The sequence below is a fragment of the Panthera leo genome, chromosome A2, assembly GCF_018350215.1.
Source record: "Panthera leo isolate Ple1 chromosome A2, P.leo_Ple1_pat1.1, whole genome shotgun sequence".
In the NCBI taxonomy this organism is placed as follows: domain Eukaryota; kingdom Metazoa; phylum Chordata; class Mammalia; order Carnivora; family Felidae; genus Panthera; species Panthera leo.
This window is the reverse complement of record NC_056680.1, coordinates 51997640-52996427: the sequence shown is the minus strand read 5'-3', so window position 1 is coordinate 52996427 and position 998788 is coordinate 51997640. Positions and strand designations below refer to the sequence as shown.

Below are 998788 nucleotides of genomic sequence, written 5' to 3'. Positions count from 1 at the left end.
AATCTGCACCCACTAGCGCGCGCGCGCGCACACACACACACACACACACACACTCTCTCTCTCTCTCCCTCTCTCTCTCTCTCTCTCTCTCTCTCTCTCTCTCCTATGGTGAGACAAAAAATAACTAACTACCCCTTCCTCAATGCTGGGTGAGAAAGACATCCCTTCCATCCCAAGGTGACGCAGACATGACCTAGTGGGAAAGCAAAAGGTCATCTCCTCTACTTTGGGGAAATAAGGTAATAGATCCCTCCACCGGGTCTGCGGGGTGCATTTTTGGTGCCTGCACTTTAGGGATGGCTCACTTAAGAGCTCCTACTTCTCTCCCCCTCCCCATGAACCAGAGAAAAGAAGCTATGTGTAAGGCTGGGGATCCCTTGCCTCCAAGTGGGATATCTAAGGGTCCCCCACAACTTCTGTGTTCACCTGTCAGGCAGGGCTGCAGCCTATGGAGTACCAAGAAGTTTATCTCTTCAAAATTCTTCTATTTGTTTTTTCCAGTTCATTCATTGGCTAGATCTGTCTCCACCTCCGTGAAGACCTCTGATTATCACCTTCCATGTGCTCTCCCTAAATCTTGTATGACCTCTGGACCTTTGTTTTCACCTCTCATGAGATATACTTAATCCCTGTGTTGTATTGGTATTGGATTGGTGTTGTATTGGAACAGGACACCGCAGATATAGTACTTTATATTCAGGCCACTCTGGGTGATGTGCGACCTCAGGCAGATTAGCCTCTGAACCTCTTTTCTCTATCTGATAAAAAAGATAACACTTTAAATTTTTTTTAATTTGAGTATAGTTGACACACAACATTACATTAGCTTCAGGTGTACAAAATAATGATTCAACAAGTTTATATGTTATGCCACGGGGAGATAACACTTTTCAAAATTGTTACATACACAGAATAAATGAGATTGTGTATATATAAAGCACCCAGCACACAGTGGGTCTTCTAGTAGTAGTGGCTAGATTCTTATTTGAGCCAGTTCTCAGTATAATAATGCATAATAATGCAGTGGTCTTCCCATCTACCATGTGCCAGGCAGTGGTAAGAGCTGGATAAACTGATATGAATGGGAAGTGACCCCTGTCTGTGGGAAGTTCATAATCTATATGGGACAGAGGAGAGTATGGGGAGGATAAACACAGGAACAATTAACCACAATAAGATGTGAGAAATGCTATAACACAGTTGGGCAAAGTGGGTTAGGGGCACCAAGGCATGAGGGAAGCATGGCTTCTCAGGGGGCACCTGGGTGGCTCATTTGGTTAAGTGTGGAACTCTGACGCTGGCTCTGATCTCGAGGTTTGTGAGATTGAGCCCCACATTAGGCTCTGCCCTGACAGTGCTGAACTTGCTTGGGATTCTCTCTCTCTTTCTCAAAATAAATAAATAAATAAACTTAAAAAAAAATGGCTTTCCCAGAGGAGGTGACATTGGAAGTGGATCTTGAAGCAGCTGTAAGAGTTTACCAGCAGAGAAATGGGGAAAGCACTCAGAGAAGGTATGGAAGAATGCTAGTTGATGACTCCTCCAAGAACCCTTCCCTCAATCCTCCAAGGCAGACTAAGTGTTCATTACCTATGCTTGGTTTTGTCATAGCCCCTTAAAAATTATAATGAAATATTCTTGTGACTTGTATGTAAGATTTTCAAGGATAGGATTATGTTTTAGCCATCTTGGACCCCAATATGAAGCACAGTGCTTGGCATGCAGTAAGGACTCAGCTGTTTGAAAGTTGAACTGTAATCTTACCCAATTCAGCTCTTATGTCTGTTGGAGAATAAAACTGATATGTCACTGATAACTAAATAAATTCAATTTAGGGTATCGCCCTTCCTGGAAGTATTTTTTAGAGTGTCAGATGAATCTTTTACAAAGGTATGAATCTCTAATGATGGGATTTCATATACAGTATCACTTCGATTTTTCAGATGTGTGGTTATCTTTTTTTTAATGTTTATTTATTTTTGACAGAGAGAGAGAGACAGAGTGCGAGTGAGGAAGGGGCAGAAACAGAAAGGGAGACACAGAATCTTAAGCAGGCTCCAGGCTCCCAGCTGTCAGCACAGAGCCCAACGATGGGGCTTGAACCCATGAACCGCGAGATCAAGACCTGAGCCAAAGTCGACGCTCAACCAACTGAGCCACCCAGGCGCCCCCCCTTTTTAAATTGGGTTATCTTTTTTATATTTCACTAAGCAGTTCCCCTTAACCATTAGGGGTGTAGTATATGTATAATATTTTTAAATCAACCAGTTAAAAAACATGTTGTGAGTACCTAATACATACAGAGTATTATGCTAAGCACTCAAAGGTAAACAAGATTCAAGAATGAATAAAACCCAAGTTATGCCCTTAAAAAGACAGCTCATAAACATGTGAACACATAACCAGCAATAGCAGGGCAGTCTGTGAATGACCAGAAAGTGGAGCAGGCAGTGAGTGTTAAAAGAGCCAGAGGAAGAAGAGATATTTGAGGTGTAAGAGGATTTCACAGAGGAAGTACGGCTCAGGCATTGTGAAATGGGTGGAATTTAGATACCCAGGACAGGGTGGAGACAGCAACCAAGACAGAGAGGACAGGAAAAGCAGAGACAGAGAAGCTGGACTAGGCATGTGGTGAAAATGTATTGATCTACTCCTCAAAGGCAAAGACCCCACCTGTGTTATCACTATAGCCTTTAAGCCTTGGAATAGCACCTGGCATAAAGTATACCCTTAAATATTTGTAAGGAGGCTCTGAGAGGCTGTACTTGTATGTATGTTCATGTTGTTAGTGTCTATCCAGCTTTCTTTTTAGCTGGCAATCACCTCAAGGTGAGGGATTCTGTCTTCTGTCCCACTCAAAATGTTCTATGAAGCCTGATATAACACCTAACACATAATTAGTGTCCCAATCTTGGGTGCGAGACCAGAATGTTCCCAAAGAACTACTTAGGTTGAGATTGCTTCATTGAGACAATGTAGGCCCACAAGACCATTGAAACATATTTATTAAATATTCCATGAATTTATTGTTATTTTCTGGTAGGTTTAAATAAGGATATTATTCTTATGGAAAAACAGACTGTTTTCTTATAATTGGGAATGTGTGGTCATTAATCAGTTGTATATGAGCAGAAGATTTTGATTAGTTGGCACAACTATAAATCACATCTGCTTCAACCAGTATTCTCCATACTCTTCTGAGTCCTTGCCAAGAAGTGTCTGTGCAGCATGCAAAGACACGTGCTTGTAAGTGGGCTTGGGTTTTTAATGAGCTATAATGAAAATCTTTCCCTTATCCTTACCTGTGGATCCAGATTCCAGGGGCAGGAAGAATACAGCACTTTCAGTCTATCATATGTCCTGTCTTTTCTCTGGAATTGAAGGGGAAGCAGGCCTTGAAAATTCTACAAAATATACAATTCTGGCACTATTTAGGCCTTTTCTCCCTATCTCCTTCTGAGACCAAGCAGCCATTCCCAGCTCTAGGCAGAAGGCATTTCTCTCAGAGCAATCAGTGGAAAGGCCTCCCCCACCTTTCTGAATCACTCAATGACCGACTAAGCCAAATGTCAGAATTTCAGAGGTCTCTACTAGTTTTAGAAGCCCAGGACTGTGTAATGCTCTTCCTTGCATAATCTTTATCTTCCCATTGAGTTGTAAACACAGGCACACATCTGGTGACTGCAGATCAAAGAATCCTGCTAAAATCAGGAATGAATTTAAATGCTTTATCGCTTCTCTGATTTCTCTCTTCTCCTGAACAACAATGCAGCAAAGAATGCTCACAGGGAGAAAGGCAGACAGAGCTCAAAAAAAGAGCTTAAAGGAAAAGCTGACACACTAAGCCACCTGACCAAACACTTGTTGTCCAGTGTTCTCTCAAATGAGGGAGTTTGCTAGAACATGCCACCTTTGGTCCTTGCTCACGTCTCAGGATAAGGGACCCCATTCAGACCCCCTGCCCTAAAGAGATGTAGAAAGAATTTGAAATTCAGAAACTATAGGTCCCATCACTACTTGGCTTTGCAATTTTCAACAAGTTGCTCAGTTCTCTGGGCCTCTTGGCTTTGCAATTTTCAACAAGTTGCTCAGTTCTCTGGGCCTCTTACGTAAACAGGGAGGGACAGGTGTGCCTTGGGTCTCTCATGAGATAATATAAGAACACTTTGAAAGTGAAAAGCTTTACCAGAAAAGGCATCAATATTGCTTTCCACACGTATGTTACCTGTCATTTGGAGAACCCAACTGAATTGACTTTGTCACCTTCACTCAGGGGCCTTTCATGACATCAGCCCTGTGGATGCCTTCCTCCTCCACCTGTGGATAGAGAACAGCTGTGTGCCTGACACTGCATTCTCCATAGGTGGCCATGTCAGCTGGGCCAGTGTACTGTAATTAGGAATCACACAAATAGAAGTTTAATTCTTAAATCTACCCCACGGTAACTGTGTAACTTTGAACAAATCACTTTCAGCCTCAGTTTTCTCATCTGTAAAAGAATGGTGTGATTATCATAATGACCTGGAAGGACTACTACCAAGGCTAAATAAGATCAAGTATATGAGTGTACCTTATAAGCTGTAAAGCACTGTGCAAATGTTAGCTATTAATATTCCTGACGCCAGGGGAATCACAGAACTCACCAGCACAACTAAACTACAAAAAAAGGACTCTCCCCACACACACTTATCCTAAAGCCACGCACCCAAGAGATTTCATGAAAAGCATGAGGTGGGTCCTCTGCAGCTACTCCCAGGCTTAATCACACCTGCTAAAATGAATGCAACAATCCCTTCAACTAATGGCTTCTACCTCCCTGGGTGACCTTGAACAATGCACTTCTCCCTCCAGGCTTCCATTTCCTGACCTGGAAAATGAGGGAGAGGGACCTGAGCTGGGTGATCCCCAAGGTCTAGTGTTGTGAGATTCTGTGAGCGGAGCCCCACAGGGGGAAGTAAGCATCTGATGTCACCAGCTGAGCCAGGCAATACAGGGGCTGAGTCTTGGGAGCAAACACTGAGCATGGCTTTAGGAAGAAAGACAGAGAAAGAAAGAGAGAGAAGCAGAGGCACCCAGGAAACTTCTAAGTCCAAGTCTTTCCCTGACCTCAAGGAGTCGGAGATGGTCCCCTTGCCAAGTCTCCATTTCTCTGACAGTATTGGGGACACAATAATGACTACAACTGATTAGATGCTGACCACATGCCAGAAACTGCTCATGTGTTATCTCATTTAATCTCTCTCAGGGGAGGTGTTAAATATCCCGTTTTTGCATTGAAGCAATTAGACTTCAAAGAGGTTATACCAACTAACATGAAATCTTAGAATTAAAAAATTGTGGAGATGGAAGGCAGGTCTGGTTGTTTGCAAGGCCCATAAGATTCCCCATTAGAATACTCTGGCAGGCCCCTTAGAAAGGTGCCATTCATCAGCAGCTTTCCGAATAAGTACATTTCATTGGAAGCCATGGAAGAAATAATGTGCCCTCCTGGGCTCTCAGCTTCCCTGTCATCTCCCTTTGCCCCAAATCCTGCAGATATAGGAGGCTTGGCATCCTGTATAAACATTCCTGCCCTCAGGAACAAGCTGGCTTCAAGCAGAAAGAATCAAGCTGGTGAAACACCCCTTCCCCCATACACCCTACTCCCACTCCCACCCAGCTTGGACCACAACTCCCCACAGAGCAGCTCCGGCCTCTTGTGGGATGCGGGTGTATTGTTTGTTGCTATGGTGATAGAGGAACATTACTGTCATGCACAGAGGAGCAGCACAGAGTCGGTCTCCCCCGCCTGAGAAACTCAGAGGATTCATCAGAGGTTGTTTTCTAGTAGCTTCCTCACACCACTTCATGGATAAGTGAAAGAGCATCCTTTCCACTTAGCATTCAACCCACCCCAGGGATAACACTGAGCTTTCTGTGCTGAGTGGGTGTAGAAGACAACACCCTGTCTCTACTTGGTACAGTTCCTCTTCAAGGAGGCTCCTGCCAGGTAGTAGGAACAGATATTTACAAGATGCCAGTGAATGAGCTGTTGTGTTTATAATCTTTTGAATACTCTTAGATTGTGAACCAATTAGATTTTTAGTGTCAACCCCCTGTGGGTTTATCCTCTGCCTCAGCTGCTTATTAGCAAAGCAATCTCACGCAATTTATTTAATGAGACTCAATTTATTTATCTGTAAAGTGGGGTTAATCACTCTTTGCAGAGTTTCTGAAGAAAATTAAGTGAGATCATATATGAACAGTGCTCAAAACAATTTCTGGCACATATTCATGACAGCAATTATTTTAAAGAGGGAAATATAATGAAACATATGTTCTGAATTGGAGACAAATATTTGAATCCCTCGTTCACCACTTAATAACTTAATAGCTATGTAATATTCTGAAGTCAATTTCATTTTGAGTCTCAGTTTCCTCAGGTGTAAAAGGGCGAGGTCAGGAGAGATTCATAGGCTCAAAGTCTATGATATTCTTAAGTGAAGATTTATTTTGAAGGTATGGTTATAATATCTCTGCTTGGAATCTGAGGATCTGTGTGAAAAAGAAAAGAAAAAGACATCCACTTCTTTATTGGTGAAGTGGCATAAATAATCAATGGCATTCTTTCTTTCTTTCTTTCTTTCTTTCTTTCTTTCTTTCTTTTTTTTTTAAGAGAGAGAGAGAGCGTGGGACAAAGGGGCAGACGGAGGGAGAGAGAGAGAAAAAAAAAATCTTAAGCAGGCTCCACACTCAGCACGGAGCCCTATGTAGTATTCGATCCCACCACCCTGGGATCATGTCCTGAGCTGAAATCAAGAGTCAGATGCTGAACCGAATGAGCTACCTAGGTGCCCCAGCATGACTTCTTAATGTAAGTGTCTACACATTGAGAGTACATTTCTCCCACCCCCACCCTTGACACCGCATTGTATGAGTTCCTGCACAGCTGTCCCTGGGGAAAGGTTCCTTAGTGCCAGGACCAGCTCTGAGCAGATGGCCCCATTTCTTCTCTCGAAAACAGCCAGCTCCAGGGATCTGAGAAAAACAGAGTCATAGTCCAAGGTCGAATGCTTGACTGTTGTTTTAATGAGTGTGATTCAGCCTGAAAGCCCATCAGCACTTTCTCTTCGTCCCCTCCCCTAAGTCCCAGGGTCTGCAGGACTCTGCCAGGGCTGGAGGCCCTCTGGATAGCTGAAGACACCTGTCTGGCTTGCCTGTCCCTTGTTCCTGATCAGGAGTGGGTCAGTTTTCCTATTTCTTGGTTTTTATCTTCCTACACTGCCAGTGTCAAGAGAATGTCTTTTCTCATCTCCAAAATAGCATCTGGTCCATTTGAAGCAGGCTAGCAGTAGGCTTTCTGCCAGCATTCTCATTTCTTGGAGGATGGAAGGCATTCCCCCATCCAATTATCTAAAAGTCCCTCTGCCTGATGATTCAGCCAACCCCTCCATCAGGAGCCAGTCCTGGTTATCCTAAAGTCACCTTGAACAGATCGATAGTAATGATCGGTTCACACATTGCCTTGAATTCTTACAGCTCTACAAGGTAGGATACATACTCTCACTTAAATAAGGAAACAGAGGCTCCAAGAGGGGAAAAGACTTCTCCAAGGTCACACAGCCTGTCACAAAAGAGCTGATATTGAAACTCTATTTCACAATTTTAAGAGAAAGACTTAAACATTTACTTGCCACTTGCTTTTCCTACAAGCCACAGTGAGCACTTTGGAAAGTGCTGGGGACTAGTGAGCATGGCAGCCAAGGGTTCCAAAAAATTACCCCATATGTCATCTCTATTGTGCTTCCAAGCCTTTGCCCAAGCTGTTCCCTCCACTTGAGACACCCTTCCCCATGCTTTGCAGCATGGTGCAATGGGACAACCACAAGCTTTGCAGAAAGTAGAGCTATTTTGGAATCCTGACAGTACCATTTACAGATTTATGATCTCAGCTAATTTATCTAATATCCCTGAGGTTTTCTTCTTCTGTATAGTAGGACTATCTACCTCATAATGTTGTCATGAGGACTCGAGCTAAAAGGGCCTAGCATGGTGCCTGGTAGTTAGCAGGTGCTCATGACTATAACCAATCCTTCCAAATGCAGTTCAGGCACCACTGCCTCTGTGAAGACTTCCCTGACTATGCCTCCCTCCTCCGTGCCCTAACCCATGATCTCACAGTTGGTGGGATCAAACCCTGTGTTGAGCTCCGCACCAACAGCATGGAGCCTGCTTGCTATTCTCTCTCTCTTCTCTCTCTGCCCTTCCCTCCCCTCTCTTTCTCTCTCTCTCTCTCTCTCTCTCTCTCAAAATAAATAAATAAATAAATAAATAAATAAACAAACATTTAAAAATATAGTAAAGTACATAAATAACTCAATTGTAGAACTCAGCAAATGGTATTGTAATTATTGGATCATGTTCTGTTTCCTTCATTAAACAGATCTTTCTGGTGGCAGAGATTTCAACTAAATCATCTCTGAATCCAGAATGCTTCATCCAAGGCCTGGCAGGAGGAAGGAAAGGCAGAAGAAAGATGAAAGAATAAAAGGCAGAACGAAAAGAAAACAAGGCCAAAGACTGCTTATGACACCTGCTCAAAAAACAAAACAAAACAAAACAAAACACCCCTCAGTATCCAGGCAGACAGGAAAAGCACCTGGTCCTTCCCCAGCCTTTATGCAAAAGCCTCCCAATTCGCCCATTGACAGAAGCCAACAACAGGATGAGAATATCAATGACTGAATAGGAAGCTTCAGATGAGCCCCACATGGAGAGTGGAGACAGGCAAGTGGTGAGCGCGAAAGCGCAGCTGCAGAAAGGAAAATTCAGTCTGTGCAGGCGCTGGGGATAGACAGCCGCCAGGGCCTGGCAACAGCACCGGCTGTTGAAAGAGCTCCGCCCACCTCCGGAGACAGCGGCTGCATCCCCCACAACTCCTTGGCCTGGTCTGGCCAGTGATGAAGGCAGCAACCAATCAGTAGGAAGGCGGGAGGCGCTCCCAGGTGAGGGCCTGAGCCCTATAGATAGCACTACAGAGCTGGAGCTTGGAGTCCCAAGCCTTGGCCAAAAATATTAGGAAGGAGGAGATGAAGGTCTTCAGTCTCCCTCCTCCCCAGACAGTGCCCTTACCCGCCACCAAATCATCCGAGGGACTTCTAAAAAATCCCATTCTCATCATATCGTCCTTCCTTCACAAGAGGATAAATGCCACTTGGTAGCCAGGCATTTGTGATTCTCCATGCTGCTTTTTCAGCTCATCTCCTAGCCTTCCTTGAACTGGTCTGCAACCATCTGCAACTGCTTTCTGGGCCCAAAAGAAGGCAAGTTGTCATATGTATGTGCCTTTGCTGATGTTCTTCCCTCTTCTGGTAATGCACTCTGTGCTTTGCTCTGTTGGGTCAGTTTCCCAGAAGCAGACCCTGAAACTAGGATTTGAGTGCAAATAGTTTGTTCAGAGATGATTCCCAGGAAGCCCCAGTGGGGACACGGACAAGTGAGACCAGGAAAGGAAGAAATCAGGGAAAAGCATTATCACTTTGGGTGGCTGGGGCCCAATCCTACTCAGCAACCCTGGTAGATATTGTAAAGCATATCTTGGAGTTATCCCACTCAAGGGGTGAGAAAACTAGGGCAATTATCTGTCAGATCCCATTCAAAACTGGTTGAGTACTGCTCCTGGGAGCATTAGCTCCCCCAGCAGCCTGCCTTCTACAAGAGCCAGGCATATCTCTTCACCAAAGCTAGCATTTAAATAGAGAGTTACAGGTTACTAGTACCACCTGCTACCCTTGTCAAACTAGCTAACTGCTTCTTATCTTTCAAGGCCCGACTCAAAAGCCAATACTGCTAATACCAAATTAATTTCACAACCCCTTCTCTGCATTCCCAGAACATGCTGATCTTAACTCTATAGAATATTTAATCTAGTGCATTATAGTGAGTTTCTACCTATTATCCCCACTTGACTGTGGACTCCTCTAAGGAAAGGAATTGTGACTTTATTCACTTCTGTGTCCAGAGCTCCTAGCACAGAATGGCACATAAATAGTAGGTGCTCATTATATATTAATGCTGATTGAGAATGCTAATGAACATTGACAAATTCCAATGCCAGCTCAATAATCCATTTTTCTGGTAGCATACCTGATTCCCTATTGTCTCTTGCGATTTGAGGAGAAAATCATACTACATCTTTAGAAAGTGTAATACTGAATGCTACATCAATTTCCTCAAGGTGAGCAGTTACAGGACACCAAAGAAAAATCCATCTAAAGAGTCTCATCTTGAAGCAACATAAGCTTTAGTTTCCCATCTTTTGCCCTGGGGTGGACAGACACCTTACAGTGCATGAAAAGGCATTCAATTCATACAGATTTGTAGTTGTTTATAACACATATAACACCATCAACCTGTTTTAGTATCCATGGCACCCACTCTAGAAGAGCTTAAGGTGTATGGACAGGGCATTCCCTGGGCCAGAACCCTCAGAGGGTCTAGGTCTTGCCTGCAAGCTGGCAGCAGGAACTGCCCAAATCAAATCAGATATGATGTTTCTCAAGATACTGTGAGGCAATACTGCCACCATGGAGATCTTAAATTGTTGCCAAAAGAACATCCAGTTAGAGTACATGGAGGAAAGAACAAATACTTATATAGCAATAAAAAGATAAGTTATCCATCAGTAAAGTTAAAAAGATGTATTCAAATTCTATTTGAAAAAAATTAATGTTGGGGTGCCTGGGTGGCTCAGTCGGTTGAGCATCTGGCTTCGGCTCAGGTCATGAGCTCACCGTTCGTGAGTTTGAGCCCCGCATCGGGCTCTGTGCTGACAGCTCAGAGCCTGGAGCCTGCTTCGGATTCTGTGTCCCCCTCTCTCTCCGCCCCACCCCTGCTTGTGCTCTGTCTTTCTCTGTTTCAAAAATGAATAAACATAAAAAAATTAAAAAAAAAAAAAGAAAAAATAATGTTACTAAGGGATACCAAAGAACACTTAAAAAAAGCTATGTCTTTTTCTTGGGTAGGAAGACTCAACGTCATAAAGATGTCATTTCTCCCTAAATTTAATGCAATTCCAGTAGAAAAGATACTGACAGGTTTCTTGGGGGAACTAGACAAACCAACTCTGAAATTCATATAGAAAATAATCAAGCAGAGGGGTGCCTGGCTGGCTCAGTTAGGAGAGCAGGCGACTCTTGATTTCAGAGTTGTTAGTTTGGGCCCCACGTTGGGTATAGAGATTACTTAAAAATAAAATCTTTGAAAAGAAAAGAAACAAGCAGAAGCTAGGTGAATTCTGAAAAGGAAGAGAAGAAAGAGAGTGGCCGGCTCTACTACATATTAAAACATGATATTGAGCTGCAGTGATTTAAACAATCAATAAATAGACAACTCAGAAATAAAGCTAAATATATCCAGAAATCTAGCATAGAATAAATGTGGCATTTCAAAGCAGTGGGGAACAAGATTACTCAATAAACATTGTTGGAATAACTTGAAACTTATCAATTTAAATTGGATCCATATCTCACACATTACATCAAAAATTTTTCAGATGGATCAAAGCCAAAACAATAATAGAGGAAAACACAGGGTATTTTGTTTTATAATCTTGGACTAAGGAATAACCTAAGAATGACATATCCCAGTCATAAAATTTTTAAAAATTGATAAATTAGACTGCCAAACATTTCTCCATGGAAAAAACCTTCATATATTCAAAAGGCAAAAAGACAAACTGGGAAAAATACTGGCAATTCATACCACAGGCATAGAACTGATTCCCTTATAATAAAAGCTTCCACATATCAGTAAGGAAAAAAAAAACAATTCTATAGCAAAATAGGTAATAGACATGAAAGAAAGAAAATACAAATGACCTCTAAACCTCATGCATTTTAAACAACAAAAATTCAGCTGAGTAAATTTCAAGATCAGATTGGCTTTATTCAATGATTCATGAATCAGGCAGCATCCTATTGAGCAATAGAAAGGAGATCTGCTGAACTGTAGAAACGGAAAAGTTTTTAAAGTTTTTATTTAAATTCCATTTAGTTAATATACAGTGTAATATTAGTTTTAGGTGTACAATAGAGGGATTCAACACTTCCATACAACACCTGGTGCTCATCACAACAATGCTCTCCTTAATCCCCATCGCCTATTTAACCCATCCCACCCCACCTCCCCTCTGGTAACCGTCAGTTTGTTCTCCATAGTTAAGAATCTGTTTCTTGGTTTGCGCCCCCTCCTTTTTTTGTCCCTTTGCCCATTTGTTTTGTCTCTTAAATTCCACATATGAGTGAAATCATATGGTATTTATCTTTCTCTGACCGATTTTTTCACTTAACATAATACTCTCTAGCTCCATCCATGTTGTTGCAAAAGGCAAGATTTCATTCTTTTTAAGGCTGAGTAATATTCCAGTGTGTGTGTGTGTGTGTGTGTGTGTGTGTGTGTGTGTGTGTATGGCATATATCACACACACACACGTGTGTGTATATATATATATATATATATATATATATATACATACATATATCACATATTCTTTATCCTTTCATCAATCAATGGGCACTTGGGCTGTTTCCATAATCTGGCTATTATAGACAATGCTGCTATAAAGATTAGGGTGCATGTATCCCTCTGAATTAGTATTTTTTTATTCTTTGGGTAAATACCTAGTAGTAAGATTGCTGGATTGTAGGGAAGGTCCTTTTTTTAACCTTTTGAGGAACTCCCATATTGTTTAAGGAACAAACAATGCTGATGTGGGGTCTAGTACAAGTGACTCCATTTTGGACCTGCTGTCTTCTTTTTAACATGCTTAATAAGATAACTGGGTGATGGGGAAATAACCGTATGGTCTTTTGTATCTCTAAATTTTATACCATTTTCCTGTATATTACCTCGTTTTCAAAAAAATTTCAAGTTAAAAACAAACAAACAAAAAGTTATGTTTTAATAATAATCAGTATGACCCTGAGTACTAGCTGAAGGGGTAACTATCAGCATCAAAGGAGTACATGGAAAAACAACTAAAGTTGGTAACTAAGGGAGTTAAAAGCAGGGTGGGGGAGCTTAGTGAGGTGACCAATTACACAGTCTTTGGTGTTCAAGCTGCAGATCTACTTTCTGTGAGCTGTGTGACTTCAGCAATTGACTTCATTCTATGACCCTCAATTTTCTCATCTGTGAAATGGGAACAATTATAGTAATTACCTCTTGGGGTTTTTCTAAGATTCAGAGAAATGATGCATGAAAAATGCTATGACAGGGGCGCCTGGTGGCTCAGTCGGTTAAGAGTCCAACTCTTGATTTCAGCTCAGGTCATGATCTCATGGTTGTGAGATCAAGCGCTGTGTCAGGTTCCATGCTCAACAGAAAGAGGGCAGAAATAAGAAAGTATTAGCAAAGAACGCATTGTTTCCGGCAAGGTCACCCTCCTGAGGGGAATGAAAGGGGTCATTCCCTTAAAGATTCTTGCCCTCCTTCTCCCTCTGCCTCTTCCCCACTTGTGTGCATGCAGGCATGAGCATGCGCATTTTCTCTTTTTCCCAAAAAAGACAAAGAAAAAAAGAAAAATGCTAGGACATTGTCTGGCATATAGTAAATGCATGAAGGGCACCTTGCATATACCTGGAAGAGAGTGCGTTTGACAGCTTAGTGGCTGTGCAGGATAAGCACAGGGTTCTAGACCTCTGATTTCCCAAGCTTAACACCTGGGGATCTATTCTGCATTTTGCTGTCACAAAGTCATCCCCTTTTATCTCAGAAGATCTATACAAAGCAAATACCTCAAATCCTCTTCTGCTGTTATTCTCTTTCCCAAAGTCTCTGATACCCAGGAATTCCAGATTTCTGTTGATTTGCACAGGGCTCTCTGGCCCTGAATTCTCCTGGAAAATTCCATTAAGGCTCCAAATATACAAATCTATAATTATGGCTCAATTGGGCTCACATTAAGGGTTCAGTGTACATATTTTGCACTGTGCCATGACTGTTCCACCGCTGGACCTTTCAATGAAACCATCCCACCCACACATCACATTCCTGCCAGACCTTAAAAGCAAGCTATAAATGGTAGTTGATACCTTAAGCAATCCTTCAAGGCCAGTCGATTTCCATTGCTATCTGATCTGCCTACCCAAACAATCTCCCTCTTGGGTCCAAACTCCTGGCTCCGTTCCCAGACTTTGATCCTTGCCTCTGGCCCCTTCTGGGTTTTTGTATCTTGTCTCTCCACTGGACTTTGGATCTTAGAGCTCCTGAACAATTTTAGATTTGCATAACCATTATAGTAGTTAAGGACTATATGTTGTTCCTCCACTGAGGGGGACTCAGATAAGGCTGGCCGCTAACAGAATTGGTAAGAAGATACAAGTGTTCTTACTAGGAAGATACAAGTGCATTCCGACTCCCATCACAGAGTTCCTGCCCAGGCTTGATGCTGCTTTTCTCCCCTGGGTACTATTCATAGTGCTTTATTCTCAGTTCACCATCATTGGTACCCTCCAGACACCAGCTGATAAGGTTTAAGAATGAATCTAACTCCCCTTTTATCATGGATTTTCCAAGAAGTTCTGAAAACCTGCAATGCCTCCAAGACCCTGTGGAAAATTTTAATTGCATCTGTATTGCATCCTCTTCCCCAACCTTTTCTTGGGTCCTTTCTCCCAGACTCCATCCACATGGCTGCCATGTTTCACATGATTCACTTTCTTGACTACAGTTGATGGGTTCACCTGATGCAGGCCAACCCCACCCAGAGTCTTTCTCTGGGAGTTTTGTTTTTTTTTTTTTTAACAAATAGATTAAAGAATAATTACTGGTCTTGATGGTAGTGGTAAATGTAGGGCAAAAATGCAAGACCTATTCAAATCCCTTTTTGCCACCTGTGCTAGTTCAGGTCTTCTGAAAAGCAGTTAACCGGGATGGGATTAGACATGGAAGAGATTTCTTTCTTTCTTTCTTTTTTTTTAATTAAAAAAAGTCTTTTAATGTTTATTTATTTTTGAGAGAGAAAGAGACAGAGAGTGAGTGGGGGAGGGGCAGAGAGAGAGGGAGACACAGAATCCAAAGCAGATTCCAGGCTCTCAGCTGTCAGCACAGAGTCCAATGCAGGGCTGGAACTCACAAGCTGTGAGATCATGACCTGAGCTTAAATTGGACGCCTAACTGACTGAGCCACCCAGATGCCCCTTTTAAAATTTTTTTAAAGTTTATTTATTTATTTTGAGAGAGAGCATGAGCTTGAGTTGGGGAGGGATAGAGAGAGAGGGAGAGAAAGAATCCCAATCTCTGCATAATGCAGAGAATGATATGGGGTTCGAACCCCTATGTGGGGTCCTGATATAATCTCACAACAGTGAGATCATGACCTGAGCCAAAATCAAGAATCAGATGCTTAACTAACAACCACCTAGGCACCCCATGGAAGAGATTTCTTAAAGAAACACCTGTGAAGTATAAAAGGGAGGGAGCAGGAGTAGGGCAGGGGGAGGCTCAGACTGCAATGCAGGACTGACGCCTATGAAAGGAGAGAGGGAAGGAAGGAAGATTGGTTAGGAAGAGTCTCAGTTCTAAGCACAGTTCTTAGAAAGCTTGGCCAGGCCTATGGGGAGTTGTCAAGCCAAAATTTCCCATTAGAGACATGGACTAACATTAGCCTGCACCCCCCTCCCCTGCCACCATGCTCATTTATTGGCTGGAAATAGTCTGGGAAAAGCGTGGCCTCAGCAAAATGCTGTTGTGCATCCACAAGAGTGAGCCAGGCTCTTCAGTCAATTCTGCTCTCATGGTAAACTCTCTTGAAGGAGTCTATTACTCCAGTACTCTGAGAAGCAGACACTAAAACAGGATTAAATGCACGCGGATTTTATTGGGTCAATCACAGTAAGAGAAAATGGAAAGGAAGCCAGGAAGGTGGAGAGAATCATTAGACTATAATGCAAGTCTGACTCCAAGTGACAGAGGAAATTAGCTTCCAAGACTACCAACCAGTCCAAGGAAGGTTTGACAAGGCTGTTGGGGAGTCCTCAAGCCAAAATCAATCATCAAGGGGTTCTGGTCTTCCCAGGAGAAGCCTGACACACTCAGTCAGTCACTCCCATGGAGCAACCCAAGGAGATCATAACCTCAGGGCAAATAGAAGCAATGAATTTCAGCAGCTGGGACCTTTGGTCAGTGACCTCTCTCGAGTGTCTCAGGCTCATGCTCCTGATCACCTCAAGGAGATCTGAGTGGTGTATTTACATAGCCTCCAGCACCACCATGCAGAGAGAAAGCTGGTTGGCATTAAGAATGACATCAACACAACTGAGAAAAGGGATATAAAGATAATCCTGGTTCTGAGCCTCTGATGGCACTTCTTCCTGAAATCCAGATTTCGGTTTCTCCTCAGGTCATGATCTCACAGTTTGTGAGTTTGAGCCCCACCTTGGACTCTGCGCTGATAGCATGGGGTTTGCTTGGGATTCTGTCTCCCTCTCTCCCTGCCTCTCTCTCACATGAAAGTAAATAAATAAACATAAAAAAAAAATAATGGCCTAACTTAGAGGAATTAATATTTAATGTTAGAACCTCAGAGACCATCTAATGAGGGAAAGCATATCTTGGAGAAAACAGTCTTCCCAGGGCTCTCAAAGTCATACCAATAGGGAACCACTTATATGCATTAGAATCAGATCCATTTCACTAACTTTATAGATTTGGTCAGTTTCAGTAAAAGGCAGTGTGGTGCATCATCAGAAACCACACTGAACCAGGAATTACCTGAACTTTGCTTTCCTCATATGTAAACCTTAGAAGATGTACCTTATATTCTCTTGCTTAACATTCTAGAACTCAGGGGTAGGTTTTTAAGGGTCATAGCTCTGCAAGCAGTCAAACCTGGATGAGGGTCTGTCGCTTACCATCTGAGAGAATTTGACAAGCCAGTGACCCTCACTAAGCCTTATTTTCTCCATCTATAGAATGGGAATTAAAAGTGCCTACCTCAGTATTATGCTAAGTGAAATAAGTCAGATGGAGAAAGACAAATACTGTATGATTTAACTTATATGTGACATTTTTAAAAACAAAACAAACAGTGCTCACTTCAGCAGCACATATACTAAAAACAAAACAAACAAAACAAAATTCACAGTTACAGAGAGTAGCTGGTGATTGCCAGAGGGGAGGGGAGATTAGAGGAGTGAAGGGGATCAAGAGGTACAAACTTCCAGGTATAAAATAAATAAGTCATGGGAATGTAACATACACCATGATGACTATAGTCAATAACACTGTATTGCAAATTCGAAAGTTGCTAAGAAAGGAAATCTTAAAAATTCTTATCATAGGAAAAAAATTTTGTCACTTTGTATGGTGACAGACACAAACTAGACTTATTGTGGTGATCATTTCTCAGTGTATACAAATGTTCACCATTATGTTGGACACCGCAACTAATAGAATGTTAAATGTCAATTATACTTCAATAAAAATAAAATAAAATAAATGTATGTATCTCAGGGTGCTGTGAGAAACTCAACAAGCTGTGTGGTGCATGGAAGGGCTCAGTAAGTATTAGCTATGACCATCATTGCTTCGTGTTACAGGATGACCAATTCTACCTCAGCCAGCAGCCTGTAACCAGATAGTTGGCTATTCTTTCAATAAAGCTTGGGGATGAGCCTTCCTTTAGTTTTACTGAATTCTCCAACCTAACTTCACAGAGCAATTTATGTCTAAAACAATTACAAGTCTATTGAGAAGAAGGAAAATTATTTCTTTCTTAAACAAATGTAGCTTTAATAATCTAATTTCTCACCCTAGCACTTATGAGTCACTGAAATTAATTGGGTTCAGTATTGAAAGAAGTACATTATCCCCCTTATGTTTTCATCATCAGCTCCCTAGAAACTATTTTTAAAGAGAAATCACTATGTCACACCTGGTCAGCATTATACCATGATTAGTTCTTAAATTAACAAGGAAGAAAAAAATATCATATTTTATTAAGTCTTTGTGGGAATATTGTTGGATTCTAGCAGCTGAATAGTTTGTAGCAATTCAGCATGGATCACGCCCAAGAAACTATTAGACAGAAAAGTATATATTTTATTCATCAAAAGTTAAAGATGTTTATCATATTTTAAAATACCTCCTTACTTACCTGGGCTGCTTACAGCATCATTGATTTCTTTTGTCTCCCCTCTCTTTAATGCACAAGTAAATGCAGGCTCTTTATAAGAAATGTAGATCAGAAAAAAAAAAAAATCCCCAAACGCTTTGCATAACGCCACCTAGTTATGCAAACCAGAAACTTAGAATACATCCTTGATTTTACCACATATCAGAACCTTTGCCTAATCTTGTCAATTCCATCTCCTTCAGAGGAGATGGAACCTCACCATCCCACTGCCAGTAACCTAGGTCAATCCCTCATCCTGTCTGACTTAGATCCTTGCTACTTCAAATGTCATCCTGGACTAGCAGCATTGGCATCAATTGAGAACTTGTTGGAAAGGCAGAATTGCAGCTCCCCCACCAAGACCTACAGAATCGGGATCTGCATTTCACCAATATCCCTGGTAATTCATATACACTTCAGAGTTTGAAAAGCACTGCACTAGACCAGCTCAGGAGTGGAGGGGGATTCTGCATTTCTTTCCTTTCTTTCTTTCTTTCTTTCTTTCTTTCTTTCTTTCTTTTTTTTTTTTTTTTTGTAGGCTCCATGCCCAACGTGGTACTTGAACTCCTGACCCTGAGATCAAGAGTTGCATGCTCTACTAACTGAGCCAGCCAGGCACCCCAGATTCTACATTTCTAACAAGCTCCCAGGTGATGCCTGATGTGGCTCTTCCACAGACACACTCTGAGAGGCTCCTCATTTGTTTCCCTACCCCCAGCCTGGAAGAATTGGAAGAAGTCCAAATCCTAACTACATTTAGCCAACAAAAGCATCTTTCTAACATGTATTTGATAATGCCACTTCCCTGCTTAAAACCCTTCAGTGGTCATTTGTTTTAGCAGCAGTAGTAATGATAGTAGTAGTTGTTGTTGCTGTTGATTTGGATTTGCATAGTTTGGGAGGGGCAATTTGGTTGATACCATTCCTAGTTTGGGAAATCTCTTTCTCTCTAACAGTTGGTAGAAGACAAAAGTGCCTCCTAATGTAGAAGCTGAAAAGTGCAGATACAATCTCTGTCTGAGACTTTCTGGCAACTAGAGGACTGGGAATGTGACCTAGATTTGGCCAAGTTGATGTACCCTTTTGGGATTTTGAATCTGGAGTTGGTGATGAAAAGAAACAAACACAGAGTAGCATCCCCAACACCCAATTTCTAGAGGTGGAAGTGGCAGAGGTATCCAGGGCTGCAGGTGTAGGCTGTGCAACCTGGACTGTCCAATGTCCAGCAGTGAGAGTGGCAGTGTTCCCAACAGTCTGGTTCCAAGGTTGATTTTGCCTGTGATTCTGGCTATATAATTTCCTTCTGTCCTGTCCATTTCCCAATCCTGGATCCCTAGCCTTGCTGGAAATTCAGTGAACTACACCATGTCCTATCCCTACACAACTTCTTTCTTGCTTATACAATCCAGAGTCAGTTTCTGTTGTTTGCAACTAAGACCCCTGATGGTAAGGCTAACCAGTCTTGAAAGTCAAGTCTAAAGTCCTTAAACCAGCCTTCTTTATTTTTCTCTTAATTAAGGTAATGGTATCTGTTGAAACACACTAACTCTCAAATCTCAGTTTAACACAATAGCTTATTTCTTGTGTACATGTACTCCAACATATATGTTCCTGATCGATAGGTGGTTCTTTAAGAACCAAGTTCTTTCTACCTTGAGAATCTGCCATCTTCAGCATGGCTTCAAGATGCTAGTCTGCATCAGGCTGGTAGAGTGGAAAATGTAGCAGTCTTAAGTGGCTCAGTTGGTTAAGCATCCTACTCTTGATCTCAGCTCCAGTCTTATTCTCAGGGTGGTGAGTTCAAGTTCCACATTGGACTCCCTATTGGGCGTGAGGCCTACTTTTATTATTTTTTTTAATGTTTATTTATTTTTGAGAGAGAAAGAGACAGAGCAGGGGAGGGGCAGAGATACGGGGAGACACAGAATCTGAAGCAGGCTCCAAGATCTGAGCTGTTAGCACAGATCCCAACATGGGCGTGAACCCACGAACTGTGAGATCATGACCAAAGCCGAAGTCAAATGCTTAACCAACTGAGCCATCCAGGCACCCCAACCTACTTTTAAAAAAAATGTAGCAATCTTTATCTGTGATTACAATTAGGTATGAGAGCAGGTAGGACAAGACTTTGGGGCTGGTGGCTGGGTGAAGAAGGGTATTAGAAGGTAGGGCAGGATATCTGGAACCACATGGTAGAAATCTGGCTATCTCTGTCAAGGGTTCTTTAAGTCACAACAGATTTCTCCTCTAAACCATTTTAAGCTGGCTAAAAGAAAGAAATTTATTATGAGAATAGAGTAACATGTGATGAACACCTATTGTATTTATTACCCTATTTCCAGCCCCCCTTCCTCTGATGAGTATTTCTTTGGGGAGCCACTTTTCCCCTCTCAGTCTATGTGATTTGAGTCTAAGTGACTCCAGCCCCTGGAACCATATGTGGTCAATTATGCATTCCATCTCCTTGAACATAGTGTTAGCCTCAGAGATGGGCAATGCCAGCCAATGACTCAATGATGAGTCCTTTCTTAGAACTTTTGGGAAAGAGATAGTCTCTGCAAGATGAAAGCCCTGCACTAGTTCTGTGCCTGGGGCTTCTGGTAGCCATCTTTCCACCATGGAAAGAGCTTGCTTGAAGCTGACACTAACACAGAAGAAAGCAGATCAAAGAACAGAGACAGGTTCCAGACAATATTGAACATATTGAATCAAGGTATGCCTGAAGTCAGTGTTATTCTTAGAGCCAATGGATTGATTATTTTCCATTTAAACCAGTAGGAGGCAGATTTCTATCATTTACATCCTAGTCATGACTAACACAGGCAAGAAGTCTAACTGGGGAATCCAGAGAGTCTCTCTCATCTTCTCTTTCTCCACAGCCTCATTCTCCTGTTTCTGTCTTTGTGTCTGCTTCACTCTCTACAGAATTTCTGCCTTTGTGTATACCTAACCATTAATGACTACTCTGTAGCTCCCAAGTTCACATGTCTTCATTTTGAGTGACCAGCAGAGAGTATCAAGCATCTGAAATCCAATTCGCAATTTCTGGGAGAGAGAATCTAAGTGATTCAACCTGGGTCAGGTATCCAATCCTGATCCAATGAGCTGAGGCTCAGGGGCCTTTGGCAATCTACATAACTTTCTTGGACTCAGTTTCTTCATCAGTAAAATGAGGGTAACACCAGAACCTACCTCATACATTTATTGGAGAACTAAATGAGATCACACATGTAAAATTCTAAGCATAGTACCCAGTGTGTAGTAAATACAGAATAAATATAAGCTATGAAAATAGTACTTCATTAGTAATGATGATGCTCCTCTGTCCTTGGTGTCCTTAGACTTGTAATGGTAGCATTTGAGGCATTATCTTCTTGAATCCTCACTATATGCCCCTTGAGATAGGTATTAGTATTTTTCCTTTTCCATAAATGAGAACATAGGCGCTCAAAGGGGTTAAGTAGGTTGGCAGAGTTCTCAGAGCAAGTAGGGGACAGAACCATAATGTGAACCCACATCTGTTGGATTCTGATCCCCAATTCTTTCTATTGGGCCATACCTAATTCTACAGTGTCAGGATTCACCAATCAATCTCACTGGCTAAACGAAATCCATTACTTTTGTGACTGTAGCCATCAGTCTCACTTCTCAAACAACTGGTACAAGCCTCAGGTCACCTGATGGAACAGAGGGTGATTATAGGGGATTTGAGCACAGGAGTTAAATTCTGGAAAGAAAGAAGGGTCTAGATTTTTAGGAGTTGGCCTTTAGGCTTTGGTCTGAGGGAACTATTGATGCTTGGAGGGAAGTCCTGCTAAAAGATAGCTCTCCCCACTCTCATGGACTGGATTGTCCTCCCCAGATTCATATGTTGAAGCTGTAGCTTCCAATGTGATGACGTTTGGAGATGGGGCCTTTGGGAGATGATTAGGTTTAGATGAAGTCATGAAGGTCCCTCATGATGGGATGAGTTCCTTTATAAAAAGAGACACCAGAGCACTTGCTTTCTCTCCCCATCATGTGAGGACACAGTGATGAGGCTGCCATCTGCAAGCCAGGAAGAGGTTCTCACCAGAACCCAATATCACCCTAATATCAGACTTCCAGCCTCCAGAACTGTGAGAAAATAGATTTCTCTTATTTAAGCTACCTATTCTATGATATTTTGTTATGGCAGCCTGAATTAAGACAGATACTAACTTGTGATAGTTAATTTTATATGTAAACTTTACTGGGCCATAGGGTATCCAGATATTTGGTTAAATGTTATTTCTAGGTGTGTCTCTGAGGTTATTTCTAAGATTAACATTTGGATAAGTAGAATGAATAAAGCAGATTGTCCCCCCACCCCAGTATGGGGGAGGCCCCATTCAATCCGTTGAAATTCTGAATAGATTAAATTTTGAGTGAAAAAGAATTCTTTCCCTCTGCCTGACTGTCTTTGAGTGGGACAGTGGTCTTCTCCTGCCTTCATACTTGGACATGGACTGGAATTTACACCATTGACTCTCCAGGGTCTCCAGTAGATCTTGGATTTCCAGGCTCAGGAATGTGAGAAATAAAATTCTGTTATGTAAGCCACCCAGTCTGTGGTATTTTGTTATGGCAAAAGCTAGACATGTAACCAAGTCCAGATAAGTACCCAAGACACATACCTGAGCTATGACACTTACCAAAGTCCAGACCACCTTTGGAAGTTCCTTTTCCCCAGTTTTACTTAAATGTGTGTACAGGGAGGGGTGGGGAGATAAGAGATTTCATAGCAGCATCTCTGAGGACATCCCTCTATCCCATCTCCATCACAGTGGGAAGGAAAGGCATAATCCAGACCCTAAGGAAACAAGTTTTATGGCCTGAAGTCCATGTGGACAATCTACCCCATGGAAGGCTAGGAAAGAACCAATTATGGGGTGGGGGGGGGGGAAAAAAAGAACCAATTACTAGAATGGGATATAGGGCCTCTTCCTCTTCTCTCCATTCATTTGTCACTGTTTTAGTCCAATCCTTCCTCAATGTCTGCCTAGGATTGTTATAATCACCTCTTAATTTGTCTATGCGCCACCTGTCTCTCCTCTCCCATCCATCCTTTACCATGCAGCTGGAAAAATCTTATCTGGTCTTGTCCCTTCATTTCTCTGGGATTAAAAACATGGGCTTTGGAGCCCAACTGCCTGGATTCACATCTCTGCTCTGCTATTTCCAGCTGTGTTGCTTTAGTAAATTACTCAGTTTTATCATCTGTAAAATGGGGTTTGTGTTGTGTTGAATGGTAACCCCCCCCCAAAAAAAAAGATATGTATGTCCACATCCTAATCCCTAGAACCTGTGAACACAATCTTATTTGGAAAAAAAAAAAAAAAAAAGTCTTCATAGATATCGTTAAGTTAAGGATCTTAGGGGATAATCATCCTGGATTACCCAGTGAGCCCTAAATCCAATAACAACTGCCAAAAATCAGTTGGCTATAAAAATAAGGATTTATTTTGAGATTCCCAGTTCTGTTCCATTGATCTTTATGCCTATCCTGTGTAAATCATTTTTTAATTGAGATATAACTTACATACCATAGAATCCACCTTTTCAAAGTAAATAATCCAGGGGTCTTTAGTATATTCATAAAATTATACAATCATCACCACTATCTACAGGCATATCTCAAAGATATTGTGGGTTTGGTTCCACACCAACACATTGAAACAAATATCACAGTAAAGTGAGTCAAATGAATTTGTTGGTTTCCCAGTGCATATAAAAGTTATGTTTACACTATACTATATTCAGTGTGCAATAGCATTATGTCTAAAAAAAATAAAGCACATAACTTTAATTAAAAATACTTTATTGCTAAAAAGTGCTAAGCACTGGGATGCCTGGGTAGCTCAGTTGATTGAGCATCCAACTTCAGCTCAGGTAATGGTCTCCCAGTTTGTGAGTTAGAGCCCTGCATCAGGCTCTGTGCTGACAGCTCAGAGCCTGGAGCCTGCTTCGGATTCTGTGTGTGTCTCTCTCTTTGCTCCTCTCCCACTTGTACTTTGTCTCTCTCTATCTCTCTCTCAAAAATAAACATTAAAAAAAATTTTTTTAAGTGCTAAGCATCATCAGGGCTTTCAGCAAATTGTAGTCTTTTTGCTGGTGGAGTGTCTTGCTTTGATGTTGATGGCTGCTGACTGATCAGGGTGGTAGATGTTGAAGGTTGAGGTGGCTGTAGCAATTTCTTAAAATAAGACAACAATTAAGTTTGTTTCATCAAATGACTCTCCATTTCATAAATGATTTCTCTGTAGCAGGCAATGCTGTTTGATAGCATTTTATATTCAGAGTAGAACTTCTTTCAAACCCTTCCAGTGCTTTATCAACAAACGTGATGTAATATTCTAAGTCCTTTGTTGTCATTTCAAAAAGCTTCACAACATCTTCACCAGGAGTACATTCCATTTCACGAAACCACTTTGCTCATCCATGAGAAGAAATTCCTCATCCATTATTGTTGTATCATGAGATGGCAGAATTCAAGTATAATATTAATGAAAAAGTTTGAACTATTGTGAGAAAAACCAAAATATGACACAAGACATGAAGTAAGCAAATGCTATTGGGAAAATGGCACCAATAGTCTTGCTCTGCACAGTCTTGCCACAAACCTTCAATTTGTAAAAAACCCAATAAGTGTAATAAAGTAAAGTGCAATACAATGAGATACACCTGTAATTCTGGAACATTTTCATCATCTGTAAAACCTTTTTGATCCTTTCTTTCCAGACAGGAGTTTTGGGTAATGGATGGGCTTTAAAGACTTTCTCCAGGGGAACCTGGGAGGCTCAGTTGGTTAAGCATCTGACTCTTGATTTTGGCTCAGGTCATGATCTCAGGCTTGTGAGATCCAGTTCCATGTCTGGCTCTGTTCTGGGCATGGAGACTGCTTAAAATCCACTCTCTTGGGGTGCCAGCATGGCTCAGTTGGTTAAGCATCTTAATGTTTTTTTTTAATGTTTTTAAATTAAATTATTTTTGAGAGAGAGGGAGACAGAATGAGAGTGGGGGAGGGACAGAGAGAGAGGGAGACACAGAATCTGAAGCAGGCTCCAGGCTCGGAGCTGTCAGCACAGAGCCCGACACAGGGCTCGGACCCACGAACTGTGAGATCATGACCTGAGCTGAAGTCAGTTGCTTAACCGACTGAGCCACCCAGGCACCCCAAGCATCCGACTCTTGATCTCAGCTCAGGTCATAATCTCAGTGTTCATGAGATGGAGTCTTACGTTGGGTTCTGCACTTTCAGTACAGAGCCTGCTTGGGATTCTCTTTCTCCTTCTCTCTCTCTGCCCCTCCTGTCTCTCTCTCTCTCTCTCTCTCTCTCTCTCTCAAAAATAAATAAATAAACTTAAAAAAATTCTGTCTCCCCTTCTCCTTCTGCCCCTCCCCTGCTCACATGCAGTCTCTCGAAGAAAAAAAACACTTTCTCCAAAGCCTTGCAAGCTTTCTCTGAGTAGAACATCAGGATGGAGTTAAATCCTGCTCTACAAGAGCAGCTCTGATGGCAACTGGAACACCAATACCCCAGCTCTGTTCACTTCTTGGGTGGGATAACTCTGAAGATGAGAGTTTTACACTCACTTTACCATTTTTTTCCCCAGCAAGATAAGCCCCATTCACCCACAATGATAGCTGGCTTGACAAAACGTGCCCTTTACTGTCTACCTTCCTTTACTGTCTCACTTCCCTGTTCTTCAATCTTTATCTCAGGGTCTGCTTCTGGTCAGATCTAAACTAAGGCAGCCCCCATTCCCAAATCTTTGAAACAGACAACTAATGCCTTCTCAAACGTATGTAAAGTGCTGTGCAAATGAAACTTTCAATTCTTTCTTTCAACGGATTGCTGCCCATAAACCCCTCATATAGAAATTCTGGAACTGCCACCACTTTGCTGGACAGATCTTGGTACCTCTCTTCCCCAACACACACATTTCCTTACCCAGAGCCCATCTTCAGTCTGTAAGCTTCCTCTAAGGCCCAGGGAAGGTCTACTTCAAAGCAGGAAACTTTCTAGTCATTGCTGGCTGGGCTCCATCCGATAGCCCAGAAGCAGATCAGCACTTTTTATTTCTGTTCATTGTCAATGTCAGGTCCTCTTGGCAGGCAGGATCATGCCCCTGTCTGTCAGTGGTGAGGGCTGTCTGAGCCCTCTGAGAAAAATGGATCACAACTTCCCACAGTATAAAGGGAGAGCAAAAGCAGAATTATGAATGTAGGAATTTGGAGCAAAATGACCCCAGGAGCAATGAGATCTGATTGGAGCCATACTAGAAGGAATCCCCACTGCCCAAAACTCTGTTCCCACAGACCACATTACATGTATGAAATCCCACTAATGAGGGAGCATAGGGCAAGCTGATATCCTGCAAACCACCCTCCTCCCAGGTAGGATACATGTATATTCCTCAGGCACTCTAGGCTGCCCAAGAACAAAGGAAAGGACAGAAAATAAATGGCTAAACTGATAAAGTCTCCAACAGTTTACAATTATCTCATTAATAGCCTAATCTTCAGGAACTCCCTACTATCTTAATATTGCTTTGCTAGAGGGAAAAACAATCTTAGCCTGCCAATACCTAGGCCTCCAGTAATCTGTAAATCCTCTTTAGCGTAGGAAAATCCCTTTAAAAAACTTTCTCTTGATTTTACCTCCCCCAACTCCACAGTATATAAGCAGTCACTCTGCACAACCCCTGTGCAGCTCTTTCTGCCCGTGGGTACTGTCCCCATGCATTAATAAGTCACCTTTTTGCACCAAAGACATCTTCAAGAATTCTTTTTTGGCCACCAGCTCCGAATCCCACCATCACCCCAAAACTCCATCCACACCATTAGAGAGTTGTGCCAGATTATGTTTTCCAAAGTCAGTTGCATTAATACATATCTGTCCCACAAGATCTTATAATATGACATTGGCATTCCTCCTTTGAGAAGTGGGGTCCATGTTACCATCCCTTGAAACTGAGTAGACTTTTGGTACCACCTCAATCAGTGAAATGAAGAAGAAACAACACTAGGTCATAAAAGGTAATATGCATTCTATCTTGTCTCTTTTGGGATACTTGCCCTGGGAACCCAGTTATTAAATTGAGAGGACATTCAGACTGCATGGATAGGCCACAAGTAAATGTACCAGCTGCCAACCAACACCACCCACCAGATATGTGAGTACCTGTGTCTTCAGATGATTTCTGCCCTAGACTTTGAGTCTTGCAGCTGAGGACCAACACATCATATGACAGAGTAAAGACTTCTCTCTGCCCTGAGTTCCAGATTCACAGAAATTGTGAGAGATAACAAATGATTATTATTGTATCAAGCCACTAAGTTTTAGGGTTATTTGTTATATAGCAGTAGATTACAAATATAGTTTCCATTGAGAACAACCTCTCTAAGTGCAAACACACTCAGATGGGGAAACATATGAAGCTAGGTATAGTCATTCACACATCAGTATGAATCACTCATACTTGGCACCATTCCCCCATCCCTACTGGAAAAGAGGTAAGATTGAAAATCTTAGGAAATGAGAGTTAGCATCAGGATCTAGGAAACTGAAGAAGCCAAAATAGTTATGGGATATTTTGTAGGAAGAAATCTGGACTTAAAGCCAACAGGACTGGGTTGTAGTCCTAATTATGCCCCTTTCTGACAGAATTTTTTCTTGTGTGTACAATAGGCTCTGCTACTTATTAGCTATGTGACCCTGAGCACAACCTCAGTTACCTTATTTATAAGTCACCCTAAAATGAGCCTGGGTGGCTCAGTCAGTCAAGCGTCCGACTTCAACTCAGGTCATGATCTCAAGAGTCCATGAGTTCAAGCCCTGAGTCGGGCTCTGTGCTGACAGCTTAGAGCCTGGAGCCTGCTTCGGATTCTGTGTCTCCCGCTCTCTCTGCCCCTCCCCCGCTCATGCTCTGTCTCTCTCTCTCTCTGTCAAAAATAAATAAACATTAAAAAATGTTAAAAAAATAAAGCACTCCACAATAATACCTACCTATCTCCCAAGATTGCAACTGACTCTGGAAAACACAATAAGACAATTATTATGAAGGCAAATTGTCCACGTAACTTAAGAAAGCTGCAGGATGTGGTGGATCCAAGTGGGACTCAGCAGATTTGGGTTTTAGTTCAGGCTCCCCCAGTAATTCACTCTGCATCCTTGGCAAAGTCATTCCCTTCTCCATTGTAGCCTCCACAAAGCTCATGCAAATGTAATACTCACCTCAAGACCCAAGCATCCCTGGTGCGAGGTCTTCAGCTATCAGTGCTAGCAGAGGGTTTCAGAGTCTCAAAGTCACCAGTCTAGTTACCAATGAAAGGTCAAGGGGCGCCTGGGTGGCTCGGTCAGTTGAGCGACCAACTTCGGCTCAGGTCATGATCTCTCGGTTTGTGAGTTCGAGCCCTGTGTGGGGCTCTGTGCTAACAGCTCAGAGCATGGAGCCTTCTTCTGATTCTGTGTCTCCCTCTCTCTCTGCCCCTCCCGCCCTCATGTTCTGTCTCTCTCTGTCTCAGAAATAAATAAAAACATTAAAAAAAAAAAAGAAAGAAAGGTCAAGGTCAAAGCAAGGTCAAGTCAGGGTCAAGTTAGCAAGGTACGAAGCCAATTATCAGACGTGTTTAAGGGGGTTCAAGGTAAGTCCCATTGTCTAAATATACCTTTACAGCTATGAGAGACCAGGGATACAGCTCATAACTGGTAATGGGACCATCTATACCGTTCATGTATATTTATTAGATATATTATTTAATATTATAAATATTAATACATCAATATATTATGTATATAACATATATTATAGATATACAATTTAGGAACTTAGACTTTGGAGCCAAAACACCTGAGTTCCATATCCCAATTCTCCTACCAAATAGCTATAGCAATCTTGGGCATTTTAGTTAACCTTTCCATGCCTCAGTTTCCTCATCTGTAAAATGGAGGTGATAATAACAGCACTCTTGGTAGGGTTATTGAGAAGATTCCATGAGCATGGGCAGTAGGAGTTCTTTCACACCTAGGAAGCTATCCTTCAGTGTGGCAATTTTGGCTGATATTCCCCAAGTGAGGAAAATGATGGTTATAGAGACAATTTTAGGAGGCAAATTCACAGGTCCTTTAACTTAAAATCACATGTCCCCACCTTTCAAAAAAAATCACTTTTCAGTGCACTTTTGCACCCTCTTCAAAGCACCCTCTTCAATGCACCCACTTCAATGCACCTTCTGTCTAGACTAAGGGGAAAGTGTCAGTTTGGTGCTATAAAGTCTTTAACACCTCTCTAGTGCTTGCTAATTTTCTAATTTTCCTCTCTAACGATGCAAAGTTCAGGGCCTAGAGCTCAGAGCCTCCCCAGGTTACAGTGTGTAGCTACAATTTAATAACAATTTGCTTTTGTTATGGTTTATTATATTTATTTTTTTATAGTTACTTTCTTTTTTATGGGAGTGATTTATAGTAGTGACTTAAAGTTTTCTTTTAAACTTCACGGGTGCCTGGGTGGCTCAGTCAGTTGAGCGCCTAACTCTTGATTTCAGCTCAGGTCATGATCCCAGGGTCATGGGATCGAGCCCCACATCAGGCTCCATGCTGAGTGTGGAGCCTGCTTGAGATTCTCTCTCTCTCTCCTTCTGCCCCTCCCCCTAATCACACATGTGCATGCACTCTCTCAAAAAATAAAACAATAAAGTTTTCTTTTAAATTTCAAATGTATTTTTTAAAGTAAATCTATTTTTAAATATTAACTATAGTATAGATGGTTCTTGGATGTGGAAAATATCATGAAGGTGATACTGAAATGATTGAAGTTTGGAAAACATGGCATTACTCTGCAAAGGGCAGACATGGCGTCTCCAGGAAACTATATGGATCTACTAACAACTAAAGTACATCCTCTAGCCCCAATCTGTGTCCTCACAGTTTCCTGTTCTGTTTCCCAGGACCTCAGGGAGTCATGCTCTCTCCTATCCTTTCAAATGTTGCCAGGATGTAAATTGGTACAAACTTGGGATAATTTGGCAAGTACATCCTCTATAAATCAGTGATTCCATTTCTAGGAATTTAATAAAATAACCATAGATGTGCTCAAAGATAGATGGTTGGGGATATTTGTGGCCATATTATTTATGATAGGAAAAAAAATGGAAATCATCTAAAGGGCCAACAACAGGGAACCAGCTTAGCAAATTATAGTATCTTTTTTTAATGGACTGATCTAAAAACAGTCATATGACATTCTTGCCAATTGCTCTCAAAGGACTTTAGATATGTTAGCTCATTTAATCCTCACTACAATTCTACAGGGTAGATGTTGTATTTATTAGCCCTGTTTTACAGGTGAGGAAACTGAAGCACAGAGAGATTGTCTTGCCTAAAGTCACACAAGCTAGAAAGTGGCAGAGCTGACAGTTGAACCCAGGCCATCTAGATCCAGGGTCCATGCTCTTGCCCACTATGCTCTACTCTTTTCATTGAAGCTAATGTTATAGATTAGAATATATTAACATGGAAAAGCATTCCCAAGGTATTAGTAAGTAAAAAAGCAGGCAGAGGGGCTTCTGGGTGGCTCAGTCGGTTGAACATCTGGCTCTTGATCTTGGCTCAGGTCATGACCTCACAGTCTGTGAGTTGGAGCCCTGCATCAGGCTCTGCTCTGACAGCCCAGAGCCTGCCTGAGACTCTCTCTCCCTCTTTCTCTGCCCCTTCTCTGCTCTTGTTCACTCTCTCTCTCTCTCTCTCTCTCTCTCAAATAAACATTAAAAAATTATTTTTAAAAAAAGCAGTCAGGAAAAAAAAGATCTGGAAAAACATATCATTCATCAAAAAAGATTATTTCTGGTTGGTGAGATTATACATTTTTGTCGTTTGGGTTTTTTCTTATATGTGTTTTCCAGGTTTTCTGTTTTGAATGCGTATTACCTTTATAACAGAAATGAAATTTACAAAAAGATGACTTTCCACTGATTTCTGCCATTCCTTGCTGTTTCTAAAAACAAGGCAATTGGTCCTTCATGATGACAATAAAACTGATGATGGTGATGATAATAGCCAATAGTTAATGAGCTTGTTGTATGCTAGAGAATTGGTAACCATGATTTCATTAACTCATCCTAGCCAGGACCACTGTGTCTAGGCTGTGCACTGCACAATTCCAGGGAATAGTACTCATATATCATCTGCATGGTGGACTATGGTCTGAATGGTGCTGCTCGGAGTTATACAACATGGCCACCCTGTCAACAACGTTGAGAGGTAGATATTCTGATAATTCCCATTTTGTAGAAGAGGAAATTGAGGCACCAAGAGGCTAATTAACTTCCCCTTGTAACCCATCTCCATGAGGGTAACCAGTATTGAAATTCAGGCAGTCTGACTTCAGGTCTATTCTCTTACTTTCAGTTACAGAGGGGAGATACACAGGGCATGATGACGAAGAAGACAAAGTAAAATCTGGACATCTAGACAAAGATTACAGAAACAACAGAGGCATTATGGCAACTTCAAAAGAGCACTGGACTGTGTGGCAGGACATCCACATTCTAGTCCCTGCTCTGTCCCCATCCACCTATGTGACTTTAAGTAGGTTCCATTTTTCCCCCTGTGGGCTCAGCTTCCCCATCTGTAAAATGAAGGAATTATACAAGATGATCCTTAAGATCTCTTGCAGTTCCCAGAGTCTACAATTACAGATGGCATCCCAATATGGGCCCAGAATCGTGCCCTCCCACTCAGCATGGACCATTCTCCCTCCTGCTCGCTCAAGGCAGTGTCTCTCAAGCTGACCTACTTTGTGTGTGAGGGAGAGAAGGGCAGAGAGGAGGGTTAAGAGTGGGGTGAATAACCAAAGGTTTGCCCTCCTGCGAGGGTCAGGCTCCTCTCTAGCCAGTGCCCCATCTCACCTGCTTCTGAGGCCTCTCCCCCGTGCTCCACAGAATGCAGCAGGCTGAAAATATCTGACAGGGCGGCGGTGCTGTTTTAATGCACTGCTTTTAGTTTTTAATCATGTTAGTGATTCACCAGGGTGTTTTTCTGACTTTCCAAACGTGCTTTGTTAAAGTCATTATTGCAGGATCATCAGGATGTTTATTAAACAAAAAAGCAAAGTGCAAAACAGTGTGTATAGGGTGAGAAAAATAATTTAAATATACATTTGTGGAGAGAGAACAAAAATGAATAACCAGGAGGAAACCTGAGAGGCTGGTAACCACTTGCCTCCCAGGAGGGAAAACAGGTGGGGATGGAGGTGGGGTGCAGGTAGGAGGGAGGCTTCATGCTGTTTGAATGTGCATATATTATTACCTAGGTAATTTTTTGACAGTCAACAAAAGACATTCCTCCTCTATTCTGACTCTGCTTTTTCCAAGATATTCCTGGCTGTATTAGTTTGCTAGGCTGCCATAGCAAAGTACCAGAGACCAGGTGCCTTAAACAACAGAAATTTATTTTCTGACACTTCTAAAGGCCAGAAATCCAAGATTGAGTTGTCTGCAAGATTGGTTTCTTCTGAAGCCCCTCCACTTGGCTTGCAGATGGCCACCTTCTCTGTGTGTCCTCACGTGATCTTTCTTCCTTCCTGGGTCTTTGTATCCTAATCTCTTCTTAAAAGGACACCAGTCATATTGGATGATGGCCCACCCTAATGGTCTGATTTTAGCTTAATTACCTCTTTAAAGATCCTATCTCCAAATACAGTAACATTCTGCTGTACTGGAGAGTTAGGACTGCAATAAATGAATTGTGGAGGAAATAATTCAGCCCATAACACTGCCCTGCACCAGTGAACTCACCCCTTCAGATCAGTGGCCCTCTGAGGAACAGGTTTTTACATTCATTTAGAGTACAGGTTTTTACATTCATATAATTTTAATTGAGCATCTCTTGTGAGGGGAACACTGTTTTGGAGTTGGGGATAATATCAAATTGAGTTAGATTTCCTTCTTTCCTGAAGATAAATAGGGAGACAAGAAAGAATGCTAGATCCTGGCTACCTACCTCTTACTAGCTGAGTTAACCTGGACAAGATTTTTAGCCAACAGTTTTACCACGTGTAAAATGCAGGTCCTAATACATACCTCAAAGGGTTGTTGAGAGGACTGAAGGACAAAGGCATGTAAAGTACCTGGCCTAGAGTAAGTGTTTAGGATGTGGCATTTATAGTTTATCTCCTCTCCCACCTGACCTGTGGGCTCAGGGAACAGGGCCCACAGCTTTTTCATCTTGTGATTCTGGAGTGTAGCAGTGGACAGCTGCGAAGTTTCGCTGAAGCAATAGCCCAGACTGATTTGGGAGTCCATATGACCATACCCAAGAGGGACTTTTAGGAATATCTGAGGGGCCACGTTTACAAGCAGTTTAAAAGAAAAAAAGTAATAATGTTAGTATGACCTTCTTGGGAACCACAGACTGATGTAAAAATGAGTAATTTTGGGGAGTTTTACTGACACTATCAAGAAAGAAGTGCTCTCTTTTCATCAGGGTTGCTAAACTGGAACTTCTAGTGGTTGCTTTGCCACTGAGAGGGGAAAACATACCTGAGATCCTGGTTACATTATTAGAGTACCTGGATCTAGCCTTGCCTAAAGCCATTTGCCCTGAACATCTTGGTTATGTGAACCAATAAGCTTTTCATTCATTCTTTCTTTCTTTCTTTCTTTCTCTTTCTTTCTTTCTTTCTTTCTTTCTTTCTTTCTTTCTTTCTTTCTTTCTTTCTCTGTTCATTTCCCCTCCTCCACGTCCTGGAAACCACCAGTTTATTCTTTATATTTGAGAGTCTGAGTTTGTTTGTTGTTTTTTAGATTCCACATATAGATAAAATCATATGATATTTGTCTTTCTCTGTCTGACTTATTTCATTTATCATAATACCCTCTAGGTTCATCCATGTTGTTGCAAAAGACAAGATCTCATTCTTTTTTATGGCTAAGTAATATTCCATTGTATATATATACACACATCTTCTTTATCATTCTTCAGTCGATGGTCACTTGAGTTGCTTCTAAGTCTCAGCTATTGTAAATAATACTGTAATAAAGATAGGGGTGCATATATCTTTCTGCATTAGAGATTTCATTTTCTTTGGGTAAATATCAAGCAGTGGAATTACTATTTTTTAAATCTACTTTTTATTTTTTGAGGAAGCTCCATGCTGTGTTCCACAGTGGCTGCACCAATTTACATTCCCAATAACAGTGCATGAGGGTTCCTTTTCTCCACATCCTCACCAACACTTGTTATTTCTTGTCTTTTTGATACTAACCATCCATTCTGATTGGTGTGAGGTGACATCTCGTGGTTTTAATTTGCATTTCCCTGATGATGAGTGATGTTGACTATCTTTTCATGTGTCCATTGACCATATGGATGTTTTCTTTGGAAAAATGTTTACTCAGGTTCTCTATTTTTTCATTGGATTATTTGGGAGGTTTTTTTGGTGATGAGTTTTATTAGTTCTTTACATATTTTGTATATTAACCTCTTACTAGATATATCATTTGCAAATATCTCACCCCATTCAGTAGGTTGCCTTTTTGTTTTGTTGATGGTTTCCTTTGCTGTGCAAAAGCTTTTTATTGGGGCACCTGGGTGGCTCAGTCAGTTAAGCATCTGACTTTGGCTCAGGTCGTGATCTCATGGTTCATGAGTTCAAGCAAATACTTTTTAAAAAAATGTTATTTACTTATTTCTGAGAAAGAGAGCGCACAAGGGGGAAGGGGCAGAGAGGGAGAGAGAGAGGGGGAGACACAGAATCTGAAGCAGAATCCAGGCTCCAGGCTCTGAGCTGTCAGCCCAGAGCCCCATGTGGGCCTTGAACTCATGAACCATGAGATCATGACCCAAGCCAAAGTTGGACGCTTAACTGACTGAGCCACCCAAGCACCCCTAAAAAAAAAATTTTTTTTAATTTTTTAATTTTGGCATAGCCCCAATAGTTTATTTTTGCTTCTGTTTCCCTTGCCTGAGGAGACATTTCCATAAATACCTTGCTAAGTCCAATGTCCAAGGGATTACTGCCTGTGTTTTCTTTTAGGAGTTTCATGGTTTCAGTCTCACATTTATGTCTTCAATCCATATTGAGTTAATTTTTGTGTATGGTGTAAAAAAGTGGTCCAGTTTCATTCTTTTGCATATGGCTGTCCAATTTTCCTGGCACCATTTATGGAAAAAACTCTCTTTTCTCCATTGTATATTCTTATCTCCTTTGTTGTAGATGAGTTGGCCATATAGGCGGGGGAAGTTTTCCTTTCTACTTAAGTCAGTTGCAGTTGGGTTTCTGTCACTTACCAAACTGAGGCATTACATGTACAGGATTAGTTCTCAATGACTTCTCTCCTCTTGTAACTCAAATCCTTTGTTCATAGGCTTAGAACTAATCACTACTAAAAATCAGTTCATCAAACAACTTACATGAGGATAGCCCTTTGGAGTTTACAAATTCCTTTCACATATCCAGGTGTGTGTTGTGTGTATGTGTGTGTGTGCGCGCGCGCGTGTGTGTGTGTGTGTGGAGATAGACATTGGGGATGAAATGAGAAATTGAGAAATGTGTGGTAACTACTCCTGCCAGGTGTATCCACATGCTGATTCTGATTCAGCCAGGACACCTAGCTGCAAGGTGGCTGATTTTGGGCTCTGGGCCAGTGGTACACTGGAGCTGGCTTGTACCAACTAATAGGAAGATTTGTTAAATATCTGGGAATTATCTGCAAAATTTCTGCTGGTTGTTAAACTGTTGGTAGCCTGATGTTGGCCATGGTGAGAGTATTTATTCCATGAATATCACCAAACACTACAAATCAAGAGGGGAAATGTTTGGAGGGTCCATTTACTAGCAAACCACAGGCTCTGCCCTTGGTTCAACAGATCCCAAAGTGGCCAGTAAGAATGACTGCTTAACAACAAAGATACCTATATTCCACTTCATAGTACTTTCTCCTCCATAATCTCATCTGGTCCTTCTAGCAATGCTGTAAAGTAGAAATTATTATTCATATCCTACTCATAAGGAATCCAAGAGCTGTCTTTCTTGTGATCAGGTAGCAGAGCTAAGAAGTGAACTTAGTTCTTTGGATTCCATGCCTAAGGTTGTTTCCCTAACACCCCAGTAGGAGGTGAATGAAATATCAAAACAGGGTATAAACAAGTAATTTGGTCACTGGTATGGAAAAGCTGTTACTACAAAAAGAGCCTTTTAACAATGTATTTCTGAACAGAGGTGGCCAATTAGCAAGGCAGTTGCCCAGGAGTTAGCAATAATACTACATATTTGATCTGCTGAGAAAACACAGCATCACTTCTAATAAATTATATACTTCACATTTGTGCAGAAGTTTTTGGTTTACAAAGCCCTTCCAAATATGTTGCCTCAGTAGATCAGATCCTTTAAAATTTGGGCCCCATGTGGCAGACTGATTAACCCACAGCCCACCACCAACACTCTTCTCCCTTAACTGCTTCCACTAAAAAAGTCTGGAAAAACTAAATAATCACTTTTTAAGTCTCCTTTAGAAACCTACAGTCTTGAGATCTAGTTCTGGCTATTGAGACTTATGCAGAAGTCTGCTTTCCTGATGAAAAGAATTGCCTTTGCCTCTTTTTCTTGCCTGAAATAAAGACATGGTATCTGGCTCTGCAACAGCCATATTGGAACCATGAGGTGACAAGACAAAAAGCTAAGCATAGTAGAACAAAAGTATGGGTCCTTGGTGTCATTATTGAGTTGACACCTAGCTGCTCCTTCTGAATCTTTTGTTATGTGAGAAAAATAAACCACTGTTATTCAGGTATTCTGTGTTTTTTTTGCAGGGCAAAATTCCTACTACGACTAGCAATTCTGCTTCTAGAAAATTATCATAAAGATTATCTATAACAGAAAAACTAGAGTCTAACTATCCAACAATAGGTTGGTGAAATAAATGGTGGGGTGGCCATATAATGTATAACATCCAGTTATTGAAAATTGCATTGAAAACAAGGGATTTTTAACCTTGTGTTCTTAAACGGGTACCCTTAAATTATACAGAGACATTTTTGTGTGGATGCATATGTGCATTTTTCCAGGTAAATAATTCTTATCATATTCTCAAAGGTTTCCAAAAACACTTTAAGAATCACTATTACAAATTAATATTTGTAGACATAGAAAGACGCTCATAGTATATTTGAGAAACAGACATTTACAAAATAATTTCTGCAATACTCTTCCAAATGGGAAAAATTACAATTACATTATAAATATAGGTATGTATGGTAGTGAGCTAAAAGCTACAAAATACATCCTTAGGTGTCAAAAAAAAATAGCTTTATTTATTTCTTTAAACTGAACTTGTCTTAGGCTCCTAGCCCACATTCCTGCTGATTGTAGAAAACTTAACCTTGCGATTTATGGCAACTCAGACACTTCCTGATTTCAGGTGGGCAGTTCAAGATCCTCCCCATTTCCTGTTCCTTCCTGTTTCTCCACTTCTTCCATGGTCAGATGCCTTGCCCTGGAGTTCAGAGGAGTGGCATCTGGTCTTGTGCTACCCTCTGCTCTTCCCTGGCCTCTGCAGTTATCTTACCTGGTCCTCGTTATCAAGTTCTGGCGTCTGTTGCTAAGGTCTATAGTTCTCTCCTGGCTGTTGGTTGAAAAGCCTACACACTCCTGGTCTACCTTTTCCCAATTTGTTCTCAGCCTGTTTGGTCCCATCACAGGGGGTCACTGGGGAACTCTTAGATGCTCTCCCTCATCTGAAGGGATGCCTTCGGCCCTGCCATCCCTGCTCAGCAACATTACCCCCTCAAGGTACTAGGTTTGAGATGGAGTGACTTTAATGAACTTACATCCTGGGAAGAGAGGCTCAGGTGCCTTCTGCTTTTTTATTCTCGTGAAACCCATTTAGAATTCCTAATACCCACTTCCAGTCTCAGGTGTGGGCCTGAGTTCTGAGCCCCTCCTCCAAATCCAGGTAATAGGTCAGCTCTGTTTTCATCCCTGCAATGCACCTTTTCTCCTCCAGATAGTCCAACCTATATCTTTTTTTTTTTTTTTTTTGCACCCTCATTCTTCTTCATTCTGGGGTTTATCCTCCAAACATTCATCTGAGGTTCCCAGGTTTGTTCTTTTATACATAAAGTCAGGCTGTTGCAAATCCAGAGGTAAACATTTTTTTTTTATTCCTGCCAAAAAACCCTGACTCTTTTGTATCAAAGGTACTTCCACTTCCAAACTTTTGTCTCTGCTATAGGTTTTTAAGTCCCCTTAGGATTGGCCAAGAATTTGGCTTTTTGTTTTTCTAGAATCCTTATTTTCCCTCATGAGTAATGCCTGGAAAATGATCAAATGCTGGGCACAGACACAAAAGGTACAGGTAGCATGTGTTAGGAGGGAACAACCTCTTAATAATTCAAAATAGTTTTCTGCTACATATACTTTGGAAAAGATCTGAAAATATGCACACTGAGATGTTATTGGTTATGATCTCTGGATGCTAGGAGTGTATTAATGTAACAGTTATGATAGAAGTTACAGAGAATCCAACTAACAGTGGCTTAAAATAACAAGGGTTTATTCTTCTCACAAAAGAAGTCTGGTTGTAGGTGGATGCTAGCATTGGCTCAGCAACACAACATTGTCACGGGGTAGCATCTGTGCGGTTCTCTTGGCCTTTCCCTGTGGTCTCAAGATGGTTGCAACTCACACATTGCATTCCACACTCAAGGAAGAAGGGATGGCACAAACCCCATCTGTTCATCTGAGCTGGAAAAGCAAAGCCTGACACTTTCATCTCATTGGAGGGAACTGGGTTGCATGCTACCTCACGTTCAAGGGAGACAGAAAAAAACGGGGCGGAGGCAGCGGTGGGGGGGGGGGGGGGGAGGGGGATGGGGCGGGGCAGGTTGGCGTCAGGTTAGCCAGCCCATGGTGCCTACCACAAAGGATATTTATGTTGTTTCTAATTCGTGCTTCTTTCTGTCTTCCAATTTTTCCACCATTGACAAATGTGTTTATAATGAGTGCTATATTTAAATACAAATAAATAATACTTAGAAATCAAATACACTGCCTCATTTGTTTCTTAAAAATGTTTATTTATTTTGAGAGAGAGAGAGAGAGAGATCGTGAGCATGAGCAGGAGAGGGGCCGAGAGAGAGGAGAGTGAGGGAGAATCCCAAGCAGGCTCCACACTGTCAGTGCAGAGCCCAACATAGGGCTTCATCCCCTGAATCATGAGATTGTGACCTGAGCTGAAATCAAGAATCAGACACTTAGCCAACTGAACTACCCAGGCACCCCTGCACTGCCTCGTTGATCCTCCCAACTCCTTGTCCTAGATAATCTTACCCTTAAGAGAACATAAAACTCGGAAGTAAAATGACTTTTCCAAGGACGTATAGCAAATTATAACAGTGAACAAAGAATTCAACTACCCAGATTCCAAATACTCTGATTTTTGCTATTAAAGATCAGGAAGTTTAGGGGCACTTGGGTGGTGCAGTCAAACAACTGGCTCTTGATCTCGGCTCAAGTCATGATCTCACGGTTTGTAGGTTCAGACCCGCATTGGGCTCTGTGCTGGTGGTGTGGAGCCTGCTTGGGATTCTGTCTCTCCTTCTTTCTGCCTGTCCCCTACTTGTGTTCGTTCTCTCTCTCTCTCTCTCTCTCTCTCTCTCTCTCAATAAATAAATAAATAAATAAGTAAATAAGATCAGGGAGTTTACACATGAAACTTCACGGTTACACTAACAAAGAGGCAAGTGAAGATTAATTAAGCACAACACAAAAGCCCGATTTCCCACCTTCCAAGCAACATTTAGTGGGGTTCCCATTAAGCCTATACTGACTTCCCATGCCTCTCTACCTGCATCCTGCCTCTCCTTTCCTCTCTGCTCCCTCCTCATATTCTCTGCCCATCCTTCCCAACTGCCATCCCCAGGAAAGTGTCTTCAGCTACATCTGAGTACAATTCCTGATTCCACCCCTTACAACCTATGACACCTTGAGCAAGTTATTCAACTCTCTGGGCCCCAAATTCTTCATTTGTTAAATGAAAATAGTATCACTTATCTCATAGGCTAGTTTAGTAATTTTACGAAACAGCATGAGTGAAAGCTTCTCGTGTGGTATCCGATGCTTAGTACATGCTCAGTTAATCACAGTAATAGTCATTCTTGCCATAATACAGAAGTTCAACAACTTTTGAAATCTCAACTGTGGGTAAGCATGTGCCAAAGTAGAAGGTCATCAACTCTGCTCTTTGTCAACAGAGCAGTTACTTGTATGATGGGCATCCCTCAGGACTTTAAGCAAGTGGATTTAGGAGCAGACTTTGAGAACTCAGTCTGCTAAGTAAAGGAATTTCTTAGTAGCATATAGTTTTGAACACAAATGGTTGAAATCATGGCTTGGACATTTAGAAGCTGTAGGTAGGAGTGCCTGGGTGGCTCAGTTGGTTAAGCGTCTGGCTTCAGCTCAGGTCATGATCACACGGTTCGTGAATTTGAGCCCCGCAAAGGGCTCTGTGCTGACAGCTCAGAGCCTGGAGCCTGCTTCGGATTCTGGGTCTCCCTCTCACTCTGCACTTCCCCTGTTCGTGCTCTATCTCTCTCTGTCTCAAAAAAAAATTAAAAAAAATAAAAATAAATAAGTTAAAAAAAAAGCTGTATGTCAAATTACCTAATGTTTCTGTGCCACAGTTTGCTTGGGATAATATTACTTAATCTTATAGGGTTGTGGTGAGGATTCAGTGGGTTAAAATATATAAAGCACCTAGAAGGGTGCCTGACACTTTGTAGGTGTTACATAACACTTTGCTATTTATATTATTGTCATATTGTATTGAACAGCTACTATGTGTCCAGGGTGGTGAAGCCAGAATTTACACTCAGCACTGATTTCAAATCAGCACTCCTAACCACTAACCTGCCTTTTAGGGAGGAGGGTTCAGATTAATGGCAGGCGTTTTGTTTTGCTGAATGGAGATGTAAGTTTGAACCCAGAGCTGTTTTGCTTGGACAACAGAGAGACTATAAACTGCCAAGAGGAGTGTTTGTTTTCATTGTTAACACTCAACAGCATTCAGCCTCTTCTCTAAATTCCCTTTACCAAATATTTGAGGAATAACATTTTGAAGCAATGCCAAATTATTAGCCTGCCTGAGATAGACATCACTTGTGTTCACCATTATCTGGCCTTGTTTTTCTCTTTCTGAGCACCCAACACAAGTGCACTATTCAGCCCCTTTGCAACTATGCAGGGCTACATGCCTAGTTCCAGACCGCAGGCTATACGCATAGGCCACATATGTCACTTCTAGGCCGAAGCATCTACAAGTAGATGTACATTCTCCTTGCTTTTCTCTCCCCTTGCTATGACAAATGAAGAGGTCTTGTGTTGAGATAAGGGAGCCACAAAACCGAAGTGGCCCGACTCAATGAGTGTTGTCACATGGAGAACACTGCCCTAGGGGGTTGGATGGGGTCTCAGTGAACTTTGACCAACGAAGAAATAAATTTTTCAGAATAGCCCAAAAGTAGAACAACCCAAATGTCCATCAAATGATAAATGGATAAATTAAGTTTGGTATATCCATGCAATCAAATATCATTCAGCCATAAAAAGAAATACCGATACATGCGACAAGGTGAAAAAAATCCGGAAAACATCATGCTAAGTGAAAAAGCCAGACACAGAAGGCCACATATTGTAGGATTCCATTTATATGAAATGTCCAAAAGAGGCAAATCCACAAAGAAAATAGATAAGTGGTTGCCAGGGGCTGGGTTGGTAAAGGGAATAAGGAGAGACTGTTAATGGGTACAGTTTCTTAAGGTGATAAAATGTTCTAAAATTAGATAAGGGGTCATGGTGGCACAACTCTGTAAATAGACTAAAAGCCTTTAATTGTGTGCTTTAAATGGGTGAATTTTATGATATACGAGTTTTATCTCAATATAGTTGTTAAAAAGAAATTTTGTTATGTTCAACCACAGAGATTTCATGGCTAATTTGTTACTACTAAAGCATAATCTGGTTAATTTTAAATAAAACACTGCCCAGGGTACCCACATATCTGTAGTCAGCTTTGGCTGTAGCAAAGTATGAATAAAGTAGTACAGGAACAGAGAGCAGGGGTCAACTAACTCTACCTGGTGGCAAGATTTGAGCTCTGCATTGAATAACAAGTAAAATAGTCCTCTCCTCCCCCAAACTAGATGATGGATAGATGGATAGACAGATAGATGCCTGGTGGGTGGGTGGGTGGATGGATGGATGGTTGGATGGATGAATGGATGGATGTGAGTCACTTATGATAAGATACAGACTCACTGAAAGAAGATATTGAGGAAAAAATATGCAGGCTGTGAGACACATATCATCAAAGGGTCTTAAATTCCTGCCCAATATGTTAGGACTGGATCCAATCAGAGGGGTTTTTAACAGATGGTTGGAGTGGGAATATTTGTATTTTAGATCACTCTGGCTCCAGGGAAGACACTGGATTCATGTCAGTGAAACCCTGGGTCAGAAGTTGAGAGCTTGAGTCTGTCGGTCCCATGAACACGTCTTGCTATTGGGCCTTCACACATGCTGGTACCTCTGCTGGGACACTGTCCCCTTGCCTCCTGGCCTGGTAACTCCTGCTCATCCCTCAAGCCTCAGCATCAAAGCCACTTCCTCCAGGAAGCCTGCCCTGGATCCAGAGTCTAGGGTCCCTTAGACTATGTGGGCCTTCCAGCACTTGTCCCAGTTGTAATCAATTACCATTTGTGGGATTACCTGCAGATGGTTTGTCTCCCTCACTGAACTCTAAGCTCCAATGAGCCATGCTTACCTTGTTCATGGCTGCATCCCCACTGCCTGGCACAGTGTCTGGCCCATCTCTAGTGCTCAATAAATATCGGGTGAATAAACCAGCTGGGCAGGTACATGAACTGGTAGATGAATCTGGAATTCTAACAGCTGGCTTAAAGGTGAACTTTCTTCTTCTTGAAGCAGAAAAAAGCATGAATTAAACGTCCATGAAAGCAGGGAGTGGTGAAGAGATTGGGCTTTGGAGATAGCCTGGCTTAGTTGTGCCTCAGCTGTGCAACTTAGAGTAAGTCACTTTCCTTCTCTGAAATTCAGTTTCTTTCTCTGTAAAATGGAGACAGTATTTGTCTCATTCAATAGAGTGTTCACAAAGCAGCTAGCACTGTGTCACACAATAGTAAACCCTCGATATATGACAATAATAACAAAAATAGAGCTTAATTTTCTCAGTCTTGACAATAGTCCTTTGAGGATTATGATTCAGGGTTTCCCAAACTTGCCTGGTTATATAAGAATCACCTGAAGGGAACATGGTATTCATACAGATTCACTGACTCTCACCCTGGACATTCTGATTCAGGGGGACTGATGAGGTAGGGGTGAGGCCTAATGAATCTATATTCTCATCACACACTCCAGGTGACTCTTCTGATCAGGTAAGTTGGAGAAACACAATGGGTGCGTATAACCCCTATGTTACAGATGAGGAGAACGAGACTTACAGGAGTGCTTCTCCCATGCACTTCAGTGCACAGGAGAATCACCTGGGGATTCTGATTCGGTAGTCTGGGGTAAGGCCTGAGGTCCCCAGGTTTTAGCAACCTTGCAAGTGATGTCAACACAGCTGGTCTGAGGACCACACCAAGTGGAAGAAACTAGGCTGGGGAGTCAGCTTACTGGTCCTCAGAGAGCTGCATATTGGAATTGCTAGAAATGCTCACGCCCAGGGTTCTGCCCCCACAGATTCTGATGCAATTAGTAAGCCTGGGTATTGGAATTGTCTTTTTTTTTTTAACATAAATTCTTTTATGTTTATTTATCATTTTGAGAGAGAGAGAGAGAGAGAGAGAGTGTGTGTGTGTGTGTGTGTGTGCACGTGGGGTGGGGGCAGAGAGAATCCCCAAACAGGCTCCATCCACACTGTCAGCACAGAGCCCGATGCGGGGCTGGAACTCAGGAACTGTAAGATCATGACCTGAGCCAAAATCAAGAGTCAGACGCTTAACCCACTGAGCCACCCAGGAGCCCCAGGCATTGGAATTTTCAGAACCTACCTAGATGATTCTACTGAATAGCAAAGTTTGAGAACCACTGATTTAGGTAAAAATCATAGTTTAAATTCATAGAGCTAATAAGTGGCCAGGGTAGGATGTGATCCCACAGCCAAGCATCTTGTGAAAAGAGTATACAAAATGGCAACTGATACTATTATCACTAATATTATCATTATTTGAGGGGGGTGTGCCCAGAAATAGGGCACAAAGAGGTAGCATAGGCAGGGGCCCCAATCTTGAACTTGCAAGCAAGAAGTGGGCCAGGCCAGTAGCGCAAGCAGGGTGTAGTCTAGGAGAGAGACACCTGCTCTTACTCCACCAGCTGTTGGCAGACAAAAGCAGACAAATGTGGATGTAGCCACTTCCCTCTCCCTCTGGCAACTTTCCAAATGTCACGAGCAGCTGAGGGCTGAACTCACCTCACACCCACACTTACAGTCTTTTGACGATGAAGAGAAAAGCCAGGCCGCCCCAGCCCTGAGATGAGAGAGGCATGATTGGACAACCTTGAGAAAATTGTAGCAGCCCCTAACTCAATTTCTTGCTAATTATCCAGGCGAAATGTCTCCAAGGGACAGACGTCCTTGGCCTGATGAACTAGAATACCAGACCACCAGAGACAGACAAACATTCTAACCACAAAATTCATTTGGAAGACTCAAAGCAGAGAAGGGATGTCAAAGAAAGCCAGCTATAATTTCAGAAGCCATGAGAGGTACCACCTGACACGAATGATAAAAAGAAAAGCTGTCATTTTCCGATGGCTCGCTGTGTGCCAGGCCCCACGCTAAGTATTCTCTGCACGTTATCTCATTTAGTCCTCTCCACCACACTATGAAGTCGGTGCTCTTGGCCCCTCTGAACAAGTAAAGGGATTCAACTTCACAGGCCGGGAGGTCACACAACTAGTAAGTGGCAGTGCTGGGGTTTGAACTTCATCCCAGCTCCTAGCCACTTTATATTTTCCTTCTCCTTCTTCAGAGCTGAGCTTGCTTCATAGATCACTGCCTGCTTTGGCCTTTACACAAAGAAAGACATATTCTTCCTCCAACTAAGCTGTGTAATAATTATCCCTGCTGAGTTGGGGAGACACAAAGTCCAGCTGTTCTCTGTACCCACATCCATCTCTCCAAGAGTTTTTTCTCTAGTGAGGAAAGGGACAGACTTTGAGATGGCTTGAAGGCCCCAAAGAGAGAAACAAATGAATTCAGTACTCAGCTTTGAAGGGCCCCGGCACCAGAGAAAGAGAGATCCTTCAGGAGCCACTAGTCTTTGGTTTTTCATCAGAGCTTTCTGCTGTTTTAATATGCCCTGGGGATCTGGAAAGACAAGCCCTCTATTCTAAAGGCTTCGTGCAGAAACAATTACAGGTGTGGTCATTTAATTTCCTATTTTAGAAAAAGGAAAGAAAAAAAAAAAAAGGCCAGGTGACTTTCCGAACCAGCTGGCAGGTTTTGGTTCTAAAGAACCGGGTTGTTACTCGTTCTTATTTTGTGCTCTCCACCGCAGGGCACGATATGGTCCTATGTCCTCTACCAAGGTGATTCCCAGGGTCCAACATTATCTACCTCCTATCTGATCTCTGAAGCCTGAAAACCCTTTCACTTGAGGACAAAAGGTTTTCTTCCGTAATTAGAGACAAGGCCTTCAGGCAGATAGCCGGGAGAAAAACATGGTGAAGTCTTTCCAACCTGTCCACCAACAAAGACCTAGAATCATCACGAATCCTAAGTCTGCTTTTTAGCAACTCACAACTAAGAATGTTTTAGTAAAAGAAACTAAGCAAAAAGCTGGTAGCAGTCTTCAATTTTAGGCTGTTAGCTAGCTAACAAAATAGTGAGCAAAGACTTTGAATTGCCTTTTTTTTTTTTTTTTTAAAGTTGCAAGCTAATGAGGAAACGTCTTCCCTCAAATTCAGAGCTAGCTAACAAACCAGTGAATAACTGGAATCTTTGGTGGATTTCAAGCTCTTTTGTTGGCTCAGGTGCATCTTGGTTTGGAAACTCTCCAGCTAGCAAGCATGCAAGCAAATAGTTTGGGAGACCATCTTGATTCGTTGGTTTGTTATTGTTGTTGTTGTTGTTGTTTTAGTCATTCTGGCTACAAAACCTAGATACTAAACTTCCCAGTTCCTCCCTAGTTATAAAGCTTCTTCTCACCAGCTTAGGCTGCAAATTGTCATATAATAGGAATAATAATAGCCAATCTTCATAGAATGCTTATAATTCACCAGAGATGGTTTTATGGGTTTTATATATATTAACTCATTTGCTCCTTGGGACAGTTCTATGAGGTAGGTACTATTTTCATTCCAAATTACATGTGAAGAAACTGGGACACAGGCATTAGGTTTTAACTTCTCTAAAGACACAGACAATAAGAAGCCAAGTCAGGATTTGAATCCAATCCATCCGATTCCAGAGCCCACACTCTTAAAAATTTAGTTGTAAATGGGGCGCCTGGGTGGCTCAGTCGGTTGAGCATCCAACTTTGGCACAGGTCATGATCTTGCTGCTCGTGAATTCGAGCCCCGCGTCAGGCTCTGTGCTGACAGCTCAGAGCCTGGAGCCTGCTTCGGATTCTGTGTCTCCCCCTCTGCCCCTCTCATGCTCTCTCTCTCTCTCTCAAAAATAAATAAACATTCAAAAAATTTTAATTGTAAACATTTTATAGAAGGATAACAGAAATTAGGAAAGTGCATGAGTCATAAGTGTACAGCTTCAAGAATTTTCACCAGGTGAATATTGCCTACTACCAAAACCCAGATAAAGAAACAGCCCAGAAGTGCCCTCCAGCTCAGTTTCAGTCCCTAACACCCACCCCAGGGTAACTTCTTTTCCCAGTGCCAACTATCTAACATCCTACCATCTTTGCCCCTTTTTGAACTTTATATAAATCTAGTCGTATAATATGTACCCTTTTGTGTCTAGCCTCATTCATTCCTCATGTTTGAAGAATGTAGTTAATGTAGCTATAATGTAGTTGCCTCTCTATCCCATTCTGTTGGTATATCCTTGGGCCAATGCCACACTGTCTTAATGACTATAAGCTTTATGTTACAACTTCACATCACACTAGTAACATAAAAACTCTAGTAGGTAAGACAACATTGTTCTTCAAGATTGCTTTGGCTATTCTTTTTTTTTTTAACAATTTTTTTTTAATGTTTATTTATTTTTGAGAGAGAGAGAGAGAGAGCACAATCAGGGGAGGGACAGAGAGAGAGGGAGACACAGAATCCAAAGCAGGCTCCAGGCTCTGAGCTGTCAACACAGAGCCCGACACGGGGTTCAAACTCACTGACTGTGAGATCATGATCTGAGCTGAAGTCAGACGCTTAACTGACTGAGCTACCCAGGCACCTCTGCTTTGGCTATTCTTAATTCTTTGCCAAGTTTGTCAATCTTCACCAAAATACCTGTTGGAATTTTTTAAAGTTGAGATTGCACTAAAATTATGAGTAAACGTAGTGAGAATTGTCATGTTTACAATAATGAGTCTTCCTAATGAAATATCCCTCGGGTTTTTTGTTTGTTTGTTTGTTTGCTTAGATCTTCTTTAGTTTCCCTCCATAATGTTTTGGGTTTGTTTTTTGTTTTTGTTTTTAGATCTTATATATCTTTCATTGAATTTATTCCTAGATAGCTGGTGCCTTTTATGCCGTTATAAATCGATTTTTAAAAATTTCATTTTCAATGTGTTGCTAGAAATAAAATTATTTTTGTATATTGATCTTGTATCCAGTGATGTTGCTAAATTCACTTATTAATTTAATCATTTTGTGTAGATTCTTTTGGATTTTTTAATGTACACAATTATAATATCTAAAAATGTGATGTATTTAGTTGCTTCCTTTCCAATAACTATGCTTTCATTCTTTTTTATTAAAAAAATTTTTTTAACGTTTATTTATTTTTGAGAGAGAGATAGAGCATGAGTGGAGGAGGGGGAAAGAGAGAGGGAGACACAGAATCTGAAGCAGGCACCAGGCTCCGAGCTTTCAGCACAGAGCCTGATGCGGGGCTTGAACTCACAAACCGCAAGATCATGACATGAGCTGGAGTCAGATACTTAACCAACTGAGCCACCCAGGTGCCCCTATGCTTTCATTCTTTATGTGTGTTTATCAAGTTAGGAATGCTTTCTGCCCCAAAGAACGGAAAACCTGACCTTTGTGGCATAAACAAATAGGAGGCTGTTTCATTTTGCTTTGTTTTGTATTTTGTTTTGCCTGAGTCAGCTAATGGAGATTCTAATAAATGGCTGCTGCAGCCCCAGCCATCAAAGCCACATTCATGCAGGAAGAAAAAGAAAGGGATCCATGTTTCTACCCTGAACACTTTCCCAGATGTCCCCAGAGCAGATTGCCCCTAAAGGCACAGTGACCAGTATTAGGTCACATGGTCATTTCAACTTCAAGGGAGCCTGGGAAAGAGGGGCCATGCAATTATTATAATTGACTTAGCCCGGATCCATAATCTGGGCCAGACACATTGCCTCTTTGAACAAGATGGCAGTTCAGTTACCAAAGAAGAGGGAATGGTATTGGGTAGACAACTAGTAGTGTCTACTATAAGATAGACTTATCTCTACCATCACAGGCTTCTGCCTGCTCTCTCACACACCCACTGAGGATCTCTGAGTCCCCTCTGGACAACACCATCTTCTGCCACAACTGAAGCCTCCAGGAGGTCAGGCTGCCCTGTGATGTAGCAGACAAGTGGAGTGAACGCTTCTCATCTCTTTTCGTGCTACCCTCTGTTAGAACTGTCGCAGAGTAATGCTGCTCATGCGCAAAACATCATAGACTTTTTAGTAAAACAGAGCAATTACAATCCTCTTCTTTGCAAGGACCTTAACACAAGTGTCTAGATCTGAACCCAGAACCAATTGAGACCCACCACACTCTACTCATGACCCTATCTGAAGAGCGTAATTTACTAGTGACTCAAGCTCATTATGTTAGTTGCCTCCTCTCCTTAGGATGAGCTCTTTCCCAGGAAATACTGGTATGCTAGGGAGTCAGGATTTGCATCTGAATCCGCACTCAGGCTTGAGCTGGGACTTTGGCTACACACATGAGGAAGCTAAAAACTAGGAAACCATTTGGTTTTGCACACTTTTCAAACTGGATGACAAAGCAGTTTTGAATTTTTTTAGCTAGATAGTAAGCTGAAAAAGCTGGAGTTTAGACCCAATCCCAGCACTACTTGGCATATTCAATCTGGTTTTTTTTTTTGACCTTTTTAATGTTTATTTTTATTTTTTTGATAGAGAGAGAGAGAGAGAGAGAGAGAGAAAGAGAGAATGAGTGGGGGAGGGGCAGAGAAAGAGAGACACAGAACCCAAAGCAGGTTCTGCTCTGAGCTGTCAGCAGAGCCTGATGTGGGGCTTGAACTCACAAAACATGAGATCATGACCTGAGCCAAAGTCAGACACCCAACCAACTGAGCTACCCAGACACCCCAGAAAATTTAATCTTAAGCAATTTCTCTCCTCTCCCTGAGCTTCAGTTCCACATCTGAAAACCTAAAGGAATCCGACCAGGGGGACTCTCGTGTTTAGCTCAGCTCAACTCTTTTTGGAGCCCACCCCACGGGAATGTGCTAAAGGAACCTGAGTAACCTAGGAGGCGGCCCTAATATTATCCCCATATTAAAGATGAGGCAAACTGTGAGTCACCACAGTAAGGCAACTATCCCTTGAAGGCACAGCTAGTAAGCGGCAGATCGGTATTGGAACCCAAGTTGGTCCAACTCCATCCTTACCTCTAGACCACTACAACATGCGACCTCTACCAACACTGGTCCCACACTCCCTGAGCATGGAGCCTCTGGAGTCACTGTGCAAAACCTTGCCTGCAGGAAAGACATTCTTGCTTCTGGGTGAGTTGAAACAGCTCCCAGGTGAGGGGGAGGGCTGCCATCCACCTACCCATCCTTCCTTTGCATTGTCTGCCTACATGATTACAATTTTCTGCTAAGCTTTCAGCTTTCATCTGCTTTTCCCTACCATGCACTTTTTATTTTGTGATTTCAATATAAATGATTTCCTGACAGTTGTCATTCCCTAGCTTGCTCAGCCTGCTATAGAAATCAGACTGCCCAAACCCACCGCTAAGTTGAACAGAGGAAACATACATACCCTTAGTTCTAAGGATCCAGAACTGAGGTAGCAGGCAGTCTACCACACTTGCCACCTGTGTCATCCACTTAGTGGTGCATCTTGGGGCCTGCCACACAGGAGGCCTGTAAACATATCCACGTGTGACTGTTCTCTTCCTGTAGTCTCCATTGGAGGCTATAGATACCTGCCAATAACTCCACCTTGGAAACTTTTTGTGAGAACTTAGGTCGTATTTGTTGACCTGCCTCAGTTTTCCCAAAAGCAATCAACCTTTGGGAGGACAATAAGCAGAAAAGGCAAATGGGAGTATTCAGATTACTGCCCATTCTCTGAAGCAAAGGCAGCCAGGGTCTCAAACTTGAACTCACTGACTGCTGCAGTTTCCTAAGGGAGATTCGCAGAAATGTACGCAATACCCACTCCTTACACTGTTGACTCCTGTTCTAATCAGTTCGGTAGTCCACACAGGAGCAGAAAAACCTCCTTTTGGGGCACCTTGGTGACTCAGTTGATTAAGCATCCACCTTCGGCTCAGGTCATGATCTCACGGCTCATGGGTTCAAGCCCACGTCGGGCTCTGTTGCTGATAGCTCAGACCCTGGAGCCTGCTTCGGATTCTGTGTCTTCCTCTGTCTCTGCTCCTCTCCCACTCACTCTCTGTCTCTCTCAAAAATAAATAAACATTAAAAAATTAATTAAAAAAAGGAAAAAACTCCTTTTGCCCCTTTCACCTGAAGCTCTCAGCCACTGCTTCTGAAAGACTCTTTGGTGAAGAACCATTTTTTCCCTTGATATGTCACGGACTAATAATTTTATAAAATGTAATAAAAGTGAATTATCTAGAAAAAAAATAAGAAAAAATACATCCAAAATAAAAGCCTGAATGTTTTATTATTAGATTCAATAGATTCAATAAATTCAATAGATTCAATTAGATTCAATAGATTCAATAAAATTACTCTGTCAAATAGCGATGAAAAATTTTAAAGACTTACTCTCAATTTCTGCTCTTACCTTGTCACAGACCAGTTTCTAGTAGCTTGCAGATGAGCTCTGGTCCATGGACCATGATTGGATAGCACTTTGTCAGATCACAGAGGGCAGATATTGGCACCAGTTCCCTATCCCACAACTGCAGCAGACATTGCTAATTGATCACAACCCTCACTCTTGAACTCAACCCCAGATTCCTTCTCAACACATTCATCTACTCCCCAAACAGATTGGGTGTGCAGAATGAGAACTGTTTGCCATCCCTGTTCTCTTTTTCCAGCCCCATGCTTTCACCCTGGCTCTTCTGACTCTGTGCAGAGCTGCTGTCCTGAGCCGTCTACTCTACCACTATTTCCCACTATTCAGCATAGGTAGGTCTCCCAAGGGGCCAAAGCCTGCCTGTGGGACACGTGGCCCCAGCAGTGGATTCAGCAGAGGGAAGAGAGAGAAGTGCGATCCTGAAATTTCAAGGATAGGAAAAGTCCGGAGAATTCCTCCCCCATCCCCAGCTAGTTTTATTTATGATCACTTTACACCCCCCTAGCAGCATTTATTAATCATGTGCTTTGAATCTTTTACTAGAGATACCATCTGTAGAGCAATGTATCAGATGTTATTTTAGGTGGTTATTTTTGTTATCTCAATCCATCATACAAGATCCCTATGAAACAGCCATTATTATATCCCCTTTTTAAGAGTATGAAACTCAGAGATAGAGAGTGATGAAGTCGTGCAGCTGTGACAGAGCTTAGATTCAAAGGTCTGTCGCATTCTGAGGTCTGTTTTCAGATTTCCTCTATCTTTTCACCTCCATCCAGACCCTGCTTTGGAGCTGGGGAAGACCAGCTTGAGCTCCTTGTAGAGGTGACACTGTGCAGCCCACGATCTTCCCCAGGTGGTACCACAAGGCATTACAGGCAGCACTTCCCCTCCCCACCCCTAGATGACAGTGGAGGGCAGACCAAGGCAAGCTGCCTTTACCTCAAAGATCACATATTGATGTGTATTGAGGAACTACAATGTCCACTGGTATAGTACGTGAGTGTTGTTAAGGCAGTTGATTAGACATTATTCATTTGCTTCTCTGGTTCCTGGAATCTTGACATTTTAAGGTGGGAGGCTACTGAGTGTCCAGCTCCAAAAAAGTGATGGAATGACTCAGTATTTTATCAAAAGCATTGGCTGGAGAATTCACCCATCTGGCCTCAGCAATCTGGCCTCCTAGACAAGTGAGGAAATAAATAAAACAAAATAAGAAAATGGGAATAACAACTGCTACTATTTATTGAGCTCCATATGCTGAGCACTGTGATAAGCATATATATATATATATATATATATATATATATATATTCCTATATATATGTATTCCTGTATATATATACATACATATATATATATATGTATGTATATATATATATATTCCTAAAATCCAAACAACATTCGTTTGCATTCCTTCAGTGAAGGGGAAATTTTTGTACTTTAGTAGAGTGATTTTTCAGAAGATCCTGAAGTCATTTGGTATAGAAACAGATGAATAAGGTGAATGATAGAAGTGAATCATGGCCGTATTTGACCCAAAATGAAGTGATAACTATGGAATAATATGATCAATTTCTTATGTGTCATAGAAACTAGCTCTTAAGACTGCTGCAGAGGGGGCCCTAGAAGATTCTGAACAGCAGCAGCCCTCCAAAAGAATATTTGTGGTCAAGGTGGACCACAAATTTTCCCTTTTAGAAAAAGCAGAATTCTTTTTCCCTTTTAGAAAAAGCAGAATTTATTTGTTGCCCAAATTGTAAAGGCCATTTCCCTTTACTATAGAAAATAGAAAAGAAAGTCATCTGCAATTTCCTGTCATTGTTTTTGTTGTTTCCAATTTCGTTGTTACTAAAATTATGATGCAGTTTTTGTATTAATATATTTTTTGCACATCCCTGATTATCCTTAATATAAATTTCTAGTTGTGGAATTTCTACATGAAAGAGTACATTAGTTTTATTTTTATTTTAAAGTTCGTTTATTTTGAGAGAGAGGGAGAGAGAGCACACACACAAACAGGGGAGGGGCAGAGAGAGAGGAGGGAGGGAATCCCAAGCAGGCTCCGTGCCATCAGCACAGAGCCCGATGGGGGGCTTGAACTCACAAACCTGTGAGATCTTGACCCCAGCTAAAATCCAGAGTTGGACGCTTAACCGACTGAGCCACCAAGGCACCCCAGAGTCTGTATATTTTTAAAACTTTCAAAATTCATTACCAAGTTGGTAATTGAACAATGTTATTTTGACTATTAATATGATGGAACTTTTTATAGGTTTATTTCTTATTTGTATTTGTCCTTTTGTGAGTTGCCTATTCATAAGTTTTGGTTAATTTCACATTGAAATATGTATCTCTTTCTTTTTCTTTTTGTTACACATACTTATGTACTAGGAAAGCCCACCCTTTTGGTGTCCTATAGTTCACTTTTCCTAATTTGTCACTTGCCTTTCAATCTTTAAGATTTTTAAATTACATTTTTCTGATGTTTCAATTTTTTTATTTTTGAGAGGGGGGCGGGGAGGGGCAGAGAGAGAGGAAGACAGAATCCAAAGCAGGCTCCAGCCTCTGAGCTGTCAGCACAGAGCCCGACACAGGCTACATCAGATCTAAATGATATCTGTCTTTGCTTGCATACTCTAAGAGGCTTTTCCTATATGGAGATAAATATTCATTAAGGTGACTGCTTTGCAGGGAACATGTTTTTGGATTTATAAGCACTGGTATATTGTTTTTGAAGTCTCCATGCTTTATAGTCCCACTTTTTAACATATTCATTCAATCTTTTTTTTAAAACCACTATCAGATCAGCACCTTTACTTGCCAGGCTCTGTGATGACTGTTGGGGCTGCTGTGATGAATGTTTTAGGAGCTTGGAAATCACCCTCACCCCACTGTACTCTGGCCAGAGTCAAACTTGACAACCCAGGAAGCAGCAGGAAGAAGAAAATGGGGTGGCTCTCCTTGGCTTCTTCTCCTTGACATCAGTGTGTCTCTTAGATTCAGTGCTTCCTGGAGCTCCAATCTAGGTCTTTTTTTCTCACTCTCATGAGGTGCCTGGAATATCATCTCCAATGACTGTGGGGGTATGAGGACCTCCGTATTACCCTCCCAAGCATCAGAGCTCTATATGCTGTGTTCATCAACACCTGTGGTCCCACAGGGATCTCAGACTCAACATAACCCAAATAGAGCTCATTACCTTACCGATGAACCTCACCTCCCTCGTTCATCTCAGTTGATGGCCCCACTATGTACCCAAGTGTCAAGCAGCAACCTGGGCCACCCCTCATTCCTAGCCTCTCTATCTCCTGTTATCTGATCAATCACCAAATCCTGACAATTCTACCTCCTAACATAGTTCATCTCTGTCCCCTTCTTTCAAACCCACTACCATGACCTTACTCTAAGCTCTCTCATCTCTCACCCAGGTAACTGGCCCAGCCTCCTAACCAAACTCCATGCTTCCCATCTGGTGCCCTCCCAACCTGTCTTTCACATAGCAGCCAGAGTGATCATTCCAAACAGCAACTCTGGCCATGTCATGTCCTCCTCCAGTTGGTTCTCAATGGCCTCAGGGTAAAGTCCATCCCCTTAGCCTCCCCTACCAGACCTCCTTTGATGTGGCCCCTGCAAACCTCTCTAAATTCATCTGTCACGTTCTTTGCCTATCCCTCCCTCCTCATTCCAACTACATAAACTGGTCCCAAATCCCTGAATGTACCAAGCAAAAGAAGGCCTCTAGGGCTTTTCAAATGCTATTTCCTCTGCTTGGAACTTTTTCTTCCCACATCTTCCCCCAGTTAACTTCCACTTTTCCACAGGGCTCAGTTTAGATATTAAGTGAAATCCACCCCCATGTCCAATGACTTGATTAAGTACCCCTCCTCTTGGCTCGCACAGTCTCCCTTCTTACTTATCTTAAATACTGTACCACAACTGCCTGTTTACTTGTTTGTCTTCCTGTCTAGACTGGGGCTGAGCAGCATGGGTTATCCATTGCACAACTCATCAGACACAATGATGTAAGTAGTGACCCCTGAAGTTATGCAGTGTACATCCTATGGAACTGTATCTGGAAGCCCTACATGTGACCTCATGGAGGAGCAGAACTATATGTTGTTTACTCTTGTATGACACATGTGTTCCAAAGATAATTGTTGAATTAATGGATTGATGGATGATGAATGGGTTGATGAAAAGGTGGATGGATATAGAACTTGCTCCTTGGTCTTCGTGTCTCCTGGCCAGTGAAATCCACATCCTCTATTATCCTTGTCATCTCCTATCTGCTCTGCTTTCTTCTAACCAATCCACCACATCACCCTGCTTCTAAGCAAGCAAGTACCTTATTTATGGGAGTTAGTTCTTACATTGCCTAAAATCAAGACTCATTTCTCTTTATTGTTGCCCCAGGTCCTAAGAGTCTCCTGAAGGTTTAATCAGGAATGACTGATCACCTAGGTTTAAGTGGGTTTTTGTGTTTGACATTATGAAAAGTTAACCAGACTCTGTGCTGTGCTTCCTACGGCATAGAAGATTTAAAGAGGAAACAACTTAAATCTTCCTTCCCCACCTCTCCCCGCCCTCCGTCCTTTTTTTTTTTTTTTTTTTTTTTACTGTTTAAGGAGAAATTGCCTTTGGAAAATTACAGAGTTTTTTCCCTGCATCCTTGAAAAGAAAAAAACAAAGAGTTTATGAGAATTATAATCAAGAGACTATACCTAGGAAACATTTAAAGATGCACTATACAGATATGTAAAGTGAATTAAGCCAGACTCAAAACGCCAGATATCATACAATTCCATGCATATGACATTCTTGCAATGGCAAAACTATAAGGTCAGAAAGCAGAGTAGGAGATGCCAGAGGCTGAGAGTTTGGGAAATTTGGGTGGGGGATAGGGCTCTTCTATATCTTGATTATGGTGTAGTTACACAACTATATTTGTGACATTTGTCAACACTTAACAGAACTAAACACTACAAAGGTGAATTTTACTGCATGTAAATTATGCTTTAATCTTTTTAACTGAAGAAAGTTGTACCTTTAACAACAATGTAAATGTGAAGAAAACAGAAGGTAATGTATAGTAAATTCAGTTCTATGAGTCTCTACTTTTTACCTCTGGAAATCCACCAAGAATGTCATTCTAACTCATCCTTTTGATTATCCTCTCTCTACCCCTCCCTTTTTTCCAACTAATACAGACTTGGGTTTGCAGTTTGCATTGCCACTTGCCAGCAGATGAATCCTGGATAAATTGCTCAACCTCACTGAGCCTTGGTTTCTGGGTTTCCTTATTTATCTGTAGACTGGGGATAATCATACCTATCTCTCAGGAAGTTTCAGTGGGTACTAAAAAAAAAAAAAGCCAATGTAAGCAAAAGCAGGTACCATGTCCTGGGAAAACCTGTAGTGTAGGTAGAGTGCTGCTGTATCCATCCATCCATCCACCCACCCACCCATCCTCTACTGATCACTTCCAGAAGAGAAGGGAAGGATCAGTAAACTCACTTTGTTGAGGATCTACTGGTACTGTGGAAAATACTTTCATGTAAAGTTTCTCACTCAGGGGCACCTGGATGGCTCAGTTGGTTAAGTGTCCAACTTCGGCTCAGGTGAGGATCTCAGAGTTTGTGAGTTTGAGCCTGCATCAGACTCTACGCTGTCAGCGCAGAGCCCACTTCAGACAGATCCTCTGTCCCTCTGTCTCTCTGCCCCTCCCCCGCTCACACACAGGTTTTCTGTCTCTCAAAAATGAATAAACTTTGAAAAAAATATTTTTAAATAATAAAAACAGTAACGTTTCTCACTCAGTTCTCCCAATCCCATGAAGAAATTCAGATTCTGAAACATCAGATTTCACATCCAGGAAAAGGAATCAACGGGATGCAATTTTTCTGAGTCTACTCACTCCTTCAGTGGTACATCTGAAGGCCATCTCAGAAGGATTAGGAGTGTCCATGGAAAAGCTAAGAGGAGTCGTTGCCATAGTTACCCCATGCCCCGCACAATGCAGCTGGACAGGGACTGAGCAAAGTCTTGGGGGTGCAGGTAGGCATTACTCCCGCAGGGCCCCTCTGGGTACTGTTGAAAGAGGTCCTCATTCCTCACCAGCAAGAGACAGCAGAGCCCTTAAAACAGAGGCAGGGTAGCCCACAGACACTGATTCATTTCTCAAATTCTTCTGGTTGCGTGCATTCTTCTGGAATGCTTCAGAGAGCATTCACTCTGGTAGAAGCTGGATGGTGAGCAGAGGCTGGCTCAGCTCCTGTCCATGCGGTCCCTTCAGGTCCAAACCCACAAATTCTCTGCCTCTTCATGCCCTCTCTGTCCTTCTCCTCTCCTGGCACAGAAAATCATCCTGTAGTTTTGAGGACAAGAAGCCTTGGTCTGAATCCTCAAATTCTTCTCTCAAATGTGCTGAATATGCCCTGAGTTCTTTTCATTCTCTTGAAAGCCTAGGCTTTGGGAACTCAAAAGCCAGAAGCAGCACTCTTTCCTCTGCCAACGCATCCCTTTCCTAGGATAATTTGTCCCAGAATAATCTAGCTTGGTGGTTAGCATCAACCACATCAGCATTGTTACAAGTACAAATTCTCAGACCTTCTGAGGGGGAAGCTCTGAGAGTAGGGCTTAGCAATGTTTTAACTAGCCCTCCAAGCCATTCTGACACAGGATGTAATTTGAAAACAATTGCTTAGCTGATGGCTGAAGGGTGAGGTAAGGTAGGTTAAGAAAGGGTAGAGGAGTCATATGCTAGGGGTTTACCCAAGGGATACAGGAGTGCTGATGCATAGGGGCACTTGTACCCCAATGTTTATAGCAGCACTTTCAACAATAGCCAAATTATGGAAAGAGCCTAAATGTCCATCAACTGATGGATGGATAAAGAAGTTGTGGTTTATATACACAATGGAATACTATGTGGCAATGAGAAAGAATGAAATATGGCCTTTTGTAGCAATGTGGATGGAACTGGAGAGTGTTATGCTAAGTGAAATAAGTCATACAGAGAAAGACAGATACCATATGTTTTCACTCTTATGGAGATCCTGAGAAACTTAACAGAAGACCATGGTGGGAGGGGAAGGGGAAAAAATGTTACAGAGAGGGAAGGAGGCAAATCATGAGAGACTCTTAAAAACTGAGAATAAACTTAGGGTTGATGGGAGGTGGGAGGGAGTAGAAAGTAGGTGATGGGCATTGAGGAGGGCACCTGTTGGGATGAGCCCTCGGTGTTGTATGGAAACCAATTTGACAATAAATTTCATATTAAAATAATTAATTAATTAATTAAAAAAATAAACTCAAAAGAAAAGGGTCAAGGAGGAATTGAAAATACTAATGGCAACCAAAGAAGTTACTGTATGACATAGTGAAAGGCAGGCCTACGCCAGCCGACTCCATCTTGTTCTGTGTCCTTCACCTTGACCACACCTCCTCCCCTTGAGTAACCCCCCACTCACCTGCCTAACAGGACTCGGACCCTGCCCCAGCCAATCGGCTGAGGCCACAGCCATTACCTCACCAACTGCCCCTAGGCCCCAATAAAACCTTTGTCCTTTTGAAACTCGCTCTCTCTCCCGTATCTCACCATTGTGTCCGTGCAGGTAGGGGATTGAGCTTGAGCTAGCTCGAATAAAGGCTCTTTTGCTTTTACATCGGACTCGGCTCCCTGGTGGTCTTTGGGGATCACGAATTCTGGGCATAACAATAGGTTCTCCTCTTCTAATAATAACTAATAATTGTATTTGTTTTTTTTTTCTTTTTTTGTGTGTTTATTTATTTCTGAGACAGAGAGAGGCAGAGCATGAGTGGGGGAGGGGCAGAGAGTGGGAGACACAGAATCGGAAGCAGGCTCCAGGCTCCGAGCTGTGAGCACAGAGCCCGACGCGGGGCTCGAACTCACAAACCGTGAGATCATGACCTGGGCTGAAGTCGGTCACTCAACTGACTGAGCCACCCAGGCGCCCCTAATAATTGTATTTGTAAGGACAACTGTATTTGACTACTTATGATGTACCATGCACTAAAACAACAGATTTACCTACACTGCTCACAACAACATTGTGATGTAGGCACTATTATAACTTCCATTTGTCAGGTGAGGAAACTGAGTCCTGGAGAGAGGATTAGGAATTTGCCTTTGTTATACAGGAAGTAGTGGGGACAAGATTGGGGTCTTGTGGGTGGGGGTAGGGAAAACAGGTGAAGGTGGTCAAAAGTACAGACTTCCGATTATAAGATAAATAAGTTCTGGGGATGTCATACACAGCATGGTGACTATAGTTACTAATACTGTGTATTATATTTGAAAGTTGCAAAGAGAGTAGATTTTTTTTATATTTATTTTTTTGAGAGAAAGAGACAGAGAGCCCACAAATGGGAGAGAGGGGCGGGGGAGAGAGAGACGAATCTTAAGCAGGCTCCGTGAGCAGCACAGAGTCTGACGCGGGGCTCTATCCCACAACCCTGGGGTCATGACCTGAGCCCAAACCAAGAATCAGAGGCTCAACCAACTGAACCACTAAGGCACCCCAAGAGGGTAGATTTAAAATTTCTCATCACAACAACAAATCTGTAACTGTGTGGTAATGGATGTTAACTAAACTTATTCTGGTAAACACTTCACAACACGTACGTAGAACATATCATTTACGTTGTACACCTAGCACTGCTACAATGTTATATGTCGATTATATCTTAGTAAAAAAAAATTGGGATCTTGTAAATATGACTCAAGAGCTCCATTTTAGCACCAACTTAAAAAAAATTCAAGTTACAGGGGCGCCTGGGTGGCTTAGTTGGTTGAGCATCTGACCCTTGATTTCAGCTCAGGTCATGATCTCTTTGTCGTATCGGGCCCTTCATCAGGCTCTGCGCTGACAGCAGGAGCCTGCTTGGGATTCCCTCTCTCTCCTTCTCTCTCTGCCCCTTCCATGGGTGTGTTTGCTGTCTCTCTAAATAAATAAATAAATAAATAAATAAATAAATAAATAAATATTTGTAAAAGGGTCATCTGAAATAAATAAATAAATAAAATATTAAAAAGTAATCTGTACATTATAGGTACCATATTGGTAAAATAAAACCTATAAAACATTATCTATAAATGCATATATATACTTTACATGAATATATTAGATCTATCAGTAGTTATTTATTCACAAGAGAAAAAACTAGAAGGCTCAGCATCCAAACATTAGCAAGGATTATCTCTCTGGTGGAGATCTAAATGATTGTAATTTTCCTCTATTTGCTGCTCAGTACTCTCATATAATATCCATAAATTACTTTTGTAATCAGAAAAAGAATTATTTTAAAAATCTGAGGCTTTCTGACTCCAACACCAGAATTCTCTCATAGCAAACTGTCAGTGCTTATTTTAAAAAGCCTTTCTTTTTTCCTAGCTTTTACCAATAAGCCAGTCTTGTTTTTCTGTCACATGTATGACTAACCACTTAGCTCATTCCACATCATCCAAGAAGGAATCAAACCTTCCAACAAGGAGCCTCCTGCAAAGCTGCCAGATGATATCTCTGATTCAGATTTTGCCTGCAATCTTGTTGTTCTAAATAAAGACTAGAAACACACTTTGCCTTTCCCTGGATAATAGTTGAGCTCTAGTTAATTATGGAATGCTCCTCTCTACATTTTTGACTATAAGTACATGAGAGGTAATGTTCCCTCCCGGCTTCTTAAAGGATTATGGAAACACACAGACCTAGGTTCAAATTCTAACTATTTCCATTTCTTACCAACCCCATTGGCCTTGGGCAAAATGCTTAACTCCCCTAGGCTTTAGTTCTGTTCTAAAATTAGAGAAAGTGGGCCACCTGGATGGCTCAGTCAGTTAAGCATCTGACCCTTGATCTCAGCTCAGGTCTTGATCTCAGGGACTTGAGTTCAAGTTCCACGTTGGGCTCTGCATTGGGCTCCACCTTGGGCTCTGTGTGGGCCATGAAGTCTACTTAAAAAAAAATTAGAGGCATCTGGTTGGCTCATTCGGTTGAGTGTCCGACTTCGGCTCAGGTCATGATCTCATGGTTTGTGAGTTCGAGCCCCTCGTTGGGCTCTGCGCTGACAGCTTGGAGCCCAGAGCCTGCTTTGGATTCTGTGTCTCCCTCTCTCTCTCTCTGCCCCTCTCCAGCTTGTGTTCTCTCTCTCTCTCAAAAATAAACAAACATTTAAAAATTATTTTAAAAAATTAAAGAAAGTAATGAATGGCATTCAATATTATGAGGAACCAAGAGGAAATAAATGTGAAATTTCCTAAAGTGCCTCACACAGAGTAACCCTCAATCTTAGTTTCCTTCTTTCTGGAAGATTCAGAGTTTGATTCTGCTAATTGCTATTGCAGGGCTGGTTACTTAGCCTTTTTCAGGTTCAGTTTTCTCATCTGTTAATGAGGATAAGACTTCTTTCACCTTCATGCTGAAGCAGTGAACACAGATGTGAGCTGTCCAGATGCCCCTTAAAAGAAGAACTTTTTGTCTCAGCTGACAGCTTCTGAGGGTTTGGCTTCAGGGGGTGTCCTCATCCAAAGATTAATTACAGTGGGGATTGGAGAGTGCGCTCATCTTAGCTCACTGTGTTGTAGTCCTGGTAGGTCTGGCCAAGGCTCTCTTATGCCTGCATTACAGTTTGACTTCTCCCTCTGCTCGGTCTACCTCCTCCCTTTCCCTGCCACAGCCAGTGATCCCTATTAAATATCCTGCGTGCCAAGTCTTATCTCAGCAACCGCTTACAGAGAATCCAAACTGTGACAGTTGGGATCAGAAGGAGTCTCAGAAAACAGGCAATAGATGAGGGGTTTAGACCTAAATCGCTCATCAATGAAGACCCCACCACTAATGGCAGGTGCAGTACAGACAGCCCCCAGCACAAGGTGATAATAGCCCAATTGTTAAAACATTCACCTGTAGTGAATCGGGATGGCATGTACCACTGGCAACCACAAGCTGGTGTGATCTATCAAGTGTTCAGACGTATGGGCACGTAGTAGCTATGAGGACAATGGGATTGGGTGGGGGAGTACTTTCCTAATGCTGTCATAACAAATTACCACAAACGTGGCATTTTCAAACAACAGAAATAGATTCCTTCACAGTTCTGGAGGCCAAATGCCCAAAATTGAAGGGTTAGTAGGGTTGGTTCCTTCTGGAGGCTCTGAGGGAGAATCCGTTGCATGCCTCTCTCCTCATGGCTGCTGGCAACTCATGGGGGCTTTGCAACTCCAAACTCTACCTCCATCTTCACACTGCCTTCTTCCTTCTGTACCAATGTGTCTCAAATATCCCTATCCCTTCTCTTAAAATGAGCTATTAGATGTAGGGCATACCCTAAATCCAGGATGATCTCATCTCAAGATCCTTTACATCTGTAAAGACCCTGTTTCCAAGTAAGGCCACATTCTGAGGTTTGGGGTACACATATCTTTTGGGAGTCACACTTCAACCTACTATAGATGGTTATTGCATAACACCATTGATGCCTTTCATAGAGATCATGAGAAGCTGCTGGATCAGTAGGCAATTGAAATCCACCTGTGAAAGCCAAGGGAACTCCTGATACCTTACAGAGGGGCTCTCATCTCCTCCCCCAGGAGGGCAGGAAGCCAAGCACCAGGCCCAAGACCTAATAGAGGCCCAAGTTCCAGGGAAGATTAACTGCTCAGTCAAGGCAGATATGTCAAGCCAAGGTCAGGGCCCAGGTTTGGAAAACATGGGCCCCTGACAGTCAGGAAGGGAGTATCTGTTCTAGACCTCCTCTAGAAGCCCCAAGCCAGCATAAGTGGTCCACCCCTTCTTAGTAAGAGCACTCCTCTTGCCTCTTACTTGGAAACCATGGAGAGGCCTCTCTATAACAAGACAACAAGTACCTCCACTTAGGATCTGTCCCCACCTCCCATCCAGGCTACCAGGTCTATAGCTAGGTGACATGGTGGGCCAGGTAGGGGAGGAAAAGGGCTACATCTCAAAAGAGCTGTAAGACCTAGCAAGCTTGTATTTCCAAAAGCTAGGGAAACACAGGTAGGATTGGATTCTAAGAATGTTTGATCAAGGGGGCTTATGATCAAGAACATGAGATTGGATTCCAGAGTATTTATTGATTGCCAAGCACTCTCCCCAGATACAGAAATTAACACCCTGGCAGAGAACTCCAGGAGATGATATAAATTCACCCTGTAGATGGTTCCTGAAAGCATGGAAAAAGTGATGGCTCATGCTAAGTGAAGTTCCAATTGCCATGGGTGACCACAGAAGAGAATATTAAAATGCTCAGGGAAATGGATATACTATGACAGACCAAAGCCTTGCCAGAAGATTGTGTTTCATGGGAAGGCCCAGAGGATACATCATTTACCAAGACTTTAAGAATGGGGTGGTGAGGGGGACACTGGTATCACTAATAATTCAGTGATGAATGGCTCTCTTCCATAAGCCGGGACTGGCAGTAGGAAGGAAGGGTAAGAACTAGGCTCATTGATAGCAGCAGAGGTGATAGGACCCCAAAATAGAGGCCAGGTGGTGGCATTTAATCGCCAGAAGCCAGGTGGATGCAATTATCATAGTGAACAGCAGGGTCGGAGTGGCAGCCAAGGGGCCTGACCCACAGAGCTGGTTAATAGTGCACAACATCCTTGGGCAAAATAGATGGGCAGCTTGTACAATCAGAGGAGATCAAGGGGGAATGATCTTAGGCTTAGGACAGTTGTCTCAAGAAAAAGCTTGATCCTTTGCCCAGTTCCAGACCTGAGCCAGTTTTTGGTCCTTGAATTTACTGACTGAATGGGAGTCTGGGTCCTCTGGAGGAAGGACCCTTGTAACACCACGGCCTGTATGCACAGTAATGATTCCCAGTCTTTTCCTAAAGGGATCTGCAGCCATTTACTCTGGTAACTGTTCTCTGGGAAAGGTGAATACACAAATATGTTGAGGACTGTTGAACACAGGGCCTGAGATGACATTGTGAACTGTAGCCCTGAAGCGGCATTCTCCCCGATAGAGTGGGGGCACAGGGGGACAAGAGAATAAATAGAGTCCTGTCTCCAGAAACCAGAACAATGAGTCAGTATGCTTTCAGAAGTCCTTCATGATCCGGTTTCTGCTATCTCTCCAGACTTATCACTTGGCACTCATTCCACATAACTAAGCTACTCGCACTTCCTCAATACTTCACCTTCTATCCTCATATCTCTTTCAATCTCTGTCTCTGTGTCTCATCTCTCTTCTCTCTCTTCCACAACCCCGTTAAATGTCTCCTTCTGTCCTTATCTCTCTGTTCTTTATCTCTTTTTATGTCCCTCATCAATCAGTCTCTCTCTGTCTCTGTCTCTCTGTCTCTCTCAGTCTTTCAGTCTGCCTGTCTCTGTCTCTGTCTGTCTCTCTCTCTCTCTCTCTCTCTCACACACACACACACACACACACACACACCAGGCTCTGTACACACTTATTCACTAGTCTCAAATGCTTCTCTCTCCCCCTGCCTTTCTTCTTGCTAACTTCTCTTTGTGCTTCAAACTCTTTTCAAGGATCACCTCTGAGACTCAGGGAAGCTGACTTCCTTATTCTCTCTGTGCTTGCCTCAACCACAACATAAACTAGACTCTGGAATAATTAGGACTCCCCAAATTCATCTGCATATTCAGTGCAATCCTTATCAAAATCTAAGCTGGTTTCTTGGCAGAAATTGAAGAGTTGATCCTAAAATTCATGTAGACAATCAAGGGATCCGGAATAGACAATGCTATAGTAATCAAGATGGTGGGGTACTAGCCTAAGGATAGACATATAGATCAATGGAATAAAAGTGACTGTCTGGAAATAAATCCTTACCTCTATGGTCATTGATTTGTGACAAGGGTCCTGAAATAATTCAATGAAGAATCTTTTCAACAAATGGTGCTGAAACAACTGGATAGCCACATGCAAAAGAATCGAGTTGAAACCCTACCTCATCATATACAAAAATTAATGCAAAATGGATCAAAGACGTAAATAGAGGAGCTTAAACTGTAAAACTTCTAGAAGAAAAACCTTGGATAAAATTTGAAATCCCTTCCCATCATGGAAATGCAAATCGAAACCAAAGTGAGATACCATTTCACACTTGCTAGGATGGCTGGAATCAAAAAGATATAATAAGTATGGCAATGCCTCAAAAAATTAAATAGAATTACCACATGATTTAGCAACTCTACTTCTGGGTGTATGCTCAAGAGCATTGAAAGCAGGGACTCAAACAGATATTTGCACACCCATGTTCACTGCAGCATTATTCCCAACATCCAAACAATGAGAGGAAGCAACCCAAGTGTCCATTGACAGATGAATGTGGTCCATACATACAGTGGAATATTATTCAGTCTTAAAAAAGGAGATTCTGACACATACTACAACATGGATGAACCTTGGACATTATGCTAAGTGAAATAAGTCAGTTGCAAAAAGGTAAATGCCGTATGATTCCACTTATGTGAAGTACCTAGAGTAGTCCAATTCATAGAGATGGAAAATAAGATTGTGGTTTTCAGGGGTTAGGGGAGGAAGGAATGGAGAGCGAGTGTTTAGTGAGTACAGAGTTTCAGTCTGGAATGATGGAAACATTCTGGAGATGGCTGGTGGTGATGGTTGCACAACAATGTGAATGTACATAATGCCACTGAACTGTGCACTTAAAAATGGTTAAAACGCTAAGTTTTATGTTAGGTATATTTTATCACAATAACAAAAAAGAATGTTTAAAGTTGCCTACACTTACCACTGTGTTTTTAAAAAGATAGCAGGTTGATCATCAAAGGTCAAAACCCTATTAAAGACACGTTACTAAGTTTGGAGGCACTGGGGAGGCCCATGCACCTCCTTGAACATCATGGCTTCGCTCAAAAATAAGGTGGGGCGCCTGGGTGGCTCAGTCGGTTAAGCGTGGGACTTCGGCTCAGGTCATGATTTCTCAGTCCGTGAGTTCGAGCCCCGTGTCGGGCTATGTGCTGACAGCTCAGAGCCCGGAGCCTGTTTCAGATTCTGTGTCTCCCTCTCTCTCTGACCCTCCCCCCCGTTCATGCTCTGTCTCTCTCTGCCTCAAAAATAAAATAAAACATTAAAAAATTTTTTAAAAAGTGTGTAAAAAGCGCCTGGGTGGCTCAGTCGGTTAAGCATCTGACTTCCCTGCTCAGGTCACCATCTCGCAGTTCACTAGTTTGAGCTCTGTGTCGGGCTCTGTGCTGACAGCTCAGAGCCTGGAGTCTGCTTTGGATTCTGTGTCTCCTTCGCTCTCTGCCCCTTCCCTGCTCACACTCTGTTTCTCTCTCTCTCTCTCTCTCTCTCAAAAATAAATAATAAAAACAGTAAAAAAAAATTTTTTTTTTAAATGAGGTGGGTAGGATTAGATCAGTGCTACTATTCTAGCTTAGAGCCTCAGGACCCCTGTGGACTCCAAATGCAATTTAAAAGATCCTCTGGTTACACTCAATATTTCAAAATAAAACCTAATAAAATTATTCTTTTACCTTCCGAAAGCCTGCCCAGAGCAATAAAAAACATCAGGCTTCACAGGTTATTAGTTATAATTTTTATAGAGGAGGGAGGGAAGGATTTAAGCTGCTTATGTAACGGTGCTACTGCTGCAGGGGGAGGGGACTGTCACCATGGAAGCTAACTGGAGAAGTATTTCAGAGCCAGCAAAGGGCACAGCAGTTTGAGCTCGGGCCACACCACCTACAGCTGGAGGAGAAGGGAAGGACATCACACCTGAATGGGCACAGGTACCTATGGCAGAGAGAAACATCATCACAGATGAAGTAGTGCCTTCAGGTCCTATGTCAACTGGAGTCAGGCTCAGCAGCTGGGAGAGAAGAGGAACATGGCACCTGTTACAAGGCAGCTGAAAAGACCAGAGACACTGGTCTCTGACCACAGACACTGACACTCTTGATTCCCTAAATTAGCAATTCTCAAACTGTAGCTTGCCACAGAATCACCTGGAGGGCTTGTTAAACCAAAAGGTGCTAGGTCCTGCCCACCCCCCCCCCACCCCCATATATTGTTACAATAGACACGGGGTGGGGACCAGAGAATTAACATCTAACAAGGCCTTAGAGAATCTGGAAGCTGCTGGTTTGAGGACCACACTTTCAAAACTACTGCCCTACTGTATCCATCAGGATCCCGTATGCTATGCTATAGTACTAAATAACCCCCCAAATCTCAGGAGCTTAACACCATGAAAGTTTAGTTCTTGCTCATGTCTCAGTGCAGTGTGGCTTGGCTAGCCTTCTCCCCTATCATACTATGTCAACTTACCTACAGGGAAGAAAGAGTATGGGAAAGTGCATGAGATGGTTTTAAAGGGCAATGCCTAGGTGAGTTTCACATCACTCCTTCTGCCTCCTTCTGCGATTGGCCAGATCTCAATCATAGGACTCCAACCTCACTGAGAAGTGTAATCTTCCTGGGTGCCCAGAAGGAAGGAACAAGTGTGGTAAACACACAATATTATTTCTGCCAACCGACTGTCTATTCCCATTGTTCCTCCCCGCCTTCTTAGGAGCAGATTATTTTTTAATAGAGATATATTTAACATATAACAGTGTTTATTTTTTTAATGTTTATTTATCTTTGAGAGAGAGAGAGAGAGAGAGAGAGAGAGAGAGCAGGGGAGGGACAGAGAGAGAGGGAGACACAGAATCTGAAGCAGGCTCCAGGCTCTGAACTGTCAGAACAGAGCCCAATGCAGGGCTCAAACTCACAAACTGTGAGATCATGACCTGAACCAAAGCTGGACGCTTAACCAACTGAGCCACCCAGGCGCCCCACATATAACATTGTTTAAATTTAAGGTGTACGCTTGTTGGTTTGATACATTTATGTATTTTAATATGATTGCCACTGTAGTGATAGTTAGCATTTCTATCATGTCACATAATTACCATTTCTTCTTTGTGACTGGAATAATTAATATCTACTTTCTTAGATGTTTGATGATTATAATACAATATTTTTGTCTTTATTCACTGTATTGTGCATGAAATCTCTAGGACTTATTTACTACTAAGTGCAATTTGTACCCTTAAACAACATCTTTCTTATTCTCCTCCCAACCCCAGTAACCACCATTTTACTCTGTTTTTACGAGTTTGGCTTTGTATATTCCACATATAAGTGATACCATACAGTATTTGTCTTCCTCTGTCTGACTTATATCACTTAGTATAATGTCCTCAAGGTCCATCCATGAATGAACGGCTCTTTCTCATGAATGAATAATGTTCCATTATATGTATACACCACATCTTCTTTATCCACTCACCTGTTAACAGGCACTTAAGTTGCTTCCATATTTTGGCTATTGTGAATAATGCTGCAATAAACACAGGAGTGCATATATCTCTTCAATATTCTGTTTTCATTTCCTTTGGATATATACCCAGAAGTGGAGTTGCTGGATCCATACTAGCAGACTTTATTTTATCCAAGGAATTTACCCCTTCTCCAGGAGGGGGGAAAGCTCCCTCAGCTCTAGGAGATTGTCTATTAGACTAAGATAATCCACCTTGCTCATGATTAATTCAGGTACTTAGACTCAAGCCAATGAGTGCATGTCAGTCTTTTGTCAACTGTTATTGGTCCAGGGGGTTAGCATGTGACCCAATCAGGCTAAAAGGAATAAGGAGGACAGAGAGAGACTTGGAATGAGGAAGCATGCTGCTTCAGTTGACACCCACAACCATCTTGAAACCAAGAAGCCAAGCTAAGAAATAGAATCTAAAACAAGATAAGAAAAATGGAGCCAGAGCCCTATACTATACCTGAAGCCTACTTTACCTCTGAAATTTATTTTAAGCCACCTTGAGGCCAGACCTATTGTGTGTAGCACAAATTAGCCAAATGAACACATCTCTCAAAGCATAAGAGTGGGAACAGAAATGTTTTGTTTGCTAATCCTGTGACCTTACTCTTACCCCAAGGGTTCTACAGATGAAGAAATGGGTTACACTTAATAAATGCATTTTGTGTGGTAGAAATTATTTCAAAAGGTAGATCCCACAGAGTATAGCTATAGCAGATTGTAAACTTTAAGGAGGCAGAGACTAGGTCTCTTCTTTTCCCTTTTATAGACTCAGGGTCCAGCCAGTGCTTGGTGCGCACACACACACACACACACACACACACAAGCACACGCACACACACAGACACACACACACACTCATAAAATCTATGTTGAATGAATACATCATGAGAAACTCATAAAAATGGGTCCTTGGTGGTGAGAAGGTTGGAAATTATCTAAGCATTGTAAACACAGAAACAATGTAAGGTTTGAGTTAAATAAGTGTGTGTAAAATGCCTACCACAGGGTCTGGCATCTAGTAAATAAATGGACATTGTCATTTACGTTACTGGAGTTAACTAAGCCATTCCATCTTGAAGGTTCCTTTCAATTCTAACTATGTTATTCCAGGACACATAGTTCAGTGATGAAAGAATATAGATTTTTAAGGGCACCTGGGTGGCTCAGTAGGTTAAGTATCCGACTCTTGATCTCAGCTCAGGTCTTGATCTCAGGGTCGTGAGTTCAAGCCCTGCATTGCTCTCTGTACTAGGTGTGAAGCCTACTTACAAGAAAAGAGAGAGAGAGAGAAAGAGAGAGAGAATATAGACTTTATTCATAATTTTCTAAAACTAGAACAACCCAATCCAAATTCCATCAGCAGGTGAATGGATAAACGAATTGTGATCTAGCTATAAAACAATACCAATTGGCAATAAAAAAGAACAAAATTTTCTCTCTCTCTCTCTCTCTGTTACACACACACACACACACACACACACACACATCATGGATGAATCTCAATAGCATTAATGTTAAATGAAAGAAGCCAGAGACAAAAACCTATATTCTATATGATTCCATCACATGGCATTATATAATATTTTTAAAAAGGCAACACTATAAAGACAGAAATCATATCGGTGGTTGACAAGAGCTGGTGATACAAGTAAGAGATAAACTAGAAAGGATCATGGTGGAGCTTTTTGGAGTAGTGATAAAAATATTTGATACATTAGTTATAGTGGTGTTTACACAACTATGTATTTGTCAAAACTCATTGAACAGTATACTTTTGAAAAGGTGACTTTTATTATAATTGAATTGTACCTCAATAAACTTGACTTTTTAAAAAATGTAGCATGTAGATTGTGTAGATTGTACTCATACAGATTCAGTTTCAAATTCTGGCTTCATCACTTTTAGTGTAAACTTAAAGATATTTCCTTAATCTCTGAGGGCCTGAGTTTCATCATCTAAATAATATCAGAGGGGCTTTTGTTCCAGTTAAGATGGAATTAGCACACTACCCTCTCTCACCCACTGAATGCAGCTATAAAACCTAAAAATGATGCTTGAAGCAAATATTTGAGGTCTCTGAAAAATAAATAATAGCAAATTAGGGAAGAAGACTAGAATTTTGATTCAACTGAAAGACAGTTTGCCCCCCCCCCTTTTTTTTTACTCCATTGTCTCCCAGTGTAGACTCAACACAGCCCCAACCTGGAAGAGGACATTTACAAGGACAGAGAGAAGTCCTCTAGTTATGGCTCTAGGAGCAGGATAAGGGTGTCACCTGAGGGTTTTTCTTTTCTTTCTTTCCCCCTCATCTCCTTTGCACTAGTCTCCAAGCAACTGTGTAGCAATAGCAGTGACAGCAGTAGCAACAGGGACTCACAGGAACCTGAAACTCTGAGAGATGTGGGACACTTCCTTTCTGATCAGAAGAGATGTGGTCCTAGAGAGGTAGGGCACACCTACTTATTTTTCTCTTTCTTGACCCCAGATGTGGGTGTACTAATTGAAAGTGAGCAGCAGAACAGGATAGATAAGTCCCCATCTTTCTGGTCTGTGCCAGAAAATATTTTAAGTGATAAAAGAAAGAAACTACTAAAGAAACATGAATAAATGGAGAGACTGACATACAATATTCATGGATTGGAAGACACAACATAGTAAAGAAGTCAATTCTTCCCATATCTATCTATAGATTTAGCATAATTCCAGTACAAATTCCAGTGGTATTTTTGCAAATATAGACAAGCTGATTCTAAAATACAGGGAAAGGCAAAAGAATTAGAATACAAAATAATTAAAAAAAAACAAGAATAAAATTGAATGAATCACACTACCCAATTTTAAGACATTATAAATCTCCACTAATCAAGACAATGTGGTAATAGAGGAGGAACAGACATATAGATTAATGGAACAGAATGGAGAGTCCAGAAATACACCACATAAACCATAACCAATTGATTTTTCACAAAAGTGCAAAGCAATTCAACAGAGAAAGAACAATCTTTTTAACAATTATTGCTGGGAAATTTATACATACCTACTTAAGAAAATAAACCTTGAGTTAAACTGCACAATTTATAGAGAAATTAATTCAAAATGGATAAGATCTAATTGTATAACCTAAAATTCTAAAACATTGAGAACAAAGTATGGAGAAAAAGATTTTTGGTCTTAGGATTAAGCAGAGTTCTTAGATGTGACACCCAAAATATGGTTTTTAAAAGAAAAAATTATCACCTATTGATAAATCAGACTCAATGAAAAGTAAAACTTTTCAAAAGAATAACAAGATTAGTTACAAAGTAGGAGAAAGTATTTGCAAATAACATATCTGACAAAGAACTTGTAACCAGAACATATAAAGAACTTTCAAAACTCAACAGGAAGAAAACAAACAATTCAACAACAATAACAAAATAAGCAAAAGATTTGACCAGACACCTCACCAAGATGGATATAGAAATGGTGGTGAATACCACACAAAAAGATGTTTTAGGGGTGAGGAAACTGTTCTGTATCTTAATTGTGGTTAAAATCTATAAATGTGTTAAAATTCACAGAGCTATGCATCAACAAAAGGTCAAAAAGCCATGATACTTTTTAAAATAAAAGTAAAAGAAAAAAATAACATCATACTACGAGTACTTTCCCCATTGGGCTTTGGTGTTTCATCCATGGAAATACTAATAAAGAGGTGTGTGGGCATTAGCTGTAGTATTTCTTCTTCAATCATTTCCGTCCATGAGGAGGCCCAGGTGATGCCCAAAGAGTAATATACCAGGCAAAGGGTCACATGCTCAAACCCTGGATATTTGGAGAGTGGCATCCTAAACAAGAAGATCATTCAAAGAATTTTGTCAGTTTGGAGTCTAAACAAAAACATCCTCAGAATAAAAGGCATAGATATTCTTGGGTTTTTACAACCACACATTACACCTGTAGTTCATGCTTCTTCTTAGTTTCTCTCTTAGGTTACGGCATCCTCTTGTGCCTTCAGGCAAAAGAGGTCTTGATTGGTTTGGGACCATGATATGATTCTCTGGCAGCAAAGGAGTGCTTGGCACCAATGTTTCCAAATTGATGCCATGAAATACTAGTTCCAAAAGATGTTGAGAGAGGAGAGGGGGAAGGGAGAGGAGGAGGGAGGGAGAGAAGAGGAAGACATAGTCTGGGAAACTGAAAAGTGCTATGTGCTCTGTTTTTCTTTTAGAGATTCACAATGCATATTGATCTATTAATGCTCTGAGAAATCCCACAGCAAAGAAATCTATTTGCTTCTGTTTAATCCAGTTTCCCAAACTCAGCTGACCATGAATTTTTTTTCAAATAACTCTGAATAATAATAATTCAGTGAAAACCCACTTTGGGACATGCTGCTCTACACCAAATCTAGATTATAGACTTTGGTGGCTAAAGATAGACTTGGTATACAGTGATTAATTCTTTCTCCTCTAACTGGGGTCTTTGCCAACTCAGTTTCTCCCAAAATTTAGGGCCATTTTTACAAAGAGATAAAGTAGACAGTTGCTGACTTGCTTAAATTTCAGGGACAATAGGTAATAATAATTAATAATAATGGCAAACACATACACAATATCCACTACATATCAGGTGTTTTCCTAAGCACTTCATTTATGTTAACCACTTTAGCTGTTATGACAATCCTGTGAGGTAAGCATAATTACTCCCAGTTAGAAGGAGGTGCTATTTGAACTAGGATTAAGAAATGAGGAAGATTTCAGTGAGAGAGTGAATGAGTGAATGAATGAATGAATGAGTGAACAAATCCCTTAGGAAAATGAACAGTTTCTGTTATTTTTATGGTGCAAGAGGAAAAGGATTAGACTTGGATGCTGTATTGACAGGGACTGCTATTAGCTCTGTGCCTTCGGGCAAATCACTTCGTTTTCTACACTTCAGTTTATCCATCTGTAAAATTGGAATAATAACCATTCATTTCCCAGGATTTGTTTTAAGAATTAAATAAAATCATGTCCGGAAAAGTGCTTCATGTGAAATGCTAAATGTCATAAAGATGTTAGGTTTAACGACGCTTCTTAATTCCTCTTGTACATTGTCTCTTAAGAATTCAATGAGATGAGGGGCACCTGGGTGGCTCAGTCGGTTAAGCGTCCGACTTCGGCTCAGGTCATGATCTTGCGGTCCGTGAGTTCAAGCCCCGCGTCAGGCTCTGTGCTGACAGCTCAGAGCCTGGAGCCTGTTTCAGATTCTGTGTCTCCCTCTCTCTCTGACCCTCCCCCGTTCATGCTCTGTCTCTCCCTGTCTCAAAAATAAATAAACGTTAAAAAAAAAAAAAGAATTCAATGAGATATTTGAGAGCTTACTCTGTGGCAGGCATTATTCTATGTACTTTCTGGATACCATTCATCCATTTACTGTCCCAACAATCCTATAATGTAGGTGTTATTACTATGGCCATTCTGTAAATGTGGAAATGAAGGCACAGAATGCTTCTCGGTTGTCTTGCCAACCATCACACCGCTATTAAATCTTAGGGCCAGATTCAAACTCAGGGGGGTATATGAGCATCCCTGATGAGAGACTAAAGATAGTAAATGATGTCCTCAGTCTGAGCCAATTATTCTACATCAAAAATCAGCTGAGAATGGACGGATATGACAAGGTGAACTTCCTTTGATGGGCAGAGATCAAGACCCCTCTTCTTCACTTCCATCACCAGACAAATAATGAACGTATGACTGATCATAAGAAACACAGAGCTTGGATTTTCTCTCCCAAAATATTTTCTGTCCTTTACTTAAACCACTGATTAGATGAAAAACTAAGGTACAAAAATATAGAGATTTCACAAGGCCTTTTAAAAAATGGAATAGGTGAGCCTTGTCCTAGTGAAACCCAACCTGACAAGGTCATTGTTAATGATACAAAACCAACAGCTGGATGATAAATCAGAAAAATGAGGCCCAACATTCAGTCAAATCAAGTGGCATTTATCTGCAGTGTAAAGGGCTCTCTAACATTTGTATTTCATTGGTATGAGAGTTCCAACAGAACCCTAAAGTGATTATATAGAACACCAAGGCTTTTTAAGAGTTTCTAACTTAGCAAGCCATGGTAATTTAAAAGGGAACGGATGAACTGCTAGAAGCGAGGAGCTTTCTGCTGAAGAATACAAATGTGTTCTCTGCTATTGCTTCTGCCTCTTTCTGGGGAAAAGCAAAACGCACACAGGAATGTGATGGAACTTTCCAGCTGGTGGTTTTGCATTATCAGGAAGGAAAGTGTTTGTGAAAATGAAAATTACTGATAATTAGTTGTGAATGCCTGTAAGGGAGAAAAATGGAGAACATTGCAGAATCTTTATTTATATCAAGGGCTGACCTTCATGGGTGGCAGTGTGAATTGGTACAACCTTTCAGAGGGGGTTTTAGCAAGGCGCTGACGCTTTGACCCAGCAATTCCACTTCTAAGAATCTACTTTATAGTAATATTTGCACATATACACAAAGGTCCTTGTATGAGGATGTTCACCGTAGCATTGTTTGCATGTTTGAAAAATGGAAATGAGCTCTGTCAATATGAAAACGTTTAAACAAACGATGGCATATCCATAGTTTAGAAAAATTTGCTGCTAGTAAATGGGATGACATAGATCTATATATTTGACACAGAACGATGTCCCCAGTATGTTAAGTGAAAAGGGCACATTGCAAAATACTATCATATGATTCCATTTAACATGTTTTTAGTGTTGGGGCACCTGGGCAGCTCAGTCGGTTAAGCATCTGACTTCAGCTCAGGTTATGATCTCAAGGTTTGTGAGTTTGGAGCCCCGCATCAGGCCCTGTGCTGACAACTCAGAGCCTGGAGCCTGCTTTGGATTCTGTGTGTGTCTCTCTCTGCCCCTCCCCCGCTCATGCCTGCGCACTCACTCTCTCCCTTAGAAATATAATAAACATTAAAAAAAATTTTTTAATATTTTTAATGTTAACATGTATGTAGAAAAATATCTGGAGGAATATGTACCAGAGATTACCAGTGGCTGTTTCTGAGGGATGGTATACGTGTTTTTGTAATGTTTACATTTTTATTTGCAAAGAGCAGGGAGGGGGGAATACAAAACAAAGTTGAATTATTTCCTGGAGGGAAGAACGAAAGAAACACAGCTGGTGGAGATTTATTCACTGTATTTGGGTGAAAGGTTTTAGTGTAATTCTGCAGTGAGTGTGTTTCAGATTCTGACAATCTGGGCAAGGGTGCTATTTAGTCCGAATGCTATTTAGTCCGGTGCTATTTAGTCCAAAATGGCTGTGCTCGCGCTGGGAGACTGAGACACACTGTGTCTCCCTTCCGCCGCCCTTATTCTGGTCTCTGGGTTGTACCTCTGGCTATTGCTGCTGCTCCTTAAAACCTTAGCTGACAGATTTCCCTTTTCCTTCTCTTGCCTCACAGGTCGGCCATTTTAGAAGGCACTAAAACATGGTGGTAAACAGCTTGGCCTTTGGAGTTCCAGAGCCTTGGGTTCAAATCCCAACTTCTCCACTCTCCTAACCGTGTGACTTTGAGAAATTTGCTTCTCCTGTTAGGCTGTCTGTTTCCTCACGTGAAAAATGAGTTTAGAGAACCTGCCTACTGGGGTCTTTGGAATGATGAAAAGAGATAAGTATAGAAAGCACTGGGAATTTATCTTGATGAGCCCGCAGTAATATTTGGAACTGTTAAATCACCATAATGAACACCTGAAACTAATGTAACACGGAATGTTAACTACACCAGAATTAAAATTTTTAAAAAAGAAAGTGCTTGGGAATGATAAATAAATGAACAAATATTACCTATAATTATTGTCATCATGGCCTATCAATCTCTTTGTAAAACTTCCTTTCATCTATCTTCTGCCTGATAAAATCCTACCCATTCTTCAAGCCCCCACTCAGATGCCATCACTGCAAAATCTCCTCTGGTCTCTCTCCACAGAGCCAGAACTGATCAATGCTCCTATATCAGAGGTCTCGCCAGATGCTGGGTGTCCCAGCTTCATTACTGTATGTTACGAGTTCTGGATTTGCTTGTCCCTCCCCTTTATAGACCCTGAGATCCTACAGAGTTTGAATTCACATAATCACTTTTCAAATTAAATTAATCTCATCCTTGCCTCTATCATCCCAGGCCAGGCATCTTTAGTTCCCAGTGAAACTATGGTAACAACATCCTAATTGCTCTCCCTCCCCCTGCTTACCCCGTTCTAATCTAAACTAACATTCAGCCCTGGATTTTAGCTCCCCTTTTGCCACAGGCTATTGTGATTCTAAGCACATTGCTTTCTCTCTCTAACATGTTAGCTTTCTCATCTGTAATGTGGAGATAGTAACTTCCTGCCATCCGGTAGTAGAGGGGACTCCTTGAAAACTGCATGTGAAAGGCATCAACATTACCTGAGTTCACCTATTACCACTTATGCTTTTTGAAAGGCAATGTATGTCAGGGAAGAAGAAACAAGTATCTAAAAAGTCTATGTCCTGGAAGTTAAAGTACATCCTGAATGGCCCTGTGATTTTTATCAAGTTTCTCTAGTTATACATAAACAGGTGAGCTCTCACCTGGGGTCCTATTTCCTCCAGAAATTGCATTTGATGTGCCCTCTGTGAGCCCAATCCCAGAGGCAAAGGGGCAAAGGCTCTTCATCACCCTTAGAATGAAATACAAACCTCAGAGAACATTGGTGCAGTCCTTACCATGCATGAACACTTTCATACCCATCACTGGATTTGAAAAGAGCTTTAAGGGAGAAAGAAAAAAAAAAAAATCACAGCTAAATCTTAACAGTGATCATCTCTGGATGGTGGAAATGGACATGATTTTAATTTTATGTGTGATTTCCTAAACCTTCAAAATCTTCAATTTTGGAGCTGGGTAGAGACGATGGTAACACAACATTGTGATGTACTGCCACTGAATTGCACATAAAGTGTACACTTTTACGTTAGTTGTGTGAATTTCACCTCATTAAAAATATCCTTCAATACACATGCATGATTTTATAGCCATTTATTGAAATGTGTTTGAGATGAGAACAAACACGGATTCTTAAGGCTCAAAAGCAGTTCAAGTAGCTGACACTCTCCCGCACCCGTCTTTCCAAGTCACTTGCCTAGGCGACTAGCCTGCAGCGCGCTCCTCCGACCACCAGGGGTCTCCGCGGAGCCCTCGCGTCCCCACCCGCGGAAGAGCGTCATCTCTTGCGCCTTTGAAGCGCGTGTGCTGGCGAGAGGCGTGGTCGGGTTTGGCAGCTCCGCAGGCCTGACCGCCGACCACCTGGACCACCCTCCGGCTCTTCTCGGTCCTGGGCTGGGGCTGGCCTGTAGCCCCGAGTCCTCGCCTGTCCCTCCACTTCCCACCCCCGGCTGCAGTCTTCTGCTGCTTCCAACTCCCCACCCTTAACTGCCTGCCCCGGTATCTGCCCCCCCCCCGCCCTCCGCCCTGCTCTGCCCCTCCAAGGGCCGTGTCTCTGAGCCCCGAACCCATGGCGCTTCAGGCGCTGCAGAGCTCGGGGGTGGCCTTCCGCAAGATCCTGTCTCACTTCCCCGAGGAGCTGAGCCTGGCTTTCGCCTACGGCTCCGGGGTGTACCGCCAGGTGGGGCCCAGTTCAGACCAGAAGGTGAGCCTGGCCCCGGGGCAGGCCCCACGTCGGGAATCGGCCTCCTCTCACGAGGTGCCTTTTGCCTTGGATCCCTCCAGAGCCCTAGAGCTGCCTCTACTACGAGCACTCCACATATCAGCTAGCAAAGTGCAAACTGTGGGAAAGTGTTCCTGGTATAATGACATCATGAGCTGAATTTTGGAGGATAAGTAGGAGCCCACTTATCTCCGGTCTAGAACAGGAGATGCAGTTATGGGGAGGGGAAAGCTGATGCAGAGGCAAGATGGAAGGAGGGAAATATTTGCCTGGTGCTGGTTCAGCGTACTCAGCCTTGGCAGAACATTGGAGTTTTCCGAGAAACTTTAAAATGCTGATGCCTGGGTTCCACTTGCGGAGATTCTGATTTACTTGGTGTAGGCTCAGACCTGGGCTTCAGATATTTTAAAAAATACCCTGCTGATTCTGATAACGCAGCCAAATTTGAAAGTCACATGTATCGCTGTGGGAAAAAATACAAAATGAGCCTCTTGACTTCAGGAAGCTGAAGGGCCAGGGCAGACTCAGAGAAGTTATCAGCAAAAGTCAGTGAGTGACCAGTATATTTACCAATGCTCAGAACATTTAACAAGAGTCTATTTAGGACTATGAGTTGTTACTCTTCAAAGTTGGCTGAGCGCAACAGTAGTGAGGGTACGGTGTTCCTTGTGTTGCAGTCCCTCCCCATCCTCCCCCACCCCCCCCCCCCCCACCGCCGTAAATAAAATGGAAAAAAGTTTGCTTTCAAGGTGGAGACAAGATTCAAGACCTTGCAGAGAAGTGGCAGGCAAATATTTTCATTTAAATGGGGCTGTTAATGACTCTCTCCGCTAAGGCTTTAGAGCTTTTGCTGAATTAACATAAAAGGAAATGGAGTCTAAATAGAGATGTTGTCTGGTGAACTGGATTTTTACTTGCGGCAGTTCATGCACAGCCTAACAATTCACTGTCTTCTTTAATAAACTAAGGAAAAAGAAGTGTGCAGATTGTGATAGGGCCCCTCTTGGATTTGGACACCTGGCTGTAATCTGTCCTTAGGTTAAAGTTTGTTCACTTCCTGGTGGAGCCATCTATGCTGTTGCTTGGGTTTCCTTTTTCCCAACTATACTGTATTTAAGTGATATTTTGCTTTAAATTGACAATATGTGAAAAATTATAGATTGTAGGAAATTCTATAGATTATTATAGGCTAGTTATTTTTTCTAACCTGTATTAACATAATTATACATTTTTAAAAAACATGTCCACCCCAAATCTTCAGTTTCACCAGTGGTTTGTGGATTACATTTTGAAAAACTTAGAGCAGGCCTTAGCCTCCTGATTCAACAGCCACTTCTTCATTTTTGCATGAAGATTTTCCTTTGAGTGGACCTGGAATTTCCTCCAAGAACAGGCCCTTTCTTCCCTTTCCCTCACCCTCATTCCCTACAAGATAACAAGTCTTATAGATTCCAACAGGAAGTTTCAGATCAGTCCCTACCCTCAGTGCCTTACTTAGTATCTTTTTCATTTCTCACTGGGAATTTTGCAATTAACCGCCTGTGTGGTTTCCCGGCCTTTAGTCTGTCTACCCTCCAAGGAGCTCTTCTGTAGGAAATTTTTTTAGCCTGGCAACCAGCCTCCGTCTCTGGTCTCATCACCACCCCCTGCTTGTGTTCTATTCCAGCCACATCAAACTCAATGCAGCATCAGGAACATGGCCAGCTCTCATATCTACAAGAATGCTTTCCTTTAACAGGACCCCCTTCCCTTCCCCATCCTTCTAATATTTCCACCAAGCCTGCTTAATTCTTGCACATTCTTCAGGACTCAGATTTATCAGAGTCTTGAAGAATATGATTTTATAGCAAGATTTCTGCTTCCTGTTCTGACCCCACTCTAAGTGAAATTAGTACATTTTGCATTCCTCTGTCAAGTTCATTTAGTGATAATTCATCTCTTCTCCCCAGTAGACTTTTTTTAATCTCTACCCCAAAATCTATCAGAGCTCCTTGTAGGTGCTCAGTGAGTGGTTGGTGAATGGCTAAGAATTAAAATAACTTATTTCCCTTTCTATAATATTTTACAGAGCTTTGCCATACTGTGTTGTTTGATCCGGAAGAAGAGTGGGACACATTTAGATGAAAGGCCAGGTGGCATAAGGTTCAGCACAAAGAATTTGTAACCAGACTGTGTCTGCCACTCACTGGCTTTGTGTCCACAGGCATGGAACTTACTCTGTGCCTTGGTTTCTTTTTCTCTAAAATTAGGATGATAACAGTACCTATCTTGCAAGATTATTTTGAAGATAGAATGAATTATGGTGCATATAATTCAAAGTATTTGGAAGAGTACATGTTGGGCAGGTCAGTACTGCTGTTACTATGTGTATTGATGAAAACAAGCTCAAATTGGTACCAGAGACTTGCTTACATTTTTGCTGACAGCTTCAGGTCTTCTATTTTATTACTCATAATGGCGTAGAATGTTGGAGCTTTCCGCTCTATTTAGGTGCCTTTCTAGGAATCAAAACTAAAATCATTCTCTTTTCTTCATTCCCAGAATGCGATGCTGGACTTTGTTTTCACAGTAGATGACCCTGTTGCATGGCATTCAAAGAACCTGAAAAAAAATTGGAATCATTACTCTTTCCTAAAAGTTTTGGGGCCCAAGATTATCACCACTGTACAGAATAACTATGGTGCTGGAGTCTACTATAATCCATTGATCATGTGTGATGGTAGGGTAAGTGACTTCGGACCTTTGTTGTAACTTGGGTGGTTATTAAATTAAATATTAGAATACTGAATATATATGTTCTTGCAATTAGGAACTGTTCGCATTCCTGCTGGATAAAGGTGGTTGAGAGTAACTGTCTTTAAGTTTTGCCTTTGGCCAGTGGTTCTCAAATTTTAATGAGCATCAGACCCACTAGGGTGCCTCTTGGACACACAGATTGCAGTTCCCCATCTCCAGAGTTTCTGATTCAGTAGGTCTGGGGTAAGGCTTGAGAATTTGTATTTTTCTTTTCTTCTTTTCTTTTTTTAAAAAAATTTTTAATGTTTATTTTTGAGAGAGGGAGTAGGGGAGGGGCAGAGAGAGAGGGAGACAGAGAATCTGAAGCAGGCTCCAGGCTCTGAGCCGTCAGTACAGAGCCCAATGCAGGGCTCCAACTCATGAACCGCAAGATCATGACCTGAGCCAAAGTCGGAGGCTTAACCGACTGAGCCACCCAGGTGTCCCTGTATTTTTTCTATTGAGATATAGTTATATAGCATTGTGTTAGTTTTAGGTGTACAATGTAATAATTTGATATGTGTGTGTATTGCAGGATGATTACCATAATAAATTTAGCTAACATTCATCACCACACAGTTACATTTTTTTTTCTTATGGTAAGAACTTTTAAGATTACTGTCTTAGTAACGAGGATTTGCATTTCAAACAAACTTCCAAATGATGCTGATGCTGCTGGTCTGGGAAACACTTTGAGAACCGCTAGTTTGGTCAGTGGGAGGAATAGGCAGGCCCATTAAGGATGAGCGTGAAGATTAGTCTTATCTATATGGAGGGGCAGATACTCCCAGGAAGAAGTTGGAAGTGAAGAGGGTAATTGGGAGAATGTGGTGCCACATGATAGGAACCTCCTGGTGCCAGCAAGTGGGTAGAATTTGAGGATGCACCCCGTCTCACCCCTATCTGCAGCCCTATCTGTGCAGATAAGATGCACAGATCCCAGCAGAGTGTTGTCTGACAGCAGGAACCCTGCCAAAGGGTCTTTCACATGAAGGGGTCCAGTCTCTAAGAGAGCTCCCAAGACCTGGGCAGGACCGCAGCCTGAGAGGACCAATGGGGGACTATGTCACATCCCTCCCAGAGATTAGCTGGGCTACTGTTGACATACAGGTTCCGCCAGCTATGCCAGTTCTGCTTCATGCTGCTGATTGCTTAGATCAATCCTGCTTTGATATGCCCATAAATCATCCCTGAGGATCTCCTTGAAGTGCAGATTATGACTCACTTGGTCTGGAATGGAGCCTGAGATTCTGCATTTTTTGACAAGCTCCCAAGTGATGCTGATGCTGCTGGTCAATGGATCACACTTTGAAGGGCAGGAGGTTGGAGTATTGACCTGAGAAGGATTTTGAAGACCTGTCTGATCTTGGCGGGTATGGGCACTATGATTGGTGATGTCTGCATAGCCTCTGGGCTAGATGTATACTTTTCTGGTTGAGGTCTAATCCTGCTCCACCTGCATTTTGCAGTTGAAAAGATGAAGGTTCAGAGAGTGAACATGGCTTTCATAAGGTCATGCAACTCGTTAGTGACAGTTAGTGACTTTCAGGTCAGTGGTGTTTCCATTACCTCCCAGCTGTTACATGCCTGCAGCAAGAAGGGCTTTTTCTGCAGTATTGCAGCCAGATTGGAGGGGAGATTGTTGCTCGGTGCAGCTTTTCACGTCTGCTTCAGTCATGCCAAACACATAGCTTTGTTCTTTCTCCATAATTAGTATTATGCTGAGCCTATCTCTAATTAGTGGTTTCAAACAATATTACAAGCTCCAGTAACCAAATGTTGGGGCATAATTATATGCCAAAGAGACTGTACTTTTTAATTGAAATTCTTTAGCTACTTTTTAGATATTCATAGCCTGAGAAGGCTGTTTGGATACTGAAGTTTAGCAAAGTGAGTCTGAAGTTATTCATTGAAGCAAATGGGATTTTGTAACCTGGAACAACTACATTTAGGGTTTGTACAAATTGCTTTTGAAATGAGCTTGGCCATAATTCCATGTGTTTAGCTCTGATAAAGAGGTTTAATTTTTGGAGATGTAGCTTTGTAATTACAAAAGTGTTTGAAATACTCAGTAGCAAAAGGGAAGTTCACTATGTAAAGGAATTTGGTGAAAACTTCTAAAGAAAATGTCTCGTATTCTGTGATGAAATGAATGTTGGAAGCCCAGACTGAAATTCAGGGACCTAGTTTTTACACTGCTACCATGGTTATGCCATTTATTAGGTTTCTTATTTCTCAGATGAGAACCATGAACTATATCTTGGCTTCTCACACTGTCTGTGGTACAGACTCGGTTTTTATTTCCAATCCAGGGAGGACCAATATGTACTAGACAGCACCTAAGAGCCGTTGTGCCTTTAACATCACAAGAGCCTGAGTAAAGATAGTGGTCACTTCACCTCACATCACTGAGGGGACAGATCAGTCTTGGAAACTAATCCTTTGTGACAGATTTTGTGTTTTCACAAGGTAGATTTTAAATGGCTTTGGAAATCTAGGTGCTACTCTGCTCAGAAATTTATTACCTTAGGTTTTGCATTTGCAAAAGCAATAGTATGGTATTTTGCCCTCCTTGATGCCCATTTCTCTTCTTTTCCAGCTTATCAAATATGGGGTCATTAGCACTAGTATTTTGATTGAAGATCTCCTCAACTGGAATAATTTATACATTGCTGGACGACTCCAGAAACCGGTGAGCAAGTGTTTTATTGGCTGCCACAGTTAAGGATGTCTCTCCTCTCTGAACCTAACCCTGCTTTCATCTTTGTGATTGCATTGAGATGGAACTCCAAGAAACAAAAATGCATTTCAGATTCCTTTAAGTCCCTATAGAATTCAGTGCCAAACAATATCCAGATATTACCCACACTACCCCTGCCCGCTCTCTAAAGATAGTCCAGTTGTCTGAATGGATCAGCCTCAGAGTCAGTACCTATAGATGGCAGTACCTTTGGATGGCAGAAGAGGTGCTCAGTGCCTCAATAGAGCCTCTATCAGCATGACCCAGATCACCATTTCGGAATGTAAGTGCCACAGGGCAGTTTTTGTCCACTGACGTATCCCATCAGTGCCTGGGACAATGCCTGGCACACAGTAAGCGTTCAGCAACCATTTGTTGAATAAAGGAATAAACCAGGTAGTCATTCAGAGGGGAGTAGATTCTGATCCCCTTTCTTACTCTCCTCAGGCCAGTGGTGAGATCCTGCAATAAGTCCTTCCCTCATTTGGGATTCTACTAGAGGAGGCTATGGGGGGAAGGCTTCCCCCTGGGCATAGGAAAAAAGTGAAAAGGACTTGAACTTTTGACATGTATTTACATATTACATTTCTTCTTTTTTTGCTGATATATAGCCTATTTTCCATGAAGGAGTCTTTTCATAGTTTAAGAACTGTGTGACATAGTCACAGTTGCTAATGTCACAGCAAGGAATGATTTTTGTGCTGTTAGAGAGTCTCAGGCCCCACAACAGGGTACATGGATTGTTCTCAAATGTTTCCCATAAGAGGGAATACGCTGCTCCCTTTTTTGTCATTTACGGCAAAAATTAAAAGATTTATACAACCTTAGCTCACTTGGTTGTGCCATAAAAATCTCTCTTGATATATATGGGCAGTCACAATTCTCTTGCCTTTCTTCTGGGCTTAGAATTTAATAGTGCAGCTCATTAGAACATCCAGAACCACTTGATCAGGGCAATAGTTACATGGGTAAGTCTATGTATGAAAATTTGTCAAGCTGTTCCCTTTAAACTTGTGCACTTCACTAAAAACATTTAAGTCCAGAAACAATAAGCTTACTGAAATAACTTCATATTTATGTAGATGAATTTCGCATTTCTAAGCTGCATAACTAATAAAGACAATCTAGTAAAGCTGGATAATCAGTAAAATAATTGAACAAATAGATGTAATTGAAAATTTGTATATGTTAATTTTCTTTCCATTTTTTCTTTTTTAATTTACAAAATGTGTAGTCTGATGAGTAATGCAAGTGGAATTAGAAGCCTTGGGTCTTATTCATTCATGCCACTTATTAGCTGTTTATGTGAACTTGGGAAACTTGTTTGATCTTTTTGAACCTCAGGTAATTTATCTAGGATAAATACAGTGCTTGTCCTGCCTGCCTCACGAAGGCAGTGACTAGTAGAAGCAGAACGGAAATGCTAGAAAGAACATGGGTATTTTAGACTCAGATCTAGGGCTTGGATCCCAGCTCTGACACTCCCCAGCTATGTGACCCTGCACCAATGACTTAATTTCCCTGAGCCTTGGGACATCCTCATCTGTGTATGAGGCTGACAGACACCAACCTTAAAAGGGATTTGAGAAATGCCTAAATCTAAAATGCCTAGCACTGGGCGCCTGGGTGGCTCAGTTGGTTAAGTGTCCAGCTTCGGCTCAGGTCATGGTCTTGCAGTTCGTGAGTTTGAGCCCCACTTCGGGCTCTGTGCTGACAGCTCAGAGCCTGGAGCCTGCTTTGGATTCTGTGGCTCCCTCTCTCTCTGCCCCTCCTCCACTTGCACTCTATCTCTCTCTCTTTCAAAAATAAATAAACATTTGTAAAAAAAAAAAAAAAAAAAAAAAAAAGAAAGAAAATGTCTAGCACTTAGTAGATACTCAGGAAATGATCTTTACTTTCTCTGTCCTTGCCTATCTCAGTTATTTTGAGATAAAGTGAGATACTGAATGTGAAAATGTTGTATTATGCTCTGTACTATGATTTGTGCTTACAATATTTCCATTTTTTTTTTAAATAAGCTTTAGAAAATGAAACACCGTGAAATCTCAGAATTTAAGCCCTGGAAATGACCTCAGATTTCATCTAAATGTCACATATCCTGGTAAAATAAAACCAGCAACTCAAGACAAGTAGTAGCTGCTACACCCATCTTGATAAAAATTGCATTTCTCATCTAACTTGAAAAAGAAAATGTTATCAAGAATGATGACTATTCTTCAGGCTTATTAAGTTTCTAACTCAAGAAAACTAGGCTATCTTAAGAATCACTTGAAAATAACACATGGTAAAAAATAAAATCAAAAATTATAAATGGGCAAATTAACTTTCACCCATTAGCAGCTTCCCTATCACCTAGAAATCACTGCTAACCGGAGAATTCGGTGATAACTATCTTTAAACCAATGATTTTTGCCACTAGGTGGCAGCAAATAGTAATGAAACTTGAACAAATCTGATAAAAAGAGGGTTGATAGCATTGTGGACAAAAAAAAAATAATTGAAGATCTTAGAATTGTGAGAATATGAGTGCGAATTCTTTGCTTTTATGTATTTTCAAAGAAGTATTTATGTTAAATGATATTGTCTAAAGCTCTAAAATTGTCTTCCATATTGCAAATAGAATTTCTCAGTTCATGTCTTTAAAAGGAATATACAGAGGGTATGTGGGAATTCACTGTACTTTCCAGTCAGTTTTGCTATAACTCTAAAACTGCTATAAAAAATAAAGTTTATTAATAATAATAAAAAAAGAAATATAGGAACGCCTGGGTGGCTGAGTCAGTTGAATGAATGGCTCTTGATTTCTCCTCAGGTCATGATCCCAGAGTTGTGGGACTGAGCCCAACAACAAGTTCTGTGTTGAGCCTGGAGCCTGCTTAAGATTCTCATCCTCTCTCTCTCTCTCCCCCTCTCCCCCTCTCCCCCTCTCCCCCCCCCTCTGTCCCTCTCCCCCACTTGTGTGCGTTCTCTCTCTAAAAATATATATATAAAAGAAATAAATATAAAAAGATGGACATTTCTGGAAAAAAATTGAGTGTAAATTAAATTTCTATTATACTTTATCATTAACTTACCTTGTAACTGAGGAGATGAACTATTTTTATTTCTAGGGCAGCTTTAAGTTTCTGAGTCATTTCCCAAATCATATTTCTATGAAATATGAAATTTAAAGTATTTAACAGAATCTTGTGGCCAATCCTTTCTTAGGTCAAAAGAACTCTAAAGTAAAATTAAGTCATTCCCCTAATTTATTTAACCTAAGTCTGGGTTTTTGTATATCTATGTTTAGATAATTTGGCTTGAATTTTTAAGACATTCACATTGACATACAATGTCAATATTTTGCTAGTAATATAGCTTTTTTATAACAAATTATTGACCTATAATTCATATATCATACAGTTCATCCATTTAAAGTGTTCAGTTCAGTGGTTTTTAGTATATTCACAGTTTTGCAATTATTACCATATTGTAAATTTATTGATTTGCTTTTTGCAGATAGAAAATTCCCAGTGGTATTAAAGATCCCTGAAAGAGAGTTGGAAAACCTGACTTACTGGTTTGGGCTCTGCCCAGTTGTGAGCAAATGTTTGCGTCCCTAGCCTTTGAAATGCAAAATTTGAGCCATTAATATACTTATTCAGACAACTAAGTTTTTTCTCTGTGGTTGCTAAAGGAATAAAAAAAATAATAACACCACATTGCTGACTCTGGAAAAGCCCGCAGTCCAACAGGCGTATAATAAGGTTTCAACTAGCTCGAATGTTCAGTGTTTCTTCTTAGTCCTCAAGCAGTAACCATTTAGAAAAATTAGTCTTTCTGGTCATTTGGAATGGGAAACTTCTGTGAGAAGTGTCATTTGGTTGAGTGTTTGAACACTAGGTAGGGCTGTGTTCCTTGTGAACTGTAACTTCACTTTTTGCAATTCAAGGACTGTCTCCCTGTGACCGTATTCTAGAGAAAACCACATGTGACTCTCTTTTTTTTCTGTTTTGAAAGGTAGTCACAAATCTCTCCGAGTTGGGCTTTTGAAAGTCCCTTCAAGCATTGCCCCTTCCTCTTCCCAGTAAAGATTTTTCTCCTTGGCAGTAGTGCTAATGCTATCTGTGTGGTTCAGGTCGGGGCATTCCCAGTAAGATACAAACAGCTATTCACAAATCTGAGGACTTTCTTTTTTTCCCAGGCCTCTCTGGCAGCGTCCCAAGAGTTCGCTGGCTTTTCACTCTGAACCACAAATAACAGTGCTGCTGAGACAAGTTCCTAGGTCACCTTACACTGGAGAGCCAGATCAGCACAGTAGCAGAGTCTTCTGAATTGACATTTTTCCTTTGAGTAAGGATGCTTTTATTTTTACTCTCTTAACCTTAAATAGCAAACAGACTGCTTTTCTACAACCTAAGTAGAACAGCTTTCTTAGAGAACAAGTGTATTGCTTTGAATAGGAACGTTTTCCCCAAAGTTACTCTTTGCATCTGTGATTGGTTAGCATCTCAGAATAACCTCTGTTTTTATTTTCTGTAAAAGCCACCAAAAAGAGAGAGGATGAAGAATTATTGAGCAGGACCTGATGAATGAGGATGACAAATAGGGTTTTGGAAGTAAACCTGTGTCACAGGGTTGTAGAAAGAGCTCTGGATAAATCAGGGACCTACGTCCTCTCTTGGGGTGCTTCTCAAGGGGGAGTCTTTTAGCCTCCGGGCCTCAGTCTTCCCATTAGTAAGATAAGGAGGTTCCCCTTCTAGATCCATTCTATATGGAATACAAAGTTCATGAAAGTTATTCAAGGAATAAATATAGGTGTTATTATAGCACCCTAACATAGCTTTTAATCATCTTTTCAAGATAAATTAACCAGCACCAAAAAAAAAAAAAAAAAAAAAGTTAGCCAGAACAGATCCCTAACTAAATGCATGAGAATAATTCAAAATATTTAGAGCAGGATTTGCCAAGTATAAGGGTGTTACCCTGATTTTTGCCATCGACTCATTATGCAACCTTGGGCAAGTCAGGCTACTGGACTGCACCTTCGTTTTACTTTCTGCAGATGATTGCAGTAATGCTAAACTCACCCAAGTGCTGAAAGGCTTAATTAAGGGCTATTAAGTGCTGTAATTACAAGGGAGGAGTTGGTAGTAGTGAATAAAGTGGCTTACCTACCATTTGAGACGTTTGGATGTTATAAATATGCCCTTAGAAAAAAAGTAGGGACAAAAGGTGAAAGACAGAAGTGAGGTTCTTAAGTTTATAAAATAGTTATGTTTCATAATGCTGTTTTTTACAATTAAAAAAAGAAACTCTATTTTGAGACAGACATCCCTCCTTTATCCTTGCCATCCAATAAAACTTCAGAGTTTCTCATAGTGTATGTCTTTTATGTGCCATCTTAATTTTTCTCCGAAATCATCTTCCTTTGACAAATAAAAGGCAACTTAAGCCCTGTTCTCTAGAATGGGGGAAGATTTGGTGACAGCGCCACATTGTGTACGGAAAGCGAATCCATTTCGCTCGTGTGAGAGTCTTTATTAGGGACTTCTAGACCCCTTCCTTGTTAAGAAAATCAGAAGCAGCCTGATGGTTTATGGATCATGCTGGGAGTGTAAATTGGCACAGCCACTCCAAAGAGCAACTTGGCATTTCTGCTTCTAAGAATGTACTTGAGAGCAGTGGTTCTCAAAATGTGGTTCCTGGACCAGCAGCATTAACATTACTGGGGACTTGTTAGAAATGTACATTTTCAGGCCTGACCCAGGCCCACTGAATCAGAAACTCTGGGGGTGGACCTAATAATATGCATTTTCACAAGCTCTCCCAAGAGATTCTGGTGCTTATTAAAGGTGACAACCCCTCGCCCAGAGAAGCTCTTGAATCACGCCGCAAGAAAGACCCAGAAGGAAGCTACGGGTCCATATGCAGTATCTCATGATCTAACCAACAACCTTATCAATTTGGTTCTGTTATTAACCCCATTTTACTGATAAGGGATTATGGCCATAGTCACAGAGCTAGTAAGAGGTGGAGCTGGGTCTTGAACACATTTTCTTTCTCTCCCCCCCCCCCCAATATTCCTTTTATTTATTTATTTATTTATTTATTTATTTATTTATTTATTTATTTTAAAAAAGCTGGCCAACCAATATCATCAGTTCCCATACTTTTTAATGTTTTCACACCTGTGAGTACCCCAAACCTGGGCATCCCTGTCCTAGATACCATCCCCAGCCCCCTGCCATCATAGCCTTGTTGAACACATTTTCTTGACTTTACAGAGCAGTCTTCAAAACAGAGAATCTCAGAACAGACTGGACCAATGTGTAGTTTAATGGACTTGGTGGAAGTCAAAGAGAGCAGCTTCTGGTGGGTGTATTCAGAAGAAAAATCCTTTTTATTGACCAAGTCACTCACTAGTACATGAGATAGTTTGCATTTATCATTTCATTCGATCTTTGAAACAATTCTTTGCTGCGTATTTATCCTCATGTTGTAGATGAGGACTTAAGTTCAGAGAAGTTAAATAATTTGCCCAAATTCATACAGCTAGTAAATCCCTAGACCTGAACCCATACCTATCCCCAAAGCCATCTGCTTCTACTGTAGCTAATTTTCTTTCCTTTTTCCTTAGTGAAGTTCAAAATAAAGGATGAAGTGCTTAGGTTATATATGGATAAGAACAAAGGTGAGTTCTAAATAAAGGAGTTAAATGCCTTTCTCTACCATGAAATTAAGTAAAGAAGACTGAGACTATAAAATTGTAAAATACAAAATTTCCCGAAGGACATTCATTCCTTTTATACTGACTTCTTTTTCAAAACCCATGGAGAGTTTATTCATTTGAGAGAAATTTTTCTTTCTTTTCTTTCTTGTATCTGGTATCTTTGGTTTAGCATCAAATGCAAGCCTCTGGGATTGCTTATTAGAATAGCAATTATTTTGTGTTGGCTGGCCTAATCTTCTAAGATCTTTTGGGCTAAGGGTTTGGGACAGCTCCAGTGCATGTGTAAACCCGTAGCTTGAGCAATACTCTACTCCTGCAATTTTTCTTCTGAATGTTATGCTTTTTTGCAGGTGAAAATCATAGCAATGAATGAGAATGTTGCTCTTAGGTCAGCCCTTGATAAAAATCTGAAGAGTGCTGTGACCACGGCTTTCCTCATGCTACCCGAAAGCTTTTCTGAAGAGGACCTCTTTATAGAGATTGCTGGACTGTCTTATTCAGGTTAGTAGATCTGGTGCTCACGTTTTCTGCAAGGAGATTTGTTGTGCAGACCAACATTCCACTCCTCACGCTACACAGGAGGCATGGCACCCTTCGTCCTGGATCCCATCACTTCCCGTGCACGTTCCTGCAGGAACCCCATGATTTGCCTCCAAGGTCTCTCCTTCCCACATCTGTATATAGATCACTCCAGGGTAATGTTGCTGTTGTTGTTACTGTTCATTTTCATTTTGAAACAATTTCAAACTGACAGAAGAGTTTCAATAATGATATAAAAAACTCCCATATACCCTTTCCCCAGATTTGCCAATTTTAATGTTTCACCACATTTGTGTTGTCATTCTCTTTGTACCAGTGGTTTTCTGACTCTAGTGTGCATCAGAATCCCCTGGAGGGCTTGTAAAAACAGACTCCTGGGCCCACCCACACACAGCTGCTTTGGTAGGTCTGGAGGGTGGAACCTAAGAATTTGTATTTCTGGAAAGTGGATGATGCCATTGCACCTCTATGGATCCCACTCGGAAAACCACTGCTCTCTCTGTATCTGCAAATACTGTATCATGTTTTTTTTTCTGAACTATTTGAGAGTAGGTCATTCATATCCTGTCCCTGTCAGGCCAAATGCTTCAGTATATGTTTCCCAAGAACAAGGATGTTCTCTTACATAACCACAGTACAGTTACCAAATTCAGGAAGTTTATCACCAATACAGTACTTTTATCAAATTGAGGATCCATAGTCCATATGTTATTGCTGGTCACAGTGATGTCCTTTTTAGTGTTTTCTCCCCCCTCAAGTACATGATCCAGTCAGGGATCACATTTATTAAGATGTCCTCTCTCTTTTATCTTTTAATCTGAAACACTTCCTTAGCCTTTTTTTGTCTTTCATGATATTCACATTTTGAAGTCTCAGACCAGTGATGTTTGTGCCCTGATAAGCAGAGTTTTCTCTCTTCTAAGCAATCCATGGGGAGACATTTGAAGATCATGAATATATTCTGCTTCCTGTCAAACTTTCCTTCCTAGATTAAGCATTCAGTGATGATTCTTGCTTGAACCAGTCTTTACTATGATGGTTACAAAGTGGTGACTTTCCAGCTCCACCTCTCCTTGCACATTAAGGAAAAGCTTTCCCTTCTTCCCCATTCAATACTTTCTTTATCAATCTTAACTTCCTTTCCCTTTCTCCTTAAACCAGTTGTGTTCCTCAGATATGTCAAGGGCCCCCTTCAGAGGGGAAGGGGAAAGCTGAGAAAATAAAGCCCCTGGCCCCTAGCCCCTGACCTGGCCACAACCTGAGGGGAGTCCCCCTTCCTGTTTATTGTAGTAAGGATCCATGTAAAACTTCATTTACAAAAGAGTAGTCTGCTACTTTTAAAATAGTTTGAAAACCACTGTCTTAAATAAATGTCTTCTTTCCCAGCTTTTAAGTGTGAGTCAAGGAACTATGCTCAAAACACTGCAAAAGCAGTTTACTCATTTTCTGACTCCCTGTACAGATAAGATTTCATGGAAATCTAATGCTGAAAGAGACCACTAAGGCCTGTTCTTCAGTCTTTTTTTTTCCCTGAAAGGCAGCTTGCAGGACTACAGCTGCAGTTGCAATACTGGGGAGAAAGGAAGTGACAAAACCTCCATCTTGGTTGCTTCCAGCCCCACGTGGCAGCAGCCCTGCCTTTCGGCAGAAAGTGGAGGAGCAAAGGCTGGTGCGGCTAAGTACCAGGATGAATGGGCCTGCACGCCACATGTGGGCAAAGGGGGCCCCCATGCCCCCCTGTGAAGAAAGATGGACCCAGAGCCTTTTTTGAAGGGCTAACTTGGTGGGAGAGGTGCAGAGCTGATTTCTGCTTTGCCCACACCACTGCTGCTCTTCCATTTTCTCCCCATGATCAACATCAGCAGAGTGTTGGCTGGATTCTAGGAGTTCCTATACATTCTGAGCATTGACTAAAGAAGTTTATCAAATGACATAACTGCCTGCACCTATGAGCAGACTTTAAGTTAGCATTCAAGCTGCAATCAGTCTTCAGCTGACTTTTGCTTTGTCTCCTGGAAGGGCCGTGATTTATACCCTTCTCTTCTCCTGTACTGTGAAACAGGTATTGGGTGTTCAGTGAGTACTTGCTGACTCATAACAGTATCATTCTCTGTTTTTGCTTCTTTTATAATAATTATTATACAGCAGTATAGCAGTGCTATACCAGACACAGATAGGTAGGTGGGTAAGTAGATAGATGAGTAGGTAGGTGGGTTGAGGGGAGGTTAGTTCTATAGAAAAGTTGATCATTTATTCCATCATTGAAACCTCACACAACAAGCCTGTTTGTTCAACAGACATTTCCAGTGTGCCTTCCATGTGGCACACACTGCCCCAGGTCCTGGGTATACACTGGTGAGCATGATGTGAGTGAGACTCCTCAAGGAGTTCATGTTCTCTTAGGTAGAGCCAGACAGTAAAGAAGCAGTAAGGTCATTTCAGATAGTGGTAAGTGCAATGAAGAGAAGAAAATAACTCAAGATGAAGGCCACCGTAACGGTGGATAGTCAGGGAGGACCCTCTAAGATAGTGATGTCTGAGCTCATATCTAATAGTGGCATGGAGCTTGCCCTGGGCTCCTAGGAGAAGGGCAGAGAGAGAGAGAGTGAGCGTGCTTCCTATAAGGCAGGTCCTCACCTTGGTGTGCCTGACTCTAACTTTCTCAGCTTCCACTTTTTCCCATTTCTTATCTGGTCTCCTCTTGCTCTCTTATTGTTATATTATTTATTGCTTAACCCAGATTTGGATCTGAGAATTTGACCAAGGATCCCACATTACTCACTTCACGGAGGTTGGCTTCTTTTTACTGCAAAATGTAGAACACAACATTTGGCACATGTTCTCCAGAGGGAACTGAATCCAGCTTGGTGCGGTCCCTAGCTTATATGTGAGACACTCTGCGAAGAGCATTCTATTAGCCGGTGGTTAGAAATGGGAACATACTTTTCCATTAGGACAACATTATATGATGGTTGTTCCTAGGCCAGGACACAGCACAATTAATGGTTACCTACTCTATAATATAATGGAATTAGAGTGGACTAGTCAGGATAGGGAAGGATCTAGGCCCTGCAGGTAGATACCTTTCACAGGTATGAGACCTGCCTCAGGCCATGTGTTGAAAGGCAAGCTTTTCCTCTTGCCTTTCCTAGACTTCTGAGAACCCAGTATCCTTGAACTGATTGGATTCTTTTTTTTTTTTTTAATTTTTTTTTTTTCAACGTTTTTTATTTATTTTTGGGACAGAGAGAGACAGAGCATGAACGGGGGAGGGGCAGAGAGAGAGGGAGACACAGAATCGGAAACAGGCTCCAGGCTCTGAGCCATCAGCCCAGAGCCTGACGCGGGGCTCAAACTCACGGACCGCGAGATCGTGACCTGGCCGAAGTCGGACGCTTAACCGACTGCGCCACCCAGGCGCCCCGAACTGATTGGATTCTAACCTTTCTGCAAACCACCTAAATCTCCCAAGCCCCCGGAATATTGCAAACTTTAAATTATCCACCAATCTCATTTTTATTTACAGCTTTGACATTTATTTTGCACCGTTTCCATGTGAGAGACAATATGTTGTTCCTAACCTGCGTAGGTCAGCATTTCTCCCTGGAAGGGGGTGGGGATGGGGAGACAGGAAACACCATCTCTCCATATTATTGGGCAAGTTCCTGCCCATAGTTACTAGCAGAGACAAGAGCTGTCTGTATTACCAGTAGTAATAATAACCCCTTACAATTTTATATAGTATTTAAGGATCACTTTGCCTTGGGGGTCGGTCTTGACGGCTTTGTTGTAAATGATGGTGAGAAAGGAGTAGGTGGAAGATGAGAGCCTGAAAATTGGGAAGGCGTAAGCTTTCTAATCCTTCACTTATTCTTAGAAGTCAGCATTTAAGTAAACAGAAAAGGAAAACCAAATGAGCTTTAAAGGGTCACCTTGACCTTTCTCATGTAAGTACAAACTATTAAAATGACTAATTTTACATAATGATCCTGGTTTAACATTTATCAAATGAATCAGCGTCCCATACCTCATGAAGAATTAAAGCTATAATTTCTGCTCTAAGGAACTTCACATTAATAAACATGCAGTCATAGTGAGTCAGTGATAGGCTTAAAAACAACACGTGTAAAAAAAGCACAGAGTGTGAAAGAACACAGCTTGTTTAGGGAAGAAGGAATAGATAGATGTGACTGAAGTCCGTGGCTCATGGTAGAAAACAGTAGTCATTATTATGTGCCAGGAACGACTCTCAATATTTTTGATTGAATAACTAGTTTAACCTTCACAATAACCCGTTCCTTTGTGTGCTGATTTATTGCCCAATTTTAAGATTAGAAAACTGAGGCCCAAATCTGTCTAAGGTCATTTGTCTGGTAGGTTAGTGGGTAGTGGAGCTAGAATTTTATTTATTTATTTATTTTTTAAATGTTTATTTATCTTGAGAGAAAGAGTGAGGGAGGGGCAGAGAGAGAGAGAGAGAGAGAGAGAGAGAGAGAATCCCAAGCAGGCTCCACACTGTCAGTGCAGAACCCAACATGGGGCTTGAACTCACAAACCCTGAGATCATGACCTGAGCTGAAATCAAGAGTTAGATGCTTAGTAGGGGCGCCTGGGTGGCTCAGTCAGTTAGGCATCTGTCTTCAATTCAGGTCATAATCTCACAGTTCCTGAGTTCAAGCCCCATGTCCAGCTCTGTGCTGACAGCTCAGAGCCTGGAGCCTGCTTTGGATTCTGTGTCTCCCTCTCTCTCTCTGCCCCTCCCCTGCTTGTGCTCTGTCTCTCTCTCTCTGTCTCTCAAAAATAAACGTTAAAAAAAAGAGATGCTTAACTGACTGATCCACCCAGGCTCCCCTGGAGCTACAATTTTAGCCCACACTCTTCACCATTTAACTTCACTGCCTCCCTGGTATTTTGGAGAAGAGGTTGTGTGCTGGCCAGGCCAGGCAAGGCATTGAATACAAAGGTAAATGAAAGTGGAATTTGATACCCTGTACACAAGCAGGAGCCACAGGTCTCAGGCATTGCAAGATGGTGGGAGATTCATTGCTGTGGAAAGATCATTTTGCCAACACTGTGCAGGAGGCAGAGAGACTAAAACAGGAAAAAGTCTTACTCAACAAATAATGATGAGAGTCTCCTATGCCAAGCACTCTTTAAGCTCTGGGAATGAAGGAAGTAATTAAGGCAAGCATTGTCCCTGCCACTGTGGGGCTTTGATTCTGGTTGAAAAGTCAGTCAGCAAACACGTGGCAGCACTAGAACAGGGGAGGGAGGTGAATGTGTACGTGTTACATTAGTGTAACCAGGGAAGGCCTCCGGGGGAGATGGGGGATGACATCTGAACTGAGCACCACAGATGAGGACCCATGTGGAGGGCCCCTCCCACCATGAGAGCCGTGCAGGCAGACAGCAAGATAGTTAGGACTGTGTTCGCATTTGGCCGACCGTGCATCCCCAGCCTCTGGGACAATGCCATGGTACATAGTGGGCACCCTGCACATCTCTGTTGGGTGGATGGACAGGGTGTGAATGGTGATGAGGGCTCGAACTACAGCAGCACCTCAGAGAAACGTACAAATTCAAATTCGTGTCAAGTCCTTCTTAAATCAAGTATCTTATTTTGTACCTTGCTTTTTTTTTTTTTTTTTTAAATTACTTCACCGAAAGCAGAATTAGTGAAGCGTTTAAGAGCTGGAACTGTAGAGTCAGAGGCATGGGTTCGTATCTCAGCTGCACTCTTAATTTTTTTGTTTTTAGGCAAGTTTCTTAGCACCTTGTGACTCAGTTTCTTCATTTCTAAAGAAGGGTTTTATATGGATTAAATTAAATCATACATGTAAATGTACTTAACACAGTGGTTGGCACACAGTAAATGCTCAGCCATTGTTATCTTAGATACGTGGTGTTTATAGATACTAACACAGCCGCTTGAGGTTGTAGACAAAAGAAAGAGAAAGATGGCAGTCAGCCCTGACTTTGAAGACTAGCTTTGTAGAAGTGCTTGAACCTCTCCGAGCCCATTTTCTTTTTGTAAAACAAAAAGAACTGTTCTATAATAAGGTTTTCAATGAGATAATATATATAAAAGTCCCAACATCACACCTCATTGATAGTTGGTTCTCAGAAAATGATTACTGTTATTATTCATTACTGTTATCGTGTATCATTGCTGGCCGCGTAAGTTTTTCTTAAGTTGAGACACCATTATTTGCTCGTTCAGTGGTAGATGGACACTCAGTTTGGCTCCATTTATCATTTTATTAATGACACTGCTGTGAATCACTTTGGAGAAATTACTTTGTAGGGGAAGGGGGCAGAGAGGGCCATGAACTTCCTTGGATATGTTCTCCAAAATGGAATTATATTGTTAGTTATAAGAATTACAAAACTTGTTACATGTTGCCAAATAGTGCTTGTCAAAATTAGGAGGCGTTAGAGTTCACTTACATCAAGTGGATTATTTGGCCCTTTCCTGTCCTTGAGAAGTAAAAAACACCTTTAAGCACTCTTGTGTAAAAGAGAGAATGGGTTTCTTTCAATGCCAGGTTGTCTGAATTCAGGCTCAGCTACTTCTAGGAATAAGACAAAGCAAGGAAGTTGCCAGTTGAGTGATTCTTGGAGGAAAAAAAAAATTAGTAATGGGTGCCAGCCCTGTAAAGTGTGAGTAAACATCCTCATTTCTGGACCCTGGTAAGAGCCAGTGAAGAAACTTTCTCTGGAGTGAGAGTTATTAAGTTTTATTCTATGAGAGTCACACCATCTGAAACCTTGCAAGCAGTGTCACTGGATAACTTGCATATTGGAGACTGACTATTTCAGTAATTTGGAAGCATATTTCTCTCTGCTTGCCAAGCTTGAGCTTTTGCTGAAGCCTCAGTTGGAACTCTGTGCTTAGTCACTTGGTAATTTCTGAGAAAGCAGTACTCCAGAAGGGATATTAATTGTCAATAATAGCTAATGTTTTTGGATTACTTACTGTGTGTCAGATACTGTTCTAAGTGTTTTACATGTATTAACTCATTTAATCCCTGAATCTTATAAACTAGCTACTATTATTGCTTCCATCTTACATTTGAGGTAGTGAAGCCCAGAGAAGCTAAGTAGCTTGTAAGCTTGGATTTAAACAAAAGTGGTCTGGCTCTAGAACCTTTGCTCTGCTACAAAGGATCTGTGGTGGCGGGTGTGATTCCTGGTTCATACGTGGGACAGTCTTCCCCCAGGCCTCAGGGCCCTGGATGTGGCTCCCCACCTCCCTCCCTCCCCCGCCCCCACACCCACCTTGTCATCTTTTTCTGCTTGTGTTTTTTTCACAGCACTTCCTGTTGTCTGATACACTCGTTATTTTATTCACTTGTTGGTTTGTGTTTGGTCTCTGTTCCACTACTAGAATGTAAAGGGCAGAAATGTTTGTCTTTTTTGGCTCACTCTACCCCATGCTTATAGTGGTACCTGACACATACTAGGTGAATGAACAGATAAATGGCTGTGATACTGGTGCCTTCCTGAACCAGTATCGTAAACCAGATTCCTCCCTGTCCCTTTCTACACTCAGCCATTTTGTGTTCACTCAAGTATGAAAAGAAAGGTGATTCAAATTTGTATCACCAAGTGCATCAGCTGTTTATTCTTATCTCATTCTCTTCTACATTATGAGTTAGTGGGATATGGTGCCTTTTCTAACACCATGGAGATATTTTGGGAGTTGCAATTTGAATGGTGTGTTAGACCGCCTCCTAGACATGCTGTCTTAGTCATCTTAAAATAGGTATTATTTTGTACACATGCAAAAGAATGAAGTTGGACTCCTAACTCATACTATGTAGAAAATTAACTCAAAATGGATCATGGATATAAGAGCTAAATCTATAAAGCTCTTAGAGTGACTTTGGGTTAGGTAGTGGTTTCCTAGATAGATACCAAAAGCACAAACAACAACAGCAAAAAAATAGATAAATGGGAAAATTAGATAAATGGGAGAAGAGATTTACAAATCATGTATCTGATAAGGAACTAGTATAAAGAATTCTTGGAATGCAATAAGAAAACAAGTAACCCAGTATAAAAATGGGCAAAGAATTTGAATAGACATGTTTTCAAAGAAAGTATACAAATAGCAAGCAAGCACATGAAAAGATGCTTGGCATCATTAGTCATTAGAGAAATGCCAGTTAACGCCACAGAAACAGTGCTTCGTACAATGGCTATAATCAAAAAGACAAGAACAAGTGTGGATGAAGATGTGGAGAAGTCGAAACTTGCATGCATTGTTGGTGGGATTATAAAATGGTGAAGCTGCTTTGGAAAAACAGTTTGGCCGTTCCTGAAAATATTAAACATAGAGTTACCATATGGCCCAGCAATTCTACTCTTAAGTATCTACCTAAAAGAAATGAGAACACATATCCACACGAAAACTTGTACACAAATGTTCATAGCAGCATTATTCAAAAAAAAAATCCCAAAAGTAGAAACAACCCAAATGTCCCTCAGCTGAGGAATGGATAAAAAAATGTGATATAGCTATCCAATGGACCATGATTTAGCCATGAACAGGAAATGAGTATTAATACATGGTACAACATGACAAACTTTGAAAACATAACACTAAGTCATAAAAGACCATTTATTGTACAATTCTATTTACATAAAATGTGCAGAATGGGCAAATCTACACATACAGAAAGTAGATTAGTCTTTATCTAGGGCTGGGGTTGGAAGGGTGGAGGGAGACAGAGAGTGGCTGCTAATGGGTACAGGGTTTCTTTTAGGGAGGCCGAAATGTTCTAAAATTCAATGTTATATAACCCTCTAATATATTCTAAAAATACTTAAAAAATTGAATTGTATATTTTACATGTGTGAATTGTATGGTATGTGAATTATATCTCAAAAAACGCTGTTAAAAAAAAGAATATTATTCTGCCATATCAACATCCAATTTGGGCTCCTTTTCTTAAACACTACCACATAAGAAATTCCACTTCCGTAACCCTCACTGAAATGATCTGTTTTCACAGCACTTGCTGCCTCAAGCAGGGCGTATATCTTTATATCTCTGATGTCTGGCACAGCTTCTGGTACTTACTAGCCACCCAAATATTTATTGAACTGAAATAGCGGCTGTGTTGCAGTTAGTTTAAGAGGGAAAAGTTAGCCAGTTATTATCTTCAAGGACTCAGGGCCTCCTCTGCCCTGTATCCTTTCCCCGTCCCAAATACATTATCACAGCAACAGTACTGTCTACTTTCCTATGTATGAAGCGTTCTCTACTGCCTTAACTCATTTAAATCTAAAAAGGACTCTGTGTGGCGCCTGGGTGGCTCATTTGACACTGACACCCAGTGAGTGCCCACCTCTTGATTTCAGCTCAGGTCACGATCCCAGGGTTGTGAGATCAAGCCATGCTAAGCATGGGTCCTGCTTGGGATTCTCTTTCTCTCTCCCCACCACTTGCACATGCTTGCACGTTCTCTCTCTCTCTCTCAAATAAAAAAAATAAAAATAACCTTGTGAGGTCAGTATGATTGTTATAGCCATTTTACAGAGAAGAAACCGACTCGGAAAGGTTAATCTCCAGTCCCTCTGAGACCCTGCCAGACTTGAGAGCCAGGGCCTCACCACTGTATGCTGTAGCCCCTTACATCCCTACCTTGGTAATAAGGCCCCTGACCACTGGAGGCATGCTAGAATCACAAAGCAGGCTGACTACAGATGCTTCACAAGTCTCTGGGTTTTTTTCATTTCAAAGTTGAAGAGAAATTATCCTTTTGGTTACCCATTGTTACTAGACTGGCAGTTCTCTGGCTGGAGCGGTCAAGATTTAAACTTAGCAGTCGAGGTATAAAATAAAAGCAGTCGGTTTTTCTCAGTCCCTGTGTTTTGTTGCAAACGTCTCTGGAGGTAAGAAAACTTGATTCTTATGATCAAAGTGCTGGGTCATGCTGTGCCCACGATTTTATTCATGTTCTGAAGAAGCAGGTCATAAGCCCATTCGCTTGCTCTTCCCTGTGGCTGACCTAGTTGTGCTGCACGGCAGCTGGACAAATTCAGTTCAACAGACATTTACTGATGTGCCTTCCCTGTGCCAGGCAGCGCACAAGGAGCTGGAGATGCAGGGGTGGAGAAGCCCCAGTCCTTGCTCTCAGAGAATCCCTAGTATTTTCCAGGTCTTTCCTTTAATCATGACATGCCATTGTTCTTTTGGCGAGGATTTGCATTAGTCGGCTGTTACATTTTAGTAAAATACAGCCACACTTTCAGAAAGTTACTGTCTAACATACAAGAACACTTTGTGGAATGCACAGAAAGAGAAGAAATGACACAAATGTGTAGAACTCAACAATGATGCAAACTGATGTTTCACTTCAGAGCCAGCCAGGTTGGATTCAGAGTTGGATGATGTCCTATCCCTTCAAAGATCGATAGAATCCATTTATAGGCTCTAAATAAAAGCATAAGGATTTACACAAAGGAAAGTTAACCCAGCTCCTCCCCATTCACATTTGCCAAGTTAGCACGTCAGCATCCCATGCATCTGTTTAAAAATGCTAGAGGGGCGCCTGGGTGGCTCAGTCGGTTAAGCATCTGACTTTGGCTCAGCTCACGATCTTGCGGTCTGTGAGTTTGAGCCCCGCCTACCGCTCTGTGCTGACAGCTCATAGCCTAGAGCCTGCTTCGGATTCTGTGTCTCCATCTCTCTCTGCCCCTCCCCTGCTCGTGCTCTGTCTTTCTTGCTCTCAAAAATAAATAAAATATAAATTTTTTAAAATAAATAAATAAATAATAAAAATGCTAGAAGTAATGTGCCAACATTATAGAAGTGAGGGAAATGGAGGAAAATTGCAAAGTAGTGTAACACTAGTCACCTAAAATATCACTCACCTGATACTGAGAGGTGGCTGGACCTTTGCACCTCAATCTCTTCATCTATAAAATTGGGAATACTTAGTACCTTCTTTAGAAGGCTTTGCCAGGACTAAACAAAGTAACAGTGCAAAGCACACACATACCACAATAAATGTGTACTTATTAGAGCAAAAATAACATTTTTCTGTAATCTTTTTGTCTTGTTTTCCCTGTTGGTTTTTTACCAAGTTTTCTTGTACTTTTGTGTCTTAGTTTCTTGCTTATTATATGATCATTTTCCATCTCACTGTGTGTGACTACTGTAATTTTTTAATGGCCATACACTTCTGTGGTAGGGTGTGGGTGTACCACTGTAATTTATCCGTTCCCCTGCTGTTGGACATTTGGGCTGCTTCCAGTGTTTCGGTATTATAAATGGTGCCTCAGTGAACAGTTGTATGTATGTAGCATATTCACTTACTTACTGGGTCATTTCATCTCCGTCCTTGTTGCCCTGATGCTAAATGGGGTATAGAATACTATCTACCTAAGAGGATAGGGATGTGCGGATTGAACGAGGTAATACAGCAAAGCACTCACAACAGTTCCTGGCCCTACCAGATGCTCAGCGGGCATTACCACCTGACCTCTGTTTGGGTCTGTTTCTTTAGGCTTACTCTCCAGAGGTGGGGTTGTCTCATTCCCTGCTTTCCGAAGGATTTTACCAGTTTATGAAGTCAATAATATTATATGAAAGGACCGATTTCTCTGCACTCTCTCTGGCAGTCATCCCAAGATGTAACTATGTTAACTCTCTTTCCCTTTAAAATAGTGAAAAAAATAAGTTTGTTCATATTTGGGCAGCCTGTTATGACCGGAACACATTTCTGCTCACCGCCCTGAACAGATCTGATATGCCAAGATTGGGTTCCAGAGGCTGTTTCTAAGTCTGTTTTCATGAAGTTTGCAGTCCCCCGCTGCTTTCCATAAAATTGTAGCATAAATTGGTCTTCGGAAGCTTCAAAACCCAGCATATTTTATTCCTTACTGAAGTACATACTATTGGGTGTCTTTATTTTTTCCAAAACAAAGCAAAAGTTTGCTCTAGGAATACCTGTAGTGGCCCATAAGAATTTCAATGATCCCTCCTCTCCTGTCTCCCCAGAGGAAATAAGTTGGCAAGGTTCACCGTATGTTTGGGTTTGCCCAGTTTTTACTTATCCTAGTGTAATTATTCATCATGCCACCTTCACTCTCAGAAGCGACCTGGTTTGGATGATGAATTACACTGTCACCTCTTCCCCAGGAATTTCTCAGCAGCTGGGGTATCTCCCTTGCTACCTCACCATTTACATGGAGGACTTTCTCCCTGTCCAACAAAAGCTTCAGCCACAGTGCTTTCTCCCAGGTGACTGGGAGGTCCTCACATGTGCCCAGCCTGTTTTGAATGCACATTAGCCCAGTAGGCGTTCCCTCAAGTTTTCACATTTTATCATCTCCCTCCCCTCCCCCATCTTGCTGATAATTGTCATAGGCAGGCCAGGGCACTTAAATTTATGTCAAAAGTAGCGTTATCCTTCAGAACTATATATTCTGCAGCTCAATTCATCCTCACATTTACCTCACATGTAGGTAAATGTAACATTCCTCATTCCTCACCAGTTGCAACTTAAAAAATGATACCTGCTTTCAAGAAGTTCGTCTTAAACGTAAACCTCTTCTTACTAGAACTTTTAACACTCACTGCTCTTGCGCTCAAATATAAGGTCCTTTTATATTCATCAAGTATCTCAGAGGCACTCATGCAAACGCAGGAAAAAGGTTCAAGCTGAGTAAGCAGTAGCAAGTAGCAATAGCAAGGACGCATCTAAGGAGACACACAACCCCCAGCTCCATGATTGGTCCCAGGCAGTTTTGTTCACAGGATGAACCATCATAAGTATAGGACCTTCTACATTGGAAAAACAAAAACAGGGAAGCCTGGGTGGCTCAGTCGGTTGAACGTCCGGCTTTGGCTCAGGTCATGATCTCACGGTTCGTGAGTTCAAGTCCCGCGTCGGGCTCTGTGCTGACAGGTCAGAGCCTGGAGCCTGCTTCGGATTCTGTGTCTCCCTCTCTCTCTGCCCCTCCCCCACTCATGCTCTATTTCTGTCTCTCTGTCAAAAATAAACATTAAAAAGTTTTTTTTTTAAAAAACAAAAACAAATCCGCTTCTCAATGATGATTACCTTTTGTGCTTAGGTAACCGTATTTTAACCAGCATAAAGGGCTTTATGATTTGGAGGCTCTCTTTTCCCCTCACAAGCATCCGCATTCCTTGGGTAATGTATTCACGGCTTCAAAGAGGAAAAGCAAATGTTTTGAATGTGGGATGCTGCTATCTTGAGCTAGTGCAGGATGAATTTGGGGCTGTAGTTTATAGATTAGGATGTGGACTCTCAAGGAAAAATTTGTTTTTCCATTTGTTTTAACCAGGCGACTTTCGGATGGTGGTTGGAGAGGATAAGACAAAAGTGTTGAATATTGTGAAGCCCAACATAGCCCACTTTCGTGAGCTCTATGGCAGCATACTGCAGGAGAATCCCCAAGTGGTGTATAAAATCCAGCAAGGCAGACTGGAGGTAAACTGTGTGTGGGAAATAATTTACATTGTTCCTAAGGCAAGAGCTATTTTAAGAGGAAGAAGTAAGGGTTAGAACAGTATGACTAGTGTGATAACATTTGCAATTTAAAAAGTAAGTTTCATATGGAAACATACTCTTCTGTGTATTTGGAATAATGCTAAAAAGTAACACAAGAGACTAGTAATAAGAGGCCACCTTTGGGGAGAGGAACCAGGGCTGACATGGGAGAGGGACCTGTCTTCACCACGTTTATCTTTTTTTGCCATTTGAAATTCTTATTATGCATACTAATTACCAATCAAAAATGAGTGAAAATAAACTCTCAGATTTACCTTCTTTTCGTCCCCAATCCCATTTGTGTCCCCAGATGTAACCTTACTGACAGTTTGGCATATATTCTCCCAGATCTTTTGTGTGCATTTTTGTATTTATTTGTACATATACACATGTATGAAGAAGTTTGGTCTTTGGTTTTGTTTTATATAAATGGACTATTACTTACACATATTATCCTGATGCTTATTTTTCCCCAGTTGTTATGTTTATTATGTCTTGGAACTTCCCTTTTGAAATATCAAATAAAACTTTCTTTCAGAGTATCTTTAAAAATTATATTATTAAGTTTTGAAAATAAGTATTAAAGAACTTTTCCTTTGAGGAAAGTGATTTGGATTTAAGGGTTTTTTTTAAACTATAAAAAACACGGGTTTTTATTTTATGTTTAGCATAAAGAACACTGTATTTTACTTTTTTTTTTTTTTTTTTAAGAGACAGAGAGGGACAGAGCACAAGCAGGGAAGGGGCAGAGAGAGAGGGAGACTCAGAGTCCCAAGCAGGGTTCAGGCTTTGAGCTGTCAGCATAGAGCCCGATGCAGGGCTCAAACCCAAGAAAGTGAGATCATGACGTGAGCCAAAGTCAGAAGCTCAACGACTGAACCACCCAGGCACCCCTGCATTTTACTTTTTTTTAAAAAAAATTTTTAACATTTATTTATTATTGAGAGACAAGGAGAGATAGAGCATGAGCATGGGAGGGCAGACAGAGGAGGAGACACAGAATCCGAAGCAGGCTCCAGGCTCTGAACTGTCAGCACAGAACCCGACTAGAACTCACAAAGCTGAGATGATGACCTGAGTCGGCTGGATGCTTAACCTACTGAGCCACCCAGGCACCGCCCCCCCACCCTGTATTTTACTTTTTTAATGCTCTTCCTCTTCCAAATAAAAGGGACACCTAATAAGGTTTTTTTTTTTTAATTTTTACTTTTGTCAACATAATGCATGCATATGGGTGTTTTGTTTTTTTTTTAAGTCTACTTATTTATTTTGAGAGAGAGGGAGAGAAAGAATCCCAAGCAGACTCTGCACTAGCAGCACAGAGCCTGATGCAGGGCTCAAGCTCATGAACCACGATCATGACCTGAGCCAAAACCAAGAGTGGACACTTAACTGACTGACCCACCCAGGCACCCAACATGCACGTGGTTTAAAAACCAAGTGGTACCTCACAGTTTATAATGAAAAGTAGCCGTTCCCTCCTGTGCACTTTCCTACTCCTCAGTGCTGCTTCCCAGAGGTGAGGGCTACCCTCTCGCTAGAAGGCCCGATGTTTACCTCCATGTCTCTAAACAATATGATTTGACTGTTATTTCTTGCTTTCCCCTCTTTTATGCTGCATTTTTGTCACCCGTCTGTGAAAGAAGAGGATTTTTTTACTCTTATGCCACTCCCATCAACATGCACTCACGCATGTGCGTACGCACCCCCACCCCCCCACACTTCCCTTGCCACCTCACTTCCTCTTGCTTCACATATAGTTATTTCATAATTTTCGGTTAGGTTAATATTCAATATTTATTATGAGAACTTATTTTTCTTCATTGCTGAGGTATACTACTATGAAACTTCCTTTCCTGAACAAATTTGTTTTTCTTGGAGTTAATAATTGTCTCATTTTCTTCATTTGCTTGGTTTTCTGTGTACCTATCACTAATTCATACCCTCTTATAAATCTTTATAGCTTCTCCCCTTATAGACAAACATCAGGCATTTTCCATTTCTTGTTTTTCTTGGGGACATCTCTTCCTAGAGCCCTGCGTACCCTGTCTTTTCTGGACTGGTTGTTTTCTAGGCTTGCTGCACAGCTCTTTTCCTGGAACATCTTTTCATTATCACCCTGGGGATTTTTTCTGCCTCTCTTCTTTGGTAATTTTTTATTTTCTGCATCTTTTATCTTCCTCTTTCATGGTAACACTTTAATTTTGGTGAATTGTACCTTCTAGTACCTCTCTAACATCGGTTGCAAGGAAGGTAAATTTTTTGACTATGTACATCTGAAAATTCTACCCTTGCACTGACTGATGGGGTACATATCACATTCTAGGTTGGAAATAATTTTCCCGTAGACTTTTTAAGTCGTAGCTTCACTTCTTCTAGTTTCTGAGTGTTGTGTTAAAAAGTCCAGCGGCATGGGTGCCTGGGTGGCTAAGTTGGTTAAGTGTCCAGCTCTTGGTTTTAGCTCATGTCGTGATCTCACAGTTCTTGGGATCAAGCCCTGCATCATGTGATTCTCTCTCTCCCTGTCTCTCTGCCCCTCTCCTGTTCATGCACATTTTTTTCTCTCTCTTTCTCTCTCTCTCAAAAATAGATCAATAAACTTAAAAAAAAAGTCCAATGACATTCAGATTGCCTGTCCTTTAGATGTGACCTTTTTAGCTCTTGGACAGTGTTTAGGATCTTTTCCTTTTTTCTAATGTTCTTAAATTTCATGATGGTTTGTCTTTATATATGTGTTTTTCACTATTATTCTGGCATTTCATGAACCTTTTCAGTCTGGAAATTCATGAGCTCCAGTTCTAGGAAATTTTATTATTTCTATAATAATTTTCTTCATACCCATTTTCTTACTTTGTTCTTCCTGGAATTTCTGTTAACTGGTTGTCAGACCGCCTGGTTTGATCTTTTTTGTTTCTCTTTCCTCTTTCCTGTTTCCTTGGGGATTTTGTTCTGCTTTCCAGAAGGATTTTTCAAATTGATCTTGTAGCACTTCTATTGAATTTTTAATTTCCTCTGAATGTTCTTTTTTTCTTATAGCATCCTGTTCTTGTTTTACAAATGCATTAGCTTTCCTCAGCCCTTTAGTAGTCTTTATTATAATTTTTGAAGTTCTATCTTTGTCCCTACATGGTCTCTTTTTCTCTTAGATACCTTTTTCATTTGATTCACCCTTGTCTGCTGTTAGAAGCTTTCCTCAAATGTTTGGATATCCTTTGTGTCCTGTTTTTAAAAAGAGAGGCACTCTCTGAAAATGCAGACTGGAAGTTCTTTGTGATGGACAGGGCTTGTCAGCTATGGGCTTCACTGCAGGATTATGGGGCAAGAGGGACCTGGCTTTTTCTTTAGAGGACCCCACGTATCGGTATCTGTAGGATTTGTCCAAAGGGACATCATCTACTCCCTGGTTCGGGATCAGGAAGGATAACATGCCTACCTGCCAACTTTCAGGAAACTTTTGGGAAACTGAGCAAGGGGAAAGGGCTGGAAATTTTCTTTGACTGTGAATATAAATGTTTCCAAGTTCCTCACTATGGCCTGTGAAAGTCTGCATAATCTTAAATTCTCATTGTTCTCTTCGCCTGGGGAAACTTAAGGGGGTAAGATGAACTACAGTTCCCAGGCTGCATCTGGTCTGAAGCTGTAACTGACACCCACCTGCTCCCTCAGTGACTACCTATTCTAAATTCCCCTCACCCTCATCTGGCATTTGTGCTGGGCTCAACCTGGTGGCCCAGACCTTCATCCCTGAGGGGCCTGAGACCGATTACCGTGCCCATCTCAGGCTATGGTTGCTGCCCTTTCCATCTACCACCAACATTGGGCAAGTGATGCTGAGAGATTGTGCCAGCAGCCCTACCCCTGATGATGAGGATCTGTTACTTCTGCCAGTATGGTGACTCCTTTCAGTGTCTGCTGGCATGGGATCTGAAGGCAGTAGGTGGCAGTCCTAGCTTCAAGTTTAAAGTCCTAAAGTTATGGAGATGGGAAGCGCACATTTCCCAAGTGGGTCACTGGGAATGTTGGTAGGCAAGGCCGTCTGTTACACGCCTTGGTTCCCAGACCTATGTATTCTACCAGTTGAGAACATAGTACTAGATAGCAGGCATTACTTTAGGATGTGCACTGCACCCCGCATGCTCACAGAGTACCGTCTCCAAGCTGCTGCCTCAGCTGTTCTTCATTGTTCGGCCATAGCGTTTTTTACCGGCAGCACTATTGGCATTTTAGGCTGGATGATTCTTTGTGATGTGGGCCCCAAGTTTCCCCTTTTTGAGAACTGCTCTATGAGTCTGGCAGCCTTGGTGCAGTGTTTGGTAGGAAGAGTGGAGCCATGGTCCTGTGCCATTGCTACATCTGTGTACCTCTTGTGCTCTAAAGTGGGTCCCCTAAGTGATGTTACACAGCACAACCATGTTGGGGAAGCAAGTATTCTGTAAGCCCTGGAATGGTGCTGGCTAGGTCCTGCAGGCAGGAAAGGCAAACCCATACTCAATATATGTGTTATTTCCAACCGAGATGAATTGCTGCCCCTTCCCATGTGGAAGGGGTTCAATGTAGTCAGCCTCCACCAAGTGGCTGGTTATTCTCAAGAGATGGTCCTATTTTCAGGATCTCAGTGTTGGCTTCTGTTGCTGTCAGGATAGAGTTTCCAAAGCAGCAGTAGCTAAGTCAGCCTTAGGCCTAGGCAGAGCCTCTATCCCCGTCACCATGGCTACTCCTTCGAGAAGCCAGATGCCAGCACTGGGATGACAAAGGCTGTTGAATCAACTGGCTGAGTTTTTCTTTTGGTTATTGTTGGTTCTTTTGTGAAGGATGCTCATGCTGGACATTAACATACAATACAAAGATCCTAACACCTGTGCCCACCTCCAGTAGGTCCATCCACATGCCTCTTCTGCCCAGTTTTTTGTCTTCAGTCTTCCAATCTTTTTCCTTTTAGGTGCAACCAACCAACGATCCATGCTTTGGTCCCCATGAGTCTTTGTATATTCTTACCTGGGCCCACTTTTCCATGTTGTGTGCATGACCAGGTACACTCCCTGAAGCATACCCATTTGGGAAGATTTTCCCTTAATGTCTTTCAGGGCCATCCCTGAGTGAGGCTGTAATGCATCATTTTTAGTTTGTACATGCCAAGTCAAATCCTCCATGAAGCAAGCTCATCCCTTATCTTCCCCCAAAATCCAATCACAAGGGAACCTCCCTGTAGCCATATGCATGACCCAATGGGAAAGTAGAACGGTATGCACTGGAACAACTGTGCTGTACTCTACGTTGTACAGCTGTACACGGTTGTGCCAATGCACAGTAGATATTATGGGGGCCTAGGCTTCCTGTTTGTGGAGCTCACTACTTCTGGCCTTACTTCTGTCCAATGCTAGTATACCCCTTTCATCTTCAGTGCAATACTGTTGAGCCTGCCTGACCTTAAGACTTGATGGATACAGGAGGTTCCAGCTCGTGATGGGCAGTTCTTGATGCATGGTGACTTGGTGACCCATGGTTAGGAGCTCCATCTCTCCATCTCTCCGTCTTGTATCTAGGAGCTGATTTCAAATGGTGTATGATTCTTCACTGCATATGGCAGGGCCTTGCCCCAGAACCCTAGCAGTCCACATTGTGATCTCCTCGAGGGAGCCTACCACAAGCTTCCTGTGGCTTCTTTTTATACTGAAGATACACTTCGTACTATAGAGTTTACAGGGTTGTGTGGCCCAAGGGGTGGGGCTGCTTGCACTACTGCCTGGATCTTTCGTAGAGCTCTTTTCTGCTCTGAGCCTCACCAACCTGACATCCTTTTATATCACTTGGTAAATGGGTCTGAGCATGACACCCAAGTGTGGAATATGCTGCCTCCAAAATCTGGAGGGCCTACCAGGCATCATGCTTCAATCTTAGCAGTGAGAGGTGCGAGATGCAAGAAACTGATCTTAACTTTGGGGAGGATGTCCCAGCATGCTTCACACCACTCGACGCCTAAATACTGATGTGTTTAAACTACTGATGTGGTAGGGGCGCCTGGGTGGCGCAGTCGGTTAAGCGTCCGACTTCAGCCAGGTCACGATCTCGCGGTCCGTGAGTTTGAGCCCCGCGTCAGGCTCTGGGCTGATGGCTCGGAGCCTGGAGCCTGTTTCCGATTCTGTGTCTCCCTCTCTCTCTGCCCCTCCCCCGTTCATGCTCTGTCTCTCTCTGTCCCAAAAATAAATAAAAAACGTTGAAAAAAAAAAATTTTAAACTACTGATGTGGTAGGCTCCTGAAACTTCTACCCTCTGGAGTATGTCTATCTATCAAGGACTCCAGTGTGCTTACCCCTTGTTGTTTATCAGGTAACAGTAGCAACATACCATTGATGTAGTGAACCAGCATGAGATTATACAGAATGTCCAAATAGTCTGGTTTTCTTGGGCTATCTTATGACAGAGGATGGGAGAGTTAACATAGCCCTGAAGCAAACCATAAGAGATACTGTTGTCTGTCTCATGAATGTGAGCTGCTTCTGATCCAACTGCCCAGTAAGAATGGAAAAGAATGCATTCCCCAGGTCTTGGCCCCATCCAGATACCTGAAGTTCTGCTGACTTGCTCTAGCAGACTTACCACATCTACAGGAGATGTAACAGGGACTTCTACTTGGTTGAGTTGTGGTAGTCTACTATAATCTTCCAGAACCCATTTGGCTTTTGTGAGGGCCAGACTTCATGGAAATATGATGGAAACCAATAGGGTTCTCCAAAGAAACAGAGCCAGTCTGTGTGTGTGTGTGTGTGTGTGTGTGTGGAGAGAGAGAGATTGAGATTTTAAGGAATTAAATTGTGGGGTCTGTCAAGTTTGAAATTTACAGGGAAGAGCCAGCAGGCTGGAGACCCGGGAAGAGTAGTTTTAAGTCTGAGGGCTATCTGGAGGCAGAATTCCTTCTTCCTCAGGAGACTTGAGTCTTTCTTCTTAAGGCCTTTGACTGATTAGATGAGGCCCACCTGCATTCTAGAGTGTAATCTGCTTTACTCAGAGTCTACTGACTTAAATGTTAATTATGTTGGACCAAGCAACTGAGCACTATAGCCTAGCCAAGTGACACAAAATTAAACATCACACCCCTGCATCTTTAGGTTTACAGATGGCATTAATCTCTGCCTTTCCTCCTGAAATGTGTTGGGTTTTTTTAGTTACTCTGTTGGATAAGAGGTAAAAATGGCAGCTTCAGAGGCTTCCACTCACTTCCATATTATGACAACTCCAGAATGCCATCATGGAATATGCTTTTTAGGACCATTCCTGGTACCTGTTGGTAGGATGGGAATTGAGTGGATCTGAAGCAAGCCCTCATCTGATCCTATGGTGGCGCTGTAGAGCTAGATGGCCCTTCCTAGTTATCCTAGCTTGGGGAAGAGAGGCCAGTGGTACCCCTTCATCTTCTCATCTTGGGATCCAATCAGCTCCCTTTGGTTGAGGATAAGTCTGAGAGAGACTGTAAGAGAGGGATCCAGCTGATTTTCCCAGCAGCTAGTGGAATGAGTACCTTGGCTCTTTAGCTCATCTGCTTTTTTAAAATGTCAGTTGTATTGAGATATAATTCACATACCATAAAATTCAGTGGTTTTTAGTATATTTACAGAGCTGTGCAACTGTCACTACAATCTAATTTGACATTTCCATCAGTCCAAAAACATCCTTGTTAGCAGTCCCTAGCTCCCGTTCCCCACAGGCAACCCCTAATCTGTTTTCTGCTTCTATGGATTTGTCTGTTCTGGACACTTCACATAAATGGAAACATACAGTATGTGGTCTTTTCCATATCTGCTTTTAAAATGCAGTTTGAGGGGCGCCTGGGTGGCTCGGTCGGTTAAGCATCCAACTTCGGCTCAGGTCATGATCTCACAGTCCGTGAGTTCAAGCCCCGCATCGGGCTCTGTGCTGACAGCTCAGAGCCTGGAGCCTGTTTCAGATTCTGTGTCTCCCTCTCTCTCTGCCCCTCCCCTGTTCATGCTCTGTTTCTCTCTGTCTCAAAAATAAATAAACATTAAAAAAAATTTAAAAAAAAATAAAATAAAATGCAGTTTGACTCTCACAATTTAGCTGAATGCTTTCACTACCATGTTTTAATGGAGAATCAAAGAGTAAAGATGATTACACAGAATTTAGCAATTTATTTGAACATGTCACCTAATATTTTGTCTCTTACACATGCCTATAAGCAAAAATTCCAGTGCATTCTTTTCCTCAAGAGAAAGCAGTAGCAAATACTTTTTTTTTAATTAAAAAAAATGTTTTTATTTATTTTTGACAGAGAGCAAGAGAGAAAGAGCGCATGTGAGCCAGGGAGGGGCAGAGAGAGAGGGAGACACAGAATCCAAAGGAAGTCTCCAGGCTCTGAGTTGTCAGCACAGAGCCTGATGCGGGATTGAACCATGAGATCATGACCTGGGCCCAAGTCAGATGCTTAACCTACTGAGCCACCCAGATGCCCTGCAAATACTATTTTTTAATTCCTCATATTACTCAAGCCATTTGGCATCTCTGAAATTCCTGAAAGTTTCATAGATAAACCCTTACAGAAATATAAGGTCTTTTTGGCTAATCTCAATTCTTAGCCCCAAAATATGAGTCCATAAATGTTATTTCTAGCAAATCTACAAAAATGTCCGCATTTTTTGTCCTTTGTCTAAGCAAAGCTGAACAGTGGTCAAATCCTGTGAATTTAGAACCATCTTAATGATGAATATGAAATATTCAGGTTAAAAAAAAACCTTTACTTTTACTGGAGCCACAAGATAATAGTATTTTCTTCTTATTTGCATTAATTTTATAGAAAACTAGAAAATCCAGGCATTAATACTCAATAAATACTTGTGGAATGAAAAAAGGTGGTAGAATGAGTGAATTCTAATTGTTAAGATGTTAGTCATATCTGGAAAATCTGAATCTGAATACATTTGTCTAATTTTTTTCTTATTGTTCTCTTAGTCAAAGTTAAAACCTAAACATTTGTTGAAAGAATACAAGACAGATTCTTACCTGGAAAATAATGGATGAGTTGTTGAGGGCAGGGTTACTGGTTCTCACCTGGGCAGGCAGTCAATGTTTACATGATTTTGTAAAAACTTAGTTCCATGAAGCAAAGTATATTAAACTGGAGTTAGGGAAGCAAGGTGTGGCCTCGGCTCTGTGGCTAACTTTTGATTCACAGTAAAGTCTGATGCATAGTTTTGTATGTTTTGTTTCTGTATTTGTCTTTCAACTTGATGTATTTAGAATTCTTGGGAATAGAAACCCCTGGTTTCTATTTCTTACCTAATCCTAGGTAAGAAATAATGACAACTAAGTTTTATTGATGCAGGTATACATTCCTTTATTCAACCAATGTTTTTTGACTACCTCCTGTGTGCTGGGAGATTAAAAGTGAATAAGCTTAGTCCTTGTCATCAATTTATTCCTACAGCTTATGAAACACAGCATGGTAAGTCAAAGGCCCAGAAGGCAGGAGACACGAGGTTAGAGCACCCCTCTCTCCTACTGGCTGTATAATCCTGGGTGTGTCACTCAGCGCCCTGCCCCTCTGTTTAAAATGGAGAGAGAGTTTGAGTGCCTGGATTTGCTGAACCTCAGTGAATGTTAACTGTAGCCTCACTTCCTTTAACTGCTGGATTTAAGACAAATAGAAATTTTAAAACTGAGAGTGAGAAATTGATCCTTGAAAGAGGCTTCTATTCTTTTCTCATGTAAAAATGGACTATGATAGGAAAAGAAGTGGCTTTTTTGAAGGAACATAGGATCTGAACTCTTAGGCATTCAGTTTCAGAAAAGGAGTAAGTCTCCTTAGTATGCCGCCCAGGGTATGGGTTCATGTATGTTTGTGTGACTTGAAAGCCATATGTCCTTGAATCTTTATAGAATTCAAAGAACTTACCATAGATATTATCTTTTTTTTTTTTTCCTTAGATAGATAAAAGCCCAGAAGGACAATTCACTCAGCTAATGACATTGCCCAAAACCTTACAGCAACAAATAAATCATGTTATGGACCCTCCTGGAAAAAACAGAGATGTGGAAGAAACTTTATTACAAGTTGCTCATGATCCAGACTGTGGAGAGGTGGTGCGACGAGGTATGTTTATGAATTTGACGTTGAGGAAGTGCTGGCCGTGGGTAAAAAGCAAACTTTGTGACGGAGACATATTCTTTATTCTTTTTGCTTAATTGAGATCAAGAGACAGATTGTCTCAGGGAAGAAGAAAGCACTAACAATCTGGGGTTTTTCCAAATCTAAATTGTCATTTGTTTGAAGCAGGGTGGCGTAAGTACTTCTGTTTTCAGATTCCTGGGTCCTAAATCACTGTCAAAGGGGGAAACAATGTTTGTTTTGGTTCCAAGAGCATAACTTCTAGAAGTTATTCCAAAGACTCCTCTGTGTTCTTCACGGTGGTCTGAGAAGGAAGGAGACTGGTAACTTTTAGTGCTTTTGTAACATCAGGAATACAGTTTTCATCAGCCAACTCCCCTTCGATGTGTCTCTGTGTGTTCACTAGATTCCCTCTGACGTGGCCCATAATATGTTCCACATATTATCCCCAGAGCCTTCCTCATGTTTACCCAAAAATCTTATCTTCGGAGATCCACTTCCTTTTGGAGGTGTTAAAGATAATGTAGAAAGGCAGTCAGTAAAGAAATAGTTACGATTGAAAACAACTCCCTCCCCCACATACCATGTTTTCCTGTTTTACTGAGTACGTATTTTATGAACTCCTCCAGGATGCGGGCTCCTGCGCTAGATGCTCTTGACCGTGACGGTACTGAGCGTTAACTCCAGTGGGCGGACCCACGTACTCTCTCGGGGACCTGCCCCGGGCTGTCAGAGCATGCATTCAGGTTACCATGTACCTATTCTGAAGATGAGTGAGGAGGCATATTGTTTGTTCTTTCCCACTTTAACATGATTCTGGTCACAGGAGTCCTGTATATGTTTTCAGAATGAAAGCTCTTCTCCTAGGCAGAAACTTTGGGGTTTTTCTTTTAAGTCATTTCAAATCTTGGGGTTGAGAACCAGCAGCCTTAAGCAGATTTAAAGTCATAAAATGACCTTTGAGGGTGACTTAATCCACCCCCTATTAATAAAGGTGAGGAGGACCAGGCCCAGAGGGGACCAGGCATTTGCTTGTGCTCACAAGTTGGTGACATGGCCGGCGGCTCCGGGCTTCTGGCCCTTAATCCTGATACCCTTCCCACTGTCATTCTGTGACACCAGGACAGAGATGGATTTGCTCATTTTACTGGATAACTGGAAAGAACATTTAGTTTTAGGTTTTAAAAGTGTTAAGATGACTAACATCTGGCTTTTTTGGCCTCCTTGTTGGTTTTTTCTCACAGGGCTTTCAGCAATTGTGAGACCTTCTAGTATGAAACAGAGCACCAAAGGCATTTTCACTGCCGGTAAGAACTTTGGAAAATCTATGCTTGATGTGCCTCCTGGATTGAGTGGCCTCAGCACTCCTGATTAAAACATAAAGCTTTATCTGTATCCTGCAAGTACTTCTGAAGTGCTGAATTTTGATGGGCATGAACTAGGACATAGCAATGGCATACAGACAGACAAAATGGAACTGTCATCTGGTCTAGAGAAGTCAAACCATGGGAGGTGATGTTGGAAGCCTTGCTCCCCTCTCAGTTCTCTGAACAACTCCTCATATACAGCTTGTCCCCTGGCTTTTGGATTTCTGAAAGTTACCTGTGCATATTGTTGCAAAAGCGGCAGTACCTTGCCCTTCCCCCCACTGCCTCTCTCCAGAGACCCGTAATGGGTGCTTTGTCTGCCCTGCCCGTTTTCTCTGTAGTGGGTGCATGCTGCTGCCTCCCTCCGTTTCAGTTCCAGGCATCATCTGTTGACTGCTCGCTCTGGCAGGTTAGAATTTGGCTCTCGCACCCACCCTGCCCCACATACTCACCACTCCCATCCCTTGGTCCTAAGGTAGTTGCTTCGACGAAGTCAGTTGCCTGAGTTTACAGCATATGACTCTGCTATTGTGATTCATAGGTGAGCCACATCATACGCTTTGCTTTCCCTGCACCACTGTCTTTTCCCACGTAGATCATCTTCCGTGTCTTGCGAGAGGGATCCCGTCTCCTGACTCTTGTGCCTTTTGTTTTTGCGGTGCCCGCTCTCATTTTGGGGAAGCACGCCATCCAGTCATTTCCTAAGAAAGGATGCAAGGAGGCAACTCTGGAGACCATATACAACTCGAAATATCTTTAGCTTACCCTCACATGGAATTGACACTTAGGCTGGAGAGAGATAGAAATCACTTTTTAAAGAATTTCAATATTATTATTCCAATTGTCTTCCCACTTGAGGATTGCTATCGAGGCCCAACACCATCCTGCTTCTCAGTCCTTCATGTGTGTTCTTTCTGGAAGCCGATTAGGTCTTCTCTTGCCCCAGGGCTCTAACATTTCTCAGGGATATACTTTGATAATGAATCTGTTTTTATCTATTTTACTGGGTACTCATTGCCCTTTCATTTTGGAAACTCAGAAAAAAAGAATATAAGAAAATGTTCTTTTATTGTTGCTTTAAGTTCTCATCTGTTTTCTCTCTTCTCTTTCTGGAACTCCTTTTTTTCAGATATTGGACTCCTTTGGTTTTGAAGAGCCCTTTGGTTTTCTTTCATCTGTGTTTTTGTTTTTATCTCTTTATCTTTTTGCTCTGCTTTCTGGGAGATTTTCTCAACTGTAGTTTCCAACCCTTCTATTGAGGTTTTTGTTTGTGCTATTATATGTTTTAATTTCCAGGAGCTCTTTCTGTTTTGTTTTGTTTTGTTTTGTTTTTTATTCTCTGAATGTACATTTAAAAACATTTTTTTTTAAACATCCTGCTGTTGTCTTATGGGCCTAAGCATTTGAACATAGCTTTGAATATTGCTACACTGCCCTCCAGAATGATTGTATCAATCTATAGTCCTACTAGCAGTAAAGGAGAGTTCTCATTCCCCCCCATTTTCTCCAGTACTTGGTATTGTCAAATGATGGACTTTCCTAGTTCAGTCTTTTGTGATGTGACCATCTACTGAGCCTCTCTCATGTGCTAGCCATGCAGGATACAGAAGTGAACACAACACCATCCTGCCTTCAAGGAGTTCATAAACTAGATGTATAAATTTGCAGTAACAAGGGATAGATGGCACAGAGCTAACCCAGAGAAGCGAGTAATCTTCCAGCCTGATTCTGATCCCTGGGCTGAGATTGCCAGGAAGCTGGTGTGGTCACACCTCTTAACCTCTCACCCCAGCTGCCTGGATACCCAACACAGTGTTTGGCCTCGAGGACACAGTGTTGCCTTTCTGAATCTTTGGGAAGATTCAGCCAAAAATTCAACAAAGATTTAGTAGCACATGTGCCAAATCTACTCAGCTAAAGATTTTGCTACCACTCAGGAGTGTATAGCTTTGCATTTCCAATTAAGATATTTAATCTATGATCCTGCTGGCTTATCCTAGCAAGGTGAAGATGAGGCGTCTTTGTTTGCTTGGGTGGTTCAGCCTATTAATCTGTGATTTGCATGATTGCAGCTTCTTGGGTGGGGCTGAATGCTTTATTTTTTTTTATTTTTTTTTTATTTTGAGCCTCTTATGCTTTAAAGAATTATTAGATTCATGGATTTTTTTTTTTTAGTTGTGATCATGTTTTAAAATGTTTCTTTTAGAAATTAAATTAAAATTTTTACAGATGAAAGGACAGGATGTCTGGGATTTGCTTCAAAATCAAACATGGTGGAGGGAAGTGGGTAAGGGGTAGATAACACCAGATTGGCCATGAGTTGATATATTGTTGAAGCTGGGTGAAGAAATGAGACATACTGTAATATTCTATTATAGTTTGAATTTTTCTCTAATAAAGCATTTTTCTAAATCCATCATCATCTTGAGCATCAACCTGAAATGAATCTTTGGTCCTCTTTCCACTCATTCTTTCCAGTGGCCAGCAGAGGGCAGTGGGTGACACCTAACAGAAGCCACAGCCCGGTGTTTCCTTGTGGCCGTTCCTAGTGCCCAGTGCTGGTTCCCCTGAGTGCTCACTGCCTGCTTCCTTTTCCTTTCTAAAGATGCCTTATCGGATTGTGGAAGCCCAGAGTAACAGAATGTATGCAGCCTGCTCTGAGGGTGCAGAAATTGTGAAAAGTGTTGGGCATCCCTTCAAGGTCTATGGGTTTACTGACCTCACACTCTGGCTTCTCTGGTTTTACGGTGGTTTGGGGCTGTGATGAAGGCAGCCCAGGCCAAGGGCAGGGGTTTATGAGCCCCAGAGACTAGGGTTCATATTCCAACTTAAGTACTGTGCCTTGGGCAAGTTACCTAATTTTTCTGAGTTTTAATTTCATAGGGATAATTAAACCTGCCTCACCAGCTTGTGAAAATTACATCGTAGGATATATAAACGCATCCAGCACTGTGCCTGGTCTTTCCCTTTTTGCTATTATCACCTAAAAGGTTTCGTGACCCCTCCTTAGAATATGCGTCTTTGCACTGTCATATTCAGATGGCACGAGCCCACCCATTAACCAGGTCTCCAGTGGGAGTAAACTACAAACAAAAGGGCCTGAGTGGCTGGTTTACTGTTTGTCTTCCCTCTCTTTTCACATCAAGGTTCTGAACCTCTATGCTTCTGTACATTGTTCTTTAGAAGTCCTTTTGTTGTGGTCATGGCTGTTGTTCTGCTTGCTGCACTAAGACAAAATCCACCAAGTCCTACCTGTGTTCAGTTTTTCAGCTAGCTGGTGCATCATGTGCAGGTGAGAATCCCAGTGTATTTGATGGAGTTTGTATTCGTTATTAGCCATTCTCATGCCTCCCTTCATAGCCTCCCACTGGGGGGGAGGGGTGAAAAGGAAGGTTCAGACTTCCCCCTTAGCTAATGAATACCTTTTATATTGAAATATGCTTAGCTTCAGAGGTACATAGCTAACCAAGGAGCTAAGCTTCGGGTCAGAAGACCTGGACTTGTGTTGCAGTTATTCATTTGTTGCCTCTGTAACCTTGGTATGTTAATTAGCCCTTCTTCCTTGAAATGGAGGGGTTACTAATACCCAGCTCAGTACATGTTCTGAGAGGGTCCAGTATGTACCTAGTAGGTGCTTTATAAACTTGGGTGAGTCTAGATCTAAATTTCACTCTATTCCTAGGAAAGATAGAGGCCAGGCATCTATAACCAGCCCAGAGGATTGCCTTTTCTAACAAACTGTTCGATAGCACGATTGCCTGTTCTCATGTGGTCTTACTACCTCCAAAGCCAAACACTGTTTTCCCCTTTTAGACTAACTCACCAGCAGCTCAGGAGAAGTGAAAGGCCATTTAGTCTCCTGATACTGGCCTGCTCCTCTTTTCATGGTGGCAGCAGATGGCATCACATCTCAGACTGGTCACAGAAGACCAGCTAAGCAACCTCTCATATTCTTTTTTTTTTTTTTTTTTTTTTTTGAGAGAGAGACAGAGCACAAGCAGGGAAGGGGCAGAGAGAGAGGGAGACACAGAACCCGAAGCAGGTTCCAGGCTCCAAGCTGTCAGCACAGAGCCTGATGCAGGGCTCAAACTCGTGAACCACAAGATCATGACCTAGGCCGAAGTCAGACGCTTAACCAAGTGAGCCACCCAGGCGCCCCACAATCTGTCATATGCTGATCAGCAGCAGCCTTCCCGTTAACAACCTGCTTCAGTATTCTGGTATGGGAATAAGAGAGAGATGGTGGAATATAGTGATGAGAAGTAAGCAGAAGCCAGTGAAGGGGGGCCTGAAAAGCCAGGCAGAGGAATTCAGAGTTTATTTTGAGGGCAGAGGGAAGCCACTGAAGGATTGTAGCAAGACCTCGATGGCTACAGAGAATAGAGAAGAGAGGGAAAGGAGATAAAGCTATTGCTCGGGAAACTGATTAGCTCTGGTTGCAGCCAGTCAGTGGAGGAGTTAGGCAGTCTGAACTCAGGTCATTGCAGGCAGAGAGGAGAGATGTACACAATATTGAGAGGGCAAGTTACCTGTTCCAGATGATTGGAGGGACATGGGAAGTGAAGGAGAGAGAGGAGTCAAACAGAACTCCCAGGTTTCTGGCTTGGAAAGCAATGGATGTTGCTGCCATTCCCAGAGGTGGGGGCAGTCAGGGAGGATGATGAGTTTAATTTCTGAAATCTTGCTTTATTTTTCCCCACTTCACTTCCTGGTCAGTCATAATTGACTCTGGAGACAGATACCTATTTACCTCTCTAGCTTCAAAGGATTCAACTGAATTAACAAAACAGGTTTAGTCTTGTTCCTAAAAAGTTTCTGACATACCTGAGGGGTTCCTTACCAGCCCTTTCCTGGAACATGATAGAATGATCATTGATTATCCTCTGCTTCTGATTTCTTATTACTAAAACACTTCTTCCATTTTTTGGTACCTACATATTAAATAAGAAGAACGTATAATAGTTACGGGTTTTTTTTTTCCAGCTTATTATTTAACCCAAGAGTCCTTAAAATAAGTTGTACTTCTGCTTCAAGAGATTTTCTTCGTAGATAATGTCTATGGTTGGAAAATAATTGGAAGACTGTTTGGGGGCTTGCTGATTTTCCCTCATAAATATCTGAAAAGTAGAATTATGGGAACGGAGAGCCCTCTCACAACCTACTCCTGTCTCTGCCTCACATTGCTTCCTGGAGAACCGTGTCTGTCATCAGACCCGTCTTGTTTAAAGTCACATAGGGATTCATGGTCTTACATGTGAGTAACTTTGCTGCAGGTCACATGGAACAAGCTAGAAATCAACAGAAGTAAAACCTTAGGAGCCATATGTTGAAGTAGATTTCTATATGCTTCCAAAACAGGTCTGACTTTAGATACTAATCAAAATCCATAATGACTCACTTTAGGTAGATAAGAATCTGTCTAAAGACACGGTATCTAAAGAGATACTCCATCTTTATCCTTTGGAGAAGGAGCAAAGACAATGACGGTGGTTCTAAATGTCTTCCCCCAAGACACATTCTAAATACAGACTTCCTAAATCACCATCCTTTTCTATAGAAAGAGAGCAGAAACCAAAAGTAGACTTAAGGTAAGCCAAGTAGAATTCTGTGGATTGTAAACTGTAAGAGCAGAAACCATAACTGTTGTCCATACCAGTATTCCCAACAGCTAGCTCGGTGTCTAGTATTATATAGATGCTCAATAAATACTGGCTCAGTGTATTTCAGTGACCGAATAAATCAAAGATTCGAGGCTTTTGGTAGTAGAAAAAAGATCTCCATATGTACAGAAAACGCATATATCAGAAATTTGGTGAATTTTCACAAAGTGAACACTCATGAACCTAGACCCAGATGAAGAAATAGAACAGAACCATCCCCCAGACGATGTGCCAGTCAAGGTCACTGTTCCTCCAGTAGTAACTAGTGTTTGACTTCCAATGCCATGCTTCTGTTGTGCCCATTTTGAACTTTAAGCAAATATGTAGTCTCCTGTGTCTTTCACTCCCCATTAGATCAATGAGATTCAACATGGTGGTGGGAGCAGCAATAGTTCATTTATCCTCATTGCCACGAGCCCACTGTATGATTATACCACAGTTTACCCACTCTATGTTAATGGTTTCTTGGGTTGGTTCCACTCTGGGGCCATTATAGGTAGTGCCACTGTGAATGTTTCTGTACCTGCCTTTTGGTGAGCAAACCTGTGCATTTCTCCTGGGTGCATACTTAGGGGTGGAATTACAAGATCATAAAGTATGTGAATGTTCAACTTTGGTAATACTACCCAATAGTTGTCCAAATTACACTCCCACTAACTGAGCTCCTGGTGCAGCTCCTCCTTACTTGATACTATTTTTTTTTTTCATTTTAGGCACCCTGAGGGGTGAGTAGTGGTATCATATTGGAGTTTTAATTTACATTTTTCTGATGGCTAACGAAGCTGGGCGTTTGTTCCATGTTTATTTGGATATCCTCTTTTGTGAAGTGCCTATTCTAGTTTTTTTGCTCATTTTTCTACTGAATTGTCTATCTTTTCATGTTTTTCATTTTTTTTTAATGTTCATTTTTGAGAGAGACAGAGACAGAGACAGAGAGACAGAGCACGAGCAAGGGGGGGGCAGAGAGAGGAGACCCAGAATCCAAAGCAGGCTCCAGGCTCTGAGCTGTCAGCACAGACCTGGATGTGGGGCTCAAATTCACAAGCCGTGAGATCATGACCTGAGCTGAAGTCGGACGCCCAACTGAGTGAGCCACCCAGGTGCCCCTGAATTGTCTACCTTTTCTTACTGAATTCTCTGTAAAGTCTGGATACAGGTCTTTTGTCTGATATGCATAGTGCGAAAGTCTCCCACGTGGTGGTTGTCACTTCACTATCTTGATGGTGTATTTTTTTTTAATTTTATTTAAATCCAAGTTAATTGTATATAGTGTAGTAATAGTTTCAGTAGAATTTGGTGATTCATCACTTACATATAACATCCAGTGCTCATCCCAACAAGTGCCCTCCTTAATGCTTATCTCCCATTTAGCTCATGCCCCCACCCACCACCCCTCCAGCAGCCCTCAGTTCTCTGTATTGAAGAGTCTCTTATTGTTTGCCTCCCTCTCTGCTTATACCTTACTTTTCCTTCCTTTCTGTTTTATTTCTTAAATTCCACATATGAATGAAATCATATATTTGTCTTTCTCTGACTGACTTATCGCTTAGCATAATACACTGTAGTTCCATCCACATTATTGCAAATGGCAAGATTTCATTCTTTTTGATTGCTGAGTAATATTCCATTGTATATATACAGAACAGCAAAACATGGCTACATGGTGATGCTCATGTACTTTAGGTATTCTTTATCCGTCTTCTTTATCCATTCATCAGTGGATGGACTCTTGGGCTCTTTCCATACTTTGGCTATTATCAATAGTGCTGCTATAAACATTGGAGTACATGTGCCCCTTTCAATCAGCACTCCAGTATCCTTTGGATAAATACCTACTAGTGCAGTTACTGGGTCACAGGGTAACTCTATTTTTAATTTTTTTGATGAGCCTTCATACTGTTTTTCAGAGTGGCTGTACCAGTTTGCATTCCCACCAGCAGTGCAGAAGTATTCCCCTTTCTTCACATGCTCACCAACATCTGTTGCTTCCTGAGTTGTTCATTTTAGCCTTTCTGACAGATGTGGCATGGTATCTCTTTGTGGTTTTAATTTGTATTTCCCTGATGATGAGAGATGCTGAGGATCTTTTCATGTCTGTTAGCTATCTGGATGACTTCTTTGGAAAAGTGTCTATTCATGTCTTTTGCCCATTTCTTCACTGGATTATTTGTTTTTTGGGTGTTAAGATTGATAAGTTCTTTATAGATTTTGGATACTAACCCTTTATCTTATATGTCATTTGCAAATATCTTCTCCCATTCTGTCAATTGCCTTTTAGTTTGTTGATTGTTTCCTTCACTGTGCAGAAACTTTTCATTTTGATGAGGTCCCACTTGTTCCTTTTTGCTTTTATTTCCCTTGCCTCTAGAGTCATGTCTAGTAAGAAGTTGCTGTGGCCAAAGTCAAAGAGGTTGTTGCCTATTTTCTCTTCTAGGATTTTCATTGTTTCTTGTCTTACATTTAGGTCTTCATCCATTTTGGGTTTATTTTTGTGTATGGTGTAAGAAAGTTGTCCATGTTAATTCTTCTGTGTTGCTGTCCGGTTTTCCTAACACCATTTGCTGAAGAAGCTGTCTTTTTTTCCATTTTCTTTCCTGCTTTGTCAAATGTTAGTTGGCCACACATTTATGGGTCCATTTCTGGGTTCTCTATTCTATTCCATTAATCTCTGTGTCTCTTTTTGATTACAACTTTGTAATACAGCTTGAAGTCTGGAATTGTGATGCCTCCAGCTTTGGTTTTCTTTTTTAACATTACTTTGGCTATTTGGGGACTTTTCTGGTTCCATACAAATTTTAGAATCATTTGTTCTAGCTCTGTGAGAATGCTGGTGTTATTTTGATAGGGATTATATTGAATGTGTAGATTGCTTTGAGTAGTATTGACATTTTAATAATATTTGTCCTTCCAATCCATGAGCATGGAATATTTTTCCATTTCTTTGTGTTTTCTTCAATTTCTTCTATAAGCTTTCTATAATTTTAAGTGTATAGATCCTTTACTTGATGGTATCTTTGGATGAAAAGATGCTCTTAATTTTTTTCAGCCCAGTTTATCAATGTCCTTTATGGGAGCAGCTTTTGTGCCCTGTTTAGGAAATGTTGCCCACTCCCAACCTCATGCACTGTTATTCTTCTACCTGAACTGCAGTTAGAATATTAAGGCCGAAAGAATTCTTTGTTCCAATCTGTTGGTTCTTAACCTTCTGCAAATCCTGGCTCCCTGTGAAAATCTGACAAAAACTGCACACTCTGCACAGAAATGCACACGTGCACACAGACAGCAAACTTTCCTACAGTTTCCTCCTCACTTTCCTACAGACTGACGTTGTTAGAGAACCCTGAACTAGTCCAACCAGTCTTTTTGCAGATGGGAAAGTCAAGGTGCAGAGAGAGTGAGTCACAAACTGTAAGTTTGTGGTCCAGCTGCAACTAGATTTCAGGTCTCTTGACTCCTATTCCAGTGCTCTTTCTAACACAGTTCCCTCCTGCAGTCTTTCTGAGACTCACTCTGTCAGAGCCATCAAAGGGAGAGACTGTTTTCAACGAAGAGAGGTTTCTGTGCAGTAGCAGCAAAACATGGCTACATGGTGACGCTCATGTACTTTAGGTATTTACCTTAAATGTTATGCTCCAAGGAGTCTGTACGTAAGGTTTGTGAAGTTGCGCTGGGACTTAACCATGGTTGATGCGTCTTCCTCTAGCTGTGACTCAATGCCCTGGGGTTGCTATGTTGAACCTTACTGTATGCACCACCTGTGTTCTGCTTAGTGTCTTGATTGGCTCCGGCTGGAATATTAAAAAAAAGAACCTTACGTAATAAGTTTCCAGTCTCAATGCTCAACTGGGTGAGGTTCACCAAAGTGGTTGCTCCAGGGAGAAAATTAAAAGAGGCGGAGGCAGAGAAAGGAGCTCTGAGTTTCTTGACTACGCTATGTCAGTTTGCAAATAATCACTAGAAAAGCTGGGCCAGAGTTTATAGAAGTATTCGCTAACAATTTTCCTGATATGCTGCCTTTTTACCCACCACTGCCTGCAGTAGCTTCTTTGAAGGTTCTGAGTGGACTGGGCAGCTTCCAGGTAATACACCCAGGTATTTTCAAGAGACCACTCAAACCCCCATAGTAGGAGTCTCCAGAGTTAATCCTATTACTCATCCACAAAGCTTAAGGTGCACTGTCAGAAGTGTGTGTTTCAGACTTGCAACACACACCACAATTTGTATCTCATGATGAAAAAGACTGTTGGGATCTTTGGGCCACACCCTGAAACACAGACTAAATGATCTCATCCTCAGCACAAAGGAAGTTGAGCCCATAATACCGTCTGCAAATTGGATCCTATTAGATCTGACAGACAAATAGCATCCCATTATTCTATCCCATTTTACTTCTGTCCCATTGGCCCCCAGAGAGCCTCTCCTCCAGTTTCATCAGGTACTTGTGATTAAGTAGGTGGGGAGCTAGAAGGTCACATATCTGGATGAGGTGCATCTGTCACATCATTTCAAAAACGTTTACCGAATACCTGCCATATGCCAGGCACTGTACTAGATGATGGGGATACAGGGACAAATGAGGCATGCTCCCTGTCCTTAAGGAGCTCCCAGTCTAGGCAGAGGGACAGCTCAGTAAACTGACAAGCACCACGCAGTGTGGTAAGTGCTGTACGCATGACCAGCACAGGTGCTGTGGGACCAGGAGGAGCAGCATCTGAATCGGCCTGGGGCGTCCAGGAAGGCACTTCTGCAGAAGGAATCTGAAAGGGGGATGGAGTGAACAGACGGAGAAGGATGGAACTGATACCTGTTCTGGGCAGGCCGGTGGGGTACTCAGTGACACAGTGGCAGGGAACTGGGGGTGGTTGGGATGCAGGCACTGGGAGTCAGAAGGGGGGCTGCGGATGTCCATTTACATGCAGCGTTTTGTCTTTGTTTTCCTTTCTCGTTTTTATTTTTTTATTTAATGTTTTATTTATTTTTGAGACAGGGAGAGACAGAGCATGAACAGGGGAGGGTCAGAGAGAGAGAGGGAGACACAGAATCTGAAACAGGCTCCAGGCTCTGAACTGTCAGCACAGAGCCCGACGCGGGGCTCGTACCCACGGACCGCGAGATCATGACCTGAGCCGAAGTCAGCCACTTAACCGACTGAGCCACCCAGGTGCCCCATCCTTTCTCGTTTTTAAAAGAGCTACTGAAGTCAAAGGCTGACGATAGACTCAATAGGCTCGTAACTCGAAAGATTCACTTATCCCATTAACTCAGGTACCTTTGGCATTCATGTCACTGTGGCAGTAATGCCTAAATCAGAATCTCTCCCCCTTATGTTGACCATGGTGATCCTTAATCATCTTCGGCTCCCAGGGTCTCCTGGGCCCCACCAATCAGCCCATCACTGCTGCCTTCCAAAGACAGGTCTCTGATGAGAATATCATGGAAGCTCTAGCAGAGTATCTGGTCATCAAGCCCCAACTTTCTAACCATCTCTTCTTTTTGTCTTTTAGGCATGAAGAAAACAGTGGTTTATAGTTCACTAAAACTACACAAAATGTGGAAAGGATGGCTGAGGAAAACATCCTGATTTTGCTTGCTTTTATATATGTTATGTGTAGTTGAATAAAGTGATCCTTTTTGACAGAACAGCGTTTGTCACTTTGACGCACTGCTTGAATTTGAAGATACCTTGGTTTGTATAATATTTGATTTTGAAACGTATGTGTTAGACATTTATCCAGGGGAGACCCAAATGCCTTTGAGGACTTACCATGAGAAGAGAAGAATCCTCTTTACATACAAAACCATCTGTGTCCTGCTCACATAGGAGCTTTAGCTGTGGTCTGCGTTTTGGTACGTGAGAGTCAGTGAACGGAGAAATTATGCGTACAGTTGTGGACATGCAGCCCACGGGTGACAAGCAGGGAAGTGTGGCTACCTCTGTCTCTGAAGTCTCCTCTTCACCTGGCTTTTTCCATTGAGAGCTCACAAGTGTCATGTCAACATTTTCCTAGACCTAGGCTTTTTACATTTCTCTTTGTTCTCCTAGAAGGTGTATGACAGTGACTTGTGGGTGAGGAGCCTGTGACCATCACTTGCAGAGCCTTCCCTATCGTAACAGGAATGTTTGAGTAATAGGCAACCCACCGCAGAGGGCTTTGAACAACAAACAATACATTAGCTCAAAGAACTGAAAAGCTAACAGTGTGGTGGGCTTCAGGGTTGGTTTGATCAGCAGGTTGACAGGATCGCTCAGGACTGTTTCTCTCCAACTCTTCTCTCTGCCTTTTGTGGTGTTGGCCTTATGCTGAGGCTGGCTCCCCCTCATAGTTCTGAGACTGCTGGCAACAACTTCAAGGGCTATATGCTTCCCCATTTGCATTTGGGGAGACAGACCGGGTTTCCTTCAAACTTCCTCTTAGAAAAGCAAGAAAACTTTCCAGCAGCTCCCAGCAGGCCTCCGTCTGGTTTCATGGGCCCTAAGTGGGTCACTTGCCCATCTCTGAGCCAGTAAGTACAGAAGCATGGCTGATAAGCTTAGGCCTGAACCACTTGCTCCAACCCAAGAGCCAGCTGTCCCTCAAGCTCATGGGATGTGGGGAAGGTGTGGATGCCAGGACCTTTCCTGATGAGGTGACCCAAATCCTCATTCCTGAAGGAGCTGTGTCCTTATTGGATTGCTCTAGTTAACTCTTGTTAACTTTTACTGTTGAGCATGGCTCCAGGTTTTACGTATTGAACAGTGAGAATTTGATAGCGCTTACTATTCTGCAGAACATTTCTCATGACTCTTATCTTCATAGCAATACTATCAGTAGGCACTATTATCCAACTTATAAATGAGGAAACTGAAGCTCAGGTTAAGTAATTTTCCCAAAGTCACACTGCTAGTTAGATGGGAAAGCCAAGATTTCAAATCCAAACATTTGAATAGTCTGAATCGAGCTCAGTGTTCTTAACCACTGTGCTATTCCACAACTGAGCACACAATAGGTGCTCACTAAAGGGTAGTGTTATTGTTGATATTACTTCCATTTGACTGATACCTGTCTTTTGGAGACTCTTTTATTCACTGCCCTGCAAAACTAACCAGTTAACTAAATAAAGCTTAAATAAAGAAATTTCTTTGATTTCTGTCCAGAATTCTTTAAAACACTGTTCCAAAATTTACAGTCATCTAATGAAAGGCCTGATCCCCAAAAGAGTGCTTCCTCACAAATTGAGAGTCATGGCTTCTAGTGATAACATTTCCCTTTATTACCCAGGTGACCTTGGAAAAAGCTTTGGATTTGGTGACCATAGCCTCATGATCAGATTCCAGGTCAGCTGTACCACAAATCAGCCAGGTGACATTGGGCCCTCTCTGAAGGAGTTGATGCTTGAGTGTTCACACTCCGCTCGAAGGTGAGCAGGCTTTGGGAGACTGGAGAAAACATAGTTGGCTAAGACCATAAATACAACACTATCCAACACTGGTGGGCTGCCTTGGCCCACAATCATATGTCAGAACCCAAGTGACGCCTAGATGAATGTCAGAATGTCCATGTGGTCAGAGATATTCCTTCATACTTTGTCACAGAACTTCTTAGTAATTCTGTAGCTCCCTGGGGGGTTGCTGAGGGGTCTCTATGGCCAGAGTCTTGGATTGCACTACCAGCTCAATCATGAATTCCTTTTAGGTACTATGTGGCCGATGTGTCTTCAAGTCCCATGTCTCCCTCCTGAGCCTTGCCCTTCTGTTGTCCTGGAGCTGGCCGTCACCTTTAACAACCAGATACCACTGCATTAGACTCAGAGAAGATGCTCATTGCTCTAGACACTGTCCTACCAAAAAGTTACTGAGCTAGTCTAACCCACAGAAATGCCCGTTCTCCAAATCCCAACTTGTGGTAAGGAGCAAATGAATTAGTTTTATAGGCACAGGTGGGTATCTGTGAAAGTACTTTTAACAAGTGAAGGATTGAACGGAACAGGGAAAATGACCTGACATTTCTTCAAGGCCGAAACACCAGGTGTGATACATGAACTGCTTCATTTAATCCTTAGGCTACTTCTACAACATAGATATGAGCCCCAGTTTTTTACAACCAAGGAAACCCAGGGTAAAGAAGTTAAATAACAGGCCCACTGGCCCATGGCTCCATAACTAGTACATGGCTAAGTTGGGACTTGAATTCAGGTCTGTCCCACTCAAAAGACTATTCTCCAGTATCACATTCCACTTCAGGTCTTGCCCGTAAGATGTGGATAATCCCTGGATTGTCCAGATTATTTCTATGATTATTATCAGTTATCACTGGCCATGGAGCTAAAGACACCTGGTATGGTTTTTTTTACACCATTTCTGTTTCTTCTGAGATCAAGTGGAACAATAGAAAATTCCTTCCTAGAATGAGCTGCTTCTGGAGAGATGATGCATGATATGTCAGAATTTATGGTGAACTTGGGAGACCATTTATACTCTTTCACTTTACAGGTGGGACAAGTAAGTCCCAGAGAGGCGGTGACTTCCAAGGTCACATATATTTGTCGACAGCCTGTACTAAAACTTGCCTCTCTACGTCCTACTTAATTCCCCTTTCACTTAAGCCTGCTATTCCACCCACCCAGCATGCAGGTAAATTATAACAAGGCCTTGGATTTCAGTAGCTTTTACAAGATAATGAGGAACAAAATCTCTCAGCTCAATATTATTTTCAAAAATTACAGGACACCCGACCTAAATGTAACTTCTAACCCTTAACTTGAGTTTTATTGTCCTCAATCCCTTCTTGTATAACTAACCTACTCTAACAGTTGGGCAACAGATACAGGAAAGTCTTTCCCTGGGATTTCAGGTTAAAATGGGTTATGTGGAAATAGATTGGAGGTTATGGCAAGTGAAAAAGCAGGAAAAAGGCTTAAATCTCTCAGGGAGGAGAATTTAATTCAACTGGTATTAATTCAATATTGCTAAGCAATGTTGGGTTGGAGGGAGAAGGAATGTGCTGAGTTGACCATACTTGTGATCCTGCCCTCAGTAAGCTTACGGTATATCAAGTAGGGAGGACAGAATTTATCCTCATAACACAAGATGAGAAGGGATCATTGCATGAAGACCAGTTCATTCATTCATTAATTGAGTCATTTAACAAATATTGTGTGTCAGGAACTGAAGCACCAATAATGAATAAGACACTGTCCAAATCTAAGGATCTTACAATGCAGTGAAGCAGTCAGGTAAGTAAATTGGGAATTATATTCATCCAATAAATGCTTAACTATAGGGGTAACTATAGGGTGCTATGGAGATACATAAAAGTAACAGCAAATACTTGTTGAGCCCTTAGAATAGTGTCAGGCGCTATTTTAAACACTTGTCATAGATTTATTCATTTAATCCCCATCACAGCCTTATGTAATAGGGGCTCTTCCTATTCCCTAATTTATGCCTGAGGAAACAGAGGCACAGAGGAGTTAGGCCTTGCATGCCATTTCAAAGCTGGTAGATGACAGCCAGGATTCAAAACTGGGCCATCAGTTTGCAGAGTCCTGCCTCTCAATCTCTTTGCTAAACTATCTTTCAATCACTTAGTGTTCATCCAGTCTGAAGAGAAGGACTAAGTGGTGTTCAGCCCGTTGCTTTATGAACAAGTAGGAGTTACCCTGCAGAGAAGGAAAGACTATCCCGGGCACAGGGAAGTGCTCGCTCAAAAGCCCTGAATGGAGACATCACAATGTGTTTAGGGAACTAAAGCTAGCTCAAGATGAATAAAATGCCAGGCAGATACTGTACAAAAGTGAGGCTAGAGAAATAACAGAAGTCAGATCATAAAAGGTCTCCTAAGGCCTCTTAGTGTTATTAATCATTATCCCCGGAGCAGTGGAGAGCCAGTGGGGGACTGGAGAGTGGCCAAACTGGATTTGCATTTTATAAAAATCATTTTGTCTGCAACATGAAGAATGGACTAGAAGGGACAAGACCAATCATCCAAATGAGAGATAATGGCAACCTAGAGCAGACTCATTGAGAAGGGACCAAAAGGGACGAATTCAAGTGATGTTCAGGAAGTGGACTCAGTACAACTTGGTGGTTGAATATGAAGAAGGTGCCAGGGTTCTGGCTGGGACAACTGGGAGAATGGTGTGCTATTTCCCAAACTGGGGATTCAGGAGGAGGGGCAGATTTGGGGTGGCATGAAGACAGTGATAAATTCAGGTCTCGGCATGCAGAGTTTGGAATGTCTGTGGGAGATATTCAGTAGTCAGTTGGCCACACAGGTCAGAAGCTGGAAGTGTAACTAGGAGAGTTGGCAGGTAGTAGATTGTGGGAATGGACGAGATTCCCCTAGGAAGTCTATAGAGTATGAAGAGAAGAGAGCCAAGCTCACAACACCGGGAAACACCAACATGAAAGAGGCAGGGAAAGAAAGCTAAGGGGTAATGGACAGGTCAGAAGAACACCAAAAGAACAAGGTGTCGGGTCATACAGGGGATGGTGAGGAAGGATTAAATTGTATTACTGTTCCCCAGAATAATCTGTTTTCCTTCCCTGCAGTTCCCCACCCTATGGGAGGAGTAATTTTCTTCTCTCCAAGGACATCAGTTTGGCCTTATGACTTTTTTTGGCTAATGAAGTGGGAATGGGAGTGATATGTGTCACTTCTGAGCAAAATTTTAAGAGCCAGTCCAGAGTTTACCATGTCTCATTTTCCCTCTGCCACAGGACTGGCAGTATTCCAGATAGAGGCTACTCCATCGACCTGGGTCCTCATTCAGTTGGGAGTATCAAAAAAGGTTTCATGCATTCAGTTGATTTCTTAATTTTTGGCAAGGGCGCCCAGACATAAATGAGGGAAAAATGATTTTTTTCAACAAACAGTGCTGGGACAAGTGGATATCCACATCAAGAGAATGAAGTTGAACCCTTACCTCCCACCATGTATGAAAATTATCTCAAATGGATCTAAGCCTGAATATAACAGCTAAAACTATAAAACTCTTAGAATAAAAGATGACTAAATCTTCATAACCTTGGATTAGTCCATGGCTTCTTAGACATGACACCAAAAGCACAAGCAACAAAAGAAAAAAAAATAGACAAATGGAATATCATCGAAATTTAAAACTTACGTGCTTCAAAGGACACCATCAAGAAGGTGAAAAGGCAATCCACAGAAAAATGAGAGAAAATATTTGCAAATCATATATTTAACAAGGTACTTGTACCTAGAATATATAGAAACACTTATAATTCAATAATAAAAAGATAAGTTACCATGTTTTAAAATGGGCAGAAGATCTGGATACACATTCCTGCAAAGAAGATACACAAATGGCCAGTAAGCACATGGAAAGATGCTCAACATCAGTCATCAGGAAAATGCAAATTGAATCACAACGAGATACCACTGTATACCCACCAGGGTGGCTATAATCAAAAGATAGAAAATAGCAAGCGTTGATGAAGGTGTGGAGAAATTGCAACCCTCATACATTGCTTGCAGGAATGTGAAATAGCACAGCTGCTGTGGAAAACAGGCTGGCAGTTCTTCAAATGGCTAAACATAGAGTTACCATATGATCCAACAATTCCACTTATAGCTATAGAGCCAAGAGAAATGAAAACATATGCCCACAAAAAACTTGTACAAGAATATGCATAGCACCATTATCCACAATAGCCAAGAAGTGGAAATAACCTAATATCCATCACTGATGAATGAATAAATAAAATATGGCATATCCCACACAATGGAATATTATTCAGCATTTAAAAAGATTGAAGGGGCACTGGGTGGCTCAGTCGGTCATCAGACTTTTGATCTCAGCTCAGGTCATGATCTCAGGGTTCGTGAGGTTGAGCCCCACATCAGGCTCCGAGCTGACAGTGTGAAGCCTGCTTGAGATTCTCTCTCTCTCTCTCTCTCTCTCTCTCTCTCTCTCAAAATAAATAAATAAACATGTAAAAAAAAATAATGAAATACTGACAACATCCTACAACATGGATGAACCTTGAAAACATTATGCTACTATAGAGAGACAGAAATTAATTAATAGTTACCCGTGGCTGGAGATGGGTAATGGGGGGCTTGGGAGTGACAGCTAAGGAATGCAGGGTGCCTTTTTGAAAATGTTTTTGAAAATGCTCTACAAGAGGGGTGCCTGTATGGCTCAGTCAGTTAAGCGTTGACTCGGTTTCAGCTCAGGTCATGATCTCGTGGTTTCATGAGTTCAAGCCCCACATCAGGCTCTGTGCTGGCTGTGCAGAGCCTGCTTGGGATTCTCTCTCTCTCTCCCTCTCTCTCTCTGCCCCTCCTCTACTCATGCTGTCTATGTCTCTCTCAAAATAAATAAACTTAAAAAAAGAAAAAAAAGAAAAACATTTTAGAAAATGTTCTAAAAGTGATTTTGGTGATGGATGGTTGCACAACTGTGAATATACCATAAACCATTGAATTGTACTTAAAATTCAATACATAAATTTGAATATAAGTTTAAATACATAAATAGTAATTTATGTATTTAAAAATACATTTAAATTTATTTATAAATTAAATTAAATTATAAATTAAATACATTTAAATATATTTAAATTTGAATACATAAGTTTAAATACATAAATGGTAAATAGAATGGTATATGAATTATATATAAACCTTCAAAATGAAAGAAGGTTTCATGGAGGAGAAACCCTTTGAGATGGTCTTGAAGGAACGAGAGAAGTTGAGTGGATGGAGAAAGAGCAAGTAAGAACGAGCCTAAAGGCTGGAAAAGTAAGGAGGTGACAAAGAGCAGGTAGTAGGACATTTTTGGTTTTTTTTTTTTTTTTGCTTGAGAATTTAGGGTTTTGTCTGAGGGTCTCCCACCAGAGCTGTGTGTCATCTTTTAAGCCAAGCTAGACTTCAGGACAAGGAGACAAATCAAAGGGTATCACATTCCCTTTGTTCCCTCTCCAATGCTATGCCAAAGATAACCTGGATGTTAGCTACACTGCTTACCGTCCTCTACCAGAAGATAGGATTCCTCAGCCTGTCCCTGGCCCAGGGTTGCTCTCAGAAAGGTTGTTGGGACCTTTGAATTGAGAATCTACAAACCTCACTACATGAGGAAGCATGGCTAACAAGACGGGCTACGGTGACATCCACTCTTACCTCGTTTGTATATTGAGTGGCAGGTGGCAGGTTTCTCCCTATTTTCTTTTTTTACAGAAATTGGAGACCCAAGTATCGTTCCTAAAACCTGGAGCGACTTGTACCAGGGAACTTGCAGTGATTACATATTTTCCTCCTTTGTGCAGATAAATAGCCGATCATCTGACAAGAGGCCCACAGACTTCAGGGTCCTTGTGCAAGTATGACACAGAAAAATGTCAGTCTGTTAATACAGCTGCTGTCCTTATGAAGGGCAACCTAACACGGGGTAGAAGTTTTAGGAGGATTCCTCAGGAAATGGGCTCTGAGAAGGGAATCTACTTGCAGGAGGGGTATGGAAGCATGCTCTCAAGAGTGATACCTGTAAGAAAGTGAGAGCAGAGGCATCTGGGTGGCTCAGTTGGTTAAGTGTCTGACTTTGGCTCAGGTCATGATCTCAGCATTTGCGAGTTCAAGACCCACATCTGGATCTCTGCAGTCAGCACAGAGCCTGCTTCAGATCCTTTGTCCCCCCTCCCCCCCCCCCAGCTCTCTCTCTCTTTCTCTCAAAAATAACAAACAGGGGCACCTGAGTGGCTCAGTCAGTTAAGCGTTCCACTCTTGATCTCGGCTCAGGTCATGATCTCACAGTTCATGTGTTTGAGCCCCACATTGGGCTCTGCATTGACAGTGTGGAGCCTGCTTGGAGTTCTCTTTCCCTCTCTCTCTGCCCCTACCTCACTTGTGCTCTCTCTCTCTCTCTCTCAAAATAAATAAATAAACTTAAAGAATTTTTAATATAAAAATAAATAATAATAACTAAACATTAAAAAAAAAAAAAGTGAGGGCAGCAGGATCAGGCAGAGGGACGAGTTGAGCTGGGATGCAGCTGTAACAGGGGCCTCAGCCGTTCCTTCAGGAAGCTCTGGAGCTGGGTGGCTTTGCAGGGTGGTCCCAAACTGAGACAAGACAGTCAGGACTTCTTACTAATGCAACAACAAGTTATTGGATGTGGGGCCTACCCTGATCAAGGCAACTTCCTTTGGCTGGTGGCAAAGCCCACAGAAAGACCCAACCGTGAACTGTCAGCTGGAGGAATGTTTGCTGTGTTTCTGGAGGGAATCTGAATGGTGCTGAAGTCAAAAGGGCCTTCTGGACCTTTTTCAGCTGATAAAACTTCAGAGCCCCCATAATGTAGAAGAAACATTCAAACATTAAATGTTTATATGTTAACACTCTTTTATTTTTTTAAGCTGGCTCCACACCCAGCGTGGACCCCAATGTGGGGTTTTAACTCACGACCCTGAGATCAAGACCTGAGCTGAAATCAAGAGTCAGATGCTTTGGATGGAACTGGAGGGTATTATGCTAAGTGAAATAAGTCAGTCAGAGAAAGACAGGTATCATATGATTTCACTCATATGTGGAATTTGAGAAACTTAACGTGACCATAGGGGAAGGAAAGGAAAAATAAGATACAAACAGGGAGGGAGGCAAACCATAAGAGAGTCTTAAATACAAAGGACAAACTGAGGGTTGATGAGGGTGGGGGGTTGGGAGGGTGGGGAAAATGGGTGATAGGCATTGAGGAGAGCACTGGTTGGGATGAGCACTGGGTGTTGTATGTAAGTGATGAATCACGGGTATCTACTCCTGAAGCCAAGACTACACCATAGGGTAGCTAACTTGACAATAAATTAAAAAAAAAAAAAAAAGAGTCAGACACTTAATTGACTGAGCCACCCAGGTACCCCATTTGTTAACATTTTTCTTGAGCACTTTTTTCTAGAGGTCTCATAGACCTCCTTTCCAATATGGTGGCCACCAAACACATGTAGCCATAGAGCCTTTGAAATATGACTGGTCCAAATCGAGGAGTGATGTAAGTATAGAGTATACACCACATTTCAAAGCCTTTGTATGACAAAAGGAATGTAAATGTCTCAATAATTTTTTTACGTTGATTGCATATTGAAATAATTATTTTGAAAACATTAGCCAAAATATATATTTTTTTAAATTTTTTTTAAGGTTTATTTATTTTTGAGAGAGGGAGACAGAGTGTGAACGGATGAGGGGCAGAGAGAAAGGGAGACACAGAATCCGAAGCAGGCTCCAGGCTCCAAGCTGTCAGCACAGAGCCTAACACGGGGCTCGAACTCATGAACCGTGAGATCATGACCTGAGCGAAGTCGGACACTTAATTGACTGAGCCACCCACATGCCCCCAAAATATACTTTTAATGCTAATATTAATACCAATTTCACCTGTTCCTTTTTACTTTTTTTTTTAACATGCTACTAAACAGTTGAAAATTAACAGGTGTGCCTCCCATTGTATCTCCACTGGGCAGTGCCCTCATGGATGTTTTCTGACAGTCTATATACTGGTTTCTTTCTGCAGTGGGAAAAAGGCTCTTTCTCTCTTCATTTGATGGCTGGTAAGAACTCTATTCATCTCTTCCAGCCACCCATGCCTTGCCCATAGTAAACTCTCACAAAAGCTGGTTCAGGAAAATGATGAAGCAAGAACATCCCATTTTGTTTCACTTTTGTCTTTCAGATGCTGCTATGCAATTTTATCGGATTTTTAGCTTCCTCACAGATGGGAAAGAAGAAAGACGGGGGTGTGTCAAGGGTGTGTGAAAGACAAGGGAGCTTATTAGGAAGTCATGATGTCCTTCAAAGAAAGCAAGTGGGCAAAGATCCCGCAATAACAATGGTTACTATTTGTACAGAGACTTAACAGCGACAACCATGTCTCTGCATTTTCGCGGGCATTATCTAATTTAATCCTTACGACAGTACTGTGAGATTTGTATTTTCATTACCTTCATCTTACAGGTGAGGGGAACCTGTCTCTCCCAACTCTAGTTTACATTACCTGCCTGACCCTGCGGGATTTGTGTTTTTGACCCCTGTTCCTTGCCCAATTACATGTTCTTTATATTGAAAAACTGTTTGGAACCAAGTGAGTAGGGTTCCAGTCTATGTCTTAGTTCAAAGACCTTGATGGGACTCTTTAATCAAATGCACTTAAATTGTAACTTTAATACTTATTTAGACCTGATTTGATCCCTGCAATAGAAGATTCCATATAAGTTTTTCTCTTGTAAGCACACTCGAGTTGTTTAACACAACCTTATTATGCATCTTTCTTAACTCAGAGTTAATTTTAAGGTTTCCTTTTTGGGAAGACCAGATGCTGCAAATAATTTGTTTTTTTGTTTTTTTGTTTTTTTTTTTTTTGAATTCTGGAGCTATTCCAGAATATGAAGCTAATCGAAGCAGATAACTGTGAATTCACTGGGAGATGACCCATTTCCAACTCTGCAGGTCAGGGAGGGGTTTGAGGTCATCTTTTCACTATTTTCATTAGGAGTACAGTCACAGCTAGCACAAATACCACGATGTCAATGGTTTTATTTAACTAGAACAACAAACATATGTTTTCCAGATATTTTTATTCAAGACCAAAAAAGCAAAAGATCTTTTTTCCAACAAAAGAATGAGAATTTTAGAAATGTTTAACTCACTTATAAATGTAAAATACGTTTGTTTTTAAAATACGTACTAACCAGGCTGTTTTCATCAGGTTGGCATGTGAACCTTAAACTATGTGATTATTTTACACGTGATTACATATGTCCATATGATTATGCAGCTAACACTCTTCTCTGTCTCCTTCCTCTTTATTTGCAAGACAGAAGAGAGTGCCTCCTTACTTTCCAATTCCCAAATATTTCCACACAGTATTAACTTATTAAAAGGAAATATGTAATTTTTCTATGCTTATGGGTATGAAAAGCTTCTTAACTCAGAAAGTCACCACATAGTTGAAAGGGAAAGATGTGGCCTCTCGGGATAGTCAGACCCAGGCTCAAATCCCAACCCTACTGCTTATCAGCTGAGTGGCCCTCCTTTATCCTCCAAGAAGTTGGGCTTCCTTTTCTGGAAAATGAGATAACTACCTTGCAAGGGTTGGCATGAGTCTCAGATTGACCAACAATGGTAGCTTTTTATCTGCTGTAAGATTACAGGCATCTTCCCCAAAGAATCCCAGTGATCACGAAGCAGCAAGGTAGAATGGCTCCAAATCTGAAGGACCATAGGAGAAAAAAGGTAACACTGCCTGAGTACCTCCTGCTCTCCTGCACTTCACCTAAGTACATCAATCTCTCTACAATAACCCTGCCAGGTAGGTGTTCATATTCCCATTTGCACTCTGCCCTTCTCACTATGCTTCTTAGATTTAAGTTCAAGTTTCCATTATGCCAGTTACTCTATGGGCTTGAGGACAACATTTATTCTAATGCTCAGTTTCCTTATCTGTAAAACTGCATTAGTATTAATCCTGACCTCACACAGTAGCACCTCAGCCCCTTTAGGGAGACGCCCAAACCCTTCATAGAGCTACATGAGCTCTGAATAAAAAAGCAAAAGCTCCATTGGTTACCTTTAGGATTGAATGGGACAACATGCATAGTAACACATAGCTCACAAGAGGAGCTCAGTAAATAATCATGACATCTGGATCTGAATTAAGTTACCTCCACTAGCATAGTGGCATGATTTTATTTTAAAACTTCTCTGGGGCACCTGGGTGGCTCAGTTGGTTAAGCGTCTGACTCTTTCAGCTCAGGTCATGATCTCACAGTTTGGGAGTTCAAGCCCCGCATCCGACTCCACACTGACAGCCCAGGACCTGCTTGGGATTCTTTCTCTCTCTCCCTCTATTTCTGCCCCTCCCCTGCTCTCTCTCTCTCTCTCAAAATAAATAAATAAACTTAAAAAAAATTCTCGGGGCACCTGGCTGGCTTAGTCAATAGGGCATGAAACTCTTAATTCTCAGGGTTGTGAGTTCAAGCCCCACTTTGGGTGTAGAGATTACTTAAAAATAAAATCTTTTTAAAAAATAAAGAAATCTCCAGGATGGTGGCAGGGAATATGACAGAAAAGAAGATGGTGAGCAGGATTCTAAAGCCTGCAGGGAATGTAGGGGAGGTCATTTGGAGATAGTAATAAGAAAAGTATTCTGGCTCACCAGTTTGGACCTCAAAGGGCAAGAGGTAAGGTCCAGGGGCAGTCTTGGGAGCCAGGAGATTGCAGGCTCTGCCCTTGGGCCTGTGGTGTGTGGTTGCTTCGTGGAACATGCTCCTGCTTCTGCCCATTGCACAACTAGTCAGCCTGTGCTAGCCTGGCCATCTAGTTACTAGCCACTCTGGAACTCAATTACTGCTTTTGTTGGCAGGATGGGGAGCCTGCCTAGGTCAGCTTGGTTTGATAGGGAACTTTCCAGGTGCACATTTAAAGGGAAAGAATACTTTCTGATTCCCAGGGAAGAAAAGAAAACAACTGCCTGAGCTGGGATGGTGGCAAGAAGTGGCAGGAGAACTCTCCCTTGCTCTGTTTTGTCCAGGAAGTTTTCCTGTGCATACACAGAACATTCACAGAGTCAGAGGACAAGGGTGCTCAAACCTGTTTTAGGTGGCAGAGCACCTGCAAGGCAGCTTCCTTTGCAGAGGATGATGAAACACTGGCATTTCTGTGCCTCGTTATACAAACGATGACTTAGCTCCAAATACATTGGTGGATTTCGCTTGTAGGTCAGGCTAGAAACACCTGCTTAATTAATTGTGCAGACTGTTAGAGAATAAAATCACAGCCATAAGCGTACTGGCTCACAGGAGGAACAAGCTATTGAGCCACTCAGGGTCCAGTTTCCAAGTGTCTCCACGACATTCATTGCCAATATCCACTTGCCAGTAGGTTTGGATATTCTCCTAGTACTTGATAGTAGTCATCAAAGGAAAATGTTGGGAGAAAAAAATTAACAAAGTACTAGTCTTTAGCTTTTTTTTTTTTTTTTTAAGCAAATCGGAAAGAAAAAAAAGATCACACGTAGGGTACTTTGGAGTCAGAAAGACCTGGGTTTAAATCAAGATTATTAGCTGTGTGACAGTGGGCAAGTTACTTAATCTCTTGGAACTCGCTTGCTTCCTCTTCTTTAAGAAGGAGATAATACCTCCTTGGCAGGATTGTTCTCAAGATTAGCATTCGTGTATGTGAAGTCCCTGGCACAGTGCCAGGCCCACAGTAGGAAACTTAATATAGGGCAAGTATTGTTAGTGTTAATGGCATCAGAATGCTTCGTCCAGTTGCTGAAACATCATTGTTCCATCAGTGGGGAAAAACTAAGCTGGAAAAGGCCTAGAGACGATTGAGTTGTTTCCCCCCATGCAACAGATGAGGCAACAGAGACTCACAGAGGAGCCCAACATCACACAGCAAGTGTGCCCTGAGCCAGGCATAGAATCCCAACTCCCAGTGGCCTCTCCGCCATGCTGTACTGTTCTCTTCTGCCAACCCAGAGCCTTTCTAAAATGCCCCACATTGTCCCTGGAGGCCACTGGCTGTGGCATGTATTCTCTTCTGGTGGCCAGCCAAGAGGAGACAATGTGCAGTGACTCACCAGGTGAGCCAGTCCTCAGTCCCTAGTTACTGCTCGTGTTAGAGAAAACACTCCTGACGGCCCACATGTTTGTGTTTCTTGTTATGTGTATTCTTCCTGCTGTGGCTTGGCTGTTTGCAGAATTTGTCAAGGTAGGTGCCTTGTCCCCACACAAGGCCGCAGCTTGGGAAGCTGATATGGTGGCCACTTGGAGCAGGGAAGGGCCCAGGTCCTCAGGCTGGGCTGGGCTGAAGCGTGGGGGAAGCTGGCTGCCAGCCTAGGGGCTCCAGAGAGCAGGTCTGGGCAGAGAGAAAGGGAACGGGAATGGAGGGAGGCGTGTCAGCACTTGTCTGCAAGTCACTGGGGAGAGAGAGAGACAGAGACAGAGAGAGGAGAGAGAGAGAGACACCTGGTACAGGAGGAGCCCGAAGCAACACAAAAGAACCCACGTGCACTTTGGGGACCATACCCAGTTTTCACTACCTTGAAGACCCTCTTTATTATTTCAAAGACTGCTTGATGCCTTAAAAGATTTTGGTCGTTTCTCCCCCTCCCCTCCCCTCCTGCTCTTGTGATCCCATCCTGGACACATGCCACTCCTGTCCTCCACCTTCCTGCTCTGAGGCTCAGCTGGGGTGGCTGGCCCGCCAATCATGTTCATGAATTTCTATTATGTCACCGGCAGCCAATCACAGTGGCTGATTAGTATGTGATAACCAGTGTTACTACCTTGGGTTGACATAATCCTAGCCGAGAGCAAAGAAGCTTGACAATTTTTGTCAGCAGGCAGAACTTTGTAAACGGCTGTTTGAAAGCCTGCATATTTTTATAAGGCCACTCATAAACCTTCTCCGTGTCTCCACCCCATGCTGACTATTGAGTCATCTGCACACCAGGGTGAAAAACGGATATGCAAAGCCTGCAGCAGACACTGAGAGACCAAGAGAGGCACTTGCTCCTAACTTTGCAGCTCCTGGCTCAGTGTGAGTTCTAGGAGGTGCCCTGAACACACTCTTCTTTACTTAAATTAACTGGAATCAAGCCTTCCTGTCTCAGACCAAATGATGCTTTGCCAAGACTTTGTACCTTATTACCCAAGCTTCTCCTTGCCTGGGCTGTGGGTTCCTTGGGAGGACTGTCTCTAGTATAGGCTCTGTATCTCCCTCCTCCCTGACACAGGGCCTGCAGAGAACTCCAGTGACCCAAATGAGTGTCGGGCTTTGGCGCCTGCCTGGCGTACTGCCTGGCCTTGTAAGAAACAATGGCTGGTGGGTGGGAAGCAGAGTTCTATTTTCCAGCCCAGCCCATACTGAGGACCTGACTCTTCTTGAAGTCTGAAGACATCCTCTGGCTCAGTTAAAAAATCATACTTCCTTTGCTCCATTTTGATTTTCACCACTAACGGGAGAACTTCTGGATAGTCCGGAGTCTACTTGCTCTCATTCTTCCCTTCGTCTAATCCATGAGGCAATAAACCACAGCCCCCCAGACACATTTGTTCCTCCTCTTTTTAGCAATAAAGTTGTATTAGGACACAGCTAGGCTTATACATTCGGGTATTGTCTGTGGCTGCTTTCACGCCTCAAGAGCAGAGTTGAGAGGTTGTGACAAAGATCATATTTCGGCAAGGCTATGTGCTACTTGGCCCTTTACAGAGTTTGCAAACCTCTTAATTCATCTCGCTGGCTGTCCCCAGAGGGATCTCTCAAGCTTCAGATGTGATCATGCCATTCTTCTGCTTCAAAACAAAGACAAACATTTTCAAAACTGACAGAGCATAAGCAGAACTTATTGGTGTGGCTCTACACAACCCGCCCGTGCTACGGTCCATCCCTCCTGTGCACCCTTCACCTCTGCTCTTGCTCGCCTCTGACATCACCAGCCATGCCTTTGTCCACGGTGTGCCTGATGCCTAAAATGACCTTCCACTTTCTCCATCTGCCAAACCTCTGAACATCCTTTCTTTTTTAAAATTTTTTTAACATTTATTCATTTCTGAGAGACAGAGTGCAAGCAAGGGAGGGGCAGAGAGAGACAGGGAGACACAGAATCTGAAGCAGGATCCAGGCTCTGAGCTGTCAGCACAGAGCTCAACATGGGGCTCAAACTCACGAACTGTGAGATCATGACCTGAACTGAAATCAGACGCCTAACTGACAGCCACCCAGGCGCCCCCCTCTGAATATCCTTTAACACTAAATTCAAATGTCACCTCCCCGAAGCCCCCTTCCTACATACCAGCAGAATTAATTGCTCCTTCCTCTATGCTCCCACAGCTCTTTGGACAGATGACTGCCATTGTATTGACCAAATGGGATTGCATGATGTGTTTATGTGTTTGTCTCCACCACTAGGCAGTGAGCTACTAGAGATCGGGGACCTTGTCTCATTGCCTTTCTGCCTCTGACAGGAACGAAGATGAATCATCTAGATGTTACAAGTAAGTCAGAAACAGACCTTTATAAAAGTACCAGGAACCTGACTGTAACGACTTATCTAATGCCATCTCTCATGATTGACTCTCTGGTTTTTTCTCATCTCTGTACTTCCTGGTAGCCGGAATATCATAGGTGCTCAGAAAATGTCTTAATGAGTGAGTTTGTAAGAGTATACAATATATATATATATATTTTCCTTCTATTCTAACATCAAAATGCACGAAACATATTGTCACATTCACTTTATCATCAAGTACATTCAGGACTTTTAAAAGTAGTGTACCTCCATCCTGGGCACGTGGGTGGCTCAGTCAGTTAAGCATCTGACTTCGGCTCAGGTCATGAACCCTCACTTGGTGAGCTTGAGCCCCGTGTCGGGCTCTGTGCTGACAGCTCAGAGCCTGGAGCCTGCTTCAGATTCTGTGTCTCCCTCTCTCTCTGCCCCTCTCCCACTTGCACTCTGTCTCTCTCTCTCTCTCTCTCTCTCTCTCTCTCTCAAAAATAAATAAACCTTAAAAACAAACCTTAAAAAAAAGTAGTCTACCTCCATCCAAAGATATGCAAATGGCCAACAAACACATGAAAAGGTGGTCAACCTCATTAGCCGTTAGGACAATGCAAATTAAAACTACAATGAGATACCACTTCCCAGCCACTGGAATGACTATGATAAAAAAGACAGATAATGGCAAGTGTTGATGAGGATGTGGAGTAGTTGGAACCGTGTACATTGCTGGTGGGAATGTGACATGGTATGTAGAATGTTGTAGAAAACAGTTTGACAGTTCCATAAGTTACCAAGTCACACAGCAATTCCACTCCCAAGCATATCCTCCAGAGGAATGAAAACATGCCTCCACACAAAAACATGCACAGCAATATTCATAGCAGCATTATTTATAATACATTTCATAGCAGCACTGCTTAAAATAGCAAAAATGTATACACAATGAAAAGGTCCATTGACTGATGAATGGATAAATAATATGTGGAATATTCCATACCATGAAATATTAGTCAACCTTAAAAACGAATGAAATTCTGATACATATTACAAGATGTATGAACCTTGAAAACATTATGCTAAGAGAAGCCTGCCACAAAATGCCACGTAGTGTATAAACTGCCCTTGTATAGAATGTCCAGAATGAACAAACCCATAGAGACAGAAAGCAGATTAGTGGTGGCCTGGGTTGAGTGCGGATGAGTGTGGGGAGGAGATAAGCAGTAACTGCTAATGGGTAGGGAGTTTCTTTTGGGGGTGATGAAAATGTTATGGAATTAGACAATGGTGATGCTTGTATAGCTCTGTGAATGTACTAACACCATTGAACTGTGCACTTTAAATGGGTTAATTTTATGGTAGTGGATTATATGATATGGGTGTTGTTTTTTTCAAGTACTCTGCATCAAGTGAGAACTAAAATTGGTGAATTCTATCAATTCAACATCCTGGTTGGGAAATTGTACTATAGTTTTGCAAGATGTTAGTTACCACTGGGAGAAACTGGGTAAGAGGTACATGGGATCTCTCTCTCTATTATTTCTTACAAGTGCATGTAAATCTACAATGATCTAAAAGTAAAAAATTAGGGGTGCCTGAGTGGCTCAGTCAGTTAAATGTTGGATTCTTGGTTTCAGCTCGGGTCACGATCTCACGGCTCTGAGATCAAGACCCACATTGGGCTCCACGCTGAGCATGCTTGGGATTCTCCCTCTTTCTCCGCCCTTCCCCCACTCACGCTTTCTCTGTCTCTCAAAATAAACAAATAAATAAACTTAAAAAACAAAACAAAACATATTCTCTACCTCTTTCCTATTTCTCTCCTCTCCAAATAAGAATTTCCTTAATGCTCCTTAAATGATGTTGCTATGGGATGGCATCTTTTACTTGTTAGGAACCACAGGCCTGGCTCACAGACCCTATGAATTTTTCAAAGTGTTGGAGGCAACAAAAATATTAATTAACTCCAAAAAGTGAAAAGAAAACCTAAAACCATTAATGAATGTTTAAATGGCTACCTAATATGATCTTACATAAAATAGTCAGCTGCAACTCAACTCGTTTATTTCTGTATGCCTGTGTGTGTATTATATATCCCTAATATTTAATGTGGGATATGAGAAGGATTCAAAACCAGAGGGGACTTGGTTTTGAATCTTGTCTACCTCTTGTAGCTCTGTGGCTCTGGATAAAATTTTAACTTCTTTGAATCTCACTTTCATTTTCTGTAAAAAGAAAATTGTAGTATCTACTCCATAGAGTTGTTGTGAGGGTTAAAATTACACGAATAACCAATTCATGTAAAGGCTCAGTAGAGTACCTGCCCCAATGTAAGGGCTCAATAAACAGTAGTTATGATGATGATGATGATACCAAGCGTGGCGATGTGTGCGCTGTTGTCTCTGCTGTGTATCTGTAGGTGACTGGGCCTGGTGGTAAGAACCCTAAGCCCAGGAGGTTCTCAGGCCCACTCGATAATGGGTTTGTATTTAACCAGAGCCAGAGAAAAGGCCTCTATTGTCAGTTGTGCTAGAGGATCAATAGGAAGAGGAGAACAAAGGCCTGGTTACATTGGAGGCTCAAACTAATATTATTTTAAATAAAAGCCACAAAAGCTTGTGGGAAAAAACACAGGAGGGGTGAGGCCAGCTAAGGTTTGCACCCTGAGGTCGGCAGGCGGTTGACTGAGTCACAAAGCAGTTCATACAAATCGTGATCTGACACTTTAACTGTATTTTCCTTCCTGAAACTCAGGATATGTATTCTAAAAAAGCTATTTTTTAGAAATGTGTGTGATTTGTGATGTCTTCTATATGAAAAGGTTTGTATATGATTAAATCAAATGTGGCTAGACATCTACTTTTTATTGAAAAGTGTCAGATTATGTGACACGGGCACCTGCCTGGCACACGTGAGCTTTAAGGTTGTGTAAGATTGTGTGACCTTTAGGATAACTGTTTGGAGCATCTCTGCAAACATGCATCAGGGCCTGGCACCTCGCTCAGCACCAAGTTTGCAAAAGAGTCTGTGCCATCTGTACACCCGGTACTGTACCTATAAAATGTAACAAACAACAGCAAAACCCACAGGAAAAAAACAGAGAGGTCTGTAATAATAAAAATCAGTGATTCTCCAAATGTTTTGTCTTAACAATCAAAGATAAGATTAAAACAAGAACGATAATGAAGGTCATCTTCAAGTTTCTGGCGCTTTTGATGTGTTGTTTTAGAAAAACAATGTGACAGTAGAAATAGCGCTGATATTCTAGGCAATACAAAGATTAGAAATGAAAAGATCTGGGGGCACCTGGGTGGCTCAGTTGGTTAAGCGTCTGACTCCTGATTTTGGCTCAGGTCATGATCCCAACGTTGTGGGGATTGAGCCCCGTGTTGGGCTCTGTGCTGAGCGTGGAGCCTGCTTAAGATTCTCTCTCTCTCTCTCTCTCTCTCTCTCTCTCTCTCTCTCTCTCTCTCTCCCTCCCTCTCCCTCTCCCTTTCCCTCTCCCTCTCCCTCTCCCTCTCTCTCTCTCTCCCCCCCTCCCTCCCTTCCTCCCTCTCTCTCTCTTCCTCTGCCCCTTCCCCAAATCATGCCTCCCCCCCTCAAATAAAAGAAAAAAGAAAATAAATGAAAAGATCTGGGGTGTGGTACAGGTTCTGACCCTTACCTATTATGTGACTTGGCTAAAGTCACAAATAACCCAGGATCACAAAATTGTATTATTATTTTGTATTGTGTTGTTTCACATTTTAGGTCACAATTAGAGCAAGAAGTAAAAATTCCAGAACAATGAAGGACACCACGGAATGAACTTAATTTACCATTTTTTTTGTGTTCTGTCTTTTAAGAGCTTTAAGAGCTTCAATTCATAGAAGAGAAATCTGTGTCCACATTGGGAGGCAAATGCTCATCAAATAATAGTGCCTGAAGTGCTAGGTAGGGAAGGGTCATGCAGCAAGGGCTGGGCAAGGTGAAAGGCCAGACTCAGGCAACCGGAAACTGCTAGACAGGGAAGGGGTGCAGCAGGGGCACTGGAAAAGTTGAGAGAATCCCCAGAATTCCCAAACACTATGAAGAAAATCAATGCGGAGGTACCTGGCTGTTTCAGTCAGTGGAGCATACAGCTCTTGGTCTCAGGGTGATGGGTTCGAGCCCCATGTTGGGTGTAGAGATTACTTAAAAATAAAATCTTAAAAAAAAAAAAGGAAAGAAAATCAATGCTAAAACACAGAGCCAAACAAAATCAACAACCAGGAGATGAATCTATTCCGGGTAAAATGGAAATAATAAAGCCACCTGAAGATGACTTTAAGATGATCGTGTCTACAGTCCTCTAAGGGATAGAGGGAGAAACAGCATCTATTATTTGTAAAAGGACAAGACATTAAAAAATAAAAATGGGAAGAAGTGAAAAAGTAGATATGAAAGAGAAGAAAATGCTGAAAATAAAAATAAAACCATTTATAATGAAGTGTTAATAAAAAATAGGGGTGCCTGGGTGGCTCAGCTGGTTGAGCATCTGACTTTTGATTTGGGCTCAAGTTGTGATCCCAGGGTTGTGGGATCAAGCCCCACATTGGGCTCTGCACTGAGTGTGGAGCCTGCTTAAGATTGTCTCCTTCTGCCCCCTCTGCCCTCCCCCCAACTCACATTCTCTCTCTCTCTCTCTCTCTCTCTCTCTCTCTCTCTCTCTCTCTCTCTCTCAAAAAACAAACAAACAAAAAGAATAGAAAAGGCAGCTCCTAAATCAGTGGTAGAATACCAGAGGAAATGCTGAGTTGCTTTAAGGACTATAGGTGCCACCAGGGAGGGAACTCCTTAACATGTTTTGGAATGTTATACTCACTAGCTCTTGGGTTGTCAAATAAGGCAGTAGGTTGGCTTCCTGGCTTTGGGGAGAAAAGTAGGCAATTGCTTGCATTACAGGGAAGAAAACAAGCTTTGTTTGACAAGGAAGTTATTTCCTTAAATTGAAAAGCTTCCTGAGAGGACAGCAACTTACCCATCCAGAATGACTATAATTGCGTGTTCTGGAAATATTATTATTGGATCCGTCATCTTTTTAATTTTTTAATGTTTATTTATTTTTGAGAGAGAGAGAGAGAGACAGAGAATGAGCAGGGGAGGGGCAGAGAAAGAGGGAGACACAGACTCCAAAACATGTTCCAGGCTCTGGGCTGTCAGCACAGAGCCTGATGAGGGGCTCAAACTCATGAACGGTGAGATCATGACCTGAGCTGAAGGCAGACATTTAACCGACTGCAGGCAGCTTGGACTGTGCTATCTCTTGCCCTCCAGATCCTGTTTTTTCCTTCCTGTGCAGATCTTATTCCTACACAACCTTTAAACCTCAGGTATCAATTCTGCGGAGAAGCAGACTGGGTTGGGGCCTTTGTTGTATGCTCCCATAGTTCTCTGTACACTGCCTTTAATAAACTCTAGTAAACTCTAGTTGCTTCTTAAATATCTTTCTTCCCAACTACACTCAGACCCTAACCAACTGGGACTATATAATTTTTTTTTTTTAATGTTTGTTTATTTTGAGAGAGAAAGAGCACACCGTGAACGTGAGCAGGGGAAGGGAAGAAAGAGAGAGAGGGAGAGAGAACCCCAAGCAGGCTCCATGCGGTCAGCACATGGGGTTCGATCTCATGATACCACGAGATCATAACCTGAGCCAAAATCAAGAGCCTGGCGCTTAACTGATTGAGCCACCCAGGCGCCCCAGGACTGTATCATTTTTATTCACTGACATGTCCAGAGAACCTACTCAGTGACTAGACATATGAGACACTCTCAGTGAATACATGTTCTCTGCATGAATGATTTGCACACTACCCTTAAGTGGTGACATACCCAGTGATTGAAGGGAAGTGACACAGAATTGCTTCTAAATCGCAGAATCAGAGCAAAGATTAAACGACCCCGTGATTTACTTCTACGTGACTTTTAGACAGAGAGCTCCTGATGGTCTGAAGAATAGGTTAAAAAGCATTGTCATTTTGCTGCCTGTAGCCGGCAGTTAATCAAACCCCAGTGGGGCCCGATTCCCCTGCGGGGAATAAACAAGGTGACATCATGGTGACACACTCCCGAGGGATTGTGCAAGTTGTCAGCTGTGCAAGTTGCTGGTTGGAAGAGGCTGTCCTTGCTGTCTTGGGCCGCTAATCATCTTTGGAAGGCTTATGATTCCGTGGGTCTCCAGAGATAGGTGACAAACTTGTGACCCTCAGGATCCAGCCTGTCCCTCTGGGGTGGTGCCCTCCACTGCACATGCAGAGACCAGGAGAACAGTGCCTCTGCTCACTGGTTTTCAAACCTGCATACACTCAGGACTTCCCCTCCCTTGAATTTCAATGTAACAGCTTACATCCTTTTAACAAACCTTCTTGTTTGTCAGACTTTCCCACTTTCTCTCTGTCATTTGATCATGGATCTTATATTCATTGAAGAAAGAAGATAGTTTAAAATTGCAGTATTCTGTGACATACTTTATATATACAAACAGACTCAGTTTCCTGATCTGGGCAAGTATTTTAACCTCCTTATGCTTTATTTCTTCTCTGTGAAGTGGAATAGCAATAATGACTTCATAGGATGCATGCCAAGGTTAATTAAATTAATACATATACAGAGCTATAACCATAACCAGCACACAGGTAATCACTAAATGTTTAGCCATTTCTATTACTATTGTTATATTTCATGAAAGGAAATGTGGTCTATTTGAAAGAACATGGGCTCTGACATCCCGAAAATTGGATTTCTATCTTGGATCTATCAGTTACTGGCTGTGTGACTTCAGAGTAGGTATTTAATTTCTTGGAGCCTCGGTTTGGTCACATATAGGATAGTGATTAATACTACCAACCCCCGAAGAGTCTTTGTGAATATGAACCAAGAAACTAGCTGGAAAATGCCCAACGAAGGCCAGGCACAGGGCGGATGCCCAGTAAATGATCGCTCCTGCCTATGACTCCGCATGGAAAATGCATCACTTTCAATACATAATAAATGAGAATTGCATTGACGCTGACCAGTAAGAAGAAGTCAAGGAAGAAGGGAAAGGCAGTGCTGTCAGATACTGCTGGTAGCATCCTACAAATAGTAGCTCTCCAATGACTCTGAAATTAAAACCAACGTCTTTTGAGTATCTCAAGGGCAAGAAAGAGATTTAACATTTACTGAGTACCTCCTTTGTGCCAGGCACTTAAAAAATTTTTTTTAACATTTATTTATTTTTGAGAGACAGCACGAATGGAGGAGGGACAGAGACAGAGACACAGAATCTGAAACAGGCATCAGGTTCCAAGCTGTCAGCACAGAGCCCGATGCGGGGATGGAACCCACAAACCTCAAGATCATGACCTGAGCCAAAGTCGGGTGCTTAACTGAGCCACCCAGGCACCCCTACTTGGTGCCAGGCACTTTATATAAGTCCATTTGAGCCTCAGAAAGACCTGTGAGGAAGGGATTATCACTCTATTTTGCTAATAATAAGACAGAATGGTTGCTAAGGTCTCAGTGAGTAAGCCGTAAAGCTGGAGTTCTAATCCAGGACCATGTGATGCCCAACACGGCCTTCTCCCCTCCCCCCCCCCCATTATAAAATACTCAAACATCTAATGTCCATCATAAGGACAGATAGATAGTAGCCAGGAGATGGACAAGGGAGTGTGTTTTATGCAGGTGGTGAGAACAGTGTGGCATATTAGAGAAGCATGAGCAAGCAAATGCTTTACAGGAATGGAGGCATCCGCCCAGGGAAGGTGAGAGAGGAGGAGTCAGGAGAGGTGTATGGGAGGACGGCAGGTCATGAGGGTCTTTTGCAGCACCAGATCCCTTCACAGTGACAGAAGGGGCACATCATCAAGCAGCCTTACCACGGGCCATTGAGTACACATTGGTGGTAAACACATGGGAAATGATCCTTGTCTTCAAGTTCAAGCTCAACATTCGCACCTGTTTCCTGAGTGCTCAGAGTGCTGAGCGCTGGTTCTCCTCGTCTCAGTTCGTTTTCGCAGCTCCTCCACAGGAATGTGTCCTCTGACATGGGTGCTTGGACCCCTGTGCAATCCCCTCACGGCCCCTGGTCCCTTAGCCCTTTCACATTCCCTCTCCAGGAGCCCACTCTTCCTAGTTTCTGCCTGGAGCCTCAGGATGGAGCAGTGAGTTGCCTTGGAGCCATAGGTCATGTCAGGGAGGTGCCTGCCAGTTCCAGACTTTCCACAAAACCATGAGAACGCCCCTCTCTGCCTATCTTTGATGTCCACATGTTGTTATGCTTACTCCTCTCCTCTCTTTCTCTTCCCTCAATCCCTTTCCCAAGGTTTCCTTTTGTTATCCCAACCGAGGCATCTGCCAAGGCCTGGAAGGACAGTGTGGGGGAGGAAGGCAAAGAAAGTGGATCCCACCACCCCACGAGCAGTCAGACTTCCCCAATTGCATCCGGGGCAGACTCATGTGTTAGCAGGTTCACCCTGGCGGTCAGTGTGAAGAGCACATTTAAGAAGACCGCCGGGAGAGGGACTCATTAGGGGGCTGTTGCAGCCATCTATGAAGAAGAGCTGTGGTCATCCAGTTTAGCACTGCCATCTGGATTAGGCAGGATAGTGAGGGAAAGAGACATGAAAAATATTTTGGAAGTTAAAAAAAAAATTGGTAATTGATCGTCTGGAGGACGGGTGGGAGAGGGAGGGACTCTGAGTGAAACTCAAGTTTCTAGGTTGGGTGTCTGGGTAGCAGCAGTTAGTCATCGCCTGGGCTGGAGAGACAGCACGTGGAGCGGATGGAAGAGGGTGCTGCAGGATGGCTTTGCACAAGTCAGAGGAGCCTGTGGGACAGACAGATGGAGGGTCCAGCCTGCGTTTGATACAAGAGTCCAAGGCCCAGGGTCCCCACCCACCCAGGTAGAATGAGAGCGGGGGTCAACAAAAGAAGCTGGGAGAATAGTAACACACAAGGCTCAGGTAGAGAAAAGGCAGTTCAGAAAACAACCATAGAGACATGCAGGAAATATATGAGGAGAACCTGAGGCTTCCCAGTGTGTTGAGAATAAATCTGAATTCCTTACTGCTGCCCACAGACCCCAGAGAGATCCTGCGCTGTCCACTTAACCTCCTTGTCTTTTGCACTCCCTTCCTTGGATCAGACACTTGACCTTCCTCTTTATTTGGGTGTGTTAAGTACATTCCTGTTTTAGGTCTGCTCCTTCTGACATTCACCACCTTCTAAGGCAGTCTTAAAAGAATTTTTTTTACTAAGGTGTGATTAACATGTAAAAAGCTTTACAGACTTAGTGTGTACAACTCAGTGAGTTTGGGGATAAGTGTACATCTGTGACCATTGCCACCATCAAAGCCATAAATATATTCATCACCTCCCGAAGCTTCCTCTGCTTCCCTTTATTATTTTTGTTTGTGGTAAGAGCACCTAATATAAGATCTATCCTCTTACGTCCAGATGGCTAACAGGCACATGAAAAGATGCTCAATATTACTCATCGTCAGGGAAATACAAATCAAAACCATGATGAGATACCACCTCACACCTGTCAGAATGGTTAAAATTAATGACATGGGGAATAACAGATGTTGGCGAGGATGAAGAGAAAGGGGAACCCTCTTGGACTGTTGGTGGGAATGCAAACTGGTGCAGCCAGTTTGGAAAACAGTGTAGGGGTTCCTCAAAAAGTTAAAAAATAGAACTACCCTATGACCCAGCAATTGGACTATTAGATATTTACCCAAAGGATACAAAAATACAGATTCAAACGGGCACATACACCCTGATGTTTATAGCAGCACTATCAACAATAGTCAAACTATGGAAAGAGCCCAAATGTCTATTAACTGTTGAATGGATAAAGAAGATGTGGTATACATGTACAATGGAATATTATTCAGCCTTCAAAAAGAATGGAACCTTGGCACTTGCAACAATGTGGATGGAACTAGAGTATATTATGCTAAGCGAAATAAGTCAGAGAAAGACAAATATGTGATTTCACTCATATGTGGAATTTAAGAAACAAAACAGATGAACATACAGAAAGGGAAAAAGAGAGAGAGAGGGAAACAAACCATAAAAGAGTTTTAATGATGGAGAACAAAGTCAGAGTATGGAGAGAGGTGGGCAGGGGATGGGTTAAATGGGTGATGGGCATTAAGGAGGGCACCTGTTGTGATGAGCACTGGGTGTTATATGTAAGTGATTAATCATTCAATTCTACTTCTGAAGCCAATATTACACTATATGTTAACTAACTAGAATTTAAATAAATTTTTTTTAAAAAAGAAATAGAATATTAATAGTACCTTTGATGCCACTGTGTGCTTTCATTGGCTGCATGCTCCTCTTTCCCTGTCCAAATGTAAGTGTGCCCTGAAGGCTGTATCATTAGTTTATTTGTTTTTACTTATATACTACAGGTCTGTATATATGCATATTCATACATACATAAAATCCATAAGCTGTATATTATTTACTTTTACTTATTTTTGGCCTATATAAAAATTAAATCATTCAGGGAGCATGTGGGTGGCTCAGTCTGTTAAGCGTCTGACTTCAGCTCAGGTCATGATCTCACAATTTGTGAGTTTGAGCCCTGCATTGGTCTTTTTTGCTGTCACCATGGATCCTGCTTCAGATCCTCTGTCCCCACCCCTTCTGTCCCTCTCCCACTCTCTCTCTCTCAAAAATAAAAAAATCTTGAAAAAAATGAAATGATTCAGTGGGTACTCTTCAAAAAAAAATCTATCCTCTTAGCAAATTTTAAGTACACGCTATAGTACTGTTAGCTATAGGCACTATGCTGTATGGTAGGTCTCCAGAAATTATTGATCTTGCATAAGTGAAAACTTTGTACTCTCTGACCATCACTTCTGCCATTTCGTCCTCTCCCAGACCCTGGCAACCACCACTCCAGTCTCTCCTTGTATTAGTTTGATTCTTTTTGATTCCCTGTATCAATGGACTTATGCAGTATTTGTCTTCCTACATCTAGCTTATTTCACTTATTATAATGTTCTCCAGGTCCATCCACATTGGCACGAATGGCAGGATTTCCTTCTTTTTAAAGACTGAATAACATTCTATCATTTATATATATCACATTTTCTTTATCCATTCACCTGTCGATAGACATTTAGGTTGCCTCCATATCCTGGCTCCTATGAATAATGTAGGGCAGCCATTTTTGACCATCCTAATGCAAATTTTTATTCCTATCACTTCCTCTTGATTTATTTCCTCTATAGCTCAAAGCACTGTCTGAAATCTTTGGAACATTTACTTGTTCATTTGCCTTTCTCCACATCCCCCACTAAAATAGAAGCTCCATAAGGACAATGAGCTTGTCTGCCATGTCTTAACACCTACCTGAGTGTCTGGCACCTAGTACACACTCAATAAATTTCTGCAGAATGAATGAATGGACCAGAAGAGGGTGCTGCCACAGGAGCCCAGGACAGTGGTTCTCAATCAGGACTGTTTGCATCCAAGTCACCCACGAAGCCTTGTAAATATACAGATGCCCGCCCCTTGTGCTAACCTCATACCCAGAGAACTTGAATCCCTGAGCATTGATAAGCATAAAATTCTCCACTTTGATGTACTCCGGTGAAAGCCAGGCTTGCGAACCTTTACAGTGAGGAATTTCAAGAAGGATCAACAGTGGCAAAGTCTACAAGGAGTTTCAGTGAGCAAAGGACTGAACAACATTCAGACTTGATGTGCCTTGGGGTTAAGCCAGTCAGTTCAAAGTGTAGAGGAAGCTGCTCAGGAGGAAATGTGCCGATTGCCTTCTAGGACCTACTTACCTATGCTGTCCTGATTGTCCTTTGGGGGATTCATTCTTCCCTGTTCTTGACCATGTGGTTTGGTGGGTGTGACCCCACTAGAGCAAGGGCTTGCTGGTCACAGTGATGTGCTGCCTCCTGCAGCACTTGACTCAGGGCTCAACATATGACCAGATCACAGCCAAGTATGTCTAAGAAGATGCTTGCTTTTAGGCTTCTGAGTAAAAGTCTGTTCTGGAAACTCCTAGAAGAGACTCTTCCTCTTCCTCTGGATGTTGTGATATAAGAGTATACAACTCGGACCTGCAGTAGCCATTTTACTACTGCCAAATAGAATGTGGAGGCTGCAGATAAAACAGGTCCACAGAGAGAGAGCTGAGGAAGAGTGTAACTGGAGCCTCAGTGACAGGTGGGCTCTCTGGAAACAAGCCCCGTCTGGAGCCAGTTCCCTCTGAACGCTTCAGTTACAAGAGCAAATAAATTCTTCTCATGGGTGAAAAAGAGTCCTGACCAGTACGACTATTATGTCAGCCTGTGCATCTGGTGAGTTCAGAGTGAACTGGCTTTAGTTTGTTTATGTTCAGACTCGGCAATAGATTTTATTGAAGTAGAATGTCAATCCAAGCCACAAGTCTTTAGTCATCATAATGATGTGAGTGATCAGGACATCTGTTACAACTGGTCGATATTTTCAGAGGGTTAGAACATAGGTCTAAAAGGGTTGGAAGCCTACTGTGGACTTGATTCTGGAAAGGAGATCTTTTACAACTGCTTCGATACAGAGACAGCTTTTTAGAAATAGACATTCCCTGAAGTCTTTGTTCACGTGGGCACAAACTGTTGCCAAGATGTTCTAGTATCCAATATGGCCACAGTAGTCTTAAAAGCCAAAGTCAATTTGGGGCCCCTGGGTGGCTTAGTCAGTTAAACATCTGACTTTGGCTCAGGTTACAGTCTCACAGTTCGTGAGTTCAAGCCCCACTTCGGGTGAGCACGAGCTCCACTTTGTGTAAAAACACAAGCCCTGCTTTGGGTGAACCCCCCTTCTCTCTCTGTCTCTGTGTGCCCCCCGCTCACTTGTGCCTCCTCTCTCTCTCAAAAACAAAACAAAACAAAACAGCCGCAACAACAAAAAACCCAAAGTCAATTCTTGCCATCCTCAGAAACCAAACTTAAACAGGCAGATCCAGCAGATCTCAAGTTACTTTGGGTGTGAATGAATACCCTACCTTGCTTCATATCTCAATTCTGTACATCCATTTTGGGTTGTATGTTTATGTGTTTATGCTTTGATTCATAGCACTTCTCATGTTATGGAATTAGTTTGTGTTGAACACAACTGTAAATAGAAAGACATAAATGGCTGAAAGAGAAAAAACTGCCAACAGATCCTGATCAACTGTAGGAACCAATGGACTAGCTAGTCCATTGTCGCTGCGTCTTACCTATGTAGGTTGGAGTTACAGAGAATTCAGGGTCCCTCCTGGGGACCCTAGTCATTGTAAAGCAAAGGAAACAGGTTTGGGTGGTCAGGACTCAAGGTATATGAATATAGGATTCTGGTTTCCAGGTGTGTCGTCAAAAGAGTATGAGGTTCAAGTCCTAGTTCAATTGCTTATTGGCTGTGTGACAAGTAAGTTATTTAGCAAATCTGAGCCTCTTTCCTCAATTCTAAGCATGAGTGAAATGAAATTTGCTTCCTAGGGTGTTAAGGGTCAAATGATAATATATGTGTGAAAGTGCCAAGCAGGACCCACCACCACAAGCGCTCATTGTAATATCAAAATAATTGCCATCAGTTCAAATCTCATGCTTTCCACTGTACCATCCAGATGACTCCTCTGAAAACTCCCACTGAGAGAACTCTCAAAAAAAAAATGTCAATCTCTATTTCTTTTCTTTCTCATTTTACTATTGCAAATAAAAGTACAAAAAACTTAACATTACTATGAGACACTCTAATTACTTTAAGGCTGAAGAGTTGGGATCTAGTGTTTGATATGTAAATACTGTGTCCTACTAACATTTTTAAACTTTATTGAAGTATCATCTACATCTATTTCAAGTGTATGGCTCAAGGACTTTTGACAAATGCATACACCTATGAAACCAGCAATCAAGATACAAACTATTTCCGCCACTCCAGAAAGTTCCCTCATGCCTCTTTGCAGTCATTCCCTCTGGCCTTATCCCTGGTAACCACTGAACTCATTTCTATCACCATATATTAGATTTGTCTTTCTGGAATTTCATGTAGATGAAATCATACAGTATTTAGTCTTTTATATCTTGGGCTTTCTCAGCGTAACGTTTTGAGATTCTTCTATGTTGTTACACGTATTAGTGGTTCATTCTGTTTGTTGCTGAGGAGTATTCCGTTGTATGGCTATATTACAATTTGTTTTATATTTATTTACCTGTTGCTGGACATTTAACTTGCGTATGGTCTTTGACTATTATAATCAAAGCTGTTCTGACATTGTGTACAAGTCTTTGTAACATTTCATTTCTCGGGTATATCTGGCTTTAGTTAGAATTGCAGGATCACATGATAAGTGCATGTTTACATTTTTAGATGTTTATAAAAAGGGTTAAACAGCGTATGAGAACTCTAATTGCTTTATATCTTTGCCAGCGCCTGATAATGTTTCAGCCATTCTAGTGGATATAAAGTGGTTAACTCATCGTAGGTTGTTACTCCTTAGGGGCGCCTGGGTGGCTCAGTCAGTTAAGCGCCCGACTCTTGGTTGTGGCTCAGGTCATGATCTCATGGCTCATGAGTATGAGCCCCAAGTCGGGCTCTGCACCCATAGTGTGGAGCCTGCTTGGGATTCTCTCTCTCCCTCTGCCCCTCCCTGACTCTTACGTGTGTGTGTGTGTGTGTGTGTGTGTGTGTGTGCGCGCGCGCGCGCATGTGTGTCTTTAAAAAAAAAAGACAAACAAAATTTATATCTGAACCATTTTTTAAGTGTAAAGTTTTGTGGCATTAAGTACATTCATACTGTTGTGCACCATCACCACAATCCATCTTCAGAATACTTTTCATCTTGCAAAAATGAAACTCTTTCCCCATTAAACAATAACTCCCATTCCCTGGCAACCATGATTCTACTTTCGGTCTCTAAGAATTTGACTGCTCTAACTACCTCAAGCAGGTGAAATCATATAATATCTGTCTCTTTTTTAATGCTTATTTACTTATTTTGAAGGGGGGGAGGGGCAGAGAGAGAGGGAGAGAGAGAATCCCAAGCAGACTCTGCACTGTCAGTGCAGAGCTCAATGGGGCTGAAGTTGGATGCTTAACTGACTGAGCCACCTGAGCACCCTGGTATCTGTATTTTTGTGCTGGTTTATTTCACTTAGCATAGGGTCCTCAGGTTTCATCCACATAGCATGTGTTAGAATTTCCTTCCTTTTTAAGTCTGATAATATTTCTTTGTATGCATACACCACATTGTGCTTGTCCATTCATCCTCCATGGACACTTAAGTTGCTTCCTTCTATCTTCTGGCTGCTGTGAATATTGCTGCTATAAACATGGGTGTACAAACATCTCTTTAAGACCCTCCTTTCAATTTGGGGGGATATATTACTGAACGTGGGATCTTTGGATCATATGATTGTTCTATCTTTAATTTTTGGAGGATGGGGCACCTGGGTGGCTCAGTCGGTTGAGCGTCCGACTTCAGCCAGGTCATGATCTCGTGGTCTGTGAGTTCGAGCCCTGCATCGGGCTCTGTGCTGGCAGCTCAGAGCCTGGAACCTGCTTTTGATTCTGTGTCTCCCTCTCTCTCTGCCCCTCCCCTGCTTGTGCTCTGTCTCTCTCTCTCTGTCAAAAATAAATAAACATTTAAAAAAAAGTTTTAATTTTTGGAGGAAGCACCATATTATTTTCCACAGGGGCTGTCCCACCTCACATTCTCACCAACAGTGCACAAGGGTTCCAGTTTCTCCACATTCTTTCCAACACTTGTGGTTTTCTGGTTTTCTGGGGGTGTTGTTGCTGTTGTTGTTGTTGTTTGGTAGCAGCCATCCTATTGAGTGTGACGTGGTAGTTCACTGTGGTTTTGATTTGCATCTCCTTAATTATTAGTGATGTTGAACATCTTTTCATGTGTTTATTGGCCATTTATGTATCTTCTTTAGAAAGATACCTATGCAAGTGTCTTGCCCATTTTTAAATTGGATTGTTCTAAACTGTCCTTCTCTTAGTAATGTTACTCCATTTTATAGATAATGAAACTCTAGCTCAGAGTGGTGAAGTGACCATGACAGTACTGGTCACAGGCGTTGTTTTTACGTCATCAAAGATAAAGATAAGCAATCATTTGAATATTGGTTGAGCAAATCCTAAGGGCAGTAGGAGTGTGACAGAGGTTAGGGATGTGGGCATGGTTCTGAGAGGAACAGATAAGTAAACAATGTTAATACAGTATGAGAAGTGCCATAAACGGGGAAGTACATGAAGCCAGTATATTTGGGAAACTGGAAGTGGCATGTGTGGGATAGCTGGGGCACTTGGTGTAAGAAGTGGCTGGCCAGAGAAGAGGCTAGAGAAGGAGGTTGGTTGGAGTTCTTAGTTGCAAACAATAGAATCTACCTAACCTTATTTAAGCAGAAAATAAATTTTTAAAAGAGTATTAGGTAGTTTGCCTCTCCATGAGGGACATAGAGGGGGGCTGGGAGGCCAAGGGACCAGGGAAAAAATGCCCAAACCACCTCACAGGAGTTTCACCAAAGACACCACTGCCACCCCCATTACTGATATAGTCACTGCTGCTCACTGGCTGCAGTGATATGGACACCCAGACCTCTATAATTGCTGCCCTCCAAAAGCTGATTTCCACTTCTCTTATCCTAAAAGTCTCTGGAGTACCTGGGTCCTCACACAGCCCACATGTGAACAAAATCTCATATGTGTCTGATGGATGGAGCCTAAGTACCTCAGATACAACTTGGGAAAAGGAGTCTTTCTGGCTTCTGTCTTCAGTAGTCAGGACTTATAAGGCAGGGAACACTTCAATCTTAGGAAGGGGTTCAAAAAGTAGTGGGCATGTTCACACACGAAGTTGTACAGGAATGTTCATAGGCATCTTTACTTGTGATAACCCCAAACTGGAAATAGCCCAGCTGTCCCTCAGTGGGGGAATGGTTAAACTGGTATTCATCACTCAGTGGTGAAAGGAAGGGAAAGATTGATACACAAAACAACTTAGGTAGCTCTCTGGAGGATTATGCCAAGGGAAAAAAGCCAGTCTCCAAAAGTGGTACACTGTGTTAGTCCATCTCTAGAACATTTTCTTTGTATATTTTTTAATTTTTTAATATGTATTTATTTTTGAGAGAGAGAGAGTGCACATGAACATGAGTGGGAGAGGGGCAGAGAAAGAGGGGGACAGAGGATCTGATCTGAAGCGGGCTCCATGCTGACAGCAGAGAGCCCAATGTGGGGCTCAAACTACAAACCATGAAATCATGACCTGACCTGAAGTCAGACTTTCAACCGACGTGAGTCACTCAGGCACCCCTTTTCTAGAACATTTTAAAATGACAAAATTTTACTCTCTCTCAAAAAACAAAAACAAAACAAAACGGGTACCTGGGTGGCTCAGTCAGTTGAGCGTCTGACTCTTGGTTTGGGCTCAGATTGTGATCCCCAGGGTCATGGGATTGAGCCTCTCCTTGTGGCTCTGTGCTGAGCATGGAGCCTGCTTGGGATCCTCTCTCTTCTCTCTCTGCCCCTCCCTTCTCTCTCTCTCTCTCTCTCTCTCTCTCTCTCTCTCTCTCAAAAATAAAGAAAGAAACTTAAAAAGTAAATAAAATGGCAAAATTTTAGAAATGGGGAATAGATTGGCGGTTGCCGAGGGTCTGGGATAGGGGGAGAGGGCACAGTGTGGGGGAGGTAAGTGTGGGGATAAAAGGATCCTCATGGTCATGGAAATATTCTGTGTCTTGACTGTGGAGGTGGATATGTGGATACCTACACATGATAAAATGGTAAAGAATTAAACACACACAAGTGAGTACAGGCAAAAAGTGGGGAGTGAATCAGAGTGGTGGACTGCATCAATGTCAATTTTCTGGTTACAATGTTGTACTGTATAATTTGCGTTGGAGAAAAACCAGCAAAGGCGCATGAGATCTCTCTGTATTATTTATTACAATCACATAGGAATCCACAGTTATCACCACAGAAATTTTTAAAAGTGAAAAATCAAATAACACTAGGGACTTCAGACTTTAAGAGCTGTGAGGAACTGTTGAAGGATTTGAAGCAGGAGTGACGCATGGCTTCATTTAGCACCCATGCTCTGTCCAATGGCAGGATAATGTTATCCTGCTTTAAGTTGCAACTGTGACATTTAAAAAATTTTTTCTTAACATTTATTTTTTGAGAGACAGAGAGAGCATGAGCCGGGGAGGGGCAGAGAGATAGAGGGAGACACAGAATCCGCTCCAGGCTCTGAGCTGCCAGCACAGAGCCCGATGCGGGGCTCGAACTCACAAGCCGTGAGATCATGACCTGAGCCGAAGTCAGATGCTTAATCAACTGAGCCACCCAGGCGCCCCCAAAACTGTGACATTTTAATTTAAAATAAAATTTAAAAGACTTTTCTTTATTTTTAACCTGATGTGGTTTCCCAGTGTCCAGAAAGGCAACTGTAGGCCCAATATGCAAGCTCTGGTTCCTTCTGCAACAGACATAATAAGGATTTGTTCTTTCCTTCCTTCCTCAAGCATTTATTAAGCATCTGCTATGGGTCAGGCTCTGTGCCAGGCACATAGATTCAGCAATGAGTAAGACGGTCCTGCCTTTGAGACACCATGTTGTTAGACTCAGGGAGAAAAGTGGCTCCAACAAGAAAGGGATTTACAAAAAGAAAGAAAGAAAGAAAGAAAGGAGGGAGGGAAGGAGGAAAGAAAGAAAGAAAGAAAGAAAGAAAGAAAGAAAGAAAGAAAGAAAGAAAGAAAGAAAGGAGGGAGGGAGGGAGGGAAGGAGGGAAGGAGGAAGGAAGGAAAGAAAGAAAGAAAGAAAGAAAGAAAGAAAGAAAGAAAGAAAAGGATTTATTTGAATATCGTGTGAACTGAAGCCAGGGGACAAAGGTCCAGGGACTGTGCAGTGGCCTCACAATGTCACCAACGTCCAGGCTGCTGCTATGTTTTTTTCTCTGTCATCCTTAGCATGCATCTCCCAGCCTCAAGCTTACCCATGGCTGCAAGCTGGGCAATGCAGCCTGGCTGGTATAAGCAGGAAGGGAGAGCAGCAGACTGCCTGTCAGCCCAATCATCAAGCACCCCCAAAGCCCATCAGCCTCTGTTTGCATCTCATTGACTACTCCTATTGGCAAGGGAGCTGGGAAATCCACGCTTTCTTGTTGGGACAAGGGGAAAATGGAAAATGGTAACTAGCCTTCTCAGGAACTAATTAGAGACAATACAGTGTGACAACCACCTGTGTGTGTAATAGAAATGTGACATAAAGGCTGCAGAGCCACACTTCCAGCCTTGAAGCAATCAGGGGAAGCTGCACAGAGGATGAGACTTTTTGAAGAAATGCCCAGTAGGGGGACCGCACTGCATGTACCGAGGCATCAGAGGGCCTGTCACGTTTAAGACGGAAAGTAGGGGCACATGGGTGGTTCAGTCGGTTGGGTGTCCAACTCTTGATTTCGGCTCCGGTCACGATCTCATGGTTTGTGAGATGGAGCCCCGCATTGGGCTCTGCACTGATAGCGTGGAGCCTGCTTGAGATTCTCTCTCTCTCTCTGTCTCTCTGTCTCTCTCGGTCTCTCTGTCTCTCTCTCTCTCAAAATAAATAAATAAACATTTGTTTTTTTTAAAAGACAGAGAGTGAAGTCTGATGGTGCTAGAGCATAAGGTATTTTCAGGAGTGTTAGGAAAAGAGGCTAGGAAAGTAGCCTGGGACCAGAACAGGAAGAGCCGTGAATGTTGTACTAAGGAAGTTTGGACTTGGTCCTATAAAGCAGTAGTTTTTAAACTTTAGCTTGTTTTGAGATCACCCAAGGGGCTTGTTGAAATACCGATTCCTGGGCCACACCACCAGAGTTTCAGCAGGAGTATGTCTGGGGTGCGGCCTGAGAATTTGCATTTACTTTTCTAACAAATCCCTGTTGATCAGGGGACCCAATGAACCACAGGTATAAACAACAGGAAATGGACAGTTTCTAAGTAGGGGAATGATGTGATCAGGTTTTTTGTTTCTTTGTTTTTTGTTTTTTGTTTTTTTAATGATCATCAGTGAAATTAACCTGGAATGAGTAATTTCCTGCAGAGTGTAAATCTCGCAGACACAACAACTCCCTATGAACACGGCCCTAAAAGGTAGGCAGATGTCCCTAGGGGCCTCACACTGCTCAGCACAGGTGCTTTTAAAAGCAAAGGGTAACATGTTGAGAGGATCTGAGCTAGGTCTGTCTCTGGGACCAACTGGTATGAACTGGGGCAAATATTCCAATTTGAATGTCAGGACAACTATAACAATGAGTATCATTTATGATTGTTACACAATCATCTTGTTTAACACAACTGTCCTGAAAGATAGGTATTATTGTTCCGTTTTACAGGTAAGAAAATTAAGGCTCAGATTACAACTCGCTCACAATTCCAAGACTATTAAAGGATTCAGAACCAGAATTTCTTTTCTTTAACTCAAAGCTTATACTCCTTGACTACCTTGCCATGGGATTTCTGAAACTTAGGTTTGCAAATGTATTCTTGGGAATTGATGAGAATTTTGTATGAGAATTTTAAAAATTTAGTATTCTTGAGGTTAACCTTTAAAACATTGATATAAGCAAATATTGGGTTATTTGGAGGATCCTTCTAGCTGATTGAGCCCCTGCATTTGTGGTTACGTTTGCAATGGCATTATGGCCAAGTAGAATAATTTTAATGGTTCCAGCCAAAGAACCAAAGAACATCAGCAGTCTTCATTAGCAAATGGTGCACCCATAAAAAAAAAAAAAAAAAAAAGAGCAAATGACCTCAAGCTATATGAATGAAGTGCTCACAGTGGTTTGAATGGAGAAAAGAGGTAGAATTAAGTCATCAAGTGGCCCATGGTAGTAACAAAATGAGAACACATGAGCCCAGATCAGTCAGTTCCATTTTCACATTACTAACAGCCATTTAGTTTCATAAAACAGCACCATCTGTCATATTAGGTCAATGCTGTTAATTTCAGCATTGGTGATTTTGCGGCATTGCTTGTATTTACCTTGCTAATGTGTTTGTGTTCTCTAGTTGCTTAAGAACTAGCTCCAAGCCTCTAAGGAGTTTATGCTTGGTTTTATGGTGTACATATTTGAGTGACATGAGAGCAAAAATAATGCACATCAACTCTGGGTGTCCAGAATTTTTGTTCTTTATTGGGGTCTGCAAATTATTTAATATTAAGCCAGGGCTCTAGCTTACAGTGAACAGAAATGGTCTCTGGTAATATAAGCAGAAACGGAGTTTACCAAGTGGGGTATCGGGTGGCTGAAAACCAGGTGGGACAGACTCAGAACGTAGTAAAAGCCAAAGAGGGTGGGCAGGTCTTCCTTGAGACAGTGGGGCCAAAAGCACCTCTGACTCTCCCAGCAGTGGATTCACCACTTTGCCTGGGCACTACCATTCCAGGACTCGTGACATTGCCACCCACCAAGATCCCCCATGTTCCCCAGGAACATCCAGTTGGCTGAGCCTAGACCCCGCCCTGGCATCTGCTCACCTCCTGGCTGCCAGGGAGGGGCCACGGGGCACCCTTTGACTTCCGTAGTCCCAGCCAACGTAGATTTCCCCCAAATAGGAGGGACCTCTAGATGCTGGGGAGCCAAAACCTAGTCGATAGCCACAACCCACATTTTCCTATAAAAAAGAGAAAATGGGACCAATTCCAGGGATGTCAGCATTAACTAAGACGACCTCATGAACATCAACTGTAGAGCCCTGCCCACACGTTTGTGGTCACTGCTGAGCACTGTCCAGCGAGTCCCTCCATGATTAAAAGCAGTTCCGAAAGGCCCAGACTCCACCGTGGGTATTTCTGTTTCGTGGTTCTCACCACAGTGGGCAGATTAAAAGGGAGCCACGCAAGGTAACTTAACAAGCCTGAGAAACTTCCCCACGAAAAAAGGTGGTTTTTTTTTTTTCACTTATACCAGCTTCTTCTAACGTTATAAAAACCCGCTGATAAAAGGCTTCTGGCTCAGTTTCTGGAGTATTCAGAAAACAAAGTATTTATCATTGCAGGATTTTAAGGTTCCCATCCTCCTGAGCTAATCACACAACTGGTCGTGCTCTGAGCACCAGGGATGGGACGTGTTTGCTCAGGTCTCTCTGATGGTGCTTGCTAAAAATGCGTCCCCGGTGGGCACACTTAACATGTGGCTGCAATTAACTGTGAAGTAAACCTGCTATAAACTGGAAACACTGAGCATTCTATGCTCCATGTTGTGAAACTGTAACCCTTTCTTATTTTGGTTGCAAATACTCCACTTTGAAAGTGTTTCATTTTGGGGGTTGCACAGGAAGTTATTGCTTGCATGTTGCTTTCCTTGCAAAGATTTCTGCACTAGGAAATAGGTTTGTTTTTCTCCCTCCTTCTCCAGTTACATGAAGGTGTAGGGAAGAAACCAGTTACATGGCCGGCCAACCCCCCACCTCTCTGACCTCATCCTCTACCGCTCTTCTCTGTTCCCACCTACTCCAGCCACACCAGCCTCATGGCTGGTTTTGGAACATGCCAGGTACTTAACTCTTCTGCCTCTGGGCCTTTGCATTTGCTCTGCCCTCACCTGGCACCATCTTCCCCCACACAGACACATAGTTTGCTCCCTCACCTTCCCTCAGGTTTCTGCTCAAGTGCTCCTTTGTATAGAAGTCTCTCTGCTTCTAGTAACTCCAGGGCCTGACTTCCCTGGTACTTTCTCATTTACCCCACCTATCATTCTCTAGGGCAGGTGTACTTCTCTGTTTATGATCTTCTCCTACTAGAATGGCATCTTCATGAGGCACGGACTATTTGCGAACCACCAGTGTCCAGCACACACTAGACACTCAATAAACTACGTGTTGAATGAGTGAATGCACGTAATAGTAACAGCCATCATTTCATGGGTAATAAAATTACAATGATCTCTAAAGAAGGGTGAAGTTGTGCTATTGCAGTTAATGCCTTGAGTGTCAAGTGTAACGAGGGGCCCACACCTGTATGAGGAGGTGTTAGGATCAGAAGCCACTGGGTAAAGGGGAAATGCAACACTTAAATCTTTAGTCTTGACCCTTCCTTTGCAGCCCAGACTCACATACCCAGCTGCCTTTTTCAACATTTCCTTTTGGATGTTTCAAGGCAACTCATACTACATATGTCCAAAATGGGTCTCTTGAGATCTCCTGCCCCTAGTATAAATCTGCTCCTCCCCCAACTTCCCTTGTCAGTTAATAACCACCTTCCACCTTTGCTCAGGCCAAAAGCCAATGAGTCATCCTGGGGGCCTCACTTTCTTTCAACCCCTGTGTGTAACCCACCAGAAAAATTGCCAACTCTACCATGACAGAAATGGCCACTTGAACACCAAGGATCTATGTTCCTTTCCAGTAGTGTGGAACTGTTGACCGGAAGCGGCTGCCCACACGGGGACCACATTTCTTGGCTCCCCATCATTGGGGTGAGGCCATGTGACTGGTTCTCACCATTAGGATTATGTGGGAGTGATCTGTACGTAGGCCCCTGAAGAAGCATGTGTGCCCTCTCTGTGCTCTCTTTCTCCATCTGCTGGACTAAGAAGACCCTGCAAAGGATTCTGAGGTCCTAGGGCTACAGAGTCATAAGACTGAGAGATCCTGGATCCCTGAGTCACAACTTGCAGAACAGCCACTTGTTTTTCTAGAACACCGTTTGGACTTTGTGTAAAAAACCACTCAGCTTTTGGGGTCAAACGTTATAATAGCTGACATTGCCTTAACTGATACATCAACAAAATATATCTCAAATTTGTTCACCTGCCTTCCTCAATCTCGTTTCGTTTTGAAACACCATCCCCTTTCATCTGAAAGATTGTGAAAGTCTCCTAACTCATCTCCTTGTTTCTATCTCCCCGCCAGCTAGAGACTGTGTGTTTGTCCCCCTGCAGATTCACATGCTGAAACCTCATCCCCATGTGATCGTGTTAGGAGGTGGGGCTTCTAGGAAGGTGATGAAGTCATGACAGCAGAGTCCTCATGAATGGGTTTAGTGCGCTTATACAAGACCTCGGAGAACCCCCTTGCCCCTTCTACCATGTGAAGACACAGCAAAAAAACTGCCCACCTAGGAACCAGGAAGCTGGTATTCACCAGACACTGAATATATTGGACACCTTGATCTTGGACTTCCCAGCCTCCAGAACTGTGAGAAATAAAAGTTTGTTGTTTAAGCTCCCTCATCTATGGTATTTTTGTTATACAACCCAAAAGGAATATCCTCCACATAACCATCAGAGAGGTCTTTTTAGAACTCAAACTTGTATTACCCCTTTCCCTAAGCCCCCTCAAATGGCTTCCTTTTGCATTAGAATACAGTCTGAACTCCTTGCTATAGCCTGTCTACTTTTAAGTTAACTTATGTGACTTAAATTATGCTTCCTGGCTAGTTGTCTCTCTTTCTGCCTTCTCCCCAACACCTCCCCATTAGAACATAAGCTCCTTCAGGGCAGGACCTTGTCTGTTTCAATGATAGCCACAGTTTTAATACCTAGAATGGTAAGTGGCAAACCAAAGGTGCTTACACAGAAGGAATGGAGGGAGTGAACAGCTTCCTGTTCTTTGGAAAGCTCCCACTCGGGAAGGGGAAAAAACACCCTTGTCCTTTTTTCCTTCTGTGCAGAAATCGCATCTATTTTGGACCCAAACCCATTTCCCCCACTGCCAATCAGCACTGGAAAGATTATGGTGCCTCTTCATATATGCAATTCAGAAGAATATTAAACTGTAAACATAATATAATGAAGACATAGTTTGCCCAAGATGACTATTTATTTATATATATCAAATTCTTTCAAAAATAGTTTTGTACATTGTGGTGTCCTAAATACAAACACAGTCTGCTTCCTGGGGATTTCAGCACTACATGCAGTAGAAGCACATTAGACTTTGAACTGGAGCCACTTTCATTGTATCTGTGACTGTTCTAAAGTATACAAATACATTACAAAATATACATATATATAAGCAGGGTGCCTGGCTGAATCAGTCAGTAGACCGTACAACTCTTGATCTCGGGGTTGTGAGTTTGAGCCCCATGTTGACTGTCAAAATTACTTAAAAAATAAAAGCTTAAAGAAATATATACATTAAAATAGATAATATATAAATTATACATATAAATATATACAACATATAAATAAATACATATGTGTATATGCCCACCTAAGAATATTTATATTCTTATGTATATATTTATATATACACAAGCTCATAGAAATTCATCAGCTCAAGGAGGCTTGACTTGGATTTTAAAGCTGTCTTACGTAATCAACTCTAGGGTCAAACAGATGAATGAGGAAGTGGAAAAACAGCCACTAAGTAATTTTACTATTTTTAAAAGTACTTAATAATGCTTTAAAACAAATAACCCTGGATCTGTTTTTTTTTTTTTTTTTTTCCAGTTAGGGCTTCTTTTTTTCTCCAGTTTTATGGTGGTATAATTGACACACAGCACTGTCTCCCATAATGACTTGACTTACACACACATATTGTGAAATAATTACCACAATATTTAGTTGACAGCCATCATCTCATATAGATACAAAAAAAAAGAAAGAGAAAAAAATTTTTTCCCCGTTTTTCTTGTGATGAGAACTCTTAGGATTTACTACTGTCTTCACAACTTTTAAGTATATACCATACGACCGTGCTAGCAATGGTCATCAAGTCGTGCATCCCTAGTGCTTATCTTATGACTGGAAGTTTGCATCTTTTGGCCCCCTTACTCTGATCATTCCCCAATTCTGTCTCTGGCTATCACAAATCTGTTCTCTTTTTCTACGAGTTTGGTTTCTGTTTCTTTCTTTCTTTTTTTTATTGTTTTCCTTCCTTCCTTCCTTCCTAGTCCACATATAACTGAGATCACACAGTATTTGCCTATCAGTACTTGTCTTTTTTTTTTTTTTAATTTTTAAAATTTATTTTGAGAGAGGCAGAGACAGTGCAAGTTGGGGAGGGGCAGAGAGAGAGGAAGAGAGAGAATCCCAAGCAGGTTCCACACTGTCAGTGCAGAGCCCGATGCGGGACTCAAACTCACAAAACCATGAGATTGTGACCTGAGTTGAAACCAAGAGTCCGATGCTTAACCGACTGAACCACCCAGGCGCCCCTGTCAGTGCTTGTCTTATCAACACCTTTCTAAGTAGGAATGTATAGGAGAGGAGAGGAAGATGGTGGGACTGAGGTTTGAACTCTGGTTTGGCTGACGCTGGTATCTCAGCAATTATCATGTACCAAGTGTTTTTCCATCCTTTGACAAACAATGTCAAAAATGATGCTAGAACCTCAGTAAATTTCAGTTCCATATTGTAGCCCATAGGGGATGGCACACCAAGAGGAGATATTTCCCTTCAGAGGTGGAGTGTTGGTTTACAAGAGTAGATATAATAGTTTACCTAGAGAATCTTGAAAGGGTCTTTTCTGGGAGAACTTAGTGGTATCATTGAAAGGTTGTTGAATCAGAATCAGGACAGCTGGTTCGAATCCTGGCTCTGCACTACTGAGGCAAATGTTGTGTCCTCTCTGAGGCCCCATTGTTTCATCTGTAGAATGGGGTCACTAACATCTTCCTCACAGGATCAAATTGCACTAAATGGGAATGCTCAGCAACGTGGCTGGCACGTAGTTGTCATCCAGGAATGTTATCTCCTTCCTTCCTTGTTTACTTTCTCCCTGCCTATATATAGCACATGCTTGTAAGAGTTGAATGCAAAGGAAGAATTGGAGGCAAGAGAGACAAGTCAATCTTGGTTGGAAGAACTTCCCTCCTAGGTGGTGGTGTCCTCTGAGTGATTCTACACTCAGAGGAAAACCACACGCTCATTTCTTTTTTTTTTTTTAAGTTTATTTATTTATTTTGAGAGAGAGAGAGAGCACACAAGTTCAAGAGTGGGGGAGAGGCAAAGAGAGAGGCAGAGGGAGAGAGAGAATCCCAAGCAGGCTTTGCACCACCAGTGCATAGCCTGACGCAGGGCGTGAACTCACGGACCGCAAGATCATTCCCTCAGCCGAAATCAACAGTCAGACGCTTAACGGAATGAACCACCCAGGAGCCCCAACACATGCTTATTTCTGGTAAGTTCCCCAACTCTCAGACTCTCTCTGAGAGTTAGCTAGTTACCAGTGGTCAGACTCTCGACAACCTTGAATCCAGCATCTACAACATTCTTTTCTCAGGAAAATGGCTTTTATTTTCTCCTGCCCCAGCCCACTGGTTTGTCTCTAAGAAAGATGGCAAGCATCTATTGCCAAGATGAATTGTTTCTACAGTATTTGAAGGAAAATTCCTTGTGTGAGGATAATTCCAATCTTTGGATCAGTTAGACAGATATCATTCAGAGATCCGAAGTCTGAGCAGTTGTTCTGGCACAAATCTTGTGTTGCTTCAGGGTACTCATTCAGAACCATGCTGTGAAAAGAGCTGACATTCAGAAAAATGCTCACCACTGACTCCTTGACAGGTTTCAAATGGTACCTCCCTGAACCTTGGAACATTGCCCTCACTGAATTCCACAAGCAGTTTGAGGCTCGGGTTACTACACTCAAAATGGTCCCATCACTGGACTCCATCCAGTTGGGTGAAGGGTAAAATTCATGTTGGGTCATGGTGGTGGTGAGGGTCACTTCTGGGCTCGCAGGTGGTTGCAAGAAAAGAAAGAACGGGAATTCACTGAGTGCTTATTTTGCGCCTGGCCCTGTTAGATGCTTTCATATGTATATCTGCCTAGAAATTCTGCAAATGTGTTAACCATTCGTAGCTCTGTTATTTACCACATTCTGATCCTGTGACCATAGCCCCAAAATCTGAGCAGTAGAGGACTTAGCAAGCCAGATCTTGGTTTGAATTCTTACTGCCTTCACTAGAGTGACAGCTCAGTGAGCAATGTTTGTTCACTGCTGTGTCCCCAGTGCCTGCATAGTAGGACCTCAATGCTTATTTGCAAAGTTGGGTTGCTTAGCCTTTTTAAACCTTTTGTTTTCTCAACAATCAAAGTAGGAAAAGTAAAACCTACATCATAGGATTGTTTAATTACACTTTTTATTTTGAGATAATTATAGATTTGCATGTAATTGTAAGAGGTAATACAGAGAGATCGTATGTATCCTTTCCCCAAGTGGTAACATCTTGCAAAACTACAATATAATATCACAACCAGAATATTGACCTTGATACTATTGATCTTGTGGGATTTCCCTTCTAGGATTTTTACGTGAATTAAATGCAATTATATAGGCATAACGCTTAGCACAGAACATGCATATTGTAAACATTTAATCATGGTAGCTAATCTCTTCCTGGGAGACAATATGGTGTAGACCATGCTTCTCAAAGGGTGATGTGAATATGAATCATCTGAGGAGTTTGTTGAAATGCAGATTCTAATTCAGTAGGTCTGGTTGGGGTCTAAGAGTCTGCATTACCAGCAGGCTTCCAGGGGATGTCTGATGTGGAGTGACAAGCCAACCACGTGGACTCCATAATTAGGTTGCCAGGTTCCATTCTAGTTGCACTGTTATTATCTTTAAGGACTTGGACCAAGTTATTTAACATCTCTATGCTTCAGTTTCTTCATTTGCTTAAATATGGGGATATTTACAGCCCTTACCTCAAAAGGCTGTTGTGGGCAGATAATTGTCCTAAAAGCAATTAGAACAGTGTCCAGATCATAGCCAGTGCTCATTAAATGTTAGGTATCATTATTAACTTTATTTATTTATTTGTTTATTTTAATGTTTATTTATTTTTGAGAGAGAGAGAGAGTGTGAGCAGGGAAGGGGCAGAGAGAGAGAGAGAGAGGGAGAAACAGAATCTGAACAATCTGAGCTGTCAGCCAGAGCCCGATGTGGGGCTTGAACTCACGAACCGTGAGATCATGACTTGAGCTGAAGTCGGACACTCAAATGACTGACCCACCCAGGTGGCCCCAGGTATCATTATTACTTTAGATAATTTCTTATTCTGTATTCTTACACTGAAATAAGATCATTTGAGTTTTCCACTGGTTACTTTGGCCTCTGGAAAAGTAGAAATTTACCTGTTCCCACTCTATGAGTAAAGGGAAGTTATGGCTAGAAGGGATTTTTAGAGCTCTTGTAGATCAGAAATGGCAAACATTCCATACACCAGTTCCCATTCCCTGTCCACAGCAGACATCACTAATCAATCTTGACACTCTTCTTTCATTAAACCTCAATTGTGGCTTCAGAGTCCTTCTCAAGAGAGGACTCCAGACAGAGCTGGTGCTCAAGATAACACCTGTTTGCCAAACCTGATCTGATCTAAGCTCTTCATAGATGTGGAGACTTAGACCCATATGTATAAAATGACTTTCACGGGCTCACACTGTCACCTAGAGAACACACACCTTCTGAACAAGAACGCAGGTCTTCTGTCTCCTCGGTGCTCTTCGTGGAACAATTTGGACCGAAGAGAAGAAAAGAACAGGAGAAATTCATGTGAGCACATTGTAAGCAATGGGCCATGGGGTAGTAAAAGACATTCTTCCTCGTTAGGTTAATGCATCGAGAAGAAGAAGAATGAGTCTATCTGCACTATGAGCATTTCAGATTAGCAGCCATTGTTGTTTCCCCAATTCCTCCTTGGAAGTATGACATGGGAGGACAAATTGGAAAATAAATTACTTATTGGTAATTTGGTGTGAAAAAACCCCATGTTTTTATAATACTGAGTAATTGGAGAGCCTTCACAAGTCATAAGGAACACATGGAAAACAAAGACCTTACTCTCATTTAAATGAACTCCTGAGGGTCTTTCAAAGTTGCATTGGTAAGAGACTTGGTGCTGCCTCCCCTCCACCTGCTAGCAGCTCTGTTATATACCCTGTAGTTCCCACTCTCCCTGCCCTATCCTTTCTCCTGCTGGACCATGCCTGACTTCACGGACTTTCATGGACCCTCATGGACAACGCACTTCAACATAGATTAGATTGATGCCATTTTTTTTTAAGTTTATTTATTTATTTAGAGACAGAGAGAGAGAGAGAGAGAGAGAGAGAGAGAGCAGGGTAGAGGCAGAGAGAGACGAAAAGAGAGATCCCAAGCAGGCTCTGCACTGTCAGCACGGAGCTGGATGGGGGGCTCAAACTCATGAACTGTAAGATCATGACCTGAGCTGAAACCAAGAGTTGGACACTTAACCAACTGAGCCACCCAGGCACCCCAGATTGATGCTGTTTCTATGGATTAGTAGAAAGAAGAATCAGATCGTCTCTGAACAATTTGAACTCTGAAGATACAAAGGAATTCCACTACCAGGGAAGCAAAAGCCAAAAGGACCTATACGGAGTCGAAGTGATAAGGAAGTTCCTTGGTGGAGGGGTGAGAAGGAATTAAACACTGGAGGCAGCACAGAGAAACAGAGGAAGACTGACCAATGACACTGTGGCTTGTTGAAGAAGCAGGATAATGGTCCATAGAGGTTCTTCTGGTTCTTGGCACTTTCTTTTCCTTTTAATTCTTTACTGTTTTAATATAATAATTTCAAACACATACAAGAGTAGACAGAATAGTATAACAACACTCTCCCCTGTACCCATCACTTGGCTCCAACCAAGATCAACTCAGGGCCGATTTTGTTTCTCCTCGATCTCCACTCACCCACACCTTTGATTATTTTCATTCTCTTTTTTTAAAAAATAAATTTCTAGGGGACACCTGGCTGGCTCAGTCGGTAGAGCATGAGACTCTTGATCTCGGGGTTGTGAGTTCAAGCCCCATGTTGGGCACAGAGCTTACTTAAAAAAATAGATTTCTGTAGTGTTTATAAAATCCTTGATTTGAAACACATTCTCATTTAGTGGTCAATGTACAACCTATCTTTCTTTTTCAGGTAGCAGCTCAGCAATTTTTGTTTTGTTTTTGTTTTTAGAAATTTGCTCAATTTGTTTTTCCTATAGCTCCTTTTTTTTTATTATGGTACAATACAGATAACAAATTTTACTATTTTAACCATTTTTAAATGTCTGGTGCAGTGGCATTCACATTGTTGTGCAATCATCATTTAAGTAGTTATTTTTCCTAGTGAACCTGTGTACCCACAGCCCAAAGGTAAGGAACCTGACAATAACCTCCATTGAGGCAATGGTTCGCTCCCACCCCTACCATCCAGTCTCTTCCCTAGGTAATTACCATTCTGAATCCTTGGATCATCATCCTCTTACTTCCTTTGTATTAGTTTTATCGCAGGTGTATATATTCCTACAATTATTTTTCATTTTATTTATAACATTACAAATAGGATATTATGCTGCGTACGATCTTTTGGAACTTACTTTTTTTCACATAATATTGTCCAGATTTATCCCTATTGTTACAGGTCGGTGAAAGTCATTTGTTTAGGGTGTTAATATCCCATTATGTGAATATTGTATGTACCTGACATGTTCCAGGTCCAGTCCACCTATATCTTGACGGCACACCCCCTTTTTCTTAGGATATTGAGTGTGTCCTTCTTCTGTACAACTAAAACAGCCAGACTAAAACAACCATGCTTAGATGTTGCCAGAGGGAAGTCACACTAATGCTGATGTAAGGGAAGCAGTGAGATTAATTCGTGGAAAGGTCGAAGACTGGTCACATCCATGAGAAAAGGCCCTCTGTCCCCATGATTTATCTGCAGAGTAAGGTTTGCTCTGAGCAGTGATGGAAATTAAAGAGGCAGCTTTAGGACCTCCACACTGACCCCAAATGGAAATCATTTAGCAGCATACAAATGGCAGGATTGTCATAAAAATCAAATGAGATAATGATATGTGGGAACACTTTGTAAACCCCACAGCCATTTTATAAATGTGCAGTTGCATTATTATTGCTATCATCATTCATTTGCATTCATTCTCTGGGCAAATCATTTTTCTATCCCTGGATGTGAAGGTGGGTGTCTGTTTATAGGGTGCCACAGCAGGACTGGATTTAAGGTAGGAAGAGAGAAGGAGGGAGATGTGAATATTCATCAAATATTTGGCCTAGTCCTTGGTCCCTAGTCCTTGGATGTCCAAGGTAAGCATTATCTCTGTTTTACAGATGAGAAAATTGCACTTGATCACATGCCCAAAGTCCTGCAACTAACAGAGGTACAGTTTGGATTCAAATCCAGGTCTTTCCAAATCCAAAGCCCTCTTTCTGTCTTGCCACGCTTCCTGAAATCTGCCCAAGGAGCCCTCACTCTTTTCTCATGCCCTGCCCTAACTTGGCAGGGTGAAAACCTCCTCTTTATGATCTTTTCAGGTTTTTTCCCCCCTACTCTGAGACTACTGATGTACTAACATGGAGTTGAAGTAAAAGTATCCTTGGGAAGACTGGGAGCCTTCCCAGCTTAAATCTGTGAATTTTAATCTGGGAACTGGGAAACCTGGGGCAGCCATGCTTCTGAGACTGCCTTGTCACTTGGGCTGTCCATTTGCAGTGGTCCTGTGTGGCCTGGAGGAGAGTGTATTTCACAAGGGGACATAAGCCCCAGGCTCTGGTACACCTCTATCTGCTTCAGGTAAAACATTTAATCTGGCAGTAGCAGAACCATTAATACCTGTCCTGCTTTCCAACAGGGACTCAGATCAAATGAGGAAATATGCTGTGAGGTAATAGATGGGAAAACAGTGTGAAAACTGCAGAGCAGCCCGTCTCCCCCATCATTAATGTCAGCTGGTATTTGTTTTTACTGTTATCTTTGCCTCTCAGCAGAGCCTTCTCCCAGAGAAAGCCCTATAGTAGGAGCTCCAAATAACGACTAAGGTTTGAAAACAGCCAGGAGGCGAGCAACATGAAGCCATTTAAAGCAAACCAGAGGAAGTCCAGTCTCTGGCTATTTATTTTATGAAGTTAGCGGCTGGATATGTTAAGCAAATGTTTTCTTAATTGTGGCAGTATGAGAAAACAATGGGGCAAGGGCTGCCGGGGACCGGAGTATTAGGCCTCCACCCCTCCTACCCCCCCACCACCAAATCTCTAGAGAATGACAGGAAAAAATTAAAGACAGGGCTTTTCTTTTCGTGGTCACATGTCTACGCTGCTGCTGTAATAAGAACCTGCACCAATTAGAAATGTTTCACCTCCTCCCCTCTGCCCCTCCCCGGGCGCATTTCAGAACAGCCTGGGTTGTGGACTCCAGGAGTTTGCCAAACACAGCAAACACTGCTGTGTGAGCGGCTGGAGGGGGCTCTTTCCACCCCGACCTCCCTCCCTTCCTCCTCTGCTCCCTCCCTTCCACACTGTTTTCATTTACTAGGACTTCCTCCTCCGGGCGAGGGAGGGGGAGGAAAGACGCTGCCGAGCGCCTGGGGCGTGAGTGTGTGTGCGTGTGTGTGTGTGTGTGTGAAGTGGAGAGTGAGTGGAGGAGTGTAAAATGCTGTAATGGGAGGAAACCGAGCCGCGTCAGAGTGCCCGGGACTGCAGCGGCCGTTCTGATCGCAGTGGCACCTGAGTATACACTTCCCCAAGCAAGTGCGACCTGTACCTGCAGGTACGTGTGGCCGCCGGCCTGTCTGGGCAGTGTGGCTGGGGTGTGTGGGTAACGAGAAAGTGAGGCAGCGGTCCAGGTCCGCGTCCCGGGGACGGGAGTCCCCCGCGTGCGCTGAGGTCTCGCGGGCGAGCCGGGTGTGAGCGCCGACCTCCGGGCGCTGGAGAAGTCGTACACCCTTCCAAAGGCTGCCGCTGGAGGAAGGGGAAGCGTGAGGGTCTGAAACCGAGCACCGCGTAGGTGCTGCGGGTCTGGCTCAAATACTCTGGCACTTGCTGGCTGTGCGTGACGGGGAAGGGGCAGCAGACCCAGTGGGTGTGGAGTAAGGCTAGACCGTGGATGTCGGTGTCACGTGCACTGTGTGCACTGGGTGCGTGGGCCCACTGTGTGCGTGTGGGGAACGTGCCTGGCCCAGAGCAGCAGGCACCTGGGCGCCACGGAAGGTTCGTTGGTGCGTGTACACCGAAGGTGAGTTCCCACTGGCTGGGCCTTTCGGGGGTAGAGATATGCGTGAGATGCCGGGTCCTCGCGCCCTCGGGAACTGGCGCCTCCTCCGGGGGCCCAGCGCCGCTCCAGGCCTGCAGCAGGCGTCCCCTGCCCGAGCGCGTCGGCGCCCGCGGGGTAGGTGCGAGCGGCCGCGGGGCGTGCGGCGGGAGGGGGGAGGGGAAACAAGCCTCTCCCTGGCGCGCGGGGCCCCGCCCCCGCTTCCCAGCCGGCTCACCTGGGCTCGGCCGCCCACCTGCTCGGTAGGAGGGGCGTGTCCGGGGGGCGTGTTCTGGCGGGCCAGGCGGAGCCCGGCGGAGCGGGCCTGAGGGCGGGCGGGCGGGCGGCGCCTCATTCCAGGGATTCCTCGCGCTTCCGCGCTCGCGTCCGCCGCGGAGTCGGCCTGGCGCGCGCCGCCCGCGTGTGCGTGTGGGCGTGCAGCGGGGGAGTCGGTGCGGGAGCGCGGGCGCGAGCGCGCCTGTGCGTCGGCGCGCCCCCGGAGTGCGCCCCGCGCGCTCGGCGGTCCCGCCTCCACGCCCGCCCCCGCCCCCCACGGGGCCCGGCCGGCCCGAGGCGGGCGAGCCCAGAGCCGCCCGGCGGTGAGTGCGGGAGAACCGGGCCCTCGAGGGGCCGGCCTGCGGGGGGACTCCCGGGTGGGCTGACTTGGAGCTGCCCTGAGGGGGTCCTCCGGGAGGGAGGAGGTGGCTGGTTCTCGCGGGGCAACTTGAGGCTCCCGGTGGGGAGCCGAAGCTCCAGGGCTCTCAAAGGGAGGTCCGGCTCCTGGAGGGGTCCCGAGAGGAAGGCGTCCTGGGAATGCGAGGCACGGGGCCGGGAAGGGGGCCCGGAGCCCTGTAGACCCTTGGTCCTGGCCAGCGGCACCGGAGGGCTGGGTGTACGACTGCGGGAAGGGGCTGAGGATGGGCCGCTGGGATGGGTCTCGCTTTTCTCTTCCTATATTCCCTGCCCCTCCTCAAAACAAAACGGCACACTCTTCCAGCACCGAATGCAGGCCTCGCCGAAAAGCAAAGGTCTTTCCTTTTTTTTTTTTTTTTTTTTTCTTAAAGTCTTCTTTGATTCCTGACACTGAGACATTGAAATGTCTTAGGTTAGGATGACAGTGCTTGTTGGCGCTACTTAGTCTATGCATTTTATTGACATATATTCGTCTATTTAAGCTAGATAATTAAAAAAAAATCGGTTTCACTTTGATCATTGGTGTTGTATGTTTTTGCTGGTTGTATTTCCTTCTCGGTGGTTAATAAGAACCAGCAGCCCGGGGGCGGGGAGTGGAGGCTGCTCTTCTAGTTTTTATCAGCAGCTGGTTGCTCTCTCTGAAAGGTGCTGTCTCTCAGTTTGCAGATTTTACAAATCTGTTTCTAAACCCCAGCCTACCTTGACTATTTGTTTCCTCTGAACGTTCAAAGACAAAACTAAAATGATAGTTTTCCTATTAGTATTCAAAGGTTAGTTTTGCATGCCATTTTAACATACCACACTTTAACTCTTTGCTCTACCCCACCACCTTGAGATGTTCATTGTTTTTCCTCCTTGCTGCGCAGCACTGTGAAGGGTAGCGTGTGTAGTTGAAAGAGCTTTAGGGTCAGTGCCTTAAGGCTGTACTGATGACGCGATCTTGGAACAAGTTTATTATCGTCTCTAAATCTTAATGCCTGAACTTTAATGGGTTTAGAGATACTTTAGAAGTTTGTTGTATACTCAAGACACGATTTTGTGTTTGTTTTCTTCTGTGTGTTTCCTCTTACATCTGGCTGAAAATCATCTCCCCCATGGTTGAAATGATGTAAACCTCTCAAATTGTTATTTAATTTTGGCAGAATATTAATCCCAGGCTGATTTCCCCTGCCACTGGTTTTGTCACACTCTGGGCAGCTTGCTTTTTGCTTTCCATTTGGAAGGGGAATGCAAACTAATTTTTATGTTGACCAAAACACAATACAATTAAGATAATTCTGTTATAAATAACCATGGACTACATTCCCAAACTGTGAATGTTGTAGTGAAAACAGCTCTTGCTTGTTTCTGGAGACATGACTTTAAGTCCAGTCTGTGTCACCTACGTCACCTAAGTTTGTGACCAGAAAAAGTTACCTCTACTTAACCTTTGTATTTGATTCTCCTCTGTAAGAGGGTAATAGTATCTGATCCAATACATCACAGAGGTTCAGGAATTACAGGAAATAATATGCCTTGAAAAGTAGTTGGTATTATGTTATTTACAAAAGTCTTTGAGGATTTCAGAGAGCTTCTTAACCACAGTGGTTGCCACTTCCCCCAGCTGATTTAGAACTGTGAGTTTACCTGACTAGTTCACTTACAGACTTGATCATTGTGAAACCAAAACTTTTACTTTCAGATGTTCTGTTTTATGAGTTCTGTAATGGGAAATTCCTTTTAACTGCTTATGGAGTCAGCCTTGTTGCCAGCCTCTGATGGTTGCCAGAACAAATCCAGAGGAAGATTTTACTTTGTGTCTTTTCTAGGTTCCTTCCTGGATAGTTTTGCTGTGCCGCTTCTAGTTTGCCTTATTAAAATGATAAGTAAAAGGGACACCTGGGTGGCTCAGTCGGTTAAGCATCCAACTTCGGCTCAGGTCATGATCTCACAGTTCGGGAGCTCGGCCTGTGTCAGGCTCTGTGCTGACAGCTCAGAGCCTGGAGCCTGCTTTAGGGTTCTGTGTTTCCCTCTTTCTCTGCCCCTCCCCCACTCATGCTCTCTTTCTCTTGAAAATAAACGTGGAAAAAAATTAATAAAATGATTTTGACTCACACATATTACATTAAGAAATACAAATAACATTAAAAAATTATTCTTAATGTTTATTTTTTGAGAGAGAGAGAGTGCGTGTGCACAAGCGGGAGAGGGACAGAGAGGGAGACACCGAATCTGAAGCAGGCTCCAGGCTCTGAGGTGTCAGCACAGAGCCATATGTGGGACTGGAACCCACAAACCACAAGATCATGACCTGAGCGGAAGTCGAAAGCTTAACCCACTGAGCCACCCAGACACCCCACAAATAACATTTTTAATGAATGGAAATGTACACCTTAATTAACTGCTCTTTGAGAGCAGGGACAGCCATGTGGGGACAAGCACTGCACCAGATCTGGGTTCTGCAGTTGGTTCTTTTGTGTGATTCCGAGCTAAGCCACTTAGTCTCTCCATGTCTCTTTTTGCTCTTCTGCAAAAGGCCAGAATCACACCTGCATTCCTGCCTCATAATGACCTCAGATGTTCATTTATGACAGCTCACATAAGACAGTGGCTGCAAAAGCACGTGGAAGAAAGCCTCTGAGTAAGACTGGTGATGAAAACAGCCAGATACACAAGCAGCTGACTTCAGCTCAGGTCATGATCTCACAGCTTGTGTGCTAACAGCTCAGAGCCTGCTTGTGATTCTGTGTCTCCCTCTTTCTCTGCTTCTCCTCCCCACCCCCCCCTTCAAAAATACATAAACATTAAAACAAATAAGTAAAATAGCCATCTTAAAAGTTGTTTTGCACCTTTGAGTATGACTTAATAAAACAATAAGAGTTGTAAATTCAGGAGGTAAAAGTCACATACATTGGGAAATAGTTAATGTGACTAAAATTATGACAGTGTGGCAATCTTAACATGTCAAGTCTGGATTTTGGCGTATGTTAGTTAGATAAGCTGTTGCAGAACCTGGTGAAAGGAAGTTTTTTTTTTGTGTGTTAAGTTTGTGCAAGTTGTGTTAACTGAAGCTCATTTGTGATTGTTTTAGGGATCCCATCTAAAGGTAATGACGTTGATATGTGAGATCCTAATAGACAAGAAAAGGGAATGAATGCTGCCAACAGTCACAGCCATTTAGAATATGTCCATGTTAAAATGACGATAGCAACAACAACTGCTTAGCAGTTGGGATTGCCGGGGTGCCTGGGTGGCTCAGTTGGTTGAGCTGGTTGAGTATCTGGACTCTAGGTTTCAGCTCAGGTCATGAGCCTTGTGTTGGGCTCAGCACTGTCAGTGAGGAGCCTGCTTGGGATTCTCTCTCTTTTCCTCTTTGTCTGCCCCTGCGCACTCTTTCACTCTCTCTCAAAGTAAATAAATAAACTTTGAAAGAAAGAAAGAAAGAAATTGGACCGCCAAATTTTGATAGTATGAATTGCCAAGGTAGGAAAGGCGGAGTGTAAGTAGGAGGTGCTGAAACCAGAAAAATTCTTGCTACCTGGGATGCAGTATGACAGTTCCTTTGCAAAGGAGGAGAATCTTATGGAATATACTCTGTCTCATACCTCAGGTCCAATAACCAGATACAGCCCATCCTCGAATTTGCGAGTTCATCTACTCAGTAAAAGTTATTTGTAACCTCAAATTCGAACTTGCAGCACTGTCTCTGTCATCCATGCACATGCACAGAGTGGTGAAAAATTTGAGTCTCCCCAAGTGTGCATCCTCAGGTGAGGTCAAACAAGGCAAGACTCTGACTTGTTTCAGCTCTCATACTGTACTCTTACTTGTGGTCTCTTTTGTGCCCCATGTTTCTCATTTGGAGGCTTTCTGTTGGTGTTTTTGCTGCTTCTAATGGCCCCCAAGCATAGTGCTGAAGTGCTGTCCAGGGTTCCCAAGAGCCAGAAGGCTATGATGTGCCTTCAGGAAAAATGTGTGGAAAATGTGTGCATTAGATAAGCTTCCTTCAGGCATGAATTGTAGTGCTGTTGGCCATGAACTCAATGTTTATGAATCGATAATAGATCTCAAATAAGATGTCTTTAAACAGAAACACTCGTGAAACAAGATATGTATTGATCAATTGACAGAAATGTAACCAGCGGCTTGAAGGAACCTAACTGTGTACTTCCCCTAGGAGCAGTGGTTCATATTCACGAGTTCAGTGTTACTGGACACCTTAGCGAGTGTGACTAGTGTGAATAATGAGAAAGCATGTTTACTGATGCTGGTAACTAGAGTGCTTCCTAACGACAGAATGTGTCATGGGTTAGAAGGCTCTATCTAGGCTTTAATAGGCTGAGTTGAGATTTTGGACCAGTGTATATAGTTAGACCTGGGTGTTATGGAAAATTTGCCATTTTGGACTTTGATGCAAATTCACGTTTCTCATTCTTGGGTGTCCTCTCGTTCTGAGAGGACAGGCACCTGAGGGCTTGTGAATAGGAAATTCTAAGTATCCAAATAAGAGAAACGGCAAGAACAAGCATATCCAGAGTAAACTAAAAATGATGATGCGTTTCCCTTATTTCATATGCAGTGCTATAGAAGGCTGAGGACTTGGGAATGAAGAGACAGATTCACAAGAGCCTAAACATGAGAAAGAAAAGGATAGTTCTGTTTTATTTGACAGCAGTGTCGAAAAATGGTGGGAATTGGTCATCTAAACGAAATGTCCACACTTGAATTTTCTTATCTTTTCCTTAGACAACAGTGGTGTTAATATGGGCCCACCATACAGTTTCTAGGGGACCCTTGAGAGAGATGCGTGAACTTCAGCCAGCAGTGAGAATTTTACCCCAGCATCAGGCAGCCTCGCATAAAAGGAAATATGCTGTAACCTAAGTTTAGTTTTGCAGCATCAGGCTTACGTAGCTGGCCCTCAGCGGGCACATGGTCAGCTTTCATACTGCCTGTGCATGGCTGACATTGATACCAAACTGTAGAACAGGAACTGAGGATCTAGTTACTGCACAGTAGCAGTGTTTGTTAGCTTGTGTTGCTGGGTCATCAGGATGACTGAATAGCACATCCCTAACACACCACACCCCTGGGGGAGGGCTAGATAAGGAGGTCCATAGAGTCAAGACTTGGGTCATTTTAGTATTGGAAGACCAGAGGTGGTTGAGTCGAGCGTTCATTTGGGAGTTTCCCTCCAGAGTGGTACCTTTTATTCCACCTAAGCTGGCTGGGATTTTGTTCCCCTAGGAAACGATCAGAGGTGGTGATGAGCAGTAGGCAGGGCCGAATTGATGGCGCGCACCTGGGATTACTTAATTCCAACATCTCACAAATCCTACTTTGGAGGATGAGAGATGGACGGCTGCCCAACCTACAGACTGTCTCCTTTCACAGGAGGGGCATGATGTCATTCATTATGGGAAGGGTACAGAACTGTCCCAACTTAGCAAGTTTTATAGCTTTCTAGGACACTGGAAGGACTGCCACCAGCTGACTCTTATTCTGGGGGTTATGCTTGAGGTCGGCAAGCACCTGAAAGCAGCCTAACTAGGGATTTTATGCACGTATATTTTCAATTCTTTGGAAGTGGGCATAGAGCATGTAAGTATATTCAGATTTAATACATTTGGCCTTCAGATACATTTTCAGGAGAGGGTATGTGTAGAAGTGAGTTGTATGTAAGCAGAGGGCGGCCACGTCCTGACATTGTACTTGGTATGGAGTATGGATCGAGTATTCATGCCAGGGATATGCCTCGGTAAGGAACGCTGACCTAGCACAGGATCCATCTGTTTATGCTCTTTAAGTAGTATGACTTTTGAAAGAGTATTTTGAATAAGGGCTGGCCTCTATTTAGTAATGTGGTGTACCATTTAAAGTGGTGAGAAACACAAACAATTAGGTGAACATTTGAAAATACCATTCACTGATCCCTAACCGTTATCCATCGTAACTCAGACAACAGGTTTTCTTGAACGTGACTGAGTAGAAGCCATCCTTCCTAATACTGAGCCTGTTCTTGGAGCCTGAAGGTTTGAGGGCCTATGTTTACAGGCCGTGTTGCATTGGCCCCAGGAACCTACGGCTGCAGCTATTGACAGTGTTGCTTTGTTCTACTTTCAGAACATCTTCTGCGAGCATTTTCTCACCTGGCTTGGTTACTATTCGCGTGACTCCGTGCTCAGCTCTGTTCAAAGAAAGTATAATATGGCAGCGTTTTCGTGTTTGCAAGAGGGGAGGATTTGTTTCCCTTTGCTTACTTGAGAAACTGTCAGGTTGTTGCCTGATGTATCTCAAGGTGTAGGGAAAGAACATAGACTACAAGTCTTGCCTTGGTTGATGATGGAAGGTTTTTTGGGCGGGGGTGGGGGGAAGGGATGTAACTTAAACTAAAAATAAGTAACTGCTTTTCTTCAAAAGTCTTTATGAAAATCAGCTTAAGTGGAGTAAAAATAGCATTGGATGGTGAGTCAGGGGACTTGGATTCTAGTCTTAGCTTCTTCTGGAAGTCACTTAGATTCTTGGCACTTTGGGTTTTCATCTGTAGGAGAATATGAATAATCTTGTTTGGCCAAGTTGCAGTGAGAATCCAATGAAGTAATTTACATGAGTGTGCTTTGGAAAAGTGTGTGCCCTACAACCTTAAGATGGTGGTGGCTGTTTGAGGCTGACATATATTTCTCAATTGAATTTACAGGGCATTTTCAGTAACGTTGTATCCTTGAATCCACACGCCAAGTTTGTGACCATATGCAGGAGGCAACATTACTGCTTTTCTAAGTGAGGAAACTTGAGCCTGGAGAGGTGAAATGGCCCACACAATTAGTGTTAGCTCTGTAGAGCAGAGCCTAGAAGGAAACTGAGTGAAAGTGTTAAAGTAGGGCTTGAACTTAGGTTTTGTGCCACTAAAGTTCTGGCTGTATTGATGTAACAGATGGCAAAGTGTTGAGAAGAAAAAAAAAGGATTACACAAATGAGAGATATTTTCAGCAAGAACATAGAGGGATGGTCTGAGAATTGGATGTTAACAAGAAGATTATGTGTTGCAAGAAGCTGGGGCGGGGGGCATCAATTGGACACACTGTGGAGAAGAATCAGAAGGGGAATGCTCACCTTCTTGATGCGCCCAAAGCCATGCCTGCCCGTGGCTGTCTGGATCTGGTGATAATTTGGTCTGAAATTTCATTTCGGTTATCCTTCCTACTGGACAGACTGCTCATCAGATCGACCACAGTGTGATATTGCTTCAGGGCAGTGAGGTGCCTTTTCCTTTTCTGTAATGTCTGTATATAGTTCTAACGGAAATAGGAGAGACTCAAAGCCTCTAAATTCTTGATGGGCAAAAGGGTCACATACCTTGTGCTGTGGCGTGAGAGTTCATACTTGTAGGCTTGTGCTCCAGTTGTACTTTATTAGCCAAGGCTGGTTTAGATTATCCCAGGAAGTGGCTCTGATTGCAGGGGGTAGAGGGATGGAACAGGGCCAACAGGAATTAGAGATACTGAATAGTGTGCATCTGGAAACTGGAGATGCCATCAGTACCCAGGATAGTGCTGTCTTCCTGTTTCTGTTTTTTTTGGCAAGTGACAGTGTGGCAGGAACATCAGGAGGTTTGAATGTGCTTCTTCCCACCTCTACTGGCTTCCACCCCTAGCCAGGATGGTTGCTTCATGTTCTCATACTCTTTCCTCAATTATACTGTAGTTAGGCCACTGTTCTTGGAAGAACCATGGAGTGAGATAGTCCTGGTGCTGTAACTTTCACCTGGGAAATCTTAGAACATTCGCATAACATATCTTGAAATTCTGTTCTTTTGCCTGGAAAAAAAATTTGAATACATCTTGTAATTCTATTTCTTTAATTTTTTTTAAAGTTTATGTATTTTGAGAGAGACAGCATGAATGGTGGAAGGGCAGAGAGAGAGGGAGACAGAGAATCCCAAGCAGGCTCTCTGCTATCAGCACAGAGCTGGATGTGGGGCTCAACCCCATGAAACTGTGAGATTGTGACCTGAGACGAAACCAAGAGTTGGACGCTTAACTGACTGAGCCACCCGTGTGCCCCATAATTCTGTTTTTGAGACAGGTGCTTTTGTCCTCTTGTTGATCAAAAAGGGACAGTTCTTTGTGGACTTCCAAAATAATGGCATTCAAATTTATAGCTGAGCTTGTCATTAGCACTGAATGTCCCTAAATTTTAGTAGCTTTAGAATTGATACCTCTTATTCTCTAATTCTGCACCTTAAGCTATTTGTAAGAGCGTTATTATTGGCGATAAGGGAGTCCAAAGAAAAGAATATGGGTCAGAAAATACTGACCGTTGCTTGTAAAACAAAACAAAATGTATGTTCTATTCATGATGACTTATGTTCATATTTGTCAAAAATCCCCAATGAAGGTGAATGGATAGACCAGAAGTGGATTGCAGTACAGTAGAATACCTTTACAGGTGCAGTTGAAGTCTTTTTTCAGAACCATCTTCTTCTCATCTTAATGGGGCTACATTTCAGGCCTGAGCATTTCAAGTGATTATATTTTTGCTTATCATGATTTTATAGTGTAAAAACTGTCACAGAAAGGAGGACCTGTTACTGAGATGTACTTAGCTTTATTTTCCAGATGCTGCATAATCTTTGGCAAAAGGGAGCAGATGATTTTTGGTTCATAAAGGATACAGAATAAACCAGGGATTTCTCTCCCCTGTTTCAAACCATTCAGACTATTCAAGGGCTTTGCACTGACGAAGAATAAAATCTCAGCTTTGTCACACCCTGCAGAGTATGCTTGATCTGCCCTTGCCCAATTCCCTGCCACCACCTCCTGTCCTCTCCCCCTTGTTTCCTGCCCTGAGGTCATTCCCTCCACATCTCCATGCCCAGCGTGGGTCTGTCTTGGGTATTTTGCAAATGCTCTTTGTCTCCTCCCTGCCGTGCTTCACAAGGCTAATTCCTCTCCTTCAGGTATCAGCTTTCATCCATCTTAGAGGCATCGCTATGTAAAGTTGTGGTCAGTACCCTTTTTTCAATACGTTTACCATCATTTGCAGTTTATTTAATATGTTTGCAAAAGTTTTGACAAATATTAATACATATAAAGGCCATCCATTTCTCATAACACCCTATGAGGGGAGTAATATTAATTCATATCCCCATTTTACAGATGAGGAAACAGACACACAGAGGTAAAGTCATTTTCCAGGGATACACAGATAGGAAGTGGCTGAGCCCAATTCAAACTCAGCCAGGTTGGTGTCCAAAGATCATCCTCTTAAATAACCAATCTGCTAATTTGCCTCTCAGTGTTGTGTGGCCCTCCATCAAATACTGTAATCATTGTTTCCCCCCAGCTCCCCTTACTTTTTACTAACATGTTTTATTGTTTTTTTTGGGGGGGGGGTGTGGATATTGTACAAGGTGTAAAATTCAGAAGTTTTTTTTCCATAAGTTTTTTTTTTTTTTTTTTTTTTTTTATTACTGTTATCTTCCACCTTTATTTGCTTAGGTTTTTTTTGTGGCTAGATAATGCCTAGTTGCTGGACCTCATCTCCCACCTTTATTGAACCAGCCCCTACTTCCCTTATCTCACACCTGGTTCCTGGAGGAGCCTCCTGACTGATCTGCTTCCAGTGACTTCTCACTTGACTTCATCAAGTCAGACCATCCTCCCCAGAACTGCTAAATGAAAATCTCATTAACATCAGATCACCAGCTCGCTCAGGGACTAATAGTTGCTGCCTGTTTCCTGCTATGTTCAGTGTGAACCTGGTTGGCTAGCCTTCTGCTTTTTCCTCTGTCCACCCACATCGTGTTTACCCTGCTTAGATTCTACTGCTCCTTATCCAAGATTCTCCATTGTGAGAATGTCTCGGGTTTTCATTCCGCCTCTGTGCCTTTCCTGAGACTTTTGATCCAACATGACTGTAACATGTAAGGATAAGACAGAGTCCTTGCACTCAGGACATATTCCAATGGTGTGATCTGGTACATAAGAGAAGTCAGAGAGGAGCATGACAGCCTGAGGGAGAGAAACTAGGGAAGGGAATCTTTGAAGTTGCTTTTAGAGGCACACACATGTGCACACCAACCAAAGAATAGATGTTCGCAAGGTATACGCTTTGAGCTGATGCTCATCTCTGTTTTATCACACAGTACACATTTTGGTTTTAAATTATATATTGTCTTTTATTATGCTCTTTTAAATTTGTTTTTTATCCTAGTCCCTTAAAAGATTTGTCTGTTATCTTATTCCTTACAAGAACGTAACTCCTTGAAAGCAGAGATCTTATCTTCTGTTTCTCTTTTCTTTTGAGTACTTCCCTGAACTCAGAATAATTGTGTAATAAAAATTGATTGGTTTCATTAATAAGGTTGCAGCAGATGGCAGGTGCCTTGCAGGTGAACCTTAAACACCTAATCTCTTATCTGCCTACTTTGAACGTTAAGTCGCTTGGGGGTTTGGAATTCATAGTATCTGAATACATTTAAATATGTAATCTCCTAGATGCTAAGATTCTGCATCTACTTATTTGTGTTATTTGATGTTTTTATGCTTTGATATTTGCTTCTATGCACAACACTTGTAATTTGCATAACTTAAGGCATGTGTTAATGGGTATCTGGGTTTAGAATTTTCACGTTGCTGGAGGAGAGTCAAGAGTGTGTGATCAGGAAGGCAAGGTCATTTAGAACTTCAATTTCATGGGGAAATTAAGGAATTTGAGTCTAAATTTTGTATTATGGAGTAGAATGCTTATCAGCATTTACTTAATCCAAATAAAAGACTTTAAGCCCAAATCTTGCCTGAATAGGAAACTGGCTTAGATAAAGACGGTAAGACGGAGTTCTTGGGAGTTCAGCAAACCTTTCTTCTTCTTTGAACAAGTTCAAAAATCCTTACTCTCAGGAGGTGATCTTTTCTATCTTACCAAGACGATTATGAATGTGAATGCCATTACATTTTCTTTTATTCTTCTGATTTTACTCCTCTTCCCTTGTCTCTGAAAAAGAAGAAATGAACTCTGGTTTATGACGTCACTGCTCTTGCAGTGACTGACAGCCCCCATTTCTGGTGTTGATGAGCAATTGATTTATTTTTGTCGACCACTTTCACCTATCCCCTCCTTACCCCACCCTGTAACCAGCAAACTGTTCTCTGTCTCGATTAATTTGTTTTTCTTCTAGATTTCACATATAAGAAACTAAACAGTATTTGTCTTTGTCTCCTCTCATATTTCGAGACCTTCCAAACCCTGTCAGTTTGTCTCTGCTTGTCTCCTGTCCCCACAGCTCCCTTAACAGTGCCCCTCATTACCTTCTGCGTAGCTCTTTCATATTGTTTACCCTATCTTTAGCTTCCCATTCTGTAGAATGGGACTACATGGTCCTATCAGAATAATTTTCATTGAATATGTAGATGACCAAGTCAGTTCTCTGCTCAGAGGTTGCAGTGGATCCCTAACACGTACACAATCAAACCCAACTTTTGTCAGAGCCCTCAGTCCTTCCATAATGTGGCCCCGATTGAAACTCCCATCCCTGTCTCCTACTTCCTATTCCCGTTTTATTCTTGTCTTCTAGCTGATTGGGGCAACTTGTTCCTGAATAGATTCTCCTTTTGTTCTTCCTTTCTGGAAGAACTTTTCTATCCATTCTTCAGAGGTTCAGCTCATGGTTCTGTTTTCTCTACAGTCTTTCAGAATTCATCTGTATTTCTGTAGGATTTTGTTTATACCACTATTGTGGCACTTAGCACACTTTACCTTAATCCATTATTTCCCTAAGTGTTCCCTAAGAGATGTTTCAGGTTAAATGAATGGCCAGTGAAATTTGAGAGATTTCATCTATCCAGAGGTAAATACCCCCACTGCCTGAGCCTCTGCAGGAGGAATGCCTAGCAGTATATTCCAAGCACAGGAAGCTGCTTAGTTCAGTTTACTTCAGTGTTTCCTGAACTTATTTCTAGAAAAATTTTATCTTGTAAAATATGAACATATAGTACAAAACACTTTAGAAAACACTGCCTTAAACTACTTTCTTGTAGGCACGTCTACTGTACAGATTGAAAGCTCTTTGAAAACAACTACTGGCCTTTGATTTTTTTTTTCCTACCTTGGCAGCACCTAGTAGATAATTTTTTTTTAATGTTTATTTATTTTTGAGAGAAAGCGAGAATGAGCAGGGGAGGGGCAGAGAGAGAGAGGGAGATGGGATCCGAAGTGGGCTCTGTGGGCAGAGAGCCCTACGTGGGGCTCAGGCTCAGAAGCCAACAGTGAGATCATGACCTGAGCTGCTGTTGGACCCTTAACTGACTGAGCCACCCAGGCGTCCCCATAGTTCACGTTTGTTGAATGAAATTACGTTGCCAGTCAAGACTTGATGTTTCTTTGGGGACCTGAAATACGAATATTATAAAGCAAGCTGATCCACCATGTCTTGTAACTGGCACATACCTAGTAGTTACTCAGTAAATGTTGAAGAAGTCTGATTAAATGCTGAGTGTCTTTTTTAATTAATTTATCTTTTTGAGAGAGTGTGGGCACGTGAGCGGGGTAGGAGCAGAGGGAGAGGGAGGGAGAGAATCCCAAGCAGGTGTTCCATTGCTGTCTTTAAAGGGTATAGTTAAAGGTATTTCTCTCAGTTGAACTAATAGAGTATGTCTGTTTTCCCAGTAATTGTGTATGTGTGCCTGTGTATGTGTGTGTGTGTGTGTGTGTGTAAGTAATCTGGAAAAGAAAAATTGGGCGAGGTGGCCTGATTTTCTAGGTTTTCCACCCACCATCTTTAAATGTTCTGCAGTCTTTGCTTTTATATGTATGCTGTAATTTAAGAAAACAATTAAAAATAAAACCCAGGCTTATTAGAAAACATGGCAGTAGATAAATTGGTGATGGGTGGTGGTGATAGTGGGTACTTACAAAACATATTTAAAATGTTTTTTTAATGTTTATTTATTTTTGAGAAAGAGAGAATGTGAGCAGGGGAGGGTTAGAGAGAGGGAGACACAGAATCTGAAGCAGACTCCGGGCTCCTAGCCATCAGCACAGAGCCCAATGTGGGGCTCGAACTCATGAACCGTGAGATCATGACCTGAGCTGAAGTCAGATGCTTAACCGACTGAGCCACCCAGGCTCCCCAAAACATATTTTAAAATAAAGATACACAGGGGCGCCTGGGTGGCTCAGTCTGTTTGCATCCGACTTCGGCTCAGGTCATGATCTGACGGTCCATGAGTTCGAGCCCCACGTCGGGCTCTGTGCTGACGGCTCAGAGCCAGGAGCCTGCTTCAGATTCTGTGTTTCCCTCTCCCTCTCTCTCTCTCTGCCCCTCCCCCACTCATGCGTGTGCGCTCTCTCTCTCTCTGTCTCTGTCTCTCTGTCAAAAATAAACATAAAAAAATTTTAAAGAAAGATAAACATATTGGGCTTAGAATACTACTTAAGTTAAAATGCCATTTAACTCATTTTAAAATAAAGATTCTTATTGGACTTCAAATACTATTTAACTCACCCCTGGAATTCACAGACCTTTCACTAGTACATTGAGTATATTAAGTGACAAGGTCACAAAGAATCTCTCAGCTAAGTAGGTGAATGAACAGAATGGTTCGAGCTTAGTCATTTTTGTTAAAACTAATAAACCAACAACCACCACCACCACAACAGAAATCTCAGACTGGTAGTACCACTACGTTCATAGAGTAGCCTTTGTTCCGAAGCTGTTTTTTACTTGGTATGTCTGAATGGGCATGTTTTTATGCATGCACATAAACATTTATAAGCACAAATAACATGGGCATGAATATTCACAATATCCATTCTTTTAGTTCTAACACTAGCTGTTTCCTCGAATCTGCAAGGTTTAGCTTAGTACACAGAATGGAATTTAACCCTTTCCTCTATTTGTGCCTGAACCAAATCCACTGCATTTCTTCACAGATTGGAAGATTTTCATCCTCAGGATTGTGATTTGCATTTCATGGGGGAATCATTCTAATTGTTAACTACCAGAATTCTTAAGGAGTCCTTTGAATTCTCTTTAAATTCTATTCTTTGTCTCTCTTTTTTTTCCGTCTAGGCTCCAACCAGGAATGGAGACGCCATTGGATGTTTTGTCAAGGGCAGCGTCTCTTGTGCATGCTGATGATGAAAAACGTAAGTCATGAACCTGTTTTAAAGCACTTTTACCCGTGTCCCCTTGTCTCCTGCATTATCATAGACTCACGTGTTTCTCCACACAGTTTGATGGTTATGTGCAGTTAACTTTGGTTGTTCTCAGAACAACTTAGTATTCTCCTTTTCATTTTCAAGTGCTAGAACATGTAAGTCTTGTAAATGTCATCTTTGGATACCACAGCTCCAAGGGTTAACTCGAGGAAGTCCTGTCCTTCCTGGCTTCCCAGCTCTTGAGTGAAGATAGTCCTTAAGAGACACTTAGGGACTCTGGAAGTTTACATAAATATGTGTTGCTTGACAGACAAATTGACCAGGAGAGAACTAGAGGTGGAAAAAATCATCCAAGAGCATTCCTGTCATAGGTGGCACGTATGTATGTGATAGAAAATAGTCTTGAAAATTCCATTTGCGTGAGTGAGAAACAGCAAATATTGGGGGGAAAATTCACTAATGTGGTGGGGGACAGGTGAAAGGAAAAAGAACATGACATTGTTCTCCATGAGGTTATTCCACAATGTGTTAAAGTGGGTTTCCTGCTCATCCTAGGGTTTTTAGTTAAGTTTTTATTTAAGTTTTTAAATAAGTTCTTTTTCAAAGTTAAAATTGCTTGTCGAACAGTATTTGCAAGGGTGACTGTTTTATGTGGGAACCAAGTTTTCTTTTTCTAAGCACTAAAATGCTAAAAACAAAAAAATTTCTAAGGTTGAGCTTTTATACACTATAAATTCTTTTTTTATTTTTTTATTGAAATCCAAGTTAACATATAGTGTAATAATGGTTTCAGGAGTAGAATTTAGTGACTTGTCACTTATGTATGGTACCCATTGCTCATCCCAACAAGTGCCCTCCTTATTGCCCATCTCCCATTTAGTCCATTCCCCCACTAACATCACTCCAGCAGCCCTGTTTTCTGTATTTAAGATTCTCTTATGGTTTGCCTCCCTGTTTTTATCTTATTTTTTCCTTCCTTTCTGTTTTGTTTCTTAAATTCCACGTATGAGTGAAATCATATGATATTTGTCTTTCTCTGATGGACTTATTTTGCTTAGCATACATTCTAGTTTCATCCATATTTTTGCAAATGGCAAAATTTCTTTCTTTTTGATTGTTGAGTAATATTCCATTATATACACATACATGCACACACACACACTGTATCTTCTTTATCCATTCATCAGTTGATGGACATTTGGGCTCTTTCCATACTTTGGTTATTATTGATAGGGCTGCTGTAAACATTGGGGTATATGTGCCCCTTCAAATCAGCATTTTCGTATTTCTGTATCCTTTGGATAAAAACTAGTATTGCAGTTGCTGGGTCATAGGGTAGTTCTATTTTTAATTTTTTGAGGAACCTCCATACTGTTCTTCAGAGTGGCTGCACCAGTTTGCATTCCCACCAATAATGCAAAAGGGTTCCCCTTTCTCCGCATCCTCACCAACATCTGTTGTTTCCTGAGTTGATAATTTTAGCCATTCTGACCAATGTGAGGTGGTGTCTCACTGTGGTTTTGATTTGTATTTTCCTGATAATGAGTGATGTTGAGATCTTTTCATCTGTCTGTTAGTCATCTGGATGTCTTCTTTGGAAAAGTGTTCATGTCTTTTGCCAATTTCTTCACTGGATTATTTGCTTTTTGGGTATTGAGTTTGATAAGTTCTTTATAGATTTTTTAAAAATATAATGTATTGTCAAGTTGGCTAGCATACAGTATACACTATAAATTCTTAAAGATGAACTACTTTCCAATTCAAGTCTTAATGAATAGGCAGACTGGAAAGTGCATATCCTTAAAATGTAAGCTCTGCCTTTTTACTGTCTAGGACTTTTATTTTTCTAAGCCTCAGTTTCCTCATTCCTAACATGAAATAACACTTACAAAGTATTTGTGAGGATTAAATGGGCTATTGTATAGATAGTGCCTATCTTAGCTCTTGGCTCCTGGTGGGGATTGCCATAATCTGTTCACTTTGGGCAGTTTTGTTGGTTTGTGGTTGGGCTTATTCTAGTCCTGTGTATTATCAGTGTGCCTGGGTCTTCCCACCCTCTCCTAACACCAACACTCACACGAAGTTATCTTTAAACTAGTGATTGGATGAGGTAACAATTAGAGGGTTTTTTTTTTTTTTTTTTAAACCTCTTGCATAATTTACATTTATTTAGGTTTTGGATTGTTGGGGGGGAGATATAACTATCCATTGGTGTAGTATAATTATCCCTTCCTAAAGAAATCGAAACTCAGGATGTTATGTATCATTTCTAGGGACGCTAAGTTAGGGAGAGGCAACTCAGGTTGTGGGCTTTTATCTAAGATTGCTGAAAAGCATGAAAAGCTCCTTTATGTCTCTAAGATTGCAGTATATGTTGCTGACTTGAATAGCTAGTTACAAGCTTCATTAAGTATGAATATAGTTAATTTAGAAGTTTTTATACTTTATTAGACAGTATTACAAAACTTTTTTTAATGTTTATTCATTTTGAGAGAGAGAGCGTGCGTGCCCAATAGTGAGTGGGGGAGGGGCAGAGCGAGAGGGAGGCACAGAAACTGAAGTAGGCTCTAGGCTCTGAGGTGTTAGCATCGAGCCCAAGGCAGGACTTGAACCCATGACCTGTGAGATCATGACCTGAGGTGAAGTCGAATGCTTAACCAACTGAGCCACTCAGGTGCCCCTAGATAGTATTTTTAATTTCTGTTGTATAATGCCCGCATTTAGTTAGGATCAGTAAAACAAGATAGTGTTCATACAAATGATAAATGGAAGTAATGACCTTGAGGCTGCCCTTTGTGTCCTGGATGTAGAGAGTAAAAGTGTCTTCTTTTTTTCTCCTACCTTCTCAGGTTCGATTCTGGAGCCCAGCTTCAGGGTCACTGTGTTCAGGCAGGAGACCTGTATAGTTACCAGTTCAATGAACAAGGGTTGAATTCTTATATAAAAGGGGCACACATAGATGAACAAGGGACAGCCACTGCCTTTATGGAGCTTATGAACTTAGACACTTGCAGCTATAAAATGCATAGAAGGGGGAGACTGGGCATACTTGGTGATAGAAGTAGAACGATAATGCCAAGGGAGACAGGAATTCTTACTTTCTTCCTGTGTTCAGCACATCTGTTAATGATTTGCAGAGTAAGGATATATGCGTATACAAGGCCAGAACGATCACAGAGTAGCCTTCATTCTGGAATATTCTTCTTTGGACTCTGGCATGATTCTGGAATCCCTCTGGAATGAGTTCAGTTTCTCAGGATCATTTTTTACATTTAAAGAAGAGGGAAAAAGTCCAAAGATGTGTATAGTCATTATTATTAACATCAGGCAACATTTTTGAGAAACTTTTTTGCTATGATGCTCTGTGCATCATCACCCACAGGAGCACAGAGCTCAAAAACCAGGCATTCATTGTATTTTCTATTATCTAGTCATGTAAGTATGTTAAAATTTATTCTATTTATAGGCAAAGTTGAGCATTAAGTTCAGAGTCTTCCAGTAGATTTCTTAAGACCTACTTGGGCTTGTTCAGCTTGAATTAGCTTTCTCTGTCCCAGATTAGTTCTATTTTAGCTTTTGTTGTAAATTGCTCTTACATTTAGCATTCTCCTCAACATTTAAAAAAGTCTTGTGTATGTAATCTGATTTGGGTGTCTTATTACAAACAGAAAAATGTTCTACTACTTGAGATCGGTTTCCCGACTCCTGTAGGTGACCTAAATGATTCTCTTTTCTTTTGCTCATGGAGAACTGAAAACTTAGGCATTTTTGAAGATGTTATTGTTTGAGTATTTTGAAGAGAACAGTACCTATTAGGATTTGGATCTGTAATACCTGATAGCCTTAAGGCTTCATTATGTCTACTAGCAGAGAATAGAAGAAATATCTCAATGGTACACTGTAGAGCTGAAGTCAATAGTGAAATGGTGGTTTTGTAGTCACACAATAGTCACTTATCTGGATGGCCTAGAAGGAATACATTTACTTAAAATAATCATTCCACCGCTCATGAGACATTGATTTAATCAGCACCCAGGGTAATCCTGGAAGGTACTTAATGAGAATACAACATGAGATTGCCCATTTTTCCCTGTGCTGCAGGAATCTCTTCTTTCAGTCGTAATTAATGCTGGTGCTGGGACGACCCCAACCTTTTTCCAGGTTTATTTTTAGTAGTCAAAATTGAACAAAATTTGAGGATAAGACATGTTAGCACTGATGTTTAGAACAACACCTTGGTGTGTCTTTTTTTTTTTTTTTTTAATTTATGTATTTTTTTTTTTTTTTTTGTAATGTTTTGCTTTATTTTTGACAGAGAGAGCGAGCAAGCGAGCAAGCAGGGGAGGGGCAGAGAGATAGGGAGACACAGAATCTGAAACAGGCTCCGGGCTGTCAGCACAGAACCCGATGTGGGGCTCTAACTTACCAACCATGAGATCATGACCTGAGCTGAAGTCAGACGCTTAACCCACCGAGCTACCCAGGCGCCCCCACTTTGGTGCATCTTTAACATAATTTATTTTATTGTGATTTTTACAAAATATTTTTGGTAATTTTGTTCATGTGGCTTCTGATGAGAAGATCTTGTATCTGCTGACGTCTTCACTTAGAATAAAATAATTTTGAGGGGCACCTGTGTGCATCAATTAGTTGAGTGTCTCACTTTGGCTCAGGTCATGATCTTGCTGTTAGTGAGTTCAGGCCCACGTTGGGCTTGCTGCTGTCAGGGCGGAGCCTGCTTTCAATCCTCTGTCCCTCTCTCTCTGTCCCTCCCCTGCTTGTGTGTGCTCTCTCTCTCTCATAAATAAACATTAAAAAAATAATTTTAAGAACTGTGAAATTTTGGTTTTGAGGATTTTGGTGGAGGAGATAGCACTTTGGATTCGCTCTGATGAGCGTGCATACGATCAGGAAAAATGGGATAAAGTTGGTGTGATTGAAGTGGGGAGAACAGGAACACAAGCCAGTCTTTGTAGGGGTTGCTGCTGCACCCACTTGCTCCTAGAAATTCACGAACTCCTCACTTGGTGAAGTTCACTGCAAGTTGACTGAATGATGAAGTGTAAATTACCATAATCCTCCAAGTAAAGAATGGCCAGGAATACAAGCTTTTCTTATTAGAGGGGACTGATGCCCCCCTGATACATGGGATATTTTCATGTATATAGGTTGTAGTCTATTTTGCCTTAAAAAGGAAAAAAAGCTTGTCTGATTAATTATAACATGATGATCAGTTGCACTCGTGTCCTGTTTTCGCAGGTAAATTTCCTTTCTGCAAGATCCTGACCATCCTCTGCATCAGTATAGTAACTGGCTGCTGTGTGCACAGGTTACAGGGGCTTTAGCCACCACTTTGCGTTGAGCATATTGGCTGGATCTGCTCCTGTCTCTTTCTTCCTCTATCCTCTTAGTCTCTTGTTTTTCCTCCCAGCGTCTGTTAGGGTACCTTTCAAACATTTCTGACCATGGCACAGGGTAGAAAAGCATTTATATTGTACTGATATATTGACATAAATGATACAAAAGCTTCATGAAGCAGAAATTACCCTGAGTGCATGGAGATGTGCCTGTTCTGTTCTTTATATTCTGCTTTGTTTTTATGAAAGTTGGGTCATGACTCATTAAATAGACTTTAGGATTCACTAATGAATGCACTTGAAAAAACATGATTTACTTTATATCTCTTTTGTTGGATAAACTTGCTGCTGGCTCCTCCATTTAGGTGCTGGGAAGACTTGACTAACACATGGGTCATGAAAATACAGTGAGCCAGAGGATTCAGACATGCTGGAATATATCGGTGACTAGACAGGAATGACATCAGTTCCTTTCAAGAGGACGGGAGGTCTTGGCACACCAGTTGTGAGCAAACGTGACTGTTTAGACACACTTCTTCCATGTTCTCAGGCTACATTGTTCCCACATTTTAGAGTCAGGGCTCAAATTCTGGTTACTCCCCTTTGGTTAAATCTAATTAGCTCCATCTTGTTCCCTAAAGTGTGCTCCTAACTGTACCTTGACACTGTTGAGCCTACCTAATAGGCACTGATGGAGAGGACACCCATCTGATCATTTGTAGCCCAATTTGATGGTTTTGTTTTATTGCATTAGTTATTTTTATTCTTGGTATCTTAAAACACCTGAGAGGGATACCACGCATTTCCATCCATGACAGTAGCTTACTGTGGCAATGATTCCCAAAGAGAGGAAGAACGGGTGTTTGTAAGCATTCTGAAAATGCCTGACTCGGTGATTCTGATGGTGGGTCCCTCTTCCCAGCTGAGAGTCATTGGTCTAATAATATTCTTTGGGGAATTCTGGATCTGGATCTTTAAGGAGGGGCTAGATCCCCCTAAGTGTCAGGTGCTGTAATTCCTTGGCTATCATGTATTCTTTAACCAAATTAACCATTTATATTTTGTACCATTTCCTTTGACACTGTCTCTCATGTATATGTGCATATATTTACATATACATATGTGTATATATATGCGTATATACACATATGTATATGCGGATTATTTTTCCTGAAACACCTGAGAGTAGGAGGTATCATGCCTCTTTACTCCTAAGTAAATATGTTTCCTACAAATGAGAATACTGTCTTGCATAATCACAAAATGCTTGTCTTTATTAAAATGTTACTTATATAAGCGTAATAGTAGGCATAAAACCTTTATGCATTAGTTCGTGTACAATGTCATAACCAGAATATGAATTTATAATTTAAATATAGCCATAAAAGTTAGGCATGATACAGTAGATAGTAATGGGCTACAACTAAAGCCTCTTCCACTAGTATGATACCGCTGCCATGCTGGGGTTGATTCTTCAATGTCAGGGTGCCTGTACTGCTGTGTGTCCTCTGATACAGTTTCCTCCCCACTTTTATCTTTGTACACTCTTGTAAGAAGATACGTCATTGCACAGATGGTGGTGATGTTTTTCCTAGTGCAGATGTTTCAATTTCATATTAGACTTAATTTCTGTCATTTTCTCATTAGACTAGGAAGAAATGCAAACATCTCTGAAATCATGTGCCAGTATACCTGGTTGTATCGTAGATGTCTGATTCAGAATATGGTTATGTCAGATTTCTCGTCCCCCAACCCAAGATTTTCTTTTTTTTAAAGTAAACGCTAGGTCTGGTGTGGGACTTGAACTCATGACTTGGAGAATAAGAGTCACATGTTTCTACCAACTAAGCCACCCAGGCGCTCCTGCTTATGTCAGATTTTTAAAAAGATTCTGTTTGAAATAACAACACAAGTAAAAATTGTCACAGACCTCTGAGCTTTGTCTGTGGACCTCAGTTTAATCACTGTATTACCTCATTTTGTTCTCATGAAAACCTTGTTAAGTAGGTGTTTTAATGAGTCCCATTTTCTAGAGAAGGGAACTGAGGCTTACATACTTTAAGTAATTTGAATACTAATTACAGTACTTGATTATACTAATAAATAAGGATCCTTAAGTGGTATGGCAGTGCTGAGATTTGAAGTCAAGTAGCTGGACTCTGAAGCTTAAGCCCTTAATTTTTCTCTGTGTGCCTTCTCAGAGGGAGGGCATTGAAGACTGCTGAATGATTGAAAGTGTATATATACATACATACATACATACATAGAAAACTTCTGTTTTACTACCTCCAGTAATAAGTTAGCAAAGAGGTTTTTCTTTGGAAAATGTTTCCCAACCAGTGAAATAGCATTTCATAAGTATTAAGTAGCTGTAATCAGTGAAATATTTAGGATGTATGGTAGCACGTATTCAGGAACCACAGGAACTGTGCTTTCTCTTGTGTGTCCATGACTCAGATGCCCACTGCCACAGAACTTTTTTTTTTTTTTAAGTTTACTTATGTATTTTGAGAGAGAGTGAGGGAACACCGGCATGAATGGGGGAGGGTTAGAGAGAGGGACAGAGAGAATCCCAGGTAGGCTCCACGCTGTCAGTGCAGAGCCGACTGCAGAGCTCCATCTCAAACCATGAGATCATGACCTGAGCCGAAATCAAGAGTCGTACGCTTAACCAGCTGAGCCACCCAGAGGCCCCACAGAACTTCTCTTTGTATGGGACTTTCTTTTCTAGTAAATATCTTTCAGTTAAGAGGGTCTGATGGCATGGGTGGCCTCACTGAGTAACAGATCCCTTATTGCTAAAGTGTTCAAGCGGAGAAGAGATAACCACTGGTTAGTCATTGTAGAAGAGAGTTGGCAGCGAGTGGGTGGCCACACTCTCTGACCTAAGGTTCTTTGAGTCTGTTAGATCCTAGACTTGATCAAGGCAAGGGTCCTGTTCCGCACCACTTCATATTCCAAGCACGTGCCATTTGATGCATGTGGTTGGCATTTTATAAACCTCTGTTGGTAGTAAAGTAATGCTGTAGTAAAAGGCTCGTCTCTAAGGAATTAATTTTTTTAACACTAGCAAAAATGACTCATTACAATGGTCACTATTACTACTAATAATGTACAAACCAAAAGGAGTACTGTATTCCACTTGATAATAATAGTTTGCCAAACATTTTCATCTGATGGTTATAACAAGAACTTTTGCAGTAGGCTGAGTGGGAGGTGTCAGAGAAAAAATTAAGCTTGGAAAAGTTGGATGCCGAATTCAAGATTAAAGTGTAAAAAAACCGAAACAAAACAAAACACTTGCCCTATGTCTCCTTTCTGTGCCTTCGTATGCAGTCCCACGCCAGGATTGTCAGAGGCGCAGTTAATAACTGAGTGGCAGCTGTTGCTGGGGTGGGAAGTGCAACATTCTCCAGGGCAGGGAATCACGTGGTCTTGGGGAGCTGCCTCCTCTGACTCCGTGTTCCCAAGCCTTTTGATTTTCAAAATAAGGACTGAATTTACTGCCCTTTCTAAAGGTTAGATTCACTAATAATATACTTTGTGCTTTCAATTATTTCCCTTTTCTGAACAGTGGCATTGAAAATACCATCTCCCAAAAGTTTATTTTACTTTTAAAAGGTTCATAAAACATAAGGCGGGATAGTATTTATGTGCTAACTTAAGACACTCTAGGTGTGGTCAGCTGCTTTAATCAAAGGTTGCCTCCCAGGGTCAGCACCTGGCATATAGTCAGAAGGGCTGCCCTCCAGAGATAGCTACTACAAATGTCTCTGCTAGTTTTTGTGCTTTTATATCAACTCAAATTAGCATACTACATGTTAGAAATGGATCTCCGCCAGTGAAAATAATGGCTTGTTAATTAGGATAATGGATGTTGGAAATAGATTCTTCCACTGAATAGCTCTTTAGCCACTTGAGGATGGTTTATTATGTTTCTTTTAACCCAATATTTCTCAGTCTTTAGAAATCCACACTTTCCTTTAATACACATGAAAATATAATGAGCTAATTTTAATGTCGGTTGCAATTCAATTTAAAGTGTCAGAGTTGAGACTCCTTGGATGAAGTACTTATTTTTTCATTTGATGCCCATCTTCCTCAGTGTCCCCTTTGCTTCCCAGCATGTTCCTCCCTCCTGGGGGGTTCTCTCTTTCCCTCTCTGCATCTGGAGAATCGCTGCCCTAATCAGGATCTTCTCCGCACATCCCCCACACCTGCAGCCATTTGTTGAGTATGTCTTCTAAACTCACCGTTGGGAGTCACTGTCTTCTCTGCCACCCCTGGCTCCTCAGTGTGGGGCTTGAACTCACAAACCTTGAGATCATGACTTGAGCTAAAGTCGGACATGTAACTGACTGACCCATCTAGGTGCCCTGGGACCTAAGCAATGATTTTTGTGTGTGATCTGGCTATAGTGTACCTGGTACTGCCACCAGCTTTGATCTGGAGTTCTTTGGGGTGGAGGGAATAACAGGGGGTGGGAGGGCAGACTGGTGCCAAGTGCACGAAGCTGCCAAGTGTAAGACCTTAGGGAGGAGGGAATCCTGGAGAACACAGCTCTTGACCCCTTTCCAGGAGGCAGCCATCATCTAGCTGCGGTCACTGTCAGAGCTGGCTCCTGAGAGCCAGCTGTGTGCATCTCAGCTGGGACCTCATGTTGGAAACTTGTCCTCAGCCACGGTGGGGGTATTTACACCATGGCAAAAGCCACAGATGTGGGCTTTTTTGGTTTTTACTCCCAACACAGCCACTTGTTACCATTTACTAGCATGCCACTGGCTCCTGGTTTCTGCTTTCACATGGGACTATGGGGCTGGATTTGTCAAATTTTCTGATTGTTCAAGACAAACTGAATCCTGGATTTTTATGTAAAATGTCTAGATTTTTAAAATTTCATGTGAGCCAAACAAGCATTTCCTTGCCAAGATTGTCTTGTAAGTATCTAGTATATGCTTTTTGGTCTAGTTTCAATACTTATATTAACATAACCTATAATAATAGGTTTTTTATTTTTTTTATTTTTTATTATTTATTTATTTATTTTTTTAATAATAGGTTTTTTAAAAAAGCAATTTACTTTAGCTTCTCTCCCTTCTCTCATTGTGGTTGGGAATGACTATAGCAGTTCTTTTCTTTTTTCTTTTCTTTTTTTTGGTAATGTTTATTTTTGAGAGAAACAGAGTGTGAGCGAGGGAGGGGCAGAGAGAGAGGACACACAGAATCTGAAACAGGCTCCAGGCTCTGACCTGTCAGCACAGAGCCAGACGTGGGAGTCGAACCCACAAACGGCGAGATCACGACTTGAACCAAAGTCGGACGCTTAACCAACTGAGCCACCCAGGTGCCCCATGACTATGGTAATTCTTTAAGAGCTAAAGAGGTGGTATTTAATATTAAACTCTCTCCTAGTATCTATCATTAACTTGATATGGAAATTAATTTGGATTAATTTTTCTTCTTATTTAGATTTTCTGTTGTTTAAGGACAGGCCACATGTTGTCTTCATCTGCTTTTGCTTTCTTTAAAAAAAATTTTTTTTTAATATTTATTTATTTTTGAGAGACCCACACAGACAGAGTGTGAATGCGGGAGGGGCAGAGAGAGAGGGAGACATAGAATCTGAAGCAGGCTGCAGGCTCTGAGCTGTCAGCACAGAGCCCAACACGGGGCTTGAACTCATGAACCACGAGATCATGACCTGAGCTAAAGTCAGAAACTTAACCGACTGAGCCACCCAGGTGCCCCTGCTTTGCTTTCTTTAAAGATTTATGTTACACACTTATGAAATACTTATTGAATTGATATTTGATGTGGGTGTAATTTGCAGAAGCAATACGTTTGGGTTTTCACTTTTAGGGGAAATAGAGCCAAGTTTGAAATATCAAACTGCTATATCCTTAGTGGTTTTAGATTTATTGTAACTGCCTATTTATTGGATCAAACTCTTGATCCCTTGTAAATGAAATGAATAAATCTTTCCATTTGAAATCTGGAGAAGTTGCCATTTCTTTCTCTAGGACTGCCTTTCTCATCAGATTTTATATATATATATGTGTGTGTGTGTGTGTGTGTGTGTGTGTGTGTGTTTCTCCCTCTGAAAAATATTAAATGTCATTTCTTTCATGGAACTTGCCATGTTTAACTGGATTGTAGTCACTTTTTTAATGAACTTGAAAAAGCAGAAATCTGTTTTGTTCAGCAGTAAGCAAGGGTTGAGAAGAGTGATTTTTCTTTTCCTTAGCAAAGTGTTAGTTGGGGTGCTTTGAATAAAAGAGTTTAAATTACAAAGGAATATTTCATTTAGGAACTTTGTAAAACAAACTGGACTTTGGGGATAAAATGTCAGCCTGAACATATGCCTTTAGCTCCCCTCTTACCAAAAATCCTTTAAAATAACAAAATACAGACATTAAAATCTGTTATACTGTTAGAAAACCAGAAAATGTACCTACCTTTAGTAGACCAAAAGTTAAGAAGAATTCCTGGAAAATTGGAAACAGGTGGGGTTAGATTGACAAAAGGAAATAAAAATTAAAAAATCATAACCCAAAACACAGGTGCAAAAGAAAATGGAATTAAAAGCAGAGCTTACGGTGACTAACCTAACCGCTACTGACAGGAAGGGGCCCTAGAGCCAAATTCGAGAAACTACAGTATTCCATTTATAACTGTGACCCTCCGGCTAAGAGCTGAGACCTGTACTGTGAAAAATGTGAATGCTCTCTCTTGGGAGGACTCCTCAGGTGGGTGTAGGGATCTGAGAGAGAAGCAGAGTGGAGCTTAACATTAGGGTGGTCACCCCCAACAAAAAGCAGGGTGGGCAAGACAATGTAAGCCTTCCTTCCCATAGGCAGTGTCCACAAAAATCCTTCCCCACTAGAGGAAACTTTCTTATCTAGGCAGTTTTGTGTATTTGTCTCCCAGCCTATTTTCTTGCTTGTTTCCCACTCATACACCCCAAAGCAAAGCCTGTCACTGGACACCTCTTCTACTCTTACATAGAGCCGAATGGGGACTCTCCCCAAGGAAAGACCTGCCGCTAGCCCCGACATGCATTAGCTGCCCTTGTTGATTGACCTCGTCTTTTATTCTGAAGTGTGAATGAATGTCAAAGGGTCATCCAGCATTCATGGAAACCACATAGGATGAAAGAAAGACCCAGAGTAAGCAGAATTTGGGGAATATAGGAGAAGCTGAAAACATATTAGTTGGTATCTTCAAAAAGATGTGAGATGGTGAATATGTTAGATAATAGCCTGGTATGAAAAAAGATTATGCAATAAAGTTCATGGAAATTTAAACTAGTATTATTGAACTTAAAAGGTTAAGCACATCTGCTTGAGAATTAGGCAGATGTGATTAAAGACAAATTTGGTAATCTGGAAGATAGGCAACAAAATTTTGTTGAGTATCCAAAATTTTGGAGAATATCACAAGGAAATTAGGAAGTAATAGAGATCTTAAACATCCATCAGATGGAAGTTCTGGTGGGATGAGGCCAAAGAAGTATTGAGAAAATGCATTTATTAGAAAAATAGGAAATTAATGGGCCCAGTGAACAACCAAAATATTGATAGTAGTAGTAGTAATAATAATAGCACCAGAGTAGAAAGAAAATAATTGATCTCTGCTTTTATTTTTGTAAATAAAAATTAGTAAATCTAAACAAAATCAAAAACTGTTTTGTTTTGTTTTTTAAATAGGCCAACAAATGACAAATTCTTTGGTGAATTTGATTAAGGAAATGAGACTATATACAATTACAGAACATTAGAGATGATAAGAGTGGCATAATCATGAGTACAGATAGATATAACAAAGAGTGAAAAATGTAGGTGAAACGGATGCTTTAATGTGAATCATTGAGAGGTAGAAGATTTGAATTGGTCAATGATTATGGGAAAAATTGAAAAAGTAGTCTGAGATATGAGGCCCAGATGGCTTAATAAGTGAATTTTACCAAATCTTCAAGAAACAAATTTCCCTATAACACTTTTCTGGTGTGTAGAGAGCACTTTCTGACTCCTTCTGTAAGGGTAGTATCATTATGATACCAAAATGTACAAAGAAGGCACAAAGCGTATGTATATAAGTCAGTTTCACTTATAACATAGACATGAGAATCCTAAATTAAATGTTACAAAAATCAGTCTAGCAGTGTAGTAAAAAAGTAACATATTACGTGTTCAAGTAAGTTGTTCGCATCACTGGAATGCAAGGACAGTTCAGTAACAGGAATCTTATAATGTAATACATTATTTGTATTACCTTAGTAGATTAAAAGAAGAAAAATCTGTATAACATTCATGACAGAAATCCAAAAAGTATTTGATGAAATTCAGTATCAATTTATGACAAAAACTTAGCATGACGTGATTCAAAAGAAACTTTCTTACATTGATAAAAGTTACCTTTTAGAAACCTATAATCAATATGTTTAATGGTGAAACAGTTTAAGTCAGGGGTAAGACAACTCAAATAGCATTGATCTTCAGGTTCTACCTAGTTAATTTTTTTTTCAAGTTTTAATTTTATTTTAGTTCTGTTATAGTTAACATACAGTGTTACATTAGTTTCAAGTTACAATATAGTGATTCAGCAATTATTTACATTACTCAGTGCTCATCATGGTAAGGGTCCTCTTTAATCCCCATCATGTATTTTACCCATCCTCTCTCCCATCTCCCCTATGGTAACCATCAGTTCTCTATTAAGAGTCTTTTTTGGTTTGTCTTTTTTTTTTTTTTTTTTTCTCCTTTGCTCATTTGTTTCTTAAATTCAATATATGACCAAAATCATATGGGGTCTTTGTCTTATTTCACTTAGCAGTATATTCTCTAGCTCCATCTGTGTTGTTACAAATGGCAGGATTTCATTCTTTATTATGGCTGAATAATGTTCTATCATACATATAGTGTGTGTGTGTGTGTGTGTGTGTGTGAATTTATGTATGTATATATGTATATATGTATATACATGCATTCACACACACACACACACTGTATCTTCTTTATCCATTTATCTGTCTGTGGAGACTTAGGCAGTTTCCATATTTGGCTATTATAATTAATGATGCATATATCCCTTTGAATTAGTGTTGTTTTTTTTTTTTTAATTTTTTTAATGTTTATTTTTGAGAGAGAGACAGAGCGTGAGCAGGGGAGGAGCAGAGAAAGAGGGAGACACAGAATCCGAAGCAGGTTCAGGCTTTGGGCTGTCGGCACAGATCCCGATGCAGGGCTCGAACCCACAGATCATGAGATCACAACGTGAGCTGAAGTCAGATGCCCAGCTGACGGAGCCACCCAGGTGCCCCTGTCTTTTTTTGGTAAATACCCAGTAGTGCAACTACTGGATTATAGGGTAGTTCTATTTTTAACTTTTTGAGGAAGCTTCATACTGTTTTCCACAAATACAGCTCGCATTTCCACCAACAGTGTACGGGGGTTCTTTTTTCTCCACATCCTTGCCAACACTTGTTATTTCTTGTGTTTTTGATTTTAGCCATTCAGACCCATGTGAGGTGATACCTCATTGTAGTTTTGATTTGCATTTCCCTGGTGATGAATGATGTTGAGCATCTTTTCATGTGTCTCTTGATATGGATGTCTTTGGAGAAATGTCTTTTCATGTTTTCTGCCTGTTTTTTAATTGGATTGTTTGTTTTGCTGATAAGTTTTATATAAGTTCTCTCTATATTTTGGATACTAACTATTGGATATGCTATTTGCAACTATCTTTTTCCATTCAGTAGGCTGTCTTTTAGTTTTGTTAATTGTTTCTTGGCTGTGCAGAAGTTTTTAAGTTTGATGTAGTCCCAGTAGTTTATTTTAGCTTTTTTATTTCCCTTGTCTCAGTAATCATATCTGGAAAAATGTTACTACCACTGACGTCAGAGAAATTATTACCTGTGCTCTCTTCTAGGAATTTTATGGTTTCAGGTCTTTACATTTAGGTCTTTAATCCATTTTGAGTTTATTTTTGTGTATGATGTAAGAAAGTCATCTGGCTTCATTCTTTTCAATGTAGCTGTCCAGTTTTCCCAACACTATTTGTTGAAGAGACTTTTTCCCATTGTATATTCTTGCCTCCTTTGTCAAAGATTAATTGACCATATAATTGTGGGTTTATTTCTGGGTTTTCTTTTCTTTCCCATTGATCTCTGTGTCTCTTTTTGTGCCAGTCCCATACTGTTTTGATTATAGCAGTTTTGTAATGTAACTTGAAGTCTGGAATTTTGACACCTCCAGTTTTGTTCTTCTTTTTCAGGATTGCTTGGGCTATTCGGGATCTTTTGTGGCTCCATATAAATTTTAGGATTGTTTGTTCTAGTTCTGGAAAAATGCTGCTGTTATATTGATAGGGATTGAATTCTAGCTAGTGAATTTTTAAAAACTGAGAAGGTATAGTCAAACTATAATTTTCAGATGTTTATAAGTAGTCTATTAGAAAAATCATAACTTCCCTGTGTATTGTAATAGGAATAAACTACCAGGACTAATAAAAGACTCAAGGTGGCTGGTTATAACAGTAGCATTTAAAAAATCAATTATCTTTGGGGTACCTGAGTGGTGACTCTTGATTTTGGTTCAGGTCATGATCTCGCGGTTGTGAGATTGAGCCCGGTGTTGGGCCCTGCGTTAGGTGTGGAGCATGCGAAGATTCTCTCTCTCTCTCCCTCTGCTCCTCCCCCGCTTATTTTCTCTTTCTCTCTCTCAAAAAAAAAAAAAATATTAAGAAAAAAAATCAATATTATCCTTACTCACTTGGTAATAACTTTTTTATCTCTAAAAAAAGTCTCATTCACATATTAACCATAGATATAAAATATTTAGGAAAACACATAACAAGAAACACATAAGACCTATGTGAATAAATCATAAAATTGTTGAATGGCAGAGCATCTGGGTGGCTTAGTCAGTTAAGTGTCTGACTGTTGATATTGGCTCAGGCCATGATCTTGCAGTCATGAGATCAAGCCCTGAGTTGGGCTCCATGCTGGGCATGGGGCCTATTTAAGATTCTCTCTCCCACTCTCTCTGCCCCTCTCCTGCTCATGGTCGCTCTCTTTCAAAATAAATAAACATTAAAAAACAAACAAAAAAGCCCCTGTTAAAAAAAACAAAACAAAAAACTGTTGAGTAGCATAAAGATGATCTGAATAAAAGAAAATACTGTATTTTGATTCAGTCAAATAAAGATGTCAGTTACATTCATATTCTATGTAATTCTAATCAAATTCAATAATTCAGTATAATCATCAGAATATCAAATGTAATTTTTAACTTGATAAGCCAATTCTAAAGTTTATGTCAAATTAAAAAAAAAATTTTTTTAAATGTTTATTTTTGAGACAGAGACAGAGGATGAGCAGGGAAGGGGCAGAGAGAGAGGGAGACATAGAATGTGAAGCAGGCTCCAGGCTCTGAGCTGTCAGCACAGAGCCCGACGGGGGGCTCGAACTCATGAACTGTGAGATCATGACCTGAGCCGAAGTCGGACGCTTAACCGACTGAGCCACCCAAGCGCCCTCAAAATTTTTGAAAAATAAAGGGTGGGGAGGAAAGGGACTTGCTGTATCAGGCATTAAAGATCTCCAATATGCATTACTATACAGTGATTAAAATGGGGTAATATTGAAATCAGGATAACTAGAGCGGTATTTATTAAACGTTTTAAAAACTACAATCCTATCACTTCTTGGCCTTTTGGCTAAGATCAAGTGTAAAAACTACAATCCATAGCTGGGTGCCTGGGTGGCTTAGTCTGTTAAGCATCCGACTTCAGATGGCTCAGGTCTCACAGTTCGTGGGTTTAAGCCCCATGTTGGGCTCTGTGCTGACAGCTCAGAATCTGGAGCCTGCTTTGGATTCTGTGTCTCCCTCTCTCTCCCTGCCCCTCCCCAACTTGTGTGCGTGCTTGCTCACTCGCTCTCTCAAAAATAAACATTACAAACAATAACAAAAAACTACAGTCCATAGCAACAAAAGCATTTTACAATTAAATCAAGTTTTACGGAGTAGATGGAGATAGTGTGCAGGAAGTTGGTTGGAGGCGTGCTGTCAGGATGGTCCCTGTGGGGGAAGGGAATGGCACAGGAGCAGAAGAAGTTGAGCTATCACGCAGTCACAACAAGGTCCTGCCAGTATCTCTGTTTCAGTCTGTTTTCTGGTGAACCCAGCTTGTAGCAGACCTCTGCTTCCCTATGATGACTTCTGTGCAAACATATGTAGGATTACAGGGATGGACAGGACCTTGGTTATTCTCTTATTCAGTCTTCTTTCTGATGCAGAGGTGCTCTCTGCAATATTCCTGATGTTCGGCTCTCTGTCCTCTGCTTGAATCTAAGAGATGGAGAATTTATAACTCCACTACACCCTCAGTGTTGAACACTGAGGAGTTAGAGCAATTTTATTATTGAGTGAAAATCTACATCCTTGTAACTTTCTTTCCTTAGACACACTTCTAGCTACTCAGAATATCTCTTCCAATCCTTGGAATTGTTCCAGTTTCCATCCTTAGGAAAGTTGAAGAAAGTAGTCACATTTCCTTAAGTCTCTTCTTTAGATTCTATTGAAATGCCTCATTGTCTCACCTATTTTCTTTCCTTTCCTTTCCGTTTATTTATTTATTTCGAGGAGGGGAAGAGTAGGGAGAGAGAATCCCAAGTAGGCTCTGTGCTGTTAGCACGGAGCCTGATGCAGGGCTCGATCTTACCAACCATGAGATCATGACCTGAGCTGAAGTCAAGTCAGACGCTTACCTGACTGAGCCACCCAGGCGCCCCTCACCTATTTCTTATGTGATCTCCTTTCTTTCTTTTTTCCTGCAGATTTATTGAGGTGTAATTGACAAACAAAATTGTATATGCTTATGATGTGCAGCATGATGGTTTTATATACATATACAATGTAAATGATTACCACAATCAAACTAATACATTCATCACCTCACATTAGCAAATTTTTTGTGTGTATGTGGAGTGAACGCTTAAGATCTACTCCATCAGCAAATTTCAAGTGTAAAATACAGTATTTTTACCTGTAATCACCATACTGTACATTAGATCCTCAGAACTTATTTATCTATTAACTGAACGTTTATGCCCTTTAACCAACGTCTCCCCATTTCTCCCACCACCGGCAACCCCTGGTAATTACTTTTCTACTGTTTCTATGAGTTTGACTTTTTTAGATTTCATGTATAAGAGAGATTGTACAGTATTTGTCTTTGGTTTATTTCAGTTAACATGTCCTCCAGATTCATTCATATTGTCGCAAATGGCAGGATTTCTTTCTTTGTGAGTGTATGTGTGTGTGTGCATAATACTCCATTGTGTACATATACACACATTTTCTTTATCCAGTCATCCATTAATAGGTTCTTTCTCTATCTTAGCTATTTGTGAATAAGGCTGCAATGAACATGGGAGTGCACATATCTCCTCCAGATGCTATTTTCATTTCCTTTTTGTATATACCTAGAAGTGGGATTGCTGGATCATATGGTAGCTCTATTTTTAATTTTTTGAGGAAACTCCTTGCTGTTTTCCACAGAGGCCATACCAATTTACATTCCAGGTAACAGTTTTACAAGGGTTTCCTTTTCTCCGTGTCCTTGCCAACATTTGTTATCTTGTCTTTTTGATAATAGTCATCCTAACACCTGTGAAGTGATTATTTCGTTGTGGTTTTGATTTGCATTTTCCTGATGATTCGTTGATGTTTAGCACCTTTTCATATATCTGTTGGCTATTTGTATGTTTTCTTTGGAAAAATGTCTATTCAAATCCTTCACCATTTTTTGATCAGGTAATTTGCTTTTTTGCTATTGAGTTGTATGAATTCCTTATGTATTTTGAATATCAACTCCTTATCAGATACATAGTTTGCAGATTTTTTCCCTATTCTGTGGGTTGCCTTTTGATTTTGTTGATTTTTCTTTTGCTGTGCAGAAACTTAGTGTGATGCAGTTCTGTTTATTTTTGCTTTTGTTTCTTGTGCTTTTGGTATCATATCCAAAAAATCATTGCTAGAATTAGTATCAAAGATCTTACCCCCTGTGTTTTTTTTTAAGGAGTTCTGTGGTTTCAGTTCTTACATTAAGTCTTTAATCCATTTCGAGTTGATTTTTGTATATGGTGTATGGCTTTCTCGAGCCTGTATTCTTGGCACCCCTGTAATAGTTTAGTTGACTATATGTCTGTCTGTTTATTTTTGGGTTCTCAATTGTGTTTCATTGGTCTATGTGTCTGTTTTTATGTAGACATAAAAACTTACTGTTTTGATTACTATGGCTTTCTAATATAGTTTGAAATCAAGAAGTATGATGCCTGCAGCTTTGTTCTTTGTTCTTCTTTCTGCAAATCGCTTTGGCTATTTAGGGTCTTTTATGATTCCATACAAATTTTGAGATTTTTTTTTCTATTTCTGTGAAAAATGCCATTGGAATTTTGATAGAGATTGCATTGAATCTGTAGACTGCTTTGAAGAGTATGAACATTTTAATTATTATTATTATTATTATTATTTTCAAATTATTTATTTATTTTTAAACTTAACATCCAAGTTAGTTAGCATGTAGTACAACAAAGATTTCATTAGATTCCTAATGCCCCTTACCCATTTAGCCCATCCCACCTCCCACAACCCCTCCAGTAACCCTGTTTGTTCTCCATATTTAAGAGTCTCTTCATGTTTTGTCCCCCTCCCTGTTTTTATATTATTTTTGCTTCCCTTCCCTTATGTGCATGTTTTGTATCTTAAATTCCTTATATGAGTGAAGTCATGTGATAATTGTCTTTCTCTAATTTCGCTTAGCATAATACCCTCTAGTTCCATTCACGTAGTTGCAAATGGCAAGATTTCATTCTTTTTGATTGCTGTGTAATACTCCATTGTATATATATACCACATCTTCTTTATCCATTAATCCAACGATGGACATTTGGGCTCTTTCCATACTTTGGCTATTGTTGATAGTGCTGCTATAAACATTGGGGGGTCCCTTCAAAACAGCATACCTGTATCCCTTGGGTAAATACCTAGTAGTGCAATTCCTAGGTCATAGGGTAGTTCTATTTTTAATTTTTTGAGGAACCTCCACACTGTTTTCCAGAGTGGCTGCCCCAGTTTGCATTCCCACCATCAGTACCAAAGAGATCCTCTTTCTCTGCATCCTTGCCAACATCTGTTGTTGCCTGAGTTGTTAATGTTAGCCATTCTGACAGGTGTGAGGTGGTCTCTCATTGTGGTTTTGATTTGTATTTATTTCCCTGATGATGAGTGATGTTGAGCATTTTTTTTCACGTGTCATTTGGCCATCTGGATGTCTTCTTTTGGAAATGGTGGAATCTTTAGGGTTTTCCATATAGAGTATCATGTCATCTGCAAAGAGTGAAAGTTTGACCTCCTCCTGGCCAATTTGGATGCCTTTTATTTCTTTGTGTTGTCTGATTGCTAAGGCTAAGACTTCCAGTACTATGTTGAATAACAGTGGTGAGAGTGGACATCCTGTCTTGTTCCTGACCTTAGGAGAACTCAGTTTTTCTCCATTGAGGATGATATTAGCGTTGGGTCTTTCATATATGGCTTTTATGATCACGGCGTATGATGGTTCTCTCCCTACTTTCTTGAGGGTTTTTATCAAGAAAGGATGCTGTATTTTGTCAAATGCTTTCTCTGCATCTATTGAGAGGATCATGTGGTTCTTGTCCTTTGTTTTATTGATGTGATGTATCACATTCATTGTTTTGCAGATATTGAATGAGCCCTGTATCCCAGGTGTAAATCCCACTTGATCATGGTGAATAATTTTTTTAATGTAATGTTGTTGGATTCTGTTGGCTAGTATCTTGTTGAGGATTTTTGCATCCATGTTCATCAGGGAAATTGGTGTGTAGTTCTCCTTTTTAGTGGGGTCTTGTCTGGTTTTGGAATCAAGGTAATGCTGGCTTCATACAAAGAGTTTGGAAATTTTCCTTCCATTACTATTTTTTGGAACACCTTCAAGAGAATAGGTGTTAACTCTTCTTTAAATGCTTGGTAATTCCCCTGGAAAGCCATCTGGCTCTGGAACCTTGTTTTTTGGGTGTTATTTATTATTTTAAAAATAAATATTTTTAGATTGTATGTGAGTGGGGGAGAAGGAGAGAGTCTCAGGCAGGTTCCATGTTTGGCGTGGAGCCCTACGTGGGGCTCAGTCCCACAACCCGGGGATCATGACCCAAGCTGAAATCAAGAGTCAGATGCTCAACTGACTGAGTTGCCGCAGGTGCCCCTGGACATTTTAATAATAGTAATTCTTCTAGTCCATGAGCAGGAGATATCTGTCCATTTTTTTGTGTGTCATCAATTTCTTTCATTGATGTCTTACAGTGTTTTGTGTACAGAACTTTTGCCTCCATGGTTAAATTTCTAAATCCCTTCGCATTATTAATTTTATTCCAAGTTGTCTTTATACTTTTTAGAGGTGGTTCAAACAAGGCCATTGTCATAGTACTACCTTTCCCATACATACTATTAGCTTTTAAGCCATTTTTAGGACCTTTGTTCCAGCTACTGTAACTGAAATACTCTTCTCCTAAATTGAATTGCTGGCTCCTTCTTTATATTTGGTCCTCAGCATGAATGTCTCCTAGGGCCACAGTATGACTTTCATGAGTCTGAGGCACTTTTGCCTTTGTAGGTGCCTTTTTTCATAAAAAAAGTTTCAAAAATTGTGTTTTATGACTGCATTAGTATAAAGATGACTATATTAATATTACTTATTAAAACATTCTGTTCAGCCTAAAATTTCATTGTTCTCTTCTGATTTTGAAACATTTTCATAGGTCCCCCAAAATGTTGTAGGCCCTAGGTACTATGCCTTCCTTAGGGCAATGTCATGCTGTGTTGCATGATCTTATGGTACGTATTGTTTACTGCTGTATTCTTATTGTCTAGAGCAGAGCCAGACTCATGAATAAATGAAGAAAGAAAGATATACTGGGCTCCAGGTGAAGAATTCTGTTCTGACTAAAATGCATGAGAATTGCATGTTCCTAGAATGTTGAAACATTTATTAAATTTTTACTATACAAATAATACCTGCTCAGTGAAGAAAGTCTGATAAATACAGAAAAGTAGGAAGAAAAAACTCATAATACTACCATCCAGAACATCACAATTACTATTTTGCTCTATTTCTATAATTTTTTCCATGTAATTCTTATTTCATGTTATCACTTACTGTTTGTTGGATATACTTAATATCCTTTTAACTTAAGAGATTGTGAACATTTTTAATGTTAGGAAATGTTTTCAAATACTTTAATGGTTGTATAATATACCGTCCAGTGCCTGGGCCACAACAGAGGTTCCTTTCATTCTGGTGTTGTCTCATGAGTTTCTTGCTGCTTCTGTTTCCCCTGCCTGAGGAGATATATCCGTAAATGTGTTGTTGAGGCTGATGTCCAAGAGATTATTGCCTATTTTTTTTTTTAAAGAGTTTCATGGTTTCAAGACTCACATTTAGGTCTTTAATTCATTTTGAATTTATTTTGGTGTGTGGTGTATGAAAGTGGTCCAGTTTGATTCTTTTGCATATATCTGTCCATTTTTCCCAAGGCCACTTGATGAAGAAACTGTCTTATCCTCATTGTATATTCTTGCCTCCTTTGTCATAGATTAATTGACCATATAAACGTGGGTTTATTTCTGGTATTTTTTATTCTGTTTTGTTGATCTGTGTGTTTATTTTTGTACTGGTACCGTACTGTTTTGATTATTACAGCATTATAGTATATCTTGAAATCTGGGATTGTGATACTTCATCTTTGTTCTTCTTTCTCAAGATTGCTTTGGCTATTTGAGATCTTTGGTGGTTCCATTTACATTAAAGGATTATTTATTTGGGTTCTGTGAAAAATACTCTTGGTATTTTGGTAGGGATAACACTGAATCTCTAGATTGCTTTGGGTAGTATGGGCATTTTAATAATATTCTTCCAACCCATGAGCGGGTAATATTTTTCCATTTGTTGTATTGTCTTCAATTTCTTTCTCAGTTCTTTATAGTTTTCAGAGTATAGCTCTTTCATCTTTTTGATTAGATAAAAATCTTTTGCACAACGAAGGAAACTGTTGACAAAATTAAAAGGCAATCTACTGAATAGGTGAGGATATTGGCAAATGATTTATCCATTGAGGAGTTAATGTCCCCAAAATATAAAGAACTTACACAGTGCAACACAAAAAGTAAATAATATGATTAAAAATGGGCAGAGGACATGAATAGATATTTCAGAGAAGACATGGAGATGACCAACAGGCATATGAAAAGTTGCTCAACATCACTAATCATCAGGGAAACACAAATCAAAATTACAATGAGATATCACCCCTCACCAGTCCGAAAGGTTAGTACCGAAAGGACAAGAAATAACAAGTGTTGGCAAGGATGTGGAGGAAGAGGAACTCTCATGCACTCTTGGTGAGAATACAAATTGATACAGCCCTTGTGGAAAACATTATGGAGGTTCTTCAAAAAATTAAAAATAGAACTACCCTATAATCCAGTAATTCCACTTGTGGGTATTTACCTAGAGAAAATGAAAACACACATTTGAAAAAATATATACACCCATATCTTCATTCTGGCATTATTTACAATGAATAGCTAAGATATGGAAGCAACCTAAGTGTATGTCTAGAGATGAACAGATAAAGAATATGTGGTGTGTATTTATATACATATATGTATACATATACATATACATACAATGGGATATTAGCCATAAAAAGATAATGAAATCTTGCCATTTGCAACAACATGGATGGACCTAGAGGATATTATGCTAAGTGAAATAAAAGAAAGACAAATACCATATGATTTCACTTACATGTGGAATCTTAAAAACAAAACAAATGAATAAACAACCCCCACCACAAACAGACTCATAAATGCAGAAAATAAAACTGGTTGCCAGAGTGAAGGCGGGTAGGCAGGTAGATGAAATAGGTTAAGGGGATTAAGAAGTACAAAGTTCTAGTCATAAAATAAGTAAGTCATGGGGATAAAAAGTACAGCATAGGGCATTGAGGAGGGCACTTGTTGGGATGAGCACTGTGTGTTGTATGGAAACCAATTTGACAGTAAGTTATATTTAAAAAAAAAAAAAGATTAGCCAAATACAGCTCAGATGAGCTGAACTCCCTTAATGCTCAAAAGTAAATAAATGGTTGTTACTATGTGCAAAAAAAAAAAAACAAAACAAACCCATAAAACAAAAGTACAGCCTAAAGAATATATAGTCAGTAATATTATACTAACGTTGTATGGTGACAGATGGTGACTACACTTGATTCACTTACTGTGGTGAGCGTTGAATAATGTATAGAATTGTCAAATCACTATGTTGTGCACCTGAAACAACTATAACATTGTATGTCAACTATACTTTGGTAATAAAAACTGAAAGAAACCAGATATTCCTTTACTGTTCAATTTTAAAGTTATTTCTAATTTTTCCTGTTTTATGCATGATACTACAATGAACATCTTTTGTTTAAATAACTTTTCATCTCCTTCTCCCCTTTAGGGTTATTTCTTTATGATGAGTTTCCAGACATGAATTACTAGTTCCAAACTTGTGTGTATACTTCTATCATGGCTGTCCTGTAGTCTTTAAAACAAACAAACAAACAAAAAACCAGAGAAAAACTACTTTTGTCACATATAGTTGAATTTTCAGTTAAGTAACTTTTAGATACATGGAATGAACAGCTTACTATTTTCTATTTTGGATGTTGTTAGTTTATTATTTACAAGTAGGTATAAAATTATTTTTTATTTTTATTAAAAAAATTTTTTAACGTTTATTCATTTTTGAGAGAGAGAGAGACAGAGCATGAGCGGGGAAGGGGCAGAGAGAGGGAGACACAGAATCTGAAGCAGGCTCCAGGCTCTGAGCTGTCAGCACAGAGCCTCACTCAGGGCTTGAACCCACGAATGTGAAATCATGACCTGAGCTGAAGTTGGACGCTCAACCTACTGAGCCACCCAGGTGCCCCTCGGTATAAAATTATTGAAGGTGGGATTCTGCATTTTCAGCCCAGCACAGAATAGAACTCATGGTAGATGCTTAGTTTTGGTTGCTTCGTTGAGGAAAAAAAAAGAAGTTTAGAAGGGAAGCTAATTTGGAGGAAAAGATGACAAAACATTATTGATATCTGGTCAGATTATCATTTCTAGAAATGTGAATTTGGAATTTATTCCAGAAAGAATAACAGTGGATTCCATGGAAAGAGATCCTCTGTGAGGGACAGAAACCCACAGCAGATGTGGGACAGAAGGGAAGTAGGTAGGATAAGGCAGCTGCCATTTACCAAGTACCTATTATAATGGTGCGAGAATTTCCGCATGTAATCCTCAAAGTAATTCCACCTCTCTATCCATCCATTCAACAAACATGTATTGAATGCTTCTGGCATGTCAGATGCCATGCTAAGTAATGACATACAGGTATCATCTGCTTTGGTAGATTGGAACTGTTGTCAGTCATCCTCATAGCCAGTTGGTGGCAGAGATGGGTAGGAAATCAGACTTGACTGTCTTTATAGTGCATATCCTTTCCACTATGCTGTTTTGGTTGTAGGTGAACATTGAATTGACCATTGGGAATTAATCATGCACATTTTATTTAGAGTTATGTTAAGAGACTTGGCATAAGTGCTGTCCATGAGAAAAAAGTGGTATTTACCAAGGCAGCCCATGTCATCCTACTATTCTCCCCACTGCCCTTCTGCAGTCAATCTTAGTATATTATGGGACCCTGTATTTTAGTATAGTCTGCCTTGTATTCGAATTATTACTGGTCAGTCTGTTTCTCCCACACATTTTTAAAAAATTTTTTAACGCTTATTTATTATTGAGAGACAGAGAGACACAGAGCATGAGCAGGGGAGGGGTAGAGAGAGGGGAGACACAGAATCTGAAGTAGGCTTGAGGCTCTGAGCTGTCAGCACAGAGCCTGACGCGGTGCTTGAACTCATGAACTGTGAGATCATGATCTGAGCCAAAGTCGGTCACCTAACCAATGGAGCCACCCAGGTGCCCTGTCCCACACATTTTGACCTCCCAAAGTATCTTTGTGTAGTACTTCAAGCAAAATAGTTATTTCATTTAAAATTGAATATTATTTCTCTTAGTAGGAATGAATTTGGTAGTGTGTTGGGATACTTGATTATCGTACTGCTGTGGGAAATAGCATATGGTTGTAATAATAGGGAATATTTAAAAATGTGATGGCCTTTCTTAGGAACATCTCTTGGCTCTGATTTTTTAAATATGAATATACTTGTTTTATGAAATATTTACAACATAAACAATTAGGGGGAAGTTTTAATGGGCTCTCTTATGGTTTCAGTTGGATTAGGATGATATGTTGAGGGTCACAGCTAAACAAAAACCAGTTTAAAAGGAATTCAACATTGTGACCAGGAATGGCATTCCTGCTAGAAGATAATTAGTATGTAGGTCAGAATAACACTCTCTTATCTCTGGAGTGAAAAATACCATGGAAATAATTTAGCTATAGGTCTGAGGTATATTATTTGGTATGAATCTTTAAGGATTCTGTTCTTGTGAAAAGAGCCCTGAGAATAATAGTTTTCATTGAAGCTAGCCCATGAAATTAGTAATTTAAATTGTGAAGCAATACAGCTGTAACATTAAAGGAAATTTTAAAAAATAAGATTACTTGTGTGTTCTCTTCTCCTGTTTGTTCACATATATTCTCTTCATTATAGCACTTTTTAAAATTTGCACTCTGCTTTTTAAAAAAATCCAACAACTCAGAGGCACCTGGGTGGCTCGGTCAGTTAAGCGTCTGACTTGAGTTCAGGCCGTGATCTCGCGGTCTGGGAGTTTGAGCCCCGCATCGGACTCTGTGCTGACGGCTCAGAGCCTGGAGCCTGCTTCAGATTATGTGTCTCCCTCTGTCTCTGCCCCTTCTCCCACTCATGCTCTGTCTCTCAAAAATGAACAAACATTAAAAAAAAAATTAAAAAAAAATCCAACAACTCATATTCATTCTCACTGATTGGGAGTATAAATGAGTAGACTCTCCATACTTAACTAATTTAGTAATTCTTCCAGGGGTTTATCCTAAGAAAGTAACCTGAGACTTACACAGTGGTGCTTATTGTGGCGTTGTAAAACTATTAATATTATAAAATATTAAAAACAATGTAAATTCTTAACAAAATTACTCGTATGGTATGACACTAATTGTGCCAAAAATGTGTTTGTGTCACATAGGAGAAAGCATGTGTCAATTTTAGCTGTAGTAATCCCTTAGTGGTAGAATTATGATTGGTTTATATGTCCTTATTTGATTTTTTTATTGTTTTCAAAAAATTTAATGGGTTAAATGTAAAATTATCAAATGTTTAACCTATTTCGTAGTGCTCTTATGGAGTTGGTAGGACATAATTTACTTATTCATCATTCCCTCTTTTATTAAATGGTTTGCTTGTAAATAGTTAACTGTAGCTAGTGACTATTTTCTTACTGCATTTTTTTTTCTTAGTTATTTCCTGGCTTCAGGTCAGTTATTTCCTAGTTCCACCAAGATCACTGGGTCAAAGAATATAATTTTTTTAATGTTTTTTATAAAGCTTTCTAAAAAGTTTGTACCAATTTTTTGTGACACAAAATAGTTACATCAATTTCACCTGTTTTAGATACTGGCTTTTTTTTTTTTTTTAATGTTTATTTATTTTTGAGAGAGAAGGAGAGAGAGAGAGCTTGAGCAGGGGCAGAGAGAGAGAGGGAGATAAGACTCCCAACCAGGCTCCATGCTGTCAGCGCACAGCCTGATATGGGGCTCGAACTCACTAGCCATGAGATCATTACCATTACCTGAGTTGAGATCAAAAGTTGGATACTTTTTTCTTTTTTTAATGAATATAATTTATTGTCATATTGGCTTACAAACAACACCCAATGCTCATCCCATCAAGTGCCCTCCTCAGTGCCCATCACCCAGTTTCCCCTCTCCCCTATTTCCCCATCTGCCAATCCACCCTGAGTTTGTTCTCTGTATTTAAAAGTCTCTTGTGGTTTGCCTCCCTCCCTCTCTGTAACTTAACCAACTGAGCCACTCAAGCACCCTGGGCCTCTTTTTCTTTTTTCAAAGTTTGTGATTCAGTAGACAAAATGTTGTACTTCAATGCCACATTCTTTTGGATTTCTTTGATTATTCACTGAGATGAATAATAGCCCAGAATTGTTCTAAAATTAATATTTTATTTTTTTACAGTAGGCTTGATGCCCAGTGCAGAGCCTAATGCAGGGCTTGACTCACGGCCCTGAGATCAAGATCTGAGCTGAGATCAAGAGTCTTAACCAACTGAGCTACCCGGGGCCCCCATCTATTAATTTAAACTGTTTTTTAATTGCACAAATCCATGAGGATTTTTGAATTGCTCATAGTTCTTGGTTTTCTGTTTTTTTGGAGATTACATGGGAAGAGTAGCTGTTAAGAGAGAGTGAGAGTAAAGAATACATGTGATAAATTAGGTTCTCTTGAAGGCAAAGTATATATTTATGGAAGTTAAGCATACATTATTGTATGAGAATAAAATCAAAGGAAAACACCCAAATCAAGTCAGACCTCTGTTACTGACTCCAACATGAACCTAGTTAATTTAGCAATTAGTTTTATTGAGTAGGGGTTTTCAAGCCTATTGAATATAGTATACAAGACTTTTGCTTTAGTTGAAAATTATTAACCGAATGATGTGTTTTACCTAGTCTCTTAAGAAAGGAATCTAAAAATGATTAAGTGTGCCTGTTATTAGATTTTCTGACCTGTTGCATTTTGATGAAATCTGAAAAGGTGAGTTGAAGGAATATGGGATCCTGTTGGATGTGATTACTTAGTAATGGATTGGACCCAATGTCACTTGAATTACGATGTGCCATTAAAGACTGTACTTTTTGAAGTCCTGACTGAGCATGTCATTCCAACTGTATTTCTTAATGCTATGACTTTTTCCTGTTTCTTTCCATTTTCCCCTTCACTTGCCACTTTCCTCTCTCCCCCTTCCTTCATCTGTTTCCTCTTTGTTTTTTTAATTTGGAAAAGTTGTTGAAATCAGAAAATAAATACATAACAGTGTTACCCATGAATGGTAGTCTCTTTCTTTATATCTTGTTGCATGTACCTGTCCTCTTTGCTTTCTTATCCTTGTTTCCTTTCCCTCCTCCTTCAGGTTTCCAAATGTCTGTTCCATCTCACAGTATCCTATAGTGGTCACAAGCACAGGTGTAAAAGGCTAACAGGTTTGGGTGTGAATTTTCAACTCTGCCACTCACAGCCATGTGACATTTGGGGAAATGAATCTGTCTGAACCTCAGTTTTCTCATGTACAAAAGAGCCATAATGACAGTTAATAGTAGCTCATCTCACAGGATTACTATAGAATTTAAATGAGATGATGCACAATAATTGCTGAACATAGTGCCTGAAAAGAGAATGCCCACAGGGACAGGGTGCACACTCTATAGGTGCTGGTCGTCTGGATGGTTGCCCGGGGTCGAGGACACACAGGAGTCATGCTGGGATCCCTCTTCACGTTCATCTGTGGATTCCTTCACATTTCTTCTGTGTCCTGTGTCTCTTGTATTTCTCTTTCCAGACCTACTCTCATGTTTTGGAAGAGCTTATCCTGAGGAAGAGTGTGTGGAAGGTTTTGAGATCTTGCAGAAGACACCTTTATTCTACATCCACATTGGATGAGTAGTTTGAGTATAGAGTTCTCAGTTGGAAATTTTCCTCTAGAATTTTGGAGGCAAGCTCCATTGCCTTCTGGCATTGTCTTACTGTTAGGAAATCTGAAGCCATTTTGATTTCTTACGTGTTAATATGTGGCCAGTTTTTTTCTGAGGGAATTTTTGGAATTGTCTTTTTGTCCCCAAATGTGGTGAAATTTGGCAGTGCTGTGACTTGCTCTGGGTTTCTTTTGATTCATTTTATTGGAGACTCAGGGAGCTCCTTATGTTTGGAAACGCATTCCTGGGAAAATTTCTGAAGTGATTTTATTGATGATTTTTCTTATCTGCTTTCTTTCTTCGCTCCTTCAGGCAAATTTTTCAGATGTTGGATTTCCTGGACCATTCTTCTAATCTTTTCACCCTTCTCTTCCTTTCTTCTTTCTTGATTTTTTATTCTACTTTGTGGAAGATTTTTCTTAACTATATTTTCCCATCCTTCTACTGATTATTTTTAAGACTTCTATCATTATTTTAATTTTCTGGAGCTCTTTTTTAAAAGTCATACTCTCTTTCACCAGTGTTATATTTCCCTGAGGTGATTGATACATGAAAGTGTTTTCCTTCTTGCATAGTCTTTGGGTTGCTTGATTTGCCTTTTTTTTTTTTTGGTTTGATTTGGTCTCTTTCTTGCATGTGAGTAGCTTTTCTCAAATATCTGCTTGTCTACTCATGATTAAGTTAAGGGAAGAAATGACTGAGTTCAGGAACAGGGGGAGGAAAGCTTGTACTCTGAGCCCCACTATAGGTGATGTCTTAGGACCATCTGTTGGGGAACGTCCATTGTCAATATTGTGGGTCTTTTTATCTTGAGTTGGTCAGTTTATCAGAGCTCCCTAGAGTCCAGAAGCCTGTCTGCTGGCATTCTGGGTACCAGATGAGGATGTATAATCAATCTGCCATCTTCACTTGGGTAGGGATTTAAAGTAGCACAGAATCGTGAAGTTCAGTACCCAACTCCACTGATAAGCTGCGTTTTACTTTTGTATTTTTTGAGAGAGAGAGAGAGTGCATGCGTGCGTGTGCGTGTGTGCATGTGCAGGGGAGGGGCAGAGGGAGAGAGAGAGAGAATCTTAAGCTCCATGTTCAGCGCCAAGCTTGATGCAGGCAGGGCCCAGTGTCAGGACTGTGAGGTCATCACCTGAGATGAAATGAAGAGTTGGACACTTGACTGACTGAGCCACTCAGGAGCCCCATAAGCTGCATTTTAAAAACAGATTGGCCACACTGCTGACCACCTTAAAGTGTATGGTTCATTGGTGGTTAGTATGCTTACGGAGTAGCGTATTTGTAGTGTTGTGTAACCTGCATTTCTTTTTTTAATTGAAATATATTTGGCATATGACATTGCATAAATACAAGGTGCACAACATGTTGATTTGATGCAGGTGTGTTTTGTAATATGATTGCCACTGTAGCAATAGTTACTACTTCTATCATGTTACATAATTATCACTTTTTTGTGGCTTGGAATAATTGAAATCCAGTCTCTTAGCAAGTCTGATGATTGTAATATACTATCTTTGTCTGTATTCACTATACTGTGCATTTATTTACTGGTTGCAAGTTTGTACCTTTAAACAACACTTCTGTTCCAGTACCTCCCAGCCCCTGGTAAACATTTTACTCTGTTTTTATGAGTTTGGCCTTTGCAGATTCCTCTTATAAGTGAAGCCTGCATTTCTTTTTATAGCACTTGTTATTTCCTGGTATTATATCATGTATTTGTCCTTCACTGGAAAGTAAGCTCTGGGAGGGCTGGGAATGTGTCTTGTTCATTGCTGAAGCCGCAGCATCTAGAACAGTGCCCCATGTGTGACAGGCTTCCAACAAGTGTTTGTTTGCATGGAGTTGCACTTGGGATGCTTATCTGGGCTTCCTTCCCTTTGCAAACCCCTCTTTCACTGTCCTCTTTTGTAAGTGATTGCGAGGGTGTTTGTTGAAGTGGAAAAATATTGAGCTAATGATGAAATTTGAAGCTAAATATATGTTTTGGAGACCTGTTTTTTTTTTTTTTTTAGCCCTTGCTTTGGCAAGAACTGTGTTGTTTATTTAAGCTTTTTGTATCCCATTTTTCTTAGTGAAACTAATACCTGCCCTGTCTGCTTCGGGTGAGGCTCCCATGAGATGTCTTGTCACAGTGTTAAAAGTGTAAAAAGTATACAGTGCTCTTATTACACAGAAGATTTTAAAATTAGGAACATGAGATATCACCTTGCACCTGACAGAATGGTATTTCTCAAAAAGACAAGAAACAACAAGTGCTGGCAAGGATGTAGAGAAAAGGGAGCCCTGGTGCCCCGTGGATAGGAATGTAAATTGGTGCAGCCACTGCGGAAAACAGGTGGAGGTTTCTCAAAAAAATTAAAATCGAACTACCATATGATCCAGCAGTCCTTTTTTTTTTTTTTTTTGTTATGTTTATTTATTTTTGAGAGAGAGCACATGAGCAGGGGGAGGGCAGAGAGAGAGTGAGAGATCCGAGGCAGGCTTTGTGCTAACAGCAGCTAGCCTGATGCAGGATTTGAACTCAGGAACCCTGAGGTCATGACCTGAGTGGAAGTCAGACACTTAACCAACTGAGCCACCCAGGTCCCCAGCAATCCTACTTCTGGGTGTTTATCTGAAGGAAACGAAAATAGGATATTGAAGAGATAGATGCACTTGCATGTTCATTGGAGCATTATTCACATTAGTTAAGACCTGGAGGCAATCTAAATGTCAATCAGGGGATGAACGGGTAAAGAAAATGTGGTGTATTTGTTTACAGTGGAATACTACTCAGCTATAAAAAAAAGAAGGAACTCTTGTCATTTGCAACAGTATGGATGGACCTTGAGGGCATCCTGCTAAGTGGAATAAGCCAGGGAAAGACAAATGCCATAGGTTCTCACTTATATGTGGAATCTTAAAATGAAGAAGACTCATACATACAGAGAAGAGATTGGTGGTTGCCAGAGGCAGGGAGGGGCATGGTGGGTGAAATGGGTAAAGGGTGTCAAAAGGTACACATTTCTAGTTATAAAATAAATAAGACCTGGGATGTAACCTACAGCATGGTGACTATAGTTAACAATACTGTATTGTGTATTTGAATGTTGCTTAATGTAGATCTTTAAAGTTCTCATCAGAAGAAATTGTAACTATATGTGGTGTTAGATGTTAACTAGACCTATTGTGACAATTTCACAATATATACAATATTGAATCATTACATTGTCCACCTGAAACTAACATAATTACATCTCAGTTATATTTCAGTTAAAAATAAATGAATGAATGCAGTTAGAATCAGGATAACTGAAGATCTCTTTAGAGAAAGAAAAAAAAAAATACAAAACCCTAAAACCCACAATCCCACCTGCAAAAAAAAAAAAAAAAAAAAAAAAAGAACAGGGGTGCCTGTGTGGGTCAGTCAGTTAAGTTTCCAACTCTTGATCTCAGCTCAGGTTTTGATCTCATGGTCAGGAGTTCAAGCCCCGTGTTGGACTTCATGCTGAGTTGTGAAGCCAATTTAGCAAAACAAAACAAAACAAAAACAAAAAAACCCTTATTTATTTATAACTTATTTTCAAGCTCTTAACTCTTGAAAGTCGGTGTTATTATTTATGGTATACAATTAGCTCTTAGGGGTGCCTGGGGTGGTGAGTCAGTTGGGCGTCTGACTTCAGCTCAGGTCATGATCTCATGGTTTGTGGGTTCGAGCCTTGCGTTGCACTCTGTGCTCACAGCTGGAGCCTGGAGCCTGCTTCAGATTCTGTGTCTCCCTCCCTCTCTCTCTGTCCCTCCCCTGCTCACACTGTCTTGCTCTCTCTCAAAAATAAATAAAAACATTAAAAAAAAAAAAAAGAATTAGCCTTTAAGATAATTAGATTTAGTAATATATAAACTGAGTTCATGAGTAAAAGCAGAATCTCTTATGTAATGCTTTCTTTGGAGGTCAGAGCTTGTGATAGAGGGAATATTATGATAATAAAACATTAGAATGGTGATAAGACAGCATTTGCAGAAAATACTATGTTTATGTTCTGGATGTTTAAAAAAAACTCTCATGTATCCAAATTTGCGTGGCTTACTAGTGACAACTGGCTGAGGAAATAGTACCATGTTGTTTTTGGTATCTTGCTGTAGTATTATTTGTTTTCATCCTCAGGTTAGTTCAGGTTAATCTGAAAATGCACACTTTTCTTTTAAAAGATAGGATATAGGTAAATGGGATTCTAAGATTCCTTCTTTCCAAACTAGTAATTATTATTTGGAATTGCCTGTTTAATTATTCTTACTGACAAATATTTGTCAATAAGTGGGGGACTGAGAACCTAAAGGTAGGCATTGTCCCCACAGCTTGTTTTTTGAGGCCTCTGAAGGTAGAGGAGTCAGTTGCTAATGCCTAAAGGTTAAGCATTCTTCTCTACCCCTGCCTTTTCCTATTTCTCCCAAGGTTTTCTCTCTTTTCCTTGGCTGAACCTCAAGTCATGGCTTATTATCTGTCATTGATCCATATGAAGTTCAGTTCTGGTTTATCTGTTTATTACACTGTATCCCCATTTCCCATCCCATAAACAGCCACCCCGGTGGATTTAATGTATCTCTCTGTGCCCTGTAGCTTTCTTCTTTTTCCCTTTCCCCCTTGGAGTCATTCATTCACTTGTATGTGGAGCACCTGCTCTGTGTTTGTCACTCTTCTGGGCCCTGGAACATAGCCACGAACACTCCAGAAACCCTGCTCTCATGGAGTTACATGGGGCTTTCAATGTTCTTCAATCTGGCATGCTTCTTTTTTTCTTTTTTTAAAAAGTCTTTTTAATTACACTTTCTGATAAATATTTGTCAGTGTTTTGAGAGGAGTGGAGAGAGAGGGTGCACGTGTACATGAGCAGGTGAGGGGCAGAGAGAGAGGGAGAATCCCCAGCAAGCTCTACCCTGTCAGCTTGGAGCCCGATGTGGGGCTCAAACTCACAAACTGTGAGATCATGACCTGAGCTGAAATCAAGAGTGGCATGCCCAACTGACTGAGCCAATGAGGCACCCCTGAGATGCCTCTTTCAATTTCCTCCAATATAAAATAAAAGTATAGTGGCGCTTGGGTGGCTCAGTTGCTTGAACATCCATCCCACTCTCGATTTAGTCTCAGATCGCTATCCCAGAGTTGTGGGATCGAGGCCCACATTGGGGTCCCTGCTGAGAGCCTAGAGCCTGTTTAAGATTCTCTCTCTCTCTCTCTCTCTCTCTCTCTCTCTCTCTCTCCTCCTCCTCCTCCTCCTCCTCCTCCTCCTCCTCCTCCTCCTCCTCCTCTACCCCCGCTCTCTCTCTCTCTCTCTCTCAAATAAAATAAAATAGAAGTATATCATTAAATAATACATGAATGTCTTAACTAAGGTTCAGTGGTCTTTGTTCATATTTTTAGCAGTTGCATAGTCTAAATTTTTCTGAGAATTGAACTTGAATTCTTGTAGTTACGAGTGATCCTTCACTGATTGTCTTTTGCTCTGCTTGTACTCGGTTGTACTCAATAAAAACGGATTTCCTTCCTTTGCTGAACAGCAGAGATTTGCTGTGGAACCTGGCCTGGTAGAATAGATGAGGGGGAAGTTGCCGTTCTAAATTCAGTTCTGCGAGTAGCTGGCCCCAAATATTCAGTGTGACGTCTGCCCTTTCTTTTTCAGTCTTTGTCCTTGTCATAGAATTTCTTGTTGTTGGTAACTTCTAAGGTAAATGTTTATGAATGGCTTTTATTTCTCAAAATTGGCTGCCTCAGCCTGCCTGTGGAAAATTTAAAACTGCCCAGATGAGAAAACCAGGAGACCCAGTTTCAGTAGCGGCATAGTTTTGAGGGAGTCCATTAACCTCACCTATAAAATGAAGAGCCTGGAGAAAGCTGTTTGAAAGTCTCTCTTGCTGCGCTTAAGAATTTTAGCAAAGTCTCAGCAAGGGAATGATGACGAATAGAGCTCAGGATGCATATGTCATTACCTTACAGAAGTTCAACAGGTGGTGTTTGCACAGGTTTTGACTTGCCAACCTGTTCCTGTGCTGGAATACTCATGGGCAATTGTGAAGAATTTGTCAAGGATACTGCTCCAGAGACAGTGAATGTGAGAGAGAATGAAAATGGTTTTTAAAGTAAGAAAATAATAGGAAAGTAGAATTTTGAACAAGGAAAAAAGCCCACTAAACCCTAAAGAAAGCATATGCTTTCTTCTTGAGCTATTAAAAAAAAATTAAAAAAAATTTTTTTAATGTTTATTTTTTGAGAGAGAGTGGGGCAGGGACACAGAGGGAGACACAGAATCTGAAGCAGGCTCCAGGCTCTGAGCTGTCAGCACAGAGCCTGAAGCGGGGCTTGAACCCATAGACTGTGAGATCATGACCTGTGCCCAAGTCGGGCACTCAACTGACTGAGCCACCCAGGTGCCCCTTCTGGAGTCATTTTAATACTGAGAGTACAGTCTTTGAAAATCAATTTATTGCCTGGTTGTCTGAAAATATCTTTGCATCCTGAATTCTTTTGAAGTTGACCTTCTGTACTTAAATTCTAGTTTTTGTTGTTAAATAGTTTTTGCTTTGCAAAGAAGACTCCTAATTGCCCTCTCTTTGGGATGATGATTTGAAGTTACCGTGAACTTTCAGAAAGTCCAAAAGTGCTTGGTTTCCTGATTCCATTACTCCCTGGCACGATATTTTGTGCCATTGGGAATCTTAAAGAATTTAGAAAGAGGGAGAGGTTGGTAAAAGGGTTCCAACTTTCAGCTATTAGGTGAATAAGGTCTGAGACTGTAATGCAGAATGGGGTGATAACACTGCATTGTCAAATTGAATTTGCTAAGACAACTTAAATGTTCTACCTAAGTAAATAAATGAACAAACAAGTAAGTACAGTGGTGGACACGTTAATTACCTAGATGCGGGAGATCCTCTCATAATGTAGATGTATATTGAGGCACCATGGTGTATGCTTAAATAGTTCATAATTTTATATGTTAGGTATACCTGAGTAAAGCTGAAATAAAAAACAAACAAACAAAACCAAAAGAATTTAGAAAACTTGCCAGGAGAAAAGTCTTCCTTTGCTTTGTAGGAGACAAGCAGATGGCAGAAGGGATTTCGTCTACCTGGCGAGCAAGAGCAGTAGAGATTTCTCAGTTTTGTGACACATTTTAATGACAGGGTAGAGCGGGAAGTGAAAACTGAAATAAGGATGAAGTTAATAAAAAAAAATAATTGGACCATTATCAAGAACTTTGCTAGAATTTTAGCCAAATATCCTATTCTTTTTTTGAAAAAATGCTAGGCATTTTGAAAACCTATTTTTAAGAGGCGTGTGGCTGGGATCCTGGGCTTTGAGCCAGGGTCTGGCTTTGTGCAGTTTTCCCAGTTGAAATAAAAACAACAACAAAAACAAACAAAAAACCCACAGTGAATTTTTAGATTATATATTCTCAAAATGAGCCCCTTTAGGAAGCACATTGGTACAGAGAATATATTCTCTACCTCTTGCTGCTCCAAGGTGGTCCACGGTGTCACCTGGGGGCTGGTCCTCAGAACAGAAGTACTGATGGAGAAGATGCCTTGGGGCCAGATCCCCAGGTGAGTCCTGTGCACTCTCCAATTTGAGAAGCACAGCTCCACACGTGGTAAAAACGTTCTCTGTATTTTTATATTTTCTTTCTTTTTTGAGAGGGAGGAGGCTCCATTTTGCCCTCCAGCTCTATTGAGCTATAATTGGCAAATATAATTGTACATATTTAAAGCGTATAATCTTCTTCAGGGCAGGGACTCCTGCTACTTGTCTTCACCCCCCCACCCCCCCCCCCCCCCCCAGCACCGTGTCATTCACGTGGTTGGGCCTGCTCCTCTATATCGGTGCCAGACTCCACTCGCCTCCCAGTCATTGGGCACCAGAGGCAATGGCCCAGGTCACTATAGAAGTTCTTTTTATATTTATTTTTAGCTGAAAGAGAAAGTGAAATTTTATAGATTTTGACATTATATATAATTTAGAAATGAATATACGTATTTGAGGTATGAATGTTGAAAAGCATTTAATGATGGTTACTTGATTAAGTGGAATTCAGGTAGTAACCATGTGTATGCACCCTGAAAGAGCCCCTGGGATTCAGGTAAATTATTACATGCTCTGTCTCCAGCATTGAAGATGTTTGAAAATGGTAGCATTTTCGGAACCTAAGCTTTATTTTAGGTACGAAGAAACTGAGGCCCACACAGTACTTCTCCAAGGCCCTAATATTAGGGATTAGGACAAATCCCCATGTTATACTTCGGTTTTCTTTTTATTGGTCCTTTGTGTTCTGAATGTTTCCTGGAGAATCTAGGGGTTCCGTGTGGAGGGTGCCTCAGAGGCCAAGGGTGTGGGTGGGAGGAGGAAGAATGGTAGGAAGGGGTTCTGGTAGCCTGTCTCCAATCTGGTAAAAGAAATAAAGAGGTTCCTGCTTTTATATGTAATGCGTTCCTGAAAATGTGGTCTTCCTAACAGAAGTCTTACCTGCTGGAAGCGGGATTCTATTTAGTTTTAAAGAAGCGTGCCAGAATTGATATATTCCAAAGAATGTTCTAACTGTTACTCTAGGATAAAAATGTTACAGTGATACTGTCATGACTCAAGACATTTGTTTTTAAGTGTTTGTTTATTATTTTGAGAGAGAGAGGGAGGGAGGGAACACATGAGCAGGGGAGGGGCAGAGAGAGAGGGAGAATCCCAAACAGGTGTGCGCTTTGGAGCCAGATGCAGGCCTCCATCCCAGTAACCGTGAGATCATGACCTGAGCTAAAACCAAGAGTCAGACAAGTCACCTGACTGAGCCACCTAGGTGCCCTGGTTCAAGATATCTTTGGAGTTGCCTTAGGGAGGAGTTTATGAAATGGACCCAAATAATCACTTTTATTAACATTTAAGCTTTGTTTCAGAATAGCAGTTGTATTACCTATCTTAATTACCTCTTTCATTTACAGTCACTTATTTAAATGACTAGATGTTTCCTAAAATTCTAATTACATCTTCAAATAATATTTTCCATCATTTAGGGGCGCCTGGGTGGGTCAGTCGGTTAAGACTCCGATTTCGGCTCAGGTCATGATCTTGCGGTTTGTGGGTTCGAGCCCTGCATCGGGCTCTGCGCTGACAGCTCGGAGCCTGGAGCCTGCTTCGGGTTCTGTGTCTCTGTCTCTCTCTGCCCCTCCCTGACTTGTGCTCTGTCTCTCTCTATTAAAAATAAATAAAAAATGTAAAAAAAAAAAATATTTTCCATCATTTAAAATAATGTCATTTTGAAAAAAAGACAAAAAAAGATCATTTTGAAAAAAGAGATCTAGAGGAAAAGACCATATTTGTCTCCGAGTTGCATTTTGGAAAACATTTAATTGTTTTTTAGTTCCAAGCCATGTGCTAGGTGCCAAGGCTACGAAGATGAATAATATATGGTCCTGACCTTGAGGTGCACACATCACCCAGTGGAGCAGAAAGAGATATTTAAATATGAATCACAATTTAAGGGTGCAACCCTCACTGTGTTAGAGGATAAATGGGAGCCCAGAGAGAGGAGAGAGTATATCAGCCTGGTTGGTATTTAGTCAGGGACAGGCCACGGGATGTGTGGAAGTGGTTTTATTGGTGGTCTTTGAGTTGAAAGGAGTTTTTAAGGTATAAAAGAAATTCTGGATAAAGGGAACAGTGTGAACCCTGGCATGAAGTCAGTAAAGTGCATGGATACAATTGGAAAAGGGTGAATGGGTAGGGTGACCAGAGCACGGGTGATGAGGCAGAGTTTACCCCACTGGGAGGAAGCTCCATGAGAGCAGGGACATCAGGTACATCCTTGCTACCTGCGAAAGTGCTTGCTATATATCGGGCGGTCAGCATGTGTTTATTTATAATGGGAAGACAGTTGCAGTTATGTAATGAAGACCCTTCACTTCCTGCTAAGATGTTTGGATTTTATCTTGTGGCCATTGATGGTTTTTGATGAGAGAATGACATTTTGAGGACTGTTTTCAAAATGTAACTCTGGCAGTGGGACAGAGCTGTCCTTCCACTGTTTGACCTGAAGAGCTTGTCTGCTTCAGTAGCTTGGGGAGGGCCCTTCGGTCCGCTTTTCTGACCAGCTGCTGGTGTTGGTGGTACTGTTGGTGGCCTCACTTTCAGTAGCAAGGGAAGAATGGATTTGATCATTTTAATAAGGAAATTGCATGGTGCATATAGAAATCTGAGACGGTATATTTTGGATTTAGAAGATGAGAATAAAGCTGTTTTGATGTTTAAAAAATCTGTCCTCAGAATAGACTCTTAAGGTTGGTTTGTTTGCTTATGTTTTTTTTTTGTTTTGTTTTTCATTTGTTTTTGTTTATATTTTGAAGAAATGTGTTGCTTCCTGTGGCTAAAGGTAGGAATTCAAGGCCCTCATGAAGTATGTCAGAAAGGCTCTTTATTTGTAAGTAGTCTTTGTTAAGTGCAGAATGAAGAAAGTGCCATCCAAGTGGTAGTGGTATTTAGAGAGTTTAAAAGGAAGTGCCTTTTGACGAAATTATTAATGAGCTGGCTTTGATGTTTGGTTACTTCCCACCGTCTTTTACATTTGTTTCTTTTTCTTTAAATTTTTTTAATGTTTATTTATTTTTGAAAGAGAGAAACAGAGACAGAGAGACAAGAGAGTGAGCTGAGGAGGGGCAGAGAGAGAGATGGAAACACAAAATCCGGAGCAGGCTTCAGGCTCCGAGCTGTCTGCACAGAGCCCAACGCGGGTCTCGAACTCATGAACCCCAAGATCATGACCTGAGCTGAAGTCAGACACTTAACTGACTGAGCCACCCAGGCGCCCCTGCATTTGTTTCTGATACAGCAAATATTGTGGCCCTTCTGTGTGCAAAATTTGGTGCACAAAGTCTGTGTGCACTGGTACTATACAGAAGTTATATAAACTGAATCATATAGGTCCTAAATGATTATATGGTCTAATAGAGAAGTTAAAGCAATCAGATTGATGGTAAATAGTATATATCATAGTATGTGTATATATAGTATATATATATAGATATATAAATAGGCTATGTCACTTTTTATCTTTCGATCAGGTAGAGTGTGACATTATACTGTGACAGATAACATGTTATGTAAATTCAGAGGGAAAGATATCAGGAAACTCACCAGTCTTATGTTGTTCCATATTAGCTATCAAAGTAAGTCCAAGCTGTCTTTCAAAGTTATGCTCCCTTCTCTTTAGCCAATGAGAACAAGTGAAGATTAGAACCTTAGTTTAGGACTCAGTGAATTTGAGAGCCTGCAGGATATAAAGCACATTTGTCGAGGATGCCACTTGAAATAGCAAACTATGGTCCAAAGAGAGTCAAGCTAGAGATGGAAATCTGTGTGCTCTTTCAAGGGATTGTTGCGTGAAGTGATTTAAAATTGTTGAGCGAAAGGCTTTGGGACAGAAGAAAAAATAAAGGAGGATAGAACTTTGCAAAAGATCAGCATCAAGGTGTGTTGAATGAGAAAGTACAATCAGGGAAGGAATCAGGAAGGTAGGAGTACCCGCAGAACAGTGCAGAGAACTTCTCCAAGGAAGGGGAGTTCGTTGTGGCTGCAGAGAAGTTACTAAGAGTGAGAACTAAAGAATGTATTATTAGTGATTTATGAGAACAAACACGTTTCTTAAAAATGTGTAAGTACCTCTGCAAAGACGCGAGTGGGAGTGAGTAAAACTAGGTCAGCATTAACATTTTCTAAGTGACTAGCTATTGCAGTGAATTTATTTGTAAGTTGGGTGTTTCATGGAGTCTTAGAAGCCTATAGGTTTATAGGTCCCTGTAGAGGACCTTTTATAGCTTACAGTCCCCTTGGCCCTGGATTTCCAAGCCTGTTTTCAGCGTTTCAGCAGTAGTTATACCCAAATACACATTAAAATGTTTTATGTGGAGGCCAAAACCCTTAGAGTCCTCCTTGACTGTCTTCCTCTCACGTCTTACAGACTACCCACCAGCAAATTGTGTTGCATCTACCTTCAAATATATCCCCAATCTGACCACTTTTCACCATCATCATTGCTACCACCCCAGACCTCAGACACCTCTTTGCCTGGATTACTACAGAAACTTCTCAGCTGCTGTCAACTGCTAACTATCCCTTTTCAGTCTGTTCTCAAGGCTGTTGCTACAGTAATCCTTTAAAAATGTTTATCAGAGGTGCCTGGGGCTCAGTTGGTAAAGTGTCCCTCGGACTCCTGATTTCAGCTCAGCTCATCATCTCCCTGTTTGTGGGTTTGAGCCCCATGTTGGGCTCCATGCTGACAGCATGGAGCCTCCTTGGGATCCTCTCTTGGTCCCTACACTGCTCATTCTCTCTCTCAAGGAAAATAAACCTAAAAAAAAAAGTAAATTAAAAAAAAAGTAAATCATTTTGGGGTGCCTGGGTGGCTCACTCCCTGGGACATTAGTTAAAGCTCCGTGTTGGGTGATGGGCATAGAGCTTACTTAAAAAAAAAAAAAATGTAAATCAGGGGCACCTGGGTGGCTCAGTTGGTTGGTTGTCTCACTTTGGCTCAGGTCATGATCTCACAGTTCTTGGGTTCAAGCCCGGTGTCGGGCTCTGTGCTGACAGCTGTGAGCCTGGAGCCTGCTTCAGATTCTATGTCTCCCTCTGTCTGCCCCTCCCTCACTCGCAGTGTGCCCCTCTTTCTCTCTCAAAAATAAACATTAAAACAAATTTTTTTTTAATGTAAATCAGATTATGTCACTCCTCTGTTCAAAAACCTTCAAGTGGCTTTCCCTCTCAAGCTGAGATTCAAGCTGATGTTCTTCTATAACCTCTGAGGCAAGAGGGCCTCCTCACTGCTATGGGAAGTATGTCCTCCCTCACCTCCTGCCTCAGGACCTTTGCACTTGCTGTTCTGTCAGCACAGAATGATCTTCCTTCAGATATCCTCATGGGTTATTGCTTCCTTTCCTTCTTATCTTCACTCAAGTGCACCTTCTCAGAGCAACCTTCCTTGTCCCCTGCCTCGTTCCCATCTGTGACTTGACTGCACATTTCTGCTTTATTTTTATCGAACTTGTCTCTCGCATACATTAGAATGTATGATCAATGAGACCAGGATTTTTGTCTTGTTTTATGCATGACAGAATCTCCACTGCCTAGAATGGTGCCTGGCATGTGGGAGGCGATCAGTAAATATGTGCTGAATGAAGGAATACCATCTCATCTTTCCCCAGACTGGTGGTATTCTGGTGTAGGGTTAGTCACCTGCATGCACGGACAGGACTTGGTTTTCTTTATAGGAGACTGATCTGGTAAGGGATCTCCTTCCTCCGCAGCTGCTTAGCCAGTTCCCTCTGCCCACTCAGAAGTTACTCATTCTCTAGGTTGTGGGCCGGCAGTATGGTATAAATTGGCTTTGGCAAAGTTACGGGTGCATGAAGGCATGTTGGGATTTGAATATGGTGAAATTTTTAGAGTAAGTGAAGACATTAAAATTTTTTCATCTTGGTAAGCAACATTTGGAACTGTATTTTGGAACTCATCAAATTTATCAAAAAACTTAACTAGAGACATTAAAGGAAACTCCCTGTAGTCACGACAGAATCTCCAAAAAGTGCTACGTATGTCCTGTAAGAAATGTGGGAAGATGCTGCCTTAGAGGAAAAAGAGAATGAGAATTCACTTTGGCTAATTGAGTGGTCAGTTTTATTTTCTGAGAGAGAATTGTGTGAGTTGTAGGCATTTGGGGCTGGGAGAGTTTCAACCAAGAAAAGGCCCATTTTGGACAAATCTCAAAGGTTAAACATCTATTCTGATTTCTGGTGAGATGTTTAGTTCCAGAACTATATTCTCTTTGAGGAAATTGTTTCCAGTAATAACTCTTGACAAGTCTGCCTCTCTCACCAAAGTCTAGACTAGTGTCTCTTTTATGTGGAAAGCATTTTACCTCTGGGGCATATCAGAAACCCTTGGAATGGCTTTTTACAAATGACTCTGTGTGCGTGCGTGCGTGTGTGTGTGCGTGTGTGTGTGTGTGTGTAGATATATGGAGGTGTATATATCTTCAGAGATTTTAATGCAATAAACTTCTATGACTCCTGAGAGACAAATGACAGAAAATAAATCATTAGTTGATATTTAAAAAATGCTACAAGCTTTTTGTCATTTGCTTTTTGCTTATTTGTTAAAAATTGGAAAATATATACAAAACAATAACAAAAACTACCTGAAGTCCTTCCTTCTGCCTATAAGATGATTTACTAGTTTTGGTGTATAGGCTTCAAACATTTTTCTGTGCAAGTGTATACTAAATATAAAAAAATAGAATTATATCTAATATAATATTTATGTATTGTTAGCTAGGTATACACTATTTTATTTTATTTTATATTTTAAATGTTTATTTTTTGAGGGGGGAGAGGCAGAGAGAGAGAGGGAGAGAAAGAATCCCAAGCAGGCTCCATCGAGCTGTCAACACTGGGCCCGACGTGGGGCCCGAACCCACGAACCGTGAGATCATGACCTGAGCTGAAATCAAGAGTCAGACGTTTCACTGAGCCACCCAGGGGCCCCTACATCATCTTTGTAAATGCTTACATTATGTAGATGTTCTGTAATTTATTTTGTTAGTTTATTAGGTTGTTTTCAGTTTTTTTAAATTATAAATAATGTGGTCATGTGTATTTTTGTATATATATGTGTTTCTGTGTTAGGGAGGTTTTTAAGGTGGTTTGCTAGTTGTGGGACAGTTATAATAATTTTTCTTCAAATACTAGGACATGTCGCAGTTTTGTTTTGATTTGTGAGTATGTCATATAGGTATTATCACTAAGGTAGAGAATTACTAAGGCAGAGAATCTACGTCTATTTAACTGTATTTAAAAAATTTTTTTAATGTTTATTATTAAGAGACAGAGACACACAGAGTATGAGCATGGGAGGGGTAGAGAGAGGGAGAGATACAGAATCTGAAGCAGGTTCCAGGCTCTGAGCTGTCAGCACAGAGCCTGACACGGGGCTTGAACCCACAAACTGCGAGATCATGACCTGAGCCGAAGTCAGACGCTTTAGTGACTGAGCCACCCAGGCTCCCCTGTTTAACTGTATTTTAAAAGAATTGCCTATATTGGAAAAAAAAAATACGTAAGGTTGGGATTGTCTTAGAAAACTGGGATAGATGGTTACCAATTACTGGTATATTGGTGTGAGCTCATTCCCTGCGTTGTACGTAACCCTGGGCTGAGATAATTGATTTTCTTAGTGAGAACCTGGCTTAAAGCATTCAGGAACATTGGAGGAAGGCTGAGTTGTGGTTCTACGTGCACTCTGCTCTGAGTGTTTATGTAATAGCTGTTCTGTGATTGTCTTCCAAGTAATTGAAAATTAATTATTTATAAGGGGTAACCGACTTAACCAGAGCTTTTAATTAATATTCTGTTTCTCCCAAACAAATAGGAGTGCACTGCGATTGCTTCTTGTAACTACCCTGGGTAGTTTAGCCTGTGTGTGCCTATGTCATTGAGTTTAGATAGTTAGGTATTTTAAATTGACAACAAGTTAAAATGTTTATCTTGATGAGATAATAGCAATTTAAAGGAGTCTGTTTCCAACTGTGATCATACCATAGTTTTACTTGGCAAAATTCCACAAGCAAATAGAATTTCAATTATCAGGTAATTTACTCTCTGGATTCTTATGCATAGAATTTCTCTGTTGAGACAGCCCCTGCCGCCGCCCCTCCCCGCCCCCCATTCCAATTTTTCTCAACTACCTTTTGAAACTTACCTAGTAAATAGTATTCAGTGCTATGTGGTATCTTTATTTTGTTTTTGCATTGTTTTGGTTTATTTCAATTGCTCCTGGAGCAAGGAACATAAAGGAGGGAATTAAGTTACATAATCTAAAATAGAAGAAGCAGAAGAAAGGAGAGACTCAATAGTGTAGAAATATCAGATCATAGGAATAAGTAATCCGTTCTGTTGGCCAGCTGTCTCCTGAAATACCGTGTTCACCTGTATACCATTTTTAAAAGAGGGTCAGTAACATGGGGCGCCTGGGTGGCTCAGTCGGTTGAGCATCCAATATGGGCTCAGGTCATGATCTCCCGGTTTGAGCCCTGCGTCAGGCTCTGTGCTGACAGCTCAGAGCCTGGAGCCTGCTTCGGATTCTGTGTCTCCCTCTCTCTCTGCCCCTCCCCTCCCCTCCCCGCTCACGGTCTGTCTCTCTCTGTCTCTCAATAATAAATAAATGTTAAAAAAAAGAATTAAAAAAAAAAAGAGGGTCAGTAACAAACTCCATTCACATGAAGAAGGAAGTGGAATAGAATGATGCAGGGTTAGAACTGAGATAAGAGTAGGGGTGCCTGGGTGACTCAGTCAGTTGAGCATCTAACTCTTGATTTCGGCTCAGGTCATGATCTTGTGGTTTGTGGGATCAAGCCCCAGACTGGGCTCTGCACTGACAGCACAGAGCCTGTTTGGGATTCCCTCTCTCTGGCCCTCATCCCACTCGTACTCTCTCTCTCTCTCTCTCAAAAACAAACAAACAAACAAACAAACAAAAAACTGAGATAAGAATTGAAGGAACTAGGGATAGAAATAGGAGAGCTGATTTCTAAATGACAGATATTCTTGTTTTAGCTGAGGGAATAGGCTTATCCAGTGTTGTTCCAGTGGGTCTAACTGGGATCTGGGAATTGTAAAATCCTGTAAAATCAATTACAGGAATTGATTTTAGTTCATTGGAAAGAAGGAATGTCTAACAGTAAGAGTTGTCTAGTAATGGAATTACAAGCTCCCAGATGAGATGCTAAGCCCCCAATAGCTGGAGCTGAAGGGGGGCCACCATCTACTCGTGGGTCTTTTGTGCAGTGATTTCTTCAACTCTAAGGAGGTGGTGAGATACAGATAACCCTCAGAGCCTTTCCAACTCGCAGATGCTTTGTTTGTTTGTTTGTTTATTTATTTATTAATGTTTATTGTTGAGAGACAGAGAGAGACAGAGCATGAGCATGGGAGGGGCAGAGAGAGGGGGAGACACAGAATCTGAAGCAGGCTCCAGGCTCCAAGCTGTCAGCACAGAGCCTGATGCGGGGCTCAAACTCACAAATCGCAAGACCACGACCTGAGCAGAGGTCTGATGGACGCCCAACTGACTGAGCCACCCAGGCGCCCCTCAGATGCTTTGGTTTTTATACATTGGTCAGTGAAATGCTCAAACCAAATACTTAGCCATTTAAGTCTACTTCCTGCCATTTAGTTAAAAAGATTTTAAATGCTTTTCTATTGAGACTTCTGATGGCCATGCAGCCACAGCCTGGCTGCATCCTGCTATGTATGACTCATCCCCTTGCCTTACCATGGGTTGCATCTCAGTGCTATAAACATCCTTCTTCAATCAAAAAACTAAAAAAAAAAAAATCTTTAGTAAGGTACTTGAAGATGTGGATTTACAAAAGAGAATGTCTCAGTGTAAAATTTCTATCAATGCATTAACTTAATTAACAATGAAAAAGTCCATTTCTAAGGCACTGATGATATAGAGAAAGCACCAACTGAAAGACTGAATGTATAATTTCTGCAGTTTATCTAACTGACCTTTTTACCTAAAGGCATAAGAATTCATTTATGAGATAGTCATCGCAGCATTGTGTGTAAAAGCAAAAAATATGATAAAGGATAACATTCTTCAGTAGGTATTTTTTTCAATTGTGGGAACAATAGTCAACATGCAACCTACCCTCTTAACGCATTTTTAAGCGCACACAACAGGATTGTTAAGTATAGACACCACATTGTACACCAGAGCTCTGGAACTTACCTTGTAGCGCTGACACTGTGCAACTGTTGAACAGTAACTCCCCATTGCCCCCTTCCCCTGGCAACCAACCTTCCACTCTTTCCATGAATTTGACTGCCTTGGATTCCTCATGTAAGAGGAATCATACGGTATTTGTCCTTCTGTGATTGGCTTCTCTCACTTAGCTCCCGGTCCATCCATCTCGTTGCATATGGCAGGATTTCCTCCCTTTTCAAGGCTGAAAAATACCCGTTACATGCATATACCATGTTTTCTTACTGTGTTAAAGAAATAGAAGAGAAGGAGCTCATATAATAAATGAAAATCCTTTATACATTAAGATGGTTGTATTCTGAGTAAATTTTTACTCTTTGTAATATCAAGCTATTAATATATTTTTTTCAAAAGCCTTATAATTTTTAATGTTTATTTATTTTAGAGAGAGAGAGAGAGAGAGAGCGTGAGCACGCATGAGCAGGGAGGGGCAAAGAGAGAGAGAAAGGGAGACACAGAATCTGAAATAGGCTCCATTCTCTGAGCTCTCAGCACAGAGCTCAATGTGGGGCTCGAACTCTGAACAGCGAGATCGTGACCTCAGCCAAAGTTGGATGCTTAATCGACCACCCAGGAGCCACCCAGGTGCCTCTCAGAAGCCTTATATATATTATGGATGATATACTTTCTGGTAGCTATTAAGATCTCCATATTCAAGGTACATAGGAACTTGGATCATACAGGTTCCTGAGGGTAGGACTTCTTCAATATTCAAGAAGTTTTATATAGCTGATTGGAGTGATGCATGTTCGGGGTGTCAGTGGTAACCTTTTACTACCTGTCTCTGTTGTTCAGTTCTAGCTCTGGAGTTCTGGACCCAGGTTCTCAGTTGCCATTACTGCCAGCTCTAAGGCGAAACTATTCATAAAGTTTCACAGTTAAGAGAATTATAGCACACTTTTAGTCTAACTCCTTTGTTTTATAGATGAGTGCCAAGCTTCAGAAAGAGGGGGTGGCTTGTCCAAGACCGTGCAGGGAACTAGAAGTAGACTTGAAACCAGAACCCAAGTCTTCAGATTCCTGACTGTGTGCTCTTTTATGATCTCTCTGCAAATGTAGTAGATCGGACTATAGTTGCCTTCCTTCTAGGGATTGGTCTGTCTAGAAGCTGCTCTCCTTTGTGGAGCTATTTAGATGGAATTTATACTTCCAGTATAATGGAAAAAGAAATGGCAAATGTATTCTCTTACATTAATGTTTAGCACAGAGAAATTAAATCCATCATTTCGCTAATGTCAGAAATGATGATAGGGGCATCTGGGTGGCTCAGTCAGTTAAGCGTCTGACTCTTGGTTTCAGCTCAGGTCATGATCTCTCGATCCATGAGATCAAGCCCCTCATTGGGCTCTGTGCTGACAGCTCAGAGCCTGCTTGGGATTGTCTCTGTCCCTCCCCTGCTTGCTCACTCGCCCTCAAAAAAAAAAAAAAAAAGAGAAAGAAAAAGAAATAATGATATATAAATAGTGCATAATGACAGAGCTGTCCAAATTCTTCAACATAATGCACCAACATAATTTTTTTTTTTATCAGGTATTGCTAATTTAATTTTGAAACCTGGGAATTAAGTGGGATGAATTAGTTGTGATTTCCACCTCCTTTTCCTTTTGCTTCTTTCCCAGCTTATTCTGTATCCCAGACTGATATTCAGACACTGTTTTTATTATATCACTGCCTTCCTCTCCCTAAAAGGAACCAATAGCTGTTCTTGACTATTTTATGTTGCTGTACAGAGTCACGTCCTGGTCCTCATCCTCTGGCCCCTTTTATCTTTTCAGGTATATTTTCTGTTGCTTTTCACTACCCAAACCCTTTGCTTTGGTAAACTCAGTGGCTCATGTCATTTTTGTAGCCTGAATATTGTTTCCCCTTGCTATTTTGCTTACCCAACTTTTACTTGTCCCTTGTCTAAAACCTCTTAACTACTTTGTGGGACCCTTCATAATCTCTCCTCCTGTAGTTATCAAATAATTCTTATTTTATCAGTTTTGGTTATAAAATGTTTAGAGAAAAAAAGTCAGCCAGTGAAGAAAGTCTTTCCCATCTCAAGTTCCTACTTTTTCTCGGGTAACCACTATTAAGTTTCTTTTGTAGCTATTTGCTTTATGGTCACAAAATGGCTGCCTTATCTCCAGGTATCACATGTGCATTCCAGATAGTCAGGAAAGGCAGAAAAAAAACGGTATAATGAGCCCAGACTGACCTTTTTATTAGGAAAAGCAAAAACTTTTCTAGAAGCCAAAGCAGACTTATGTTTACGTCTCATTGGTCAGGCCTGTATTCCCTAGCTACGCCTAGCTATGAGAACTCTGGAATATTCAGTTTTCCTAGTTCCTCTAGTGGAGGTAATAAGGGGGAAGGGAGTTGGGAGTGTATTGTGAGTTAGCCATCACATTGTGTCTACCACACGCCAAGTATTATTAACTTTTTAAAAAAATTTATTTATTTTGAGAGAGAAGGAGAGCTTGAGTGGGGAGGGGCAGAGAGGGAGAGAGAGAATCCCACTGTCAGCACAGAGCCTGACGCAGGGCTCGATCCCATGAACTGTGAGATCATGACCTGAGCTGAAATCAAGAATTAGACACTTAAGTGACAGCCACCCAAGTGCCTCCAAAAATTATTATTATTATTATTTTTTAACGTTTATTTATTTTTGAGACAGGGAGAGACAGAGCATGAACGGGGGAGGGTCAGAGAGAGGGAGACACAGAATCTGAAATAGGCTCCAGGCTCTGAGCTGTCAGCACAGAGCCCGATGCGGGGCTCGAACTCACTGACCGCGAGATCATGACCTGAGCCGAAGTCGGCCGCTCAACCGATTCAGCCACCCAGGCGCCCCCAAAAATTATTTTTATACTGGATTTTTATAAGTTAACTTTACAACAAGCCACTTTACTACCTTCTCCTATTGTTTTCAATACTTTTTCCAACATTCCTCCCCCCCCCCCTTTTGGCTTCCCAGTGTATTATTTTAAAATTATGAAAAATTTGCCTTTTCTATTTCGGTTGTTTTTCCATCTGATCAAGAAGCTTTCAGTTCCAAGTAATGGAAAACTGAATCAAATGATTTTAAAAATAAAAGGAACTAGGGGCGCCTGGGTGGCGCAGTCGGTTAAGCGTCCGACTTCAGCCAGGTCACGATCTCGCGGTCCGTGAGTTCGAGCCCCGCGTCAGGCTCTGGGCTGATGGCTCGGAGCCTGGAGCCTGTTTCCGATTCTGTGTCTCCCTCTCTCTCTGCCCCTCCCCCGTTCATGCTCTGTCTCTCTCTGTCCCAAAAATAAATAAAAAACGTTGAAAAAAAAAAAAAATAAAAGGAACTTATTAATTCACGTAGCTGAAAAGTCCAGAGGTAGGATGGGCTTCAGGGGCAGTGAGATTCAAAGGATCCTGGTGTTACCAGGTTCTGGCTTCATTTACCTGTGATTTTCTTGGGTATGTGGCTTTGTCCAGCAGCATGGCTACATTGTATAAGCCAGAGGAGACTGTCTCTTCCAGTCTCTTAGGCTTCTTTCTAGAAAATCTACAGCAAACATGTGCAAATCTTGTACTTACCCTTGAACCAACCACTGTGATTTCTTGCAGCCTGTCCTCTGTATACCCAGTGGCGTTTTTATTCATGTCTGTTTCTTTTATTGCTTTTAATGCAGCATCCATTTCTGTCACAGACTACTTTTTTTCTATTTCTTTCCTGAACTCTGCTAGCTATCTTTTCATCTCCCCGTGTTGTCATCCTGTTTCTTAAAAATAGAGCTCTTACTTCAGAGAGGTTATGCCTTTTCTTCTTCTTTTTTTGGTACATATCACAGAGATATATTGGTTCATAACTTTCAAAATTCTGTGCAGCATAATTTCCCTGGTGTGTTTTAACACCTTGTTACTTTTCTTTCCTTCTTTTATCTTGCATCATTTGGTGATGGTTCGTTTCTCATTATTACTCAAAAAAATTTTTTTGATGTTTATCTATTTTGAGAAAGAGAGAAAAGGTGAGTGGGGGAGGGGAAGAGAGAGAGGGAGAGAGAGAATCCCTATCAGGCTCCATACTCAACGTGGAGCCCGACTCTGGACTTGATCTCTCACGAGCAAGAGATCATGACCTGAGCCAAAATCGAGAGTCAGAAACTTAACTGACTGAGCCACCGAGGCACCCCTCGTTCATACCTAGTTTTTTTTTTTTTTTAATGTTTGTTTATTTTTTTGAGACAGAGAGAGACAGAGCATGAATGGGGGAGGGTCAGAGAGAGGGAGACACAGAATCTGCAACGGGCTCCAGGCTCTGAGCTGTCAGCACAGAGCCCGACGCGGGGCTCGAACTCACGGCCCGTGAGATCATGACCTGAGCCAAAGTCGGCCACTCAACCGACTGAGCCACCCAGGCGCCCCCATACCTAGTTTTAAATGGGGCTTGTTCCTTCTGTGGTAGCAATTTGCTGAATGTTGGTGATTGGGGAGCGTTTGGGAAAAGTGCTGGTGCCGTTAGCTCGCAGCACTTTGTTATCGGCACTCCATCCTGAGGGTGTTCCTCCTTCCCAGCAGAGCAGGAATTTGGGCTGCCCCACAAAATAGGTATACCCAGGTCCTTCTTACTCAGTGCTTGCATAAACAAACAAGCCAGGTGTATGTTTTCATTTTTGTGAAGACATTCGTGTATGATAGCTTAGCTGCTTTGTCCCACAGCTACTCTGATGAAACTGAACCATGCAGTGGACTGTTTTTGATGCTGTTTGGTGTTCTGTGTTCTTGATCTATTATGGAAGCAGAGCTGAAATGAAAGTTCCATTAAAATAAAGCTTGAGTCTTAGAATGTCAAAGTTTTTTAATTTTAAGAATTCAATGTAAATGATTTTTCACCAGCATTTCATATGCCCAGGTCCCCAAAGAGACAGATAACATTTTTTAAACCTATAGCACTGATGGCACAAAAAAATCCTACTGGACTAGAGATACGCTAAAGTGTGCAAGATGAAACTCAGATTTTGAAATTGGGATTGTTTCAGAATTTGAAGAACAGTCTATAGTACAAAGGCAAGAATTTTCATAGTGAATAGAAATCCAGTAGAAAGAGAATTTGGCATGTATTGGGTGCCTACTGGTGCTAGATTTTTTTTTATCAGATTTTTATTTTATTTTATTTTATTTTATCTTATTTTATTTTATTTTATATGAAATTTATTGTCAAATTGGTTTCCATACAACACCCAGTGCTCATCCCAACAGGTGCCCCCCTCAATGCCCATCACCCACCGTCCCCTCCCTCCCACCCCCCATCAACCCTCAGTTCTCAGTTTTTAAGAGTCTCCTATGGTTTGGCTCCTTCCCTCTCTTTTTTTTTTTTTTTTTCCTTCCCCTCCCCCATGGTTTTCTGTTAAGTTTCTCAGGATCCAGTGAGATAAGTCATACAGAGAAAGACAGATACCATGTTTTCACTCTTATGTGGATCCTCAGATTTTTTTTTTTTAATGGTTTAATTTTATTTTTGAGAGAGAGAGAGAGAGAGAGTGCAAGTGGGAAAGGGGCAGAGAGAGGGAGACACAGAATCTGAAGCAGGCTCCAGACTCTGAGCTGCTGGCACAGAGCCAGACACGGGGCTCGAACCTACAAACTATGAGATACATGACCTGAGCCGAAGTCAGCCTCTTAGCTAACTGAGCCACCCAGGCAGTCCTGGGCTATTTCAGAGTTAATAAGCAAAGAGGTTGACTCTCAGGGAGCTCTTGGTCTGTAGGGAAGATAAAGCCATGCATGATTATAACAGACTGTATTAAATAGCATGTTAGAAGTGGTGGCATCCAAGGAGAATGATTAGTCTTTTTTTAAATGTTTATTTTTGAGAGAGAGAGAGAGAGAGAGAGAGCACAAGCAGGGGAGGAGCAGAGAGAGAGGGAAACACATAATCTGAAGCAGGCTCCAGGCTCTGGGCTGTCAGCACAGAGCCCGATGCGGGGCTTGAACTCACCAATGGTGAGATCAAGACCTGAGCAGAAGTAGGATGCTTAACCGATGGAGCCACTCATAGAAAGATCAGTCTTTTGAAGGTGTTAGCATTCTCCCCATTTTTCAAAGATGGAGAGCCAGATCCAAGGCATTACATAATACATGTGTACTCACATAGCTGTTCTGGGACAGATCCAAGATTGGAACCTGCTTTTGACTAGCTCCTGGCCTCTTAGGATTGCACATTTTAAGTATTTCAATATTTAAAGTTACTTTTGCCCTGAGTAATGCCTGAAAGTTCACTTAATATGCCTCTGGAAATCTCATTGAGCTGTATCAAATATTTTATTTTGTTGATGTCTTAGGAAATACTGTTGGGAACGCTTTGACCCTCAAGCCTTCTTTGAAACTCTGTTCTTGTGAGGGTGCAGACAAATGCCACTCTCTTTATGAAGCCATACCTACATCTCTTCAGAAAGAGGATCTCTCCCCCCTTTGCTTCCTATTGTTTGTCTGTAGTTCTTGTTGTCTGTCTTCAGTTGGAAGCTCTTCAAGGACAGGGACTATACCTTATTTATGTTTGGGCCCCAGTCTCTTCTAGGCCGGTGAAGCGTTGTGAGCATTAACATGGCACTCTGGTGGTATTGTGTATGGATGTCTTGCTTGCTGTTTGTTTAGGGTCCCAAAGACAAGTGAACAGTGCTTGGAGCCAGGAACATTGTACCTGTGCTGGGTGGATTTTTACCTCTACTGTGATCCTGGGCAGGATCACTTTGTACCTGAGGCTTGGAGGGTAGGGGTCAGTTTGTATGGGTAGTCTTGTAGCATGGATGTCTCTAATTCTAGAGCTCAGCAACACTCTTTTATCAACAATAGAAATGCTATATAGTGTCTTCTATGTAGTGTCTTCTATATAGTGTCTTCTGGCAACAGCCAAATAGAACTTTTCAGGTCTTCAGAATATTTTCACCTTCATGTACTCGGTGCACATAGTGGGCGTTTAAGTATTTTATAACTGCATATTAGGCAAGTTATTCACACTCTCTTATCTTTTGTTGCTTGCTGACTAAATGTGCATTTACGAGTGAGAATAGAAGGCTTGATTTTTCTTTCATGGGGATTAGTGGGCCACGTGCCAGGTGTTAAAAGAAAGGTCTAGAAAGAGTTCATGTGTTTCTTTTCTCTCTGGCCTTCCCAGTTTATTAAAATGGGCAGCTGGTTCTTTAATCATGATATTCGATCAGTGAACGCACTGCAGTGCTCTGTCATAGGATGATTGGAAGGTTTGATTAAACACGAGGAAAGCGGTTTTTTTTGTTTTTTTTTTTTTAACGTGTCAGCCTTCCAAAGGAAAATGTATTGGGGCACCTTTCCTTGGTGGTTCCAGGCCAAACTAGAAGTATTTTAGCCTGCTCTTTGGAAGCAGATGTATTTTTAGAGCATCTGTAAATAAAATACGGTCATTTGGTTATTTGTGCGGGAAATGGCACTCAGTGTGCAGGTGCAAAGCTGTGTTTTCTCATGTTTCTCCTTCTCTTTTTAAAACTTGTTTTACTGGGAAAATGGAGAAGAAAGATCAGGAAGAATCGTTTGTTTTGATGCCATGTAAATTGGCATTAGTGCAACAAGGATCATAATTTTCTTCTTGGCAGCATGTACCGCGGGGCTGTTAGCACAGATATTCTGTAACAGGAATCCTTGAACAAGTAGAATTTCAAAGAACACTGAGAGCCATTCAAAAGTAATAGGATTATATGTGAAACGTTTAGGGGTGGTTAGGCTGCTTAACCCTCTAGTAACTAGCCTTACCTGGAACTAAAGACAACCAGGAATTTTAGGTCTTTTCGTTTTTTAAAAGTTTGTTTATTTGAGAGAGAGAGAGAAAGGGAGAGCAAGCATGAGTGGGGGGAGGGGCAGAGGGAGAGGGAGACACAGAATCCGAAGCAGGCTCCGGGCTCCGAGCTGTCAGCACAAAGCCCAAACACATGAACTACGAGATCATGACCTGAGATAAAGTCAGCTGCTCAACTCACTGAGCCACCAGGGCGCCCCTAGATCTTTTCATTCTTATTGATCTGAAAAGCCAGATCTCCTCTAGGTAGTGGTGGCTTGGCTCGCCTTCGTGTTCTCCCCAAGAAATGTAGAACTTTTGGTTACTTTAAGCCCTCTTGCCCTTTGTTACTATTGTTAATTCAAACTACCAGGAAATGATCTAAACAATATCTTCATGTCCATTGTTAGGGTAAAAGTGTGTGTGTGTGTGTCCTCTTTTTTTTTTTGCCCTGGGAAGTATAGCAAACACACTCTCTCCACATGCCTTCAAGTCGGAAAAACCTAAGAAAAACCTCCATAAACCCAGCAGCAACAGCCATCTCTAAGTAATAATTACTGCCATTTATTATCCAAAACATGAAATTCTGTCTTGAGATTGCAAATGAACGTGGCAGCCTAAGGTTGGGTATGGATGAAGGGCAAAAGGGAACAGAGGAATTACCCAGAACCTTAGAATTTTAAGGCTGATGTATGCACCATAGAGGTTGAAGGAAGAATGTTGTTTATTGAAGGGGGATGTATGGTGCATTAGAAAGAAGAAATGAGGCTTGGGGAAATATGTAAGTAAAGGAAGTACATTTGTGTGAGGTCAGCTGAGTAAATCCGCTCTGGTGTCAGATCCCTGTTTTTAACGCAGTCTGCAGGAGAAGATTTTGTTCCATTTAAATAATGGAGAAGTAGTCGCCGTGATTTTTAAATATTTGACAGCTTTTAGGGTAAGGTTGCTAAATTTAACTGAACATGCATCGAGGTCATATTTTTAAAGTTAAAAAAGATGTGTGCGGATTCCTTTGGGTGTGCAGATTCCTTTGCAGATCCACAGCTGTCTTAAATTACTTTTCCGTCCTCAGGATGCACAGAAGAGGTATGTGGCAGGGGCATTCCTGGACTCTCAGAAATCCACATAGGTCTAATTAAGCATAAGGAAACTGCTAACCGGCAAAAAGTCGACCTTTGTTCCCGCGTTTTTATAGATGTTTCTGTTTGAAGTTCTTTGGGAGTCGGGAGTGGGCAGGGCAGTCTAATGTCTGAACAGGCTCTGCTTCTCCTCACGGGATACCAAGAAACCTCATCATCTGTGGAAAGAATGGCAGTAATAATTCACTCCATTTGTATGTGCTTTGTAATTCATGCATCACTGTAATAGCTGTCCTTCCCTGGGTCCTTGGCTGCCCTATGTAATGGGCAAGTGAAATTTTATCATCCTTCTTTTGCAGATCAGGAAATTGAGGCTGGAAGAAGGAAAATTCTCTAGGGGATAGGAACCTAACTTTTCTGACTGACTCTAGTGCTTTTTCCCTACTGGAATGCCAGTCTGAGATTGCAGAGTGCAAGGGGTAAGCTTATCATGGCTATCAGCTTCCAGTTTTACCTTCTTTCTCCTCTTTTGCCTCCCCATTCCTGGCTTCCTCTGTGGATGGCCCTATTCCCCTACAGCCCTTCCTCCTTGGATTAGCCCTTAATTCCTAGGCCCTCTTCTCCCTTTCCTTAGGGTCTGCCTCCCCTCCCTCCAGGGCTGTGGTTTACTCTTCCTGGGTCCACAGTACTCACTGATTCCTCAGGAGGCTGGAATATTGCTAGTCTTCTAAGTCTGGTTAGAAACCTAGTTCTATATTGATCACCTACCAGGTGCCAGACAGTGTGTATGGACTGGGGAAACAGTGATAAGATAGATATTAATCAGAGGACCATACCAATGTGACATTACAGCTGTCTAAGTCCTCTGAAGGGAGATTCATGGTGCTCTAAGTCACTAAAAATTCACCATCACCGGCCTTGACTAGACATACACACTGTGGAAATGCTACTCTGCTCCACCAGTAAATGCCCTGTCTTGTTTCCAGGACCCCTCACACACTATACACCCTTACCCACGTGAGGATAAGTAAGAAAGCCTGGTGTATGCATTTCAGGTCTCAAAACAGTTGAATATTGGCAGTTTATAAATTTCTGGTTTTATTCTGGCTACTGAACGTCAGTGGTTGAAGAAGGCTGAGAATGCGGGGGCTCGGTTGTCTCTTACACTGTGTAAAGTCAAATTATGGGGTTCACAGTCCAGCTTCTCAGTGGAAACGAGGTTGAGCTGTGTCTAAAGTTGGCTCACGTCGCCCCCTAGTCCTGTCCAGGAGTAACTCATTGGGATGCCCTTGAACTCTGGAGGGTGTGAATGGCAAGGGGTTTCCTCAGCATGATGCTCTTTTACTAATTTCAACTCAACATCCCCACTGCAGAACTCCTGAACCTCAGGGGGACGGGCCACATGTGAGAATTATATGGGGAGCTATTTTTAAACTGTACTGAGCACAGCTGTTTCCTGGGTGTAAATTCAAAATACATCTTTCAGGGCCCCACTGTGTCCTTCCCCAGATTGATTGATTGATTGATTGATTTAAACGTTTATTTATTTTTGAGACAGAGACACAGCATGAACGGGGGAGGGGCAGAGAGAGAGAGGGAGACACAGAATCTGAAGCAAGCTCCAGGCTCTGAGCCATCAGCCCAGAGCCCGACGCGGGGCTCGAACTCGCGGACCACAAGATCGTGACCTGAGCTGAAGTCGGACAATTAACCGACTGAGCCACCCAGGTGCCCCCTTCCCCAGATTTATTAAATCACCTTCCAGATATGCCTTTCAGAGCCTCCTGGGTGATGTGTATCCAGGATTGGAAACTGCTCTTCTGGCCAGTGGATTTCTGGTGGCCCTAAGACTGTAATGCCCTCTCAGAAGCATCAGTGAAAACGTTGAAGGATGGTTGACAGGGCAATGCATGTAAATCCATCCTTGGAAAAATTGAATTGTTTGTGTTGTGAAGAGAATTTGATGGTATTGACTGTTATTTGACTTAATTGAATATTTGCAATCAAAACCTCTTTATTCTACTTGATACTAAATATAGTTGACTGGGTGAAAAAAATACAGTCTGAACCATCTGCTCGCTTTATGAGGACTCTTGTTTTCCCTCACGGGTTTTAGGTCACTAATCCAGGGAACTTTAAATGCCTACTCCTATAGGAGTTTAGGAGTATGTTTAGGCATACCCAACAAGAAATAAGACATGACCTAACTTCAGAGAGCTCACAGCGTTGTGGGGAAGATGTATTTGTTTAAAAATTTTAAGGTACAGTTCTTACAGGTGCGTGTTAATCTTAACATTGCCAATGATTTATTTTTTAGACCCAGTTTTTATTCAGTGGCATTTTGCAAAGCTAATGTGAAACTCATCCCTTGCAAGTCAACAATCCTCGTGGACTTAAAAAACTCTCCTTATTTTTAGTAAACGTAAGACCTTCGGTGTAGTGAAAAAGCACAGCTTCAGATCCAGACCTGCCACTGTTGTGTGAGTTTAGACAAGGCACTTAGCCTCTCTGATACCTGTTTCCTCATCCTCTAAAACTGTGATAGTACCTAGTAGCATGGTTGTGAGGATTAAAAAAGAGACAAGGTATGCGAAAGAAGGTAATGCTGCACCCTCAACCATGCCCAACATGCAGCATGTGTCCTTTGTCTTCTGTCCCTTCAACTTTAGGGAGAAAATAACCTATTGAGAAAATAGGAAATTGGCCTCTTGAGCTGTACCAGCCGTTGATTGTATGGCTAAGGAGAAGAATTCTAATAATTGTTTGCTTAAACCAGGGTTTTTTGATAATGACATCATTGCCATTTTGGCCTAGCTAATTCTTCGTTGTGGGGGCTGTCCTCTGTATTGTAGCACGTTTGGCAGTGTCCTTGGCCTCCATCTGTTAGATGCCAGTAAGCGCTCCCAAGTTATGACAGCCAGGCATCGCCCAGTGTCCCCCAGGTGGGGGGCAGCACAATTGCCTGGTTGAGAGGCACTGGCCTAGACTCTTTCCCTCTGTCCGTGTGGTGAATCCTGTCCTTCTGCCTCGTACGAGCATTTAGGAGTTTTACTATCGGGCAGGGAAGTGCAAAGTAAAACCGCAGTGGGGCTGGTCCGCACTTAGCAGAGTAGTGGGAATGAAAAGGTGGAAAAGCAAGGATGTGGAGCACCCTAAAGTCCCTACGCTTCCGGCAGGTGTATGTATTGGTACAACTGCTGCGTTGTCAGTGTGTCCAACTACACTTGTGCGTCAACATGGTGTGTCAACTATACTTCAGTGGAAAAGATTTAAAAAATGTAAAGCTGTAAAAAAAATAAAGTGGGAAGACATATATTAATCTGATTTCAGTTCTCACCAGAAACAACAACAACAAAAACCCAAGGCAGCCGTATGCTCACCAAAGACATGTGCTAAGAATATTGGTGGCAAACAGAATAGCCCCCAAATAGAAACTGCCGAGATGCCCATCAACAGTGAACTCGAAGAAGTGTCGTCTCTTAAGGCAACAGAATGCTATACAGCAGTGAAAAGGAATGAGTTTTCAGCCACCTATAAAAATAAAGGCACCACTCATAAACAAGTTGAGAGAATCCACTCACAGAAGAGTCCATGGCACACCGTTCTATTTGTATGAAGTGGTCCAAATAATTTACACTGGTAAAGGTTAGGATAATAATTACCTTATGGAGGTAGTTACTAGAAGGGGGCACAGGCAGGGAGGCATTAAAATTCTCTTTAAAATGCCTGCTGTGGGATCTGTGTTCTAGACTGGGTGCGTGGGTGATTTTGGAGGTGGAAAAATGGTGTGTACTAAAGCACTGTGAAGGCAGATTGAACTGTTAATTGAAGATTGGGTCACATATTGGGACTATCAGTGATTTTAGTCCTTCGTATGTTAAATACCTGGGACTTTTCCTTCATTGGGTTTCTTCTCTGATTTTTACCATGGAAAGCAGTTCTAGCCAACTCTGAAGGGATACATCTATGGGTGATTAGGATTTGTGAGAATGTGAACATCAGAATAACATTTTATTTGTGAGGGTCCTTTGGATGGGATTTATTGAACCTACGTTGTTTTTAGTAATGAAAACCTCTAAAATAACAATAAAATGTTACAAGAAAACATTTGTGTCGTTAAGCATATAAGGTACTAGTTGTAAAACTAATGTTATGGTGTTTTGCAAGAGATTTCTCCTTCCTTAAGTGCTAATTGATTCAATTCCTTCTCCCAGTACTGATTTATTCTGATTTAAGACATCAGTCCAAAGATGTTAGCTAAGTTTATCATGGTGATCACTTGGCAATGTATATATATATATATATATATATATATATATATATATATATACACACATACGTATATGTGTGCGTGTGTGCATGTAGATATATATATTGATTCACTATGTGGTACACCTGAAACCAATATAGTATTATATGTCAATTGCACTTCTATATATATATATATATATATGTGTATATATATATATATATATATGTGTATATATAAAATATAAAATAGTACTTTTAAATACTATTTATATCTTAAATCATGTTAATAAAGCAGATTTCCTATTCAGTCATTTGAGAACAATTGAACTAGTTTTGTTGGTATTTTAATTTTTGCAGAGTTTAGTGACAGTTCAACTGTTTGTTAAAAGATATTTGCTGTGACTTTTAAATAAAATAGGAGGCTCATTGTGTGACTTTTAAATAAAATAGGCTCACTGTGTTTGAAATATAATGTATATCAGATGAGAATGGCCCAAATTGTGCAGTTTGTCTTCTCAAAATTATCTTTGCATTTTAAAATTCACCCCTAGAGGGTGCTGTTGTATTGAAAGTTTAAATCTTTGTTTTGAAGAACCATTTTAAAGTTATTTTTAGAGTACTGTACATATATTTGTGTTAAAGTACTACTGTATTACAGCAAATAATCTACTAATACTTAATTGAAGGTGAGAGTGTTTTGGGGAGCCTGACTGGCTCTCTCAGTCAATGGAGCGTGCAATGATCTTGGGGTCGTGAATTTGAGCCTCATGTTGTGTATAGAGATTACTTTAAAAATAAAATCTTAAAGTTGAGAGTGTTTTAACTTAGAAATGGCACTATTTTATTAACAATAAAAGTCAAGACATATAGCTTAATGGTTTTTGCTTTCGTGAAAAATTTGACAAAATACTGTTTATTTTTCATCATTTCACTGTGAGCAGCTCCAAGTTAGAGAAATAAACAATATTTTACTGTATACTTAGGAAGTCTTTCTTTGAAAGGAAATTCAGTGATCTAGGAAGCCTAATAGATATGTAGGTTCACCTCATGGATACTTGAGGCCTTTGAAAATTGTTTTGTTTTGGTATCTCCTTCAGCTCAACAGCTATGTTTTTGAAGACCTACTGTGTGCAAAGCAGCCTTTATAAACTGGTTGGGGAGAGATACATAAATTATCTCATAGTCTCCCTTGTTTTAGAATTAAGCGCAGTATATCTAAAATAAGGTGGAATGATGCAGATTAATCTGAGCTAATGGGGTTCTTAGAGAAGTTGGGATTGTAGCTAGGCCTTCAATGAGCCACAGAACTTTGCATTCTAAATAATAGTTAACAGAAAAGGAAGTTTGGTTTCTTAAGTCTTCTTTCTTGACACGCAGTCTAGGTTCATTTAAGACTTTGGAGTTTAAGACATTTTAAGACTAGGTTCATTAAGACCTTTGTCTTAGTAATTACTATAATTAGATAAAAAAGGGAAAGTGCCTTGACTAAGGAAGTGTTGTGCAAGCATCAGCATCATCTTTACTCTTGCTGCTGTCGTATTATTTTGAGGAATGTACCCATAAATGGCAGTGGATTCTAGAGATGCTTTGAAATATTTTTAGACAGCCAACTTCTTGTTCAACTGATACATTAAGTCAAGGTATAGTCAAGCTTCCTTTCTTCTTTTGGTTAGGTCTGTTGTGATTGTTATATATCAGGATACAGTGATTTGAAGAGAATAAATGCTCAGTGAAGAGAATACTTTAAAATAAAAACACTAGCTAAGTATCTAACTTAGAATCCTGGGAAGAAGAGAGCAGTTAAATCCTCTGGAGGAGCCAAATAACGGAGTAGGGTTATTTATATTTCCCAGTGTCTTTGAAGAGATTATTGTTAGACTTAACATTAAAATATTCCCTTCTCCATACATGTCCCCTGATGCTTATAACAGCATTGTCTACAATAGCCAGATTATGGAAGCGGATTAAGTGTCCGTCGATGGATGAATGGATAAAGATGACGGGGTGTATGTGCACAGTGGAATAAAAGAGGATGTAAACTTGCCATTTGCAACAACGTGGATGGAGCTAGAGAATATTATGCTAAGTGAAGTAAGTCAGTCAGAAAAAGATAACTATCATATGATTGTGCTCATATGTGAAGTTTAAGAAAGAAAACAAATGATTATAGGGAAAAAAAGAGCGAGAGAGGCAAACCAAGACTTTTTTTTTTTTTTAATTTTTTTTAACGTTTATTTATTTTTGAGACAGAGAGAGACAGAGCACGAACAGGGGAGGGTCAGAGAGAGGGAGGCACAGAATCTGAAACAGGCTCCAGGCTCTGAGCTGTCAGCACAGAGCCCGACGTGGGGCTCGAACTCACAGACTGCGAGATCATGACCTGAGCCAAAGTTGGCTGCTTAACCGACTGAGCCATCCCGGCACCCCGAAACAGACTCTTAACTATACAGAGAACAAACTGATGGTATTAGAGGGGAGTTGGGTGGGGGATGGGTTAGATAGGTGATGGGGGACTAAGGAGGGCACTTGTTGTGATGAGCACTGGGTATTGTATGAAAGTGTTGAATCACATATTATACACCTGGAACTAATACTACTCTGTATGTTAACTAACTGGAATTTAAATATAAAAACTTAAAAAAATCCAAATGAAAAAAAGTTCCCTTCTCTCTACATGTTCTAACGAGAGCATTTTGTTTTTAAAAAAAGTGTCTGGAGAGTGAATTTGATCTCCCCGCTTTTATTAAGCAGCTCACAGTTTTGGTGATTCTATTCTCAATTGGTAATCCACTCTCTAGCAAATCCAGTGATTTAACCTAGTAACCAGCCTGGGCTGCTGTCACCATTTGGCCATCATTTTCCCACAAAGATGTTGAGATGCTGCCACGGTGAATACTTAGGGAGCGCTTAGTGTATGCTGTGGGGAGCTTTATACCAAAAACTGAAGCTCCATTTTTTCTCTCCAGAAGCTTAGGGTCTGTTTGGGGAATTGATACTAATACATGAAATAACAGGTAAACAACAGAAGACAGAAAGCAAATGCATACATGTCTATGTGTTCTGAAAGTTTAAAGTACAGGGAATTTCTCTCTTTTTTTTTAAATTTTTTAATGTTTATTTATTTTTGAGAAAGAGAGAGAGAGACTACGAGCAGGGGAAGGGCACAGACAGAGGGAGACACAGAATCCGAAGCAGACTCCAGGCTCCGAGCTGTCAGCACAGAGCCTGACGTGGGGGTCGAACTCACGGAGTGTGAGATCATGACCTGAGCTGAAGTCAGATGTCCACCTGACCGAGCCACCCAGGCACTCCCGTACAGGGAGTTTCTTTTTAGTTTCTTTAGGACATCTTTGAATAAACATCTTAAACGTCTTTGAATCTTACAAAGGTCTCATGTTTGGCATCTTTAGTTGTTAAATCTAAATTAAAAGGGTGTATTGTGGTGTTAAAAAAAACAAACAAACATATGATTCACCACTTAGGCCTTACCAGGGCATGTTTTCTCATTATGCACCTGCTTTGTAATAAGTGGGGAACCTGCACCCTCACCTTGATTCTGTATGGAAATATACTCTTTGTAGGTAAATTAGAAATACAGAAAAATATCAAAAATGCCCGTCACTCAAAGACAGGCACTGTTATTTTGATACTCTTTACTGTCTCTTTAAGACATACACTTTTTCTCTATGTATGTGTATATATTCATTAATATAGAAGCAAAATTGGTGTCCAGAATACACACTGCTTTTATATCCTATTTTGATTGTATTCAGTTAACCTATGTAGTACTGTTATACAGTACATAGTATAGCACTTCCTCGTGTCATTCTATTTTTTTTTCTAATTTTTTTAACGTTTTATTTATTTTTGAGACAGGGAGAGACAGAGCATGAACAGGGGAGGGTCAGAGAGAGGGAGACACAGAATCTGAAACAGGCTCCAGGCTCTGAGCTGTCAGCACAGAGCCCGACGCGGGGCTCGAACTCACGAACTGTGAGATCATGACCTGAGCTGAAGTCAACTGCTCAACTGACTGAGCCACCCAGGCGCCCCTCGTGTCATTCTATTTTCGAAGGAATTATAGCCGCATAATATTCTGTCGTTAGTATCCGTAGCTTGATATGATGTCAGACTGCTTTGTAGAAAGGCATTTTCTGTTTATATTTCAATAGCAGTAAACACAAATTCTACTGGCATCTCACCAGCATGAAATAAGATGCAAAAGTCTTTTTTGTTGAATTAGGCAGATACAAAATCACTTGATTTTTAAAAATGTATTTCTTTATGAATAAGGTTGAATAGTTTTCAAAAATGTATTGGTTATTCATTTCTTTCTTTTGTTCTTTGCTCATTTAAAAAATATTTAGATTCTTTTGTTAACTTGTTTTAAGTGTTCTTTTTGGAGTGCCTGGGTCGCTCAGTTGGTTAAGCGTCCGACTTTGGCTCAGGTCATGATCTCACAGTTCGTGAGTTCAAGCCCTGCATCGGGCTCTGTGCTGACAGCTCAGAGCCTGAATCCTGCTTCCGATTCTGTGTCTCCCTCTTTCTCTGCTCCTCCCCTGCTCATGCTCTGTTTCTCTCTCCTTCAAACATAAATAAAAACATTAAAAAAATTTTTTTTACATGTTTTTTATTTATCAAAAACATCGATCCTTCATCTACCATGATATACGTTACAAATGTATTCTTCTGTTTTGTTGTTTTACTTCATTTTATGGTTTTCAAATGTACAAAAACCTAATAAACTTTGTATATTCAAATTCTTCAATATTTTCCTCTGTAATCTCTTTCTTTGATTTAAGGTGTTTTTGTTTCAGGCTTAGAAATTGTTTCCCTCTTCCAAATTAGATAGTCTGAACATATTCTTACTGGTTTTTTGTATTAAAAATTTTTTTTTAATGTTTATTTATTATTGAGAGAGAGACACAGAGCGTGAGCAGGGGAGGGGTAGAGAGAGGGAAGACACAGAATCTGAAGCAGGCTCCAGGCTCTGAGCTGTCAGCACAGAGCCCGATGCAGGGCTCGAACTCAAAAACTGTGAGATTATGACCTGAGCCGGAGTCAGTCGCTCAACCAACTGAGCCACCCAGGCGCCCCTATTCTTACTGTTTTTAAAGTTTTTCAGCAAAAACTTTATTGCATTATCTGTATAGTGCTACTTATTCTGTACCAGGACCACCCCCAAAATGTTCTTTGCTTTATATTTTAAATAATAGATCAAATTTCTTTAGTGTTTAAAAAAAAAGGTAGACCTTCTTACCTGTTTTTTTTGTGGATAAAATTTACAACCATCTTTCCAGTTTCCTTAAAAACAATTCTGTTGGTACTTCAATTATGAATATATTATTAGCCTGCAAATGAACTTGAGAAGCATTGACATTTTCCAGTATTTGGATTGCAACCTGAAGTGCATTCAGAATCTCGATGAGTGTTCCTCAAATGTGAGAACTTGTGGCACCAAAAGATATCAACAGAATCCAGTTTGGGAAACCTTGTTAGGTAATACAGTGTGTGCTGGGGTGGGCGGTTGGATGGGGAATCTACCTGTGAATCCTACTGTGTAACCTTACTGATTTTATTCAACAAGTATTCATTGATGGCCTACCATGTGGCAGGTTTATGCTAGACCTTGAAGAAGTGAAGAAGCCATAGTTCTTGCTCTTGAAGTCTAGACGTGGTTAGGATAGAAGTATATACCTGGTAAGATGATAGGGGCAGGGAGTGAGGACATGGAAGGAAGGGGGTTCCCACTGGATGAGAGGGGCGTATGCCAAGTCTTGAGGGAAGAATGGGTGTGTTTGCTGGGTAGACAGGCCAGAAAAGTCTTGGACAAAGAGAGAACATATGCACTGAGAAGTGAAACAGTGTGGTTTTAAAGTAGGCGATTCAGTGTGCTTCAAGCACGAGGTGAAAGATGTGCGGAGCTGGGCTGAAGGCCGTCGCTGTGGAGGGAGTTCACTGCGCTGCAGTCCGGCTGTTGTAAGTAGCCAGCCATCTGCACAGGGCTTCTCACACCACACCGTCTGGGTGGAAAACTAGGGTTTTCGTTTTTTGTTTTTTTTCCTGCCAGGCTTTATTGATACTTTGTAAAATACAACGAAACTCAATAGCTAGAAATATGGAAAAAATAAACCCTCATTTAAAAATTTTTATTAAAAAATTTTTTTTAAATGTTTATTTTTGAAACAGAGAGAGACAGAGCATGAAGGGGGAGGGGCAGAGTGAGAGGGAGACACAGAATCCGAAGCAGGCTCCAGGCTCCAAGCTGTCAGCACAGAGCCCGATGCGGGGCTCGAACTCACGGACTGTAAGATCATGACCTGAGCCGAAGTTGGATGCTTAACTGACTGAGCCACCCAGGCACCCCTAAAAAATTTTTTTAAAGTAATCTCTGTACCCAATGTGGGGCTCGAATTTACAACCCCAAGATCAAAAGTCGCATGTTCCATCTACTGAATCAACCAGGGGCCCCAGCGCTCATTTTTTAAAATGAAGATTTAAGAGACATAAAATTACTCTGTCAAACTGCTATAAAAATTTGGAAATGTGCACTCTCCATTTCTGTATCTCTCTTATGGATAGTAGCATCCATTTCTTGAACCCCTCTGTGGACCACTTGTGAGTAGCACCACACTGGCTTCCTACATGAGTAGGGAAGATGTGTCTGGGTGCTGGGAATTTTGCCACAGATCATTCTGAACACAAATCAAGGTACACTTATGGGACCCACTCAGGCTGAGAGAATCCCATTGTAAGTGACACAGGGTCATTTACGGGAAGTTACTAAGTACTCCTATCTTTACAACTGTTTTTGTTTAAATCTGGTTAAAGCACTATATTTTATTTTAAGTTTATTTTTGAGAGAGACAGAGACAGCGTGAGTGGGGGAGGGGCAGAGAGAGAGGGAGAGAGAATCCCTAGCAGGCTCTGCACTGTTAGAGCATGGTGTGGGGCTCAAACTCACAAACCATGAGATCATGACTTGAGCCGAACCAAGAGTCGGATGCTTAACTGAATGAGCCACCCAGGAGCTCCTAAAACCACTATATTTTTAAAAAGAAAACCTTCTCAGAAGAAGGGTTTAAAATGAAGTATCTTAAGGGGGGTAATTTTTTTTTTTCCCTCAGATAAAAGCAGTGGTTTTTAACCTTGATTGCATATTAGAATCACCTAGGACTCTTCAGAAATGATACAGACCATGGGTCTCACCTCCTCAGATTAGTTTGGGATGCCACCTCAGCACTAGGATTTTTTTAAAGTCCACGTTAATTCTAATATGCAGCCAGCTTTCTCCCATAGGGGACAGGCTAATGACTCATCATGTTTTTTGATTGAGACCTTATGTCAAAGAACAGCACAGTGATTGTACTCTACAACTATCATTTGAATTTGATCTGATGCTTAAAGATATTGAGATTGTTTGAAATGCAGTAATCTGTGTATAGTAGATGCTCTAAGAGCTTTTTTTCTGACCCTCCCTGTCAAATGCCATTATTTTAATTATAATTGATAGTATATGTATCTTTTCAGCATAGCTTATTCAGACTCTAAGATATGTAACCTAGTGTTAATAAATACCCTTATAAATTAAAGCTTCATTTTTCTGTTGTCTGCTTCACCTACAGCTATCCAGTGATGGCAGTAGTATTGGGTATTGTATGAATCTCCTGATAAGACTTGATTAGAACAACTTGCTGTGTGCATGCCTATTATCCAAAATGCAACTGTCGCTGGATTTTTAACATATCAGCCCTTGAAATTATTTATTCAACTCTTATTTTAGCATATTAAAATTTGTCTGCAAATTGTCTTGGTCTACAGTATAACACATTCCTTGATATTTTCTAAGTCTCCAAATAGCATACAATAATATCAACATATGAACACTTCCTTTGGTGAATTATTATTCTATTTGTGGTGCCAAGAGCTAGCTACAGTCTGCAAAGACAAAACTATTTTTCCCCCTATTTGCTGGTGTGCTCTTCATGTGCCAAAGGCTCTGAACGTTCAGTGATTTACTCATTCAGTAAACAGCTTTTGGGTACCTGCTTGTGCTAGATATTGGAGATATGCAAAGTTTAAGGCTCCGGTCCTTCCAGTAAGGAACAGCATAGCAGCATGCTACTAGCCACGAATACACAGATGGAACAGCTTTCATGTGTGCAAAATGAAAATAATTTTATTCTGCCCCACACTCCATAATTTCAAGTAGGCATTTGGTTTTGGGTATTATCAGTCTTACTTGCTTAATCGTCCCTCTCTCTCTGTTTCTTCTTTCTCTCTCTTTCCCTCCTTGTTTTTTTTTTTTGAAAAGTTATTAGGGGAAAAAAAAAATCCTAAAAGTAGTTCTACCAACTGTTTTTGGGGTCATGGGCCAGTCATTTAATCCCTCTGAGCCTCAGTTTCTTCTGCTGTAAAAAGGTGATACCATCCCTGCCCTGTTCATGTGAGTTGTTATGAGGATTAGGAGAGAAGTTACATGTTAACATTAACATCAAAATTTGAAACACTGTTAAAGTATAAATGGATATTATAAAACAATTTTGGAAAGAAAGAAAAAGGGAGCCTTACAAATATGGGTGGAATATATCCCACAGCAAAACCACTGTGGGTTTCTGAACCCCAACAGGAAGGTACAGCAAAGTTAAGTTCCACAGACGTTTGCTTCCATGATGGATTTTTTACTTTTTACTCAGCTCCTGAAAAAGAAACTTCCTGGGTTTTCTTTCTCCTCCTCCGGTTGTGCAGTGGCAAGCCTGCTTCCCGTCAAGAGCAGCTCTGCGCGGCCCCTCTGTGCAGGCTCTCCACCTCCTCTTTCTCTTTCTTTCAAACACTTAATACATTTAGAGACTGATCTTGTGCAGAAAATATCCCTGACATTTGAAGAGCTCCAGGGATTCAGTGAGCATGCTCCGTGCTCCCTCCCGCTGGGAAGAGGAAGCTCGTTTACATACGAGTCATACCAAGCATAGCCAGCATGTCAGCGCAGTTAACTTGCAGCGGGCTGTGAGGAAAGCGAGCGTGGCTTTGTCCTAGGAAATGTGCTTCGTGTTTTTCGTTTCCACTCCTTTTTTATTTCGAAGAAAGACTCGTAAAGACTTCAGAAACGGTTTCTAAGTGCTTGATTGAGGATACAAAACATAGACCATCTACAAATAAACCCTTGAAGGGTTTTGTGCGAGTTTGATTTTTTTTTTTGTGCGTGTGTTTTTTTTCCCCCCTCTTTTTTTGTTTTTCTTTTTCTTTTCTTTCTTTCTTTTTTTTTTTTTTAACTTTTACATACTTTGTTTTGATCATCTGAGGCTGGGCCTCCCGTCTTTGTGAAGTTTAAGAGAAAGCCAGGAGCTACTCAACAGTAACTGATTTTTGAAACGTACTCTTTTGGGGCGAAAGCAGAGAGCTGGTTTTCTGTGCTAGCCCAATAAATGCTATTTATGAAGATGGATCTGTTGAACTACCAGTACTTGGACAAGATGAACAACAATATCGGCATCCTGTGCTATGAAGGTAGAGGTTCTGTTCTAGAAATTGCTCTTCCATTGCTTTTGTCAAGGCCACTCCTCCTTTAGGGTTCTGAATGCCTTCTGTGTATTTTGTTCTCTTTCTTGGGATTTCAGGGGGCTTTGAAAGGCGAGTGTCTGTTATGTACTATTTTCAATACAAAGTTTGTTGTTTCCTATCTTAGCCTTCAGGGTTAAAGTTTGTTGTTTCCTATCTTAGCCTTCAGGGTTACGGTGGGGGAGGGAAGGCGGTGAAATATAAACTGTTAAAAGTTTGCTTTTTGCTTGCAACATATTAACTCTTCAAATTTTTAACTCTTGATTATATGATTATTTTTTATTTCTGTTGCTGTTTTCTTTAGAGGAAGAACTTCCAGGACCCAGTAAAAGTTAAACGTGTTGTGTTTTTTTTTTTTTCTTTCTTTCTTTCTTTCTTTCTTTCTTTCTTTCTTTCTTTCTTTCTTTCTTTCTTTCCCTGCTTTGATACTTATTTTAAACCTACACTGTGGACAGTATTTATACTGTATTGCAGTCAGTGCTTTGGATTTTCATGGAGAGGGGAACGGAAAGTTACAGTGAGTTTTTGTTTTCAGGAGTGATTGTCCCAAACAATGAAGAATTTTTCTGTTCAGTTTAGGGGACTGGAAGGGCACCCATGTCACAAAGCACAGACTGGCTCTTTGTCTGACTTCCCATTTCCTGTACAGCGCTGAGAGAGTTCTGACATTGAAGGATGTTCCCTCCACACTCCAGTCCCTTGTGGAAGTGATTGCACAATGCACCAACCAGAAAGCTAAATTGAAAGAAAGAAAGAAAGAAAGAACCTACGCTAAATTCTTATTGTTTATTGCCTCCTGCTAATCCATGAGGTGTTTCCCCACTGGCTTGTAGTGTTTCAAGCTGTCTCTGTTAGTAGGAAGAAGAGAAAAAGTGATTTCTTAATCTGTTGGAACATTATCTACGTGCGATTTGAAAAAGTGGTAATGGCCAGGGTTTGAGTGGCCGGAGAGGCATCTCCGGGGGAATTCAGCTTGGCAGAAGGAGTGTTTTTTGTTGTAACCACATACAAATCGAGGAGGAGACATCTCCTTTCTGATTCAGGACGGGTAGTTTCCATGTTTTCTCTTAATAGTGAACTGAATGTTTCTTTTGAAAAAGAAAATATTGAAGAAACTTGAATTTTTCATGTAAAAATTGCAGGCCTGTTGTCTAATCAATTGAAAACTAACCCTTTCCCCTTCAAGGAAAATAAAATCTCATTCATACTGTTTTTTACTTAACTCTGTGGATAAAGATCTCATACTTAAGAATTTTTTTTAAGGTATATATTTTTAAACTCCTGCTTGTTCCATTAAAGAGATTTTTGGTGAATTGCTTTCTTTGAATCTGCTTCTTTGAGTAGCCTGTTGCTTCTGAAGTCACTCATTTAAAAGGCAGACACTCCTTTAAAATGTTGCTTGTGAAATTAACATACTGTAGTTTTTTAAACTTTTCTTTTTTTCAGTGAACAGGAAATCAAAACTTTTAAGGCAATATCTGTTGGCTTGTCTTTGTCGTTGAGTAATATGATATTTTCAAAACAGAACGTAATGATCAGGCTAAGAGAGGAGTATAGGGATTGCGAGGAAATTGATACCACATTAATTTTTTATATCTCCAGTTGGGGGTAGTGAGGAAAAGCTTATGGAAAACTTGTCCAGGTTGATTTGTTGTTCCGTAGTGTGTAATGATACTCGAAAGCAGTCTGCTTGCAGCCCCCTGTCTATTTGGGAGGAAGAAACTTTGATTTTGAAAGTTGAGTAGATACGTAGGATGATTTGCCATAGTCTGTTTGGTTTAAACATCTGCTGCTATTTTCCTTACTACGAAAGTTAACATTATTTTAACACCAAAATAAATACACAGGAAATGAAGAAAAGCACAGCAAAATTCGAGTGGTGTTTATAGTGGGTAGTTTATGCCCTAGTGGTTTTCTTAGTATAAACACTGCACACATCTGCTCTGAACTCAAAGGGTGTTTTTGAAGATGAACATAAATCTCAGATGGGATTTTTTTTTTTTTTTTTTTTTTTTTTTTTTTGGTAAGAAAAGTAGGAACCTTTACTATTATTGTAAATCCAGTACTTTGGAAATGTTCATATTAAACATAGCAGCTCACCAGCATTCCAGGGAAGTTATTTGGAAAATGGAACGTACAGTTGTAGGCAGCATTTGATTTCACTTAGGACACAGGCAAGTTTTACATCTCTTAAGAATAAGGGACAATTTAATTTTCTGAAGTTTTGGTTTTACAAATCAAGATGTTGATGGTTGTTCTTATTCTCTAGGTCAGTCATACCATATTCCTGTGTATTGTACTTGGCTCTACTCTGCTAAATAAACCATGTGTCTGCACTGTCTTTCTTCAGCCTCTGTGGCAGTGTTCCCACAACTAGATCTTTTTTAGCCAATTATCTTGTAGCATACAAGGCCTTTCTGAAATCCCACATGGAAAGCGACTCCAGTGGCTCAGATGTGGACTCTGCTCGGTGACTGCCGCTTTCACCTTAGTAGTCTGTAAGCATAATTGAAAAAGAAATAAAGGAAGAAGGTTTGGGGTGGGGCCCACTGGTAGGAGAAGGAGAAGATTGGCAAAGGACAGAAAGAATCTGATTTCTGCAAACCAATTACCTTCATTGGTAATGGGCAAATTAGCAGAACTCTGCTTGTGTTAATGTGTCTCTTCAAAACCTTTATGGTTTGTTTCCACAACCCTCAATAGTTAACTTATGACCCTATTGAATGTTCAAATTACACCCACTCGAACCCCAATTTTGCCTCTATCTCCGTGAAGAGGTCATAGGCCAACCTCAGCCTTCGTTTTCCCCCTGTGAACTCCTGAGAATAATCCACTAGTAGACTGGAAAGCTTCATGAAGGCAGGACAGTCTGTCTTGGGCACTACTGCATCCTGGAGTCCTGGCATGGTGCCCGATTTGGCTCTCAGTAAGTGGCTGACTCAAAAAATCCATGAAATCTCTCCACTGGTGGTGTAGTCCCTACTGTACAATTTAGCACTTCATTATAAAAATCTTGTATTCTCTAATTATCTCATAATTGCAGAGCTGTACAGGGCCTTAGATAGATCTTAGACATTTGACTTTTTTTTTTTTTTTGGCCAAGGAAACTGAAGCCCAGAGAGGTAAGTTGTGCATTCAAGTGTATTCAGAAAGTTCGTGGCAGAAATGAGCTGTGGTGGGGATTCAGTGGGTTTGATTAGTCTCTGATTTTTCTACAGCATTCCTGCCTCCAAGATTATTTTACGCCTTGTCTTCTTAATTAATAGCCCCTCTATGATAGGGACTGTGCTTGGTCCTGGGGGTGCTTCCAGCTCCCAGCCACAGGGGTGGCATCTTGGATTACAACACACAGCAAACCTGTCCTGGAGTCCTCATTGCTGTGAAGCCAGTTGCTGGTCTGGGTTTCCAGGCTGTTGTGATGTTCAGGAAAGAGTCATGAGGACGCTGGGTGACCAGCCTTGTTGGAATTTGTGCTTCTTCTGCTCTGGTGCTTAGGTTTGCTTACTTTTTTTCTGACTGTGCAGAGCGGGAGGCCCTGTGTAATGCCACTTTACCAAGAGTGTTTTCCCAAGGGAGCAGGGAACTGGTTAGACCATTGATTTTTCTCAAGATGGCTGACGGTTATATTTACATAATTACGTGGTGCTGAAAACATAGGTCCTAATAAATGTGCTCATGGTTGGCCGTGGCTTTAAGCTGCTGTTAGTGATACTTTAATTATGGGTTAAGAGCCATTAGTGTGTAATTTGGTAGAAGAATTCTCCCCTTTTAATTTAATAGTGCGATTTATATTGGGAGAAAGTAAGAATAAATTGTATATTGCAATCATCGGAAAGCTTAAGATTCTGAGTTCCTCAGATTTTGAGCTGTTCGTTGTCTTAGAACATAATTATCACTTATTTCATCACAGGCTGCACTTAAATTAATTTTCTGGAATCGAAAGGAAAATGCACACAAGAGTTGTGGCCTGAGACTCTGCCAGGGATACGAGGTTAGGTGAGGGATTTCTTTTGTTTTCTGCCTGTCTAACCAGCAGCAGTTTAGTGTCCTTTGTCTAATGAGTTCAGAGGCATCAGGAAAACTTAGAGCACTGGGTACTGTCAAGGTGAAAAGGCCACAGAGCAGAGCCATTTGAACCCCCCTCTGTTCCCCAGGCCTGCGTATCAAGTGACCAACTCTTGATCCAGAGGTGTATTCCGAAGTAGAACATCTGCAACTATTTTGCTGTGGAAATTGGTTTTACTTTACCATTTTATTTGCAGGAGAGGGTCAGGAGTGAGGAGAGAGAGAGGGAGAGAGTGGGAGAGGAAGAGGGACAGGGAGAGGGGGAAGGGGAGGGGAGGAGACGAGACCCGAAGGAGAAGGCAGAGGAGAGGAAGGCTGAAAGGAGCTTGGTTAGTACAACATGCCCAGGTGAGCCCAAGAGATCTCCTTCGAGAGATCTGGCCAGTTTGTATTTCTTCAAATTACAGTTTGTGAAGGGAAGGTGTGATTATAGCCTCCTTCCTTCTAGCTCTCCGCCCTCGTTTCTCTACTCTCCTCTGGAAGGATTATTTTACTTGGCTGTTTATCTCTTGGAGCCTACACATGGCTTTGTTTTGGAAGGCAGATTTCTCTTCCTTCCTTCCTCCTTCCCTTCCCTATTGTCTGCATGGCCTTCTATTCCTAGCGTGTTTGGATTTGTTGCTGTAAAGATTTTTTTTAAACATGCCATAAGATACAAAAAAATCCCCCTCAGCATGTGAGAAGATTCCAGACCTCTCAGTACAGCCTTGCTCTGCTCAATTGTGAGGCTGTTGCAGAAAACTTGGTTTTGTCTGAAGAAATTGGATCCAGACTTAGCACTTAAGCATGTATACAAATCTATAAAACCAGTCTTACCAGGGATTGTTTCTGGCTAGATTTGTTTTATCTCCTTATCTGAGCATTTATTCAATGACTGTTTATGTTTAGTGGGATCTCTGTAGTGCATACTGAGCTCATTGGAAGTATTTTCTAGTCTTGCTCAGCCATATCAGTTTGTTCTACAAAATAGTCCCTCTCCCTGTTATATTTTTTAATCAACTCATATATCGGCCACCCCCTATGCCCCCCTCCCCCCCAAAACTTCAGCCACGGACACTTAATTTTAAAAGTAGAGTCTGAAAACGATTTTACGTTCTCCATTTGTTCTCTCTTTGCCTTCCTGAATGTTGTGTTCTGCTAAATTCTAAGGAATTATTTCCTTCAGTTTGCTTTGTTATCTTGCCGCCTTTTCTGCACTTCCCACCCCCCCCCCCTTTAAAAAAAATACTATAGATTGTTTTAATTTCAGGGTATTATATACAGATTATGTTTAAATCCTAACAATGTGAATTACTACTAGTTGAAAGAATGTTTATTTCCCTTAAGTAAAATAGAAAATCTATTCTTAAAGTTATCTTTAATTTGTGGCCATTTAAATGATCTTTCTGAACTCTTTAATATTTTACTTGTTTGTTTGCAAAGAAGTCTCTAAACATAATAAACAGGTATATTTAGTAAGTGATGGCAGAAAACAGTTCTGTCCTTTTCCCACCCAGTATCCATTCTCTTAAATGTATATGGAAAGCCTGTGCTCTGCTGGTATGTATTAAGTCTTGGGTTATCCCTCTCTCTCTCTCTCTCTCTCTCTCTCAACATTTTTTATTATGAAATGTGTTGTATGTACATAAACATGCATGAAACATATGTGTAATTTAAAAAGGAACAACCTTGTAATCACTACCATGTCAGGAAATAATCAATCACCTCCCTCAAGTATTCTCTCCCTGTCATATTCCTCTCAGCCCCAAGAGGTCATCACAAAGTTTTGTCTGTTTTTGTTTTTTTTTTTTTTAAGCCCTGTATAATCAGAATTACTTTCTATGTCTTCTTTTGTGTCTTACTTATGAGACTTTTTACAATGGAGATGTCTTTGTCTTTTCCATATGAAGCCAGCTTATCTTCAGGTGTGGAGAATCTTGGCTGTGGAACATGTGTGGATGCCCCAGCATCCTTCTTGCTCACCTGCTGGTCACTTTTAAACAGAGTTTGGTCCAAACTTTGTTTTCAGCCAGTGTTTTGTTCACAGTCTTCATCACCTGTTAAAGCCTTCTGTTATCCAGGCTGTAATGGGAAATGGTGCGTTTGAGAAATTCTGCCCAGTTTTGGTGAATGCAGAGTTGGGGGACACTTGAGAAACATACCTTAATTAGGATCTGAACAACGACTTTCGTTCTGCATTAATAAGCAATTTGCTTAAAGGCTGAGACTTGTTACAAGTCAACTTTGTTGCAGTGCCAGATTTTTTTGGATGTTAATCCAGGGACTTTTAGATACACAGAAAAAGCTTGGGTTGTTCCAGTATTCAAACAATACTCTACATTGTAGAGAGATGGCTGTCCGAGGGCAACAAAGATCTGAAACAATAGTCTGCATTATGCACCATCTAAAATTATGAATGAAAAAGAATCATCCATATGTATTGCTCTTGATTTTTATTTTATATCTGTTTTGCATGAAAATAGTTGCCTGTTAATTGTTCTTGGCTAATGATTTGATTTTAATAGAGTGAATTCTAGAATTTAATGATTTGTTGCAGATACGTTCTGCCAAGCAATTTAGCAAAGTTATTTACACTACCCCAAGTCCAGCTGGACAGAGTAAGCCTGTGCTTCTTCCCTGATAACAGTTAAGGGAGTGATGAGTGCAAATTTCTGGACACTTTTCCCCCTTGGAAAACAAACACACATCTTCCATTATGTGGCAGCACTATTAAAGTGACAAGGGATTAATTTAAAATTTTAATTTAATGTCAACAGCTCTTTCCGGTACCCATTTTCTCCCATTCTTACTATGTGTGTCCTTTTAAACGATTGTTGTTGCCTTTTTTTTTTTTTTTTTTCTGATGAGCAGCTGATAAACTATTGGCTGACCCCAAAGAGAACTGTTGTTTTATTTTCCTGCTGAAAAGCTATGACCTTTTTGCCAATGCATAAAATCACCCATGAGAGGGCTTTGAGTAGCTTTCTTTAAAGGAATACACAGTAACAGCTATACCAGGCTCTCTACGTTCTACTGAGCAGAGGGCACAAGAAATGGAAAATAGTAGTCATTCTCAGGATAAAACCTATAAAAAATTTTCTACCACTGCTCTACTGAATTCAGATTTGGGAACAGTTACCACCAGTTTCTGGAGACCATGATTGGGAGCCCTTTTTCTCTGATAGGCTTTACACCAGTAAAGGATGGCTGATGTTGGTAGGGGAAGAGGCGGACTAGAATTCTAGAACCAGTAGCAGACATCAAACATTGCTCTTGGTGTCCGATAAATAGAATATACATGCTGTACTTGGTTCTGTATTTTGTACGACACAGAGCGGGAAAAGGCCTCTTATAGAGCTGGAAGAACCCTTATATATCCTTTAAGAAGAAACTAGAAGAACCACCACATCGTCCTTTTTCACCTGCAGACTCTTCTGAATCTAACTCCATGTTTCTTCCCTTTCCCTTAGGATCAGCAAAAGGCGAATTTTAATTCTTTGAGTGGTGGCTCACTGGTCCCAGCTCTTCTGGCCTCAGGGACTTTATGATCTGTTTCTTTTCTGATTTCCCCCTTCTTCCTCTCCTGGTTCTTTCTCTTCATCATGTGTTTATGCACACAGGTCTCTCCCAACTTCAAAACAAAACCAAACTCATCCCTAAATCTTTTGCCGCCCCCCCCCCCCCCCCCCCCCCCCCCGCTGCAGCTATTATTAGACTCTTTTCTTTGCCATCCAGGTTTTTGGAAGAATGTGGTCAACCTATTTCTGGTTCCCTTCTGCCCAGTCTCTCCTCAATCCATTGTTGTCTGATTTCTGTTCCCACAACTCCGCCAAAGTTGTTCTGGACAAGGTCACTAAATGATATCCTTCATGGTAGCTTGAGGGGGCACTTTTTAGCCCTTACCTGTTGAACCTTTTAGTACCATTTGGTGTTGATTCCTTCCAAAATCTTAAAATTCTTATATCCCTTGGCTCAAACACTTTTTTGAGTGTTCTCTCCCATCGGGAGTGAGGTGCTGGCAAGCATATAGTGAGTAACATCAGCAGGGGCTTTCTAGAGCTTCTGGGGTTGGTAGGAGGGTATTAAAGAGTGAGGCAGGCTGATAAACATTCAAAATGAGCAAACTGTGGTTACAACTTGAGAATAGGTTGGAAGGGAAGGAGGGAATAAAGAAATAGAGAATGTAAACCTGTTGGCAGTGGTTTAGGCAAGAGATGGTAGAAACCCAAACTGTGGTGGTGGTCGTGGAAAAGGAGAGTAGTAGACAAACTAAGACTATTTAGAGAGGAGACTGACAGGAAGGACATGGTGAGAGATTAGAGCAGGGGATGAGGGACAAGATACAGAAGATGTTGAGGGTGCCTCCTAGGTTTCCAGCTTGGCCACATGAGTGGAGTGTGCTGCCATTTGCAGAGATGGGAAACCAAGGGAGAGGACTGGGTTCTGGGATGAGGTCATGAGTTTACTTTTGGATACGTTGAGTTTGAAAGACCTTTGAAATTTCAAAGAAGAGCTAAATATTTTAAGGTTGGGTATATAGGTCTAGAGTGATACGACTTTGGGGTAGAGAATAAGTGAAGCTCTGGGCAAGAATGGTCACCGAGGAACAAAGAAGACAATCAGAAGTGGAAGAGGTTCTAGGAGCTCTTCTAGTTAGGGCTCCATTGGTTTTCTTTTTTATTCCTAAAATAACCCTACAACTAACCCTTGCCTGCAGTACTGTTCCCGTCTAGGCTTTTATTCATTATATTACCAGAATGCCATCCCTTATGTACTGTTCCAGCCTTAATCTTCAATTATTCCTTCACCCACACCCTATAATCCAGATACATCAAACTACAGTTGACCCTCGAGCAACATGAGGATTAGGGGTGCCTATCCACCCTCCCCCCGCCACCTCCCATGCACTTGAAAACATGCATGTAACTTTTGACTTCTCCAAAACTTGACTACTAATAGCCTACTGTTGACTGGAAGCCTTACTGATACTATAACATAAACAGTAATTAATGTATATTTTGTATGTTGTGTGCGTTATATACTATATTTTTATAATCAAGTAAGCTAGAGAAAAGGAAATGTTAATAAAAAATCATAAGGAAGAGGAAGTACATGTACAGAACTGTGCTGTATTTACTGGAAAAGAAAACCAAAACACGTAAGGGGACCAGAGCACTTCCAACCCACGTTGTTCAAGGGTTAGCTGTATTTCCTTTGGATGAACCATTGCCTGTCTCTGAAATCCCCCCTGCTCTTTGTCTTGGATTTTATTAGTCTCTCAAGTGCGGAGTCTTCTAGAAAGTGACCCTCCTCACCTCTGCCTTTTTAGCTGGGTTTTGTGTTGTGTTTGTGTTTTCATGGCATGCCATGCATGCTTTTGTCAGAGAATTTATCTCTCTTTGTTAAATACTCCTCTGTCTGCCTCACTATAATCTCAGGGCAGCTAGAACTTGGTCTTTCACCTTTGTTCTTAGCACCAAGCACCATGGTGTCTACTTAGGTATGAATCTCCTCCAGTGTCTTTTTGTTAAAGAGAGAAACATTGAAATTGTGTGATTAACCCAAGGATACTCCATTATTTGGTAACACAAGAGAGTTGGTTAACTCTTAGAATGTCCTTCTTAGAGGAAGGAATGGCAGCTGGGAAAGGAGGGTTGAAAAGGAGAGGGGAAGAAAGAAAACTCTTTGAGGCTCAGTTTCTGTATAGAAACATTGCAAATGGGCTGGTTGGTTGTAAATAACTGCTCTTATTCTTGTTTCCTAGTTTCTGCACTGTGGATAGTCTAGTAGATAACTGATCATTTATGGGAAAATACTTAATGCCTATTGTGTGCTAGGCACTGTTTTATGTGTGGGGGGTATAGCTGTTAAGAAAACAAGTAGTGATATCCCTGGATTTTTGGAGCTCCATTCTGGCAGGGGAGATACCGTGAACAGGTACATAAACAAGATAATTATAGATTATGAATAGGTCATTATTATAGGTTGACGTCTATTAGCTGATTTACTGTTTGGAATAGTTACAGCCATACTTAAAAAAGTGACTGCTCTTATTGTTAAACTTCAAAATATAGATTTGAGTGGATGATTTATTTCCCTCATGATGCTGTGAAGGATTTAAAAGTATTTTGAGGAGAGGTGCCTGGCTAGATCAGTTGGAAGGGTGTGCGACTCTTAATCTTGGGGTTCTGAGTTTGAGCCCCACATGAGGTGTAGAGATTACATTAATTAATTAATTAATTAAACGTATATTGAGAAAACTTTTAGAAAATTTCCTTTAGAATTTTAGAAGTTGGATCTTTTACTTGGCTTTTAAACTATGGTCGGAGAGTCAGACTGCATCACTCCATTTTACGTTGAGAACTAACATTTATTGTACTATTACCAACTTTTTCGTTAAAAATTTTTTAATATTTATTTATTTTTGAGAGAAAGAGAGAGAGACACAGAACGGGAGCGGGGGGTTGGGGCAGAGAGAGAGGGAGACACAGAATCTGAAGCAGGGTCCAGGCTCTGAGCTGTCCGCACAGAGCCTGGCCGGGCGGGGTTTGAACTCACCGTGAGATCATGACCTGAGCTGAAGTTAGGATGCTTAACTGACTGAGCCACCCAGGTGCCCCTCAACTTTTTCTTAAAAAAAAAAAAAAAAAAAAAAAAAAAAAAAAAAAGTCAAATTTTTTTTTGGGTCCTAAGAGGAATAAAATATATTTAGACTTTAAAAAATTCAGTGAATTTCTAAACGGCTCAAGGCATCAATTGTATGTTCTTCTTAAACTTTTCCGATCAGACCTTTAAAGTTCTTGCCCTGAACAGAATAGATCTTCCAACACCCCAGGGGGAATTTTTATTGTGTGCTCTTTATTTTGTGATAAGAGTATTTGGGAAGGGCTGGATAAAATGTAAACCTTGGACTTCACATGTATAATAGACTACTGGGATGTTCCACCTGTTCAATTTTTGTTTTTCTTCCTTTGTTTTTATTGACGCATAATTGATTACGGTGAAATCTTAAGGGCATGGCTTATAATGAATTTTTTTCCCCTATAATTATTACCTTTTGGAAGAACCCAGATCAAGATATAGAATATTTCCATTACCCCAGGGTGTTCCTTCATGTTTCCTTGGACAGGCCATACACCTCCCCCAACAAAGAGAACCACTATTTTGACCTTCCCTAGTCCTGGATTAGTTTTGTCTACTTTTGAGCTTCATATAAATAGAATCATTTGATTCCAACTTTTTGTGCTCAACACAATATTTTTGAGATTTACCCATGTTGTTGTATGGATCAGTACTTTATCCTTTTGTATTGCTGTGCTATAGTCCATTATGTGAGTATGTCACAATTTGCTTATCTATTCTAAGGTTGGTAGACCTTTGCATTGCTTCTAGTTTTAAATTGCTGTAAACATTTTTTTTTTTTTGTGGTAAAATAAACATACACTAAAATTTGTCATCTTAACCATTATTAGGTATACAACTCTGGTATTAAATTCATTCACTTTGTGGTACAACCTCGACGTTTTTGTGCAGGCCTTTTTGTGGACATACACACTCCTTTCTTTTGGATAAATGCTTACGTGTGGAATTTCTGGGTCATTTGGGTATGTTTAACTTTGTATTAGAAACTCTCATCCGTTTTCCAAGTGATCATACTGTCTTACTCTCCTACTAGTGTTATAGAAGGGTTCCAGGAACTGTACATCCTCACCAGTACTTGGGTTAGCCCGTCTTCTGCATTTTAGCTTTGCTGGAGGTTTATGGACAATATTAAGGTGTTTTTCATTTTTAACTTAAAATTCATTACTTGTTTTCCATTGCTGTTTGGTATTATGTGTGAAAAGACATATTCTTAACTTTTGATGGGTTGATCATCTCAGAGGCTGGAATATGTGTATATTTCTTGTCTAATTTCAGACAGAGGTAGTGATTTTGGTATTGTCAAAGGAGGGGTTGTTTTTCCAAATGGGTAAATCCAAGCCATGGAAACCAGCAAGCAGCTAGATTGAGGGATGTGAACAAACACCAACGTGGCACAGAGGACTCTTTTTTTGGGAACACTTTTCCTTTAGCGTAGTTTTGCTTTATTTCTTACTTGGTAATGATTCATCCAACCACTGGCCTGTTAAAATAAAGCTCAGGGAATAAGCTCTCTTAGCTCCACAGTTTGATTTATCTTCTGGTTTGTCTACCATTCCCTCTGTAGACAATTTTAATTTCCCCCCAGTTTGGAATGTTCTTCCTGCTCCTTTCCAGCTATGTGAATTCTGTATATCATTCAGGGTGTAGCTGAGCCTCCCTCTGTGAAACTTTATCTGAAACTTTTTGTTGGCAGGGATTGTACTGTGTGCAACCTTTCAAATCCTCCATGGCTAACAAGATGCCTTGTCTTCTTTCATGTATGACGATGTTTATATCCTCCTCTTTTGAATTTCTGTAGGGTTTATAGCCTGTAATATTCATTTGGCAGTTATATCACCTTGTATTTTGTTATCTTTTTTTAATTTTTTTTTTTTTTCAATGTTTTTTATTTATTTTTGGGACAGAGAGAGACAGAGCATGAACGGGGGAGGGGCAGAGAGAGAGGGAGACACAGAATCGGAAACAGGCTCCAGGCTCCAAGCCATCAGCCCAGAGCCTGACGCGGGGCTCGAACTCACGGAACGCGAGATCGTGACCTGGCTGAAGTCGGACGCTTAACCGACTGCGCCACCCAGGCGCCCCGTATTTTGTTATCTTTAATGTAAATAAAGTGTGACATTAAAAGCAAACAAATGTAATAACTTACACATCTAAATAAGTAAGGTGTTCAAACTTGTCTTCACAGTAATTACCTTGGAAAATTACACATTTAACCTAACATTGTGGTGATCTCATTCTCAGAACATTGTTGGGTTGGTTTGTTTGTTTGTTTTTTTTTTTTTTTTTGAACTTGCCTTCAAGGTCTGAGGTATATTCTTTGGAATATTTTATATGATGGTTAGTGACTGTATACATGTGTGTACGTGAATGCGTACACACATATGTATTATATGTTATATATATGTGTGTGTACACACACACACACACACACACACACACACACACACACACAGATATATACAAGACACTTCGGATATATATGACACTTGTAGAGTACTTACTGTTGGCCAGGCACAGTTCTGTGTAAGTATGCCTATAAAATGATGAGCTAGTTTTTTTCTGTAATTTCAAAGCCAGTTCCACACGTGGAGTGACAGTTTTAATGAGTGAGTTTTCTTTGGAATAAGTAGGTACACATCATTCTAGAGTGAGTACTTTGAAAATAACAAGACACCTTTGAATGTTTAACAAAAACTTTTAAATTCAATTTCACTGCCATCTAGATAGGAAACCACTACATTTAAAGTGTAAGTTACTTGAGGGAAGGGAGTCTGGCGTCCTTTGTATATTCTCTGCCAGTAGCACTTGTCATTGTTTGTGACCATGGCAGGCACTAAGTAAATGTGTGATGATCTGAGATCATAGAGCCCCCCTTTTTTTTTCTTTTTAAAGTTTATTTATTTATTTTGAAAGAGAGAGTGTGCCTATGAGCGGGAGATGGGCAGAGAGAGAGAGAATCTTAAGCAGGTTCTGTGTTGTTGGCACAGAGCCCGATGTGGGGCTCGATCGCACAAGCTGTGAGACCATGACTTGAGCCAAGATCAAGAGTTGGATGCTTAACCAACCCAAGGAGCCACCCAGGCACCCCTGTAGAGCCCTTCTTTTATAGGGGGTAGAGATAATTTGATCGTTAAACTGTATAGACTGATAGTTTCTGGCTTTGTCTTTATTCTGTTCAGCTTTGCTCCCTGATTGTATTTCGTGCAGTGAGGCTATTGGTGGCCTTCTAGCAACCTGTTTCACTTTATGAAAGATGTGAATGCCACTTAGTTTATCTGTAAGTGAGTTTTTGTAGAATGAACCTTCCTTTCCCATTAAAGAGGTGGGATAATCACAGCTCATAGCTATCACAGTGGTGTCTAGAGGGAAATGGTGTCTAGGGTGGGAAATACGCATGGCACCTTAAAATATGTTACTACCTTGTTAAGGTTATGAAATCTCCAAATATGCTAGATCTGATGTGTCATGAGGAAACAAAACTTCAAATTCCTTCCTTTCCCAGGGGCTTATCTTTTAAGTAACAAGAGGAGAATGAGAGGACACCTCAATACTCATCCACCCATACAGCGACTCCTGTTATTTTGATTTTGTGTCATATGTATGTAGGGTGTTTTTATTTTTTTGCACATTTTTTTGTGTTTAGGATTTCCCTACCATGTTTGATTTGCCTCATTTTATTTTTAAAGTGTTTTTATTTTGAGAGAGAGAGGGAGAGAGAGAGAATGAATGAATATGAATCCCAAGCGGGCTCTGTGCTGTCAGTACAGAGTCCAATGCAGGGCTTGATTTCACTAACAGAACAGTGAGATCATGACCTGAGCTGAAATCAAGAGTCAAGCCAACCGAGCCCCCCCAGGCGCCTGATTTACCTCATTTTAGGTATCGTTGCAGCTGTAGCAGTTGCTTAACTAGCTCTTACAATGCCCAGGGCTCGCTGAGAATCTTGGAAAGATAAAGAGCTACCATATTTACTCACCTCATTGTTGGTTCTGTTTCTGCTATAGGTTTTTAAAGGTGATAGTTATTTTAAAATTTAGTATTTTTAAACAAAATTCACCCCTGTAAAGTGTTACAACTCTGTGGTTTTAATATATTCACAGTTGGGCAACCATCACCATGATCTAAGTCAAGAGCATTTTCATCACCTTCCAAAGAAACCTTATACTTGTTAGTGATCACTCTCCACCTCGTTCTCCTTCCAGACCCTGGTAACCCCAAGTCTACCTTCTGTCTCTACAGATCTGCTTATTCTGAACATTTCATATAAATGGAATCATACAATATTATGGTCCTTTGTGACTAAGCATGATGAAAGGTTCACTTATGTTGGAGCATGTATCGGTACTTAATTCCTTTTTATTGCTGAATACAGCCCCTTGTATGGGTATACCACATTTTATTTATCCAAGAGATAATATATTTCAAGAAGCAGCAACAGCTCCTGCGTAAAGGTTGGGCTGAGCAGTTATACAGACTACAATGCCTTCCTCACTCTTCTTCAGCTATGAAAAAGCAAGAGAAAAACAAGCCATTTTGTTTGCTGATTTGTACCCGCACTCCGGCAAAGATGTCATGGGCCCATCCCAGTGGTATAAGTTCTCTAGAGCAATAGTGTGGTTTATTTTTAGTACCTGAGTGATAATTTCTGCTTACAGGTAAGCTGACAATCTCTGGCTTTGTCTTTATTGCATTTGGCTTCACTCCCCTGTTGACACAGTGCACAGGGCAGTAGCTATTTGTGAAGTTGGTAGACTCCTGGCTCTCGGGTAATTTACACTTTAGATGTGGTGATTTTGTGTAGATACATAAAATTTTATGTATTCGTGTGTGTGTGTGTGTGTGTGTGTGTGTGTGTGTGTATGGCAGTGAAATTGGCTTTTTATTTTAGATCTGTAATTTCATGTGGATTATTTATTGATAGATATCTATATCCATACATTATACATAAATTTGAAAATATATACCTACATCTGTATCCATATCTATCTGTATGGATATAGATAGATAGTTGGTCTTGGACATTTTCAAGCCTGTACTTTGAACCAAATGAACCAAATGTCATTCAACCTACACCAGAATGGGTTGTAAACTAAGTGTTGTGTAGTTTTGCTCTCAGTTGTCATGGGGTCAGAGAAGATAGAATGTCAAATGCTTGTAGGATTTAAAAGAAATGTGCTGCCATAGATGAATGATCCGACACAAATGGCAGCACACGGCTCTCCTGAGCGATACCTTCTGTCCCGAAGTAGCACTGAAAAACAATCTGGGCCAAAAGGAAAAAGCTTCTGGTACTTCTGAAGTTTTGAAAAGAGAAAGAGAAACCTTAGAAGTTGGCATGTGATTTTTTTCTAAATTATTTTATTATTTTATTTCTCAATTATTTTTACTTTATTTCTTATATTCTCCAAGTATTTACAGAATGACGTTTTACAAGGCAGATCCACCAGAGAATTTTGATCTCTCCCTCCACTGACACCAGTCACGCTGAATGGGTCTTCATGCCGTCCTCAGTTTACCTGCTCTGACCTCTCAGAGAGTGATCATGGTGGCTTTGTAGCTGGCCTCAATTTAATCATGAGGAGTTAGTTGGGAAAATGTGAGCAGTTTCCCACTGAGCAAGTTACAACAAGTTCCTGGAGTTAAAGTAGAAATTTCTCTTTGCTCCCTTCCCTGTTCCTTTTGTTTTTCTGGGCTTTGAGAAATTGATGAATTGGACCTAGAATCTATTAGGCTTTTATTGAATATCTCAAGGCTTTTATTGCACAATTGAAAGCTTTTTGGGGCCTGAGTTCTTTTGTTATGCAAAAGACGTATAGGAAATATATGGCAGTATACACATTAAAGAGAATATAAGGCAGCAGATGGCATATCCATTTTCTGTGTAAAGAAACTGAGGCACCAGTGAGGGTCACTTAAGTGCAGATTCTAGCCTCTAAAGAAGTGAACATAAAAAAAAAAATAGAGAAATACATCTTTGTTTGAAAACAGAGGTGAGCTCTTCTAAAGGCTATCTTTAGCGATTTCACCTGCTATTGTTGGCTGGTGGTAATGGGGAGAGCCTAAACTCTATTTCTGAACCCCAGCTCTTCAGTCATTTCTTGATTGAATGCTTGAGCATTAAGATACTCACAGCCATCAGTTTTCCCTTCCACCAATCACTGCTCCAATACCCCTTAGGCAGTTGGAAATGTTTGATTGATCATAGTATTGATTGATTGCACTATTGATCAGTTTGGAGACTGGATGGGGCCCAAGAGAAGATACAAGCAAAATGCAGGGAACCTCCTGGGGAACATGCTAAAATTATAGATTTTTAGGGTCCCTGGACAACTTTTTCATGAGGACTGGGGTCGGGCTTAGGAAAATGCATCTTAAATAAGTGTCTCAGGTTGTTCTGATGCAGGTGCTCCAGAGACCACACTTTGAAAAGCATGGTACCAAGCGGAGAATAGGAGTAGCTGAATGAGAAACAATAAGGAAAATTTCCATAGATTGATAAAAATGAATGGGACCTACTTTTGCTCTAACTAGGAGCTCAGTAGATCAAGATCATACTTAACCAAAAGTTAATTTATTCCCAAATTTCCAGTAATGCATTTGTTACATGGAGTCAGTTTCATTTGAGTAGCCATAGAAATATTCATTAGCCACTTACAGAAAATCCTGCTATAAAAATAGAATGTCTCTTTTGTATGACACCTATTTTTAACTCTTCGCTAATACAAGAGCCTTTACTGCTTTTTCTTCATGGATTCCTTCTTCTTTTCCCTTCCAGAAAGTCTACAGTGCCTTGATATTATTCCAGTAGATAATGTGCTGTCCCAGTGAGGGGACCTGATTATGTGTGGGCTGATGTGGAAGCTAGGATTTGGATATGTAGGAGGTGATGTCACTTTCTCCACCTGGAATTATCACCTCTGTGCTTTCAGCCATGCTTGGGATCCATACTAGGTCTAATGTGAGCATCTTCCATGAATATCCACCCACCTTTGGCAAGAAAGGCAGAAACACTAGCCATTTAAGATGTTTGCAGAACTACCCAGCGCTTAAGTACATGGGCCATCCGGTGTCTGAACAGCCCTGAACGAAAGAAAATGTGAGAGTCTTTCAGGCCTTAGTTTTCAATGCGACAGATGGAAACCTCTCAATTACATGAGCTCACATCTGTCTCTCTGATCTGACCGGGTCTGTGCCATAATGTGCTGTGGAATTACTGATTCTGTAATCCTTAGAACACATGGTTGAAGTGAGATTGACAAAGAGCTAGACCCTAAAGGTTAATGGCACAGAGAGAATGAGGACCCTGGAGAACTAAGAGTGAAATATGAATGTCAGTGGTTGCAACCACTCATCCATCTAATTTGCCAAAAGTTTAATATAGTCTAGGAGGCCCCAAATTACAATGTTTCAGTTTGGTTTTATTTCTTCATTAGTCTAATTCCCATTGACCTCATGTCAAGGCTAAAACAGTTAAGGAGCATTCTGGCATGGGAGCAGTTTTAACAATCATTGTCAACATGGTTTTAAAGAAAATAGGCTGGCAAGACACATGTAGGTTCTGCAGTCTATTAATAGCGTGACATTATATTTCTTTATTTTGTAAAACCATTAAAGCACAGCTTTGGGAAGATGGATGGAATTTCTAAAACGGGCAGAATGTCTATAGTGAATGTCACTGTTGTTTATTTTCCTGGAGTTTGCCACCTAGGTGGATGTGGTGGGCATTTAGCCATGGCTGGGCCCTTGGTGTTCAACACAGGCTGGGCTATCAGGAAACAGGATGGGAAGATAATGGCTCTTAGAAGAGCATTTGTTATAACATTCCCATGCCTTGTAAGAGATAAGAATAAGAGTCAGATTTTGTGTGAGGGGTCTTTTTTTTGTTCGTAAATCTGAAGGCCATAGGTAATGGTAATAATAGATTTGAATGAAAGCACAATCCACAGAATGGAAGAACATTTATACAAATCATATATCTGGTAAGGGGTTTGTATCCAGAACATATGAGGAACTCTTACACCTCAACAATACATGGACAGTAACCCAATTTAAAATTGGACAGGAACACCTAGGTGGCTCAGTCAGTTGAGCGTTCAACTGTGGCTCAGGTCATGATCTCAAAGTTCGTGGGTTCAGGTCCCATGTTGGGCTCTGTGTTCACAACTCAGAGCCTGGAGCCTGCTTTGGATTCTGTGTCTCTCTCTCTGTCTCTCCCCCACTCATGCTCTGTCTCTCTTGCTCTCAAAAATAAGTAAACATAAAATTTTTTTTTAATTGAACAAAGGATTTGAATAGACGTTTCTCCAAAGAAGATATACTAATAGTCAATGAGCACATGAAAAGAAGCCTCAATATCATTAGTCACTAGGAAAGTGCAAATTGAAACTACAGTGAAATACAACTTCACACCCACTAAGATGGCTAAAATTAAAAAAAAAAAAAGACTGTAACAAGGGCTGATGAGGGTATAAAGAGATTGGAACTCTCATACATTGCTGGTGGGATTGTAAATTTTAGGCACAGCCACTTAGGGGAAACAGTTTGGTAGTTCCTCAGAATGTTAAACTTGGGGTTGCCATTTGACCCAGCAATTCCATTCCTGGATATACACCCAAGAGAATGGAAAACACGGCCTCACACTGACATCCATAGCAGCATTATTCATAATAGCCAAACAGTAGGATCAGTGTGAATATCCATCAGCTGATGAATGGATAAGTATGTTGTGTTATAGCCCATACAATGGAGTATTATTTGTCATTAAAAAGTAACACAGTACCCATGCATATTACAACATGGATGCACCTTGAAAACATTATGCTATGTGGAGGAAGCCAGACACAAAAGACTACAATATGATTCTATTTATATGAAATGTCTAGAAGAGATAAATATATAGAGACAGAAAATAAGGTAGTATTGCCAGGGGCTGGAGAGAGGGGGTACAGTGTGGGTACTGACTGCTAATTTTTTGGGGGGGAAGAACTATTCTAAAATTAGATGGTAGTGATTGTTGGAGTGCCTGGCTGGCCCAGTTGGCAGAGCATGTGATTCGATCTCAAGGTCGTAAGTTCAGCCTCCATGTTGGGTGTAGTAGATTACTTAAACATAAAATCTTAAAAAAGATTGTGGTGATTGTGGCATGACCTTAGGCATATACTAAAACACATTGAATTGGACACTTTAAAGGGGTGAATTGTGTAGTATATGAATTATATCTTAATAAAACTATGATACAGTTTGGAGATTTGAAGGGAAGGCTATTGTTTGTATTGATACTCCTTTAATTTATTCTTGAAGTTCTGCACATACCATTCGCTTCCATGAAAACATTTTGCAAAGTATTACCAGTTAGGTGATGAGCCTTATTAATGGCACCTAGAGGGCCATCCAGTGAATATTTGAGCACCAGGCTTTGTGTCCAGTGCTCTTCTCAAGGAGCTGACAGCCTAGTGTCAGGCTTTCTTTCTGATCAGTACTAGTTATTATATAAGAAACAAGTTGGCATCATGCATGTTGTAAAGTAAGATAATCTTTAGAAAGTAAGTTGTGGGTGGGGGTGTTTGGTGATGATGAGCAGAATATGGGGATGGAATTCTAGGTGAATCCAGTCAACGAGGGCAGATGTGCAGATGGCCACGTATATATGGGGGTATGTCGCTTTCCAGGTTGAAGGTCATCATTGGCTGCTCCCCATTGCCTGCAAAATACAGTCCAAACTTGCTTGAGCATGGCCCAGTAGAAAAGGCTACTGCAGAATTTCCATGCAGGAGAACTCCAGTGACAGCAGTCTGATTGGAAGTGGAAGGAAGCAGGGCTCATGGTCTTGTCTTGAACTCGTCTGCATAGCAAGCTAACTGCTTGTAATGAGTATTTATTTGAGGGGGGCTTCTAGCCACTAAAGCCTTTAGATAGCCTAAGCCCAAGGTGTCCCCCAGCATCACTGTTAATGGGCCTTTCTCTGCCTGTCTCTTTAAAGCACTTTCACTTTGCCATGTATATTCTAGTGGCTGGGTTGCCCATGCGTTTTCCCACCATCCTTCACTGAGTGCTTGTCTGGTCTGCGGGATATTTTCTCTGGCAAACTCCTGCTCATCCTTCAAGACCCAGCCGGAGTACCATCTGCTCCGTTAAACGTCTCTGAATGGCATGTGACCTTGGGCAACTTGATATGCCACCTTTTTGCTTCCGTTTCCTCCTCTGTAAAATGAGACTCAATAAGAATACCTACTTCATAGGTAATTAGAAGGATGAAATGAATTCGTGTATATAAGCTTTGCAACACCAAGTAAATGCTCCTCAGGGTTCCCTATCATCCTGATTATTAACTTTGGGTAGAATAGGTGGCTCTCTGTGCTTCCTCTGCACGTACATGCACTTCTGTTACTAACCATAAATTACAGGGTGGGAGGGCCTTGCAAATTCAGTGAAAAGTCTCCAGGATGGTCAAAACTACATAGATAAGGTTGCTCATGTGTTAAAGGAGGTGAGGTAGTGAGTGCACATTTCCCCCATTTTATAGTCATTCCAGGGAGTCTATCTTGGGATGGAGATTAGACTAGATGACTTAGGGTCCCCCTTCTAATGTAAAATCTTTCCTGCCTGAAGGAGCCTCTGTGTGTGGAAATACTGTGAATGGGTGGGAAGTCGGGGTCTGGGGAAGGGACAGGATAGGATGAGGGAACTGTAGTGACATCCTAAATCCATCTGACTTTCCTGCCCCTGCTCCCTAGCCCTGTCTGGTTCTAGACCAGCTCTATTCCCCCCCTGTAGACTCCAGCAAGTCTGGCCTTCTGCATGAACACACTGAGTACCCTGCATTAAACTGCTGGGGAAGTGGACCTGCTGCTTCGTCCCAGACCTCTCAGAATGAAGATTTGTTTCCTTACATGCATGAAAGCCCAGGGAGAAACTTGGCTTCGGTGTAACTGCATGCTGTTTCAGAGAGCCACCTTTGGCAGCTGCCCTGGAGCCCCATCAACTTTCCTCATTTTCATTTCTGCAGTGAGGTTTGTATTTTGGGGAAACCCACCCCTCTGTACATTCAGGAGGAAACCATTGGAGTTTCTGTTTTACGGAGCGGGGACACAGCAGCTTGAGGAATGTCTGCACCGCGGATCCAGGGGCTCCCGCTGTCAGCTCACCCAGGCTCCTCTGTACCTTTGAAGTGGAGGGCAAGCCTTTCATCTTCCCTCATTTTCACTTAATGACAGCCCAGCCTTTGATCAGCTCAGTTTTCCTCTTTCTTTTGCTTCCTAATGAGTCACTTGGAGGTAAGGAGAGACCTGAAGTGTAGGCCCTGAACCGGCCACAACTTTTATGAGCCCAGTGGTTGTTTGACCTTCATATCTTAAGTAAATACACCAGAGGACTCAGTCCTTCCTGGCCTTTCATTGATAAAATTTGCTCACTGGCTAATGTAAACTTTAAAAGAAAGGTGGAGGGGGGTAGACAGGATGGAGAGAAGTAGAGATGAAATGTAAGTAGCATCCCCTCCCCTAATATTTGAAGTTGTTTAATTTGGGGAACCCCCTTCATGTTCAAACTTGCCTATAAAACTCTGCATCATGGGGATGCATTGTGTTTGAGAAACACATCAAATTCTGCATGCTAGTGGAATATTTGTTTTCAGATTAACTGTTACAAGTTTTTAGTTTGTATTTAACAGTATCTTTTCTTGGCACTTGATAAGGATACAAAAAGTGCTTGGGGCACCTGGGTGGCTCAGTCGGTTGAGTGTCCAATTCTTGATTTTGGCTCAGTTCATGATCTCCTGGTTTGTGGGTTCAAGCCCCATGTTGGGATCTGTGCTGACAGTAAGGAGCCTACTTGGGGTTCTCTTTCTGTCCCTGTTTCTCTGCCCCTTCCCCACTCCCCTGCTCTCTGAAAATAAATATAAATAAACTTAAAAAAAATATAAGCAGGAGGACAAAAACCATAATTGTTTAAAAAGACTTCTCTCTCTTACTCTCTCTGCCTCTTTCCCCTGCTCACGTACTCTCTCTAAAGTAAAAAAATATGTATATAAAAAATAAAGTTTTCCTTGATGTAATACACTTTTTTGCATAAAGATCTTAAGATTTCCAATTAATGTTAAAACCTAGGAAACAAATCTGCAATAGTCCCTTCACAAAGCTACTCTCAGATTCACATAGTGTTTGGTGATGCTGTATGCTATTACCATACCTCTGTTTGTAATGTAAAACAAAAATACATTTTGGTATTAAATACTGTTATCGAAAGATGAAATTAACTGTGTGCCTCTCCAGTAAATCTGCAATAAATGGTTTAATACTCTCTCGGGCTAGTTAGTGTACTTTTAGACTTCAAGTACAATAGTGTTTTAGTTTTTGGTTGGGGAATGCAAACATTTTTCAGTCATAGCTTATGTAAACTATAATTACTGAGTAAAATTTTTCCATAAAAGGACCAAAATATACTGCATGCTATGAAAAAAAAAAAAAAAAACTAACATAACTGCATATTAGCTTGACACTAATTTAATGAAGGGTGTTATATTATAATTGTTTAGGATTGGTTTATTTCAACATAGGGTGGATTTCATTTGAGTCTGTTTTAAATCACTGTTAAGAATTTTTATTTTATAAGTACGTATTATTGAGATACTTGATATTTGTTCTTTACAACTCAGATGTTACCCGGGAAACACCTATGAAATGAATTTTTTTTTTTTTTTTTTTTACATTTATTCACTTTTGAGAGACAGAGAGAGACAGAGCACAAGTGGGGGAGGGACAGAGAGAGAGGGAGACACAGAATCCGAAGCAGGCTCCAGGCTATGAGCTTCAGCACAGAGTCTGACACAGGGCTCGAACTCACAAACCACGAGATCATGACCTGAGTCATGATGAAATGTAAGTAGCATTACTTACGTTGGACGCTTAACCGACTGAGCCACCCAGGCACCCCTGTGAAATGAGTTTTGATTATTCACGGACAGTTGGAAAATCTTAGCATACTTCCTGAAACTAAAACAATAGATATCTCTATTATTTTATTTAAAGAAAATGAGTTTTGGCATACTGAAATTTTTCTCCAGCAATAAAAAGAATTTCATTAGAATATTAAAAATGTCATAACAAAAATGTGGATGTAGAAAGCTCATTAGCCTTTGTTAGATCACTTTGGAGAACCTAAAATATAGACTCACACTGCTAACTCAATCTTTATTTTTCCTCTTTTATCTTGATAAGGTAGAAAAAGAGTATAGCTTTCAGCTTTTCCAGTTTGCATGGTTTCTCAGTTTATAAAGATCTTTCCTTAAAGCACCTCTTGGACTTGCCTCTTCACTACCCTCGTAGATGTGAATGTTGTTGACCCCCACACCTTACACGTGTGTCACTGCCCTACCCCCGCGCTCAGGTGTGTCCATCCCAGAAGCGCCTGAAGATTGCCTTTGCCGCGTCAACACTTATGTGGCTCCCTATCAGTTGCTTGTCATACCTAAACACTCTGTCTGTGTTATCTGACCCATCTATCTATTTAGCTTTAACTCCTTACCACTAGAAGGAATGAGCCCTTCATAACAGTTAGATTGACCTTGTGCACACGTGCACACATATGACGTCATCCTTGCTCTCTCCATTTACTCATGCAGCTGTCCCCTCCTGGAATGCCCATACCCATCATTTCAAGTGTCCAAATCCTACTTATTTTTCAAATCCTTGTTCTTAACTGGTACAGCTAAAATTAATGCCCTCCTTTTACAAGATGCCCATAGCTGCTGCTGCTTTTTTTGATGTGCTAAGTTTATCTTCAAATTAATATTTGAACATTTTCTTCATTTTAATTCCTAATATAGGAATTGTTGATAGGTAGAACCTACATAATCAAAAGCGCTTTGTGATCCTCTATTATTATTATTATTATTATTATTATTATTAATTTTTAAGTTTATTATCTTGAGAGAGTGAGAAAGAGAGAGCATGGGAGGGGCAGAGATAGTAGAGGGGGAGAGAGAGAATCCCAAGCAGGCTCCACACTGTCAGTGCAGAGCCAGATGTGGGGCTCGAACTCAAAAACGGTGAGATTGTGACCTCAGCTGAAATCAAGAGTCAGATGCTTAACTGACCGAGCCACCCAAGTGCCTCCTACAAGTTACTTTATAAAAGACTATAGCAGTTATAGCAAAAAAAAGTGAGTATAGATAAAACACTGACAGGATGCTTATGCTAGGTGAATCTAGGTATAAGAAGTGGGATATTCATTGTCCATTCAACTTTCAGTAGCTTAACTTTTTTTTTTTTTTTGAAATAAAAAGTTGGGAAAAAATTACTCCTGTATTTAACTCTTTCACTAATAAAGTTTACAGAATGTTACTTTGAGTGGCTCATTTTATTACAGTCTTCATGGTTGTTAGGCACTTGAATTATGTCCATGCCTGAGTTCTTAATGTTGCTGTCACTCTCTCAGTATCGTGTGCCACTCTCTCAGTATTTGAACTTTGTGTCCTGTTTTAATCCTTGGAAAATTCACTCAGTGACTTCTGAAACCAGCATGTTTCATGATAAGTAATACAGTGAGTTAATGCATCTCTGTGGGATAGCAGAATATTTGACTTAGGGTATTTGTTACATCCTAGCTACCTGCCTGCTTTAGCTCTGTTGAGGGAGTTTGGAGCTGATAATGAGATTTCATGTTTGGAATAGGTAGGCCTGTATGTGACCATCAACAGTCCGTATGCCAGTTTGTGTAAGAATTTTGTATTGGTTCCTGGGAGCCTGCTCTTACTCCTCAGGGTCTGGACTAGAATATATTGCAGAGAACAAGATTGCCTATTTATCTTTGGAGACCCTAGCAAACATGGTGGTATTGGTCAAAAATCTGTACCTTTTGGGGGCACCTGGGTGGCTTAGTCAGTTAAGCGTCCAACTCTTGATTTCATCTCGGGTTGTAATCTCACGGTTTTGGGGATTGAGGCCGTGTTGGGCTCTGCGTTGACAGCACGGAACCTGCTTGGGATTTTCTCTCTCTCTCTCTCTCTCTCTCTCTCTCTCTCTCTCTCTCTCTCTCTGCCCCTCCCCTCCTTGTGCTCCCTCTCTCTCCAAAATAAATAAAGAAAGTTAAAAAAAAAAATCTGTAGCTTTTGAGTTGGAGGCAGACAGTACTAGAATGTCACTCAGGACAGCCGTGTCAGCTCTACCAGATGGTGTCAGAACAGATATTCTTGGGGCTGGGGGTGGCAGGGTGCCTGTGGGTTGGGTTTTGAAAGTGGAGATGAATATGAATTGGTCCAGAGGAATTCTGAATGCATCTTAGTGGGGAGAAATGTGCATGGAAGCAAGCATACTGAGTTGAGAGTGTGCCTGGGAAGGAAGAGGTGCTATTTTACTGAGCACCAACTATGTGTTAGGCACTGTGCCAGGTTTCTTGTTTAATCTTTGAAATAGCTCAGGGTCCATGTGTAGGTTCATACGGGCATTTTCACACATATGGAAACAGTTGTAGGAAGTCAGGTAGCTGCCCCAGGATCATCTGCTGGCTCCTGGTGGGGCAGATTGGGAACGCTCACACACCCATGCTCCTTGACACGGTGTCTCCTGACCTTCTCAGTTAGTTAGTGGAAACTATATGTGCTAACTTGATGAGAAGAGAGGAGTTCTCATGAATAGTGAGAGTGACGTTTGGAGAAGTCTCCTTTTTCCCCACCATCCCATCCTTTAAATGGGACTGTCAACTGATGGAATTAGACACATAGTATATAATACATGGCCTCTTCTGGACTGGAAACTTCCTATAAGTTTTCAGTGCTTCTGACAACAATCTCTCAAGGTAGATGAAGAAATGGGGGTTCACCTCTTGCACTGTTGGTGGGAATGCAAACTGGTGCAGCCACTCTGGAAAACAGTGTGGAGGTTCCTCAGAAAATTAAAAATAGACCTACCCTATGACCCAGCAATAGCACTGCTAGGAATTTACCCAGGGGATACAGGAGTACTGATGCATAGGGGCACTTGTACCCCAATGTTTATAGCAGCACTCTCAACAATAGCCAAATTATGGAAAGAGCCTAAATGTCCATCAACTGATGAATGGATAAAGAAATTGTGGTTTATATACACAATGGAGTACTACGTGGCAAGGAGAAAGAATGAAATATGGCCCTTTGTAGCAATGTGGATGGAACTGGAGAGTGTGATGCTGAGTGAAATAAGTCATACAGAGAAAGACAGATAACCATATGTGTTCACTCTTATGTGGATCCTGAGAAACTTAACAGAAACCCATGGGGGAGGGGAAGGAAAAAAAAAAAGAGGTTAGAGTGGGAGAGAGCCAAAGCATAAGAGACTCTTAAAAACTGAGAACAAACTGAGGGTTGATGGGGGGTGGGAGGGAGGGGAGGGTGGGTGATGGGTATAGAGGAGGGCACCTTTTGGGATGAGCACTGGGTGTTGTATGGAAACCAATTTGACAATAAATTTCATATATTGAAAAAAAAAGAAATGGGGGTTCAAGAGAAGTGAAGAGACATTGCTAAGATCATACCTTTTTCTGATTCCAAAGCCCACTTATACTGAGTTTCTCTGCACATGGCTAGTGTGGTCAGGGGTACAGGAAGAAGCGAGACACTCGTGGCCCTGTGCTTGGTGTTGCAAAGAGAGCTGGGCATGAGTAAACTCTTCTATAGGCATACTGTAATGAGTCCATTCCAAAGATTATGGGAAATCAGAGGAAGCACAAGTTTAATTTTCCAGTCCCACCTTTCCCTCCCAGAATTGTCTTTTTTTTTTTTTTCCTTCCTTAGTGGTCAGTGACTGATTCTAAGACTTAACTCTCCCAGAGCCCCTGCCCCAGTCAAACCCTCCAGAATTCCCTTCAAGTAAAGAATGTTTTGAAAATGCAGATATTAACATACTATCTTTGATGTTTAACCTGTTGCATTTTAAAGGGCTTAAAGAGAGAGTTTCTTTGGGAATTTTTACCCGCTTACATTAACCACTTATGTTTACTATTTTCCCACAGCTTAATTTCTCTATTTTAATGCACGTCCCTCATGAGGCAGTTCAACTGTTGAAGAGGTTAGAACAAGCCTTTAAAAAATTTTTTTTTAATGTTTATTTATTTTTGAGAGAGAGAGGGAGGGAGGGAGAGGGGCAGAGAGAGCGGGAGACACAATCCGAAGCAGGCTGCATACTCCAAGCTGTCAGCACAGAGCCCGACACAGGGCTTGAACCCACAGACTCATGGGCTGTGAGATCATGACCTGAGGCAAAGTCGGCCGCCTGCCCAACCAACCGAGCCACCCAGGTGCCGCAGAGCAAGCCTTTTTTTGCTTTACTTTGTTCAGCGATTCCTTCTAAGCATGTATGAGCTCTACCATGGAGGAAATTGAGCCTGATTCTAATACCATCTGTAAAAACTTTACTTCCATAATTCTCCTCATTAACAGTAACATGTCACCAAAGTGGATTTTCTGGTAAATACAGTGAAGAATTTCTGCTGTTAAAAACAGGGCCTTTTCCATTAGGAGGGTTCTGTATGCCTGGCACTAAAAGTTTCTTGAGCTGCCTCTGGGGTCATGCGTTGGTGCCAGGACCTCAGATAGGGATTTGTGAGGACACGTGACACATTGTATCCATGTTCTAATATCCGGGCAGACACAGCCCTTCCGGCCTCACCGGTACAGGAAAGCAGGGCTCACACTCTGAAACTCAGCTTCCTGATTGACTCTGGACTCCCTGCAGAGCCGTAGCCTAGGATTGGAGGACCAAGAGTAGAAGCTGGTGTGGTCGTTGGTCTGGCTCAGGAAACGGAGGACGTGGTCAATTGTTTGATCTTTCTGAGTCCCAATTATGATTTAGAAAGCCAAAACCCGACTTGGAACTGAGATCTGCTGATCTTCCCTAATTATGTCATTGTTAGATAACTGAGTTTTTCTTTGAGCTGAAGTGACATTTATAATAAGACATTAATTTCACTTCTCTTACTTTGTGATAATTTCCCCCAGATTCCAGTATTGCGTAATCCATGAAGAAGGTACAGTTAACTTGTAAATTGAATTCAGTAGAGCAAATGATAGTGCATGGATTTTCTTTCTTTTCTTTTTTTTTAACAACAAACACAACAAAATTATTTTAAGTGGTATAAAACTTGTTAAATGAATAGCAACATATGGGTGTGAATATAATAATTTTTAATTGACTTTAATATATCTTCAGCTAGTTAGTACTTTTTGATATTTAGATTAACCTTTCCTAAACATTTTATTGTCTGTTCAGAATGGAGATTGAGAATTCCAGACATTTTACTATTCCCCTGCGGTTCTTTTTTTAACCCTTCCTGCTCTAATCCCTATGGAATTACAGATGTTTAAAACCATTAAGGATTGTAGGGGAGCTTGGGTGGCTCAGTTGGTTGAGTGTCCCACTCGTGATTTTGGCTCAGGTCATGATCCCAGGGTGGAGGGATTGAGCCCTATGTAGGGCTCCTCACTGAGCATGGAGTCTGCCTAAGATTCTCTCTCTTTCTCTCTCCCTCTCCCTCCCTTTCCTCCTTACCCCTACTCATGCCTCTCTCTAAAATAAAAATTAAAATAGTAAAGTGAAATAAAATAAAATAATAAAACAAAACTATTAAGAGTTGTGGACATCCTCCACCCTGATAATACCAGCCACACTGGCATTGTCTGGGAGCAGGTGCCAGCCAGACTTGCTGAATTGTAATCTGGGTGAACCCCCCACCTGCTCTGCAGGGACTCTCCCCTTTACCTGTCTTCTTCCCACTTCTTTTCCTTAACCTGTAAAGAATCCTGCATATCTAAAAAGAATATGAAAATGGGGGAATCTGAATGCCTGGCTTATCCTTCCAGCTCTTCTGTGGATCAGCTTTATGACCTAAGCAATTCACTTAATTCTTGACACATTAATCTCCTTAGCTGCAGTTAGGGAATCATTCTTAACCTTCTTCCGTTATGGGACCGTAGTGAGGAAAAACCGGAATAATCACATTTTTAAATGCTTTAAAAATAAAATATACTTGGCGTAAGATACAGGAAACCTCTGACAAAGTGTAACATTTACAGGATTATTTGAAAATCTGATTACGAAGGCGTATGTATGTTGCAACGCCACATTTTACTATGTTTTGTTAATCCTTAGTTATATTATTAGCAGTCAGTAATATGCTGTAAGGGTTTTTTCTTTCTTTTTTTTTTCTTTTTTCCTCAACAATCTCCTTGTTGCCCTAAAGAAAAGCCCAGAGCCGCTCAAATGATGCTCAGCTGGGGGTCTGCACTCACACGGCTTCCCCTGCCTGGCTGGCTGCATCCGAGTAACCTTTTGCTGAGATTTGGCCTCCAGATGTGACATGGGGCTCTGCAAGTCTCCAGCTGCGGCTCTGAGCTGCTGAGAGCGGCTGTGGGAAAGGGGTGGGGGCGAGGGGGCGTGGTCACTGCCCTGTAGAATCGCTGGTAATCCTTGCACCGCTGGCAGACGCTACGTCAGGTCTTTTATCTCTTCTGGCTCGCCCGGGTTTCATCATGTTGCCTAACAGCCCTCCTTTAAAAAAAGAAAAAAGGGAACCAGAATGGGGAGAGCCACCAGTTGAACTGTGTGAAAGAGGTTGACTTCACGGTCTTCTCTCCAGCTGCTGGTCCCTGAGACAAAGAAGTATTATTTGAAAGAAAATGAATATGCCGCGGCCGCTGCCCTGCACGGTCCTGAGCGTGAGGGGAGAGCAGTTGTTTTATCTGGGTGCCTCTCGCCAGTAGAGTGATGTCAGTCTGCTCCCCCTGGGCTGTGGTCAGACAGGAGACGGTCCCACGTAGCCGAGAGGCTTTTGGTGGGGGGTGGGAACCAAGCTGTGGGGTTTGTTTTTTTTTTTTTTTTCTTTTTGATTTAGGTTCAAACATGATAAAAGGGATGGGGAAGGGAGTAGAACCTAAAGTCTTAAACACAGCGACGATTTAAATTGTGGAAGAAAGGTTTTGAGTATGGAAGGCAATACAGATTTTTGTGGAAAATCTGCCCTTGTTAAGGGTAAGGGCAAGATAACTTTTTTTAGTACACTCGTACCTTCCCCTTCTCCGTAAACACAAAGACACTGTCATTTCAGCCTTGTGCTGTTTGACTAATCTCCATAAAATGATAGTCAATACCATGATTTTCATGAATTCCTCGTGAGGCAGGCCACAGTCTTGAATGCAGTCACAAATCCTCGTGTGGCGATTGGCTTACAGAGCTGGTGAAGCGATGCGGTGACCGGGAGCTGAGGGACCCGGGTTCCAAAGCTGCCTCTGCTTTTCCCTGGAATCCCTTATGGTCACTGAAACAAATTAGTTGTCTCACCTCCATGTTGAAGACCTTGGCCTTCATCATCCCGTTGTATGAGGGTCGAATCTGCATTTTGTGGACCAGATGATAGTTATTTCCAGTTTCAGCGTACTAACTACAGTGCTCTTAGGGTATTTGAATACGTGAGTGAAACTTGACCACTGAGAATTGGAAGTCTCCTTGATTTTTAATCACATCCCCTTCAAGGATGAAGTAAATTAGTTAAGCATACATAGTGGAATCACTTTTTTCTTCTATTGTGTAAGGTGTGTCCTATAAAAGTTGAGTATTTCTTCATCGGCAGCTAAAGTATGACTTAACTTTGGAAGATAGCCCTTACGTAAAATGGAGGAGACATTTAGAGCAAAAGTTAAGCCATTAAGGTGGTATAATCAAATCACTTAATTTTACAAATGAAGAAACAGGCTAATGAGACCAGTGCTGTTTTGAAGGCCCTCCAGTTTGGTTCCATATTGTATCCAGTCTAAGACCAACCATTATTTCACGTCCCACTAAGAAAGAAACGGTCTCGCTTTTGAAAATATGCTAATTGAATGTAAGACAAACTTTAAGCTCAGCTATATTAAAATGTAGGAAGTAAGGAGTCTTAGAATCTGTGCAGGATTCTGAAACTAGGCCACATGTCCCTGGGTCTTGTCCCCATGCCTTGCTTTCCCTCCACCGTATTCTGACTAGAAAGCAGAATTTTCTTCTGATATTTCACCAGAATCATTATATGGCACATCATAAAGCTAAGCGGTTTTCTTTATCTTTCTGTTCAACTCTTTTTTTTCCCCATCGAAATTAATAGATGCTGATTTTTATGAAATTTTGGGCCAAAAATCTTTGCTCATCTCCAGTTGGAAGACATATTTAAGAAATATTTTTGATCCCTATGTTAGAACTGCCACCAGGACTGAGAACAGCAGTTATGTAATCTTTGCATGTGTTGGGCATTTTCTTAGTAACCCATCCCTATATAAAGAGGCCAAATGCATTTTAAAAACTAAACTTCCTTTGTTACAATCATATATATATTTTTTTAAAGTTGACAATCCTAGTGAGACCAGCTTGAGAAACTTAAAACACTGAGTTCCTTGGATCTCCTTTCTCCTGTTTATTTCTGAAAAAGATACTTTTCTTTTTCAGTTACCAAATCATTGTGAAATTTAGAATATACGCTAATTCAAGTGCAAAAAGTCTTTTACACCTCAGATTAAGTTCCTTTTGTTGTGTATTCTTTCCTTCCCTGCATGTGGTCAGAGTCTGTTAGGTCATTTGCTTTTTCACAGCACTTCACACAGCCCTCAGCATGCAAGGGGGGCTCACACAAGGTCTGATTAAAAGCTGAGCTGGACCTTAATAGAACCCTTGGTGAAGGGTTCCCTTGGTGAATCCAAGTGCCTACCTGACCTGTTTTTGCTTAAATTAATAGTTTTTTTTAAAAACTACCCAACTTTAACATTGTAGAGAGCTGTAGCTATAATAACACAAGGTTTATTTTCATTCCAGGGAAAATTAATGGATGCTTGTTCTCATTGAACAGTTCAGTGTGAAAAACTTGAGATAGGAAAGGAACTAATGATACTGGAGTCTTTTGTCATCTACTTATAAATATCTTTTTTATTTTTTAGTGGTGAGGGTAACAGCTTTAGTAGAGATATTCACATACCAATACAATTCACCCATGTAGCATATACAGCCCAGTGGTTTTGAGTATATTCACAGATTGTTCAACTTTCACCACAATCCATTTTAGAGCATTTTTTAAAATCTCTATTTATTTATTTTTGAGAGAGAGTGGGCAGGGGGGCAGCGAGAGGGAGACACAGAATCTGAAGTGCAGGCTCCAGGCTCTGAGCTGTCAGCACAGCTGGGTGTGGGACTCGAACCCACGAATCGTGAGATCATAACCTGAGCTGAAGTGGATGCTTAACCGACTGAGCCACCCAGCCCCCGCCTCCCCCAATCCATGTTAGAACATTTCCATCACTCCCAAAAGAGCTTAACCGACTGAGCCTCCCCTGCCCCCGCCATCCATGTTAGAACATTTTCATCACTCCCAAAAGAAACTCTCCACTCCCTGGCAGTCACTTCCCATTGCTCCTCCTCGCAGCCTCCAGAACGAATCTATTTTTTGTGTCTTTAATTTGCCTATTCTGGACATTTCATGTAAATGGAATCAGTAGCAGCCCTTTGTGTCTGGCTGCCTTCACTGAACGTACTATTTTCTAGGTTCATCCATGTTGCAGCATGAATCCGTACTTCATTGCTTTTTATGGCTGAATAATGTTCCATCTTCTGGATAGACATGTTTTGTGTACCCACTTGTCAGTTGGGGGACATTTGGGTTTTTGGCTATTATGAATAATGCTGTGAACATTCATGTATAAGTGTTTATATGAATATATGTTTTAATTTCTCCTGGTTGTATGCCTCCGAGTGAAATTGCTGGGTCATGTGGTAACTCGATGTTTAACCATTTGGGGAACTTCCCAAAATTGTTTTCCATGGCAGTCGCACCATTTTATGTTCATACCAGCAGTGCACAAAGGTTCCAAACGCCGCACGTTCTTGTCAACACTTGTTCTTTTCTGTCTTCTGATGAGCCCTCCTGGTGTGTGTATAGTGGTGTCTCATTGTGGTTTTTATTTGTGTTTGATTTGTGATGGCAAATGATAGCCATCTTTCTTTGAGATGATAGATATCTTTGAGAAATGTCTATTTAGGTCTTTTCCTATTTTTATTTTTTAATTTTTTTAATGTTTATTTATTTTTGAGACATAGAGCACAAGTGGGGGAGGGGCAGAGAGAGAGGGAGACACAGAATCCCAAGCAGGCTCCAGGCTCTGAGCTTGGTCAGGACAGAGCCTGGCGCAGGGCTCGAACTCATCAACTGCGAGATCATGACCCAAGCCAGAGTCGAATGCTCAACTGACTGAGCCACCCTGGTGCCCCATAGATCTTTTCCTATTTTTAAATTGAGTTCTTTTTATTGCTGAGTTCTGAGAGTTTTTTTTTTAAATAATATTCTTAACTAAAACTTTTAATATTCTTTATTCTCACAACTTTGATCTGTAACATATCCTATAACTCTCTCACCTTGGCACCACATTGCCATGCCTCATTTATTCATTCAGTCAATGTTTACCATCCATTTACTATGTGGAAGGTATTGTGCTCTGCATTCTTGAGTATATGAAATGAATTAAATGTCTCCTGCTTCAAGGAGCATAAAACAAGGTAGGAAGGGAAGTATCATAGGGATAAATTTCTATGGGTATTCAGAAGAGATGACTTTATTTTTATTTTAGAGAGAGAGGTGTGTGTGCGTGCATGCACACACGTGTACACATGAGAGCCAGGGAGGGGCAGAGAGAGAGAGAGAGAGAGAGAGAGAGAGAATCTTAAGCAAGGTCCTTGCTCAACATGGAGCCCGACTTGAGGCTTGATCCCACAACCCTGGGATCATGACCTGAGCTGAAATCAAGAGCTGAATGCTCAACCCAAGAGAGATAGCTTTAAGATTGAGGAGTCAAGGAAGACAGTCTGCAGGAGGAGGCATTTTAAGTGGCCTTTGCCGGATACGTAGGATTTAAGTGTAAGAAGAAGATTGGAGGAAGAAGCCCTGGGGTTAGAGAGTGAGGTCTTTGTGCTGTGGTGTCCAGTCTAGTTTAACCTCTAGGGCTGACATTCCCAGAGTTCACAAAGGGGGATACTAGGAGCAAAGGCTGGGAGGGTCATGGGACCACTTGTTGGTTATAAATGGAGAAGCAGCCTGCAGGGTATCTCATCAGTGACCTTCAAGTCCCCGCCTTTTGGGGTTACAGTGGGTTGACCTAGCCAGAACGCTGCTGTGGAAGACTGAGTTTACAGAAATGTGTAGGAGCATGGGGGTGGGGGTGAGTAAAATCGGCACAGCCGTGTTTCTGGCTTGGAGACAGACAAGTGCTTTAGAGGACACAGAGGTCTGTAGTGAAGAAATTTGTGTGAACTTTGTTTAATCTTGTGGTTTCCAAGTTGAGTTGACTATGGGTTCGCTTTTTAGTTTTTTAAACCTATGGCACCTGAGACACACACTGTGCCTTTTGCTGCCTTGGTTTGGTGTTAAACAAGGAGTAATTGCTTAGTAAATGTTGCCTGGTTCGTACTTGATCCATTACAGGGCCGTGGATCAGAGTTGGGTCGCTAATTCGGAGGGCTGCAGGAGAGTTAGGTGTTAGCTAGTCCAGCCCCTTGTTGGAGGCAGGACTTCGAGGGGAAGCGTGTGCCCATATTCTCCTGGTTCTAAATAAAGTGACAGTGTCCTGCCAGTGTCTTGACTCTCAGACTATGTGTTCTCCTCGATTTTACTAAAATTATTTTAACCTTCCTTTGCCACTTATACAATAATAGTAGCAAATCCTACTTTATAATAAAAGGAGTCGGACTAGCGTCCTTGAGTGGAGGCCCCAAAATGAAGGTGTCTAACTGACCAGACCTGTTTCTGCACTTCTAACTGTGGATTCCTTCCCTTATACCTTCAGTTCCTCCGCTGTAAGCCACATGTGGGCCTTGCACAGCATTTACAAGGAGATGTCATTCTGATAGGCAGAGAGCACGGGTTCTTGTTTGCACTAAACCTGTTAACCCTGGGTAGTTCCCTGCATGTCTGGGCACACAGTTTTCTCTGTCCATTGAGGCAATCCAAGTGTACAAGGCCCCTCCTAGCACTAACAGCATGCATGTCCCCATTGTCTCTAGGGGGGTTGGTATAGTTTCATCACAGCCCCTCAGGGGGAAGAACCACCCGTGGTTCCTCTGTGGGTCCTTTACCCTCCAGGTTAGAAATCCCAGTTTTCAAGGGATTCCTGTAGACTTTCTTCTCTCTGTATCAGACACCAGCGATTTCGGTCTTAAAGATAAGCGGGGCATTCGTTGGATGAATGTAGACTGCCAGCAAACACAAACAAGGTTATGTTAAGATGGAAATTGGGGAGTAGAGTGGGAACGTTGTTCTTACTGCAAGAGTTTTGCTTTTTGCTTAGCAGTGTATTCTAGTGTTGTGATGAGTGACTTTTTTTTGGGGGGGGGGATTTGAATTTGTTGATGTGGTGGTAGGTTTCCATGGCAACTGCTGTTGTTCCACATCTGGCATCTGATAAAATGGTTCCCAAAGCCCAGGGGTCCACACAGAGCCGGACTACTCCTACCCACAGAACCTGCCAAGGATGTGGAGAAACATAGGGTGGCGGGCATGGTGGCTCTCTGTGCCATGTTGAGGAGACTTGATTTGCAATTGCTGAGTTCCTGGGGGTTGTCATCAGGGCTGCTCCGAAAGTTAGCTGGGCTACTGATGTTTTACATTGGAAATTCCCCTTTCCTTTCTGTGGAGGAGGAGGGTACAAGAGAGGGGGGTGTATTTGGAAAGAATATTTTCTGATTTATCACAGTATAAATATTAGTTAGCATGGCTTTTTTGTTTGCTTTGTAAAATTTTTTTTAATTTTTTTTATTTTAGAGAGTGAGCGAGCACAAGTGGGGGAGAGAGGCAGAGGGGAAGAGGGAGAGAGAGAATCTTAAGCAGGCTCCACACTTAGTGCAGAGCCTGATGTGGGGCTCAGTCTCACAACCCTGGGATCATGATCTGAGCCAAAGTCCAGAGTTGGAAGCTCAACCAACCAAGCCACCCAGGCTCCCCTGTTTGCTTGCTCCTTTCAATCAAAAATTCATAAATAGGAAGTAGAGGACAAACAAAATCCTGCTGAATGTCTGAATGTGGCAGGGAAGCCTATGGCCTGTTTTTAGCTATTTCTTTGAAATGGAAAGTTCCAGTTTGCTTTGGGGCCAAAATCCCTAAAAGAAATCCTGGCTGGAGGTGTGTTATGGGGTCACTGTATATTTGCTAGTTTATATCTTGCTGACTCAATTGGCAAAAGTTTTATTTTTCCTGGTAAACATTCAGGAGGTTTTTCCCTCACTCCTTTCCCTAACAAAATCATATTTGTCATATGTGTATGAAGCAAACGACTGTTAAGCCTGTGCACACATCTGTGATGATATGAAAATTAGTGGTGGCAAACAAAGGTTTCCTGTCTTAGGTACCACAAGGTTTCGGATGAAGTTGACTTTATCCTAATATTTCTCTCAAATTGTGACCGAGTGGAAACAAAACTGGTCAGGCCTTAGAGACCAATAAGAATAGCACAACAAAAGGGTTATTATTTGTGAAAATCTTAGGTACCCCCCCTCACCCATATGACTTAGAAAACTTGAAATTTTCTTTTCAAGTAATTATTACTCTTGTTTATAAACGTTAGAAGATATAAAACCTTTATTATAATAAAGGGTCATGCTTATTTTAGTTAATAATGAAGCACAGAGTTACTGCCTGCTGCAAAGCCTTTGTAATTACAGGAATGAAAAACACCAAGATTTGGAGTCAGGTCACAATGTGATTTCTAATTTGAGTGTTCAGCCTCGAAAATGTGTGAGAACTGCACCTGTGCAGGTCAAATCCTATGCAGGAACTTTGTGCTGATAATAGCCAAAACATATTTAATGTGCCATTTTTAGTGTTCTGTAAGAACGAAATGTTTATTTTTCATTAAACAATGTGTTTTTATTTCTTTTAACTTTTGGGGCAAATATGTGAATTATGAACCTATAAATTTTCCTCATTCTTAAAAAAAATAACATACCAAAAATGTAATAAAAATGTAGCAGGCAAGAAAAGTGAGTTTCTACTCAGGTTCTAATGAAGCCTGTGTTAGGTCATTCTCTTACAGGTTCGGGGTTGAAAAGACCTTTATTGTTTTAAATTAACTTTTGAGATGGTTTGTGGTCAATACTTTTACCGTTCTGTTACTTTATTTGTTACTTTTAATTTTAAACTCTACCCTAAAGAGGTATTGAAGAAATGGTCATTATGTGACATGATGGAGGGGTTAGCAATATATCAGTGTATCAAATCAACACATTGTACACCTTAAACTGGCAGTGTTGTATGTCAGTTACGTCTCAGTAAAGCTGGGAGAGGGGAATGAGTTATTGTGTAGAAAACCACATTTATGTAAAATGCCTTGTGCTTGGCAGCTAACCTTGCACTCAGGCCGTGTTCTGAGAATGGCAGGCAGCCTGTCATGTGCCAAAACTTTCCACGGGAGTCTTTTTGCAAGGGGTGGGTGGGGAAGCGGGGCGCTGCAGTGGGGTGTTTTTTTCTGCTCATTGATGACGACGACCTCTCTCTTTGCGTAGGTGAAGCTGCTCTCAGGGGAGAACCCAGGATGCAGACCCTCCCTGTGGCATCTGCCCTCACCAGTCACCGCACAGGCCCCCCGCCCATCAGTCCCAGCAAGAGAAAGTTCAGCCTGGAGCAAGGGGACGATGGCCTGGACTGTGAAAACGACCATGCTTCCAAGATGAGTCGCATCTTCAACCCCCATCTGTAAGTTCCCTCTTTCTGAAGCGAGGGTCTTCTGGGGTTGGCTTCCGTGCGTTCTGTGCTGGGGCCGTGTTTCCCTGGCAACTTTGTGCCAGCTGCGAAGTGACGGATGAGCGATGCTTACCTGCCAGGCAGGAGATGAACTGATTGTAACCACTTGTGGAGAGGTGACCTCTTCTTTCCTTCCTCCTGACCCTGTGTGTGTGCTCCCGTGGATGTTAGCTTTCTCCTCCAGCATCTTGGGGGTGGGGTGGTTGACCGAAGACTGCCTTGTCTGGCCTGTACTGATGATGGTTGTTAGGAGAATCAATCTTTGGTGAATGTCTTATGGGCCGGGAAATGGAAGGAAAGGTTAGCGACTAGACAGGCTTATGTAACATGTTTTGCTTGGGAGTCTAGAATTGTACGTGAAAAAGTACGGTAGTCCCCCCTCATCTGCGGGGTATATGTTCCAAGACTCCCCGTGGATGCCTGATATGCAGACAGTACCAGACCCTGCATATGCTCTGTTTTTTCCTAGACATTCATATCTATGAGCAAGTTTAATTGATAAATTAGGCACAGTAAGAGATTGGTGACAGTCACTAATAATGGAACAGTTATAACTGTAAGCTGTAATAAAAGTTGTGTGAGTGTGCTCTCTCTCTCTCAGAATATCTATTGCACAGTATTCACCCTTCTTGTGATGATGGGAGATGCTAAATGAATGAGACGCGGTAAGGTGAATGACGTAGGCATTGGGAGGTCGTGTTAAGCTGCTGTTGACTTCTTGACAGTATATGTATTAATTCTCACCTTGTGTGCTCAGGGTAAAAACGTAAGACCTTCCTAAGGTGGGAAAGATGGTTTTTTGTGTTTGTGATAACGTGCTGCTCATCACTTCTGGCGTGTGAGCCTGTTGTAGCTGTTTGAGCACCAGTCCTCCGTCAGCCACCATCACTGTTTATGATCATCACATGAGCTGCTTCAACTCTCTGGGCCTCAGTTTCCTGACTTATAACACAGAGGGGTTGAAATGAAAGTTCTCTGAATGTGTGCAGCGTGACCACATTCACATTAGGAAAACAGCTATGCTTCTGTGCGCCTTGTTGTGGGTTCCTCTTTGCCCTTTCTTCTTACTACGCATGCCCCACAAAGGGGGTCGAATGCTTTTTCACATGTTTTCAGGACTTGGAGACACCAGCCAGCTGCCCGGAGAGTCTGCTCTGGCAACTGTGTAGCCGTTAGGCGTTATCAGAGTGTGGGAGCTTGTCAGAGGGGGAGGTAGGCCTGATTATTAGAAGGCGTAGCTTTGTATATCCAGGTAAAAAGATCCTCCTCGTCCCCCGCCTTCCCTGGGCATGAATTAATGTTACATAATTATTCAAAATGCTTGGCTTCCCCAGTTCTGATTTCTGAGGATGCTGCTGTTTCTGGCAGGAACATGAGTGCTCAGAGAGTTCCTGTTTTCTCATTGGAGGAGACCTTGCGCAGTGAGAGGTAGCCGATAAGGCCAGCAGCCCTCTGCTGCCTCAGCGCCAGCAGCCCTGGGCATTCCATGCATTCCATCCCGCTTGGACTGTTGTGTTCAGTCATAAGACACACTGACAGAGGTATTTATCCTCAAATAAATCACTGTAGTGTTAGTCAGAGGCTGAGCTGCAGTCTGGAGCCCTGGAATTTGCTACAATCAGGAATCCAGAGACAAGGCACTCACTGCAAAACAATGAGCTCTCCCAGATAGGGAGAGGCTGGTCATTTAGATCCTGGGTGCTCAACTGTTTGTTCCTTCTTTTGTTATGAGGAATTTCTTCTTCTCCTTGTCCTCTTTCCTGAAACCCAAATAGACATTTGGGGTTTTTTTTGTTTGTTTGGTTTTGTTTTTGTTTTTGGACGGAGAGGGGAGGTGGTCCTGAAACGGTATATACTGTGAGCAAACATGCCTTGGTTTAAATTTCAATTTCTGCCACTTCCTTGGACCGTCACTTAATTTACCTGGGCCCAATATCCTTCTTTGTAAAATGGCAATGATATCAGTTCATGTGAGGGCTGCTGTGAGCTCGAGAACCACCATGTGCAAGGAGTCTGGTGCAGTGCGACACTCAGTTGATAGTAGCTATTACTTTTACTATTAATAAGTCACTTATTCTGATATTGGTAACAGCAATAGAGAATAAAAATACTATTGTGGTGAGTTTAATGTCTGAGTGTGTGTGACTTTCAGTCAGAATGTCTTGGGCTTAAATTTCAGCTTCTTTATCTTTCAGTGGAAGTAATGGTAGTTGTTCCCTCACCGGATGGTTGTAAATGCAGCGCGGGGCCAGTGGAGAGCACCCCCTGCCTGAGTCATCAGTAATATTATTATTACAGTGTTAAGGCAGTTAGAAAATGACTTCGTGATTCCTTGGGTCGTTGCACATATGAGCTTGAAGTATAGGTGACTATAAATAATTCATACTATGTTATAATTACATTGAGGACACTACAAATAATTTAAAGTGTGAATAGAATTGCTAGATTTCATGTGCAACTCAACAGTTGATGTCATCATGCAGAGTTTCAGGAATATAGAAATAGCAGCAGCCCCATGGGCCATCCTCCCTAGACTTATGGAAGAAAGGTGGTCAGTGTACGATCAGTTAATTCTGGCCTCTCTGTTCACCTGTGATAATTGTTCGTTTCAGCAATAGTAACAATGTTTCTGTTTGTATCCTCCAAGAGCCGAATGACAGATTTTGTACACAGATTGGAAAGATGCTGTATCTATTACTTCTTCATGTTGTAGGATATTTACTATTATTGTTTGATTTGGGGAAACATTTTCTCTTGGAGCTATGGCCTGTTCCCTCATTTTTATTTAATATACCTAAGGAATTTTTTTTATAATAAATTATAAACTGATACCTGTTTGGAGAAGAATGGTCTAGTATATTTGTCTCTTTAAGGAGATTACAAAATGATTTTTGCTTTCTGTCTTCTCAGTACGTGTTAATGTTGTGTAGTGAAAATGTGTTTTGTTTACTTTATCACTAAAGAAATCACAGTAATTCTGGGCATGGAGTGTAGTGTTGTTGAAAAACAGTTTTGACAGCTAGTAAGAGCGTTTCAAAGATGCAAGCTTGGCTACATTTCATTACAACCATCATACTGAGATATTTTCCAGTAGAAAGGAGGAGATTAAGTGTCTCTGAGCCAGAGTAGAAAGCTACAGAGAATGACTAAATTTCATCTGATTTGATTCAGGGAAGAGGAGGAGAGAGAAGAGAGTTTCCTTAGTCTCTGGAACTTGGAAATTGAGAATTCCTGGGCTCCTATTCTAACCCTTGATACTCATTTGAACTCCTCATTAATTTTCTTGTTGATATGGTGACTCAGAGAAATAAATAAATAAATAGTCTCTTAAGTGTTAAGAATATGAAAGATACCGCATCTCTTAGAAAGGAAGTGGATTAAGTAAGGTATAGGGGCATGGCTATTGGGATTCCTTTCATGGAAATGCCAAGAAGTAATTCTTTTCCAGGATCCTGATATTCAAGTGTGATCTGCTAAGGAAGAGCTCCCTTTTCCCTTCTCTCTTACCCATATGGACTCTTGGATTCCTGTTTTATAGCTGTGAATGTGGTGAATAAGGCACTTTGTTATTTTCTAGCAAACATGATCCTCTTGTAACCTACCTGTGCCAGCCGTGGAATCAATCAACCATTTCTCTAGGGGACCCTGGTTCCTTTTAGTGGAGAATAGGATTTAGAAGCCACAGTCTGGGTGCTAGGTATTAGTATGGTGTCATTGCCTTTAGATTTGAGTTGTCTAATATCATAGACACTAGCTGCTCATGGCAATTCAAATGTAAAATTAAATAAAAATTAAAATTTCAGTTTTTCTGTTACACTGGCCATATTTCAAACTCAGCAGCCACATGTGGCTAGCTGCTACCATATTGGACAGCCCAGACATAGAATATTTCTACTATCACAGAAAGTTCTTTTGAACAGCACTCTTTCTAGACCCTTTCAGGGGAAACAGCTAGGAAATCATCAGTTATTATTAATACTCCCAATTCTAATCCAATTCCACAGAGTTCTTCCTCACCCTCTCCCATTCCATATTTGCATCTCCCTTCTTCCCAGCAACACATTTATTTATTGTTCATTCCTATAGTTCACATAAAATAGTTTCAGAATTGCTGTGCCCATACCAATTAGCAAAAGAAACCTAATAAGAGTTAAAGATTTGTTGGCAGTTCTTTTTTTGTTCTGTGCTGAGGGTAAACCAAAATACTTACAACTTTGTAGTCCATTACATACCCTCCCACGCCCCCCAGTATTGAGTTAACTAAAATATATAGTTGGACTCACTCATTTCTGTTTGCATTCAGCTGTAGATTTTTTTCCACCCTTGTTGATTTCATTTTACTTTTTCAACATGTATACCATTAACATACTTCTAAAAGTCAAAGCTATATTAAAAAGTATTTGGGGGCGCCTGGGTGGCTCAGTCGGTTAAGCGCCCGACTTCGGCTCAGGTCACGATCTCACAGTCCGTGAGTTCGAGCCCCGCGTCAGGCTCTGGGCTGATGGCTCAGAGCCTGGAGCCTGTTTCCGATTCTGTGTCTCCCTCTCTCTCTGCCCCTCCCCCATTCATGCTCTGTCTCTCTCTGTCTCAAAAATAAATAAACGTTAAAAAAAAAAAAGTAAAAAAAAAAAAAGTATTTGAAAGTGTGAGGAGCGTCACTCTGTGCCGTCTCCTTCCTTCCTTTTGCTCCTTCTGTAGGGTGTTAACCTTTTTGTGTTTCTTTGGTAAAGTAAGCAGATAGGTGAATGGTTTCTCAATTTCCCTTCCTTCTCTTACACATAAGGAAACACTTTATGCTCGTTTGAACTCTGGTATTTTCATTCAACCATATCCCGCGGAGGTGTTTTCTTGCCACTTCTGCATCCTTATTTCCAGCCGCATAGCATTCCACTGCCTGCATGTGCCAGAATTCATGTAACCAGTCCCCTCTCTTTTGGGTATTTAGGTAATTTCCAACGTTTTACAATACTGATAATGCTTCAGTAGATAATCTTGTGCATTTTTTAAAAAAAATTTTTTAATGTTGATTTATTTTTGAGAGAGAGGCAGAGTGTGAGTGGGGGAGGGGCAGAGAGAGAGAGAGGGGGACACAGAATCCAAAGCAGGCTCCGGGCTCTGAGCTGTCAGCACAGAAGTGGATGCAGGGCTTGAACTAACGAGCCCTGAGATCATGACCTGAGCTAAAGTCGGATGCTTAACCCACTGAGCCACCCAGGCACCCCATGATAATCTTGTGCATTTCTAATAGCTTGTGTATCAGTATAGTAAAAATTCTTGAAGGCACACAATTGATGCATTATAACAGCAGGCTAAACTCATATTGGTTTTGAGACTTGTTTTGGGCTGCTTGACCGATAACTTCTGTGCTGAAGAGTACAGTCTAAGATGATTTTTGGATATGAAGCAGTTTTCATCTCTGTGTGTATGAAAGTATGTGGTAGGGTTTGTGTATGTTGAAGGTTTGCTATTGAACTGTTCAGTCAGTCACCTGTGAGAGGAAGGGAACATTTATTGAGTGCTTACTGTATACTTATCCTATGCTAGACACTTTAACTATATTATCTCACTTAACTCTCGTAATAAATGTGACTCTTTAAGGTGTGTGCATGTGTATAAGGGCTCTGTTACTTACAGAAGCAGAAACTGAGGCTCTAAGAAGACCGTGTGTTCAAAGTAGTGGAGGTGGGATTAACCCTGTTGTGTGTGACACAAAACCAAAGATCCTTTGATTATGCCATAGCTGTTTCTTACCTGAGACAGGATTACATGCATCTTAAAAGATGGACATTGTACATTTATGACACTTCACCAGTCCAATGTCCAGTATATGGTAGGTACTAAATAATTTCTGTGTTGAATTGAATTAGACCCACTTTCAAGAGACTGCTCTCTGAGCTCATGTTCCAACTGGGGCAGGCATCCTCTTTTGATCAATGCTCTACAGTTGCAAAGTAGTTGCCCCTGGCCTCAGATGGGCCAAAACCCATAAGCTCATGCTGGGATCAAAGCCATGGTCACTAGCCCTGTGCTCTAACCAGCTGAGTTTGCCACATACCAAGTTAGCAATCCACACTGAGGAAGGGCTAGTGAAAGAAAACAGTGCCTCTCCTCAGGGGTGGTGCTCCTTTGAAATACTGTCCTGGTGTGAAATGTGTCCATTGTTGTTGTCTTTGCTTCTGTGACCACTCTTTTGAAGTTTTTTCTCAAGCCTAATGTAGCCAATTCTGCTTTATCCTTGATTGCGGATCCAGTCTCTGGGCTCCTCTGTTTTCCTCTGCTTCTCCTTTTTCTCTCTTTTCTCCTCGTGCCTAGCTTTCTCCTCCCCTCCACTCCATATTCTTACCCCCTTCCCCCCCACCCCATGGCCCAAGTTAGTTCACTCTTCCCTCCATAAGCATGAATAGAAAAGAGGGAAAAACTGACAAACTCAAAACTAGTACTTCTGTCAGCTTGAGAAAAAGTTGGAGGCAGCGTTTGATATCAAGTGCTGGTCATAGAATAGAAACTCAGTAAAAAAAAAACAACAACAAAAAGCAAAACACCTTATTGATTACTAGCTCAAATGGGTTTTGGGGTTTTCCTGTGGACTTTACTTTTGTGCAATGGAGTTGATTGTGTAAATGGTACCTCAAATGTTCTGGAGTATTTATAGTTTGTGATGTCTGTGCATAAAATGCTTGGCAACGTGATCACACTGTGTTTCTTGTATCTCCTGAGTATGTTTAGTGCCTTTAGTTCCTGTAGTACCTTTAGGATACATATGGACACACTCTACCAAGAGACTATTCCCCAAACTTCATGAAAGTAAAGGAAGCAATTCCTCATTTCATATTAACTCTAGACCCAGAGGAAATGGGAGAGTTAGGGCTATTTTAGTACCTTGACCCTACTGACAACTGGGACTTTGTAAGGTAAAATAATACATATTTATAGACAGCATGTTACAGATGTGTGTGAGTCTTCATAAGCCTTCCAGAGAGGCAAACTTTATCACTGAGCATGGAGAGAGGTCAGCATCGCCAGTGTCCAGAGAATCAGGAGAGCCTTTGCATCAGGGCTTATTAATAACAGTGACTCTTGACTCTTTATTGTGTATCGAGAGCACTATGCTGAGTGCTTCATGGGCATAATCTCATCCCATCCTCACAGCCCTGTGATGTGGATACTATGATTATCACCACTTACAGATGGTAAAAATGAGGCCCAGAGAGGTTCTGTAACTTGGTCAAGGTTGCACGGCTAGCTAGTAGGTCACAGGGACAGGAATCAAAACCCAGGCTGTCTGATTCTAAAGCCAGTGCTCTAAGTGAGCAGGTTACATTTATATTAATAGCTTGGTTATCCAGTCTCTATGAATCATTTGTCAAAGGACCCTAAAGCCTTATAGTTTTGAACGATCTTCTATTTAAGCACTCTCAAAACATAACTGATAATGCTTTGGGGATGAGAGGTGGAGACATTGCTTCAGCAGGAACCAGGGACCTAAGGTGATGAAGGGCTGTCAGCCCTTAGAACTTCCACGAGGCAAAGCCTCCCAAGCAGTGCTTGCCCTGTCAGAGATGCTGAGCTGCCACGTAGCTTCTGTTGAAGAGGCTGGAAACGGTGTGTCTGTGCAGGTGAGGACCCCTGCAAGAAGAAACAAGCGGGTTGGTTGGTTTATGCCCAGGAAAGTGCTTTTTAAATTGTTTTAATTCTTATTTAAAATTTCTAACCCAATTTTAAGTTAGTGGCGCACAGGCCAATAGTAACCTTAGTCTAACAGATTCACACTGGAGCAGTTTAAAATTGGCTTTAAGTCTACAGAGACACATCCTCCCCCCACCCCCCCCACCCCCCCACCCCTGCTCCAGATTTCATAAATCAGAGGCTCTTGAAATAGAATCCCTCAAACTACGTACCCTCTTTTCTCCCACATCCTTCTTGGCGTCATTCAAACTTGGGACATTTTAGCTTTGAAATTCTGTATTTTTCTGTACATCTACACACAGTATTTTGGTACTCCCAAAAGTGTTCTGAGGGATTCAGGAGGCTGTTTTATAGCCTTATTTTAGTTATCCTAAATAACTAACTTAGAAACTGAGATAATGTGAAACAAGATTTTTTAAAAAAAATCTCTCCTCTCACGTGTAGCAAATATGTGCATTTACTTTAAAAAAAATAAATGAGGGAGCCTGGGTCTAATAAATGTTTCACATTAGGGAAGTATAATCTGAGAACTGTTTAGTGTGAGACTGTGCCCCTAACACCATAGCCAGAGCTTTGGGTCAGCCTTAACAGGGATGGAAACGAAGCTGGGTTTTTTTATGGCCGCTCCTGCTCCCGTGTGGCGTTAAAGGCGCATCTGTGAGTTCCATGCAAGTGTTTTGCTAATGAAGTGTGGTACCTTTAAATAAAGGTCACAGGCCTGACCTGTGTTGTGTGGGTTGCTTGTTTGTCAGGCTAGAGGCATTTTCTCATTTTCACAGTTCAGCTGAAAACAAAGACCTCCTTATCCGAGCAGGGAGCTGTGCTTTTAAGAGCTGACATCAGCCTTTTCCCAGCAGGCATCACTTCTGCCTTAAGAGTCTTTGCAGAGAGCTGGAGAGGGAGATACCCATCCTGCTACTGGTGTTCTTCTGCCAAATAACACACAGAGTAAAGAAATGCCAGGAGTGCCAAGAAGCAAAGAAGTAGAGAAAATAGGGCTATCATCGTTTGCCTTCTGGTCTGCTCTGGGGACCTCTGTGGTGCTTGCTTATCTTTGTCACAAAGAATGTAAAAGTGGGATGAGAACCTTGAGAAAGAAGGACTTTTTTCCTAGAGAGGAATTAAAGAACATTAGGGATATATCAGAAAACTTCCATTAGGATGAGTAAAGTCACTTTTTAAAGTGGCACATTAAAATAGAAAAAAGGACTTTTTATTTACAGAGGAAGTCAGAGGCATTTGTTCAGAAGTTGAGGAAAGAAAACAACACAGGATTTGGCTGTTTCTCCCTCCCACTCTGATTCTCTGTGCTCCAAAGCTCTTTTTGGAGTGCCGTTGTCTTGAAGATGCTTCTGCCCTGGGAACACAATGGCAGCTATTTTTATACATAGAGGATTAATCTTGATGTTGCTTTATGACCACACAAACCTCTTATTGCCATACAAAGCCAGTTTGTCCAGGTATATGAAGTGCTGTCATTTGAGTAGATTTGACCAAGGACCAGAAAGAAGAAAGCTAAGAAACATGGTCTGTGTGTGAGTGCTGATGGTTCTTTTATTTTCCTCTAGGATCTTGCTTGTAACCCCACCATTTGCCTGTGCTATATGTAGCTCACACATAGTGAGGTCATTTACAAGCCCAGCATTCTGTGTCTGGTGTTTTTATTTGATAAGTGCCACCACTTGGTCTCTATCTTCTTTGCTAAATCTCTGCATAAAGCAGCCCTCCTCCTCCTTCCCTCTCCATTTTGAAAATTCTTCACAAATTGTCTCCAAAGCATAATTAGAGAACTTAATGTTGCAGTAGTGTTCTGAATCTGGCAGTAGCTGGAAACCTTGCCAAACAAGGGATCTGACGTCTGGATCCAAGCCTTCATGGCCCCAAGAGAGGCAACATGTACTGCAGAAAAGAAGGAAACCCAATTTCACCAGCACACTCTCCTCAAAATTATCCTACCTCTTGCCTTCCCTTCCTTGAAGAGATCTAAGAAATGCAGCTAATGCGTCCACATAGAAACCAGCTCCAGAAACTGGCTGAAGGTCGAGTGGAAGAAACAAACCAACTCTTAACTAGGTTGGGTCACTTGAGAAGCAAGTCTGAGAACTGAAACCTCTTTGCCTCCCTAAATTTGTCTCTGTCATTGAGCCCATCAAAGAGTGGTTGTGGGGTTTTCTAACATATCAGGAGTGATTTCCTGCGTGTGACTGCTTAAGTAACACTCCTTAGGGAATCAAGGCACCATTGCCCATAGATGGTCTCAGAATGCTCTTGCCTCCAGATGCTCTAAGGAAAAAGGTGTTCCCTGGTGTAAGTTTGGGAAGTACTTAACCCAGTCTTCTGGGTCTGGTCGTGCATGGTAGCACATTTCAGGCTTTGAGAACTCTGATGTACAGAAACATCATTTAGCCCAGGGTTAATCACGTATGACTGGCCATGGATTCTTTATCCCTTTCTAATGAGACCTGTTAGGAATATTCCAGGGAACCTACTTGCCTAACAAAAAGAACATTTTATTTGGTTTCAAAATTCCATTATGAACTTTCAGACTCTCAAAGGTCTGGTGCTGTACTGTTGTACCAACTGTTGCAATGAAATGACTATGTAATTCCTGGATTTGGGACTGTTGGCTGCCATCTTTCCTGCCTGGGGCTCTCCGGGACGTTCCATGAGTCCAGAGAAGTTGAGCAAAGCCCGAGGTCCTCCCTTCCTTGAACTTATGTCCCTCATCTTCCATCCCTAGTTCTCTCCTCCCCTCGGGGCTGTTTCTAGGGAGCAGATCATCTCTACTTCCATATCCACTTCCCAGTCCAGTGCCTTGATCTCTGCTAGCAGTTTTAATGAAATTTCTCTCCCTCATTCACTGGGGACCCACTCATTGCCAGATCTAGAAGGAAACCTGCAATTCCTTATCTTATTGGACTTCCTCTTCCTTGTAAGTCTCTTTTCCCTTGGTTCCCATGGCCCTTTCTTGCTTTCTTTGGTTCCCCTCCTACTTCTGTGCCCACTCCACTCAGGATCTTTCAAAGACTAAGGCATTATTGCCATTCTGCAGGGCTGCATCCTTCTTACTGTGCAGATCCTTCTGAAGAAGTCACATGCCAACAACTCAGGGCTTGAATTACCTACCTCTCCAGGTAGAGGCTTCCCAAATCTTTATGTCTCGCTGAGTCCTACCCTTCACCCTCACCAGAGCCACCTGTCTCCTGGATACTGTGTGTGCTCCTCAGGTCAGCAATGCTTGGCTGGAATTGATTTTAGTAGCTCCCTTCTTCGACACGTCTGTCCCCTGTCTTCATGATGGAACGGCTGTCTTTCCACTTGGCTTGGAAGTCGCCTCCTCTCTGATGTCGAACCCGCTGATGCACAGCCTGCTGCATCAGTCTACTAACTGTTGTCCATGTCAGTACTGGCCTGGGCCATAGTTTAGAACCCCATTTCCATGACAGTGCTCTCTTTACTGGTCTTGCCACTTCGGAAGGTTTCTGAAGTCTTACTCTCTTCTTGGAATCTTCCATGATTCCCAGTCAGCTCCAGAAAACACTGAACAGACGTCTGCGTTTGGGGGCTTCTGCCCGTGTGCTCCTGCCTTGCTGAGGTGAGCCCATGTGCCGTAACTCCTTCCTGGTACACTTTCCTTGCCTCCCTCTCTTGGCAAATGATGGTTCATTTTGCTTTGTGATGAACATCTCTTTGTATAAAATGATAACATTTTGCTGTAATGGTGTGTCCATCTGTCTGCTCCACTTCCCAGACTGCAGGGCCCTCCAGGGAGGGAGCGGAGTCTTACTCCTGTCGGTTGCACTAACACCCAGCACAGTGTCCACTTGCTAGGTGCTAAATAAGTGTTTGAATGAAGAACAAGTCACTATGAGAGCACTGTCAAAACTTCCCTTTGGGGAAGATTTTAAGAATTGTTTTCAAATATGTAATAAACCCTGAGTGGTACCACTTACTCTGTTTCCATGTTTTCCTTGTAGGCTCAATGTTTTAGTTCAGGGAACATTCTGGAACAGAGGGAACCCCACCATCACTACCTCCACTGCCTTCCTTTCCCCTACCCCTTGTTTCCCCAAGACAGGAAAGTGCAAATCCCGAGGACCTGGGCCGTTGCAGTTTACAGTCTGAATCACTAGTCCTGCTTGTGATGCTTGTTTTGGATCAAATTATCTTTTCCTGATGTTGACTCTGAGTTAATAAGCCTTCAGAGTTTATTGTGTGAATGAAATGTGGTTCCCCCCCCCCCCAACTCCTCTATTTATATTTCTTCTTACGCTTTGTGTTCTGACCCCTGTGTGCGCATAAGGTATGTGGGAATGAGAAGTTCACTTCAGCTTGGGTGCACCTCGCAGTTCAGAGGGATGGCCAGACATTTCTTCCGGGTGGAAATCAATCCAAAGAGTAGATCTGTTCTTACTAGAACAGCAAACAAATCTCTGCCTAAGTGTTTACTACTTTTGGTGTTGTTTCCAGTCTACCTAAAAAGTTCTCGAAGCGGAAGTGTTTATTTGGCTATTCTAAAAGATTCATTTTGTTTATTTTAGTTGTGTGTGATAGCTTTGGGCTTGCATCACTAGCAGCCCCATTTCCCTGTGTGTTGGGTTTGAATGATCCTGCATCATTTTGTGTTAGGCTTTTAGCTTTAGAGCAAGTTATATCAACCGATGGAAACAGCTTTCTCTAGGAGCTGTGAATCGTAGATAAAGCTTGGGAATGGAGATCTTGCTGAAAGGGGCTGATGGCTGCATAGTGCCCTAGTCGGCACGTATTCCTGAGAGCCTATTTGAAGGATGAGACAAAGTTTATTCGTGGGCGGTAGCTCTGACTTCTTTTTGGCAAGATAAAATCCAAGTTCTTCAGGGTGACTTTCAAGGATTATGGTGATCTGTCCCAAACTCCCTTTTCCCACTTCTCAGTAGAGGGCCTTCTTGGACTATGGATCATTGAAATACTCCTTAACCGTGGTTAAATTTTAAAATAATGTATATAGGCAAGCTACACAGAAGGTGGGAAGCAGCTCGTGGGCCATTTGGATTATCCAACCTGCCTCATGACTTTCCTTTTGAGGGTGGTATTTGAAGCCAACATTTTCTTTGCCCATGGCATCTTAATGTGTATGGCATCTCTCCATCACACAGCTTCCTTCCCATATCCCTGTGTCAGCTCTTCTGTAAGACCATTCAAGGGTCCCCAACATCCTACTTCGCCTGTACTTGGTTAGATCATTCTAGACATACCATTCAAAGTTGGCGATCATCTGACCTGGCAATCTTCTTTCCCTCCACCGTATCCCACCCCAATTTTTTATTTTGGAAAGAGTTCAGATCTCTAGAAATATTGAACAACTAGTTAAATGAGCACCCTTCACTAGATTCAGCAGTTGTTAATATTTTGCCAAATTTGCTTTCCTTTTATATGTGTTTTAACAATGATGTGATCCAGTTTACTAATATATTCACATTGAGTAATGTCCTTTATAGTTGTGTTCTCTTTAATTCGGGATTCAATTACAAAATACACTTTGCATTTAATCTAGAATAGATTTTCCCATTTTTGCAGGGTGGGTGGGTGGTGATTGGTGTTTTGGTGGCTAAGGGAAAGGGGGACTTGGACCGGGACAAGTGTCATTGCCTCATGAGGTCTCCCTCGGGATACCAGTTGGACCTCTGGCAGGGAGATGGTTTGTCTGTGAGCCCTGGGAGGGATGCCATTGTACATGATAAATAAAGGCGGTATTAGGATATGTGTGCAGTTGTTATGTAGTGGGAAGTGCAAGTTCAGAAACCGGGGAGGAGTGAAAGGGACAGAAGTCATGGTGAAGGAGGCAGCAAGGGGTCTGGAACACAAGATGGATGAGTACATGGAACAAATTAAAATTTTCATGCCTGGGGAAGCCTGAGTGGCTCAGTTGGTTAAGTGTCTGATTCTTGATCTTGGCTCAGGTCTTGATCCCAGGTCGTGAGTTTGGACCTTGCACTGGGCCCTGCACTGGGTGTGAAGCGTACTTAAAAAAAAAATTCCATGCCTGCTCTCTAAGTTAGCTTAAATCACCTTTTTCATAGATTTTTATTACTGCCCAAAAGGTTCATTTCAATTTCTAGCCCATAATTCCAACAGTTTTACTTAAAAGAAAAAAAATTCTAGTACCTTCACTTATTCATGGCAAAGATAGAGCATTCTCTGTTCCTTTGTCCCCCAAATCTACAGAACTCCAGCAAAACCACATATATTGCTTCCTGTGTGATCTTACTGACAATTTCTTACTGACAAGTAATTCATTTGAAGCTCAGGTGAAATCTCTTGACTGAAAACTGGTGCTGTGTGTGTGTGTGTGTGTGTGTGTGTGTGTGTGTGTGTGTGTAGGTGTCTTCTAATTTTCAGCAGCATGTATGGTATCTAATAAAAACAGTCCCAGAATTCTTAAGACTTGATGGCAGTAATTGCTCACTGGTGCTGTGATGGGATGTGGGTGTCTGTGTAGGACCTGGAAAGGTGACTGTGGCGTTACCCTGGTGACTGAGCGGTAAGACCTGGAACTGTTGGCAGTGGTGCCTCCCAGCCAAGCGTCATGCCCGGTGCTGAGCTCCAGGCAGCAGCTGCCGTGGCTCACAGGAGCTCCATGCTCCTTCCCCCTCCTATTGCCGAGGTCCTGGGACTGCCTCCTTTTTTTCCTTTTCCAGGATTGGTTGTTTAACTCTTCTTTCATTTCCAAGAAATGTAGCACAGTATCCTTCCAGTAAATTCCCCTTCAACTAGCTAGCCTTGTTTTATGTTGCTTATAACCCAAAGAACTTGTTAGCAAATGCAGATCCTTGGGTTGTTTACAGTGTTTTACTGTTATTTGTGAAACTTGTGGGATGATGTGTGTATATACATCCTTGTTCATATGCCATATTTCCCATTTTTCTTGAGATGGAATTTCAGGGTCAGAGGGCACCCATTTCTACTTTGGCTCATTTATTTTGCCAGCTTGGTCTCTACCAGGTTCACTGATACACATTCCCACTAGTCACTGTGTGCATGCCCTGTCTCCCTGCATCATCACACAGGTGACTGTTACCATGTATTTAATTTTTTCAAGATTCATAGGGGAATCATTGTGGCAATTTGCCCTTTTTTTCCCCTCTCTGCTGTTAGGGAACTTGAATGATCTTTTCATATACTTACTGGCCATTTGGATTTCTTTTGTGACTGTATCTTTGTCCTTTTTTTTTTCCATTAGGGCATTCATCTTCTTTCTCTTAATGTGTTAGCACTTTTCACGTAAAGGATCCTTCATCAGATGTGTTAGGAAAATAATTTCCTAATTTGTCGTTTGCTTTTCAACATTAATGTGTTTTTGAAATAGAGATGTTTAGAATTTGGAAGTGGTTGAATCAATCTTTTCTTTAATGGAAAAGGCTTCTAGAGTGTTCTGGAAGGGACTGCAGTGTGTTGGTTAATATCTTGTAACACATATATCTGTGCTGTTTTGATGGTAGGATCATTGTGTCTGCTAAATACATGTTAGCTGTGAACTGGAGAGAAGCATGTCGTTTGTGTTATTACTTCATTAGTTCATTTTACCCAGCATTTCCCAAGTGCCTACTTTGTGGGTGGCATGGGGGATGTGGGTGTGCAGGGCAGGAGTCAGCCCTGGCTAGGGGAGGGGACCTAGCTGTGCCTGAAGAAGTGCCGGGTGGTGGTGTGAGGGCAGGGGCACCGCCTGCCTTTTCCTGACTTGTCTGCTTTCTCCCTCCCTTGCCCCTCAAGGACATTTTTCACCGCCATTCAGCACTGTGAATGGCCAGAGTGCTTTCGGTATTTGTTTTAATAGCCTCTTGTTGGGTACCATAAGTAAGCTCTGAAATCAGAAGTTTAAATTCTGTTTTTATTTAACCATTTTACCAGATGTTTCCTGTGGTTTGACAGATGTACCATTTACTCGAAAGTTACACTCCTGAGATTTTGAATGTTATGGACACTGTTGCTATAGACAATGATTCTGTCAGGGCAGGATTTGGAAGACAACTTTCGAATCATTTTTGAGTTGAAGATGTGTGTTTACCCAGAACAGAAATGCCGGTCTTCATAATCCGCTTTTCCTTTCTCTGTTAGCATCCTGATCTCTGGTTTATGAAAGACTGTAAGCTATTAATTAGAGTTTGTTCCAATAAACACCGTTGTGCCTCAGTGGGGATTACTTTCTGAAAGCAGCCGGACTCTGGTACCTCCAGGTTTTGTTTGCAAAACTCACCTGGGTCGAAACGAACTCAGATGGTGGGCAGGAGATGATTCAAAGTGGGTTGAAAATCTGGCTTGATGCCCTTGTTGGTGGGCCCCTTGATGCTAGGGTACTGTCGATGGAGACGGCTGCAGACATGGTAGTTTTTTGCACCCACTGAATGCCCGTGAAGAGAAAAGCAAGTACTGCTGGGGTACCTTTGCCTTCCCCCTGCCCACAGTCAGAGTTTCTCTGCAGCCCGAGTCCTAACAGAAAAGAGCCTCTGATCCAGGATTCTCCTGGTGGGAGGAAAGCAGAAGGAAGTTGCGTCCTATGAAACACAAGTGAGTTGTGGCTGCAGCACAAGAAAAATGGGGATTTCTGACATTCCTTCACTGAAGGCCCAGATGCAAGGGGTGCCATGGAGGTGCATGCATGGTGCCGTCAGGGCTGGCTCCCTTCTCCAGCAACCTTCCTCTCCTGTGTTTTGTTTAGCCTTATTTAGAGTTTTATAAAAGCCTTATGCTATGGAAGATGGAGAAACAAAGAAAGAGGAAATCGCATGCTATAATTCTGACAGCACATCTATTTGCGCACGAAATGGAACTGTAACGATGCATGTAACGTTTTGGCAAGACCCCCTCTGTAAATAAACCCTCCCAGGAGTTACTAACCTATCCCAGGACCCACAGGAAACTTTTCCTTGCAGTGTGGGGGCAGGCAGGCCCCTTACCTTGCAACTCTCCTCCTAGACGGGGACTCTTATTCTGACAGGCGATCTGCCTACCCACTTTTGTGCCTGGGCCTGCTTGCCAAGTTTGTGAGGCCCAAGGCTTTCTTGTGGGAGGACGCGGGGCTGTCTTCATGCTCTTTGGCAATGATTAAAGTGAGGTTAGTACCAAAAACCCTTTCATTTTATTCCCTTATCCTTGCTTTTTCAAACCAGATGGCAACCCTGTATTTTCAGCTGTAATTAATTTAAACTATGAGGCAGCGAGTCCTGGGAGAGGTAGAGTTGACTGTGCTCAGAAGGGACAGCAGTGATTTTCCTGCTCAGCCCTCTCCCCTCACCAGATGGCACCTCGTCCCAATCAGAGCCGTGTCCCCGGTGCTGCTTCTGAGAGGACCTGGCAGGAGAGAGAGGGCTGTTAATGGGGCTGCTGGGCTGGCCACCGGTGACTCGTGTGAGCTGTAAGGGTTAATGCACACTAGTAATTGTTGCCTTAATGGATTGGAAGTAACCAGGTTCCAGGTGATGGCTGACGTGTTATTGCCAGGCCGGGCTATCATGTGACTGCCTCCAGACAATGGTGCATAGTTTGAGTGGCTGCTGATTCATGGAGTACAGGGTGCTTTTTCTTCCTATTCCCTTCAGCTGCCAGGCTGGCCTCCAAAAGGGGGTATGTTTTAGGTTTAACATTTATTCTTAAAGAAAATTACAAGGGAAATAAAAGCCCTTGGCCACAATTGCAGTCTGGAGGTTTTGACCTCAGCTATTTGACCACTTCCCTCCGTGGAAATTCTCCTTGTGTCCCCTGTCTGTAAGTTGTTCTAGATGCAGGGTCAATTAGTGACCGAGAGATCCTTCACATTTAATAGAAAGTGAGCACTTTGGTTTCATCTCTCAGTAACCCGTCAAATAACTCCACAGAGCGGCATCCTACCCCCCTACCCTCTTCTCGCCTCCTTGCTCTGAACTGACCATCTGAGAGCTGGGCGTCCAGGCGCTCCCACCTGCCCACACAGGTAGGCACAGCGGGGTTTTCATTTCATCGTTTGAGAAACACATTTTCAGGGCAGTTGCCGAGGAATTGCAGACTGAAGAAGATTTGTTAACGATAATATATGTGCAAAACACTGTGTAAAACTGTATGCTAATGTTATACAAGTGGTAGTTATTACTATTATTAACATTAGCCATCCTTGGATGACCTGAACTAATTTTTAAAGGCCCACAGTGAGAAATGAGAACCACAAGTATGTAGCTTGTGAGTCTCCCAGAATGCTCACTGGTGATTACAGCATCATTGACTGTGGTCCGTGTGTGTCCCTGAGTTTGCTGACTTTGGTGAGCTGGGTGATGGATGTTCTTTGTTTATTTAATTTTTATGTCAAATATTTACATTATTCATGAGTATTTCTCTCATGGGCCACTTGGGCTGTGTTTACCAAGACTTGCGTTTTTGTTGTTGTTGTGAGCCAAGACCCATCGTTTTGGAAACCTTTTATTTTTCTCTAGTAGAGAGGGACAGACATGTAGATGATTTGTCAAGGCTTGTAAGGGCAAACAGTTTCACATAGAATAACCATATGATCCAGCAAGTCTGCTTACTGGCATGTGCCCCAAGGAAGTGAAAGCAGGGACTCAAACCAGTTTTTGCACATCTTTGTTCATAGCACCATTATTCACATTATTCACCCCCAAGAAGGGGGCGAACAACCCAAACGTCCATCACTGGATGAATAGATACACAAAATATGTGTGCACACAATGGAGTGTTTATTCAGCCTTGAAAAGGGAACACAACTCTGATACATGCTGTAACGTGGATGAACCTTGAAGACCTTCTGCCAAGTGAAGTGTACCAGTCACAAAAGATGAAATCGTACGCAATTCCGTTTATGCGAGGAGGGTGGCTGTCAGGTGAAGGGGGAGGGGAGAATGGGGAGTTCGTGTTTCATGGGGACAGAGTTTCATTTTGGGAAGATGAACATTCTGGAGATGGTGGTGATGGCTGCACAGCAGTGTGAATATTTAAGGCCACTCAATGGTGTCCCTAAAAATGACTAAAATGGCAAATTTTTTGTGTATTTTACCACAGTAAAAAAAAAATATATCTATCTATCTATCTATCTATATATATATATATATCTATATATATATATATCTATATATCTTCAGTTCACTTGAATAGAGAATAATGAATCTATCATGTGTTCCATACTCCATTGAGATGAGTGGTGTGTAAGGAGGAGGTAAGTGGTTTGGAAGACAGCAGAAGACCAGCCTCCGAGGATTTGATATTTGGTGCCTAATAATAGAGAATCACAGTGTGAGGACTCTGGGGGTGGTGATTTTAATTTAAAGGGCAGGTAGGATTAACCATTACCGTTTGGTTTTGAACTCCTCAAGAAAAGGAGAGGGGTGTGTCACTGGGGTATTGGGGGACGGACTCTAGAGGTTCTCCAAAGGGTCTGGAATCATCGACTCAAGATTTTGGGGAAAATGCCATCTCAGTGTTGAACAGAATCATCAAGTTCCCTGAGGTTCCTTTCCCCATTTCTTTTCCGGGTTTCAGGTTTCGGATACGGACATGATTTTTAATAGCCCAGGGGATGGCTCTTAGACGTTAGTCACGTAAAACAAAGCTAAGCAGACACTTAGAGATAGTTCTGAATTTTATGAAGTTTGCAAATGAGAATATTTGTAAAGCATTGCAACTTTAGGGATGCCTCATGGCTCAGTTGGTTAAGCATCTGACTCTTGCTTTGAGTTCAGATCATGATCTCATGGTTTGTGAATTTGAGTCCCACATCAGGCTCTGTGCTGACAACTCAGAGCCTGCTTGGGATCTCTCTCCCGCCTCTTTCTCCGCCCCTTCCCCACTTGTTCTCTCTCTCAAAATAAATAAATAAAACTTTAAAAAAAATAAATGCAACTTTATAACTCATACAAAAATGAGATAGGCCATCTCTGTTGTTTTTTTCAGATCCCCTGGGAACTTTGCTTTAAGAATAGAGATTGATGAGTAATTTCCCTATCAATTGTTAGTATATAATAGCCTTTCCAAGCATATGAGGGTCCTCAAAACAATCTTTAATTCATATCTCGTTCCTATCTTGTAATGTTTAAAAAAAAAAAAGGCCAATTTTTTCTCTAGTCTTTTGAAAGATGGGGTTCCGACCGGACTGCCTGAATGCCCAGAGGGAATTAATGGACTAAATGCCTAGCATTAATGTACTCCATAATTTGCTCTCAGAAGGTCTTTGAGGTTCTTTATTACTATTTTAAAGAATATTGGGTAGAGCCCTCATTATATTTTATTAGATGAATATTTAATCAGTTTATATATACAATACTTAAATTTTCAAACTTTTTAGTACAGTTACATATAGTAATTTAACTCAGTAATTTTGCCCACAAAGTTTCTGATGTCAGTCAGTCAAGGTAGGTGGGTGGTTTCGAGAGAAAAATTGGCTTTCTAATTTTTGTTTAGTGTTGAATAAATGCACCAAATTAGAGGTTATCCTCTAATATCAAGAAGTCACGAGATCACTGGGAGCTGGTGGCCACCGGCGTCGAGTGCAGGAAGGCGGCCTGCGGGTGTGCATAGGGAAGAGGGAGTAGTGACAAAGCCTATGGTGCGGCAAGGGCATTGGCCAGTCTGTCTCCGATGTGCAGCACATGTGATGTGAATGTGGAGTAACCCATTTGTAATTCTTGCCGGTTAAGCATGGTTTAAGGTTCGGTCACAAATATAGCTGAATTTAAGGTTCGGTCACAAATATAGCTGAATTTAAAGGGAAAAAAATAGTGGGAGGAATTCAGATGACCACACACCTCCTATGTGACACGGGTCCTGGAGTGACTGTTGGCATCTTGGGTAATGCCGTTAAAAATGTAGTTCCAGGTGACTGAGGCTGTTGAAATAATCCTGATTTCGAGCGTTCTGTTAACCTTAGTTTTTATTAGACCTCATGTGCTGATGTTTGGTTCAGAAATAGGCTACCATACATTGAAAGGGATGCTCTTTTCCTGCATGCCCTGTGTTAGATCACATCTGGAGTATTAGGTTTAGTTCTGGGCACCACACTCAAAGATGAATGTTAATTTGTAAGGCAGGTGGAGGTGGGTGTCAAGATGGTAAGGGGTCCGGTACAATTTGCAGCAGTTTTTTGCTGAAGAGAAATCTGGGCATGGCAGGGCTGATGGCAGTTTCCAGGGCTTGGAAGAGGAAAGAGGCTCCATTGAATTTTTCCAACGGTTTTCCAAAGGTTCAAACCTTTGACCCAAGAATTGAACTGGAAAGCAGATTTCATTCATTAGGAGGAAGAATCTTTCATTGAAGCTCTTCAGTCATTGAGTGAATTGCCTGAAGAGAAAGTAAGTGCCCATCCCCGGAAGTGTTTAAGAAGTAGCCACCCTCCAGTTAGGGAATGAATGAGTCATTGGGGTGAAAGGCACAACATAGGGAATATAGTCAGTGGTACTGTCAGAGGGTTGCGTGGGGACAGATGGTAGCTACACTTGTGGTGAGGACAGCATATGTATAGAAGTATTGGATCACTGTTGTCCACCTGAAACTAATGTAACTTTGTGCATCGACTACACTTTAACTTAAAAAAAAGGAGTGGTATGGCCATCTTCAGGAGGCCATAGTTGCTCATTCTCTCCTTTGTTTACAGCCATCTTACCATGAAGCTCTCTTCCTTTGGGTAGGACAATGCACCCAAATCTTTTTGTGAAACAGCTTTATAATATAGTCCAGTGATTTGCTGCAAAATGCAGAGTAAAAACTAAGAGTGAGCCTTCAGAAGAAGTTGAATGGAATTACGAAAGGTGGCTTGGTACCAACCTGGAAGAACGGAAGCAGAAATGATGATGGAAGGTGTTTTCAGACCACTTTTTTCTATGGGGTTTGCGGTGGCTGGAGTTGGCTCTCCTGTCACCAGCTTCATGAGCTCCTCTGACTTGTTCAGACCAGTTTGGGCTGGTTTTTCCCTAAGAGTTCATGTGCCCTTTGGTTGGTTGCTCCAGAAGTTCGTTACTGTGTGCCAGGCACTGTTCTGCATACGGGTGACGGACTCTTGGGAACAGCGCACCGTGCACGAAAGTCACTCTGCCTAGTTTGCTTCACTCCAGCTGTGTGCGGGAGGGACCTTTCTTCTCTCTGGGTCTCAGGTCTGTGGACAGCTAAGAAGTGGGGTGCTTCCGCCCTCCTCCTCCCTGAGGAGGGGAGTGTAAAGCAGCGGGTCCCACACTCTACTTTTCTAGTATAAGTAAGGTGTTGTCTGTGGAGTTTAGAATCAGACTGGGGGGTGGCGGTGGGGGATGGGACACAGCAGGGAGAGCTGAGCATCTGGGTTGACCCCAGTTAAGCCTGGGCTGGCACCGGACAGTCTCGGTGGGCAGATCCCTTTGCCCCCGCTTTCTCCTATCCTTGTCCCAGCTGTCGCAAGCATTCCCTAAATTAGGGCAGTGGAGCAAAACGTCACCATATTGATGCCTCTGTTGTTGTGAAGGGAGGTAGATGGTCTTTTCTAGGCTTTGGTCTGCCTCAGACATTACAGCTTAGTTACAGAAGAGAAGACATAATGTTTTCCATCCTGTCTCTGGTACAAGGGCTCCCATTAATGCCAAAAACACGATAGTGGGTGTATTTTTTAAAATACCCTTCATTGAGAGAATACATAACGACAAAGCTACTACTGATTTAGTAGCAGTAGGAATTTTAAATTAATTTAAATTTTATTTATCTCAGCTACATCTCTATCCACTTGAAAGCTCTTGAGTGTACACGTGTGGGACATGTGATCCGTTCAGGGGTAGGCAGCGCACATGGATCCCGGTCCCGGCAGTGCTAAGTCCCCGGGGCCCTGGCTCGCAGGTGGAGGCCCACTGTCTTGGTGGCAGTTGTGACCAACATGGGGGGAGGGAGGAGATGCTTTAAAGTCATGTTCTCGGGGTTTTTACCTCTTTTCTCAGACGTTAGTTTTTCCTCTGATCTCAGCTAATGATGGAAAACATGTGTAGACAGTTCCAGTCAAAGAAAACCAGTACCTTATTTACATAGGGTTGAGCTGTTTGGAAATGTGGCTGGAGTCTCTCCGCTATCTGTGAGGGCTCTGCCCTGCCCGCTAACATCTCTGAGAGTCTTGCCTCCCGTGGGTGACAGGTCTGGAAAGCTCTTCCTTTGTGCAGCAGGTCGGGTGTCTGCATGCTGGAGCCGTGCACGGGGCGGGTGGGGTGCCGTGGTACATCCTGCACTCACTCAGGGCCTGTGTACTCTTACTTTACACATTGTTCTAGCAAACCCACTTAGTGGCTTCCTGGCCCAGCACGAGGAGAAGGGAGAGAGAAGCGCTCCCCGCGGTGGCAGGCACACTTCTCCAGGAGGAAACCGGCACACGGCTTCCAGGAAAGGAAAGAAGTGAGTTCTAGGATGTTTCAGACAGGTTTCTAACTAAAATAGTTAAAAAATGTTTTCTCGCTTATGACTTACATTTCGGTTTTATGTAGAAGCTTTACCTAAGTGGCTGTGATGGGTAAGTGCAACTGCATGGCTCCAGGTGACCTCAGTCAGGCTTCCTGGGTGCCCTGGAGTCCCTTGTGCAGATCTGCATAGTAACTGTGCTTGAGGAAAAGAGAGACCCCCTTTCCCCCGGAGATCCTTCTAGTCCCCTGCAGAAAGAAGGGCAGGAGTTCACAAAATGCTCACTAGGGCTGACCTGCTGGAGGAACAAGAGGGATGTCTGAGGAATCTCGAAGGCTCAAGAATATATGGAGATGTACTAAATCAGCATAATTTGCTGATTTAGTGCCTCCCCTTTTTGAGAAGGCTTTGATTGGAAACCCTTGACTCCTTTATACAGAGAGAGTCCACATCAATGATCTCAGAAATGTCACTTAGATATGTAGTTGTTCTTACACTGTCCGCTCCTTGTGATTCCCCTACCCGCCAGCACTAGAGAAATGTGCTATTTCTGAAAACCTTGCAGGCAGTTTCAGCAGAAGAGGCAAGGTTGGCCTCATCTGAGTCCCTGCCCCACCTCCTACCAGCTGTTCCACCTCTGAACGCCAGTTCCCTCCATGCTCCAAGGGAACAGCGGCGGATGACCCAGAGGGCAGGCACAAGCAGTGAATGCAAGCGGGGGACAGTGTACAGCTGGCCGGTGGGCTCGAGGGTTTGGTTATCAATGGGCCCATCGCTGTAGGAATGATGGAAAGATCTGGTGGGTTGTCCGTGCCTTCATCTGTCCAAAATGTTACTGAGCCACAAGGTTTTGGATTATAATTTGGCTGATGAGCTTCTTCCCTTGTTTGTGGGGGCAGATGGGGTTGCCTTTTCCTGGCTTCCTCAATTGCTCTTGGAGGTGAAGTCAGGGGGCAGCTTCTTATTGGCAGGCCTGGCCTCACACACACAGTCTCAGCTTGTGCTGTCATTTCTTGGTGCTCATTAAATATGCCTCATAATGACAGGCTTGCATGACAAGGTCCAGTGGATCTTATGAACCTATTTGAAAATGAAGTTATAAAACATTCGTGGTGTGTGTGTGTGTGTGTGTGTGTGTGTGTGCGTGTGCGTGTGTATCATAGATGAAGCAGAAGAAACCCTGCCTGTGGAGAATATCTAAAGAAGCATAAAGTAATGGCAGGGAAAGGCTGTGGAAGTTGTATTTGTTTCCTAGGAATGCCCTGACAAAGCACCACGAAGTAGGGGGCTTAAACCGCAGAATCGTGTTGTCTCACAGTTCTGGACAGAGGCTACAAAGTCTAAGATCAAGGTGTCAGCAAGGTTGGTTCCTTCTTGAGAGCTGTGACTATGAACCTGCTCTTGCCTCTCTCCTTGCTTCTGGTGGCCTCCAGCGTTCCTTGGCTTGTAGATGGCATTCTTCGTGTATCTTCACGTTGTTTCCCCCCCTTATGGGTTTATCACTTGGTTCAAATTACCCCCTGTGTATAAGGACTCCAGTCGTGTTGGATTAGGACCTGCTCTCATGACCTCATCTTAACTAGATTATCTGCAAAGACTCTTTCCAAGTGACATCACATTTACAGGTCCTGGAGGTTAGGACTTGAGCATCTTTTGGGGGAAGCACAATTCAACCTGTAACAAATTAAAAGCCAAGGAGGTAGAATGACCAATACGTATATGAAAATAGGCTCACCTGCGCTGGCAACTAGAGAAATGCAAGTTAAAACAGCCAGGAGGACTGACTCCGCACCGCGAGAATGACAGAGATCCGCAGACTGCCAAAGCTGGATGCCACAGAGGATGCACGTTGGTAGGGACGGTGATGTCCAGCTGGCAGAGGCAGGTACAGACAGAGTGGACGGCCACATCGTAAAGGGTTTTGGCAACATCTGTGTGAGCACTGCAACCCAGCAGTGTACTTTAGATATCTGCCTGAGAGATCCTGAGAGACCCCCGCACCCAGGCACAAAGGGATGTGCAGAGATGGAAACACCATGGGGTTATTTATAATGAGGGAAAACCAGGGATGGTCCAGATGCCTGTCAGTAGAGAAATGGATAAATACATTACGGTGTGTTCCTATGAAGGAATACCACACAGCAGGTAAATTACTAGATCTCTAGGTCGGAACGTGGGGAGAGCCCCAAAGCCACGTGAGGGAGGAAAGCATGACTGCAAAGCAGTATGTACAGTGTGATTGATACCATGATGTAAATTTAAAACGTGCTAATGGGGCGCCCGGGGGGCTCAGTCGGTTGAGTGTTCGACTCTTGATTTCAGCTCAGGTCGTGATCTCATTGTTTGTGAGTTCGAGCCACTCATCGGGCACAGAGCCTGCTTGGGATTCTTTTTTTTTCTTTTCTTTTCTTTTCTTTTCTTTTCTTTTCTTTTCTTTTCTTGCCTTTGCCTTTGCCTTTGCCTTTGCCTTTGCCTTTGCCTTTGCCTTTGCCTTTGCCTTTGCCTTTGCCTTTGCCTTTGCCTTTGCCTTTGCCTTTGCCTTTGCCTTTGCCTTTGCCTTTGCCTTTGCCTTTGCCTTTGCCTTTGCCTTTGCCTTTGCCTTTGCCTTTGCCTTTGCCTTTGCCTTTGCCTTTGCCTTTGCCTTTGCCTTTGCCTTTGCCTTTGCCTTTGCCTTTGCCTTTGCCTTTGCCTTTGCCTTTGCCTTTGCCTTTGCCTTTGCCTTTGCCTTTGCCTTTGCCTTTGCCTTTGCCTTTGCCTTTGCCTTTGCCTTTGCCTTTGCCTTTGCCTTTGCCTTTGCCTTTGCCTTTGCCTTTGCCTTTGCCTTTGCCTTTGCCTTTGCCTTTGCCTTTGCCTTTGCCTTTGCCTTTGCCTTTGCCTTTGCCTTTGCCTTTGCCTTTGCCTTTGCCTTTGCCTTTGCCTTTGCCTTTGCCTTTGCCTTTGCCTTTGCCTTTGCCTTTGCCTTTGCCTTTGCCTTTGCCTTTGCCTTTGCCTTTGCCTTTGCCTTTGCCTTTGCCTTTGCCTTTGCCTTTGCCTTTGCCTTTGCCTTTGCCTTTGCCTTTGCCTTTGCCTTTGCCTTTGCCTTTGCCTTTGCCTTTGCCTTTGCCTTTGCCTTTGCCTTTGCCTTTGCCTTTGCCTTTGCCTTTGCCTTTGCCTTTGCCTTTGCCTTTTCTTTCAATAAATAAATAAATAAAACATTTTTTAAAAAGTGTGCTACATACTGTTTACAGATCTACTCCTATGTGGTGAGAGTTCATAAGCACGAATAGGAAGATTCCCCAAATACAGGACAGCGGTGCATCCAGAGCTGAAGAGGGGAACGAGCCTGGGGGGCGATCACAGAGGAAGGGTTTCAGCTGAGTCTGCCCTGTTCTCCTGTACTGATGGCTGCCAGCGTTTCCTAGAAGAGGAAAGAAAAGGTCTGAAGCAAATACAATATGTAATTTCATCTGTTAGTCTTGGATGGTAGGTTCATAGGTGTTGGTAGTTTTCTCTACCACTCTCCCCCTCGCTTGAGAGGGAACGATGAAAAGGAAAGGCTTTGGAACCAGTCAAATAGAAATTAGAATCCTTGTACGGTTCTGGTTTTGCAGCTTTAGATGAACTACTTGACCTCTCTGAACCTGTTTACTCCTCTATAAAATGGGCATGATGATACTTACTGTGTAGCGTAGTGAGAGACTGAATAACACATTACAGTCTAGCATATGACCTGGCATGTAGCGTTCAATAGGTGATAGTTCGCGATAATAAAGATGCTGTATTTGTGACTGCAGGTCACAAATGTCATGCGATAGAGCAAGTGGGGAGCGTGTGGCTTGGTTCTGTGTCATCGTTTTCTGAAATCTGAGCTATCAGTGGGGGACGCTACCTTTGTCAGGGAGTCATAGGGGGAAAAGTTACGTGGGTGGATAGATGTGGTAACCCTGTAAGTCACCAGTTGTAGTGCCCTTCAGGCACAGGTTGGATTCCCTTGAACCTCTGAGGGTGGCAGGGCTCTGGCTTTTGTCTTGATTGTTAAGTGATGTTGAGGGATGATAGTTGTCGTGTGCAACACAGTCTCTCCCTAGAGTTCAAGTCAAAGGCAGTCTCCATCTGCTTTGCACTGCTGGCCAGGACATGTTCGTGACCAAAGCAGAGGTCCCAGATTGTTCTCTGTCTTTGTGACACCGTGAATGGCAACATTTCCCAACTTTTCTTGCCTGTGACACGCAGCTCATCAGTTTACACCCAGGAGGGTGTCTCTGCCTTCCCTCTGTACAGCAGTGCCCTGGCAGTGTCACCGCCCCCTCTGCTTCCTGTCTGTAGTTGGTACTAAGGAGGGACAGGCTTGACCAGGATGCTTGGTGACACATCTGGAAGCATGTCGGGAAGCTGTGGGTTACCCTGCTCACAAGGAGAAAGCAAGAGGGGGTATGTGAGGTTTGGATGCCCTAGGGGAGAATGGGGGAGACGGCAGAAAATGGGGAAGGTATCTTCACTACTGCTTATTCTCCATATTTAAATGCTCCCTGAATTCTGCTCTTTAAGAAAGTCTCTCCTGCTAGGAATTGCCCCTGAAATTTCCTTAATTCCCTTTTCATTTACCACAGATGCGGTTTACTTGACACGCACGTAATGTAGGTACTTAAATAATTCACTTATTCACCGTGTGCTCAGCCTTGCGCAGGGCATTGGGGAGACAGCAGAGCATAGGGGTGCAGGGCCCTCTGGAGCGCCCCGTGGAGCTGGCTGACTGGAGAGCAAGGCCTACAGGACCAGGCCTACAGGGTCTCCCGGCAGCATGGAGCAAGCAGGAGGTGGTGAAGGGCTGTTGTAGCGACCCAGGGGGAGGATGGTTGATGCCCTGCCTCCCCCTCCGTCCTTGGCTAAGTGTTCATCTCCAGCATCCTGCTCCTCTTTCCTGCACGAGTGAGACGGCACCACCTACACCGTCACAAACCCAGGGGGAACCCAGTAAGTGGTGGCTGTGGGATGCTTTTTGTCTTTAATTTGAGAAAATCATTAATTTTAATTCTGGTAAAGCATATTTACCATACAGTGTACCATTCTAGCCATTTTTTTAAAAAATGTAGTGTTATTTTTTTAGTAATCCCTACACCTAATGTGGGGCTGGAACTCATGACCGTGAGATCAAGAGTCACATGCTCAGGGCGCCTGGGTGGCTCAGTCAGTTGAGCATCCGACTGTTGATTTTGTCTCAGATCATGATCTCAGGGTTGTGGGATTGAGCCCCACATCAGGCTGTGTGCTGATCATGGAGCCTGCCTGAGATATTCTCTCTCTGTCCCTCTCTCTCCCTCTCCCTCTCCCTCTCTCTCCCTCTCCCTCTCCCTCTCTCTCCCTCTCCCTCCCTCTCCCTCTCCCTCTCCCTCCCTCTCCCTCTCTCTCCCTCTCTCTTCCTCTCCCTCTCTCTCCCTCTCTCTCTTCTTCTCCTCTCTCTCCCTCTCCCTCTCCCTCCCTCTCTCTCTTCTTCTCCTCTCTCTCCCTCTCCCTCCCTCTCCCTCCCTCTCCCTCTTTCTCCGTCTCTCTCTTCCTCTGGCTTTCTGTCCCTGCCTGTCCCTCATCCCTCATTCATGCTTGCTTTCTCACTTGAGTTCTCGTTAAAAAAAAAAAAAAAAAGGTCACATGCCCTTCTGATTGAGCCAGGCAGGCACCCCTTTAGCCATTAAAAAAAAATTTTTTTTTAATGTTTATTTATTTTTGAGAGCCAGAGAGACCGAGCCTGAGCAGGGGAGGGACAGAGAGAGAAGGAGACAGAATTCAAAGCAGGCTTCAGGTTCTGAGCTGTCGGCCCAGAGCCCGACGTGGGGCTTGAACTCATGAACCACAAGAACCTGAGCCAAAGTCGGATGCTTAACCAACAGCCACCCAGGCGCCCCTAGCCATTTTTAAAAAACATTTATTTTTGAGAGAGAGGGAGAACCCGCACACAAGTGGGGGAGGGGCGGAAAGAGAAAGAGGGGAGACAGAGGATCCAAAGCGGGCTCTGTGCTGACAGTCCATTGCAGGGCTGGAACCATGAGATCATGACCTGAGACTGATGCTTAACTGACTGAGCCACTCAGGCACCGCTCCCCCACCCTCCCACCCCCAGCCATTTTTAGTGTTCCATTCAGTGGCATTAAGTATGTTGTCTTGGTGAAGCTTTTTTAAAACCAAAGCTGCTTTACTGAGCTGATTGTTTGTGCTAGACTGTGAACATTTGTTTGTTCACGAACTGTGAACTGTCCTGTTCGTTCCCAGAGGGCGACCATTCCTGTGAGGAGTGAAATGGGAGCAGGAGGAGCACTATGCTGAGGAGACGATTGCATCTTGGCTGCGACCCTCACCCCATGGGCTCCTGCTCCCCGCACCTCACCCCTGCTCCTGGGTCCTTAGTGCTCTGTCTGCACTAAGCCCTCGTGCACCAGTGGAGGCTGCCACAGACCCTCACTTCACCTCCGCCAGGACTGCTCTGGTGCCCCACCCCACAGGGCACTCTGTCACTTCAGGGATGTTCGGTGTGTCACCGGGACCTGGGCCTGGGGTCTGAGTGGGCCCCACCACACCCACCTGGGCCGAGAGACCTGCAGCATGGGGGCCTTTGGGGCCCAGAATATTTCCTCGAAAGCAACACCTACAATGTCTTATACACAGATCCCTTCCCCTGCTGGAGGAATTCAGACTCACATTGGTTTATTTAATGGCTGTCAGTAGTTAATGGAATTCAGTCAAGGCCCAAGAATATCAAGTAGTACCTTCCCAAGGGTTTGGTTTCAGGTCCAAGCTCCTGTTTAAGGGCAGGAAAATCCCATTTTAATGAGAATACAAATGGACACGGTGCACTTTTTTCACGTGATTCTTTCACAGTCTCAGTGCTTGGAATCCAGCTTACTTTTCCCCAAGCACAGTAGACACTTCTGATTTCTCAGCTCAGAGAGGGCAGAGGGAGCATGTGGTGTCCGTTCCCCGGAACGCTTTGTCCTGGAGGAAAGTGTAATATGCATCTTCTTTTTTACCACCTCTTTACCCTTGTTCCCCACCCCCCCACGGACACACACCCCCACCCACCTTTCCGTTTTTTCTCCTGAAACAGTTGGCACTGGCAATCCCGCCCCAGGATGAGTGTGGGTTCTCAGGAAGGGGGCCGGGTGCATCGGAGGCAGCAGCCCGGCTGTGGCATCAAGGCACCTGGGAGCCCTTTAGGCTCTGATGGGGCTGTAGTGGGTTTTTCCTGAGCAAACTTTGTCTTTAACTGCGACGGGGGCGACTTGGATCTGGCAGGCAGGAAGCATGCGGTTTGTCTGCTGTCCGTGAGAGCACATGATGCTCTGGGAAGCAGTGGAGCCTTGGGTATGATTCACTGGAGGAGGGGGAAACATGGAAAACAGTGTCTGTCGTTAAGCTCCGGGAACCAGGAAAGTGAGCTGGAAATGTGAGTAATATATAATTTTACTAAAATTAAATGCCAGGTACTTCAGACGTTTTCTTTCTGTGTTTTCAGTGTCTTGTCTGATCCGTGATGTCCCACTGTGTCATGTTTGCAGCTGATCAGTTTTCTGGTTAGCTTTCCCAGAGTTCTTGTCTCCTGCTCCCCAGGGCGGTGTGGGTGCAGAGCGGGTTTCGGGGGCACACTTTGTGGGTATGGCATTGCCCTGTTAGCCAGATGCCTTTAGACCATTCACTACTGCCTTGGGGCATCCCTTTCCCCTATAACGTGGTTTACTAATCCCTGCGCGTCAGTTGACTGTCCGGAGGCCCGGCTGGGTTGATACACCTCACTGTGCCTTGTCAGTATTGAAGTGCCACTTGGGCATGAGATTCGGAGGATCACCGGTGCTGTAGTAGGTCTGTGCTGGTGACTCTGACGTTGGATGGTCACAGGTATGTACGGCCTGAGCTTCAGGCTGCTTCTTCCCACCAGCCTAGGCTACTCTTCATCCTTTGGCTCTTTCCCGCATTCTCCCCTGTCTGTGATGTGGCACGTGCTGGCTTCCCCGGGGCTGTAGCTGTCATGTGTGAGCCTGGCCCCTCCCCAGGCCTCTCTGCTGCAGCCGGGTCATGAGCCTGTGAAAAGGCAGGGCTGTGTCTTACTTTCTGTGGCCTTCACAGGATAGGGGCTCAGTCAACGTTGCTTGATAAACTGGAGTCTGAATTGGACAGAGGCAGATTCGGACTGGGAAGCTCATCATTCCGTCCAGAGTTTCTGGAGTGTGTTCAGTAGGCTCCAGGAACCTCATTTTGGCGGGCAGGGAGAAGATAGTCTCAGGGAAGCAGTTCACGCACCTTATCAAGCATTACGTCTTATCCCGATTGAGAAGAAAACCTGATACTGAAGAGGAGTATTGTGACAATGTAGTTTTTCCCTAGTCTGATAAATTGCATGTTTAGCGATAAATTTCCATTTAGGTAAAGTCCAGTTTATCTCGGGTCCGACTGGCTGGAAGTCTGTCCAGTGAAACGGCCTCATCTATGCCGTGTGATTATGGCTGTTTGCTCTCATAGCCCGGAGGCGTTCATTGGGAAGCCCTGTAATGTCTTCTGAATCATCACAGGAAGATGGAATTGTGGACAGGCGGGTTTCAAAATTAAGGTTTTTTTTGTTTTGTTTGGTTTTTGTTTGGTTTTTGTAATTCTTCGAAAATTGTTGGGGTATATGTGGCATATATGGAACTGTTTGACCAGAACATATTCTCCTGTGATTGCCTTAATAGGCTGAAAATTTATTCTCAAACTGCTTTTTTTTTTTTTTTTTTTTTTTTTTTTTTAATTTATTTTTGGGACAGAGAGAGACAGAGCATGAACGGGGGAGGGACAGAGAGAGAGGGAGACACAGAATCGGAAACAGGCTCCAGGCTCTGAGCCATCAGCCCAGAGCCTGACGCGGGGCTCAAACTCACGGACCGTGAGATCGTGACCTGGCTGAAGTCGGACGCTTAACCGACTGCGCCACCCAGGCGCCCCTCAAACTGCTTTTAAGTCATTCTATATAGTCAACCCAGAGGATAAGAGGGAGAAAAATCACCCATAAATGAAAAGCTGTGGCTTACGCAGTGAATTACTTAGGCTTACAGCTGATGTGTCCCTCCGCGTTCACTGCTCACTTGCCCTGTGCTAGTACGATTATTGGGTCTGTATTATGTCCAGTCCCTATTTAAACCCCTCCGAGACATATTGTACTGTGACCATATGGTAGATGGTAGCACTGGGCTGAGCGGCTTGCCTGTGAGATGGTGAGTGGAACTAAAGCTTGGGGCTGGAGTTTGCCACGTTTCCTGCTCTTTCCACCTAGCCCCTGATGGCGTACTGATCCTGGCACACAATCCACCTGAAAGGTGTGAACATACTCGCAAGCGGCCCCTCTGCTCTCACTCCTTCACGATTCTGCCCATCCTTCGTTCCGTGGCCGTGGGGCCTGCCTTTCCTTCCCCGGTCACCCGTGTACGGCTTCCTTTTTGTTCACTCACGGTCCTCACCACGGCTTACCACGCTGGGTAGCATGCCGGGCAGTGAGGGTACAGGATGAGCAGGGCTTGGTGTGGTTCTGGAAGCCCCCGGAAAGGTGGGGCGGGGGCGCAGATGAAGACTTTGTTAATATTGGTGTGATGAGCTTTTTATTAAAGGTTTGCTTGGGCCCTTGGGTATCCAGAGCACAGCTCCTAAAGCTGCAGGCATGGTTAGCAGTGAGTGCTGTGTGTGTGTGGGGGGGGTGGGGCGGCCACACACATATACCGTTAGCCACAGAAAGTGGCACTGGCACATCTTACCTGAAGAATGGCAAGTAGACTGTCAGAACTGCAGAGCACAACGCTTGGGGGTGTGAGGATGGGAAGGTGGTCGGCCTTTGGGACTCCGGCGAGAAGGCGGTGCCAAGCTGCTGAAAATTGTAACTAAGGGCATGATGTGGTCGGATCTGCGTTATACAGAGCTCACGCTGGGATGAAAACAAGTAAAGCGGACACCTGCATCAGGCGGGCAGATTGAGTGTGGGTAGCCTGGGTGTGGTGCCATCCTATGTCACCATTGGGGGAAGCAGGGCAAAGGGTATATGGGATCGCCGTGTGTTCATTTCCTACAACTGCCTGTGAGTCTGCAGTGGGAGAAGGCATGCCTGGGTGCATAAAATACTAGCTTACCTTTCATCTGATTCAGGCGGAGAGGCGGGCTGTGACTGTTGATTTCTCTAGGTTTCTCAGTGCACGAGCCCAAGCTTCTCTGCTGTGAAACAGGCTGCCCCCTGAGGCGGATGGTGGCTGTGGACCCTGAGAATAATTTGCATCCCTTAAAGAAAAGTCATTGAAATTACCCACCACATTTCTAGTTAAAAGACTTCTCATTTGTTACAAAAAAAAAAAAAAAAAAAAAAAAAAAAAAAGATTGTCCTGGCAGTAAAGAACATGGTGGACTGTGGGGGCTGAGACCCAAGGCAGAGAGAACCCCAGGAATAAACAGGGGAGGAGGGACCTGGGCTGAGCCCACAATGGTGTTCCTGGTCTTTTATCGGCTGTGCCTTGCCAGTCACCCACGCTGTATGTAGCATTCTCTAACAGATGCAATATAGGATGCTGCCTTTGGACTGGGTCACTCAGGTTGCAGGTGGGGGTGGTGTTTATAGCCCCACCCATGTTCCACACAGCTGAGGGCTTCGGGAGTGTCCGTTGAGGGACTTCCCTCAAGTGGACTGCTGTGGTCGGTATGTTCTGGATGGTAGAGCTGCACGCTCGGAGCCGGGGCAGACGGCACCAGTTCTCAGCCAGTGTGGCACCACAGCCCTGAGTCTCAGTTCTGTCACGTGGAAAGAAAGTCGTTGAGGCACCTCCTTCGTGCTGTGGGGAAGATCCAGAGAGCTAATGCTGCTGGAGGCTTAGAACACGATCCTCCACGTTGGAGGCATCTGGTGACTTTGGATTATGCCGAGTGGCAGATCCTTGTCAAACCAAGCCGGCCTGGAGCACGCAGGCAAGTTCTCCAGGCTCCGAGCAAGCGGAGTTTATTATGGAAGGGCTCTGCAAGCACATCCCCGCTCAGGGGCAGGGTGCTGAGCCGAGGGGTGGCATCTTCGCTTGGACGGCCCCACACGGCCGACCTCAGACCCTGGGGCTCTGGCGTCACACCGACCTGGGTGAGCACGGGGGTTCCTCGCCTTACTGGAGCTCTTTGGCCTGAGCCTCGGCAAATGGAGATGACGATGGTGATGAGATATTTCTCCCTAGTGCGGTGAGGAATTAAATAATCAGCATGAGGCGCCCAGTGCAAGGCCGGTCTCCCCTTCGCCATTCAGAGCATGCCAGGGTTTCCATCCGAGCGCTCATTCCTCTTTTTCAGGAACAAGACTGCCAACGGAGACTGCCGAAAAGACCCCCGGGAGCGCAGCCGCAGCCCCATCGAGCGTGCTGTGGCCCCCACCATGAGCCTTCACGGCAACCACCTGTACACATCCCTCCCCAGCCTCAGCATGGAGCAGCCCCTGGCGCTGACCAAGAACAGCATGGACGCCAGCAGGCCGGCTGGCATCGCGCCCACGCTGACCCCTGCGGAGCGGCAGCAGGTATGCCTTTGTCCAGGAGGGCTCAGGTTGGCGGCCGGTCGTTGGTCCAGGGGTGTGGGGACCGCCGCCCGGGTGGAGACCACGGGGCAGAGGACCGGGAGGGAGGTGGCGGCCTGTTACAAGGTCACACTGTGACGAAGTTAAATGTCAGGTTGCTTTGCTTTGGGTTGGAATTCTATAAAGTCAGTGGTCAGAGGGGTTATTAGCTCATGCTGGTGAGAAATCTGTGATTGGCAGATAGGAATGTTTTTTATTAAAGGAAAATAAGGAAATTAAATTATTACTTAATAAACACAGTTCGCTTGATTAAAAACCCAATATTTCAAAAATGGGGCTCCTGGGGAAATACGAAAGGAAGCATTGGCATTGAGGTTTGGAATCCCTGCATGAGCCCATGGTGTTTCTCTCTGAACCGCTAGGGCCTTGTGACCTAATAGGTCCCGCTGTCAGTGTTTGTTTAAGATCGACTGGCAGTGAGTGGAGGAAGGTGCCGGGTCCTGAGGAGATGCTGCGTGCAGCTGGAGGCCCCGGGCTCTGCTTCTGGGCTCCCCTCTGCTTTCCTGCAGCCCCCCACCGAAGTGCCTGTCGCTGGGCTTCCGGCCACCCCTCCTGACACAGCTGGCCCAGCACGCCTGGCGCCAGTCTCTGATCTAGTCTGCAGTAACTGCTGTCGGCAGGGCCTTGGCATCGGATGAAGTCGTGCCAGTGCCTGTGAATCCAGTAAGGCCGACGAACGGTTGCATTTCCCATGGGGGAGCCAGACATCTGCATCCCGTTTGTTTCGTTCATTCATGTAACAGAACGGGGTAGATACCTACCATGTCCGAGGATGCTAGAAGCTGGGCAGGCAAGATAAGGGCACTCACGGTTTTAGTGTAGAGGAGACTGGTTATCAAATAACTATATTAACGTATCTGTAGACAGCCACTTACTGCACACTTACTAGTACTGCCCGTGCCTCGGGCACTCGGCAAAGCTCTGGAGGTACAGAGACACATGAGTGGAATATGTTTCCAACCCGGAAGGAGCTTGCAGTCTAGTCAGGGGAGTGGGTGCGTGCAAAGAGGATTGCACTCAGAGCCCACAGTAGAGGTGTTTTAGGCATCAGAGAATTTGATTCTAGGAACAGGGAATTCAGCCCTCTGGCTGCAGCCACTGCCGTGGGGAGTCCCTTGGCAAGGTGGGGGTGGGATTCCACTGGGAAGATGAGTCTCTAAGCCCATGGTGGCTTGGAGGAAGAAGCTCCCTGGAGCCCCTGGAGCCATGTCTGCCCAGAACAGCTGTCTCTGAAGCTTTAGTGTTTCTTGGATCATGGGTTTCCATGACTTTGAGGGTCTTCTGGTTGGTTTGGGTCACATTTGCTGTGTGAGAAGTATGCTGCTGGACACAGTGACTTGGCTCTTTTACCGTGGTCTCCCTGACCCTACGGTAAAACGTGCCTGGCTGCCCCCCGCCCCCCAGCAGGAAGGTCCCTGGCCTGTCCGATGTGCTGTGCGGCTGTGGAGCAGGCTTTCTAGGACTGAGAACCTTGAATTCCCACCTGAGTTCTTAGGGGATCCCTGGATGGAGAACAAAGCCATGGCTGTGGGGCAGGCTGACAGCTTTCCTGGGAAGCCTTTGGCTTCCCCGACGTGGTGGCCACACCCCTAAGCTTTCATTTAACGTTGGGGGTGGTGATGAAGCAAAGGTTATCATTCATGTGTGTTTCATTCATGGGGTAACCGCTCAATGAGCTCCCTCCTTTGTCAGTGTGGTGTGGTGTGGCCGGTCACTAGAACCTGAGCTACTGCTCAGACATTACCGAGTTCTGTGCCCGGTACTCTGCTGACCACACAGAGGTGAGCAACATGGTCAGCTCAGAGGCTGTTTGCTGGGGTTCTGTTTTATTTGTGAGCGGTCAGGGTGGCTCCTGTGGGGAAGTGAGTTTGCCGTCCTGCAGCTCTGAGCAAGGGAGAGGACTGGGTGGGGGCTTCCTGGAGCATCGGCACAGCTGTGTGCGGTGGGCAGGCAGGACAGGCGGTGCAGGGCAGCCAGGGGAAGCCTTCCTCTGTTGGGTGGAAAATGTGACTCACATCTCCGGGAACCAGAAAAGGAAAGTTCCCAGAGAGGCATGTCTGGGGAGGCTGCAGAAAATGTCACCCCACTTTGTGTTCTTGTGATGGCGGCTCTGAGGGGATCGTGTGTCCTAAAGGAAGCTCCAGAAGAGACCGCGAGAGTGGCTTTGACAGCAAATGGGGAGATGCAGGCTAAGGTTAAATACTAACCTGGGGGATAGTGTCCATCGGGATGGTTCTCACGTGGTCGGTCTTTCTCCAGGGCAGCGTCGGTTCCACATGCAGCCAATGTGGGTGGGGAGAGGAGTGAGTGGAGTGTGAGTGACACATTCTCAGCCTGGCCCTGCTGCTGGTTTGCTGTGGAGGCTCCAGCAGGTTACTCATTTCGGGCCTTTGGTTTCTCTATCTGGAAAACTAGGGTGTTGGGGGAGGAGTTTGCATCCCATGAGCTCACAGTCTGTTCCAGGTGGGTGTGTGGCGCTGAAGCACAGCGTGCATTCGGCCAGAGTCAGGGAGATGGGCCTGAGCTCGGAACAGGAGGGTGGTGGTGTGGCCTGTCCTGGGAGCCCTCTGCCAGGTGGGTTGGGGGGAAGGGGGGGAGGAGATGAGACTGCCCCCTGTTGTCCATGTGCACAGCCACCGTGTTCCCTCCATCTCGGGAGGTGCCCTAGAGATGACCTGCTGCCAGGAGTGAAGTTAGAATGTCTTCACAGCATCCCCTTGTTCATCGGTGGTTCTGTGTTGCTGGCCCCTGCTAGGCGGCCATATTCTGTCCGGGAGTGGCTGAAATAAAGGCCGCACGTTGACTTTATTCTTCTAGCTTTATTCCAAGCTTCTCTAAATTCATTCTAGGACGCTTTACATTTCTTTGCCTTCTGTGACCACCTCCCCAAAACATGTCCCCACTTTGCGTCAGCCAGGACTCCAGTTCCAAGGAACAAAAACCGGCCTGAGCTGACGTAAGCACAAAAGGAAGGGAGTTTTATTGGGAGGACCCCGGGCCGTCTCCTGGAGCCCAGGGTCATGGGTACAGCAGTTACCAGGAAGGAAGGGCCGGCCCTTGCCTGGGAGAGCTGGTGAGGAAGCCAGGCTCTCCCTCCCCTGGCTCTGCACCAGCCCAGATCTCTGCTGCTCACCCACCTAGCCAGGATGGCACAGCCATCCCATGGCTCCTGAGACCAATCTCAGTCTCCTACTGAGCCTCGCTTAGTAGCTGGCCCCGTGCCTGGGTCAGATTTCCAGCTTGGCCTACAGGGCAAGGTCACTTTGGCCACGGCTATCTTAGCCCTGCCTTGTGGATGGAGGTCAGGAGGTGGGGAGAACATGGGCTCAGCATTAAAAAGACCCTTCGGAAGGTAGGCTTCAAGCTGCAGGCTGTCCTCCATGGGCAGCATGACCAGCCCCTGAAGGGCAGGACTCCCCTGTCACCACGGGCTTGGCCCCCAACCCCTCACCTCAGGTGGTCCTCCAACCCCTTTGCAGCTGCTCCTCTTCCTTTCTCACACGTGGAGAAATGGAGGCTAGAGGGGTGTGGCTACTGCCTGATGAGTGGAGGGCTGGCATTCACCGCAGGTCTACTTGGCCTCTGAGCCTTGTTCTCGTGGCGCCATTTTTGCCCATACCGGGATGGGTTGCACTCACTCCATCCCCATTGCTGATGTGTTGAGCTAATAAATGAAACTCCCTACTTTTCCTTAACATGCTGCTGCTAAGCCACATCTTCCCCCATCTTGGATGTGAGTAATTTCATGTTAGATCCAAGCACGTCCTGGCTCATCCTTGTAGGTCCAGATCTTTATCACAGAACGTGTTTTTCACTCCTGTTCATTTCCCATCATGGGAAGGTTTGCTGTGCAAGCTTTTCATATCTTTATCCTGGCTACTGGTTGAAATATTTAAAGGGAAGGCCAGGGGTGGACGAGCCCTGATCCCCCTCACACTGACATTGCCCTCCCCCCTGGGCCCTCTGGGCGGCCCTTCAACCAGCTGTCTTCCAGTTGTCTTGCAACTCAGGGCACATCCTTCTCCATCTTGTCTTCTGCACTGTCAGGAGAGGTCTTTCCTGGCTGGAACCTTAGGCAGCTATTTGATTCACAGACCTTCTCTGTCCTGGATACCAGGCCAAGGTCTGGGGATCCAGAAACGCTTCCTGGTCCTTGCTCTCAAGTGTGCCTGGGCTAGAGGAGCCAGGTGCCGGTGTCTTCTGGGTGCACTTACAAGGGGTGATTGACTTGCTGAACGTGCAGGTGGCCATAAAAGTCTTCACAGAGAGGATAGGTGAATGAGGTTTTAAAGGATGAGCAGAGTTTACCAGGCAGACAGTATTGATGTTCTTGGGGCAGGGGAGAGTGTCGGCAGAGCAGAGGGGGTGAGGGGTGGGATAAATCCTGTATTTCTGCCTCCGTCGTGATTTGTGTGGTCATAGTAGAAACCGACTGGAGCTGTCTCTAGCTTAAGCAGAAACCGGGAGTATGTCGGAAGGGTCCTGGGATGGCTTAGAGCACCCGGAGGGGTACAGGGCACACCGTGAGAGAGGCAGGGACTGGGCTGCTCTGGGGACTTGACTGGAGGGGCTGTGAAGGCTTCTCACATACCCACCGAGGCCCCGCTCACTGAATTTGCTGTGGTTTAGCAGGTTCTCTTCAGTTTTGAAGTCAGAGGCAGCAGACAGGCTGGGCTTCACTTTGTCTCTCATAAGGAAGGGCTGCGGGACACGCTCACGGCAGAGGAGGGGAGGGTGCTGACAAGGGCCTTGCGCGGAGGAGCCGCGTTCCCTGCAGGCAGGATGGGTGCCTGTCCACGGTGGCGGAGGGACACGGAGACGCGTCTTCCCTCGCAGCTGCGCCGCGTGTGGAAGGACTGGGGTCCCGGCTGGGGCGAGCAAGCGACGCCACTCCCTGTCTGCCTGCCGAAGCCGCAGCTGACCCCAGCCTCCTCTTCTCCCCAGAATCGGCCTTCGGTGATCACGTGCGCCTCGGCCAGCACCCGCAACTGTAACCTCTCGCACTGCCCCATCGCGCACAGCGGCTGCGTGGCGGCCGGGCCAGCCAGCTACCGGAGGGCCCCGAGCTGTAAGTCACCCTGTGTGTGGGGCGGGAGGCAGCCGGGCGGGGGCTCGGGCTTCCTCGTTGGGTAGGATTCAAGTGCAGTGTTTGCAGTTCGGCATCGTGCCGTGGACGGAACAACTAGCCCCTGGAGCTTGTTTTATAGAGGTCGGAAAAAGTGTGGGTTGTTTTTGAGCCCACAGGCACCCAGCATTGTGTCTGGCTTGAGTGGGACAGAGGGAAGAAACCTCCAGGATCCCGCTGTAGTGGGACAAGATCTACAATTACTTAAGACCACGCACTCTCTCTCTGAACTCACACCTAGTCCAGGGTGGCACGTTGCTGTGTTCAGAGAAGCGACCTGCCCAAATGCCCAGCTAGGGCGGGTGGAGACGGGCCCTCTGTCCCCAGAGCCCTGACCGACTGCTGTCCTACCCCCCAACAGCCACCACCACCTGTGACCCCGTGGTGGAGGAGCACTTCCGCAGGAGCCTGGGCAAGAACTACAAGGAGCCCGAGCCGGCGCCCAACTCGGTGTCCATCACGGGCTCCGTGGACGACCACTTTGCCAAAGCCCTGGGTGATACGTGGCTTCAGATCAAGGCGGCCAAGGATGGCGCATCCAGCAGCCCCGAGTCAGCCTCGCGCAGGGGCCAGCCCTCCAGCCCCTCGGCGCACATGGTCAGCCACAGTCACTCTCCCTCCGTGGTCTCGTGAAGGGAGCACCACCCTTGAACAAGATGTCAATCTGCATGGTTTGCCTGAGCTTTGAACAGTCAGTGCTTAAAACACAGAAAAAAAAAAAAAATTTGTGGGGGGTGGGGTAGGGGGAAGGGTAGGGAAGGGATGGTTTATTCGCAAAAACCATGTCGTTGGGATTTTTGTTCTGTTTTGTACTTGCTTGGTATTCGTACCTGGGGGCCCTCCGACACGAGAGCAGGAGCTGCACGTGGAGCATCCGATGTAGCGTCCTACCTTCCTGCCTCAGTTACCAAAGAGACCTCTGATGCAGGTCTGCTGCCCTGACGGGGGCCAGGACTCCACGGCGCACGCTTTCTCAGTCACAGGCCATGACGTTGGTGACTCAAATGCTTTGTGCTTTTTATTTGCTTCTCGAGACCAGGGTGTGTGTGGCTTAGCTTCCATTGCGTGTTTGGTCCGGCCCGTGCGTGCGTGCGCGCACGTCTACTTGAAGAGAACAGAGAACTGTCGCGTCTGATTTGCACTATTGGAGGAGGGCTAAAGTTGCCTGCCTGACAACTTTATGTGAGATGCTAGTACTCTGAGGGCAAACTGCTGAAAAACAAAGGGTTTAAGGATGACATTTCTGACCATTTGTGTTTTTGTTGTTTTTTTTTTTGTTTTGTTTTGTTTTGTTTTAATTTAGACAAAACAGCTTTGGAAGGGGAAGTCTCATACAGGTTATAGGTCTTTCTCTCTAGATTTCAGGTGCTCGCAACTGGACTGCAGACTCTACCAATCACGGGCATTTTTACCTTTCCTAAACACTGCAGTTTGTTAGACTAGAGCTGAGGTTGGACGATTCTATAGTGCTTTCAACGTGATGCATGTTTTAATGGAGAAAAATAGCTGGTTTCTATTAATTGTATAGATAGTAAACAAGAACCTTAATACTTACTAGCTTCTTTTCAGAATTAGTTTATTTTTGTCAGTTACAGTCCTAGATATACTTACTGCTGGTACAGTTGTACTCTGAGATTTGTGTTTGGTCGTCACACTACTCCTGAGCAGCGCGGGGCCGCCCGGCCCTGGAGATGGGCAGTCGAGTCGTTGGTCAGCCGCGGTGCAGGATGCTGGAGTTTTTGCTGCCGGCTGACATTTATTTTTTGCATCCCTGTCTGCTTATTACTAGTGCCCAGGGGAGTTGGGATTTGTGTCTTCCAACTTCCCTCCATGCAGAAACCGTTCCCTTTCAACCCTTTTGGCTGAACAGCAGATTACTGACAATCTGTGATATGGTATTTTGTGTGCTTCCTCGTACGCTGGGGCCAAGGCAGTATACATTCCTCTGACTTTATACAGTTATTACTGCATTTATTATTGTTTGCTATAGTAATAGCTACTAACTAGAAATTAGGCAAAGAAGAAAGCATGACGGACACAGCTGTGGATGTTCAACAGCTGCTCCTCTTTTTTGTGTTAAACGTACATTTCTATTCTCCCCACCCCTCCACCGTGCGACATTCCAGCCTCACCCACCAGAGGGCTTAAGACACCTGCCCTGGTGACACAGGCGTGGCCGCCTCCCCTCCCCACCGTGAGGCACCGTGGACTCGCGGGAGCCCTCCAGGCTGGTTTTCAGTGTAAGAAAAATACAAGTTAGCTGGTTAATTTTGAAAATGGTCACTGGGAAATAAAGGTCAGCGGATTGGCTCTTGCTGTGGTCACAGGGTGGCCGCAGGTCTTTCAAAAGGCGAAAGAAAAGCCCTTCTCCTCTTGCCCCTGCACACATTTCACTCCCACTTAACTGGGCTTCCAGGCTTTCGCATTCAGGCCCCTATATTTTCTGTAGGAAGAAATCGGTGAGAACACTTTTTTTATATAGGTAACTTTAAGACCATCATTACGCTGTGCGTAAAGAATGTACAGAGAAATTTGTAGGTATTTTTTGAAGAACAATTAATTTGTTAATGATATGTAGCTATTTAATTTTCCCCTTTCCTATTGTAATCATTTTTTTTTTTTGGTTTGGAAAAAAAAGTTGATCTTTTTTTTTTTTTTTGTCGTAGATTTGTCTGTAAAAGTGCAGGAACACAGTTATTCTATGAGAACACTGCATCTGCCTTAATAGCCACTAGTTTGTTATTGCTACAGGCTACTGAGCGTTCACAGGAAAACAACCCCACTGCTGGTGGGCTCTGTGAAGAGCAGGCTCCTGGGACAGCCATCTAGTCTGTCCCGAAGCGAGGCCGTTGCTTTGGGAGGAACGGCCCCGGGGCGCTGGCCTATCTGGGATAGGTGGTACCCTGGAGGGGCACCGGCAAGTGGGGAAGCAGAAAACCAAACATTTCACTGGGAAAGGACACACTCCCTGGCCTCGGGAGGAGCACAGTGAGTTCTTCACAGAGCCACGCCGTTGCAGTGAGTTCTGACCGTTCTCTCCATGTTTGTAAATCTGTAATATACCATTCTCTGTGGCCTGTTTTCCTGGAAGAAAAAAAAAAGGTTTGGCAGGCCATCTTTTTTTTTGTACTTAAAAGTAGCCTTAAGAACAATAATAAAGTGCTCTTAAACCACAGGCTGTGTGTGTGACCCGTGGGCCCCGGGGAGGGCTCAGTGGCCCTGCACCAACAGATCCCACACAGGCCGGAACACCGCTGACCACCTGGCCTGCAGAATCCCCACTCTTGTAAGAGCCAGCCTCAGACTCCACTCTAGCCTGGGTCCTGGGCCTGATACAGTAGAGGGCACCCCTGGGTGGGGCAGGCATCCCCCTCACTTGGCTGCAGGAGAGCGGGCTTGGGTGCCAAGGCCTCCTCTCCGGGGCAGGAGGGGCACCTGCCCAGGCAGCAGTGGCAACTTCTTTCTTCCCCTGAGCAGGGACGGACAGATGCTCTGCCCACACATGAGGACAGGCCAAGCGGCGGAGGAGCCGTCTGGGTCGCCGTCTGTCCATACTGGAGTTCTGGGTTCACTGGGACGAGTGTGGGCCCTTCTGTTCCACATGGAGGTCAGCTCTCCTGCCCTCCCTCTCCAGCAGACCAGGCTGACAGAGCTCACAGGCACATCAGCCCTCGCTGGTGCCCACAGGCCCCTCTCTGGGGTTTGCATCGTGGCCCAGGGACCCTGGTGCTGCCCCCACAGTGGCTGCCGGAAGGAGCTGGTTTCTCATTTCCCCATTGGCTGTGTGTAGGGCTGACTTCTTCCCTGTCCTCATTGCTGCCCCAGCCGGGGCCAAGGTAGGAAGGATCCTGGGAGTTTTCACTATCAAACACTTGACCAGAAGAAGAAGAAGAAAAAAGAACTCGTGGAGGGAACCAAGTCCAAGATCAGTGGCAATGCCAAAGCCAAGGTTATTATTTAGCTCAGAACTGGCGGGATCATGAATCAGGAGAAATGGAGAACCCCAGAAGCTCCTGGGCAGTGGAGAGGGGGCCCTGGTCCTCAAGGTATGCAGAGGAGGGGACCAGAAAGATGGGAGGGGCGCAGGGCCCACAGTCACCTATCCTGGAGGTTGCAGTCGCATTCGGGCAACAGAGAAGTCCTCCACAGGCAGCCAGGGAGAAGCCAGCCACACGAGGGTGGGCCGCATCAGACCGTCTCATCGTCGCTCATGTCCCAGATCTGTGTAGAGAAGGGGAGACGTTCAGTGTTCAGCCGGCCGGTGGTGCCCACTGATGTGGGCTCAAACCTGCGCTGGGTGATGACAAGAATGATGGCTCCCACCTGCAGATGACTCACTGCACGCCTCAAGATACCCTTGGCACTAAGGACAGACACCCTATTTCTTGTATAATGAGAGCAAATCCCAGAGAAGGGAGGTCATTTACCTGAGGCCTCACTGCTGAGTGAGTGAACCAGTGGCTAGCCTGGGGGCGGGGGTGCTGAGATTTGAACGGGGAGCGTGAACACCCCTCACCTCCACCATCCACCGCACAGCAGCCATCCCTGCCCCGACCGGCCCCGCTGCCTCGTTTCTGCAGCACCGACCACCATCCCAAATCATCCTCTCCAACCACCTCGCTGCGCACTGTCTGCCCTCACTGAGCGCAGGATCTCTGGCTCGTGCGCTTGCTCTGAGGGGGCCCAGCCTGCCTGCGCACACACTTCCCACCGTGGCAGGTTCCCACTCTTGGGCGGCATGTCAGCTGCGGTCCAGGTGCCAAATGCACTACAGATGGCACACGTGGACAAGCACCGAAGAGCTGTCTGTCCCTTGTGAGTAAGCTCTCTGCCCACCAGCCCCAGGGGAGACAGCCAGATCCTCTCTCTGTCCCTCCTTGTGTGTCTCTGGTGAGCCCCAAACTTCTGGGGCCAACCTTCATGGGGACAGCGGGGCTTCCTCAGCCGTGCTGCTGTGAGACGAAGGAGCAGGCCTGGAGGCCCGTCTAGCTGTCCCCCAGAGGTCTGGCTCTTTTGCTGCAGCTATCTGCAGGAATCCCTGGGAGGGAGCCCGAGGCCAGCACGGAGGCCCCCCCAGGGCTCCTCACACCCTGGGATCCCTGGGGGGGCTGGTCCCTGAACTTATGCCTCCAGACTTTCAAAATTCCTAGAATTGGTTGCAAAAGGCCACCTCAACCCTAGCAGAGCTGAGAAGGAACATCATGTTTACACGAGGCTGGCCCAGGGAGATGGGGAGGCCCGGCCAAGGTAAATATCAACACCAGCTTGGCTTTCAAAGTCAAGGATGTGGAAAATAAATACAGAGAGAAGGAAATTTCCTTTATCCTGAGGTCCCAGTTGCCTGGGCCGAGCGCTGGTGGTGGCTGTGCCTCTCACACCCATCCCCCTTTCTACATACACCCTACTGTCCTGAGATACCAAGATGGGATGCGCAAGCCAAGATCCGGATGCCGGCAGGAGCAGGGACGGGTGGGGAGGAGCTCGGTCTGGGGTCCGGCCACCTGAAAGAGGCCAGGCAGGCCCTGCCTTTCTCTGGGTCTAGCTCCCCACCCAGCAGATCCACAGTACGACTTGAAATAGACTCTGGGGCCTGGGCCCTCGATGGGATTTGGTGGTGGTGGGGGCCGGGGGTGGCTGCATCTCGAACCAAGGGTGCACTCAGGAGCCCACGTTTGTGATAATCCTCTGGTTCAGACCCCCTGACTGGGAAACCAGCCACCAGAGGGTTCGCTGGTGAGGTTCATCCATTCTTTTCACTCAGTCATTCAATAAACATGTTTGTGGAGCCCCTTCCTGTGCTACAGCTGCATAGACCTGGTGCAAATACTCCCTCCTCCACTCCTCACAATAGCCTGGGAGGTGTGGATGGAAACACATTCAGGGAGGTAAGACGGCTTGCCCTGGATTACACAGACAGCAAGGTGTGGAGCTGGGAGCACAGGTGTGTGGGAAGAAGTATGTGAACAACCGGGGCTGCCCAGGGCAGGCTGCACAGAGGAAGGGGCCATGGCCTGTGGGCTGTAGCCTGCCAGAGGTGGGAGAGATGCCAACCAGGGCCTGGGAGGTCTGTGTCAACAGGCAGTGCCCTCTGTGAATAGATGGGGTTTCTCATAGGACACTGGGGGGCCAGGCCCAGGGTAGGGCTTTACGGGAAAGCAGGAGCTCCAGGGAGCCTCCATCCACTTTATCACCCGTTTGGTTGCATCTCAGCTATGGGGAAGGGTCCTCAGCACCCGGCCCTGCCTTTGCACACCGTGGTGGGGGAGGAGCAGGAGAGGTGCAGGCTCTGGCCCTGGCTCCTGGAGCCCCCAGGTGGTGCAGGGCATCAAGTGAGGCGTCCAGAGGGCTTATGATGCCAGGACTCTCCAGAGGGGGGGCGGGGGGTAATGGGTTTTACATAACTGCTGGGGGATTTTCTAGGAGTTCCCTGGGCCTGAAGAGGGTTTCTCCACTAGGGTAGCCAGTCCTTTTCCCATCCTCTGGGCTCAGGAAATCTTAACTGTAAGCTTCTAGAAACTTAAGGCTCCACAACCCATTACGATCTCACTTCTGGGTGGAATCTAAAAAAGCTGAACTCAGAGAACCAGAGAGCAGAAGGTTGGTTGCCAGGGGCTGGGGGAAATGAGATGTGGGGCAAAGGGTACAAACTTTGCGTTATAAGAGGAGTAGGTTCTGGAGGTCCCGCGTACAGAGCACGGCAACTACAGCGAAAAATACTTGAAACTGGCCGAGGGAATAGATCTTAAGTGTTCTCCACACACACACACACACCCCCCCCCCACAATAACCATGTGAGGTGATGGCTACAGTAGTTAACTTAATAGTGGCAATCATTTCATAATGTATATGAAATCACCACTTTGTAAAACCTAAATTTATACAATTTGTGTCAGTCACTGCTCGGTAAAGCTGGGGAGGAAAAAACAAACGACAGCGTCCTCTCACTCTAGAATAAGGACTCGAGAGTGGGGGCGCCGGGATCAGTCTGCTCCCCGCTGTGTCCTCAGCCTCCCTCACACACCTGGCATAGAAGGGGGCCCTGTGGATGTCCTCTTCAGGATGAATGAAGGTTGTATTAAACTGGCAAAGATTTAAAATGTGTTGATACTCAGTGCTGGCAAGGGAGTGGCAAAACACTTCCAGAAGGAATATAAATTGGTACCATATTTTTTAACAGAAGAGATCTGGCAATATATAATGCAAAGCTTTAACAACATTCAGGGGCGCCTGGGTGGCTCAGTCGGTTAAGCTCCCGACTCTTGATTTCAGCTCAGGTCACGATATGGTTTGTGGGTTCGAGCCCCGTGTTGGGCTCTGCGCTGTCAGCACGGAGCTTGGGATTCTCTCTCTCCATGTCTCTCTCTGCCCCTCCCCTGTTCATGCTCTCTGTCTCAAAATAAACATAAAAAAATAAAAATACACATACTCTAAGGAAGAGATAAATGATCTCCTTTTTGCAGATGATATTCAAGTACACCTAGAAAACCCAAGAAAATAAAAGCTAATATGAATAAAGACAATAAAGTGTTCAGTAAGAGAGCAAGGTATAAAATTACCAACAACAAATTCTAGCCTCCATATATGCAAACAATATCCAGTTGGCAAAGAGTGAGAGAGAAGAGCCCATTATAAGCGATGCAAGGGATCCAACTCGGAATGAACCTACACGAAATGTCTGACATCCACATGGAGAAAGCCCTCCCACACAGTCCTGCAGGGGTCCTCCCGAGAGTCTTATGGAAAGGAAACTGAAACGAATGGGGGAAATGTTCCTTGTCGAGAGTCTTATGGAAAGGAAACTGAAACGAATGGGGGAAATGTTCCTTGTTTGTGCACAGGGCGATTCAACAGCAATAAACATGTCAACTTCACCCAAGTTCATAGAGAGATTTACCACACTTTCGATTTTAAAAAATCAACAAGTATCTTTTCTGGAGCTAGACAAGCTGGTTCTAAGGTTTATGAGGAAAAACAAATAAGCAAGAGTATCTAGGAAAACCTTGGCAAAGACAAGCAACGAGGAGGTTCTGTATGTTCAAACATGTCATAAAGTCTCCAATTTAGAGAAGGTTACATCACCATGGGAACAGACAGATGGGCCAATGGAACAAAATGAGTCCAGAAACAACAGAACAGTATGTCCAAGTACATATGGAAATTTAGTATCTTAATGATAAAGGTCTGGGGAATATGATCTCAAATCACTACCAAAAGATGGACTTTTTAATAGAGGATATGGGGACAACCAGACAGTCATTTGCAAAAAGATAAAACTGGGGCGCCTGGGTGACTCAGTCGGTTAAGCATCTGACTCTTAGTTGCAGCTCAGGTCATGATCTCATGATTCTGCACTGACGGTGTGGAGCCTGCTTAGGAGTCTCTCTCTGCCTCTCCCCCTGCCCCCACCTCAAAATATATAAACTTAAAAAAAAAGATAAAACTGATTCCATGTCTCATTGTATACCAGAATCTACTCCAAATGGGACAGGTCTAAATGTACAACAGCAAAATCATACAAATACTAGAGGTACATGTGGGTAAGCTTCTTTATAACCTGGGAGTGGGGAGCCTATAGCTTAAAATCTTTAAGCAATAAAACAGATACACTGGATTATGTGAAAACACATGTGTGCAATTATACATAGAAAAACCATTCTATGCAAAGTTGAAAAGACAACCAAGTGGGAGAAAACACTGCATAAAGGGCTAATCTCCCTAAAATACAAATAGCTCTTAAAAATGAAGAAGAGAAGGGGCGCCTGGGTGGCTTGGTTGGTTAAGTGACTGACTTCAGCTCGGGTCATGATCTTGTGGTCTGTGGGTTCAATCCTCATGTCAGGCTCTGTACTGACAGCTGAGAGCCTGGAGCCTGCTTCAGATTCTGTATCTCCCTCTCTCACTGCCCCTCCCCTGCTCATGCTCCCTGTCTCAAAAATAAATAAAACATTTAAAAAAAATAAAAATAATCAAGATGAGAAAGACCAATAAACTTACTCTTTTCTTTTTTTTTTTAACGTTTATTCATTTTTGAGAGAGACAGAGCTTGAGTGGGGGAGGAGCAGAAAGAGCGGGAGACACAGAATCCGAAGCAGGCTCCGGGCTCTGAGCTCTCGGCACAAAGCTCTATGTGGGACCTCGAACCCATGAACCTTGAGATCATGACCTGAGCTGAAGTTGGCCCGACTGAGCCACCCAGGCGCCCCTTTTTAAAAAATGTTTTTATTATTCATTTTTGAGAGAGACAGAGCGAGAGTGGGGGAAGGGCAGAAAGAGAGGGACATATAGAATTTGAAGCAGGCTCCAAGCTCTGAGATGTCAGCACAGAACCTGAGGCAGGGCTCGAACCCACGAATCGCAAGATCATGACCTGAGCCCAAGTCGATGCTTAACTGACTGGGCCACCCAGGGGCCCCTAAATTGATTCTTTCTTAAACAAACCAAGGACATTGGCAGGTCACAGAAAAAATGGAAAAGAGCCTTTAAACATAAGAAAAGGGGTTCAACTGCTCAGAATAAGAGAAATGCTAAAATTTCATAGGATACAAAAAATGCTAACCAGAAAGAATATTGAGTCTTCACAAAAATCAAAACTTCTCATCTTTATTCCACTAGAAAGAAAAATATCCATAGTGTATATAAAAAGGACTTGTAACCAGAATATATAAAGAACTCCTACTGCTCAATAGTAGACAGGTAACCTGTTTTTTTTGTTTGTTTTGTTTTTTTCTTATGGGCAAAAGATGTGAATAGACACTTCACAATGAAGGAAATATAATGGCCAGTAAGAACCTGAAGAGGTGCTCAGCATCCTTAGTCCTCAGGGAAATGCAAACCAGAAAGAGGCACCACACTGTACCTTCTAGAACCGCCAAAATGAAACTAGGCCGGTAACAACAAAATTGTGTCAGGCTGTGGAGCAACAGGAAGTCTCGCACAGCTGCGGGCAGGGGCAGAAACTGGCAAAACCACTTGGGAGCAAGGTCTGGTGACTTGTACAGTGAAACATCCACACGATGCAGCCAGTCCACTCCTATGTACCCCAAAGGCACGAGAACACGTGTCCACAAAAAGACTGCTGCAAGTATGTTCACAGCAGCTCTATTCCTAATAGGCACAAACTGGAATCAACCCAGATGACTCTTGCCAGGCAAACAGAGAAACAAACAGAGGTACATCCATACAGTGGGTACTACTCACCCTCAAAGGAACAAACTACAAATGCACGCAAGCGACACGTATGTATCTCAGAGTCATTATGTGGAGTCAAATAAGCCTGGCACAAAAGATCCATATATACCATATGGACCCATGTATCTAAAATTCTCGACGTGGCCAAACTAATTTATGGAGACAGAAAGTAGATGGCCTGTCAGAACTCACCGAACCATGCACTTTAAATGGATGTATTTTATTGTACACAAATTATACACCTTAATAAAGTTGACTTTTTTTTTTTTAAACTAGACAGAACGTTTTCTCACCTATCCGATGGGCAAAAATCCCAAAGCTTGGCATTACATTCTGCAAATCTATGGGAAAACGGCACTCCCCTTCGATGCTGGTGGGACAGAAACGGCAAAGGCCCCTGTGGAGTATCCAACAGAACTACCTGTCTCAAAGTTTGACCCAGCGGGCTTACTGTTAGGAGTCTGTCCTAAAGATACACCTCCACAAACACACAAGGACATGATTCATTGCCCCATGGGTTGTTGGAAACAACCCAAGTGACCCTCAGTGGGGAACCAGTTAGCTGAGCCTTTCATTCGCTGCACGTGCCCCTCCCCCCATCAGGGACCACTGTGGCCCTGAAACACGGCAAGGAAGTTCAACGAACAGTAGGGTGCCATTTCCAGGATTTACTTAGCAAGAGAAAGACAAATGGGGGAAGAGATGGAAGAGGAAATATGAACAGTTTTATATTCTTTTATTTTTGCAAAAAATAAAAAACACAAATGATAAACTGGAAATCCATTTTAATGGCTACTGATGGTGGGGGAATGGACGTGAGGCTGATCTGAGCATACTTTTAAAAAAATTTTTTTCTTGACGTTTATTCATTTTTGAGATGAGCATACCTTTGCACTGGAGCATCAGGTAAGTGTTTCTATATTCAAAATATTAAATCAAGAAGAAAAACAACTGAAAGCACAGCAAGCAGGACAAAACAACGGGTGCACTGGACTTCATCAAAATTTACAAAATGTGTGCTTCAAAGGACATTCTTAGGAAAGTGAAAATACAACCCACAGAAATGGGAGAAAATATGTGCAAATCATAGATCTGATAAGGGACTTGTTTCTAGACCATTTGCAACTCAGTAGCAAAAAGACAACCTAATTTATGAACAGGCAAAGGAGCTGAGTAGACATTTCTCCAAGAAAGACAAATGGCTCAAAAGAACATGAAAGATACTTGAACGTCATTAGTCATTAGGAAAATGCAAATCAGAACCACAAGGAGATGCCACGTCGTACCCACGAGGACGGCTTTCATCGAAAAGTCAGATAATAGGTGCTGGCGAGGATGTGGAGGAACTGGAATCCCCAGACGCTGCTAGGGAAAATGGAACATGGAGCAGCCGCTGTGGACAACAGTCTGGCTGTTCGATGGCCCAGCAATTCCACTGGTGGGTGTGTACCCAAGAGAACGGAAAACCTATGTCCACACAAAAACCTGTACACGAGCCTTCACAGCATTATTCGTAATAGTCCCAAAGTAGAAACAACACTGATGGCCATGAACTGACGCGTGGAGGTGTCGTCTGTCAGGACGGTGTAGTACCATCCGGCCAAACGCACGCCTGCGCTCAGTCTTCTCAGGAGCCCGAGTACAGTGCTGCGACCATTTACAAAACAGGCAACTGACCCAGAGGAAATGATGTAACTCGTCAAGGAGGCCGAGCTGGTAAGGGGGAGAACGGAGGCTGTTTCCACTTGATCTCACCACTTCCTTATTGTTAAACACAATTCTTTCTAAAAAAAACGATGAAGGACAGTCTCTGAACCTGCTTCCTGGACCGACCCTCTGTCATGCTGACACACAATGAGCGGCCCCCCCGGCCAACAGCACCCACAGGAACCATGGGGAAACCCAGGGTTCGCGACGGGCCAGGCCAGCCTCCAAACTGTCCCAGCTGCTGGGGTCCCCCCACCTGTCTTCTGCCCCCCCCCCCGGTCAGGAGGGGAGCCCCAGCTCCTACCCTGAGGCCTGTGCTGCTCCTGACTGGCCAAGGGCCTGGGCCCCGTGGTCACGGCCTGACAGAGCCTCTCTGTCCTCGTCCCCTGGCGGCCCCGCAGCAGGGGGAGGAGCTCTGGCTCTTCAAGCCAGTGTAGGCGTGAGGACAGCAGGGCTGGGGCCACTGCTATGAGTCAGGGGGACCTTCCAACATCAGGACTCATCATGAGAGGCCGGACAGAATGGGTAGCTGGACCGCACACGCCCAAAGGGCCCTAAGGTTTCACTTTTTCGCTCTCTCCAAATAAGACAGGCACATTTTCCTTAAAGCTGTCCATCATCCAATTCCAAACTTGGGTCCCCTTCTGGACCACACTGCCTGGAGCCTGCCATGAACCAAGGTTTTTCTTTTATAAACACTGTAATTACCCTGTGAATGGCACAATTATATTTGTGTGTGTGTGTTAACAGTGTTCATTTGTTAAATGTAAACTTTTAAAATACACTACAGTTTCTGAAACCCGGTTTTGGCATTTCTTTATTTTTTTAATGTAAATATGGAAATGTCCAGATCTCTCTGGGCCTCTGAGCAGCCCTGCTCCCCACACCTCCTCTCTGGGATCCTCACAGGTATGTGTCTTTCTGTGGGAAGGACAGAGACCAGGGTCTAGGTGGTGGCATTGGCCAGGGACCAGATGAGGACATCAGACTGGGCTTCCCAACAGACTTCCCGGCCAGGGTTCTGTCCACTTGGGAAAGAATGAAGCCTCCATCATGTTTCCAAATGCATCACACACATAACCATTCATTCATTCACTCATGTATAATCACCCACCAAAGAACATTCACTGGGTAGGCAGCACTAGGTGAAGGGTGAGGGATGTCCTTCATTTCTTGCCATCCAGGTGGTCAGTACCTTTCTCTAAACTGTGGGAAACCAGTGGAGGGCATTAAGCCCCTTTTCATCTGAGGGATGGGGGTCTGGTTGTCTGTGAGCTCCTTCAGAGTACCTGTGAGGGACCATGGGGACCAGTGGAGGAGGAGGACAGCAGGCATCCAGAAGATAGCTCCAAAAAGATTTTGGAGGGCAGCCAGCCAGAGACACATGCCACTGGAGGGCCAAGCCAGGCAGGGCTGCCCAGGACAGGGAACCAATCATGGCCGAGACCCAGAGATAGGACAGGGATTGTAGGGCTCCCAGCAGATGGTGGACCTGCCCTTGGTCCCTGACATCCTAGGTCAGGTTCATGGACAGGAAGGGAGGGGAGGAGGTGGCCTGGCAGGGGGAGCAAAAAGTGGGGAGGAACAGATGGCAGACTGCAGGCCAGAGTCTGGCAAAACCCCTGCCCCACCCCACCACAGGGGCGTCCTGCAGGTCTTTGCCACAGCCCCCGGGGGAGATACCCTGACAGCCTGAGGAGGGAGGCAGGCTACTTCCGGGGTCACTCTGTAGACTCTGGATGCCCACCAGAGTACAGGATCTGTTGTCCTAAGGTGTCATTGCCCCCTGGTCGCTCCCCCTGGGTCTCCACAGTCCCTGAGTGCCATTCACAGGGAGAGTGCGATCCATAGTTGTTTCTGTGCCACCAGGCCCCATGCCCAGCCCTGTCCACCTCCACAAGCTCACCTCCCAGGACTCCTCACTCAATGCTTCCATCCACCTGAGTTTGAGAGCTTCTCCCTTGTGCTGGGTTCTCACACATGCTTCCCTTAGCCATGGAAGATCCTCCCCATGACCACCTTGCCTGGCTGGCTCCTGCCTGCGTATGGCTGCTGGTGTCTTCCCTGGTCACCCATCTGAAACAGCCTTCCTTCATTCTCTGGTGCAAACAGCCCATTTGGTTCCTCCGGTGCCCCTACCATAATCTGTCACTACATCCTAGTCTGTGCATCTGCCTGACTCCCTCTGGGAATGTGAACCACCTGAGGGTTGGGCCCAGACTGAGTTCAATGCTGTGCCTCCAGCTCTGGCACAGAGTCTGGCCCCATACACAGCCTTTGAATGAACAGTGATTTGGAACCTTCTGCTCTGTATATGATATCACAGTGGAGAAAGGAAAGAGGGACTTTTGATGAGAACGTAATACCCAAGAATCAAACAGTAAAGATAAGTGTTCCTCAGTCTAGATGGTTGCTGGGGACTCCAACAAGTCAATCCCTGCCCTCCAAACCCCAAAGGATGGTAGGGCAAGGCTGTGGGTAGGGCAAGGAGCCCACAGAGTAAGCAGGCAGCAGAGCCAACTTTCCAAGGGAGGCCCAGGCTCCAGACCACAGAGACCCTTATTGTCTTTCCTGGGCCCCACCATCAGGTCCCAAACCAGGCCAAGGCAATGCACAGTGGTGGCCATTTCTTGCTTCTAGATTCTAAGGGCCCCAGTGCAGGATGCTCTGTATGTAGTAGGAGGGGAGCCTCCCTAGATGGTGGGCCTTTCAGGCTATCCTGTGACCATGCCCAGCCCAGGTCTACTCCTGCAGTGTGGGCCTGGGGAGGGCCACCTGAGGTGCCACTGGGTAAAGGACCAGGTTCTGACTTCCCAGTTCTCAGATTCCCACCTGGAGCTCCATGGGGACGAGGGCCAACTCAGAAGTGACAGTAAGTCCAGAATGCAAGAGGACAGCCTGTGTGCCCCAGCATCCATGTCTGTACCATGGGATCTGAAAACTTCCAGATCCTTCTGCCTTTCTACTAAGGCAAGGGTAGCTGATGTGAACTGGCTAGGCCTGCTGGTATAAGCAGGTGATGGCCATAAGGGGCGAACAAGAGAGAAGAGAAAGGGCAGAGTCTGCACCAGGAAGTGTGGAGGAGATGGCTAGGGCCACCCTGGTGATCGAACACCCACACCCTGCAGGGGACTTCTAGGTGCCCTGTCTGTCACCAGCACCCAGGGTCCCTTGCTCACACTCCATCCACATACCCTTTTCACCCTCCTTCAGTGGAGATGAAATGATTCCTTCCCCATCCCATCCCCAGGGCTCTGCAATTTTTCTTATACATGACTGTTCTGGTACCTTCCTTTTTCCAGATGCCTGCTTGCTCTTCCAACCTTGGGCCCTAAACATTCACTACCTCCTCCAGCCTGGCCTCTCCTGGGCACCTAATTTGAGAGAGGGATTATGACCCAGCCCTTCTTCTCGTGGAAAACCCAGCCCCAAACTCAGCAGCCTCTCAGATACCAGGCAGCTGAGGGCTGCAGAAGGGAAGAGGCTGGGAGGTAGCTAAAACTCTTGGGGCAACTTCTGGCACAAGAGTCCTCTGGTGGAGACGTCACCAGCCTTCCCCATTTCCACCCCCACTGTTGCCAATGCAGGGCCCCAGTGTGCGCTGCCCTATGACCCATTGCTCCAGGGGTTCCCGAACAAGGTTAAGGTTTTACTAGAAAGAAAAAGTTGTGGCCAAGTCAGCTGGTAAGATGCAAATAATGAGTTATACAAAGCACGCTGGTGAGCCAATGGTGAGGGAAGACAAAGGAGAAAGGAAATGTTTCATGCTGGTGGCAGGATGGGGTGCCTCTCCCCCTGCGGTGGGGTGGGAAAGATGCCTCTGTCTGGCTGCACAACTGATCAAAGACACATCGAGAGAGGAGGCACGGCCCGGGCCTGTGCACACATGCGGCTTGCACGCTACCTTCGAGGGGCCTCTGTCCCCAATCCTCCCCCACGGCTCCCCCAGCAGAGATGCTCTGGGCTGCGAATGACAAGAGGGAGTCTGAAAAAGTGGCCTCCTATTTCAAAACCTAGATCCAGACAAAAAGACAGGCCAACACACCTGGCCCGCACTCAGAAGTGCTGGGGAGGCACTCAGCAGTTCCGAAGTTCGCTGGCCCGGGTACTGAGAAAACACAGCTTACACCTGAAACACCAAGACAGGAGACAGGACGCTCTGGGGAGGGATGCCCGGAAGGTGGTCCTCTTGAAGCACAGGAGGAAAGCAGCAGAGAACAGGCTGCCAAGAGCAGCTAGTAGGCCAGCGGGAGGAAAAAGAGAGAATAAGGTCAAGGTTGTGGCTCCCCTCCATCTGGTGAGGTACAGACCTCAGGTGACAATACCCAGTGGGTGGCAGGGAGGCTCCGTGACCATCCACCTGAGGAAGGGCTGATTGTTTCCACCTTCCAACCAGGGGCTTAGTGGGCCTCCGAGGCCAGAACAGAAGGATGCAGAGGGAGAAGGTATGTCTCATGGAGGACAGGAGTCTCAAGCCATCCCTTGGGGCAGAAGAGAGAAACCGGGATCCCTGTCATCACACCAGGGGAGACTGAGCGGGAGAGCTTGGCCTACGTACAGGATGAGTACTGGGCAGGCAATTAACATGTTTTCAAGCAAGTTCCAATGATACAAGAAAACTGTCAGAAACGTATACGTTAAAAGAGAAAACAAAACCTTGTGCTCTAATCACTTACACCCATGGTTACAAAAAAACCTAGAAGGAAAAAGCAAAACTGAACAATAACCTCCAAGGGGTGGGGTCATGGGTGCCAATTTTATTCTTTATTTTAGGTTTTTCTCTGACGCTCACATGCCTCTTTTGGGATCAGAAGACGATGTGGTATGGAGCTGGGTGGGGGTGAGGGTGCTGCCACCCCGTGCGGACCCTTGGAGCCGAGCCAGCGCACCGGCTACGGAAGTGCCCAGCCGCCCACGGGGCAGAGGCATCCCGCTGTTACTTTCTGCTCTCCCTCCCAAGAAGTGGCGAGAAACAAAATAAGAAACCTTGGGCCTGGGTGGAGATGCCGCCATTTTGACCATGGACTAGGACCCTGGAATTCCCAGCCCCCAGCACAGGCTGCCCAGTGTCTCCCTGTTTGATTAGTCTGGAAATGGGCCTTGGGACCCTGCTATATTTAGCACCCTCCCTCTGGACCTGTCCTTAAATGAGCACCAGTATCTGAGCACTCTAACGAGTGTTTGTTGCCTAAGGACGAGGGTGCGACTGAGGCCTGAGAGGGGTCAGTCGAGTCCAAGGACCGTGGGGAGCAGCCTGGGTTTTGGGCTCTCAACTCCTCATTACCAAGCGACATTCAAAGGCGAAGGCTCCAAAATAGCAGCGGCAGTCCCAGAGAAGGACTAACAACAGGGTGTGTGTTACGTGCTTCAGCTTCTCTACTTACTTTGGGGAGTAGTGTGGATTTATTTTGGGGACAGAGGGAAGGAAGGGGACGTGTAGGAGAAGGGCAGCCGGGCCCCAGGCTTGTTTGCTTTCTTCCCAGCTTCAAAACACATTTTTCAAATTAGGTGGTAAGAATACAGGGCAATTTCTGTGGCACCAACATACTTTCTTTCAAGATATGATTTATATGTTTGGCCCACATTTTAAATGAAATGGTTATTGAGATAAATGGCCGTGCTGGAGGCTGCAAAATGGTTTCCATTATGTAGTTCTTCTTTTCACTGCCTTAGAAAACTTTCTGAAAAGTGCCCCCTGTAAAAAGGCGGACACTTTGGCATCTTTGTTCTCTACCTCAAAGGCCTTCTGGGGTCAATACTGGAGAGAGGGAGAAGGGAAAGGAGAAAAGCGGGAGGGCTGAGAGCTCTAGAGTGAGGTGAGAACGGGGTATAAACATATAGAGCCTTCACTTGGTAAGAGAGAATTTTGAAACTTTAAATAATGCAAAGGCGGGTGACCTGGAATATCACGAGAGGGCCCTGATTCAGTCCCTGGCAGACATTCAAGACAATGTTTGGTATCCTTGCATGGAGCCCTGAGGGTGCTGCCTCTGGGCGCCACCAGCAGAGATCATGGGATGACACAGACACCGGCCCCTGACCTTATGTATAAAGCTGCAGGAATCAGATGGTGAGACACTGAAATAAAGACAGAGAAGAGGAGAGAGGCAGAAATAGACCCACACGTATATGGGGTCGACCAACTTTCAACAAAGGTGCCACAGTAATTCACTAAGGAAAAGAGAGTCTTTTCAACAAATGATGTGGGCATAATTAGATATCCATATGGAGAAAAACAAACCTCAATGCTTACTTCAAGCCATATACAGAAATTAACTTGAAATGAAACATGGAAGTATATGTAAAAGCTCAAAGTATAAGACTTGTAAAAAAAAAAAAGAACATAAAAAAATTAATGAGACTCTGGGGCAGGCAAAGAATTCTTAAGATACTACAAGTATGAACCATAAAAAAATGAAGAAACTCGACTTTGTTAAATAATCAGAACTTTTTCGTTCTTAAAGACATTAAGAAAATGAAAAGGCAAGCCAAAGATATGGGGAAGATATATGCAGTGCGTGTATCGGAAAAAGGACCTACGTCTGGAAAATATAAAGAACTCTTGCAACCCAATAATGAGGTAAATAACCCCATGGAAACTGTGGCAAAAGGTTTGAAAGAGACGTCACGAAAAGAAGACACACAGATGGCAGGCATCCACTGTCACCAGAGGACTGCCATCAAAACCACAAACTACCACCATATACCCAGCCACCCAGCGACAAGGGAAGACCGCCGGGCCCTACGTTCTGACCAGGAGGCAGAGCAACCAGAACTCTCAGATGTTAGTGGCGGTAACAGCAAGCGGTGCAGCTACTTTACAAACCAGTTTGATAGTTTCTTAAGAGATCAAACTTATACTTCCATTTAAACCCAGCAATTCCAGTCCTAGGAAATCGCTTAAAAGAAATGAGAGTACGTTTCCACACAAAGACTTGTACATAAACACACACTGGAGCTTCATTTACGACAGTCCCAAAGTGGAAACAATCCAAATACTCATCAGTAAGTGAGTGAAGGAACAATTTGATATATTCATAAAATAGGATACTATTCGGCAGTAAAAAGGGACCAACTACTGAGACACAACAACAGGGATGGATCTCAACAATATGCTGGCCCAAAGAAGCCAGACAAAATAGGACTTAACACGGGATTCAAAAAAATAATCCAAAAATGTATATGGAACCACAAAAGACCCCAAACAGTCAAAGCAATCCTGAGAAAGAAGAACAGAGCTGGAAAGATCAAGCTTCCTGTGTTTGTTTGTTTGTTTTGTTTGTTTTTAGTTTTATTTATTTAAATAACTTCTACATCCAATGTGGGACTTGACCCTGAGGTCAAGAGCTGAATGCTCTTCTACTGAGCCAGCAGGTATCCCAACACCATGCTTCCTGACCTCAAATTATATTGCAAATCTATAGTAATTAAACCAGAATGGTACTGGCATAAAAAGAGAGACCTAGACCAACAGAATAGAACTGTGAACCCAGGAATAAACCCCCATTTTTTACAGTCAACTGATTTTTGCCAAGGGTGTCAACAACACTTAGTGGAGAGGGGTGCCTGGGTGGCTCAGTTGGTTGGGCATCCAACTTCAGCTCAGGTCATGATCTCACAGCTCATGAGTTCGAGCCCCACATTGGGCTCTGTGCTGACAGCTAAGCATAGCGCCTGCTTCAGATTCTGTGCCTTCATCTCTCTCTCTGCCCCTCCCCAGCTTGGGCGCGCTCGCTCTTGCTCTCTCTCTCTCTCTCTCTCTCTCAAAAATAAGTAAACATAAAAAAAAAAAAAGAACACTTAGTGGGGAAAGGGAAGTCTCTTCAACAAACAGTGCTGAGAGAACTAGATCATCACATGCAAAACAATGAAGCTGGACCCCTATGTGACACTGCTCACAAAACTTAACTTGAAGTAGATTAAAGACTTAAACACAAGACCTCCCACTGCAAAACTCCTGCAAGAAAACATAGGAAAGAAGCTCCTTGATGTTGGTCTTGGCAATGATTTTTTAAACATTTAAAAAAAAATTTTTTTTTTTAATGTTTATTTATTTTTGAGACTGAGAGAGACAGAGCATGAGTGGGGGAGGGGCAGAGAGAGAGGGAGACACAGAATCGGAAGCAGGCTCCAGGCCCTGAGCCATCATCAGCCCAGAGCCCGACGCGGGGCTCGAACCCACAGACCGTGAGATCGTGACCCGAGCTGAAGTCGGACGCCCAACCGACTGAGCCACCCAGGCGCCCCTAAACATTTTTTAATGTTTTTATTTATTTTTGAGAGAGAGACAGAGAGACAGAGAGAGAGAGAGAGAGAGAGGCAGGCAGAGAGAGAGAGGGAAACACAGAATCCAAAGCAGGCTCCAGGCTCTGAGCTGTCAGCACAGAGCCTGATGCAGGGCTCAAACCTACAAACCGTGAGATCATGATCTGAGCTGAAGTCAGACGCTTAACCAACTGAGCCACCTAGGTGTCCTGGCAATGATTTTTTTTAGACACTACACGAAAAGCACAAAAGTGGCAAAAGCAAAATTCAACAAGTAGAACCAGAAAGCTTCTGCAAGACAAACCCACCAAAACACAATAACCACCACCACCACCCATAAAATGAAAAGGTAACCTATGGAATGGGAGAAAATGTTTGCAAACCATGTATAAGTTAAGAGGTTAATATCCAAAATACATAAAGAACTCATACAACTCAATAACAAAAAAAGAAAATAAACAATCTGATGACAAAATGGACAGAGGAACTAAGTAGACATTTTTCCAAAGAAGACACGTAAATGGCTAACGGGTCCATGAAAGTGTGTTCAGTATCACTAACCATAAGGTAAATGCAAATTGGAATGAGATATCACCTCACACCCGTTAGGACAACTATTGTCAGGAAGGTAAGAGAAGTTTTGGTGAGGATGTAGAGAAAAGAGTAGATTCCCACCTACACTGCTGGTGGGAACTGGTTCAGCCACTATGGAAAACAGTAGGAAGACTCCTTTAAAAATTAAAAATAGGACCACTATATGATCCAGCAATTCCACTCCTGGGTATATATCCAGAGGGCATGAAAACATGACATCAAAGAGACTGATGCACCCACCCCCATGTTCCCTGTGATATCATTCACAATAGCCAAGCTATGGAAACAATCTAAGTGTCCGTCAACAGATGAATGGATAAAGAAGATGTGTTATATAAACACAATCGAATTATTATTCAGCCATGAGAAAAAGGAAATCCTGCCATTTGTGACAACATGGATGGTCCTTGAGGGCATTACTCGAAGTGAGATACATCAGAGAAATACAAACACTGTACGAGACCCAGGATATGTGGAATCTAAAAGAGGTGAACTCATAAGCAGAGAATAGAATGGTGGTTACCAGGAACTAGGGATGGTGGTGAGAAAATTCGGGAAATGTGGTTTAAGGGTACAAACTGGCCACCAGTAGATGAGTAAGTCTAGAGATCTAATGCACAGCAGAGTGATTAGAGTCAACAACACTTTATTATATACATCAAGGCTGCTATGAGACTAGATCTTAATTTTTCCCACCACAGAAAAGAAGTAACTGTAACTTGGTAGAGGGATTAGCCAACACTAACGTGGTAATCTGGCAATCACAATGCCATATATAAAAGTATCAGATCAACACTGGATACCTTAAACTTACACAGTGTTGTATGTGAATTATGTCGACAAAAATAAATTTAAAAAGTAAAAAAGAAAAAGAAAACACAAAATATAGTTCCATTTGTACAGAACCTTGGAAAATACAAATGGAATCTGTAATGATGGAAAGCAGGCCCTTGGTTGTCTGGGGCTGGGTGTGATCTGACTATATAGGGCCTCAGGGCAAGTTTTACCTTTTGGGGTGATGGAAATTGTCCCTATTTTGCTTGTGGTGGTGGTTATACACAGGTGTGTAAGTTTGTCAAAACTCATAGAAATGTACACATTTACATTCGTGAATTACACCTCAATAAATCTGATCTTTTAAAAATTCAGCAAAAAAAAAAAAATATTCAGCAAAAAAAGAAACATAGCTAAAAAGGGAGAGTTCACAGAACAGAAACACATAATTATAATAGTTTCCAAAAGTATAAAAGAGGAATACTGTCCTTTCTAAAATGGCAGAGGGTGGGCAATCCTAAAGACAGACCCCATTTCTACCCTTTTCTTACCAACACTGGCTCCCAAACATTTTATCTAGAAGTCTCATTTCCAATCGTTTTAGGCAGAACAGAATCATTATGATCCAGGGTTCCCATACTTCTTCAGCTAAATGGTCCTCCTCTCACCCTGCGTCCTGCATGGAACTCCCCTTTGGTCACCAAACAACACCAAATCACATAGCCCAGGAGCTAAGAGCTTCTCAGACTCTGAAGTCAGACTTCCCGGACTATGTCCCTGCTCTGCCATTTACTTGCTGGCTGTGTGACCTTGGGCAACTTTCTTAATCTCTCTGTGCCTCCATTTTTCTCATCTGAAAAACAAAGCCCAAACTGTATCTTCCTTATGGGGCTGTTGTGACAATTAAAGGGAATACAAAGTGCTCAAATAGTGGCTGACAGGGTAGAGACAGGAGTATGTACTGTTATTTGTTTCATATCAGTGAGCACACAACTTTACAACCTGAAGAAATGAATCTCTGTTCCTATCATTAATATTTATTGATAAGCTCTTCTAAGTTGTGAGTAATCCATTTCATATATAGCCCAATTAAAGTTTTTCATGCTGAAAATAACACAAAGCTATTTCCTCTTTTCTGTTGTCCCTTCAGGATGAGGGCATCTTAGATGTGATTTCTTCACACACTCACTCAGGCACAAGAATTAGGAAGTATTGACTCTGCATCATATTAAAACAGAGAGGGCAGATGCCTTGGCCAGGTTCACATAGCTTGTATATAGCAGAGCTGAGGTTCAAACCCAGGTCTTTCTGGCTGCATGCCTTGTGTTCTCTTCTCCACTGCAGCTTCTGGCAAATAGGCCTATTTTGAGGCTCCATATGGATGTCCTACCAAAAGAACTATTCTTTGAAGGGCAGGCTCTGTGCTGGCCTTCAGAAAGGCCTTCCTCAAGCAGCTGACAGGTTACTGCTGAGGGGCCAGCATCACCCAGCCCACCCCCTAGGCTTTATCACTAACCCTAACACAACCCCCATGCTCTCTATGACAACAGGTCTCTAGAAATCCCAAGACCTTACCTCAGGTTCCCCTGACACTCAGGGATGCCAGAACTGGGCTGCAAGTTTCTCCTAGCTAGGTGGACAATAAAGGCCACCTGAAGTCACACACAATGCTGGCTCTGGCTCCACCATTCCTGGGCTCCTGCCATGTTCAGGGCCACAGCTTGGCTCGGTGGCATGGGGCGTGAAGGAAACAGCACCGGACCTGGGGCAAGGCTCTACCACTTACTAGCTCTGCGATCTCAGGCAAGGTTACTTAATCTCCGAGACCTGGCCTCTATCATCGACCTCACAAAGGTCACCAAGGGTAAATAAAATAATGACTGGAAAACACTAACCCTTAGGAAATCACACTGGCGGAATCTGGTCCAACTGTGCAGAGGCTGCGGGAACAAACAGCAGAGTGGGGAGTAAAAACACTGCTCGGCTACTAACGGATTCACAACAGACATTTGGTTTGCTTTATAATCTCCCTTTTGCTACATCCAGATCATAGAGGGAAAATGGGGCCTGAGCCGTCAGGAGGAAAAACGGGAGCTCTTTATGGAGGGGTATCCATCCATTCAACCGTGCGTCCATTCAACAAACATTTATGGAACACCTGCTGCGTAGCAGGCACTGTGCGAGGCTCTGGGTGTTCAGTAGTGATGGGGACTGATAAGGAAAGCCCTCACTCTTGGAGGTCCCCACTTGTGTGAAGCCCACATTCTAATGCAGGCAAACAAGAGACTAACACACCACCAGACCCAAGAAAATGGCTTCAAGACATTTACGGACCGTGACGGAAAATAAACACGGAGTGAGAGGTAGAATAACAGAGGAACATTACTATAGACAGGGATTTTGAGTCGGGCCTCTAGGAGGTGACATTTAAGCCGAGATCTGAAAGATGGGAAGGAGTCAGCCCATTAAGGGGCGGAGGGAGGGCGGCTTTTCGGTGGACGGAACAGCAGGTACGGGAGAAGCAGGCAGGAGAGGGCGTGGCTTGCCCCGAGGCTGACAGCAGTTCCTGCAGTCGGGGTGGGAAAAGCCCCAGGCAGACGCATGGCAAATCTGTCATCAGAGAGTCCGTGGTAAAGAGTCTGAGCTTATTCTATACCACTGAAGTGACAGGATCATGGTCAGTGCCAGGAGAAATGGAGAGCAGTGTGCATATCTGAAGTGTATTTTGGAGGGATGATCAACATTTTCATAAATAGTTATGATCAGAATCCTAAAATGTCAGAGCTACAAATGATCTTACATGTGTTTAGTCCCCACTGTTACAGAAGGGGAAACCAAGGCCCAGAGAGGGTACATGGCCTAAGCAAGATCATAAGCAGAGCTTAGGTCTACCAGGGTGGTCCTTGGCTCTCCTGGGTCAGGACCTCAGGCTCAGGCTAGGTGCACGCCTGTGGAAACAGAGGCGAGAGCATCCCCTCTCCATGGACTCCCCCTTTTGGAGTGCACTCACACAAAAGTTTACTCTGAAAACAAGGGCAGTGACCTCAAAGGAACACAAACATCCTCCCTAGGTGTGCGTGAAACTCTGCACTTTGCTTGGGAAAAGGAAGTTTTGGCTTTCTTCCTCTGTAGTTCCGGCGAAGGTCCTGGGAAGGCACTGACCTATCCTGAAACCTAGGCTCCCTGGGCAGGATGGAACAAAAGGAGTCCGTGATGATGGTTGCTGCTGATGGAACAGGGCGGGCACGCTTCCTGGAGCCCACAGGGGGAGGGGCTGAGTGGGCCAGCTGAGGGCTACCCTCACTAAGTCGTTAAAGACGTTTCTTTTGCTACCTAATTTGTCCCAAATGAGCTATTTCAAACCCACTGAAGCCTCTCAGTTCCGCCCCAGTCCTGCTCCTGTGGGCCCTGGGGCAGCCCTTCCAAACTCCCCCTACTGGCTTGGCTGGCCCTAACCTGCTAAGTGGAGAAGGGAAATCTCTCATCTCCACTGGCCAGGTGTGAAGCCCCATCCTGAACCTGTGAATAGAGGCCCAGCCTGAGGCCAGGCCTGACAGTGGTTTGGCAGGGGGCTCTGTCCATCCCATATGGAACTGTTTTTTGCCCCTCTGAAGGTAAGGTAAGCTTTGGGGTTCATTTTCAGTGGGGTCAAAAAGCACTGATGTGTCTTACCAGGAGAGTGGGGGTACAAGGCCAGTGGGAGCCCTGGGTCCCGGAGAGTTCCAAAGGGCTCTGGAAGGCATGGCAGAGCACACTCCACTGCTCTCCCAGAAGCCAGAGCCTGGCATCATCCCGGGCTCCCCCAACCTCTGTGCCAAAGAGCCTGGACCTGGATATTTGAAAACTGATAGGTCCCAACCCTCCTCTGAAGAAGCCTGGACCTCAAATGCCATATCCACCTGAACGGCTGGTCCTCCCGTTGGGTTTACAGCCATCATCTCAGAGGGCCCCCCAGCAAGCCCATGAAGTCCCATCATCTCCTCCCCAAGCCTGTGAAAGGAGGCTTGCTGTGAACCTCCTCTTGTTATGCACATGCTCTTCTACCTGCTCTGGGAGGGGCTGATGCAGGAGACTTTCAGGCTGATAGAAGTTGGGGTTCCATGCTAGGGCCATGGGCACTGTGGTAAGTGTTACTAGGGACACAAAAGGACTAACAGAGGATGCCCCCATCCCAGGCAGCCTTCAGTCTGCCCAGAGAAAGATAAGGCACACCTTGGATAACATTAGACAAGGTTTCTGATAGATGAGCCCAGGGGAGTGGTCCTATCTAGAGGGAATATAGGGCTGGAAACTAAGCTGAGGCTCTGCATGGGATAGTCTCATTCTAGAACTTGAAGGATGGAACATTCCAGAAGGAATGCCAGCATGGCCAAGAGGGAGGCCTCTAAGCAAGGTATCCAAGGACGAAATCATTCTTCTGCCCTTTACAGAAGGCTTCCTGGAGCAGGTGAAAGTGAATGAGGGTGTGAACTGGTAGGAGAGTTGGACAATACAAGGAAACAAAGACACTGGGTGAGGAGGTTCAGGAAGAGGACTGAAGGCCAGCTGGAATGGAGACCCCTGTCAGGAAGTAAGGAAAGGATAGGCACAGGAGACTTTTGGGGTAGGAGTCCCAAACTGGGAAAAGCATCTGGGCTGCCAGGTGGCTAAAGCCTGCTGAATCTACAGTGAGGTTGCTTGAGCTGAGCCACTGTGGGATGTGAGGGACACTAAGGAGGTCCCAAGGCAGCCAGGTATGTGATGGCAAGCAGTGACTGGGGCTCCATCCCCCAGGTGCTCCACAACACAGAAGACCGAGCCAGGAGAGAGCAGCTCCCCTCTGTGGGTTGAAGAACATTGGCTTTTGAGAGACCACGATCTACCGGGCATTGCTGGGTCATTCAGGGTGTGACTGCCAGGCCTGCTAACAAAGAGTGTGCAGCGGCTCCCTTAAGGACAGGACAGCAAATAGGAACCACAGTGTCCAGTCCCTGCCTGGCAGCACGTAGCCACCCAGCATGAAGGACAGTCATTCAGGAAGGGCTCTGTTGCCTTCCAAATTGCCTGGGCTTTGGGCAGAGGCCTTCTCCTCCTTGAGAGCGCTTAACCCCCAGGGCAACACAGGGCCTCTGTTCCAAGACAAAAAGCATGCTGAGGTGACACCAACCATGCCTTTCTTTACCTTGGCAATCTCATGCCCACACCTAAATATAGATGCTGGTGCAGAACATCTGCCCGCTGGCACAGAATTGGTAAAGTCCGACTTACAACAGAAGGGCACGGTGTTAAGACTCTAGAAGCTTTTCACTACGCGTTGTTAGGATCCCAAGTTCCTTTTTCGTTCAGATTGAACATCCTCAGCTACAGGTGAAGATGGCACGTGGCCTGGCGGTGGGGGACAGCCATGCAAACTGGACAGACATGCAGCTTCTCACCAGGAGGGAGGAAGAGGCATTGAGCCCCAGGTTCCCAGCCTGAGGCTTCCCTCTGGTCAGTACTTTTCCAGCCCAGACCGTTCACAGGTACCATAATTCTGGAGTCCTCCTTTGTGGCTACACATTTCTGATAGTGGGAAACCTGGGCCTGAAGATACACTACAAGTTTTTAAAAATTGCCAAAACTTTGAAAGAGCTTAAAGTTTTAAGAGCAGAAAAGAAGGGGAGTTCAATTTCTTCATAAACACATTTTTTAAAAAAATCCACTTTATAAGCAATTCAGTGTTTCCTGCTTTTAGTTTCTTTCATTTTTCTCTTTTTATTGTTGTTGATAATCAGCAGGCACTAAGTTCAGAAGGCTGCGCTTTGGTTAACAAAGAACAAATGAACAGCCGTGGCTTCAAGAACCAAAATCCTTAAAGAATCAGTATTCTTTCCCATCTTTTCTCTCTTCTCAGAAAGCAGTTTTTTAATGACAGTTTTCAGTCTTTTCAGAAAAGAGTTTCTGCTTCAATGTATTTCTGTAATGGGTGACTATTTTCACAGAACGGGACTTCTCTCAGTGGCTCCAAACTACCCTGAGAAGGAGGTAAATCAAAGTTCACGCTGGAAACATCAAACCCAAGCAGAAGAATAACACAGAGCAAGATCGTGGATGGTCCTAGCTCTTTAAAATCACACTTAAAAATCACTTTATCTTTCTTAATAAATTATTGCAAGCTGAACTAGGAAAAAAGTCACTCTAGAGAAGGTTTACAATATAAATAACCGCTAAGAGATCATTTTCTTTGTTTTCATTGGCATGTGTCCTGCTAAGTTTAAATGCACATGCACCATGATGATGAAAGGGGCTGGAAGAGTGGGGCTGGGGGAAGAGACTACTCCAGGCAGACCATGCCCCCAGGTGGCACTGGGGGTAGGGGGGCATGAGGTCAGGGACTCCTGGGGTACAGAGCCCTGAGCCTGCACCCTCCCTCTCTGCTCTGCACAAAGGCACCCCTCCAGGCTGTTCCTGTCTTGGGGCCCTTCCTCCAGCCCTCCTCTCTCAGGCTGGGGCGTGCTCCTCTTCTCCACCCTCCTGGGAAAGCCTCCAGCTTAGCACTTGGGTACCCAGCTGGTAGGCTAGGGGATGGCATACAGACAAATGAATAAAACTCAGGGCCTCTGTCAGAGCCCTTTTACTCTAATGACAACAAAGCTCATTTTTCTAGCTTGCTGGATACTGTGGTAAACACCACTCCTATGTTACCTACGTCCACTGTCACCCTATAGGGAGATGGTGCGATTGGTGACTTGGGGAGAGAGGCCTGTGTTCTCAACCACCTGTTCCATCTCCCTTCTGGGTACCTCCGACTCACCCTTCCAGACCCAGCCCTCTGCCCTCCTCCTCTCTTGGGCGGCCAGCACAGGGCACCTCTGGTTTGCTAATTGCAGATGATGCGCTCCAGGCCAGGGGCTGCGCCCAAGCTTTGTGCCTGCAGAATCTCACTTAGAGCCAGTAACTGCTCAATAAATTATAAACCATGCATAAATCATAAGTCAGCCTCAACAAATGCTTGTGCAATGAAGGAATTAAAGAATAAGCCACATTCTACAAATTCTCTTCTCACCATTTTGAATCTCAAGCACCCTCATGGCAACACTGCCCCCCAACCAGTGTCTGCAGGCCTGCACACTGCCTAGCACCAGAGGCTTAGGGACGGACTCGGCTGTCTGTCGGCATGAAATACAATCTTTTCATTTCTAAGTCTTAACAAGTTGTTACTTTCTAAACAATGCTTCTGGGGAAAATCAAATAATTAGAATTTATGATTAAATTAAAACTGATTGATGGAATTGGATGCCAGCAAAGTGTTTACTTAGAACACTGCTTGGCATACAACAGGCACTCAATAAATGTTAGGTGCTGTTACGACTATTATTATTAGGCCTGTTTTAAGCTATTTAAGAAGCAAAATGCTCTGCAGTCAGGGTGAAAGCTGACACACAGATTTGTACACCATTTATTTGTTCCTTGGGCTTAAGGATGATTACAAAAGGGTGACACTCTTAGTGCCATCTGGCAAAGGCTTGGTGCAAGGGAGTGGGGTATCCCTGGGGGTAAGGTGTTTGCCTCCCCAGGCAGGTTTACATAGAGGCTGAGAGGTAAGTAACTGCCAAGCATGAAGTGACAGTGAAGTCCCCTTCTGTCCCCAGGTCCTCCCACCTCTCCAGCTTGTGGCTAGGACAGTAGGTCCTCACCCTGACACTCTTGCTCCCCACTTCCCCCAGGACCCTAGCACTGGCTGAGGACCATGCACAGTCCCTGCTCCCCCCTCCTCCCCCCGCGGGTGCCAGGCCTGGATTGGGACAAGTGGAGTGTAGTCTCGACTCTGTAACTTATTAAATGAGACCACTGGGCTGAGGGAGGTGAAGCTGGCTCTACCTTATTACACACTCCTATGGGGAGGGGACAGTCACCTGGTCACCACAGGGAGGAAGGCAGTCCTCATTTTAAAGAATAAAGCAAACGAGTACAGAGAATTGGAGAGAGAAAGATCATGGCTAAATGAAGGTCACCAGCCGAGGGAGGAGTCGGGAAGGCAAAGGAGGGGGCACATTTCATGATGAGGTCCAGGTTGGGTACTGGTTGGAAAGAATTTGGATTTTTCTTGCATTTCTGTTTCAGCTAAAGCAAATCATCACTTCCCACTTCAGCATCCAAGTTTCTCAGAAAACCAACCAAAGGAGTTCTGGAAGCAACTTGTGGGCCAAGGCATAGCCCAGGTCACCATGGCTCTTTACATTCAAAGGGTTGCACTTCCTTCAAAGTTTATCTTAGCGTGTTCAACATGGGCTGGCAACACTCTCAACAGAAGGAAGTGTCTGCAGACACACACCCAGGACTGTTGCTGTGGAGAACGTGTCACCGCTTGCAAGGCCTCACTCGCCCTGTGAGCTGCTCTGACAAACGGATTAATTGTTCAAAGCAGACGGTTTGTTTAGTCATGTCTGCTGAGGTGGGGAGGATGTTGCAATGCCTCTGCACCAGCTCGCTCTGCGTGGGTCATGCAGTCTGCACGCCTGCCTCTAACCCGACACCCTCCAGCCAGAGCGAGAGGCATGGCCACAAATGCCAGTGACGCACCTGCTCCACTGCTTTCAAATTAAAAAGGAGTGAGTGTGAGAGAAAGGCTGTAGGCTCCTCCTCTCTCCTCAGTCACTGTGAGGGTAAGAACAGGGCAAAGAGCAGGGGAGAGAACCAGTGCCTGCAGGTGACAATGTCGCAGAGCCATATGTGCCCCAGCGCCCTCGGGGGGAGAAACAAACCCAGGCTGGCTTTTGACTGTCCCAGAACATGACCCTTGGGCTCTTAACTCCTAGTCCTTCCTTCCACTCCTTTCATGTGCCCTCTTATCCAGCTACACTGGACGGTTCCCGCTGTCACCTGCATGTACTATCCCTTGCTGTCAACCATGCTTTCTGGCAATATTTTTCTCACCAAAACGTCCCCCCAGGCCCACGTTTGCAACTCCTATCCCTTTTGCAGAAAGCCTTCTCCCACCTTTTTGGCCCCACTGACAACCCGACTGCTTATGTAGTTATGGGGGTTCAACAACATTCTATTTATGACTTCCCTTGTGTCCTTCAATTGTGACCTTACTCTTGTAATGTTGCTTTTAACTTAAAAAAAAAATTTTTTTTTAAATTTATTCCTTTTTGAAAGGCAGAGAGAGACAGAGCGTGAATGGGGGAGGGGCAGAGAGAGAGGGAGACACAGAAACAGAAGCAGGCTCCAGGCTCTGAGCTGTCAGCACAGAGCCCGAAACGGGGCTCGAACCCATGAACCGCAAGATCATGACCGAGCCGATGTTGGACGCTTAACCGACTGAGCCACCCAGGCACCCCAACTTTTAACTTTTGTTAAAAAGAAATAACAGATCTGAAATGGAGTCACCTGTACTAAGCCGCACTTCAGCAAACCAAGACCTATTACCCAACCCAAGCGCAGTTACAACTTTCCCCTAAATGTGACTTTTAATCAGCATGAGGAGGTAATCTGCTGAGAGACCCCTTTGGTTCTCCTTAAGAGGGCATCCTTGCCTGAAACAATGCATTCTTTCCTAATAATTTCCTTTTTTTTTCTGTTCCCTCTCTGCCTTTAAGAACCTTTCCTTTGCTGCAATTTAACGCAGTTCCTTTCTATTGCTAGATGGGAGTCTGCCCAATTCATGAATCATTCGATAAAGCCAATCAGATCTTTAAAATGTATTCATTTGCATTTTGGTTACTTTACATTTTCTAGGTATACTTTGCATTGTCCCTCCTATGGACATGATGTTATTAGACTGTGATGTCAGAGACCAGCCTTTCGTACTGTAGTCTTCTTAAGGTCTCTGATGGTGAATGGCACAAAAAAGGTACGTGGCCATCTGGCTCGCTAGATATTAGTGATAATAAATGACTGACTCTAAGCCCTCTGAAGGCAGGAGAGAGGATTTATACTTCTGTAAGGTGTGTGCCATTGTGACTTTGATATACCTGGACACTTGAGCAGGGGCTGACACTTGCTGATTTAACAATAGCAGCTCAATAGATGCTGGTTGAAATGGACTCAACATTCTTGTGGGCTGAAAACAGGGTTCAGTATAGAAAACCTTCTCTTGTGAAACTAGAATGGCAAACAGAACCTTACTTCATTCATGTGTTTATTTTCTTTGCTGCATAGACTCCCGTGGTCCCCCAAATGCAAAGGTGATAGCAAGTCCACAAGTGAAACAGAAATGACTGCATGGGTGACCTTCAAGCAGCAGGCAAAGTGGGGAAGATTTAATGATTCAAACCAATAGGCATGGAAACAGGATAAATACCAAATCAGGTCCCTGTTGAATTTCTGCATAGATAAGGGTAATAAATCTTAAAGTAGGAAGGTAGTATACTGTTTCCAACGCAGTTAAAGTCTTTTCTAGGATACAAGTTTCTCAAACTTTGATATGTTTGCTTCTCAAAGTCCTTGGGGTCTACACAAATGTGCCTACAAGCACAGGCCTACAATGCCTGTGTTCCTTCCCACCCGATCCTGATACACACTGATAAATGTTGTGAGGCATTTGCATAATATGAAAAATAATCCAGTGTCACTGATAACCCAGGAGTTCCCAGGAATGTATATTCTTAACTATAGGAGATAATCACTTGGGGACAGGTAGAGGAGAATGATAGTATCTCAGGAATGCAAAGATAGTTCAACATTAAACAAACAAACAAACAAAATATATACATATATATAGTATCTTAATATATACCATTCTACTCATTTTTATAAAAGGATAAAAAATTTAAACATCTTAATAGATCAGGAGAATATAACATTCTCTCACAATTTTAGCAAAATATCAAATCTGTAACAAAGGAAGATTCCTTAATCTAATAAAATCTACAATGAATATCATGAAAATGTTAAAACTTTAGAAGCATTCTCAGTAAAGTCAGGAACAGTTCAAGGAACATTCAAGGAATCTGCTATTAGTACTTTGATTCAACATATTTTGGATTAGCCTTAGCTAATGAAACAAAATAAGAAAAAGCAAGGGTGTATACGAATTGGATAAGAAGAGCCCAAACTATTGTTAACTGAAAAAAGATATGACAGTCTACATGGAAAATCTAAAAGGATTTTCAGAGGCACCCGGCTGGCTCGGTCAATGGAGCGTGCGACTCTTGATCTCGGGGTAGTGAGTTTGAGCCCCACGTTGGATGTAGAGGTTAGTTACAAATAAAATCTTTAAAAGTAAATAAATAAAAATAAAAGGGTTTTCAGACAAACTATGAAAACTAATGAGGTAAGTCAACAATGTTTTTGGACACATAGGCAATGTACAACAATAGTTCTGCTTATATATCAATAATAACCAATTTGAAAAATGTAACAGAAGGAATCAGAGGCATTATTGACAATCTCCTTGTTTAGAAGCTGGCAATTTAAAAACAAAGTCAAAATTCTACCATGGCAAGGATTTCTGAGGGAAGGTTACCGCCCAAGGTTACAGAATCTCATACTCTACCTGTAAATTTGAAAAACAGAGCAGCAATCATCACATCTATATCAGCATAGCATTTTACAGTTTACTGAGTGCAATATTATTGTGTATACTAAGAAATGCACTGATAAAGGAAAGACGAGTTGAGTGGCTACCAAAAGAAATGGCATTTCTTTTCGGGGAGATGAAAATGTTCTAAAATTGATTGTGGTGATGTTTGCACAAGTCTGTAAAAATACTAAAAACTGTTCAAATGTATACTTCAGGCGGGTAAATTATATGATTGTGAATTATATCTCAATAAAGCTGGTACTAAAAAACAATAAATAAACCAAAAGACAAAACAAAACAAGAATTTCTCCAGGCAAACACATCTTAGAACTGACAGTAAAATGCCACCCACTTGGTAAATTTTTCCTAAAGGTATAAAACCTTTTTTTAAAAATTCTGCTTTAACCCTGTGAGAACCTTTGGAAATATAGTTAGGTCCCTTTAGGCTTTATTTTATGTTGGAGAAATTGAAATATAGAGCCTCACTTGGTTTGGGAAAGCTTCACGGAGAAAGTTGCTTGCCCTAGAAAGTTTTGGGGAATCTAAAGAAGAAAATAGTTCTGGAGGATAAAAGTAGACTGCTTAATAAAAGAAGGAAACACATGAGTGAGGTGATCAGGCTAGAAACTCCCTGAAGGCAAGAATTTTCTTTCCTCTGTGTCCTCAGTACCTAGTCAGAGTCTTGGCCAAAGGAATGATTCAGTAAACATTTAACACATAAACAAATGGATAAATATCGATAAACATCACCACCAACAAAAAGATATATGTATTTTGGTCTTTGTCTGTGGCTCCTGGCCAGAGCTCCTAAAACCTTTGGAATTCTGGGTGACAGGAGCATTTTTTGTTCTAATGAGGTGAGTCTTGGTAGGCTCCTGGATGGCTTCAGGATGGCAGCTGGTCCCCAGAAAGACCGAGTCACGTCAGAAGCCTGGAACTCTTAACCCCACCTACCACCCTTGGGGGAGGGGAGAGGAGCTGCAGATTTAGTTATCAATCAATCATGCCTACATGATGAATCCTTCATCAAAATCCCCCGAAGGATGGAGTTTGGAGAGCTTCTGGGTTGAACACAGGGAGGTGGGGAGAAGGTGGCAGAGGACAGGGACACTCCACACCCCTTCTTCCCTCATACCTTGCCTATGGCATCTCTTTTGCCTGGCTGTTCCTGAGTTGTATCTTTTTATAATGAACCGGAAACTGGTAAGTAAACTGTTCTCCTGAGTTCTATGAGTTGCTCTTAGCAAATCACTGAATCTGAGCAGGCGGTAGCGGGAATCGCTCATTTGTAGTCAGGTGAGACAGAGGCTGCGGGAAACCTGGGGACCTACTACGAGCAAGTGCCATCTTTTTTTCAAAATTAAATTTTTTTTAATGTCTATTTACTTTTGAGAGAGAGAGAGAGAGAGAGAGAGAAAGAAACAGAGTGTGAGCAGGGGAGGGGCAGAGAGAGAGGAAGATACAGATCCGAAGCAGGCTCCAGGCTCCGAGCCGTCAGCACAGAGGCCAACCCGGAGCTCGAACCCACAAACCGTGAGATCATGACCTGAGCTCAAGTCGGATGCTGAACCAACTGAGCCACCCAGGTGCCCCACAAGTGGCATCTTAAGTGGGGGGGTGGGGGGGGTGGGTAGTCCTGTGAGACTGTGAGCTCTTAACCTGTGGGATCTGATACCACCTCCAGGTAGACAGTGTCAGAATCAAATTAAATTGCAGGACATGCAGGCAGTGTCTGTAGAGGACTGGAGAACTGTTTGGTGCGAACATCCATATATTTGAAGTAGAGACATTCTATGAGTAGGGACAAACAGTTGTGCCTTTTAACGAGTCTAGTCAACCAGCACAGTAACATTTTAGATCCTCAAAATCATCTTGTGAGACAGGTGAATCTGTTTTGTATGTGAGAAAATAAAGGCTACAAAGTTTCTCAGTTCCTGGTCCTTTGATTTAAAAAAGCAAACAAACAAAAAAAAGGTCTATAACTAGATATTTGTACTGGATACATTAAAGATGCTCAATCAACTAACAAGTGAGTACTTATCAAACACCAGGGCAAGACAGTAAAAAACCCTACCGAGGATTTACTGCAAATCTCTTATGCATAAAGTCAATCACTCAGAGCAAAGAGGAGGGACACTTTCTTCTACTCCTTGGGAAATAGCTAATGTGGGATTTGAGCACACTAAGATAAATGTCCTTAAGTCCCATCCTAAATCCTGAAGCAGCTGGGGACAACAGAGAATATGTGGCTTTGTTGCTGTGTCATTTTAAGCATCTGCTCACTGATAAAGAGTTGTGTTCTTAACGATTATAGAGCACGGCCCCTCACCTGGAAGATGACAGGATAATGGGGGTCCTGCTACAGACTCGGAATGCTTGGTATCTATTAATAGCATTAAAAACAGACTATATGTTCATTATTAGAACACTTCTGCTTTCTTGGGAAATGTGTACCAGCTGCCACCATTTTATACAATGACACTTTTCTGTTTCTCTAACATGCCACAGTCAGGGAAGCCCCAAATCCCATTTTTCAGCTTTCCAATGCAGATTTCCAGCAGCGGAATGGGCTGCCCTGTCAGTAGCTGGGAGGAAATGCCTGCCTTCATCTTCCGCTCTTCAAATTCAGCTTAACTAAACCACAGTTAACCCGGGGGAGCCAGTTAACTGGGTCAGTCAGCTGACCTGGGGGAGCCTGCCAGACAGACAATCAGAGAGAGGTATGGCACACTGAACTGGAGAGGTGTGGGGGTTCCTTTTGATGGGGACACTCAGGTGAGAAAAACAGAGGATGTTTCAGACTGCTTTTGAACAGAGACTTTTACCAACTGTGTTGCCTGTTTTGGCCCGGGGCTGCATACTTGAAATGATAAAAGCAGTTCTTTCAGCTCAATCATAAGAGTTCCCACAGCCAGTGTCAACATGCAGAGCTTAGGGCTACAGAAAACAAAGGGGTGGGGGCCTGGGCCGGGGGCCACCAGGTATTCCAGTTAGCAACAGACAAACGGAAATACAAGATTGTGTGTCTGACCAAGGCCCCCTTCTCCATCCCTTGCCACGGGTTTGGTTGAATTTTCCCCTTCTTGTCCAGTTTTTCCATGTTAGCTGGATTTAGCAACTGTTGTGTTGGCTGAAATCAGAGACTGAGTGTGGTATAATTATTCTAACATCACAAGGTGCAGTTTCATTTCCAGAACCGACATTTTAAAACCGCTGCCAATATTACCAGAGCACTTCCTTTAGAGTATGCGAAAGGAAATCAGTACCAGGGTGATGCAGTAAATCAGGTTTCACCGAAACCCCTGCCCTCCCAAAGGCAAATCAACATTTAGGACTCCCAGAGGAAAGGCAGAGCAGATTTCCCCATTACTCTAAATCAAACACTTTGGAGTACTTCACCTCTGCCAAAAGGTAGACTGGGAACGAGTCTTGCATACGGTACAAATTAAAAAGCATTCTCCCCGTTGCTCTCTCTAGGCCTACGGACAAGCTACATGGATATGCCTTGCATGTAATGGGTCACCAGGATAGAGGGTAAAATCACTGTTGGGTAAGAATTTTTGGAAGATCATTTTAACAGAATTGAACATCCCCTCCCTCCCCCACAGCCCTCCGCAAAGAATGAGGAGGGAAAGGTACTAAGTTTAGTTTACAGGCCAAACATTCACAAACCATTTACAAAACCGTCATCATGATTTCAGGTCGATCCTTACACTTTGGAGATGTTCTCAAGAAGGATGTGCATTGGGTGTTACAAGGACCGGAGGAAGCATTTCCTATATGACACAAAATTACATCACCACATTTACCAGGTACTTTACAAAGTGTGATCACACAATTTCATTAGCCCCTCTGACAAAGCCCTAAGAGGTCTCAATATGTCCATTTTACAGGTGGGGAAACAAGGTGGAGAGAGGAATAGCAAGTGGCTTGAGGCCATATGGCTGGTGGGTGGCTGGCTGGGACTTGAACTCCGCTCTGTTTGATTCTAGATCCAGAGCTGTCTATTAGCTTGTGAAAAGCAGCTTTCAAACACTAAATCAAAGCAGCGCGGATGCTCACCGCCTGCCCACATCTCCCGGCAGCCCTGCCACTGACTGACGTGGCCATGCTTGAACGCGGACATTTCAGGCTCAGAGGAGAGGACACACAGTGAGCATTCAATAGTCTGGTCTGAAGGCTGAGGTTTGTTTGAATTCGTTATTCAGTCCCTTGGAACTGGCCAGCAAATACTTTTAAAATTGGGTGGACCATTTTGACAGAATTTAGTCTAAATTCCATTAATATCATGTCTGTTGCCTTGGGGCATGACTGCTTCTGTTCCAAGCCCCTCCCAGCCCTGTGCAGACACTTCACAGAAGAGGTGTATCATGGCCTTGCCCACCCCTGCTGATTCACTTGACCGACCTGCAGAGCTGTGAACTGTGTGAGGCTCTTAGCTCCTCTTTGATTAGCAAGCCCTGAGTTTATTCAGGAATTCCCTCCTAGCACAGGGTCACATTCCAAATTACTGCAAACCCACCTGTAGTTAGGAGAGTAGCCAACACACAAAAGGGTGGCAAGTTCCAAAGATACTCAACTCCCGGCTTTAGGATGTTAGGGTTCCCTGACACTCCACCAAAAAGATTTGCCGTCTCTGCTATGGTTCAATTCTTCATTGGGGAAGGTCTCAACAGAAGTAGATAAAAGGAAGTGAATGGGCTTGGGAGGCATAAAAATCTCCTCTCAAGACGAACCTTGTACTGCTAGGTTAAGGGCTCGTGCTGTGGAGATGGACAGCTGTGCAGGGGAACTCTGGCTTGGCCACTTATTAGCTAATGACCTGGGGGCAAGTCACATAAACTCTGTGCCCCTCAGTGTCCCTTTCTATACAATGAGGATAACAGTGGTAGCTACCTCACGTGGTCATGGTAAAGACCAAGGACATAAAGGGTTAGTACAATACCAGTAGCACTCAAACATTTACCTACTCTGTTCCTATTGTCAGCAGCAAGCAATCTAGAATCATTAAGCACATGGAAAATTCCCCACAAAGCTTCCTGGGAGGGCCATGCAAAGCCAATCCCCTGGCAGGCCCTGGCAGCAGATTAGACAGAGATTGTTTGGGTGCAGAGTCTCGCATTAGAGGGTCTCCACTGCCCCTTAGGCAGCTTGCTCCTTCTCACTATCCTGCTACTCTGTGCGCCTTTCCTCCCACCTAGAATGTGTGCCTGTTCTTCTCCCTGACAGCATGCCCATAGTCTCCGGGGTTGAGTCACCACCTCTGTGATGCTGTTCTCAGCCACCCTTTCCCAGGCTGGTGCCAGCCACTCTGATTTCCATTAGTACTTTGTCAGCACATGGTGTGAACAGAGGCATTCTTGTCCATTCAGCTGTTTCATGGGTTCCTGGCCTTCCCACCTCATCCTTACTAACGGCAACTAACTTCTGCTAGTGCTTTACAGATCCCAAGTGCATTACACCTATTGTGTCATGACTGATGGTGTGTTGGGGTGATCCCTCCAACACCTCTGTTAGGCAGACATTTTTACCGTCATCCCCATGTTACAAAAAAGACAACAGTGAACATGATGGTCTATAGCTGTCCATTCCACTATTCTTCCTCTCAAATCCCCACGTGTGGCCTGAAACAATAGCTACTTGGAGTTATGCTAACATGGCAGCCTTCGTGCTAGGAAACGCTCGAGTGTTTGCAGGGTATTAGTCCCCTGGAGAGGACTTGAAGCTGACTGTGCCTCATTCTCAGGGGTGAGTGAGATGTGAGGCAGAGGAAAGTGAGGGATCCTACCAAATAGTGACTTTTTAAATAGGGAGGAGCCACATCTGAAACACACTGCTGACATCCTGACAAGCTGAGGGCCAGACCCACAGTGGTTTCCAGAACCATGCTTGTCAGGTCATTGTAATTTCCTCTGTGAGGCAAGAAGGCAGGCTCAGAGGTGCAGTCTTTGCTGAGGTCCTGCTTTCACTATATGTGTGTTATTTGTTTGGGGGCCGTTTCTTCCGCTGGGCTTGAGCTCTTCCTGGGCAGGGACACGACTTCCTCATGTGTGTTTCTCCAGCCCATCTGGGATGGTGCCAGGCACAGCAGCCAGGAGTAGTGGCCATAAGGGCTCCTGTTCAGCAGGTACTTCCTGCTGAGTTGTAAGCCAAAATGCTTACGGGGATTGTATCTCTTTAATCCTCGAAACGTCCCAGTGAGGGAGGTGGATATAGCACACTTGTTTAGTGAATGAACAAACAAGAGGAAGGCAGTAGATTTCAGACATGCTAGTTCTCTACTAGAATACTGGCAGAAAAGGCATTGTAACCATGGGTGCTCGTCATGGTAAAGCAGCATGCTTAGCAGAAGAGAATTGGGCAGGGGGGTGGGGGGGAGAGGGGGCAGCAGAGGTGGTCTGCTCGACGTGGGTTCAAATCCCAGCTCAGCACCTTCTTAGCCGTGTGACTCTGGGTAAGTTTACTGAATTTTGCTGAGCCTCAGTATCTGGGTCTTACTAGATTCTTACGGAAATTAAGTAAGTTTGTGTGCAGGGTCTCAAGCACAGAGCTGCCATTTGGGTATAGCTGTCAGGGACAGCTCAGGGACAGCTGTCAGGGACAGCACAGCCTCAACCTGTATGAATGTGGTCCCCAAACAATATCCATTCTACAATGCCAAATTAAAAGTGTCATTATCTGAGAGTGGGGAAAGCAAGGAGAAAGTGAAGGCAACGGGGATGAAAAAACACTGCAGGTTGTACGAAAACTCTAACAGACTTCACCAACAACAAAGAATACCGGGAGCTGGAATGGAAGACGACTTGCGTGTGCTGTATCCCTCTGCACTGACAAAGAGGGCTGGTTGCGATCATCAGAACAAAATCTTGAGTGACAGTCACTACCCAGATCTGTTCCACCAAGGAAGCACGGGGTCTGAAATAATTACCCTCATCTATTTATTTCTTCATCATTAAAACGGGGACTGTTTGTAAAACATGTCTGATTATATTCTGCTTTAAATGCCCCCCCAAATGCATGTGCTGTTGAGGGCTAATCTGTGGTTCTTCAGGCTGGCAGGGAAAACCCTGTACGATATGACTTCTGTCTGAGAAGCTTCATCTCCTACATCTCGCTCACGTGAACGCTTTGCTCTGGCCAAATTGATCATCTCACTGACCCAAACCTTTCTTCTGTGTCCTCCCCCTGCATGTCTTGTGGACTGCTCTGATACTCTGACTACCCAGGTCTTAGATGCTGGTAGACCGGGGCCACTGTGCTGTCTCTTTACCTGTATACATGTCTTATACCAACCAGATTAGAAATTCCTGGAGATTAGGGACCAAATCTTAAGATTTGTTTTCCCTAAGGGAACAGCTATTTACCTTGATGGATACGAGGCTTCATCAGACTATTCCGGTACATTCAGAAGAACTCTGAGTACAAGTGTTTTTCAACCTTGGGTGTACATCAGAACTGACTGTGGAGCTTTTCTTTTTCTAAAACTCATATGCTGAGTGTCTAGACTTGGTGATTTCCTTGTGTTACATCTCAGCTAAGATCCATGCATCTTTAGTTTTTAAACCTCCCTCCCTGCACCCCCCGCCGCCCCCACACCCCCAGTGATTCTGATGCATCTTAGAGGTCAGCAATTACTTCTACCTTCACCCCCACCCCCAAAAGGACACACAGACTTCCCTAAGTCCTCATTCGCTCCTGAAGTACAGTAGGAAGTCTCCTGACTTTGATACAGGTGCCATCTCTGGCACTCTGGACCTCTTCATCTGTAAAATGTGGATATCACCTGCTTCATAGTTTTGCCATGAAGATCAAATGAGACAGTGCAAGTTAAAGCACTTTGTACAGTGTAAAACACAAAATATTACTTCTGCTAATGCTACTGCTTATAATTAGCCCAGATGGGCAATGTGAAATGGGCTTGATGGAGGCAGAGGCTGTTAAGCAGGGTGCTTATTCAGCCTGAAGCAAAGGCAGTGGGGGCCTGAGGTTCCCCAAGACCACAAGACACTTCTCACTGGTACTTACCCTGCCTCTGTGCATTCCCTCATACCAGAGTGATCCTCAATTTATATCTGAGGTTCTCAGCAGGAGTTGGATCCTGACTGTTCTCCGAAAAAAGTATCATTCCCTTTGCACCTGGCCATTCCCCATGACGCTGCCTGCTGTGGCAATAATTAGGAATGACTTCTTCATTTTTAGCTAACTACATGGTGGCAACAAGAGGGAAGGATCTCTCTCACCAGCCACAGTGTGGGGGCATTAGGGGACCAGGAAAAAATGCCTGGCAACCAAATCCCCACTCAGCCTTGAGTGGAAGAAGAGAGGTATTCCTAAATCCTTCCTCACTCCAATACTTTCCTACACAGCTGCTGGGCCACGCTCACGCCTTGGAAAACACTTGCAGGTAACCTAGTAAGGCTTCAACTTCCCAAGTGAGACAGATGCTTACTGTAAGATCAAGGCCTAAAACATGAACAAAGATGTAAAACCAAGATACTGTGTCTGTTTCTGGCCAGGAGACATGGGGAATGTGTAGTTTAAATACACATTTTACTTAGTGGTTGATGAAGACAATGGGAGAGAGTATTTACAATTGAAATGCCCCACACTCGTGCTCACTGCAGTGAGAACAGCATGACAGAGTGATCAGAGCATGTGCGCCAGAGCCGAACCCCCACATCTTGAACCCTGGCTCTGCCATTCACTGAGTGTAAGCTCAGGCAAGTCACTTCACCACTTTCTGCCTCAGTTTCCTCATCTGTAAAGTGAGGAAGATAACACACGTACTCACATCATATGGCCGTGAGGATTAAGGAGTATGTAAAATTAGTTATCACGAACAAAAAATGAGGATTATAACTGCGCCTGGGTTCCTTATAGGACGTAAGATTGTTGTAAGGCTTTCCTAGCATTAGTATCAGGAAATTCACTGCTGGAAACATGGAACTTCCCCTCCCCCCTTCTTCTTTCCTCCCCCCCGCCCCCCTTTCCTCCCTCAGTCAGAGCTTCAGAGGTTACAGTATTTTCAAACAATAACAGCATACTGGTCAGAGGATTTACACTCCGGGAAATCTGACAAGATGGAGTTTCAACATTAAAATTTTGGATTAAAAAATGTTTGAGGCTCAATAAGGGAGAGCTCTATGTTTATTCACATAGAGGTTTTTTTAAAAAAAAACCTTGATGAAAAATTTTATTAGGCTAGAATTTCAGAGCTGGAAGGGAACTTTGAGATCAACAGGTCTGTTTCCCTCATTTACCAGATGAGAAAACTGGGGTCAAGAAAGATTAAGGTTGTTTCTACTGTTTACTTTACCATCTGAATTCAATACTTCAAGAAATAATTGTTAAAATTTAATAAAAGCTATTCTCTTTTAATTAACTACATTGGCTTTGAGGCTCATATCAAGTTTTTCTCCAGGCAAGCTCCCGATTGTCAGTTTGGGTATGGGCCACTTTGGGAATGCAAAGGCTGTCAAATGTTTATTCTAGAATCTAACAATTCCCAGATGTCCATCTATATTCCAGGGTCTGGCTGAAGTCTGATGTTACCAAAGAAAAGAGCAGTAACAAAACAGCGACTTGCAGTGAGGCTGTGTCTTCCCTGGGCTTCCCTTACCTAGTGTTCACGTTGGCAAACAGCACTGTTCTAATCCCCCTTTCTAGCCTATTCCCCAACCCTCCTCTCCCTGACCCTCATCCTCCTTTGTGGATCCTGCACCCCCTGCTCTCGCCACCACTGGCTGTCTAAACCAGAACCAGAGCCCAGAGAGGTACCAGAGTCCTTCCTCTCTCTTACTCACCACCCAACCAATCACCAGCATCTGCAGATTCTACTTTCTCAACTTATCCACGTCTTTCTGGCCTGCTCTTAGCCAAGCCACTGTCCTCCTCGAGCCAGCCTATCATCTGCAATCTGTTCTCCACTCTGTGGCCATCTTTCTGAAGCAGGGATCTTTCTGATCATGTCATCCTGCTCAAAACCCCATGGTTCTCCCCACAGCTCTAAACATGAAGTTCGTGTACTTGTGTGCCTCAGCAAGCCTCGCACGGCCCGGCCCGTCCAGGCATCAGCCTCCCTGTCTGTCCTTCCCAGCTTTGCTGAGCGGCTCTTATGTCACAGATGGTTTCTCTTCCTCTCTCTCTCATCTCTAGGCCTTTGCATGTGAAGTTTCTGTGGCCTAGAATATTCTTCCTTTCTTTCTCTTTGCAGCTCTTTCTAGTCATCTCTAGATGTATCTAGAGATAGATCTCTAAGATGTATCTCTTCCCCTAGAAAACCTCTAGCGAAGCCCCCTATGGCCAGTCAGTTCCTTTCTCTGGCTTCTTCTGGGTACTTCCCCTACCTCCCTCTGATCTGGGGGGTCTGTGTCCCCCAGCTAGCCCAGACATCCTTGAGAACAGGGATAGGGTTTTTTTCCCACTGCCTAAAACTCCTCTGTGCTCTGCCTACTTGTTTTCTCACCTACCCCCGACCAGCCCTTGGCAACCACGGATCTTTTCCTGCCTACATTGTTTTCCCTTTCCAGACTGTCACATAGTGGGAGTCATACCATATGTGGCCTTTTCAGGCTGGCTTCTTTCACTTAGTAATATGCACTGAAGTTTCTTCTGTGTCTTCCCATGGCTTGATGGCTCATTTCTTTTTAGCACTGAATAATATTCCATTGTCTGGATGTATCATAGTTTATTCACCTACTGAAGGACATCTTGGAGCCTCCAAGTTTTGGCAATTACGAATAAAGTTGCTATAAATATATGTGTGCAGATTTTTGTGTGGACTTAAGCTTTCAACTCACTTGGGTAAATACCAAGGAGTAGGATTGCTGGATGGATTCTAAGACTATGTTTAGCTTTGTACGAAACTGTCTCACTGTCTTCCAAAGTGGCTGTACCATTTTGCATTCCCACCAGCAGTGAATGAGGGCTCCTGTTGCTCCGTATCTTTGCCAGCATTTGTTGTTGTCAGTGTTTTGGATCTGGGCCACCTTAACAGGTCTGTAGTGGAATCTCATCATTGCTTTAATTTGCAATCCCCCAATGACAGATGATATAGAGCATCTTTTCATATGCTGTTCTGCCATCTGTGTATCTTCTCTGGTGAGGTGGAAATGCAGATGAGGACTCATCTCGGAATCCCCAGTACTCTGTTGGCACAGAGTGGGTGTCTAACAAATACCAGCTTAGGAATTATGTCGTATGTTAAACACACACACACACACACACACACACTCTCACACCCCAAAGAGAATGTGAGCTGTTTCAAAACACACCTCCCTGCTCCCATGCCTTTATTCTGGCAGTTTCTCACTCCCAGATCTCACTGCATATTGCCACGCACTATCAGAATGGTTTGGGTTTCCCCAGCCAGCAGTGCTCTGTGCTGGCTTCAAGCCCCCACAATGTTCTTCTGTTCAACCTCTGTTGTCACACACTACATTACCTAAGGAAGACAGTTTCCTCCTTTTTTTTTTTTTTAATTTTTAAAAGTTTATTTGAGAGAGAGAGAGAGAGAGAGAGAGAGAGAGAGAGGAGGGGAGGGGCAGAGAGAGAAAGACAGAATCCCAAGCAGGCTCCACACTGTAAGTATGGAGCCTGATGTGGGACTCGAACCCACAAACCATGAGATCATGACCTGAGCCGAAACCAAGAGTTGGACACTTAACCAACTGAGTGACCCAGGTGCCCTGACAGTTTACTGTCTCATCTTTCATTAAGCTATAAGCTGTTGGAGGGGAAGGATTAACCTTATGCACTTAAAAATAATCATTTAAAAATATACATATGGTAATAAACTGACTTTTTGGGGTGAACAATTCTGAGGTTAAAAAAAATTTTTTTTTTACATTTATTTTATTTTTGATAGAGACAGAGCACAAGTGGGGGAGGGGCAGAGAGAGGGCGACACAGAATCGGAAGCAGGCTCCAGGCTCCTAGCTGTCAGCACAGAGCCTGACGTGGGGCTTGAACTCACAAACCGTGAGATCATGACCTGAGCCAAAGTCGGACGCTTAAACGACTGAGCCACCCAGGCGCCCCAACAATTCTGTGAGTTTTAACACACACATATGTCTATGTAGCCACCACCACTATAATCTTCCTTACTGCCCTTAAATTCCCTTACTGACAGTTACAGGTTTTGTAAACATACACTTAGACATGTTGAGCAGAATTACACGACTTCTCAGTTAAGACATAAACACTCTGAAAAGTGGCAAGTTTTAATATGTGCCTTTTCTTGAATTAAGATTAAAACCCAATTTATATAAAATTCTTCCAGGAACAAAGCGTTTTGAGATCTTGACCAGATACGCCTGGCTGTTTCTCATATCTGGAACACTTCACTCTCCTTGCCATTCTACCCATATGCACCAGCAACCAGATCAAACTCTCATGGAGGCTTCCCCTTCTCTGAATTTTCCTGGTGGATGCACTTCTTTCTACACTGCCAGTTATACACACACTGATTAGTCACAATGCCTGTCCTGTCTTTGCTACAGGATGGCGACCCCACACAGGAACCAAGCCTTTTATGTCTCATTCTCCTGTGGCTAACCATGTGCTATGCCAGGGCTTGATGAACTCACCTGCCCAAAGGTTCTTACAAGTAGAGCAGGCCTAAATGTCCTACTCAATCCACTGTCAACCACAGAAACAGAAATGCAGGGAGCACTGTCTGAGCCTTAGTCATCTTGACAGCTAGTGGCTTACACAACAGAGTCATCATTGAGTTGGCTAATGTATCGTCAGTGCACTGGGGTGGTGCAGTGTGGGTGACAAGAGGGGGTGGCATTTCCTGGAACAGACAGACACATCTCATGTCTCCCTCTCCCAGTGGGAAAACCACTGAGTTCCTTCTGCTCCGGAAATAAGGCCTAAGCACAAGAAACTTGCTTGTTGACTCGAAAATGGAGGGTAAAATACATATCCCAAACAAAATGCTGTAAATTCCCACCTCTGAAGTTAATTATGTTTCTCTTACCAATCCTGAAATGGGAAGGGAAATATTCTACTTAATAGATGAGAGCGTAGGCCTTAAACTCACCCTGACCAGACTCAAATTTTGACTCTACCACTTTCTCTAGGTATGGCATCCTGACCAGTAACTTCATCTTTTTGAGCCTCACTTTCCCTTTTCTATAAAACGGGCATATTAATACTTTCAAAGAGTAGTTGTCAGGAGTAAATGAGATAGTTCCCATAAAGCACTAAACAAAGTACCTGGGACACAAGAGATGCCCATAAAATAGTACCCACTATTTTTTATTCTTGCTGTTATCTTTCTACCTTTCATAAAGTATTTCAAGCATTAATACCTTATTTGATCTTCATAGTTATCCTGAGATGGGACAATTAATCCCAGGCAGAGGCAGAACCAAAGCTCAGGGCATGGATGGACTGACTGGTGACCTGGTTTTGTGGTCCCTTTGGCCAGACTGCAGCACCAGGCTCTGGTGCCCTTGACCCTGGGGTGGAACTCAGAGACTGAAACAATCTCTTTTACTTCCAGTACTTGGCCCAAGAAGTAAGAAAGATCTCCAGCCCTCAGAGCTGACTGGGGGGTGGGAGGGAGGGGGCAGGGCTCCAAGAGGCAAGCCAGTTGTGAAGTTAAGGAGACACTCAAGGCCACTGGGTGGGAGAAGCCACAGATGCTGGTAAATTATCCAGGGGAGCTAAGGCTACACATGGCATACTGCCGACCAATTTAACTTATTACACTTGAAGCTATCAATTCTACCCCCAAGCCTAGAAGCTTGAGTGCCAAGAACAGCATGGTCAAAAACACAGGATGAAAAAGAGCAGGATCAATTTTTGCTTCATGTTGAGAATGTGCTGTTTTCAGCATGAAAACCTGGGGAAAGGATGCAAAGAGAGGGTGGCACCCCAAGGCGAGCCTCTCCTGGCTGACAGCACATGTACTGTGTGTGTGGGGTGGGGGGAGGGGTACCTCACAAGGAGGAAAGAGAGCTCTGGAGACGTGGGGCCAAGACATCCTCAGGGAAGGCCTGAGCAGGCACTCTAGAGTCTGCACCACCTGGGGCAGGGGTGTTGGCCACACATACAGTTGGGGTTACCTCAAATGAGGCTGTCTGGTTCATCAACAGTAACTCTACTGAGCGTTTTGGGTGGTTTTTTTTTCCCCCCAACTTGGGGCAGGGGCAAGTCTACAAAGACAAATAAAAAGTAATATTGTAAAATATACATTCAGGTATGAATGTAGGGAATTGTCCTGCCTGAGAGCCACTGGGTATCTATTTCAGACAAGGCGGCTAGTCCCACAGATCCTGTGGCCTGATGGGCGGGGTGGGTGCCATTCTTGGGCCGGATGAAAGAAAGATGATACTGAGAGGGGGTGAAGATATAGGATTTCAGGCAACTCTGTGTCAAACACGTATCTTCCTTCTGATTTCTGCAGACACCAGCTGGCTGGAGGAGGTGTAAAGACAGGCCTGCAGAAAAGAGGATCTCCCCAGTGGCAGAGGAAAACAGGGGAAGCCAGAGGGAGAAAGTCATTCTGGGTTCAAAGAAATCAACTTCGAAAGCTTCCCTTATAAAAATAGCCATTGGCAAATCCTAGACTATTTATATCACCCGACCAAGATCACTATCAGATCCTGGGCTGAATCACAAGACCCTGTAAATAATCCTCACAAGTATGGGGCACTGGCTGCCTGATATAATGGGAAGACATTTGAAACACCACTGGAGCAACTGAGTCAGGGAAAATTTGAGTGCTGGCACCAAATGGTACACTTGCGAGTGGATCTCACTTTACAGAAATAGACAGGTTCCTGAAAAGTTGCCTCTAAAATTAATTCAATTAACGGAGTCATATTTTCCTGGTGAATCACATTTTTAAACTGGCGATGGACTGGGGGGAAGGGTGGCCAAACAAATAAAACAATGGTGACCCTAAGACTAAATAAAAACCACACTTCATTCAGCAAACTTTAAAATGGCACTTATTTAAAAGGCCATTATAAATGCTCATAAAATAGAAGCGATTTGTCAGCAAACATATGTCTAGCGCCTGTGATGTACAGGGAATTGCACCAGCATTTGGGGGGGCTAGGAAGACCCCAGTGCCTGCCCCTTGGGAGCTCACAATCAGGAACTTTAAAGTAAATAATACTGAGTTTTCATGTTCCACCAGAACCCCCCAGGATGGAGACGAGAGGTGTGCATGAGGGGTTGCCTGGCCCTTTAAGTGCTCTCTGGGCTTGGACCAGCTCGGCCTCACTCCTGCCAGAAGCCAACCGGTCTCGCCTGTAAGTATGCCTTTTCAGACTCTTCATTTATAAGCTAAAAGCTGTTGGCCATGTGGTACTGAATCAAAACTGCTATTTATTTAACTAAGTTAAAAAAAAATAACGAAAACCCCCCATGATCTGGGTACTTTAATAAAATAAGAAGAGTTAAGGTACTTCAAGCTCTCTAAAAAGTTAAAGGCCTGTACAACCCAAAGAGTTGTTATTTTAAACTTTAAAGGGCATTTGCTCAAGGAATGTTTGTTTGGAAAAAGCCTGCCTCCTACTTTTTATGCTCTCTTGCACATAGACTACTGGTCACTGGTGACAGGAGTAGATGCCTAATTTGTTACTGCTTCCCTCAGTACAGATAATGGCATACTGAGTCTGCTTTGAGCATGAACACATACACCCTGAGAGGGGTGAAACTGTTGTCTGTGAACTAATAACAAGGTTGCCAGCATATGCACAGAATTGGGGAACATCAGCTCCAAATTTGTTACATCCCTTAGACACTGTATACCTCAGGAACTGGTGACACTGTGGAAGCCCATCCACAGTTAGTAAGAGTGAAATTCTTTCTCACATTTCTGACTTAGACCTGAAGAGTGCACAGACTGTTAGGAAAAAAAGAGCCATTTTTTAAAAATAAAAACAATTTTTTTGTTTTAATTCCATACTGAAGAACCAAGCTGAGACTGCTATTTATCCTAATACCGCTTCTTCCCTTTTTCCTTTTACTAACAGAACTCCTCCAAGCTTTTTAATAGCAAGGTAAAGGGCTACCCTCAAGACTACATTTCCCAGCTTGCCTTATACTACAGGTGGTCATGTGACTGCCTGCTGGCCAATGGGATGGGAACAACTTCCAGGTCATGTCCTTTAAAAGAGAAATTATTTACTCTCCCCTTCCCACATTCTAGAGTATAGAACTGGCATTGACAAGCCAGCTTTGACATCACCCAGCAGGGCTCCTTAACCCTGGATTCCACACCCCCTCCAAGGGGTCCATAAATAGAAATGTTAGTTTGTAAACTTGGATGGGAAGAAAACTATATAACTTTATTTTTACTAGCCTCTATCTGAAGCTTAGCATTTCCTTCGGTTAATATGTAGGGAACAAAACATAGTAGTATTTGCCATATCCATGACTGTCACTAACTGAAAATACAGATATGTACATATCACATTATACTTGTTGTGGATTATCTTGAAAAATCACACACACTCATCAATACTATGAAATTACAGTAGCCATTAGATTTGCCACTAGATCATTACTTGGTGTATTAATAAAGCACAGACTACTATATCGTGAGTTTATTTTTTTATACTTTGACAATTATATTTCAACATAATTAATTGCCATTGTAATTCTATGCATTTTATCTTATACATTTAAAAATATTACTCTGTGAGGTGGTCTGTAGGCTTTATCATAATGCCAAAGGGACTAAAGGCACCAAAAATGTGTTATGAAGTCTTACTAGAGGATAGCAGGGCAAAAGTATTCATGAAACTCAGGTCCATGGATGACCCTGTATACCAGAGCTACCCTTGAAGTTTTGGACCGCTCCTCTAGGTCAGGGCTGCCCAACAGAACTTTCCGTGATGAGGGAAGTGTTCTCTATGTGCTGTTCAATACAACAGCCTCTAGTCAACTGGCTACTAGGTGTTTGAAATGTGGCCAGCGCAACTGAGGAACTGAATTTTAAATTTTATTTAATTGTAATTGTTTAAATGTAAATAGCCACATGTACCTAGTGGCTACCATATTGGATAGCATAGCTCTAGACCGTTATATGAGAGAGAAACAGATTTCTGTCTTGTTTGAACTGCCATATTTTTGGATCTCCCTATTAACAGTACTTTAACCTATACCTTAACTAATACACAAGCCTACCTGGAGTCAATAATATTAATATACCAGGGATAGAAGGTACATTTGTACAGACAAACTCAACACTTAAAGGAACTAATTGAAACCAATACTTGTAATAGGAATATTCTAGTTACAAAGCATTCCCATATACATTATTCTGCCTGATACCTATTATCACCCTGTGATTATTAGTGCCCCTATCTTATTCTCAAAGAGGTTAGGTGACTTTGATAGTAGAGCCAGGAGTCAATTCCAGATCTTACCATCACCACACCATGTGCTTTCCAGCATTCTGAATGCTTTGAATGTCAGTCTCACCCCGTAATTTCTGGGGAAATGGAGATTGAATCAATAACCAATGACCAATGATTTAATTAATCACTCCTATATAACAAAGGCGCCATAAAAACTCAAAAGGATGAGGTTCAGAGAGCTTCCACATTGGTGAACTAGAACACTCCTTTGTGCCACTGTGCTGGGCCCCAAACTCTAAAAGGACACAAGCTCCTTTGTTGTTCACCCTATGTATCTCTTCATCTGGCTGTTGATTCATATACTTTAATATCCTTTGTAAAAAGTCAGTAATCTAGTAAGATGGTTTCCTGAGTTCTGTGAGCCATGAGCAAATTAACTGAGCCCAAGGAGGGGGTCATGAGAACTGCTGATTTATAGTCCACTGGTTAGAAGTACAGATAATAACATGGACTTGTGACTGGCACCTGAAGCGGAGGGCAATCCTGTGGGACTAAGCTTTAACCAGTAGAAGCTGACATTAGCTCTGGGTAGATAGTGCCAGAATTGAGTTGAATGGTAGGACACTCAGCTGTGTCAAAGAAGTGTGTGGTGTGTGGGGAACCCCCCTCCTCCTGAAATAGGAATTGGGTACAAAATCTTTAATGTCTATATTGCTACTTCTTGAGTTCATGATTTTCCTCCCTCAGGTTTAAGCTTTAGGTATCTATTTCCCATTTGGTAGATGAGGATTTAGCTATCTTGTACTAAATGCTCCCTCACCCCCACAATCACAAACTCTTACCTACCCCTCCTTTTATCTTGTCAATATAATTATAATTCCATTTTGATCAGTATCTAAGTGTTATATCAAGGTGAGCTATGTAATATGCTAGGATTACTTTTACATTTCTTCTGCAACGTTGTTTCCCTGGACTTAACAACTGTCTTTTTTGTTTTACTGTGTTCTTAAGTATTTACCCATAATTTAATCCCAAACTTTCTGCCAACTGTCTAAATCTCCTAAATAAATGCTCAGGCAAATTAGGTATTTAAGCAATTTCACTTTCTTAACAAAATGTGTTGGAGCCTTCCACCCTGATCCGATCTGTTTTAGTTGCTTTTACTGCTTCAGGTCTGTCATTCTGAGATTTCCCTTCACTATTATTCTGAGGATTCCTCTGACTCTCTCCCTCTTGTGTACCATCCCCCCATTCCCATTTTCCATGTCTTTCTCTTTCTTGGTTTATTCTTGTTTTTCCAGCATTTGTCCTTCAGTGGTTTCCTCAAAAAGAGTGAATAAAACGTAAATTTTTTGAGATCTTGTGTATCTGAAAATATGTTTATTCTAGCTTCATATTCAATTAACAATTTGGCTGGATACAGAATTGTAGATTAGAAATAATTTTCCTTCATGGTTTGAAAGCACTGTTTCATTGGCTTCTGGTTTCCGGGGTAGTTATTGAGAAGTCGAAAACCATTCTGATTTTTGGTTCTTTATATATGACCCTATTTTTTCCTCTCTTTAAGTGGTAGGGATTTTTTTACCCAGAGTTCTGAAATTTCATTATGATGGGCCTTGGTGTTGGGTTATTGCCATTCACTGCTCTGGGTAGTAAGTAGACCCTTCTAATCTAGAATCTCAAGTCTTTTGGGGCACCTGGGTCACTCAGGGGGTTAAGTGGCCAACTTTGGCTTGGGTCATGATCTCGTGGTTCATGGGTTTGAGTTCTGTGCTGGGCTCTGTGCTGACAGCACTGAATGTTACAATCTTGAGCCTTCCAATTTTGGGAAATTTTCTTTAACTCCTTCTATATTTTTTTCTGATGTGTCTTCTGTTTTTCTTTCTGCAACTTCTGTCGTCGGATGTTGGCACTCCTACCCTGATCCACTACTTTGCTTATCTTTTCTCTCCTATTTTTCATTTCTTTGTCCTTTTGTCTTAGTTTCTAGAAGACACTCTGAATTTTATTATTTAACCCTGTTGAATTTTAAAATTACTAAGTATTAAAAAAATTTTAATGTTTTATTTTTGAGAGAGAGAGAGAGAGAGAGAGGGAGAGAGAGAGAGAGAACAAGCAGGGGAGGGGCAGACAGAGAAGAAAACACAGATCTGAAGCAGGCACCAGGCTCCGAGCTGTCAGCACAGAGGCTTGAACTCGTGAACCACGAAATCATGACCTAAGCTGAAGTCAGATGCTTAAATGACTGAGCCACCCAGGCGCCCCCAAATTATTATATTTTTAATGTCTGAGAGTTCTTTTTCATTATCTGAATATCACTTTTCATGGCCCTTTGTTGTTTCATGAATTTAATATCTTTGACTCATTGAGAACATAAATAATAGAGAAAATTTTTCGACTATCTAAAATGTTCTTCTCTTGACACAGTATATTTCCTTCAAATTTAGTTTAGTCTCTGTCTTTCAAGTTAGATGCCTGGCAATACTTGGTTTCTGCTCCTATTTAATGAGTTACTCAAAAGCTGTCTGAGGTCTACTGTGGATTTCCCTGTATGGTCATCTGGCTGAGCTGTCATGTCACAGAGCTCTTGACATTTTCTCTTCAGGGTGGTCAGATTCCGGAGACAGAGAATCCTCTCCCCTGTCTTGGAGGTACTTAAGCTTGACGACCTAGCTGTGGTAGCCGGGTGTGGGCAGAAGGTTTGGTCTCTCTGTATTTGATATGTAAACATTTGTTTAATCTCGTGTTTGCAGCGCTGCATACCCTAATTTCAACTCTGCTATGGCCTTGTCCAGAAACTCTGTTTTATTCTCACCAGAAAGTAAAATTTCAGTTTCCTACCTGGAGTTGGGGGTGGGGGTGGGCAGGTGTCCTATTGTGCAGAGCTAGCATGAAAGGCTAGGGATCTAACTGCCTCTTAAGTCAGACTTTCAAACAACCCTGTTTTAAGTCTCATTTTCAGATGCATCTACTGTCCCCAACTCCCAAGCCTTCAGGTAGCTCTGTGGAAACAACTGGCTCTCTATTGGCTGGCTTAGAATTTAACTTCCTTGCTGTCCATCTGTCTTAGTTTGGGCTGCTATATCAAAACACCACAGGTTTGGTAATTTAAGCAATAATCATTTATTTTTCATAGTTCTGGAGGCTGAGAAGTCCAAGATCAAAGTGCCTGCAGATTTGGTGTCTGGTGACATTCTGCTTCTTAGATCATAGATCTAGATCATAGATCACATAGGTCCTAGATCATAGATCACACCTTCTCACTGTGTCCTCACATGGTGAAAGGGGCAAGGGACCTCTTTGAGGTCTGCTTCATAAGGTTACTAATGCCATCATGACCTAGTCACCTCCCAAAGGCCCCACATCTCCAACTACCATCACATTGGTGATCAGCATTTGAATTTTAGTGGGACACAAGCATTCAGTCTACAGTGCCATCTTTCCAGACTCCAATTTTTTTGTTGCCATTGTTTGCTCTCCTATTTTTATTATCTTTGAGGGTTTAAAAATAATATCCCTTGGGGTGCCTGGATGGCTCAGTCAGTTACACGTCTTGACTTTGGCTCAGGTGATGATCTTGCAGTCCTGGTGTTTGAGCCCCATGTTGGGCTCTGTGCGGATTGTGTGTCTCCCTCTCTCTCTCTCTGCCCCTCCCCTCCTTGCACTCTGTCTCTCTCAAAAATAAATAAACATTAAAAATATTTTTAAATAATAATAATATCCTTTTACTCTCAGGATGTTATAGGAAGGATAAAAAATAAACATGCTTGATTTTTTTTTTTTTTTTTGAGAGTAACATATTTAGATGGTTCAAGTTTCAGGAGGAGAAAAGATTACATAATGAAGTCTCTCTCCCATCCTTAATGCCCAGCCACTCAAAAGCCCCCCTAGGAAGAAACCAATGTTGCTGATTTCTGGCATATCTCCAGCCTACCTTAATCATTTTAGATTTTACTCTTTATTATCACCCTATTTGTATCATTTTATTCTTTATTTGAGAGATAGAGAAAGAGAGTGAGCAGGGGAGAGAATCTTAAGCAGGCTCCAAGCTCAGTGCAGAGGCCTAACATGGGGCTCGATCCTACAACCCTGGCATCATGACCTGATCTGAAATCAAGAGTCAGATGCTCAAGTGACTGAGCCACCCAAGTGCCCCTATTTGTATAATTTTAGACTTTGCTTTATTGCCATAGTTCCTATCACAATGCACTAAGAACTTCTTGAGGAAACAGATAAAATAACTGAAGGAGCCTAGCTCCATGGGAAGGGTTAAAACAATGATAAGATTTATCTTTTTTATCCCTTCTATTTTATGTACACTTTCCCGCCTTGTATGTCCCTGTTCACTGCCTCAGACACCAAGGAGTTTACTACAAAAGTTTCTCCCCAGCTACTATTAAACCAGGTCTATAAGAAGGGATCTGATAAATTGTTTTCATATGAATGACTAATACAGCCTACTCTGCCATTCTTCCCCTGAAGTGGCTGAATTTTCACAGGAGATAAAACTGAAGGCCAAAGATATTAAACTCTAATGGCTGCCATAATCAGTCACCCAGGACAATAGGTCCATTTTGCCAAGATGTGCTGTTAACTGGGACTATGCTTACCAGGAAATTGGGTCAAGCCAGAGCAGACTCTCAACACTAGACAATTTTCAAACCAAGCAAATGTCAAAGAAGCTATCTCTTAATACAGTGAGCACCAAAGCTGAAGTGGCTAATTGAAACCTTCATACATTCATAAAGATGAAGCTAAAAAATAGTCATTTCCCATCTAAATAGCAATGTTGGGAAATGTTACTGAATAATAGTTACCCTGAAGTAAATTTAAAATAAAAATTATCCATATATCACACCTTTAAAAATGGGTGTCTAAAAACATGTAACTAAAACCAAGATAGCAAAATGCTACCTTCTATTTCTATGATAAAGTAGATGGTGTCAGTCTCATGTTCCTGCCATCAACAATAAAAACTTGACAAATATATAAAATAACAGTTACCAGGCTCAAAGAGCAACCAACACAGAAACTCCAGCAGGGATTTGATAGAGGGGTGAGGCAGAAATGTAAGTTCAATGTCACTAAGATGGCTGAGGTTTGGGGAGCCAGGTGGTAGAAATGGTTGAACATGAGGGACTGAACCCAGAAATCTACATGGAAATTGCTCTTGGCTCCTTGGCTGATTCTCAGGCTACTGAGTGATGGCTGAGACTCGTAAAAGTCTGGGAAGAAAGTATGTGCTGTGAAGCTGAGAACTGTGAGTGAATGGAATTAGGTATTAAACACTATTGGAAAGATGTTGGATTTGGGGCCAAGGCAGAGTAGAAGACATAGGTGAGCGTACCAAACATTTACTTACAACTCAGAAAACCCACCCATAAGATTATCAATCATACTGAGCAGTAAGGGGACACGGAAGTAGATCTTCCCTAAATAAGGTCTCAAAAGAATCAAACTGGTCTTCTAGTAACTTAGCTGACTGAACAAATTTAAATATTCTATAGAATACTACAACACAATCTGGAGTAAATCTATCATTTACAGTGTTTAGCATATAATAAATATTTACTAAATATTCTCTCCCACCCTGGAAAACTGTAAAAGCCCCAATTATCAAGAGATAAAACAGTGATTAAAAGCAGAGTTGATCCACATATTTGATTTAGCAATGATTTCAAAATAACTTTCAAAAGAAAAAGGGCAGAAAAACTGGATGAAAAGATAGATTATTTGAATGCAGGATCTACAAAAATAAAAAAATCCAAAAAACTTTCTACAACTTCCAAAAACAGTATCAGAGATTAAGAACTCACTGGATGGGTTTAACAGTGGACTAGATACAGCAGCAGACAGGATTAGTGAATCAGTAGATAGGTCTATACTATATGCCCAAAATAAAGCACAAAAGAAAAGCAAATAGAAAGTAATATAGATTTGACGCATGGTCAGAATGTCTAACAAGCATGTAATAAGACTCTCAGTAGGTAGAAAAAATTTTTGAGAATGGAAAAGAAGACAAATTTGAAAAAATGGCAAATAATGTTCAAAATGTGAGGACATATCTTCCCCACAGATTGAAGAAGCTCAGGGATCCTCAGGTAAGATAATAAAGAGAGCCTACAAATTGATAAAAAGCAAAGATAAAAAGTAAATCTTAAAAGTAGCCACACACACACAAAAAAAAGACACATTGCCTTTCAGGAATCAACAATAAGAATAAATGTTGGGGCATCTGGCTGGTTCAACTGATTAAGGGGCTGACTCTTGGTTTTGGTTCAGGTCATGGTCTCACAGTTTCATGAGTTCAAGCCCCATGTTGGGCTCTGCTCTGGCAGTACAGTGCCTGCTTGGCGCTCTCTTTCTCCTCTCTCTCGGACCTTACCCCACTTGTAAATAAATAAACCTAAAAAAATTTTTTTTTAAGAATGAATGTTGATGGAGGTTAAAAACACGCTACTAGGGGCACCTGGGAGGCTCAGTTGGTTAAGCATCCAAGTCTTGATTTCAGATCAAGTCATGATCTCATGATTTGTGAGATAAGGGGAGGATATCTGAGATAAGGGGAGGACAGATAACATCTGTCAGGCTCTGCACTGACACTGCATGTCCTGCTTGGTATTCTCTGTCTCTCTCTCTCTCTGCCCCTCCCCCACTCACATGCATACTCTGTCTCTCTTTCTCTCTCTAAATTAATAATAAACATTAAAAACAAACAAAAATGCTACTAAGCAATGAACGGGTCAACCAAGAAATCAAAGAGGAAATCAAAATTAAATACAGAGACAAATGAAAATGAAAACACAATGGTCCAAAATCTTTGGGATGCAACAAAAGTGGTTCTAAGATGGAAATTTACAGCAATACAGGCTTACCTCAAGAAGCAAGAAAAATCTCACACAAACAACCTAACCTTACACCTAAAAGATTTAGAAAATGAACAAACAAAACCCCAAATCAGTAGGAGAAAGAAAATGATAAAGATTAAAGTAGAAATAAATGAACTAGAACCAAAAAAACGCACAATGAAACCAGGGGCTGGTTCTTTGAAAAGATCAACAAAATTGACAAATCTTTAGCCAGACTCATTGAAAGAGAGAGAAAGAGAGAAAGAGAGAGAGAGAGAGAGAGAGAAGAGGAGAGGAGAGGAGAGGAGAAAAAGAGAAGAGACAGAGGAGGATGGAGGGGGAGGGGGAAGGAGAGAGAAAGAGAGGACTCAAAATCAGGTATGAAAGAGTAATAAACCAACACCACAGAAATACAAAGGATTATATGAGAATATTATGGAAAATTATATGCCAATAAACTGGACAACCTAATGGATAAATTCTTAGAAACATGTAACCTCTCAAAATCGAAGCAGGGATTAACAAAAAATTTGAATAGATCGATTACCAGGAATAAAAAAAATCCCAGCAAACAAAAGTTCAGGACCAGATGGCTTCATAGATGAATTCTACCAAATCTTTTTTTTTCTTTACTAGTTTCTTGGAGTTTATTTTAGACTTGGTGCAAGGCACACTATTACAGGGTGTCACGAAGGCTTGAATGTGGCTTGGATAGTAAAGAGTGGGGTTCTCTTAACTTCCTTTTTGGTGTTTTGCTGTTTTGATACAAAAGATACCAACTGCTTCTGCTTGTTGCAGCCTCTAGTCTATGAGGAGGGGAGGGGAAGGGAGAGGAGGGAAGAGGAAGAAAGGGGGGGTAAGGGAGAGGAGGAAGGGGAGAGGAGGGGAGTGGCTCTGATGAACCTAGGACCTCATGAAGCCTGGTGGCTGGTGGTGGCCACTCAGGATGGGGGCCCGGTGTTGGCTTTGCCAGGCTGGCCATGAGGCTGCTTCTTCATGGCTTCCAGAGCCAAATCACAGGTGACTGTGCCACTGGAGGCCTGGGGAGATTCCAAGTGTTTTAGGGACTCCAATACTGTAGCCATAAATAGGAGTGTAGACTTCCCAAAAAAGAAGCCTGCCCACCAGTGACCCAGGTTGGCCTTGGGGAGACCAGGGTGGTGGGGGATGGTATCCCCAGGATACTCTGCACTTCTGTTACTAGAAGTGGAATCCAGGTGGTGCTGGATAATAGTTGTGGGTGACCATAAATGAGACACTGGAGGGGATGGCTGCCACACTGTTGCTTGTGGGCTGGTGGAAACCTTGGTGGTGACTCCTCAGGGGCCTTGGCCTGTGATCACAGGTGGCAGGGATGAGGACGCCAGGCCATAGAGCCCATTTGCAGAGAAGGCCGCCAAAGGCTGTTCTACGACAGAGGCATGGGCAGAGTTTCTGACAAACATTTTTTTTTAATGTTTATTTTTGAGAGAGAGAGAGAGAAAGAGCGTGATCAGGGGAGAGCAGAGAGAGAGGGAGACATAGAATCTAAAGCAGGCTCCAGGTTCTGAGCTGTCAGCACAAAACCCGACATGGGGCTCGAACCCACAAACCGCGAGGTCATGACCTGACTGAAGTTGGCTGCTTAACTAACTGAGCCACCCAGGCACCCCTCTAACAAACATTTACAGAAGAGTTAATACACCTATTTTTCTTAAACTATTCCAAAAAGCAGAAGAGGAAGGAAAGCTTCCAAATTTATTCTATGAGGCCAGCATTACCCTAATACAAAAGTCAGATGAAAATACTACAAACAAAAAGAGAACTACAGACCAGTATCTCTGATGAACATAGATGCAAACAAAATATTAGCAAACTGACCCAACAATACACTAATACAAATCATTCACCATGATCAAGTGGGTTTTATTCCTTGGATGCAAGAGTGGTTCAATATTTACAAGTCAATCAGTGTGATAAATCACATCAATAAGAGAAAGGATAAGAACCACAGGATCATTTTAACATAGGCAAAAAAAAAAAAGTGCATTTTATAAAGTATAACACCCATTCATGATAAAAACTCTCAACAAAGTAGGTTTAGAGGGAACAAACCTCAACATAATAAAGGCCATCTATGAAAAATTCACAGCTAACATCCTTACTGGGGCAAAACTGAGGGTTTTTCCCCAAAGCAGGGGACACAAACATGTCCACTCTCACCACTTTTATTTAGCATAGTACTAGAAGTCCTAACCGCAGTAATCAGATAAGAAAAAGGAATAAAAGGAATCCAAACTGGTAAGGAAGAAGTAAAACTTTCACTATTTGCAGATGACATAGTACTATATATAAAAATCCCCCAAGACTCCATCAAAAAACTACTAGAATTGATAAATAAATTCAGTAAGGTCTCAGGATAAAAAAATGATATAGAGAAATCCACTGCATTTCTGTACACTAATAATTAAGTATCAGAAAGAGAAATTAAGAAAACAATCTCATTTACAATTTCACCAAAAATGATTAAATACCTGGGAATACACTTAACCAAAGAGTTGAAAGACCTGTACTCTGAAAATTATAAAACACTGATGAAAGAAATTCAAGATGATAGAAACAAATGGAAATATATTGCTTTCACATGGATTGGAAGAACAAATTTAATGTAATTCCTATCAAAATATCAATAGCATTTTTCATAGAACTAGAACAAATAATCCTAAAATTTGCATGGAACCACAAAAGACCCCAAATAACTAAAGCAATTCTTATAGGAAAAAAAAAAAAAAAAAAAGAAAAAAGAACAAAACTGGAGGTACCATAATCCTAGATTTCAAGATACACTACAAAGCTGTAATAATCATAAAGTATGTTACTGGCACAAAAATAGATACATAGATCAATGAAAAAGAAATAAACCCACAATTATATGGTCAATTAATCTTTAACAAAGGAGGCAAGAACATGCAATGGGAAAAAGACAGTCCTTTCGACAAATGGTATTGAGAAAAGTGGATGGCTACATGCAAAAAAAATGAAACTGGACCATTTTATTACACCACACACTAAAAATTAACTCAAAGTGGATTAAGGACCTAAATGTGAGACCTGAAGCCATAAAAATCCTAGAAGAGAGCACAGGCAATAATGTCTCCGACATGGAACATAGCAACATTTTTCTAGATATGTCTCCTGAGGCAAGGGAAACAAAAGCAAAAATAAACTGTTGGGGCTATATCAAAATTAAAAACTTCTGTGCATCAAAGGAAACAATCAACAAAACTGAAAGGCAACCTACTGAATGGGAGAAGATATTTGCAAATGACATATAAAGGTTATCATTTAAAATATATAAAGAATTTATATAACTCAACACCAAAAAATAAAATAGTCTAATTTAACGTTTATTTATTTTTGAGACAGAGAGAGACAGAGCATGAATGGGGGAGGGTCAGAGAGAGGGAGACACAGAATCCGAAACAGGCTCCAGGCTCTGAGCTGTCAGCACAGAGCCCGACGCGGGGCTTGAACTCACGGACCGCGAGATCATGACCTGAGCCGAAGTCGGCGGCTTAACCAACTGAGCCACCCAGGCGCCCCAAAATAGTCTAATTTAAAAATGGGCAGAAGACATGAACAGACAATGCTCCAAAGAAGACATCCAGATGGCCAACAGACTCACGAAAAGATATTCAACACCACTCACTGTCAGGGAAATGTATATCGAAACCACAATGAGGTTATCACTTCACATCTGTCAGAATGGCTAAAATAAAAAACACAAGAAACAACAAATGGTGGCAAGGATGTAGAGAAAAGGTACCCTCCTGCACTGTTGGTGGGAATGTAAAACTGGTACAGCCACTGTGGAAAACAGTTTGGAGGTTACTTAAAAAATTAAAAATAGAATTACCATATGATCCAGTAATTCTACTAATGGGTATTTACCCAAAGAATATGAAAACACTAAATCAAAGGGATAAATGCACTCCTATGTTTATAGCAGCATTATTTACAGTCGCCAAATTATGACAGCATTCATCAATAGATGAATGAATAAGAAGATGTGGCACACACACACACGTGCGCGTGCACACAAACACACACAGGAATATTACTCAGCCATAAAAAAGAATGAAGCCTTGCCATTTGCAACAATATGGATGGATCCAGAGGGTATAATGCTAAGTGAAATAAGTCAGAGAAAGACAAATGCCATATGATTTCACTCGTACGTGGAATTTAAGAAACCAAACAAGGAGAAAGAGAGACAAACAAAAACAGACTCTATTGAAAACTGATGGTCACCAGAGGGGAAATGGGTGGGGGAATGGATGAAATAGGTGAAGGGGATTAAGAGTACACTTAGTGGAGTGCCTGGGTGGCTCAGTCGGTTAAGCATCCAAACTCTTGATTTCAGCTCAGGTCATGATCTCACGTTTAGTGAGTTCGAGGCCTGCATTGGGCTCTGCACTGACATTGCAGAGCCTGCTTGGGATTCTTTCTCTCTCCTTCTCTCTGCCCCTTCCCTACTTATGCACTCTCTTTCTCTCTTAATATAAACTTAAAAAAAAATTTTTTTTTAAAGAGTACACTTATCATGATGAGCACTGAGTCATGTCTAGATGTACAGAACTTTTGAATCACTATATTGAGATACCTGAAACTAATACAATACTATATGTTAACGATACTGGAATTTTTAAAAAAAGTGAAAAAAAAAAAAGAATGTTGGCTTCTTAAGAAAAAATACACAAAGTAAAAAATTTTTAAAGTTCTGAAGGAAAAAAAGTCAACCAAAAATTCTATACCCAAGGAGGATGCCCTTTAGAAAGAAATGTGAAGTAAAGATGCTCTCAGAAGAACAAAAAAACAAGTGTTCATTTCTTGTAGAGAATTGCTCTACAAGTAATACTAAAGGATATGATGAATATATGATGGAATGTTCTTCAGGCTCAAGGGCAAAAGCTCTGATATGGAAGCATACAATTTTAAGAAAGAATCAGTAGCTACAAAATGTAAATATATAGGTAAATATAAAGACAACTGACCATTAAAACAACAACAACAATAATAATGGTTTGTGCGGTTTATCACTTACATAGAAATAAAATATATGGCAAGTATAACAAAAAGTTGGTAAGGAGAAAATGGAATACACTGTTTTAAGTTTCTTGCTTACTTGGGCAATGGTGAGGGAAACTGTAATAGATTAATTTGGAAATTTCATGAGCTTGAGCTCCATGTTAGGGGTAGAGTTTACTTAAAAAAAAGAATAAAAAAGAAAAATATTTAAAATAAATAAGTAAAATAAAGGCAAAGAAAAACAAGCAAAGGAGAAAAAAAACAGAGCAGATAAAACAAATGACAAGAGAATTAAACCTAACTAAACCAGTAGTTACATGTAAATGGCATAACCAACCTAATTAAAAGACAAAAACTATTATATTGGACTTTAAGAAACATAGATACAACTACAAAAAGCCAGCAATTCACTTTTGATTTTATACCATGCAAATAACAAAAAGAAGTTCTGTTACATCAATATTAGATGAACAGATATTAAAGTAAGAGTTATCACAAGGGAGAACTAGAGACATTTCACAATGATAAAAGGGTCAATGCCACAGAAAGATATCACTGCCCTAAACATTTATGCATCAAATAATGTAGCTTATAAGTTCTTGAAGAAAAAACAAAGCTGAGAATAAGAAAAAGATACAGACAAATCTACAGTCACCACCGGAAATTTTAACACACCTCTCACTAACAGAATCAGCAGACAAAAAATCAGCAAGGATACAGAAGATTTGAACACGACTAATCCACTCAATTTAACTGACAAACATAGAATTATATAGGCAACAACTGCAGGATATAGATTCTTTTCAAGTGCACATGGCACATTTACCCAAATAGATTATATTCTTAACCATAGAGTAGATCTCAACAAATGTCAAAGGATTAAAATCATGTTTTCTGACCACTGTGGAAATGAATTAAAGTACGAGAACAGAAAGACAAGAAAAACCTCCAAATGCCTGGAAATTAAGCAACACATGTCTAAGTAACCCGCAGGTCCAAGGAGAAGTCACAATATGAACTAGAATTAAGGTCTAAAAGCTAATAGGGCATGTCTAGGGCAATCAGGCAAGAAAAAGAGACTGGAAGATATTAGGTCTGGAAGGGATACTGGGGCAACAGACAAATCCTGTTTTATGATGGAAGGGACTGCAGACTTAGAAAGGTCAACTGGCTTGCACAAGGTCTCAAAGACAGTCAAGAAGCAGGGCAGGGACACTAAATGCTGGCTTCCTGATTCCAAATGCAGAAGACTTCTCCCCTTTCCTGTCTTGAGCATGTGCAGAAATCAATACATGATAGTTAAAACACGTGGAATGGTTCTACTTTTAACTAATGCTCATTTCTTTCATGCACCTCAAACTCTGAACCTTATTTAGATATTTATACGATTACTTCCATGTTATACTCCATTTTGTTGTCTCTTGTTTTCATAGTTGGTCTCTCCATCAATCTACATTTTGCTCATTCATGACAGAGTAGCTGTCTTCAAATTCATCCTTTCCTTCCTTTTTTCTATTGTTACTGCCTCCTCTTATCTCCTGATCAGACCTCTAGCTGTCCCTTTCCAATTCAAGTCTTTCCTGGCTGCCAAAGGCATTTTTCTAACAGTGCTTACCGTGTCTCTTCTCTGCTTAACAGGATTCAATGGGTCCCCCATCATGAGGAATGATGGGTCCCTCATCATGATGAATGAAGTCCATTCAAAATGCTTCTCAGTCTAGTCTCAACCTACCTACCTTACTACCTTTCAACCTTCACCTTTCTGCATCATCCCTACATGCACCCTACTCTCCAGTTACTTAAAAAAGGTAACATCTGTGCCTTTGAACCTGCTATTCTTATTGTTCGTCTTCTCTGTTAGCCCTTTTAGATAAAGCTGAAATGGTCCCTCTTCCATGAAGTCTTTCCCTGTCCCCAAACTGGAATCATTTCCCTCTTTGACACTCTATACCCTTCCCTTGTACATATCAAGTGGCCTATATAAGGTGTTACAATTCTAAATGCATGTGCCTAAAGCCTTTAGCACCAGAATGCAATCTTACTGAAAGCAGGGCTATGATCCCTATTATCTAGTTTGATACTAGAATAAGTGATTGCCCCAGTATCTGGGGTTACAGAGGATGAGCCTTTTCTAACACAGAAGAAATACAAATCAGCCAACCTGCCATAAATACAGGTGCCTAAAAGGGATGATATGGATGGAAGTCAAATGGTATCACCAGCAGGCCAGGACTGCACCACAGTGGTGTCTGATGATCACAGTGGGTACTCTGCTGAAAGGTCATTTCCTCTCACAGGATCTGCCCACTTTCTTGAGCACCATAACCAGAGTCTAGTGAGATATGTGTGTGGGTGCGTAGACTGCCTAAGTACAGCTGGGTGGTAAATCAGTGGAGGGCTTCAGTCATTAGGAGCTTCTCCAAAGGAGCTTTTCTTCCCCACAGAGACATTTCAACTTCAGTAGGTCTGTGGTAAAGACCTGAGTTAATTTGGAGGGAAAAAAAAAATTCCCAGATGATTTAATACAGCATTCTCCAAATTAAAACCCTGAGGTAAATCAAAGTGCTGTCTCTCAGAGAAACACCCACTTTCCTGAATCATGAATTTTTTTTTAATGTTTATTTAGTTTTGAGAGAGAGAGAGAGACAGAGTGCTAGTGGGGGAGGGGCAGAAAGAGACGGAGACACGGAATCTGAAGCAGGCTCCAGGTTCTGATCTGTTTCCACAGAGCCTGATGCCGGGCTCGAACCAACAAACTGTGAGATCATGACTTGAGCCAAAGTCAGGCACTTAACCAACTAAGCCACCCAGGCACCCTTGAATCATGAATTTCTCAAACAAAAAGGGACAGAACCATTTGTTCTTTGTGTAGATCAATGAAGGATACAGCAATAGTGAGAAAAGGTGAATACTGTGTGCACAAGGAACAAGTGCAAAGATGTTTGTTGGGCCATTGTTTGAATCAAAGGTTGAAAACAACCTAAATGGTTAAAACAGAAGAATGGATATGTTTGCAAATATGTGATCAATAAAATGTTCTGCCCTGGTGAAAATGGCTGAACTGGGGCTACACGCAGCAGTATGGATGAATCTCAAAAACATACTCTTTTTTTAATTTTATTTTTTATTTTTTAAAATTTACATCCAAATTAGTTAGCATATAGTGCAACAATGATTTCAGGAGTAGATTCCTTAATGCCCCTTACCCATTTAGCTCATTCCCCCTCCCACAACCCCTCCCGTAACCCTCAGTTTGTTCTCTATATTTATGAGTCTCTTCTGTTTTGTGCCCCTCCCTGTTTTTATAGTATTTTTGCTTCCCTTCCCTTATGTTCATCTGTTTTGTCTCTTAAAGTCCTCATTTGAGTGAACTCATATGATTTTTGTCTTTCTCTGACTAATTTCACTTAGCATAGTACCCTCTAGTTCCATCCACGTAAATGCATATAGCAAGATTTCATTCTTTTTGATTGCTGAGTAATACTCCATTGTGTATATATATACCACATCTTCTTTATCCATTCACCCATCGATGGACATTTGGGCTCTTTACATACTTTAGTTATTGTTGATAGTGCTGCTATAAACACAGGGGTGCATGTGTCCCTTCGAAACAGCACACCTGTATCCCGTGGATAAATGCCTAGTAGTGCAATTGCTGGGTCGTAGGGTAGTTCTATTTTTAGTTTTTTGAGGAACCTCCATACTGTTTTCCAGAGTGGCTGCACCAGCTTGCCTTCCCACCAACAATGCAAAAGAGATCCTCCTTCTCCACATCCTCCCCAACATCTGTTGTTGCCTGAGTTGTTAATGTTAGCCATTCTGACAGGTGTAAGGTGGTATCTCATTGTGGTTTTGATTTGTATTTCCCTGATGATGAGTAATGTTGAGCATTTTTTCATGTGTCAGTTGGCCATCTGGAAGTCTTCTTTGGAGAAGTGTCTATTCATGTCTTTTACCCATTTCTTCACTGGATTATTTGTTTTTTGGGTGTTGAGTTTGATAAGTTCTTTATAGATTTTGGATACTAACCCTTTATCTGATATGTAGTTTGCAAATATCTTCTCCCATTCTGTTGGTTGTCTTTTAGTTTTGTTGATTGTTTCCTTCGCTGTGCAGAAGCTTTTTATTTTGATGAGGTCCCCGTAGTTCATTTTTACTTTTGTTTCCCTTGCCTCTGGAGATGTGTTGAGTAAGAAGTTGCTGTGGCCAAGGTCAAAGAGGTTTTTGCCTGCTTTCTCCTCGAGGATTTTGATGGCTTCCTGTCTTACATTGAGGTCTTTCATCCATTTTGAGTTTATTTTTGTGGATGGTGTAAGAAAGTAGTCCAGGTTCATTCTTCTGCATGTTGCTGTCCAGTTTTCCCACAACCACTTGCTGAAGAGACTGTCTTTATTCCATTTGATATTCTTTCCTGCTTTGTCAAAGATTAGTTGGCCATACGTTTGTGGGTCCATTTCTGGGTTCTCTGTTCTGTTCCATTGATCTGAGTGTCTGTTCTTGTGCCAGTACCATATTGTCTTGATAATTACAGCTTTATAGTATAGATTGAAGTCTGGGATTGTGATGACTCCTGCTTTGGTTTTCTTTTTCAAGATCGCTTTGGCTATTCAGGGTCTTTTCTGGTTCTATACAAATTTTAGGATTATTTGTTTTAGCTCTGTGAAGAATGGTGTTATTTTGATAGGGATTGCATTGAATATGTAGAGTGCTTTGGGTAGTATCGACATTTTAACAATATCTGTTCTTCCTATCCAGGAGCATGGCATCTTTTTCCATTTTTTTGTTTCTTCTTCAAATTCTTTCATAGGCTTTGTATAGTTTTCAGTGTATAGATTTTTCACCTCTTTGGTTAGATTTATTCCTAGGTATTTGCAATTGTAAATGGGATTGATTCCTTGATTTCTCTTTCTGTTGCTTCACAGTTGGTGTATAGGAATGCAACTGACTTCTGTACATTAATTTTATATCCTGCCACTTTGCTGAATTCATGGATAAGTTTTAGCAGTTTTTTGGTGGAATCTTTTGGGTTTTCCATATAGTGTATCATGTCATCTGTGGAGTGAAAGTTTGACCTCCTCCTGGCCAATTTGGATGCCTGTTATTTCTTTGTTATCTGATTGCTGAGGCTAAGACTTCCAGTACTATGTTGAACAACAGTGGTGAGAGTGGACATCCCTGTCATGTTCCTGGCCTTGAGGGAAAAGCTCTCAGTTTTTCCCCATAGAGGATGATATCAGCATTGGGTCTTTCATATATGGCTTTTATGATCTCAAGGTATGATCCTTCTATTCCTATTTTCTTAAGGGTTTTTTATCAAGAAAGGATGCTGTATTTTGTCAAATGCTTTCTCTGCATCCATTGAGAGGATCATGTGGTTCTTGTCCTTTCTTTTATTGATGTGATGAATCACATTGATTGTTTTGCGAATATTGAACCAGCAGCCCTGCATCCCAGGTATAAATCCCATTTGGTCATGGTGAATAATTTTTTAAATGTATTGTTGGATCCGGTTGGCTAATATCTTGTTGAGAATTTTTGCATCCATGTTCAGCAGGGAAATGGGTCTATAGTTCTCCTTTTTAGTGGGGTCTCTGGTTTTGGAATCAAGGTAATTCTGGCTTCATAGAAAGAGTTTGGAAGTTTTCCTTCCATTTCTATTTTTTGGAACAGCTTAAAGAATAGGTGTTAACTCTTCTTTAAATGTTTGGTAGAATTCCCCTGGAAAGCCATCTGGCCCTGGACTCTTGTTTTTTGGCAGATTTTTGATTACTAATTCGATTTCATTACTGGTTATGGGTCTGTTCGAAGCTTCTATTTCTTCCTGTTTCAGTTTTGGTAGTGTATATGTTTCTAGGAATTTGTCCATTTCTTCCAGATTGCCCATTTTATTGGCATATAATTGCTCATAATATTCTCTCATTGTTTTCATTTCTGCTGTGCTGGTTGTGATCTCTCCTCTTTCATTCTTGATTTTATTTATTTGGGTCATTTCCTTTTTCTTTTTGATCAAACTGGCTAGTGGTTTATCAATTTTGTTAATTCTTTCAAAGAACCAGCTTCTGGTTTCATTGATCTGTTCTACCGTTTTTTTGGTTTCGACAGCATTAATTTCTGCTCTAATCTTTATTATTTCCTGTCTTCTGCTGGTTTGGGGTTTTATTTGCTGTTCTTTTTCCAGCTCCTTAAGGTGTAAGGTTAGGTTGTGTATCTGAGACCTTTCTTCTTTTAGGAAGGCCTGGATTGCTATATACTTTCCTCTTATGACTGCCTTTGCTGCGACCCAGAGGTTTTGGGTTGTGGTGTTATAATTTTCATTGACTTCCATATAGTTTTTAATTTCCTCTTTAACTGCTTGATTAACCCATTCATTCTTTAGTAGGATGTTCTTCAGTCTCCAAGTATTTGTTACCTTTCCAAATTTTTTCTTGTGGCTGATTTCGAGTTTCATAGCGTTGTGGTCTGAAAATATGCATGGTATGATCTCGATCTTTTTTTACTTACTTAGGGCTGATTTGTGTCCCAGTATATGGTCTATTCTGGAGAACGTTCCATGTGCACTGGAGAAGAACGTACATTCTGCTGCTTTAGGATGAAATGTTCTGAATATATCTGTTACGTCCATCTGGTCCAGTGTGTCATTCAAAGTCATTGTTTCCTTGTTGATTTTTTGATTAGATGATCTGTCCATTGCTGTGAGTGGGGTGTTGAAGTCTCCTACTATTATGGTATTACTATCGATGAGTTTATGTTTGTGATTAATTGATTTATATATTTGGGTGCTCTCACTTGACACATAGATGTTTACAACTGTTAAGTCTTCTTGGTCTGTAGACCCCTTGATTATGATATAATGCCCTTCTGCATCTCTTGATACAATCTTTATTTTAAAGTCTAGATTGTCTGATATAAGTATGGCTACTTCGGCTTTCTTTTGTTGACCATTAGCATGATAGATGGTTCTCCATCCCCTTATTTTCAATCTGAAGGTGTCTTTAGGTCTAAAGTGGGTCTCTTATTAACAGCATATAGATGGATCTTGTTTTCTTATCCATTCTGTTACCCTATGTCTTTTGATTGTAGCATTGAGTGCATTGACATTTAGAGTGAGTACTGAAAGATATGAATTTATTGCCATTATGATGCCTGTAGAGTTGGAGTTTCTGGTGGTGTTTTCTGGGCCTTTCTAATCTTTTTTGCTTTTGGTGTGTGTGTATGTGTGTGTGTGTGTGTGTGTGTGTGTGTGTGTGTGTGTGTGTGTGTTTTATCTTTTCTCCCCTCAGAGAGAATTTCTTAAAATTTCTTGCAGGGCTGGTTTAGTGGTCACACACTCCTTTAACTTTTGTTTGTCTGGGAAACTTTTTATCTCTCTTTCTATTTTGAATGACAGCCTTGCTGGATAAAGAATTCTTGGCTGCATATTTTTCTGATTCAGCACACTGAATATATCCTGCCACTCCTTTCTGGCCTGCCAAGTTTCTGTGGATAGTCTGCTGCAAACCTGATCTGTCTTCCCTTGTAGGTTAGGGACTTTTTTTCCCCTTGCTGCTTTCATGATTCTCTCCTTGCCTGAGTATTTTGTGAATTTGACTATGATATGCCTTGTTGATGGTTGGTTTTTGTTGAATCTTATGGGAGTCCTCTGTGCTTCCTGGGTTTTGATATGGGTGTCTTTCCCCAGGTTAGGAAAGTTTTCTGCTATGATTTGCTCACATAACCCTTCTACCCCTTTTTCTCTCTCTTCATCTTCTGAGACCCCCTATGATTCTGATGTCGTTCCTTTTTAATGAGTCACTGATTTCTCTAATTCTTAAATCATGCTCTTTGGCTTTAATCTCCCTTTTTTTTCTGCTTCATTATTCTCTATAAGTTTGTCCTCTATATCGTTGACTCTGCCTCATCCATCCTTGCTGCCACTGCATCCATCCATGATTGCAGCTCAGTTATAGCATTTTTTATTTCATTCTATTTTTTACTTCTTTATCTCTGCAGAAAAGGATTCTACTCTATTTTTTACTCCAGCTAGTATTCTTATTATGTGATTCTAAATTCTGGTTCAGACATCTTGTTGTATCTGTGTTGGTTAAATTCCTGGCTGTCATTTCTTCGTGCTCTTTCTTTTGGGGTGAATTCCTGCTGAATTCTGTGGTTCAGGTTGTGCAGACTGTTGTGTTAATCCCCTAATCAGTTTTCTAGGTGCGTAGGATGGTTTAGTGTTGGTCTGGCTGTATTTCATGGATGCGAGACACACAAAAAACTTCCATGCTGTTCCACCATCTTGGCTCCTCCTCAAAAATATACTCTTGAGTGGAAAAAGATAATAGTGGAAGGATATGTACAACATGACACCCTCTCTATGACATTTTATGGAAAACAAGGTGATACCTTATCTAGGGAGACATCACACATGCAGTCAGGGTATAAAGGCACACAGAGCAATGATAAGTACTATATTAAGGGCGGGGCTTACGTCTCGGGGAGGGGAGAGGGAAGGCCTGTGATCAGGAAATGGGCCGGGGCTTCAACTAAATAGTCCATGTCCTGCTTTGGCTGAGTGTAGTATGTAGGTTTTCATTATACTCACTAAGTCTTTTTTGCAAGTCTGAAGTATTTCCTTATTTTTTTTTTAAGTTTATTTATTTATTTTGAGAAAGACAGAGTGCATGATTGGGAGAGGGGCAGAGAGAATTCCAAGCAGGCCCCGCATTGTCAGTGCAGAGCCTGTCTTGGGGCTCAAACCCATGAACCCTGAGATCATGACCTGAGCCAAAACCAAGAGGCAGATGCTTAACTGACTGAGCCACCCTGGTGCCCCCTGAGGTATTTCTTTTTTCTTTTTTAAAATTTTTGTTTTTAATGTTTATTTATTTTTGACAGAGAGAGAGAGAGAGAGAGAGAGAGAGAGAGAGAGAGCATGAGCAGGGGAGGGGCAGAGAGAGAGGGAGACACAGAATCCGAAGCAGGCTCCAGGCTCTGAGCTGTCAGCACAGAGCCTGATGTGGGGCTCAAACTCACGAACCGTGAGATCATGACCTGAGCTGAAGTCAGACGTCTACTGACTGAGCCACCCAGGCGTCCCCTGAAGTATTTCTTAATAAAGTTAATAGTGAAAAAAAAGTTCTCAAATATTCTATGTAAAGTCTTCAGTGTTAGTATTTTAATACTCTGAGGGCAAGGGATAAAATCCTCACAAGTTTATCAGTCTCTTTCAAGTAAGAGGTGAATTGGGTTCCCTGTGAGACCTTGCATGGACAAAATAACGGTTTTTAGTAAACCGTGCCTTCTTTCTCATCCCCCTCTCCCTCCTTGACCTTTAGGCCACACTGCACTGCACCCTTTTCTTTTGAGAGAAAGTAAGCATCTGCCCAGTGTAATGAGTTTAAGGCCTGCACCAGAGTCCCCAGCCTCTCAGGCGGCTGCAGGGTCATGGAAAGAACCCTGCAGAGATAGCTCAGGGGCCGTATGGTTGGTTACCGGCTGTGTCACTCGTCCAAGTCAGTGGACCTCTCCTGGCCTCAGGGGCTTCATTTATAAAGTGGATAGTTTGGATCTCTCAGGTATATCCCTTCCAGCTCCGAAATCACTGGCACCACAAGCCACATCCAAAAGACTGTCAGTTCTGGTTTTCACCATGAAGAAGCCTAGAGGATCAGGTGCCTCTTGTCCTGAACTCTGGCACTGGGGAGTCTCACTTGTCAGGGTGAGCAAGTTATTTATTAAGAGTGTTGAACAGAAACGCTCTCCCACATGTCTGAGTCACAGCAAAAACAGGAAGCCCACACCTTTGCCTCTGAGGACCGTCCCATTTGCCCACCACCTTCCACCAGCTGTGAAAACGTCTTCATGAAACCCCCACAGAGCCAAAGTCAAAGGGTGCTGTGTGCGGGAGGGGGCCGGATGCTGGGGCAGGAGGCATTCAGGCTGCTGACCCACAGGAAACCCACAGCAGACTCCCAACAGAGCAAGGAGGGAACCATCCAAGAAATCTGCACAGAGTGAAGGCACTTCGTAAGTAGTCTTTGCCCCACCCTGGGCATAAATTATTTCATTTATACAGTGATGGCACAACAGTGAAACTGAGCACAGGACATAGGGTTTAAAAAAAAACAAAAAACATTACAATAGCTTTATTTTTCCCATTAAGATAGAAAATGGAAGCATACAGTACAAATTCAAAAGCTAAGTTTCCTTCCAGTCCTGTCCCCAGCCAACCAATTCCTTTCCCCAGTAGCAATCACTCAATTTCTGGTATATCCCTTAGAGTTCATGCATTATACAAGCATGTAGACATATAAACACACACACACACATACACACATATGGTTCTTAAAAAACACGCTACACATGTCCTATACCTTGGTTTTTGGTAATATCTTTTTTATCTTTTGCAAAGCTTCAAACTTAGAGGAATCTTGAATCAACACCTTGATCCTATTCACATAAATGTATTGATATTTTCCCACATTTTTCTCTTCATCTATGTTTATTTTTTACCGAATCACTGAAAAGTATACAACAGACATCATGATACTTCTGAATGCACCAGCATGTGTCCTGTAAGAATAAGGGCACCCTCCTGCACACCCATAATGACATCATCATACTCATGAAAATTAACATTAATTCAATCCTATCAATCATCTAATATGGAGTCCATATTCCACCTTCCCCAGCTATCTCAAAAGTGAGCCTTGCTTTTCAAATTTAGTACTATATCCAGGAGACTTTTCTGTACCATTCAAATAGAAACTCCTCAACTTTTGTGACAGGTAAATAATAATAATGGCTAGCATCTATTAAGTGCTTACTGTGTCGTAGGTACTTTTCTAAGATTTTTCTTCTGCCATCTGTGGGTTAATTTTTTTTAATGTCCTAAGTTTGATGCACCATTTCTCTTATTTTCATTCATTTTTGTTATTCATAAGAGAACTTAGGTTGGTAAATTTTCCTAAGTATTATATTAGTGTGTCAAAAAATATTTATGTGTAGCATGTTCACATTATTTCTAGATAATCTACCATTTTCATTCTGATTTCCTCACTGACCCAACAGGAGTTTTTAAAACTCCCAGTGGCATTTTATTCTCATGTATTAATTTTTCTTAATTTGTATTTTTTTAGTTGTATTATAGATGATCAGATTTTTTTGTGTGTGCTACTTCTACTTTTCTGATATGTACTGTGGTTTTCTCAGTGTCCTCCTATATGGCCAATTTCTGTGGCAATTGAAAGAAAAACGGTTTATCAACAAATCTACCTTATTAATTAAGGAAACAGCAGCTTTATGTCTCTACCTCCATATCAAATTTAGCAAGTTAGAATTCAAATATTTTTATATTTTTTGCCTAGGGGTTTGAGATGTTTCATCCTTAAACTTAACCCTCTTGTCATGCCGTTGTGCTTATGTCGATCCTCTATGACATATGGCTTCTACTGAATTAAAGAACCTTACCAGTGGAATGGAATTTAAAGGACACTTAAGCCAACCTCCATTTAGTATAGGAATTTCCTTTACACATTCCCCCAAAAGATACTGAAATGGACTTAACTTGAATTATTGCCATGCCAGAGAACTCAACACACTGCTGATTTTGTGATGCTTATGGCCTCTATCAGACGGTCAAGGATTAAAATCCTCATAAAGTATTAATTGGCTACCACTATGAAGATTGCATTGCTCAATGCACTTTGGGGAACACACAAGAGAAGCATGGGAGATATTACACCAGAGGTGTGGTTCCCAAAGCGTGTGCCTCAGTGCCTCGGGGTACTGCAGTGAATTTGTACCATGGGATGGGATATTTCAAAAATTTCAGGAAAACATGATACACAGTATCTACCAGGCACTACAGAAACTACCAAATCAAGGTAGTTTACAGCTTCAACATTTTAGTTTGTGCTATATTCTTTTTGATGATCTCGTACCTTTGCAAAACTGGGTTTTGGGCAGTCGTATTATAAAAGTATTATGTGAAAACATAGAACATGAAAGGAATGTGTCAGTGTCCCATCTGATTCCAAGCTTTGGGAAGCTGTGCAGTACCCAACAGGAACCTATAACCTATTAGTAAATAATTGTGTTTATTTCAGAATAAAACAGTGATGTTTTCTTTCCATTTGTGTGCAGTATTTTTTCAAAGAGCTATTCAACTGTTAGGACAGGACTACTTATTGAGTCCTAAATGCTTCATAAATGAAACCTCCCTGTATTTCTTTTGGCCCAGTGGCTCTGTGAAATAATCCCTGAGACTCTGAGAGCACTGTGAACTGAGAAAGTCTGAGAACTTCTCTGGGAGCTCATAGCTGAGTTTCAGAGACCAGAGCTCAGGACAGTGATGCAATCAGGATGTCAACGGCTGCAGTTGTACACTCTCATAGAATCAGCACACATTTCAGGAGGTCAGCCTGAGGGATGTACAGCCAGGCTGCAGCACGGCCTAGGACGGAGTCAAACAAGTGGGACTGGCCGGGCTCCTGCAGGGTGGGCATGCCTGAACCAAAGACAGGAGGAGAGCTTTTACAAGAGCAAAGAAGATTGGGAATCAATATGGCCTGTTCTGGAGACGGTGAGGACAGTGGTCTGGCGGGGGGCAGGAGGGGGCTGGAGAAGCAGCTGAAGAGTTTGGAGCTTTGATCGGAGGAAGGTGTTTGGTCACAGAGTTTGGAGCTTTGATCGGAGGAAGGTGTTTGGTCACAGCAGTGATCAGTAACAACCAGTGTTTGCGGAAGATTAATCCAAGTGGGGTAGTAGATGGAGGGTGAGAAGGCAGGAAATGATACCACCTGAAATAGCAAAGCCCCTATGTAGGACAAGCCTGATAGAATACACAGTAGGTGTTAGGCCCCTCCCTCAGCAGCCACAGTGCACAGGAGTCTACACTGCAAAGTTCCCAAAGCTATAATCCTGAGAACAGGAATCATAGCCCTTGATTGCATGCTTGGAAAATTGCTGTTTTAGGATTCTTTTAACTGGGGCATGCTGGAATTGAGTTTACAGAAATTCCACTTGGAGATCACAGCCTTGCTTCTAGGAAAGTATACAAAAAGAGGGGTTAAACATAGGAGAGAAAAATACTGGATTGAGAGCCAGGATACTTGGAACTCAATGTCATCTTGACCAAAAACTCACCAAAGAGTAGTCCTAGATCTCCACTTCTTTGCTCTTAAAATGAGGGCACTACGATGTAAGACATGAAGAAATCCTAAATTGCCAACAAGGGCTCATTTCTATCTGAGGAATCAGGTCCAATCTTTTTGTATACTGATAAGTAGAGCCAAAATTGCGGTTTTAATATTTCATTCCAATTTGCATGAAGCATTTATACCAACAAAGGGCTCTATATTATTAAAATATCATAATCTGGGCTTCTGTAAACTATTATTACAATAATAGCAGTGAATGTATACAACAGGCCGGAATATTGGCAGAGACTTCCAGGGAACAAAGATCAGCCTCATGTACCAAAGCTGCCCCATGATGACGACTCACAGACAACATTGAAAATAAAAATTAAGCAAATGATCTGCTTTGTGTCTTGAGGGAATAAACAAGCTCTGTACAACCTGCATGAAGACAGAGTAGAAGCATCTGAGTATGACAAGGAGAAGACGATGGAAAATCAAGGGAAATCATGGAGCAGAATGACGGACTTAGAACTTGACACAATTACAAACACAAGAAACACCCAGTAAAGGCCACATCAGAAAGGACATTAGGAAAGTCCTATGGGTTTGTGTTTATTTTGTTTTAATTCAAGCAATAACAGCTTTATTTTTCCTAACTTCAGAAGGAATGATAATGCATCCTATGCAATCAGCCTGTAAAGCCCTCCTGATTCTTTATTCAAACTGGGTAGAAGATCAAATGAGACAGTATTTGGGACCCCCTAGGGTGATGGGATTATTGAATATCAGGACTTGGTGATGAGTCACAGAACATGTCTCTGGCTTTTTAAATGGCCCCCGGATATTGCAGTCTCTTTGATAGCCCTGAAATGTCTTTTTAGAGGCACTGGACTAGTGGGGGGGCACAAAACCTCAGTAGCCTCCAAAGAAGACCAAGATAAACACGGCCACAGCAGGCCTCTGAACGTAGCTCTGGGTTACAGTTTTTGCTCGGGTAGTGAGGCTGAGGTTGTTTTACAGTGGAACAGGAGGGGGAGTGGCAACAGAGGGAGAAGAAAAAAACATTCCCTCATCCTTGGGAAACTTGCAGAATGACTTCCTTCGATGGGTTTGTGCAAGTGAAATCTCCACCTCCCATCCTTGCTTACAGGTCAGCGAACCCATTCACAGATTAGGAAGTGACCCGCAAGCACCGGAGTGAGGACGGGGCGTGGTGGTGGAAACACTGGGAGAGAATGCTGTATCCTGTTTAACTTGGCCTTGCCAACGCCAAACCCTTTCTCTGTAATGTTTCTTTAGTTAAAGAGCAAAAATGTCCCACTTCCAATGGCCTTTCCATTCGTAAAATGGGCTGTTCTCCACATTAACTAAACTACTCTCCCCACTTCAGTTCACCTCTCCTGCATTAATATCCTCATCTGCAAGATGGGGAATGAGCCCTAACTTACTCACGTCGTAGGGCCATTGTGCAGAAAATGCCTGGAAATAAAACTGTGATGTGTTTGCAAAAAGTAACACGATGCAGTGCAAGTCCTTACAGTGCAAATGAACGGAGTCAATGTCCCCTGAATACGCTCTGCATCTTGCTGTTGGCTGTTCAGTTAAGAGAAAATAAAGGGTGAATGTTGGAAATAAAACTAGATAAAGTGTTTTACCTACAGAAGGGCTCTCTCAAGCCTCATTTATGAACAAAGGCAAAACAGAAACTTGGTTAGAATGATGGCCTCTGGGAATGACAACCTGAAGCTTTGGAAAGTTTAGAAACATAGCATTGGTACAAATGCAAAACCTCCACTGAGGCTGCAGGTGCATAAGCCTTACTGCTCATGTCCTGACAAGGTGCCTTTCCCCCATGGCCTTTAGGAAACTGGCTGTGGGGGCGCCTGGGTAGCTCATTTGGTTAAGCAACTGACTCTTGATTTCAGCTCAGGTCATGATCTCATGGTTTGTGGGTTTAAGCCCTGCATCAGGCTCTGTGTGCTGGGATTTTCTCTTTCCTCCTCTGTCTCTGCCCCTTCCCCACTTGTGAGCATGTGTTCTCTCAAAATAAATGAATAAACATGAAAAGAGAGAGAGAGAAAAAAAAAAGAGGAAACTGATTGTGACCCTTCTGTACTAGAAATAACTTTTGAGTGGTTTGGTCTGGACACCCCCACTGCCTATCAACCAACAAAACAGGGAACTGCTAATATCACCAAGGTTGTAGGGTTGGGGTCTGTGTCACCCTGTGTCCTTGTAGGAGACCAAGTGAAAACAAGGGTGTCCAAATCTCCATCCTCTAGGGTTTCTCACTCTATTGTTCCACCCTATCGACCCAAACTTCTCTTGCATTGTCTCCCAACACACCCCTCACATCCCATGCCTGTCTATCTTCACCTTGTACTCCTCAATTCTGTCACACTTCAAGATGCATGTCAGCTCCTGCCTCCTTCCCCAGATGTTCTAGCCCATGGCCATCTTACTGGAGGTCACCCAACCCTGCACTGTGCACTGAGGTCACACGTGCACACAAACAACCATAGGGAATCAGGGTTGGATGAGGCCTGTTCCAAACCTACAGGGCACACAGATCTCTTCCACAATCCCTCTGACAAGTGGCCACCGGGGCCCTTCGACTGGTATGAAGTCCATCCCCCATAAATGTGAGTCCTCCACACCCACACACAGTCATGAGGTCGCCTATTCCTTCTGTTCAGCAGCTTCGAGTGTGTGTAATGGAATTTTGAGAAGCATGAGTTCACAGTGCAGAAGCTACTGTTACACCTCTTCATACTACTGCTTCACCCACGCTGTGCCTGCAAGCGTCCACAACCTCTTCTCCCAAGTGCTGATGTTTTTGTATCTCCCCCACTCAATACTCACAGAAGCTCTGTAAAAAATGATCTAAGGACTTACACTTGTGCCTGCTGTATTTCAACTTTCTAGGTTCAGCCTCCCGTCTGTCATGATCTCTTTAGGGCTTGTTTTCAGTCTCTTCCAGGTTTAGCATCACCCATGAATCAGCTACATGTGCCAATTTTGTCCTAATCTAAATCATGGATAAAAATGTTGAAAAAGACAGTTTTGGGGTGCCTGGGTGGCTCAGTTGGTTAAACATCTGACTTTGGCTCAGGTCTCTGATCTCTGGTTCATGAGTTCGAGCCCTGTGTTGGGCTCTGTGCTGTCAGCTCAGAGTCTGCAGCCTGCTTCAGATTCTGTCCCCTTCTCTCTGTGCCCCTCCCCTCATCATGCTCTCTCTCTCAAAAATAAATAAACATTAAAAAAATTTTAAAAAGACAGTTTTGAGGACTTACTCCTTTTGACATATTACCTTCCCTTTGGGCTGCAAACTGCTTTAGGCACAATTCTGTGCATATAATAAGTGCTTACATACATTGTTGAATTATACAAAAATCTACCCCATATTAAAGAATGTTATAATTATATTTTCATGGTAATGATGGAATCGATCTCAATTCTTTCTTGCTGTTCATCTCTCTCTAAGCCTCCTTCTCACTTTCGCCCTCAGAACTCTGGGAACACAATATAGTCTGCAAAGCCCAAGAAATACACATTATGTCAATAACATGTTCCTTAAATCCTTTTGTGGAGTCTATCCTGATTGGCTACAAAGTCAGTGTGTAGAAAACCCACTGCATTAAAGCAGATAACATCTGTGAATCCTGTGATTTCCTGTTTGGCTCCAATGTCAATATAATAATAGCTTCTTGTATGTATTTTTACTGTAGGATAAACAGACTAAGCTCCATTTTTAAATATACGGATTTGAGTATGGCAGTACATGCCAAAATGGGGGCTTCTGTGTACCTCCTATAAAATCATCTTCTCATAATACTCCCCAGTACAAACAGTTCAAGATGGTCAACATTAACATGCTGAAAGGGGAGTGCGATGGTGATATTCCTCATCAAATGCATTCCTCATTCCTGAGGAAACTAAAAACATAATCAGGGGAAAGATAAACCTACTTTGACAGAAAAAGGAAAACAGGAATCTGAGTATGTTGGAAGCTCAATTGGTATCTGATGATTCTAAGAACCACACTCTTGTTCAGCTTAGAAAGTACTATACCTTGAGGTTTGGGCCCAGGAAAACAGGACTAAGGTCCCAGAGCTTCTGTTTCTATTCCTTTTCAGACTCTGGGACAGAGCATAACTGACCAGAAAGGGTGGGGATCTCACCTCCCTGACCATGACCTGGTTGATGGGGCTGGTGGGGGCAGAGGGCACATTAGAATGTTTGTAGGTGGGGAGGGCAGAAGAAGCATTTCTAAAATGACCACTACTTTGTTTCTTTTCGGTCACAACAGGCAATAACCAATTTCGAATTCTTAAATGATATTAAATAGAAAATTGGGATTTAAGGGTGGGAGTAGGTGCAGAAAAGACGAGAACCCAATCCAATCTAAAATGATAGAGATTGGAGCAGTAGTTGCCTTTGTGGGGGTACTGACAGGAAGGGGTTCCAAGGCTCTGGAGCACAGGGAATGTTCTGAATCTCAGTCTGGGTAGTATTGATACAGATGCGCAGATCATAAAAATTGAGATGTATACTGAAGATCTGTACACAATTAAGATTTAATTGTATATAAATTACACAGTTTTGAATTAAAAAGTTAAAAACAATAATAAAAGGGTTGAAACCACAAACTTGGTAGCCTGGCACTAGCTTGCAGTGCTGGTATGGAAGGGGTGCCCAGCTCTTTATCACCCAGATGTTTATCAGTCAGATGTCGTGAACCTGGGGAAGCTGATAATTTATGCCACCCATCAAAGTACTTTAATCTTCAACAAACTGAATTCTAGGTCTTGGTGACGTCTGATACAAGGCCGGGCTGTCCTCTGGAGCCAGAGGAACAGCGTGGATCCACAAGGAAGGAAGGGTAACAGTTCCCAAGTACAGCTTTGCAGACCTGCAGGAAGAGGGAGTGCTGGGGCCAAGCTACCAGACTAAAAGACAGGTCTGGGGTAACAGGTACCTTCCTTTGCTCCTAGCTCCCAACTGAGGGACAAGAGGTCACAGGAAACCAAGGGGAAGACATTTGAACCCTAGGGAAAGGTACTGGGTCTGAGAAGCGAGACAGTGAGGCCTTGGGCTCATGAAAGAGCAGGAGATCCAACACCAAAAGACACGGAGCACTGCTGTGCTTCCACAGCTGCTGGTGGCGTGGGGCCGGGGGCGGGCCATTTCCCCTCTCACACAACATCAATAAATTGGCATCATGAACTTCCCAGTTCAAAGGCAGGCAGAGCAGGAGAGCAGAGTTTAGAGAATGACTGGAGAGGAGACCTGGGTATCAGCAGAGGGAGAAAAGATTTTCAGGAGGAGGCTCACGTACTCCCACACATGTGGGATGAAGGGCGCTCTGGAGGCTGTCTCAGACACCCACTGCATTAGGATCCTTTGTCACAAAAGCCTCAGGGGCAAGGGAGATGGCACTGACTTATCACCTGTTATGCCCCCAGCCCAGCACTAAGTGTTTTCACAAGTGTCTGCATGTTTACTCCCAACAGCCTGCATGGAGGGCATCTTCACTCCCATTTTACAGATTAGGACACAGCAGCCCATGAAGACGAGATGGCCTGCCCACACTTATAGCACTGGCCAAAGGCAGAGGCAGGAACCAGAGCCTGAAGGCCAGGGCTTTCTCCACTTTAGCAGGCCCCAAGACAGGATCTGATTCTCTGTTCCCCAAGCTCAACAAAGCTCTGGTCATTTTGGGGCCCTGTGGTATGGATGTTAAGTAGAAGGCCTGACTCAGTGGTTCGTTTTACAATGCAATTGCTGAGACTCTTCACTTTGATAGCAGAGGATAATCATTTGTTAACTTAAATATGACCTTATATAGTATTCTGACAATAGGAGAAATCAGTGAAATAATGACCTCAGTACTTGCTATGTGAAATACAAGAAATGTAGAATTCTAGATTTTTGTGGTTAGTCCCACACACTTTTATTTTGCTGGATATAGGATAGGATATATGTGGAACTGACATCTTACAACAAATAATTAATCTTTACTGAAAAAAAAAGTTTAAGACCTCTAATTTATTCTGTGCTAAAAATATTTAAGAAAATCTACCATTTTAGCCATTTTAAAATGTACAGTTCAATGGCATTAAGTACATTCACACTGTCGTACAACCATCACCACCATCTATCACCAGAACTTTTTCATCTTTCTGGACTGAAACTCTGTGCCCACTAAACACGAACTCCCTTATCTGTTCTCAAGAGTAGCAGCTTGCACAGTACTTTGCCTAGAGCACATGCTTAGGAAATGCTTGTTAAAGAAAAGTGAGATTTATAGTCATATGAGAAGACCAACTATTATATTATATAAATAAAAGAGATTAAAGTGAGTATATTTTTCCATCACTAAAGACTAACAGCATCCATAGCCAAGAAGAATTAAGAGTAATTTATGACTTGTTTACACTTCTGGCATCAACTCTAATCATCTGTTGTGACCAAGACCTCTTGCTCCTTTTAGATGCATTAGCAGGTGGTAGTGAAGTCTAATGAAGGGGGTGGGAAAGACGAGAGGCCTGGCCAGCAAGCACTCGAGGATGGTTGTTGAGCCAACACTCTGTGGACAGGGACTCGGTGCTCTCCTAGACAAGCCTTCTTTGACAGATTTATGTGACTTGGCAGAGACCCTCTGATGGAAATTCACTGAAGAACATGGATCTCAAGTCCTGGTCAGCAAGGCTTTCAGAGGGCTTCTGCGTATAGAAGCAGCATAGGCAGAAGGCAAGTCTCCCCCAGCACCCTTTGGGTAAAATTGGGGAAGCAGAGAAGCACAGATCACAAGGCTTTTTACTGATTCCAAGGTACCACCGAAGCATGCAAAGCCTGAACAAGCAGCCCCTTTACTTCAGAATGATCCAATCTGGTAAAGGCATACTGCTCTAAGTGGAGAGGGTTGGAGGTAGGCATTTTGCTGGGAGCAAGTTAGCTGGATTTTCAAAAACTGACTAAAGGACCAGATATGCATACAGCCACAGCCCCTGGGCCATTGGTTGGCCTTCCTTGTCTTTCTTTGGTTAAAAAAAAAAAGAAAGAAAGAAATTTTGCTAGAGAAAAAAAAAATGCTCACTTGGACAGTGCTAATGTCTGTGGTTTTTGATTCATCTGACAGTTGTTGTTCAGTAACTTTTCCTTTCCTTCCTGGCGAACGTGCCTTCCCCATAGCTTCATACTCAAAACCCTGGGCTAGGAAGGTGATTCTGAGCTGGCAGATTTGGTCTAGTTGAGAGATGCTCTGTTCCAAGAGAGGGGACGGATAATTATCGGGGCTTTGGAAGTAACTTTATGATGTTTGGATTTTGTGCTGGCACCAGCCTCTGGGTTTTTAAGCACTCTGCTGTCATATGGCACGTAGCCTTTCCAAGAAAAACTCTATAAAATGAAAATACTTTATTGCCGCGGCCTTTGACTTTTTGAAAGTCACACAAATACTGTAATCTCTTGCAACATTTAATTTAATTTAAACTCAGTTCACCTAGAGAAAAAATTAGTTCTGAATCTGCCCATTTCACTTCTTAAAAAGCACTAGTCTTCTCTATGGTGTCACTGTTTTGTTTGCTATGTGCCAAACTGTTATTTCACATATGTGAAAAGAAAATTGGCATGAGGTCCCTATGAACTCAACTACTGGCAGAGGCAATGCTGGAGCTTGCCATTGAGAAGATTAGATTCCCAAGAAACTCCTCTAGCACTGTCCAATATCCACAAACTAAAAAAGTGTGTGTGTGTAAATACACATGCACTTACTTGATTTGAAGAAGTGGATTCCTTGCCCCCCGCTCCAGAGTTCAGGTAGGGTAGTATTTCATTAGTGGTTTAAGTTGCGCTGAACTTAAATATCTCAGTTGTACAAATAAGTACATAACAAAAATAAATGTGCATTGGTTAATAAGATAAATAGGAAATTGAGAATTTATTTTTATTCAAGTTTGAGCTTGGACAATTTGATTATCTTCCTTATATGCTTAATAAATAACATGATTCATACTTCCCTTATTGATTAGATCATGTTCAGTTGGTGAAGGGGAGGGGTAGGAAAAGCACTTTTAAATTTTCATCGAATGTTTTCTTTCACTTTAAAGGTCTTTTGCTGGGCACCACCGTCAGATGAGCAGTTGCTCTCAGTTAAGCATCTGACTTTGGCTCAGGTCATGATCTCATGGCTTGTGGGTTCGAGCCCTGCATTGGGCTCTCTGCTGTCAGCTCAGAGCCCCGTTTTAGATCCTCTGTCTCCCTCTCTCTCTGCCCTTCCCCCTTTCAGACATGTATTCTCTCTTTCAAAATAAACATTAAAAAAATAATAAAAATAAAGGCCTTTTGCTCTTTAAGTCTGCCATTTTGCAGACTGTTTAGCCTTTGCCCTCACAGGTTCAAATGTGGAACTAAACCAAGAGAAAAATGGAGATTTTTATTATCCAGAACTGTGGTTAAGTGGTTTGATACTCTGAGGCAGTAGTTGAAAACTGTGTTCCCTGGAACTCCGGACCCTTAGTCCCTTGTAGTAGCGCAGCTACGGTGGCCATGCCATCTTTATTTGTGCCTGTTCCATCTCGTCAGGACCCCGTCCTCGGATCACACTATTCAGGGCTCAAGGATGACTGCAGAGGAGTGCCTGGGTGGCTCAGTCAGTTAAGCGGCTGACTTCAGCTCAGGTCATGATCTCGTGGTCTGTGGGTTCGAGCCCCAAGTCAGGCTCTGTGCTGGCAGCTCAGAGCCTGGAGCCTGCTTCTGATTCTGTGTCTCCCTCTCTCTCTGCCCCTCCCCTGCTTGCTCCCTCTCTCTCTCTCAAATAATAAACATTAAAAAAATTTTTTTTTAAAAAAGGATGACTACAGATAAAGTTAGGCAATCATTTGAAACTTAGATGGACATTTTTATAACTCAGTCTTACAAAGGTGGAATACTTCTAAAAGAAAGAAGGAGATCCATTTTGGGAAACCACGTAGAGTACATTTTTAGGTTTGGATAATTCAGATTTTCACATTCATTCTCTAAAATAATCATTGTGTTTTTCTTAGTCATTGGTGAACCACCTATGGGGACACATCAAGGTCTCTGATAGGACGGTCAATCACAGACTCCATCTTCCTTACCCTACTCCCAGGGATGACATGTGATCCAGGCTTGGCCAATCATTTTTTTTTTTATTTATTTTGAAAGAGAGAGACAGAGAGCGAGCTAGTGGGGGAGGGGCAGAGAGAGGGAGAGACAGAATCCCAAGCAGGCCCTGTGCTGTCAGTGCAGAGCCCAACGTGGGGCACACACTCACAAACCTTGAGATCATGACCTGAGCCAGATCAAGAGTGAGACGCTGAACTAAGCCATGCAGGTACCCCTAGGCTTGGCCAATCATATGTGTCATTTCCTTGGCTTGGCAACAATAATTAGTTCACTGGGTGGTGTATGACCCAGGTACGGCCAATCAGAAGTACTGTGATTCCTTGAGACAGGTTTATGAGAGACGGAAGATACATGTTGCCACTGGAGTTGCTCAGCAAGGAAGATCAGAATCTGGGGCTACTAATGGCCACATTCCCTGCCATGGGGAAAGGCCTAGAAGCCCATCCTCAGAACAAGGCCAAACACAGGTAGGCTCAGCTGAGAGGTGAACAGAAAGTGAGTCTTGAGAGGAACTGGGTCCCAGTTCCTAACCCTGAGCCCTGGTTCATGCAGCTCTTCCTTTAGTCCTAATAGCGGTTCCAATAACATTCCAGCTACATAAGCCAAGAAATGTCTTCTTTGCTAAGGTTGGTTAGGATTAGATGTTTGTCACGCTCAAAGAATTCTGAATCATGCAGTGGACCATCTTAACTTGGGAATCACGTTGTTACTAACTTCTTTAGTGATTAATGGCTTTCCAGGTGTGGTGTGAATGCCACTCATCTTTTATGCCAACTTTTTGCTAGTGGCATCCCATAGCCATTTATAGGTCATGAAAGAAATGCTGAAATGCCTAGATCAGAGTGGGAAAAAATGTTTGTGTTTAAAAAAGCAGACTTCTAGAAATATACTTCTATGCATTCAGCATTTCTCAGCACATGGAGCAAATTTATATTTGTTACTGAATGTATTGATTGATTCAGGAGTTTGTAGCACAAAAATTCTTACCCGCATCTTATTTGATCACTATTGTTCACCCACCTTATGGAAGAAAGAGGCCAAGAACCAGATTGGGGAAGAATAAAAGAAAAGCTTCCATTCATAGAAGTGCTTGATTCTTCCTGTTCATATGTTTAGATTCTGCTTCTTTCCCTAATCCAGAGCTGAAGATCTCAAAGATGCTGGCAGGTACCAACATGCTCCCTTTTAATTACACCACCAAATTGCTGCAATAACTGATTGCCAGTTAAATAATTATAATCAAGTGCCCATTGTGCATAACAATCATTTAATGACTGCCATCCAAAAACACTATAATAAAGAGAGCTTTAATGAAGAAAACTGGAAAAGAGCCAAGGTTTTATGGCGGTTTGCTTAAAGGGAAAGAGAGTCATAATCTGTATTTAAGATTAAAAGAAGCCTTTAATCCAGATGCTCAACATTAAACAAGAGAGTGGAGTCATGTTCTGATCAAAAGTTACTGCATGCATAAAAGAAAGTAATGTAAATGTTCTTTAAAAAAAAAAAAGCTCCAGTAAATTATATTAAGTAAGTGTTTGCAACCATTTGCTTTGGAAAAAAAAAAATGAAAAAGAAGAAAAACATCTGATTTTCATTTTGGACAATAATACTTAACTAAAATAAAATAAAAGGGAATAGGATTTTATTTGATTTGTATAATATCATTGAAAAGTAAGTGAGTTGCCATTCAACCTACCTGGTATCAGTAATCATTCCCCTTCTACCGACGTTATTTACTTTTTGTCCTCACTTTCCTAGGCCAGACCTGTATCTTTGGGAGCTATATATTCTCACACAAAGACCTAAATTGAAATGGTTTTGATGATCTCAGTGCTAGCAAACAGTAGTTCTCGTCTGAGGGGGGAAAACAAAAAACAAGAAAAAAAATCTCATCACATAAAACTCAGATCAACTGACAGCTACCACCCCTGCTGATGCATGGAGTATTTGGCTAACAAGTTCAGTTCAGTTCCTAGAACTGCTTTTCTACCAACTGATACGGAGCCTGGCCAATGATAAAATTTTTTGCTAAAATGAATGCTGGGAGCAAATTAAGAGCAACACAGGAAGAAGAAAGGAATGCAAAAATAAAACCAAAAATGGTTCCTAAAGGTAGGAGCAGATTGGACTCCAACAGCTTTCCTGGTACCTCAAGGTACAAAGGGGCAGGACCCAACCCTTATTAGGTGCCTACATAAGCACCTGGTCCTCAGGAGGTCATGATGATGTCTTGGGGCTGCGAAAAGGCCCCGAGCACTTGAGGGAAACATATCACCAACTGGGGATCATTTGTGTCCCAAGGTGAACACACAGGACAGAATAAGCTACCCTGGAACTCCTGAGCTGCCCCAGAAAGCCCAGTTCCTGGCATTCGTATGTGTGCGTGTGATGGGGGGGGGGGGGGGGGGGGCGGGGCGGGGGCGGGGACAGAGATCGAGAAAGAGACAAAGGACCAAGATGAACTGGGGGTAGAGGACACAGACAGGTCAGGACAGATTTTCCAAGACCATGCTAGCTTAAAGCTGACCTTGGAGAAAGTGCAGGAATTCAGTGAATACACCAGGACTTTTTCTGACATTTTAAGTATATCAACAAATTCTCCTTCCAGAAGTTGGACCTACTTTCTAGTTTGCACTAGAGGCGCCTCTAATTACTGAACTGTTAAGTGCCAGCATCAGCATCCATTTCATCTAAGACTTTCCCACAGCACTGGCCACAGTGGTTGACACAGTGAAGGCTGCCCTTGGATGTGTGCTCCTAACACAGGTTCTTCACCATCACCAGGACTGACTCTTCTTTGCACCTCAAAGTCACCGCCAAACTCCAGTGTACTTACTGACAGTCTCCCAGCCCCCTTCCAGGAGTTCGGTGCCTGGCCATCATGCCATTCCTGCTCCCTCTCCTCACTAAAGAGCGGTCAGTATCCAGGGTCTCCCCATTTCAGTTGCTTCCTTTATAAAAAGTGACATCGATAATAAACTCAGTTCATAAGGTTCTTCGTATGTGTGAGGACTTGATGAGAAATGCACGGTAAGCCATGTGACTGGCACTGATAAATGTTCAATAAGTAGGAGCTATTATTGACACATATCATTGCCTCTAGGAGAAAACCCCACTTCAAATTTCTCCACCAGGTATAGGACAACATCAGTAATTATAAGAACATAACTCATCTTGTTCAGCCGCTCACACCAAACATTTTTGTTCCTACCTTTTCACACCCTGATCCATTCCCCACATAGCAGTCAAGGCTTTAAAAAATATGCAAATCACTCCCTGTCACTCTCATGCTTAAAACACAACACTAGCTCCTTCTCATGGCCTATGAGAGCCCCTGTTGCTTGCTCCCTGCCTGTGTCTCCAACCTCACTTCCTACCACTCGCCTCCCACTCCCTGTGTTTTCATCATGCTGGCTACATTTCCTTCGTTTCTTAGGTTGAACAACCTTGTTCCTAGCCTACGTCTTTGTACAGGATGCTTCCCTGCCCACAGGCTCTTCCCCCAGACCCTCACAGGTCTGGCTCCCTTCTCTACTCAGATGCTGCCTTCTCAGAAGAGCCTGTACTCACCTGCTGGAATAAACTGTCCAACTCCTGACCTGTATTTTCTCTTCCTCCATTCCCAAACCAATTCAATTGATCCCAACACTCTGTTTTGTTTTCATCTTTGTGCTCAACATGAGCAGAAAGCACCTTCTGTTTGCTTGTTTACGAAGCTCCATGAAAATAGAGACCTTGCCCTGTGTGTCACAACCACCAGTGCTTCCAAGGGGCCTGACAACAGACACTGAATGAACAAGCTGTACTCCTACACAGGGCCCTGCACGCCAGCTGCCACTGACTAGGCACTCAGTAGGCCTCTGCTGAACTGACCTGCACTGAGTTCAACCAAGTTGCAGACACCCAGGGCAGAGATAAAAACCTCCCGTTGGCTACAGTCTTGCCAAATCAGGTGTGCAAAGGAGAGCTCCTAACTGTGACCTGTGCTTATCAAAGAGCTCATGAAACTTGAAAGGCAGTGGAAACAAGGGTGAACATGTGTAAAGACACTTAGGGCTCACAAATGTTTCTGGGTTTGACAGAAGGGTGAGGAGACATAGCGTCTCAATTTACGGTGCATTGTAAACAAAGTGGTGAATGAGTATACTGTGCAACAAGGGCTGGGGTAACATTTAAAATAAACTCTTGATTAAATATTTATATATATTCCCAGTCAGGTTCAGATAGCAGTAGAGTGGGATTGGGAGGCAGAATTCACCATTTCTTGAACAGTCAACTCTACCATATCACATGGCACTTAGAAGCGACCCTACCTTAAATTCACTCTTGTTTCAAATGTGTCAGTCTTATCCCTCTGACTTCAGGTCAGAAGTTGGACCTTATACTATTCTAGTATCTTAGAGTTCCTAGCCTAATTCTTGGAGAAAGGGCTTTGAGGTTTAGCAGACTCGGAACTGAATCCCACATATTCCACCAGTTGTAGGATGTTGGGCAAATTATTTATCCTCACTTAGCCTCTTTTAAGTGGTGATGATGATACGCATCCCATAAAGCATGCTAAGAGAAAGAAATGGCATGATTTTCATAAAAGGCCTACTGATATCATTAACAGAAACAGGTACTCCGTAATTTACAATTTCTGTCCTGGTAGGTGGTAGGAGTTCAAAAAAAAAAAAAAAATTGCTAGGTAGCAGCCAAATTGGGATGGAAAGCATGTTAGGAAATAAGTATAGGAAGTGCAATGGGAAAAGAAAAGAAACTATCAGTTGGAAGAAATAAAACAAGGGCCAAAGTGCTGTAAAGTTTTATTATTACTCCCCATTTAAGAAGGATCCACTGGAGCACCTAAGTGGCTCAGTCGGCTAAGCGTCCAACTTCAGCTCAGGTCATGATCTCATGGTTCGTGGGTTTGAGCCCCACATGCGGCTCTGTGCTGACAGCTCAGAGGGCAGAGCCTGCTTCAGATTCTGTCTCTCCCTCTTTCTGTGCCCCTACCCTGCTCACACTCTGTCTCTCCCTCTCTCAAAAAATGAATAAACATTAAAAAAATAAAAAAGGATCTACCAATATTGGTATTTTGTGGCTTGGTCATAGTGACAAGTGGCAGTCAGAAGCAGTGAAGATCAAAAATCACTAGTAAACTACAGAAAGAAAGTAGAGGGAGAGCACGTTCCTGAGAACAGTATTTGCTTTAAATCTATATGGTAGCAGAGAACTTATGGCAGGATTCCAATTAAAAACCCCTGGGAATTTAACTGTGCCTTGATCTTATCAAGAAACACAAGTCCTCAGGAGAAACTGTGGTATTCAAATCCGTCCATTTGTTATTCCATGGCTCTCGCACAATGGAGCTGTTGGACCAATCACAAAGGCTAGGATAAGAAGTAAGTCAGAGAAAGCAGTCAGCTGACTGTTTTTAACAAACCTGGGGGCAGGGGGTCAGTTGTTTACAGAAAAAGGACAAGACAAGCCACCTGCTTGGGGTCTATCACACCATTTAGCTCTAGGAAATAAGAGAACTATTAGCAACAGAAAAGAAAGGTAACCTCGAAGGATGTCTGCCACTCAGTTTGCTCAGCCTGCTGCATCATTATCTCTAGGATAACCACACCAGTTTCCTAATTTTTCACAACTTCTCCGTGACTCTCAGGTCATGTGATTTTGGTGGGCTGTCTACCCCATCGCCACCAGAGATGGGAACATATCCCAGCTCTGACAAGTGGGAGTTACCCACCTGCCCCCATCATGGTAACTGGGTCACTAGCAACCGGTGGAACAGGACCTCAGCGCCGATAGGGACAAGACTCTCTTTCCACGGTTGTTGCTAAGCCTGGGGACGTAAGCCTGAAGCCACCAGTGCCATCTTGTTCTCACGAGGCGAGAGCCTGCCCAAGAATGAAGCAGTGCAGAGAAAAGCCAGGCAAGAGAAGGAGATAGGAAGGTCACCGTGGACATTTTTTGAACACCTGGGTCTAGCACTTCCTAAAGCTAGAACTACCCATGAATTTTTCAGTTACCTGGACATATGAAACCTCACATTTGCTCAAATTTCTTTGAGTTAGTGTCTAACTTCCAAACCAAAGAGTCGGACTGATACAGAGTTTAATCCTAAAAGAGTTATCTTAAAAAGCAGTCCATAAAGTACTTTTCTGAGTTCTCCTAAAAGAGAGAGAGAGAGAGAGAGAGAGAGAGAGAGAGAGAGAGGGGGAGGGAGAGAAAGAGAGTACGTGAAATGCTGGGAAAGCATCTATATTTCTCATACCAGCAATTCCATCAGACCCAATGCATATATGTATGAGATACAAATATACATATACATGAGACAACGGCACTGTGAGATTACTGTAGACAGAAGGAGACCTTCTCTTTATTATGTCCCTGATCCCTCACCTTCACTTCCCCATTAGAGTCAAACAGTCATTCATTCTTTCAAAATTGTTCTTAGTAAGTGGTGTGCATATGTCAGGTATATGTTAGGTAATGAAAATATAAAGGTAATTAAGACACTGTTCTTATTCTCAAGAAACTAACAATGATGATCCAGTATGACAAGGGTGAGAAGAGACCCAGGGGAGCCTTCTGAAATGATGAAAGGTTGAAGGATGAGCACGCAGTTGCCAGGTGGAGAGAGTAAGTGCCAGGGGACAGGGAGAAGTCCAGGGTGGCAGGGACTGACAAGTCTGAGAGCTGGTCTGGAGTCTGCTGTGCGCGGGAGCTGGCTGTGACTGCCACACCGAGGGGCCAATCTTCTCCCAAGGCAAAGTTTAGCCTCCTAGTCCCTGAGGAACACGCTCAGATCCATGTGACAGAAAGGAAGCCTGGTGGCCGCTGGAAGGTGGGCTGGAGGGGACAGGGACTGAAGGCAGGACTCACCGGGGGCCTGTGCTTGTCAATGGGAAGTGGCTGTGAGACTTTGATGGAGGGAAGCCAGACCAGACTAACAGGCAAGTGTCTATAGTTCTAATTCAGAAAACAACGAATACTAATCCCATACAGATGACGAGAATTCTGGTCAAGGTGATTATCTGCATCTTAAATGACAAAGACCAAACAAGAGTAATATAGGGAGATGGTAATAAGTGTCTGTGCTTTCCTCAGACTCCGGGTCTCAGCTCTTTTTCCAAACTAAATTTCATCTACCCTGTGACTCAGCTTCAGGATAGTGCCTCTGCTTCATATCTGCTGGTGGCCCTTGGGTCCTCCTATGCTATGGCACCCCTACACTTTTTGTATACCTGATCACCGACTATACCTCTCTGAACCTCAACTTGCTCATCTGTAAAATGGGAATACTGACATTTGCCTCAGGATAAGGACTGAATGAGACAAATGTCATAGAGTACTGCACAGAGCCTGGCATGTGATAAACACTCAATACATAGAAGCTGCCACCCTCCTGCTGAAGATGAAGTATTCAAGTAACAAAGACACAGGGGTGCCTGGGTGGCTCAGTTTGGTTAAGTGTCCCAGGCTCAGGACATGATCTCACGGTTCTTGAGTTTGAGCCCTGCGTCAGGTTCTCTGCTGTCGTCATGGAGCCTGCTTTGGATCCTCTCTCTCCCTCTCTCTGTGCACCCCCACCCCTCCGCCCCAAACATGCATGCACACATATGCTCTCTCTCTCTCTCAAAAATAAATAAACATTAAAAAAAAAAACAACAGGAACACTCACACCTAGCAGCAGCTTTTCACTTCCAGACCTTACAGTTAATAGACTTTTGTGGTAAGAGCAAGGCAGAAGCACTTGGCTGGGTAGTTAAAACATGGACTAACTCTGAAGGCCTGTAAGAAATCTAGTCAGGCCACAGTGGAGGGTGCTGGGCAGAAGGGGAATGAGTGTTCGTTCTTCTGGATGCAGAAACGCAGGGCTCATCCTGCGCTTCGTCAGTGAAAAGATTGTTCTACTGTCGCCCCTCCACTAAGAGTATGAGAACGGTGGGGAATGTTTTGTGACCAAAGAAACTGAGGGGACTAATACGTTTCTTGATGACGTGGCTTTATCTTATTCCTCACGCCAAATTTACAGAGACATCTTGGGACAGATGTTATAGAATTTCCTACTATCCTCTTCAACCAAACCCTGTGTGGACAAGTCGGGACTTGGCTGCCAATGGGCCTGGCTTAATTGTTCGTGCAAATGAGCAAAGTCAGGAAGAGATGAGATAGCCATAATGCAAAACCCCAACAAGATTGGGCAGCTGCACATCTTCGACCCACCCACAGAGCTTTGGGTGCCAGAGAGCAAAGCTGCAGAGTTCGCAAACACTAAACAAACAAACAAACAAAAAATATATATATATTATATATATATTATATATATATATATAAATACAAAAAATATATAAAAAATATAAAAAATATATAAAATATTAGGTCCCCTTAGGCCAGGGGTTCCAAACCTACTTTAGACCAAAGATACCTCTGGAGAATTGAAAGACATTGAGCCTCCACCCACATAGCACACATACATGCAACCTTTTGTGTACAACCCCTGGGTGTTCAGGAACCATCCTTGCCTTGCCTGCAGGCCCGGGTTGGTCCCACAAGAATTAGAGGAACCAGTTCACAGGGCTTGGAAGAACGAGGTAGGAGAGTCAAGAGCTCCTCTTCTCAGGACTCGGTTTTCACTGGGAGACAAGGCAGTATCAAACTTGGCAGTGTAGACAGAAAGGAGTGACTGTTGTGCATACAGTTCACTGCCATGAATGCCACCTCTTCCCAGGGAGAGGGCTAATGAGTGAGGTTGAAACTCAGGCCAAACGTATTCTATCTGCAGTGTGCCTAACTCTCAGTGGTTGTGGAGCACCTTGGAGTCTTAGTGGTGTCCAATGTGCTAGGTCTATTCAAGTCAAAGAAGATGCTGTGGGGATGTGAGGTGGGGAGGGAGCCAGGTCCTGGGTTCCCCTGGGAAGCAGCAGGGAAGGCTGTTCTCTCCCCCTCAGCTACACCTAGTCCTTCCGTTCTCATTCTTCACTTACGCACAGACAGCAGATTCCTCTGGTGATCTGTACCAAATCCAAATGGTTAAAAATAATTTGCTAAATACCTTCCTAGATGCACTGAAATCCAAGACCTTTTTGAGCCCTGTCCAGCCATCCCTCAAAGGGTGAGCAGGGCTGAAAGTCATGCTCTTTCCTAGCTCAGTCCCTGAGTCAGACTTCTGTCTGTCAATCCTCTGATGTCACAAGTCAAACTGTGCCATTGAAGGCTGAGTAAGCATCTTCAGGAAAGAGAAACTCAACTGTAAGAACACAGGTATTTCCAAATACAAAACACCTCTGCCTGGTTTCTAACTCAGCTACTGTATATAAATTTAGTCATGATACTGGGAGGGGAATTTTTTAAAAAACAGAAGTTAAAGTTGAAAAGAATAACAATAATGTACCAGTCACTATCTTAGGCAAGACATGTAAAGTGGTAAACAACACATATAAAGTCTTTGCCCTTATGGGGATCTGAGTGGGGGATGGAGTAGAAGGCAGGAAATCAACACAAATAATTTCAGATAGCGATAAGTGCCATACAGAGAATAAAATAGGACAACGGGATAAAGAATGGTTGGGGTACTATCTTTTTTTAAAGGTTTAAGTTTATTTGTTTAGAGAGAGACAGAGACATCGTGAGCAGGGGAGTGGCAGAGAGGGAGGGAGAAGAGAGAATCCCAAGTAGGCTCTGTACCATCAGCACAGAGCCCGAATTGGGGCTCGAATCCATGAAACTGTGAGATCTTGACCTGAGCCAAAACTGAGAGTCGGATGCTCAACTCACTGAGCCACCTAGGCAACCCAGTTAAGGTACTATTTTATATCCATTTTACAGATGGGGAAACTAAGGTAACAGACGTCAAGTGAATTGTTCAATGCTTCACAGCTAGCAAGTAGTGAATTTAAACTTAGGTCTGTCTGATTCCAAAGCTGTTCCTAACCACTATCCCATGCTATCTCTTCAGCTTCCAGAGAAACCAAAGAATCTGGAGAATAGATAAGATGACAGATAATCCTTATTTTTTAACTGCCTCCCTTTAGGATATCAGCAAAATTCTACACTTGATCTTAGCCAAAAGGCCGAGAAGCGATGATATCAGCAAAATTCTGAGATCTATGAACTCACATGTGTGTACTACAGGCTGACATTTTGATGCTAATGCAACTAACGTTTGAGATTTCCTACATGATACTTAACATACTTTAATCCTCAATGCCACCCTCTGAGATGGGAATTACTATCTCCGTATTTGACAAAAGGACACTAAGGCTCAGAGAGTTTAAGTAACCTGTTGAAAATCACAGCACTTAGGAGTGCAGAAGCTGCAATCCAGGCCTCGTGCCTCTGAGTGCATTGCTTTTTCCATTACACCATGCTGCCTTACAGAAGACTCCCCAAGGAGCTACATTTTTCTCCCAGTGGGAGACAGGGCAGTAACTAACTTGGCAGTGCAGACAGAAAGGAGTGACTGTTTTGCATCTCTGCCAAGCAAGCATTCATGCCCTTTGCAATATGACTTGGACATGATACCCAACCAATCTTTAGCAGCTAAGCATTCTAGAATTTGCTGAAGAATTTTCTCACCTTCTCCATATGGGGTCCAGAATTAAGGGGGAAAAAACATATTTATGTCTCATTCAGAATTCAAAAACCAATAAATCCTTCAAGGCTCTGGCAAGTTTCTCTAATCCGCTGTAATCATGTTTCCTTGTATAACAAGTCTTGTGATGTCTGTAGCACTGTCTCGCTATAGTAACGGCAGCCTGAATGTTGGGAGTTCTTCTTCTTGTGCCTGGGGGATTATTCCATTTTCCACATTAGGAATAAGCCGCAGACTTTAGGTTCTAAAACAGAGCCAGAAATGCTGACTAGAATCCAGATGCCCGAAATATACTTAGAACTAAATTTTGCTGCCCTCTGTGAAAAACACAAATGAAAAGAAAGTACCAACTTCTAGAATACTGGTCCAGAAAGCAGAGTTATGAATAGAGGCAACATGGCTTCTGCTGCAACAAAGATGCTCCTTAAAGCTACATGAAGACTTTCTAATTATCTCCCCTGCTTTCAGATTTTTTTCCCCTGGCTTAACCATTTAAAAAAAAAATTTTTTTTTTATAAAAACCAAACATACTTGGGAAGGAGGATGGACTTGCTACAGACTCATCCTAATAAGTCAGGTTTTCATGTATCTCTAGAACTTTTTGGAGGTTTCCTTTTATATTAAAAAAATTAATGGTTAATTAATTTTAATTAATTTGCTCTCTGGTTAAGCAATCACCTCTGATTGTTATTAAAAGATATGTTTATTAAATTCTTTAATAGAAATAAAATCCTCTCATTATACCATTTAACATAAGACTAGGTGTGAAACAGTGTCAATATATGTGTCTCCCTTCAAGTAGTGGCTGTTAATAATAATTATAATACAGATGATGACGATGATACAAGATCTCTCATTTGTCGCGTGCTTCCTATGTGCCAAAAAATGTGTTCAGTGCTTTAAATACATCATCTTGCTTAATCCTAACAGTTCCCCCAAAGAAGTTGTTACTGTTTCCATTTTACAATAAAGGACTAAGTCTCAAGATGCTGCTGCTACTGCCCAAGGTAACACAGCTAGAATTTCAATACAGGGGATGAGACTCCAGAACCTCTTCTGAACAAAAGGTAAAACCCTCTCCCCCACTGCAGAAGAGCCATTGCTTTTAGCTGCTGGCTGTCCTCAATTCTTTCTGCATCAAACCTGATTTTCTTAACTTCCTTTTTGCATTGTTTTTTCATTAGGAGGATACTTCATTAAACAGTGTAATTACAAGTCCATCTGGCGTTCCCAGGTTTTGGAAGGCATACCCCTCAACTGGTGGGAGCAGAAATGTGCAGGTGTTCTAGAAACCAGACTACTATTTGGAAGCATCCAGCCTCTGCTGGTACCAGATAAGGCTTTAACAAGAGAGTGCACAGTTAATTAATCAGGAGAGTCAATTAAGGGAAAATTGGTTAGGAAAGCTTTATTGAATATATAGTATTTTTTAAAAAGCATATTATGCCTCTTGTTTTCCAACCTGCTCTGAGTCATTCCTCTTGTGATGGACTCTCAGGTTTGTATCAGACACCTTTAGTTTTGAAAGCCCAGCTCCCTTGGGGTTTCTGGTAACAGCAAACACCTTCTGATGGGGACTGCCTCTTTCCCCCATGCTAACCACGCTCCAGACCCTGCCTCTCTGGCCCAACTTGACTAGCCCCCCAAAAAGCAAGAGACCCAAGCTGGGCTCTCGGTTCTGAATCTGGGACATGAGAGGCAAATCCATGTGGGGTGACTGTAGCTATGAATTTGGAGGCCCTTGCGCTGCCAGCAGCCATGTTTCCTGTCTTACGGAAGAAGCCTGTCTGCAGGGAGAACCCCAGTTCCTGTTACTCCTGAACTGCGGCTTTTCCCAAAGTGTGCCTGATTAACCTTTCTTTCAGTTGTGTGCAATGCTCCAGTATTTCTGTTTGTCTCTGGTAATTCAAGTTGGGTCTATTTCACTTGAAACCAACAGGGTCATGAATAATTCAGAAACGGTACCAGGAATGGGGAGCTGGAAGTGAGCAAGTCTAAATGCAGAAAAGCAAGAGATGAGGTGGGAGGTGAGGCCATAAGAAACCCCCCATCTCGGGCAGAAAAATTCCCAATTGCTGCTACAGGCGGTAAAATAATCGGTTTAGTGAGGCCAAAGGTTTAGGGGACTTAGGGAAGCATCAGGTTATTGGAGGCACTGTCTACTTCTTACGACCTTTCATAAGGGGCAAGAAAGAGATCCTTCAGTGCAAGGTGAAGCAGACGGAAGCAGATAAGGGCGTAGAACTAGTACATAACACCTGAAAGGGAGACCTTATGCTTTCAGTCAGCAATCTGAGTCTTTTTGAACTGCAAAAGCTGGTTTTTTTTGTTGCTGCAAGCTGAAGTTAGCAGTTGTAACAGAAATGGTGGGACTCTGATAAATGGACAGAAATCTATGGGTGGGGTCAGGGCTCTTAACAACTGTGACGGGAAGGCCCTGAACCCAGATGCAAACTGAGGGCAGGGACCCAGCAGAAGTCCTTAAATTGAGTCCCAGAAGGAGAAGCAGAGGCTCATAAACAGCTCTTGAAGGCAGTGGCTTCCAGTCAGAAACAGAAACCATGAGGACTGAGTAGCTTTTAATGGCTGGACCCTTCAAGTTCCTGGGAGATGTCCCCTGGATTCAGATTCCCCATCTTGGAACAAGAGAATTGGATAAGATTATCTCTAAAGTGTCTTCTTGGTTTTAATCTTTTGCTTTTTGATGATTAAATACAATATAAAGCTTTATTATTTTCTTAAAACCACCATTCTAAGCATTAAATTTAAAGGCAAATGTGGGGGTAAGAGAGAGGAAGCGCTCGCTTGTGAGTCTTTGCTCAATCACTGTGTAATCTCACACCACAAATTCAACTTCCTCACCTGCAAGTGGGGATTTTATGTACCTGTCTTCACAAGGCACTGAGAAGGGAAACGTGAAAGCCTTGTGACTTCTCTTAAGGGAACAGGCTACAGAAATCCTAAACAGGATTAGGGCAAAGCTCTTTCTAAATACAAAGATTAGCTCCAAAATGACTTTGGGGCTTTTCAGCCCCAGTGATGCCATTTCTGACCCCAACCACTGTTCCCCGTAGTTTCCATATGTCTGCAGAGAACGGATTTCCCAATGGACACAGAACTGGCCTGGGAGAAAATGCCAATGCTGGCTCATCCCTGGCATTCCTGATTTTTCCTTTTAGTGTCCTATTTCACCTGTCCAGTACTGACTCCCTATTTCCCTGGCTTCATGTTACCCAAAGGTCATACTCAGAGCTATACTTGTAAAATACTGACCCAACCTGATGGATTAGTTTTTAAAAAAAATTTTTTTTTATTAACGTTTATTCATTTTTGAGAGCACAGAGAGACAGAGCATGAGCAGGGAAGGGGCAGAGAGACAGAGGGAGACACAGAATCCGAAGCAGGCTCCAGCCTCTGTGCAGTTAGCACAGAGCCTGATGTGGGGCTCAAACCCACGAACTGCGAGATCATGACCTGAGTTGAAGTCGGACGCTCAACCAACTGAGCCACCCAGGCGCTCCCTTGATGAATTAGTTTCATTCTCTCTTCCCGGGTGTTCCACTGCATTGCGACTCAAAAGAAATGCCTTACTAATGGGGGTGGTGTATGTATTCTGAATATGATAGTAACAAAAACAATGGGGGACATTGGTGATGCCAGGTGGCTCTCAAAACACACTCCCTTCCAGGCTCACACATGGGAACTGAGTTAGGATTTATATTAACTGGCACCTGTCCACCCTTCCCAGGCATGGACAGCAGCTCTTTCCTTTGTGCTCCAACAGTACTTTCTAAGAATGCTTATTATCTCACTGTATAGAAACTGCTAAAATTTATAGATCTCTGGAAGAAAATTTGTGGAGATAGAAACTTTGACTTATTCATCTTTCTAATGTGTGTCTTGTACAAAGCAGGACTTAATAAATTTTTGTAGGATGAATTAATGAATTATGTGAATCACTACAGCCTGTTCTCCTCTTGAAGGAAAAATAACCTCAGAAGCCACGCAGTTCGGAGGGTACCTCTGATCCTGACCTAGATCGTGGATGGCAAAGACATACACTTGTGCTTGCCCATGGCAGATGTTACTATTCAGTCATGAACCTTTCTCTTATCACATCTGAACCAGGCCTGCAAACCCTTCTAAACACAGTTTTCCAGGCAGCCACCTCCTCTGCTCCAGCTCAGCTGGAGCTGGTTGATTTAGCAAGCCTGATGTAGACTAAAGATACCTGACAATGAGAAGACACATGGCTGACGTACAGTGCTCTGCACCCCAGTAATGAGATGGACAAAGGAATGCTCAAGAAAGCCTACACTGCTCTTTGGAATTCAAGATGCCACCTTAAAACAATGTGAAAAGACCCAGTTAACTCAGAAAGCAAACCAGTTATGAAGCACTGCAACTGTCTACTTTGTAAGTGATTACTGCTGCTGTAAATGAAACATTCTGAGCTGAGACGGCTCATCCCTGGGGAGCTGAGCTGTGTAACCGGTGGTGAGTTAAATCACCACATGATTTCAGATATGGGAGAGGCAGTATGCTGCAGTGGTTAAGATCACAGATCTAAAAGCACTGTTCCTAACTCACATGGCTACTGGAAGAATTTCATATATTAATATAGGTAAGGTACTTAGAACAGTGTCTAGCACATAAGCACCGTAAGAGTAAGCATCAGCTACCTAGCACATAAGCACCGTAAGAGTAAGCATCAGCTACTAAATATGTGGCCTAGCTACAGTCTGATAAACAACCAGAGAAGTAAGGCTTGGTCTATGTTGGCACTCTTGTTCACATTCCGGTAGTTTCTTTATTAACTGATAGCTACTGCTTTGATAAGAGGCTATTAGAACAAGCATGGAAGGATAACAAATTGTGCTTGCAGTCTCCTTTTTTTCTCCAAAGCCAATTAACCCTGGCTATTGTCAGATAAGGAGAACAAGGTAGCCCATTACCTCCCTCTTTGCTCTGACTGACAGGAACGAGGAAGTTACATTTCATGTTCAACTTTGGAAGCTTTCCTTAGTTTAAGTTTCCTAAAATAATGGCTTAAAAACAACAACAACAACAACAACAACAACAACAAAACAACTTTGCTCTTGTCCTTTCTCATTCTAAAGGTTTTTAGGCTTAATTATTTCTTTTTAATTTTTTTTTAACATTTATTTATTTATTTAAAATTTTTTTTAATCTGTATTTATTTTTGAGAGAGGGACAAAAAGCGCGAGAAGGGGAGGAGCAGAGAGAGGAGACGCAAATTCTGAAGCAGGCTCCAGGTTCTGAGCTGTCAGCACAGAACCTGATACAGGCCTGAATTCGCGAAAGCGAGTTCATGACCCGAGCCAAAGTTGGATGCTTAACCGACTGAGCTACCCAGGCACCCCGATGTTTATTTATTTTTGAGAGCGAGAGAGACAGAGCATGAGTGGGGGAGGGGCAGAGAGAGAGGGAGACAAAGAATCTGAAGCAGGCTCCAGGCTCTGAGCTGTCAGCACACAGCCCAGTGAAGGGCGTGAACTCACAGACTGTGAGATCATTACCTGCGCCAAAGTTGGCGGCTTAACCTACAGAGCCAGAGAGGTGCCCCTAGGCTTCATTATTTCTATGGTATTGAGCATAACTTTCTTAAATCTTTTTTTTTTTTTGAATCAGGCAGGATATATATAAATACAAAAACATTTATTTGTTAGATCCTTGGTGAATGTCAGCCAAGACATTTGTCTGAGATGATACATTTTATTTTTATGCAACATGTGCACCATAATCATCTTGGAATATAGGGCAAATCTCATGTAACATTCTGCAGAGACATCAGATAAGGCTTTCATTATGTGGACCCTTCACTGTAGTGATCATCGTTAAAAATGTCATTCCCCCTCCTTACCCTAAGATCATTGCTCTTAGGACAGAAAGGAAAGCTGAAATCAGAGAAGCAAATCAGCTAGGCTGAAGAGAGTAAGATAATCTTGTTGAAACTCCCTTTCTTCTTCATCTTCTATCCTGATTCACAGAATCAAAGAGCTCACGGACTTCAATTGTCTAATGTTTTGGAGGGCACTAAGACCCAAAATGGAGAAGTGACTAGCTTATGGTCACGTAGTATGTTCATGGCTGAGCTGTAAGTAAAACCCAAATCTGAATTCTAGGCTGGTATTCTTTCTAAAATACCAAGATGCCTCTTTAGGCCACTGAAATGGAAAATGAGGAAATTTGTTTTGAGTAGCCAATTTAAATGGAAACCTTTTGAAATGTATTGTTTCATTGTAGCAAAATGGAAAGCTGTTTTGAAAACATCAAGGCAAGAGCTCCATGAAAATCAAAGTTCTCTGGGAAATATCTCTGTTGCAAAAAATTCATTTACTGTTAAGGCATTTAACATGTGTCATTTACTGAGAATTATGGGCCAATTCCAAAACTAGGAAATTAAATCACTTATTCAACCAGTACATCCCTACTGCTGACTTCCTATAAGCCAGGTTCTGAGACTAGACAGACTGTCCTGGTTATCGAGGAGCTCAAGGTCTAGGGCAACTATTCAACACAAATGCTACTTCTTAATCTCTTAGGTATTCACTACAGACACCACTAATTCAGTATATGACCATCTTTCCTGCTGAGCCTGAAATTGGCCTCAAAAATCCTTCCCAACACAGCCTTCCATGTGGCCATAAGCAATTGATAAGTGAGGCACATAAATTACATTTATCTGTCATCTCTGGACTAGTATAGTTTTCTATTGGTGTTGCCTTAACTTCTGGGTAGAGATCAATTCTTTCAGGCACTGTAAGAACTCTTGATAATGGCTCACGAAAGACCAATTAGGTCCCAATGAGATGCATTTCTCTTTGACTTGCACTTTGTCTTTCAGACTGGGAAGTGCAGCCTTCAGCCTTCTGCCTTCTGCCGATCATCACCCACAGCTGCCATCTGCTGCTAGACAACCAGACAGAATTGTTGCCCCACTAGCTCCAGACCAGCTGCTTAACACACCCAGTGATTTCACCAACTGAGAAAACAACCAGTTACCCACAAGGCTGTCTAGTATAGTTCTTCCTGCCGGCAAAAGTTTGGGAAAATACACTTCCGGTCTTAGCCCCTCATGGTGGACCCAAAGACAGATGTAGGGCCTTTGTTTTATAAACTTGGCACCCTTCCTCTCCTTTACTAAAGTTGTTTTCATAGGGTTTGATCAAGGCAGAAAAAAGCAGGAAGGTATTTTTTCCTTTTAATGGCTTTTATCATGTCTTTACATGTTTTAATTATTGGCAAGAGACACGCAGAAAGACCTTGTGAAGCCCTGCTTCGTGGAGGTACCTTATTACTCCACACAAGCGGACCTTTCTCAGCAGCAGAGAACAGTGCTGTCTGCAAGGAGACAGGTTGGAAGCTTCCTTGTGTGCCCCAAAGCACATTTCCCTCAAAACGTGCAGACCTCTGGGGTGCTGTACGCTGACCATCTGCAGGTAGTTCACCTCCACTACCCGGACCTCCAGGAGACGAAATACTTTAGAAAAGAATAGAGATGCAGCAGTCACAGAAAAGGGGGACATAAATTAGGATCAAACACGGAAGAGAATGTCACAAGTCTCTACTCCTTTCCAACACATTTTCATGTCTTAACAGTGACTGTGTTTTGTTGTTGTTGTTATTGTTAGGTGAACATGATGGTAGGTACTGGGTGGAATAAATAAAAAAAGAAAAAATAAGGCTTTTTTTCCCCTGCCCTCAAAGGTTTAAATTTCCTAAGGAAGGCAAAATGTAATAATGATAAACTAAATATCACAGGATTTAAGTATCAGAATCTATCATACTGTCCCTAAAAAGGTAAAAAACACAGAATTACCATATAACCCAACAATTTTACTCCTACGTGTATAACCAAGAGACATGAAAATGTATGTTCACCTAAAAACTTGTACACAAATGTTCACAGTATAATTGTTCATAACAGCCCCCAATGGAAACAACCCAGATGCCCATCAAATGAGTGGCTCAACAAAATGTGGTCCATCCATATAATGGAAAATTACCTGACTTAAAAAAGGAATGAAGTATTGACACACAGTACAACATGGATGATCCTTGAAAACATTATGCTAAGTGGAGGAAGCCAGTCACAGAAGACCACACGTTGTAGGATTCCATTTATATGACATGTCCAGAAAGGGCAAATCTATAGACACAGAAAGTAGATGTGTCATTGCCTAGGGCTGGGGGGTGGGAGTAAGCGAGCATGGAGGAAATGAAGACTGACTGCTGAAGAGTACAGGGTTTCTTTTTGGGGGTAATGAAAATATTCTATATAGATCATGGTGACAATTGTACAACTCTGAATATTAAAAAAATTTTTTTAATGTTTTTATTTATTTTTGAGACAGAGCATGAGCGGGGGAGGGGCAGAGAGAGGGGGCGACACAGAATCTGAAGCAGGCTCCAGGCTCTGAGCTGTCAGCACAGAGCCCGATGTGGGGCTTGAACTCACGGAGTGTGATATCATGTCCTGAGCTGAAGTCGGACACTCAACCGACTGAACCACCCAGGCGCCCCTACAACTCTGAATATTTTTTAAAAAAACATTGAATTGTTTTGTTTTGTTTTTTTTTTTAAGGGTGAATTGAAGGCTACAGGAATTACATCTCAATAAAGCTGTTATAAAAAAAACCAATAGTACAGACAATACCGCAGAGGCTCAAAGGAGGGATAAAGAATTTCTGGGTTGGGTGGATTGAAAGAGGTATTTAAGTTTTGAGGAGAAATCCTTAACTGGAGGTAGGGTGGATAGATAGGAATGCAGTACAAGCCCAAGGACACAGATGCTCTAGGACTTTGAGTAAACTGGTTTGGTTAAGGTGGGAGACTTCACTGGGGGAATTAAAGACATAAGGCTGAAGATATAGTTGTGGCCAGCATGGGTGAAATCAGAGGGGTGGACAAGAGCCCCTGGTGAGGGCAGAATCTGTTCAGCTCTGTGAGTGCTGCTGGCTTCCAGGTTAACAACGAACAGTATGCTGACAACCTCTCTGTCAGTCTCTCCCACAGCTGTTAGGAGAAATGGAGGCCCCCGGAGTCGGGAACTATGGAGAAGCCACTTCCGCATCTCTTCAAAATGAGTACTGCAGAAGTCAGAATATGTATGCTTCAGGCACCCTACTCTGAGGGAGAGGGTGGTGAACTGGATGTGGGACATCAAAGAGCAGCAGAGGCTCACCGGATGTCTGGGAGCCGCCTGCCAGAAACTGATTACTCTGGACCAGGCTATTTTAGCATCACCATCGTTATGGCTTGGCACATGCAAATCTTACTGGTAAAGAGAAGGAACGAACTCTGTGAGAAATTTGAGGACTTCACTACTCAAGTGACATTCCACTTAAAAATCAATGACTTATTTCCTGAAAAGTCTCCGAAAGTCAACAAGGCATTTTAAGTACCTTCGGGTTGTTCAGGTCCAGTAAATGCTAGTTCCTCTTGCATGAAAGAACATTTATATATACCTCATTTTGTATAATGTGTGGCTCTATATGGTAATTTTTTCGTCACACTACTACATTAGAATTTATACATAATTATACGTGAGAGAAATAAAGCTGATCTTTCATAAATCACTCTTTTCAATAGGTCAGACTATTGTTCTGTACATTGTGCTATTGATCATTTCAAAACAAACATCTGCAATGTTTCCTGGAAATATAGTTTCCTGGAAGCATGGTCTGAGTCTTATGTATGTTTGTATTCTCTACAGTACTGCCGTCCAATAGAACTTTCTGCAATGATGGAAATGTCTGTATCTGCACTGTCCAAAAGAGGAGCACTGAGCACTTGCAGTGTGGATAGTATGATTTAGGAACTGAAGTTTTAATTTTATTTGTCATTAATTTAATTTACTATTTTTATTTAACTTTTTTTTTTTCAACTTTTTTTTTTTTTTTTTTTTTTTTTTTTTTTTGGGACAGAGAGAGGCAGAGCATGAACGGGGGAGGGGCAGAGAGAGAGAGGGAGACACAGAATCGGAAACAGGCTCCAGGCTCCGAGCCATCAGCCCAGAGCCCGACGCGGGGCTCGAACTCACGGACCGCGAGATCGTGACCTGGCTGAAGTCGGACGCTTAACCGACTGCGCCACCCAGGCGCCCTTAACTTTTTTTTTTAATGTTTATTCATTTTTGAGAGACAGAGAGAGACAGAATGTGAAACAGGCTCTGGGTTCTGAGCTGTAAGCACAGAGCCTGATGTGGGGCTCAAACCCACGAACTGTGAGATCATGACCTGAGGTGAAGTCAGACGCTCAACTGACTAAGCCAACCAGGTGTCCCTATATATATATTTTTTACATGTTTATTTACTTTTGAAAGAGAGATAGAGTACACGAGAGTGGGGGGTAGGGCAGAGAGAGGGGGATAGAGGATCCAAAGTGGGCTCTGTGTTGACAATAGCAAGCCCACCACGGGGCTCAAACTCACAAACCGTGAGATCGTGACCTGAGCTAAAGTCAGACGCTTAACCAACTGAGCTGCCCGGGCACCCCTAATTGTCATTAACTTAAATTTAAAGAGCCACATATGGCTTCTGGCTGCCATTTTGGACAGTGCAGTCCTATAGGATCCAGAACAATACATTTGTTCCTCATAAGTGTTCAGTAAACATCTGTTCAACTGAAAGAAAATTTGTGCATAAATAAACACATACTGAGCATCCTCTACATGCCAGGCACTCTGCTAGATGTTGGGTATGAGTGAAACAGTGCCCCTGAATGAGTTAAAACTCATGCAAGTGACAGCAAACTTGACCCTGATTAACTCAAGCCAAACGGGAACTTTTTGGCTCACATGCCTGGAAAGACCAGGATAATGGTGCTTTCAGGGCAGCTTGGCTCAAGGCTTAGAGGATAACACCATGACCGTCCTTGTCCTCGCCCTCTCCCTCCTCAGTTAGACTCGGCTCTCTTCCATGTGTGGTCTCCAAGCTCAAACTGGCTCTCCACTCATAATCACTAGAGAGCTGCCCCACCCCCCACCCCCCAGAGCTCACGCTGGCAAAGCTCCAAGCCCTGACCCCAGCCTTCTAGCCAAAGTCTCCTTAGATCTCATTGGTAATGACTGGGTCAGATGCCCATTTCTGTACCAATCATCATGGCCAGGGGAAAATGATGTATTGACTGACTTGGGCTACAATTACCTGAGCCAAAGGGGGAGCCAACTCCACCAGAAAAGCACCTACATGGTCTCTCAGAATAAAACCAAGATGATTATTAGGGAAGAAGAAATTTTGCTAGGCAGCAAACACAAAAGGGACCCATTGTACTCTCTAAAGAGCTCAGAGTCTCCCTAGGGAAATCTTAAAGAAAAATGCTGGTTGGTCAGATCTGCTGGCCAGAGAGTAAAGAAAATACTACCTAAAAGGACAAGCTCAATTTGCAAGATCCAGGTTTAAATGACAGTAATATTTATTTACACAGAATTTCCTCTGATGTTTACTTTTTCACAGATAATTCCTATAAAATCCTTGTGGAGAGAGTAACATCTATGAAATCTAGAAACTTTTAGGAGGGAGCAGTCAGCTGACCAGGCACTGTTGTCTGCAGACTTCCCTCCTTGCCTCCATCTGGGAGTCCAGATGTCTCCTTCTGTGCCCCACTGTCACTGAGCACACCGAGGGCGTGCTAGACCTTAGAAGTCCTGACATGTGTGGATGCACACAGAGCAGACACAGTGTGGCCCACCCAGGGAAGGGACACACAACTGCCAATTCACACAATGCAATGTGAATTGTCTATTTTCATAAGGGCTACTCCAAGAGAGATTATTTGTGGGCAGCATGACTCATGAGAGAGACAAATGAATTCGCCTCACAGAGAAGACAAAGAGCTTGGAACATCACTGAAATGAGAAAAATTAGCCAAAACAGCTGCAGCACTTTAGGGCCTTTTAAATAGCCTCCTTCTGTCTACTTCTCCGCCCCTTTCTAGCTGTTCCCTCTCTCTCATTAAATACTGATGAGGCTTTGCTTTTGTTGGCTCCAAGGGCCAGCCGAAGCTGGGAAATAGTGTTTTTAGCAAGCATATCTTTTTATCCCTCTGAGTTTTCTGGTATTATCTTTTGTGAAGATGATTCTGGATTACTCTGAAACTTCTTGGCTTGTTTCTAGGTGGGAAAAAAGTCAATAAAGCTGTGGACAGGACTTTCTGCACTTCAGGGACATTCAGTGCTCAGGCCCCATGGCAAGAAGGCCCGTGACTCTCTATGCTCTCGCCCGGGAATCCTGAGACCTCTCAGCCCCCTCAACATCAAACTGACCACCCTCCTTCCACTGTACAGTGAATCTTCTCATTGCAGTGTGGCTCTCTTTAGGCATGTTGGACAGAGCTGCAGATACTCTATGCTTGGTAAGAAAGGAGGGGCTGTTTGCAATATCCTTTCTGGGTTTTACCAGATCGCTTAGTTCAGCAGTCAGTGGGCCTATCCCTACCAGAATGGAACTGTGCCTGCAGGGCCCGGAGACCGTGCACATTTCATGCACAAGAACTGAGCCTCCCAGGTTTTGCCAGCTGGCACAAAGTAGGTGCTTATTGAATGCTGGTGAACTGTGGAATATTATTGGAAACTAAGAGATTTACTGTCCACAAAAAAATACTAAACAGAATGGGTCTGAACACTAGTATCTGCAATACTTGCTGTTCTAGAAAAGTGTTCAGCTCTACCCAGTAAACCTCAGTCCTCCAATCTTAAGTTTTCAACTCTAAGGTGATTCAACTTTAAAATGCTCTTTATTATGGATCTCAAGCCTGTGTAAGCTAGTCAACTGGTTCTCCAGTCCTCAAGGGCTAACTTCCAAAGGACTCTAGTTGTAGCTCAAACTGGCATGAGATAATTTCCTTTTCAGAATGCCCCTAGTCTTTTCCCTACCATAGTATGCTTGATGTCTAGTGGGCTTTTTTTGTTTCACCTTCCCATTCACTTTTAAATGAAATTTATTGAGATATAATTCACAAAACATACAATTTGCCTGTTTGAAGTATGCAATTCAGTGATTTTAGTATACTCGCAGAGTTGTGCAACCATTATCACAATATAATTCCAGAGCATTTCACCATCCTCAAAAGAAGCCTAGTATCTATTAGCAGTTATTATCTGATCTTCCCCCAACTCTCCCTCCACCCCTAACTCACCACCAACTGCGCCCACCCCCCGCCCCCAGCTCCTGGCAATTACCAATCTAATTTATGTCTCTGTAGATTTTCCTATTCTGGATATTTTATATAAATTGAATATCATTCATTTTTTTTTTAAAGACCCTTTAGTGTATTTTCTAGGTATGAGCTCTCACTCCAGGTGCTGCAATCACAAACTTAAGTAAAATCTATTGTCTGCCTTCCAGTTACCCACAGTCCAACAACAAACACGCTGAGTGCAGAATTCTCAGTGTTTCCTCTTGGGCACAACAGCCACATGCATATTAGCTAGCAGAGGCCCTTTGTACCGGTGGGATATTCAGGCCAAAAGGCTCATCATTTCCCTTTGGGTTCAACTCTATTGGGTAGATGCTACCCAGTGCTCCATCCCATGTGCTGATCAGACCTACAAATGTCTACCTTTACTCCTATTTGATCAAGCACCTATACCTGACCTGCCCTTTTCAAAAGATTCTGTCTTTGGTTAACGACTCAGAAGTCTTGGGTTGTTTTTAAATGCACCCAGCTTGTCTTCTTCTTTACATTAAAATCAAAGGAACAGAGAAAAAACTGATGGCTGAGGGGGTGGAGGGTTAGGTTAAATAGGTGATGGGGATTAAAGATCGCACTTGTGGTGATGAGCAACAGGTGATGTATGGTAATATTGAATCACTACGTTGTACACCTGAAACTGGTATTACATGTTAACTATACTGGAACACACACACACAAATCAAAGGAATATTTTTCTCAGGTTTCTAACAAGGTATTTGGTATTTTCCTATGTGATAATAACTATTTAGCATATCAGAGGGGGGATACACTGAGTTCTCTCTGAAGATCTTGAATGTAAGGTTAAGCTTGCAGAATGGAATGAGTAAGAACTCATGCGCCCTGAAGGACTTTAGCCATGTGTGGAAGTTAGTCATCTGAAGAGACTGTAGAAAAGCAGTTGAAGGGATTGGGAATTTCCATCTGCAAAGTGACAAAGGAGGGATCTCAGGAGATATATTAAAAAAAAATAAACCTATGTAAATAACTCTACAAGACTGTTTATAGATAGTAACAGAGTCCATGTGAAGTTTGAAAAAGTCTCAGAATTTGTGAAAAAATTTGTTACTGTCTCTGCAGCTGTCCAGAAATTAGCAAGGTGATCTTACTGGAAAGCAGACCCCTGTAGTACTTGGGGTATCACAGCTCCAATGGGGCAATCATAACATCTTCTGATCACCAACTGTCTCCCCATGTATGTATGGGGAGTGGTAGAATAAATTAAACAGCCTCACTTATACTTCAATCGCTTAGGAGATCAGCTGTTGGGAATTAGACCCAGAGAGTCTTCATGTTCTGGCAAGACCCAGTTTCTGACTTGAAAGGCAGGGATCATAGACCATGATGATTTACCCAAGCACAAATCTGTAGGACAGAAGTTTGGACAATGTGAGAGCCATGGCCAAACATACAAAGGCCTGCCGTTTAGAGGAGGAAGTCAACCTGCTATACGTAGGCCCAACAAATAAAGGCACTACAAAGCAGTAGTTAAGAACACAGCCTCTGGAGCCAAACTACTTGGCTCTGATACTTACTAGCTACATGAACTTGAATAACTTAGCCTGTATGCACCTCAATTTCCTCATCTATCAAATAATGGGCTTGCGAAAATTAAATGAGATAACCCGAATAAATATTGAGCATGACATCTGGAGCACAGCAAGTCCTCAGAAGTCAGCCATCACATCATCACTGTCCAAAGAAGACAGACCACCCTGTGGGATGGGAAGCCCCTACAGCTCAAGTCAAGGCAGAGATTTGTTAACTGAGGGTCAAATACAAACTTGATGCTGCTGAACTAATTTCAAGCCCAGATCTTCCAATTAGCTCCTATGCCCCCTCAAACTCCTACATACAATTCAAATAAAAAATGCTGTCTCAGTAGCTCATGTGTTGCTCATGTAAAACTGGTTTTTCTCTTTTGGCATTTAACCCACATATACCTTGTGTGCAAAGCAGCTGTTAGTCAATAACAATAAGGAAGAAATGTGGTCCTTGCCTTCAAGAAGCTAAATATCTAACTGAAAAGAGAGGAGCAGAGAACCACAAAGTGATGCAAACATGCATGCTGGATTTAGGCCAACCACATGTTTGGCGCTTAACTTTTTATTAAAGAACCATGACCAAGAGAAGGCTCAGGGAACTCACTCTAGTCTACAAAACATGAGAAGCTTGTTAGTATACTAAACTAAAATCAATCACATTCTCCCTCCCTCTCTCAGTCTCCATCTCTCTTTCTCCCCTTTCCATTCCCTTCAAGCTATAGCATGATGGTTTTGGAACCTTCCAGTCTCAAATTCTCAGGCTCACGTGCTGGCCGGCCTATGGCAATAGTCAGTGAAGATGGACAAGCTGCTTCCGTGTTGCAAGTTCACATAGGACTCCTCCACAGGACACTGAAGGCTATTTTTTATTGTACCTACTGCTTGAATGCCCTTGTGTCTCTCATCCGTAAGTTCAGTAAAGAGAAGGAAAGTGGGCTTTCTTCATCACGTAGCACAGGCCAGCTCTCACCTATTTACTAACAGAGGTAGGTTCATCCTATGGCTACTACAAGTAACATCTGTAAGAAAAACTGATCCTTCTTCTCTGAAAACATCCCCCTCCCCCCAACCACAACACTTTTGCGTGCGTGTGTGTGTGTGTGTGTGTGTGTGTGTGTGTGACATTCCAGCCACAGTTTCCAGGCTTCTTTTACGTTCCACAGGATCTGGTTGCTACATTTTAAGTATTGAACTCTCCTGTAAAATGTCAGGTAGGGGAGAGAGGCCCCTGGGGCTGCCTTGCATTTTGTGGACAAACACCCAGGACCAGGGAACACCAGGAGGCTCCATTCATGCTGGAACACTCACCACTTCACTGATTGCTCTGTTGCCTCAAGAAATTCATAGCACCTTCGGGCAAGAGAACAACAGTGTGGTGTTTATTGAAATCTACATCTGGTAGCAATTTGTCCAACAGCAACCAGCTTTCTCCCCTCCTTTTCTTCAGTCAAATAATCCACAGGGGCCCATAATACCCCACAACCGTTCATTTGTGCGAGGCCTGTATTGTGTCATTTATGTTCCTAATTACAGATCTGGGTTTATCAACAAGTTTCAGCATGGTAAGTAATTTTTGAGACTGTAGAAGAGACTAAAGGCCCATGTCTTGAGGCAGTGACACTGTTACTGACCATCACTGTCTCGACCGAAGGATGAAGGCACACATTGGCCCCTGTCTTCCACTCCCCTGCTCACACTTGGTCAGCAGAGGCCACCAGAGCACACCCCTTCCCCACCCTAAGAGGTGTGGCCTCGCCACGGTGTGGGAGTTTGGGAAAAGGGATAGCTGAGTCTTGACCTAGAATTAGACATTTGTGTACTGTAGAGAAAGTACAATCTGGGAGAAAATCCTTTCTCCCTTTGGGGCTGGTTGTGAAGGAGATTGAACAGCTAGTTTGCTAAGGACTCAATGAATAAAGAGCTCTTTTTTTAAAATTTATTTATTTATTGAGTAATCTCTATACCCCACATGGGGCTTGAACTCACGACCCCGAGATCAAGAGTTGTGTGCTCCTCCGACTAAACTAGCAAGGCGCCCCAATGAATAAAGAGCTCCTAATGGTACCCATGATTAGGTGAGAAGATGAGGTAAATTCAGAAAGCAGAGTAAGTCAAGCTTGGGAGCAAATCTGGGGAATGGATTTCAAAATTTACATGAAAAGTCCTTAATTTGAAATTGCTAATAGAAAACTAGAACTGTTTAGTGGGGAGAATACACAGAGGAGCAGTCTTAAGAATAGAATGGACATCTCTCTGTTTGCCCAGCACCCATCCACCCACATCAGCTCCTCAGAGGCGTTCATGCCCCTCTCACCCTAACCACATGGTTCTGAGGGGGCTGCCAATCACCACACCCTGCCTGTGGCCCAAGCTGGCCAATCACGGCAGCCCAACCCTGTCTACTGCCAGTGGTCCAGAAGAGGCATGTGACTCAGGCCTGGTCAATCATATGTGTCCCGGGGTTTTCCTTTTGGAGCCACCAGGGAAGAAGCTCCTAAAGGAAGAATGAGATTTTGGAACTGCCTGAGGCAGTGTTTTTTGCTAAACAAGAAAGAGAACCTGTTTGTAGTGAGAGAAAATGAGGGGACAAAGACGAGCAATAAAGACAAAGATAGTTGTCACATTAAGCCCCTCTATGTAGAATCCCTGGAGCCAAGACTCCATGGCCTAGTTACAAATTTATGTTAAATCCAGTTTGAGCTTTTGGTTTCTGCCATCATAACCAGGGTCTACAGGACTACAAAAGGCTTTTCCCTGAAAATGACTGCTATGATGACCAACTGAGTAAATGCAAGTAAACTCTCTGAAAAACACAAGTGCTGCACAAGGGTCAGATACTGATCGCATGCAATCACCTATGTTATGAAAGGCAGGTGAGCACAAGAAAACACAGCTGACTCAACACCAGGAGAGTGGTTTCTTAAAAACCTTTTCATTCTGGGGACTTCTGAAGACTTATGAAGAGGTACATGGAATGGTATAATGCCCTCTCGTAGTACCCCTCCCCAGCCCCAATAACCACTGACCTACAGCGCCGTCCAGGAGAGCCGTGGTTTTGACTAACTCTTTCCGGAGCACAGCTAGTTCACTTTGTGCCTTGGTTCTGGGCCTGAGCAGCCCTTTGTCTGAATGGAACTGAAAATCCGGCTTCTGGCAATGGGATAGAATCTTATAGCAAGAAGCCAAATGTCAGGAATTCATGAGTTCAGCCTTGTCAGGCTGTACTTGGCCCAGACACCATAATCTGACATATGCCTCATTCGTTCTCAATGATGATATCTTAGCGTGGTCTTTGGATGTATGTTTTGTCATGACAGGTGTCAATGAAAGAAAACCCTATCAGTGTTCAAAGTAAATCAGCTACAAAAGAAGTTTTTTGAATGCTGATACCATCTTTCCTCCATGGACTAAATTCTTCTTCAAAAACAAATTATAGTCCTACAGAGAAGTAGTCCCCTGACATACGTAATGTAGGATACATACAAGGAGAATAATTCAAAGCATGGAACCTAGGTGTCAAAAGACTTATTCTATCAATATCATTGAATCTTCGGTTGGGAGGGATATAGAAATCTCTAATCCAATTGAATCAAACTTTTAGTATAGAAGTATGCTCTAAACATAGATCTTTTTGCAAAGACAATTCTAAGAGGCAGCCAGGGTTGAGAACCACCCCTCTCCCCCAGCCAATACCTTTATTTAGTATATGACATGAAGTTCCTTAGGGGAGGTGATAAAGCAAAAAAAAAAAAAAAAAAAAAAGATAAGGAACACTGACCTAGAGGAATGCTGCATTACAATAACACTCCAATCCACACTCTTTATTACAGCTCCAAACTGGAAGGGCTACAAGTATCCATCTACAGTAGAATAGGTAAACTGCAGCCTATGTAAACTATACAGTACTATACAGCAATGAAAAGGAGCAAACTTCAGCTGCACACAACAACATGAGTAACCTTCCTAATGTTGAGCAAAAGAAACAAGACACAAAAGATCATACAGGACTTATTACTTCCATTTATAAAGTTCAAAGTCAGGCCAAGTGAATTATGTTGCTCATATACCTGACAGAAACTGTCAAGAAAGGCAGGGAAATAACTATCACAGGAGTCGGTAGGGTATTTACCTGGAAGGTTGTGATCCAGGAAGCCAAACATGAGAGGGGTGAAAGGAAATGCTGTATTTTTTTTTTTATCTGTGTGTTAACATGATAGTTATTCTCTTACATTATACATAATGTATAAGATTTCTGGCTTATGTGATAGCTCATGTGAAAACATCAAGATATAAAAGAAAAAAGCAGAGGGAAAAATCTCTTGATCTTTGCCATCTGTATTTCCCTAAAGCATTGTTTGGATCAAGCTATTCCTCTGCTCCCAAGTAATAATACAAATTGCCCCAAATGTGCATGGTGCTTTTGGGCTTTCATTTACAGAATCTCATCTGTACCTCAGCCTCAGTGGGAAGGAGAGAGTCAGAAAGCACTTCTCAGAAGAGGCTGGTACGTGAATTAGAAGGGCCAGCAGAAGTAACAAGGGGAAGAAACAGAGCTTGACGGGAAGGACTAGGTCCACTCAGTCTGGAGTGGGGAGAGGATGGGGCAGTGGTACAGAAGTACTTGCGACAGAGCTGGAGAGAACATAAGGGGCACTCTAGAGACACATCTATTCAGCTGTCCTTTTGAGCAGTTCATATCAGAATAGGTGAGAATGTTCTTTTATTTTTTTTAATATGAAATTTATTGTCAAATTGGTTTCCATACAACACCCAGTGCTCATCCCAACAGGTGCCCCCCTCAATACCCATCACCCACTTTCCCCTCCCTCCCACCCCCTATCAACCCTCAGTTTATTCCCAGTTTTTAAGAGTCTCTTATAGTTTACCTTCCTCCCTCTCTTTTTTTTTTCCCCTTCCCCTCCCCCATGGTCTTCTGTTAAGTTTCTCAGGATCCACCTAAGAGTGAAAACATATGGTATCTGTCTTTCTTTGTATGACTTATTTCACTTCTTTTAAAGATCACGATTAACTAAAAACTTGCAATTGAAGTTAATGTGTATTCTTATACCTGGACTAGAACCAAGTAGTTTTCTATAGGTTCTTCTACAACAAAACTATCTATTGCTCATCTCTTTGACACTCAAAATCCATTTAAACAAATTATTTTAAAAGATTGTTTACACTTTAATTCAAGACACTTATGTTCAGAGGTTTAATGGTATATGAAGAAAAAAATTATTTTAAAAACTATGGCAGTTTTTCACTTGGTTCATTTGCATTTAGCTTACAAGAAGTTATGTTTACATTATACTTCTAAGATTTCAGAGCACATTATAATGCCAACTTTGTGGGGGCAGGTATTATATCCCATTTTACACATGAAGCTCAGGCAAGAGGAAGTCAGGAACAAATCCTTACTCTTCAAGACTCAAAACCTGTATTTCCTTCCACGAGAATACTCTGTTTCTAGGCCCATGCCATTAAGGGCTGAAGGGAGTTAGGCTTAATATCATTTCAATCTAGTTTTCATGGTATTAAAGTATAAAGTTTTATTTCCACTGGTCACCACTGAGAGGAAGAGAAAGGGGAAGGAGGGAGCAGAGGATAAATAAACCAATCAATATTAGAACAATGAAACTTGAAATAGTTATCTCTAAAGAGTTGGTACTAAACTGGTGTTTTTAATTAATTTTTTATTTTTTAATGTTTATTTATCTTTGAGACAGAGAGACAGAGCACAAGTGGGGTTGGGACAGTGACAGAGATGGAGACACAGAATCCAAAGGAGGCTCCAGGCTCCAAGCTGTCAGCACAGAGTCCCATGTGGGGCTTGAACTCATGAACCGTGAGATCACAACCTGAGCTGAAGTCAGACGCTCAACCAACTGAACCACCCAGGCACCCCATGAACTGGTGTTTTAAAACATCAATTCAATGCTTAGAACTGGAAGTTTGACAAAGTGTATCATCAGTGTTACATGTGTGTGTGTCCTGTATGAAAATGAAATATCTTAAAAATCTTTTTTAAAGTAAAGTTTGTTTCCTTCTAATAAAATGTTAAGCAGAACTAGGTATGGCCTAAGATTACAGTAAGGAAAATGCAAGACCTTAAGTTTAGTAGCATAATTAAACACAAACCAACCCATAGCAGTTTACTGTGCTTGCAATTAGAAACTCAATGATTTGTTTGCAACAATAAGATGTAAATATTTCCAGTTTAGCACTTTTTTTTTTTTTTTTTTTTTAAACCAGATGGTTGAATAAAGACAAATGGGGGCAAGCTCTTAATTTCTCTTTACAATTTAGGAAAAAGAGAAGGCCAGGAAGAAACAAGTTGTTTCTTATCTGCCCCTTTCCCATTGGTAAAGTCTGGAGATGGAATCATGAATGAGTACAACCTCATTCCCATGGATTTTAAGATGCCAGTCTGTTCCTAAAGACAGTTCAAGAACAAGAAAGCACAGTGGGGTTGGCTGACCAGGCTCTAGGATGGGACAGTGAAATATATCATGCTATTCAAGAATACAGTTGGAAAGAAACAAAGAACAAAATTGCTTTTTGAAACTGCTCGGTGTGGAAGCAGAGGCACTCCCTGTAAGGCAGAACGCATCCAGACCTTCCTGTCTGCTCTCAGGCACGTAAGCATATTGTAAACCTCGAGATGTAGAGTAACACTGCAAAGTTAAGGTTAACAGTGTCCAGTCAAGGTAGCAGATCAATTCACTTCTCTGAGCTGTAAAATGTAATGTCGACCTCATAAGACTGGTATGGCACCAAAAGTCTAGGTATGAAAGCTCCAGGAAAATTGCAGATAATGTAATCAACATTAGTTGCTAGGTCTCTCTTGGCACTCTTCATCAGGGATCCCGGATGTTCCCATGCCACAGGCCATTCTGGAATGCCTTCTCTCCTTCTCCTCTGCTACACCTGTAGCGCCCACCTTTAAGGACCAGTTCAAAATCTAACTCTTGCCAGGAGCCCTCTCTGTATCCTATGCTCCTGAAATCCTGCAGGACTTACCACACCATGTGTCCAGCTCTTCATGCTCACATACTGCCCTGCAGACTCGGTTACTCATCTGTTTACTGCTCTAACTATGCCATGTCAGCTTCCTGAAGGCTTGGCATGTATGTATTCTTTGAATTCCCCCACCACCATGAACTTGACCAGGGGTCACCATTTGTTGATTGACAGAAGCCATGATCCCCCCACCACCATGAACTTGACAAAGGGTCAACATTTGTTGATTGACAGAAGCCATGATTAAACATGAAAAATATTTAATTTAAACACAATATACACCTTAGAATCTCTCACATCCCTTTCCTCCTTGCCCTCCTACAGCTAATGGCAAAGCAAGACGGATCAAAACTAAGATTTCAGAACCAAGAGTCAATTTAATTTTACAGTATCAAAACATGGAAGCCCCCCAAATTCAACATAGCAGCTGTTATGTTTGCAAATGAGAAGGGTCAGCTGTGCAAATATAGCCCCTGGAATAACGGTCACAGGGCACACTGCAGTCACATCTCCCTGGGACCCTCTATTGCTGGTCCAGGCGGAAAGTCAGGGCCAGCGGCCTTCTTCCTAACCCCTACTCTCTCTCTCTCTCAGACTACATCTTAAAAAATCCCTCCTACCCAACAAAATGTACTACTTTATCTTACTGTTTTTATAATTCAAAGGCATGCATAACTGTCAGCGAGAGCTTCTGACTGGATCAGGCTAAGCAGTATTCCATTCCACTCTTAAGACAACAGAATTCAGAAAAACCAACCTGATAGTTTAGCTGATCAATGTAACCTCATGTCTTAAATGTTTTGTTGCTGTTTGGCTTTACAACGTAATGAAAACAGTCTTCACAGTCCCATTTCTACCTCCTCAACAGCCTCAGGCACTGGGTACCCCCACAGGAGGGTGAGAAGGAACCCAGTGCTCTGGGCTGGGTGGCTATGAGGTTGCCTCAATCAGACCAAGATGCCCAGGTGATACCTTGAGATACCTCACCTGGAAGAAGCCTGTCTGGAGTAGTGGGAGTTCTGGGGTGTGCTTCCTAATAGGGTAGCTGTGTCTCCGTATTTAGAAATCAGGATGTTAAGAACTAAGAGATAAGATCAAGTTTATATACCAAGTGATTGATGTTTAATTTTTATTTCTTTTTAACAGCTTTTTAAATATAAACTTACAAACCTGAGGAAAAAAAGCAAACAGTGGTTTAAAAGGTGCTTTTAAAATTTTGTGGACTACTGAGAAAATAGGAATACATACTGGATTTTAGATGTCATGGTGAAATTATCGTTCATTATTCTGTGACAGTAATGGTATTCTGCCGACACAAGAGAATATCTGTATTCTTAGGAGATTCATGCTAAAAATTTAGGGGTGATGTGTCATTGTATGTGGAACTTGCTTTCAGGTGGTTCAGAAAAAGAGAAAATGTGTGAGTGTGTTTGTGATGTGTTGGTGTGTAGGTGCTAGGCATAGTGCAAGAAAGGGTGAAATGAGCTGAGCAGAGACTAAGGCTTTGAAAACACTGAGGCACAATAAAAATGGGGGAAAAAATCACTATCACATCTACACAAACTTCATTTCTACATACAATAAGCTAACATGCTCTGACAGCCCATCACAACAGAAAGTCAACACTAATGTCCTTAGAAGCCAGACAGAAAAGTTAAGGATAAAGAAGCACACCGAGTCCCAGCTATGTGCACTGGGGTTACATGCTTTCTTTTCTCTTGGTCAAACATCTTTATTGAGATATAATTCACATACCATACAATTCACCCACTTAAAGTGGACACAGTGGTTTTAGTATATTCATAGCCGTGCAGCCATCACAATCTAAGATTAGGACATCGCCTCCAGAAAAAAACCCTTACCATACAGTTATTCCTCATTTCTTCCCCAGCCCCTACCCCCATTCCCTGGCAACCTTGAACCTACTGTCTGCCTCCAGGTTTTTTTAAATTCTGGACATTTCATATAAATGAAATCCTGTAATATGTAGCCTTTGGTGACCAGTTTTTTTCACTTGAGCAGGTTCACCTGTTACAGTATGTGTCAGTAGTGCTTTCCTTTTTATTGCCAGATAATATTCCAGTATTTTCCAGTGTAACACCCACATTTCATTGATCCATTCACTAGATGGACCTCTGGGTTGTTTCTACCTTGGGGCTATTATAAATAAAAAATGTGATCAACAACAGTATACATGTTTTTGTATGAACATATGTTTTCATGTCTCTGGGTTATATACCTTTGGGTGGAATTGCTGAGCCAAATGGTAACTCTGTGCTTAACTTTTTGAGAAACTACAGCACTGTTTACCACAGTGGCTGCACCATTTTACATTCCCACCAGCAACATATGAGGGTTCCAGTTTCTTCACATCCTCGGAAACTCTTTTTATTGTCTGTCTTTTTGATTATAGCCACCTCAGTAGGTATGAAGTGGTATCTCAGTGGTTTTGATTTTCATTTTCTTGATGGCTGACGATACTGGGCATCTTTTCATGTACTTATTGGACATATGTATATCCTTTTTTGAGATATGTCTATTTAAATCTGTTGCCCAATTTTTAATTGGGTTTGTGCCTTTTTCTTTTTGAGCTACAAGAATTTCTGATATATTCTGGATACCACTTCCTGATAAGATATGACTTGCAAAAAAACTATTTAAAGCATAAAGTTTTAAATTTTGATGTACTCCAATCTGTCTTTTCTTTTGTTAGGTACTTTCTTATTTAATGCTCACAGTGGTTGTAAGGAGTAGGAGTTACTGATCCAATTATACAAATGAAGAAAACAAAACGCAATGTAACTAGGTAGATGACCCAAGGTCTCACACAGGGCTGCTGCACATGGCTGTGCCCTGCACAATGTAGATAGTTGAAAGGCAGCAGTCTTGGGACTGGAGCTCCTTGCTGGAGCTGGTATGTGCATTCAGGCCTTCTGACCATGCCAGGGTTCAGGCTACTCATTCACTCTAAGTGTTATAATGCAATATGCTTATTTTTAAAGAAAATTCTTGGATATTATGCATTCAACATTCTAAAGATGCTGCCATTACTTAAGGCTTTGGAGTTCATCTCTAAAAGCTATACCAAGAGGTCGGGAGTGGCAGATTTAGGGAACATACTCCATTATGGTGTGGGAAGACTTTAAAAAAAAGCCAAAAGTCCAGGGCATCAAGACTGGACCAATGATGTAAGTTATTAGGCTGGCTTATACCATATTGGATTTATATATTCTGCTATTCACACCAACCAACAATAAAGCATGAGAAATGTAATTTTATGGCTCAAAATAGATCTAAATCTCAAAAGAACGTAAAACGTGTTTTTAGCAATGACAACCCAGATAGGATAGATATCAAAGAATAGTTATAAAATATATAAAAAGTAATCATCTTTGATACATTTTAAAACATTCTGACATAAAAATTGGCTATCTTTTTACTTCTTGGCCATACCAGCTAAATTTGAAACAAAACCACTGAATTATTAGAGCTAAAAACAGGATTTCACAAATGGTTCAATCTCTTTAAGTGGGGAAGCTGATGTACAAAATGTTGAAGTTATTCACCCAAGTACTTGGGAGAACACTAGCAGAACAAAGACTAAAATTTAAGAAGGATGCAGCAACCATGTTCTATTTCTTACTTAATATTAACTGTTTTAACTCTGCTTTTACCATGTATGATCCTCTTCTCTCTCCTGTAGACCTCCAAGTGGATTATACCATCCAAGACTGCTCTTTGGGAGGGGAGGGATTCTGGCCAAACTTCATTATTTATCCTCCAATTGGATCCTTCCTCAACACCAACTTATCTAAACATCTCAAATCCATGTAGATAACTCTGACAGCAAATAAAAGGGATTCATTTTATAAAGTGAGTTCTGAAGGGATGCTGCCAAGCCTTATTTCAAAAACCAGGCTCCAGTTTCCAATCTAAGAATTAAATGGCTTTCTGCCTGCTGTTTCTGCCTTTCCCCCTCAATTAGGAGAGAAGGCCAAGGCTGTGTCTCGAGGGATTGCTGCATAAGGAAAAATCAAGGCAGGATACAGTCTCAGGATGGGTCAGTGTAGGCTGGAAGTGGGCTTGTAGAAGGCTTTGTGAAAAGAGAACTGGATTCATGAGCAGGCTAGGTCAGTCTGCACAGTGATTTCTCTCCATTGGAAACAGGTCTAAGTGCTGACACGGGGGTTTCCCACAGCTTCTACTGGCCTCCAAAGGCATATTTGTCATCAGAGTCTCTTGATGAAGCTGTACATAAATATCTGATTGTTGTTAAATACAAAACAAAACAAAAAAAAATATTCCACAGGAACCAAATCAAAACCATCTGTGAGGGGGAGAGGCCAAAAACTCAGTCTAAGTGTAAAAGGCCCAGCAGAAACACTTGTTAATTGTGTTATTTACTTTGCTGAATAGTAAACTGTCATGCCAATGAAGTCATATCACATGACTATAATGTTTTTCATATGACTTTCCTGCTATGAGAGAAATGGGCACTTTATTTTCTAGAATTCCAAATTCTGTAGTAGATGAGTCAGAATCTGAGTTTTAATTCAGAGTCAACCCTTTGGCTCAGCCTTGTTTATTTCTGTCAGCCTGTTTGTGATTGTACATCTTAAACTTCTTACATTGAAGTTTATTTTTTTAAGAATCATTCATTAATCCTGATTCTGCAGAACATAGTTCTGCTTAGCAAACACTCGATAAACACGCAAATTATCTTAATGAAGTGTTTTAACTGCATTCCTGAAATCATAACTGCATGACACAGCATCACATACTGATGATATAGTCAAGGCAAAGGAAGAAAACATAGCCTAAAATTAATCCGGGAATCACAGAACTTGCAAACCTTCAAAAATGAGAATGAAGTGTTTCAGGAAAATTAGTTTGTGGAATTTTGTTATTTGAATTTCTCAAGGATATAGCTTGCTTTATTAACTGTGTTATGAATCAGTCTTTTCTCTCTTAGACCAGATTTGAAAATTATTTGGCATTTTCTTTTTTTTTATTTGGCATTTTCCACAGAAGATAAATCGCAGCAAATTTTATGAAAAGATGGCTAAGTCATTTGCATGTTTGATTTAGACTGAGCCTTTCTTCAACAAATTCAGCAATTTTAAAAGCATTTGGTAAGCACTTCAACAGCTTCATGACTTAGACATCTTGTGCTTCATCAATTTTAAGGCCATTTCCTTTTGTTCCAACTGGGATAAATAGACAAGGATGAGCAATAGGGACTGGGATCAATCTCTAAGTATCCAAATCCATTTTCAAAAAGGCTCTTGAAAGTAAAGATCAGAACTTTGCATATTTGCAAATAATATATCCAATAAAGGGTTAGTATCCAAAATCTATACAGAGCTTCTCAAACTCAACATCTAAAAAACAAGTAAACCAGTGAAGAAACAGGCAAAAGACATGAACAACACTTTTTAAAAGAAGACATCCAAATGGCTAACAGACACATGAAAAGATGTGTCTTTTCAACATCACTCCTTATCAGGGAAATACAAATCAAAACCATGATGAGATACCACTTTACACCTGTCAGAATGGCTAATATCAACAACTCAGGAAATGACAGATATTGGTGAGGATGAGGAAAAAGGGTAACACTTTTGCACTATTGGTGGGAATGCAAACTGGGCAGCCACTCTGGAAGACAGTATGGAGGTTCCTCAAAAAACTAAAAATAGAACCCTACAACCCAGCAATTGCACTTCTAGGTATTTATCCCAGGGATACAGGTGTGCTGTTTCAAAGGGACACATGCACCCCCATGTTTATAGCAGTACTATCAACAATAGCCAAATTATGGAGAGAGTCCAAATGTCCATCGACTGATGAATGGATAAAGAAGGTGTGGGGAAGGAGAAATAATATAAAAACAGAATGGGAGGCAAACGATAAGAAACTCTTAAATACAGAGAACAAACTGAGGGCTGCTGGAGGGGTGTTGGGTAGGGGGATGGGCTAATTGAGTGATGGGCATTAAGGAGGACACTTGTTGGGATGAGCACGGGGTGTTATATATAAGTGATGAATCACTAAATTTTACTCCTGAAACCATTATTACACTCTATGTTAACTAACCGGAATTTAAATTATATATATACATATATATATACGTACGTATGTATATATATGTGTGTGTGTGTGTGTGTGTGTGTGTGTATATATACGTATATATATATATATATATACGTATATATATACATATATATATATATATACGTATATATATACGTATATATATATATATATATATATGTATATATATATACATATATATACATAAAGAACAGAACTTCACCCAAAATTCCCTATTTGGATGGCAACATGTTAAGAAGGCAAAAAGCTGAGTGGAGGGCTTTCCTCCATGGAGCCTTCTAATACCTCATGGGTAGAATGTAACTATAATTTGGCAGCTAGATGGGCTACAAAGGACATGGGTCTCTGTCCAAGACCCCTTCATTAGGAAACATAACACTGCAAAAACATTTATGAGGGGGGTATTTTTAACGTTGCAACTGAAGATAAAATTAATATACCACACATATTTCTCATTTAAACATCTTTTTTTTTTTTTTTTTCCAACATTTTTTATTTATTTTTGGGACAGAGAGAGACAGAGCATGAACGGGGGAGGGGCAGAGAGAGAGGGAGACACAGAATCGGAAACAGGCTCCAGGCTCCGAGCCATCAGCCCAGAGCCTGACGCGGGGCTCGAACTCATGGACCGCGAGATCGTGACCTGGCTGAAGTCGGACGCTTAACCGACTGCGCCACCCAGGCGCCCCTAAACATCTTTTTACTGCAGCCCAGTCTTCCTCTTGTTCTCCAAGATCTATCACCATCCTAACTCTAATACCATTCAAACATTTCCACTCATTTATTCCATTATCACCCCGAAGCAAACTCATTTTGTAAGTCTGATCTGTCTGCCCCTCGCCCCCATCACCACTATCCAGTCCCCACTCTGCACCTTGCACCTCAACCGCTTCTCCAACAGAAAACAAACTGGTGACTTGTCTGTTAATCTCAATCTCAATAGCACTATGATTACACTAGTAACCTAGACTGGCATTCATCTGGGGCTATTTGATGATGGAAGAAAAATGGGTGCAAACAATTGGGTTGCATTAGCCAATCTCACTAAATCTGGGTGAATCTGTCTTGAATGTATCTTCTAATCCATTACTTCTCTGTTCCGTTTTATGAAAAGAAAGGGATTTGTGGTCTCAAGTAGGATCAGCTTTGCACTCTTCCTTCATAAAGGGTCTGTATTTTGGGAGACAGACCACAGATGTTAAAAGGTTAGGAGATTGTTTAATAGCATCAAAACTTTTCTTTAATGAAAGGAGAATTATCTTGCTACAACATAGATGAGCCTTGAAAACATCAGGCCAAGTTAAAGACAGCAGACACAAAATGCCCCATATCGTTTGATTTCATTTACACGACATGTCCAGAATAGGCAAATCCATGCAGAGAGTACAGTAGCGGTTGCCAGGCCTGGAAGGAAGGGGGAATGAGGAGTGACTGTTGAGTGAGTACGAAGTTTGTTTCTGGGTGATGAAAATGTTCTAAACTTAGTAGTAAGAGTAGCACAACAAGTCTGAATGCACTAAAAACCACTGAATTGTACACTTTTTGAAAAGGTAAAGTTCATGGTATATAAATTACAACTCAATAAAGCAGTTATTTAAAAAAGAACACCTTGGGGCGCCTGGGTGGCTCGGTCAGTTAAGCATCCGACTTTGGCTCAGGTCATGATCTCGCGGTCCGTGAGTTTGAGCGCCGCGTCGGGCTCTGTGCTGACAGCTCAGAGCCTGGAGTCTGCTTCAGATTCTGTGTCTCCCTCTCTCTCTCACCCTCCCCCATTCATGCTCTGTCTCTCTTTGTCTCAAAAATAAATAAACATTAAAAAAATTTTTTTTAATTTAAAAAAGAACACCTCATCTGATTTCAGATAATTCTGGCTCCAACTGCATGCTCATGATTCTGAGTAACACACTAAAGACTCTTAGCCTCTGAGACCTTTATTCAGCCTAGAATGCCCTCCTCCACTTCCCTTCTCTTTCCCTACTCTTTTTATTTTATTTTATTTTATTTTATTTTATTTTTAATTTAATTTTATTTTATGTATTTATTTATTTTGGGGAGAACACAGCGGGCAAGGGGCAGAGAGAGGGGGACAGAGGATCCAAAGCAGGCTCTGCGCTGACATGCTGACAGCAGTGGGCCCAATGTAGGGCTCAAATCCACCAGCCACAAGATCATGACCTGAGCCAAAGTCAGATGTTCAACTGACTGAGCCAGCAGGTGCCCCATCCCTACCCATTTTTATTTTTAAAGATAGCCTACTCATCCTTTAAAATAACTGGTGATGTAGTACCAAAATCTATAAAGAACTTATCAAACTCAACACCCAAAAAACAAATAACCCAGTGAAGAAATGGGCAGAAGACATGAATAGACATTTTTCCAAAGAAGACATCCAGATGGCTAACATGAAAAGATGCTCAACATCACTCATCAGCAGGAAAGTACAAATAAAAGCCAATAAGACTCCACCTCATACCTGTCAGAATCGTTAAAAGTAACAACACCAGAAACAACAGGTGTTGACACAGGATGCAGAGAAAGGGGAACCCACTTGTACTGTTGTGGAAAGGCAAACTGGTACAGCCACTCTGGAGAACAGTATGGAGGTTCCTCAAAAAACCAAAAATAGAACTACCCTATGATCCAGCAATTGTACTACTTGGTATTTACCCAAAGGATACAAAAATTCAGATTCAAAGGGGTACATGCACCCCAATGTTTATAGCAGCATTGTCAACAATAGCCAAACTATGGAGAGAACCCAAATGTCCATCGACTGATGAATGGATAAGGAGGTATATATGTGGTACATATATAAAGTAGAATATTAATTAGCCAGCAAAAAGAATGAAATCTTGCCATTTGCAATGACACAGATGGAGCTAGAATGTATTATGCTAAGCAAAATAAGTCACTCAGAGAAAGACAAATACCTTATGATTTCACTCATATGGGGAATTTAAAAAACAAAAGAGGTGAACATATAGGAAGGGGAAATGAACCACAAGACACTTAATGATAGATAACAAACTATGAGCTGACAGAGGGAGGTGGGTGGGAAATAGGCTAGATAGGTGATAGGTACTAAGGAGGGCACCTGTTGTGATAAGCACTGGGTGATGTATTTAAGTGGTGAGTCCTGACTTCTACTCCTAAAACTAATATTGCACAGTATGTTAACTAAAATTTAAGTTAAAAAAATTATAAAAAGCCAGATGAGAAAAAAAAAAAAAAAACTAAAAAAAACCCCTAACTGGTGATGGATGTTAACTAGAATTATTGTGGTGATCATTTTGGAATATACACAAATATCAAATCATTACATTGAACACCTGACACTAATATAATGTTGTATGTCAATTATCACTCAATAAAAAATTAAATTAAAAAAATAATTAAATTTTAAAATTTAACTGCAAACTTGTTTCCTTATATATAAAGCTTTCCTTGGCGTGCTACTCCCCAGGCAGGAGTAACTGCTCTCTGAGCACTTAATATATATAAACGGCTAAAATACTTGTGATGATATTAGAATGCACTATTTACATCTGTTTCTTATATTAGACTATGAGTTCATCTCATTAACTTTCGTATTCAGTTACCATCACAGGGCTTTGCTATCAAAATTTTTAAAGATGTTCAGTAATTCTTGTCATAAAAAACAGTATTTGTACAAACACATATTTTATAAACAATATATAAAAGTATACAATCATATATAATTATCTGGTTGAATCTTTTGCAATTTGAGTGTTGAAGTATAAAAACAGCCCAAGATGAGAACTGAGCATTCTTGATTGCATTGCTAAAATAAATAAATTGGGACGTTTTCATACAGGATGCAGAATTTTGTATTTTCATTACTCAATACCTGTTAATGCACTGGGAATCAAATATATAAATCAAAACTCTACCTCCACACAGATATGTATATATTTTTTGATATATATGTTTATTTACACATACATATTTTTCACAGTAATGTAAAATAATGTAAGGCAATGAGTTTTCTTGTTATGAGGTCCTCTGCTGAGCACTACCTTAAAACACAGTCCTATTTAGAAGAGTGAAATACATAAAACACTTAATAACAAACATAAAGGAAATAATCCATAGTAATAGTAGTCGACTTGAACACCCCACTTACACTGATGGACAGATGATCCAAACAGGAAGTCAACAAGGTAACAATGGCTTTGAATGACACACTGGACCAGAAGGATCTAACAGACATATTCAGAACATACAATCTTAAAACAGCAGAATATGCATTCTTTTCAAGTGCACATGGACCATTCTCCAGAACAGATCACATATTAGGCCACAAAACAAGTCTCAACAAATTAAAAAAAAATAGAAGTCATACCATACATCTTTTCTGACCACAATGTTATGAAACCAGAAATCAGTCACAAGAAAGAAATCTGGAAAGAGCATGAACGCATGGCTTTAAATAACATGTTACTAAACAATGAATGGGTCAACCAAGAAATCAAAGAAGAAATTGAAAATTACATGGAAACAAGTAAAAATGAAAACAACAGTCGAAATCTTTGGGATATAGCAAAAGTGGTTCTTTTTTTTTTATGTTTATTTATTTTTGAGAGACAGAGACACATCATGGACAGGGGAGGGAGACACAGAATTGGAAGCAGGCTCCAGGCTCTGAGCTGTCAGCACAGAGCCTGATGTGGGGCTCAAACCCGCAAACCATGAGATAATGACCTGAGCCAAAATTGGGTGCTTAACTGACTGAGCCACCCAGGCGTCCCCAGCAAAAGTGGTTATAAGAGGGAAGTTTACAGCAATACAGACCTACATCAGGAAGCAAGAAAAATCTCAAATAAACAACCTAAACTAACACCTAAGCTAGAAAAAGAACAAACAAAACCCAAACCCAGCAAAAGGAAGAAAATAATAAAGATTAGAGCAAAAATCAATGAAAAAGAAACTAAAAAAACAATAGACGAAGTCAATGAAACCAGGAGCTGTTTCTTTGAAAAGATCAACAAAATTGATACATTTCTAGTCAGACTCATTAAAAAGACAGAGGGAGAAAGAGAACCCCATTAAACAAAATCACCAATGAAAGAGGAGAAACAACCACCACACCACAGAAATATAAACAATTGTAAAAGAATATCGTGAAAACCTGTATGCCAACAAATTGGACAACTCAGAAGAAATGGATAAATTCCTAGAAACACAGAACCTCCCAAAACGGAAGCAAGAATAAACAGGAAATTTGAACAGACTGATTACCAGCCATTGAAATAGTAATCAAAAACCTCCTAACAAAAAAATACAGGACTTCACAGGTGAATTCTACCCAACATTTAAAGAAGAGTTAATACTTATTCTCAAACTATTCCAAAATATAAAAGAGGAAGGAAAACATCCAAATTCACTCTATGAGGCCAGTATCACCCTGATACCACAACCAGAAAAAGATGCTACGAGAAGAGAATTGCAGCCAAATATCTTTCATATCCATGAATTCCCAACAAAATATTAGAAAACTGAATCCAATACATTAAAAAAAAATCATACACCACAATTAAGTGGGATTTATTCCCAGACGCAAGGGTAGTTCAATATTCACAAAACAATCCACATGATACATCACATCAATAAGAGAAAAGATAAAAACCATATCATCATTTCAATAGATGCAGAAAAAGTATTTGATGAAGTATAACATCCATTCATGATAAAAACAAAAACAAAACCCTCTGCAGAGTAGGTCTAAAGGAAACATATCTCAACCTAATAAAGGTCTCCTATTAAAAGCTCACAGCCAACATCATACTCACTGATGAAAAAACCAGAGCTTTTCCCTTAAGGTCAGGAACAAGACAAGGATGCCCACTCTCACCACTTTTATTCAACATAGTACTGGAAGTCCTAGCCGCAGCAATTAGACAACATAAAGAAATAAAGGCATCCAAATTGGTAAAAAAGAAGTAAAACTATTTGTAGATGATATGATATTCTATGTAAGAAACCCAAAAGAGTCCACAAAAAAAAAAACTACTAGAACTAATAAATGAGTTCAGTAAAGTTGCAGGACACACAATCAATGTACAGAAATCTGTTGCATTCTTATACACTAATAACGAAGCAGCATAAAGAGAAAATAAGAAAACAATCCCATTTAGAATTGCACCCAAAACAATAAAATCTCTAGGAATTAACTTCACCAAGGAGGTCAAAGACTCTGAGAACTATAAAACATTGATGAAAGAAATTCAAGATGATGCAAAGAAGTGGAAAGACATTCCATGCTCATGGGTTGGAAGAACAAATATTGTTAAAATGTCTACACTACACAGAGAAATCTACAGATTTAGTCCAATCCCTTTCAAAATACCAACATCATTTTTCACAGAACTAGAGCAAACAATCCTAAAATTTATATGAAACCAGAAAAGTTTGCAAATAGCCAAACAATCTTGAAAAGAAAAGCAGAACTGGAGGTACTACAATTCTGTATTTCAAGTTCTATTACAAAGTGCAAGTAATTAAAGCAATATGGTACTGGCATAAAAATAGACATGAAGATCAATGGAACAGAACATAAACCCCAGAAATGAACCCACTATATGGTCAATTGGTCTTTGACAAAGGAGGCAAGAATATACAACGGGAAAAAGACAGTCTCTTCAACAAATGGTGCCAGGAAAACTGGACAGCTACATGCAAAAGAATGAAACTAGACCACTTTCTTTCATCATACACAAAAATAAACTCAAAATGGATTACAGAACTAAATACAAGACCTGAAACATAAAATCCTTGAACAGAGCATAAACAGTAATCTCTCTAAGATGGGATGTAGCAACATTTTTCTAGATAGGTCTCTTGGGGCAAAGGAAATAATAGCAAAAATAAACTGTTGGGACTACATCAATATAAAAAGCTACTGCACAGCGAAGGAAACAATCTACAAAACTAAAAGACAACCTAATGAATGGAAGGATTCCAAATTCCAAGATAATGATTCCAAATTCCAATACTGGAAGGGTTATTAGCTCAAGAGCATCATTTAAATGGAGAATATCACCTAGAAAATACCTTTGGGCAAAAACCAACAACAGTGTTTGTCTCTAGGAAGGAAACTGGGTGGTAAGGAACAAGTGTAGAAGATTTCCTTTTCATGCAGAATAAATTTCATATAAAGTACATTATTTAACTATAAAATTTGTATCCTGATTCCAGCTAACCATCACTATTAAGAAATGCAGGCCTCGGCACACCAGATCTGATTTTTCAAAGAAGTTAGAAATGGGAAAATTTAGATTTTTATGTAAAACTCACAAGTTTTAAATTTTTTTTTTTAACGTTTATTTATTTTTTGAGACAGAGAGAGAGCATGAACGGGGGAGGGTCAGAGAGAGAGGGAGACACAGAATCCAAAACAGGTCCCAGGCTCTGAGCTGTCAGCCCAGAGCCCGATGTGGGGCTCGAACTCACGGGCCGTGAGATCATGACCTGAGCCGAAGTCGGACGCTTAACCGACCAAGCCACCCAGGCGCCCCAAAACTCACAAGTTTTAAATGTTGAGTTTATTCAGGATTTAACACACAGGGCAAGCCAAACAAAACACACCTGCAAGCCATATCTGGCTCACAAGCCAAACAGTCTACCATCTCTAATCAAAAATTTGATGTGTGGCTTATGATTCCAAACCTATAAATATAATTTAATGGAGGAAAACTTCAAAAAGCAATCTCAGGCTTGTGGATGAAGCCATGTCCCCTGCTGCCCCACCATCTATTTAGTCACTATTGCTCTCTTAAACTTCCCCTTCTCTTCCTTCTTTGAAAAGGCTGTTAATGCAACTCAAATGCAAAACAAGCCAGATTTTATCAAGGAATCTGTCCATTATCCTAGCATCTGCTCTGTTTAAAAGGTGAGATTTGGGGTCAATTTCAAGTTGCAATTCATCTAGCCAACAAAAGAGAAGTATATGAATTGTTTCTATCTGGGTAGAAATATTACCCCAGCCAACTAGTCAAACAATTGCATGGTGGAAAAGACCTGTAAGTTATTTTTCCCTTATCATCAGGCAGTACAGTGCTGCTCAAAGGATAATACAGTGGCCATGACCACCATAACATTCTGAACCTTCTGGGAACCAATCACAGTTCTGGGGAAAATCTCAAAGTCTCTTAAAGTTCAGCAAAGATTCCATTCATCTTCTGAGACTGAAGCTGAGAGACTCTGTGTGGGTCTAACTATTGGCTGTAAGTTGGATACTGTATCTACTGACTGCCCAGAGGATACCACGGCAAGCAGTGCTCAAACTCAGGACCCCCAGATCGAGTCACGTGCTCTTCCGACTAAGCCAGCCAGGTACCCCAGAACTGATTTCAGTGTTAAAAGTCGTATTAGAGATGTACTATCTTGCCTCTCGGGTGTGCCTACAACTCTCACCTCAGTCTCTTGAGAGTGTCAAAGGATTGGACTCTGGCAGTTCCACCCTTATTCAAGGCTAGCCCCAGTCTGCCCAACAGCAGCTTTAGTTTGCCACCAGCTAGTCCAGTACTGGGCCTGAATGTCTACTCAGTGACCACTGGGGCCTGTCCCAACAGTGAAGACACACAACCCCAGGCAAGGGTGGGAATGGGGTGGTAATCAATAAATAGGACTATAGGACTAAAGGCCTCTTTGCAAGTGTTCCACTCCTGCAGGACACAGGCACACAAGGTTTTCCTTATGTAGCTTGTGGAAATGCTAAGACAGGCCATTTTTCCTAAGAACTTCTGAAGAAGTTAAGGAAATTAAGGAAAATTAACACACACATATTGCCCTATGATCAAGCAAATTAAGGAAAGTTAAGGAAATTAAGATTTGCAATACATTCTAATTGACAAGAAAAGCATAACTATCAGGTTGTGACCGGAGAATTCACGGTAGGGTTTGGTGGCCTGAGAAGATGCATCCAATCATGAAATAAAAGCCAGGCATATTCTCTCTGAACATGGCCAGAACCCAGTCTTCCCTGTCTTACATTTTGAGCTATGGACATTAGAGCCAACTCTCCAATGGCTACAGGCATGGTGTTCTTCAGAAAGGACCAGAGGTGCCTGAAAATCAGTAAGCTATACTCCCTTTAATTATGTACATTGGGCACCTACTATACAACAATCTGCACACATGAACATACAGCAATTTCAGAAGGTCCATTCTCCTCTGATAACTAGCAGACTTATTTAGTGATGTTTGTTCTAAGGGAAAAAAAATCCTAATTAACCACTTCCTTACTTTTCCATAAATCTGAATATCAAGTAGGTTTCAAACACATCAGTCCTCAGTACAGAAAGCTTGCTTTATTCTTACCTCAGCAGCTTGGGTCTCTTGATGCAGCAACGTGAGACCGGTCAAGTCTTCTAAGAAGGAATGTGAAGAATTAAACACCTTCGCTAGGAAATTAAATCCTTCTCGTTCATATTGATCAAGAACCTGTAAAACATTAAATTTTTTTAAAAAGGGTGTTGTAGGATTTAAAAGCGTATTATAAAATTTTCACTTCTACAAGCACCTATCAAGAATGAAACTAAAACTAGAAATTAAATATGAGGATAATAATGTAATCTGGTGGGCAAACATTGGGAGGACTTAGTATTTACCATTTTCCCCTTCTTAAAAAGAATGACAATGTCATCTTCCAATTCAGATGATAATTTTTCTCAAATAAAATGTAAGTTTCATGCAAACTTACTAAAAATTCTAGAAAAGCTATGGTTACCTGATTCTAAATTTCACTTCTTAGGAAAAAAAAATTACTGGCCAGAGAAGAACCAAGAAAAAAATTAAAAGGGATAAAGGAAAAGAGGGACCAATGGATGGGAAATGTGATCTACTGGCTAGCCATATGTTTTTAAATAACAGAATAGTTTAACAAGGTAAAAATAAATTTCACCAGGCATGTCACAACAGAGGATATCCAAATGGCCAATAAACATATGAAAAGTTGCTTAACATTACAAGTGATTAGGGAAACGAAAACTAAAACCACAAGGAATTCCTACTTTAACCCACCAAAATGGCTAAAATTAAAAAGAAGTTACCAAGTACTGGCAAGAATGTAGAACAACCAGGATTTTCACAGGAATGCAAAATGGGAGAGCTACTTTAGAGTCTTAACACTTACATGCCCTATGATCAAGCAATTATATTCCTAGATATATGTACCAATAACAAAATGTATTCAGGTATGCATCAGAAGACCCAAAGTGTCTATAGTAGCACTATTTATGATAGTCCAAACTAGATCCTACTCAAATGTCCATCAATAGTAGAATGAATGAACAAACTGGTGTATTTATGCAATGGAATACCACTTAGCAATGAAAACAATGATATCTACATGCAACAACAGAGATAACTCTCACAAACATAATGTTAAACAAAAGAAGAGGGAAGCAATATGTACTGTATGGTTACATTTATATGTATAAAATTAAAAAAAAAAGAACAGACAGTGGCAATGAGAAAGAATGAAATATGGCCTTTTGTAGCAACGTGGATGGAACTGGAGAGTGTGATGCTAAGTGAAATAAGCCATACAGAGAAAGACAGATACCATATGGTTTCACTCTTATGTGGATCCTGAGAAACTTAACAGAAACCCATGGGGGAGGGGAAGGAAAAAAAAAAAAAAAAAAGAGGTTAGAGTGGGAGAGAGCCAAAGCATAAGAGACTGTTAAAAACTGAGAACAAACTGAGGGTTGATGGGGGGTGGGAGGGAGGGGAGGGTGGGAGATGGGTATTGAGGAAGGCACCTTTTGGGATGAGCACTGGGTGTTGTATGGAAACCAATTTGACAATAAATTTCATACATTGGGAAAAAAATTAAAAAAAAATTAAAAAAGAACAGACAAAAAATGAATCTAAGTCAGGAGAGTGGTTACCCACGGAGGAACTATACATAGAAGGGGCACAAGGAATACTATTTGTTTCTTTATCTGGATGTTGGTGTACTTTGTAAAAAGCCATCAAGTACCTTTTTGTATATATATTTTTCTTCAATAATAAGATTAAAGGCCCACAGTCTTGACAGGGGAACAATATGAGTTCTTAGAAGGAAAAAAAAATGATTATCATATTTAAAAATTCAAAGATCACAGGAATTGTGAAAATTAGAAAGGAAACAGTAAAGCTGAATATCTCAGAAATTGTGTCAAAACTCAGAGGAAATAAAGAGATGAATGTATCAAAAAGATAGCAGACACTGAAGAGAAATCCGAGAAATCAATTACACATGAATAGAAAGGCTGGAAAAGCAGTAATACTAGAAACAGAAAAATGGGGGGGGGGGAGAATAGATATATGCCAATCATTATATTTTCACTACCCTAAAAATCCCCTGTGCTCTGCCTAGTCATCTCCCACCCACCCCAGCCTAACAACCACTGACCCTTTTACTGTTTCCATAATGGTGCCTTTTCCAGACTGTCATACAGTTTGTGGCCCTTTCAAATGGGCTTCTTTCACTTAGTCACATGCATTTAAGGTTCTGCCATGTCTGTGCACGACTCAATAGCTTTTTTTTTTTTTTTTTTAGTGGTAAGTAATATTCTTTTGTTGTATGTACCACAGTTTGTTTATCCATTCACCCACTGAAAGACATGTTGGTTGCTTCTAAGCTTTGGCAGTTGTGAACAAAGCTGCCATAATTAATTAATTAATTAATTAATTAAGTTTACAAATTCATCCATTCAGAAATAAAAATGTATACACTCTTTGATCCAGCAATTCCACTTCAAAGACCTTTCACACAGATACAGTTGTCCATGGGCAAAAAAAAAAAAAAAAAAAGAGATCACCGTGTAATGATGCTCACTGAAACACTGCAGCAACAAAAGATGAGAAGCAATGACTCTAATAGGGGGCTGATTAACAAAATTATGGTGTATTTACAAGCAAGGGCATAGTCTAGATCCATTAAAAGAATGGAGTAGCTCTAGAGTATTGATATAAACCTATTTCCAAGACATATGGATATATTAAAAGCAATGTACAGACCAAGCATCTAGTATTAATGTTTTTGAAATAAAGGTAGAGGAGGAAAGAGGAAGAAAGGGAAATGTGACCTGTGTGTATGCTTGTTCATGCATATAGGATCTCTGGAAGAATACACACATACAACTGGCATCAAGTAGTTGCCCCTGTAAATTCTTTTATACCGCTTGAATTTTTAAAACCAGGGGCATGCGTGACTTATTTAAATAATAGTAAAATCTCTATTTCCCCCCTAATGCTGGAGGAAGGTCGTGCAAGAGGAAGAAAAACTCTAAAGCCTGATGAAGTTGGAGCAAAGAGGGGAGCCCTCCTTCAGCCACAGGAAGTAAAGCAGCTGTAGTGGTGAGTTAGGAGAGTAGGGAACTGGGGGCTGACAAGTTCTGGAGTCTGACAGGAGGCAGCACGGTCATCTGCTGCCAGAGAAGGGGATGAGGTGGACCACAGAGCTTGAGGAGGGTGGTGATGGTCTGGCACAGCTGCGTGGGGAATGTGAGAAAGGAAGTGGAGGCCCCTGCTCAGGACAGAAAATAGAAGTTTGGGGGGAAAATGTGGTTAAGGACCTATGTAAGCTTGGGGACAGGATAAAGGTACCACAGACGTCAAGGAAATCAAGGGGCTGCTGAATACCTATGAAAGAAGCCAAGGAAGGTTAACCTAAGACCTGCAGGGAAGAGGTACAGAGGGATTACGGAGGAGCAAGGGGTGACCAGAATGCCTCAAGGCACACAAAGCTGAGCCTTTGGCTGATTAGCTCCAGTAAATTAATCTGACCACCCTATGCCTGGATAAAAAGGCACTTGGTAACTGAATCCCTCAGGAATAAAGAGATTGCTTATAAACCAGAATTTTATCTTAGGAAAAATGCATGAAAATTAAGTGATCTTTTTCAAAATGATAAATACTGTGGTGCTTAGTGATCACTTATTTCTAAACGAATAAGCTCACCAACTAGGTATTTTGTGCCAGGTGTGCAGTAAGGTAAAAGAAGAACAGGTTGGAAAAATGGACAAAAACTTTGAAAAAAAAACCCTGGAATAATTCCAGAGACGATACTATGTTGGACCTTAATTAACCTTTCAGATTTCAAGCCCATGTTTCCACAGATAATTCGCAGTGCTACAAATCTGAAAAGCAGAAAAACTAACAGCAAGAGCAGTAGGAGTGAAAGCCTCCCCCATAATCAGGATGTATAGAAAGTTAAATGCTGAAACGTTATTCATAGCTCTGGCTTCAAAAATATGTGGAAAAACTTAATCCTCCAGGGGCATATTTAATCATGCAAGGGTTTTCTAGTATTCCCTTTATGTGCTGGGAAGTTAATCTGTGTTACGAGTATAAGCAGCTTATAAAAGGTACAAGGATATTTTCCCCTACAAACAATTTGACCTTCTTAAAGGGATTTGAAAATGTGTTTTAAATTACCCCCACCCCCAAAAAGACACCATCACAATGAATTTGAGCACTGCAACAAACTACATAAAGCATATTTCACCTTCTAAGTAAGAATACAGGGTCCTGAGAAGTGTTCACATTACATTTTGATAGGTTATAAATACTGTAAAGGTGCTGGGGGAGTTTGCTAAATAGAGAAATAAGAAAGACTTTTTAAATATACAGATATGGATCCTTTCCTGATAAACATGATTATCCTCACCTAACTGTTTTACAGGCCAGGTTAGCTTTACTGGTGACATGCAGACAACTGGACAAAGATGGTAGAATCTTTTTTTAAAAATTCATTTATTTATTTATTTTGAGATAGAGAGCACGAGTGGGGAGGGGCAGAGAGAGGGGGGAGAGAAATCCTAAGCAGGCTCTGTGCTATCAGCACAGGGCCCAATGCGGGGCTCGAACTCACGAACTGTGAGATCATAACCTGAGCTGAAATCAAGAGTCAGATGCTTCATCAACTGAGCCTCCCAGGCACCCCAAAGATGGTAGGATCTCCTCTTAAGACATGGTTTTAGGAGTATCTGTTCTCTCGCTGAGATTTTCTGTCAACTCTTTACTAGACCAAACCCATACCCCCTAGCTAGGCACTTAAGTTTCTCCAGAACACTCCAATTTGGGACAACTCTCTAGAGAATGCCTTTCATAGGGTCTAAGATCTGACAGCACCATGCAACGATTTACATTTCATGAGAAGAAGAGATTCATGGCTTACAACTCTTGTCTATTCTTAAATAAGGATATGAGGAACTAAGTACCTGACCCCCCAAAAATAGCTTATGTATTTTTTTTAGCTTATGTATTTTCATGCAGTGTCTGCAAATCACTTATTTAAAGTCTCTGTTGTTTAGAAACTATACTTACTCTAAAAGATTTTAAAATATACATGTGTCCTGGGTGCCTGAGTGGCTCAGTCAGTTGAGCGTCTGACTTGGGCTCAGGTCATGATCTCACAGTTAGTGGGTTCAAGCCCCGCATCTGGCTCTGTGCTGACAGCTCAGAGCCTGGAGTCTGCTTTGGATTCTGTCTCTATCTTTCTCCCTCTCTCTTAAAAATAAATAATTGTTAAAAAAAAAAAAAAAAAGAATATACATGTGTCCTGATTTCTCAAATACTCAGGGAAAGCTAGCCCAATATTCCAGACAGGGTAATAAAAGAGTATGGCTGGGAGCCACCAAGACTTTTAATTCCCATCCTATGAGAATCCATAAAAGAAGGGTCAAAACACTCCCATCTGAGGTTCAGTCACCCAGTAGTCTGCAGAGGCTTTGCTCCAAGTTGAGGGCAAAACCTTCTGTTTTCCAGTTCTGGTGCTAAGAGGGCCCTTCCAGCGCAGAGAAGCCTCACTTTAGATAATGAGCTGGAAGCATCACTAAATAAGACCAGGAAACCGCCTCATCAGTTTCTGTCTCTTGATGTCTGGGATTCCTGTCAAAATAATAAAAAAGAACCAAAGAAGAGGGAAAAAAAGTTCCGGTTTCAGCAGACCTTAAAGCTACTGTCCCACCCTCACTGCTCCCAGCTCCTTTCTGGTTCCTTCTTGGTGCTACCCACTGAGAGTGACCTCCTGTCTTCCCCATCAAGGGAGATCTTTCACTTCCATCAAAATTCAGCTCAAGTACTAGCTCCTGCAGCAAGTCTTGCCTGATCAATTCCACTCTCTAGGATCTTTTCTTCCCTTTTATATTCTGACCTCACTCTCCAGGACACACTAAGTTGCCAAAGGGATTGAAGGAAATGCTCTGTTTCACTATCCCTGGTAATCAAGAGTTGATGGCATTTCCAACTATCGGCCACATGTTCAGTAACTTTGTTTCTTTTTCTATATATGTCAGTGATATAGAGCAAATGACGGATGAGAAACAGCTTCATATGGAAACATGTAGCTATCAATCTAACTAAATTTGCTGCTGTTAACTTCCTCTTCCTCTATTGGACACAGGCAGGATTTAGAAGGCCAAACTTCAAAAAAAGAAAGATCTGAGTTCAAGATATGTAATTGTATTACTAGAATACCAAAAATATAGAACAAGTCTCTATCTCTTTCCTTAAAGTCACTGTATAGTGTACAATCTTAGGCATCCAAATGCAAAATGGGTACAACTATAATTTAGAGGATGTGGGAGAGTTCAGGTCAAAACAGCAAATAGTATCAACATCGAGATAACCGATTATGGAATAGAAGTCCCAACACTTTACTATTTTAATTAAACTTGTTATGGTATAACACATAACTGCATTTAAAAAATCAAATATTACAGGGACGCCTGGGTGGCTCAGTCAGTTAAGCAGCCGACTCTTGATTTTTGGCTCAGGTCATAATCTCACATTTCTTGAGTTCAAGCCCCACATCGGGCTCTGCATTGATAGTGAGGAGGCTGCTTGGGATTCTCTCTCTCTCCCTCTCTCTGTTACTCCCCCACCTGTGCGTGCTCTCTCTCTCTCTCTCTCTCTCTCTCTCAAAATAAATAAATAAACTAAAAAAAAAAAAAATCAAATACTGGAACACTTGAGTGGCTCAGTCATTTGAGCGTCTGACTCTTGATTTCAGCTCAGGTCACAATCCCAGGGTTGTGGGATCAATCCCCGCATTGGGCTCTGCACTAAGCATGGAGCCTGTTTAAGCTTAAGATTCTTTCTTTCTCTCTGCCTTTCTCCCCCACTCGTGCTCTCTAACATTAAAAAAAAAAATTATAAAACCAAATATTATATTTTGGTTTTTTTTTCCACATACCAAAATCACAATTCTGCTCGAGTCAACTGGGCAGAAGAAACTAATAACTGGGAATTAACACATAACTGGGAGTAATTTGGAAACACTGGGCAAAACACTTCACCTTTTTGAGCCTGTTTGCTCATCTCTAAAATGGGGATGCCACTCCATGCCTGTTTCCCTACGCACTGAGATACAAAAAGGATTTCATGATGCCAATTACTGACAGAGAATGCTTTATGAAGAGAAACAGAAATGTTACGCATTTATTACTTTAACAATGTCATTATTGCCAAATAAGGCTTGATAAATATAGAAAATATGTGACAGGAAGACACACAGAGATGTCATTGATGATAGCAGAGTAAGGACCTCTATAAATCCTCTCTTCCAGAAGAGAAAAGAGAACCGTGACAAAGTCTGGGAAGTCTTTATTCAAGAAAACATCTGAATCTCTGTAAAAACAATGGGCTTTGAGGCTTTTAACATGCTCCATTCCCATCCCCATTCCCCCTCCAGCTCGACTGTAGCCTTGAAGCCTGTAGCCTTCAGAATCAGTGAAAACCAGCCTGGCAGCCACTGGAGGGGGTAGACTGGGGCTGAAGCTCCTTCAAATTTTTTTTTTACAGAAAATGGCCACCTGTTTGGCGGTTCCCAAGGGCATCCTGCCTGCATGTTGTTTTTATTTGACCTGACTCAGAACTCATGCTTTGTGAAAGCCTTTCTCCCAGGGCTAGTTGTTGAAAAGTATCAGGAACAACTGTTTAACATCCTGATCTCCTGAGATGGTGGATAAGAGGTGCTGCAACAGTAAGCTAACCAAAGAGCTTAAGACAAAAATCTGGGGAATACCGTAAGAGACTTTGAAAAGCTCCAACGTATTTTTGGGAATCTAGAAGACCGTGCCCAGGCACAGAGTGAGGTATATGCCTGAAGTTGTGCACATGCTCAGGAAAGATCTGAGAAGGCCCTAAGCTCTCACCTCTAGCTGGCCCTGAGTATTTGTGCAAGCAGGAGATGAGAGGTAAGGCAAAGCTCTTAACTGCCTGGCTCAGCAGTGAAGGCACTCCCCAATACATACACAGAGCACCTCAGCAAAGACTGATTTAGCAGTTCCAGGAGGTTAAGAAAAATCTCTCTCTAATCACTAGATGACCACCAAGCTAACCAAGGAGAAACTTCATGGTCACACAGGACAAAGAACACCAACTTAATGAAAGCAGTTCAGAAAAGTAACTAACAAACAACAGCAGCAGCAAAGAACAACAATAAACCATGGCAGGGGAGAGAATCTGATTTCCAGAGTTAACATATTATATTATTTAACATGTCTAATTCTCAACAAAAATTACTGGATATGCAAAGAAACCAGACAGTATGTCCCATACACAGAAACCAAAACAAATCAAAAACATTCAACAGAAATCATTCCTGAGGAACTTACTAAACGAAGACTTTAAAACTGCTATTTTAAGTAAATTCAAAGAACTGAAAGAAACCATGTCTAAGTATCTAAAAATAAGCATGAAAATGATGCCTCACCTAAATAGAGAATATCAAGAGGGAGAAATTATAAAGAAGAGCCAAAGAGAGGGCACCTGGTGGCTCAGTCGGTTGAGTGTCCGACTTTGGCTCAGGTCATGATCTCACAGCTCGTGAGTTTGAGCCCCGCGTCGGGCACTGTGCTGACAGCTCAGAGCCTGGAGCCTGCTTCGGATTCTGTGTCTCCCTCTCTCTCTGCCCCTAACCCACTCGCATTCTGTCTCTGTCTCTCTCAAAAATAAATAAACACTACAAAAATTTTTTTAATTAAAAAAAAAAAAGAGCCGAAGAGAAATTCTGGAGTTGAAAAACACAACTGAAAAATTCACTAGAGAGACTGAAATCAGTTTCAGGCATGGTAAAGAAAGAATCAGTGAATCTGAAGATAGGTTAATTGAAAGTATCCAGAGGCACCTTGTGGCTCAGTAAGTTAAACATCCAAATCTTGGTTTCAGCTCAGGTCATCATTGTACAGTTCGTGGGACTGAGCCCCGCATTGTGCTCTGCATTCTCAGCACGGAGCCTGCTTGGGATTCTCTCTCTCCCTTTCTCTCTGTCCCTCCCTCCCTCTCTATTTCAAACTAAATAAACTTTTTAAAAAGAAAGTATCCAGTCTGAGGAACAAAGAAAAATGAACAAAACCTCAGAGACCCATATGACATCATCAAGCATACAAACATGTGCCTAAAAGGAGTTCCAGAAGAGAAGGGCAGAAAGAATATTTGAGGAAATAATGGCAAAAAACTTCCCAAATTTGATAAAAAACAGTAATCTACATATTGAAGAATGTATAAACCATGGAAGAATATGTAAATGTAAGTCACCTCCAAGTAGCATAACTCAAAGAAATCCATATCTAGACACATCATAAACTGTCAAAAGACAAAGAGATGACCTTGCAAATCCAAGAGAGAAATAACCTATCATGTAAAGAGGATCATTAATAGCCAATTTCTCATCAGATCTAAAGGAATCAAAAGTAATGGGATGAAACATTCAAAGTGTTGAAAGCATAGGACTGTCAACCAAAAATTCCATGTCCAGCAAAACTAACCTTCAAAAGTGAAGGAGAAATTAACACATTCCCAGATAAACAAAAACAAGATAAACAAAACACATTCCCAGAAAAACAAAATTCATCACCAGCAAACCTGCCCTGTAAGAAATGCTAAAGTGAGTACTTCAGATTGAAATGAGAGGTCACTAAATAGTAACTCAGATCCACAAGAGGAAATAAAGAACACAGGTAAAGGAAACTACATAGACAAATATAAAGGACAACAAATGCATTTTTCTTTGTAATTATTTTTTTCTTCTATGTGATTTAAAATACAAATAATGCAGGGGCGCCTGGGTGGCTCAGTCAAATGTCTGACTTTGGCTCAGGTCACAATCTCACAGTTTGTGAGTTCGAGCCCCACGTCAGGCTCTGTGCTGACAGCTCACAGCCTGGAGACTGCTTTGGATTCTGTGTCTCCCTCTCTCTCTCTCTGCCCCTCCCTTTGCTCACACTCTGTCTCTCTCACTTTCTCAAAAATAAATAAATGTTAAAAAAATTTTTTTAAACACAAATGCATAAAAAAATAAAATACAAATGCAAAAAGCAGTAATTATACATCTGTGTTGTCATATAAAGTATAAAGATTTAATCTGTGTGATAGTAAGCCCAAAGGAAGGGGAGGCAAACCAAGGTACAATGGAGCAAAGTTTTTATCTATTATTCAAATTAAGGTGATGTTAAACCAAAACACATGGTTATAAGTTAGTATTTTAATTGTAATCTCTGGAGCAGCCACTGAAAGAATAACTAAAAAAAAGTGTGTATGTATATGAGAGAGAGAGAGAAAGAGAGAACATGGGAATTAAAATGGCACATTAGAAAAGATCTATTTTGGGGTGCCTGGTCCGTTAAGTGTTTGACCCCTGATTGCAGCTCAGTTCTTGATCTCAGGGTTGTGAGTTCAAGCCCTTGTATTGGGCTTCATGCTGGGCTTGGAGCATACTTAAAAAGAAAAAAAAGTAAAATGTCTATTTAACACAAAAAAAGGTGGAATACAGAAAAATAGAGGAATTCAGAAAGAAAGAAAAAAAAGGCATAAGACACATAAAAACCAAAAATCAAAATTGCAGACATAAATTCGATTTCATCAGTAATTACATTAAATGTAAATGAATTAAACCCGCCAACTAAAAGGCAGACACGGCAGAATGGATGGATAAAACAAAAAACATCATGCAACTATATGCTGTCTATAAGAGATTCATTTTAGATGCAAAGACATGAATAGGTTGAAAGTAAAACAATAGAAAAAATATTCCACACAGTTTCAATTATGCACTATAAATAAGTTTTGAAGATATAATGTACAGTATGGTGATGACAGTTAATAATACCATATTGCATACCTGAAATTTTCTAAGAGGATAGATCTTATATTAAACTTCTCAACACACACACACACACACACACACACACACTCACACACTGGCAACTATGTATAGGTGATGGATATGTTAACTAGCTTAGTTGTGGTAATCATTTCAACACATACACACACAGCAAGTCATACACCTTAAATATGTACAATTTTTATATGTTAATAATATCTCAAAAAAGGTGTTTAAAAAAGAACCCAAAAGACCGTTAACTGGAGAGACTATACTAACATCAAACAAAAGACACTTTAAGACAAAAATTGTTACTGGCAACAAAGAAGGGCATAAAATATGATAAAAGGGTCAATATATTGAGAAGATACAATAATTAAAATCTTATGTTATCTATCAACACAGCCCAAAAATACATTATGCAAAAAACAGACAGAATTGAAGGTAAAAATACACAATTAAACAGTAATAGAGACTTCAATACTGCACTTTCAATAATGGATATAACTAGAAAGATCACCAAACAAACAGAAGACTTGAACATTATATACCAACTAAATCTGATTAGCATCTACAGAACACTACATCCAGTAACAGCAGAAAATATATTCTCACAAAGGCTCATGGAACATTCTCCAGGATACACCATGTGTTAACACCATAAAACATGACTCAATAAGTAAAATAAGATGAAATCATAAAATTATGTTCTCTGATCACAATGGAATGAAATTGGGTATCAATAACAAAAGAAATTTGGGAAACTCACAGATACGTGGATATTAAACAACACACCCTTAAAGAAATGGATCAAATAAGAAATCACAAGGGAAATTAAAAAATACTTTGAGATGAATGAAAACTAAAAAAAAATAAGACACATAACATACCAAAAGTTGTAAGATGCACTGAATGCAGTGCTCAGAGGGAAATTTATAGCTATAAATGCCGATATTAAAGAAGACTGATTTCAAATCAATAACCTAACTTTCCAACCTAAGAACAAAACAAAAAAGCAATGTAAACACAAAGCAAGCATAAAGAAAAAAATACAAATAATTGAGAAGAAATAAAATCTTTTCAGAAGACAAACAAAATTGACAAAACTTTTATCCAGACTGACCAAATATTGAAGGGAGATGATTTAAATTACCATATCATCAATGAGAGAGGGGATATTACTGTCAATCTTACAGAAATAAAAATTATATGGAAATACTGTAAACAACTGTTGCCAATACATTAGATAATCTAGATAAAAATGGAAAATTTTTGACAAAGTCACTAAGTACTGAAATGACTAAAAAAAAAAAATGAAAATCCTAATAGACTCACGAAAACTGAAGAGACTGAATTACTAATCACAAACTTCCCACAAAGAAAAGCTCAGAAGTAGAGGGATTTGCTGATAAATTTTACCAGACATTTAAAGAATTAACCAATCTTTCACAAATACCCCTGAACAACAGAAAAGGAAGAAACATGCCTCAACTCATTTTGAGACCAGAGTTATCCTAAAAAAATTTTTTTCTAACGTTTATTTATTTTTGAGAAGAGAGAGACAGAGCATGAGTGGGGGAGGAGAAAGAAAGAGAGAGACACAGAATCTGAAACAGGCTCTAGGCTCTGATCTGTCAGAACAGAGCCCAACGTGGGGCTCGAACTCACGGACTGCGAGATCATGACCTGAGCTGAAGTCGGACGCTTAACCGACTGAGCCATCCAGGAGCCCCCTAAAAATTTTTAATGAGTATTTATTTTTGAGAGAGCCAGAGACAGAGAGAGGGAAACAAAGAATCCAAAGCAGGCTCTAGACTCCAAGCTGTCAGCACAGAGCCTGAAGTGGGGCTCAAACCCATGAACTGTGAGATCATGACCTGAGCCAAAATGAACCACCTAGGTGCCCCCAGACCAGTATCATCTTGATACAGAACCAGACAGAGACATCACAATTAAAACCAAAGACCGATGTCCCTTATGAATATAAATGCAAGCATCTTTAACAAAATATTAGCAAACTGGGGTGCCTAGCTGGCTCAGTCAGAAAAGCATGCGACTCTTGATCTTGATTGTGACTTTGAGCCCCACATTGGGTGTGGGGACTACTTAAATAAATAAAGCTTAAAAAAAATGTTTTTTAATTAGCAAACTGAATCTCCAGAAACATATAAAAAGGATTATAGGGTATGAAAAAGTGAGATTTATCCCTGGAAAGCAAGCCTGGTTTAACATGTGAAAATCAATGTAATTCATATTAATAAAGAACAAAAACCACACCATCATCTAAATAGACACAGAAAAAGCATTTAACAAAATCCAACACCCTTTTATATAAATAATAAGCTTGTAATGGAGAACTTCCTCAACTTCCTAAAGGGCATTAATAAGCATCAATATTATACTTAATTGTGAGAGATTGAAAGCTTTCCCACTAACATCAGGAAAAGACAAAGATTCCCACTTTTGCCACTTCTATTCAACACTGTATTGTAAGTTCTAGTCATGGTAATAGGCAAGAAAAAGAAATAAAAGCATCTGTCTAGATTGGATCTGGACTGGAAAGGAAGAAGTAATACTCTATTTTCAGAAGACATGACCTTGTACATGGAAAAGCATAAGGAATCCATAAACACTCTTAGAGCAAATAAGTACATCAAGCACTCCTCCTCTTGAAGAGTTCATTCTACTCTGGTAGGATACAAGAGCCATATACAAAAATCAATTTTATTTCTATACACCAGCCATGAATTATTCAAAGAAGAAATTAAGAAAACAACGCCACTGATAACAGCATCAAAGGAATAAAATATCTAGGAATAAACTTAATAAAATAAGTGCAATACATGTATGCTGAAAACTACATTGCAAAAAGTTCTTAATACAAAGATATCCCAAGTTCACCGATTACAAGACGTAATGTTGGTAAGATGGCAATATACCCTAAATTAATCTAATGTTCAGTGTGATCCAGCTGGCTTTTAGTAGATGGGGACAGATCAGGATCTGACCCTAAAATTCATATGGAAACCTAAGGGACCTAGAATAGCCAAAATAATCTTGAAAAACGAACAAAGTTGGAGATCTCACATTCCATGATTTCAAAACTTACTAGAAAGATACAATAATCAATACTTGATGGTACCAGCAGAAGGACAGACATATAAATCAATGGAATAGAGTCCAAAACTAAACCCTTCCATTTGTGCCAAGAACAACAAGATAACAGGGGTAGGAAAAATACTTTTTAACAAATAGTACTGGAAAAATTAAGTATCCACTACATGGAAAAGAATAAAGTTAAACCCTTACCACATACAATATACAAAAATTAACTGAAAATGGATTATTGATCCAAAGGTAAGCGCTATAACAATTACACTCATAGAAGAAATCACTAAATCCTTATGAGCTTGGGTCGGAAAAGAGTTAGATGTGGCAAGAAAATTATATTCAACCCACCTATGCCCTCCCCAAATTAGGATGTCATTAATATTAAAACATATTGTGCTTCAAAGGATACATCAAGAAAGTATCTGCAAATTACATATCTGATGAGGGTTTGATATAAAGAACTCTTATGACATCTCAATTAAAAGGCATAAATAACTTTTTTTTTAACAGACAAAGGGAGTGAATAGACATGTCCCCCCAAAAAGATAAACCAATGTCCAACAAGCACATGAATAGATACTCAACATCACTGGTCATTAGGGAAATGCAAATCAAAACCACACTGAAATATACCACTTCACACCCAGTAAGATAGTTACAATAAAAAAGAGAAAATAACAAATGTTGACAAGAAGATGGAGAACAAAATCCTCCCACACTAATGGGAATTTAAAATGGTACAGCTGTTGTGGAAAACAGTTTGGCAGTTTTATAAAATGTTAAACAGAGTTACCATATGACCCAATAATTATACTCCTAGGTATACAGCCAGGAGAACTGAGAACATATGTTCACGCAAAAGCTTACACACAAATGTTTGTAGCAGCATTGTTCATAGGCGCTCCAAATGGAAACAACCCAAATATTCATCAGTTGATGAATGGGTAAAAAAAATGTGGTATATCCATATAATGGAATATTTTTTAGCCTTAAAAAGAAATGAAGTGCTGACACATGCTACATTATGGATGAACCTTGAAAGCATTATGCTAAACGAAAGAGGCTCTTTGCAAAAGGCTACATGTATGGTTCCATTTATATGAGATGTCCAGGATAGGAAAATCCATAGAGAAAGATAGTAGATAAGTGCTTGCCAGAGTGTAGAGGAGGCTGAAAATGGGTGGAATGACTACTAATGGGTACTGGGATTATGAGGTTGGTTTGGGGGTGATGAAAATACTCTGTAGTTAGTGTGATGGTTGCACAAACTTGTGAATATACTTAAAAACCAAAGAACTGTATACTTTAAATCAAAGTGGTGAATTTTATAATATGTGAATTGTGTTTAATAATAATAAAAAATATTTATAATGAGCTGTTAGTATGAGGATCCAGTGTAAGGTATCTGTAAAGCAGCTTGAGTAATTAAAAACACTATCTGAAGTGAGGGATGGAGGGGTGGATTGATGGACAGATGGACAGATGCACTTAACCTCTCCCTTACCAATCTGTGGACTACTTCTTAAAAATATGTCGTTTCCAATTAGAGTTGTTTGGAACTAAGTAAGTACCAAGTCTGGTTTATCATCTTAAAAGATCAATAATACTTCTGAAGATTCTTGTAAAGATCAAGAAACATATATAAATGAGGAGAAAGAGATGAAAAAGGAAGCTCTCCTTAGAAGGTTTCACAACCTTAAAGAGGATCCCTTTTGTACTGCTGGTGGGAATGCAAACTGGTGCAGCCACTCTGGAAAACAGTATGGAGGTTCCTCAAAAAACTAAAAATAGTACTACCCTACCACCCAGCAATTGCACTACTAGGCATTTACCCAAGGGATACAGGTGTGCTGTTTCGAAGGGATACATGCACCCTCATGTTTATAGCAGCACTATCGACAATAGCCAAAGTATGGAAAGAGCCCAAGTGCCCATTGATGGATGAATGGATAAAGAAGTGGTATATATGTGTATATATATACATGTATACACACACACACACACACACACACACACACACACACACACACACACACAATGGAGTATTACTCGGCAATCAAAAAGAATGAAATCTTGCCATTTGCAACTACGTGGATGGAACTGGAGAGTATTATGCTAAGTGAAATTAGTCAGTCAGAGAAAGACAAATACCCTATGACTTCACTCATATGAGGACTTTAAGAGACAAAACAGATGAACACAAGGGAAGGGAAGCAAAAATAATATAAAAACAGGGAGGGGGACAAAAACCTAAGAGACTCTTAAATACACAGAACAAACTGAGGGTTACTGGAGGGGTTGTGGGAGGGGGCATGGGCTAAATGGTAAGGGGCATTAAGGAATCTACTGCTGAAATCATTGTTGCACTATATCTAAATTTAAAAAAAAAAGGTTTCACAACCTTCAAGTTTTGGGGAGTGGTAAAAGATCAAAGAACTACTGCAGACCCTTTGTGGAAAAGCTAATTTGCCCAACCTCCCTGCCTCCAAAAAAAAAAAAAAAAGCTAACCTGCCACAAACAACTTTCTCTAAATCTAAATCTAAAATAGCTCTCTTTTTATCTCTATCATAAAAGCAATATAAGGTTGTCTCAAATAATTCGACTTTACAAATTTGAATTGCTTAATGACCATGATATTATAATGATCGAAATATTTATAAATGGATGCTCTAACCAACTAATCTATTTTTTAGACTTACACTATTGCATAGTGTAAATCTGAGGAGGGCTTATTTTAAATACAGACAGAAGTCAACAATGAGGCAAACTGGAGAAATGAAAACAAAAAGCCACTCTAAGAATAATTATAGCCCAAGCCATTCAATACATTCATTTGAGTATTTATAGAGCCTGCTCTAGATTACAGGCATCTTGGGGAAATTCTGTATGTTTCTGTATAAAAAATACCATCTTTTATTTTTTCCCAGTTTGTTGTTGTGGTAGTGGGTGGTGGTGGTGGTAAAATAAACAAAAACTTTACTATCTTAAATATTAAAAAAAATTTTTTATGTTTATTTATGTAGTTTGAGAGAGACAGAGTGAGCAGGGGAGGGGCAGAGAGAGGGAGTGAGAAAGAACCCCAAGCAGAGTCTGTGCTGACAGCGTGGAGTCTGATGCGTGAGCTTGAACTCATGAACCATGAACCTGAGCCAAAACCAAGATTGGACACTTAACTGAGCCACCCAGGCGCCCCATCCTAAATATTTTGAAGTGTGTAGTTCAGTGGCATTAAGTACATAAACAATGTTGCACAACCATCACCACCACCATCCATCTCCAGAATTCTTGTCATCTTGCAAAACTGAAATTCTACACCCATTAAACACTAACTCACCATTCTCCTCCAGCCCCTGGTAATCGTTCTACTTCCCGTCTCTGTGAATCTGACTACCCTAAGCACCTTATGTAAGTGGAGTCATGCATTGTTTGTCTTTTTGTGACTGACTTAGCACAACGTCCTCAAGATTCCTCTGTGTTGTAGAGTATATGAGAACTTCCTTCCCTTTGGAGGTTGAATAATATTCCATTATATGTACAGACCACATTCTGTTTATTGATTTTTCTCTAGATGGACACGGGTGTTTCCATGTTTTAGCTATCGTGAATAATGTTGCTACGAACAGAAGCGTACAGGGGTACTAACTTTTGTCAAGGAGACAACCAAATATCTACCATAATGTACAATGCATGCAGAACTATTTTTACACTTGTGAGATTCATTCTTTGGTCTCAGGCTTGCTTATACACTAACGCTTTGTTGTTTGTTTTTATTTTATCGTTTCATTTCTATTTACAAAAGCAAGTTAGGGAAGAGGAATTGGACTATCTTACCTACCCGAGTATTAATTAACACTAAAATGTAAAAGGAAGACTTTTCACCCCAACTAAATGCAAGTAACTCACAGAGAAAAAAAAACCCTAAAAAAAATATGTAAGTTAAATGTCTATCTAGGTACAAGTTGTGTTTCTTAAGTAACCTCTCATCCTTCATTATCTAAACAGAAGGAATCAGACAAGAACTATCCCCACCTCTCTATATTCTCATCTGAACACAGAGCTGAAATGCCCAGCATCTTAAAAAATATAATTGCTGTTGATAATCCCGTTGTCTTACTACCTTCTCCCCAGTACCCTTAACAGTAAAAAAAAAAAAAAAAAAAAAAAAAAAAATCCTTGAAAAATGTATCTATTTCATCATATGAATGGGGGATAAGGAAAGCAAAGAAAGTATACAAATCTTTAATATAAAATGAAATTTTTAGGGCTATAACTTTTCCTGCTCATTTTTAACCCAAATCATATTTTTTCTTGACTACAACAAACTGAAGATATTCTTTGAAGGATCATTTGGAGGATGCCAAAACATTAACAAATTATACTTGAAACATTAATATAACAAAGTACAGCTTTCTAAAGTCGTTCTTCAAAATAAGTCACAAAGCACAAAAACTAATGAGCCAAGGTTCTCAGACCAGAGCATACATCAGAATCCCCCAAGGGCATGTTAAAACAGAAAGCTGAGCCACATCCCCAGTTTCTCATTAATTAAGTCTAGGGTGGGGTCAAAAATTTTGCATTTCTAGCTAGTTCCCAAAAGACAGGATGCTGGGGGTCTTAGGACCACGCTTTGAAAACAGCCCCCTTTATTTAAGCGGGACACCTTCTCTTACACTCAACCCATGAAGAAGCATGTATGTTTCCTTAACTTTAAAAACTCATCTTTAGCTGTTCCTCCTAAAAGAAATAAATTACTGTGTGATATTACTGTTTATTTAGCAGTTTTAGTCAAACACTTTGATAAATTCTGTATGGTAAAAAAAGTTTTTAGTTCCCCTGCACAGAGAGCCAGCTCTCCTTAAGAAAATTATTATCCCAGGTGACTTTTGTAATGTGTGAATTTTGGTTCAGTGAGTTTCCTTTAATTTTGGAGCTGAGAATTACACAAGCACACATTTGGCAGGCAACGTCCACTGAGAAAAACTAGGCATTTGATTATATTATTTTATACATTATTCTCTATCTCCATCTGTACGGCCCTTGATGTCACTGCCATAAACTAATAGTGCTTGCCTGGAAATATCCCAGACACAGGTTTGATTTGATTCATGGCATATCTGGGGGAAAACATATTCTTGAATTAACACTTAAAAATCAAATGCTTTGACTTTAAAATTCAAATTTCCATTTACTCTTAAAACAAACAAACAACAGAAGGTCTGGCAACATTACTCTGAAATTTCCACAAGTCGGTGATCCATCGGAGTTGGGCTCAAGCTGCCCCTCAGAGAGAACCTGAGCTCCAGCGGCCATTGTCCCCCATTTGTTTCCTGTCCTTTTGAAACTAGTTTGCTCCCCTTGTGTGTTTACCAGCCTGCTTTGTAAGCTTGTGTGTTTGGGTGCCTAACATAACAGGGAACACATGGGAGAGGCTCAATTTCAAAAAATATAAATACACTGGCTTACATTAACTACAGTGTAGGTAAGTTCCTTTGGACTCAGCCCCTTATGGCCTAAGTTACTGGGTTGTGTGATCTACCAGTAGGCTGCCTCTACTCTTGTGTTAGAAACCTTCAGGCTAGGATGAGCATTCTCTTAAAAAGCAGTTTGTCGGGTTGAGACCCTTTTGTGTACGGCTAAAATTAATGTAAATGTAAATTTACATTTGTAAATGTAAATATAAATTTACAATGTAAATTATGGGTGAGAATGAGCAGCAGAATGCTTATTCATTATTTGAACCTTTTTGTTGTGAAATAATACAGATATAAAACATTACAGCTTAAAAAACTGCAGAGTGAGCCCCTATATTACTATCAAGAACAGGAGGGGCACCTGGGTGGCTTGGTCAGTTGAGCATCTGACTTTTGATTTCGGCTCAGGTCCTGATCCCAGGGTCATGGGATCAAGCCCCAAGTCGGGTTCCACACTGAGCGTGAAGCCTGCTTAAGATTCATTCTCTTTCTCTCTCTCTCTGTCTCTCTCTCCCTCTGCCCCTCTCCACTTGTGGTCTCACCCTCTTTCTAAAATAATTTGAAAAAATGTTAAAAAAAAAAAGTTCTTTAAAGAAGTAAATACAATAAAAATTCAATACTCTGTTCTTAAGATACACGTTAATTGTGTTTTCTGTGCCCTCTTGGTTGGCCTCACCAGAGGTTTCCCAATTTTATACATGCTTCTACACTCCTGGCTTTGTTCATCTTCTTTCTATTCTTTTTAGTTTCTGTCTTCTGTTTGTTTGTATTTGTTATGCTTTTTTTGACTTCTTAAGATAAATATTTGCTCATTAATTTTAGGCCTTTTTTTTCTTTTAAGGATACCCATTTTTCTATTAGGTACTCTTTTATCTGCACCCTATACATTTTTACAAGAAATACTTATTCATTTAAAATATTTCTTAATTTCCATTCTATCTTCTTTAATTCATAACTTTTTTAGGCCTATATACTTGAATTTCCAAATAAAGACATGGAGATGATTTTCTAGTCTGTCTCTGATTTCTAGCATAATTACATTGGGATAAAAGTATACATTCTGTATAGTTTCAATCTTTGAAATTTGTGGGACTTGCTCAGTGATCCAGTCTATGGTAAATTCTTGTAAAACATTGTGTTGTGTGCTTGACAAGAATGTGCTTCACACTTTGGTGCAGTGTGTTCACCAGAATAGATTTCTTAATCATGTTGATCAGATTTTTTAACAACCATCACTAACTTTTTTTTGTATGCTTCTGTGAGATAACAGAAAAAATATTATATTGGTCTCTGCCCCCAGTCCCCAGCATAGAGCTCCTGAAACCATTGTAATTTACTCAGTGATAAGAGCATTCTTATCTTCTCTTTTAAATTTCCCATTGTTCTACCTCTCCATGCTTCACCTTGAACAGTTTCTTCTAACCTATGCTTTCAGTTTATAGATTTGCTCTTTGCTGTGTCTAACTGCCTATAAACCCATTCACTTTGTTTTTGTATTTTAGTTGTAGAATTTATTTGATTTTTTTTTTTTAATGTACAAAGCCACATTTTAGAACTTTCAGTCCCTGCTGAAACTCAAGTTTGGCTTTTCTTTCTTTCAATCCTATAACTGGTATTTTATCATCTGCTTCTGGTAAGTCCAATACCTAGAGTCTCTGTGTGTCTATTTCTGTTGCATGTTGCTTCTGCTGGTTCATATGCTTGGTGTCTTCTTTCTTTGTGTGCCTGGTTACCTCTGATTGTGGCTGGATACTGTAATGGAAAAATTATTTGCAGAAGTAATTTGAGGATTAGGATCATGATATCCTCCTCTACTAAAGACATCATTTCTTTCGACCTGGCACCTATGGGCATTAGCTACAGGCATTCATCTTAATCCAAGTAAACCTTAAAGTTTGTGGGCCACTCAGATAATATGAAACAGAGCTGCAGCCAGTCTGAGAGTTGGTTCACTTCCAATTACCATTACTCCTAAGTGTATCTCTTAGGGGTGTCCAACTCAAAGGGGGAAGTGGCTTACCAGGTTTCCTAAGCTTGACAAGACCCAGACTATAATTTTTAACCCTGAAAGGACACCAAAGGCGAGCTCAGGCTCTCAGCTTCCTTTTCCTGATCAGCAAATGCCCTTAAGACAAAGGTGGCCCCAGTGTTAGGCTCACTCCTCTGTGTCACACTCTCTCCCAAATCTCAACTCAATAATTCCTCACAATTTATTAGTTCTTCAATGTTTAAGAACATTACAAAGGAATGATTTATCTACTTTCTTTAGATGATTTCAGTAAAAGAACTGGTTTGAATTATATGGCTTACCACAAGTTAAACTACTAATCTCCCAACATTCTTTTATGTATCATATCTTTAGCACACGGCCTTACCTTGCCCACACCTGCCCCAAAGTGAAAGTGCTATTGGATTCCTTGAGGAATCATGATCGCTCTCCTCAGTAGCAATTTACTCTTATAGTGCAGAGGAACTATAAAGAACAAAAGTTCAAGTTACAGTTCCTATAATGTATTTGCTCTATGACTATGCACAAAGATTTCTCTGCAAATTGCATGGAAGATACTTCCACACATGTTAGAAGATTAGATGGAGGCATGTGCAAGAGCTTGAAAAAGCCTACAAAACTGATTCTCTTTTTCTGTCCCACAAGCGAACCATTCATCCATGGCTCTGATTAACTCATCATAGCAGGCCAGTGGTCAACTGACATTTCAGGTCACTCATCAGTGGCTGACAACATTACACAAGACACAATATTCCAGGTGCAAATAAAGGAATGCTTAGAGTACTATCTATATTTTAAAGTAGTTCAGCATACATAGTGTGTACACATATGATGTGCACCACACACTCTCTCGTTCCTAGGGGTATCTACTTTGTATCTGAGGCACCCAAATCAGGACTGCATAATATACATGTGGCTGGTTCTCATTTGAAAGACTAAGTAGAAGAAATCCAACCTCCCAAATCAGAGTGTATCAACTGTAGCTACCTAAATCTACACTGGAGGGTTTCCCTCATGAGAATAAAGGAGGGGGTGGGGGAATGATTTTTCGGATGACAGGAACAGTGCTCAGGATATATGGGTTGGTTGGAAACAGAACCTTATGTATACATGTGGCTTATAAGAGTCTGGCAGACCAGGCAGCCTACCACTCTTTGCAAGGGCACTCTGGGCCTAAGCTTCCTGTCCTGGGTCTGGACAGTTAACAGAAGCTTCCAACCAAAAGGTTAGACATGTCCTTTAAAAAGGATATATTTATATGTGTCTCTACTGAATAGCTGATGTGAGATACATATGAAAGGGACGAGGTTGGGCTTTTTCAGTCTCCAAGAACAGGCTGAATGACCAGCTTTCGCATCTGCTTGCTAACAAATGTTCACATGTGTGGCAAAATGTGGTCTGAGACTTGACTTCATTGTTACAAACCACACAGCAGCAAGATAACCTGTAATTACTGGAAGCTACTGATTTCTACCAACAGGATTAAAATGCAGTTCAGTCTGCAACAACTGTGGTGCATCAAATTTCCCAAATGGATCCTGTTGGGAAATAACCTCAAAGCAGGAATATCGTGCTGATCAAGCTAATGTACAAACTTGCCATCCTAACTTGGACCATCCAACAGAAAGGCTGTTTCTCTTCAGTGGGAAAACCACAGGAAGCTACAGAGACAGCCTTGGGGTGTGGGTTTTGCTGGGCCTGGAAGCCTGCCAGAAATACCATCATTCTGTCTCTTGGCCCCTGGAATGCAGTGATACCCAAGTGTTGTAGGTTTCTTTGTTTTGTTTTGTTTTTAACTTTTTCCCACTGATTTCCCCCAAACCACCTGGACACTGTATTTTACTCAAAATGGTATCATTTAAACAGTATCTGTATTCACAGGAATAGATGGGAGGCAACTTCCTTAAGTAAATGCAAAACAGAAGCATTTGTATTTTCAAAAACAGTCCTGTCTTGGATTCTTAGCAGCTGCATGTCCGTACCTTCCAAATGTTTTAAAAAATATTTAAGCCGAAAATTAACCAAAAAGTCTAGTGAACTATGTTTGTCATAAACAATTTTTAAAAAGCATTTAATGTTTATTTTTGAGAGAAAGAGACAGAGCATGAGCGGGGAAGGGCCAGAGAGAGAGGGAGACACAGAATCCGAAGCAGGCTCCAGGCTCCGAGCTGTCAGCACAGAACCAGACGTGGGGCTCGAACTCTCGAACGATGAGATCGTGCTTAACTGACTGAGCCACCCAGGCGCCCCAGTCATAAACAATTTCTTGAGGAAAAACTTTGAAACTCTCATCCCCATGCCATGCACCTGTGCTGGAGGGCACATAGAAGTTGCCCTAGTGCCCACAATGTTCCTGATATCACAGTAGGAAAATGATACATTCTTCTGGGTGTCGGGATTCTCCTTTAAAAGGACAAGTCCCCCAAGGATAACCAAATGGTTCACCATGGAGCTTAACCAACCAGTCCTAAAAACTGCTAAACTAACTTACTTACTTTCTTTTTCTTTCTTTCTCTCTCTCTCTCTCCCTCCCTCCTTTCTTTCTTTCTTCCTTCCTTCCTTTCTCCCTCTCTCCCTCCTGTCTTTCTTTCCCTCCCTTTCTTTCTTTCTTTCTTTCTTTCTTTCTTTCTTTCTTTCTTTCTTTCTTTCTTTCTTTCTTTTTCTTTCTTTCTTTCGGTTTATTTATTCAATGGGGTGCCTGAGTGGCTCAATAGGTTAAGCATCCGTCTTTGGCTCAGGTCACAATCTTACAGTTCGAGTTCGAGCCCCACATCAGGCTCTGTGTTGATGGCTCAGAGCCTGAAGCCTGCTTTAGACTCTGTGTCTCCCTCTCTCTCTGACCCTCCCCTGCTCATGCTCTGTCTCTGTCTCGCTCTCAAAAATAAGCATTAAAAATTAAAAGAAAATTAAGTTTATTCAAAAGAGAGAGAGCAAGAGAACGCATGAGCAGGGGAGAGGCAAAGAGACAGGGGAGAGAATTCCAAGCAGGCCCCTCACTGTCAGTGTGGGCCCAACATGGGGCTTGATCTCACGAACTGTGAGACCAGGCCTGAGCCAAAACCAGGAGCCGGATGCTTAACCAACTGAGTCACCCAGGCACCCCTGCTAAAACTTTTAAATGGAAGCTTCCCCCTCACACTCCCCCAAGGACAGTACATAAGGATTCTGTGAGTGTTAGTCTTGCCACATCACTGTCAGAGAGATGTTTAACATGGTAGGTAAGTGAACTGAGAGCACTGGAAATCCTGGACTTCCATGTCATTTCTCCTAGCTTAATGAACTCTTGACCTGATAGATTGGGTAGCCTTCTTGCTAGCCACTTCCTGGAAAGCTTGAAAAGGACATTGGGAAGACATCCACAACATGTGCCCAAAAAGAGGGAAACACTGCAGCAGTTAACATGATGAAGCCAAGGCAGGTGGCCCTCCCTGTGAGTGTTGCTCTGGCCTCCAACCTCACTCAGAGCCGTGGCAAGGAAAGCCAAGATGCTTGAAGCTAGAGAAAGGCTTCTGAGGAGCAGTGTGGGACAGGGGCAGGAGCATGGACTGCAGAAGGCCTGGTGCTGTCACAGAACTACCATCCTGAGTCTCTTACATCCCTGCCCTCTAAGAACACACAGGTATTCAGAATTCAGAGGGAACATAGCCAAGATGTCTTTCTTAAGGTTCATACCTGCTCCTCTGGAATTGTGGGCCTGACACTGGTCACAGATACCTGCCCAGTAACTTCGGCAAATATGAAGATTCGCCTCCTCCCCTAGCACACATTCCTGGGAACATTAAACCTCAGCTTCATTTTGGTTAATAATGAAAACGCTGGATTAAGGTTAACTGCCAACTAGAAAAGAAAAGTGAAAAGGAGAGAAAAAGACACAGAATGTAATAACCTACACATTAATATTTGCTCACCTCTTGAGGCCATGCCCTTTCAAAAGAAATGCTCATCCTTTTGGTTTCCTTCCCTTTTCAACCTCTAAGGATAGAAAGACTTTATGGCTATAATTATGAAGTGAGTCCACTTAGGAAAGGAGATGGGAATTGCACCTGATTTCTGCTTTAAAGAACGAACAATTAAACACACTTACAGTACCAATCATATAGGACAGTGGCACACAAGCTCTCGTTTAATCTTCACTGCCCCTGAAAAGGTATCTTAACTTTTTTCCACCCAAGTGAAGCACAGAAAGTCTGAGATACTTGTCATTGGTGACACAGTTAGTGGGTAGCATTGTCTCTGAAGCCAGTGCTCATTTCTTTCTTTAAGGGTTTTTAAAAAATCTTTAGAGAGCAAGCGAGCATCCAAGCAGGGGAGGGGGCAGAGAGAGAGAGAGCAGCTTCTATGCTTAGCCAGGAGCCTGACACAGGGTTTGATCCCACAACCCTGGGATCATGAACTGAGCCGAAATCAAGAGTTGGATGCCCAAGCCAGTGCCTTTTCTATGGCACAAACCGTATCAAAAAGTCCTGTTATCTCTCAGCCAGCTCCGAGCTCCCTTGAACTGGTGCGCTCGCTTAATCAGACCCCACAAACTGTCTGAAGCTGTTGCAGTGCTTTTTTTTTTCTTTCTAATTTTAAAGTTTTTCTTGCAAACTGCTTGTTCCCTTGATTCACAACATGCAGCTTCAAATTACTTCTAGTCTTTCCAAAAAATCAAACCCACCCTCAAAGGTCAAGAACTCACCACTGCTGAGGCTATTAAGAGGAAAATATTGTGAGATCTGAAGCAATTTCCCCAGAAGAACTTGTCAAATGTCCTGAGCCTGCACGGCAGAGCTGAGGCAAGTACACCGTCTCCCCCAGGGACCCTGGGAGATGGCCCTCTTCTTGGGACTTGCAGTTCTTTTGCACAGAGGGTGCTAGGGTGTCACAGGCCTCATTTTTCAGGTATTAAGTGCCTACTGGAATATTCTCAATAAGAGGAAACAGTAAGCGATTAGGCAACAAACGGCAGATGTTAGGAAATACAACTCTTACTCCTCCAGTAGAGCCAAGTGACGCGTGCATGTTTTTGTTTTCTTTGGTACACACGTTACTCTACTGGTAAATCGGTTTGCACTTGTTTATTTTTTAAAGCCTGCTTGCATTATGATTGGAGTCAAGTCTGCCGGGTCAAATTGAACGAACAGAAAATCTAGATAGTGGCCCATAAAGAGCAATATTGGGCTCATGTCCCACGTCTGGGATATGTGAGAGGTATTAACACAACAATAAATAACTTGCCTCAATTCCCACTTTTGTTACCATTTCCCCCTTCAGGGTCCTTCATGAGAGAGCGGATATAAAAGGGAAATGTCAAGTACAACTGAGAACTGGGAGAAACCCAAATTTCCTCTCCCACCTTTATAAATAACATGAAAATATATGCTTTTGCATGGACTTCTATCCCAAGTGGGAGTGCTGACAAAGGTCTTTAAAGTATCCAAATGCTCTACGGAATCCAGAGTCAACTACAAAGACACCAAGGCTGTCTAGAGTCATGAGGACAGGTAAGTTCTGACTACAGGCAATGGGACTATTCAGAACAGTCCTCATGGGAGGCGGGTCAGTTATCCCACATATACTGCCATTCCTCAAGACCCTGCTGGATACACACACATGCAAGTACACAGTTCCTCTGATTTGCAAAAACTCGCTACATCTATTCTCCCACTGAGTGCTTACGTTTGGCACACTTGCAGCCGTTTCAGGATCACAGACGAAAGGATCACTAAAATTTTCCCATTTTAGTCGGATGGCTATGAAGTCAAGATGTCAAACTTTTGTGTGCACTTTAATCAGCCACTAGAAATTCTAGAAAAGAGAAGCATGCAGTCTTTTCTTCCTTGTGAAGAAAAAAACAACTTTGGGGCACCTGGGTGGCTCAGTTGGTTAAATGTTCAACTTCGGCTCAGGTCATGATCTCATGGTTCGTGGGTTCGAGCCCCGCGTCGGGCTCTGTGCTGACAGCTCAGAGCCTGGAGCCTGCTTCGGATTCTGTGTTTCCCTCTCTCTCTGCCCTTCTCCTGCTTGTACTCTGTCTCTCTCTCTGTCTCTCTGTCTCTCTCTCTCAATAATAAACAAACATTAAAAAAAAAACTTAAAGAAAAAAACTTTAATTTCTATGATAAAAACTTATTTAAAACTAGGGAAGGCCAGGGGCACCTGGCTGGCTCAGCTCGCAGAGCACACAACTCTTGATCTCAGGGTCATAAGTTTGAGCCCCATGTGCAGTACAGAGTTTACTTAAACACACACACACACACACACACCCCAAAACAAAAAACAAACAAAAAAACTAGGGAGGGCCAGACACTCCAGAATTTATCATCACATAAAATATTTTATAAGTTATAATGACAGCAGCTTTAAGAATAGGATGTTCTCAAACAGTTCTTTCCACATCTTCTATGGCAAAAAAGGCTATGGTGGTTTAAGTACTTTTAGAAATACCTGGACAGGGTATTGGAAGGCTTTTTAGAAAAAATAAAATGGAGACTCTTAAAAATCCTGCAGGAGAGCAAGCAAAACCCTTCAAAGAACTCATTGCCAAAATGTGTCCTTTAATAAAATGTTAGGTCATCTTTGATGAATCCCAAAGGCCCCTTGTTTTAATATCCTCTAAAAATGATCTTCCAATCTAATAACAAATCAGCGAAAGCATCAACTAAAGCAAAGGAGACAGTAAAAGCTGAAAAAGAAGATCAGCTGAATAAATATTCAGAACACTGAAACGTAACATTCAGTGATAGCACCACTTATGGCATTTATGGCATAAGGATAAATCACACCTTGGCGCTAACAGGCAAAGGGCATCCTGCTGCTGAGCCCTAGCCACCTGTCTGACTGAGTTCCTGCAGGGCAGAGCTATCTTCTTTCTTCCTTCTCCGGTTCTGCTGTTCATTTGTTCACCTACTGAATCGTTACTTTTTTCTGCCATTCAAAACATCTACCTGATCATTTCCTACCATTTACTAAAAACGAGTTACCCCTTCCAAGGTAGGAACATTTCTTGAGTAAAGATGTTTATATAATTCAAGTATAGGAAGTTATATTGAATCATGTAATGTAAGTTTACTATCTTGTTCAGAAGGACATCATCAGAAACTTCAGAGGCTTTTATTCACCTCTGTGTCCTTCAAAAATGTATCATGAATTAGGAGCTTTAATGTCTGCTCATGTGAACTATTATGCCAAGAGTCATTAAAATAAACTCACATAAAGATATATCTGGGTGTTTTTAGTATTCAGTGTAAACAGTTAGTTATATGTTGTATACAACTTGTCCATGTACAAGCACATACATCCATAAAAAGCTCCCCAAGTTGATGGCTCCCTTATTTCAAAAACCCAGCAGTAACTACCATGATCCGCCCTGCCCCCCCCCTTACTTCCAAAGCTACTGAGGGTGGAGAGAGAAGGAAAGATGTCTCATGAATATCATATATAAATATTTTATGAATATAAATGAATGTATGAAGTATGAACATAAATATAAATTATAAAATACACATATATCTTTATATGAAAAAGGAAGGAATATGAACAGATGATAGTTGGGGCTCTTTGTCCATCAGGAGTCAAATCGGTGCACCACCAGAGATGCGAGAACTCTCAGAGCTCTGAGCAGGGTCAGTATCTTCCCTGTCCTAAACATAGTTGGGCCTGAAGAAATGGTGATCAAGAGACTGCACAATCTCAGAGTCATAAAACAAAATCCAGTGGTAAATGCGCTCCTGAATCTCCCTTTACTACAGCTGAGGAAAATGAGTCCCCAGAGAGAGATGGCAACTTTCCAAAGCCATACAAGAGGTCATGGTGGGGCTACTTGCAACATTCATTCCCCAGTGTCTCACCCAGGACAGCTTGGGAATGGCAGCAAAGAAAAACTCATAGTACAAGGGTGCTTTCCTAGGATCCACAGGCATGTTTCTGGGACTTCATGGAGTCACTGAAATTGTCTGTAAAACTGTGTGTGGCTTTGCATTTTTTTTAATTTTAATTTTTATTTTTTTCCCCAGAGAAGCAGGGTCTACTGCTCTGGTCACTCTGCACAAGGTCCAGGACTCAATGTTAAGAACCACTCTGTCAAGAGATGGGCTTAGGGTGGGGGAGGGGAAAAGAGCCTAAAAGTGAGTGAGATTAATTCCAAATAGGAACCCAGATTTTCAACAATCTGAAGATTATGCTTGGGCCGGGCAGCCAGTGGAACCATGTAAGAACACAGTACTAAACTTTCTGGTCTGGATCATAAAAGGATCCTGTAAGAAAAAAATGTGTTCAAGCAAACTAGGCATGCCTTTGTGACCTCAGGTGACAGGGAGAGGGGTAAGCAGTACAAGCTTTAACTACCAATTAGGACGTCTCAGAAGACCACTGGTCAGAGGTAGCAAGCAAGGCGCAGTTCTCTGGACTCGAGGAGAAGGTTTTGGCAGTCCTTGTCATGAGTCATGATGGAAGGTTTCTCAGCTTCTCAAAGCCAGGGCAGCCTTGACCTTCAGTCAGGACTCTCATTGTACCTGCTTGTACAGTGAGCCCAGAGAGGGTTCCACACACCCCGGGTGACCTATTTCAATCACAGGGGTCTTTGTTTTCTCATTTCTGATGTCAACACCAGTCCCAGGAGTGGGCAAAGGCCTTGGTACTTGGTCACAGGGAACTGGATACACGTCAGCCATTGCAATTTCCCTGGGAAACAGAAAATATTTTCCCCACTCTATGGATGAGGAAATTGAAGCAAAGGGAGAAATGTCCAAGGTTTTTCAAGGAGGTGAAGAGCCAAGAGCTCCAAGGTTAGAGCTTGCAGTTACATACTCCATACTGCTTCTGGCTGGATATTCTGCCTCCATTAGGGAACCAAGCAGCTCTGGAGACTGGGAAACACTAGTTGCTAAGCACAAGATGTGGGATACAGCTTATACAACACGACCATGCACATGGAATCCATCACACATTACAACAGAAGACTGGAGGCCTCACTGGGTAAATGAGATAGGGAAAGGGAACCTGGGGGTTACTCATCATTTTCCAAATCAGAGATTTATGTCCCTTTTGGACAGGAGAAGGAAAAGCTGGCTGCAGCCCAGTTTTGAGTAATATTTGCCACTGAGAAGCTGTATGCAAAAATTCCTGGCACAAACTTTGGAGAGCTCTTCCGACTGGGCTCTGGCCAGTCCTTATAAATGACTGAGATTTAAAACCCTATCAAATCAGAGAAGCAGGGAGTATCCTTGATGAAGCAGCATAAATCCCTCTCTCGAAAGCTAATTTCAGACATACAATAGGAATGTTCAGAGAGAAAAATTATCTATACATACCTCTATACATAGCAATTGTCTTTCTTAAGTCAAGAAGGGCAGAGATCAATGGCTAACTGTGGTCTGAGTGGCTGGAATATGGTTGATTATCCTCTTTAACCTTAAATATATTTTCTGATTTTTCTATAATTAAAATAGATTGCTGTGGAATAAAGAATAAAATTAAGAAAGGAAAATATAAGAGCTACTAACTTTGAGTGTCAATAGAGAGCCAAAGCTTTTCTCATCTGACTAACTCATTTAACAAAAGAAGTAAAGGAGGTGGACAGAGCAGGGAGCACCTTGCTTGTGGTCACTCAGGCAGCCAGCAAGGGACTCAGAGCCAAGACCCTGGAAATCCCCTGAATGACTTCCTGGCCTCTACACCACCCTGTTGCAGCTGCTGGACTCCTTAGGCTAGGAAACTCCCTATGATTGGTGCTAGATGAGAAACCATTTTAAATGGAATTGTAAAATTCAAAATGGCAGCTTCAAATGCTAGACCAAGTCCACCAGATTCCAACTCAAGAAGAGCTGAAATTGAAATAACACTCACAAACAGGACAGTCTGTACGGACCTGGGTGTCCAGTACTCTGTCACAACTGCTATACTGAACAGCTTCATAAATGTGCCATGTTTTCTTTCTTGTGACTATTATTCATGCAATCCCCCCTGTCTACAATGCCTTCATCTTGTTCTATCTCCCACGTGTTTCTAGAAATTCCCACTCATCCTTTAACATCAACTCAGAAGTCACTTTCTGCAAGACCACCCCGTTCTCTCCTGTTTGAAAAATGAGTAGGAATATGACACCACCACAAGAGGATGTACCTTGACTGCAGAGCATATCATGATATGGTTTATATATCACTGCTGGTTTATAGGTCAGTCTCATCCTCTAGATAGCATTCCTTAAAGGCAGTGGCTATTTTTATCATCTTTGTCCACTGCAGGGACTCAAATGGCAGTTGAATAAAATGAATACCAGCTAACAGCCATACAGCAAAACTTTAACCTCTCTTTGCATATCTATGACTTGTCTTTTTTTTTTAATTTTTTTCTTTAACATTTATTTATTATTGAGAGACAGAGAGACACAGAGCATGAGCAGGGGAAGGGTAGAGAGAGGGGGAGACACAGAATCTGAAGTAGGCTCCAGGCTCTAAGGTGTCAGCACAGAGCTCAACGCGGGGCTTGAACTCACAGACCTGAGATCATGACCTGAGCCAAAGTCAGTTGCTTAACCAACTGAGCCACCCAGGCACCCCTATGACTTGTCTTTCTATCCTCTAAAGGGTGCATTTGTAGAATCTCAGGCACCAGATTGCTCAGGGACAGTTTTTTTCTTATACAAAGCTTAAGTAGCTAAGCTGAATACTGTTATCTCATGCTTTTTAAGTAATAAGGAAATATGATAGAAGAAAGTTAGGATTACGTAATACAAAAAAAAAATCGAATGGTTGGCTAGGATAAAGGCAAAAACAAACAAACAAACAAAAACATATAATTTATTCTATGAGGATACCAGCTAACATGTACTATTCCTACACCCCTATCGTTCCTCAAGACACAGAACACAGATGCACACAAAAGGTTAACAGCAATCACTTTGGGAAGTTTAATCATAACCCATCAACAGAAGAGCCTGTGGCAGAGTAAACACCAAAGGTATTATTAGGGTTGCTAATTGCTAATTAAAATCCCAAGATCAGGTTTCTGGGCACATCTTGCTACATCTGTGCAGTGGGCAAGTCCCAGATGGTATGAAAACAAAGAATGGGGCCTGCTTCTTCCTAAAAGGCTATTCCTGCAGCATCACAAAGATTATGGGTGGCAGACTGTGCAATAACCACAAGAATATCCACATGCAGTTGCCGCAGGCACAGCCCTGCTCTGGACTACTGATCCACGACAAGTTTCTAGTCAACTTCTGGGTCCCAGGAACTGGGCTATGGTTGCATAAAACACCAGAAGGTGCTCAGCTTTCTCCTTATAGGCAAAGAAAATGGTCATAATATTCAACATACTGTCCCCCTTCCTCTAGACAGACCGGAAAGTAGGACAAGGGGACTTTCTGAGCTGAAGGAAAACAGTCTATATCTTGATTGAAACGTGGGTTACATACATGTGTACATTTGTCAAAACATAAAGAAGTGTTCTCTCTTAAGATTCATGCATTCCACTGTATATAAATTCTACCTAGGAAATAAGAACCACGCACAAAAATCGAACTCTAATTAGTAGGTTTATTTTCTGCAGTAATATGGGCTAGCAGTTTTGAACTCCCTTTCCATGGGGGCGTCTGGGTGGCTCAGTTGGTTGAGTGTCTGACTCTTGATTTCAGCTCAGGTCATGATCTCAAAGTTTGTGGGATCAAGCCACACATCGGGCTCTGTGCTGACAGTGAGAAGCCTGCTTGGGTTCTTCTCTCTCTTTCTCTCTCTCTTCTCCCCCCCCCCACCTCCCCTGCTCTCTCTCAGAATAAATAAACATAAACACATTAAAAAAAAAAAACAAAAAAACGAAACAACTACTTTCTATGTATTCCAGACTTGAGAAGTGAGTAAATACATCCAGGATAATGACAGCCAGGTTTCTCACCATTGGGGAAGGTAGTTACAAATATAGGAAGGGGAAAATTAGCATCACCAAAGGAGATAAAATACATTATGTGCCTCCTGACACAAAGATATATCATCACATCTTTGGTACCTCTACCAAAAATTCATAACCTGACTCTAATCATAGGGAAACATCAGACAAACCCAAAATGAGAGAAATGCTACAAAATAACTGGCAAAAATATCAAAATATTGAGGTTAAGAAAAACAAAGAAAGGCTAAGGAACTTTTCCAGATTGATATGATAACTAAATTCATGCTCGATCCTGAATTAGATCCTGAATTGGACTGGGAGAAAAAAACAATAAAGAACATTTCTGGTACAAATAACATTTGAAATACAGACTGGATTAGATTAGTATTGTGGCAACATTAAACTGCCTGAAACTCCTTTTTCTTAGGAAAATTCACACTGAAGTACAGTGTTTAGTTGGAAAGAACCACAAGGTCTCCAACTTACTCTCAAATTTTCAAGAAAAAGAGAAAGGTGGGGAGGAAGAAGAGAGGAGGGAGGGAGGATAGTGGGCACATACATGAATGGGGCAAAATAGAAACAATTGGTCAATCTGGGTATAATATAAGGAGGTTCCCTGCACTATTCTTCCAACTTTTCTGTAAGTGTAAAATTATATCAAAATAGAAAGCTTCCCCCCAAAATATTTAGGTGAAAGTTCATAATAACTAATTCAATGTATCATGAGAAATTCTTTTAAGAACATTGGTTTTAAAATTCTATTTTTCCCTCTGGTAGCAATCTACAAAACTTGACTCAGTTCTAAATTCCTTTTGAGAACTAAAAACAACTTGTATAGCTTCAAATACGATTTTTTGAAATTCCAGTGGCAGACATTGTCATTTTAGAAAGTCTTATGATATACGGAAATTGGAACGAAAGAGCCTTTTCACTACCCTCTTCCTCCAGATTCTTCAGTAATTTTTCTGTAAGTTTGAACAGTGCCAAGTTAAAACCAAACAAGATAAGAAATGATTTATGTGTAGATGATTCAGCCTTCCCAGTCACAGAGAAGTATATTTTTCCCCACCTCAGGCCTTATAAAAGGTCTATACATGTATATAAACACGGTAATCAACAGAGCATTATTACTCGGCACTGAGAGCTTATTCTATCTCCCCCATCTTTCTGCCTGCATTTGTATTAAATTAAGACACAAGTGAGGCCTTGGTCCTGGAGGGGGAGGGGGGAAGCAAAAATATCAAAAACTACCACAGGAAAAAATTACTTCATGGATATCAAAGGAGAATTTTTAAAAAGTCATTTTTAGCCCCAAAGAATCTTTCTGAAACAATAACAACTATGATATGACTCAGTATAAAAATATTATGCTAAGTATGCATTAAGAAAAATTCACATGCACAGAGATGAAACTGTAATTGGATTTGTCATTTCAAAGTATTAATGTTGGGTTTGCAGATAATAGAGAATGACATTCTCCTAAGCGAATAAAGAAGTTCGCCAAGTAAGTAAAGGCCGTGTTTCTACTGTAAGGAAATACGTGCGCCAGTGAAGCAACCTTTTCAGCACAAAAGAAATTTAATACCCAGACCACATGAAAAGTGATCGCTATGGGAATAGCACAGCTGTTAAAATCCAAGGCAGTTTGTAGTAAATCGTCCAACATGTTTATGTAAAGCAGGACTCTCAGAATGACCACCAAGAAGAATTAAGTTTGCTAACAAAAAAGTGATACCTGTATTTAATGTAATGCTTACAATAAGTGTGAAAGAAAAATGCAAAGCGATTCTTTCTCAAAGAAAATAAGGGACCTTGGTTAGCTGGTATGCTTGTGATTCTTCACAAACAGTATCTCCAGGACTAACTCAATTAAGAAAGTCAACAAGAAGGAATCGGAGTGCTTGCATTTCACTTAGAAAACCCAATTATCTTTATTTCATTGACTAGTCTAATCTGCATAAAGCCACAGAAAATCTTTGGGCACCTGTGCCAAATGACTTCAGTATGAAAATTAATACTGCCAAGTTATTTTGAGACCAATTAACTGAGCCATTCAAAGAAAACAAAATGTGCTCACTATAAAGCATATAATCTTAAACTTGCATTTCTGAAGACAGAAGTGCATGTAGACATCCTTGAGGCCTTGACTTGAACAGATAGAAGATATCTCAAAGAGATGACAAAAAAAATTAACTTATGAGTAACTAGTGACCAAGTGGTAAGCTTTAAATCCCAACACGGACACTTGGGATGCATAATAATAACACTGCTTAGTTTACTTCATTTTTTATTCTTTTTTAAATTATGGTTCATAATTTAATTTTTTTTTAATTTTTTATTTTTTTCATATTTATTTATTTTGAGAGAGAGAGAGAAAGAGCACTTGTGCACAAGCAGGGGAGGGAAAGAGAGAGAGAGAGAGAGAGACAGAGAGAGACAGAGAGAGACAGAGAGAGAATCCCAAGCAGGCTCCAGTGCTGTCAGTGCAGAGTCCAATACAGGGCTTGAACTCATGAACCATGAGATCATGACCTGAGCTGAAATCACGAGCCGGGTGCTTAACCAGCTGAGCCACCCAGGCGCCCCTATTTTTTGAATTTTTTTTTACTGTTTATTCATTCTTGAGAGAGAGACAGAGCATGAGCATGGGAGGGGCGCAGAGTAAGGGAGAAACAGAATCCGAAGCAGGCTCCAGGCTCTGAGCTGTCAGCAAAGAACCCGATGCGGGGCTCGAACTCGTGAGCCGTGAGATCATGACCTGAGCCAAAGTTAGACACTTGACTGACTGAGCCACCCAGGTACCCCAGTTTACTTTTTGAACAAAAAAAAACTGCTCTAAATGTTTAAGCAACAAAAATTAACCAAATTTATCAACATTCTCAAATCTGAGTTAAGCTGTTAGAGAACCTGGTTAGGATTGTGCTTCTCATAGGATATGACCCAAGTAACGTTTTTTTATTTTTACTTTTGTTATTTTTTTATTTATTTTTGAGAGAGGTACAAAGACAAAGTGTGAGTGGGGAAGGGGCAGAGAGAGAAGGAGACACAGAATCTGAAGCAGGCTCCAGGCTCCAAGCTGCAGCACAGAGCCCAATGTGGGGCTCAAACCCACAAACCTTGAGATTATGACCTGAGCTGAAGTTGAACCCTTAACCGACTGAGCCACCCAGGTGCCCCAAAGTTTTTGTTTTTGTTTTTGTTTTTTAAACCTTATCAACTCAGAGTGGAGGGAATTTCCCTAGAATTCAATCCCTTCCATACTGCCAAATGTAGGCTACGTGGCAAAGAAGTCCTAAATTAGAACTGAGAGGCCAGAGTTTGGGATTAATGATCCCAACTCTATTTTGCATAACGCTTGAACATGAAAGCCTTGTCAATAAGCTTGGGTTTTAAAAACCCAGGTTATATCACTGAGCATCAGAAGGCTTAGAGGCATACAAAAGAAAATTAGCTATAACACACGGTATACAGGCACAGCTAACTTAGACTATATCTAGACCTATTAAAAAATGAGATGTGTGGCACCTGGGTGGCTCAGTCGGTTAAGTGTCCGACTTTGGCTCAGGTCATGATCTTGCAGTTTGTGAGTTTGAGCCCCGCGTTGGGCTCCGCTGACAGCTCGGAGCCTGGAGCCTGATTCAGATTCTGTGTCTCCTCCTCTCTCTGCCCCTCCCCTCCTCATGCTCTGTCTCTGTCTCTCAATAATAAATAAACGTTAAAACAATTAAAAAAAAATGAGATGTCATCACTGTGGTTTTGAGATACATCAGCCGTTTCCCATTACAATGGAGGACATACCAGCTCTATTTTTAGAGCCTCTGGAAAGATCAAAGCTGAAGGGGCCCTTTGATGGGCTCCCTATCCAGGCCCCTAATCTCTGTTTATTTTTTGTCATTATGTAGATCTCCAAAAGACATACCACCAGGACTGCCTAGTATCCCCCCCTCGTCTGAGTAACACTTAAAAATTGCTCTATGATGGTCCATGCAAAGGAGGAACCTCAGGGGAAGAACAAAACCTACTGAAGTTCATATTCAAGCTGAAAATTAACATGATGCAAGTATCGATACAGAACTGTATTATCTAATTCAGTCTCTCTTTGTACACAATAAATCAAACTTTCTCAGGCTGGTTTCTCTCTGAGAATGAATACAGATAAGCAACACCTAGAAAATCCTTTCCAGTTTTTTAGACCCCACCCCTCCCTGCCGAAAAGTTCTCAGTTGGTTTCAGTGCCTCTTGCTGGTACAGTGATGGGCTCAGTTTTAAAACCAAGTCCCTCAAATGCAGAGTGACTTACTTTGGAAGAACAAGCTGTACATTTGTCAAATGCCAGGCTGACAGGAAGGACATTATCAAATCGTGACAGAAATCCCCGGATCTAAAAACAAAACAAAACAATTCACATCAAGCTCAGAACGCCCATACCTGTGAAACGTATTTGTAGTTTCTGACAAGAAGTGGCAAATAATATGGTGGTCCTGATACAGATTACTAGCAAAAATAAAGTTCGGCATAGAGATTTTCCCCTGTACCACAATCAGTTTGAGGAAGAACTGTATCATGTCCTTTATTACATTAGGAGCCGGGGCCTACAACCTTTTCATGTATGTGAGACCTAAAAACACCAAAATACAAAATGAAAGCATTAAACTGTAAAGTATTGTAAGAAATGTCTTAAAAAATTTAACAGATCAACTAGTTTAATGATGGCTCACCTCTCACATGCAAGTTATAGTGAATATTGGTAAACTTGAGTATCTAGGGTATGATAGTGGGTGGGGTGTCACAGGTGAGAAGGCCTGGGGACTATCCGAGGCAGAGAAGGTGTTAAATATATATCCAGTTATTTGCTTGACTTGAAACAGACAGGGATAAAAAAAAAAAAAAAAAAAAAAAAAAAAAAAAAAAAAAAAAAATCACCAAATTTATGGGGAAACAGTGCCACCTTGAGCATAAACTTCTAGACTACAACTGGCTGCCATTTTAAAGGATATCCACTGTAAGTAACCAGGTTCCACAAACTATGATTTAAGTCCTTTATTGAGAACATTATACCTCTCTAGAACTATACTTACACCAAAAGGAGAGTTTTAAACTGTTGTGTATATCATTAACATATTATTACAAAAAACATGAATGATAAACTCTGAAGTGTCCACAGGACTCAGCATTTATAATAAGTCAGACAACATGAATCCTCTCATGAGTTAATTTATTTCATCTTCCCAACTGCCCCCATTTTATGTTGATAAAACTCAGGCTCAGAAAGGTGAAGCAACTTGGCTCAGGAAAACACAAAGTGGCAGAGCTAAGATTCAAAAATAGGAGTCTTGACTCCAAACGTGGCCCTGACCCTCCCTCCTGCCCCCTACTCTCCTACCTCACCCCCTCCCTCCCTTTCTCGCAGGGTATCACAGGTTTGTTTTCGGTATTAGGTCTCAACACAAATCAACAGTGTCACCTGAAAAGAGCAAAAGGACCAAGCCTCACCTTTCCTGCCTTTAGCCACCCTACCCACACTCACCCCAAAAGAAAAATAAACAAAACCCGACAAACTCTTTAAACAAACAGGCTTCCTGCTGCAATGTGACAACTCCACCTTCATGCCCACACTGTACCTGTCTAATTTCATGTTCATACTGGAAAATCGAAATGGCCATGGCAATCTTTCAAATACCCTTAATGATGCAATCCAAGATCAAAAGACCATTTGGTAGAAATGATAAATTAGATAGCTGAGATTAGTTAGATGGCCTCATTGTGAACCTGTGAAAATGTGACAATCTTCTAGTTCTTTCAGTCTCAGGAATGTGGGTGACCATTTCACCATACAGGACTGGAGGCACAATCGGGGTCTTAAGTTTGCTATTCAGGATACCAAAACAGGAGACATCAAACTTCTGGAAAAGACTTTTGAAGTAGGTCATAAATGGGAATGCTGAGATCCTATGAGATCAGCAAGTTACAGGCTTAAAAGAATTCTCACAGTGAGCCTTCTCACACCTCAATTCCTTTTATATTAAATTCACTTAAGGAAAAATGTTATCATATTTTGCATATTTTCCATTAAAGTATTCACTGATACAGCCTATATTACTGCCTCCATATGGGCTTCATGAAAAGATTTTCTTCATTCTTTTTTCTCCTACAACTAATATCTAGTTTTACGTTGTACAAAGAAATATTGGCAATTTTCTCTGCTAAACTGTCTCATGATTGCAGATGGAAGGTGAAAGCTTTGAAGTTAAGAGAGACAGAAGACCAAGCAGGAAGGAAGTCAGGAAAGGAAAAAATAAAAACAAAAAACACAGGTAGTGAGTAACAGAAGAAAAAGAAACCAAAATGAATGGACTGGCCAAGCATGGGCCCACACACTATTGTTTAGCACCCCCAGACAGCTCTTTACTAGGAAACTGTGATTCATTTTCTCAGGAAATGAAGTAAAAATAACATCTGTGTATGAGGCCTTTCAAATTCACCAAGTTGGTATCAGAAGGCCCAGGGCTCAATCAATTAGTTTCAGGTAATTTTAAAAAGGAAAACCTTCTCAAACCAATTGTATCAGACTCCTAATGGTTATCTCCACAGGTGAGCTCTCTCCCTTCCATTTAATGCAACATTTTGCCATTGATTAATTTTTCCAATACACAGCTCCAAGATGTGTCACTTTTTATTAATTTTCTACAGCAGAAAATTCCTTATGCTGGCATTCAAGATTCCACCCCCACCCCACTCATCTGGGACCATCCTGACTTTCCAGTTATGTCTTAAATTGAAACTTGTCACTGGCCCCGTATAACTACCAAGCTGAACTTCCAAAGACATTCCTGAGTTCCTGACCTCATCTTAGGCTGAATTCTGTGACTCAGAACTCTTCCTTTTGGAAACAGCTACATAGCCAAGTCTTCATCTTCCTTAAAAGCCACTCAATGCAAACACACCTCTTTCATAAATCCTCAATCTACCTACACCAAGCATAGAGACAATGTTTCATCATCTGGAATCCTTCCTTTTGATATTTATCACTAAATACCTTCCGTTAGTTATTAAAAAAACAAAAACAAAAACAAAAAACAGCATGTTAGTGGGATATAATTCATGTACCATAAAATTTATCTTTTTAAAGTATACAATTCAGAGGCTTTTAGTACATTCATGGAATAATTATCACCAATATCTAATTTCAGAACATTTCCATCACCCCAAAAAGAAACACTGAACCTATAAACAATTAGTGCCCATTCTTCACTTTCCCCAGGAAACCACTAATCTACTTTCTATCTCTACTGATTTGTCTATTTTGCTTATTTCCTAGAAAGGGATCATACAAGACTGGCTTCTTGTTCTTAGCATGTTCTCATGCATTTTACATCAAGTATCTGTACGTCATTCCTATTTATTGCCAAATAGTATTCTGTTAAATAGATACACCATATTTCGTTTATCCATCAGTTGAACATTTCTTTTGGGTATCTACAAAATTGGGCAGATACAGTAACTCCAATTATTTTAGGAATTAATGAGTCACATGGTAACTATATGTTTAACATTTTAAGGAACTGCCAAACTCTTCCCAAGTGACTGTACCATATTACGTTTCTGACTTCAGGGTCAACACTTCATACGGTCTCTTTGAGTACAGCCATCCCAGTGAGTCTGAAGTGGTAGCTCATTGAGGTTTGGTCTGCATTTCTGTAATGACTAATAACGTTGAACATTTTTCCATGTGCTTCTTGACCATGTATATAGTTTCTTTGGAGAAAAGACCATTCAAATTCTTAGCCAAATTTTAAACTGGATTTTTTCATTGTTGAATTTTAAGAGTTTTTTTTTTTTTATATATATATTCTGGATAGAAGTTTCTTTTCACATAAGATTTGCAAATATTTTCTCCCCTTCTGTGGGTCATCTTTTCACTTTCTTGATGGTGTCCTGTGAAGCACAAGACTTTTTATTTTCATGAAGTCCTATTTATTTTTTCTTTGGCTGCTTTGTCTTATGGTGTCATATACAAGAGGCCATTGTCTGACCCAAGGTCATGAGGATTATTAAGTTTTCTTCCAGTTTTACAGTTTTAGCTGTTATATTTATGTCTATGATCATTTAGAGTTAACTTTTGTACATTAAGGGTCCAAATTCATTCCTCTGCATGTACAAATCCAGTTGTCCCGGCATTTCATTGACAAGACTCTTCTTCCCCAGTTGAATGGTCATCAAATGACCATACATGTAAAGGTTCATTTCTGGACTCTCAGTTCTATTCTGTTGGTCTATAAATCTATCCTTATGATAGTACAACACTGTCTTGATTATAGTAGCTTTGTCATCAGTTTTAAAATTGGGGAAGTGCGAGTCTTCTAATTTTGTTCTTCTTATTCAAGATTATTTTGGCTATTCTGGGTCATTTGTCTTTCTCTGAGTTTTAGAATCAGCTTGTGTGCTACTATTACTTAAAAATATTTTTTTATTTCTCTTGCTTTTAGAGGGCAAGACACAGGTTGAACTATATACATTTGCCCACGGCGCAGTGATATGCTTATAAGAGAGACTGCATATTATTATGAAATGAATGACAAAAACACAAAAATCCCAAAGCCTATCAAATTATTCATATCTGAACTATACACAGAAAACAAGTCCCAGACAGACCACAAGAAAAACTCCAACTTAGCACCATTTACATTTTCCAGGCAATTTGAAGCCCTTCCCCATCAACAATGCTTTAAATCCCCAGTATTAAAAATGCACTGAGCTTCCACAATATGCTCTGCATTCCCTCAAGCTTACAAGAAATGTGTAAAATTTAAAGAGCAGAGGTTGCTACTTAAAATTTTAGCCCCTTCCTTAGACATGCACAGAAATCGCAGAGAAATCTAAAATCCAGGTACCCTAGGCAAAATCCTTATAAATATTTTCACACCTATTTAAGAGGCCAGTCCTCAATTCACAATCCAAGAAGTTTATAAGGATTTGTCCTTTGCTTAGGCAGAGAAAAACTCACCATCACCTTCCTACTTAGAAGTGTGCCTACTTAGAAGGTATAGGAAGCATTATGCTCATTCAGCATTTTTCTGAATTTGCCCGATAAGAAGAATCCCCTGGAACTTGATTCAAAAGGCCTGGGGTAAGGCCTGAGGATTAGTATGCTTAACAAGAGCCCCCAGGTGATTCTCATCAGGCAAGCATGTGAAACAGGGGCTTTCGGTTACCAACCTTATTCACACCTTCCTGTGGTTTGCTCTAAACACTCAACATCTCCTGTTAGATGTCAGAAAACAGATGGAAGCATTTAGCAAACCTCTCATTCTTTCCATGTTTTCTAAAGATAGCACCACCACACCTCATTTTGCCCACATCCTAAATAATGTTCAAATGAAAAGGCTTTATAAAATGATATTAAAGTCATTTCCCCATCCACATGGGAACTAATAAGTAAGGCCTCCCGACACTGCTCAAGATAAGTTCTCTAACTTTGGGGACTGCACACAGTTTACTGTCACCTCTTAGTCTATTATTAGTATTTGCTGTCAATCTTTCCTTATGGGGGTGGGGCAGGCATTAAAGAACTATTTTTAAAGATTTAACTCTACCTATAAATAAAAACAATGAGCCCATGACAGAAAACAGAAGAGCAAACAACAACAAAAAATAACCCATACTCCAACAGGAGATTTACTCCCATTTTCGTATTTAAACAAAATATTTAAATATTTAACTTCCTTTTAAATCACCTCCTCTGAATACTGAGAGGGGGAAAGTGCTAATTTTACAAACACACATAGGCCTCTCCACCTAACTTTCAGGCTAGTAAGAGCAATTCCTTAGAGGGGCCAAACCTTGCCTGCTTCCCTGCACATTTTATTTTTTAAGTTTATATTGTTTTTTTCCTCTCAACACAGAAAAGAATAAGGAAAAAATTTAAATGGCCCATATGGTAATGGATCTGTGGATGCCTAGGACTGAGGGTGGGGATATTAACCAAGTAAAGGCACAAAGCAAATTCTGGGGGTGATTGGGAATGTTCTGTATCTCACTTGGAGTGGTAGTGGTTATATACGAGTGGAGTGTATGCACTCAAAATTCATTAAAATGCACACTTAAATGAGCATACATAAATTATACCTCAAGGGGCGCCTAGGTGGCTCAGTTGGTTGGGCGTCCGACTTCGGCTCAGGTCATGATCTCACAACTCATGAGTTTTAGCCCCGAGTTGGGCTCTGTGCTGACAGCTCAGAGCCTGGAGCCTGCTTAGGATTATGTATGTATGTATGTATGTATGTATGTATATATGTGTGTGTGTCTCTCTCTCTGCCCCTCCCCCACTCACACAGTCTCTGTCTCTCTCAAAAATAATAAACATTAAAAAAATAAATTATACCTCAAAAGGGTAAATAAAAAAAAAACTGTTTATAATCTTAACATTCTCAGAACAGTTCAGAAAGGCACAAAGGAAAATTATAAGTCCGTATTGCCCCCCAGTCTCCCATGCTCAAAATAATCTCCAGCTTCAGTTTTCTGCATTGCCTTCTAGGAAAAAAAAAAAAATCAGAGGTATCACTGCTACCCCCTGAATCCTTAAAGGCCCACCTGGGAATGACAGAACCTAGAAGAAACACAATCCACTGTGGTTTCTTGGCTCCCTTAGTTCTCATGGCCCACAGGCCCCAACAAGGGTGAAAGCAGCCTAAGGTGAAATCCCCCAGGTCAAAAGCTAGGTGGTGTTTGCATTTGGCTGACAGGGCCTAGTGAGCAGGACAGGCTCCCTCATCAGCAGGAGTAAAAACCCGGCAGGAGATATGCAAAAGTCTCAGAGCAGGGCCTTTAAACTCTCTTTGGCCTCCCTCCTGAGCGGTCCCAGCAGCACAGTGGGTGATCGCAGCCCAAATCATTAGGCACACCTGTGCATGCCTAATTAGCTCCATAGGCGCACAGGCAGAACACATGCTTAGGCTGGAGGTGTGTGCTAGGGACAAGGTGTCAAGGGTCCTTCTGGAAACCGAACTCATGTTGATGGGAGCGCAAAACTCAAAGGCATGTTCAAAGAGCAGGATTTGGTCTGTGTTAACTTGACGAGAATTGTGTTTTGTCCCATAGGATGACACCGAGAAGCCATTTATTTTTAATAGACTGAAGCTGTGGTTCTCAAATGCCTAACGTCTCTGGAGACTGTCACTCAGTGGATCTGGAAAAGGGCCGGGAAATGTAATTCTGAAATGGCTCCCAAGGTGACTCTGAGGCACAGCTGGACATGGGAACCCCTGGATTAGGCGGTCTTCCACATAAAGGCCAGCTAATATATATACAGTGTGTGTATGTATGCATGTGTGTGTGTATATATATATATATATATGTATATGTATATACACGTATATATATACACATATACATATATGTAGTGTGTATATATATATACATACATATATTAACATATATATATATATACACATATATGTATATATATATATATATATGGCTAGTCTATACCCAGACCCACTTAGATCTCCTCCAGTCCATTCTCCAGGCAGCAGCCAAATCTTACCATGGTATATCCAGCTCATGACTTTCCACTGCTTTTGGGGTGAGGGTCCAGGCCTTTCAACTGGCCCAGCGGATCCTGACTGCTTCCCCTCAACCTTATTTACTGTGCTTTCCTAGCTCTGTTACTGGCATGCCTGCGGCCCTGCAGGGCCTCGAACTCACCAAGCATCTTTCTCACCCATCTTCTCTGCCTCTCCTGTCCCTCCCCTACAGTGCTTAACCCCTCTCCTTTCTCTCTTCCATGAAAACAGCTGCTCCCTCTCCTTGCAAGCTGTGCGGGAAGGCATGTCCTGGAATAACATGGAAAACAGGAAGAGAGGGAATACCATCCCTGTGCCCTGTGCTCTTGGGTGTTTTTGCACACTTATCTCAATGTACCCTCACAACTTTCTTGGGGAAGTAGCATCACTTGCCCAAGGTTCCACAACCACTAAATGGCAAGCCAGGATTCAGAGTTCTGTTCCTTCTGGCTCCAAAGCTTGGGGAAGACAGCTGCAGAGCATGGGGGAGGTAAAAAAAAAAAAAAAAAAGGAAGAAGGAAAAAGAAGGCCATAGGAATTAAACAAACAAACAAACAAACACACAGCCCTACAAAACCCAAAAACACAATACCTAGATAGGGGCTATCAGGGCCTGGGTAAATGAAATTATCTTCAGTCATTTATGCCCAGTTGGCTACAAAGTCAGTAGATCAGGAGAAGAAAGGGGCCCCTTCCATTCTGGGCTACCATGGCAGTGTGTATGCCAAAACTGAGTGAAATCAGCCTGAGCTCCAAGCCCACCTTGCCTCGATGGGGAGCAGGGACCCAACGCCCACAGACATATAGCCACTCTGAGGAGGCGCAGCACAGCCACAACGGAACCTGCTGCCTTGACTTCACACCAGCTTCCGGCAAGCCTGGCAGTACTTCTAGAGCTTGGAGTTTGAATAAATAAAAATGAACTCCAAACTCCAAGAGCTCACTCTTGGATGCTGAAAAGAGTCTTAATCAAAATAAATGTCAAAATGGGGAGTTGAGCAATTGCAAAACCCCAGGCACAGCACAGTCATCTTCATTTCAGACAATGGCGTCGGCGACTCCCAATGATCCACCTCTCCTTATCAAACTGGAGTCACCAAGGGACAGAAGAACTGAGCTGGAAACGAGCCACCATCATTCTTAGAAAAATCCTGCAGAATGGAGCTGGCCAGTCTTTGCAACCCTTCCCAACACACTCATTGCTTCCAGAGTTTTATGAAGATTCTTTGTAATTTCCTTTTTAGCAGAGCACAGAAGCTCCCATTTTACCATTTTAATTAAAAGCGAAAGAGAAAGATAAAACCAATATTTACAAGTGTCCCTGATGTGCCCGGAACTGTGCTTGATAAATGTGATATAATCTGTACGTTAATTCCAGGAGTATATTATATAATTATTCCCATTTTTTTTTAAACATTGAAGTAACAATCATGTTTTTAAGTTTATTTATTTATTTTGAGTGAGAGAGAGAGAGAGAGACTGAGAGAGCAAGGGAAGGGCAGAGAGAGAGGGGAGAGAGAATCCCAAGCATGTTCTACACTGTCAGCATAGAGCCCAACACGGGGCTCAAACTCATAAACTGTGAGATCATGACCTGAGCTGAAATCAGGAGTGGGATGCTCAACCAACTGAGCCACCCAGGTGCCCCATGATTATTCCCATTTTACTGGTATAAAATATGAAATTCAGAGAGGATTGGTAACCTGTCCAAGGCCACATAGTAACAAGTGATGAGAGCTGCCTCAAATCCTTTTGTAACAGGAGCTAAAGAATGGATGGATGAAAATGAAATTAAGACGCAAACGCAGGATTCTAATCGAATCTATATGATCACAAAGACTTTGGGCTGCCTCCCACGTGGGACCTCTCAAACAGGACGGCTTCATCAGGTGAGCAAAACTCATAGGGCACAAATAACATCCTTGAACTGGTAAACTTATGCCCCAGTCCTCTGGGACAAGAGATGCTAAGGCACAGCTGAGCTCTGGCACCAGGTGTACTTCATCCCCTCCGTCATGCACCAAGTAAGGCCAATCCCCGTCTCTTCTTCTAGGGCCCCACACAGAAAGCACGGATATTGTTAGACCTTGTACCAGATCCCTCTTTCTATTCAGGGGCCTCCAGCTGGAACCAGGTCCTACCACATCCAAATAGTGTAGGGTATATCCACAACCTTAGAGGACTCCAAAAGCAAAAGGGGATAAACACTGGGTGACCTTGTGCCAGTTACTGAACTTCTGTGAACATCATGGTACCTGGCACAGTGTTTGGAAATCATCTGCTGATGGGAGAGCTGAATGGAAGGGGGTCTGGGAGGATGGATAGGTCACAAACCACAACATCTGATATAGAGAAACACCAGACATTTAGACTCTCCCTTTTTCCTGCCATTCCCATTATCATCAATCGGACGGGTATAGAAACAGCGGGGGAAGGAGACTCCCTTTCTTGGGCTACCTCTCAGGAAATGGGCTTTTATTGCTTATCTTCTTAATCTCTTTCTTCAGCAGTCAGTCCATCCATATCCCCAGAGGCACACTGCAATAAGCATTTCCGAGCAAAGGGAGCTTATTAAAAGCTAAAGGCCTGAGGATTTGTGGGGGCACAGCCTGTGCAGACAGGCCAAATAACTAGCGACCCCAGCTCTCTATCACACTTGTCTCCGAGATTTCCCAGGCCAGGTCTCTCCCAGGGTCCTGCCCTAGTTTGGGCTTTGTTCTGCTTTTCTGAAAGTAATTAAAAGAAAGAATTCAAGAGCCCAAGAGAACCATGGGGTTGGCAAGTCCAAACCCCTAGGAAGGGCATACATATTCACGGTCTTTATTCATCAGTACTTGAGAGCCAAGAGTACATTCACCCAAAGACAAAAAATGTGAACTGCCTGGTCCACAAGTGGGATAGGAGCTGACTGCTATATTAATGACTGTGGTGTTTGGACGACTACTGGACTGCCACCTTGTTTTTCATTTTCTGACAGAGGTCCAGTCAAATGATCAGCAGCTCCACAGGCTGCCAATTTCCATCACTTCCCGGAGATATCAGGAATGGCCTATACCTTTTTTTAACTTTTTAATAACTCAGCTACCACCCAGGAGCCAGGAAAAGACAACTTTTTTTTGTTTGTTTGTTTTTAAGATCCCACTTGATGGGAAGCAAAAGGAATAATACTATGCTAAGATCTGCAATGAAAAAGTTTTCTTTACAAAAGAAGCCAGGCTCCAAAGAGGACACTATACTATATTATTTCTTTTACAGAAAGTCCAAATTAGACAAAGGTGTCCCATGGCGTTAAGAGTCAAGAGATGCTTGCCTGTGTGTAAGAAGGATGCAATAATAATTGGAAGAAGCACAAAGGGGGCTTTGGGGATGCTTGATAACATTTTATTTTGATCTTTGTGCTGGGTACATAAATGGTGCTTACTTTGTGATAATCCAAGTTGTATACTTAATGATTTGTATGAGTTGATGCATTTTACACATCAATAAAATGATGATTTAAATTGCCAAAATCATTGTCTTTACAGACAGAAAGAGGGCTACACTTATTGCTGGCTGCTTGCAGAATCCCGTCCATGTACACTGGGCCAGACACTTTTAAAAAAGAATAAACCCGTAAGCCTATTTTCTTACCTTCAAATGGTTTTCTCATGGTTTTCAAAATCAATCAGAGGTTTTTTTTTTTTTCCCCCCGGGGCTGACTACCACTCAATGTCAGAGCCTAATCAAGTCTTTTCCTGCACTTGGCCAATCTCTGGCTGGGCCAAATTCTGCCTGTGGTCCCACGGGCAGATCAACTAAGTAATCCTCATGCCTCCCCAGTCTGACATGGAGAGCAGAGACACAGAGCCCACAGGCTAAGTTAAGCAACTTTCTCCAGATTACACAATGAGCTGCTGGTGGGGGGCCCTTGTGATTCCTGGCCAAGGGCTATCACTTTTCTACTACAGCTCCTTCCACAGGGGCCAATTAGCACACACTCTCCTTTGGGGAACAAAAAAAGGAGCCCAGGGAACTCACGGGTTGTTCTTTGTATGCAAAGCACACAAAAGGGGTTTACTAAATTCCTATCCAAGAGGAAATCTGAAGAGCCAGGAAAAGGAGGAGGGAAGTGCTGAGTCTGCAGCAGGGCATTGCAACACAGCCCAGTGTTTTTGTGGAAACGATGTTCTCCTAATCAAAACACAGTTGCATAAATGGACTTACTCCACTTAAAAAAAAAAGAAGAAGAAATTTAAAGCCTATAAATAGGAACCACACAACCCTGATTAATTTTAAAGTTCTTTCTCCACTGTCTTTTTTAGATAGTAGCTAAAAATAAAGGCTTGAAACTTGAAATAATGTAAGCAACTAATCACCCACAAGCACTGGGCTTTTTCCATATATGGCTGGGTTATTCTTCAGCCTTTGAAAAGACTAAATGAAGAGATGGCCAACAACCAAAATAATCCTTCAGACATTTGAAAACGAGGAGAAAGAACTAGAAGAGTCGGTGAATGACAAACAATTGTGAGGCTCAATGGGGGTAAATGACACTGAGAGGGATTAGTTGCCATAGTACTTTAAAAACATGGGCACATGCATTTTGACGCTGGACCCCTTCAATAAAGGGACTGTTTTGCCCTCTGGCCTCAGCACTGAGAAAACTACAACCACCGTGATTTAACATAAAGGACTTAAAGAAGGAAAGAAGTGCAGGGGCATGACTGAAAATTTAATTAAGGCCCTTCTCAGTACGAGATCTACAAAGGAGATGAGGGCACATCTCAAGGTCAGAAGAAAGGGACTGGAGACATGTGAAGAGGGGAAGTGGGTGGGGATTCGAAGGAGATTCGAGAGCATAAATACAGGGGTCGGCTCTGGAGGGCGGCTTCCTTCTGATGGAGGGTTACTACAGCGTCTTTTGGGTCCTACCCGAAATGTCTCTCTAGAAAGATTAACACATTCATGTCAAATAAATGGCACCTTGTGTGAGGCAGACTGGAAAAGCTGCATTTGCACTGCTTTATGGTTTACAAAGCCTCATAACAGACATAATCCTGGACACGAGGTAAAGCACTTGCTTTTACTGATATGGAAACTGAAGCTTGGGGAGGGTCAGTGACCTAACACAAGGTGTCTGATGGATGTCTTAGTGCAGGAGGGCTGGAGGAGTGACCTGAAGGGAACGCTCCCATCGGGCAGGCCAGGGAAGTTTCACTCACAAAACTTCACGAAGGACACCAGTAGGAATGCAAGTTTAGGTGTGGGTTTTGGCTCATCCACTGCCTGTGTCTGTGGCTTTGGGCAAATAATGTCCTCTCTTCTGATTCGAATCCTCAAATGGAAAATGACAGGGCTGTCCTAGAGGACAGGAGGCAGGTGGTGGGGAGGCAGGTGGAGACAAATGTGGGCTCAGTGGGCTGCTCTCACCCTCAGCTCTGAGCCTGTCCTCACACCCCAAGACAGGACTGTGGGGTGCCATCACCTCTTCACAGGGGTCAGCCTTCCTCTTACACACTGAAATACACGTATGGTGCCTAGAGAAATGACTTCCAAAAAGTGAGATTGGAATACGTCTTCATTCCTCCAAAAAACATAGTAACAAAACTACTGGCGAGGCAACGTGAATTTGAGTTTTCGTTCCACTACTTTTTTTCTCTTTCCCTCTCTATGCGAATGATCTTCTTTCATGATACTTCAGATTCTTTTTCTGAAAAGAAACCCGATTTTTTGACACCTCTAATGGTTTTCCCATGCATACCCAGAAGGCTTTTTATGTAGCTAGGGAGTCAATAATATTAACAAACGACAGCAACAAAAATAGCAAGCAACCTTCACTGAGGGCCTGTGACATGCCAGCGCCACTGTTGAGCCCTCTGCAGACCATCTCTGGTCTCTGCAACTACCACGTGAGGTCAGTATGACTGTCTCCATTTTATACATGGGAAAACTGGGGCTCAGACAAGTTTAGGGATTTGGCCAAGGAAGGCCGTCTTAATAACTGTAGGGCTGGGATTTAAACTGCCGTCTGGCCAGTTCCGAAGTCTGTTCTTGCTTCTCCATTATGAGACCTTTGGTCAACATGCTAAATGCATCAAAGGCTGGATGCTGCTGCTTGTTCATGAATTCTCCTCACGGCCATCCTACAGAATGGGATACCTTGTAGGTGGTCTTAAAGTGAACCCACTGAAACTCAAGGGCAGCTAGAGGATAAGAAGTGTGGAAAAGTGGTGGGCTGAGCTGATGGTGTGGTCAAGTGACCCCAAATGCATTCCCTCTGAGTGCTGGGACCGGGTCCAGAATTATGCCTTCATTTCCAGATCACTAACCTGGTGAGGCACAAGGCCGAGAGAGGTTGGCGGTTCATTCATGCGGTCATCACTGCTGCTGGCAATGGCATAGCCCCTGAGAAAAGAAAAACAATTGGAGCCACTCATTTAACGAAAGTTTATGTTTGACACCTGTGAGGACAATTTGGCCAGGGGGAGAGCTAATGAAAACCTAATTTCTGCTGGAGGGAAGGAGGAAGAAGAGGGGAGAAGAAGAAAAAAAAGGCAGCATGAATTTTTGGAGTCAGAAAGGCCAGAGCTTGTGACCCCAGACAAGCTGCTTAACTTCTCTGTGCTCTGGGTCCATTAACTGCATTAACTATAAAATAGGAACAAGACAGTTATGAGGACTAAATCAGGAATAAGTTGGAAAAACTGCCAAGTGCAATGCTTGGCATATGATAAGTCAATTAAGGTCAACTCCCTGACTCTGAGAGAGAGTCTTGTCAAAAACCGTGGCACCTTTCTGTACTGAAATTTTGAAATGGAAAACTTTCCCACCTTAATTAACTGAGGTGATATGAATGCTACTGTGAGGCAGAACAGTGAGGGATTATTTGGGAAGGAGAATGAATGCACTCCTTCCCGAACAACAGTGAGATGTTTCCTTACGATACAGAAGACACGCGACATAAGACCTGGTTTTGTCCTACAACCAGGGTGAACGCTGGAGAGAGAGGGGTCGCATCAAGGAATCGTGGAATCATCACTCCAAGATTTGGTCCCAGATATGCCCCGTCAGGAGGCCGCACGACACTGAGAAGGCAGGGGTAGCCCAGGGGGATGACGCAGATGAGAGGAAGTAAAAAAAAGCTGTTTATTTTCGCTTAACTCTGTTGCACCCAGACTAGCTACGTATGCCGCCAACACTGTACAGAGGTCGTCTTTTTGATTTTGCATAGAAGAAAAAAAAAACACCCTTGAGTCATGAAATCAATAGAATATTCAAGTTAATTTCTGAGAATTGGAAAAACAAATCTTTTGAAAATTCAATTCTCTCCTGCCTGTGTTACAAACAGTATAGCAGGGTGATTAAAAACAGAGTTTGGAGCCAAACTGGCTGAGTGAAAGGCCCGTTTTACCACTTACCAGCTATGTAAGTTTCAACAATTTAGCCTCCCCGTGCCTCAATTTTCCCATCAAAAACAGGTCAGATAATAGTTCTTTCCTAATAGGTTTGCTATAAGGATTAAATGAGTTACTCCTGCAAAGTGATTGGAACAGTGCCTAGAACAAAGCAAGCACTATATGAGTACCTGACAAATAAAAACAAATTACAGTGTATTTGTCAGATAGGCAGGTGTAAACGTCCTTTTGGCTTCAGTCAGCCTTCATTAGCCTACACATGGCAGCAGAGCCTTAGACAGTTATGGAGAGAATCTTCAAGTGTTTAATCATTTATTTTCTTTTTTGTTTCCTTTCCTTTTCTTTCCCCCATCTCTTTCTCGTCTTTTCCCTCCTTCCTTCTTTCTTTCTTAAAATTACTGATTTGGGGCACCTGGGTGGCTCAGTCGGTTAAGGGTCTGACTTCGGCTCAGGTCATGATCTCATGGTTTATGGTTCAAGCCCCATGTCAGACTCTGTGCTGACACAGAGCCTGGAACCCACTTCAGATTCTGTGTCCCCCCCCCCCCCCAACCTTCCCCCACTTGTGCTCTGTCTCTGTCTCTCTCTCTCTCAAAAATAAATAAACCTTAAAACAGTTACTGATTCTATTTTTTTAATTAATTTTGTCTCACTTCTATTTATTACAAGATGAATCTACTGTTTGTAGGTCATAAAGCAAGGTCTTCTTGCCTGGAGCAGATCACAATTGTGCCAAGTTTTGTATCTTTAATATAACATATATACAGTATGGTAAACATATAGACTACTAAAAAGCCAAGGTCAAGTTGAAGCAAAACACACCAGCCTGCTCATTTCTCTATGCTCACATGCAAGCTTACTACACTATGAATGTTTAATAAATTAAAAAAATATATTTTTAAAAAATGGTATGGCATTGGTAGACCAGGTTGTCACAATAGCAGAATAGCAGAGCCAAGATCTGTGAGAGGAGAGAAGCCCATGAGGTAAACAAGGCATTTGCAAAAGGGAGCTTTCTGCCATAGTGATTGCCAACCTCCAAAAGCAGTGGCTATAGGATCAGAGGCTGAAGAGTTATATGGACAGACAAATGGACTGGAAGGAAAAACTAGAGTTTGGGGTCTGACAATAAGGAGAAATTATGGAAAATATGCCAGGCTTTGGGCTGGGAACAAGGTGGGCTACATCCTAGGGAATGAATCAGAAATAGAGAAGCCCTAATTCTAGTTCTAGTACTGTTAATCCACTTTGCCTAGCAGTTTGCCAGAAGGAAATGTAAATTACCTCATCTCTGTAATTTTTCATAAAAAATGTCCAGTAGTCATTCAAAAATAACCAAGCAAAACAACAACAACAACAACAACAACAACAACAACAACAAGAAGCAGATTCGAGAAACTGAGGTAAATTAAAAACTAACTGGATATGAGGTAATATGAAAGCATCACTTTTAATTTGTCTTTATATGTAAAATAGTAGGGACACTTTATCATAAGGTATTATAAAAAGATAAATGCTATGTCTTGGATTTGCTTTAAAATAAGCCAGTGGCGGGGCACCTGGGTGGCTCAGTTGGTTGAGCAGCCGACTTCGGCTCAGGTCATGATCTCACGGTCCGTGAGTTCGAGCCCTGCATCGGGCTCTGTGCTGACAGCTCGGAGCCTGGAGCCTGTTTCGGATTCTGTGTCTCCCTCTCTCTGAGCCTCCCCCGTTCATGCTCTGTCTCTCTCTGTCTCAAAAATAAATAAACATTAAAAAAATAATAATAAAAAAAATAAAATAAGCCAGTGGGAAGAGAAAAAATGTGGATAGCTGTATAGATAAATAATGCCTGGCCATATGTCGGTAACTGTTGAGGCTGGATGGTATGTATATATAATGGCATTTATTATTTTCTGTATGTTTTTTCTTTCATGTATGTTTGAGTTTTCCATAATACAAAGGTTTTGTTTAAAAACAAAAACAAAAAAAAAAAAAAAAAGAAAAGAAAAAAATACCAGGTATTGGAGGAGATAATAGATAACCAAAAGCCAAAAAACAAATAAACAACCCAAAAACCAATAGACAAGAGGAACAGACTTACAGGAGATCCAGATAATGGGGGTATCTGATTAAGGACTTAAAAACACAATTAAGTGTTTTCAAGTAATGAAAAAGATCAAAGTCACAATTTCAGTAGAGATCAGGAAATGTATAAAATAAGATCAAATGGAAATTTTAGAACTGACACATAAAATAATTAAAACTCAGGGTTGCCTGGGTGGCTCAGTCAGCTGAGCTTCTGACTTCAGTTCAGGTCATGATTTCACAGCTCGTTGAGTTCGAGCCCTGTGTCAGGCTCCATGCTGAAGCTCAGAGCCTGCAGCCTGCTTTGAATTCTGTGTCTCCCTCTCTCTCTGCCCCCCAGACCCCCATTCATGCTCTGTCTCTCTCAAAAATAAATAAACAATAAAAAAAAAAAAAACTCAGTGGATGGCTTGACACATCTTAGATACAGAAGAAATAGGAATTAGCAAACTGGAAGCCAAAGCAAATGGGCAGACTAAAGCAAGGAAAGACAAAGTACTGGAAAATACAGAAAAGAGCATAGGTTAATTCTGATACGTAATCAAAGACTCAAAAGGAAAGAAGACAGAAAGGGGCAGAAGTCATATTTTAAAGAGATAATGGCTGAGAATTTTACACAACAGATGAAAAGCATCAAGCCATGGATTCAAGAAGCACTAGAAAACACAACCAGAATAAATACAGAAGTAGGTATATGATAGTCCAACTTCTGAAAACCAGAGACAATAAGAAAACCTTAAAAGCAACTCAGGGCAGGGAAGAGGGAGAGAAACAAACTGTATCAAAGGAGCAGCAGTGAGATAAACACCAAACTGCTCAACAACAATAAAAGCAGCCAGAAACACTAGTTTTTTACTCTAAATGTGCTGAAAGAAAATTACCACCAATCTAGAATTCTACACTCAGCACAAATATCTTCTAAGAATGAAGATAAAGACATTCTCAGACTGACAAAAAATTGAAATATCTTGTTCATAGCATTCCTGAAGTTAATAATAAAAGGCATTCTTCTGGCAGAAGAGTAATAGCCTCGGCTGGAAGCTCGAAGATGCAAAAGGAAATGAAAAGTAACAAAAAAGGAAAATGTTAGCCAAACATAATGAATACCAACTATATAATAATCTCTCCTGGGGTTTAAAATATATGCATAATTTAAAAAAATTAGTGTGCAGACACTGCTGTTTGCCTATCCAATACCCTTCTCCATGTCTATCTTACCACAACTTTTTTTGGAGAGGTAATATGCCCAAGCAAAACAATCATATTTGTCAGTCTTCCCTGCAGCAAAGGGTGGCCATGTGATACAGGGGTTAGAATCAATGGGTGAGTCTTCCAGGAAAGCTCTTTAAAAGAGGGGAACCTCAGCTAAGCTGACATGTGTTCTTAACTTTAACACAGAAGCAACATTGGAGGTGAAGCAATCATCTGTTGACCACAAGGTGGCAAGCATAAGGAAGAAAGCTAAGAGTGGCTGAGTGAATGGTAAGAAGGAACTTGAGTCCCTGATAGCATAACAAAGCCTGTGTAGCAACTACGGACTGCCTGCCTCTAGGCTTCTTGCTGTGTAAGCAAAATAAAGTCCCATTTGGCCGTATCACTGAAGATGTCACATACAGCTCAGTGCAATTTCTATCACATGGGATTCATGCATTGTCTTACAAAATGTTCACAGTTAAGATTAAAACCTACTAACAGAATAAAAGCATGAAGGTCCCAAAGGCCCCCACCAAAATGTTTGTTTTTCCTTATCATCAGTTACCAAATAATTCCAGGAGAGGTCAATTCCAGAAGGATGCAGAGATGTAGCCCCAAAGATCACATGACAAGTTCCCCCCAGGCCAATGAATCAGACCAGGCTTTTCAGTCTTGTGTTTTTGAGGACAGAAAGAACAACACAATGCTCAGAAGAGTCAGGCCAAGAAAAGGCCAAGGGAGACACGAAAGCTTTCTTTGTTTAAATAACCATGTCTAAACAGTAAACTCACCCGTCTGGATGCTGCAAAACAGAAACCATCAATTCCACTGCCAAGGCTCCTGCAATCATGGCCAGTCCTGGGCGACTCACAGTGCACTGCTGGTCCAAGGTCCGGTCTCTTGTTGACTACAGAGAAAGAATCATTGATGTGTGCTCAAAGTTCTAGTCCACTCAACTGTCGCTGTTTGAAGCATGAAACTCGTCCATGATAAAGCGATACAACATAACCAGATACTCACTCACTGTGGGCAAAGAACATTCAGCCTCAAATAACATCATCTCTTGTAAGTACCAAGAAAAACAAAACACATAACTTAGGTAACTAAATGAGGTAATATGCTAAAAAGGAGTACTAGTTATGAACAAATTGAAGACTAGGGGCCTAACTGCCTCATACATGGAGTTGCACCATATGCTCTTTTAACTGATTCAAATTCAATCCTCTGTGCTTGATAGCTGAGGAACAGAGACATGGAGAGGAATAATCATTTGAATAGCACAAATGATTCTGCCCTGCCACTCTAACTGAGCCAATGCCTCAGAGTGCCTGTGAGGCAGGACAATAAATAACGTGCCTTTCCTCCAGTCCTCAGTTCCTATGTGCCTCTCACAGTGTGGGCATTGTGTCCCCCTGAATGTGACCCCTGGGCTGAAATACAAGTAGTTTTGCTATGACAGGGCTTCAAACACAAATCGTCTTTAGTTGCAACTAAAGAAATTCTGATCTTCCACCTTTAGGCAAATTAAGAGGTTGTTAGGGATAATTTTGAGTCTGAAATTTTCACCTTATGAACAGATACAACTTTACTCGACCCATAATCCTACTTGTTGATAATGAGGAAATAATGGGACCAGCTGTATAATACCACTGATGAAGATCATAAAGTCAGCCTTCTTCACATGGAGAATATTAATCTTTTTTTCTTTATACTGGGAGGCCATAAAAACCAGTCATACAAAAGAGGTAGGAGTTATTCAGGAACAAGTTTTAAAAGAAGGGGAAAATGAAAAGGAGGGTAGAGAGACACCTATGCTTTGCTTCACTGTGCATGATGATCTGTTGTGGTAAGAGACCATTCCTACAGACGGTGCCTTGTGTGGAGGCACTAACACTATAGGCAGAATCTTACATGTGAACAGTGTACTGCTTACTGTTCAGAGCACTTTCACTTTTGACCCACCTTGCACTATGAGTAGTCAGGGAAAGTATTCTTCCCTCCCTTACTGGGGTTGGCAGATAAAACACAAGATGCCCAGATAAATTTGAACTTCAGATAGACAAGAAATATTTTTTTAGTATGAGCAGGTCTTGAATATTGCATGGGACAAATTTATACTAAAATATTGTTTACCTGAGATTCCAAGTTAACTGGGAAGCCCATATATTTTCACTTGCTAAATCTAACAATCTTATAAGGGGCCCAGCCCGATTCTGCAGAAGCAAAGAAAGTGTAAGAGCCTTATTTGGAATCACCCCATGAGGCAGTGTCCAAGTCTTCAGACCCCTTACTTAATGCTCTCTTCAAAGGAGACAGTGCTTCCAGGGACCAGTCTATCCTGCAGTTTCCCTGCTGGGCTTTCTACAAAAGTGGTTGGTCACTACGTTTATATTAGTGAACAAGGAACAGCTGTGCACAGTTGACGACGCCAATCAAGGGTTATGGTGGGATAATGTCACCCCCCCAAATTGGAGAATTCTTCTCTTTGTTAAAAGACAATATTTAAGGGGCACCTGGGTGGCTCAGTCGGTTAAGCGTCCGACTTCGGCTCAGGTCACGATCTCGCGGTATGTGAGTTCGAGCCCCGCGTCGGGCTCTGTGCTGACTGCTCAGAGCCTGGAGCCTGTTTCAGATTCTGTGTCTCCCTCTCTCTCTGACCCTCCCCCGTTCATGCTCTGTCTCTCTCTGTCTCAAAAATAAATAAACGTTAAAAAAAAAATAAAAAAAATAAAAATAAAAAAAAAAGACAATATTTAAATAGTCATAAAAGACAGTCGGGCCTCTTTGCCCCAGTGGACAAGACAGTTGTAGGAAATATTTGGAAGCACAGAGAAATCCACTTACATCTCCTGGGGCCACCACATCATTGCAGAAATAGCAGCCAAGTTTGTAGCCGGGTATGTTGGCAAAAAGCGATGAGCCCAGGAGGTCAGCAGGTGCCACAAGGTGGCCAGGACACAAGTCCCCAGCTCCTTGCTGCTTAGGTTTCTTCAAGCCATGTCTCATGACAACAAATGTGTCAAACCCCAAGGCAGCATTGATGACAAGCTGTGGATTTCAAGGAATAAAAGTCTAGAGTTAAGAGACACTTATATTTTAAGCCGTGGCTAATTTCATACTTGGTCAACTTTCAGAATTTATTTTATAAGTAATTGCGTATGAGTATAATTAGAGTCTTGGAAGCCAATACTAGTAAAAGCTACCCAATACTGAGGATTTATTAAGTGCACACACACACACACACACACACACACAAACCCTTGACCAGTAATTAACAATAATTATCTCATTTGGTTTCATTTAAAACTCCCAGCACACATTTCCAATTACAGATGAGGATCCTGAAAGTCAGACAGAGCAGTCAGCTCACTAACAAGCCCAAGGTCACTTAGCTGGTAAGAGGTAAATGCATCAAACCAAGTCTAGAGAGTTCTCAACCTCATTCTTTCCACCATATGCTATCATCTGACACGCCTACATAGATTTTCTTTTTTTATAACAGCTTCACTGAGATATGATTCACACACTATGCAGATTTTTAAGGACGACTGTTTTCTCATTTGTAATAGAAGAACTTCACACAGATTTTTAAGGACGGTTGTTTTCTCATTTGTACTTATAACTTATTCTGTGGAATTTCTGGTTATAAAGAAAGTTGGAAAATAAAGAAAAACTGTAACAGAAAAAAAAATCACAATCTCATGGCTCAAACACTTATTACTAATAATTTGGGGTATTTCTTCCCATTGTTTTCTCCCGATCTCTCTTTCCCTCCCTTCCTTTCTCCCTTCTTGCCTCCCCTCCCGACCTCCTCGCCCAAACAGATACAAATGTTTATGTGTTTATATAAACAATTTATATTAAATATATACAATATCATATCTTGCTTATTTAACATAATGTGGTATGTTCCATGTTATTAAAGTTTTTGAAAACACGTTGTGCATGGCTGCGTATTATTCCATCACATTTATGTACTAGGATTTATTTAACCATTCACTACTGTTGGCCCTTGAATGTGTCACTGACCAAAGAGTAAATAAGAGCGTCTTTGTCCTCTTGGAGCTTATGTTTAAAAAAAGATTTTTTTTAAATGTTTATTTGTTTTTGAGAGAGAGAGAGAGACAAAGCATGAGCAGGGGAGGGGCAGAGAGAGAGAAGGAGACACAGAATCTGAAGCAGGCTCCAGGCTCTGAGCTGACGAAGGGCTCAAACTCTTGAGCCAGGAGATCATCATGACCTGAGCCAAAGTTGAATGCCCAATCAAGTGAGCCACCCAGGTGCCCCTTGGAGCTTATGTTTTAATGTAAGTAGAATATCCCTTTGAGATACAGTGTCTCAAAAGGTTCCTATGAAAATTAAATAGTAAAGAATAACTATTATACTGGACGGTGGTGCGTGAGGCAAAGACAGCACGTACCAGCGGAAGCCCTTTGGCACCATGTCACTGGGTCACACACAGCACATCTCTCTTCTGGAAGGAAGGCAGACAGAGGACACCTCTCCCTCCAGGGTGATGGTACATTAAGTCACAACCAGAAACAAGAGCCCAGGATCCACACACTCTACCTTTCTTTTGCTCGCAGCAATGACGGCAGGGAGCCAGCGGCTCTCTCTGGTGTCCATCAACAGGAACACGACATCATGGCTTTCGATGAGCTGCTCCAGGTGCTCCACGTCTTTGCGGGCCTGCTCCAAGGTGACGCTGGAGAAGTTCACTGGGTGTCCAGGCATGGGGATGCTCATGTTGAACCCTCTGGCATTCTAGGGAAAAACCCAGATATACGGATGTCTGAAGCAAACACAGGTGGTATCTTAGAACCTGTGTCTCCCCATAGCTACGAACATGTAAGTGTGGTCAGTTGCAACCAGAAATTTCTCTGTGCACGATCATGCTGCTTGTTCCTTTTGCTACCCGTGCCCTGACCTTCTTCACCTCTACATCCTAGACTATCTTATCCTGTCATCCCCAGGTCCCTGAGCCTGGATATATATAGCAGCAAGTAGAGACATACGGATCCTAGTTCCAAAGGAGGGAGGCATGTCCATCTGAGCCAAGGAGGACACTGAAGAAAATGGTGCCTTTGACTTTTTCCTATAATCTGAGGCCAAGAACCTCTATCAAAATGCCCTGTGTCTGCCCAAGTCCCCTCTGTCTAGCTGAGTTGTTTCTCCCTACTTCTTCCCAAATTGCCCCCCACCCCGCTGATTTTCTTAGTGCATAACATCTCCAAATAGGATATTATAACAGAAAACATTTGATTTAATAAATTTATGTAAGATTAGTATGACTGACTGTCTTAATCTTCTTAGGGGTATATGCATTTTTAAAAAAACCCCTCTAAACCAAAAACTGTACTTGCTAACTTACAATCAGAAAATCTACTTAGGAGTGTGCAGATATTTGTTTGAGAGGGAAAGGGACAGGGGCTGAGCTGTAGCAGAGTGTGGTACTGAAGTGAAGCTTCATTCCTTGTCCAAAGAAGTTACCTGGTGGCCTGGGTTCTCCTCAGGGGCTTTAGAACAGCTCTGTAATGTACTATTTGTCCCCTGCTGGCCCCACAGTGTCTTGGCAGATTAACAGTGAGACACATATGGGTGTCAGTGAAGTCAGGGACATTAACTGTCCACAGAAAAGAAAGTGTTGTAGAGTCACAAACTACATACACCCTTAATCCCCTGCATAGTGCTGGCCACAAGGAGGAGTGTGAAAACATCAACTTTCTCGTTCATTTGCCAAAACCCGTCACCTACTAGAAAAACAGCTCAGGGGGCAGAATAAGTAGGTCCTTTTACAAAGGAAAATTCTATTTTGTGGATTGTAGCTATTTTCTCCTTATCTTAAACTTTGAACCTAATCTCTGGAATTCAAGAAAGTGACAGTGGTAGCAAAGGCAACGATATTTAAAAGAATGAAAAAAAAAAAAAAATGTTGCAAGCAAAGCAGGAAAAGACACCAAGCAGAAAGGACTTCAGAAAGAGCGTTCAAAACAAGTCCAATTTGGCAATGAAAACATTACAAAGACAACTATCTGGACCTCATTAAGGAATTCACTCATTAAGTATCATGTATATACTCAATACTGTGGTAAACAATAAGCAAAGACCACAGCAATGTTAATACCTTACTGTTGTATTACAATTGACAAAGCATTTGAGAAGATGGTAGCTTGATCTTGGTATTATTTAGGTACATTAGTGACACCAAAGCATAATTAATCAACGCCAATTCTGACCTTTTCAGTAATACAGATCCATACCCGCTTTACTAACCTAAATCGTTCTCTGCTTGCTAAAATTGCAGCCAGCAAGCCTCTGTAGGACTGGCTCTCAGCCCACCATTTGGTCCACACGCCTGAGGCCGGAATTTGGCAAGTTTCAACACAGCAGTTTTCAACCTTGGCTGTGCATTAGAACCACCCAAAGAGTTTTGAAAATTCCTGATGCCCAGGCTTCTCCCCAGACTATCTCAACTGGAATTTCTGAGAGGGGACCCTGCCATCAATATTTTCTCAAACTACCCCCATGATTCATATGTGTAGTCAGGGTGAAGTATAGTTTACAGAAGAGTGTAATACATAGATTTTAAGTGTACAGTTGGCTGTGTTTCAACAAACTGCAGGTGAACCACTGTATATACCTTAAGACACAGGACATTTTCATCACCCCAGAATGTGCTCGTGTGCCCCTTCCCAGTCAATCCCCACTACTCCTCACCGCCACTGGGATAACCACTGATGCAACCACCTTTTAAACCCTAGATTAGTTTTTGCCTATTCTAGAACCTCATATAAATGATATCCTATGGTATACATCTGTTGGTGTTTGGCTTCTTTTGCTCAGCATAATGCTTCTGAGGTTTGCCCATATTGTTAAGTACCAAGAGCATGCTCCTTTTTGCATTGTGAAAATACCTCGATTTGTTTATTCAATCTCTCACTGACAGCTATTTGGGTTATTTCTAAATTTTGGCCATTAGGAACAAAGCTGCTATGGACATACTTCCATAAGTGTTTTAGGGTATATACGTTTTCGTTTCTTTTAGGTAAACATCCATGAGTGGGATTTCTGGGTAATTAGGTAGGTGTAGTTTCATGAGAACCTGTTGAGCTGATTTACAAAGTGGTTGTTTTAGTAGCAGAGTTCTGGTTGCTCCACAGCCTGACAACATTCAGCCTTGTCAGTCTTTTTTTTTTTTTTAATGTTTATTTTTGAGAGAGACACAGAGTGTGAGTGGGGGAGGGGCAGAGAGAACGGGACACACAGAATCCGAGGCAGGCTCCAGGCTCCGAGCTGTCAGCACAGAGACCGATGCGGGGCTTGAACTCACAAACTGTGAGATCATGACCTGAGCCGAAGTCGGACGCTCAACCAACTGAGCCACCCGGGTGCCCCCCTGTCAGTCTTTTTAACTTGACCCACTGCAGTGAGGATAGTGATAGATCTCCATGGTGTTAACTCATATTTTCCTGAGACTACAAAAGTTGAGCGTTTTTATGTGTGCCCTGGCCATTTATAGATCTTCACTATGAAATCAGTACCTCCACAATCTGTCCCCCTTAAAAAAAGACTTGTCTGTCCTTTTATTACCGAGTGGTAGAGGTTGTTTATGGATTCTGGGGAACAGCTTCTCGCCAAATAGACCTACCCTGTAGGGTTTTGGCCACCTTTTTCATTCTGTTAATGGCACCTTTTGAGAAGCAGATGTTTTAGGTTGTGTGTGTGTGTGTGTTTTATGTTTATTTTGAGAGAGAGGGAAAGAGACAGAATGAGAGAGAGAGAGGCAAAGAAGAGGGAGACAGAGAATCCTAAGTATCTCACAGAACAGAGCCCAACTCAGGGCTTGATCGCATAAACTGTGAGATCATGACCTGAGCCAAAATCAAGAGTTAGATGCTTAACCAACTGAGCCATGCATGTGCCCCTGAAAATTTTAGGTTTTGATGAGATCCAAGCTACCCATTTTTCCACTTATGGTCAGTATTTCCTGGGTCCTAGATAATCTGTTTATCACGAGAGCACTATGCTGCTTTCTGCTGGAAGCTCTGTGGTTTAGCTTTTATGTGTAGTTCTGACCTTACTGGGGTGTCACCTAAGGGCTCAGGGTGTTCAATGAGGGAGCTCCACTCTGGATAGGTGAGTCTCCAATGTCTCATGGCCTTGGGGTAGCTCTGAAGTCTCCATTCCACTCACAACAGATGGTAGTGCTTTTTTGCCCGGCTTTACAGAGTCATGCCCTGAACACATGTGACTTGAGCTGGTCAAAGGTTCAAGATGCTATCCAGACCCCTCCTCTGCTCAGCTCCTGCATGTCTGATACTCTGTCCTGCATGTTTCAGCCCCCTTAGCTGCTCTGAACTCAGATCTCAGTTTCCTCAGCTCATCAAACCCAAGAATATCTCCTTGGGCTCCTCATGGGCTCTAGCAAAGGCCAGAAAGTACCTCCACGCAATGGGCTGGGACAAACATTCCTTCTTTCCCTTCTGTCTAGGACCATGGCCTTTCACTACTCCACTGCCTGGAGAGAGTCATTTTATATATTTTACCCGGCTGTGTAATTGTTTATGATAGAAGAGCTGGTCCAATACCATTTACTCATCAGGGTTGTAAACAGATGTCCAGAGTTGGGTTTTAAAACCTCTGGTGTGGTTCCACAATCCTATACTGCCTTGTATTTAAAAAAAAAAAAAAAAAAAAAAAAAAAGGTAATTTCAAATATTTTTTTGATTTTTTAAAGGTTACTTTGTTTCCGACTCAATTAATTCAACCCCGGGATTAGACAGGGTATTTGTAGCAGAGCAGTTCTTTTCACATCTTGTTCACTTAGGACTAGCCTGTGTCTGTGGCCTGGTGTAAGGGGATGAGTAAGTATCTGCTGAATGAAAAAACTACACCAAACTGAACATACAAAGAAAATGCCGTAAGTCTGGGTAATTGGCAGGTGAAATAGTTTCACAAGTACTTTGCAGGAAATGGATGGATTACACTAGTACTTTAATGGGTTCTGTACATTATCTATTATTGCTTACAAGGCAGGAAGGATGAAAGTATAAAAACCCTGGCTCCTGGCCTCCAGGACTGAATAACCCAGTAGGGAAAACACAGTAGCACAATGTAAGTGCTGAAGAGGAGGTTCGACCCTGGTAAGCTGATGGTTTCAAGAAAAGGTGAACTTGATCTCAAAGGCCCAGCGTGACCCAGCCCTTGCTTCTGCCCTAGCCCCTTCTCTGTCTTCCTTGACGTCAGTGCTTCCCTTCCTGGTTTTCCTTCAGTTCCACAGAAACACCATGCTGTCTCCTGCCTCAGGCGTTTGCAGACAGCTCTGCCACCCTTCATCTAGCTGACTCCCACTCACTCATCCTTCAGGACTTAGCTTCCTCAAGGGAGTCTAGCTTAGGTCAGGCTGCCTGGTAAACGCCCTCACAGAAACCGAGCTCCTTTTTCATGCACTTAACAATTACAACTGTTTACAAAATTAGGTGTTAGGGACCATGTACCCCTCTGGACTATAGAAGCTCCACGGAGAGGAGAGAGAACTTTTCCTGCTTGTGCCCCAGTCCCTAGCATATGGAAGGCCTGAAATATTTAATAAGTAACAGAACAGCTGTACAAATAAATAGGGGGGACTGCATTGGGTCACAGACCATTTGGGCAAGGAAAAATTTCAGGCAACTAGAAAGTAGCTGAATTCAGATTCAAAGCCAGGTCTGTTTCAGCCCTGAGGGGAGCTCATAACACTCTCCAGTGACAGACTGGATTATTCTTCCCAACTATGCACTGCCTCCCACTAATAGAATGTCTTTGCCCTTTGCCAGATGACTTTGCAGGACCTCCCACTAGAAAGGCAGAGTATTCTGACAAACCCCTCTGACTTTGCGCTTGGCCCTGTGACTGGCTTGGGCATATAAATGGAAGATGCTACACTGTGTCACTGGTGAGCTGAGGTTTTAGAGGTATAATAAGTTTTCACCAATCCTTTTACACTCCCACCTTCTACCAGAAGAAGAGCATGACCCAGACTGTTGCTCTGTAAGCCCAGATTTTAAAACAATGACTTACAGAGCAAATTGGAACCTGACTTAAAGCCTGGAGTCCAGCCTAGCCCAGCAGCTAAGCTACAGTCAATCTGCAGACCTGGGAGCCTGAGATAAATGCTTATAATAACAAGGCAGGGAGAGGTTAGGACTGTGTGATATGCAATAATGCGGCAGAAAGCTAACTAATACGCCTCCTCAATTGACAGCGTTGTAACATTTTTTCTTTTTGGCCTCTAGCACTTAACTGGATACACAGTGGGCGCTTAATCATTAGTGTTGAATTAAACCCAATAAACCATGCTCCTCAAGATTGCTGGTGAAATGAACAAAACCATCAATGTTGCTTCTTTTCAAGCAAAAGATTCTGAAATTAATGAATATAATACTGAGTGATTACACAGAAAAACTTTGAGAAAGTGGGCTATCTTTTAGCTGAGGCCGAGAGCCTCTTGTGGCACTAAGTGGTAGCAGATGCTTCGGAGATACCTAATCTAACTTCTGTCAGACCAACTGATTAAGTGTGCAAGTTGCAGATTCTCTTTTGTGGATGACCTCAAAAAAAAAAAAAAAATCTTGCCAGATTTTGAATCAAATGAGCTAAATGACTTGTCTCTTATTATCTAGTATGTTTTTAAAGGGAACAGTCTGATTCAAATACAAGCAGCTCAGGTAGCCACATCATCCTTCTGTGTGGACTTACATCCAATTTAACTTCATAAACCTGTATTCAGTAACTATTGAGTATTTTGGTGATGAAGGAAAAATAACATCCTGTATCTGAGCTATCATAAATCCCTTTCGGGGCGCCTGAGTGTCTCAGTTGGTTAAATATCCGACTTCAGCTCAGGTCATGATCTCACAGTTCGAGCCCCACGTCGGGCTCTGTGCTGACAGCTCAGGGCCTGGAGTCTGCTTCGGATTCTGTGTCTCCCTCTCTTTCTCTATCCCTCCCCCACTCATGCTCTGTCTCTCAAAAATAAATAAACATTAAAAAAAAATTTAAAAAAAATAAATCCCTTTCAAACAAAGCTGGATATAAATATATGCATACTCCCAAATTCCTCAACTTAAACTCAGGTAATACTTTGCCACTCACAAAAACATTTTCTCACTCTTCATTTTATTTTCACAATAATAAACACGAGTTTTGTTTTGTTTTTTAATCCCCTTCTCTGAGATAAGGAGAGGCTTAGCCATATGATGAAGGCCCAGGTAGTAAGTGACAAACATCTGACTCTCTTTTACCAATACCACAGGCCCTCATTCCCCAAAATTAAGCACGGAAAGCTACAGGAGAAAACCTCCAACATTCCCAAATAGCATCAACATACCACTCCAGGGAATATTTTCTGGAGCCGCTCTGCTGCAGCCAGGGCCTTGGGCTTACCACCTGCTAGGCAATCTTCAAATTCATAGAGAGGCTGCCTCACAGGATTGGAGTAGGAGATGTTGGCATTGTCCACAAATGTGATGTGTCTGACACCCCAACCCTGCATGGAAACAAGAGATCATGGTGTGTTTCTGATGAACATTTCACAGGGTGTCTCTCTTGCAACCTATAAAGAGGTTTAGTTTTGGAATAGCTTGGGAATCTCAAAATACAGGAAACTTTAGAAACTGAATTGTGCAAATTCAGTTTTTGATTAACAGAGGGCCAGCTTCCTTTAAAAGACAAAAATAATTATATACCCAGTGCCTAGTTTCCTGCAGTAATGAATCTAAGAAATGTCAGAGTGGGTCTAATAAGTCATTATTTTTGACAGTGGCACCAGAGAAAGAGTTGGAGGTGAGTCCCATGAGAATTGTCTATGTTGCTGTCTTAAAAGAATTAGCGATAAGCCCCCAAATGTCCTTGCTTTCCCTTAATGAGTAATTAAATATAAATAACAGCTCACATTAAAACTCACTTAAAGCCTGAATTAATGCCTCAGAAAAATGACTTACAAGTTATTTTCTGTTGTATAACATCGCAGAAGATTTTGTACTACTGAAGACGTAAAGGGCTTGTTAATATTCGGTAATACAGGGGACAATTCTATATTCTCTCAAATAGTTTGCATGATTTCATACACTTTAATTATAATTCCTTTAAAGTATTATAGAACCACACAATTTTAAACTGAGATGGCATCTCTAACATCCTTAGTCCAACTGTTTTGTTTCACAGATATGCAAAGTGTAGCCCAGAAATCACTGAAGGTCATAGATCTGGTTAATGGTGGGAAGGGTTGAGATCCTGAGAGTTGCAACCAAATAGAGATGACTGCTTTCTGGAGGGTGGGGTGTAGTGTGTGCATTTCAGCATATCATAAATAGGCACAGTGATCGAAGAGAAGCCCCTGCCATGATTGGCTACAAAGCTAATTCTGCTCTCTCTCTTATTTCAATAGCCTTCCATTAGGGACTCTGAAACTCAATTAAACTGACGGTTCCCAGGGGACAGTCAACTAGTACTCAAGATTCATTTTCAGGGTTGAGAATGAAAGGCCAGAATCCATCCTTTCAAAAGCATAGTTTTTACATTATCGGTTTTGAAAGCCCACTGGTAAACTTAGATCTACTCATCCAGTTTTGTAAGTGACTTTCATCAGCTAAGCAATCTACTGTGGAGGTGGAATAAAGACAAGGACAACCCAAAAGTCACTTGTGCTTGGTTTGAGGACATTTACTTCTCAAGTGTTTTTACATTCCTTAAAGCAATGCTGAGAGGACTGCAAGGAAGGCAGTCTGGGAACATACTGGGCAGTGGGAAGAAAGCCAAATAAATTACAAACATACTATGGGTTAGCCACATGTGAGTGCGGGTTTGCACTTAACTTTTGGCTTCCTGGGATGCTACACGGTTTAAACGGCTAATCTGTAAAGATTAAAGGAAACGATAATACTCATTGAAGAAAATGATAATACTCAGTGCTGGTGAGGATGTGGAGATGAAAAAACTATTGCACGGGTTGAGAATGTAAACTGATCTAATTTTTCTGGAAAGCAATTTGGCAATATGTGTCTAGAATCTTTCAAATGTTCATATCTTTCAACCTACTTGTAGCAATATATCCTAAGAAAATAGTTACAGCAATCTATCCTAGGAAGTAATCTGAAATATAAACAAAAACGCTCCACAACATAATTTATAGTTGTAAAATATTGGAAACATATTAATGCCTACCATTAGGGGAGTGTCTCAGTACATTATATTCATCATAGAAGAAGGCATATTCTAGTCATTAAAAATGCTTTATAAGCATCACTTCTAATGACATGAGAAAGTGTTTACAAGGGTAACAGATAAATTAGCAAGGAGCATTATTATAAATCAAATAAAAATTTTAAATATGTATTTAACAAACATTGAAAGGAAATAAGTGAAAAAGTGGTAGGAAAATGGGTATCTTCTTTTCCTGCTTCGTAACTTTTATACTTTACAAGTTTTCTATAGTGGGTCTCTACTGACTTTATCATTTTTAAAAATATTAAGAAAACCTAAGCACCTAATTATGGAAGCCAGAAAAAGAATAATAAAATAAATTCCACAAAGAGAGGAAGATATTAATGAAGATAAAAATAGATGTTAATGAATCTGAAAGCAATACAAAACAAAAACAAAAACTATAGAACTAAAAAATAAATCAAGGACTTAGCCCTCCAAAAAGACTGATATAGTAGACAAGGCTCTCTGGCAAGTCTGAATAAGAGAAAAAAAAGAGAAAACATACACATGCAACATTAGGAATGAGCAAAGATTTTTAAAAAGATAAAGAGAGTTTTAAAAGATGCTAAGAGAATACCATATGTATTTTGTGTCAATTAATTATAAAATCACATGAATAGAATAAAATTCACAAAGGAAACAAAATTAAAGACTCACCCTCACTAGTAAAAGAAAAGCAAATTAAAAAGTCATATATGTTTCTAAAAGTACAGGCTCGTAAAATGTTTTGGGAAGGTGATTTAGTTTGAAAAAAACCCATATATACGTATTGTATATTGTATATATATATATATAGTATATATAGTATATAGTATATAATATATATATATATTATAGTATATATAGTATATATTGTGTATAGTATATATATATGTATGTATGTGTGTATATACTATACATATATATATATATACACAGTATACACACATATACATATAGCATACACACAATACATCCTCTCTAACATAATAATTCTACTTATAGGGATTTCTGCCTAAACAAATAATCCCATAGATATGTAAAGATCTAAAAATGTTCATTTCAACAGTATCTCAAAAAAATATGCTGAAATCGAAATAAAGTGAGGGCAGAGTCATACAACAAAATACTACATATACCAAATACAGAACATATAGAGAGCCACAATTATTTTTCTATTGAGTTAAGAATAAAAACCTATTATAGACAGTATGCTATGATCCAATTTTTGCAAATATAAATAAATGACAGCAAAGGTGACAAATGTCCCTCTCTTTATTTGCAAGTGCCTATGAAAACATCAGGGAAGGACACACTGTGTACTAATCTAGGAAGTCTGCTGAATTCTGGGAAGTGGGACGAGAGGAAGGTGGAGAAAGACCTTCTGTTTCTACTTTGTGATAAAAGTATGAATTCCTTTTATAATTAAAAAGATAACTGACAAAAGAAAAAAGAAAGGGAAAGAGGGAGGGAAGAAGGAAGGATGGGAGGGAAAGAGGAGTAGGTAACTCTGGGAGGAGGAAAGCAATCTGGTATATTAAGATAAGAGGAGAAGCCACAGCTTCAGAGGTACCATTTGGCCCCCACAAACTTACCATCAGTGTCCTAGCGACATTACAACCCAAGGTGCCGGCTCCAAGCAGCAGACACTTGACAGACACAACCTTGTCTAAGTCCAGAGTAGGGACCAATCTCCAACACATCAATTTGAGATTTAAATCCACTGATGACTCAGCTAACCTAGAAAATGACAGAATTATTTATCCATTCAGTCACTCATTTATGCCCCAATCTTGTCTTAAAAAGATAGAAAGCATCTGAATAAGAAAATGAGGACCAAATCCTAACTAAGCAAAATGAGATCACAGGGAAAATAAGATGAAGCTTGAGGGCAACAGCGAGGAGAAACAGCACAGCACAGCACGTGTGCCCGTGTGGATCTCCGTAACTGCTACCGACAGGCCACAAATCTGATACCGAGTCCCTAGCAGCCAAAGTGAAAATGGAAGCATGACCACTTAGAGGAGCCACTGGCCCCTCAAAAAAGGGTGCACTTTTATCCCTTAAATACAATACTAATTTCTATGAAATATTTCTTATAACGTCCTTCAATGTAGGCTAATAGGATGAAATTAAAAGGCCACGAATAAGGACTACAAGGTAGCAGGTATCTGTAACTAACTAGGTTTGAGAGACTCAGATCAAAGCAAGAACAAAATTTATAATGTCTAGAAGACCAGATGAACTGTGTGCCCTTCAGGACCTCCATCAGGTGGTTAATTCTCACAACCACACTTAAATCAAGTCAGGCAGCAAACAGTGGAGTAACACTCATTGTCAATGTGAATGGTACCCCCTGCACTGATGTGAGCGACGTGGTTGGCCTGACAGAACCTGCTGTGTGTCCTCATTACCAACGGTCCCCTTGGGAGAAAAAAGCTTCCAAAATATACCTTTTAGGGTCCATACATTCACTGAGGTTCACCATCCTCGGTCCCATGCCGCCTTTCTGGTTTTTTTCCCATCCGACTGCTTTGGGACAATCTTAAGGCAAATAAAGTAGTACGTTTAATGAAGGAGGGATGAATAAAAACATGTAAGTCAAGTGGCAAGATGGCGCACACATTAAGGGACCTGAATTTGCATGTACTTGAAGCAGTTGCTCAACACCTTCCTCTACTACCAGGACCCTCGCTGAGAGACCAGGGTTTTCCTGCAGAGGGGCTTCTGAAATAGCCCTGGAGTCTGGCCTGAGCCGCCTCAACTTCTGCAGTTCCTGGGAGCTGCTCGAAAAAAGACAACCCAACTTGGGATAGGTATAACCTGGTGCAAGGCTCTCTTATCCGCGGAAGACCAGCCAGCATGACTGCAGCACACTTTCTGCTGAGCTTCCCATCAGGATTTGAACCTCTACGTTCAGTGCATCCTTTCCGTTCCTCATCCTTACCACAGCACTCTGCTCCACCTCTCAACCCTGTCTCCGCACACCTATCCTGTCCCTTTGTTAAGCTGCCCTCTCCTTTAAGCTCATCCTTATCTAGTCAGTCTTTCCCCTTCCCTGACTTCTCTCTTCTCTACCAACTTCTTTTAATCTCTGCAATCGGTGCCTCTGAATTTCCAATCCCAGTTCTTGAAGTGTGCTACAGGCAATGCTGTGTAGCAGCACTGGAGGATAAGGATCCTGTGGCTGCTCTATTCTATTATTACAAAATCCTCTTGTAAGTCTCACTTTCTTACCTTAATGGTAACCTGACTTCCTTGCTGGCAATCTGCTAATGGGGGGGCCATTCACTCTATTACCCTCTTCACATCTTAGGACCTCTGTTACTCTCCCTTTCTCACCAAGTACGTGAGATTCACAAGAAAGCCTCTACTCTGTAACAGGGAATTCACTCAGTCACAATCTACCCTGCCAGCGTCCCCTCCAGTATCTGCCTTAAGTAACAGTCTTTGAAGGAACAGAAACTCCTGGACTTAAAGATGTACAGGACTACTGGGAAGAAGTCTATGTTTCTAATTTGTATTCTGGTGTTCTTTGGCCATTCTCCTACTTTTAGATGGCTGTCAACACTTCTATTTTCCTTTCCTTGGGAACTTTTCCACTTTTGACCTTAGTTTTTAAAAATAGTATTGCTCAATATAATTATGGGACCTAGAAGGTGTAGATTTCCTTGACACAATCTTTCCTTTCTGCGATAGGATGACCAAGGGAAAACCTTGGGGCCAACTATCCTCGAAAGCTACTTGGGCCCCAGTATGGCTGGACATATTCACAGTGAGGAGCCAGAAAACAAATGTCCCTTCCCATTACAACTCAGGCACTCTGATGCACACATGTGTTTTTTTAATATAACAAAAAATTAGAACTGATGTAATAGATTTGAGTTCTTAAAAAAGGTTAAGAGTTCAAAATTCTTTTTTCTGGGGAAGGAGTTCAGACATGCTACTAATTCATATTTTGTCTGCTTTTCTCACTAGTCTTACATTTAATTTCCAAAAAAAAAAAAAAAAAAAAAAATGCATCCCTAACATATAGCCAAAAACTTGAAAAGAACTTCGAACCACACAGTCTAGTTCTGCAATTAATAACCCTGGCCTAAGCTTTCTCCTGTTACAGATAAGAAGTCATGGTACAAATAAAATCTCATTTCAAGTGAAAACATCTCTGTTCTCAAAATGTTACAGCCATTTCTAAGAAAATTAGATATACCTTAAGCTTATTAATAATGAAAAAAATATACTTGATCTATCCTATCTGCCTCTATATAAATCACATCCATAAGACATGCCCCAAATTAATAGAAAAACATTTTGTTTTAGGGGAAAATTAGGTCTTGTTTTCTCACAGGTGAACAATCAGGAGGAGAACATCAAGGACATGAAATGAAGGATCTCCCACTCTCTGCAGAGTCTGCTGCCTCCTTCTGCCGGCTACCAGAATAATTTTCCTATCAGCAGTGGACAGTGGGCTTGGCCATACCACGAGGAGCCAAAGATGACAGAGGATATTTAAAACCATACTTCTCATACTAGTGCCATTGCAACTATAGGATGTCTTCGAAATAGCATAAACTACTACTATATCAATACCTTCAGTTCATGTTATGCTATAGAATAACTCTTTACAAAGTTTTATTTAAGGTTTTATTTGTAGCTAAGAGGGATAATATTAATTTACATGAAGAAAGAAAGAAAACTTGCCTTTCCTAAATTACATAATCTACACTCAGTATCAAGCATAAAAAAATGTAGCAGAGGCATTACTGGATGACAAAAAACATCTTTTTCAAAAGGAAATGTGCAATGTTTCTGGGGTTTGCCAGCTTCACCACATATCAGCAAGATAATTGGGAATGGGGAGGAAGAATCATCCAATGACTTTATCATAAAAATGGAAACAAAAGTACCTCCTCTGTAGGGTGGCTGGCAAGATTGAGTGAGTGAGTTAGTATGGAAGGCATCTAGTGGCCTGTGGGGCATAGACCAGACACATATTACTTGTTAGTTAACTCACCCATTCCCCTAGAACTATCTACAAATTGCAGTTTAATAACAAAGGTATGGCACCTAAGTTAAGAGTCCATGGAAGCTATTTTAGAATGTGCCAGAAGAGGGTGCTAAATCAAATGCAACTATCTAGACAGCAGGGAAGCAGTGAATTTCTTAGGGCTCTGAACTTACAACTTACAGCCTTCTCCTTTGCTTGACCAAGCCGAGTCCACCCTCAATCTTTCCGAGAAATCTATTTAAGACACTTATCAGTGCTGCGGCAAAGACTCACCAATAAAATGCTGTCAGAGTCAATCCTAAAGCCTTCTGACTTCTGCACTCCAGAAATGACATCTCAGAAGAGATGTTACCACTGCCCTCCCTGACACACACACTCTTAAGCACATGACCCCAGACTATAAAGAAAGCAATGTGTCTTGAACAACGCAGATGTGGTGAAAAGCAGATTAAACAACATATGTAAAGGTACCCTGGAAAGCATGAAAGTCATAGAAATCTGAGGGATCGTTTTGGAGAGTGCTGGGATTGGCGTAAGATAAGAAATTAACATAAATTAGCATTTATTAAATACCTACGCCAGACATTGCATATCTTTTACACAGGACCCAGATTTGCCCTAGGGTATATTCCATGAGGTGGGTATTATCATCTTTATTTTACTCGAATTTGAGTATGTATTCTATCTTTGTGACATGTATATAAACACATAAACATATGCGTACACACACACACACACACACACACACACCTATAAAATACCTGTGAGCCCAAGTTTCCTAACTTATGATATCTACCACACAGGATCTTACAAAGAATATTAAACACGGAAGGAGAAATGGCACTTTTGCTAACTGGTTTACTATGTGGAGAACAGGATCACATATAACTTTATGTAACAAATAAATCTGTAAATAAATTAATATTTCATTCTTCCTCTAAGAAAGGTCAGGAATAAAGATTTTATATGAAACAAAAACTAGGAAGGGAGAAAAAAAAATCCTCAAGTCCGGAAAAAAAAAAAAAAAAAAAAAAAAAAAAGGCCTGGAGGAAATTTCCTGAGGACAATCTTTGCCTTTGTTGCTTTCTGAATAGCAGAGCAGTGCCCTCTGTTCAAGAGAGGTGTTCCCATGGGCAAAGAGGTAAGAGCTGTACTTTTCTCTACCTTCTGCTGCCATTGTGAAGGGATGAAAGGAAAGTTAGACTTGCTGAGGTTTCTGATAAATGATAATTATATGCATTCTCAACGACCGGCAAATTACCTGGGCTAAATGCCATTTCTGGAAGCTTCACTTCGAAGACGATGCTGTGGGCGATGTCTCTCACCCCCTGCATGGTGCGGTCTCGGAAGCAGAGGACTTCAACAGACTGGAAACTGCTACTCCTGATGTCAGGTGCCAGGTTTTAATTAATTCATTTTTTTTTTTAAGGAAGGAAAAGAAAGAGCTCTCATAAGACCTTCAGCAAAACCAGTTGGAGTATTCAAAGCATTGTAATTATGCCTCCCTGACACCCCTGGGGCATGGTTTTAACCTCTGAGAGATTTTGAATGCATACACGTATGCTCTCCTTTGTCCAAATGTTTAGAGGCTGAGCAGTGAGTTGGCTGTGATTGCTTTCTAAGTGAATTTTATATAACAATCATGTTGCAAATAAATAATTCTAACAAATGAATCATCAATGCAGGGGAAAAGAGATTGCAAGATGTTAAAAAGAACCTCTAAGACATACATGGTTTCTTCTGGGCCTCCTTCTCACTCCCTGAACTCATATTCTGTGAAACAGCACCTCAGTCAGTACTAGTTAGGAGGCCTGTGTGCACTCTACAGACTCACCACCTGGATAAGCAAGTGTAACCATTCTCCCTCTGGGGAAAATCTATAATTTAGCTATCTTCATTTGTTTTAAGCACTTTTATGTAAGTAAAACAGATACAAAGACAAGTACACAAATCTTAAATATAAAGGAGCTCATCTCATGCCTTCTCCCAGTCACTGCCCACCCCCCTTCAAGAGTAACTACTACTCTACTGTCCACGTCCATTCCTGGGTTTTGTCTGGTCTCATCTTTACCTAGAAGGAATCACAGAGTACGTATTCTCCTAGGTACAGCCTGTTTTACTCAACATTAGGTCATCCGTGTTGATACGTGTATCAGTATTTCACTCAGATTCGCTACAACATCACATTCCATCACAATGAATACACCACAATTTCTTATCCATTTCATTGTTGAAGGACATCCGGGTTATTTCCGGTGTTTGATTATTAAGAATACTGCTGCTATAAAAATTCTTGCACGTGTGTTTGCTTGTATCTATCTGAGTACACATTTCTGTGCATTATGTACCTGAGAAAGAAATCACTGAGCCACAGATAGTTTTAACTTTGGGGGATGCTGCCAGTTTCCTAGCAGTGTTTGAGGGCTCCAACTGATTCACATCTTTAACAACACTTGGTATTGTCATTTTTTTTTTTTTTTGTCATCTTTTTTAAGTCATTTGGTAGGTATGTAGTAGTATCTCAGCATGGTACCTCATTATCTCTAATACTGAGTAGTATCTCATTATATTTTATGTCCACTGAATAATGATGTTGAGCATCTTTTCAAATGTATACTGACCTCTTAGATACCCTGTTTTCATTATTTTAGGGCTAGGAGAAGAGGAAGATGGTAACAGTAGGAAAATCCGATCTGAGAGTGACCCAGACAGGTGGAGGGAGGGGCTGGAGAATTTGGGGACTGGGACCTCTGGGTGATTGCCCCTACTCTGAAATATCTTCACTGCAGTATGGTCAGAATCTGCAGCTCCATAACACACCTACTTAGGGGTTCATCATTGATGGAAATTGGATCATGACTGACTTATGGATTTATTATGTGGTTTCCATGCCAGAAATGAAAACATGCATTTGGGGGAAAAAAGAGACAGATATAGGCAGACACAATGTCCAAAATAGGTAGACTGAGACACACAGACAGACACAGACAGAGACACAGACACACACATGTAAATACCATCGGTGGGCTGCTAGGACCAAAAGATTCCTCAAAGGCCATCCAGGGTGCTGGGCTAAGTTACAGGGATCATATACACCAATCGTTATCTGTGAACAGAAAAGACTTTGTGAGTCAAGCATTGTGTCAGTTTCACAGTACAGACACTGCTAATACTTCCTCTTGCCTTTATAGGCTGTTCTGCAAAAGCACTAAGAATTAGACACTCGATGAAGGGCTAGAGGGAAGAGAAGAAAGCAAAAGGATCTCACACCAGACCCCAGAACTTCTGGATGGAGGGGCTATAAAATTCTTCTCTGCACCACCCCAATGCCTTGCAGTAGGCCTGGCAGAGTAGGAACTAGGTACATGTAGAAAGAAGAAAGACTGCATGGGAAAACAGGGGGTGAGAAGACAGTCAACTGTCAAAGCTCACATAGAGACCATCCTCTAATAAAAAGATAACAATCTGTGAAGATTGCTAATGTTTATGTACTGAGAAAATAAAAGAAGGGCCACAGCCATTCTAAGTCTACAGTCAGATGCTCTTGATACTGCTAACATATATTTCTTTCTACTCCTTCCCCCTCCAACTCCCTCAACCCTGACTTCTGTCTGGAAAACTCTATTCAACTTCAAATACCATTTCTTCAGTGAAGACTCCCTTTAGTGGGAACAGTCACTCTGTCCGTTGTGCTTCCATAGCAATTTGTACATTACACATACCATTTTTCATTTTCTCTTCTTCCTTTCAAAAGACAATGAGCATGCAGCACCCAGATCTTAATTTCTAAATACCATCCTCCAATAAAAGGAATCAGGGCTCCTTGAATGCATGGCTAATTCTAGGGCTGCAACAGGGAAAACACAAGAAGAGACTGTAGCATCTTGTATACCAGAGAGTAAGGAAGGGGGTGCAGGTGGCATAGTCAGCTAAGTGTCTGACTCTTGAGCTTGACTCATGAGATCAGGTCATGATCTCACAGTTTGTGAGTTCAAGCCCCACATTGGGCTCTGTGCTGATAGCATAGAACCTGCTTGGGATTCTGCCTCTCCCTTTCTCTCCCCCTCCCCAGCTTGTGTGCGTGCATGCAGTCTCTCTCTCAAAATAAATAAACTAAAAAAAAAAAAAAAGTAAGGAAGTGCTCAACAAACAAAAGCATGGGGGCACATCAAGGGGACACAAGAACCAACAGAAACAGCATTCGATGGCCAAGGCTGGAACCATCTGAGCAACAAAATAAATAACGTGGCATTGGATTATAATGCAAAGTATTAAATAAATACCTAGGAGTCCACACTGATACAAATAAATGATGGAATAAACAAATATACGAAGGTGAAGAGACAAGTCTTCCTTACAGAAGATTTCCAAACAATATATACAGATACTGCCTCCTCCAGGAGTAGAGCTTAATCCTTCTCCTCCTTGACAGTGGGCCAGACTTAGTGACCCACTTCCAAAGAAAAAAACAGTAACCACACAATGGAGAAACCTGGCAAAGACTACCTTAACCAAGTGGTCAAGTTTAACATCATCAGGGATGCCATGTGAGTAGCAGGTACCCCTGATATGATGTGATGACCAGGCTATTTCACCTTAGTGGCACTCTTTCTCAAAACCCATAACCCTAATCATACAAAAACATCAGACAAACCAAAATTCAGGGGCATTCTATCAAAATAACTGTCCAATACTCTTCGAAACTGTCAAGGTGATCAAAAACAAGGAAAGCCTGGGGCGCTTGGGTGGCGCAGTCGGTTAAGCGTCCGACTTCAGCCAGGTCACGATCTTGCGGTCCGTGAGTTCGAGCCCCGCGTCAGGCTCTGGGCTGATGGCTCGGAGCCTGGAGCCTGTTTCCGATTCTGTGTCTCCCTCTCTCTCTGACCCTCCCCTGTTCATGCTCTGTCTCTCTCTGTCCCAAAAATAAATAAAAAACGTTGAAAAAAAAAAAATTTAAAAGCTCCCCAGGTGATTCTAAAGTACAGCCAAGTTACAAAGACCTCCTGAGAGTCTGTAGCGATTTCTCAAAGTACGGTCCACCACACACACACACTCCCTCGGTACCATTACCCATGTGCTTTGTGACCTCCTCTGGTGATTCTTATGTGCACCATCATTTTGGCACTAGCCACCTCAGGTCTAGGATTGCTTAAAATGGAGTTCATTGCATCCTATGTTTTTCCCACGGTGGTTGTGATTATTTGTTAAACCAGGGTATTTTCTTGATTCAAAGGCACCACAGATTATAAAATCCACTCTCAAACTGTACAGAAAAGGAAATGTCACGACATCAAAGATACAAAACAACTGCAAGAAATTCCTGACTTTAGAAAAATTAAAATGTGAAGAAGAAAGCATTTTAGAATGGAGGTCACACAGGATGCATTTCACATCTGTTTCTCTTGCTGGCCTCTAAGCTCTGTGAGTGTTGGAGCAAGGTCGTCTATCATGTGCATCTTTCCATCCCTGGTGCCTGGCATGGTACCGGCTAATCAGCAAACTGTGCCGAACAAATGACAGAACCGGCCAGTTTCTCCATGCCCCGCTATATGGAAAGCTCCGTCTCTCATGCCCCATCTTCAGGCAGGGATCCTGGGGGGCGGCTGGAGGGAGGTGATGGCTGAAGCTCACATCGAAGACCATGGTGCAGCATCTCAGCTGGCTCCTTTTCCTCCCCTGTCCTTTCTCAACAGCACAGGTTCTCCCTCCAGTGACATTTTGACCCTGGGATTCTCCTGGGTAAGAATGTGACAGTTTAATCTCACAGGGTTTGCTCTGAGAAGCGAGAGAACTCGAAGAATGATGTTTCCCCACCCAGGGCTCCCTATGAACAAAGAAGCTGTCTGCCTTGAATTCTTCTGGTCCCGTTTGCCACCACCACCACCTGGGACACTTTTGTTGCCTGCTGTCAATCATGACAGAAGGCATCTGCTGGACAAACTACATTTATTGATCATCGCTTCAACTTCAAATTTTTAAAAATTCATCAAAGACATGTACAACTCTATTATCCAGCAAGAAAAGGGGGAGAGGGGAGACACCTGCATTCTACTTCTGTGACATTTTAAGCAGCTTAGAAGAAAATGACCTGACGTGGTGAAAAAAGCTGATGTGGAGGTCAGCAGGCATGCGTCCTAATTCTACAGCTACCTGATTTTCAGCCTTGGGGTGTGAGTAGGCAGGCATACAAGTATAGGGGGAAAACAGACCTTGGAGAAGTGCTTTCCTCACCTATAAAATGGAGAGGTTGTATCATTTCATCTCAAAGGATTCCTTCTAGCTTCAGAATTACAGAACTTTAAAGAACATTAAAGAGAAAAAAAAATCCTACATAGGTTATAAGACAATATAAACTTCTTAGGTTCAATCTTACTGGGTGTCTAAAGGCTACTTAAGTTTTATTTGGGAAGAATCCAGATAGTATCAATCCAGAGAATACTTTTTGTATAGAGATTCTTGAGTTTCAAACTTTCAAATGTGACTCAATAAACCTGGACTCTTATCCAATGTCCTGAGTCACCTACTCTCATATGACCTCTCTATGCCAGGTTTCTCATCTTTGGAGAACTCTGTCTGGACACAGACACTGGAAACAAGGCAAGCACTTAATGATGTGAACTATAACAGCAATGTAAATAAACTCTATTGTAGTAACTTCACTAACCTCTCTGTTCAGTTCAATCTTACTGTTACATAGTTCTCTACCTTCAGTCTCAAGGTTCTCTTTTCCTAACCCGCAGAGAAAACAAGGGGATAAATTCCAGTTTATCAAATATTTTCTACATTTAGGTGTTATCATCTATAAATGCAGAGTTGGAAGTAAGTGAATTTATTTATTTATTTTGAGGGAGAGAGAGAGAGTGTATGTGTGTGAGCAGGGGAGGGGCAGAGAGAGAGACAGAGAGGGAGAGAGAGAATCCCAAGCAGCCTCCACACTCAGCAGAGAGCCCGATGCGGGGCTCAACTTCATGACCGTGAGATCACAAATGCAGGATCATGACCTGAGCCTATATCAAGAGTTGGACGTTTAACTGACTGAGCCACCTGGATGCCTCAGAACTAAGTGAATTTAAATTATAGAAGTTAGACTATCATATTAGATACTACAGGTGGGTGCCTAATTTCAAAGAATGAGCATATTTCTGACACTAAATACAAAGGCCAGGAGGTAGGAAGGCAATAAGAAAAAAAAAAAAAAGAAATCTTTTTCTGAGTAGGAAAAAACAGGAATAAGTTTCTTAGAGCAACCTGACCTAAGAGGAGCTACAGGGCTGGAATGAACTGCTAAAGAGAAATCTATCACCCATAAAGGGAGGTCGACGTGGAGATGCTTCAGAGTAACTCTCTTACCCACGTGAGGCATGCATGAGTACAAAAAGCAAGCATCCAGACAGGAAAATGACGGAACACATTTGACATGAGGCTGAACGTCATTTAGTATTTCTTTGATGATTCAAAAGTGATTTCAAAATCTTTAAGTGCTTTCAGAACCAAATCAGGTACCTCAATCATTGTAGGAATTATTAGTCAGCACAATGCTAGGTAGGCCAGCTAAACTGTTTGGGTAAATAGATTTTTTTTTGTTTGGTGGGAGCAGCAGTCAGAAATAACCATGGGATAGGAGTTCTGCGTTCTCCAATTGGCTTTGCCACAAAGTCATTCTGTGAAGCTAGCCAAATCACTTCCTTTTATCACACAAATCAGTAGAAAAAAACAAAATGTAATTGGAAAAAAAAAACAACTTTGTTTATAAGGCTGACGAAATAAATGCTCCTTTCTACTTGGCTGAGAGCACACAATTCACTGAAGTGGTTCAGTCATGTTCTGGCTATGGTCCACCCAGCTATTTGCTGAAAAAGTTCAATGTGAGAAAGAAAAGAGGGTGAAATTGTCAACTTGAGTACCCTGGGCTAGAGAAATTTCCACACTGATCCCATAAAACACACTTCTCTGACAAATGGACATCTATTACTCAAACACTTGATGTAACAGGAAATGCGCAAAGGTGATTACATGTTTTAAAAGTACAGGACAAAAATTCAAGTATCTAATGCACAGCGATGTCACAGACAGCTGCCAAGATGTGGAGTTTGCTAAGTGAAGAAATAGCCCCGCTAATAGCATACCAATTGCTGCTCCTTGGCCATCACTCTTGTCCGAAGATTTTTAAAACCCTAGAATTAAAGGCTAATGTTGTTAAAATTACAAAATGTATCCCAAACATCCAATCTTCAACGACTACTCTGAAGAAAGCAGAAGACCCAAGCAAGCTTTCCTAAAAGACTGGCAACAGAACAGTGATATGGGCTTTTTTTGATGGAATCACAAGCAGTGGCTTGAAAGACAACTAATTGTTGGTGATGCAGCATCACCGTGACCAGTGTGGAATAACATTTCGCTGAGGGAAATAAGAACTTAAACAAGGCCAGTCTTTAACCGATGCAGATGTGTAAAATGTGTAACATCCCAATGTTGGTAAAAGGTGCATGGCTGGCAGGAGGGCAAACTGCACAGTGTGTGAGTCCCAGTTATAATAAGCAATGGTGAGCCAGAGCTGGTTGGAAAAGAAAGGGGAGAGCCAGCTGTTACCAACTCTCCCCATCTCTACGCTCTGGGACCTCACACTGGTAGCCTGATGCCGGCCACAGCGGGAGTACTGGAACCCCAGGAAGAAGCAAACGCTACACAGTCAGGGTTTTGCCCCACCTGAGAGCTAGCTGTCAAACACTTAGCAGGACACTACCGATCGGACACCTTCAAGTGTCCAAACTCTTTAACCCAGTCATTCTCTATCTAGAAACTCTTCCTTCCCAAGAAATAATTCAAGGTAAGTGGGGGGATGGCAGGAATTTGATGCACAAGGAGACTCCTAATAAGGAAGACGTATGAGAAAACTATAAGTCAAAAATGTCACGTTATCTATCTATCAGAAAGGATGTTGATACAGACTGTGACAGTATCATGCTAAAATCTACAATAAAAGAGAATATAGTATAATCTTAGTCTTTGAAAAACAGGAAAAGATTAGTAGGAGATATACAAAATGCTTACTTAAGAAACAAAAACTTAAAATAATAGTTGAATAGCTTTGTGAGAATTTAAAAGCAGAAAGATGCAGCTGGAAATGAAAATAACGAATGGAACCGTACTTAGTGTAGTTCATTTATCTGACAGTATTCTCAAACTTGGCACACAACATTGTCCAAACTACAGTGATGACCCATTTTGGAGTCCAAATCACTTAGTGGATCACAACTGGTATTTTTCAAAAAGACAGAAAAGAAGAGGATAGAAAATAGAGTGCATAGCACTGAAGAAAGTATTATTTTGTGAAGGAAAATGCTAATGTAAATGGGGGAAAAATGTACTTAAAGTATCTTAAGTTCAGGCTAAGGAATAATAAGGACATCAGTTAGAGGTCTCTCTTTTCTCAACTCTGATATGTCTACATGGTTAGTGAAATTATCCCACTTGATTTCACGACTTCATAAAATTCATTAATTTTTTATTTTTAATTTACAATCTCCTATATGGCTGAGATAGCTTACTACATCTCTCATTACTTCTAAAAGACACTCACAGTACTTTTTGATTCATTCAGAAGAATTTTTATTGAGGACCTAAGACAAGTGCTAGACACTATGGAGATGCAGATACATAAGACACAGTCCTGCCCTTGGGAGCTTACTATCTAGGACAGAACAGTAAATGAAGAACAGGGAATAAATGTAGTGAGATCAGAAAAGGGAAGATCTATGAGAAGGCTTCACTGTGGAGCTAGGATCCCAACAAGGAGAGTTTCTTAAGATCTTCACAGGTAGAGATTTCAGATGACACAATGCAAGGTCAAAGAGAGATATAGAAAAAGTCCTAGGTAGACTTGATTAGTCGGTGGTGGTGGTGGGGTTGTCTAGTTAAAAACAGGAAAACGTGGGGGGTGCTTGGGAGGCTCAGTTGGTTAAGTGTCTGACTTTGGCTCAGGTCATGATCTCACGGTTTGTGAGTTCAAGCCCTGCTTCAAGCTCTCTCCACTGTCAGCGCAGAGCCTACTTTGGATCGTCCATCTTGCTCTCTCTGTTGCCCCCTCTCAAAAATAAAAATAAACATTAAAAAAAACCAACAACAACAGGAAAACTTGGTTGGAACAATGGTTTATGAGGAAAATAGTGGAAGAATGAGGCAGGAAAGGTGGCTTGGAGCCAGAAGGAAGACACCATTAACTTGTGATCATTGAAAGATAGGGTGGATGTGAGCAGTTTAAAGCAGATTCTTCTATTGTGGTGGTGTGCAAGACGGAAGCAAAATGACTAACTGTCCAGGAGAGAGGTAAGCAGGGCCTGAAATACGTGGTAACTCTAGAAATAAGTTAAAATATAGATGCAAAATATAGTGCAACAAAAACTGAAATAACTTTATCACTAATAGGAAGTGAGGAACCCAATAGGAGGTGAGCTAGGTAAATGGAGGAGAAAGTGATCTGGGAATGGCAGGGGGTGGCAGAGGGTGAAGACAAAGAAACGTTCTACAACATTCTTTGGAGGGCCAAAGAAATCTAAGTGAGTTTGAATTGTGTAGTAGTCTATCATAACATGAACATCAGATTTTTTTTTTTAATGGATAATAAAATGAAACTCAGAGTTTCTCTGACCTTTGTCCTTTGGTCTTGGAAGAAATCACCGTAGTGTTTAAGCAGGGAAACCAGCACCACGTTCTCATCATACTTGATTAAGAAGTAAGGTAGCGCTGGGACTCCTTCTGTTTGACAAAGATCATCATATGCATGCTCAAGGGCTTGAATCTAAGAACAGGAAACATTGAGTTATTCTCCAATCACACATCTAATTCTGAGCTAAAAATTAACATAAGAGGTATTTTCAAGCCAGAAGACTGGAAATGACTGAGCATACCCCTGTTACTCTTTTGCAGCAAATGAACACAGAAGTGCCCCCCAAATAATACCACTTCACTTCTGTGTAACACTTCCCATGTGCATGGTGGTGTCTTAGGAACACAAGGAGACATTTTTATGGTGCAGCATGGTGGTTCCCTAAGATGTTAACCACAAAGGTGTACAGAGAGAGCTCCAAACATTATTTAGCTCCTGTAATAACCAAGCACTGAATCCATCACTGATTAATTTTACCCTGAACCTCTCCACAAAATAACAGCATTATTGAGACACACCTCACTTATTATATAATTCACCCACATAAAATACATAATTAAGTGCGTTTTAAGCATGTTCACAGGATTATGTAACCATCAACTAATTTTAAAGTTGCCTTTTTTTTTTTTTTTTTTTTTAAGTAATCTCTATACTCAATGTGGGGCTTGAACTCATGACCGTGAAATCAAGAGTCAGATGCTTTTCCAACTGAGCCAACTGGGAGCCCCATCAATATAATGATTTTACAACATGTATGTCGCTCTTAAAAGAAATTCCACATCCATCAGCAGTCAGTCCTCGTGGCGTAATCCTTTTCCTCTACTTAGACTTATTCTTGGGAAACTAGTTCCACAAAACCACAACCTTTGATTTATACTAAACAAAATTACTAATTTTTCATCAATAAGGGTTTCTCCCTGGTGTTAGAATCCATGGTTTAATGACTGACATGCTTCATGAATCCAAATCATCCTGCCACTCAAACCTTGCCTCAATGACAATCAGAATATCTGGTTGAGGGTCTGTGTTGTACTAGTTTGATTATTTTCATTGCCCTCCTTCAGACCACCTCTTTCTTATGGTCTTCCTTAGACCACAAAGACTACCTTTGTGTGTACCATTCCTGATGTAGAAGTTCCACAACTTGGTGTGAGGGTAGTGGAATGTCTTCTATTTGGTTTCAAAGACTCTCTTCCCAAAGTATACTAGTGCCTTGGGATCTTCTACAATGAAAGTGAAAACCACATTTTGGCAAATTCTTGCAGACTTTCAACATGTTCCTATAGCTCCTCTACTGGCTTAGCCTTTCACCAAATGTCACTGAATACCTGGAAAAGTATCTTGGACTACTCCTTTGGAATGATTCTACAAACATTTTGTAAATAAGTCTGCTCCTAGTGCCACCTTTGGAGGATTCCACAGTGACCAACTCTTCATTCAGACAACTGCCTGTCTTTAGATAAAGTACTCAAGCTCATTAAGTCCAATTTTACCTGCATTTTGCTTTATTTGTTGATACCTGTTTTGGAGAAAACCTTTGATCCAAGCTCACTGGCCCCTGAATGAGGGGTAGACTCTCTGGAAGGCAGAGAGCAGGGAAGCAAAACCAATAGTAGAAGTGGTACTTCTTTAGATCCTAGAAGAAAGAATATAAGAGGATTATAACCAATGATGAAACTGAAATGCATTCATTGATGTAATTCCCCAACACCACTTAAGACACATTGAGGCGCACAACATAGAATCACCTGGTCAGAAAGTCTTATCTCCAACAGAACTCAGGATAGAATACAGAATATCTGTCTTTCTCCTAAAATATACCCACACACCAAACAATAATATATCATGATAAACATATTTATTATCTACTTGCTAAAGAAAGTGTTGACAATTATCATCATCACTGTGTAGTACACAAAACCATCCCAAGAGGTAACTATTATCCCATTTTACAGACAGAAAACTGAAGCTTATAGGGGGGTGAAGAAAAGAACTTCAGCCAAACAAAGATATTGATTAGTGGAGAGGGAAGCAGAATTCCATTTCCAAAATATCAGCTTCCTCTGCAGAACCACCCATACTCAACGACCCATCTGGGGAGGCACAGCCACCAAACATGGTTATCACTCTTCACAGTCAAATGAATTAGCATGGTATTGAAGAAGCTGTGCTATCCATAACCTATACATGCCTGAGATAATAAAATGCTGCTTTCAGAAATACTTTGTTGGTGAAATTCAGGTCAACAATTATTAGGCACTTGCTATGTACAAGGTAATACATTAGACACTCTGACAATAAGAAGATAAATAAAACCCAGTCCAGCCCTTGGGCAGCTCACTCTCTATACAGGCAGAGATAAAGTGAGTCATGAGTCACAGAAGAGGTTCTAAGAGCAAAGGAGCATCAGCGATATGAGATTACATCTTCAGGGGTGTATTTGATGGCTCCCCCACCAGGGGAAGTGAGGCAGGGGCAATGACTCATGAAGCTGTTCTAGATAACTGTTTCCACCCAGGTTGGATGCTTTTGCCCTGAACTCTTGCAGCCTTTGTGGCCTGAATCACTCATATTGTGGGATCTCACAGTTATCTCAGTGTCTGGCAGCTTCTCCATCAGTCTGTTTATTTGGCTAATCAACGTTTCTTCTTTAATCTTACTAAGAATAAACAATAGATAGTTGTTTGATGACTTTTTGCGACAGATTTCACATACCATAAAATTTACCATGTTAAAATATACACCTGAATGTTTGTCCGGGGGTACTGACAAGGTTGTACCACCATCACTCAATTGCAGAACATTTTCATTGCCCCAAAAAGAAAACTCCAATAGTAGAAACTCCCATTAGTTTATTAGTTAGAAATACCCATTCACAGAATTCCCCATTCCCCCTTCTTCCCAACCCCTAGGAACCACTAATCTATTTTCTGTCTCAATGAATTTGACTATTCTGAGATTTTCATATAAATGAAATCATACTAGATAACTTTTTAAATAAATATAAATGTATACATAAATGTGTGTCTAGATGAGAAAGCCTAGTCATTATAGATTCCAGTCTCTAATTCTGCCATTAATTGATCAACTGACAACAAATTCCCTTTTGACAATAGCAAAACAAACTACAAAATAGAAATTAATGAAGTGCCTGTTCCTTTGAATCCTAAAAACAGCAGAAAGAAAAGCAAAAGTACCTCCAGAGATTATACTCTCTTCTTTGTATTTAAATGATCTGTCATAACTGATCTTTAGTCAAAGGTTAAACAATTCAAGATGAAGGACTTCATAATTTCTAAGAAGCTTTATCAGATCATCTTCAAAAGTCAAAAGGCTTGAATTTCTTAGAATTCTTTTCAGGATACAAAGGATCTTGATAAAATTAAACACAAAGCCCTTTGTATTTGAAGATTTTAAAAGACAGAGACTTAATTTTTTTTTTTTAAGGTAGGCTAAGAATGGTCAGTAAAAAGGGCAACAGGGCCAATACACGCACTAACTCTAGGAAATGCCTTAAGACTTTAAGTAAGAGCTAATGTTATTTTTCTTATTAAATGCAAATTGTCAGATTCTACTAACTAGAATTCTTGGTACAGAAAATATATTGATGTTAAAATAACAAACCCAGAAATCTTTAACTGGCACCACTTATCTCTCTCTTAGTGGCAGATCTACAAAACTGCTCAAATTTGCAGACAAATTATTAATGCCAAATTGCAGCTAGTAATCTCATGAAGAATTTAAACATTTTTCTATCTCCCCCACTATTACACAGAAAGCATTATAACTCGTTAGGAAATGTGCTCCTTATAGATAGCCAGCCTTTGGCATGACCTTCAGTATGACTTTTATCATTCTCTCCTTTGCCTTGGACAGCAAATCAGGCAGCATTCAGAAGAAACAGGATTAGTTCATGGGGTAGGAAGAAAGGTAAGACCTATAACTTGGTGAAAGAAAGAGGTTAGTGGAGGAGAGGGGGGAGGGGAGGATGAAGGGGAGGGAAGGGAAGGGAAGGAAAGAGGAAAAGAAGAAAATAAAAAAAGAAAGAAAGGAAGGAAGGAAGGAGGAAGATAGATGTGGGGAAGAAGATTAATATTCAAAGCTGATGAAGCTGGTAAAACAGTACACTTAATACACATCAACGTCGATACGTTTATATGCCTTCTCTAGAGAATTTATCCTAAAGAAATAAAATGAACAGGAAAAAAAAAATCCGTATGGCCAATATTGTTCACTGCAGCATTTTACAAAATAGTGAATATTACAAACAACCTAGATGTACAAGAACCTATAGAACATACACTTGACAGAATATTATATAGTCAACCTAATTATAAAGGCTAAATTCATTTCATATGTAGATATATAGAGACATATACTCATGTACATATATGTGTACATACACCTGCGTGTATGTGTGTTAAGTGTGTGTGTGTGTGTGTGTGTGTGTGTGTGGCTCATATCTCTATCATCAACCCTTTCATTTCCCCATATCACCCATCACCAAGACCAGGTCCTTCCCCCTACTTCCCTAGGCAGCAGATGTTACATTTACACAAAACATTTTTCTTTCTTAAAAAACCACAACTGTTGGGGCACCTGGGTGGCTCAGTCAGTTAAGCATCCGACTTCCTCTCGGGTCATGATCTCATGGCTGGTGAGTTCAAGCCCCACATCAGTCTCTGTGCTGACAGCTCAGAGCCTGAAGCCTGCTTCTGATTCTGTGTCTCCTTCTCTCTCTGCCCCTCCCCCACTTGTGCTCTGTCTCTATCAAAAATAAATAAATGTAAAAAAAAATGTTTAATAATAAAAAAAAAAAACACAACTGTGTGGACAAACTATGTAGAGCAGTGTGAACTCCTCTAGTCCAGAAGCTGCTGGAGGATAGCCAAGATGTCATCTTTTTCTTATGGTGATGGACCCAGCAACTGAGCCCCACAGACTATACTGAATAAAGACTTTAGCAACAAAGAACCACTACTCCCTGAAGCTGATTTTATTGTGTCCTGAATGACAAGACTTGCGTCACTGTGTTACATAAACCATGCAGTATGTAAGATCAGTAAGAATGAATTAATTTTGCACCGGTGATAAGTGCCAGCGCCTTCGGGCCACTAATCAAATGAGTGTTTCTTGACCAGCTCTGATTTAAATAACACCAGGTAATAGCTTCAGTGAGAAGCACACAGACTGCCCTATTGGCACCCAGGGCTCGGCCAGGGCATCTCAGCAGTCTAAATGTGACCGAGATTCTATTTACTTACTGCAAATGTCAAGAGGAGGAACTTGTTGAGGAGGACAGGGTTTTCGAGGGCAGCACCCGATTTTATGGCTTCCCAAATCTGCCAGAAGAAAGAGAAGTGTCAAGGCAGGTTCTCAGGCCTCTCTGAGTTTCTCACTCTCAAGAGAAGCACAGAGGTGAAGAGCACCAGGGCCCAGCACCACTCACCCCAGGCAATAAAGTGGGTTGTTACCTCACTCTGGCCACTCTGCACGGCCTCTCCACCAGCCACACTCCATGAGGGGCCTGGGGAAACTGAGAGAATGCAGAGTCCTCCTCTCAGTGAGTCTCAGCATCCAAGGAGGCAACCAGGACATTTTCATGCCTTCATTATTTCCTCCAACAAATATTTACTAACTGCCTATTATCTACCAGGCACATCAGGATTACAGAATAAAAGACACAGTCCCTACCCTCAAGAAGCTTTGGGTCCCAGGAGGGAGACAGGCATAATTGTCTGAATGCACCAACAGGTAGGATGTGCTACTTCAAAAAGATGTGGAAATCTTGGGAGGAGCTCCAAACTGGGCTGGGGAGGTGGGAGGGAAAGGAAGCAGGAAGGGGTTCCGGGAAGCGGTGATTTGAACTAGGTATAGGGGATTTCTGGAAGTGTTGTTTGGGATTATCTTGCCCTGAGACAGGAAGGTAAGACAATGAAGAGTTGATGCATACTCAGCAAGTACTGTAGCCAGAAGCAGAAGCTGGCACTGGGCTGCAGCTGTTGATCACAAGATGTTTTAGTAGCTAAGATTAGCTGCTATACTTTGTGTTACTAAACAAGACAAACGGTTGCACCCACAGGAGCCACTGGGTGGAAGAGGGAAATTAGCAAAGAGAAGTTCCTGCTATTGACATGATCACCTTGGAGGAGCTGGACCAGAGAAGAGCAGGCCCCGCTTCTGATAAACTGAGAGGGTGGGAACTGCTGGGGAGTGTGGACAGGGGTGAAGCCTGAGCCCCAGCACAAGGGGTGGGATTTCTGTGGGAAGCAATCTGTGATTTTTGATGGTGGATGAGGACCTGACCCAACACTTTGGAGACAGCCTTTTAAATGTGCAGCCACAGCAGAAGCCCAGGAGCAGTTGAGTGGCAGGCCAAGGACAACCATCATCACCTGGGTCACAAGCTACATGCATCTCGAGGGATGTAAGGGATACCAAAGGCAGAAGACTTCCTTCTCTGACCATGGCACCCACATAAATAAGACTCTTTCGTTTAAGACTAGTGAGAAGACCACTCGATTAAGGGGGTTAGAGGGGATTGGGATAAACTGTCCTACCATTTTAATTCCTCACACTAACTCAGATATGAACAAGTTAAGGGAAAGACACTCCCGGCAGAGAGAACACCATGTCCCAAGGACAGAGGTGAGAACCAAAGTAGGTGGAGTAATTATAAGTGATTTGCTACGACAGGGTCAGAGAAGGTGAGGGCAAGAGTGACAGGAGAGAAAAGCCACAGAGACCACAGAGGCCAGGCCACAGGTGCCTTGTAAATCAGATGGAATAGTTTATATTTAGCCCGAAGTATACTGGAGAGACTATGCGATCATTTTAGAGAGCATTACAGTGCTTAGGACTGGACTGGAAAGCCAAGGAGCACAAAGAACAGAGAACCCAAGGCCATGCAGACACAGGAATAGAACTCTCAGGGACAGGTCAAGCTGCTTCAGAATGCTAATTAGAGAGCAACAGCAAAGCTTTCACAACTGCCCTGCGATGAAACTCCTGCCTATCCCCAGCTGAGAGCCTGAATATCTTCTCCCTGACTTTCCCACCAACGCAGGAGAGCTGGGGATATAAACCAAAGCCCACGACTATCTTCAAGTACCAACTATATGCTAGTTTCCATGACAGACGCATGCACCTGATCAGAGACACTGCGCCTACGGAGACCACGGAAAACAGAATACATACATCATCTTTTCCCAGCTAACCTCGTCTGCTGCTTGTTCCAAAAGTAGCTTCTTATCTGCGGCCTTGAAAGCCTCGAGTGTGTTGGTGTTAAAGAGCGTTCCAATAGCCGGACAGCAGTGGGCTGGAGTGGGAGCGCTCCTGGACACAGGAGAAACATGGTTAGGCAGGCACAGCCAGGACAGCATTGGGAGACAAAAGACAGTGCTCTGTAGGGCAAAGAGAAGATCAATCACACATTTCTTTGGGAAAAGATGAATATCCTCGCTTAGGAACTAAAAATAGGCACTGCGCGCGTGTGCGCGCGCACACACACACACACACACACACACACACACACACACAAAGCCTCTATATTCCCTTTACCCTAATCTCTTGGCATGTTGTTCTTCCACTGCCCCTCCTCCAGTATAAGTTGATTTCCTAGTTTTTACTCTTTCCCATCTTTAACCCGAAAGGGAAGCATCATTCATTGAACTTCTACTGTGCCAAGAACTACACAATGTTTGAATTTTCTTAACAGCTTTTTCTTTCAGTTAAAGCTTTAAGTAACTTGCCTAAGGTCACATAAAAATAGGCAGAGCTGGAATCTAAAGCCAGAACTAGCCCACTCCTAGGTACCGGGCTGCCTACTGCCTACTCCCCACTCAAACCCTCCCAGGCCTCAAGGCTCTGCTCCAAACCCTTTCTTTCCAGGAGGCCCCTCCCATTTCCTCTGGTAATGGCTGGCACAGGAAACTGAGCGTCCCATTTTAGATTGTCATATACACCTAACTAGAGGACAGCAAGCTCCCTGCAGGCAGGGAACTCGTCTCCTTCTTCTAACTGTCCCCAGACCTCCCCAGCCCAAACAGGTTTCATGCAGAGCTGCTGCTAAGCAAACTCCTGGTGGTCATCTGAGTCATACAGACAATATGTGTCATACCTGGGCTACCTACCAATCTGTTGTGTCACATGTGTGTCGCACTCTACACTGTCCCCTTATAGTCAAAATCAGGGGAGCAGAAGATGAGTTACTTCTGAATACAAATTCAGATGTGGAAATATCTGGTCTCTTCTCTGAAATGACTGATTTGTGTTTCAGAGGTTACATACGCCTAATATTGTTGTCAATTACAACTACTGCAGAGAGAATATACATTTTTAATGACTGCACTGACGGGAGCTGTGTGGTTTCAAAGACCTTGTGTCTCTTCACTTGGAGTCTGTGTAAAACTGGGTCCACAAGGGCTGCAAGCAGAAGATCAAAACCTAGAAGAGGTGTGGAGGGGTGCAATGGGGGCAGAGGGCTCTGCCAAATGCTGTCTGTGGGGCTCAAATGCCAAATCCTGGGGAAAAAGTAACTTTACATGGTCAGAGCCTTCCCTTGGAGGGTGACAAGTCAGCAAACAGGTTGCTTCTCACAATGCTACTCTAATAAAATATTTTTCAGCCATGTGATAGGAGGACATCAAAGACAGTCTTAAGGAGAAAGAGACATCAAAAAGGGGCAAAACTCAGCCTAGAGGGAGGAGGAAGGAAGCACAGTGGTTGGCACATTAGGCCTTCTACATTCAGACTCGGCTTCAAGAAATTACTGCTGAAACAGAAGGAGCAAACCTCTGAGCTAATCTGATACTAGCACAAGAGGAAGGTACCCTTCTTCCTAAGTGCCCGAATGTCCCAGGTGTGTGAATGCAGTATCAAAGTGTCATCACAAGAATTTGAGCAACTGCCAGCACACTGGCCAGGCTCCTAGAACATCAGTACTCATGCAAGTTAATCAGAGCGGACAACCGAAGTCTCAAAGGAGAAGAACTTTTCATGAGTAAAGCTCTACCAGGGGATGTGGCCAAGGAAATAAATTTAAAGGGTGATAGTGGGAGGGAAAGCCATTCTGCCAATTTCTCCAAGTTCAAGTTCACTTGTTCTGCACAGAAGTAGCTCAGATGAGGAGTGGAAAGAGCCCTGGACTTGGAAACAAGAGAATTTGGTCCAAATCCTGGATCCTAGATACATATTAGTTTAGTTTCCTACAATTCCATTGATATGAAATGTCCAGAATAATCAAATCCATACACAGAAAGCAGATTGTGGTTGCCAGGCTAGGGGGAGGGGGCGGGGGACAGGGGTGGGAGAAGGGAAGAAGGGAGAGTAACTGCTAATGGGGTTAGGCTTTCTTTCCAGAATGATGAAAATGTTCTGAAATTGGTGATGGCAGCAGCTCAACCTGGTGAATACACTAAAAACTGCTGAATTACACATTTTAAAAGGGTGAATTTTGTGGTATATAAATTATATCTAAATAAAGCTGCTAGGAGATCAGAATTAGAAATCTTCCCCATATAGTAAAGCCAATAGTGAATTCACAATGATATATAGACTAACCAGGTAAAGGATTGATCTTAGAAAGGCCTCTAGCTTGGGCCTGCTTGGGGATGCTACTTCTAGAAACTTGGCCTTCACTTCACTCAGTCTCACGGTGCTTACTGTGGAAAGTACTGAAGCTGGTTTGCACCTGTTATTTACACCTGGCCAAAGGCAGGCATGTGGCCAGAGCTTCCAGAACACACAGGCAGGGTGGTGGCCACGACAGGATAAATCCCCCAAAAGAAAGACAGAGGCTGTTCTTCACACCTGGAGGAACCTTTGCTCCACACGCACAGCTCTGCATGCCCAAGGAACCTAGGAAGTCATACTCAGCCTGGGGGCATGTGCCAGTATCTCTGCTTTCCCTAATAATCTGTGAGTTTCTGTTTGCAACATGTTCTAACAGAGTCCACCAGTGTCTCTCGACCACCCACACCACATCCCATTTTGACAGCCATGCATTTAGACTGCTTTCAAGATTTCAAGTTATTTGAGCAACTAGCACACATCAGACGTGTTAGGGGCTAAGGAGTTAACGGAGACTAAGAGCCTGTGTCCCAGATGATTTTGCCTACGAATCTTACATTCCTTAACTATTTTTTTAAGTTTTTTTTTTTTTAAGGGCAAAGGTTATGCCCTAATCATGTCCAACTTGAGGCTTAGAAAAGAAAATACTTTTTATGACTACAAAGTTCCTCAAGGGAAAGCCCAGAGAAACGAAAACTTTTTTTAATAAGTCAGTTTCACATTTATGCCGAGAATGTCCACCAAAATCTATTCTTTTCTTTTTAAACAGAAATAGAGTACATATGTGCAGCTTGTAGCTGGGCACCATGTTTCCCAGTCTTCCTTATAAGACAGGTAAGCCCTCACGCTCCTACCAATTAACCTAAGTGAAGGGAAGCATGTCTCTACCCGGCAAGGTAAAGTGACAATTCAGTTTTTTGGTTTGTTTGGGTTTTTTTTACTTTTTTTTTTTTTAATGTTTATTTATTTTTGAGAGAGAGAGACAGAGTGTGAGCAGGGGCAGAGGAGGGGCAGAGAGAGGGAGACACTGAACTCGAAGTGGGCTCCAGGCTCCACGTTGTCAGCACAGAGCCCAACATGGGGCTTAAATTCACGAATTGTGCGATCATGAGCTGAGCTGAAGTTGGACACTTAACCGACTGAGTCACCCAGGCGCCCTGTCATTTTTCTTTTTTTTTTTAAGTAGGCTCCACACCCAATGTGAGGCTTGAACTCATGACCCTGAGATCAAGAGTCGCATGCTCCACTGAGCCAACGAGGTGCCCCTGACAATTCAGTTTCAAGCAAGCCCTCCAGAATGAGGCAGCCATAGTCCAGAACACTGGACTATTAAGTGGGCAAGAAATAAACCTCCTTTGTGTTTGGGCCATTACATTTGTGGGACTGGTTCAGCAGTACACCCTACCCAAAGACAGCAATCTCCAGTGAAAGACAGTTGATGCCTGACAAAATACTACTTCACCACTAACTGAGCCTAATATATGTAGAGAGGAGGATCTTACGGTGCTAACTGCTGGCAGAGAGTCCCCATTAGGCTTCCGGGGACTCCAAGGATAAGGGATTGATCTGGGGCTACGTGAAGCTGAGACATGCCTGGCATCTATAAACGAGTACTAGGACTGAGAGCTTTTCAGCTGTGTCTTATTCTTCTCTGCATGCCCAGTGCCTACCACGTTCTATTGTTACAACACAGAGGAAGCAATCAATAAGTATTTCCAAAATAACGATTACCTCTTCACATGTATTACAGCACAGAGCACACTACAATGCAAATATTTGTTTTCTACCTCTATCCAGAGCTCTGTGTTTCCTAAGTCTTTGTGTTCCTAACACCTACACATCCTGCACTTATGAGACATTCAGTGTCTGATGAATAAATTTATAGATTTGCCCTACAAACCAAGCCAATGAACAGCAATAAAAACAAAGGAAGATTAATAATGAAAATAATTTGGATACGAAGAACTCCTTTCTTCTGTGGAGCTCCAAGCACTTTCATTAAACTCCCTAGCTGCCTTAGTCTGTTTGGTCTGCTGCAACAAAATGCCACCGACCAGGTGGCTTATTAACAACAGAAATTTATTTCTCATAGTTCTAGAGGCTGGAAGTCAAGATCAAGGTGCCAGCATGGTCAGGTTCTGGTGAAAGCCCTGTTCCCGTCACAGACTGCCCAAGTCTACCTCAAGGGGTGGAAGGGGTGGGTTAGCCGCCTGGGGGTCTATTATAAGGCACCAATCCCATTCATGAGGGGTCTGCCTCCTGGCCTAACCTCCTCCTAAACGCCCCACCTCCTGATACCATCACCTTGGGCATTAGGTTTTCAACATACGAATTTGGGCAGGGACACAAATACTAAGACCAAAGCACCAATCATCCTAAGACAGAGAGATTCAGAAAATCACAGACTTTTAAAAGCAGAAGGAACATCAGAAGCCAAGCACTCGAGATGACGAAACTGAAGAGGAAGAAACTAAAAAGACTTATCCTAGGTAACAGAGTTAATCCAATGTAGATACAGGCCTTCCAGGTCCAGCTCCACCACTGGGGCCATGTCTCATTCCTGCTCATCCCCGCAAGGGCCCACCACACAGCCTTGCACACTGTGAGTATTCAACAGCACAATGAAAAAATATGACCAAATAGAGCAATTTATGTAAAAGTCATACCTGCACGATCACAGATTTTCTTGTCTCCTTCAACCAAAATTTCTGGATCACTCAAGTATAAGATGTTTGGATTTTGTTATCTGATCAAACCTAACTTCTGTGAACAGGTTTTTCTATAGTTGATTGTTCCAAAGGATAAAACTATTAAAATCTTCATTAAAACCAGTCTAGTGTCAGAATAAAGGTGGGAGCAAGTCTAGCTTGCAAGGAATGTTAGATTCTCCAGATCACATTAAAACTACACTGTTGATATACTCCCTTGATCATCTTCAGATAATTTAATGCTTGTACTCTGCTGGTTCTCTTCCTTATTATCTTGCAATTGCTTCAAAGGTAAGTTAGTCTCTACCATAACAAGAGACCGATTACTAGGATTTGATTTGTTCTGACAAGCAATCACAAGGAATCTATTACAGAGCAAGAAACCTCTGAAGAGAACAAGAAACACCAACACATACCTTTTAAAGGTATAAAGACTAATATATTTTTATCAAGACTGCATTTTATTTATCCTAAGCCATTCTTTCCCCTCAAAGTATGGGGTATTATTTATCTCATATCAAATCTCTGACTTACCTGCTATAGAGGAAAGGGCTAATATCATCTTGGATTTATCTTATGCAATTAAATTTTGCAATTTGATATACAAGAATCAAATGCATTGACTTTTGGAGAGATTTAAAAAATACATTCTAAGGCTAAAATCAACAACATAAACAACAGGTGTTGTCAAGGATATGGAGAAAAGGAATCCTCATGCCCTGCTGGTGGGAATGTAAACTGGTACAGCCACTGTGGAAAACAGTATGGAGGGTCCTCAAAAACTTAAAAATAGAACTACCCTACCATCTACCAATCACACTACTGGGTATTTACCCAAAGAATACAAAAACACTGTTTCAAAGGGATACATGCACCCCTATGTTTACAGCAGCATTATGCAATAGCCAAATTATGGAAGCAGCCCAAGTGTCCATCAATTGACGTGTGTGTGTGTGTGTGGATAATTGGATATAATGGATAAGGAAGATGTGGTATGTATATATAATATATATGATGGAATATTATTTAGCCATAAAAAAGAATGAAATCTTGCCATCTGCAATGACATGGATAAAGCTAAAGAGTATAATGGGAGGTGAAATAGAGAAAGACAAATACCATATGATTTCACTCATATGTGGCACTTAAGAAAGAAAATTAATGAGCAAAGGGGATAAAAAAGAGAGACAGAGAGAGAGAGACATCAAGAAACAGACTCTTAATTATAGAAAACAAACTGATGATTGCCAGAGGGGCAGGGGATAAGGGCATGGGCTAAATAGGTGATGGGGACTGGGGAGTACACTTGGCACGGCGAGCACCAGGTTGACTCACTACATCGTATATCTGAAACTAATACAACACTGTATGTTAACTAACTGGAATTAAAAAAAAAAAACAAACTTAAAAAGCCAAAAATAAATAAATAAACAAACAAATAAAAATAAAAGATATATTCTAGGGATACTTTACTCGGAACACCCTAGTCTTTGACTACTGCTACTCTGAAAAGCCAAGCGGTACTTACAAAGACCACGTGGCCTTCCCCACATCCTGCAACTTGATACTGCTAATGTGGAGAAAGCAAAAAACGTTGACCACTCTGAAGCTTTCCATTCTTCAACCTTTAATTGTCTTATAGCCCCTCAACACGGTTTCTGCTCCACCCTTCTGTGTAAAATTCACTTTGGGAAACAATTCTCAAGAACTGCAAAGGGCCTAATCAACAAATCCAATGACCCTTGCACTGAACTCTGACCTTTCTGTTTCTGATATTGTTGATCATCTCTTTCCTTCCTGAAAGCATACATCTTTGGTTTCTGTAACGCTTTTCTGGTTCTTCCTCTGCGACAGTTCTTGCCTACTCTGCTAGTTCCGTGTCTTCCTTTGCAGAATCCCCAATCAGATCCATTCCCTGTTCTGGTCCTTTGTTCTTCTTACGCAACAGTCTTCCTCTCTCATGGCCTCACGACTCCTCTACCTGGATGACTCTTCCTCCTTGACTCCAGTGCCTCCAGGGCACTTCTACCAGATGATGTCATCTCAAACTCAACAGGTTCTAAACCAAGCTTACCTCTTCTTAAAATTGTATCCACTTCCTGGTCTATCTCTGTAGAAGATAATAAAATGCCCCCAGCTACTAAGACTACAACCTCAGAAATTACTTCACTTTTCTCTCATCCCTGCTTCCTAAATTTAGCCACATGTGACCTTGGGCAAGCCACTTTACCTTCTGACCCATTGTTTCCTTGTCTGAAAAAATAGAGATTATTCACATCTGGCAGGTCTGAAAAGGATTATGTATGTGAAAACACCCACATAATTAAGTTAATGAATGTCTGTCTTCTCTCCAGTGTTCCCTGTGGCCTTCAACCAGGGAAAAAAGACCCTTTGAGGGGATATGTCATATTTCTTTGAGTATTCCCATAATATAATGCCTTACACAGTGGCTTGTATACAGAAGTAGTCTAATAAATATGTTCACTGATGCCCATGGATAGGCATCTAAAGGAGTAAGTCAAGAAGTACCAATAAAGGATCACAAAATACTAACTAAAATCAAAAGCAGGTGGGATATTATCTAAATTTCAATTAATCTAGATGATACTTGGACCTAACAGGCTCTGATAATTACCTGCTGAAAATAATATATCTGATAGTCCTAAGCATCTAACACTTGTCTCTGTGCTATAGTGGGGACAAAAGAATCAAGGACCTGGCCCTGCTCCCGGGGGCTCCCCCACTTCTCCCTGTGGTCCACCTATGTGCAAAGTTAAGAATGCTCATTCCTCACAAAAAGCAAACACTTTTAGATTTTAAGAAAAAAAAAAAAATACTCACACGTCAAAAGCACTGAACTCCAATGTTAAGCGAGCTGGAAGACCAGCAGAATCACCTGGACAGAAGCATTATCACATTTTCCATTATGAGTCAGTAATAGCAGCATTCATAACTAAAACGTTTGTGAATAATTTTGTTCTTTTTCTTGAGCCCAAACTGCCCTGTGCAATTCTGGTCATCCATACTCAACAGGGACTTAGCAGAAGATGCCACAGCTTTTCTGAATCTCAGAAATTTGTCAAGAATAAAAAAAAAAAAAAAAAAAAAAAGAAAGATTCACTGGGGGAAATGATTTCTAATCTCCTCCCCCAGCAATTCTAAGTAATCAGTATTCATTCTTTGGATTAATTAACTGGGGTCTCGCTACTCCCTTTCTTTTCCCCACAACAGAGGGAAAGAAGTGAAAATGAACTTGGGTCAAAAGTCAGGAAGTAAAAGGGGGATAAAAGGTGCAGCATAGGGTATACAGTCAACGTCACTGTGATCATGTTGTATGGTGACAGACGGTAGCTACAGTTGTGGTGAGCACAGCATAACGTATAAACTTGTTGAATTGCTATGTTGTAAGCCTGAAACTAACATAACATTGTGGCTGAACTACACTCAAATAAAAATAAGCAAATAAACAAATTTAAAGAATGACGAACGAAAGAAATTAAGACAAGAAGTAAAAATAGAAAACAGTGAAGATCATTAATTATACAAGACAAGAGTGTCCCTTTCTAAAGGAAAGCTGACCCTATTCTGGAGGGCAGAGAAGGTGACAGAAGATGATGGCATACGGAGTGAACTGTCTCCTACCATTGTAGTAATATCCCTTAATGTCCTTGGGAGCTTCATCCAGCCGATATTCATTCAGTTTCCTCTGGGTCAACTCGTGCCAGAATCCAACATCCAAGGCACTGCTAAAGGGAGCAAACTGCAATTTGGAGAGCCCAGGATCCCCTGTAGCTGCTGCCATTATTTCTCGCCTACTAAAAAACAAAACAGAACACAGCAAAATGGCATCAAATGTGGTGAGAAAGAAAAAAAAACATTTATAATAAGGCATAATCAAAACAAACAAAAAATGATGGGAGCTATGCAGGCTACCTGAAGACATAACTGAAAACCACCCTGAGTAATGTGCCCGTGTTGCCAAGTTTAGCCTCCTGGCAACACAACTGATTTTCTAAGTGAAGTCCTTTTTCTAAGGCCTTTCTGGCCTTCACCTATGTGCATCTTCCTTTCTTGTTCAAGTCGGTCTGACTGGTGTACAAGTGCTACTACTCCTTCTTCGACATAATCATAGTGTCAGAAATTTGTGCCCTCCTATGTGATCCTGGAGAACTTCACAAGTAAAAAACCCAGGCCCAGCCGGTCAGAAACACAAAGCCCTGTCACAGCTCTGAATGAAAGCACTTGAGCACCCCCCCTGAGGAGAACAAAGAAGTTTCTGGCCCACCTAACCACAGTACCCGAATTTTTTTTTTTTTTTGACATCTCATCTTTTATCTTTTAAATGCATGGAAAATTTGCATCTTACTCTACTATATATGTATTTTAATATTTCTCCTCCTGAAATCTCCCTCTGACCCCTCCCCCAGCAATCAGGCATGCACACACTATAACTCCCCTACCCCTGCACACACTCTCAGGGATACACCTCCTCCAGCACAACACTAGAGAACTTGATATTTCCGAAAAGCAGAAGTGGGGGAGGTCTCTTCATGTTCCATCCTGTCCATCACTGTCCATCCCTGTGACCAGACAGAGTAATATTTCTACAGCAGAAGGTATGAAGAGTCACACTATGACTATCGTTCACACCTACTGCCTGAGTTTTGAGCCAAGATTATTACCTAGCTTTCAGTTTTCCCAACTTGGCTGATTTTGGAATTAAGAGAAATATATATAATTTGTAGTTAAGTTTTGGGGGTCAGAAGTTATACATGGATTTGGGGGAGTCAAAAGTTGGCATGGATAGGGATCAGCACCCTGTTCCTCAAGTTATTCAAGGGTCAACTGTATAAGTGAGTTTAAAGCCAGGACTTACCATCAACTGATGAATGGATAAAGAAGATGTGGTTTATATATACAATGGAATACTACTTGGCAATGAGAAAAAATGAAATGTGGCCATTTGCAGCAATGTGGATGGAACTGGAGGGCGTTATGCTAAGTGAAGTCAGTCAGTCAGAGAAAGATAGATACCTTATGTTTTCACTCATATTTGGATCTTGAGAACCTTAACAGAAGACCATGGGGGAAAGGAAGGGAAAAAAAAAGTTACAGAGAGGGAGGAAGGCAAACCAAAGGAGACTCTTAAATACAGAGAACAAACTGAGGGGAAGAGGAGATGGGGGAAGGGGAGAGGGGAAAGTGGGTGATGGGCATTGAGGAGGGCACTTGTTGGGATAAGCAATGGGTGTTGTAGGGAAGCCAATTTGACAATAAATTTAAATAAATAAATAAATAAATAAATAAATAAATAAATAAATAAGGCAAGCAAGCCAGGACTTGGATGTGCTCGCTTTAGCAACACGTATACTAAAGCCAGGACTTGGATTTCTCAGAGACGTCTCAAGTTTGACAAATACAAACTAAACATTTCTTTTTGCAAAATTCTGCCCCTTTTCCTGCATGTCCTAGTTTACATAATAGTACCACCTACATCCAAGGTCGAAACCTCAAAGTCATCTTCAATTTTCCTCTCTCTCACATTCAATAAATCACTAATTGCTAGAGGTTCAAACTTAAACGGGCCTCCGGAATGAGACGAAGATGACAGCGACAGCTACTCAGCATTGACCGGGACCAGGCACCACAGCAGGGTGTGCACCTGAATTTACTCCTCCAAAAAGCCCTAGGAAGTGACAGTTCCAATTTTAAAGAGGAAGAAACTGAGGTTGAGAGAGGTAAGAAGTCCACAGAAGGACATACAGGTAGGAAAGTGGAAGAGGGAAGAGGACAAGGACCCAAAGTCCATATTCCAAACATGTGATTTCGTGCTTCCTGTCCAAGTCAGCTTCTCTTCTCTCCGTCCTCCCCGCCACACATCAGGCCCACCATCTCACACCTTGGCTCCTGCAGTAATATGCTCACAGGTCACTGCCTTCTGTCCCTGTCTTCTCCAAACAAGTTGTCACGTTGCCACCAGATCTGATCTGTGCAGGGGGCTCCCTTGTTTAAACAAACAAAATCTTACTGGCTTTACTCCACAGAGAGTTTCCTAGCCTTTCACCTTTCCCTAGGAGACCTCTCCCCCTCTCTACCAGGGAAATTCCTCTCATCTACTAAGATTCTTGATGAAGCTCTCATTAATGCCCACAGTCAGTGGGCATCAATGGCCCCCTTCTCTGTAATGACAGATGAAAACTTCCATTACAGGATTTGCCATCATGAATCATACTTACTTTTTTGATCATACCTTTTAAAAAACTTTTTATTTATTTTTTTTAATATTTTTTTAACGTTTATTTATTTTTGAGACAGAGAGAGGCAGAGCATGAACGGGGGAGGGTCAGAGAGAGAGGGAGACACAGAATCGGAAGCAGGCTCCAGGCTCTGGGCCATCATCAGCCCAGAGCCCGACGTGGGGCTCGAACTCACGGACCGTGAGATCGTGACCTGAGCTGAAGTCGGACGCTTAACCGACTGAGCCACCCAGGCGCCCCTAAAAAACTTTTTAAATAACAGCAGTAGTAGTAGTAACTGTTCTAATTGAATGTTTATTCTGTGCCAAGCACTAAACATTCTACATATTATCTGATGACAACCCCAAAGTGGTTGCATTGTGCCTACTTTACAGAACAGAAATGGAGACACTGAAATATCAAGTCACTTGCCCAAAGTCACTCAGTTAGGGAGTAGAAGAGCTGAGATTATAACCCAGGTTGACTGGCGGCAAAGCCCCAACTCTCATCACTATAGTGTATTGCCTTGAAAGAAGACACCCCTTTTCAGAGCCTGAATATTACCCATCAGCCCCACATATGCTAAAAACAATAACCATTTTGAAAAACATTTATATACTAACCTCCTCTCCAACAGGGTCAAAAGAAAAAGGTCATGGCCAGAGTAATCGTCCAATATGGAAGGAAATCAACACAGTGCAGACAGTGGTACAAATGGATCTCTGAGATCCTCCACGGGATGGGTCATCAGGTCCCTAAATGCTTTAGTCATCCACAACTTACTCTTAAAGGTTAACAGGAACTCACCATCATCTTGATGACCTACTGAGGTCATCAAGATGGAATTTTACCAGCGCCAGAAACAAAAGAGAAAACTCTTCTGTACAGCACTTCAGTGGCTGAGAAAAAGTGATTCAGGAAGACCACTTAGAAGATAACCGACAGGCATACTAAGACAGTAATCTACATAAAAGGCACATCCTTCAAACATTTTCTGACTTATTTGATCTTTGAGAAATTTTTTTTTAAAATTTTTTTTTTTTCAACGTTTTTTATTTATTTTTGGGACAGAGAGAGACAGAGCATGAACGGGGGAGGGGCAGAGAGAGAGGGAGACACAGAATCGGAAACAGGCTCCAGGCTCCGAGCCATCAGCCCAGAGCCTGACGCGGGGCTCGAACTCACGGGCCGCGAGATCGTGACCTGGCTGAAGTCGGACGCTTAACCGACTGCGCCACCCAGGCGCCCCTGATCTTTGAGAAATTTCAAACAGAACCCAAGAGCCTATTTCACAAGAGGATGTGGTTGGTATTCAGCTGCTGAACTCCTGCTTGACAGGCTCAGAAAACAGAAGGGTCCTATGCAGCAGCAGCAGCAGCAGCAGCAACACGTGATGGGGAATTTGCTGGAAACATCTAAATATGATATGCAAGTATAAATGTATCACTTAGGAACCTATACATCTATGTCATGCTGCCATCTTCCTTAAGCTGGAAGGGAAGATTTAAGAGGAAATGATCAGAATAGAAATCTGGAGGGAGCAGTAAGTTACAGGTGCAAAGTCATTTATGTGTAACTAACCTATATCCAAACATCACCTGCTTCATGAAAATTAAGGCTTGCCTATATATCCCCAAGGTCAGAATTCTAGCTTCTGCTTAGCTTAGAAAGTTAAAATATGACTTTCACCATACCTCAACACTACATACGGACATATTCCAGGAAAGAAACTGACAGAGGCATCAATATAAGTGTGAGTTAACTTTATTTCAGACTATTTCTATCATATCTGGGATGTGAAACCCAGGAGTTACACAAGATGGGATTGTGTCACTTCCACTGAAAGAGGAAAGGATTTGATGAAGATTCAATGCTGTAATGGAAAAGAATCCCAGCAGTAACCAAAACATCCAGCCAAGGTTAAACTGAAATCGCAGATGGGTGGTTAAGCAATAAAAACCCTTTTGGGGCTGTGTCTACCACCCAAAAGTGGTGCAAATTTTAGGCTTTTATGAAAATAAAACTAAGTCACACTCAGCAAATTACATAAGGACAAGCTCAAAAAATACCACTGTCTGAATATTTACCAAAAGTTTCTGTCCAAATGGTCCTAAACCTTGGGTAGTGCTATTCTTCAAAGTCAAATCCCCACAGGAAATGGGTAATAGTGCTTGCCTCCCAAGAAAGAAGCTATGGAGTCGGGAGACAGGGGTGTGGAGAGAGTTATTTTAAACTGTCTGGCCCTATTCCCTTTGAATTTTGTGTTCAGACTTCAATGAATTTTGTGTTCAAAATACAATGAATTTTGTGTATGTAGAACAACAATACAGAAATAAATACAATAATTAAAGAAAAAAGTCCTAACCCAATGGCAAGATGGGGAATGAAGGAGACATAAGACTACCAGCACAACTGCTTTGGTTCCAAGAAATAACACCTGAGAGATCTCTGATGCAACAATCATGTCTTATTCATCTTTCTTCAGCACTTACCACACTGCCTAGAATATATTAGGAGCTCAGTAAATGTTGACATGAAATAATAGTTCCCTTCCCCTCAAAAAGGGCCACTACATGGAAGCAGTAATGAGACAAATTACAGCAGACTTTACAAATTACTAATAGCCTGAATTGTCCAAATAAGAAACAGATTGGCCAGAGAGATAATGAATTTTCCATTAGTGGAAGTGTTCAAGCATATATTAAGATGATTATTTGCCAAGTCATATTGTACAAAGGTTTACTGTATCAGGCAGTCAGACGAGCCCAGGGTTTGGCAGGCTTTTTCTGACAAGGGCCAGACAGTAAATATTTTAGTCATTTCATGCCAAGACAGTTTCTGTCATAGTTTCTTCTTCTTTTTTACAACTCTTGAAAAATGTACAAACAATCCTTAGCTTATGGACTGTGCGCGCGCGCGCGCGCGCACACACACACACACACACACACACACACACACAAAGGTGTGGGTCAGGATCTGACCTGCAGGCTGTAGTTTGCAGACCCTCAGACTAGATGATCTTCCAAACCTGTTATTTGGGTGAAGCAGGTTGCAAGGTTACAGTTGCTGGTCCATGAGAGAAACCTTGTGATGCTGCAAATACATCTTTATGAACTGGAAAACGTAGTCTATACGAGCACTCACACACACATATATTAGCATCAGTAAGCTACCGAGAAGTTCAGTTAACATTTACTGAAGCTCATAACATGCAAGGAGATGGCATTAGTGGCAATGCACATGCAAAACAGGCATGTTACCACACCTCTGATGGTTTCCTTCCTACTTTTTCCTTGATCCCTGATACTGCCTCCCAACTTTTCTGGGGCCACCCTGGTGGCCCCGCCACTCTTCACCTGTGACTTGATGCTGAAGAAACATCCAGCTGCTTGGTGCCCCTCTAACACACCTGTTGTCCTGCCTCCACAACCCTGAACAAACAGCTCCCTGTGTCTGATAGGCATCCCTACTCCTGTGACTGGCACTTTTCAAAATCCAGCTCAGAGGTTATTTGCTCCATAAAGCCTTCCCAGAGCTCCCTTTCACTCTCTTTACCCATTGCTTTCTCTTCTCCCTTGGCTTTGGTTAACCACTTCTGTCTCTAAACTACCTCTACATTTAGTATTACTGTTCAGCTCTTTGCTGATCTGTCTACCTCCATCAACCTGATTGTAAATTCTACAGATACAGATCTTGGCTCATATCCCTCTCAATACACCATAATCACTTGCAGAACGGCTCCCAAATGTTACTAAGATGAGTTCTAGAAACCTTTTATGGGTACCTTCCCATAAAAGAACCGAGAGAAAGAAATAACCCAGGCTTCTATAACTGGAAAGACAAACTCCAAGCTTATTACAATGGAATATGGAGATTAGAGCAAGCAATCATGAAGAACACTTGGAAATATGCCATATGACTTAGAAATAAATCTGTTATCGTTTTTTAGGACTAAGATCTTAGTGGATAAGAGATATGCATGTACAAATCAACTGAAATGAAATCTCACCCAACCAAGTATAAAGTTAGTATAGATCTTTCTTCCTGAAAGTATTCCCATAGGTACAGAAGTCAAAGGCCTACATCCACAGTCTCAAAGTATCTCTCCACCAAAAAAAAAAAAAAAAAAAACAACTATTAATTTCAAAGGAGAGAAAAAGTAACTCTACAGTAACAAAATCTGGCAGACACCATCTTAATGCAGGGATTGAAGTCAACACCAGCAGCAATGGGACACAGATACATATGCTATCTGATAGAATGCAGTGAAAAGCACAAACATCCATACCACTCCGCTGAAAGCATATGACGTGGGTCTCATTGAGAAGAAACGTTAGGTAAACCCAAACTAGAAAACATTCTACAAAATGACTGAGACTGGCTTACAATCTTCAAAGGTGTCAAGATCTTGGGGCACCTGGGTGGCTCAGTCGGTTAAGCGTCCAACTTCGGCTCAGATCATGATCTCTTGGTTCATGAGTTTGAGCCCATGATGGGCTCTGTGCTGACAGCTCAGAACCTGGAGCCTGCTTCCGATTCTGTGTCTGCCTCTCTCTCTGTCTCTCTCTGTCTCTCTCTCTCTCTGCCCCTTCCCTGCTCACATTCTCTCTCTCTCTCAAAAATAAATAAACATTAAAAAAAAAAAAAGTGTCAAGGTCAAGAGAAGACTAGGGAATTGTTCCAGAGTAAAAGAGAAAGACACGATGACCGGGGGCAACATGTGATGCTGGCTTGACACTCTGCTTTCATAAAGGGTGCTACTGGGACAAAATCTGCCTGGAATCTCTGGAGAAGGGTATATGAGAGGTCTGTCTTATTCTTGTAAGGTTTCTGCAAATTTGAAACTGTTCCAAAATAAAATATGAAGACAATTTTAGCGCCTGCACACACCCAGCCTATGCTATACTGAACAGGCAAAACCAATTACGTGAAAGAAGTTAGAATAGTAATTACAGGGTGGGATGGGGCTACTGACTGGAAAGGGGCAGTAAGAAGCCTCCTGGGGAGCTGGAAACATTCCATTTTCCTTGAGCTGGGAGGTGGTTTCAGAGCACATACATATGCAAAAACCCATGAGCTATATATTTACGATTAATGTACTTTACCATATGCATACTATACCTGAACAAAAAAAGTAAAATCGAAAGCCCTATATTCAAGCTATAATGATCCTACACAGAACCTTCCTATATTCACTTAATAGTTAACAGATGACCTATTTAAAATCTAGCTTTGGTGAAAAGAAACTCATTGCTCTAAATAAGTATAAAAGAAATATCATTTCCATAAATTTTTCTGGCATTTGTTATTAAAGATGCTGAAGACGGAAGTATTTTGGCTTTACTGCTTATGTAATTAATTGGACCAGGAATGCTCCCTGGTGAGTCTGTCCAACTGGTCTCCCTCCAAGGGAGGGTAGGCAATAGGATTGGATGCAGCAGATATTAAGCCAGGGTAGGATTTCTGGAAATGAAGAAGTCAACTGGTAGAAAATGAACAAAAATCACAGTGATGAAACAAACAAACCTGTCTTCAGGGAAACTAAACCCTTGGAGGGACAGCAGAGAAACAGACTAGCCTAACTGTTCTAATAAAAATGCCTTGCTCTGACTTTCCCCTGTATGTTGTTGGGGTTTTGTTTGTTTGTTTGTTTGTTTGGGGAGGGCAGGGGAACTTCCAGTCATTCAGAGAAAGGATGCTAATGTGACAGTGGGGAGCCCGGTCTTCAGAGAGACCCAAGCATGAGTTCCCAATTCCACCTCTCACTGGCTGAGGAGCCTTGGGCGGGTAACTTCATCCCCTGTGCCTTGATTTCCTCATCTGTAAAATAAGGATAATTCCAGCCAACCCGTGAGGTTGTTGGGAGAGCTAAATGAGAAAGGGCGTGATGTGCCTGTTCAGGGGCCTGGCGCAGTCAGCTTAAGTGGTAGTGCCCTCAGATTGTCAACACATGCCCCGTACCTCACATTAGCCAACGCTGCCTGCCTAATGCGGCTGCCCTTCTCCGTGCTCACTGTGAAAACTTTCTCCATCTCAAACGTGCCTTGTGTAAGCCTCACCTCCCTCAAAGGAGCACTGCAGTCACAGCAGAGGTTTAATTAAAATGAAACGGATGGTCTCCTGCTATAGGTCATCACGGGCAACTCCAGAGGAACAAGTGCTAAGGGTTAGGAGCACTTTGAGTTCAATTTCCCGCAGGCTACGTGGGGCCATTCACTTAGCAGAAGCGCCAGAACAACCGCAATTTGGCCCTGAAGTACCGTCTCTGGGCCAAAATGGAGCACATAGAGCAGACTTCTGTTCTCATTTTCCCAGCTGCGGGGCGGTGAGCTCTGGCAGTCATTAAAATAAGCACCAAACCACATGGCCAAGTCCTGCTGACAAACAGAGTATGTAAGCTGATGGGTTAATAAAAAAAAAAAAAAAAAAAAAAAAGGGGAGATGGCCAGGAGTGGGGAGGGGGCCTCTTTGGCATACGAAGCCAATGCACATTTTGCCAGCTAATGACGTTCTGCAACTTCACGAGTTTTGGAAATAATGTGCAAGGCTGCCAAAGAGGGAGGTTTACAGGTCCTCCCTTCCAAAAGGAGGGGGGCAAAGTTCCAAACTTCGAAGACAGATTAGGCTTTACTGGAAGATGAAAACTCAGGACTCCTACAGGGGAACCAGCTGGGTTCGGAAGCCTCAATTCCTTTTAAAAATCGCATTACAGTCAAGATGCCCCTGGGCCAAACTGAGGTCTCCACAAGACACCGAGTCATCGAAAGTGGCTTTTTTGTGTGTGTGACTGTACTGTTAGGTGGCCGCAGCTGATCACATAAGCAGGCAGGATAACTGCTATTATGGACGGGTTGTCTCCCTCACCTCCATGCATGCCACCTTGGTCAATGAGAGAACTGGCAGTCACCTCCACTGTCTTCAAACTGTAACCTTCATGCTCATTGGTTACTCCTGGGAGTTCTTCCTTTGTTTTCCTTCTGCTATAATAACCTTAACCTTCACATACAACGTGCTCTTGTTCAGCCTGTTTTTGAGAATGGATGCACTGGATACCAGTGTTGTGGGGCGTGGCAAGCCCACGAGGGAGGGATAGTAAAAGCTGAGAGAGCCTGTGAGAGAGGAGAAAGACAACACAAGGAAGATGGAAACAGCATGCCTGCTTCAGAGTCCTTTTTGTTAACTGCACCAATCAACAGTGTCATGTTGCTTCATTCTATATACGAGGGACAGCCACCTGGATTCACCGGCATCGCTAGAGAGCCCTCATGTCAACCAACAGGTAAAATCTGGCATGGTTTCCTAAAAGCTGGCTGAGTTATGGAGGCTAGCTTCTGAGTAACAGAGGCTCTGTGGTTTCATTTCTGGTGATATCTAAGAACTCCTGGAAAAGGAAGAGGTGCTGAAAAATTGGGCCAACCCAACACATGTTACCAGATTTCCAAAATATTTGATTTCCAAAGATAAGAATAAGGATGGATTCTACAGCCTAGTGGACAGAGGTTTTGTTCAGGAAAGGTGGCATGTGGGCCATTCCAGACCACATGTCACTTCTGTGCAATTAGAAAACTATACCCCCTCCTGGAGACATTTTACTTCCTTTCCTTAGAAAATTGTTGTAATACATTGATTAGGTTGACCCAAGACATTTTACCTTTGTCTGCCAGAAAATCGTCACTACAAAAGTAAATTCATGATGCCTATGATCCAAACAAAACCCCCTCAGATGTGGCCTCTTGGGCAGTGCACAACCTGCACAACTGTATATGGCAGTCTTGAGTATTAATCCTAAGAGGCCACTATGGTTTAAGAAGGAGTCGTGAGAATAACTGCATTTCTTCCTTGATCAAAGAAGAACCAGATATAGGATACAGGATATCTGGACCTAGGAAGGCCTCTGAAAAGACCACTCCAAATATCCCGGTAGACAAGATGAAGCTGTCATAATTGGATTCCAACATAATCAGAGAGACTACGAACCAGTAAAATAATCTCATCTGAAGAATGCTGGTTACGGTATGAACTGGTGTTAATAAGAAAGGAACTAATAGGGGCATCTGGGTGGCTCAGTTGGTTAAACATCCGACTCTTGATCTCAGCTCAGGAAATGATCTCATGGTTTGTGAGATCGAGCCCTGCATTAGGCTCTGTGCCGACAGCATGGAGCCTGCTTGGGATTCCCTCCCAAAAATAAATCTTAATAATAAGTAGTATAATAAATACAATTATATGTATAAACAAAAATATACATATATATAAAAGAAAGGGGCTAACTGTGATAAGTCATTGGTTCAGTCTTTGGTCCTAATCTATTTATTTTTATTTATCTACATGAATGAATATTCATCAATATTTACTAAGTGTTTGATGTGTGCTGAACATTGTGTTAGGGGCTTAGAGCAGGGAAAAAGACACATAAACCACATAAACAAATATATTCAAAAAGGTATACTTACTACATTTACCAGTGACTTTGATGATTGATACAGGTTTGCTTATCAATTCTATACATGACACGAAGCAGGAAGGAATAGGCAATATGATGGATAACAAAACTTCACAATACAAAAGATTCTGACCACCTGGAATAACAGGCCTATTTTAACAAGACTAAAAATTTCAGAGGTAAATACAGGGTCTTAAACCTCAGTCCAAAAAAACAGCTGGACAACAGTGCAGGCACTGTTGATAATGGAACTGTTGATAACAGGCAGTATGATAATGGAAGGACACAGCTTCATGAGCCAGAGAGACTGCAGTTAAAATCCCACCTCTGAAGGGTGTCTGGGTAGCTCAGTCCGTGAAGCATCCAACTCAGGTCATGATCTCACAGTTTGTGGGGTCAAGCCCCGTGTAAGGCTCTGTGCTGACATCTTGGAGCCTGGAGCCTGCTTCAGATTCTGTGTCTCCCTCTCTCTCTCTCAAAAAATGAATAAACATTAAAAAAATAAAAGTAAATAAAAATAAAAAAACCCCACATCTGCTACGTCTAGCCACACAACCTCAGGCAAGTCATTTAACTTTTCTGAGCCTTCTTCCCCACCTGTAAGATGGGACACTATCTGCTGTACAGAATTGTGAGGATTCGATTAGAAAATGCATGTACCTGAGGGGCACCTGGGTGGCTCAGTCAGTTAAGCATCCGACTTTGGCTCAGGTCATGATGCTGTGGTCCATGAATTTGAGCCGCACATCGGGCTCTGGCTGACAGCTCAGCGTATTGTGCCTCCCTCTATCTCTGCCCCTCCCTCACTTGTGCACGAGCTCTCTCTCTCTCAGAATAATAAACATTTAAAAATTTTAAAAAAAGAAAATGCATGTATCGGATACAGAAGTCATTCTAAAATAGGACTGACGTTATCAACAAAACATGTGTGAAAGACATGGGGATTTCCATTTAGTTATCCCTTCAACAAACATTATGTTATGTACAGTTCCCGTGCTGTATTTCAGCACTCAATGGCAAGAGACTAAGGTCTCTGCCTTTCAGGACCTAAGTTTTGAGGGTTATACATACCAGGAATGACAGTATAGCAATCTGTGGATAAAGCAAGTACCATATGGTATAGTATAAGTGTTTGTACAGGGTGTTATGGGAGGACGGAGGGGTATCTAAATTGGACTGAAGAAGCAGGGATTTGTATTTTAGCAAAGATCTGTATTTTAGGAATGATACTCCAGTACCAGTGAGCACCAGACAGGGCAAGCGGCTCTGTGGTTGTGCAGGAATACAGGCAAGAAGCAAGAAGAGCCTGAACTAAGGTAATGGGAGAAGCGATGGAGGAGAAAACGTGTCAGGAGACATCAAGGAAGGAGAATCTGTAGAACTCTGATGACTGCCTGGGATGGGAGGAGAGGGAAAAGGCCAAGACAACTGCAGTGCTCTGATGGGAATGACTAAATGGAAGAAGGGGAATGAGTCAGAGGAAAGGATGTAGAAAGAAGGGCAGCTTTGGAGGGAAGCTGATGAGATTAATTTTGGACTCACTGAGTCTGAGGCCTGGCCTGCAGGAGAGATCTCAGCTCAACATACAGAACAGGGGTCCTTGGCACATAAGTGGGAGTTGAAGTTGTGGGTGAGAAGAGCACAGAGTATAAGGCAGAACCTTGGAGAAAACTAGCATTTAATGAACAAAAGGAGGGGGGGGACCCACAATGGAAGCTGAGGGGGAAATGGCCAGACAGATAACACAAAGGAATATCAGCAATATGAAATGTGCTCAGAATTCAAAAGGTAAGGGAAAACTTTCAGGGGTTCGGGCAACATGAAGGTCTGAAGACGAGGAAGGGCAATTTTGGAGGACAGGTGGGACAGAAGAAGGATTTTAGCAAATGATGACTTCAGGAAGTCAACAAACGTGGATGGGAAGAGATGATGTGATGTGATGTGATGTGATGTGATGTGATGTGATGTGATGTGATGTGATGTGACGTGATGTGAAGGTGTTTCATCTTTTCCAGATATTTAAATAAGAAGAGATGGTTAAACAGGAAAGAAACAGAACAATGGAACCTCAGCACAAGTAAAAGAATCAGCCTTAAACACATTTCTCTCACAGAGGTGAAGTGATACAGTCAGCTGGAGACAAGTCAGTAAGTGACAGAAGCTGAGGAGCCTTCATTGATGGCTGCAACTTAGTGAAGTCAAAGTCCAGGTTAGGAGGCTAGGAGAGGAATGGAAATCTGAAAGACAAGGAGAAGATGGGCAAGAGAGCTGTCCAAACACAAGCGGGAGTGTCAAGCAGTGCTGGGAGCCCACAGCGTGACAGTGTCAAGGGCAGGTGTGTCTACAGCAAAGACAGGGGGCCTCAGGTCTCCACAAAAAAAGTACAGTCCTGCTCCCTCTGGTCAGACTCCTAGAGAAAAGAGGCCTTCCTTTCTATACTACACACTCAAGGAGAGACTGTCAAACAGGAACAAGTTCAAAGGAAAGTAATCACAAAGAAGGTGAGAAAAGCCCAAAGGTGATCATGGTTGTGGGGGTTGGGGAGGGTTGCAGAGGCTGGAATGAGACTGAGCTGTTACCCAGTCTGCCAAGACCACAGAGATGCATACTCCCTACTGGGTAACAAAGCAGCATCTAATTATTCTTCCTTGAATACACAACCAGGCCTTACTTATACTGGAGATAGGTAGAAGGATCAGGAAACAGAAAAAGGAGGAGGAGGGCAGTCCTGAACTTCATTTCCCAAAGGTAAAAGTGGATAAAAGAGGCCATTTGGATTTCCAAATAAAACCTCCAAGGAAGTGAGGGATAACCAAGGGCCACTAATCAAAAGAATTTTGTTATTACTTATGTCCACACACAGGATCCATCCCTCAGCACCCCGTATCCCAATTCACCTTCCTCCTCTCCCCATGTGGTGTTATCCAGCTACCAGTCCAGCACCTCCTTTACCCCTTAAACCGACCCATCTTTCTCCCTTGGCTTAGCCACTGCCTTGGTTCAGGCCTTCCTCCTCCGCTACGTGGACCACAGAACAGTGCCCTGACTGGTCTTCCTGCTGGGTCTGCCCTGTCCAGTGTAGTCACCATGGGAGAGCCTGAGTAATTTAAAACAGATGAGAGCAGGGGCGCCTGGGTGTCTCAGTTGGTTGACTCCAACTTCGGCTCAGGTCATGATCTCACAGTTCATGGGTTCGAGCCCCGCGTCGGGCTCTGTGCTGACAGCTCAGAGCCTGGAGTCCGCTTCGGATTCTGTGTCTCCCCCCTCTCTCGGCCCCTCCCCTGCTGGCTCTCTGTCTCTCTGTCTCTCAAAAATAAATAAATATTTAAAAAACTTAAAATAGATGAGAGCACATCACACCCCTTCTTCAACTTTCACTGCAACTCTCTGACACCACACTTTCAAAATAAAGTGCAAACTTCTTCGCACGGTAATATTAACTGCTACTATTGATCATTTACCATCTAGCAAGTGGGTAACATATACCATTCAATCCTCACAGCAACCCTGGGAGGATGGCTTACAGATAAGGAAACTGAAGTTTAGAAAGGGAGTGACCAGCCCCAGGTAGCAAAACTAGTTCAATGGCAAAGCCAGCATGTAACTTACAGTCCAAATTCTGTGCTCCTAATTATATATCATATATTAGATTATACAACCTTATATTGCCCGCAAGGTCCTTTGTGATCTGCCTCCTGCTTACGTTTCCACAGTCACTTCTTAGCCGAGGTGAACGATGCAAGTTACCTACAGCCCTCCCCACTCCCAATGTCTGCAATGTCATCCCACCTCCCATGCCTCTTCACCTGACTAATCTTGCTCATCCTTCAGGCCTTGAGTAAAGCGATGCCTCCTCACAGAAAACTTCTCTGATGCCTCAGCCTGACTTGTGATCACCCTAAGTCCTCCTCTGGCAAATCTCTACAATAGCTGCATTCCACAGTGCTGTTGTCTGTGTCCTTGACTTAAAAAATAATGAATTCCTCAAGGACAGGGATGGGCATCTTGAACAAGAGCCCGGTACACAACTCCTTTAAGAATTTCACAATCTTGTCACATGAGGGGCAGGGAGGAGTTGGCCAAGAAAAATGGGAGGGGGAAGGGGAGATCTTTTAGGAAGCAGGAGCAGCAGGAGCCAAAGGCTACAAGTGAGATACAACCCGTAAACAGTTTAACAAGACTACAGCACAGAACTGGGGGATGGAAGTATAATTAGGCAAGATGAGCTTTCGCAAGGCTGGCTTTTTCTTCATTCAAGTGTTAGTTCCAAAGTCACCTCCTCAGAGAAGTCACCCCAACCAGCCAGCTTTTAAAACAGCTCCCTCTGCTTACCCACAGGTACTTTCCATCCCATTACCATTTCTTTTTCTTTTTTTGATAGTATCTGAACAGGATACTAACAGGATCTGAAACACCTACCACCCACTAAAAGCTCTGTATTATTGGCAATCACCACAACTGCCACCACCAGGATCAAAAAGTAGGCTCCCTGAAATCGGTCTAATTTTGCAACCCCCCCCCCATCACCAGTACTTATGGCAATGCCTGGCACATCACAAAATTTTTGGTTGTTATGGAGCTTACTACAGGTAAATATATTAAATGTGCTCAGCCTGGAGAAGAAATGGTGTGAAGAGGAAAACAAACCAGCAGCCTTCAAGGATGTGTGGGCAATAAATTGGAAGGGAGATCCAAAGAGTCTGAAGGAGGGACAATGAGCCGAGATTATGGTATAGATTTAAATCAGAGTTAGGGGAAATCCAAACAAGAATAACCAGAAATAGTTTTCTGCCACCAAAGAAATTTAACCAGTGGGCAAGGGTGTCACAGAAGAAATGCAAGTATGCAATGGGAAAGGCAGACTGGGACCCAGAGGTCTGAAGGTCTGGAACTGGCAATCACAGATACACCTGGTTTCATTCACAGAATTTAAAAAAAAATTTTTTTTAATTAGCTTTGAAAAAAATTGTAGTCGTCAGTGTTTAAAAATCAAGAGATTACACGCGTGCAACACAAAAGTTTTGTTTTCACTTCTCCAATTTCATAAATGTTAGTACTGTGCTTGCTTATAAAACTCAACTCAGTAAAAATGTAAGTTTGACTTTTTCTGACATGGAAATTCCTTACACCTACATTTATACTTTACCTGATGGAATAAGCACTAAAGTTTGTAATCCCTGGACCAAACTGAAGAGTCGAAAACCTTAGCTTAGAAAGCCCTGAGAAAGAAGTGACTTCATTTAACACCCTGACTTCACAAATGACGTTATTATCACTCCCATTTTACAGATGAGGGAAGAGAGGCTCACAAAGAGGTGACATGCCAGAGTCACATAGCAAATCCCGGGCAAAGCCAGGATGAGAACTGGCGTCCTATCTCTGGTGTCCCAACATCGAAGGTTGAGAACCATTCCTGCCAGACGCCAGGAGGGACTGACTTAGAACATCAGGAGGTTTCTAGTCAGAAGACCCCGGGCTGAAACCAGTCCGACGGGACGCGGCAGGAGGAGGGCGAGAGCTGGAGTCAGTGACTCCCTGGAGGAGGGAGGAACCTGAATTCTGCCACGACCCTCGTCCTCACAGCCGAGCTCACCCCTTCCCGCCAGGCCTCCAAAACCCAGCCCGCAGGACCCCACTACTCCCTCCGCAGCGCGGCTCACTTACCGCCACTCAACTTCCGGCAACCACAGCGTCGGCCGCAGCGCGCGCCCCGATGACTCAATTGTCCCCGCCCCGTCCGCCTGCGGTCAGTGGTGCGCATGCGCACACGGAGGCGCGCGCCAACTTGGTAAATGAGCCCCTAGCACCGGCCTGAGTGGGAGGATCTTGAGTTGCGGGGAAGGCGGAGCATCAGCAGGTGGGCGAGGCCCTCTGGTAAGGGCTGAGCTTCGGGTGATAAGCCACTTTATTGGCTATGGGAATGCGTCTATGCCTGTCATGCTTTGAAAAAAACTCCGCTTTCTCTCGATTTCAGAGGATGACAGGAATTACGGTCATTTCCATTTTCCAAGAGAGGCGGCATTAAACGTATCCCAGGTGTCAGTGAGGAGGCATGTGTGAAGACAGATGAGAATTTTAATAGGTAAAAGCCCGTGAAGGTCACCAGTGATTAACCTGCTCTTTCTAAACTAGGCATTATTCTCATAGTTCCCCGCTGTCAGTGGGATAAAGGCAGTCATGCCAAATTATTTATTGAGCATATACTGTGTGCCAAGCATTGGTCAGGTACTTAAGACACAATGAGTACAAACTTAATGTGACATATAAGGGCATTCGTTCATAAGGAATGAAAGTGACTCTGATGTGGCTCAAAAGACTCAATAGTAACAGTAATGACTACTATTAACTACTATGTTTCCAGGCTGTCATATCTTCTAATCGCCACAAAGGCCCTGAAACGTATCATATTCTCCCCCATCTTACACATGAACAGAGACTAGGAAAAGTTAAGTGTCTTGCTGAAGGTTAAAGAGCTTTGGGGATAGGATTCTAACGCAAGTGTGTTTGACTCTGCCAAATAAGAAAACAAATCCAGATTTAGTAAGGAGATACTTTATTCGAAAGGATTATTGCAAGGGGGAGGGGGAAAGGGAGGGAAGGGACTATTGCAATAGGGAGCCACTCTGACCTAAAGATCTGTAAGTGTCTTAAGGGCTAGGCAAAAAGGATTTTTCCTTCAAAAGGAAGAATGAAGAAGGCTAGAAAGAACTGGGTGTGGGAAAGTGGGAGGAAAGGGTGGCTTGATTGGATAGTAGTAGATCAGAGAATATTTTACCTTGACGTCAGCCTATTCTCTGGAGGGGTCGTATGCTGGCTCAGGCTGAGGGTAAGTCAAAAATAAGGAACCTGAAGGGTATGGGAGAAGCTTAACTAAAGTTGGTTAATAAAGCATTTTGTTTTGATTGATCAGTGGATACAAGTAGCTCAGCTAAACATTTTAAGGCAAGGATTAGTTCAGAAGGATTGTCTTGCCTTGTCGCAGGTAAACAAGTATCCATGAGTCTTACCTAAGTCATAAGGGAATGGATATTTCTTTGCCATAAATTCTTTCTGGAGCACAAAAAAAAAAGTGGAAGGAGGGTGTTGAAAAGCCATAGCTTCAGGAGTGCAAGGCTCAGGTCAAATTCAACATTGCAAATTCTTTCCCTATAGCAGTCTCCGCTCCTGCCACTGCCTCCTCAGACTGCATGCTTGGGTCACATCAAATTAATTCTGGTGTTTTAAGCACTCTCTGCTCTTTTATATCTCCACCCCTGCAATAGCCTCATACTTCCTCTGTTTGTGTAACCCTTTCTGTCTTCAAAACCCAGTTGATGCACCAAAAAGAATACTTAGGAATAAATTTAACCAAGGAGATGAAAGACATATATTCTGAAAACTATAAAACATTGATGAAAGAAATTGAAGATGACACAAATGGAAAGATGTTCCATGGTCATGGATTGGAAGAATATTGTTAAAATGTCCATACTTCCCAGAGCAATCTACAGATTCATTGCAATTCTTATCAAAATACCAATAGAATTTTTCATAGAACTAGAACAAATACTCCTAAAATTTGTATGGAACCAAAAAAGACCCCAAATAGCCAAAGCAATCTTGAGAAAGAAGAGTAAAGCTGGAGGTATAATCTCAGATTTCAAGATATACTACAAAGATGTAGTAATAACAGTATGAGACTGGCAGAAAAATAGATACATCGATCAGTGGAACAGGTCAGAGAGCCCAGAAATAAACCCACATTTATATGGTCAATTAATTTACTACAAAGAAGGCAAGAATATACAGTGAAGATAAGACAGTCTCTTCAATAAATGGTGCTGGGGAAACGGGACAGCCACATGAAAAAGAATGAACCTGGAGCACTTTCATACACCACACACAACAATAAACCCAAAATGGATTAAAAACCTAAGTGACCTGAAACCATAAAACCCCTACAAGAAAGCATAGGCAGTAATCCCTTGGACATTGGCCTTAGCAACGTATTTATGGATATGTCTCATCAGGCAAGGGAAACAAAAGCAAAAATAAACTAGTGGGACTACAGCAAAATAAAAAGCTTTTGCACATAAATCACCAACAAAACAAAAACAACCTAGTGAATGGGAGAAGGTATTTGCAAATGGTATATCTGATAAGGAATTAATATCCAAAACATATAAAGAATTTATACAACTCAACACACACACACACACACACACACACACTAATAATCCCGTTAAAAATTGGGCAGAGGACTTGAGTAGACATTTCTCCAAAGACTTAAAGAAGGCTAACAGATGCATGAAAAGAGGCTCAATGTCCACTAATGATCAGGGAAATGCAAATAAAAACTATAGTAATATCTTACAGTAATATCCCCTCACAGCTGTCAGAATGGCTAGTATGAAAAAAGACAAGAAATAACCAGTGTTGGCAAAGGCATGGAGGAAAGGGAACTTTTGTGCACTGTTGGGAATATAAATTGGTGAAACCACTGTGGAAAACAGAGTGGAGGTCCCTCAAAAAATTAAAAATAGAAATACCATATGATCCAGTAATTCCACTATTGGGTATTTACCCAAAGAAAACAAAAACACTAACTTTAAAAGACATATGCACCCCTCTGTTTGCTGCAGCATTATTTACAATAGCCAAGATACAGAAGCAGCCCAAGTGTCAATCAATAGATGAAAAGATAAAGAAGTTATTACAAACACACACACACACACACACACACACACACACACACACTTTGGAATATTACTCAGCCATAAACAAGGAATGAAATCTTGCTATTTGCAACAACAAGGAAGGGCCTATGAAAGACCTATGAAGCTAAGTAAGTCAGATAGAGAAAGTCAAATACTATATTATTTCACTTATATGTGGAATCTAAAAAACAAACCAAATGAACAAACAAAACAGACACATAGATCCATGGAACAGAATAGAGAACCCAGAAATGGACCCACAAATGTGTGGCCAACTAATCATTGACAAAGCAGGAAAGAGTATCCAATGGAAAAAAGCCTTTTTAGCAAATGGTGCTGGGAAAAACTGGACGGTGACCTGCAGAAGAATGAAACTGGACCACTTTCTTATACCATACAGAAAAATAAATGCAAAGGGGCTGACAGACCTGAATGTTGGACGGGAAACCATCAAAATGCTACAGGAGAAAACAGCAGCAAACTTTTTGACTTTGGCCACAGTAACTTCTTACTAGACATCTCCGGAGGCAGGAGAAATAAAAAAAATGAACTACTGGGACCTCATCAAGACAAAAAGATTCTGCACAGTGAAGGAAACAATCAACAACCCTAAAAGACAACTGACAGAATGGGAGAAGATTATTTGCAAACAACATATCTGATAAAGGGTTAGTACCCAAAATGTATAAAGAACTTATCAAATTCAACACCCAAAAAACAAATAACCCAGTTAAGAAATGGGCAGAATACATGAATAGACTCTTTTCCAAAGAAGACATCCAGTTGGCTAATAGACACATGAAAAGATGTTCAATATCACTCATCATCAGAGAAATACAAATCAGGGCCACAGTGAGATACCACCTCACACCTGTCAGAATGGCTAAAATGAACAACTCAGACAATAACAGATGTTGGTGAGGATGTGGAGAAAGGGGAACCCTTTTGCACTGCTGGTGGAATCCAAACTGGTGTAGCCACTCTGTAAAACAATATGGAGATTCCTCAAAAAATTAAAAATAGAACTACCCCATGACCCAGCAATTGCACTACTAGGTATTTATCCAAAGGATACAAAAATGCTAATTCAGGGGCGCCTGGGTGGCTTGGTCGGTTGAGTGTCTAACTTCGGCTCAGGTCATGATCTCACAGTCCGTGAGTACAAGCCCCGCGTTGGGCTCTGTGCTGACAGCTCAGAGCCTGGAGCCTGTTTCAGATTCTGTGTCTCCCTCTCTCTCTGCCCCTCCCCTGTTCATGCTCTGTCTCTCTCTGTCTCAAAAATAAATAAACGTTAAAAAAATTTTTTTAAAAATGCTGATTCAAAGGGACACATGCACCCCAATGTTTATAGCAGTGCTATCAACAATAGCCAAATTATGGAAAGAGCCCAAATGTCCATCAACTGATGAATGGATAAAGATCCATATATGTAGAGGAGCACCTGGGTGGCTCAGTTGGTTAAGCCTCCGGCTTTGGCTCAGGTCATGATCTCATGGTTTCTGAGTTCAAGCCCCATGTCGGGCTCTGTGCTGACAGCTCAGAGCCTGGAGCCTGTCTTGGATTCTGTGTCTCCCTCTCTCTCTCTGCCCCACCCCCACTCACACTCAGTCTCTCTCTCTCTCTCAAATAAATAAAAACATTAAAAAAAAGAATGAAATCTTGCCATTTACAACAATGTGGTTGGAACTAAGGGATATTATGCTAAGCAAAATAAGTCAGGCAGAGAAAGACAAATATCATATGTTTTCACTCATATGTGGAATTTAAGAAATATAGATGAACTTAGGGGAAGGGAAGGAAAAGTAAAATAAGATAAAAATAGAGAGGCAAACCATAAGAGACTCTTAAATACAGAGAACAAACTGAGGATTGCTGGAGGGGCGGTGGGGGGGGATGGGCTAAATGGGTGATGGGCATTAAGGAGGCACTTGTTGGGATGAGCACTGGGTGTCATATGTAAGTGATGAATCACTGGGTTCTACAGCCAAAACCAATACTACACTGTATGTTAACTAACTTGAATTTAAATAAATAAATTAAAAAAAAGAAACAGACTTATAAATACAGAGACAAACTGGTGGTTGCCAGAAGGGAGGGGGGTGGGGTGGTGGGCAAAATAGGTGAAAGGGATTAAGAGGCACAAAATTCCTGTTGTAAAATAAGTAAATCGTGGAGATGAAAAGTACAGCATAGAGAATACGGTCAGTAGTATTATAATCACGTTGTATGATGACTACACTTACTGTGGTGAGCAGTGAGTAATGTATAAAATTGTCAAATCACTACAGGTACACTGCAAACTAATATAACACTGTCAACTATACTTTAATAACATTAATAATAATAATAAAGCTGATTGAAAGGTGGGTGAATCTTAGACAAAATGAAAAAAAAAGAATACATACCATATAATTCCATTTATGCAAAGTTACAGAATCAGCCAAACTAATCTATAGTGTCTAGAAGTCAGATCACTGGTTGCCTGGAGCATAGAGGGAGCATGAGGAACTTGCTGGGATGATGGAAATGTTCTATATCTTGACTGAAATGGGGATGACATGGGTGTGTACATCTGTCAAGATTCATTGACCTCTACATTATAAATGGGTAAATTTTACTGTATATTTTGAATGTAACAAACTTGATTAAAAAAAAAAAAAACAGTAGGATGACACCCATCCACCTCTAGGCTTCACTCTATATGAGCCTGGGTTGAGCTAGTTCTTTAAAAGCTTGTTTCCTCTGCTAGACTTCAAGATTCTTATAGTTAACACCTTTTGGAGTTTCAACCCAGCTCACAATGATTCCACTTGTCTAGGAACTGTTGGTCCTTCAGCCATGTTTGTACCACATGTCCCACCTGACCCCCAATCCCCTTCAGAGTTGATTGCAGCAAAGGTAGACACAGGATGATTCTTTAAGCTTTGGACTTTGGAACTGATGCTCATGCCTTGGGGCACCAAGATGATGGAGCATCATGAAAGAGGCCAGACAAGGACACAGAAAAAGGCAGAGAATGTTCTTGGACACAGCAAGGCAATGAGGCCCATGACATTTATTCAAGACCACAGAGATTCAGGTCAATCCACCTTCATCATTTGTCTTGCAGCTCAATGGGAACCATACGCTGCACAGCCTAGGCGTTGAAAGCCCAAAACACTGTGGAATGACATATTGGCAAATTAGATCTTAAAAGCATTATTTATTTAAGGAACTTAGAATGCATCTCAGCCAGCAGCCTTTTCACCCTGTATTGACTTAAATCTCCTCTGGAAGGCCCATCTTAAAAAGAGAGACCAGCAATTTTCTGCAAGCCAAGTAACCAAATGACCAAATCATCAAATGGCCAATCTGCAGACTAATGGCTTTTCTGAATGAACACTTTTATTAACATGACCAGCTTCTACGATTTATAGCAATTTCTATTAGGTGGCATAGTTTCACAAGCTTTTAAAGATTTATGTGATGCAGTAGTTGACTGGTTTTCACATGATCTTAAGAGAATCATTTGAAGGAATTTCTACTTATCAAAAGCTAAGGATGGTTTTCCCTTTGAATATATTCCCTTTGAATATATTCCCTTGAATATTTTCCCTTTGAATATATTTAACTTATGAATACATTAATGAAGAATATGTTTTTGAATGTAGATTTTTCTTGAGTGCATGAATATTATGCCATTTGGTTTATGCTCTTTCTGCCCCCCACTTCCTACTTCTCCTTTTCTGTCTGCCCATTCCTCAGTTTCTTTCTGTGCCTCAGTTTGCCTAGCTGTAAAAATACAGAAGTCTCCCTCATGAGATCCGTGTAAAGGCTGAATTAGATAACAGTGGTAAAGCATGGGGCCTGGCATATGATATGCACAGTATGTTTTAAAACTACATATGAGTCCCCACCATGTACCAGATGCTCTGCATGCACCATAAACACTGTATTCAATAATGCACGGGCCTGGCTTTTTGTGTTCTGACAATTTATATTGACCATTTCTTCTTATCAGACTCAGATGCAGGTCTCTTTGACCCAAAGTCAGAGCTTATAACCACTTTTCACTAGTTGCCTCAACCATTCATCAACACGAATAATGGGCACTTAGCCATTTGTCTGTGGGAGGTGATCTTTTTAAAACTCATTCATTATGAGGGATCTTGGGGAGCAAGCTGAGGGATCTTGGGGAGCAAGTCTCTCACAGGTCTTCTGGGAAAGGCTTTTTGACCTAGAAACAGACCAGCTACAGCTTTCAAAACCAGGATAAAAGTCTCATTAGCTCCCCCAATTTTGACCAAGAAGAGCTCTGGGGGATGCCAAGCAGACAGTGAGGCTTGTTATAAAAAGTTCTTTCCTAAAGACATTTACACATGCGACCAGAAACCAAAGAGCAATCCTGTATCATATCTTATAATATTTGACAGCATGTTTCAATACATCTTCTCAGTCCAAGAGACTCAGAAAGGGAGAATTAAATAAATCAAACTCATAACAAGGTAGTTTCAAATATCATATTTTAGGCAGGTAAAAATCTGTCATTTTTAACATCATGCGAACAGGAACACAGGACACAAAATACCAGCTTGTACATGCACTCCATTTGGCTACATACATTACAGTTTAGCATTAAGTTTTAAAATATAAATCACAACCAGATTGCAATGTAAACACCAAGGAAAACTGTACGTCCCATGCCTTTGCTAGTTTTTACTAAAGAGGTGTGAGTATAAAAGAACATGATGACTTTTCTTCAATGAATACAGCAGAACTCACAAATAAAAATGCACACTGTCCCTTCAAAGTATCACCTTCTGCTGCCTCAGGAATATTCTATGCCAGCTTTTCCTTCTCTCAGCATATCCTTTTGAGAATTGTCACCACTCTTAGGAATAGTTGTGCGTGCATGTGTGTGTGTGTGTCTCTGTGTGTGTGTGTCTGTGTGTGTGTGTGTGTGTGCGCGCACACATGCACATACTTAACAGGACAAATTTTTGCCTTTTGGAGAAAACGTGTTACAATGAGCCAGAACCCCACAGGGTTCTCATTCTAACTCTCTCACATTACTAGCTGTGTGATGTTGGGCACTTTACGTCACCTTGCTACATCACAATTTGCTCTTCTAGTAACACCATCCACCTGCTATGGAGTGTCACGGAGCTTAAGGGGGGTAAGCCTGGCCCAGCACTCAAGAGATATAGTTTTCTTCTCCCCATTCCCTTTTTTTATGCTTTCATTGTGCAACCATTAAAAACACGCCTTTTCTTTTTCTTTTGAAGGCAGCTTTTATCATTATTCTGTTAATAGCCAAAAGGAATTTGGGGTTGCAAACAAGGAAATGTACAAGCTGAAAAATTTCCTATCAACTCTAAGATGTGCATGAGTGAGAAATAATAAAGCAGAATTTCCAAGGTGGTTCAGACACTGGTTCTGGAGAAAGCTGTAGGAGAGGCTCAGAGGAGAGGTGTTCTGAGAAGTGACAGTCACAATGGAATAGCTGTCATGCCTATCAAGGTGATCCCTGGAAGGGGACAGCATCTATCTGCATATGTGAGGTCTCTGCACAGTCATATAACTCCATTCCAGGAAGGCTTGAGAGTTCTAATTCTCCAGTAAAACTCTACCTACGTGTCCCTTCAGTTTCCAATTAATTCAAGTCTGAAAACTTGAATGACAGTGAGAGTCTGAGGCTCCCACATTTCCTGAGGAGCAGGAGAACTCATCCAGGTCTGATTCTCTTGGAAATATCCTGCTTTCTACTCAGAGTACAATCTCTCTGCTGACCACCAACATGTGCTATTCTGCCAATGGGTCTAAGAACCTTCCAAGCTACCTAGTCCTTAAGACTATTCTTTTGACTCTGGAAAGCCCAGGTGCCTGGCAACTCACAGGCCTCATCCTCCATTTTCTTCAGGGACAGCCTAAGTGTCACTTTGGTTGCATCCCCTTGTAGCCTCCCTTAAGAGCGAATGTGGAGAATTTTCTTGAATGTCTTCTTGAAGTTTTCATTGCACAAGGGGTAAATGAGGGGGTTCAGAGTGGAGTTGATATAGCCAAGCCAGATGGTGAACATATGCACATGCTCATTGCAACAGCTTTTGCAGAAGGCAATGACCATGAAGAAGATAAAGTAAGGAATCCAGCAAAGGATGAAGGCCGCCATAATAAAACCCAATTGTTTGGCAGCCTTCCGTTCTCGGTTCATGTGCAACCCAGACACGTACTGTCTGGAATGTGAGCGGAGCCTCTTCCAAGTGTACTTGATGTAATCCAGTCCTGTGCTAGACCCACTTCTAGGTTTGCTTTTCCCTGATGCTGACTCTGGGGGCGTGTCTGAGTCTGTCCGGGAAAAGGATTGGCTATCACCTAGGATTTGATCCTCTGATATCTCATTGGCCACACGCATTCTCAGGCTCTGTTCATCTATCTCCAGCTGGCCCTGGCTCTGGTTGATAGCTACATAACTCCTGCCACTCCCCTCTGCCTCAGTCTGCATCTGCACAATGTTAAGTGGAAAGCAGTGGAGTTTGTCCATTTCTCTGTCCTCTTCTTGGCTGAAGACACCTGGGCATTTCATCTCCTCTGAGTCTTGGGATGGTGGCTTCATGACAGGCTCACCACTGGCATCTTTTGATTTCCTTTTCAGAACCTCCCAGGGAGACTCCTTCCCTGGTTTCTTGGCCCCCACCTTGGGGTTCTCTGGCTTCAGCTTAATTTCAGAGAAGGAAGGGAGGGATCCATTGATGAGCTCTCGGTGCTGACAGTGCTGCCGTACAGCCTTGTAGATCTTGGCATAGAACCAGAGCATGAGCAAGGTGGGCAGGTAGAAGTTGATGATGGCGGTCATGATCTTGAACCAGGTGACATCATAGAAGTCTGTTTCGCACTTGTCTTCCCGGTGTCCCGAGGCCGGTGACATAAAGTGATGCCATCCCAGAATTGGAATAACCCACAGGAAGGAGAGAAACCAGGCCCCCAAGATGGTGGCTGACGCTCGGGTCTTGGTACGATACTTAAGATATCGGAGGGGCTGCTGGACAGAGCGATAGCGATCGATGCACAAGATGAAGACACTGAAAATTGATGCGGTGCTGGCCACATAGTCCATGGAAAGCCAAAAGAGGCAGAGAGGGTGGCCCAGGGACCACCTGGACATGAGGAGGTAGAGGATGTTCATGGGCATGACAACAGCTCCCACGATCAGGTCTGCCACAGAAAGGCTGACAATGTACAGGTTCCCCACAGTGTGTAGCTTCCGCTCACTCCGTACAGCGTAGAGGACCAACAGGTTGAGTCCCACGGTGACCAAGGAGATGGCACTCAGGAACACCACCAGGGGCATCAGTTGGGGGTTGGCTATGGTGGTCTTATTCCCCTCGCACATCTTGTCTTCTACGACACAGGAAGAATTGGGAAGGGTCATTGGCACAAGAGCAGCCTCCAGTTGGGGCTCCCTCCCTAGGAAGAAAGACACAAGGATTAAGGCCAGAGCCTTGGAGATCGGTAGAGTCACTTGGTACCATCAAGTTGATCTAAATGGGGTTGTATGCTGTTGGGAGCAGCAGATACAGCCTACGGTCCAAATCCCCTTCCTTCCTTAGTCATTCATTTCTTCACTCATTCAATGACTATTTAGTGAATTCCTGGCATTGTTCTGGGTGTTAGGAATATAGCAGTGAACAAAACAAAAATCTCTGCCCCCATGGAGTTTACATTCTAGCGAGGGAGTTGGGCAAAAGCAATGCAAAGTTTGTGTAGGTCCCATGTGGCATGTGTTCTGGGAAGGTGGGCTGCATCATGACTGGTCTGAGCTGGATACGGCACTCTAGTTCCTCTTTGCCAGTGGCTGGTCTAGGATTGGGCACAAGACACAACTGTGGCCAAGAAAGTAGATGGGGAAGTCTCATGGCAAAGCCAGGGTTCTAGAAATTTCTTTCTCTCTGACAAATGATCAAAACAAAGAAAAGTTTTGCTTCTTGCCCCCTTCTCCCTATAGGAGGTGATGCTTGGGGCTTATGGCAGTCATCTTGGGGCCATCAGGGAAATACCAAGAAAACCACTGTGATGCCAACCCAGAGTCCTATTATCACTGAGCTGCTGAACTAACCCTGGAATCTTCTTCCTTCATACTGGTTATTAATGGGAAATAATGAAATGTCTTCTTTGCTTAAGTCACTGTTGTGGGAGTTTTTACTTGCAGCCAAAAGCATCTCTAACTGATACGGGGGAGGTTACAAGGGTGCCCAAAGCATGGAATAAATCTACACATCCCTTTAGACTAACGGTTCTCAAAAGGGAAGGGAGTTATGTTGTTTGAGAAAGCATATTTTATCTTTTTTTACTTATTTTGTTTTTATATTTGAAAAAAATTTCATTGTATAAACTGTGCAAAGTAATATGTAACAACACTTTCTTTGCTAGTAAGGCTACACTGAAAACACATTGTATACTGTTATTGATGATCCTTAATTGGGGTGGGAGGTGGAAGCAGGGAATTAAAACTTCTGGAAGAGGTTGTGAGATTTTGATATTCATCAAAAAGTAGTATGATTCTGAAGAAAATTTAGAAACCCTAACAGAGTGTAAATATCTCTCAGTAATTTAGCAAAAACAGACTACTGTAACATTAAGACAAAGCCAGACAAATTCTTGAGAAGAAAGCTAAATTTGTGTGATATTTTTAAAAATAAAAAGCAAAAACCTTAAGGCATTTGATCCTTGTGGAAGGAACCCTTGAGTTACTTTGTTGGAAAAGCACCATCTGGGTAGCACCAATTTTGCCCCAGCTCTGCCACTAATACTCAGAGTGGTCTCTCAGCCTGCAATTTCTCACGGGTCAAATGTGAAAGATGGCACAGGTGATCGCTACAGGCTTTTTCCAAGTACCCTGTTGAGAGGCTTGCTTTGGGTACTTTTCTATATTCTCCTCCAGCTCTGAACTGCCCGCCAGAGCAACCCTCCACCTTCTTTGAATGTGCCTCTTCTGAACAGCATCATCTTCTATCGTGCCCCAGTCCTGCTCTCTGCTCCTGTCACTCTCCCCTGTCAGCCTGAGAGCCTTCCCCACTCAACCCCGTCCACCCCAGCCATCAGCTCTGTGAGGATAATAACCCCCAAATCCACCGCATCAGCCTGTACTTTTCTCCACTTCTACATCCCAGACCCAGGACCTTGCAGTTTCACCTTCAGTTCTGCCCAAGTTCACACCCCCTGGAATAGTCCGCAGCCACCTCAAGGAGGAAAGAGGCTAAGGAAGTTCATCTCAGATTTTCAGTTTTGATTGGGAGGAAGCAGGAAGCTGTTCCCTAAAACATTCCCACAGCTTGGTATTCTCAAGGTAGCTCCAACCACCCTCTGTTACAGAGACGTTTCTCTTTTCTCCTTGTTACCTTGAGGAAAGTTCTCTCTTATTTCTCTCTCTGCCTCATTGCACACAGAGGGGAACCAAGAATTTCTTTTCACTATGTGTACACTATTTGTCATTCAATAATTGTATTTGACAGAAAATGATTTGTTTTTATATAAAAATCATTACTTTTTACCTTTTGACTAAAAAAGGAAAAAAAATTTTTGAGAGAGAGAGAGCGAGAGCGAGCAGGGAAGGAACAGAGGAAGAGGGAGAGAGAATCCCAAGAAGGCTCCATGTTCAGCGTGGACGCTAATGTGGGGCTCGATCCCACAACCCTGGGACCATGACCTAAGCCAAAATCAAAAGTCCGCCACTTAACTGATGGAGCCACCCAGGCACCCCGGAAAGAAATTAGTGTTGCATATTAAGTGTTTAGGGGTGAAATCTACTGAGGTCTGCAGCTTACTTTGAAATGAATCAAAAAAACAAGTTGGATGGATAGCTGATTAGAAGAACGGATAAATGAACAGACATATAATCAAGCAAAAAGAGCAAAATGTTAATTTGTAACCTAGGTGGTAGATATATAGGTGTTCGCTGTACATTGCTTCCAACTTTTCTATCAATATTTTGAGTGAGAAAATGTTGGGGAAAATTAATATCACATATGTATTTATATAAATAATATATATAAATATATAAATTTATATATATATATAAATTTACACACATAAATTAATATCACATAAATATATTTATATAAATTTACACACATAAATTAATATCACATATATTTATATAAATAATATATATAAATATATATAAATTTATATATATATATTTATCTTCCTATCTCTATAAGCACAGTTCTTTATCACATATATATATCACAGTTCTATATCACACACATATACCACAGTTCTATATCACATATATAAAATATATATAAATTTATATATATATAAATTTACACACATATAAATTAATATCACATAAATATATTTATATAAATTTACACACATATAAATTAATATCACGTATATATTTATATAAATAATATATAAATATATAAATTTATATATATAAATTTACACACATAAATTAATATCACATAAATATATTTATATAAATTTACACACATATAAATTAATATCACATATATATTTATATAAATATATATAAATATATATAAATTTATATATATATATTTATCTTCCTATCTCTGTGAGCACAGTTCTTTATCACATATATATATCACAGTTCTATATCACACACATATATCACAGTTCTATATCACATATATAAAAATATATATAAATTTATATATATATAAATTTACACACATATAAATTAATCTCAAATATATTTTTATAAATTTACACACATATAAATTAATATCACATATATATTTATATAAGTAATATATATAAATATATATAAATTTATATATATTTATCTTCCTATCTCTGTAAGCACAGTTCTTTATCACATGTTCTCCTTTGTAGCTTGGACATGTTATTTTGCTTAGACATAGAAGCCAAAGATAAATGCATATTTGGTAAAGGGATGAGCCAGTGAGTGAGGGGCAGGGTGCTACGAATCATTCAACAGATATCTACTGGTGAAAAGTTCCTTTCGGCTCAGTGATCTGCTTCAGAAGTAAGAAAATCCACTTTGTTCTCTGAAACCATGGAATTGAGCAGGATTCCTGGAAAGGCAAATGGAGCACCCACCTGCTGACTACAGACCTATCTTGGCACCTGCCTCCCCTGAGGAATGCGGGGTGGGGGTGAGGGTGTCAGGGAAAGAGGAGTAAGCCTGAGGGAACCCTAAAAAGTGGGTCCCACAGGGTGGGCACCCAGAGGGTAGAAGGAGCAGCCACATCAACACTGACCTCCTGTCTCACTCAGGGCTGGCTATGTAATTTTCAGGGCCCAGGGCAAAATTAAAAATTAAAAAATTATTAAGAATTTCAAGATGGCAACAGCAGAACATGAAACCGAGACGGGGGCCCTCCTGAGCACAGGGCCTGTGTGGCTGCCTGGGTCACAGGCTCGTATGCCATTCCTGGTCTCCATTCCTCTTACCCAATCCCTGAACATGCCCTACTCAGTGAGATAACTAATGTAAGGTGCTTTCCCTTCCCTCGGACATCTGCATTTTGAAAAACTGATGGTTGAATGGTTTTCTCTCTATAAACGCCAAAGGGACATCAGGCTGCGAGCGGGAAGTATCCGGGGACGTGGATCCTCATTGCACCTAATGCTACACAGGAGGCCATCCATGCTCCCTTCAGGCTGCCCAGACCCCATCAGGTTCTGAGGTGCCCGTCTCTGGGATCAAGGCCAAGCCTACAGAGATGGTGCAGGCTAGAGGGTGTGCTCTGGGGGACAGGGAATAGAAGCTGGAGGAGGCACTGTGGACAGGGCAATTGGGGGAGAAAGGTGGGCACCTGTAGCTTCCTTATAGCACTATGTCCCTAAAGAAGCGGATGATGGAAGGAGAAAGTTCTCACCCGGGCTCTGCCACTTGATGGGCTGTGCAGAGCTTGGGTCAACAGCCACGTCTCCAATTACTTTCCCTGTTAAAGTAGGGAAAGCATCATTACCTCCCTGGGCTGTTAGGGTCGTTGAGACAGTGGGGTGGGAAAGCTCTGACAATTCCCAGGTGACGAGGACTGGGGGATCAGCAGAAATGAATCCCTTCTCTCTAAGAGGCTTGTGTGCACGAGCAAGCCATTAATTTTGAATTAAGGGAATGGCTCCATTCCAAAACCATTAGCTGCAGTGGGACTTTTTCCAGAAAGATTACAAACAGTGTAATCTAATCAGGCCCATGTGCCAGCAAATAAACAAAGGTATTCAACGTTCCTTCCACATCCTGGGAATGTTGACGAGAGCAGCTACGATGGTAAGGAGCCAAGCTCTGGGCTTTTCAGAGATCAGTTATTAAACGCCTGCCACAAGCACATAGGGAGGGCATGTGATGATCACCAAGGTAGACACGAGGAAACAGCTCAGGCTCAGAGAGGCAAGGCAACCTACCCAGGGTCACACAGCTAGGAAGAGACTGGCGATGTCAAGATTCAAACCTTAGTCTATTTCTCAACCTTTGTCCTGTTGACATTTTGAGCTGGATAATTATTTGCTGTGAAGGACTGTCCTGTGCTTTGTTGGATGTTTAGCAGCATCCCTGGCCTCTACTCACTAGATTCCAGTAGCACCCTCTCATCCATTCCCAGTCATGACAGACCAAAATATCTCTAGACATTGCCAGATATCCATTGGGAGGCAAAATGGTCCTTAGTTGAGAACTAACTGAAGAATAAGCACCTCGAACTGCCAAAGAATACAGCTCTCCGCTGAAAGCAATGCAATGAATTGCCTTGATATAGTAAGCCCCCCATCATGGGAGGTATGCAAGAAGGGGTGTCCTGGACCTCACTCCAAATTAGAAATACTCCTTTCTCAGTGGCAACTATTTACCTAAGTAGAACTTGCAGATATTGGTTTTAGATAAAAAGAGACCAATAGGTAGGGATCTCTGCTAATAGGAAGGGAAGGCAAGAGGAATTGGTGGGTTTGGAGAGATGCTAGACATTAAATGAGGCTCCCAGTGGCCTCACCTTGCCACTTTTCTAGCCATTTCAGCAATGCTGATTCACAGAAGGCGTGGAGCTCACTTGGATGGAAGAATTGGCCAGTGGTTAAGAACCTAAACTTTGTAAACCAGCTAATCTCTGCTCTAATCTTGTTTCTGCTCTAATTAGCTGGGCCAGATATTTCACTGCACCAAGTCTCCATTTTCCTCATCTCTAAAATAGGGTGGAATCACCTAGTACAGTGCCTGACATATAGGACATACTCAACAATAGTAGCTGTTGTGTTTTCTTCCATTTCTGGGTAACACAATGATCCCAGAGCTGGCCCAGTTTGACTCAGAGGAATCATCTTTGACCTTGTTTTTCACTGTGGCAAAACCTGCCAATGGTCTTCCATAATTATTTCTCCTCTATTTAGTAACAGACTTCTATTTTTTAGCTGAATACACAGCTGCCTGGAGTACAGACTACATTTTCCAGACTCCTTTGTATCTAGGTATGGTCATGTGACTAAGTTCCGATGAAATGGAAACAGAAGTGTAGTTTGCAACTTACAAAAAGCAGCCCTAAAGGGAGGATGTATTCTTTTCTTTGGCCCTTCATTCTTCCAGCTGGACAGAATGTTGATAGGATGAACAGGGCTTAAGTAGCCTTGTTGGGACCATGAGGAAGAGTCAAAAACCGAGAACATTGAAGCAGCAATTTGGATGGAGCTGAGGTCTCTGATGACTATAAGAGCTGCCAAATAAGTCAGGGCTCTCCACTTCTGGGTAGCATAGGTTTTCTATCACACACAGCCAAACTAAATCTTAACTGATACACTACCCCTGACTTCAAGGAGTTCGTCAATTAACGTGAGAATAAAGACAAAAGATAAATGAACAGTATCAAAAATTAAAAAAAAATTTTTGAAACATTAAAAATTCTAGAATGTAACTGGGACAAAAATGATGACTGAGGTAAGATCAAAGCAGCTGACAGGACAGAGGAAGGAGAAACAGCCACTCTCAAGGTGGAGTATGGATGCCAAGAAGAACACTGGAGAAGGAGTGTTCTGTGAGCTGGGCTTTGAAGGATGAGTAGAAGTTCTCCAGGAGGAAGGCAGAAGAATTTAAGGATGAAGAGAAGAAAGAATGAAAGTACAGAGCTGAGTTCGAGGAATTGGAAGGGAATTGCCAGAATGGTGAGTCTTTACATCTCTATGCCTTTGCTTGTGCTGTTTCCCCCCTCTGGGGCACCATTTGCCTTAAAGCACCCCCTTTGGTGTCCCCACATCGCTTCTAACACTTCCCTTTACATCACCTAGCTTACTATTCTTTCTTTAGCTGATTCTCCCTAACTAAACAGGGAGCACGTCTAGAACATGGAAAGCGTCCACTATTTCTGTTTCTAAAGTGAGACACCGGTCACCATCAAGGGTACGTCTCATCCTTCATGGCGGGGGCAACACCTTTTCACTCACTGCCATTCTCCCATGCTGGCATCAGGCCGGCACATAACAGATCTCAAAAGAAGTTTGTTGGATGGACTCTGGAAAACCACATGGATGAGAGCCAGCAAGAGACACAGGAAGGAGGATCTAACTACAGAAGACATGGGCATATTTTTCATGAGGATGTCTAGACCAACACAAATTTGAGGTAAGATTTATGCTAATTGATGAATATTGATACCTTTCATGTAACTTTTCTACTTTTTGCTGGAAACTTTTTTTTTAATGTTTTTATTTATTTTTGAAGGAGAGAGAGAGAGAAAGAGACAGAGCATGAGCTGGGGAGGAGCAGAGACAGAGGGAGACACAGATTCCAAAGCAGGCTCCAGGCTCTGAGCTGCCAGTACAGAGCCTGATGCGGGTTCAAACTCATGAACTGTGAGATCACGACCTGAGCCGAAGCTGGACGCTCAACCAGCTGAGTCACCCAGGCGCCCCTGGAAACTTTATTATTAGAAATTTCTCTCATGCTAATCCAAAAGATGAGTACAGATTCACACACAAGGATGCTTACTGCAACATCATTTATGATAGCCAGTATGAGGAAATAAATCTAACATTTGGAAATGAAATACATTATGGGATAGCTACAGAGTAGAATATCATGCGGTCATTGATAATCACATTTATGGAGCACCATTAGTTATACGGAAAAATGCTTATAATGAAATTAAATTTATAACAGATGTTGTTTGTGCAGGATGATTCTATTATCAGGTTTAGAATGAGGGTGAGTCTCTATTACGTTATGTTAACAATGGTTTCCTCTGGGTGGGAGGTGATGTTGATTATTCCTGGCATTTCCCCAGATATCAACAATGAGAGCATCTTAGTTTTGTAACAGGGAAAAAAGCAGGAACGAACTGCATTCATTTTTCAAAACAAAATAGAGGTATTCCACTGGAAAAAAATATTTTCAAAGGAAACTCTTCCACATTCTTAACACAGCTTTTATTTTCTTTAGTGAAAAGTGAGAGTTTGGGATTCCTTTCTTGATGGATTCTAAAGTGCCTCACCCACCACTCCCTATTCCCAACTGTTTTACTCGCTGGGAATCCTTGGCGCTGGATGCTTATTTTAGTCAAGTAAGTCTGAATATTAATTTATTTGCTCTAATTACACAAGAGAGGTGCCATGCATGAAGTACCCCAAGTGCAGCAGATTCTCACCGAATCTGGCCAAGGCATAATTTCCATAAAACACCCAGACTTGGGTGTCAATGCTACTGACACATGGTGCAGAAAGCAGACTGCAAATAGCAAAATCCTGTTATGAACTCAGTGCTGCAGGAACATGTCTGACTTCGAATCGAGGGCAGTGCTGGGTTAAGAGTTAGTCTCTGGATAAGAAGCAAGAAGCAGATGAGAGCACCCCTGAAGAGTTTTCTGGGGGTGCAGGCACATATTCAAATGTCTCACAGAGTCAGGGAGGGAAAGTTAATAAGAATGGGGGACTAGGGGCACCTGGGTGGCTCAGTCGGTTAAGCGTCTGACTTCAGCTCAGCTCATGATCTCACGGTCTGTGAGTTCGAGCCCCACGTCGGGCTCTGTCCTGAGAGCTCAGAGCCTGGAGCCGACTTCTGATTGTGTCTCCCTCTCTCTCTGCCCCTTCCCTGTTTGCTCTCAGTCTCTGTCTCTCTCTCTGTCTCTCTCTCTCTCAAAAATAATAAACAATAAAAAATTAAAAAAAATAAGAACAGGGGACTGTGTGTGGAGCAAGAGGGAGTGGCGGGGACTGGGGCACCCTGGAGGGTATATTCTTTGCTCAGATGCCACCAACTGCTGTAGACCCAGATCTGCCTATTTTTAAAATGAAGCATAAAAGCTGGATTTGTACACGAAATCTTTTAGTTTTAAAATGCCAACTATTCAATTGTTTTATTTGTTTTCTTGAGCACTTGAATGCAGGTCAAGCAAAAACAAATTCTGAGGGTATGACCTGTGTGAGCCCCAAGCTGGAAATGTCAAGCTAGTTCATAGGGAATCCGGAATGCCAAATATAACATAATGACCCTAGAAATGACCCTGGAATAGACTCCTTGTGGGGGTATTTGCCCAGCTCACCAGCTTCCTTCTCTGAGGACCATCATCCACCTAGGGGTGGGCCCCTGGCAGGGTAAATCTGATCCTTAGACATGTGTTTGGACTAGGGGATGTCCTCTGACCCGGAAGGGCCAAGTCCCATTCTCTCTTCTGGAAAACTGGGACTGGGGTTGTACAGCCAAGAGAGTCTGTTGGTCTCATGAACTGAAGTGACAAGAAAGTGGGGGCCACGGCTGCCACTGAGGAGCAGTGTTGCTCATCTGCAGGCATGTTGAAGTAGAGGAAGGGAGAGAAGAAGGCAGGGGACAAATGAAATGGCTCCAGTGCTGCAATAACTGACCTCTCCATGCACAATAATGAATCTAGACCTTTCCCTCACACCACACACAAAAACTAACTCAAACTGACATTAGTCCTAAATGTAACGGCTAAACCTCTTAAAACTATCAGAAGAAATCATAAGAGAAAAGCTTCAAGACCTAGAGTTAGCCGAAGATTTCTTAGATACAACACCAGAGGTACAACCCATACAGAGAAAAATTGCTAAGATAGACTTCGTCAAAATTTAAAACTCTTATGTTTCAAAAGGTACCACTAAGAAAGGAAAAAGCTACAGAATGGGAGAAAATATTTGTACATCATATATCTGATAGATTGTATGTCTGATGTATCCAGAATATTTGGAGAATTCTTCCAACTCAATAAGACAAATAACCCAATTTAAAAATGGGCAAAGGATCTGAATAGACAGTTCACTGAAGAAGGTACAGGAGTGGTTCAGAAGCTTGTGGAAAGATGCTCCACACCACTGGTCATCAGGGAAATGCAAATCAAAATCACAATGAGACACCACTTCACGTCTACTCGATGACTATACTTTTAAAAGACAGATAATAATGATAAGACTCTGGCGAAATTAGGATCCTCATATACTGCTGGTGGGAATGTAAAATGGTGCATCCACTGTGGAAAAGTCTGGTAGTTTCTCAAACAGTTAAACATAGTTATCATAATAACAAGTGGTTCCACACCGAGATTTCTTTTAAAATTTTTTTTTTTAACGTTTATTTATTTTTGAGACAGAGAGAGACACAGCATGAACGGGGGAGGGGCAGAGAGAGAGGGAGACACAGAATCGGAAGCAAGCTCCAGGCTCTGAGCCGTCAGCCCAGAGCCCGACGCGGGGCTCGAACTCGCGGACCGCGAGATCGTGACCTGAGCTGAAGTCGGACGCTTAACCGACTGAGCCACCCAGGCGCCCCACACACTGAGATTTCTACTCAAGAGATCCACACACAGATTTGCATGTGACTATTTCTAGCATTATTAATAATAGCCGAAAAGTAGAAACAACCCAGATTTTCATCAACTGGTGAATGGATAATCAAAAGACGGTATAACCATGCAATGGAATGTTAGTTGTCAATTAAAAAAAAAAAAAAAAACAAGTACTGATGCATGCTATAGCAAGGATAAATTGCAAAACCAAAATGCTAACTCCTAAAGAAGGTAGACACAAAAGGCAACACACTGTATGATTCCACTCACGTAAAAAGTCCACAATAGGATATCCATAGAGACAGAAAGTAGATTAGTGGTTGCCCGAAACTAGACGTGGAAACAGGAAGGAATCTTTGAGAGTCATGGCAATGCCCTAAAATTGAATTCTGATGATGATTGTATAACTCTGGAAATTTACTAACAATAATTGAATTGTATGATTTACTTAGAATGGGTGAATTTCATAGTATGTAAATTATATCTCAAAAAAGTTGATTAAAAAAAATTCAGTAGTTTAAGCAAGGGGCTGTCTAGGTTTCCATATCTCTGTTTTAAAAACCTATCTTCATACACTAGTATTGCTCCCTAAAAATACCTACCAGGCACTAGGATTTTTTTTTAAAGGGGAGTAAAGAATGTTAGGCAATTAAGGATGAAACTAAGGTGGATCCTAACGGACCACTAGAGTTGGGCCACAGTTTTGACTCTGAGCTTCCCAGGAGCCAGAACAAAGAAGAAAACAGGATCAATTACAAGATTCTAGTGTTGTTTGCATGAAAGCAAAATAGTTGCTTAACAGAAAGACAGCTTTAGCTGGAACTGAGTTTTAGATAAAATAAATCTCGTGGTTTCTTGTGGAAGGGGCACAATGTTACACATAACTTCTTAATCCTTAGAAGTGGAATGGACGTGACTGAGTGACATCACCCCTCTCCTCCTGTGCCTCTGTGATCTTCTCTCATTGATAACTTGGCTTAAGACTTTGGGAGGTTGGACTTGTTTGTCTCTGCTTCCCATGCCCTACCCCTGGTGGGACAGGCTGGGATACTGAAATGAGGCCAGGGATGGGACACTGAAGGATGATTACCACTAAATGGTAAACAGAGGAGTATAAAAATCTCAGCTCCATTCTCTCTTACTCTCTGGCCTTGAAAAGCAATGAACAAAAAGAAAAGTAAGATTTCAAAGGTTTCCTACATACCAGCATTGGGCTAGGAGGGTTTCCATGTTGCTTCACTGAATCCACACACTGACTTTATGATAAAGGGATCATTTTTTTTTTCTTCCATTTTAATGGTGTGGAAACAGAGATTTCTGGAGTTTATGGGGCTTGGTGCCCTGCACTAAGGTCCAAAAATGACTGAAGACCAAGTTCGCTAAAGGCCCAAGTGATACCCACCTTCTAGGATATTTGAGTGGGCTTCAGACCTCCTGCTCTAGCTCACTCACCTTTTCACTCTAGTAAGAGAGAAGTGAATAGACACTTTAAATAAAGATTTCATGGAATTGGAACTATGAACATCTGTGCTAACATTAGACAAAGACACTGCACACACCACCGGGCCCAGCATACACACACGTATCATTTCAGGACATGATGAATAATGTTTTATTTTTGTTCCAAATCCCTGGAGATTAAGCCTTGAGAAAGGCACTTTCGATGATCAAAGTTATCCAGTCTGTTCTCTTCTTGAGAGAGAGAAAAAAAGAAGTATTTATGATATTGAGGTAAATAAAAGAGCTGGCAGAAGAGAAAGGAGAAGTAGATGAGATGTTTATAAGAGAGTGCTCCTAGGTAATTGGGAGTTTCTTTAATGTCTGTCTCCTTCAGTCAAGTGACCTCACTGCAGCAGTCATCCCAGGACCACACCTGGGGCTCCTCAGCGCCACCTGCTGGCCAAGCCCCCTACTGGTGCTGGGGCCAGGCTTGTGTCTAGCTAGACTGAGGTATGTGTGTATGGGGGCATTGGTGAGAGTGAACCATTCTGGCTGCTCGTTCCATTCTCATATGCATTCATTTATTCATCCATCCACCCACCCATCCACCTACCCACCCACCCATCCTCCCTTCCTTCCACCTATCCATCCATCCATCCAAAAAATCCTTACTGAGGCATCAGGTACAGAAGTTATTACAGGTAAAGAATAGATACAACCCCAGCCCTCATGAAGCTTATGGCCTATATCAGTGGTTCTCAACCCTGGGTACCTGGAGACCTCTTAAAACATACTGGCACATCTGGTTCAGGGGGGATTGAGTACAGTCACTTTTCCCTATTTTTCTGCCAAATACAATGAAAAACCCTGAACATTATACTTAAACATAAGACAAGTCTAAAAGGTGGAGAGGCAAAGGCAGACCAGCTAGGAATCCCAGGACCCAAAGAATGACACAGTGATGAGTTCCCTGGGCTCTTGTTTGGCCCTATATATCTGAGACTTCGAGCTAAAAAGACAGGAAAGGGGCAGCCTAGCAAAATAGAAAACTTCTAAATGAAAATTGCTCTATTTGCAGCCAAACACCACAGAAAACACCAGAGCCCGTTCCCATCCTGGCTAGCAGAGGCTGGGTGGAGCCAAGATGTCCCCCCTTGCCAGGCTACAAAGTAACCTGACCTTCCTGCTGGAGTGGTGGTCCTACAGTCCCTCGGAGGGACTTTCATCCTCCTCAGGCAGAGACAGGCCCTGTACCCCATCCCTCCAGAGTCAGTGGAGGCCACATGCGGAACAGTAAGGAGGCACCTCTACCCCTCCCAGCCAGGGAGTTATTCCTGGAGGCCTGGTAGGGAGCCAGAACTTCCCCGGCCTCATAAGTAATGAAGAACCCTCCCTCTTCAGATGTCACAGAAGCTGAGCAGGGAACCTGGACTTCTACCCCCACCTGGAAGTAATGAGGCAGTACACCCTCCTCCCACTGCCCCCTGCTTCCCCTGCCAAAGAGGTGTCTCATAAAACAGAAAACTTAATATGATCCAGAGTCTCAAATGCACCCCTAAAATGCATGCATTTTAGTTGAAAATCATTTCTCATATGGAAAACTGGGAAGACTTTATATCAAATTTTTTTTAAAGCAATCATGATACCACTGCCAAGATGACAGGGATGCTAGGATGAGCCGACAAACGTTTTAGAGTAACCATCATAAAAATGCTTCAATGTGCAAATGGGACCATGCTTGCAACACATGAAAAAATAGAAAATCTGGGCAAAGAAACAGAAGAAGAAGGAAAAAAAAGAACCAAATGGAAATTTTAGAACTGAAAAATCTGGTAACTGAAATAAAAACTCAATGGTTGGGCTCAACATCAGGATGGAGGAAACAGAGGAAAGAATCAGTAATTGGAAGACATAGAAACAACCCAATCTGAACATCAGAAGGAAAACAGTCTAGAAGAAAAAAAAAAAAAAAAGAACAGAGCCCCAGGGATCTGTGGGACTGTATAACAAAAGACCTCACATTCATGTAGTCATAGTCCTGGAAGTTGACAAGAAAAAGAGTGGGGATGAAAACGTACCTGAAGAAATAGTGGCTGAAAACTCCCTACATTTGGTAAGAGACATAAACCTACAGAATCAAGAAGCTGGGTAAACCTCAAACAGGATAACCCTCTCTCAAAACCCACACCAGGACACATTAAACTTTGGAAAACTAAAGGAAAAAGTCTTAAAAGCAGCCAGAGAAAAACACCTGACTATGAGAAAGACAGTAGATTTATCACCAGAAAATATGGAGATGCAAAGGAAGTGATGCAATATTTTCAGATGCCAAAGGAAAAGAAATGTCAACTCAGAATCTCACACTTGGCGACAATACCCTTACGGAATGACAGGAAATCAATACATATCCAAAAGAAGAACTTGTATAAGTTCTTCCAAAAGAAGAATTTGTATAAGTTCTTCCAAAAGAAGAACTTGTATGCTAAAAACTACAGAATGCTGATGAAAGAAATAAAGGATCTAAATAAATGGGGAGATACGCAGTGCTCACGGATTAGAAGATTCAGCATAGTAAATGTGTCAACTCTCCCCAAATCAATGTACAGATTTAATGGCATTCCTATCCAAATCTCAGCAAGATGCCTTGTAGATACAGAGGAGACCATTCTAAAATTTATAGGGAAAGACAAAGGAACTGGAATAGGTAAAATTATTTTTTAAAAGAAGAATAAAATGGGAGCAATCTGACTACCTGATATTAAGACGGATTATATAGCTACAATAATCAAGACCATAGCATTGGTGGAGGGGTAGACACAGACCAATGGAACAGAATAGAGAACCAAGAAACACACCTGCACAAATATGCCCAGGAGATTTTTGACACAGGTGCAAAATCAATTTACCTGGAGAAAAGGTGTGTTCAACAGATGGAGTTAGACCAGTTGGATATCCATAGGCAAAAAAGAAAATGGACCCTCACTCGGAACCTCATACTTCTTAAGAAAATGAACCCAAAGTGGTTCACAGACTTAAATGTAAAACATGAAACCATAAACCTTTTAGAAAAATTTATTAGAGGAAATCTTCAGGGTCCAGGGCTAAGCAAAGAGTTCTTAGACTTGACACCAAAAGCGTGACCCATAAAGAGAAAAACTGATGAACTGGATGGATCTCTCCTTCTGTGATTTACCTACTCCCATTATAATCTTTGCTGCATCAATGTGTTTTTTGTACCATCATTTACTTGATGTATATTTTTAACAGATCCACTTTTTTTTTAAAGCTCAAGTTTATTTTACTACCACATATGAAAAGCCAGTCTTCTGTTTTTGTTTTTTGTTGGGTTTTTTTTTTGCCATTTACTAGAAGCTTTATATTAAAATAAATAGGATGACAACAAAACAATGTGATTAAATTCTAGCCAGATATTTTGAGGAAGGTTCTTCATTAAAAAAAAAAAAAAGATGAATACTTGCAATATAGGTATTAAAGATCTACCTCTACTAAATTGAGACTCTCCTGCAAGTAATCAGAAGAAATGAAAACCAACGTGACTCAATATTAATCAACACCGTGACGGTGTGCAATTTATAGTCACTTCAGGTACCACCTAAAATGTGGTAAGCACTGTTTTAAATCTCATCACACCATCATTACGCTCCTAAATGCCTTTAAGGAAAAGTCCAAATTCTTTAGGCTGCTGGCATGATGTTGTATACTCCAATAATAATGAAACCACTGTCCCCAGACACCCCAAGTTCTTTCAGCCTTCAAGCTCGACACATGTTATTCCCTCCTTGTGGAAGAGGATGTACCTTCAGAGCGGGGACCTCATTTTCGTACACTATTCTCTCCTTCGGGGCCTACCTCAGAGCCTGCCTGCAACAACCAGGTGAGGAGGATGAAAAGGAGAAAGAGAGGGATGGAAAGTCGATAAAGAAGATGGGAAGAAAAGAAGGGAGGAAGACAGGAAGGAAGAAAAGGATGGAGGAAGGAAGGAAGATGATGAACTTCTCTTTTCAAAGTTTGTTTGTTTGTTTATGTAATCTCTACACCCAATGTGGGGCTTGAACCCATGACCCTGAGATCGAGAGTCACATTCTCTTCTGAGTCAGCCAGGCACCACTGAACTTCTATTTATCATACAAAACTCATGTTAAAATTTCCTTCCTCTTTGAAGCTTTTTTATATCCTTTAGCCACATGTAAACATTTCTTCCTGCGGATTTCCACAGTATTGTTTCCATATCTCCATTAAGGCATTTAATGTTCTGTATTCTAATGGATGGATGGATGGATGGATGGATGGATGGATGAGTGAGAGAATGAATGAATGAATGAATGAATTAATTAATTAATTAATTCAGGTATCCTTCACTTAGACTTTGATCCTTATAAGGGCAGGGACAATATGATATTCACCTATTATTCCAGTACCTAGCCCATAGGTTCTTAACTGTGGCTGCACACTGGAATCCTACAGGGAGACTTAACAAACCAAAAACCACTAATGTCTGGTTCCCACCCTCACAAATGATTCTGATTTTGATTGGCGTGTGGTCTGAGTATCAGGATTTTTGAAAACTCTTCAGATTCAGCCAAGACTATGAACCATTGCCTAATCCAAAGCTGAATGGCAGGAGGAGCTGAGTAAATGATGAATGAGTGAATGGATGAATTCTTTTTAACACATCACAATCCTGACCTAATGTGACCATTTTCAGGGCTTCTTGTTATGCTAATTCATTAATATATTCAGGAACTATTAATTAAGCAATGATGCAGTACCAGGTGTTATGCTAGGCCAAGCTGCTGGAGATGGAAACATGAGTAAGGCTCCCACTTCTCCCCCTGTTCCAATGTGCCTTTGGGAAGGCTGGGGCTGTGTCCTTGTTCATCCAAGAACTTTCTGTCCTGCTGGTTAATTGGCCAGTACCAACAGCAATCATCTCCCCAGTGACTGACTGCAAACCTTACATGTGGCTGCTTCCTTCTGCAAATGTAAGGACAGACTCTATAAATTCCCAGAGAGAAACTTCCTGGAGTGTATGTGTGAGTCAACAGACCAAAAAGAAAGTGGTCCTGTCTAGATGTCTCCAAGCACTGCAGAAGTGACAGGTGAGTCTCTCAGGTGAAACCCTGTCCTACTCAAATAAACTTCCTTCCTGGTGTGTAGTTACACAAAGAAAATCTAAGGCCCTAGGGTAGGGTATTAAAATCTGAACTACCCCACAGTTAAAGGGAATTTCCTTCCCAACTGCTGGCCTCTCGTACTTAGAGCTGCTTTAAGATTTGCACCACAGATTGCTAAAAAGCAGAGATAATGGCCATTTGGGCCACTGCTGCTCTGGTTCAGACGTAGATAATATCTCTGCTCAACTGTTTAACAGCTTCCTAAATAGTCATCCTGATTCTGATCTGGGTCCCCTCAACCCAGAAGCCACATAATCTTTCTAAAAAACCACACATCCAATCACCTCTTTCTCCCAATGAAACTCTAATGGCTTGCCATGGCTGCCAGGCCACAAATAGGACACACAGGATAACCCCCACCTCCCCATTTGGCAACCCAAATGAAACTGGGCTGTCTTGTGTCCAGTCTAACCATGGTACTGCATTCAGAAGAGATTCAAGTCCAACATCCAGGAAGAAAACAGCTGGAAAATAACTTAAACATTTACCAAAGATTCTAAGAGAGATAAAATCAAAAACAAAAACAAAAACAAAACAAAACAACTCCCACAGCACCTCTTCTCCCATCCATTACCCTACTGTGCCACTTCCTGTGTCAGCTGCTTGCCAGCAAATCTCCCTTTCTCCCTTCAAAAACCGTAGCTTGCATTTGTTCCCTCTTCGCATTTTTTCTATCTTCCACACACCAATCTCTCTGACCTAGCTGAAGGGCACCTTGCACTTCTAATATAAATCCACTTCGCTTTGTTGGTGCCTTGTCTTCTTTGCCCATTACTCCGATCAGCACCACAGAAGCCCCAAAGAGAAGTACTCAAAACCATAGTCTACTCTGGAAACCGAGGGAGAGGGCCAGGCAGTGTGGCGCATTGCATGTTAAAACCTTTGACCTCACACAAGAGCCTTTTCCATCGGGACCCAACTTCCCTCTTGGATACTCCACTTTGTCTCCACAGGCCTGGCTCTTGCACACCCTCATACCTTTGCAAATGCTGTTCTCTCTGCCTGGGCTGCCTGTTCCTCTCTTCTCCGCCTGGCAATACACTCAATTAATTCTTTACAACCAGCTCTGATGTCACTTCCTTTAAGGCTGAGTTCTACTAGACGGGGCTCCTTGGCTTCCTTCCCTAGGTTTTTTCTGAACTTTGTACAGACCTCTGTTGTAACCCTTGTCAAGCTGGGTTGTAATACCTTAATTACTGATCAGACTTTTTCATTAGACCGTGGGTGCCAAATTTAAGTCTGAGTCATCTCTGTGCCCTCAGCCCCAAGAACCAGGGAGCTGTTCAAGAACCAGTTACTGAATGCTCTAGAAATATGCTCCAGCTATGAGTGCTACAGAAAAGCATTTCCCTGTGTCCTCCCCTCTGCTCATTAGCCTGGGAGCACTTGTCACAGTGGGGCTTGAGAGGTCTGCCCTGGCACTCACAGGGCTATGCCTGCGTGCCCTCCCTTGTCTGGCCAGCCCTCCAAAGGGTAGTCTGTCCCTCTCTCTGACCCTGCCAGGCCTGGTTCTCACCTAGCCAAAAATAAAAGGAGCTAAAGGCAGCCCAGCAATTAGGCATGAGAATGAAATAAAGGCATCCAGACTTGAAGAAGTAAAACCTCTCTGTTTGCAGATGACAAGATCTTACATACACAAAATCCCAAGGATTCTATAAGAAAATGATCAAAGCTAATAAACGATTTTAGGGGGCCTATGTCCTCAATCTGGGATGGGAAGGGCCCTACTGCCACTGGATCCACCTTCCTGTGTCATTTGCCATCACACCTTCCTTTCCATGGCTCTTTGCACCAGCACATGGAGTGTCCTGTTCAAGGCTGCCTGCTTTGCCCTCAGGGCGCTGTATCTGGGCAGTGCCTTTGTCTGGAATGTTTCTCTCCCACCATTGCCTTATTTGTAAACCCTAGAAATAAGAGCTACGTCTATTGAGGTTAAGTGTTCATCATGTATAATCTCACAGCAACCCCATCAGGAAGGAACTATCATTATCACCCACATTTTTCATATGAAACTCTGTTCCTGTCCCTTGCCCAGACTGCATGGTTCCATGGCCCAGCTGGGCTTTGAATCCAGGGCTTCCAGACTCCAACATCCAAGTTCCTAACTAAAAATCTGGGAAGATAAGAGAGAACCCATTCCCCTGGATAGATGTGTCTCTTCCCTTCCTAATGCCAAGGCTGGCGTTTAGGTGCTGACTCTGCAGCGTGGTCATTTGTCTGGAGCTTTTCTCTTTCCTGTTAGGCAGGAGGTTCCTTGGCAACAGGAGCCATGCCCTCATCAGCTTTATAGCCTCATATGCCAGCACTGCTCAGCACACAGTAGGTACACATATTGTAGGGCATCAGCAAGGATGGAACAATACAGTGGGGGAACAATACGCTAAGGAGAACATATGCCTGTTCCTTTTTGCATGTACAGGAGAGATGACATCACTCATATGTGGGGTACGAGGCTAATCTGGCAGGCACACGTTGTGGTGGGGGGAAGGCTGTCCCCTTCCCTGCTGATGCTCCCCGTGTGTCCAATCCCCATCCTCTGCAAATCTGCAGAGGACCCACCCTAAAGAGAAGAGCCCATTCTTTGTGGCACAGGATTTGTCCACTCATGTTTATTTACTGTGTGTCTGGCTCATAGTAGGTGCTTGGTAAATATTTGTTGAATGAATTTGCTGTGTGACTTTCAGCTTCTCTGGACCTCCTCTGTCAAACAAAGGGGTTGCACTAGATCAGATGCTTTCAAATCCCACACCACTTTCCTTGGTAGTTCAACTACTGGTTCTTATATATATAAAAAAAAGTTTATAATCAGATAAAAGCAGATTGCTCTGACTAGTGGGGGAGGAATGGGGGTCCCAGAGCCCTATCTGCTTGACTCTTGTGACCTTCTTTGCCCTGGTATGCCCAGAAATTCCTCAGAGTACAGTTTGATAACAATTGAGCTAGAGGAACTCTAAAAGTCCTTATGGCTATAAAATTCAGACTTCTCTTGAAGGAACATCTGCATTTTAGAGAGTGGCTCTGAAAATGGAAAACCCTTTCTGACACATTTGGACAACTATCATCGCATGTCTAATGTGCTTGAATGGTGGAATGTGAGGCATCTTGATTGGAAGGGAGAGGTGGAGTTGACTCAGGATGGAGGATGGATTCTTCCCAGTGCCTTGACACCACACTGGTATAGAGGACCACTTGCTCTGCCTGGACATGTATGTAATTTGGCCCTGGCCACACAATGTGTCAGCAGTCAGCAACCTGAACCACTGTACTTTCTTGTCAGCCTCCCATCTTTTTCCTAAATGGGAATCTGCTTCAATCCTACTTTTTTCCACTGATTTTTCCCCCTCTTTCTGTTTGCCAGAACTCAGTAAAACCTCCACTGATTGTAACAATTTAAATAGAGCAGTAAACTCAGAGGAAGTTGAACAAATGGATGAATGACAGGCAAATAGCCTTAGATTTTGGTATTTCAGTTAAAATTCCATACAACTCTTGGGTTTTATAATAACATGGGAACCACTTAGCTTCTTATGAAAACAATCACAGACACTAGGAAATAATCATAGTCTTCATAAATGGTTACCAAGAGAACCTTCCTAATCCAGGGAAGTTACAGCTGTGAATATACAGCATGTTTTGGTTCCTTGTCTTGACCCAACCCTGGCTGTCCCTCACCCCCACCCTGACCCTTGCCTCCTGCTGCTTTGCTATTCCCCGAGTTCCTGAGCCCAGGGTGTAGATGTTAAAGAGAGGTGTTAGCTAACTGCCATCAGAACAACTACACAATAATTGGAATAAAGGATTAATGCACAATTTGAAGGAGAAACTGATATAATCATGTTCAGAGTGGCATCACTCAAAGGGTGGAAGCAATCCACCAACACATGAATGAATAAACACAATGTGGTCTGTGCATATAATGGAATATCATTCAGCCTCAAAAAGGAATGAAATTCTGATACATACTACAACCGAGATGAGCCTAGAGGAAATTGTGCTAAGTGAAAAAGCAAGTCACAAAAGACAAACATTGTACGATTCTATCCTTAGGGCAAATCTGTGGAGACAGAAAGTCGAATGATGGCTGCCAAGGCTAGGGAAAGGGGGAATGGGAAGTTACTGTTTGATGGGTACAGAGGTTTAATTTTGTAAGATGAAAAAGGTTCTAGAGATGGATGGTGGTGATGGCTGCATGATAATGTGAATACACTTAATGTTGCTGAAGTATACACATAAAAATAGTGAAAATATAAGTTTTATGTTCTGTTCATTTTTCCACAATAAGAGAGAAAGAGAAAGAAAGACAGAAAGAAAGACAGAAAGAAAAAGAGAGAAAGAAAGAAAAGAAAACAAATGCAAAAAGAAAGGAAGGAACAAAGAGAGAGAAAGAGAGAAAGAGAGAAAGAAAGAAAGAAAGAAAGAAAGAAAGAAAAAGAAGGAAAGAAAGAAAGAAAGAAAGAAAGAAAGAAAGAAAGAAAGAAAAAGAAAAAGGAAGGGAGGGAAGGGAAGGGAAGGGAAGGGAAGGGAAGGGAAGGGAAGGGAAGGGAAGGGAAGGGAGAGAAACAGAGAAACAGGTCAAACAACTCCTTGCAGCATTCTGGGGTGGGGAGGTGTCTAACATGAAAGGATTTGTCAGTTGAAGGGGATTCTTAGAATCTTCCTGAGAATTCAAGGTAGATTGAATGTGAATGTCTAGTAGATGCCAGTGCACTGACTGAATTATATTTTACATTTTCTTACGAACTCCTTTTCGCATGTCCAGATATTCAGGGAGCAGCAACCTCAGTGACTCCTCCATCTGACTTAGTCTCTCCTCTCAGTACAGTCAAGGAATCAAGGGTTGGGTGTGTCTTTCCCTGTTCTGAGGAAGCAGGATTGTGAAGGACACTGGCTAGGAAAAACGACTATGAGAGGCAGGGAACCCTTCCCGGGTCACTGCTCTCCACTTGTCTGTTCTTTAAGCTCACACAGCCTGGTAAAGGCAGTAGAAAGGTGGGAGAGGCAAACAAGGCTTGTGGGAGGCAGCCCAAGCCTAGAAGGGTAAAAGCAGCACTATTTTCCCAACATAAGACAACAGGAAGCAATTTACTGTCTCCGTCTTGTGTCTCCAGTGCATTTTCACCTGCTACAGGCATGCACAGGAAGGCACTGGGGACTCCACACCTCTCACTGCCTGCTGCTTCCTGGGGCCACGGGAGGCTCTGCTCTGTTGGAGGAAACACAAGTATGAGCAGGTTCAGCCCCGAGTGCCACAGGTCCCAGCAAGCAGCTACCAGCCTCAGTGATAGTTCTTACAGAGGACAGGATTTTCAGGAGAATCAGGAGGCACTGGACCTCAGACAAGCGACTTTGGCAAAATCACCAAGCACGTCAGGGGTGGAGGTGAAGACTTCACCCGGGGCTCCTTACCCCCAGGTCTGCTTCTTTCCAGGACCACCAACTCACATTTATAGCTCTTACTAGAATCCAGGTGTGGTGCTAGGGGATTATACGCATTGTCTTGTTAAATGGCCAGCACAATGCTAGGAGCTAAGTACTTTTAAAATTTCTTTTCCAGATAAGGAAACCAGGGCTTAGAGAGGTTAAGTAATGTCACAGGACACAGAGCTGACAGGAGGCAGAACCTGAATTTTTATCTGATTGTATACAATACCTCCTCACTTCTTACTTTAAAAGCGTTTTTTTTTAACGAAAAAAAAAAAGCAAGCCTGACCAGTCCCTGAACTCTCTGCCTCCTGTGTCTTTGCTCACGCAGTTCCCTTTTGTTGCACCACCATTCTACAAAATGTACTGACCTCCTGACCTGCTGAGATCCTGCCCAACCCAAAGGCCCAGCTCAAGTGCTACCCCTACTGAGGTGCTTTTCTGATTCCTACCACCTGACCCGGTCAGAACCTCTGTCATCTCTCAGCATGACAGCCTTTTGCACACTTCTTTCCTTTTCTTTAGTACATTCTATCTTAATTTTTTGGTCTAAGTAATAATAGTCTAAGGTCAGTTATCACCAGGGAGCACTTGTATTGTGTTGGCCATGCAAAGGACTTACATTTAATATGTAAGCCTCTATTATCATGTCCGTTTTATAGACTTGGAAACTGCTAAGAAGCTCAAGGTCACCCAGTTAGCAAGAAACAAAGCTAGGCATTCATTCAATCAAGTAATCAATCAATATTAAGGGTCTATAATACACTAGACATATACTAGATGTTGGGAAAATAGCAGTAACCAAGTCAGACAAAGTTCCCATCCATTCTGGTGGGCAGAGCCAGTTTATAAAAAAACAAAAAAACAAAACAGTAAATAAATACTACATTAGGCAGTGATAAATGCTCTGAGAAAACAAGAAGGTTATTATGGCTGGGGTCAGTGTGCTATTGTATAAAGGATGGTCAGGGTGATGTGGTGGCACTTGGGCAGAGGCCTAAGGAAGTGAGGGAATGAGTTATGCAAAGGTCTAGAAGAAAGCATCACAGGAGGCGGGAACAGCCTGTGCAAAGGCCCTGGGGTGGACACATCTTTCACATGTTTGATAAACACCAAGGATATCAGTATGGCTGGAGCTGAGTGACAGAGGAAGGCAGAGGAGTGGCAGGGATTAGTTCACATGGGGCCTTGCAGATGTGGTAGGTACTTTGGTTTTGACTTTGAGTGAGATGAGAAGCTGCTGGAAGATGGTTCCCAGAACCCATGCTCTTCATTACTATGCCATATGGTCTGATTGTTATTTGCATGAATGCCAAAAGGTACTTGTGGACATTTTCTCATTAAACCCAGCATGATGGCAGCTATATAGCCTGAAAACAACCCCGATCTAACAGGGATGGCATGACCATCCCTTTGGTTGTCAGGAGAGTCTGTGGCCCCCACAGCACAGGACTGGTGAGGTCCTGTGATGGCCTCAGTGGGTCCTCTAACTGGACTCGGCAAAGTGTAAACTTGCTAGGCCTGTCCCTGGGGTGGTCTCAGCCCCTCCATGAAACGTGTCCTTCGCTTGAAAGAAGCAGAGAAAAAAAGGTAACTTCTGTAATGACTCACCAGAGAGAAATGAAAATTGTGTCCAGGCTGGAAAACAATCCATTTGAAAGTCACACATTTGCTTCCAGAATATATATATACAAAGCTTTTTCTTTTTCCTTCTCATTAGAAGTATGTCAGAGCCTTCTCACATAGACTGCCTCACAGCATGACAGAGACCAAGTCCTGAAATTCCTGCCTTTGTTCCTGCTGCAGTTCTCTCTGAGGCAAAAATACAGTGCTGGGGATGTGGCCAGGCTCCTGCCCCTGAGCCTGACTGGCAAGTGCCATCTGACAGCAGCAGGCACATGCTCTGGTGGTCCTAGGACAATCCTGGTTGCAAATATTCTCCTGAAGGGTACCCCCCTACGAACAAACCATTCCCCAACTCTGGAGGCCACAGGAACCATTGAGGAGCCTGTCAAAAGGCAGGTTTCGGGGAACTGGACCCAGGAGGTCTGGCATGAGGCCCAGAAGCTGCATTTCAAATAAGGAGTCCCGGATGATTCTGATCTGAAACACTGCCCCAAACCATAGGAACAAGGCCAGGAGCTGCATGCATCTAAGCTTACAGGAAGTGGCCCCAGATCCTTTCTCAAGAAGGATGTTTTAGTTCCTGGCAGGGCTGAGAACTCTCCTGGGCAAATCTCAGCAGAGAAGAATCTTGAAAGCCCACTCCTTGCTGAGGTCCATCCCAGCGCTCTGCATTTATTATCCTGACTTGAGCTTCCAACACTGCCCACGGTTTGCTCTTTGGGTCCTGAGGCCCACGCCCTGGGGTCTGGAGCTGCCCTGCCTACGGCCAGAACTGGGGAGGGTGTCAGACCTGTTCTGGTGTGAAAGGTAAAACAAGGTCTCATCCTGATTATGAAATACTATTTCATTTCTCATTTCACATCATGAATTGATGTGGCGGCAATAACGTACTCCCCTAGCAGCTGGAAACAAAAGAGCTCAATGGGCAACGTCTGTGATTATTATAATCACTGCAATTGGGGGCCACTAGCTCTAGCGCCTGGCTGGCACCCCCTTCCTCAGGATTTACAACGTTGGCTTGAGAGCTCTGTTAGCTGCTTCCTTTAGGCACCAAATTTGCTAATTAAAAATTTCCCATGTGCGTTCATTTTTATCTCTGGTCTGGTCCCTACTTGTCCGTTTGGTCTAAGGAATTCTCCTCCCCAAGCCTTCTCTTTTATTATTTCTAATCTCTTCACTTGCTTGCTTGATATTTTCTCTTATCCTGCTTTCTTTTTTTCCTCATAGCACCCAGCACGACTGAAATAGATTTATTTGCTTGCTACTTTATCTTCTATCTCAATCCCCCTAGCAGGTAAGCTCATTGGGAGCTGACCTTTTATCTTGTTCATCGCTGGATTTTGATGCTTGGCACATAACAGGCACTGCATCAATATTTGCTGAGTGAATGAATAAGTGAATGAATGATGTTATTATACTGAGAGTCCATGGAATTATCTCTAACTCCATGGTGCTCCATTCATTGGATCCAGGGGTCTTTGGGGGACTAAATGAATATACCAAAAATAGGAAGTTTATTTAGTAGTTACTATGTACCAGGTGCATACATTATTTGTGGTTTTGTCCTCAAAGCAGTTTTTCAAAGTAGAGATTATGAACCCCATTTATGAGATGTAAAGCCAAAGACAAAGCCACAGAGCTGGTAAGGGCAGAGGGGGGATTCAAACCCAAGTCATCTAATGCTAAGGTCTTCACTCTACCCATAAAGAGCTGGATTAGATTCTATCTACCTTGTGTTGACATTGGGATAGGACCCAGAGACAAGCACGACATACCCCTACCCTCCACAAGTCGTGTCTACAGTCTATCTGGGGAGGCAGCAGAGTGACAATGGGCAGGGAATTGGAGTTAGCCTCCCAATCAGAGCTCCATCTCTTACTAGCTGAGCCTCAGGATCTTCCTCTGTAAAATGGAGTTAATAATTACTTCCCTGTAGGGATGTTCCACTGACACAATACACAAAGAGAGTATACCGAACAGAGCTTGGCATGTAGTAGAGACTCAATAGACAACTGGGCTGATTGGCTACCGCTGGAGAGACAAAACTCACATGAAAGTGCTGATCTAGCCCACTGGTTCCCAAACTTGTCTTCATGGAAGATGCCATGGACTGAATGCTTGCGTCCCCTCGATTCATATGTTGAAGCCCTAACTCCAATGTGATGGTATTTGGACATGGAGCTTTTAGGAGATAATGAGGTTTAGAGGAGGTTGTGAGAGTAGAGACCCCATGATAGGATTAGTGCCTTTATAAGATGAGGAAAAGACACCAGAGGGTCCTCTCTCTGCCATGAGAGGACACAGTGAGAAGGAGGCTGTCTGCAAGCCAGGAAGAAAGCCCTTGCCAAGAGCCTGACCATACTGACACTCTGGTCCTGGGCTTCCTACCCTCCAGAACAGTGAGAAGTAAATGTCTGTTGTTTACTCGCCCAGTCGATGGTACTTTGCTGTGGCAGCCTGAGCTAAGACAGAAGAGATTCTGGAAGTCACAGGGCTAAGAGGCAAACACTGTAAACTACTGATAGATTTAATTCCACCAAACAGACCAGAAGCAGTTTTATTATCAGATCAGATGTGCCGAGAAAAGAATAAAGAGCCTCTACATAAAAATTACCATCACGGGCACCTGTGTGGCTTAGTTAGTTGAACATCCAACTCTTGGTTTTGGCTCAGGTCATGATCCCAGGGTCGTGGGATCAAGCCCCACGTTGGTCTCTACACTGAGCATGGAGCCTATTTAAGATTCTCTCTCTCTCTTCCTCTGCCTCTCTCCCTTGCTTGTCCTCTCTCTCTCAAAAAAATTACCATCACAAATAAACAATTTCCAAATCTCTTTGCTAAGTACAGTTGACCCTTGCACAACATGGGAGTCACGGGACCAACCCCCCACCCCCCCGTACAGTCAAAAACCCATGTATAACTTTCGACTCACCCCAAACTTAACTATTAATGGCCTACTATTAGCTGGAAGCCTTACCGATAACATAAACAATCCATCAACACATATTTTATGTATGTATTAGATACTGTATTCTTATAGTAAGCTAGAGAAAAGAAAATGTGAAGAAAACCATAAGGAAGAGAAAATACATTTACAGTCTTATACTGTTAAAAAATCTATATGCGAGTGGACCCATGCAGTTCAAACCTGTGTTGTTCAAGGGTCAACTGTATTTCCTAATTGGGCTTTTTTTATTTTCCTATCAACATGAGCAATCCAAGGCAGATGAATGTGCAGGAAGCTGGCATTCTTACAGCTGTGGTGGGATAAATTAGGGCTCTCTTCCAGGAGTGCAGTTTGGTAATTTTTTTTGTACTCAAAGTCTTTAAAATATACATCCTTTTCCTCAGCAATCCTACTTCTGAGAATCTGTCATCCCACAGCATACAAAGAGGTGTTCACCAGAGTTGTTTCTATTATTGGAAAACCAGAAACTATATAAACAACAATCATTACGGGATTGGTTAAATATTGGCTCATGTGAACACTGAGAAAAAATGCAGCTGTTAATAATGATGTGGCTTTTTCTGTTGATGTGGGAAGATGTTCATGGCTGTCAAATTAAGAAGGGCACAAAATAGTGTATAATCATATTATGCAAAATTGGATGAGTGTGTATCCTGGGAGAAAAGTTTCCTGAAAATCCCCAGTTTTATCTCGGTAGGATTTTAAGTGACATTTTTTTTTAAGCTTTTGATTTAATAAATAGTATTGTGTCAGGACAAAGTTAAGCAAAAAAAAAAGTCAATATAAAATTCATTTAAGGTAAAGTGTTAAGGGAAGAATGGGTACAACAAGAAACAGATGCGAAAAGATTGTGAAGGGAATCTGAAAGTTTGTAATATACACCCTTATACCATTTTATTTTTTAAATATTTTAAAGTGTATTTATTTTGAGAGTGAGAGAGCCTGCGAGCATACGGGGAAGGGGCGGGGTGGGGGGAGAGAGAGAGAAAGAGGGAGAGAGAATCCCAAGCAGGCTCCACTCCATTAGCACGGAGCCCAACAGTCATGACCCATGGTTAGAGGGTCGGCTCAAACCCACTAACCATGAGATCATGACCTGAGATGAAGTTGGACGCTTAATCCACTAAGCCACCCAGGCACCCCTGAAATACACAGTTTTAAGTTCTTCTTTGCCCCACTCTTGTATACACTGTACAATGTGGAAAGACTGTTCTCACCTTTAAACAATAAACTTCTGAATGAGGAAACCTCCCCCTTTTCTCTACCCACTGATCTGGTTTGGGTGGTCCACAAAACCCATCCCTCTTGACAGCTGTCAGGGCACAGGCTAGACAGACCCAGTGGACATGAGGGGATGGCCACCCCTGTCCCCTGGCTCTTGCAGTGGCTCCCTATCTCCCAGCCTCCCAAATGAGGGCAACAGTGTGTGCATATGGAAGGTTCACTTTGCAAAGACGGTCCTGATCATTTGTGCATCTTCCTGCAACAAATCTGGAAGGGAGGCCTTTTGATTACCACCCCCCTCCATTCTATAGACCAAGAAACCAAGGCTCAGAGAGGTAAAGTCTTGTCTAAGGTCACACAGCCAGTGAGCGGAAAAGCTCAGACTCAAGCCCAGGTCTGTCTGAGTCTTGAACACATCACTCTAAACCTCTGCCAAGTTCTGACTTGGCCTGGCCTTTGAGGGTCAGCGTGATCTGGCTTCCACCTGCCTTTCCTGGCTCCCCCTCCCACTGCCACTCCCTGCCTACCAACTCCTGACCCCCAAACTTCGATACACCCAAGTATCTCACACCTTCATGCCACTGCTCCTGCTGTTCCCCACCTCCAGGAATGCCCTTTCCACTGCAAATCTCCAGAGACTTCCACCCATCCTTCAACTCCCTAGCCAAGTGCTCCCCCCATGGGTTCCCTCCGCCACAGGACTTCACCCTGCTGTTATGGTCTGTCCTCCTGTCTGTTCTTTCCTACAAGTCTGCGAGGCCCTCGAAGTTACAGACGGTGTTTTCTGCCCCAGGTGCTGGGCATAGGGCCTGGCTCATGGCAGGCACCTGGGAATTCTCGAGTAGCTTGACAAAAGGCTTAAAAAGCCAGACAGACATAGTTTGAGCTCAGTTCCCCACCATACCAGCCGTGTGACCCTGGACAAGTCACTCTACCTCTCTGAGTCTCAGCTTCTGCGTCTATAAATTGTTGTGAGGACAAAATAACATGATTGTAGGCAAAGAGCTTGACCCAGTGAGCCCTCCACAAATATCAGCTATAATCATGATGATTTCAGTTGAGTAATGTATTTATAAATGAATCTGGCCACAGGTGCAGGGGGAGCCAGGTGGTAGGAGGAGTGGGATCAGGTACTGAAAGAAAGTCCAGGTCAGAGGCCAATTCTGGTATCCAAGGATGGGAGAACAGCCAACCATAAGTGGCAATCCATGTCAAAGGTCAGAGGCTGGGTGTACTCTAGCTTTGCAGCCAGGTGGACCACAGGGACAGGGGATCCAGGACCTGAGTAAAGTCCAACTCCAAGGCGAGAGACCTCTGACGGCAGCAAAAAGAAGTTTGTGAGCCTAGGATTTGGGGGCAGAACTGCTACCCACAGTGGCCAACATCCACGTGCCAGGGGCTTGCTAAGCGCTTTCCATGCATTATCTGACTTCATCTTCACAGCGACCTATTTGTGTCCCATTTCATAGAGGAAGAAACTGAGGCCCAGCCAGGTTAAGAAACTTGCCCAAAGACACAGCTGGTGAGGGTGGAGTCAGGATTCGAACCCAGGCAGTCTGGTTCCAGAAAACTGCTTCTGGCCCTCCTACCCACATAAAGGGACCTGGGCAGGGCAGAGCCTGTGCGTGGGGGTCCAAGGGCCCAGAACGAGGTGATCCCCACATCAGGGATTATGTGATCTGAGTCGTTGGTGCACAGTGTGTTCTACCTGGGCTGGGTTGTCCTTCTTCAGCAGAAAGGATTGATCCCTGGAGAGCGGCCAGAGGCAGCTTGGTGAGTGGCGGTGCATACATTTTCCATATCCTCAGACCCACCTACTGAGAGGAGCGGCACCGAGGAGGGTCCTGTGTCACCAGCCAAACTGCCTCCAAATTGCCTTCTTCATTAACTGTACAAATTTGCATCTTAATTAGGCTTAATGGAATACAATTACCAGACCCCAAGTTTCTCTGTCTGATTCCAAGCAAGGATGCCACAGAGGCAGGCCAGAAGCCAAAAACACGGGGCTGAGGGGCGTGTGCCCGGGCTCTCCCTGCGGGAAATCTTGCACCTGGAAGAGGAGGCTCGTGGCAGGCGGGTGGTGTGGGGATGGCAGCTGCCGTGTCCAGGCCCTTGAGGTGAGAAGCTGAGGAGGGCCTGGGCTTTGGAACTGAATGTGGTAGGATGCCCAGCGCCACCTCTGACCAGCCGTGGGGCCATGCTTACTTGCCTTCTCTGAGCCTCAGTTTTCTCCTGCATAAAATGGAATGGCGAAAATATTTACCCCTGGGTGGCTTCCAGGATTGAATGAGATCACAGGTATGACAGGCACAGAACCTAGAATCTAGTTTGCTCTCTTTCTCATGCAATCTCTTTGCTCACTCTGGACTCAGAAGGTCATGTGGTGCTGATCCCCGTCTACTTCTCCCAGGATTCAGTGAATATCGCCTTCTATGACCCTCTCCATGCTCTAGCCACACATACCTCTGAGCCCTGGGAAAGATCGAAGCTCCTTCCTGCCTCAAGGGCTTTGAAAGTGCTTTTCCCTCTGCTTGATCATCCGGCTCCCGACTCTCTGCTTCATTAATACTTACTCATGCTTCCAATCTGAACTCAAGGGTCACCTCTTCCAGGAAGTCTTCCCTAGCCCAGACTTGACTCTCCTAATACCATTTATGTGTGGGGGTGTTTCACTAGGGTCTCTCTCTCCCCTACTAGACAATAAGCTCCCTGAGCGTGGGCAACACTTACATTGTGTTCTCTGTTGTTTCTCTAGCTCCTGGCTTAGGGTTTATCACATGGGTCCTGTATTCATATTAAATGTGCACATCTCCCTGAGCCTCAGTGAATGCATCTGTCAAATGAGAATCATAACCCCCTCCCTCACGTCATGTTATTGTAAACAAATTGGGGGGCACCCGGGTGGCTCAGTCAGTTGAGCATCCGACTTTGTGTCAGGGCATGATCTTGTGGTTCGTGAGCTCGAGCACCACGTCAGGCTCACTGTCAGTGCAGAGCTAGATTCAGATCCTCTGTCCCCTTCTCTGTCTGCCCCTGGCCCGCTCATACTCTCTCTCTCTCAAAAATTAAAAAAAAAAAAAAACAACTTCAGAAAAACCCCACAATTTTTGGCACACAATAGGTCCCAATGGACCATCACCTCCTGCCCCCATTCCTTTTGATTAAGGAGCAGTCAGAAGCATCTGTATAGCTAGCTCAAAAAGCAGTCTGGTTAGGGGACAGCAGAAGGTACACAGCCTAGAGGCTGGCACCACGCAGGATCAGGGTGTTAAATCTGGAAGGAACCTTAGAAAGGATCTAGTTAATTTGTTCCCAAAGGTTCCTTTTCATCTCCCCACCATGAAATAACTCCATCTACCACACTACTACACATATTAAGGAAAAACCCACACTCTCAGCTTTGAATGACTCAAAGGCATTCCGCTCTCTCCGCCTGGTGACTGCCCGGTGTGAGGGGAGCCATGTGGAGACACCTTGCTGAGGCAATTCTAGCAAAAAAGGAAGGCCCGCCGGGGCCTGGGCAGCCAGAAAATGATTTCCTTTAACTTCCCCAAATGTTAACCACAGCCTCTGGAGGCCGGTACAGGGCCAGAGTTGGAGTCGCCATGGGACCACACAAAGGGAAAAGCTCCCTGCTTTCATTTTTCCAAGCTAGACCTGCTTCCTATTGGCAGCTCAGTAGGCCCATGATGAGGCCCGGTTAGGACAGCTTTCTGCCCGGAAGGCTCCTTCTCAGGGGGCAGCGACAGCCTTGGAAACACCTTGAATTTACAGACAGCCCTTGTCCCACAGGGTCTGAGGTTGTGTTGACTTTTCAGCCCATTTCTTGGAAGGCCCACGTCTGACCTGAGGTCCTTGTGAACCTCTGTAGAGACTTCCCGCCCTGATCCCCACTCTTACGGCATGTCCCGAAGTATCCAGTACTCGGCCACCTCCCCTTGGCTCCTCTCCCGCTTGCCATTCTCTGTCCTTTCTGCCGCCCTGCCCCTCCCACCCCCATCTCCCCGGTTTCATCTCTGCTTTGTTCTAGAGGCATAGTTACTCAGTGTCCATAAAAGCCGGCACCCTTTCACACCCCGGGGCATGTGCACGTGCCGTGTGCTTTCCCTGCAAGAGGCCTTCTTCATTTGAGAACCCAGCAAACTCCTAACAACCAGCAGGCCTTTCCCCAGCATTCCCCAGCAGCTCCAGCAGTCACCAGGGCCTGCGTGTTTCAGCACTTCTCCAGCTGGAGACAAGTGGTTTATTTGCACATCTGCCTCTCCTTCTGCACTGAAGTCTCCTCTGGGGAACACGGTATGCTTCCGTGGCCCCTAGCTCCAGCTCAGACAAGGCTGGAACGAAAGAGTGGGCCTCTGGAGGCTTTTGTCTAAACTGAATGGATTCCCTAAAACTGCCCACAGATACAAAGAGGGGAGGAGCATCACCCTGGGGAGAGGCCATCAAAGAGATCTAGTCCCCCCCACAAAGGTACAGAACCTCCACCCTAGACCCTGAGTATCTCGATGGAAGGAAACCTGTCTAATTCTTATCTGTATTGCAGAGCCCTGCACAGAGCAGACCCTTAACATAAAATGCTACCAAGTCATGGAATTTCTTGGAGTGAGAGATTTAATCTAACCTTCTCATTTTACAGATGGAAAAGCTGAGCCCCAGAGCAGGGAAATGAGTTACTCATCTATCAGCCAGGGGGAATGCTTAGGGGAAACGCCTTCTCTCTTATGAATTAGGAAGAAGCAATATTAATATTAATTTACTTGTCTTTCCATTTATTCCCTATTTTCAAGCACCTACTATGTGCAGAGTAAAATTGGGGGGTGGGGGAGATACACAAATGACCACCACACAGCCCTTTTCTTGGGGAGCTCACAAGCAGCAGAGAGAGAAGATATAAGCATGGTTTATCAAGATACACAGATAGCAAAGAGCCTAGGGGAGGGAGGAATGACTTCATGGTGGCTGGTGTCGGGGGAATGCTCTGGGAAGGCTTTGTGCAGAAGTGGCTTCCAATCTGTGCACAAAAGATAACCCGGGCCCCTCAATGCTGGAACCAGGGCCCATGTCTCTGTTCTATTCCCTACTCAGTCTGAACTGTTTCACCCATAATACAGGGATAATAATATATGTGTAGCAGGGCATGTGGCTGAAATAAGGTCAAGTCCATAAAGCTCTCACCACAGTGTAATTCTCAATTACCATAATTATTGTATTATGATGATCAGAACCTACAACGAAGAGATGCTCAGAGAGAGATGGGTGGGGCTGAACTGGCTCCTCTCCGTGGTTCTTTAAGGCAGACAGGCTGGACTGGGGCCACCCAGTAAGTGGTCACAGCCACATGTGACTAGTGAGTCCTTGAATGTGGTGGGTCCGAACTGAGATGTGCTCTAAGTGTAAAATACACACAGGTTTGAAGACTTAGCCCCACACCCCCAAATGTAAAATATCTGATTCATAATTGTTTATGTTGGTTACATGTTGAAATGATAGTATTTTGGATATTGGGTTAGATAAAATTTACTATTGAAATGAATTGCACCTGTCTCTTTTTACTTTGAAAACTGTGGCTACTAGGATGTTTCCGATTACATTTGTGGCTGGCATCCTATTTCTACTGGGTGGTGCTGAGAGAAGCATATCGTCCCGCTGCAAAGGGCAAGAAAAAGAAATGCGAACCTGTTCCATGCCTGCCTGTGTTCTGTGGCTAGAGAGGGTGCAGTGAGGACCGGGGACATGGCATCATCCCTTGGGCCGGCACTCCTTCCACTCACTCTCTGCTCGCTTACTCACTTAGCTCGGTGATGTGCTCGTGGTGGCACTCCCAACCACACCCCAGCTCTCTTAGTTTGTTCTCAGATGAGCCTGTCTTCTCCAGGTCCCCAGCTTCCTCTCTGCCTAATGAGCCCCACTTCTTGGAACCACTGACAAGTGGCACTCTCAATACACAGAGACGGAGGGAGGGATGTACTCACAGTTGATGACTGTTCTGTGAGAAGTGAACTGAGCTCTAAAGCACTGGCTTTTCAGCCAGCCCCAGGGGTGGGAGAGGAGTTCATCTGAGGGGTCCAACCAGACCACTGATAATTACAGGCTCTAAACACTTACAAAGACCCACCACCCTTCCAGGGCACAGTGTCAGGAATCCTTGATGCCTACTGCAGTGTCATCATCTTCTGTTTGGGGACATCTCCGCCTGGAAGTCTCAGATGTCTGAGACTCAACCCATCTGAGCTGTGTCATGACCTGTAGCAAACGCCTCTGGTGTCCTGCCCACACCTCCTTGGTCTACTCTGAGACAGCTGTCTACACCACCAGAGAAAGTTCTCTCTCCACCCACAACAAGGAACAGCATAGAAGTGCTGGAGAGTTAACATCCCAGGAGCGACGCTCAACCAGCTACCAGGGACCATTGTCAGGTGTGGTCCAGAGTCCGTCATCAGTTCCCAGGTGGGCCGAGGCACTGGCGCCCGCAGCAGCGACCCGTGCAACAATACACTTTCATCAGCGTGCCTCCTTGCCTGGCTCACTTCCCACCTGGAACACCTCCTTTAAAAATGGCTTACCCAAATCCTTGCCTCAAGCTCTGCTTTGAGGAGAACCCAAACTAAGTCATCATCTTGCCCCCACAAACTACGTCTTGTCCCATGGGTGGCACTGCTCTCCTCTCAGATGCTGTGGCTAGAAAAGGGGGAACCACCTCTGACTTTCACCTCCAGTTCATCGCTGGCATTCCAACCATCTCTGAGTGCTGTCCATTCTGCCTCCTACAGGTTTCTCAATTCCATCCACTTCTCTGGGTCATTTTGCCACTGTTTCTGGGCTGAGCCACCATTGCCTCTCATCTGGACAGCAGCTCTCGCCTTCTGTATCCCTGCCCTCACTTTTGATCCTGGTGGCCCCTAAATCTGCCCAGGTCTGCCCAGCCCCACCCACATATTTAAATGTCTCCTGGACAATTTCTCTTGGAGGTGCAACTCAAACTTGGCATTTCCAAACCTCCTCCCGGGGCACCTACCTCAGGGACTGGGTCCCCCCACCTTATCAGCCATGCACCTGGAAAGCAGGAAGTTACCTTCAGTAACTTTCTTTCCTCGCCACCCTGTGTCTGTTTTGGAAACTTCTGATACATCCACCCTTCTCACCTTTTGTTTTCCTATCACTGCATCAGTTCAGGTGGCCCAAGTCTCCTCACTGGTCTGTCTGCCTCCAGTCTTGCCCCCCACCCCCCGATCCCTTCTCTATGTTGTTATTAGAGGGATTTTCCTAAGATGTTAATCAGATCATGCCACCATCCTGACTCTTCACTGGCTCCCCATGTCTAAAGTGTGAATTCCACAAAGATCCCTTATAATGTGGGTCCAAACAACCTTCACTCCCACCTTCCACCACAAACTCCATGGCTGCACCCACCCCCAGAATATTTTTACTTTCTTGCTGTAAGGGTGGGCCCAGGGATGGGGATCTCCCTCCTCAGCTCAGTCAGACATTTCAACAGAAAGTCCCCATTCTCCCCTTGTCCATCCCAGAGAATGGCACCACCATCCCCCTGCACACCCAACCCAGAGGCCAGGCAAAACTGGATGTCCAACCCACTGCAGCAGTTATGATAATAATAAGAGATGGGTCTCACAGTTATTCATACGCTCTTGTCCCTTAGTTCCTTCTTAAAATCCTGGCTGCAGGGCCCTGAGGAATGGGACTAAGATCAGAGGGAGTGAATGTTTAGAGCATGAGGAATTAGAAAGTGAGGGGGGAACAGATGCGGATTTGGGTGGGACTTTGTAGGGAGGGGCAGCGAACAAGCACAGGGCAAGAGGGAGTGCAAGGTGGAGGGGTGTGCAAGAACAGAAAATGTGACGACACACAGGCCCTGCCACAGCTCTCATGACCTCACAGCTTTGCAGAAGGCTGAGCCCACGGCCGCCACATCCCCTGTGCTACAGACAGCGGAGGCTACAGGTAGTGCAAGGGGCACAAGACTGAGGGTATTGAGGGTAGGTGAGGGCCCAGCAGATAGCTGGATAGCCCAGCCCTCAGCCAGTTAGTGGAATACATGATGCCAAAAGGCAAGCAGAGGTGGAGAACAGCATCCCCATTTCCCAGGTCAGGAAGTAAAACTGATCACCTTCAATGACCTGTTGGGAAAAGGCAAGGCAGGGACTTTCTACTCACGACCCGATGCTGTAGCATGAGCGACAGTGTGCAGCTGCGAGGAAAGTCTTCAATGAGCTGTCTGTTGTTGTTGTTGTTGTTGTTGTTATTGTTGTTGTTTTTTTAATAATTCAGTGGATGTATGTCACGACCCTACAACACAACAGCATACTGCAATATTTTTTAAGACGATCTTCAAAAGGCATGTACGGTGATATCCAGTGATTACAACCGTGAAGTCATACTTTCCAGAAATGATGACTAAATTGGGTTGCATTTCCTTACGCATTGTTCACTGAACCCATTGAGTGACCTCTATAAACATCCAAACTAGCACTGAGGTCATTTTCAACATTAATATGCCTCTTCCAGACAGGGCTTATTGTTCAAAACAAATGACTTATGGAGTATTCTAGAATATGAAAGATGTCATATGGACCCTTTTCTGGGGGATAATTTCAGGGGGAAAAAACCATCCTTGACCATGTATACCAGGCCACACCCCAGGCACTGAGGTTAAGGAGCTGGGCAAAACAGCCAGGACGCCTGTCCTCAGGAGGCTCACAGGCTACAAAGGAAGTCCAACACTAAAGAAGCACTTACAAATGCAAAGAAATCAAGGGAGGATATAGGAACGTATGAAAGGATGTCCTAACCCAGCGCTCCTCAAACCTTAATGTGCACGTGAATACACTTGTTAAAATACAGATTCCTCCTGAGTAGGGCTGGGGTTGGGTCTGAAATCCTGCATTTTTAACAAGGTCCCCGGAGATGCTGATGCTGCTGGTCCATGGACCACACTCTGAGGAGCTGAACAGCTGCTTATGATTTGGGATATAATTTCCTATGACGGCATTGTACACAGTTTCCAAAAGCGCAGCATCTCAAATATTTTATACGGGCTTGAAACTCGGCTGCTCCGAAAGGCTCTGAGGGATGACTAGGTTCAAGGCTCCAGCAGAAGCATTGCTGTTATTGAGGGGCAACTGCTAGGTGCTAGGAGCATAAACAGACCTATCCCCATCCTGGTGGAGTGAGCGGTTGAACGGGAATAGACAAATAAACATCCAAAACCCATAACACAGGCAAACACAGGGGGAGGAGGACAATGACCAGATTACGTTGTGAAAAGATCACTGGCTCAGGGAGAAGAAGAGATTGGAAGGCCGGACTGTATAGTCCCTTCCTTGGGAGTGTGGGATTAGGCCTGACAGAGCACTTCAGTCTCTCTCTCTCTCTCTGGGTGGCTGTGGATGGCCACGTTCTGCCCCAAGGATGCTGGAAGCAGGGACAGATGATCTGCTCAGAACAGGGCATAAATGAGACACACAGGAAGTAACTGGGAGAGGGAAGGCTTTCAGGGGAGGGGGCGGGGAGCTCTGATGCACTGTGGCTCCTGGTTCCAGCCCTTCCTGAGGCTCTGTTGCAGTCCTGCCCTAATTTCCTTGGGATGCCTCTGTATCCTTATGAGGAGTTCTTTGGTTGAGGTGGCTTCTGTCTCTTGCAGCCCAGAGAGTCCTAGAGAACTCTTGCAGCACCCCTGAACTGAGGCTTTCACAAGAGGGACAGCACTACAAAGGCAAGGGGCAGTGCCTCAGGACTAGAGTCTCCAGATACCTCATAATTTAAGGCATGCCGTCGTGAAGGTGGCTTGGCTCCAATGAATACATGTAGATTCCTGAGGTCCAACAGGGCCACCACCCCAAGCCCTCCATTGAGGTGGAGGGGATTTCTAGCTAACCCATGAGTGTGAAGGTGGGCTGGGGTATGGGGAGGGGGGAGCAGGGAGGTTGTCAAGGAATCTCATGGCAGATATGCCTAAATATGGTTTAGCTGGAAGCACAAATTGGCTTTGAAGGCCCACAGCTGGCACCGTCCAGTCAACCCATTCAAAGTTGTTTACGTTTTCCCCTCACGTTGGAGGTTCAGGTTTGATTTACAAGGGACTGAGATGAATATGAATCTTTTCAAAAGGAAAACAACCTCTCAGAAAGCTGCGTGTTCCAAGGAGCACTCCCTACCATGTTTTTCTCTTTTTGGTTACAGTCAAGAAGAAAATTGAGGGTCTGAAAGATCCCTCTTAACAAGAAAATGTCTTGGGGCAGCTGGGGGGGCTCAGTCGGTTAAGCGTTTGACTTCTGCTCAGGTCATGATCTCATGGTTTGTGAGGTTGAGCCCCACATCCAGATCCGCGGGCTCTGCAGTGACAGCGCGGAGCCTGCTTGGGATTCTGTCTCTCTCTCCCTCTCTCTTTGCCCCCACTTCCACTCACCCTCTCTTTCTCTGTCTCAAAGTAAATAAATAAACTTAAAAAAAAAAGAAAATGTCTTGAAGGAATGTCAAACTGACTTCTCAAAGGTACTGATTGGATGTGTGCTGTTGAGCGGGAAATCCATTTCTTTATCTTGAAAAAGGGAGTCATTCTCCTCCCAAATCCTCCTCCCGACAGGACGGCTTGGGAATTAAATTTGGACATTTGGGCGTCCCCAAGTGTGGTGTGCATACCAATGTTGCTTAGCACACTGATTCTTTTCTCCTTCCTTCCTTCCTTCCTTTTTTTTTTTTTTTTTGGTCTCACACAAAGAAAAGTGTTGTTTTAATAGTTATGCATATGTTGTAAGGCATGTTAGGAAAAAAAGCGTATCAAACCTGTAATTTCATGGTTACATTGCTTAAACTAAAAAGTGAGTTGACTTAGAAAGTTATTAGGTAAATATTAGTGCATTGGTATACCAAAAGTTGTGAAATTTGCAGAATACTAGGGAGAAGGTGGGTAAGCATCCAGCATAGAGTAGGAGCCCCGATGTGATGGCCATCACCAAGCAAGTGCCTATATCATCAATAATCCTTACAACAAGCAGGGTAGGAGATATCGTTCCTATTTTACAGTTGAAAAAGCTGAGGCTTGGGGAAATGAGATGGCTTGTCCAAATGCATAGTATTACACAGGGCCAAAGTTGGGATCTGGCTGTTGGTCCGTTTGCCTCCATCTCCCATATTCTCTGACTGTACTGTACCACCCTGGACAATATATCACTCTCTATCACTTCTAGGGAAAACAACTGTCATAAAACACCTCATTAATACCATACTTGGGGCATGGCCAATTTTACTCCAACCCGCTAACGTACACCACCTGTCTATCTGCATTTGTGCTTGGACAACCCAGTATCAAACCAACAAATTTGAGGACCAGCTCTTCTTTCCACGTAGCTGGCCCACTGCCCTGTCCTCAGGAGCCCTGAGGTGAGCAGACTGGGGCAGCTCTTGGGACAGCATGGGAGACGACTGGGTCTCTTCTCGTTATTGGGGTGGTAACATTGGGGCTTGAGTGAGGACCAGGGAAGGGGCCCTTCCAGTCTGGTCTGGTCATGCTCACTTGGGGGCCAGGTGGGTGGGTTTCTGGAGCCAGGGTTGCAGACTGAAATTTTGCTCAGTGTCCTCTGGGTACTTACGTCCCCCCTTGGGACCTGCAAGGCAGGACTGGGTGTTCCAGGGCCCTGGCTAAATGCCATTTGGATGACACCCTTCTGCCAACATCCATAAGGTTTCCCAGAAACTTCCTGTACTGCTCCAGAAAGGCTCCTGGCTCTCTGCCTACACACAGTCATTCTAGAGACACATGCTTCCTGCCTGTCTCTCCTCTCAATTACCTGGCTTTACACTATTCTCACTCCCCTAGTGGTCGTTTTTCACACAGAAAAAAGTATGTGTGTATGTTTTAAGATCATCATAATATCATTCCATGTGAGTAGTTAACTTCTGTCTCAGAAAAACAACAAATTGTTATATGTCATGGACTGCTAAGGTCCTTTGAGAATTGCCAAACTACCCATCCACTGATGCCAAGTGTCTCATTAGTGGCCTGGCTAATATCCACTGAGTGCTAACTATGTCCCAAGCACTATGCTAAGAGCTTTGTATGTATTTATTTACTTCTTCTTGAGGCAGATGGGTACTATTACCGTCCTAATTTTACAGATGAAGAAAGTGAGTCACAGAAGGCTTCAGTAACTGGAGTATGAATGCAGAGCCATGATCTTAATCATTGGGCTGGTCTACAACATGAACTTGAGGGTGTCCCCTGGATCCAGAAGGACAGCAGATTTATCTGACAGTAAAGAATCTGGGTTACAGTTACACACGAGCCATGTGACCTTGGACAAAACACCCCACCTCGCTGAGCGCTCTCTGGCATCTGTGCAATGGAAACAAGACCTGCCTGCTCACTCAAAGGGTTTCCGTGAAGGTCAGAAGAGATCACTGATGTGCAAATACTTTGTTTCTGCCGAATGTATGCACAAAGGGACAGAGACGAGTGGACAAGTCCAATGCCACCCCTGCCTTCGGGAAGCATTTAGGATCTTATAGCAGAGGAAAGGCAGAGCAGACATGCATTTTCTTCTGTGGACTTCTGCACACGCTCGGGCGAAATGTCTGAAGCACAGTTGGGGCAGCTACCAGGAATGCACTGTGTGATCAAAATAGGGGACGTCCCATCTTTGGGCTTCACCCTTCTTAACCCCAAAATGAGGGCACCTCAGAGGAGATCCCTCTCTGTTTGAATGTCTTCTTATGACTTTGATCTTGTTTCTGAGTTAACATATTTGTGAAACAACAGACACCTCACGTTAGGGGTTCTTCTTGCTGGCGGGAGCAAATAGCAATGATGTGTCAGGTATGAATGGCCTCTTTATATGCAACATCAAGGGGTGGTCACTCCCAAAGTAATATTTAAAGATGCATTTTTGTCTCTCCATAAATATTGTATTCTAATTTGAGATCTTGAGCCTGGATGTTCCTTCTCATCCTAAACTGAGTACTTAATTCCCCTTTGCTCTGACTCCCTAGCCTCCAACATTCATCTTGCAGAATATATTTTCTTTAAAAATGTTTTTAATGTTTATTTTATTTATTTTGAGAGAGAGAGAGGGAAGTACAAGTAGGGGAGGAGCAGAGATAGATGAAGAGAGAGAGAGAATCCAAAGCAGGCTCCATGCCATAAGTGTAGAGCCTAATGTGGGGCTCGAACTCATGTATTGTGAGATCATGACCTGAGCCAAAGTCAAGAGTCCGACACTTAACCAACTGAGCCACCCAGGCATCTCCAGATTATAATTTCTTGTCTAAGCTCCTTTGAACTTAAAACTAGTTTAGGGGGCAAACACTAGGGGCACCTGGTTCACACTTGGAAGAGGAAGAAAGAGAAGAGGGGACAGGACTACCCAGGACAAGATGACGAGATGTTTCCATCTCTCAGCAATGCTTCCAGCCCTTCTCAAGCCCTTCCTCTGGGCCCTTTGGTCACCTGGAGGTAGGTGGGTGGATCACAGTTATGGAAATCAATGCAGAGAGGCAGTATGGCTTGTCCATGGACCCCAAACACACCAACAGTAGACCAATGTTCCTCCCACATTTTTCCCTTCTTCCCAAACCCTGGAACTCTGCAAAGTCCTCCTTCTTGCCCAACACTCATAGGAACAATTGTGGGTCACAATATGTCAGAACATCTGCTCAAGAGGATTCCTGAGAGCTGCTGCTGATCCCCTTACCCCAGGTGGTAGAAGGGGGCTCGAGAAAGATCCCTTCCCACAGGAAGGAATCACCTATCACCCTATTCTCCTCTGGGCTCACAAATGTGTTCTGGTCCTGGCTCTGCCATCCTGCCACTGGTTGACTTTGAATAACTCACCACCCTTCTCTGGGCATTGCTTTACTCATCTCTAAAGTCAACAAGCATGCAGCACAGGCTGACAGAAGGAATGGGAAGGTGCAGATGACTAAGCCAAGAACCTTACTTCCATGCAGAGGAATAGGTCAAGTAGGGGTCACAAGGACTTTCTATGCCAGCAGCCCAGGCACAGACACCAGGGATGGGGGAAACAAGTGAACCGGGGGGACTGTGGAGACCTGGCACCTGCATGTTGCCAGCAAAAAAACACTTTAAAGATACATTTTCAGTTGACTTTCCAAATGGGTTATCCCAGTTTCCTAGGGGCTCCCCGCATTTGTGTCACAGGAGACAAAAGACTTTTGGTTTGCTAAGATCATTCTGTTGCCACAAGAAAAAGATATCTTTGTCCTCAGTGGCAAGCAGGGCTCACGGTAATGACCCTGAGGTTGATTCATTCCAGGCCTTTGGGTCCTCCTATCCCCCCTACCCTGAGGTTTGGGAAGAAGCCAGGTCTGGAATTACATAACCCTGAGGGTGAATGGAAGGCTAATAAGCGCATGATCTGGGGTGGCCTCTAGTCAACTGAGCAGGAGAGGAGCTAGGATGGCTCTTGCTGGAACAAGCAGGGAGCCTTCTGGACCTGCAGGGTCAGGAATCCCCCAACATGAGCTCTAGATGGGCCTACTTTACAGATGAAAACACTGAGGCTGAGAGAGGGAGAGTTTCAGCCATGAGGGCAAACAGGCTGGGCCCTATTTGGGGCTACATGTGGGATGCCCTTAAACAGCAATGATACTATTACTACTGATATTCTACATTAGTAGACTAATGGGCCCCTTTCAAAGCATGCTCTCTTTTGACTCTTGCCTTTGCTGCTCACAATGACCCAGAGAGAATGGCAGTGCTGGAATTTAGCATTCCAGTTTAGCAGAAGGGGAAACTGAGGTTCAGTGAGGGGGAAGGAAACTGATACATTAAGTACCCCCTATTTGCCAGATGTTTTTGCATTGCTTTGTTCATACACACACACACACACACACACACACACACACACACATAAATACACCTGTGCCCAGAGTTAGAAAAAAATGATACTAAAGAAAATAGAGTACAAAATTAAACTGTTGGGACTACACCAAAATAAAAAGCTTGTCAACAAAACAGCAACCTAATGGATGGGACAAAATATCTACAAATGATATTTCTGATAAGAAGTTAATGTCCGAAATGTATAACTTATACAACTCAATACCCAAAAAACAAAAAATCTGATTAAAAATGGGCAGAAGACATGAACAGACACTTATCCAAAGAAGACATCCAGATGGCCAATAGACACATGAAAAGAAGCTCAACATCACTCATCATCAGAGAAATGCAAATTAAAACCACAATGAGGTATCACTTTACACCTGTCAGAATGGTTAAAATAAAAAACACAAGAAACAACAAGTGCTGGTGAGGATGTGGAGAAAAAGGAACCCTTGTGCACTGTTGGCGGGAATTCATAGTGGTGCAGCCACTGTGGAAAACAGTATGGAGGTTCCTCAAAAAGTTAAAAATAGAACTACCATATGGTCCAGCAATTCTACTACTGGTTTATTTACCCAAAGAAAACAAAATCACTAATTCGACAGGATCCATGCACCCCTATGTTTATTGCCGCATTATTTACAATAGCCAACATAGGGAAGCAACCCTATGTCCACTGATAGATGAATGGAGAAAGAAGATGTGAGATACACACGCACTCAACAGAGTATTACACAGCCATAAAAAAAGAATGATATCTTGTCATTAGCAACAACATGGATGGACCTAGACAATATAATGCGAAGTGAAATAACTCACGCAAAGACAAATAATAAATGATTTCACTCATATGTGGAATTTAAGAAACAATACAAAGAAAAAAGACCAAAAAACCCCACAAAAAAAACAGGCTCTTAAACACAGAGAACAAACTGATGGTTACCAGAGAGGAGGTGGGTGGGGGGAGGGGTAAAACAGCCGAAGGGGATTAAGAGTACACTTATCTTGACAAGCACTGAGAAATGTACAGAGCTGCTGAATCATTACATCTGAAATTGTTATAACACTGTGTTAATTGTACTTCAATCAAAAAAGAAAAAAGAAAGGAAAAAACTAAGCCCATTCCCCCAGCCACTGAGATCTTATTCCCAGAAGCACTTCTGTTACTAACATCCTGTGTCTCCTGCACCAAACTATGTGCACAGAAGCAGAAGTGTTGACATAAACTCTTTGCTCCTTCCTTCTCCCTCCCTCCTTCCCTTTCTTTCTTTCTTTTAAACAAATGGCCTTTGAAAGGCATTCTATGTCATTTCATATGAATTGGAGTCACTCTTTTCCACAGTTGCAGAGCAAGACATCTATGGCTATACAGTCCTTTATTTAACCAATATCTTATAGGGGGCATTTATGGTTATTTCCAAGCTTTTGCCACTTCAGACTCTCCTCGTACAATCGCTGATTCACCTGGGTGCTAGTCCTCTGTAGGACGGACTTCTGGAAGTGGCATCGCTCAGCCGAAGGATTTGTGCATTTAAAATCTCGTAAGATCCAAAGTGCTCTCCGTAGGCTGCGCCCTTTGCACAGTATTAGCAACTTCTGAGGGTGTCTGTTTCTGCACGACCTTGATAACAGGATGTCTTGTCTAACTTTTAAATCTTTGCCATTCTGGTAAGTTGGAGTGATATGATCATAGTTTAATTCACAATCCTTCTAATAAGAGAGGCTGAGCATCATTTTACATGATTAAATGCCTTTTGTAATCCCCCCTTTTCTGTTCATGTTCTTTGACTGTTTTTTTTCTGTGGGGTTGACCTTTCTCTTATTGGTTGTAAGGACTCCTTATATATTAAGAAAATCAGCTCATGTGTGGGATATATGTTTACAAATATTTTTTCCAGGTGACTTATTTGTCTTTTGACTTTGCTTATAGTATTATAATAAAGACATTTAAGTTGGAATTTACCAAACATTTTTGGTGCATCTTTGTACATTGTACTTAGAAAGGCCATCTCCATCCAATTTGAGCTTATTTTAAAAATCTCTTATCTTCTTCAAATACTGGTATTTTATCTTTTTTTTTCATTTAAGTTTTTGATCAATCTGGAATTAATTCTGGTGAAATGAGTGAGTTGAGGTGCAACTTAGTATTTCCCAGGCAGCTCTCCAACTGTTCCAACACCATTCACTGAGTGACGCGTCTTTTCCCCAGGGATTTGCAGTTCCACCTTACATACACATTACATTCTCCTAAGTATTCAGGTCTACTTCCAGGCTCTTCTGTGTGTCGGGCTGCCTACCTGTTCTGGAGCCAGGCACTTTCATGCATGACCACATTAACCAAAGCACACCAGTGGTGCAGGTGAGGCTACAGCCAGATCTTCTAATCTGTGCTACTTTATTTCCTGTAACTGGTGCTAATGCTCTCCTGACCCTGGAGGTGGGGGATCAGAGAGGCCCCAGATCCTGGTCCCCCAAGACAGGGGGACACCCCAGGCATAAAAGTCAGCCTCTTCTTCCCCTTCACCCACTTAGGGGCAGTGAATGGTTATCAGCCAGCTCCGAGCTGGATCCCAGCTTTCTCAAGAGAGAAGCAGTTTGCCCTTGGGTAAGTTATTTCACCTCTCACAGCCTCAGTTTTCTTCTCTGCAAAATGATAATAATAATAATAATGCCTATGTCATGCTTCCAGGATTCGGTCATCTGGTAACGGACAAAAGCGCGATAGTAAAAGCCACAGTTTTGACTACTAAGTGCACCGCCACCATGGCAGAGCTGCTGTCCCTTGTTCTCAGGCCAGCAATGTCCATCACTTTGATTTATCAGAGCCAAGCTGTGCAGCTTTCTGAAAGCTGGTTAATAAATCTGAAGTTCTGGCTGTGCACACCCCAAGGGTATAAAACTCTCAAGGGAAAGTTCCTTGCAAGATGAAAGGGCCTGACCTTTGGAATGCTAAGTCTGACCTCAGAGCTGCAGCACTAAAAAGAACTTAATGTACAGCCCGATCCTGCTTGGCAGGGGTCTAGAGACCCCTTAGGAGCCCCACAAGGTGGGTAGAAAGAGCAGGAAAACTCTCTCAAGGGAAGGTGGTTGGAGGTCAAGGCTTCCACATAATACCAAACAACCCAGTGAACTGCTCCCTGGGAGTCACACGTGCTCATATCTGGAACTTCCATCTGCTTCCCCTGAGTGCTGTGACCCGGGGAAGTCAGGCTCAGAGCCCAGAAGTTGCCATAAGCAGCATCTCTCAGAATGCCCACATTCCAGAACAAGAAGGACATCCTCCTCCTCCTTCACCCCACATCAGCATGGCACCTCGGGTTTACAAACCACCATCACACTGTTTCCTGTATCATCGGAGCTCCCCAAGAGCAAAGCACTAATATTATTCCCATTTTCCAGATGAGCAAACCAGGACTCACATTGAGCACATGAGTAGCCCAAAGTCAAGATGATAGGGAGTCACAAAGTTAGAACTCAGGTCTTCTCAGTCTGTAGGCCAGACCACCAGGAGCTCTCGACAAGGGCCAAAGTATCCTGTCTGCTTGGTCACCTGTTTGTTCAATAAACACGCATCCAGGGGCGCCTGGGGGGGCTCCGTCAGTTGAGCGTCCCACTCCTGATTTCAGCTCAGGTCGTGATCTCACGGTTTGTGGGTTTGAACCCCGCACTGGGCTCTGTGCTGACAGCGTGGAGCCTGCTTGGGATTTTCTCTCTCTCCCTCTTTCTCTGCTCCTCCTCCATGTGCGCGTGTGCACAAGCACACATTTTCTCACACTTTCTCACAAATAAAAAAACATTTTTTAAATGTTTATTCATTTTTTTGAGAGACAGAGACAGAGAGCAAGTGGGGGAGGGGCAGAGAGAGGGAATACGAAGCAGGATCTGGGTTACGAGCGGTCAGCACAGAGCCGAACCCGAGCCCCACCTGGGGCTCAAACCCACGAACCATGAGATCGTGACCTAAGCTGAAGCTTAACCACTGAGCCGTCCGTGCACCTGATAAATAAACATTAAAAATAAGTAAATAAACACGCATCCAGCACCAACTTCATATCCAGCGCTGGAGTCAGTGTTGGATGTGCAGAAGCTGAGAAAACACAGTTCTCACTCAAAAGGGCCAAATAAACAAATAACTACTCTGTGACATCAACTGTAATGGGTGTACCAAGTGCTGTGCAGGGGTCAGGGAAGGAGCAATTAGCCTCTATGAATCAGGAGAGGCTTCCCGGAGGAGGCAATTGTGAGACAAAACTTGAATGATGCTTTCATCATCAATGAGAAGCAGGAGTTGATTTCTTCCTCGGTGACTGAAAATGCAGGTTTCTGAGCCCCACTCCTCCCCCAGGCAATGCTCTAGACTCCTGCCCTCTCTGGCTGTACTTCAGAATATCCAGGGATGCTTGGTAAAAATACCCACTCATAAGGCTCACACTCCAGACCCCCTCAATCTGACTCTATAGTGCTAGTACCCAGAGGCACTTCACTTTTCTCACAATCCCCCAAGTTTTTGTCTGAGGGTGTATGACTGGGGCCTGCTATCCAATGAGCAGCTATCGGCAGTTTTTCCTTATGAGCATTATTTGTTTTAAGAACAGCTAAAAACAGTGGAAAAATAAAGCCAGAAGCCCCAAGGATGAACCCCATGCCCATTTATCCTACCACAATTAGTCTGATTCTCTCATTCGGGCTTCAAAAACAATATCTGGGTACGTTAGGAAAGTGCTTCCTCCGCTCCCATTAGTAATGCCTGACTTGTTAGCTTCTTATGTCTGTCTGGGAGAAAGGTGGCCCCAGAAGCATGAGATGGGGAGGGCAGGCTGGGCTTTGCTGGCAGCTTTTAAGAAAGGGAGCAAAATATCCAGTGATAAAGAGCATGGAGCTAGACCATCTGTGTTCAGATTCTGCCTCTGTTGCTTTTGAGCTGTGTGACTCCAAACAAGTTACTTACCCTCTCTGTCTCACTTTCTTCATCCATCAAGTAGGGATATAGCAATAATCTCTCTCTCATAGGTTGTGTGAAGACGAACTCAGTTCACGTATGTAAACGACTTAGAATTGTGCCTGTCAGATGCAACGAATTTGCCATAGCTAGTTGCTTCCATTATATTAACATGTGACTTGGTCGTAAAAGTTGGGAGGTGGGAGGCTGGCCATAGGCTAAGACTGGGGTGGCTCTTAAACCACCAGGAAGTATCTTCTCTGGCCACCAGTTTTCATTCAGCAAAGTCCTGCTACGCTCATTTACTGTGCTGGGCACCGGAGAAAGAGCAATGAATGAGACACGGGGCCTGCCCTCAAGAGGCGCCAGGCTTCACAAAACATGAGCCAACCATTTCATCATCTGCCTCTCTGAGCGGCAGGGAACTGCCCCCTCCCAGAAGGGGAACAGGATCCTGGGTGCTTTAAAACAACAGAGCAAGCTTTCCTGCCACCCGCCTTCATCACAAGTTTATTTGCAACGTCCAGCCCAGAACATAGGAAGGTGGGCAGGACAAGACAAGGATCCCTAGGAATCAAGTAGAGAAGATCTTCCTTAGCAGTAGTCACCCCCATGCACACACACACACGTGCCCATGCCCCTTGTGGGCCCCTGGGAAAAGCAGGTCCGATCCTGCAGCTGTATTTGCCTAGAACAGAATTTCTCAGCCTCTGCACTGCTGGCACCTTGGGGCAGGAGAATTCTTTGGGGGGGGGCTGCCTGGGAACTCTAAGATGTTTAGCAGCATCCCTGGCCTGTACCTTCGAAAGGTCAGTAGCACCTCTTCCCAACCCTCCCCAGGTCACAACCACCAAAAATACCTGTAGGGAAAAAAGCCCAGTGGGGGCAAAATCACTCTCGGCTAAGAACCACTGCTTTAGAATCTGAGCCCCCCTGTCCAAGAGACCCCCCCCCCCATACACACACCCAGTGAGAACACAGACTTGCCTGATTTCTACAAGGAGAGGCCCAAGGGATATTTACCTCCCAAAGCCAGCACAGTCTAGGCTCGGGTTGGCCTTGGGGATAGTTAAACTTCTGGCTTCCTCAGGCCACCACCTCAAAAAGGTGGGTCTCAGCTGGGCCTGGACTACATTCAAAATCTTGCAAGTCTAAATTTTTTTTTAACGTTTCTTTTTGAGACAGAGAGAGACAGAGCATGAACGGGGGAGGGTCAGAGAGAGGGAGACACAGAATCTGAAATAGGCTCCAGGCTCTAAGCGGTCAGCACAGAGCCCAACGTGGGGCTCGAACTCACGGACCGCGAGATCATGACCTGAGCTGAAGTCTGATGCTTAACCGACTGAGCCACCCAGGTGCCCCTAAAATCTTCCAAGTCTAAAGATGATGAAAGCATCAGATAGGATCAGAGTGGGAAGTGCGTTTTCCTTTTCCCTCAGGTGTCCTCTGTGGTTATTAGAAAGTCTGATATAATCACAATCGATATTAGCAAAGAAAAAAAGGAAAAAGTCCCTTCCTGGGGTAACCCAGGATGGAGTACCCCAGGACACGCGTTGTGGCAGCAAAAGAGAAGACAGACATTGGGGTTAGAAAATCCCGATGCTGTCACTTCCCAGACGTGAGCCCTCAGGTGAGGGACTTCATCTCTCTGAGTATCAGTTTCTACACGTAAATGGGCATGCAGGAACACGTATGACTTTGGGAAGTTGGGAAGACTGAACGAGAAGATGTTCCTGGAAGCATTTCAGGCAATGCTTACCACATAGAAGTTGCTCAGAGCAGGTGAGCTTACACTCCCTCCTTCACCTCCCTTTTACACATAACAACATGGGGGTGCACAGAGAGGAGTAACCTGCCCAAGGTCACACAGCTGGGCTCCATTGCAGATATGCTTTAGGCCATTTCTGAATCCAAGAGGAGGAAGTAACTTTCCTTCTCTGGCATGAGTTGCTTCATCTGTGAAATTGATAGAGGAGAGGGACAGATGGGATATTATCGGGAGGCCTATCTGGCCCTGTGAACTGAGATACTACTGCACACCTGTCTAAAGTGGCCGAAACGGCTAAAATTAACAACTCAGGAGACAACAGATGTTGGCGAGAATGTGGAGAATGGGGAATCCTTTTGCACTGCTGGTGGGAATACAAGCTGGTGCAGCCACTCTGGAAAACAGTACGGAGGTTCCTCAAAAATTAAAAATAGAGCTACCCTACGACCCAGCCATTGTACTACTGGGAATTTATCCAAAGGATACAAAAATGCTGATTCAAAGGGGCACTTGCACCCCAATGTTTACAGCAGCGCTATCCGCAATAGCCAAATTGTGGAAACAGCCCAAATCCCAGATGTCCATCGACTGATGAATGGATAAAGAGGATGTGGTATACATACACAATGGAATACTACTCAGTGATGAAAAAGAATGAAATCTTTCCACCTACAACCACATGGATGGAACTAGAGGAGATTATGCCAAGGGAAATAAGTCAGTCAGTGAAAGACAGACATCGCATGATTTCACTCCTATGTGCAATTTGAGAGACTGAGCAGATGAACACAGGGGAAGGGAAGGAAAAATGAGATACAAACAGAGAGGAAGGAAAAGCATAAGAGACTCTTCAATAGAGAAAACAAACTGAGGGTTCCTGGAGGGAGGTGGTTGGGGGATGGGTTAAATCAGTGACGGGAATTAAGGAGGGCACTTTCTGGGATGCGCACTGGGTGTCCTATGTAAGAGATGAATCACCAGGCTCTACTCCTGAAGTCAAGACTACACAGTATGTTCACTAACTTGAATATAAATTAAAAAAATAAAAGAGCGTTCTATTAATGATAACAACTAACAGCTACCCGGTATTTGTCAGGCACCTTACATACTTTGTATCATAATCTGGGAACAGCAAGTTATAGATGAGGGAACTGAGGCATCATATACCTGATAACGAGCTAATAATCCAGAAAATATAAAGAACTTTTACGAATCAACGATAAAAAAGCAAATAACCCAAGTAAAAATAAGCAAAGACTCTGAATGGACCTTTTTCTGAAGATCTGTAAATACTCAATAAGGACATGAAAAGATGCTCAACATCATTAGCCGTCAGGGCAATGCAACTCAAAACCACAATGAAATATCACTTCACGCTCACTGGCAAGGCTAAAATAAAAAAGACAAGTAGGTGTTGTGGAGGATGTGGGAGAAATTAAGACCTTCATACATTTCAATGAGACTGTAAAATAGTACAGCCTCTTTGAAAAATAGGCAATTCCTCAAAAAGTTAAGCAAACCCACAGTTACCATATGACACAAATTCCACTCCTACATATACATACATGGAGTGGAATTTGTGCATGTGTGTGTGTAGCCAAGAGAAATAAAAACATATATCCACATAAAAACCTGTTCCTAGCAGGGGTGCCTGAGTGGCTCTCTCAGTTGAGCGCCTGACTTCGGCTCAGGTCATGATCTCACAGCTCATGGGTTTGAGCCCCATGTCGGGCTCTGTGCTGACAGCTCAGAGCCTGGAGCCTGCTTCAGATTCTGTGTCTCCCTCTCTCTCTGCCCCTTCTCAGCTTGCTTTCTCTCTCTCTCTCTCTCTCTCAAAAATAAATAAAACGTTAAAAAAAATTTTTTTAAAAAGTTGTTCATAGCAGCGTTATTCATAATAGCTCAAGTGCGGAAACAACCCAAATGTTCATCCAATGATGAATGGATACATAAAGTGTGCACCCTCCATACAATCGATTACTCAGCCACCACAAGGAATGAAATTCTGACCCCGGCCACAACATGAACAGACCTTGAAAACATTATGCTCAATGAAAGAAGCCGACGCCACCAAAGACCGCACATTATATGACTCCACTTACAGGAAATGTCCAGAAGAGGCAAATCCATAGAGACAGAAAGGGGACTGGCGGTTGCCAGGGGCTGTGGGGTGAGCCTGGAAGAGGGAGGAAATGGGGAGTAACTGTAATGGGTCAGGGCTTTTTTGTGGGGTGATAAAAATGTTTTAAAATTAGATCATGGTGATGGTTGCACATCTCTGTAAACATACCAAAAGCCATTGAATTGTGCACTTTAAATGGGTGAATTGTGTGGTCTGTGAAGTATATCCTAACAAAGCTATTCAGAAAGAAAAAGAAACTGAGGTCTAGGGAGGCAAAGAGACTTCCTGAAACACAAGTTGGGGCTCCCACTCTCCAGACGCATGCTCTCTGGCTGACTTTCTGAAAAGAAAAAAAAGGAACTATGTGTGAGCTTCCAACATGCCATAGGCCAGGAACCTTGCATCTATTTTATTTAATCCCTAAGGCATAGGCTCTACTAGCCTCAAGTTTCGGAAGAGAACACAGAGGCTCAGAAGTGTGGAGTTACCCACCTGAGGCGCTGTCTTAAGCCAGGTTCCCCAGAAACAGAGCCAGAGGGAAGGATTCATAAGTGAGAGATGTGCCAAGGGAAGGGTCTGGGGAGAAAGCAGAAAGGGGGTGAGGGAGAGGGAGCCGAGCAGGTATCCTGCGCGGGAGTTCTGAAGTGTCTGACACAGCCCAGGGGTGGCCCAGCCAAGGCATGGAAGATGGGCTTCCAGATTCCCACACCCAACAGTCTTTGGTCCAGGGCTGAGGGGATGGGAGTGAACGTATAAATTCTCGGACACTTCTGGATCTCTGCACTTGTGGACAAAATGGCTCATAGCCCAAGAGCAGCCCTTCAGAGAAGGGTCATGGTGTGTACCTTTGGAGGCAAAAGCACCGTGAGTTGGAGGAAGGTCACAGAGAAACTGTAAAGGACATAGGGTAGAACACCAACATTGTCCACTGCACGCACCTAGCTAGGAAATAAGGACCTGGGATTTGAAACCAGGTCTCTTCCCAAAGCCCATGAACTTGGCACCTTTCTTTAACAGGGACGTGCCCATAGATGAGGCAGGGGAATGGACCAAACGTATGGCCCACCGGTGTGAGGAGGACAAGCTGGGTCCTGAAGGAAAGGAGGACGGTGCCCAGAGGTCACAGTCTGGGTAGGACATGAACCTGAACCCCAGGGGAGACAAGAGGAACTAAGTACGCGTGAGGCAGAAGGCTGCGTGACGAGGAATGTTGGCCGGGACAGGCGAACAGCATCTCCTCCCTCCAAGGCCTGGATCTAAATGCAAGCCAGCCCCCTCTTCTCGGCTTCGGGAAGCTCTGGTGTGGGGGTAGAGGGGCCAAAATAACAGAGATGCCTGCAGGAAGCAGATGTGTCTGAAAGAACCCCCACAGAGGGCACTCTTTTGGATACATCTCTTCAGAGGGAGGCTGAATTGCTGCAGGGACAGGCTGACTCCTGTCTCTATCTGTGCCAACTGAGAAGCTGCTGTGTTTAAAGAGAAGCCATAAACAGCTCATAAATCCCAGGTGACTGTGACCTGCTCCACTTACTCACCCAGCATGAAGGGTCTGCTCTGTGAGCAACTTAGCAGGCAAAGTGAATTGATTCAAAGATAAATTCTCTACTTCTTCATGCCTGTGATGGACCTGGATGGCACTGTGTTGGGCACTGGGGGTGGAGGGAAAGAAGCAGAGGTGTTAAAACGAATCAGACAAGGTCTCTGCCCTCAAGGAGATCATCATCAAGTAGAAAAGACAGACACAGCAGGAATCACAACACAGGGTGATAAGTGTCATGGTAAGAGTTAATGATGGGAGCATAGAGGCATAGAGCCCAAAGGAGGGACTACTCCCTCATCCTGGAGGAGCTAGGGGATAACTCACAGAGGATAACTCACAGAGGAGGTAATGTTTGAATTGGGTTTTGAAGGATGAGTAGGAGTTCACCAGGAAAAAAAAGTGAAGGAAGTGCCATTTCAAAGTTACTCAGCTGATGGAGACTAGGGCTGGGTTTGTACTTGACCCCATACTTTGCTCTGGAGTATATACCATTACCTTAACACTCCCATTACATTAATCTCCCAAATTGCAACCTTAGTTTTTAAAAAGCACAATAGAAATTATCCCCTTTGGGGCACCTGGGTGGCTCAGTCGGTTAAGCATCTGACTTCGGCTCAGGTCACAATCTCACGGCTTGTGAGTTTGAGCCCCGTGTCAGGCTCTGTGCTTATAGCTCGAGCCTGGAACCTGCTTTGGATTCTGTGTGTGTGTCTCTCTCTCTGTCCTCCCCCTGCTCACACTGTCTCTCTCTGTCTCTCAAAAAAGGAATAAATGTTAAAAAAAAAAAAATCAGAGATCATCCCCTTTGGAGTCAGTCTTGTCTGAATCTTGGCTTTAGCCCTCATTAACAGTATAACCTTGGGCCTAGCTAACAGTAAACACTCAATATTCATTAATTTCTATTCTCTCTTTCCTACTTGGTTATATATAGGCTCATCCTGCCCAGGTCCTGAGCCAACTTGAGACACTGGACACCAGAAGGTGTCACCAGCAGGTGGCATCGGGAACTGAAGCCAGAGGCCTGCAATACACAGCTAGCATGGTGGGGTGGGAATCACGGTGCCCATGTACCTCTCTAAACCTTAGACCCCATCACCCCACCGTGCTAGCCTAGGAGATGGCTTTCAACAGGTGGTGGTGGTGGTGACGTCTGGAGGTATCAGCTGTGGAGCATCTGGAAATGGAGGGCGTGTTCTGAATCATCACCATGATTTGGAGGGCACAACTGGCATTTAGCGGGCAGCAGTGAGTGAGGCCTCATACAGCAAGCACTGTCCTTTGTCCTGCCTACTTTTAAATGTTCCCTGGACTCTGTGTAGGTGGAGACACGTGTTTATAAGGATCTAAATCTAGAACGCCTCCGTCCATTTACATACAAACACAAGAATTCATTGCGTGGTTTCAATCTGCTCTGAATCGTCTAATACTGCCCTGATCATGCATCGGGGAAGGTGATGCATTGTTTTGTTTGGAGCTTTACCATGGACTGAGTCACCGGGTGGCATTTGACTTGCTGACTCAACACGCCTGTATCTGCCTACCTTTGTACCCATGCCTTTACCTGATTCTAGATGTGACTGCAGGCATGTGTCTGCTTCAGAAGATCTTTGAGTGTGGGTGTGCCCAAGCATTTATGGAGTGAAACATGTATTAGTATTGCATTATAAATGGCTTTCCTCTTTTGTCTCCTTTACCACAAGATTAGTGTATGGCTACTGTTACCACCACCATTTTTAATATTTGTAGGTAGATTGCTCGGTCCATGTATGAACTGCATTTTAGGATGGGAAAGAGGGTATCACGAACTATTAGTAATGAAAGAGAGCACTGGGTCTGAGGGATGCAAACCCACTGGTCTAGTCCATACGACTGGGAATCTTTCCCATTTCCTTGGGATGACAGGTAGTATAGCCTAAGGATAGGAACCAGGGTTTGGGAACCAGAAAGACTTAATTTGAAACCCAGGTTTACTACTCACAAGTTATATGACTTGGGGGAATTCGTATAACCCTGCTGGCCCTTAGCTTTCTTATCTGCAAAACGGGGTAAAATAGCCTTGTCCCCCGGGTTGTAGTGCAGGTTAAATGAGGCTGACTGTGACAGGGCACACATTAAGTGCTCAGTAACAACAGAAGCTGATTTATCATGATGTTGTTGTTGTCGCCTATCCACAGGATCCTCCCCAGCTGGAACTCTGAGATGTGACCAGGTTTCACGTCTCAACCACACCCGCATCCTGGTATCTCCAGACACTAAGGGAGATCCATATGAACCATGGAACCAAGACACCCCTGCTGGGACCATGTTAGATCTAGGCCTGAATCAGTCCTCACACGCTACTGAATGGTTGCCCTGGGTGGTGTGGGTGGGGGGAGCATTCTATTGCCCAAAACTCCTCCCGTTTCTACGCTGGCTTTGAGCTCACCTTCCTCACTCGTCTCACTACCATTGGGGCTCTGGCATGCCCTGAGCTGAGTCTGTAGGCTATGGGGACAGCCAGGTGTTGCCTCCCAGCTTCTGGCTCTGGCCTCTGAGCATCCAGGATCAGCCAGGGCCCCTCTGCACTAGGCCCATGCCAGCCTCAGAGTGCTGGAGACAGCTGTGTCCTCCCAAGGTTAGGCAGCCTCAGAGCCCTCACCTAGCTCTACACAAGCCAAGTTTACAGTTCATGGCATACAAACTCTGGAGTGGGCCCTGGGAGCTGGCTTTTCTTATCACCATTCCTTTGTGGGTTTCTCTGCTCTTTCACTATCCTCTTCTCTTCTCTTTATTCCTCTCAGTAACCCCAGTTTTCATCTCCTGCTTCCTGGCTTCTATTCTCAGAGACCCTGGGCAGGTCTTGAACCATGCATGTGGCCATCGGAGGGAAATGATTCTTTCCCCCAAGGCAATGGGAACCAGCAGAGTTGTCAGGGTGGAGATGTCCTCTGCCAGCCTCAGAAGAGCCAGACCTATCTCTTCACTCCTCCTCTCTTTGGCTGAGTCATAAGGAATTCAGAGAAGGTGATGAATGAAATCTGGTCTTGATGAAGTGTTGTCTGAGAGTCCTGAGATAACACACATGGATTCCTGCTCTGAAGAAGTACATGGTTTAGCTGGGAGGAGACAGTTACATAACAGATAACTATAGTTAAACGTGGTACATGTTGAGTGTGACATTTGCTCCAGAGGCTATGGGCCTTCTCAAGTGGGAAAGGTCGAGTAATTTTGCCTTGGCAAGGTGGGAAGTCTTCCGAGAAAAGTTAACACTGGAGTGGGTTATTGAAGGATGAGTAGGATTTTCTGAGGCCTGGGCCAGACTCTCAAGCCTCACCCCATACTGCTAGCCCTACAACTCTGGCATGGTTAGCTCATGCCTTTCTTCCTGAGTGACAATCTTAGGCGGAAAAGGAGATGGATAAGGCACTGAGAATGAAACACAACTCTTTATGCCCACAAGGATCCATATTTAGACTGGATCCTGGTTCAGAGGCATTGACTTCTCCAGACTGTTCCCTAAACACAAAAATCAGTATTTCCCAGAGTCCCACAGAGCATGAATTTCTTAGAAAGTCCTGTATGTTACGTGAAAAAGGAGACTCCAAGATCAAATAAAGTTCAGAAACATTAGGTTAAGCAAAGTCAAGCAGATTCTACTGCAGGATTTCTCAGAGCCTTTAAAGTTAAAATAATAAGACAGTAATAATTTGTATTTGTATTTATTGATACAAATATTTACTACTATTAAAATATCATAATTTAAAAGCTTCTCTTTATTTAGTGTTTCCTAATGTACAAGACGGATGCTACACATTATCTCATAAATATTCCTGATAACTTTATGTCATTGGTACTGCCATTATTCCCATTTTGCAGATGAGACTGAATCAACCCAAGAAGTGGTGGAACTGAGATTCAAAGCCAGGTTCTGTCTGAGCTGAAGTCCTCACGCTTTACTGGGCATCGTGAATCCCTAAGAAGGGGATGTGATATGCCGCATTCCCAGACTTATGCGACCATGGAACCTCCTTCTATTGAGGGTTCCACGGAGCGGCTTTGGGAAACACTTTCTCCCTAGTGAGATTCACCGAAGGCAACAGAAGGACTTTGAGGCTGTGTTTCTCTCTCCTCCTCCCCCTTCTCAGCTGGGCCCAGGGGTCCTGAGTCCTCAACAGACCCTTCCACGTCCACCCCAGGGGCTGGTGTGAGAATTCGGGGGAGTTCCCAAGGGAAGTCGAGAGCCCGGCCAGCAGTTCCTAAACTGTCCAGATCTAAATAGATGACTTCACTGGCCACGTATGACCTGCAGAAGGTTCCAATTTTTATTCTCAGCTAGTTCTAAGTGACTGCTTCAAACTTAGCAGCTGCTTCTGTCTCCTGGAGACTAGATAGGTTACAAACTTGGAATTTGTGCGACATTACCCACTGAGCAAGGCAAAGTATGGGCTGGTGCAGTGTGACCAAACAGGGCCGCTGGCCAGACCCAGACCTCATCTTTCTCACTTGGACTCCAACAACACTAGCCTCTGCACTGATGTCTCCAAGCCCTTCTTGCCAGTTCCTCCCTGCTGGCAGAGTGGTCTTTCAACCAGCAGTGTTCATCTTGTTACTCCCTTCCTTGGAACTCCTCAGTGGCTCCCTCGTGCTCTGGTAGAAGTCCAAATCACTTGGTCTGATTTTCAAGGTCCTGGGAGATACAAGAGACTTTGTAGCCACTGTCCCTTTCTCAAGAGAACACATGGATGAACAAAGAAGCTATAAAAGTGACACGCACAAGGTCTAGGCACCCTGTCCCTGAAGACAAGCCATCTCAGGGAGGGGGCCAAGTAAGCAGCACCTGCCACATCTCCTGCCCAAATATCTTTTCTTTTGGAGACTGTTGTTAACAAGGAACATAGAAAGCTTTCCCCTTGCCGAATAAGTAAAAAAGTTGTATTAATATGTCCCACTCGATCCTGCTTGAGACCAGGCAAGAGACTCCAGGGAGGTGGTAAAAGCAGTTCAGACATATCCCCGTTTAGGGCTATCCCAACATTGGGGCAGTGCCCTTGCTAGCCTTCATCTAAGACCAATGACACAGGCCTAATGAAGGTCCTGCACTGCTTGAAGAGCCACGAGCCCACATTTACTAGGGAGCTGGGAGCAGAGCAGGTGATGTCTGGGTGCTTTTCGGCACTGCGTCACCTCACTCTGTAAGCTGCATATGCGCCACCTTGTTAAAACGCAGAGTCCGATTCTGCAGCTCTGGAGTGGGGCCTGACGTTCTCCATTTCTAACAAACTCCCAACTTATGCAGTTGCTGCTGGTCCTGGGACCACTCCACGAAGTGCAAGTTTCTGGAAAATAAATAAAAAAAAGTTTCCCGCCCACTTGGTCTCCCAGGGATGCTGAAACTTTCATTGCAATGAAAAGATTCTAGGTTAGACCAAGGGAGTCAATCCCTAATGACCTGCTTAACTCTCTAGGCATGTCCATCTCCGACCACCCCCTGCCCATGAGCTTGACTTGATGCTCTGGCAAACCCTAACTCCTTCCGATTTCCTGGACGCACGATGCTATTTGGTTGGGATGCTATTTCCCTCTGCTGAGGCTGTACCTTCTGCCTGTGAGCTCATTTCACCTGATTGTGCTAAATTACATCCTGCTTATCTTTGAAAAATATGCTACTGCATCCTTAGGCTGAGATAAGTATCACGTATCACCGCCCCCCCCCCCCCCGCCCGCCCCATAACCCCACGGGCATCCTTGCAGCTGCAGTCCTTGTGTCCATTTAGACCATAGCACATATCTTCTCACGTGGAGACTGACTGTACACGGGTCTGCCTTCCCCACCATACTGCAGGTTCCAAAGCCTTGCCCCCCCATTATTTCCTCAGAACCTAGCACAGAGTCTGGCACATAGTAGGTATGCAATAAATGTCTGGCGCACTGATCCAAAGCTGAGAACATCTCCAAGAAAAGCCTTTAGCAGATTCTATCCATCTTAAAGAGAAAGGGCTTAATTTTATAAACAAAGTGTGTCTAGGGGTTGTCTTTTTCTGCTTCCTTCCTTGCTCCTGAGTTGAAAGAAAGGTGTGAAGTGACGAGCACAGTAATGCAGTTTGCTGATGCTCTACCTGGGTCAACTCACTGAGTCCCATGAGGCAGATCCTACTCTCAAATCCCCTGGAACCGGTAAGAAAACTGGGACTCCCAGGGGTCACTGACCCATCACGCAGTGTGTAAACGGCAGAGCAAGTGGGGATTCCAACACGGCTCTGTACGACTGCAAGCCCTGGGGTCCTCCTCCCGAGTTCCTGCAAAGCTGCAGAGCTCCAAGTGTGCCTTCTGAATAGGGGAGGGGAGCCCTAACAGCGTCCACATGCTGTGGGAAGGCGAGGTGTGGGATGTAGTTCCAGAGGGCTGGGGCATGGAGAAGGGGGAGGAGGACCATTTCCTCGAGACAAGGTGTCAAAAGGGATCTAATTTTTGAAGGACACCTGGATGGGGAGACTCGGTCTCCAAATGGAGCTGTTCTTGCTGCAAGACAGCGAGCAACTGATTTTTGATATCAATTCAGAGAAACAGTCAGAAGGGTTGTCGGCTTTGACTTGACAGGGATGCTGTGGGGAGGCTGTTTCAAAGGGCAAGACAATGAATGTATTGCCTCTTGAAGGGAGCAGAAGGAACGGCTAGACAAGGGATTCCAGAGTGAGTCACATCCTGGCTCTAGCCTGCTCAAGCCTTGGGGGGCCTGGGAGGTGGCTTCGAGTGGCCCCACAGGTGGTGCCCTGTGTCCCACACTCCCTACAGGAACAAAGCTTCCAGTTGAGCCCAGCCAGCCTTTGTCTCCTCCATCACAGCCTGGCTTCCCGCCCCCACTCTGTTCCTCTGAGCCATCACTGCTGTAATGAGCTGGCTGAGGTGGGCCAGAGGGTGAGCAAGGGAATGATGTCCCCTCCCCCCAGACCTCCTCCAGGCCTCTCCTACTCCCCCATCTCTTGGTTTCCATGACAGCATCTGGCAACGAGGCATCTACTTCAAACTGCTGGCAGGGATGCCAGGCAGGAGCCACAGAGACACAGGCCTGGGGGCAACACAGGAGAGGTCTCAGCTGTTGAATGTCTGCTCTATGTGGGTCCCATTGAAGACCTGACATCCAGCACCTCCCTTAGGCCTCACCCCAACCAAGCAAGGAGCCCAGTGTTGTCCCATTTTTCACAGCTAAGGAAACTGAGGCACAGAGAGGGGGAAGGGACATGCTCAGGACCATACAGAGCAGAGCCAGGATTCAAACTCAGACTTCTGTGGGCCCTAAGCCCTGGCCTTTCATCACTATGCCACCCTGACTCTTGGCCAGGGATCAGTTGTTCAGGCCCAAACCCCATCACTTGCGACAGGCCCTCGGGTGAATCCCTTCACCTCTCCGAGACCCTGCAGAATGGGGCTGTGGAGTTCCATTGCTCTGAGGGGCCGTGAGGACTGAAATAAGTTAGGGCAAGCCCCAGGCTCTTATTTGGATTTCAGTAAAGGGGTCTGTCCCTCCACTTTCAACTTGAAAGGTCCCGACTCCAGGGTGCCTGTCAGAGCAGAACCAGGGCTGCCTGAAGTCCACTGGGAGAAGTCCAACCCAGAGGGGTCCCTTGCATGCTTCCCGCCTCCCGTGTTCCTGACAATAATGGCCATCACTCACCGGGCACCCACTTTGCACCATGGGCCCCGCTAGGGCCCTGCACGTTCATAATGACCCCAGGAGGGAGGTGTGATTATCATCCTCTCGTTATAGATCGGGAAACTCGTCAGTGGCACGCAAGGTAAGCACCTCAGGAGCAGACAGGAGGCAACCTTTGCGTCCGCCTGGGTGACTGGGGGAAAGTATATCAGGAAAGTATACCATTACGCTCAGTTCTACCTTCACAAGAGACCCAGAAGCCCATTGTTTCTCTTCGTGTCCACACTGTACCCTGGTCTAGGCCACCACTGGCCTTGCTTGTATGACAGCATTAGCCTCCCTGGAACTACTCTTCCCTTCCTTCGGTGTATCGTCCACACAGCAGCCAGGTTGATGCTTTTTACTGCACATTTGATCATGTCACTGGAGGCTCCCGGAGTCTTCTGGACAAAAGCCAGGTCCTCACAGTGGCCACCAGGGCCTTGCCTGTCTGGCCCCATGACTCTGACCCGATCCCCTACACTTGCCCTTGCATACTCTGCTCTAGCTACTCAGGCCTCCTCCCTCTTCCTAGAACATTCCAAACCACTTCCAGCCCAGGGCCCTGCTGTTTCCTCTGCCCACAATGCTTCCTTCTCAGATATAAGCATGCTTCGGGTCCTCACTCGATTCGAATGCCACCCCTCCTACCTATGGAAATGGACATCCCTCAATCTGCTACCCTGCTTATCACTTACTGCTCGTCAACACTGCATTTTATATTCATTTGTTGATTTACGCCTTGCCCGTCCTTCCACTAGAGCATAAGTATTAAGAAGGCAGGACCCTTCATCTCATTCATCCCTTTACCTTAGCACCCAGAACGGTCCTCGACAGCATTCACGGGTTGTCTGTGGGCTGGCCTGGGACAAAGTTTCTGGACAACCAGATACTGGCTACCTGAACTAGAAGACTGCCTCTCAAAATGCAGAATGTGAAACATACAAAGCAGCCATAGTCGGTAGAAATCACGGACAAACATCAAAAGCTATGAGGTCACAGAAATGATAACACAACAGATGTCACGTCACGGGCCAGCAGAAGCCAGGGACAACAGACACATGGGTGAGCAGAATCCAGGAAGCAGACTATAAGCCCCACCTGGGCAGGAATCTTCGTCTGTGGTGTATCCCAAGCGCCTAGAGGAGGGCCTGGTACACAGTAAGTGCTCAGTAAATGTTTACTGAATGAATGAAAGGTGCAGTGGAGCAAAAAGAAGAATTAGTTGGCATAAGCAGGAAGAGCCAAAGCCAAGGAGTAAGCAGCGAGGAGCTCAGGCCCCTCGTTGTCTCCATCCTAGAGAAGAGAGCAGAGGACACTACTGTAGAGACAGGATAGGCTAATGAGTCTCCAGTGGATCCAAACAACACTCCAGCTCTCTGTGGGGCCTGGCAGTATGGTGGTGACCCTGTGTTTTGTCTTTCTCACATCCCGCTATACACAGAAAATAAACCCCATTAACTGAGGTTAAACAGGGTGCATCTCTAGTCCCTATAACCCCAAACAACCTGCTAACAGGGAAGCCTTCCTGGAAGAGTCACCATGGAACCAGCATTCCTAACTCCTTTCTTTCTTTTTTTTTAGAACAGCTGTAGAGACATAGTTTATATACCGTAAGATTCACTTGCTTTAGGATGCATATTTTATCACAATAAAAAAATCCCTAGAATAAAACTCACTTGTTTTACGTGTACAGTTCAGTGGGAACTTAGGGCTTGAGTGGGCAGGGGAAGCGGGAGGCTGGTGGCACCATACCTCATGAGGTGTGTCTGGGGAAGGGTAAGTTGTCCAGTGCAGATGGGGCCAGTGTGCAAACACCCCATGGACGGAACTCTGGCTTGGAGTCTGGAACTGATGTGAGAAGTCTCAGAAAGAGAACGGTCTGCCCAAAGCCAGAGGTGATGCCCACAGGGGTCACAAGACCTGGGTTCTGGGGCCAACTCTGTCATGGCTCTAGACTGGCTTTGAATCCCAGTTCCTCCACTTTTTGGCTGTGTGATCCTGGGCTCCTCATCACTGACCCAGGGCAACAACAGTCTTGACCTCACGAGGCTATTCAGAGGACCAAATAAAGTGACACATATAAAGTGCTCAGCACATCATCCAACTCAGAGTAAATGCTCAGTGCATGCCATTATGACCGGTGCCTCGTGTTAGGTGAGGCCAATAAGATGTGTGAGGGAAATATTACAAAACAACAAGCCCAGAAGACGAGATCCACTCCCAACTGCACTGTTTTCAAAGTAACATTTAGTGCACAAACACAGAGCTCTGTGTCTGGGATGAAAGGGAGTTAAGATGCATTCATCAGGAAAATGCTTGGTTTCCCCTAGCGACCCGGGACGCAGAGGAAGCCCTCAGTGTTCAGAACAGCCATGGTGAGCTCGCCCTTACGGAACTCGGCACTGACGGGCGACCCGGGTGTCCAAATCCCTGTCCCTCACTCAAGCTCTCTGCTCCAATCCATGGAGCCAAATGTTCCCTTGAGTTTTCTTCCCTACTTGTCTGTTTTTTCTGCTTGTAACAGAGAGAAAACAGTGAAAACTCTGGGTATTAGTGAGGACTTAACACAGGAAACCCAGGGTTTAGCTTTGTGACTTATTCCTGCTACCTTGCCTGGAACTTGCCCCTAGAAAGATATGCTTTCTATATTTATGGATGACACGAATGGAAGAATGCGTCCTGAGGTACCCAGCAAAGAATCAGGATTGCATTACACTGAGCAACTTCTAAAAATGTTTTAGGCAGTTACCTCGAGGGGCTTCATGGCACTAAGGAAAGAGGTCAGAGGATCTCAGTTCAAATGCCAGCTTGGCTACCCTGGCTGTGCAACCTTGGGTGAGTCACTTAGCCTCTCTGAGCCTCCCATAACATTACGCTTTCCCATCTGAGAACCTTGCATCCCGTTTCACTGTGACTTGTCCAGCATCCGTCTTCTCCACCATCCCTTAAAGGCAATGGGTGTGTTTGTCCACTGCAACATCCCCAGCACACAGTAGGGGCACAATCCCCCCAAACAGACTCCAACTCCTGCTTTTATCTTCCCATACCTCTGCTGCTGGCCCAGGCAGCACTGCCTGTTTGGATCTGGCAAGGACCCCATTTAGCCCCAAGAACTTAATTGAGAACTTCTTCTTTTGCAGGCCTCTGGTCAAAAGACTGATGTCCGCGTCTGACCGAGGAATGAACTGCAAGAGTCGTTCTGTTTCTGGCTTGATACAAGAATCCCATGAAGGAAGCAGAGTCCTATGAATGGTTCTATTAAGGGGAGAAGCTACAAACCCTCTACTCCCACAGAACCTGGAGAGATTTGTACTAGGATCCACATACTGGAAGGCACAACAGAAACCGTATCTATAGCCCTATGTGGCAGAGGAAAGCAGGTGTGGGGGAGGAAATAGCTGATCTTCGTGGGCAAGGAGAGTCTTAGAAAAAAGAGAGAGAAAACATAAATTTCCATCTCTGAGGGGTGTGCAGTCTAGAGGTGGAAAGAGACAGATAAACTAGGTATTTATTTTACATGATGCTGAATACACGGCATCACAAAGGCACCTAAGCCAGTCTGGAGGATCAGGGTATAAATGATGTCCCTCAAGAGACCCCTTCCTTCTCTGTGCCCACCCTCACTGCATCAACTTTCCTTTTGTTTACACAAGACATTTTTTATTCTCCCTACCTACCTCCCAACCTTCAGGACTTTCTGTTACTCTGGTCACACTTTACGATGTGGTCTGACCAGCCTGCTTGCTCTTCCTGGAGAGTGCATCTTTCCACCTCTTGTGCCTTTGCTCATGCTGTTCCCTCTGCCCAAAATGTCCTTCCTCTACACCTCCACCCATTGAAACCTTATGTTTCAAAGCCCTGCTCACATTCATCCATTCTCCCATTCATTCATCCAACAAGTATTTTCTGAGGGCTTCCTATGTCCCTCCCAATGTGATGGGTACCCGGAATCTAATGAGGAACCAGCCACAGGCCATGTCCTTAGGCGCTTACAGCCATGAGTAGACAGAGATGGTTACAGTATGGAGTAATATGCATAGTAGAAGTAAGACCAGGGGGTGCTGTGAGTCCAGAGAAGAGTTCAAACCTAGCCTTTAAGTGGAGGGGAAAGGGGTGTTTAGGCAAGGCTTCCTGCAAGAAGAGACTTTTTTTTTTTTTGATAGAGAGACAGAGAGAGAAAGAGATGGGAGGAAGGGGCAGAGGGAGAGGGAGAATCTTAAGCAGGCTCCATGCTCAGCTCGGAGCCCAACACAGGGTTTGATCTCACAACCATGAGATCATGACCTGAGCCAAAATCAACAGTTGGACACCTAACCGACCAAACCACCCAGGCACCCCTGGAAGAGGAGACTTCTAATCTGAGTTCCGAAGAATAAGATGAAAAGAGAGAGAGGTGCCTATAAATGCATGCGAACATATACAATTATGGCCATGATAATGACTGGCATTTACTGAGTGCTGCTAGGAGCCAAGCACTGGGCTAAGCCCACCTGTAGCCCTCTCAGCCCTATGGGAGCTGAGTACTGCTTTCGTTCCCATTGTTCAGATGAGGAGTCTGAGGCACAGAGGCATTAAGAGTTTGCTCCTGGGGGCGCCTGGGTGGCTCAGTTGGTTGAGCGTCCGACTGCAGCTCAGGTCATGATCTCACAGCTCATGGGTTCAAGCCCCACATTGGGCTCTCTACTGTCAGCACAGAGCCCACTTCAGATCCTCTGGCTCCCTCTCTCTGCCCGTCCCCCCTTGTGCGCTCTCTCCCCCCTCTCAAAAATAAATACACACTAAATAAATTTTTTAGAAAAATAACCTGCTCCCGGTCACACAGCTACCAAGTGGCAGAGCTGGGGATCAAACTCAGCGTGACCCCAGAGCCCATGCTTTTGACTACCACACTGTGCCATCCTACGTTGTCAGAGCTATTCTGCCATATCCTCTTTTCACTTAATGATACATTTCCCATGTATCTTTCCCATCTTTCCAAGTGATGATACTCGAGTTTCACTCTACTTAATGGCTATAAAGGATGCCATTGGATTTTGAGCAAGGAAGTGACATGATCAGATTTGTGCCTGGCAAAGAGTCTTTGGGGGGACATCAGGGTGCTGTCTGGGGGCAGGGAAGCTGAGTAGGGGGTCCTGGGGAGGGAGAGCAAGGCTTAAGCCCAAGCTGGGCCTCCGGGAACATGACAGGACAGTGGGGGCAGCAACTGTCAATTCTGAAGGAGGGAGGAAATGGGAGAGGGGCCGTGAAGGACCCACTTCTTTACAAGGCCTCTTAGAGACCCAAGCGTCTTTTCCCTTGGCCCCCAACCTGAGCCCTGTATGTTTTCATTCTCTCCCAGCACGCTCCAGCTAGCACTTCCAATTAAAAGTGAGCGATCATCAGTTTCAGTTCCTCTGAGATGTGCTGATGTGGTGCCTGTGGAATTCTTAATTCTCTGAATAATCTTTGCCCAGGAGGATTACATCTATTCTACCCTAAACGCAAGAAGCAAGCAGAAAAACCCACGAGTTTACCCAATGGCGGTGCTTTAATACTGACCCCCAAGTAGTGCCCCGGCCAGACTTCCCACGTTCAACCACCTGTCTGTCCTAATCCATTTGCTCCAAAACAGTGTCCCCGCCTCCCCACGGCCACCGCCCTCTGGTCCAAGAGATCATCCTGTCTCATCTGGACAACCGCAATAGCCTCCTTACTGGTCTCCCCAGTTCCACTCTAGCATAAGTTAGTCAACATCTCAGACCTCAGTTGTTTTTATCTATAACATGGGCACACTAATTCTTATCTCACAGAGATATCTCCCACATGTTTATGAGGGAGTTTGAGAGATGAAATAAGGCAAGTGTTACTCATGCCCTTCTCTGCTTCCCTTAGGAGCTGGCCTACCTGCAGGGAGCATGTATCCGACTCTGCTCCCCACCAGGAGGGAGAAGGGGCCCTCTGCAGGGCCCAGCACCCAGGCAGGCAGGGACACCCGTCGAATTCTGGCCATCAGCGTTAGCCCACCCCGCTGCTCCAAGGTCACTCCAATTAGTGCCAATGGTGACATGCTGTCCTCCTGTTGCCAACTCTCAGTTGGGCCTTAAGTCAGGCCAGACAAAGGAGTGCTATTTATCGGCCCTTCTAGCCCCAACAGGAGAGAACAGCGAGAGAAACCCTGCCTCCATTCCTAACTTGTCAATGGAGTTTCTCATGGCCTCTGTCAAGCCCAGTGTTGGGTGCTGTGAGAATCAATCAATAAACGACTGACAAATATTGATTGTGCTCCTGCTACAACCATGAAAAGAACCCATCTTTGTTCAGTGTTTCTTACTACTCTAGAAATGCCTAAAAGCAATTTTAGGTGTATGAATGCTACAAAGTACCAGGGACATTCGCCATCTCAATGGTGTTCACTGCCACCTGCATGACTGGGGCATGTCCTTGTCTTTACGGCTCTAGCTGTGATCTCACTTTCTTCATCCAATATGTTTTTCAGTGCACACCTACTTGTGCCAGTCAATGGAGTCACTGTAGGTATAGCAGTAAACAAGGCAGATAACATCCTGACACTCCTGGAGCTGGCAGTCTGATGGGGACCTATAAGAAAATCAATGGTGAGGAACTGGATTGGGGTGGGGGTGGGGGGTGGTGACCCAAACAAGGTGGTGAGGGAAGGCCTCTCTAAGGACGGGATATCTGAGTCCTCAGTGATGAGAAGGCATAGTCACTGCAAGTTTGGGAGAAGAGACTCTCAATAATGCTGTGAGAATTATTATTACTAGTATTATTATTCCCTTTTACAGATAAGAAAACCAAGGCCAGGGGGGTTAAAATGCCTCCTCTGAGGTCAGAGAGGTAACCAGGATGTGAAACCCCAACTATTGGCACTAAACTCACTGCCTCTGAGTTCTAGAATTTTTTATTTTTTATTTTTATATGTTTATTTATTTTTTTGGGGGGGGGGAGAGAGAGAGAGCAGGGAAGGGGCAGAGAGAGAAAGAGACCCAGAATCCAAAGCAGGCTCCAGGCTCTGAGCTGTCAGCACAGCCCTATGCGGGCTCAAACCCATGAAATGTGAGATTATGACCTGAGCCGAAGTTGGACACTTAACTATCGGAGCCACCCAGGCGCCCCCTAGCACTTTTTATTTTTATTTTTTAAATATAATTTATTGTCAAGTTAGCTAACATACAGTGTATACAGTGTGCTCTTGGCTTCGGGAGTAGATTCCCAAAGCACCCTCAAGGAGCTTCCAGTCTAATCTGAGAACATATCTTCACACAGAAAGCACCAATCACACAAGGAGTCAGAAATTGATATATGGGATGAACTCAATTTCAACTTTTAAAACCCAGTGGGGTTTGTTTTGGAACACGACAAAATGATTCCCAATTTCTTAGGGGAAAAGAAATCCATATAGTATATTTATTAATTGGTACTTAATAAACATTTATGAGTTGCCAGACTGTGGTAAATCCTTTTTAAATATTAATTCTTTCAAACTTCATGACTTGTTCATTACTCATAGTGATGCTGTAAGTTAATATGGTCACTAACCCCACTCTATACTTGAGGGGATCAAGGGAAAGATTGGGGGGTGATTTGCCCCAGACACACTCTGGAAAGTGGTGGACCCAGAATCGAACCTATATCATCTGGCCCTAGAATATTTGCTCTTACCCTGCGCTGAATTCTGAGGATCATTTATATGACTTAATGTACATCCACAACCACATTTTATCTCTTTCTGTCTCACATGAACTTGCTTTCAAGAGATGGTGATGATCTGATTTAAATGCAGAATTCAGGTTTCCCCCCAGTGTGCTCTGGGGAGCTCGTGGGAAGTACTTTAAAGACCTAAGACCATCCTTCCCCAGGGAGGCGGAAACTAGATCCGCCAGAGGCCCATGTCAGGCCCACTATGGTGGATCCAGTTAGGCAGTTAGGTGCCGTGGACAGAGGAAAGAAAATGAGCTTCCGTCATGGGCTCAGGATCAACAGTCATTGGCAGATGTTCCAGACCACATGTGTGGGCTGGCGATGGACAGTGTTTCGTGTAGGGCAGGGAGAGCGACAGTACGACGGATGTATTTAATGATGGTTTTCTCCAGGAACACAGAAAAGCCAGCTAGCAAATAAACGAAGGTCTCAGAAAGAATAAGCCGAGTGAAAATTGCCTAGAAAAGTTTAAAAGAGAAAAAGAAGAAGAAGCCAGGGGGAAGCAGACGCCTTTGCCAGCTATTAAAAAGTACAGTACACAGATAATCATCAAAGTGACATGGTACAAGCCTCCCCCGCTCTTCTCCACCTGTGCTGTGCCTGGTTGGCATTTCCCCACCGTTTACTGCCATGATCCTGTCTGATGGTTGGCCGCTTGAATCAGTGGAAAGTCCAACACCAGAATAGACAGCCTGGAAAGAGACCTGCTACTAATGACAGGATTTCCCGGTCACACACCCTGATGCCCAAGACAGGAAACCGTGCAAACGGCACCCCTGGGAGGTGCCCAGTGCTGCGGCTCTGCCTCTGACCATACAGGGTGCTTTGGTATCTGATACATGGGGCACACAGGTGAGGAAAGGAAGAAAGATGGAGTAAACAGGATGGGGGCAACTGGTTAAATATGGGAAAGGGAAATTAAGTCAGATCTGTATCTTACACTCAAATTCAAACAGCTTAGAGAAGGATAACTTAGTGTGAAATATGAAACCATTCAAATAATGACAACCAAAAACCTTGTTTTCCTAATGTGAATAATGGAGATATTAGTAACTACCTTGTAGCATTATTATGGGAATTAAGATACAGGATCCAAATTAGGACAGTGCCTGGAGCTTCTGTGAAAGAGGATTGAGGGAAGAATAGGCAGAGAAGTTTGCCCAAATCTAGCTACCTGCAGTGGGACAGGGGGAGGGGCAGAACCAGTAGGAGGGGTGTGACCCCAGGTCCTAATTGGGGATTCCAAGTAAATGGATATCACAGAGAGGGAAAGCCTCTCCCACCAGCTGGAAGATGAATGGTCCGTGGAGGCAAGTCCCTCCATCTGTGGGCACCAGGGAGTAATAATTCATTGTGAGCACACTATCTGCAGCCACATCAATTTTAGTAGCAGGAAGACGCTCAAGGGGAGCTCACAGGCATCAGACTCTTGCCCTAGGCTGAACTCCATCCATCCAGGATCCCTGGTTGCAACAACCCTACCCAGTGTCCAAGGCTAGGTTCTCCCCACAGCACTCAGGACAGCCGGCTTCAGAGTCCCTGAACCCCTACCTGAGGCAGCCTGAACCTCCCACTGGTAGAAAGTTCCACTTTGGACAGAGCTGAAACCAGCTGTCCTCCCCACCCTTCTCTTCAGCTTCCACCCTCTGAGTCCTCATTGCTGAGTTCACCAAACTCCTCACATGAACACCACCCAGCTTGCACAATCTCTTCTAGAGAACTGAACAAGTAGAAACACTGCCCACCTCGTTTCATGAGGCCAGTGTAACCTTGACACCAAAGCCTGACAAGTAAGCACCAGAAAGGAAAATCACCAGTGGATCTCACGTATGAAAACATGATGCTAAAATCCTCAATAACAGGTGAGCAGAAATAATCCAGCAATAAAGATACTACAGGATGACCCAAGTTGGGTTTATTCCAGAAGTGCAAAAATCACTGTGGATTACCATGTTAACAGGCTGAAAAAGAAAAATCATGTGACTATCTAAGCAGATGTAGAAAAAAAAATATGTCAAAAACTCTACTTCCATTTATGACCTAAGAAGAAGACAAAAACAAAGAAGAAGAAGAAAAAGAAAAAAAAAATAAACATGTGGCAAAGTGGGAATAGAAAGAAACTTCTTTAATCTGATGAAAATTATCTACCAAAACCCTAGAGTAAACATTATCCTAATTGTCAAATGTGGACAGCTGCTCCATAAGAGTTAAAAAAGGCAAGATGCCCAGTATTTCCTCTTTAATTCATTCTTATACTGAAGTCTTAAGGACTGTAAGGCAAGAGAAAAGAAAAAGAAAAAAGAAAAACCCTGAAAGGACCGGAAAGGAAGAAAAACTGTTACCTGCACCTCCTACAATTCTATAAACACTTCTTCCAAAAGAATCTACAAATACATCTTTTTAATTAGTAAGAGACATTAGCAAGATTTCTAGATACAAATCAATATACAAGATGCTAACATATTTTCCCAAAATGTAACCAACAGAATATTAATGCAAAAATATACATATATATATTTAATTTATAATAGCATGCAAAATATCAAATAAATAGGACTATATCTAACCAAAGATGTGCAAGACCACCAAGGGAAATTAAGAAACTATACTGTAAGAAATTAAAGCTATCCTAAATAATGAAGAGAGATACCATGTTCATGGAAGACTAAATACTACACCTTCCCATCCCCAATGGAGCAACAGAGAGCTCAGCAGAAAGAGGGAGCAGATCGGAGTGAACTGGGCTTATATTCCACCTCCTAGTTATTAGGGGTCAATGGATATGAAAGCACTTTATAGAGTGCTATGTAAATACAGGGATTCTTATGACCAGCATTATTGCCTCTTACTGGTCTGAGTGTGGGGGAAAAAGTTCTCCCTCCCAGATAAGGCCAGCCTCTGCTCATCAATTTCTCATTAAGGGCATTGCTGAGTGCTTACTCTGTGCGTAACATTTCCTTATTCAGTCCTCACAACAACCTACAAGGTGGGTGCTATATTAACTCCATTTGACATATGAGAAAGCTGAGGTTCAAGCAAGCAACTTGTCATTCATAGATCCATTTATTCATTCATTGGACATTCATGAACCCCTCCTATGCACCAGGAGCTGTGAATACCATGGTGAATGAGACAGACACAGTCCCTGCTCTATCAGAATGGATAGTGGGAAGATAGCCAAAAGTCATACCACAACTAATGAGCTGGCAGAATGAAGATTCAAACTCAGGTCTGCTGAACACCAGAGTCCATGCTTTTAATCACTCCCTGGAGATGCCTTCCTCAATCTCCTCTACTCCATCCTCTCTGTTGTGATGTAAAGATTTCTAACATCCATTCTGCTGGCAGAGGCAAGTTTCAATGGGCCTTGCCATGCAAGCTGCTACACAAATTGAGAGCTGTCAGCTTCGATCCCAGCCCATGTGATCTTCCTGCATTATCACTGGAGAATTACAGCAGGAAAGATGAATGCATAAAAGAGGAGAGGCATCCTGCCCCCCCCCCCCCCCCCCAGCATCAGCGGCATTGTTCCCAATGAGTGTGTGCCTGAGTCCTCTGCCATCATTAATGGCAGAAGTGAGTCACTTATAAATAAGATACGGGAGCTTTATTATAATTACATCCCGAGATTCAGAAATGCTCAGCGTCACTGTGAAAGGGAGGGCAGCAGGTGACTGAGGCTTGAATGATCCCTCTGCCAGGTACATCTTTCAGATAAAACGTCTTGGATCAGTAGCAATTACTGCTAAGGCTTGGCCTGAATGCTAATGAGAATTACTTACAATTGCATGTAATTCTTTGCCATTTGTACTATCTGCTTTTTTCCTTCTTTTCTCTGCTTTTCCGTCTTGGTATTAATCCTGAGAACCAGACACTGGGAAATACGATTAAAGACCATTTTGCAGATAAAAAGACTGATGCCCAAGGTCACTCAGTTCAAAGGTCTAGGGCTGGAGTTCTAACCCTGAGGTTTTGTTTGTTTGTTTTGTTTTTGTTTGTTTTTGTTTTTGTTTTTGTTTCTTTACCTCACTTTCTGTCTTTAAGGGCAAAAAATTTTGGAACTCTGGATGTGTCCACTCCACTTACCTGGAAGGTACACAAAATATCCTGAGTCAACAGGACAGGCTTGAGTAGTGTGTTCTATTGAGGCCTTTGCCTTAGTGAGGACAGGGCAGCTGGGGCAGATCTTATGAAGCGAACTTCAAACCGACCCTCTGCCATCCCATAACCACCAAGAGGCTCAGGCTTGGGCCTGGGAAATGTTGTGAAGAGAGGATTTTAAGACAGAAGATAGGAAGGTAGGAAAGATAGGAAGAACCTTTGTCCTGCCCACAGACACTAAAAAATTGCCCCAAACCCATGGCCCACGGAACCAAGCCAGAGAATGAAGTTCAAGCAACTGCTTGAAGCAGTGGGCTTCACCCTAACAGTGACAATTATGGGAACGCTTAGCATTTTATGAGTTCCTAGTGGAGTGCCAGAAGTTTCAGTAAGTCTGCCCTGAGACATCGGGCTTCAGGCTATTTAAAGCTGAAGACCACACTAAGATTTCTGGGACAAACCACTTACGTCTCCCACTTGACAGATGAGAGAAAGCAAGAGGATTGCACTGGTGAGGCAGCTTGCAGACGGCAGATCCAGGATATAAAGCTGGGCCTGTTTGACTTTAATACTAACACTCATGACAACTAACGTTTAAACAGCACTTTTATGTATGACATGGCACCATGTAAGTACTTGGCGCATCTGAACGCAATTCTCTCAGCAATCCAGTGAGGGAGGTGCTATGAACATTCCTATTCTAGAAATGGGGAAACTGAGGAACAGAGTGGCGTAGCAACTGGCCCAAGGCCACAGAGCTCATAAACAACACTGGAATTTGAGCCAGCCCCGGGATCCACACTTTTGCAGCGTTTGCTATGCGTCCCTCCTCTTTGTTATGAAAAGGCCACTCCATTTCCACCAGGCACAACTCCACTGTGAAAAGGAAAGTGCAAACATGGAATTCTGACAGACTCCAATGGCAGGAGGTTCACATACAAGTTCTTCCTTCCTTGGACACTTGAGGGCCAAGAGGGACCACTCCCAGCTCAGGACTGCCCAAACTCCCCCGGGCTGCAGGCGCCTCTTGAGGCTGCTCCAGTCTCCACCCAGCTCTGAAATCACAGACAGGGAGTGCTGGGCCAACTCTTGCCTTAGAAGGATTCTGCATCACACTGGAAAACGGTACCAGGCTTTCCCTCCCCTCTCCACAGATTCTCTCTCCACCAGGGGCCATACCTCTTGATAGAGCCAGGTAGCCTCAGGTGGCCTTGGGCTTATAGCAGGGTCTAGCAAGTCCTGAATCATATTAGTGTATTTACATGGGGTTGGCAGGGATTCCTGTGAATGAGGACCCACCCAGCAGCAGGTCCCCTCGAGGACATCCATGAGAGAAAAAGGAGAATGGTGCGCAGGCATTAGGGACCCCATTCTTTAACTCTGCTTCTGCCAGCCACAAGAAGGAGGGACCTATCTGCAGCCTGAGTTTCACTGATAATCTGGAAGGAGTCAGGTAAGACTTGTGTTGAAATCCAAATTCTGCCACGGACCAGCTGGGCAACCTCAGGCAAGTCACTTAACCTCTCTGAGCCTCAACAGAGCATCTGTCCAATGAGGTTAGTAGTAATAGTGCCTACCTTGTAAGGTTGCTGTGAGAACTAAATGGGATAATGCATAATGACACTACAGTTGGTGCTCTCTCTCCCCCTCTCAGTCCATGCTGGTTCCTGACTGCCAAGAATGGGCATATATCAGATCCCCAACTCCCCTCTCTTTCCTGTTCTGGAAATACACTCCATCTGTGCTCCACTCACAGTGGCCCACCCCTCACCAAAGAAGGAATTCCCCAGCACCTTTCAGCCAGCCTCAGGACAAGCACTGTCCCCTCTTTTCGGACTCCAGGTCTGAGGTGGGAGCCCCCTGCCGGAGGACAGCGACTCTGCCCGCAGCATCTCTGCACTACCAGCTGCCAGGCAGAGAGGACACCTTAAAGAGATTAAGGCGTTGGAAGGGGTCTTCTGAGGGGGGTGGGAGGTGGGTGTGAGGGGGACAGTCACCCAGGGGGAGAAAGCGACATCCATAAAGAACTGCTGCTCTCCAGTGTCTGCTCCTGACTTCGGTGGCTCCTTCCAGAAAAATCCAGAGCAACTTCCAGAATTTGGTCCCCGCTCACTCTTGCCCTGAAAGAGCAACCCCTACGCGCTTCGGCCACCAAAATCCACTCCCTAGCAGTAATGGCCACCCATTTTTCCAAAGGATCCTCCCCTCGGTACAATGAGGAGGTGGTCCGTCCCTCCTGGGCTTGCCGAAGACCTCTGGCGGTGGTCTCAATGCTTCCCAATGCTTCCCGGTGACGCTGAACCAGGGGCTTCTCCGCGTGTGGTTATGTGGTTTGAGTCAGGCCTCCTGGGGCTCAAAACCCTGGTTCTCTCCTTGACTTGGTCGCCCTCCTTGGCACAACTTTCCCTCTCTAAGCCTCAGTTTTCTCCTCTCTAAAATGGGTGTAATAACACCCGGTTCCTGGCGTTGCAGGGAGAATCCCAACAGGCACCGGATGCCCAGCGCCTGGCACAGATAACGCACTCCACAGACGGGCTGGGACTGCGGTTAGCATCGAACTCAGCGCCAGGGGCAGCTCTGGAAAAGCTGGGGACTCGCCCTCTCCGCCCCAGAACCCGGAGGCAGACGCTCTGGGCGCGCGCCCTGGAGAACCCCGGGGAAGCCACAGGTGTCTGCGCGTCGGGGCGAGGCGCTAGAACGGAGTATGAGGGCGGGTGCAGTGCAGCGAGCCGCGCCGCGGGACCCTCCCCGAGCCGCCGGTGTCCCTAGGGCCCCCAAGCGCGCCCACCCTGCGCCCGCCGGCTCCCGAGGTCCGTGCTGCTCCGCAGGGATGCCTAGACCCCAGCGGCCAGCGCACAGCCTCGCCCCGCCACTGCGGCCCCGCTGCGGCCCCTGCCCGCGCCCTGCCCGCGCTCCATTCTGACTCACCGGCGCCGGCTCCGGCGAAAGTTTGGTGGCGCGGCGGGCGCGGCGGCCAAGCTGCTCGATGCTCTGCGGCGGCGGCGGCGGCGGCGGCGGCGGGGGCGCGGACTGCGGAGGCGGGGCTCGGGAGGAGGAGGCGCGCCGAGGGGGGCCAGCCGGGGAGGGAGGCGGAGACCCGGGCCCGCGGGCCTGCGGCGCCCCCGCCTCCGGCTCCGCGCTCCCAGGGCCGCCCCCACGCCGGGAGGGGGCGCGAGGGGGCGCCTGTGGCTCGGTTCGGACACCTTCTCCCGCCTCCTGCCGCGCACCCCGGCCTCGGGCTCCGCGCAGCGTGACAGCTCCTCGGGTTTGGAGAGAAGGGTTTCGGAAGGGTCAGAACCCTGGCGAGAACTCCCCACCGCCCACACTCACCTGAGGGCGGACGGACGGGCGGAAATAGGTAAGTCCAGACAAAGAAGCAGAGCTAGAAAGTCAGAGAGATGATGTTTGGCAAAGTCAATGACAGACTGAACGACAGACATCTAGTGATGCCCCCACCTCCACTTATTCCTGCTGGAGAGGCCAAAATAGAAACAGATGGACAGAGCCAGACAGATGCAGAAACTGTAAGATTGACAGAGACGCCACCCTAGAGGTTTCATGGCGAACTAGAGAGACACCCCCACCCCCCAACCCCCGCCAAGGTCTAGAACGCCACACCCCTCATCTATTTCTCCTTAGCCCCTCCAGATGAGCTCAAGTTTCAAAATGAAGATGTTTCCATTGGCATCCTGTGCTAGATTGAACCTAGAGTTGGGACCACGGGAGACTGCAAGGGCGGGGGTGGAGGGTGGTTTTTCTACAGGTCCCCCGGAGCCTCTGCCCCGTGACTCTGGGAGCCTGAGAATTCTTACCCGCTGCCTCCAGTTCCAAAATTGGGGAGGAGTGCCAAAGTTTTCTTTCCTCAGCACCGGGAAAACTTTTGAACCTCTAAGCAGTTATGGCCTCAGATCTTATCTCAACACTTCAGAAGAGACACCCAAGTTCAGAGGGAGAGAGGAAAATAACTGTTTGTTGGGGGGGGGGGGTGTAGGATGTGGGTTGGGGGCATGGTGGGGGTTTTAGCTTCCTCTGAGTAGAAGGCAATTCCACTCAGTAGTTGTGGGATCACTTAAAGCTAGTTTGAGACCCAGCTTCACAAGCTGTGTGTGGTATGTTAATGATCCCTCTTTCTGGCCTCAGGGTCCACATGTGCAAAATGAGAGTTAATAAAAACAGCTGTCATAGTGCCATGTACTCTTCTAAGAGCTACAGGTGCTTACTCATTTAATCCTCATGACACCCTGAATAAGTAAGAATTATTATTATTCCTATTTCACAGAGGAGAAAACTGAGGTACAGAGTCTAGGTTAAGTAACATGCTCAAGGTCACACAGCTAGTGTGGAATCCACTCTATGCAACCTGGTTACAAGGTCCAAGGTCACGGTTATTGGGCTGTAATCTTCATCTCCCTGGGACTGCTGGAAAGTCCTATGAGGTCATTTACATAAGAGACTTAGCAAGTACTCCATAAATGGTAGTTCATAGACCATTGAACCTGTCTGCAAGGTAGGGATTAAAGCGTTGATGGTGATGCCCAGAGATAGGAGACTTTGGGTTCAGGATAGCTGACAAGCCATGTTACCACCCTGGGTACCAGTTCTGACCTTCATGAATCAGAGAGACAAGGGACTCCCCCTTTGTTTCTCTAACCAGACTTCTATTCATTAGCATACCCCTCAACCAGAACTCACTCTGAATCCACAGTTAGCCCCCCTCCATTCCCTGGTGAATCTCCAGGGCTGGCATATTTTACACTCTACCAGACTAATGCCCCTTTAGGAGGAATTGAGTTAGCACTTGGGGTAGCAACTGTTACAAACTCTAAGAGAAATGCAGTCTATCCCCTACAGCTGTGGGGCTGACAGAAGTAAGAGGTTGGGGGGAGCTTGGAAAAGTCTGGGTCCACTTCCATTCCCTCTCCTTTCTGCAATTCAGCAAAAGTCTGCTTACTTGAAATTCCTCTCCAAAGTTTCACTTCCCAGGCTGGTGTTAGGCCTACTAAGCCCATAGTGATCACCACTTTTAGAAACATCAGCATTTTAGAAAGAGCAGGTCAGACATTATTTGAAGCCCCTGGCGGGCAGGGTGTGTGTTGTTTGTTTTGCTGCAGCATTTGGAACTGATAGATCATAACTCAGGCCACATCCTGGGTGTGTGAGACAGAGGTGGGTAACCAACTTACTAATAACATACAGGCAGCAGAAGAAAAATAATAGTAAGCCCTTTCTCATATTTACCATGTGCCAGGCTCTCAGATCATTAGACATAATCTGATATACCTACTCCTCGCAACAGTTCTGTGAGGGAGATATTGTTAGCTTCCTATTTTGCAGATGAGAAAACTGAGGCACAAATCGGGGAAGAAACTAGTTCAGCATATACAGCTAGCAAGTCATTCCAAGAGCAGACAGTTAAGAAGATGCTGAACCAGGTCTGGAACCTAGATCAGTCTAGCTCCATGAGCCTGTTCATACTTGTGTGCTTGGTGGAAGAAAGCTAGAAAAGGGGGACTCGTTGAGCCCCTGAGTAGAGATTAGAGGTATGGATTAAGAAGGGGTAAATGAAAAGTATCTGTTCTACCACTTGTTAGTTCAGTGCTTACTTTGCTTCTCTGAGCCTCAATGACCTCATCTGTTACATGAGACTAACAATACTTGTGTCATACCCAGGGTTTTAGTGGTGATTCTTTTGGTTGTAGGTAACATAAACCCAATTATAACCAGGTTCAGCCAAAAAGAGTTCTGAACTGAAAATTTTAAGAAGACATTTTGGATTCAGACATAGTCTGTGCCAGAAGCTCAAAGGAAGTTGTCATGAATCTGTTTCCCTCTATGTCTTGACTGTTTTCTTTTGTGTCTGTTTTATTAGCAGGCTGAGTCTTTCCACAGGAAAGCAGAAATGGCCAATTAAGCCACCTCAAAGCAAAGAGATCACTACCTTAAAACTTCCAGCAAAAATCCCAGGGTTGACCCCCATTGGCCTGGATTGGGTCACATGTCCAGCCCTGAACCTATCACAATTGCTCTGATTGGCTAAGCCTGAGTTACATATCTATAGCTAGAGTCAGGAAGTGGGGTCAGCCCCTCCAAAGTTATAAGGACTAGGATTGTGTGGGGGATGGTTCCCTAAAAGCAAATCAGGGTGCTCTTAGCAGGATAATGGGGCATTGGGGCATTGGTGCTGGGCAGCCACAGAACCCAGTCATAGAACCCATGTCCCTTGAACTGAAACAAATCCCAGTTAAAGTAACAGCTGAAAAGTGTTATATCGCTCACTAACCAAAGGAATTTTCTTTGCATTTGCCCAGGGACACTAGAAATCACAAAGCCTTTAAGACCCAGAGGAAATGAATGCCACTTATGTTGGACTCCCAGACTGCAACAAGCTATGGCCCAGGGGACCTGGGAAGAGTGCTCAGTCCAGCTCCCCACACCCATCACATTATGAACTCAGCCATTTCCTCCAGGGACTCTGCACTCTAGGTGCTAAGAGCTCCAACTGGTCATTTTTCAGATAGCTGCCCAAAGAAGGCAAGATGGCCCTTCTCTTGTTATATTTCCAGTTCAGTTTGTGAGAACAGATGTTAGTTCTTCACAGCCAAGTATCGAGCATGTTATTTAGAGTTATCGCAATTGACCCTTTCAACTTGGCCCAGATGCAGTTCCAGAGTTTCTGGCCTTGGACAGTTAGTGTGACTTCTCCATTATAAATGTCGTTAGACTGGCACACCGTGAAGCTTATCTATTTAAAGGAAAGTGAGCAAGAATGGCATATGTCAAGCTGGAATAAGACCTACCCCTTCCTTCCCCACTTAAGTAAAGCACATAGGTTAGGAGTGCACACTGCTGGTGGAGTGGGAACTGATACAGGCTTCCTGGAGGGCACTTTGGAAGCAAATGTTGAGGACTTTAAAAATGTTCGGTCTAGGGGTGTCTGGGTGACTCGGTTGAGTCACCGATTTTGGTTCAGGTCGTGATCTCATGATTCATGAGTTCGAGCCCCACATCAGGCTCTGCGCTGACAGTGTAGAGTTTGTGTGGGATTCTGTCCCCCTCTCTCTCCCAAAATTAAATAAACATTTAAGACAGTTCAGTCTATGAGTGAAATAAGTCAGTCAGAGAAGGATAGATATATGTTTTCACTCATATGTGGAACTTGAGAAACTTAACAGAAGACCATGGGGGAAGGGGAGGGGGAAAAATAATTACAGAGAGAGAGGGAGGCAAACCACAAGAGACTCTTAAATACAGAGAACAAACTGAGGGTGGATGGGGGGTGGAGAGAGGGGAAATGGGTGTTGCGCATTGAAGAGGGCATTTGTTGGGATGAGCACTGGGTGTTGTATGTAAGCCAGTTTGACAATAAATTATATGAAAAATAAATAAAAATAAATAAAAAGTTCGGTCTATTTTTCCATACCCTGTTTTTCCTGAGCAAATAATCATTTAGATATCACCAAGATATACATAAAGATGTTCATTGCAGTGTTGTATACAATAGGAGAAGATGGAAAATAATCCAAATATCTAACTATAGGGAACTGGTTACATAAATTATGGTATATCGAAAGAATGGACCATTCTACAACTGTTAAGGTAATATTAGAGACTATGGAATTACGTGAAAATGGGTTATGCTATGTAAAGTTAAAAGGGCAAGTTACAAAAGACTAGGTATGCATAAACTCACTTTGTGAAAAAATATACCTATTTGTGTATAAAAAAAAAACCCTAAAGTAGTTGCATTAGGCATAGTGGGAAGGAGAGGAAAATTGATAGGTGCTTTTGGTGTTTATTTATCTGTATTACCTAATATTTCTTTAGTAAATTTGTATTACTTTAGTAATTAGGGAAAATGCCCAAATAACTGTTATAAAAGGATCTGTGTTTGGTTTCCTTTTAGAAAAGCACTTTCATTCATTGAAAGATCACAAACCAGAAGTGAGATTAAATTGACCTATCTGCCTTTCTCTCTCTGTCTCTCTCTCTGTCTCTCTCTGTCTCTGTCTTTCTCTCTCTCTGGCTAGGATGCGTGGAGACGAATGGGGAGCTTAAGCCTGGCAGTGGCAGTAAAGCTGCAAACCAAAAACTGCAGAGACCAAAAACTCTACGTATGGAAAATGTCTGTGAACTCCAATGGACGTTCATATATACTCCAGGAGAACACATATGGCCTAGAAATGGGTTCAGCATAAACTCTTTTTGCCCCTCCAGCCCCATATGACTGCTTCTCCATTTCTCAGCTTCTGTCTCCCCATCTAGTTACCTAGGAATTGGCAAAGGCCTGGGGGAAGTCACACAGAAGACTGGGCTCACCTCTATGTGTTTCTTTTCATTCTGGGATCTTGATCCTTCAGGTCTTGGCTTCCTGGAGAGCTCTCTGATGCCTTCTAACAGATTTTCATGTTCTTTTTGACAGTTCTAGCCAGGATTTCGAGTTGTTTATTGAGAGAATTGCTCTCTGCAAGCTAGTTTGTCTTGAGCAGAAACAGAAGTTGGGTCATACGTTATTTAAGTGAAAATGGCTAGTTATGAAATGTATGCACCATGGGATTCTATTCATATGCAGAACATGTATATGTGTTTAGTCAGAAGAAATACTGGAAGACTGAAAGCTACATACAGCATCTATCTCTGGCTAAGTTTTCATTTTTTAATGTTTAGCTGGTATTTTTCAAAGTTTATACAGTGGACTCTGACCATGTCTAATCTAGGAGTGAGTTTTGAAGTCATTTGTACCCATTTTAAAAATGTGGACACTAAGGCCGAGAACATTTAAATTCATTTCAGTTGAACAATTATTGGAGGCTTACTGTGAGCAGAGAACCATGTTATGGGCCCCTGGGGCATTGAAAGAAATAACACCTAGTCACTTATTCCTCTATCTCAAGCATCTCCACATGTGCTTGACTTTGGGATAAGAGAGTGAAGATGACAACAATCTGCCCTCAAGATAATCTAGCTGTGCAGAAAGATATCTGAAGACACCATCCCAGGGATGATGTGGTAAATGCTAAAGCAGTGACGTGGTAGAGACTGTGCTTTGCCTCTTAACAACCATTCTTTCAATATCAAACTACAAGACTGGATTTCCCAGCCTCCCTTCCAGCAAGGTGTGGTCATGTGACTTTATCCATCTTGCACTGTCTATCTCCATACTTCTTTTACATGAAAAAGAAACTTATTTTGCTTATCACCCTGTTATTTTGGATCTTCTCTTTCATACAGATAAACTAATCCTAACTCACACAAATCCCAAAAATAAAGTGCTATGGGAACAAAGGAGTAAAGGGAGGTTGGAATGCATATTTCTACTCTTGAGCATCAAGGAAGTCAGAGGAGGTGTAAAAGGTGTGAAGAGTTCACCAGTAGGATGGGCAGGGATTAAGAAGGAAGAGGGTTTCAGGCATACCATGCAGGGAGCATGAGCACCGGGCTGGAAATGGGTAATGGAACGGGCTGGAGATGGGCGCATATGTGTTGGAATCAATCAGCCTAGACTCAAATCCTATCACAACTTTTAGCAAGTCACTTCATTGCTCTATGCCTCAGTTTCCCTGTCTATAATATGAGGATAATAGTGGTATTAACCTCATTGGGTTGTAGAGGAAGTTGGGAGGAGAACATGAGTTAACATGAAAAATGCTAAGAGCAATGCCTAGCACATGGTGAGTACTCAGTAAATGTTGGCTGTTATATGCTTATCTGTAAAATGAGGTAATCATAGTCTAACCTTATAGGGTGGCCAATGTGTACAATATGGCACAGGGCTTTATACAGAGGACGTGCTCAACTATTTAGCTCTCTTCCTCTTCCCTTCCCTCAAAGAGCTTACAATCAGCATTTGACAAGTCTTCACTGAGCCTCTACTGTGTGCCAGGTCCTGGCACAGAAGGTTGCTGATTCCAGGACAAATCAGACCTTATTCCTGACCTCCAGCTGCTTAGTCTCAAGAAGAGGAAAGGAAAATAAAGAGACAAATATAATACAGTGTGAAAAGTACAACAGTGGTCCAATTTCAGTTCATGAACTCAGGTGAGCAAGAAAGGTAACTTTAGTTTTTATTAGGTGAGCTCAGTCTCTGCTCTGATCACCCATTTTGGGTAGAAATCCTTAATCTCAGGTAAGTTAGGTTTTTCCTATTTCTCTGGGGGTAGTAGGTCAGTTCGAGGACTGCTGCGGGGACATCTGGGGTGCGTCATCACTTATCCACTCTGGCATCTGTTAAGACATCTTTGTTCCTGTCCGAGGAGAGGTCACCACCTGCACAGGGCACTGCTAAGTTATCTCTTGTCCCTAAGTCTCATTTCCTCCCTCAGCTGCTCCTGGGTCCTTCCAAATGCACAGGACCCATTGCTCAGCTCCCATGGCCCCTGGGGTACAGAGAACTCTGGTAGACATTTGAGGTTCTTCAGCCCAGCCAAACACAGCCATTTGTCTGTAAGCACAGGCTTTTCTACGTTCAATTTCTTTGAACTTATCTGGAGATTCTAGGGCTTTACTCCAAGCTCGGATATGTCCAGAGAAGGGGCAGGTTCAAGTGTCCCTTTCCTCAGGAGCTCTTACCACCCATCTCTCCCTTTGCTGCTGCTCCAGCTCTCTCTCCTACTCTTGTCTGTGTCAACCTTTTAAAAGAAAAAGGTAAGTGATTCAGCCAGCCAAATCCAGTTCATTCAGAAATAGCAGAGAATTGTAATTCAGGACAAGCGAACTGTAAGGGACCATAAGCAAATCTCCAGAACAAAGGAGGAGAGTGTTCTTTATAAAGGAAAAAATGGAGTTGGTGGGGGGTGTTTTGAACCCAAGTTCATTGGAGGAAAATGAGAGTTTGAAGAAGTGGGGGCCTCTCCTGGGCTACAGGCAAGGGCACCCTCCTTTGCCCATCCAGAGGAAAGCTTTCTTCTTCCTGCTGTGCTACACAAGCTTCTACCATGGCTTCCCTACTTCAATTCTGAGTTAGGTTTCCTTAACACATTTTTACATCTGGAAGCTCTTATCTAGTTTCAGGGAGGGGAGCCTTGCTCCTCAATACCCTGCATTTTCCCATATTCATCATGTCATCAGTATACAACAACCTTTTCCTGTTGCTCTCATGATCCTAGACTTTAGAAACTCAAAAGCTAAGAAAATATTTTGTTTTATTTTTTTATTTTTTATTTTATTTTGGCAGAGCCAGAAAAAGGAAGTAGCCTTGAGACAATATCTTAAGATAAGACTTCCGGGTAACAGAAATTAGCAAGAATGAAAAACAACCCAAGGAGCTTCCCCCACATCTGCCATCAGAACAGCTAAGCTTAAGACAAGTGACAACATCAAGTGTTGGCCAGGATGTGGAGCCCCTGGAACTCTCATACACACCTGGTGGAGATGCAAAATGGCACAGGTACTTTGGAAAACTGCTTGGCAACTTTAATAAACAAAGATTGGCCTGAGATCCAGAAATTCCACTCATAGGTATGTCTCTGAGAGAAATGAAAACATGTCCACAAAAACTGTACGTAAATCTTAACAGCTTTATTCATAATAGTCCAAGCCGGAGACAACCTAACTATCTACTCAAATAGGAGTTTGAATAAATAGTGTGGTAAATCCATAGTATGGGATACCACACAGTAATCAAAGTGGATGAATGATTGCTGCCCACAACAACACAGAAGAAAAAAATCATTATGTTGAATAAGAGAAACCAAATGCAAAAAAAAAAAAAAAAAAAAAGGTGAATATTATATAATTCTACTTATGTGAAATTCAGTAACTGGCAAACCTAATCTATGGTTTTACAAGTGGTTGCCTCTGGGGGAGAGGTGGGGAACGGGACTGTTTTTGACCTAGAAGGGGCAATGGAAGCAGGTGTTAGAACAATTCTACACTTCGATCTTTGGGATGGTGACACAGGTATATACAAAGGTAAAATTTTTAAGTTTTTAAAAAATGTTTATTTCTTTTTGATAGAGAGACAGAGAGCGAGCATAAGCCAGGGAAGGGCAGAGAGAGAGAGGGAGACACAGAAATCTGAAGCAGGCTCCAGGCTCTGAGCTGTCAGCACAGAGCCCGATGGAGGGCTTGAACCCACGAACTACAAGATCATGACTTGAGCCAAAGTCGGATGCTTAACTCACTGAGCCACTCAGGTGCCCCGTTTTTTTTAAAAAAAATTTAATGTTTATTTATTTTTGAGAGAGAGAGAGAGATACAGCACAGGCAAGCGTATAGATAAAAAATTTCAGTATTTGTACATTTTACTATATGTAAATCATACCTCAGTTTTTAAAATTTCATTTTAGTTAAAAACACACACAGGCTACTATTTCAAAAGTAATATGCTACCCTCGGCACTATGAAGAGGTAAGCACATAGCACTCTGTGGGAACCCAGGAGGGGTATTAACTACACTGTGTGTGGGGTGGTTGTGGGGATGCAGAAGTTCCCAAGGAAGCCTTCCTGGGACAAGTGATGGCTCAACTGAACTTCAAAAGATTTGAACTGAAGGTGAAGCAGAAGATGTCAATAAGGGCATTCCAGGCACAAGGAACAGCATGCAAAGGCACTGGGTGAATTCCAAGAGAATTTGACTGACTGGGGTGGGGGTGTGGTGGGGGATGAGACTGCAGATGCATGCAGCAGTCAGACCTGACTAAGCCTTATAAGCTGAAGGAGAGCTCAAAGAAGGTCCTGAAAGTTGTGGTCAGATTTGGACTTTAGAAAAGCTCTCTAAGGAAGAAGAGAGGACAGTGGTATAGAGGGGGTTGCAATAATCCAAGAGCTGGGGCTATGTGGTCTGAGTTCTGGCAGGGGTAAAAGGGATTGGGGTTGAGAGAAGAGCTTCCAGGGGTTGAGGAAAAACGGTTTGGCAACTGGTAATACTGGGGGGAAGGGGAAATAGTTATGGAGACTGTCAGGATTTTTCCTTTCATGCTAGGGTGGAGCCATTTGCTGAGAAAAAGATCGGAGGAGGTAACATCTTTAAGTGTTGTGGTGGTTGGCCTGATGTTGTTTTGCCTGTCCAGCTCCTGTTTCCCCCTTTCTCTTGTGACAGAACCCTGCTTTTCCTGCAAAAACTGAGTTCCTTCCTAACCTCCAGCTGTGCACCTAAAGTGGGGGTGACTCCACTTCTCAGCTGTAGGACATGTGACCCTGACCAATCAGCATGTTTGAGCTCTCTGGTGGAATGCAGTGATTGGTTCAGGGATTGGCACATGACCCAGATTGATCCAATGAGAGTTAGCCCTGGAAATTTTGCTGGAATTCTTGGGAAACAATCCTATCTTTTCTCCTGGGGTTGCTGAGCTGGTGAAATGGAAGCCTGGTGATGCTGACAGCCCTCTTTGCCACCAAGAAGGGAAAGCCTGCCTGAGAACAAAGCCAGCACTTGAGTAAACAGAGCCAAAAGAAAGAGAGCCCTTTTCCTGATTATATTGCTTGGACTCCTAGATCCAGTCATGCCTGAAGACTAACCTATACTTTTCGCTTTTGTGAAACAACAGCTTCTCTTCTTGGGGTAATTCTACTTGAGTTGGGCTTTTTGTCACTTTTAGCTGAAAGATTTCACATGACTATAGGCTCCCCTGAAACGCTTAATATAGGTGTAGAGTTTCTGTTAGGGACGATGTAAAAGTTCTAGAAATGGGTAGTGGTGATGATTGCACAACATTTTATATGTATTTAACGCCACTAAATTGTAAACTTAAAAGTGACTAAAATGGTAAATTTTATGTTGTGTATATTTTACCACAATAAAAAAGTTAATAAAAACTTGTTAAAGAATATATTAGAGAGACAAGCAACCCACTCCCACACAATAGGTAGAGCACCCTTTTGATACATATTAGATCATTCTATTGAAAATCGTCCAAAGGCTTTCTACCCCACTTAAAATTCAGTGCACACATCTCTCTGAGGTCTGCAAGTGTCCCCATCATCTACCCTTGCACCCCTGTGTCCTCATCTGCTGCCCTCCTCCCTGGGCTCACTATCCTTCAGCCACTCTAGTCTCCTTGATGCAGGCAAACACAGCAATCTCTTGTCCTGGGGCCTCTGCACTCGATGGTTCCTCTGCCTGGGACCCTCATCCTCTCTCCCACCCCCCATAATCTTTCCATGGTCACTTCACCATCATTCAGTCTGTATTCAGTTCCCACCCTTTGGAGAAGCCTTCCTTGGATAAAGTAGCGCCCCCCTGCCTATCACTTCACCCTTTATGGTTCTCATGGCTTTCCCAAGTGGTCTTTTTCTTTGTTGGTTTGTTTATTGTCTCTCAACCTACATTGGAATGTGAGGAGCTGGAAGGCAGGGACTCTATCTTGTTCCTCGCTGTGTTCCCAGCACTGAGACCAGTATATGGTCCATAGTATGTGCTTGATAAATGACACTGAATGGACTATTTGCACACGTAGGTTCCTTACAGGCAATTCTGGAATTGAGCCCAGAGAGGGGAGGGGACTTATCAAAAAGGCATCCTACAAATCAATGTCAAAGACCTAGACCCAGAACTCCTGGTTTCACATTCAGTTCATTTTCTATAATTCCCCTCCACCTCTTTCTGCCAAAAGAGTTGTGAGGCTTCAGTCATTTTCCCCTCTGATGCAAGTATCCCAGAACAGAAAGAACAGTGAATGAGAAGCCATAGGACTTGGGAGCTGGATCCAGCTCTGCCATCCACACCCCCTCTAGACTGGGTCTCCTTGAGAACAGGGGCATTTCCAACATCTAGTGCACTCATAGTACAGTGGGTGCTTAGATAAGGTTTGCTGAATGAGTATGTGATTGTTTGCATGAAGAAAATGGATGTCAACAAAGGATAGTGGTTAAGATCTTGTAGTCTGAGCTAGACAGACTTGAATTCAAATCCTGGCTATGCTACTTTCTAGTTGTTGGACACCTGATCTCACATGAAAGAATATACTCTCATCATCTGTGGTAGTTGGGTCTTCAAGATGGGTCCAATGACATTCACCTCCTGGTATTTATGTTTGTGCATAGCCCATATTAAATTAGGGTTGGCCTGCATTGACCCATAGAGTCTTGCAGGAGTGACAGCATGTGGCTTCTGAATCTAGATCATAAAAGGTATTGTAGCTTCCTCCTTGGATTCTTGGATGGTTCACTGGGTAAGCCAGCTACCATGTTATAAGGACACTCAAGGAGTTCTGTGGGAAAGCCCATATGGAGACGAACCAAGGCCCCCACCCACCCACCCCAACAGCCAGCACCAATTTGGGGACATGTGAGTGAGCCACTTGGAACTGGATCCTTTAGCCCCATCAAGGCTGCAGATGACTAAAGCCTCAGCCTCATGAGGAACCTGGGGATAGAATTCCCCATCCAAGATACTCCTGAATTCTTCATCCACTAAAACCACGAGAGAGAACACATGATTATTGATGTTTCGAGTCACTAAGTGTCGGGGTGATTTATTATGCAGCAATAGGTAACCAATACATCATATTCATCTTTATCACTGACATTTATTGAGAGCTTACAATGTGGTTTTTCATTTAACTCTCCCAGGAATGCTGTGAGATGGGTACTCTTATCCTTGTTTTACAGACAAAAAACTGAGGTGTAGGGTGGTGAAGTGTCTCCCTGCAGAGCCCCTGCACTTAAGAACCTGATGGTCAGGCCTGAGAGTCAGAAACTCAAATATGTATGACCCAAGGCAATAGGGCTCTAGGATCCCAGGAGGGAGAGAAGAATTTTGGATTCTGGCTCCTGGTAGTTTCTCATAGTTTAAGAGAACATTCAAAAGCAGCAGACACATCCCCTGCCCTTGAGCACCAGACTGGAGGTCATATGCTTATGAAGGGCATATGGTATTCACTTGCCAAGAAACACACACATGCTTATATGGGATTGATGAAAAATAATAACCCTTCACAAGGGCCTGGCATGTTGCATATATAAAGCCTTAAACCTACAGAATTCCATGGATTCTCACTCAGCAAATAAGCACGGATTTATGGACTGAATGTTTGTGTCTCCCCTCTCTGAACCAAATTTGTTTGTTGAAACCCTAACCCCTTGGAGGTGGGGCCTTTGGGAGGTAATGTGGGCTAGATGAGGTCTTGATGGTGGGGCCTCATGATAGGATTAGTGGCCTTATAAGAAGAGACACCAAGGAGAACTTTGTCTCTCTCCCTTTCTTTCTCCCTCCCTTCTCTCTCTCCATCTCTCCCTCCCTCCCTCCTTTCTCCTCCTCTTCTTCCTCTTCCTTCCCCTTTTCTCTCTCTTTCTCTTCCTCCCTCTCTGTCCTTTCTATGCACAAACACAGAGAAAAGGCCATGTGAAGACAGCAAGAAGGTGGCTTATCTATATGCCAGGAAGAGAGCTGTCACCAGAACCCGACCATGCTGGCACCCTGATCTCAGACTTCCAGCCTCCAGAATGGTGAGAAAATAAATTTATGTTGTTTAAGCCACCCAGTTCAGGGTATTTCATGGAAGTCTGAGCAGACTAAGACACATGGCAATGTACATTTTACAAATGGGGACAGTGAGACCCAGAAAAGGTTATATGATTCTCGAAGAGTCACAGAGGCTTTCAGTGGCAGAGCCCAGGTTAAGACTTGGCAATTTGGTATCTTTACAAATGCAAAGGGCTGATGGGAGGCCACTGGGGGACCCTCTAGGGGAGGTTCCAGGAAGAGGTGAGCAGGGAGCCGGGTTCTGAAATGGGGAGGTGGCCTGGTGGAGAGGAAGGGGCATGGAGGGCTAATGGGGTGGGGTGAGCCCCTGGGAGGCTCCTGGGGATGTGAAGGCAAAAAGGGAGCATAGTTGGAATGGAAAGATTGAGCAAGTCTGGGTGTGTGGAAGAGGCTTGGCTGAAGAATTTGAGTGTTAGAATTGCAGCCAAAGGGTTGTGCAGAGTGAGAGATCTTGGAGCTGGGGCCAAGGCCAACCACAGTGCCTACAGCAGGAAGAAGGGCTTATTTTGCTTCTTGGGTGGTTTTAGTATATCCACAATATTTTGCAACCATTGCCACTACCTACCATTACCCCCCAAAATAATTCCATATCTCCTGATTCCCCCTTCCCTCATTCCTTGGCAATCACTAATCCACTTTCTGTCTCTATAGATTTCTGCACTTTCATATATATGGAATCCACTCTACCACATGTTGTCTAATGTGACCATCTTCTTTCACTTAGCATGACGCTTTCAAAGTTTACCTATGCTATAGTGGGACTTCTTTCCTTTTTATGGCTGAATAATATTCTACTGTATGGATATTCCACATTTTTCTGTATCCTTTCATCAGTTGACGGGCACTGGGTTGTTACTTCTTTTGGGCTGTTATGAATAACGCTGCTATGAACATTCTTGTACAAGTTTTTGTGTGAATATATGTATTTTGTTTTCTTGCGTACACATGTGGGAATGGAACTGCTGGGTCATATAGTAATTCTATGCCTAACTTTTGGGGAGCCACCAAGCTGCTTTCCAGAACAGCTGCACTATTTTCCACTCCCATCAGCGATGTTGCAGGGTTCCAAAGTCTCCATAGCCTTGCCAACACTTGTCTTGTTTTTTATATAGCTGTCCTAGTGGGTGTGAAATGATACCTCATTGTGATTTTGATTTGCATTTCCCTAATGACTAACGATATTGAGCATCTTTTCATATGCTTATTAGCCATTTGTATAGCTTCTGTGGAAAAATGTCTATTCAGATACCTTGTCCATGTTTTAGTTGAATTGCTTGCTTTTAAGTAGTGATTTGTGAGAATTCTATATAGAATCTAGATACTAGACCCATATCACATATATGATTTGAAAATATTTCTTCCCATTCTCTGGTGGGGAGGGCTCTTGTGGGGCTGATAGGGACCTTAACCTTAGTGACAGAACACCAGACACTCTCCCACCATGAAGACAGAAACGGTCTCCCAGACATCTCACCCAAGAGGACATGTTAGCACTTCAGTACCTTTACAAAGTCCCATGTTCCAGGGGGACTCAGTGCATAATTCTGAAGATAACATGTTCCCCTCCCTCTTGTGTTCCCCTTCTCAGTGAACAATACCTACAATCATTCAGACTCTCAAGCCAAAAACCAGCGCCCCCTCAGGCTAATCATCTGCCACTGTAGCGGTCACCTCCTGTCCTTTCTCCTCCTCCCACTCCCTGGTCTAGGCCAGGGTTACCTGAAGGATTTCAACAGCTCCATAATTATACGTAGACCTCCCGGCTTGCTTCTTCCAATACATTCTCCCTTCCATCAGCACGGGAGCAGAGTGACTTTTCTTAACCGAGAATGCCGTCATGGGGCTCCCCTCGCCAACCACTTCTCAATGTCTACTGTCAAGACGGAAGACGCACATGGAAGCAGTGGCATTTGGCTCAGACTGCTCTCTCCACCTTCCTCCTTGAAGTGACTCAGCCAGACTGAACCTTTTCCCAATTTTCCAACTCACCTCATCTCCACGCTGGGCAGAAATCACTCACTCCGACATAGGAAAGAGTAAAGAGATGGCAGTGGAGAGTTCCAAAATACGTCATGGGTTGGGCAGCAACAGGTCAGGGAGGAGCTGGGGGGGGGGGGGTGTAAGGAAGAGAAAGGGTGTGGGGGAGGGGAGGGAACCTCACTTACGCATGTGCAGTGACGTGCTTTTCCTTGGACGCACCAGCCCCACCTGGTGCTCATAGGACTCACCTGACCTTCTGGGGTGTGTGAGAGCCTGAGTCAGCCCTAGGTATTGGGAGGCAGATTCCGCCAGCCCACCCAGACCCTCCCAGATTCCTCAAACCCCAACACTGAAAAAACCCTCAGAGATTCCGTGGCCCATCCCTCATCCCTTTGCCTCTATTAAACCCCCCTTCTTCCCACCTCATAACTGGAAATAATGACACCCTCTGGGCTGTTGTGGAGCTCAAACCACGTGTGTGCCTGGAAAGCACCTCTAGACCTTTCGGTTAACTTTTATAACAGATGGGGAAACCGAGGCCCAAAGAGACAGATTGGTAGTTTTTGACCTTGGCTGTGGCTTAGGATCACTAGGAGAACTTGTGAGAAATAAGGATCCCTGGATCTTACTGCCAGTTTCTGGTAGGGGCCCTGTCATCTGTATTTTTTTAACAAGTGACCGCCGAGAACCAGGAGGGCCGCTGACTCTGAGGATACACAGAAAGCTGTGGGAGAGGGAGGGGGCCCCATCTTCTGACGAGATCTGGTTCTCCTCCCAGAATTCTGAGATGTGCCTCCAGCGAGAGGTCACTAGGTCCAGGCTGCGTATGGCTGGCCACCTCACTTTCCCAGACTGGAAGCCAAAAGCTGGTTTTCCTGCTGCCCTGCTGGAAATACTTCTCCCCGCTGGATTTGGCTATTAAGGATGTTCTGGGGAGAGAAGCCTCTTGGGGTGCAGTCCCTAATGAGCTGGGAAGGGGAAGTCTAGGGAGGGAGGGAAACAGGAAGCTCCATCCTACAGCAAATAGAACTGGAACCAAATTCGAAAGGAGACAATTTGTCTTGGGGCAGGGTGGGGACTGTGAGGTGAGGAGGGGATTGGCTGGGGCAAGGGCTTCAGCTGTCCATCTCACTCCTTATCCAGATGTGTTCCTTACCGGACCTGAACCTCATCCCCACTCAGGTGCAGTTGCCTAACAATACCAATCTAAAACAGGATCATACTACTTCTTTATTTTCTCTCTCTCTTTCCTCCCTTCCTCCCTCCCTCCCTCCTTCCCCCACCCTTCCAGGGTCTGGCTTTCTAATTTTGCACCCCCCCACCCCACCGTCTTGAGCTTTTGATCTGAATTGCTCTCCCCACTGAATTGCTTTTCTTCATTTATTATTTGTGTTTTCCGTACTCACTTGGCAGAGCCACAGCTCTGGTCATGTCCACTCTCAGCCAATGCTGTGTCCACCCCCCACGCAGCAGCAGCTGGACAGCCACTCTGACTGTGCTCACTTCAAAATTCGTGACCTTGAACGTCAAGAGAGCCCTTGGTACTGCCTGGCAATTGGGCTGTACCTGTCTATCCATTGGCTCTCCAGCCCTGTTAGACTACTGTTTCACTCCTCTGCTCCCCTACACCCTTAGTGCCTCCCCCCAACCCCCACCGCCCACACTCTCCACTTCCTATTCACTGACAAAATCAAAGCAGTCAGAATGTTCACACACCCACCATGCACAGACCTCCCTACCAGCGTCTCCACCCACGTACTCAGGCTTCCTACTTGCTGCCACAGGTGAACTGCCCATGAGCTCGTGTACCTCTTCTTGTGCCCTGGGCCCCATCCCCCTTCATCTGCTCTCTTTTCCCACAGCATCATTTTTAACCTCTTCTGGATCATTCTCATCAGCATACAAACATGTCATTATTTCTCCCATCTTTAAAACAACAACAAAAATCTGGGCAGCTACATGCACAAGAGTGAAACTGAATCACTATCTTACACCGTCTACAAAAATAAACTCAAAATGGACTAAGGGCTTGGGGCGCCTGGGTGGCTCAGTCGGTTAAGTGTCCAACTTTGGCTCAGGTCATGATCTTGCAGTTTGTGAGTTTGAGCCCTGAACTGGGTTCTGTGCTGACAGCTTGCAGCCTGGAGCCTGCTTCAGATTCTGTGTCTCCCTCTCTCTCTCTGCCCCTCCCTCACTCATGCTCTGTCTCTGTCTCTCAGAAATAAATAAACATCAAAAAAAATTTTTTAATGGACTAAGGACTTGAATGTAACACCCAAAACCATGAAATTCCTGCAAGAAAACATATGCAGTAATCTCTTTGACATCAGTCTTAGCAACATTCTTTGGATCTCTCTCCACACATAAGAGAAACAAAAGCAAAAATAAACAAGTGGGACTATACTCAGTGAAATAAGTCAGATGGTGAAAGACAAATACAGTACGCTTTCACTTAAATGTGGGATCTAAGAAAGAGAACAAACAAAACAAAACAAACAAAAAACAAAACAAAACAAAACAAAACAAAACCAGAACAGATTCATAGGCACAGAGAACAAACAGATGGTGGCCAGAGGGTAGGGGGCAGAAGGAGGGGTGAAACGGGTGAAGGGGATTAAGAGGTACAAAATTCTACTTATTAAATAAATAAGTCACAGGGATGTCATGTAGAGGATAGGGAGTATAGCCAATAATATTATAATGACTTTGTATGGTGACAGATGGTAGCTAGGTCTATAATGGTGATCATTTTGTAATATATAATAATATCGAAGCACTGTCTTGTACACTTGAAATGAATATGATATTGTATGTCAATTATAACTCAATAAAAAAAAATCGTGATGCCATCACCATTAAGAAAATCTTGACTCCTCTTCCCCCGTAACTACTCTTATGTGTCTCCCTGTTTGGGTTAGTTATTGCTGTGTAGCCATTCACCCCTAACTTAATGCTTTTTGAACAATCACCATTATTTTATTATCTCTCCGTGCTGTGGATTGACAGGGCTCTGCCGGGCAGCTCACCTGAGACATGTGGTGATACAGCTGGGGCTGTAGCCTTCTAGAGGCTCCACTGGGCTGAGATCTTAGAAGGCCTGTGGTTGGTGCCAGCCGCAGGCTGGAGCTTGGTTTGGCCTGTTGAGCGCAGGGCCTCCATTCTCTCCTGCATGTGGCCTGCCGTGTGGCGTGGGCTTCTTACAGCATGCTGCCTGGGGTCCAGCAGGGCAGAAGCTTCCAGGCTGTCTTAAGGTTTAGGCCTAGAAATGGCACAGCGTGGCTTCTGTCACATTTTGTTGGGTAAAGTCACAGGAACAGCCTAGATCCAGGGGAAGGGACTATACAAGGACTCCAATACCAGGAGACAAGGTCACTGGGGACCCCCAAGTGACAAGCTACCGCTCTCCTTTGCGGCAAAACTCCTCAAAGGAACCGTCTATCCTCAGTCCTTCTGATACCTCCCTCCCCTTCTTCATAAACCCATCCCAATTAGGCGGCCACTCCTGCTGCACTACGGGTGCACCTTTAGTGAAGATGGCCAGTGGCCTCCTCGTGGCAAAATCCATGCCCAATCCTCAGTTCCGTCTCTTACATGGGTTGGCACAGGTGACCGCTCCCTTCTCTTATCGGATTTCTAGGACCCTGTGCTCTCCCACTCATCCCCCTACCTCACTGGTCTCCCCTTCTCCTTCACTGATTTTCTTTTCTCCACAGCCTCTTGATGCTGGGATGACACCAAGCTTGGTCCTCGAGGCTCTTCTCTTCTGTATCACTGTCTTGTTAACCTCACCCAACGTCAGCACTTTAAATACCATTTATGTGTGTGTGTGTGTGTGACTCCACATTTATGTCTGCAGCCTAGACCTCTCTTGAATTTCGACTGCCTGTTTGACATCTCCACTGGATGCCCATGCACATCGAAACCTCTCATGTCCAAAACTGAGCTCCTGATTGTGCCCCTCCCCAAATCCTGGCCTGACCCCAACTGTCCCCATTTAGATTGGTGGCCACTGCTTTTTTGCAGTTACTCAGGCCAAAACTGCCAGCAGCAAAGCTGATTCCTCTCTTCCTCTCACACCCATACCCAAACTGCCATGAGCTCCTGCTAGATTCACCTCAGAAGATACCCACACTCTAACCACCTCTCATCGCTTCTGCTGCCCCCGCTCTGGTGTGAGCCCCCATCCCCTCTTAGCTGGCTGACTTCTCATTGCCCTTTCTTTTTTTTTTAATGTTTATTTACTTTTTGAGAGAGAGACAGAGACAGAGACAGAGCGTGAGCAGGGGCAGAGAGAGACGGAGACAGAATCCGAAGCAGGCTCCAGGCTCCGAGCTGTCAGCACAGAACCGGACATGGGGCTCGAACCCACGAACAGTGAGATCATGACCTGAGGTGAAGCTGGATGCTCAACCCACTGAGTCACCCAGGCGCCCCTCTCATTGCTCATGCTGCTTTGAGTCCAACCTCCGGTGGTCTACTGATTTAAAAGAGTGGCCCAAAGGATCCTTTTAAAATCTAAGCCAGGTCACATCCCTCCTCTGCTCAACACCCTCCTGTGGCTCTCACATCACTCAGCAAAAACACCAAAGTTCTCACCATCATGAACAAGGCCTTATGTGATCTGGCCACTCTGTGACCTCTGATCCCCTACTCTCCCGTCCACTGACTTTGCTCCAGGTGCTTGGCCTCTGATATTATCCCTCAAACAGAGAGGCACACTCCCACTCAAAACCTTTGCACAGGCCCTCTCCCCCACCTGGGATGCTCTCCCCCTAGGTCCCTGCAGGGCTCCCTTCCTCATCTCATTCCGGTCTTTGCTCAGAGGTCTTTGCTTTTCTCCATGAGTCCTTCCCTCCTCTCCCTGTTTAGAATGGTGTCCCCTCTTTGGCTTTTCCAGTCTCTCTTTCCCTGCTCTTTTCTCTCACTAATAGCTCTTAGCCTTCTAACATACTCCATATAATTTATTCATTTGTTATGTTTATTATTTATTGTCTGTTTCATGCTGCCAAAATATAAGGGTCACAAGGGGAAGAATCTTTGTCTCTTGTTCACAGATGCGTTCTAATGCCTAGAGTGAAGCCAGGTACAGAGACTGCACTAAAATTCTACTTTTAAATTTTATTATAAGTATCTTGAATCTTTTTGAGCATCTCAAATCCTTTGTGACACAAGGCAGGCTATAGACAAATGTATTCTTGCAGTCATTTACCCATCTAACCGTCCATCCATCCATTCATCCATCCATCCAATCTACTGCCCATTCATTCATTCAAATCCATATATCTGCTTATCACGATCCATTCACATCTGTCCATCTGTCTATCTATCCATTCATCCCATTCAACATATGTCCAAATAATCTTTCAACATTTTTAAAGCATTTACTTTTGGCCAAGCACAGTGCTGGGCTCTATAGTCAAATCCATGACAATAAGACTCTGACCCCTGAGGTGGGGGTAATCAGATAAATAACTGTTACAGGATGTTTGCATAAGAAAAACTCTTATAACAACAGGGCCTCCAGTCTTATAGTAGAGAATGACACCATAAATGACAGCTGGTGAATTGCTTGGGTGGAGATAGACTGGGGGGAGAAAAGAGGGAGGTTGCTGGCCCTTCTCCCGTCTCTGTTTGATGCTCCCTCTTCCCAGCAAAAGATCAGAGCATTTGGATTCTCCTTCAAGTCTCAGAGCCTCTCAGAGTCTCCAAGTCTCAGCGCCTCAGTGTCGTCACCTGCAAAATGAGACAGCAGCACCCACCAGACAGAATTAACTAACCCACATGGGAAACTTCTTGTATCAGTGGTACCTAACCCCGACTGCACAATCCAATCCCTCGGGAAGCTGAGGCCCAGGATGCACCTCCAAACAATCAAATCTGAACCTTCTGGAGTGGGGCCCGGGCATCAGCATTTTAATCCTTTGGCAGTGGGGCCCGGGCATTGATGTTTTTAAGAAGCTTCCAGGGGATTCTAATGTGCAGCCAAGCTTGTGTGCTGCTGGAGCTAGAGCCATTGAATCAACGCCCCTTATCTGTTTAATTGATCTTGAATATTGCAGCTGGAGAAAGGCAGATTTAATTAGAGGAGACGAGACATTTGTGGAGATGCTGATGACAACGTCTGGACACTGTCAAGGCCCTTGCAAGTTGTACAGGTCTTCTTATCTTACTCTTACTCGTTTTGATTTAGCTTATGTCACGGGAGAAACTCATGTGCATAAAGCCAATGTTTGAAAGAGGGAGTTAAAGTCAGAGTTGGAGAGAAACTCTCAAAGGTTGAGACCCAGAGAGAAAAAGAGAAAGAAAGAAAGAGAGAGGGAAGGAGGGAGAGGGATGGAGACATTTTCTTGAGCTAATTGGTGAAGAATAAGTGGAAAATGGCAAAGAAAAATCTGTGGAAGCAAAACAGCTCTGGCCAGAACAAGAGCAATGAGAGAGTGGGCTGGGCAGCGGCTCCTCTCCTTCCAGAGGAGGTGGGGGTGTGTTTTCATGAGAAGAGAATCAGACCCATGTTACCACCTCATGGTCTTATGGTGACGGAACACTAGTCCAGGTCCCCTGAGAAGCAGACCCCAAGACAAGAGGTGTGCAGAGGACCTTGCGGGGAGCTGCTTGTGAGGAATAATAAAGGGGAGGAGGAACAGAAGGAGACAGAAGAGCCTCACATCCAAGTGCAATTCGGACACCTGTGAAAGCTGAGTAGGAAGAGGCCTTGGACTTTTAGTGGCACTGAGAAAGCTGAGGCCAGGCCGATGGAGAGCCCCAGGGCAAAGACTGGCTGACTGTAGGGTCTCTACTGGGAGGGAAGACCAAGCTCTCTTACCACCACCATGCCCTGGAGCCACCTGGGGCAGCCGCTGGAGGCAGTCAGCCAATTACACTCTTCCTAGAAGGGAGTCCTTTTACATTTTTTAAATATTTTTAAATATTTTTTTAAGCTTATTTATTTTGAGAGGGAGAGAAAGAGAGAGAGAGAGAGAGAGAGAGAATTTCCAGCAGGTTCTGCATTGTCAGTGCAGAGTTGGATGCAGGACTCAAACTCACAAACTGTGAAATCATCTAAGAGGAACCAAGAGTCAGATGCTTAACCGATTCAGCCACCCAGGTGCCCCTTCTCAGGGAGTCTTATAGGGGCAGCTCTACGGCCACCACAGACACTCACAAAGCAGTGGAAACATTCATTCATCCAATCAGTATTACCGAGCTCCTAATAAACAGAGAGACAGTGAGACTTTGGCAGTGAACAAGGCAGGCATGTCCCTGCTCTCTGGGAGCTTTTACACCACAGCTGGAGAGACAACATTACACAGTGAACTAGTCACAATTAAGGGATGCTAGAAAGGTTTGCAACAGGTGGATGACCATTTGATTTACCATCTAAATCTGGACCCTTCTGTAAGTGAAAGTGAGTGCTGTTAATAATTATGCCTGGACAAGTGTCATAAACTGGGACTATCTTGGGCAAACTGGGATACGTAGTGATCTTGAAATAGAGATGCACCATCTATCCCAGGGAATCAGGGAAGACTTCCTTGACAAAGGGACATTGGAGCTAGGATCTGAAGGATATGTAGGAGTTAACCAGTTGCTTGGGCCTCCAATATATGTTATCAGAGTCTGGTGACCCCTCTTGTATGGTTGGCACACAGGTGTTGGTTGGTCATTTGGTGGTTGATTTCTCACTGTTTTAGTGACTCCCATATTGGGGAATGTCACCACTGTCTGGAAGAGCACTGCCTGGGATTCTTTTGACGGCATTTTAATGGAAACATAGGACACGTAGAAGAATCTGTCAATGGCTCCCTCTGCCTTTGATTATGTCATTCTAGTCAGAGAATGAGGGAATCTGTTGACATCTGATTATAACCCATTTTTACCTTTTTTGAAACATCAATGAACGTGCTTTCCTCTCATCTCTTTTTTAAATTGTTATAAAATACATAACACAAAATTCGCCATTTCAACCATTTTTAAGTGTACATTTCAGTGGCATTGAGTATGTTCACGCTGTTGTGCAACCATCACCACCATCCATCTCCAGAACTCTTTATCTTCCCCGACTGAAACTCTGTCCCCATTAAACATGAATTCCCCATTCCCCACCCCACAGCCCCTGGCACCCACCGTTCTACTTGTTGTCTCTATGACCTTGACTCCTCTAGGGACCTCACAGAGGTGGAATGATACAATATTTGCCCTTTTGTGATTGGCTTATCTCAGTTACCACAGTGTTGTCAACGTTCATCCATATTATAGCATGTGTCAGAATTTCCTTCCTTTTTAAGGCTGAATAATATTTTATTGCATGAATTTACCACATTTTATTTATCCATTCAATGGATATATATTGTTTTCACCTTTTGGCTTTTGTGAATAATGCTGCCATGAACATGTGTATAGAAGTGTCTCTTTAAGTCCTTGTTTTTGATTCATTTGGGTATATTCCCAAAAGTGAAGTTGCTAGATCATATAGTAATTCTCTGTGTAATTTTTTGAGGAATTACCTTACTGTTTTCCACAGCATCTGCACTATTTCACATTCCTATTAACAATCTACAAGCATTCCAATTTCTCCACAACCTTTCCAACACTTGTTAATTTCTCCTCTAATCTTTTATGGGGACTTGAAAAATTTTTTGAGATAATTGTAGATTTACATGCAGCTTTAAGAAATACTGTGGAGAGGTCTGTTATACTCTTCCCCGGATTTCTCTCCATGGCAACACCTTTCACAAGGATAGCCTAATATTGATATTTACAGGATGTTGACATTGATACAATCTTCTGACTATACAGTTTTAGATGCATTCATTAATGTGTGTGTGTGTGTGTGTGTGCGTGCAGAATTGGTTCTTTGCAAATTTATCCTCTATGTAGATTCATATGACTCTCCCCCCCCACCCCATAGTCAAGATACAGAACAGTTCCATCACAAGGATCCACAGTATAGATCTTAAAAAACCTTTCATTTTAGAAAAACGAAAGGGGCGCCAGGGTGACTCAGTTGGTTAAGTGACTGACTTCAGCTCAGGTCATGATTTCACGTTTCGTGGGTTCGAGCTCTGCATTGGGCTCTGTGCTGAACACTTGCTCAGAACCTGGAGCCTGCTTCAGATTCTGTTTCTCCTTCTCTCTCTGCCCCTCCCCTGCTCACGCTTTGTCTCACTCTGTTTCTCAAAAATAAATAAATGTTAAAAAAAAATTTTAAAAACTACACACAAGTAGAGAGCATAGTGTAATTGACCCCACATGCCACCAGCCAATTTCAGTAACTCCCAATTTGTGGCAACCCATTTCCTCTGTAGCCTTGCCCACTCCCATATTATTAGGCAGCAAATTCTAGTCTTTTTATGGCTTCAACTGCAAGCATTTCAGAAAATAACTCTAAGAAACAAAGACATCACTTTTAAGCAGAATCACAACACTACCCTTATGCTCTATCCCCTGCCCCTGACCAACAATAACCCCCAGAAGAGCTTCACAGGGAATTTGTAGATATTGTAGCTTCTCCTTCCTGAAACTACATCTTAGCAAGAGTGCACATCAGCTATGAATAAGTTGCTGAAGGATAACAGACAAGACTAACAAGTTCTTTTGCTCCCAGACCCCCAAACCAATCCATCAGAAGAGCCTGTCGCTCTACCTTCAAAACAGAATCAACATCCAACCGCATGTCACCACCTCTGCTCCTGTCACTCTGTCCCAGCCTCCACTGTCTCTCACCTGGGCTGATGCAGAGCCTCCTCTCTGCTCTCCCTGCCTCCACCTCTGCCCTGCTGTGCCTCAACTCTGCACTGAGCCGGAGGAATCTGTCAAGACAGAAGCCAGAGAGGGCCCCTCCTCTGCTCAGCACCCTCCCAGGGCTCCTCATCTCAAACACCTAGACAATCGCCTCCACCCAGCCTCCTGTTACCTTCTGATTTCATCCACTGCCCTCACTCTGCTCCAGCCAGAGGCCAGTCTGCTGTGGCATAGACGCCCCAGTCACCCTTCCACCGCAGGACCTTTGCTCATGCTCTTCCCTCTGATTGGAATACTCTTTCCCAGATGTCCACTGGAATTTATCCTCTTTAGGGCTCTGCTCTAATGTCATTGTGTAGCTTCTGTTTGCACTCCTGGATCCACTCTCTACCGACTTCCACCCTGCTCCATCTCCTGGGTGCTGACTGTAGGGACTAAATCAACAGAACTTTCACCCACTGGCTTCCATTGTGTTTGGCCTACAGAGGGCACCATGAAAAGCAGCGAGGTCAGGTATTTATTCCCAGGGCTCCCTCCTAGGTGACTGTTGAAGGCTGGTGGTGGCCCTGTCAGGTGCCCTCCCTATATAGTCTCTGCCTTCTGTCATGTGTCCCTCCCCTCCTCCTACTGCTGCCGCCAGCCTCAGGGTCATAGTAGTCTCACTCCACTGTTCCTGGTTTCTCCCCATCCTGCTCACATCATGGTAAATAGTCCCTCCGCTAATTCTCCTCCAATGACCCACTTCGGTGTGCCAGCTGTTCCCTGCTGGGATGCTGACGGATGCAGTAATCTTCTCGGTGAGCTTGTCCCTGGCAGTGCATAAAATTGCACCCTCCCACATGTCCACACCCTCTCTGTATTCTCTGCTTTATGTTCCTCAGCATTTTTCGCCATCTACTGTGACACATATTGTACTTCCCTATGTTGTTTATTATTATCTGTTTCCCCCAAGTGGTGTAGCTGTGGTCTGTGGCACAGGGTGTGCACTGCACAGTTCCAGAAGTCACTATTCACACAGACTTCAATGTGATAGGACAATGGCACCTCCTAGAGTTGTGTAGCAGGGTGGCACCATCCCCCATCAGAATAGAAGCTCTGACTTTTTTTTCTCTGCACTATTCTTTTAAGTTTTAAAGAATATTTTATTTATTTTTAAGAGAGAGAGAGAGAGAGAGAGAGAGAGAGAGAGAGAGAGACAAAGTGCAAGCAGGGGAGGGGCAGAGAGGGGGTGGAGGGAGACAAAGAATCAGAAGCAGGCTCCAGGCTCTGAGCTGTCAACACAGAGCCTGATGAGGGGCTTGAACCCACAAACCCTGAGCTCATGACCTGAGCTGAAGCTGGACATTAACTGACTGAGCCACCCCGGTGTCCCACTCCACTATTCTATCTCAAGTGCTTAGAACGGTGCTCAGCACATAGTAGTTCTCACGAAATTGTCATAACGACCGTTAATCTCTTCTACTTCCCATGAGAAGCATAAGTGCAAGGATCTTTACAGGGCGGCATCAGCAGGTCTAGGGGTGTTCCTTGATACAACGGTCCCTTGCAACTGCAAGGCCCTGGAAGTAGGAACCGTGTTTACCTCCTGTACTACCTACTATAGGGTGTCCCCTTGGTGTCCCTCCCAGTTCTTCTGAGAATTTCCCTCAGCCAAATGGGAGCCTCCTTGCTTGCGAGGTCCTGCCTTCCACCCCTGGGAGGGTCTGCGGCCCATGACTGATACAGGTCCAAAATCCTGCCCCCTGGCCTCAAGGTGGGACCAGCTCAGCTACGCACCCTTGAAGGGCCAGAATAAAGCCGGTCTCCCTGCAAAGGTCGCATCCTCACTTAGCTCCCACCCCACATGTACATTAGTATCCCGACTGGGGCTCCCCTTCCCGGGAACCTGCCCTAAGATGTCTGTGTACTCCCCATGCATGGCATACTGTCCAGCACACAGCAGGTGCCCCCTCACTATCATCAGTGAATGAATAGATCACTGTGGGTTGCCTTCCCACCCCTGCCACTCACTACCTGTATAACCTTCGCCAAAGCGGTCCTGATCTTGAGCCTCAGTTTCCCCAAAGTCCAGGCGGGATAATCCCATTCATGGAGATGAATGACCCTGCATGCTGTGAGGGACAAACACTAGAGAGGTGTGGCACACCCTCACCCTGTCCTGATAGCTTTTTCCCCCCTCCCTGAATGTTACATCTTGTCTGGCCAGCTTACTTGTTAGCTCCTGGTGGGGTGGCTTTCTGTTTCCTGGCCTCTTTCCTCCAGGGGACAGGGCTCAGAAGCACTCACTCTGTGGATGCTCTTTGCTTGATTGAAAGTGCTTTGGGAAACAGGAGGAACTTGAGGAAAGACAGCGATTAGAATAGACCATTAGGTATTAATGCCACCCACCATCAGTGCAGCGGCCAGACTGGCTTCCTTTGAGTCTGCTGGGCTGCAGTTAATTAGCTTTTGGATTTCTTAGCTGTGGGGTGTCGCTTTAATCATCTGCCACCTGGCCCCAGCTCAGCCCTGGTGGGAGAGAGGCCTCTAGAAGCATGAGCTGAGGAGAAGCCAGATTTGCAGAATGAGAGCCCATCAGGGCTGAAACTGTGCTCCAGTGACTGGACTGCCCACCTGCTTGCCCCATTGGAGGTAACTGAGGCCTGAAGAGGCTGGAACCAACCCTCAGCTTGTGGCAGAGCTGGGATTCAAGCTCGGGTTTCCTGTGTTATGATTTGGAGCTTTGTCCATTTCAGAATCCCTCCCTTCATTCCACAGACCCTTCTCTAGCACCTCCTTAGGGTGGGACACTGGGATTTCATGGATGAGGAAACCAGAACTGGTCCTTTCCCTCCTGGGGCTTATACTCCTGTAGCACCGGGCAAGCAAGCAGATACAGTGATAATGGCATACGGTAACAAGGGCCATGAAGGAGACAAATAGGGCAATGAAAAGGACTACCATGAATTACCCTATACAGGGATGTCAGGGGAAACCTCTCTGAAGAGATGACTTAAATTCCCTAAGATGACAAGAAGTTTCTCTCTCTCTCTTAAATATGTGTGTGTGTGTATAATTTATATTAATTAATTAATTAATTAATTTATTTATTTATTTTTGAGAGGGGGGAGGAGGGTCAGAGAGAGAGGAGACAGAATCCCAAGTAGGCTCTGAGCCGTCAGCACAGAGCCCAATGTGGGGCTCGAGTTCATGAACTGTGAGATCATGACCTGACCAAAACCAAGAGTCGGACGCTTAACTGACTGAGCCACCCAGGTGTCCCAAGAAGTTTCTCTTTATAGATGGCAGCTAATAAAGAAAGATGAAACAATAGCATGAGAATATCAGAATTTTGCAACCGCTCGTAGATTCACGCACCAGGCTTTGAGCGTCAGTGGCCGCAAGCATCACAAAAAGGGAGGCCAGCAGGCACTAAGTGCCTCCAGATGGAAGAACACAGCATTGCCCTGAAATTGCTGGAAAATTGAACCTAAATCTGATCAAGCCCTTAGCTCAGGACTATTCAGTGAAATACACACAAATGCGAGTTACCCAGGTCACATATGTAATTTTAAGTTTTCTGGAAAGTATGCTGAAAAAGAGTAAACAGAAAGAGGTGGAATTAATTTTAATAATAGATCTTATTTAACCCAACATATTATCATTTCAACATATAATCAACACAAAAAATGATCAGTGAACTCTTTTCCATCCTTTTACACACATCTCAACCTGGACAAGCCACATTCAAGTACTCAGCAGCCACGTGTGGCTGGCAGCTACTATCTTGGACACCACAGCTCTGATCAACTACCAGTTCCTAGGAAATTCAGAAGACAGAGGAATGTGTGAATATCACCACGCTGATGCAGTCTCCAAAATCCACAAACTCTGATTTTCTGGAGAACTCTACAGAAAAAGCAATCCAGTTTTTTTTAAAATACATTTTAAAGGGGAAAAGTAATAGAAAACCCATAAATTAATAGAGTCTCTAGAAACATACATATCTACCAATCACAGTGTGTGTACCTTATTTGATCCTGTTGAAGCAAACAATCTGCAAAATGTTTTATAGTGATTATGAGATAATTGGACATCTGAACACTGAAGATTTGATGCTACTGAGAGTTATTTGTTCTACATGTGATCATGGTATTGTGGTTATTTATTCTTTTAGAGAGTTATTATCTTTTGGGGAGACATACTGAAATATTTATGAAGGCACGTTGAAATAATATGGAATCTGGAATTTGCTTTAGCGTAATATGGGAGGTAACAGAGTAAAGGGGGGGGTGGGGTGGAACAAAACAGGAATGATAATGGGGGGTTCCAGGTGAAGGACACATGGGTCTTGTTATGCTATTCTGTCTACTTGTGTATATGTTTGACATTTTCCATAAGTAAATTTTTTTTAAATTTTTGATGTTTTTATTTATTTTTGAGAGAGAGAGGAAAAAAAGAGAGAGAGAGAGAGCATGAGCAGGGGAAGGGCAGAGAGAGAGGGAGACAGAAAATCTGAGGCAGGCTCCAGGCTCCAAGTTGTCAGCACAGAGCCCAGTGTGGGGCTCAAACACTTGAACCGCAAGATCATGGCCTGAGCCGAAGTTGGACGCTCAACCGACTGAGACACCCAGGCGCACCTATAGTAAAAAAAATTTTAAGGAGATTGGGATGATATTGGAAAAGGTTGCAGATAGCAGAGGCCACAAAACAACAGATTCCACAGGGTAGGGATGTTTGCCTTATTTATCAGTGTTTCCTAGCATCTCCCATGAAGGTGACACATGGTAGGCACTTAGCACATTTGTCTTTTGCAGTCATTTCTCTCCTTAGGGCTCTTCAGGTATATCCCACTGGAAGTGTACAGTCAAATTACTCCATCTTTAATCATAATTCTTCTCTTTGTGGTTATATAAGCAAAGTTTTTTTTTTATGGTTCTCTTTGTGGTTTATCGCAAAGTTGATTTATTTGCGAGAGAGAGAACGAGAGGGAGACCAAGCAGGGGAGGGGCAGAGAGAGAGGGAGAGAGAATGTCAAGCAGGCTCTGCACTGTTAGCACAGAGTCTGACACGGGGCTTGGTCTCATGAAACGTGAGATCATGACCTGAACCCAAACGAAGAGTTGGACACTTAACTGACTGAGCCACCCAGGTCCCCCAACAATGGTTTTTTCAAGGCTTGTTTTATTTTATTTTTTACTTTTAGTGATTTTTTAAACTTTAATTTTATTTTATAATCACGTAAAGTAGTTGGATGTTTCCCGAGTCAAATCTACAAAATTAGGCATATCAAAAAAGTCTTACTCCAATCCCTGACAATTTTCTTTTGAGGAGTTCCCTCTACCCTTTGGTATAGCTAATAGGAGTAAAGGCGGGGGAGGGGGAGAAACCTCCTCCTGCCTGGAAGGTTGACCAAGGACCCATCAACAAGCGCATTGATCATATCTCTTTGGAATCTGAAACTCTAACAGAAGGACAAGGACATGAAAGTAGCTGGACTTTACTCATCGGTGGTGGCACACTGACCAGACTGCCCTCACTACAGTCCCACTCTGGAGGTCCTAGCATCCTCACCTTCTGGCACTGCTTTGGCTCCTGCCTCCATCCCAGCCAAGTTCTCCAGCCTTCTCTTAGTTCTGATCCCCCGATATGAATCCACTAAGTTCCTTTTTGCTTATGTTAGCTTGAGTCCCTTTCTGTTGTTTGCATCCTAAGACCCCTAGCTGAAGCACAGATCTCCAGTGAATTCCTTAATCCAAGTTCCTATAAGACATGCCTAGAGTGAGAGCCCAGAACCATCTTGGGGGGTGAAATGAGCTTAGAGAATGCCCTGAATTGGGCAAAGCTACAGAAGCAGATGCGGCAGCCAGGACACCTATGCTGGAGGCTTGGCCGGGTTATTGATGGTCCTCAGGGCCCCCCACCTGGTGATATCAGCCTGAGGGTCCCCAAGCCTGTGTTTAGGATGGTGCTCCCTGAAGCCTTCACCCCATCTCTCCCCAGCGTATACATTTCCATCTATAGCATCACCAGAGCAAGGGCTGTGATTTCCACCGTGGCGCAGCCTTGTTAGCTATTCAGAGGATAGACCTTTGAGGTTGAGGTATTTTTTTGCTGTCTTGAGTCCTCTTGACCCTGTTCCTGGCAGGCTGATTGAAATGCCTGGAGGAGCTAGGCCAGGTGTAGGGTAACATGGAGCAGCGGGAGCTGGAGAGAACTTGAGGGGTTCTGCTGCTAGGTTCTAGCAACTGCCACCATGAACCTCAGGGACCAGATCCCCTTTTTTTCATGAGAAACTAAAAACTAAGAATTTCATGTTAAGTGTTCTTATTTTCAAAATACTCTAAAAACAGATCAATGGGATGAACTCATCCCACAGGCCATCAGCTGGGAACCCCTGGTCTACCACCTACATTGTGTGCTCTCCTCTCTGTGGGGTCATCATCTGCCTGTCTGTCTGCCTCTCCCATAAGTCTATGAGTTTTGAGAAGGTCAACATCATGATTCTCTTGTTTACAGCTGAATCCCACACACCTTGCTCACTCCCTGGCATGCAGCAGAGTTCAGTACGTGCGTGGGTGGTCAGACAGATGGATGGATGGATGGACTGACAGATGGGAGGGAGGCCACACCACTCATGGAGGATGACAGTGCAAAGATATGAATCAGTACCATAGCAGGCAGAGGGAGGGAGAGAGGGAAGAGAGGTTATCTGGCTTCTCAGCTTGGACGTGGCTGCACCATTAGGCATTATTAGCAAGCTCTTCTGCCCACGTCCACAAGGACCAGACCGGTCCCTTGTCAAAGCTGCCAGATTCTATTCTCGGAAGAGTGCTTCCAGAGCATTCACTCCGCCCTGGGCGAGGGACCTGCTTTCCTGGCTCCACAAAGCTTACTGACTACCCGTGGTTACTCAGAGCTGAGGGCCTGAAGGTACGGCTCCTGTGCTTTCCCCTGTGCCTGGCCTCCGAGCACCTCTGTGCCCCCAGCCCCAGCAGGGAAGCAGCCTGCCTAGCGCCCTGCTAGTCTCAGGGCATAGAAGTCACGGCTGTCAGGCCAGGATGGGGCAAGGAGGGGGGATGTCCCTTGGTCTGCCCCCCCCCCACTTTGCTTCCTTGCTGGCTTCCTATCTGGAGCTTCTCCTCCCCTGCTCCACCGCCCACTTGGCTGTGAGCACACAGAAAGACTCATCAGTTGCTATAACAACACCTACCACCTTCCTCTGCACTTAACCAGGCTATTTAGTCCCTGCCGGATAATGGATCTGCCTGTACAGTGACCGGTCCCCTTTAAACTGGCCAGCCACTGGCCCAGCCTTTGGCCTCAGAGTTGCGTCTGAGGGAATTATTACTACCACTATTAGCAGTGGTGGTGTTGTTTCTGGTTGTCAATTACGGAGTGCTCACTGTGTGCCGTTGTTACAATGGAGCCTTTACAGGCACTATCTCATTTAATTCCTCAGTGACACTATGAGATGGAGAACATGGTTTTAACTTATGGCTGAGGGAAAAGCCAGCATGGTCTAATAAGAGCAGGGACCCTGTAACCACACTGCCTGGGTTCGAATCCTGACTGCCAGATGCTACCTGTGTGGGCAAACCACTCCTCTGTGATTCAGTTTCCCCATCTGTAAAACAGAGATATTAAAACTGCCTAGAGTAGTGTCTGTCATGTTGCAAGTGCTTGTCTTGGTTGCCCCAGAAGGGGACCCTGAGATGAGGGACCAGCAGAAATAGTTTGTTTGGCAAGATCGGAGGTAGGCAATAAGGAGTGAGCAGAAAAAGGGGGAACCCAGGAAACTGCTCTGTTAAGTTACCAGTGTGGACAGCTGGAGATGAAACCTGTCTGGAGCCAGTATAGATGCACCCCTCCGAGTTACCCCATCTGAAGAGTGATGGAGTTGGGGCTTAGCCACTAATTGCACCAGCCATAGGTTGAGGGTTGCTCCTGGGTGGGTGTGAGGTCCCCAGCACTTCTGTCCTACTCTATGGACTCCACGAAGTCACTCTGGCATCTGGAAAAAGCTTGCAGCCAGCTGATGTGGGTGCCGGCGGTGGGGAGCTGGGCTGGCCATGCACTGACAGCACCTGATGGTATCTGCTACAAAGCTAATAAATACTCGCTGCATAAAGGAACAAAAGAAACTGTGGAAGGCAGAACGGCTCCCAAAGATGTCAATGGCCTAATCCCAAAGACACGTGACTATGCTATGTTACATGGCAAAAAGACTTTGCAGACGTAGTTAAACGTACAGATCTTAAAATAGGGAGACTGTCTGGTGGAACCAATCTAATTACATGAGTTGTTAAAAGCAGAGAGCTTTCTAGAGCTGGGGTGAGAAAGAAGCAGCAGAAGGAGCAGCTGGAGAGATCCAAAGCATGGGAGAGACTGGACCAGCCTGAGAAGGAGAGCTGGCAGCCCTTGGGAGCAGAGGCTGGCTCCCAGCAGACATCTGGCAAGGAAACAGGACCTCAGTCCTGCAGCCACACGATCTGAATCCTGCCTACGACCCGCCTCCACTCCAAAGTGGGTTCTTCCCCAGAGCCTCCGGGTAAGGGCCCAGGCTGGCCAACACCTTCACTGTAGCCTTGTGAGACTCCAAGCACAGTGCCCAGCTGAGTTCCTTGGACTCCTGAGCTGCAGACTGTGAGATAATAATTCTGTGTTGTTTTAAGCCACTGAGTTATGGTAATTCATTACATCAGCGCTGGGAAATGAATACAGAAACAGAGGCTCAGAATGTGCCAGAAATTTGCTCAATGACACACAGCCAGTAAGTGAGAGAGCTGAAAGGTAAACACAGTATCTTCAATAAGCAGGTCCCTGACCTCTAGGTAATGCTGCCTCCTGCTCCTTCCGGGGCAGGAGAAGAGAAGGAACCCCTGAGAATGTCTGTGGAAAGGGAGAGAGTAAGAGCATAGATTCTGAGTCAGACATGTTTGGTTTGAAGTCTGCTCTGTATCTAATTAGCTGGGTCACTTTGGGCAAAATCACATTACTTCTCTAAACCTTGATTTCCTCATCTGTAAAACGTAGGTGATGATAGTGCCTCCCTGGTGGAGTGTTCTGTGAAGATTACATGAGATTGTGCTTATGAAGGGTTATTTATGATGCTGGGCACATGGGAAATGCTTGGTAAAACTTGCCTACTATGGTCATATATTCAGCATCCATTTTGTGTCAGGTGCCACAGTGGTACCCCAAAGCACACAGTCACGCCCTGAGGTAAATACCATCATGCCCTTTTTGCAGATGAGGCAACAAGGCGTATGGAGATGAAGGGACTTGTCCAAAGTCACACAGGTGGTGTCAGAGCAGGACTTAAACCCAGCTCAGCCAGAGTCCTGGGCCCCATGTCTCTGTCCATCCCTCCCCAGTAGTCCTGAAGTTTGTGCTGAGGACTTTTACCAGTAAGCCTGGGGAATTAACCAGAACCTTCCTCTCTCTGCCCCGAAGGCAGTCTTGCCAATTCCAGATGCTCAAAGAAAGCTTTCTCCTTCTGGTTTCATTTTGGTGTCTGATCTGATGCCTGTTCCATACCTGGTGCCAGAAAGGGACACCCCTGGCTTCATTAAACACATACTTACAGGGGTCTTGGCTTTGTCAGACCCTGTCTTGGGCACGAGGACACGTAGCTCAAACAGCCCTGAGCCCAGGACTGAAGAACACCTGATGAGGAAGACAGACGTGTGAATGACTACACCACAGCGTGCCCAGGTTATAAACCAGTTCTGGATAAAATAGGATGACGAAGGTGGTAATAATAATACACTATATTGAGATTGTTTTCACATTTGGCTAGTGAGAAGATAACAGACATTCAAAGAAGAACAAGGGCATTGCATGTTGGTGAGAAGTGATAAAGAGAAAAAATAAGACAGGGAAAGAAGATAGGAATGGTGCAGGAGTAGTGTTAAAATTTAGACTGTTTCTTTAGAAGGCCTCACACAGAAGGTGTGTGAATGAAGTCCTGAAAGAAGTGACAGAGCTAGGGGTGCCTGGGTGGCTCAGTTGGTTGAACGTCCGACTTCAGCTCGGGTCATGATCTTATGGTTCGTGGGTTCAAGCCCCGTGTCGGGCTCTGTGCTGACAGCTCGGAGCCTAGAGCCTGCTTTGGATTCTGTGTCTCCCTCTCTCTCTGCCCCTCCCCTGTTCATGCTCTGTCTCTCTCTGTCTCTCAAAAATAAATAAATTAAAAAAAAATTTTTTTTAATGAAGTGACTGAGCTAGCTATAGAGATACCTGAAGAAGAGTTCCCCAGGCAGAGGCAACAGCCAGAGCAAAGGCTCAAGAGTGCCCAGGTGAGTGGAAGAGTACCTGGTATATTCCAGAAATATAGGAGACCAGAGTGGTTGGAACAAAGTAAGGAGGAGAGAATAAGTGAGGTCAGTTCATGTAGGGTCCTAATGGCCATCAAGGACTTCAGTATTTACTCTGTGATAGGGAGCTAGTAGAGGGCTCTGAGCAGAGGAGAGTTAGCCGGAGAAGGTCCTGAAAGAGTTAGCAGGACTCCCGGTGTTGGGTTGAAGATGGGCTGGGAATGGGAGACAATAGCAAAAGCATGAAAAACTTTTCGGATGTCACTGCAGAGTAATCCAGAGGAGAGGCAATGGTGGCCTGAGCTACATGGCAGTGTCGACCAGTGGTTGGATGCTGGAATCAGTGTGGAGTGATCTCAGACATCTATTGCTAGACAAACAAATCAAACTTTAAGATACAGTGTCTTGGGTCACATTTCCCCAGAAGCAGACCTTGAGACAGAAAAGTGGATATAAATAGTTTATCCCAGGAAGAACTGGTAGGGGAGAGGGAAGTGAGATGAGAAAGGGGGAGGAGCCAACAAAGGGTATGCTACTGAGCAAATTAATTTTTCAGTAACTGAGCCTCAATCCCTCTGGGGAGCTCTAGGAAACAATGTTGAACACACTTCAGTGATCTCAATAGAGAGGCAAGAGGATGGCGTTCTGATATATGGACTCCTGCTACTCATTGGTTGATGTCAATTCTTAGAGGGAGGGATTAAGTTCCTGGCACTACAGTACTCTGCCCTGGAGCATGCTAGAGGACTCCTGTGACCAAAAGAAACCTGTAGGCAAGAAAACTCAGGTGCTTGGAGTTGGAAGCAGAGTCAGTGTGTACAGCAAGTACACAGAGTATGGCCAGGACATCAGAAGTGCCTGTTAGGCCAGGTTTGTGATATACTGTAGTTCTTGCTTTTAAAAAGGAATGGCTATAGAATAGCTCTGAAAGGATAGCTAAGATGCTGGTGACATTGGTTGCCTCTGGGGAGGGAAACTGGGATATTTAGAGTCAAGATGGTGGAGATACTTACCCTTTACCATATAACTTCCTATATACTTTTAATCTTTTATGGTGTTCATTTTAACTTATGAAATTAAAAAAAGTAATAATGGGAATTTCACTTTCATCCATGAAAAATGCAATAGCCAGAGGGAAAGAAGGGACACACACAAGTGAAGCATCATGTTCACCCTGATGTTCAGCCTAGAGGTGCTTTCCAGACCACAGTGTAGGATGGTGGCAGAGAGCAGAGTTTGAATCTGCTGAAGTTGTTGATATTAGCAGGGCAAAGTACCAGAGGGAAGGGAGTTATGCAGGGGAGGATGATAGGGGGAGAAGTCCATGTGGGAGTTTCTGATAGGTTCTTGGCCAGGGGCTGTGGTGCACATGTACAGGGAGACTCTGCAAGGCCCAGCAGAGAGTAAATGCTGTCACTAAGGGTTGAATGAAGACACTGGTGGTCACCTGATGGAGTTCCATAGCAGTCACAGTGGACAGACCACACTGAGTATCTTGGACATTCATTTGACATCTCAGAAAGGCTACACCTTAAGAGTAAAGATCAAGCATTAGGGCTATGCACTAGTACAAAAGACAGAAAAAGATACACCACACAAATGGTAAGCTAAAGAAAGCTGGTGTTATTGTGTAAATATCAGACAAAACTGACTTTAGGACAAGGAGAACTATCAGACTGACCAAATCTGACTCCACGCTGACAGCACGTAGCCTGCTTGGGATTCTCTCTCTCCCTTGCTCTCTGCCCCTTCCCCACAAGTGCGCTCACACACTTGCTCTCTCTCAAAATAAATAAATAAACTTTAAAAAAAGGAGGAAAATGTCAAATCGATAACCTATCTTTAATTAATACCTCTAAGAAACTAGAGAAAGAGGAGCAAATTGAACTAAAAGTGAGCAAAAGGAAATAAATAATAAGGATTATGGTAGAAATGACTAAGAGAGTACAGAAAAACAATACAGAAAATTAATACAACCAAAAGTTGTTTGTTTGAAAAGATAAACAAAATTGCAAACATTTGACCAGATCACCAGGAACAGAAGAGAGAAGACTCAAATTACTAAAATCAGAAATAAAAGAGGGGACATTATTACCAACCTTACAGAAATAAAAATTATAAAGGGCCAAAGTTACCTTGATACCTAAACCAGGAAAAAGGCATAAGAAAACCACTGACCAACATGCTTTGTTATATATGGACAATTATATATAGACAATATCCTTTGTAAATATAGATGCAAAGTCCTCAACAAAATCATAGTAAACTGAATCTACCAACCTATAGGAAGGATTATACACTATTACAAAATCAGAGTTATCCCAGAAAAGCAAGGTTAGTTCATCATCCAAAAATCAAGTAATCATATCAATAGAACAATAAACAAAAATCACATGGTCATCTCAATAGTTGTAGAAAAGAGCATTTGACAAAACCCAATACCTTTGCATGATAAAAAAAATCTCAACCCACTAGGAACAGAAATATATAACATTCTCAATTTGACGAAAGATATCTGTGAAAAAACTACTGCTACTTACTAGTGAAAGACTGAAAGCTTTCCCTCTAAGATAATGAATGAGACAAGGGTATCTATTCTCATCACTTCTATTCACTATTATAATGTAGGTTATAGCCAGGAAAATCAGGCAAGAAAAAGAAAAGTCTCCACATTGGAAAGACAGAAACTGTCTCTATTTTCAGAAGACATAATCATGAATATGGAAAATCCTAAGAAATGAACACCAGAAAGAAGAAGGAGGAGAAGGAGAAGAAGGAGAAGAAGAGGAAGAGGAGAAAGAAGAAGAAATTACAAATAAAGAAAGAAGGGAGAAAGGAAAGAAAGAAGAAAGGAACTATTGGGCTAATAACTGACTATAGGAAGGTTTCAGGGCACAATATAAATGTACAAAAATCAATTCTATTTCTATGTACTAGCAATGCATAATCCAAAAAATGAGATTAAAAAAACAATTCTGAGGGAGAGGCCACCATGGCAGAACAGCATGGAAGTTTTTTTGTGTCTCTCATCCCTGAAATGCAGCCACATCAACACTAAACCATCTTGCACACCTAGAAAACTGATTTGAAGATTAACACAACACTCTGCACAACCTGAACCACAGAACTCGGCAGGTATGCCGTGTGGAGAGGTAAACCGGGAGAGAGAGAAGCCGTGGAGGGCAGGGAGCTGTTTTTGCTTGTGGAGAGAGGACACAGATGCGGGGGAGAGTATGGGAAAAGCAACCCCCCAAAAGGAGCTGGAGAGAAAGTTGAAAAGTGGAAACAGCCATGGGGACTGAACTAAAAAGGGAGAAAGGAGAAAGAAGAGGGTTTAAATTCCATTATGACTCTATAAAGAGGGGGAGCACAGAGTCTGAAACTCCGTAGCTCAATACCTGGTGGTGCTCTGGTGGGAAGGGCAAATCCCCAAGAGCAGAGTGAGGTCTGGGGATCCTCAGGCCACAGGGGAGAGGCGGTTCCCCTATTGGAGGACATCTGTAGGGGCTCTGCAGCACTCCCAAGGCAAAGGTGCCAGCAGACCCTGGAGAACAACCACATTCACTGGTTCTGGAACAAGGACATTAAAGGCGAAGCCTGGCTCCAGATGTGTGTTGTGATTTTCCATAATCCCTGAAACACTGCAGCTGCACAATCTCCTGAACTTTTTCTGGGGCAGTCTGGCACCCAGCCGCAGTCTCTGGGCATCGGCAGCAATGTGGTCTCCAGAACATTCTTGGGGGTGGGTGGGCACCTGGCCATTCCTCAGCAAGACCCTCCCCTAGAAGGTCTTAGCGGGTGAAAGCTGCCGTCCCTCAGAAGTGAGTGGTTGGGAAACACAGCCCCACTTGAGATAAAACTCAGGATGGAGGTGCCACCTGGTATCCTGACAGTTTGGTCACAGACAGTGTAGAAGCAGGGAGTGGAGAGAAGTCAGAGACAAAGGAGGGTTGCTTGATTGCTGGTCAGTGAGAACACAGAGTTCTGATACTAGAGAGCGGGTAGCTGGGTGAGGCCACTTTCACCCCTCCTGCGCATGCGCATACGTGCCTACACGAACCATGTCAATCCACCCAAGGAAGCTAAGCAGCATCATCTAGTGGAGAACAGAGCCATCACACTAAACCCCACCCAAATGGGCCAACAGCGCTCTTGACCAACACATGTCTCTGCCTGTTTGGTTTACAGAGTATAAAGTGCTTCATAGCATGATGTCAATGGGAAACCAGATGTAACTTCAGTCATACTTCATTGTGTTCACTGGTCCTTTTATTCAATTTTTTTTCTTTTTCTTTTCTTTTCTTATTCTTGAATACAGAAAGAAAACTCTGTTTTTATTTTTCATTTTTATTAAAAACATTTTTCTTTAATTTTTTCTACTATATTTTTTAGTTTTGTAAATTTTAAAAATTCTCTTTTACTTTCATCACTACATTTTATTCTATTTTATTGCATTCATTTTTTTCAAATTTTCAAACGTTTTCCTTTTTGTTCCTTTTTTTCTTTTCTTATCTTTCCCGTTTTTCTCTAATCTATCAAGCTTCTTTCAACAACCAGACCAAAACATACCTAGGGTCCAGCATCCTTTATTTGATTTCTTTGTGTTGTTTTTAATTTTAAATTTTTTTACGTTATGAATTCCCTTTCTTCCTCCAAAATGACTAAATGAAGGAATTCACCCCAAAAGAAAGAACAGGAAGAAATGACAGCAAGGGCTTAATCAACACAGATACAAGCAAGATGTCTGAACCAGAATTTAGAACCACAATAATAATAATACTAGCTGGGGTTGAAAATAGATTAGAATCTCTTTCTGTGGAGATAAAAGAAGTAAAATCTAGTCAGGATGAAATAAAAAATGCTATAACTGAGCTGCAATCTAGAATGGATGCCATGGAGGCAAGGATGGATGAGGCAGAGCAGCGAATCAGTGACATAGAGGACAAGTTTATGGAGAATAATGAAGCAGAAAAAAAGAGGGAAACTAAGGCAAAAGAACACAAAATGAAAATTAGAGAACTCAGTGACTCATTACAATGGAATAACATCAGAATCATAAGGATCCCAGAAGATGAAGAGAGAGAAAAAGGGGTAGAAATTTATGTGAGCAAATCATAGTGGAAAACTTTCCTAACCTGGGGAAAGACACAGACATCAAAACCTAGGAAGACCAGAGGACTCCAATTAAATTCAACAAAAATTTACCATCAACATGGCATGTCATAGTCAAATTCACAGGGTACTCAGGCAAGGAGAGAATCATGAAAGCAGCAAGGGGAAAAAAGTCCCTAACCTACAAGGGAAGACAGATCAGGTTTGCAGCAGACTATCCACAGAAACTTGGCAGGCCAGAAAGGAGTGGCAGGATATATTCAGTGTGCTGAATCAGAAAAATATGCAGCCAAGAATTCTTTACCCAGCAAGGCTGTCATTCAAAATAGGAGAGACAAAAAGTTTCACAGACAAACAAAAATTAAAGGAGTTTGTGACCACTAAACAAGTCCTGCACTAAATTTTAAGGGGGAATCTCTGAGGGGAGAAAAGACAGAAAAACAACAACAACAACAACAACAAAAACCAAAAGACCATAAGCAACAAAGACTAGAAAGGACCAGAGAACACTACCAGAAACTCTGACTCTACAGGCGACATAATGGCAATAAACTCATATCTTTCAGTACTCGCTCTAAATGTCAATGGTCTAAATGCTCCAATCAAGACATACAGTAACAGAATGGATAAGAAAACAAGATCCATCTATATGCTGTTTACAAGAGACCCACTTTAGACCTAAAGACACCTTCAGATTGAAAGTAAAGGGATGGAGAACCATCTATCTTGCTAATGGTCTCCAAAAGAAAGCTGGAGTAGCCATACTTATATCAGACAATCTAGATTTTAAAATAAAGACTATAACAAGAGATAAAAAAGGGAATTATATCATAATTAAGGGGTCTATCCACCAAGAAGACCTAACAATTATAAACATTTGTGTTCCAAACGTGGAACACCCAAATATAAAAATCAATTAATCACAAATATAAAGAAACTCATTGATACTAATACCATAATAGTAGGGGACTTCAATACCCCACTCACAGCAATGGACAGATTGTCTAAACAGAAAAGCAACAAGGAAACAATGGCTTTGAATGACACACTGGACCATATGGACTTAACAGATATATTCAGAACATTTCATCCTAAAGCAGGAGAATACACATTCTTCTCGAGTGCACATGGAACATTCTCCAGAATAGACCACATGCTGGGACACAAATCAGCCCTCAACAAGTACAAAAAGATCGAGATCATACTGTGCATGTTTTCAGACCCCACACTATGAAAGTCTAAATTAACCACAAGAAAAAATTTGGAAAGATAACAAATACTTGGAGACTGAACAACATCCTACTAAAGAATGAATGTACTAACCAAGAAATTAAAGAGGGAATTAAAAAGTACATGGAAGCCAATGAAAATGACAACACCACAGCCCAAAACCTCTGGGACGCAGCAAAGGTGAGGATAAGAGGGAAGTACATAGCAATCCGAGCCTTCTAAAGAAGGAAGAAAGATATACAACTTAACCTTACACCTCAAAGAGCTGGAAAAAGAACAGCAAATAAAATCCAAAGCCAGCAGAAGACAGGAAATAAGAAAGATTAGAGAAGAAATCAATGCTATCAAAACCAAAAAAAACAAAACAAAACAAAACAAAAAAAAAACCAAAAAACAAAAAAAAAAAACCCAAAACCCAATAGTAGAACAGATCAATGAAACCAGAGGCTTGTTCTTCGAAAGAATTAACAAAATTGATAAACCTCTAGCCACTTTGATCAAAAAGAAAAAGGGAAGGACCCAAATAAATAAAATCAAGAATGAAAGAGGAGAGATCACAACCAACGCTGCAGAAATACGAACAATAATAAGAGAATATTATGAGCAATTATAAGCCACTAAAATGGGCAATCTGGAAGAAATGGACAAATTCCTAGAGACATATAAACTACCAAAACTGAAATAGGAGAAATAGAAAATTTGAACAGACCCATAACTAGTAAAGAAATCAAATTAGTAATCAAAAATCTCCCAAAAAGCAAGAGACCAGGGCCGGATGGCTTTCCAAGGAATTCTACCAAACATTTAAAGAAGAGTTAACACCTATGCTTTTGAAGCTGTTCCAAAAAAATAGAAATGGAAGGAAAACATCCAAACTTTTTCTGTGAATCCAGCATTACCTTGATTCCAAAACCAGACAAAGACCCCACTAAAAAGGAGAAGCATAGACCAATTTCCCTGATGAACATGGATGCGAAAATCCTCAAGAAGATATTAGCCAACCCGATCCAACAATACATTAAAATAATTATTCACCATGACCCAGTGGGATTTATACCTGGGATGCAGGGCTGGTTCAATATCCACAAATCAATAAGTGTGATACATCACATCAATAAAAGAAAGGACAAGAACCACATGATCCTCTCAATAGATTCAGAGAAAGCATTTGACAAAATATAGCTTCCTTTCTTGATAAAAACCCTCAAGAAAGTAGGGATTGAAGGATCATACCTCAAGACCATAAAAGCCATATATGAAAGTCTCACTGATAACATCATCCTCAATGGGGAAAAGCTAAGAGCTTTCCCCCTAAGGTCAGGAACACGACAGGGATGTCCACTGTTATTCAACATAGTGTTGGCAGTCTTAGCCTCAGCAATCAGACAACACAAAAGAATAAAAGGCATCCAAATTGGCCAGAAGGAAGTCAAACTTGCACTCTTCATAGATGACATGATACTTTATATGGAAAACCCAAAAGATTCCACCAAAAAACTGCTAGAACTGATCCATCATTTCAGAAAAGTTGCAGGATATAAAACCAATACACAGAAATAGGTTGCACTCTACACCAATAATGAAGCAACAGTAAGAGAAATGAAGGAATTTATCCCATTTACATTGCACCAAAACCCATAAACTACCTAGGAATAAATCTAATCAAGGAGGTGAAAAATCTATACACTGAAAACTATTTGAAAGAAATTGAAAAAGAAACCAAAAAATGGAAAAATATTCCATGCTCCTGGAATGGAAGAACAAACATTGTTAAAATATCAATACTACCCAGAGCAATCTACATATTCAATACAATCCCTATCAAAATAACACCAGCATTCTTCACAGAGCTAGAAAAAACAATCCTAAAATTTGTATGGAACCTGAAAAGACCCTGGATAACCAAAGCAATCTTGAAAGAGAAAACTGAAGCTGGAGGCATCACACTTCCAGACTTCAAGATGTATCACAAAGCTGTAGTCATCAAGATAGCATGGTACTGGAACAAAAACAGACAGATCAATGGAACAGAATTGAGAACCCAGAAATGGACCCACAAATGTATGGCCAACTAATCTATGACAAAGGAGGAAAGAATACCCAATGGAATAAAGACAGTCTCTTCAGCAAGTGGGGCTGGGAAAACTGGACAGCAACATGCAGAAAAATGAACCTGGACAAATTTCTTACACCAAATAAAAAAATAAACTCAAAATGGATGAAAGACCTAAATTTAAGATGGGAAGCCATCGAAATTCTAGAGGAGAAAGCAGGCAGAAACCTCTTTCACCTCAGCCACAGCAACTTCTTACTCAACATATCTCTGGAGGCAAGGGAAACAAAAGAGAAAATGAACTAGTGGGACCTCATCAAAATAAAAAGCTTCTGCACAGCGAAGGAAACACTCAGCAAAACTAAAAGGCAACTGACAGAATGGGAGAAGATATTTTCAAATGACATATCAGATAAAGGGTTAGTATCCAAAATCTATAAAGAACTTACCAAACTCAACACCCAAAACCAAATGATCCAGTGAAGAAATGGGCAAAAGACATGAATAGACACTTCCAAAAAGAAGACATCCAGATGGCAGACACATGAAAAAATGTTCACCATCACTCATAATCAGAGAAATACAAATCAAAACTACAATGAGATGTCACCTCACACCTGTCAGAAAGGCTAACATTAACAACTCAGGCAACGACAGATGTTGGCAAGGATGCAGAGAAAGAGGAACCCTTTTGCATTGCTGGTGGGAATGCAAACTGGTGCAGCCACTTTGGAAAACAGTATGGAGGTTCCTCAAAAAACTGAAAATAGAACTACCCAATGACCCAGCAACTGAGATACTAGGTATTCATCCAAGGGATACAGGTGTGCGAAGGGGCACATGCACCCCAATGTTTACAGCAGCACTGTCAACAATAGCCAAAGTATGGAAAGAGCCCAAATTTCCATTGGCGGATGACTGGATAAAGAAGATGTGGCGTATATATATATATATATATATATATATATATATATATATATACACACACACACACACACACACACACACACACACACACATACACACACACATACATACAATGGAGTATTACTCGGCAATCAAAAAGAATGAAATCTTGCCATTTGCAACTATGTAGATGGAACTAGAGGGTATTATGCTCAGAGAAATTAGTCAGAGAAAGACAAATATCATAGGAATTCACTCATATGAGGACTTTAAGATACAAAATAGATGAACATAAGGGAAGGGAAACAAAAATAATGTAAAAACAGGGAGGGGAACAAAACATAAGAGACTCATAAATATGGAGAACAAACAGAGGGTTACTAGAGGGATTGTGGGAGGAGGGATGGGCTAAATTGGTAAGGGGCTTAAGGAATCTACTTCTGAAATCATTGCACCATATGCTAACTAACTTGGATGTAAATTAGACAATAAATAAATTTTTAAAAAAACAAGCAAAATAACAACAACAACAAAACAATTCCGTTTACAATCAAAAGATGAAAATTCTTAGCAATTTAAACAAAAGAGGTGAGAGACTTTTACACTGAAAACTACAAAGTCCTTTGAAAATAACTAAAAAAAGACCTAACTGAATGGAAGGACATGTGTGTTAAGGCACCTGAGAGGCTCAGTCAGTTAAATATCCAACTCTTGATCTCAGCTCAGGTCATGATCTCACAGTTCACAGATTTGAGCCCCGCATCAGGCTCTGTGCTAACAGCATGGAGCCTGCTTGGGATTTTGTTTCTCCCTCTCTCTGTCCCTTCCCCAGGGGACATCTGTCTCTCTTTCTCAAAATAAATAAACTTAAAAAGACTAGAAAGACATTTGTGTTCATGGGTAAGACTTAATATTGTCAAGAGGGTAATACTGTCCACATTTATCTACAGATTCAATGCATTCTCTTTTAAAATAGTTGTCCCTTTTTTTGGCAGAAATTGATAAGCTGATCCTTTTTTTTGATAAGCTGATCCTAAAATTCATATGGAAATGCAAGAGAGCCAGAATAGCTAAAACAATCTTCAAAATTAACAACAAAGTTGGAGAAATCATACTTCCTAATTTCAAAACTTACTTCAAACCTACAGGAGTCAAGACTATGGTACTAGCATGAGTGTGTGTGTATATATATATATATATATATATATATATATATGTATATATATGTATATATATATACACATATATATACATATATACATATATGAGTGTATATGTATATGTATATACATATGTATATATATATATATGGAATAGAATTATATATATATATATATATATATATATATATATATATATATATATTATATCTGGAATAGAGAGTCCAGAAAGAAGCCCCTGCATTTATGACTGGGCTTCTGACAGAGTACCATGACAGAATTATGTTTTCAACAAAAGGTTCTAGGAGAACTGGATATCCACATACAAATTGAATCAGAGATCATACAGTAAGAGCCAAAGCTGCAGAACTCTTGGAGGAAACATAGGTGTTAGTTTTAGCTGGATTAGACAATGGTTTCTTAGGGATGGCTGGGTGGCTCAGTCGGTTAAGCGTCTGACTCTTGATTTCAGTTCAGGTCATGATCTCATGGTTCCTGAGATCCTGTCCCAAATTGGGCTGTGGGCTGTTAGTGCTGTTAGAATCCCTGCTTGGAATTCTCTCTCCCTCTCTCTCTCTTCCCCTCCCTCACTCACATGCACACTCTCTCCCAAAAGAAATATGTAAACTTAAAAAAAAGATGATAGTTTCTTAGACATGAAAAACATAAGCAAAAAATCAAATTGGACTTCATCAAAATTAAACACTTTTGTGCTTTAAAGGACACCATCAATGAAATGAAAAAAGACAACCCACAGAATGGAAGAAAATATTTGCAAACCATATCTCTGACAAAGATCTAATGTTCAGAATATATAAAGAACCCTTATAACTCAACAATAAAAAAGACAACCCAATTTAAAAACAAAGGATTTGAAAAGACATTTCTCCAAAGAAGATGTACAAGTGCCAATAAGCACATGAAACTCATAATTTAGGAAATGCAAATCAAAATCCCAACAAGGTACCACTTCACATCTATGAAGATTTCACATCACACTATGATGACCAGAATGAAAAAAAAAACCAAAAAAACCCAGCAATAACAAGTGTTGGCAAGGATGTAGAGACCCTGTAACCCTTATATACTGCTAGTGGGAATGTAAAATGGTATAAGCTGCTGTAGAAAACAGGTTGGCAGTTCCTCCAAAAGTTAAACATAGACTTCTATATGGCCCAACAATATCACCCCCAGGTATATGCCCAAGAGAACTGGAAAACATGTGTTCACACAAAAAATTGTGCACAAATATTCAGAGCAACGTTATGCATAAGAGCCAAACGGTAGAAAGAATCCAAATATCCACCAACTGGTGAACGGATAAATAAATGTGGTCTATCCATACAATGGAATATTATTCAGCCATAAAAAGGAATGGAGATATAAACGTGGATGAATATTGAAAACATTATGCCAAGTAAAAGAAGCTAAACTTATAAGGCCATATATTGTATGATTCCGTATACATAAAATTTCCAGAATGGGAAAATTCATAGAGTCAGACTGTCAGTAGATTAAGGGTTGCCAGGTGCTGCTGGGGGAGGGGAATTGGGAGTGGCTGCTAATAGGTACAGGATTCCCTTTTGGGTGATGAAAATGTTCTGGAATTAAATAGTGGAGGTGGTTGCACAACCTTATGAATATATTAAGAACACTGAACTATATACTTTGTTATATAGTTTAATAAAATAATAAAATAAATAGCAATACATACAGCATTTGTGTTAGGAGGCTTTTAGCTGCAGGTAACTAGTTTAATCAGTAAGAAAATTTATTGACTCAGGAAGCTTGCAGTCCAGAGGCAGAAGGAGTCCTCTAGATTGAATGCTTTGGTGGCTGAATGTTGGTGTCAAGGACTCAGATTTTTGTACATCTCTCTGCTTGGAAGTCCTCAGTGTCAGATTATTTTTTCAGTCTGGTAGTAAGCTATTTCAAGTGACCCCAGGCATCACATATGGACAAAGAAATGTCCCAAAGCAGCAAAGAGAGCTCATCTTCTTGAGGTTTTTCTCTCAATAAAGAGGAAACTTTTCCCAAAAGCCCTCAACAGTCATGCCCTTACATCTCATGGCCAGAAGTAGCTCATGTGCCCATCCTAAGCCAGTTGCAAAAATCAGGAACAGCATTACTTTCAAACCACTGAGGCCCAGCCTGGATTTTGGGGTGCTGTCAACCTTCTCTGCAGCAACTGGCTGAATGGGGAAGGAATGGATACTAAACAAAGTAAAAACTAGGAAGGAAGGGGGAAATAGATGTTGGATGGGAAGCCAATAGTTAAGTTACCTCAACAGATGATTGATTCAACTTTTATAAATTAGATTACCAAGTATTAAAATATTCAGTCAATGAGCTGGAAAGAAGTACATGGACAATGTGACAGCCAGTGTTCTCCATGGAGACTTAACAAGTAATAGTGCCAACCAAGGATACATCACGGCCTCCATCCTCCCTGCTAGAGGTTCTTCAGAGAGGTTCCATCTTCTAATAACTGAACATCCCCTAGAAGAGACCTTAGCTACAGAATAGAGAGAACCCCAACCTGGGAACATGTTATGCGTATCACAGCACCAATGAATCAATTTCTAATTATTTCCAAGACAGGATGAGTCGCAGAGTATTTCTTTTCTATTTATAAATAAAAATGAATAATAAAAAAAAAGACAGGGCAAAGACTTGAACAGATTCTTCATGGAATAATACATTCTAATGGCCGATGAGCACGTGAGAAGGTGACTTCATAAGTCATCAGAGAAATGCCACTTCTAAAATTAACACCGCTGAAACACCAAGTGTTTGTGAGGACAAAAAGCAGGTCCAGATGTCAAACATTGCCAGTGGCAGTATAAATGGTACACCCACTTTGGAGAACAGTTTGTTCGTTTCTTACAAGTTAAACAATATACCCCACAACCCACCCATCCCACTCCTAGTAATTATTCCACGAGAAATGAAAACAAACGCCTTCAGAAAGACTTGTTCAAGAATATTCATAGCAGCCTATTCATAAGCCAAAAAGTAGAAACAACCCAAATGGCCGTCAACGGGAGAACAGATAAACAAATTGTGGTGTATTCATACAACGGAATGCCACTTAGAAATGGAAAGGAACGCACAGCTGTCCAACATGGATGGATTTCACAGACATGCTGTTGAATGAAAGAAGTCAGGCCCCCAAAAGTACATACTGTGTGATTCCATGTATACGATTTTTCAAGAACAAGTTCATCTAATTCATGGTGACAGTAATCAGAACGGTGACTGTTATCTATGGGGGTTAATTGGAAAGGAACATGAAAACACTTTCTGGGGTGATGGGAAAGTTCTATATTCTGAGAATCATGTTGATTACACAGGTGTATACATTTATCCAAATCTGTTTATTGGTATACCCAAGATCTGTGCATTTCAGTGTATGCAAATTTACATTCAATTAAAAGAAGTAAAAAAGGCAAGAGGCAGGAGGGGAGGTGTCTGGGGCCAAATTGAAAGAGGTCAGAATTTGAGCATAAAGAGTTTGCCTCTGCTGTTCTGGGGGCCCTGGGGCCCTGGGAGGTGTCTAAGCAGGGGTGTGTGGCTCAGCCTTTGCTGCGTTCCGGGGACGTTGTTGGTCTCCTGTTACCCTGCTGTACAGCTTTGGTGGCTGAGTCAGCTTAGCTCCTAGGACCTGGGCTTTGCTATCTGCCCCATCCTTCCTGAAACACCTTGGAGAGCTTGTCCCTGAAGAGACACTCAGCGGGAGCCAGAGCAGCCCCTGGGCCTCCAGTCCCCAGCCCTGGGTGAGCCAGGAGTGACGACTCCCCCGCCACCCGGGGCCCTCCCCAACCCCAGCTTTCCCGAGCCGAGCAGGACGAGGCTTCTGAGAAATCTCATTTTAAGTGCCAGCTCTAGGATTTATCACTGCTCTGCATGGGCAATGACTCAGTGTGGGGGAGGGGACAGGAGCCATGCTGCTGCCAAGGCGGCCAGGGCTGCTGCTGGGGGAGGAAAAGCTGCCCATCCCTGTGGGGACTTGGGGTTTCCGTTTCCACTCCTGACCTGTCTGCTGTCCAATCTGTCCAGGCAGGATGAAAGGAGCAGAAAGGGCTTGAACTTTGGGGAGAGACTGAGTTGGGGTCCTCCTATGCAAGCTTAGTTTCTTTTTCTATAAAATGGGGTAGGGATGTTTTAGGGCTTTGGGTGCATGTGATTCATTGAGGAAGTGCCCTGAAGAAAAAACCTGTAAGGGGTGAGGGAAACAGCATAGGGAAGGGGGAGGAGCCAAGGGGGAAAGTGACCCCAGGTAAGGTCCAGCCTCAGCCTGGTCCACTGGGGGCTGTGGGGTCAATCACACTCCAAAGTTGTTCATAGCCCCAGATGAGATGGGGAGCCCGCGTTTTGCACCCCCTTGCCAGCATCCTACTGACTGTAGGATGCTCTTGGAGGGTTATAACAAACTGGTGAGGCTCCCATCAACCAAGGGCAATTCTCCAGAGAAGGCAGGCAGCTGTGAGCTCTAGGCAGCCAACACTGGTGGGTAGGCTTGCTGGCCTGGTTATGGAGACCTGACTGGGGCCCCAGCAGCACATGTTAAAGAGGCAACATACACATTTGCCCAGGGCTTCTGTGAGTTCACACAATAGGCAGTGAACTGGCACCCGGTACTATAAATGTGCGTGCCCTTCCTACTGTGAATTCAACACTTTTGAGGACCAGGGTAGGGTGAGAATCCAAAGTCTATGCACCTAAGCAAGAGTAATATCAAAAATACTCAATAGCCAGAAAGTAGCTGGCAGAACGTCTGGGTCCTGGAGGTCTCCTTTAGTTTCTGGATCATAGGAAAGTTTGGGGCTCCTGAGGACAGTGGCTGGGGGACTAGTGGGGAGCCAGCCCTTTAGGAACCTGGGGCAGTGGCTACCGATCATCTGGACTTACCAGCTTGCCACATCACTCTGGCATGCACTCGGATGATCTTTATGCACACCTCCTGGAGACAGGGGAGCCTCCAGTCCCCTGTCCCCACTCCTCCCCCTGACATTTCTCTATTACGTGCTTCTAAGAAGTTGAGAACTGATCATTGAGCATCATCTGGTCCGTTCAACCTAGGACTCTGCTTTTGACGAGGCTTTCCAGAAACAGTGAGCTTAAAATGTTCTTGGGAGGTCTACATTTTCTCTAATAAACTACAGTATGTACATCAAGGGAGCAAAGAACATTGACTTTGGAATCAAACAGACCTGGTTTTGAATCCAGCTCTGCCATTTCTTGGCTGTGTACTCTTGAGGGAGTTGCCTTACCTCCCTGAGCCTCAGCTTCCCTGTCTGTGGGAATAAAGAAAAAGGTTAAATTAACGTGCCTGCTCCAAATGGTGACTGGGAGGAGTGAGCCTCACCATGCGATGTGCTTAGCACACAGTAAGCCCTTGATAAATGTTTGCAGGTGGATTCATCACCTGCATTAGGGGGTTTACCCCAATGAACTTCTTGACCCTCTGGGAGGGGACCCTTGTCCTTTCGGTCTCTGGCCCCAATTTCAGGAACCGCCCCACAAAGGCCCAGTTATTTTCCTCCAGCTATTTCTTACACGTCCCAGAAGACTCATCTCTTTTATGAGCACCCTCATTGTCCCCTCCATCCGGCCTCCCTTTCCTTGGAAAGATGGTTTGGGCTGAGGTGGCCCCTTTGCCAGTAAACTGCGTCTGTTGTTAGGAATCCTGATAAGATGGTATGAAGAACCACGTGGAATCTGCCATCACACGTGACTTCAAAGGGGCTTGTGGTCAGTGCCTATTTCCTCCCTTTCTTAGAGGAGCTTTTGCAGGAGAGAAGGCACTTACAGATCATAAATGTCAGGGCTCAGACAGCACGATCCCAGCCTGACCTTGAGGTCCAGGAAGGTAGCTAACAAGTGAAGTGTGTCTCTTGATTCAGTCTGGGAGTTCAGACATGGCGAGAGAAATCCAAGTGTGCAGGTGCCTTGCCCTGAGTTCTAGAACTACCACTCACGGGGGGCAGGTTGGGGGGGGGAACCTGGGCTTGAGTCCTGGCATGGCCAGTCACCAGCTATGTGATCTAGGGCACTTTACCAAACCTCTTTGTGCCTCCGTTGCCACTCCTATAAAAGGGATAATAATAATCAGCATTTTTTTTCTGAGAGTGGGGGTCTTCCTCCTTTACACACAGGCATTGTCCCATCTGGTAGTAGCACTTGCTTCTCCTGGAGAGCAGCTCCTGCACTCCCAGGCCCTGTGCTTGGGAAAGGCTGGCCTTCAAATGGGGCAGGTATTTCAGCCCTGGACAAAAAGCACATTCATTCCATCCTTATGCCCTCCCTGGTTGTTCAGAGATGGACGCTGGACCCCTGAAGGCTCAATGAAACTCAATTCCAGGACTTCTGTTGGAAATGTTGAGAAACAGCTCTCTTTCCATATGGGTTTTAGAGATCTCTCGGGGGGTGGGGGGTTGTACTCAGGGCTGCTCAAGGTCATTTTGCTTCCACGAAAGGAGAACCTGACTGAGAAAAGAGACAACACAAAGCCATAGGATGGAGTGGAAGTTTCCTGAGAACATCCTTTGAACACCTGGATCCAGCTGGACCTGAACATCTCTTCGGAATTTTTAATCACTGTTTCTTTGCTTTGTTTTGTTTTGTTTTTGCTAAAGCCAGTTTATGTTGGGCTTTCTGTCCTTTGCAACTGAAGATTCCTTCTTCTGTATCATATATACAACAATAATACATCCCCCCTTTGGTTGTTTGAAGACAAGCCATGAGAGCCTCCTAGCACAGTGCCTGACACACAGTAGGCACTCAATAAATGCCCCTTTCTCCAGGGCCTGTTTTCTCATTTGTCAGATGTATCCCAATGCTTGTTAGCAGAGGTGGAGACCATAGAGGGGAAATCTGGGCAGTCTGTTAAAGTAAGAGGGGAGCGTTCGGGTAGGAAGAACAATGTGCCTCCTTCCCAAAATGTTCACATCCTAATCCCCAAAGCCTGTGAATAAGTTACACTACATGGTAAAAAGAATTTTAGCAGATGTGATTAAATTAAGGATTTTGAGATCCTCCTAGAATGTATAGATGGGTCCAACCTGACCAGGCAAGTCCTTAAAAAGAATCCAAGAATCAGGTCAGAGATGCAATGTTGTTGGCTTTGAAGATGGAGAAAGGGTGCCTAAAGCCAAGGAATGTGGCAGCTTCTAAGAAGCTGGAAAAGGTAAAGAAATGGATTCTCCCTAGATCTTACAGAAAGCAACACGGCCTTGCCAACACTTGATTTTAGCCCAGAGAGACCCGTGTCAAGCCTCCTAACTTCCAGAACTGCAAGATAATCAATTTATGTTGTTTTTAGCCACAGAGTTTGTGGTAATTTGTTAACAACAGTGACATAAACTCAGACAAGCATTCGCACATTTACGTATTCTTTTCATTCATTCATCATTTGGCAACTATGTATCAGGCCCTGTTAGTAAAATCTATTTCATCCCTGCTTATAATCTACTTGGGGATACAGAAAATTATACTCAATTTGAAAAGCTCTGGAATGCAAAAATGGAAGCTCTAAAATGGGAAATTTAAATGTTGCTATGGGAACACCAAGAGGACACCTGGCGCAGCTTGGGGGGCGAGACTGATGGTGCCCAGGGAAGACTTCCTGTAGGAAGTGCCATCTAAGCAGAGACTAGGAAGGATGAGAAGAATTCACGAGAATATGAGCAGTCTTCCCTGGGGAGAGCTAAAAAGTGTATGGTGGTGTATTAGTCAGAGTTCTCAGAGAAACGGAACCAACAGAACATGTAAATATTGACCTAGAGACTTATTTTAAGGAATTGGTTCACACGACTGTGGAAGTGTATGGTATATCCAAAATCTGCAGAGTAAACTAGTAGGCTGGATACCCAGGGAAGAGTTGCAGTTTGAGTTCAAAGGCCACCTGCAAGCAGAATTTCTTCTTGCTCAGGGAAAATTAGTCTTTATTCTATTAAAGCCTTCACATGATTAGATGAGGTCCACCTCCCCATTATGGAGGGCATTCTGCTTTCCTCAAAGCCTACCCATTTAAATTTTGATCTCAACCAAAGTGCCCCTTCACAGAAACTTCCAGAACAATGTCTGACCAGATGTCTGGGCACTGTGGTCCAGCTAAACTGACACATAAAACTGACCGTTATAGGTGGGTACCAGTTTACTTCACAACATACAGACATATGAAAAATCACATTATTTTGTCTCAGTCACTTAAGAGTGTCCCTCTCTTCACACTCACCATATTTTCAAGCACTTCAGTCTCAACTATGTTTTTGCAGGCTACCCCTTTTTAGGCTCCAACAAGAATCAAGGATGAGGGCATCCTTGGGGCTTGTTCTGTAGTACATGTGAAGGATACTGTGGCAATTTCTCCCTCTGCTCCCCAAGGCAGCTGTTTGACCTGCTTCTCTGCTCCATCAGCCCCTATTGGCTCCAAAGTTTCCTTTCCACGACCAGCCACATGCCTGGCTGTGGAAACATCAGTTTCCATCTTGAGTGAACTTAAGATCTCAAGGGAATCTCCCCAGGCATTCTGCAATGGCAAGGATACTGCCTTTCTTCCCTACTTGCAAAAACAACCACCCTAAGTATCCTTCCATTTCCTTTCCTGCCTGTTCCTCCCAGGTCAGAGCTCAGCCCCCACCCCAGGCTCCTACCATAGACTTCCCTCCCTGGCTGAAGTCTGGTGCAGGTGAGGGCCTTTCCAGAGGCCTGGCGAGTTCCATTTAAGGCTCTTAAACACAAAAGCTCCTGGAAGTATCAGACTCCACACTCAGAACTATAAAGGGATCTGGAAGAGAAAGGAGGAATTGATAAAGGCTTGTAACTTTTCTGAATCGCCTGCAGGAGTCAGAATCAGTCACAGATGAGTTCTCCAATGACTTTGCCACACACATGTTAGACAGAAGGACCTGCTGTGCAAAGGCCCTGGGGCAGGAGGGGAACCACAAGGAGGCAGGGGTGGGCAGAGAGGACAAGGGGAGAGTGGTGAGAGAAGAGGCTGGGATAGTGGGCAGGGGCCAGACCACAGGGGGGCCTTGTGCCAGATGAGAGGCTTGAAAAGTATCCTGAGGACGGCAGGGAAACATACCTTGAGTGGGAGGCAACACAATCCCATTTGTGTTTTAGAAAGCTCCCTTTGGCGACTGAGCAGAAAGTGTTCTTGATGGGTATTATGGGCTGAATCATGCCCTACTCCCAAATTCATATGCTGAAGTTGGAACCCTAGAAATTCAGAATGTGACTGCATTTGGAGATAGGGCCTTTCAAAGGGGCAAAGAAATGAATGAATGAATGAATGAATGAATGAATAAGAGGTAAGTAAGGTAAAATAAGGTCATGTGGATGGGCCCTAACGCAAGATGTCTGGTGTTTTTATAAAAAGATGAAATTGGGACAGAAGACAGACAGCGGGAAGATGGCCAGCTGCAAACCGAGGAGAGAAGCCTCAAAAGAAATCAACTCTGCTGACACCCTGATCTTGGATGTCCAGCCTCCAGAACCACGTGAAGACACGTTTCTGGTGTTTTAAAGCCAGCCGATCTGTGCTGCTGTTACAGACGGCTGCCCAAGCAGGTGGATACAACAAGGCCAAGGCAGCTGCTATGGCTTTTCAGGCGAGAACTCAGTCTGGGGGTGATGGGCAGATGGCCCCCCAGAAGGGCTCAAAGGCCTGCGGCTGGATGAGGCCTGAGGCCAGACACGTGGACTTCCCAGAGACCTCCCGCTGTATCGAGAAGGGCAGTGCTTGGTGGTGATTCTGTCGCATCTGGAAAACTGCTCTTGGATCACGTGGCCTTGATTTGGCTGCCCTGGGCCTTAAACAGACTTCCTCAAACCCAAAGTTTTTTGTTTTGTTGGTTTTTTTTTTCTCCCACTTCTTGGACACAGTGTCATTTTCCAAAGCTTGGTCACACCAAGAAATTTTTATCAAGCAGGATCAGATCATTTTTCTTCCTTTGAGGACATGATCACACCCATGGGTATACTTTGTCAATTGTTTTGTGAAAACTTGGCATTTGGACACTTCTAGTGGTTTTCATTTTGTATAGTTTTAGAAGCAACACGCCCCGACTTTTATATTTTGATATATAAATGTTTATATACTGCAGTTTATATAATTACATATGTTGAGTTATTATTAAAGTACAGGAAAACGCATACGTCTTAGGTACATAGCTTGATGAATTTGCACCCTTTTCGATTGTTGTAACTCCCACCCTGATCAAGCTATAGAATATAGTGTCATCCTCTTGTCAACAAGAGGAACAACTTCCCCTTGTTCCTCTGTATTCAGTAACCACCCTCCCCACTTCCTATGTAACTGGCATCACTGAAGTTCTGAACTTTGTATAAGCTCATGTAATCCATAGTCCTTTGTGCCTGGTTTCTTTCATTCAATACCCTTCTAAGATTCATTCACGTTGTTGCATTGATTTGTAGCCATTCTTTATTATTATTATTATTATTATTATTATTGCTGAATAGTATTCCATTGTATCACTATACCTCTGTGTATCCAGTGTCCAGTGGATGGGTAACAGCCGACTTATTTTAAAGCAAAGCAGACACAGGACATGTTGAATTTCAGTGAACAGAATGTCAGGGCTGAATGGAAGGAGCCTTTGGGATCATCTGTCTCAACTTATTTTTCACATGAGGCCCAGAGAAGGAAAGTGAGTACCCCGAGGTCCCGACCAGAACTAAGATCCAAATCAAATCTTCCACTTCTCTGGCCAGTCAAGGCTCTTTATTCCTCTCCTATCTGACCATACATTTTTTAAAAATGTGGAAAAATTAATTATTTCCTTCCTAAAAGGACACTTTCTTTTAGGCATGTCAGTGGCAGGGAAGCGGAGATTTGGTCTGGAGTGTGTGAGAGACCATTTTCTCCTTATAAAGTTTGACGTTTTCCTTGGCAAGAGCTGAAATATTTTCAGGCCTCTGGCACCTGACCTTGTCTATCTGCTTTGCTCTCTCTAGGGTTGCATCTTAGAAAGGGAGGCCGGGAAAAGGGCAAGGGCTTGTGTAATCTGGAGGGCACAGGGGTGGCCAAAGACAGCCTTGGTGTGAAGCTCCAGCCTGGCACTGAGCCTGGGGAAGGTTGAGCAGCAAGACAAAAAGAAGAGAAGGGCCCCAAGTAGGCAACTCTGATTTTCTTTTTTTCAACTCTTCAGGGCCTTGGGAGACCCCCATGAACAGGGCTAGCCTCAAGAGTTGGCGTATCTGGAGCAGACGAGGGAGCCCGGCTTGCTGGACAATCCTGTGTTGGGATCCCGGCTCAGTAAGCCGCGTGGCTCTGGGTGAGTCATTTTCCCCTCCATGGGCCTCAGTTTCTTCATCTGTGAGGTAGGGGAGCCATTCCATTGGGACGGACAGGAGGATCCAATGACCTGACAACAGGAGAAAGCTGATGGGTCAGGTTGAATTCCTTTGTCTTTTCCTACTTGATGGCGGATCAGTCTCCAGGCCACACCAACTAGCTGAGCTGTGAAGTTACTGATGCCCGCCCCCACCCCGTATCCGAGATCCAGGCTCAGCCCGGCAGCTTCCACGGGCATTGCCACAGTTCACATCTGTCTGTCTCCAGGACAAGGAGACAAGCCCAGCACCCAGGATAGAAGCACATGCTTCCCATTCTTCGTGAGAAGCAAAGGTAGGTCTTGGGGTTTTTTTGATGGTCAGACGCTGCTTGCCATGTGACTCCCTCTCTCCCAGTTTCTGGTGCTTTCACTGTAAAATGGGATTAAATAACTCCCCTGATATTGCAAGATCATCATGAGGATTAAATGAAGCCATGATTGCAAAGCACGTAACACAGAGCCAGGGGATGTGAGTGGATAAAAGAATGGGGGTGCGATTCAAGCTGGGCTTAAACCCTGTCCCCACCACTTCCTAGCTGTGTGAGCCTCGGAAAACCTGCGTAAGTCCTTTGGGCCTCCATTTCCTCATCTGTAAATTGGGGGGATGACTAGAACCCACTTCACACAGTGGTTGAGCAGCACCAGTAAGTCACAGATGTGAAACAAATACAGTGATTAAAAGCTGACTGAAGTTCTCGGATGGTAGGACAGACACCATCTGGGTGGGGTGACAATGGGTTAAGGATTCATCATTCCTTAATCTCCCTGTCTACCAATCATAGCAATATAATTGAGTTGTAATAAGTTATAGCAATATGATTAACTGAATTCTGTACTGCTATGGCAGCCCTTTTTTTATTGTTAAGATTATTCTCTTTTCTAGAGGGGAGACAAACAGGCCCAAAAGGGGGTCACTCATGCTTAAACCCACTTCATTAAACCAAGACTTAATACCTGACCTAACTGCTGTTTCAACACCCCCCCCCTCACCGCCCCCGCAAATGTAACCTTTAACCAGTCAACATGGAATTACCTGGTCTGCACAAGTGACGATGTCCATCTGATAGATCCTTTCCATTACCCTTAGGAGGGTGACCTTGCCTGAAACAATGCATTTTCTGCTAATAATTCTCTCTGTCCACTCCCCTTCTGCCATTAAAAACCTTTTCTTTTCTACAGCTTTGGTGAAGCTTCTTTCTTTCCTTTTATTTTCTGTTTTATATTTATTTACTTATTTTTAATTTTTTAATATTCATTTTTCAGAGGGGGGGAGGGGCAGAGAGAGAGGGAGACAGAGGATCCAAAGCAGGCTCCTTGCTGACAGTTAGAGAGCCCAACTTGGGGCTCAAACTCATGAAGTCAGACACTTAACTGACTGAGCCACCCAGGCACCCCTGACCCTCCCTTTTGAATGTTTATTTATTTATTTTGAGAGAGAGAGAGAGAGAGAGTGCGATCAGGGGAGGGACAGAAAGAGAGGGCAAAAGAGAGAGAATCCCAAGCAGGCTCCATGCTGTCAGCGCAGAGTTTGATGCAGGGCTGGAATCCATGAACCCTGAGATCATGGCCTGAGCCAATATCAAGAGTCGGATGCTTAACTGATTGAGTCACCTAGGCGCCCCAGGTGGAACTTCTTTCTACTGATAGATAAGATGCTGTCTGATTCATGAACCATTGAATAAAGCCAATTTCATCTTGAAATGTATTCAGTTGAATCTGTGTTTTAACAGATTTGATTGGTAGCTGTGGGATCCAAAGTCATCTCCTGATGGCATTTGGGGACAGCAAGACACACAGCCATGGTACCCTGCAAACCCTTTTGAGATTGCTGCTTTTCTCGCCATTTCTGAGGGCCTTGAGTGAACCCCTCTTGGTTCTGAGCTCTCCTCTCTTTGCACCGAACTCCCAATCAAATTGACTTTCCGGTCCAGAAACTTGCTGGCAGACAGTTCAATCTGGAACCCCAGTCCGTGGCCTTTGGTTTGGTCCAAAATTCCTCAGTTCCAGTCCATGGTCCCCATTTTAAGATTGACTTTATGGAGCCAATAAAACCTTTTGGAAAAATCGACCTGGTACCTTGCTCACAAGGTTCCAGCAAAACAGTCTTAAAAAGAGCTTTTAGGGTCAATCACTAGTCTTGCTGCACTTATGTAAACGATCAGGCCCAGTTTAATGCAGACAGATGTTTTACTGTAAATATCTTTTTTAAAATTTGGAGATAGTTATAGGAAGGAAAATTATGTTTGTACCTTTGTAGCTATTAGATTCTAGTACCGTTAATTGTCTGCTGGTTTTGTTACATATCTTTAAGCTGGACTAGATTCTGAATTCTAACTTCTTCAAACATCTGGCTGTGACTCATCAAACTAACGTTTCCAACTTTCTCTCACCCTTCTGATTTAGAATCACTAAGAACAAAGATGGCCCTTGAATCTCCTTGAAGGGGATGTACAAGGTCCTCCTTGCTACCCAGATGGCAACCACACTTGAGGGGCTTGAGCCTTGAGTCCACATCTCACAGCTGAAGAAGGCTCCACTTGAAGAAGGCTCTGTCCTGTGCAAACACTGGGCATCTCCAAATGCAACTGACCAGAAGAAGTAGCTGATGTGGAGGTAGACTGCCTCCTCTCAAGATGCCAGATAAAGACTTCATCTTTAAACATGAAATCCTCTCTTCCTCCCTTTCTCTCCTTTACTCTGGCACAGGCCTGGATGGATAACACCCTCATGCATCTCTCCCAGGCCACTGCTAAGACGGGTAGTCTTTACTTCTTGGACTGCTGGATTTGTCATCAAAACCTCGTCTGTCCATTAACCGTGCCCCTCTTAGCAGGAAGTGGTTTATGCCCCAACAGGGATTGCCTTTGTCTGGTGAAGTTATTGTTCTCCTTGGACCTACGAATGCCTGGATGGCAGGTATTTAACTAGGCAATGCCTCTTAGGTTGTTTAACTGTGTCCCTAACTGCTCACAAACAAACTGACACAGCTGATTGGTCAACTCCCCTGGATTTACACCAACGAGTTAGGAATTACAGGAGGCATTCATAACTCAGGATTCACTTGCTCTGGTAGGGCAATACTTGCCTGATTAGAGGTAAGTGTAAATGAGACCATGATCAGGAATCTCTCCTTAACTCTTGACAGTGTTACAGAATCCACTGTGAAAACAATTGCTGCCCAACAAAAATCCTTAGACTCTGGTCAAAGCTGTCTTATTATCAGCTCGATTACCTTTTAGCTGAGCAAGGAGGTGTCTGTGCTGTGGCCAACACTACCTGCTATACCTGGGTTAACACTTCTGGGGAAGTTGAGACTCAGTTATGTAAGATCACTGAGCAAACCACTTGGCTTAAAAAGGTGATTCCCTCCAATAGGTTTTTCTTTGACTTATTTGATTTTGATTGGTTTGGGTCTTGGGGGCCACGGCTCTGAAGCACAGTCCAGACATTGGGAAGTATCCTGCCTATAATAATCATAATAACCTCCCCGGTGCCTGGTATTCTCCCCAAAGATATAAATGTGTGTTTGCAGCCGCTAACCACCAAGCAAAACAAATCTCCCGAAGGCTGGAATGTCGAGAAAGGAATGAAAAGAACAACTTAAGAATTGTGAACCTAAGGTCACGGCTTATGAATATCACGAAGATTAAACTGTCATGACAAAACTGTCATGACCCGTGACTACCACGAAAAGGATTAAGAAAAGCTTCTAGAACTACAGAGTAGTAGTTGGCAATGGCACTAAAACTTTAAGTTTTGACGACCTCAGTTAAGCTGAGAGTCTGATCCAAAGGGGAAAACTGTTACAAAGGCAGCAAGCTTAAAAGGGAGTCATGGGTGCTAAACCCTGACTCAGCAAACCAAGACTTAATACCTCACCTAACCAGTTTTAAGCCCCCAGAAATACAAACTTGAACCAGTCATCCTGGAATTATCTGGTCAGCACCAGTGAGGCAATCTGCCAGAAAGATCCCTTCTGCTCCCTTCAGGAGGGCGACCTTGCCCAAAACAATACATTCTTGGAGAATCATTTCCTCTTCTGTCCCCCCTCTCACCTTTCAAGACCTTTCTTTTTTTTTTTTTTAATTTTTTTTTTTAACATTTATTTATTTTTGAGACAGAGAGAGAGACAGAGCATGAACGGGGGAGGGGCAGAGAGAGAGGGAGACACAGAATTGGAAGCAGGCTCCAGGCTCTGGGCCATCAGCCCAGAGCCTGACGCGGGGCTCGAACTCATGGACTGCAAGATCGTGACCTGAGCTGAAGTCGGACGCTCAACCAACTGAGCCACCCAGGTGCCCCTCAAGACCTTTCTTTCTCTAACTGCTTAGCAGAGGTCCTTTCTACCGCTAGCTGGGATGCTGCCTGATGCATGAACCACTGAATAAAGCCAATTTGTTCTTTAAATTTACACAGCTGAATTTATGTTTTTTAACAGGGGCAAGGTGGTAATTGGAAAGAATGGGGACATTGGGTTCAGACTGAGTGTTGAATCCTGATTCAGTCACCTACCAGCCACAGGAAACTGGGCAAACGCTTCCCCTCTCTGAACCTTTTTTTCCTCCTCTGCAAAACGGGGGTGAGTATGCCCACCTTGCTGGTTCCCCTGAGGGTGAGATGACACATTTGGGGCCCAAGCCCCCACCCGCCCTCTGGCCCAGGATCAGCTTCCCAGAGGAGGGTTTCCTGCTTGTCTTTGTGTTATAGTTGTCATGGTAGTATAAGTTTAGCTCAAGGGCATCAAGATGACTCCCTGCCATTAATGGAATGTTGGTATTTGTTTATTGTCCTCAGGCTCTCCCCCTGTACCCTCTACGCCTGCCTTCGGCACACAGACAAGACGGCAAAGAAAGGCACACCCCAAGGTTCCAGGAAACCATCTGGATTCCTGGCTCCTGTGCCTTCCTCTGCCCGTGTGGAAACATGGCTAATGAGGCCTTCTCCAGGGAGAGGCGAAGTGTCTGCGCTTTGATGTCAGACAGATCTGGCATCTGTCTTGTTCATTTTAAACTGCACGCCCTTGCACAAGTGACTTCATTGCTCAGATCATGTGAAATGGGGATAACCATGGACCTTACCTGGAAGGGCTATTGAGCCACCCTGCCTGCGAGGAGTGAGTGGCATCTTCTGTTGTTGTTGAAGATCAATAAGGGCCTGCTGTACAGTGATTGGAAGGTGAACTCTCCAGGGTGGGCAGAGGCAGGCCTTCTCCTTCACAGCTCTTCATGGGCTCTGGGGAGCGTGATAGGACATATACATGTACATTTAGTAATGTCAACCAAGAGCTTGGCACACAGTAGATGCTCTACAAATGGTAATTCCCCCTCCTCTAACCTCTCACAGGTAAACTGGAGGGCCCAGCACTTCTCTGGGTACCATGGCCCTTATCTCCTTCTTCTCAACCCTTTATAATGTCAAAGGGCTGGAAGTCTCCTTCAGCCCCTGGGACAGCCCCTTGGGACCTTGTTCCCATGCAGGGGAGGAAACTCAGCAGGGAGGCTCTTAGTAGCTTCATCAACACGGCAGAGCTGGTATGTGGTAGTAACCAAATCCACTCGATCTACTGCCCATCCATCATTCATTCACTCAACATATTTATTTAACACCTATGACGTGTTCTGGGCATAAAGTGGTTAACAGGACACCCTCATCTTGGCCTGTGGAGTGTATAGTCTAGCTAGGAGAGAGGCATGAATAGATAACTGCATAAAAGTTTCTCAGATGCAAGGGTGATAAAAGCTATGAATGGGAAGTACAGGGAGTTTCCAGAGTGTATAGGGATGACCCAGCCTCCTCTGAGGGGTCAGAAAAGGCTTCCATGAAGAGGGTCTCAGCCTCGGACCTGCAAGAGTGGAGCCTGAGGCAGGGACTTGGTTTCAAGGGGTTCATTTGCAGTAGGGAAGTGCCCTGGGGAGCAGCAAGGAGGGTGAAGGGTAGTGGGCCAGGGCAGGAGAAAAACCAACATATAAAATTATGTTATCAAGGTCATTACTGGGGCAACTCCTGAGACCACTTGAATAGGGGGCAGAGAGCTTCCTGGCAGTAAGCCTCCAAAGGGAGGAGGGAGATACTCTCTGTAGAAGGCCCAGCCAGCTTCCCCAGTGTCCCATCCATGGGAGGAGCCCGAGGGCAGCTGTCTGGCCCAGGCCAGCCCAGGCTGAATCAGAGTTTTGACCCAGAATAGTCAGGTACAGGAGGTGACATTTTCCATGTAGCTTCAGAGGGTCTGGGGGAGTATGCCAGGTGGAGGGACAGCTCCAAATTCAGCAGCCTGTCAGAGGGGTGGCTCATGTGCCATTGCGCAAGTCCCCAGGATTTCTGCTGGTTCCTCTGAGTCCTAGAAAAGTATTTTCTGGAGCAGTACATATTCCCAAAGCCCCAGACTCTTTCCAGACACCCATCCAAAGCTACATGTCTCACTGTGTCCAACAGGACACTTTCTCCACCCAGTGCCTCTGCTACTGGTCCAGGTGGGCACAGGGTACACTGGTGAGAAGTAGATTTGTTTCCTTCTCCTCCTCTCTGGACCTCTTGCCTCCTGGACTCTCAAAGACTTTGGAAAGAAGGAATTTCCCGGACAAGCTGTGAATAATAGAGGGCAGCCTGTGCCTGTGGTTTGGGTTGTTAACCTTGAAAATAAAATTGCCAGTTATTTTACCAGCAAAAATGGGTTTATTCGGAATAGCAGAAAACCGTGACCCAGGACAAGCAACCTGCAACAAAATCATAGGCAAAACTGCAGAACAGAGAAAGTCTCTTTTATAGAGGAAAGGGGGAGGGCTCGAGAGCTGTTATAAACAAAACATCCATTGGAGTAAATTGAGTGCTGAAGTATCATGGCTTTTCATTGGCTGAGTCATGACTGCCACTCATTGGCTGAGCTGTTGCCAAGGGAGGAGGAAAGCCTTTCTTCCTCCTGCTGGGATGGTAGTGTCCACATGCAAGGTCCCTCTCTTCCTGTTGGATCTGCTATTGACAAGGAGTGGTAGGGTGTGAGAGCTCCCCCTGCTGGCCTCCCCACTCCATTCTAAATTTTCTTTCATTAATTTCCGCAGGGTCATGGAGGAGTCATTCTTTGATGACCACAGAAGCCCAAAAAAGATGGAGCTCAAGCACAACTATCTCTAATGGAACTCAGGAAGTCCAAGGTATTTTCCACCCTTGCCTTGCTCTCCTCCAGCCATCCCATTTGCTAAGCAAATGGCTTCTGGCCAGAGGCCAGTGTGGGGCTGGAGGAAAGATGTCTTCAAGTAAGTGGCAGAGTGACACCTAGTCCCCTTCCAACTGACAGTGGCAGAGCAATGGCCTGGGAGTTAACCCTGCCTAGTTCCAGAGTCGCTGACTCTTTTGGGCCATTATTGCAAAAAGGCCTAATCCGACCTGAAATGCACAATTGAGGATCTTTTTGGTGGATGGCAGCAATGGCCAACAATTAGGATCGAGGCACGGTTTGCTGCTTCCCCACAGGCTTGCTACCAGGCTATAATGAAGCAACAAGTGGGTGGAATTCTACGCCCACAATGACATTTATTAAGCAACTATTATGTGCAAATAGGCCCCAAACAGTGCATACAACATATTAAGTTCAATAAATCTGAGGCAGACCTAAAAATATTCCAGAGCCACATTCTGTGACTGTTAGAATCCATGTCAAACAACTGGAATCACCCTACACCAATGGCTGGATGAGATCCACAGGGACCAGCCTGGAGTGCCCTCCTGAGGGTTTGCAGGACCCTTCCACCTTGTCCGGGCCAGCGAGGGAGCATCTCTAAAATGTTTTAGCCAAGCTCTACCTTCTGAATCCCATCAATTTCATCAACAAATGCCTGTTTCTAGCATCCATTAAGCTGACTAACAAGCTACTGATTTCACCTCTGAAAACCCATTTATTTTTAACAGTCATTATGCTAATCAGCAAAACCTCTAGTGTTGATCAACATCAAGGATAAACGAACCTTTTGTGCTAGTGCCTTCTGGAGCCAGTGAGGCCTTCCCGGAGAGGATGCCAGCTGGCCACCCCTGGACTGTGAATTCCAGAATAAGCAACGGACAACTCCCGTGGAATTGTAGCTTGAACACCATCACAGGCTTATATCACATTATCTTCCTTGAAGTGTTTCATTTAACTTCCAACATAGTGGTGGTAATCTTCCCATAGCCAACCCCCCACTGGGCTTCAGTGTCCCCATCTCTAAAATAACTGGTGCCCCATGCCCTTGGCACAAACTCCTCTCTGAAGGCAGAGTCTTGGGGAGGCTGTTCCAAGCTCCCTGTGGACAAGACTGATCATTTTCTAATGCCTTTTTTTTTTCATAGATACAAGTGACCTATAACATATTAGTTCCAAATGTACAACATAATGATTCGATATTTATATATATATATGTGAAATGATCACCACAATAAGTCTAGTGAACATCCATCACCATTCATAGTTACAAATTCTTTTCCTGTGATGAGAATTTTTAAAATTCACTCTCTTAGTAACTTTCAAATATAGAATCAAGTATTATTAACTACAGTTGCCATGCTGTTCATCATACCCCCAAGACGTGCTTATCCTATAATTGGGCGTTTGTACCTTTTGACCCTATGACTCTGTTTTGTTTTCATTTTTATTTTATATTCCACACATAAGGGAGATCATATGGTATTTATCTTTCTCAGTCTGATTTCTTTCATGGAACATGATGCCCTCGAGATCCATCTATGTTGTCACAAATGGCAAGATTTCCTTCCTTTTTATGGCTGACTAGTATTCCATTGTATACATGTGCCACGTTTTCTTTATCCACTTGTCCGTTAATAGACACTGAGGTTGCCTCCATATCTTGGCTATTGTAAATAATTCTGCTGTGAACATGGGGGTGTTATAGTTTAGTTTCGAGTTAGGGTTTTCATTTCCTTCAGATAAATACCCATAAGTGGAACTGCAGGATCATATGCTAGTTCTATTTGTAATGTTTTGAGGAACCTTCCTACTTTCCACAGTGGCTGCACCAGTTCACATGCCCACCAACAGCGCCCCAGGGCTTCCTTGTCTGCATATCTTCACTGACACTTGTTATCTCTTGTCATTTGAAAATAGCCATGCTAACAGGTGGGAGGTGACATCTCATTGTGGTTTTGATTTACATTTCCCTGATGACTAGGACATTGAGCACCTTTTCATGCATCTTTTGGCCATCTGTATGACTTCTTTGGAAAAACGTCTGTTCAGATCCCCTGCCTATTTTTTTAAATCACGTTTTTTGTTAATGCCTTTCGTTTTGGCAAACCGGTCCTGCCCCCTAGTTAGGCCTCCCTTTGTGGAGAGGTGATACTTGCTCATCCTGAGGCCCCAGTCGTACTATGCTTATCCTGAGGAAAAGTTCCTGTTTTTCACTGGTGGAACCAATCCTTACTTCCATTCTTCCATTCCACTGATCTTCCATTTGTTCCCTACCAACTTTGTGGCTATTTTCCACGTGCCTGTGACTGTGTTAGTGTTCATTTTCTGTCTCCCCGGCTAGAGACCATAAGCTGCACCCCCTGTGCCTAGCACAGTGTTGGCCCTCAGGAAATCCTGAATAAGTGCATAAATGAGTAGCAGAAAAGGAGAAAGAGGTTTGTGGCTGGAGAGATGCCAGCTCTGCCCGTCCCTGAGGTTTCCTTGGCCCCTCATCTTAACGCCTCTCCCAGGTCGGCGGTGAGCCTTGAGAGAGGCTGAATGAAGTGCCCAGCTCCCTCCGCCGCCTGAGTGCTTGGCGGAGTTGTGCCCATCGGCAGATTGCCAGGGCGGGAGGTGCTCGTCCTTGCCTGGCTTATGTGGGAGCAGGTGGCTGTGATTCCGAAAGCCTGAGGCCCAGTGAGTTCTCATGGCTACAGGGAGTCAGAGGAGCAGGAAACAAAGCATCAGAGAGACACAGAGGGTCAGGGCCAACTAATAGGTGTTGAGATCTCACTCCAAGCCAGCCATGCTGGGAGGCCCCTAGGATTTAGTGGTGAACACCAAATCATGCCCCACCCTCACGGAGCTTAGAGTATAGAGCAGGGTTGTCACACGGCAGCCCTCGGGCCCACCCTGGCCCACTGCACAGGCTTGTGAGCAAAGTTTCATTGTAATACTGCTGTGCTCATTCATTTGAGTTGTTTATGGCTGCTTTCACCCAATGGCAGAGCTGGGTTGTGGCAACAACTGTATCTGGCCCACAGAACCTTAACATACTCTTTGGCCCTTTACAGAAAAGCGTGCCAGGTGGGATCATATGTGACTGAGGGTTCACTTGCCTCCTACGAATAGAGCTGTGATTCCTCCTCCATCCCTGACCCTGACCAACACCGCTTAGGCACACGTGCGCACACATGCAGGGTCCCGTGCACTGGTGTGTAACAAGGAAGGATCCACATGTTTCACGGGGGAGGAGATTTACATTTTGTATAACTTGGGGGACCCTGTTTAAGTAAAAGATTTCAAAATTATCAATACAAACGTAGGTACCCATGTGAATATTTGTTTGGAATTAAGGAAGAAATCACAACGTCGCAAATTTCTAAAAACCCTACAAATACCAGAAACATCACAAAACCTAGAAAAACGACATGTATTAATGGACTTCCTGGTACTTTCTGAAATGTATTTCCTACTTTTTTTTTTTCCTTTTTGGCTGTATAACCCCAGATTGGCTCTTCATTTTTGACCGGGTGTCGATGAGAATGAAATTCAATTATGATACTACATGTGTGATGATGAGAAGAAGTTTCCGCGCCCATTTCCAAGACTAATTTCCAGCTCTGTCCCTTTCCAACCGTGTTTCTCTTGTTACCCGCATATTTCCAGCATGGTAGGCACCAGGGCACATGCTGATCTTTCTGCACGACCACAGGCCCTACTCCTTCGTGTCATGAACCAAGGCAGGTGGCCTCAGGGCAGCAGCATGATTTCTGGAAGCCATCACTATGCCAGCATGGCTAATAATAAACTGTCTCTGGAGGGGAAGGTGAACCACATGCATATACCCCACTGGTCCCAAATCAAAAGTGTCCCCAACTCAACTTGCCCCAAATGCTACCTGTCATGTGACCAAGGGGGTTAGCGAAGAAGGAGCTAGTAGTTTTAACCAACTGTGGTTAGAATATGTTACTTTTTCTGAATGTCCATCAACTGACAAATAGATAAACCAAATGTGGCACATCCACACAATGGGATATTATCCAGTCATAAAAAGAATGAAGAACAGATACATACTATAAGATGGATGGACCCTGAATATACTGTGGTACATGAAAGGAGGAAGACACACAAAGATACACATATTGTCTGATTCCATTTATATGAACTTCCCAGAAGAGGCAAATCTATAGAGTCAGAAAGTAGATGAGTGGTTGCCTGGGGGTTGGAGGCAGGGGAATGGGGAGTGACAGCTAATGGGTACAGGGTTTCTTTTTGGGGTGATGAAAAAGTTCTGGAATAAGATAGTAGTTATGGTTGTATAACTCTGTGAATATGCTAAAAAAACCCACCCAGAATTGTACACTTTAAGTGTTTAAGTCTTATGGTATGTGAATTATATCTCAAGCAATTTTTTAAAAAATAATATTACAGGGGTACATGGTGGCTCACATTTTAAGCGTCTGACTTTGGCTCAGGCCATGATCTCACAGCTTGTGAGTTCAAGCCTCGTGTCAGGCTCTGTGCTGATGGCTCAGAGCCTGGAGCCTGCTTCTAATTCTGCGTCTCCCTCTCTCTCTACCCCTCCTCCACTCACTCTGTGTCTCTCAAAAATAAATAAACATTGAAAACAAATTGCAAAACATTAAAAAGAACATTACTTTTGCAAATTTTAGAAAAGCATATGACTAGGTAAACACATTGCCAGGGGCCCCTCCTAGGACCTTTTAAGGAGCAATGCACCAACATGACAAGTTCCTTGGTGGTATACATATGAATCGGTTATCTACTGGTATAATAGATGTGTGTACACACAGCAAACAGCCACAAAACGTCAGCAGGTGTTATACGTTTACAGGTATCTGTGCATTTATATGTGAATATAAGCATGTTCAGGCATAAGTGTGTGTGCATGTGAGGCTGCTGTGTGTGTACTTTCTCTGAGTGTGAATACATGTGCTACATGCATGCATGGGCATGTTTTGGAAGCTTTTCTGCTTATGTGTCTGTGCAAATGTGAGCTTTCCTAGATACCAAGCATGGTGGGGTGTAGATGGCACGAGGGCAATGCACGTGACCCTACCGCCCCAAACCCCAATGCCAATGGGATTCTGGAGTCTCTGTGACCTTGTCTGTCACTTCCAAAGAAAGACAAGGTCACAGGCTTTGGAATTCCGAAGGCTGGATTCAAATACCAGCTCTGCCACCGACTAGCTTGGCAAGTGACTCCAGCTCCAGTTTTCTGATCTGTAAAATGGGAACGCCATCCACTAGTTTCCTTGGGAGAACCCCACAAGGTAATGCTTGTGAAAGGGCTTTGTAGCAGGCACTGTGCCACAGCTTTGTTCGTTATAAAGACCCTGGGGGAGTGGCTTTCTTTCCCACTCCATGTTCCAAAGGTTTGACCCTTTCCAGACACAGAAACTGGAGGTGGCTTTTAATGTGTTGCCATGGCAACCACTGCTTCCTGCACTTCTGTCAGCAGTGTGGGCTGGGGCTCTGTCGCCCCCTCATGCCGGCCAGGCTCCCCGGAAGTACCTTCCTAAGGATGCATGCAGGATAGGGAAGGATGCAGGGAGGTGGCTATCTGTCTTTGGTGCCTTTGCTTCAAACTTGAGCACACCTCAAAACCACCTGGGCAAAATGCACTGTCACAAATGCCCACTCCCGTGCCCTGTCCCAGAAAGTCTGATTCATTGGCTCTAAGGAGCACTGGGCACCTGCATTTTTAATATGCTCCCCAGGAACTGCAGCTGGAGAAACCCTGCACGCTTAGTGCGGGGCCCAGGGCAGCCCGCTGGCTTCCGCTGCTGACTCCCACAACAGAGCGGGTCACTTCATTCATTCATTCACTGATTCATCAATTCACTTACCTACTCACCAGTTTACTTCTTCATTCAATTATTCATTCATCCACTCACGCCTAAAAAACCATTCCCTCATTTATCGACTTATTTATTTAAACGAACATGTATAAACGTCTTAAGTGCTGGGAGATGGAGAGATAATTAAAGACGCGGTCCCTGCAGCCTGGCAGGAGGTGCTAGGGCAGTGTTTTACAGACTGTAGTGAAATGAATGTAATGGCTTGACTAGCACGTCTTACAACGTGAAGCAGAATAGACCGTAATTGAAAATATCAGCGTGCATAGCAGGTAGCAAGGGAAAATGGTGTTTGAGAAACTTTTGCACCCAGCGTGCGTGTGAATGTGGGTATTGGATTTTGATGTGAAATGTATTTTCTGGTGGGGGTGGGGGCTGTGGAAACAAATGCCAACACCGCAGGTGGGGGCCATGGCCAGACATGCTGGGGGGGCCGGCAGAGCTCAGTCCCTCTGCCAGGACGACACTGGGGAGGTCTCACACAAAACATCTGGGCTGGGTGTTGAACCATGAGCAGGAATTTTTTTTCACTAAAGAAAGAGGAAAGGGATTACAGGTAGAGGGAATAGTGTGCCCCAAAGCACAGAGGCATAGAAAAGAGGAGAGAAGAGCCACACCACCAGGGAGTCCAGAGCATGGAAGGTGTGGCTGGAAATGGTATGAGGTCAGGCTGGATCCCAAAGGGCCTGAATTCCAGGAAAAGCACTTGGGTTTTATTATGATACCATGGGGGGCCACTGGAGAGAAGTCACGGAAGTAATGTCATCAGAGTGGCCATTTAGAGAGGCCACGCCGGCCAAGACCTGGGCAGGGAAACCAGAGGGAGACTGGCTATTATGTGGTGAGAGACTGTTGTAACAGGAGCCAGGAGGAGGTCTGTGGTTGGGGCTGGGAGATAAGGATGATGACTGCGCCTGGGAAGGGGGCATTTGGAAGAGTCCACAACAATGCCTGGGTTCCTGATGTGAGAAGCTGGGTGGCTGGGGAGGCCATTGACTCAAATAGGGCCCCTCGATTCTGCTCTCTTTAAGGGTCTCCACCTAACGTTATCACAGGCTCTCTCCTTGGGAAGTCGAGGTAGTTACTCAGCCCTCCAGTGGGAGAAGAGGTTCTATAACTTTATAATATTTTCAAATATTACGATAGTAGAAAACAGTAATAGGATTGTGATGTCCATTGCCAGGCTAACTTCCCCTATTCCGAGGATCTGGAGGGTTACACTCTGCCCCGCCCCCCCGCCCCAGGATGGTTACTGGACTGTATGAGCTTGACTGGGCCATGGGGTGCCCGGATACCTGGCTAAATATTATTTCTGGGCATGTCTGTGAGGGTGTTTCCAGAAGAGGTTAGCATCTGAATTGACAGACTGCGTAAAGATCTCACTCACCAATGCAGGTGGGCATCACCCAACCTGTTAAAGGCTTGACTAGAACAAAAAGGCAGGAGAAGAGAGAATTCTCTCTCTCTCTCTCTCTCTCTCTCTCTCTCTCTCTCTCCCTCTCTCACTGTTGAGCTGGGACATGTTCTTCTTCTGCCCTCAGACTGGGACTCCTACCATCGGTTCTTCCAGTTGGCAGGCATCCCGACTCAGACTAGAACGACACCACCACCAGCCCCCCTGGGTCTCCAGCGTGCAGACAGCAGACTGTGGGACTTCTCAGCCTCCATAACTGCATGAGCCAATTCCCATAATAAATCTCTTTAGGAATACACACATAGACATAGATTAATAATAAATGGAAATATAGACAGATAGAGATATCTCTCTATCCCCTGTTGGTTCTGTTTCTCTGAAAAATCCTGACTAATAAACCCCTGAAGCCAGGCATGAGTCTAATTCTGACCACCGAAACATGAGAGGCAGTGATGTATGTGATTTCTAGTCAGAAGCACCTAGTTGCTACCTGCTGCTGTTCAACTTTTCACCATGCCCTTCCCCTGGCTTGGTGAACCCTGAAGGCTTATGTCAAAGCATCAGCATCATTGATTGGTGGCAGTGAAATCAGCTGGATCCCTAAGTGAAGGATACCCCAACCCAACCCAGCCAACTCATTTCTGGACATGTACTGTGAGCAAGAAATGTATCTTTGTTGCTTCAAGCTGCTGGGACATGGTGCTATTCCTTACCCGGCCTAACCTAGGCTATTCTTACTGGTATACAAAAGCCACCATTTATTGAGCATCTACTATGAGCCAGGCTCTAGCCATACAGCTAGAAGAGCGCTGTTGCCATGTAAGAGTCATGGCGCTCCACTGTCACAAATGTTCTTGGCTTCCTCATTTCTCATTCACAGCGAAAGCCCAATCCCTTCCACTCTGACCCAGAGAGCCCTTCATTTCCTGGTGCCCTGCTTGGACCTCCTCTCCTCTGACTCCCCTCCCAGCTTACTCCACTCCAGTCCTGGCCGCCTTCTCGCTCTTCCTCCAGCACGCCATGCATGCTCCCTGCCCAGGGCCTTTGCCCTTGATATTATTCCTTCTGCCCCGAACGCGATGCCCCTGTGTTTCCTTAAGGCCACCTCACCTCCTTTACTCAGATGTCACTTTTTCAGCAAGGTGTTCCTCAGCACCCAACTCCGTCTCTGTGTTTGACCCCCTGAACACACATTTCCCACCTGCCTTCTCTGCTTTATAATTTTTTCCTCCTGATCACTTCCCCTGATGTAATGTTTGCCTTATTTCTCTTGTTTGCTGTCTGTCTCCCCACTGGAATAGGGTCTCCCCTAGGGCAGAGATTTTTGTCAGCTTTGATCCCTGCTGAATCCCAGGGGCCCGACATTGAGGAGGCAATTCATTCGAATGTGTGAATACACCAGCTCCTTGAATCTTCCAGTGAGGGATTGTGAGCCCACCCGCAGAGGAGGAAGTAGAGACCCAGCATCAGCTGTAAGTGACCTACCTGGCACACGGGCAACACTGCAGGAGGCCTTTCATCTGCGTCTGAAGCGCCCCGCCTAGTCTCACTTCAGGCGGATCCTCTGCCCTGGGTCCCCCACTTTTGAGGGGCCGGCCGGCAGGCTCCCGTTGCGGGCTGGCGCTGCGGGCTGGCGTCTCTGAGTAGGGCAGCAGCGCCACCTGCTGGATACCCGCAGCCATCTGCGCCTCCTCTTGCCACCTGAGGGCCGGGAGGGACGCCCCAGGCTCACACCTGGGCCTAGCCTTGAGGCCCTCAAACGGTTGAAGGATTTGCCTGCAGGGTGTGAAATGAGAAGTTCTACAAGGTCCTTACTTACGGTGTGGTTAAGAGTCCCAGGGCCAGGCACCAACAAACCTGGACTCAATTCCTGCCTGGGCCACTTCCTGAGCTGGGCAACCCTGAGCACCCCACACCCCGAGCCTCAGTTGCCTCATCTACAAAATGGGTATAATCACAGTACCTACCCCATAGGGGTGTGGCAAAGATCAAGCCAGGATGCCCAAATTACGGCCTCCTCAGAGAGCCCTTCCAAGGTTACATCGGTCTGAAAGAGCTCCCCCATCTCCAGCCAAGGCACTCTTCATCCTTTCACGTTGCCTTATTCTCTTTATAGCACTGTCAAATGACAAAAAGGAAACAATTTAGTAACAGGCTTGATGACCTTTATTTTAAGGGAAAACGATCCATCGATTGGGGGAGTTCCGTGTCTCCCAAGTAGGGGAGCAGTGTTCCAGGGGGATTTGGGCCAAGTGTGAGTTTTACGGAACTTTGGAAGGGGCAAGGCAGAAACAGGGCATGACCGACCAGGAGATGTGGGATTTCCTCATAAGGCTGGCACAGTTTTCCGGGGTAAGGCAAGCTAGCTAAAGCTGAGTTGGAGGATTTGATTGGCGTAGGTTAAGCTTCCTTGACAGGTGTTTCCTGTAAGTGCAGGCCAACTGAGATTTATATTTGCCACGTGGGCCAGGCCACCGGGGCAGCCTCCACATTGAGGGTCCCAATATACAAATTAACTTTTTCAGCACACAGCACCATTTGACATTTTTTCATATTCCTTGTTTACTATCTGCCCCACAAAATGCCGGGTCTATCGCTGTAGGGACTTTGCTCACTGCTGTATGGCCAAAGCCTCTGGCACCGCTGGCCACATCCTAAAAAAACTACCTGTGAGGGCGAAGAACATGGCACACGAGGACTGGTAGATGCTGAGTGCTCAGGAAATATTACCGTTGTTGTGATTATGAATTCGTGTGTTCATTCGCTCACCTCTTAGTCTATTCATTCACATACGCTTTTTTATCGTGGCCAAATACACGGGACATACAATTTGCCACTTTTACTGTTTTAAAGTGTGCAGTTCTAACGTGTTAAGTCCATTCACAGTGTTGTACAACGGTCACCACCATCCATCTGTAGAACTTTCTCATCTTCCCAAATGGAAATTTGTCCCCATTAAACATGAGCTCCCCATTCCCCTCCCCCCAGCCCCACCATCCTACTTTCTGTCTTTTGGAACTTGACTCCTCTAGGGACCTCACAGAAGTGGAATCATATGGCATTTATCTTTTTGCCATATGTATTTCTTGAGCCCCCACTACGTACACAGGGAGTAGCTCTTATAGTGCTAAAGTGAGTATTGAGTGAGATCAATGCAGGTGAAGCACCTAGAACAGGGCCAGTCACAGAGGAAGAGGCCACATAAAATTGGCCGGGTCCCCTGCATGCTCTTCAGGCTGCGGGGACCCTGGGCAGGGAACTGGGACTGCTGCCTCCAGTGCCTCTGTGGCTGCTGTACTCTGCATGGACACCAGGTGGCAGCATCGTGCCATGAAGGAGCCTTTGCTGCCTTGGAGTGGAGCTGCGGGATGCCGTGGGGAGCGGGAGCCCATCTGGGATTCCACCAGCAGCCGGAAGAAATTAAGGAGGTTCTATATCCTTTAGAGTTTGAATCCCGAACAGAAAGCAAAGCTCCGAACAAGGGGGAGGAGAGGAAGGGGCAACATGTTGCAGAGGTAAGAGCAGCTGGTTGGCTCTGGATAAACGTGGGATCCAGCCCAGCTCATGTGCTTTTCTGCTGTGTGGCACTGGGTGAGTGTCTTTACCTCTCTGAGCTTGCCCTTCCAAATCTGTAAAATGGGTCTTCCTGCAGATAGACTCTCTGCAGGGTTGTCGGGACCCTCAGTGAGTGAAAGGGCATTCTAGAGCTGCTGGCACACAGCAAGTGCTCCATGTTTATTGGCATTTATTGGTGTTTACTGACACGGAGGAGAGAGGTCCTCTCTGTGACTGCTACAGAACCAGGAGGTGAGGACAATCTTTATTCCTCCTCATGCCATTGAATAAAGGGTACTCCAATTCCTACTTACCAAGGAGTCACTGCCTGCCAGACCTTAAGCCAGGTGTTGGCAAACTGCAAGAAGTGGGCTCTTCTCCAAACCCACTTCATAGCCTGGAGCCCTGGAATCCTTCTGCCTCCTTCTAAGCCCCAGCTGATTCCAGGAGTTCTTTTGTCTTCCCACTGGGAGTGGCCAGGCAGGGGCTGTTCCGTTTCTATTTCACAGATTCCTCCCCAACCTCGGAAACTAGGTTTTGTTGCCCATAAGAAGTCTGATTTGAGAAGCCAGACACAAAAAGTCACATACTGTTGATTCCATTTATATGAAAGGTCCAGAAAAGGTAAAACCATAGAGACAGAAAATAGGTTAGAGATTGCTACTTGGGGGGAGGGGGGTGGCGGAGGATGGTGAGAAACTGCTTAATGGGGGTTTATTTTGGGGTGAAAATATTTTAGAATCAGATAGAGGTGGTGGTTGCACACCATTATGACTGTACTAAACACCACCGAACTGTTCACTTTAAAATGGTTAATTTTAGGAGCATCTGGGTGGCTCAGTTGGTTAAGCATCCGACTTTGGCTCAGGTCATGATATCAGGGTTTGTGGGTTCAAGCTCTGTGTCAGGCTCTGTGATGACAGCTCAGATCCCGGAGCCTGCTTTGAATTCTGTGTCTCCCTCTCTCTCTGCCCTTCCCCTGCTCACACTCTCTCTCTCTCTCTCAAAAATAAATAAACATTAAAAAAATAAAATTAAATGGTTAATTTTATTCAAAATGGAACTACCCTATAACCCAGCAATTGCACTACTAGGCATTTATCCATGGGATACAGGTGTGCTGTTTTGAAGGGACACACGCACCCCCATGTTTATAGCAGCACTACTGACAATAGCCAAAGTATGGAAAGAGCCCAAATGTCCATCGATGGATGAATGGATAAAGAAGAAGTGGTATATATATACTAATGGAGTATTACTTGGGAATCAAAAAGAATGAAATCTTGCCATTTGCAACTATGTGGATGGAAGTAGAAAGTATTATGCTAAGCGAAATTAGTCAGAGAAAGACAACTATCATAGGACTTCACTCGTATGAGGACTTTAAGAGACAAAACAGATGAACATAAGGGAAGGGAAGCAAAAATAATATAAAAACAGGGAGGGAGACAAAACGGAAGAGACTCATAAATATGGAGAACAAACTGAGGGTTGCTGGAGGGGTTGTGGGAGGGGGGATGGGCTAAATGGGGAAGGGGTATTAAGGAATCTACTCCCGAAATCATTGTTGCACTATATGCTAACTTGGATGCAAATTTTAAAAATAAATAAATTATTAATAAAAAAATAAAATAGTTAATTTTATGTCATATGAATTTTACCTCAATTAAAGAAAAAGAAGTCTGGTTTAAGAATATGTTATGATTGTTGTGACCCCTAAAAAAAGAGCTGGGGCAGGCACAGAGGCCTTCCAAACCTTGATATTGAAGTCTGGAGTTTTTCTTCCTCTAATGATAGAGGAAGGGCCAGCATCCATCCATCTGTGTCCACTCACCTTCCAATAGTTCATCTATACAATCATTCACCCACTCACCCACTATTGATTTATTAATCGATCTATCCTTCTAGTATTAATCTACCGATATATCATTCCTTCTCTCCATTCCTCTACTTATCTATTCATCCAACCAACCATCCATCCACTCATTTATGTACTCATCTACCCATCTAGGCAATCAACAAACCATCCATCTATCCATCCATCCATCCATCCATGCACCCACCCACCTATCCATTCATCCATCCATCCATGCAGCAGACCCTTTAACATTGTCTCTGTCCCAGGTACCATTATTTCAGTAATAAGCCACTCCAACCTAGTCTCTATCCTCGAAGTTCCCTAAATCCAATGGAGAAGACACACTTCTAAAGTAATTGCAACACAGTATGGTGAATGCTCAATGAGGGAAGCTTAGAAGTTTGTGGAAACCTTCAGTAGTGGACTTTAGGAGTGTTGGGAAGTTTTCTCAAGGAAGCAGTGTATAAGTGTAGCAGTTTTGGTGGGGCGGTGAAGGGAAGGGGCAGGAGGGGAGCTTCTTGCAGAGGGAACTGCATGGTCAAATGCAGAGGTGAGAGAGCATAGCATGAAGGAATGCTCAGGATTGGCTGAGTCTAGCCAGTGAAGTGGGAAGGGCAGTGGCCTGAGAGGATGGAAGGGCCAGACCACAGGAAAGGGGCTTCAGGGTCACGGCTTTGGACATGATGTAGACAGTGGGGAACCTTGGAGAGTTTTGACAACAGAGTGACAAGATCAGATCAGACCCACATTTAGACAGACCCCTCTGCGGCAACGTGGAGGCTGGATTGGAGGGAGCGGGCCGGAGGAGGCGATGGGGAGGAGCCATGGTGGTAGTCCCGGCCCCGGACGGACAATGGGGTCTTGGGCTGCTGCGAGGGGCAGGAAGTGAGGGAGAGGGGAGGAGCCCCTTTCAGGGCAGGGGTCCAGGACCTATGGGGGACAGGCTCTGCTCCTGGTGCCCCTGCCCTCCCACCTCTCCCAGCAACACTTCCCAGGGACTGTTCTTGCACCACATCTCACTCTACTGTAGCCCTGCGAGGGGACAGGGGTCCCGTTGTGCGGACGAGGAGGTGGAGGCCCAGAGTGACTTGCCCAAAGGCAAGCGCCTAGAAAGCAGCCGCACCGAGGCTTGATCGCAAGTCTGCCTGGGCCCTGAGCCCCTGCCCTGCAACCTTGATAGCCACTCCGTTCCTCGTCTTTTAAAAACAACTGCAGCTCAGCACTATTCACACCCACGTTTCCGTATCCGCACTGAGAGGCAGAACAAGATGATGCCGGTAAGGGCCTGGGTCCGTATCCTGCTCCTCTCCTTACTAGGTGAGCTGTGTGAGCTTGGGCAAGTTACTTAGCCTCTCTGTGCCTCTGTGTTTGCGTCTACCAGAGAGATCATGAAAATGACCACATGGGATACAGGGATGGATCAATGAGTTAACCTGCATAAATGTGGTGTTTTAATAACAACTATCATTTATGGAGTGTGGGCCATGTGCCAGGCACTGTTCTTACACGAGACACGTATTTACTAATTCTATTCTCTATGACACAGGCCTCACTATTATTCCTATTTTACAGATGGGAAAACTGAGGTCCAGAGAGATGAATTAGGTTGTCCTCAGCCACACAGCTAGGAAGTAGCAGAGGCAGGATTCAAACCCACACAGGCTGAGCCCCAAAGTCTGTGCTCCTATGGGTGCCCCTCCAGGGGCAGTCATTACATTCAGTAAACGTTGACTGCAATAAATGTTGGGTGTTGGCACGCACCCCCCACCATCCTGTGCATGTCCAGCTGGGCTCACAGGCCTCTGGGAAGCTGGCTCAGGAGATGTGACAACCTCAAGCAGCGTCCTTCCTCCCCTTCGCTCTGTCTGAACAGAAAACCTGAGAAGCCAGTGGCCCAGCAAGTGAGAGAGGGAGCAAGGAGGCCTGGAGACCCAGAGCTCTCTGTGGGCCAAGCCCAGAGCCCTGTTCTCCTGTGTGGTTTGCGTCCACCTCGTCCCCGCCTTCCCCACAGCTCCTCAGAGCGCCAGCAATAATGTCTCTCTCAGGGGGTCCTGGGTTCTGAGATCGGCTGGCCACCCTTCCTCACTTCTCAATACACAAGAAGACCCCAGTATTGCAAGGGACCGGGAGAGAGTTGCAGGGACAGGAGGGTGGCTCCCCGCCTCCACACTCCTGCTCCCTCTGGCACCTGCCCCTGCCCGCTCTGCCCTCCTGGCCAACTTCACTTTCATCAGAAAGGGATTTTAGGGCCGCCTGGATCCTCACTTTAATTAAAAGGAAACGTCCTCCTGGAGTTGTTGGGCCGTTTTTCCTTTTCCTCCTCAGAACATTTGCTCAGCCTCTGAGCCGGAGCCTGGTGCCTGGTTAATTGAAAGTTACAGATGAGCAAGGACATGGCCCTCTTGGGAGGGAGTGAGGAGAGGCACAAGCTGGTGCTGTCTCCCCCCGCGTTTCCTGTGGGAGGGAGCAGCCGTGCCCCAGGCTGGTGGGCAGGGGTCCGGAGTGCCCCCCACCCCCGCATCAGGGCAGCCCCCTCCCAGCCACTGCAGACCCCATCCGAGCTCCAGATGCCAAACACATCTGACACCTAAACAACTCATGGGCTCACTTGCTACAGAGAAATAACAAAATAGAGTCAAATGAAGAGCTCAGCCCTCCCACCAGCTGGAGGTAATCATGGTTCACACCTGAGTGTGAACAACCTTCTGGAACTTTCTGGACACTTTGCATACACAAACGGTTTTATTGCCTTTCCCCCCTTGATTATATAAGTGATAGATGTTTATTGTGAACAGCTTAGAAAAAAGTTTTAAAAGCATAGAAAAAGTTTTAACCATCTACCTATAGGGTCATACCAAGAGACTGTGTATAGAGAAGGAGGGGATAGGAGGTGTGGGCCTAGGTGTGGGCACTGGAGTTGGACAGTTCTGGCCTTGAGGAGGAACTTAATTTCCTGTGCCTCCCTGGTCCCATCTATGGAATGGGATACAATACAGCAGTGGCTATCTTCAGGCTGTTATGAGGAGGAATGACGTCATTATGTATCCTGTCCAGTCTGTTCAATAAATTTATCCAGTATGCTACACACAGTCTCAACCCTTGGGGAGGTTTCCTTCCAAGCCTATAATGACACCGCACAATACAGTATGAATGATACTATGTATACATAATTTTGCATCCTACTTATTTTTACTCATAGCTGAATTTTGGACATTTAAAAAAAATGACATCTACTTTTCGGGGTACCTGGGTGGCTCAATCGGTTAAGCACCGGACTTCAGCTCAGGTCATGATCTCACGGTTCGTGAGTTCGAGCCCCGCAGCAGGCTCTGTGCCGACAGCTCAGAGCCTGGAGCCTGCTTCCGATTCTGTCTCTCTGCTCCTCCCCCCTGCCTCTCTCTCTCAAATATAAAATGAAACATAAGAATTTTTTTTAAAAAACGATATCTACTTCTCTTTTATAACATCATCTTTGATGGCTGATTCATGTTTCGGGGCTCCGGGTGCCACATTTTATACCATATTATTAGCAAACTATATCCAAAAAGATTTTTAAAAATCAATTTATGTATCTGTCCAACAAGCATGAGTGTTTCTTTTCCTTGCTGATACTGCCATCAATGATTTTTTTAAAGTTTTGTGGATTTAATGGATGAGGAAGATCTCTCTAGTTGCTTTAGTTACTGGGTGAAAAGGGAATATTTTGGAACTTGATGACTATTTGATAGTTGAGAGAGCGAGTTTCTCATCTCTTTGCACATCTGGTTCCTTACCTAGAAATTGAGGATAATAACAGTATCTATCTCATAGGGTTGTTGTTAAGATTAAATGAGCTAATACTTATAAAGCCTCTAGCGCCTTTCCCAATAAATGCCAAATAACCCTCGGCATGTATTATTACCTTTGTTGCTGTTGTTGCTAAATCCATAGACATGGGCCAGGATCTGTCTTCTGATAGAAAGTACGCTGTGTAATTTTGCATAGGTCTCATGTCCTCTCTGGTCCTCATGGCTTAATCTGTCAGATGGGGCTAAGAAAGCCTGTCTTGCCTGCCATGGAAAGCTGTTGGAGGTACTGAATGTGGACTTGCCTCTCAGAGATCTGGACACATGTAAGGGTTTACTGCCTCTCTTCTTGCTTGACGGAGTTCAGATTCCAAAGAGATGCATGGGCAGTCTGGGAAGTCTTCTTGGAAGAAGGGCACCTAAGCCAAGACTTGAAGGAGGAAATGGAGTTAGCCAGCTGGACGAAAGGAGGGGGAGCTCCAGGGAGAGCAAACAGTATGTACAAAGGGCAAAGGTAGAAGGGCCTCCGAGGTTGGGGACCTCGGTGTCCCCAGAGTGTGGGGGGACAGTGAAGGGTGAGAGAAGAGGCAGGAGCCTCTTCAATGTGACTTGCGAGGAGAGGGTTCCCAGACACCCCAGCCCGCAGGGGTCCATCCAGCCCCCCTCCACGGAGCTGTCTCTGCTCTGCCCTGCATGTAACATCTATTGTTGAATTTGTTTGCATTGGCACCACATCCCTGCCCTGAGAAAACTGGAGCGTAAACATCACAGCGATGTGGGGACTTTCTAAGCTTTTTCTGCAGGCCTCAGCATCCTGGGGGATAAAACAGGAATGATGACAGGACCCACCTCTTATGGCCTGAGGGAGGATTTGATAGATCTCGTGTGTTAGGGGCTCAGAAGACTGCCTACCAGAGTATATGGGCCATGAATTGTAGTTATTACTGATTGTTACACGAATATTATTATGTGAAGGGAGGTTGGAGACATTGAGGGAGGGGCCCAGGAGAGATGAAGAAAGGGTGTATGGGAGCAATCTCTGAGGAATGTGTCTCATCCAAGAATAATAGTAATAGCTCATTCCTGGGCACTTGCTGGGTGTTGAATGCTGAATTTTATAGACAGCGCCCTGTTTATTTCTCACAGCTTCTCTACCAGTCGGTCAGATGAAGGAACGGAGACTCAGGGTGAGTCCTGTTTCCCTCAGAGAAGTAGGTGGCAGAACCAAGAGTTGAACCCATGTGGGGTTGGCAGGGTGCTATGCAGAAGAGCTCCAAGAATGACAGGAGGAACTTTGGGGCAAATATATGGGTGCAGTGAGGGGATTTGAGAGGAGAGATGTTTCTGGCTGGGTAGAAGGTTCTGGAAGGGGGCTAATAGGAAGAAACACTCATTTGTTCATCCATTCTCCTATTGTTTGGTATGGGTTGGGATGTATACAACTGCAAGTTACAGAAAAACTAAATAATAGAGACCCCAATAGCATAAATAATTATCTTCCATAATAAGAATGCAGGAGGCAGATTTGACCCAATAGCTTAATGATGTCATCAAGCACAGGTGTCCTTTGCTTTTTGTCTTTTTACCTCCTGATCGCAAGAGGGCTGCCACATCTCCAAACATCACACTCCTTGCAACAGTTTTCAAAGCAGGAAGCAAGCCAGCAGCTCTCTGTTATCTTTTTCTCAGGGAGGAAACTCTCCGAAACTCCTTTTCCCTCCTCCTCCCAGATACTTCCTCATTGCTCATTGAACACAGCTGTGCCACAAGCACCCCTGGAGCTACGAGAGACTGGGAAAATGAGCATCTGGCAAAGGTGGATGGGTTTACCATGATTGGCTTAGACCAGTAGTTGCCCCTTAGTGTAATCTGAAGAGCTTTCAGAAAATACTGACGTTTGAATACCCAACTAAACCAGCCTGAATCTTTCAGTGTGAGGCACAGACTGGTGTTTTTAAAAAATTTTCTCAGATGGGGGCTCCTGGGTGGCTCAGGCACGGGAGCATCGGATTCTTGATTTCTGCTCAGGTCATGATCCCCAAGTCATGGATGAATCCCTGTGTCCAGCTCCACACTGAGCATGGAGCCTGCTTAAAGATTCTCCCTCTCCTTCTGCTCCTCTCCCGTTTGCTCATGCTGTCTCTCTAAGATACATATACATATCCTCAGACGATTCTGATGTATGGTCAGAGTTGAGAACCACTAGACTAGGCCAGTAGTGGTCTGTCCTCCATGATGGGACCCATCGCTGCCTAAATACAACTGAGGTCCATCAACATGGAAGAAGGGAGGAATGGTTATGGGTGCGTAACCCTTATGGTGAGCCCCACACTTGTTCTGGTTAATCAAGATTCACTGAGAACCTACTCCATCCCACCCTGCCCTCAGGAGATCCCAGCCTGGGCAGGAGGAGGTGGGCTGGTCAACGAATGAGAACAACGTGGGTGCTGGATACTACACAGAAGTAGGTGCACAGAAGAGAAGACGGCTTTCAGCCTTGACTTTACGGCCCTGGGATGCATAATAAGGGGCCCTGGACCACCTAGCTGTGTGTTGGGCAAATGCGGTCCCCTCATCTTTTTCAGTATCCATTTTCCAGAGCAAAAAAAGACCAAAAAAAAAAAAAAAAAAATCCAAAACAAAACAAAAAGCCAAAAAAAGAGCCAAAAAAAAAAAAAAAAGAAAACCACAAAAACCAAAAACCAACAACAACAAAACCTCCCTCACCCCTCCCCCCCAGTAGGCTCCTTACACTTCATTGGCCATAATTGCTCCCGTGCCCAGGACTCCACCAATCACTGCCCAGGAGAATAGAATCGCAGAACTGACATAGACCAATGAAGATTTACCTTCTGGAGCAGGGGCAGAGCCCCGCCTCTCCTGTAGACCTAGGCTGCCTGATACCTGAACGAGATCAGGGTTTCATCCTGAGGGAGAAGTGGGGGAATGGCTGTTGCTTCCCCCGCCAGCTGTGCCTTTCACCCTGTCTCCAGAGACCACCTTGGCAGACAGGAAAATGGGGCGTGCAGAAGCCGAGCATCCCCCAAGGAAGGGAGCATCCTATGTGACAGCCAGCGGGTAGCCTCCAGTTGGCTGCCTTGCCTCATTGGCTCCTCGTTATTTTCCCCTTGTGACTTGGCAGACCCCGGAGGCTTAGGAAGCGGAGGATAAATCTACTTTCTCTACCGGGGTATGGGGGGAGCAGGAGGACTGGCCCAGGTAATTTGGAGCTGAGGCCCCACCAGAAACCTCCCATCGCTACGCTCTGCCCTTGGGGTGCTGGTGTCGGCTCCGAAGGGGGTAGGGCTGAGTTAAGAGGCCTGATGCCCCAGTTCAGAGCCATACCTGGGACTTAGCAAGGATTCAATAAATATTCTGTTACATCATTAAAAAAAAAAAAAAATTGATTCCAGCCTTTGGGCAAATTAGTGCTCCTCCCCAGGCTTCAGATTCCTCATCTACAAAAATGGGAAAGTAAAGAAAAGGAAAAAAAAAATTGGTAGAACGATCTCTGTCCCCACCTCCCACCCCCTTACATGGCTTCCTGCTCCCAGAACAGCAAGCATTATCTGTCACCCCTTCCATCGTTCTCTTTTTTTCTGTTAAGGAAGGAGAGACAGAGTACCTCTAGAGCCCTGGGCTTGCAAGTGTCACCCCTGACCAGCAGCACAAGCGGCATCTGGGAACTTGTCAGACAAGCGGAGGACCGGGACCCATCATAGAGCTCAGGAATCGGGAAAATGCCAGGCTAAGTTGCAGAAACACTGATGTTCCCAGGGACGCTGATGCTGTTGGTCTCAGGACCACAATTTGAGAACCACTCAACCCTGGCTGTGTGTTACAATCACTTGGCCTCGCGGCTAAAGATTCTGAGCTAATTGATCCAGGCTGGGCCTGGGCCGGGCTACTGTAAAAGCTCCCTTGTGGTTCTAGCAGGAAGCCAGGGTTGAGCACCATTGCTTTAAACGTTTTGGGGGGAGTGTCCTGTCACTTACTTGTTTACTTGTTTACTTACATTTAAGCATTCATGCATGTGAGCATTCATTTGTGTTCATGTTTGTGTGTTTATATTTGCTAGTTTGCTCCTGTGCAGAACACGATCGAATGGTATTCCCCATCTAATCTGTCCTCTGGTATTCTCACAGATTCATCCATTTGCCCATTTCAGCCAACACATAGTTATTGAGCCTTTATGATGTGGCAGACATACACTCGGTGACGGGGAAATAATGCTGAACAAGATGGCCCTTGTCCTCACAAGACTGACAGTCTAGCCGGAGAAGGAGTGTGGAAGAGATGGTACCAACACAGTGTGTATCGTGCACAGCAGGGCAGGTCCGGACACCTCCAGAGCACGGGGTGGGGTGGCTGGCTCAGGGAAGGGTTCTGCAGGGAGAAGGTGCCCCGGAGGGCTTTTGAAGTATGAATAGGAGTTTCCAAGGCAGAGCAGAGGGAGCACAGGGCACAACAGGTGGAGGGCAGGCACTAGCAAAGCCAGAGGGACGAACAACTTAGGTGAGTGTGCGGAGGACAAGGGGCGGCTGGATGTGGCTGAGGTTATGAGAGCAGGTCAGACAGGGCCTTGCTGAGCACAGCCCAGAGTTTGAACTTTTCAGCACAGTGGGAAGACCTTGGCGGGTTTTCAGCAGGAGAGTCTCACCACCTGCCTTAAGCTTTAGAAAGAGCTCTGTGGCCGTGGGTGGAGAATGGGTTGGAGGGTGAACAGCGGAAGACAGAGTCCAGCGAGGAGGCCCCTGCAGCTGCCAGGTGAAGCAGGGCGTGGGCTAGACGGGGGACAGGGAAGACCCGAGGTGAGATGTATGTGGAGGGGCTACCCCCAGTGAACATCTCACATCAAGGGCTCATGGGGACCTGGAGTGGAGAGCCGGGTGGGGATGGGTGCCAGGAGCGGGGTTCTGGCTGAGGACGAGAAGAGGCGATTGTGAGCGTCCCAGTTGGCTCTCAAGCCCCAGATGAGGCCAGCTGCAGGCCCCACGTGACCACTATTTGTCTGTTTTGGGGGTTGGCTTCCTCGTTTCAAATAAAGTCTAATGAGGCCATTGTTTTGTTGCAAAGCCTCGGCTTAAAAATAGTCTAGGTTGCAAGGGCCAGTTTTTTAAATTAGTGTTTTAATGGGCCAGGACTTGGCCACATGCCCTCAGGGAAACGCCATTCTTGGAGCGGGGGTGAGGACAGAGAATAAAGACTTATCTTCAGGTATCCGGGGTCCCAAGTCCCTTCTCCCACTGCCTCAGCTCAGAAACCATAAACTGCCGGAAGAACCAGCCCCTCATAGAACAGGCCCCTCATCTCTGTCCAGGTGGGGCCCCCTGCTTGCCCAGCTCCAGGGACGAGGAGCTCACTCACTACCAAGGCAGCTTGTTGTATTATAGGATAGTCCTGAAGGTGAGAATGTGCTTCCTTCAGTAGAATTGGAGTTTATCTCCTGGGGCCCTCCTCGTACCCCAAATACACATGCCTTCAGCCTCTCTGGGGTCACAGAACACTGTACCTTCTGCCTTATTTACTTATTCATTCATTTTGTTTTCAAGGAAGTCACTTCATTTTCCTAAGCATCATTTTTTCATCCATCAGACCGGAGTAATCAGACCTACCTTACAGGTTAGCTGGTTAGTTAGCGAGTGTATTGGTAATCAGACCTACCCTACGGGTAAGTTAGCGAGTGTATATTGCAGAATGCTGCATTTCAGCCTTAAGAAACCAAAAGCAGACTTTCGAGCATAGGTCTGTGGCAAACATGCCGGGTCTGGGGACGCAAAGACAAATGACGCACAGTCCACTCCCCTTGGGCCAGTGGGAGAGATCAGTGAGCAAGAGGGGAGAGGAGCACCTGCCAGGGAGCATGGCAGGGGCATCTAGCATAGCCTGGGAGCTGTTGCTCCTGAGAGGCTGCAAGGAGGTAACTCTCACCTGAGGCCTGAGGGGGTTGTTGTCCAGAAGAAGGGGGCAATTCCAGAATGGGCGAGTGTGAGGGACGAGTGAGTCTGCTCTAAACCAAACCTGTGTGTCCATGGCCGGGCCCGCTGTGCCCCCGCAGGAACCCCCATGCCCACCACCCTGGACTGTTCTCATCAAATGCAGGTGACACCCAGGCTCTTCCTTGGTCATCTGCTTAAATAACTTCAGACTTAGAAGTTGCAAAACTTGTGTAAGGAGTTTTTATATAGCCTTCACCCAGATTCCTCAAGGGTTTTCTCCACCGTTTCCTGCTTCATCCTACACACATGCACACACACATGTACACATATGGGTATATTATATTAACACTTCTCTCAATCATTTGAGAATAAATTGTACACATGTTATCTGTTTACCCCTGAGTACTTCGGCATGCATTTCCTTAAACAAGGATATTCTCTTACATAACCACAGAGCATCGATCAAAATCAGGAAATTAACAGTGATACAATATCATTATCTAATCTACATTTCTTATTCAAATTTCACCCATTGTCCCACTAACGCTCTTTCTTGCAAAAGAAAAACACATTTTTTTTTCCTATCCAGAATCTAATTTGGGATCCCCTGTTACATTCAGTTGGCATTTCTTAAACTGAAAAAGTCTACCACCTTTGTTTTTTAAGACCTTGACATTTTTCAAGAGCATAGGCCAGTTGTTTTGAAAAACGTCCCTCAGTCTGGGTTCCTGGGTTGTTTTAAACAGCGTTTCTGGCTGTGATTGGCCGCCATTTTCCTCCATCAGAAGAGCTTGGGCTGCTAAAAAGCAGGCCATTGCTGGGCCCCAGCCCAGACTTCTTGCATCAGAATGTTTGAAATGGGCCTGGATGTCAGCTTTTGATCTGGCACCCTCCCTGATTCTCTTGTGCACCGCTGGTTTAAAGCTTTCTCCTTCTGGAGACGCAGTTAAAGTTCTCTGTGCTCGAGGCCTCCAGGCCGGTGCTACCTGGCATGGTCCTTGTAAACTCTACTGTGCATGTCTACAGTGGAGCTCCCTGGGCGCCCTGGGTCAGCGCGGGTCCTTACATCCAGAGGGGCTGGCATAAGAGGTGGGGCTAATCCCTGAGGCTCCAACAGAAAAGAGTCAGAAGCCCCTGATGTTCCTGCCATGGATTTTTCCTGATCACCCCCTGGCCTTAACTCTACCTGGTCTTAGACCTTTGCTTGGTGTCTCTGCCCAAGGAAGCCACGGTGGTGTCCAGCCCCATGACTTGTAGTTAGTTGTGTGGCTCTGGGGAAATTGCTATCCCTGTCTGAGCCTCAGGATACTACTCATCTACAAATGGAAAGAATGACCTGTGCCTTTTTGCAGCGTGGCAGTGGGGAGGAAACCGCATCCCTTGAGAAAGTGCTGGGCAGGTAGAACATTTGCAGGAAACGTGGCTACCTTTTCTTGTCCCTAAATTTCTGCATTTCGTGGAACTACAGTGGAGAGTATAGTCGGCATGGCCTCCAGCCACAGCACCTTTGAACGTGTCCACAGTCCCCCTGGCAAGCCGCGGTCAGGGACTGAGCATGGTGGAGGTGCTGGTGCCTGGACGATGCTCCAGTGTGACTCCTCTAATGACAGCCGCTGACCTGGGGCTCTTCCAGGCCCCACCAACACTGTCTCCGTGCAGCCCCACTGCCTGAGGCTCTTCCTACCCGGGCCCCCTTTGCTCTCCCTTCTTGCACAGGTGCCGACACCGTGGCCTGAGTGTCTCCACCTGCTCCTGCCCTTCCTCCTCTGTGTCATTCAAAGGCATTTATCCCTTCAAATCTCTTGCACTTCTAATTCTGTCTTGGCGTCTGCTTCTTTTCAGACCTGAATTGACCCAGACCTCAAGGAAAACACCAACAAATCCTCTTGAAAACATCAGGCGAAAGAAACCTCTGGTGATCACGTCGCTGGAGCCCCCGGTTTCTTCTTAGACGGTGTTCTGATATTATTAGAATTCTCCATTGTGCTTGAGCTGCTCACCCATGTACCCGGTAGCATTTTTTTCATACAAGAAGACTTTCCTCCGAGACCATATGCATCGTCCTTAATTGTATGTGCATCATAATGAGACGTTCTTGTCAGTAAACTGTCCTCCTCCACATTAGCAAGCCCATGTGGCTTTGTGATTAAAAAAAAATACAGTTTATTATGTATTTGCTATTATAAAAAGTGACGACCGCGTCTGCAGCACAGACTGGAGGTGCCACATACGGGAGGGAAGGCACAGGTACGCAGAGTGAAAATGGGGAAGGGACCCAAGGGATGAGGCTGGGGCGCTTCATGGGGTGTCCTGAGGTTAAACGAGAAAGTGCTTGGGAGGCTGTGAGCACAGGACCTCGTACTTAGCACTCATGATCATCGTCACTGCTGTGCGACCACCAGGGCACCAACACCCGATCGGGCGGCATCTCAGGTGGCCCTGCCACAGCTCAGTGAGCCTGAGGGGTGTCCCAGGGAAGTTCTACGAGGTTCGTGAAAGGAATGGTTTGTGGGGACAGGGAAGGAATACCCCACTGGCACTACTGTGGGGTCTTGGAGAGCCAGTCGTCAGAATGACGTGATCTGCACGTGGATATGTTCCAGGTGCTGCTCTAAGTACTTGACGTGCAGTAAGTCATTAATCCTCAACTCTGTGAGGAAGGTGCAGCTCCCACATTCCCACCCGAGTGAGGGCTTAGACCAGCCCAGAACGGGAAGAGGGGGTGCCTGGAAATGGTTTTTTGATTTTAACTCAACACTCATGTCAAACTATTAAAAGAGCTGAAGCTGGAGAAGCCAGGAACTGGAACACAGGCAATCAAGAAGAAGACTTCTTTGGGAGAAGATATCTACATCTACACATCTACACCTGCACCTACACGAATACACCTACACATCTATGTCGATGCCTGCACATCCATACCCACACATCTATACCTATACATCTACGTCTGCATCTGTACCTGAACATCTACACCTACACCAAACGTGTACATCTACACCCGCACATCTACATCTGTGTGTTGTGATTTAGCTGCCCAAGATTTAATGTGTACTTTTAACATAGATAATGATGAGGGAGCGTGGGGCAAGCTGAGGACAAAATACAGGCCGACACACTTACCCCCCACCCCCTGCCTCGGTAGGAGCTGTGTGATATTCCTCAGACACTCCTGGCTACCCAAGAACAAAGGAAAGGGGTATAAGTGTTTGCCATGGCGATGTGGGAAAGTAAGGCAAATGGAAAATTAAATTCCCCTACTGCCTATAGTCGATTTGACAAGTCCTTGAGACCATCAGAGTGTCCTCCCTCTAGGAGCTCAGCTGCCTCAAGGATGACACTTTTCTGGGGGCAAAAGAGAACTTTAGCTTAACATGATCCCAACCTCGAGGACCGCGTAAGTCTACTTCTTGTATCTCAACTGCCCCAACATATATGCTGGCAATCACACTCCAAGCTTATGGCCCCCGATATATATCTGAAGCGTCTCACGACTGAGGTTTTATTAAATGGTAATAAATGGTGTTTCCCTAGCAACAGCTAGCCCCTCAAGGTCCTAGAAACCTTGCTTCCAAAATTCCTTAGACACTTACTCTATCCCTGACCTCCTCCCAACCTGAGGGTATATAATCACTTACTCATCACAACCCCAGTGCAGCTCTTTCTACCCATGGGTCCTGTCCTTGTGCTTTAATAAAACTACCTTTTTGCACCAAACATATCTTCAAGAATTCCTTCTTGGTCGTTGGCTCCGGACCACCCCACCATCACCCCAAAACTTCATCAGACAAGGTGTTAATATTCTCAGTGGATTCAAAAAAAACCCCTACCACAAAAATCAGCTACAAAAACAAAATGTCTATGAACTGTAAATTTACAAAACAAATATAAAAGGCCAGAAAACACATGAAAAAAAGACAAGCGTCAGTGACAGTCAAACACATATAAACTCAAATATTCAGATATCTTTGGCTATGAAACTGCAAATGATTTTTGAAAATAACAAAGCCTGCTTTGGGGAAGAGTGTGGGAGGACTGTCACTTCTGATACTTCCTTAATTTGGGGGGAATGAAAACAGACACGATTTTCCCAGAAGGTAATTTAGCACTAGATACGAATGGGTGGGGGGAGGGGTGAAATAGGTGAAGGGGATTAAGAGGTACAAACTTCCAATTATAAAATAAATAAGTCACAGGGATGAAAAGTACAGCATAGGGAATATAGTCGATAATACTGTAATACACTTACGCTGAGCATTTCTTAATGTATATAATGGCTGAATTCGTATATCGTACACCTGAAATGAATCGAATACTATATTTCAACTATACTTCAATTAAACAGAAAAAAAGAAAGCACGCAGGCCTTAAAAATGGACTTGTGAGTCCTGTGGGTGCAAGTTTTTCTGAAGGAAAAAGAGGATTCCCACAAGTGGGACTTCAAGGCCATGAGCTGTTTTCCTGAGGCTTTCGATTTGCTTGAGCCAGGGCTGCGGCCACCCCACGTAGAGGCTCGTTCCTCAAAGCAACCTGCGTGGCTTTGATTTTAAAGAGGGGAAACACAAAGTCTGCAGCCAAATGTTTGGTGAACTAATGGAGACGCAGACCCCACCTGAGGCCCCGGACCTGCGAGGGTCCCCGGAGAGACCAACGGGGCATCTGGAAGCGATTTCTCCACGTTACAAGGAGCCCAGAGGAAATCACATAATAATCCACCATCAGGGTGAGCTGCGTACCCAAAATGCCACATTGCTCTGCTTTTGTCTAGACTGCTATCAGCTCAGTGCTGTCACCCCGGCTACCTCATGCTAATCAGGAGCTCTAATTAGCAGCCACATCTGATTCATCAAAAGGAGGCCTTGCTTATTAAGCAACAGTTCAGGAGACACATCCTTCAAAACCTGGGGCTATGGGTGGGGAGTGGACCCTGATGAAAGCAGTCTTTCTAGGGGAGCATCTCTGAACCATCGCTGTAACAACACTTGCTATTTTGTGCACGCTCATTGTGGGCCAGGCACTGCCCTCTGTGCTTTCCTTGTTTTAACTCACTTCACGTTACTACAATTTTGTGAGGAAACCGAGGCACAAAGAGATGTAAATAATAAGTTCGGAGTCCCATGGAGATTGAGTGGCAGAGCCAAAATGCACATCGAAGGCCATCTGATCTCAAAGCCTGTGACCTTGAGGGTTGGTATGCCGCCATTCCCTGTCCATTCATATTCATTCATTCATTCATTCATTTATTCTCGTGTTCTTTGAGCTCTTACTGTCAGACACTGTTCTGGACATTTAGGACACAGCAGTGAACAGAAAAAAAAAAAATCCCTGTCTTCCCGGAGTTTCCTTTAGAGTAGAAGACAGACAAGTTAACAAGCATATGAGTGTTGAGAATAAGAAAAATAAAGCAGAGTTAGGAGCCAGAGACAGGGGAGGGTGTTGTTTTAGCTAGGATGGTCAGAGAAGCCTTCTGGGAGGAGGTGACATTTGAGCAGAGACCTGCCTGAATGAAGGAAGGAAGCAGACTTAAAGATATTTAGAGGATGAGCAGAGCAGAGCCCCTCCCCCCCATACAGAACCGTGAAAGATTTCTGCCTCTGTGTTCCAAGTCCCTGGGTCTTCGTTTACTCTGCCTCCTCTGTCCCTCTCGCTAAGTCTTTGTCATCTGTCATCTTTGAGCAGGCTTGTGACCATAGCTGGACCAAAGTTCCATGGCTAAGTCATTCTTAGGTTCCCAGCTTAAGTGGCTCCTTCCTCAGCGAGCTATCCTTGTCCTTCCAGGATGAATCAGTCCTTCCAGGCTGCCTCTTTGGTGACCCCACAACTCCCCGAGCATATTCCAAGCACAGGGAATGGCAAGGGCCAAGGTCCTGTGGCAGAAACAAAGTTGCAGGGCTCCAGGGACAGAGATGGCCAAATGCTCTGAATGAAGGGGTGAATGGTCCACACTGAAACTGGAAAGGTAGATAGTGGTCATCAGATCACAGCATTACAGGTCAGAGCAGGGAGGTGGAACATCCTTCCAAATGCAGTAGGAGAAGCTATTGGAGAGTTTCAAGCAGGGAGATGACAGGATTTATAATTTCTGGAGATCACTCTGGCTACAGAGTGCACTTGTAGAGCGAGTGACGGCGAGGAGATGAGGGGCAGGAGACAAGTTGGGAATCTGTTGCGGTGGTCCGGCTGGGCTATGGTGATGACCTGGGCTGAGTGGAAGCAGCATTCCTGATTTCTACCCCTGGGTCTAACAGTAGCCCCACCCTGGACTGTCCCACCTCGTCCCAGACACCTCTAGTTCCTCTGCCCTCCTTATTGCACCACAGCACAAAGGACTTGCACTAGAAACGGACCAAATGGTCACGACTGTTCAGAGACTCGCGTCAGGGAAGGACCTCAGAGGGTTATTTGAAGAGATAGTGGCTTTCTCTGGGGTTGGGGTGGGGGGGGGTCTTTGTCATGTTTGTCTGCCCAACATCTATTCCCACCTTCTTCCATTAGGGACCCACTTCCCTCCTCCCCCATTCTCAATTCACATGCTTGGGCACAACTCATCCATCCCCCAGCTCGAGAGGTGGCCGGGGTGACCCAAGCCCACCAGTCAGTCCCTTCCATCATCGGCCACACTGATCGATTAGGAGACAGGCCTGCAATCTAGGCTCAACGGGACTCAGTCCCAGGACTGTGACAGAAGTTTTGGGCATGAGAATCTCACTTCATAGTGTGGTCGCCAATTTGGTAGGATGTTAGCCTGAAGCTTCTGGAAGCCTTTTCTCACTCCCCCATTAGCAACAGGAACAGTCGGAAGGTAAAGCTTGGGCAGAGAAAAGCAGACAGGTGGAGAGATGGATTCCCGATGCCATCCTTTGAGCACCTGGATCCAGCTGTGCCTGAAGCAAGAGCCCCTGGAAATTTTTATGAGTCAACAAATTCTCTTTTATGCCTAAGACAATTTGAGTGTCTGTCAGTTTCCTAAGGAGGTTGTAAAAGCTCTGAGTATTTAAGAAGAGGCCGTGTGGCTTTTCTTTGGATACTTGCTACGTCAAGGGTGGGAGGGGTCCATCAGCAATACCTGAGAGTTTCTTGGAAATGCAGAGTCCGGCCTTACCCCAGACCTATGGAATCAGCACCTGCATTTTGACAGGGTCTCCTAGGGGATTTGTATGCACATTGCAGTCAGAGAAACAAGTCCCCGAAAGCAGTCCAAACGTCAGTAGAACCGGGTGACCTTTAAGATTCTTCCCGGTCCTGGGCCCTCTGACCTGTTTCTGTCTTCCCTCTGAGCTGATGACAGAACAGCTGAGGAGGAAGCACCCCTGTGTGGGGGCAGAAGGGGCGGTGCAAAAAAATCACTATGGCCATATTTGACCGGTGACGTTCACATTTTGGATTTTCTTTTCTTCTGTTTGTGCTTTAAATGCTTAGGGCTAAGGGATGCAGGGCCAGGAAGGGCATGGAAAGGAGAGTGGGCAGGAGAAGTAGCCAGAGAAAGAAATGATGAGAGCAGCTGGGACGCAGCCCTGGGAGGGAAGTGACTTCCTTAACGGAACCCTCCATCTGCTCTCCTGAGGGAGAGATACATTCTTTTTTGTGATGCCCGGAACAAAATCCCGGCTGTTGTTTTTTGGGAGAGCAGACAGAGGGGCCTTCTCCTACCTCCTTCAGAGACCGGGGTTGGGGGAGGAAGGGGAGGATTGGGGGATGGGGAGGGGAGCCTGGCGGTGTCCTGTGGGCTTGGCAGGTAGTAGGCGCTCACAAACGTTAGCCAATTAAATGCCACACGTGATCCTGGATCAGACAGGAATTGCCATAAAGGGCACTATTGCAGAAATTGGATATGGACTGTAGGTGAGGTAATCGTATTGCAACAGTGTGAAATTTCTCGAACTTGATAAACGTGATTATGTAAGGGGATGTCCTTTTTCAGAGGAGACATGATCATGTTTAAAGACAAATAGGGTCCAACTGTCCACAGGTCACTCTCAAACGGCTTAGCAAAATCATCATTGTATGATTCTGATTATGACGTGTGTGTGTGTGTGTATGAGAGAGAGAGAAAAATTAAGGGAGGCCGTATTATACGCTCTACTTGCTTAAGTTAAAACCACGTTTCCCCAAATCCCCTTCCACGTATGGTTCAGAGTGAGAACTGGTTAGAAGCAACATTTGCCCAAGATTTAGAAGGCAGGAGTGGAGTGGGAGCCATCACTTCTCTGAAGGCCTCCAGAGTCAGAGGCTGTGAGAGCTGGAAGTGCTCACAGAAGAGCTGGAGGGAGCTGGCTTATCCTTGCTGTCCCTCGGCCTGGGCCCTGCTGACCAGCAGCATGAGGCTGTCCATCACACATCCAGAGCTGGAAGCTCTGTGGAGGCACTGGCCTTCCCCAGGGCAGTACTTTACCCGCAGGTTCCAGGGAAGACGGCAAATGCAGGGCCCCCGTGTTCAACGAGCTGGAAAAAAGTGCCAATAAAGGTACTAGAGTATAAGGCTTTTCCTTCCTTCCGTGGTCTTTCTCTTGACCAGTCGTGGTGTTTTAGAATTTGCTACTTTATATCCTTCTAAGTAAAGGAAAATTTAACATCTAAATCTTCAGCAGACGATCTACTGTTCATCTTCATACTCCGCAAATGCCAATGGAAGAGCCCGTAACTTCTATGCGAATTACAGACTACGTATTTCAGAACTTGTACACGCACGTGCCTTTCATTCTTTCCAGAACAGGAGAAACACAAAACAGAGGTGTTTCGATTTCACCTCCTGAGGTGTGCACATGCGCCCATACCCCCAACTTCTGCTTTCTGATCGGGGAAAGAATGGGGTGCCGTATCTTTCCCTTCCCTTCCATGCCATCATTTTCAGGGCGAGCAGTTGGCTCGTATGAAGAAGTGACTCAAGTAAGGAAGCATATGATGGGGTGCTGAGTGTTTCCTAGAGCCCTGCTGTCTTCCTTCTGGGTGGGAGGCAGCTTGCAGTTTAACAGAGAGTTGTGGCCTTTCAGAGCCCTGCTTATGAGTGAAAAAACCTCCCTTACATAGCTCAGAGTCACTTTTTATTCACTCATTCCAGGGTTTTGGGAAGCCCAGCTGTATCTTTCTGGAGTTTTGAGCCCACATCTCTCTCCCTGTTGGGGAAAAAAGCAGTTTTGTGTGTATGTGTTGCTGTTCCAGTGAACGAGGCTCTTGTATCCGCAACCCAAAGAACTGAAGGTCTGCCATCGTATATCATAGAACCTTTATTATTTTTCCTCTAAATTCTTAGAAACGTACATAACGCCCGTGCTCTAGTTATGACACCATTTATAGACATTTAAAATGCATCTTCATTTATAAATATTTTACATTTGGTCCATAGAACAGATAATTTTTCTAAATAATAGTGTAATTTTTTTTAAAACAGGCTCTGTATATAGTTTGAATATGTATATATTACATATATTTTTTTTATATAGAGATAGATTTACTTGATGTTCTGAGAATAAATCCTTATTGCAAAAAAAGCATATATGATAATACAATATCTTCTCCCCCAGGGCAAATACTAAAAAAAGGTACACATATTCACAGTTCTCACAGAAATTGTACGACACGGAATATTGTGCTATATAAGTAGGTTTGGATGGAAATCAGTTAGGGGATTTCTTGCCAAACATCTCAATTAGATTTGCTTACAAACATTAAGTACACTGCATTTATCTTGGAAAGACTTGGTCTTAGTTTCACATTGAAGGACAAAGAGAATGTCAGAAGTCTTCCTGCCCTTATTCTAAAGGAATTCACACAGGCTGGGGAGGTGGGACCATGAGACACAGTGAAGGGTTCCTTTCATCCTAAACCCTACAATGTAACAACACGTAAGCATCTTGATCATGGATTCACCAGTTGGCATGTGGGATGCCTTAGCAATGAGACTATTTTACAGATGACCTCAGGAAAAGGTCTGAGATTCCCTACACGTTACCAAGTAAGACCCTATATACCACGCGCGAGGATGAACGTATGTGTGTGCCTTTCTACGTGTACACGTACTTTTTGTTTTCTCTACAAGGATGTGCTTAATATTCTGAGGGTCATACCTTATTGCGAGAATTGGTATGCTGGTCACTGTCGGATGAGAATGACAAGAGATTAAAAAACCCACGGTCACAGTTAATTCACCATAATTATTAAGGATTAGTCGTAAAACACGATTTGTGAGCTAACTAGCTAAGGAGCTACGGGGCACAACATACAGTTTGCTACATGGGAACCCATCTTCCTGGCAAATGAGAAACGCTGAGTCACCGGAACTTGCAAGAAAGTGTCTTTGCCAGATTTGCTGTCCACCAGCACCAGCACCACCACCACCACCACCACGGAGCCCAGTTCCGGAAAGAAACAAATAGTACTTCTCGACGAAGTAGTTTAATCTTGGAAGCACTTTGGGGGGGTGGGGGTGGTCGGGGTTAACACTAGCTCCTCAGTTAGTGGGCTGGGGAGATTTTCCTGGCAGTGAGGGGATTCCCGCTGAGGAATATGAATGAAGAAGGCAGCATTTTGACTAGGGGCGGCAGTGAGGACACAGCAGAAAGGGGAGCCAGAAAGAGAACCGCATCCATTTTGACTCAAGGACAGACGAACCTTCGCCTTGATTTCCTCCGCACCTGATCTGCGTTCCATAAAATGGGGCAGCCTCAGAGAAACTGGGGCTCCTGATTAGGGAATTTCCCCAGAGGGACCTCAGGCCCCCAGAATGGCGATAAAAAAATCAATTGTGCTTGTGGCAGTTTTCCAAGGAGGGAGCGAGGGAGAGCTGGGCGGTCTGGAATGATGGCTGTTGGGCCAGGTGCAATCAGAATGGCCTGGCGGGAAGGGGGCAGGGAAGGATGCTCCACAGATTGCTGGAGATGCAGCTCAGGGAACAAGGATGGAGGTCCTCGGGGGGGGGGGGGGTTGTTTTGTCCAGCTGCCTCGGGAAGGATAAACAAAAAAATGAAAGTAAGAGCTCTGCCGGCTCCCTGCTTCGTACAAGTGAGCTCTCCCTGGAAATCCCCATTATACGAAATGCCCTTTTCGTGTGTACAGAGCAGCGTTCTGACGGAACCGAACTCCTGCGAAGTCCGAGATAAGAGTCGTGGGTTTCGGCAGTAAGAGAACAGTCAGGAACATGACTAAAAGCCTCGAGGTGTGTGGCCACACCACACCACACTCTCAGGCAGGATGAAAAGGATTTATCACACAGTCACAAAGGCTGATTGCTTGATGCTTATGGGGCCTGGATTAAAAAGGTCACCAGCCTACAGGTGCTGGAGCCGTGGGGTATCTCTGCCCCTGGCGGGGCCCACCGGGGGTGTGACTGTCCCCCACCTCCCCTCTCTCTGCATGGTGATGATGTCTGGACTCGCCGTCACTCGAGGTAGGTTGAGACAGACGGTATCTTCAGACAGCAAGCGGTGGTCACGTTCAGCCAGGTCGGGGGGGTGAGAGTGTCGGGTCGGGGAGCCGCCAGACGCCCCTAGATGTAGGCCTCTTTGCTGGCTGAGCCGCTGGCCTGGGGCTGCTCCGGGCCGTTCTCGGGGCGGACGATGTCTTCGCTGGGCTGGATCATGACCTGGATGCGCTGCGGGCGCCGGGGAGAATTTGGGCTGTGGGGGGAGGAAGACCGGCCGCTCCCTTCCCCCACCCCCCTTTCAGGTCTGTCCTGCCTGCCTGTTCTGCCTTCAGAGTGCCCCCCCAGACTCCAGCCTCACCCCCACATCCTCCATACTCTCCCATGTTCCTACCCGGGCCGAGTGGCATCTGTCACATTTGGGTTATTGTAATAGCTCCCCGCTGGCCCTCTCCCTGCCGCTCCTGCCCTCCCCACCACTTACTCCACTCCAGCCACACTGGTCTCCTCACTGCTCCTCAGGCTCGCCAAACATACACCTGCCTCAGGGCCTTTGCACTCGCCCGGTCTGGTACATCCTTCCTCTCAGATAATTAGCTCAATCTCTACCTCCTTAGGTCTTGGCTCAGTGTTACCTTCTCAGCAAGGCCTTGCTCAGCACTCCTTAAAACCCCTTTCTACTTTATTTTTCTCCACAGTACTCATCCTTATCTAACACGTTTTTATTTTGTTAATTGTTGGTCTTCCTCTACTAGAATGTAAGCCCCAGGAGGGTGGGATTTTTGCCTATTTTTCTCACGGCAAAATGAGTCTCTAGCACTGATAATACTGTCACATAGTAGGGGTTCAATACGTATTTCCTGAATGGATGTCCCACTACCTTCTCTACACATATTCCCTGAAATCCTGTCCCTTCAGATAATGCACTGTCTTCAGAGATGCCCACCTCTGGGCCTTTGCACAGGCTGAGCTCCCCTCCTCAAATGCACTGCCTTTGCCTCTCTGCCACTCCAAGACCTGGCCGCCTTTGGGCACTCAGCAGAGGATTGTGGAAAATGAAAGCATTGGGCCTGGAGTTGGAAGAAGGGGCTGTAAGCCTCAGCTCCTCTAATGACTTAATGACTTACTGCAAGGGGTGGGGAAGTATTTTATCCCACCTGATCTCAGTTTCTCCATCTGTGAAAGGAGGAGCCTGGCCCAAGGGCTACGCACAAGCCTCCACCTTGTCCTCCTTAGGCCGCAGACCATAGAGCTCCCTCTTCTGGCTCTGATTGGTCTGGAAGGTCCATCTTAGTAGAAATAAGGTTGAGAACCACTGATCCCAGGCCCTCCACATTCTGATTATCCACTTCTCCTCAGTGAAATCTCAGCGTGCAGTTACTCCATCAATATCTCTAGCACTTGGGTACTTGCAACATGGCCTTGTTTCACTTGAGAAGTCCATATAATTTAACAAAGAGCTGGTATGGGCCTAGAATGTGCTAGCAGGCCCCTGCTGAGGGCAGCATGCTTTACATTATCTTTCCTCAAGGGTAAGACCACGTTTTGTCTTTATCAAGCCCACAAAAGAGGTCTAGAGTAAGCCCTCAATACATCCGACCCTACCCTTCACCTGTTTCAAACCTTTGAGGCTCCCCTCTGCCCTCAGGAGAAAGTCCAAAGTTCTTGTCCTAATTTTCAAAGCCCTTCATGAGCCTGACCTTCTTACATGCCCAACCTCATCTCTTATCATCCCCTCTGCACCCCTCTCCACCATTCAGTCACAGTGCTCTGCCTTCAGTTCACCATATGCAGTTTATACCCCTAGGCCTTTGCAAATGCTTCCTTTCCATCCCCTTCTAGAAACATTCTTTCTGTGCTTATACTTTTACCGCTGGCTCATCCTTAGGCACCTTCTTAGCTATCTCCTCTTTCAAGAAGCCTTTCTTAACCCTCCCCAGCCCAGGCAGGGCTAACCCACCTCCTTGATTTACCCAAATCATGGCACTTCTAACACCCTATTGTCATTGGATATTGGCCTGTCCGTATCCTAACTAGACTGTGAGCTCCGCAAGGGTAGGGGGCTGTGCCCAGCACAGCAGGGTAAGGGGACTAGCAATCTAAAGGGTGTAGAAGGGGCTTACCTGCTTCAGAGAGCCCTTTAAGGTGAGGAACATGTAGGCCATGTAACCAGGGATGAGGACCATGGAAGACAGAGCCATGAGCCAGCCCACGCCCTGGCCCCACTTGGGGAAAACGTAGTTCCCCATGGTGAGAGGAGTCATCTGCACAGCGCTGAAAATGAACACGCCCTGGGGAGGGTGGAGGAGAGGGGATGGTGCACAGTCAGTCACCCAGATTGGACAATCGAGGCCTCTTTCTAGACCCTGAAGCTGATAGGTCCACTGACCACCTCCTTCGCCATGAGGTTGACCCTCATAAGGGCCCAGTATCTTGGGAATCCTGCACCCAAGGCCACTGCTGGTACATAAGACATCTTTGTATAGAATAGAAAAAGGCACCCACTTCGGGAAGGACCAATAGCCAAAGGTTCCCTCTCTGTGAGAACCAGCAGAAAATGGCAGTCCTTCCGGGAGGACCAGTTTGAAGTTGGTGCCCTCTCTGGGAGGACCCTTCCTCCAAGATAAGCAGCTTGGCAAGCAGAATGAGGACTGGAAATCAGCCTCTGGTCGTCCATCAGCCCAGTGTCTTTGTGCAGGACACAACATACAGAGTGGCCTAGCCCCCACCCCAAGGACTGGGGCAGCCCTCCTAGGCCTGCTCATGCCTCAGCTTCCTCCTGCCTAAGGCAATGAAGGATGCTGAGAATAAGAGGCCTCCCTTGGTTTGAGCTTCAGAATCGGGCCCGCCTGGTTTGAACGCAGTACCAACTAGCTGGGTGATGCTGGCAGGCTGAGCCTGGGTCCCTCAGCGGTAAAGCAGGCACAAGAATGCCTATTTTGCTGAGGTTTGTGAGGATGGTGTAATGTACCATGTAACGTACCATGGTACTATGCAGGGCACAAAGCAGATGCTCAGCAAACGGGAGGCAGTAGTATTATTACGGAATGGGCGCCTTTGCTTCCAGAAGTTTCTCTCTGGACCTGAGTGGCCCCAGGGACTGGTCTGGCCTCACGCTAACAGGGCTGGTCAAGCCTTGTCCTTACCGCTACAATGATTGGGGTGAAGAAGGACCAGCAGAGTTTCCACCAGATGCAGGGCCTGGAGCCAACCATCTCTTGGATGTTGTCATAGAATCGGTTGACACCTGTGACATTTGGAGCAAGAGCAGCAGGGATGAATGAGCTCGAAGCCCCAATCTGCCACTTTCTTGCAGTATGACCACGGGTAAGTCACCTGACCTTTCGGAGCTTCCGCTTCTTTGTCTGTAACAGGGGGCTAATGCTCCCTGGGGTCCTCGCGATCTAAGCATTCAATAACCAAACCCCCCAGCGTGTGGGTTGTGTGGGAAAGCCAGGCACCTTCACATGAAAATACCCACCAACAAAAGGATATGCTCATAAAGATGTCCCCGCCTCTCTCAATGTCCCTCCCACCCAACAGCTAGCCTAGACATTTCTTCAAGGCTCTGCTGGACAGGGCGTTTTCCCCTGATGATCTGATGCTATAAGCAACCGGGGACAGACTGCAAAGAAGAACCTCAAAGCTGGCAGAAAATCACAGGTGTCATGAAGTTCCCAAGACTGACGTTGGGCATTGCCCGAATTCTAAGCAGAGCCACTGACCAGTGAGGATCTGACAGCATTAGGCCAGTTGGGAGTGAGGCGGGAGATGACAAGGAGGAGGAGGAGGTGAAGAAGGAACAGTGGCTATCAAGGACTAAGAGGGACCCAGGAAAACAGTTCAAAATCGTCTTGCTGTGATAATCAAAGTGCAGGGGAGGATTACTTTGGACTATCACGTAGCGGGGTCTGGAAACTTAGGCCATAAAAAAAACACACACACACATAAAATCACTGTTTACTCCATTCTTTGTTCTAAGGTAGTGCATACCTTTAATTATAGCCCCATTTTTGTTACATATTTAACTTCAGAACTTTTTTTTGTAGTTTGTTTTAAGTAGGCTTCATGCCCAATGTGGAGCCCAACGTGGGGCTTTGAATTCACGACCCTGAGATCAAGACCTGAGCTGAGATCAAGAATCAGACGCCTAACAATCCGAACCACCCAGGAACCCCTGGTTTTACTTTTCTAGATAAAATCTCAAATGCTCTTATCCCAAAATTTATGAAGAAACTTTGGCTCCCATTTCCGACGAATGTATTTAACCGGTCTTATACCATCTTCTAAGCATAGAATCTCCTGTGCTAACTTCATCAGATTGTTGTAAGGACTAACGACAGTTGACCTTTGAGCAATGTAGCAGCCAGGGGCGCTGATCCCCCAACATGCAGCCAAAAATCTGCATATAACTTCTGACTCTCCACAAACATAACCACCAATAACTTACTGCTGAGTAGAAGCCTTACCAATAACAGTTCACTAATACACATTTGGTATGTTCTATGCATTATGTACCGTGTTTTTACAATGAAGTAAGCTAGAGAAAACAAATGTGATTAAGAAAATCTGAAGGAAGAGAAAATACATTTATAGCACCATACTATACTGAAAAAAGTATCAGAAAAAACACTGCACTATATTTACATGCAGAATAAGCAGACTGTGCCGTTTCAACCCGGGTTGTTCAAGGGTCAGTTGTAAACTAATGTATAGAAAGGGCTTGGTGTTCAAGTTGTCTTTGTTGAATGATAACTGAAGAAAGGAATGACTGACTGACTGAATGAATGAATGAGGGAGGGTAGGAGGAAGGAGTCGACACTCACCATAAAACCAGGAAATGGAGACACATTCGAAGAACACAAGGAAGAGTAGGCTCATGCCGCTGGCAGAGTAGTAATCAAACAGTTTGAAGACATAAATGCCTCCCTAAAAGAGGAAAAGTAGTAAGAGGGGGTCCACTTCCGGCCAGTGCCCAGGACACGCAGTTCACAGACCACATGGCCTTTGCAGTCTGGCCAGGTAAGTGTTAGACGATGCTGCAGGGAGAAGGCTTAAGGGAAGATTGAAAGAAGCATCGAGGGCCCAGTGACTGTGAGAGGAGGTGATCACTGCCTCCCTGGGAATTGAGAAGAAAATGTCTGGGGAAGAAAAACATCCCATTCCTGGGAATGCTGGAGGACTGAGAGAGGAGCTGGTCATTAGAGCCAGCTCTCCACAAAGTTAAATCAGTTGTGCCTCTTCCCTGCTTAAAAACTTCCATGGATTACACAAGACATAAATATAACACATCAAAAGTTGAGAGATTAAAATACAATACAATACAATACAATACAATACAATACAATACAATACATTGCAATGCAATGCAGTACAATACAAAATACAAATGGCTTTGGACAGCAAGGTCCTGCATGATGTGGTTCTGCATCCCCAACATCTGTCCCCTCACTCCCTCTGCTCCTCAAACTTACCAAGCCCATGCCCACCTCAGGACCTTAGCACCTGCTATGCTTTATTCCCCCAGCTCGATCTTCCCCTGGCTGTCTCTTCCTTATCATTTTTTTTTTAAATTTTTTTTTTCAACGTTTTTTATTTATTTTTGGGACAGAGAGAGACAGAGCATGAACGGGGGAGGGGCAGAGAGAGGGAGACACAGAATCGGAAACAGGCTCCAGGCTCCGAGCCATCAGCCCAGAGCCTGACGCGGGGCTCGAACTCACGGACCGCGAGATCGTGACCTGGCTGAAGTCGGACGCTTAACCGACTGCGCCACCCAGGCGCCCCTCTTCCTTATCATTTGAGTTTCAGCTCAACTGCCACTTCCTCAGAGGGCCCTCTCCTGACTACTCTGTCTGAGGTAGCATCCCTCCCACTCTCACTGGTCATTCCCTGTCCCACTGCCCTTTTTTGGGGGGGGCACTAAACACTCTCTGAAATGATCTAATTTGTATGTCAGTCTTGCCCACCCAAGTGTAAGCCCCAAGAGAGCAGATACTGTGTCTGTCACGTTAACTGTTGAATCTCCAGTGTCCTGCTAGGCCCACGGTGAATGTTTAACAACTATGGAGGAATAAAGGAATAAATGAACAATATTCTGGGAATGAGCTATATTTGAATCCAGGGGTAGTTTTGCCAATCATAAAGCAGACCCACAGGGCTGAGCTCATGGCTTTAGGGTCATTTATATTTATTGTACAATTCATCAGCTATATGTATGTCTTCTGACTAGACCAGGAGGGCCTTGAATGCAGACAGGAGTGCTCATTAATATCGATAGAAAAAAGAAAAGTGGGAACAAGAAGAAGAGACAGTATTGATGTCAAAGGCTCAACTCCAGCTCGACTCTCCAGTTAATTTTTGTGAGTTTTTAAAAACACAGTCTCTGTATCCCTTCCTCCAGGAAGCAGTCCTGGGTGCCCCTGGCTGGGGTACGGGCTGTATTCTCTAGCTGTGTCTTATCATTTCTAACTCAGTGTGTGTGTTTCCCACCATCCACCCTAAGGGCGGGGACCCTGTCTGACCCACTGCTGTGTGTACAGGGCTTGGAACAGAGATGGTGCTCAACGAAAAGACGAAGGGTGACATAGTACAAGGTTGGGGTGGAGAGGACCTGGAAGTGGCTGCACCAGAGACGAGCCACGTGCCCAGTGAGCTCACCTGGGTGATGTTAGAGAGGCCAATCAGGTAGGACACGATGCAGACAGCAGCAATGAAGAGCTCCCTGCGGTTGCGGAGAAGTCTGGGATACTCGTCCACCAGGGCCGTGATAAAGCCCTCCACGGTGCAGAACTTCAAGGGGGTCAAAGGTCAGCCACATGCAGCGGACCCCAGCCCCAACCCACCCAAAGCCTGACTCTCTGGGGCAAGACCCAAGGGGTCCGGCAATGTCGGGATAGCAGGGCTAGGAGGGCCCCAGGATCCAGGCCTGATTCTGCCTCTGCCTCTCTTTGTGACCCTTCCCTCTGGACATCAGTCCAGGGAACTCGCCGGGGTCCTTTCCCTCTGGACATCAGTTTCCCCATCTGGAAAATGGGGAAAGTGGATGAGCTGATCCCTGAAGTCTCATGTGGTGGAACAGGCTAGGGGTCTGAAACTCTTGACCATCTTCTTGGGGGCCTGAGACAATGGCCTCCTCTCCCTGCTTATTCCCAGACCCACAAAGCTGGCTGGGGGCTCTTCAAAGTGCCAGGGAGGCCATCCTCACCTGGCTGTCAATGCCCAGCATCAGCAGCATTGAGAAGAAGAGGATGGCCCAGAGGGGAGAGATGGGCAGCTGGGTCACTGCCTCCGGGTATGCCAGGAATGCCAAGCCAGGGCCTGTGGAGTGAAGGGTAAAAAATAAAACAAAAAAAAGGTACTGAACCCCTACAGCATACCCAGCACACTACCCACGTTCTGAGTTTTATTGCATTTCATCTTCAGAGTAACCTTTTGGGTGAGTGTCGTCAGCCCCCCTTTTCCTAGATGAGGATACAGAGTGCGTGTGGGCAGGGGAGGGAGTAGGGTTATGTCTGGAGGCCAGGGTGCCAGTGAGATGAAATGAGGGACTTTGGTGGCTTGACCAGCAGTGGGGACAGTGCGGGTGCAGAGAGATGACCCGATGGAGAGATAGTGAGGAGGTGGAAAGGGCAGGTCCTGGTATTGGCTGGTTTGTGGAGTGAAGGTGAAGGAAGGGTCCAGAATGATGCTGGGGCTGTCCTGGCTCCTGGACGGTGGTACCTTTGGGGAGCACAGGGAAGGAGAAGGCTTAAAGAGATCAATATTGTGTTTGAGCGTCTGGGTAGGGGGTAGTCAAGAGATCAGGGGAAACCTTAGAAGGAGAAGGAAAGAAACTGTATCCTCCCTGGGTCTGGCTCAGGAAAGGGGGGTGGCGGCTGGGGAGTCCCAGAGAAACGAGCTGGCCATTGGAGGGAAGATGACATCAGTGGAGAAAGTTCCTTTCCACATGACCAGCCCAGTTCTCCATGATTGAGAAGATGCCTCCCTGAGCCTCAGGGCCTCTGTTGTGTACACAGTGGGGCCCTCATCTCACTGCTTTCTTGGGTGAGTAGGGAGGTGAGGGTTGCCTGGGGTTCTGCTGGGACCCTGCAGCACTGATGACTGTGTGGTGAACAGAGTGGGTACAGCCTGCTTGGTGAGGACGTGTTTGGCAGTGGGACAAAAGCAAAGATTCAGGCACTTTGTGTCAGGGTGGTGAGCATGTCTGAGTTGGAACAAGGTTTATATCCCAGGGGGCAAGAAAGAGTCTGTCTCCTCCCTGCAAAAGGCAGCATTGTGCTTGGAAGAGCCAGTATGGTCACAGGATTAAGAGCCCAGGGTTCTTGATCGGCTAGGTGGATGTTCAATTCCAATTCCACCACTTTTCTAGCTGGAGAACATGGTCCATGAGCCTCAGTTTCCTCACCTAGTAAATGGGATAACAAAAGTGTCTGCTACGTCGTGTTGGAAAGTTTCAGAGAGGCGTTCCAACTAAAATGCTCCGTGCCCTGCCTGGCACATAGTGATGCTCAATGCCAGGGAGCCCACACACCACACTCATCCCTGTCTCCAGGCCTGTGTACTGGCTCTTCCCTCTGCCCGAAGACTTGTCCCCAGGCTGCTGCTGGTGATGTTGACGATGGCCACAGATGCCGCGCGTTATCCCCTCCCACCCCAGGAGCCCGTGCCCTCCAATGGGCGGCTCGAACCTGAGGCCGCCACATCAGCAATGGACCTCTTGGTGACATGGGCCATGAAGCCCACGATGGAAAAGATGACAAATCCTGCGAACATGCTGGTGCACGAATTGATACAGCAGACAATGATGGAGTCCCTGCAGAGAGGAAAGGGTGGAGTCAGTGAGGGTGGGGCTGGTCAGGAGGCGAGCTAGGAGCAGTGGTTAGGAGGGCTGAGGGATGAGGGGCAGGGGCAGAAAAGGATGCCTGGGAGAAGGGCCACAGGGCAGGTGCCCCCACCCCATCCCAGGGAAGGGGTGGAAGAGGAAGGAGTGGCCACAAAGGAATCGGCTTAGAGAGGAGTGGAGCTGAAAGTAGAGATAGGCCAGGGGGCGTAGTCTGTACGGGGGCGTGGTCACGTGCAGGCTTGACCTTAGAGAGGCGTGGCCGGGAAGGAAGGGGCTCTTGGGCTCCCGCACCTGTAGACATTGTTGTGGAAGGAGTTATAGCTCCCGAGAGCGATCAGGGATCCCAGGCCCAGTCCATAGGAGAAGAAGATCTGGGTTGCCGCATCCAGCCACACCTATAAGTGGATGATCAAAAACTAGTCAAAATTATAATCATTGCCACAGTGCCCCATGGCCTTTTACACGTGGTAACCAGCTCTACCTGGCAACCATCTTGGTTTCCATGAGGGATAGAGAGGTACAGGAACTTTTCCTAAAGCTGGTAAACGGTGGCTCAGGACTCAGGTGGGCCCTTCACCCGGCCAGAGGGGCGGGGCCCTGGGAAGGCACTCACCTCAGAGTCGGACAGCTTGCGGAAGTTGGGCGTGATGTAGAAGAGGATGCCCTCCTTGGCCCCGGGCAGCGTAACTCCACGGAAGAACAGGATGATCAGCATGATGTACGGATAGGTGGCGGAGAAGTAAACCACCTGGGAGAAGAGTTGGCAACGAGGTCGTCACCCCCACTCCAGCGCGCCCATTCTTCCCCTCCCCCCACTTCACCTACATCAGTATCTCCTGTGGCCCTGGGCTTACTTCCAGTTCATCTTCCTCCAGGAAGCCTTCCTGGATTCCTAACTGGCTGTGTTTGTCCACTTTTCTGAAGCCTCTCCTTGGAGTATGAACCAACCAGCTCAGCACCTGGAGTTTCCTTCCCTCGACCCCTCCTTTATTTTTTGACTTTTGTCTAAATTGTTCAAGTACAATATGGTGTCAGGAAAATTTTACACACACACACACACACACACACACACACACACACACACACAAATTTCCCTTCAACAGCTCCTGGAATTTAAGTTACATGAAGGAGAGGACTTGTCTTGTTCAGTTCTGTTTTCCCAGTGCCTAGAACGGCCCATGGTATATAAGAAACACTCAATAAATGCCTAGTATATAAAAGCATGGGGGTGAACATTTTAATGTTCATCTTTTGAGAATTTGCTTTGCATATATGATCACATTTTCTTACAAAGTGATGCTCAAATTATGTACTTGCATCTTCATTTAACATGTTTAAAATTCAAAAACACAGTACATACAACTTTATTTCTTTGTTTACTAAAAATTGCTTTATTGTCTCTTAAAAATGCGATCTTTAATTATGCAAAATAGTTCCTCAGAAGGCTCTACCATCCTTTTTAAAGTTTCCCCTACTGTTATCCATTTATGTGAATGTCACTAACTTTTTTATGCATTTTATATGAATGTCACTAATACAACATTGGACACCCCTATATATAAAACTTTGTCCAGAAAATTATTATACCACTCTTGGGAAAATTTTGTAGAAGTAGAATTATTGACTAAAAAGGGATAAATTTCTCAATGGCTTGTGATCCATATTGCTCAATTACCTTCCAGAAACCGAACTTTGTCCAGCATTTCAGAGCGCACCTTCCCCACAAAGGTGCCAGCACTGAGTATAATCATTAAAAAGTATGTGGGGTTTTTTTTTTTTTTGCCAAATTGATAATCAAAAGACTGACGTCATTGTCTGAGATTACACTTCTTTGTCCGCTGTTGTGAAAGAGCAGTTTTCAAATTCAATAACCCTTGTATTTCATAGTTTCATTTCCCTCAATGGATCTGAGATTCTTCAGGGTTAGGAAAGGCAGCCATAATCCACTAGAAACACCACTGTACTCGGAATTAGGAAAAAGGAATTTGAAACATCTGCAGCACCTATAAGCTGTGTGACGTTGGATCAATTTCTTATCCTCTCTGAACCAAGAATTTTCCTGTCTGGAAAATGGATACAATCAACCTGCCTACTCAGAGGACATACAACATGCTTAATATATATTGCCTAGGTCTTACACTTTAATCTGTCTTCCATGTTCAGAATGGAGTCAGGTATACACTAGGTGCTTAATAAGTGTTTACTGATGGATTGGATGACTCACTCAAAAGATAACTGATATCATGGATTGTCTACATGGTATATGGTATATGGTGGCTAGGCATATGCTACATATTCTGCATAGATTATTCTCCTCAGTCTTTATGACAACCCTGTAAGGTACTATTATTGTATCCATTTAACAGATGAGGAGACTGAGGCACAGAGAGGTGAAATAGATTGCCCGAGCACACACAGCTAGGAATCAGGGGCCTGAGATTCAAGCTGAGCTCTATTTCTTCCAGTGCGTTTAGCCCCTACATTCTTCTGTTTCTTAAAATCGGGATGGGAGACACCTGTGCCCTCCTCCTGACTGCCTAGTCTAAGGACACATTCGAGAGGTTTTGACACTGGATTTGGAACTGAGAACTGGTAGGTCCAAAGGTCCCACCAGACTGGAATTGGTGAGTTTTTCATCACCTGCACTCATGCCCAAGCATGGAATTTGTTAAGGTTCTGTTTTGCTCACATCAGCTTAGGTAGTCTGGACCTCCCTGCTCTTGCCTGATTCAGTTCAAATCCCTTCTCTCCCTTACTTGCTATAAGAACTCAGACAGGTCTCCTCTAAGTTCCCTTCAGGCTAGGGCCAGTGACAGGCTGAGCCATCTTCTGTCCCTGGACTCCTGGGGTGGGGCTTTAAGGAGAAAGGAATGGGAGTGAGGCCAGTCCCTTACCCCTAACTTGATTGGCGAGCTCCCCAGATGTCCCCAGGATGGACCTCCCCGCCCCTCCAAGCTTGACCTGCTCTGCCCTTGCCAATAACAAAAACAAAACAAGTACAATTCCTCTCGCTAGCTGAGAGCTTTACAAAATCATCATCCCATTTGATTTTCATGACAAACCAACAGATAAGCCCCATTTTTTAAGGAAGGAAATGGAGTTTCAGAGCAGTGACCTGTCTAAGGTCTCCTAGCCAAGTAAACAGGGAAGTTGGGATCTAAACTCAGGACTGTTCCAGAACAGGGCCTGAGTATTTAACCATTCATTGATCCATTTCTGATGCTCCTCAAAGGCTGGGATGTGGAATATTCATCTCTGGATCACCCTACAAGGCCTGGCTCAGTGGAGATGTGCGGGGACAGTTTGTTCAATGGTCCTTGAGCAAAGTTTACCACGTGTTTTGTCATGGCTCTGTGTAACTGTCTGACTTGCATTGTGGTATGTAATCCTCAGAGCTGCCCAGAAGGTAGGTAGTGTTATTATTCCCATTTTACAGGAAAGGAAACCAAGGCAGAGGGAGATGAAGAGAACTGCTTCACTCCAGGTTCGACGGGATTCCTTGAGGTGCAGACTCCTTGCCCAGAGCAGAAATCCCCTTGTAGATCTGTCCCCTTCTGGTCCCCACTGTGCACAGGCCTTACCTTTCCAGTCCAGCCAACACCCTTCCAGATACAGAAATACACAAGGATCCAGGCGATGGCCAGGGTGATGGCCAGAGGCCAGCGGATCTGACCTGGCTTATCTAGCCCGTCTGTCATCTGATGCATATTCCGCCTGGTGGAACAGTGGAGAGAGCAGAAAGTCACGTGGGAGCTGGAGTGACCTGGGGTACCCAGGGACTGAACACAGATGACATCCTCCACTGGGACTGTGCTGACATCTGTGGTCACTGAGATCCAGGAGCTGGCTGGAGACCGTGGGGTCCATTATACTAATTGGCAGAGAGTGTGCTATTTGCTCAAGGGACCTGCCGGAACCTTAGTCTGGCCACCCTTATTGCTCACCATGGCTGCAGTGCCCTCCTAGCTAGACCCTCACCTTCATTTTTGCTCTGTCCCCACTCCCTTCTAGCCCCAGAGGCCCTTCTAAGTGGTACATCTGATCGTATCACTCACCTGCTTAAAACCCTACAGTGAATAGCTCTTTACTTCCTCAGCATGAAGCCCAGCCTCCCCCAGGCTGACCTTGCAAGGCCCTTCTGGGCTGGCCCTACTTTTCTCTCCAGTCTCAGCCCCCCCTGAAGCCCCTCAAATGCTCATCAGCCTGGACGACTCCCATTCCCTCACCTGTGCCTGGCTTGCGCTCACCTGCCTCCAAGCCTTCATGCGTTCTCTTCCTCCTGCTGACACCTGTCCTTCCTATGTGGTTTTCATCCTTAGATGTCACTCCTCACCTGGGCTGGTCCAGGTACCAACTTGGGGCACCTCTAGCCTCCCATGCATCCCCCCCTCTTAGCCTTGCTCATCTGGTGTTACGACTGCCTGTTTGCTTATGTTTGCCATGCCTCTAACCACACTGCACACAGTAAGCACTCAAGAAATGTTTACTGAATAAATGGCTGAATGCAGTCCGGAATGGGTATGTGGCAGATGCTGGAAAGAAGCAGAAGCCAAAGAATCTAATTTTATTTGTAAGGAGACCAACCTAGCCAAGGACATTTCTGCACAAAGACTAGCATCACGTGTTCTGACACCTCCTGAGAACAGTTCCAGAGTGCTCCCAGACCCTTTCAAGCTACCCAACACAAATGCCTCCTTCATGCCAAAGAGATTTGGATCCCAAGGCCCCTTTTAGTAAAATCAATATCCCAACACACAATCTATGATGTGCTCTCCTGAAGATACAATCAGCACGGCCTTCAGTATGTACCGTGTGTGTATGTGTGCGTGTATGTGTGTGTGTGTGTGTGTGTGTGTGTGTATGCATGTGTGTGTGTGTGTGCATGTGTGCCTTTAGTCCAAACAACTCTGGGATTCTAAGTAGACTGGACTGGTTTTCAGGATGAGCTGGGATTTTGTTGGCCTCTCCTGGCAATTCTCCTTGTCCTGTGCTGGTTACTCCCTTCCGGGGGCTCACTCTTCACCCTTGTCCATTCTGTTCTGTGCCCCAGGAGGCTGGCTGCTATGCCTATATGGCTGGCTCCCTTGTCCTCTGGCTTCTAGCTAGGTTTGACCAATGGCAGGAGCCACTGGTCAGGAGGAGAGAGAAGGCGGGAATTCATTCTCTGTACTGAAGCAATTCATTCTCCCTAGTTTGTAACTAGTGGCCCTTTCCATGGCCCAGCTCTCTAGGAGGGAGAAAGGGACTTCACTCTCCCTCGCTTCCCCCTCAGCCCTGCACACATCATCAGCTCCCATCACCCTTTTGAGGGTGCCTCTGTCTCCTGCTGGCCCTGGCTGATAGGCACCCCTGTCACCGATGGCCCCACACTTACTCCCAGAACTCTACCACGGCGCTGGTCATGTTGGTGGTGTTGACGACGCTGTAGTTGGAGAAGCAACGGTCTGTGTTCCAGGGGTTGTCACACTGTTTCCACGGCAGCGTCTGCAAAGGCACAGGGGCACGGACAAACACAACTGAGCCCCCAGGGGATGGCAACAGTGGTCCCAGCGTACCTTGTCCATCCTCACAGTCCCCCGAGCCTCCTCATAGCCATCCATTACCTCGCCTCCCCTCTTCAACAGCTCTCAGGTGCAGGTCATGTTGAGATCCCCATTTTAGAAATCAGAGAGGGGCAGCAACTTGTTCGAGATCGCACAGCTCCTAAGTGTCAGAGCTGAAACTTGAACCTTGATCATATCCCTCTGAAAACCAGCTTTCTGAGCGGCACCACAATATCTTGTGTGTTCATCTGGGGGCCGCTTCCTAGCTATGTGACCTTGAGTAAGAGATCTCGCCTGTTTGACCCTCTGCACACTGATGTTAACAGTGAACACTTTACTGTACTTGTTCTTTGTGAGGTAAGCCTTTTGCACATATTTACTCCTTAATCCTCACAACAACTCTATGAGTCAGGTTTCCTTTCTACCTTCATTGTATAAATGAGCACTGTGGCTCAGAGAGGTTAAGTTTCTTTCTCGAAGTTGCACAGCTGGTATATCCTGGGGTCAGGATTGGAACCAAGGAAGTCTCGGTCTGTATGAAATGAGCTAACAAAAGCCACCTTAAGAAGGGTGTCAAGGGGCGCCTGGGTGGCTCAGTCAGTTAAGCGTCCAACTTCGGCTCAGGTCACGATCTCACGGTCCGTGAGTTCGAGCCCCGCGTCGGGCTCTGGGCTGATGGCTCAGAGCCTGGAGCCTGCTTCCAATTCTGTGTCTCCCTCTCTCTCTGCCCCTCCCCCGTTCATACTCTGTCTCTCTCTGTCTCAAAAATAAATAAACATTAAAAAAAAAAAAAAGAAGGGTGTCAAGAGGAGTAGATGTTAGCCCCCATGAAGCACCTGGCTCAGTGGCTGGCCCAGAGCAGCTGTTGGTTCATGGTGCTACAACTTGCAGGGAGACAGGGACCACTGAACATAAACCACACCCTCCACCCAAGGAACAGCACTGTGAGCAGAAAGGTAGTCCCAGCAGACAGAGAGCAGGCTCTGGGTCTGGCTCCTTCTGGAGGGGGCGGTGCAAGGGTCCACTCACTGTGGTGAAGGAATTGTACAGGTAGTAGATGGCCCAGGAGATGATCACGATGTAGTAGATGTTCAGCCAGAATGACAACACAGCAGCGGCAAGGCCCACACCTGGGAGTGGACACGCCAGCATGACATTTCATAGAATAATTACATGGGGCGCCTGGGTGGCTCAGTCGGTTGAGCGTCTGACTTCGGCTCAGGTCATGATCTCACGGTCTGTGAGTTTAACCCCTGCATCAGGCTCTGTGCTGCCGGCTCAGAGCCTGGATCCTGCTTCGGACTCTCTCTGCCCCTAACCCACTCGCATTCTGTCTCTGTCTCTCTCAAAAATAAATAAACTTTAAAAAAAATTATAACTGTCCAGTGAGTGCCATTCTTATCATTTTCCATGATGCCCACCAGCTCACTGGCCCTTGGAGACAGGTGTTATTGAGGCACTGAGGCTAAGAGAGAGGCAGGAACTTAGCTAAGGTCACACACATCTGGCAAGTGGGAACTTGGGTCTGCGGCCCAGCACTGGCTGGTTGCAGGTGGGGCAGGAGTCTGAGCTTGCCAGGCAAGAATGCTTCTCCACATATCTATCTGAGTGTCAGGCACTGAGTAAGGAAGCAAAGAAAATTGCACCAGCCCTGGCTAGGGAAATAAATTCACAGGACAGCAGGCTGGTGCGGGGGGGGGGGGGGGGGGGGGCTCTGCACTGGGCACTCCTGTCCACCTCCCTCACCCTAGATTATAGTCAATGCCACCATCTATCACCTAGCTCCTTGTGAGGGCTCCACTCTGCTCAGAAGCGAACCGAGCAGGTCCCCCTCTCCAGTGGGGATGGAAGTGCCGGGAAGGGCCTGGTTTCACCATAGTTCTGTGGGCAGGAGCACCAGCACATGGCCCCCCACTCTGCAGACTTACCCTTGAACATGGGGGCCAGCTTCCACACCCCCAGGCCCCCGATGGATGTGTATTGGCCCAGGGAGCACTCCAGCAGGAAGAGAGGGACCCCCGCAAAGATAAGGGTCAGGAAGTAGGGGATCAGGAAGGCCCCTGTGGGGTTGAGAAGAGAGACACTCGTGACCCCAAGGCTTTGGAGAAGCCCCGGTCAGAGGGAGCATCACGGCAGGGCATTTTCGGGCCCCGGCCATGATATCCTTACCCTCTGCCTCAATAGCAGCACCCACAGCCAAACTGAGGTCCAAGGATGTCCTTTGCTCAAACTATGTCCCCCGTTCTTTGCAAAATGAAGAGGTGAACTTTTTGGTGGTGTTAACAAAGGACACTTGTCCTTTTGGGAATCTTTTGGTTAAGGGACAAGAAACAGGAAATGGGGCCTGGTACACCCTTTGGAGTCTTTAGGGGACCCCTTCCCCTGAGTTTGCCCCAGAAAACGCCCAAGTGTGACACTCTCCAAGGGGTCCAGCCCCGGCTGGGAGGTTGCCAGGCCAGCACCTACCACCTCCGTTTTTGCCGCAGAGATAGGGGAATCTCCAGACGTTGCCCAGGCCGATGGCATAGCCCACACAGGACATGAGGAAGTCGAAGCGGCCCTTCCACGTGTCCCGGTCTGGAAGGTCCGCTGCCTTCTTTTGCACCTTGACCACCAGAGTTTTGGGCTTGTCATTGGCCACAGGGGCCTCGCTGACCTCCGTGGAGATCTGCCCATCGGCCACCTTGCTGCCATTGGTCGCCATGTCTCGGAGTTTGGATACAGAGGTCCTGGCAGATGGACGTGCGATGTCGGCCCCGGTCCACGCGGACAGCAGTTTTGCGGCTCAAGGTCACCCTGGGAGAAGAGAGGGGTGGGGTGATAGGCACAGAAGGGTGGCAAGATCCTGGAGTTGCCCCAAAATTACAAAAATAAAATAACCCCAAACAACCTAGGAGCTGGAGAAGGCTCTCTCATAAGCCCTCTTTCTCCTAGAGGAAGGGCAGTACCCTTTGTTTCTAGACTTGTGCGTGGGGATGTGGTGTCTTCATAGCTCCTGAGCTAACGTCAAACTTGCATCTGCGTCACATGCCCTCGTCATGGGTCTTGCCCAGAGAAGAAAACCGAGGAGACCAAATATTCAGACAGAAATATTAAGTGTTCCTCATCTTTGCCTCGTGGGGTACAACTAGATTTCTCATTCCCTGAGATCATAGTAACCATGACCAATGTAATGGTGGGGCTTAACCATGGGCTGGAACAGGGAGGTGACCCAGTACAGGTGGTGAGTGAAGGCGGTATATAAGCACAGACTCTCATCATCACAGTCCTCTTTCACATTTGAGCTGTGTGAGCTGTGTTAAATATTTTTTAACCTCTCTAGGCCCTGCTCTCCTGATCTTTTAAATTGAGTTATGATATGCACCCCAATGTTTATAGCAGTGCCATCAACAATAGCCAAAGTATGGAAAGAGCCCAAATGTCCATCTACGGATAAATGGATAAATAAAGAACACACACAATGGAGTATTACTCGGCAATCAAAAAGAATGAAATCTTGCCATTTGCAACTACGTGGATGGAACTGGAGAGTATTATGCTAAGTGAAATTAGTCAGAGAAAGACAAATACCCTATGACTTCACTCATATGAGGACTTTATGATACAAAACAGATGAACATAAGAGAAGGGAAGCAAAAATAATATAAAAACAGGGAGGGGGACAAAAACATAAGAGACTCTTAAATACACAGAACAAACTGAGGGTTACTGGAGGGGTTGTGGGAGGGGGCAGAGGCTAAATGGGTAAGGGGCATTAAGGAATCTACTCCTGAAATCATTGTTGCACTATATGCTAACTAACTTGGATGTAAGTTAAAAAATAAATTTAAAAATATATTAAAAAATTGAGTTATGATAATAGTATGTCCTTCATTGGGCGGTTGTTCTTTGCTTATTCAATGAGGACCCTGCACCTGGCAAATGGTGGGGACTTGTTACTATTTTCTCAGCAACCCCAAGCCTGGCCACGCTTCCAAGTTCTTTGCGAAACTCTGTAACGATGCAGATTCCCAGGTCACACGCCAGATGTCCCACATCAGAATCTCAAGGAGATGCATCCTGAATCCATACATTTAACAAATTCTGCAAAAGGAGATTCTTATGCTGGGAGCCAGTCCCAGCCATCAGTTGAAGAAGGACCACTAGTTTACATGACCTCTCTGACCCAAGATATATCCCACCTACACCCTGCACTCTCCTTACCTCTTTAGTTCCAGAGGCAGCGTGGGGTAGAGGACGGTGTATGACGTTGGGCTCGGTCCCATCCTAGATTCAAATCTCCAGTCTGCCTTTTACAAGCTGAGTGACCCTAAGCACTGTTTTTTATTGCTCTAGCCTCAGTTTCTTCATCTATATAATGGGAGTAATCTTATCTAGCCTGTAGAAGGGTGGCAAAACTAAGCTTTAATAGCTGTAAGAGTACTTTTCACCTGACTGGTTTACAGAGAGAACTCCACAAATGGTTGTAATGATTTTGGTTACAGATGTTACCTGATGATTTTCAGTGGTGCGTCAGCTCCAGAGCAGTGCCCTCTGCAGCCCCTGGGTGGGATCCTGAAAAGCAGACATGAGGAGGGACCCTGGTGAGCTGGCAGGCAGCGGCTAATGGGCAGCCCTGGGGGGAGAGTGGCAGGGGTGCAGGAAGCCTCTCTCTGAGCGCCCCTGCCGGGTGACCATGTGAGTCCATGCAGTGTGGTGCTGGCCACGGGGCACTGGGAACATGCTGGAAGGGGCCTGCTGCCATCTCAGGACCTTGCCTTGAGGGCAAGGCAAGGATGTCACTCCATCATTTTATGAGAAGGAAAAGAGAAGGCGACAGAGAGGACGCAGCTCCTCAGGGCCCAACTGGGAGCCAGCGAACCCCGCTGAGATTTTTCTCCATCCTCCAACCAAACATGCAGAAATGTTGTAAAAGACCACCTTAAGAACACGAGAGACGGTACCTTGTTTTATGGAGTGAAAGAAGCAGACCTCAAAATAGTTCATTTAGTATGATCCTAATTTTGCCCACTCCCCACCCCCAAATCTGTTCATTAAAAAAAAAACCTCCAAAACCCAAGGGATATATCCTAAGGTATTCACAGTGATTAGTTTATAAGAGTCATTTTTATTTCCTTTTTTTTGTGTGTGCTTTTCTGGATTTTTAGCATTATTTCTAAATTTCTGCCAAAAATTACCATACATTTCTAAGTTTCTATAAGACATTTTTAAATTAATAAAATCATGCAGAATAAATGTATGGAATCCCCAGGGCTCACAGGAATGTGTGAAGCACTGGTCTGAGGTCTGAGATGTAGGAGGCGAGCCAAAGCAATGTGTGGCCTCCTCCCTCAGCGCTGCCCCGCTGGGGGGACCCTGGGGGCTGTGCACCCACCTGACGGCCCCTCACGTGCAGTCCTCATTACCAAACACCATTGTCTCTTCCTAGAGTTCACAGAAAGCCAGAGGTGAACCAGAGTTCACCTTCAGGCCATTGAAACTTTACTGCCAACCCTGTTTCTTGTTCTCAAGGATGACCCACAGCCTTGTCTCAGATGCCCATCTAGCTCCTGACGTGGGCCTGGCGCCATCAGAAGGAACTCCAGACTCAGGTAGGGTGACCTCCCATTGTCAGGGATGGTAGCTCATTCTGTAGTCTACCAGGAAGTCTTGGGATATGCAAGAGAGAGAGCAGCATCAGGAAAAGGGGAGGCTAAAATGGAACCCCTTTTGTTGGGGGGGGCAGTTAGCCATTCACTATCAAAGCAGTGATGCCCTTTACTGTCCCCATGACCTACCCTTGTGGGCTCCAGCCACCATGTTTGTCCAAAAGGATCCAATCACCTTGGACCAGGGCTGATCACCTGACTCTGGCTAGTCAATCAAAGCTCCTTGCCTGGGAATTTGGCATGAGACTGAGAAAGAGGACCAGCCTCTCCCATCTATACTCAGAGTAGCGGAGAAAGCTGATCTGCTGAGAAGGAAGGAAATCAGAGGTCCAAAGACGGAGAGAGAGTAGTACCTGCGTGGCTCAGTCGGTTAAGTGTCTGACTCTTGACTTGGGTTCAGGTCATGATCTCACAATTCGTGGGCTCGAGTCCTACATCAGGCTCTGTATTGACAGCGCAGACCTGCTGGGGATTCTCTCTCTCTCTCTGCCCCTCCCCCACCCATTCTCTCTCTAAAAATAAAGAAATAAACTAAAGAAAAAAAAAAGATGGGGAGAGAATCTTGGAAGCATTTGTGTCTGCCATTCCAGGCTTTCTTAAGACTGGGTTACATACCTGTGTTTAGAGGTTACAAAGAAAGCATCCCCATAGTGGTAACATAAATTTCCTGTTTGCTCCCATTGACTCAGAGGATTCCTGCTAAAGTCTTGAATCTCGGCTCCCTTACCACTTGACCAAGTTCTCTGTAGCCTACGGGAACAACAACTTCTGGCCTCCACTCTGGATACATTTGTTGATTATCCACAGAGAATCAAACCAAACTAAAATTTACTGTGCTGTGCACTGGGGCCTCAGACTGCCCCACACCACTCAGGGAGAGAGACAGACAGAGTGACAGACAGACAGGCAGGCAGGCAGACAGGTGCCCCTCTGTCCTACTCCCAGCAAGCAGGGGAGATGGCAGGGTGTGTTTAAGGGGGAAACACGGTGTGTATGTCCTTTGAAGAAATCATTCAACATCGACACATAGGAAAGGTGGAAGGTCGGGAGGAAGCAGAGTTCTGGTTCACCGGGCGGTTTATTCCACCACCCTCTCCATGAGTACATTTAGCATCACCTCGTGCAAAGGCCAGAGAGATCAGAGTCCACGGCTGCTTGAAGAGCTCAGCATGAGAGAGGCATACATGCTATCTTCAGAATATGAGAAAGATTTAGCCAGATGCCTGTAACTGCCCTCTGAAGAGCCACATCTCCGCGTGTGCAGCCTTCCTTTTAGAAGACGTGCAAAATGTGAAGGTAACAATATAAGGCCACAAACTGATGTAACTGGTGCTTCTTTGGGGATCTCCACGGAGAAGGCCCTCTGGCTTGCAAGGCAGTGGGACAGACAGCCCTGGGGCTACATCAGAGACCTCGGCTCGCCTTCATGTTTACTAACGCTGGGCAAGTTCCACCCCCTTTTTGATCCTCATCTGTAAAATGGGGCGGTGAAGGGTTACATGAGATCATGCATGTAGAGCAGGGGAAGGAATACCTAGCTCAGAGTGAGTGCTTAGGAAACCTCAGCCCTCATCATCATTGTGATTATTTCTGTATGTGTGCGGATTGTGGTTCCAAATCTAGGTGTCACAGCTTCCCAAAAGGCCATCGTGGTAGTGACGATGGCAATACCACTACTAAGAGCAGCTAACATTTATTGAGGGTGTATCATCCGGTCCTTCACAGACTTTCAGCATTTTCAGACCGATGGAAATAGTCCTTTTAGCCTCCAGGGGGGAAACTAGCTAATGAAAATTTCAAATCTCCATGCTTTGGGTTCTCTGTATACCAACTTAGGAGTGGTCTAACTGATCACCTTGGGCCAGTCGAAGCTGGGAGTGGTACGTTTGTGTGGTCAGTTAATAAAATAAAGAACTGTTCTGTAATAAGTCAAGTCTGGCAAGGAAAAGACAGTCCAAAGCATCTAGTAGATGGCAGGAAAATGATCAAAGGGCCCCTGTTCATTAAAAAGCCTAGGGCCCGATGCTTACAGACAGCACATTCAGAAGCGGCCCCACTAATACCCCCCAAGAATAGCTTCTTGCCAATTTTCATTCCTGACACCAGCTGGTTAACCTGTCGCTCCCTTTCTCCGAAAAACGGCACATGGAAAGCACAGGCATGTTCAAGTTCACAGCAGAGGAATCTGGCTGTCTTTCTAGAAACGTAATGCTCTCTGAAGCAGGAGCCAACCTTCTAGCCAGTTGCTATTTCCCCTTTCCCGAAACAGGTTCCTGCGCTTTGCCGCCAGGGGCTGCTCAGTGTCGAGATGGCTCTGTGGACCCACCGCCGTGAGACCGGGCATCTCTTCACCAGCCTGTACAGTGCCATTCTGCAGCCCTCCTCCACCTGCCGACGCAGTGGGTAATAGGAATGCCTCTCACCACCTTGTGATTTGGGACATTTTTCCAAGGCCCACTCCCAGAGCCTTCTGGATCTTCCCCATCAGGTGACGATATTCCGCAGACCAAGAATCTGGCTACGTGTTCCTCCTTAATACTCTCCCACGTTAGCTGAATTCCACCGAAGTTAACATTCTAAAGGGCACTGTTAATGTGTGACCGCAAGTGATCCATTTTCCACTTTCACTCACCTACTCATTCACTCCTTCCTTTCTTCAGTAAGTACTTAGTCAGCATATGCTGGGTGCTGAAACAGGGATGGGACAATCATTTCTAGCATTTTGCATTTTGAACCGGAGTTTGAATTCGTGAACTAACAGGGACCAGCAGGAAGATTCCATGTTGTAAATGTTTACTAGGGTCTAATGTGTACACGGAGCTGGGCCGGACACTTGGGTTGCAAACATTAACAAGACCAGGTCCTTGACCTTGACAAGGTCACAGCCTAGAAGGAGAAATATCTCTGTCTACAGCCAATCATAAAACCTTATGATACATGCAGCAAGAGTGTACGAACAAGACACCGTAGGCCTAGAAGGAATGATTTAATTCAACCAGAGAAGGCATCCCAGATGAGGGGACATTGGAACTGGGTTTTGAAGGCTGAATAGGTGTTCATCAGGGTCAGAAAGAGGGAAGGGCATCCCAGGTGGAGAAACAGAAGTAGGGAGGTTTGAAGATAGGAAGGTCAGTTTGTGAAGGACCTTGAAAGCCAGGCTAAGGAACTTAGGGGCCAGTTGCAGGGATGCAACGGGGGTGATAATATGATCAGATTAGTATTAGAGAAGAAGACTCACACAGGGAGGCTCTGGGAAGGAGTTAAAGAAAGAGACTCAAGGCAGCAAAGTGGTGAAAATGTTTCCATGAACACGTTCCCATGAAAATGTTCCTTCCTCGATGTGCACGTTGAGACCAAGTCCCAAAGCCATCGTTAAAAACAGGGCCAAACCAAGCAGAAAGAATACCTCTGCCAACCCCTGAGTGAGGAAATGCTTTATAAGAAAAAAAAAATGTAGTTTGGAAGCTCTAGATCAGAACTGGCAAAATGGGTCAAAGTTGGCCCTTGGGCTTGTTTTATTTGGCCTGAACAAAAATTTTTTTCAGTTTGCATTAGAAGCCAGAAATATGACTCTCTAGGATACATTATTTCAAACAGGGGGAACAGCAAGTGCAAAGGCCCTGAGGCAGGAATAAGCTTGGCATGTTTGAGAGTCAGCATGGAGGCTGGGCTGGCTGCAGTCCAGTACAGGAGGGAACAGAACTAGTCAGAGGCAGGCAAGGGCCAGATCACACAAGGTCTCAGAGACCACAGCAAGGAGTTCACATTTTCTTCTAAACGGGATGGAAGAGAGTAGAGGGTTTAAGTGGTGGGGGAAATCTGACTTACATTTAAAAGTCTCACTCTGCCCAGAAGAGGCTGCAGAAGGGGGGGGGGGGAAGCGGGGGGGGGGTGCATTAAGAGGCTGAGAGTCCAGGGAGAGAGGACAGTGACTTGAATGGTGGCAGCTAGGGCAGAGGTGGTGAGGAGTTGACCGGGTTTCTCTTTTGGAGGTGGGGCTTACAGGCCTTGCTAGCAGACTGGCTGTCAGCAGCCCCCTGCACAGATGGCAGGCTGGGGGGAGGGGAGTGGGTGGCAGCCGCCTTGGACAATCCTCCCTCTGTCCCACTGCATCAGAGGGACTGGTGGCTGCATGGGGTGGAGACTTGGGCAGAGGCCAAAAGGTCAAGGCCAGTGTCTCAGGGCTGCCATTGTCCAGGTCCGGGGGTGGGCCCAGAACCCACTCAGAGCAAGTGGGGCACCATGAAGAGCCAGGAAGGCAAGGGGGGGGGAGCAGCAGGCCTGGGAGTAGGGGCCCCCGCTCCCTCCCATGACGCTGTGCATACTCCTGCTTTGTCTTGCTCCCATTCTGTAATTACAGAAATTACAGAGGCTTGCTTCATACTGCAATCACTCTACTTGCTTTTATTTCTTTTTGGAACTCTGCGGTTCAAGAAAAAAATTAATATTGGGTTTGGCTTCATTCCAAAGGGAAACATAATGCAGTTTATTCTCTGCTTTGGGGGAAAATGCTGGGCTCAATAGATTTATTGAGCATCTGTTGTGTATCCAAACCCATGCCAGCTCCTATCAAGGGAGAAGAGCCAGCATTTATTGAGCACCTATTGTGTGCCAGGCATTTCACAGGTGTTATATCATCCAGTCCCCATCCCATCTCCATAAGCCAAAAGCTATTTCATCCATCTGACAGACAGGGAAACTGAGGCTTGCCAGCCTGGGGCTACTGTAAAGCAGTCTCAGATTGTTCACTGACCCGGGGCATTGTTATCCAGTGTGATTCTCTTATGGGGCGCCTGGATGGCTCAATCGGTTCTGCGTCCAACTTGGGCTCAGGTCATGATCTTATGGTTCAGATCGTGAGTTTGAGCCCCACATTAGTCTCTGTGCTGACAGCTCAGAGCCTGGAGCCTGCTTTGGATTCTGTGTCTCCTTCGCTCTCTGTCCCTCTCCTGCTCACATACACTCTCTCTCTCTTTCTCAAAAATAAATAAACATAAGAAAGAAAGAAAGAAAGAAAGAAAGAAAGAAAGAAAGAAAGAAAGAAAGAAAGAAAAAAGAACGAACCTTGGGCCCCACTCCAGACCCACAGGATCAGAAGCTGCGTTTTAACAAGGACCCAGTCATTCAGGTGCCCAGGGCAGCTTTGGAAGGTCTAGGTTAGGGATGACCCTGATTCTTCCAAGAGCTTGGTTCAAATTCCTGTGTGACCAGGGGCCAGATACGTAAGCGTGCTGGAGTACCAGTTTCCTCATCTATAAATGTGGACTCCTGTACCTCACAGGATTGTTGTGAAACTCTGAATCAAGATGATGCGTGGAGAGAGGCTGGTGAAAACAGAGGGCCTGGCGCACAGGAAGTGCTCAGTAAATAGCAGCTCGGATCACTATTCAAAGAGATGAATGGCCGGGGAAGTGCTTTGTAATTGAAAAATGTGGCACAAATACGAGGACCAATTAATAGCTGATCATCATGTGCGGAAGGTCAGAAGGAGGTTGGACGCGTGCAGATGGATGCCGGTGTCGTGGGCAGCCTTTGACACCGACTGTCCTGAAGGCCAGGGAAGGTTCCCCGAAGAAGGTGCTCGGATGGAGAGGGGGCAGCTGGAGAGGGCCTACGAGGCCTCCCCTGAGTCGGGTGGGGGTGGGCAACAAGTCAATCTTTGCCAGGGTGAGAGCTGCAGGCAAAATAGATGACCTCAGGTCTAGACGGCTAGCCCTTTTCCTTGGACCCTCAGCCAGCGGGGTTTAGGGCCTATGCAGCTTCCTTCCTGTTTGAGACTTATTCTCTGCCACACTGGTACACCTGGTCTACCCCAGCAGTCTACAGATGAAGAACAAGGCCCAGAGAAGGCTGGTGGCTGGCCCAAGGTCACACAGGACACAAACGGTATGATTCTTTCAGACCCCCCAGATCATTACACATTCATACTTAAGAGATGAAAGAAAGCAGGTCTGTGCTGGTACACACTCCTGACTTGCCTCAACATACCCGAGAGGTCATTTACAGACCCGGGTGCATTTCTCAAGAGCATCTATTGAATGCCTACGCCTCACAGCATCCTGTTGTGATTTTCAAGTACGTTACTTATTTTCTCCAAGTGTTTGTTTCCTCTTCAGGAAATGGGGCCAACAGTAACCACTTCACAAAGCGTGAGGACTGGATTAGAATTTTCTAGTGCTGTGCCAGGCCCAGCAAGTGCTAAATACATTGAAGCTACAATGATTACTAGCTCCCATTTCGCAGATGATGGTACCGAGGCTCAGAGAGGTCAAATGACCTGTTCAAGGTCACACAGGATTTAACCCAAGCCCGCTGACTCACAGTCTGGTGGTATCAGCTCACCTAGCAGGTGCCTCCCAGACACAGGCTTGTGTGAAATTCTCTGAAGCCTTTATATGTAGTCTTACTACTGTTCATGCCTGCCTGCTGGATTCTGAGGAGAAGAGATGTGACTCACATAGATGAGTTTCCCCAGACTCACAGCCCCATGCAGATGAGAAAACCCAGGCTCAAGCCCTTCCCCTCCGTTTGCAGCCTCTGAGAGCCTGCAGGTCCAGTTCTCCGGGGTGCCCTCCAAACCAGAATATAGGAGAAGGCCAGAGAACACACCCCTCCCCTGCCCCAACAACCAGAGTGAGAAAAAAAAAAACCCAGCTTTATAACTGCTAGAGGCTTAACAGACCCATTTAAAGGTGAAATAAACTCCAGGAGTTAAGGCTCTCTTTCTTTGGGGTTGCACGCAGCAAAAACAACAAAAACAACTTTTCATTAACAAAGATGGAAAGAAAAAGAGCTCAGAGTGGGGGAAGGAAGTGAGTTAGGCCCTTACTAACATGCCCAAGGCCTGCTGTAAATGATTTATATGTATTAACTATTGAACCCAGGAAGCTGGGCTCCTGTGTCCACGCTCTTAAGCACTCTATTCTGCTGTCTCTAGTGGGATGCTTGTGGAACCCTCACATGCCACCTTTGTGGTGTGTAAGAGTGGCCCATCTCCAGCAAGCAACTCCTTCCAGGGAAAACCCCCACAAGGACAAGGCCTGTCGCTCTTTTTAAGAAACCCAAGAGGCTGCTGAGGTCTGGTTCCGTAAGAGGCTAACTGGTCCCCACGGTCGTATTGGGCAAACCCGCCGGTATCCCAGGGGCCAACAAGCAACCACATGGGATCCAGGCTGAGCAGCTCTTGCCAGGCCCCAGGGGTCTAATTAGAGTCCTTTGGGGAGGCAGCCAGCCCCAAGGGGCTGTGATCCCCTCCGGGGGTCCCCAGCTCTCGTGCAGCAGCAAGGAGCTGGCCCTCGGGGCCACGTCTGCAGGGCAAGGAGACAGCGTGGCTAGCTGGAGACTTTGGAGTCGCAGGCCCCTGTGGGAATCCACTCCACACATTACTAGCTGTGTGATCTCTAGCAGTCCCTTCCGCTCTCTGTGCCTTGGTTCTCCTCCAAGTGCAAGGAGAGGAGGCAGACGGCGCCTTCCAACGACACTTCTGATCTGCATCCTTATTCTCCTCTCACCCTGCTTGTCTAGCTCAATCAGTGGTTTGCTAACATGTGCCCTGGCCCCTAAATGTCTGCAAAGCCCAAAGGAGCACCTCCTCTTGTCAAGGCAGTTTTCAATCCAATCCCGTCCGCATGGACTGTGTGCCTCTGGGGAGCAGGTCCCACACTGGGTGCAGGGGGATAAAGATACCAGCTGGAGTCTGGCCCTGCCTGCCACTGAGCTCTTGGGACGGCTGGGGGATGGGCCACAGGTAACCAGCATCCCTGTGATAAGTTCTTCCTCAGCCCAGAGGAGGGATGGTCCCGTCAGCAGGCAACTGGGAGAGGATGGCACTCTGTCCCCCTGACAGATGGGGACAGAAGTGGGGACGTTCTCTTTATAATCACAGCTAGAAAAGCAGGACCGGAATCCTTGCCTTACCCCAAGCCTGGCTGCTGATCTATTCTAGGCAGATAGAACAGGGTGAAGACGCATAATGTATTTTAGGGACAGTGAGGAGCCTGGTATGGCTGGCTAGAAGCTGGGGTTATTCAGGGTGTGTGGCTAGACAGGGGGAAAGCAGCAATAAGGGGTTTCGAATGTAGGAAAAGGGGGTGCACCATGTCCTGTAGTAAGAGCAGTGACCAAACTGAACGTTTATCGAGTGTTTAGTGCATTTCACAGATGATCATGTTGACCTCTCACTGCACAGATGTGGAAACTGAGGCTCAAAGCAGGAAAGCGCCTTGCCTGTGGTCCCAGATCCAGGAGGCAGCAGTTTGATTCCGGAGCCTCTGCTTCTAACTGCCCCTCCCCACCTTGGATACCGGGGGAAACTTGGGGGTCACCAGAGCCTTTTAAGGTGGGGGGATTTGGTCTGATGACTTGGCCAGAGTCTGGCACCTGGGGAGGGGGGCAGTAGAAGGGGGACGGAGGGTAGCATCTGAGCTGGGTTCACGGTGGGGGTGAAGGTGAAGGCCCTGTCGCTACACACACCTTGACTTCTATCCAGTCTCATCCCCCAGCGACATTGTCACCTCTGTACGAATGGAACCCAGGTCTTCCACTTGCCCTGTTTCCCCCATAGCACTTCAGTGATAGATGCATACGTGTTGCACTGAGTTCCACCCTCTGTCCCCCTCTATCCCATGTCCCTCTCTGTGACAGGGGATATTGTTATTATAAGTCCTCAAGAAATGTCTGCGTAGGAGAAGGTGGCACTGGTCTCCAAAGCAGCAGTGTGCCGGAGTTCACCAATGGGCCCTCAGGAGGGCAAACAGAAGGTTGATTTCCATGGCGTAAATGCTTCCACTGCAGCCGGTTCAGGGTGCCACCATAAGGTCACATGACCCGGAGGACACGAGTACACCCCAGGAGTGGGCTCTTGAGTGCTTCCCGCAAGGAGAGCCTGGATATAGCCTCCTCGGCTGGCCCTGGAGGGGACGCCGCCCGCTGCTCCTGCAGGTGCCTGGGGTCCAGGGTCCAGCCCTCCTTGGGTGTTTAGGAGTGGGGAGGGATGCAGAGAGGAGGGCAGGAAGGAGGAGGGGAGAGGAGAGTGAAGAAAACCGGAGGGAGAGGCCAGTACAGAGTGGTGGGAACAGAGCCACAGGAGGAAGACGGGAGGAAAAAAAAGTAAGGACAGCAGAGGGAGGGGAGTCAGGGTGCTGTTCCTGAACCTGGGGCTGCACTAGGCTCTACTCTGTGATCTCACTGTAGCCTCCAGAGAACCCAAGGAAAGAGGGGGCCTATATTTCAGCAGGAAGAGCTGGTTGGCAGAGCCTGTGGTCTCCAGTGGTTAAGGAGCTCTGACTGGAACGCAGGCTTCCGGACCTGCCTGACTGGCTTCCTCCATTTGGTTTCACTGGATTCACTGTTGGTGACCATCAGTCAGTATCCTCAGGAGGGCTCGAGGCACCTACTGGGAAGTACCCTGTGCCAGGAACAAGGGGAGCCCACAGCGGAACAGGTCAAGGTTCTCAGCCTCAGGGCCCTCGAAGTCCTGTTCCTGGCTGTTCCCGGCTGCGGTTTTCCTCCTACCGTTCTTGGCTCCTTGCTTGGTGAGGTGGAATTCTGCAGCATTGCACTCCGGGGGCTTCTTCTGAAAAGACCTTCCCCCCCCCCCCCCCCCCCCCACTCAACCGGTCAGAAAAGATTAATTCAGATCAGGAAATAAGAGTCACATGCTGACCACCTGGCGTTCTTTTACATCACTCCTTGCCTTTTAAGACACACTTGTGAGAAAACCAGGGGGTTAAATAAGCATTCTCTCCTGTGCATGATGTGCTTGAAGGACTCTGAAGGGCATTAGGATAAACGCCCTTAAAAAACTCAGATTTGGGAAAAAAGAAAACACAGTACTGCAGGGACTGGCTGAACTAAGTGATAATCTGTAATAAGTCACACGCAGACGCGCAGCCTAGATGGAGAGCTGACTCTGCTTCACAGAATGGCACTTCTGGGCATTTCCACAGTTCGTTATCGAGCATCCACACCTGGGCGCTGTTTCCACTCTGCAGGCTTTCTTGCTTCCATTCTAGAGATGAACACACTGAAGCCCCAAAGATAGACCGTCTGGATCAAGATCATACAAAGTCACAATAAGAACCAGCAGGGATCTCAAACTAATGGCTTGCGGGGCCGAACGGGTCCCCTGTAAGGGTTTGGTTCAGCAGTATCAGAATTTTAAAACTTCAGTTTGCAGGGACTGGGGGGAGGGAGCAGTTATGTGTTTCCCAGTTTACTGTAAGTCCCGCCATGATAATTATCTCATCCCTGACCTCTTTACTCATTTCTTTGACCTGCCCAGCCTTCACTGGACCTTGAGTTTGCAATCTTAACATACATGGTGCAATCTAGTCACTCCAGAAAGCTCTTCTCCTAAGCGGTAGAAGGACAAAGTTACTCTTTCCCTTTCCCTAGCGGAGATACGCAAAACTCACTGGGATGGGAGCATCAAAAAGGCACATTCAGTATTGTAATTTTATATTTGGGAAACAACAAATCCTATTGTTCTCTTAATACAAGCTCAGTCGGATTTTTTTTAAAAAAAATGTTGAGAGACTCTGCTTTAGAATATTTTGCGAGAATGAGGAGGGTGTGTATTTTCAGAGTTGATTAAGGGTCAGATTCCTGGGTCTCAAATATTTCCCACAAGAGAAAGCTGATTTTATTTTTAAAAGACTCACATGAATGCTCACTTTGGCCAATGCATCTGTTCTTGATTCATGCACTTAGGTTTCTAAAGGAATCTTTACAGTACAGATCTCCCCTTGTTTGTAAAGTGAAAAATCACATGCAGCAAGAAAAACCTACCCACTTGGGAAAATGGGATTTTTATTGAGCGAGTTTTCTGAAGTCCATGGACAATGAAGGAAGTCATGAATAACTTCTGCTGAACAGGTCAAAGGTCTTCAGAGATTGATCTGTCAGCTATGATAGGGGCAGGCAGAACAGGGTAGTGGTTAAGGGCACTGGCCCTGAGGACAAGAAAATCCGGGTTTTGAGTCTCAGCTCAGATGCTGTGTGACCCAAGTTAGTCACCCAACCTCTCTCAGACAGAGGCGATGGTATCTACTTTTAGCTACTATGAGGATTAAATGAGCTAATACGTAAAGTGGTTAACACAGAACCTGGTACAGAGTAAATGCTTGCTACCTGGCAGATATAATAAATCACTTGATTAGGGCTAGTATTATTTGTTTTGTTTTGTTTTTGATAGCTGTGGGAAAAAGTCCTGGGCAGAATGCCACCGTTATCTTAACCTATAGGCAATCAATAGAAGAGAGCGGTGCAAACCACTGGGAAGTGCTGATAAAATCAAATTCTCAGAGCAAATTGTCCATTAAACGCAACTCCTGAAGTGGACATGTGTACCTTTCCTGCAATTAGCACGTTCGTTCCAATCCTGGTTAAATGTCAGCTGTCTTCATTTGTCCGCTGAATGAGTCTCCCTGACCCCTCTCCTGCCTGGCCAAGTTGGAGGAGTGGGAATCCAAGGTCTTCGGGCTCATTGCTTCACACCCTGTCACCCAGCCCCAGGATCAGCAGTGAACAAATGACCCTCCCTCTCTGGGTATCCAGAAGCAGGTTGCTTGCTATGCCCGGGGGTGGATCTCCTCAGACAGGTTTGCGGAAACAAACAAAATGGTTGCTTGCGTCCAAGTAATCAGGATCCCAGCTCTCACCACTGCTTTTAAAACAGCTAAATGGCTGAATCCAGCACCCTCTTTCTGCTTCCCAAAAGGAGTGGGGTTGTCTGCCAGCTCCATCACATCTTTGCCAGCATGCAAATGATGCACTTTGGGGTTTCTCAGGGTGTTAACCCCATGCTCTCCAATCCCCTATTAGGGGAGTCAATATTTTGCACCAGCTGCGTGAGAGGGAGAAATGATGAGTGTGGGTGAGAGTATTCACTTTCCAAAAGGGTTTACAGCATGGGGTCATTTAGATAGCTGGCAGAGAGAAAAGGCAATTTCCCCCATCATGGTTTGCACATGGGCTTTTAGGGACAGCCCACGGCAGTGAGGTACATCAATCATGCTTTCCAAATGCAAAATATTTATGTATATTTTTGGTGATGGGGGCTGTTCATTTGTTCGACTGATATCCACTAGCCTGGAACGAAGAGCTCTGTTATTTATCACTTTCACACTCATTTTAGCCAGTTCCACTCTTCCAAATTACAAGCTGATACATGGCTGGGAGCGGGCTCTTCTCCTGGCCTCTCCTCTTTGGTCAATAATTATAGCTACTGTTGATTGAGCTACGCTCACAAGCAGGGTTTGACGCTCTAACTCCCTTACCTTATTTGGTCTGAGAATAATCCTATGAGCTCAGTCCGTTATTTTCTCTCCGTTTTTGCAGATGAGGACACGGGGACTCAGAGAGGTACGGTGACTTGTCCAGGATCACGCAGCTAGGAAGCGGCAGGGTGGGGTTTGACTTTGGCTCCAAAGCTGATAGGGGTAGCCACCTTGCCATACTGTTTACCCATTCCTCTTGGGCTGGGATTGTCAACCCTGGCCCATCAGGATCTCTGTGAGCACTCTCTTCAGCAGTCTTCAGAGGGGTTGAGGTGCCCAGAGGGCAGGGTTCAGAGTGGGGTCCATTCTGGTTCCCTGTCCCACCAACCTGTCTGCCCTCTCTGGATGCCCTCTCCAGGCACTCTCTGGGGCCTAGACTTCTGGCACCAGCCTGAGATTTAAATCCCAGCTCCACCTCTCCCCTGGCTGTGTGATTGGGTGAAGAGTCACTTCACCTCTCCTGGCCCTACTTCGTGCCTCCACGAAGGGGAGGTAATTATCCCTCTGTGCGAGGTTGTGGGAGCGATGGAACTAGGCAAGGCGAGTGTCCCCACAGCTGTCCCCACCTACCCAGCCCAAGCCTCCTTCTTGGGGAGCTCAAACCCTAGACACTGTCCCCTCTGCACTCTTGCTCACTCACTCTAGCAGGTCCCGAATCAGCATTCAACACACATCACTCTGCCTGTGCAACGCCATTATCTCCCGAGGACACAGGCTCCGTTGTCACGGCAACCAGAGTCCTTCCACCAACTCTATTTAATAATTTCTCAACAGTGGAGCTGGGCTGGCTTGGGGAAGGGGAAAGAGCACTGGGTTAGGGGTTAGAAGTTCTGGGTCCTAGCACCTGCGGCCCTAGGGGTCCTCCTCTCTGGGCCTCAGTTTACCCATCTGTAATGCAAGGGTGTCGGAAATGGGTGGGTTTTGTGACTTTCTCTGGCCTAGAAAAACCTAAGAAACAATTTTCCAGGTCCGGGAAGCAGGAGGCAGGGGTCTGGAGCTACTGGAGATCAGACAGAGGTCTGAGTGACATCTTAAGTCCACAGGAAAGAACCAGAAGCTACCTTTGGTGACCGAAGTCTCTCCTTCTGCTGAACTGCCCACCAAAAGCGTCACTTTTCAGACGCTTATGCAATCTCTGTGACCCTGTGGGTTCAGAGCTGGGGATGCTTAAAAGACACAAGTTTGCCTGCAGCTATCATAGCCCCAACTCTCCCCATTTTGCAGATGTGTAAACTGAAGTTCAGAGGGCAAAAATGTTGTCCATGGTCACCCCGCAGGTGGTAAGTCCAGCTGTCCAGGAAGGCTAGGTTGGTGTGCCTAGAGAAGAGAGCCAGTCCGCCTGCCTGTTGGGCCCCATTCAGCACACAGCTGATCGTGCTCTGACCCCCACCCGTGTGGCCTCTGGCTCTCACTGAAGAAGCCTTGTAGACAACAGAAAGCAAGAGGTAAGTACCTACTACGTGTCCCACTATGCTGGGCCCCAGAGACTCCCGAAGACATGGCATTTCTATTTACAGGGAACATACACTTTGACTGTGAGTAGCTCGTCAAAGGCCACAAACAATACCTGATTTGTCTCCACAACCCAACTAGGACCTGGCATACAGAAGGCGCTCAAAATTTTATATGGCCCAGTTGTCTGCCCACATCTGCCCCTGAAGGCAACTCATCCAGGTCCCCAGAGGCCTCTGCAAAAATGTCCCAGAGCAGCCATCAACATCCCCAGCTCCAAGGAGCCACTGCGGACCCCACGCTGGGGAGGGGGACCCGTGTAGACAAGCTTTGTGGCTCCTGTCTGGCCCCACAGTTGGGGAGGGGGCCGTTCTGCCTTGGCCCAGGTCCATGGCACCGCTTTTAGGCATGGCCACTGCCAGCCCAGCGGCGCTATTAAACTCCTCCGGGGTTGGCATTTTCATTTAATACCCGCGGCATAATTAACAGTGCTGCATCTGCTCTGTCATTAGTGGCATTCACTGCCATTTGGAGAAAGGGCTCTTATCTTCCCCAGTCATTAGTCTCAGGAGGCTATTATGGGGGAAATGGAGGAGGAAGCGGGGTGTGCAGCCACCCTTCCCCTGCCTGGAGAGCTGGCGCCGGGCTTGGGGAGCAGCCCATGGTCCAGTCCAGTCCAAACCTCTTGGCTTTATGGACTGAGAAAGCAAAGTCCAGAGAGGGGAAGGACCTACCCTTTGTCCCCTGCAGGCTTGAGGCCTGCCCGGACTGCAAGCCCAAGCCTCAGGGATCCGGCAGACCCAGATCTGAGTCGCAACTCTGCAGCGTGTCAGCAAAGCGAGCCTGGGCAACCACGTGAGCTCCCTGGGCCTCAGTTTCCTTACTGAGGATCCTAGAACACTGCTTGTCAATTGCTCAGCTCAGTGCCTGGATCACAGTCAGAGTTCAAAATCAGGGCTTGTCAGTATCTGATCATTTGCTACCAACCTGTTAAAAATGTATACATTTCAACTCCATCTTCACATAATACTCTTCAGTATGATAACTTCTTCCCTGTTCCCAAAACGACTTTAAAAAACAAAAATCATGGGTGAGACCTTGATCCCAAGCTCCGAAAACATCTGATATGGGAGCAAAGGGGCAAAGGGGTTCACGCAGCAGGGGAGCTGGACCTCAGAATCAAGGGCACAGAAGCCTTTGGCTTTGGTTGCTTGTTTCATATAGCTTACACTCTGCCTCAGTGAGTCAAAGCCCCTGTCTCTTCTACTGTGACCTCCACTCAGGTGCTTTCCAGAGGCAGTGGGCAACACGAAAAGGTACATGGGGGTCAGCATCAGCAAGGCTTGGGTTGAAACTCTGCCGTGCAATGCAGGGTAAGTGACTCCACCTCCTTCAGCTTCCAGGTCCTCCTCTGGCTGATAGGGACAGTAGCACCTACCCCTCCACCAATCCCTAGCATCCTTCTCACAAACCTCAGATGGCCCAGGACTGGTGCCCAGGGGGCACTCCATACTCAGTGGTTGGGGACTGGCTGGCCACCAGCAAGAGGACGAGTCAAACTGTCAGGTGTCCCTGCCCCCTCCCCAACACCCCAGAAGGAAGCTCCCAGAACTTGTGATTTTTCATAATCTCCAGGGTATAAGGTAATGGCCAGAATGAGTGATGGACTCCCTCCCCTTTCCTACCCTCTTGGCTGGGAACGACTCAGAACCACCCAGTCTGCTCCTCCAGTAGGTCCCAGACAACCCGAGGCGCACCTATGAATACTTCCCCACACACTTCCTGGTTACCAAGACCCTGAGATCCTTCTAGACAACTTCATAGGGCTCCTGGTTTATTTGTTTCCACCCAAATCTATCTAGAGAAGCATGCTTGTGTTCATGCGGGTGTCTAAGAGTAATCAATCATTCCCTCTTCCCCAGCACCACCCCCCCCCCAAATCTGGCCACCACTGGGGGCCCCCTAGCCAAATGAGCACACGTCAGACTTCACAAACTCTGGGCATAACTGAGGACATGTTAGCTTCTTGCCAGAGCTCAGAACTGGAACTAAGGCTTAAACACTGCCAGAGCCCTGTTCTCCCAAACTGCATGGTGATGCCTTCCCACACTATCCTGCAATCAGTCCCCTCTGCTTGGTGTTCTGTCTGCTGCAGATTGGGCTTGCCTGGACTTCTTCTCAAGGGGCAACCTGGTGAATTTGGACTTGGGTTTAGTAGAGGTGAATACCACCAGCTGGGAATCCAGAGGTCAGGGATAAGTGTGTTCAGGGCTTGCTGAGCCTCAGTTTCCCCATCCAAAGGACAGAGACAATAATGGTAATAATAATAATATCTTCACATGGATCTCCTAGGGCTGTTGCAAACTTCAGCGGAAAAAGCACTCGGACTATCAAATTCTACCTATTAAGCGTGTGTGTACTCTCATGTGTACAAAGAGACCTCATCGGAGTCAAGGTCATTCTGACTTGGGCTTTATGAGAAAACAAGCTTTAAAAAAATGTCTCTTTTTGTTCGACAGAGGATTCTTCTCCGGGATATCAAGGACCATATTTTCTTCCTCTGGAATACTTCATACAGGATCAAAAGGCAGAACAGCTTCAAGAACATTTTTCTGCAACTGCAAAGTACTCTTCTGATGACCCGGCGTACGATCAGCGGTCAGTTCCAGCAAACTGCAATACCGACACCAAATGTTCACCTCCCGTGGCTGCTGCCCTCTCCATGTACACAACCTCCTTACCAAACAATAAGGCCATGAAAACAACCTGCTGTCAGTGTCTTTCGGGGCGTCTTTGACCTTGAATGTCCCTCTGGCCAGGGCTCAGTCGTCTCGGGAGCTGGCATGCAATGCTGATCCTGCAGACACCATGCAGCTGACAGGTGGGCAGAGTGCTGCAGGTTACCGTCCGAGGCGGCCACTAACTCCTGCATTCTCCGGCCTGTTCTCTATGCCAGGATCCCATCCGGCCCCATCCAAGAGGGTCCCAGGTACCCTAATGTGGCCCGTTCCACCTGGCTGCACACCCTGGGCTTTCAGGGAGCCACAGCCAATCCCTCTGCAAGACCTGGCCTCCTTGTAATTTTCAATTTGTGACAAATATAAAAATAGAAGGCCATTCGATGCAGGCAGCTCGCATCAAATTGGATGCTGCTTTCGTGTCATGTCAGATCACGGTAAACGGAGCTGATGACTTCGTCGGCCACTCTCAATGGCTTCCAGAGCAGTGAGAGGGTGCTGACAAACTGGGAGATACCTAAGAGTTAGCGAAAGGTGGCTGGGTGCACAACACTCAAAACAGCTTTAAATGAATTGAACTCTAGGTCAGAAATCTGCTGTAAGAAGTAGGGCACTTGCGTCCGACTTCGGCTCAGGTCATGATCTTGTGGTCTGTGAGTTCGAGCCCTGTGTCAGGCTCTGTGCTGACAGCTCAGAGCCTGGAGCCTGCTTCCGATTCTGTGTCTCCCTCTCTCTCTGCCCCTACCCTGTTCATGCTCTGTCTCTCAATAATAAATAAATGTTAAAAAAAAAAAAAAAGAAGTATTTAAGAAGCAGGGCACTTGAGTGAGAATCCCAGTTCTGCACCTTAGCAGCTCAGGGACCTTGGGCACAAACTCCTCTCTCCATGCCTCGGCTTCCCCTAAAGAACACCACCGACCCCCACCCCCACTCCCCCAGCTGCAGCAAAGCTCAAAGCTCAATCCTTGGAAAACAAAGTGGGGAAGTGCTTTCTAACTGTGCAGCTCCTTAAATGGGGAGTGTGGTCCTTGCCAAGCGAACCACCCTGGGGGAGGATGGGGGGGGAATGGCTCTTCCGTGGCAGGAATGTCAGCACAGTACGGCAGAGCTTGGGCTCCAGGGTCACCTACTAGCCTAGCAATCCCACAGCAAGGGCCCTCAGCTCTCTTCTTCTCAGTTTCCTCATCTGCAAAGGGACAATTCCGAGTACCCCACAGGGTTTTGTGAAAATTAAATGCAATCGTGTAAGTAAAGCACACAGCACGTTCCCTGGCAGATCATCGACTTGCAATAACTGTTACTTATTATTGTTATTGATGACATTACCATTGGAACAACATTTAGTGCGTTGTTTTGCTTTGTTTTCTGTTTGTGACTGAATCCAAGTCTGTGCTGAAATATCACAGCTTGTGTTCGCACCTACCGTCTCTGCCAGGCAGCCCTTATCCCCGCTATTAGCTGGGCTTCCCACTAACTCTCACACCCCTTCCCCCTGGCTCTGAGGTCTGCAGGTGAGCTCCGAGCAGAGATGCTGGATGTTCACAAAGCTCACAGAGGCACATTGCCTGAGAAGCCCTACTTTGGGGTCTATCTCTGTCCTCTCAGCCGTTTGCCCCTCTTTGCCCCCCTCCACACTCTCTCCCTCCACCTCCCAGCAACCTTCAGAGAATGGGGCAAAAAGGTGACAGAAAGAAGCACAGTGCTGGGCCCATTTGAGGAGCTGGTGCCAAGGAATGCGATGGAGCAGCGGCCTGGCTGGTGTTCTCCTGTTCTCCTCGCTCAGAGGGGCCCTGCTGCTCTTTGCAATTGGAGTCAATTCAAGGTTGTTTGTTTTCATCACGGCAGGGACTGTGCTCTGTCCACTGTTCTCTGGGCACAGAGAAGCTCAGGGGACTCTGCACAGGGAAATTGAAGGGGCAGTTCCGATGCGGGATAAACAGGCCAGCTGACACTCACATCTCCGTTTCCTTTCGGGGAACAAGGCGATTGAGGGGCTCTAATTGGGTTTGGCATTGTAGGTGCAGCTGAGGGACAAGGCTGCTGGGGTGGAAGCTGGGTACACCTGGGGCCAGGTGACAGGGAAGGGCTCGGGCATCCCATCTGCTCCCATGGACGAAGGGGATGGACTTGGGATGCAGGGGGCTAGAGGTGGCGGGCAAGGCTTACTGGTTGGCACTGGGCCTGTCATGCATATGCAGGCTAAGGGAGGAGGGAAAAAGACGTCTCTGAATTCCAGGTGGCTTGGGACATCTCTTTCTCAGCTGCCGAGCTCACAGCCAAGCCTAGGAACAGTGTCTTTATGTGATGGCCAGAAGCCACCTGACATTTGTGTTTTATTTAAGCTCTTAGCATATGCTGGAAAGGTAGAGAAGCAGCCACTGCTCAGACAGCAGACCCAGAGGCCTCACCGTCAATCATTAAATCCTCACCATTTCCCTTCCACCTCACTCTATAGAGGTGATAACTGAGGCCCAGAGACCCAGCCGTGGAGCAAACTGTTGGCCAGGAAATCAGAGGAGCAGGGTTCAAATCCCTGCCCTGCCTCTTCCTAGCTGGGTGACCTTGGGCAAGTCAGTTCCCTTCTCTGTACTACAGTTTCCTTACCTCTGCAGTGGGGATTAGAATACTACCTGCTGCACAAGGTTATTAGAGGCCTTATGAGCCGGGCACGCTGGAAGCTTTCAGTACTCCATTCTTTGCTTCCAGTGGGGGTGAGAACTTACCCAAGGTCACCTGGCCAGATAATGGCAGCACCCTAGCTTAAGGCCAACTCAGGGCTAGTTCTGGTCTCAGAGTCCATGTTTCATAGCCTCCCTGGCTCCATGACACAGACAGATATCACAGGTCGGTCCACGCCGGGCCCATCATTGCCTTCCATCCATGCAGGCTTTATTCTAAGACACTTGCCGAGTGCCTGCTATGAAGCTAGACCACGCGTAAACAAATTACAACGTTTGGAGTTCCTGATCTCTAGGCATGTGAAATCTGGGAGACAGAGCAATTGTGCTTCTTTTAGCTCTGATGGACTTGCTCTTTCCTCCGTCTTTACCCTCTGAGGTGCTTCCTCCTGGGCCTCCAGATCCCCCTCTCAGCTCTTGGGTGGGCCACTTCTCACCAAATTGCCAGGCTCTGGAAGGGCTGCACACAAGAGAGATCGTCCCTGCTTTCTCCCCACAGCAGCTGCCTCTCTCCTGTTGTGGTTCTTAGGAATCGCCCCACTCTCCAGATGCTCTGCCAGACAAGCCCGGCTGTGTGCCCCTGCCTGGGACTCACTGTTTGTCCTCCAAGCCCTGGCCACTGAGCCAGCCCTTGGCTGGAGAGAGAGAGAGAGAGAGCGCTTTCTTTGTTTGCTGCTTGCCTGACAATTTATTTCTGAGACTCAAGAGAAGCTCAGCCATTTTGCCCTGGATGCTCTGGGGGAAAGTCCCTCCCACTCCTCCAAGGACTTGTACCTCTAAGGGCAATGTCTCCTCTTCCTCCTTTGCCTGGAGGAGGGTCTGAGACCGCTCCAACCAGAACCAGAGCAGAGGCTGGGTCAACCCTTCCCTGAGAGAGTGCTCCAGAGAGAGAGAGAGAAAGACAGACAGAGAGACAGACAGACAGAGGGTGCAAGTTGCCTGTAGTTCCCACTGATCTCCTTTGTTCTGGAATTTGGGAGTTGGGCAGGCTTTTCAGACTCCCTTATGTATACATTTTCCCCAAAGTTCCCAAAGAGAGAGAAAAATCTGAACAATATCCAGCACCCAACACCCCCTCTCACCAACCACCTCCTCTCTTGCCAAAAACCCACTTTGTGTGTCACAGAAAAATGAAGGTCGACTCCAAAGTCCATGGATTTTGGGGGTGTCACCAAAGCTCAGGGGCCATTTTGCTCAGCGCTTTCCCCCTCCACCCCAGTTCATGGGGGATGAGGTTGGGGTTTCTGGAAGAGGGAGCAAGTGCTCCAGACCCATATCAGGAAGAAGAAACAGGGCTGTATCATTTGGCTTTTTAAAACCCAATTTTCTCCTTGGGGTCCATGTCTATTTTGCAAAAAGATTAGCTAAGAGCCTTAGTAGTGAGCTGCCTGGTCTAAGTTCCTCATCTGAAGACCAAGCCAAGCTAGAACAGGGCATCTGTGGGCACCACCCGTGGGGATGGTGGGCACAAAGGGACGGAGCATGGAGACCCTATGGCCATTGCCCTGGGGTAACCGTGGCAGGCAGTTTCCCTTTACCCATCCCCAGAGAATAAATGATGGATACAAAAAGGTGAAAACAGTTTCCGCGGCGACATGGGGACACTGTCTTCCAGCCCTCTGGGGGACTCCCCTCACCCTACATTGCTCGGAGGAAAGGAGTGGAGAGCGCGGCGCGAGCTCCTGTGCGCTCCGCCCAGGCTATAGTATGCTTTTTAGCCAACATCTCTTGAGAGCTTGAGCTGCCCCAGGATGGGATGGAGGTGCCCCATGCCCAAGTCGCTCGCCCAGAGCCCTTGGAGAATAAATAAGGCGCACGGCTCTACCTCGGCGCAGCTGACCCCGACACGGAAAAGTGGCGCACTGCCCCCCAAACGCTCTTCGTATTATTCACTCCCGGGGTCCCGCCGTCCCCTAGGGAATGAACGCGGCGCTTCGACGGCTCGAACAGAATCCAGCGCCAGTTAGGGGATCCAAGGGGCCCCACGCCCGGGAAGGGGCACGAGACTCTCGCGCCCCTCGCGCGAGTCCCCCTGCCCCCGCGCGTCCCAGAGGCATGGCCCGGGCTCACGTCGGCGGTCGGAGCGGCGTCCCGGGCTCCTCCGCGCGGCCCTGAGGTGAGGCGAGGCGCCGGGGTTGGCATCTGGGTGTCGGCCCCCACCCCGCCCAGCCCGACCTGCCCGGGCCGTCCGGGGCTCTGTGCCCCGCGCCCCGACGCCGGCCGCCCGTTCCTACCTGCGGCCCGGGCTGCGCCGCCCGCAGCGGGCGCCGCGCGGGCAGCTCGGCCGCTCCGGTGCGCTCCGGGATGGGGCCGCGCTGCGCTCCCGGCTCCTCCGCTCCTCGGCTCCTCCGCTCGGCGCGGCTCGCCCGCAACCTCGCTCGGTCTTCCGAGGGCGGGCGGAGGGACGCGGGGAAGGGGCAGGGCGGGGGAGCGAGGGAGCGAGGGAAGGAGGGCGGGAGCGCGCGCGGGCGGGGGGGGGGGCGGGGCGCTGCTCCGGGAGCCCGCCCAGCCCGGGGAGGGGCGCCGCCCGCCGCCCGCCCCCCACCCGCGCTACCCCCGGCCCGCGCCGCGCGCTCCCCACGCGGCAGCCGCCCCGCGGCCTCCCCGCCGGCAGCTTCTACCGCTGGCCGTCGTCACTCTCTCTGCCTTCCCCTCCTCTGCCCCGTTCTCTCTCCATCCCGCCTTCCAGTTCTCCCCTTTCCTTCTCCCCGTCTCCTTTCCTTCTCTCCCTCCTCCCTCCCTCCCTCCCCCTGCCAGCACCCCCTTCCCGTCTCCCCCCCCCCCCCCCCCCCCCCCCCCCGCCTCCCGCTCCCTTCTCCCCCTCCTCCTCCTCCCATTCCTTCCCTCCTTCTCTTTCGGTGTGTTGGCCTCTTCCCTGCCTTGGCCTGGGGTCCTCAGCCTGCCTGTGTTGGTCTCTGTTTCCCAGTCCTTTTCAACCCGTGTTTCCCTCTTGGCTTTTCTCTTTCCAGCCTTACAGTCTGCTTCTGTCGGTCTGTCCTTTTTGTTTTTCTCTGGCACCCACTTCTCTCTGTAGGTCATAAGGCCCGGCCATTGTGGATGGCGGTGATGGTGGACTCCTACCCCTCCTCTGCTCTCCCCCCAGGGCAGCCTCCCGCGCTGTTAGGAGGGGACCACAACTTCTGACCTAGAGCTCACTAATGCTGTTGGTGCCAGGCTGGGGGCGTGCCTGCGGTAGGCAGGGAGGGGCGGGTTGCTACCAGGAGTTGGTCTTGGAGACACTAGTGGCTATGTGTGTGCAAGGACAGTTGGATAAACAGATGACTAAAAAGGGAGACCGCCTGGAAGAACACCCAAGGGATGGTGGCAGAACCCCCAAGACATCCTACTTCCAGTTTTTGAGGTTTAAGAGATTGTCCCAGAGAAGCCTCTCTCCTAGCCAATCCCAGCCCAATGCCTGAGGACTCCCTCCCTTCCCCTTGCCAAGTCCTGACATCGCCCCCCCCCCTTCACTTTCACAAAGCCTCCTGGGAATGGGGCCACAGCTGCCCTTCCCTCTGGGTCCCTCAAGGACTCATAGAGTGACCTGCTCTTCACCATCCTCTCTCTTTCCCCAGGGCTGGCATGTCCTGATTACCTTGCCATCCTCTACCCTAACTTGCCCCCACTCTTGTCATCCATCCTGGGGTCCCACAACACAGTGCTCCCCAAGGCCACCCTGACTTCTCCTGGTTCTTTCCCCACACTCACTCACAAGCATGGAATCCTGATACTTTCCTCTATATCATCTTTGATATTTTCCATCCATCCCTCCCCTCTTCACTGGCCATTAGCTCCTATATGCTTTTAACCTCCAGGTGCTTCAAATAAGTATTTATTGAGCTCCTTCTACTCGCCAAGCATGGTCTTAGGCTCTGGGGACACAGTGGTAGACAAGACAAACCTCAAGATGGTCTTGGTCCAGCATGGGAGATAGGCTTCTGTCCAGTAGTCAAATAAACCCAGAGTGACAAGTTCTGCCAGGAGCATACATTTCAGGGGAATCTCAGGCCAGCTCAGGATGATTGAGGACAGTTTCCTCAAGGAAGTGCCATTTGAACTGAGGGTCAGGGGATGATTAGGAACTGCCTGGATGGAGATGTGGGGCACAGCTTTGAGCAAGGATATGAGGGTGGCAAAATATGGAAGCTATTTTTGCTTGCCTGAAATTCATTTCTACTTCTTCAGGTGATAGCACCTCAGTTTTGATTTGGGGAACTTCTCTTCCTCCATTCACATTGCTATGGCTAGGTGGGGTTCCCTCCTTCCAGAGGTGGATATGTGGCCCAAGCACAGCCAGAGCACATCACCCTGACCTCAATGGTGGGGGTAAGGGAACATGTGACATAGGCTGGCTCCATGAGAGCTCTCCCTGAGTTTTGCTAAAACTATTGTCAAACAGAAGCTTGATCTCCATCACAGTTCTTAAGCCTGGAGATGCCAGCAGCCTTTTTTGTCACACCATTTTTGTCAGACCCTACCTGAAAATGAAGCCAGCAGAGACCACGGCAGAGCTGCGAGATGGAGAGTGGACCAAGTCCTAATGAAAAATGTTTGAGTCTCTGAATCTAGCCATGCCTGAAGGCTGTTTAGTTATTTGGAATCCCATTAAATTCCTTTTTTTGTCAATGATTAAAATTTTGAATTCAGTTTATGTTGCTTAAAGCCAAAATTGTCCTGATGAATCAAGAGCTGGGTTGAGAAATATGAAACATTACCTATATAAAGGAGTAATCATCACCACTTCCCTCCACCTTTCTTCCTTCATGTCTCCTGGATAACCTCGCTCGCAACTGTCTCTCTTTTTCCTAGATTCCTGATCAGAAGTTAATTCTCCGCTGTTTTCATTGCTGTACGTGTTTTGCCTACATACCAAAGCAAAGTCTGGCTGTCAGGTCAGTTTCATAGGCTGCCATCTGATGCTTGAATTATCTTCACGACATTCCCTGCTCCGTCCCCCCCCCCCCCATCCCCATGACTGTCTAGCATCTATCTGCACATCTCCAAGGATGGGAGCTCCTTATTCCACCATGCAGGTGGTTTCAAACAACAAACTCTTATCTCAGTGTAGTTCTGAGAACTGTCTCCTGGGCCTTGAGGTTTGGGTAAGAGTCACTACGCCATAAGGCTGAGTTCGGTGTATACAGGACCTCTATGTCCTTCCTACGTCCCCAGTTAAAGCCTTCCAGAGAACTCACAGGGGTCTCCCATGGGCTACAGTGGTGGGTTTCATTAAGCACTGTTCCCAAAGTGTGGCTTGGCAACCACAGGTGGTAGCTAGGATAATTGTCACTGCAGCAGAATAACCTGAAGGGCAAATGCTCTTCTGTGTCCATCTCCCTGTGACATTCTATTTCTGTCCTTGGGTAAGTCTCAGGTTGGTGCTCATCTGTCTTTAACACTTCTCCAAAGTGCCGACCAATCCCATTTTAGCTAAGAGAGAGAGAAGCCCTCGGACTCCAGCCTTGGTAGACAGCAGTTAGAACTGAATGCATTGCTCATTTGTCCTTGCATTTCTTTTAATGGAGACCTATTTCTGGCAAGCAATACTGGTCTTCTAGTTATAGCATGATGTACAGTTTCCTTTTGGGATACATTTATTTAATCTAAAAAAGAAAAATATTTAAGTAAATAAAAATAGACACGGTGCACAGATTTCAGAAAACTCTTATAAGTGGTTTGCAAATGACTAAAGTTTGAGTAGCCTAATTTAGAGAAACATTACACCCACGTGTTCATTCATTTAAGGAATGTTTATTAAGCACCTCTGAGTACCAGGCACAGGACCAGAGGAGAGGACCAGACAAAGAGACCATAGAGTTGATAAGAAATTCCATTAGAGAGGGCATGGCCTGAGCATGGAAGGCTTAACCACTACATTAAAGAATTGGACTTGACCTTGGAGGGCACTGAGGAACCAGCGACTGTGCTGGAGCAAAAGAGGAAGGCAAGGTTTAAGAAAGCTGAGACTGGCCAGGTATGCAAGGTGGATGGAAGGGGAGAAGACCGGAAGCCAGGAAACCAGCACGGAGCTGTTATAGCAGTATAGGTGTGATAGGAGGTAGGCTAGCACCTAGCAGAAATCCCAGCCCACAGTAGACACCCAATAAATGATTGAAACGATTATTGTTAATATTATTGCTGTAGTCCTTGCCCTTCCTTGACGTGAAGTAATTCATGAAGTCATACTTACAGGGCTTCAGACTGGAACTGGCCCTTGCTTTACCTAGTCTATTCCTTTGATTTTACAAATGGGTAGATCAAGGCCCAGAGAGAGGCAGTAACTTGCCTGCCAGCACCTTGCTGTGTGATGGCTGAGCGAGAAAGACGAAGGCTGCCTGCTAGTTTCTGGAGCAGCGCTTGCTGTATGATAAGTACTGATATGTAGGGAAACAAGAGGCCCAGAGAGTCACTGGCCCAAAGTCACACAGCAGGAGAGGAGCAGAGCTGAGATCCCAGTTCAAGCTGGGTCACCTCAAAGCCAGCACTCTGGGCCGTCAAGCTCATTAATCTTGCCCCGGGCGGGGATGGAAAGGTTGGGGGGTGCAGTTTCTGCCATCCTAGTGAGCCTCCCATCTGGCCGCAGGTGATGCTGGGGGTCAGGATGCTGTCACCAACCCTCTGTGTCACCTTGGGAAAGTCCCTTTCCCTGAGCCCCAATTTCCTCACCTGTAAATTAAAAAGATGGCACTTCCCTTCTGCCATCCCCAGTCACCAGGCTGCTGGGGGAGGGGCTTAGGGGGAAGGCCACGTCCAAGTCTGCTCCCCACTGCCTTTCCCAGGCCTCCTACCCTGAACCCCTGTCTGCTGCTTGTAGCAGACTGTCTCCATGGACAGCAGAATTCCCTCTTCCAGTTTCTCCAAAATTATAGTAAATCTGAGACGCGTCCCTTCCACCTAAGAAAACATCCACTGTGGGGAAACAGAGCTTCTTGGTGTTTTGTTTCCTGAAGGGATGCTGTTATCTTAACCACACCCCCCTCCATGCCAGAAATTCCCCCATTAGCAAGAGAGCCACAGCTGTAATGTGTGTAATCACTCGAAAAGCCACAATAAACCTCACGGGGGATAATAGGACATAAGATCATTTTGTTATCCTGTCCGTGAGTCACGCTGGGGCAGCTCCCTGACAGCGGCCTGGCTGCGGAATGTTCAAATATTTGTGTGTGTCATACTGTGCTGGGATCTGTGCTCGAACTCTTCAACAGAACGCCACTTCCAAAGAAGCAACTCCCCGAATGGGCATGGGCAGAGAGTAGCCTGTGCTCAGCGGGGCCTGAGACTGTCCCTGAGGAAGTGGCCCAGTAAGCCTCCCTCCACTGTGGATGACGTGCGGGCTTTGCAGCTAAACAGACCGTGGACAAGTGACCTCACTTTCTGGGCCTCGGTTTCCTCATCTGTAAGGTGAGACTCATAATGGCATCTACCTGACAACATTGCTAGGAAAAAGCCAGATAATGCTCTGATGCCTGGTAAATGCTCGACATACTTTCATTATTCAGGTGCCATTCACGAGCAATCTCCTTGCTTTCGGCTCCCAGTTCTCCCAGTCGACAAGATCCTAGTCGAGGGCTGAAATAAGTCTCAAATTCCTCCAGGAAGCCTGGTGGATTTTGGCCCAGCTGTTTGTGATTTCTTCTTCCTCAAATCCCCACATGGGTCTTGTTCCTGCCTCCCGTTAGGTACTTAACACTCTCCCTTTGGTGGATTCTGGGACCATTGTCCCTTGGAGCCCTGCATGCAATAGGGCTCAGTATTTGTTGACTCATATCGTCTCCCAGGACTCTCGGATTCCTTCCACACTCATTACCTACATTCAGCCATAGGGCTAGTTTCAGTGCCCCTCAAAAGGTTCCCACCTCTGGACCTTTACATATGACATTCTGGCTGCCAGGAATGCTGTTCCCTTATCCTCCTTTCCTGATGGACCCTTCTTTGGTCGGCAGGCTTCAGCTTGGATGCCAGCAGATCAGCCCTTGCCCTTCTGGCTTGGGCCAGTTCCCTCATGTATTCAGGCTGCATATAGTTGTCCCCTGGACTATGGTTTTGCTTTTGCTTTCCTCTGGGTCAATTACCCAGGGTCAATGACACTCGGGAGGCAGATGATCCCCCCCTCTGAGGAATCATCCAAAGGTCAAATAGTAGCCTCACACTGTGTCACAACGCCTATGTCATCCACCTCACATCCTCTCATCACATCTATGTAAGGAATTTGGGGGGACAGACTCTATATATCTATAGAGCATTCATATGTGATGCAGGCGTGAGCTCTAGAGTTAGTTACAAAAAGGCTAAAAATCAGATCACCCCTTCCCAGCCGGACGATCTCAGGCAAGCTGCTCAAACTCGCTGCTGTGTCCCTGCTCCTTGGCTGGTGGTCTGGGGTCAGTAAGTCATGACTACCAAGTATCTCGTGCCCAGCCAAGGTAGCAGTTTGTGCAGTGGCAGCCCCAGGAGAGGGCTTTTGTGGCCTTAAAAATCATGGCATCTTTGGGCAGCTTTTGAGATAAGCGTCTGTGAGAAATGGGCACTTCTAAGAGAAAGGAGGGAGAGTTGTTCCCCCACTGCCATTCCCTTGGGTGCCTCTTTGATTCCATTCTTGCCCAGAACTGGTGACCAAAGCCACCAGCAGCCTGATCTTCCCAGCCTCACTCCCTCACCCATAGCAGCCAACCCACCTTACCTGTTGGCTCAGCCAGCAGCCTATATACAGTTTTCAAATTGAGGTATAACATATTCGCCTTAAAGTGTCAATAAAATTGTAACAACTTCGTATAGTGACGGATTGTAATTACACTTAGGGCGAGCACTTCGTAATGTACATAATCACTATGTTGTACACATCAACATAATATTATAGATAACTAAACCGCAATGAAAAGTTTTTTAAAAATTACGTGCACAGAAGTACTCCCCTTGTGTGGACGGCTCAGTGAAATTTTACATGTGCACACCTTCATGTGCAAGATAGAGCATTTTGAGCTTTCCAGAGATTCCCACTCAATACATCACCCGAAGAAGGAACGACTCTTCTGACTTCTAGCATCATGAATTAGTTCTGATCTTGAACTTCATATAAGTAGAATTGTTTTCTTACGTGTCTGGCTTCTTTCACTCAGTGTCATGTCTGTAAGATTCATCCATTCTATTGGGTGCAGGAATTAATTTATTCTTTATCAGGGCCATGTAGTATTCCATTATATGACTATGCTATGATTTCTTTATGTATTTTCCTATTATGAAGACTTACATTGTTTTCCCTTTGGAGAAATTATAGATACTGCTCCTGGGAATATTTTATATATGCCCTTATGTGCACATATGAATGCATTTCTGGTTGGTGGTCTTCTTTTATTTGCTGATAAAATGCCACATATTTTTAAAAATTTTTTAATGTTCATTTATTTGTCAGAGAGAGAGAGAGCCCCTCAAAAGGGTGCAGGCAAGGGAGGGGCAGAGAGAGAGGGAGACATAGAATCCAAAGCAGGCTCCAGGCTCTGAGCTGTCAGCACAGAGCCCCACACGGGGCTCGAACTCAGAAACTGCGAGATCATGACCTGAGCTGAAGTCGGGCGCTTAACTGAGCCACCCAGGCACCCCAAAATGCCACATATTTTTAAGCCAAGACTCACTTGCAGATTTGTCTTTCCAGTCTCTGGAATGGGATTACTGGTCATAGGTGTTTAAGTTTGGTAGGTATGTAAGTTTGGTAGCCCACTTAAGAGCTCTTGATCCTTGGTGGAAAGAACCCAGATCTTCCTCTTTTGACAGGAAAGAAGGAACCCTAGAAATGGACTTGTGTCGAAGTTCTCCACCGAGCCTTGGGGAGGCTGAAGATGATGTGTGCAGGGCTCTGCTTTCACACCTCTGATGCCAAATGGAGGGTGTGCACCAACATCTTTGACTCAGAAGGTTCAAGGGCTAATTAATTCCTTCATCTGACAGCTATGCTCCTCACCCCAACAAAATATTTAACCATTTGATGTGATTTTTGTCCATGCTGCATTCTATACAATCTCCTTTATTTATATTTGTTAAAAACCAAAAAGTTTTAGATTCCAGCCTTAACTGGGGAGGGGTGGCAAAGATGACGGGTGGATTTATCTCCTTGGCTTCCTTCAGCCTGGCTCCTGGCTGTCACATCAAAAAGAAAGTTTCAGATTAGTGCCACCATGCCTTTAACACCTTGCCAATACTTGCTAATCTCTCTTTTTAACAAAGAGCCAGCTTTAGACTCCCTCCTGCAATGTAGAATTTAATGGCATTGCTCTTTGCTTATTATTGTTATTGTAATTATTTTTAGTTGCTTTCTATTTTGGCAAGGAATATTAGCTTTCCATTTGCAGTGGTGAAATGTTTCCTTTTCAATAAATTTACTGTCGTTTAAAGGAGAGTTGCTTTAAAGAGAGATCTGAGTACTGCCCAGATCTGGCAAAATTCCTAAACTGGGGTGTGAATGTTGAAAAAAAAAAATCAATGTGGCATGTGAATGGCTGAAACTTCAGAAGCCCAGGGGCCAAGGGGAGAGTCAGGGGCTCACCTGGATTCCATTTATGGCTCTGAATGTGTGACCTTGGGCAAGTCACAGGAGGTGATTTGCCCAAGAGCACACCTTCTTTAGTGTTAACATTTCTTTTTGATGTGAACAGAAAGATTGGGAGTGAATTGAAGAGGAAGTCACTTTCCATGTTTGTGGGTGTTTAATGCCATACCCAGATACTACCTGGAGCCCCTCCAACCCCCCAGTGGTAGACATCTGACATGAAGGGAGATTCTGCCACAGTGTAGTGCCTCTGAAGCTTTCGTGTGCCCATGAGTTTCCTGACTCCTCAGCTGGGACTGGGCAGTGGTTTGAGGTCCTGTTGGTCCCTGGACCTTCCTGTGGAGGTGCCTCTGCGGGTCAGTAACATGTGAGTGGTGGTTGGGAGTGGGGATCTCAAGGACCCACATGTCTGATTCAACCAGAACAGATCCACTTTTATTATCTGGGCTTCTACTTAGGATTTTGTTTGATATAATTTTTGCACAGCTAAAGATAAAAGTTAGAAGTCATTGGCTTTAAAATCTTAAATGGCTGTCTGGCTCATTCTATTTAGTTCTTGAGCAAGCTTCCATTCCAAATTCTTTTGGTTGCAGGAGATGGAATCTGAGCTCAAACCACCCAAAATACCAAATGGAATTTACTGGCTTGCACAGCCAAAATGTCAAGGGTATATCCAGTTGGTGTAGCTGGTTCTATTCTGTCTGTCTCTCTGTTTCTCTGTCTGTATTTGTCTTTCTGTCTCTCCGTCTCTCCTCTCCCTTTCTTAGTCCTCCTTTCTCAGGGCTGGCAGCCTGTCCCCCATGTGTTGACAGTATGGCTCCCAAGAGCTCCAGACAAACATCTCCATTTTCTCATCAGGAAAAACCCTCTTTTTCCCAGCATCCCCAGAAACTTCCTGGAGTTGACATTCGTTTAATTAGCTTGGGCCCATTCCTGAGCCAGCCACTACGGTCACAGGTGTTTGATGCTCTTTAGGGCTCTAAGCCTGAGTCATAGGTACCCCATCTTCATGGAGCCTTGGCAGAAACAATCCACCTGAACCATGTGCCAGGCACTGTACTGAACCCTGTGTGTGTATGAGCTCATCTAATCCACACAAGACCTATGTGCGAGGTTCTCTCCTTGTTGCCTATCACGTAAAGAACACACCTAAAGAATAGAGGCTCCGTGAAGTACTTGCTCACATCACCAGACAGGATTCAAATCCATACACTCTTAGCCATGATCTTGTCAAGGGTGCTATCTATCCGATTTCTGTTTGGACTAAGTTTGGAGAAGTAATCCCTCCACTCCCCAAATTGAGGGATTGCAACCAGACCAGAGACAAGAGTTGCCAAACAGGCAAAACCTCTAAATGTCCAAATACCACCTTAAGGAGTTTGAACCCGTGGTTGCCAGGGGTGGAGAGTGCAGGTGGGTGAAGGGAGTCTAAAAGTAAACTTCCAGTTAGCAAGTAACTAGGTCATGGGGGTGAAGTGCACAGCCTGGTGACTATAGTTCATAATATTGTAACGCATATTTGCAAGTTGCTAAGAAAGTAAATTTTAAACATCCTCATCAAAGAAAAAAGTTCGTAACTACGTGTAGTGACAGATGTTAACTAGATCAATTATGGTGATCGTTTCACAATAAGCACGTATATCAAATCATTACATTGTACCTGAAGCTAATGTAATGCTATATGGCAATTGTACCTCAATCAAAAACAAAACCAAAGCCAAAAATAAAGAAAAAGGTTGAACTTAACTTAGGGAGCCTTGAAGGATGTGACCAGACCTGAGTCTTTGGAAGTTCCTTCTGGGAGATTTACTGCTGGTGACTGAAGTTTTTGTTGGAGTGTATCTGGATCGTTGCTTCCAAGGGGCTCTTTGATTGGGTTCCCTCAGAGGCCCACCCTGAGACAGACTTGAGTGCAAGTGGTCTGTTTGGGAGGCACGGGGAACACAGTAGGGAAGTGGGATGTGGGATTGGGAAAGGAAGGCGGCCGATATGGAGTGCGTGATCCAGCCCGTCAGCCTGTGGGCAACTGGCGCTCAATTCCAGGGGGAACCTCTAGGAGACGGTGTAGCACATGAGCCTCAGAATCACCCCACCTGAAAGGAGAGGGCGCTGGGGTATCTACATACCAACTCCTGCCAGCTGTTGGTCGAGAGAGCACCTGCTCCAAGGGTGCTAAGTTCCTGGCACCTCTGGACTAGTGAGCATTTGGCAGAGCAGTCTTCTAGGGGTCGTGGGGAAGTGCCCAGGCAGAGATGCGGGTGACTGAGTGGGAGGTCAGCCAGACTCCCTGGGAAAGGTCAGGTCCAGGGTTATGGGTCATACGCTGTGCCTCTCCACTGGGGACGGGGTGGGCTGATGATGCCTGATAGGGGTGAGCACTACCCTGAGTCCATTCGTCTTCTGGAATTTCTGCTTTCCAAGAGTAATGGGCAGCTGGGGTGTAGATATGCGAATCCTGATCTTGGAGAGAGAAGTCCTCAGTTCATTCTGGGTCTTCGTTGTTGGTTTTTTTTAAGTATTTTTTTAAGTTTATTTATTTATTTTGAGAGGGAGAGGGAGAGAAAGAGAAAATCTCAAGCAGACTCTGCACTGTCAACGCAGAGCCCAACATGGGGCTTGAACTCATAAACCGTGAGATCATGACCTGTGCCCAAGTCAAGAGTTGGATGCTGACCTGACTGAGCCACCCAGGGAGCCCCCATTCTAGGACTCTGTAGGTGGATGACATCAGCGGGTCACAGTTTACTCCTCTGCCATGTAGACACAGCCACGACTGCCTGGGAGAGGTGGGAACAGTGTGTGGACTCAGAGCCTGGCACGGAGCGGATGCCCCAACAGGGCCTGTGGCACCCACACGTCTCTATCTTAGGAGATCTAGAAGCAGCAAATGCATGCTCTACTTTCATTATCTGCCATCAGAATGGCAGCTAATCACAATATCGGTATTTATGAGAAAAATGGATTCAGCATTTTTATTCCAAACAGAAGCTATTGACATTCCTAGAATAGTCCTGGGAGAGGGAAAACCCATTGCTAAACACTCCTTCAGAAACAATTTGCAATCAGTGGGCCAGGCGTGGGGCCAGCCATGTGGTCCTTTCTGGTCTTCTCTGATAAGAGGGATAAAGGCCTCTGCAGGAGGCCAGGGCTAGGGGCAGGCAGAGCCAGGAGTGGAGTTGACATCTTAATGGGAGAGAACACAGCAGAGCCCTGGGATTTCAGCTTGTCTGCCCTGGGCTGATGGGGCTGGAGAGATCTTGGCGGGTGCAGAGGGAGGGGGCTGCAAGGGGTTTCTGCAGCCTGGTTCCCCACCCCTGCTTCCTCCCCTCCCTTATGTCCTCCCTAACCCTCCCTCTGCCCTTTTACCTCCCTTGTCTCTCTTCCTCCCCCTCCCTCCTTTCTTTCCTTATTTTGTTCTCCTTCATTTTTCCTCTTAAAAAATATATTAATGACACAATATTTCTGATATGTACTCTTTGTAAACTGTGCCAATATTTAAGACCTTTTGATCCAGGCACCTGGGTGGCTCAGTTGGCTAAGCATCTGACTGAGGCTCAGGTCATGATCTTGCAGTTTGTGAGTTCGGGCCCGCTTCAGGCTCTGTGCTGCCAGCTGGGAGCCTGGAGCCTGCTTCGGATTCTGTCTCCTTCTCTTTCTGCCCCTCCCCCACTCGTGCTCTGTCTCTCTGTGTTTCAAAAATAAACAAAAATTAAAAAAAAAACTAAGACCTTTTGATCCACTGCTTAATCTTCATTTACTCCTCCCTTTCCAGAGAAAACATGAAGGGTGTACTGCATGTCCTTCCAGACTTTTCCCTTTCCAGTGGCATACATCTATATATACCTAGAAAACATCTAACAATGGTTTTCTGTGTGTGTGCTTATATTCTAAATATAGCATCGTACTCTAGTTATCATTCTGCCACTTGCTTTTTTTAAAAAAGACTTTTCTGTAGAGTAGATCTAGGCTCACAGCAAAATTGAGAAAAAGGTATAGTGGATTCTCACATTCTCCCTGCCCCCACACATGCACAGCCTCCCCTGTTATCAACCAGAGGGTACCCTCCCCCACCTGAGGGTACACGAGTTGTAATCCATGAACCTACACTGCCGCATCCAGAGTCCAGAGGTTACATCAGGGCTCACTCGGTGTTGTACATTCTATGAGTTTCGACAAATGTATAATGACACGTATCCATCATTATAGTATCATACCATATCCATCATTTTCATTGCCCTAAAAATCCCCTGTGCTCCGCTTTTTCATCCCTCCCCGTTCTCCCAGCCCTGTCAGCCACTGATCTTTTCATTCTCCCCATAGTTTTGCCTTTTCCAGAATGCCATACAGTCAGAATCATATAGTATGTAGCCTTTCCAGAATGGTTTCTTTCATGTAGTTTGCGGTTAAGATTCTTCCATGTCTTTCCTCGGCTTGCTAGCTCATTTCTTTTTAGTGCAGAATAACATTCCATTGTCTGGATTTCCCACAGTTTATTTGTCCATTCACTTACTGAAGGCATCTTATATCACGCCTTTGGCATTGTATCTAAAAAGTCATTTCTATCCCCAAAGTTATATAGATTTTCTCCTATCTTCTAGGAGTTTTATGGTTTTGCATTTTACATTTGGGTCTATGATCCATTTTGTGTTAATTTTTGTGAGCCACTTACATGATTTCTGTTGGTTACACATAGGCACAGGTATAGCCAACATGACTGTGGTTTGTTACTTTCATTCTGAGTGGAAGGGAATTAATGAACATAAAGTTACGACACTTTCCCCATGCAAGTTTACGGATGCCTTGAGTTCTCTGCACCATGGTCTATAGACCAGAAGGAAGGGGCTACCATGGTAGCTGGAAGGGTCCCTTCCATGGGAGTCCCCATGAGGCTCTGGACCCATGCAGCTCTGTCCAGGCTCGGTGGCAGGTGGACAGAGGAGAGAAGGTACTTTCTTGTCCCATTTATGCCTTGCCTGGAGCACCTATCCAGCAGCTTGAGAGACACTTGGGGATAGCACCTTGGGCCTAGTCATCAGCAAGGATAGCTAGGGACAGCCTTGCTGGCAATAGCCAGTGTGGCTGCTAGAAAGGAAGAGCACAGTAGACGCTGCAGGTGACTGACGCTGATGGGCTGGTTGGTGAGCATGGGGGAGACGTCATAGGACCTATTGGGTGGGGGGATGTAGAACCAATGAAGTATGAGTTAGGACTGTTTCCAGGGCCCCATTTGAATCCATAAGCTGAGGAGCTCAAGGACAATTCAAGGTATAATTCTTTTTATTTGTAGAATATATGACTCATTTTTTTTCAAGACCTATCTATTGTTAGCCCCAATTTACAGATTAGGGCCCAGAGAGACAGAAATTTGTTCAAGGTCACATAAGGTCACTGTTCACTAGAACAGTGGTACTAACCCAAGTCTTGGACTCTTAGTCAAGTCTAGAAGATTGGAAGAGACAAAACTGAGAAGGAGAAGTAAGGTGAGACCTTGGGGGCCTTGAGCATCAGGCTGAGGCATGAAGATCTTGTCCTGATGGCAACTGGGAGCCAAGGAAGGTTCTTGAGTGGGGGAGTGATTTGGCAACTATGGGAAGATTAACCTGGTGGTGGTATATGCTGTGGGTTCGATGGGGAGAAAGTGGGTGGAGATTAAGAGGTTATCCAAGGAGAAATGACGACATTTTGAGGAGAAGCCCTGAATATAAGTTCCCCACAAAGAACCCTCGACTCTCGACAAAGGATGTCAAAGGAGCAAACTCGGTCACAATGAGTCCTAAAGATATCATCCAGGCCCCAGCCATGCATGAAGCCATCCATGGCATCCAGCCATGCCTGAAGTCGCCAGGACTTTTCTCTTATATGACACAATAATCCCTCCTCCCTCAGACAATGTTTAACTTAAGCCAGTATACATTGGGATTCTGTTGCCTGCAACCTAACTTGTCCTGACTGATACACCAGAAGGTTCACCTGGGTTAGGGGTAAGCAATCTATAGTCCATGGGCCAAGTTTGGGCCTACCACCTCTTTCTTATAAATAAAATTTTATTAGAACATAGCCATGCCCATTTGCTTACATACGATCTATGGCTGTTTTGCACTACAAGGGCAGAGTTCAGCTCTTATGACACAGACCCTATGGCCCACAGAACCTTAAATATTTACTATATGGACTTTTTACGAAATGTTTGCCAAGCCCTACTATGGTCCACAGAACCTTAAATATTTACTATATGGACTTTTACGAAATGTTTGCCAAGCCCTGACCCAGCTCAATCTCTCTCACCTCTTATTAAGGTAGAAACTGGGGCCCAGAGTAGGGCTAACCTAAAATTGGGGCAGGTCCAGAGTCAGAGCTTAGGTTTTCCGACTGCCATCCAGAACCCTTTGAATTGTCTCTCTCAGTCCCTCAGACATTGAAATGTCCATGGGTCCTTCTGAGGATGTTTGATTCATTTGACAGGTGAAACTTTCTCCTAGGCCGAGACAAATACCTTTCTGCAGCTTCCCTGGGATGCTCCTGGGAGTCACAGGGAACCAGGGAAATTGAAATCCATAAATAACCAAGGCTCACATCCCAGCCAGTCCAGCCTGCCTCCTCTAGAGACATGCTAACTGGAGCTGGAGCTGATACGCAGGACAACTGTCCTGTTTGGGACTCTATCTAATTCCCACAGATGCTCTGCTGGCCCTGGGACCCAGGACCAGAGGAAGGCCCAGCTGTAAAATGCTTTTACCATGCTTTGAATAAGATGACACAGGGGTTTAGAGACTCCTCCATCTTAAAGGGACCAAGAGCTGATTCAGGTCATCAGGGGTAGGGACTGAGAGAGTTCATAGGCACAAGGAGTGGGCACCCAGAGAAGGTTTTCTGGAAGAGGCTGTCTAAAGCATTCAAGGACAAATTTTTTAAATGTTCAGGAAATGCTTTGCTACCTCTCTGAACCCTCCCCTTCCCCAGCTCTCTATACTCCAGCTACCTGGGCATAACCCAAACATGCCAAACTTACTCCTACGCCAGGGCCTTTGCACTTGTTGATTCCTCAGCTAGAAGTCCCCCGTGTATGCAAAGAATCAAAGATGATGTTGTGTCAGTGAGGAACTCAAAGTAAGAGAGGAAGTGAGCATGGGGAGATAAGTTTGGACAAGCAGGCCTGGTACAGTGTTTTGGAGGGACTGGACTTCATCCAGAGGGTGGTGGGGCCCCTAAGCAGTGGTTTAGCAGGGACATGACAAAATCAACCATGGGATTAGAAGACTCATTTCAAGGATGTGTTAGAATAAGAAGGCAGTGCCAAGGGGAGGGGCCTGTCCAGGGGGAGGGTTTCTCCCCTGGAAAGGAGTGGGGTGGAAGAGAAGAAGATGGGGTGTCCTAGACTCTCTGCTCCACCTCCTTCCCCTAGCATCTACGCTCGGGGTTGCCATCCAGCTACAGTCCCAGGCCAGACCCCTCCAGGCTATGAATTGGGACAGCTTCCTGGAGGAGGTGACCTGGAGCAGCCCTAGCTGCTCACCCAGAAGGGCTGAACAGGGAGATGTTAGCACAAGACCCAGTTTTGCTACAAGTGGGCTGTGGAAGCTTGGATATCTCTCTGTGCCTCAGTTTCCTTACCTGTCAAACAGGGAGAACACTAGCACCTGTCTGTCGGGTTTTGCGAGGAGTAAGGGAGACTGCCCATGTAAAGCACTTAGCACACAGCCTGCCATAGGATCAGCACCAGAGGAGTGGAGACTCTCTCAGCAATTATTAGGGTCTGCTTTGCTTTGGCTGGAGGTCCCTAGAGGGGTGGGGGAATGAGCTGGGAAATGGAAAGGGTTGCTGGAGGCTCAGGGGAGTTCGAGTTATCTTGAAGATGCCCAAATCCCTTCTATCCTTGGGGACTGCTCAGGGCTGTCCTCTACTGGGCTCCCGTCCCCCAGGGCAGCTCCAAGAGAGCCAGTCCTGGACCAGGAGAGGGACCTTATTCTCTGGAACTGGTAGCTGAGGGCAAAATGCCTGCTTTCCGGTCCTACCAGCATTCCTTTGTAGCCACAGCTCACAGGCCAGGTAGAGACAGCCACCATGTGGAAGGTGACAGATGGCCACAAATGAGGGGTGAATGAACCTGCTAAATCATCAGCTGGGAAATTGAGCATCTCACCTCCCATCTGCGAGAGCCTCTTCCCCGTGGAAGAGAGCATATGTTTAGGTGTGCACGTGGGGGGCGTTCAGCGGACGTATGCACACACTCAGACAAGCGCTGTGGCTAGGGCGTGCGCGCACACACACGTGTGGGTACACTTGCATGCTTACATACATACACGCTCACATGCATGCTCTCACCTGCATGCGTGCCCAGGCGCTTGCATACACATATGCACACACGCACACGTGCTGACACCCATGCTTGCACACCCACATGCTTACACGTCCCTGAGCCACATTCTTCCCACTACACACACACTCACAGTTGTCCCTTCACCCACAGGCTCTTGTACACACCTCTCATGTGCTTTTCACATCTGGAAATGCCAACCTACCCCATCTACGCCCAGAGCTCAGGCCCCCCAACAGGTAGATTTGCACCCTTGTATTTTCTCACACAAACCAACACCCATTAAGACGCAAAAGCCCATTTGAACCGACGTCTCGAGAACACATCGGGAATCACGGTGGGGTCGGCTGTCTCTCTGTTCACAGATTTCCTAGCTCTCCCTGAAGGAGGGGTCCGCTTCCCCTCCTGTTGAAGTCGGGCTCGCTCACATGGCCATGAAACAGGGGCGGGAGAGCCACGCGTCATGTCAGGGCAGGAGCGCTGAGAGCCAGCTCGCAGTTCCTCGTGTTTTCCATGCCCTCTGCCGTGGCAGCCCACGGCAACCCAGGTGGAGGCTGCCCATTTACTCTGGGCTCAGGGTGCAGTTGGCAGGGAGCAGATGACCCGTGAATAACTGGCAGGTGCTGAAAAAGATGCCCCTGCTGCTGTGAACTACGGAGATCCAGGGGCCTTTGTTACAGCAGTGCAGCACAGTCTTGGCTGACTGAAAACACAGCTATGCACACACTCCTGATGGGCTCACACACACGCGCACACACACACACACACACGTGCGCGCACACATGCACGCTCCCCTGGGCTCACACATTCCCTAGCACACTCCAGGCTGGTCTGATGTGCAGGGTCAGGATGCGGAGAGGATGAGACAGGAGCAGGTGTGTGCTTCCATGATAGGGTTGTGGTGGAATTATTTCATTAGAAGAGGCTTTTATGTTATCAAAGGATGCAGCACTCGACCATGCCTGGATGGCGAGGTTTCTGAGGATCAAGGAGCACTTGCTGGGGAATTGGGAGTTAGGCAACTTGGCTTTGAGCCTCATGTGGCTGTGTGATCTTCTCCAGTCTGGCCCTCTCTGGGGGCAGGAATTGCTTTGAATCCAGGAAGGGGTGTTGGTTGAATCTGAATAACAGTAAGCAGCCCAGCAGTGGCCTTCCCCTGTGCTAAGTACTTACTGTGTGCCCAGCCAAGCCAGTCTTTTTGCAAGTGTCTGCTCATGGATTCCTCACAGCAGAGCTCTGTGATCTCAGGTTTCACCAGATTAAAGTCCCCTTGGCAAACGTGAGCGGGTGGCTGCCAGCGCCCCAGGCTGGGTGTGGGCACAGCTGACTGGAACCTGCAGAAGAAGAAGGCAAGTGTGATCCAGGGAAGGAGTGATGTAGGGGTCCCAAGGAGTGAGTGGTCATATCCTGAAGGAGTTTGGGAAGACTTCCTTTGGCAAGGGTGTTTGAGCTGGGCCTCCAGATGCTGGTGAGAGCATGGGCTTCGACAACAAGTCCCAACTCCTTTGCTGCCTGGCTGTGGAATTTCGGGTATAGGACTTACCCTGATCAGGCCTCAATGTCCTCATCTGCAAAATGGGTATAATCATTGCTATACTTATCACTGGGTTGTTGTTGTGAGAATAAAATGACAAGATGCTCAGGGAAGACCCAGGCACGGCCAGTCTATGTGTCTTTGCTTGAAGGCTCACTTCTGATGCTCCCACCTCCAGGAAGCCTTTCTTGATCTCTTCTTCTTCCAAACTCACGGAGCAGTTTGTACACCTCTTCACATTCTGGCATGACAGAGCTCAATCACTCATGAATTTGTTCTACATTTTATTGAGCAAGAATCTTCACTGTCCCAGGCCTTGGGCTGGGGGCTACGATGTGGAGTTGAATAAGATGAGATTGGTGCCCTCCCGGAAATGTCTCCTCTATTTGCCTGTAGTCAGGCTGAGGCCTGGTGCTGTGTTCTTTTCTTTCCAACTGCCTGGAGTGGTAACTGGCACATAGATGTGAATCGGGGTCTGGGAGACAGAGGGACAGAGTAGGAAGGGCTCAGGAGTCACGTCCAAGCTCTGCTACTTTCATAGCCTCGGCCAAGTCCCTGCACCTCCCTGAGCCTTAGTTTCTCCATCTGCAAAATGGCAGGGGTAGGGCCTGACCATCTCTAAGTGCTACAGGGCTCTGTCTCTCAAGAGTTGCCAAGCACGAGTCTATTCTCACACTGGAGTGCAACCAGCAGCCAGGGCCCACGCCCGTGCTCACCTCCTCCAGGCCCTGAGTGTGTGCCCTGCCAGGGGAAGTGAGGGAGAGGTTAATGCCAGACCTCTCAGGAGGCAGCCCTTTATTCAGAGTGGCTTAAATTAGCATCTGTGGCCAGATCAGAATCTGAGTATTAATGAGCCATTGAGTCAGAGCCAGTTGTCCAGTGGGCAGTGCTGTTGATGAATTAATCACTTCTGACAGCTTTGAATGCCAACTCTGTGCTCACCCGGAGCAAGCCTGGGGTGGCTGCTGGCTGAGCCACCCAGGGCCAAGGCCGGCCTAGCTGCCCACGGCACCCCCTGCCCTCAGCAGCACGTCAGCAGCTCAGCCTGCGTTCTTGCCGTTCCTAATCTGGGACCTGGCCTCTCTCTCCTTTCCATCCATCACTTCTCCCTGTGCCCTAATAAACTCCCATAATATGCTAAATCACTCAGCTTCCCCAGCTGGAATGATGGCCTCTTCCTCTACTGTTGTCCCCCAGTGGAATGAAATAACACTTTCCCGTCTCTTGGGTAACAATGTGCAGAAAATAATACACTCTCAGAAGCGCATTTTCTCCCTAGGAAGACAGGTGTTTTATTTTGATGAATACTTGTATACTATTTTGGGGATTGGAAGTGAGATCCCCGATGGGAATATTGAACAAATGACCAGTTGAGCAATGCAAATTGAGGGCAGAGTGGATTTGCTCTAGCAGGAGAGAGGACTTTTAGAGACTATGTGGTAAGAAGAGAAAGGAAGAGACGTGGGGCACACCTTAAAAGTTGTTCCTTCTGTGTTAGTCTCCTGGAAACTCTCACCGTGACCTTTCATATCCTTGGGCCTTTTCTCAAGCTGTTCCCTCCTTCTAGAATGCCTAGGCCTCTCTTATTGTTCTGAGAAAACTCTTAATCATGTATCAAAGCCCACTCTAGTTTCTCCAATCAGCCCTTTATGGGTTTCCACTCAGTTCAGGAAAGATGGCCGTACAGGCATTTGCAATCTTTCGCTGGATCTCTTTGTATACATATGTGCCTCCCCTGTAGACTGGCTGGGAGCTCCTTGAGGGCAGAGACCTCATCTTATTCACCACAGTAGCGCCAGGATCAGGCGCAGAGCCTATCATGGAGAGCTACTCAGGGAATGGGGATGGGGAGGTGAATAGAATTAGTCAAATCCTGTTGAAGATCAAAGGAGGTCCTTAGGGAGAAGTTGAAAACCTCTGCCTCGGATTTTGGTCATGTGTGTCTCAGAAGTGATAGCCCCATGAGCCCCATGACCCCCATGATGTCAGAGTCCTCTCAGAGCCCTCAGCATAGTCCAGCCCATGGGTGATGGTTGAGTGAGATAGTCCAACCAGGGTGCTTGGAGCTGAGTGAGACCTGGTGTCTGGACTCTAGCCCTTCACCTAACATCCTTCTCTCTCTTAGGCTCCACTACTCCCTGGGCTATTGACCAGTCCAGACCCTGCCAAGGAGCCAGGCTCAGTATACACTGTACATCAGATTGTGGTATGCAGGCAGGGTCAGTGGTAGGACACAGAACCCTAGCTCTGACCTCTCGGGGCTCCACTTTCCACATCTGTGAAATAGGCACAGCGATGAGACCTGTCTCCTAGAGCTGTTGTGTGGACTAAATGAAATAATGGATAGGAAGCCTCCGGCAATGTGTCTGCCCAGAATTGGGGGAATCCGTCCCTTTCTTCCTTTCTGTTCTGTCTCTTCCTTCCCTCATCCTTTCCCCTTTCAGCTTCAGCTCCTTGTCTTCCTTCTGCTCTCTCTCAAACTTCCCAATGACAATTAAATGCAGAAAGAGAATGAGAAAGAAAGAGAGGAGAGAGAGAGAGAAGAGACAATGCCTGATTCAAAGGAGCTAATGCTCTGTTGGGGGGCTTTCCGGCATCTGTGGCCCCATCTCTAACCAGCACCCCTAAGGAATGCTTCATGGGCAGCTGTGAGAGCTTTCTCCTATTGGCTGCTGCCTGAGGCCACCAGCCTGGGGCTGGAGGAGGATGAGAAGGGCTGTGAGGGATGGCCTGGGGCCTCTTGGAAGCAGCACTCTGAGGGAAAACAGCTGTCACAAGACGTGGGATTATCTTCTCTGCGTGGGACTCACTTTCATGTCCATGATCACACTAGCTCCCTGAGGTTGTACTGGCGGGAAGAACACAGGGATGGCAGAGGCAGCTGGGAACACAGCAAAGACCATCAGCTTCCCGCCAGGCCCAGCTGCCTGTCTGCAGGGCCTGCATTCCAGACTCCTCATGTGGCAGGGGCTTCCAACAGCTTCTCAGTCTTTCTTGCCTCCTGTCTCTCCATAAAGTAAGCAGGCAGGACCAATCTGTGAAAAGGTGCACGGATACTCATGCATTCATTCACTCACTCATTCATTCATTCACATATTACTTTATTCTCTTCTCAAGCCTGTCCCCAGAGGGATCCTGGTGAGTGTTATGTTAGACCGGGCCCCTCCTCTGCTCAGAAGCCACCTTCCTCAGAGTGGAAATAAAAATCCCTGCCATGGCCTGTGAGGCCTTGCGTGACCTTGCCTCACAGCCCCATCCCCTGGGAAGCCCAATCCCCGGTCAGGGAACCCACATTAACCTCCTGAGGGCTCCTGTCTCCACACTCAGGCAGACTCTTGCCTCAGGGGGTTGTATTTCCCTTCCCTCCACCTAGAACTTGGTTCCCTCCCTTAGATTCCTTCTGCAAGTTTTGGCATAAGGCTGTGGTTTCAGGGAAACTTTCTCTGATTGCCTATTTCATTTTGTACTGCTCCCCCAGTATTCCCAATCCCCTGTATTTTATATATAGCTCCTGTATTTTATATATAGTTCCTTTATTTTCCTCTACACACACACACAGAGTTGTCGTCTTTAAAAGCCCTATACATTCCACTTATCTACTTGCTTATTGTCTATCTTCTTTTCCACGAATTTAAGCGATGTCAGGGCAGGAGTTTTCATTTATTTTGTTCACATACTGGCTGAAAGACCTTGAGAAAGTGATGTAATCTCCATGCCTCAGTTTCCCCATCTGTAAAGTGCAGACGACTATACCTGCAACCTGACAGTGTTGTTTGAAGACTGGAGTCGTGGGTGTGTAAGGGGCAAAGCTCTGTACTGGGTAGTGATACAGACCCATGGACCCAGTAGTGAACTGGACACACATCACAGGGGGCTCTGTCCTGTTGTGGGGTGAGTGATGATGCATTTCTGGTGATGGTGGTGTGGGTAGTTCCCAATACAAGGCCCTGCACCTCTCCAGCCAAGTGCTTTCTCTTGGCCATGCTGGGCAGGCTGGACATGCTAGAACTTCTTGCTCCTAGAAGCACATGTTGGCCAATGAGGGATGGCAGGTGTAGAATGGATACCCAGCTTCCTGCCCCTCCATAGGATGGCACTTGGCTGTGCTCTATGCTGGGGGGATTGTCTCCAGTTACTCACAACAGTAACCCACTCAGTAGTGAGTCACTTGTATACTCCTTCCCCTCTCCACCTTCTCCATTCCTCTATCAGTGCTTCCTGGGGTCATTTCCTAAATAAGCTGCTTGCATTCAAATCCTTGTCACAGGGTCTGTTTCTGAGGGGAGTCAACTCAAGACAGGTGGATTTTTGAAGGGGGGAGGTCTTCATGGGGAACATTTGCCATCTTTTCTTTACCAAACCGGCCAGGACTCTCCATCCCAAAAGTTGTCTCTGTGGTTTTCTCAAAAGTGGCCTTGGAACTTGCCTTTGAAGTTCCACCTGTTCCCACAATGGAGCTCCTGGTCAGCACCTGGGCTGCATGAGAGGAAGAACTACTTAAGGTAGTTGAGGATTTTCTTCCCTCCAACTAGAGTTGCCACAGGTCAAAGAAGAGTATATTTGGTTGAGTCAAAAGGTCACTGGGAGGAAAATGGCTTGTGGGGGGAATTCTTCTAGGACATCCTCAGGCCATACATAAAGGGAGAACTGGTCTGAAATAGGTTGGTCCTAAAATACAGGAAGAGTTCAGCTGGCTCTTGTACCAGCTTGTGGACTCAACTGTTCATTCACTCATGTCCTCAGCATACATTTATGGAGACCCCGCCCCATGTGTCAGGATCCAGTGATGCAGTGGAAGACAAGAGAGATATGGCTCTGGGACAACAAGGCCATTTTAGGGATGTGGTAGCTTCAGACTTTGGGGATCTGTGTTATTGGGAGTCTGGTGGATTTGGTCCCCAGTGAAGGGAGCTGAACTTGCCCTCTGAGGGTCCCTAGCACTGCTTTGGGAAATAGCAGTGATCAGTTAATTTGCACCCATGGTTGGTGCAAGAAGGCTGGCACCTTCTTGGCCATATTGTATAGGTCTTTTTATACCCTCTGGCCTTGCAAGTTCTCCCAGTTACCCTTGGAAAGGGGCTTAGAGGTGATTGGCTCATCCCAATAGAGAGAGAAACCAAGTCCTGCCTTCTGTCTTTCCAGGCAGAGCTCATGTGACTTAGAAGAACATCAAAACTGCAGAGAACCAAGCCTTGGGGTGGGGTAATAAAGCCTTCACAGACCAGGTGGTCAGCTGGATTTCTTAGAGAGAATGAGGGGAAAGAAAGGGTGAAAGACCGAGAAAGAGAAATTCTCAATATGAGAATCATAGAACAGCTTAGAGCCCATGGGCTGGAAATGAGAGGTTCCTGGGGTAATTTATATTCCAAGCTTCATTCCCAAAGCTAGAAACCTCTAGAAAGCACTCTCTGGTTATTTACACACCACCAAGTGAACTGTTTTTCAGGGGGGTGGTATGTGTGTTTGTGTGCATTTGTGCACATGTTGGGAGTGTTGTGGCTGGTCAGGGTAATGACTAAAACCTTTTGGCTTTTGGAGCTGCATAACCAATAGTGGCAAAAGTGAACTTTTACTCAGTGCTTATGGTGTACCTGTGGCCATGCTGAATGTGTTCCATGTGGGGTTTTCTTAGCCTTCGCAGAAATCCAATGGGACAATGTAACAGGCAGGTCCTGGAGTGAAAGAGAAGGTGCACACACATGGGGAAATCCAAGAGTGTTTCGCAAAAGGTACAGGGAAACCAACAAAAGGTAATGAACCATCTGAGGTCAGCAACTTTGGGTCCAAATGGACCAAGGGAAGGAGATGTTACTGGAAAACGATGAGCATGGCCACAGCCCTTGGCAGGGCTGCCTGACAGAAGCTGTGCCTTCAACAGAGGAACGCAGCCAATCTGAAGTGACTCAGCAAGGAGGGAGCCCTGGGGAAAACATCCCACTGTGGGATGGGTAGCATGCCCTTGGACTTGAGCGTGCACCCTCTCCTTGCCCTCTCATCTCCTGCCAGGGCCTCCCATTGGCTGAATACACCTGTGTGTCAGAGGACCTGGGAGCTTGATGGTGTAGTCATTATAGGCCAGCCTTCTGGGCCACAGGGCAAGGTGCAAAGGGCTGGAGAGCAGACCTTGGAGTGGGGAACAGAACATGTCCAGCTGAGGGAGGTGCTATAATCATCATTCCCACACAGGACTGGCTAAGGGATTTTTAGGGCCTCGTGCAAAAATGAAAATGCCAATATTCTTGTTAAAAATTATTAAGAACTTCAAAACAGTGACGAGAGAGAATTAAGACACGTCACCTGCCCATGACAAGCCAATCTTGTTCCCTTATTTCAGATGAGCAAACTGGAGGCAGAGAGATCTGACACCTTATCCAAGATAGTTACACTTGGACTTCGGTCCTGGCTCTGTGCCTTTCTAGGTGTGAGGCTTCAGACAAACTACTTAAGTGGCATACAGGAGTGCCTCAAGACACATTACTACTTCAGAGGCATTGTTAACAAGGAGGGGATAAAATCAGGTTGAGGGGGTTTGTGCCAGGACCATGTCTTTGGGAGCTGTCAAAGGTGATTCCGTATGGGGTTCCTTGAGTCCTGTGCACATCATGGATGCTGAGGTCGGCAGCAACTTTTGAAATAATGTGCTCCCAACCTCAGTTTGCCTCGGAGTTCCTCTAAGCTTCAGAGCACTGATTCCTGAAGTGTTATTGCCTGGAGTTTGGGAAATGATGTGCTGAGCTGGAAAGAGCGCAGGAATGGGAGTCAGGAAAATCGGATTTCACTAGACCGGTGTTGACATTATCTCATTCATCCTTACAATCATCCATCAGAATGACTGCCTTAGCTACATCACATGCTTTACTGAACACTTACCAGGCACATCCAGTGCACAGTTACTCTAGCATCTAAGTGCTCTTAGCACCCTCACCTAGGGAATCCTGGTCAAAGAGAGTCACTATTGCAGTAGATTCTATCAGTGCTTACCCCCCATCATGCTTACCCACTGCACAGAGCAAGCTGAGAATGCTGGATTTAATGCCCATGGAGGTAGCTCTCAACCAGTGATGGGTAAGGATTGGATGGGAAAATACCCCAGAGTCCTCATGCTCTGAGTCATGAGATGACTCTGAGGCATGTTCTATGCTGTCCTCAAGGACCCCCCCTGTGGGGGTTAAGCTCTAGTCACCCATGGGACCTGGCTTGAAAGGTCCTCTCTTGGCTTCCATTGATTCTCCCTGTCTCATTTTCTGTCACAGAGAGCCTCTAAGATGGCTCCCATGATCACCAACTCCTGGTATTCACACCCTTATAGCCCTATCAGGGTTTAGTGTGTGTGGCCAATAAAATATGCAAAAGTGATGGTATGTTGTATCTGAGATTAAGTTATAAAATACACCATGGTTTCTCTCTTGATCTATCTACTCCCCACCCCCACCGCATCCCCCATCACTCACTCTGAGGAGTAGCCTGCTTCCATGTCATGGGGCAGCCCTGTGGAGAGACCCACATTGCAAGGAACTGAAAAACCCCTGGCCAGCAGCTGGTGAGGAATCCAGGTCTGCCAACAACCCTGAGAGTGAACTTGGGAGTGAATCTTTCAGCCTCAGTTGAGTCTTCAAATGACCACAGCCCTGGCTGACAGCTTAACTGAAACCTCATGAGAGGCTCTGAGCTAGAAGTGCCAAGCTAAACCACTTCCAGATTCCTGACCCTCAGCAACTCTTAGATAATAGGCATTTGTTGTTTTACACTGCTAAGCGTTGGGTTTTTTTTTGACAGTAGATAACTAATACACTTTCTCACTTCAGTACTGATGTTTCCTATATTCACCTCCCAAACAAACTATTTAAAGTTAAATCCTTGTTTTCAAGGTGAGCTCCTGGGGAAACTCAGACTCAGACCATTACCCAAAGACACCTATCTGGTAAATGAAAGAGATAGGATTTGAACCCAGAGCCCATGGAGTGACTGTCCAAGAGCCCAGTACTGTGTGTACTGGTCACTCTCAGCTCTAACCTGCAGGTGCCTTGGTTACAGGAATGAGGTCTCAGTTCCCTTGGTGGCCTCAGAACCCAGCTCTGTGCCTCCCATATACTAGGTGCTCAGTATATGCTGCTTCCTTTCTGCTCCCCCCTCACTGGCTTTTATTCTGGATATTTGGCTGCAGTAAGCATATCTCCCCCTTTTTAGATTGAGATTTCAGAAGATAAATTCTGGAGTTAGGCTGCATTCAAATCCTGGCTCTGGAACTCACTGGCAGGGTGACTGTGGGCAAGTCCTTTACCTGTTTTGTGCTTCAGTTTCTTCCTCCATAAAAAGGGGATAATAATGGTATCTACTTTATAGTGTTGTGGGGAGGAACATGAATGTATGCATATTCTTAGTGCCCAGAACACAGAAGTGCTGTATAAGTGTTTGCTTTACTAGGACCATGTCGTGCCTGTCTCCATTCTTCCTAGTCATACCCATCTGAAGGGCACATAGCTCAGGGAGCCATTACCTGCCATGATTTGAGAGAAGACTTTGAGAGACACAAGAGATGATTTTTTGCAATTCCCAGCGCCCCCTATGGACCCTTACCAGACATATAACTCAGAGTGAGCTCTCACCTTAGCCCACAACAGACAGCAAATCTCTTTGGGAGTGAGAAGGGGGATGAGGATGGGGAGCATATTCTATGAACTTAATTTTTTTTTTTTTTTTGCCAAGAATGAATCCTGGCTGCCTTCCCAGCAGGTGCTCAGTAAATACACATCAAAGTATGGATTGGAAAAATGCCAAATGAACATCGATGCCTTGAAAACAAGGGTGCGTTTTACATAAAATAACATCTCCTGTGGACACTCACACAGCAACAGCCCAGAGCACACATATTTCCTGCCCTCTTCTCTCCCCTCTGAACTGGTGACCCCAACTCCTGGCTGATGTCGGTGTCTCTACTGGAGCCACTGAAGGCACCAAAATTCATATTCACCTCCCACTTTGGGTTAGGAATATTGGCCCATGTATGCCCTGATTATGCTAATTAACTAGTTTTTTTTTTTTTTTAAGGAGACAATTATTACCTTCAGTTTGACAGTTTCTAACCCCATTAGCAGTCACAGCTGCCAGCATCATGGTGCTGATTAGTTACCTCGAGTTGCTCAGAGAAAGATAATTATCCTCAGGATGCACCCCCAGCCTCTCCTGCCATGATGGGAGCACTGGGCTCCATGACTTCTACAGTGAGCAGGAATCTAGGGAGATGAAGTCGCAGCCGCCGAGGTGCCAGCTCTGACTCTGGTTTAGGCAAAGGCAATTGCAGTTGGAGGAGAAGTCACAGGAGTGAAGATCCAGACAGCTGGGGCTGCTTTCCCTGGTCAGAGGAGCCAGAGCAGCGAGAGGCCGCCTTTCTCCCATCCACACCGCTTTCCATGGTCCTGAATCACTATGCACGGGAACTCCTGGCTTCTCCGAACTCCCGGCTCCTGGTTCCGGAAAGTCATGGCCACCTATTCCCATAGCTCACATCTTTTCTTTGGTTCTTTAAATTCTTTATCTCTTGATAAACATTTTGTCTCTTTTTATACTGTCACTGAATAATTAGGCCCGTGATTATTAATAATTCACGGGAGCGATTTCATATACCTTTGACAGTTCCATAACGGTTCTGACAGTTCCATACTTTATTTTTGTCTCTGGGAGGTTGGGAGGGGGGCTCTCGTGACCTTAACTGCCTTCTCCAAGGCTCTGCTTTTGAGTAGTGGGTGCGCTTGGCGGGGACAAGGATGATGCCTCCCACAAAAGCTGTTTTCCACCTTAGGGAGCCAAGGACAAGGAGCTGACCAATGCCACCAAAGGGCCACTAATGAGGAAGAAGAGGATCTTGAGCACAGGATGAAAGTCTGAACCAGGGTCTCTGGCCCCCATCTATGTCATTCTAGTTATAATCACAACCCCCATTTATAACCACTTTCTCTATGCCAGGTACTGGGGTAAAAGCATTTTGCATGTAATTCCTTTTCCCTCTGACATCCACTAGAATGTTGAGAGGTAGGAATCATTAGGCCCATTTTACAGATGAGGATACTGAGATTCAAAGATGTCAAGGCCCTTTCTCAAAGCTTGTGAGTGCTGAGTCCAGGATTTGAACTTCAGAGTCTATATGAGTCTCCTTTCCTCTGCCACTTTACCTGGCCTATAAACTGAGTTTATAATCCTTACCCAACAGTTGTGGGGTAAGAGGGGATGATGTCTGTGAAGCACTTGGTGTCAGTCACTAAGTTCCTTTCTTCCTTTTCCTCCTTAATCTACCCCCCTCCCAATACTTCTGACGCCTCACGCCTCTCCCCCCATTCTCCCTGGGGCTGACTGGTCTGTATTGCAGACAGATGACCTGTGGGGCTCCTTCTCAGGCTGTGTGCACCTTTAGCCTACTCTGCCTATGGGTAGCTGTGGCTGGATTGTATGAGAGTTCCTAGGCCACAATTGTGGATATTGAGAAAGTGTGTACATTTATGCATGCACATGCACTGTGGGCTAGCCCATCTTCATATGTGTACACGCACATGTGGTGTTCATATGGGTGCAGGACTTGAACACACACACACACGTGTGTGTGTGTGTGTGTGTGTGTGTGTGTGTGTGTGTGTGCGTGAACATGTGCTTATGACCCTGCATATGGACAGACATTTTCCCCTGAGCCATAATACACAGTGCTGGGTGAGACAGAAGGCCAGATGGTGGGAGAATTCCACAGCAGATGAAGGAGGGATTTAGCCTGAGGACAGGCTCCAACGTTTGCAGGGAGGAGAGGAACAAGTGGAGGGTGAGGTCACCCAGGGAACACCCAGACTTCCCTCCAATACCCACACCATTCATGGCCACATGTCACAGTTGCAGAGATCCAACCAATCCATGTAGCAGATGAATAAACCAGGACTCAGAGTGGGCATCGCCCTGTGCAAGGTCATACCATGTGTAGATGGCAGAGTCAGGAAGACCCCAAGCTCCTCAGCCAGGCTCAGACTTTCCTGAACTCTGGATCTGAGGCAAGGACTTGTTTGAGGTGGTTTGTGTGAAAGGTGATGTAAGGCATAGAAATGGGGGAGCAGGAAGACTGTGAAGGGAATGTTAATGCAGGGGTGTATGATCCACGTTGCCGTCGTGGCAACAAGACCTCAAATCTGCCAGAACCTTCTGCAGAGTATATAGAAGTCTTCCAGAATTGTCCATTAGGTTCAGGCCCCCATTTGTCAAGGGTTGCCTGGGACAGGGGTGCTGATTCCCCTTACTTCTGAGCTGCATGTGCATGAGGTCCTAATGAGCTCCATGGACACCACCACATTTAGGCAAAGGCTCTGGCATGTCCTTGAACAAAGTGAGAAGGAGATGGCATAGATAGCCATGACAGAAATCAGAAGGGTCAAGAGCATGTGAGTCAAAATCAGAGGTGTCAGATGTATTCTGGGCACCAAACGCATCTGCCAAATACATCGGCTTTCTTTGGGTAACTCCTTGACAATTCACCTATTTGTGCCCCTGCCCCTGGCAGGATCACTCACTCTGAATCATAATAAAACCCGATAACACTCACTAAGCCTTTGCCGTGTGCCAAGCCCTGTTCTCCTCACTTTGCATATAGGAACTCATTTAAACCTCCCAACCACCCTGCGAGGTCAGTGCTATTATTATTGTTTCCATTTTACAGTAGAAAAAATGGAGGCATAGGTAGTAAGTGGCAAAGGTTGGGTACAAACGTGGGTCCAAAGTCTGAGTCTCTAGTTCCATTCCTATGATACCCCAAATTCTAGGTAACCTGACCCCCAGAAGGAGCTCTGAGAGATTTCTATCTCAGCAGCATGTGGCCAACAGGTAGCTCAGGTCAGTTCCTGGGGAGGGATGAATGTGAGTTTGGTCAGCACCCAGAGAATAGGGGTCCCCTGACCTTCATAGCCTGGGGGTGTCTCTTTTAACCCCTGTAGGACTTGAGTGGGACTGCTCTTTGCAGACTTCTCTAGGCTTTTTCCTCTGCCTCTGGCCGCCCATCTGGGCCTGGGTCTCAGCAGAACCTTGTCTCACATCCTAGAGGTGCAGGCACAAGGGCTGCTGAGAAACAGACACCCAGCTCAAGTGGCCTCTGCAGCTTGCTTTCCAGCCGCTGTGGCATCTGAGTTGCCAGGTCATTGATAGCTGGGAAGCCAGCCAGGCCACAAGTGCCAGCTGATTGCTTCTGAGTGCATGACTTCTTGGAAGCTTCAAGGCCCGCTCCTCTCTGCTCACTTGGGCAGGGGTCAAGGCTCACCAAGGGGTCATGCAGTGGTGGCGGGCAGTACGATGTACTGGGGCACCTGGCTCCCTCCCCAGCTGGGCACCTTGGTGTCCCTCACCCTCCCTAGGATCCCTCTGGACAGCAAAAGGATGGGGATAAACCAGGTTTCCCCACTCGGGGTTATAGAGGATGGAGTAGGGTCATGATCTACATTGGGACCACGCATCCACTGGTCAGTAAGCTGTGTCTCTGGGGCCTGTATATCTTCTTCCCTGCTAGATGCTATTGTCACACAAGCAGGCAAGTGCTTAATGAACATGTAGTGAATAGATTCACATACAATTCCCGATTATTATTATTACTATTATTATTAATGGCGATCGCTGGCTGAGAGTTGTCTCTGCACGAGGCTCTGTTACAAACATCACCGCATGTGATCTGCAAAGGCCTGGGCGGTGAGCATCTCCATTTTGCAGATTAAGAAATGGAGGCTGAGAAAGGTTGAGCCGCTTATCCCCCATCACACTGCTAGTTGGGACAAAACAGGGATCCTAGTCTGGGTCTGGCTGACTCCCAGGTCTGGCCTCTTAGCCTCTGTTATGCTAAATCAGCACTGCAGCTACTAGCTACTATTGACAGAGTATTCCCGTGAGCAAGGCCCCAGCAAGGATTTTTGTAGATACTGTCTCATTTAACCTTTGCAACAGCCCATTGAATGGATGAGGAAACAGGCTCAGAAGAAATGAAGCCAGTTGCACGAGACCCCAGGGTTCAGAAATAAGGGAGTGGAGTTCAGAACCCACATCTGGCTGCCCAAAAGCCTATATTATTTTGACTAGCATAGTGTCCCCAGATCCCCCAGTAATCCCCACTCCAAATAAAGTCGGGATATGTGGGTGACAAATCCTCCTAGAACATCCAGCATGCACCGTAAACCCATCCCTGCAGCCCCCATGATCTGTGCTCAGGTTGTTCAAAGCTCTCTCTCCCTGTGCTACCAAGAGGTAGAAAATGGGGTCAAAGTCTCCGGCAGGAGAGGAGTGAATGCAAGATGACAGTCCCGTGGCCGGCGGGCCTGTGGGCAGGAGGGAGTGGAAATGGGTTAGTGTCCAGGGCAGCGCTGACCCACTTTGGGGTTTGTTTCCTCTCTCTAAGCCTTCCTCAGGCCCCTCCTTCTCTGCCCATCCGGACTGGGTGAGCGGGGTTGCCCCCCATCCACAGGGCAACTGGGGACACTAGGAAAGATCTTTCCCTCTTTGCCTTTGCCGGGGTAAGCACACGCCTGGCACCCTCAGCATCAAGGAGACCTGCCTGGGAGATTTCAGCATGCCCGTCTGAGCAGGAACAAGGGGCCAGCTCGGCAGGCCCTGGGAATCGTTTGGAGAGTTGTTACAAGTTGGCGGTTTCTAATCTGAATATCCACAAAAAGGACATCCCTCAAAGACAACTGTGAAAGCTGCCGCCATTGATTCAGCACCCACTATGTGCCAAGAACTTGACATATCTTGCAAAGAGTGCTCTCAATGGGTGGAGGGACTGGAGTCATGTTCAACCGCCCCACTCTAGATGAGGAAGGGAGGCTCAGAGAGATTTAGCCACTAGCCAGGATCACACAGTAGGTCTGCTGGGATTTAAGCCCAGGGCTTTCTGCTTCCAGAGCCTCCAGCTTTTCCATCTATCCTATGCTCAGCCTTGCCAGTTCTCTATTCTAGAGCAGTGGTTCCCAGTCACAGAGAAACTTATGAAAAATCCAGAATTCCCTGGGAGATTCTGAACTGCAAGTCAGAGATGGGTCCTGGGAAACTGGATTTTTTTTTAGAAGTTTTGGTGGGATTGGGAGCCCTAATTTAAGGAGATGCCCAATCTGAAAGTGCAAGTTACATTCTAGGTGGGGGTCTTAGTAGCCAGGGACTAAGCGTCTATCCGTCTTTACCTGGGTTGAGTCCCCCTGGATTGGACAACTAGGGAACAAAACGGCAGAGATTCCTAGAATTGGAGGGAATTTGTTCTCTGAGCACCAGGCCTCCTGTGTGCTCTCTGGTTTCAACCCCAGCAGGTGGGGCTCAGATGAGAGCCCCTGCCTGGGGCCCACATGCCAGGAACTGCTGTGGGTCAGGGGAAGGCAGCAAGGGAAGATGTGTTTGCAGCTGCTGCCCTGACCTCTGACCGAGGCCCCGCCTGGCCGGCAGACTCAATCCTGGGGCAGGGCTGTTGGGGGAGGCAGTGACGGACCACACGTCAGCTCAATGAAGCACAAGGATCTGGCATGTGGCAGGCCCTCAACACATCACAGCTACAGCCTCCAGTCGCCCAAAGCAGAAATCGACTCATCCTCGATTCTGTTCTCTCCCCCATGGCCCTGCTCTCTGCCCACCACACCAGACCCAACACTGGGTCCGGCCCACCTGTCTAACCTCTGTGGCACCGTCTGCCCCCACCAGCTGCCAGTTCTTCTGGCCTCCTGTCTGTACTGTGCACACTCTCGTGCCTGGGGATTTGCATTTGCTATTTTCTCTTCCCTGTAATGCCTCCACTCTGCTGGGCTTGCTCCTTCTCCCCTTGAGTGTCACCTTCAGAGGGGCCTTTCCTGAGCACCCCCTCAGGAGCAACCCATCCCTGGCCTTAACATTCACTGTCTTGGGCCCTTGACCCCCTCCTAGCCCACATCATTATCATCATCTTTTTTTATGGTTCAATGTATTAGTATATCTTCTCCACGGGGCAAGAAACATGCATCAAGCTAGTGGTTGGTTCATAGTAGGCGCTCAATACAATTTTATCTAGTGAGTTAATGAATGATTAACACACAATCTCAAACTCGGGCTTCTGACTAGATGTCTTGGCTCCTGCTCCTGGCTCCCTGCCACTTCTGGGATCTTTTGAAAACAAGACCAAAGGCACTCACATAATCGTAGTGAAAAGATGACTTTAACAAAATGTAAAGAAAAATTAGGTGCAGTGAGAACCAGTGTGGTCAGAGTGAGGGGCTGGGCAGAGAGGGCTGCTAGGCAGGGCCAGGGGGGCCCTCCCTCCCCCGGTTAGGTCCAGGGCTGCCCCCTGCACACGGGATAGGCCACCGTGCCCTGGGCTCCCAGGCAGAGCTGACCATGGAGGGGGGGAGGGGGACACAGCTTGTTCACCTCCTTTCAGCCACCTGGTGTCATAGCCCCCCCCCCTCCCCTACTGGTGGCCCTGCTCTTTGTCGCCCAACATCAGAACCTCCTGTGTTTCTTGGCTGGGTCATGAATGATCCTATTTGAGATGAGAAGATCAAGGAGACCATGGAAACATTTCAGGGAGAGAAGAAACCCCAGCTCCACAGGAAAAACAGCATGTGTGTGCTTGCACATGTGTGTGGAGAGTGTTGTGATATGTATGCATGTATGTGCACATGTATGCACGTGCGGGGGGAGTGCACATCTCCCTCAGATGTTCTCAAGTCCCACCCTTGTGTTTAGAGAATCTTCACAGGAAGCTCCTTCCAGCACGATTCTTATCCAAAAACTCCCTCCCCAGCCCTCACCTCTACTCCACGGTGGCAGACAATATACCACGTCCTTCTGACCCGGGCAGGGTGCCTGTCCCTGGCAAAGGATGATCCCAAGCAGACCCACTGGGGAGGGGAAGGCTCTCTCCCTCCCGTCTCCCGTGTCAGCTGCCTCCTAATCCACCTGCATTCCTTGGAACAGGTCTTGCGGGTTATAAACCACATCCATGCGTGTTCTGAGTTGCAGAGCCTGAGCATCTGTTCTGACTCCTCAATTGGCAGAGGAGAAAATGGAGGCTGGGCAGGGGAGGGACTTGCCCAAGGTCGTGTAGTCGTCAGGGGCATGCCAGGGACAGAGCCACCTTCTGACTCTCAGTTTGGTGCTTAAGCTAGGACGACGCGGCCCTGCTTCCAGGAAGGTGACAGTCCAGCCCATGCTCATTGACACTCTGTACATCTATAAAACCACCTGATGTGTGCTCTGGATGAATAGGGCTACCCTCTCCCCAAGCCAAGACCCTGCCTTCAGGGAGCCCTGGCTGGGAGAGTGGGATGACCATGGGTTTGATGAGCACCCGCGTGAGGGGCACAGTCTTCCCCGTGAGGGTGACTGGGGAAGGGATTGCAAGGCCTTGGGTTGTTCGTGGGCCCGTGTCCTGTGTGCCCTGCATGGGTCAGAGGAGCTGAGACCCAGTGGTCCAGTGGTAAGTGCCTGGCTCTGGGCTCAGCGACTCTCCCTGTGTCGTGGGGTTGAATGAGCTCACTTAAGATGTGTGTGGTAAGTGATGTGTGTGGTGTGTGCGTGGCATGTGTGTGACATGCGTGGGGCAGGTGGAGGGGGAGCCTGCTAGGTCCCCCTCCAGCAGCCATGAGGAGGCAGAACGAGCGGATGGGGTCTGAGTCTAGGGAATGGGAGAGAGGACGCTGGAGGGAGAGAGAGAAGCTTGCAGAGTCAAACCCACCTTAAGCCAGTGAGACGCTCAGGTGAAGCCCAACAGTTGCCAAGCAACCATTCCACTTGGCAGCCTGACACCGGCACCCCGCCCTCACGGGCCACCATCTTTTCCTTCCCTCACCCGCTAACCAGGGACCTGGTGAGCTCCGGTTCTGATCCCGTCCCCCAGTGCCCCTCAGCAAAACCCATTTGTTGGGCCTACATCTGCCTTTCCAGGAACAGAGCTGCTGGCAAAGCTGGGACTGAGCATGGTGTGTCCTGGGGATGGAGGGTGCTGGGGTTTCAGCTTGGCTACCACCAAGTCCCAGAGGAGACAGACAAGAAAGGAAGGACGGGGTCAAAAATTCCTTGAGCGCCGCTTCTGTGTCTGACACTCTGGGGGGGGGGGTGCTTGCGACCACTCCCCCACTTAATTTTTACAGGGAAGGCTTGCTTTCATCAAACCCATTCTACGTACAGTAGAGTTTGAGGTTCAGAGAGGCACAGCAGCTCACCTGCAGTCACACAGAGGACAGCACAGAGCTAGGTCCTGAGGTTCTGACTCCCAGGCCCCAGGTGAACTCTGTTCCACCACATTTCTCAGGGCCTCCGCATCTGTAAAATGAGACCATAGGAACAGATAAGAGATAATAAAAAGATTTATCTTGCACGCCAGCTCTGACCCATTGTTAGACTTGTCCGACCACTGTGTTGAGAATTGTGGGGCTAAGGCTGGGCTCAGTGGAAGAAGCACGGTCCCCGAATGGCACTGGCTGCCCTGCCTCAGGAACCGAGGGGTGACAGTGCATGTGCTGTGTGAGAGCTGACTTTCTGAGTATCCGACCAGCTCGGGTATTTTGGCGCTGGGATCTTAACCCGTAACTGTAGTGGCCTTGGACAAGTCCTTGCACGTCCCCAAGACACGGATCCTCACTAGGCTTGACCTGGGAACAGCTTCCTCTGGCGTCTCTGCAAAGGACAAAGCTGGCTGCTTGGCTTCCCTCTGCTTGTACCCTCAGCAATGAGCAGCTGTTGCCTAGCAACAGGGGACAGGTGGGGGGAATTGGAGGGGTCTGCAGAATCCTAGAATCTGGGCACACATCCCGCTTATCTTCCACAGCCCAGGCACGGGTCTCGAACATCCCATGTCGGCCCACCGAGAGTCCTCAGAGCTGAGTTCAAGCCCTGGCCGTGGCAGACATGCTGAAAGACTTAGGACACCCCGGGCACCCTCGCAGTTCCTTCATGTAGAACACTGGAGAAAAGTCACTCCAACCCTGGAACCTGCCTCCTCCCTCAGAGGCTCATCTAAAAACTCAGAGACTGGCTCAGATGTCCATCTCCCACCCCAGTCAAGCCTGAGACCATGATCTGTCCCTAGTCACCTATTAAGAGCATGCACTGTGTGTCGTGCCTGGTGCTACATTTGCATATATTAGCTTATGGAATCCTGACAACAACCATGGGAGGCAGGAACTAGCTTTATCCCCATTTCACAGATGGAGAAACTGAGGCTCAGAGAGGTCGGGTCACTAGCCCAGTATCACACAGCCAGGAAGCGGCGGAGTGGCAAAGTCAGGATCTGAATCCAGGCCTGTGTGAATCCAGAGCTTAGGTTCTTAAAACTCAACCTGACAAGCCCTCCCCTAGACCCCCCTTTGTTCTAGGTCCTCCTACCAGCGAGGCCTCCTCACTGCCCCCAAGGCCCCTCTGCTCTGCAGGAGGACATTAGGGAAGGGCTTTTAAAGATCAAGACTTTGGAGCTCATCCCCTAACAGTGGTGTAGGGGGGCTTTGAAGTCCAGGGAGAACAGCAAAAGGTCAAGTTTCCTGCCCGGCCTGTCCACAGGGAGGCCATTCCTCAGGCTATTTGTAGAAACATCCTGCTCTGGCCTGACACTTGCAGCCCTCCCTGGCACCCTGGCCCAGGTGAACAGAGGTCCTCAGTCTGGCAAACAGGTGGGAGTGTGTGTGTGTATGGGGGGGGGGTGGTGCTGCAGAGAGGGAGACAAACAGGGACCAGGTAGTGAGACAGGGAAGGGTGCAAAAAGATTGGAAGGGCAGAGGAGGCAGTAGGGGTGTGCAGAGGGGAGAGCCACCTGTGAGAGTGGGGGGAGGAAGAAGAGACAGCATTCAGAGGGGGATTTGGGGAGAGGGGAGAGGAGATGTGGAAGAGAAAGGGGGTGGGGAAAAGGACAGGGGCTGCCAGAGAGAGACAAGGTCTCAGAGTAGTAGACAGGTGAGGAGGAGGAGTTGACCTGCTCCTCAAAAACCCCTTGTAGCTGCCAGCACTCGCCGGCCAGGAGTCAGGGGCCAAGTGGACAATCTAATGAGAATTCCGGTCTCGTTGCCAGAGCTCTGGAGACCCCGCTGCTGCCAATCACCCTATGCGTAGGCCGCTTGGGGTTCTAGCGACCAGGGCCAGGTTTCCACTGCCCACCCCAGCTCCCCACACCCCAGGAGGGCAGGGCTCCCTTGTTCCAGAGAACCACAGTCTCTCCTAGGTAGGGGGAAGGATCTAGGACTCAGACCCAAAGCAGAGATCCTCTCCATGATCTCCTTCCAAGTAGATAAGCAGAATCTTCTTGTATGTCTCCCTGCACAGGGAGCTTATGTCCCCCATGGTGGCCCAATCCTCCCCAGGATTCCTCTCGGAAGTGAGGTTTGAGCTCTGTATAATGGATGGGCAGGCATGAACAAGAAGAAGGGAGAAAATGTGCTCCAAGAAGAAGGGACAGCGATGCAAAGGCCCTCTCTGGTGGATAGTCACACTGTGGGTCAAGATCTGAAATATGAAATAACACCAGGGGACTGCAAGGGGAAGTTTGGTCATGTAAAATGAGGCTGGAGAGGGGGGAGGGGCCAGTCCCTGCAGGGTCTAGTAGGCAAAGTATACGATTTAGTCTTTATCCCTGAAGCAATAGGGAGCCATTGGTGGTTGAAGCCAGAGGCAGGGAGGATTGGCTGGTGGTGGTGGTGTTGGTATTTAGATTTGCACTTCAAGACCATCCTTCAATCTGTTGTATAAAAAATGGACCAAAGAGGACCAGAGAGGTAGCAGGGAGTCCAGGGAGGAGGCTGCTGCAGTGGTCTGGGTCTGAGATGATGGGAGCTTGGTCTGAAGGCAGGGTCAACAGGGGTGTGGAGAACCAGCCAGATTGTAGACCCATTAGAGAGTAGAACAGACAGGTCTGGTATATGGATGGGGCTGGTTGGGAGAGAAAGTTTGGGGCAGAATTGACTGATGTCAGGACCACTGACCCTCACTGGGCAGTGTTTTAAAATACTGACTTCTGGGCCCATTCCAGGATTATTGATTTCAGATTTCTAAGGATGAGGTCCAGAACCTGCATCTTAAAAATGCACTTCTGGGTTATTTCAAGAATCAGTCCACCTGCCCCGGGCAACAGTCTAGAGTTTGGGCCACTCTGAGTCCATTCCCCTTTCTACAGAAGAAAAAACAGGCCCTGGGAGGGGAAAATACTTTTCCAGGACCACACAGGACTAGCATGGTAGAAATAACTAGCAAGAGGCTTCTGATACACAATGCCCATTAGTGGTTTCCCTTCAACCTGGCGAAGAATCCAGAGCATGCTGTGGGATGGTGAGAAACACAGGCTTTGCCTTCACACTGACCTTGGTTCAAATTCTGACTTCACCATTCTTTAGTTGGGCAATTCACATCACTTGTGTTAGTCTCGGGATCGTCACCTTCACACGGGCACAAAATATGTGCCTCAAAAAATCATTGTGGCATTTGTACTTGATATTGTGCCCAAGGCACCTGGGATGTGCTCAGTAAAGGGAAGCTCTGATATTTAAGCTCAATCCCACCCTACCAAGGGCAGCCTCAAGTACAGGCAGAGGCAGAGGCAGTGTGTGTGTGTGTGTGTGTGTGTGTGTGTGTGTGTGTGTGTGTGTACGTGCGTGCACATGTTTGCATGTGTGTACATGCATGTATGTGTGATGGGGTGTCTTGAAGAGTTGCTTCCCCTGGCCAAAACCATGTCCTTCCCCCTTGTGACCTATCACAATGTCTAAAAGCCCACCATTAAAGTCACATTTCCCTGGGCACAATTTTGTTTGGCGCCTTTTTGAGCACAGGAGAATTTTGCAGTGGAGTAAACAGGGGCCAGGGAGAGGGAAAGTGGCCTGCCCAAAGTCCCATGGGTGGTAGAGGCAGAATAAGGATCCTAACCCAGGGATGCTGCACCACTTACTGGGTACCCCTGGGTGCCAGCGGGGAGGTGGTCGGTGGGTGTGGGAGCATGTACTCCCCACAGAGCCTGGGGAGGGGGCTGAGCAATGCGCTCTCCATAATCAAGGCGCAATCAACGTTAATCAGCGTGTTCTTGAAATAGACCCAACTGGATGGGGGAAGCGAGCAGCCGCCTGGGTTTGTATAGCGGCAATCAGAGGGAGGCAATTTTAGATCCGTGGGAAAAACAGCCCTTTGTCCAGGGACTCTGCCGAGCTCTTCTTCAGAGCCCACTGCAGCTTGGAGACAAAAAACACCACACAGGGGCTGCAGCTGCCTTGGCCCAGGAAGGGGAGCGTTCATGCAGTGGGTCCAGCTGCCTCCAGGGTGAAGTCCAAACTCTTCAGCACCTTGGCTGGGCACCTACTATGTGCTGGGTGCATGGACAGCTTCCATTCCCCACCCCCCCACCCCCACCGCTGCAACCCTGCTTCCATTCTGCAGGGGAAGGATTGGAGGCTCAGAGATGACAGTGCTTTGCCCTAGGTCACTGGGCTGGTAAGTGGCAGAGCTGGGGTGGGAATCAAGTCTGTCTGACTCCAAAGCTTGGACCTATTTCTTTTATGGGGGGCACCATCAGGCCCAGGAGATGTTATCCTAGGGTAAGCCAACACCCCTAATGGAATTCCTAGGTCTTGCAAAAGTCTCTAGACTTGAGGATTATTGGTTCCAATTTGCTGATGAGGCAAATTGAGGTCCAGAGATGTGAAGGGACAAGTTCAGGGTCACCCAGATGGTGTGCGAGTGGTGGAACCAGGATTCAAACCCACATCTGTGAAGTGCCAAAGCCCACCACTTGAAATCACTAAGCTCCGAGCTTCTTCAAAGACCCACCCCCTGCCCTTCCTCTAGGAAGCCTTCCCTGTTATCTCTGGGGCCACTGTTCCCTCCCCTTTGATTGCTGCTTGGTTACCATGGAACTGGGTGGGTATGGCTGGAAGGCAGACTTCATGGGGTTTTTGGCGACCCAGCATCTTTCCCTCTTCTCTTGGTGCCAGTGCTCCCCTGATTTGTTTTGGGGTGGTAACTCTCAGGCAGAAGGAAATCTTCCTGCCAGAGGCTGTGACTGAGGTGGGAAGTGCTCTGGCTCAGGTATACCCAGCCAGGAGCACAATGAGTGAAGTGCTTTATCATCAGAAGAGAATGTAATAGGGGTGTGCAGGCAGGCTAGGCAGGAGGCCACAGCAGTGGTCCAGGTGATGGCGGATGATCCAGGGCAGTGGCTGAGTCAGAGGAAAGCGGGTGCATTTGAGAGATTTCGAGGAGAAAGAACCAAGGAAATTCACCAATTGCTTGAATGTGAGGAGTGAGGAGGATTTTCCACTTGACAATTTGGCCCTACACAACAGTCACACTTGATTCCTCTCATGCCCCACATCTAATCCACTAGGAAATCCCGTTACTTTACCTTTAAAATATGTCCAGAATCTGATCATGTCTGCCCTTCTCTGTCTCCACCAGTCCAGTCACCATCACCTTTCTACTGGATTACAACAGCCTCCTCACTGGTCTCCTTGCTTCCACCCAAGCCCACCACTGCAGCCAGAGGGAACTTACCAGAACAGAAATCAAATTATGTCTGTCTTCTGCTCAAAACCCTCATCTCACATCTAGGACAGCCTCCCAGGTCCTTTGTGATCTTCCCAACAACTCTCTCATCTCACTTTCTATACTTTCCCCTTGCTCACTTTGCTTCGGTCACCATGGTTTCCTAGCTTCTCTGGGAACACTGCAGAGAAGGTCTCACCCCAGGGCCTTTGCACATGCTGCTGCCTTTGTCTGGAAGCTCTTCCCTAGACAGCCACAGGCTCTGTCCCTCACCTTCTCAGTGAGGCATTCCCTCACCATTCTATTTAAATTTTTAAAAATTTTTAAAAATGTTTATTCATTTTTGAAAGACAGAGAGAGACAGAGGACAAGCAGGGGTGGGCAGAGAGAGAGGGGGACCAGAATCCAAAGCAGGCTCCAGGCTCTGAGCTGTCAGCACAGAGCCTGATGCAGGGTTCGAACTCACCAACAGTGAGATCATGACCTGAGCTGAAGCCGGACACTCAACCGAGCCACCCAGGCGCCCCTCTATTTAAATTTTTAAAGATGTTTACTTATTTATTATTAGAGACAGAGACAGAGAGACAGAGACAGAGAGACAGAGAGAGAGAGAGAGAGAGAGAGAGAGCGCACAGGGGAGGGGCAGAGACAGAGGGAGATAGAGAATCCCAAGCAGGTTCCCAGTGGGGGCTTGATCTCACAAACTGCGAGATCATGACCTGAGCTGAAACCAAGAGAGTTGGATGCTTAACCGACCCAGGCACCCCTCACCATCCAATTTAAAATTCCAACCCCAACCCATACTCCCTGGTCCTCCCTATACCTCTGCCTCACTTTATTTTTATCCAGATTATTTCTTATCTTCTGCTATAGCATACATCTTTACTTTTTAAAAAATGCTCATTGTCTTGTCTTCCCACTAGAATATAAGCTCCATGAGGGCAGGGCCACAGCAAGTGCTAAATCATATTTGCTGAATGAAGGAAGTTGTTGAATGATTGTGTCATTTATTGAGACTAGGCGGGACAGACTGGGGGAGATGGGGGTTAGAGGAGATGAATTTAATTGGGAAAACTGAGTTGGAGATGTCCCAACAGACACCCAAAAGGAGATACCCAGGAGGCAGTCAGATATACAAGTTCATAACTTGGTTTCCTCCTCTGAAAATTGGGTTAATAATCCTAGCTCCCTCAATGGGTATGTGAGGATAGGGTGGTGGTGGGGGGGGTCTGATGAGATAAAAGGAGTGGCAGTAATTAGCACACAGTCAGCCCTCAACAAAGCAAGGCAGCCTTGCCTTGTATGTCTGCTTCCTTCTCTCCTCAAACAGTTGCAGTGAACTCCCTGCAACACTTGAAGATGTTGGAACGTGGGACCGCCCAGACATGCTGTGCAAATACGTGGCCCAGAGGAGAGATCCTGCTCCATTTACTTCTCCCACATCCTGATGCTCAGGATCCCCCAGAGGAGGCTGGAACCTGAGGACTGAAGGAATGTTTGTAGTGGCAGCACCCTCCTCCCTTTTCCCGCTCGCCATTTCTTCCAACCATATCAGAATCATTCTTCATTCCCCGACTCTTCATTTGTAACCAACCTCTAAGTGGTGAGGAGAGGATTTTTTAAAATAGCTTTATTGATTTTGTTTTTTATTTTTTTGGAATATAAGCAATAGATGTTCTTTGTCGAAGAAAAATTAGATGGTACCAAAAAAAGGGAGTAAATAAAAATCAGCCCAAACCTTATCACTGAGAGATAATCACCGTGTATATTTCAGTGTGTAGCTTTCTCATCTCTGTTCTATATTTTTTTGTGCCCAAATGCGTTGGGGGCAGGACTTGAAGGAAGATAAAGGAAGGTAAGGACTAGGGGGAGGCTGGGCAGATACCAAGGCAGGGTCTGGATGATAGGACCTGATTGTGGGTACATGGTCAAGGCAAAACCCACAGTCCGGCCCATACTCCTGGTCAGACCATGAGGGGCTGGCCTGCCCTCCTTATACCTTATCACCTTCTGCATATTCACCTAACTACAACCTCCTGGAAACTTTAATATTTTCAATAATCTTTTTTCCTGTTTATTTGGAGCTCTATAAAACAAATGACATAGAGCCACTATGTCACCTAATTCACAGAATAACCAAATGAGAGAGTTCCTGTGCTTAGCCCCATTTTACAGATGAGGGAATTGAGGCCCAGGGAGGCACAGTGATTTTGTCCAAGGCATACAAACAGTTCAGAACTAGGACATGGGTCTCTTGACATGGGTTGAGGCCCTTCTGAATGTCATCCTGAGAATGGTGACATGTGAGAATAACTTTTTTTTTAGTTTATTTAGAGAGAGACAGAGAGAATGTGAGCAGGGGAGGGGCAGAGAGAGAGAGAGAAAGAGAGAGAGAGAGAGAGAGGGAGAATCCCAAGTAGGCTCCACTAAGTCAGTGCATAGAGCCCAATGTGGGACTCAAACTGACGAAACTGTGAGATCATGACTTGAGCCAAAATCGAGTCGGACACTTAACTCACTGAGCTATCCAGGTACCAAGAAGAATAACATTCTATTTGCCAGACACTTGGCACACACTATTATCTCATTTAATTCTCTCAACGGCCCTGCCAGAAAAGCCCTATTCTGTCCATTTGCACAGATGAGGAAACTGAAGTCAGAGTGAAGCCACTTGCCTAAGGCCACCAGCCATTATGGGGAAGCTGAGAGCTGAAAGCAGGTGTGTCTAGCTGTTGGGGTAATGCTTCCAACAGAAGCAAGGGATAGGGCGAGGTGAGAAGGGTGAATTGCATCCTTTTGTCAAGGGCAGCCTCTTGGTCCCTCATCTGGGCACCCAGAGCGAAGCCTCTGGACCCTGCAGCCCTAGGTCCAATTCTGACCTTACTAGTCAGAGCCTGGACCATGGGGAGGGGGCTTGGGTTTAGCAGCAGCGCCACCTGGTGGCTGATTTGCTGTCACCAGCGCCCGCCTGAGCCCAGGACTCTGGGTGGGAGGGAGGTGACGAGGAAGGAGAGGGAGGCCCAAGGCCCAGTCTTCTCTGCAAGAGACTCAGGCCAACCCAATAGTCACCTGGTATAGAGAAAAAACTAAGGACTCCGGGTTTGATACACCTGGCTTTGAATTCCAGCTCAGTCTATGTGACATCGGGTAAGTTCTTCCCCTACCTCTCTGGGCCTGTTTCCATATCTGTAAAATGGGAATGAATCACACTTGAAGTGGTTGTTTTCCAGCTTATGGAAAATACCTGAGCCTATCCCAGGTGCATGGTAGGTGCTGAATAAATGGTACTTCAGGTGGTCAATGGTACTGGCCTGTGCTCTACTCTTTCCTCTGTCCCCTCTCTCCCTCTGACCAGGGGCTCCCACAGAAAAATCCCAGACTTCCCTATTGGGGCCAAGCTCCTGCTCAGACTACCAGAGCCTGCTCCTTCCAGAAATGATTGGCTTTGGAGAGGTACTCAAAAGGCAGGCAGAGAAAATTCCGTGGAGAGTAAGAAAAGCCAAGTGTTGGCTGATTGGTACACCCAGGTGGGGCATCTCCAGAAGAATCAAGCCTGCTCCACTCTTGTGAGGTCAAGTTCACAGAGTCCTGGGCCCAGGCACAACTTGCCCACTGCCTCCTGATGTTTGCAGTTCTGGCTGGGCCTCCGCATCACTGCCAGGTAGGCCCTCCCTGTCCTCATTCCGTCACCTTATCTCTAATGTCTATGCCCCGCCTCTAGGAGCATTTCCAAGCTCTCCTCCTCCCCTCCTTCACTTCCCTCAAGGCTGCATCCTACAGGGTGCCCCTCAGAGACTTGCTTCCCACAGGGACCCTAAGTGGCCCCAGAACTCTGCATGGCTCTAGTGTCCCCCAGTAATGACCAAGGGCTCTGATAGTTTTTTACAGCTCTTTATGGCCCCTAGCAACTCTGAAGTGCCCCCCAAAAGCCTTCATTTTTTCCAGTGGTCCCCTAAGAACTCCCATACCCACCCTCCAGTATGCTCAACCCCTCGTAACTCCTAAAGGCTCCATCTCTCACTGATTCCACATAATTCTAGCTCCTCATTCAGTACCTCTCAACCTCTCCTGCAGGTCTCCAGGGTTCCAATGGTCCCTTCCACTCTCAGTGCCTCTCATTAGCCCCAAACATCCCTTTTTCCATCTCACTGAACCCCAGTGACCTTCTATCATTTCTGAGAAACTATGGAGGCTTCCAGAAGTCTCGTGTCCAAAAGATATTTCAAGGCTCCTAGAGACTTTCCAGCCCTCCCCACCTGGCCTCCATCATCCGTTTCTCCATGGTCTTTAATGATTCTTCAGTGCTGATGGCTGTGATGGCACTCGATGGCTCCCAAAAGTGGTCTGTGGAAAGTGCATGAACCTTGGAGCCAGAATCCCATGGGGCTGTTACAGCAGCCCTGCAACTATCCAGCTCTGGGACCTTGGGCTGCCTACTCTACTTCTCTGAGCCTGTTTCCTCATTGGTAGAAAATGAACACCATGGCAATCCACAAGGGGATTGAGGGCAAGGTGATACATATGAAGGATCCCCGCATGGTTTCAGCACCGAGTGGGTCTTCAGTGCCTTTTGATTCCCTTTCCCATGGTTCCCCACTCTATGGCAAGCCAAGAATTTGTTCGTTGGAGTCCCTGTCCCATGGAGCACCCACTCTGTGCCAGGACTTGCACAGTGCTATCCCAAAGGAGCATGGTGTTACTTAACCCCCTTGCTCTGAGAGAATGAGGAGGGGCCACCCTCACAGCTGGTGAGGTTGTACAAGGAGTTGTAAGAGTATACCAGGGATGGGGAGGACTTTCGTTTCCACCATGTTCCCCCAAAGACAGTACACTACCTCTACTTTGGCTCGGGCTGTTCCCTCATCTCAAATGTTCTTCTCGCTGGTGAAATCTTCACATCCCTCAAGGTGCAGCTCAAGTCCCACATCCTTGGTTAAGAGGTTGGGCACATGGGCTCTATTTAGACCCAACAAGCCTTGGTCCAGCCTAGCTTCTTCATCTTCCAGGAGGTATATCTGGTATCATTTGGGTAGGTGGGGGGGAAAATTTTTTACCATCTCCAGAATTTTAGTTCCTCCATATGAAAATGGGATTAATAACACCTCTTAGATTTGTTGTGATGCTCTGGTGAAGTAATGTAGGAATGACACTTGGAACACAGTAGGTGCTCAGTAAAGAGTTCTTTCCCCATGCTTGGCACTCCCAGAGCACTTGGGCCCTGGCACATTCCACCCTGTAGTTTCTCGAACAGTACATGTGCATCCCCGCCCGCCCCCCCCCCCCACCCCGTAAAGTGATCTTATTCAAACCTGAGAGGCAAAGAAGGCCAAGAGTTGGCAACAGATGGACTTTGCTCCCTAATGGCTAACAAGCTGCCTGGGTCAATGATCCATTTGATTTTTAACAGTCTGAGACAGTGCAGAGTGTCTCTAGGGGATTCTTAAGCCAGATGTTTCCTCTCTGCATTTCATTTTCTTCACCTTTCTCCCAATGGCTAAGCTGAAGTCCAGAAAAGTGGGCAGACTTGCCCAGGGATGCAGTGCAGAGCTCAAACTAGCTGGAGAAGGCTGGGGATAGGAAGCAAGAACAGCTTCTCCATGTACTTACCTCTGTCCAGGGGAGTGTGGACACCTGTCCTCTTGACCTGAAAGAGCAGAAACATTCAAGGAAAGGGGATTTTCCATTTGTCTTAATATCCCCAGTTCTAGGTCCAGGCAGGAAACATGACGGGTACTCAGTAAAAGCCTGCTGAATACATGACCCAATTTATAAAATCTGCAGCCCTCAGCAGAAAGTATCAGCTCCTCAGTGCCTGATTCCCTCCCCTGCCCCCTTTCCCAAAACCAGAGGAAAATCTCCTAGGTCTGAGTAGACTTTGACTTCACTTCCAAACCTCCTCTGTGCTCTGGTTATTTGCAGTGCCTAACAGAGCTAGGCTGCAGGGTCACATTTGGCCATCAGGGGTCACTAGCACACACTGCAGGCTACAGGGTCTACTGGGTAAAATAATGCCATAGGTTACAATTCTGTAAGCTTAAGTGTCTGCAAATCAGATTTCCTGGGGATGAGGGAGACCCACATTTCTGTGACCCGGTCTCTTTGTGTCTTAAATTCTTTGCACCAACTGCTTGATACACTTTCAGACACGAGGAGGGAATGGTGGCAGATAGGTGACTGTACCAATCCCTGTGGCTCTATGAAATTATTAAGTTCTCAGGGACCCTCTGGCCATCAGAGATTTTCTGAACCTGGAACTCTGTGGGAACGCGTTCCTTGTGAGCGGATGCTACTGCCTGAGAGAGGGTGAGAGGCCAAGACAGGTTTGGGTGGATCCTGAGATCAGGGATTTTAAACAGAAGAGCCAACCACACAGGAATGAGCAGACACTGTATATGGATGATCTTACTGTTCTGTGGACTATCCTGGAGCCCAAACCAGGGCTGCATGTTTCAAATTGTCATGTCTTTCCACCCTACCTTGTCTGCCTCAGACATGCAGGTCTGCCAGCATGGAGACAGTAAGGCACAGTGATTCAAGACTGGGTTTTGAGTTCAGACAGACCTGACTTCTCTGTGTCTCAATTTCCCCTATCTGTAAAGCGGGGGATGTAATATGTGGGAGGAGCCTCTGTTATGGGACTATTTTGAAGGAGTAAAGAGACAACTTTTGTAGAGGACCTAGCACAAGGAGATGTTCAATGTATGGCGAGGAAGGAAAGGAAGTGTGGGCTCCTACAACGCCCCTGGGTGCTTCTAATATGTAATCCTGAGTTAAAACGGCAACCTCCAAGTATGGAACCAAGGTGGTTTTGCAGGTATATCGTGGAGGTAATACAGTACAGGAAGAGCAACTCAATGAATACCACTCTGCTGGGAACAGCCACATATAGTGTGTTCATTCCTTTAATTTTTAAAAATGAGTAAGCAGACAATCGTGTGCCCTTTGAATACCCAATAAAAACGTTCATTATGTAAAACAGTACAACCTTTTTCATTTTTTAATAATTCTGTAAATATCTCAGAAAGGATGTATTGTTTCTAATGAATATCAAAAAAGTCACCACAATGACATTTCCCCTGCCCCCACATTTCCCTCCCTGCCCCACCCCAAGTTGCCCAAATACTAGTAGGAAATTACAAAAAACAAAGAGCAAAAGCCCTCCCTCCGCCCTGCCCCATGAGTAGTGTTAAGTGAGTGAAATGTTAAGTGCCACAGGTACAATGCAGTGTGTCCCCAGCGAGACCTCAGAGCTGTAGGTGGAGAATCGGTAGCAGCAGCAGGGGGGAGTCTCCTTCCCCGGGACCTGGTGGGAGAAGAAGAGTAGCCGAGGACAGACACAAGCAGAGGCTCAGCACAAGGCCCAATCTTCCCGGGTCCACTTCTGGGGCCACCAGGTCAGACAGCGTAGGGAGAGCCAGGCAGGCCTGGGCAGTGTGTGCAAAAGGGGGCCCAGAACCAGGCGTCCCAACCTGCCTCGGGGGTGGGCATTGGGCATCCCTTCTAGCAAACTTGGGCTTCAGGTGGGGGCTGGCCAGAGCAGAGAAGCTGTCAGTTTGGAAAGTTTTGGGTGAATCAAACAGGTGGGTTCCCTATGGGAAACTCAAGTCTTAGTTTGGAGAAAGCTCCTGTTTCCATCAAATAAAACCAGCAACATACAGGAAAAGGATAAAGAATGCACCTTCCCTGTCCCCAAATAACTCAGAATCCAAGAGAGAGGGTTGATGAAATCCAGTTAAAGAAGAGAGGTCAGGCAGAGGGGTCTGAGGCAGCACTGGCCTCACCCCCCAGCAACCCCAGGCCTGCACAGAGGGAGGGGTGGGAGCCCAGTTCTCCCCTCCAGTATAAGTGCCAAGGCTTCTCAGCCACCTGGTGAGAGAGGCAGGTAGGATGGCTCCCAAAAACAGGGTGGGGAAGAAGCCTCTGTGAGGAGGGTCTGCTGGTGGTAGGAAAGAAGATGGGGAGGACTGAGAGGAAGTAGGACAGGGGGAGAGAGAGGAGGGCAGAGGACAGTAAGAAGGAGAAGAGGTGACAGGCAGATGGAGAAGGGGTCAGAGGAGAAAACCAGGGTTCAGGCCCTACTATGGCTCCTTCCCCTGGGAGGCTGGTGGAAGGTTCTAGACACAGATCCCTGCTGGGGCAGCGGCAGGACAAACAGCCACAAGGGAATAGCGGCTGCTTCCTGACCCCAAATATTAGCGCCCAGGAGATGCCAGTGAGCCCCATGAGAATGGAGAGGCAGAGATGAGGGGGGAGAGCAGATGGATAGGACAGGAGGAGCCTTTTCATGGGGGCTGAGGACCTGGAAGGACTTCAGAGAATGGAGCCACTCACAGATGCATCAAACTAGAGTTTTAGGGGGAAACACCACATCATTTTCGCAACAAACTTGATTTTAAATAAGCAGGAGGTGCAATGCAGGGATGATAGCTTGGGAGTGAGTCTTCAGAATAATCCAAGATCAAGGTCAGGCCTGCCAGCCAGTGAGGCACACCGAGAGAATCCCCAAGAGATGTGGCAGGGCCAGGAAGGACCTCAGAGATCACCTGATCCAGCCCTCCCCATTTGAGAAGTGGGGAAACTGAGGCCCAGGGAGGTGATGGGAGCGCCCAAGGTCACTCAGAGGGATCAGGGCGGAGGTGGGGTTGGGGGTGGGCTATAATCCAGGAGTCCTGAGTCTGGTGGGACTTTCTCTCCTCTGACATAGCCTTGCTGTCTGCAAACCCACTACTAAGGGATTGGGGATGGCAAGGGCAGGATTTGAAGGCAAAGGCTTCCTGGGGGCATGGAGGACAGGCAGCTCATCAGGGACGAGCGTGGGATGCGGTCTGGTCAGCTAAAAGGCTGACGGAGAACAGGCATCACTCCCACCCCACCTGCCCCACAGCCCAAGTATAAAAGTTTGACCATATGATACAACTTCTCCCTACCCCCTAGAAAACATTGGTTAACACCATCCTAGCACAGAAGATTCTGCTAGTCCCTGTACAGTATTATCTCTTTGTAATGTTACTTACATGATAACTGGGGGCAAGGAGGGGAATGGGACTTTCCAGAGTGTACACGGCCACCTTAAAATTAACTTGTTAATAAATCCTGTGCAAAACGAGCAAGCCTCTATCATTAGGTGAAATACATGTTTCAGGTATTCATTTACACACATGGGGTGGGGGGAGGAAAGGAAGGAGAGGCATCCGAGGTGGAGGTGTTGCTCAGAAGTGTGTCTCCTTCTCTGTGATGGCTGCAATGGTCCCATCGCCCTTGAGTTTGGCGTCACAGTCATTAACCGTCACCGTCCGTGGGCCTCCCCCAAGCTTGCCCCGCATTTTCAGATCAGCGCTGGGGATGGTCAACTTCCGGAATTTCTACGTGGAGAGGAGAAGAGCTGTCTGAGAGGGACTGCCGGGGTCCCGGCACCTGCCTTGGCCTCTCCCACCTGCATGGGTGGACACCACAGGGCCACAGAGCCATCAGACCAAGATCTGGGCCTTAGCGCTGTCACTTAGAGCTCTGTTCTAATGAACTGACCTTCGTGGGTCTCAGTTTCCTCCTCTGGAAAATGGGGACAATGAGGAGTAAGGAGATGGCTTGTACAAGTGCTTAGCCTTGTACCTGGCCTACTGGGTGTAATCAGGGGCTGACCGCCTCGTCCCTCCCTGTGGTGGAGAAGAGCAGCTGGGCTTTGAATCTCTGCTCAGCCACTCACTAGCTGTGTTGGGGAAGTTATCTAACCTCTATGAGCTGCACTTTCCTGTTCTGTGAAATGGGATAATAGTACTTGCCTCCAAGGGGTGTTGTATGAGGGAGCTAAGGCTCACTCTAGGGCTGTTTACATGATTGCTGGATAAATGGGTATATTTCCCACAAAAGGGATGTGATCACATTGCCACTGTCCAGGGGAACACGTGGTGTGTGCCATGTGCTCCTCTGGCCACGCTTGAAGGTGGGAACATTGTCACAGCCACAGCCCCATTCCACTTGGAAAGTGGCCAGCACTGGGCTGGGCACAGATGGCATGACTCTCATCCTGACTGTACCAGTGAGGGAGCAGAGGACACAGGCAGACTCCTGACACACGTCTGCTGCCACAATGCTGCCTGGAGCCCCACACCTCAGCTTCACATGTACCCCACACATTCCATCAGGAGAAGACACTATACCAGGATTTGGGATGTCCTTGCTGGGCATAAAACCTTTCCCCCAGGGAAGCCGCAAAGACTCGGGAGGCCTGTTTTTTCATGATCAAGGTTCTGTCTTCTCTTGCAGACACTGCCATGCCTAAGAGGCTGAACCTACGTTGTCCAGGTGGGATAAGCAGCCCGATTCCCCCGTGCTGAACGCCTCCTGTGTGCCAGGCACTGCACTAAGCTCTTAACACAGGACAGGGGCAAAGACTACTGGCTCCAGAGCCAGGCGCTTGGGTTTGAATCACAGCTCTGCCACTGAACTGGGGCAAGAAACTTAACCTCTCTGCATCTCAGTGTCCTCATTTGTCAAAGGGGGAGAACAAGGGCACCTGTCTCCTAGGATTAACATGAGGTCCAGTTTAGTTGAGCTTGTCACAGACTAGCACAGATATCTATCCTCACAGCAGTTCTCAGAGGCGTAAGTACCAGTGACCCCATTATTCCTTCCAGATCCTTCCTGTCAGCTGGTAGAACCTTCAGGGAAGGCCTGGAAACCAGTTCTGCTGTCTTTAACGAACCTTGCTGTCTGTGGAGGCAGGTATGTGAGCTTAGGGACGTGGAAGAAGCTCAGGAAAGTAGCCTCTCCTTCCCCAGCCCTCCCTCGCTCCCTCCCTCCCTCCTTGCCAGGCCTGAGCTGATCTCTGGAGGATTTGTAAGGCGACATAGAGCATTCCTGAATACCAAAGGCCACAGAAGTTTGGACAGGGGCCGGCAGGGACCACGGACATGGTTTGGTTCCAGATCAAAATTCACCAACTGCCCTTGACCTATATTCCCTGCAGGAGCCAAGGAAACTTTCTTTGGGGGCATGAGCAGGTCTGAGAAAGGGGCTTTCCCTCTCGGCTTGCTCCTTCTGGCTGGATATGTGGAGCTTTTTTCTGGAGCTTAGGCCCTTCAGTGGGCAGGCAGGCTGGTTGAAGCCGGCTCTGAGCTGCATTTGGGTGTCTGCACACACAACTACTCCCATTTCCCTTTGGCCTTGTCCTGGAGAGAGAAAGGTCAACCCCTGAGATCCCTGTCATGTGGCACTGGGGCAGAGACAGGGGCTGGCAGTGGAGTGTGGCCAGGCTAGCAGATGAAGGAGGCTGCAAAACTCAGGCAATGGGAGCCCAGACTTCAGAGTTTCTGCTCTGTCACTCTGAGGCTGTGTGCTCTTGGACAAGCTGCTTCACTTCTCTGTGCTTCAGCTTTCTCCTCTGCGAAGCGGGGGCAGGAAGAGCCTCCACCGCAGGGGACTACTATGAGAATTCGATGGTGCAGTGTTTGTAAACAGAACAGCGTCTGGCACGTAGCAGTTCCCTAAATGAGTGAGAAAGTGACTCAAACCATCTGATGTGCCAGCAGGTGGGAAAGGAGAGTAAAGAGCCAGCGGATGCTCTGGAGTACCACGGTGTGTTTGTAACTCTGCCTGCCACCAAGGGACCACATATGGTGTGATGCCGCTGACAGGAAGTGTCCCGAGCAGGCAAATCCACAGAGACGGGAGATGCGTGGTGTCTGGGGTGGGAATGGGGAAAACTGTGAAAGGGCATGAGGGGTCTTCTTAGGGTGGTGGACAGGTTTTAAAGCTGACTCCTGGTGATGATTCTCACACACAGAAAGTTACTACAAAAATCACTGAATGGTACACCTGACATGTGAATTTTAGGATATGTAAAACATACTATAACAAGATTGTTTTTAAAAAACTTGTTTTCCACCATGGAAAGCATTCTGAAGTTTCCTCAAACAGTTAAAAATAGAACCTACCATATGATCCAGCAATTTCACTTCTGGTATTTATCTGAAGGAAAGGAAAATACTAACTTGAAAAGGTATGTATGCCTCCATGATCGCTGCAGCATTATTTACAGCAGCCAGGACATGGAAACAACCTAACTGTCCATCCGTGGATGAATGTATAAAGAAGATGTGGCATGCATATATATGTATGTATGTGTATGTGTGTATACACACACACACACACACACACACACACACACACACACACACACACACTGGAATATTACCCAGCCATAGAAAGGGAAATCCTGTTTGTGACAACATGGATGGATGTTGAGGGTATCATGCTAAGTGAGATGAATCAGACGACAAATACCGTATGGCATCACTTATATGTGGAACCTAAAAAAACCCAAAAACTGAAAAACAAACAAAAACCTAACACACAAACAAACAACACCTAACAGAGCTCAAAGATACAGAGAACAGACTGGTGGTTGCCAGAGGTGGGGGTGGGTGGGGAAATGGGTGAAAGGGGTCCGCATGTACAAACTTCATGGAGACGTAATAAAGAAGTCATAGAGACATAATGCACAACATGGTGACTATGGTTGATAATACAGTACTATATATTTGAAAGTTGCTAAGATAATAGATCTTAAAAGTTCTCATCACAAGAAAAACATTTGGAACTGCGGGGTGATAGATGTTAACTAGACTTAACTGTGGTGATCACTTCACAATACATACAAATGTTAGACCGTTATGCTGTTACCTAAAACTAATGCTATATGTCAATCATATCTCAATTTAAAAAAATTGGTTTGCTAAGCTTTGGCTGTGTGATGCTCACTTTGGGTTGAATGATTTAACTTCTCCGAGCTTCAGTTTCTCTACCTATTGAATGCAGAAAATGAGGCCAGCACCTGCTTTGCTCTGAGGACTAAAGGAGATACAGCATGTACAGAGTCTGGCACGGTGATGACACGGGATAGGTGTTCCCCCTCCCTTCGCCCCAGGCATGGGGTCCCTCATGAATTAACAGGGCAGTAAAAGCTACCACTTGGTCAGTCTCTGTTCCAGGTCCTGGTCTGAGTGCTTTTCCCTGTATGAACTCACCAAGTCCTTACAAAATCCTCTGTAAGTCAGGAACTGCTGTTGTCCCCATTTTACAGATGAGGAAACTCAGAGAACCTGGCCCAACCTCAAGGCCTCATATAGATGACCTGATATAACGGAAACAATGAACACCTGCCAGGGAGGGGCTGGCAGTGGCTTCCCTGAGAGACACACGAGGGCTCATTCTTAACACACTCCCTGCTCAGGTAAGACCCATGGACTTGCTCCTGCTCTTTGGCCCACCCGAGGCAGAGCCAGTCCCCGCATGTGCCTCAGCACCCCCTCAGAGCTGCCCTTGCCAGCCGGCCTCCTGCCCGGGGCTGTCTCACCTCAGGCAGTGTCCCTTCTGTCTTCCACACCTTGATGAAGACCCAGAGTGGGATGCACAGCATGGACGAGAGTGCCATGAGCCAGCCAATTCCGTAGCCCCAGGTGGGGTAGGTATACATGTTGTTGTACTTGAGAGGCTTGTACTTGACCAGAAAGAAGATGAAGATGCCCTGTGGAGAGACAGGAGAGGTCCCTGGGGGCCCGGCTGCAGGCTATGTGACGGTCTTGGACAGGGGAGGCGCTGCACAGGATCGCCAGCACTGCGGGCACAGGGAAGGGACGCCCACAGGGCCCAGCGCCTCCTCGGGGCTCGGAGCTCCTTCCCCCCCACCCCAGGAGCCCCATCCACCGCCTCTGCCCAATCAGGGATTTTCATTTTTCCCTAGCTACTTCTTGGCGTTGCTTTCAAAGTTGCCTTTCAAAACCATGATGGTTTGTGAAGATGCTCTGAGATGCTTCACATGCCAAGCACCTGGTAAAGAGCAGCGGGGCTGCAGTTTTTATCAAACATCCATTCACAAAGTCCCCTCCAGGGTCTGGCCTGAGGGGCAGAGCATGAGCTCCAACTTTACCCTCAATTCTGTGGCTTTCTCAGTTAACTGCAAAGCTAAACATTGTCCGTGGTACAATCCTTGGGCCCCACGGAGACAGGCCCCGGACACTTAGCTTGTGGGTATAGAATCCAAGGCTTCGAGAAGGGAGAAGACTTGCTTGTGGTCACCCAGCAAGCTGGTGGCAGAGCTGGGATCCCAGGGAGGCCCCTCCCTGGCCGAGCCCAGAAACTGACCCCATGACTCCAACTTAGAAATCTGGTGGGTGCCGTGGACTCTGGATTCACAGAGGGTCACCCAGGGGGCCATCACCTCCTCAGTTTCAGCCTCGGCCAGGCTTGTGGCGCTAGAGTGGAAAAGCGGGTGGGCGGGCTGGAGGCAGCTTCTGGCAGGGCCCTTACCGCACAGATCCCGGGGGTCACAACCTTCCAGCACCATTTAATGAGCGACAGTGGCCGGTAGCCAATCATGTCTTCGATGTTATCGTAGAAGCGATTGCTTCCTGTCCAGGATAAAGCAGACAGCCACACACACATCCCAGAGAATTTTTGTACAAGACTCAGACAGAAGGCTAGAAGTGTTTGCTTTTCCCAGCCCGAGACAGACAAATGATGGCAGGGACCTTATTTACCACTGAACAGCTACCAAGATGTTATGTATGTGAGGTTTCAGAATATACTGCAGTAGGAGGAATTCTGGTCTGATATTGGGAACACCACTGACCTTGGGCAGTGAGGCCCAGGAAACAGTAAAGAGGAAACATTTCTGGGAGCAAAGTAGAAGGTGGTCCCTTTGAGAGGCAGACCCTGGGCCTGGCTGACATGCGTGGGGGCAGGGGCAGGGCTCTGAAGGTGACTGCTTGGCTGGACTGTTAATGAGTAGGGCAGCCCACAGGGGGCCCTGTTCCCAAGCTATGCTCCCAGTGGGGGTGTCCATCACCAATGAGTCCAGATCCTCATCCACTCATAGGATATAGGAGGAAACAGGAGGACCACAAGGCAGCTGCTGACTGAGGGCCAGGCACTGTGCTTGTTGTTTTGCCCACACTATCTCCTACTTGTAGACATGGTGAGGGCTACTCCATTTTACAGATGGGAAAATTGAGGCTCAGGGGCAGAGAAGCACAGGGCCAAGGTCACAGTGCCTGAGTCTGGAACCCCTCCCTGTGCTGCAGGGGTGTGAGAGTAAGAAACTCTCTCGCCAAGTATGAAAGGCTGAGCCCCTGAGGAAAGGAAGAAGAGGTGGACACAGATGGAGACAAGCCACGGAGAACCTGAGCCCTCCCGGGCCCCAGGCGTCCATATGCTGGGCACCACGGCAGGCTGCCGGGGTGTGGGTGGGCCCAGCCTCTACTCACCATACACCCAGCCGATGCAGATACACTCAAAGATGGCCACAAAGAGAAGGCACATCCCGCTGGCAGCATAGGAGTCGAAGAGCTGGAAGATGTACATGCCACCCTGCAGAGCAGGAGGACAGATACATGGACAGAGGGACGCAAACACACATGGGAGAGCAGGGTTGGCCAGCTGGCCTCGGAAAGGTCTCTGCTCTGCCCTGGGGCTACCATCGGCCAGGAGTCACTTCCACCAGGGCAGACTGCTTCTCCTTATCTTCCCCAAACGATATCCCTTCTGCACCTGGGCACCCCATAAGATTCCACCCTCTGGGGGTGCTCAGATTGCAATCGTTTGTCTTGTCTCTGTTCCCCACATGCCAAAGACAACATGGAAAACCAGAGGTGGCCTCAGCCCCTCTCCCTGATGGCTCTAACAGCCTCCCCACAGGTCTCCCTCTCTCTAGACCTTGGGCACATCAGCTTTCACCAGGACCTTTATAACACGCAAATCCAACCATGTGCCTCCACAGCTTAACGTTACCCCTTGGCTTCAGGCAGCCTGACAGTCACAGCTGCCCTCTCACTCGGCCTTGTCTGCCTTCCTACCAGCCGACTTCAACGCGCTTCCCCCCGACAGACCAAGGGATCATCCTGCCTCTGTGCTGTTCCTTTTGCTTGGTAAGTTCTTTCAAAGCTCAGCTCAAATGTCACCTCATCTAGGAAGCCCTCCCTGAAAGCCTCTGTAGCACATTTTCTGGATTCACAGTTTTTAAATCAAGTTTTCCCATAAGCTGCTCTATTAGCTCTGGGCCTCTGCTGGGGAGGCCCCCACACCAGTTTTGTCTCCTGCCAGCGCAGGGCCTGGCTCGAAGTAGGTCCCCGATAGTTGCAAGTTGAATTGTGTGGAGTGAGAGCCCCGTGGGGGAGGGACTCTGAATGGCTTGTCCACAGCTGTGTCCATTTCTGGTCAAGGCCTTGGCACAGACTAGGTGTGTAATCTTTGTGGAATGCAGGATTGGCGTGGGCCAGCTCTGTGGTATATACATCTGTGATGATGGACTTCAGGGAAAGGCCTGGGAGGTATAAGCTCAGGTGGCCAAGGTGATCCGGGAAGGTTCCTAAATAGGAGGGATGGCATCTGGGCTGGGGGAGGCGGGGAGGCCAGCTACAGGTGTGGGAAGGGTTGGGATCCTTACAGAAAATCTTTATAATACGTGACTGCCCTTAGGGGAACACAACCAACAGCAGGAGAAATAAAAGTCGAAAAGGGAAGGAGGGTCTGGTTGGGGGAGGCACTGTGAATGCCAGGACAGGAGGGTAAGAGGCCAGGACAAAGCCTGGACAGCCTCCTGTGTGTCTGCCACAGGGATGTAATTGGAATTAAGCTTCTGGTCTGTGCTCCCACAGCCCCCAGGGCCTCCTCCTACCCTGTGAGACCACACACAGGCTGGGACTATTTCCTCACATCTCTTCAGCTTCATCAGGGGCAACATCTCAGTGCCTACAGGGCCAGACAGGTAACACAAGGGAGAGACGTTGGCCCAGTTGGCAGGAAGTGGTGGGGACTGGTGCTATTTGGCCACACACAAGTCTGGTTGAGTCGCTGGGGGAGGCAGGTCTGAGTGCGGCCACATATGCAGATTTTCTACAAGATGCCAGAAATCCAGGCTTTCCTGAGAAATCTTTCTCTCCTGAATAGTTGGCAACCTCTTCATGTTCTTAAAAACACATTGTGGGTGAAACAAAGGGGATCTCTGGGCCGTATCTGGTCTGGGGCCTACCATCGGTGCCGGATGTGGTGGATATTCAGGTCTGTGAGAGTAAGGAGCCAGCTGGAGGCTCCTCTGCGACCAGCAGTGGGTGTGGCTTTCTGAGTTAAAAGCAGAGACCACGCTCCCAAGGGCTCTCCTGAGCGTCTTCTTCCATGAACACCATACATGCATATGCAGCGCTCTCCAAGCACCAGGCTCTGAGTGAACTGCGTGCCGGGTCTCAGTCTGGTTGGTCCTTGCAGCGTGTGCAATTAATTACGAGGCAGGCACGACTGCTGTCCTCGGTGTTCATGGGGGAAACCAAGGCACAGAGTCATCCGGCTTTAGCCAGTCACTGGGCTGAGGACTCAACCTAGGCCGACTGCCGCACAGCCTGTGCTCTTAACCCTCCACCACACTGCCTTCGTGGAAGACAAGAAATCTGTGGCCTATTTCTTCCCCAGAGCCGAACTTTAAATGTGTATACTTAAGGGAGAGGATCTCGCCGGCAATTACTGTGGAGGCTGGGGCGGACACGGCCCATTTGGCCATCTGAACTTCCTGCTGCGCTCACTCACGGATCTTCCTGCATGGAGGCAGAAGGTCGGCATGTGAAGCCCACGCGTCTGCTGATGAATGGTCAGCACCTCCCTGGGGGCTAGGAGGCACCCCTGGGCAGATCCACGCCCTCAGGTTGAAGGGTGGGCAAGCAGGCTCTGGGAGGCCCGGGGCCCCCAGCACGGGAGGTCCAGCAGGGTCCTCTGCCCGCCTGCTCCAGGCCAGTGACATCCACGCCCACAGCCCAGCTTATCTTCTTGCAGCCCATTCCCCACCAGCCCCCTTTAACTCATTACGTTAACCCCCCAATTTGTACGTAGGTGACAAAAGACTCTACTTTGTGTAATGAATCAGCACTTAATGAAGCCCTGCTCACTGCAGGGCTGGTTTCCCCAGTGGAAAGAGGAGAGATAGAATGCCACACCATTCATTTGCACAAAGCTGATTATCACTTCCATTAATGTGACAATGACTAGGAACACTAATAACACCAGCCACCACGCCCTGAGTGCCTGCCCCCTATGAGGCCCCAAGGGAAGAGAGCCCACCGGCCCGGCAAGGCCAGCTCCTGTTTTCAAGGACCTCAGAGCCTGGTAGGGGAGAGACAGGTGCTTGGAGGGGTCATTCTAAGGTGGGAGAAAGGCTGGGCTGAGCCTGGAACAAAGTGCTTGAAGGAAGGAAAGCAGAGGAGGCTTCCAGGAGGCAGCCTCTGAGCTGAGAAGCAGAGGATGCGGAAGATTCCCCAGACTGACCTCAGTATCACCTCAGCTGCTTTGATGGATCTGGAATTCCCTCATCTCTTTCCACGTTTCTTACAAAACCTCTTCTTGTTTCCCAGCAACAGTTTTCTGTGTTTTTTTCTTTTTAAACTAACTAATTTTGTGAGTACGGGGGAAAAGATACCTAATGTCACCACCTCAAGGTACTTGAGAAAGTATTGGACAGGATGGTTGCAGGAGAAACATGGTATTATGAGCCTTTTTTTTTTTTTTTAATGTTTATTTATTTTTGAGATAGAGAGAGAGACAGAGTTGGGGAGGGGCAGAGAAACAGGAGGACAAAGAATCCAAAGCAGGCTCCAGGCTCTGAGCTGTCAGCACAGAGCCCGACATGGGGCTCAAACCCACAAACCGTGAGATCATGACCTGAGTTGAAGTCTAACGTTTAACCGAGGTGCCCCCCCAGGTGCCCCAAGAGAGTCTTAATTTGAGGGGTTAATGGTGAACCCCTCCTCACCCACAGGCCCAGCAGAGGCAAGAAGAGGGATACATAAGGGGTTCTGGGGCTCAGACACACAGTGCCTGAAGGTGCCATACATCCTCATGTGTGTCGTTCTCAGTGATGTCCCAGAAAAGCCTGCTCTGAATGTTAGTCCAAGAGCAGTACCTGGTTGAAGGGTGCATAGCTAACACTGTCCCTTCCACCCAGAAGTTACAGTGAGAGTGGTCCGGGCATCCAGAGGCTCATGACTACAGATAAACCCAGTATCTCCCTTTCCGAGTTTCACTCCTGTCTGGTAGCGACCACGGTGACCTTTAGCTGAGCCTTCACACGCGTAAGACGTTATGCTAGGGGCTCAAGGAGAACTTCGAATGATTTGCACAACAACCCATTACAAAGAGAAGAAACTGAGTCCTAGACCTGTACTAGACCTGCCCAGGGTCATATGGCCAATTCCAGAGCTGGGCTTTGACCTCAGACCTGCCTAAGCCAGAGCCCAGGCACTTAACCGTCACGTTACCGTGTTCACATTGCTTACTTGCGTCCACATGGCTCACCTCCGTTAGCATCACAAGGCCCAGGAAATAGGAGACGACTGATAGAGCCAGGATGAGCAGCTCCCGCCGGTAGCCCCTCCGAAAGACCTTGGGGTACATGTCCACCACAGCGGTCACGAGGCTTTCCACGCACACAAACTGGACGGGGCAGAGAGGATGGTGTCAAGTCCAGGAGAAAGCCGGTTCTCAGTGGCCCTGGCTCTGGACAAGTGCAACACGTCTAACCCCTGGGCTTCTCGCCCGCTGGCCTTACCTTCCTTCCCACACTCACACTGACAGAGGGCCTGAGAATAACAACTATCCCAGCACTTAATAGAACTTCAGCAAGGGCATGGAACAGATGGGGACCCTGAAACTCCGAGAGGGGAAGTAACCTGCCCAAGGTCACTCAGCAAGGAAGCGGCAGAGTCAGGACTTGAACTGGGGTCTCTGACTCCAAAGCTAGTACTCCTTCTCCCCCATATTTCCTATCAGGAGCCTACGTGCTGGGCCCTGTTCTGGGGTCGACTACTTAAGTGAGACGCTGTCTGGGAGGCAAGATAGGCGTCTCTGTACCTATCCTGAGAGTGAGTGCTTTGGTAGTGGCAGGCTCTGGTCAGTGTCTGCAGGCAGAGCTTGATTTCCTCATTCTCTAGGACTGTGACAGTTCCCCTGTCCTTTGCTTCTGCTGGGCAAGCACTCCTCTGATGCATGGAGAGCAATCAGAGGCGAGCCAACACCCAGCTCTTGTGTTTGTGCTGTGGGAGACTCTGGGCCCGGCCAGACCGGGCAGGCTCAAGACAACACAACTTGAGCCCCTGTCTGTATCCCACCATGCTGAGACAGGGCCAGACGCACGGTGTCACTTCTATTCCTACTCAACCATCAACACCCAGCCCAAATATCCCAACACACAGTCACCCTCCTCCCTGGGTTCTTCCAGACCATGGGCAGATCTCCTGCATAAGCCTTTTCCTGACTGCTCCTTCTTGCCCCCAACTTGGGCAGAACAGACCTTTCCTCTCCTCTACCCCAGCCCCCCCACCTCTGCTTCACCTCATGGGTCCTGTGCTTGCTTATATCTGTCCCCTTACAAGGTGGGACCCTGGATTTTCATCTCTTTCCAGTGCCACAGAGGAAAGGCCTCAGAAAAGGATGATAAATTCATAATAATAATAAATAATGGCAAATGCATGGTACTTATGGTGAGCCAGGCTCTATTCTAAGCATTTAACAGATACTAATTTATTTAATCTTTATGGTACTATTATTATCCCTGTTTCATAAGTGAGGATGTGTAAGCATAGGGGGTAGGCCACCTGCCTGAGGTCACAGAGGTATTCAGTGATACAGCCTAGGTAGGAAGCAGGCAATCTTGTTCTACAGACTGGGCTTTAACCACTATGCTGGACTGCCAAGAGGGAGGGCAGCAAAAAGAGTAAATAATTCTTTTACTGGTCACCATGTTGAGATACCCCCTTCCCTGGGGCCATTTCTTGGCCCCATATCCTTTCTACTTTTCGTTTCTACCCCCTCAGAAAAGGTATTTCCAACTTCACTGTGCAGGGGACTGAAGCACAGAGAGGTGAAGTGACTAGCCCAGAGGAACACAGCTAGTGAAAGTCATGGAGCTGGGACTCACACCCAGCGCTGTTTGACCCCAAAGCCCAGGCTCCTAGCCTCCAGGCTACCCTGTCTCTACAGTAAGGCTGGCTGCACTCATCCTTTCTCCGGGGTCCCCAGGGAAGGAAGGAGATGCAATTCAGGGAAGGCTGTTTATCCAGGACCCAAACTGAAGAGACATCAGAGCATGCGGTAGCTAAGAGGCACAAAAACCTGGGTGCATGTCCCAGCTAGTCACACGGCCTCAGTTTCTTCATCTGCAAAATGGGGATGACACAAGGGCCCTCGGTCCATGTGGTTATTGTGACAAAGAACAGAGGATGTGGTCCCAGCATAGCACAGCACACACGGGGGTGAGCAGATCACCACCTGCCCGCTGGGCCCCCGGGTCTCCCTTGCTAGCACAGTGTCTCAGCCCAAGTGCTGGCTCTGCTCAACACCCCCAGGGACTCACAGAGCTGAGGCCCCCGTCCCCCACCTCCCACTGCAGGACAGTCACTGTCACGCACAAGCTGCCAATCCCTCCCGAGGCCTCGGCCCTCAACAATAGAAGGGAAGATTATCAGCAGGAACACCTGGTGCTTCAGCAGCTCAGCTTTGCAGTTTCTGAGAAATCATCCGGGGGGGGGGGGGGGGGGGGGGGGAGGAGATCGGACTTGGCCGGGTTGACAGACACACCGGCCATGAGGTCTGGGTGCTAAGTGACTTGCACAAGGTCATGGGTGGGGCATAGCACCTTGCCGCAGAGGCTGACAGCACAGCCTCCAGCCTTGGGTAGAAGATGTTCACTGGGGCTCACAGGAAAGCCCGCTGTGCTGGAACAGCAGGCAAAAGGGTGGATTTCATCGAGTGGAGAGTGACTGGAGGCCATGGGGGTCTGGCTGGAAAGCCGAGGAGAGGACTAGAGGAGGGCTGGGAGTGCAGGCTGGGGTGAGTTTTACAGGGTGAGATTAAATGCATGCCTTCATGAGGAGAAAACGGAAAACGTCCACAGATAAATTGCTAGTTCTAACTATACACCCTTCACTGAGGAAGGCAGGCTGCCAAGTGCAGGGTGGGTGGGGGGAGCCCTATTAGCAACAATGAGAAGAGAGCAGACGGGTGGGATGTGGGGTGAGTGGGAGCTGGTGGTGGTACTGAGGACCCTTGTGGCATCCTGGAATGCCTTGGGGGGCCGTAACACCGAGAAGAAGGAAGGAAGAAGGTACTTTTCTGTGTTCCTGTGTCCCCCACGATTTGACTGGGACAGAGCCCTCAGATATGCCATTAACTATAAGCCTCTCTCTGAGAATTTCTTCCCGCTTGCTAAGTGGTGCTACTAGGCAGAAATATTTTCACCAAATGGAAGTATTTAACAATTAAAAAAAAATTTTTTATTGGGAGTTGGGAATTCTGGGTAAGGGAAAGTATGTTTGGGAAGACGTGGAGGGACCCATACAGGTGCATCTGGGGGTGACCGAGGAGACCGCCTGGAAGGGGGTGCTGAGAGGAGACCACATGGGGACAGCAAGCAGGGCCCTGACAAGCAGTACCCAGAGGTGGCAATCAGGCCCCTCAGCTGCTCCCAAGTGCAGTGTCTGGCCTCCCTGCCCTCCCAGCCTGGGTTCTCCCCCTTACCTGGCTGTCCAGGCCCAAGAATATCAGCATCATGAAGAACAAGGCAGCCCACAGTGGGGAGAGAGGCATCATGGTGACAGCCTTGGGGTAAGCAATAAAGGCCAGGCCGGGGCCTAGAGAGGAAGGAGAGAGAGAAAGGTGCTGGGTGGAGCTTGGTCCCTCATTCAGTTGTTATTTGAATCCATCATATATTGAGTGCCCCCTTTGTGCTGGGTACTATGCCTCATTCTCCCTCAAATCAGGTAAATTTCCCAGCCACCCTCCTAAGCTGTTGGTACTATTTTGATGCCCATTGCAGGGATGAGCAAGCTGAGGCATAGAAAGGTACGCAAGGGTCAGCAGGGGTCAGGATTCAAACCCAGGTTGGTCTGACACACAGACTTTCCCCTGCATAGACCTGTCTCTACTGTTCTCACTGGGGCAGACATGGGGATGGTGGCTTATTAAAATGCGGGTTCTCAGGCCCACCTCACAGATTCTAATTGGGTCAGTCTAGGGTGGGTCAAGGACCAGGCACCAGGTGATTCCAAATGGGTAGCAAGAATAGCTTACCCCAGGCTGCCCCTTCCTTTGCTTCTTCCCTTCATTTCCTGTGTCTATACTCACTTATTTTGGCTGCTCCAAATAAAGAGCTTGGTTAGCACGTCCTGAGGATGAACTTTATTAATATCGAGGGAGAGATACCTGATATTCTAGCCCTGTAGCACAGTGGTCAAGGGCACAGGTTCTACAGGCAGACGGCCTGGGTTCAAATGCTTATTCTTTATTGTGATCTGTATCTGTCTCCTCAGCTGAAAAATGGGGATGATAAAGTCCTACCTAACGAAATGGTTTTGAAAATTCAATAAGATGATGCAGAATATGGAAAGCACTTAAAATAAATACTCAGTAAACATTAACTGATTATTATATTTGTTCTTAAAAGCAACATTATTAAAGTCTAACTTACCTATAATAAGCACTCATTTTAATTGTACAACTTCAGTGAGTTGTGAAGTGTATATACCCAGATACCTGCATTCAAGATGGGGAACATTTCTATTGCCCCATTGGGCCCCTCTGTGGTCTCTCTATCCCCATTCTCTGTCTTAGCTCCAGGCAACCATTGATCTGATTTTTTTTCCACCTTATATTAGCTTTGCCCATCCTATTTAGGAGTGGAATTGCTGGGTCATATGGTAACATATCTTTAACTTTCTAAGAAATGCCAAACAGATTTCCAAAGTAGCTGTCATTTTATATTTCTACCAGTAATATTGGAGGGTTCCAGTGGCTCCACAACCTTAGCAACACCTGATGTTATCAGATGTGGAGTATCTTCACGTAGCTTTGTTGTCTGCTCAAACGCCTTCTTTTGTGAAGTCCTTGTTGATTTTGCCCATTTTTTTTTACTGGGTTGTCTCCCTTTTCTTGAGTTGTGAGAATTCCTGATATATTTGGGATATAAATCCCTTATCAGAGAAGGATGATTAGTATTTCCTCCTACTCTGTGGCTTGCCTTGTCATTTTCTTAATGGTATCTTGTGAAGAACAGAAGTTTTAAAATTTCCACTTGTTTGTTGCTAGCATATTAAAAATACAATAGGTTTTTGTTTATTGTCCTTTTATCCCATGGCAATACTAAGTTCACTTATTAATTTTTGTGTGTGACTTTCTTACAATTTTCTATGTGGTCAATCATGCTGTTTATGAGTAAATACAATTTTGATCCTTCCTTTCCAATCTTAATTATTTTTATTTATTTTTCTTGCTTTATTGCACTGTCTAGAAATTCTAGTACCATATGGCATAAAAGCAGAAACAGCATACAGCCTTGCTTTATTTCTGATTTTAGGGGCAAGCATTCAATATTTAATGGCTAGGAAATTAACATTTGTGGAATAACCACAGACCTTTTTTTTTAATCTACCAGTTTTTCTCATGTCCTTTTTTCCTATTCTAGTATCTAATTCAGGATTCCACACCATACTTCATGATTGTATTTCTTTACTCTCCTCCAAATTTGCAATAGTTTCCCAATCTTCTCTTTCATGACCTTGACATTTCAACGAGTACTGGTTATTCTTTTGTGGAATGTTCCTCTGTATGAGTTTGTCTGATGTTTTCTCATTATTAAACAGAGGTTATACAATTTTTTTAAGGTTATGCATTTTTTTTTTTTTTTTTTGGCAAGAACATCACAGAAGTGATGCTGTGTTCTTCTCAGTGCATCAGGTTAAAGGGGCACATGATATCTGTAAACTTTAGTACTGGTAATGTTTACCCTGATTACTTGGTTAGGTTGGTGAATGCCAGTTTTCTCCAGTGTAAAGTTACTGTGTTTCCCTTTATAACTGATAAATATCTTGGTGAGGATACTTTGAGATTATGAAACTATCCTGTTTCAAGTAGAACTTTTACCCACTGATTTTAGTATCCATTGGTAGATCTTGCAACAATAACTCCTTTGGGGTTTGCCTAGTGGGTTTCTTTTCTTCATTTCTTCTACATTTATCAATTAGAATTCTTCTGTAAGAAAGAGTGTTCCTTCACACTCATTTATTCAATTTTTATTTATTTCAATGTGGACTCCCGGGTATTCAGTTTATTCTACAGATTACAATCCAATACTATCATTATTAGCTTCTTCAGTTTGGTTCCTGTGTCCCTATGACATGCCTCCGTCCTTTTTCTGAGTACTTCCTTACTTTCTGGCACTACTAAATGTTTCAGCTTATCATGTCTTGCTCCAGCACTAGAATCAACTGTTTCTCCAAAAAGCCTGAGTTCCTTTAATTGAAAAATGGTGTTCAGAAATCAAGATCTGGCTTCTGGGTATGTTCGTTGCTACTGGAATATCATTTCTTGCAGGCCCTCTCAGCACACAAAGCTAGGAGACATATGTATGTCTATCTACACATACACACACACACATATGTTTCTATATCTAACTGCATATATTTTAAACCCACGAGTCCATCCTGATACCTCCAATTCTAATACAGATCACTATAGCTTCTCCATATTCTTTATGTGTAACTTCTTCCTCAGTGAAAATTCTGTCTCTAATGATCCCTATTGACTTGTTTGTTCAGTCCCCACATACACGTACAATAGTTACAGAATTGCAAACCCGCACTCCTGTACTAACAAGAGAACAGTACAGTGATTTTTGTTTTTAGCCTTATAGTGTCCAGTCAAAATACTGTGTCCAGAAATTTACTTAGATTTGGTCTTTTCTTACCCATTCTCTTCAGTATGGTTACATTTTTTTTTATTTGTAATGCAGTTAGGTTCATTTTTTACTGTTTGTATTCCATTTTAATTCCACTCAAAAAAAGGAACTGTTTATTTTGGGTGCTATGTGAAACGTTACTGTTACTGTGGTTCTCTAAGAGTCAGAACTAATAGAAATATACTAAGAAGTATTTTTTCCTTTTCATCTTTACTTAATTCCACCCTTCTTTCTATTCCTGTCCACTCATGCCCTATAGGTAACCATTCTCTTCATTTTTTAGTTTATCCTTTCCATATTTCTTTTGCACAAATGAGCAGACATACTTTCTTACATCTCCTTCTTTCTTATACAATGGGTAGGTATATTTGCTTTTTAAACTTACACACACATTTATCCTTTAAAAAATGCTCATAAATTTCCATTTACTTGATTATTTTTATATTGTGAATGACTACTGTATTTTTTCAAAGACTTTTTTAGTATATATGAAGATAATTTTATAATTTATTTCATTTGGGCTATTAATAGGATGTATGATATTACTGGATTTCCTAGCATTACACCAATCTTGCATTATTCCTGGAGTAAATCCTACTTGGATTACCTTCTTTTTAAAAATTTTTTTTAATTATTATTTTTGAGAGAAAGAAAGACAGAGAGCGAACAAGCAGGGAAGGGGCAGAGAGAGAGGGAGCCACAGAATCGGAAGCAGGCTCCAGGCTCTGAGCTCTTAGGACAGAGCCCGACGCAGGGCTCGACCTCACAAACTGCGAGATCATGATCTGAGCTGTAGTCGGCTACCCAACCGACTGAGCCACCCAGGCGCCCCCGCTTTATTTATTTTTTTTTACATTTTTTTGTTGTTTAGGTATATTACCTTTTTAAATGTGATTTTGGATTCTAATGGTTTGTATTTGGATTTGCTAATATTGTATTTACTATTTTTACATCACTATGCATGAGTGATATTTTGTTTGTTTGCATTGTCTATTTGGTGTAGGTATCAATGTTACTCATGCTTCATATAAATGTTCCTTTTCTTTCCCTCTGGAATAATTTATAGAGCACTGGGATTATCTGGTGCTTGAAGTTTTTGTTGTTGTTGTGTTTATTTATTTATTTAGAGACAGAGAGGGAGGGGGGAGTGTGATTGGGGGAGGGGAAGAAAGGAAGGGAGAGAGAGAGAACTCCAAGCAGTCCCTGCACTGTCAGCACAGAGCCTTACATGGGGCTTGATCTCATGAACTGTGAGATCATGACCTGAACCAAAATCAACAGTCGGACACTTAACCAACTGAGCCAACCAGGTGCCCTGGATACTTGAAGGTTTGATAGAATTATCTGAGAAGCCATCTGGGCCTAGTGTTGCTTTTTGTTTTGTTTTGTTTTGTTGGTAGGGTAGTTACTCAATAACTTTTTTCCTTCTATGGAAATTGGCTTAGGTTTTCTAAATCAAATGTGGTCAATTGTGGCAATCTGTTTTTTCCCAGGAAAATATTCATTTTATCTAATTTTTCAAATTTATGTGTTGAGAAGACTACAAAGCAGGCTCTTGTGATTTTTTTTTTTTAATTTTTAAATTTTATTTAAATCCAAGTTAGTTAACATATAGTGTAATAAAGATTTCAGGAGTAGAATTTAGTGATTCATCACTTACACATAGGGCTCATCCCAACAAGTGCCTTCCTTAATGTCCATCACCCATTTAGCCCATCCCTCCCCCCCACCTCTCCTCCAGCAACTCAGATGTGTTCTCTGTATTGAAGAGTCCCCTTATGGTTTACCTCCCTCTCTCTTTTTACCTTCTTTTTCCTTCCTTTCCCCTATGTTCATCTGTTTTGCTTCTTAAATTCCACCAATGAGTGAAATCATATATTTATCTTTCTCTGACTTATTCTGCTTACCATATAAATGTCTTCCACTTCAATGGTTATTTCCCCTTTATCATTTCTTATTTCACTCTTGGTAAGTTCTTTTATTCTTGGCCGTTTGGTAACTTGTATATTTTTAAAAACCCAGAATTTTAATTAGATCTACTGTTTGTAATTATCTACCTATAATTATTTCACTCCTTCCTGCTTTTATTTTTATTATTTCCTTTCCTGTGCTTTCTTTTAGTTCACTTTGCTGTTGTTCTTCTTAATGTAATTAATTTTCATTTTTTCACTTTTATCGATGTGTTTTTAGTATAGTTTTCTCTTATTATCAGTTTATTTCTATCTGTGTCTCCTTGTACCTCCTGCAGTTTTGCTTCATAAAGGTTATTGCTGTATTATTTGGTGCATATATTTTTATGTTGCTGTATCTTTATTATGAATTATAGTTTTTACCATTTAAAAAATGTCCTTTGTAATGCTTAGTGCTTTGGGGCTTGAATTCTACTTTCCCTGATATTGCTGTCATTGTCTATTCCCTTATTTTTAGCTTTTATGAATCACTTTGTTTTAGGTGTATCTCTTATATACAGCATGTATATATCTCTTATATACAGCATATATATAGGTCATGTTTTGTGAGCCAAATTGAAAATCTTTTTCTTTTCTTTTTTAATGTTTATTTTTTTGAGAGAGAGAGAGAGAGAAGGGAGGGGCAGAAAAAGAGGGAGAGACACAGAATCCAAAGCAGGCTCCAGGCTCTAAGCTGTCAGCACAGAGCCCAAAATGGGGCTTGAACCCACAAGCTGTGATAGCATGACCTGAGCCAAAGTCAGACGCCTAACTGACTGAGCCACCCAGGTGCCCTGAAAGTCTTTTTCTTTTAATGAATGGATGAATTAAGGCTACTCACATTTATTGATATGATCAGTCTTAATTTTGACAAAATACTTGGTGGTTATGTGTATTTTTAAATATTTGTTATGTTTCTCTAGGAGTCATGTATTCTTTGTTCTTTTATTTATAAATGTTTTTTGGTATTTAGGAAGGTTTATGTTTTTGTTCTAGTGGTTATCTTTATACTTATTACATCTTTTAAAAATGCCCTTAGACCCTTATAATTTTATTTAAACCTTTACTGCCTGGCTTTCCAGGTCTGCCCACACCCCCCCCACCCATATCATTTGACACCATTTATGGTCTACACAACAATGAGCTTTTCTGTTTTCCTTTTGCCTTCTCTCTCCATCTTTTAGGTTGATGATTTCAACTCTGTTAACAGTACACAGCATATTTCTATATTACTCATCTATCTTCTTCCCTACCTTCGTTTTGGTCTTAGATGTGTACTTACATATTTTTGAATGCTTACCATCAGTCTTTTTTCTAAGTTTTCCTAGTTATTCCTGGGTTGGATGAAGCTCACCCCATAGTAGATTCCTCCAAAGGACTTATGAGTGTAGAAGTCTCAAAGTTCTGCTTAATATGGTTTTCCTATAACCTCGACATTTTCCATAGCCTTGATTCACACTTCTTTTTGTAAATTAAAAAAAAAAAAAAAAGATACTGTTTCATAGTTGCCTTTCTTTGTATGTTGGTTTTGAAAACTATGATACCAGTCTAAGTCTTTTGCCCTTTTAAGTTATTTAATCTTTTTTGCCTGGAAGCCTTGAGGATTTTATCTTTATCTTTGAAAGCTAATATCTTTACCAGAATGTCTTGGAGTTGATCAACCTGGGTTAATTTTCATTAGTACCTGAGAAGTCCTTTCAATGTGTAGATTGAGCTCTTTTTCTGTTTCTGAAGAGTCTTCTTGGATTATAGTTTTAAATATTATCGCTGTTCCATTGTTTTATTTTTCTTCTTCAGGGACCCTATAATGTGAATATCTTCTTCTCTGCTGGTCTTCCATTTCTAGTTTTTGGTGGGATCGTTTTTACTTCTTTATGTCATTTTCATTCATCTGGTTGTTTTCCTTCCTTTTTAAAATGTCCCTTTATTCGCCTGAGTGGTTCAGTCGGTTAAGCATCTGACTTCAGCTCAGGTCATGATCTCGCGGTTTGTGAGTTTGAGCCCCGCGTCAGGTTCTGTGCTGGTGGCTCGGAGCCTGGAGCCTGCTTCGGATTCTGTGTCTCCCACCCTCTCTGCCCGTCGCCCACTCACACTTTGTCTCTGTCTCTGTCTCTCAAAAATAAATAAACATTTAAAAAATTTTAATAAAAAATAATAAAATGCCCCTTTATTGAGACCATTCTCCAGTGGACATTTGTAATTTATTCTTCATTTCTGAGATAACTTGGCCTTATCTTTTTTCTCATTTCTTCCCCCCTGAGTTCAATTAACTTTCTCTTCATTCATTCCTGTGCCCTCTTCTCCTATCTGGTAGTTTTAAAATTCCAGGTTCAAGGTTTTTGTTTGTTTTTCTCACATCCTCAGATGCTTCTTTGGATATATTTAATTCTGTCTGGAGTGTTGACTTACAATTTTCCTCTATGTCATGGTTGGTTTCATGGTCATTGATATGTGGGGAGTTTCTATTCCTGATTTTCTGCAGTAGCTCTGTATGGACTTGACTTTTCTCATGTTCATGTTTGTGGGTATTTTATAATATTCCCAACTTAATAGTGCCCTCTTTTGTCAGTATGGCAAAGTCCAGGTACTTTAGCAGCTTTTTGTTTTGAGGGTGGGGAAGGGTGATCTCCCCTTCCCACACCCTGATTTAATGGTTCTCTTTGGTTTTTCAGGACTTTATTTTATCTCCTTTTTTTGGTTTTCCCTTCACCATCGAATCGTCAAAGGGTGCTTCTCCTTTTCTTTTTGCCTTTTTCTCTCCCAGAAGTTCTGTGTTTCAAGTGGTGTCTCCTTTAAATTGTCCTGGTTCCTTTAAATGGCCTCTGTTCCTTGAATTACACATTGAATCCCTTCTCTGTTGTCCCTGCTCAGGGATCTGTCTGGATCTTTTCCAGGTTTTTCAGACTTACAGTGAATTTAATCTTTCTGGGGATTGCTCCAAATCACTCTTAGGTCCCTTCACCAGCCTGTCTTCTGTTTCCCCCATAGTTTTTCTCAGTTTGCTTTTGTTCATCACAAAGCCTTACCAGCTGTGAGGGTGCAGGTGGTAGCAGAAGGGATTATGCACTGAGATTGGTATTTTTTATTTTTGTTACGGTTATCTGTAGCTTTAATATTTTCTGTCTTTGAGTTATGCAGGGGCATGGTTTTGTATAAAATATATTTTCCCTTCTTGTTTTTTTTTCTTGTTCAGGAAGGAAATTAGGATACAAGTAGCTATACAGCTCTCATAGTCCTCAGATATTCAGAGGTCTAACATACTCTAATTTTTAAAAGACCCATGTAAGATTGGTATTATTTTTTTCTTACATGTTCGGTAGATTTCACCAGTGAAACCATCAGGGCTTCAAGTTTTCTTGGTAGAAAGGTTTTTGATATGAATCCAATGTCTTTTAAAAAGTATAGAGCTATTCAGTGTTTCTATTTCTTCTTGAGTCATTTTGAGTAAATTATATTTTTAAAGGAATTTTCCATTTAATCTACATTATCAAATATATTAGCTTGAAGTTGTTCATAATATTTCCTATTCTCATTTTTAATGTCTGTAGAACTTCATCCCTCTTCTTTCATTCCTGATATTAGTAATTTGTGTTTTCTCTCATTTTTTTTCCTTGATTAGTCTTACTAGGGGATTATAAATTTTGTTGTTTAATACCAAATTTGGCTTTGGAATTTTATTGTGGGTATGTCTTCCCTTTATTATTTCTTTGTTTATACTTACTTTGGTTTTAATTTATACTTCTTTTTTTCAGCTTCTTCAGATAGAAACTTTAATTTTTTACTTTAAATCCTTCTTTCTAATTAGGCTTTAAAGTTATAAATTTCCCTGTAAGTACTTTAACTGTATCCCACAAGTTTTGATATGTTTTCACTACCATTCAGTTTGAAATACTGTCTTCTTTGGCTCATGGGAAATTTAGAAACATGTTGCTTAATTTACACATACTTAAGGATTTTCTAGGTATATTTTCATTATGGATTCATAATTCAGTGGTAGTCAGAGAATATACCTTGTAATTTCAATCTTTTGAAACCTATTGAGATTTAATTTATGGCCCAATTTATATCCTATCTTGGTGAATATTTCATGTTCATTTGAAAAGAACTGTACTTTGCAGTTGTTCCTTGCAGTGTTTTATAAATGTCAATTAAGCTAAGTTGTTTGACAGTATTCAGATCTCTATGTCTTTATTAATATTTTGTATAGTTGTTTTAACATTAATGAACAAGGGGTGTTAAAATCTCCCACTGATTGTGAGTTTGTCTATTTTTACTTTTAGTTTGTCAGTTTTTGCTTCATGTATTGTATTTTTAAAAGTTTATTTATTTATTTTGAGAGATGGGGAGGGGGGCACAAAGAAAGGGAGAATCCCAGGCAGGGATTCTCCATGTCAGCATGGAGCCTGATGCAGGGTGCAGACCCACGAACTGTGAGATCATGACCCGAGCCAAAATCAAGAATCATACACTCAACCAACTGAGCCACCCAGGCACCACTGCTTCATGTTTTTAAAATCCCTGGCATTAAGTACCAACACATTAAGGATTAGCTATCTTATAAATGAACTGCTCCTTTTATAAACATTATGAAGTGTGCTCCCCATTATCTCTAGTAATACTCTTTGACTTGAAGTCTACTCTAATATTAATATAGCAAAGCCACTTTTCTTATGTTTGTTGTTTACATGGTATTATCTTTTCACTTTGTGTTACACGTTATCTGTGTCTTTAAATTTAAAGCATCTCTTGTCGAAAGCTTATAGTTGAGTCTTGCTCTTTTACTCAGTCTGATAATCTCTGCCTTTTACTTGGAGTATTTGGCTCATTTGCACTTAATATAATTATTGATATAGTTGGGTGTAATTTTACCATTTCATATTTGTTTTACTTTTGTCCCTTCTGAATTTTGTAGGTTTTGTTTTTTTGTTTACTCTGTTGTGTTTTTATTGCCTTCTTTTGGGCTGATCAATATTTTGAAATGCCCAATTGTATTTCATCTAAGCTTTGTAGCTCTACCTCCTATTATTATTTTCTAAGCAGTTAGCCAACAATATGCACCCATAACTCATTAAAGTCTATCTGGAGTTAGCAACATATTACTTAATCCTGCCACCACACATCTGACTCTTTCCACTTCTGATGATCATTCTGACATTTTCTGTCTCAAAATAGAATTCAGGACTTAACCACATCAATAATTATGAAATGAAAAGAGACAGATACTCCAATTAAAAGACATAGATAATCAGACTGAATAAAAAAGCAAGACCCAATTATAAGCTGTCTAAAATCTCAACCTCCAGGAGAGGGTATCTCACAGAAAGTATCACAGAAACAGACCAAGGAACATGTGGGTAAGGGCTTGGGATCATAGCATGACAAAATCTGAGTCCTGTGAGAAGTATATGTTGCCTTTCTGGCTCAGTTTCCAGGTATTCTGGGACATCCCATTGAGCATTCTGCCATCTAATTAGGTATTTTCCAAAAATCACTCATCAGAAAGCAAGCCCAGGTCCTTCCGAGCAAGGTGAGGTGGATACACACTCACTTAAAACTTGCAATTTCTCCATATGGCAGATGTTCCCAAGGAGAATCTTAGCCTGACCCATATGCCCAACCAAGGGCACAGAGCAGATTTACCGGCTGGATACCAGGAGCAACACAGGAAGGTGAGCCAGAAAAGGCTAGAGCCAGGTTGTAACACCTATGAGCTATGTGACCTTGGGTGAACCACTTGAGGCTCTGAGGTACGGGGTCCATATCTCAATGGGCATGGTAAAACCTAGGGCTGTTTATGTGAACAGTGCCCCCTGCAGTTGTGCAGAGCCTGTTCTGTACAGCCACGAGTGGAAGCCCAGACAAAGCCTACCCTGCAGAGGTGCTGTGAGAATTTCATGAGGTAGACTATGAAACACAACCACCCCAGAGCCTGACAAATGAGACACAGTAAATCCATTATGGTCCATCCATCCAGTGGAATACCACAGAGCCATGAAAACTCTTGATTGAGATCTCTGTTTACTGAGGCACAAAGTTCCTCATGCTTTATTGTGAAGGGGGAAATGTAGTCTACTGAATACCAGGGGTAATTTGATCTGATTTCCATCAACACACATATGGATATGTAGGCATGGAAAATGCCATGACAGGAAAAACCCAAAATGTTGTTTGATTTGGAGTGCAGCGTTTTTCCTTTGTTAAGATTTCCATTTTCTAACATGAATATGCTTTCAATTTGAAATTAGAAAAAAAAATAATAAAATTTATTTTTAGTTGGCTCTTTTCCTTTCTATGAATCCTCTCTGAACTCCATCTATAAAATGGAAATAATGACAAAAAGAGAAAACATAATGCTGCAGATATCTTATCCCGCTGCACACCTAAGGCAGAAATTAGGACATTCATTTTATAGAGGAGGGACTGAATTCTTGGAGTGGGCAGTGCTCCCATATAGAAGGTAACACTCTTTCCTTACAGGGCTGTCTGTGGTTTGATGCCAGGAAGGAGCATGGGTGTTTGGTCAAGGGTCAGGTGCCCACAGTGGGCAGTAGGATGGCATGGTCAGAGCATGGGCTCTGGAGCCAGAGGGCCTGTATTAAATCCCAGCCCTGTCCCTTCCAGCTTGTGTAATCTTGGTTGAGTGACTTCACCTCTCTGAGCCTCAGCTTCCTTATCTGTAAAACAGGGGTAGCTTCTTTACAGAGTAAGCACTTGATGAGTGAGAGCTTTGGTCAGATTAATATCCTCTAGGCTAGCTCTGGCATCCTGATTTCAGCAGGGATGGTCTGTCTGTCCTCTCTCTCTCTCTCTCTCTCTCTCTCTCTCACTCTCTGACATACATTATCCAGAGGAAGGTGTACCCTGAGTGGTCACGGAGCAAAGCTTTGCAACCACGTTCCTGCTCTGATGTCCATATCCACCACCTTGCCCAGCTTGGTGGGTTAGAGGGGTGATTCCTGATCTATGTGTGCCACATAAAAAGGATACTGTGGACCAACATTTTCCAGAGGCAATGTGGCTCCCACAAGTGCTTGGGGGTGGTCACAATAAATGGGGGCATGACTTGCACTGAGTAGATGGAGGCCAGAAAGGCTAAGCAACCTGTGCTGCTCTTGACAAACTGTTCTACTACACATTCTTGTAGGTGAAAAACTTATTTAGACTTAACTGAGTTTAGAACCTAACCATTTGTCATGAGAACACAAACTATTTTCATACTTTTTAACACACATTTTCCTAGAATTCAAACACCATGTAGATTGTGAATCACAACCATGTAAATTCACCATTTTGTGTCATCGCCTCAGCAACAATAACTCTGCTTGTAGTGTGTTTGATACAAACACATCTATCTATACTTAAGAATGTCACACTCAGTGATTCTACATCTAAAAGAGGGAAAGGGAGAGAGGTTCTCTAAGCAGAGAGAACGGTATGTGCAAAGACCCTGTGGTGGGAGGGAGCAAGTGACGTTGCAAAAGCAGATCACTGCAGTGGGGCAGCATGAGCACGGGGGGGGATGATGTTGGGGGTGAGGCTACAAAGGCTGGGCAACACGGGGCCTTGGGGCCATGCTTAGAATCCACTACTATGAGAAGTAAAGAAGAGCTTTTCACCAGAGATGGACATACTCAGATCTGCATTTTGAAAGAAATCAATCTACACATGGAATAGAAGGGGCAATAGTGGAGGCTAGGAGGCCTGTGGAAGGTTCCTGCGATCATCCAGGTGAGCGGTGATGGTGGTCTGGGCTGGTGGGGAGACAGTGTAGCTGGGGGAAAGTACATGAAGTGGAGCAACACTGAGGAGGCAGAAGCTATACAACCCGAGGACGTCTTGGATATGGAAATGAGGAGGTGTCAAGGTTTTTCTCCTGTGATCCTGGTTTGAGGATGGATGGCGGGCCACCTCCTAAGACCTGAATCCAGGAGGAGAATGAGCTGAGGAGGCAGATCATACTTGTGCTATGACCTTCAATCACCCGAGGCCTCCCTCGCCTTTGGCGAACTTACCTGACTCTGCCACCTCGGCAATGGGCACCCCCTGCTCGTATGCCATGAAGCCCAGGACTGAGAAGATGGCAAAGCCAGCCACAAAGCTGGTGCCACTGTTCAGGCAACACAGCATGATGCAGTCCCTGTGGGGAAGCAGCGAGAGGGGCTGAGGTCAGAGTGGGCGGAACAGGTGCCCTGCGTGAACATTCTGTGTGAGCACCACCGCCAATCCTGTGGGGCAGGCAGGGCAGGGTGGGCACAGACAGCCCCATTTGCCTGATGAAGCCCTGGTGGTTCAGAGAGGTTAGGTGGCTGGCTCACAGTCACACAGCTTCTCCTGCATTTTTAGAAGATAAGGTGGGTCATGAACCAGACGCATGGAAGAGGGATGGGAAGGAAGAAAGGCTGGCAAGTGAGAAAATGCCCTAGTGAGAACATAGTTGGAGACAAAGCAACACTCCTCCAAATCCCCAGAAGGAAACAAAACCAGGGAAATGACAGAGGAGCCCTGGGAGCCCAAGGAGGGCCGGAGAGGCCTCTGAGAAATGGCTCCTTCTCAGGGGAGCATCCACAGACTTTACACTGGCAGCTCCCAGCAGCTTCAGGAGGAAACACCCTCCCCAAAGGTCAAGCTTCTTGCCAGGCTGTTTACTGGAGCGGAGCCTCACTGGCCTCACTGAAGTCCCTATGAGGCAGCAGCCCCTCCCAGGTTGGATCCCGCATGGAGGGATTACAGGAGCAGTGACTGTCTCTTGCCCTTGGGAGGGGCTTACCAGTAAAGAAGCACCAGCATAAAGCTGCAACCAGGAGAAATCGGAGTACAAACGACTGGGTTTTGTCAAGATGAAAACAGAACCCTCAAGCCCCGGCCTCTCCTACCTCAGGCACTGCATCCTCACGGGGCCAAGTCAGGGAATCGGCCTCCCCGGATCTCAGCTGCTGCCAGCATGTGCCAGGAAGTTAGGCTTATGACACGCGCGATGCCCCATTTTACAGGGAGGAGCTCCCAAGTGGCCTGTCCAGCCATTTGTCTGGGGTACGATGCACCTGGGGCGTCCCTGTGGTGGTGCTGGTGGGCTGCCTCTGGTCACACCCTAGCAGGTCTAGTCCCCTCGTCCCATGGTGCTTTCCCATGGCCGGCCAGCTAGTGCTGCCTACAGCAGTAAGAACTTCCTCGTGTGTGTTCAACCAAAACCAGCCTTCTCTGGTGAGTTTTAGTTCTGCCCTCCCTAACCGCCTGCAGCTCCTTCAGCTTTGGCAGATCTGAAGATAGTGGCCCGATATCCCCTTTGGGTTTTCGGTTCCCTCAGTTAACTGCCCCAGTTCCTTTACCAGTTGTTCATCCGGCTTGTGATCTGTAATCCACTCCAGCTGGCCCAGCCCCTCTTCAAATGCCATATCCAGGACAGAGTGCTCGACTCAAGAACACAGCAGGGCTCTCACCTCCTCTTCTCCAGACAGCCTGCCTTTTGTAATGTAACCAAGGGCTACACTAATGTTGGTGACTTGTGACACCCAGCTGCCTTGCAATGACTCTGAGAATCAAGGGCACATTGGAGTAGGCATTACCCTGGGGGTCAGGAGACGTGGGCCCTACTTCCCCCTGCAGTATCTTCTCTCTGGACCTGACCTCCCCATGGGACAAAGTGCTTAAGAACAGGGTTTCTTGGGCCTTATGACAAATTATGTAATTTTCCAGCAAGTAGTCATCTCCCCCTACCTTCTTCCTTGGGTTCAAGTATGCTTCCCCACTGACTTTGGGCTTAGCCACATGACTTTCTTTGGTCACAGGATATTAGCAGATGTGATACAAACAGAGGCTTCAGATAACACTTAGGTGATTGAACTTGCCCTTTATGCCTTCTGTGACTTGCCATGAGAGGAACTGCCCCAGGGGAGCTGCCGTCCTCATAGTCTGCACCCCACGATGTACACACATGAAGCAGACTTGAGCCTGCCCTGGGTCCTGGGGCTGAATCCAACCAATTCACAGCCTGCGGGAGAGCTTGCCCAGTTGTCCAGGAGACTTGAGAGTAATAAAAGCAAATGCTTGTCATGTTAAACCACTGAGATCATGGGGATGTTTGTTACACAGCATTACTGTAGCAGTCAGTGACTGATTACAGGTCTCTTTAAATAACTCTTCTGGCACTGTGGATGTAGGCTGGGCTGGCAGACCTGAAGACAATCTGCAAGCCTGATATCTCTCCTCTTTTTTTTAAATGTCTGTCTGTTTGTTTATTTATTTATGAGAGAGAGAGACAGAGAGAGAGACAGAGAGATAAAGAGGGGCAGAGAGAGAGGGAGACAGAAGATTCCAAGTGGGCTCTGCACTGACAGCAGAGAGCCTGATGTGGGACTCAAACCCATGAACCGAACCATTAGATCATGACCTGAGCTGAAGTCAGATGCTCAACCGACTGAGCCACCCAGGCATCCCAGATTTCTCTCCTCTTAAAAGGAAATACAGCTCAGTCAAGGTAAGGAGAGATTTATCCCTACGGTTGGGGTAAAACTGCTCTTCATGCCTATTTCCTGACCCTGCCTTATCAAACAGTGGGAAATAAGGGGGTCCTGAGGAAAGCACTTTCTCTATATCCTCTCTATTCTGGAAATCTCCTGTATAATTTGAATCTGCAATGTACCTAGTCCTGTGCTATGGTTTCTTGAACATTGTGTCACTGAATCTTGAGGCTCAGGGAGGAGAATCACCTACTCAAGGTCTCAGGGGCATCTTGGGATGAGGTTGGGATGTGTGTCCATTTGTCTCAGATGCTAAAACCCATGCTTTTTCCAGGAGCTACACAAAAACAATGCCCCCTAAGAATTAAGACTTTCAGATCCTGACTTGTGGACAGGTATCTGTGGGCACTCATATGGTTGTTGAAAAACAAATATCCCTTATTGCAAACTCCCCATCTGTCCCCAGGGAACTCTTGAGTGAGTTCCTCATGCCACAGAAGGACAGAGAAGCACTAAGCAGACCTGAGGTCCCTTCCAGCCCTGCATCCCACCCCTTGGCCCTCAGAGCACTCACACCTTTTAAGCAGAAGGAGCTTAGCAGCCTGTTCTGAAGTGAGGATTTTCCCCGCCTGGTTTGCTGCATTTCCCATCCCTCTAATTCCTTCCTGCAGGGCACCTTCTAGGTGAAAAGCTTATGTAACAAGCGCTTTAAAGTTGGCAGGAGCTGAGCTGGGCTTTGAAGACCTCCAGAAGCTATTAGGCTGTCAGAAGGGAGGGTACTAATTTACTCCCTCTGAGTTGGGAAGACCTGTTCGCAGAGAAATGGAAGTAAAATGGGCCTTCAGATGTTGCAACATCCCCTGGGGGATTTTCTTTCTTCTGCTGCCTCTTGGATGGGACAGCAGAAGAGATCTGTCGTGGCCAGCATATCTTAGCCACACGCTCAGTGGGGGAGACGGTTGTAGGACACGGCCCGAAGACAGGGCAGTCTTGGCCAAATCCTTGTCAGCTACAGATGTTGGGAAAGAACTGGCCATCCCTGTTGCTGAGGAATAGGAAGCAGGAACTAGAAAGCCCTGAGTTCAACGCCACGTTCCACCACTGGTAATAATGAACATGAGCAAGTGACTTATTTGGGGGCCTCAGTTTCCTCATCTGTGTAACAGATGGCTCCTTCCCTGCTTCCTGACACACTGGGCAGCACTGTAGTAGGCTCAAGGGATGGTGGCCAACAAGAACTAGCTTGTGTCCTCATGGAGCTGACAGCCGGGCAGTGGCCAAGTGATTTCTGCAGTGTCCTGCACAGAGGGCTGGTCTAAGTCAGTAGTCACGCTGGCATGGTGACAGCTGTGTGCAGACAGCATTCTTCTCCAACATCCCAAGTGGCTCACACTCAACCCCGACCAGAGGACTGCCATGCTGTTCTCCCTGCCCCGTGCCTTTCTCTTCCTGTCCATGGTTACTGTTTTGCATTGTGGCTGACAGAGTGCTTTGCCTCTCACCCCCAACACCCACCTCCCCACGAACGCCTGGAAGGTAGAAAGGATCGTATGGACAACCTGGCGTGGTCTTCTGCCTCTCCAGCATCCTTCTGCCCAGCCATACCCAATACCTCTCTGCCCAAGGGCCCTCAGGAACAACAGAACTTGCTGCCTAATGGCACACTGGATTCCACAATTGCTTTTCCTTACAGCATGCTGGACCTGGCCACTTTCACTTCCTCAGTGCCTCCATTTCCCCAACTTACAAAATCTGTAGACCGAGGCTGTGCCATTCCTGTGTGTTATCTCCTAAGGTACCAATGCTGGTGTCTTGCACTCAGCAGACACGCAATGCACATGGTTTTAATGAATGGGTTAATAAAGCAATCACAAAGCTAGCTTTCAGAGAGATGTGGCAGGGCCCTGGGATGGAAAAATGGGAGACCTCAGGCAGAGTCCAGGCTCTACTGTGTACAGCTGATGGGGGTCACTTCCGTGAGCCTCTCTTTCCCCATCTCAAAGATGGGGATAACATGGGAGGGACTTTTATCATGCCAAAAGTTCTTTCAAATGCACGATCTCCCTTGAGCCACATAGCAACCAAATTGTGTGGTTATTAAATACAAGTCTCCTGAAGAGCCACCTACTATGACCAGGAGTTGAATTCAGGGGTACAAAGACCTCAGCAAACAGACCATTGGCTAGAATCCAGAGTGCCAATTCCCTTCTGCCATGCACTGCTTGGTGACCTTGAGTGGGTTCCTGGCCCTCGGTGGGTCTCAGCCTCACAGTAGAAATCAGGCTGCAGGCATGAGAAGCCAGGCAGCCAGGGTCAGACAGCCTCAGGCTCACCTCCCAACCTGGGCAATTCCCTTCCCAGTTCTGGGTGTGGGCACATGCAGGAGGCCAGGCAGGGAGGCCGAGGGGTAAGATGGGGCACTAGTCATTCCAGATGGGACAGGACAGGACCCTAAAATCAAGTGAGAAGGGGCAAGAAGCAGGGTTCTGAATAGAAGGCAGAAGAACAAAGCCCGCACTGTCAGAAGACCTGAGTTCAAGTCCCAGTTTTGCCACTTACTAGCGATGTGACCTTGGGCAAGTCACTTACCTGCCCTGGGATAAATCTTTGCCACACAGGGTGGGATGGGGGCCTGAATAAGACTCCTGGGGTGGATTCACATTCAGTCTGCAACACACTCTGATCACATTCGTTATTTTCCTAGCTCCTCAAGTGGCCCGCTCTTTGATCCTGGGGCAGGGAGAGGCCGAGAAACAGACTGCCTGTCTTGTCCTGGCCCTGCAAGGCGGGAAGACGAATGTGACCTAGCCTGACAGTGTGGAGCTCTTGGGGTCTGGTGGAGGTTTGGGGTTTGGCAGGGCCACAAAATGCTCACCTGTAGCAGTTGTTGTTATAATTGTTATAACTTCCCAGAGCAGTCAGGCAACCCAGGCAGATGGCATAGGAGAAAAAGATCTGTGTCCCAGCATCTACCCAGACCTGCAGGAAGGCACAAAGAGGTCAGCATAAAGAGAAGTCAGATGAGTGATGGCCCTGTTCTCTGAAATCCCCCACCCACACCTTACCATCCAAAAAGTCTAGACGGAGAAATAAACGAACTTCCTAAACTTCTCAGGAACGTGTTTTAGAAGTTCTGTTATTGGGGACTGCTTCATTAAATATACATGTCCTTAATTAATTCCAGAATCTTCCAGAGGTTATGGGTAACAGTTCGCTGAACAGCAAGAATTTGGATGTTTAGGTCCCTGCTCCAGCTTGTGTGACCTTGGAAAAGCTACTTAACCTCTCTGAGGCTTAGTCTCCTCATCCGCGAAGTGGAGAATGAACTTCCCTCTTAGGATTGTCAAGAGGATTTGTGTGATACGGAACGGAAGCTCCTGGGACCCAGCTCATAAGGCAAGTCATATTTAAGCCAAATTGAGTGACTTCTTATCTTTGTGATTAAGATTACCATGAGAAAACTGTCACAGGATTCTGCCCATGAGAAAATATTTGCATAGCTGATCTGAGCATAAGAGGTGGCAGGGAAGGGGTAGGAGAAGGGGGAGGCCCACCTGTATCTTTCACCTTTCAAAACAGATGCATTTAGGCTTCCTCTGTGGTACTTAATGGAAACTACTTTCTTAGTTTCCAGGCTCCTCTCTGACAAAAACTGCTGTTGACAGCATGAGACGCACACCGGGAGTTACAATGGCTTTTCTAACATGTTTCCCCAGGCTCTCTCTGAGCCCAGCTCCAAGGAAAATCCAGAGCTAAAAGCCAAATGCAGCCGATGACGCTGATGGTTGAGAATAGGGTGCCATCTAGAGAACAAGGCTTTGCACTAAATACAAATACTAGCTACATTTACTGAGCACTTGTTATGTGCTGGGCACCGGGGCTGAGCCCTTTGAGCATTAGGGCATTTGAATATTCACAGCATCCCTACATGGTAAGTGCTATTATTTATAGCTGAGGAAAGTGAGGAACAGAGAAGTTGAGCAATTTATTCAAGACCACACATCTGGGAATGGCAGAGGCAAGTCTATGGAGACCCACATCTAGAGATACATACTTAACCAATCCCAGAATTTCAGAAGTCCTCTGGGATAATCTCCCACCCAAGACTCTCTTCTGAGTACTCCTGACTATTAGAATAGTCTCTGTTTGATGACTGCTAGTGACAGGAAACTCACTATATCCTGATGTGGCCCTTTCTTCTTTAGAGAGTTCTGACCATGAGAACATTTCTTAAAATGAGAGGAAGTCCCCCTTCCTGAAGGTTCCTAGTTCTGGAGCCATCCAGACCACACCTTCCTCTTCGATGCAGTAGCACTTTAGAGATTTGGAGAAAGCACCAGTGCCCCTTGGATCCTAGAACTCGTCCTTCTCCAGGCAAAATCTCTTATTTCTTCTCTCAGGGATTTGATTACAACAGTACAGGTCACTCTACCCTGGATTTGCTGGAGTGTGTTAATCATTCAGCAAATACTTATTAAAATTAAAGATCTTAATCTTAGGCTGCTTCTCAACCTAAGAAATGAATACATTTTTTCCCTCACTGGAGTGTCTTGGAGCTAAATGAGCATCTCAAGGAGAGCCCTTTTCATGAAGTGTGTGTGTGTGTGTGTGTGTGTGTGTGTGTGTAGAGCAGGGGTGCCAGTATAACAGAGTGGACAGAGACACGGGGAAGAGGAAATGGAAAGAGTGAATATAACAAGAGCTTTTTCAAGAAATTTTGCCTCCAAAGGGAGTTGGAAGATAGGTAGTGGAAGGGGAATTGAGGGAGAATTTTTTTTAATGGTAGAAACTCAAGGATGCTTAAATGTTGATAGGGAGGGTCCAGTGCAGACACAAATGTTAAAGATTTAGGAGAGAAATGGATGCATTTTTAAGTCCTCCCGCTCTGCCTCAGTTCCCCTATTTGCTACATCAGTGGATTTTCTTTACCCAAATCCAGGGTAGTGACCTTACTGAGTCATCAAATCCCCAAGAAGGAAAGAGAGGTATTTTGCCTGGAGGAGGGAGAGTTCTAGGGTCCACGGGCAGGGGTGCTTTCTCTGAATCTCTAAGACCAGTAGTAAATCATACAGAGAGGTAAAACACAGAACAGCTGCTGCCCCAGGAAACCGAAGACCAGATCACAGGAGCTACCCAGTGGGACTCCTGGCACTCTATCAAGCACAGCTCCTCTGGTACCTCACTCTTGCCTATAATGCCTCTGCAAATTAGATGTCCCTGTACCCAGCCCCTTTTCTGTCCTCTGGCAGACTGTACAGAACTGCTTGAGAAAAACTGCCAGACTTGTGGGAAATCTAGTTTGTCCATCATGACTGAGCTCCATGGCCACTGGTTCCTCTCCACCCAGAACATGGTAAACAAGCTCTCTGTGACTTTGAAAACACCGGAGAGCTTTCTATCCACACACCCTGAAGATGTAACCCCCAAAGAATGACTTTCACTTATGGGGAATTTTCCCTGCAGTCTGTGCATTGAGCACATCAGCACTAAAACAGACATCTGCTGGTTTTGCCCACCCAGCATCCATCTCCCCCTTTCAGGTAACAGCTCCCCAGTTTTCCTTTGGGAAACCACCTCTTCTCTATTGGGAGGTAGCTTCAGAGATGGTCACATGACCCAGGCCTGGCCAATCAAAGCATTTCTCTTGACGACAGTGATTGATTCAGAGATGAGCATATGATGCAAGCCAAGACAATTAAACTCAATCCTGGGACTTTTACTGAAGCTACTGCAAATGGGATATCTTCTTTTCTCCTAAAGATGCTAAGCTTGTAATTCCTGGGGGTCATCACTGAACATGAGGGAATAGCCGGCCCGAGAATAAAACCAACACAGAGGAAAACAGAGTTTAGAGCAAAGAAAGACTGATATTGATGATATGACTTGAGTACCTGGATCCAGTTATGCCTGAAATGGAGGCCTAACCTAGAACATTGCACTTTCAGAGGCCTATAAATTCCTCTCTTTTTAAAAATGTTTACTTATTTATTTTTGAGAGACAGAGAAAGAGAGAGAGCACACAAGCAGGGGAGGGGCAGAGAGAGAGAGAGGGAGACAGAATCTGAAGCAGGCTCCAGACTCTGAGCTGTCAGCACACAGCCTGACACAGGGCTCAAACCCACGAACTGTGAGATCATGACCTGAGCCGAAATCAGACGTTCAACCAACTGAGCCATCCATCTAGGTGCCCCAAATTCCTCTTTTCCTTAAGTCAACTTGAACTGGATTGCTGTCACTTCAAACTCAAAGAATTCTGACTAGTAGCAACATTAAGTGCTTAGAAAAGCCCAGGGGATATAAGCCCAAATCCTTCAATCAATCCTGAATTACTGGTAAACCAGCATTTACTGAGTGCCTTCTGTATGCAGAACCCTGTGCCAGAACCTGAAAGAAATACTGTACAGTTACATATAGCACTTCATCTTTGTCTGCAGATGAGATAAGCTGAAACATTCAGAGCACAAGGTAGCCAGTACCTAGGAGTGGTCGATGGTGGTGAGGGTGGGGGAAGGATAATTAACGTGCTAGGGCAATCAGAGAAGTTGTGCTTAAAGGCACACCTTTAAAGACAAGAAAGATGGGGGAGGACATTTTGGGTCTGGAGGTTCATGTGACAGGGGGATGTTTTCTCAAATAACTTTTCCTTCTTGCTCCCCTATCTCCAAGGTAAAATGCCTGTCATTGTTATTCTGGTGGTTACCATCAAATTCATGCCTCTATACAATTCCCTTAGTTCCCCCCTCTTTGTGACACTGTGTGTTGCTTCCCAACTATGAGGAATATTGAAATTGAAATTAGTCAGTAGTCTCAGTTTATTTTTCTTCCCTTTCCTCTAGCAACTAAATAGAAGAAATATTCATTGGTTTCCAGTTGATAGGTAAAAGCAACATGTGAACTTATCCTATCTTCCATATACATACTCCACCGTTTCCCAACTTTAAATTTTGTTCCGTAAGAGCATGATCACAATGTACAGCCATTACATATTATATTGTCTCCGTGACAGGCATGATTCAGTGTGAGCTCTACAGGTGACTATTAATTTAATGCTTACTCCAGCCCTTATGATAATACCTCTCCTGTCAGTTTGGCTGCCAGTAGCCTGTTCTCTAGTAAGTCCCTCAAGCAAGGCTCATGAGAAGTAAGATTTCCTGGCTTCTTGTATGTTCGTAATAGTTGGCTGATGGCTTTCATACTTGAACGTCAGTATGGCTGCACATAATATCCTTGGTTCTCTTTTTCTTTTCCAGAGCATCTTAAATACATTGCATAGTTTTCCCCTGGCACAGAGTGAAATGTAGAAAAGCCTGAATCCATTCTTCTCACTTAACTCTTTTTGTTTGAATGACCAACATTCAGGTGTTTTTTTTTTCTCTCTCTTTAACGTTCAGTCATTTTTATTAGAATAGGTCTTAATGTTGACTAGTCTGGGTTGATTTTCCTAGGCTTCTGATATACTTTTTCAAGATGAAGTTCAAGTCTTCTCTTTTATTTCAGGAAAAAAGAATCCCTGAATTATTGTTTTTAGTATTTATTTTCTTCCACTGCTTTGGGTTTCTTCTTGGCATACTCATGTATACGTTGGATCTTTTTTTTATATCACTTTTTCTTTTATTCTTTAAATTATCTCTTCATTTCTGACTTTATTTTTTTTACTTTCCTCTTTTCCATCCCCTATTTACCTTATGATATTACCCATGATGTCTATTCACCTCTTTAGTCCTTCTATTTAGTTATTCCTCCCAAAATGTTTTGCCTTTCTTAAGCAGTACTTCCTGTCAGCCTTATTTTCAAATGTTCTTTCTAACAATTTCACCTATGCTGTTGTTTTATCACACCTGTTGGTTCTTCATTTCTTTCAGCTTGTTTTGAAATATTAAGTTTTAGCATTCAGCTGTTTTGTGGGCTTGTCTGTGGAATGCATACATTATCTATAGGAATACTATTATGTTCACAATTCTTTTTCTTATAATAGCTTTGTATGGGATTTGACATGATTCTTTTCTGTTGTTCATGTGTAGGGCAGACACATTTTCTTGTCCTCTTAGGAGGAGATTTTCTTGTGTAGAGGAATGGGGGGATAGATGATCCAGGGTAGATTTTCTAGCCTCATAGTTACCTCTTCTGTTATTATCAAACAGTCTTGAAAACTATGACTGTGCAGACAGTACATTCTGAAATTACTGTTCTCTGTTCCCTTCCCCTACTCTTATGCCAAATTTCTCTTTTTGTTTCCTCTAGTGTCACTGATCTGCTCAATTTGGATTCTGCTTCTAGTGGTTTCTCCCCAGGGTGGTGTTCTCTCTGGCTATGGAGCCTCAGCTGCTTGGTCCTTAGAGTTCCCAGGGCCCAGACCTCATGCTCGAGCTTCCCAAAGCCTTCCCACATTCACCTATAGCTTGGGGCCCACATATATTCCTCTAGTTTTGGCTGACCTTCTTCTCTATTTTTTATTTATTTTTTAGTTTAAATCCAAGTTAGTTAACATATAGGGTAATAATGATTTCAGGAACAGAATTTAGTGATGCATCACTTACATACAATACCCAGTGCTCATTCCAACAAGTGTCCTCCTTAATATCCCTTGCCCATTTAGCTCATTCCCCCACCCAACATCCCACCAGCAACCCTCAGTTTGTTCTCTGTTTTTGTCTCTTATGGTTTGTATCCCTCTCTGTTTTTATATTAGTTTTGCTTCCCTTCCCTCATGTTCATCTGTTTTGTATCTTAAATTCCACATATGAGTGAAGTCATATGATATTTGCCTTTTTCTGACTTACCTCTCTTAGCATAATACACTCCAGTTCCATCCACGTTGTTGCAAATGGCAAGATTTCATTCTTTGAATGCTGAGTAATATTCCATTGAATATATATACCACATTTTCTTTATCCATTCATCACTTGATGGACATTTGGGCTCTTTCCATACTTTGGCTACTGTCAATAGTATTGCCATAAACACCGGGGTGCATGTGTGCCTCTGAATCAGCACCCTGTATCCTTTGGATAATACCAAGTAGTGCGATTGCTAGGTCATAGGGTAGTTCTATTTTTAATTTTTTGAAGAACCTCCATGCTGTTTTCCAGAGTGGCTGCACCAGTTTGCATTCCCACCAACAGTGCAAAAGGGTTCCCCTTTCCCCACATCCTTGCCAATATCTGTTGTTGCCTGAGTTGTTGGTTCTAGCCATTCTGACAGGTGTGAGGTAGTATCTCATTGTGGTTTTGATTTGCATTTTCCTGATGATGAGTAATGGTGAGCATTTTTTCATGTGTCTGTTAGCCATCTGGATGTCTTCTTTGGAAAAGTTGTCTATTCATGTCTTTTGCCCATTTCTTCACTGGATTATTTGTTTTTTGGGGTGTTGAGTTTGATAAGTTTTTTATAGGTCTTGGGTATTAACCCTTTATCTGATATATCATTTGCAAATATCTTCTCCCATTCCATTGTTTGCCTTTTAGTTTTGCTGATTGTTTTCTTTGCTGTGCAGAAGCTTTTTATGTTGATGAGGTCCCAATAGTTCATTTTTGCTTTTGTTTCCCTTGCCTCTAGAGACAAGTAAGAAGTTGCTGCACTCAAGGTCAACGAGGCTGTTGCCTGTTTTCTCTTCTAGGATTTTGATCAGTGGAACAAAATAGAGAACCCAGAAGTGGAACCACAAATGTATGGCCAACTAATCGTTGACAATGCAGGAAAGAATATCCAATGGAATAAAGACAGTCCCTCAGCAAGTGGTGCTGGGAAAACTGGACAGCGACTGCAGAAGAATGAACCTGGACCACTTGCTTACACCACACAGAAAAATAAACTCAAAATGGATGAAAAACCTAAATGTAAGACAGGAAGCCATTAAAGTCCCAGAGGAAAAAATTGGCTGACCTTCTAAGATAGACCTTCCAAGCTTCCCCTCCTAGAGTCCTCTCCTTCCAGGGGTGAACATGTTTTAGAGAGTTCTGGTTTTCCCGGCTCTCAGGCTTCTGAATTCCTTTGGCCTTTGCCTTTATCTTCATATTCATCTTCTCTCACAAAGTTGACATCATGCACATGTTACTGCTATCAGCATTTGGTTCCACTTGGTCACATTTTGTGGTTCTTGGAGTCATGAGCTCTAGTTCATGGAGTAATTATTGTGAAGATGTTGTCTGTAGGTTTTTTTGTTTTACTATCCTGGGTTTTCTCTTTGGGTGGAGAGAGTCTGGAAAATTTTAAGGTTTTGTTTTTTCTGCTGCCATCTTGTCTCCTTGGTTCCCAAGAAATGATCAGTGGGGAGATGAAACAAGATTGGTCTCAACTGGAGACGAGAGAATACCCAGGGTTGAGCAATTTAGTAGACAGAGGGTAACAGAAGATGAGCTAGTTTTTTAAAGGGAGGGTGGAAGTATAAAGTGGGGAAATGGGGAAGCATGGTTTTGGACAAGGCAAGTTTGAGACATCCAACTGAGATGTGCAGGAGGCAGGGGGATAGTCAAGGGCTAAATATCACAGCCTGGGCTGGAGACACACATTTAGGAGTCATCACAATTTTAGCAGTAACTTTACATCTCCTTGACTCCAGATCCACACCTTTCTCCACTGGCTTTTTCCATTTTCCACATTTGTAAAACTCAGGTTGATAAGGCTTCTCTGCTTAGACACATGCTCATTGGGCATTCAAGAACCAAGAATCTTCAGGGTTAGACTTCATGAAAGTATCTCATGAAGAAGCATGATATATCTTCACATGAAGCCTCCTTAACAGACTTGCCTAAGTGAGGTGTGTCTATGTTCTTAAACATCTGCCTGTCATTGCAAAAATGCAACAAGGTCCCAGTTGTCAGCCTTCCTCCTCATCAGGGAAGGAAATAGTTAACTTATGAGGGAGCTGGTATATTTGTTAAGATAATTACTGCTGGGCTACGCAAGAATAAACAATAAACTCCCAAATCTCAATGGCTTAGGACAACATAAGTTTATCGTTTTTCATTTATTTTCCCACAAAAAGCCAAACACAGATTATGAAGGGGCTCTCTTCAACCCAGTGACTTAGCAATACAAGCCCTTCTATCTTATCTTGATACTTCTACGTCAACGCACCCTCTGAGGCAAAGGAACATAGAATTGGAGGTCTGCTTGGGAAGTTTTAAGAGTTAGACCCAGGGGTTGATTAAATCAATTCTGCCCACATATCACTAACCAGAACCAGGTTGCATGGCCCCAACCTAAAAGCAAGGGAGTCTGGGAAATGTACTCTTCCTACTTATGCAGGAAGAAAAAAGGAAGTGAGAACTGGTTGGTAAACACACAGTATTATCTCTGCTATAGGCATTATCCCACGTCTATTTCCCCTACTTCTTACTTCAACTAAGAATTCCACAAACACCCAGGGATCAAACAAGATTATGGTGGCTCCTGGAATGACTCTATAAAAGATAAAAAGAGAGGCTAATAAAACAGACTAATAACATTTATGAACCCTTCCACCAATCTGGTGATGCCTTAAGAAGTGGGAAACTTCAGGGGCGCCTGGGTGGCTCAGTTGGTTAAGTGTCTGAATTCAGCTCAGGTCATGAACTCGCGGTTTGTGAGTTCAAGCCCCGCGTCGGGCTCTGTGCTGACAGCTCAGGCCTGGAGCCTGCTTCAAATTCTGTGTCTCCCTCTCTCCCTGTTCCTCCCCTGCTCAGGCTCCATGTCTCTCTGTCTCTCGAAAATAAATACATTTTTTTAAAAAAGTGGGAAACATGAGTTAACTGTTGAAAACCTGCCTTATACTAGAGGTTTTCACAGACACAATGTCATCATTTACATAACCATCCCACTAAGGCAAGTACTCCTATCTCCATTTTTATAGAAGAGGAAATGAGTCCATACAAAGTCAAACAGCTAATCAAGGAGAGAGTCAGGTTTGAACCCAAAGTATTCTGGCTCCATGTTTCTGAGAAAAGCTCAGGCCTCCTGGTGTGCTGAGTAGGCCTGGAGTCTCCACTAGGATATAAACAGCTCTGTGGCTGTCCAGTCAAATAGGACAAAGGCAACCCCACCTTAATGAAAGGAAGACCAGGCAACTGAACCCCATTGACCAGCATCTCCCAGGATGCTACAAAGGGGTAAGCTCAGTGGAGAAAGGGCTTCCTATTTCTCAACACAATTTGAAGGGAAAATAGTCTCCACAAAACAAACCCTAAGGAAGCTGGGTAAGTAGCTGAGAAACGGATCACTCCCCATGTTCTACAGCAATGAATGGGGGGCGTTCTGGCAGCATGAACGTAGGCGGTCCACATTCAGAGGTTTGGAGAACAGATTTGCATGGGAACAGGGGAGCAGAGCCCCTTTTAGAAGAGAGGTGGTTCCGCCCTCTAGCTCTGGGGTAACCTCACATCTTTCGGGACAGTTGGTTCCAGTGAGCGCTGGTGCACAGTAGGTACAGAAAGCAAAGGATCAGAGTGTAACCCCACTTCCCAATGAGACCCACAGGGCCCAGCACAGGGCTGCACAGAGTAGTAGGTCCTTGATGATATTAGCCAGGAGGAACAAAGAACGGTGGATGCACAAGGACAAATTCTTCCCTACCCACACTGAGAAGCTATGTTTTTCATGACAGACACTCAGTATTTGCTGCCCCAGTCCACATGAAGAACACTTTACAGTTTGCAAAGCACCTGCTTATGTTCTGTGACCCACAGGCCGCCCTGAGGTGGACATGATTATCCCCAGGTTAGAGACAGCTGTGGGAAGGGGCAGAAACATGCTTTCCCTCTCCCCACATTTCCATTTTGACCATATATGTAGAATGTCTTATCACTTAGAAGTTTGGGAACGAAAGCTTAGTGTCTTTTTCTCACCTCTTGGAGAGAGACTTCTACTCGGCAGGGATCAAGGAGAGGGTTATTGTGCCTATGTGGTTAGCACCTCCCTCTTTTTCTCTCACAAGCAAAAGGTTCAATAAGACAATGTGTGTGAAAGAGATATTCGACACAGTGGCTAGCTCTTGGAGGGCACTGGGAAGTGCTCAGAAACCCAGCCATGAGCTCTAACAGTAGGTGTTTAATCAACATTAATCCCTCCTTAGATACGCCAGTATTGAAAAATCTAGAAAAAACAAACAAACCAAAAACCTCTTCCCTTCTTTTCCCTACAGTAAACATGCACTGGGAGTCTACCATGTGCCAGGCACAGTACCAGCATCTCCCGCCCTCAGGGAGCTTACATTCTAGCAGGAGAGACAGACCACACACCAAAGCAGAGAAGAGGCAATACAACACCTGGTGGACAGGAGCAAGCAGGGACTATATGGGAGATGAGGTTTCGAGGCAGTGAAGGTGCCGCTGCTGTCTCTGGAGGCTGAGAGGGAACTGGAGCCAAAGGTCTCATTTTCTGTGGTGTCTGGCACAGCATGGGGGACAGGAAGACACTTCCCTAGAAACGTGCTTTCAGGTCCACAAACAGAGCCGACCATCAGAGCAGCAGGGCAGTTCCTCTGCGCATCACCAAAGCGGAGGCCAGTGGGCGGGCCCGGTATGCCCCTATCTGTGTCCTGGAGTGGGTGGGATTTGTGGCACTGACCCTTCGAGGTCCCTGACAAATGTAGCATTAGCCCATCCTGCCCTCAGTGAAAGGAGGGGAGTGAGGACAGTGATGCCAATGATCGTGACACCAGCTCACCTCTGTTAGTGCCTATGACACGGCAGGGGCTGTGTTCCAAGCGTCAGACTCACTGTTGAAGTCAGTGCTATTATTATCCCCCTTTTATAGATGAAAAACTAGTGCCCACAGGAGTGAAGTCACTTGTCTCTTTAGCTTTGGACAGACAGACACCCTGGCCACTGTGTGAGGAGTCAGCCTTAGGGACAAATGAGCCTCTGGAACTGCCCTTTGGCATGTGGCCTGCCCTCTGGGAGACCATGCTAAGGGGTCTAAAGGGGGACTAAATTAAATCACGTGGCTTCTGTCAGGTGCCTGATTCCAAGCCTTGCTATGGCTTAATGGAAGGATGTGAGCTTTGGGGTCAGGCAGGAGCCCAGCTTGTCCACTTACCTGCTGTGCAACCCTAGGTAAGTTACTTCACCTCTCTGAACTTCGACTTCTTTGTCCGTGAAAGATATGGCGAGTGTAAGGTACACAGTGGGATACCTGGTAAGATTTCCTTAATGTGATTTCTTTTGGGGGCTAACACTTCTCAACTGTACCATGAAAACAAGCTCTTGCTCCTTTTCCCCCATCACGGCCTCTTCAGACCAGGTGAACAAATCAGATGTCTGAGTAGCACCAAACACTGCAGCTGCCCATCACTAACGCAGACCCACTTACTTCTAGAGCCTGGAACATGGGTACGCCAGTGAGGGGTGGAAGGAGCCAGCGTCTCACCACTCCCAGGCTCCTTGCCGTCCAAATGCCTGGCCAAGAAGATGCGTAAAAACCGCCAGACCCAACAGCACATGCAGCATTTGGCTTTTGGGTCCAAGTAGCCAGAACAGGGCTTGGTGGCCCTCCTGGGGCTCACAACCTACAGGCTTTTGTCTCCTTAACATTTTCTTTTATACAGACCACCACACAAAGACACACAAACACACATACACAACACAACTTTTGTAAGCGGAGCCTTCGACTGAGGCTAAAACATAACTTATATGGCCTGGCAGAAAATGGCTGAGTTAAGCTCTTTCTTTTCTCCTTTTATATTGGTAAAGATTCTCAAAAGATTAAAAGTAGGTTAGGAGAATAATACAACAGCTGTGTTTCCAGTGTGTACCTGACAACGGCTTTTGTAGAAGTGAATAATTACATGAAAATCACTTCCTTCCCACCTCTTTCTCAGCCCCCTCTGGGTTGCTAGGCGCCCTCTCTCCTTCTTTCTGCTAATGCCACATACAGAAGCTGATGAATACAGTATGGCCATTATGAGGGAAGGGAGTTGGGAGAGAGAAGGATTCAAATGCTCCCTCCCTGATGGATTCAATGGTGGGGAGAGGGCTTTGGGGGAGTCCACTCTGGATATATTTAAATGCTAATGCACTGGGCAGGCGGGCAGGGCCAGTGGGAACAGTGGTGGGAAGGGGCAGAAGCTCTTGGCCTGTAAGCCCCACTGGAAATATGTTCTACAGCCTCTGGCTCTGGAGCCAAGCACTTCCCTGGGCAGCCGGCCCTGGGGGCTGGACTGGGGCCCTGCCAAAGGCCCTGCCAGTAAAGTGTCATTGGGCTGAAGGGTTGCACTGCGGGCGGTGAGGAGCTGTTCAGTTCTGCAGGGGTGGGTGGGGGGGAGCCTGGGCGTGTAGGCTAACCCTGGTGGCCCTTTTGTGTGGAGCAGGGAGCGGGGTCACTGTGGCTGGGTCTTTGCCCAGAGGCTGGACAGCCATGTCCCAGTCACAGAGAGCTGAGGGAGTGTATGGGTGTTGTTGGCACTGAGCTGATGGCAATGACCTCGTGCCTTCTGTGGCGGAATCCTGAGGCCTGTGCATGCCTACCCCCTAATCCATCACATGAGACAATTGAGTCCCATCTTACCAAATGGCTAAAGAGAGGAGGTTCTGAGAGTAGGAAGCATGAGCAAGGCCCACAGATAGCATGTTCCCTGCCCTGAGCTTTTCCCAGGACTGCCCATGCACCCTCAAGGGGTTGCACTTTAGGCCAAAAGTGTTCCTCTGGGGGGACGCAACTGGCACTCTGGACAGGACAATTCACTGTGCAAGATGTCCTCTTCACTGCAGGGGTGTAACATCACTGGCTTCTACTCTCTAAATACTAGAAGTAGCCGCAGTCAGCACAGAAACCAGAACTAGGCTTCCATGTGTTTCTAAGTGATCCTTGGACAGTGGTCCTATCTAGCCCTGGTTGAGAACCACTGAGGCACGAGGAATCTGAGCTGGCATCAGTGGTGAGGCTGCAGAGCCCACATCCCATCTCTGGGAGCACAGGGCCAGGGACTTCTTGGCCAAATGAGACCTGAGCTCCCAACCAAGCCCCAAACTGGCACATTCTCCCATGTCAGCTGAGCAAGCAGCCAAGATGAAGCCTCATCAGCTTCTGCCATAACCACTTCTCTCTTCTCATAATCACTGAGCTGGTTCAAGGCAGAGAGCCAAGGAAAGAGAGGGCACGCCAGGATGCTCCATGCCCTGGGAGAGCCAAGTGGCCACATGCAGTCCTGTCTACAGAAAGGACTCCCTTGAGAGGAAAATGAAAAAGAAAGCAGCCACAGTTGGTGAAGGCAGCCACCTCTGCATTTGCCCAGAGACAAAAGAGTGAATACATTTAATCCCATCATCATATTCATTGCCTATGGTCTGTCTCTTCCACCTAGAACAGAGACTCAATGAGCAGGGACTTGCATTTGTTTGTTCACTGATGCATCTCTGGCACTTCGCACACTGGTTAATACTCAACAACATGTGCTGAAAGCCCACAGCTGCTTGGAGTCTCCAGGACATAGGAAGGGAAGATTCAAGGCTCATGCAGAGTCCTAGCTACCAGGCTAAGTGGAGAATGTGCTGGACTGACAAGGTTAGGACCCCTGTTTCCAATTCCAGGTTGCCCTGATAGTTCCTGGGTGTTCTCCCTCAAATTCTTTCTCCTGGCCTCAGTTTTCTAATCTGTAAAATGAGGAAACTGGGTTGTAATGGCGATGACAAGTATGTGGCAAGCACATCCCCCTCCATTTCCTGCCCATGGCAGACATTGCTAATCAATTTCACTCCATTTCTTCCCATCCATGGCAGACATTGTTAATCAATCCCACTCCAATTCCTGCCCATGGCAGACATTGCTAATCAATTTCACTCCATTTCTTCCCATCCATGGCAGACATTGTTAATCAGTCCCCCTCCAATTCCTGCCCATGGAAGACATTGCTAATGAATTTAACCCCCATTTCTTCCCATCCGTGGCAGACATTGTTAATCAATCACACTCCAATTCCTGCCCATGGCAGACATTGCTAATCAACTTCACTCCGTTTCTTCCCATCCATGGCAGACATTGTTAATCAGTCCCCCTCCAATTCCTGCCCATGGAAGACATTGCTAATGAATTTAACCCCCCATTTCTTCCCATCCATGGCAGACATTGCTAATCAATCCCATTCATATTCCTGCCCATGGTAAACACTGTTAATCAACCCTCCCCCTTCCCCACCTTTCCTCTCACGGCAGATATTGTTAATCATTCACAACACTCTCTTGCCCTCCCCTCTGCCCAGCTATGGTAGAATTCCTCCATTCAGTCAGAGTTGGTAAGTGAGCTGAAACCCGTGAAAGATGGTCTTCTAGCCCTGAACACCAGGCTTATATAGCAAGGATATGTTTTGGGGTCAGTGGAGACTCACTTTCCTTGAGGTGTTTTGACCTTCTAGTCTTGAAAGCCCAGGAAGACACTGTGACACCAGAGTTTAAGCTCCTGCCCCTTCCCAGGAGCAAACTTCAATTCAAACGCAAGGAGCAGAGAGTCTTTATAAAGGGAAGAGGAGGAGGATGCCACACTCATGGAAATATACATTTTCAATAGGTTTGTAGCACTTGTCCTGGCCTGGAAAGCTGAAAGGAAGAGGAGGGATATTCTAGGGGTGCAAGTGGTATCAGCAAAGAAAGGCCTAGAGGCAGGGGAAAGAAAGATCTATGTGAAGTTGCCCAGCAGAAATGCTTCCAAGCTAAGCAAAGGATGTCGAGCGGGGATAGAACGTGCCTTCCTGAACTGCACAGATTTACAGAGCTGGCATTTCATTCATCACTATATGTTTGGCTGGAAGTTGCTCGTACTTTGAATTGGAAAACACCTGTGGTAGTCATAGGGACGAGGCAGGAAGATGCTACTCACTTCCATGGGAAACAGAATTCTGAGAGTGAAAGGGAAAGGAACTCAAATTCCTGCCTGGAAGAGCCTCCTTGAGGGGTTCCATTGTGGTGAGGGTATGGGGACAGTCACAGCAGCAAAAGAGCTTTGTCCCCAGCTGAGAGCTCCAGCCCCAGGATGAGCTCCCTCTTGCTAAGTAGTTGGGGGTGCAGTGAGGAAATTCTTGCACTGCATTGGAAGTTAGAGCAGAAATCTCAGAGGTTTTCTGCTGTTAACAAACTTAACGATCAGGGGGTCAATTCCCCCCAACAACACTTTCTGTGCATCACCTATCTGCCAGGTGTAGAGAATACACAAATAATAAGACCCCTAGTCCCTGCTCAGAAGCTTGTAATCTAGCAAGTGAATGAGGGGAAAGGAAGTCAAACAAGACCTTCCCCGGTCCACAGTATCAGACAGATCTTGAGTGCCTGCTCTGCTGGGTGACATGGAGGGGGCACTTCTTTGAACCTCAGTTTCTTCAGGGGTACTGTGGGGATAACAACAGCTCCAAGGTGCTGGCATTGTTCTGGACACAAGACAAGACAACACATGTAGAGCACACACTGGCCCCTGGCTCACGTTAAAAGCTGCATCCAGTGGGAGGGGCCGAGTGGCCAGAGGGGTCATTACTTCCAGCTTGAGGAAGAGTCTGAGGAGTCTGAAAAGCCAAGTAGATGTGTCCCAGGAGGAGAAGCAAAAGAATAGTCAGCTATTCTAGACTGGTCCCAGAGCCCTGGCCTTGTCTCCACCCCAGGGTGAGTGCTCCCATGAGGGCCAGGAAGCTCATGCCTCCTCTCCCAGGCCCAGCAGACAAACCCCAGGGAGCTGAGCTCTTCAGGCTTCACTTTCTCTCCCTGGGACCTCACTTTTGGGCAGCATCAGGAGTGAGAACAGAGGGGAAACCCACCACCTCCATATGGGCCTTCAAGGAACTATGCACGCTGCTCGCCTGAGTACCACCTGAGAATGCAGACACCAGCTTGCTCCTGAAAAAGGTGAGTGTGTTCTATCATCTCAGCAGCAGAAACCCAGGCCCTCAAATCCTCATGCACCTCACTCTCTTTTCTGGAGGCCTAAAAAGGCTATTACCTCAGTCCTTCCCAAAATGCTTTGAGCTAGGTACTATTATTTTTTTTAATGCTTATTTGAGAGAGATAGGGAGACAGAGTGTGAATGGGGGAGGGGCAGAGAGAGAGAGGGAGACACAGAATCTGAAGCAGGCTCCAGGCTCTGAGCTGTCAGCACAGAGCCCGATACAGGGCTCGAACTCACCAACCGTGAGATTGTGACCTGAGCTGAAGTCAGCCACTTAACCAACAGAGCCACTGAGGCGCCCTGGTACTATTATTATCTCTCTTTATGGATAAGGAAGCTGAGGCCCAGAGAGGTCATGGACGTGGCCTTTGATCACCCAACCAGTAAGTGGAAGATTCAAACCCTATGTGTCTGATTCCAAAGCCAGGAGACTGCCACTGTGTCAACCAAGAAGAGAGTACCCAGGGTGACCAGCCTCATAGGCGCAAAGTCCAGATGGATCTGGATAACATGCAGTGGCCTGCCCACATCCACTCACATACTGTTTCCTTCCACCTCCCTGCATCCTTGTCAAACTGCATGGCCCCATGGCTACCTGACCCACACTGCCTCTCCCCTGCTCATCTGAATGGAGAGGTGACAGCTTTAAACACCAGCAGATCCTTGAGAATCATGGCACCCAGAGCATGCAGGGCAGATGACAGAAGCAGGTTCAAGTGATGGACTGAGTGAGCCACCACAGCAGTACCCGCAGACTCTGACACCAGCTGCCTGAGCACTACAACGTCTTAGAGGGGCCAGAACCCAGGAGGGATGGCTAACCTCACAGACGGACTAATGGGAGACACTGACAGGTTGCCACATGTCCTCCCAAATGATGCTCCACCAGTGTGGCCTTGGCTCTGGGCAAAGTGGTCATGACTGAGGGGCTGACCTCATTCCTCATGCCCTCCCTTAGCAAGTTCTGCGGGCATTGGCTTGAGGAACAAAACCAAGAATGATCATTTTAAAAATAAATCAAGGCATGAATGCTGAAGTGTTTAGCGGGTAAAGTGTGCTGATGTCTGCAACTTACTCTGAAATGGATCAAAAAATAAATTAAACGGATGGATGGATAGAAGGCTTGGAGAGGCCTGCGATGAAGCAGACACAGCAAAACGTCGATGGCAGAATCTAGGTGGTGGGTATGTGGGTGTTCCCTGTGCAGGCAGAACCAACAAGATGACACAAAGGATGCTCCCATGCCAGCAGTGGGAACTGGTGGGCTCAATGAGATGAATCATATACGCAAACTGGGGAGGGAAATGCTTCCCAGGGATGCATCAGTGAGGATACCTAGGCTTTGTGACCAGTAACTCATGATCAAATCACTGAGGGGTAAACTTAGGTAATCCCTCTGCTGTCCAGGTGACAGTCAGAAGCCACATTCAGTGTCAGCTCCCAACCAGAAAACCTGGCAGTTTATTATCCTTGACATCACCTCATTGATTAAAAACACTTCTGAATTCCTTAAATCATCCAACTGCAATTCATGGTTTTATCCGAGTTTTTAAAGCTCATTTTCAGCCACAACTGTCTTCTGGATGAGGTAGATCAGCCTTCCAGGGCTTACGGGAGAAGGAGGAACAATGGACCAGAGCGTAGCAGTCCCCAGTTGCCCTTGAGACTGTATGGATTCATTTTATATTTGGTTCTTGGGCACTCAGAAAGAAGCCCATGCCTATAATTTATCTTCCTGTCTTTCTTAGAACCCTTTCTTTCTTTTCCACTCTGTTTCTTCTCCACTTTGTCACCAATTCTGACGTATAAACAGTTATCACGTCACCCACTGTCCCAGGCATGATCAAAACACTGAAATGATGACCACATTCTACACAAGCACTTAGTGAGTACTTGCTATGTGCTGAGCCATGCGCAAGCCTCCACCATGGGAGAGGTATAGTTGAATAAGATGTTGTCCAGGTTCTGGAAGGGTAGTCTTGGGCGATGATCAAGTGTAGTTTGGATTATCTCCACAAGGAAGTTAACCACATACTCGCTTAGAATGCTGTTCATCTGACCCTTTCCCTCAGTCTTATGGCCTTGAGAAATCTTAATGTACTATCATCCATTATCTTGGAGGCATGTGGAAGATTTATAACATAAAAATACTCACATGACTGCAGATATATCATCTCATATCTCTGAGTCTCATTTTCACAAAGGACATTTTAAAGAATAATTCCTGGGCTGACACCTTTTATTAATCAGACACATACAACTGCTAATAAGCACCTCCCATGGGTATGAAGTAGCCCACAGGAATGGGTCATAAGGGAGAAAAGAAAAGCAAAGGGCTACTGGTAATGAAAAGCTTGAAAACAAGTGATTTTACTTGATGCTCTAATTTTATGGTTGAGGGAACAGTGTGGCACAAGGAAGGACAATGTCTTTTCAAGGTCAGTGATGGAACTGGGTACCCTGATTCTAAGTCTGGGAGTTACCCACTATGCGACACTGCCTCCTTGGGGCAGGGGAGGGTGGGAAATGCAAGGACCAAGGCACAACATCGGAGGCTGAGCTTTGCCCACCAGCCCCTAGTATTTGGAACATCTCTAAGGCTCTAATCAAGGAGACAGAGCTATGTTTGACCTCTTTGTGAACATTATGCAGGACTCAGTGCTTGCCCTGCAGGGCTTTTCAGTGCTTGGTTTGCATATGAGAAGTGAGGGAAGCAGAACATGAGATTCACACACCAGTGAGTTTTCACAGAGAAGAACGTCAAATGTCACAATCCCAGCAAACTAAGATGTATCAAACCCTTGTCATCTTGCTGCTTACAGACAGAAAAGATCCTTGCTTTCCTTGTTCCAATATGTGCTGGGTCAGAAATCATCAGAACACATTGCATTTGCAAAGCAGACTTCTTCTTAACTAAGGAGGGGTTGCAGGAGGCAGTCACAGCATCTTAATTATAAGAACTACATGCACCTCTCTGCAACCCTTGTGTTTCTCAGGGCTCTGTTGTGCACATCAACCTGTTTGTTACTCTCAGCAGTCATTTGAGGTACAGATGGGAGGTCTTATTAAAATGGAAGCCCAGAGAGGTTAAGTGATCTGCCCAAGGTCACAAAGCTAGGGAGTCAGGAGCTGATTCTATGTCTAGCCTAACTCCTTAACTTCACAGATGGGAAAACAAGCTCAAAGGGGTAGAAAGATGACAGATGTTTCAACAGGAAGTTCTGCATTCCAGTCCAGTTCTCTGCCAGCTGAGGTCTTGGGTAAGTCAGGTCCTCTCTCTAGGATTCAGCCACTGATCCACAAAAGAAGAAAGAAGGCCTAGATATTGACTTTCAAACTTGTTAAAATAGCAAATAAATGGGCTCCATGGGGCTTTTTATCTTGATGAATATGATTTTTACTGAATGTGCTGGAAGTATACTTATTGTCAGAAAATATATTCAGTGGGTAGTATGAAATATGAAATCACCATAAACATATGACTTTATGGATAAAATTGAGCTGCTGAATTAAGCATGAATGACTAAGGGCTAATTCTCTTAAATGTGCTACCTGAACATTCAGTGTGTCATATTCAAGACTAGTAGATGAAGAGAAGCAAATACCTGAGGGTTAAACATATTTTTATGGGAGATACAGAAAACACATAATTATAAAATATCATAACCATTTAAAAATTCATAGCCTGGCTTGAAAGGAAGATATAAAATTCTCCCAGATGCCAGAATGAGAGAAGTCAAAGCTGAAAGAGAAGGAGGAGGAAGAGACTTAGCAACCCATGGGGATATCCAACCAGATAGAAGCCCAAGAGGCTGAGGTTTAAATTCCTTTTCAAGGACAGAATTAAGATTACAGCCCCTGAGCATGACCAAAAGCTGAGTGGGCTTACTGAAAAAAGTGAGGAGCTAGAAAAGGACTGTCCTATGATGAATGTGGTATTAGAAAATTCTACCCCTTAGCCCAGAACTCAACATGGAACTTCTAGGTATGGATATGACCACACATGGCTCCTGTAAAGTAGGCACCCAAGCTTAAACCGCAACTTGAAAATCACCATCCTAGAATTCCATACCCAGCAAAACTACCATTCAAGAATGACAGTGAAATAAATATCTTTTCAGACATAAACAGACTAGTTCCCATGGGGCTGCTTAAAGAAATATTAAAGGATGCACTGCAATACAAAGGAAATTTAATTCAGTAGAAAGAAGTGAAAGAAATGGGGAGCAAAGAAATTGGTAAACATATTATCAACATATCATCCAAGAATCAACTCTAGAAAGTAACAAGGCAATATTTTAAAAAGTAGTAAATAACCATAACAAGGGTGAGGGTGTGCGTGTGGAATTTGGAGGGAATTTTGCATCTTTGTTATTTTCTTGTTCAGAAAAAGGACAAGGCTGGTTAACAGCCACTCTGATTAATTCAGCATCTTTTGTCTTTCCAGTGTACCCCAAGAGAGACTCTTTCTTCCCAGCTGGGAACTGCCACATGGGCAGCTACCACCTCCTTCTCAGCACTTCACAGGGCGGCCCTCCAGTTGCCGTGCTTTCTGCCCAAGACAACTGTGGCCACAGTTCTGGTGCTGATTCTTTAATGGGCATGCTCTGAACTCTTCTGGAAATAACCTGGGCCCTACAGTGTACAGTAAGGAACCCCAGAATACTGATAGCATGCCTTCGAAGAGTCAGGGGTCACTGCTCCATTTCCAAGTTTCTGGAGTAATTTGAGTTTCAGTTTCCATAGACACCCCCATCCCTGGTTCCTGGGCCCTTTTCCCTCTAGAGCACTACTGGCCAATAGAATTCTATCTGCAATGATAGAAATGTTCTATATCTGCTCTGTACAGTATGGTAGCCCCTGGCCACATGTGGCTATTGAGCACCAGGTATTTGCCGAATGAAACTGAGGAAATTGAACCTTAACTTTTACTTAATTTTGATTACTTTAAATTTTAATAGTGAGTTATGGCTTGTGGCTACCTTAACTGACTGCATAATTCTAAAGGGTGGGCATCCCTGAAGGGATCCATTTTACTCCCAAATGATTCTTGAGAGACAGTCCCCTGCCTCTACAGGAATCTCTGAAGTGAGCTCACCCTCCCTCTGCTCTGGTGTGTGCGTGAGGGCAGGTGGGTGGCCCCAACACTTGGCCCCCACCCCTCTCCTTCCCCTGACCACAACCCTGATGCTCATCTGGCAGCCTCAGCCCGCCCTGCGTGCTCTCTCAGACCAGCACGCCTCAAACCTGCCTGTGTACACAAACCAGAGACAGCTGTTGTTAAAATGCAGACTCTGATGAATATGTTTGGGATGGAGCCTGCAAGTCTGCATTTTTCAACAAGCTGGCAAATGAGGCTGTTGCTGCTGCTGGTGGTCTGGGGACCACACTTTGAGCAAGACAGTTTTAGGACAGTTGTCTTGAAATGTCACGTCACTCTGCCTGTAGGCACCATGACAGCTGGCATCATATCAGCTCCCATTAATATTTGTATCTTCTGTTTTTGCCATACCTGTTTTCCACGGGGTTTTAAAAGCAAACTCTATGAGAACAGGATAGGTCAAATCAGCTCATGCTGAACAGAGCTGCCAAAAAACCCTGAAGTGTTAGTCAAGAACATAAAATTAAAGGCATATTCATCTCTTAAAGAAAACAAGAGCCAACATTCATTGAGCATTTACTATGCACTGGATATGATGTTACGCACATCATGAATGAGGATGATCTCATTTGATCCTCTCAACAACCCTTTTTATAGATTAAAAAAAAAAAGCCAGGGGTGCCTGGGTGGCTCAGTCAGTTAAGCGTCACATCCGACATCAGCTCAGGTCACGATCTCATGGTTGGTGAGTTTGAGCTCCATGTCAGGCTCTGTTCTGTGTCTCTCAAAAATGAATAAACGTTAAAAAAAAAAGAAAAGAAAAGAAAAACAACAACAACAAAACCAATGAAGGCCCAGAGAGCTCAGTAATTGCCTGAGGTTACAGTTAGTAAGCGGATGAGCCATGATTCAAATCCAAGCAATCTGATGGGAAACCCCACACTATACCAGAGCTCTGGCGGAAAGCTCAAGTCCAGGGATCTTGATTGTTGGCAGTGGATGGACTCCTTTACAGAAAAACATGCTTAATGAGGTATCTACACACAAATGTTCCTAGCAGCTTTATTCATAATTGCCCAACTTGGAAGTACCCAAGACGTCCATCAATAAATGAAAGGATAAACAAACTACGGTACATCTTGAGGACAGACAATTATTCAGTGATAAAAAGAAACGAGATTCTAAGCCACAGAAAGATATGCATAAACCTAAAAAGCTTATGACTAGGTGAAGGACGCCAATCTGAAAAGGCTACACGCTGTAGAACACTCTGGAAAAGGCAAAACTATGGAGACAGGAACAAGATCAGTGGTTGCCAGGGGCTTGGGGAGGAAGGAAGGATGAATGGGTGGAGCACGGGATGTTTAGGATGCTGAAGCTATTCTGTATGTCATGGCAGATACATGACATTATACACTTGTTAAAACCCATCAAGTGTACAACACAAAGAGTGAAACTGAATGTAAACTCTGGCTAGTAATAATCTCAAGATTGCCTCATCAGTTGCAACAAACGTGCCACACTCATAAAATGTAAATAATAGGGGAAATGAGAGCGGGGTGAGGAGGTGTATGGGAATTCTCCGCTTAATTTTTCTGTAAAGCTAAAACCGCTTTCAGAAAGCCTATTAATTAAAAAAAAAAAAAAAGAACATGCTTAGTGCACACAATTTTATGTCCAACTGTGGGGGGGGGGGGGCAAAATCCCTCCCCAGTTAAAAACTCCTGTCCTAGAAAACACCACTCATCCAGATACTCCACCCGCTCCCACAGAGAGCAGCAAATGTCTAGCAAGAGTAGATAATTTGTACATGTCTGTTGATTCATCTAAAAGGCAAAGGCGTAGCCAGCACGTGGCACACAGTAGGTGTTCAATAGTACTTGCTATATGAAAAAATATAAGGCTGGAATTCTAAAAACAAAACAAAACAGAAACAGCCTAAGAAGCCCTGGAGATTCTTAGAGAGGTCTCACGGTCAGTCTCCTGTGCTGGTACAGCTGGAGTCACGACTGTCCATGGTCCCTATCAACCCACACTGTGGCCACTCTTGGTGACATCTCTCTTTCTCCCTATGAGAATACAAAATCCTCAAGGACAACAGCACTGCCCAGTTCACCCCTCATACTACGAACATATGGTCAGACCTGGAAGGCAGCAGGCACATCTTCAGGGTTTGCTGACATCTTTTCAGAATGAGCCCCATGTCTCTTTTCTCTGCGGAGCCTCTTGGGCTTCCAGAAGTAGCCACACGAATTCAAACAACGGCACTAACCCTAGGTCCATGTGCCCATAAACCCACAATGTCACAACTGGGGGGCTGCTTCTCGTGTCCCCTGTGACATTGCAAAGTCTCCACTGTCCTGGGAAGACAGACTTCTTCCTTGCTTTATACTGTCCTCCCAAATCAAGGTCATTTGATACGTGTGTCCACTCCTTTACTCACCTCAAAACTTACTCTCTTCTCTTTCTCTTTTTCTGTCCCTAGAGAAGTTTACACATTACTGTTTCATCTAACCTCACCACGTCTACAAGGGGCGCATATTAGTAAAAGATTGTATGTTGAGGCTTGTAAGAGAGGAAACTGAGGTTCAGTGAGGGTGAGTGCCTGCCTGAGGTCACACAGTGGGGTAAGCAAGAGGCAGGCATTCAAATGCAGTTCTTTCCGACTCTAAAACTCTGCTGCCAATGTCTACTGAGTCCCTCCAGTCTGAGCAATCTTCGAAGTTACAGCTTTGTTATGCCAATCAACTTCTTGCCCAGAAACTTTCAACAGCAGCCTCCTGACCACTGAATGAAGTCTTAAACTCTTTGGGCTGGCACCAAAGGTTCCCAGTGACAGGGCCTCAGTCTGCTGTCTCACTCTTACTTCCTACGATTCCCTGTAACAAAACCTGTTCTATAGCCACACTGAGTTACTGACCATTCCCTTCATACATGCAGACTTTCCTAGTTCTGGTGTTTGCTTATCTCCAAACAGCCTTCTTTTCCCTATCCTTCAAAGATAAAATCAAAGGCTACCTGTTTCAAAAAGTCTTCCAAAGGATGTGCAACTGGAAATAGTTTTGTTCTCCTCTGTGTGCAGTCCTTTATCTAAACCACCATATGGTATCCACCCACCCAACCATCCAGTATTGACTGGGTGTCTAACATGTGCCAGGCTGTATGACAGGTGTCAGGGAGACTACAGTGCACAAGACAAACCAGTTCTTTGCTTACATGGAGCTGCATTAACTGGGGAGGCTAACATTGAGCACATCAACAAACACATGAGATTGCTTCAGACAGCCATCAGTGCCGTGAATAAAAGAAAACAGGGGTTTCATTAAAGTCACGGGGTTTAGTGAAGGTTTGAGCTCGGCTGGTCAGAGGCGACCTGACTTTGGAGCTAAGACTTACAGGACAAGAAGGAGCAGGCCACAGGATTATCAGAGGGAACAGTGATCTAGACAGGCAGGGTTTATGGTAGGAAGGAGTCTAGGATGCCCAAGGCCATGTGGGACATGGGACCAGGCCACAGAGGGCCATGGTAAGCAGTCTTGATTTTAATCCTAGTGCGAGGGGAAGCTGCTGGGGGGTTGACCTCTGTTTCTGGTCATGAATGAGTGGTATCAGACTAGCCCTCCTGCCATAAGCAGCTATCAAAGCAGTCACAATAGAGGAGGCGACCCTTTCAGGCAGTAGATAATATGCAGGGCAAGATTGTTATCTCTGAGAGATGGCAACCTCCAAGGGGGTTTTCCCCAGCCCTCTACCTGGGGACAGTTTCTTGACCACAGCAGACAGGGCTAGAATCTGGGCAGAATACATAGTCTCACCGGGCCAAGGAGGCAGGGCCAGAGTGCAGGACAGCTGAAAGAGCTATAATCTATAGTGTGGGGCACCAGAAAGGGGGAGCTATACAGAACAGGCCCCAGATGTCCATGTCACCTGGGAGACTGTGGCTGAGGGCTGAGCTGTAAACGTCCAGCGTGAGCCCACCCAAGGCCAGATAGTGCTGCCAGGGGCTGAGAGTGGAACAGATATGCTAGAGGTCAGACACTACTGGGGGAAGAGCACAGCCGGGGGACTGCCTACAAGCATGACAGATCAGTCAACACCAAGTATTCACCCTTGGCACCTGGCTGAGACACAGAAGGACCTCCCCTTAGGAGAAAGAACCAGGCCTCCAGGTAAGGTTTCTCCACCATGGCATTACGGATATTTTGGGCCCCATAGCTCTTTGTTTGGGGGGTTGTCCCATGCAATGTAGGATGTTTAGCAGCATCCCTGGCCTTCACTCACTAGATTGTCAATAGTGGCATTAACACGGTTTCCAGACATTGACTTATGTCTCCTGGGATGCAAAATTTCCCTAGTTGAGCACCAATGCTCTAGAGTAAGAACTCTTCTAGACCCATCCTAACAAAGCCTAAAGCAGAGCCCTGACAAGCTCTACAGAGGAGACAGAGCTTAGAACCAATGAAGGCCCACTGAGTCCTATTAAGTTAGAGGGTCTTAAGAAACAGCTTGGGATTTCCACATGCCTGCAACAAGAAAACATGAAGTTGAGTCTACATAAGTTTAAGGTGTCAATCGGTATTTGAAATACCTATTCAAATAAAACCCAACACTCTTCAGAGGAAGATAACAGAATTCAGAGCCTCTATAATATCGTATCCATAATATTTAACTACAACCCACAGTATTCAATCAAAAACTAACAGATATGCACAGAAACAGGAAAATATGATCCATGAACTGGGGAAAAAAGATGTTAGAATAAACATACGCAAAGAATTAAAGCAAAACACATTTAAGAACAATTCCAGGAAGTTACATAATCCAGGATTCCTTTTTCAAAGCTCCCTCGGTCTGTTGGGTGAGGAAGGAGATCGTGGTAAGGGGCAGGGAGCCCATCTTGGAGGCTCTTAGCTCATAGGAGGCTGGTCTGTACCTCATTTGTTTAAGCTGCACTTATATTAGCATGTTGAACCCTGGTAGATTCTCTCAAAGTGGGGTACAAATTAGGGTAGATGAATCAAGAAAGAACAAGCAAATGAAACAAAGAATGAATGAATGTCAACATTGGGAACCAGGTGAGCAAGGAGTGTTCCAAAGTGGAGTTGAAGGGTTTCCTTGTCACAGGAGGGGCCAATCAGAAACTGACCAGGTTACTACAGAGGAGATTCCTGCACTGGGTGGGGACTAAACCCACCTGACCCTGAGATTCTAGGATTCTTGCAAGGTAGTCATGCAGGTCTGGGATGCTCAAAGACACCAGAGCCAGAATTGCTAGCCCAGGTCTGCAGAGTAAGAGCGAGGCCAGAAAAATCAGATATGACAAAGGGTTTCAGCATTGCATCCTTTAGTTGCCCAACTCAGACTCACCTGGGTTCAAGGGCTATCTCTGTAAGCACAAGGCAAGTAGTTTAACCTCTTGGAGTCTGAGTCACCTCATCTGAAAAACCTTTAGGACATAGGTTTTAAAACTCTCATGACCCATAGGAGAGAGCCTTTCATATGGTAATAGGACCATAGGTCCTGTCTTACAGGTCATAAAAATTTAAGGTACTTATACATAGCATTTAGTGCCTGGATCTAGAAAATAATAATTATCAATAACTATTTGCTGATTGAGTGAATAGGATAAATTAAATGACAAGTTTGTGAAGTATAATACCTGTCATAAAATCAGCCATCAAGAAACGATAACTAATGGGATGCCTGGGTGGCTCAGTCAGTTGAGTGTCTGACTTTTTTTTTTAACATTTATTTATTTTTGAGAGACAGAGGCAGAGCATGGGGTGGGGGGTGGAAAGGGGGGGGGAGAGAGAGAGAGAGAGAGAGAGAAAGAGAAAGAGAGAGAGAGAGAAAGAGAGAGAGAGAGAAAGAGAGGGAGAGATACAGAATCCGAAGCAGGCTCTAGGCTCTGAGCTGTTTGTTAGCACAGAGCCTGATGCGGGGCTCGGAACTCACGAACTGCGAGACCATGACCTGAGCTGAAGTCGGAGGCTCAACCAACTGTGCCACCCAGGTGCCCCGAGTGTCTGACTCTTGATTGCTGCTCAGGTCATGATCTCACAGGGTGTGAGTTCGAGCCCCACACCAGGCTCTGAGCTGATGGTGCAGAACCTGTTTGGGATTCTCTGTCTCCCTCTCTGTCTGCTCCTCCCCTGTTTGCTTGCTCTCTCTCTCTCTCTCTCTCTAAAATAAACAAACATTAGAAAAAGAAACAATAACTAGTATCACTACTCATATGTGTACCCAAGCAGCTCTTCAACCGCTGAGACTGCAGATTAATAAGGGGCTACTGAAACAGCTGAGAACTAAAATTCACAACACTTCCCCCTGAGTAAGCCTATGGCTGAAAGAATTTAATGAGGAACCCCAGCGACGCACAGAATCTCAGTGGAATATACAGGAATTCTGATTCCACAGACCAGCAACTCTTGAGGAATTTCAAGCAGTCAAGAAAGAAGAAATGCTCACTACCTTCCTTTCAGTGTGTGTGTTAGATCAGTAATGTTTCTCTAATTCTGGAGGCATTCACCCAGTGACGGGAAGCATACCTGGGTCAGGTGAACTCCAACCCTAATACCCCCTCCTTCACTACTGTTAACACTGACCTAATTATGTGTGTCTCCCAAGAGACTATCGTCTCCTTGAAGACAAGAATCATGCATCATCTGATTCTGCATCCGCAGTACCTGGTGCTGAGTAGACAACAGATGAATGCTGGTAGAACAGTGACCCTAGCCCCAAACCAAATATACCAAAAGGAACCTTGGTTGATTTTCAGTCCCAGGGAGTAGCCCTCGTGTCCAGGGAGGTTTGCAATATTTTCAAAAACATATCCAGTGTCTACAAGTCAGTATCATTATTTCCATTTCAGTCGGGAAGTCCAGCAGTAAAGACACTCATGTTTCCTTGGGTCCCTGTCTGGAGCCAAAGTACATTGCCACCAGGTGGCAGCGATTCCATGGGCGTGTCCACAAGGTTCATCAGGTGAGGTTTTAAATGAGGATCTTGTTTTCCCTGATTTGTCCTTATGGGGTGAGGGCAGGTGGAGGAGATTTCCAGTGTTCTGAGGTGCTCACTCTTTGGGCATCCTTCTACCCCACCTCCAGGACTTGGGGCACCTTAGCTGCCAGCTCCAGTTCCCTCCATAGAAGAGGCTGACTTGGGGAATGTGTGCACACCCTGGGAAAGCAGACCCCACGATTTGGATCCGTGACAGGCCTTTCTGTTCTTGCCCTGAAAACACACACTCGAAACACAATGAAGAGTGAGAGTGGCAGGAATCTGGGGCAGGGAAAATGTGATTTCCTGAAAGCGGCCCTCCATTCCCCAAAGACTGAAAAGACAGAAAATAAAAATTTGGGGGGGAAAAATGGAGTGGAAGCACTTCACACTTCGGAGAGAACACAGGGCTGACAGTGAAGGCAAATAGGTGTTTAGAAAGTTATAAGAGACCACGGAATGCAAATTGCCAGAGGACAAAGAAGGCGAGCCGTGTTGCTTCAAGTTCTTGATGAGAAACTTAATTTACTGGATTCACAATGAAGGCACTCGGTTCTGAGTTCAAAGCCTCCCTCTAGGCCTGTGGAGCTCTGACTCATCCTGCCCAGAGCCCAGTGACATGGAGGCAAATGAAGAACATCACTGGTGTCCCTGGAGCCCTACTGCATGCCAGACCCTGGGCTGGGCACTGAAAATGAGAAATAGAAGTGCTTTTGCATTCACATGCAAACCTGCTCCACAACTGCTATGTGTGGTGGATATTCTAACCCCAACAGACAGGTGAGAACCCTGAGCTCTGAGAGGTAAAGGGACAGCCTGAAGGCCACCAAGCTGGTCAATGGCAACAGAGTGACTCAAATTTCCTTTCCTAGATACCAGATTCCAATGCACTAAAAATCCTGTCTCTGGAGAGCTTACCCACAACTGCAGTCCATGCTAGGTCATTGTAACAGACGCATAGGCTCCTCCTGAAACTGTCCGTCCTTCCTTTTTTCCTTCCTTCAATTCCTTCCTTCAATTCCTTCCTTCCTTCCTTCCTTCCTTCCTTCCTTCCTTCCTTCCTTCCTTCCCCCCTCTCTTCCTGCCTGCCTGCCTAAAAGTATTTACTGAGCTCTTAATGTTGGCAGGCTCTGTTTCCAGGGGCAGGACATCTAACAGTGAATGCAACAGATCAATCCTCTGCCCTCCTGGAGCTAACATTCTAGTGAGTGGAGTATGGTGACACAAAATGAAAGGTGTCTTAGATGTTGGCAAGTGTCATGGCGAAAACCAAAGCTGGGGGTGGGGGGTGGGTGTGTAGACAGGATGTGCAGGGCGGAGAGCATGATTTTATACAAGGTGGTCAGGAAGCCTTCACGGAGACTACAACAATAGGGCACACAGCCCTTTAGACCTTAAAATAACTTCCATGGCTCTCTCTCTGGACTTCACAGTTACCCTGTGAGGAAAGTGTTCTTGGCTCCCAGGCTCCCTACAACTGAGTTCTCTTTACATGCTTTTTGGAGTTCTCCTGCCTCACTGGCTGGGGAGATAGAAGGAGGGGGCCGCTGTGAATGCATCTGCCTGTCCAGATCAAGACTTAGTCTTCATGCAGAATGCCACACAAGCCCAGAGGGCTCAGGAGCACCCCTCAAAAGGATTTTTCCCTTAAGGCCCTGGGAGCTGGGGTCCAGAGCGTTGCATCAGTCAGGAACCTGTGCCCCTTTAGAAACATAAATGACACAGCACACATGCATGTCTGAACCCCTTATAAGCAGCAGGGAAGGGGGGCTGGAGCCTGGGTCTGGAATTAATGGAGATCCTGGATCACGGAGAGGCCCCACCTTGCTGTCACTCTGGCCAGGATATGGGATCCAGGAAGCAAGAGTTTCCTATGGGGTAGAAGGCACCCCACTGAGGTGGGTTCCTCAGGTGGGTCATTGCCTGTCCTCCTTCTGCTGACCTGTACAGGCAAGCCCTCCCACCCCAGGCCCCCAACTTTACCAAATTCCAAACATGGCTTCAGGGAGGTAAAGCTGTGATGATAATATGTGAGCCCCATAGCTATTCCTGGAGCACTGGGACAGGGCTGGCTTTTCCAGCTGCAGGAGAGAGAAGGCAAGCTGGGGGTTCCATTTAGCACCCAGAGCATCAGCTATCAGCCCTCCTGTGAAGTCCCCACCCACGTAAGCCCCCAGGAAGCAAAAGACGGAGAGTGATGGCATGGATGCAGCCCCTTTAGATCTGCCCTAGTATGTAAAAGGCAGGAGTTATTCACAGGCTTTGGCACGAGGACCATCACCAAGAACAAGGTGCACATTCTTCTCAACAAACCAAAGGAAGGATGCAAAGCTCCGATCTCCTCCAACCCTCTTCCTTCTTCCAGGGAGGGAAGCCCACCCAGTCACAGAGTGCTCTTACTCATTTATATACTGACTGCCTGGCAGAGGTAGGCATGCTATAAATATCCGTGGGATAAGATACGGAACAGCTTTGCTGGGCTCTGGTGACAGGTGAGTGGTACACAGGACGGTCGCGATCCCTTTCCTCATGGAGTTGGCAGCCTGGGGAGGACTCCCAGTAAGGGCTTATTTCACTCCCTGGTGGCCCCCAGTCCCTCTGAGACCACGCCCACACTCTGGGAATGGCTGGAACAGTGCAGGGACCCAATGAGTCTCTGAGGCTGGAGGTCTGAATGTGTCCAGCAGCCTCCCCTCTGACCAGCCCGACTTCTCGGCTCACCACCCCCATCACCTATCCTTCCCATTGGTTCACACACAAGAGACACTCTGATAGGTCCACCATCAACCTTTTAGTCCCTCGTAGCTGCGGGAAGCCTGACCACTGCAACTTCTAGATCACCCCGAAGAAACAAGGGTTGTTCACACTCGTAGACAAGCCAAGTGGCCAGGCCTTTCTGGGAGTCTTTCTTCCTGGTGCGTTCTGAAGCACAAATGGGAAACTAAGTCAGGTTCATTAGTCACAAGGACTTGATAAAAGGAGAAAACCACCAAGAGGCTGAGCCATTTTCTGATCTTCTGATTAAGTATTTCTGGCTGACAGCTCTCCTGACCTACTTTCTCTACTTCTGAGAGCCATGCCTCAGTTGTCTTGAGCGGGACCATGTGGCTACCTGAAGTCCTAACGCTACTTCAGGATGATTCTCCAGCCCCAGCCGTGTCCCAAACCTCAGCACACCTGTCTTCACCCTGTACTATTTTTGCCAAGTCCATGTTCATTCTAGTATTTATTTGATAGCTGCTTGTAAATTAACCTTGCTCCTTACCTCATTCATGTATGTAAATGTGTAGCATGTGTGTGTGTGTGTGTGTAAAGTGTATATAGATACAGCTTCACTCCAGCAATAACTATGAAGTCACGGTTCTGATACGGTTGATGGATGTCCCAGGTTTTTTTTTTTCCTAATGCACATTAAAATACGTAACTGCAAAAAGAAAAAACATTCCTCCACTAACAGGGTCATTGCACTTCACCTTCACAGCCATCTGATGGGGCAGGCGACTACAACCTGTGACCCTCATTCTAGGGAAGAGATGACCAGGTCCCAGAGAGGGAGGAGCCTTGCTAGAGGCCACACGAACTGTAACGGGAGAGCAGGATTTCCAGCCTGGGCCTTCCCGATGGTTCATGGCCTGGGGTGTGCACAAATGGGAACACTTAAAACTTCTCGGTGTGGATCTGTCATTTTCTTCTTTAGATCTTACCTTCATTCAGAGCCCAGAAACCCTGGGCTCTAAGTCCTAATTGGGCCACTGAGCTGCTGTGTGGCCACAGACAAGTAGCTCAGCCTCTCTGACCTGGATCTATCTACTGAGTGGACATTCTAGCTGGGGTACTGTGATTCTACTGACCCACGCACAGGCTGCCTTCTTCCCTCAGCACGCCGAGATGAATCTGTGTGATGTGCTAGCCTCCAAAGTTCGAGGAGTTATCAAGACCCCTCCACAGATTCCAGGTTACTATACACCCCAACACCAGCCCTTCAGCCCCCGGAGCAGACAGAAAGCAGGCTCAGGGCTACCCCCACCTTTCTTCTCAGCCATGTTGGGCCCTTCCCGCAACACACTCCAGCTTCCAAAGACATCAGTTACATGGAATTTTGTTTACCCTTCCTTCTTGTGGTCACTATCCTTACCTCTATCCCAATTAACTATCTCTGTTCCTTTTGGTGGGCATGCTCACACAAGGAGAATCAAAAAACATTACAACTCACAGATCTGGTGAGCTGGAGGTTTTTAAATTTTTGGCTAAAGCAACAGAATCTTTCTTCAAAAATCTCAAAATAGCTTTGGCTCTTACAGTCATTCAGCAAACATTTATTGAGCACCTATTATGTCCCACGCGCTGAGCTAGGTAGGGATTGGAGATACAATGGTGGGAAAAACAGATACAGACCTTGCTTCCAAGCTGTCTTCTCTGGGAGGAACTTTGTATCCACCCTCTCTTAAGTACTCCCCTTGCCACTCCATCCTTGGCCTCTTTGGGTCTTGTCGCCATTTAATGGACTGCGTATTTTATTTTTTATTCTGTTCACTGCTTTCTTCTTTGACTGGCATATAAACTTCTTGGGGAAGGGATCATTATTTTGTTCAATGTCCACTGCTATATATCCCTGATACCTATAATAATCTCTGATACAGAACAGGCACTTAGTAAATATCTGTCAAGCAAATGAATGGACATTAAACAAATCACACATGTAATACATACATACATGTATATACATATATAAATATTTCCCTGCAAACATGGTAAGCACTTTGGAAAATAAGTGTGAAATACTAGGGGGTGCATGGTTAGCAGTTGGGAAAGACTTGCCTGAAAAAGTGATGTTTAAACTGAGTCCTAAAGGATGAGTGGATGTTGGGCAAGGTGCAGAAGGAGGGTCTGGGGAGGAAAGAGGGAGCATTCTTAGCAGAGAAGTAACATGTGCAAAGGTCCTGAGGCAGAAAGAAGGCCAGTATCTGGCATGAACTGAGAGAGGGGGAGAAATGATGGGGATGCAGTAAGGAGACAGCTCAAGGAAGCCCTTGGAGGCCCTACCAAAGACCACAGGGAACCCCAGAAAGGATTTAAGCCAAGAGATGCCTGTCAGATTTAGATTTCAAAAAGATCACTCTGCTGCTGAATGAGAGTGGCCCACAGGACCAAGGAGTTAAGGGACATTTCTGGAAGACCAGTTAGGAGGCTACTGTCAAGGGGGAGATGGTGGTGTCCGGACCAGGCTGGTGGCAGCCGAGGCAGAGAGCAACATGGGTAGAGTGAGGGAGTCAAGCAGAGATCAGAGGCCAACAAGTCTCCCCTTACAGGCATTTGAGGGTTCTGCAGCTCAAAATTAGCACTTTTTTCTAGAATAGCCCAAATAGTAAATATTTTACGTTTTGCCAGTGTGCGGCAAAGAGTTACCACAGCAGACCTGATGTTCCTATCCCAAAGGGCCTGCTGGCAGGATTGGCTCTTGGCTGTTATATGGGAACTTAGCTAAGATATTCCCGTTACTAAGTCACACCGTCATTTTGTATGCCAGGGGCACTGAATTCTGCTGTGCCAGCTTGCCTGGACTATTTGTACAAGCAATACAACTTACGGTGAGTACCTGCTTTCCTTCTGGAGACCGTGTGATCAATCACATGGCCACAAAGTACCTGCGCACTTAATAAAACTTCCCCATTAAAAACCCGAGTCCTGACCAATCTCCTCTGGGGAGAAATACTGCCCACATGCTGCTGCATTTTGATGCTGCAAGAAGGAACACGTTCTGTGTGGCTCCTCCTGGCAGGTGACTGTGGGAAGCCTATGCATGGATTCCTCCCGACTTGATGTGATGTATCTTTTTCTCTCGCTGATGTGGACATAAGCTGTATTAAAGAGTATGACTGCTCTGAGTCCTCTGAGCCCCTCTAGTGAGTCATTCAATGTGGTAGGGGGCGGGGCATAGGGGTCATATGGTTTCTGTCTCAGCTACTCATCTCTGCCTCTGAGTTATGCCTTTGAGCAGCCAAACAATATGGGGAAAAATAAGCAACAAGGCTGTGTTCCAATAAGACTTTATTTACAAAAATGGGCAGAGGGCTGAAGGTGGCCTGTAAGTCTATCAGTCAACCCATGTTCATGGGAAATGCAGGCATCTCAGAATCCACTTTGAACCTGCTGAATGAAATCAACCTTTTCTTGCCTTCATGGGAAAACGAAGGCCCAGAAGGAGAAAAAGAGAAGGAACCTGTCCAAGGTCACTTAGGATCAGCAGCAGAGCCCGAGGAAAGCCAGGTCCTGACTTCTGGCCCAATGTTCGTACCACGACTCCAAGTGGCCATTCCTCAGAACAGCCTTGCAAGTGAGTGCTGGCCTGGGAGCCGAAGCCTGAGAGGAAGGGAGATGGCAGGAAACTGGGATGATGAGGCAGACAGTGTGAATGGTGAACACCTGGCTTCACCTCTGTTCTGTGTGTGGGTATGTGCGTTTGTGGTACATGTGTATATGTGTAGATAGGGCTCTACGGTCGTAAGTGTTGGCTGGCTTTTCCCAAACTTTTCTGATCATCAGAATCTCCTCGGCAGCTTCCTAATTATATAAATAGGCAGGTGCCATCACATACCCCCAAAACTGCATTCTTAACATGTTCCAAGGTGTTCTGATGATCAGTTAGGTTTGGAAAATGTGGGTGATGCCCAGGATCTCCTTCCTGACAGACCCTGAGGAACAGGATAAGGAAACCTGTGAGCAGAGGAAAGAACACGAAATCTGTACTGGGTCAAGAATTTGTGGATCTGACAAAAAGGCACAGACCAGTGATTCTGGAAATACGTTTTCCAAAACTCACTCTCCAACTGAGCCTTTGCCATCGGAGGTTGGAGTTGGTGAGGCCAACAGTCAGGAGCTAATTTCCTTCTTCCTAGGGATTCTGCCTGCAACTCAGGATGCTGCGTCAGGTGCCCGGTGGTGCCCCGAGCCTCAGGGGCCCCTCACAGCACAGCAAACTGAGAAGAAACGAGCGCACGTTGCCACTTCACCATGGACCTTAATCAGTGTAATGAGCTACACCTGAGCTGCAATAACTCGCCCTCCATAAACCTTTCCACCCACGTTCTCCTAACGGGGTGGCTGGAAGCTACAGACTGCAGACTCGGAGTTTCCTGCAGTCTCATCTACTATGAATGCAGATTCTACATTCTAATGCATGATGTATCTATGTTCATTTTAATAGAAATATGGGTGCCTCTATGATCATCACGGCATTATTTACAATAGCCAAATTATAAAAGCAGCCCAAGTGTCCACTGATTGACAAATGGATAAAGAAAATATGGTACACAGATACAACGGAATACTATTCAGTCACAAAGAAGAATGCAATCTTGCCATTTGCAACAACATGGATGGACCTGGGGGTATTATTTAAGTGAAATAAGTCAGAGAAAGACAAATACTGTATGATTTTGCTTATATGTTGAATCCAAAAAAAATTAACAAAACAGAACAGAAACAGACTCCAAGATACAGAGAACAATCTAGTGGTTGCTGGGATGGGGGTAGGCAAAATAGCAGAAGGGGATTAAAAGGTACAAACTTCCAGTTATAAAATAAATAAGTCAGAGGGATACAACGTACACTACATGGAATATAGTTGATAATATATAACAACTGTGTACGCTGACAGATGGTAGCTAGATTTACCAGGGTGATCACTTTGCAATGTATAAAAATGCCAGAATCACTATGTTGTACAGCTGAAACTAATATAACATTGTATATCAACTATACTTCAATTAAACAAACATGGATGTCTCCTCAGCCATCAGATGTCTTTGAGCACATTATCTGACACCCTGGATTTACCTGATGGCCTTTAAGAAACACTGATACCTGGGAACCACCCCCAGAAAATTTAATTTAATTGGTCTGGGCTACACTCTGGGAATTGGGATTTTTCAAAAGGTCCCAGGAGCTTCTAACAAGTAGTGAGGTTGAGCATTTCTGGGCCTGCAAGATGTCTGTTTTCACCTCTTGTCTAACATACACCTGGGAACACCATCACTGCCCACTTAGAGAAGCTTAGGTATAAACAGTCACTATCCAAGATTCAGCACAACCAACGCCTTACCGGACACAACTAAGAGGTGAGCCAGTTTTCACCAATTATTTTCTTTCTGCAAGCTGCACCCACAAGGAAAATCAATCACCAACAAAGACCCAGTTGGTCTCACTGAGATGCATGGCTGGGAGATCTGTGATCTTAGGCAGGAGGAAAAACTTTCTGTTTACACTTACCTCTAACAAATTTAGCATTTCTTCAATTATGAATATAGACAACAAACCACAGAATTGTCAGCAGTAGAAATCCCAGATACTTTCATATCACAGTATAGATATCTCCACATATCATTTATGCTCACCATGACTTTGAAACCATAAAAATCATAGGACCTGTTACTGGATCTTGCTCTTTAATGTATTGATAAACAAGCACATATATTATTACATGCCACAAATTTGTCTTTTGTTGATGTTTTGATGGTTGTATTTCAATATATTGGATTTTCTAGGCATTTAATTTATGCATGGAAAATGATTATTGTGAGAAGGGGTCCATGGACTTCTACATGCTCAGCCAGCTGCTAAGCCCCTGTGGCTGGCAGCAGAGGCTGGCGGAGGGCGTCCCAGTGGTGACAGGCAACTGGACATGAAGCAAGCAACTTTACCTGTGGGTCGGAGAGCCGGGAGAGGTCAGGATACAGGTAGAACTTGATGCCTTCGGAGGCCCCGGGCAAGGTGACCCCTCGGATCAGGAGGATCAGAAGCATGATATAGGGAAATGTTGCAGTGACGTATACAACCTGCCCAGGGGAGGAGAGGAAAGAATCAAGAAGGGGTGATGGTGGTGGGCAATGTGGCAGGGCCCTAACTTCTGGCCAGGAGCAGAGGACTTTCCAGTGTAGAACCCCAACGTGGCTTCTTCTCCCACCTCATCTCTCACCACTGTCCACTCAGGGGCCTGGCCTTTCAGTGAGTATCTCGTGAATGCCTACAATGATGCTTGAGACTGGTGCTTATCAATCATTTGTGACCACAACCCACAAAAGGAAATACATATGATATCAAAATCCCATACATATTGAGCTGAAACAGGACGTCCCACATGATACTCACTCTTACATGTGTGATGCACTCAATATTTTCTATCATATTCTATTTCATGTTTTCATAAGGCTGGTCATGACCCTCTAAATTTACGTCATGATTCACCAATGGGTCATGACCCACATTTTTTAAAAAGACTGCTCTTAATGATAATCAAGTTTTCACAGCCAAGGATAGAATAGAAAGATGCAGGGGAGGGGCACCTGGGTGGCCCAATCGGTTGAGTGTCTGACTCTTGACTTTGACTCAGGTTGTGATCTCAGGGTTTGAGAGATCAAGCCCCACCTTGGGCTCTGTGCTGACAGTGTGGAGCCTGCTTGGGATTCCCTCTCTATCTCTCTCTCTGCCCCTCCCCTGCTCACATGCCCTCTCTAAATAAATAAATAAATACATACATACATACATACTGAGAAGAGAAGAGAAGAGAAGAGAAGAGAAGAGAAGAGAAGAGAAGAGTAAAGTGCAGGGAAATGGGGGAGGGAAGCTATTTGGGGCAAAAAAGACCCAGTGTTTGCCTGGGATCATTTCTGCTCGGTGTGCCTGGAGGCCAGTGATTGGAACCAGCAAACTGAGCAGCCCTTTTTAGCCCACAGATTCTGTACAAGAAACAGAATCTTCCCTGGGTTTCCTCACACAAGCACTGCTTATAAGCAAATAGCAACACCCTCAAGACTCTATCCTGTCCTTGGGCCACAACCTCTCCTTGAGGTCCATGCAGGACTTGGTGTCTCCTCCTCCAGGTCTGATTTTTCCTCCTTTGTCACATCTCTTCTGTAATCACTTCGTTGTGCCCTCTCGGTGGGACCTGCCTGTTCCATCTGTTTACATCAGCAACTTGTCAACATTTGGGGGCCATGGATGTCTCTGAGAATCTGAGGACAGCTACAGACTCTCCTCTCTTCCCCCAAAGGTGCACAGACACAGATATGTGTACCAGCTTTTGGATGGTTCAGAGACTCAGACTTCCCTGCTAAAGTACTTGTGCTGTGTGACCTACAATCTTAATTCTTCTAGTTGAAACCCTTCCCAGCTCAGGGTTTCTTTTACCAGTGGTCTAGTCCCTCACTCAGTTTTTGCATTCATTCATTCACTCACTCATCCACCTACTTACTCACTCACTCACCAAAAATACTCCTATGCACCAAGCGCTGAGCTAGACTCTGGAATATGCAAATAAGTCTCGAAATGGAAGTTTCTGCCTCAAGAGGCCCCGCTCTGGTAGAAAAGACAGACATGTAGGTAAGTAGATAATTAATGCATTATGTAATCAGCGGACTATAAAGGATGGAGGACCAAAGAGTAGCTAATTACAGAGGCAGTCAGGGAGGGCTTCTCCAAGGAGGTGATGCAGGTATTGGACCATAAAGGAGTTCAGGACATGGGAAACGGGGACAGAGGGAAGAAGAGAATAAAATCTTACTAAATGCCAGCCACTTTACACATGACAATGGAAATAGTTACATTTATGTAACTTGAATTTTTCCTTGTATTATTTTTTATTTTCATATAAATTAACATCTTCGAAAAACTGAAATAGAGATGCTATTTATGGCAGGACACCCAGTGATCCTTGTGTTAACTGGGCTATTACTTCATTGAAGAATGGTCATATACGCATTAGAGGGACTAAAGGGGACAGGAACATTGCAAAGCAGTAACAAAAAAAGGTATTGCTTCTTTGCACTTAACCTTCAAACCAAAAAGTAAGAGTCCATACTTTACATAAATGCAAATGTAAGTCATTCAGTTGGTGACAAAGCAGGGATTTAAACCCAGTCCTCAAAAACAAGAAATAAGAACCAGCAGAGGGTGGTGTCATTGGGTCCTGGAGCTCACATCTGGAGGACTGGGTTGTTTCATCCAGACACTGTCCTTGGCCCACAGTGCTGGCAGCATCCTCAGCCTACTCACAGCCCTGCCCCAGCCAGTTAAGCATCCTGTTTCCAAACCAACAGTCAGCTCTACTGACATGTCAGTTATTTCAAACAACCTCTTGCTGTAACATACACTGTAATCCGGGTGAATGCAAGTCAGATGTATAAGAATCAGAGCCAACAGCTGATACTAATAGTCAAAAATGAAAGGCCAGCAGTCAATAGGGTTGACGGTTCCTGCCCAGACAGCTCATCGTGGTATAAAAGCTCCCATTTCTCTTAGCCTTACAGATGCAATCTTGTGTGGATCTTCAGCATTTCATATAAATTCTTGAGTATCTTCCTTCAAAATGAATCCCCACACCGTGGTCAACTGGCTTATGTCTGTGAAAAGACAGGAGGAAGCTACAATCTATTGCTTTTAATTGCATAATTTCCACTTTTGTCTCTGTAGTATGGCAGAAGATTAATTATCCAGAATGCCCAGGCCCCGAAGGATGACATATCTATCTTAACCCCCAATGCTCACAAAATGTAAGGAAAAGAATGTTATCCTATAAAATAGAACAAGTGAAAATCATAGGACTTTATCTTTACTCTGTGGGACCACCTTAACTTGTTGGTTATACTCCACTTGGCCTTTTTTTTTTTTTTTTTTTTTTTGATAGAGCGAGAGAGTGCACACACAAGCAAGCAAGGTAGAGGGGCAGAGGGAGAGACAGAATCTTAGGCTGAGCGTGAAGCCTGATGTGGTGCTGGATCCTAGGACCCTGGGATCATGACCTGAGTCAAAATCAGGAGACGAGTTGGATACTCAACCAACTGAGCACCCAGGCACCCCTCCACCTGGTCTGTTTTTGAGTGAACATTAAGGGGTCACTTATAACCTGGCCAAATGCACCCTCACTATGCCCTCAGCAGCATACATAGCAGACTACTCCTCAATGACCACAGTAGTATGATTTATTAAATAGATAACAATTATTTTGAAGTAATTCCATTGTTTAAAGTTCTAAATGCATGATCTGCTTCTACATTACATTGAGGAGAACTACCCTCCCTCCACTGGTATCCACACCTTCATTTTTACGTTTTTTAAAATAAAACCATAAGGGAAATAAAATATTCAGATGAACTGCTCAAAGACCACAGTACAGACAATGACTTAGGCTGCCAAAACGAAACCACTGGCTGGCAGGCATTAGCTAGAAAAATCCCTTTGTGAGCTGAGGTTTGAGAGCCTCAAGTCAGGGAACAAAAGGTGGTTTAGGGGCATCATTATGTAATGGACACAAGTGGAGAGTGGTATGAAAGTTGAAAATGCAATGCTGAGGACAGCCTGTATCTGACACTGGTCCTGGTTCTCTTAACAGCCCCCTTCTGATTTGTTTCTGCCCTCAGTTATACCAGCCATTGGGATATCATCTTTGATTTTTCCTGAGAACAGCTGTAGATTGTCCATACAATACAGATCTTGTCATTAAGAAATTGTACATAAATGGCATTTACCCTGCCCTATCCCTGCTGTGTTCATGGCAGACATCACTAATCGATCACAATACTCTGTGCAGCTAAGCATGGACACAGCCTCAGAACCCTCCACAGTACTCCAGGCAGCTCCATAATCAGCTGGGAAGAAACCCACTATCTTCTACCCTTGATCTAGCCCATTTTTCATTTATGCCTTCATAGTCTCCTGCAGGTCCTTAGTCCCTGTGCCCAGAGTGGTAAGCCCCAGATCTCATGCTTAAGGAAAGACCTGCTGAATGTGCATACCTGAATGGGATTCCTGGGGTCATAACACCCAAAGGAGCAGTGTGAAACAGGAAAAGGAAGCTAGAGAGACAGGCTGGAAGGTTCTTTGCGAATGGATTCGGCCTTTGGGTGCCGACAGTGGAGTTGCAGCTGGGTCTCCAAGGATAAGCAGGAATGGGAGAGGCTGAGTCAGGCAGGGAAGATGTGGAACTAGCCAACAATGTAGAAGTGGGCTGAGAATACTGTCCCCTGGGTTGTCCTCCAGGTGTTCAAGCTGGAGTCTGCCTCCCCTCTTTCCTGAGCTGTGTCCCCATCAATCAGTGGTATTAAGACCCACCAACTTGATCTCCAATTATATTCTGAAATTACACCCCCTCTTCAGCCCCACCACCAAAGCCTTTCATTATCTTTCTTCTCAGTCATGCACCAGCCCCACTCTGTCCACACTGCAGGCAAGTTTCAAAACTATGAATTCAGCATGTGTCTTCCTGCTTCTCTGAATCTGCCCTCCCCAACCACACATTGAAGGCCGTGGGATATAGCGCAAAGGATTAGGCTTTGAGTCAGATGACCCTGCATTCAAATCTTGGGCTTCCCTGGCTTGCTGTGTGATTTGATCAGTCTCTATCCTTCCCCCAACTACTTTGTCCTCTGCTGTACCAGGTTCCTCACCCTTGGAAAGCGTGCCAGGCTCCTTCAAGGCCTCCTTATCTTTTTGTGCCTTCTTCTATTTGTACTATCCAGCCCCAGGTGTTCCTCCTGGGTGTGTTTGAATCCCCACAAGGCTGAGGACTCCTCAAAGTCAGGGACCCTGCCATCCAGGTGTGATACCATTGTCCTACCTACTTTATACATCAGGCAGCTGAAGCCCAGAATGGTGTTTCTGAAGTACTATAAGCCCCCACTCACCCTTATCCATGGGGGATATGTTCCAAGATCCAGACAGGTAGGACTGAACCTTATATATACTATGTTTTTTCCTGTATGTACATACCTATGATAAAATTTAATTAATAAATTAGTCACAGTAAGAGATTAAACACATTAACAAACATTAACTAAGAATAAACTAGAACAATTATAACAATATACTGCAATAAAAGTTAAGTGAATGTGGTCTCTCTCTCCCAAAATACCTCACTGTACTATACTTATCCCTCTTGTGATGCTGTGAGATGATAACGTGCCTGTGTGAAGAGAAGCAAGGTGAATGACCTAGACTACTGTGACATAGCATTAGGCTACTATTGACCTTCTGACATCAGGAGGAGGATCATCTGCTTCCAGGGAGGAACTGAAACCGCAGAGATCAAAACCATGAATAAGGGGCAGGGGGCCGGACTACTGTACCTCAGTCTCAGCTCAGGATCCACCCTCTAAACCTATAAGCCATGCCATCTGCCCACCTATTACGGAGAGCTGGAGTGCCACTTCCTCCCTGACTCCCTCCCCGACCACACACACATCCCTGTCACTCCAGTGCTCTCTGGTCCCCTCTAGCTGCTCTCCACCCGCTGTTTTATCACCTTGTAAGTGTAAGATTTCTAAAACATAAGCTCCTTGAGGAAAGGGAGTTTTGTCTTTTACTTTCCCTGCTGTGTCCACAGTGCCCAGGACAGCACAAGGTACATAAAACAAGCTCAATAAACATTTGGTGGATGGATGAACAAATAAGCAGGCTGAGGTCTGGGACCCCAAGGTTAGACTGCAGGGTTTCACAACACTACCGTGTGCTTCCTCTGTAGGAAACGCTGGGTCCGCATAAAATGGGATTCAGAAAATCGAATCGGATTTTCAGAGGAGTGTTTATAAATAAGGAAGTAAGGGATCTGGCTTTAAAAGACAGATCAGTTCAGATGCAGAGGTCAAGGAAGTGCAGGTACAAGGTACTTTGCAGCAAAGTTCAGCATGGCTTTCAAGATGCCCAAGGCTACAGGAGTCTCTGGAAGAGCCAAGCAGGGCTTGGGCATTTAGCTAAAATATGCAGTGTTTGGTGATGGGCATAAAAGTCACTGACAAGGTACCATCAAGTCTGGCTGGTAGCTCAGACCCAGAGAGTTGTTGGGTGTGGGGGAAGGAGGGTCTAATCTGTCAGACCTCAGAGGCCCCTGAAGTGAGGCTCCTGCCCCAAGCACATCCCCCTTGGTTAAGGAAGAGGTTTTGTTTTGTTTTTTACTATTGTTTAATTTCCTTTCAGCAGGTCAAGTCCTCTTGAATATAAAGGTTAGCACACTTGGTGGTAATTATACTGTATCCTGTTTTAATTGACTCTAATTGCTCATTTGCATTCCAATACTGGAATTGTGGAGCATTTTCCTCCTACTTCCAGGACACAGCTATTTATTTCATAGCAGGGAGACTGTCTGATCATTGAGAACATGACAAAAGTTGCAGAAAGGCTGCCCCTTCCTAAGTTTTCCAGGATAATGGGGTCAATTGGAAAGTTGAGCCTTGTTCAAAAGGCTTTGGGAAAGCAGGCTGGTGTGGGGGCAAAGACATAGAACCACAGGGTCAGAAGATCCAATATAATAAGTGGCTTGAGCAAGTTCCATTGCCTCTCTGGGCTGGCACTTTACCATCCACAAGAGGCAGGGATGAACTAATCCAAGCTTCAATCATCTTTATACCATTTTCTCAATTTTTTTTTGCCATATATATGTATACTTTTGTATTATTTACTTAATATTTTCTATAATTCAATATTCTCTCTTATGTTCAATAAATATATGTAATGGAAAAACTGAATTACCCCCATAAACAGAAAACCATTATCTCTAATGACAAATATAGAAGGTGAATGCAAAAATAAATGCAATGAAGACAAAGCATGATTAAATTATAGCCAAAGGCTCAGTCAGAGTCTGGGCTATGTTCTCTCTCTGTTCAAAACCAAGAGTAGCAAGTGTCAAGGAGGTGCTAAAAGATGAAGCAGTTAACTGTACCTTTTGCCTTAAGCAACATGGAAAGGGAATATTATCTCATTATGTAATCGGATGTTCTTTAATCCAGGTTCATGTATCACTAAAATCATCCTGTGGACTGCCAGTAGAAAAAAACACTTCCCATATTTGTGGGATAGATCACATGGATGATCGCTGGGGTCCTGCCCAGCAACCACAATGTTTTCTAGAACAGTCCAGGATTAACCACAACCCTTTCAAAGGACCAGGATTTGTAGAGCTATCCAAGGTCCTGACTCTAATTTAGGCTGAACCTTCTGAGAGCCAGCTACCCAGGGCCTTGGAAGATGCTGTTGGTAATTGAGGCACCACCGGGTGCCAAAGATGTGTCGTATACTATCTCTGACTGATCTTCATGCCAGTAGAATAGGTTCTGGCCCCATTTTGTAGACAAAAACAAACAAACAAACAAACAAACAAACAAAAAACAAAAACACTTGAGGATTAAAGAAAGAAGTGGATTGTGCCAGGTCACAGAACGGTAAGTAATCAGAAGTCAGCTCTCTCTACCATATAAGCTATGCTCCATGCCATAAACCTGGCCAGACATGCCTTCCTATTTTCAACTCCTGTTTCTCCCTCTGTCTGTCCTTAACTTCAAAGGTCCAGTTTTCTTGACTTTTGCCAGCAACTCATCGTAGCCTACCACCCCAGTGTGGGAAACATTGTATTAGTCTAGCCTTCCCCCCACCCCTTCCATTCTAGCTGGGCTTGCCTCTGTGTGTAGGGTACATATGCCCATTACATATGATTGCAATCCTTAGAGAATCAACGTTTTCAATATCAACAGATTTTCCCCAGTGCCGGTTTTTGAGGGAAAACTACCTGAATCCCTAGGTAGGGACACCATAGCAGGCACCAAATAGTCTGGTATGATCTCCCAGAGGATGTTACTGATCTCTCAAAACAAGGTTCTAGGAGAATGTGGATCTGAAGGAGGGATGTCACCATGAACACATCTGGCCTCTTCACCCCTTTTAGAGACATTATTCTTAGACCATTCTAACAGAAATAGGAAATGAAGAAAAAAACATTCTGTTCTAGCAATCAAATTCTAAATAGGTGGATGGAGCCACGTTTTCACAAGAGTATAGCAAAGATATTCACTATTCAAGGAGATAACAGCATTTCAGCAATGCAGAAATATTTCCTTGGGAAGCTGAAGTTATAATTTTTATGCAGTGATTTGTGGTGTATCTTTATCTATGAAAGCTAGTCCATGTGTGGAGCCTAAAATCACCAGCCAGCCTTGGGACCCATGTTTCAGGGTACTGTCCTAGATCTGGGTTGAGAGGGACAGGGTTAGAACTGGAGGCAGCAAGCAGGGTGGGATGAGCTAGCTCTAGTCCTCATTTTACCATAGTGGCAGAGAACATGGGCCCCCTTTCAAGATTTGCATTCCCTTTTTCTGCAGTAACAAAACTCCTATTTTTGACTGGATCCATGGCTGTCTAGAATAAAGGCAACATTTCCCAGACCCCCTTGGCAGCTAGGTGTGGCCATGTGACTACACTATGTACAAATTCCAGGTTGTATCTTTAAAGGGAAGAACTGTATCCTATTCTTCTCCTCTTGCCCATCCCACAGGCTGGAATGAAGACCAAGTTGTGAGAAATCTTAGACCATGGAAATGAGGGCAACCATTCTAACAGAAATAGGAAATGAAGAAAAACATGGCAACAGAACAGAAACAGCCTGGGTCCCCAACAGCAGGCAGCTTATACCTGGACTGTTATGGTAGAGAGAAATACACGTTCTTTCCACTACTGCTCTTTGAGGTCTCCGTTGTAAGAAGTCCAACATGTAACCTAAATATCTAACCACGGATTGCCTTCATGATCTTGGATAGGCCCTGTCCTGCTCTAAGTCTGTATCATTTTTTCTTAAATGAAGGCACTAGCCCAAATGATCCACCTTATTCCTTTCTAGTCAGAATGAAAAGAAGATTCCAAGGATGACCTGAGAATCCTGAAGGTAGACTCTTCAGAGCCACCATCCTTCCACACCTGGAATCAACCAGGAATGGCAACAAATACAGTCAGGAAGTCTTCAGAAAGGTCCAGTCCGTAAAATTAAAAGAGCAGTTAAAACAGACCTGTCAAAGAGATCGCCATTTCTAACAAACCACTGTTTTAACCTTCTCTGTCACAGTTTAGAATGAGCCTGACAGGGTGAGTAGCCAAATTTGGTGTGGATCCCATCATCAAGTAGAAAGGTGCATACATGGGTTAGAAGGTCTCTGAGGTCTTCCTGAGCCCCTGTCCTCTTCATGTGTGAAATGAGGATAACACTTATTTCAAAGGTTGATGTGAGAATTTGAGATCACCATGCAAGGCAACTGCCACACAGACACTGCTCAATAATTGGAAAAATTGTGACTGCCTTTGCATCACTAGGTCAATAAGCAATGTCCCTCCAGCCCAGTGAGTGAGTAGCTTTGGCCAGTAGAAATCAACATATCTGGGGGTTCAAGAATGTAAACAAAGAGGCTGGAGTCATCTCTGTCTCGGCAGTAAGGGTGGGGGGGAGGGCAGGAGAGTGGCTCTTGAAAACCCTTATGGGATCCTCTCATTAACAATGGGAGTGAAGAGCATTGTTGGGGCAGCAGAAAGCAGAAGGCTGGTGTAAAGAGGTAGTAAATCATTGGCTGGGACAATCTAGGTGAAGAGGACCAGAGATAAGAAAAACATCAGAACAGAAGGGAAGTGCACATAGCCACTGTGAGGGGGTGCAGCAGCCAGACTCTGAAATGAAGGCTAGAGAGAGGTAGGAATAAGCCAAAGTGGCCATTATGGGTGAGAATCCTCTGGAGTCCTGACTCCAGCCAACAGCTATGGCCACTGAAGGGGGCAGGGTGCAAACAGTTCTTAGATGTAATAGGAGAAATTATACCAGGATAAAACCCCCTAAGACCAAGTTCCAAATTAAAAGAATAGAAGGGACTGAAAGGCTGCAGTGAAGGGAAGGATGGGTCCCAGCTGTGTCATCACAGGGACAAAGCTTGCCCTGTGAAAGGGGGGAGCCAGACTTTCAGGGGAAGCCAAGGACAATAAGCATTGCCAACCCTCATAAGGCTTCAGGAACCCAGTAAGAAAGGAGCCTGGGGGCTCCCCATTGAGGGGTATGTTGCTGTTGGGGGATCAGGTACAGTTTATGGGGGGAAATTTGCTAAGACTTCTCAGATTTTGACCCAAAAATGCCACTGCCAGCCCTCATAGGTTATGAAGGAAAGATTAGATCAATAAGGCATCTTCAGGGGTTGGGGCATGGTGGGCACAGAACCAAACATCTTAGGAATGGTGTTACTCTTTCTTCTTGTTAATGGTTGGGGCCATAAAGATCATCTACACCCATGGACTAGTCCAACTTGGAGATCCCATGGTTTTATTATTTACCAATCAGGGGTATGCTGGTTGGAACAGAGGGATTAAGAGGGAAAAGTGCTCTGTTCAGGAAAAATGGAAAATCAGGAGATCCCTAATAATGACAGGACTAACACTTATTGCTGGTTCTACATGCTTCCTTCTTATGTTATCCAGTTCTATAAGATAAAAACCATTATCATTTCCCCTTTCACAGAAGTGGAAAGCGAGACGCCCAGAAGCTGAGTATTTAGCCCATGGTTAAACAGAAAAAACAGGATTCAAGCTCAGATCTGTCTGGCTCCAAAACCAGCACTCAACCGCTACACAGCCCCATAGTGAATTCAAGTGGCCTTACAATCCAACCAGCTTCATCTCACACATTTCCCTGTGGTCCCCGAACAAACCCTGCACTTTCATGGGTGTAAGCCTTTGCTTTTGTCATTCTCTTCACCTGGAAGGTCCTTTCCCCCTTTTCTAGTTAACAAAATCTTGCCAACCTTCAAGACTGGTCAATTACCATGTCTTTCAGGAATCAGCATTAGGCTACAGGATGAAATCCTCCTTCCTTAGCCTACAGCACATGGGGGCAGTATAGGGGGATCAACCTTGACAGCAGAATAACCAAGCTCAAATCCTGCCTCTGGAACTTTCTGTGTACATGACCTACTTTTGGCAAGTTATTGTCTTTCTAGGTCTTGATATTTTCTTCTATAAAATGGGGATAATCATACAGCCAATTAACTCAATCCCTTTGAGCCTTGGGCTCTTAACTCTATGGAATATGGATAACAGTTCCTACCTTTTATGGTTAAGGGTGAGAATTAAATGAACCAATGCCTACACGATACCAGGCACAGAAACTTCACACATTGGCTCATAGCAAACAGCCTCCCAGCCTTCTTTCACTTAGCTCTGATACCATTCTACCTTCTCATACACCTGCCTCTCCTTCTAAAGTGGGATTCACTGAAGGGCAAGCGCCTTATTCATCTTTGCAGGCTCTGAATGCTTTTCACAAAGGCCTACACAGACTAAATAGTGGGTGAATGAACACATTATGACCTCAATAACCCAGAAAGAACAAATGGAACAAAACAGGATATAATCCCATGTGTCTGCAACAGGCCTTAAATGTAAACAGTTCTCACTTTGAGCCTCTCCATCTGAGGATTAAGAGCTTTCTAATTCAATTCACCAGCCATTTATTGAGCCCACTGTGTGTCAGGCCCTCTGCTGTTTTTGGAAAGCATGCTGATGAATGAGTCGGACCCCTGCCTATAAGGGCATACAAGCCAGCCCTAGACATGGACAGCCATAATGGTGGACCCATTCAGTAGTAGCAGCGGGAGCTCAGGAACACATCACTCTGATGAGGGAGCAGGCAGCTCAGGTGGCAGTGGTGTAGCTAGAGAGCTCTTCATGGGCCTGGGCTGCGAAGGGAGACAGACTGTCCCTATTGCTCTAAAGAGTCCTGATCTAGAATGTACTGTGTGAATACATTCCTCAGAGCAAGAAAGAACTGTCAGGACATGGAGCACGTGGGGTGCTTCAGCCTGGGACCATCATCTCCAGGGAAAGAAACCAGCTTTGCATGGTAGTAGAAAAGCTGGGGGCCCAGAGGTGACAAGGTACTTAAATAGCAACCATGCTCATTAAGACGGTTGAGCCCGATTCAAATCTTTGTCCACGGGATATCTAAAAATCACTGGATGGGGGAGTCTAGTGTTTAAGCCTATTTCATGGTGAATTAAGATTAACTAGAGAGGCAATGCTATTGATTTTTACATAGCTCCACCATAAAGACCACAAAAATGAAAACAAATCCCCAGACAAGCTCAAATGACATAAATATTCCATGCAGTGCCCAGCCAAGCTTACAAGAGCTTTAGGAGCTATTATTTACTGCCTGGAAAACACACTTGGTACCTTGGCTAATAATGATTTAAACCCCATCCATCTCTCTTGGACTAGAAGGCTGGTGTCACCATGGAGACCAAGAGCACCATTAAAGCACACCATTAAATCCCAGGCAGGGGTTGTGGGGAGGCTGTCAGACGAGAAGCACCACACTACATCCTCTTACGCTAGTCTTTAATACGCTTCCTCTTGGCAATGGAGGTGTGGAGAGGAGAGCCAACATTCAGGGAATGTGTCTCAGTCAGAAAGAGCTGCCTGGATCCTGCATGGATCCTGCATCACCTGTTCTCTAAGACAAACCACTTCCCATCAGCCCACAGGCCAATCACCTGCTGTTCTCCTGGGTCTGCCTTAGGAGTCCTGAACAACACGGATCCCACCTAGGCCACCTGTGGCTGCAAAATGCTCCCTCCAAAACAGCTTTATGACTTGAAAGAAGAATCTACACTTGCCTCTGTTGATGGAGACCCACCTTCTGTCTGCCACCTCTCCACTCAGCAGCCACCCCAGAAGACACCAGGCACACCTATTAGGTCAAACTCAGTAATTTCTTAGCACGTGTCCTCCAATTTTGCAGCTTTCACTTTCCCTCATTAGATGATGCCTCTGGTTTCCTGTTTCCATTCCGCATGATTTTTTTTTTTTTTTAGTCTCTTTCACAGACTCATTTCTTCACTCATTCTTTCCATCAATTTATCAGCCAGTTGACCAACTTTGATGAGCATGTGTCCTGTGTCAGATGCCGTGGGAGGCATAGAGGATACAAAGATAGATTGGGAGCGAGCCCTGCCCTCTGTTTCACAGTTACACTTGCTCTCTGTAGATTCCAAAGCTGATTCCCAAAAATCTGGCCTCAGCCAACCTCTATTTGCTCTCTACCCACTCTCCTGACTTGCCTTACTTACTTCGGTAGTTAAGCACATCACCGATGTGCCGATGGCCTTCAGTCTCTCTCACCAGCCCAGCCGTATCTCAAATTTAAGACCCACATTTTCAACTCCTTTTGTTCCTTATGTGTACATCCACCCGGATTTCTGACCTATAATTCCACATGCTCAAAACCGAAACCACGACTTTCTCCCCCAAACAGGTTCCTCCTTGTGTGTCCCTTTGCTGGATAACGGTGTCACCCTTTGTCTCTCACCCCTCTTCATGAATAAATTAAGAAATGCACAGCTGGACTCCACTGCCCCAGAGCCCCTTCAATGCACTGAAGCTGGACGCGCTCTCACCACGCGTGGACAGATGCGGTGGGCTCTCCTCCCTCACTCCCTCCTCAGGCCTTTCAATCCTGGCGTTTCTCGACTTCCCAGGGAACTCAGCTTCCTTTTCAGGTTCCTTCTCCACCTCTCAGCCTCCCCAAACCTCTTATCTTTACCCCTCCTCCCTTCTCTTGCATTCTCTCCCTGGGTAGCCCATCTGTTCCCACAGTTTCAATTCCACCAATTCGAAGATGCATGCTTTCCGCACTGTTCACCTTATTATCTCTGAAGTCACGATGTCCCCCCCCTCAGGTGGCAGCTGCAGGGTCGCCACTGCTCCCTGAGTATAAGGGCCCTAGGTCAGAGCTGTCCCTATTATCATCGCTTCAGTTGAGGGGCTTTGTAGGTTAAAATCGTTTAGGGGCCCCTGGGTGGCTCAGTCGGTTAAGTGTCTGACTTCAGCTCAGGTCATGAACTCATGGGTTGTGAGTTCGAGCCCCACATTGGGCTCTGTGATGACAGCTCGGAGCCTGGAACCTGCTTCAGATTCTGTGTCTCTCTGTGCCTCTCCTCTGCTCATGCTCTCTCTCTCTCTCTCTCTCTCTCTCTCCCTCCCTCCCTCAAATAATAAATAAACATTGAAAAAAATAGTTTAAATTAATTTCAATCAATTTCTGGTGTTTAAAAGGTCTTTTGAAAAGATTACACTGACAGGCACACAAAAAGAGGTGAAAATTGATACTGTAAAGCAAATATAAGTCATTAGAAAAATAATCATAATTTTACCTTTTCTTATGAAGAAACAACCAAGTACAGTTAACCTTTGAATAATATAGGTTTGAACTCTGCAGGTCCTCTTATATGGACTGTATTATAAATCCAGTAGAGTGCTGTAAATGTATTTTCTCTTATGATTTTTTTTTATTTTATAGAGAAGAGAAAGAGCATGAGTGGGGTGAGTGGTAGAAGGAAAGAGGGAGGGAGACAGAATCTCAAGTAGGCTCCAATGCTCAGCGTGGAGTCCGATGTGGTGGCTCGATCCCATGACCCTGGGATCATGACCTGAGCCAAAATCAAGAGTCGGATGCTCAATCGACTGAGCCACTGAGGCACCCCCCTTATAATTTTCTTAATAAAATTTTCTTTAGCTTACTTGACTGTAAGACTACAATATATGATACATATACAAAATATGTTAGTCACCTGCTTATGTTATTGGTCAACGGCAGGCTACTAGTTAAGTCTTTGGGGAGTCAAAACTTAATATATTGATTTTCAACTGTGCAGCCCTAACCCTCATGTGGCTCAAGCATCAACTGTACTTTATGGATCTAAGAAAATACCTTCCAGGACATGAAGCTGTATTACATTGTTACTGCAGTACATGCAAACAATAGCTATTAAAATCCAAACAATATGCCAGCAGACAAGAGAATCCGCCAAAGAAACTTCAAAACAGTGAGAGTCCATTAGAGTCTTGGGTGGTTATTTCATGTGGCACATGTGAAGTTCAGGGAACACAGAGCAGACGAATTAGAGGTATTTTTGCTTCTGGTAAACACCCTTCTCAATTGGTAGTATTTTGTACTGGTATATAAAATAGTGGTGTAACTTACATCAGATGAAATTACACTATCAGAAATTCCTCATCATTTGGGGGACACAAGCCTCTTTGAAAATGAGAGGACAGCTGTGAACCATCACCCTAGAAAAATGTGGTTATCCACATGGTCCCAAAAGTTTTACACAATTCCAAGAGGTTTAAGGGCCCCCTGAAGCATCTGTGGACCCCTAACATATATGCTGGTGCCCCCCCCCCCGACATCCCTCCCTCCTGGGCTTTAGACCACTGTGCAGACACTCTCTACTTACAGTGCTACAGACATCACAAATGCAACAGGGATCTCCCTCAGCTCTAGCCGTGCCTCATCCTCCTGCCGGGTCCCCCATCTCAGCCAGCAGTGCCACCAGGCACCACACACTTGAACCAGGAACCTGGGTTTCCTTGCGGACGTCTCTGTTCCCTTCACCCTCTACATTCAGTCACAGGGGGGCGGGGTGGGGGCTGATTCGCACTCCTGTGTTGGTTCTCAAACCTGTCCTCTTGTCCCCACTGCAAAGCTGCCACCGCGTGCTGGTGAACCAGCAGAAGAGGGCCCCAGCCTTGGTTCCTGTTGACCCACTCTCCATGTCACAGTCACAGGGGCCTTTTCATAAGGAAACCCTGGTCATGTCACCCCTCTGCTTTCAGCCTTCCAGTGACTCTCCATTCCTTTCATCTTCTTACTAGGCTGGCCTACAAACCCCTCCTAAGCTGGTCCCTGCCTACCAACCCAGCCTGCCTTTCTCCGTTTCCTCTTGAGGAATGCACACTGGCCACAGTGTGGATTTCCTTCTATTCCTTTCCTGAGCCATGTTCCCTCTTTCTATCCCTTCTATTCCTTTCTTTCTTTTCCTTTCCTGAGCCATGTTCCCTCCCTCTCTCTCTCTCTGGACCATCCCGTGTGTTATACAGGGACCACGTCTTAGTTATTTGCCTCTGTGTCTACAGGACTTATTGGTGCCTGTAATCCAGTAGGTGTTTAATAAATGCATGATGAATTCATCTTTACTTTAAGTTTATTTATTTGAGAGAGAGAGAGAGAGCAGGAGAGGGGCAGAGAGTGAGAGAGAATCCCAAGCAGGCTCCCCACTGTCAATGCAGAGCCCAACAGAGGACTTGAACCCCAAGAACTGTGAGATCGTGACCTGAGCCAAAGTCAAGAGTCAGATACTTAACTGACTGAGCCACCAAGGCACCCCTGAATTCATCTTCAAACATACACTTCCATAAAACACTAACGCAGTATTAAACACTGTGGTGAGGCAGATGAATGAAGTGGGTCCAGTCCCAGCTCTGTGATCATGAGCAGGTGACAACACCTCTCCAAGCCTCGACGTGCACACCCATAATGTGGGAATGAAAATATCTACTCAGAGGATTGTTGTCAAGGCTAAACAGCTTAACGTACATTGGTGCTTGTCAACTAAGTACTACTGTTGTCTAAGGGGTGACCTGGAGACACGCGGGCCATTTGAGGTCATCACAAAGATAGAGACCCAGCACTTAACGACCGAGGGCTAGGAGGGCTGGTAATTCTGCAACACATGGGACACTCCCCACATAACAAAAACTGCTCTGTTTCACATGCTTTCCCAATGTGCCACTAGACATTCATGGGGGTGGGGGGCTGTTTCTGACTATCAAGCCTAGAATCTGTTTTACAAGTAACTTGAAAGTATATTTTACCTCATTTTAATATAAACTGAATTTTCCAGAAATGGAATTACCATGTAAATTGAGGGTACACTGTACATTCTCTTATTCAGTACTTTACCAAACGTTAATGTCATTCATCATTTCAGAAAATCCTATCACCGATGGTAACGCCACAGACAGAGCCCAGTGGTCAATGAAACACCCGTCTACCCACATTTGTAGCTGCTGCATTCATGGTGATTCCATAACAGATGTGGTTAGCTCTTATTTCAAGATGTAAACCAGAGAAAAAGCACTGACAATATTCTGCGGAAACTTAGCTCTCTTTTTAAAAAAATTTTTTTTAACATTTATTTATTATTGAGAGACAGAGAGAGACAGGGCATGAGCAGGGGAGGGGCCGAGAGACGGGGAGACACAGAATCCAAAGCAGGCTCCAGCTCCAGGCTCCGAGCTATCAGCAGAGAGCCCAACGCGGGGCTCAAACTCACAAACGGCAAGATCATGACCTGAGCCAAAGTCGGACGCTCAACCGACGGAGCCACCCAAGTGCCCCAAACTTGGCTCTCTTGTCTTATATCCAGATGTATTCATGCCAGGCTGCTGCCAGCACCTGATGACTCTATTACCTTTGTGGCATGATGGAACATTTACATACTGAAACACATGCTGTTTTATTAGAAGTTGCTTCCTTTTTGTTTCTCTTTTAAAAGACAGCTGGGTGTTATATCAATTTTCTTGAACTTATCTGTGCAGGTAGATTATTTATGAATCGCATTTCAGGGCGATAAAGGCATTATTGCAAATCTTTGCCATAAAGAAGGGGTGCTGGGTCTGTGAGTGGCTTAAGCAGCACCGGGGGGGGGGAGGCAGTTAGGGATGGCATGGAGTGAGCACCTGCCTCCTGGTGTTGATACTGCTATTGTCAGTATACTGGGTCCATCATAACTGTGACACAACATACTTGCGATTCAGGATAAAGATCATGTCTGGCTTCTGCAGAGTGAATTATCTTCTGCTTCAATGTTCTCACTGGGGGTTCGAGTTCATTACACATGGGGGGTTGTCAAACAGGAAGGAAGATAGCTACTGCCATGGCACGATGCACAGTGCGAGGCCTATCTGTGCCCCCTCCACTTTCCCTAAACACACCCCTGGTCAAGGACCCTCAGTGGATCCCGACCGTCCATGTGACCTTAGTCTGGCACTTGTGCCCCCCTCCCCTGAAATCTGGCCTTGCCTATGGCTTCCCAATCTCCATGACCACAACTGACTCCCCCTTTCCATACCCCTGATCCTCTGGAAGGCCCAGCTCAGCCCCTGCCCTTGGGCTGTCCTTCAAAGTGAAGCTCAGGTCCCACCTCTTCCAGAAGGCTTTTCCAGACTACTCTGGGCCACAGTAGCTTCCTTATCTAAGCTCTGTACCAGCATGACAGTGCCATTATTTGACAACTAATCTGTACTACAAAATAGTGTTAATTATCTCCAAGAAAGGGAGTCCAGTCTTATTTCTCCACTAGACTGAGAACCTTTTTAAGTTAGAGAATGAGTTTATAAAAAACCACAAGCAATTAAATAAAAACAACAGTGATCTGTGTGTGTCCTGTGTGACAAGCACCGGGCAAGTATTTGTATGCCTCATCCCACTTAAACCTTAACATGCCTCAGACCACTGACATGGCACTCTTACTGTCCCCAGTGAAGGCTGAGGAAATAGCTCAGAAGCAAAAGAAAGGCCCATGCCCAGACCTGCAGGGCAGAGCTTCGGTTCAAACTTAGGACCACCGGGCTCTGCTCTCTTCTGCCTGTCTACCTCTAGGTCACCTGCCTATGGTGCCAAGCACATATTAAGCACTTGGGCTGGTGAATATTCATCTAGGCCAGGAAGGCAGCCAACACGTATTCAGGGCTCTGCATACACTGGTGGGAACAACACTAGTTTCGAGATCCACTTTGGCAGACCTGGGTTCAAATCCTGACTCCTCAAACAGCTAAGTGGCCCCTCTGCACATCACTCACCTCTGGGCCTCAGTATCTTCATTTATAAAGTGAGTTTGCTAATACTCACCTGACGGTCTGTTGTGAAGGTTAAGTTCAATAATGAAAGTAGAGTGCCCAGCCCAATGTCAGACACACAGTAAGCCCTCAGTAAATGTTTACTCAGCTTAGGGCAAAGACCTGAGCTTTGAACCTGGGTCAGTCTGACTCCATAGCTTCTGTGACACCCTCCATATCATCCTGCATCCCCCCCCAGACCTATCATCACCCCTCATTTCTGCTGGTCCTTAGATAAGGGTATCACACCTACAGCTGCACACTTGGGATCACACACAATTCCTATGGACTCCGCCTCATTTTTCACTCCTCTCCCCCAAGATAGGTTGTCCCTCTGTTTTCCTAGCCACCGGTGTTGGGAGGAGGTGGAAGGAAGAGGGCTTGGTTGTGTGATTGTCAGGAAATTGCTTTGGAACTTTCACCCCAATCAATGAAATAGGTCCTAACACATGGCAGGCAACACATACTTGTCAGCTGATTGAATCAACTAACAAGAAATAAGGAAATGCAGAAGAGCCCCTGACAATAAGCAATGGATGCTCACTCACTGAATGAGGAGGGAAGAGGAAGGGAAAGAGGAAAAGAGAGAAGGAAAAAAGAAGAGAGGAAAGCAGCGGGGGGGGGGGGGGGGGGGAGGGGGGAAGGATGTAAGCCAGCTGCTGGTGGACCGTAATCACAAGCACAAAACCCCTTCACAGCAACATTAACACAGGTGTTTGAATCACGTGACTGTAGCCTAGCTACCTTGCACATTATAGAGTCTTTCCTACACTCTCGTCCAGAGGTGTCCTACCCACACCCGGCTGAGTGCACAGGGGCTACCCTCCGTGCCCCCTGCCCAGGCCTATTGTCCACCACTGCCAGGCTCAGCTTCCTTCACCATGGCTTTCATTGCATCACTTCTCTGAGAACTCTGGAGCAGCCCCCATTACCTGTAGCACCCACTCTGGTCTCTCAAAATCAGCCAACCAATATCATAGCACTGAGTATTTAAAAGTGAAAGGCTAGTTTCCCCAGAATGTTCCTGTGCTGCCTTCTGATCCTTATACACGTATAACCAGAGTTTATACCTTGTTTAATCATAACATGATGTAATTCAATATTGTATATTGTACTTTTTCCATTTAACAGTCCTTCGCAAAGCATGTTCTCCCCATTTTGCCAAAAGCTATTTTTAAATTCCACCGAGTAAATATCCCATGACATAATAAGCTATTCCATGACTGTTGGGCTCTTAGGATCCTTTTTTTTTTTTTTTTTTTTACACCATTGAAAATGCTGAAGGAAATACTTTATTCATATGGTTTCCCATCCCCATGGGAGGTGATTTTGATAGGAAGGTTAAAAAGTGTGAAACTTCTGCCAAAATCACCAGCCTCATCCATCCAGAAAACCTTGGTCCACTCCCCGCCTCCCCCAGCAAGACACTCCCCGCCAACAGCTCTTCCCTCGTGTCTGGTTGCCTTCCCTCCCGCCCTGACATTCTGCCCACATTTGAAGGTCCAGCTTGAATCCTTCCCTGGCATTTGGGGAATGTTCTCATTGGATGGAGGAGATTTAAGTCTCCCTCACTGCAAGCTAGCTTTCCCCCCAAACCTGCCTCCCTGCCTCTATGCCTCTCACCCCGCCAGTCCTCCCTGTGTCACTGGCAAGTAACGGGCATTGGCAGGGTGACGGGCAGCACCGTGCCTTCTTCCCACTCCTGCTTCCTCTTTTTGCTGTTTTTATGCCCTACCCTGATATCTCCTGTTCCTCCAGGAAGCTTTCCAGACCCCTTCCACTCTCATCCTTCCGGGCCTTCTCTGAACTCCTCCGGTGGCCCTTGATGGCAGCCACCTGCCAGCAGCATGCAGCCGGCCCAAGTTTGCCTGTCATTGTCTCATGACTGCCAGGCTTGTGAGCTCAGGGAGACTTCTTACTCGGAGAGGCAAATATTTACTAAGCATGCCCTGTGCCTGGGACTGCAGATAGCAACTCCAAACAAGTTTAGAGGCTGGAGTGTAAGCAGGCAAGTAAACAGGCAGTTATGAAACATCCCTGTGCTACGGATGATCCCAGGGAAGCAGTGACATCCAAGCTGCATGGTTATTAATTTACCTCACAACAGAGGAGAAAGGAGATTTCAGGGAAAAGGAACTGTACAAAACCCAAAAATACTCAGTGCTATGATATTGGTTGGCTGATTTTGAGAGACCAGAGTGGGTGCTACAGGTAATGGGGGCTGCTCCAGAGTTCTCAGAGAAGTGATGCAATGAAAGCCATGGTGAAGGAAGCTGAGCCTGGCAGTGGTGGACAATGGGCCTGGGCAGGGGGCACGGAGGGTAGCCCCTGTGCTATCAGCCAGGTGGGTAGGACACCTCTGGATGATGGCACGAGAAGGACTCTAGTGTGCAAGGTAGCTAGGCTACAGTCACCAATGTAGGTGTTGCTGTGAAGGTGTTTTGTAGATGTGATTAAGGTCCACCAGCAGCTGACTGATGATAAGGGAGATTATCCCAAATGATCTGGGTGGGTCTGATTCCATCAGCTACAAGGCCTCAGGAACAGAAGCAAGGTTTCCCTAAGGAAGAAGTGGTACCTGTGGGCAGTGGTATTAGCTCTTGCTCAAGAGTTGCAGCCTCCCCTACAGACCTCACACTTGCCCGGCCAGCACCCACAATCAGCAGTGCCTCGCACAAAATCTCTACATCGCCTACTGGTTCTGCTGCTCTGGCTGAATGCTGACTGACACAGTGGCAATATCCCTGACTGACACAGGGATAGGGAGGAAGGAGGGATCTAGCAGGGGCTCTGGAGGAAGACAGCGGCTCCCTGTCAATTCCAGCTACACTACACTGCCGCCAGCCAAGAGCAAGCAGGTGCACTGTAACTTGCCAGCCCCCTGCTTCGCCATCCACTCCACAGTCTGCTCAGGCTCACATGACCTCTCAATGCTCCCCCAAAGTCCCCTTTGGGCCTATGCTCATCACCCTTCCCGTTCACCCCTACCCAGAACCTCCTAGACACTCTGACCCCTTTCCTGTCTTCCTCCCCCTCCAGCATGCTCTGGCTGCCAGGACCCCCTGCCTCATCTGTTCTCTCTTTAGTGACATCAGCACAGCTACCAACTTGTCACTGCACTTGTCATGCTAATCTTGACAGAAGAGGAAACTGAGGCCCTGAGAGATGAAGTGATATGAACAGCCATACAAGGTCATGGTGGCACGCACTGAATCACACAGTTGGTGAGTAGTGGGGTGGGACTCTGGACCCCAAACGCTGGCTTATTCTGTTCCTCTTAATTGCTATCTCTCTTCATCTCCTTTGCCAGATTCTTGTGGGCAGGATACATAGCTCACAATTCTTTTGTGAATGCCTAGTACTGTGCTGACATTCAGTAGGCACAAAATAAGTACCCACTTGCTTCTGGTTTAGTTTTCCAAAAGCACTGCTCTTGGCCTCACATTGACAGCAAAGCCACTTTGACTCTTCCGTGCCTGCCATAGGGGAGGGTGGGCTCCTGATTCCCAGGGAGGCCACGCATGCGGGTGGGCTCCAAGCGTGCCAGGTCCCCAGAGGTGCTCCGCTCCATGAGGGTTAACAGTGCCCGCTGCCCCCAGCCAGGTCCCCCGTGCAGTGCTCCAACGGGCCTTCTCAGGAGGCGGCCAGCCCTGCAGAGCCCCTCCCATCCAGCAACCACTGGGACTTTGGGGGGCCTTTGTGCTTTAATAAAGACAGTATTACTGAGTCGCAAAGCTTCCCTCCTTTCCAACCTTCCTCGCTGCCAGGGTTCCCGCTAAAGGTGACGCGCTGTCATTCAAGGCCAAAGAAAGGGTTGAATCAAGATGCTAAACTCCTTTGACTTAATGTGACAATCTACAGCTCTCCCCAAACCACAGTTGTGGGAGAAGCACTCCCAACTGGGCACAAAAGCCCCCTCGCAGCGGCTCAGGCTCCGGGTGTCCTCGGGCTCTGGGGGCCCGAGGGCAGGGACCTCCCTGCACCGGCCGCCTGGGCTCTCTGCATGCAGCTCATGAGCGCTCTAGTTTCCTCTCTGAATGCAGACATCAGCCGGGCCACTGGGAGAGCCCTGCCACCAAGGCCGTCCCCACTTGCTTCAGGCTGCAACAAAGGCCACTTGAGGGCCTAGAGACAGCGCTGCCCAGTTCCTTCCCTGGGCCTGTTCTCTTCCCTTTCACACATCTTTCCCTTTTATTTCCCCTGCCCCCTTTACTCCTGCTTTATGCCTCATTGAATCCATTAGCCACTTTAGAGGGTGCTCCTGAAGAATAAATTTTCTGTGTGGGGCTCCTGGTGGTTTCCCCGCTGGCGGCTCTAACCCGCCTTGGTGGGGGGGGGGGGGGGGGACGGCACACACTCTGGGGAGGAGCCTCCCAGGGCCCCTCTGGGCTGTGCGTCCATGAGGCAGCTCTAGGGCAGACCGCCTGGAGTGGGTGCCCTCACCTGCCCAGGGGCCCCACCTTGTTCCTCCCCCATCCCAACAGGCTCTGGTCCCCCCAGGATCTTAGGGCACACAGCTTAAGCCCTACGAACTTTGGTCTTCTCATCTGCAAAATGGGGTAATTGTCACACCTTTCTCACAGGGTTGTTGTGAGGACTCAGTAGGTTAATGTAATTAGAGCCTTAGAACAGGGCCTGGAACAAAGTGCCACTTAACCATTTGCTTTACTATTAACATCATGCAGACGACACGGGCTGTTTAAGAGTCCTGTGCCACCTCCAATTCTTCTACTTGTTGGTGAATGAAGGAAGGGGAAGAAAAAAAAAATCAATTCAAGGCTATTTGCAGCTGTTTCTCTGTGTGTGTGTGTGTGTGCGCGCGCTCACGCGCGTGTGTGTGTTTTCTTTTCTCCTGCCTTGGTGTCCTAGAGCTCTGAAAAGAATAAAAACAGAGCCCCAAAGCAGTGAAAAGGCAGGATTCTTCTTAAAATCCCAGCTAATCCTGCAGCTTCCTTTAAAGTGGCAATAGTAGGAGGCGGGGAAGAGACCAGAATTGTTTTTGCAGTGCCCTCCCCTCCCAACCTCTGCTCCTGGAGACCAGGAAATGAGGGGGAAAAATCCATAAATCATCCACCAAGAGGAGGACAGAGGAAGAAATTGGGCAGAGGAGAGAGCAAAAACCAGGAGCCAGATGGGGAGGGAGTGGGGGGCAGCATGAGGGGACACCCTGACTATCTGGTGGGCAGGACGGCTGCCTGCAGAGGGCAGAGTGTCCGGGACCAAAGCTGGGCCAGCCACCCCCATTCCACAGTCAAAGGACTTTAAGGTCTCGAACCCCTGTGCACCTTCTGGCCCCACAGAACAAGGATGCCACGCCAAAAGTCGACTGATGCGACCACTTCTCTCCATTCCGCTGCTACCTCTGCCTTGGTCACCTGCTAACAGGGCTCCCACAGCCTGTCTCTCACCCATCCACTTGCAACAGGCAGCCAGAATCAGCTTTTAAGGATGAACATCATATCATGCTGCTTAAAAACGTTCAGGGGCTCTCCATCACACTTAGAATAAAATCCTGCCCTTTCCCCATGACTTGCAAGGTCCGACCCCTGCCGACTTCCCCTGCCCCATCTCATGCCATCACCGATTCTATCTGGACTCCCAGTTGCTTCGCTGCACATTCACCAGATCCTTCCCATTTGAAAACTTCACATGTGCTGCTCACCCGGCCAAGCCCTGCTCGTCCTTCCCATCGCAGATGGACACCTCTCTTGAAGGAACGCTTCTCTGACCCCTGCGAAGGGTTCCCCCGCCCTTGTTCTTTTCTCTCCCAGCCCCACTTGTCTTCCATCCATAGCATTTCTGTTACTTATTCATTCTGCATCTCCCCCAGCAGGCCGTAACTCCACGGTCTGGATTACCCACCGCTGAGAAGAACCCCCAGCCTGGTACCTGGCACACAGTAAGTATGCAACACTTACTGGATGAATTAATGAGTGAATGAGTAACATCCATAGCAAGTGAGCATTTGGACACAAGAAATAGCACATCTGCGGGCTACAAAGGCTGGGGTGAGATTTTAAGGACCTTTCAGAAAACCTCTGCACTGCAGCTATCACTAACGCTTTGCAGTGTTTGAAATCATCCATGTTTTGGGTGACAGCAGTTTATATTAGTTTCTTGTTAGATGGCAGAGAGTCTGCGTGAATTAGTTTCACAGATTACAGACCCACTTGGGGCGCCTGGGTGGCTCAGTCAGCGAAGCGGCTGACTCTTGATGTCAACTCAGGTCATGATCTCACAGTTTGTGAGTTCGAGCTCCGCATCAGGCTCTGTGCTGACAGTGCAGAGCCTGCTTGGGATTCTCTCTCTCTCCCTCTGCACTCCTCCCCTCTCCCCCCTTCTCTCAACATAAATAAATAAACTTAAAAAAATTACAGATCCACAAACTTTTTCTGTGAAGGAGCAGAGAGTAAATATTTTAGGCTTTGTGGGTCACATCGTCTCTGTCACAACCATTCAAGTCTACTGCTATACAGTAGCACAAAAGCAGCCACCTATAATGCCTACAGGAAGGGATGTGGCTATGTTCCAATAAAACTTTATGTACAAAAACAGGCCTTTGGCCAGATCTGGCTACTCCCTGAGTTAGACTAAGGTTTAGCAAAGCTACAAAGGAAGGACAACCAGTAATCACCAGTTTTTTCCATCTTCAACAAATATGCATAGAGGTACCAGGAAAATATTGCAAAACCACAACATTGCTTCACATGCTGTCATTTGATAAAATAGAATGAAGACAGGAGCATACAGAAGTTATTTGAAATTGCTGTTTCATAGAATATACAGCATTTCATTTGTATTATTCTGCGTGTCAGCAATATGTTTGTACAAATGGGAAATCCTAAGAGCAATTTTCACTCTGGAGGTACTGAAGAGCTACTGAGGGCTCAATATTTGTTGCATGTGTGGGTGAGTAGATGGATGGACAATAAATGGAGAGGACAGGATGTTTGCCAGGGTAATTACAAAAGGCGAGTTGGTCAATAACTGCATGAGACATAAAGGGAGAAGTTGTCAAAAATGCCTTGGTGGTTTCAGGCTTATGAGACCAGGGGAGGAGTGGGTGGCAGGGATGGTCAAGATGAATTTGGTTGATGAATAAAAACAAAAAAATAAGGACAGAGCAAAGATAGTCTTTTCAACAAATGGACATCCACATGCAAAAAATAAATAAATCTAGACACAGACCTTACATCCTTCACAAAAATTAACTCGAAATGATCATAGACCTAAATATAAAACATAAAACTATAAAGCTCCTAGAAGATAATTGGAGAAAGCCTAAGTGGCTTTGGGTACAGCAATGACTTTTTAGACACAACACCAAAGGCAGGATCCATGAAGCAGGTGATAAGATACACTTCATTAAAATGAAAACTTCTGTTCTGCCAAAGATAATGTCAAGAGAGTAAGAAGAAAAACCAAAGACTAGGAGAAAATAGTTGCAAGAGGGGTGCCTGGCTGGCTCAGTAGGTAGAGACTACGACTCTTAATCTCAGGGTCGTGAGTTGGAGCCCCATGTTGGCTGCAGAGACTATTTTAAAAAATAAGCTTAGGGGGGCACCTGGGTGGCTCAGTCGGTTAAGTGTCCAGCTTCAGCTCAGGTCATGATCTCACACTTTGTGGGTTCGAGCCCCATGTCAGGCTCTATGCTGACAGCCTGGAGGCTGCTTCAGATTCTGTGTCTCCCTTTCTCTGCCTCTCCCCCTCTCACTCTGTCTGCCTCTCAAGGGCAAATAAATGTTGAAAGATTAAAAAAAAATAAGCTTAGGGGCACCTGGGTGACTCAGTCACTTAAGCATCTGACTTCAGCTCAGGTCATGATCTCACAGTTCGTGAGTTCAAGCCATGGAATGGACTCTGTGCTGACAGCTCAGAGTCTGGAGCCTGCTTCGGAATCTGTGTTTCACTCTCTTTCTGCCCCTTCCCCACTTATACTCTGTCTCTCTGTTTCAGTCTCTCTCTCTCTCTCTCTCTCTCTCAAAAATAAACATTAAAAAAAGATTTAAAGAACAATAAGCTCAAAAAATAGTTGCAAGAGGGGCACCTGGGTGGTTCAGTCAGTTGAGCATCTGTCCTACTTTGGCTCAGGTCATGATCTCACAGCTCAGGGGTTTGAGAGCCATGTTGGGCTCTGTGAGGACAGCTCAGAGCCTGGAGCCTGCTTCGGATTCTGTGTCTCCCTCTCTGCCCTTCCCTTGCTTGTGCTGTGTCTCTCGTTCTCAAAATAAATAAACATTTAAAAAACATTTTTTTAAATAGTTGCAAGAGACACATCTAATAGAGGATTGTTATCCAAAACACACACACACACACACACACACACACACACACACACACACACACACACAAAACACTTAAAACTCAACAATAAGAAAACAACCTGATTATAAAATGGGCTCTGGGCACCTGGGTGGCTCAGTCGGTTCAGCATCTGACTTGGCCTTAGATCATGATCTCATAGCTCATGGGTTCAAGCCCCGTGTCAGGCTCTGTGCTGATAGCTCAGGGTCTGGAGCCTGCTTCAGATTCTGTGTCTCCCTCTCTCTCTCTGCCCCTCCCCCATTCATGCTCTGTCTCTCTCACTCAAAAATAAAAATAAACATTAAGAAAAAAAAAATGGGCCCAAGACCTTAACAAACACCTCACGAAAGAAGATACTCAGATGGCAAGTAGGCATAAGAAAAATGCTCTGTATTATGTGTCATCAGAGAAATGAAAATTAAAATAATGAGACAATGGCCAAAATCCAAAACACTTGGATGTTAGCGAGGATATGGGGCAATACTAACTGTAATTCACTGCCGGTGGGAATGCGAAATGGAAGACAGAGTGGCAGCTTCTTGTAAAACAAAATGCTCACCATACAATCCAGCAATCACACTCCTTGGTATTTATCCAGAGTTGAAAACTGATGTCCACACAAAAATCTGAACACAAATGTTTATAACAGCTTCATTCATAATTGCCAAACTTGGAAGTACCCAAAATGTCTATCAGTAGGTGAATAGATACGCACCCTATGTTAATTGCAGTATTATTTATAATAGATAAGATATGGATGCACCCTAAGTATCCATCAGCAGATGAATGGATAAAGATGTGGTATGTATACACAATGGAATATTACTCAGCTATGAAAAGAATGAAATCTTGCCATTTGCAGCAACATGGATGGATGTAGACGGTATAATGCTACATGAAAGAAGCCTGACAGAGAAAGACAAATACCATTTGACTTCACTCATACATGGAATCTAAAAAACAAAACGAACAAATAAACAAAAAGCAGAATCAGACCTATAAATACAGAGAACAAAGTGATGATTTCCAGAGGGGAGGGGGTGGGAGGACAGGCAAAATGGGTGAAGAGGTGTGGGAGGCACAGGCCGGAATGAGTAAGTCACAGGAATGAAAGGTAAGACATAGGGAGCATATGAATGGTATCATAATAGTGTTGTATGGTGACAGATGGTAAGTCCACATGTGGTGTGCACAGCATAACATATAGAGATATCCAATCACTATGTTGGACACCTGAAACTAATGTAACATTGTGTGTCAACTATCAAAGAAAAAAAATTAAGGTGAATGGATAAACCATGATACATCCAGACAATGGACTATTATTCAGTGCTAAAAAGAAATTAACTTTGGGGGGCACTTGGGCCTTAGTCAGTTAAGCGTCCAACTCTTGATTTCGCCTCAGATCATGATTTCATGGTTCATGAGATCGAGCCCCATGTCAAGCTCCCTGCTGAGCCTGGAGGCCTCCTTGGGGTTCTCTCTCCCTCTCTCTCTGCCCCTCCTTGCCCCTCAAAAAAAAAAAAGCATAAAAAAAAAAAAGAAATGAACTTGTAAGCCATCAAAAGACATGGAGGAACCTTAAATGCATATTACTAAGTGAAGGAAACCAATCTGAAAAGGCCACATACTGTATGATTACAATGATAATGACATTCTGGAAAAGTTGAAACTATGGAGACAGTAAAAAAAAAAAAAAAAAAAAAAAAAAGGATGAGTGGATGAGTGGTTGTCAGGGGTTAGGGATAGGAGAGAGGAAAAGGTGGGGCACAGAAGATTTTTAGGGTGGTAAAACTATTCTGTAGGATACTATAATGGCGGGTACGTGTCATTATACACTTATCCAAATGCACAGAATGTACAACAAGACTGAAACCTCGTGTAAACTAGGGCCTTTGGGTGATGATGAGGTAGGTTCATCAACTGTAACAAATGCCCAACTCCAGTGGTCGGTGTCGATAAAGGGGGAGGTGACACGTGTGTGGGGGCAGGGGGATACATGGGAAATCTCTGTACTTTCTGCTCAATTTTGCTGTGAACCTAAAACTGCTCTTAAAAATAAAGTCTTTAAAAACAAACTACAAAAACGAAGGACACAGAAAAATCACAAAGATGTCTCCATGTTGTGAACACTTGATTTCAATTATCTGGAGTAAAACTGTTTATCATGCAGAAGATGACAAGTTACAAACAGCCTGGAAGTTTCCTCGTGAAGAAATCAAGTATCTTAGAATCCTACATCTTGGCAGAATTTAATTAACAATTGAGAAAGGTTTTTATTTATTTTTCTAATTCAGACTTCTAGAATTTGGAATTGTGCCTAAAGAGAGGAAAAAAAAAGCTATGCAGAAATAAACCATAGCTGTTGCCTTGGGGTAGGGAAATAAACACCTACTGTGTGCTTAGAATTATGATCAATGTGCTCACGCTGAACTTGCACATGAACTCCCAGCTGAGGGCATGAGAGCAGAGGAGGATCAGGCTTAGGGAAGGCAGACAGACCCAGGCTTGAATCCCGGCTCTGCTCCTTCCAAACAGGGTGGCCTTGAGCAAACCTTGCAACCTCTCTGGGCCTCTACTCTCTTATTTGTACAATAGGGTTTGACCTTAAAAGCCAAGATGCCTCCCAGCTCTGACATGCTATGTTCCAATATTCCAGAGCCAGTATGCAGCCATTAGAATCCCCACATTCACAGAATCTGATTCTCTAGCTGTTCTATTGTGAATGCTAGCACTAACACACTAAATTGCAATGGCTTATCTGTCTGTGCCTGCCCTGCTAGGCACACTCTATGGGGACAAGATGGCCCACCACCCTCTCTACTGGATCCCAGCACCTTGCAGGGCGCCCCAGGCACAGGTGAAATTCATCCATTCCACAAATGTTTATTAAGAACAGTTAGGTGGCACCTTGCTACGTACTGAAGTTTGAATCTAGTTTGTGTCTTTCCAACCCACAGCAGCTTCTTCTGACAGGAGATGCTGCTCACTCTGACCCTGGGGACATCCTGAATGCTGGCCTCTGTGATGTCAGAAGACCGTAAAGTACTCAAACAGGGAGCAGGAGGGGAGGGCACTGAAGGACATTTGCGGAGACCATCTGTGGGGGGTATGCTAATATCAACACAGATCAGGAGCCCACACACTGCCTGTTGAGCCACTGGAGAGGGTGGCTGGGCCTTCCTCTATGGCCCCATCACAGACTCATCTGTGATCTACTCATTTGTGACCTGATCCCAAACCTCCATTTAGACAGTCATCTGCTAACAGGTGAGTCTGTAATGCATGCCTCCAGCAGCAAGAGACACGTTCAATGAATTAAGTTAAACCTGGGCCAGGAAACTTTTCTCAAGCTAATGAAATTTCAGAATTTTCTGCTGAAATCTGAGTATGGGAAGTGGGCTGGAACTCAGTTGTGGCCTGGACACGAGCAGAAAGACAGGGTTCTCCTTCCTTGGACAGCCTCATGAAAGTGGCTCTGGTCATAGGCAAGAGACAGGAGCGGTGGCTCCCCACTCAGGAAGACTCATATGACCTGTGTTTATTTTTAGCTGTTTTTGTACAGAACCTGAAAAACCTTTGGACCCTAGGCTTATGTCCAAGGTGAGGCGGACAATAAACAGTAAGAAAAGCAACAGACCCTCTCCTGAGAAGACACCATGTGCTGATGGGGGACCCCTGGTCTCCTTAAACTGTTAGAACCTCATCATATATAAAGAGCTGAGGAGCTGGGCCACCAGGCTCTAGTTCCTAACCTGACACTTGTCACTTACTCCCTGTGTGGCCTTGGACAAGTCCCTTCTGCTCTTTGAGCCTAAATTTCTTCACTAATAAAATGTCAGGGGTGGGGTAAAGCACATGGTTTCTGAGAAATCACAACAGCTCTGGAAAACCACATTCCATCCTGATGCTAACCCTGGTCTTGAGCATGGAACAGGGGAAGAGCCCCTGAAACCCAGCCTTCAGGAAAATGCTCATCGGATTGCTCATCCGATGCTCATTAATTGGCTCATCGGATTTCAGCATTTCCCTTAAAACCACCATCTTATTACAGCTGCAACCAACAACCACTGAGCCCCCACTGTGTGCTATGTTATCTCATCAACTGCCTCTTTATAATCAGCACATAAGAAAACTCATTATTGCTACACCACAGAGGGCAGGCAGGATAGTACTCTCATCCAAAGCCCAGGCTATGTGGCCACCAAGGCCTGGGGTCTGCTTCCTACCTGAGGGTCCTTAAGCAAGTTACTTACTCTGTCCAGGCCTCAGTTTCCTCGTCTGAAACAGAGATAATGACTGCCCCTGTCTCCTGGGCTTGTTTCAAGTTCTAAACGGAGTGGGCATGTGAGGCACTCAATGACCATCACCCATTACTATCACAAGTACTACTGCCCTCATTACCATGCCTACTAGTGATGAGAGAAAGTAGGCTCAGGCAGAATGCGTGAAAGGACATCACTCAAAATATCACAATCTTCTAAAATTTGATCGAGTCCAAGGACAGGCAAGATGGGAGCAGCACGGGGTCAGTGCCGAGGCACAGTCTTCATCCAACTCAGGCCAGGCTCCTCAATCTCTCAGCCTCTGGGTCTCCACCTATGAACTCGAGGCAGTATCTCCCCAGGTTGTGGGATCTCATGTGCTAATGTGGATGAAAAATGCCTGGCAGAGTGTGCAGCGAACAGAAGGCTGTGGATGAATGTTCTCTCCCATGCTTCCCCATATGTCTCTTTTGAAATCTCCAAGAATGCAGCCTGCTAGTCCTTCCTTGAAACCCAGTCCCTGCATTAGAATTCTCAACACACAGGCTCAACAGCCCAGCCAATGGCAAGTGGCCCTATAGTGGGACTCAGCTTCCTCCTAAGAGCCAAATGGAACCAAATTTTGCTGTGGCCCATGTTCTGGGCCCAAGAGCTCAAGGCTACATGTGCCCACATGGACAACCCAAGTACATGCATGCACTAATGCCTTATCCAATGGCCCTCGCCCCCACCACACACAACTGCTAGCCAGCCAAGCCTGCTGGCCTTGGCATTGACTCCCAAGAAAGTGGTAATCATGGTAGAAGCAGTGTCCCTTCCCTTTGCACTTCACAAAGCACTCTCACATATATTTACTGGGTAGGGTAGAGGCTGTGTTTCATTCACCTTTAGATATCCATTGACTAATGCTAGGCAGAGAGTAGATACCCAGAAACAACTTCTCATATGAGTAAATTTTATCATTATAATAAGATTTTTAAGAATCACCATTATTTAGCACTTACTATTAGTCACACACTCCGCTAAGCATTAAATACGCATCCTTGCATCTCATCCTGGCAATCACCCCATGAGACAAACTTAATGATCAATCCCCATTTTGCAGAAGAGGAAACTGAGGCTCAGAAAAGTTAAGTGATGTGCCAAGGTCACAGCTAGTGAGTGACAGACCTCAGATGTGAATCCTGATTCCAAACTCTGGTTCTTCACTCCTTCAAGTCATTCTCTTCCTCTTTAGCCAGAAGAGGCAGCAAAAAAGGGGACAGGAGCAGCGTGTATGTAGTCTAAAGAAGTACATCAATAATGCACTGATTTTTAGATTTGGAAAAACAGAAAAATTCTATTGTTTTCATGATGCAAACTAGAGAAAGCAAAGATTAGCAAAATCATCTAGGCCGACAGAACATGAGTCTCCGTTCTCCTTTCTCTGGTGCACCAGGCAAATTTATGATTACTTTCTAGTACCTCCTTAGCTCCCTTACCACCCTCAGCATGGAAACTTGTCAATATCTCTGTTCTGCTCGCCTAATTTCCCCCCAGTAGGTATGCCCACCAGTCAATACCTACCACTGTGGGAAATGAGGGAACCACCTTTTGTAAAAGGACCCAGAGTGGTTAAGTTCCCATCTCCTTAGAGGTTTGACCTCCAGTCCCTGATCCAGCCAACAGCTTAGAATAAAGGTGATGCCTACCAGAAACAGGCAGGCAAGGAGTGAGATGGTCAGGGTGACTGGAATAAGAAAAGCTGCAGGTCCCCTTTTCCACAAGAAAAAATGGAATAGCACAAATGAGCAAACTACTGGCACTGACATTCAGCTAGAGCGTCAGGGCAATAGGGAATGGTGAGGACTGTGGCCAACCAGAGTATCCCTAGAAGGCGGTGGCTACTGCTCAGCTCCGCCAACCCAGCTGCTGTGTAGGCATGCAGGCCCAGTGCTGCCAAACCTTTCAACTTTCCAAAGGATACCAGAATCATACTTCTTTTTCCAACATGAAATCTCCTGATTTTTAAGTGTTGGCAACTATGCTTTTATTTTAATGTATTTGAGAGACAGCGCACACACGTGTGCGCCTGTGCACACACCAGCAGGGAGAGGCAGAGGGGGGGGCGGAGAGAGAGAATCCCAAGCAGGCTCCACTGAAAGCATGGCGCCCAACGTGGGGCTAGATCCCACAACCCCGGGATCATGACCTGAGCTGAAATCAGAGTAGGCCGCCCAACCAGCTGAGCCACCCAGGCATCTCTACTTTTTTTTTTTTTTCCTTAAAACACATGAGTGGGCGGGACTTGTCCATGAGCTACATGTACAACATGTGCATTGATTCTTATGGCACAGATGGCTGTGCTCACTAGACTTCCCCCCGTGTTCCCCTACATCTTGAGCCTCCCTGGCAGGCAGCTGAGGCCATGCCTCAGGCTCCAGCCAGGTGCCTGTGAGTGGGAGAGCCGTGCTAACTTCCTGGCCAGGGCTGTTGAGACCTGGCTGCTTCCTCCCACTTCTCCGCCCCCCCCCCCCCCCCCCGAGAGGAGATGCAGGTCCCGGAGGCCACACAGTACGGATGGCACGGCAAGGCAACGAAATGGACGCAGCTGCCCTCCATCCACAGACTCTTAGTGGGTGAGGTCCTGGGGCCTATCAGTGCAGGCAGCCAGCATTTCCTGCCCTGGCACATGCCTGAAGCCCATGTCTTCATTACAAAAACTACATGGTTGTACTTCAGCACTTCCAGTTTTCAAAGCATTTTACCTCCCCTTTCCTTGCAGAGCTCTCAGTAAGACAGGACAGGCTTTGCTATTTCACAGACAAGCAAACTGAGGCTCAAAAGGCAGAACTGACCAGCCCTGAGGTGTGTGGCACGTGAGTGGTGCACTGGGTTCTAGCTCTGAGCTCCTGAGTGGACTCCCAGTCCAGTGCTCCTCCTACCTTCCAGCATAAGAGCTAACTTTTATAATTCAAACTCGGGGCACTCTCTGGGTCACCTGTGATCTTATACAAGGACAGCTCATGTCCTCCCCTGCTGGTGGCTAGTTGCTTGAAGATGCACCTCTTACCTTTCCTGTGGACTTGGTCCCCTTCCAGATGCAGAAGTAGCAGATGGTCCAGGCTGCCAGGAGACACAAGGCCAGCTCCCAACGGAGGTTCCCAATGTGCTCGATCCCACCTGAGATGGCCAGGACCCGGCGCCTGTGAAGGGGAGAGGGGAGAGTCACGGGGGCTGGAGACCCACCCTGATCCCACCCGGGGCAAAGCTAGTGCTATAGGGAAGCAGGAATAGGCCACCCAATCATTCACCTGCCTCCCCTACCACCATTTGCCAAGCATCTCCTCCAAGCCAAACCCAGAGCTGGGACCCCAGTGAGGAACAAGACCCAGCCCTCTGTCTTCGTGGATTCACTCATTGGGGAAAGACAGACCAGTTAGGAATGGTTTACAGTAAGTGAGGCAAGGGCTAAAACGGAAGAAGTAGAGGGGTTCTGGAAAGACTGAGAAGCATCTAGCCCACCTGACGACTCCAGGAGACTGAAGGACTGTCCATACACATTCCAGGTGGGGAATTTCAGTGGGAGCAATTATACAACCCTGGCTTGCTGAACTAAACAGCAGCCAATGAACTTGCTTTGGCCAATAGCACCCGTGTCACTTGCAGAGCCAGGTGAGGTGATTCACCATGTTGCCTTCTCCTACTATTGCTGTGATGACAGAGTATGTGTCAAGATGGAGCCCCTAGGAGCCTGACTTCCTGAGTGACTACACATGAGCCTTCCTGCTACCCTCTGTCAAAGATGTTGTGTGAGCAAGAAAGCAACTTTGCAGCCTTAAGCTACTGAGATCTTTGGAGATGTTTGTTATTGCAGCAAAACCCAACCAATGCTGACTGATACATGGGTTTAGGGAAAGCAGTCTGGAAGAAGTGATATTTGAGCTAAACCATAAAGGATGATGGGATTCAGCCAGGAGAGAAAGGGACTTAAAATTGTTTTAGATGGAGGGAATAGCACAAGCAAAAGCCAGAAAACAGAGTATGGGATTCTTGGGGAATACTGGAACATAGGGGTCATAAGGGAATCGCAGAAAACGTAAACAGAGACGCATCCCTGGGAGCCTTGAACAGCAGGCCAAGAGTAGGGATGTCCCAGAAGGCCCAGGCCACAGGAGGGGGAGGACCCCAGGCTACACTGAGTCAATGCCTCGAGCCACAGTCTTCCTTCAGAACCCATCAATCCTTCAGGGTTGACACAGACCTGGCTCCCAGAGCCTACGCCCGGGGTTTGTGTTTCTTTAAAGTCAAACTCGCCACGCTCCATATTGTGCAGAACCGTGGCACTAACACAAACCCCCTCCAAACTCGCTCCACGAACCCCATTCTGGCTGCCAAACCACCCCCGTCGGACCACGCCAGTCGTCTCAGCACTCTGGGAACATCCTTTGAGCAAGCAGCTCCCATCCCACCAAGCATGAAAGCCTCCCTCAGTGTCTGTCTCCCTGGGAATCTGCTCAGGGCCTGATTCTGCATTAATTACTCAATGACACCAATTAGCACCGGTCTACAGGCTCCCTCCAGCCCCAACCCCTGCTGGAGAAATCAGGCAGGCCCCCAAACAAAATTGGGCTGTGTGGATTTATTTGAAAGGAAACCAGCTTTCAGACCTATTGCTAGAAGTGCGAACATCCACTTAAATACACATTTACTGAGCACCTACTATGGACCAGGCACTATATTAAAACTGTGAATTAAAACAAAAGCATGTATGGCTTTTTCCCTCTACAAGTATAAGTTGGACCAAAAAAAAAAAAAAGTCCAAGTTTTTAAGGAAGGAGATAGCCACATCATTGTAACAGCAATTTTTTTTTAAATTTTGTTTCTTATGCTTAGTAGTCTCTGGCTTTAATTCCGTTAAAAACTATAGGCCATTAAATGAAACCTTCAAGAGTATCTATTATCATAACAGAATAGTGGGCCTCAGAGCACGGTCCTTGTGGAGTGCTTGCTAAAAATAAAAAAATTCCTGCATCTCGTCCCAGACCTACTGAGTCCAGATCTTTGCCGAACGACTCCCCCGAAGCTGCATTTTGCTGCACCCGCCCAAGGATTGCTTATGCGTGGGAAGGCCTCAGCACCACAGAAGTAGAGTTTCCTGACAATGAAGGAATAACCTACACACCCCACCTGAATAGATTTTTTGAAGAGGACCTAGAGATGGGGTCTGATATCCTTTGAGAAGCTCCTGAAGGACTGGACTTTCTCCTCCCCCAAAATACTGTGATGCACCCACTCACTCTCAAAATTCTGCAGGGAACCTCAGAGTGTTCATCAAGGACCTTGTTTCTCGATTAAGAGTCTCGTAGCCTACATATATCTACCACCTTACAAACTGCCCCCGACAGCATCCTGAATGCCCATGAGGTGGGCATTCCTTCTCATTCAAGAAGAAATAAGCCCGCTCAGGAGAGAAAGTGGGCCAGTGCAGATGGTGTGCTTTTCCCATTCCACTCCAGGCTGTGAATTTTTCATTAAAGAAGCACTTACATGAGGTCCCCAGCTAGCAGGGGTGCACATACACATATGCCTTCTTGTTGATGTAGTTGTTTTCTGAACTGGGACTTGAAAACTGGAAACGGCATGGGGACAGAGGGACAGCAGAGGGGGCAGAGCAGCCAGGAGGGAGCTGGCTCAGGTCCCCTCTCTTCCACATTTTGGATGCCGCAAACTTTTGAGTCATGCAGCCTGCTTCGGCGCCCTCTCGCTTAATTGAACAATCTAATTCCCAGAATGGGAAGCAGATTACTAAAAGCTACGCAGGATGAATTGCTCTTTTGTTTCACCAGACACTATTTGAAAACATCCTCAAACTATTTTCTTTAGGTTTTACCAGCACTGACTCTAACTAGCAATGGACCTTGGGTTTCTAAAGATAGAAGGCTCAGGGGCCAGGTTCTCAGCCTGCAGGGCTGTGGGTTGTTTTGAAACCCACAAGGGCAGCCTTTGAGAGTCCAGGGGCTGGGGCACTCAACTCCGGAGACTTGGAGAAGGCACAGCTCTTCCTGGGAAAAAGCTTTCTTAATGACCCTCCCCATGAAGTGCTGGAGAGGAGAAAGGTCTGAATAAGGAAGAGTTTGCTGCCAACACCCTGGCAAAAAAAAAGGGGACCAAGGAACAGACCTCCTGACACTGTCCAGGGAGCGGGAAATGTTGAAGACTAAACAGAACTCTTTGGAGGCATTTACTCAAGTTATTCTGAACACCTACTATGAGCCAGGCATGGGAGCAGGTCCTTCACGAGGTATCTTTTTCAGACCACACGTGTAGAATATTTCTGGAGATAGCTACCCAGAGCTTGGCAGTGTGGTGCCTCTGCTTCTCCAGCCCCTGGCACCTGTAGAGATGGACTGGGTTCAAACTGAGCGCTGTTCCTTACCAGCTGTATGACCTTGGGGAAGGGACATCGCTTCTCTGAGTCTCAGCTTCCTCATCTGTAAAATGGGAATGACAATACCTCCCTTTGACAGGTTTCCAAGCATCATTTAACCCTCCCAACAATCCTTGAGGTAAAGAGAATCACCATCATTTCAAAGATGGGGAAACTGAGGTGTGAGCGGTTCAGTAACTCACCCAAAGTCATACCAGGAGCAAGCAACAGAGCTGGGATTTGAACCTAGGGATCCTGGCTCCAAAGCCTGCACTTCCAGCCTCAATGCTAGCTCTGAGATTCCCCTGTAACACTAAAATCACTGCCTTCTTCTCTTCTTCATTAATGAAAGCTGTCATTAAACGCATGCTCCAAAGCTATCTTACGTGTTTTTGCATATAACATAAAGGTAGTACGCAGCACATGTCCTTCGTAATTTATTAATTTATTCAAGTAGCACTTAGTAAGATGTCTTTAGTGTGCCAGTGTTACACCGGGGGTCCATAAAGAGCTCATGTTCTAATGGGGAAAGCAGACAAGAAAATAGAACTGGGCATAGAGAGGATCAAGACAGAGAAATCATTGGGACCATCATCGGGGATTTGACCAATACCAGGATGCGGAGATCAGAGTGAGCCAGGAGATCAGAGTGAGCCAGAGAGATCCTGGAGGATAGGAGGGAGTCAGCAAAGAAGGGCGGGGAGCACTTGGGGCAGAAAGGCCACCAGGGGCAAAAGGCTGGAACAAAAGTTCAGTGAGACCAGGGAAAGGCATGGCATGTTGGGTAAGCGCGGCAGAAGCCAGGGTGAGAAGTGGGGTGACGACAGAGCTGGACTATGAGCCTTGCTGAGGGGCTAGGGCTTCATCCTGAGGGCAACAGGAGCCTCATTGAATCTTAAATAGGACTGAGACCCTATCAGATACATATTCTGGAAGACTCTCTTTGGCTGCAGTGGGAAGAATGGGCAGTAAGGGTAGAACGGGTCAGGGCTGCCTTAGTTTGCATAGTAATTAGGGAGGGTCTGGACCAAGGTAGGGGAATGGCCCTAGAGGAGAACAAGTGGGCTTGAAAAAAGCACAGGAACAAGGTGACTGCCTAGGGGTGGCAGGTAGGAGGGAAGAGGGGGTTCCCAAGTGACACCCAGCTTCATACTTGGATGGATGGCGGGCAGGTCATTAGCTAAGCAGGAGTGAATTGTCAAGAAGGTTGGAGGAGGAAGAGGTGAAGAACCAATCTTTTAGACAAGATGATTTTGAGGTGCCTGTGGGACACCTACGAAGCTGCAATGCCCAGAGGCAACTGGGTCTCTGGGTGTAAAGCTCAAGAAAGAGACACAAGGAGGAGATTCAGACCTGAGCCATCAGGGTGTTCTGGGAGCACATGAGGCTCCCTGGGGAGAGCTGGAGGAGGAGAAGGAGGCAGGGGGAGGACGTGCACAGAGCCTCCAGAACCCCAACATTTACAGGACAGGAGAGGAAGGGAGGAGCCCTTGCAGGAGGGAGACAAGTGTGAGCAGAAAAGCAGGGAGCAACAGGATAAGCCGGCATCCCTGGAGGCGGAGGGCATTCCAGAAGGGGAAGCAGTCCACCTGCCACGTGCTGCAGGGCAGCCTGGCAAGACGGAGGGTGTCAGGGGATTTGGGACCAGAAGGTGGGAGTGAGGCAGGGAGAACAGATCCTCGTGGGGCAGACTTCAGACAGCTCTGAGTGAGGAGCAGACATGCAGTGGGATGCTGGTGGGACCCTGGTGAGTTTGGCTTTTATGGGTCAGAGACCATGGTATCTGGAAGGGCCACACAGAACACAAGAGCTGTTTTACTTATAATGGGGTAAATGTGTTGGGGAAATCAAGAGGCCAGTTTGGAAGGAAACCATCCTTATTTTTTTTTTTTTTTTTTTTTGAGAGAGTGACAGCAAGCACATGCCCATGAGCAGGGGAGGGGCAGAGAGAGGGGACAGAGGATCCAAAGTGGGCTCTGCGCTGACAACAGATGCAGGGCTCGAACTCAGGAACCGTGAGATCACGACCTGAGCCGAAGTCTGGCACTCAACCCACTGAGCCACCCAGGCACCCACAAACTGTCGTTATTAAGAGACTGCCAGGAGAGAACTGGAAGGAGCTGGAAGCAGAGGGGACTATGGCAGGTGCCACATGAAAGCCATACAGCTCATTACATTCAGTTCACTGTGAGGGTATTATTAGACCCATTTTATGGGTGGGGAAACTGAGGCCAAGTGAGGTAAAGGAACTTGCCCAGATTAGGACTTGAAACCAGGTTCTTCCGGTGCCCACACCCTTTCCCCCACTGCTGCCCGCCAGAAATGGACCCCAGCAAGAGGATGCCTCTCACTCAAGGCTTCTCCCCCATCCTTCACAGTCTGAGGGAAAATGGCTGGGTTCCCAAATCCAGTCTCCAGACATCACCCTCATTTCCATCTCAGTGTCTCATACATAGAGAGGCTGAGTCTGGAGGGGAGGAAACAGCCTCACACCTGGGGCTTCCCTAGCTTGCAGAGCCAGGAATGGTCTGACCCCGGAAAGCGGAGAAGGAGCAGACAGCCAGGCCCCTCTCCTCCACCGGCAGAGAGCCTGGGAGAGGCCATGTGGGAACAGCTCCCAGCGTGGCTGGCTGGCCGGAGAGGCCGCCTCATCTTGATGTCCAGCACGGAGCCGGCAAACACATCACCTTTCTTTAACCTGCCACGGAGTAAGTGTTGCCAGGGACACACAGACCGCCCTAAAAACTGGCGCTGAGGGGCTGGGCTATAAATAGCCTTGCTGGTCTTCCTTTCTGGTCTCCCCAAGCAACAAACAAACAAAAAAGGGCCCATCACCAAAACTAATGTGCCTTCCCTGCCCCCTCCAGAGTTTCTCTGCCTTCGGGGTTCTGCTCTCACTTCTCTGGGAAGAAAGAAGTGCAGGCCCCCAGCTCTGACTTGCTCCTATGAGCCCCACCAGAGGTCCTAAATGCCGCTGGAGGCACAGGGCAAGGACCCTCCTTGTCAAGCAACTGAGGCCTCTGCATCATGCCATCTTCCAGCAGATAGTTATCAGGTGCTAACTCCATGCCGCGTACCCTAAGGACTAAAGCCACAACGATGAGTGAAGCAGGGGTGCGCTGAGAGAGCACCCCCTCAGGTTGTCGGAGAGCTTACTACCCAGGAGTATGAAGAAAATAACAAGGACCATGATAGCCTGGATTTCCTCATGCTCACTCCCAAGGTAAAGGCAACAGTTGTTCCCATTTTACAAGTGGGAAAAGTGTGGCTTAGGGAAATTAATATGCCCAGGAAGGCTGAGGCAGAATCCGAAGCCTCACCTGTTCGACTTCAGAGGCAGAGCTTGGAGCCACTGTCTGGTCATGGGGAAGACGGAACAGAACTGTGTCATTTACAGAATGACCTAGGTTGGCACGAGGAGTCAGGAGCTACTGCTCCAATTTCTTCCGTCACTGCAGAAATCCCCCTAGGCCATGCGGAAGTCCCCATCAGCCCCCAAGCACACCTTGACTTCTCCACCTTACAGGATTCATTCCTGTAAGGAATTCTTCCTCATTCTTCCTCATTCTCCCAAGCTGTAAAAATTCTACCTGTCCTTTAAGCACCAGCTCAAATAACACAAAGCCTCACAAAGTGTATTCTTGGTCCCTACCCATATCGTAAGGGTTAGTCCATCCTTTCATCTAAAGGTTAAGTGAGCATCTACTGTGCACCAGGCACTCCTAGATCAGGGGTCAACAAACTTTCTTTAAAGGCCAGTGTGTAAATATTTGTCTGCAAGCCATATGGTCACTGTCCCAACTATCTATCTTTGCAGTGTGAAAGCAGCCATACACAATTTATAAACAAGTGTGGCTGTCTTCCAACAAAACTTTATTTACAAAAATAGGCAGGAGACGGGGTTTGGCCAGTGGTCTCTAGAACCCTGTTCTAGGCTTTCCAAAGAACAGCAATCCTTCAAGACACTCAAAAGTTCTCACCAGGACCTCAGTGGAGAAAACGAAGTACACTGTAGCCCTCCTTTGAGAATCTCAATGATCATCAGAAAATTAAAGGTTCTAAGGAGTCCTGCGGTAAAGATACTTTTATACTCTGATTAACCCAATGTTTCCCAAATTTATTCAGAAGTATTCCCCATTAAAGCCAAACTAAAACCACAATGAGATACTATTTCATATCCACTTGGGTGCACCTACCAGGATGGCAGTAATCAAAATAACAAGTGTCCTCTAGGATGTGGAGAAATGGAACATCATATATTTTTGGTGGAAATGCAAAACTGGTTTAGCCACAATGGAAAACGGTTTGACAGTTTCTTAAAAAGCTAAACATACAACTCAGAGGTTCCACCCCTAGGTTATTCCTAATAGCCAAAAACGGAAAAGCACCCAAATGTCCATTAACTGACCCACAAAATGTGGTGTATCCATACAACGGAATGTTATTTAGCCACAAAGAATGTTATTTATGACGAAGTGATACATGTGATAACATGGGTGAGCCTTGAAAACATGCTAAATGAAGGAAGTTAGTGAGACCTTGCATGACTCCATTTATATGCCAAGTCCTAACTAGGCAAATTTAAGGAGACAGAAAGTGGAGGAGTGGTTGCCTGCAGGCTGGAGGAGAGATGAAGTGTAAATGGGTACTGAGAGCCCTTATGACGTGCTGGAGATGTTCCAAACCTGTATTGTGATGAGGTCACGATCGGCAGTGATTCAAAATCACTGACTTGCGCACCTACAAGGGGAGCACTTTATGGAATGTAAACTGTAACCCAGTTACTAAAAAGTTGTCAGGAAGGGGGGCGCCTGGGTGGCTCAGTCAATTAAGTGGCCGACTTTGGCTCAGGTCATGATATCGTGGTTCATGAGTTCGAGCCCCTCATCGAGCTCTGTGCTGACAGCTCAGAGCCTGGAGCCTGCTTCAGATTCTGAGTCTCTCTTTCTCTCTGCCTCTCCCCTGTTTGCACTGTTTCTCTGTCTCTCTCAAAAATAAACATTAAAAAAAAATTTTTTTTAAGTTGTTAGTAAGAAGTGTACTGTGCCATGTTTCTGCCTTTCCAAAGCAATACTTCTTCGAGGGCATTACGCAGAACACACACTTAGGAACAGCACACTGGCACTCTTGCGTCTGTTAGTCCTGTTTTGCTCCCATTGTTCAGGGGAAACTGAGGCTCCATGTATTACTGAGCTTGCCTTGGATCACAGACGGGGTTTGCGCCCCAGTCTTCTGTTCCAGTGCCCCCCTGGCTGGAGGGTGAGATCCAGGAAAATAGGAGGCAGTGAGGAGCGTGAGTCTAGAAGAAGGGACTCTTATGGCATCGAAACTCAGGGAAGAGCCCTAAAACTTGTGCCTCATGGGGAGACGTGAACAGAGGTACTGCAGGTCAGGAGGCAAAGTGCAGAAGGGGCAGGCCAAGCAACAGAGAGGCTGCCACGGCTTTGGGGAACCCGCTGGTTCTTAACATAGCGCATCCTCATGTGTATTACCTAGGTCCCACGCAGCAGAGAGGATCTCACCACCCACAGCTGGGGTCCCAGGACCCTCCAATTCCTGACCCTTTCTCCTCCTCACCAGGACTCAGCATGGCCCAAAAGTGCTGCCCAAGCCTTTCCAGACCCACCCCACGGGCCCCCACAGTACCACACCTCTGCATCACCAGCCACCAAAAGCTCTGATGAAGTCTGACCATCTTTGCCACCTCTCATGCCTCTGAGACGTTCTGTGCCGAGGCTAGCAAAGAGCTACTGTCTGCCAAGGAGGGACAGCACGCAGGAGAGGCACACATGCCATTAGGAAAAGCCCTGGACAAGGAGCTCCAGAGTGGGGAGGAGGGGTCTATTCCCAGCTCTGGTGTCTATCACGAGGAGACCTCCATCCTTTGAATGTCACCTTATCCACCGGGAAGGGGGGCAGGCTGGACGCAGAAGTGAGAGGAGCTACCATTGGTCAGCTACTCACAATGCACCACTGTCCCTTCACACTGACAGCACCTTGAAGGGTGGGACAGGTACACCATTTCACCAACGAGGGAACAGAGGTTCCGAGTCACATGCCCAGGGACCCCACCAGTAAGTGGGAGAGTCAGGTTCCCCAGCTTTGGTGCTTCTTCCCCATCAAGATGTCTACCAGGGTCAGTCTAGAGCAGACGTGAGGATACATGTGTGTCAGGCATCTTGACAGTTTCATATACTTTCTTGTGGTTTCATTAAATATCATCTGGACTAGGGATGCCTGGGTGGCCCAGTTGGTTAAACGTCCAACTTCAACTCAGGTCATGAGCTCACAGCTTGTGGGTTCGAGCCCCACAGGGGGCTCTGTGCTGACAGCTCAGAGCCTGGAGCCTGCTTTGGATTCTGCGTCTCCCTCTCTCTATCTGCCCCTCCCCTGCTCTCTCTCTCTCTCTCTCTCTCTCAAAAAATAAACATAAAAAAATCACCCAGAATAGAGTTAATGCACTGAAATTTGGTAACAGCCCCTTATGCATTATTCTGTGCCTGAGCCTGAATTAAAGTCATTCATTAACACCTGTGCCACCAGCTACAGGGCCATAAGCTATACACCAGGAGGCCAGCATCAATTTACATCTGTCATCACAGTAGATCAGAGTCTTTAAGTGTCACAAGCACCATCTGGCTCAGCTGAAAACAACAGTATTCTTTCAAAATCAAGATTCAACCATTTTCCTAAAGGAACCTCTTGAAATCCAGCAAAGACATAACCCAACAGGTGCTTTTGTTTGGTTTTTGCTGGGCACCAGAGCCTTCTCTTCACCCATTCCCATTCATTCCTCCCTCCTTGCATCAATTATATTCTCCCCAATCTACTAAAAAACTCTTCCTTCAAGGACCTAGGTCCAGCAGCCTGCAAAGAGAAGGGACATGCTGGTCAGATTCTGCCATTAGATAAAACAGGCAGCTGCCCGCATTTCAGACACAGGCAAGAGGAGCATGGAAGGGAGAAGGGGCGAAGGGACGCGGGTGGGGTGGAGAGTCCTTCTCTCAGCCCAGTTCTGGCTCTGGCTTGCCAAGAGAGGCAGTTTGGACAAGTCCCTTAACCTCTCTCTGCCTCAGAATCCCCTGTGTGGGATGAGGACCCCCACAGTGATGTTACATCATTTATCCCCTGGGTGGGTGGTTGGAATTGAAAAAGCGTGGCTGGAGGGCATGCTCCGGGCCAGGGCACAGGGCCAGGGCTTCCCCTTCCCCTGCTGCACCATCAAGACATGAAAGAAACCTCAGACAAAGCCCTGTGGTTCACTAAATTGCTACCTCTCATTATTTAGTGTAAGTCATCCACCATTTTTTTGTGTGTGAATACAAACACACTCGTGGCTGATTTTATATACAAATATCTTTACTCCACCAATGAACAAAAGATAATAGATCATAGCTCTTCAGCACTTCCTAATAAGCTGAATTACTCCTCCTCTGCCTCCCATTCTGCGGGCAAAGTGAGTTGCCAGGAGGTGTAAGTAAGGAACACACAGCTCATAAGTGGAAGCCACAGGGTTCAAATTCCTGTCCTGGGGCCCCAAAGCCCAGGTCTCTGCATCCCCATACCGCATCACCATTCTTTTAAAGAGCATTTCAGTAATTCTGCGTACAAGCAGTGCTTCCACTCTCAGCTCATTGGTGCATTCAGACTGCATCAGCAGTAGAAGGGTTAACCGCTCCCTCTTGGGGCAGGGGCTCTGGGTGAGCGGGCACCCCAGGGCTGACAACTGAGGGCAGATAGCTTACCGCTGGTGGGGGGGGAGGGGGCGGAGCGGGAGCGTCACCTTGGGGCTCTATCACTGTCAGTGGGGGACAGGTGCTGCATGCTGCTTCTTGAAAGCGGGGGCCTGGGTCTGACTTCGGGGGTGGTTACCAGGCTAGATCTAGAGGAAACGAGGGAGCCACAACAGTGGGCTTTGACACGTAACCCCTCTCAGCTTCAGCAGTGTGGACATTGGAATGCTATCGTGTGTGTTGTTTTTTTCCTTTATTTACTTAAACATGCTTCCTACATCTTCTGCAAAAAAAAACATGGACTACTTTTGCAACAAGGAAATCGAGTGTCCACTGGAGAACCCACTTCTGTAAAAGGGAGCTGACCTTTACAGAATTAAATTCCTGAACCTGGGAATTTCTTTTCTTCAACACACAGAGCAAAAAGAAAGGTAAGAAGAATGGAGCTAAATGCATAGGGAAATACTGACAGGAAGAGATTCTGAATTGTTAACAACAGCCTCAAAGTTTGTGTCCCCCCAAATTATATGTTAAACCCCAACCCCCAGGGTGATGGTATTAGGAGGTAGGGCCTTTGGGAGGTGATTAGGTCATGAGGGTAGAGCCCTCCTAATGGGACGAGTGCCCAGAGAGTTCTCTTGCCCCTTCCACCAGGTGAAGGCACAGCGAGAAGATGGCCACCTATGAACCAGGAATGAGCTTTCACGACACACCAGATCTACCAGCACCTTGATCTTGGACCTCCAGCCTCCAGAACTGTGAGAAATAAATTGTTGTAGAAGCCACCCAATCTGTGGTATGTTTGTTATAGCAGCCCAAACAGACTAAAACACATATTTATAAATTATGTATATCTGATGCACAGATGTATCTCATTTATGTAGCTGTTGTGTTTGAATCACTTACAACATTCACTACTTCTGCAACCAGTTAAATATTAAATAATTAGAAGGAAAAGGACAGAAAGTGCCAGTTTGGGTTTGCTTTGGTGCATCTCCTGAGAGCTAGGAAGGGCGGCCCTGGCCTGCTCCCTTGCAAGGGGGCTGGTGATCTCCTCCCTGCTCTCCTTAACTCAGGCCCCCAGGAGCCTCCCTGGTGGTGAGGATTGAGCACAGAAGGAGGTGAATTCCTCTGGTCCACAGGAAACATCTGTAGGGGGAGGCAGCCCCTCCCAACCCCACTGGAGAGCAGCGCCTTCTGGAGAAACCAGGGCTGCCCTGGGGACAGCCAGAGCCAGGAGTTTTGAGTTCTGGTGTATGAGCTGGGCAATCCCTCAGCTCCTCCAAGATTATGTTTGTTCAACGGGAAAACAGAATTGTTTTTCTTCTGCCTATCTCATGGGGCTGATATAAAAATTAAATGAGATAATGTTAAGAAAAACGGTTTATACGATAAATAAATAATGACAAGTAACTCACTACCAGGGCTGTGATTAAGATTTGTCACTCAGGAGGGATCATTATCATAAATGACAATGTATTCTGTAATCTCTCAGCTCCTATTTTTTTAAATTATGAAATAATCATGTTCCTGGTTTTAATTTTTTAACTCAAATAGTACAAAAAAATTAAAAGCAAACAAAACTCTCTTTCTCCATGCCTGTGTGCCCCCATCCCACTCTCGGGTCACCACGTTTAACAGCTTCCTGTGTAAGGTTCCAGAAATATTCTACGAAAACAAGGCATGTACATATATTTTTACAATTATGGTATTATATACAACTTTCTACACTGTGCCTTTTCCACTTAATTTGACCTTAGAGATTTTTTTCCATATCAACACATTTTCTGTTCATTCCTTTTTAGCAGTTCTTGCGACGATACCACAATGTATCTAATCAGTATCACATTTTACATGTGTCCCTTTTTTTTTTTTCCAACGACGACAAACGATGTTGCCATTGGCATGCTGTTCATAACTAGAATGGTCACCCAAGTAGGATAAAGTTCCAGAAGTGGAATTTTGGGGACAAAGCTGACACACTGCCCAAGCACTGAGAGTTATTGCTAAGTTGGCTTCCACTGCCGTGTAAAAGCTATGAGAGAGTCCAGGCCAATTTGGAGCCTCCCCCCTGCCCCCATGAGGAAAAGCCCACCACGGATGCGTGCCAGCGGGTAGCTGGGAGGCATTAACAGATCATAGGGACGTGTTCTTACTTTCTCAGGGCACAGATTGGCCAAGCAGAATTACCACCATCCTCACAACACTGTTTCTGCCCATCCCTTCCCACCCACATGCCCTCTCTCCGGCAGAAAACTCAATTTCATGCACTTGGACCAGGAAAGTGTCCCCCCAGCCCTGCCTCCTGCGTCCACCTGGCAGCATGGGTGATCTGTCTTACTCCTATTATTCCATGGATGGGGCCTTTGGAGGCAGCCCATGGGATGATTTCAAACCCTTTGGAAAGGCACCAAGGTCCTTCACACTCGGCTCCAGCCTTGCTGGCTGCCAGCTCTTCCCCCAACACCTCAAGCATTCTCCCGCTGTAGGGTCGCAGCCCCCCGCTACTCCTTCAGCCCGAGGCCTCATCCCCCACATCCACATGGCTGCCTCCCTCACTTCTCTCAGGTACCTGCTCAAATGTCACCTCCTTAAAGAGGCCCTCCTTGGTCCTGTGACACTCTTGTTCCCTGCCTGCTTTTTCTTCAGCAGAACGATCCTGACTTAACCTAATACTTTCTGTGTATTTGATTGTCTGCGAAGCCAGCTCCACCAGGAGAGTATGTTGTTCTGTTTATACCGTATCCCAGAACCTACAATGCTATCTGACATATAGTAGGTACTCAGTAAAGACTTGTGACTGACCAGATGCTCTGGCTCCTGCCTACTTCCTCAGCAAAGCCCCCACCATTCCCCAGGCTCCACATGCAGTAGTATGGCAGGTAAAGTCTACAAGCCTCAACATTTAGCTTCAGGTCTTGCTTCGGTTCTTGCTTAAGCTATTTCTCCACCTGGCATGCTATTCAATCACTCCGCTGGCAAACACATAAACTTCTATTCACCCTTCAAAACACAGCTAAGCCTCATCAACTCCATGAAGCTTTCCCCAAAGCCCAGTCTTCCTCATCTTGGCCCAATGCAACCATCCTACACGTATCTGCTGCTTTATATTTCAAAAAATCTTTTATTTTATTACATCTTTACTTTCCAGCTTCCCCCACCAAGCTGTGTGCTTCTTTGGGGACAGATAGCACCGCCCCCTCATGTTTCTGACTACTGATAAGGTGTCCAACACCTAGTAGGTTCTCAGAAAATGTCAAAAGAACAACCAGGTGAAGAAAATGCACTGAGAGTTCTCCAGGTCCACCATGAGGGGCATACAGACCTGGCTGATGAGACTTCTCTAAGAATGTTTAAAAGAATCCACGCAGACTTTCAAAGATGTGGATGACATTTTCCTTGTAAAAATTAGCTACCACATATTGAACACTTGCCACTGGGAAAGCATACAGGCCTCATCTCTTCTAACACTACTGAAAACCCTGAGAGTTAGGTCCTATGACCCTCCCATCTTCAGAGAAGCAGATGGAGGTTTAGGAGGGTAAGTTGCCCAGGGTCATGCACTGGGCTGGTAGAGGAAGCGATGACTTAAACTGGATTCTAGAACTTGCCGCTCAAGTCTACACTGTGCACGTCAAGGAGGTAATACACTGGGAGTGGAGTACTCCAAACTAGCAGGAGTAGACGGTGCCATGCAGTGCTGGGTTCTGACTTAGGGAAGGGTCGGGGGGCATTTCTGAACCTGCAGTAGGAGGCACTATGGCTGCTTCAGACACACAGGCTGACGCTGCATGAGGATCAGCCATGAATCCACACCTGTAGAGGCAGGGGTGAAGTGGGGCACCAAACCTCAGTACCAGGAGCTAACTTGGGCACCCCACTTACACCCCATCAAAGTTAGTATGTGTTCTCCCCTTTAATCCTCAACAGAAATCCAGAGAGGCTGGCAAAGCAGGGAATGTGACTAATTTCCAACTCACAAATAGGAAAGTCAATCACAAACATTCTCTTTCTGCACGCAGTCCTTTCCAAAGGGTCTAAACTATACCGGGCTCAAGACAGGGGAGGACCCATTCAATCCTCATCTCAGCCCTGCAGGTGAGTGTTATCATGATCATTTCCAATTTACAAATGAGGACAATGAACTTTGAGGAGTTAAGAAACATCTGTCCAGGGGCGCCTGGGTGGCTCAGTCGGTAAAGTGTCCGACTTGCGCTCAGGTCTTGATCTCGCGGTTTGTGAGTTCGAGCCCCGCGTCGGGCTCTGTGCTGACAGCTCAGAGCCTGGAACCTGCTTGAGATTCTGTATCTCCCTCTCTTCCTGACCCATCCTCCGCTCATGCTCTGTCTCTGTCTCTCAATAAATGTTAAAAAAAAATTTTTTTAAAAAGAAACATCTGTTCATTTATTCACTCTTCCACCTACCCATCTCAACTAATATTTGTTAAGCACCTAGAATGTGCTGGCAGAACAGGGAACAAACGAGGGCAGCCCTTCCTGGCATGGGGCTTACATTCTAATGGAGTGAGGGAGAAAATAAGCAAAGATGCAGGGATTTCAGTAAGGGCTACGTAGACAATAAAACAGAGCTATGGGGTTGAGAGGGGCTGAGTGTTGATATAGCTGGGATGGTCAGAGAGGGCTTCCCAAATGACATCTGCATGAAGATTTCATGGTAAGAAGGAGCCAGACACATAAGGATCTGGTGAGGAATCTTCCAAACAAAGGGAACAACAAAGACCTGTGACTGAGCATGGGTCAAGTACGTACAAAGGACAGAAGGAAAGCCAGGTGAAGGAGGGCAATGGTGGAGGGGAAGGAGTCTGAGAGGGAGGCAGGGCTGGGCCCTGGGTCCACAGGAATCAGGGCTTCACTCCAGCTCCCCTGCCTCCCAAATTTTGTGTCCAGAGAAAATCAAGTAGCCACATGATTTAGAAATAATGAAATTTTAAAACCTTGTCCAGTGAAGATACACCAGAAAGATAAGACCACACCGTTCTGAACAAAGATACAGAACTGAAAATCCTTAGGGCTTAATTCAGGCCCAGCACACAGTATGTGCTCAACAAATGCTGGTTGAATGGACACCACGCAAAAGCGATTTTAATTGTACACACAGCAAATATGGACTTGCTGGAGACACGTGGACTAATGGAATCCAAGGCCTGATGTGAAGACAGACCAAAGTCCACCTGATGCCACGACGGTGGTTACACTCTTGGCAGTACTCAATCCCAGCAGAGGACACAGGCTTAAAATTTAGGACTGCAAACATATTTAGATAAATGCTCAGATGCCAGAAGCATAATGAGTTACTAAGAAAACCAGAACAGCCTAATTTTGAAATCTGACATGAGAAAGACAAATTGCCCCTGCCCCATAGGCCCCTTGCTTGAGCCACAGTCCAAGACTGACCCAGGGCCCAACCTTTTCTCACTGGCTAAGCCAATAACTTGTACCCTGAAAAGGGAAATGAACCTGTAAGACAGGGGGTGGGTTGGGCCAGGTGCCCAAGGTCAAGGTGAAGCTATGGCCAGTCATGTGCAGGGAAGTAACACCTTGTACCTGATTTTATGGCCGTTTAGGGGCTTGTCTCACCTCCGCTTCTAGAGGGCTAGAGTTGCATCCCACATTTCTGCCTCCTCCAAACGTGCAGTGTCCTTCCTATGAATACCAGGAACTCACACATTTATGGAATGAGTGAACGAGCAGGCAGCCAAGGCAGTCTATTTGGACCAAGCAGTGTGTGGGCCTGAATGAGGTCAGAGGCAGTAAGGAAAGGTACCAGGAGCACCCTGAGGTGGGGCATCCGTGAGCCAGCCACACAGGGAAACAGGACAAAGAACCAAAGAAGAAATGTTTCTGAGGAAACTTGATACAATACTTGAAGAGCTGTCACACTGGCAAGGAATTAGACATGCTCCATCCAAAGCCCCAGAAGTCAACTGTCAGCTGAATTTAAGGAAGAACTCCCTCCCAGCAAAGTATGTGTCAAACTGTGCTGCATGGACAGCTAGCATTCAGGGAGTGGGGGTAGGGTGGGGGTAGAAAGGAACGACTCCAAATGATTCCACAGGAAAATACATTTGGCAATTTGAGTTAATCAAAGACAACAGATGTTCTTGCCAAAGGGCACAGTTTTCAACCCTTCTCAAATGCATGTAGCCCCAGTGGCTTTTCATAGGATGTTATGAACATCTCACAGAGTCTCCTTTCCAAGCTCATCTCTGGGAAGAGATGAATTAGAACCACCTGACAGGGGCGCCTGGGTGGCTCAGTTGGTTATGCGTCCGATTTCGGCTCAGATCATGATCTCACAGTTCGTGAGTTCAAGCCTCGCATCAGGCTCTGTGCTAACAGCTCAGAGGTTGGATCCTGCTTCCGATTCTGTGTCTCCCTCTCTCTCTGCCTCTCCCCTGCTCATGCTATCTCTTTCAAAAATAAATGAACATTTAAAAAATTAAAAATAAATACATACATACATAAAAGAACTGTCTGACAAAAGCATCTTATGAAAAGGTGATTGTCACACAGGTATCTGAGTACCTTTAGGATGTAGAATTCAACACTGCACAGATGATACAGATGCAATCTAATAGAAAACTAGAACCATGGGTTCATTCTCCCATGGACTTTCATCTAGAATGGCCACGCGGTAGGCCACAAGGTTCAGTTACACACGAGGATGCTGTCTCCTCCCACCACTTTGTGTCCAAATAAGGTGATGATATGGATAGTGCAAAGGGATCCAGGAAGCAATCGATGCTGTTGGCCAGGGACCTTAGTGACAGGATGAATTCTTGCCAGAACCCACTCTGAGTTTTCGTGTAGTATTTCCAAGAAAATATTGCCTGCCTGTCTTCCTCGCATGCATCTATGCATTCTGTAAATATTCCTTGGGGATCTTCCACAGACCAGCAGTAGTAAGTAAAGCCAGACAAGGTGTTCCTTTAGGACTACCTTTTGGTGAATACAGACAATAAACAAACATATTTCACACACACAAAAAAATGATTTAATTGAGGTTTTCTATATATGACACAAAGGAAATAAGTGGTGAGAAACAATGTAAGTTACACAGAGATCTTCTCCATTGTGGGGTTTCAGGATCGATTCTCTAAGGGAGCAAAGAGACCCTGTTTTACAGACCCTCAAAATATGCAGGTCACAAATAAGTCTCTGTAGTATGCCTCTGGGAAATCATAGCCCAGTGGGGTTGGGAAAGGCCACACCAGTCCACCTACCACAGTAATCCTCTCTCTAGCACATGTCTTATGTATGCTGTATTTGACACTATGACTCAGTAGGTCTGGGGAGGAATGGAGAACCTGAATTTCTAATCAGGTATTCTAATGCCACTACTTTGTAGACATTTAAGTAACACTATTGTATCAGGCATTAAAAAAACCCTAAATAAATGGAGGGCTATACCATGTTCATGAACAGAGAGGCTCAATCACAAAGATATCAATTTTCTTCTAATTAACCTAATCATTCAATATACTTCCTACCAAAATCCCCACGAAGTTATTTTGTTCTTTATTGTTGTTTAACCTGACAAACTGGGTCTAAAATTCATTTGGTAGGCAATTTTGGAAAAGAACAAAGACAAGTCCCCACATGTCTTACCAGCTCCAGGCTTACAATAAAAATGTGGGTGTAGTATTAACACACAATTAGCTAGAGAGACAAATGGAACAGAACAAGAGCCCCAAAGCAGACCTGTATTTTTAAGATAACTATGTATGGAAGATAGCATTATAAATCATAGGAAAAAGATGAATAATTCAGTAAATATGGCTGGAAAATTTGATAATTTGTATTAAAAAACAACAACAGCCCTGAACTCCTACATCATGCCATGTACAAAAATAAAATTCCAAGTAGATTATATTCTTAAATATGAAAACACAAAACTTTAAAACTTTAAAATTTTTAACATTTATTCATTTTTAAGAGACAGAGTGAGCAGGGGAGGGGCAGAGAGAGGGAGACACAGAATCTGAAGCAGGCTCCAGGCATTGAGCTGTCAGCACAGAGCCTGATGCAGGGTTCAAACTCACGGACGGCAACATCATGACCTGAGCTGAAGTCGGATGCTTAACCGAGTGAGCCACCCAGGCACCCCAAAACTTTAAAACTTTTAGAAGAACATGTAAAAGATTTTTTCCCCCAACTTTGGGTAGGGAAATACATCTTAAATAAGATACCAACTGTGCAAACCAAAAAGAACAGACTGGCAAATTTGACTTCAATAAAGTTAAAACTCCAAATGCCATAAATAAATAAGAAAAGCCACACACTAGGGAAGGCAATTTGCAGCATATTTATATCTAGAATGTGTCAAGATACTAATATCTAGAATGTGTCAAGAATTCCTACCCATGAGGAAAGACACACAATCCAAAGAGAAAAGAATGCGAACGGGAAGTTCACAGATGAGGAACCCAAATAGGGAAAAACACATGAAATGTGTTCAACCTCGCAAGTCATTAGAGGAATGCAAATTTAGAACAGTCGGATGCAAAACTTAAAAATTAACCAGACCAAATGCTGTCTAGAATATGGAACAGTAGAATTCTCATACACTACTGTTTGGAAAGTAAATTAGAACAATCCTTTCAGAAAGCAATTGGACGTTACCTGATAAAACCGATAATAAACATGCACGCTACCATTAGCAATCCCACTCTTAGGCACAGGCCTAGAAACCTTCCTTCACGCACACAGGGAAGCATGGGCAAGACATTTATTCAGTGTTCTTAGTAACACTGGGAAACCAGAGAAAGTCTAAATGCCCATCAAGAGGAGCTGGCTAAATACAGTGTAGTCTTTTTATACATTGAAATACTATACGGCAGGAAAAAATAAATGAACCAAAGCTGCATGTATCAACAGGGGAACATCCCAAAACCAAAACTGAGCAAAGAACAAAGTTGTAAGAAAAGTAAGTAATGGATACCATCAATAAAAAACTTGTAAGTATGCCACAAAGATCTAGGTACTATTTGGGAGATGTATATATAGCATATATATAGCTAACATACAAATAGTTTATATATAATTTTATATAGAGCTTATAAATTTTTATAATTTTATAATTTTATATAAAGCTTTATAATTTTTATAATAAAAGCTTATTAAAGTTTATAATTACATATTAATATAGAATGTGTATATATATGTATGACATACACACACCAACTATAAACATGAGAATGATAAGTCTAAATTTAGCATCATGAACTCTAGAGAGGGAAGGAGATGAATGGTATCTGGGAAGAGAATTAAAATGACTCATAAAACCACTGCCCCTCTACCCTACTTATAATCAGCATTAGGGTAGGCAATGTTCTTGAACAAAGCCATACTTTTTTCAGATTGAATAGTCTCAGAAAACATTTAGCCCAACCTCTGACCCACAGAGGAAACATCTCTTCAATACCCAAAACGAGGTGATCCTTCTACCTCAGAAGACCCCAAGTCAGGGCTGCTGTGTACTGTTATGCAGGTTGGCACTGTACAATTCTGGAGCACACATTTCACAATATGAATGAGGCCCCCTAGGGTTGTGCAGTGCACGACTTCTATAACCATACGTGGCAGCCCTGTAACTGCCAGGTCACAGACCCCTTTGGGATGTTAATGAAGAATGCCCACCTCTGGGGAAATGCCCATTCACACAATTACTGCCTGTAATGTCGGTGGATTCAGACACCTCCCCAACAATGCTTAGTGACCCTCCACCAGGTAAACACTTTCAGGGTTGGGTGATCACAACCTTCAGAAGTACTTGCAGACCATACTATGAAACTAACCTCTCCCTTAAGCACATTTAAACTTGCCTCTTTAGAACCTCTATCCATTCAAGTTCACCTGCTTCCTTTGCACATGACACTTCAGGTACTGAAGGAAAGCTAACCTGCCCTCTCTGCCCTGGAGACTTCTGCTTTCCAGGCTAAATACACTTCTGACTTAGTTTATAGCAAACATGCTATGTCTCCTCTTTTGTTAAAAACCCTTTTTTTTTTAACTACCATTTTTAGCAAGAATTTCCTGCCCTAATAAGCAACCAGGCATGCTGACATGCCATCAAAGAACAAGAAAACATTCCTCTCAGCTGCTCCTTTAGGAAACGTGTAAAATCTCCGCACTGGCTTCCAAAGCAGTCAAACGTCCCCAGAAACCAGGAAGTGCGAAGCCAGAGAAAGAAAGGGTCAGACTTTTTCCAAGGGTGGGGGCAATGTTAACTGAGCAGAACCAGGACAGAGGCCCCACAGGCCAAGGGACACGAGTCACTTTCCACTTACTCCCAAAACTCCATGACGGGAGAGGTGGCGTTCTGCAGGGACACATGACTGTGGTTGCTCACGTTCAGTTTCTGGAACTCCACACAATTCTCTACAGTGGAAACAAGACAAGAAAGAGAAGATTAACCTCTGCAAGGGCTGGACCTTGGGAAACATTCAAAGCTGATGGTGCAACCAGGTGGTTTTAACTAGCTGCTCTAAGCAAACATGCCTCAGAGAACACCGAGGAGGAAAATCGATCACTTACAGTTTAAATGAGAGGTCTGGTCTGATTAGAACAGGAGGGAAAGGTTTGGGGGCACGACACCTTCTCTCACTTCCACTCCAAATGCCCTATCAAACTCTCCTCCTGCACGGTTCCGAATTTCCTTTCCTTTTTTCCACTTCCCTACAGAAGCCCTCTCCATGGCATTTATCTGTCCTGCCCAGTGGCCCCAGCAGGGGTGGAGGGTCTAAAAGAGTGAGTCGGTCACAGTGTCCCTACGACAGTAATGCATTTGAGACTCTGTTTTCCTTCACGTAGGAAGACACTGATATCGCAACTGCCTCATAAAGATGTGGGAACTGGATGAAATGGCGTGAGCCTGTAGGTGTAAAGAATTTCTGCTTTCTTCCTCATTCCCTCGCTTGATTGGTCAATCCAAGAAAGGATTTATTGAACGTCTCATTTCATGAAACTTGATGACCAAGGGGGAGTTGAATTTCCAGTAAAAATATCCAACTGTTCAATCTTAAAGGCCCAGATTGACACCCTCTTCCAGGGAGACTTCATCTATCTCCCTCCCCTGAATTCTAAGAAAAGGAGAATGTAAAGACCCTCCAAGGAACCACCTTCTCCAACTCCCTTTAATTTTGAAGAGGAGAATCTAAGGTTCACGAACAGTCAAGGGACCCATATCCCTACCCACTCCCTCCTCTATAAAGTCAGTTAGGGACGGAACTGGGAGTCCACTCCGGCCAGTGCCCCATCTCGTGATTATCACCCAGGTCTGTTTCCCACCACAGAACCTGCACCTCTTTACAGCACCCCTGTTTACAGAGCTCTGCGCCAGACTGTGAACTCCCCGAGGGCAGCTGCACTGTTCACTCTGGAGCCCCTGCACCCAGCACGGAGTCAGTGGTCTGCTTCGCTCTGGCACTGCTCTCTCCTCGCATGGGTACAAACCCTCCAACTACATCTGTAGCCTCTGGAGCAGGAAGCACCTCTCACACATGACATTTTTATACAACACAAGTGTTCACATGCTAGGAGAGAAAGGGGGCTGCAAACCAGTGGGAGAAAGGTTTGCTGTCTGCTGGGGAAAAGTCCCCCAATCATCTGCCTCCTTCCTGCTCCTCCTGGCAAGGACTAACCATATTCTGAAAGCGGGGGGGGGGGGGGGGGGGGGAGTCTGTGGGGGCCACAACATCCTGAAAGGAGTCTGAAAACCTGAGATTATAGGAACCCTCATGCCTTTTTCCAGGGAAGGGAGCCCTTAGTTTTGATCAGTCTCTAAAACAGTGTGTCTCTTTGTTTTTTCCCTAAACAAATTTCTCAGACATCCAACATTGACAAGGTATTTTTATTAAAATGACATCTGTGTACAAATAAATGAGTTATAAAGTCCTTGTGATTATAGTACTCATACGACTATAAAACCAGAATTAAATTTATGCATTAAATACCAACTACGGAACACAATTCAAACTGATAGCATAAAATGTATGTGTAGGACAATGCCATCTTGTGAAATTAAATGGATTTCCTGACAGGAGAGTGGAGCCAAAGGGAGGAGGCAGGGTCTGTGGAGTTCAGCTTGCCTATTCTTCCACTGGCTATTTGAGAAGCAATTCTACTATCATTTTCCTCTGGTCACACTTGCGCAAGATCTTCATTCTTACAGTTTGTGGCATTCCTAACTGGACTTTGATGAATACGAAAGCACCATTTACAAATTAAATCTCTGTGCTCTCCTCCATTGGCCACCATCATCCGACTTATCAAGAACCCATCTTAAACTGTAAACACGCACAACGCTGGGCACTGAAGTCTCCTGACTGTCCTCGGTGGAAGGTGGTTGTGCAGATAATCTAGAACGTGTGCGTATTTTTAGAGTGCCCTCAAAATAAACACACACAATTAAATTATCATGGAGGACTTGCAGGCCTCCAAGAATATATCCTTGAATTTTAATTTGATAGACATCTCTATGAAGTCCCCAGCCAAAGAAAGGTTAGGAACCAGTGCCCTAAAGAGAGATAGTGAGACCTCCACACAATCCAACAGTGGGAGCAGGGCAGTCATCACAGCACTGGAAGTGACATCACAGCACTTTCTAGACCTACTACTCCCTACTCCCTGTTCCTTATGCTGATAACCAACATCCCACCCAATCTTACCATACCTCAGCCTGCAGGATGAAACGACCCTTCCAGGGACAACCTAACCACAGGTTATAACACAGATGGTGAACAGCTTAAAGCATGTGTGTTCATTCCAGTCAAAAGGCAGTGGCTGCCTGGAGCACTGCTGAGAAGGGTTCTGAGGCCAAGACTAGGCTCAAAAGGATAGAGTTCTACAGTCAATCAGCGAGGTCTGCTCTGAGCACAGCCATCACAGATAGGGAATAAATATGTTGTTGCTTTCCCTGGATTTTAAGACACCATCTTGATAGGATGGACAAATTGAAAAGCAAACAGCACATTAGAATCCAAAGTAATCTAAAGAGTTATCCATTCAAGGAAGTGGGAGAGTGGTACATTCAAATTTCTACCTGGGTTAGATTGGGAAAGTAAATAAGCAATGTGAGCTGAGTGGAGACTGTGGCCAACTTGTGGACAGATGCCTTATCCAAAGACAACTGCTTATCAGCCCCAGCTGCTGTCAAGCAAGACTGTGAGAATGTGGGTCTGCTATTGCCAGATCTTTTATTTATTTATTTTTTCAAGAGAAGCGGGAAATCTGGATTTTCATGTGAGGTCTTCTGGTTTTTAAATTTTGGCAACCAAACACATTTTTGAAATTCACTGATCACTGAGTTAAAGCCTAACTGGTCTACAGGCCCATGGTTTGCAACCCTTGATCTAGCCTAACCCGTTCATTTTACAGAGGAAAATCTGACACCCAGAGGGGCCTGGCTGGAACTAGAGCCTGAACCTCTCTCTGCCCACAAAGGGCTCAGTCTCTGTATTCAGCAAAGCGAGGAAAGAACATCACCATTCTTCTACCCATGCCAATTACTGAGCCAGGGCAACCAGACCCAGTGCAGAACTGATCTCCAGTTTCAGTGGAATCTGGATTCATGTCAAGAGGCCAGGATTGATGTCCAGGACAAGGGCATACCCCCAATCCCTGGTCCCCCAGCAGGACCTGCAGAGAGACCCTCCCTGGGGACCATACCTGTGTTCCACTCATGCCCACAGGTAGCCCAGGGGAGCTCGGTGGTGAAGCAGTTGCTCAGGTAGAAAATGGCCCATGCCAGGATAATGATGTAGTACACGTTTAGATGGGCCTCGATCACCTGTGTTGCATAGCCAATGCCTGAAAGAACAAAGGGAGTGATGTGGGTCTCTTTCCACCTTGTTAAAACAGTCTCAGCTGCCTTTCACAGCCTGACATCACCCAGGCACCATTTCATTCTTGAACTCAGTGCTTACCTTCAAACAAAGGGCAAACTTTCCTCCAACATGTAATGCCACCTTCACTCGTGAACTGTCCCAGAGCTGTTTCCAAGAAAAAAACAGGAATTCCACAGCAAATAAAAAACACCACATAGGGAATCAGGAACGCCCCTACAAGGATGCAAAGTAAGGGAATGAGGTTAAAATTGCCTCTACTATTTCGAGTTCAGCACAAGAAATCTTTAATAATCACCTACTACGTGCAAGACATAATGTTCACTGAGCTTGAGGTCAAGTTCACATCTTGACGACCATAGTCAGAAAACATGGCCCTGGGTTTGTGCTCTCTGCACATCTACCTCACATCTCCCAGCCTCAACTTGTTCATCTGTAAAATAGGGCTTTTAATATTTAACATCCGTACCACTTATCTCACAGAAATGTTGTGCATCTAAGATGATAATGTAAAAAGGAAGTGTTCTCTTTGCTTAATTCTATAATGTATATATTTCACTCTCTAGCACTCTCTAGGTTAAGTCCATTCTCTCCCTGAACATTACATTCTTCTTTTTTATCCTAAAGTAACCTCAACAGGCTAGGTGAAGGGGACCCCTTCTTCCTATTTACTTTGGAAGTGATCTGCAAAAAAAAAAAAAATCTTTTTCATTAAGAAAAGCATTCTCAAGGAGATGTGCTATTAGCAATATGGCGCCCCAGTAGATGAGACCCAGCTATGGAGTTGACTTATAAGGGGTTTGCAACAAGTATCTATCTCCCCAGAAGGCTGACTGAATCAATCTGAGAAAGACCGCCATAAGCTTTAGTGCTCCTATCCTGGTACACAATACCCACTGCCTGGGCCTTTCTTTGAAACAAATGAAATAACTCAGGTGAGCATGAGCTACTATAACCAGAAAAGGATTTTCCAAATCCCTCATTCCCTCTCACCTGTTTAGTAACAAAGCTTGGAAACACATGCTATTCCTCACGATCTGATCTAACAAATGAAGGCTTTAACTGAAATTGCTTTTTGCTAAATGAAGTCTCTTCAGCCTTAGAACTAATAGCAACATTTTTGATCAAACCTGATAGTAGGACCACATCCATCAAATTTTGAAAGCCTCTTTGAAAAGCTTTTGGGGGCAAGATACTGTTTTGTTGTCGTTGTTGTTGCTGTTTTCGTTTTCTTAGTTTCACATTGGGAAAGAAATCCTTTAAACTATTGCTGGGATCTATGAATAGAATTGTATAGATTTTTTTTTTTAAAAGGCAAGCAGTGGATAATCAGATACTCCAGCTATATCAGAAGGCAAAAAGTGTGTGAAAGGAACAAGACGCTCTGTTTGCTGAATATAAATTTAAGTGATTAGAAGAAGCTACAACAGGTTCGCTAATATGCTGTGAACCCTCTAGAACCTAACAGCACTTTCTGAAAGACTTCTAGCCCATGTATTCGCAAAGCTAGTACTCAAGATAACCACCTCAATTAAATCAGGATATTTGTGTGCCCAATGGGGACTCTTGGCGAGTTAAAAAAAAAAACCTAATTTTTAAATTTTACTCACTGCAACTTTTTTTTCTTTTAATCTGTGCAGAATTTGTAATTAACCCAATTTACTCTGTCTCCTCCTTTTAGGAATGCATTGTTTTGGTATAACAATTTCCTGTATTAAAAAAAAAAAAAAAAAAGATGCTAAAACGATTTTTGCCTGGGACTACCCTAAACAGGGTTTCCACGGGTTTCTAAGAAGACATGGCAGCTAATAAAGGCTGAATCTGCAAAAAGGCAGAACTCAGCTGAGGCCACAGGGCACGTTCCAGGTCTCCAAGTCCACTCCCTCTGTCCCCAGTGCCAAGCCACCAACACCGGCGGCCACTTCATTACCAGTGCAGAGCAGGCTTGGAGCAGCCTGGGCTTTCAGGATGAATGTCTCCAAAGAAAGGGCCTGGGCCAAGCAGTACCCTTCTCGCTCTCCCTGCAGCTGCTCGAACAGGAAGTCCTACCCCGAGCGGCCTAACAGTGTGGTCCCTGCCAGCCAACTTCTGAGCCACCTCCACTGGGGTCTTGGGAATCTGCTAGAGGGGCAGGGGCACAGCAAAGAGAGAGGAATACATGGACACAAGCTTTTCCTGGGAGAAACTGTGCCACCCACGAAGGTTTCACAAGGTCCCTTGCCACACACCCTACCATCTGTCCTGCTGATAGGACAGGTGGAGGCTCCTAAAGTCCTTCAGCTGAAAGATTTGAGGATTCACTGCAGAATCTCCACCAAACTGACTCGGACAAGTCACTAGGAACAACTCTCTCATCACCTTCCTCTCCCTGTCCCCCACTCCACAGTCTCGAAGCATCTCCTAAACATTAAATCAGTGTCGTTGCTCTTTGTCCGTGTCTCTGACACCAGTGAAAGAAACCGCTTGGTGCCAGTGCTTCTGCCAGATAGGCCCGAAAAGAGGACCTAGTAAAGGCCTTAAGGGCAAATGAAAGACGGGGCGGGCAATCAAACATCAACACCTCGCCCAAAAGTCCTCCCTGTTGTCAGTCCAATCCCAGTTTAAAACAAGGCCTTGGTGTCAGAATCCCATCTTTATCTCTTTATGGGGTTACTTCTCTGACCCTTTGCATCCTCATCTGCAAAATGGGTTTGCCACTGCCTGCAGAGATGACTTTAAGGATGAAATGAGATGATGGAGGGAAAGCTGAGTCTGGCATTTCACTAAGTGCTCAGAACCCCAGCCTACACGGATCCTGATCAGAGTCCTTTTCCTTCACACTGGTTTCCAGTTGGGGAAGCTGAGGCTCCAAGGGGCTGTCTCCTGCCCCAGACGCTAAGGCACGTCTCAAAAGCAAGGAAGGGCTCCCAGCATGGGCCTCCACCCGACGCTGGCTCAGAACACACCTGGCGACCACGTCCTCGCGTGCTGGCAGGCGGCACATTCAGGTGCGAAGAAACGTGCACATGCGCCCTGGGACAGGCGAGCCTAGCCCCGGGAGAGCTCACGCGCCAGGTGGCCCAAGGCAGGCACTCCCCAAGAGGGTCCCGCTACACGCAGGCGCGGGAGGGGTCACTCGCTCACCCCCTTGCTCCCCGCCCCCACCGGGCCGCTTTCCCCTCCTCATTCCCGCTCACGCCGCGCGCGCCGCCTCACCTCCTCCGTTCTTGTAGCACAGGTAAGGGAAGCGCCACACGTTCCCCAGCCCGATGATCTCCCCAGCCACGCTCAGCACGAACTCCACCTTGTTGTTCCAGTGGCCGCGCTCGTGGACCGCCTTGTCGCGCTTGTCGCGCGGGTCGCGCGCGGGCGCCGCGCCCCCGCTGCAGCCGCCGCCGCCGCCTCCCAGCGCCTCAGACTCCCGCGCCTCCTCGGCAGCCTTCCCATTGCCCAGAGGCAGCGCCTTCTCCGCCGTCATGGCCGCGCTGGCTGCCTCGTGCGCCGGGCCCGGCTCTGCGCCGCCGCCCCGGGCGGGCTGGCTTTTCAGGAGGCGCGAGCGGGCGGGAGGGGGGAGGCAGGGGGTGGAGCTGAGGGGCCGGGCCGGGCCAGCGCGGGGACCGGGACGCGGCGCGGCGGCCCGGCCCTCAGGGCGCCCACGCCGCCTCAGCCCGGCAGGGCCCGGGAGCCCGCGAGCACCTTGCGCGCGCCGAGCACCTTGCGCGCGCCGAGCACCTTGCGCGCGCCGAGCACCTTGCGCGCGCCGAGCACCTTGCGCGCGCCGAGCACCTTGCGCGCGCCGAGCACCTTGCGCGCGCCGAGCACCTTGCGCGCGCCGAGCACCTTGCGCGCGCCGAGCACCTTGCGCGCGCCGAGCACCTTGCGCGCGCCGAGCACCTTGCGCGCGCCGAGCACCTTGCGCGCGCCGAGCACCTTGCGCGCCCTTCCTGTTCTCCTTCCTACTGGCCTCAGCACAAGAGTGGAAGCGCCCATTCAGGCCTAGGTTGGGCTGCTGACGCCAAACCCCCAAATTCCACCACTCACTGTAATCTCCAAAAGCTTGGGCCTCGGTTGCCCATCTCTAATAAGAGAAGTGGGCTCTAGACCAGGCATCTCCAACTTTAAGGTGCACACCAAGCACCTG

The 998788-nt window shown here is 44.1% G+C and overlaps 6 protein-coding genes, 2 long non-coding RNA genes, 1 other non-coding gene and 1 pseudogene across 22 annotated transcripts; 5 read left to right on the top strand and 5 right to left on the bottom strand.

Annotated features, from left to right (window-relative positions):
* The first annotated feature begins 78020 nt into the window (after window positions 1-78020).
* TAMM41 (TAM41 mitochondrial translocator assembly and maintenance homolog) lies at window positions 78021-129690 on the top strand. 4 transcript variants are annotated; one of them, XR_006195362.1, is made up of 10 exons: window positions 78021-78402; window positions 80962-81144; window positions 83795-83887; window positions 90998-91148; window positions 104508-104653; window positions 114650-114815; window positions 116075-116137; window positions 127362-127543; window positions 129117-129255; window positions 129531-129690. XR_006195362.1 is itself a non-coding variant. In XM_042910998.1 (9 exons), exons 1-8 carry the CDS (start codon window positions 78268-78270, stop codon window positions 119469-119471), a joined length of 1065 nt encoding a protein of 354 aa, XP_042766932.1. In that variant the 5' UTR covers window positions 78021-78267; the 3' UTR covers window positions 119472-119489; window positions 127362-127423. The 4 variants fall into 4 exon arrangements, 2 of the variants coding, with proteins under 2 accessions (XP_042766932.1, XP_042766941.1); XR_006195364.1 differs by lacking the exons at window positions 129117-129255; window positions 129531-129690 and adding an exon at window positions 119381-119489 and having other exon boundaries at window positions 127362-127423; XM_042910998.1 differs by lacking the exons at window positions 129117-129255; window positions 129531-129690 and adding an exon at window positions 119344-119489 and having other exon boundaries at window positions 127362-127423.
* Window positions 129691-174570: 44880 nt separating this feature from the next.
* TRNAK-CUU lies at window positions 174571-174643 on the top strand. The gene has a single exon. It is a non-coding gene; the product is annotated as a tRNA-Lys (tRNA).
* Window positions 174644-177216: 2573 nt separating this feature from the next.
* On the top strand, window positions 177217-344723 carry VGLL4 (vestigial like family member 4). 4 transcript variants are annotated; one of them, XM_042910961.1, is made up of 6 exons: window positions 177217-177375; window positions 192599-192675; window positions 301562-301751; window positions 336144-336366; window positions 341368-341491; window positions 341910-344723. In XM_042910961.1, exons 2-6 carry the CDS (start codon window positions 192612-192614, stop codon window positions 342179-342181), a joined length of 873 nt encoding a protein of 290 aa, XP_042766895.1. In that variant the 5' UTR covers window positions 177217-177375; window positions 192599-192611; the 3' UTR covers window positions 342182-344723. The 4 variants fall into 4 exon arrangements, with proteins under 4 accessions (XP_042766895.1, XP_042766901.1, XP_042766888.1 ...); XM_042910967.1 differs by lacking the exon at window positions 177217-177375 and adding an exon at window positions 178411-178454; XM_042910954.1 differs by lacking the exons at window positions 177217-177375; window positions 192599-192675 and adding an exon at window positions 262741-263297.
* A 52-nt stretch (window positions 344724-344775) lies between these two features.
* Window positions 344776-590898, bottom strand: ATG7 (autophagy related 7). Of its 8 annotated transcripts, none has more exons than XM_042910925.1 (19): window positions 590863-590892; window positions 574162-574334; window positions 573361-573415; window positions 565459-565576; window positions 563506-563583; window positions 559761-559877; window positions 558224-558373; window positions 550593-550681; window positions 548837-548958; window positions 545021-545111; window positions 544163-544307; window positions 540712-540870; window positions 533913-534107; window positions 532188-532391; window positions 530135-530250; window positions 524997-525072; window positions 511428-511508; window positions 473892-474014; window positions 344776-345769 (listed from the first exon to the last, which is right to left on the bottom strand). In XM_042910925.1, exons 2-19 carry the CDS (start codon window positions 574319-574321, stop codon window positions 345737-345739), a joined length of 2112 nt encoding a protein of 703 aa, XP_042766859.1. In that variant the 5' UTR covers window positions 574322-574334; window positions 590863-590892; the 3' UTR covers window positions 344776-345736. The 8 variants fall into 8 exon arrangements, 7 of the variants coding, with proteins under 7 accessions (XP_042766859.1, XP_042766849.1, XP_042766844.1 ...); XM_042910915.1 differs by lacking the exon at window positions 344776-345769 and adding an exon at window positions 465184-465956; XM_042910910.1 differs by lacking the exon at window positions 344776-345769 and adding an exon at window positions 468551-468772 and having other exon boundaries at window positions 574162-574331; window positions 590863-590898.
* On the bottom strand, window positions 399632-400179 carry LOC122213614 (annotated as a pseudogene).
* On the top strand, window positions 507522-511262 carry LOC122203838. The gene is made up of 2 exons (XR_006195361.1): window positions 507522-508094; window positions 511030-511262. It is a non-coding gene; the product is annotated as an uncharacterized LOC122203838 (long non-coding RNA).
* A 7702-nt stretch (window positions 590899-598600) lies between the features above and the next one.
* Window positions 598601-677225, bottom strand: HRH1 (histamine receptor H1). The gene is made up of 2 exons (XM_042910881.1): window positions 677141-677225; window positions 598601-601337 (listed from the first exon to the last, which is right to left on the bottom strand). The coding sequence occupies exon 2, from the start codon at window positions 601300-601302 to the stop codon at window positions 599839-599841; it is 1464 nt and encodes a 487-aa protein (XP_042766815.1). The 5' UTR covers window positions 601303-601337; window positions 677141-677225; the 3' UTR covers window positions 598601-599838.
* A 144-nt stretch (window positions 677226-677369) lies between these two features.
* LOC122203785 lies at window positions 677370-686186 on the top strand. Its single transcript, XR_006195336.1, has 3 exons — window positions 677370-677570; window positions 684041-684247; window positions 685383-686186. It is a non-coding gene; the product is annotated as an uncharacterized LOC122203785 (long non-coding RNA).
* Window positions 686187-773455: 87269 nt separating this feature from the next.
* SLC6A1 (solute carrier family 6 member 1) lies at window positions 773456-794538 on the bottom strand. Its single transcript, XM_042910864.1, has 15 exons — window positions 794297-794538; window positions 792272-792601; window positions 791734-791865; window positions 790835-790935; window positions 789637-789746; window positions 787844-787976; window positions 784876-785010; window positions 784554-784657; window positions 784108-784232; window positions 782625-782737; window positions 782078-782209; window positions 780244-780346; window positions 778564-778664; window positions 777541-777708; window positions 773456-775648 (listed from the first exon to the last, which is right to left on the bottom strand). Exons 2-15 carry the CDS (start codon window positions 792507-792509, stop codon window positions 775544-775546), a joined length of 1800 nt encoding a protein of 599 aa, XP_042766798.1. The 5' UTR covers window positions 792510-792601; window positions 794297-794538; the 3' UTR covers window positions 773456-775543.
* Window positions 794539-864338: 69800 nt separating this feature from the next.
* SLC6A11 (solute carrier family 6 member 11) lies at window positions 864339-998135 on the bottom strand. The gene is made up of 14 exons (XM_042910851.1): window positions 997864-998135; window positions 994750-994884; window positions 994493-994633; window positions 991114-991204; window positions 969715-969847; window positions 935268-935402; window positions 898507-898610; window positions 893187-893311; window positions 880012-880124; window positions 876793-876930; window positions 872724-872826; window positions 871768-871868; window positions 870815-870985; window positions 864339-866822 (listed from the first exon to the last, which is right to left on the bottom strand). The coding sequence occupies exons 1-14, from the start codon at window positions 998123-998125 to the stop codon at window positions 866670-866672; spliced, it is 1905 nt and encodes a 634-aa protein (XP_042766785.1). The 5' UTR covers window positions 998126-998135; the 3' UTR covers window positions 864339-866669.
* Between the last annotated feature and the right edge of the window lie 653 nt (window positions 998136-998788).

What these genes read in the sequence shown, in the direction of transcription:
- SLC6A11 (XM_042910851.1), bottom strand. Translation starts at nt 998,125, where the DNA reads ATGACGGCGGAGAAGGCGCTGCCTCTGGGCAATGGGAAGGCTGCCGAG. An exon ending in TGGGCATGAGTGGAACACAG is followed by an intron (nt 991,205 to 994,492) that starts GTATGGTCCCCA and finishes TTTCCACTGTAG; the next exon opens with AGAATTGTGTGGAGTTCCAG. An exon ending in TCTTGGGCCTGGACAGCCAG is followed by an intron (nt 876,931 to 880,011) that starts GTAAGGGGGAGA and finishes TGCCCCGTCCAG; the next exon opens with TTTGTGTGCGTGGAAAGCCT.
- ATG7 (XM_042910910.1), bottom strand. Translation starts at nt 574,321, where the DNA reads ATGGCAGCAGCTACAGGGGATCCTGGGCTCTCCAAATTGCAGTTTGCT. An exon ending in GAGTTCAGTGCTTTTGACGT is followed by an intron (nt 565,577 to 573,360) that starts GTGAGTATTTTT and finishes TCCTGTGTCCAG; the next exon opens with GAGCGCTCCCACTCCAGCCC. An exon ending in AAAGGTTTTCTCCAAAACAG is followed by an intron (nt 558,374 to 559,760) that starts GTATCAACAAAT and finishes TCCTGTTCTTAG; the next exon opens with ATTCAAGCCCTTGAGCATGC.
- TAMM41 (XM_042910998.1), top strand. Translation starts at nt 78,268, where the DNA reads ATGGCGCTTCAGGCGCTGCAGAGCTCGGGGGTGGCCTTCCGCAAGATC. An exon ending in GGCCCAGTTCAGACCAGAAG is followed by an intron (nt 78,403 to 80,961) that starts GTGAGCCTGGCC and finishes CTTCATTCCCAG; the next exon opens with AATGCGATGCTGGACTTTGT. An exon ending in TGATCATGTGTGATGGTAGG is followed by an intron (nt 81,145 to 83,794) that starts GTAAGTGACTTC and finishes CTTCTTTTCCAG; the next exon opens with CTTATCAAATATGGGGTCAT.
- SLC6A1 (XM_042910864.1), bottom strand. Translation starts at nt 792,509, where the DNA reads ATGGCGACCAATGGCAGCAAGGTGGCCGATGGGCAGATCTCCACGGAG. An exon ending in TGCTGATGTGGCGGCCTCAG is followed by an intron (nt 782,738 to 784,107) that starts GTTCGAGCCGCC and finishes TTCACTCCACAG; the next exon opens with GCCCTGGCTTGGCATTCCTG. An exon ending in TCACCCCAATCATTGTAGCG is followed by an intron (nt 777,709 to 778,563) that starts GTAAGGACAAGG and finishes CACCCTCCCCAG; the next exon opens with GGCGTGTTCATTTTCAGCGC.
- VGLL4 (XM_042910954.1), top strand. Translation starts at nt 263,216, where the DNA reads ATGCTATTTATGAAGATGGATCTGTTGAACTACCAGTACTTGGACAAG. An exon ending in CGGCATCCTGTGCTATGAAG is followed by an intron (nt 263,298 to 301,561) that starts GTAGAGGTTCTG and finishes CTCTTTGCGTAG; the next exon opens with GTGAAGCTGCTCTCAGGGGA. An exon ending in CGCATCTTCAACCCCCATCT is followed by an intron (nt 301,752 to 336,143) that starts GTAAGTTCCCTC and finishes CCTCTTTTTCAG; the next exon opens with GAACAAGACTGCCAACGGAG.
- HRH1 (XM_042910881.1), bottom strand. Translation starts at nt 601,302, where the DNA reads ATGACCCTTCCCAATTCTTCCTGTGTCGTAGAAGACAAGATGTGCGAG.